Genomic DNA, 1,153,433 nt, shown 5'->3' with positions numbered 1-1,153,433 from the left:
TGCCCAGACTAGCTGAAATTGATCGTGGAGAGTTGATCTTCCCGAAGCAGGATCCAACGTTCTGGCCACCAACGCCGTACGGTAAAGACGCAGAAACAATCGCTGAGGAACGGCAAATGTCTAACGACGAGTTTGTAGAAGCGATGATACGACTAAAATCGAAGAAAGCCCCTGGTTCAAATGAAACTACGTTTTGGCATATCGTACAGGAGGGTGTTGCAGAAGTGCCTTGACGAAGGTAACTTTCCAGGAATTTAAAAGATCCAAAAACTTGTACTGCTTCCAAAACCAGAAAAGCCACTGGGAGACCAGCCTCGTTTAGGCCTTTTTTCCTGGTGGATACGTTCGGAATTCTCCTGGAATGAATCATCATTAACAGGCAGACGAAGTGTACGAAGATTGAGCACGGGTTGTCGAAAGTACAGTTTAGATTCCGCGATATCGCGACGGTAGACACAATCCGAGTAGTACTCGATTGTGCTGCAAAGGCGTCGAAGCAGAAACGAAGAGGAGATCGATACTGCGCCGATAGATGTAAAAAACGCATTCAACAGCGCCAGCTGGGAGGTGATGGCACCGCAGCACTGCACAGAATATAGGTTCCCGAATATCTGTGCAAGATCCTAAAGAGCTACTTCCAGATCAGAATACTGGCGTACGAAACTAATGAAGGGCAGAAATCAATGCAAGTGACAACGGGCGTCCCTCAAGGTTCCATCCTCGGTCCAAATCTTTGGAACGGGATGTACGACAGTGTCTTGATGAAAACAGCTGACGCAATCGAGGGCTGGATGAGCGGAGTCAAACTGCAGATAGCTCACCTCAAAGCAGAGGTACTGCTAGTCAGCATCTGCAAGGCGGTTCAGCAGATGGAGGTCAACGTCGGAAGGTATGTGATTGCACGGAAGCGCGTGTTGAAGCACCTGTAATGATCGACGATCGGCTGAATTTGAATAGCCACTTTGATTACGCATGTGAAAAATCCGAGAAGGCAATGGACGCAGTAGGGAGAATTATGCCAAACTTAGGCGGTCCAAGCAGCAGTATGAGGCGTCGGCAAGCTAACGTCTCGTCATCGATACTGAGGTATGGAGTTCTTGCTTGAAGCAAGGCACTAGCGGAACCGCGAAAGGCTGAATAAAGTATTTTGTCTACTGGCAGTGAGAGTCGCAAGTGCGTATAGAACAATATCGTCAGATGCTGTATGCGTTCTAGCCGGTATGATCCCCATTTGCATCACTTTGACGGAGGGTATCGAGTGCTACCAACGAAGAGACGTGAGGAACATACGGAAGATGCCCAGAGTTGGATCTATGGCGAGGTAGCAGCACGAGTAGGACAGACACATCTCAAACCTGTCAACGTGGATAAATAGGAAGCATGGAAAAATGAACTTCCACCTGATACAGTTCCTATCAGGTCATGGATGTTTCAGAAAGTATCTCTATAGATTCGGGCACGCAGAGTCGCCACACTGCCCAGACTGGGATTTAAACCCCGACAACATCGTGCAGAAAATGTGTCAACACGTACGCGGCGCGCGGTGAACAGAGCGATATCGCATGTCATGTCGTCGCTCCAAAAGAAATGGCGCAAAGACCAGAAGCGTTGGGCTGCTACCGGAGTAGGCTAGATCCTCCGTCAGGGACTAGGTCGAGTAGTTTGAGCGTCACGTAGTATCGGTGAAACCTTCCTCCACCGGAATCGCAGGACTGACCTTGGCATCTGCCCGGATAGCATCGGTTCGGGAGATCTTCCGCCATCGGAGAAATCGTAGTAAGATAGTTCCACCATCAGGGACTATTCTGAGTAGTCCGTAGCAAGTCACCGACTTGAGTCGTCGGAGCGCCGGTGAACCGGAAACCATCCTCCAACCAGAATCGCTGGGCCGACTTCGGAACTCTACCGGCCAACAGCAGAATAAGAATAACGCGTAACGTTACAGGTTTCGGGAGATATTCCTCCGTCGAGGTACTCTCCATCAGAGTAGGCTAACTTCACCGTCGGGAACTAAGCCGATTAGTATCGATCACGATGAACCACCGGCATTGGGTCGTTGGGGCGCTTGCGAACCGGAAGTCACCCCTCAACCGGAATCACAAGACCAACCTCGGCATCCAACCGGTCCGCCCGTAGAGCGTGACGAGCAGAAAAATGGAGTCAAGCGCACCAACAAAACCAAGTAGCATCCATCAAAACAGTCTCACATGACCCAGGCGTGTGGTCGGCCCGAAAATGTGAGCGACGTTGAAAATAGAGCAAGAGTTGACAAAAAAGGCATAGAGGCATCAACAAGATGCCGGGTTAGGTTAAAGTTTCTAGCTTTGCTAAAAGTGCGAAAATTCTATAAAAAAAGTGTTCCGTTCGCGGCTCAGGCATTCAGTGAATTTTTCGCCGTCGAAGCTCGCTGTTTTCTAAACTTGAACTTGGGTCGAGTTACATCGGACTGCCCTCCGCCTGCCAAACATAATAGTATAACAAATCGCTTGATGATCACTACAAATATAACCGTCTTCAACGCGCCAGTTAATTCCTCGATCATGTGGGAAAATTCTTCAATCGACCACCTTGGGGGCGTGTAATAGGGAGCCGAATCCTATTCTTGGTACTTTTGATTCACTTCGGCAGTGGGTTTTTTGAAAGCTTACTGAGCTTATATATGAGCACTATACTGCCCATAACTGCATATTTGTAACATTCGATAAAAGTAGGCATTGAGTAAATGGAATACCAAGTGTGCATTTTATGGCAGTATGGGAGGAAACTAAAATTTCAAAAAATTACCAGGAATTCAAAAGTGCTTATTTCAGGCTGATATTTTGTTCAACTAATATCGCATACTAGGTGAATTGTCAGAAAATAATTCTGATATAAATTTCATTGCTATCACATTACGAGGCCCATTTATAATCTCAATGTGACTGGTATGCGGTTATAATTACAAATGTGACAAAACAACTTGGTATTTTTTTCGAATTTTCTAGAACAATCTCACAGATTTCAGTAAGTTGATCGAAAGTATTTATCATTTGATGACTCTCTATGGTATTAACTCCATTTTGTCAAGAATGTCGAATGTGACTGTTTTGCAGTTATGGGCAGTATATGTGTCGTATTGAAGTGATTCTTTTTACAAATTTTCAGACAATTCGGACGATAAAAACCCCCCATGCCAAAGTGAATCATGGAAGTGCCCAAGTAGCTCTGCACCCTAGCTGCAATAGAACGCGCCGTTAATTTTTGCTATCGCAAAATCGTCATTTGAGATTGAGACTACTTCTACGATCGTCCTGTCATTCCTATAGCTGCTAGCTGTTGAGACCTATCTGCCACTCAGTTCCCGCCACAAGATGTCCACTTTTTAAAATGAACTGTACTTATCAGTGGTGTAGCTAGGGTTTCCGAGGTCCAGTGCGTAGTCAAGTTAGGGGGCCCCTCAAAATAGGAGTGGGCCCATTTACTTACAAATCAATGAATAATGTACTTTCAATCAACATTTATATTTCGGATTGAAAATTACAGATCTTATGTTCATCATTGTTGTAGTTGTTCTCAACTTGTTATTTAGTAATCAAAATACATATCAATTAATGAAGTGTGATATGCCGATTCGACTACGTCAGAGCTGATAGCGGCAAAATTTCTTCACTAGGGACTTCAAAGACCTCATGCCAGAAAAAGAGACTAAACAGGATTCACTTTTCAATAAGGATTCTACTAGTAATCCTACCAGACAATTATCAAAACGCCTTTCTTAAATTTGCTGTTGAATTCAATGGTTTTCTTCAGAAATTCCGTTCAGGTATTTGCTTCAAGTTTCAATTTTATTTTCAGGAGTACAATGAATGTTTCCTTCAAAGACTTCTCATAGAATTTCTTTAGGATTTTCATTTACCTTGAAAAATTCAACCAGAACTTTTTCCAATTATACCCTCAGAAATTTTTCCAGAGAAGTTCTCAAAGAATTGCTACAAGATTTCTCTAGGAATTTGTTTAAGAAGACGTAAAGGATTTTATTTTCAGAAATTATTAAGGGATCTCCTGGAAATATTTCAAAACGAAATCCTAAAGATATTATTGATGAAATACACAAATTCTCATCAGAGAGAAATCTTACAAAGGATCTTCTGGCAAATGAGCTTCAGAGAAACTAATAAAATAATAACCGATCCAAATTTGCCTTATGGAAACCCCCAGATAATCTCGAATGGACCTGTTGGAGTTACTACAGGATTAGGTGCTGTAGGATTTTGTGGCTTTACCCCTAATTATAATTTTTAAATTTGAACATCCTAGTAGAGTTTGCTCCAAAAATAATTCAATAATACTATGAGAGAACTCTCAATTTATCTGGAATTTATTGAGAAATGTTTAAAAGAATTTCTCATAGATTTTGGGTCAAACCCGGGAAGAATTTATGCAGCAGTTCCTGGCATAATCAGTAGGCTAGTCTTGAAAAAAAAAGATTCTGAAATCGACTGGAATTATATCTGGATAAATGCAATGCAAAGATGCAATAAGACCCTTGAAAGAAATTTTTGCATGATAAACACGAAACGCACCAAACCTTGAATAAACCTATATTATTTTTCTGGAAAACTTTCCGTAGTAGTATTTTCAAGGTATCTCAGTGGATAACTCGTGGCAAAAGTTTCTAAGGAAATCTTGTAACAATTTCGTTGTAATTCCGTTATTGGACTGTTGAAGGATTTTCTGGAACGAATCCCTCTTAGCATATCTTAAGAAAGATTTTAAGGAATTTCAAGACGAATTCCTGGTAGAATTTCTAGACGAATCTTTATTACAATTTTGTACTGTTACTTCAATAGGGCCTAACTGACATGAACAATTTCTCTTCATCGATCATCTTTTTCGCGAATAACTTCGCTAAATTAGATGAATCTGTAATATTTCATGTTCATGAAGCAAGATATAGTGATTCTTCATCATACAGCACAACATATGTTATGAAAAGAGAATCAGTTTTCTGCAATAACACAAAGAGAGCAACGATGAAGAGAAATCGATGAATGCAGATAAGCCCTTATGAAAAAACAACACAGAATTAGTTGAGGGATCGATGGAGAAGTCTTTGTTCAAATTCCTGAAGAAAGCTCTGAATAAATCTGTAGAAGAATTCCTGAAGATGACAATTTTATGAAAGACTGATCGCGTAGTAATTTCGGAAGCCTCAAGATTTCACAGCATTTCATTGCAGTTTGGAAAAAGGAATAAGGGACAGTATCTAAAGTCCCTGCATTTTGCGTAAAAAGAGACTCCAGATACATTTTTTCATCTATTTATTTATTTATTTTTATTTATTTCAAAGGCACTCTGTGCACGAGCCACTACTGTGCCGGAATCAGTTGATCTGTAGCTTCTTTACCGATACAGATCTATTTTCATTATCTATATTTACATCTAATTTCACTCTCTCCTACTCTTACTCTCACACCGAGCAGGTAGGAGAGAGCTCTGCTGTTAGTGAGGCTAGCTGCCTGCGAAGAGGGTCAGTTTGTCTCAGTCACCATCTGATACTGACGGAGGATGGATGTGCTCCCCAAAGCACGGTTCTCCGTGAGGCGTCTTCTGGTGGCTGGACGATTTTTTTGTGGAGGGGCTGGGAATTGAACCCATGACCTTCCGCTTATGGAGCGAAAGCGTAACCTCAAGGCTACAGACCCCCCTATTTTTTCATCTATGTTCGCGTTTATGTTTCGCGTATATAATTTTTTGTACAAATATTTATTCCGACTCGGTACATGATATGACACATAATAAAATGTTTCCAAACATGTTCCTGGTTAAAGTTAAAGAGGGTCGAGGTTCTATTGAAAAGTACTGTTCTATAGCGTTATAAAAAGCCACCGTTATCAATTTACTGGATGACTTGGGAACTCCTACCCATTTCCAATTCAGGTCCCCTCAGCCCTTTCCGGATCTGATTTTCCTTGTCTTCATACATTTAATGTTTTTAAAAACTCTCTATCTAATGCTATGTGAATTTTTCTCCATCATTTCGGGGCATCTAATAACCCGGGGCTCGGTGCGGACCGCACCCCCTAGTTACGCTACTGGTCCTTGTTGCTGTGTTTTCTTAGTTGCTCCAGTATTATACACTTGGCCTGCATATATTAAATTCTGCAAAATATTCATTTTCCCTTTTTGTATTTTGTTATTTTTTGAACAATTGGTCAGTGTTCAGACAGATTTCAAAGGGCAAATTGCGCACTGGCACTATGGGCGATCAGGTGGCCAATAATCGAAAAAATGACTTATTCTGATAGGTTTTTCTTATACATCATTCCATAGTAAACACTTCTATTAACATATTCCTGGAATATGAGGGCAAGATCTTTTATAGTTTAATTGATACAGTATGTCAAAGTAAGAGTTTTTAAGAAAAATCAAAAATTCATTGTAAACACAAGGTACACATTGAATACAATATACTGCATAATCGTAATATTTTATACAGATCTTCATAGACTGTCCGAAAGCTTATTAAAAAAACCATACTAGAAAAATAAAATGAAATAAAAATTCGTACCTCAGGTCGGAAAAATGAGGCGGGTGCACTGAAAAAAATATATTTGATTTTTTTATCGAAACTTTACACATCCCATACTTTTTTGTCCCAAGTTGTCCCAGGCTAAAATTTATTTCCAAGGATACTTTGAGATGCAAACTAAAGGATCGTGAAGAATTCAGCTGCACAAATTTTCACTTCTTTGGTTCAGGGCTTTTTGATTTTTTCCAATATTTTTACCATTTTCTATTGAAAGCAGCTTAAAAAAGTAATTCAGAGGATGACTGAATATCGCTTAATCATTCATATCATCATTTCTTTGTAAGTTATAATATTTTTAATGGTTTGCACAACGTTAATCGCATAAACGGCTTATATACATCATTATTAACAAAACATATTATTTCGCTATTAGCCCTATATAAGTTAGTCTCGAAAACTTGTTTTAGAAAATAAAACATCAAATTTGTACCGTCGATGGGGGTGACAATGGGTCTGGGGGGTGAGATTGGGTCAAAATGGAAAAATATGATTTATGAAATAGTTCAGCTAATAACGCTGATATTACTAAAATTTATAATACATATGTTAGGGAACATATTATTACACATAACTAATCACAATATACATTTTTAAAAGTAGTAGTTTTTGTTTAATAAATCAATAAACTTATATGTTGAAACTAGACAAAATTTACAACATTAAATTTCTCCTGTGCAAAGTATAACGCATGTACTTCAATCTCTATTGTTATATTAGCAGAAGGTTAAAAGTTTTTTCAATGCACTTCACACGTATTTTCCGGAATCTATTTGATTTTTCCACAAAAAAATAATTTTTTTCGGTACGTTGTCTAAAACATTAAGAATGGGGGTGAGATTGGGTCAAGGAAGAACGATGGTAAATGAAATAATAAGTCTACTTTATTGCCGTTCTACGGTGTCATGAGTACTCTTTCTTCATTAAGATGTGTTTATTCTTTCTAAATACAGCATCGCTGAAACATCAAACAAGTCTAGTTGAGGATTCCGTTCATCGATTAACAACAATGCAACGCAATTTGACTATTCTCAAACCAGCAACTGTTTTTCGTGCGCAACAACATCGTACTATTTTATCAAATATTTTTTGAATTTAATTATTTATTTTTTATTATTTATTTATTTTTATTATAGAAACATCTCACGGAAGTAGAAATGAGTTGGATTGCTGAAATACCGGGATTGTGATGTCAACATCTCCCTAAAATGTCTTGATCGTGGAATATGTCGCACCGAAATTTGACTATTTGTGAAGGTTTAAAATAATCACTGATTCTGTAAACCTTTGGGGAAACTGAATAGGTTTTATGGCAAAAGGGATGAGGCCTTGAAGACAATTTGAGGGGGAAAACAAGAACATTGTGTAAACTTGACGATAAATGCTGGGTTTACATATTTTTTCTCATAGCTCTTCAATTTTTTGCTATAATCGTTCCTTTAAGTGGGCTTATCATACTTGTGAAACATCTTAGATGGCTTTTCGTCTTGTTTGCAACGTATTTCATCAATATTTTTCAACTGTGAATGATTTTACAATCATATTCTCAAAAACAAGTTATTTCAATTACAGTGACCCAATGTCATCCCCTCTATGGGGTGAGATTGGGCCATTTTTCATTTACTTGTAGCGCCTCAGTGAATAAATATTTTTCTATAATATTTTGGACAGTCTGTACAATTCCATTAAAGTACATACACACCAAATTTGAAGTTTTATGGAATTAAATTGCGAAAGTTAATCAATAAATAAATCGTACATATCCTTTTTTGACCCATTGTCACCCCCAACGACGGTATCACAAAACTCATGAATACGACATGAGATGTAAAACATATTGTTGGCCGCCAGTCTGTATGGAAACTGCCCATAGTGACTGGAAGCAATAACGTGTCGTTTAAAAGAAATGTATATATTTGATGAAGCATCTCTATCAACAATCAATGGAAAAACAAAAAATCATGCAGTCCTTAACGTATCTTTAGAGCGCCAAAATATCATCTAGTCCTGTATGTCTGAACACCGACTAATTGTCCTTAAGGTTAGTATTTTAAGAGGTAACTTTGCCAATATGCCTCTTCACTGCTTACTGTCGATCGTCGGCATATCACGCAATGATCAGTAATCGAAAAAAGCGACTCGAAAAGGCGAAAGCCAACCCGAGCATCACCTGCCGCAAATTCTCACACTTTTTTAAAGACTCAACCGTGCAGTCATCCCGTTTCTGGCGAACCGCGCCTCAGTGTTGAGGGTCACGCAATGTTTCGATCATCTTCCGAAAGCGAACCGAAACGATGACGAGAACGACGCTGATGATGACGCTGCAAGTGTTGGCCATTGAGATTCTCAGTTCCATTAATGGAGGAGATTTTTAGAGCACATATAACAAGGATCAGGTGCGCTGTGTCTACCCCGCGGTGGTTTCGTTCGTTGGGCTTCGGCTACAGTTTCCAGTTTCATGTTGACTGAGCTCTCAGCCTGGTCGGTGGGTATTCTCATTTGAGATTATTGTCAGGATAAAAATTAAAAAAAAAAACGTGTCATTTCTTCTCTCAGCGTCGGTTGGAAATATTTTGATCATAGCATGGTTGATTGAAAAGTATTGAAATATTTAACTTGCTGTCTATATTTTCAATTTAGTTTAAAATTCAGTTTAGTTTAAAATGCCATTTAATGTTGCATCAACATTAAATTTTGAACATCGAAAGAATTTAAATACAGAAGACTTAAGTGAGTTGGTCACTCAGAGAAAATTTCGAAAAAAAAGAATTGCGAAAATAGTGTATGGTAATGCAAAATTGAACAATTTGCTCACAAAATTAAAATGAGGGCTTTACTAGTTTAAAAAAAATATGTTGTATTCTTCACCATGTATAATTAAGCTATCAAAATTTAATTTTGACACCCTTGAAACCTTTTGAGCTAACAGAGATCCAAATCTTTTCATAGGTTCATCCGAACTAAGTGAATTGATCTCTTCTTTTTTCTCTCTCATGGATTAAACAAAAAACCGATTTCATCCAGCTTGCGTCTATTCAGGGATTTTTTGGAAGCAAAAGCATTCGAGAGCTTTCCAAGTGTTGTATTTCAGGTTCAATTTAACGATCTGTTTTCTGCATCTGAGTCCATCAGAGATAATGTGCAGTTGTTGTTTACCTTTCGTTTCGTTCTGAAGCGACGATGATGACGAGATGTGGATGATGAGCACGATGTTCGGGGGCTCATTGGTTGAAACAGGAGACGACCAACGGCGCGACGAACCGGAGTACAAGCAAAACAAAGAAAATTGCATCAAATTGACTTGCAGTATCAACACGTTTTTGCTGTTGCTTCGGTAAGCGAGATGTACCAACAGCGGCGGGTAGGTTTACGGTTGCAATCAGTAAGCAAGCATTGCTGTGAAGGATTATTGCTACCACCACCACCACTGCACGATGGGCCAGAAATGAAAATTTCGCGATGAAATTCCAAGTACTCTCAAAATGGACAGTTAACAATCTAAATTATATACAAACTTTGATTTACATGAAAATGTAGTATTTGAAGTGATTAGGCATTTTGAAATGAATTGGGAATGGGGATTATTGAATTTATGAAAAATAGTTTATTGTTGTATTTTTTTATCGAATTGAACAGAATACATTCAAATTTCAATTCGATTATTTCAGTGATAAGAAATTCATAATTGTTTGGATTGTTCTGACAACATTTTTTTTAAAGTATTTATTGATATTTCACAGCATTTGCATACGAGCTACTAATATAATTTTAAAATGTTTTTCTTTTGCTGAAAAAAATCTTTGAAAAATTATATGGTCAAAATCATTTTTGATACAAATTCAACTTGCTTAAAGTAGGCTAAAACTCAATTGTTAACTCTTATATCAAATAAATCTACACAAAAAATTCAATGAAATGTAAATATCGATAAAAATCACAGGCTTACAATGTTCTACGCGTGTTCTCAATAATGTGAAATTCATCTCATATACCTCATTCACAATATTGTCGCGAAATCTTCATATCTGGTCCACAGTGGACTGGAGAGGATTTCGTTTTGCTCGGTGACCTGCTGAACGGCGATGGCGGTCGTCGTCGTCGGCGAAACTGGCTTTTTTATTTATGAAGGATTCGCGTGGCAACCACGCGAACCGACGACAACAAACAGAGACGACTACCAACCGGCCCACTATCGAAGAGGGTTGATCTGACCGAGCGTGGTTTTTATTATTATTTTCAGGATTGTAAAACACTAGGTCGTTAAAATCAACTCTCGGCGTCTTTTGAACAAGAACGGCTGGTTTGGCGAAGCCGTAAATTACGGCACACGCTTCGGTAGGATGGGACTTTGGAAAATGTGACGAATTTTACAATGGTTTCAAACAAAATAAAAATAAACTCTTATAAGGGGACTGTCAAAAGGATTAAATGTTTGCATGAGTCGAACTATGAATGATTCTTTTTTGTTGGAGGCGTTATGTCTTGATTGAAGTAAAGGTCTTAATGCGATTGTACGTTAATTTATTAGATAAAAAGTGAGGTTTCTGAATCTCTGGAGACTAAAGTTTTGAAGGACAACGTAATTGAAATCTGAGGGTCCAGTAACCGTGACGGTAAACACGCAAATTTCTAACAAGGTCATACTAAGATTGTCGGAGTCGAATCGTGCTCGCTCGAGGATCAATTTATTTGAATTTTTAGTTTCGCCACAAAACGTACAAGGAATAAAATGACGATTGGTAAAGATAACTCTTATTTAACAGTTGTGACACTGCTGCGCACATAACACTCAGCTGAAAATCAGGTTTTGTCTTAATTCGGACGTACACCCTAGAGAAAAATAATTATTTAAACCCACTATACCTGACATTGCAGAATTTGATCTCATTTAATTTCGAAGTACGGTCACAGCAAGCGAAGAAAAGTATCCAATATGTATCGATGCATAATCGGTAATGTTTTGCAAGTTGTAACAAGCTTGATGAATATCAGTAGCGAAGGGGAACCCCCCAAGAAGAGAGCGATGGTAAAACTCATTTTTTCACTCACTTATAATTGGGGGCAGGTGTTTTGGCATGATGAAAAATCCCCAAACATTTGTTGGCATTTCCATTTAGGGTTTATCATGCACTGTTATGCTGTATTAGTAGATGATAAACAATTACAGCAGAGCTGTTAGACATCATCCTCGATAGCGCCGCTATAGCCGTAGATGCCCTTTTACAGGCATATTCAACGTGGAAAGTGAAGTTTAGTTTGTTATCGATCATAACCCCAAGATGCCTAAGGGATCGCTTGGACTCTATGGTGCAATCACCTACCAAGATAAGCGCCCATTGACAGGTCAGTCCTAGTTTCCTAGACTTCATACATTACTTAACTATGGAATTAGAGTGCGCTGCTGTCCATAACAGCGGGCCCAGGATTGAACCTTGAGGTATTCCCGCGGTAATTCGAACGCTTTTCTGCCCCTCCTCTGTGTCATACAGTAAAATCCTACCATCAAAATAGCTTTCTAGAAGCTTGCACAACTGCACCGGTACCGTGAGGTGGTGAAGTGCGTGGGCTATCGCTTTCCAGTTTGCGCTGTTGAACGCATTCTTCACATCCAGAGTGACAACCGCGCAGTAACTGATGCCGCTCCTTTTATGCTCGATTGCCACCTCAGCTGTCTGAACGACCGACTGGTTAGCGTCCAAAGTAGATTTACCTTTCCTGAATCCAAACTGATTGTTGGACAGGCCGTCCACACCTTCCGTATACGGTACTAGCCTGATGAGGATCAACCTCTCCAACAACTTGCCCGTCTTATCTAGTAGACGGTGCTATCCTGTTAGGCCGAATGCCGTTAGACCGAAAGGATCGTTAGGCCGAAAGGTTATTAGGCTGAAAATGGCCGATAGTTCTATTAAACGCTGTGAAATATAACTAGAAAGAATAGACTTTGATTAAAAAATGAAAAAAGTTTGGATGTATATATAAATGAATATTACATTGTAATAGCCATTTGAAATACCGTGCACCCCCGCAAATTTGAACGGTACCTCATGCAAACCATAGAGCTTCATTTTTAATTTGAACTTCTAGTCACCCTACGATCAACAGAAAACAACTACCGCAAAAGCTAAACATTACATATAATTTGCAATTGGATTAGATGGACAAAATGATGAGAAGATTAGCGAAAAAGTTACACGTCTTCTCAGTGATAATCGAACTCACGACTCCCTGATATCTAGTTAGGGCGCGTTACCCCTACGCCATGAGAGGACTAATGAACGCAGAAGTTAACTTGAATTCGATTTCAGCTCAATAATCACGTGGTCCTTTTTCGCAAAGTGCACCTCTTTAGGAAGAATTAGATGCCCATCCAAACACAACGCTTTCTATTTATATCCAATGCCTAGTCCGAGAGCGTATTATTTTTTAGGTAATGAATAGCACACAACACTAGCCAGCAACTGTACTGGCTGAGGTTCCTATTGTGTGGGCTTCCAATGGGTCGCTTTGTTCTCAAACGACCTGTTACGGAACATGAGTCCGTTGCTCGATAAATACTTGTTTTTAATTATGAATCATGTGTGGGCTTCCAATGGGTCGCGACGTTCTCAAACGACCGGTTACGGAACATGAGTCCAAATTATATGTAATGTTTAGCTTTTCGGTAGTTGTTAAACTTCCACTCGGCTGGTTAGCCGTAAACCACGATTCATAATTAAAAACAAGTAGAAAATTATAGTTCTGGTTAGCCTTTTGGCTGTTTTGTTTTGATTCTGCGTTCCGTTCCATGAGCTAAATGACGTTTGAAACATTTTTAATCTGAACGATGTGCAAATTAGCGGGGTACAAATTAAAAAGTGTTCAAATTAAATGTGGTCAAACCAACGGGGGTACCCGGTAGTAGTAAATGATCAAGTTTTATTTCGGCCTAACGACCTGCACCCCTAGTATACAGATAGGTCTATACGCCGACGGTTCACCTGGTGGTTTCCCCGCCTTCGGTAGTAGCACCAAGCGCTTCCATACATCCGGGAAGATTCCTTGATCTATGCAGCGTTGCATCATGGTTCTTAACATGTCCGAATCCGCATTTACTGCCACTTTCATCTGCATCGCACTGCCGCAGCATTCGGAATACCCTCGGGACCCGGTGCCTTACTTGACGCTAATGATTTCACGACTTCTACCAGCTCTTCGTTCGTCACTCTAGCCACTTCTTCTTCTTCTTCATCTGCCGCATACGACGCTGGGGGCCATGGGCTATCCCCTAAGCCCAATTCCCCCTAAGTGTGGGAAGAGTACATCGAACATCGATCGCAGCAACCCGGGTGATTTCTCTTGAGGCGCTATGGCACCTTTGGTCTTAGCCGTTATCTGGGAGGGAGAAACCGATACGAAATTTATGTACGTCAAGGTGAGCCGAGATTCTGCTGTCACGAACTGTCACAGTGAGCCCAGATCTTAAACAATCGACAAACATGATAAAAGCGCGTAATTGATCAAAACATAGTTTTGCATTTTATCAACTGTGACAAAAAATCGATTGAAAAGCTATTCATGCTTATTCAAAAGTAATGTCACGATACCACCTTTTATTCTGATTGAATATAAAGTATTCAAATATTCATCATTTCACTTTTTCCAATAAAAAGGAAAATTAAATGCATAGAAAACTTCGGCCCTTTTTCCATGTTTGTCCAGAACGATCGAAGGTACACAACAAAAGAAAACTAGCGATTTTCATCAAGTCTGCCTTGATTGTCGTTGGCAAGCTGGAGTTTTCTTGAAATTTGAAATAACTTTGCGCCATATTTTGTGTGTAGTATTGGTGCCTACCTCCCCTCCCTCCCAGGCCATTACCACTCTGTAGGCGTCACACAATGGACTCGAATTGGCACTCTGGCATAGACTCTCAAAGCATGCCCGTTTTCGACTCTTGATTTCCTGTTTGAGAGCTAACTTTGCCTCTCTGAATGCTGCACCGTATTCTTGTCTTTGTGCTTCTATGCGTACGCGTTGCATTCCTCGTCTAGCCCAAAAGCAGATTTCTCGTAGATTTGCAATTGATTCGCACCACCAGTACACCGAAGACCTGTTCTCTACAGGAGGGGCTTTTTTCGGCATGGAAGCATCACACGCACGTGATATCACAGCTACTAGTTCTTCACCGTTTAGGTCCAGAGTGTTCCTTTAGCGCCTCAGTGATTCAGTGAATGCTTCGCCGTCAAAGCACACTGTTTTCCAACTCCACGGCCCATGTATTAAATTCACCAGCTATCACTACTGGCTGATGATTAGCTAATTCGGTTATCATCCTGTTGACCATATGGGAAAATTCCTCAATCGACCTTGAAAGCGCGTTACAACTGCAATAGAACACGCCGGGTATTTTTGCAATCGCAAAACTGTCATTCGCGATAGATACTACTTCTTGGATTGAGTATCGTCCTACCGTCCCACTATGGGCAGTTTCCATACAGACTGGCGGCCAAAAATATGTTTTCCATCTCATGTCGTATTCATGAGTTTTGTGATATAAATTTGATGTTTTATTTTCAAAAACAAGTTTTGGAGACTAATTTATATAGGGCTAATAGCGAAATAAAATGTTTTGTTAATAATGATGTATATAAGCCATTTATGCGATTAACGTTGTGCAAGCCATTAAAAATATTATAACTTACAAAGAAATGATGATATGAATGATTTAGCGATATTCAGTCATCCTCTGAATTACTTTTTTTACGCTGCTTTCAATAGAAAATGGTAAAATATATTGGAAAAAATCAAAAAGCCCTAAACCAAAGAAGTGCAAATTTGTGCAGCTAAATTCTTCACGATCCTTTAGTTTACATCTCAAAGTATCCTTGGAAATAAATTTTAGCCTGGGACAACTTGAGACAAAAAAGTATGGGATGTGTAAAGTTTCGTTAAAAAATCAAATATATTTTTTCCAGTGCACTCCCATTATTTTTCCGACCCAAGGTACGAATTATTATTTCATTTTACTTTGTGGAGTATCGACTGTATGTTTTAATCTTAATTTTCCGGCAACGCAGTCTTTATTAAAGTAAAACGAGGTGCTTATACAATACCCGTGTCGAAACTTCGGGCAAATAAGCACCTCGTTTTACTTTAATAAAGACTGCGTTGCCGGAAAATTAAGATTTCATTTTACTTTTCTAATATGGTTTTTTGAATAAGCTTTCGGACAGTCTATGAAGATCTGTATAAAATATTAAGATTATGCAGTATATTGTATTCAATGTGCACCTTGTGTTTACAATGAATTTTTGGTTATTCTTAAAAAAACTCTTACTTTGACACACTGTATGAATTAAACTATAAAAGATCTGGCCCTCATATTCCAGGAACATGTTAATTGAAGTGTTTACTATGGAATGATGTATAAGAAAAACCTATCAGAACAAGTCACTTTTTCGATTATTGGCCACCTGATCACCCATAGTGCGTCCCTCTAGCTGCTAGCTGTTGAGACCTATCCACCACCCAGTTCCCGTAGTTGGTTGGTATGCGGTATGGATCCGATAGTAACACCACGTCAGTCTTTGTTTCCGAGACTGACTGCCAGAGCAGCTGCTGGGCTGCATCACAGTGGTTCAAATTTAACTATGTTAACTTACTTCCGATTTGGCTGCTTTGATACTCCGCTTGTTCCCGATCATTTGGGTCCACCTGTTAAGTGTCCGTTGTCTGCTCTGTCGACACATATAAGGCACTAAGCGATTCGCTTATAAATGCTTGCCCTGGCCTTAAGTGCCGCATTTTCTACACATCTTGCTTCTGTCGGGACCATTGCAATTCCACAGCATTTGGCTCTACTCGAAACACTTGAAGCAAACTTCAGGAGGCTGTTGTATGCTCAGCCGGCAAACCGACCAGCCTACCTTGAGTGTGTCCAAGTTCTTCGCTGCCACCACCTGGGTACCCTGCAGGCTCTTTCTATGGTGGATGGATCGACGTATGTTACACTAGGGCGGTTCAAAATTTGAAATTGTTTGAGAATCCAATCTCCCATATTCACCTTACCATCCTTACCATAAAAATAGTGTTCTGTGAAGTTTTCAGCATTCTAGGTGGTGATTTGAAGGTGGCCCAAAGACAATGTTGGTTTATATGGAAATTACTATGGAGAAATTTTGAGATATGTTCCAAGCACGCTAGTACTGTAATGTAAGTACAAACTTTTTATCCCATAGTAAAAACTCATTCTTCAAGCCATAATAAAGAAATTTGCTGAAGAGAGAAATTCAATCCGACCGATAGCAGAAGAGGTATTCGTGAGTTGGTTTGCTATTATTTAGCTTATTATGGGATTATAGCCCTGCAAACATGTACAAAAATCCCAAACAAAATTAGCTCAAAATGGATTTGTTTCTTCAGCAACATTTTTCATTAAGGTTTGAAAAATGAGTTTTCAATATGCGATGATAAGTTTCAACTTACATTTCAGTACTAGAGTGTTTGGAACATTTCTCCAAATTTCTCCATAGTAATTTCCATATAAACCAACACTGCCTTTGGGCCACCTTTAAATCACCACCTAGAAAGCTGAAAATTTCACAGAACACTATTTTTATGGTAAGAATGGTAGGGAGCATATGGGAGATTGGATTCTCAAACATTTTTAAAATTTGAATTGCCCTAATGTTACACTGCTTTTTGAGGGCAGCCGAGACCTCTGCTGCATCGCTGACCTCATCCATATGTTTACACTGTATAGTCGCTTCTCCGTCAGAGATCTTACATAAACCTCGTCGCCAAGTACTCCTTGTGCCAGTTGCTTATAGACTGCACCCATTTTGCTTGGCGTCCTTCTTTAAGATTATTTTGAACCAATCCTAGTCCGCCTTATGCTCCGCACGGTGCTCCAATTACCGTTATTATCAAATAAAATATACCATTCAAACGGCAGTCAGCAGTTGATTCCTAACGTTGTTCTGCACCTCTGGGCCGATTTTGAAAAAAATCCTTAGTCAGACTTTTGAGTTACGCCCTTTTGAAGTTTATATGATAAAAATCACTTAAAATATGCCATTTTTACTTGTTTAAACAAAGAGATCATACAAAAAAAATGTAGTTTTGATTTTTATCTGGTTTTAGATATTGAAAAACATTTTCATAAAAAAGTCTAGACCGACATTTGAAAAGGGCCAATGCTATGTTTAGTTATTACTTATCAACCAATACACGAACAATTATATCTAACAATCTAACGCCTGATAGGGATTTTAGGAAATTTCCAAAGCATTCAAATATGAACGAATAATTATTGGACAGGATATGCAGATACGCCCTTTTGAAGTGTATGGAAAGAATATTGCATGGTGAATTCCGTTTCATCTATAATTAACGGTTAGGTGCATACATAATCATTACACCTCTGCGGTTGTTCTTATTTCATTCAATTTAGCAAGTTGCACAAAATTTATACGTACACATATTGTCTAGATTGACATTATAAAAGGGCCAAACTATAATTGAAATATATACACATCAATATAGCTGAACATCAAAGTTGATCGCAACATTCGAACATAACATATCTGTATCTACATAATTCTATATTCTATATTCTATTCAATTCTATTTAATTCTTTTCTGTTCTAATCTGTTCTATTCTATTCAATTCTACTCTACTTAAATGTATTCTATTCTGATCCACTCTACTTGTTCTTATACATATTTTTACAAATGCCACTGTTTTAATCAACAACTGCGCGCAAAAGAATTGAACGATACACTTTCGATGTTTGTTAGACTTTATAGCGCTGACAGGTCTGTGAAACAGCGCCATGTACAGACTCTGATGCCAGCCCATTATTTCAGCCTAGTCCTCGACCAGTTGCATTTCAGAAGTCTTTTACATTAAACATGGTGATATGATATTTCGAAGATTTTGTCAGACTCTGCTCGTCCCAGCTCTCGACAAACTTGTTCAAATTACCTTTAAAACGAGGATCCAGCTCAAATGAGAAGCATTTAATACAAAATGCTTAAGTTCCTTAAAATACATAAAAACTATCATATATAAGTTGAAACCCTTATTTGGACTTACTGGTAAATGATAATTCAAATCTTCATTTTTATGGATCATATGAGAAGCACGCATTAGGAGTCAGAATCTGTGCATAGCAATTTTTACAGAGCTGGGAGCGCTAAAAAGCCGTACAAATATCGAAAGAGTACCGTTCAAATCTTTTGCGAGCAGTTGTTAATTTTTACAGTGTCCATTTGTAAAAATATGTATAAGAACAAGTAGGGTTGATCAGAGTAGAATAAATTTAAGTAGAGTATTATTGAATAGAATAGAACAGATTAGAATAGGCATACTTCATAGACATAGACATGTATGAATATATAATATAGATAAAGATAAGTGATGTTCGAGTGTTTCGGTCAACTTTGATACAGTCATTGTTCAGCTATATTGAAATGTGTATATTTCAATTATACTTTGGTCCTTTTTCAATGTCAGTATAGACAACATGTGTACGTGTAAATTTGGAATCGTTCAAATATTACGTAACGAGTAGGGTCAGTAGTGTTACGGTTCATACATTTTCCATACAAAAGCTGTAACGTGGGGGAGGAAAGGGGGTCTCAAATTGGAAAATTCTGCGTTATATTTGAATACAATTTGAATCATTCCTTCTATGCAACTTGCTAAATTGAATGAAATAAGAACAACCGCAAAAGTGTAATGATTATGTATGTACCTAGCTAACCGTTGATTACAGATGGAGCAGAATCCACCATATCCCATATTCCATATTCTTTCCATACATTTCAAAAGGGCGTATCTGCATATCCTGTCCAAGAATTTTTCATACAAATTTGAATGATTTGGACAATTTCCTAAAATCACTAACAATCGTTAATTTGGTAGATATCATTTTTCGTGTATTGGCTTATTAGTAATAACTAAACATAGCATTGGCCCTTTTCAAATGTCGGTCGAGAAAAATTTTAGAAAAATGTACTTTTTAATATCTAAAACCATATAAAAATTAAAACTACAAAATTTTATTATAATCTCTTTGTTTAAACAAGTTAAAGTGGCATATTTCCTGTGATTTCTATCATATAAACTTCAAAAGGGCGTAACTCAAAATTCTGACTAAGGATTTTTTTCAAAATCGGCCTAGAGGTGCGGAACAACGTCAGGAATCAACTGCTGACTGCCGTTTGAATGGTATATTTTATTTGATAATAACGGTAATCGGAGCACCGTGCTCCGTACTTTCAAACCTCGGCGTATTTCGCTTCCACCGTTTTGACAACGAAGGCCTCGCCTAAATTCCTTCGTTTCGCTGTTATTGGTATAGGATTTGTCGCCGTTTCTGGTTTTCTTCTCACATTCTTCTTTCCAACTCGTATTTACGGGTTGCTATTGCTTTGCGCCCGTGGTTTCTGTGAATGCACTGCTTGGTTCGGGCTATCCCGTAGTTCTTTTTTCCTGTCTTTCTTGACCTTAGACTTGCTGTTGGCCTCTCCACTGTTGTCATGTCCTCTTGATCACGGGGTTGACTCGTGCCAGCTTTTCCATGCGCAACCATACGTCTTTTTCTCTTTTAACAAACTCGATGATGACGGCAGGTTGCTCAGTAGCCACTTACATTTTCGGGAGGTACTCATTATTGCGATCCATGGCTTCGGTTAGTCCCTGGCCATCGATCACCTCACTGGAGCGGCCAGTGTCTGCCGTCGTAACAGTGTCTAAGCTTTTTTCCATACTGTTCTCACTTAAGTTAATGTTAGTCGCCTCCTTTCTTGTCGGGAACCTTAGCCGGTTACTGATGGGTCCAGAAGCATCTCCATCACATTCCGCTAGTTGTTTGTTTTGATGAATCATCTCTTATGGGTTCCCATAACAGCCACTTTTCATCACCGCTGAAATAGTTGCCTTTGTGACTTCATAATTATCTATGCAAGCAGGGAGGCCATGCTAGGGTTGACATACATAGTCTTTCAAGGGGTACTATATTCAGAGCAGGATCGGCGCAAGTCAAGTAATGGCATCTGAGCCTACTTGCCGTTTCAGGCCTGTGACACCCGTCTCTTCCAAGGGAGTAGAATGTCACCACTGTCAGCCTTAATGCATATTAACCAGTACATATACCGTTGCCTATCCTTAGTCTTGCGAGGCTAGTATACATTTTGGGCTGTACTGACGTTGGTCCCAATAAGCTCAAAGCACTCCTATTAGTGGTTCCATGCCTTGTCCGTTTGTATCGTCCGGGACAGCAGGGACGAAAGTCCAGGGGCTTAACACTTCAGTCGTCGCGCTGTTGTATTTTGTACAACACTGTTGAAAAAAACTCGCTTTTCGTTCACAACAGCGGCGTGGTGGTTCTGACGGTGACAAACCGCGCGACGACTGAAAGGTTAATGGACCTCCTAGAACCTCTACAAGTTGTAGTGTTGCCCAGGATATGGTGGTGTTTACAGTGGGCTCTGATGAAACATCATAAAAACCACAAAATCCGAAAGCAACTCTGTCAAACTGACCAGTGCCGCTTAAAGTACCAAAGTACTCTAGCCCAAACTAACAGGAGTGTCAACCAGCCTATCAGGATTGATGTCAGTAAGGTATTTGTTATGTGTAGATATTTGTTCATGTTGACAATATGGTTATTAGTGTGGGACAAAATTTAGATTCTCGCTCCAATCCACTTTTTGGATTGCATGTTGATCCAATAACAACTGTGCAAAATTTCAGCTCGATTGGAGAAACTATATTTTAGCGCCAGCCGTTCAAAGTTTATATGGAATTTACTATGGAAAAACTTACTTTTGCAAAGAAAAATCGCCAGAGGTCGCCTTTTGTCCTCTATAAAAAATCTGAACACAGAACTCGATAGGTAATTTTACGATGAAGAATATTTCCGAAGACCGCGAAATAATCCGACACATGTGAAAAAAGTTATTCAATGAAAACCTATTGGCAAGGCGACGTTGATTAACACGTAAAGATATAACAATAATAACAAAATCGGGAAAAATTTCCGAATAGTTCATCCTTAATAACTTTTTTCACAAGCATCGGATTGATTTGCGGTCTTCGGAAATATTGTTCATCGTAGAAACACCTATGGAGAACTGGGTTCAGAATAGAGGACGACCTCTGGCGATTTTTCTTTGCAAAAGTGAGTTTTCCCATAGTAAATCCCATATAAACTTTGAACGGCTGGCGCTAAAATATAGTTTCACCGATCGAGTTGAAATTTTGCACAGTTGCTATGGGACCTAAATGCAACCCAAAAAGTGGACTGGAGCGAGAATCCAAATTTTTCATATAACCGTGTCCCAGGCTAATGGTCATCGTAGTGTCAAGATCGACAATCGTAGCTACTCGGAAAAAATGTTAAGCAGTTGTTTCTCTGGACTGCCTTCACAGGCTTCAAAATGTTGGTTTCCAAAAGCTTTCGATATGCTATTTGGATGTTGGATTACTGTCCCTCCAATTACTGTTCGTAAAACAATAGAACTTCTTTGTGTCGCCTTTCCACCGCGGTCTTTTCTTCAAACCCAATTGTAAGAGTCAGAGCAGGTAACAAGGTCTCCTATTAAACATTAGATGATAAGAAAGTTGTTAGGTAGCTTTGTCTATATATCTGTGATAATACGTTCAATTAAAATTCTCTATGGCGCATACGAAAGGCAATGAGTATGTATTTTTCCAAAAGTTTTTTTTTTTTTTGAATTTTGTATACTAAATTTTTACTTAAAGTTGTTACATTTTTCAAAAAATACATTGACAAACATGGCTAATTTCCTCAGCATTGAATCGACCAAAATTATCAATTAATGCATTATTAGAAACGCAATCATACCACCTTTGAAAAGCATCTGCAAAATGTTGGCGGAAAAATCTGAAAACTATTCAATGTTAACAAAATATGAATTCAATTCATCATGCAAAAGTTTGGGTTCACCCCTCAGTATGACTATTGTATGTTTTTTGGAGGGTGAACCTAAACTTTTGCACGGGAGTGTAGAGTCTAAAGCACTATGTTAACTTAATCATAAATTGATGTTTCATTCTTCTTTGCCTGTTCATCAGTCTAGCGTTCTTAATTTATGTTATTAATTATATGCTTTCATGCCCAGGAAAGTCAAGAAAATTACCATTACGAAAAGATCCTGAACTTATCGGGAATCGAACACAGAAACCTTCAGCATGGCTTTGCTTTGTGTCAGCGGACGTGAATGAAGGCCCAGTCCTTAATGCCAAATATATTTTTATCCGTATAAAAATAGTAGGTCTTGTTATTGATGCTGTTAAAAGCTATTTTGTCATGAACGGAGTCATAATGCGTCAACTTCATCCAATGTTTCAACAGCTTTTGGCATTGACCCACTGAACCTTTAAATCGGTCCAAATTTTCCAGTATATTTAAACTTCGTTCCAGCATTGCGTTCGGTTTCGATTTCCCATAAATTGTCAATCTAATTTTCAGGCGTATTGGATTAATTAAACCTTCATCAAAACAGCAATCAACGTGCAATCATTCATGCTTTCCGTTTCATCGAACTCCGGTAAGGTTGAACACAATGAACATTTGTGCGACGGTTCGTTTTCCATGACGGTAAGTGACATTTTTGCTTGTTTCGTCATATTTAGCTATGCTCACGCTGTGTTACCACGCAGTACCACCAAAAACCAACGGTTACTCTACCGAACCGAAGTGTGAAAAACATTTCAAAGTCACAGTTGAATCAAACATCTTGTAGATAATGGCTTCACTTCGATTTCGACTGGAAAACTTTCTATCCCGGTTCCATTCAAAGGTGATTGAGTTGTAACATTTCTAATAGATGACGCGAGCCCATCGTTTATAATGTTGGCAAACGTTTGAACTCCCAAGAACAGAATATCCGAAACCTGTTCCATCGGATAGGGCCAATCTACATGTGGATCTTGGATTGTCTTCATCTTCGCATGGTGGCCAACGAAATCGATTATTATCGATTCCTATCTAGAACAAATGAATGGGAATATTATGAGCGCTTCTCATCGTCGCTCTTCGGAAGCCGCCCGGAAGACATAGGAAAAGAAGTAATAAACTTGTTATCTGGAAACCCATGGCAGCACACAGCTTCCCGTTCATTGTGTATACTACGAGTGGCTACTTCACGGTGGGCTTATTTTGTATTAATATTGCTTTAAAAAAAGGAAATAAATAGATGAAGACAATTATTTTGAGGAGAACTCATGTGACAAGTGTAATGCAGATTTATATTAATTTAATTTTTGAATTGTTTAATTGCAGTGATAGATAACATTTCCACTTTCATGTAGGTTGTATATAAAACTATAAGTTAAGTTATGCAAATATTTATCCAATAAAAATCCAATTCATAAATCAACGAAACCTATGCTTTTGAAATGCTTTTCCTATTGCATCTAAGCCCATCATAAAACTAATTTGCGCAACCCACAATGGTCGGAAAAAAGTGAAGTTTGGCCAAAACTATTTTTATCGCCTTAATCGATGAAATATGTAATCTGAATATGTTATTTGGCGTTTTTTGTTGTTTCAGTAGGGGTTATTCACAAATTACGTAACTTTGAAAAAAAGATTTTTTTAAATTAAAATTGTTATCAAACTGGGCTGAAAGCACAAATTTTGTTTATATTTGATTGAGTTTGGTCAAAATGTGTATGAATAGTGGTAAAATATATTTTAAATAAACTTTGTATGAAAAATATCATCAAAGTATATGTAAAATATTGAATTATTCAAACAGCTCCAACTTGCAAATCAGCAAATTTCTGCAAAAATTTTAAAGGTTTTTTGTAAGATCTAAGGATGCTTTTTGATGCGCAAGATTGGAAATGGCGGCGACATGACGCGACAAGAGTTGTTTTTCATATTCAAAATCACCAAAATTACTAAAGTGTAAAATTGAATAGTATTAAAACTTAAACCAAATATTTTTTTCCATCCTTATCCTCGATAAAAGTGTTGAACCATAAGCTTTCAAATAGTGGGTAACTTTGGGGAAATATTGCATTCCTAAATTATAAATTTTGTGCTTGATTTTATTATTATATTTTTCAATTTTTTGACTTCAGCTGGTTTGCCGTCATAAAAATGATAGAAATTTTAATTTTAGTGCGATTTCAATTAAGGATCATTATAATATAACACATGAGCTATATTTTAAAACTAAAAAAATCATAAAAATCTCAAACAAGTTTTTGGTAGTTTTGGCCGCCCCTTAATATGGAGCCCGACCATTGTGCAACCGTTTCAGAACTCGTAATCGTAGTGCCATGAGTCAATTGAAAACTAACTATTTGCACAGTAAAGGTTTGGGTTTAGTAGACATAAGTTTTGTCATTCAAGGTTTCCATCCAAAATCGCAAAGAGAAGAGACTGTCGTATTTCTTCTCAAACATCTTGAAAAGAAGGAGCACAGTTTTTACTTATGAAATGAAATGGAATAAATAATTTACTTTGATGATTTACTTCGATTTTTTTTTCCAGTCCAAGTAGTCATTACGAAAAATAGAATTCATTCTGGCATTCTTCGGAGAGGGCTTTCTCAATAATATTATTTAGTTCGCTTTAACAAAAGTGATCACTATAACATTGAAGATAATATTAATAAAAAAAAGGCAAGACTTATGTTCGATGTCCGTGTGAAGAGGGATCAGTTTCAGAACCATGGAGGAAATTTCCATAACCCCAATCAGTGCCGTCGGTGCCAAAAGTGGGGTCATGTTACAAAACATTACCAATTGGATGATAAATGCACGATTTGCAGTCTCACGCTAAAGACGTCTGTTCGATGAAAGAACATACCAAAAAGTTTGAACGTACAAATTGCGGGGGCAACCATAAGTCAAACTTGTGGGATTGCATTTCACGAAAACGAATCGTCGAGGTTAGTACCAGGCAGATGAAGGGTAAAATTTTCATATTTCAGTTAACATCCGCTTGCTTAAGAATCATACCCACCAGGAAAATTATAATCATGCTCATTCACAAGCTAATTTCTGTCGGATATCATTTCAAATTCTTTGATTTTGAATGAATTTACCCAAGCAAACTCCTATGCTGATATTGTAGCAGGCAGATTCAGCTCCTCCTCAAATTGTCAAATTGTTGTTCAAATTCTCTTACTACGGATAACCATTCTAATTGTTTCAAATCATATAGAAAACCCCATGCTGCCGTAGGCAGCTCTTCATTAAGGGTTAATCCCAACAAATATAAGCATGCTGGCGAGCAATGGTGTGGAAAATCGGACCTACAATTCTTGTTGCTTGTTTTTTTTTCGAAATATTCTGTTGGTGGATATTACCCCACTATTATTTTTATCGGAGATTTCACTTTATTTTGGCCGATCTATAAATTATTTTTTTGTGGGCTGCCAAAATATCGTCAAGAGATTCTTCTACGGAAATTTTGAATAATCAGACTCGTCCTTGGCCATCACCAGCAGCATCAACCTCTTTTAGGGAGTGGAGAGTACGTCGCAAGGTTTCAATACAGTTTTATTACTGTATCGATATAACATTACATTTATTGGTATAACATTGATATTACAATAAAACCGCGTCAACAATTCCACTCCATACAACTCGATTCGCAGCTGCCTCCTTCCATCCTCGGCTGCGGCCCACACTCGCTGCGCCCCACGCTTTCTTGTTCCGATCGGATTCGTAGCGAACATTATTTTAACAGGGTTGTTATCCGGCATTCTTGCAACATGCCTTGCCCAGCGTATCATTCCAACTTTAGCTACGTTTACGATACTGGGTTCGCCGTAAAGTTGAGCGAGCTCGTGGTTCATCCTTCGCCGCCACACGTTATTCTCATGCACGTCGCCGAGAATCGTCCTAAGCACTCGGCGTTCGAAAATTCCAGGAGCTTGCAAGACCTTCTCGAGCATAGTCCACGCCTCATGCCCATAGAGAACTACCGGTCTTATGAGCGTTTTGTACATCGTGCATTTGGTGCGGGGTTGAATCTTTCTTGACCGCAGTTTCTTCCGGAGACCGTAGAAGGCACGACCTCCCCTGATGATTTCCCGACTAACATTAATGTCAGCCGTCAGAAAGGATCCGAGATAGACCAACTCGTCCACCACCTCGAGGGTATACCCGTCTATCGTGACATTGCTTCCAAGGCGGGCCTTGTCGCGCTTAGTTCCACCAACCAGAATGTACTTTGTTTACGACGCATTCACCATTAGTCTAACTCTTGTTGCTTCGAGTTTAAGGTGGGTGAACAAATCTGCCATCGTTTCAAATTTTCTCCCAATTATACCCATGTCATCCGCGAAGCAAACAAATTGTCCGGATCTCGTGAAAATCGTGCCTCGAATGTTGAGTCCGGCTTTCCGCATAACACATTCAAGCGCAATATTGAACAACAGGCACGAAAGTCCGTCGCCCTGTCGTAGTCCCCGCCGAGACTCGAAAAAACTGGAGTGTTCGCCCGTTCACGCAGTTTTGCACACCGTTCATCGTTGCTCTAATCAATCTTGTGAGCTTCCCGGGAAAGCTGTTCTCATCCATAATGTTCCATACCTCTACACGGTCAATACTGTCGTATGCCGCCTTGAAATCGATGAACAAATGGTGCGCAGGGACCTGGTACTCACGGCATTTCTGGAGAATTTGCCACACGGAAAAGATCTGGTCCGTTGTCGAGCAGCCGTCGATGAAACCTGCTTGATAACTTCCAATGAACACGTTTGCTATAGGTGATAGACGACGGAAGAGAATCTGGGATAGCACTTTGTAAGCGGCGTTTAGGATAGTGATTGCACGATATTTTTCAGTTTGTCGCCCTTTTTGTAGATATGGCATATAACTCCTTGCTTCCACTCATCCGGTAGCTGTTCGGTTTCCCAGATTCTGACTTTCAGCCGATGCAGACAAGCGACCAACCTGTCCGGGCCCATCTTGATGAGTTCGGCTCCGATACCATCCTTGCCAGCGGCCTTGTTGTTCTTGAGCTGTTGAATGGCATCCTTAACTTTCCACATCGTGAGAGCTGGTTGGTTTCCACTGTCCGCTGTGCTGACGTAGCCATCGCCTTCGCTGTCCTGACCTTCTGTGCCTGTGTTCTTTGCGTCATTCAGGTGTTCATCGTAGTGCTGCTTCCATCTTTCGATCGCCTCGCGTCCGTCCGTCAAGATGCTCCTATCTTCATCCCGGCACATCTCAGCTCGCGGCACAAAGCCTTTGCGGGATGCGTTGAGCTTCTGATAGAACTTCCACGTTTCTTGAGAACGGTACAGTAATTCCATCTCTTGGCATTCCACCTCTTCCAGGTGGCGCTTTTTGTCCCGGAATAGCCGGGTTTGCTGTTTTCACTTAACAGTCTGTATCGTTCCACGTTTTGCCGCGTACCATGCTGCAGCATTGCAGCCCACGCTGCATTCTTTTCCTCTAAAACCTCCTGGCACTTCTCGACGAACCAATCGTTTCTTGAGCTACGTTCCTCATGTCCGTCAATGCTTTCGGCAGCGTCTTTAGTGGCTGCTTTGTCCAGTCCTCAAGAGGGGCCCTATCGAGCTCGCCCTCACCCGGCAACGCTGCCTCAAGATGCTGCGCGTACGCATTGGCGACATTCGGTTGTTTCAGCCGCTCAAGATTGTACCGGGGCGGGCATCGGTACCGTACATCAATGATGACGGATAATTGTGGGCGCAGTTTCACCATCACCAGGTAGTGGTCGGAGTCAATGTTAGCGCCACGATAGCTTCTGACGTAGGTTATGTCGGAGAAGTGCTGTCCATCGATCAAAACGTGGTCGATTTGCGATTCGGTCTGCTGAGGTGATTTCCAGGTGTATCGATACGGGCTGTGCTGGAAATAGGTGCTACGAATGGCCATATTCTTGGAGGCGGCGAAATCTAACAGTCGTAGGCCGTTCTCGTTCGTCAGCCGGTGAGCGCTAAACTTTCCAATCGTCGGTCTGAACACCTCCTCCTGGCTAACCTGAGCGTTCAAATCTCCTATGATGATCTTGACGTCGTGGCTTGGGCAGCGGTCGTACTCGCGTTCGAGCTACGCGTAAAATGCGTCCTTGTCATCATCAGTGCTTCCAGAGTGTGGGCTGTGCACGTTGATTATGCTTAACTTGCACATTCGCCACCCGATCGCGCGCCTTTGCATATCACCCATCACTAAAGCTGTTCTCAACTCGCGTGTGTTGCCGTAGCTCTGGTAGATGATATGATTACCTCTAAACGTTCGCACCATTGCTCCTGTCCAGCATACCTCCTGCAGCGCTACGATGCCGAAACCGCGGATCTTCAGTACATCGGAGGGTATGCGAGTGCTTTCGATGAAGTTGAAAGATTTGAAGTTCCACGTACCGAGTTTCCAATCGCTAGTCTATTTCCGTCACTGTGGTCTTTGCCGGTTGTTCCGATCCGTATTCTCTCGTTGACGTTCCTGTGCTGATGTGTTTTTACGGTTGGCTTGCAGGGCCTGACACTAACCCCCTAGATTTCCGGAGGACCATTCCCCCTAAATGTTCGGAGGACCATAGTGCGCAGTTTAGCTTAGAGTCCTTTTCTGGCACTCGGACGATGATCAGCCGCCCCTGACATAGAGTACAGGCGCTCCAGGTTTGCGGAAGCAAAAGCAAAAGCAAACGATATCAAAAACCTTTAAAAATGTATCCTTTGATTATAATACCATCTATTGAAAATTTCAATGTGATTTTGACGAAATTATTATAATTACAGTCACCCCACAGTTATGGATCAACTAAGGGTCATTTTTCAGAATAAAATACGATTAAAAAACATGGTGAAGCTGTACAGAACAAAATTACCTCCCTGGCACTGCGGAATATAGTTGTTTTTGAGAGTACATCTCAAAATAATCGGTTATTTACGAAAAAGTGTCGATTTCGAAAGAAATTGCAAACGATGTCCACCCCACAGATGTGGATCAGTGGGAGAGAAGGATCCGTATTATGGATCAAATCGACTCATATTATGGATCAAAACACTATAACAGCAATTTATCTGCGAGATAAACGAATGGTGTGCTAGTGAAAGCATACGTTTTGGCGTTTGTTTCGGAATCGTCTTATCGTTGATTCATAACTGTGGTATGGGTTTCAATGCCCCACAGTTATGAATCAACGCATCTGGGAATACGCTTGACATTTTATTTCCTACGGACGGGAAAAATATGAATAAGCATATTACAATCGATTGTGATGCTGTACAGATTTATGGTTCACGTAGGTAAAATGTGTTCTGCGTAATTGCAACTCTATTTGATGAGATATTCCCGTTTTATTTCAAATCTGATTCATATCTGTGTGCTATCCATAACTGTGGGGTGACTGTAATTGATTATTAGTTCATGATGGCTATATTGACACACATAGAGTTGTTATATAATCCGAATCGCATGCCAATTAAATTTATTCACTTTAAACTCGAAACTTGTAACCTTCTGAGGTCAGGTCATCAAGTGACTCGAAAGCTTAGTTGTTAGGGCTTTATTTCCATTATACAAGGTCGTGGGTTCAAAAAATGTATCCATCTTTAGCTCACGTAATTAGTTAAATAATTTGCATAGTTTCTACATCATTTTTTTAAACCTCTAACAGATAGTATTATGACCAAATGGTGCATCCTTGAAGAAATTTCTTAATTCGTTCATGGTCATAAATCATAAAATCAACAAACAATTTTATTTCATAACTTACAGTAAAGTCAAATCGTTTCGACGCGGAACAATATTTTTATTGTTTTTTTTCTTTTCAAACATTACACATTGGCACATTGTTAAATTTATTTAGTAAAAAAAGCTTTTAATAAATTTGTCAACAACATAAAACATTTAATAAAGTTCTATTCTAGTTCTACCTGGTATAAAGTGTACATAATTACAGCATACAAGAAGGCCGTCATAAAAATGTGTTTGAAGATCAAAAGTTAAGTTGATCTTAGGTCTTCTAGCATTACATTTATCTGACCAATTATTGGAACCCAGAAAGATGTCCACTTGAGTATTTCAAATTAAATACTTTTGGGTCATATAGTAATAATATAAGTATTTTTTTTTAAGTATAAGGAGAAATCTTCCATTTTTTTTTTTTAGATGACTACAGATGACTTCGTCCTTTAGCGGAGAGGAATGTGTTATTCGCAAACAAAGATTTTTGACATCCCTGAGGTAACTCAGATAAGTCAGATTTGAAAATATCGTATAATATCGAACCAAGAATGCTAACTTGCAAAACATAAGAAGCCTTTCAGATAAGCAGTTCTGATAATTAACCTGAAGTGTACGATTTGACAGATAACTTTCAATTATTCTAATAATGTAGATATGTTAGAAAATTAAAGACTTCTGTTACTAAATTAAAAAAAGCGTTTTAAAATTTCTTATAGAAGATGCTTTTATATTTTCATAGCAGGATCTTCTGACATTTTCAAGACGGATCAAATGTTTAATATCATCTATAATAATTCCATATCAACAATCATTCAACAAACCCACCGTGCTCCTGAGCGGTCTAGACCCAAAAAGACGACGACGGCTGGGAACAAGAATGCATATTAGCATTACTTCTCACAATATAGCGGCTCTACTTCGAATGGGCGCTGCTCCTATTTTGTTGTTCTTTACTCCATCGCAACCGCTTGGGAATTCCAATTTAAAAATGTAAATCGGAAAAGTTGAACTTGTTTGGCTTTCGGTGATGGATCGGAATTAAATAAGATACGGTCGCGTTTTGGTTCCACACCCAAGACCAATCGATGTTTGCCTTTGGGATAGTATGGGAAAATCCGCAGCACCTTCATAGGCGCTATCCGTACCCTTCGTATGCCGCACAGGAAACGGAATCGAAAACCGGTAACAATTCCGTAATTAAATAACACAAACTAAATGCGTTTTCAATCGATGGAGATGATTCGACGCAGAACAAATGAACGTGATTTAGGTGTTTTAGTTGGTTCGTCATCCGAAATGGTCTGAGTGTTGGCCTACTGATTTCAATTTTTCTACAAAAACTTTAACTATCACAATTGAGATTTCCAAGAAATTTAAAAATATTTTTTTAGAAAATTATTCCTAGCAAACCATGTAAAATTTTCCAAGAGTTCCCGTTCATACATTCCTATGTCATGCTATTGTACCTGTAAATCTCGAAGCATTCTTATAATCTTTTTAGATTATGTCACACTTGTCTAGATAGGTTATGCAAAATTCACTACGAGTGTTGCAATGCACGGGGGCCTTCCTTAGCCGAGTGGTTAGAGTCCGCGGCTACAAAGCCATGCTGATGGTGCCTGGGCTCGATTCCCGGTCATTGACTTTCCTGGGCATAAAGTATCATCGTACCTGCCATACGATATACGATGCGAAAATGGCAACTTTGGCAAAGAAAGCTCTCAGTTAATAACTGTGGAAGTGGTTATAACAACACTAAACTAAGAAGCAGGCTCTGTGCCAGTGAGGACGTTAATGCCAAGAAAAAGAAGAAGAAGAACCCAAGTAACATTGGTAGCTGAATAACAGCTTATTCAGCTAAAATTCTGCTTATACAGCCTCTTTTCAGCGGAATAAGCTATTGTCCAGCTATCAATGTTACCTGGGAATGCAATGAACGAATCCGTGCTTTCTTTTGCACTTTATACCATGTTCAAAACAAGTTTATACGTTAATTTCGTATCGATCAGTAACTCAACCAAATAAATGGCAAAATTTCGGCATAAGCTTTTCAAGTCAAATTTCACGATTATGTACGAGTTTGTACTCGACCAGTACAAACAGCGATCCGTGCCAGGGACATCACTCCGAAGCACACTTCATCATAATGGGACAGTAGTGAAATTAATGGCCATATAGCCTCTTCACTCATATTATACAACTTCTCCCGTTTAATTCACCCCGTCCCGAAACCTTTCCACACGATTCCACTATTTTTGCAATTTAACCCTTGACGCTATCTGCGCGCCAAGTATGTCACACACGTGCACCGCATCCATTTTTAATGATAACCGCCAATCATAATTATTTTAAATACCACTTGAAAAAGGAAAAAATTCATTTCATACAAAACAACAGCCAGTTAACCATGCAAAAGTGCAGCGAAGAGAGCCGAGGAGTGAAAATGTTGAAAAGCAAGCGTGTATCCTGTTTTGTCGGTTGGTACAAGCCGAGTATGGTTACTACACTTCGTTTTTTACTAGTGTTTTTTCGCCGGGTCTAGGGTTGCCAGCCATGCTTTTTATAAAGAACATGTACTCTTTATTGTCTTTAAAACTTACAAGCAGAACTTTATTTCACTATTCAAGTTTCAAGTAGCTTTCAAAAATTTGACACCACGTCAAGTAATTGGCTATTTATCGATTTCAGTGAATGTACATGCAAGTTTATCGGTTTATACCGTTTTGATTCATATTACGGACACTAAAGGCCTCACTGAAGTAATCAAGAAGCATATCAAATTAATAATTCTGTATCATTTCTCCGCGTTATCGAGCCTCAAAACGCTTATCTTTCGAATGATGCGCCAAGATTTTGTTTCCGCAACATGAATAATTTTAAATAAATGAGAATGTGTGGACTTCTCATGATTCTTATTTTGGACACTTTGTCACTTTTTGCCCCATATTCTAGACGCTTTAATTCGAATCCCGGACAGCTCATGAACACACAAAAGGAAAAATAAAATCATCTATTGAAATCATCAAACAACTAAAGAGACGCCTAAGGCCGTTGGGAATTACAAAATTGAATACATAGCATAGCCCAGTAACTCCTAGCCCTACATCCTCGTGTTACTGGCCGGAGTACGAGTAACCTTGGGGAAGATCGGGTAACCAATCCCCGGTGGGAACTTTGGTCGTATGCTAACAGGGAAGGAGGGGTTTGCTTTTTCTTTTGCCTTTGCAAACCTGTGCGGCCTGTACTCCATGTTAGGAGTGGCTCACAACACACATCAGCACAGGAACGCCAACGAGAGAATACGGACCAGAACAATCGGCAAAGACCACAACGACGAAAAAGGACTAGCGTCTGGAAACTCGGTACGTGGAACTGCAAATCTCTCAACTTCATTGGAAGTACTCGCATACTCTCCGATGTACTGAAGACCCGCGGTTTCGACATCGTAGCGCTGCAGGAGATGTGCTGGACAGGAGCATTGGTGCGAACGTTTAGAGGTAATCATACTATCTACCAGAGCTGCGGCAACACACGCGAGCTGGTAACAGCTTTCATAGTGATGGGTGATATGCAAAGGCGCGTGATCGGGTGGTGGCCGATCAATGAACGAATGTGCAAGTTAAGAATCAAAGGCCGATTCTTTAACTTCAGCATAATCAACGTGCATAGCCCACACTCGGGAAGCACTGATGATGGCAAGGACGCATTTTACGCGCAGCTCCAACGCGAGTACGATCGCTGCTCAAGCCACGACGTCAAGATCATCATAGGAGATTTGAACGCTCAGGTTGGTCAGGAGGTGGAGTTCAGACCGACGATTGGAAAGTTCAGCGCCCACCGACTGGCGAACGAGAACGGCCTACGACTGATAGATTTTGCCGCCTCCAAGAATATGGCCATTCGTAGCACCTATTCCCAGCATAGCCTCCCGTATCACCTGGAGATCACTAGGGCGATTCAAATTTTAAAAATGTTTGAAAATCCAATCTCCCATATGCTCCTTACTATCCTTACCATAAAAATAATGTTCTGTGAAATTTTCAGCTTTCTAGGTGGTGATTTTAAGATGGCCTAAAGATAATGTAGGTTTATATGGAAATTACTATGGCGAAATTTTGAGAGATGTTCCAAAAACGGTAGTACTGTAATGTAAGTAGAAACTTATCATCCCTTTTAGAAAACTCATTCTTCAAACCTTGATGAAGGATGTTGCTGAAGAAACAAATCGCTTTTGAGCTAATTTTGTTTGGGATTTTTGTAGATATTTGCAGGGCAATAATCCCATATTAAGCTATATAATAGCAAACAAACTCATGAATATCTCTTCTGCTATCCGTCGGATTGAATTTCTCTTTTCAGCAAATTTCTTTATTATGGTTTGAAAATAGTAGTTTACGGAACAAGTTACAGAATGATGATTTTTACAGCACGAGTTGTAAGTTTATCCTACGAGGCTCGCCGAGTAGGGTAATTACGACGAGTGCTGTAAAAATCGAATTCTGCAACGAGTTACGTAAAACATTTTTTGCAATTTCGTGGAAAACCACTTGAGGGAATCAGAAATCATATAGGAATGCATTCACCATCATTCTACAATTTCTGAAAAATTGTTGTGTAATGATTCATTACGCAACTCGAAACAGTTGCGTAATGAGAAAGCGTTGCGTAATGAATCATTACAGCACTGGTTTCAGTAAGGTAATGACTATTACCACTCTGCATACTTCAGTGCAGGAAAGTAGGCCGTTTCATGAAAGATTGGCGTGATGAAAAACAGCCTATTACGATGAGAAATTGCAAAAATTAGTTTTTACTATGGGATAATCAAGTTTTACTTACATTACAGTACTAGCGTGTTTGGAACATTTCTCAAAATTTCTCCATAGTAATTTCCAAACAAACCAACATTGTCTTTGGGCCACCTTTAAATCACCACATAGAAAGCTGAAAATTTCACAGAGCGCTATTTTTATGGTAAGGATGGTAAGGAACATATGGGAGATTGGATTTTCAAACATTTTTAAATTTTGAACCGCCCTAGAGATCACCTCAGCAGACAGAATCGCAAATCGACCACGTTTTGATCGATGGACGGCACTTCTCGGACATAGCCGACGTCAGAACCTATCGTGGCGGTATCATTGACTCCGACCACTACCTGGTGATGGTGAAACTGCGCCCACAATTATCCGTCATCAATGATGTATGGTACTGACGCCCGCCTCGGTACAATCTCGAGCGGCTGAAACAACCGGATGTTGCCAATGCGTACGCGCAGCATCTTGAGGCAGCGTTGCCGGGTGAGAGCGAGATCGATGGGGCCCCTCTTGAGGACTGCTGGAGGACAGTCTAAGCAGCCATTAACGATGCTGCCGAAAGCATTGTCGGGTATGTGGAACGGAGCTCAAGAAACGATTGGTTCGACAAGGAGTACCAGAAGCTTTTAGAGGAGAAGAATGCAGCGCGGGCTGCAATGCTGCAGCATGGTACTCGGCAAGACGTGGAACGATACAGACTGAAGCGGAAACAGCATTTCCGGGACAAAAAGCGCCGCCTGGAAGAGGTGGAATGCCAAGAGATGAAGTTGCTGTACCGTATTCAAGAAACGCGGAAGTTCTATCAGAAGCTCAACGCATCCCGCAAAGGCTTTGGGCCGCGAACTGAGATGTGCCGGGATAAGGATGAGAGCATCTTGACGGACGCGAGGTGATCGAAAGGTGGAAGCAGCACTACGATGAACACCTGAATGGCGCATAGAATACAGGCACAGAAGGTCAGGACAACGAAGGCGATGGCTACGTCAGCACAGCGGACAGCGGAAACCAACCAGCTCCTACGATGGGGAAAGTTAAGGATGCCATTCAACAGCTCAAGAACAACAAGGCCGCTGGCAAGGATGGTATCGGAGCCAAACTCATCAAGATGGGCCCGAACAGGTTGGCCGCTTGTCTGCATCGGCTGAAAGTCAGAATCTGGGAAACGGAACAACTACCGGAGGAGTGGAAGCAAGGCGTTATATGCCCTATCTACAAAAAGGGCGACAAACTGGAGTGTGAAAATTATCATGCAATCACCATCCTAAACGCCACCTACAAAGTGCTATCCCTGATTCTCTTCCGTCGTCTATCACCTATAGCAAACGAGTTCGTGGGAAGTTATCAAGCAGGTTTCATCGACGGAGTTGTGTTTGATCCTTTGCTCGCGTCGCTTGCTCTCGCGGGGGCGGGTGATGTGAGCAGGATCAATCGTGTCGCGCGTCGCTCGCGTGGCATGATCTATTAGTGGCGCGGTTCGCGAAGCAGGTTAGTTGTGTTTGATCCTTTTCTCGCGTCACTTGCTCCTGCGGGGGCGAGTGATGTGAGCAGGATCAATCGTGTCGCGCGTCGCTCGCGTGGCATGATTTATTAGTGGCGCGGTTCGCGAAGCAGGTTAGTTGTGTTTGATCCTTTGCTCGCGTCGCTTGCTCCTGCGGGGGCGGGTGATGTGAGCAGGATCAATCGTGTCGCTCGCGTGGCATGATCTATTAGTGGCGCGGTTCGCGAAGCAGGTTAGTTGTGTTTGATCCTTTTCTCGCGTCACTTGCTCCTGCGGGGGCGAGTGATGTGAGCAGGATCAATCGTGTCGCGCGTCGCTCGCGTGGCATGATCTATTAGTGTCGCGGATCGCGAAGCAGGTTAGTTGTGTTTGATCCTTTGCTCGCGTCGCTTGCTCTCGCGGGGGCGGGTGATGTGAGCAGGATCAATCGTGTCGCGCGTCGCTCGCGTGGCATGATTTATTAGTGTCGCGGATCGCGAAGCAGGTTAGTTGTGTTTGATCCTTTGCTCGCGTCACTTGCTCCTGCGGGGGCGAGTGATGTGAGCAGGATCAATCGTGTCGCGCGTCGCTCGCGTGGCATGATTTATTAGTGGCGCGGTTCGCGAAGCAGGTTAGTTGTGTTTGATCCTTTGCTCGCGTCGCTTGCTCCTGCGGGGGCGGGTGATGTGAGCAGGATCAATCGTGTCGCTCGCGTGGCATGATCTATTAGTGGCGCGGTTCGCGAAGCAGGTTAGTTGTGTTTGATCCTTTTCTCGCGTCACTTGCTCCTGCGGGGGCGAGTGATGTGAGCAGGATCAATCGTGTCGCGCGTCGCTCGCGTGGCATGATTTATTAGTGGCGCGGTTCGCGAAGCAGGTTAGTTGTGTTTGATCCTTTGCTCGCGTCGCTTGCTCTCGCGGGGGCGGGTGATGTGAGCAGGATCAATCGTGTCGCGCGTCGCTCGCGTGGCATGATTTATTAGTGTCGCGGATCGCGAAGCAGGTTAGTTGTGTTTGATCCTTTGCTCGCGTCACTTGCTCCTGCGGGGGCGAGTGATGTGAGCAGGATCAATCGTGTCGCGCGTCGCTCGCGTGGCATGATTTATTAGTGGCGCGGTTCGCGAAGCAGGTTAGTTGTGTTTGATCCTTTGCTCGCGTCGCTTGCTCCTGCGGGGGCGGGTGATGTGAGCAGGATCAATCGTGTCGCTCGCGTGGCATGATCTATTAGTGGCGCGGTTCGCGAAGCAGGTTAGTTGTGTTTGATCCTTTTCTCGCGTCACTTGCTCCTGCGGGGGCGAGTGATGTGAGCAGGATCAATCGTGTCGCGCGTCGCTCGCGTGGCATGATTTATTAGTGGCGCGGTTCGCGAAGCAGGTTAGTTGTGTTTGATCCTTTGCTCGCGTCGCTTGCTCCTGCGGGGGCGGGTGATGTGAGCAGGATCAATCGTGTCGATCGCGTAGCATGATCTATTAGTGGCGCGGTTCGCGAAGCAGGTTAGTTGTGTTTGATCCTTTGCTCGCGTCGCTTGCTCCTGCGGGGGCGGGTGATGTGAGCAGGATCAATCGTGTCGCTCGCGTGGCATGATCTATTAGTGGCGCGGTTCGCGAAGCAGGTTAGTTGTGTTTGATCCTTTTCTCGCGTCACTTGCTCCTGCGGGGGCGAGTGATGTGAGCAGGATCAATCGTGTCGCGCGTCGCTCGCGTGGCATGATTTATTAGTGGCGCGGTTCGCGAAGCAGGTTAGTTGTGTTTGATCCTTTGCTCGCGTCGCTTGCTCTCGCGGGGGCGGGTGATGTGAGCAGGATCAATCGTGTCGCGCGTCGCTCGCGTGGCATGATTTATTAGTGTCGCGGATCGCGAAGCAGGTTAGTTGTGTTTGATCCTTTGCTCGCGTCACTTGCTCCTGCGGGGGCGAGTGATGTGAGCAGGATCAATCGTGTCGCGCGTCGCTCGCGTGGCATGATTTATTAGTGGCGCGGTTCGCGAAGCAGGTTAGTTGTGTTTGATCCTTTGCTCGCGTCGCTTGCTCCTGCGGGGGCGGGTGATGTGAGCAGGATCAATCGTGTCGCTCGCGTGGCATGATCTATTAGTGGCGCGGTTCGCGAAGCAGGTTAGTTGTGTTTGATCCTTTTCTCGCGTCACTTGCTCCTGCGGGGGCGAGTGATGTGAGCAGGATCAATCGTGTCGCGCGTCGCTCGCGTGGCATGATTTATTAGTGGCGCGGTTCGCGAAGCAGGTTAGTTGTGTTTGATCCTTTGCTCGCGTCGCTTGCTCCTGCGGGGGCGGGTGATGTGAGCAGGATCAATCGTGTCGCGCGTCGCTCGCGTGGCATGATTTATTAGTGGCGCGGTTCGCGAAGCAGGTTAGTTGTGTTTGATCCTTTGCTCGCGTCGCTTGCTCTCGCGGGGGCGGGTGATGTGAGCAGGATCAATCGTGTCGCGCGTCGCTCGCGTGGCATGATTTATTAGTGTCGCGGATCGCGAAGCAGGTTAGTTGTGTTTGATCCTTTGCTCGCGTCACTTGCTCCTGCGGGGGCGAGTGATGTGAGCAGGATCAATCGTGTCGCGCGTCGCTCGCGTGGCATGATTTATTAGTGGCGCGGTTCGCGAAGCAGGTTAGTTGTGTTTGATCCTTTGCTCGCGTCGCTTGCTCCTGCGGGGGCGGGTGATGTGAGCAGGATCAATCGTGTCGCTCGCGTGGCATGATCTATTAGTGGCGCGGTTCGCGAAGCAGGTTAGTTGTGTTTGATCCTTTTCTCGCGTCACTTGCTCCTGCGGGGGCGAGTGATGTGAGCAGGATCAATCGTGTCGCGCGTCGCTCGCGTGGCATGATTTATTAGTGGCGCGGTTCGCGAAGCAGGTTAGTTGTGTTTGATCCTTTGCTCGCGTCGCTTGCTCCTGCGGGGGCGGGTGATGTGAGCAGGATCAATCGTGTCGCGCGTCGCTCGCGTGGCATGATTTATTAGTGGCGCGGTTCGCGAAGCAGGTTAGTTGTGTTTGATCCTTTGCTCGCGTCGCTTGCTCTCGCGGGGGCGGGTGATGTGAGCAGGATCAATCGTGTCGCGCGTCGCTCGCGTGGCATGATTTATTAGTGTCGCGGATCGCGAAGCAGGTTAGTTGTGTTTGATCCTTTGCTCGCGTCGCAGGATCAATCGTTTCGCGCGTCGCTCGCGTGGTATGATCTATTAGTGGCGCGGTTCGCGAAGCAGGTTAGTTGTGTTTGATCCTTTGCTCGCGTCACTTGCTCCTGCGGGGGCGGGTGATGTGAGCAGGATCAATCGTGTCGCGCGTCGCTCGCGTGGCATGATCTATTAGTGTCGCGGATCGCGAAGCAGGTTGGAAGTGTTCGACCCTTAGCTCGCGTCAAATAATTTATCATGGTCTAATCGCTTATCAAAGTGAATCCTGTGACCCAACGATCCTCCCCATTAACAAACATCCCTCCCAGTAACCTTTGTGGAGATGCAGAGGTAAACACGGTCTCCATATAGCAAAGGTTACACACTAACATTTCTTCCTCCAATCCCACCTGACTGCAAGGACGTGGCCGGCGCCGTTATTGACCCTGTATAAATAGAGGCACTGAATTATGCACACTGAAGAAGATTATGGCCAATCCCAGCCGAATTTCTAGTTGATTCTTTGTGCATTTTCACTGACTTCGGTCAATCACGGAATAGCAACCATTGATATGTGTAGTCAGTCTAAGCTAAGCTAAGCTAAGCTAAGTTATCAAGCAGGTTTCATCGACGGCCGCTCGACAACGGATTAGATCTTTTCCGTGCGGCAAATCCTCCAGAAATGCCGTGAGTACCAGGTCCCTACGCACCATTTGTTCATCGATTTCAAGGCGGATAGTATCGACCGCGTAGAGCTATGGAAAATCATGGACGAGAACAGCTTTCCCGGGATGTGAGCTTCCCGAGATTGATCAGAGCAACGATGGACGGTGTGCAAAACTGCGTGAAGATCTCGGGCGAACACTCCAGTTCGTTCGCGTCTCGGCGGGGACTACGATAGGGCGATGGACTTTCATGCCTGTTGTTCAATATTGCGCTTGAAGGTGTTATGCGGAGAGCCGGACTTAACAGTCACGATTTGCACGAGATCCGCACAATATGTTTGCTTCGTGGACGACATGGATATTATTGGGAGAAAATTTGAAACGGTGGCAGATTTGTTCACCCGCCTATCCTTTCCTATTCATTCCTCTTCCTACTTTCCCTTATGTGTGTGCGGTTTTCTAATCTGATTCTATCGTCATTTTCTTCTTCGATTAGTTGTATGGAGCTTAACGCATGCGCATGGTTAGTTGTTTTGTTTTCTACTCATGGATCCTTTTAGAAGCTGCGATGAATGCCACCGACAAAGCAGAAGCGATGGTGATGAATGCGCTGGTAAAGTAGAAGTACCGGACGAAGAATGTGTCGGCAAAGAAGAACTCCGGATTTAGCACCTCGACGCGAGTGGTATTGCAACTACCACCACAAATACGGCAACGAACTGCGACTTTTTTTTATTTACTTTTTGTTGATGGGTCGCAAGCAGAAAATCACACGCGTCGGTGGCGGATGATGCAGTTGCCGACGGTGGGGATCGTTGATGGCTTGACCGGTGGCCTCTCTACATGATAATAGAAATGGTGGTGGCCGCTCTGTCGGAACGGTTTGTTCCCTTCCGGCTTTCCCCTCAAACCGGGACTTTTAAGCGCCGAAGCGTGGGGTCGAGAGCAGCGTTTAGCGAGTTGATGCGGTGTGCCGAGCTTGGGTCATAGATCGCTAGACTTCGATCCTAAATAAAAAGCCGTCGATCGGCTGTTCGACGCATTTAGCAATAAATTTCTCCACACAGCAAACTAAAAATCACAATTACCTTTCTTAATTCACAATCGCACACACAAACACACAAACTAACCGCACTTAATCTCTTGATTCTTGCCTTAGGTTCTTGTACTCTTCTACACTAACGAAAAGGAACAGAATGTAACATTAATTCTAATCTAAAAGACTTCTCACATTTTCAAAGTATTACCAAATTAAACACACCGCTACACTAAACGAATCAACACGCACTCTCGCTTCTTCCACGGTCCAGGTCAAAATGAACGAGTAGAAATTCTGAAAGTTCTTAGGTAAGGTGTGATTTTACATCTTCATGGACGGAAGTACGTGAAATTACCGAAGTAATTTTACGACCTTTTCAAACGACGATCCTCATCAACTACGAATGAGAACCGATTAGTGCACTATCTCTTTCGCTACCATTCCATCTGAATGATCTGTATCGTTCCGTCTATTCCGATCTATTTATAACGGTCGTAAACGTTCGGACTTGAACTTACACCTTACGCTTATTCGTGTATCGTGGTGTAGTGTGCAAGGCGACAGGGACTTTCAATTGATATAGTATTTGTAGAAGGCAACTTGTAAACAAGTCTTGTTTGCGGGTTTTGAAAAGGTGCATTTCATTTTGAACTGATCAAATTATGATTTAATGGAAAATAAATTAACACGAATAATAAACATTGAAGAACATGAAAAAAAAATAATATAATTATATTCCAATTTATATACATTTATATTTATATTGAATAAATCTTAAAATAATACACAAAAAAGGAAACATGCTCTACAGTCCTCAATATATGTCTATGCAATAAATGATAATTTAGAGGAATTCGTAGTGAAATCTTTGGAGACATTTCTTGCATAAAATCTCATAGAATATTTGTAAAAGTTTTTGCAATGAGATTTTAAAAATATATTAAGGTAAGTAAAGAACGTTTACAAAGAAAACCCATGAAACATTCTAGAAGAAAGCCATAGAATGTGAAGAATCTTTATAAAAAAATGTCTTATTGAAAAACGTTCCTACAAATTTCAAACTTAAAATTATTTGGTTATGTTTGGTAAATTATGATAAGCTGTACCATAATTTAACTGTATTATTTGTCTTGTATAAATAAAACTTGAATTCTTGCAGAAACTTATCACAAGATTATTTCGAAATCACTTTCAAATATTTCTTATAATATAAATCCAAAGATTTTAAAGTATTTTTTAACATTTTTTTTTTCTAGAATTCCTTTAGGTTTTTTGTATTACAGATATTTTTACAGAAACCCATTCGGAAATTCTCTTTTAGATTCCACCAGTATTTAACACGAAATAAAAACAAATTCTGGCAGGTTACTTGAAATTTCCCATGCTTCAGTAGAGTCAGTAGTAGTATGTTTAGTTTCTTTCTAATGTACCTCCATGATAAATTTTAGATCGCAACCACCTTTCTTAGATTTGTTATAATAGGGCTACAGGAATACCTTCAGTAATTTATCCAGAAATTCTGCCAAAAGTCAAGACGAACCTTTATATAGATTCTTCCCAAGGATTTTTCCAGGAACTAATCCAATGATTATTCTAGATATTTCTCCAGAAATTTATCTATGAGGGGCCCTATCGGAAGTGATACTAAAATACGTTTGCTATCGAAAGTATTTTTAGAAGAATCTCTAGAGAAATTGCTGAAGAAATTCCTGATGATAATCTTGGAGGAATCTCTAGAGAAATCCATGAACAAATCTCTAGAGGAATTTGTGGAGTTATCGCTTGAGCCATTACTGCAGAAAGCTCTTGGCTATTAAAAAAATCATTGGAGATAATCCTGAAGGAATCAATGAAAAAATCACAAAGAAATCATTGAAAGCATGTATGATATGTACATTTGACACATACATCATCGTGTTATCAAATCGAGAGAAATGTTATTTTTAGACATCGGCATAGTGACCAATCCCTACTTACCAATCGTTTATCGGTTTCTTTTCGCAGTTTCCATTTCAATTCGTACATTTGACATGTGTTTAATTGTGTACATGTAAACTTCAATATTTCAAAACCTTATAACAATATTTTTCCTACATAAAACGCTTTCAGATGACGTTAAAATAATACTGCTGGGTATATTATATTAATTGATTGATTAGTCGAGCACGAGTCGTACATTTATCCACCGTGGCTTGCTGAGATGGATAAATCCGGCGATATATATTACAATGCTGCTTCTGTCCTTTGAAATCCTTCTGGCACTGCACTCCTCCTAGATGCCAAACTCCTCCTAGCCTCGAGTTTTTCCTATACCATCCTCGTCTTGGTCAACTACATCTTAACCCCTAGGACAGGACGTGATAGCTCAACTAAGACTGCCCCGTTGTTTTTCAGTTGATAACCTTGACGATAAAAAAAACCAGTGCTATCAGTATACTTTATAAACAATTCTCGTGAACAAATGCATTTATCAAGGCTCATAATTTGGTGGTTATTTGCACACTTCATTCATTTAGTGCAATAGGGGATGCCAGCTAATTAAAAAAAAATAGGTGTACATTCAAAAACGGCGATATTTTTAGAGAAAACTGATACAGTTTCCATTGTATTGCTCTCAATTAAGTATTTTCATTTATTTGAACATTGTAGGAGCCTATGTGGTAAACTTGACATCGAATATAAGTAGATTTAAAACAATTAGATTTCTTGGAAAATTTCCAAACTGTTGGTAAAAATTCTAATTTGTGAACTAGCAACACGGCCGAGCTAGCAACAAACTGCCCTGTTGTAATCCAACTCATCGGTTTGAAAGTAGGCCTCCGATCCATCAGTACCCGATGCTAGTCTTGACCGCATCTTGGTCTCCGATTCTTGGTTCCGCTTCAGCCACCTCCCGTCCAGACTCCATTTCCCGTCCAGGCTCTAGCCGCTCGTTGAGGTTCTGTCTCCTCGTCCAAGTCCTATCTCCTCGTGCAGGTGTTTCCTCTTGGTCGCTGCATCAAAGTCGTCTCAGCGTCCTCCAGGCGTTCCTGGGCTCATAACCTGTTGAAAAAATGACCACTAAAAACAACAAGGCTATCCGTTCCAAACGCAGGCTACTGACTGATATCGCTACTAGCCAGCACATCTATTTTATTCTATGTTTGAGTATGTATTACAATTTTATTCGATTTAATCACTACTTCTACAATTATTACCTCAAACATCTCCACTGCCCAGATAGCCGTAGCGGTAAACGCGCAGCTATTCAGCAAGACCAAGCTGAGGGTCGTGGGTTCGAATCCCACCGGTCGAGGATCTTTACAGGTTGGAAATTTTCTCGACTTCCCAGGACATAGAGTATCTTTGTGCTTGCCACACGATATACGCATACAAAAATGGTCATTGGCATAGTAAGCTCTCAGTTAATAACTGTGGAAGTGCTCATAAGAACACTAAGCTGAGAAGCAGGCTCTGAACACTGAAAAGTACTACTTTTTTACAAAAAAAAATCAATATATCAAAAAAGTCGCAAAATAGTGATTTAAGCACTTCTATGAAAGTAAATAAAAAGCGGTCAGCACAAACATGGTAACCCTAGCCGGGTCCCTCCAGTTCGGCTGTGCGTTCGCGAATTTTACACTTTGTAATTTATCATTAATGTTAATATTGCTGCAAGGGTATAGGTACGGCTTCCTTCGCATCAGGATTTTTCGTGTGGCCCATTCGGGTGGCTTTTTGTTTATGCTACCAGTGAGTGTAATCGGTTTTTACTGTCCTGCTTTATTTTTTTTTTTAATTTGCTTACGTTCATGTATTCTTGCCCGGCCACATGCATGGAAAGGGTTTCGTTCGAAGAATTCTCAGTTTTTACCTTAGCTTTGCTTCGATAACCTTGTGCAAACCGTTGGGGAGAAATCTCGCTCGCCAGTGCCGGACAGGTGTTTCATTTTGCTGTCGAAGTAGTTCGGTAAATTATAATTTCAAGCTTGGTAGGAATATGAGGGAAGAGGAAAGTATGGATAATTTTGCTGTAGGATGACCTCGATTTCTTATGCTTCGCTGTTTTCATGGAGAATAAGAAGGAATATGTTGGGGTTGCTGCCCTTTTGGAAGCTCTAATAGCATGTTGTTCCATATTATATATGCGTTGAATTGCGATAGTTATTGAGCAGTATCGGACGCAAAAAATGAATTAATACAATTTTGTATCAGACCATGACATGAATAATTGTGTGCGATGCATATTAAAAAATATGTTTATAAAAACAATTGTACAAATTACTACATGACATATGGTATGGTTATGAGTGAAGATCTCTATCTCGATATTGATATGAAGTTTTTCTAGCAAAACTGACGTGTGCCATTTGTTTTTTTAGCGGTGCTAGAATGCCTCGATAAAATGTAATTATCAACAAAGAAAAAACCTCAAACGGCACCTTTCTTATGCTTTAAGGTCTTAAAGTTAAAAAAACAACACATATTCGATTGCAACGTAATAATAGGGAATTATAGAATTCAGAAAACTTTCACTTTTCAAATGAACACATTTTCTCCTACTCAATTGAATGAGTTGACTATATTTTTTTTTTTTTTTATTCAGGCGTTATTTTACCCAACTTTCTCCTCATAACAAATTCAAATTACGCATCAATAACTCCAAAAACTGGGCCTTTCTTAACCGAGTGGTTAGAGTCCGTGGCTACAAAGCAAAGTCATGCTGTAGGTGTCTTCGTTAGATTCCCTTTACAAAACGTAATATGTATTAAGTATTTTACCTATATCAGTCGATTTTTATTTTTATTGACAAGATTTCTAAGCTTAGGCTAGTTCATCTCGGGACCAACAGCTTTATTTCCCATAACTTTAACCTTAACGTTAGAAATAACTAATCATAAATATTAAATGGAAGGTATGGGAGAAGGAATTTTCAAGTTTGCTTGTAATTTAAACCATTCTAATAAAGTAACCTGAGGCCTTCCTTAGCCGAATGGTTAGAGTCCACAGCTACAAAGCAAAGCCATGCTGAAGGTGTCTGGGTTCAATTCCCGGTCGGTCCAGGATCTTTTCGTAATGGAAATTTCCTTCCCTGGGCATAGAGTATCATCGTACCTGCCACACAATACACGAATGCGAAAATGGCACTTCAGTCAAAGAAAGCTTTCAGTTATTAACTGTGGAAGTGCTCATAAGAACACTAAACTGACAAGCCGGCTCTGCCCCAGTGGGGACGTTAATGCCAAGAAGGAATAATGTAGTAACCTGCGTACAAACTTTTTTGCAATTTCATAGAAGACCAATTGAGGGTATAAGAAATCGTTTTGGGATTCATTAAACATTATTTTACAATTTCTGGAAATTGTTGTACAGTGATACCTCCATGAGTCGATGTTCCATGACTCGATATCGACTCATGGAACCATACTAAAAACAAAATTTCATGGTTACTATGATGGTCCCTAGAAGCAGCTTTCCAAAGGATTGCTGTTCCATGACTCAATATTTCCATGAGTCGAGGGTCCTTCAATATCGACTCATGGAGGCTTTACTGTATAATGATTCATTACGCAATGCAAAACAGTAGCGCAATGAAAAGGCGTTGCGTAACGGTTAATACGCACCGGATTTCAGTTGCGTTGTGACTTCTACGGCACTGCTTAATTCAGTGCAGGAAAGTAGGCCGTTTATTGACAGATTAGCATGATAAGAAACAGCCTATTACAATAAGAAATTAAAAAAAAAATAACTTGCTTCAAGTCTTGGTCCCCAAAACCGATAATCTGAAGAAAAACTGTTATCATTTGAACTGTACCTTAGCTTTCGACATCTATCCAACATTTAAACATAATGTAAGATCGAATGTTGGCAAAATGTACCCTTCCATGCGGATTAACCAGATATTCACCGTTTTCGTTCATCTTTGAAGTGACAACTCGGCATCCGTTTCCTGCTAAGTTACAATTAGCACAAAGGAAATTCCATTACGGGCACTTATTTAAATTACTCTCAGCGAATTGCTCTCTTTCCACACAGCTGATCGCTATGGGAACGGATTTGAATTCGTTTCAGTTATTTGAGCTGGAATTTTCCCACCTTTACATGTTTCGTCGCCTTTGCACCGTATCGGACGAGATGGAAACAGCGACGAAACATCGAACAAGGCACCCAATCGATTTAATTCGAATACTTGTGAAGACATTTAGCTCACAATGCATTGCTCATCGCTTTGTGAGACGACTTCTAGGAAATAAGGCGATCGAAAAGGCATTGATGTAACGAGTTTTTTTCTCTGTTGGATTTTGATTACTGAATGGAAGTGATACAAATTGCAAATAAATTGAGGTTCATTGTTAACTGACGACTCATTTTGGTTGAGTGTGCGGTACAATTGGTTTGTGAACGTAGAGCTCTAATGCGCTTAATTAGCTTGACACTTGAAGAAATATATCATTTGCTTTGAAGCCATTTGAATTATGTGGGATATCAAATAAATAGCTTTCACGAAATGCAAATGTCATACGATTTCATTTCATCCAACAACCGCCTCGTCATTTGACCCTTTCAGGACGACTTTTTTCAACACATATTTTTTTCTGTTCAGACGTGAGTAGTGTTTGATCCTTCGATCTTCATACTTGCTCCTGCGGGGGCGACCGATGAGGGCAGGATCAAGTTTCCACGATTTACTAGTAATATCGCGAATCCGGTTAAGCGCATTCATTTCTAGTTATATAATTATCGTTTACCAAAACGAATCCTTTATCACAGGACTCCTCGGCTGCCATAAAGCCAGTAACACGACAACATTTCCTTCCCATTCCCAAATTGACCTGCATTCGGAAGCAGCTGGCGCCTTTATTGTTTGTTATAATAATAAGAGCACCAATACTTACACATTAAGGATGCTACTGATCCTGAGTAGTGCCTGTTGGTTCCCTGTGTAAGTACAGCTGTTCTTGCAATAACGGAGTAGCAACTGCGGGCGGTTAAACATGCTCATCCTCACATATTTTCTCTGTTCAGATGTATAAAAAAGTTAAAGAAAACAAAAAATATTTTGAAATAAAGATAATTGGAGTAATATAATAACTATTATATTGATATATGGTCAGGGTTCTGCTAGACCGCACCAAGTGCCAAAAACTTTATTCCGAGATATTTTACTTAAAAGTCTTATCGTGTACTAGTTTATCGCGCACGATTAATATTATTTTTTTATCACTCACATGCGATAAACAGTATTCAATAAGTAAACCAAAACTTAATATACAAGTAAATCATCATAAATTATCGATGTAGTTGGATATTATTAGAAAATATGAAGCACTCAGTTCGCTCTGGCTGAACAAAAATTGAGAAATATGGTTCTTGGTTCGGTATGGTTGGATGTATTTCATAGTTTTCAACAACACAAGTAAAATTGGAGACAAATGATGTTTATCGTCACTATGCATGTTGGAATCCATGTCACAAGTGCTTATGTATTATGATTGGGAAGGATTCGTATGTATTGGATCAAAGTCCTCACGTGTTTATACATAGATTCTAATGATCGAAGAAAACCATGAATTTGCTCTGCCAAAGCGCACCAAATTGCTCCCATTTGGTGCACTTTTGCTGATCAATTACACAGTTCAATGCGTGCAGTGTTCACCAGGAATGAACATCATTTTAGCTGTACATCAACCTGCTGAAAAGTTGTTTTCCATTACCATCGGATAGAACAACACAAAAAAAGTTTCATCGGGATTCGAACTCATGCCTTCTGAGTGGTAATCTAGTATGCTACCACTAGGTCATCTTCATCTGAATGAATGGTGATAAACTTGAAACAAGTAATGCGCACTCTGTTTGACGGGGTTTGATGCCGATAATGCAATTTTCTGAACAACTAAAGCGCACCAAGTCCACCTCAGTTGTTCACACAGTATCAAATTAAACTTATTCGTTATTTCAATATGGCTCCTGTGTTGTTTGATTCTCATATTATATAACAAGCATATGTAACTATTTATTGCATGTCAATGTCTTCACTTCTTGTCAAAATGTGATTTTCAGATAAACAGTACTTAGTGCGGTGTGGCTGGATAAAATTTCAAAGAAAATTGATCAACGCCACCAAAATAATATTTAATTTTAATCAGTCAATTGCTGCACATTTTCACTGCCATCTGTTTCCATGAGTTGCTTGGAATGCATAAATTGTAAGGAAATTGAATTGAATTGAAAAAATTGGAAAAATCTAGCTTTATATCTGAAACATTAATCCCCTCTGATAACGTGCGTTGGTTTATAGTTCGTTCTGGCTGAACATAATTACAGTTTTACGTGTCCTTCCAAAGAAAATTTTTGATCTAAAATTACGAGGGACTGTTCAAATTACACGATATTTTTATGGTAGAAAGGTATTGATTATTTGAGTCCTCTGGTGTAAAAAACTCAATTTGGGAAAAATGGCACTTGGTGCGGTTTAGCAGAACCCCGACCATATATGTTAAACATTTTTTTCGAGTTGTTTTCAATTTTAATGCTAGAATGTATAATTGAAATAATAAGTTATTCATAAGTTATTCGCAGTGAATCAATTGTCACCCGACCCGCAACAACAAAGACATTGTCATCTCCTCTGCTTGTTGCAACAATTTTATTCTGCAACATCAGTTAATCATCACTTGAACAGAATATGACAATGATCGATCACCACGAGCGCAGCGATTTTCTGTGCTTTGAATTGCAATTTTCGAGAACTTTCTCCGTGTTGGTAAACATTAGCACATTATCGAACAACATCCATAAAACAAATTTGATTTTGTGTTTGAAATAACTGATTAATCGATCTCTATCCGCAAAAGTTAAGACACACGGTTGTGAACGAGCTTGCTTTGTTGTTAGTTTTTCGTCTGTTTCGATGACAATTTGATTCACTGGTTATTCGCGAATCTCTATCAAGAAAAATAACTAAACGCGCAACACACACAAATATTTGGCAAAATTCGCACGATCAACCAATCGTCTTCAGACTTTCAGGGAGTAAAACAAAACATGTTATGAATAGTTTCAAATGTTTCATATCCCAAATGCACGGACTTTTCTCTTCACATTACTCATAAGGTCCTGTACAACACTTGGACCAACTTTTTTTTTTGCGTGGAAGTTCATTTTTTCTTCATATCTTCGTCCAATTCCTCTTTTTCAGGATGCTTCCGAAGTGTCTGCTTCATGATGGCCCAGTACTTTTCAATTCGGTGGGTTGAGATGCTTCGGCACGAAATTGACCTCTTTAGCCGTGTACCGCTCGAAAAACTCTTTCGAGCAATGGCACGAGACCAAATCCGGCCAGGAAATCGTAGGACCAACATGCAACCACAGAAGAGAAAGTAGACGCTTTTGGAGGCATCCTCGGTTCTGCCCTACGCTCGCCAAATCACCGTTTTCCTGCACACCGCCTAAGATCGTCCTAAGCACCCGACGTTCGAAGACTCCAAATGTTTGCTAGTCCACCTCGAGTACGTCCACGTTTCATGCCCGTAGAGGACTACCTGCCTTATGAGCGTTTCGTACATGGTACATTTGGTAAAGGCCATAAAAGGACCGACATCCTGTGATGATGTGCCTCCGTATTTCACGGCTAACGTAATTGTCAGCCGTCAGCAAGGATTCAATGTAGACGAACTCGTCGACCACCTCGAACGTATCCCCGTCTATCGTAACACTGCTAACCTAGACGAGCCCTGTCGCACCACCAGCTAGCATGTACTTTGTCTTGGTCGCATTCACCATCAGTACAATTTTTGCTGCCTCGCGTTTCAGGCGAGTGGACAGGTCTGTCACCTTTTCAAATGTTCGACGGACAATGTCCATATACGCCGCGAAGCAAACAAATTGGCTGGATCTCGTAAAAATCGTACCCCGGCTCTCCGCATAACACTTTCTAGCGCAATATTGAACAACAGGCACGAGAGTCCATCACCTTGTCGTAGTCCCCGGCGGGATCCAAACGAACTGGAATGTTCGGCTGAAATCTTCTCACAATTTTGCACACCTTCAATCGTCGCTCTTATCATTCTCGTGAGCTTCCCGGGAAAACTGTTCTCGTCCATTATTCTCCATAGCTCTACGTGGTCGATACTATCGGATGTCACCTTGAAATCGATGAAAAGATGATGCGTTGGGACCTGGTTCCTGCCGGGTTCCTTGCTGCAGCAAGACCACCCACGCTGTATTCTTCTCCTCCAGAATCTGCCTACATTCCTCGTCGAACCAATCGTTCCCTCGACTCCGTCAGCTGCATCGTTGATGGCTGCTTTCACTGTTCTCCAGCAGTCCTTAAGAGGGGTTTCATCCAGCTCACCCTCTTCCGGTGATGCAGCTTTGAGGTGCTCAAGGCGCTCTAGGTCATACCGGGGTGGCAGTAGGTACCGTACATTGTTAACGACGGAGAGTTTTGGGTGCAGTTTAACCATCACCAGATAGTTGGTCAGTGTTGATGTTGGCGCCACGGTCCTGATGTCGATAATGTTTGAAAAGCTCCGTCCATCAATTTGAACGTGGTATATTTGTGATTCTGTCTGCTGTTGTGGTCTCCAGGTGTATTGGTATGGAAGGCTGTGCTGGAAGCAGGTGCTACGAATGGCCATATTATTGGAGTTCGTCAGCTGGTGGGCGCTGCCTTCCCGATTTTGGCAACATCCGCTTTTGTCTACCTCCAATTTTGGCAACACCCGTTTTTGGCAACATTTTCTTCCCGATTTTGGCAATACATTGAAACTTTTTTGAAATTGATTATTAAGTACATAAACCTAATATTGTGAGTTGAAACAAAGTGTAAATAAGTCAAACTGAAAATGTTGGTGGCCATTGCGAGCTAAGAAAGCTGATACTGAACGTACTTATGAGTAAAACGCGCATATTTCAAAGTTATTGTTTAACGTACATGAGAATTCTCATAAAGCAAGCAAGTTGTATAAATAATTGCTACATTGCTTAAACGGCATAACATAGGATGGTGGAATTGGATGGTAATCGACAGTAAAAACAAGTGTAATAAAGCATGAAATGTTAAGATGATAAGCTTTACTGTGTTAATCACTAATGTTTTGTTATTATTGTGCTTGTAATTTTTTCAACGTAACAATCGGATTATGTGTGGTGATCTGAAGATCCTGAAAATGTTTTCAAATTATCTCGTGATCATTAATTAGTTATTCCGTAAAAGATTTTATTAAATAATTGATGAGCAATTTCTTTTGGGTATTTCTGTAGATATTTCAGTAACAGTTGTTGAGGAAAACATCTAGAAAGTTTGTTCATATCACTAGAGGACAACTTGAGCAAATTGTTGGAAATGGGTTTTGAGGTAGTCATTGCAAAACCTTTATAGAAGAATTCTAATACCTAGTGAGTAAAAAAGAGCCCATTATCAACATTTTTTTGGATATTTTTTGGTTATTAACATTTATATGGTTCTTCTTCCTGTCGCATTCATCAAATGCAGACATTTGGAAATCATCTTTAGCAATCTAGACCTAATTGACGCTTCTTCAATAGTCAAAAGTTTTACTGAACACATCCTTGCGATAATTGAAGAGTGGTATAGAAGAATGTTTGGATGCATACTTTAGACACCTCCACAATTAAAAAGAAGAAAGAATTAAGGATAACAACAATTATTTCCATTGACTCGAAGCTACATTTTATAGGCTCTCTGTTTTCATTGTTACGGATGTTACAGAATCTTACAGAAATCAAATCGAAACATTATGGATACATGTAGCGATTGTATTTCTACCATCAATTGGGGAAATCCTTGAGTAAATTCATATGTGCCAAAGAGATTTTGCTAGCAGTTTTTTAACGAGTTCGTAAAAAAAAATCTAATGGTATTCTCTTGAAAAATTAAACGCAATGAAATGAATGAAATTTGAAATTTTGCCAGCAAGCTTTCAAAATTTTCAGTTCGAATATGACTGCTCGCGTTGCTTCAATTCGCCACACATTTCTTCTTTAACATGATTTTTTTTTTTCAAGAAACATCTTCCAATCCTTCTTCTTCTTCTTCTTGCCAATACGTCCTCACTGGGACAGAGCATGCTTCTCAGCTTAGTTTCAATCAGCACTTCCACAGTTATTAACTGAGAAGTTTCTATGCCAAAAGTTGCCATTTTCGCATGCGTATATCGTGTGGCAAGTACGATGATACTCTATTTCCCAGGGAACTCAAGAAAATTTCCATTACGAAAACATTCTCGACCGACCGGGAATCGAACCCACGCCTTCAGCATGGCTTTGCTTTGCAGCTGCAGACTCTATCCTCTCGGCTCAGGAAGGCCCCAATCCTCTAATCATCAATTTTGCAACTCTCAGCTTGATTTTTCCTGAATCTCAGCAAATGAGAATACTGCTTGAAAAGAACTCGTTATTAACTCTATTTCTGGGTACATAGCGGTGCGAGTCTCGACAAAAAAGCTGACATTATATTTCAACCGTGATAACATTGATAGTATTGCGGTTCTTTTGAAAATTTTCCGTTCTGCGGTAGCCACCGAGTTCTACCGCAGCTGTCAAAGTTCTACCGCAGGCTTGGAAATCATTGTATCATTGTATCGTAGAACGGAAAGTTATCTCTAAATTTGAAATAATAGTAAGAAGTAATTTAGAAGAACTTCCACTTTTTTCCACTTAGAACATTACCTTGTTCACTATTAAGACGTGTGGTCACCAAAATTGGGCTCTATGTTCAAGAAATCCCTAGAACAAACCCACGCTAAAGGGTCCTTAACCGATCCAGTATTCATAATCTGCTACTTTCAATATGGTCTGGCTTTAAAGTTGCACATTCGCGCAAATGGCCACTGAAAGTAATACCACGCTTGTACTGTGCTTTTCAGATGGTGGATATAATCAGTACATGATGTCCTTTTGAATCAAAAGCTGAACTGAAGAAGGCTCCCAGACATTTTGCACATCATTCGTAGTAATTGCCATGCACTTTCTGATACTTTTAGAGATAAGAATGATAAAAACATAAGCATTTCAAAATTCCCGAATTTGGCAACATCCCCATTTTGGCAACATAAAAATCGAGCATTGTTGCCAAAATCGGTAAGACACTGTATTTTTAAATAAAAAATGCAAAAAGTTCAAGTATATTTCAAAAATGACCTGGGGCAGACACGAACATTCTGAAAACGCCATTATTTTTGTTTATTTTTATACTTTCAAGCCCGGGGTGTCCGGTCTCTGTGCATTCAGATCGACTTTTTTTTGTCGAACAGTGTTTTTCCAACAATGTATGTTGTTTAATAAAAGTTTTTTAATTTAACGATCAAACCTTCATGTCAAATACTGTCGAATGCTTTTTCTATGTCTAGAAGAGCAAGACGAGTAGAATAGCCTTCAGATTTGTTGGAAATCAAATTTGTTACACGTTAAAGTTGATGAGTGGTCGAATGTCCATGGCGGAATCCAAACTGTTCATTAGCAAAAATTGAATTTACGTTGATGTGGGCCATTATACTGTCCAAAATGACTTTTTCAAAAAGTTTGTTGATGGAGGAAAGCAAACTGGTTGGACGATAGCTAGAAGCTTCTGCAGGATTTTTGTCTGGTTTTAAAATTGGTTTAACCTTGGATTTTTTCCATTTGGCAGGAAAACATTTGTTAAATATATCAACTAAGAATGATAGGCCTCAGCCTCAGCTCTACTTTCTGGAAGTTTCTTGATGAGGATGTAGAAAATTCCGTCATCGCCAGGAGCTTTCATATTTTTGAATTTTTTAAAAATAGTTTTCACTTCTTCCAAATCAGTCTCCCAGAAATTTTCGAAAACGTTCTCTTGATTGAGAATATTTTCGAACTCCTGAGTAACTTGATTTTCAATTGGACTAGTAAGTCCTAAATTAAAATTGTGCGCGCTTTCAAACTGCATACCAAGTTTTTGAGCTTTTTCGGAATTAGTTCTTTCAATGCCAGTATTGGCTTCAGAGTTTTTTTTTTCAAAATTTTAGATAATTTCCAGAGTCTAATTGAGAAGTATTATTTTAAAAATTTTTGTTTCTTAATTGTGAAAAACGTTTCTTAATTTCTTTCTGCAAATCCTGCTATATAATTTTCATTCGAATAAGTAGCGTTTCGAATCGATTCTACTCTGCAATCATCCTTGGCAATGAATGGGAGGCGTTATACCTGTTTGCTCTAGATAACCATTAAAGGCACAATTTTGCCAATCAAAATGTGCACCTATTTTTCGTTCCTGATTTCAAACTACCAAATATATGAACTGAGTCAATATGATCCATCCGTCATGAAAGGGTTAATCGAGTTAAGTTATTGAGGTATGTAATGGTATCAACGGGCCAAACAGCCGTAGCGGTAAACGCGCAAACAGTTAGCAAGATAAAGCTGAGAGCCGTGGGTTCGAATCCCAAAGAGATTCTTTCTCGATTTCCCAGGGCATATAAAGTATCTTCATACGTGCCACACGATATACACATGCAAAAATTGTCCATCGGCAGAGTAAGCTCTCAGTTGTAAACTGTGGAAGTGCTCAAAATAACACTTAGCTGGGAAGCAGACTATGTCCCAGTTGGGGCGTAACGGCACAAAACAAATGGTCTCAAGTTTCGTATTATCGTACTTCACTTAGTCGACAAATTTTGTGCACAAAGCGAGAAGAATAAAAAATATACAGCTTCATAGGACACTGTACTGCTGAAAAGTGAAACTGAAAGTCCATCGTGATGAAACATAACGAAAATATAAATTGACAGGGTGGCACAAAGCGCCAGGATTGCCAACGGTAAAGTCAACGATCTTCATTCACCAACAGGCGTCAGTATAGGAACTCTCCTTCGTCTTACACGAAATGAGAAGCAACGTCAAGAAAAGCTCGTCTAAATCAAATAATGATGCATAACATCGTTATCGCAATCAGCATTATATCATCAGTGTCGGTCTCGTCACCAGTGATGATGACAGCGGTGTGTCAGATCAGACGACGACTCTTCTACCCGAAGGACATTGTCACCAACCAACCTGCTGCCCTGTAAGAAGAGGGACAAACCTCGTCACATAAACGGGGGAAGTCTTTATGTTGCGCCGACGTTTGGCGCGTTGGTTGTCCTTTTACTATCATCCTGATACAGTCTTGTTTGCACATTCCATACTTTCTTCTTTCACTTCCCGCTTGTTACACGACGCACTATGGGACCGGAATTTACTTTGGTGGGCCAAAAGCTCCACCAGTCTGGGGATGCTTCCTAGCGGTTTGAAGTTCTGGCAAATAATCTTAGAATTAGAGCTTTATTGAGACGGTTTTGAATTGGACTTAAGCTGGGTCCTCAATGCTATATAGTGCTATGTATCTTTAACAGCGAAATTCACAAATATATTAGAACAATGGTGTTTTTGGAACATATGTTAGAAACATTTCAATGAATAACTTTCTAGAGGATTTTTTCCTAGAACGCCTCTATCAAAAGATTGCACTTATCTTGATAAGTTGTAAGCTATCTAGGATAAGTTCATTACCGTCAAAATGAAGCTCTAATTGCAGAAGACTTCAAACCTCTAAGACGCATCCCCAGAGCGCTAGAGGTTTTGGCCAACCAAACTACGTTTCTGCCTCATAGTGCGACAATGGCTTTGCCGACACGGACTGCGATGAACTAGAATGCACACGATAGACATCAGATGCTTTCAATTGCTCTTGTTACTCAGCGTATTATCATTACAATCAGCACCTAAACGCTAGCGCAGTTGGTGATGGCCTTTGTCTATGGTGCCCGAGTTGAGCTGTGATTTTTGTCGAAGACAAAATCTGGAGATTTTGAGTAGAAAAAAAAGGTTGAATTTATGTCATGACAGTTTTCTGACTTACCATTTTTTATGTGAAGCATTGGGAACCTTTCTGATATTATCTAACGGAGTGACGCAAGCGCCATTATAAATTTTGACTTTTTCAGCTATGGATACGGATTACGGTGAAATTCCACCGCAATCTCAATAACTAAAGGTTCGGTGAACAATCCCCGAACAATCTGTAAAATCATTGAACAAAATCATCAAGAAAAAAGTAGATGAAAAACCGAATTTTGTACTATATACTCGACATCGAGTTGAGTCTAGTACACGACACTAAAGACGGCCTTACATTGAAGTTCGAAATATGCGTATCTGTCAAATGATGCAAACTCTAGTGGAATTAAACGGTATAGTACTAAATTTGGGTTTTCATCTATGTATAGGTATTCCACTAAACAGCTCGAAGATGTATTATCCTTAAGCAAAACTCAAAAATGATCCGACCGGGAATCAAACTCCCGCCCTACCGATGAGGAAGCAAAATTTCTACCACTAGCCCAGCTTTAACTGCTGGTTAGCGATGTGCAAAAACTTAAACAATAGGAACTCATGGTTGCGAAAGAGGCTGTCACATGATTTCACAGCTGTTCGGTGAAATTATGCTGTTACCGAACAGTTCGTTTGTATTTCACAGGGTTACAATAAAAAAGTTTGTATCATGAATTTTTTTCCGGTGAATTTCACGGATTTATTCGGTAAAATAGTAGATTTCACAGGAAAATCTGAATTTTTGTTGTTCACAGTTAAAATTCGGTAGTTTATTTCACAAGATACTGCGATTTATTCTAAATGTATATATTTGCAGAATAAATGAAAGTATGACAATTCTATATGCATAGGGTTACAGGTAATGCTCGATAATCATTTTGTAGGATGAGCTCAATAGTTTATGTTTCAGTAACACAATGGGACTGGAAATTGCTATCACAACTTCGTGACTTTGCCGGATAACGGAAGTATATACTGTACTGAACAGAATCACGTAATTTTTGGTCGGTATTCGGTATCATGTAATATTTTCATTTTTGAACCATTTTTCATCAATTGTCATGTTTTATTCGCAGCCTATTAATAATTTGGAATTAATAAAGTGAAGATTTAACAATATGTCAACTCCTTCAGGACGGATGGGCCATATTGATACATACTTGATGTTCTGAAGTCTCCAAATGAACTTGCAGCTCAAAAAATCAATCTCCTGGATCAACCAGGAAGTTGTGGCGTCGAGACAAAAGTAATTGATTAATCAGAACCTCAAAGTGTGTATATTATTCTATAGATTTAGTAAGACTTTAGAATGAACGATGTACTAGATAAATAAAAACTATCATCTCCAGCAGAAATTAATAACAAACTGATAAAAAACTGTGTGGCTTTGCTATTACAGTAATCTCTCTCTTACTCAATATTCCGTATCTCGATATCGAGTTAGAGAACCTTTTACTATGGTTTTATTTCTAACTCGATGGTCCCTTGGATCGCTGTTGCACTTGATTTGTGTTCTGTAACTCGATACCTCCCTAACTCGATTGTCCCTTCAATATCGAGTTATGGAGAGTTGACTGTATCTTTTAATAAATGAGATCATCTTGGCTAGATTCAAAGCTTACAAAACGAATATTAAAAATCATATTAGTTTGAAAAACATAAAAATAATATTAAATTAAGTTATTTGTACTGTGTTTAAGTCCAAAATAAATCCACAAATTTCGGATGGCAAATAATAATTCTTTCAAAAGCGCAATCGACTCCGAACAGATCCAAACATGTTTACGAATCACTTTAGCTTCGTTTACTCGTGAACACGACAGATGCGAGTAAATCAGCACTCTGATACTCGCAAGCATTTTGTTTTGTTTTTGTACCGGTTCAGCAGACATGTTCGCCAATTTTCCATTTCTGTCTAGGGATGGTACACAAATTATGTCACGCTAAATTTCAACATGTTTGACCACCCTTTGTCACGTTTTTTGTATGAGTCCTTCGAAATTTTTGTAAGACTTGTCACGCTTGGCTTGACCCCCCCCCTCGGAGCGTGACGTAATTTGTGCATGACCCCCTACATGATGGGGAGAGCTTCTGTTGGAAAATTTGGGCGAATTCTTGGATTGGAATCTACGAGTAGATGACGGAAATTGGCATCCGACGCCATTTTGGAATCTAAGATCACGACTTCCGTGAAATTGATGGCGTCAGACATCGATCGCGCCCTTTACTTATCAGTTCCGCCCCAAAAACACCCATATTGCGCGGGTTGAAATGATTTTCACACACCGGAAGTCGCCATCTTGGATTCCAAAATTACGTCGGACATCGATTTCCGTCATCTACTCGAATATTTTATTCTGAAAATACCCACGTAATGAAGTAAAAAGAGCCAAACTGCATACATTTTGAGCATGTTTTGCCTGTTTCTTACTAAGCGCTGTCTTTCCGTTCGTGTTATTACAATCTTTGGATGGTATGAACAAGAAACGTTGAACTGTACTACATGTAGCAACTACTCAGAAACAAAATCTACAAAATTGACTACACTTTTGGTATGAATAAAAAGCCTTTCGAACATGCAGTACGTACAGCTTTCGAACATGAGCTTTTACTACATACGGGTAGCAGTGACTGATGCTGCACTTTATGAAACATCTATTCAGAGTGCAGAGTGATTTTGCACATAAAGAAAAATCCATTCAGAGTGACACTTGAAATTAATACAATCATACATATGAAGGAAATGCATGGAATCTAATTGAATGCGCGACAATCTGCACAAATTCATGAAGTTTCTGTAATTTTGCAAGATTTGAAGTGTAATTTTGGGATCAGTCTGCTATTCTCTTGATGTGTATGATTTAATGATGATAGTACATTTTTACATTTCGGTCTTCGCCAACGCCAATGCTCCGCGATTTTTTTAGTTTAGGTTACAATCTATGAAGATATCTTGAGATTACAGCTATCAAACTAGGAACCAAATATTTCCAAGCATAATAGTACTGAGATTCTGGTGAAATTGCGGTAGAATTTTGAGGCTATCCGTGTGTTTTCTTAACAGAATGTTGAATTCCGGGAATTCGGTGGGGTTCCTGATAGCACAGACGTCACCGATGTCCATCAGCCACCTTATTAACGACCGATTCAAATATATGGTAGGTGGCCAATCTATCACCCACAGCGCTCGCATCGTTTTTGTTCACGTTTGACGTTAACACACTACCGCCATCTGTTGGTTCATCGGCCAAATACACCGATTTTAGCATAAGGCGTACATGTACTCGTGACTATGATTTTGATCGCGATTTGTTCTAAGTGTTACGTCTGTTTGTATGAGCTGATAGTATCCTTAGAGTTTCTTGAATGTAGAATGCAGAGTTTTTTTTTATGGGAATCCCATTGAAATCCAGAATTTTTTTGCCGGCAATCAAAAGGTTTATATTAAAACTTTGTTTTGAAATTCCAACGGAACTGGAGATCAACGGAATCTTAAAGGTTCTTACAATAAATAAAAAGATTAATTTTCAGAATTCCAGATATTCATACAATAACTTGCAGGAATCCCTCTGAAATCTTAAGGATTCTAACAGAAATATCGTCTCAAAGATACCCACAGAATTCCAAGAAATTAATAATAAGAATCCCATATTTCCGCAATATTCCTAGAATGGCTTTCAAAATTTCAGAACTATCACTAAAAATCCGACATGCCTATTGGAATCCCAAAACTCCTACAGGAATTCCGGAATTTCAAAGGAAATCTGAGACGTCAGAATTCACACGTAAAATTCAGAATTACTTCATAAATACCTGAATTCCCACCGACATCACAAAATTCCTAAAAATAACATAATTATCGTAACGCCAGAATTCAAACGGATATTACAAATTGTTGCGGCCGGTAATCTTACCGGAATCTCTGAATTGGCGGAGAAAATATTTTCGTAAACCTCAGAAACCCAAAGCAAAACTCAAAATACCTTCGAAATATCAAAACTCATATCGTTTTCATAATCATTCAAAAGTAAATGATTCCATTCGATTCCGCAATCTCAAAGCATGTGAGGCAACCTACTCACCTTGATACCTTGATGGCAACAGCGTAGCGTCACACCATTGCCGGGCGTATTGTAAAGCTTCATCTTCGTCGGTCTTGGACGAAACTTCTCCTCGAACGTTAAAGGTCGCCAGGTCCTCTTCCACTGCGTACTGCCAGCGTATTCGTGGTCTTCCCCGAAGCCGCCAACCTCTACCTGGTTCCATGCTGAATATTATTTTCGCAATTCTTTCTTCCGACATTCGCACTAAGTGACCAGCCCACTGAAGTCTGCCGTATCTTACACGCTTGATAATATTCGCATCTTTGTACACTTGATACAACTCGGGATTCATGCGTCTGTGCCACACACCATTTTCGAGTTTCCCACCGAGTATTATCCGCAGCACTTTACGCTCAAAAACACCGAGAGCTTTTCGGTCTGACTTTTTCAACGTCCACACTTCTAACCCGTAGAGAGCCACCGGAACAATCAATGTTTTGGACAGGGCGAATTTTGTCTCCGTTTGCAAGCAGCGGGACCTAAGCTGGTTACGTTTTCGCAGCTGCAACACGTCTTTTCACTTCGCGGGAAACGTCGTTGTCACATGTCACAAGTGTTCCAAGGCAAACAAATTCTTCAACAACTTCAAACACATGACCATGCTTATCTCTACCTGCAACCATGTACTTCGTTTTGGTAGAATTAATGGTCAGGCCTATCCTCGCTGTCTCCCTATTCAGAGGCACGCAGGCCTGTTCCTCTGACCTGCGATCGATTCCAATTAGTTCCATATCGTCCGCAAAGCCAAGGAGCATGTGCGACCTTGTGATAATAGTGGCATTTCTCTGCACGCTAGATCTCCTAATAGCACCATCGAGTGCAATGTTGAACAGTAAATTCAGAAGTGCGTCTCCCTGCTTCAATCCGTCTAACGTCACGAACGAGGCTGACACCTCGTTTGCGATCCGATGCGATGATTTCGAAACATCCAGCGTAGCACGTATCAGCCTAATTAGTTACAGAGTGTCGTATTTCTCATGTATACCTAAATGAGCTAGTGTGCCATGCGATATCCCATATCGCAACTCACAGATTATGTGCGACACGAGATGCAGATACGTACAAAATATATCTTAGGGAGCGAGTCTCATGAGACATCTCGTGAGGCTCGTCGCATGCGCTTACTTGGAGTACTTTTTTGCAGTTATGTTTGCCTAGTACAACAGCTCCACGGAAGCATACGGCTTCTGTCTAAGCCTATGCTTCTTTGGTGGCCAGCACAAGTTTTTCAATTCAAATGCTAGAATCTTAACCGCGTTGAACCCCGTCAGTGCTTACAGGCAGTTTAATCCATGATTTGATCCCTTTCCCTTGCTCTTGGAACCTTTGCCAGCGAGTCTCAAATGCACTGTCACCACGGTAAAAAGAAGCAAGGTATTATACTCCGAGAAATGACATTTGGCAGTGACGTCATTCCTATCGCAAACTCGAACGAGTGCAAAAGAAAGCAAGGCCTGCTCTCCTTTACTATCCTTAAGGCCTCATGCTTGACGATAGGAATGACGACACATGTTTAGATGGAAAATCGTTGTTTACACGTGGGAATAGCCTACCTTGTTGTGTATACCGTGCACTGTCACATTGAGATTTTCTCATGAGACGGCACATTGAGCCAGTGCAGATGTGATCGTTTGAGCTAGTACATTGCTACATGAGATCTAAAAAAATGTGTCTCACCATAGCACGTGCTCAAGCGCGCGGTTATTTTTGTGCGCTCATGGCAAGCTGATCTCAAGCTCTTGATGTGAAGCGCGTATACATGATGTCTGATTAGTTCCGCTTGACAACCATTTTCAGACATTATCTGCCAAAGCTCATTTTCACTGAGTCGTACGCCGCCTTGAAATCAATAAACAGATGGTGAGTCTGCAAGTTAGAATTTGTCTAGGATCATTCGCCAGCTAAACATCTGGTCCGTTGTCGAACGGCCCTAACGAAAACCAGCTTGGTATTCGCCGACGAAGGACTTCTCGAATCTCAGTCTGTCAAACAGGATGAGCGACAGAATTGTGTACTCCGAATTCAGCAGGGTGATGCATCTGTAATAAGCCCTCTCCAGTCTGTGCCCTTGCTTGTAGATCGGGCGGATGAGGCCATCCAACCAGCCGGTGGGCAATTCTTCGTCCTCCCATACCTTCAGAAGTACTCGGTGGATCGACTGATAAAGCTGCTCACTTCCGTGCTTGAGAAGCTCGACCGAGATCTCGTCCTTCCCAGCAGCCTAACAGTTCTTCAGCTCGCTGATAGCCTTTTTCACCTCTCCTATGGTCGGTGAGTCCACAGCTTGATCGTCATCATCAATGTTTATCCTGTTCCTCGCTACATTTCCAATATCACCGTTCAACAATTGCTGGAATTGCTCCTTCCACCTGGCAGCCACCACCGTTTTATCGGTCAGCAAATTCCCTTCTCGGTCATTGCACATGGCGGGCACTAATACGGTTTTGTGCCGCGCACTATTGACCGTTGCATAGAAACTGCGCATATCATTCCGGTTCATGCTTTATTGAGCGTCAGCTACCACACTTTCTTCGTGCTGCCTTTTCTTTCTGCGGTGGATTCGCTTTTCTTCGGCTCTCGCTGCCCTGTACCACTCTTTGTTCTGTCGGGTACCGGCCACAAGCATACGGCTTCTGGTGACATTCTTCATGTCTGTCACTCTCTGGCACTCTTCATCGAGCCAGTCGTTTCGTCTTCGTCGTTGACCAGTGCCAATCACTTCTCGCGCCATTGTTGTCACAGCTTCGTGGATAGGGTCCCACAGGCTGTCGACGTCTCCAGCAACGTTGATTCTTCCCAACTGCTCGTATAGTTGCTGACGGTACTGTGCAGCTACCCCATCAGTCGACAAACATTGTATATTGAAGCGCAGCTTTCTGTTTGTTGACGAACTAGTGACGCTAGGTAACCGTGTCTGAATTTTACCTACAGCGAGATAATGACCCGAGTCGATATTGAGGCCTCGTGTGTTTGCGGATATTCTTTCGCGTGAAGTATGTACTGCTGATTGCCATCCCTCTAGCAGCAGCGAAGGTTACTAGCCACAGCCCATTATCATTGGTAACGGAATGAAGGCTTTCCGTTCCAATTACGGGTTGGAAGAAATCTTTTTCCCGTTCTGCGCATTTGCGTCACCGATGACTATCTTGACGTCTTGTTTTGGGCACTCTCCGTAGGCCTTATCCAGGCTCTCATAGAACTCATCCTTCATGTCATCGGGCTTATCGTTCGTTGGCGTATATATGCTGGTCAGGTTGTAGTTGAAGAACTTGCCCTTCATTCTCAACACACAGATTGAGACGCTTACCGGTTTCCCCCGAATAATTCGCTTCCTCTGCTTCCCAATCACTATGATGCCAAAAGGCAGCACGAAGAAAGTGTGGTAGCTGACGCTCAAGAAAGCATGAACCGGAATGATATGCGGAGATTTTATGCAACGGTCAATGGTGTGCGGCACAATACCGTACCAGTGCCCGCCATGTGCAATGACCGAAAAGGGAATTTGCTGACCGATAAAACGGCGGTGGCTGCCAGGTGGAAGGAGCACTTTCAGCAATTGTTGAACGGTGAGAATGGAAATATAGCGAGGAACAGGATGAACATTGATAATGACGATCAAGCTGTGGACCTACCGACCATAGGGGGGGTTAAAATGGCTATCAGCGAGCTGAAGAACTGTAAGGCTGCTGGGAAGGACGAGATCCCGGTCGAGCTTCTCAAGCACGGAAGCGAACAACTTTACTAGTCGATCCACCGAGTACTTCTGAAGGTATGGGAGGACGAAGAATTGCCCACCGGCTGGTTGGATGACCTCATCCCCAGAGAACCAGAAATCGCATGAAAGTTCACGTTACAACTCGTTTATTGATACTAATTACATCAAATCCGCAAAACATTGTGGATAAACTCGTCAGATTGATGAGTTTCCTCGCATAAAACACTTCTTTTCTGAGTTCATTTGTACATTTTGTTTCGTCTCGTACACTCGTACAAGGTAAGTCGAATCAATCCACAGCAGCTGTCAAATCAACATTTGTTATCAGACGTTAAGTCGCATAAGCTCACAGGTTAGTTCGGTAGAAAGTTTATTTACTCGCATTGTATGTTATTATTCATCACATAATATATGCACGCATATCGCCTCCACTTTTGTACGTAGAAGGCCTTTTCGCGACATCTTATAAGTGAAATTTTGCACATACAAAGCCTCCAGGTGATTTCGTTAAACGTACATTTTGGTTGTCTGGGTCGGCCCTATCTACAAGAAAGGGCACAGACTGGAGTGTGCCAATTACAGAGGAATTACCCTGTTGAATTCGGCGTACAAAATTCTGTCGCGCATCCTGTTTAACAGACTGAGACCGCTCGAGAAGTCCTTCGTCTGCGAATACCAAGCTGGTTTTCGTGAGGGCCGTTCGACAACGGACCAGATGTTTAGCTTGCGAATGATCTTAGACAAATTCCGGGAGTATAACTTGCAGACTCACCATCTGTTTATTGATTTCAAGGCGGCGTACGACTCAGTGAAAAGAAATGAGCTTTGGCAGATAATGTTTGAAAATGGTTTTCCGGCGGAACTAATTAGGCTGATACGTGCTACGCTGGATGTTTCGAAATCAAGTGTTCGGATCGCAAACGAGGTGTCAACCTCGTTCGTGACGTTAGACGGATTGAAGCAGGGAAGCGCACTTTCGAATTTACTGTTCAACATTGCACTCGTGGGTGCTATTAGTGGAAGCTATCAGTGGAAGAGGCCTTCGTGCCTCTGAAGAGGGAGACAGCGAGGATAGGCCTGACCATCAGATCTACCAAGACGAAGTACATGGTTGCAGGTAGAGATAGAGTCAGGCATGGTGGTGTAGGTGCTGAGGTAGTGTTCGATGGGGATGTGTTTGAAGTTGTTGAAGAATTTGTTTACCTTGGAACACTTGTGACATGTGGCAACGACGTTTCCCGCGAAGTGAAAAGACGTGTTGCGACTGCGAATAGGGTCTTTTACGGACTACGTAACCAGCTTAGGTCCCGCAGCTTGCAAATGGAAACAAAATTCGCCCTGTATAAAACATTGATTCTTCCGGTGGCTCTCTACGGGCACGAAGCGTGGACGTTGAAAAAGTCAGACCGGAAAGCTCTCGGTGTTTCCGAGCGTAAAGTGCTGCGGATAATACTCGGTGGGAAACTCGAAAATGGTGTGTGGCGCAGACGCATAAATCACGAGTTGTATCAAGTGTACAAAGATGCGAATATTATCAATCGTGTAAAATATAGCCGACTTCAGTGGGCTGGTCACTTAATGCGAATGCCGGAAGAAAGAATTGCGAAAATAATATTCAGCAGGGAACCAGGTAGAGGTCAGCGGCTTCGGGGAAGACCACGAATACGCTGGCAGTACGCAGTGGAAGAGGACCTGGCGACCCTAAACGTTCGGGGCTACTGTAGAAGTGTCGCCCAAGACCGACGAAGATGGAGCTCTACAATACACCCGGCAATGGCGTGATGCTACGCTGTAGCCATCAAGGTATCACAGTAGGTAACATTACTAAAAACATCTGGTTCAACATAATGGATGTCGACGTATATTTTTAAACTCCTACCAAAATCTTTTCATTTCGAGACAAAAATGTACAGCGTTACTCTTCTGTAATTTTCAAACAAACTATGTATGGTTCGTCACTATAAGTGTCGGCATCATCCTTGTTTCATATTATTCAAAGTATATACTAAACTGGCCCTTAAACAAAAAAAGTTGTGGAACTTAACGGGGCACCCTCTAGATATGTGCTTTAGGGTAGGAAAAAAATTCTCTCAAAGTTTTGACTCATTTGGTTGCTTCCCCAGCTGGCGCATTCAGTTCGAAGTTCGTATGGAATATACGTTTCAAATTGAAAATTGTCCCTATGTCACTGTTTCGTTCGGTATACCAGTTAATCGCGTTCAGTTTAGCCCGGAATGGCAAATTCACTGGTTGATGCCCAAATGAACATAGTTGCAGAAGGTTGTATATGGATTTAAGCTCATTTTCATTACCCTTTCAATTGTTGAAAGTTAGGCTTAGATCAGCACTCCTGTACAATCACATGCATGCACTTTGTACTGCAGCTTGCCCAGCGTCATAGGTGGCTATGATGCGCTTAGTGGCTACTACCCAGCTATGTTGAAGAAATACTAAGCAGTATTGAAAATCTACTTCAGATACCTAAAACACAAACTTTGTCAATTTTAATCATCATACAACCTTCTACAATATTGTTTGCTATAGTGTCGGGTAGTGTTTTTGACATTATGGGTTCAATCGAACGCGAACAACAATTTCCCTGACCCAATCAGGAGATGATGTATTGTTTCCCATATGTTTGAGCTGGAAATCGCTTATTAACTTCAATTCAATTGCGCCAGCTCATGGCACGACCAAATGAGCTGAAATTTTCAGGAAGTCTCCCTCTAGCCCTGAGGAATAATCCTGGGGGCTGCCCCGTGGAATTGTTTCCACTTTTGAGGCTTTTTCAATTAGCATTTTAATTATAAATCTGAGTTGATCATAAATACTCAACCATCTCAAACGTCTCTCTAACGATATGGTGATTTCAATTGAGGATTCGACTTTTATTATCATGATTTTCATGAACAATTCAAAATTCAAATTAAAACGTCCGAAATATAAGGAAAAATTGAAGAAGTGTTCGGGAATAAGAATCATGAGTCGTCCACACATTTCTGATTATTTAAATTTATACATGTAACGTAATGAAAATCTTCACTCATTATTTGAAAGTTAAGAGTTTTCAAATATTAATAACGCTGAGGAATCAGACAGAATGATGAACATTATATGCTTTTTGGTGAATTACACTTCACGAAGACCTCAAGTGTCCGTAATATGAATCAAATGCCAAGATTCTCACTGCTTTCTTTTCAACAGTACATATCACATCATGTCCAGCGAGCCTATGTGCAGCAAAAGTTACGTGTTAACATTCTTGCCTACTATTTGGATCACTGAAACATACACTCTGGAGATGAATATGGCCGCTCACAACCGATCTTCGAGTTAATCACTCTGCGAAACAATTTTTGTCTCATGCACCAAAATACCTCTCTTTACGTAATGTAAAGTTTTATTGTAATAACAATGAAATACCAAAAAATGAATGGATGATGAAAGCTTATGAATTCATTGGCGTTTCAAAAAATATCATAGCACATCAAGTTGAGATGTAGGTTATTGAAAATGCAGATCTTGACTATTTCAGCCAACTTGTATGCAAGGTTACCTGCTTATTATTGCTTTGATTAAGAATTAGTTTTTGATGATCTAGAAAAGCATTGTTTTTTGCCATATAAAAGAAATAATAAATTTTGTATGGAGGCTTCAACTTCATCTTTTTATTTTCATGCAATTTCAACTAAATTATATCTTAAATAATCCTCTTATGTACACTTGGTGGACGAGATCACTAAAACAGTGTAAATCTTTCTTTAGATACAATGTAAACATCAATAAGAACAGTGTTTTTTTAAACTTTAGCAATAATAATTAAGTAAAATCAAAATGATTACCTGGCGCAGATAGACTGGAAGAACACGGAACATATCAAAACTTTTCGTCCAAAATTATTTTCCCCTAAAAGCTAATTACTGTAACCAATGAGCTGTAACAGCTGCTGGTAATTGACTTCTACTCACATAAACGAAACCGGAAATCAGAATCATTTTCCGTAGGACTGGTCCTGGTGAGAATCATTCACTGCGAATAACAGTTAAAACCAATCGTCAGCCGTGGGTATCAATGAAGCCGTTCAACCAAGCGACCAATGCCTGCTGTAACCCCAGGATGGTTTAGTGGGAAAACTTTTAACCCTCTATTGCAGCCCATCCAAACAGCAAACCAATGGAAACAATAGGGCTCCTCATCTCAGTTGAGAGCGAAAAAGGGATCGCCTCGTTAATGCCCGAAATAACTGTTATTGCTTGTTGAATGGGAGATTATGGAATTTAAATTAGGATGAGATAAAGTTAAATTTACATCCACCAGTTGGCCGGAAGCGAGCGAGCCACCACTACTGGCTGCTGGAAGGAATTAGCATAGCTGTGAACATTTTTGGAGGTTTGATAAGCTGCTGGGGAGAATTTCAGCGAAAGGCAGAAGCGCGAACAATGTCATTCACTCCGGTTGACCCAGTCTGCTTAACCCATAACAGTCCGGCGTCCTAAAAGTAGGACAGTAACTTCGAATGCCCAACTTCCTGTAAAAAGGACATTATTAGTTGTTGAAGCACAACTATCTTGAAAATAAAAAGATTTGTGAGAAAGCAGTCTTTACTAAATGAGATCTAGGCTTAAAAGCTTATATATTCACATATATATATATTGAGCTTTTCGGTAATCTTATCCGCATGGTTACTAAAATAATTAACTCATTACGCGTGGTAAAGATGGATAAATTATGGGTGAAATTATGAAAAAAAACCCACATGCTCGGCTGGGATTCGAACCCAGGACTTTTGTATGCTAGACGAGAGCAAACAACCGAGCCACTGGGTGACTCAATAACTTAGGTGGTTACAAGTTTCGAATTCAAATCCCCACACACGCTATGTCTGAGCCAGACGATTATAAAAATCGAATGTACATCGGATTTTTTCTCGCTAGAGATCAGTATTTGATCCATATTTTCATAATCGGAAAGTTTCAAAATAATCTATCGGTGAAATTTTTTCCATACATTTTGTATGGGCTGAAATGCGCCGAAAATCGAGGTTTTCATGAGTTTTAGTATAAAAAATAGCTAAAAAGTGTAAAAAATCAAAATTTCACCGATAGAATATTTTAAAACCTTCCGATTATGAAAATATGGGTCAAATACTGATCTCTAGCGAGAAAAAATCCGATGTACATTCGATTTTTATAATCGTCTGGTTCAGACATAGCGTGCCACAGATCACGCATACCCCTTTCATAACCCACATCTATCCATCTCATGTATACTACACACGCGCGCAAAGCTTATTAGTTCGGAAAGCAATACCAAGATATCGCTTTCAGGAGAATATTTTTTTTTCTTATATCTCAGTCCAGCGATTATGTAGATACAAAATTGGGTTCTTCGACAGAGTTGACAACTGGGACATTCCTTAGCCGAGTGGTTAGATTCCGTGGCTACAAAGCAAAGCCATGCTGAAGGTGTCTGGGTTCGATTCCCGGTCGGTCCAGTATCTTTTCATAATGGAAATTTCCTTGATTTCCCTAGGCATAGAGTATCATCGTACCTGCCACACGATATACGAATGCGAAAAATGGCAACTTTGGCAAAGAAAGCTCTCAGTTAATAACTGTGGAAGTGCTCATAAGAACACTAAGCTGAGAAGCAGGCTCTGTCCCAGTGTGGACGTCAATGCCAAGAAAAAGAAGACAGAGTTGACTCATCCATAATCCACGTGGTCATTTATGGAGTAAGATGGAGAGAGGGTGCCTGACCAAAGACCATGGTCCAAACATATTTAAAAAAATGTATGGACACGGTAAATGGCTGGGCATGGTGTACCATTGGTTCCTATCCCTTCTTCCTCGCGGTACTGGTCAGGGTACGAGTAACCTTAGGAAGGATCGGGGGGTAACCGACCCCGCTGAAAACTTTGGTCGTATGCTGACAGAAAGGGGGGGGGGGGCTTGACTTTGCTTTTTCTTCTGTAAACCTGGAGCGTCTGTGCTACATGTTAGGAGCGGCTCACAACAGCGTCTGTTCCCATGTCAGGACGGCTGATCATCGTCCCTAAACTGCGCACTATGGTCGTCCGAACATTAAGGGGAATGGTCCTCCGAAAATCTAGGGGTTTGGTGTCAGGCCCTGTAAGCTCGCCGTAAAAAATCAAGCAACAAATAATCAACGAGAGAATACGAACCTGGACAATCGGCGAAGATCACAGTAACGTAAAGGGACTAGCGATTGGAAGCTCGGTACATGTAACTGTAAATCTCTCAACTTCATCGGGAGCACACGCACACTCGCCGACGTGCTGAAGGACCGCGGATTCGGCATCGTAGCGTTGCAGGAAGTGTGTTGGAAGGGATCGCACCATTGAACGTTTAGACCCAGCAAACCAGATATCATATAATATTGTACAAATGTGCAGTTTTCATTGGAAATGGATATGATGCAAAATTTAATTGATTGAAATCGTCAATAAAGCCACCAATTTCATCTGACTTGAATTTGCATTTTAAAGAATTACAATTTAATCTGACCAAATATGTTACTTTGTTACGTCATTCCATTACGATTTCTACTTCACTTATTGTGACTCCATTATAATCTTCAATGTGAGATTTCATATAAGTTCATCTGATGTAGATATAGAATCATATCAAGATAGACCGCACATAAACTGAACATGTCCAAAAAAGTGGTATTCATACCTGATATTGAACATCACTGTTCAATAGCAACACAATGACATCACTTTACATAAGTATTTCCGTATAATGAATCCAATAAGTTGCTTCACTTTGTTTTTACTACAAGTGCTAATTACATAAAACATGAATGAATTGCCAAATGGCGATCACGTTTGGTCACATCGAAACACAATGGTCTACAATATTGCATACATATACATTCGACTCTCCATAGCTCGATGTCTCTCTCTATGTCGATGATTGCTTCGGTCACTTCATTCTGCATACGATTTCTCTCTTCTAATCTCGATATCCTTCTTATCTCGATATCTCCATGTCTCGATATATTCCTGTTGATTTTTTGTTCCCCATTTTCTCTCCATATGTCTATATGAACATTATCAAAGACCAGATTTAATTTAGAGATCAGAACAATTTAGAAACTCGAAATGAAGTTTGCTTGTTTATTATTTCCCTAGTAACGGAGTGAGTTTCAATCTAGTGTTCATTAAATTAATGTTCTTTGTCTCGATCTCTCCCTATCTCGATGGTTCCTTCGATATCGAGATGTGGAGAGGTGACAGTATTTCATAAAAGACGAGCACCTGCAATAGCGATTGAATGGTTTAGTAGTAGCCTGGGAGGGAGAAACCGATACGGAATTTATGTACGTCAAGGTGAGCCGAGATTCTGCTGTCACGAACTGTCACTGTGAGCCCAGATCTCAAACAATGGACAAACATGATAAAAGCGCGTAATTCATCAAAACATATTTTTGCATTTTATCAAATGTGACAAATAATCGATTGAAAAGCTATTCAAACTGATTCAAAAGTAATGTCACGATAGCACCTTTTATTCTGATTGAATATAAAGTATTCAAATACTCATAATTGTACTTTTTCCAATTAAAACGAAAATTAAACGCATAGAAAACTTTGGCCCTTTTTCCATGTTTATCCAGAAAGATCGAAGGTACACAACAAAAGAAAACTAGCGATTTTCATCAAGTCTGCCTTGATTGTCGTTGGCAAGTTGGAGTTTTCTTGCAGTTTGAAATAACTTTGTGTCATATTTCGTGTGTAGTATCGGTGCCTCCCTCCCAGGTAGTAGCGTATCTGATTAGTGATCTAATGGTCAGAAGTTTGAGGCTAGTCTGATGTTTTTTTTTCATTGTTTGTAAAAATTAAGTCATATAAACTGCAACACATAGTCATACACGAAGTTATAGTGAACGCCAACTCAAATCTCCTGGAGTTGTATAAACCATGATGATTTTTTTTTAAATATACGTATATGGCCTGTTGTTCAATATTACGCTAGAAAGTGTTTTGCGGAGAGCCGGGATTAGCAGCTGGGGTGCGATTTTTACGAGATCCAATCAATTTGTTTGCTTCGCGGATGATATGGACATTATCGGCCGAACATTTGAAAAGGTGGCAGACCTGTATACTCGCCTGAGACGCGAGGCAGCAAAAGTTGGACTGGTGGTGATTGCGACCAAGACCAAGTACATGCTAGATGGTGGGCCGAGCGCGACAGGGCTCGCTTAGGTAGCAGTGATACAATAGACGGAAATACGTTCGAGGTGGTCGACGAGTTCGTCTACCTCGAATCCTTGCTGACAGCTGACAACAAACGTTAGCCGCGAAATACGGAGGAAGGGGGTCTGTAAATCGCATAAAAAAAATGACCACGTTTATGTCAGCCCTTACCTGAAATGAAACCCTCAACTTGAAATTATATTTGTATACATTTGTATACCTTCAACAAAATTGATCATGTATATGAGATCTATTCGTCTAAATACTTGTTTGCCTGGAAACCCAACCCAAGATGGCGCTAGTGGACAAAAATTTTATTCGCTTAGGCCTCAGTTTAATGATGAGATACAAAGCTGGTGTCTTCAACGAAGTGAGACCTTTTTACCTTGAAATTTATTAGTTTGGGAAACATCTTCTGTGACATATTCCATATTCACCACAAAACATACCGATTTGCATAAAACAAGTATTTCATACTTTTACAAAACAAGTTGTGTTACTTGGGAAGACTCCTCGGGCGCTAATGGGTTAAGGCTGCAACGAAGATGGACGGAGAAGTTTCGCGCTCCTTCGAACCGAAAGTTATTCTACACAATCAAACGGAAGTAGCTTATAGCCCCGAACGCTCCCACTGAATCGACGTAAGAAAAATAGTTCGCAGTACCTAATCTATTCTTAATTGCTCTTCCAATTGCTCATTTCCTGCGTGATGAATTACGAACTGCCAAACAAAGTCGTCTTTCTTGCGGCACATTGATTTGACAGAGTTAAGCATTTCTGGGGATGGATTGGTCCGAAAAGAAAATCACAAATAGAGGAGAGGAAATGATACAACGATAGAGTCTGACTTTTCGATTTCCTGTCGAAGGTAAATACATAAAACATTTCTCCCGGCGTTTGTCTTCTTATATGGTTATATGAGCCGGCGATTTCTTAATCTAATGAAGGAAACTTTGTCTGATTCTTTGCTTCATTATCTATACTCATTTGTCTCCTGAGCGACGCCTGCATATGCGTCCATGCAAAAAGTTTTTCGATTATGTCGAAACGCGAACATATGAATCAATTTTGTTGAATTCGATTGTGCATATATATATTGTAAGCGCGCCCGTCGACCAGCGAGCCCATTGTGTGTAGCCTTCCACCGTGCTACCTAAAAATGCTACCACTACTTGACACGACCAGTCAACGATCTACGATCGTAATCTGTCATGAAGAGATGATACAGCAAAAACATCCATGTAATGCCTAGTACCACAATAGACTGAATTAGATCTCTTAAAATTAGTGCTTAAACTATTGTGAACTGAAACTAAATTGTCACTTAATACCTAAATTATCAAAAGTGGTTGAATTTTAATGAACTTATAATCTATAACCGCTCATAAGGTGAGAAAAAATCAATATTTGTTTAGAAATTGTTAATAACTTGTGACCTTACGATTTCTTCATGCAATAGTAAATACGTTTAGGAAATAGTGGGAATAACGTCGAAATCCACGATTTGTAATTACCCTATTGTTTGCCTACGTAGCTGGTAAGAAATATACACTCAAAATTCTATTTACCATTCGCTAATTGCATTTTATTATGCAACAACATAACAGCTGCAAGTGTACGACCGATAGGGATGCTCAAGAAGAACTTGATGTAGAAGTGTAGCGAATTACTGAAAGTAAGTAAAATTATAAAAAGTATGCTTCGTGAACTAATTTATATTTATTATTCATCTAGGAATTTATAACTCTCTCTCACACATCATCAATAAAGTGTTGATAAATTCGTTTAATTCTGGCGACCTTCGCAGCTATTCTTCAACATATATGCTTGTCATGGATCTAGATATTGGATACAACAGATAAGTTAATGGTGATATTTTCGTTATAAAAGCAAAGCCATATTAAAGATGTGGACCAAGGCTTAAAAACTGTGTGAAACGTTGGTCCACCAACACAAATGAGTGGAAAACCCGTGGACAAGAGGTAATTTCTACGATGTCAGGTCGCTTGGCCGAAGTACTTCGGGCAGATGTACGTTAGGCTCATTAGGCCGAAACTATTAAAAATTAGCACGATAAAAATATTTCCTTATTTTATTATTGGTCATTCTTTCTTTTAATTTGAACCATTCGCCTTATCGCCCGTTCGGCGTATTGATCAATTTGACCTAACGAACTTCGACTTAACATACTTCGTCCTAACGTACTTCGGCTTGATGACTTACTTGAAATCCTGATTTGAAAATTATACGGCATGATCTGCAAAAATTATCTGTGACGTAATTGGTTAACGCGCATTGTCTAGCGTATTGGGAGTCGTGGGATCGCAGCCCACCAGAATGATTCCATTATTTTTCACAATTTTACATCTCAATTTGTCCAAATTGACATTTGTGTCTACGAACTTCAGGTTTTATTTTTTTTTCAAAACACCGTTGGCTGGTTTAAGCCGTAATAGACGTGATAACCCTAGTTGCATGAAAAAAGTTTTAACAATTTTGAAAACCATGGTTTGGATATCATCCAAAATTTTTAAAAAATTTACCAAAACTTAAAAATTTAGTGTATTGAAATATTTAACAAATGTTTCCAGTTGGCATATTTTCTTGACAAATGGGAAATGACAAGATTGTACCAGTTTTAAATCATCCTAACGTCCAAATAGCTGGCTTTCGTCTGTCGGGGAACATTTGAGCTTTTTGTGGAAGACTTAAGGGCACTTAAAGTTCAGCACGACTGAAAGCGATTGGCCCAGGACCAAGCCCAGTTGAGAAGGCTCATTTATTCTTCGTAGATTCATCGTAGCAAATTGTAGTCCATCAAGTATCAAGTAAGTATCTACAATCGATAGCCAAGATACCAATACGTGTTCAAAAGTTATTAAAAGAAAAACTTCCACAGTACCGCATAAAACAATAATAAGTTTAAAAAATATGAACGTTTAGTGGGTACTCCCACATTTGAAAACACTAATTCTAATGAATCATCCATTCCGCAACAATTATTGCGTTAACGGCATGGAAATGTGGGTGAAGTTTTTTCACGGCGCTCACTGCTTTATTTATTATGTATTTTTATAACCCCGTTGAGGGTAATCCCCACGTCTCACGACCAGAGCAACGTGGCAATAAGACACGCAGTGGCAGTGTGTTAAGTTGATGCAGCATGCTGCGGGTAAATTACGCAAATCGCCTTCGTGTTTGTTCGCTGTTTGCTTCTTTCTGTCCACCCCACCGGACCCGGTTTGCTGCTACTGCTTCTGAGTTCTGAACGCCAGTGGAGCGGTTGATGGCTTGGCACCAGACCAGATATCCAAGCATGAATAACCACCTATCCGGGGAATGGAGAGAATGCGTAGCAGCAGTGTATCTTGCATATCTCATTCAACACCTCTGCGTGATGTTTATTATCTATCCAAGACGGATCAACAGGGATGACATCCCGGTGCTTGAAGAATAGCACTACTACCATTCTATGGCGTTCGTTCGTTGGCATAGCGTTCTATGGTGTTATCTGGCAATATGATGTAAGCGCCAGAGAGTAAAATGTTCCGAACGACGCTTCTCTGGATATTATATGTTTGTTAAATAGCCACAATCCCGTGCAAAAGTTTGGGTTCACCCCTCAAAAACATACAAAAGTGTTTTTTCCATATCTCTATGATTACACGACTAATTAAAACTATCTGTGGCACATCCGGCAGCAAGGTAATAATTAAATCTTTCTTCATAAGTATTTTGACTTACTCAATTGATACTTGATGGGCTACAATCCGCTACGTTGAGTATTTTGACATGTTTTTTAATTTTGTTCAAATCTCACTAAAAATAGTGAATTTTATCAAAAATTACACTGAAAAACATGCGCGAGCAAATAATTTTTGTTATTATCTCTACAGATTTTAGACCAATTTCAATAGTTTATGGCATATTTAAAAGTAAATAATGGGGAGTACATATCTGGTATGAGATTTTACAGAGTTTTCGTGTTTTGAGTAAGTTCTAGTGAAGCCCAAACTTTTACACGATGGCTTGAATGACTATTTTATAATAATTTATTTAATTTCAGATTTTTACGCCAAGAATTTGACAAAAGCTGTTTGAAGAATATAGAATTATGGTACCAATTATGCATTAATTAAACATTTTAGTCGATCCAATGCTGAAACAATTTGCCATGTTTTGTAGTGTTTTGTTTTGGGAAAATGTCACAATTTCAAGTAAAAATTAAGTAAATAGAATTTAAACAAATGGGTTTGTTTAAACATTTACGAAATAAGAATAACTCAGTGTCGATTGCAATGCCTCATATAGAGTTTCAATTTCCGTAATTTCGGGTGAAATTGATCATTTTTCACGGTTTTTCTTGTCTGTTTTCTATAATGTTGGCAATGCCAAACAACTAAATGCAGAAAAAAAGTGCAAAGACGAGCCTTATCGGCTCTTGTAACGAAATTTTCTAACAAATGTCAAATCAGTGCTTAAAAATATCTCCAAAATAAAAAATCAGGGGATCTCATTTCGAGGTGAAATTGATCACTTGTCAATGCGATTATTGTTAGTTTTCAAAACAACTCTACATAATAAATTTGAGCATCCTGAATCCGAATATGCTAGTTAATTTCTTAACAATACAATATTTATATAAATAATGTCTCGTTAATAAAGACAATTCATTCATTCGTTCATATAAATAATGAATAGTTAAATTTCAAGAATAACGCGGAAAATGCCTAAATGTATGCTATTTTCTAAAGAATTCCCTGATATCTAACAGAAATTCAATTACATCAACCAAATTAGCAAATTGGTACTAATTTTAGTGATGAAATCTGGTTTAGGGATATATCTTAAGCATCTTCACAAACTTTCAGGTCCATATCACGTTCAAATCCTTGTTTAGAGTTAGAAGTTTATGGATGTTTGCCAATACTGCACCGTACATGATTTTGAAATTTTACATTATTTCCATAGTGATAATCATTTTTTAACGCAAAAAAACTTTACAACACACAATTCGACAATAGATACGACAAACAACGCTCATTTACTGCAGGTAACATTGATATTTGTGCTCCATTAGAAGGAAATAAAATCGTGTGATACAGTGATCAATTTCACCCAACTGATCAATTTAACCCGAATTTACGGTAGTCGTTTTATTACAGGGATATGGACATATTACTTTTGTATGTTTTTGAGTCGGCGAACCTAAAGTTTTGGGTTCAATATATCGTAAAAAACATCAAGACAAAACGTCGCATCCCAAAACGTTGAAAGAGACAAAACCGGCGAAAGAACAAAACGAAGAAGACATTATTTTGAGAGGTTTATGCCAACGTATACTTACAATCACAGAACGTGACTCAAGACCGGACATAACTCATATTGCTCTAACAATTACCGGACATTATCGTTAAGAAAGTAGTCAATCTTCGACAGCAATTTGGTATTGTTTCCCACATAGTGCAGGTTAAATGAACATTTGCATCGCTTTTTGATAGAGATGAAAATATGTGAAAACTTAGCTATTTTAGTCTGAATCCATGTCGCTGCTATAGATTACATCCCTATTTTTGATGTTGTGCTATAAAACTATACAAATTCCTCGTTTTTCTATCAGAAACAAGTTGATTTCCTTAAGGTGTTCATTTTACCATCCCTTCCCCTAATTGTTCGAGATGAATTAAATTTGTGCTGTGGCGATCGAATGCGAATCTGGTTGTAGGCAGATAAGCTCTTTAGGTGAGCTCTACACTGCCCATAACTGCATATCATTCACATTCGACATTTTTGACAATTTCGAGTTAATACCGTGGAGAGTCATCAAATGATGTATACTTTCGATCAACTTATTAAAATCTGTGATTTTGTTCTATAAAATTCGACAAAAATACCAAGTTGTTTTGTCACATTGGTAATTGTAACCGCAAAACAGTCACATTGAGATTATGCATGAGCCTCATAATGTAGTTGCAAAGAAATTTCCATCAGAATTATTTTCTGACTATTCACCCAATATATAACATGAGCTGTACACATTTTCAGCCTCAAATGAGCACTTTTGAGTTCCTGGTAATTTTTTGGAATTTTAGTTTCTTCCCATACTGCCATAAAATTCACACTTGGTATTCCATTTACTCAATGCCTACTTTTGTCGAATGTTACAAATATGCAGTTATGGGCAGTACAGTATATGTACAGTCGAGGTTGACAGTTTTTCCATACTACATCTGCCCTTTTTGTTATCACTGGATCGATTTGGAGTTTGGCGTTACTACATTACGCATACATGTGGGAGGCTATCGCTGGTATCAATATTGGACTTGATTGGCTTCGGGAGTGATATGCTTTCTCTCACAGGTGAGGTGAATAGTATATATTCAGCCGAAACAAGACAATTTCTTGAAACTACACCCCCGTATACTTTCACTTTTGGGAATTCAACCTCTGCGAGACTCCACGAATGCATCCAAGGATTTAAAACCTCTGAAGACGAGATTGAGAGGACTTTGCAACACGTTCAGCAATATTCGACAATTTGTAAGTGAGATCAAGTAAAATGTATCGGTTAGTCAGATCAATTTTTGAATTTCCCGTCTCGATGAGTTGTGACAGTCAATTAACGAGACTTGTTGGGAGGTTCAAGCGCAATAGGATTTCGAGGAGAGTGATACCGTTTTGACTCATATTCCGAACACTTAAGGCCAACCGTGACTTCAAATGCATCTGATAGGTATAAATTAGCTGATATTTGAGAATATTTTAATTTCTTCACAAAGTCTAACTGTTAGCTGTTGGGTTTTCTGATAAAATTGTTTATTTAAACTTGTTTAGTATTGTTTTTACGTAAAAGTGTGGAACAACATTTTGATTCAAATGCCGAACACCTGACTCATTCTGTCTCATATTCCGAACACCTTGATTCAAATTCCGAACAGCGCGAATAAATCATATTAAAATTAATATCGTTTTGTCTCAAATTCCGAACAGACTCATATTCCGAACACTCGGTTTTTGTATGGTGATTTGTTTGAAATGTTTCACTGAAATATGTCATCAAATAACCAGGAAATGGCATCAAATGCAATTCAATTTGAACGTCTCCCAATCTATTTTATTCCTCGGGAGTAGTGGTGATTCTCTAGTTCGAGACTAGTTGAACTAGCTTAGATACATTTATTCGCGAAATTATTCATTTGAATACGATTTATTCGTGCTGTTTGGAATTTGAATCAAGGTGTTCGGAATATGAGACGGAATGAACACAGTGTTCGGCATTTGAATCAAAATGTTGTTCTATACTTTTGCGTTGAAACAATAGTAAACAAGTTAAAATAAACATTTTTAACGGCACACCCAACAGTTAACAGTAAGGCTTTGCGAAGACATAAAAAATTTCACTAATATCGACTAATTTGTGCCCCTCAGATGCATTTGAAGTCACTGCTGGCCTTAAGTGTTCGGAATATGAGTCAAAACGGTAATTTCGGAAATAAATTTATCTGAGCTAGTTCTACTGGTCTCGAACTTGAGAATCATCACTACTCCCGAGGTATAAAATTGATTGGTAGACATTAAAATTTAAATGCAATTGACTGTCATTTCCGGGTTATTTGATGACATATTTCAGTGAAACATTTCAAACAAATCGCCATACAAAAACCGAGTGTTCGGAATATGAGTCTGTTCGAAATTTGAGACAAAACGGTAGTTTCCTAAAGTAGCAATCAGACTTCGAAGCCAATTTTTACGATGTGAAATCGTTCTTGTTGGACAAAGTGAACGAGTTAAGCGGTGTTGATTCTCAAACTCAAACCAATTGTGGAGATGAAAATTTTCTACAAGCAGCGGTGGACCATGTTCGTCTGCCGCAAATAAAACTAAAGTGTTTCGTTGGGAACATTGATGAATCGCTTAGCTTAAGGTACATTTACACTTCCCTGATTCGCCACTAGGCAGATTTACCACCCGTTGAGAAATTTCACTTCCTTAAGGGTTGTCTTGGAGGAGAGGCAAAGGCATTACTAAAGATCACAGCGGCTAATTACTAAATTCTTGGTATACATTGCTCAAACGGCATAATAATAGCAAGATTTTAAGGAAAAGACAAGTGCAGGCGATTATAAAACTTCCTTCTCTTGCCAAAAAATCTGTTGGCGAGCTACAACGTTTAGTGAAAGGATACGTTAGAGCTGTTCAAAACTTGGATCAAGTAGTAGAGGAAGTTGAATATATGGATTTATTGTTGGCGGAACTCTTTAGTTGTAGATTGGATCCTACAACTCGACGAGGTTGGGAGGAATATGCATCTGCTAAAGACAAAGACACTGTCAAGAATTTACTTGATTTCATTCAACGACGTATTCAAATTCTGGAATCATTACCGATGCAAACAGAAGTGAGAAGGGAGTCTACGTCACAGGATAAGCGAAAACCTTTCTTTCAAAAAGTTAGTCACAATTAGAGGGAACTAAAAATTACCGAAATATCCATGTGAACATTCATGGCATGCACAAATATTAAGGGGTTACAGTCTAAATTGATTTTGTAAGAGCTGCATTCTTCCCGTTTCTTTACTCAATAACAGTGATTTGAAGCTGCACAAGTTTTTGTAGAAATTTATGCATTCTTCGGCAGTCGATAACGGTTTTGACACCTGTTTGAGACAGTTGAGGAATAGGAAGATCGGCTTCTTTATAGACTTGAAGAGAACTTTGCAATATCTCATATATATTTCTCATTCTCTAACTGTAACTGCAAACGGAAACCATATGAGAATAAATTTCAAAATTTCACTAGATGTAAACAAAGGGACATTTTCTTGGCAGAATTGTCTGAAATTTTGGAATAAGAAGATCTTCAATACAACGCATATTGAAGCAAAATATGATTTCACAAGCTTAGAAGCTTCTGAAAAGCTTCTGAAAAAAATACCAGGAATATTATCCGACTCCCATATTAGAAAACCGAAAACTATTTGAAGAGAAGTAGAAATACAGGCCAAATTTAAACATGCAAATGGACAAAACCAGCATATTTCTTAAAGCCTAAACAAAAATTTGAGCTTATATATTCCTTAATACATCAACATTTTTAACTTCAGTCTAATTTCGACCGTTCCATACTACTTTTTGGATAATTTGGATTTATTCCGGGATTACAAAAATAAAAATCCCGGATCCCAGGATTTTTAAAGCCCGGGTAACAAGACCCTCTAGTCACAATGCTATATAGTCCAAAAGTTTAAAATGTCCGTCCTGTTCTGAAGTCCACCGATTGCAGATCTGCCCTACCTTTTTGAAGTGGCCGATGTCGAACAGGGAATATTTTCTGCGAAGCCATTCTCTTTGCCGAAATCGTTTGAGAGGATACCGGCATCATACCGTAATGTGCTTCAAATCCGAGGAACGCAGTTCATACCACAATTCATCTGACACTGAAATGTCGACTGAAGGAGCTACGCAAATCTTATCAGCTTCAATTTACATGTCGTCTTCTCAGATTTTAGTGATTATAGAATTCTAGTAATTTTATAATTACTAAAATTGTATTACTGGTTCACTATTTACACTTGGTCTTTCAAAATGTTTAAATTTATGCTCATTCAAAAGCTCCTGTCGATAAAGCTTAGCTTAGCTTGGACTGACTACACATATCAATGGTTGCTATTCCGTGATTGACCGAAGTCAGTGAAAATGCACAAAGAATCAACTAGAAGTTCGGCTGAGATTGGCCATAATCTTTTTCAGTGTGCATAATTCAGTGCCATTATTTATACAGGGTCAACAACGGCGCCGGCCAAGTCCTTGTAGTCAGGTGGGATTGGGGGAAAGAATGTTAGTGTGTTACCATTGCTATTTGAAGACCGTGTTTGCCTCTGCATCTCCACAAAGGTAACTGAGAGAGATGCTTGTTAATTGATTCACTTTGATAAGCGATTGAGATCACGATAAATAATTATTTGTGAGATATAGCCATTAGAGTGGTTCAAAAAATCGTTTCTGCTCCACACCGCTCATTCGATTCTACATCAAATTTTGAGTGTCATTTGGAAGAAAACTGAAACTGCCAAGCCCTTCCAAGTTTATATAGGAATTAGTATGAGAAAAGCAAGCAATTCATTCAATCGGTCATAGTGTTTGCCTATGTGCTCTTGGGGATTAGAGCTACGTAGATAGGGTAAAATTGCCGGTTTTGGCCAGCCTAAGAGAAAATGTCAATAACAAATTAAATGGGAAGCCGTATTTATACTACAAATATGTCAAATGCAAGCTTTCAATCCATATTATGTGTGTAATATATCAAAACTGAGCTAAAACCATTTTTCGCTTCGAAAATCCAGTTGGTCAATATAGGCCAACGGAACCAGCTTCGACCAGAGATTTAACTTCGATTCCTAAATTGACCAATCGCAGTGATTTCTCATGAAAGTGGCTAAATTAGGAGTGCCCTGGCTAAATTAGGTGTATGGGAAAATTAATTGTTTTTCTTATGTTTTGAATCAGTTTGGACGAGTAAATAAATGTAGCTCTATCATGTGAATGTGATCTACTGAACACAAAAGGTTTCATGCTGATTGGCTATGTAAAACGGTGGATAATACACTATGGCTACAACTGGCGTACAGAGTTGCTCGCTGTCATTATCAACGCCTAAAAATTGCCGATTTCGACAGGCCGACTGCAATACAATTCGGATCATTTTGTATCCCATCAGCATCATGCTGGTTATTCCATCACCAGTGCATTGATGGCGATAGACTATGAATATCACTGATGGGTTAAGTTTAGCCTTGTATTAAGCACATAAAATGGCAATTTATCAGTACGATATTTTTGACAGTGCTTCAGATAGATTGAAACTATATGTTGGTCACTGAAAAACAATAACAGTTTGGATAATTACCACGTGATCACTCATTCTGCAGTGATTATGATCTAGAGTGCGATGTCGCATCACTGCTGTTGGTTGTCAAATCAAAGTGATATTGATAGCTCGCAAATGATATTGATAGTTTTACAGCATCAGCCATTAGCTGATATGATTGATATTAAGCAACTCTGCTGGCGTATGGCCAAAACCGGTGCTTCTACCCTACTGTGAGATACATTCGTCAGCTACAACTTTGCCGAAGACCGTTTTCAAATCGGACGCCCCAGTAATTAGTTATTGATTTATAACCAGTCTCAAATTCTTCAGAAGTGCTCATTTAACTTATGAATAGGCAACATTGCTGCAACTAGTGCGAAAGATAGCACGCACAAATCATGGCTACTATGTTTTACTGCACTGCCCATAACTGCATATTTGTAACATTCGACAAAAGTAAGCTTTGAATAAATGGAACACCAAGTGTGCATTTTATGGAAGTATGGGAAGAAACTATAACTTCTAAAAATTACCAGAAACTCAATAGTGCTTATTTGAGGCTGAAATTTTGTACAACTCATATCGTATATTGGGCGAATAGTCAGAAAATAATTCTGATAGAAATTCCTTTGCTATTACCAGTGAATCAAATTATCATCAAAATAGACAAAAAAACAAACAACAAAACAAGCTCGCTCACAACCGTTTGTCGCAACTGTTGCGGATAAGGACACAATCAAAAGCAAAATTGTCATGATAATCGCAGAGCGCAACATTGTTGCAACCTTTTCAACTCGCAATTAATCAGTTATTTTAAACACAAAACCAAATTTGTTTTATGGATGGTGTTTGATAATGTGTCAATGTTTACCAATACGGAGAAAGTTCTCGAAAATTGCAATGCGAAGCACAGAAAATCGCTTCGCACATGGTGATCGATCTTTGTCATATTCTGTTCCAGTGATGATAAACTGATGTTGCGGAATAAAATTGTTGCAACAAGAATAGGAGGTGACAATGTCTTTGTTGTTGCGTGTTGGGTGACAATTGATTCACTGGCATGCATAATCTCAATGTGACTGTTTTGCGGTTACAATTACCAATGTGACAAATCAACTTGGTATTTTTTACGAATTTTCTAGAACAAAATCACAGATTTTAGTTAGTAGATCGAAAGTATTTGATGATTCTCCCCGGTATTAACCCGAAATTGTCAAAAATGTCGAATGTGACTGATATGTAGTTATGGGCAGTGCACATATTCAGTGATGCCTGCAGAACAGCCCACACGGTATCTTTGTGGAGCAAATTTATAACAAAAAATAGATAATTCTGACATTTCATATTAAAAATAATTAGATTTTTCTCTTGCATTTGCGACCAAAATCAAAACAATCGGTCGGGGGTCCAGAACATTTTTTTTTAAATTTTGTGTAAAGTGTTTATGGATATGTGTTGTTGTAAAGACGCACATTGCGTGGAACGTATGGAGTTACGGGACATGCCAAGGTATTCAAACCATTTGAATACCTTGGCATGGAAATTAAAGTTGTTCTTGGTCAAAAGAGCTGTAATAAGCATGAATGATATATGATATACGCATAATCGCAAAACTGTCTCAAGCATAATTTTAATTATTTTCCACGAAAACCCTTGAAAATCGTACCTAAATTGATCATGATGATGTAAGAAGTTATTAGGAAATATTTCTCGCATAACTTATGATCTCATCCTAAGGTGAAGATGCATCGAAGTCAAACCTCGAATTTTCAAGAGCACAAATCTAGAAAACCAGACAACCTTTTACGTCGAACATTTTATTGATTGGTCGCCACCAGCGAGTGACCAGTGAGTTACCGGTTGTCTGCTTCTCTAGACTTGTGCTTTTGAAAACTCGAGGTTTGGCTTTCATGTATACTTACTTACTTATTTGGCTTTACATCAATTATCTTGATAAAGCCTCGCCAACAATATTTCGCCAATTCCCTCGGTTCATGGCCGCTTCTCTCCATCCTCGACTGTGACCCACGCTCTCCAGGTCCTGGTGTACCTGGTCAATCCACCTAGCTCGCTGCGCCCCACGCCTTCTTGTTCCGACCGGATTCGTGGCGAACACCATCTTTACAGGGTTGTTGTCCGGCATTCTTGCAACATGCCCTGCCCAGCGTATCCTTCCAGCTTTAGCTACCTTCACGATACTGGGTTCACCGTAGAGTTGAGCGAGCTCATGGTTCATCCTTCGCCGCCACACGCCGATCTCCTGTACGCCGCCGAAGATCGTCCTTAGCACTCGGCGTTCGAAAACCCCAAGAGCTTGCAAGTCCTCCTCGAGCATAGTCCACGCCTCATGCCCGTAGAGGACTACCGGTCTTATGAGCGTTTTGTACATCGTGCATTTGGTGCGGGGGTGAATCTTTCTTGACCGCAGTTTCTTCTGGAGCCCATAGTAGGCACGACTTCCGCTAATGATGCGCCTTCGTATTTCCCGACTAACATTGTTGTCAGCCGTCAACAAGAATCCGAGGTAGACGAACTCGTCCACCACCTCGAAGGTATCCCCATCTATCGTAACACTGCTTCCTAGGCGGGCCCTGTCGCGCTCAGTTCCGCCAACCAGCATGTACTTTGTTTTCGACGCATTCACCATTAGCCCGACTCTTGTTGCTTCGCGTTTCAGGCGGGTGAACAAATCTGCCACCGTTTCAAATTTTCTCCCAATAATATCCATGTCGTCCGCGAAGCAAACAAATTGTCCGGATCTCGTGAAAATCGTGCCTCGACTGTTAAGTCCGGCTCTCCGCATGACACCTTCAAGCGCAATATTGAACAACAGGCACGAAAGTCTTTCATGTATCTTCACCCTTAAAACCATTGGTAACTGAGTGTGTAGCTCGTTGTTGTAAAGCAGATAAACGGAGCAAAATAAAAACTGTCACCGCTGGGAGACAGAGGAGGATCTTCTCTCCATCGTAGCATTGTGAAATAAAGTGTAAATCCATTCGTTTGCTCAGTAATAACAAGCTACATAATTGGTCACCTATGGCTTTTAGGACGAGATCTTACATTATGCGAATTTTCTCTTTTTACTCGTAGATACAAAAGTGAAATACCGGAATATTTTCAAATGTATTACATACTAGCACATAAATTACAAACCTTGATAATTTATTTTTTTTTTATTGGAAATAGTTGCTTTATTTGTTATTCTCTCGCATTTGAAAAAAGCGCTGAAATCTTTACTAATATCCATTTTCCAGTAATCTTAAATATTTACTTACAAATATACATACGTACATTCATTTATATATACATCCAAACATATGTACATTAGGACGATTCAATTTTGAAAATTGTTTGAATATCCAATCTCCCATATGCTCCTAGGCATCGTTACCATAAAAATAGTGTTCTGTGAAATTTTCAGCTAGACCACCTAGAGGGAGATTTAAAGGTGGCCCAAAGACAATGTAGGTGTATATGGAAATAACTATGGAGAATTTTTGAGAAATGTTCCAAACACGCTATTACTGTAATGTAAGAAAAAACTTATCATCCCATATTGAAAACTCATTCTTCAAATCTTAATGAAGGATGTTGCTGAAGAAACAAATCTCTTTGAGCTAATTTTGTTTGGGATTTTTGTACATGTTTGCAGGGCTCTTATCTTATATTAAGCTAAATAATAGCAAACAAACTCATGAATGTCTATTCTGCTATCCGTTGGATTGCATTTCTCTCTTGAGCGAATTTCTTTGTTATGGTAGAAGAATGAGTTTTTTTAATGGGATAATAAGTTTGTACTTATATTACATCACAAGCGTGTTTGGAATATATCTCAAAATTTCTTTATACATAGTAATTTCCATATAAACCTACATTGTCTTTGGGCCACCTTTAAAACACCACCTAGAAAGCTGAAAATTTCACAGAACACTATTTATATAGTAAGGATGACAAGGAACATATGGAAGATTAAATTCTCAAACATTTTTAAATTTTGAACCACCTCAATGTACATAAACACACGGATACGCAAATACAAACATATGTGCAAGTCTTTTGAAATCAAACAAAAAAAAATTACTCTAGATCCCCCGACCGATTATTTTGGTTTTTGCAGCAAATGAACGCGAGAGACCTAGATTTTATTGTGGTGAAAATTCAGACTTACCTATTTTTTTTTTTTGTAATAAAGTTGTTCTACAAAACACATTGTGGTTCCTAAAAATATTTCAAAAATCTAACATGAAGTCCATACATTTCTGAAGGTGTCAAAATTCTACAAATCAGACTTAGAATAGCCGAGATATAGTGGGTAGAATTTAGCGTTCCAGCTGATTTTGAGGCGTCGTTTTCGGTGTGTTGAGATGCAATTCAGTCTGCGGTGTGAATAATTATGTGACCTTATCTTAACATGCAATGTTCTGACATTGTAATTTCCTCAATATAAGAAATGCAGTAATTTGCTAAGTCTGATTGTTATGTGAATAAAATATATTGGCATTGAATATCAATCGTGCCTGCGGCCATGGTGGGCTCACTTTTCTCGTCATGTGTACTGCGAGTATGATCTTTACAAGTATTTCAAAATGAGTTCTGTATCGATACAAGGCGCGATCGGTCAGGATTTAGGTAATATTTAGCGTCCGACTACCACCAGGTGTATATGATATTACCACAGTTGCCAATGGTTATGGGTGAGATGTCTCCAACATATTCCATATATTGAGTATTGAGCTTCATTTAAGGCGAAGTAGGCCGTCATTGAAATTTGTACGTGTCGTTGATGATTGTTGCAACATCATGTCACAATTTCGATTCACAGAAAATCAGTTGGTATTGCACTGATGCATCTGAAAAAGTATCAGCATACTTTCTGCATGTCAGAGCATATAGTGATACATTTCTGGATCAATATGATCTTTAAGGATTGAGATTTATCACTTTGAAATTGAGAGCTGCTATGTCAACATGGCTACCAAAACGAATGACAGGCTACATAGCCTTAAAACTTCTACTTTCGAACTACATGTTAAACTGTAGAAATTGCTTACAGTGAGTTCGAATCTAAAATCTAACGAATTTGATATTCTGCCATCTTAAATGCCATCTCTTGTCACAGTATTTTCTATACAACATTGCTTAACAATAAAGGGATAGTTTTCTTTTTATTTTAAAAAGCGAGTAATGGCGCTTAAGCCAAGGCACTACCAGATCATTAGGCCCAAATACCTATGTCCCATCCCAGGAAAAGAAAAACGTACAACAATGGAGTGTGCACTAACGATCTTTGTAAAGCCATTCCCAACGATTCCCAACGAAAAAAAATAAGGTTTATGATAATTTCGATATTTTTCAAACGTTAGATGGATTAAGAGCTTCCTTTCATTTCAGTACATATTGGGCTTCACATGTATTTTTTGGAAATATTTTCTCTTATACTGACCAAAACCAATGCTTCTACGCTATTGTCCTTCCAAAAGCCAAAAAAAAATCGAAAATCGTTTGAAGCATTGCTGAGAATATTTTAAAAATTGTTGATTTACCCAAGTAGGTCAATTATCATCTTTTCCAACAAATGTTGGTGCTGTTACCGTTCTTATTCATATTCCATATAGCTTAATATTCCGTACACTCTATTTTGTTTGGGAAATATTTCAAACGAAATGTTTCGATATTTGTCACAAATTAGTAATTTTGGCACTTATGTCACTATGTCAGATAATGACAGTGACACCTATAAGTGTCCACAAATCATTTTAAATGATAAACTTTATAACTGATAGCCTCAGATATTTTTAATCAAATTTCTCATAAGTGAAGTTGTAGCGTTTCATGAAACCATATTCTCAATCTGCAAAATACAGAGTAAGAATTAAGCACAGTCCAGTGGCGCAGCGATTGTATATTTGTTTTTCATCATGGGCACTATGAAACGTGTGCCATTCTTGTCCCACTTCTAGCCAGTCACGAATGTTTATGGCTTATAAATCAATGTGACTAAATCCACTCTCGTTAGACCGCATCCCGTGGTTTTGTTCGCGATATTCTATGCTTATTCCAGAATATCACCTGCATCAACACAAGGAGGGAAGAACGCACAACTCTAATAACCAAACCAGCGAGCAGTAGAAGCCGCCGCTAACGAGGTCGAATTTTTCTCCCACGGGCTGGGCGATGTAGGGCGGCGTTTGTTTCAGATTTTCGAGGAAAATGTGTTTAGACAAATTGGTTTCGTTGAGAATGCCACGCATAAATCATGTCGTTAGAGCTTGGATAAACTGGGCATCCCGTAGAAAGAGATTTCTTGGGGAATTTAATTGACCAACGTTGGATATGAACGCGAATTCTTCGTGTTTAACAAATATCATCACGACATTTTGATTCTCATTCGGATCGGTGCACAAATGTGTCTCCTCGTCTATTTGCTTATGTCAAGAGTCCAATAGAAACGTTAATTAGTGTTGTGATCTTTAATTTTTCAGCTGCTTCTTTTACCAGCTCAACCTACCTTGCTTTGAAAGAGACCTGCATTATTTACCACTGTTATGTTGTCTTTGTCGTTTCATTTTAATTAGATATATGTGGAGCATTACTTGGAGCAGATAAACTGACTGACCGCTGAGTGGAGGTTTGTTTGTAGTAAACTTAATTTGTGGATTAATATTGTCCAAAATGCATGGCAATGTATAAACATCTTTGCAACAGATATAAATTAGATAATTTTAGCATGGATTTTTTTTTTCAACGTGCATATCGTACTCCCGTGCTGCGCGTTCACTATCTAGACATATAATTTGATACAACATAACGCAATAACAACATCAACAGTTCTTTTCAGTGGCACATTACAGTATGGCTCATAAAAAAATGCGAAAATCATTTGAACGTGAATATGACATCCATATGCGTTATTTTCATTGTTTTTTCTAGTGAATGTAATTTCTGATTATTGTAGTATATTCTGACATAACTTCGCTATTCAGGACATTTTTTGTCATATTTTTCTTACTGTCCTAAATAATGTAATAAAGCAAAGAAGCTCAAAGGATTTGTCCGCCCAAAGCAAAAAAACAGCGTCTGATTACCGTATACTCTGGTGATGAACTTTCCACCTTCAAAAATCACATTTTATTGTTGGAAATTTTAGTTTGTTTGGTATCAGAGGATGGAGGAGTTCTAAGAAAACGTGTTTTTCATGATCACAATGAAATATTTTGCCAGGGTCATAGTTTTGAGGGCATTTGCTTCTTATAGGTTTGATATTCCTTTATTTTTTTTTTTTTGTTAAAGTTAGAGACAATAGGTTTTGAGCAAAACGGATCCGCTTATCACACTTATATGAAGGTTCTATCAAAGCTCTCCAAAATGAGCCGCTTTTTCGAAAATATGTCGAAGTCTCCAATGACTTCAATGATGCTGGAGACAAGACCTGTGAAGAAGCTGATGTCATTGTTGATGTTTTAGAAGCTATCATCACACATATATTGAACTCGACGTCCGCATGATAAAATTTGAAGGTATGCTTCCAATTCCTCTCTGGTAAGGAGAAAGTAACAGATAAAAATTATGTCCAAAGCGAAAAGCTGAGTCAAAATAGATTATAAAATAGATGTAATGAATAATATTTATGTTTTATTTACATTTTCTATGTAAAAACTCTAATGAAACATGATATGGCGATTTTCACATGTTTTTATGGGTCATACTGTATATGCCTATGAATTCCTTTTCAATCCTTGTTAGGAATTGTGCTCTGGTTTCTTACTTAGACCCATTGGCAAATTGTGGTAACCCTTCTTCGGCATTGTTTTGGATAATCCCTCATTTAAGTTGACGTTCGAATATGCACTAAATATGCTTATGGGCCTTACTGAAGCTGAGGGTTCGAATCCCACCGGTAGAGGATCTTTCAGGGTTGTGTATGTCTTCGACTTCCTGGGAAATAGATATACACATGCAGAAATGGTCAATTAGCAAAGAAATTGCTCAATTAATAACAGTGGAAGTATTCATAAGAACACTGCCCCAGTGGGAACGTAACGCCAGAAAGAAGAAAAAGAAGATGATTGCTACCACGAACACAGGAAAGAGTGAATCTCTGAAAATAATTTGGGGGATTTATGCAGGTTTTCCCGGAAACTCTAAAAGATTCTTATTCTCAAACAGCTTGAAAACAATGAATTTCATTTTATTTATTTAGTTAATATCTAAACAGATAACACTAAACCAACAATTTCACGCCACAATACTCGGTTCGTGGCCGGTTCGTGGTTCTCTCTATCTTAGCTCGTTGCGCTCCACGCCTTCTCGCACCAACCGGATCCGAAGCGAACTGGATTCGCCGTAAAGTTGGGCGAGCTCGTGGTGCATCCTTCGCCGCCACATACTGTTTTCCTGCATACCGCTAAAAATCGTCCTAAGCACCCGGCGTTCGAAGACTTGCAAGTCCTCCTCGAGCATCGTCCACGTTTCATGCCTGTAGAGGACTACTGGCCTTATGAGCGTTTTGTACATGGTACATTTGGTGCGGGTGTGAATCTTCTTTGACTGCAGCTTCTTGTGGTGGCCATAGTAGGCCCGATTTCCACTGATGAAGTGCCTCCGTATTTCACGGCTAACGTTATTGTCATCCGTCAGCAAGGATCCAAGGTAGACGAACTCGTCGACCACCTCAAACGTATCCCCGTCTATCGCAACACTGCTACCTACGCGAGCCCTGTCACGCTCGGCCCTACCTTTTCAGATGTTCGGCCGACAATGTCCATATCATCCGCGAAGCAAACAAGTTGACTGGATCTCGTAAAAATCGTAACTCGGCTGTTAAGCCCAGCTCCCCGCATAACACACTCTAGCGCAATATTGAACAACAGGCACGTAACTCCATCACCTTGTCGTAGTCCCCGGCGGGATTCAAACGAACTGGAATGTTCTCCTGAGACCTTCACGAAATTTTACACGCCATCGTTGCTCTTATCAATCTCGTGAGCTTCCCGGGAGAGCTGTTCTCGTCCTTGACTTTACCATAGCTCTACGCGGTCGATACAATCGTATTCCGCCTTGAAGTCGATGAATAGGCTATGCGTTGGGACCTGGTATTCACAATATTTTTGGAGGATTTGTGGTACACTAAAGATCTGTTCCTTTGTCGATCGGCAGTCAACGAAGCCGGCTTGATAACTTTCCACGTCTTCGTTTACTACATGTAACAGGCGATCACCATTCTAAATACGGCCTACAAAGTATTATCCATGTGGAATATGATCTCTGGAATAATACTTTGTGGGCCGCATTTAGAATGGTGATCGCTCAAAAGTTGTCACAATATAACTTGTCGCCTTTCTTGTAGATGGGGCATATTACCACTTCCTTCCACTCCTCCGGTAGCTATTCTGTTTCCCAGATTATGCCTATCAGCTGGTGCAGACAAATGGCTAACCTTTCTGGGCCCATCTTTATGAGTTCAGCTCCGATACCATCCTTACCAGCAGCTTCATTGTTCTTGAGCTAGTGAATGGCATCCCGAGTAAAGCTTGAGATCATATTGAAAACTAATTTTGATGTTGTGCTGTCGCGGATTTTGATAACTCAGTTTGTTGTCATTTTGGTCGTTTTAACGGTTAAAATATCAAAACTGAGAGCAGAAAAATGTTCCCATGAAATCAAATTGAAAACTCTTTTTGCTGTCAGTGAAAGCAAATTGAAAACAGTTTCTGCTCTCATTGAAAGCAAATTGAGAAGTCGCTGAGATATACATATTTTCGATTGATATTGAAACATGGCTGCGACTAGATAAATGCTTTATTTTTAAATTCTCGTAGTATTTAAACATGTAGCACGAATAAATTTATAATTAAATAAAAAGAAAATATAAGTAAAAAATTAAAATGATAGCAGAAAGAAAACAAAATATGATATCGAATATTTCATTGATAAATTGATATCAAATTATGATGTATGTTTTCAACTTGCTTTCATTTTGATGTTGGACTTTGCTCGGGATCCTTAACATCCTTCAAAGTGGGGGCTAGTTGGTTTCCATCGTCCACAGTACTGATAAAGGCACTTCCTCTGTTGTCTCAACCTTCATTGCATTCTGATAGAACTTTCGTGTTTCTTGAGACTGGCACAACTGTTCCATCTCCATCTCTTCCGTCTCCTCCAGGCGGCGTTTTTTCTCCCGAAAAAGGCGGGTCTGCTGTTGCCGTTTTCGTCTATAACGTTCCACGTTCTGCCGTATCCCTTGCTGCAGCATGACCGCCCGCGCTGCATTCTTCTCCTCCAAATCCTGCCTACATTCCTTGTCGAACCAATCATTCCGTCGACTTCGTCCCACGTACCCAACGTCACTCTTAGCTACATTATTGATGGCTGCTTTCACTGTTCTCCAACAGTCCTCAGGAGGGGCTTCATCCAGCTCACCTTCTTCCAGTAATGCAGCCTCGAGGTGCTTCGCGTATGCAGCTGCGACATTCGGTTGCTTAAGCCGTGCTAGTTCATTTCGGGGTGGCCGTCGGTACCGTACGTTGTTAACGACGGAGAGTTTTGGGCGCAGTTTAACCATCACCAGATAGTGGTCAGAGTCGACAATGTCGGAGGAGTGCTGTCCATCAATCAGAACGTGGTCGATTTGTGATTCTGTCTGCTGAAATGATCTCCAGGTGTATCGGTATGGAAGGCTGTGCTGGAAGTAGGTGCTGCGAATGGCCATATTCTTGGAAGTGGCAAAATCAATTAGTTCGTCAACCGGTGGGTGCTAAACTTTCCAATAGTCTGTCTGAACTCCTCCTCCTGGCCAACCTGAGCGTTGAAATATCCAATGATGATTTTGACGTCGTTGCTTGGGTAGCTGTCATACTCGCGTTCGAGCTGCGCGTAAAAAGCGTCTTATCATCATCAGTGCTTCTGGACTGAGGGCTGTTCACGTTTATTATGCTGAAGTTGAAGAACCGGCCTTAGAGCCTCAACTTGCACATTCCCTCATTGATCGGCCATCACCCGATCACGTGCCTCTGCATATCACCCATCACTATAAAAGCTGTTCTCAGCTCGTGTGTGTTGCCGCAGCTCTGGTAGATGGTATGATAACCTCTAAACGTTCGCACCATTGATCCTTTCCAACACACTTCCTGCAACGCTACGATGCCGAATCCACGGTCCTTCAGCACGGCAGCGAGTATGCGTGTGCTCCCGATGAAGTTGATAGATTTACAGTTCCACGTACCGAGCTTCCACTCGCTAGTCTCTTTACGTAGCTGTGGTCTTCGTCGATTGTCCAGGTTCGTATTCTCTCCTTGATCATTCGTTGCTTGTTTTAGCCGAGCCGTAGCGCTTTGCAAGGCCTGACACCACCAACCCCCTAGATTTTCGGAAGACTGTAGTGCGCAGTTTAGCTTAGAGTCCTTCTCTGGCACTCGGACGATGATCAGCCACTGGTGAGCAGCCGCTGTTGTGAGCCGCTCCTAACATGGAGTATAGACGCTGCAGAAGCAATCATTTACCTCTAAAGAAAACAATTTAATCACTCATCTTCAGGATACTTCAGGAAGAACTCAATAAAGATAATAAGATAAAGTTGAAGAAACTGTTGGTGAACTCTCTAAATTATTCGTGAAATGAATCCTTGCCTGTTGACCTTGCCGACATTTTTGGTGAGACTCCTTAAATTTTTGTACTACGTATTTTTTTCAGAAATCCACAGTCCTGAAAATCCTAAACAAATGAACAACTGGAGGATAGTTTTAACTAAAAATTGGAATAAACATGTGATAAGTACGTAGAGGACCTGCCTGGAGAAATTATTGAAATAATTTCTAAAGTATTCACTAGCAGAGTATTCAAGAGATTTTTTAAACAATGAAATACACATTCTACGAGGAATTTTCTGGCAAAATCAGGATTGATTTTCCGTGGGAATCTCGAGATGAGCTCAGTGAAAACTGGTAGAGGAGTTCTTCGAGAAAACACTGAAAAATTAAAAGAATATCAGAATCACGAAATCTCGGATGAATTTTTTCAAAGCACATGGTTAAATACCTGACAAGTTCGTAGACGAATCATAAAAAGCATTCTTCGTGAATTTTTAGCTAGAATTCTTGAAGGATTTTTTACTGGAAAAAATGAATATTTTTCGTAATGAAAATTGAAATTTACAAATATCACTGATGTGCCGCAGAATGAGACAGAATAGCAAATAAATAAAATAAATACATATAATTTCAATCAAAGAAATGAGTGGAAATCGGGATTATTGCGACCGACGCACTGTGAATTATTTCGTCGATTTCATACGCTTTTTTAATATCGCGCAAACCGTTGATTTTAGCGATATAGTTTGTTTGGAGAAGTTTCTTGGTACCTTGGTATTTTGAAGCACATCTTATGACGAAAAAAGTTTTGTGATCAATCCACCAAGCAGTGAGATAGAAAAACTATTTTTTCTTCGGCAAAGTTGTAGAATTGGCAAATTGAAACAACGTTGTCGAAGACATGATTTTTCTATCTCTTATACTTTTTGAGATATATGCTGTTGTATGTGAAAGTACCATATGTTTCCTTTCGTCAGATGATAAAAACATTTTTCTACAAGCGTCTTTTCATGGATTCTTACTATTGAACAAATAAGCCTTATTAAAACGATTTCTACCGATAATTCCTTTACATTAAGAGATAGAGAGGTGCGATGTTCAGCATAAACACGCGTTTTAAGATATCTAACAATTAAGATAATCTAACAAAGTGTTTTAAATCTTAGTAAAAAGTTATGAACAATAATGATTCTGAACGATTTTTTTTCCTACGACTTTGTGTAAATTCTGTAAAAATATCGTAACTCTTTTACAAGATTTTTAACATTTTTCAAGTCTTCTACAAAGTTGCTAGATATCTTCAAACAAAGGGGGATATGGTACTTTCATGATTTGTAAGAATTTTCTGCGCCATTTTGCGCCAAAGGCAGTTAAAGGGGCCCAAACTACCCCTAGAAAAAAGAGTAATTCTATTTTTTTTACTTCAAAAGATATGACGAAACTTGACACATTACAATTCAGCTGCTACTGTGTGAGGAGCCGGAGAATTCAATTTGAGTGAATTATGGTTTATTATAATTTATCCATAAATTGCCTTTTCCTTCCCCTGGCATTAACTTTCCCATATCCCTCAGGTTTGAAATGATTGTACACCAGCAGAATTAATTATGATGTTCTCATTCAGTTAGCCCTATGAACGAATTATTCTCAGCCGGCTTAAGATTGACGATCAAAGGAAATTAGGCAAGTTTTCCAATAAACATAGGATTGATTGAAAGTCATAATCGCAAGCAGAAAACAATGTACCAATTTCCTCTCACTGGGTGATGAGTTGTCGATTTCATTTTCCACTTGAGGGTTGACCTTAAATGGTGTCCTCTCTGGGAAAGCGTTACAGTATAATAATGGTGCCACGATTCTCGCAGTCGGCATAAAAATTAAGATGTAAAACATCTGGAGCTGACCGTGAATTATACCGTCTCGGTTGGCGTTTTTCGCTCCTTTCTCCACTCGGGACGACCGCCGTTCCATTCAAATGTTTATTTCCTGTTTTACGACTCTGGATGCTATTTGTTTGCACCGCTCGTATTTTCGTCCGCTCGTTGTTCCTGTCGAGACCCAGCAATGTCGATCTGCTTCCGAGTACTGAACCGTTAAAAACGGAAAGGAAAAAATTCAATTAAAATGTGCCGCCCTGCCACATGGATACCCCTTCCAACGATTTGATCCACTGTTTCCTTCCCCGTTTCATCTCGTTGCGGAGTTCTATAACAACATACATAAAAACCATTTATCCGAAAAACAACTACCCGAATGCGACATTAACCCGAATGGTGAAGTACAGTGAATGGATTTCATAACAAATCCCCGAAAACTAGTCACCAGAATGCTACACTTACCTGAAGACCATTTACCAATATTAATTCTCATTCAAATTCGCACATTTTAAATATATTCAGGTTTTACGAGTTATGTTCTTCAACGATCGTAAATCGAAAGTTATGTATTTGATGTAGATGTATGATGATGTAGATGTACTTCTAAGCAACCCCTGCTTTATAAGAAACTTTCCCAGACAAAATTTGGTCTTCAGTCTTTTGACCCTATGTTGGCACTTCAGGAGAATTGAGATTCATCTAGCTTGTTTTTCCTGACAAATCTACACCTTATGTTTGGAATTTTATCCGATAGATGATTGTTTCTTGAACATCACAAAATGATTGATTTTTCGAATTCTACTGCTCTTGTTTAAAGAGAATACACATAAATTACGTCACGCAAAAAAACCTAACGACCCCTTGGGGGGGACCGACAGTTTGGGAAACGATATGTTTCATAATATCTGTCTAGTCTTATCAATATAGGGTAAGTGTACCAGTTATGGACATAGTAGTTCCCTATTTTGCCATACGTGATTACCATAATGTCTTCACATTTTGAAAGGTTGTGTGTGTTGTAGTAGTAAGATTTTACATATATCTTCATGTCAAAACATTCAAAAAGATTAAAAATGTGAAAGTAATCAAAATTTTATATATGTCCATATACATTTATAAGGTTTAATCACCGCATGACTTTATTATTATGAAAATTTATTGGCTTTTTTCGGTGAATACAATACCTATACTCAGAGTGAAAGGGAGTAATGAAAGTAATGAAATGACAAGATGGATAGAATCGCAAGCGAGCGACGAGAGAAATGAATGGAAGTTGAAAATTTGTTTTAACAGAGAGCCATATGTGTGAACAACACAATCGAAACGACAAATCATTGCCTAAGGTCCTGGTCAGGGCAGGCAATCGTCACCGTCAAATGGAAAAAGTCGTCAACGAAACTAAAAAAATAATCGTCATCGTCACTCAACCAGCGTTGGATGACGATTTGCTGCAGTTGTCCGCCACGAAGGCTCGGCGTCATGACGAACAAATAAGCCTCCTTCGTTATGGTCGATTTTCGTATCAATCTCCGAAAATATGCCAACGACCGATAGAACTGTTACATACGCCGAACAATATAGTCGAGGCGACAAATTTATTGCCTGTCTAGTGTTAGTAGTGACCAACACTACAACATCTAGCCGTTCAATACCAGGACGTTAGGCAACGATTTGTCGTTTCGATTGTGTTGTTCACACATATGGCCCTCTGTTAAAACAAATTTTCAACTTCTATTCATTTCTCTCGTCGCTCGCTTGCTATTCTATCCATCTTGTCATTTCATTACTTTCATTTCTCCCTTTCACTCTGAGTATAGGTATTGTATTCACCGAAAAAAGCCAATATATTTTCATAATAATACATCCAAATAGGGAACCACTATGGCCATAACTGGTACACTTTCCCTAGACAACATCTCAATGAGATGTGAACATCTAACCAAGTTGGCGCCTCTGAATAAAATTGAAGACACTAGTGTCACAACATGTCATGTTAGATGGAATACTCAAACCAGTCAGTGCAAAACAATTGCTGAGCAATTGCTCTGCTACGGTATTGAAACTTTCATAAAACCATGTTATTAAATATTCTCTGCGTTAGTTAAGAAGAGCTGTATCTTAATAGTTATTATCGAGGTCCAGAAAATCAAACTCCAGTTAAGATCTTTGATCATAGTGGAACCAAATTGATTTTTTTCCCAATTAGAATAATTGACATTCAGGTATTTGTCGTTCGGATAAATCACTTCGGATAAACGATTTTCGGGCATTTGTTATAGAATCCTCGTTGCGAACACACGCGTTGTTAGAAAAACACCCACTCAATGTGCAGAGCACCGGGCAGGATGGATGTTTTTAATTTTTATGACACTCATATTTCTGGTCGTTTCTCGCAACATGCTCATGATTTATACGTTTTAATCCGCGATGCGATAACCTCTTCTGGCCCATTCATTTATTCTGCTCGGCTATTGGCATCGAGTGGATATTGCATTGGCTGTGGAGTAGTTGCCTTATTGAAGAAAAATTTCCCAAATACATAGCAGTGCAAGGAACTTTCATTTTTTATGAATTAAACAAATTTAGGAACATACACTCCCGTTCAAAAGTTTGGGGTCACTCCTTGAAAAACATACAAAAGTTGTTCGGCCATATCTCTAGGATAACAGGTCTAATTAAAGTTCACTTTATTTATTTGAGAGGCGATGCGTTAAACTTACCTCGTACGTATTTATACAAAAATTAAACCATATTTTATCATTTTTTGTTTACTAAATCTTTAATTGAAGTTATGTCAATTTCCAAAGATTATACTGGTGAAACATGGCATACTTTTTGAGCATTGGATCGTCCAAAATTTTAAATCAGTAAGGTACAGTGGGGGAAGTGTATCAGTGAGGTAAGTGGATCATTTGTCAATATAAAGCATAAATACTTGAATATGTTGAATGTTTTCGCACCATTACTTCGTTTTAGGTTATGTTTTTACGCCCACACTGATACTATTGCAAAACTGGTACTACACGTACACTAACACAAGCAAACTTGTTAGCTGCAAAAAGTAATTAATTTGAAAATTGTTTTCCATCAATCAAAAATCCATTGTATCTCTGTCTAAAAACGAATTCTATTATTTTTTTCGACACATGGTGAGCATTTCAGTTCTAATTGAATGAATCACAATGAAAAATATGTCATTTTTATAAATAAATACAAATATATTGGACATGGTACACTTACCCCTACTTTTCAATGGGGTGGGGTAAGTGGATCAAAAATAATTATCATTTATTGGCAGACTGCTTACGAGAATTTTAATAAGCTTTAATGTCCGCAAATGTTGTATTCCTTTATTTTGTTCCATTCCAGCTTGAATTTGTCAAATTGACCATAGAAAATTTGAATTAATCCACCTAAAATATTTTTTTAACCTTTCTGGTATAAACAAATATAAAAAGAATAATAATTTCAAAATTCACACAAAACTTTTCGTGGTTTATCTAAGTTGAGTTGTAAGAGAGCAAAATATACTAATTTTTCAATCGAAAGCATAGTATCGTACCTTATTTGACCATATAAATTGTTCTATACAGATGATACACATATATTCATATATAAAATAGAACGATTTCAGTTTGTTATTCAAAAATAAATGTAACAAATATTTTTAAACCAAGAGTGTTTTTCGAAAATATCGTTAGGAATTATCTTACAATACTTCTGTATAACTTATGAGTATAAATGGATTAATTTTCTCCAAAGTTTTCTACTTACAATGTATTTTTTTGTACAAATTAGTATGAGTTAATAAAAAAATACTTTTTATTATACTTTTTAATTTTAAAGTATTAAAATGTAACATTACTAGCACTAATAACAAAAACGAGGGTTATATGATTCTTATTAAACATAATCACACTACATTTGTTTCGAGAACAGATTTTTTTAATGATGATACACTTACCCCACCATGGTGGGACAAGTGGATCATTTGGCGCAAATTTTTAAGTCTCTCATACTCAATACATAACAATCAGAAAAATCGGTATAAATGACGATTTGAAGCATAATAGTCCCTTAATTGTTGTTGGCGCGTTAACCCGTGGCCAACTCCGGTCGGGTCGGGGTGGACTGTATCACTATGTTGGCGCGTTAACCGTGGCCAACTCCGGTCGGGTCGGGGTGGACTGTATTTTTCGGAATGAAAGGAACAACACCACTGATTCTGCTAGTCCACAGTATACTTTATTGCACTACTTCACTACACTGTTCACTATTCACTACTGTTCACTATACTTTCACTCGATGTATACTCGCGGTGGGTTCAAACAAGACTAACTTTCGGATACACTCGAGTATACATCGAGTGAAAGTATAGTGAACAGTAGTGAATAGTGAACAGTGTAGTGAAGTAGTGCAATAAAGTATACTGTGGACTAGCAGAATCAGTGGTGTTGTTCCTTTCATTCCGAAAAATACAGTCCACCCCGACCCGACCGGAGTTGGCCACGGTTAACGCGCCATCATAGTGGTCCTTCGAGCCGGATCCAGTGCCGCCCCCCGCCCTTAGGAAAGGATTACGCACCACCGCTACCCGACACGTTTGCGTGGCACTCTAGCCAGAACGTGTACCGCCCGAGGAGAAGCTACTACTGCTACCGCCGCCGCCACCGTTTGTGGATTATCGAGCATCCGTTGCCCGAGGAGGACTCTGCACCGCCGTTTCGACCCGACACGCTGTCGTTACCCGCAACGCTGTGTGTTCCAACTGAAGATCGTCTACTATGACACCCCCGAAAACCAGATCGGCAGCTAAGGCAGCAGCTGAAGCCGTTTCCAACTGGGAAGTCACCGCCGATGCTGAGACACTGAAGGAGCTTTCGTCGCTGTCCCGCCAACGTGACCAAGTGAGCCTGAAACTAACGAGAGTGGAAAGGGCACTTGTCGCCGCTCGCAACCAGGTTAGTCCTTCCCAGCTGAGGACATTCTTGAAGAACATCGACGATGCCTACAACGAATTCAGCGCAGTCCACAGCAAACTCATCGCCATCATTCCCGACGAAGCCTTTCGCCAACAAGAGGAGGTTTATGTGTCGTTTGAAGAGCGATACAACTACGTCCGCACGACTATCGACGAGCTGATGCTGACAACCGAGATAAACTCCGTCAGAACTCTAGTGCCACAGCCACAAGTAATCGTGCAGCAGCAACCATTGAAGGTTCCGATCCCCACCTTCGATGGATCGTATGCCAACTGGCCCAAGTTTAAGGCCATATTCCAGGACTTGATGGCAAACTCTGGAGACTCCGATGCCATCAAACTGTATCACCTTGATAAGGCGCTTGTTGGCGAAGCGGCAGGGGTTCTCGATGCCAAAGTGATAAGCGAAGGGAACTACCAGCAAGCATGGGCCATCCTCACCGAACGATTCGAGAACAAGAGGATCATCGTAGAGACGCACATTCGTGGCCTATTCAACATCCAAAACATGGCTTCAGGATCCTGTAAGGAGCTTCGACGGCTTCACGACGAATGTGCCCGCCATGTCGAAAGCCTTAAATACCTCGAGCAGGAGTTCTTGGGTGTTTCCGACCTGTTCCTGGTCCACATTCTGACGTCCGCGATGGATCAACCAACGAGGATGGCATGGGAGGCCACACAGAAGAAAGGTGAGTTGCCGACGTATGCGCAGACCGTCTCATTTCTTCAGACCAGATTCCAAATGCTGGAGAACTGTGAGATGGTATTCAACCCAGACACAGAGCGCTCACCCAACCAATCAGCACCGAAGGCTTCCAAAACGATTGCATCCGGTTCGAAGGACCACTATGTTGGCGCGTTAACCGTGGCCAACTCCGGTCGGGTCGGGGTGGACTGTATTTTTCGGAATGAAAGGAACAACACCACTGATTCTGCTAGTCCACAGTATACTCTATTGCACTACTTCACTACACTGTTCACTATTCACTACTGTTCACTATACTTTCACTCGATGTATACTCGAGTGTATCCGAAAGTTAGTCTTGTTTGAACCCACCGCGAGTATACATCGAGTGAAAGTATAGTGAACAGTAGTGAATAGTGAACAGTGTAGTGAAGTAGTGCAATAAAGTATACTGTGGACTAGCAGAATCAGTGGTGTTGTTCCTTTCATTCCGAAAAATACAGTCCACCCCGACCCGACCGGAGTTGGCCACGGTTAACGCGCCAACAATTGTTATCCACAGAAAAAAGTTTGAGTTACATTATTCACGTTGGCTGTTCATAACAATGAAGCTAACTATTGATTTTTCTGTATCCACTTACCCCACGGTACCTTATAGCAAACATTTGCGCGGGAGGGTATGTTGAACTTTAGAATCCGGAATTCAACTTATATATGCTTGTTTCAATCTTATCTTAAGTTTCATACATTTCTTATTTCTTTTTTAATACTCTGACAAAGAAAATTTTGTCTTTACATACATCAGCTTCAATTTTCTCCGGCATGCCTCACTACAAATGAGAAGCGCAGAAGATCCATCAAGTAAAATGAAATGTTCCACTGCTAATGACGCGTGAATATGAAACCTTTCCAATTTGTCGACTTTACGTAGCCATAAAACATCTACCACATGTGCTTCCTATCAACTGTCGTCTGGATCGCACATCGGCTGGCAACAATGTTGCGTCAAACTCTTCTCAATTTCCACTATTTACCTACTGTTCAGAACAGCAACGATGAGGGGAACATTCCACCACACATTGTAGAAATAGATATTTTTATCTTTATTCGCGGAATACTGTTCGTCGTAAGTCACTTTTGAAAAAAAAATCTCTGTGATAAAATCTGTATTTATTATGCACTATATATTCAAACACTTAAATATTACATGCTGATCTGTATAAGATATAGCAAAATAATAAATTGCTTTTGTTATCACGTCATTTCAATTGTACAGAGGCTATACAAAAATGCGAAAATCGTCTTATCATGTTTAAAGCTGGATTTTGTAATGAAAACGTAAACGAAACAATATTGCTATCCGCTATTAGTTTACAAACACTCAATTTTATCATACAATCTTGCTTGTATTAAAAATTCTAAGAGTTTGTATTTTTCTTCTGCTTTGCCTACTTGAACATTGTTATGAATGTTTTGACAACGTTCTTGGCGATGCCATTTTCAGTAAGAATCACATTTTCCTTGCTAATATCGCTTGCACAACTTATGTGAGACATGAATCTTCGATAGTGTCATCCTTAACCAATGAAATCGTTGGTTCAAAAAGTTGTTAAATTTACACATGAAGTAAATGCAATTTGCGAAAGCATCTTAATTTTCATTAGCTCATGAATATAAAAAGGAGAAGCACAATTCATGCTTTGGAAATATTTCATCAATAAATGATGATACGAACGTTATACGGAGGGTACGGTTCTGGTGTAGTGGTTAGAACACAGGTCTCTCACGCCGAGGACCTGGGATCGAATCCCATCCCCGAGATAGCCACTAATGACATAAATGTTATAGTGACAACTTCCTTCGGAAGGGAAGTAAAGCCGTTGGTCCCGAGATGAACTAGCACAGGGTTAAAAATCTCGTTAATAAAGATAGAATGTTATCAGCGATCAATGTTACCCCGCTGATCAATGATACCAATGATTACGGTACAGTTCTTTCTTTGGATTCAATTCGAATCACGGGTAAAATTACAGCTCTATTAGTAAAGCTATAATTTAGCGCTATCCGTTCAAACTTTAAATGGGATTTATTATGAAAGGTTACTTTTGCAAAGAAAAATCGTCAGATGTCACCAATAACCTATATAAAAAAATCAAAACGCAAACCTCGATTGGTATTTTTAGGAAGAAAACATTGCCGAAGACCGCAAAGCAAACCAACACTTGTGAATAAAAAATGTTTGAAGGAATAGCAATAATAACAAAATTGGGAAAAATTTCCGAATAGGGCACTGCACAAAAAATCATGTCATCTCTTTCACTTCTCCATAAAACTATTATACAGCAAGGCCAAGGTTGCAGAAGCTGGGCGCTACTGCTCATCCAGGTTAATTGTGCAATAAAATTATTATTACCTATTCTGAGGTGACAAAATCCCATACAAAATCAAAACAATGCAGAGCCCCATAGAAAAGGTTTAACCCGTATATACAGTGAGTCACCGTGAAAATCGTCCACCCTCATATTTCTCTTTCAAAGTTCTGTTACTATTGTATATTGTATATTGTATATACCTTTCATTTATTTTTTGCCGGTGCACTCGTACACATGTCTAGCTTCTCAAAGAAGCCAAAGGATATCGGAAATATGCCTGTGGATCGGATATCGGAAATGGGTGCAGTGCTCTTGTGCCCCTCGAGGTAGGCAAATTCCAGGTAACAAATGTTTTCTGGAATCGGCTACAATGTGGCCACTATATCACAGAATTTTAAGCAACCGCATCAGTGTGAACCTATTGCGAATCGATTGAATGGGGTCCTAAAGCCCTGTCCCTATTTTAGTATTAAACGCTTAAGTTTAGGTCAAAACAACATACACTACCCACCATAAGTATGGAATCGCGTATTGCAACACTCATACTGAATATTGCAGCAGCTTGAAAAGTTTAGCATCACCTAAAATGAATATTATCTCGTGAATCTGAAGTGCTAGATCAATGTGTATTTGAAATCATCTAAAAAAAACGTCTTTGAGCATGTTTTACTTTTGTTGAAAAATTTTTTATCACTGGATTTAGGGTGATGCTTAACTTAAAAGTGCTGCAATACTTAGTATTGCAACGATTTCATACTAATGGTGGGTAGTGTATGTACTCAATTTTTAAACGTTTTTTCGTTAATTTCAACACAAAAACATGTTTTGCGATTTCAGTGATTTTGTCACACCCCTTGGTTTAAACCTAAGTTTTTGATGTATTTTGTTATCCGTGTCCCTTCCGTAATGTCAGATAGGAACAACCCGAGTGATAAAAAGTTGAACCCCTGTGGCGTTTTTGTCGCCTTAGTGAACGTCAAACATGATCAAAAGTGTCAAGGTTCAAATTTGGACCCATTTTTCAAATTGAAGTTTGAATATGATGCACTGAAACCTCAATTTACGAAGTCTTATTTTACGCTGCCTCAATTTTAGTCACTTTTTTTACGCAGTCAACTCAATTTACGTCACTTTTTTACGCAGTGCGTAAATTGAGTTTTGAAAATTCTGTGGGTAATTATTGAAAACCGTTGGAAACCCAAACAATATGGGTATTTTTGGAATGGGCACGACGAGGAGATGACGAAAATCGACGTCCGACGCCATTTTGGAATTGAATCAACAAGGCTACCGAAACGAATGACGGGCTAGCCTTAAAAGTTAAAACTTCATGCTATAAATAAGTATCATCAATGTACAACTACTTAAGTTTTGTCCTCGGAAGTACAAAAACATCGACACAACTCAATACAACATGGAGTCCTTGGAGCACCAAAAACATCCGTATAAATCAATAAAATATTCCGTTTACTTATATAAGTGGTTAAGAGCCTGTGCCATATTCAAAAACTGCCTTTAGACCATTGATCACGTTTGTAGATTCAAAGGTATATATTCAATGAAGTCCTTGGAGGACCTAGGATAATGGTACGAATTATAACATTTTACTGCTAGATAAGGGCCTGTGCCATATCAAAAAAGCATCTTTTGATAATTGGTTAAGCTTGTAGATCCTAAGACCTATATTCAATATAGATTTTGGAGAACCTAGGACATCCGCTCAAATTATTACAATACACCGTTTACTCACATGAATGGTTAGGGGCCTGTGGAGTCATTGAAAAGTAACCTTTAATCTCTTATTACGGTCGTAGATCCCAAGGCCTATATTCAATGGGGTCCTTGGAGGACCTAGGACACCCGCTCAAATTATTACAATACACCGTTTACTCACATGAATGGTTAGGGGCCTGTGAAGTAGTTGAAAAGTAACCTCTAATCTCTTATTACGATCGTAGATCTCAAAGCCTATAATCAATGAAGTCCTTGGAAGACCTAGGACATCCACACATATTCTTACAATACACCGTTTACTCACTTGAATGGTTGGGGGCCTGTGGAGTAATTGAAAAGTAACCTCTAATCTCTTATTACGGTCGTAGATCCAAAGGCCTACATTCAATGGGGTCCTTAGAGGACCTAGGACATCCACATATATTATTACAATGATGGTGAGCATCGCAACGAGAGAGAGAGAGAGAGTGCCTGAAAAAATCCTCGCATTTTTCTGCACTCTCACTCGTATCGCTTAAGGATCTGTGTTGAACATTTTGAGTTTATTTTTTTCTCCTCAGAAAAACGGCAAAATCGCCTCCTCTTTGCATCGCGGAGGAGTTTCTATCAAGCCTGATTACAATACACCGTTCACTCACATGAATGGTTAGGGGCCTGAGGAGTATTCGAAAAGTAACCTCTAATCTCTTATTACGCTCGTAGATCCAAAGGCCTATATTCAATGGGGTCCTTGGAGGACTTAGGACATCCGCACAAATTATTACAATACACCGTTTACTCACATGAATGGTTAGGGGCCTGTGAAGTAGTTGAAAAGTAACCTCTAATCTCTTATTACGATCGTAGATCCAAAGGCCTATATTCAATGGGGTCCTTGGAGGACTTAGGACATCCGCACAAATTATTACAATACACCGTTTACTCACATGAATGGTTAGGGGCCTGTGAAGTAGTTGAAAAGTAACCTCTAATCTCTTATTACGATCGTAGATCTCAAGGCCTATAATCAATGAAGTCCTTGGAGGACCTAGGACATCCACACATATTCTTACAATACACTGTTTACTCACTTGAATGGTTGGGGGCCTGTGGAGTAATTGAAAACTAACCTCTAATCCCTTATTACGGTCGTAGATCCCAAGGCCTATATTCAATGAAGTCCTTGGAGGACCTAGGACATCCACACATATTATTACAATACATCGTTTACTCACATGAATGGTTAGGGGCCTGTGGAGTAATTGAAAAGTAACCTCTAATCTCTTATTACGGTCGTAGATCCAAAGGCCTATATTCAATGGGGTCCTTAGAGGACCTAGGACATCCACACATATTATTACAATACACCGTTTACTCACATGAATGGTTAGGGGCCTGTGGAATATTTAAAAAGTAACCTCTAATCTCTTATTACGATCGTAGATCCAAAGGCCTATATTCAATGGGGTCCTTGGAGGACTTAGGACATCCGCACAAATTATTACAATACACCGTTTACTCACATGAATGGTTAGGGGCCTGTGAAGTAGTTGAAAAGTAACCTCTAATCTCTTATTACGATCGTAGATCCAAAGGCCTATATTCAATGGGGTCCTTGGAGGACTTAGGACATCCGCACAAATTATTACAATACACCGTTTACTCACATGAATGGTTAGGGGCCTGTGAAGTAGTTGAAAAGTAACCTCTAATCTCTTATTACGATCGTAGATCCAAAGGCCTATATTCAATGGGGTCCTTGGAGGACTTAGGACATCCGCACAAATTATTACAATACACCGTTTACTCACATGAATGGTTAGGGGCCTGTGAAGTAGTTGAAAAGTAACCTCTAATCTCTTATTACGATCGTAGATCTCAAGGCCTATAATCAATGAAGTCCTTGGAGGACCTAGGACATCCACACATATTCTTACAATACACTGTTTACTCACTTGAATGGTTGGGGGCCTGTGGAGTAATTGAAAACTAACCTCTAATCCCTTATTACGGTCGTAGATCCCAAGGCCTATATTCAATGAAGTCCTTGGAGGACCTAGGACATCCACACATATTATTACAATACATCGTTTACTCACATGAATGGTTAGGGGCCTGTGGAGTAATTGAAAAGTAACCTCTAATCTCTTATTACGGTCGTAGATCCAAAGGCCTATATTCAATGGGGTCCTTAGAGGACCTAGGACATCCACACATATTATTACAATACACCGTTTACTCACATGAATGGTTAGGGGCCTGTGGAATATTTAAAAAGTAACCTCTAATCTCTTATTACGCTCGTAGATCCAAAGGCCTATATTCAATGGGGTCCTTGGAGGACTTAGGACATCCGCACAAATTATTACAATACACCGTTTACTCACATGAATGGTTAGGGGCCTGTGAAGTAGTTGAAAAGTAACCTCTAATCTCTTATTACGATCGTAGATCCAAAGGCCTATATTCAATGGGGTCCTTGGAGGACTTAGGACATCCGCACAAATTATTACAATACACCGTTTACTCACATGAATGGTTAGGGGCCTGTGAAGTAGTTGAAAAGTAACCTCTAATCTCTTATTACGATCGTAGATCCAAAGGCCTATATTCAATGGGGTCCTTGGAGGACTTAGGACATCCGCACAAATTATTACAATACACCGTTTACTCACTTGAATGGTTCGGGGCCTGTGGAGTAATTGAAAACTAACCTCTAATCCCTTATTACGGTCGTAGATCCCAAGGCCTATATTCAATGGGGTCCTTGGAGGACCTAGGACATCCACACATATCATTACAATACATCGTTTACTCACATGAATGGTTAGGGGCCTGTGGAGTAATTGAAAAGTAACCTCTAATCTCTTATTACGGTCGTAGATCCAAAGGCCTATATTCAATGGGGTCCTTAGAGGACCTAGGACATCCACACATATTATTACAATACACCGTTTACTCACATGAATGGTTAGGGGCCTGTGGAATATTTAAAAAGTAACCTCTAATCTCTTATTACGCTCGTAGATCCAAAGGCCTATATTCAATGGGGTCCTTGGAGGACTTAGGACATCCGCACAAATTATTACAATACACCGTTTACTCACATGAATGGTTTGGGGCCTGTGAAGTAGTTGAAAAGTAACCTCTTATCTCTTATTACGGTCGTAGATCCAAAGGCCTATATGCAATGGAGTCCTTGGAGGACCTAGGACATCGGCACAAATTATAAAAATACTCCTTTCACTACTATGAATAGATAAGGGCCTGTGCCATATAAAAAAAAACATCAAAGGATCGCTAAATATGCGACTTTCGGTCTGGTATAATACTAAATTCGTATTCCAATAAATAGCTCGAAAATTTATTATCTTTCATATAGGTCAATGAGCGACCTCTGTTGATTTTTATTTGCAAAATTGAGTTTTCCCATAGGAAATCCCGTACGAAATTTGAACGGCTGGCGCTCAATAATAGTTTCACCGATCGAGCCGAAATTATGCTCAGTTGTTTCGGGACCCAAATAAAATCCAAAAAGTGGACTGGAGCGAGAATTTATATTTTTCATTCATTTTTATGTATTCATGACCATGCTGAGGGTCGTGGGTTCGAATCCCGCTGGTCGAGGATCTTTTCGTAATGGAAATTTTCTCGATTCCCAGGGCATAGAGTATCTTCGTACCTGCCACACGATATACACATGCAAAAATGGTCAATCGGCAAGGAAACCTCTCAGTTAATAACTGTGGAAGTGCTCATAAGAACAGTAATCTGAGAAGCAGGCTTTGTCCCAGTTGGGACGTAACGCCAGAAAGAAGAAGATAATTATCAAAACCAAGGTTTTTAAGTTCAGATACAAATTAAAAACAAATTATTGAGCATCTAAGAAAACAAAGTCTTTGAAGAGCTAATGCAGTCCAAAGTCTTTGAAGAGCTAATGCAGTCCCAGATTTATAAAAAAATAACTTCAAATGTTGTATCGCTAATAACCTAGCCAATACCCGGTTATTGCTGTGGAATAACACCAAGTTCTGAACAACCCAAATACACATCGAATGCTTCATTTTCCCATCATTTCATGCGATTTTCTGCCCGAATGTGCATCCGAAATTTCCTGAACAAGTTAGTCATGATGCATAATATTTCCGCATATTGTTCGGTGCATATTCAAAGTCAAAAGGAAGTCGAGGAAATGTTGCTCTAGTGCATGGGATTATCTTTAGGGATGTTCAGTTTTCATTCCTATTTAACATGTTCGATTTCTCATGAATGTTCACATAACCCGATTCGAAATTCGCCCCATATTGGTAAAATTTATTTTATTCCTAAGCTCATCGTGGGTGACCCTATGGCTATTTTTGTTTGCAAAAAACCATGAGCACAGTGTAAAAATCATTTCCTGTGCACTCACTTCCGCGCTGATGAAATTCCTCGCTAGCTACTGGAGAATGGTGGCAGCATTTCGCGTGCAGGTACACCTCCACACATGTTCGTGGTGAAGGATGCATTCTTCACGTTCTGTGGCCTACCCGGAGTTTTCGTTCCAGCTGGTTCCCCGTGCGTTTTCCATCGGCACCGTCGTCGTTTCTTTCGTTGAAAGCGCACTATGAGCAATCAGGTGGCAAAAAAAGAATTGTCTTGATGAGTTGTTTTGATCATCATTCCAAAGTAAATACTTCTATTCAAATTTCCCTTATAACAGCAGTAGTTTTGTTGTTACAGTTTGCCAAAATATTAACTTCGATGGAGCTTACCACCATAAGAGTTTTCGATACTTCTCGCATTAAGTATCATAAGGGCGTAACTACAATAAGCAATTTCTCTTCATATATTTTCTCCTTGGCTGACTACTTCGCCGTACATCTGTTTTAGACTATTATTTCCGATTCAGTAGAAAGTAATCATCGTCCTTTGCCATGCTGTATCGCAAAATGTTACGAATATCTATTGAATTGGGTGTAGTGACCCAAGAAAAAAATCGACGTAGAGAAATCGATCTCTACAGATACGCATGTATGATACTTGACGCGAGATTCGAATAATTCCATAAAATAATATTCAAAACAAAATTTCGCGGAATAATTTGAGTTACAAAACTCAAAAATATAGCAAAAATACAGCAAACATATTTTTGACCAACAGTTTGTAAGAAAACTGCCCATAGTGAATGGGCGGCTGGCAAACGTTTCGTGTTTTCGCGTACTGTCTCTCCGGTGAATTATGGAGCACAAGATGAGCACAGCACCACACGCAATAGGAAAACGGAATCGTATTTTTTTTCTCTGCCTTCATCGTTATATTTTTTCAACAACGATCCGCTAAGGAAACGTGTTTCATGTTTGCTCGGCTAAACAATTTTTCCTCCGGTGTCGTTTCCTTTACAGAAATGTGTGATTTTCTAAGAGCAATAAGGTAAAGAAAATGTGTTCTTTAACGAGATGATTCCAAACGCGATAAATATATTCTATGGTTGTATTATAATTAGCTCAAGAATGTTTTAAAAGAACGATTATCATATGTCTATTCAACTAATATGGATTCGATACATATTTCCTTCAAAAGAGCAATTCACGCTATTCTCCCCTCGTTCTTGATGGCTTTTCATGGGCCTGGTTTTGCGGCATAGGGACACATTCATCCAACGTTCCTGTCGTTGTTCTGGGAAAGTCGTAAAAAGAAAGCAACTCCTTGGCCTCATCAACTCACATACGTATGCTATTTTTTTTTTTCTGTTATTTGTAATTCTCAGTGGTACGCGGGATAAATTTGTATGCTTCGTACATATGGGAGGCACGAACGTCTGGTGGAAATAATGCGTAACATGATGAAACAGAACCAGAATAAGGATAAATTTTTAATTATGTTTGTGAGCGAATTATGCTCTTGATCTCATGATGGGGGATGCCAAACATGGACTAGGGTGGATATAACTCTTGTAGATGATCATCTCCAATCATACTAGTGGATTCAAATTACTCTTTTTCTATAAAGTGTCACATATCTTGAGAGAAAACCTGAAGATTACTATTTGAACACTTTTGATTTATCGGCTGATCATTTCAAGCTTAATAACAATTGTCAATTGTTCTCTCATGCTTACAAACCAATTGCGATTGCCCCTGTTTCTCAACTTAGTGTGTTCGTGTGAATTTTTTTTTATTTTTGGTTCTACATCAATCAGCTTGATAAAACCTCGCCAACAATATATCGAAAATTTACTCGTTTCTTGGACACCTCTCTCCCCGTCTTCTTGTTCCTCCCGGATTCGGAGTGAACACCATCCTTACAGGGCTATTATCCGGCATTCTTGCAACGTGTCCTGCCCTGCGTATTCGTCCAGCTTTGGCCACTTTCTGGATACTGGGTTCGTCGTAGAGCTAGGCGAGCATCTTTCGCCACCACACACCGTTCTCCTGCACGCCGCCGAAGATCGTCCACACGGCGTTCGAAAATTCTAAGAACTTGCAGGTCCTCCTCGAGCATAGTGCACGTTTAATGCCCGTACAGGACTACCGATCTTAAGAGCGTTTTGAGCATCGTGCATTTGATGCGGGGGTGACTCTTTCTTGACCGCAGTTTCTTATTGAGCTCATACTAGGCATGACTTCCACTGATGATGCGCCTTCATATTTCGTGACTAACGATGCTGTCAGTAAGGATCCGAGAGACACAAACTCGTCCACCACCTCGAATGTATCCCCGTTTATCGTGATACTGCTTCTCGAGTTGTTGAATAGCATTCTTAAGATCCCCATAGTGGGAGCTGGTTAGTTTCCACTGTCCGCTGTGCTGACGTAGCCATTGCCTTTGCTGTCCTGACCTTCTGTGTCTGTGTTCTCTACGCCGTGTAGACGTTTATCGTAGTGCTGCTTCCACCTTTCGATCACCTCGCATCCGTCCGTCAAGATACTCTCATCTTTAAACCGGCACACATCAGCTCACGGGATGCGTTGAGCTCCATCTCTTGGCATTTCACCTCTTTCAGGCGGCGCTTTTTTCCCGAAATAGGCGGGTTTGCTGTAAGAAGAGATACGCAATTTAATATGTAATTTTCCAAAGCTAACGCCAGTACATGTGTCATACAAACCCAATACTCTGTATGTGTTTGACAAATTTGTCAATCAACTAGACTACATAACAAGTTATGGGTCTGCGGAACACGACATAAACTGTATGCAAATAAATCCTTGATCTTCGAGTTCTTTAGTGCAATTCCTATATATAAATGAGAACCGAAGTGGATCCCCTGGATTCCACTAGATGCGACTTCTTCGGAGGGCTTGTACATCTGCACTTCTATTACGCTCTTGACGTTTTCCCGCTCTGTGCTCTTGCACTCTGCGCAGTCTGCTAGCGGTTTGCTCTTGCATGTTGAGCAGACTGCGTTTTCATCTTCCTCCGCTTCTCTGTCTCTTTCAGTCGTTCATCGTCTTCTTCTCTTCTCACCTCCTGACTCCCGGCGTCGTGGGTTGTCAGGCTGACTCAAGTGCCGAGATCGGTCAAACGATTCCGGTTGGGGGTTGACATCCGGTTGATTAGCGATCCGATGCCAGGCACAACTTTCTGCCTCTTGTTTCACTGCTCGTCTCACCAGTTCCTCTTCAAGATAGACGTTATCTCCATCACCATATTGCTCACTAGATTCCAAAGGTTAGAATCGTTTACCATTTTGCTTACCATTCTGTGTGCATTGAAGTCCTGTCCTAAAGCCGCCGCACAGTGCTTCGAAGTTCGAACGTATGGCACTTGGGGACAAAAGTCAAAACGGGATGTTTTATGCGGTTTTACCCTACGATGTTGAGGAGGATTTCGTTATACACAAAAAAAATCTCATTATTGGCATAAATGACACACATTACATCAGTAATTGCATGAGTGGCTTATATGTCAAATTTCAACACGTGGTGTTTTGGTTTGTTTTGAAAACTGCACAAACTTTCTAACATCTGTACTACACGCTCAAAACATATGTTAACACCATGGCCTACTTGAATCGGTCGAAAATGAAAGTTGATTTATTGACTTTTGTCCAAGGGACGAAGCACTGTGTGTCGTGCCCTCTCTTTCACGCCTTGCCATGATTCGTGCAATGCACTGAAGTACCTCAACAATGCATAGTGGCGGAAAGCCGGACAAAACCTTAAAAAAATTATATGAAAATTTCATATTCGAAATATTTGTCTTGTATTTCAAACAATCTAAATAAGAAGGATTTAAATTCTCAACTCAATTGAACAAAAATGATTTTTTTGTGCTTCCTTCAAAGGGCATAAATGCCCACTGGAAGCATTAACGTGTCAGTGTATTCTTCGAGATATTTCCAAATTAACGAGATGTAGTGTAAGTTCAATTTTTATCACCATTATATAGAGGGATACGTTAAATTGGTCATTGCAAAGCTTAGTAAGGATTTAAAAAAAAATATAAATATTGGATACCTATAGTCTGTACTTTAGAGCAAATTTACGCTCAAATTAGCAACTTTCACAGAACAAGCAAAAGTGCTCGTTTTCGTGATATTTTCATAGAAAACCACGTATTCGAAAGATCAAGTAAGGTGAAAAGGTGTTATACGCCCCCCTTAAGGAAAAACTGCTCTATCGCAATAGCAAATGCATCACTTCTACAGTTTTCTATGTCAATGTGTTGCTTATTTAGTTGGTCATACTATGCACGCACCTTTCTCTTTCCAGATTGCTTCAAAAAAGTGTACAAGATGTTTTTTGTGAACGGTCCCAATGTTTACGTTTCAAAACAATTCGGGCAATATGCCCCTCTCTTAGAAAAAAGGTCCACAGCGTTGTAGAAATGTTTCCAAGGAGAATTCCATCAACTGCTCATCTTAAAAGGGTTCATTAGCAGTCGTCTTCCGGTAAAAGTTTTTGTGTTAAGTACAATAGTAAAGAATGAGCTTCATTCACGTCGTACCTTCGGGGTCCGAAGCTTGTCAGCCGCTGCTTGCTCTGTAACCTTTTTCAGTATCTTTTCTGCAAGCTCTGCTCTCATCCTCAGCGCTTTCTGCTTTTTCATGGCAGCGTTGACAGAGAATGCTCGTCAGCCTGCTCTGGATCGCGGTATGTACAATGTGCCGGTTGTAACGAATTGGATGAGTTCATCGACCTTATTCTTCACCTTCGTCAACCTCGAGTTTCCAGATTGTAGCCATTATTGAGCAGTGTTGTTGCTCTATTTTGGTGTGTATACTAGTGTGTTGCTTCGAGCAACTGCTATACGTCGGTAGATTCTCCTTGGTATGTACTGGCGATCGTGGCACCTTACCGTTTTTCTGGAACGCGCTCGCGTCCTCGACTTCTGATGTGTTGAACTCCATCATATCGGCATTGTTTTTAATTTTTTTTTTTTTTTTTCATTTTAGTGGGTCCTCCTCTAAGCATCTATCCTTTCCTGTCGTAAATAGTTGCCTTCGTGATCCCATGGTGATGTTTGCAAGCAGTGTCAGCCGGGTTGACCCGGCCCTTTACGCGGTGCCAAGTTCAGAGGCAGATCAACGCAAGTCAGGAATGGTTCAACTAAGCCTCCTTCCACTAGCTAAGATGGTGGGTTTAGAACGTACTTGGAGGCCTGCCAAGGTTTTAACGGGACGGGGGCAACCGTACCATTAAACCATTAGCCGTAGCACGGCTGTCAGCTCTGTAGCGTGGTTACTATGAGTGGTCCGTAGTTGTGTCCATGTTCTTATGCTGCCAGTCTTCCATAATCACGATCTCGCTGGCCGTAATCCTAATGGTTTTTGTAGGATTTCAACAGAGCCCTTCTTAGGCAACCACCCCCTGAGCTGACTTGAAACCGGTAAACCAGATTCAGGCCCCAGTCAAGTCAGCTGATGGTTTTTATTGGCGCTAGGGAACAAGTTCCAGGCTCCAAACTATACCTATCAATGTCGTATGTATGTCGTCATCTGCGGGGGTCTATTTTTGATCTTATAAAATAATGAGAACGGATTTAATTTTTAATCTGATTAAAGTGTCTCACTCATGGCCTTTCGTGAATTATTTTAAACGTTAAAATACAACATGGACTTAGTAAGTAGATATACAATTTACTAATTTATTCGGCTATCTCAGTCTTAATGTTTTACAACGATATTTATTTAATTCTGCCCGACGTTTCGGCCACGGATTTTGGCCTTTTTCAAGGGTAAACTATTGTGTACGAAATACAGTTAATATATATAGCTTAGTTAATATAGTCTAGTTTGTCTTACATTGTCTATCGTTTTGTCCTGGTTGAAATCGTCATTTCTTCTGTCAGTTGTTTGTAGTCATTGCTTCTGTAGAATTTTGAAAATGTGAATGTAAATTTTCTGTCTTACTTTTGTACTATTTGTCTTAAAATTAAATTCATTTGGTTTTGGTCACAGTCTAAACTTGCACTTACTACTAACGGTTGTTTCAAAATTGTGAGTTTCTATTAAAGCTTTATGGTTGTTTGAGCTTATTTGTGCTTTTATACTATGGTGAGTGTGTTTGTGTTTGTACAATTTGTCGATTTTTTTTCTGCTTTGTTGGTTTTTGAGAGAGTGTAATACACCTGCGTAAGCTGTGTTTAGATTGTCTATATCTGTTCTGTGATTCACTGTGTTGGGGTTATTGGAGATGTGGCACATCTCTAAAATTGGGAGAGCTGATGCTCTTTTGGCTCTGTCAAGTATGGTTGTTTTGGTTAAGTCAAATATATGTTCTTCTTGTATGATATGGTTCATAAGTGCGGTTGTCTCTCGTAGTCTGTTTATCTCTTGTTCTGTTTCACTAGTGTCAATTTCTCGTATTTTTTTATATTTGTTAATATGGGTTTGATGTCCACTAAGCCTAGTCTTCAGTTGGTTTTTGGTCATGCCTATATATGTCTTGTTGCAATCGTTACATGGAATGCTATAAATTATTTGAGAGTGTTGTATTTTCGGAATTGGATCCTTTACTGGTTTGAGTAGATTTTTAGTTGTTTTGATCGTACGGTATGCTAACTTTACATGGGGGAAGTCGGTTTTCAAGATATGGGCTATGTTTGTTGATAGTTGTGGGATAAACGGTATGGATCTGTATGTTATCTGAGTCGGTGGAGAATTTGGGAGCACTGTTGAATGGGTGGTGTGTCTTTGTTGGTTTGAGTTGTTGTTTTCGCTGGGTTGTGTCGTCGGATTCTGGAATGGTTGTATCATGTTGTCCGGTGATGCTAATGGGAGTTGATGTTGTCCGTTCGTCATCGATCTGGTGCTGAGCTGAGGTGGTGTTTGATTGGATGGTTCTGCGTCTCTAATTGTTGTGTTTTGTGGGACTATCGGAAGTTTGCGGTTTATCATTCTATTGATGAGGGCTGGTGGAAAATTGTTGCGGCGGAGGTGTTGGAAAATTGTTTGTTTTTGACGTTGGATATCCTGGTTTGTTGAGAGTTTCGTTACCCGGTCGATGAAATTTGAAGCAACGTTCATTTTTAGAGCGGTCGGGTGGAAGGAATGATAGTTCATCAGTCGTCCTGACGCAATTGGTTTGCAGTACCAACTGGTGCTAAGTGACTGATCGATATGCCGGGTTATTATTGTGTCGAGAAATGGTAGTTTGTTGTTGTTTTCTGTCTCAAACGTAAACTGCAGATGGGGGTTATAGTTGTTGAAGATGTCCAGTGTTGTTTGTATCTGATCCATTGGTAATGCAAGTAGTAAGTCGTCGACAAACTTTTTAAGGATGGGTATTGGAAATGGAACTTGTTTGATGACGGTACACAGTAAGGTATCCATTAACAGATCGGCAAGTATTGGTGATAGCGGACTTCCCATCGCAGTTCCGAATGTTTGTACATAGAATTTATCTCGTAAGCGGAAATACGAACTATCAAGACAGAATTCTATGATTTCTAAGAAGAGGTCTAGTTTGATATCAGTGACCTTCTTGATGTTATGCCAGGTCATAATGATGTCCCTTATTACCAGTTCTTTGGGGATATTCGTGAATAAGGACACGACATCAAAAGAAACTAGAACGTATCCTGGTGGAATTTTGATGGTGGATATGTCTCTTACAAACTCAAAACTGTCATTGATGTTGAAATTGTTTGGTGCAGACTTTTGTAGGATGGATGCCATGTATTTGGAGAGTTTGTATGTGGGGGCTGAGACGTTTGGCACTACTGGACGTACGGGTAGTTCTGGTTTGTGTGCCTTCGGTTGACCATAAATCCTTGGACATACTGCCGTGGTTGATTTGAGGTTTCTTGCAGTGAATCACAGAACAGATATAGACAATCTAAACACAGCTTACGCAAGTGTATTACACTCTCTCAAAAACCAACAAAGCAGAAAAAAATCGACAAATTGTACAAACACAAACACATTCACTGTTTGGGAGCAAACCTTCGAGCTTAGGCAGTTGGAACGAATTTGGCTGGTATGGTGAGGGTCTGGTGGGTTGAACTTAACGACAGAGCGACGACGAAATGGAAGCAAGCTGGAACTGGCCAGCGGATAGGGATTTTGTGGTTTTTCTTCCGCAGACTGAGAGAACGAACCGGTCGGTATGAACTTCAATTTATCACTAACTTTATTTCTCCTTCATCTACAATCATATGTGTGGTGATAGTGTGATAATATATACATAAATAGTGATGTGTAATGGGGAAAATCAAGATAATCGAACAAAGTGAATCTATTTCAAGAGTGCATGAATATGGTGTTACAAATACAATACAAATTCAAATAAATTCAATATTATTTCTTAATTAGAGGTTCTAGTTCAGCTTTATTGTCAACATGCCAGCCGCCGTTGAACGTCCAGCTTCAACCATCTACGAAGTCTCGGTAGAAGGTTCGGTAGAATCATCTTGATTGGTTAGAGTTGATTCGGGTTCGTCAATTGGGAGCAAGCAAACCTCGGTGATTGCTCGCCTGTAGGTACCCTTGGCGGTACGGACTTCAACAACCCGTACGTGTCCATCTTCTCCTTGCGATACACCGATTACTCGACCTAAGTTGCATTCTAACGGTGGAACATTATCCTGTTTTAATAGGACTAGTGAACCTATTTTTACTTCCTTTCGTACCCTTTGCCATTTGAAGCGTTGATGTAACTCACTGATGTAGTCGCGAGACCAGCGTTTCCAAAAGTCTTGGACGCTGCGTTTCATTTCTTGGAAGCGAGTTAGCCGATTGATGGGATGCTCGGTGTAATCGGGCGCAGGGATCGAATACATTGGCTCTCCTACAAGGAAATGGCCTGGTGTGAGGCTGCTAAGGTCTTGCGGATGACTGGATATTGGCGATAATGGACGTGAATTCAGGATTCCCTCAATTTGAGCAACTGCGGTAGACAACTCTTCTAATGTGAACGACCTTTTTCCCAGCACTCGCTTAAGGTGGTGCTTAAAAGATTTCACCCCTGCCTCCCACAGGCCGCCATGGTGAGGGGATTGAGGAGGGATAAAACGAAAATTGATTCCATTTTCCAAACAGTATCCGTTCCACTGTTCCGTACAATATTGCTGAAGGAATTGCCGACGCAGATGTTTAAGCTGCCGATCTGCACCGACAAATGCCGTTGAGTTGTCGCAGTAGAGATTAACGACGCGACCGCGACGTGCGATGAAACGTTTTACCGCATTTATACACGCGACGGCCGACAAATCATTCACGATTTCGAGGTGTACCGCCTTCACCACCATACAAAAAATACCGAGAGGTATATCTTCACATTTGCTCCTCTCCCAACTAACGGACGAACACTAAACGGACCGCAGTAGTCCATCCCACTATTTAAGAACACTCGTGCTGGAGTGATTCTCACTGATGGCAGAGGTGCCATGAACTGCTCCGTTGGTTTGGGTGAACATCGAAAGCATGTGACGCACTGGCGTACTACTCTGCGTGCCAGATCTCGCCCACGAAGTGGCCAGAATCTCTGTCTCATGATCGAAAGTAGCAGCGTTGGTCCACCGTGAAGTGTTCTGAGGTGGAGAGAACGTGCGATCAACCATGACAACCGATGATTAGCGGGTAGCAGAATGGGTGAGCGAGTATCGAGAGATGCAGACAGTTTAGCCAAGCGACCACCTACGCGTAGTAATCCAAAATCATCCAAAAATGGGTTAAGAGATTTGAAAGAAGTTTTAAGTCTCCTGTCCTTGCTGGTTAGTCTTCGTGGTGGATTTGCAGCGAGATATTGCAGCTCTTCCGGAAATTCTGAAGCTTGGACGGAGCGAATGAGTGACTTCAAGGCGTAGTCTACTTCACAAGGCTGTAATGGACCGATGGTTCGACCCTCCCTTGAACTTGAGGCATTGGAACAGAATCGAAAACAATATCCGGCAACCCGAAGTAGTTTACCCAATTCAGAATATCGATCTATGACGGACTGGTCGTGTTGAACAGTTGCGAAAGTGACTGCACGACGTGCTTCAACATCTCGGGCTTCTTGATCTGTACGAGAGAGGTGGATTATGGATTCCGGCCAATCTTTCACAGATTGTAAGAGAAATTTCGGTCCATGCCACCACAACGAGTCTTCGATGATTTGCGACGGCAGTGCACCACGAGATATACGATCAGATGGATTCTCCTTCGATGGGACATATCTCCAAATGTCCTTGTTAGTTAGCTTTTGTACTTCTGCTATTCTGTTCGAGACAAAAACCTTCCAGATGGTTGGCGGAGATTGAAGCCAATGCAGTACTATACTGGAATCGGACCAGAACGTAACCATTTTCGAAAAGTTTGTATTTTTGCGGACTTGTTCCAACAACTGACTACCCAGAAGAGCGGCGCATAGCTCAAGTTTAGGGGTAGTTAAGCCACGCAATGGAGCAACTCGGGATTTCGCAATAAGTAATAGACTTGCATTCGATCCTGTGCCATTCGATGAGACTACGTAGACACAAGCGCCGTATCCACGGTCGGACGCATCACAGAAGCAATGGAGAGCATAATCGTTGTTCGTGTTTGCTAATACCCGTCGTGGAACCTTCAGTTTAGATAGCTCAGGGATCTCAGCACGGAAGCGAAGCCACCAGTCCTTAAGATTGTCGGGAAGCTCCTCGTCCCAAGGAATATGTATTGCCCAAAGCTTCTGTATGAACATCTTCGCACTCATAACCACGGATCCGACTAATCCTAGAGGATCAAATAGTTGAGCCATCTCAGAAGCCACAATCCGTTTAGTGACTCTTTCGATCAGTGATAATGTTGGAATCTTGAATCCAAACTCATCCGTGCCGTGCGACCACAGAAGACCCAATGTTTTGACAGTTCCAGCACTGTCGAGCTCAGTTTCAGGTGAAAACTCCTTCAAATCATCCGACACGTGCTCCAAAACCTTAGGATCGTTAGTACTCCATTTCCGCAAGTGGAAACCTGCCAGCTTTAGAAGTTCTGCCAGCTGTTCACTTGCTTCGATAGCGGTTTCCAAATCATCGTCGCCAGACAACGCATCGTCCATATAAAAACCTTTGAGGATTATCTTTGCACCGAGAGGGAAACGATGGCCTTCATCCTCCGCTAGTTGGTTTAGCACCCGTGTTGCAAGATACGGTGCGCAAGACGTGCCGTACGTAACTGTAGTAAGCTGATAACGCTGGAGAGGTTGGAATGCATCAGTCCGCCACAGGACTTGAAGAAAACGGCGGTCTAGCGGATGGACCATAATCTGGCGGAACATTTTTTCTATGTCTGCTTTGAAAACAAACCGAGGAATTCGCCAGTTGAGCACGATAGCAAGAAGAGGTGGTTGCACAATAGGACCGACAAGTAATAGATCATTCAACGACAGCTGAGAACTTCCCCTGCAGGTGGCGTCAAACACTACGCGAGTTTTCGTGTTAGCGCTGTCTGGGCGGAAGATGGCATGGTGCGGCAGAAAAAACTGGGGATTTTCGACGCGAGGACTCAACTCCATATGGCCTAATGCCGCGTACTCCTCCATAAACTTCACGTAATCGCTCTTGAACTCGCAATTTGCAGTAAACTTCCGCTCTATCGCCAAAAATCTACGCTGTGCCACAGCATACGAATCTCCCAACAAAGCAAGCATATCCTCTCGGATCGGAAGCCGAACCATGTAACGTCCTTCATCTGTCCTTGTTACCGTCCTGCGAAAGTGTTCTTCGCACGCTTCTTCCATGGGACTCATTGCTTTGTAGTCGTCAAAGTTTTCGACCTCCCAAAAACGTTGTAGTTTACTGTCGAGACTTGCAGTTGCACTAACGATACTTATTGATGACGTGTGCAGCTGTTCAGATAGTTTCCCTGCTACAACGTATCCGAAGACAGTTTTTTGCAGCATCGGATAACCAGACGATAGATACACCTTATGTGTTTTCATCAACGAGTAGAATAGTTCTCCACCAATTAAGATGTCAACCCCAGAGCTAATATTGAACCTTGGATCTGCAAGAGGAATGTTTGCGTGGAGGTTCCAACGAGAAATATCGATATGCTTGCAAGGAAGCGTAACTGTGATTTGTGGTATTACAAGGCATTCAAGGAGATATTCAAATCCTCCGAAGCGAGACGAGATCTTGATGATAACCTTCGAACGAATGTGAACGATACCTTGACCAATTCCGCTAACATCGACACTTGTCCGATCGCGTTTCAGTTCCAACTTCCGTGCCAGGGACTCCGCGATGAAGTTGGCTTGAGAACAACTGTCTAGAACTCCTCGTGTACAATGGTAACTTTCATTTACGTCCTTTACCTTCATCACCACCGTTGACAGAAAGATTTCGTCGCTGCGCGCCTTTACGGAATCCTTTTGAGGAGCAACGTAGGAAGCCACAGTACAGGAGTCCAAAACAAAATCACTTACGATCGGTCGCGACGGAGGCGGACTAACCGACGGCGGGGAGGGAGCAACGACAACCGAACACGAATACGAGTTTGACGAACCAGGTTCTACCGACGACGGACGCGATGGTGGTGGAGCACGCGCTTGCGTTTCGGTTTCGACCGGGTTCAATCGGGTTGGTTCTGAAGCGACCACCTCGGTTGGAACCGTAGAACAGGCTAACGCGGTTTGTACGGTCGATTTCACCGGTACGACTAGCGGTGGCAAATGCAGAAGTGTATGGTGCTTCTTCGAACAATTTTTGCAACTACCACTGCTACAGTTTTTCGCAAAATGTGTACCCTTCAGGCAATTAATGCACAATCCATGCTTCTTCACCAATTCAAAACGCTGCTTGCTTTCCATGCCGAGAAATTGATCGCATTTAAAGAGCGGGTGGGCTTGCTTGCAAAGGGAACATTTACTTCCTATCTCGGTTGCGAGATTTGCGGAAACTGATTTGGGTTTCGAATGCTTTGGTTCTAGGACTTGCTTTTGAGGCTGCAGCAGGTTGACAGACTGCAAGACTCGTGATGTTTTGCGAATAAAATCTACCAGTTGTTGGTAAGTAGGACGTTGATCGCCCTTACATGAATGTTCCCATTCTTTGAGTGTGACGACATCAAGCCGTTTGCTCAAAGTCTCAACTAGCACGGTATTCCATAGATTAGCGGGGTTGTCAAGCTTCTCTAAGATACCCACATGGTGAGCAAATTCGTCGACCAACTCATACAAACTCGACGATGTAGCCTTTTTCACACAAGGAATGGAGAATAAGGCCGCGAAATGATGTTTTCGCAAGAGGTTCGTATTGTCATACCGTTCGCAGTGCACACGATTTCCATGCGATCAGGTAGTTTTCTGCGTTTACCTCCAAATTGGCAACAATACGAGCAGCTTCTCCTTTGAGAGCCGCCTTCAAATAGTGCATTTTCTGCACTGAGGAAAGCTGAACGTTAGCATGTATCATAGACCGAAAGATATCTCGAAAGACAATCCAATTTGATGGATCACCGCAAAACTCGGTGATATTTATTTCCGGCAACCGCACAGTATGCGTTGGTTGAACCGGCGAAGGGCGATAGTTCGAAGTAGAGGATTGATGGATCTCTGGCATCTTGCTGACGAGCGATGCCTTGAGCTCAAAATACATGTTTTGAAACCGGATGCGATGTTCGGACAACGTTGGCTCAACATCATCGCCACTTTCATCTTCGTCACTTCTATCGTGTCCCTCAAGCTCTTCGATCTCGTCCTGTACACTAGCGAATTCCGCTCGTAAAAGATCCAGTGACTCAGTCCTCACCTTCACTTGGTGAATTTGACCCTCTTGATATTGATCATTGAACTGTTTGATCAAAGCAGCAGAGCCCAGAATGTTTGCTCTTTGTCGCAAGAGCGTTTTCAATTCTTTCTTTATTGAAGTCATTGTATGGGCAACAAACAATAGAAAATGGCACCCACCTGATGTCGTTGTATAGGGTCACCTCTACCGTACTTGCCAGCCAGGGTTGTGATAATCGAGATTCGTCACGAGTGTCCGGAATATCGTGATGCCGAGATGAATGCTAGGCGATCTTCGCTGGTCCGATCCGCCTGGAGTAAATTCACCACGATGATTCTGATATACCGCGTGGAACCACACACACGAGATACACGACACCGACGACAAATGGCTGCCTTCGAGAAATGTCTGCAACACGTGCTCCCGGGTTTCGGCACCAAATGTTTGGGAGCAAACCTTCGAGCTTAGGCAGTTGGAGCGAATTTGGCTGGTATGGTGAGGGTCTGGTGGGTTGAACTTAACGACAGAGCGACGACGAAATGGAAGCAAGCTGGAACTGGCCAGCGGATAGGGATTTTGTGGTTTTTCTTCCGCAGACTGAGAGAACGAACCGGTCGGTATGAACTTCAATTTATCACTAACTTTATTTCTCCTTCATCTACAATCATATGTGTGGTGATAGTGTGATAATATATACATAAATAGTGATGTGTAATGGGGAAAATCAAGATAATCGAACAAAGTGAATCTATTTCAAGAGTGCATGAATATGGTGTTACAAACACAATGCAAATTGAAATAAATTCAATATTATTTCTTAATTAGAGGTTATAGTTCAGCTTTATTGAACGTCGGGCAGAATTAAATAAATATCGTTGTAAAACATTAAGACTGAGATAGCCGAATAAATTAGCATCATCAAGTACCAGTCGACCCTTCCAACTACGATATACAATTTATTTTTCAAAAGCTAGTATTTATTATCTACATATTCTTCTTCTTTCTGGCACTACATCCCAACCGGAACAGAGCCTACTTTTCAGATCAAAGTTCTTATGAGTATTTTTTACAGTTCTCAACTGTAACTGACCTGTTTTGCATTGGTATGTCGTGTGTTAAGCACGAATATACTCTACGTCCTGTGAATTCGAGAAAATTTCCATCACCAAAATATCCGTGACCGACAGAACTAGAACCCATGATCCTCAGCCTGGTATTGCAGAATAGCCGTGCAGAAATTTTGGCTCCAGCACCTGTGATCTTAAACTAGTAATTACAAAATGGAATCAGCTCCATAATGCCACATAGCGCTTAAGCCTGTATAATTACAGTTAATTATGATAATTCTTCAAAATATTGAATGATTTTATGTATTTGGAAACATTCCAAAACAGCTTCCGGTATTGAAATGCTTCGTAGATGCATTAAAAATCAACAATTTTGACGGTTACGCTTTTAAAAGAACTTAACTTCAAATTTTCAACTAAGGATTTTTTGAAAACTGCTCGAGTAAATGAAGCATCGTGTATGTATCAATATTTCATTAACGTCTCAACTAAATTACAGAGCAACAGTTGGCAATATCAATACATAGGAAATTTATCATTCATATAAAAAATTCATAGAATCTTCTTAGCTCAATTTGTGAACTTCGTTGGAAAAGTTACGTTATACGAAATAAAAGAAAATTTCATTATTGTTTTATGATATGCCAGTACTGTTGTATGAATTGTTTGAACATTTTTGGAAGGAAATATTGTACAAACACCATGCATTAAGTTTTCAAGAAAAAATCGTTCAAAACCAAAATTCCTAAGAAATCAAGCCAATAAACAGTAGAGTAAGAAACTAATCGGATGGACTAATTTTAACCGAAGCGTAAACTTTGAAAACTTGCACCTTATCTTTCCGAAATAGTTTTCCCCCGTTGAACGAGATGAAGCTTGCAAAAACAAGTTTTCGTTCACAATTAGGAGCGGAGGAAATTAAATAAAATACCACACTGTGGCTGCAGCAGAACGAACGGTGCATCAGCCGCAAGCAACATAAACATGAACAGCGATGAAGAAAGAGGGGAAAAAAAAATCTCCGATCGAAAAGTTTTCCGGTAAAATCAACCCCGGCCAAATCAGTGCTGCTCTATCGCTTGGAAAGTTAATCACGACGGAAAACAGGTACATTCTATTCTGCTCCCCGTGCACCCTCGCACAGTGGCGGGTCTTCACGCAAATGACGGGCATAAACCTAAATAATTGCAATGAACCAGTGAAATTTGCATATGATGAAGGTGAAACAAATTAAATAACTGTCACTATATTACTAATTTTGAAAGAAAAACCGGCTGCCCCATTTTCGTTTAATTGAGTTGAACATTAGGATTTTTCCTAATTCCAGTAGGCATTTGAAACACAATAAACATATTTTGAATGTGGAGTTGTGATATCAATATTTTAAGTTTTGTCGGGCTTTTCGCCACTGTGCCTCACCTCGGTTCCGATATAGTTGATCTGATTGGATCAGGCAAGAAGCAGCATCGGTCTTTAACCAGGAGAGAGGATCTGGAGAGAGCAATTAGCAGTGTAAACAGGTTCTTTGCGCGAAACTAAAATTGCCGGAAGCCACCACCATCTCATCGTCATCAACCTGGTGGGTGGTTGTGCAAAAACTCTATTCAGAAAACTGTTGTAGGATGCCGGCAGATGAAGCCATCGTCGAGTTTGAAACGAAGGAGGGAGCACTGGGATGATCGGGAACCGCTTCGGGATGAGCAACGTACAAATGACAACAATGGTTTTTCAGGATAAAAAACGGAAGCCTGCAATTGTCTTCCGTCTGCTGTTCTTTTTCGTTAGTTTTGAAAAGCTCAAAGTAATTGAGAAGAAACAAATTAAACGTATGTCCTTTGGACAACGATGGATTGATAGAATGATCTCGTTAAAAAGCTTTGAAAAATGCCACGATTTGGATGAAAACCAACCATTGAACGTGTATTATTGTGGTTTATAGAACAAAAAAGATTGGAAATACAATTTCCCATATTTTCCTTACAAGCTTTATTGTAAAAAAAAATCATGTAAAATATTTGGTGACCCAAATACATTAAAGGTTGTTTATTAACGTTTTTACGGATTTTCAGAAACCCCTCCTACCCCCCCTCGTGGTACTTTACCCACACAAAAATTCAAAAATTTGTGTAGGCCGTGGTCATTGGTCAGCCACTACCGTAAATTCGGGTGAAATTGATCAGTAGGGTGAAATTGATCACTGTGTCACTCGATTTTATTTCTTCCTATTGGAGCACAAATATCAATGTAACCTGCAGTGAATGAACGTTGTTTGTCGTAAGTATGTCCAAATTGTGTGTTGTGAAGTTTTTTTGCGTTAGAAATGATCATTTCTATTAAAATAATGTAAAATTTCTAAATCTTGTACGGTGCAGTGTTGACAAACATCAATAAGCTTCTAGTTCTAGACAAGGATTTGGACATAGTATAATCCTGAAAGTTTGTGAGGATACTTAAGATATATCCCCAAACTAGATTTCATAACCAAACCTCGTACCAATTCGTTGATTTGGTTGAAATAATTGAGTTTCTGGTATATATCAGGAAATTCCTTAGGAAATTGCATACATTTAGGCGTTTTCTGCGTTATTCTTGAAATTTAAACATTCATTATTTCTATAAATATTGTATTGTTAAGAATTTGGCAAGCATATTCGGATTCAGGAAGCTTCAATTTATTAAGTAAAGTTGTTTTGAGAACTAACAATAATGGCATTGATAAGTGATCAATTTCACCCCGAAATGAGATCTCCCGATTTTTTATGTTAGACATATTTTTTAGCACTAAAATTACATTTGTTAGAAAATTTCGATACTTGAGTCAATGAGGCTCACATTCATACTTGTTTTCCTGCATTCAGTTGTTTGTCATTGTCAACATTATAGAAAGCAGACTAGAAAAACCGTGAAAAGTGATCAATTTCACCCGAAATGACGGTACTCCTCCTCTTCGTGATAGCGAAAGTCAATGGTGTTAGTGGTTTTTTAGTGGTTTAGTACATCTAACGTGAGCCCCACACTGTGCCAACACACAACAGGCCAGGCTTTTGATACTTTTTTGTACCCTACTATATATTAAGAACCCCCTCCTCTTCCAATAAATGACCACGTGGTTAATGGACGACCCCGTAAAGATTACCATGAGAACTTATACAAAAAATGAAACTTTGTGACATTGTGTAATTCGAAAACAGTGTAGAATATTTGTTCTAGTGCAACAACTGAATGTATTGAATCTGAGACAGATATCTAATTTGTTAAGAAAACATTCAAACTAATTTTGCTAAGCCACGCGTTTGATTCACTTAAGCAGTAAACTGAACGTGCAAATCATTATTAAAACCAATTTGCATAATTTATGCAAATTATGATTGGTCCGCAGTTGGACTATTTTTTTATGTAATCGCATTATGCCCCTGCACTCGCTTTTTTCCTCTCAAATATTGTCCCATTAGCACGTGTTAAATTTTAATTGGGATGGCACAAGACACAAACATTTCCCATGAAAACAAAGCACACTTTTAAAAAATCAAAGTTCACATAAGGAATACTTTGTTCAATTTTGCGGGGATCAAAAGTTATTTCCTTCCCCTCGTCGCGACCAAAATCCCCTGCTTATAGTCAATAATATGCGTTTTCATAGCGATCCGTGGAGTTAACTCTCTCCCCTTCGAATTCAGAAGTTGCTCCATTTTTTGATGCACCTCATTTCTTTCCGTGTTGTACTTAGTTTCTACTTACTGTGAAGCAAATAAAAAGCCTTAGAAAAAGCAATAATAAATTATAACTTTTTACAGCGAACCACCCCTCAGAAAGCTGGCTGCCTGCCTGCCTATACATCCTTGAGAATTTTTCTTGCCACAGTTGAAGTTCACCTCCGCTGCCACCAATCTGCCATCAAAGCACAAATTCCCTCACTTTGTGGAGATTTGCATGAAAGTCCAGGGACATCCAGTTGTGAATGCGAGAAACAGTGTCGGCCCTGTTCGGAGGCTTGAGATAATATTGCACCTCGGAGAAAACTTTGGTACGATTTTTGAAATAAATTTAAAATTTCTAGATTTATTCCCATGCTTTTCATGGCGCGACCATTAAAATAATCATGGATGGATGGGATGTCTGAATCAACACTCAATAAATCTGTCATCGAGAGCAGGTATTTTCATCGACTTGCATCTTACTAGGTCAAAGAAATATGATGCACAGTTCTAAGACTTTGTTGAAGGAATAGCAAGCGTGGTGTTTAAAAACCGAGTCCAATGAACACACGAATAGACTTATTTTGTCTCAAAAGTTGAGAGAAAAAAAAGTTTCGAAAATGTGTAGTTCATGTTTGCTATCAAAGAATCAGCCAGAGTCATGGTTTTAAGAGCACTTTTCTGTTGTAAAACGTCTACAAAACGTAGAAACTATTCTTCAAAGTTAGCTGAAGGTAAATACCAAGGTCTATTAAAAGTTTTTATGAACGTAATTTATTTCATGGGTGGGAAATATATCTGAAGATTTAGAAACATCTGGAGAAATCTGCCATTTTTCAAATCTACTGCAGATGACAAGCAGGCTTTGGCGGAGAGCCCTGTGTCATCCGCAAACAAAAATTTTTGACGTCCCTGAGGTAACTCAGGAAAATCAGATTTGAAAATATTTATGAACTGGTCCCAGCATGCTGTCTCTAGGAACACCAGCTACAGGAAATCTTTCAGACTTGGAGTTCTGACAATTAGCCTAAGAGTACAATTCGATGGATTGCTTTGGATTTTTCTAACAATGTATGTCGATTTTTTTTTAATTCACAATGCCAAACACTGCCGAATGCATGAATGAAAAAGATCATGGTACCGTAATCCGGGGGCAAATTGATCACTGGGGTGAATTTGATCAGGTCGGTACCAAATAGCATTTCCTTTCAAGGATGCTTAATACTTCGTTGGCATAACAAACATTCCATATTTTCTAGTTTATAGATGTCTAATGATAATTTTAAACTATTTCATTTTTATTAAGGTCAGTTTTGCATAGAAATATTCACTTATTTTTAAGGTGTCAGCAATACTGTTGAAAATGTCGGTACTAAACAATCCGCTAGTGCAAAGCCTGCATACGAACTTTGAGAGCTAAAAATGTTGTGTAAGCTTCAGTATGAACTGCTGAACTCATTTTTGAAATCGTACAGCATTACAAGAACAGTTGTTTGCTTACAAAAGCATTTATTGTTCAAAAACGTGCTTATGTCAAGGAAAATTGCATACATTTAGGCGTATTATGCAGATTTACAAAGTTTAATTTTGCAATAAAATGATGAGATACACAAGTTGTAAGAATTTTGACATCATTTTCAGATTCAGGAGGCTCAAATTTAGTAGATAGGGAAATTTTACTTTCTAAAATATGCTTAATTATATAGTGATCAATTTCGCCCCAATGTGTTATTTGCAATTATTGATATTAAAACTAATTTTATGAAATGTTAAATTTTATTTCATCAAAAAACAATTATATAATCTGATAGAGATCAATGAAGTACTGGTTTTACCGAAATAAATTTGACAAAATTTGAATTCCAAAGAAAAACATGACAAAAAGTAGCGAAAAAGTGATCAATTTGCCCCCGGAGTACAGTATCGATATAAATTTTAGTGGTGCAGCTGTGAGCATTCCACGATACTCCCTTCTTGGAACCTCTGGTATACAGCTGCCGCGAAACCATTTTCGCTGGGGTCGACAAATGTGTGCATTTGGACTATACATAAAAAGTTCGGTTACTTGTCACTTGAGGAAGCATCCGCAGCCAAGAATGCCACTTTTCGAAATGAGTGTCGTGAATTTGTTCATCTCAGTCGAAGGTTGATCTCCAGATTTCTTGCAAAAGTGTTCGCAAAAACATCAAGAAATGGCTGATTAACCCGAGTGGGTCAAACACCATAATCAGTAAGCGTAAAACCCCACGTTTCGTAGGCTTTTGGCAGCCCGACAACAGCGTAGCATCGTGGCGATCGGACATTTTGGACATGAAGCAATCCGACGAAGTATCCCACCTCATCCTAAGAACCTTTTCATTGGTGTTGGCCTCCCCAGTGCTCATACTTTTCTCGTGCGGATCTTTTTCACTTCATCCGATAATTGTATTTCCTTATTTTCCGTTACAGCACTGATCAGCATATCTTCAAAGTGTGCGTGGTGAATAATGGCTTGGACTGCTTTGGGGCACGGCATAAAAATTAACAAGGCAGGCTCTTTACTGATGTAAATATCAAGTTCCACTGTAAACATGTGACGTCACTCCTATCGTACCATATACCTTTCAGGCCACTAGATCATTTTTTTCGCAAATTTGTTCGAGGTGGATAGGAATGACATCGTCAAGTAGCTGTCAGTTTTCGGAGTATATCACCTTCTTAATTTTAGTACACCGTGCTTTGGGGTAGTTGTGTTCATATTTCATTGCATGCGTGTTTTTGACGTACTGAGCGACACTGGGCAAACAGCACGCCCGAAACATATTACCTGCCTAACGTAGGTACTCGGAGTCAGTCAGTCTCGTTCACTTTCCAAAGGAAACATTGACTTGATGATACATCTCGCAGATGTTTCCGGAGACTGACAACACCCCCATAATCACGAAGCCGATTCAAACAGATAGAAGAGAAGGTAACTGGTCGAGTCCTTTTGCATACGACGGTCTAGGTACTCCCAGCGTTTTTGGGCCATAGGTCTGCTGATTCCCAAGCATTCTAACGAGAAATACTACTTCATGGCGGCGTGCAGATCCTCGTCCGATTTGCAGTCACACTGACGAAGTTCTACGTTGTGATGATTAATCTGAGCAGATGCGTTTGTGTCTCTGGAGCAGCTTTCATATATCGTCCATCCAAGTCGCGTTATGATCGCTATGGGCTCGTTTAGCTTTCCTTCGCGACATTTCATCACTTTTCCGAAACTGGCATTGTCCAAACTTATGATGAGACGAGGACTTACTTCTTGATACGACTTGAAAGTGTTTTGTTTTTAATTGATAGTGTTAAGGTGATTTTGTATTTTGTTTGTACCATAAAACGACAGGAAACATTCGTAGTAGTAGTCTAGGTTTTTTTTCACAGAAGCACTAGGCATACAACTAGTACAAATGTATGTCAGCCAACCATAACCATGCAGGCTTCACCCACCCAGTTCCCAAAACCCACCACCACATGGCTGGTAGCATAGCGTCCGGGCGGCCATGAGGGGTGGCGAAAACGGGCCCAGATAGCCGTAACGGTAAACGCGCAGCAATTCAGCATGCCCATGCTGAGGGTCGTGGGTTCGAATCCCACTGATCGAGGATCTTTTCGTAAAGAAAATTTTCTCGATTCCCAGGGCATAGAGTATCTGCATATCTGCCACACGATATACACATGCAAAAATGGTCATTCGGCAAAGAAAGCTCTCAGTTAATAACTGTGGAAGTGCTCATTAGAACACTAATCTGAGAAGCAGGCTTTGTCCCAGTTGGGACGTAACGCCAAAAAGAAGAAGAGGTGTGGCGAAATGGGGGCCATCGTAGAAATCTCGAATGAAAAAGGGTAATGACCGACGACCTAGGTCAAGAACGTCTTGGGGAAAATGCAGATGACTGGTCGTTCACTTATCCGGATACAGCTGAAGAGACTAGTCGTAAAATTACAGTTGGATGTTAGAGAAAGTATTAATAGTTAGACAAAATAGTTGTATGAGGAAGTAGTGAGCGGAAATTGGACACCAGGTAACTGCCAAATCACAATTTCTTTTACCGTGGTTTGAAACTATTTTGCATTCCACCAGGTCCTCGCCGTTTTTTGGTATAGAAACCACAAGATTTCTATTACCGCCCTACGACGTCCGAGAGTCCTATTTCGGGTACTTTCCAGCATCGTTAAAAGCCGAAGACTGATCCGTCTGTAACGTAATAGCTCTCGCTCAACACAAACAGCAGCTTATGCGCCACTTCCTCAACCGAGGAAGACTGCTGATGCTGTTATGGTCCCGGCTTTGAGACCCTCTACTCGGGCGAGTTAGTTAAATGGCTCAAACACTACGACAAATCTTAAACCCATTCGCTGACCCAACTTACCTGATAATTCCCTCCCGGTAAACCAAGAAAACTCTTCAATCTACTTTCCCAATTCAATTAATTATTAAAATTATAAAAAGATCACTCCAATAAGTGTTTCAACCAATGCACAATGGTCGGGCTCCATATAAAGGGGCGGCCAAAACTACCAATTTTTTTTTTGAGATTTTCATGATTTTTTTAATTTTAAAATATACGTTATGTGTTATATTATTATGGTCCTTAACTGAAATTGAACTAATATTTAAATTTCTATGACTTTTATGACGGCAAACCGGCTGAAGTCAAAAAATTTAAAAATGTAACTATAAAATAAAGCACAAAATTTATAATTTAGGAATGCAATATTTCCCCAAAGTTACCCACTATCTGAAAGCTTATGATTCAACACTTTTATCGAGCATGAGGAGGGAAAAAAATATTTGGTTGAAGTTTTAATACTATTCAATATTCCACTTTAGTAATTTTGATGATTTTGAACATGAAAAACAACTCTTGTCGCGTCATGTCGCCGCCATTTCGAATATTGCACATCAAAAAGCATCCTTAGATCTCACAAAAAAAGCTTTAAATTTTTTGCAGAAATTTGCTGATTTGCAAGCTAGAGCTATTTGAATAATTCAATATTTTACATATATTTTGACGATATTTTTCATACAAAGTTTATTTAAAATATACAGTTGTGTTCAGAATAATAGTAGTGAAAGCCGATTTTCATACAAAATGCTCAACTTTGGCATGCTGTTTCTTTGTTTCCATATGAGCAATCGGCATGAAATTTTGTCAGTGAACTACAAATATGCTCAATTTCATTATCACAAAATTTGAAAATTTTCACACTACCGGCTAAAAATTTAAGCACCAGGTGAAATCGCTCAAAATAATAGTAGTTTTAATAATTTCAATATCTGCTGTATTTTGAGTTTTTGAATTTTTCTTTACTCATTGTTTCAACCATTTCCACCCAAGCTTCAAATGTATAAACAAAACAATTTTTTACAAAATTGTTGCTGAACAAAAATTTACAAAAGAAAAACTACTATTATTTTGAGCGATTTCACCTGGTGCTTAAATTTTTAGCCGGTAGTTTGAAAATTTTCAAATTTTGTGATAATGAAATTGAGCATATTTGTAGTTCACTGCCAAAATTTCATGCCGATTGCTCATATGGAAACAAAGTTACAGCATGCCAAAGTTGAGCATTTTGTATGAAAATCGGCTTTCACTACTATTATTCTGAACACAACTGTATTTAACCACTATTCTTACACATTTTGCTCAAACTCGATCAAATATAAACAAAATTTGTGCTTTCAATCCAGTTTGATAACAATTTTAATTTTAAAACAATCTTTTTTTCAAAGTTACGTAATTTGTGAAACAACAAAAACGCCAAAGAACATATTCAGATTACATATTTCATCGATTAAGGCGATAAAAATAGTTTTGGCCAAACTTCATTTTTTTCCGACCATTGTGCAATGCAAAAAAAACGTTAACGATGTGCCTTATTTTGGGACCTTTGCACGAGATAGTTTCAAATTCATTTATTGGTCCAATTATGTTCGTGCACATCGATCTACTAAACGCTACCCTAACTTCTCTTAATCTAGGTTCTTCTTTTTTAGTACTTGCCGGCACCGGTGGTCCAACGACGCGTTGATCGGGGCCCCGACAAGGTTCAACTATTGGTCAATCGCTTCGCATGCGGGATTCACTCCTACCTTGCAATGGTTCACCATGTGGGGAGGCGTCGGTTTGCAGTCGTCGAGTCGCAGCTCACTCGGCACCACTTCACCCGCAGATAATTTAGCCGCTTTGCCTCAGACGGGTTAGGCAATGAATCATTCGAAAACGTGATGGAATTCGACCAGTTGATGCGTTCGAGCAGTATTGCTGGATTAGTCGTATCGCAGATGAGAGGCGAGCGGAGAAGTGGTTCTCAGGAGAGCTTATTGGCGGTAATCCGACTGCAGGCCACACCGAGGATGCAATGCACGTGGTGGCTGAAGGTGCTTAATCCGAGCCTACACGAACACCCTACGATGTAGGGGTTTCCTGCAACGTATTTATTCAATTGGAGCCTACTTGTTTCAGTCACATTGGCTTACCTCGAAATTTACTAGGTAAATTACAACTAGCACTTGGTTGTTCACGTGTGTTGCCTAAGTAACATGTACTAACTACAAGTCAAGTTGGAAATTCAAAATTAAGTACAGACTTAATACAGTATCACAAAGTCTTACCAATCTGAATGTTATTTGGATTTTCTAGGCACAATTTTCAATTTAGATCACACTTAGAGAACAATTTTCTAAGTTGGCTTCCATGCCATACTGTACTTCTGATTACAGATTACTAATAGCTTAACGCATCCACACTGGTAGGAAATCGATACTCAAGTGAGCTATTGTTGGTTTGGCCAAGCGCCACTACTTATTGTTTTAACAGAAACTGCCTAATCCATGCAGAACAAAGAATCCCCTTTGGTTTAACATTTTTAAAGCCATTTGAGAATCCGTGCATTGCAGTATGCAAAGATTAAAGGCGCAATTTAAACACCAGGCAAAGCACTCATGCAGATTGAGATTAAGAGAACGAGAGAGTGGAGCCAATTTCAAAATCATTTTACCGAACGCACTCAGTAATTTTCCTTTCGCAAAGAAGGGAGAATAAAGGTTGTTGTCCGTGCTGAGCTTTTGTCATGCATTTCGCTTTGCGATGTAATGTTGGCGATTGAGCATACTGCCCATACTCGCATAACAGTCCCATATTATATGGGATTTCATATATAAATGGGACTGTTATGCGAGTATGGGCAGCATATTAGTCTAGTAGAACCGATTGGATTTAAGAACAAATTGGATCATTGTTTTTTTTAATGGCTTTACACGTCATCACATCGGTAGCGTAGAAGGTTGTAGCCGAAGTCCCCCAAGCCAACCCGAGGAGAGCGTGGCCAGACGTGGTCGAGGCATTTGAAAGCGGTAGGAGAACACCGAAGGCCGTTAGCAAGCCAGAAAGCAGCGAGGACTTTGGTGGTAGCTGCGAGAAGAAGGGGCCCCTAACAGGAACACAAAGGTCAAATTAGTCAGTAAGAAAGTGGGAGGAAAGTGTAGCAAAGAAATAGATAGTGAGGAGAAGGTTGTAGCCTAAATAAATCTGTGTAAAACTGGAGTGAAAAAAATAAAGAACAAGTTTGGATAAGTGAAGTGTTTGGGTTTTCCTGAATTTCTAGTGCGAAGATTTCCTGTCCGGGGTAGGCTTAGGTGAGCGTTCCGGCTCTGAGGCAGTTAAGCCGGGGAGTCTCCAAAACGCTCCCGATTGGCTGACCAATACTTACAGACTCTAGTGGTAAACTGTTCAGATGGCGATATTTTTTCTGCATTTCGGGATCCAAAAGCGTTTGCGGACGAAGCTGCTGGTTTCCGACAGTATGAAAACTCAAATTTCCTGGTGGGTTTGCAACCTGGAGGTTTATTACTTGAGAGAGACTTTCCTTTCGATTTGTACCTCCAGTCCATCGCAAGCATAGTGACTTTTTGAGCCCCTTGTACTCCAAGCTCGTAAGCCAATTCTTGCTCCATCAACGTAAGTTCAGACTCGTCGTCTAAGAAAGCGTCAGTTTTCAGCGTCTTCGATAGGCCATGAAGAAGAACCGGGACGATTCTAAATAAGATTTCAGACTGTACTTGATGTACGTTGCAGGTCGGACTTGTATTGGTTGTCGGATTACTCTGAGATTGAGTGGGCGTTTCTACTGACCGGACCGTAGATTGGGGTAGAACCTTGCCGTGGAATGAAATTCTATGAGTTCCCATAGGCTCCAGCTTCTCTATGGTTTGCGGCTTGAGAGTGGACTACTGACCGACCGGTGATTTGGTGACGTGGCATATGCTGATAGGTTTGTACCATTTCTTCACGTGGAGGATGTGAAAACGGAATTTCCGTACGACCGAAGGACGCTGCATTCCCTGATATTTTTTCAAACCGATTCTTCACGGGAGGGAGTGTGAGAACGAAACGGCCAGAATGATCGCCGCAGTTCGTTGTGTCAGCTATCCACTGTTCCACCTTCGACGCGTTGTCAAGGAATGAATTGATTCAACTGCAATTTCTTCTCTTCTTCAAGTTTTTGTAGTTGCAGATCGATTCTTCATTTAGTGCCACTGCGCCTACTGGATTTACCACCCGACCTGTTCGAAGCGACATCGCTGGGGGTGGATTTGAACGCTGGTTGTTTCGTGAAGCTTCTAGGGATCGTCCATTAATTACTTAAGGGTTTATGGGGGTTCTGGGGTTTGAGATTGTTTACGCACCATACAAATTATTTTTCATTTTCATACAAAAAATCTTACCATGGGGAGAGGGGAGGTCGAAAAACCGCTAAAATTGTCTTACGTAATTAATGTACAGCCCCCTTGTATCACTGGAGCACACTGTGATTTCCGTTTATTACTTGGGGTCTTTATTACCGTCACGTAACCACATCTGGGCACACACAACTGATTTGATTCATTTACAGCCATTGATCCATTTACGTCGACGCACTCGAAGTGGTACCATTCTGTCGTCGTCTGCCTCGGCGCAAAACCCGCAACAGCTCAAGATTTTTTCGCGGACGCGGCGCGGGGGTGTTCGTCTAAGAGGTACGTTGGCAGGAAGAGCATGAGGAACCTTAGCTGTATCTTTATTATTCGTAGCTAAGGGTTGTATTCCACGAGACTTATGAATAGCTCCCTTTTCGGTACTCACCAATTTGGTTGGGATAACCTGCTGGTGTTGGCAAGAAAAAGATTCAGCAATTACCTCCGACTGAGACTTACTTCGGTGTTGGATTACCGCATGTGGTATTGTGTGTCTTAGCGCTGCAGCCTGCCCATAACTGCATATTTGTAACATTCGACAAAAGTAGGCATTGAGTAAATGGAATACTAAGTGTGTATTTTATGGCAGTATGGAAGGAAACTAAAATTTCTAAAAATTACCAGGAACTAAAAAAATGCTTATTTGAGGCTGATATTTTGTACAACTCATATCGCACACTAGGTGAATTGTCAGAAAATAATTCTGAGACAAATTTCATTGCTATCACATTACGAGGCTCATTTATAATCTCTATGTGACTGTTATGCGGTTATAATTACCAATGTGACAAAACAACTAGGTATTTTTTCGAATTTTCTAGAATAATCTCACAGATTTTAGTAAGTTGATCGAAAGTATTTATCATTTGATGACTCTCCATGGTATTAACTCCATTTTGCCAAAAATGTCGAATGTGACCGTTTTGCAGTTATGGGCAGTGCAGGTGTACTTGGCTGTACAGTATTCTTCAACTGCAATTGTCCTATCGTCTTCGGCTGAATATGTATAGGAGTGACGTCACATGTTTACAATGAAACTTGATATTTACATCAGTAAAGAGCCTGCCTTGTTAATGTTTATGCCATGAGAGCTAAGTAGCCCGTCATTCGGTTTTAGCAGCCATGTTGAGATTTTAGCTTGTACTAAGTTAAGTTAATTTCACACTAGGCTATATTGTTCGTTATGACCTCCACTGTAATCGTCCTTAGACGGACGATCCGCCGTCGATCGACCGGAGTGGCTAGCGTTATCTCTTGGTGTAGTCAGAGGTGTATTAAGAATACAGGTAGACGTTGTGCGATCAACAAGCTTTATATCAAGAAATGTCCCTCAAACTCATTGGATCGTATAATTTCCTTATTTCAGTTCATATTGAAGTCAACAACATGAAGATCTTCTCAAATAATAAAAGTCTATTTAAGGAAAATATGAGAAAAAATCCTAGAACGGACATAAAGTCTTCGAAAAATTTAAATTAAAGCTGAAATCGAATTCAGGTTAACGTCTGCGTCCATGAGTCCTCTCGTGGCGTAGGGGTAACATACCCTAACTAGATATCAGGGAGTCGTGAGTTCTATTCTCACCGAGAAGACGTGTAGCTTCTTCGCAAAACTTCACATCAATTTGTCCATTTAATTCAATTGCAAAGTATATGTAATGTTTAGCTTTTCGGTAGTTAAAATTATAATCATTTTCTTGGCCGGTCCATTCAAAATAATTTACCCTAATTGATCATCATAAGTGGCATTCAATATTCAACTTCTGATGGAATATGCCCCCTCGATTTGACCCTGCTCATAGTGAGAACAGTCTTCCCTGCCTATTTTACGCGGCGAATAAGGATAAGGATGAGGGTAATAGAAGTGAACTGTAGCTAGTAGGAAACGGAAGCAGTCTTCCTGAAGGCAAAACGGAACCCAAGGAGGCAGAGCGGAATAATGCTTTTAAAAAGCAAAAATAATGCATGCGGATATCCCCCCTCCGGAGGAATGGACCGCAGTTGTGGCGATGGGGGAATTTGGGACTGCACACACAACCAAACTTGCACATACATAAAAAGCAGTCAAAGCACTCTTTTTGTGCGCTCGGCTTTCTTTCTTTTTTCAACACTCGCTGTTTATGTTCCCTATGTTGCTTCAGAAATGGAAAATTATTTAGTGTTATTGTTTCATTTGCGTGTTTTTATTGCTTTTTATCGTACGGCGGAAGCACTTCTTGAAGGGTGCTCGTTTGGTGTTAAAATTTTACACATTTGTGGTGAATTGGGCAGTGACTACATTTCCAGTGTTTGGATCGTTCCCTTTGTAATAAGGTAATATAGGGAAGTTGAATATGTGTATTTATAGGTGGTGCAGTTAAACTTTAAATTTGCTCCTAAGGTATACAAATAATACAATATGTATAAAGTTGATCTGATTTTGCAATTCAGCTGTAGCATGAATTTGCATGTGCATGATTATTGCATGAGGGTTGCCTCTTTCCTATCTGTTCATTACAGAAAGATATTCGGGACTATTTCCTAGCTCCAACTGAAAGAGACCTCGAACAGGCAAGAGCTGCAATCACCATATTCTTACATAGATATCACGGCAGCTTCTGTGTTGTTGTGTATGAAACCATTGAAAACGTTTGATAATGAACCCGTCGTGATTTTGTCTCTACTACCAATGAGGTGCTTGATGCTTGAACCCACAACAGTGAGTCAGTGTAAGTGACTGAAAAAACAGGACATTATCAAATCAATGCGTTCTACTTCCGGAAGTTTTAAGCCAATCTAAGGGACTGTAACAGATCTTCTCATTAAATGATTATTCTCTTAGTTCACAACTTCGCTCCAAAAAAGTGGGTTTTGAAACTGTCACTGGAAATGGAAACGTTTTTCTTGAATGCGCTTTCTTCCAAGAGCATAAGCAATCAGTTCAATACTTCAGACATAATTAAAATAAAGCAGTCTCTAGCCCAGGCTTTTCGATTCAAGTGAGGAAGCAAAGAGTGCCGGCAATCGCGATCAGTTGTTCCAAATTTGGAGGATTTAAGCAGAAGATCTTGTACTTCATTAGGGGAATCAAGGCTTCCTTCCAAATCGCAAAGAAAGGAGACTATCGCGTTTTGCCGGGATCTCTTAAAGATCGCGAACATCTTCTTACACTTCTTGAAGAGAATGAGCACATTGTTTTTACTTATAGCGACAAAATTGAACGTTTGTTCAAGGTCGTCTTGAAAGGTCTTTCAAGTGACTATAAGTTACATGAAGATATCAAAAATGAAATAAATGATTTACTTGGGTTTTCTCCAGTCCAAGTCATAATTAGGAAAAATAGAGCCCAATCTGGCATTCGTCGGAATGGACTTTCTTCAGAATATTATTTAGTTCACTTTAACTCTCCTAATGCACCATAAAAAAAAAAACATTATGCATTGAGGGTCAAAAATGACCCATGACTTTCAACTCTCAAAAAAAATTTTTTGAACCAGATTTTCGTGCTTTAAGCTTAATGCAAAAGATATGGAACCAGAGAATAGAACACTGGTCATTTTTTTTTTTTTTTTTTTGTAAGTATGGCCACTCTGGACTCAGGGGCACAGGTGCATCTAGAACCTGTTTCAGAAGGAACTTGAACATATCCTATTTAGAAGATAATACGCATGTATGGTACGACAGTTCAAACTTCATGATTTTTCATTCCGATTTACAAGAGCACCAAGGTTACCATCAATTGGATTTGCCTGGTTTGGTTGGGAAATTCCGAAACCGGTTCAGGGATTCCTTCAAGGATTTTTGCAGGGATTTCTGCAGGAAAATCACTACAGGGATTTTTCTAGAAATTGCGCAAAGTGTTTCTGCTGAAATGGTTGCAGTGAATGCTTCATAGTTTCCTCTGAGAAAATCTTTTCATGGATTCCTCCAGATATTTCTCCAGCGATGTTTTCCAGAAATTTCTTCATGCATTTCTCCAAGGATTATCCAGGAATTTCACGAAGGGTTGTTCCAGCAATCATTACATATATCTCTCCAGGAGTTCTTCAAGCGATTTACCCTGATATTCCTTCAGAGATTTTTTATTCATGGATTCATCCAGGAAAAACCCTATAGGAATTCTTGCAGAGATGTCTCTATGTATTTTTCGTAGAATTGCACTAGAAAAATCTCTTCAAGGATTACACCAGATATTTAATCAAAAATTTTTCCATGGAATCCTCCAAGGATACATAGAAGGATATCTCCAGGTAGTCCACTTTAGGGCTCCATGGATTCCTCTAGGGAACGCTCCAGGGATTCCTTCAGTAGATTATCTTGGGATTCCACCAGGAATTTCTCCAGGGACAATGAATTACTTCACGAATTTTCTGAAGAATTCCTCCAGGAATTCCATAGGAAATACATCCTGGAAAATCGTTAGGTGAATAACTTCAAGGATTTTTTCAAGTAATCTTACAGGCATTCCCTCAATACAAATTTCAGAGGTTCGTTCTGGCCTTCTTAAATTTCTTCTGGGGATTCCTTCAATTCCTCTAGAAATTACTCCAAAAATTATCCTCGAGGAATTTTATCAGGAAATATTATAAGATTTTCTCCAGAGATTACACAGGGATTTCTCAAGATATTTCTAGGAATTTCTCCATGGATTTCTCTAGAAATTTTTCTGCAAGGATTCTTCTCGCATAATCTCCACAGTGATTCTTCCAGCAATTACTCCAAAGACTATTATAGGAATTTCTCTAAGTATTCTTCTCGAGATGCGTCCAGGAATTACTTCTAAAGTTTGTCCAAATCTTTTGAAGACCCCTTCATCAATTAACCCGTGTTACCTTTTTTATTCATTCAACAATTTACCCAGAGATTACTACAAAAATCTACTACAATTACTACAAAGACTTCTCCAGGGATTCTTCCAATCTCTACACGAATTCCTCCAGAGATTTACCTAGCAATTTCTCCAGGATTTGTTACTAGAATTAGTCCAGAAATATTACTATAATCTTCTAAAAATTGTTCCAGAGATTTTTTCGGGAATTCCTCCAGAGATTTTCTCGGGTATTCATCGAAAGACCTCTGAAAGATTTTTTTCCAACCATTTTCCAAGGAATCTTCCAGGGATTAGGTAAAAATTCCTCAAGGGATTCTCCCAGATATTCTTCTAAAGATTACTCTAAGGATTCCTTCATGTAATACTACAGAGATTTCCCCTTATATAAGGGTTTATCTCTAGGGATTACTCTAAGGCAGTGATTCCCAAAGTGGGCGAATTCGCCCCCCTGGGGCGATTTTCAATCTGATGGAGGGGGGGGGGGGTGCGAAAAAGACAGAAAGGGGGCGAAAATGCTAGTATGTGAGAAATTGAAAAACCGATTCATACTATTTATAGAAGACACTCATTTTAATAGATGATTATACTCCACATTTCTTTTTGTTTATATACCAAGCATGCTATTTCAAAATCATATAAGGCAGAACTTGACAATTGTCAAAAACGAAATACACCCGATTCTGGTATTGCACGGATTTTTTTTACACGGCCGTGAAAAAAAAGTTTCCATACATTTTTTTTCGCCAAAACTTTATTTTTGCATGAAACGTCGAGAAGTGTTGTTACTATTTTTGCACGGTTTTTAAAAATTTAAACTGAAAACTTTTTTTTGCACGGTACGCATCTCCCGTTCAAAAACAGAATCGGGTGTATTCGTGTAATGCATTCAGTTTCTTGTAATTTCAAAACATGATTGCTGATTCAGAAAGTATCCTTGAAGATAACGTAGATCTGAATAATTTGTTGTCACAGATATTTTTTCGAAGTTAAAACTATATGCGAGACAAACATAAATATATAAAAATATTAATAAAAAGGTTTCTATGTTTATCTTGTAGGGATATTTTAGGATTAGGCAGCAGTTTTTCACGACAAATTTCCCATTAAAGAAGGAACAATCTGAGTTCTTCTGAGTTTTAGAAAAAAATATCACCTTTTTGAGTTTTGTTGCAGTGAAATAGAAACGGTGGATATTCATATATTTCTTTTAAGTTTTGAAATGAGTAAAAGGCGTCTTCAGGATCGTCAAATATTTATCCAAAATTTATTTAAATTTTATTTGAAATGATTGATTTGTATATATTTTATATGAAACATTACGAATCTAGGGAAAGTGTACCAGTTATGGCCATAGTGGTTCCCTATTTGGCCATACGGGATATTTGGATGACTTTCACATTTTAAATCTTTTTGAATGTTTAAACATCAAGATATATCTTAAATCTTACTACTACAACACACAAAATCTTTCAAAATAAGAAAACATTCAAGTAATCCCGTTTGGCGAAATAGGGAACCACTATGGCCATAACTGGTACACCTACCCTATATAAGATTTGAAAAGCAGGAAGTCGACCAAAAGAATATCGATGGGCGCAGTTGAATGAAAACTGATTCAGAAGCCAGTAATGAAAGAATGGGGACGATAAAATCGCTGATATTGAAAACTTGATAAATATGATAGTTATTCCATGACTCTTTTGAAAGTCAAAGATATGTTTTAACGTACCTAGACCGGATTAAGTGCTTTTTAGTGATTTCTGGAAAACGTCCTCTAAGCGTTCATAACAACAAGATACTTGCATTATTTTATGTTGTATCTGAAATTACCTATTTCGTAGAACACCTTTTAGAATTTGCAAGAAAAAGATCAGAACTAAACCAAATTTCTTCCGGTCTAGTCTGTCAGGACACCGACCATATATGCTTTAAAATCAAAAATGTTTAACATTTTCATCACAAATGAAATACTTCACCAGTATCTTTGAAAGTTCAATTAATTTTTGGTGCACTAATGATAAGATTTAGATCATAATCTCAACATAATAAAACGGTTATTTAAAACAAAATTAAAAATTACAAATCATTCTGATATATATTGACCTCAAGGAGGCGAAAGTCAAAATAGTTTGGGAAGCACTGCTTAAAAGGCATCGTTTCTCAAACTTGGTTTTCGTGACCCAAAACATCTTTTCATCTCGCTTTTTGTATAATAGACAGAGCGAGGCACTGACAGGCTGGGTGGTCACGAAAACCAAGTTAGGGAAACAATGTTCTAATGATTTTTTCATGATTTTTTTTCAAGAGGTTCCTCCAAGGATGGCTCAAAGAATTTCTTCAGGGATTTATGCTGGGTCTTTTCAAAAACTTCTTCAGTAAAGGAGTTCCTCGATCAATTCCTGAAAAAAATCTTGGAGGAATCCTTTTAGGGGCCATCTCTGTTTAAATCCTTGAATTCCTATTTAAGAATTAGCAGGAAAACCCTTTCTGAGATTTTAAGACCCCTGTAGGAATTCCTGGATAAAACCAAAAAATTGTGTAGAGATTTGCCTGGTGGAATCATCGGAGGAATCTATGGAAATATTTCTGAAGGATGCTTAATAGGAATAGAATATAGAAAGACAATGTTAAAAGAGTCCTTGAAGGAATTCCTGTAGCAATCCCGGAATAATTGCTTGAAAAGTTCCCGGAAAAATCCAAGGTGAAATTTCTGGAGTAATCTCATGATAAATTACACTGAAAAAAACTATGAAGCAATCACTGGAGAAACTCTTCGCAAAATCTGTAGAAGAATCTTTGTAGAGATCCTGCATAAATCCCTAAAATTATCTCTGTGGGAATTCCATGAGAAACACCTGATAGTATCACAGAAAGAAAAATCAATGTAAATTTCAGCGTAGTATCATGCACATGAAGGGAATACCAGATATATCGAAAATTTACACGACACATCGTGTAAAATTACAATAATATCATGTTAGTTTCCGCTAATGACTGTTCATTTTATAAAGTGGACATTTTGTGCACACTGTATCTCCTTAATTTATCAATGAAATTGCAATCGATTTTCTGTACATCGACTAATACTGAACAATGTTGTTATAAGAAAAAACTCCAAAATAAGTAAATTTCACACGAATATGGAACAAAGTTTAGAACGGTTGTTTTTTAATGTTATCAGGAACAATGATTGTTGGAAATTGGCTAGAAAATTCGACAATCAATGTTTTGTATTTTCAAAAAAGCTTAATCTTCGAAAGCATCATCAATTAGAAGCCTGCTGAAGAATATCAAGTTATTTTTGAAGTAACACTTTTACAAACATCATAAAATCATTTTAAACATATTTTAAATTTAAACATTTTAAACATATTTTAAATTTAATGGGAACTGATATTGATGTATTGTTTTGGTTGAAAGTACGCCTTGACGGAAGTGCTAATATAGTATTAATATGAAAAATAACTTGCGCCTTCATGGTGTTCGTTATTTAGTCCCCACGTTACATTTAAAGCACAATAGAAAAACAAATAATTTATTTTTAGAAGACCTCTCAAAGCACAATGCACAATTGTGATGATAATTGGCATTACTGCTGTAATAAAAACGATTTTACTTTCCACCTATTATTTTCATAATATGTTATTCTGAGATTACCGGTTGAAATATTTGGGTAAAAACGTTTATAATTTGCTGTAGATAAAAAAATATGCGTACATGAATTTAAAAGTATGAGACTTTTTAGTAAAACGACAATAAAAAGTAAAATTTATGCTTAAGACTGCGGTCAAAGCTTACAATTTAGCTCTAGTTTATACAAGTACAGTATGTTTAGTAATCTAAACTAGTTTTGAATACGCTTTTTACTTTTATTTTTTGCTGGGAGTGAAAAGAAGGTGTATCAGTAAATCTGCCCACAAATGGATAAATCACTGAAGTTACCCAATGTAAGAGAATGGTGGAATATAATTGATTTTTTGAATGATGCACGAAAAATCGATTACGATTTTATCAAAAAATAAAAAAGATATGGCATAAACAAAGTGTCCACTTTATAAAATGAACAGTCCTAATACATAGTGTTATCTAGCATGGACTCTAACCGATTACGCAACATTTCGCATAAATTTACATGATGTTGATATAATTTTACACGATGTGTCATGTAACTTTCCGATATATCTGTCATTCCTTTCATGTGCATTATTTTACGCTGAAATTCACATTGATTTTTCTTTCTGTGATTACTGGAATTATTTCTAAAGGTATTCCTGAAGCCCTATCTGAACCGGTCCAAAAAATCTAGTAACGATCAAAAGTTCTCCTTGGAGGAATTCAAAGAAGAATCACTGAAAAAAAGCCCTAAAGGAATTCTTCGAGGAAATTTCCGAAGATATTTGTGGAGAAATCTCTGGAAGAGTTTCCGGAGAAAGGGCTGATGGAAAAAAAATTCAGAAGGAACTCTCGATGGAATCTATGGAGCATTTGATGAAGGAATTCCTGCAGCTATATTTGAACTGGTGTCATTTGCGGGCTTATCTGTCTTATTTATCAGCGATAAAACGTCATTCTACGTACAGGTTTGAAACTTAAATAATGACTAGTCGAAATATACTAATTTGTTATATTATTTTTTTTTCTAATTTGACCCAACGGAAACGGTTATGGGTATTCGGATATAATAATGTTATCTTTGTGAGGCCGTAAAGGTAAACACGCAGCTTTTCGGCAAGACAAACTTGAAGGACATGGGTTTGAATACCATCAGGGAGGATCTTTTCGTGTTGGAAATCATATCGACTTCCCAGAGCATAAAGTATCTTCGTATCTCAGTAAATAACTGTAAAAGTTTTCATAGGAACACCACAAGCTGAGAAGTAGGCTCTATCTTGGTTGGGACGTAATGCCAGATAAAAGAAGAAGAATTTTATGTATGGTATTTGGCATGGTGTCTATTTTGATCTGGACGAAACATCATGAAATTTGAGCTGTCGCATGATGGAACTATATGATGGTATGTCCCCCTCAAAGGAACCGGTTCCGAAATTACATGAGTATGGTCTCCTGGATATGATATGGACCAGTTCCTTCTAAAACAGGTTCCAGGTGCCCCTGTGCCCTTGTGTCCTGAGTGGCCATACTTACAAAAATATATCCAGGGTTCCCTTCCCTGGTTTCATATATTTCATTTAAAGCTAAAAGAACGAAAATTTATTTTTGATAGCGTTTCAATGTCATGGTTCTTTTTTTAACCTTGATTCATAATGTGTAACATTTCTTGTAGCGTCAGTCCTAGAGGTCGCTTAAATTTTTTTCAAGCAAGAAGATGTTCGTTTCCAGAAGTTATGGAGCGTCTGAAAGTTTCAGATTTCTACATCTTTTCCCTACAAAGTTCCAACACCTTTAGAGTGTCGATTGGCCAAAAATTGGTCATGGAACCAAACATTGTAGTATGTATGCTTAATGCACGGTTTGCGGAGGTTCTCCTCACGCTAAGGACGTACATATGTCATGTGAAGTAAGATACCAAAAAGTTTGTATGCGCAAATTGCGAGGGCAACCATAAGTCTAACTTTTGGGATTTCCCTACTCGCAAACGAATTGTTGAGACTCGTACCTGGCAGATGAACTACAATGTTTTTCGGAGCCGGGATTCCCCAGGCAGAATCTCCAACAATTCTGATTTTTAATTTAACGTATGTTTGCTTAATAATCATGCATATCAGGTTGATTTTAGTCATGCTCAAACTATGACTCAAGCAGTCCACCTGGTACACGAGAACGAAGCTGTTTAATTTTCTAACAGCTAATAACATACAAATAGCAATTATATAGCAATATTTATTGAAATTACACTGCAATCCCCAGCCCACTCATCTGACAAGGAAACCCAATTACTGCTTTTTAATAATGATTTTCGGTACAAGCAACGTAAATTGTGTTCGCTTGTTAAATTTCCTGACAAAGTGGATAGTTCGCTAACTGGTGCAGTGTTGCTTCCATCAATTGATCTTATCTCACGGCTACTGGCTGCCAAAGTGAGCGACGTTGTCGGTGGGGGTCAAATAAAACCGACTAACTGAAGTGTGAGAAGAGATGCCACATCCCGGAAGGATCGCTAATGATGAACTCGAGCTGCAATTACTTACCCGCTGATATGCTGTCTTCTGCAGAGGCGGGCTCCCAGCTTGCCTGTCATTACCATTCTTGAGCGGTTCTTCACACAGATGTGCGGCGGTGCAATCCGGAACGGGTCTTTCACCTTTGTACCTTTCACTTGCCATGAGAAGGAATCACACGAGATGTGTGTCACGACTTGTGTCAATCAGACAAACACCATTTTAGGCCCACTTTCAGGTCGTGAATGCATAATATTTGACGACACTGGTGCAAATATTGTGTGAGTTGTTGTTTGAAGATAGGTACACTCTTTATTGCGTTACGTTTCTACTGAGACAGAGCCTGCTTACCAACTTAGTTTTTTATATAACTCCTTCATTAGTATCTATTTCAAATAGTGTTCTTTCGTTCAGTTTGATTCGGAAGATTGCTGATTTACTGGTAGGGTTTTGTTCTACTTCGTTGTAAGCACTATTATTCGTCATATCGAACTTAAAAAGTTTCACTACGTTGAATATTCCAAATTACCTGCAACATAGCTTCATTTTTCATGTGTAATTTTGTAAAAGCTATTATGGTTCGTACACTTGTACACCAAAAATGCAATAAATCTATCTGTTCTTGTCGATTTTAGACGTGTGTCTTCAGTGAAGTTATTCGTAATTGAGTTTTGCATCTTTTAAGAGAAAAGTTGAATAGGGTGGCCCTTATTTAATAATAAAAAAATGAAAATAAAAAGATAAAAATTACTATTCATATTACTATATGTTTTTTGTCATAATTACTCTAAATACTATTCTGAAAACTTCTTGGGAATTGCTTTGAATGATTCTTCTACAAAATTCGTAACAAGTTTTCCAAGATTCCTTCAAGATGTTCTTAAGTACAGCCCCAGAAATTACTACAGGGATTCCAACAAGGATTGTTTTACCTTTTTTCAATAAAAAATGGAATTTCTCTAGGATTGTAAAAGAGAACATTGTTTATAACAGTGTCTTAAGAATGTCTAACACCCACACCAAAAAAAGATAAATGCTCTCATGCGGAGTGGAAAACGACCAGCCACTAGCAGCACCAGCACAAGCAGACAACGACAGTAGCGGTTAATGAATGATATGGCTTACTGTTTCGCTTCCTGCCATCGCCGCTAATGGTGCTTCAAATCACTTGATTAGGTTCGATGGTTTGGTACCTTCGTTAGATGACATTCACGCTTGGTATCCACTGCAATCTAACCACCAATATGAGGGAAGTGTGAAAACGATGTTGGTGAGTGATTTTGAATAAAATAAGCACTTGACATTGACCTCAGCGTGTTAGTGACACTTGATGATACGGAAGACTTTTTAATTCAATTTAACAGTCGTAATTGTGTTATGTTCTGTCACAACGATGTAAAACTCTTTAGAACCAAGTGTAGATTTTGCGTGCAGTGGATTGAAGTTGAATAAATTATAAACGGTTTTATTGATCCCTAGTTAGCAAAGTTATATAGTATCAAATATTCAAAGTGTTTTTGAAGTTAATTGATTAATCTTTGTCCAGAATATCTGTGGAATCTCGAAACTTAGTAGCACCAAAATACATGCATCAGTGTTATTTCAAAGCAGTTACATTTCATTTTTGCAGTATTCTTGCAGAAACCAGATTAATGTAGTTCTCTCATTCATTCAAAGTTTCCCTTTCGCCATGATTTAAAACGGAGAAATTCCTATCTGCGCTTAGCCTTAGCTGCGTCCGGATTTTTCCCGTTGCTTCGTTTGTCTATTTTTTACGAGCACCATTTTAACCGTAGCAAATAAAACTTCACAAGCGTTGGGAGAAGAAAGTGCTCGAGAGAGTTTTAAACCACCATAAAATTAAGCGAAAAACAATCTTCACAGTGGAAGAAAAGTTTAGCTTTTTAATTAAAATTTATCTGATTAATTTATAAGCAAATTTATAAACATGAGCACGGCGCTGTTTTCTTCTCCTGGTTGCACTTTCCAGATGCTTTGGCTTCACCGTTATAATGCTTTTTTTCAGTTTTATCTCTCTAGCTGGAGTAAACCATCAAAGCTGTTCCATCGGGAACAATGAGCAAATTCACTCGATTGTAATAAAATATATTTTTTGAAAACTCTAAGAACTTGCTGCTCAAGCCTTTATATTTATACATATATAAAAAAGAACAAGCTGCTGAAATTCATGCTGAAAAACATTATCATATTTTTTCAACATTTAAACTCCGTATCTGTATTTGTTGACTTTTTTCATTGTGAAAAATCCAATGTTCAGTGTTATGAAAAGCAGCTCGAGTAGTACCCAAGCATCTCCAGTCACCTCGACAACTTTCAAAGAATTAAAATGATGAATATTATGCAATCAAGTGTTATTTGTGCTGCAAAATTGCAAATCAATAACCAGAAAAAAGCTTCCAACATAGCTACGATCCTCACAAATCCCTTTCTCTTACTACCACAACTTCATCAATGACAATGACCCCAGCTGAGGTTTACGTTTTCACCTAGGTTGTAATACAGCATGGAAATGATTATCTTTTTAACATCAATTGGAGTTAGGGGATGCGCCTGGAACGTCAGTCAATCCGTTTAGGCCTGAGTGAAAGAAAAATTACTAAAACTCTCACCGCTCAGCGAATACTTAACGGATTTCAATGATTTTTTGTCAGTATTACCAGGGTTGTTAACGTTAATCAACGATAAACGCCGTTAACGTTGATTGTGCTCTGGATCAACGTCAACGTCGTTGCGTTAATTTTCATGGTTGTTAGCGTCAACGTTAACGTGTTTGCGTTGAATCAACGTCAACGATCACCGCTAACCCAAGCGTTGATTTTATGTTTCGAAAAGGTTCTCCGAGAATGTTTCGAATCATCAATAAACAACACGTTTCTATGCTGATACCCCGTATCCATGGAAAATTGATTGAAAAAAAAACAGTTCACAGTGCAGACACCCAACAGTCTGCTTCTTTGAACGTCAGTTTGTGATTGCTTGGGGACGTCTTACAAATTGTAAAGATGTTCCTAGCAATATTGTATCCGTCCTATGACCTCGCTGTTCCAGCAACCTACAACAATGGGCTGAAACTGTTACCAGAGAGCGGCTTCCTTTGCCTCCAGCCAGCACACGACGTCCTTTTTTACCCATCCAACAACCAAATGTTTCTGAGTGATCTCCCCCAGGATGACCCAACTTCTCATTTCCATATACAAGTTGCCATAAAACCCTAACATACCATAGCAGGCAAAAGTATTCATTGCAATCGAAAGTGGCAATGGTCGTAGAGCAGATTTTCCCACTTCCGATATTGTGGAGCTCTCATATACCCAGCATTTCCAGCAAATTCGGCTAAGAAAAATTCAGTTAACATTCCATAAAACCTGCAATGAGATCAAGCTTTTTTTTCTTCTAAATAATCGTTTCTGAACATGGCATGTTTCAGTGTCTAAGTTGAAACCGTTGATACTGCCCTTACAATTAATTATCTGTTTTTTTTTTTGCCATGGCATTCGTGTCTGCCATCTGGTTCTGGTTCTAATGTTAGTAATAATATGATAACTCGTTATTTATTATTTTGTAAACTAAACCATTTTCTGGGTTTCTGCATTTACTGATTAATAAATCAAATATGACAAGCAGTAATATTTTTTTAGATATGAAATTCTTCAAATCGTTAACGTTAGAAATAACGAAGTCGTTGACGTTGAATCAACGTTGTACGTTAACGTTATCGCTAAATTGTTATTCAACGCAATCAAAGCAAGCTTCGTTAACCGTTACAGGTTAACGTCAACGGATCAACGAAACGGCGTTATTCGTTGAATAACGTTAACAACCCTGGTCAGTATATTCGTACACGCATCTAATTTCTAAAAGTGGTAGAAGGATCTCGGGAATAATCATGTGGCCGGAGTTATTGTGGTGGATCACTGGGTCAGGTCGGGTGACGAGAGTTTTGTGCTTCTGTGCCCCTGGAGGTAAAAAATTTCAAGTCACAGATAATTTACAGAATCGGCTATAATGTGGCCATTATACCAAGGAGTTTTAAGAAAAACACCTCAGCGTAAACCTTCTGATAATCGATTAAATTGAATAATTATGTCAACTGCATATGATTGATCAACCAAATGACCATTTTCGGATCCCCGGGATGCCTCAAGTTTATGATAAAGGGCACAATTTGTATCTTAACATCTGTGTCAAGCTTATGGGAACGCAATTTAGTGAACTTTTATGTTCGATCTATACTTTTAGAGATTTGAAACGGTTTAGTATCTAACAAATCTAGAGCTGGTTCTTCAAGGCATCGAGTCCGAGTGGCCGCATCTGGTACACTCTAAGCGGTGCAAAACTATTAATTTACAATGTTGAATATCAGATCTTCATGATTTATGCAAATTTAAATGATTGCCATTGGAAATAAATAATGATAACTTGGCATGTCCCAAAAAAATCGCCTCTTTTACCCGACTTGACCCAGTAACCCACCGCTATAACTCCGGCTACAGGAGTATTTCCGAGTTCCTCTGGCCACTTCTAGAAACTAGATATGTGGGCCAGTATACAGACAAAAAAAATATTTGTATCCGTTAAGTATTCGCTGAGTGGTAAGGGTTTTAGTATTTTTGCTTTCATTCAGGCCTATACGGGTTAAAAAATATGTGGCTCAAACAGCGTCTATTCTGCTATTCTGTATTGGCGGCTGAATACGACGTAATCTTCCAAGGAAGCCACAACCAAGATGCAGTGGACGTCTCTGTTGGTTTTAACCAAGGTATCTAGAATAAATATTGGTTTTAACCCTTCAGTAGTCGCGCTGTTGTATTTGGACCAACATTAGAAAAAAAACCTCGCTTATTGGCACGGTAAATGGCTGGACATAGCGTACCACTGGTACCTCGCATACCTGCAAGAATAAAATAGACCCCTTTGTGTGGTCCTTAGCCTCTTGCCCAGCAACTCCTATTCCTACTTCCTCGTTGTAATAGCCGGAGTACGACGATGGGAAAGATCGGGTGGGCACTTTGGTCGTATGCTGAGAGGGAAGGAAGGGTTTGCTTTGGTTTTGCTGTTTCAAACCTGGAGACTCTGTATTCCATGTTAGGAGCGGCCCACAACAGCCTCTGTTCCAATGTCAGGGCCGGCTGATCATCGTCCGAGTGCCAGAAAAGCACTCTAAGCTAAACAGCGCACTATGGTCATCCGAACATTTAGGGGGAATGGTCCTCCGGAAATCTAGGGGGTTGGTGTCAGGCCCTGCAAGCTCGCTGTAAACAATCAAGCAACGAAACATCAACAAGAGAATACGAATCGGGACAATCAGTGACGACCACAGCGACGTAAAGGGACTAGCGATTGGAAGCTCGGTACGTGGAACTGTAAATCTCTCAACTTCATCAGGACCACACGCATACTCGCCGACATGCTGAAGGACCGTGGATTCGGCATCGTAGCGTTGCAGGAAGTGTGTTGGAAGGGATCAATGGTGCGAACGTTTAGAGGTAACCATACCATCTACCAGAGCTGCGGCAACACACGAGTAGAGAACAGCTTTTATAGTTATGGATATGCAGAGGCGCGTGATCGGGTGGTGGACGATCAATGAGATAATGTGCAAGCAGCTTTATTGTTCTTGAGCTATTGAATGGCATTCTTAACCTCTGGTTGGTTTCCATCTCCCGTAGTACTGACGAATGCATTTACTCCGTTGTCCCGTTCTTCGTTGCCTCCTCAGTGCTACTTACACCTTTCGATCACCTCACACTCGTCCGTTAAAATGCTCCCATCCTTATCCCTGCACATCTCGGCTCGTGGCACGAAGCCGTTGCGGGATGAGTTGAGCTTCTGATAGAACTTACGTGTTTCTTGAACCGGCACAGCTGTTCCATCTCCTTGCACTCCGTTTCCTCCAGGTGGCGTTTTTTCTTTCGAAAGATGCGGGTATGCTGTTGCCGTTTCCGATTATAACGTTCCACGTTCTGGCGGGTCTCTTGCCGCAGCATGACCGCCCGTGCTGCGTTCTTCTCCTCCAGAATCTGCCTACATTCTTCGTCGAACCAATCGTTCAGTTGATTCCGTCCCACGTACCCGACGTTGCTCTCAGCTGCATTGCTTATGGGTGCTTTCCAGCAGTCCTCAAGAGGGGCTTCATCCAGCTCACCCTCTTCCGGTAATGCAGCCTCGAGGTGCCGCATGTACGCAGTTGTGACATCCAGTTGCTTAAGCCGCTCGAGGTCATACCGGGCTGGCCGTCGGTACTGTACTTTGTAAACGACGAAGAGCTTTGGGCGCAGTTTAACCATCAGCAGATAGTAGTCAAAGTCGATGATAGCGCCACGATAGGTCCTGACGTCGATAATGTCGGAGAAGGTTTGTCCTTCAATCAGAACGTGGTCGAATCGTGATTCTATCTGCTGTGGTGATCTCCAGGTGTATCGGTATATCGAGGCGGCAAAAACAATTAGTCGTTAGCCGTTTTCGTTCGTCAGTCGGTAGGCGCTGAACTTTCCAATAGTCGGTCTGAACTCCTCCTCCTGGCCAACCTGAGCGTTAAGATCTCCTATGATGATTTTGACGGCGTGACTTGGGCAGCTGTCGTACTCGCGTATGAGCTGCGCGTAAAAAGCGTCTTTATCATCATCAGTACTTCCGGAGTAAGGGCTGTGCACGTTTATTATGCTGAAGTTGAAGAACCGGCCTGCTGGTATGGATGGTATCGGAGCCAGTCTTCCCAAACGAACACAGAACACGTTGGTTCAGACGGTCTCTTACCTTCCTTGCACTCTGTTCTCGTGTGCAAACCCAAACGCTCGAACCTGAACCTAAACCCAAACATGTGTAAAGTGAACATTGGTTCAAACGCCGGTTCGAAAACCGGTCCATTTGTACCTCGTATGCAATCGTGGTTCAAATTTTGGTGCAAATCTTCGGTTGCATGCAAGGTTCAGAACGATATCCACGCTTAGCAATTTCTACTTATCGTATCTTGTTGTTTGATATAGTAAAATCCTTGGATTTTTCATAAAGTTACCGTCAAATGATATTCAAAGTATTGATATCCGTTGATCTGCTTAAATAAAACTTTTATTCAAGCCTCAACGGTCTTGCGATTTGATGCAACTTTTGTCTGTCTTCTTTGTGTCATTATTTGAACCTTCATTTGAACCGAAGTACACAGGTACCGGGTTCGGTTTGATACACTGGTGCAGAGACGAAGCGCGTTTTTGGTTCAACACAAGTTGCAAGGTTCAAACCAAAGTTGCCCATCGGTTCTGTTCATGGGAAGACTGATCGGAGCTGAACTTATAAAGATGGGCCCGGAGAGGCTGACCATTTGTCTGCATCGGCTGATAGGCACAATATAGGAAACAAAACAGCTACCAGAGGAGTGGAAGGAAGGGGTAATATGCCCAATCTACAAGAAAGGCGACAAGTAAGATTCTGAGAACTTTCGAGCGATCACCATTATAAATGCGGCCTACAAAGTATTATCCCAGATCATCTTCCGTCATCTGTCACCTGTAGTAAACGAGTTCGTGGGAAGTTTGTCTACCTTGGATCCTTGCTGAGGGCTGACAATAACGTTAGCCGTGAAATACGGAGGCGCATCATCAGTGGAAGTCTGGCCTACTATGGCCTCTACAAGAAGCTACGGTCAAAAAAGTTTCACGCCCGCACAAAATCTCAAAAGGCCGGTAGTCCTGTACGGGCATGAAACGTCCCAAGTAACAATTTTAGTTACGAATTATTTCCAGGCTGCTATAAATAAACACCCATAAAACCACGGTCAAGGCACTGTTGCCTTCATCGCATCCCCCAAAACCTCTTGTAGATTAGAACATGACCAGTTGGCCCACCCTGAAAGAGGCTATGAAGTGTATAGTTATGTCGAACGAATAAAGCAAACCAGCATAAGGTACCGTGGGGCAAGTGGGTAATTGAATTCGCATAGTTGAGATTCTTCCAATTCTAGAGACATTAAATTGAAACAAATGAGGTTGTGTATATTTTTTAGCTTGACTCCCACCATATATAAGCAGCATGCTGAAATTGATTTTTATGAAAAATTGAAGAAAAATATACAGAGAAAGTTTTTGAAAAATGACTCCTTAAAGTGGGGCAAGTGAAAAGTTTACCGTTTTGAACAATAAATTCAAAAACAAACAGTTATATTTACGATTTCTATTAGCTTTTACACTTGTTAAGGCTTCCCAATGAACAATAACATAAGTAACATGTAAACAAAGAAAATGTTATTCTTTTCACTTCAATTTTCTTCTGTTTAGTTATGTTAGTTGAAATGATTCGACAACATTATAACTGCAATATTTCCAATATTAGTTCTTACATTATAGGACAGCAATTGCATTTCTGCTCTGTAGAATTTCCACCACTCGTTATTTGTTTTTGAAAAAGTCGGATATGACGTCGCATAACTCTTCGGGAAAAATCAAACGGAATCCTTCAATAACGTATTTAGGGTCTTTTTTATGTGGATAGACCATACCCCATTTTTATGTTTTGAACTAGCTTTACATATACATTCCACGAGATTTCGGTGTGTTCTCTAATATTGCAACTTTTCAGTCAACGTCTTCCTTTTAATTGGCTGCCCGAAGTAAACATATTGATAATGTAATGTTTGGCAACATCTTTTAGAGAATTTCCATGATTTCTAATAGCTTTTAATGCTTGAGTATAGTGTTTTTTGAATTATCAGCACGTTATGTTTTTCTATGACAATTGCGAACCATGTTTACTTATGGCTACTTAAAGAGAAAACACAAATTCAATCTCTAATGATAAACTTTTCACTTGCCCCACCTGATAAGAGAATTGACGGTGTTTAAATTTAGTTATTTTTAGGTCTACGTCGAATTAATTCTAAAACTTTTTTTATTGCAGTTTGAAACTGTCACAGAGGACAACTAAGACGTGGTACAGGAAATTATTTTCCGCATTTTTTTCCACTGAAAATATTAAAATAAGATTGTACGCCGCCAACTTGTTACGGAGTAACAGTTGACAGGTTAACAATTTTTCACTCTATTATGCAATAATGGCTGAAAATCTCAGAAATCTCTTACCTATCGTAATGTTCTCAATGACCTCAAAGGTTTACGCATGAGTTTAAAACGTTAATTCACATATTCAGTAAAATATATCAATTGTTTTCACTTACCCCATTTACCCACTTGCCCCGCGGTACCTTATATGGTAGCTGTTCCAGATGAATGTTGAGCGGTTCCACAGAAAATGACGACTTTTTTCCCAAATTTCATTTTTATATTTTTTGATTTGGATGAAATTTTGCATATGCTTTCTTTATGCCCAAAAATGCCTTTTTGCATCATCGGCTCGCCATTTTGACTCTAGCCTTACTTTTGAGAAGGGCCTAAGAAAAAAATGCTTAATAATTTTCAAAAAATTATAACTTAGAAACGGTTTGTCCGATCAGTTTGGTGCCTTCCGCAAAGTTTTAGGTTATTGTTGGGACTATCTGGAAAAAAAATATACACTGTAAAAAAAATGTTGTAATTTTTTTTATCGAAAATAAAACTTAAAAATCAATTTTCTCAAAAATCGTATTTATGATTTTTTTTTTTTTATGTTAAAGTAGACAAAAAATGAAGTCTTTTGCACAGTGGGTCAAGATGGAGAAATCATGGACAAAAATGTTATGATTTTTTGAAAATAGGTGAATTTTTAAAAATAGTCATAATAAACTTTTTAAATATTTTTCAACTCGATTTTATGAAAGTACGCAAAATTTACAACAAAAAAGTATTCGGAAAAATCAGGCTAACTTTTACCGTTTTAAAGATACAGCGATTTTAATACAAAATTATGATATAATTTTCAATATTCGGTCATTATAATATAACTTAGAAACGGTTTGTCCGATCAGTTTGGAGTCTTCTGCAAAGTTTTAGGTTATTGTTGGGACTAGTAATCCTTTATAAGAGAGATTTGCGGAAGCTGACATTTCTGTCAAAGTGTGAGCCAATCGAGCAGCGAGAGCTGTCAAAGTGTGAGCCAAACGAACATGCGTTATGTTTGTTTTGAACTTTTCTTGAAGAGTAATGTAATCCGCTTGAAATTATTTCGGTAAAAGTAATTTTGCATAAAGCAAAACAATGAAATATTTTTCTTTTTAAAATATTTGTCAATGCGACTTTTAGTTGTTGATTTTTTCGGTTGTTTATTAGTTTGGATATGTAGCTCAAAGATCTATAACGAAACAAAATACACTTTTTAGCAATGAGGAAGTCATGTCCGTGTTACAATATTATTCTCGATGCCGAGCAAAATCAGCACTGCTGGTCTGTTGCCAAATCATTCCATTTTACTTCCGCTTATCTCTCTATAAAGGATCACTAGTTGGGACTATCTGGAAAAAAATATACACTATAAAAAAATGTTGTAATTTTTTATATATCGAAAATAAAGGTTAAAAATCAATTTTCTCAAAAATCGTATTTATGATTTTTTTTTATTTTTTTATATGTTAAAGTAGACAAAAAATGAAGTCTTTTGCACAGTGGGTTAGGATGGAGAAATCATGGACAAAAAAGTTATGATATTTTGAAAATAAGTGAATTTTTGAAAATGGTCATAATGAACTTTTTAAATATTTTTCAACTCGATTTTATGAAAGTACGCAAAATTTACAACAAAAAAGGTATTCGGAAAAATCAGGCTAACTTTTACCGTTTTAAAGATACAGAGATTTTAATAAAAAATTATGATACAATTTTCAATATTCGGTCATTATAATATAACTTAGAAACGGTTTGTCCGATCAGTTTGGAGTCTTCCGCAAAGTTTTAGGTTATTGTTGGGACTATCTGAAAAAAAAATACACTGTAAAAAAAAATGTTGTAATTTTTTATATATCGAAAATAAAGCTTAAAAATCCATTTTCTCAAAAATCGTATTTTTGATTTTTTTTATATGTTAAAGAAGACAAAAAATGAAGTCTTTTGCACAGTGGTTCAAGATGGAGAAATCATGGGCAAAAAAGTTATGATTTTTTAAAAAAGGTTGATTTTTCAATATGGTCTTAATGAACTTTTTGAATGCTTTTCGACCCGATTTTATGGAAGTACGCAAAATTTTCAACAAAAAAGGTATATGAGAAAATTTTGCTAATTGCTACCGAAACATTTGAAAAGTTTATTATGACCATTTTCAACAAATTCACCTTTTTTTTAAAAAATCATAACTTTTTTGTCCATGATTTCTCCATCTTGACCCACTGTGCAAAAGACTTCATTTTTTGTCTACTTTAACATATAAAAAAAAAATCAAAAATACGATTTTTGAGAAAATTGATTTTTAAGCTTTATTTTCGATATATAAAAAATCACAACATATTTTTCACAATGTATATTTTTTCCAGATAGTCCCAACAATAACCTAAAACTTTGCGGAAGACTCCAAACTGATCGGACAAATCGTTCCTAAGTTATATTATAATGACCGAAAATTGAAAATTATATAATAATTTTTGTAATAAAATCGCTGTATCCTTAAAACGGTAAAAGTTAGCCTGATTTTTCCGAATACCTTTTTTGTTTTAAATTTTGCGTACTTTCATAAAATCGAGTTGAAAAATATTTAAAAAGTTTATTATGACCATTTTTAAAAATTCACCTATTTTCAAAAAGTCATAACTTGTTTGTCCATGATTTCTCCATCTTGACCCACTGTGCAAAAGACTACATTTTTTGTCTACTTTAACATATAAAAAAATAAAAAAATCAAAAATACGATTTTTGAGAAAATTGATTTTTAAGCTTAATTTTTGATATATAAAAAATTACAACATATTTTTCAACAGTGTATATTTTTTTCCAGATAGTCCCAACAATAACCTAAAACTTTGCGGAACTGATCGGACAAACCGTTTCTAAGTTATAATTTTTTGAAAATTATTAAGGATTTTTTTTCTTAGGCCCTTCTCAAAAGTAAGGCTAGAGTCAAAATGGCGAGCCGATGACGCAAAAAGGCATTTTTGGGCATAAAGAAAGCATGTGCAAAATTTCATCCAAATCAAAAAATACAAAAGTAAACAAACGTTCGAATTCAAATGAAACCGCTCTGTTGCATCATCTCGAAAATGATTTTATCATAACGTTTTAGGATTTATGACAGTAAATCGATCTTGCCGGATTTATTCCAAAGTAAACAAAACAAAATAAGATTGTAAACATGTCTATAAACAATTGTTCCGTATTGCTTGTTATCTGAAGTGATTTGTATTGATATGGTGTTTAAATCATTAGTGCCGAGTGAGATTTACAGTGAAATGTAGTGAAAAGACGTGAAATTGTGTGTGCCCTTTCTGAAAATGATATATTTCTATTTATTTAGCACTAGTGGTCCCGGCAAACTTCGTCATGCTATTAAGTAGGCTGTTGAAAAACGCCATGCAAGTCCCGTGTAGAAAATGACAGATTAGTATTCTCCCGTTTTCCCCACTGTCCCGAAGATTTTCCTAAACTTTTTTTTCGCACAAACACGTCGGAGCTCTGGACGAATTCAACAGTGAAAGAATCATGTAAGTCCAATCACCCGTTCTCAAGCCATTTCGTGACATAGAAACACCATTCCATTTTTATTTATATAGATTTGCTAAAACAAACCGCCAGGAGATGAAAAAACATATTCAACAGTTCTTGGTTTGCTTGGACAGCAATTGTGCTTTATATTATATTTATTCAGATTAATCATCATACCATAGCTTCGTATGGACGAATTAATGGAGATAATATGATTTCAATATAGTGAAATTGTGGCAACCGGAGTGAAATTGATATGGCGGTACCATAATTAATAGACTGCCATCGACAAATGCTGTTTTATCATCATAAATACACAAATAAGGACAGATAGTTATGATTCGGCATTTGTGGATGTAAAATTGCCTTTATAAATGCTGATTGAAGATGATTCAGCTTTTTTACACTCTTTATGGTAACTAAGCAGCATTCAACAAAATTTGACAGTTTATGTGTACCGTTTTGAAGAATATAAACAAACACAGTGAAAATCAACATAAGTTTTGCATTTTCCCATTAGTAATTAATGTTCTTTCGTAATAACACAATGCTAGTGATGTTAAATTGGTGTGACGAGTAATGAATTTGCAATGCTAATGGTGTTTGCGCAACTTAGAAGCCCAAATACTGATTTGAGAGGCATAAATAAGGTAAGTTATCAGAAGGCAAGTGGAAGTGATGTAGTTTAAAAGCAGCTTTTATGACAACAAGATGTATTATTTGAGACTTTTTTCATAACCGTAATAAATATGAGTCATTCAGCGACGGCAAGCAGTTTCACTAAATTATTGTATGCTCCAATAAAGCTGGTTTTGTAGCCACATAATATTGACTTTATATTTTGTCTCTAAAAGGTTTTGAAAACAGCCAAGAGTCGAAAAACAAAATATAATCTTTTGGCAACGTTAAACGCGGTCTCTAATTATTCTAGCATTCACATAACTCTCATAAACATTGATAAATCCACACGAAAGCCAAGTTGCTGTTGAATTGTGACTTGGGGTGGACGATACTCGAGGAGGACTTACAAGCCTTGGAGTCTTCGAACGTTGGGTGCTTAGAACGACCTTTGACGGAGTGCAGGAAAACGGTGTGTGGTGGCGAAGGATGAACCACGAGCTCGCCCAACTCTACGGCGAACTCAGTATCCAGAAGGTGGTCAAAGCTGGAAGGATACAGTGGATTCTGTATCTCACAGATACGACATGAGGTGCGGAGGGAGCTTCCCATCCGTGATGTTTTCCAGCATATAGATGTTTTTCCCCAGAATCTATTTCACTTATTCTTTTGGACCCAGTTTCCTGTTTACGTGACCTGATTTGGAGGACTGAGTGAAGGTTCGTCTCCAGATCAAGTCGCCTATGATCAAGTGCATCTGTCGCGTGCGAAGATTGTATCTCTGCTTCGTTTTCCGTTTTTCTTCGTAATCCACTGCAGCACAAACTTTTGGATTCTCTTCACCGCTGACAACCGCATGTCCTGTGCCACTTTAGAATCTTCCGGTGTTTTCTGTTGCGCGTATAGGTTTCATCAGCGCTGTTGGGTTTTTCATGGATAGTAGATACGAAAGTGCCGCACGGTCACAACGACTCTCATTCCTTCTATGTACCCTCTGAACTTTTCTACATCGCTAATTACAGCCAGGCATTCCCGTTCGGTTACCGAGTATTTGCGCTCCGACGACGAAAGCTTTTACGAGAAATAGCTTACCGGATGTTCTTCTCCGTCTACCTCCTGCGCTAGGACCGCACCAATAGCGATGTCACTGGTGTCGATACTACCGAAAATGGTTTGCTGTGATCCGGCATGATCAACACACTTTATCTTCGTTTTCATTATCTCGGTCTATGCGGGGCAGCACTCCGTTATGAACCTTCTGTAGTAACTGGTACAGGCCCAGAAAACTCTGCACCTACTTTCTGGTTGTTGGTACCAGATACTTTACGAAACATGAGATCAGATGATGATGTCATCCAGATAATGGAAGCCTCTAGGTCTGCAAACAGATGCTTCATCAACCGTGCAGCTTGGCTCGCATTGCAGAGTGCGAACGGGACTACCTTAAACTGGAAGTGTCTTCGTGAGGGTACGGTGAACGCCGTCAATGGCCGGGACGCCGCTGCTAGTGGCAGTTGGCAAAAAGCGTATTTCAAGTCGATTGACGAAATGTACGCGCATCCCCCAAGGTTGTTGATGATGGCGGAGATTTATGGATCGGGTATCCTTCGTTGGTCATGATCGAGTGCAGATGCCGTGCATCGAGGTGTACCCTGTAATTCCCGTTATTTTTATTAACCGCCACGTGGAGAATATCGCTTTCTCTACCAGGTCTAGTGCCACCACCCGGTCGATCTTCTTGTTAACTTTGTCCATCACGTAGTTGGACATCGGGTAGTTCCGTTGCTTTTTGGGGTTTGCTTCACTGCTTCGCAGCGAATAACCTTTGTTCCCATAGCGGTAGCAAAACATGACCGCTTGAGGCTATGGACAGTCCATGAACCGATGTCCGTCTTCATCACAATTCCAGCAGATCAATCCTATTCTCCTTTGATCGCTTGGTTGAAGTTGATTGTTGTCTGGAAGTTCCCGTTCTTGGTGGTGCTGACCACAATGCGGCCTGTCTTCCCTGCTGTGTTGTCTTAGTTTCAATGCTCCATGATCCGTTGCTGCTAATCCTCCTTTTTCATTGCAGATTGAACCTCTTGATTCCGTTGATTTCGACGGTGCATTGTAGGTTTGCTCGAGGTAGATTGTTCGCACTCGCAGCCTCCTCCAAGTTGGCCGAGCTCATTCTTTGAGGTCAGTGTGTGTTTATTTTTCCGAATCTTGAGTTACCTCGATTCAGTTGTGGACGGTTGCAGACGTTTCCACTCGGTCCAGAAAAATATTTATCGATGTGATGTCCTTTTCAATCTTGAATTTAAACGGCCAGTTATGCACTGCTTTCAGGTCTCTTCCTGATTTCTGTGTTGCGAGCTGTTGCGTTGCGTTGCTGGTTTGCTTCCACCTCCGGCGATAGAAGAGGACGTGGTGCTGGTATTCTATGGATGCAGCTCCGTCTGCTGGCGGTGGCATCCCGACCAGAACCACATAACAAGATTATAACACATTTCTATCAGCCGCAGTTAAAAATAACAGAAGTTGATAAAACTTTGTTATCAAGATGGCTTTGTTTTCAATTTGTTATAATTTTAATGACGCATTTATAACAAGATTTGTTATATTTTTGACATCGCATTTATAAGTATGTGGCAAATAACATCCGATGTCATAAACAGTAACATAGTTTGCAATAATTTTGTTATTTTGTAACATCCTTGCAACAAATTCTGTAATATATTTGATATAAGTGTTACAGAATGTGTTATATTTTAGATTAATTTGGTCCAAATTTTGTTAGAACTTTTGTTATTTTATCTACTAACGGTACATGTTTTATAACAACTGGTGATATAAAAAAAATATATCAGGGGAACACATTCTGTTATAATCTTGTTTCTTCCGTCTGGTCGGAATATGTTCACCATAGGATCACCAAGTCTTTCACTGATGTCTTCTATCAGGAACTTCACTTGCATTGACACCGACGTGTGAATATCGATGAATGCGAGATCTGGATTTGGTAAGAAAATCTGTGTTACGTTTCTTCAGTGCTGTTTCGATCATTGGATTCAAAAGTCTAACTTGCTGTTCACAACGCTGGATGTTTACATCCGCCAGAAAAGCATGCTCGGACGATCGGCAAATTCTTTCTTAAAAATGTTCTAAGTTGTGATGCTTTTCTTCTGGGCGTTGCTGGTGAAATCGTCCACTGCGCACGCTAAATGCACAGGACGAAAGCACTTTTGGCAGCGCACTACTTTGTCCGTGGAATCGATCAATTGTCTACAGAAGCACGTGCCTGGGGATACCGCTGTCGCCATGATATCCACTTTTGGTTGTTGCGAATCTATTTTCCGATCACGGTTAAAATCTGGAAGTTTTGTTGGAACAGTCGAGGAGTTGATCGGACAATCCAATAACGAAACTCTCTATTTGTTTTGGAGTTTTATTCAAGCTGAAATTCATAGTTTTATGTGTTTTACTATTATATAGTGTACATAATTTGTAGTTCAGTGTGTAATTCAATTAAAAATATAATAATTGCATATTTGGTTTACTCACATTTTAGTCCTAATTCGTATTTTAAATTGTACAACCCAGACATTTTAGTTTTCAAGTAATTCGGGTTTTGTTCTATTTTCGCTATTTCTATAGGTACTGAATGTAGGTACCGTAATCCGGGGGCAAATTGATCACTTTTTCGCAACTTTTTGTCATATTTTTCTTTGGAATTCAAATATTGTCAAATTTATTTCGGTAAAACCAGTACTTCATTGATCTCTATCAGATTATGTAATCGTTTTTTGATGAAATAAATTTTGACATTTCATAAAATTAGTTTTAATATTAATAATTGAAAATGACATATTGGGGCGAAATTGATCACAATATAATTAAGCATATTTTAGAAAGTAAAATTCCCCTATCTACTAAATTTGAGTCTCCTGAATCTGAAAATGATGTCAAAATGCATACAACTTGTGTATCTAATCATTTTATTGCAAAATTTAACTTTGTAAATCTGCATAATACGCCTATATGTATGCAATTTCCTTTGAAATAAGCACGTTCTTGAACAATAAATGCTTTTATAAGCAAACAATTGTTCTTGTAATGCTGTACGATTTCAAAAATGAGTTCAGCAGTTCATACTGAGGCTTACACAATATTTTTAGCACTCAAAGTTCGTATGCAGGCTTAGCACTAGCGGATTGTTTTGTACTGACATTTTCAACAGTATTGCTGACACCTTAAAAAAATGTGAATATTTCTATGCAAAACTGACCTTAATAAAAATGAAATAGTTTAAAATTATCATTAGACATCTATAAACTAGAATATATGGAATGTTTGTTATGCCAACGAAGTATTAAGCATCCTTGAAAGGAAATGCTGTTTGGTACCGACCTGATCAAATTCCCCCCAGTGATCAATTTGCCCTCGGATTACGGTACTTTGTGTGATCATTTTCGTCATTCTCTGTTTGTCGCCGTAGAGTTGATAGATTGCGCCTCATTGTAAAAAAATATGGTGGGTCAATTGGCGTCGTCCTGAATACATTTTCAAAAATGAAATATGGTGTTTTACTGTGTTAAGTTATTTTAAGAAAGATATGCGATTTCATAAAAATTGATTTGTTTAATTGATTTATTTGATAATTTCATATACTACAGTGGAGACTTTCTAAGCATAATGGTAAAGACAGCCCCCAAAAGTCAAAGCCATGCTAAAGGTATCTGGGTTCGACATTTCCTTGGCTTCTTTGGGCATAACATATTCCTGTGTTTGCCACAAAATATATGAGTGAAAAATGGGAACCCTCCCAACATCAACTCACAATGATTCTTCATGTTTATCTATCCGTTCGGTAGCAATTTAGCATAAGTGGGCAAATAACATGTGCGTATGTAAGAGACCTTTCTGTCAAGCCTTTTACACGCACGAATGGCGTTAATTATTATGGATATAGAATGTTGGTTTCATTTGAAGTTCTCCGTTGACACGTCTCAGCCAGAGAATAGAAAGCGGCTTCCATCTCGTTTGTTAGGGAAAGCAACCTGCTTGATGGATAGAACTCATTAGTAATTAGTGGCTTCGAGAAACATTTTGCAACATTCTTTATTAGCAGGTGGTTAACTTTGTATGATTTTTTGGGAAAATTGTTCATTATACCATCATAAGTTTAATTAATCAATCATAAGCATAACTTTTTATCAATTTATCAGTGGATGACATTTGATGTAAATTGGTTTTTAAAATTTCGAACGGAATTCCTTTTCAATGCTCGCAGCTTTCAAATGAAATACATCCAAAATCAATTCCAATGTATTCCATGACACTGAATTGAATTGCTGTGAAACGGACATCAAAACTTTGTTATTTGAATTAACTGATCAATTAGTAGTGCTTGAAACGAACATCCCCTTCTCCCAGCGCACAGCCAAATTCGTCATAATCCGTCAATGGGAATAATCATTTTTCGCTTAATCGGCCATGGCCACTATACACCATCAATGGGAATCTGCAAATGAGAAATCGAACCGCAGCGATTGGCACGCACTTTGATCAAATGACAGAAATTCTAATCATTCTGCCAAACAACCGCCCCCATCCCAATGCTCGGACAGCTCTGTTTTGATTTGCATTGTGCGTGTGGAGGTGTGAGATGATAATTGGACAGCCCAGTTGTCCAAACAGTCATTTATTGGCGCAGAAGCACACTCCACGATTGCCAGAAGTGCCATATGTCACTGCAGCAGCTCGATTGCCTGAACCAAATGGGTAAGCACATATTTGAGATTGGATTGTTGAACATAGTTGTTTGTAGAAGTGACACAATAAGTGTTGATAAAATTGTATGCTTATCGTTGAAGGCTTTGGTACGTTAAACTCAATAGGTCAACTAAATATGTTATGATCCAAATAGATTAAATAAATGTAAATTGTATTTAAACCATAATTTAATGCATGTCATTTTGAAAAAATAATCTAATTTTGTACTTGTCAAGTAACCCATCAGGTATCAGAAGGCCGGATCCAAAGGCTCGTTCATGACAATTGGAGAATTGGCAGAACGATGTTCCATAATCGGAATCACAGCTTCTACTTGTTGGCAACAAAGTTATCACACACAAATGAGTCAACACGCTGAAGATTTGCCATGTGATAGTTGAGTTAGCTGCATCGACAGATTTGTTAAATATTACGCTACCCTTGGAGATGTGTGACGACACAACTCCAAACTATTCCAGTATACCCAGCACTTCAAAATAAGATTAGCTGGTTCAGGGCCAATGATGTCATGCGATGCTCCATTGCCTGTTTGGTTCATCAGCCAGCTTATTCCCAGCGATGGAAGAATGGCCAAGTACTCATACAAGGTATACAGCAATAACTAAATTCAGTTCCTCAATTTGAGTTCTACATGTGATAACAAGCCTTGACCTTGAGTTGACCAGCAAGAGCCTTTATGGACCGATGCACGAGTTAACTAATTTGACGTTTGAGCGGTGCCGAATTCACTCGTTGCCATGGTCATATAAATAAAACCGCCCCGCTCAAACGTCAAATAGTGAACTCGTGCATCGGTCCATAGCAGCCTGACAATGTAAAAAAAAGTATATGACTTTTTCTGTTACGCGCTGATTGCTCTTCACACTTAAGACTCTTGAAGAGCAAATGTTTCCACCTTGGAACGATGCAATGTCTACTAAGTGAATTAAACTGATTCAGCCTTAGCTCAGGAGAATATACACCAGCACCAGCTCTTCCTCCAAGAAAGGAGTCATCAGTGTAGCATTCTTTATTACTTCATATACTTTCTGCCAATTAGCCAGACGTCTACTTTTCCCGTGAAGGGAATTGTGTGCTGAATATCCTGTAAGGAAATTGACAAGCAATTGGGAGATCTCTTGGAGCAAGGACAATTTTGTCCCAATTCATCAAAAGTGGAAACAACGAAGTGTGTGTACATCTGCGATTCACTGGATTTTTCCAGTAGATCCAATACCAAAACGGTAAGAGCAAGAAAGTGCCTCTTGTTTAATGCAGCCCACAGTCGACTCAGACTGTTTGAACAACATTGAGGTTGATACTCATGTTGATCCTAAGTTTGACCGTGTGTGATACTGCTTGACGAAACAATTTGACAGTTTGTGAAACCTATACAACAATAAGAAATTCGATCGGTCAAAAGCAAACGAGTATTAATTTAGCTCAAATGGCGGAGTTAAATGTTTGACGAACTGATCGTTCTATCTGCAGGAATGTTGCAGGAACATCAACATCAGCATGTAGAGCTGAAGCTCCGGCGTCCCATGCACTGCCGATGCAGATTGGTTGTGAATCAAAATGCGTGAATCTACGACGCGTTGCCGCAGTGGTTGTCTAGCGCTCTTGAGCTGTTTCTATACATTCTACTAGCGATTTTTCACAATCTTTAACCTTTTTCTTTAGCAAAGCAACTAGCAATTCTACCTGTAATTTCATCAAAGATTCAATAAGAAATTCCTCCAGGAATTGTACCAAAAATTCCTACAAGGAATCTATCAGAAATTACACCTGTAATTCCTCGCAGTAAAGCTGCAGAAATTGCTTTTAGAATTCTACCAAAATTCCTTCATGGATTTCATCGGTAATTCTTTTACGATTTTACTAGATGTTTCTCCAGAAATTTGAAAAAGATTTTGTACAGTGATTTGACAAAAGTTCCTGTAAGTATACTTTTAGAAATTCCTATCTAGAATTCTTCATGAGATTCCACCAGGAGTTTACTCAGGGATTCCTTTCAAAGTTCTTCTAATGATTACATCAAAAGTTTCCATTACAAGTTAATGTGAGGATTCCACCAGGAACTCCATAAACAAATCCTCCAAGGATTCGATCAGAAGTTCCTACAGGGATCAGGAGTTATTCTAGGGAATTAAAAAAAAAAAGACAATTTACACCGTCTTCAGCACATAAGGCTGCACAGACTGAACGATCACTAACATTAGGCAACGGACAACACGAAACACCCAGTAGCCCAACGATGAATTTTTCGTTTGACGAAAAGTTTTCACCGACTGGAGCGGGAATCGAACCCACACCTCGTGGCACAATACGCCTAGACGACTGACGCCGCTAACCGCAAGACCACGAAGCCCACTTAATCACGAGTTCGTCCAAGAATTCCATCAGGCTAACTTCTAAAGATTCAAGCAAGAAGTCCACGAAGGATCCGTCAGGAGTTGTTTCAGAGATTCCACCTGGAATTCCTTCATGGATTCTTTCATGAGTTCCTGTAGGGATTCCATCAGGAGTTCGTCCAATGATTCCATCAGGAGATTATTCAAGAATATCATTACAAATTCCTCCAAGGATTCCATCAGGAGTTCTTATAGGGATTCAATCAGGAGTAGCTTTAGGGCTTTCATTAGAGTTCTTTTGGGTATTGTATCATGAGTTCCTACAGGAATTCCATTATGAGTTTTTCTGAGATTTCACCTGGAATTCCTCATGAGATTCTATCAGGAGTTCCTCTAGAGATTATATCAAGAGTTTTTCGAGAAATTCCATCTATATTTTTTCTAGGAATATCATAAAGAGTTTCTCTAGGGATTCTATCAGAAGTTTCATCAGGAATTACTCCAAGGATTTCATCAACAGTTCCTATAGGAATTCCATCAAAAAATCTTCAAGGGATTTCATATGGTATTCATCCAATGATTTCATCTGGAGTTCTTTCAAGAATATTGTTAGATATTCCTACAAGGATTCCATCAGGAGTTTCACCGGACTCTATCGAGAGTTACTCTAGGAATTCTATAGGGTGTACCTTTAGGGTTTCCGTCAGAGCTCTTCTGGGGATTCAAACAGAAGTTTTTTTAAGGATTCCATCCAGAGCTCCTTTAGAGGTTTTACCTGAAATTCCTACAGAGATTCTATCAGGAGTTCCTCCAGAGATTATATAAGAAATTCCTTGTGGAATTCCATCAGGATTCCTGCTAGGGATATAATAAGAAGTTCTTCTAGGAATTCCAACAGAAATTTGATCAGGAAATATTCCTGGGATTTCATCAGGAGTTCCTACACCGATTGCACCTGGAACTCCTCAAGGGACTCCACAAGGAGTACCTCTAGCATTTCCATCAAAAGTTTCTTCATGGATTCCATCAGCAGTTTCTTCAGATATTCAACCTGAATTTTTCAAGAGATTCTATCAGGAGTTCCTTCAGGGATTTCATCAGAAGTTATAGGGATTCTATTAAAAGTACCGTAATCAGTTTTTGCGATAAATCTTATTTTTTTTCTTTTGAAAATGCAAATGTCGCAAATTTTATATTTTTGAAACAAGTACTGGCACCCACCGCTCGTGACTGTATACTGTATTTTGGTTTTCAAAAGATTTAAGTAAATTTAAACAAATGTTTTAAGTGAATTTTTGATTTAGCTGATATGGGGTAACATTAATCACCCATGTAAACTACGTTCGGTAATAATGAAAATATTGTTACTTTCTTAAATCAAGGCCCCTGAAGCCGAATATGAAGATCAAACTCTTACAAGTTATTTACTTTTTGAGTTATTTCAAAAATAAAAACACTTTGAACCGCGGAATACGCCTAGAGATAGGAAATTTCCTAAGGGAAAATTGCATTCTTCAAAGTAGTTCGTTAATGTTGCTTAATTTAATAAACTTATGGAAGATTTGACAACGGAATCGTTTTCGGCGATGCCATTTTTAGTAACAATAGCATTTTCCTTGCTCATACCATTTTCAGAACTCTTGTGGGACAGGAATCTTCGATAGTGTCAGTGAAAATGATAAAAATCATTGATTCAAAAAGTTGACAAATTTACGCATGAACGAAACGCGATTTTTGCAAAAACCTTATTTTCTATTAGGTTATGAATGAAGAAAGAGAGGCACCATATATGCTTTAAAAATAATCCATCAATAAAATGATTCGAACTCTTTACGAGAAGGGTCATACCGATCAATGTTACCCCGCTGATCAATGTTACCCCGGATTACGGTACCTTCAGGGTACAGAGTTCTCCTGGGGATTTCATCAGGAGTTCCTCCAGATATTCCATCAAGAATTCCTTCAGAAATTTCACCTGGAATTCCTCCATAACTTCTATTAAGAAACCTCAAGGAATTTCATCAGGATTATGTCTTGGGCATCATAAGGAATTCCTCTACCTGGCCAACTAGTAAGTGACTTTCAATAGCGATCGATATCGTTTTGAATTGTTGCCAATCGCCATCGCTGGACAAAGCTCACTAAAGAAATTGAAACACTGGTTGTTCAGGTAGGGATTCTATCAGGAGTTCCATCAGGAATCTTATCAGGAATCTATCAAGGGATTCCATTAGGAGTTTTTCCAGGAAATCCATTAAAAGTTCTTTCAGAGATTTCATCTGGACTTCCTCCAGAGATTCAATCAGGATATCCTCCAGAGATTCTAGGCATATCATAAGGAATTCCTCTAGACATAATATCTGGATTCTTATCAAGAGGTCTCCAGGGGATTTCATCAGGAGGTCATCCAGTAATTCCTTCCGGAGTTCCTTCAATACTATCTTCAGAAATTCCTCCAGGGATTTCATACGGAGTTCCTCCTAGGATTCCATCAGGATTTCACATAGGGTAGTCTATCAAAAGTACCTTAAGAACTTCCTCCAAGGATTCCATAAAAAGTTCCTTCACTTCCTGCACTTTTTCCAGAGATTACATCAGGACTTCCTCGAGAAATTCTATCAGGATTCCTTCTAGGCATATCATAAAGAACTAGGGATTGTACCAAGAGTTCCATCAGGAATCCTATCAGGAATTCGCGTTTTTTCTACCGTAACGCGGGTAGATCACCTTTTCGTGGTGCGTTGCGGGGTAAGATCTACCAATTTGAACCCTAGTCTCATCTTGTTTGTCGGGCTAGGGTAATATGTACTGGTAATTCGAGGATTCGCGGTACAGTCCTTGTTACTCGCAACATTTTCTGAAATTACATCTATTTTACCTAGCAGATGGTTACAGACTGGGAGTTTGCCAGTCCCGAGACTACACTTGAAGCCAGGATAACAATCATGAGTATTAACTCAACAAGGACTGCTTAATACTTGTAATTCAAGGATTCACGTGAATGCTGATTACTAAACAAATTTTCTAGCTTGATTCGGTTTCGCTGCTAGCATAAAGCCCCTTTTTTCTAGTATTTTGCTGGGACTAAACTAAAAGCGAAACAAAGATGGGACTAGTGTTCCGTTGCATGGTCAAATACCAGTAGTACCGTTTTGGTTCCTCCGAAATTAAATCGATTATGTTTGCTAAGGGGCGCGCCTTCGCTGAATTGTAAGTCTCTATAAAGAGTGTAAATAGCGGGATCCTTTCATCTCATTCGATTTTTATCAATCTCTGAGGAATCAAAACAAGAACTGTATAGAAATCGATGCTTCATTACTTATCAATGGAAATGGAGTAATGCGATATGCACTATACATTAAGGATACGGGTAATGCCACAATAGATCTAAATAATGGTCGCAGTGGCGCATCCGAACAGAAAAAAAAGGAATACCTCCAAAGATTTACTCAGGAGTTTCTATAGGGATTCCATCAGGAGCTCTTCAAAAGATTTCATCAGGAGTTTCTCCAGAGATTATATCAGGAGCTCCTCGAGGAATTCTGTCAGGATTTCTTCTAAGCATATCTAGGAATTCCTCTTGGGATTCTATCAGGAGTTCCATCAGGGATTCTTCCAGGGATTTCATCAAGAGTTTCTATAGGGATTCCATCAGAAGCTCTTTAAGGGATTTAATCAGGAGTTTCTCCAATGATTCCATCTGAAGTTCCTTCAATAATATCTTTAGGAATTCCTCCAAGGTTTCAATCAGGAGTTCCACCAGGTGTTCATATTGGGATTTTATCAAGAGGGGCGTCCATAAGAGTTCTTCTGGGGATTTCATCAGGGTTTCCTCCAGGGATTTCATCAATAGTTCCTGGAACCAGGAATTCTGCCAGAGATTTTGTCAGGAGTTCCTCTAAAGATAATATCAGGAGTTCCTCTAAAGATAATATCAGGAGTTCCTTGAGAAATTCCATCTGGATTTTATCTACGAATATCATAAGGATTTTTTCTAGGGATTCTATCAGAAATTTTATCAGGAATTCCTCCAGGGATTTCATCAGGAGTTCCTGTTGAGATTCCATCGGGAGTTTCTCTAAAGATTCCATAAGAATTTCCTTCAGAGGAGTTCTTCAAGGAAAATGGATTTCTATCAGTATCTAGGAATCTAGTAGGAATCTTATCAGTAATTTCCTCAGAAATTTCAACAGGAGTTCCTATAGACATTCCATCAGGAGTTCCTCTAGAAATTACATCAGAAGTTTCTTCAGATATTACACCTGTATTTTCTTCAGGGATCTTATAGGGATTACATAAGGAAATCTTTAAGAGATTCCATCATGAGATTCTCCGAAGATTTACTTAGCAGTTCCTTTAAATATTCCGCTTAGATTTGCTCCCGGGATTCTATCAAAAGTTTTTCTAGGGATTCCATCAAGAATACCTCTTAGTCTTTCAACAGGAGTTTTTCAAGGAATGTCATCGGCATTTCTTCTAGAGACAGTATTAGGAGTTCCTCCAGGGGTTCCATAAGGAGTTCTTTCAGAGATTCCACCTGGAATTCCAACAGGGGTTCTAAAGAAATTTCCCTAGAAATTCCATCAAGAGTTCCTTCGGAAAATGCACCTGAAATTTCTCTAGAGATTTTATCAAAGGTTCCACAAGGAATTCCATCAGGATTTCTTCTTAAGATTTTATGAGGAGTTTAACCAGCCATATAATCAAGAATCCTCTCAGGGATTCCATCAGGATAATGTTATAATTATGTTTCAAATTGAAACAAATTTAAAACAACTTTTGCTATTGAAACTGATTTTGTTTTCCTCCATCAACTCAAAATTCTTCTGTCAAAAATGAAACAAAATTCATTATTTGTAACAAATCTTGATATAATTGTGCTACAAATTAATTGTAATCCACTGGTCGGGATTCTACCTGCAATTCTTGCAGGAATTCTTTCAAGAATTTCCCTGGGGATTCCATCAGGGAATACACCAGAATTTCTTCCGGGGATTCTATCAAAAGTTTCTCTATGGATTTCATCAGAAGTTTTTCTTCAGATTTAAAACCAGCCTGGCATACCATTAGAAGTTCTGTCGGAAACTCTACCAAGAATTCTTCTAAAGGTTTCTTCAGGAATTCCTCAAGTGTTATTCTGGGTTACATCAGGCTGATTACTACGGATTCCTTCCGAAATTTATTAAGGCATTCTACCAGAATTTTCTTCCAGGCAATTTTTCAAGAGATTCCACCAGGAATTCTTCAAGGGATTCCACTCCGAACTCCTTAAAAGATTCTTTCCGAAATTCCTCGATATATTTCTCTCAGAATTAATGAATGGATGCCTCAGAGGAATTTTTCAAGGAATGCCTCCCGGAATTCAACAAGCGATTCCTAGCTGAAATACTATCGCAATTTTTTGAGGAATTAATAACAAAAAATCTCAAAGGACTCCTCCCGGAATTTTTCAATGAATTTCTCGCGGAATATCTACAAGGTTTTCAGGAATTCCTTCAGAAATTTTGTCATAAAATTCATATTAGAATTTTATTCGTAATTTGGGAATTCACCAGTATTCATTCTATTCTATCTATCTAGGGATTCTTTTCAAGAATTCTTTCAGTAATTCCACCAGAATTTTTTTCAAAAATTCGGCTTGGATTTCATCTAAGGATACCAACTAAAAATCCTTCACATAAACCCTTAAGAGATTCCTCTTGGGATTCGACCAGAGGTTTTTCCATGGAATTCATCTGGAAACCTCCAAAGATTTCAGCTGAAATTGTCATTGGGATTTAACTAGAAATTCTTTTAAAAACTCCGCCAATATTTTTCCTATCAATTGAACCGGGAATTAAAAAGAAAACCCTCTAGAGCTTCTTCCAAAACATTCCGGAAAATAATCCTCCAAGGATTCCGCCAAGATGATTTACAAGCATCCCAAAGCATTCGATCACAATTTCCCATAAAAATTCCACCAGTAATTCCTTCAGAGACTTCAACCGTATTTTCTCTAATATTTCCGTGCGAGAATCTACCAATCCAATTCCACGAAGGATTAAACAAGAAATTCTTCATTTATTTTCTCTAGGTATTCCATCAGACAGCTTCTACACAATTTCAAATTCCACTGATATTAAGAGTAACAAACAAAGCATTTATCTGAATGTTTTCAGGTTGAATCCCTGATACATACAGAACCCGAAAGATTTTTCCCTAAAATTTCTGGAAAAAGTCCATGCAGGAATTGTTTAAGAAATCCTTGGAGGAATCACCAAAAACATCACTGGAGTAATTCCTTAATATATTCTTCTTCTTCTTGGCATTAACGTCCTCACTGGGACAGAGCCTGCATCTCAGCTTAGTGTTCTTATGAGCACTTCCACAGTTATTAACTGAGAGCTTTCTCTGCCAAAGATGGCAATTTTCGCATTCGTATATCGTGTGACAGGAACGATTATACTCTATGCCCAGGGAAGTCAAGGAAATTTCCTTTACGAAAAGATTCTGTACCGACCGGGGTTCGAACCCAGATACCTTCAGCATGGCTTTGCTTTGTAGCCGCGGACTCTAACCACTCGGCTCAGGAAGGTCCCAATATATCTCTGGAAGAACCTTCAAAGCAATCCCTGAAGGAGTTCCTAGAAGAATCTCTGAACATGAAAAAATCTGCAAGAACTATTGGAAGTAATCGATGAATATATTGCTCTCCGAATATTCGAAGAAATTCCAGGACGAATGCCTCGTAGAGTCCCTTCAGGTATACCAGGAAGAATCTTTGAAGAAAACACTGGAAAAATTTAAAAAAGAATTTATTGTATATTTCTCAAGAGAATCTCCGGAGGATAATCTGGAGGAATTAAAAAATAATGCTAGCAGAATCTCTAAAGAAATTCTTGGTGGGATCTCGTTTAGGTAGTTTAGGTGAATTTTTTTGCAGTATTTCTTGTGGAATCCCTGAGGGCTTCCTGGTGGTTCCTTGAAGAAATTCTATAAATTCTAATATATCTATATTCACTGTTAGAGTTTCTGGAGTAAATCTCTGCATGTCTTTCCGTAGGAATTTTTGAAGAAATTTCTTGGGAAAATATTGTTGGAATCCTTGAAGAATACTTGGATTAATCGCTGAATGACTTTCTGGAGGAATATGTGGAGAAGTTCCTAGTGAAATCACTGAAAGAATCACTAGAGGATTTTTGATGAGAGAATTTTCTAGCGGAAGTACCTGGTGGAATTTTCGATTGAATTCCTGTAGTAATTTATTGGAAGGGATTTCTTGAGCAATCTTTTTTAAGGAGTTTCTAGAGGAATTCCAGTTGGAATTGCAGGAAAAGAATCCTGACAGAATTTGTTTAGGAATTCCTGAAGATTCGCTGGAGGAGCTCTTTGGTGGAATTCTTGGTGGTGGAAGCATTGGATGACTCATCTTTTGACGAGCTTTTAGGTAAATCAACAGAGGGAGCTGTAGAAAAAAATCTAGTAAGAATCGCTTGTGAAAGAATTTGTGATGTGATTGGAACTAACTTCTAAAGGAAGGTGTTATAGCCATCTTTGGAGAAATTCTTGGAGGCAGCCTAGAGTTTTTCCAGAATACTTCGTGCAAATTATAACTGGAATTCATCGTCAATACTCATTTCTTCCGGTACTAGAATTTTGAAAGCTTTTCTCTTCCTTACTACTACTATTGCTTAAAAATCGTAGAAATATTCCCCCAAGTGCCACATAATTCGAAAAAAAATACCATTACATGTCCACTAGACTTGCCGAGATAATTCAACACATGCGAAGAAATATAGTGTTGCTGCAACGAACTTTGATAATCGGTCAAATGGTTGCATCAACATAACCGTCTGACTAACTTGGGGGCGGAGCCAATATCGGTCAAACCGTTTGAGCGTCTGTGGGCTGCATAAGATGTATGTGTAGTAGCGCAACCTCGAAGAAAGCCTAACGCTCTGCCGTGGAAGTCATAGAGAGCGCACCATGCACCGACCGAAGGCCATGCAAGCTTTTTTGACTCTGTAACCAATGTGAGGTGTCCAGGAAGGTTTGGAATCTAGAATGACTCCGACGTACCAAAACGCACCACAAATACATATTTTGTATCAGGTCAAGTTGATTCTTATAAGTACATTTCAAATCAGTCTCCATAGGAATTTGACAAATAATTTTATTAGAACTTTGTAGAACAATTACTAGAGGCTTCAGAAAACATTCCATCCACTTGAATGCCATTAGCTGCATTCCAACAATCAAACACGTATGATAATTAATTTATGCTAGATGGCACTCAATTGGACATCAATGAGTGTTGTGTTTAATTGATCAACATCACTGAACTTCTGTGCGTTGGTGCCGGTTTAATTGAAACTGTATAATGAATTTCGATGGGATGTTGAGCACGTAGTAATGAGTTCAATTGATAACAATGGTCCTGCTATATAACTCTGCTCTCTCAATCCACCCAGGCAACCCAAGGCAAGCACACATTTAACGGACAACCATCAAATTACATTTTATCAATTTGGCGTCATCAGGTGTGTTGGCAAAATGAACGTGACAGCATGCAATCATCATCAGAATCCGGATGGATAAAGGGGGTTTTGACTCATTTTACTTATGCTCCAAAAAATTCTTGAAATAGTTCATCGTATGACAAATAATAATTCGAATTCTTCTGGATTTGTTTATTTATTATTGTGGTTTATCATTTGAAAAAGCTTTGTAGCAACTTTTTTCAAGGTAGAGAGAGTACACTTCATCTTTTTTTTTTCAAGTCATCTGAGAGTTCTTCAAGAAAGAATAGTTTGTATCTTGTTTTTATTTTTTTTTATGTGTGTCATTTCAAACATTACATTTATTTCTTCTGAGAGTTCTGTGTTAGGCACTACACTATCATCATAATTTGGCAAAACTAAATTAAGAATTTATCAACATGTTGTTAACAACTTATTACATTTAATTTGTCGTAGCAGTTCAGAGTTTTTACAGATGAGTTGATTTTCATGCTTATAAGAGGAAAAACGATTTCAATTTACTTAACCTAATTTAACATAAATTACTGAACCAACTCAACATAAATTATCAATTATTTTATTTGACATTTGTTCCAATGTTTCAACAATGGATATTCTATGTAACTCATTTGTACTATACCAGAATCATTTTCAATATTTTATCTGTTGTTGTTTGTGCTCTCCACACGCGAGTAATACCACACCACGCCGGGGTCACACCGATCCCTATTAAGGTGGCATTGGTAAAGCTACGCTTTCGCAACAACCAATACGAAGATCTTCAAATCAGTTCGATAGTGATCCAGAAGCCCGTTGGTCACAGCACGACGATCGACGCCGTTGGCGGCCAGTAGACCTTTGGCTAGCCGGTAGACCAGGTAACTCACCGATACAAGCCTGTAATCTGATCGTCTTTTTGAGCATGAGCACCCCTACATGATCTCAATGTTGTATTAGTAGGGGATAAGCTAATGAACAGTAATTCACGTAACGTATTCAATGTTTTATTACTATTCAAAAGAGTGACGTCACTGCTCAGATAAGGTTGATAGATTTCAATTATTACAACAAACGGATCCGTACACAGATAGCGGGCCCAGATAGTCGTAGCGGTAAACGCGCAGATATTCAGCAAGACCAAGCTGAGGGTCGTGGGTTCGAATCCCACCGGTCGAGGATCTTTTCGGGTTGGAAATTTTTTCGACTTCCCAGGGCATAGAGTATCTTCGTACCTGCCACACGATATACACATGCAAAAATGGTCAATTGGCATAGAAAGCTCTTAGTTAATAACTGTGGAAGTACTCATAAGAACACTAAGCTGAGAAGCAGGCTTTTTCCCAGTTGGGACGTTACGCCAGAAAGAAGAGAAGAAGACACAGATAGCGTTGCAGAATCACATTTTTGGCCCATGGTAAAACGAATAACAAACATAATTCAACATGAATGTAACAATTAGCCAGTTATTACTATCGATCCGTACAGGCACATAAGACGTGAGTAATCCGTGACAAATCATTTGCTCCTCAACTCGAGACTGACGGGAAAAATTTCTCACTTAACCACGAGTCAGCACTTTGTCACGATTCCCGCCGGGTTTGGTAATTAATGTACAGGCCCTTGCTGAAAAGGGCGCGACTCTTGTTTCCTCGTGTCATTTTATTTTGCTACAGCTTTGCGCTGCTCTAAAGGACAGCAACCCTGTTTCGTCTAACATGACATATAGCCTCTAATTACGGTGAGATAAAAGCAAATCCGTTGAGTTGTGTGGGTTGAGCTGTGAGTGACAGGTGGTTCTTTCGTAATGCGTCAGCAAGAAAAACATGAAAATTTGGTGGAAAGAAGTATGACACGAACAATATGGGGTAGTCAATCACAAGGGGGTCTTATCGAGAAAAGGGTGATTAATTGTTGATGGAAAAGTGTCTCTGAGTTTCTTCAATAAAACTGTAGGAAGGTTGAAAAAACAATTTACTATCAGAAAAACGAAATCAGCAGTGCGATCAAATAATAATAATAATTTTTACGATGCGAAGCTTGTCTTATAGAAAAAAAATATAAATTATAACTTTCAAAATGAACTTTGAACTAGGGACAATTTAGATATGACGTCCATCATTTGTCATAATTCTTAGACAGTCACGTTTCAGTCACGTTATTTCCAATATCAAATACATGCACTGTCATACTTTCGTAGAAAACTTTAAGCATTTTATCGACCAAAAGTTTATTTTGAAGAAATTTCAACGATTTTTTTTATTTGTTTTTTAGTATCATTCCAAACATTACATTCATTTTTTATATCTAGGTGTTCTGTGTTATTAGAAAATACTATCATCCTAATTTGATGAAACAAACTTAAGATTTTATTAACATTTTGTTAACAACATATTACATTTCAATTGCCATAGCAGTTCAGATTTTTTACAGGTGAGTTGATTTCACCTGCTTATAAAAGAAAAAAAAAACGCTTTGAATATACTTAACCCAACTTAACCTAAACATATAACGCATTAATCGGGGCAATAGAAGATTGTTACAATTTTTGCCTGAAATTATTTATTATTTTATTTGACATTTGTTCCAATGTTTCAACATTGGATATTCTATGTAACTCATTGGTACTATACCAGGGAGGAAGTCTCAGAATCATTTTCAAAATTTTATTTTGAATTCTCTGCAGAGCTTTCTTCCTGGTATTACAACAGCTAGTCCATACAACATGGCTGGTCTGAAAATTTGTTTGAATATCAAAAGCTTGCTCTTAACACAAAGTTTTGATTTTCTATTAATTAGTGGATAGAGACGTTTTACATAGTTGTTACATTTGGCTTGAATTGGAATTCCTCTCATCGTGACAACATGTCTACTTGAAGGTTTCAAATAAAGAGCTTTTGGTTCATGTGGGAATATTATTAGTTGAGTTTTGGAAGCATTAAGAGAAATCTTCCATTTCTGCAAGTATGAAGAAAAAATATCCAAACTCTTTTGCAATCGACTACAGATGACACGCAGGCTTCGTCCTTTGGCGGAGAAGCCTGTGTTATCCGCAAACAAAGATTTTTGACGTAACTCAGGTAAGTCAGATGTGAAAATATTGTATAATATTGGTCCCAAAATGCTGCCTTGGGGAACATGAGCTCTTACAGGAAGTCTTTCAGATCTGGAGTTCTGATAATTAACCTGAAGTGTACGACTTGACAGATAACTTTGAATTATTCTAACAATGTATGTTGGAAAATTAAAGTTTTTTAATTTTACAATCAAACCTTCATGCCAAACACTGTCGAATACTTTTTCCATGTCTAGAAGAGCAAAACCAGTAGAATAGCCTTCAGATTTGTTGGAACGGATCAAATTTGTTACACGTAAAAGTAGATGAGTGGTCGAATGTCCATGGCTGAATCCGAACTGTTCATTGGCAAAAATTTAATTTTCGTTGATGTGCACACTCAATCAAGATTGGTTGTTCGGTAGTTTTTAATACTGGGTACGAATTGTTAATCATAAAAAATACCGAACTTTCAGCTTTTTGATTGAAAACTTCTGAGGTTCAGTAATAATTTTTACTTTTTACTGAACAATGGTAGCTGCCAGATCCAATTTTGCAACATTACCGAACAGACCGAAAAGTCAGTAATTACAATTACCGACTATTCAGAAGTTTATGTTATTTACTGACTTGTCGTCAAAATCAAATCAAAACAAACTGTTGCGCATGCGAGACTGTGTCAAATGAGAATCTCCTGCTGTAGAATCATCCGGCGCCAAGAAACACGTCTATTTCAACCAAACTGCACCTATTTTGCGCTTTCTCGTGGTAAGTAGTCGAAATTTAGTGACAAATTCAACCAATTTAAGCAGCCATAAATGCTCAGCGTGATTTTAACTGCTTACGTTGGTGAATTTGGTTAGTTTCCATACAAGAGGTAAATTCATCTGCATCATTAAGTTTGTCTCTTGTATGCAAACCAACCAAATAATAATGGTTTTGTCACACATTTTTCGATTACTTCCACTGAGATATGAGCATACCGTAGATGCTTATCCTCACGAAAAATGCTTAATAAGGGATATGTCCATGCCGTTTGGGTGTTTGGGTTTGGGAATCCGGAGGAGCAAAGCGTGAAGCACAAAAACATAGTTTGGTTTACTGTTTTTTTTTTCGGTAATCGTAGTTCCAAAACCCAGTAAAATTTTACTGGGGTCGGTAATCTGAATTGGCTGTGTGGGCCATCATTCTGTTCAAAATAACCTTTTCAAAAAGTTTACTGATGGAGGAAAGCAAACTGATTGGACGATAGCTAGAAGCTTCTGCAGGATTTTTGTCTGGTTTTAAAATTGGAACAACCTTAGCATTTTTCCATTTGTCAGGAAAATATGCTAATTGAAAACATTTGTTAAATATATCAACTAAAAATGATAAGCTACTTTCTGGAAGTTTCTTGATGAGGATGTAGAAAATTCCATCATCGCCAGGAGCTTTCATAATTTTGAATTTTTTAATAATAGTTCTCACTTCTTCCAAATCAGTCTCCCAGGCATTATCGAAAACGTTCTCTTGATTGAGAATATTTTCGAACTCCTGAGTAACTTGATTTTCAATTGGACTAGTAAGTCCTAAATTAAAATTGTGCGCACTTTCAAACTGCATAGCAAGTTTTTGAGCTTCTTCGCTATTAGTTGGTAATAATTTGTTTTCCTCTTTCAATGCCGGAATTTGCTTCTGAGGTTTTTTCAAGATTTTAGATAATTTCCAAAAGGGCTTAGAGACAGGGTCCAATTGAGAAATGTTATTTTCAAAACTTTTGTTTCTTAATTGTGCAAAACGTTTCTTGATTTCTTTCTGCAAATCCTGCCATATAATTTTCATAGCAGGATCGCGAGTACGTTGAAATTGCCTTCTCCTCACGTGTATAAGACGGATCAAGAGTTCAAGATCATCGTCTATAATCACGGATTCAAATTTTACTTCACATTTTTGAATTGCAATGTTCCGGGCTTCAACAATGAAATTTGTTAAAGTTTCAAGAGCATTGTCAATATCAAGTTTAGTTTGTAATGAAATGTTAACAACAAGATTAGAGTCTATAAACGTTTCATATATATTCCAGTTGGCTCGTAAATAATTGAAAGTGGAGCTGATAGGATTGAGAATCGCTTCAAGGGATATTTGAAATGTAACAGGGACATGATCAGAATCAAAATCAGCATGAGTAACTAATTGGCTACAAAGATGACTAGAGTCGGTTAAGACCAAGTCAATCGTAGATGAATTTCTAGAAGAGAAAAACATGTAGGGCTATCGGGGTATTGAATTGAGAAATATCCTGAAAAGCACTCATCAAATAAAATTCTGCCGTTGAAATTACTTTGAGAATTGTTCCATGACCGATGTGTGGCATTAAAGTCATCAATGACAAAAAAATTCGACTTATTGCGAGTCAATTTTCGCAAGTCAGTTTGGAGCAAATTAACTTGCTGTCCAGAGCATTGAAAAGGCAAATAGACAGCTATGAAAGTATATTTACCAAGTTGTGTTTCAACTGAAACACCTAATGTTTCAAAAACTTTCGTTTCCAATGACGAAAATAGTTGATGTTTTTTACGCCTATGAATGATGATTGTAGCTCCCCCACATGCCCCATCAAGTCGATCATTACGATAAACAAAAAAGTTAGGATCTCCTTTGAGTTTAGATCAAGGTTTTAAATACGTTTCAGTAATAACTGCTATATGCACGTTTTTGACTGTATGAAAATTAAACAACTCGTCCTCTTTACCATTCGAAGAACGAGCATTCCAATTTAAAATATTTTAATTATTATTTGGATCCATTAGAAAAACGTAATCCAATAACAATTTTATTCGTAAATTTTACACCAACTAGGACTGGCTTCAGTCATGGTGGTGGCTTTGAACATTGCATCAATACATATTACGTAATATCAGCTCTAATCTGAACGTAGCATTATTTTTTTCCAGATTTCAAGAAGCTTATCTAGGAAGAAGGCAGTTGGCCATACCAGGTCTGCGACAAAATCAATGAAAACAGAATCAATGGCACTACCGCAACTATAGGGACAGCCACAACCATTGGATCAGTTACCCTATGCTAGCTGCACTGTGCTCGTTGTAACAATATACGTAAGTTATTACATTATTTTTTTTTAGCTCACTGACAGTTATTATTCCATTTGCTCATCGTATATTCTCCCACAAATGCAATCATATTTTCTCAGCATGCAGGAAAACATTCTTTGCCATTCAAATTTGCCGGAATCTCAAAATATCGCCCAAATTGAAAATCAACGAACAAGACGAACCAAAAAGAAATCTATGGCCATTATACTGGTATCTCATTTTCCCAGAACTGCAGTTTGGGCAATGTTGACATTCCGGATCAAGAGCGATTTCATTAGGGCTGTAAAAACTCAAGCACTGGATGAGTAAATCGAGTGAAAAAATGTTACCAGAAATGCTAATACCTACCTTGGAGCAGGGAAGGAAAGCTATCCAATCGAAATTTAATCCACGAAGTATAAACACATCCTTCCAACTGGTTTCTTCCTCTCCAGTTCGCATCAGAATGTTATTCAGGGCACCATCGGAGAGAAACATCCGGAAGGAGTTTCTATGCGATTGCTTTTTTGGGCATGGCATCGAAACGGAATGGAAGGTGGATTTTTTTTTCTGTATTCCTCTCCGGGGCTAATAAATTCGTTTTCCATTCCTCTTTCGGAACTATACAAAGTGAAATCTTTTCGTTTTCTTTAAGCCCTGCGGCAAGAAATAGTGAAGATATTTTCGCAACCAATCAGTACACAGATGTAGCTTTTTTGAAACGGAAAGATTGATTCGTCAAATCCGGGTGTCTTGCTATCACTCATTTGTGCACAAATCTTCGAAATGAGTTGTGTAAGCGTAGGGGAATGCTCTCAGGGAAATATGAAAATATTTTATTCTGTTTGAAAATTCGAATCCGTTATGAAAAAGAATTTAGTTGTAGGGGTTATAATTCATCAATTCAATAACAATGGATATATTGATAATAATTTTCTTTCGCAATTCAATTGCAATTCTTCTAAGAACAAAGTTTTATTTTATTTTTAACATTTGGGTTAACATACTTGAGTTATTTTTTATCTACCATGGATCCTAAATATTCAACATATGACCAATTTATTGGAACCCCTCTCATTGTAACAACTTATCTAATTGAAAATTTCAAATTAAGAGCTTTTGGTTTATGTGGGAATGTTCAAAGTTGAGTTTTGGGAGCATTAGGCGAAATTATTCATTTTCGCTAGTATGAAGGAAAAACATCAAATCTTTATCTACCGTTTGATACAGAATGTTACCCTTCTTTAAATACTTGTTAATTTGTCTGCCAAGCAACATTCTCGACTTTACATTTGTGTTTGTACTTTTATAGATAATTTTTCTGAAAAGTAGCCAACTCTTGTTGGCACCGATCAACAAACTGAAAATGCAGGAAAAAAATATCGGTCCACATTTCATCGGGAATGCGTTCTATCGTAGAAATGTAACATTTCCGCAAGTTTAACAGCTATTCGACCACAGCTCTGACGTTTGTCTGATTTCGGAATCTCTTGACCGCAAGTTCATTGACCGTAATTGAAGTGCTGTTTTGTTGGCCAACCACCACTTTCAGCACGGAAACCTTTGTGCACGTGCTTTTCTTTTCCCTTCCAACTGTCACCATTGCCTCCCAGAAATCGGACCGTCGCCATTCCATCAACGAACGAAGCGAACGAAGCGTCGCACAGTGGTGGACCTCCGTACAAAAATCAGGCAAAACGAAAAAAATGTCCAAAATGGCTGAAAATTTCACGATCTTATTTTGGTACGTTGATTCTACTTTTGGTATTAACTTTCAAATATTTTGTGTTACTTTAGTTATAGGGAAACACATAAATTTTCGTTCAATTCTGTTGAAATTTTGTCTTTTTCTTAGTTCAAGTATATGAAATACAAGAAAAAATCATTTATATATGAAATTATGATATCAATTTTTGAGCATTTGACCGGATTTCCGCCACTGTGTGCGTTGTCGACGGCTAGTGGTCATTTGGGATAGCATCACAATTCCAGCTATCGTAAACCCAAAACCGCGAATAAAATGTATGCTGCATCATGAATATCACGATGCCATCAACGGAATGAATGACTGCGGCCAGCCAGATGGCTGCCTCGGTGACATGGAGAAGGCCCTGAATTCCTGCGAGAAAGCTTACGAGTGCAATGCATGTGGCAGCAGAATGTATCAATTGCTGGAGTCAATTTCACGGCTGATAATTCATTTGTTCGCATTTATGGTCGACTTGATTCACACTTGACCACAAAACCGGTGAAAAGTAAGTTAATACTGGGTCGATTGTTTTGATTATGGAAAGGTTGATCAAAATGATTTTTTTTTATTTATAACGCATTGAAGATTGTGGAACACAAATTGTGAATTCTATGATTTCATGAATATGGCAGAATAGTTTTATTTAGTACACAATTTTATTACATTGCAGTTGAATTTTTACTCTTGAGAAGGAAATGAATTTCGATTATGTTTGCTATTCATAAATTCTAAAAAATGCAAATGGAACTGTAATATTTTTCTGCAATATGTGTATTCTTCATAAACGAAATGTACATAGAACGATTAACATTCATTTTTTTTTTTCATTAATATTGATATTTGGAATTCGTAATGATGATATCGCACAAGCTGATTTCAAAGGGTCAAAAAGTAAAGACCGATACTTTTTTTATTTCTTCTTTGCCTTCAACTCAATGGTTGCACAGTATTTAGCATGAATATTAGATATTTTACGCTGACCCGACGTTTCGGCCGATGTGTTGTTGCCTTCTTTAAGCGTCGTATTTTCAATCGTCTATCGTTAGTGCTCAATTCTCCTAATTTATGTTTTGAAGGATAGGTGTTTTTATACCTTCCCATGGATTGGAGGGTCGACTACGCTACAACGACCCTCAGTGTAGAACGTCATTTTTTTTCGACTTGTTCCAACTTGTGCTGGCTAAGGAGTATATCAATAAATAGTCAAAAATCACGGAGAGTTGCAGCTATATCTTTCAGACCTCTTAGAGAACACTCTAAGAAACATGTCTGTGAGTGATTTAGGGTGGAACTCGTTGGAACTTTTTTTGAATCGATAATCAAAGTTACATGTTAGTATTTCATAAGTTTGATTTCATAGCCAACTCATCGTCCCGATTTCTCATATTCAAAGCTGAAATTGATGTGTTTATCACTTTCAAAGCCTGTTGAAGTAGTTTCAGTGCTTTGTATAGCTTATAAATAATTGTTTCAATAACGGATGATATCTATAAACACTTGTGGATACTTATTATCTTCGGATAAAATAATTTGAAATTTGATTTTTGTCTATAAAGCAACGCATTGTGTGGCGCACTTAATCCACCAAAAAATCGTTCAAATTCTTACTTTAAATAATATTGTTTGTAAGTAACGCAAAGATTTCCCGTAACGTGGGTAGATCACCTTTTCGAGGTGCTTTACGAGGTAAGATCTACCATATTGTACTCTTGTTGTATCTGTTCTTGTAAATACTGATAAGTTATGGTCGGAGGAGTATAAAAGAATTACAAGTCACTAAGACCCACCTATTTGTCCTAGCTGATGAGCTTAGTTTAGCTTAGCTTAGACTGACTACACATATCAATGGTTGCTATTCCGTGATTGACCGAAGTCAGTGAAAATGCACAAAGAATCAACTAGAAGATCGGCTGGTATTGGCCATAATCTTCTTCAGTGTGCATAATTCAGTACCTCTTTTTATACATGGTCAATAACGGGGCCGGCCAAGTCCTTGCAGTCAGGTGGGATTGGGGGAAGGAATGTTAGTGTGTAACCTTTTCTATTTGGAGACCGTGTTTGCCTCTGCATCTCCACAAAGGTAACTGGGATGGATGTTTGTTAATAGGGAGGATCGTTGGGTCACAGGATTCACTTTGATAAGCGATTAGACCATATAAACATTCTTATATGTAAATATAATATTTTCATTTGATATGAACAATATCTATGTAGAGAAAAAATATGCCAACACTTGACGTGACGAACCTTTCAAAGTTTGTTGAATAAAGTGAACCTTTCGCAAGTCAACGCTCATAGTGTAAAAGGTAAAGGAAAAAGGTGTTTTGAAAAAAAAAATTAGACGTAAATAATATATGAATCAGAGTTTATGTCGACACTCACAGTGACGAACCTTTCATAGTTTGTTGAAAAATCATATTTACGTCTCACCGTTGTAACGATTGAAGGTGCATTCATACATGAAACGAGCTCACCAATTGATCCGTCATCCTTGAGCAGCAACAATCCACTTTCAGCTTCACTCGTTTGCTCGGCTATATAAAAGCACTCAGAGAAAATAGGCGCGTGACCCGAGAGGGAAAATAACTGACGACTGCTCGGGTTTTCTTGACGCACTGCTCAGGAGCAAGCGTCAATGTCGAAAGATCAAAAAGAACTAATCGAACGCGGCACTTTTTCACTTTACTCGACCGATGCGTGACATGTTTGATCCTGCCCTCATCGCCGGCCCCCGCAGGAGCAAGCGTCAAGGTCGAAGGATCAAACACAACTAAAGGATCACACCACTTTTTCACTTTCACTCGACCGACGCGGACATGTTTGATCCTGCCCTCATCGCCGGCCCACGCAGGAGCAAGCGTCAAGGTCGAAGGATCAAACATTTGTGATCTATTTGTCCTAGATTATGAGGAGATCGAAGTGGAAAAATGATTCAATCAGCATCTGTGGCTGGTTTCAATTCATGAGACAAGTTCTTTCCGAGATCAAGTGCTTATTTTTGATATCTAGGAGTTGAACGATTCTAAATCAGTGGAGTAGCAGACCTCCTACCTTCTAAATAAGCTTCTTGTTACAAGGAATCGAAGCATCTAATGCGATGGAGCCTGTTCACAGTTACAAAAAACGACTTTGAACCATATAAGTAGAAGCAATAATTTGATTCACCAGAGAACCGATGCATGGTCAGAATCGGTATCATTCAACCAGCATAGTGGACGAACCTGATGAAGGGGCGCGCTTTTGAGAGTTTAATGGTGACAAACTGATTTCTCCAAAAGGTATAAATAGCGATATCTTTTTCTAAAGAGACTCTATGCAAAATGGTGAAAAATGATAATCGTATAAAAAACGACTACTTCAATATTTCTTAATAATAATGGAGTAGAACGACATGCACTAAACAAAGGACATGTGTATACCACAAAAGATCACAGAAAACTGGTCGCAGTGGTTCATCCCGAACAGAAACGGAAACTCAAAGATATGCGGAAATATTGAACCAAAGCTTTTAAGAGTTGAAAAAAAGCAAAGTGTTGGACTTTATGCCCATTTTTCTCAAAAAATGAAAAATGTCATTTGATCCACTCGGTTGGGTGACAAAACGTCGAAAGACAAAACGTCGAAAGGACAAAACGTTGAAGGGACAAAACGTCGAAAGACAAAATGTTGAAAGCCAAAATGTCGAATGCAAAAAAGTCGAAAAGATAAAACACCAGAGGGACTAAAATGCTGAAAGAAAAAAAATGCGAATGTTTGACAAAATCTCGATCTGTTAGACATTAATCGAAGGAATATGAAAATCGATAAAAATATAACGTGAAATTTAAATACTAAACAATGCTTTGAACACCTAAGCAAGTGAAAAATATATTTTCCAATGTTAACCATGATACCGTTATTTTTAGTTGGTCTCGGGAGGGTTGGTAAAAACTCAAATTGAAAATTTATTTTACTTGACTTTTTATCACTATTGTATAAATGATAAAACTATATAAATTCTCTACTCAAAACATAAAACAAAGCTCAAACTCAATTTAGTAGTACAGATGGTCGGTGTTCAGACAGATCGGACTAGCTGATATTTTGGCATCACTAAAAAAAACGTCAAGCTCTTCATCAGTTCTCATTTATACGAAGCTATTCTGATACAGGTAAGTTTCATTATTACAGTACATATTGCACATATTTTTATGTTTCGAAAGCCTGGGGTGTGTTTTTCTGCAATTATTAGACAACACTTGGTTCTGTCTGTCTGAACACCGAGATCCTGACATCTATATATGTGATTCTGAAAAAAATATCAATCATTTTTTTAATGAAAAAGAATGAGTAAGTTTTAAAAGAATAAAGAATTCACTAATTGACCAAAATTATGTATTAGTTGCTAGTAGTGAGTTACATTACATTGAATTAGTTTAACATGCATATGAAATAAGGATATTGAAATTATCATGTTAAGTAATATCATGCCAAATTTTAAAAACTGTTATACGTTAATTTATAAACTAAATAACATTCAAACTCCAAACACTGTAGTAACGAAAACGCAATAACACATTTACGGAACGATAGACAAAACCGATCAGTTTGTACAACAGCAAAAGATTAGTCAGAAACAATCCAATCTTTAGGCATGCAATAAAAAAGGCAAGATTCGCGGGCATTTTTTCACTAAAATAAAGTGGTTTAATTGGATGTGTCCGTTGAACTTTATTATAGGAAGGAGAAGACTTGGTTTGAAGGATGTTTTAGTGCCTGGATAAGAAGTGTTTGTTAAGGAAGAGTTGGAAAAGGATTGTCATTAGAAATAAAAAGGACCAGGATTTTTTACACTGCGGAATGCGTTGCTGAAGGTACAACTCAACCCACGATTGGTTCCCAACATCATGGTTGACTGGTTTGATCACTTCTGTATTTGAAAGACTTCAATTTCAATTTGCTACCCAAAGTGCTTTCCTTCCTTTCCTCGTCTGAAATGAATGAAAGAGTGACATTTTGCTGAAAATTTGTTCCATGCTTACTGTGACGAAAATTGTAAATTTAACTGTTTCCAAAGCCGTCCGCATCGCAACTATTTTTTCCTAAGCATCGATTGATAACAAACCTTCGCTAGAAATATGGCTGTTTACGACGTTTTGTCCCTTTCGACGTTTTGGCATTCGGCGTTTTGTCCCTAAACCGATCCACTCAACACCGATCAAATGAAACAACGTGAAGATGACTGGAAATGCTTAGATTCTATTTTCGTGTCGTATGCATCAAGAAAAAGTTCATACATGAACTTAAACCTTTCACTCCTTTTTTGCAAAATAAACAATAAAAAAGATTATAATGACTCGATAATCCTTGATTTGGATTACATTTTGCACATACTTTTACATACACCCCCCCTTCCGTCTGTTCGTCTGTTATGTGTGATGCTGTAGCAGTAAAAGAAGAAGCAAGAAAAAGAAGAAAACCATGAAGAAGAAAATCCGTAAGAACTCCAGCATCGAACGCCTACAAGGACATCTGAAACAGTATCGGTTATACGTCTGTTTCTTTCTATTCTAAATTGATGTATGGCCTGTATGAACTTCTGCTTAGAATTTAAGGTTCTGTAAAGAAAAATCTTGTTTTCCATTGTCCACTCATGTTTGTATTGTCCGCCTTTTCACCACTCAGTTCGGAAATTATCCCAGAACCCTCCTAAAACGACCCTGAGATCCAGGTTAAACAAAAAAAAGGCCTTGTGCGCCCACCCTGGAAGTTGCCGTCGGCTCTAGACCAGCAGCTTGGGGTTTTGGCAGATTCCCTTCTGGGACCTCGCAAAAAATACCAGGACCACAAAGAGACTCGTATCAGTTCTTGATGGTGACACCCCTCAAAGAATTTCTTCAACATTTCTTCATTGAGTTGGTTTATCTTATAAATTCAGATAATTTTATTAGGACCTTCGGGAAATAGGGATGACCGAAACCGGACAGTTGACATAGTAAGGGAAATTCTAAAATTAACAATGGTTATTTGTGAATGCTAATGGGCTGCGAACAACATATTTGAAATAATTAAGATTGTTGAAGAGTATGAGAAATTTCAAGACAATGTATCCACTTATTTTATATGGTTTGAGTTTCTTGTAAAATTTTTGATTAAAATAAACAGGAAAAGCATCACAGCTCATAAATACTTGAACGAAAACACTATTATCTGTTAAAACATTATTACTTCTAACATTTATTTGAGCGTATAAGAATAGAGCGATATTCAAAAATGAAGAGGCAACAGATGGCTATTTTTCAGTGGTAGTAAAAACGAAATCCTGTAGCAGAGAAAGCACTACGAAAAATGAACTAAACACAAAAAGCTATGTATTCACATTACACTTGATTTCTAATCACTACTTTTTCGATCCAGTTTCCTATTGCTAGTAATTTACGTTTTTCATTATTTTCCATACGTTTTGACAGTTCCCGACTACCATTCTTCCATGTGCTTGTGTTGGAAGTCAGCGTCACCGCTCGGCGGCTAGTTAGATAAACTGAATGTTCTAATGGTTGTTGTTTGTAATTTTTGCAGCTGGCGCAAACTGTTAGCGGTTATGAACGAAATAAACATTCTCTACCCTATTGGTTGAGCGTGTTTGGTTCACTATTATACAATGATTCAATCGTGCATCATTCTTTAAGCGTGTGTAAGTGACAGTTCGAAGGACAACAAGCACGAAAGTGACTTGACAGTTTATCACGTGAATGAGAGGCAACTTAGAAAAGGATTTTGTGACGAACGGATGTGTTGATTTGTACCCAACATATGTGTGTTCGGCTCATGATTGAATCAACCAAAATTTGAGTGTGGTTTTGGCTCCAGATACTACAGACCCCATTTTGTTCTTGACATTCTGACTGAGAAAGCCATCCGAAAACAGATATTTGGAATTTTAAACTGTCTTCCAGTGATTACTCACATCAAGAGACACATATAAACATTAATTTGTTACTATAACAGCACTAAAAATTTTTTAACGACAGTCAAACGAAAAATCGGGATTGTTCTCATATTTTTGCAATTATTTTTGTACATAACAGGCATTTTAAGCATTCAGTAAGTCATTAGTAATGGTTGACAATCTCTCGATATATTTTTAATGAGAAAATGGTCCCAAAGTATATATGACCACCCTTATAAATTTTTAATTTGAGTAATATACCATTTTTCTTATGTTAGTTCGTACAAAATATTTCATAATTCAGAAGAATAACTATCTTTTATTTTGAGATTTAAATTCGCATAGCATACTATATCAAATCCTGTTAAATCTATAAGAATAGTCTATGTATTAATTAAATGATGGACATAGTATGAGTGATATGATACTTTTAAGATTTAATATAAAATTTTCCTATCGCTTTTTTGGGATTTTGAAAGTAGCATGTTGAGCACCACTGACCTGAGGTCTTATGAAAGTTTAGCCTTAACCGAGCAGACATAAGAAACTAAACATAACATGTTATTCCAAATGGCCGTAAATTTCCATGATTAGAAAAAATACAGCCCTTGATATTATGCATATGAAAAACATATTTTGAACACATATTTTTGTAGTGAATCAGCTAAAAAGAATTGGGTTCTATTTTCGGCTCCCACGGGTCAATTTTTTTGTATATTGAGCAGTTCAAGCCTACCTAGTTGATCGTTGCGACAAATAAATAAAAGAGCACTAAGCTGAAAAGCAGACTCTCTCAATAGGAAAGAAACATCAGAAAGCAATATCAGCATCTTATCTATGTTATGACCATCAACACATGAACAACACCTAACGCTCGGTGACGCATATGAGAGTGTCAAGGGCCCATTCACAAATTTCATAGCGCTGAAGGGGGTTGGTCGGTATCCTTAAGATGTTACAGCCCATGCAAAATTCGAAAAATATCCATACAAAATACGTTACGAGGGGGTGGGTGGGTGTCAAAAACGACCATTTTTGGTGTTGTGAAATTTGTGAATAAACCCTAAAAGTCTGTAATAGACTGACATAGGACATTCTCAATGATAATGATTATGGATGGCCCATAATGATCAAATTTCAAAAAAAAAATCCTAAATATGTTAGTTTGTACCCCTTGATGCTACTGTGAATTTGAAGCTGTCAATATTTGAGCGAAATCCGTCAATTCAAAGAGCTGCTTCAGCAGTTTAAAAAAATTGATCTCAAAGAGTCAGAAAAGGCGCTTAATCGCCATATACTCTGGTGATAAACTTTCCACCTTCGAAAATTACACTTATTAGTTGAAAATATTAGTTTGTTCGGTATCAAAGAATGGATGAGGACTAAGAGAACGTGTTTTTCACGGTTACTATAAAATATTTTGCCAGGGTCATAATTTTGGGCGTGTTTTTCTTCTTATGGGTTTGATGCGCATTTTTCATTTTTTTTTTAGTTTAATAAAAAGAAAAATAAATACAGAGGTCCATAAAAGCTTTTTAGGGAAAAGTTTTGTTCCATTGAATAGAGAAAATATTGATCAAAATTGACCCATAAGTTTTTAGGATCCACTCTCCAGAATAAGCCGTTTATTTTAAAATATGTTCCCCAGCGCTCTTGGTATAAATCCATTTTGTAATTTAGCATGGGTGAATGTTCGAGACAAGGCTTGTAAACAATCTCACCCTATCGTTTATTTTTTTAAAGTTTTCATCGCAAAGATAATGCACACGATCACTGCATGATGGCATTTGAAAGTATTAATGTAACAGATAAAAATCATGTCCTAAGCAAAGACCAAAAAATACAAAAAAATACTAATAACATTTGTTTCGCTTCAATTTTCCATTTGAAAACAATATTGAACATGATATGACGATTTTCGCATTTTTTTAATCAATGTAGAAGAAATTGCAAATAACGTTTAGAAACAAAAAAAAAACAAACCGAAGGAAACAAAACTTCGGATTTCCCCAGAGTAAAACGGGCAGCTTTGCAGAAAAAGGTAATTTATCTAAAAATGCTACTATTTTGTGGGGCGAAGCAATGATCATAAATATTATACCCGTTTTTTTGACATAAACATGTCATTGTTTCGTTTGAAACGTCATAGACCACAGCGCCATCTATGATCGAAAATGTGATTGGAACCGATTTTCTCATTTATTTGGTCGATGTTTTCCATCAGAGTTGGGATAAGTTCTGAAATAAACGCTGCAGTTGCCAAGCAATGTAAGCAACAGTCAGTGGAGCCAGTGAAACTCAAGCCTATCGCTGCTGTACGCAAATTTTTTCGAAAGTAAAAAAACACCCGTCGCTAATGGCAAAGCAGAAAAATGTTTGATTTCCCGAGGCATATCCCGCATTTGCAGCCTGCAATGAAACTACTGGTTTAGGAAATTATTGCACCCAACAAAGGCTACTTGATGAGATCCACGCTTTAAAACTACTGTAGTCAGGAAAGCCACCGGAATTTCGCGAAATTCAAACCTACTACTATTACCTTTCCCAGCCCTGCTCTTCATACTTACCTTAAGTCCGTTTAGCCACCTCTTAGAATTGACGGATCTCGCTCAAATTGTCAAAGTATTTTTGGGGTCCAAATAAACAAATTTTGAGGGTGAAACTTAAGGTTTTTATGGTTTGATTTATCACATATAAAAATAGGCCACCTTACTGATGATGCTTATATGGAAATTTCAGGAACTCTCTGGATTTTAGATAAATAAGGTAAACTCTCCCTTGCTCAATATTGATGGTCCCGAGTTAGGAAGGTATCGACTTACAGAACACAAAACCAGTGCAACTGCGATTCAAGGGACCATCGAGTTAGCCATGAGAATCAACTTTTAGTATGGTTCTCTAACTCGATATCGAGCAACGGAATACCGAGCAAGGGAGAGTTAACTGTATTCCGGAATCCTGAATTTTAGTTGAGGGATTTCCCTGATAATAGACTCAAGTTAGGGATTTGTGTGTTTTGAAATTGTTAATTTTATTGAGTAGTTTTTTTGCATGTATGCATTTTAAGGCATAACAGAACAAAAATTCTTGAAATGGTGATCAATTTTGCTACGATTTAGGATACAATGCATATTTTTATTTCAATATTGATTTATTAACACTTGTTTGCGAAAACTTTATTTGAAATTTTTAATTTCAAAATTAAGTACTACGCAAAAAAAACAACATACCGCTTTTAAAAGAAAATATTGAAATGCTTCTAAAATTCTTCCTACCAGAAGTTTTTTCGGCTTAACATTTCTACTCCAATAAATGTTTCAGCCCGGTAACATGTTGCAATGTCAAGACAACTCACCAGGGAACTGTAACTTTATGGGCTTTTGTGGAAGCAAATAAGATAATTCCGGTAGAAGCTTCTATATATAAACAGCGAACGAAAAACTGTATCAAACGTCTTCTTTATTATTTTGTAGCCTTTGGTGTCGTGTCGCTGGTATGCCGTTCACGCGTGGTGTGGATATATTAAAGTGACTTATGAAAGATCATAACACTGCGCTGTTCTTTCTTTTCTCTTTCCGGTAGGTTGAGAAAAAAAATTTTCTCAGAAGGTACGAGTGGAGCCTTTGGTATTCCCGCAGCTACGCAAGCCCATTTTCCGGCGTGTTGAGTGAAAGACGTGTGATAGACAAGGGCTCGTAAACCGAAATTGGTCTCCGAATAGTATTAAAAACCAACAAACGTAAGACCTGGGGGGGAGGGTGGAATGAGAGAAGACATTCTTTCCTCACAAAAGTCGGCAAGCTTTTCCGGGGGAAAATGAGGCCAACGTGTAGATAAAAGCGCGTCGTTTCTCTGCTTGGCTAAATAATGTTATGGTGTCTTCGTGTGGAGTTGTAAATTTTTATGACACATTCCGGACGAACCCACCGTCAAAACAGTGACCAGGAAATGAAAGTTGATAAGACGTATTTGAAGTGGTCTTTTGATACCAAGTTAGTTAATAGAATTGCTTTGTGTGTCGCCGCAAAGAAGCAAATGGAATTAAAAAGTACGTTCAGATGGATGCGTATCGTTTGGATGTATAAATAGAACAAAAGAAGTTACGAGTTTCGGATATTTAATTCACATCTATTCAATACGATTGAGCTAGTTTTGTCTGAATGTTATTTCCCCGAATGACCTGTTGTCCCGAAAATTGATGCAGTTGAAAAAGGTGCGAGAATAGTTTTAAATGATGGCCTAAAAAATGATAGGCTATCAAAAGAACGATGTGTTCGGTCATCTTTGGCGATGATGAAATTTTCTACATCCTCATCTAGAAACTTCCAGAGAGTAGCTTATCATGATTGGTTGATATATTCAACATGTGTTTGCAGTTGGCATTTGTTTTCCTGGCAAATGGAAAAATGCCAAGGTTGTACCAATTTAAAAACCAGACAAAAATCCTACAGAAGCTTCCAGCTATCGTGCAATCAGTTTGCTTTCCTCCATCAGTAAACTTTTTGAAATAGTCATTTTGAATAGATGATGGTCCGCATAAATGAAAATTCAATTTTTGCCAATTAACAGTTCGTATTCCGCCATGGACATTCGACCACTCATCTACTTTTACGTGTAACAAATTTGATCCGTTCCAACAGATCTGAAGGTCTTGCTCTTCTAGACATTGAAAAAGCATTCAACAGTGTTTGGCATTCAGGCTTGTTTGTAAAAATAAAACAAAAACTTTATTTTTTCAACATACATTGTTGGAATAATCCAAACCGTACACTTCAGGTTAATTATCAAAACTCCAAGCCTATGAGAGCTGGTGTTCCTCAAGGCAGCATTTTGGGGTCAATATTATACAATATTTTTACATCTCACTTACCTGAGCTACCTCAGGGACGAAGCCTGCGTGGCATCTGTAGTTAATTGCAAAAAAAAAATGATGATTTTTTCTTCATACATGCAAAAATGGAAGATTTCTCCTGATGCTTCTTCTATAGCTCAACTTGTAATATTCCCTGTTTTATGTGCACTTTTTTTTAAACCAACATGTTTCAAATAAATGGGTTTCAATAAATTGGTCAGATAAAGTTAATTATCTAGGGCTCATGCTAGATAAAAAATTAACTTTCAAAATTCACATTGAAGGCATTCAAGTAAATGTAACAAAAATATGTAAAATGTCTTTATCCAACTTTCCTTTGCCCAAGCTTTTGGTCTTCAAACAAATTTTCAGGCTAGCCAAGACGCATGCTGTGCCAATATGGACTAGTAGTTGTACTACTTGGAAGACATCTCTGTAGAGGATTCAATATGAACTTTTGAAAATGATATAGTACAAATGAGTTACATCGAATATCCAATGTTGAAACATTGGGAAAAAAATTAAATTAAATTTTTTTTTTTACAAAAATCATTGCTCAAGAGAAAAATAACCATCATCATTTTACAAATTATCAAAACCCTTTTTTTCGCTCAAAATAAAAACAATTTTCAAGAAAATCTATTATTGATTTGCACTTGGTATTCATAATGCGATGATAGATTTGCATGCGAATATCTTCAAATTTGTATGAAAAAACTTGTTTTTATTTCTTGATGATTGCTGATGATTGAATGATTGATTCTTGAGCCTTAATGCGTTAAATATTAAAATTGAGTTAAGTTGAGTTAGTTTAAACATTGTTTTCTCTTATTAACAGGTGAAATCAACCCACTTGTAAAAAATCTGTGTAAATCATGCAATATGCTACTGATTATACGGTGAACGATTGAACGGATCAAATGAAGGGAGAAATTCCTACAATAGTATAAAATTTCAACGTATCATCTCATCCTTTCTGCAGCTCAGTAGGCAATCTCGAGAAAAGCATTAAACTGAAACCATTCACCTGTAACGAGGTGCCAGGAATAATTTTCTGAATCGTGCGTGATTTCCTGCAAATTACACCATCCTCTGTCGTGGAGCTTGAGCACGATAGTGTCATATCATCGTTTTTCAATTTTTGCCTCGTTGAGCTTTTCCAAGTTTTCCCGGTTCCCCTCTGCCCCCCCACCCGTAGCATTTGTACCAAGACACTAACGACTGTTACTCTTGCAACCACCAAGCAGTGTACCCTTCAGATACGACAATCAGGCTAACGGTGTTCATTACGTGAAAGAGCTCTGACTCCTGCCTGGTGACACCCAGTCTGTTCAACGAAGTAGGGATCATGCAGTCACAGCACTTTCTAGATTTCGTCTCATCTTGCACTGCTTCAGAAACGAACGGAACGTGAGCTCTTTCGAAGTCAGCTTAAGATGTCTCGTTTAAATGCATTATCATAGCTTTCCCGGTTGTAATTATTAATTTACTCAGGCACGCTCCATGGTTTTTCCGCTACCAACCTACCCAATACCTGATGCAGAAAGAAGGGAAAATTGTCTGAGACCAGACATAGAGGCCTTTATTCTCGCTGCTGTTGACTAGGCTCTCACAGTTGATTGCTCATCGGCATGCGCTAGGGGTTGGGCAATGTACTAGATAGCAACTAAAATATATATATCAGCCATTCCATGAAAAACCGATCTAGTGGGTCTCCAAATTCCGTCCAAATTTGCTATTTTGTTCCTTATCCAAAATAAGGATACACGTATTTTTGGATTTTTTGATTAGGGTGACCATTTCCGAAATAGGGTGACCAGAAAAATCGCGATTTCGCAAAATTTTTATTTTTTCAAAAATTATAACTTTTGAACCGTTTGACCGATTTTCAATGTTTTTTAACGAAATGAAGGCTAAAGATTCTGACTTTTCGGGAAAAATTGTTGTGGGCTTCGTGGCCTTGCGGTTAGCGGCGTCAGTCGTCTAGGCGTATTGTGCCACGGGGTGTGGGTTCGATTCCCGCTCCAGTCGGTGAAAACTTTTCGTCAAACGAAAAATTCATCGCTGGGCTACAGGGTGTTTCGTGTTGTCCGTTGTCTAATGTTAGTGATCGTTCAGTCTGTGCAGCCTATGTGCTGAAGACAGTGTAAATTGTCTTTACAAAAATATAAAATTTCACAAAAATTGTGTTTTTTACATGAAACAACTCAATAGTTTTCGTTTTTTCGTGGTTTGAAGGCCTCGGGACCAAAGGGGCTATTGCTGCTCTCATTTTTTCTTAAAAGTTCAGAAAATTTTACGTTAACTGTCAAATTTTCAGCGATGTATGTTTTCTAGTTTTTGAGATATATTTTTTTGAAAATAAAAAATCAGTCATTTTTCATCGGCACACACTGTAGATCTCAGCGCATTAGATTTGTAATGTTTAAAAAAAATCATAACTTTTGAACAGCTCAACCGATTTCCAAACTTTTTTTATGGTCTGGCTTAAGGTCTCAACTTTTCAGAAAAATAGAAAAAAAATAGAAAACTTTGAAAAAAAAAAGTTTTTCACATTAAAATATATGAAAATTTCTAAAAAAAAAAAACTAGAAAAAAAAACCGGAAATTTTTATATTTATTCACGTTTAAACATATTTTTATCAGATTTTTCAATTTTGTTTGAATAGTTGAAATTTGAAGCTTTCATTCCATACAAAAAGATTGGAAATCGGTTAAGCTGTTCAAAAGTTATAATTTTTTTTTAATCATTACAAATCTTATGCGCTGAGACCTACAGTGTGTGCCGATAAAAAATGACTGATTTTTTAATTTCAAAAAAATATATCTTAAAAACTAAAAAACATACATCGCTGAAAATTTGACAATAAACGTAAAATTTTCTGAACTTTCAAAAAAATGAGAATAGCGATAGCCCCTTTGGTCCACGAAAAAACGGAAACTATTGAGTTTTTTCATGTAAAAAACACAATTTTTGTGAAATTTTATATTTTTCCTGAAAAGTCAAAATCTTAAGCCTTCATTTCGTCCAAAAGGATTGAAAATCGGTCGAACGGTTCAAAAGTTATAATTTTTTTTTAAATAAAAATTTTGCAAAATCGCGATTTTTCTGGTCACCCTATTTCGGAAATGGTCACCCTAATCAAAAAATCCAAAAAAAAGGTGTATCCTTATTTTGGATAAGGAACAAAATAGCAAATTTTCACGGAATTCGGAGACCCACTAGATCGGTTTTTCATGGAATGGCTGTATATATATATATATATTATTTAATCCTTGCTTGCTTTATTAAAATAAAAGCTACATTTCCGCCCACAATGTCAACAATAGGGTTTATTAGTTCGAAAGTTTAACAAAGTCATAGTTACAATCTGAAGCAATGCAGAACAATTTTTAACAAACCTGAGTGCAATTTATACGATTCGTGACCATGACGGTATTTACCTCAGTTGACACGCAATGCTCCGATTTTTTACATAGCAAAGCACAGGAAGTCAAATTTATAATGCTTCTTAAAAACTCAAAACAGCCCTCTCATTAAATTCTAGAAAGTATACGGGGTTAGATTCTCGATAAGACGAATTCCATTCAGAATGAGTCGAAAAAAATTAAAAATCGTGCTCGATAGTCTTCGATTTGGATTAAATTTTGCACATGTTTTCGGTATGGTAGAATAAGTATTTTCCATAGAAAAAAATGATCATTTTGACTCAAGTGTAACTTTTGAAAATGGCCTATAAATTTTTGCATGCAACTTATTTGAAAAATTCTAGCTCCGAAACTGTTGATTTTAGAGAAAAATGTTCTGTGAAGAAGTTGTAGCGAACCGTTTGGACAATAAGAAAAAAATATACGCTGAAAAAAAATTTATTTATTTTCATTAAAAAATCAAAAATAAAACTTAAATTTTATACAGTGTCTTACCGATTTTGGCAACAAGGCGTGAGTTTTATGTTTCCAAATTGGGGATGTTGCCAAAATCGGGAATTTTGAAATGCTTATGTTTTTATCATTTTATTTTCTAAAAGTATAAATAAATGGATGTGAATAATGTGAAAAATCTTTGGCAGCCTTCTTCAGTTTAGCTTTTGACCAAAAAGCATAGTGTATCATGTACTGGTTAGATGTACCATCTGAAAAGCACACTTGTTGCACGTATTACTGGCGTGGTATTCCTTTCAGTGGCCATTTGCGACTGTTCTAGAGTGCAAATGTGGAACTTTAATGCAAGACCATATTGAAAGTTGCAGATTCAAAATACAGGATCCTTTCTAGCGGGTTTATTTTTAGGATTTTCTGAACATAGAGTGTAATTGTGTTTATCACACGTTTTATGTAGTGGACAAGGTGCTAAGTTGAAAAAAGTGGAAGTACATATAAATTACTATGCTAAAATCAATGTTATTACAGTCGAAATGTTATGTCAGGTATGAATATGAAAAGAGAAGATGAGAGATATCCATAAAATATTTACAGCAAGGCCCGAAAAAAAACTACACTTTTTCCATAGCAGCTTTTTTATCGAAACCACTATACACCATTAGAGTGGTTCAAAAAATCGTTTTTGCTCCACACCGCTCATTTGAATCTAGATCAAATTCTGAGTGTCCTCCCAAAATTTGAGCTCTTTAGGATGAAAACTGCGACTGCACAAGCCCTTTAAAGTTTATATGGGAATTACTATGAGAAAAGCAATCAAATCATTCAATCGATCATAGTATTTGCCCATGTGCTCTTGGAGATTAGAACTACGTTGATACTGTGAAATACATTCATCAGCTACAACTTTGCCGAAGACCGTTTTGAAATCGGACGCCCCAGTAATTAGTTATTGATTTATATCCAGTCACAAATTCTTCAGCAGTGCTCATTTAACATCTGAACAGGCAACATTGCTGCACCTGGCGCGAAAGATAGCACGCACAAATCATGGCTACTATGTTTTACTGCATATATCCAGTGATGCCTGCAGTGCAGCCCAATAATTATAGCCAAAGTTTTACAACTCATTCAAAAATCTATAACTAATTACTAGGACGTCCGATGTCAAAACGGTCTTCGGCAAAGTTGTAGCTGATTATTGTATCTCACAGTATCAACGTAGTTCTAATCTCCAAGAGTACATGAGCAAACACTATGACCGATTGAATGAGTTGGTTGCTTTTCCCATAGTAATTCCCATATAAACTTTAAAGGGCTTGTGCAGTCTCAGTTTTCATCCAAATGAGCTCAAATTTTGGGAGGACACTCAGAATTTGATCTAGATTCGAATGAGCGGTGTGGAGCAAAAACGATTTTTTGAACCACTCTAATACACCATAGAGGATCTCATCAAGCATTATGTTTGTTTTCTGAAATGCGTGAAATATTTTGCTGAGAGCAGCAAAATGGATTATAAGGAGTTTCCTGAAAAAAAAAATCATGTTAAAAAGGAATTTTTGCCGCAATTGCTGAAGCAACATGAGAAGTAATATTTGAATCAAATATTGGTGAACATTATGAAAGTTTTGCTGCTGAAATGCAAAATTTCATTAATTTTATTGAATTTCTTTTTTCCCAAGAATACCGTTAGATGTTTTCGAATTCTTGAAGAAACTGCTTGTGAAATCTCTTTGAATTTTCTCAAGGATTTTACCAATAGATGCTTTAGATGAAAATACCATCGATGCAACTGTTATTGACATGTCTAAAGAAATACATTTAATACAACGCTTCAATATTTTTAACGGATTAACTTATCAATGATCACGACATTATACGAATATATTTTCAGGTTCATCAGAGCGCCACACTTAATTCTATTGACAAGCACAATAACAACATCACATATGCGAACAACACAGTATTGCTGAGCATCTTAACATTTGATGCTTTTATTACATTTGATATAACTGTCGATTTCCATCGTATTCCACCAATTTATGATGCCTTTCATACAATGTAGAAATAATTTATACAGCTTGCCTGCTGTATAAGACTTCTCCTATACGTGAAACATTGACTTTGAATTATGCGAGTTCTACGTGGTACATCAAGTTTCTTAGCTCGCAATGGACACCAACATTTTCATTTTGACTTATTTTCACTTTGTTTAAACTCAAAATGTTAGGTTTCAGTAATTAATAATCAATTGAAAATATTTTTCAATGTGTTGCCAAAATCGGGAAGAAAATGTTGCCAAAAACGGGTGTTGCTAAAATCGGGAGTAGACAAAATCGGGTGTTGCCAAAATCGGGAAGGCACTGTATTACACAAAAAACCAATTTTAATTTTTTTTTTCAATTTTCACCGTAGAATCTTGATAGTAAACAGATGTTTGGGACGACAAAGTTTCATGATGGAGAAATGTTTATTAAAAAAGTTTTTCAAAGAACAACTTTTGGTCGATTTTCAGAATTTTGATTTTATGTCAAAATAAATACGTTCTGATGATACGGCAGGTATCTTGAAATGATTCTAAGTCATGATTATTATATGAATAATTTCTCTAGAAGTAGCCATTTTCGAATTATATCGAGTTTAATGCAACAAATATTATTTAAATATTAAAATAGGCCATTTTCATTAGTTATTCGCGATTCTCCATCAAGGAAATTAAGTAAGTGGAAGTGAATATGGTCTTTACTCTCGAAAACGTATTATTATTAATGGAGAAACGCGAATAACTTATGAAAATTTCCTATTTTAATATATAAACAATATTTTTTGCAATAAACTTGATTTAATTCAAAAATGGCTACTTCTAGATAAATTATTCATATAATCATTATGGCTTAGTATCATCAGAACGTGTTTTTTGACAAAATAGCAAAATATTGAAAATCAACCGAAAGTTGTTCTTAGAAAAACTGTTTTATTAAAAATTTCTCCATCATGAAACTTTGTCCCAAACATCTGTATACTATCAGGATTCTATGGTGAAAATTTAAAAGTATTAAAAATGGTGTTTTTGTGTAATTTAAAATTAAAATTTTATTTTTGATTTTTCAATGAAAATAAATAAAATATTTTTTCAGTGTATATTTTTTTCTTATAGTCCAAACGGTTCACTACCTTCATAGAACATTTTTCTCAAAAATCAACAGTTTCGGAGTAAGAAATTTTCAAATAAGTTGCATGCAAAAATTTATAGGCCATTTTCAAAAGTTATAGTTGAGTCAAAATTATCAATTTTTCTATGGTAAACACTGACGCTAGTAGCAAATCAATCTGCAGTTTCTCGATATGCAGAAAAAAAAAAGATCCTGTCTAACGCTGGAACCTAATTGAGTAACAATCCGATAGATTGCGCCACAATCATCTCTCCATAACTTTATGTTCATAATCTTTATATTAAGTTGTAGAACAATATTAAAAGTTGGTTTCCTTATAGTCACTTGATGCGTAGTCGCATTGATTTTTTGTTTTATTAGGAGTGTGGCAGACTAGGGCGGTTCACAATATCAAAAAAGTTTGAAAATACACCCTTCTATATCTTATTTACCATACTTACCATAAAAAAGTGTGCTGTGAAATGTTAAGCTTTTTAGGTGGTGATTTAAAGGTGGCTTAAAGACGATGAAGGTTTATATGGAAATTACTATGGAGTAATTTTGAACAATGTTTCAAATACATTAGTACTGAAATTTGAATACAAATTTATCATCCCAAAGTAAGAACTCATTCTTCGAATCATAATAAAGGAATCTGCTGAAAAGAGCAACTCAATCCAACTGATAGGAGAAGAGGTATTCATGAGTTACTTTGCTATTATTTAGCTAAATATGGAATAATAGCCCTGCAAACATCTTTAAAAATTCCAAGCCAAATTAGCTGAAAATGGATTTGTTTCTTCAGCAACATTCTTCACTAAGGCTTGAAGAATGAGTTTTCATTATGGGATGATAAGTTTGTACTTACAGTCCAGTACTGCCGAGCTTGAAACATTTTTTTAAATTTCTCCATAGTAATTTCCACATAAACTTACAATGTCTTTGGGCCACCTTTAAATCCCCACCGAAAAAGTTGAAATTTTTACAGAACACTATTTTTATAGTTAGGATGGTAAAGAAGATATGGGAGGATGGATTTTCAATCAATTTCAATTTTTGAACCGCCATAGTGGCACACTACCTAACAGTTTAGGTAATGCGTTGATAATAACTTATAGTCGGCCATGCATTGGCGCCAATTTTTTTCACCTCCAGATGCCCTCAATTTACTGAATATTTTTGTCGAAGACAACAACATTTTAGTTGATACAAGTGATGTTTGAGATACAGGAGATTGAATAAAATTTGTCGTTAGCGCCACCTTCGGGAACCTCAATCAGACTCTTCACCGCCAGTCAGCAACCTTTTTATTGACAAGGAAATTGAGATAAACACAATTGAAAAAAATTGTTACTAGCACCACCTAGCAGATATATTCTCAATAAGATTTTTAAGCTCCTGAAAGCCCTCAATCTGTTGCAAATTCTTACCGAAGACACAAAATCCCTAGCTAATTAGGATCTTTAGATAGAGAAGATTGAAAATTTCCTTATACTATCACCACCTATTGGATGAATTTCCAATTTATATAACCGCCAGGCAGCCCGCAATCTACTGAACAAGTTTGCCGAAGACACCAACTTTCTAGCTGATTATGATCTAGAGATACAGAAGATTGAAGAAAATTTGTCACTAGTGTCACCTAGCGAATGAGTTCTCAATCAGATTGTTCATCACCAGATAGCCCATGATCTGCTGAATAATTTTGCCGAAGACATCAACCTCCTAGCTCATTTGTATGGTGAGATATCCGTTTGTGGCCAATTTTTGTCCCCTCGTGTCCACGCTTTTCACATTACCTAGAAAAGGGGGAGGGGTCAGGGGGGATGTCACTCCCAAGGATTGTAAGATCAACTAACCACATTTATTTCAAATCAATTGAGCTACTGGTCTCCGAATTTTGGCCATTTAAAAATTCAAGGTTCGTCTCAGGCTTTTAAGGGTTAAACAAACTTTGAATGGTTCGTCACTTCAAGTGTTGATCAGGCATTGGAAAATTTAACGATCATTGATACATGAACCATAATTTCATCCCATTTATCTGCCTGCATTTATTCAACACGCATGGCATTTATCGTTCGAGAAGATAACGAGCCATTAACGAAAACAAGACAGACGCACACAACTCACTGTTTGGCACCGATCACTGTGTGTCAAAACTTGTAACATTCGCTGACCCACACTCATTCTAATCAAGAAAAAGAGCCCGAGTAGCACCCATGTTATAATTGAGGCGGAGTAACTCTTATATGACCAGATTTGGTTATATAAGATTATATGACCAGATTTGGTCATATAAGAGTTATTTTGCCTCAATTATAACATGTGTGCTACTAGGGAGGCGAATATTTCTTATTTTCTGTGCTATGTTTGCAACCAAAGGGGAGTTTAATGGTCCAATAGATTAAAATAAGGTAGTTAGAGGCTGCATTACCAGAAAATATGAAAGTTTTTATCCATTTTATGCAAAACATAAATCATCCGAATGGCTCGATACTGTTGCAGTCTGTGAGAGTTGCTGCTCTTAAACGCTCTCGTTCCACGTACCAAACGAGAGAGTGAATGTAAACAAGAGTAATGTAAACACATTCATAGCGCTCTCCGAATGCGATGTGCCACGAACTGTTATTGTTCGCGAACTGTTACACTCTCCGAATATGGTTCACTCGGCTTATTTGGATCAAAATCCAAACACTGTTGACATTATTTTCTTCTACTTTGAAATTTTTCATATCATTTGAAAACATTATATTTTGGGGCATGTTTATATCTCACAATTAATTATTTATCATGGTCTAATCGCTTATCAAAGTAAATCTAGTGACCCAACGATCCTTCCCATTAACAAACATCCCTCCCAGTAATCTTTGTGGAGAGGTAAACACGGACTCCAAATAGCAAAAGTTATACACTAACATTCCTTCCTCCAATTCCACCTGACTGCAATGGCGTGGCCAGCGCCGTTATTGACCCTGTTTAAATAGAGGCACTGAATTATGCACACTGAAGAAGATTATGGCCAATCCCAGCCTTACTTCTAGTTGATTCTTTGTGCAGTCAGTGAACTTCGGTCAATCACGGAATAGCAAACATTGTGCAAATATGTGTAGTCAGTCTAAGCTGAGCTGAGCTGACAATAGCGAAAAAAGGCAACTCATTGCTAAATATTTTTTTTATCTAGAATTAGATTTCAAAGTCTCCCCGAGTTCGTTCAAACACCTTACATTTAGGTTAATTCGGAAAAACTCAAACTTGACTTATCGCAAAGTTCTCGCATCCATCTCTTCTTTTTTGACTACATTGCTGTTTCTAAAAAAGGCAATACATCCCAACCGCGGGTAAAAACTATCAGCGGTTTACTCAAATTTTCGATTTTAGTTATTTTCTGGGTTTTTTATTTCTCCGTGTAGGAGTCTTCTGGATCATAAGATCATGGTTTGTAATATTCTAAAAAGAGTAAACAAGGAATGAAAATAAGTACCGCGATACATCAATACCCGGACACTTAAGGCGATACAAAACATTCAACTCTGGTGTGAATATGTTTTATTCACATTTAATCAAACTTCTGTCACGCAACACGTCATTTTATACAACATATTTACTGCAATGTTAAATATAATTGAAAAAAGTTATGTTTTAACTCTGAATTTGTTAAATTAACGAAGCACATCTTGTCTTTAAGTCCGGACACCTTGAGCAAATGTTGTCTTCAAATCCGGACACTCTTGGTTCAAAATCCGAGCAACTGTACTTCATGGTCAAAGATATGTTAAATTATATACGCATTGTATTAAAATTAATTCATATATCACATATAAATCTATTTGACGCATGTTTGTGCCATACAGTGTTCTAGAGAGTTACCTCGTTAACGATGTTACGCCAATTTACTCGGTCCATGGCTGTGTCTCTCAAACTTCGATTTTGGCCCACGTTCTCCAGATCTTGTTGCACCTGATCAAGCCATCTCGCTCGCTGTGCTCCTCGCACACGCCGTTTTCCTGTATTCCGCCAAAGATCGTCCTAAGCACCCTTCGTTCGAACACTCCAAGTGCTTGCAGGTCCTCTTCCAGCACGGTCCATGCTTCATGTCCATAGAGGACCACTGGTCTTAAAAGCGTTTTGTACATGGTACATTTGGTGCGAGGGTGAATCTTTCTCGACCACAGCTTCTTCTGGAGCCCATAGTAGGCGCGACTTCCACTGATGATGCGTCTCCGTATTTCACGACTAACGTTGTTATCAGCCGTTAACAAGGATCGGAGGTAGACGAACTCATCAACCACCTCAAAAGTATCCCCGTCTATCGTAACACTGCTTCCCAGGGGGGTCTGTCGCGCTCGGTTCCGCGTATCAGCATGTACTTTGTTTTTGCCGCATTCATCACCAGGCCGACTTTCGTCGCTTCACGTTTCAGGCGGGTGTACAGGTCTGCCAGTGTTCCAAATTTTCTGCCGACAATATCCATATCATCCGCGAAGCAAACAAATTGGCTTGATCTTATGAAAATCGTGCTTCGGTTATTGAACCCGGCTCTCCGCATGACACCTTCTAGCGCGATGTTGAACAGCAGGCACGAAGGTCCATCACCCTATCGAAGTCCCCGTCGGGTTTTGCACGAACTGGAATGTTCGCCCGAAATCTTTACGCTATTCTGCACACCGACCATCGTTGCTCTTATCAATCTTGTGAGCTTCACAAGAAAGCTGTACTCGTCCATGATTTTTCATAGCTCATCGCGGTCGATGCTATTATAAGCCGCTATGAAATAGATGAACAGGTGATGCGTTGCGACTTGGTATTCACGGCATTTCTGGAGGATTTGCCGTACAGTGAAGATTTGGTCCGACGTCTAGCGGCCGTTGATTAAACCAGCTTGATAACTTCCCACAAACTCATTTGCTATTGGTGATAGACGATGGAAGATAATCTGGGATAGCACTTTGTAGGCGGCATTCAGGATATTGATCGCACGATAGTTTTCTCATTCCAGTTTGTCGCTCTTCTTGTGGATGGGGCATATGACCCCTTGCTTCCACTCCTCCGGCAGCTGTTCCGTTTCCCAGATTCTGACAATCAGCCGGTGCAGACAGGCGGCCAGCCTCACCGGGCACATTTTTAAGAGTTCAACTCTAATACCATCCTTACCAGCGGCCTTTTTATTCTTGAGCTGGTTGATGGCATTCTAATCTTTCCTCAATGTGGGGGCAGGTTAGTTTTCTTCAACCGCCGTACAGACATAGTCACTTCCTCCACAGTCGTGACCCTCTGCGCCTGTGTTATCTGTGCCATTCAGTTATTTATCGTAGTGCTGCTTCCACCTTTCAATCACTCGACGTTCGTTCGCCAAGATGCTTCCGTCCTTATCCCTACACGTTTCGGCTCGCGGCATGAAACCTGATCGGGATGCGTAAAGCTTCTCGTAGAACTTTCGCGTTCCTTGTGAACGATGCAGCTGTTCCATTTCTTCACATTCCGCTTCTTCCAGGCGGCGCTTTTAGTCCCGGAACAAGCGGATTTGCTGCTTTCGTTTTCTTTTATATCGCTCCACGTTTTGTCGCGTTCCTTGCTACAGCATTGCAGCCCGCGCTGCATCCTTCTCCTCCAAAACCTGCCTGCATTCTTCGTCGAACCAATCGTTACATGTCCTCCTTTCCACATACCCGACGATGCTCTCGGCTGAGTTGTTGATGGCTACATTTATGTTGCTCCAGCAGTCCTCAAGAGGGGCTTCGTCAAGCTCACCCTCTTCCGGCAACGCTATCTCGAGATGCTGCGCGTATGTGGCGGCGACGTTCAGTTGGGCCAGTTATACCAAGGCGAGCGTCGATACCGTTCATTGTTGACGACGAACAGTTTTGGGCGCAGTTTCACCATCACAGGTTACTCGTACCCCGGCCAGTACCACGAGGAGGTAGGGATAGGAGTTGCTGAGTAAGAAGCTAAGGACCTTACAATGGGGTTCATTTTATTCCTGTAGGTACGCGAAGTAGCAATGGTACGCCATGTCTAGCCATTTTCCGTTAGGATTTCCTATAAACAAAATTAAGAGATACTATTCTACGAAATTTAGTTTTTTCTCTTACCGTTCGATTTCAATGCCAACTCAATCAGCTGACCAACCTATAGCTAAGGGCATTCTGCTTTATCATCCTTAGGTACCTTTTCAATCGATATTCGTGGTGGTTTGTGTAAACAAATCGTTTCATCCGCTTTTTCATCTCTATGGCAACATTCAATTGTATTGGTCAAGAGAACTGAAACACAGTAGGAGAACTGGGGGTAATTTGCCCATAGGAGGCAAAACGCGCCACCCTCGGTTTGGACAACTGATGTGTTTTAGAATGCTTTTTTTCACCCAAGATTGTAGTTAATGGATAGATATACTTCTCTTAATACATTTTTATGTGTTTTTCTAAAAAAATCGTTAAAAACGTAAAACGTTTTTTGCTATTTTCGTTGCAATTTTGTGCGATTTTCGAGACCATTTTTTAGGTCGGAAAACAACCAAATTTCTGGAACTATCGACGAGAGCCAACTTGTGCACTGTTATAGTTTGTATTACATGCAAAAAATATGTTAAACAGACGGGGTTGGTGGCCTAATGGCTACCGCTTATGCTCCATAAGCAGAAGGTCATGGGTTCAATCCCAGGACCGTCCCTTTCCTCGTATACACTCAAAAACTATTCGTTCATAGCAAACGCTAGAACCAGAGACAGACAAGAAACCATTTCCCTAATGCTTCCATTCTTCTACGCGTACACCTTTCCTTACGCCTGAGACATAGGCAGTCTGCTAATCACAAAAGCAAACCTCTCTGCCATTCCTTTCCCCCAATCCATACAATCCCGCATGAACTGGCGTAGATGCAGTCGGACTCCACGGTCTACAGTGGGCCAGTATAAATGCAACATCATTTCCTCCCCTTCCTCATTGGTCTGCATTCTGACGTAGCAGGCGCCATTGTTGCCTAAAAATAGAAGATCACCAGCATTTATACATTGAGGGTGTCTCAGTTAGTCCCAAGCAGTCATTCGATTTTTTTTATCAATAATGAAGGTGTTGTCTATTGTTTGGTAATCATAAACTGTTTTCATTTATTTTCATCTTTGGAATAATGGAAAAGTACTGAAAGTGTGTTCTGACGTGGCAAGCGCCATTGTTGCCTAAAAATAGAAGATCACCAGCATTTATACATTGAGGGTGTCTTAGTTAGTCCCAAGCAGTCATTTGGTTGGTACCTTGTGTGAGTGCAGCTGATTTGGCGATACTGGAATAGCATTCACGGGCGGCCAATCAGGCTCATTAGAAAAATATGTTAAATTTGTCCTTAAAAAGCTTATTGAATGACCTAAACTTAAATCAACTCGTGGGGCAAAACGCCCACCCCTATTTCATAACAACGCCTATTTTTCGCATCAGCATGTACTATCATTGAACAATAACATCTAAACAAACACCCGGATGTATGCAGCATATAAGCAAGCATACTTGTGTGTGTACATTTACAGCACGGCCAACGCCGAACTCAAGCGGGCGTTTTACCCGCTTTTTAATACATATGCAGTTAAGCAAGCATTTTTTTAAATAGATTTATTAACTCCAAAACAGCTTAAATTGATAGCTGTTTCTAATAATTGATAGAAAACATGTTTGTTTATCCGACTATAATCAAAAAGGAGCATAAAATAATGTTTTTCACATCTAAAATCGCTGCTTTCCTTAGCATGGGCATATTACACCCAGTGCCCCAACAGGTATTAAAATTAAGCACTAACTACGCTGTGAGCAAGCACTTAGGGTTTAGTATTAGCATTAGCATTAAGCATTTCGCACCGCACAAATTCGTAGGTGGTACAGTCCTAGACCATTGTATGAGGGTTGCCATACTCAATAGAGATGGTCGGGTCTCGGGTTTTCAAAGCCGAAACCCGACCCGAACCCGACGGGTTCGGGTTTGAAAATTTTTATTTTCGGGTTCGGGCTTGAAAAAAGTCGGGTTTAGCCGAGTTTGGGGATAATTGTTCACAAAGTAACAACCGGAAAGCTTCCCTATGCATCAGAAACGATGAGTTTATCATCTTTTCAAACTCGGATTATATTCGGGTTTTTCTTAGACAATTTTTCGGGTTCGGGTCGGGTCCGGGTTTGATGAATGTGAAACCCGACCATCTCTAATACTCGACTATGGGTATAACAAAGCAAAATTCGGTTCACTCAAACTCGAGTTCAAAGAACTTTTTTTATTCCTTTATTGTAAATTGATTTCTCCGTGTAAGCAATATTGATTAAAAGTTTTTGTTTATTTTAATGGACGGGCAATATAGAATGATAATTGAGAGAGTACAGGAGTGAGGAATTGTGGCATAGAAAAGAAGAAAAGAGTTAAAGAACATTCATTTCTACACTCTCGCTTCCCTTATATTCCATTATAAAGCCTAACATTTCAAAAAGTAATATTCATAAATGATGCCATTATTAGCGCCCCGGAAATAAAGCTCAGCATATTATAATGTTTTGTTTATAATTATCAGATATAGGTATATCTTTATTTAACAGATTAGCAGCCCGAGGTTGGCTCATCTCTCTTCATAATTAATCATAATGCTTATCACTTCGTTTCTATACTACACTGACCATTATGGCGTCGCCAAAAAACGTTTTGTTAATTTCTAAATTTTTCGTAATGAGAGTTGCTTTAACTGTTTGTGTGTTCCATTTGACATAAGCTTCTTGGTATTACGTCCCCACTGGGACAGAGCCTACTTCTAAGCATAATGTTATTATGAGCACTTCCACAGGTATTAACAGAGAGCTTTCTTTGCCAAAGTTGCCATTTTCGCATTCGTGTATCATGTAGCAGGTACTCTATGCCCAGGGAAGTCAAGGAAATTTCCATTACGAAAAGATTCTGGACCGACCGGGAATCGAACTCAGACGCCTTCAGCATGGCTTTGCTTTGTAGCCGCGGACTCTAACCACTCGGCTAAGGAAGGACTCTCTAACCAACCATCGAAAGGTTTTTGATTCAACGAAAGAAAAAAATATATTTATATACATCATTAGAGCAAAATAAAAACCAGCATTACCAATCGTTCACGTTCAAGATCGTAACATAAACTTTTGACGCGAGTTGACAAAGTGTCCCTCAAAGGCACTCCAAGATGTACACCCTTGACCAGAGACTTTCCACTGCAACCATTAAAAGCCTGCGACTACTCCTCATGGCAATATAACGAAGGAATAAACTTTCTCCCTATGTGCTATCATTATCATTATTACTATTTTTACTACTTTCGCAAAGTCGTTTTTCTTTTCGTCTTGCGTGCACTTCCGTAACAGCTAGCAGCAATTGTACCGTATAACCTTTATATCTATCTGAACTACTTCTTCCCGGAGATGGTTCCTTAGATGGTGTCTTGGCGTACTGCTGCCTGGGCGTACAAAGGCTCACGGTGTGTCTGTGACCGTTATTAACGTAGAAAAATGACCATCAAATCTGCGACTACAATTCGAAACATATTGTACCAATTTGAATATGTTTCATTGGAGAGAATGAAAGTTGCCTCTAGTGACTTGTAAATTGTGGATAATTTTCAAGGATATTTAGAAAAATTCCCGTACGCTGCATAATTTGACATTCCATATCCAATTATTAAAAACAAGGTCGTTTTGTAGATCGAAGGAATCTCAAATTACAGTATTTTTTATATATAAATCAAATCCAATTTATCAACATAAGGTTAGCTCCGATACCATCGTTACCAGAAGTTTTATTCTTTAATTGGCATTTCCGCCGTTGTCTTGACCCTCATTGCCTGCGCTCTCAGCACCATTCAGATGTTCATCGAAGTGCTGCTTCCACCTTTCGATCGCTTCACGTTCATTCGTCGATAAAGTCACACGGCAAGAAGTAATGGCAGAATGTGTTGAGCTTCTCATAGAACTTCCGCGTTTCTGAAGTCCGGCTCAGCTGTTCCGCGCTCCGACTCCTCTATGCAGCGTTTTTCTCTCAAAATTGGCGGGTGTGCTGTTACCGTCTCCGTCTATGACGTTCGTCGTTCCGACGGGTCTCTTCTACTACAATCTGCCTATATTTCTCATCGACACCGTCCCATGTACTCAACGTTGCTCACAGCTGCATCGTTGATGGTTGCTTTCACTATACTCTAGCAGTCCTTAAGGCTTAGTAGCCCGTCATTCGTTTTGGCAACAATGATGACTTTTCAGCTTGCATTTCAAAGTGATAAAACTCAATCTTGATAGTTTATATTGACTTGAAAAAGTATCACTGTACGCGCTAACATGCATAAAGTATGCTGATGCTTTTTCAGCTGAGTCAGTGCAAAACCAACTGATTTTCTTTGATTCAAAATCGTGAGATGAATTAGCAACAATCATCAACGACGCGTGCAAATTTCAATGATGGCCTATTTCGCCTTAAGAGGGGCTTCATCCATCATCATCCACAGCAGTGGCAACCAGGGTTGTTAACGTTAACCAACGGTTAACACCGTTAACGTTAATTTCGATGTGGATCAACGTCAACGCCGTTGCGTTGATTTTTGTTGCTGTTAGCGTCAACGTCAACGGGTTGCGTTGATTCAACGTCAACGCACATCGTTGATTTTACCGTTGATCACAAATTTCGTTTGCAGCTGCTGTCCATAAACACATCGTTTCTATGAAACCTTCGTCCTGTGATTATCCTTAGGAAAAAAATACGCTGCTTAAGTCAGGATCAAGTTGCTAGTAGTAATCACATCTTCTAGCGATCAAATGGATTCAAGCGACCTGGCATGATATTGCCCAGCCGCCTGGCTGGTCCATACCGATGGTCATTGCGTTGGAAGCGCTGGAAGTTAGCCGAATTTTCCACTCTTCAGCAGAATAACTACATAACGCCAGCAAAGAACTGCTTCACCCGAGTCGGCTGCAAGCAGATCGGCTAGCATTTCAAGCATGTTTTCAAAATAACAAACAAAGGGTGATTCATCATGCTCTATTAGATTATTTCGATAATCCAGAGGCAAAACTAAAACTGCAGATATGTTCTTCGTAAGATGACTATTTTGTTCTGTTCTTAATAAACCTTATTTCTTGTTATAAAACCTAGACTTGTATTACTCCCTGCTTTTTCAAATGTTGCTTTCGAAAATTCTCTCGAACAAGGCAATGTTGAAATCTACTAAAATTTGGTATAACAATGTTCAGGAAACTCGCGATTTTCACCACGATAAACAGCACCAAGCTCGTGCTTTGAGTAGACTACGGACTGGGAGTATCGTAGACCGGCCTTGAGTTAACGTAAGAAATAACGTTAAATTAATGCTACGCGTTTACGTTACCGTTAATCAACGGCTTAAACAAAATTAACGAAAAATTCGTTAATCGTTACAATTCACGTCAACGAATCAACGAAATGGCGTTAATCGTTGATTAACGTTGACAACCCTGGTGGCAACATCCGGTTGCTTAAACCGCTCTAGGCCATACCGAGAGAGCCGCCGGTACTGTACTTAGCTAACGATGGAGCGCTTTGAGCGCAGTTTAACCATCACCAAATAAAAGGAAATAGTGGTCAAAGTCTATGTTAGCGCCACGATATGTCCTGACGTCGATAATGTCGGAGAAGTACCGTCCATCAATCAGAACGTCGATTTTTGATTTGTGATACCCGAAAAGTATAACATTTTAGTGAAGAGTGCCATATATCGTTAACAACAAATTCAAATAACATCAATTCACGGACAGGATGGAAAAAGCATATCTTTATAATGGTGATTGAAGTAATAATGGTCATTTTGGTTTGTTAATAACGATTTCAGAAACACCGTGAGCTCAAACCGCACTTTACGGGTGCTATCTGCTCGGGAAGGAACAAAGGAAGAATTGGAACTGCTGTCTGAGAGAGTGGTTTCCCAAGCGGGCATGTGTCGTCGTCGTTGTGTGTCTCACTAGCGAGGCTACTAATAATGTCGTCGTTTTTCGAAAAGTTTTGCTACTCGCACTTCGAAGATGCACTGTATTATGTGGGCTTCCTATTGTTTGATCATGAGATGGTGTGTTAGAATAATTGAGCTCTTTCTAATGGCCGTAATTATGGCCTGGGAACTCTCTTTTAGTATGGTGATGCGCTGCCCGATTAATAGTGTTTAATTATTATTTGATAACGTTGGAAAATTTTGCTTGTCGCTCAATCACAAAACCTATCTAGGAGTCGTACCATTTGAAATTATGTTAAAGTCATGTTCAACAAATGGGTTTTACTTTTTGCATAGGATCTCTTCATCTAACTTTGGTCTACTCTTGTGTTTTAATGTTCAATTCTTGCGTAATTCATTACTCCATAGCAGCCATTGGTGATAAAGTGTGTTGCTCGTTGTTTCTGGGCAAATTTATGAACAAACATTCAAACAATGAATACTGGGACATGTTGACTCAAAACAGCTGTCCTGCCAAACTTTGAGCTCATTTGAAAAAAAAACTGAAGTTGCATACTTTTTCATGGTGAAACGGCAAGTGGGCTAATACTGCGGTTGCTCCTGTCCCGTTAAATTTTGCCAAGCCTCCAAGTACGTTCCCAATCCGCCACCTTAACCGGTGGAAGTAGGCACAGTTGAACGTTTCCTGTTTTGCGTCGATCTGGCTCTGAAAACGGCACCTCAACTCCAGCACTGTTCGTAAAGATCACCTTGGGATCACGAAGGTGACTACTTACGACGGAAGAAGATAGCGGCTTGGAGAGAGGACCTAACAAAATAGAGAAGATCTCAGACAATACCGTAATGGAAGTTGAAGCAGCAAAAGAAGAGAACGCAAACGCATTCGCGAGAAGTGGAAAGCTAAAACGTTTGCCAGTAGCACAGCAGGAGACACCCTGAAGTAGCAGCATGGCGTTACAAGGGGAGAATTCTAGACTCCAAGGAGGACTAGGATTCCAAAGCCCATCGTTAACATCGAAATCGAGCAGCAGCATTTGCCAGGGCCTAACGGGGAATTTGAAGTAGATGGAGGTTAAATCAAAGGTCAATGAACTCTACGAGTACATGTTGGACAGGACTAAAGCCGTCGAAAAAACGTGAAAGAGACTCGCCAGGAGAAGAAGCGGGCTCGAAAAAATAGAGAAACGAGCAGGGTATAACACTAAACCTGCTGAACGGAGCAGGAAACAACGAAGTATGGCAAACCGTCAAGAGCCAGAAGAACAGAGGGAAGAAAAACGGCGAAGGAAATGAGAAGAAAAAGAAGGATACGAAGAAAGTGCCCGTGGCGTAAGTGATCGAAGGGGGACGCCATATTTGTCGAGGCAAGCGATCAAACCCACGTACGTAGCGATTCTTCCTAGGTCAGAGATGATCCGAAGCTGAAGGACCTTGGAGAGAACGTGGTCAGAACGTGGCTTACTCAGAGAGGAGAAATGCTCTTTGAGCTGACGAACGATCTGGCCTACCAGGATTTGATTGCTGAGTCGTTAGTTAACGAGACAAGCGTAAAAACTTAAACTCAGGAGGCAGTTGTTGAGTGCAGATATTTGGACGAGATCACATCCAACGATCAGAGCCGTAGCGTGGCCTCATGACGCCCTTGGCGAACGGAAATTTGAGCGCCCCTTTAAAGCTCGAGTTATTTTTTTCCATTATGTCAAAGGTCACAATGAAGCTATTATTAAAATTTTCAAAAGGAACATTGAATTATTGGATAAAATTCTGTAAAAAGTCATAAACATTATTTCAAATTTTATTCTTAGGAGGACTGACTGATAGGACTGACCCGAAGGATAAAAATTTTTTCAACACATTTCCTGTTTATATGGCAGAGAATCTGCAGAAGTTAATTTTAATGAATTTTAATGAATACCTTAACAATTTCGTCAAAAAGCTTTTTTGAATAATGTTGCTTCGTTAAGAAACATCTAACAATTAGAGGAATATGTGCCAAAGCAGCTCTAATAAATTATGTTGAAAATTGAAAAAAAATTTGGCAGAAAATTGCATTATGATTCAATAAAAGCTTTCTTTGAATGTTATTGAGAGGTTTACGTTTATTTTCTACTTGAAAATTAAAATATGGGTTAGTGATATGAATTTATTGCATATTTGAAATTATTGCTCACTTTCTGTTTTCATTTCAATGTTAAATTAGTTAAATTCTGTCAAAAACTCGCCTGGTAAAACTATGTGAAAATTTTGACAAAAACTTTTTAGTAAAAATAAGCCCCGATTTGTGTGAAATTTTTACCTATAATTCTGCAAAATTCTGCTGCTTCAATGCGAATTATCTCAGTATCCAAATATGGCCAACATCTAGGTTACCGCTTTTAAAGATCTCTGGTGAATCGAGAAAAAATCCCCGGAAAGGTTCTCTAGTTGGACTAGTTAGACCCCACAATTATGTTTTTAGAGGCGCCCTTTTTAATATGTATTTTCCAAAATTTTACTAAGTTTGTCACGCGTTTTGGCGCCCCCTAAAGGCTGGCGCCCTTGGCGGTTGCCAACCTGGCCAACCGCACGTTACGACACTGCCAACGATGATCTGCAACAGGAGTTGCGATCACAATGCGATATTGGAAATATAGCTATGACAATCCGACTTTCAAAGACGTACGACTGCACGATTTGCCTATCAGTGGCAGCAGCCAACAATCTGGTGGAGAAGGAAAAGATGAAAATTGCATGTTCGGTTTGCCCGCTGAGATTCGTCTCCCGAGCCGAGAGGCCACCGATGTTTGCACGAAGCGACCAAAGTGTTTACTCTGTAAACCGGACACTACCAGGTAACGGGGGGCTTCAAGCGTTCTGCGCATAAAAAGACCATCGCCTCACGACAGTAGTGGAGGTAACGCAGATCAACTTGAATCATTGCGACACCGCACAGCAACTGTTGTGGCAGTTAACAACGGAAGCAAAGTACGTCGTTGCGTTTATAACTGAGCCGTATCGAGTACCGCTCGATAATGCCAATTTGGTGGCGGACAGCACAGGAATAGCGGTGATACAGGTGATATGTAGGTTCCGCATCCAAGAAGTGGTTTTTAGAACAATGATGTCTACGTAGGCAGCTGCTACGCTACTCCAAGGTATACGCTCGTCGAATTCAGGCGAATGTAAGAGGAATTGACCGATTAGCTTGTCAGTAGGAAGTCAGTACTAAATGGAGAAGACTTCAATGCATGAGCCGTGGAGTGGAATAACAGGGTAAGCAATGCCAGATGTTATAACCCGCTGGAGACCCTGACTATGCATTCCAGCTATGCAATGAAGGTACCGTTAGCACATTAAGGAAAATGGATGAAAATCAATCATCAAACTTACATGGTGTAGCCCATCGCTGGCGGGTAACATGAACTGAAGGGTAAGTGAGGAGTACACCCATAGCGATTACCAGGCAATCCGCTATACCATTGGCCGATGGGACTGCACGGCAACGCCGAGAAACACGACTATCGTGCAGCAGTAGAAGACGAAGGCCTTCGACAAGGACCTTTTCGTCGAAGCACTTCGTATAGACAGCGATATCCCTGAACTCAATGCGGTGGAGCGTGTGAGATAACCATGCCAAGGAAACGGAGGCCATCAAACAACCGGCGTCCCGTATACTGGTGGAACGAGGCACTCTGCACTCTACGCAATGCTTGTCTTAAAGCCAAGAGACGATATCAGTGAGCGAGACTTGAGGAAGTCCGAGAGAAGCGGAGAAATGTATTACAGCAAGCCAGAGCAACTCAAACGTGAGATTAAGCTGAGCAAGTCTAATGTCGAATTCGTTTTTGAACCTAGGTTGGAACTGGCGCAACCCGTTTTGAATCACAGTTTCAACCCCAACCCGATTCAGGTTCGACCGAACTACAATTTACTTGACATTGGTTTGTTTATGTGTTGATCACCGACCCAGTTCCTAAAAACGAAAACGACATAAGCTGTGCTGAGCAGCTGATGCTAATCCTTGAGGATGCCTACCGAGAGATAATGGGGAAAATCAAGGGCCTGTCGGCGCCGGTCAGAACGTGTGCAAAAAAACTGAGTACCGTAATTTCGGGTAAAATTGACCACTTTTCACGGTTTTCCATGTCTGTTTTCTATGATGTTGCCAATTCCAAACAACTTAATGCAGGAAAACAAGTACGACGGTGAGCCTCATTGGTTTATATACTCAAATTTTCATACAGTTGTGATTTTAGTGCTGAAAATCGTCTCTAAAATAAAAATCAAGGAATTCCATTTCGGAAATTGATCACCTGTCAAAACAATTACTGTTAGTTTTGAAAGCAACTTTACTTATTTAATTTGGGCCTCCTGAATCCAAATATGCTTGCCAAATTCTTAACAATGCAAAATTTATGGAAATAATAAACAATTAATTTTCAACTGTACCGCAGAAAACGCCTAAATGTAGGCAATTTCCGTAGGAATCTTCTTATATCTATTAAAAATTCAATTATTACAACAAAATGAACAAATTGGTATGAATTTTGATAATAAAATTCGTTTTGGGGTTATATTTCAAGCATCCTTACAAATTTTCAGGTTGACACCATGTCCAAATCCTTGTTTAAAACTATAAGTTTAATGATGTCTGTCAATACCACACAGAACACGATTATTAAATTTTCTATTATTTTCATAGAAATAAACATTCCTTAAAACAAAAAGCTTCACAACATGCAATTCGACAATAGTTAAGACAAATAACGTTCATTGAAGAACCTATTTCAATGATTTCTGTGCTTTATTAGAGGGAAATAAAATAGTGTGACACAGTGATCAATTTCTCGTACCTACTGATCAATTTCACCCGAATTTTCGGTACCATACAATGAGGCCGGCCACACCATAGGTAATGAAGAGGTAGGCTGAAGTCAGTCAGATCTTCAACGATGAACTTATAGCAGCGGTGAATGCGCTGAACCTGAATAAGGCCCCGGGCCTGAACGGGATCCCCAGCTGCAGCGTGGTACTTAAAGCAGCGGTCCTTGCGTACCTTGGGATCCAGGATCATATAGACCTAGGGGAAGAGCACCAATTTTCGACCCAGCACTAATTTTCGACCCATTCATACGATTTTAGCTAGCTTTAACAGGCTAATCCCGAATCTATCGGTCTGGGTAAACAGGGAGCACGGAGGAGTGTTCTTTCAGATCACGGCTGCTTCAAGCAATACCTGTATCGATTCGGTCATGCGTTTTCCCAGTTTGTCCTGAGTGTATGAAAATTAAAAAAAAACGCCGAAACATGTTGTCTTCGTCTGCCCGAGATTGCTTTTGGTCAGCGATTTCTGGAATATGATGAGCAACATAGTGGTTCAAATAATGTCTGACTTACAGCGCAACTGGTGAACAGAGCAGAGAAACGAGACGCAGAGAGCAGTGCGTAGGGTCGTCGGGGCGCCGATGAGCAGGAAGCCAACGTCCTACCGGAATAGTCTTTGACAATTCAGTATGATGAAGTTCAGAGACCATCGTGCGCGATCGGAGTAGGCTAGTCTTCTGTCTGGGACTAACCGAGTAAAACGAGCGAAACATAGTAACAAACCGGAAGACACCTTCCAACAGGAATTGAAGAACCGACCCTGACACTTGTCCGACCACCATCGAGTCGGAGCAGGCTAGATCCTCCACCGGGGACTAGCGCGAAACAGCACCGAAAAATAGTCGTCGGGGCGCCTGTGAACCGGAAGTTTCCCTCCACCGGAATCGCAGGACCGACCTCGGCATTTGCCCGGATAGCATCGGTTCGGAAGATCTTCCGCCGCCGGGGAAATCTTCGTCGGAGAAGAAGAGATCCACCGTCAGAGGCTATTATGTGTATTACGAGCGTCGGAGTGTGTACCGGCTTTAGTCGTCTGAGTGCCAGTGAACCATAAGCCAACCTCCAACCTGAATCGCTGGGCCGACATCGGCACTATACCGGCTAACAACGGAGTATAAACAACACGTAACGCTACCGGTTTTTGAAAGATATTCCTCCATCGGGGTGCTCTCCATCGGAGTAGGCTAGCTTCACCGTCGGGAACTACGCCGAGTAGTACCGATCACGACGAACCGCCTGATTTGGGTCGTCGGGGCGCTTGTGAACCGGAAGTCATCCCTCAACCAGAATCGCAAGACCGACCTCGGCACCCAACCGTTCTGCCTGTAGAGCATGACGAGCAGAGTAATGGAGTCAAGCGCACCAACAAACACAGTAGCAACTATCTAAGAAGTGAAATGTGAGTGATGTTGAAGAGACAAATTGCAGCTAGAGCAAATAGAGCAATAGATCACGAAAAGGCGTAGAAGCATCATCAAGCCCTCAGCCCCCTGAAGTAATATCATGAGGTAGTTCAGAGGGACATCGGGCTTGTAGCCCATGCCAAATAAAGGTGACATGATACTAGATAGCTCACACAAATTTGAATAATCATGAGCACTATGTTCCACAGCCAGTGATAACCGCAGTGCAGCTTAGTTGTAAATGATAAATGAATCTAAGAGTATTATATAGGGCCAACCATATACGGCACATGGGCAAGCACTTTAACTAAATGAACGAATTTTTTGTTTTTTTCCATAATAGTTCCCACAAAAATATGAAGAGCTGGGCTGATCAAGCGAAGTTTTCATCCATATGAGATCTAATTTTAGGAGAATACTCAGAATATGACCTAGAATTGAATTAGTGGTGTGCACCAAAAAAAAATGAACCGCTTCAATGTATATATGCATATTTCCCATCCTCTTCGTCATATTTGAACAGACTTATGTTAAAAAAAAGACAATTTACACCGTCTTTAGCCAAAGGCTGCACAGACTGAACAATCACTAACATTAGACAACGGACAACACGGAACACCCAGTAGCCCGGTGAAGAATTTTACGTTTCACGAAAAGTTTCTTCCGTCCGAAGCGGGAATCGAACCCACGCTTCGTGATACAATGCGTCTATAGGACAAAAGCCGCTAAACGCTCGGCCACGAAGCCCACAATGTTTTGCGATATATTTGAATTTTCTCACTATTGGACAAATGGAAAAAGAGAGATATAAATTATAACCTTCGCACACTATACTGCTTCGAAGAACGGAACCGTAGAAAAAATCAATTACATCCTACGGATTGTAATAACTAGCTGTGACAGTAACCATTCCCATTCCTTCTGCACCTCAGAGACTCAGTTGATTACGAGAAATGCTTCTGCAATAAACCATACGAAATTATAGACAGATGGATATTGATTTAATTCTGCACCCAGTTCCAATGTCTCCAGTAATAACTCAGACTGGGTGTTGCGATGCAGTAGTCCGGATGCGATGTGAAAGCAATCAAAGTGCATTCGCAGCTTCTCATTCTGCCCGTAATGTCGTTGGTCGGATGGATAATATCGAACGATGCACGGATGTCCAGTATTCTAGAAAGCTGTCAAAAAATAAATTTCTGAACATATTTTTAGTTGAAAAACAATGTCAAACATTCATCTACAATACCAGATAGGTACCTAGATAAGAAAGCATACATATAATTTAAAGAAAAAAATCTCAATGTTCAGGCTCTGCCGTTTCAGAAAAAAATGAATGTTTGCCTTAAATTCAACTATTGCATCTTCACCAAAACTCGTACAAAGTTTAGTTCTTATCATCAGTTTTATGTCGGTAATTCATTTTTACCTAGATTAAATTTTCTGCGACGCATATTTATTTTCAGCCGTCGTTATTCCCATTAAATTGACAATTATCATTGTAAAATGCCTCGCTACGAGAAGCCAAATATAGTTACTATACCCAAGATAGAGTCTGAAACCCTAAATCATGTTCCCCAACACTCGAAATGAACAAAACTTTTGAAATATTAAGAACTAGTGGTAGTTTCACGTTGCATTCCTTGTGGAGTGTTCCGTTCTCAAAACATTTTGTGGCAAACAAACACCACTTCATTTTTATTTATATAAGATGCGTAATTTTTGCCATGATATTTTATTTTTTTAATTTGAACCACTGTGTGACGGTGGAGATGAGTAAGAGGTAGTAGTAAAGAAAACGTCAAAGGCTTCCATTTGCACCGCGGTAATTTAAAGCGACAGTAACTAACGAGTTGTGCATATAAAATCAAATGGTTTGAATTGCTCTATTTCATTGGTTTCATAAATTCCGTTGAAATTTGTCAGCAATGGTGAAATTGATCCACTTGTCTCACCATTTATTTGCAATGCATATTTAGTACCGTAATCCGAGGGCAAATTGATCACTGGGGCGAATTTGATCAGGTCGGCACCAAAATACATTTCCTACCAAGAATGCTGAATGTTTCGTTGGCATCTCAGACATTTCTAGTTTATAAATGTCAATTAATGATTTTGAACTATTTCATTTTTATTAAGTCAGTTTTGTATAGAAATATTCACAGTTTTTGAAAATGTCGATGCTATACAATCCGCTAGTGCTAAGCCTACATGCTAACTTTGAGTGTTAAAAATGTTGTGCAGCCTTAAGTTTGAATTATTGAACTATTTTTTTAATCATGCAGCTTTACAAGCATAGTGTTTTGCTCATAAAACCATTTATTCTTTAAAAAACGTGCTTATTTCAAGGTTAATTGGGCGTATTGTGCAGTTTTCCAAAGATTTATTTTGCAATAAAGTGACCAAATACACGAGTTGTAAGAATTTTGATACCGTTTTTGGATTCAGGAGTCCTAAATCTAGTATATAGTTTGTTTGTTTTTATTCTTTAATCTGCTTTATTAACCAATTTACACCCGGATTATGGTACCGCAAAAGGTAACGCTTTACTTTATCCAAATTAGCGTAGCGTTAGCATAGTTACGGTGTATTTCATATATTATTTTAATAATCTCAACTAGATTGCTTTCAGGAGCAAGGCTAGGGTCTTGATCCAATCCAAAACAAGAATACCAAAACCATGAACATCGCTATTCCCGGACGCGCCCATCTTTACCGTAACTTAGGAAACGGAGAGGAAATGTTGATGTAGCACTTACGACTCAGCGATGCCCTCATAAGTGCTACGGAGTTGGGGGTTGGGAAAGGTATAAGGTCAGGGTTTGCCTGAAAAGCTGGCGATAGACCCAGAGCATTTGAAGTTCAATTGTTTAAAGTTTAAAAAATGCCGGTAAGCAATAGAGAAGAACAATTCTTTGTATACAGTATGAACAATATTGTTTTACGTGACAAAAGGAAGGAATGTTCGAGCGTTCGACGACAGTGACATTCTGCTTAGAAAAACAAAACAGAACCGATCCCTCCAAGGTCATCGGATTTATGCTGCCAAAAAAAAAGAAGAAACAAGTATAAATGAAATGCTGTCTAAATCACACGAAACAACGCATAAACCATAAACCAAGCAATAAAAAAACTGCCACTACGGATCATTGATTCCGTCTCCCGCCACCGTTAGAGCAAGCAACAGAATCAAATGACAAACACAATTGAATGACACTTCTCATCGCCGAATTTTTCCAACCGTCCGGCCAAAACGCGTAAACCGAATTAAAATGCATTTCGTACTCGAAAAATGCGGAAAAAACGATCCACGGAATTTTTGCTATGGTAAAATGGAACAAACTCACCAAATTGCCTGCAACATCCGCAGAATTCTTTTGGCGAATGCGAAATCCCGTCATCCGAATCCCATAGGCCGAAACTTATCTTTGGTTACAGCACGGAAGGCACAATCTCATACGTTTTTAATTTCACACCACTAATCACTATCACTGAAATGATTATAAAAGCTAAATTTATTTACTGGTTGAAAAACTAAGAAAAGAAAATTTTGACGGGAAAGAAAAATTTCGCGTCCGCTATGAAGCACGGTACACTACAATCTTTGTCACCCGGGGTCCATATTGCCCCAAAAGTGTAAAAAATTATCATACAGGTCGGACTCGGTTATCCGTAGTATCGATTTTTGTTTCATTCCGGAAAATCGAATCTTCCGAATAATCGAATCACTAAGAAAAAAATTTAAATGTTTGATAATAGAACTTAAATATTATCTTTTTTCGTTGTTTTATTTATATGATGCGGTGGCGTAGTCAGAAATTATTTCTAGAAACAGTAGGGGTCTTTACAAGAAAAATTTTTTTTTGATCAGCATACACAAAAAAAAAACTTTTTCAAACCACCCCTTTCTTAAAGGTGGTAGGTCATTTGGCATAAAGTCGTTTAGCATTAAGCCGTTTGGCATAAAGTCGTTTGGCATAATGGTCATTTGGCATAAAGTCGTTTGGCATAATGGTCGTTTGGCATATGTGTCGTTTGGCATAATAGTCGTTTGGCATAATGAGTCTGAAACCAAGAATTGCTCAATTTTTCGTACCTACGTTTTTATTGAATCTTTCTGATAACATCAGGCTTGTTTTAGTGTCAATTGATACAAAATGACACTTTATTCAACAATCATTCGCTCTTGAATAAATTTAAGCATATTAGGAAAGTTATTGCCACAAGTATTTTAGTTTTTATACAGAAATTATCCGTTTTTGAATAATAATACTTCTGTTGAGTTTCGCTATTGGAACAAATTTTTGCACTGAAGATTTTTATATATTTAGCACAAATTTACCCTTCTGTTAATTGTTTTTTTTTCTACATGTAGAATAAGGCGAGGTTCAAAATGGCGGTCTGAAAGTGCATAATGGCATTTTTGGTCATAGAGAATCTGTATGCAAATTTTCAGACGATTCAAAATATACAAAAATAATCGGGTTTGCGAAACGGCGAGGAACCGCTCACATATGTTGTTGTATCCATAATTATAGGTATGAAAACTGTTGATTTAAATTTCAATAAATTTCTCCTTCTTATGCATAGGCTGTTCTGCCCATAACTGCATAACAGTCACATACGACATTTTTGCAAATTTCGAGTTAATACCGGGGAAAGTCATCAAATGACAAATACTTTCGATGAACTCGATGAATGAAGTTGTTTTGTCACATTAGCTTTTGTAATCGCATAACAGTCACATTGGGATTATACATGAGCCTCATAATGCAGTACCGTAATCCGGTGTATCATTGATCAGCGGGGTAACATTGATCGGCATGACTCATCTCATCAAAAGTACGTATTACCATTTATTGATGAAACATTTCCAAATTTTGAATGGTGCTTCTCTTTCTTATATTCATGATCTAATGAAAGTTAATGTTTTTGAGAAAATTGAGTTCACCTTATACGTAAATTTATCAACTTTTTGAAATAATGATTTTAATTAAGCAACATTACCGAATTACTGTTAAGAATGTAGAATTCCCTTGGGAAATAGCCTTCTTTTAGGCGTATTCCGTGGTTCGAGGTGTTTTTAATTTTAAAATAACTCAAAAAGTAAATGACTTGTAAGCGTTTGGCCTTCATATTCGGCTTCAGGAGCCATGGTTTAAGTAAGTAACGACATTTTCAGTATAACCGAACTTTGTTTATATATGTGATCAATGTTACCCCATATCAGATAATTCAAAAAATCGCCTAAAACATTTTTTTAAACATGCTTAAATCTTTCAATTAGAAAAATACAGTATATAGTCTCGAGCTATGGGTGGCAGTACTTGTTTTAAAAATATAAAATTTGCAACATTAACATTTTCAAACGAAATATTAAAGAAACATTCAGAAAAATGATCAATGTTACCCCGGATTACAGTAGCAACAAAATTTCAATCATAAATATTTTCTGACTATTCACGAAACATTCGACAAAATTCTTCGACATCAGTTGTACAAAATTTCAGCCTCAAATAAGCACCTTTGAATTCTTAGTGATTTTTTTAAATTTCAGTTTCCTCCCATACTGCAATAGAATGCAAACTTGGTATCCCATTTACTAAATGCCTACTTTTGTCGAATGTTACAAATATGCAGTTATGGGCAGTGTTCTTTGGAGCTATATTTTTTAAGTATTTGTTTTTTGTTTCCAACTGACAAAAGGGCGGCAATCGATAACATTGATCTGCTCAAATTATCAGCGAAAAGATAAATAAAAAGATCTACTGCAGTTTCTTTTATGGGTTGGGCTACTTTTACCCGAATGTCGGTTCCCCGAATGTCGTTTCCCTGAACGCCAGTTCCCCGAATGCCAGTAGCCCGAATATACCGTTTTCCCGACTAGCCCACGTCCCCGAAAAGTTTTCAGCACTCATAATTGTCGTAACTTTATACATTTCAGGGTGGTGAACGAACTGACCATCTAATATGCACCCTTCTTCATATAATTGGCGGTCCTTTCGAGTTTTACCGTTCTCCGCATTTTTGCCAACATGAGTATAGCCGAGAATGACAGAATATTTCCTTCTTCGGACTGTTCATTGTTCTTTCTCGTCACCACTATTCAGGGAAACCAGGCATTCGGGGAAAACTAGCACAATCACTTCGATGATTCTGAACGCACTTATGTATGTCTTTTCGTTTTATTATGCCGCAATAATTTTTGGCGTTCATTCTTCTATTGGTTTAATTATAAATTTTGTTTTTTATTTAATGTTCTATATATTTATACTGTTTTGAATTTTATTATTTATTAAAGCCAAATGTTAACCATTTTTATATTTTGCTGTTTTATCAATTCTTGCCAGATGTGTTGTAAGAATGATAATTACTTTAGAACCTGCCAACATTCATCATGTACTTTTTTTGGGGCAAACGCGTGATTTCCTTCCGAGATATGCTTGAAAAAATATTACAAATTTTCCCTTCTCTCGATAATAGACGATATTTTTGATGTACACTTCCAAAATTAGAATTTATATTGAACCGTTGAAAAGTTTTGCCACAAATATTTGCTTTTAAAGATGTGTTGATCATTTGAGCTATGCCGTGAAAAGATATTTTTGCGTTAGAGCCTTAAACATTTTAAACGAAAAATAATCTGCTCTCGTATATAGGCTTTTTTTCGCATTGATGGGTCTTTGGATTAGAGCTATTGATATTTTGTAAAAAAATCCTTTCTTTTATCAAGTAATTTTCATTGAGTGTTACGTCCAGACTGGGGCAGAGCTAGATCTGCAACTAAATATTTTATGAGCGTTCCCTTGATGAATAACTGCGAACTTTTTTTGCCAATTTACTCTTTTCAAATATGTATATCGCAACAAGCTCAGAGACTCTCTATGTTCTGAGATGTAGAGACCCGTCACGAGTTTTATTTAGAAGTGCTCTCTAATGTCACAACAATTTTTGTAATTCTTAGCCAGTCTCGTGAGCTTCCCGGGAAAGCTGTTCTCGCCCATGATTTTTATAGCACTTCGCAGTCGATACTTTCGTATTCTGCCTTGAAATTGATGAAAAGGTGATGCGTTGGGACCTGGTTTTCACGACATTTTTGGAGGATTTGCCGTACAGCAAAGATCTGGTCCATTGTCGATCGGCCGTCAACGAATCCGGCTTGATAACTTTCCACGAACTCATTCAGTATAGGTGATAGACGACGGTAGATGATCTGCGATAATACTTTGTAGGCCACGTTCAGAATAGTGATCGCTCGAAAGTTTTCACTATCTAACTTGTCGCCTTTCTTGTAGATGGTTCTGCAATGTTTCACAGATTGTGCCTATCAGCCGATGCAGACAAGTGGCCAGCCCCTCCGGGCCCACTTTTATGAGTTCAGCTACGATACCATCCTTACCAGCAGCTTTGTTGTTCATGAGCTGGTGAATGGCATCCTAAACCTCCTTCAAAGTGGGGGCTGGTTGGTTTCCAACGTTCACAGTACTGGCGAAGGCATTTCTTCCGTTGTCTCCACCTTCATTGCCTGTACTCTCGGCGACATTCAGATGTTCATTGAAAAGCTGCACGGGTAAAAATGCGGCACTCTAAAACAGGAGAAAGAGTCATGATTTCGGGAGGAAAGCGTGTTTTCATGTTATAAAAATACACCATGACCAAAAGTCATGAAATCATGAAGCATTTTACCGTAACGCCGGCTGTACGTTACGTTTTCAATTTTTTGCGAAGAAAAATGGCAAATAAAATTCTCAAATCATGAAGCATGTATGCTGGAACCATGAATAAAATTCATGGAAACATAAACACTATTCATGGATTTAGTCATCTGTCATTTATGATTCCTATTTTTGATACGAAAAGTGACAATTTCGGTCATGAAATCATGAACCAGGATCTGATATCATGAACACAGGTCATGAAAACGTAAGCACTTTTCATGTATTCAGATGCCTGTCATCTATGATTCCAATTTTGGTTCTGAAAAGTGGCAAGTTGAGTCATGAAATTATGAAGCAGGATCCCTGAATCATGAACTCAGTTCATGAAAACGAAACATTATACGTCAATTTAGATCCCAGTTTATATTTTCCATTGGTAAACAAATAAAATATAGATAATAATTGTAACTGCTTTTGTGCTGATAGTTTCGTAATAAACCGTGAAAACATTCCACAATTGTTAACCTAACGAGTGTGACATCTTTAGCAGGAACGCGAACATTCGGTGGTTAGGTTTGTACGCAAAATGTTGTTTCGAGCATCAATTGAATTGGTAAATGGTCCCTGGGCTGGTGGATTGCATGAGTCATGGAACACTCCTTAACAACTCTGTGGATGTGGAAAGTGGAACTGGATCATCCAGCTGCCGAAGGCCTTTGATGAACTGCTCTGTTATAGGACGTGGGGTATGCATCACTTCCGAACAGTTAAAATCGCCGACGAGCTTGTCAAGCAAAATCTTCGCTCAAAGTCAAACATTGCCCGGTTCTGCAAAGTCAAAATTAAGTAAGTAAATTGATTGTGTCGTGAAACAATGTGGGAACTCACGAGAATTTCACCAAGAATGTCATCGATATGATGACAAGGTTCCGAAGAATTTAAACTTTTTCAAAACTTTTTTGAAATCGCCATGAGACACGTTGACTAAGGTGAAGAAAAAGACAGTTAGATTTGTGTAACACCCTGAGCATACGAATTCTTGCATAATAGTCACGATTTCATGACTTTTAGTCATGATATCATGAAACATAATATTTTATGAAATCATGATTTTTTGTTCATGAATCCGGCAACGGATTTTTTTCCGTGTGCTTCCGCGGCACGGAGCCGTTGCAGGATGCGTTAAGGTGATTATAAAACGAAACCATACTTTCAATTTTCAAGTGCACATGACTGCAGTATCTGACAACAATTCGCATTGAAAATCAATCAAATTACTAGTTTGCTGGTGGTGACCAATGGGATACATTTTTAAAGTGGAGCGCTGTTTGGTTCTCATTTCTTGTGCACTTGAAAATTTGAGGTGTTGTTTCGTTCTATAACCACCTTAAGCTTCTGATAGAATTTACGTGTTTCTTAAGACCAGCACAACTGTTCCATCTCTCCTTCAGACGGCGTTTTTTTTTTTCTCCCGATAGAAGAGGGTCTGTCGGGTCCCTTGGTTTAGCATGGACGCCTGCGCTGCATTCTTCTCCTCCATTATCTGCTTACATTTCTCGTCGAACCAATCGTTCCGCCGACAACGTTCTTTCATTGTCATCTTTCATTGTAGTCTGGCAGTTCTCAATAGGGGCTTCATCCAGCTCACCTTCTTCCGGTAATCCAGACTCGAGGTGCTGCGCGTATGCAGTTGCGACATCCGGTTGCTTTATCAGCTCTAGCTCATACATGGGAGGCCGTCGGCACCGTACGTTGTTAACGACAAATAGGCGCAGTTTAACCATCACCAGATAGTGGTCAGAGCGCCACGATAGGTCCTGACGTCGATAATGTAGGAGAAGTGCCGTTCATCAATCCAAACGTGGTCGATTTGCAATTCTGTTTGCTATGGTTATCTCCAGGTGTATCGAAATGGAAGGCTGTGCTGGAAGTAGGCCATATTCTTGGAGGCGGCTAAATCAATTGGTCGTAAGCCGTTTTCGTTCGTCAGCCGGTGGGTGCTAAACTTTCCAATAGTCGATCTGAACTCCTCCTCCTGGCCAACCTGAGCGTTTAGATCTCGTGTGATGGTTTTGACGTCGTTCTTTCCCTGAAGGCTTTGGTCTTACAAATTTACCCACCTCCAAATTATCTATATGATGAACGGCTCCTCAAAGCCAAGTACCGTAAAACGGGCTATCTTTGTTAATACGGTACCCAGCACATACTAAACTAAATATCATAATTTCTGTTAATCGGTTAAGCAAAACGAATGCAAAAGTAAAAAATGTTAGTATGAAACTTCATGTTAAAGCTATATTTCATTTGAATCGAGATCATTTGAGCCTTTGTATACGAATATTAAAAATTGATACAATTTTATCATTTTCGAAACGCTTATAAACAATCTGTTCTTCGATCACTATTTGATGTAGTTTTGAATAGTTGGTCACTTATCTTAGACAGCCTAGTTATCATAGACCTTAAATATGGTATATCTTTTGGCAATCTATCGACTGCAGTCGATAGCTAGGATGCCAGTATTTTTTTTTTAAATATAAATTATAATTCTTTGAAAACATGCTGTAACGTTGGGAGGTTTTTTTTTGAGCAAAATAGTTTAACTTTGAATTTTTTATTTTAGGATAATATTTTGAATTCAAGTTTAGTTGATGTTACAGAAAACGGTTTGACGTTTTTCTCTTTTTAAGAAAAGTTATAAATTGAAATTGTTGAATTAAATTTGTGACCTAAAATAACTATCTGTAAGTATCGACGAAAAGTATCATAGATTTAGTTTTGAATTCTCATTTTGATTTTGCCTCATGGAAACGTGAAATAGAAACTGTATGTAATTGGTTTGTGTCTAGGCTAAATGTATGCCATAAGAAGACGTAGTGAGTGCAGTAATGGCTCCTGAATATATGTAACTCATTTACACCATCTTGACGAACCTACAGAAGCGCTAAGATCGCCATTCGAAAGATTCGTTGGCGCGATTCTGTAGAAAAAAAGGGGATTGTTCAATGTAGGTTTCTTTAAGGAAAAATGACTTAAGCTCATTCTTAACAAGGCTGGAGTATAGAAGTTATCGCGGTTTTTAAGTTTCGAGTGATTAGATTTTTCTGTGCCCTTCGTTAACGTGCTGAAGGTAGTTTTGTATAAAGAGGTGAATTTTATGTGAAGTGTTTAAAACGGATTTTGTGTTTTTCCTGTAATTTTACTAAATTGTACGTGTTGTTTCCGGTCGCTTTGACCGTGGTCCCGAGAATCTTCTATTCGTGTTTGTGAATTCGTACAAAAAGGTAATTATTTGAGTTTGAAATTTGTGTTCTTGCCTATATGCTAATTTTGCCATTCGCGTTCGACTTCCTAGCGCTTAGGCGCTTTTTGTATTACGGGCTGGTTGAGAGTTTTGACAAGTTGAGTTTTGGGGTTTACCCATGGCGTCTCCGGCGCCATCATCGTCAAGCATTCGAGCTCGGGATCCACTAAGGCCCGCCATAAAGGTAGTTAAGCGGAGAAAGGTGAAGTTCGTCAACCCTTCGAACGGAGTTCTCCGACGGTCGACAAAAACCGTCGTAAGTTCACCTTACGCTACAACCCCGGTGAACGGAGTCCGAGAGCGCGATTCCCGTACGTAGCCAATTATCATACGCCGGATCGGACCAAATCTGACGGTGAGGGGTTTCATTCCATCGCGTGCGGTCAGAGCCCCTAAAGCAAAGCTGTGCGACGGTACGTTGGCTTCGACCCCGAAGAGTCGGTCAAACCCGAGAAGCACGACAAACCATCGTTGCGGCTCTCGTACACTCTTGAAAATAATGAAAATTACGGTGGACTTAATTCTCGTTATGACTAAATGACACATGATGTAAGTGATGGAACGACACAAAAACGTGTATTGCACAAAAATTGCAATTTTACATGTTTCAGGACATGAAAACGATGGAACAGTGATCGACATTTCCTGCATCAGACACTAACGTATTTGATATTCGATACAGATATACGTCATTCTTCTCGCTTCTTATATGTGCATCCAAAAGATGTAAAATCACATTATTTTTTGGGAGCGTGTAGAAGACCAAATCGGCCTTCCGTCCAGCCTCCACCTCCTCCGCAACGTTAACTCGGCCATACTCCCCGAGCTCAGACTCTTCGTCGCTGCCGCCATTACAGCAGCGTCAGCGGACAAGCTACGTTCCCGCCATTGCTCCGAGGAGCGATCAAACGACGAAAGTCCTTCGCCGGCAACTGCCGGATACGTCAAACGTCATCGAGTCACCGAAAATCCTGCGCAGGTACGTGGAAACCCTTTTCATGGCCAAGATAGTTTCCCTTATTACCCGTCAGTAAATAGGTCCAACCCGAATGAGTTTCCGTTAATAAAGAGTAGTTGAAGTTCTGAAAGACAATTGATTTTTCCGTTTTGCGCAAGTCAGAGAATTCACCCTTTTATATACGTTTTGATTTTCGTTTTCTGGTAGGTTGGCCTTTCAGACCTCCAAACTCCATTTAAGGTCAGATCGGGTTGAACGAGTTGGTCTTGGTTGGTTGAACTTTTGGCGTGAAGTTATAAGGTTCGTCAAAATGAGGGAGAAGTTAGTAAAGCCGTTCACGAGTCCCTTGAGGGAAAAGTCTCAAAGTACCGTAAATTCGGGTGTAATTGATCAGTAGGGTGAAATTGATCACCGTGTCACACGATTTTATTTCTTACTAATAATGCACCAAGCTCATCGCAACCTATAGTAAATGAACGTTATTTGTCTTAAATAATGTCTAATTGTGTATAGTGAAGTTTTTTGTGCCACAGAATGTTTATTTCTATGAAAATAATGTAAAATTCTAGAATCAATTTTAGTGTGAAATTGATCATCATCTATAAACTTCTAGTTCTAAACAAGGATTTGGACATGAAATTAACCTGAAAGTTTGTGAGGATGCTAACAATATATCTCCAAAACAAATTTTACTATCAAAACTCTTACCAATTTGCTCGTTTTGTTAAAAAATTCAATTTTCTGCAACAAAGTTGGCAAATCTTTTGGAGTTTGGCGGTATTCTTGAAAATTAATTATTGATAATTTCCATAAATATTGTCTCGTTAAGAATTTGGCAAGCATATTTGGATTTAGGAGGCCCAAATTAAGGATGTGAAGTTGATTTTGAAACTAACAATAATAACAATGATAAGTGATCAATTTCACCCCGAAATGGGATTCCCCGATTTTTAATTTTAGACCAGATTTTTGGCACTAACATCACATTTGTTAAAACAATGTCGGTGCAAGAGCCAATGAGGTTCACCGTCGTACTTGTTTTACTGCATTTAGTTGTATGATATTGATAACATTTTAGAAAGCATACCAAGAAAACAGTGAAAAATGATCAATTTCACCCGAAATTACGGTAGTCGGGCAAAGTTGAAAACGACCGGTGGTCTCTCGATTTCCGGGAGTGGCGCCTAAGCCACCGAGTATAAGCAAAACCTCGTGGATTTTGAACGGTTTCAATGCATGCATAAATATTTAAGTTTACTTCGAAAAAAAACTTTCAAAGTTTCCCGGTTTTACGGTACTCAGTTTGTGTCTGTTCAATTTTGGTATACCACGTCCCATTAGAAAACCAAACCAAACGATGTTCTTGAACGTATTGTTTCGAAAACATACATTCTAAAATTTTTCCCATGCTCAATAAATCGTTATCACAGAGCTTAAAATTCGACCAAAAATACAGAAACAATGAACATGTTTTTATTTTTTTTTCAATTACGAAGAAACGCAATGCAGAACGAAGCGCCCAAAACTTCAGCGTAATTGAATAAGGAAATTTGTTTTTCGAAAGCAGGAAACTCGACAGAGTGCCATATTTTGGACCAACATGTGCAATACATGATACGCAATGCCGTAGCGCAGATGAGAATGGATGGACACGATAAATTGTCGAATAAAATGCTAATTACTTTAGGCAGAGCCATCATTCGTGTCTTCCGGTGCCTACCTTTCGGTGCTTTCCTCCGTTATTGCTCAAGAGTCCGGCACAATTAGCTGCCACCCTCGTTTTGCAATCAGATACCATCTGGATGAGCACCGGTTAGCAGCCATTTCCGAAGGAGGAGCCCACGTTCGGCTCCAATTATAGCTGCCCGGCTGATTTTTGGCAATGAAATTATAAAACTGGGCAGTCCATGTGACTCTCTAGTGTCACACGCTCACGAGACTGGGCCAATACCGGTAATAAATAACAGCATGGACCAAAGCAAACCCTACGGCTCGGACAGGTCCTCTCGGACAACGTGTCGGACCACCTAGCGATGGTGCTATCAATTTAAGATAATCCAATTTGAGGTTTGATTAAAAAAATATTCTAATTAGCAGCAACGGTGCTGCAGATTCAATTCCAGCAGAATAATTTTGTTTGCTATCAGTCTTGTGGCGAATACTAACGGTAATTGCTTCCACAAATTTAATGAAAAGTTTGTGTGTAACAAGGCTAAGTGGCATTGCATTTATAACCAAATTAGGCAGAACATTGAATAACTTAAGTGACAAATCTTTCCTCAGCGTGAGAGCATAACTTTTCTATCCTGTCGTAATGCAAAGTTTGGAAGCATGTAGAATAGCTTGGGACACGGTTATATGAAAAAATTAGATTCTTGCTCCAGGCCACTTTTTGGATTGCATTTAGGTCCCATAACAACTGTGCAAAATTTCAGCTCGATTGGTGAAACTATATTTTAGCGCCAGCCGTTCAAAGTTTGTATGGGATTTACTATGAGAAAACTTACTTTTTTAAAGAAAAATAGCCAGAGGTTGCCGATTGTCATCTTCAAAACTTATGAACACAGATATTGATAGGTATATCAACAATGAACAACAATGTCGAAGACTACAAAGCAATCCGATGCTGCACAAAGCAATCCCAATTTTGTTATTATTGTTATTCCTTTACATGTTAATCGACATTGCCTTGCTAATAGGTTTTCATTGAATAACTTTTTTCACAAGTGTCGGATTGTTTTGCGGTCGTCGGCAATATTATTCATCGTAGAAATACCTATCGAGTTCTGAATTCAGAATTTTTATAGAGGTCAATGGGCGACCTCTGGCGATTTTTCTTCCATCCCATACGAACTTTAAACGGCTGGCGCCATTTTATAGTTTCACCAATCGAGCTGAATTGTGTACAGTTGTTATGGGACCTAAATGCAATCCAAAAAGTGGACTGGCGCGAGAATCTAAATCTTATCCCACACTAATGTATAAGTGAATATTCAACGGATTGGTAAAAGCTCAATCATTTCGCTCAATTCATCACAAAAATCAATACAAATTCTATAAAAAAAATATATTTCTCTCCAAGACCATGACCAAGCTTTCGAGTGCCGAAATAATCTTTCAACATTTATGCTTGTATATGCACTTGCCATGAGGAATATGAGCTACATGCAAACTCATCGCTGTATGGCACTTTTGTACTTATTTCTAACCAAGAATTCATAACAACATCACTACCCACTTGTCTATTTGAACTAAGAAGTGATATTGTAACTTATATCGAAAATTAAAGGAACAGGAAGAGTGTCAAATATATTTTCAAGTTACATTTTGTTTTCAACAAAAGACCATCTAATGGTTCGAAACAAAAACCAAGTCACATGAGTGACAAGATATTCCCACGCCATGTTATTAATGGCAGATTCTCTAGAAACTCTCCGGAAACTATAAACTGTTCAGTTAAGAACATTTTCTCACGACAAACGGTAATCTACTGGGTGCTGTTCTTTTGTCCGGAGCCGTTAATAGGTGAATGCGAGCAAGAGGCCATCCAAAACCTGGCGTACATCTGCATGGGGGACATAAAAAAGCCGACCATCCAAGAGTAGCTCCATCTGTATCTGCATTGCGGAAATGCCGCCAAATCTACGTTGGGGAAATGGAAAAAGCGCCGAGTTGGGGGAGTGTGGGTATGTATGTGTGTATAATTTGCCTCCTTGGTGCCTTTCTTTTTGGAAAAGTCATTTCTCACTCCCCAGGGATCTAGCCTAGAGGAAATATTCACAAAAAATAACAGCAGCAACGGGAGCAAGCGGTAACACGCCGGCCAGGTAAATAAAATGGTAGCACTTTTTCACTACGCTTCACAATCCGCTTCCCATACAATACGTTCCGGTATGCAGTATAGTTCTTTTTCAAGGAGCAAACCCCTGCTAGTGGTTCTTCCTGTTTCATCCAGGAGTCACGTTATGCCCGAAATTAAATTGAAAACGCTCATGCATACTTAAACTTAATGTGTTTGTTTTGCCAAGTGTGACTTTGGCACAGTGTTTTCTTTGGGTTTTTGATTGTAGAGTCCTATGAGAAAGGATGAGGACAATTGAAATGTTGCCACAATCTAAGAAGTTCGTTTTTTGTCGGGCTTTGATTTGCTAGGTAAATTAAAAGTGGTATGGCGAGTTGATTAATGCTCTGGAAGCACATATTAGAAAAACAGACATGAAAGTTCAATCTTGACGCAATTCTTTGGAAACTATTCTGGTCTGTAAACTTTACTAGCTTATGGCGATTAAAATGTACGGTAGGTACAACTGAAGGTATCACAAAAATACCTACAACTCAACACACAAATATGAACAAACAAGAAATTGAATATAAATGTCTTGATAAGAAAGAATTATTCAATTTCAATTAATTCACTTTTAGTGCAAGAAAAGAATGAAATCGTATTAATAAGTGAATGACGAAAACCGTTTTGATTCATATTACGGACAGCTTCAAATTCCGGACACTCTACTTTGTGTGGGAAACATTTCACGCGAAATGTTTCAGTTTTTGCTGTTCAAAAGTTCTCATTTTCAAGGCTCGTTTTAGTAAACTTTTTCCATAAATATCTTTGAAAATTTATAATGCCCAACTACCTTAGATATCTCTTTGGTGGTTTAAGGGGACACGGGAGACCGTGTTATTTTCCCTATCTTTTGTCTCACTCTAACAATTATCATCAAAACTTTGCCGAAGCAAATCTCGAGTTTTAGTGAACCGATGAAGCTGAAAATTTAATCGATTGTGCACCACATATATAGAATATAGTGATAAATTTTTCACATCCATATATGGAGTGGTACTTGAGATCTGCTTCTTCAAATGGATAGGATGATTATAATGACGTCCCGTGCGGCCTTAACGATTTCGATTGATGATTTGACTGTTCCATTAATGATTATCATGAGCTGTCCGGAATTCAATTCAAAGTGTCCGGAATATGAGGCAAAAGTGAGGCAGCGTCCGGAATAAGAATCATGAAAAGGCCACACATTTTGGTTTATATAAAATTATTGAAGTTGTGGAAGCGTATTCTTCACCCACCGTTCGAAAGTAAAGGGCTTCCGACGCTCGATAGCGCTAAGGAATCATTCATTTTCATTTATTTAGTTAACATCTACACAGATAACACTGAATCAACAATTTCACGCCACAATACTCGGTTCGTGGCCGCATCTCTCCATCCTCGGTTCAGCCCCACGCTCGCCAAATCGATACGCACTTGATCTGCCCACCTAGCTCGCTGCGCTCCACGCCTTCTTGTACCAACCGGATCCGAAGCGAATACCATCTTTGCAGGGTTGCTGTCCGGCATTCTTGCAACATGCCCTGCCCATCGTATCCTTCCAGCTTTGGCCGCCTTCTGGATACTGGGTTCGCCGTAGAGTTGGGCGAGCTCGTGGTTCATCCTTCGCCGCCACACACCGTTCTCCTGCACACCGCCGAAGATCGTCCTAAGCACCCGACGTTCGAAGACTCCAAGTGCTTGCAAGTCCTCCTCGAGCATCGTCCTTGTTGCATGCCCGTAGAGGACTAACGGCCTTATGAGCGTTTTGTACATGGTACATTTGGTGCGGGCGTGAATCTTTTTTGACCGCAGCTTCTTCTGGAGGCCATAGTAGGCCCGACTTCCACAGATGATGCGCCTCCGTATTTCACGGCTAACGTTATTGTCAGCCGTCAGCAAGGATCCAAGGTAGACGAACTCGTCGACCACCTCGAAAGTATCCCCGTCTATCGTAACACTGCTACCTAGGCGAGCCCTGTCGCGCTCGGCCCCACCAGCTAGCATGTACTTTGTCTTGGCCGCATTCACCACCAGTCCAACTTTTGCTGCCTCGCGTTTCAGGTGGGTGTACAGGTCTGCCACCTTTTCAAATGTTCGGCCGACGATGTCCATATCATCCGCGAAGCAAACAAATTGACTGGATCTCGTAAAAATCGTACCCCGGCTGTTAAGCCCGGCTCTCCGCATAACACCTTCTAGCGCAATATTGAACAACAGGCACGAAAGTCCATCACCTTGTCGTAGTCCCCGGTGGGATCCAAACGAACTGGAGTGTTCGCCTGAAACCTTCACACAATTTTGCACACCTTCCATCGTCGCTCTTATCAGTCTCGTGAGCTACCCGGGAAAGCTGTTCTCGTCCATGATTTTCCATAGCTCTACGCGGTCGATACTGTCGTATGCCGCCTTGAAATCGATGAAAAGGTGATGCGTTGGGACCTGGTATTCACGACATTTTTGGAGGATTTGCCGTACAGTAAAGATCTGGTCCGTTGTCGATCGGCCGTCAACGAAGCCGGCTTGATAACTTCCCACGAACTCGTTTACTACAGGTGACAGACGACGGAAGATGATCTGGGATAATACTTTGTAGGCCGCATTTAGAATGGTGATCGCTCGAAAGTTCTCACAATCTAACTTGTCGCCTTTCTTGTAGATAGGGCAGATTACCCCTTCCTTCCACTCCTCCGGTAGCTGTTCTGTTTCCCAGATTGTGCCTATCAGCCGGTGCAGACAAATGGCCAGCCTTTCCGGACCCATCTTTATGAGTTCAGCTCCGATACCATCCTTACCAGCAGTTTTATTGTTCTTGAGCTGGTGAATGGCATCCTTAACCTCCCTCAAACTGGGGGCTGGTTGGTTTCCATCTTCCGCAGTACTGACGAAGGCATTTCCTCCGTTGTCCCGTCCTTCATTGCCTGTGCTCTCAGCACCACTCAGGTGCTCGTCGAAGTGCTGCTTCCACCTTTCGATCACCTCACGCTCGTCCGTCAGAATGCTCCCATCCTTATCCCTGCACATCTCGGCTCGCGGCACGAAGCCGTTGCGGGATGCGTTGAGCTTCTGATAGAACCTACGCGTTTCCTGAGACCGGCACAGCTGTTCCATCTCCTCGCACTCCGTCTCCTCCAGGCGGCGTTTTTTCTCCCGAAAGAGGCGGGTCTGCTGTTGCCGTTTCCGTTTATAGCGGTCCACTTTCTGCCGGGTCACTTTCTTGAGTGAGGGCTGTGCACGTTTATTATGCTGAAGTTGAAGAACCGGCCTTTGATCCTCAACTTGCACATTCTCTCATTGATCGGGCACCACCCGATCACGCGCCTCTGCATATCACCCATCACTATAAAAGCTGTTCCCAGCTCATGTGTATTGCCGCAGCTCTGGTAGATGGTATGGTTACCTCTAAACGTTCGCACCATTGATCCCTTCCAACACACTTCCTGCAACGCTACGATGCCGAATCCACGGTCCTTCAGCACGTCGGCGAGTATGCGTGTGCTCCCGATGAAGTTGAGAGACTTACAGTTCCACGTACCGAGCTTCCAATCGCTAGTCCCTTTACGTCGCTGTGGTCTTCGCCGATTGTCCCGGTTCGTATTCTCTCGTTGATTATTCGTTGCTTGATTTTTTACGGCTGGCTTGCAGGGCCTGACACCAACCCCCTAGATTTTCGGAGGACCTAAGGAATCATACAGAATGATTTATTTTGTATGCTCTATGCTGGGTTATATTTCCCTGAGTCCTTAAGTGTCCGTAATATGAATCAAAACGGTATATAGCGTAGGTGAACAAGTTGCATAGAATAGTCCCAATTCCGCCATACGTGAAAATTTGTTCGTTCTCCTATTTTGAATCATTCAGTGTGACAGGAGTTTTTTTTATATTTCTTTATTAGTGTCATTCCAACATTACATTCATTTCTCATATCTAGGGGTTCTTTGTTAGGCAACACTATCATCCTAATTTGGTGAAACGAAATCACGCATTTATTACTATTTTGTTCACAGCATATCACATTTAATTTGCTTTAGCAGTTATTTTTACAGGTGAGTTTATTTCACCTGCTTGTAAGGAAAAAAAACGCTTTCAATTAACTTAACCTTACACAAACTAGATATTTAACGCATTTATCGTGAAAGTAGAAAGTTGCAATGATTTTTGTCCAAAATTATTCATAATTTGATTTGACATTTGTTCCAATGTTTCAAGATTGGATATTCTATGTAACTAATTAGTAATATACCAGGGAGGAACATTCAGAATAATTTTCAAAATTTTATTTTGAATCCCTTGCGGATGTTTATTCCTGATATTACAACAAATAATTCATTTATATACAGCAAATAACACGGCTTTGACTGAAAATTTGTTTGAAGACAAAATGCTTGTTCGTAAGACAAAGTTTTGAATTTCTGTTAGTAAGTGGATAACTACATTTTATGTATTTGTTACATTTGGCTTGAATTATTGTGACTTATTGTGACAACATGTCTACTAGACTGGCCCAGCTCAGTATGGGAGAAAAATAAAGTTGTATGATTCCACGGGGCACCCCCAGGATTATTTCTTGGGGTTACAGGAAGCGTTTCTGAAAAATTCAGCTCATTTGGTCGTTCCATGAGCTGGCGCATTTGAATTGAAGTTAATATGATTTTTTCAGTTCAAACATATGAGCAACAGCACATCATCTACTATTTGGTTCAATAAAATTGATGATCGAGTTCAATTGGACCCAGAATGTCAAAAACACTACTTGATGTAATAGCGAAGAATATTGTAGAAGATTGTACCATGATCAAAATTAATAGAGTTGGTGTTTTAACCATCTAAAGTATATCATGCAATAGTGTTTGTATTTCTTCAACATAGTTTGGAGGTAGCATCTAAGCGCTGAGCGAGCTGAGGCACTTGTCGCATGCATATAAGTGATTGTACGGGAGTGCTGATCGAAGCCTAACTTTCAACAACTGAAAGAGTAATGAAAATGAGATTAAATCTATATACAACCTTCTGCAATTATGTTCTTTAGGGTATCAACTAGTGTATTTGTCATTCGGGGCCTATTTGAACGCGAGTATTTAGTATACGGAACGAAACAGTGACATCTTCTTCTTCTACTTTCTGGCGTTACGTCCCTACTGGGACAGAGCCTGCTTCTCAGCTTAGTGTTCTTATGAGCACTTCCACAGTTATTAACTGAGAGCTTACTATGCCAATGACCATTTTTGCATGCGTATATCCTGTGGCAGGTACGAATATACTCTATGCCCTGGGAAGTCGAGAAAATTTCCAACCCGAAAAGATCCTCGACCGGTGGGATTCGAACCCACGACCCTCAGCTTGGTCTTGCTGAATAGCTGCGCGTTTACCGCTACGGCTATCTGGGCCCATAGGACAGTGACATAGGATCAGTTTTCAATATACAGTGAAACCTCCATGAGTCGATTTTGAAGGGACCATCGACTCATGGAAATATCGAGTCATGAAACAGCAATCCTTCGGAAAGCTGCTTCTAGGGACCATCGTAGTAACCATGAAATTTTGTTTTTAGTATGGTTCCATGAGTCGATATCGAGTCATGGAACATCGACTCGTGGAGGTATCACTGTATTTGAGACGAATATCCCATACAAACTTCAAATTGAATGCGCCAGCTGGTAGGGCAACCAATTGAGATGAAATTTTGAGAGAGCGTTTTTCTTACCCTAGGGGGTGCCCCGTTGAGTTTTACAACTTTTTTGTTCAAGGGCCAGTCTAATGTCTACTTGAAGGTTTCAAATAAAGAGCCTTTTGGTTTATGTGGGAATATTATTAGTTGAGCTTTCATTTTTCATGTTGTTCGTTTCATGTAAATATGAAAATAAAATTTCTAAAAAATTTAAACTTTTATGCAATTTAAATGAAACACAGGGTCACGAGAGACCTGTGTCATCCGCAAACAAGGATTTTTGACATCTCTGAGGAAATTCAGGTAAGTCAGATGTGACAATATTGAACAATATTGGTCTCAAAATGCTGCCTTGCGGGACATCAGCTCTTACAGGAAGTCTTTCAGATCTGGAGTTCTGATAATTAACCTGAAGTGTACAATTTGACAGATAACTTTGAATTATTCTAACAATGTATGTTGGAAAATTAAAGTTTTTTAATTTTACAATCAAACCTCGATGCCAAACTATCGGATGCTTTTTCTATGTCTAAAAAAGCACGACTAGTAGAATAGTCTTCAGATTTGTTGTAACGGATCAAATTAGTTACACGTAAAAGTTGATGAGTGGTCGATGTCCGTGTCGGAATCCGAACTGTTCATTGGCAAAAATTGAATTTTCGTTGATGTGGACCATCATTCTGTTCAAAATGACCATTTCAAAAAGTTTACTGATGGAGGAAAGCAAGCTGATTTGACAATAAATGGAAGTTTCTGCAGGAATTCGGCCGTTTTAAAATTGATACAACCTTGGCATTTTTCCATTTGTCAGTAAAATATGCTAATTGAAAACATTTGTTAAATACATCAACTAATAATGATAAGCTACTTTCTGAAAGTTTCTTGATGAGTCCGTAAAAAATTCTATCATCGCCAGGGGCTTTCATATTTATGATTTTTTTTAATAAAAGTTCTCACTTCTTACAAATCATCAGTCTCCCAGGAATTGTCGAAATCATTCTCTTGATTGAGAATGCTTTCGAAATCCTGAGTAACTCGATTTTTAATTGGGCTAGTGAGTCCTAAATTAAAATCGTGCACGCTTTCAAACTACGTTGAAAGTTTTGAGCTTTTTCGCAATTAATAATTTTTTTTCATCTTTCAAGATCGGAATTGGCTCTAGAGGTTTTTTTTTCAAAATTTTTGGTCATTTCCAAAAGGGCTTAAAGTTAGGATACAATTGAAAAATTTTATTTTCAAAATAATTGTTTCCTTTTTAAGAAATCTGTTTTTTTAAATTCATTTTGCAGATCCTGCCAAATAATTTTCATAGCAGGATTGCGAGTGCGTTGAAATTGTCTTCACCTCGCATTTTTATGATGGATCAAGAGTTTAAAATCATCGCCCATAATCACGGATTCAAATTTTACTTCACATTTTGGTATTGCAATGCCCCTTGCTTCAACAATGGAATTTATTGATGTTTCGAGAGCTTTGTACATATCAAGTTATGTTTGCAAATAAATGTTAACATCAAGATTACTATCGACACATATTTTATATGTATTCCAGTCGGCTCGAAAATAATTGAATTTGGATAACATGAATTGAGTACTGAATTGAGAAATCTCCTGAAAAGCGCTCATTCAATAAAATTCTGCCGTTGGGATTGCTTTGCGAATTATTCCGTGATCGATGTTTTGCATTAAAATAACGATTGATGTAGTTTTTTGACTAATTGCGATTGAATTCCCACAAGTCAGTTTGAAGCAGATTAACTAGCTGCACAGTGCATTTAAAAAGCAAATAGGCAGCTAAGAAAAATTATTTATCAAACTGTGTTTCAATAGAAACACCCAATGTTTCAAAAACTTTGGTTTGAAATTACGAAAAAAGATGATGTTTTATACGCCTATGAATGATGATAGCAACTCTCCCACATGCTCCATTCAGTCGATCATCACGATAAACAAAAAAATTGGATCTCTTTTGAGTTTGGATCCAGGTTTCAAATAAGTTTCAGTTAGAAAATTAAACAACTCGTCCTCGCGCATTCCAATTCAAAATTAGATGATCGTTAACCAATTACAATTTTATTAGTAATTTCTACACCAACATGGAATTCTTCAGCCATAGTGGTAGTTCGGATTCAATTGTTCAGTTAAAAAATCAAAATCAGCGGGAGATATGTTACTAGAAGTAGGTACGTTTTCTGTTGATTTTTTGGCGGCATAAACATTGGTATTGGGCTGTAAAATGGTGAGTCGACAATCAGGAAGGGACGACCAACACAGCTCTGGTCCTCACAAGTTCCTACCTCACGCTTCCACGGGTCAAATGATGACAAAGACCGTCAGCTAAGGGCTGCGTACTTAGCTGGTAGTGCAGCCTGGGCACTGTTGTCCTTCTGACATCAGCTAGCGTGAGGAGGTACGTTCTGAGCCTCTGTACACCAGGAGGTGCGGCTCAAACAGCGTCTGTTCTGGCATCCAGCGGCTGAGTATGAAATGCTGTATCACGTCAGCTACACCTAAGATGGCAGTCCCATCAACGTGATGTAGGTAGCGCAACTCCGGTAAGGTAGCATATCGAATTCATTATCCACCACGAAAAATGGAGAAAGAAGAAGAATCGAACTTTTTTTTCGGCAACCGACCTGGCAACGAAATAAGGACTATGATTGGAAACCCTGTACCTGGAACGTCAGGACCTTAAATGAACCTGGACGAGCCTTTTGGCTCGTGAATTACGAAAAGTTGGCGTGTGTGTAGCTGCTATTCAGGAAGTGCGTTGGTTATGATCTGGAGAACGTGAATTCAGAGCAGTAGACCCCGTCGCTAACACCGCATTCAAATACAACATTCAATTCAACATCTACCACAGCGGTGCCGATAAAGCTGAACACGGAGTCGGTTTCATAGTGATCAGGAAGCAGATGAAGCGCGTTATTAGGTGGAGGCCGATCAACGAGCGGATCTGCGTATTGAGGATTCGGGGCAAGTTCTTCAACTACAGCCTGATCAACGTCTATGCACCGTTTTTAGGGCGAATATCTTGTGCTTTCGCGTACGCCAGAGAGCTTTCGCGTATGCGGCCAAGCAGCTGCTACACGATGTAAATAAATGAATGAATGGAAATGGATACCTCGAATAGTATGCAAAAATGAAATAAAATGATTCAGAAATACTTCTCTGTATCAAACTTATTCATTTTGGTGGTTTTATCCTTTTGATCTTTGTTTTATGATGATGAAAATTCCTCATTGTGCGACACCCGTATTGTTGAGTTGTTGAAGTCCTGCTCCTTTGCTCCTTCGGCCACCTAAGATGAATATTAGACAGTTTCACAAAAATCAAAATGTCTGGGGTTCAAACAGTCACCCCCTAGTCCTAGTTGCAATACTAAAACAAACTACCAGACAAATTTTCATCCAATTTGGAGAAAATTAGGAGGTGCCTCAAGTCGAATTTGTGTTTTTTGGCTATTTTTTACATTCAAAAAATTCTAACGAGTATTTGGAAAAACGAAAATCAAAATAAATACCACTAGTTGAAAGCATTATTAGTACTTTACAACTTTTGAGAACACTGTATGCCGATTAGAGATGGTTTTGACCCCAATAAATTGATTTCTGTTCATTAAAGTACCTGTAAAACATACATTTCTCTACAGTTTTTGTTCTACGAGATTCTTAACCTCATGCCTAATCGTAAAAGTTCAATCGTAGTATCATTCCTTTGTCATTTATGAACATTATTGTAGTACATCATTATTGTAACCGAATTACAGATAAATTGTAAAAAATCATCGGAAATACGAAATTCCTCATTCCCCTGCATTTAGAGATGCTTCCAAATGGCGCAATTGCTGACATGTTACAAAATTGAACATAGTAGCTTTGCTTTTTCAATGATGGATGATGATTGAAGAAAACATCTAGCAAATGTCATCAACGCAGTCGTGTTGCAAACAACATTCGCATTTGATGCCAAGCAATTACACATGTGATATAGCCCCAAGGTCAAGCTTATCGACTACCGATCTTGCACATGTTTGTAATCTAAGTCAGAAATTTAAATATAACGATAAACGCCTTGAGGTGCCAGTACTTGTTATGAAAATATAAATTAAAAATCTTTGAAACAGCATGCATAAATATTTTTCTTCTATCAAAGTTACCCCGTTTTACGGTATCAAATTTGTATATTCTTGAAGGTGATGCTCCCGGAAGTATTTCCAAAACCACCGGCAACTATGATCACTGTATAGAAGGTTCCAAGTGCCCCCAGGGATGTGTTCATGTTATGAATTGGCAACTTCTCTAGGGGCGCCTACTATAGAGTAATTATTAAATCTTATGGTTCTGAAAATGCTCTACATCCTCCAAGGCACAAAAAAGTTTCTGGACATTACAGGGTTCATGTATACGGCAGTTCTAAAACTGTTTCCAGAAGCATGAATTTTAAAAATATTGAAGTTTGCTATCCATATTGATATTTATTTTTTTTTTTGTTTTTACAAGGGGGAAATCTGCAAACAGATCCCCTGAGAAGGTAACTCAGGGAATGCGGAGATGACGCACCAACGACGACCCGCTAAAACCAGCCTATGCACTGTTCTTGAGCAATTCAGGTACTGTCTATAGCAACCATGTCCTGACAGAAACTGCGTCAGGTGGAAGTTCACTTCCCCATGGTTTCATCTACCCTTAGTGGAGTTATTCCATTCCTGCTGCCAGCTCCTAAGCGTTTCCTCTTTACACGCGTCGTGGACTCCTCTGGTGCCCCTTTGGTTGAAGCATTGAACATCTTCCTTGATGATTAGCCCGATGGGCGTCATCCCGGCTATGATGCACACGGCTTCTTTAGATACTGTCCGGTATGCACTTGCTACTCTTAAGCACATAATCCTGTACGTGTTTTCCAACCGCTTTAGGTTTCTGCTCGTTCTAAGCGCTTTTGACCAGATTGGTCCTCCATACCTTAGTATGGAGAGCGCAACGCTTGCCAGTAGCTTGCGTTTGCTGGCAATTACAGCAGAGCTGTTAGACATCATCCTCGAAAGCGCCGCTATAGCCGTAGATGCCCTTTTACAGGCATATTCAACATGGCTAACTAAGCTGAGCTTGTCATCGATCATTAGCCCCAAGATGCCTCAGGGATCGCTTCGACTCTATGGTACAATCACCTACCGAGATAAGCGCCCTTTTGCTTTGACTTGCGGTTGTTGACCACCACCACCTAAGTCTTGTGACGGGCCAGTCCTAGTTTCCTAGACTTCATCAATTCCTCAACTATGGAAATAGAGGGCGCTGCTGTCAACTCTACTTCCTCCATCGATTCACTATAGATCACTAGGGTAATATCGTCGGCGAAGCCAACAATCTTAACACCCGTCGGAAGGGGCAGCCTCAGTACGTCATCGTACATCGCATTCCATAACAGCGGGCCCAGGATTGAACCTTGAGGTACTCCCGCGGTAATTCGAACGCTTTTCTGCCCCTGCTCTGTGTCATACAGTAGAATCCTACCATCAAAATAGCTTTCTAGAAGCTTACACAACTGCACCGGTACCTTGAGACGGTGAAGGGCGTGTGCTATTGCTTCCCAGCTTGCGCTGTTGAACGCATTCTTCACATCCAGAATGACAACCGCGCAGTAACGGATGCCTTTAATGCTCGATTGCCACCTCAGCTGTCTGAACGACCGACAGGATGGCGTTCAGAGTAGATTTACCTTTTCTAAAACCAAACTGGTTGTTGGACAGGCCGTCCGCACTCTCCGTATACGGTCACTCTTATAAAATATCATGTAAAATTAAATTCATTAAGATGCACATAAAAGAAGCGAAACAATTGACGCTTTTTTAGTCCGTTCTTAAAATTACATGACGCAGAGGAACCAAAAAAAAAAGATACACGCCATGCCATAAAAGTAAGACGAAAGACTTACTTTTACATCATGACGTGTAATCTCTCTAGCTAGAGGTTCTGTTGCCACATTTACGTGTAATATATGATGCGCAATGTGTAAAGCATAATTCATAAATAAAGAAACGAAAAACTTACCATCTAATCATTGTCGCTAAATGTCTCCCACTTGTAGATACACTAACCGTCATAATACGGACTCACTGAAATAAGTATTGCAACGCTCAGCTGAATAATGAATCACCCCCAAAAAGTTTAGCATCACCTCAAAACAGGTTAATTCACATTGCTATATCTCAAGATTCTTACGACTTGCAAAGAAACGATCTTCAGCAAAGTTGTTCAGGGGATCAAGGACATCCGGAAAGCGAACAGTTTAGTTCGCGATTTTGCCGCTAGGTGGCGCTAGTGAGCATGTAAGATTGAGCATTTTGAACTAGTTCTAGCTTGTGATCCATAAGAGATAGAAAGTTCGGGTCTTCGGCAAAGTTGCTCAGGGGTTCAAGGACATCCGGAAAGTGAACAGTTTAGTTCGCGATTTTAACGCTAGGTGGATGTCCTTGAACCACTTTCCGGATGTCCTTGAACCCCTGAAAATATTTCCAACTATTAAACACATCTTTGAAAACACTGTAGTGGGGCTGGGACCCTACGGAATTCTAGCCAATATTAACACTTTCAAATGCCCATTTTCTTACATTTACTAGCTTTGGGAATAACAACTTCACTTATTCCCTGTAAGAAAGTTCATTTTAATGTTGCTTCAAATATGTTCACTGTAGCATCTTGGAAAGCAGCCTTCGATGCCACACAAACCTAAATGCAGAGAAAAAAAAACTTCATTCCTATTTTAGTTATTCTCGGCCAATTTAACCCTTTGGGCCGGCGCGGTCATATATGACCGCAGTACAAAAAAGGCTGTAAAAAAGAACCAATGAACAAATGTATATACTGTCTTCGGCAAAGTTGTCCTAAATATACTCTTTTATCAGTTGGGCAAATGACCATAATGGTTAATACCCAGTAAAAAAAAACTCTTTTATCAGAGAAAAATATGAAGTATATGCCTTTATGACCTAATCGACAACCTAGAACATTCTGAACATCCTGAAGTTTGGAAAATTGAACAATAAGTACATACGAAGCGTGAAATGCTGTTTGTGAACATAAATGATGTTCAGGCTAGATAATACAGAATTACTCTTTTATCGAAAACACTATTTCACTTGCTTTGCTATGTCCTGGGATGTTCTAGGACGTCCAAACTGTCCTGAAGCACACTCTTTGAAATCTACAACCATAACAGTAACACTGCGGAACACGTTTTTGTCTCCAGCACCAAAATACCGCTATTCACTTAATTAAGGGTTGCTGAATCCATTGCCGTTTTCAGAAATATCATATCACGTCTAGTTTCTGAGATATCGACTGTTGAAAATACAAAAAATGACTATTTCAGCCAACTTGCATGCAAGTTTGCCAGCTTGTAAGGTAATATACTGCCCATAATCGCATAACAGTCCCATGTCGGGCTCAGAAGGGGGCACTACTTCTAGTACTACATACGGTCTCTCGGTACTACTAGTTATTCACTTATGTGTAACGAAGTAAAGGGAAATCAATTATACAGTGAAACCTCCATGAGTCGATGTTCTATATCTTAATATTGACTCATGAAACCATACTTAAACAAAATTTCACGGTAACTATGATGACTCGCTCAAACAGCATTCCAAAGCATTTCTGTTCCTTGACTCGATGTTTCCATGAGTCTATGGCCCCTTCAGATATCGACTCATGGAGGTTTGACTGTATTTAATACACACTTGCTTAAGGCATTGTAAATGTCATGTATTCACGAATGTCATGTATTTTTCCGAAAATATTTTTAAATTAGTGGATATCACACATAATTATGTATTTTCAATTACGATGCATTACAGATTTTCATTTCATATTAATCTTATTTTATGTCCGTACTTAACCATTTGGGTGGTACGCGGAGAATAAAAATAAATAAGGAACAATAAAAATAAAATTAAGTTCATTCTACATTTTTCATTTAAATTTTGTAATGCTTGTTTGCTGGATTAGCTAGATTCGTCCTGAATCAGGTTGTTCTGGAACATCTCGAATCATTTCCATCGGATTCCATTTCCGCATTATCCAAAAGATGATCATCTGGGTCTCTCATGACTGGGACTCATGACTGTAAGCGCATTCCACATCATGACGTGTGTTTTGAGAAAGTATTCAATCCTATGTTTTTGTTTATCTGGTGATTCATCCATGGACATACAGTAAACTATCCGTAACTCGTCATTCCGTATCTCGATATCGAGTAATAAAACGTGTAGTAAATGTGGGTTTTCATGGATACCTCGATGGTCTTTTTAACCAAAGTTACACTGATTTTGTGTTCTTTAACACGATATTTCCCTAACTCGATAGTCGCCTTAACATCGAGTTACGGAGTGTTGACTGTACTATAATAACTATTTTTTACGGCCAAAGAACATAAATAGCAAATGAAACATCCAGTGCATTAATAACAATGAGTGTTTAAGTAGCTGTCGAACGAGCCGATGAACATGATGGGACTGATATGCAAATACATTGGTATATTATATTGTATATAATCGCATAACAGTCTCGTTACGATTTTTCTGCATTTTAAGGCAAATTTTCAACTTGAATTCAAAAGAAGTTTATTAGGTTTGTTCGTGTACTCAACAAACAGTGATATGTAGAAATTTAACACATTTTAGGCCAAATAGAGACACAAAATGGAACGAAATTGTTTCCACATTTCAATCGTCTTTTTCTCAGTTTGTCGTTTTCCAACATGGGACTGTTGTGCAAAGAGGGGCAGTATATTGGCTTAATTTACCACAGAATTCAAACTTTATGTGTATAACAATACTTATCATTAAAGTTTGTAATAATTTCGATACGGAAAAGTTATTTTTTGATGGTTTAGAGAATTGATGTATTTTGCCACATAGAAGAAACGAAGAATTTTGTATGGAGACTGCAAGCATGTTGAAAAAATCGATTTAATCGAAATTTAATCGCGCAATTTCAATCAAATTATGTCTGAAATAAAAGTTCAAGTTCTATTTTGCATGTTTGGTGGATTAGATTACAAAAAAGTTCGATAAATTGTACTTTAAATTTCATGTTAACATTAATAAAACCAGTGTTTTATACAACTTTGTCGACCTGTAGCTAAAAATTGTGACGTGCTGGAACATTTCTGAAAATGGCACCAGATTCAGCAACCCCAAATCTACTAGAGACACATAATTTGATCCTTGAGACACGCAAAAATGTCATTTTTGTTACGCTGTGTAATTGTTTGGGTTAAAAACAATAACATTACAAATTCAAATAGAATCTACCAACCAAGAGCTATTTCAAGGAACATTTGGGATATTCCAGGCCCTCCAAAATACCCTGGAGTTCAGAACTTCAGGTCTACACTTGTTCCAGTAGTTATTCTCGCTAAACTGAGTGAAATTATATAATCTACAATGTTTACTGAACCTTGTCACGGATCAAAAGGCTACTTCAAGAAACGTTTGAGGTATTCCAGGCCCTCCAAATAACCCTGGAAATCTGAATTTCATGTCTACATTTATTCCAGTACTATTTCTTGCTAAACTGGGTGAAGTTATATAATCTACCATGTTCACTGAACTTTCGCACGTATCCATAGGATGTTTTAAAGAACGTTTGGAATATTCCAGGCCCTCCAAATTACCCTGGAGTTCAGAACTTCAGGGCTACACTTATTCCTGAAATTTATCTCGCTAAACTGAGTGAATTTATAAAATCTTTCCTGTTCACTAAACCTTCTCATGCATCAATAGGCTGTTTCAAGGAACGTTTGGAATATTATAGGTGCTCCAAATTACCCTGGAGTTCAGAACTTCAGGTCTACACTTATTCCAGTATTTTTTCTTGCTAAACTGAGTTAAGATATATAACTTACCAAGTTTACTGAACCTTGGTAAGGTTCAATAGGCTAATTCAAGGAACGTTTGGGGTATTCTAGGCCCTCCAAATTATCCTAGTGTTCGTAACTTCAGGTTTACATTTGTTTCAGTAATTTATCTCACTAAACTGAGTGAAGTTATATAATCTAACATGCTCACTAAACCATCTCATGGATCAATAAGCTCTTTCAAGGAACGTTTGGGATATTCCAGGCACTCCAAATTACCCTGGAGTTCAGAACTTCAGGTCTGCACTTGTTCAAGTAATTTATCTCGCTAAACTGAGTGAAGTTATAAAATCTAACATGTTCACTGAATTTTCTCACGGATCAATTAGCTGTTTCAAGGAACGTTTGGGGTATTCCGAGCCACCCAGATTACCCCGGAGTTCAGAAATTCAGATCTACAATTGTTTTAGTAATTTTTCTTACTAAACGATGAAGTTATTTAATGTTCACTGAGCTTTCTCACGAAACAAAAAGATATCTCAAGGAACGTTTGGAGTATTCCAGGCCCTCCAAATTACCCTGGAGTTCAGAACTACAGGTCTTCCCTTGTTCCAGTAATTTTTATTTCTAAACTGAGTGAAGTTATATAATCTACTATGTTGACTGAACCTTCTCATGGATCAATATGCTGTTTCAAGGAACGATTGAGGTATTGCAGATCTTTCAAAATTTCCCCAGGACTTCAGAACTTCAGGTCTACTATTTTTCCAGTAATATTTCCTTCTAAACTGAGTGAAGTTATATAATCTACCATGTTCACTGAACCTTCTCACAGACCAATTGGCTATTTCAAAGAACGTTGGTGATATTCCAGGCTCTCCAATTTACCCTGGAGTTCAGAACTTCAGGTCTACCCTTGTTCCAGTAACTTTTCTCGCTAAAATGATCAAAGTTTTCCCTTTGGGGCCGGCACGGTCATTTATGACCGCAGTCGGAAAATGGCTGTATAAAAAGAACCAATGAATAAAATTTACTGTCTTCGGAAAAGTCCTTGCAAATATACTTCCCTGTCAGGGAAAAATTTTAGGTGTATGCCTTAATGTTCTACTTGGCAACCTAGAACATCCTGAACATGCAGAAGTCTGACAAATAGAATAATTAGTATAAAAGTAGCTTCAAATGCCTTTTGTAAATACAATTGATGTTCGTACTTGGTAAAACATACCTATTATGTCAAGAAAAACGCTGCTTCACATGCCTTTTCATGTCCTGGGATATTCTAGGACGTTCAGACTATCCTGAAGCTCAATTCTCGAAATTTACAGCAGTAGTTGCTTGCGCTAGAAATAATCAGCGATGCCAGATTTCTTTGGAAATCATTCCGTAGACGAAAAGTGATAAGCGGGGGGAGAGATCCCCGGCATTGCAATTCCGTAGATTTCCGTTGGAAAAATCCGTAAATTACCGTAGAATAATGAGAATTTCCGTAGCTTTCTGTAGAAAAAATACATTTTCCGTAGAATTATCTTACGGATCCGTAAAAAGTGCTCAATTCCGTAGATCTACGGAAATTTCCGTAGATCTGGCAACGCTGCAAATAATAATATTTTCAACTCAAACGGAATCTATTGACCTCTGAGAATCTCAAAAGCTTTTCCAAACTATCCTGGAGCTCAGAACTTCAAATCTGCCCTTGTGGCAGTGTTTTTTTTTCGCTAAATTGAGTTCAGTTATATAATCTACCAGGTTATATAGGGCCCCCATAGCCGAAGCTGTAAAGACGCGGGTATTCATCATGACCATGCTGAGGGTTCTGGGTTCGATTCCCGGTCGGTCCAGGATCTTTTCGTAATGAAAATATTCTTGACTGCCTTGGGCATAGAGTAAAGGGTGTCCACGATGAAATTGCCACAAACAAAATTGATTCGCAAAATTCGAGTTTTCATCCGATTGCCATCAAAACTTCAGGGATTGAGATATAACTATTAAACTTCATTTTACCATTTTACTCGTATTTTATTTACAGTCCATCCGTAAATGCCCGCACCTTGGCCTCAACTCCGGCTATGAGATTCTGCACAACCTGTGAATCAACCGTTTTTTGCATGTAAACCCATACTTTCATGGACAACGAAACATATGTGAAGGCCGACTTCAAACAGATCCCCGGCAACCTGTTTTTCACGGCCAAGGATAAGTTCAGCGTTCCGGAGCATGTCCGCACTCAGAAGAGGTCCAAATTTGCGAAGAAATTCCTGGTTTGGCAAGCCATCTGCACGTGCGGGAAGCGGAGTGCACCTTTCCTGACCTAGGACACGATGAACGGACAAGTGTACATGAAAGAGTGCCTCCAGAAGCGGCTGCTCCCTCTCCTGAAGGCCCACAACGTCCCAACAATCTTCTGGCCGGATTTGGCCTCATGCCACTACTCCAAAGACGTGCTGAAGTGGTATGCGGATAATAAGGTCAATTTCGTGCAGAAAATGTTCAACCCTTCCAACACTCCGGAGCTCCGCTCCATCGAGAAGTACTGGGCGATTATGAAGCAGCACCTTCTTACACACCTAAATTATTTTGCCGACCTCAGCAAACTGATTGCCGAGAATCCAACAGCTGAGATTTCAGTAAAAAAAAAATTGCCGAATCTGGTTAAACTTTTTACCGAAATATCGTTAAAATTTTACCGAATCTCTTCAAACCAAATTTTTTACCGAGATTTCGACAAACGTTACCGAGATTCGGTAATGGTTTACCGAAATCTCGGTAAAAGTTTTGCCGAGATTCAGCAAATATTTTACCGAGATTCGGCTGTTAGATTCTCGGTAATCCGTTTTACCGAAGTCGATTTCGGAAATAAGTGTGTAAACGACCTAAGGTAGTGAAGACAATCGAGGAACTGAAGAAAGTATGGGTTCACATGCAAAAAACGGTTGATTCACAGGTTGTGCAGAATCTCATGGCCGGGGTTAAGGCCAAAGTGCGGGCATTTCCGTATGGACTGTTAATAAAATACGAGTCAAATGGAAAAATGAAGTTTAATAGTTATTTCTCTATCCCTGAAAATTTGATGGCAATCGGATGAAAACTCGAATTTTGCGAATCAATTTTGTGTGTGACAATTTCATCGTGGACACCCTTTATCTTCGTGCCTGCCACACTGTGGAAGTACTCAAAGAACACTAAGCTGAGGAGCAGGCTTTGTCCCAGTGGGGACGTTACGCAAGAAGAAGAAGAATCTACCAGGTTCACTGAACTTTCCGTGTGATCAAATGGTATTGCTAAATACTTTTGAGATACTCAGGGTCATCCGCAATGCCCTGCAGCAGTCCCTGAAATCTACAGTCGTAGCCTAGTCCGTAACAGCAGTTGTTTTCGCTTACATAACCAATCGAAATCTGTGAACCTGGGGGTCGGCTCTGGTCACATGGTTTGCTGCTAGGGTTTGATTAACATCAATAAAGAGGAGTAAATATCAATAGAATGATTCGTTTATAAGGATTCAAATTCATCGTTAAACGCACGTACCATGAGCTTCTCAAGAGTGTTACGTCTGTTTGTCTATGACAGTACAGTAGTGACGCCTCTACACGGATAGTCGTGTTGCACGATTGCAAAAAAGAAGTAGAGCTCGAGATTTGTATGACGATTACCTGATCTTTTCGTAAAGGAAAGAGTCTTGACTTTCTTGGGCACAGAGTATGGGCGCATGCCTGCCACACAATATATCCATGCAAAAAGGTCATTAGCTAAGAAAGATCTCAGGTAATAAATGTGAAAGTGCTAAACTAACACTAAGCTGAGAAGCCAGCATCCTCCCAGTGGGAACGATATGCCAAGAAAAAAGAAGAAGATTCGTCGACAAACACATATATTCAAAACGTGTTTCTACTCGTTTACGCATTTAGACTCTACTGACGTTTTCACAAATTGTTCTCAAACAAAAGGTGAAAAGCAGGGGGGTTGAAAATAGTATATTTTTACGTTACATAATTTATGGATGCTTCCCATTAGATGTCGCTAATTATGACTGGAAACTTTGTCGAATACACCATGTTTCGGAAGTGCTTCGTTTCGTGGTTATTAATTTATTACCACTAAATCCTGACTCTCATCGCGTTATAGATCTTATGTACTGAACATCCCGACAAATTAGATAATCTAGAACATTCGAAATGATCTGATAATATTTGCTGAACACTCGGAAGGTTCAGAATATACGATAGATTACAGTTCATCACCTTGTATGATGAACAAGGTTGTTATTACAAGCATAGACTTCAAGTTATGAACTCAAGAGCAGTTTGGAAGACCTAGCATCTCCCAAAAAATATTTGTCATCATTCCTTATTATGTTTAGCATTTTGAGCACCAAAACTATTGAAAGACGTTCAAAAAACTGTATAATAGTTCTTGGAAAAAATCAGGCCCCAAAGGGTTAATCGCCTGTTTCCTTCTCCAACCACTCGCGCACTGGTGGGGAAAAGACAGCTGAACAATGTTTTTCAGTAAAATGCACTCGAATAATGATATTTTTCGATAAATAACAACTGTTTGGAACATAAAACACACGCGAACGTCTTACCGCGGCCATGCTTGAAAACAAACTTGACGATTCGTATGACGCCATCAACAAAGTAGATAAGCACGTAAATTCACGTTTTGGTGCATTTAAATTTAAGTGCTACCACTTACTTTTATAATTTGAGATACCTGAATTTATAGTGCTGCATTTAATTTTTTATGATGTAAAAATCGGTTATAAGTTATTAAAATTTCCTAATACGTCAATTAAAACGTGAAATTCAGTCATTTTTAAAATTTAAGTCACATAATATTAAATAAAAACACATTTTACGTCTCCTGTAAATCTCATTATTTTTAAGAGTGTACTAGCCTGTTGAGAATTAACCTCTCCAATAACTTGCCCGTCGTATCTAGTAGACAGATAGGTATATACGCCGACGGGTCACCTGGTGGTTTCCTTGCCTTTGGTAGTAGCACCAATTTCTGTCGCTTCCATACATCCGGGAAGATTCCTTGATCAATGCAGCGTTGCATCGTGGTTCTGAACATGTCTGGATCCGTTCACTGCTGCTTTTAAGGCAACATTCGGGATACCATCGGGTCCCGGTGCCTTGTTTGACGCGAATGATTTCACGACTTCTGCTAGCTCTTCGTTCGTCACTCTCGCCACTTCTTCTCCTTCATCTGCCGCATACGGCGCTGGGGGCCATGGGCTTATGGGATGGTGCGGGAAGAGTACATCGATTATCGATCGTAGCAACTCAGGCGACTTCTCTTGGGGCGCTATGGCACCTTTGGTCTTAGCCATTACCACTCTGTAGGCGTCACCCCATGGACTAGAATTGGCACTCTCGCATAGACTATCAAAGCATGCCCGTTTTCGACTCTTGATTTCTTTTTTGAGAGCCAACTTTGCCTCTCTGAATGCTGCACCACGTTCTTCTTCGTCGCGTTGCATTCTTCGTCTAGCCCGAAGGCAGATTGCTTGAAGATTTGCAATTGATTCGCACCACCAGTACACCGGCGGCCTGTTTTCTCTAAGAGGGGCTTTTCTCGGCATGGAAGCATCACACGCTCGTGATATCACAGCAACTAGCTCTTCACCGTTTAGGTCCAGAGTGTTCCGTTCGCGCCTCAGGGCTTCAGTGAATACTTCACCGTCGAAGCGCGCTGTTTTCCATCCTCGGGCTTGGGTCGAGTTACATCGCGCTGCCGTCCGCCCGCCTGGTATTATAGCGAATCGATTGATGATCGCTTAGAGTAAAACCGTCATCAACGCGCCAGTTCATGGTACCTAAAAGGTTAGGACTACAAAACGTCACGTCGATAATCGATTCTGCATCATTGATACACAGTTAAAAATAATGAAGATTACACGTCATGTAAACTTCATGTATGCGATGTAAACATTACGTCATGTAAATTTAAGTCTGAAATCATGTAAATTTGTGTTATATGTCATGTAATCACAGAGGATCCTGCTGGATTACATGACATATAATTGAAGTTTACATGACATAACATGTAAATATCCATGATTTGCCACGCTCCAATTATGTGCATCATATGTCTCAGAAATTTACACGTTTCGTTCGAACTGTGTATGATTCCATTCATCTGCTAAATTGGCCACTTCCATAGGGGTACCTCAAACCTACTATACAGAGGTCATAGCAACCGGTGGTTATGGAAATGCTTTCGGAAGCATCACCTTCTGGAATTTTCATATTTCATACCCATAGGTATTGATGTGATTTCGGAAATGTTTTGAATTGGCCACACCCGCCGGGGCACCTCGAACCTACTATAGAGTGATCAGTGCGTCCAATGGTCCTGACTATGCTGACAGAAGCATCATATTGAAGTTTGATGCTCCATATAATATATAAACGATTGGATATGCAAACATGACTGACAATATTTTAAAGAAACAGTTTAACGGAAATTGTCATATTATTAAAAGATTTTTAACGAATCTTAATGCGTCAGCCGGCATTAAACTTTCTATAAGTTCAACAATTTCTAGGAAAATTGTTTACACCTGTACAACTTCGCACCGCACAAAAATACAACGACAGGAAAATTACTATTTTGACATGACCTCAGAAAACCCAAAACAACTCTAGTGTCCATTGACGAATATGCATAGCCAAGCATGCCGTCGATTGCTTCAAAATGCATCTAATTTAATCAATGTTTCATGAAGTTATAAGCATTTGAAATTAGGCAAAATTTTGTCTATCTTAATCATTTTGCCTATCCCCTGTCTTAAGAGAACTTAAATTGGTCGTTGTAGTACATTTCACAATATCCTCTTGAAATCAATGACTTGTTTTATAGCGTTGTGTTTCTTCTGAAATTCCAGCAAACCTGCAGGTGATACATTTTTTTTCTCGTAAAGCCTTTACAAATAGCGTGTGTTGTAAGCGTTTCTTTTTAAAAGCGAGAAATTCCTTAAAATTTATGACTGCAAAGGTTGCTTTTCGTCAGCACTACTGCCAAAATTACAGCAATGCGTAACGACCCCGTCCATGTGGGATTTTGCCGCAAGGGCTAGACTGTGGCAATAAAGACCGGCAAAGCATGCTCGTTATTGTTAACGAAATACCACAATTAAATTTTATGACATTTTCTTCTGGTTAAATGCGCGTGCAGAAAATTATGTCATAGGTAGAAATCGGCGCAGGAAGTGCGGTACAACTTGACTCACAAGACGAAATGGACTTGATCTTTGAATTGAGTTTTACGCGCATATTAAAGCAACGCAGAAGGTAGGGCAGGATTGCGAGAGTGAAATAAAAGTTCAAATGAAATTATCATTGAAAGTTACTGCAAATAAATACAGTCAGGTCTCCTATTAGACACATGGTTGTGGGGCGTAATAGGAATCTGCGTTATAGGAGACCCAGGGCTGATTCCGATACGGAATTACACCACCAGGCGGCGCTAGTGGGCATGGAATTTTTGTTTTGCGCATAGCTCAGTAGCCTGACCACTTACAAAGATGGTGTCTTCGGCAAAGTTGCTTAGTACCACAAAACCTAACATTATTTGAGCCGAAAGTTTCGAAATTTTGTCATTAAGCGGCGCTAGTGAGCATGGAATTTTTGTTTTGTGCATAGCTCAGTAACCTGACCACTTAGAAAGATGGCGTCTCCGGCAAAGTTGCTCAGTATCACAAGGGCTAACATTATTTGAGCCAAAAGTTTCGAAATTTTGCCACAAGGCGGCGCAAGTGAGCAAAGAATTTTTGTATCGCGGATAGCTCAGTAGCCTGACCAAAGTGGTTCAGTATGACAAGGGCTATCGATTTTCCTCGCATTGTCACGTTTAAGTAAAAGTGCCTAGAGAAAAAAAACATACATTTTTTTACGATCGGATAAAAGTGTGGCTAATATCCTAGTATTTTCGACGGATTGGGAGAATTTTTGATCAACTATTTGAGAAGGAGTGAGGATCCGTTTACTACTCAAATGTGTGATCGTTAGCTATTTATATGACCCAAAGAAAAAATATGTTCAGTCATACCTCGATATAACGTAACCTCGATATAACGTAACTTTTACCTCGATACACCCAGATACACCAGAAAAACTTCCAGTGATTCCACCAGATTTTTTTCAATGCGATTTCAGAGATTCCTCCAAGAGTTTCAAGAAACATTGACTTAACAGTTTCCCGTCCCAAGAATTCCTTGAGGGATTTCATCAGTAAATTGCAATTGAATTCCTCCAGGATTTTTTCTAAAATATGACCAAGAGCAATTTCCAAAGAATTCCAGTTTCTAAAAATTTTATATTTAAGGGTTTCCAACTCCTCATATAGTTTCTTTTCCAAATATAGCTATGAATACTTCTATGCCATTGATCAAGAATTTCACCAAGCAATTTCTCCAGGATATAAAGAGGACTCAACTATAAATTCTTCAAACCATTCCGCCTACGATGTCTCATTTTTTTCCAGAGTATAGAGATTCATGAATTATTCCATAAATTTTCATGCATTCTTCCAGTAATAATTGATCCAGTTATAATTCTTGGAATGCTCTAGCAATTTTTCTAAAAACTCGTACAGGTATTCAACCAAAAACCTGAGAAACAATCTTCTCGGAATATCTTCAGCAATTTCATTATGAATTTCTGCCATATATTCTCCAAATATGCATGCAAGAACCATTTTATGTAGCACTTAAGTTTCTTCAAGGATTGAATGTGGAACGAAATCTTTCATTGATGCCATCAGGAATTTCTTAAGAAAGTTCTTTGGAATTTTTTCGGTAGGTTCTCCAAGTAATCTTCAAAGTTTTCGTCTAGAGATTTTTCTACGAATATTCTGTATTACAAAAATATATTCGGGTATTCGTCCAAAAACTGATCAAGTTCCTCAGATCCCCCAGAGAATTCTCCTAGAACAATGCTGATAATCCCACAACGTATTCGTTCAGAAACATTTCCATGGAAATCAATTAAAGATAGTTCTTGTTTTAATGGAATTTTCAAGTGATTCTTTCATGAATTTTCTAATACATTTTTTAAAGAACTCTTGGAAAATTTATTCTAAAATTCTTTAAATAAATTACAAAAGGATTTATTTCAAGAGCTCATCATAACAACGTCTGTCTGCTAGAACTGTTCATGGACGGCTTAACATTAACTTTTTTAAAGGTTTCTGAAAAATCTCGTTTATGAATTTCTTTAAGAGTTATTTCCGGAATACATTTCTTTAAAGATGACAGCAATAGAGACGTAAATATAAAATAAAAAAATAAAAAATAGATTCGGAAAAATATGTAGGAGAGGCTGAAAATGCCTGCTAGGTCAATAACATCAATTTTAGATCCATTCTCTTATAAAACTGTACATGTTGAACGAAATTTAGATACAAACATATTTTGCTTCGATATAACGTAACGAAAATAAAAGTCGAGTTACGTTATATCGAGGTATTACTGTATGTTTATTTTTATTTCGTCATTGCATGAACTCCACATTTTCCAAGATGTGGATTGGATAGAAATGAAGTTAGGTTGGAATATCAGTAATTACTAATAAATTGGGAAATCCATTCGCTAACAATCTTGATCAGATAACTAGAACTGGCCTTATTTCTTTAGTTACACGCCACTCTTGTTTGAATATTTTTAAAATGTGAACCTTCTTTTTCATAACGATAATTCAATCCTTTGAAAAAAAAACTTTTTCTCCCGATTTCTACGTATGTATTAAATCTCGAAACTCTCGGCCCAAATAATGTTAGCCCTTGTGGTACTGAACATTTTTTTCGAAGACGTTTTTTTTTCTAAATGATCAAGCTACTGAGCTATCCGCAAAACAAAAATTCAATGCTCACTAGCACCGTCTAGTGGCAAAACTTCGAAACTTTCGGCTCAAATAATGTTAGCTCTTGTGATACTGAGCAACTTTGCCGAAGACGCCATCTTTCCAAGTGGTCAGGTTACTGAGCTATGCGCAAAACAAAAAATCCATGCCCACTAGCGCCGCCTGGTGGCATAATTCCGTATCAGAATGACCACCGCATGTCAGCTCTTGAGCTACTGAACAACTCTTCCGAAGACACAAACCTTCCAAAATATCAGGATCTCGAGATATCATTTGTTACAAAATTTTGCATTCTTATCCCTCATGGTTCATATAGTGCAAATCAGAAAAAGCGCCCCTACTGGCCAAGTTCTCAACTAAAAGGATGATCCTTAACTTCTAAAGGTAGATCGTTCTTAGCACTGAAACTTCGCCGTAGACAGAACTGTGCTATCTCTTTTGGCATACGAGATATTCAACGACACCCCCAAAGTGATGAAAACCCATAAGCTCTGGGTCTCCTATAACGTTCTGTTGTGTCTTATAGGAGTGAGCGTTATAGGAGTGCACGTTATAGGAATGCGTTTAATAGGAGACCCGACTGTATTAAGAATCCTTCTGCAACCTTCCTCCTGATGCAATGCATATTTCTTTTAGTATTTGGTGGTGACGCCGATCATGCAAACATGAGGACTGTTGATGATAATCATGAAACTTTAATAAAAAATAGCCGATTCTATACCATTACCCGGAATACCATTACCCGGAATGCAATTTACCGGAATACCACTTACCGGAATGTACCATTACCCGGAAAAACCGTTTACCGGAATGTACCATTTACCGGAATGCACCATTACCCGGAAAGCCAAATCTTCCATTTTCGACGACCATTTTCAGTACATTTGTATAATTTTTTTATTTTCTTTGAATGATGCTCAGCACAAATTATGTCACGCTAACCATGGACATTCTTGACTCCCTTGGTTTCTATAAACACTTTTTCAAAAGACAAATTCAAACAGCTATGGACCAAATATGTTTTTCTTCTTGCCGGCGTTACGAGTCAATAGGATCAAAGCTATTCTAGTAGCATTTCTACAGTTAATAGCTGACCACTTTTGCATTCTAACATAGTTTGACAAGTATATAAGTTCTATAGCTCTGAAACGTCATCAAATTTGCCAACTAGAAATAATTTTGAATCGGCGGTATTCAATTCTACCAACCTTAGCTTGATCATTCTGAATAGCTGCACTTTGCCGCAACGAATATTACGATACCAAAATTCAATTGCACATGTCATTTATTTGCGATTTTATAAGAAAGGAATCGCCTGATAGGGTGTATAGCTACTTGGGCACTTCCACAGGTTTTTCTCGGCCGAATTATCTGAAATTTTGCAAAACGAGGCACTGCAGTACCATGCACTACAGTACGACGCACATTGTGGCCAAATATAAACTAAGTAGCTTAAAAAAAACCACTGCCGAACTGAACCAAAAGTACCAAAGCTTCCTATAGATCTATGAAAACTATGTCTTCAAATTTAGGCTGTAGAACTAAACATTACAGGCAATCATAAAAAGAATGAAGAGAATTGTTTTTCTTATGTATATATGATGTCAAATATTAACCAGGTCAATATAAATCGAAAAAAATCACCTAACGATTAAGGTGGAGATGCATCGAAGCCAAACCTCAAATTCAAGCTGAAAACTTAATCGATTGGTTACATCCAGCGTGTGATCAATCGATTAAGTTTTCAACTCAAACCGCTGCCTGGTTTCCTAGATTTGTGCTCTTGAAAATTTGAGGATTGGCTTCGATGTATATTCACCTTAAGGTTGGGTGCATTATTGTAAATAGAACATCTCAGCATTTGAAAATGTTTGGATTTATGATGGTTTTCTTATTCCCTTCAAATAACAATTTAGAATCCATTTTAAATATTGTATCACAAAAAAAACTCTAATCTTGCGATCATCAAATCAACACGATTTTTTAAGCGACATCGACAAAAAATCGACGCGATTTGAAACCATCTAGATTGCAACGACGAAAATCGCTGCGAAATTGTGTCGCTGTGGCTTAGACACGCTCATCAAACTATGCATGCAGCGCATGTGCATGTCGCTGTCACCGCAAAAAATCGCCTTGATTTAAGGGAGCCTTTACACGCAAAAAAATTGTGCGGTAAAAACTACCATTTTAGGGGGTTAACTTAAGGCGAAACTGGAGGCTTTTCCGTTGGGATTAACATAGCCAGCTTTCAAATTCAAATTTTCTTGGTAGTAGTGAGCTCATCCAAGTACCGCTATGGGGAGTATTGTAATCGCGTGTAATACAAATAACGGAAAATATAAGAATGTCATAATCGGGTGGACATTAACAAAACAATTACTCAAGGAACTGAAATAACTTACTTTAGGCTGAACGACCTTGGTAGCCTGTCACAGTGGGGCAAAATATCATACTTTTCAGTCAATTTCTCTATAGTCATAGATATGAGTTTTTGAGAATTGTTATCTCCGACGAACTATATGACATAGATATGAACTATATTTTGTGGATCGAAAATTCAATTTACATGACTTTGAAAACATATAGGCTAGTTTTCCTTTTCAATAGTATCAAAAAAAATGTAAGAAGTATTGCAAAACGTTTAATATAAATTGAAAAAAAAAACAATAACAATTTGTGGGCAAACAAAATGTGAGCAACATTTTTTTTATATCTATTGCATAACATTTTAGTGATCATGGGTTCAATTTTCAGCACCTCCACACAAAACTTTGTTTTGCCATCGAAAGAAACCACATAGCGGGGAAGTCCATTCATTTTGCAGCAGTATCAGATTGTTGAAATATAAAATGAATTAATTGAAAACCAAAGACAACTCTCAGATTATTTTTGCATTGTTGGTGAATGCTTTGCTATTCTGGGAAATTGCCTGGATATATTGGAAATATGTGATATTTCTTAACCTCAATTTGTTCTGATTTTTCAAAGCAGACTTCGTTGAGTATTTCTGAAATATTGGCAAATGCTTAGGAAATCTGAGAGAATTTGTTGACATATTTGAATGTTGGAAGATAGTAAGAAAGGGAAGAAAAGCTCTGAACTTCACAAAGCACTATAAGATTATTTTGAAGCTTTTAAAATTTTGGTGGTTTTGAATAGATGTTCCCAAAATCCATTTTTTTATCGATGTTGGGAGCACAAAAAATCGATTGTATCGATTTTCTTCATTTGATTTTTTGTTTCGATTCAAGATGAAGAATTTAATAAGTATTTTTTAATGACTTGATAAATCATAAACCTAGTTTTGAATAAGCCTGTAACTGTTTCATATATAGGTTTTTTATTTCAATCGTTATTCAATGGAAAGAATTAAGAAATTGTGCGTAATTGCATTTGGTCGTATTTTAGGAGCAAACATCGGTCAATCGATTCGACATGTTGAATTTGAATCGATTCTGTAACATCGATTCTTCTTCTTTCTGGCATTACGTCCCCACTGGGACAGAGCCTGCTTCTCAGCTTAGTGTTCTTATGAGCACTTCCACAGTTATTAACTGAGAGCTTACTGTGCCAATGACCATTTTTGCATGCGTATATCGTGTGGCAGGTACGAAGATACTCTATGCCCTGGGAAGTCGAGAAAATTTCCAACCCGAAAAATCCTCGACCGGTGGGATTCGAACCCACGACCCTCAGCTTGGTCTTTGCTGAATAGCTGCGCGTTTACCGCTACGGCTATATGGGCCCCATGTAACATCGATGTTGAGATCATATTTGCCCTACGCTTCTCACAACCCATATTTATCAATTTCATTTACACACACGCGTGTAGAGCGAGCGGGATTTGGTTACCGAACACCTCAATATGTATGACAATATATTTGTAAGTTGTGTATCAATACTTATTTCTAATTCATTGGTAAATAGTTTGGAATTCTGAAAAAACGTCTGGACTAATTTGGAATGATGACGCATAACGAGGGACTCTTAGGTTATTTCTGAACTAATTGAGGATTACAGAGAACTTTTAGGTCATTTTTGAGTTTTTTAATGTTTCATATTTGTTGATGAATACTCTGGAATACTGAGAGAATCTCAGAATGAATTGGGGATGTTGAAGAATAACCAGAAATTGATAGACTAGTTCAAAACCTTTGTGGGCTTCGTAGCCGTGCGGATAAGGAGTGTATCGAAAAGTAGTCGCAAACATTCAAAACGATATATCTCAGAGCATAGTTCATCTTTTCAAAAGCTTTTTTCACGCAAATCTTCATCATGTCATCAAATATTGAAGCAGCTAAAAAATATTGAGTAATATGTAGTCTTAATATAAATACAACAAAATTTGTAAAGCATGGAAAATAAAATCTTGCACAAAATTACATTTTTGAAGTGTCTTCAGAAGATTCGATGATTTGTATTGAACAAAATGTATATCAAACAAAATAGGATGAAAAGCTTATTCTATCGGAAAATATGTTTACTTCACACAGCACGTGAAAAAAAATACAAAAAAAAAAAATTATTGGTCTAAAAAAGCTCAATTATTGGAACAAGGTCGGTTTTAGAAAGTCACTTTTGTTAAATCAACTTTTGAAGCTCTGTCATAAACAGCGGCAATTATATAGAATAGCATTTTTTGCTTAAATTATTTTTTTATTCATTGCAATCGTTCGATATTACCATTAACGCGTAGAAAGAAAAAAATCGAAGAACGAGGTTCTTAAAAATCGACTTTTTTCGATTTTTGTATTTGCTCTCAACTGCTTGTTAATGAATTTTTCAAAATATTTTTTACACTATGTCATGAGAGTTGTGGCACAGACTATATAAGCATAAACAAAAATCATTTTTTCTAAAAATTTTACACATTTATTAACATATCATTTTTTTCAGAGGTGTGCATCGACATCTGTTAGTAATTTGGAAAATTATCATGAAAAATGCCGCTTTATAGAAACAATATCACCACATCATCATTTTTAAATACATTGTAAAGCATTTATGATCAAAAAGTTGTTTGTAGGTTCCATCCATTAATTTTGAGACTGTTTTCAAAGTTTGCGACTACTTTTCGATACACTCCTTAGTGTCACCAGGCATTTAGCCGCATCGTGCTAGGGAGGGTTCGATTCCCGCCTCGGCCGGTGAACTTTTCGTGATGACTGTTTTCCGACTGTGCCACTGGGCGTTGCATGCTTGTCCGTTGTCTAGTGTGGTGCTTCCTTCAAAGGGCATAAACCAAATGAAGATCACATTAAACTCTTCGAATATTTCTGAATCGTTGATAAATACTTTTGAATTCTATGATAATTTCTGCACAAATTGGGAATGCGGATAATGACAAGAAATCCTGAGGATCGCCAAGAATTATAAAAATATGTTTGGATTGTTGTTGAATACCTGGTATTCTTAGAGAAAGTCTAAAAAAAAAATTTGGATGTAGCCAGGTAACGACAAATTCCTGGAATATATCTCAATCGATCATAGATCACGAAAATATTCTCTCTGAAAGTATTTCAAAATATAAAGACGAAAAAACAGTGGCTGAAAGCTTGTTTTTCCTAAAGATAATCAGTTAATTATTTTTTTTATTTCTGAATATATAGTGCTTATTCTTATAGAAATTCTTATAGATTGTCTGAGTAATTTGGAAGTGTTGATAGCAACGAGAAGTTTCTTGAAAATTTGTTAGCTAATTGAGAATTACAGAGAATTGGTAAATTATTTCAGAATTGTTGTTGAATATTTTGGTATTCTGAGAGAATGTCTGGACAACTTTGGAATGTTAACGATTAACGAGAGAATCCTACGTTGTTTCTCAACAAATTTAGGAGTACAGAATACTCTAAGATCAGTATTGAATTTGCAAGATTATTTTTGAGATCAACAATTTACTTTCGAAATCCTGGGAGAATGTTTCAACGAATTAGGAATTTTCAAAGATAAGCAGAAATACCTGGAATATTGCTCAACTTATTAAGCACCATAGACATCTATAGGAGAATTTCTGAATTGGTTGTAATTCTTTGAAATTCCCAAAGAATGCCCAGGCAAATTGGGATTGTTGATGATAACGAAAAATGACTTCTTGACGATCTCAGAGAACAATAAAATTATTTTTGCATTATCCACATTTATTTAATTGCTGTTGAACAATTCAAAGAATATTTCTGAACCATTTGAAGATCACCGAGATCCCTGAGAGTATTTCTGAATTGTTGGAAAATACATTGAAATTATGAGAGAATGTCTGAACGAATTGGAAATGTTGAAGTGTAACCTGAGGGTTAACACAGACCTCTAAGATCTTTTATGAAAAGTTGGTAAATACTCTGGTAAGAATAACGAGAACTTCTCAAAATATTTCTGAATATTTTTTTCTAAATTGTTGAAAAATAATTTGTAACTCTCGCTTTGAACTTATCTTAAATGTTGAAGAATAACAAGAATTACCTAGAATCTTTATGAACTAAATGAAATTCACAGAAAATGCAAAGATTATTTCTGAATTTTAAGTGAATATTTTGGAAATCATGAAGAATGCCTGTACAAATTTTGAATTATCGCGGATTCAAGAGATTCCTTGGATATTTCTTAGCTAGTTGAGGATTACAGGACACTTTAAAATTATGTATAAACATGCAATATTAATTTTGGATTGTTCGTAAATACTTCGGAGGATTGAGAGAACGTTTGAAAAAATGAGAATGTCAAAACATAACCAGAAATTCATAGAATATTTCTGAAATTATTAAGGATGCGTAACTCTGAAATGTTGGTAAATACCTTAAAATTATGGAAGAAAAAATCAGTATATGTTTATATGTAAGCTAATTGAGAACCACATAGATCTTTAACTATTTATGAATTGTTGGTTGATACTTTGAAATTCAGACAAATTCAAAAGATTCTTAGGTTATTTCAGAACAAAATATAAAAACAAAGAATTCCAGGGATATTTTTGAATATTTAAGATGATTGTTTAAATGTTGATAAATACTTTGGAATTCTGAGAGAATGTCTGAACTTATTTAGAAAGTTGTACATAACGAGATATTCTAAGAATGTTTCTTAACCAATCAAGGATTGCAGAAATGTTCAAGCATATTTCTGAATTGTGTTTACAAACTTTGGCAATCAGAGAGAATATCCGTACAAAATGGGAATGCTGAGAGGAAATTGTTTTGAACATTTTTGTTCCTATTGAGGATTTTAGTGAACCCTGAGTGTATATCTGAATTGTAGTTGAACACTTTGGTTTTATGTGAAAATGTCTAGACAAATTTATAATATTGATGATAACGAGAAATTCGTAGAATATATTCAAACTAATTACGTTACACAGTGATCTCTAAGAGTATATCTAAATTGTTAATGAATAATTATTATGAAATTCTGAAATTATGTCTGGGCACTTAGGGAATGTTGTTTGTTTGTTTGTTTTTTTATTAACGACACTTTACACGTAATCCGTGCATTCGTGTCGGATATTTATACAAATTCGTTAATTAATTATTCTAAGCACCTAATTCATGAATTCAAATCAAATTTAATTATTAATTTTCCTAAGCTTTCTCGATCTAGTAACTCTCCAGCCTAAATCAGGAGACTGTTTTCTGTCCAGTTCAGAATCTTCGACCGCACCGAGTGTTTGCATTCCTTCTTTCTCTTCGCTCGATGGTCTAGCCGACAGCCGCCGTTTCGTGGATGTTTCCAGTTCGCTGCCTCGTTCACTATCGTCGTTGTCGTCGTCGTCGTCGTCGTCGTCGTCATTCGGTGTTGGCGAGTGTTCGTCGTCGTTGTTCGTATGGTTCGTTCCATCTGCAACAGTAGAGCTGGACGTTTGTTCTTGATGTGTTGTTGTACTGTCCCCTTTCTCGTGACGGACTGGTTTCGATTTGTCGTCTTTCGAATAGGTGACGAGTGTATGCTGTTTGTCTATTGTTATTCGCGATGGCACCGGCTTCTCCATCCTCATGCGTACAACTCGCACACCGTTCGGAATTCCCGCGAAATACTTTCTCCACAACTCGTTGTGGATAGAGATGACTTTGCCATACTGCTGCATGTAGTCGGATATGGTGTTGTTAGACATCTGCGGTGGTAAATCGTGGATCCTAACAGTGGTAGTGGGACCATCCACGTACATCGGGATGTAGTAGAGTATTCCCTGATACTCAAGGTAGTGTCGCAAATGATGCTTTTTTGCCAGGCGTGGGGGTACGCCTGCGTCCCGCATTTCGATGTACAGGCAGTTGTCAAGGTTGTGCAGCTGGATGTTCCTTACATCGGTCATGTCGAGCTTAACGACATCCTTGAGGAACTCCTCCACCTGATCCGTTAAAATACGATGCGGCAGAACACTGAAATCAACAACAAGAGTGTTTTTTCGATGCGAAGACATCTTGTGTTTCGTAGCAGTGATCGTGGGGTACTAGAACAACGAGAGCTATAAAGAGCTCTGTGAAAACGTCTATCGCGCACGAAAAGCGGCTGTCAACTGATGATTAGGGAATGTTGAGAATAACGAAAACTTTGTAGTATATTTCTGAATGTATTTAGCATCACAAAAAACTCTTGGATTATTTCTGAATTGTTGCTCAATATTTTGGAATCCTGGAAGAAAAACAAATGCTGATGATAACAAGCAATTCCTAGAACTTATCTTAACTCACCGAGGATTTCAAAGAATTCCTGGATTATCATTAAATTTTTGTTGGATACTTTGAGTATCTGAGAGGACGTCTGGAAAAAAATGTTATACAGAAAGATAACGAGGGATTCTCATGTAGATTCTGAACTCATTGAAAATAACAAAGATTGTAAAGATTAGTTTTGAATTTGCAAGATGATTTTTCAATTGTTGATGAACACCTTGGAATTCTGAGAGGATATCTGAAAAAATTAGGAGTATTGAAGTATAACGAAAAAATCCTAAAATATTTTTTAATTAATTAAAACGCAGAAAAACCTCATAGAGTATTTCTGTGTTGTTTATTTATTTATTTATTTATTTATTTATTTATTTATTTATTTATTAGGTATTCTGTTTATCGGACTTCATAGTCTACATAAACTTAACTGGTTAAACTTACAAAATTAAATACAAACACAATTGGACATCATATCACAATACATCTCATCACAAAACATGTCAAATAATAAAATAAACTATTACAAAGAGTCAAAAGAGTCTCGAGCGGTTGATTTTTCCAGAAAATTTATCAATATTCTCATCGAAATCGAATAGATCTTCCACCATGCTAAACGTTCGAATACATGCTGACATCGGTTCATTGTAACCAAACAGGGTTCTGTGAAATCTTTGTTCGAGCAGGGTTGTATTCCGCAGCGATCTGCTCGGGACACGGAAGTTGAGCATTCCACGCAGCTCTGGGGAATCAATTTCTCCATTGATGAGTTTTGCAATTATCAACGCTTGTTGAATTTTCCGTCCCGGATATGGTTGCAGGTTAACTGGATCTCGCCACGGTGCTGTTGATGAATGCTTTGAGAATCCGAAGTGAATATCTGAATAAATTTGGGGACGTTAAGGGATTACCAGAAATACTATACTTAGAATATATCTGAACTAATTGAGGACCACAGAAACCTCTAAGCAAATTTTGGAATTGTTGTTGAATACATTAAAACTCTGAAAACATGTCTGGGAACATGGGAAATGCTGATGATGACGAAAATTTCTAGTATCTTACTGAACTTATTCAAGATCATAAAGAACTCTTGCACTGTTTCTGAATTGCTGGTCAATTCCTTAGGAACTCTGAATGAAATTTTGGACAATTTGAAAATGCTGATGATCCTAGACTATTTGTTAATTTATAGAGGATTTCAGATAATGCTTAATTATTTTTAAATTGTTGTTGAATACTTTGATTATCACAGAAATAAATTAAAGTATTTCTGAATTGTTGATGAATAACTTGGAATCCTGGGAGAATGTCTGAATAAATTTGGAATATATAAGCATTATCAGAAATACCTAGAATACTTCTAAGCTTATTTAGTATTACATAACTCTCTGAGAGAATTTCTGAATTGTTGGTATGTCTGCAAGAATGTCTGGCACGTATGGATCTTTAGTGGTAATCAAAAATTTTCGGTACATTTCTGAACCTATTGAGGATCACAAGGAACACTTTGATAATTATTGAACTGTTGTTTAATAACTTAGGCATTTTTTGGACAAACTGGGAATGCAGATGATAACGAGAATTTTTTAGAAAATTTCTAAACTGATCGAAGATTTTAGAGAATTTTAAAAACATTATTAAATTGTTGTTGGATACTTTGAGAATCAGAGAGAACATCTGAAAAAAAAAATTGGTATATTGAAGGATAACTGGAATTTCCCAAGAAATCTGAGCTGAATGAGCAGAAATCTATGAGAATATTTCTGAATCGTTGTTGATTACTTTAGAATTCTGGGAGAATGTCTGAATAATTTGAAGTGTTGAAGGATGATCAGAAATTTCCAGCATATTTCCAGACTATACAGAACTATAAGATTACTTCTGATGTATTAGAGAATATATTGGAATGCTTGGAGAATGTATGGACAAATTTGGAATATTTACTGATAACATGATTCCTAAGTTGTTTCTAAACACAAGAAAGATTACAGAGAACTTCAAGTTCTCTTGGAGTTCTGAATGTCTGAACTTATTTGAAATGTTGAACATAACGAGACATTCCAAGAATATTTCTGAACTAATTAAAGATTGCAGAAATGTTCAAGGATATTTCTGAATTGTTGGTAATTTGAAAATCTGAGAGAATATCTGGACAAAATGGGAATGTTGAAGAAAAATTACAGATCCTATAGAGAACCCTGAAGAAATTCTGAACTAAGTAGAGAATTACCTAAAATATTTCTAAGCTGAATTAGAACTGAAGAAATCTCCGAGTTATTTTCTAATTTGTTAGCAAATGATTTAAAATTATGCAAGAATGTTTGGACACTTATGGAATGTTGCTGAAAAATTTACAGTATATTTCTGAACTTATTGAGGATCTTAAAGAACTCTTTGATTATTTCTGAATTGTTGTTGGTTAGAAACTCTGGAAGGAATTTTGTACAAATTAGGAATGCAGATGACAACGAGAAATTCCTAGAGTTTTTAGATTATTATTAAATACTTTGAGAATCTGAGAAAACGTAGGGAAAAATTCAAAAAAAAAAAATCTGGGCTAATTGATCAAAGACTTTTGAGTATTTATGAATTATTGTTGAATACTTTGGAATTATGAGAGAATGTCTGAATAAATTTGGAGTGTTAAAGGATAACAAGAAATTTCTAGAATATTTCTAAACCATTCGAGGACTACAGAGAACAAAAATATTACTTTTGAATTATTGGTGAATATAAAAAAAACCTCAGAAAATGTCTTGACAAATTTAAAAAATAAACGAATAACGAGATTACTAATTTGTTTCTGAAATCATTGAGGATTACAGAGTTCTTCAAGATAACCTTTGAATTCGCAAGGATTATATCTGAATTGTTCGCGAATGTTTCCGAGTTCTGAGAGAATGTTTGAAAATGATATGAATGTCAAAGGATAACTAGATATTCCTAGGATATTTCTGAACAAATTAGGATCACACAGATCTCTGAGAATATTTCTTAGTTGTTGATGAATACTTTGAAATTTATAGAAAATATCTGAATAAATTTTTAGTGTGAAAGGATAACCAAACAAATTTAGAATGTGTCTGATTTATTTTAGGCTTACAGTGAGCAACAAAATTACTTCTGAATTGTTGATATATAATTTGGAACTTTGAAACAATGTCTAAATGATTTGAAAATGTTGATTTCTCCTGGAAATTCTTGAAATATATCTGAACCAAATGAGGATAGTTGAGATCTCTAAGGCTATAAATAATTTTTGTCAAATGTTTTGAGATTATGAGAGAATTTGTGGACAAATGTTAAACCTATTGTGCAACACAGAGATCTGTGAGAGTGTTTCTAAATTGTTTTTGGATACTTTGGAATTCTGAGCGAATGTCTGAACAAATTTGAAATTTTGAAGGATTATAATGAATTCCTAGAATATTGCTTAACTTATTGAGGATCACAGAGAGTTTTAAGACAAATTTGGAATTTTCAGATGGATAAATTCTGTATGAATATATATATTTATATGTAGAAATTCTGTCAGAGTCTCTTTGACCATCTAGTTATTTGCAACTTTCCAAAATTGTCCTCATTTCTATTGAAAACAATTCTAGAAATTTCTGGACATCCTTCCACATTCCCAATTTGTCCATACATTTTCTCATAATTTCAAAGTTTTTTTTTTTTAAATCATACATAACCTCGGAGATCACTGTGATCCTCATATGGGTAAAACATATTTTATAATGCCTTAATTTGTTTTGATATATCTTGGAAGTTTCTCGTTATCCTTCTTAATACTGATTTTGTTTACGCATTCTCTCAAAAAAAAAACAATCTTGAAAATACCAAAATATTCTTATAGTTCTCTGATCCTCAATTATCTAAGCAATATTCTAGGAATTCATGATATTCCTTCAATATTTGAAATCGTTCAGATATTCTTTCAGAATTTCAAAGTATTCAAAAATTATTTAGAAATACTCTCACAGATCTCATTGTTGCTCAATTAGTTTAACGTTTGTCCACAAATTTTCTCATAATTTCAAAATATTTTCCAAGAATTATTTAAAGCCTTAGAGATCTTTGTCATCCTCAATTGATTCTGAAATATTCCAAGAAATTCCAGGGGCATTCAACATTCTCAAATTATTCAGACATTGTTTCAAAATCCCAAACTATACATCAACAATTCAGAAGTAATTATGTTGCTTTCTGTAAGCCTCAAATTAATCAGATACATTCTAATTTTCAATTTTATCACTTTAAATTTTAGTCAGATATTATCTTTAAATTCCAAAGTATTCATCAGCAACTAAGAAATATTCCCAAAGATCTCTGTGATCCTAATCTGTTCAGATATATCGTAGGATTTTCTCGTTATCCTTCGACATTCAAATGATTTTCAAACTTTCTCTCAGAATTCGGAAATATTCACAAACAATTCAATAAGAAATTCCAGCAATTCAGAAATTCTTTCAGATGATACTAAATAAGCTGAGAAATATTCGAGGTATTTCTGATAATGTTTATATATTCCAAATTTGTTCAGACATTCTCCCACGATTTCAATTTATTCATCAACAATTCAGAAATACCTTAATTTATTTCTGTGATAAACAAAGTATTCAACAACAATTTAAAAATAATTCAGCATTATCTGAAATCCTCTATAAGTTTACAAATAATCTAGGATTATCAGCATTTCCAAATTGTCCAAAAATTTCATTCAGAGTTCCAAAGGAATTGACCAGCAATTCATAAACAGTCCAATAGTTCTTTGTGATCTTGAATAAGTTCAGAAAGATACTAGAAATTTTCGTTATCATTAACATTTTCCATGTTCCCAGACATGTTTTCAGTATTTTATGGTATTGAACAACAATTCCATAATTCGCTTAGAGATTTCAGTGGTCCTCAACTAGTTCAGATATATTCTAAGTATATCTGGTAATCCCTTTAACGTCCCCAAATTTATTCAGATCTTCTCTCAAGATTCTCAAAGCATTCATCAACAGCTCAGAAATACTCTATGAGATTTATCTGCGTTTTAATTAATTAAAAAATATTCTAGGATTTTTTCTTAATACTTCAAAACTCATATTTCTTTCAGTCATTCGATAAGAATTCCAAAGTGCTCGTCAGCAATTGAAAAATCATCTTGCAAATTCGATCGCTGTAATCTTCGTTTAGTTCAGAATTCACATGAGATTTCCTCGTTATTTCTCCAGATAACATTTTTTTCCAGATGTTCTCTCAGATTATCAAAGTATCCAACAACAATTTAATAATAATCCAGGAATTCTCTGAAATCCTAGATAAGTTTAGATATGTTCTAGGAATTGCTTGTTATCATCAGTATTCCTAATTTGTTTTTCTTTAAGGATTCCAAAATATTGAGTAACAATTCAGAAATAATCCAAGAGTTTTTTGTGATGCTAAATACATTCAGAAATATACTTCAAAATTTTCGTTAGTCTGAACATTCCCTAAGTACCCAGACATTATTTCAGAATTTCATAATAATTATTCATAAACAATTTAGATATACTCTTAGAGATCACTGCGTAACGTAAGTAGTTTGAATATATTCTAGGAATTTCTCGCTATCATCAATATTATAAATTTGCCTAGACATTTTCAAATAAAACCAAAGTATTCAACTACAATTCAAATATATTCTCAGGGTTCTCTATAATCCTCAATAGCGGCCTTCCTTAGCCGAGTGGTTAATGTCCGCGGCTACAAAGCAAAGCCATGCTGAAGGTGTCTGGGTTCGATTTCCGGTCGATTTAGGATCTTTTCGTGATGGAAATTTCCTTGACTTCCCTGGGCAATGAGTATCATCGTACCTGCCACATGATGTAAGAATGCGAAAATGGCAACATAGGCAAAGAAAGCTCTCAGTTAATAACTGTGGAAGTGCTCTTAGAACACTACGTTGAGTAGCCGGCTTTGTCCCAGTGGGGACGTTAATGTCAAGAAGAAGAATAAAAGATCTTAGAGGTCTATGTTAACACATTCTTTCAAAATTTCAATGTATTTTAAATCTCTTTTTTATTTTCGACTTTTGCAGTCAGCTATTTTTACTTTTAGGGGAAAGGTATTCAATATCGGCAGATAGAGATATGTTTGCCAAATTAAGTGTAATTGTGGTAACATTGTGCTAAAAGATTATGTAGCCGGCGGGACTTGAACCCACAATTTCCATTCTGTACACGGACGCATTACCAATTATACTACAGCTACGCTACGGTAAACTGAAGTATTTGGCTAATGACCTTTGTAGCACCCCCAAGCCCCACAATCTTACTAGTCCAATATACCACACTTATCCCTCACCATATCTCTATCTGCCGGCATTGAATACAGTCGGTGTGAGAAAACGCAACACTATTGTACCTACATCCCCATATGATCGCACGGGTTGTCGATTCGGCTGAGGAATAGGTGCGTGGCTAGGTGAGGGATAAGTGTGGTATATTGGACTAGTAAGATTGTGGGGCTTGGGGATGCTACAAAGGTCATTAGCCAAATACTTCAGTTTACCGTAGCGTAGCTGTAGTATAATTGGTAATGCGTCCGTGTACAGAATGGAAATTGTGGGTTCAAGTCCCGCCGGCTACATAATCTTTTAGCACAATGTTACCACAATTACACTTAATTTGGCAAACATATCTCTATCTGCCGATATTGAATACCTTTCCCCTAAAAGTAAAAATAGCTGACTGCAAAAGTCGAAAATAAAAAAGAGAAGAGTAAACCCCTTTGATACGGATGTATCATAGCCGTCGTTGGTCAGTGTGTACGGCAGCAGCCACGCACCTATTCCTCAGCCGAATCGACAACCCGTGCGATCATATGGGGATGTAGGTACAATAGTGTTGCGTTTTCTCACACCGACTGTATTCAATGCCGGCAGATAGAGATATGGTGAGGGATAAGTATGGTATATTGGACTAGTAAGATTGTGGGGCTTGGGGATGCTACAAAGGTCATTAGCCAAATACTTCAGTTTACCGTAGCGTAGCTGTAGTATAATTGGTAATGCGTCCGTGTACAGAATGGAAATTGTGGGTTCAAGTCCCGCCGGCTACATAATCTTTTAGCACAATGTTACCACAATTACACTTAATTTGGCAAACATATCTCTATCTGCCGATATTGAATACCTTTCCCCTAAATGTATTTTAAATTCAGAAATACTCTCAGGGATCTCGGTGATCCTCAAATGGTTCAGAAATATATAAAACATATATGCTTACTTACTTACTTATTTGGCTTTACATCAATTATCTTGATAAAGCCTCGCCAACAATATTTCGCCAATTCCCTCGGTTCATGGCCGCTTCTCTCCATCCTCGACTGTGACCCACGCTCTCCAGGTCCTGGTGTACCTGATCAATCCACCTAGCTCGCTGCGCCCCACGCCTTCTTGTTCCGACCGGATTCGTGGCGAACACCATCTTTACAGGGTTGTTGTCCGGCATTCTTGCAACATGCCCTGCCCAGCGTATCCTTCCAGCTTTAGCTACCTTCACGATACTGGGTTCGCCGTAGAGTTGAGCGAGCTCGTGGTTCATCCTTCGCCGCCACACGCCGTTCTCCTGCACGCCGCCGAAGATCGTCCTTAGCACTCGGCGTTCGAAAACCCCAAGAGCTTGCAAGTCCTCCTCGAGCATAGTCCACGCCTCATGCCCATAGAGGACTACCGGTCTTATGAGCGTTTTGTACATCGTGCATTTGGTGCGGGGGTGAATCTTTCTTGACCGCAGTTTCTTCTGGAGCCCATAGTAGGCACGACTTCCGCTGATGATGCGCCTTCGTATTTCCCGACTAACATTGTTGTCAGCCGTCAACAAGGATCCGAGGTAGACGAACTCGTCCACCACCTCGAAGGTATCCCCGTCTATCGTAACACTGCTTCCTAGGCGGGTCCTGTCGCGCTCAATTCCGCCAACCAGCATGTACTTTGTTTTCGACGCATTCACCATTAGCCCGACTCTTGTTGCTTCGCGTTTCAGGCGGGTGAACAAATCTGCCACCGTTTCAAATTTTCTCCCAATAATATCCATGTCGTCCGCGAAGCAAACAAATTGTCCGGATCTCGTGAAAATCGTGCCTCGACTGTTAAGTCCGGCTCTCCGCATGACACCTTCAAGCGCAATATTGAACAACAGGCACGAAAGTCCATCGCCCTGTCGTAGTCCCCGCCGAGACTCGAACGAACTGGAGTGTTCGCCCGAGATCTTCACGCAGTTTTGCACACCGTCCATCGTTGCTCTGATCAATCTTGTGAGCTTCCCGGGAAAGCTGTTCTCGTCCATGATTTTCCATAGCTCTATGCGGTCGATACTATCGTATGCCGCCTTGAAATCGATGAACAAATGGTGCGTAGGGACCTGGTACTCACGGCATTTCTGGAGGATTTGCCGCACGGAAAAGATCTGGTCCGTTGTCGAGCGGCCGTCGATGAAACCTGCTTGATAACTTCCCACGAACTCGTTTGCTATAGGTGATAGACGACGGAAGAGAATCTGGGATAGCACTTTATAGGCGGCGTTTAGGATGGTGATTGCACGATAATTTTCACACTCCAGTTTGTCGCCCTTTTTGTAGATAGGGCATATAACGCCTTGCTTCCACTCCTCCGGTAGCTGTTCCGTTTCCCAGATTCTGACTATCAGCCGATGCAGACAAGCGGCCAACCTGTCCGGGCCCATCTTGATGAGTTCGGCTCCGATACCATCCTTGCCAGCGGCTTTGTTGTTCTTGAGCTGTTGAATGGCATCCTTAACTTCCCCCATCGTGGGAGCTGGTTGATTTCCGCTATCCGCTGTGCTGACGTAGCCATCGCCTTCGCTGTCCTGACCTTCTGTGCCTGTGTTCTCTGCGCCATTCAGGTGTTCATCGTAGTGCTGCTTCCACCTTTCGATCACCTCGCGTCCGTCCGTCAAGATGCTCCCATCCTTATCCCGGCACATCTCAGCTCGCGGCTCGAAGCCTTTGCGGGATGTGTTGAGCTTCTGATAGAACTTCCGCGTTTCTTGAGAACGGTACAGCAACTCCATCTCTTGGCATTCCACCTCTTCCAGGCGGCGCTTTTTGTCCCGGAATAGGCGGGTTTGCTGTTTCCGCTTCAGTCTGTATCGTTCCACGTTTTGCCGCGTACCATGCTGCAGCATTGCAGCCCGCGCTGCATTCTTCTCCTCTAAACCTCTTGGCACTCCTCGTCGAACCAATCGTTTCTTGAGCTCCGTTCCACATATCCGACAACGCTTTCGGCAGCGTCGTTAATGGCTGCTTTGACTGTCCTCCAGCAGTCCTCAAGAGGGGCCCTATCGAGCTCGCCCTCATCCGGCAACGCTGCCTCAAGATGCTGCGCGTACGCATTGGCGACATCCGGTTGTTTCAGCCGCTCGAGATTGTACCGGGGCGGGCGTCGGTACCGTACATTGTTGATGACGGATAGTTTTAGGCGCAGTTTCACCATCACCAGGTAGTGGTCGGAGTCAATGTTGGCGCCACGATAGGTTCTGACTTCGGTTATGTCGGAGAAGTGCCGTCCATCGATCAAAACGTGGTCGATTTGCGATTCTGTCTGCTGAGGTGATCTCCAGGTGTACCGATACGGGAGGCTGTGCTGGAAATAGGTGCTACGAATGGCCATGTTCTTGGAGGCGGCAAAATCTATCAGTCGTAGGCCGTTCTCGTTCGTCAGCCGGTGGGCGCTGAACTTTCCAATCGTCGGTCTGAACTCCTCCTCCTGGCCAACCTGAGCATTCAAATCTCCTATGATGATCTTGACGTCGTGGCTTGGGCAGCGGTCGTACTCGCGTTCGAGCTGCGCGTAAAATGCGTCCTTGTCATCATCAGTGCTTCCGGAGTGTGGGCTATGCACGTTGATTATGCTGAAGTTAAAGAATCGGCCTTTGATTCTTAACTTGCACATTCGTTCATTGATCGGCCACCACCCGATCACGCGCCTTTGCATGTCACCCATCACTATAAAAGCTGTTCCCAGCTCGCGTGTGTTGCCGCAGCTCTGGTAGATGGTATGATTACCTCTAAACGTTCGCACCAATGCTCCTGTCCAGCACACCTCCTGCAGCGCTACGATGTCGAAACCGCGGGTCTTCAGTACATCGGAGAGTATGCGAGTACTTCCAATGAAGTTAAGAGATTTGCAGTTCCACGTACCGAGTTTCCAATCGCTAGTCCATTTTCGTCGCTGTGGTCTTCGCCGATTGTTCCGGTCCGTATTCTCTCGTTGACGTTCCTGTGCTGATGTGTTTTTACGGCTGGCTCGCAGGGCCTGACACCAACCCCCTAGATTTCCGGAGGACCATTCCCCCTAAATGTTCGGAGGGCCATAGTGCGCAGTTTAGCTTAGAGTCCTTCTCTGGCACTCGGACGATGATCAGCCGCCCCTGACATGGGGAACAGACGCTGTTGTGAGCCGCTCCTAACGTGGAGTACGGACGCTCCAGGTTTGCAACAGCAAACCCCCCCTTCCCTGTCAGCATACGACCAAAGTTCCCACCGGGGGTTGGTTATCCGATCTTCCCCAAGGTTACTCGTACCCCGGCCAGTACCACGAGGAGGTAGGGATAGGAGTTGCTGGGCAAGAGGCTAAGGACCGCACAAAGGGGTCTATTTTATTCCTGCAGGTACGCGAGGTACCAATGGTACGCCATGCCCAGCCATTTACCGCGCCATAAAACATATATGATAATGCCTTAATTTGTTTTGATATATCTTGAAAGTTTCTTGTTATCCTTCTTAATATTAATTTTGTTCACGCATTCTCTCGAAAAAAAAAACAATCTTGAAAACACCAAAATATTCTTATAGTTCTCTGATCCTCAATTATTTAAGCAATATTCTAGGAATTCATGATATTCCTTCAATATTTGAAATCGTTCAGATATTCTTTCAGAATTTCAAAGTATTCAAAAATAATTTAGAAACACTCTTAAAGATCTCTGTGTTGCTCAATTAGTTTAACGTTTGTCTACAAATTTTCCCATAATTTCAAAATATTTTCCAAAAATTAAGAGATCTTTGTAATCCTCAATTGATTCAGAAATATTCCAAGAAATTCCAGGGGAATTCAACATTCTCAAAATATTCATACATTGTTTCAAAATTCCAAACTATATATCAACAATTCAGAAGTAATTATGTTGCTTTCTGTAATCCTCAAATAAATCAGATACATTCTAATTTTTTTGGTTGTTTATTATCACTTTCAATTTTATTCAGATATTCTCTCTAAATTCCAAAGTATTTATCAGCAACTAAGAAATATTCCCAAAGATCTCTGTGATCCTAATTTGTTCAGATATATCGTAAGATATTCTCGTTATCCTTCGACATTCAAATAATTTTCATACATTCTCTCAGAATTCAAAAATATTCACAAACAATTCAAAAACCATTTGAGGATCACAGAGAACTAATTGTTGGAAAATGTATGGACAAATTTGTAAAATAAACGAATAACGAGATTCCTAATTCGTTTCTGATATCATTGATGAATACAGAGATCTTCAAGATAACCTTTCAGTTCGCAAGATTGTAATTGAATTGTTTGTGAATATTTTTGAATTCTGAGAGAATGTATGAAAATTATTTGAATGTCGAAGGATAACGAGAAAACCTTACGATATATCTGAACAAATTAGGATCACAGAGATCTTTGGGAATATTTCTTAGTTGCTGATAAATACTTTGAAATTTAGAGAGAATATCTGAATAAAATTTAAAGTGATAATAGACAACCAAAAAAATTAGAATGTATCTGATTTATTTGAGGATTACAGAAAGCAACATAATTACTTCTGAATTGTTGATATATAGTTTGGAATTTTGAAACAATGTATGAATAATTTGAGAATGTTGAATTCCCCTGGAATTTCTTGGAATATTTCTGAATCAATTGAGGATTACAAAGATCTCTTAATTTTTGGAAAATATTTTGAAATTATGAGAAAATTTGTAGACAAACGTTAAAATAATTGAGCAACACAGAGATCTTAAAGAGTGTTTCTAAATTATTTTTGAATACTTTGAAATTCTGAAAGAATATCTGAACGATTTCAAATATTGAAGGAATATCATGAATTCCTAGAATATTGCTTAAATAATTGAGGATCAGAGAACTATAAGAATATTTTGGTGTTTTCAAGATTGTTTTTTTTTTTTGAGAGAATGCGTAAACAAAATTAATATTAAGAAGGATAACAAGAAACTTCCAAGATATATCAAAACAAATTAAGGCATTATAAAATTTGTTTTACACAATTGAGGATCACAGTGATCTCTGAGGGTATGTATGATTTTAAGAAAAAAAAAACTTTGAAATTATGAGAAAATGTTTGGTCAAATTGAGAATGTGGAAGGATGTCCAGAAATTTCTAGAATTTTTCTCAAAAGAATTGAGGATCACATAGACCTCTGGGAGTATTTATGAATTGTTGGTAGTTTCTTTGTTTTTCTGATAGAATATCTGGACAATTTTGGAAAGTTGCAAAAAACTAGATGGTCAAAGAGACTCTGACAGAATTTCTAAATTGTTGGTTATAATGTTGGAGGAATATAGAGGAAATGTTTGAACAAATTAGGACTGTTGAAGGAATACTTTAAATATTTCTGAACTAATTGAGATTTATGGACTTCTTAAATTATTTCTGATTTATTGATGAATAACTTGAAATTCTGAATGAATGTCGGGACATATTTGCAATGATGGTGTTATTTTTAAAATTCTCGCATAACCTGAGATAACGCCCTAAAAGCCATTGGTAACCATGTGTGTAGCTCGTTGTTTCTGTTCAAATGAAATAATAAGCATCCAAACCAACACCACTGGCAGGTGGAGAATGATCCTTTCTTCACCATAGAGTTGTTAAACAACGTGTAAATCCATTCGAATGCTCAGAAACAACGAGCTACACACATGGTTACCAATGGCTTTTAGGGCGAAACCATAAGTTATGCGAGAATTATTGAGAATCAAAGAGAACTTATCTGAAAGTTCTAAAAATTGCATACATCCATCTGATAATTCCAAATTGTACTTATAGCTCTCTGTGATCCTCAATTAGTTAAGCAGTACTCTAGGAATTCATTATAATCCTTCAAGATTTTAAATTTGTTCAGACATTCCCTCAGAATTTCAAAGTTTTCAAAAATAATATAGAAACACTCTCACAGATATCTGTGTTGCACAATAAGTTTAACATTTGTCCACAAATTCTCTCATAATCTCAAAATGTTTGACAAAAATTATTTATAGCCTCAGAGATCTCAACTATCCTCAATTGGTTCAGAAATAATTCAAGAATTTCCAGGAGAAATCAACATTTTCAAATCATTTAGACATTGTTTCAAAATTCAATACTATATATCAACCATTCAGAACTAATTTTGTTGCTCTCTGTAAGCCTAAAATAAATCAGACACATTCTTATTTTTTTTGGTTATCCTTTCACACTTAAATTTTTTTCAGATATTTTCTATCAATTTCAAAGTATTCATCAACAACTAAGAAATATTCTCAGAGATCTGTGTGATCCTAATTTGTTCAGATATATCCTAGAAATATCTAGTTATCCTTCGACATTCAAATCATTTTCAAACATTCGCAAACAATTCAGATATAATCCTTGCGAATTTAAAGGTTATCTTGAAGAACTCTGTAATCCTCAATGATTTCAGAAACAAATTAGTAATCTCGTTATTCGTTTATTTTCTAAATTTGTCAAGACATTTTTAATAATGCATAAGTAATATTTTAGTTCTCTGTAGTCCTCAAAATATTCTAGAAATTTCTGGTTATCCTTCAACACTCCACTATTCAGACATTCTCTCAGAATTCCAAAGTATTCAACAATAATTCATGAATACTCAAAAGTCTCTGATCAATTAGCCCAGATTTTTTTTTTGAATTTTTCGTAATTCTCCAAATTTATCCCGACGTTTTCTCAGATTCTCAAAGTATTTAATAATAATCTAAAAACTCTAGGAATTTCTCGTTATCATCTGCATTCCCAATTTGTACAAAATTCTTTCCAGAGTTTCTTAGTTATTCAACAACAATTCAGAAGTAATCAAAGAGATCTTTAAGATCCTCATTAAGTTCAGATATATACTGTAAATTTTTCAGCAACATTCCATAAGTGTCCAAACATTCTTGCATAATTTTAAATTAATTTCTAACAAATAAGGAAATAACTCGTAAATTTCTGTAGTCTTTAATCAGCTTAGAAATATTTTAGGTAATTCTCTCCTAAGTTCAGAATTAACATACGAATCACTCGTTATCCGTACATACATTCTTCAAGAATTACAAAATATTCACCAATATCTCAGAAAAAAGCATATAGTACTCTGTAATCCTCAAATGGTTCAGAAATATTCTAGGAATTTGTGATTACTCTTCAACATTTCAAATTTGTCCCGTTGTACTCTTTGCAATTTGTTTGAATATATTCTAGGAATTTCTTGTAATCATCAACATTCTCAATTTATCTAGACATTTTCACATAATCCAAAAATAATCAACTACAATTCATATATTCCCTCAAGGTTCTCTATACTCCTCAATAGGATCTGAAATTTTCCTTCAACATTCCCATTTTGTCTGGATATTCTCTCAGATTTTCAAATTACCAACAATTCAGAAATATCCTTGAACATTTCTGCAACCTTTAGTTAGTTCAGAAATATTCTTGGAATGTCTCGTTATGTTCAACATTTCAAATAAGTTCAGACATTCAGAACTCCAAGAGAACTTGAAGTTCTCTGTAATCTTTCTTGTGTTTAGAAACAACTTAGGAATCATGTAATCCGTAATTATTCCAAATTTCCAAGCATTCCAATATATTCACTAATACATCAGAAGTAATCTTATAGTTCTGTATAGTCTTCCAATTATTTAGAAATATGCTGGAAATTTCTGGTCATCCTTCAAAACTTCAAATTATTCAGACATTCTCCCAGAATTCTAAAGTAATCAACAACGATTCAGAAATATTCTCATAGATTTCTGCTCATTCAGCTTAGATTTCTTGGGAAATTCCAGTTATCCTTCAATATACCAATTTTTTTTCAGACGTTCTCTCTGATTCTCAAAGTATCCAACAACAATTTAATAATAATTATAAAATTCTCTAAAATCTTCGATCAGTTTAAAAATTTTCTAAAAAATTCTCGTTATCATCTGCATTCCCAGTTTGTCCAAAAAATGCCTAAGTTATTAAACAACAATTCAATAATAATCAAAGTGTTCTTTGTGATCTTCAATAGGTTCAGAAATGTACCGAACATTTTTAATTACCATTGAAGATCCATACGTGCCCAGACATTCTTGCAGACATACCAACAATTCAGAAATTCTCTCAGAGAGTTATGTAATACTAAATAAGCTTAGAAGTATTCTAGGTATTTCTGATAGTGCTTATATATTCCAAATTTATTCAGACATTCTCACAGGATTCCAAGTTATTCATCAACAATTCAGAAATACTTTAATTTATTTCTGTGATAATCAAAGTATTCAACAACAATTTAAAAATAATTCAGCATTATCTGAAATCCTCTAAAAATTTACAAATAATCTAGGATCATTAGCATTTCCAAATTGTCCAAAATTTCATTCAGAGTTCCTAAGGAATTGACCAGCAATTCAGAAACAGTGCAAGAGTTCTTTATGATCTTGAATAAGTTCAGTTATGTACTAGACATTTTCGTCATCATCAGCATTTCCCATGTTCCCAGACATGTTTTCAGAGTTTTAATGTATTCAACAACAATTCCAAAATTCGCTTAGAGGTTTCTGTGGTCCTCAATTAGTTCAGATATATTCTAAGTATAGTATTTCTGGTAATCCCTTAACGTCCCCAAATTTATTCAGATATTCTCTTAGGATTCTCAAAGCATTCATCAACAACTCAGAAATACTCTATGAGGTTTTTCTGCGTATTAATTAATTTAAAAATATTTTAGGATTTTTTCGTTATACTTCAATACTCCTAATTTTTTCAGATATCCTCTCAGAATTCCAAGGTGTTCATCAACAATTGAAAAATCATCTTGCAAATTCAAAACTAATCTTTACAATCTTTGTTATTTTCAATGAGTTCAGAATCTACATGAGAATCCCTCGTTATCTTTCTGTATAACATTTTTTTCCAGACGTCCTCTCAGATACTCAAAGTATCCAACAAAAATTTAATGATAATCCAGGAATTCTTTGAAATCCTCGGTGAGTTTAGATAAGTTCTAGGAATTGCTTGTTATCATCAGCATTTGTTTTTCTTCCAGGATTCCAAAATATTGAGCAACAATTCAGAAATAATCCAAGAGTTTTTTGTGATGATAAATACATTCAGAAATATACTACAAAGTTTTCGTTATTCTCAACATTCCCTAAGTGCCCAGACATAATTTCAGAATTTCATAATAATTATTCATTAACAATTTAGATATACTCTTAGAGATCACTGTGTAACGTAATTAGTTTGAATATATTCTACGAATTTCTCGTTATCATCAATATTATAAATTTGTCTAGACATTTTCACATAAAACCAAAGTGTTCAACTACAATTCAGATATACACTCAGGGTTCACTAAAATCCTCAATAGGAACAAAAATGTTCAAAACAATTTCCTCTCAGCATTCCCATTTTGTACGGATATTCTCTCTGATTGCCAAAGTTTGTAAACACAATTCAGAAATATGCTTGAACATTTCTGCAATCCTTGATTGGTTAAGAAATATTCTTAGAATATCTCGTTATGTACAACTTTCCAAATAAGTTCAGACATTCTCTCAGAATTCCAAAGTATTTATCAACATTTAAACAATCATCTTAAATGTTCAAAAATATCCCTCGAATTCTTTGTTTTTATATTTTGTTCTAAAATAACCTAAGAATCTTTTGAATTTGTCTGAATTTCAAAGTATTAACCAACAATTCATAAATACTCAAAGATCTATGTGGTTCCCAATTAGTTTAAACATATTCTTATTTTTTCTCCCATTATTTTAAGGTATTTACCAACATTTCAGAATTACGCATCCTTAATAATTTCAGAAATATTCTATGAATTTCTTGTTATGTTTCGACATTCTCAATATTTCAGACGTTCTCTCAATCCTCCAAACTATTTACGAACAATCCAAAATCAATATTGCATGTTTATACATAATTTTAAAGTGTCCTGAAATCCTCAACTAGCTGAGAAATATCCTAGAAATCTCTTGAATCCGCGATAATTCAAAATTTGTACAGGCATTCTTCATGATTTCCAAAATATTCACTTAAAATTCAGAAATAATCTTTGCATTTTCTGTGAATTTCATTTAGTTCATAAAGATTCTAGGTAATTCTTGTTATTCTTCAACATTTAAGATAAGTTCAAAGCGAGAGTTACAAATTATTTTTCAACAATTTAGAAAAAAATATTCAGAAATATTTTGAGAAGTTCTCGTTATTCTTATCAGAGTATTTACCAAGTTTTCATGAAAGATCTTAGAGGTCTATGTTAACCTTGGTAACCTCTTCAACATTTCCAATTTGTCCAGACATTCTTTCATAATTTCAATGTATTTTCCAACAATTCAGAAATACTCTTAGGGATCTCGGTGATCTTCAAATGGTTCAGAAATATTCTTTGAATTGTTTAACAGCAATTGAACAAATGTGGATAATGCAAAAATAATTTTATTGTTCTCTGAGATCGTCAAGAAGCAATTTTTCGTTACCATCAACAATCCCGATTTGCCTGGGCATTCTTTGGGAATTTCAAAGTATTACAAACAATTCAGAAATTCTCCTATAGATGTCTATGGTGCTCAATAAATTGAGCAATATTCCAGGTATTTCTGGTTATCTTTGAAAATTTCTAATATATTGAAACATTCTCCCAGGATTTCGAAAGTAAATTGTTGATCTCAAAAATAATCTTGCAAATTCAATACTGATCTTAGAGTATTCTGTACTCCTAAATTTGTTGAGAAACAACGTAGGATTCTCTCGTTAATCGTTAACATTCCAAAGTTGTCCAGACATTCTCTCAGAATACCAAAATATTCAACAACAATTCTGAAATAATTTACCAATTCTCTGTAATTCTCAATCTAGCTAACAAACTTTCAAGAAACTTCTCGTTGCTATCAACACTTCCAAATTACTCAGACAATCTATAAGAATTATAAATTAAGCACTATATATTCAGAAATAAAAAAAAATAATAAACTGATTATCTTTAGGAAAAACAAGCTTTCAGCCACTGTTTTTTCGTCTTTATATTTTGAAATACTTTCAGATAGAATATTTTCGTGATCTATGATCGATTGAGATATATTCCAGGATTTTGTCGTTACCTGGCTACATCCAAATTTTTTGTTAGACTTTCTCTAAGAATACCAGGTATTCAACAACAATCCAAACATATTTTTATAATTCTTGGCGATCCTCAGGATTTCTTGTCGTTATCTGCATTCCCAATTTGTGCAGAAATTATCATAGAATTCAAAAGTATTTATCAACGATTCAGAAATATTCGAAGAGTTTAATGTGATCTTCATTTGGTTTTGAACTAATCTATCAATTTCTGGTTATTCTTAAACGTTCCCAATTCATTCTGAGATTCTCTCAGTATTCCAGAGTATTCATCAACAAATATGAAACATTAAAAAAATCAAAAATGACCTAAAAGTTCTCTGTAATCCTCAATTAGTTCAGAAATAACCTAAGAGTCCCTCGTTATGCGTCATCATTCCAAATTAGTCCAGACGGTTTTTCAGAATTCCAAACTATTTACCAATGAATTAGAAATAAGTATTGAAGAACATTATTCCTAGAATATATTTAAAATAACTGATTATCAGTTGGATCCTTAAGATTATATGTGAATTATTTGAAAATATTTTGGAATTCTTGAAATATGTCTGGACATATTTGAAATGCTGACGAGATTTTTTAATTTTATTTTCCTAATAAATTAAGGATTACAGAAAACATCTGAATAGTTCGTTAATAGTTTGGAATTCTGAAAAAATTTCGGGACAAATTGGGAATGAAGAAGTGTTATCATAATTTTTTTTTTTAATTTTATGTTTGAACTTATTGAAGGTTACAGAATATATTTGAATTGTTTCTAAATTATTGGTGAATTCTTTAGAATTCTGGTAAATTGTTTGGACAATCTGGGAATGTTGAAGGAGAATGAGATTTTTTATAAAATATTTGTGAATTTGTTGAAGCTTACAAGGATTGCTATTGATTTTTTTATGAATACTTGGGAATATTTGAGAAATGCATATCTGAACGCTGAACGTTAACAATTATTATTTCACTATTATTTCAAAACTTTTGAAGGACGATAGAAAATTGTTTTAAATTCAGAATAGTTGGTGAATGCTTAAATATTTCTGAGATAATGTTTGAATAAACTGGGAATGTGAATGAAGAATCAAAAATGCCTAGATTACTTCTGAACATTGCATTCTTAGCATTCGAACAACTCATTATTTATTATTGATTTGGTTATCATATAATAAAAGATTTCGAGTATTCTAGATATTCAGAGTAAGTTTAAGTTTATAGTATATTATTCCTTTGTTTATGAATTATTGGTTACTGCTTTGGATTTCTGGCAGAATTTCCGGACAAATTTGGAATGTTGATGAGAAATTCACAAAAAAACTTCTGAGCGAATTGAGGACCAAATACAACCTTAAGAATATTTTTCAATATTTGATGAGTCCTAATTCTAAAAGATTCTTTGGAAACATTTGGTCAAAGTTGAATGTTGAAAACAAATGTCTAGATTATTTTTAAAGGGTTTTAGACAAATCTAAGAAATAATATCAGAAATATCTTTCTAATTCGTTAAAATATTTTTCCAAAAGCATTGATCACTCACCAAATCTTTAGGTATATTGTCAGAATACACCGCTTTCTTTAAATAACTTGAAAAATATTTTCAAATGTTCTCATTCCTTTCAAATATTCTCCTAGATTTTTCGTCCTCTCTCCAATAAAAAAAAATCTAAATACCTGTATTCCTCAAAAAATTCAAGAATCGGATAGTCTCATGTAATTCTCAAGCGTTCCCATATCTTGTAAATATTATCCTAAGAATTGTTATCATTCACAAATCATCCGAAAATATCTAAAAATAGCACGTTATTCACAAACAACTTAAAAATTATCCAAAAATTTGTCATAAGACTTAAACATCCTTATATCCCCCAAATAACTAACCTATAGTTTTGATCATACATCAAAAAATAAAGACAATCCCGTATTCTTCGAATAACTCTGAAATAATCTCAACACTTCCATATTTATTTCTCTCTATATTACTCTCAGAAGATTTTATTAGGTACCAATAATTTGAAAATATTTTAATTTATTGTAACATTTAAAAATAATGTCAAAATTATCCTTCCTATTAACTTCAGAGTTTCTTAACCGGCGGTCCGTAGACCCCTAGGGGGCCGTTTAGATTTCTCAGGGGGTCTGCAAAGCTGTTTTAAATAAGTGTCATTTTTAAATTGATAAGTAAATAAGAGGAATTTTGAACATCGCTTGTTTTGCAAGTGAACGTTATTTTAAAGGACTCGATCCCATCATTTTACTACTTGGCATTACGTTCTCACTGGGACACAGCCTTGTGCTCAGCTTAGTGTTCTTATGAGCACTTTCACAGTTAATAACTGAGGGCTTTCTTTACCAAAGTTGTCATTTTCGCATTTGTATATCGTGTGGCAGGTACGATGATACTATATGCCCAGGGAAGTCAAGGAAATTTCCTTTATGAAAACAACCTGGACCGATCGGGAATCGTACCCATATACCTTCAGCATGGATTTGCTTTGTAGCCATGCACTCTAACCACTCGGCTAAGGAAGACCCCATCAATCGTTCAAATTAAAAATGGTTGAAGAGAAATGGAACGTTGTGAAACAGGACACAGAATCCAAAACAAACACATTTTTTCGTTGTGCTTAGGCTAACTACAAGTTCAAATTAAAAATAAGCCCCGATGGTTTGCATGGAGTATCGTTCAAATTTTTTAGTGCAAATTAGAAAACAGAATGAACATCATTTCTATAGCATTGCTATTAGAAAATTCCTGGCATATTTTTCTTGGCCTAATGATGAGATCCTCGAAAAGCTTCTGAGCAGTTCCTCAGCGGTATTGACGGGATTTTAAAAAAAAAAAAAACAAAATGAGATTCTTCACTATTTCCATCAGGATAGTTCTTGACGGATATCGGACAAGATTTTTGTAGAGTTAATGATGAAAAGTTTTACGAATTTTTCCAATGGCTGTTATCTGATTCCTTAAAAGCTCATAAGGAAAGTATTTTAGTATATTCGAAGCAGCTTGCAGAGATGGAATCATTAGATATTTTGATTTCGTGGATTTTTGTAGAAGCCTTGGGTATACCTGAAAAAATATTTCACATCTTGTAAAACAAATTTACAACGTTTCACAATCTTGATTGTGGGTACTCTTGTAAAAACTTTTGAAAAATTTCTGTCGGTAGTTTTTGTTGAAATCTTCTCAACCAACTGATTTTTGTTGGATTGTGGTATGATCATTTAGAAATTTCTTATCAAACCTTACTAAGATGTTTGAATGACTCTTGGTAAGATTTTTAGTGGACATCGAATGGTGTTGGAAGAATTCTTGCATCGCCTGTGGTGGATTATAGACAAAATATTTAGGTGAGTCTTTGAAAGGTATATGTTGATTCATAATGAATATTTCAAAAGCTTTCGGTGATGATGATCTCTCAATCACTTTTAGAGGTCCTTTCTAAAAACATAATCTAATCTGATCCACCATAAACAAACTTGTTGCAAATTATTGATATTCACATTGATAAATCCTTTACAGAGTAAATCGATTTGCTCAAAATAGAAGTTACGCTCCCGCTTCAACGCAATGCAAATAGCGAGTATAGCCACTATTTCTATAGACTTGCGAATGAGGATTTTATAGAGCCAAACAAATTGACAACGGTTGTACGGATGCAACAGGCAAACGAGGACAGAAGAAATGATGCCAACTCTCTCATTGCATCAATCCGCCAGTCTATGGCTAAAATGTGTTTGCTGCTGCGGGAATCTGTTCAAATATCCCACCCGTCCTTGATGATTTTCGTTCTCCGTTTTGTGCCGTCCGTAATCGACCGAGCAAACCGGTCATCTGCTGCTGGTTTCTTGTTTTACACATATACGCATGCGTATGATACTACTGGGTGATGAAAATTTCCGTGGAACGCTCCCTAGAAAAATGGTAATCTCGCGAAAAACGCATTTTCCACATATAGTGTCTTCGGCGATTATTTTCCTTGTAAAATTCCCCATCTTTCGACGAGTTCCAAATTTTGCGTTTCCATATCAACTTTGCGAGATATCGGTGTGCAAAGCCAAAAGTTGGCTCAGGGGGAATCAAAAAAATTTCACAGGAAAATGGTAATCTCGAAAACGGAAAACATTTTCCACTAGGAAAAAAAATCAGAAGATACCTTGAACCTTCCTCTATCTTTCGACGAAAACCGCTCGCACCGGCAATTTTCAGCAGACCAGAAATGCGCTTGATTTTACCATGTCTGTAGTCGGAATCAGATTGTTGTAAATTATTTCTGTCAAATGAAACAGTAATGCGGTGAGGTGTACCATAAACAAAGTAATTGGCCTGAATTTCCATGGTAATTTCAAGAATGGGCGTAGTCAGCTAAAATAGTTATTTTTAACACAGAATTTTGTTCCGTGTAGAGGAAATTTAAAAAATCAAAACAAAACTAAGAGTGCCTTGGTGATTGAGAGTAGAGACACTATTCGCCATTGTGACGTCCATCTTTGGATTCCGAAATATTGAACCTAATTAGATCTACTTTTCATTTCAATTTGCTTGATTATGCTATATACTACGAATGTCATAACTCTGAATGTCTGTACCCCAAATCCAATGCCAGGATAATATACTAGAAAGAACAGTAAGCAATCATATTGTCATAAATTTGGTCATTTCGACTTAACACATTTTACCAAAAATGCCGAGATCGGTGGAACTCGAAAGAACCGTTAACCAAATAAAGAAGGGTGAATATCAGATGGCCTGAAATGGGTCATTCTAGACAAAAGGAATATACGGAGGATTTGCATTCGGTTATTGACGTTTACAGAAACGACATTCGGTGGATTGACACTCGGCGAAAAGGAGCACAACTAATCGTATTCAAAATTCTAATCATTGCTTATTAATTAACAATTGGATACTTGGAGAACCGACGGTCGAATGTCAAAAGTAAAGTTACATAATTGTAACCAAATTTAGCCAGTTCAGCCAAGACATGCTGCAAAGATAAGTTGAAAGAACAGCTTATTTTTAAAAGAAGGGTGAATCATCTATGAAATGCAAATATATGAAGATGTTGCCTATTGACATGATCAGGTATGAAGATATCTTAGACTCTTCTTCGATGCTTAGGTATTTTGAAGGAAGAACATCCCCTGTCCATTATCGTTACAAAATACCGACCTGAATGACCGCAAAACGGTTGAAAGGACGTTATGAAAAAGGCAAGAAATAGAAAAATAATTTTCCGGTAAATGGTCCTTCCGGGTAATGGTTTTCCGGTAAATGGTTCATTCCGGTAAATGGTTTTCCGGGTAATGGTCTTCCGGTAAATTGCATTCCGGGTAATGGTTTTCCGGGTAATGTCGGAGAACCAAAATAGCCATTTTTCTTAACTCGAATTTGAAATTTTAAGTTAATTTTGCATGTACACAGATTTCCCGGATAGCTAAATGCGTACGTTTGTATCTATCGATAACTTTTTATGCATAAAAATCTTGAATATAGGCCAGGGAAAAAGTACAATGATTTGGTAAATCGTATTTTGTCAGGTTTCGAGTTAAACAGAATTCAGAAATGCAACATTAGGTGAATCGGTTTCATGAATCGATCCAAATAGAGACAAATCTGGATCAGATGCCATCGGTTGAGGAAAACATACGTTGTATACGCAAAGAATAACTGTGACTAACTTAGTAAGTTAGTTGAGAAGTAGACTTAGCCCTAGTTGGAGCGTAACGCCAGAAAGATGAATAAGATATCATTTGTTTAACGTTCGAAAACACTTCCGAACGCTTGAAGTGTGACCTTCAAATCATCTCTCTCCACGAATACACGAATACCGTAGTTTCCACTGCCAGCAGAATATTGCCTTCTGACTACGCACCAACTTATGTCAGCGTGGGGTTACAAGCATGACGTTAATTAAAAAGGAAAATAACAACGCCCTGTCAGCCCGTCGTCATCATATCAGTCACCGCCTGTCGTCGTCTCTTGAGGTGGTTGAAGCTAGGGCATGACTCATTAGCGCAGAGGGAAAAGGTGATTAGCAAGCGCGGTACAAGTTGAAGCAAACATCGGTTCTATTTTATTTTTCTAAACGGCGATTGCCATAGTCCTTCACTTTCCAAGTAATGTTTGCCAGCTTGGTTTTCCAAGGAAGGTATTTTCCCCCGCCAGTGTGCTGTCTTTAAAAGAAAATACACAATTTGGCTGGAACAGACATTTTCGAGTGGGTGAAACATATTTTAGCAATACCAGAAACGTGCCACGAAGCTAAAACCATGGCTACGCTTTGGGGATAGATTGCACTCCTGGCCACTGCACTCGAGGACTTTTGTCAAGTGTTTGTCCCAACATCTCTTCAGCCGGAGAGGTTCACTCCGGTGCTCGTTCCGGGCCCGGAAAAAAATCGATACCCAGAGCAAATATGTTATGTTACGTAAATAATTTAAGTGAAATGGTTAAAAAAGCTGTAAAAAGCAACACAATTGGCAGTAAAACCCGGACGTGCTGGATGGAAACCTGGAAAGGGAATGACCAAATCCCATTACACGGATAAATATAAATTTGAACGCCGTTGTACAAGGGGGCGTCGTTGTATGGGGTTGAATTGGTAATTCTCAGTAGAATTTTTGTTCATAAACTGGTACAAATTGCATAAAACAAAAATTTTCTATTTCATCGATATATATTTTTGAATACTCTGTTACTTTATCTAGGGACGTCCCATAAAATGACTGGAATTTGAGAGCTGGAGAAAGCAACACTATGGGAGCGAAACGTTACGAACCACAGGGAGCATTATCGAAGAGTGGAACGAAGACGTAATATTTTTATTTCCTACCAATCTACTTGGCTTTTCACAGCTGGGACATACATTCAAAATTCAATGATTCGCATACCCCACTCCACTCTACCCTACTCTACTCTACTCTACTCTGATCCAACCTACTCTACTCTACTCTACTCTACTCTACTCTACTCTACTCTACTCTACTCTACTCTACTCTACTCTACTCTACTCTACTCTACTCTACTCTACTCTACTCTACTCTACTCTACTCTACTCTACTCTACTCTACTCTACTCTACTCTACTCTACTCTACTCTACTCTACTCTACTCTACTCTACTCTACTCTACTCTATTCTACTCTACTCTACTCTACTCTACTCTACTCTACTCTACTCTACTCTACTCTACTCTACTCTACTCTACTCTACTCTACTCTACTCTACTCTACTCTACTCTACTCTACTCTACTCTACTCTACTCTACTCTACTCTACTCTACTCTACTCTACTCTACGTGTTCTTGTAAGCCTTTTTAGGATTACTTGCTCCAGCACTTTGCTAACTTTGTCCAGCAGACATATCGGTCTATATGCTGAAGGATCTCCTGGAGGCTAGCCTGATTTAGGCAGCAGCACCAGCGTTTGTCGCTTCCAAGTGTCGGGGAAGTTACCATCCTCGATACATATTTGCAGCACGATGCTGAACATATCCGGGTTTTCTTGGACTACTTGGATTGTTCTTCGTCGTCATCCTGAGCTCCGTAAGGTGTGGACGGCCAGCTCGTTTGTTCGCGCCGTGGAAATATCGCTTCAATGATGGTCTTTATCTTCTCCGGACACCTATCTTTTTTTTTCTATCTTTATTAACGAGATTTTTAACCCTGGGCTAGTTCATCTCGGGACCAACGGCTTTACTTCCCTTCCGAAGGAAGTCGTCACTGAAATTTTTAGTGACTATCTCGGGGATGGGATTTGATCCCAGGTCCTCGGCGTGAGAGGCGTGTGTTCTAACCACTACACCAGGTCCGTCCCCCTCGGACACCTATCGGGTGGTACAACTGGGCCCCTCAACTTCGCAATTGCAACTCTGTAGGCGTCACCCCACGGATCGGAATTGGCGTTGCGACAGAGCTTCTCCAGACAGGTTTTCTTGCTGAGCCTGATTTCCATGTTGAGAGCGGTTTTTGCCGCCTTGTGCGCTGGACTTCGATCTGCTCTTTCAGCATCGTTGTGGGCTCTCTGCATCCTTCTCCTACCCCGAAAGCAGCTTGCACGCAGATCGGCAATCGTCGAGTTCCACCAGTAGGCTGAGCGGCGACCATGTCGCGATTTACCTTCCCTCTGCATGGTTGCACCGCTGTCAACTCATTCGCAGTAAAGTGTTGAGCATTGCGCTCGTCAAACTGCGACGTTTTCCATCTCCACTCTTTTGATGGAAATGCACATTAGGGTGCCAATGGAATGTATGGGAAAAATTTTGTCATCGAATTTCAAAAAATGGTAGTGCTCAAAAGATTTGTCTCCTCGAAAAAAGTCCCCATGCAAAATTTGAGCTCAATCGGACTTCATTAAGTGGACCCCCAAAGCGGTCAAAGTTTGGCTTTTTTGACCCATGAAAAATCTCCAAAAGGGGGGGGGGGTCCATGAAATTTCCGAAATCGAATTTTTTTTTTGATGCCAGATGTCTTAGAAATACATGAAACGTCGAGATCTGGTGTGATTTGGAAAATTTTTTTTTTTTTTGAAAAAATCGACCTTTTGGGACTTCAATTGCTGAGAAATTTAAGGCAACAGTATTGAAACATATCCTATATCATTGTTGGCCACTGAAAGCATATTATATGTGATATTTCATTAGGGTGGTTCATTTACTTTCCATTAGGGTGGTCCTTTTTGTTAGAAAATAAAAAAAATAAGAAATAGAATTTTAATTGAATATTGAAGACAATAGTATTGGAACATCTCTCACATTATCGTAAGCCATTTTCTACATTTAACATGTGGTATTTTATTAGGGTGGTTCACTTATTGTCCATTAGGGTGGACCTTTCTGTCGAACAATCATAATTTGAATGGGATATTAAAAACAATAGTATTTTATCACCTCTTTCATCATCGTAGGGCATTTCCTTCATTAGATTCGTGATATTTTATTAGGGTGGTTCACTTATTTTCCATTGGTGTTTGCCGAAAATTAAAAAAAAATCAAGAAATTTTGAATTTGATCCTTTTTTAAGCACAATAGTATTTTAACACCTCTTCTATAATCGTAGGCCATTGTCTTCAATTTTGTTTAGAGAGGCTTTAAATTCTTCTGAATTCATGCACCTCTAGTTCCATTTGATATGCGACATCATCGTAGGACACTGTTAACATATTTCATTAGGGATTTCTTTTGGACCTCTGAAATTTAATTCGGAATATTCTTAGAAATTTCATTTACAATTTTCTTTGGAATTTCTACAGAGTTTTCTTGAGAATTTCCTTACAAATTTGCTTTGGATATTCCATAGAAAATTCTTTAGAAATTTTCTACGAAATTTCCTTTTAACTTCCTTTTTTCATTGGAATTTGCTTCGGGATTTGCTATGGAATTTTCTTTGGAATTTTCTTAGAAATTCCCTTTTGAATATGCTTTGGATATTTTTCAGAATTGTCGTCGGAATGTTCTTAGGAATGTGCTTCAGAATTTCTTTTAGAATTTTATTCAGTTTTTCTTTTATTTTTTTTTTTCGGGATTTCCCTTATATTTTGAAAGTTTCCATCGAAGTTTCTTTTTGAATTTCTTTTGGAGCTGTGATTTTTTCTTCGAAATTTCCATAGAAATGCCTTTTTGGATTTCATTCGGAATTTGCTTTGATTTTTTTTATGGAATTTTTTGGATTTTCCTTTGGAATTTTCATTGGAATTTTCTTCGGAATTTCCTTTGGATTTTTTTCGGAATTTTCTTTGGAATTTTCTACGCAATTCTCGTCAGAATTTCCTCTGAAATTTGCTTCGGAAATTCCGTTGGATTTTTATTTAGTTTCCTTCGGAATTAACTTTGGAGTGTCCGTCGAAATTTCCTTAGGAGTATCCTTTAAAATTCTTTGCAGTTTTCTTTGAGGCTAATTATCAAACTTTCTTCAGATTTTCCTTTGGAATTTCTTTATTACTTCCTTCAAAATTCTCTTTGAAATTTCTTTTGGAATTTCGTTTGAAGTTTACTTTCAAATTTGTTATAGAGTTTCCTCGGAATTTCCTTTGGAATAACCTTTGGGATTTCCTATGGAGATTTCGGAATTTTATTGAGGAGTTTTGATTGGAATTTTTTACGGAATTTTCCTTTGGACTGTTCTACGTAATTTTCATTGGAATTTCCGTTGAATTTTCTCGGAATTTACTTTGGAATTTCCTTCGAATTGTTTTTTCGGAATTTTCTTAGGAGTATCCTTTAAAATTCCTTTGAAGTCTTCGGAACTTCATATCTCATTTACTTCAGAATTTCTTTTGGAATTTCTTTCAGTAAGTTGCTACAGGAAGTTATTTTGGATTTCTTTGGAATTACTTTCGGAATTTCCTTCTTCAGTTCTTCAAAATTTTCTTCGGCGTTTCCTTTGGAATTTCGTTTGGAGTTCGCTTCGGAAGTTCCTTTGAAATTACTTATGGAATTTCCTTTGCAATTTCTTTTAGAGTTGGCTTCGGAATTTCATTTGGAATATTCTGCGGAATTTTTGTCCGAGTTTTCGTTGGAATTTGCTTCGGAATATCCTTCAAAAATCCATTCGGATTTTTTTTTTATGGAATTTCCTTTTGAATTTGCTTTGGAATTTCTTTCGGGATTTGCTTTGGAATTTATTTTGGAGCTACCTTCGGGATTTGATTTGGAATTTTCTACGTTATTTTCGTTGAAATTTACTTTGCAATTTGCTTCGGAATTTCTTCTGGAGTTTCCGTCAAAATTCCTTTTGAAGCTTCATGCTAAATTTGATTCGGAATTTCATTTGGAATTTCTTTTGAAGCTTTGAAATTATTTCGGAATTTTCTTTGGAATTTTCTTCGGCATATCTACAGCATTATCTTGAAAATTTCCCTTGAAATTTGTTTTGGATTTTACCTTCGGAATTTCTCTGGAATTTCTCACGGAATTTTTTTTAATCCTACTTGGACTTTCCTTCGGAGTTTCCTTTGGAACTGACTTTGGAATTTCATTCGGAAATTTCTATGGAATTTCTTTAGGAACTTCCTTCGGAATTTCTTTTGGAATTTTCATAGGAATTTATTTTGGAATTTCTTCCAAAATGTCCTTCCAAGTTTCCTTCGGATTATCCTTTGGAATTACTTTGGAGTTTGCTTTGGAATTTCTTTTGCATCCCCCTCGGAATTTCCCTAAGGATTAAATTCGGAATTTCATTTGGAATTTTCTTTGAAATTTTCAGAGGAATTTCCTTCTGAATTTCCTGTGGAATTTCCTTCCAATTTTGTATGGAATTTCTTTCTGAATTTTGTGCAAATTTTCTAAGATAATTTATAATTGCAGTTTTCTACGGAATTTTCTTCGGCGTTTCCTTTGGATTTTTTTTCGGAAATTCCTCTATAATTTTCGTTTCCTCTGGAATTTCCTTCTGAATTTTCTCTGGAATCGGAAATTCCTCTGAATTTGAAAATTATTTCGGAATTTCCTTTGGAATTTTCTTCGGAATATCTACAGAATTATCTTGAAAATTTCCTTCGAAATTTGTCTTGGAATTTCCTTCGGAATATCTTTGGAAGTCCTTACGGAATTTTTTTAATCCCACTTGGACTTTCCTTTGGAGTATCCTTGGGAATTGCCTTCGGAATTTCATTCGGAATTTTCTATGGAATTTCTTTTGCAGCTCCCTTCGGAATTTCCCTTAGGATTAAATTTGGAATTTCATATGGAATTTCTTTTGGAATTTTCTGAGGAATTTTCTTCTGAGTGTCCTATGGAATTTCCTTCTTAATTTCATATGGAATTTCCTTCGGAATTTTGTGCAGAGTTTCTATTATAATTTATCATTGCATTGCAGTTTTCTACGGAATTTTCTACGTTTCCTTTGGAATTTTCTTCGGAAGTTCCTCTATAATTTTCGTTTCCTCTGGAATTTCCTTCGGTATTTCCTTCGGAATTTTCTCTGGAATTTCCTTCGGAATTTTCTCTGGTATTTCCTTCAGAATATCCTCTGGTATTTCTTTCGGAACATCCTCAGGTATTTCCTTCGGAATATCCTCTGGAATTTCCTTCGGAATTTCCTTTGGAATTTCCTTCGGAATTTCCTCTGGAATTTCCTTCGGAATTTCCTCTGGAATTTCCTTCGGAATTTCCTCTGGAATTTCCTTCGGAATTTCCTCTGGAATTTCCTTCGGAATTTCCTCTGGAATTTCCTTCGGAATTTCCTCTGGAATTTCCTTCGGAATTTCCTCTGGAATTTCCTTCGGAATTTCCTCTGGAATTTCCTTCGGAATTTCCTCTGGAATTTCCTTCGGAATTTCCTCTGGAATTTCCTTCGGAATTTCCTCTGGAATTTCCTTCGGAATTTCCTCTGGAATTTCCTTCGGAATTTCCTCTGGAATTTCCTTCGGAATTTCCTCTGGAATTTCCTTCGGAATTTCCTCTGGAATTTCCTTCGGAATTTCCTCTGGAATTTCCTTCGGAATTTCCTCTGGAATTTCCTTCGGAATTTCCTCTGGAATTTCTTTCGGAATTTCCTCTGGAATTTCCTTCGGAATTTCCTCTAGAATTTCCTTCGGAATTTTCTTCTGGAATTTCCTTCGGAATTTTCTTCTGGAATTTCCTTCGGAATGTCCTCTGGAATTTCCTCTGGAATCTCCTTCGGAATTTCTTCAGGAATTTCCTTCGGAATTTCCTCTGGAATTTTCTTCGGAATTTCCTCTGGAATTTCCTTCGGAATTTCCTTTGGAATTTCCTTCCGTATTTTCCCTAAAATTTTCTTCTAAATTATCTCTGGAATTTCCTTTGGAATTTCCTTCAGAATTTTTTCTAGAATTTCCTTTGGAATTTCCTCTGGAATTTCCTTCGGAATTTCCTCTGGAATTTCCTTCGGAATTTCCTCTAGAATTTCCTGTGAAATTTCCTCTGGAATTTTCTGAGAAATTTCCTGTGAAATTTCCTCTGGAATTTCCTGAGAAATTTCGTCTGGAATTTCCTTCGGAATTTTCTCTGGAATTTCTTTCGGAATTTCCACTGGAATTTCCTTCAGAATTTCCGCTGGAATTTCCTTCGTAATTCCCTCTGGAATTTCCGTTGGAATTTTCTTTGGAATTTCCTTCGGTATTTCCTCTAGAATTTCCTTCAGAATTTTCTCTGGAATTTCCTTCGGAATTTGCAAAACTGAATTGGAAAGGTCACTGAAGCTCAATGCTTGATCTCTGAGATGAGTGCATCTGAAATTACGATGTAGCAAGCGGATTCTGTATGAGACGAGGACTCCGAACTGGTTCAGCTTAGTGAAGTGTTGCATTCCGAATGAAAATCACGCAAAACTTTTCAAAAGGACCTTTCTAACAATGAAAGGCTTTCTAGAAAACTCTTTTGTTGTTAACTAAGTTACCTTTACATTTTTCGTCGAACATTACGCAAATATTATGTAGTAGTCCACACCATAATCTTTCGGTCTGTAGATATTAAGGTTGAAATTTTTACAATGACACCATAATTAAAGTGGACGAGACTTTTGCGAGAAATCATGGTTTCAAACTATACGAAATGGAACTAGAGGCGCATGAATTCAGAGGAATTTAAAGCCTCTCTAAACAAAAATGAAGACAATGGCCTACGATTATAGAAGAGGTGTTAAAATAGTATGGTGCTAAAAAAAAGGATCAAATTCAAAATTTCTTGATTTTTTTTTTAATTTTCGGCAAACACCAATGGAAAATAAGTGAACCACCCTAATAAAATATCACGAATCTAATGAAGGAAATGCCCTACGCTGATGAAAGAGGTGATAAAATACTATTGTTTTTAATATCCCATTCAAATTATGATTTTTCGACAGAAAGGCCCACCCTAATGGACAATAAGTGAACCACCCTAATAAAATACCACATGTTAAATGTAGAAAATGGCTTACGATAATGTGAGAGATGTTCCAATACTATTGTCTTCAATATTCAATTAAAATTCTATTTCTTATTTTTTTTATTTTTTAACAAAAAGGACCACCCTCATGGAAAGTAAATGAACTACCCTAATGAAATATCACATATAATATGCTTTCAGTGGCCAACAATGATATAGGGTAAGTTTCAATACTATTGCCTTGAATTTATCAGCAATTGAATTCAAATCGTTCATTTCAAATTCAATTCACTCCCCCATCTCAAAAATTTACTAAGTCCCAAAAGGTCGATTTTTTCAAAAAAAAAAAATTTTTTCCAAATAACTCCAGATAGGGTTTTGTTCTTCTTCGTCGTAAGCGCTACTATTCGTCGTATCAAACTTTAAATGTTCCACTACGGCGGATATTCAAACTTACCTGCAACATAGATTCATTATCCAAGTGTAATTTTGTGAAAGCTGTTATGGTTTGTACACTTGTACACCAAAAATGCAATAAAACTACTGTATTTTGGTAAATAACTTCAGTTCAATCATCCACTTTGCACTTTTTCACCGAAATCGCATGGACGAACACGATTTGGGAGAAATGCTTAGCGATCGACTGAGCCACACCACTTTCCAACACAAGTTTCTTCCCGCCCCCGTGGGTGACTTATTTCACCGGGAACTTATTTTCACTATGGAAAACCTTCATACTTCTTCACTGATGGATTTCATTCCAATCACACGCTGTAAAACTTCAATAAATCACCAAATTTTACGAAATTTCCTCTACCGCCGCGTATAATTAAGAATGTAAACAAAGTTCAATCCGTCGTACTGAGAAAAAAAAGCTTGTGTGCATCAATGTGTGCGCGACGCTCGACGTAAAAATACGATTCCTTTGATTGTGTTGTTTTCGCTGTACTGCGAGTAAATGCCATAATTGTACGGTCAAAAGGAATTGTGTTCATATGTTCGGGCTGAATTTTGATGACGAACAATTAATTTTAAAGGAAATTAGTATATTCCATCATGCTGAAGGAATGGAGGGAGATGCCCGTAGATCTATATTCTATATTCGTAGATTCTATATATAACATTTTATTATAGCGTTGATATGTTGTGTTTTAACCATTCAATACACACAGTGAGCTGTAAGTTGTGAAACGAATCTGGAAACTGATTGCGACGGAGTTGAAAACGATACGACGGACTGAGAATATGGTAAGATGCATTTTCTTTGCATTATTACCAAAAAGAGATCAAGATTTATCAAAATGTTATTGTACAATGCTAAAGCCGTTTTGAGAAAGAATTGTTTGGCATCGGTTTGTATCAGCATCATTAACTGCAATACTGGGGAAATTGCAGTTCTCACTGATCAATGCTTAATACGATGGATACTAGCACATCACCCTACCGACGTTTCATGTATTTCTAAGACAACTGGCATCAAAAAAAAAATCGATTTCGGAAATTTCATGTACCCCCCCTTTGGAGATTTTTCATGGGTCAAAAAAGCCAAACTTTGACCGCTTTGGGGGTCCACTTAATGAAGTCCGATTGAGCTCAAATTTTGCATGGGGACTTTTTTCGAGGAGACAAAACTTTTGAGCACTACCAATTTTTGAATTTCGAAAAATCGATTTTCATTGGCACCCTAATGCACATGCTTCCAACTGCCATCCGCTACCAATATTGTACCGAAGCGCTTGGTGGTCACTGTGCGTATACTCCTCACTCACTCGCCAGTTCAAACTTCCTGACAGCCGAGGGCTACAGAAAGTTATGTCAATAATTGACTCTCGGCCATCCTGACGGTATATGCTGGTGGTACCATCGTTGGCAACATCTACGTTTAGCTTTGCTAAGGCCTCCAGTAGACTGCTCCCTCCTGAGTTGGTGAAGCGACTACCCCATTCCATGGCCCACGGGTTAAAATCGCCGGCTCGGGAAACCCTTGCATTTTCGTCCGTAGAGATTGCGTCCAAATTCTTGCATTCAAGGACCGCCTCCGGACACACGGCTCTCACTTCTACCGTATTTCCCATGGCTTTCTCGGCGAGCTCTTTGTAGGAAGAGCTGCTGGCCATCGGGTATCTTTTTAGCTCCAGGATCATATCTCCGGTGCGGGTGCGCCTGACTTTCCGCACATCTGCACCTAGCTGTTCGAGCTCCGGGTTTATCCACATTGCATGGAGAATCTTCTCGTACGAGTCATCGCTTGCCTTGACTGCGCCTCGCCTCTCTTCCGGCCCTTGACGAATTTTTGTTTTTCGGACCTGCTCTTTGTTTTCATCTTCTACTCTACTCTACTCTACTCTACTCTACTCTACTTTACTCTACTTTACTCTACTCCTGAGACGAGACTCGCGAAGACGGTCTTCTTTTTCTGTGATTGCTAAGTTTTTTTCTTATTCCACTTTGTGTTTATACCAATTATGCGCAAGTCGTTCAAATCCTTACATGAACCTCTCAGCAAAAAATGATTGAGTTTGCATCACATCGAATCATAAATAGCCGTTTGAGTGAAATTTCATGCCTGCAAACGTAGCAGACATTAGAAATAATTAATCTTCTGCTTAGATTTATCAGCAACTTTGGAAAAAACTGCTCCGCTGACTGAGGTTTTCAATAACAATTTACTTTGAACACAATACTTTTCACTTTTTCAGCCATAAAAACGGTAGGCTGCATTTGACGTTTCGTGAGAGGGGAATCTGGGCTGCATATGACGTTGATATTTTTCCTCTTCGCGAGTCTCTCTCAACTCTACTCTATTCTACTGAGAAATGCTATATGTGTAGTTTCGACCCCTCTTCAAACCCAAAAAAAAAAAAATGATCAATATCGACACAGATTCAAAAACAACTTTGAAAAGTTGTGAAAAACGATGCAAAAATCTCGAGAATCAAAAGAGTTATCAAGACTTGAATTTATTTTTTTGGCAAATAGTGAAGCTGCCGGTAGAGGGGTCAATCATGAAACAGCAAAACATTGTAGCAAACAAAGTTGAAATCAATACCGGAAATAGACAACTATTCCCTTTCCTTGTATGTTCACGAACAAAAAGCTTAAAACACTACTCTCATGCTGTCTGAAATTGATATCGATTGAAACCATTACCATAGAAATCAAAAATGAATGACCGGCAGATCAAAACGAAATAATTTATGTCTATTTTCGTTTTCTTTTTTCATTCATTCAAACGGTGTTGCGCCTGGTTGAGTAAATTGCTGGCACCCAAACACTATTGTTTTCGCTCCTGTCAGCAATCCCGGAAACAAAACCTCGATGTCACAACGGCTAAACGAGTGTGCGTATCCTCTCGGAACCGATGGTGCCCTCTCACACGGTAAAAAGCCTAATATTTATTCAACTCTTTTATGCTGCGTTTCAACTGCGCCCCAATCGTGGCTGGCCTGATCGTCGTCACAGGATGGTCAATTGTTGGTGCCAAATGAAGTGTGGAACAATAATTTATAGGCGCAGGTGAAAACTCATAATCCATAACACTAGATAATACTCGCGTAATCAATTTTAATTAGTATATTTACCCTATGTATACTGGGACAGAGCCTCCGATACAACGGATGAAGCTGCATCCATTTCGTTGCTTGTGTCGCAATTTGATTAGGTTTATATGTTTCAAATTATTTTGCAAATATAAATCACGTTACTTTAATTCCGAATTCAATTTATCTAATGTTTCGTGACAGTTTGAGTTTTTAATATAAAATTCCAATCCTCATCATCTTCATCTTCTTGGCATTAACGTCCCCACTGGGACAGAGCCTGCTTCTCAGCTTAGTGTTCTTATGAGCACTTCCACAGTTGAGAGCTTTCTTTGCCAAACTTACCATTTTCGCATTCGTATATCGTGTGGCAGGTACGATAATACTCTATGCCCAGGGAAGTCAAGGAAATTTCCATTACGAAGAGATCCTGGACCGACCGGGAATCGAACCCAGACACCTTGTAGCCTAACCAGAACTCAAAAACTCTAACCACTCGGCTAAGGGACGATTCAAATATGACGTCCATCGTTTTGTGGGATTTCTAGACCACCCCCACACTCTCTGTGTCGCTTTTTTCCAATACCTTATACACGTACTGTCACACTTTCGTAGATTTCCCCCTCCCACAAATGATTTACGTCATATTTGAATGATCCCTGAGGAATTCCAATCAATATTGCAATATTTTGAGCGAAAATATATAACACAATGCAAGGTTTAAGTATTCTTGTTTATCAAGTTTTTGGCACCAACATTTTGAAAGAGCCTAACTGCTTTAGTAAACAATAACATTGTTCGAACCCGAAGAGTGCATTTGCCACCTCTCAAGCAATCTAATTCCACGATTGGAAGGGGAGGATTTTTTCTTTATAACTGTACTGGATGAGTACTTTAGTGGGCTTGAATAGGCTGAACAACGACGTAAACATATCAGTGCGCATCGTGCCTCCATGCTGTGCGTACACGAATTATCTCAGCTCTTGAATATTTTTTTCAAAACTACCTAAAGCAAGACAATAGTGCTTTTCAGTGATAAAATTAAAAACGATACTTTTCAGTGCTACTAAAACAGTACTTTTCAGTACTATTTTTGCTACTATTGATCCCTTTACGATCCTTGTTTGGACCAGTGCCTTCGATTTTTCGTTGGACCCGTTGGCGAAAGCTACCGGTGGTAATCCTTCTTGGACATCGTCTTGGGAAAAAACCTCTTAGTAGGTCTCGTCTTCTTTCATTTATTCACTAAACATGGTTGCAACTACAAACAAAAGGAAGGGTGAATCTCTGAATTCACAACTTTCTTCCAAAAAAGTGGGATTTTAAACTGTCACTAAACGTGGCAAACATGGAAGAAAGGACGTTTCTCCGGGATGCGAACTTTCTTCCAAGGGTCAAATGGATAATGCTGATAATTGCTTCGAAATGAGCAATCAGTTCAATGCTCTAGACAAATTTTCCGAACACCAAATCGAAGCAGTCTCTAGCCCAGGCTTTTTGATTCAAATGAGGAAGCAAAGAGTGCCGCATATCGTGGTCAGTTGTTCCGAATTTGGGGGATTTAGGAGATCTTGAACTCCATTAGGGGAATCAAGGTTTCCATCCAAATCGCAAAGAAGTAAACTGTCACGTTTTGCCGGAAACTCTTAAAGATCGCGAACTTCTTCTCAAACATCTAGAAGAGAAGAGGCACAATTTTTTCACTTATGACGACAAAACTGTAAGTCTGTTCAAAGTTGTATTGAAAGGTCTCTCAGGTGACTGAAGAGATCAAAACGGGAATAAATGATTTTCTTGGATTTTCCTGAGTCCAAGTAATCATTATGAAAAAGAGAACCCAATCTGGCATTGTTCGGAAAGGGCTTTCTCAAGAATTTTATTTAGTTCATTTTAACAAAAAAGATCTAAATAATAATAAAGCTTTAGAAAAAGCTAGACTTATGTTCGATGTCCGTATGACATAAAAACATTTCCAGAAACCTGGAGGAAATCACCAGAATCCCCCTCAGGGTCGTCGGTGCTAAAAGTGGGGTCATGGTACAAAACATTGCCGCATGGATGCTAAATGCATGATTTGCGGAGGTTCTTCTCACGCTAAGGTCGTCTGTCTTGTGAAGAAAGATACCGATAAGTTGATATGCGCAAATTGCGGGGGCAATCATAAGTCAGATTTTTGGGCTTGCCCTTCGCGTAGGCGAGTCGTCGAAGCTCGTGCCAGTCAGATGAACGGTAATGTCCGTTACGATAACGGTCGTTTCCGGAATTTCCCTGGTAGAGTATCGAACAATTTGGGCCTTCCTTAACCGAGTGGTTAGAGTACGCGGCTACAAAGCAAAGCCATGCTGAAGGTATCTGGATTCGATTCCCGGTCAGTCCAGAATCTTTTCGTAATGGAAATTGTTTTTACTTCCCTGGGCATAGAGTATAATCGTACCTGCCACACGATATACGAATGCAAAAAATGGCAACTTTGGAAAAGAAAGCTCTCAGTTAATAACTGTGGACGTGCTCATAAGAACACTAAGATGAGAAGCAGGCTCGGTCCCAGTGAGGATTTTAATGCCAAGAAGAAGAAAAAAATCTTTAAAACACCTGGATGAATTGTCTGATAAATTTTACTTAGGAATACCAGGATGAAATCTCACGGGAAAATCTTCGTACAAATTTCTCATTTTGAGTATTTTCGATGAAGTGTTTGAAAGAATAGCTGAAAGTATTGGACTGGACTTTTATAGTAATGTGTTTTTCAGAATAGTTTTGAACGACTGTAGGAGAGAAACATTAAAATGTTTTTAGAAGAATATAAACACTTTATGAAGCACTTAAAGAGTTTTCTGTGAAAAAATGCAGAGAAATCTGGGGAAAAGTGAGGAGAAATCACTAAAACATTTCCCCAAATGAATCATGTGTTATTACTTATAAAAATCTTGTGAAATATTGGGAGTCTATGATTTTGGATACCTGTGACTCTTCTACTTCACTCTGGCTCATTGTTACCACGAAATAACCCTGGAATGGCCACCGGAGATACTCGTTTAGTGCGACATTTCAGTTTTTGTTCCAAAACTAGGCATACAACGGATCATTCATCATAATTTTGAACTTCGAATTTTGAACTCATCTAGTTCAATTATGTAGTATCAGACATATAAAATGCACTTAAGCCGTTTTCCCATACAAAATGCTTAATTTCATATAGCTATATCTCCACCGTTTCTCAACCGATTCTTTTCATTTTTTCGGTGGCGAACTACAAATTTCCTCAATTTTCAAGAACTATTGTAAAAGTTGTGTGAAAACTATTGATTTAAAAGTTACAGATAGGTTGAATTTTGACATAAAAAATGCACAAAGAGACAAAGCGATGTATCAGAAAAACTACGCTTCGTAGCATCTTGGTGTCTTCAGCGTATTTGTTCATTGAGTTATAAGGACCAAATGCGCTGAAGACACCGAAAGGATACGACGCATAGTTTGTCTGATATATCACTTTTCGTCTTGGTGCATTTTAATGCCAAAATTCAACCTATCTCTAACTTTTAAACCTTTTTTAAACTTTTCACACAACTTTTACAATAGTTTTTGAAAATTGAGGAAATTTGTGATTCGCCACAGAAAAAAATGAAAAGAATCAATGGTTAACGGCGGAGATTCAGCTATCTGAAGTTGACCATTTTGTATGGGAAAACGGCTTTGGTGCATTTTATATGTCAGATACTGTAGATGAATGACTACTTTGGTTCTTTTGTACCACCGAAACAGCCCAGGAATGACCACCGGAGATATCCGTATCGTGAGGTACATAAGATTTTGTACCATAACAAGACGTTTGACGGCTCAATCTCCCTGTTTTTTCGGGCATGTGACTTTTCTCACACAATAATTAGTAAATGACCACTCAGGTCCTCAGGTTTCATGTTGACCGACGACGCTGCAGAATCATTACACGTTCTGAGGCGCGACGGACAGCTTCAAATTCCGGACACTCTACTTTGTATGGGAAACATTTCACACGAAATATTTCAGTTTTTGCCATTCAAAAGTTCTCACTTTCGAGACTCGATTTAATAAGCTTCTTCCATTAATATCTATGCAAATTTATAATGCCCATCTACCTTAGACGTCTCTTAAGTGGATAGACGATTTCAATTTATGATTCGACTGTTCTATTAATGATTATAATGAGCTATCCGGAATTTGAATCAAAGTGTCCGGAATATGAGGCAAAAGTGAGGAAGCGTCCGGAATAAGAATCATGAAAAGGCCACACATTTTGATTTATTTAAAATTGTTCAAGTTGCGGAAGCGTATTCTTTACCCACCATTCGAAAGTTAAGGGTTTCCGACGCTCGATAAAGATAAGGAATAATACAGAATGATTGATTTTGTATGCTCTATGCTGGGTTATACTTCACTGAGGGCTTAAGTGTCCGTAATATGAATCAAAACGGTAGTTGATTAACGCCCAGAATTCAGTAGCCCAGAAGAACCAAAGAGGACATTTATCAATAATTGAGCTTGCAGAGTCACAGGGATTCAAAATCATGAAGAATGAGCCGTCGCATGCCTACTTTTGATACTAAAACTTTGAAATCCCATATTACGGGTTTCCCGGTGGCCATTACGGTGCTCCAAAAGGACCAGAATAACCATCCCTTCATCCTTTTGGTAAAATACATCCAAACATAAAACAATCGTAAAGAATTCAGCACAATAAATTTGAGTAATTTCATCGAATTGTCCAGATTGGCCACCTTCCGGGACTCCAGGAACCGGTTTCGCATGAACCATACTCAATACTGAACCGAATTTTTCAGGGATACAGGTATTATCCGTTTGTATCAACACGATCGGCAATTTTCAGTTGACAAAAACGGAACCGTGATAAAACAACAAACAAAATATTTTAAAAATTTCTGAAACAAAATATTTTAAAAATTTGAAAAAAAAAATGCGGTTTTTTCAGGATAGTACACATTTTAATCATATAAATGCACAGTATTGATGTTTTAAAGCTTCGAGGAGCATTTAGATTGTCCATTAGAGTGCGACTTATTTTTTTAAAGTTCTCAAAACCAAACATTCGTGTGCTTTTCTAAATTCAAATCACATAAAATGGGAAGCCTCAAAGGTGAGCCAATAATATTAAGATTTAGAGTTTGCGCAAGCGGTTTGAAGGTGAATTTTTAAGTTATGAAATATGACATTCAGAGAATTCTTCATAACTTTGTAATTTTCAAAAAAAAAAAAGAAACTCAGAGATCTTAGCATCATTATCTTCAAAATTATATGTATGAAAAGTTTGTAGAACATCAAATTTGACTTAAACAAAAACTAGTCTTAGTTAAAAGTAGTTCTCTCTAATTGTTTCCTCTTTCAACTAAAAAAATCATCTTTGTTCGACCATAACTTCATGAATAGTTAATCGATTCCAAATCTATTTACATGTTTTTGAAGAAATTTCAGTCGTTTTAATCAAATAAATTTAAAAATAGTGTTGAATAAGTTATCAAACAACTACTGACCAAAAGCATGAATTTCCAACGAAAAGTACTATATTATTCAAATTTTTGTCAGTTAAACGTCAATACTTAAGCTGAAATGGTTTCTCTCATTTGTAAAACCTTTTAAATCATCTCAAAAGCAATTTTTCATGAATTTTTTAATGAAAATATTTTTGATTTGTTTTTAATATATGCAGTATTCAACTCGTAGTTGAAACAAAATGCTCCATAAACTTCAGTTATATAGGTAAATATATAATTTCAGCGTGCACTGTTCTAAACATGTACATAGTATAAAATGTTGTTTTAGTTAGTATGACTATCAACGCGCACAGGAGAATATGTAACTATTGGCTTTTTATACCCATGTAGCGTACACTAGAGCAGCGAACTCGGTTTGCGCACGGGGGTCATCTACACCTGATACCTTCAAGACCGTTGGGGGACCACTTAGCGTCCACGTACGGACTTCAAATTTTTTGCATGATTTTTTTCTTACCAAAATGAGCACTTCACAATGACGAACTTATAACATTTCTCATTTTCCAAAAATAAGGGACGGCCTACTGTGCAAGTACTTAAAATAGAATAGGGAAGTCCAATCCGTGATGGCTGATAACATGTACTGTGATCAATCTGTGTGGATCGATCTATATGTGTGACCAAATAAGTCTTACAAATTATGTTCACTCGAAGATTTCTGGTGTCGCGATGTGGTATTTTGTAAAAACCTCGCTTGTCGTACACAGCATCAGCGCGATGATTCTGAAAGTAGACAACCCGAAGGTTATGTTCCACATAAATCACCCGGTATGATTTCGCATTGTATCAATTTATATCACCTACTGGTCCCACGCTAGGTATGACAAGGTTCTCACCTTAAAAAAAAGGTTAGAATGTATTTCAATCGTGGGATTTCCTCCCCCACAGTTTGTTCCGTGATCACCATTAACTTTTCCTGCCGCATAATCCCTGTCTTGCGACATTGTCAGAACGGAGGTTTACATGCAGGAATCCTCTTCCAACCTTTTTCTATTAGGTTGTTTCCTTTTTCTCTTCTGTCAGAAAAAAAAAGAAATCCCTCCACCAACCCAACATAATTCCACATCATCATGGCTAGTCGTGTTCTTCCACTAAATATTTCGTTCCTAATTTTTGATACACTCTCACGACACTGCCCTCAGAAGTACCTTCCATTGGAAAATCCAGGGGACTCCATTTATATGCCTCACCTTTTGACTCTTGACGTGTCCAAGGTTTTGCAGAGGCATGCCACAACATAACTGCTATGTAGAAGGACCAGGCAATGAATAATTTTCTTACTCGGCAAACTCCACCCCGCTGCGGCCAATTGTTCGGATCCTAAATTTCTCCGCTACTTTTTCCCTAGCTTTTTGGGTCTTAGAAAATCCCGGTTCTTGTTATTTGCTGTTTTCATGCTGTTCACATGCAAACAAGATAGATGTAAAGGTTTGAAACATGTGTAATGTCGGTTTATATTTTTTCTCGGAAAAAATTTCGATTGCAGCTTAAAATAAATAATTGGAACAGGGTTCAAGTGTACCAAGCACCATTAAAAGCCTATTTTATACAAAAACAACAAGTTGATTGTGAAATATGAAAATCAAGTTAACACAAGTGATAAAAACGCAAATGTTTTAACTGCAACTGCGAACGTCCGAGAAGTTTCAATCAATGTGGATATAAAGTATTTATCGGGTAACTACAGGTCAAGGACGAGAGTGATCCGAAAAAACCCATCCTTTTTTTCTCTTTTACGAGTTTATTTCACGAAAGTGAAGTGAGCACTCAATCATGCGAAAAAATTCATCAAATCCTATTGATTCTTTTGGATCTTGCAATTTGATTCATAAAAGCCGGGTAGACGGTTTGTCATAAATTTTGCCTTGGTTGCAATATGCGTATTTTATGGTTAATTTTGACTGCCGCTGGTTTGGATTAAAACGTTATGTAGATGAATAAATCTATATAGCTTTTCCAACTCAAAATGCAACCTGTCTAGTGTTTATGGAATTTTGCACATGTATTAACATCTGCGTCCCTGACCTGTTTTGGCTCTAAATTCTACAATTTTCAGCCAATTCCAATGATTTTTTGACGCAACACCACAATACTATTCTATTTTATGACCTGTACTGAGAACCCAAGTCCGTTCAGGATTTATACGGAGGTCCCATTGGTTTTGTCCGAAGGTCATTTGAAATCTTTGCAAAATAATTAAATTCTGTTCCAGGGTACCGGAAACGAATTCAGAACATCCCGGAAGAGCTCTTCTGAATGACTTTATATTGCAAAAAATCACTCAATATGTATTATATTATATTTCCGGTGAAAAAAAACATGAAGATAGATGTGTCACATGATATGGATTGCAATCATCGGATTGATGTGCTAGAGTCCCGGAATTGGCTCCAGGATATTCCGGAAGTACTTGTAGACCTTTTGTCCCTTCATTTTTGTTCTTCGACCTTTTGTTACTCAATATGCATTGTATTATACTCTTTTCATAAAATTTTTATGAATGGTATGTCGCATGATATGGTTTGTACTGATCAAATTTTAATGCCCAATGGATGTCACAGGAATTGGTTCTAGGGAACTCGAAACCGAACAGAATGGTTCCAAATGAGTTGAAAAAGTTGGGATATACTAATGGTATTATATACCTGTTTAGCCTAAAAGTTAAAGGTTATCCAATAGGACATTTCCCATCAAAATTTTGCTAAATTTCCTAGAATACATTTTCAAAAAAGCCTACCAAAGAAACCGATTTTTAATATTTCCAAATTTATAACGCAAACACGATACCGTAAAATGTGGTAACTTTTATAATGCGGGTATCTTTGATAGTGATTGATCCACGACATACTTAACAAAATAACAAATTATCTGTTAATCAGTTAAGCAAAACGAATGCAAAAGTAAAGAGTATTGGTATGACACTTCATGTCAAAGCTATTTTCGTTGGAATCAAGTACATTTGAGGATTTTTATGTGAATATGAAAAATTTATAAGATAATAGCATTTTTGAAACGCTTACAAACAATCGGTTCTACGATCACTAAGTGGTGGAGTCATAATAAGTTTGTCGCTTATCCTTGACAGCCTAGTTGTAGTAGAACATGAATTTGGTCTCAAATTTCTTAGCGAAAACCATTTTTCCAAACTGGGACCATTTTTGTAATCTAAGTCAGAAACTTTCATATAGCGTTAAACGCCTAGAGGTATGCAACGCCCTATAAATGTTCCGTAATTCATTCAATTTTGTTCGATTTATACTCCATTATCAAAGTTACCCCAAAACAGAAAACCGACTTTCGATTGTATGAAAAATTATATATCTATTCAGAATAAATCTTTTGGCAATTTATCAACTGCAATCGACAGTTTGAATACCAGTACTTGTTTTAAAAATATAAATTATAATTCTTTGAAACAGCATGCATAAATATTCAAGTTTTCTTCGAAAAACTATCAAAGTTACCCCGTTTTACGGTACATTCAATTAAAATTGTGTCCTTGAAGAAGTTTTAGTAAATAGCAAGGAGTTGTCCTAGCCGAATTTGTATAGCCGATTTTGTCAGCCTTTCGACGGATTTTAGGTTGACAACTGCTGGTTTTTTTATATTTTGACTTGTGAATTTTGGTTTCTACACCCATTTACAAACAACATGGACTTTCAAAAAGGGTAACGGATAGCGATCTTAGCAGGGATGAGATCAATACAAAATAGTGGGTTTACAAAAATATTTGCCGAAACAAACATATGCCAATATGTTTTCCAAGAATGGCGTACTTGTTTGTGTGAGGAACATCACAAGTAGCAGGACTTGTCTCTTTTTTAACGACTTGTTCACTATGTCAATGTAAATGTATGAAAAATCCCTTTTCCAAATGAAAGGTATTTAAATTTTCCTTTTTTAATCAAAATTCCCTGTTAAGGTTTTTTTTCTTCTTTTCCCTTTTTGCAGTGAATCCCGATTCAATTTTTTAGAAGCTTCAGAGATCCTTCAGAGACTAGTACGCGACTATTTCATAGTAATATTAATATTCTCCATAGAAGGAATTTCTCCTCGGATTCCTTGAGGAACAGTTTCAAAAATTCTTCCAACGATTTCTCCAAACATTTCTTTCGAAATACTTTCAGGTACTCCTCCAGGGATCCCCACAACACAATTTGTGTTGATTCTTTTAACAATCCTCCCTGAAATTTGTCCTGCGATTTTCAAGGGATACTTAGACGAATTAGTCCAGATTTTACATCAGGATATCTTTGAGCATATGCGAAGTTGTTGTTTACAAAATCAGTAGTATCCTTCTTAAATTTTGTAGTCAAATTAAAAGAATAAACATCCTATTTCTATTCAATGTTCTGAAAACAATATGTCTCCGTAATTAAACCTATAAAACTTCGAAATTATCAACAAGTTTAATGAGACAGATATGCTTTTTCCTCAACAATCTTAAAAAACGTTTCTCTCGGAAAGTAATATACTCTGAAGATCGTAAATAACCTAAATGTTGAGCCGATAAAAAGATGTTTAATACTTGAAATGCTGCATCAATCAGTTGTTGAACAATATATCTGAATGTTCGACAAACATCTCAAACAAAATTTTAAGTTCTTCTCTTCAGAACAGGGATGTAAAAAAAGAAAAGAATTTTCATAGGTAATTTGTTTTTTATTAAACTTTTCAGGGATCCCAGAATTTGAAAAAAAAAAAAAAAAGAAAACCTCTACTTGAGAGAATATAACAATAAAAACGAAATGAAACTCTTACTTACCTTACCAGTCAGTCTAAGGCCTGGGTGGCTTCTGCTGTACGTAGGAGACATCTACATTCGACTCGGACCATGTCGCCAGCCACGAAATCAGCGGGTCCGCAGATCGTCCTCAACCTGATCAACCCATCTTGCTCGCTGCGCACCACGTCGTCTTGTGCCGGTCGGATTGTTTTCAAGAACCATTTTCGCCAGGTTGTTATCCGACATTCTGGTGACATGCCCGGCCAACGCAACCTCCCAATTTTAGCGAGGTGGACGATGGTTGGCTCTCCCAGCAGGTGGTGCAACTCATGGTTCTTTCGCCTTCTCCACGTACCGTCTTCCATCTGCACTCCGCCGTAGATGGTCCGCAACACTTGCCCTTCGAAAACACCAAGGGCTGTTGATCCTTCTGCTCGTAGGGTCCATATTTCGTGCCCATAGAGGAGTACCGGTCTAATCAGCGTCTTGTAGATGGTCAACTTCTTGCGATGGCGAACTTCGCTCGATCGGAGTGTTCTGCGGAGTCCAAAGTAGGCACGATTTCCAGTAACGATACGTCTCTGGATTCCTCTGCTGGTGTCGTTGGCGGTCACCAGTGAGCCCTAGTACACAAATTCTTCGACAACCTCAATTTCATCACCGTTAATATGAACTCGAGGTAGGGGGCGTGTCGTGTCTTCTCTTGAACCCCTCGCTATCATGTAGTTCGTCTTCGACACATTGATGTTCAGTCCGATTCGCCTAGCTTCAGTACGTATCCGCCATCGTCTCAAAGTTGCGTGCAACAATGTCGTCGGCAAAACCAAGTAACTGAACTGATTTTCTGAAGATCGTGCCACTCGTGTCTATCCCCGCTCTTCTTATCACACCCTCTAACGCAATGTTGAACAGTAAACATGAAAGGCCATCACCTTGCCGTAACCCTCTGCGATATACGAAGGGACTAGAGAGTGTCCCTGATACTCGGACTACGCACATAACTCGCTCCATCATCGCCTTGATCAATCTTATCAGTTTGTCCGGGAAACCGTATTCGTGCATAATCTGCCATAGCTGTTCTCGATCGATTGTATCATAGGCCGATTTACAATCTATGAATAAATGATATGTGGGTACATTGTATTCGTGGCATTTCTGCAACAACTGGCGGACGGAGAATATTTGGTCCGTTGTTGCTCGTGCTCATAAATCCTGCCTGATATTGCCGAACGAATTTTCTAGCAATTGGTGATAGACGGTGGCATAGAATTTGGGAGAGTACCTTGTAGATGGCGCTCAAAATTGTGATCGCACGATAATTGGTGCAATCGAACTTGTCGCCCTTTTTATAGATGGGACACACGACACCTTCCATCCGCTCCTCCGGCAATACTTCCTTCTCCCAAATCTTGGAAATGAACCAGTGCAGTGCTCTTGCCAGTGCATCACCACCGTATTTTAGCAGCTCACTTGGTAGTTGGTCCGCGCCAAAGGCTTTGTTGGTTTTCAACCGTCTAATCTCCGTTTCTACCTCTTGGAGATATGGAGGCGGAAGTCTTTCGTCGTCCGCGCGTGTTTCCAAAGTTATTGCTGTGCCACCTTCGCTACTGGCCACATCACCATTAAGGTGCTCGTCGTAGTGCTGCCACCACCTCACGTTCGTTCGTGAGAAAATTTCCGTCACAGTCTCTGCACATATCGGCTTGAGGCACGAAGCCTTTGCGCGAACAGTTGAGCTTCTCGTAAAACTTTCGTGTATCTTTAGCGCGAAACAGCTCTTTCATCGCTTCGTGATCTCGTTCTTCTTGATGGTGTTTCTTTCTCCGTAAGATCGAGTTTTTTCTGTTTCGTGCCTGTTTATATCGTGCCTCGTTCGCTCTCGTGCGGTGTTGCAGCATTCTCGCCCAAGCTACATTCTTCTCATTCTTCAACTGCTCGCATTCGCCATCGTACCAGACGTTTCTCTGATTCGGGGCCTGCTGTTGCGGTGCTACCTATGGCGGATCTTATGTGACTCCAGCCATCTTCAAGAGTGGCGGCGCCAAGCTGCTCTTCCGTTGGTAGGGCCACTTCCAACTGCTGCGCGTATTCCTGAGCTACCTCTGCGTCCCGTAACCGTTCGATAAGCCGCGGCGTTCGGCTTCGATGCGAGTTTGTCACCGTCGTAAGTTTTGAGCCCATACATACAGCAACTAGGTAGTGATCCGAATCTATATTCACACTGCGGTATGTGCGAACATTGGTAATGCCAGAGAAAATTTTTCCCGTCGATTAAAACGTGGTCGATTTGGTTTTCGGTTAGAGTATAGGGTGATCTCCAAGTGGCCTTATGGATATATTTGCAGAGGAAGAAAGTGCTTTGGACTACCATACCACGAGAAGCTGTAAAGTTGGCGCGAAGTGATCGCATCGAAATGAGACTCACAGTGTTAATACGAACGAACCTAAGTAATTCGTCATTTATTGAGTTAACATCTAAACAGATAACACTGAATTAACAATTTACGCCACAATACTCGGTTCGTTGCCACATCCCTCCATCCTCGGTTCTGCCCCACGCCTTCTTGTACCAACCGAATTCGAAAGGGAACCATCCTTGCAGGGTTGCTGCACGACATTCTTGCAACATGCCCTGCCCATCATATCCTGTCGGCTTTGGCAACCTTCTGGATACGGGGTTGGTCGTAGAGTTGGACGAGCTCGTGATTCATCCTTCGCTGGTACATACCGTTTTTCAGCACATCGCCGAAGATCGTCCTAAGCAGTCGAAGACTCCAAGTGCTTGCAGATCCTCCTTGTGCATCGGTTTTATGAGCGTTTTGTACATGTTACATTTGGTGCGGGGGTGATTCTTTTTTGACCGCAGCTTCTTGTGGAAGCCATAGTAGGCTCGACTTCTGCTAATGATGTGCCTCCGTATTTCACAGCTAACGTTATGATCATCCGTCCTTGGTAGATGAGCTCATCGACCACCTCGAACGTAACAATCGTAACATTATTTCCTAAGCGAGTCCTAAGCGAGGGACGGGCCTGGGATTGAACCCATGACCTTCTGCTTGTGAAGCAGAAGCGGTAGCCATCAGACCATCAACACCATCTACGAAAAATATTCAATGTTTATGATTTACAATTCAAAAGTAAACCTTCCAAGGATTCTTCCAAGAACTTACTAGCAATATCGCTTGTTATTCTTCCACGAAGTATTCTGGATATTCAACCACGTGTTTTGAAGAGATTCCTCTGAGAATTCTCGCGGGGATTTTATCATGAATTATTTCCGTACTTTTTCAGTGTTTTCTCCAAGAACTCCTTTACTAGTTTTGACTGAGTTTATCTTGGGATTATTTCAGATAATCACTCATACTAAGCTCGAAGTTATTATTCAACAGATTTTGTTGGAGTTTTGTAAGGCTTTCTGATCTTAACAGAATATTTCTAAAAACAATCTCTTTCAGATTGTTAGGAGAATCCCATAAAGGATTCTGCCAGAAAATGTCTTTAAAAAGATTTTGCCAGAAAATGTTTTTTTTATATTTCTCCAGCAAGGTTCTCTACGCAGGTACTTATTACATACAAATTTCAATTGTTATCTTGAATTATCAACCAGTCCTTACTCAAATCATTTGTTTAAGTTTTTTAAAAATGTTCCAAGAAGTAGTACAGCATATTCAATGAGCCTCATCAGAACTGTCTCCATGATCGAAGAGTTCACAAAAAAAAAACAATGCTGCCTATGAGGTTCTTCAAAAAGTCTTCAGATTTCTTCAACCAGTATTTCAGAAAATCTAATAGTATTTCTTTAGAAATGCTTAAATTTTCAGCAAACACAATCCAGCATTTTCTGCAAAAAACCTTAAATGATCCTCCCCTGTAGGAATCAACGGACTCCTAATATTCCACAAGATTTAATATATAATTAAATATTAATGATTCAATATGGATGATGATCTAAGGAATTTCTTCCCAAATTAATCTGCATTTTTTCACGAAGAATTCTTCAAGTGCTTAGATTTCTCTAAAAATTATTATGGTGTTGCTCTCTCGTATCCCACCAAAAAAAAATCCATCTAAATATATTCTATAAAATTTCTAGCAAAATATGGGTAACTATTCTTTCAAATTCTTCCGCGAAAATACTCAAACATTCCTGGAAATTTGTTCAAATATATCTCTAAAACATAATATTATTGTTTCTCCTGGGATCCACAGAAGATTGATCGAAGTATTTTCAAGTTTATTTGTTTTAATAGTACAAGTGATTCTTTTAAGATTATTTATAGAAATTGTTCAACAGATTGATAATAATTTATAATACTAATCCAAAACCTTTTTCAGGAATCGTATAATCTTCAGGATCTAGAAATTACACTATATTTTTTCCAATTGTTTGTATAACAAGAATAACTTCTGGAAATCCACCCAGTCTCCATTTTTTGTTTCACAAGAATTCTCAAGTAACAACTTAAAAGATCCTTAAGATTCTTTTACAGATTATCACTGCCTATATTTGTCCAAGTATTTCAAATTCATGATAGATCTCTAGAGCAACACAAACAAAAAAAAATATAGAAAAACTTCTATGGAAGTTTGGTTTGGGTGAGAATTTCAGCTAACATTAAATAAAAAACTAAATTTCTGTCGAAAAACTAAATTTTTCGCCGTAGATTTCTGCAACTTCTTAGCGACATCCCTGCTGACATGTCTCACAGAAAAACTGAAGTTATTTTTCCCTTCGTCTTTCATAATGGATAATGATTAAAACGGTGGCTTACAAACGGGCAGAACTATTGATGGTATTTAAATCAAACGTCGTAATTTTCTGCAAGATATGATTGAATCAGAAACAGTGCAACAGTTAATGTGGTTTAACTATTTAGGATTTTTAGAAGTTGAAGTTCATAGAGCTATGGAAAATCATGGACGAGAACAGCTTTCCCGGGAAGCTCACAAGATTGATCAGAGCAATGATGGACGGTGTGCAAAACTGCGTGAAGATCTCGGGCGAACACTTCAGTTCGTTCGAGTCTCGACGGGGACTACGACAGGGCGACGGACTTTCGTGCCTGTTGTTCAATATTGCGCTTGGAGGTGTCATGCGGAGAGCCGGACTTATCAGTCGAGGCACGACTTTCACGAGATCCGGACAATTTGTTTGCTTCGCGGACGACATGGATATTATTGGGAGAAAATTTGAAACGGTGGCAGACGTGTTCACCCGCCTAAAACGCGAAGCAACAAGAGTCGGGTTAATGGTGAATGCGTCGAAAACAAAATACATGCTGGTTGGCGGAACTGAGCGCGACAGGACCCGCCTAGGAAGCAGTGTTACGATAGACGGAGATACCTTCGAGGTGGTGGACGAGTTCGTCTACCTCGGATCCTTGTTGACGGCTGACAACAATGTTAGTCGGGAAATACGCAGGCGCATCATCAGCGGAAGTCGTGCCTACTATGGGCTCAAGAAGAAACTGCGGTCAAGAAAGATTCACCCCCGCACCAAATGCACGATGTACAAAACGCTCATAAGACCGGTAGTCCTCTACGGGCATGAGGCGTGGACTATGCTCGAGGAGGACTTGCAAGCTCTTGGGGTTTTCGAACGCCGAGTGCTAAGGACGATCTTCGGCGGCGTGCAGGAGAACGGCGTGTGGCGGCGAAGGATGAACCACGAGCTCGCTCAACTCTACGGCCAACCCAGTATCGTGAAGGTAGCTAAAGCTGGAAGGATACGCTGGGCAGGGCATGTTGCAAGAATGCCGGACAACAACCCTGTAAAGATGGTGTTCGCCACGAATCCGGTCGGAACAAGAAGGCGTGGGGCACAGCGAGCTAGGTGGATTGACCAGGTACACCAGGACCTGGAGAGCGTGGGTCACAGTCGAGGATGGAGAGAAGCGGCCATGAACCGAGGGAATTGGCGAAATATTGTTGACGAGGCTTTATCAAGATAATTGATGTAAAGCCAAATAAGTATGTAAGTAAGAAGTTGAAGTTCTAGGAGTACCAGTAGAATTTTATGACGAATATATATTGGCAATATTTAAAACATTGCCAAAGTTGTATTCCATCAGAATGTTTTTAAGAAATTCTCGTAGAAATTCCGCCAAGAATTGCACAAGGATTGCCTAAAATCGGCTTAATATCCCTCCACAGATTTCTTCACCAATATGCTTGTTTTAAGCATTCTATTCCATGGGTTTTTCAACTATTTCCATTGATTTTCCAGATTTGAAGGAAAATATTCAGGAGGAGCGTCAAAACAATTTGTATAGAGATTTCTTGTTCAATTCGGGATTTATAGCATAATTTCCAGAGAAAACCATAGTCGAATTTTGGGCTCAATTTGTCATGTATTCTGGATGTTGGGGAAACTTTTGGGGATCTTAACGAGCACGAAACACCACGGTTTGGGATGTAATTCAGAGCTGTAAGCTATGTATTTAATTAGTGTAGTTCATTTTCATCTTATCATATAAACTTACATTGGTCACCCTAGTTATTTTTCGCTGTCCCCAACAATCCAAACAATCGTAGTTCAGCAAACTTGATGGGTAATCTATAAAGTTAAGGGCACAAACTCGCTGTAACCTACGTGTAGTATACAGAATAATAACTACTTACTAAATCAATTCTCGATTCGACACTTAACCCCTAGTTTTCGGCCTAACAGGTTCACTGTCGTTAATCCACCTGCCAAAGCAATTTGGGATTAATCAAATATTCTTCGCTTTTGCCTAATTACTTACAATAATTATCGGTTTAAGACGATTTAATTCTTATATTATAAAGCTCCCACAGATCATAACCATCTAACTTCTACACATCTGGATATATCAGTATTTCTGCTCATCATTCCAATTGACGTTATCGTCTACGTCTCCTACTATGACAGAATATAGCTGTCAGGCTCTCTGTCATTCGCAGTCTTCATTCGAGGGGTATTGAACGGTACTATTGGTCGCAAGGGGTTGGTGCGAATTACCGTAACACTGGAAGTATTTCTGAAGGAATTTTCATGATTGTTGCAAAAGAATTTCTAGTTCATTTGTTTGGACTTGTCCATATTAAATCCGCTTCTCATAACACATTATAGCGCAATATTGAACAACAGACACGAAAGTCCATCAACTTATTGAAGTCCCCGGTGAAATTTAAACGAACTGGAATGTTCTCCTGAAACCTTCACACAATTTTATTTAATTCCGACAATATTTCCCACAGTGCCTACCACAATAATTATTGTTGTTTATTGACCACCGTCTAAGATATTTCTATCGCTCAGACTGCGCATTATTCCTTATTCTATCCTTAAACATAGTTTTACTAACATTAAAATCAAACACATAATAAACATCATTGAATAACCTACAACATTCTACAAACGGATTAAAAAAAGTCCTATGACCGTAGTTCGGGATTCTTAAGAATTCAAATTCTCTCAATGATCTGGTTGGAGCATGAATTGGCACAGCTGCTAGAAGTGAGCTACAGTTTATATTGCCCTGAAGTAAATCAAAAATAAATAATCTACGCAGCATTTCAGATCTACCACCTAAAGATTCTAGTCTAATCAGCTGACATCTACTAAGATATGGCGGGAGTCGTATCGGGTCATTCCATGGAAGGGAGCGCAACGCATATCTTAGGAACCTTTTCTGAACGCTTTCAAGCAATCTAAGTTCACCAATTTGACGTGGTGCCCAAATTTGAATAGCGTACTCCAATATACTTCTTACAAGCGAACAATATAGTGTTTTAAGTACATATACATCATCAAAGTCTTTAGTGTTCCTAATAATAAATCCAAGCGTTGTAATGGCCTTTGAAATTGTTACAGAGAGATGTTCTTTGAATGTAAGACTTTTATCAACAATTATTCCCAGGTCGCGAATTGAAGTTACTCTATCAATTACAGTACTTTCGAGAGTGTATTGATGAATGGTGGTGCCTTCACTACGGTAAAAGGAGATGACTTTAGTTTTCTTCACATTGACCTGCATTCTGTTCACTTTGCACCATTCATTTAATGACTGTAAATCATTTTGGAGAGCAACACAATCTACACTATCCTTGATTTTTCTATAAATTTTGAGATCGTCAGCAAACAAAATTTTCTCTGATCTAATTATTACACAGATATCATTAATGGACAATGTAAATAACAATGGCCCTAAATGGCTGCCTTGAGGTACTCCTGACTTAATAGCAAAAGTGTCTGATGAAACAGTGCCACATTTGACAAACGCTTTACGATCAACAAGGTATGAACGAAGCCTTCTATCGTCGCTCTTATCTTGTGAGCTTCTCTGTAAAATTGTTCTCACTCATGATTTTTTATTGCTCTACGCGGCCGATACTATCGTATGTCGCTTTGAATTTTTCGAACAGATGATGTGTTGGAACCTGGTTTTCACAACATTTTCGAAGGATTTGCCGTACAGTAAAGATCTGGTCCGTTGTCGATCGGCCGTCAACGAAGCCGGCTTGATAACTTCCCACGTTTACTACAGGCGACAGATGACGGGAGATAATCTGGGATAACACTTTGAAGACCACAGAGGTCGAATCTAGAATGGTGATCGCTCGAAAGTTCGTCCATCATGATGCTCCCAGAGATAAGCACCTGAAAATCTCGGCTCGCGGCATAAAGCCGTTGCAGGATGCTTTGAGCTTCTGATAAAAATACCGTCAAGATGCCCCCACAGACCGTTATTATGAAAGGAAATTGTCCATCAAATCTGAATACAGGGCTCTATTCCTGAGGTCATTCTGCATCACTGAACCAGTTTTAAAGAAAATCCCTAGGAGGAATCTCGAGAAAACTTGATTTGATGATAGAATAGTAGTGCCCAGGGAAGGCATAGTAGTGCCCAGGGAAGTCAAGGAAATTTCCATTACGAAAAAATCCTGGACCGACCGAGAATCGAACCCAGACACCTTCAGCATGGCTTTGCTTTGTAGCCGCGGACTCTAACCACTCGGCTACGGAAGGCCCCGTTCGTCACATTACAAGGTTTAGAAAAAAATGATGTGTTTCCAAATTCACTGTTCAACATTGCCCATCCAGGCGATGACTTAATTAGAATCGATCGCAGCGCAGTGGAGCAGGCTTGCGCTATCTTGAAGACGGACAACTAAGATAATCGTGTTATGCCATTTACTTAGCGTTAGCGTTAGCGTAGTTACGGTATACTTCGTAGATTGGATACTAGCAACATTCATGTTTCTTTTTAATAATCTCATCCTGATTACTTTCAGGAACAAGGCAGGGGAGTATACCTTGTTCAAATCATAGACAAGAATACTAAAAGCATAAATATCACTATTCCCGGCCACGCCCATCTTTACCGTAACTTGGGATAGGGGAAGGAAATGTTGATGTAGCACTTACTTAATGAGAGGCCACCGACTCAGCGACACCCTCATAAGTGCTACGGAGTTGGAGGTTGGGGAAGGTATATTGTCAGGATTCGCCTAGAAAGCTGGCGATAGACCATAAACATTTGTTGTTTAAGTGTTTTCAATTTAATCTTTTGAATGCCGGCAATCAGAAGAGAAAACAATAGTTTATTTATAGCGAAATGCTTGTCGATTGTGCAGTAATAGTTTTACTCAATAGCCAGTAAAAAACAAAACCGATCCCTCCAGAGTCATCGGATTGTATAAAATAACGATATGCGTAAAAAAAAAATCTCCAGCGACAAAAACACGCGCGAAACCGTGAGAAAAATCTATCGGACGACGCAAAACCGAACTGTCCTGCATGGGCTTCACGAAGCACTCATAATCGTGTAATGCCATTTACTCTACCCAAACTTATATTGTTGCATGTAGAGAAAGATGCAGGGTTCAGTTGTGTTGGTACTGAGGCTGTACTTGATGGGGATGTAATTAAAGTAAAAACGACTGCGAATAACACCTTTTACGATTTGCGTAACCAGCTTAGGAACCAACATCTTACCAAGGGAAACGGCATTTTTACACTAAATGCTAACATCTTCGATCCTCTCAATCGTAAATAACTTTACCAAAATAAACCTTTGCAATGCTCACGATATCGCGATCCTTCATCGTACAACACCGAAAAATGTTTCAAAAAATAATGCGAAGAGAGAGCAACGACGAGTGCAAGTTTGCCCAAATGGAACACCATTGTCAATTTACTCTGAGTAAGATGCTGATCTTTGGCTCTCTAAACACATTTATTAAAGGACAAGAGCGAAGACAATTCAGTGAATACAATACGGCATACTTCAGGGAGCTGGTGATGTAATGCAAATGCCAGAAGAAAAATTGCAACAATCAGGGAGAGGTCTGCAGCCCCGTGGTAGACATCCTCGTATGTTCATTCTGATATTCACGTGTGCGTACCAGAGCAACATGATCATCCCAGATTTGAAACAAACGGTTGATACGTCATGTACTTGAACTCTGTAATAAACATACTTAAGCCACGCTGGTAAGTTACGTCAGATGTAAATACTTCAAATTTTAACAACGGTATTATTTATACATTAGTTGAGAACAGTTTGGCCAACTTTTTGAGAGATTTTGTAGTTTTTTTCGGTCCTTTTGCGTAATTTTAATATGAATTATATTGATATTTTTTAGTCAAAAAATCATATCAAGATTTCTTGAGATTCCACCTAAAGTTTTTTTTTTTTTAAATTGGCACAGAGGTGCAGAATGACCTTAGGAATCGAATCCTGCACATAGATTTGATGGACAATTTTCTTTTATAATAACGGTCTGAGGGGGCACCGTGACCGTGTTTTCCCATCTTTTCCAAATCTGTTCTCAGCTCATGTGTGTTGCCGCAGCTCTGGTTCGAACACACTTCCTGCAACGCTACGAAGCCGAATCCGCAGTCCATACATCGGCCATATACGGTTGCTCGTACCCCTGCCAGTGCCGCAAGGAAGTAGGGATAGAAGTAAGTGGACAGGGAGCTAAAGACCACACAAAGGGGTCTATTTTATTCCTTCAGGTACGCGAGGTACCAATGGTAGTCCATGCCCAGCATTTACTAACCATCATAGCTGTACGATGGGTAGTGTTGAATTTTAAAAATATACTTAGTAAGCTTTATTTTTTTTCCGGCTCTGGTGGGAATTTGGTCCTCAAGATCCCGACTCGATACACCTGTCATAATTTGAGTTCACGTATGAGCGATCGCCTCCCAATCATCAGGTATCAGAAGGCCGGCTCCAAAGGCACGTTCCCCACCAGTTGGGAGATTTGTGCCATCGCCATATATGAGCCTATTTCATCACCCGATGGGAGAGGAAAGGAGAGGGAAAGATGGGAGGAAATAGGAGTGGGGTCCCTTGAAGAGGGAAGAAAGCATAAGCGAAATGAGAGCATGTAGCTCCATACCACAATGGGTTCGAACAGCGCCCTAAAAAGGGCACTGCAAAACGCATGAGCGTAAAGAGAGCCTATAGCTCATTACCACAGCGGGTTAAGAATAACAGGATGTCCTGAAGATTCAGGCTTCTGTATTCAGTTTCACTTAATAAGTGTTTACCAAGTAATTGGAATCGCATTTGCGCAAAAACTGGACAGTTACATATCAGGTGATACGAAGTTCCATAATCGGAGTCACAACTATCACACACAAATGAGTCAGCACGCTGAATATTTGCCATGTGATAGTTGAGTCGGCAGTGGCCTGTCAACGCTCTGACCAAGAGACTGCAATTCTGCTTTGACAGATTTGTTAAATACTTCGCCACCTTTGGAGATGGCTCAGTAATATACAATTTTGTTTGACGACACGACTCCAAACTATTCCAATATTGCTTGTGCTAAGTTGCCGCCCAAGAGTTTATCTGAAGCTTCACCCAGCACTTCGAAATTGGAATAGCCGGCTCAGGGCCAATGAAGTCATGCGATGCTCCATCGCGAGCTAGCTCATCAGCCAATTCATTTCCAGCGATGGAAGAATGGCCAGGTACCCATACAAGGTTGACAGAGTTGACTGAATTCAGTTCCTCAATTTGAGTTCGACATGCGATAACAAGCTTCGACCTTGAGTTGGCCGAAGCGAGAGCTTTTATAGCAGCCTGACTATCTGAACAGAAGTATATGACTTTACCCATTACGCGCTGTTGAAGTGCTGATTGCACTCCACACATAAGAGCAAATATTTCCGCCTGAAAAACGGTGCAGTTTCTACCAAGTGAGTAAAACTGATTCAGCCTTAGCTCACGAGAATATACTCCTGCACCAGCTCTACCTTCAAGAAGGGAGCCATCAGTGTAACATACTATATTGTTTGATATACTTCTTTCCAAATAGCCAGACGTCCACTCTTCCCGTGAAGGGAATTGTGTGGTAAATGTCCTGTAAGGAAAGTTACAAGCAATTGTGAGATCACTTGGAGCAAGGACAATTTTGTCCCAATTCACCAAAAGTGGAAACAACGAAGTGTGTGTAGATCTACGATTCACTGGATTTTTCTCCAGTAGATCCAGTACCCATAAACGGTAAGAGCAAGAAAGTGCATCTTGTTTAAGATATATGTGTAGTGGCGCAACGTCGAAAAGGGCCTCGAGCGCTGCTGTGGGAGTTGTAGAGAACGCACCAGACATCGCCATCAAGCACATCCTTTGGAGATGGCCCAATTTTGATTGGATTGTTCTCACTTCGCCCTTTTGCCACCACACAAGACATCCATATGCCAATATTGGTCGAACAACTGTTGTGTAAATCCATTTGATATATTTGGGTTTGAGGCCCCAAGTTTTACCAAAGGTTCGCCGGCATTGACCGAAGGCCATACAAGCTTTTTTGACTCTGAAATCAATGTGAGCTGTCCATAAAAGTTTGGAATCTAGAATGACTCCGACATACTTTACTTGATCAGTCACATTAATCTCAGTGCCAAAAAGACGTAAAGGTCGAATTCCATCGCGGTTTCGTCTTTCCGTAAAAAGAACAATAGATGTTTTATTCGGGTTAACCGAAAGGCCATATTGGCGACACCAACTCTCGACTACCTGAAGAGCACTTTGCATCAGGTCGAATAGGGTGCTTATGCACATACCAACTATCAGAGCTAGATAGTCGTCGGCAAATCCATAAGTTGGAAAACCGCAATTATTGAGTTGCCTCAATAGCGTATCTGCTACGAGATTCCACAAAAGTGGTGACAAGACTCCCCCTTGGGGGCATCCGCAAACACTCAATTTTCGAATCGCTGCTTGACGCAATGTCGAGAAGAGATGTCGGTTTTTGAGCATTTGATGAATCCAATTGGTAATCATTGTAGGTAGCCCATGGTTTCGTGCTGCTTCCAATATGGCATCGAAAGACACGTTATCAAAGGCACCCTCAATATCCAAGAAAACACCCAAGCACGATTGCTTCTGAGCGAATGCTTTCTCGATATCGTATACAACTTTGTGTAAAAGAGTCACAGTGGACTTTCCAGATTGGTAAGCATGTTGATTCACATGAAGAGGCATGTTTGCCAAATAAACATCACGGATGTGATGATCGATAATGCGTTCCAGACATTTCAGAAGAAAAGAGGTCAGACTGATTGGTCTAAAACTCTTCGCTTCCTCATACGACGCACGTCCTCCTTTTGGGATAAACTTTACAGTAATATCACGCCAGGATTTGGGAATGTACCCGGTAGCAAAACTGCTTACAAGTAGCTTTTTCAAAACATGTTTGATAGACTCAAATCCCTTTTGGAGCAGAACAGGATAAATCCCATCCGCTCCTGGAGATTTGAAAGGAGCAAAACTATTAAGTGCCCATTGAATCGATTCAGTAGTTACGATACTGCGAGCCGAGGCCAGAGACTCGTAACTACATGAAAAGACATTTGGTTCATCCGTAGATGCTATGTCCACACATCCGGGGAAGTGTGTATTGAATAAACATTCTAAAACTTCTTCATCGGAAGAAGTAAAGTCACCATTAGGTAAGCGAATTTCGTTCACTTGGAAATCCTTAGATTTTGCAAGAATTTTGTTCAACCGACTGACTTCACTCAAACTGGAAACATTTGTACAAAGGTTTTTCCAGCCGGATCGTTCAGCAGAACGAAGAGCCTTCTTGTAAGCCTTGCGAGCTGACTTGAACGACTCTGATCCAGCTGAACGGCGTCTGTTCCAACTCCTTCTACATTGTTTCCTGAGTCTAGTCAGATCGGAATTCCACCATGGGGTCCCTCTTGTAGTCTTTACAGACCGCAGAGGACATGCTTCTTCAAAAGCTTCCATAATGTAGGATGTTGCAGTATCAACGGCATCATCCAGATCACTTGGATTTTCAATGGACGGAGAATATCCATGAAATTTGGTCGCAACCAATTCAATGTAGAATTCCCAGTGTGTTGACCGGGGATTCCTAAAACGCAAAGTCTGCGCAGTTACATTTGAATGTTCAAAGAAGATGTAGCGATGATCAGATAATGATTCCTCATCTGATACATGCCAATTCGTCAACTCGTGACTGATTCTATTCGAGCAGAGCGTTATGTCTAACACTTCTTCTCTATTAGAAACCATGAAGGTTGGGCTATTGCCTATGTTAAGTAATCCAAGGTCTGTACTACTTAAGTATTCCATCATACTGGAGCCTCTCAAATTGATATCCGAGCTGCCCCAGATGATGTGATGAGCATTGGCATCACTGCCCACAATCAGCGGAAGGCCTTTTGTTACGCAGTGTACGACAACTCGTTTGAAGTCATCCGTTGGGGATGGTTCATCATATGGTAAATATACCGAACAATAGACGTATTTCCTGTTGAGGTCACCAACAGAAACATCGATTGTGACAGCACATACATCTCTGGTAGTTAAACCAGAAATGAGTGTAGCAACGATTGCTTTATTAACGAGCACGCATGCGCGGGGCATGGAGCGCGAGTTTGCCATTTCAAGCTTGCTAAAAGTAGCAAAAACTGGGTCCACAAGGTTACCTAGATAGAAGTTCCCTCTACGAAAGTAGGGTTCTTGAACTAGCGCCACTTGGGCTGCACCATTTTGCATGAGTCTGCAAAGATTGATCGTTGCTGTTCTTTTATGCTGAAGATTGATCTGAGCTAACCTAACCGTAGCCACTACCCAAACTAGGCAGGATTAAGCTTTTTGCAATCTCAGCACGAAAAAGACCAGCAACGAAAAAAACAGATCGGTATCTATTTAAAGTCGCCAAAGGCGAAAGAGCACAGAATACACTGTGTAAAACGCATAATGCGGATCCATATAGGTGATAATTTAAATTTAATGTCAACATATTCATAATCCCACCCTTATTGAGCCTCAGGATAGAGACTGAAGAAGGGCAGCCGATTATCTCGGAGAAACACAAGGTCACCTGCACCATTGCTCCGGGTAGCACAGGAAGGACTCAATACTGTGGAGGGCGCCCTGGTACCCCACAGGCTCCGTTTGCGGTTAGGTTTTATTTAGACCCCCCTAACCATTCATTCCTAGGCACGGTACGCATCACACCATAAATTAGGGGTCACCTGTGAGGTGGACTTTTACCACCGGGACAGGCAGTCCGTAGTGTTAATTCTTAGCCAGTTGAAACAACCGCTACCGACACTACGCGGCTATCTAGGCTGCTCGGGAAAAGGAGGTTAATATTGATGATTAACTCCTGACGTGCCCAAGCAGCGCGAGGTACCAATGGTAGTCCATGCCCAGCATTTACTAACCATCATAGCTGTACGATGGGTAGTGTTGAATTTTAAAAATATACTTAGTAAGCTTTATTTTTTTTTCCGGCTCTGGTGGGAATTTGGTCCTCAAGATCCCGACTCGATACACCTGTCATAATTTGAGTTCACGTATGAGCGATCGCCTCCCAATCATAGTCAGAATAAATACACTCGTGCTGTGTCTTCCCAAAATGTTTTAAGTTGCTTGTATCTTTATTTGACCGGCTTCCCTACTAATATCAGATTTAATTCATTGAACACATCCTTGAATCAATAATAGAATTAACATCCTATATGTGCGACTGCTCTCTATCACATACCCATACGATTTTTAAATCTGCAACTATGCATTCATGATAAATGTACTCTTATGAATGTCATTCATTTATCAAAGGATTTGTGTAACGACGCCGAAACCAATGCCCTTAGCTTACGTAGCTGTCTGAAATGCTTGCACCATGTGCCTTTATGTTGATTGCTTCCATATTCCTTTCCATCATTACTCGGAATGCTTCCAAAACCTCAAGCCGGTTTCACAAATCAAACGGGTCTTCAGAAAACGATAAGTGCACTTTTCAAACGATTCAATTTCTGAAGCACATCCTTCCACCCACGTTGTATCACGTTGCAGAGCATAAACGGTACCTACATGCGCAAATACTTATTGCTGACTGGATTGAATTTTGTCGACCGGTTGCAGAATACTCCAAACAACTAGAGCAACAAGTGAGCCTTGCCTCCTTGCCGAATCCGTTTCATGTTGGGCCGATATAAATATCAAAAGGACCGTTACATGATAAAACAAATTTTCCTCAATTGCTTTTTTGTTCGTAACTTGCCTCAGTGCCAGTGATGTGATTGACTGTTTCTGTAGGAGAATTGCGTCGTTCGCAGCACGTGAAGAAATGGACGAAACGGAGTCAGTTGACCGTATTGTGACCGACCCGAAAGCCTCAAACTTGTGTAAATTGTCATATAATTTTCATGAATACTCCCTCTAACGACGAGCAAACTCTGAGGTCAAATTTGCTTGGTCAGAGGGAGCCTCTTTTATTGGGAAAACTCCCGGTGCTCGGTGGTAATTTTTCCCATGGGATCAAAAAAGGATCAACCCCACGCTTATGATTCTCTCTTTCTGCTGTATCCTGACGTACCTGTATATGCGAATAAAAAAAAGTTCAAAATAGTTAAATGCTTTCTACCATATCAAATGTGTACATATCTGCAATGCGGAAGTTTTGCCGCCTCTTACCATTTGCCTCTTGGCACTGGCAAGTCACCTTTTGGGAGCAACCAACTTCACCGCCCAGAAGGAGAGAGATATCAGCATCGTCGTCGCCTAGTTTCATATGAAGTCCAACTAAGCTCGGAGGTAATTGGCACTGTGTTGGAATAATGGCCATAAAGGATAAATTTATGTATGAAGAGAGCTATGTTTTATAGCTGCGAATCAAGAGAGTGGTTTTACATGTAACATGTAACTGCAGGGCGCAGGGACATTTGGTCGAAATTAAATTTTGGTCTTATGGCTTAAGAACATTTCGTTGGATGAAATTTGGTCGCACGGACATTTGATCGAAAGATATATTTTGAAAAGTCGTTTGGCCCAACAGATATTAAACTCAATTGATATTAGAAATGAATGTTAATTTTTAAAATAATGAAAGGAATTTGAAAAATGTAATGCTTGAATTGATTCCAATAAAACGTATTGAAAAAAAAAAGAAAGAGCGGTTTTTAACAAATCCCAAAACTCAATATTTTTTTACTGTTTTTAATACTTTGAGCATTCCAAAATTACCAACACATTTTACTGCAGTGCTGACAAATAAAACTATTGGGCACTCACTGCGGAGGAGGGAAGCTGTTCAGGTGTAGGTCGTTCGGCAGTGCGAAGGAGCAAGCACATGTACACAATACGATAAAGAAGTGAAAAACGTACATGCACCATTAGAGACCAAGGTCGCCCCAAATGCAGGCAAAGGACGTGTGGTAAGGACAGGAAGCACCCAGGTTGTGAACGAGTACCAAATTCAATTTGAGCTCCGGTTCAGGTAAATTTAATTCATTTTAATTTCTACGTCTTCCTGGCATGCCGGTTTCATTTGACTCTACTGCGATTTCCTCACACGAGAGCTGCTGGAGCTATTTGTGAATGGAGGAATGTGTGTTATTTTTATTCGAAGTTATGTTGGTAATTAAATTTATATATTTTCTACGTGTATCTTCATTGAGGCAAATTGAGTTTAAAACTAGAGAGCAATGTTTTACGATTCAATTGTACGATTGGATTTGTGCAATGAAGCTCTACATGAGCCAGCTGAATGATGATGAGTTTTACTTGGAAATTACTACCAATGGAGGGCACCTTTTTGAATATACTTTTTACCAATAGTACTCTTTACCTCGATCGAATTTGGAATGTACGTTTCAATGCCTTAATGAGGATCATTCCAAACATTACATTTATTTCTTACATCTAGAGGCTCTGTGTTGGGTAACATTATCTTCCAATGTTGTAATGTGGTTAGCCGTTCAATCAATGTTTGTCCAAACCCACTTGACTTAAAAACAAATCAATGATTTTGCCCTGAAGATGAGCAAATAAATGCTCGAAACGTCGGCTTTAATCAAAACGATTGTTTATTATTGTAACCTGTGGACCGAAATTACGCCAATAAATCCCAAAAGCTCTGTACATTGATAGATCTTGTGAGAGTGCGCCTCATTTTTCTTGATATTTGTCTCAATGAGGTATTATGGGCTCCGTCGCATGTGCTGCAGGGATGCTAAGTCAATTTTTCAAAAATCTGGAAGATTTTGAAAATTTGTCTGGAAAAGTCTGGATCGCTTTTGTCGTACATTGATAACCTTACAAATTATTTACAAAACCTTACACATTCATTACAAATTATATCTGGATCTTCCAGATTTTTGTAGAATGGGGCCTTAAAAAATCTGGGATATTCCAGACAAATCTGGAAGGTTGGCAACGCTGTGTGCTGCTTAAAAGTCAGCGCAATAATTGAGGTGATGACAAAAATTTTCAACGTGAATCGAAATTGTAACTCTCGAATTGCGAGTCTTCGACCGTCTCATGCATACCATCTAGATACCTGCATAATGAGGTGAAAATAGTTGTAGAGGCTTTTCGTTACTAAGCAGTTGTTCCACAACTTGGATACCGTTTTGATTCATATTACGGACACCTAAGGCCTCAGTGAAGTATAACTCGATAGAAAGTATATGAAATATATGATTTTGTATGGTTCTTCCGTTATCGGGCCCTCAAAATACATAACTTTCGAATGGTGAATAATGATTCTGATTCCGCAGCACGGATAATTTAAAATAAATAGAAATGTGTGGACTTTTCATGATTCTTATTTTGGACGCTTCCTTACTTTTGCCTCATATTTCGGACACTTTGATTCGAATTCCACAACTTCAATAAATTTAAATAAATAGAAATGTGTGCCCTCTTCATGATTTTTATTCCGGACACCACCTTACTTTTGCTGCTTATTCCGGACGCTTTGATTCAAATTCCGGACAGCTCGTGAAAAGCAAAGTTAGAAAAGTTAAATCGTGAAATAAACACTACCAGCCATTAGAAAAACGTCAAAACTAATTGAGCATTGTAAATTTGCATGCATTGCTTTGTAAAAATCATATTGAAACGAGTCTCCAATTACGGTATTTGTGATTCCGAAAGAATAAATGCAGCTCTATGCCGCATAATTACTGTTTGGGAGGGTTTTTGTAGTGCACGGATTTAGATTCATAATTTCAATTTGAATCAAAATCCGTACAAGGCAAAACATTATCATATTTCATCATGTTTTAGCCAAAACATATGATACATAAAACTCTAATATGCCTCAAATTCTTCTAATCTTCTTCTTCTTCTTCTTAGTGTTACGTCCCAACTGAGACATAGCCTGCTTCTCAGCTTACTGTTCTTATGGGCACTTCAACAGTTATTAACTGAGAGCTTTCTTTGTCAGTTGACCATTTTTGGTTTCGTGTATTGTGTGGCAGGTACGAAGATACTCTATGCCCTAAGAGTCGAGAAAATGTCCAATCCGAAAAGATCCTCTAGCAGTGGAATTTGAACCCACGACCCTCAGCTTGGTCTTACCGAATAACTACGAGTTTTCCGCTATGACTATCTGGCCCTAAATTATAAATCAGATATACAGAAAAAAAAGCCGTTTAACCAGTGCACAATGATCAATCAATCATTCAGAAAAGCTGTGCAAGCTTTTGGTATTCTAAAAAGCACCCATCATTGAGCTGCTATCGAATAAAAAAAAAAGCTTTTTAAGTTTTAACTAAATAATTGACAATGTTTTTCACCGCAATACATTTTCTATAAAAGCGTAACTTTCACGTTGAATTAGGAATTAAGAAAACAGCGCTCAAAGTTTACAGTGGGTCTGCTTATACTAATGCGTAGATTTGTTTTGATACACTGCTCACTTTATTATGGCTCACCTCGTCACGATCAGTAGTCACTCTGATCCACACGCATTTCAAATATAAATGATCCATAATAGTGGGTCACCCATGATTGTGCACTGTATATTACTGCATTTTATATTAATTTAGCACAGCTGCACTGATTATTTGTATATTTTGCTTATGTTCATATATTTTTTAATGTATGACTACACTAAATTCATATTTTTCCATAACATTTTCATACTTAGTGTGTGATTTTTTATATGCGTCGTAAAATGTATATCAAAACATGCATGTTGGAAAATAAGGTAGCAAACCTACAATGGTATTAACAATTTATATGTCCCAAATAGAAGACCATCATAATACTTTTTTGAACGGTTTGTCAATATATTTGTTACAATCCATAAAAAATACCATCTGCACCACATTAGATATACAAATTCATTTCTCCTAGCCTAGTTAACGTAGTTTTTAACGTATTCTTGGGGCTTGCGACAAAAAAATAATGTTATCATTTTGTTTTAGTTTTCTTAAAAATAATGATCCAATATCACCCTAATGACCCAAGGTCAGACGGTGTTAGACATAGTAGCAGTAACAGATTGTAAATTCGATAATAAACGAGAACTGATTAAATTCCCAATAATGAGTCCATAATGAAAATAATAATAATATACAGTATCGGACATATAAAACGCACCAAAGCCGTTTTTCCATACAAAATGGTCAGCTTCCGAAAGCTATATCTCCGCCGTTTCTCGATCGATTTTTCTGTGATAAACTACAAATTACCTCAATTTTTGATAACTATTGAAAAAGTTATGTGAAAACTATTGGTTTGAAAGTTACAGATAGGTTGAATTTTGACATGAAAAATGCACCAAGACGAATAGTAATGTATCAATTAAACTATGCGTCGTATCCATTCGGTATCTTCAGCGCAGTTGGTCCTTATTACGTAATGACCAAATGCGCTGAAGACGCCAAGATGCTACGACGCGTAGTTTTTCTGATACATCACTTTGTATCTTGGTGTATTTTTTATTTCAAAACTCAACCTATCTGTAACTTTTGAATCAATAGCTTTCACAAAATTTTTACAATAGTTTGCGAAAATTCAGGAAATATGTTAAATTTAATTTTGACAGAACTCAAAAATTTTCAACGCACTGGTTCAAAATTTAAGCACCAGGTGAAATCGCTCAAAATAATAGTAGTTTTGATAATATCAATATCTGCTGTGTTTTGAGCTACAAAATTTTTGTTCACTCTACTTTTCAACAAATTCCTCCCAAGCTATAAATGTATAAACAAGCAATTTTTTTTACAAAATTGTTGCTGAACAAAAAATTGAAATACAAAAACTACTATTATTTTGAACGATTTCACCTAATACTTAACTTTTTAGCCAGTTTTATTGAAAACTATTAACAGTATTCAAATTTCGTTTGATTCATCTCTTAAAAACGTTATTCTTTATGGTGGCAAACATTGATACACTCCCTAGTTCAGATTAAAAAAAAACTTTAGAATCTCCTGCTAAAGAGACAAACTCAACTTTACTTATTCAAACTGAACAAAGCATTTGTAGCATTTGGGGCCTTCCTTAGAAGAAATCTCCATCAAGTTTGACAAGTCACAAAAACGTTGAAGGTCGATATATCAGTCATCTGAAATGCTTGATTTGTTCTGCGAATTGTGAGCTGCATTATGTAATAGGGGATGTCTGTTGAAATAAAGTATTGTGGAGTCTAGATATCGAAAACGATTCAAAACATTTTTGTTCGAATTTTATAGCCAAAATACATTTATCTAAAAACTATGAAGCAATATTAATCAAAATATGTGAGTTACTTAGAACGTAAGTATATTTAATTGAGATCACAACACAGACAAAAACTTTTGAAAATTTTATCTAGATTTCGACTTTTAATATTTCTTATGTAAAAAGTCTCTTTTTGAAAATAAATGGGGTGTTAGGGGATTAACTTTTCTATTTTTTCCAAGTTACTAAACTCATTCGATTTATGCCGTAATATATTCCAATATACTTTTGGCTTGTTCCGTGAAGTAAAACTGCATTGTAAAAGTTAAGGGGTCTATTTTGTTTGTTACTGAATATCACCAAAAGGTCTAATCTCGAAAATCGTTAAAACTTGTAGGAAAATCTTGATAACAACGTATTAAAATAAATATGGGATTTTACTTGATACTATTTCCAAAACTTGTTCGATCACACAATGAAAAGTTTGGATGATTATTTTATTTGGAAATGGTTTTGAAGTCATTGATCCTTTTAGTGGTAATCCTATTAAGTTGTAATATTTTGTCATTTCTCTATAAGTCTATAAATGAGTCTATAAATAAAGAGTTGCGCGAAGAGTGAGACCAAATCTACCTATCGAACTGTTAAATCGTCTACCTATCGAGCAGACCAGCAAAACAAAGAGGGGCGATTTTTGAAGACGAAGAAGATCCATCATTCAAAGAAGCCTCTTCGTGCAACTCTCTGTGTATAGACTCTGTTATTTCTGAGCTCTTTTTAAGAAACTTTGCGTCCTCGTTGGGCACTAAACGCATTGTGTTATAGAGTGAGCGTTAGATTTCCGCTCCATACTTGAACATCTTTACTCTTCAGTATTTTTTCGACCATGCCACTGGGTGTTGCATGCAAATACTTTGTTCAGTGTAGTGTTTTAATTACAGGGCAAATTTGCCATTTCCGCTATTAAAATTAAAAGCTTGTTGAAATTATCCTTATGTTATAGATTATTTATACAGTTGCTCTGCATAGCTTAAAGGATTCGTGAACTGCAAATATATAGGTTATGATCCTGTTGCATTCAAGTATAAAAATCATTTCAAGACAATTTACGATGTATTGATAGTTTCCAAATAGAATTAATAACTATGAAAGATTTAGCAGTTAAAATGAAACGGTTTGCATTTGCAGGAGTTTCAAGTTCAATTATATTGATGTATTATCTGATTAAGGTTGAACATAACTTATGCAATTGAATGAAATCATCAAAATTATTATTAAAGATTTTGTTTTGTTGTTGGCAAAACAAGGTTTTATTTACGAAACTCAAATTCCTTAACACCCCATTTTGCATTTCCGTCAAAAATCACACATTTTCATGATTATCTCAGAAATCTATCACAGGATCCTAATAATTGTATTCGGCTTTTGATATACATGACGAGAGAATGGAAGGGCTATCCTTTGTTCAATTATAGACATACTAGAAGTTGCTTGAAATGTGAGTCGAATTTATTTTTCATCCCTTAACACCCCATTTTACAGTATATTTGTTTCGGCATTTGGTCCATTATATATTGTGCAATATAGCTCATTAGCTCTATACCAGAGAAGCAGCATTGCGTTTGGCGTGCAAATCCAGTCTATCGGAGCTTCAAATGTGATAACACAAAGTAATCAAAGGATGCTTAGCAACCATGATATATAACATCATCGCCAACCTAGCAAAAAAAAACCCAATCTTTGACTTCGCCTTCTTTGTTAAAAATCTTACCACGTTTGGTGTTCCCGCATTTGATATTTGCGTTTCAAACGCACACAGCAATACTTGGTATAACATCAGCTCTATTACCTTATGTGCCTTAACCTATTAACGCCCGAATTATTTCACATTTTTAGTAATCACCTAATTTTTTTTTCCGGAGTGTAACGTTTTACGTTTTTTTAGTTTAAAAACATAAATAATAAACAAAAAAATAAATAAAACAAAAAAGGATTTTAGTTTTTAATGCGTTGAATAAAAATATTTTGTTTGCGTTCGTAAAATGCAGCGATCCATGTAGCGTAAGCATAGAGTAAGGTGGGGCAAAAGTTCGACCTTAGTGGTATAATCAAAGTTTCCAGGAAAACAATAGCAGTTAAAACAAAACAAATACCATGCAGTGAACCTTCAACATATTGGCTATAATTTTGCTGAACAAACTCGTGTCGAAATATTTACCCATTTTCAGTTATAACAGTTTCAAAATTTATTGTCTTATTCGAACTTTTGCCCCACCGGTGGGGCAAGAGTTCGAATCTAGTGTGGGGCAAAAGTTCGCTGGCTTAAACACAAAATATCGATCCTTTTATGACAGGCATACTTTACACCAGCCGTAAACTTAAGTTTGCCGAAAAATACACACTAAAATTTCATAAAAAAATTGCCCAAAACCGGGTTAATTGTAATATACTCAAAAATAGCAGTTTTTCGCAAAACTAAGTGGAAATGTAAAATTTTGGTGACAGTTTTCATACGATCAGACAAATTTAACTAAATTTGAAGATAATATGTGGATTTTAGGCAATTTGAAATTTTTTCCATGATTTTATACATGGGTCGAACTTTTGCCCCGCTGATTCGAACTTTTGCCCCACTATGGGCCAAAAATTGTTTTCAAGCATTAATGCAAAATCTAATACACTTCAAAGCAACCTTATGATAGGCCTAGAAACGCCTCTACATAAAATATTGAAAAAGATTTTATCTTCAATTGGTTCCATGCAACGAAAGTTTGACCAAAAATTACAATATTCACGTCGAAAAACAACAAATAGCCATAACTTTTCCAAATCTCAATCGATTTTTATGATATTTGGAGTAAAAGTCTCTTGCTTGAATAGCATTCGAACCACAATGACATTTATAAGATTTGTTTTGAATTGAGCTAGAAATCTTAAAAAGAAACTCTTACCCCACTCGAACTTTTGCCCCACTTTACTCTATGTGGATTGCGTTTTTCATAACGAATTGGTGAAAGCTTCGCAAAGCGCCATGTACACGGAAAAAAATTCTGTGGTTAAAATTACTATTGTAGCTGACTATGCCCATTCTTGAAACTACCATGGAATTTCGGACCAATTTACTATGTTCACGGTACATCCCACCACATTACTGGTACATTTGACAGAAATAATTTACAACAATCTGATTTCGACTACAGACATGGTAAAATTAAGCGCATTTCTGGTCTGCTGAAAATTGCCGGTGCGAGCGCTTAAGTTAACCCCCTAAAATGGTAGTTTTTACCGCACAATTTTTTTTGCGTGTACACATTTTGGCAGACTACAGGCGTAATTCAGATTTTTCGCCATACCTACCACACGCCATGCAAAAACAGTTGGCGCGATTTTCTATAATAGTTGCTTTTTGTTTGAATAGTTGGACGGTTAGAATAGGCAGTTTCTTGGCGCAAGAATTTCTTCAACTCGTTCATTTCGCTACGAAGTTGGTTGGAAAGCAGGAGTGTGCGAGTCGAGTGAACAAGTTACGTTCAGTTCAGGCAAATTCAAATATTTTAAGTTAATTCTGGTGCAAGAAAAGTTGAATATTAAGGTAAAAGTTAGTGAGCGAGTTAAAGTAATAAATTGTGTTAAACGTTTTGTGTATTTCTTTCTTTAGAGGACCGAGGTCCGTGAATAATTCGCGGTTTTGGCCCAAAAGTGTTCATTTACTTTATTTCAATACCGAAAAAAGTAATTATGTTTAATAATAGGGGTAATCACTTAACGGCGTAAATCCCCGCGTATGTCGTGATAAACTGATTAACTTAATTCTTTCACAAAATCGCGTAAACTGTGAAGGAAATATTTCAAATGATTGAAAGTCGTCAGATTTTCAATCTAGGAAGGCGTTGTTTATCGTTGTTTCGTTGTCATCATGAGAATGACAATTAACAGTTTTGGAAACTAAATCTTGTCAATAATTTGGAGGGCCTTTGTAGGAGGTGGCCCCAGAGGAGCAGATAGTGATGCAACTGACGACGTTGTTTGCGCTTCAAAAACGAGTGGGGTGTTAAATGTTTTACTTTCCTAAAAAAAATGCTCGACCCAATGCATGCAATTCAACTTATCATACTCAAATCAAATTTTTTAAAAGAATTCGGTTCAATTTTTTCTTGCATTCTTAACTTGAATGTTTTGCAACACAACTTTGAAACTTAGCGACACTTGATCTTGCGGCCCTAATTTTTCAGCTTTTGTGTGCAGATATCACATGCATGATTTACAGCAATTATTGCTGTGTGCGTTTGAAACGCAAATATCAAATGCGGGAACACCAAACGCGGTAAGATTTTCTACAGGTAATCCGATGTCAAAGTAAGCTTTTCCATGCTAGGTTGGCGGTGGTATGTGTAATTGTTGCTAGGTGTCCTTTGATTGTTTTGTCTTACCGCATTTGAAGGACATTTAGTGATGATTTGCACCTCAAATGCACACAGCAATATTAAAACATCAGCCAAATCTGCACAAAGTAACAAAAACCTTCCGTTTTTACATTTGTTCCATTCCTTTTTTCAAACCCAAACAATAACAATCGTTGAAACGCCATACGTTTGCTGTGGGTAACTAGATTATTGATCACTCTTTTGACATCGCACTGAGTCAAAAAAGGAATATTTCATTTGAAATATTTCTTCGCTATAATTACGCAAAATCGCACGTTACGCAACTTTAAATGAATACCCCTAATAAGATTAAAAACTTAAAACTAATGTGAAACTCGCCTATTCTGGGACAAAAAGCACAGTCTAGAAGAGATGGATGCCAAAAGATGGAGTTGCTGTACCGTTCTCAGGAAACGCGGAAGATCTATCAGAAGCTCAACATAAAGGCTTAGTGCCGCGAGCTGAGATGTGCTGGGATAAGGATGGAAGCATCTTGACGAACGGACGCGAGGTGATCGAAAGGTAGAACACAGGCACAGAAGGTTAGGACAGCGAAGGCGATGGCTACGTCAGCACAGCGGACAGTGGAAACCAACCAGCTCCCACGATGGGGGAAGTTAAGGATGCCTTCAATAGCTCAAGACCAACAAAGCCGTCTGCATCGACTGCTAGTCAGAATCTGAGACGAGACTCGCGGAGACGGTCTTCTTTTTCTGCGATTGCTGAGTTTTTTCTTATTCCACTCAGTGTGTACATCAATTTTGCACAAACCGTTCAAGCTTTCACATGACCATCTCCGCAAAAAACTATTGCGTTTGCATCACACCGAAGCATAAACGGCATTTTGAGTGAAATTTTATGTCAGCAAACGTAACAGAAATTATAAATAACTAGTCTTGTGTTTAGATTTTTCAGCATCTTTTGAAAAACTGCTCCGCTGATTGAGGTTTTTAATAATAGTTTATTTTGAATACAATACTTTTCACTTTTTCAGCTATAAAAACGATGGGCTGCATTTGACGTTTCGCGACAGCCGAATCTGGGCTGCATATGACGTTGATATTTTTCCTCTTCGCGAGTCTCTCTCAGGTCAGAATCAGGGAAACGGAACAGCTGCCGAAGGAGTGGAAGCAAGGCGTTATATGCCCTATCTACAAAAAGGGCGACAAACTGGAGAGTGAACATTATCGTGCAATCACCATCCTAAACGCTGCCCACTAAGTGCTATCCCAGATTCTCTTACGTCGTTCGTTCATTGACGGCCGCTCGACAACGGACCAGATCTTTTCCGTGCGGCAAATCCTCCAGAAATGCCGTGAGTACCAGGTCCCTACGCACCATTTGTTCATCGATTTCAAGGCGGCATACGACATTACAGACCATGTAGAGCTATGGAAGATCATGGACGAGAACAGCTTTCCCGGGAAGCTTACAACGACGAGAACAGCTTTCCCGGGAAGCTTTACCCGGAAGCTTAGAGCAACGATGGGCGGTGTGCAAAACTGCGTGAAGATCTCGGGCGAACACTCCAGTTCGTTCGAGTCTCGGCGGGGACTACGACAGTGCGACGGACTTTCATGACTGTTGTTCAATATTGCGCTTGAAGATGTCATGCGGAGAGCCGGACTTAACAGTTGAGGCACGATTTCCACGAGATCCGGACAATTTGTTTGCTTCGCGGACGATATGGATATTATTTGGAGAAAATTTGAAACGGTGGCAGATTTGTTCACCCGCCTGAAACGCTAATCAACAAGAGTTGGGCTAGGAAGCAGTGTCACGATAGACGGAGATACCTTCGAGGTGGTGGACGAATTCGTCTACCTCGGATCCTTGTTGACGGCTGACAACAATGTTAGTCAGGAAATACGAAGGAGCATCATCAGCGGAAGTCGTGCCTGTTATGGGTTCCAGAAGAAACTGTGATCAAGAAAGATTCACCCCCGCATCAAATGCACGACACAACACGTTCATAAGACCGGTAGTCCTACGGGCATGAGACGTGGACTATGCTCGAGGTGAACTTGCTAGATCTTGGGGTTTTGGAACGGCAAGTGCTAAGGTCGATCTTCGGTGTGCAGGAGAACGATGTGTGACGACGAATAATGAACCACGAGCTTGCCCAACTCTACGGCGAACCCAGTATCCAAAAGGTGACTAAATCTAGAAGGATACACTGGACAGGGCATGTTGCAAGAATGCCGGACAAAAACCCTGTAAAGATGGTGTTCGCTACGAATCCAGTCGGAATAAGAAGGCGTGGGGCGCAGCGAGCTAGGTGGATTAACCAGGTGCACCAGGAACTGGAGAGCGTGGATCACAGTCGAGACGAGGCGAAATGTTGTTGGTGATGTTTTATCAAGTTAACTAAACCAAATAAAAAAATAAAAATTGATTTAATTATAAAACTGTTGTTTTGATTTCGGGAAATGACCGATTTTAAATGAAATCTTAAGAGATGTTCAAATGTTTAAGTTAATCTCAGTTTGTTCAGGTAGAGTTTCATACTCCAAGGAATTACTGGAGGACTTATTTTTCGAACATTTTGGATAACTAAGACCCAAAAAATCAATAATGTGATAAGCATACTTGTTTGGTCATTTCGTTCTTCAAATCAAATTCGTTCTTGTAATATTTACGATGAATTTCTTACGAACACGCTCCAAATGGCAAAACCTCGTTTTACAAACTTAACTCCCTCGTTTTACGAACTGATTCAATTTGTGAATTCCCGATCTGTTTAGTTCACAAATTGTTCCAGAGAAGCAGTCTTTTATTGGTATAACAACAGATAATTAATATTATTGATACAGAATATAGGGGAACTTACGTATGCTTGGCAATCTAAGCCATGTCACGCTTCCTTTGTAATTTTATTGGACATCAGTAGCCAAATTACATGTTTGTTTGTTTACATTCATGCGCTGCTCAATCCTTTATCGATTCACACCGACAGACTTGTTAAAATCTTTCTGCAAACGTTTTCACAACGCTGCGAACATCTCTTGTGTATGTAACTATTGTCGGCAGCCTCATTCTCTTTGGCAACTTTCCTATAAGCGCTGCAGGCGAATCTGTTCGGCAGCTCCAAATCAGTCGCATTTTGAGGCGTGTTCATTTGAATTGATGACATCTCTGGCAAAATTGGTTGTTCCGTCTCGAAAATCTCGTCAGCGGGAAGCTGACAGAGCAAAGAATCATCTGAATATTTTCATTGTTGTGTTTTGATAGAAAAATACTGTGTATTTGGTGTTTTAAATTTGGTTGCCGATAATAGTCGAATGGTGCCGAAGCCGTAAGTCTCCCTACAACATAAAACATGTCGAAAAAGTTGTGATTAACACTTCAGTAGTCGCGCTGTTGTATTTTGTAAAACAGTGGTAAAAAAAACCTCGCTTATCGTACATAGCATCAGCGTGGTGGTTCTGACGGTGGCAAACCGCGCGACGACTGAAGGGTTAAGATAAAGATGTATTCAAATTAATCTTGAATTTTCAAGAGCACAAATCTAGAGAACCAAATACCCGTTTTAGCTGGTTCTACCGTCGAAGGCGCCGAGTAGCACCAGTCGTAACAAAACACAAATCGTTGAGGCACCAGTAATTCTGAGACCATGCTCCAACTGAAATCGCTGAACCGACTTTGGCATCTACTTGATCAGCCAGAGTGTGAGAGGCTACGAAAAGCAACAACTTGCCGCAGAGCACCGCAAGTACAGATATGACACGTATACTCAGTCAAATAGACTATCGAAATACATAGATACCCCTTATGAAAATTCGCCACAAGAAATGGGGCTGAAATACTGAAATTGAGTTAAGAACTTTGCGTCCTAGAGGTGTACCGTGCGTACACAACGCGCCTATCGACGCCTTGATGTTTGGTCATCCTAAAGCATTCATATTACAATAAAAGTTCTATCTTCCGATAAGGCAAAGTGTATGAATTTCAATTCTCGAATTCACTGCGTGTAGAAGTTGTGCAAAGTTTCATTTTTTTTTTTAAATACTGATTTGCATACTATTTTGCGTGTCGTATCTCTACCTACATTGTCCTTGATGGCTACTATACTGTAGCATCACGTCAATGCCTTGCGTATTGCTTTGCCGAATAAGAGTTGAAAACCCACTCTCAAGCATACTTCAGCTCAATAAACTATTATTCAACATCTAATGTTACTTGGGTCGTGAGCGATGCTTCACCAGTTGCACTGAACGTTTAGGGTTGCCATGTCCTCTTCCACTGCGTGCAGCTAGCATATTCGTGGTCTTCCACGAAGTGGCCTACCTGGTTCCCTGCAGAATATATTTTTTTAAGTTCTTTTTTTGTCGACAAGGTTGACACCTCGTCTGCAATCCGAAAACTTAAATTCAAGCCATCTAGCATTTAACTTATCAGCCTTATTAGTTATTACCACAGCTCATTTATTTTTACAGAATCGTATGTTGCCTTGATGGGGCCCAGATAGCCGTAGCGGTAAACGCGCAGCTATTCAGCAAGACCATGCTGAGGGTCGTGGGTTCGAATCCCGCTGGTCGAGGATCTTTTCGTAAAGGAAATTTTCTCGATTCCCAGGGCATAGAGTATCTTCGTACCTGCCACACGATATACACATGCAAAAATGGTCAATCGGCAAAGAAAGCTCTCAGTTAATAACTGTGGAAGTGCTCATAAGAACACTAATCTGAGAAGCAGGCTCTGTCCCAGTGGGGACGTAACGCCATAAAGAAGAAGAATGTTGCCTTGAAATCAATAAAAAGATTATGATTCCGCGAGTTATACTACCGAAATTTATCTAAGATCATTCGCTAGGTAAACATCTGGTCCGCTGTCGAGCGGCCCAGCCTGGTATTCGCCGACGAAGGACTCTTAGAGCGGTCTCAGTCTGTTGAACATGATGCGTGACAGTATTTTGTACGCCGAATTCAGCAGGGTAATCCCTCTGTAATTGGCACACTCCAGTCTGTGCCGTTTCTTGCAGGGGCATCTATTGGGCATATGATTAGGGTGGGGCTTATTTCCAAAAATCTTCCGTAGTCAGGATTTACAAAGTGGAAAACAATCATCGGTTCCAAAATAACATACTGTGAAAAAATGAGAATTTTTGGTGAAGGTTTAGAGGTGGCGCAAAGGGCGTAAGTGCTGTTTTCCCATTTTAGTGAACTCTGAAAAATTTTGGTATGCTTTTAAGCTTGTTTTGGAGATTTTAGGACCCTTAAGGGCAAAAAACCACCTCAAAATTGCGATATCTCCACTCCTTTAGATGATATTTGACGAAATATATTTTATGCATGCGTTTTTTGGCCCTTGAGTAGGTTACGCTGATTGATTACTATGAACCCGAATAACCATATGAATAGCTGGGGATGATTCCTATGCTAGTAGAATGTAACAAAGAGCAAAGAAGAATGAGAGAAAGAACAAAAAACACAGAAGAATGTAAGGTGGGGTGGGTTATACTGATGATATTATATTAGAATGAACTACGGAACCATGAAAACATGTCGGTTGGATGTATGAGATGTGATTGATTATATGCGAGTTTAACAGTAATTTTGTATTTTAGAATGCCCGTTTGATATAACTACAGCAATTGCTTTTATAATCTGAAAGAATGAACAGTAGGGGGCCTAAATCCATACAGGCCGTACACTTCATACAAATAGAAGAAGTTTTATATGAAGTGGAAGAGTTTAGATTTATTTCTTAGGTGTTCGGATTTTAAACCCGCTCGATATATCCTTATTAGGTAAATCCATAAACGATTCCTGCTTTCTAGCAATAACACTTCCACTTTAAATTTCCACAGGAATTTCTGGATTATGATGTTATTTCAGTAATTAATTGCGTTTGGACTTCCAATACTTCACTTTCACCACAACACCTTCAACATAACTTCGGACAAGCGAAAATGCAATTGACATTAAATAGATCGTTCTACATGTGTATTTGAAATCGATGTATATAAAAAACAGCAGAAGGAAAAAATCCGGTAGTCAAAATTCAAATAAGTGCACAAGCTTCTATAGGGTACAAGAGAAAAAGCACTTCAATTTGAAAATCTCTCTAATAAAAGCAAAATTAAGTCTTCACAGTTCTGAATATGTTTAAAAATTACGACAGAGCTACATGAAGAAATTTAATAAATACTGCGTGAGGCTGAATTTCCAGGATGTATATTTTGCAAAGGTCTCTTTCGATAAATAGCTATCAAAATTCAGGAAAAAAAACAACCGAACGATTATTGAACTAAGCCAGTAAAGTGGACATGCATTTATCTATATCTACTAGGAGAATAATGATGAAACTTCGCATGGATTTGAGAACATTTTAGCCGTTACTGCATTTTTTCCAGAATAATCTAAAATCGTATGCATGGGTCGAAAACTAGAGATGGGTCAAAAAATGGTGCTCTTTTCCTACTTGAAGAAAAATGGCTCGAAATATTTCTGAAGTAGGTAATATTTAAATAAAGTCAATATAATCATCGTTTTCTACTGGAACTTTTCTCCATTGCGTGAAAACGAGATTTTTCAAGATTCCTCAGTTACACTCAAGACATCACTAGTTTTACCCTCCCACCTGTTTAACCCACCCCACCTTACATTCTTCTGTGTTCTTTCTCTCATTCTTAGTTGCTCTTTGTTCCATTCTAATAGCATAGGAATCCTCCCCAGCTATTCATATGCTTATTCAGGTTTATAGTAATCAGTCAGCGTAACCTATTCAAGAGCCAAATATCGCATGTATAAATATATTTCGTCAAATATCATCTAAAGGAGTCGAGATATTGCATTTTTGAGGTGATTTTTTGCTCTTAAGGGTCCTCAAATCACCAAAATTAGCTTAAAAGCATACCAAAATTTTTCAGAGTTCACTAAAATGGGAAAACTGCACTTACTCCCTTTGCGCCACCTCTAAACCTTCACCAAAAATTCTCATTTTTTCACAGGATGTTATTTTGGGACGGATGATCATTTTCCACTTTGTAAATCCTGACTACGGAAGATTTTTAGAAATAAGCCCCACCCTATCATATGATGCCACCGAATCAGCTGATACTAGATCCGAAAAAAACCAACCAGATTTTTCCACTAATGTACATATACGCCAATCATTCTGCCCGTCAGCGATTCCTACTAAATCTGCAGCATGTAAATTCCCATCAACCACCAACGACGTCGTCGTCGGCAGTCTAGACGAAAGCAGTTGAACAACATTGCCATCGGTCTATAAAATTAAAAACACTTTCCAGCTATCTTCCTGCGCTGTCGTTGGGAACACCAGAACGTGGTCGTCTATGGTGATGCAGTGGTGGCAGTTGTTTGCAGTAGGATAGTCTTTCGGACTGACGACGAGCGCAACAGCCTTTCCTTCTCTTGGCGGTTCGCTTGTATAATCTATTTTTAAATGAGAAATAAATCTTGCAAATTTATTTTTAAAGCAATCCGACGACGGCACGCAACATGCTTCTGGCGTATTTTTTGCCTTTTTTCGGCGATGACTTTCCCCTTTGCCGGCTCTCTGCTAGAAGTAGTCACATGGTAAGGTTGTGCACCCGAATGGTTTCCCTGTTCATTTTAGTATTAGTAATTTGCACCATTTCTGATATAAACAAAGAAATGAAAAAAGGGAAGTTGTGCTTCCTTCCGTTTATTCGTTATGAAATGAAACATGCAACGTCCGTCTTGTTAAGGTATAAGGTATCTCCATGCAATGTGATGAGTCATGTTCACCAAACTTATTCAAATTGAATGCTTGTAGCAACTCACGAATGTGGCATTTAAACGTATGACAATCATATTTTGTTTGTTTGTTCCATAGAGAAATACAGATCGACTCTACTTGAAAGCTATGTCATCGACTGCTAAATGCCACAAACTATTGTCATATCGAAAATATTCATATTACTGCTTGAAAAGTAATGTAGGATATATTTTCATTATAGTACCTAATGGAAACGATTTGTCAGCCATCAATCTCAGTCCCGATCAACTCTCGTTAATACCAATCCATTCGCAGGCTTTTCACTTATCATCGCTATCACATTTATTTGAAACCACCGAAACCCCAGATGGCTTTGCTGCACTATTTATGTGGCCCGGATCTACATTAACCTATCCAATTTCCATTGTCTCGATTGTCACATCCTTCGCATAAACTCCCTCCGGCACAAATTGTCTCACCGAACCGAGGGAGTGCACCACCATCGGAGGCAATATTTTCCACTCATACTCGCGCACATATCCTCCAATGGCTATGAATCAATGAATTGAACACGAAAAGGGATAGGAAATCGATTTCCATTTCCGTACAATAAAAATGTATAAAAAATTACCGTTCTGCATAAAAAAAATGAATGCCTTCTCGTTTAGGTAGGTGCTTTTGGGTCCACTTTGTGTATTTTTGCAAGGATTTTTTTTATTAACATAAACTATTTTGACTTCGGGTTTTTCAAGGTGAAAATGCAATGAAGCCACACCTTTTACTTTTAGGAGCACAAATCAAGAAAAACAGATAGACGTTGAAGCTGAAAACTTGATCGACTGGTCACTCGCTGGTGGCGACCAAAATTTTCAGAGTGAACAGCTGGTTCTCTATACAGTCATCCCACGCAGTTGAATCACCCACAATTTATGAATCAATGGGCTTTGAACTACAAATTATTACATAAAATTGTAACTGTATGCAAAAAAAATATTTTTTTCCATAGAGCATAACTATTCTTTCGGAGATCACATAACAATTATTTGCGGTGTACGCTTTTTTGTGTCCGTTGTAAACAAAATTAGTCAGTGCCTTTGTTCTGTTGTTGATGTTGCTGTTTTATTTGCTGCCCGCGTAAGACGCGATTTCGAGATCGCTAAGTTAAAAACACGTCAAAGCGATTGTTCTGAAGCTGTTACTAAGGAAAAAATAGTTGGAGTTCACTTTAACAGGTATGTTTACAGTTTATGGAAAAGGAACGCAGTTGGAAAACGTAAAAACTTGATTTTACAAGTAAAATGTATGTTCCATAAAATATGGGTAAAAAGTTCCTGCGTCACAATTTATGAATCAAGAATATCTATGATCAGAAAACAATAACTGATCGATGTTTTCATTGACAATATTTACAGGATGAAACCAAAAGGTGCTAGAAAGAAGCCTGTCCGAAAACAGTACGATCCGGAAGCTTTAGAGCGTGCTGTTGTTTTGGCAACCAAGACAAAAAATGTTCGGAGTGCAGCTAAAACTTACAATGAGCCAAATTCAACTCTACTGCGCCGGGTCAAACATAAAGATGTGAAAAGAACAGGACCGAATACTATCCTAAAACCAGAGGAAGAGGAAAGTATTGCTAACTGGATACTTCACATGGCTAAAGCCGGCTATCCCGTTAGTGCAACAGTTTTGGCGAACACGGTTGATGACTTCGCCAAAAAGAAAACTCGTCCAATTCCACAGTCATTCCCAAGTAATAAGGCAGCTGTCTTTACTTATTGCATTACCTTATTTTTTCTAAATTATTCATTACAGGTAAGAACTGGTGCAAACGATTCTTGGACAGGCATAAGAACATACAGTCAAAGTATGTTACCAAGCTATCGAGTGCTGGTGGCAAGGTAACGGAACACCAACTTCGAAATTGGTTCTCTGAAGTTGAAGCAACGCTAGCGGAAGAGAACATCGACCTAACTATTTTCAACGAAACCCAGAGAATCTTTAATCTCGATGAATCCGGCTTTCAATTAGTCCCGAACGATTATAAAGCACTTTGTGGACAAGATGCAAATAATGCGTATTCCATAATTAACAATTCGGGTAAAGAGTCCTTTACTGTGCTTTTCGGTAGTACTGCAGATGGTGACCTAACTCCGCCAATGATACTTTATCCGGGGAAAAGAGTGAGCAAGGAGATTGCTGATAATATACCACAAATACGTTTTATGAAAATCTTGTCAACGACTTGTACAAGTGGCTGGTTTACAGAGGAACCGAATTCCCGGTCATACACACTTAAAAATTATTCGCGAGCTCGGCATTTGAAAATGCTGAACTTACTCGGCTTCTACACATTTTGCTGAAAACTCAGCTGAAAAATAATTATAACCGAGTTTCAGCAACACCTGAAACTGAAATTTCGGTTAAATCTAATTTCAACCCGTATCTCGGCAACACTGTGTGCCGAGCACCAACGTTAAAAATGTTTTCACCGACGTCAGTTGTCATGAATGCTGACATATCGGTTTCCCACCCATTTGCCGAGATTCTCAGCATTTTGTTTGACCATTCGCCATCTTGATTCCGGTCGTGTTTACGTAAGGAAAAGTCGGTCGTGTTTACGTGAGCAGAAATTGAAAACCTGTAGTGAAAAAGTGAGAAAAAATGGACCAAATCCTGGAAACCGTAAAGCGGGAGGACGTAAGATTGTACGAGATCTTTAGTAAGTACGCCAATGTAATTTTTATTGTTGTTTTTTAGTGTTTAATGTCGGGCATTACGTGCTTTTTCTGTCACGAAGTGATTGTGGGGTACTTGACAGAATTTCAAAGGCACGTAAATAACCACATCCGGAACAGGCACTTTGACCCGGATGCTGTATTCTACGATTGCACCATATCAAAATGTCGGGCGAGGTATAATCATTTCAAGTCCTTAAAACGTCATATAATCCAAATGCATCCTTGTCCGCCATCTCCTGAAGTACCGGAGGCGAGTAATTTACTTGGGGAGATTGAAGAACCAGCTCAACAGAAACAACAATTTGTTAGAGATAACTCTGCTCCGGAATATGAAGTACAAACACCAGATTATTCTGAAGAGACTGTTTCCTTGGATCAAATTAAGAGATGTATTGCTCTTGGGATTTGTAGGTTGACAGCGGATGTTTCCCTGCCGCAGTCAAAAATAACGGACATGATAAGAATGTGCGAAACTTTGGTTCAAATGATCGGAGAGTATTTTGAAGAAAATACAAAACAATTTTTGAAAAATCATGGTACTGATTTTTATGCCGCTGACACAATTTCTTTCCTAAATCAGTTTCACTTACCGGATTTGTTTTCAGAAGTTTCGACACTCTCGAAACAGACTAAATTTTTGAGTAAATTAGCAACCAGTATCCCAGCCCCGGCAGAAAAAATGCTTCAAACGCGTGATGATATTAGACACGTTGACGGTATCCCTAGGAAGGTGAAAGTCAATGAAACCTTCATGTACATACCGATCATAGAAACGTTGAAACTAATTTTCAGAAATCCTCAAAATAGAGAACTCATGAAAGATGACTTACCGGAAAACTCAACAGTTAAAGAATACTCTAGCTTTCGGTCCGGAGAAACATACAAAAATAGTGAGTATTTCAGAAGATACCCCGACGTTGTGCGTCTGAATTTGTACCAAGACGATGTGGAACTGGGAAATGCCCTTAGTTCAAGAGCCGGAATAAATAAAGTATCCGTATTCGATTTCAAAATCGAAAATTTCCCAAGCAAATGGAACAGTTCCCCAAAAGCAATATTTCCGCTCATATATTGTACCTCAATAGATGCCAAGAAACATGGCTATAATAAAATCCTGAAACCTCTTATTCGGGACCTGAAAATGCTGGAGGATGGAGTAACAGTTTTCTATGGAACAGAAAAGTTTGTAATTCGAGCTGTAGTCACCATATTCTGCGGTGACACTTTGGCATTGCATGAAGTCTTTGGATTATTAGGACCCATGGCCAACTACTTTTGTCGGATTTGTACCATACCCCGACCTGCTTTTCATCAGGACCCATTTAAAAGGTTTCCCCTGCGAACGAAGGAATGGTATGAGCTCAACTTGAGCAAAGTTGAATCAGGTGAAATAACCCCATCGGAATGTGGATTGAAGCAGGGTGGTTGTGTGTTGAATGAACTAAGTAATTTTCATATTACTCAAAATTTTGCGCTCGATACTATGCACGACATTGCTGAAGGATTGGTTCCTACCACAATACAATTGGTGCTGAATCATTATTATAAAAACAAAGGCCTAGGCATGAACGCAAACTTTATAAATCAACGCATTCATTCATTTACGTTTGGATATAATGACAAAAAGAATAGACCTTCACCCAACTTTACAGATGAAATGCTATCTAAGCCCGCATCACACAGACTGAAGCAAACTGCATCACAAAATCTTTTGTTACTTAGGTCATTTCCTTTTTTGTTTGGCCACAAAGTTCCGTCTGATTGTGAATATATGCGTATGATTGGTCATTTGATCAATATTACCCGAATATTAATGTCAACTGTTGTATCAGACCACATGCTGGCCTCACTAGAAGAACACATAAGGCTGTATGAAGAACTTTTTTACGATAAATTCAAACGACGGATCAACAAAAACCATCACCTCGACCATTATGTGGAATGCATCAAGAAAAGTGGTAATATGAAACAGTACAACTGTTTGGTGTTTGAGCAGAAGAACAAACCTAATAAGAACCAGTCGGCAACATGCAGGAACTTCAAAAATATTTGCAAGAGCCTTGCCAAACGTCAATGTTTTAAAATGGTGGTGGATCTTCTCGATAACCCATTCTCAGATAAAATTACCTTTAATGGCGGTAAAATTGTTCAACGAGTGAATTGTCGCAGTGCATCGATGCTAGATGAGGCTGTTGCACATGTGTTTGTGCCTAGGAAGGTTACCATCAACGGAATCGAATTTCGTTCGAATTTACTGGTTTGCATAAAAAACAGCAATAATGAATATTATCCTTCATATGGCATCATTGACGAGATTATTGTGATTGAAAGCCATGTGCATTTTTCAATGAAGTTATGCGATACTGTTGCCTATGATACATATTTGGAAGCATATGAAGTCTCCGTAGGAGGAAACCACCAGCTATTGTCAATAAATCACATTCATTTACACACCACCTTCTCCTTCTGGTCACCCTATGGTAGCAACATAAAGTATGTGTCCAGAAGAAATTATTGCCAGGATTATTGATTTGAAGTAACAATAGCATACATTAACTTTTAGTCATATACTTTCTAATAACTTATTACAATTTCAGTCAAAGAAGAAATAACGGACGAAGAAACATTTTTGTTGCTCGATAATGACGATTTCAAAAGGCTTCAACTTACTACCAAAATGGTGAAAACCATTCAGAAATACCAAAAACTACTGACGAATGATCTGGAAGTCGAACCGATTGATGACGCGAAGGATGCCGAAGAACATAACGTTTCAACGTGCTCGAACCGTTCATCCGAACCAATCAAACTCGAGAAGGTATTGCATTGTAATTTGAAGCGTATAGTAGGCACTATTACTAACATTTATCTTTTTTTTTAGGAAATAAACGTTGCTCTACTTTTTTCACAAACTGAAGATGGACGAAAAATTCAGGAGTATTTGGCTGAGGGGATCAAGCCTACTGAGAAAATTATCAAGACTATCAATTGCATTCTATGTGATTTCCTGGCATCAAATTACGGCGTGTAAGTACCTTTTAAAAAAATCAAATGAATCTTGTTATTCATAATGTTTCGTTCCAGACGTGCATCTACATTCTACAAAGAAATGCTCGCTTGTTCTTTGGTGAATACTTACCCTATCCTAGGATCAACGGTGACTGATATTCCTCACGTAAGTTTTTTTTTTTCCTTAGCCTTCACACACTACCCGCCAATAGTATGGAATCGCTTGACCGAGTATTGCAACACTAGCTTTAAATATTGCAACTCCCCCTTAAAGTTTTGTTTATTAAATGAGAACTGTAACTGTAACTAACTTACAAGCTCCGGTGTTCCTTAACATTTTGGGGTGTTGCAATATCGAACATGGGTTTCGCAATGCTCGTTGAAGCGATTTCATACTTTTGACCGGTAGTGTATACCTGAGCGCTGTAGATAATCATCGAGTGGTCCAAATAACTGCAAGATAACAGCACTTAAAGTAAGATAACTGCACTACATTTTTCACAGAATCACAACTGTATTTTTTTTAAGATGTTGTTCAATTATTCACAATTTCACAACAATTTATCCATTTATTTGAGTAACTGCGAGATTTTATTTCTCTGCTTTCACTACAATGCTAATTTATTATGACAGATCTTCTGCAGTACGCACTAATGCAAAGTACCTTAATACGCAGGTAACACCGGATGCTCACAAATGGAAAACAGTAATGAAGTTTGCTTTAAATTGCATGGGAGTAACATTTTTTAAATTAATTTTCAATGAATTTGGACTTTAAACATGTAGTTTAACATAGTTATAGTATGATTACATTATTTTCTTCGACGTCAACCATAAAACTTGATAAGAATAATTACGAAATAAATTTAAAGTGAGCTGTTTTTTGCTTCAAACCAGTTGCATATGCAAATTTAATTATTGTTAATGTTGAACTGAGCAAATTTAGCTGAAATATAGGACAGAATGGAAATAAAAATACTTTATTACTAACGTGGATTTTTGGGAATCCAGTACCTGTGTATTCAAGTACTTTGCAACCAATACACGAGGGTAACGGGATGCACGGATAAATAAAAACATAAATTTTTGAGTTTACTATATTTGCATGCTTTACATTAGCTTATTTTATTCTGCTCATATATTAAGTTTCATGGTTCATTTCATAGGCCTTGTGGTTCCACAAAAATGGTCGTGGCGAAGGACGACATGCAGGCAAAATTCACTACCGGATGGAATTGCTTGCTAAGAAATCTGAGAGCCGTGTTATTCATAGACAACACGCCGACAATCCATCTACATCAACTTCTAATGTGTCAGAAATTGATCAGGGCGGAATGAATATTGACGATTTGGTAATATATTTTTATGTTTATAGCATATTTGTTATGATTGAAAAGTAAAACTCATTCTATATTCACAGGTTCACGAACTGCAGTTTGCTGTGCCTTCAGAACAAACTAAACCAAGAATTAAGGATCTGTGGAAACAAACTTTGAAATATCGTAACGAAAGGCGGTCTGAGGAAACTTTTTTGCAATTTATGATGGACTTCCCTGTAGCGTCAGCGTTTGGTGGCGAATTGGTGAGTACATAATTTCATGGATTTTTTTTCAAGTCGTAATCAGTATTTTTTAAATATTAGATTTCTCTGGATTTCGAATTGATGAAACCAGCTGCTGCTCCCTTCGAATACACGTGGAATAATCTTCAACCTAAAATACTGGGCATGTACCGTGATGTGCACCGATACATCAAGAACGATATTATCAAAGCTTTGTCTGTCGTTCGCGATAAGAATCCGACCAGAGGTGCAAAACGACCACGTGAAAAAGGACCGAAAGACGAAGAAGCTCGAAAGCTCAACCCGTTGCAAGGTGTAATCGAATGGATCGATGTAAGTTGTCTTTAAACTGTTTGAGTACAATTTGGAAGAAATTTTTTTAAACAAACGCTATTGATTACTGCTTTCAATCAAATCTATATATTATAAATTGCATTTTTCGCTTTTACTTTACAGCTTGAGGTGGAGCTTCCAGCGCCTGATGTCCCACTTATCATTATTGCCGAAAAACTGTTTGAGGTTGGTGACTGCTACGTTGTATGGAAAGACGTATCGATTCCCGTTGGAAAGGATTTGCTCGGCGCTTTTATCCTGCTCTGCCAAGCATTTGTTGTTTTTGATGTGAAATGTTGCCCTTCTGACAAGCTGTTTTATTCGTTTTTCTATGCATCCTGCTTCAAAATCGAAGCCCTAAGCACAACTGGAAATAAGTTTTTGAACCAGTTGGTTTGAATGAATTCGATGCCAAGACAAGTTTGATCAAATAAATGAGACTAAGAGCAAAATTGAATCTGAAACGTGTATTTATTATTATACTAAAGAATTGCGTTAATAGGGATCGTCCAAAAACCAGTTCTAGAGGGTAGAGGTGGGGTCACCTTTGGGCGGAGACCACAATCTACAAATTTGAGAATAGACAAAAGGGGTCATACACTAATTTTGTCATGTTCTAAGGGTCTTTCCAAGCGTGACAAGCCTCACACAAAAGTTGAAATTTAGCGTTGCATAATTTATGTACCAGCCTACAATGGAGAGGGGGATTCTAGATATTAATAGATGAGATCGCGTGACTTATGGACAACTGCATTGTTGCTAGTAATGAAAAATACCAACTGCGCCTAAAAGTGCCTCAATAATGATTGTTTTTCATTTTTGCTGAGATTTCAGTTTTTGTAATGCCGAGATTCTCAGTTTAACACAGTAGCTGAACGCTCTTATACAAACCGAGTAAATCAGTTAAAACGATTAAACCGAGATCACTGCCGAGCGCTCGGCTGTGCGGATCTCGGTTTCAAAAAGCCGAGTCTCGGCAGATTAATCTAAGTGTGTAGTATTCGTAGATGGTTACAAAAGCCATGTCAGCATCGAGTTAGCTGAGTTTTGCGTAAAGCATCGCATTATTCTCATCTCTTTGTATCCGAATTCAACACGGATTTTGCAACCCTTGGACAGGCTTTTTTTTTTTGATCCACTCAAAAAATTTGGTTCAAGGTCCTCAGAAATCATGTTCTAAGTAGCAGCAACGCAAGGGTCACAAAAGTGAATTTCGGGAAACTCATCATAACCACTAACGACAACTTCACTAATTCTAAGGATTGTCTCAAGAAATCCTTCAAAATTTGCGGCATTTCTCCTTGGAACGTTAACGAGATCAACTTTTTTTTTCAATCGTTTATTTGACAGGCCAATGCGCCCGAAGGCTTCACGAGGCCGAATCGCTATTTTTATGAGAATGAAGACAAAGTCAGAAGAAAAATAACATTTTAGCTTTTGCGCGCATTCTTTTTGGGACGTAAAATCTCTGTTGATCCCGTTGAGGCGAATTGAGCTCGTCGTTCGCTCGCGCCATCCTTAATCGCGTAGTTGGTCATGTAACGCCTATGTGCTCTTTCTAGCTCCTGTTTTTCTCTAAGTCATTCCGAATCTTCGTTTCCCTTACTCTGCTGCTCCATGCTATGCTCTTCCGTGACAACGTGTTCCTCTTCCAAAACGATTATGTCTTCTACTTCTTGGTCTTCCGAAATTTCCTCGATAAAAAAAAGCTTCTTCATTTATTACTGTCCCTCTGGTTTCCACCATGTCCGCGTAAGAAGCGATGACTTTTTTTCTTCTTCTCCTTGAGTTTCCGAGTGTTCTGTTGTGGGCAGGAGTCTCGTCGATGCCCTTCCTGATTGCACGAAAAACATCGGTTTTTCAGTCCCTCGTAAAAAATCCTGGCTCTCCAGTTACAGATTTCCAGTGACGGTGGAATCTCATGTGCGATATCCACATACACACCTCGAACACCATTGTGTAAGTGGTCAAGACCCATTCCAGCAGGAAATTTTTCTCAAACGATACTTCCCACTTTCCGTACGCACTAAAAATCCTAGACAGAGCATTGTCTGGAATCTCCGGAGGAAGATCGAAGACTCGCACGTAGGCATTATTCTTTCCTGCAGTGCACATGTGGACATCGACCGTTACTCCATTCGCATATCGGAATTTTAACAATTCGTGGTTCTGCTGTAAAGTTTGCTCCATGGCTTCCAACGACTTGAATTTGACACAGAGTGATTTTTTCTGTGGCATTTTATATGCAGCTTCCACCTGCATTAGATCCGAGTTCAATCGCTTCAAGAACTCTTCAATTTAAGCCCATGAAGGTGGAGGAGATCCAACAGGGAATTGAAATTGAATAGTGTTCACTATATCCATCGCAACAAGCAATTGTGAACAAAGCACTGCCGAACAAAAGGTGATAATCACACCATTGGAAAACCACACTCCGCAAGCGATCTGGTTTTACGTCCAGTGCGTGCTGGAGCAGAAAAGCAACTGAGATCAACTTCAGTGAACTAACAACTAATGATACTCAACCTGCGATCCAAATCCCCGAGTCTCCAATGACCTGCGTCCAAATGGAAAATGTCTATCTGAAGCAGTTAGAACACGTTGAACTTGGACTCATGGCAGATCAACTCATCAGGTTTTCGTCGAACATAGACAAGGATTTTTGGTACGGGCCATTAGAGGAACTGGCACTGTTTAACTTTTGGAAGAACATAAATGACAAATCGGAGGGCCTCATGCATACGGAGCCACATGATCCATTTCAAACTCTAACGATAGATCTTGTTTTAGATTAAAGTGGTGAATGTATTATTGAGTCGATCCAAATCATTGAAAATGTTTCGCGTAAGTATCATTAAGAATAACTGACTTATATAACTTATTGGGTGAATTCATCATTTGCAGTCGTCGCACCTGAAACACCCACACATGGTACTATGCAAGCTGACAGTGTGGGATTTTCCTAAGACTGATATGCTTGCAGTAAGTCCAGTAAGCGGTGGAATCGTCACTGAAGATGTTGGAAACGTATCAGCTAATATTGATGCACTGAAAAACAATCTGATGAATGCTAGAGACTTTGAAGGATGCTCTGGTTCAAGTGGGGAAGATGCCATCCCAGTGGTATCTTGTGTTGTAGATCCGTTCGAAGGCGTTTTGGTGTGGCCAAGAGTTGACGATAAAATCAACAGAAGCAAAAGACGCAAGCAAGAACATGTACCATCCGTCGCCACAAGTGGCAGATGGCTGCAATGGTATAACAAGAAAGATTCGGAAAAAAGACAAGAAGAACTTGAAAAGAAGGCACAAATTAAAAAACGAAAAATGGAAAAACAACAAAAAGAAAAGCAAAAGGAAGAACAAACACTGGACAATATCGAGAAAAAGAGGTAGAAGGCTGAACAGAATTAAATAAAGAAAGCGGTGAAAGAAAATGCTAAAACAGCAAAAACTAAGAAACAGCTTAAGCGTGGAAAACGTGGATGCGAGCTGGGACCAACCGATAAGAATAAAACTAAACCATTGCTGAAAATTAAAATCGGTTGACAGAATGAACTTGTTTCTGTGCCAATTCCGAAACTATAGTTACGGTAACAGCAAAGTTCAAAGGCTGAATTATTCTTTTCGGAGGTTGATCTGATATTTTTCATTTTTTCCTGATTGAACTATTATTGTGTGTTACATGATACATGAATTGCAGAATTTCAATAAAAACATTCATCGCATACATTAAAGTTTCAGTAATGTTTAAATTATATGATTCACAAGACACAATCCACAAGTTCAAATGCACGTTCTTGAAAAACAAATAGAAGTATAATCTGATAATAAAATTGATTGCTTTTTCATACCAACTCCAACCAATCTCCCCAAATAAGTACATAGAAATATATTTGTAATATTTCACAATTTACAGAACTTTTTTTGCCTTGATGATGTATTTAAGATATGAACACGAGACCCTCTGTGAAATCTATTTGTTTAATATTAGTATTCTATATGACCGCTCCTTTGAGGCACCCAATACCGAATCTGACACAGACCCTCCACTGTATATGGTATTGGGGGTCAGAATCGGTATCGGATGCAAGTAGTGAGATCTTATCATGGTTTTTAACGGGAAATGTTGTGGCTTGAAGCATATACCTAATATAACCTTATCATTTTGATTGCACTCAAATATACTGATTATATATTTTTCTTTGATTTTTCAATGTCGACGCGAGCCTTACATGATTCATAATAGTGGATACAGTGTATTTGTGCTCTTGAAAATTTGAGGTGTGACTTCGTTGAATCTTCGCCTAGAATATGAAATCATTAACTTATAATTTAATCGTCATCTGACCACCTCTAAATCAAGTTAAATTATACAATACAGACAGTGCACATTGTGGAAATCCGAACCCAAGCGTGGACGTGGAATATTGATAACTTTCACAATAGAAAGATTAAAAATAAGTTTTATACCTAATTGAATAGGAAATATTCTCAGGAATCGAGTGATGATTCAGGTGCGTGGGACAGCTCTGGAATAAGCTAGAGTGCCCGTTTTTCCCCGATTCCTTGGAAAGACTAGATATTCATGTTGTTTTGTGTTTTATTGTTGAGAATATTTCCCATGAATTTCATCATACTTTATTCATTCAACAATGTTTTACAAAGAACGTGTTAAAAAGTTGAAAATTTAGGGAATCTGGGGCCAAATGTACAATGGCATATATTTGAAGAAGATTTTTTGATTTTTTTTTTCAATTTTTTTATATTTGTCCCAATTCCCATAAAAACTATTTGTTTCATAATTTATTGAAAAGAAATTGTTTTTAGTATGAACTAAATTGTTCTTATTGTCGGTTGATGATACAATATTTAAATCATGAAACATAGACGATTATAGGGATCTTTTACGCATAAATTAAAAAAAATGAATCAATTAAAAACCCATCTACTTTTTTTCTTTTTGAAGATAATTACTCAGAGTCAAGTTAGTTACACAAATTACTATAGTAATTTTATGAGAGTTAAATTGCATTTTACACGGAATTATTCGAGATCCGCAAGTACCTCACATTTGACATCCGCCCTTCACCTTTGCTTAAAACAGTTCGGTTGTTTGTTGACACTTATGTTCTTCTTGGTGAATCAAACTATGATAATATTGTAAATATTTATTAAGGTTACATCTGATTGTCTGAATTTCAAGTATGTTCAAGAGCATTCTAAAATGCATAACATAAACATGTTTCAGTCAATTTATAATCATCAATATACAAGTTGAATTCATAAAATAGCCCGAACAAACTTGAATAACAAAAAGATAACACGCTCAGTCATCAGATAACAAGCCCACTTTATTTGTTAACTTTTATGTAGCATATAATGGCAATTGTAATATTGTAATAACAAATATCCGTAGAAAAACAAAATTGTTCACGAATACTTCCGTGTGAAATGCAATTTAACTCCAGTTCAAGGTTTATTATAATTTTGTTGATTTATTTGTAGAAGATTCCCATAATCTCCTATGTTTCATGATTTAAATATTGTATCATCTACCTCCCCGTGGTGCCGCCTGGGATACGAGTAACCGTAGGGAAGATCGGGTAACCAACCCTGGTGGAACCTTGGTCGTATGCTGACAGGGAAGGGGGGCCCCTCTCTTCTGAGGGTGTAGCTTATCAGAGCGTCTGTTCTCCATGTTAGGGGCGGCTCAAAACAGCGTCTGTTCTCCATGTTAGGAGCGGCTGATCATCGTCCTAGTGCCAGCGTGGGACTCTAAACAGTGCTGTGCACGATGATCCTCCGGCGAGACAGGGGGTTGGTGCAGGCCTTACAAGCCAGCCGTAAAAATCATCAGTACAGGAAGCATACAATGTAAATTCGGACCGGAACAATCGGCATAGACCCAGGCATCGAAAACGGACTAACGATTGGAAACTCGGATCATGGAACTGTAAGTCTCTCAATTTCTTGGGAAGTACCCGCATTCTTTCCGAATTATTGAGGGTCCGCAAGTTCGACATCGTAGCGCTGCAGGAGGTTTGCTGGAAAGGGTCGACGGTACATACGTATAGGGATGGTTATACCATCTACCAGAGCTGCGGCAATAGACATGAGCTGGGCACAGCTTTTATCGTGATGGGCGAAATGCAGAGGCGCGTGATTGGGTGGTGGCCAATCGACAACAGAATGTGCAAGTTGAGGATCAAAGGCCGTTTCTTCAATATCAGCATAATCAACGTGCACAGCCCTCACCTAGCAAGTGACGATGACGATAAGGACGCTTTCTACGCGCAGCTGGAACGTGAATACGACGGCTGCCCAAGCCATGATGTCAAAATCGTTATCGGAGATCTCAACGCTCAGGTTGGCCAGGAGGAGGAATTTAGACCGATTATAGGGAAGTTCAGCGCTCACCAGCTTACGAACGAAAACGGCCTTAGACTGATTGATTTCGCCGCCTCCAAAAACATGGCCATACGTAGTACCTACTTCCAGCACAGCCTCCCGTATCGGTACACCTGGAGATCACCCCAACAGACTGAATCGCAAATCGACCACGTTTTGATTGATGGAAGGCACTTCTCGGACATTATCGACGTCAGAACCTATCGCGGCGTAAACATCGATTCGGACCACTACCTTGTGACGGTTAAAGTGCGCCAACGACTTTCCGTTGTGAACAACATTCGGTACCGACGCCCGCCCCGGTACAATCTGGAGCGACTCAAGCAACCCGAAGTCGCAACTGAATACGCGCAAAGCCTTGAGGCAGCGTTGCCGGAAGAGGGAGAGCTCACCGAAGCCCCTCTTGAGGACTGCTGGAGTAGTCTCAAAGCAGCCATAAACAACGCAGCGGAAGGTGCCATTGGGTTCGTGGAAGCAAATCGACGGAACGGTTGGTTCGACGAGGAGTGTCAGACGGTTTTGGACGAGAAGAATGCAGCGCGGGCGATGATGCTGCAGCAAGGCACCCGTCAAAACGTGGAACGATACAAACAGAAGCGAAGACAGCAAACCCATCTATTCCGGGATAAAAAGCGCCGCCTGGAAGAGTTGGAGTGCGAAGAGATGGAGCAGTTGTATCGTTCTCAAGAAACACGTAAGTTCTACAAGAAACTAAATGCATCCCGCAAAGGCTTTGTGCCGCGAGCCGAAATGTGCCGGGATAAGGATGGTGGTATCTTGACGGACGAACGTGAGGTGATTGAAAGGTGGAAGCAGCACTACGATGAACACCTAAACGGCGCAGAGGAGGAAGATCAAGACAGCAGGAGGAATGGCTTCATCAGTACGGCGGATGAGGGAGACGTGCCAACTCCCACAATAGGTGAAGTTAAGGATGCTATCAAACAGCTCAAGAACAACAAAGCAGCTGGAAAGGATGGTATTGGAGCGGAACTTATTAAAATGGGCCCGGACAGGTTGGCCACTTGTCTGCACCGATTGATAGCCAGGATCTGGGATACAGAACAGCTACCGGAGGAGTGGAAGGAGGGAATAATATACCCAATATACAAAAAGGGTGACAAGTTAGAATGTGAGAACTATCGAGCGATCACCATTCTTAATGCAGCCTATAAAGTGCTTTCCCAGATCATCTTCCGCCGTCTATCGCCACTGGCAAGCAGATTTGTTGGAAGTTATCAAGCCGGATTTGTGGACGGGCGATCGACGACAGACCAAATCTTCATGTTGCGGCAGATCCTTCAAAAGTGTCGCGAATATCAAGTCCCTACGCATCACCTATTCATCGATTTCAAAGCGGCCTATGATACCATCGACCGCGAAGAGCTATGGAAGATTATGGACGAGAACGGTTTTCCCGGGAAACTGACTAGACTGATCAAAGCTACGATGGATAGTGTACAGTGCTGTGTGAAGATATCGGGTGCTTTATCGGACCCGTTTGAAACACGCAAAGGACTTCGACAAGGCGATGGTCTTTCCTGCCTCCTGTTCAATATTGCGCTAGAAGGTGTTATGAAACGGGCGGGCTTCAACATGCGGGGCACGATCTTCAATAAATCCAGCCAGTTCATTTGTTTCGCTGACGACGTGGACATTGTCGGAAGAACGTTCCAGGTGGTTGCTGAACAGTATACCAGGCTGAAACGTGAAGCAGATAGGGTTGGATTGAAGGTAAATACGTCGAAGACGAAATATCTGCTGGCTGGAGGAACCGAGCGCGATAGAGCTCGCATAGGCAGACGCGTGACGATCGACGGGGATGAGTTCGAGGTGGTGGACGAATTCGTCTATCTCGGATCATTGATAACGTCGGATAACAACTGCAGCAGAGAAATTCGAAGACGTATCATCGCCGGAAGTCGTGCTTACTATGGACTCCACAAGACCTTGCGGTCTGGTAAACTTCACTTCCGTACTAAGTGTACCATGTACAAGACGCTAATAAGACCGGTAGTCCTCTACGGGCATGAGACGTGGACAATGCTTGAAGAGGACCTGCAAGCGCTAGGAGTTTTTGAACGACGTGTGCTTAGGACGATCTTCGGCGGAGTATGTGAGAACGGCGTATGGAGGAGAAGAATGAACCACGAGCTTGCGCAACTCTACGGTGAACCCAGTATCACGAAAGTCGCCAAAGCTGGAAGGGTACGATGGGCGGGACACGTTGTGAGAATGCCGGACAACAATCCCGCAAAAATGGTGTTCAACTCAAATCCGGCCGGTACAAGACGAAGGGGAGCGCAACGAGCTAGGTGGTTTGACCAAGTGGAGCAGGATCTTGGAAGTGTGGGGCGATCGAGGAATTGGAGGTTAGCAGCCATGGACCGAGTTAGTTGGCGTAACATTGTGGCGCAGGTCATGTCTTGAAGGACGTAGCGCCAGCAAAAGTAAGTAAATCATCTACAGAAAAAAATAAAGTTCATAGTAATAAGAGATTTCTGTTCAATAAATTATGAAAAAACACGTGTTTAGGAGAATTGGGACAAATACAGCCAAAAAACCATATGCTTTCACTACCTCCTATCAATGAGGCTAACGACAATTTATCATTTAAATCAATATCGTGTACCCAAACTATCACATTTCGTTTGAAAATATTCGGAATTTGTGATATAAGAAGATTAATTATTCACAATATTTTGCATAAAATGTAATCAATAACCATTCATTTTGAGCAAATTTTACTACAACTTGTTTCAGCAAGCTATATTCATGATTATCTGACTATTTTAGAATTTATTTTTGTTACGGTGAATACGGCCGTCGCTCTGAGTACCCCTCGGGAAAGCGATAACGCATCGATTCAGCATATTTCAGCTGGCATGACATCTCTGGGTGACACTTCGAAGTGTAAGTAAAGATCTAATCGATCGAGTGAGGAGAATACAAAATACTAGCCAGATACAGATTAAGAGTCATTAGAGAAGAATTGAGGATTAAGCCTAAAAGATTATAAATTACCCGAATTAGTGAAATTTTCGCAAAAATCTTCATTGTAAGTAAACGATGAATTACATAAACATAACTCCGAAGATGAACTGAAGAAACGAATTGTTTAAATAGGTCGCATTCTTGCCGGTACTGCCAAGGGCTACATGATTCAGCATATTGGAATTTGAGGATTTGTTTAGAAGTAAGTGATACTTGTATACATAAGGATAAGAGAGGTTAACCTTGGAATAATTCTAGTAAAACGATCTTGAGCTGTAATTTCAAAACTGTTGGTGGATCTAAACAGGAGCGCGGACCTAATTTGTAAGTCTAGCAACTTTCAATGGTTTACATAATTTTCTAATAAATTTTGCATAGCTTTTAGCGCATTGAACCACCCCTATCACCGGTGTTTCAGCTTAGAAGACTCCGAATCCTCCTACGCCAATAATTTTAATAATAAAACACGTTGAAAAAATTAACAACAAAAATTTCTCTTCTTATATGCCCCATATTCCTTAAATTTCCATCTTATTATCACGTTCTCTGTAAAATATTGTTGATCGGATTAGGAATGATGAAATTCATGGGAAGCTTTATCCACAATAAAACAGTTTTACACAAAACATCATAAAAGTCTAGTATCTTCAAGAAATCGGGGCAAAACGGTTACTATAGCTTATCGCTTATTATATGAAAAATATTTGAACGCAAAGGACGACTGACAAAGACCAAACTGACAAAGCAAAACGAAACCTAATAGGAGTCAGGATATGAGATTTTTTTTTTCTTCATAGTATCAGTGCAGACATTTCTCTGAGATCTTAGACTTTTTTAGAGAAATCCTCGTGACAAGTACTACTGTATGTGTTTTTATTTGCTCCGTGAATAACATCAGAATTTTTTCAGGTATTTGCCAAAATGTTCAGATATCACTTGGTGATTCATTTAGCGATTTTTTCTCAAGTAATAACTCAACAAATTTTCCTAGAGAATTTTGTTTAGGATACCTCAAGAATTTAACCAAGATTTTCTTAAGGTGAAACACAGAAATGAATTTCTCCAAAGATTGTTTCAAAAATCATCTGAAAGCCTCCAAAAATTCTGTAAAAATTGTTCAAGAAGGTCTAATTTCTCAAAGATTTTATCCAGTGATTTATTCATCGATTTCTCTGGGACATCCTCCGAAATTCCTGGTCAAAGCATCTTCTAAAGATCAATCAATATCTTTTACAGACATTTTGAAGGATTTCCTTTAAAACTGTTTTTTTTTTAGGATTTATATAATATTTCAACCAGGGACTTCTCTAAATATAACTTCAGCAATTGCTCCAGAGACTCTTTCTAAGATTTCTACTGAAATTACTCCAGTAAATCTTTGAGATTTTGTCAAGTAAGTCATGAAAGTTTTTACAGGAATTCTTCCAGAATTGTCTCCAGGGAAACGTCAAGGAAAATTTTCTGAAATATTAATCTGGGATGTATTTCTAAAGAAAATCCTAAAGTAACCTTGACCGATAAAACTTGTGTAAGTTTTAAGTCACCCTCAATGAACAGGGATCTTTGAAATAACTGCTGTACTCTTGGGGAAGTTTAAGAAGATTTCTTAGATAATTTGCTAAGATAGTAGAAAAAATCAATCAAATATGGGGATAGTATTCCGCAGGGTTCTCTGATCTTTTGACAGAATCTCTATAGAAAGTTGTGTAGCAATGATCGGAGGAATTGCTGGAAAAATGTAGTATGAACTGATGTGAAAACTTAAATAAACTTTTGAAGATTGCAATGAAATTAGAAAATGAAAAAAAAAAAATTCTGGAAAATTTTCTAGAGATTTGTTTGAAAAACCCCTCAAGAAATTTTAGATTTCCGGGAGGAAACGTAGATAAATTGTTGAAGAAATACACATGAACATGCAGAGGAATTCTTGTTGTGTTTTTTTAACACTCTTAAGCTATTTTTCCAAACTCTTTGGAATTAATCTCTGTGGATTTTCTCGGCAGAAATTCTGTAGAAATCTTAGGATACAATTTCTAGAGTAATAACGAACTGCCAAATATCTGGTAGAAATTCTAGGATATTTTCATAAAAAAAACCTGAGGAAATTACAGGAAGTAGTAGCTTTTTAGTTTTCAAGGATTTCCTGGAAAACTTTGAGGAAATTCTTCTAAGCATGCTTTAAACAACATATGGAAGAATTGCTGGGAGAATTGGTACATGAATCTCTAGAAGCACTTCTGGAGAAATCTCTGTAAGATACTCTGAAAGTATTCTAAATAAAATAACTATGATACTTTACCTTAAGCTTTTCTTCGGGGAATCTGAGACGAAATTATTGAAGAGCCTGTTGAGCCCGTTTTAGTTTCTGAAGATATTTTTAGAGCCTGTACAATTTTGCATCAGGATTCAAGACAAGCACCATTTTGGATAAAATAGATACTAGAAAGCCACTGCAAATAATTGTTATATTAGTATAACTATAAGGAACGTCGAAGCACTTTACACCGATTTTAGTAAGGCATTTGACAGACTAGACATTCCTATGTTGATTTTCAAGCTCAATAAAATTGGAATTGCGATGAGACTCCTCAACTGGATTGAATCTTATTTAACAGATCGCCAACAAATAGTTAGATTTCAGGGAAAAATGTCTAAACCTGTTCACGTTACATCAGGAGTTCCCCAAGGTTCGCATTTAGGTCCATTGTTATTTATATTATTTGTTAACGATATTTCATATGTGCTTAAACATCTTAAAATTCTGATTTATGCCGACGATATGAAACTTTATATGGAAATCAATAGCAACAAAGATTGCGACATTTATCTGAATGAAATAAGTATATTTGATAAATGGTGTAGCAAAAGCTTACTTCAATTAAACGTCAAAAAATGTAATTTAATCACATATAGCAGAAAACGGAATTCACCACAGATTACTGTCTCTTTAGGAAATCAAATTGTTCAAAAGTGCGATAAGATTAGAGATTTAGGTGTCATATTAGATTCTAAACTTACCTTTACTGATCATTATAATACGATTATCCATAAAGCAATCAATATGTTGAGCTTTATTAAGCGTTTTAGCTACAATTTTCGGGATCCATATACGATTAAAACCTTGTACATTGCTTATGTAAGATCAGTTCTAGAATATTGTAGTATTGTGTGGTCTCCGCATATCAAAATACATGGTGATAGAATCGAATCAGTACAGAAGCAATTTCTTTCATACGCCTTACGCAAATTAGGCTGGACAACGTTTCCTCTGCCATCATACGAGGCTCGATGCATGCTCATCGATATTCAAACCTTAAATGAGCGTCGCGAAATAGCCATGATTTCATTTATCAATGATATTGTATCGCAGCGTATTGATTCCACCAATCTTTTATCATGTTTGAATTTCTACACGCCCGCTAGACAGTTAAGAAATCGGAATTTGTTTGCATCAAATAATCATCGAACTAACTATGCAAAATTCGGCCCAATGAATCGAATGATGTCTCTTTATAATCAGCATTGCACAGAAATTGATCTGACCATGTCGCGAACAAAGCTAAGACAATATTTTAATTCCTTAAGATATAATACAACATAGAATTAAGCAAATGTGTAGTCTACTATTGATTGACGAAATAAATAAATAAATAAATAAATTTAAAGAAGGTAAAATTCCCAATTAATATATGAACTAAATTCTTGCCAATAATAATGAAACCAGTACAAGTTGAAAGAATTGCCCTTGTTTAAATGAAGGAAAAATTTCTTATGAAATTATCAAAAACATTTCAAACCCTAGCACACCGTTGGTAGCCCAGAGACGAACCAACCATGAGCTCAGTGTCTTGACTTCACAACTTCGTTCTGAATGAACTAATAGTTTTTATTATTCTCTTGGACGTTCCGCCGTCATGACGTCCCGCTACAAAATAAAGATCGAAAAATTAACTAGCAGATGAATTATTGGGCCACACTTATGAATTCTACAAATCAGCGTTGAAAAAATTTGATTTTTTTTTATTTTTTTTCGTAATTCGGCCGAACGGCATTCGGCCAAATGGCCGGACACCATATGCATGAAACGAGTGTCAACAGGGTCGCTTCAGTTTTCGACTTTCACCTTTCCCGGCAAACGATCCGGAGAAAGTTTAAAAACGTGTTTCTTTCATTGATAAATAATTTTATTGTATTTTGTTGTAACGATCGTGGATTGTGTTTCGTTAGTAACTGCTTTATATTTGTTAAACTAGAATAAGTTATACATCATTGGGACCTGTTTTGTCTGTTGATGTCATCCAACAAATAAAGTTGTGGGACATTTAAAAAATATAAAGATGGAGGGTGACATATCGTGTGGGATTGAAATCCGTACATCTAAGAAAAAAATCTAAATCCGTCCACTTCTTTGTACGCCTACTATTTGTATGCCCTACTGTACATCTGAAAGAGTCTTGTAAAGAGGAAAAATATCAACGTCATATGCAGCCCAGATTCCACAGTCATGAAACGTCAAATGCAGTTAGTAGTGTGTTTATAGCTGAAAAAGTGAAAAGTATTGTATTCAAAATAAACTTTTAATAAAAATCTCAGTCAGCGGAGAAGTTTTTACAAAGTTGGTGATAAATCTAAACACAAGACTACACGGAGAAGAGTGTATTTATGTTGAGATGACTTTCCCATTTCGAAAAAAAAACTATTAAATCCAACACTAAGTTTACCGTCAAATTAAATTGACACACTTCATTGTTTCTACTTTCAGCTTGTACTTATTTCAATTATAATATTAATTATTATCAATATCCGAAAACGTTTACATCTTTTGACTTCAAGTCATGCACACAAATCTACTCACTTCTAACTTGAGAGAATTAGTGTTTGTGATATAATAACCGGTTCTCATGCAGCAGACTACGTGTCAAGTCTAGGTTTGCCAATGCGCACTTTGTTTTGATTTTTCCAATTATTATTTTTTATGTCGATAGAGCAGCTACGAATCTTTTTGGATATGTTAATTAAGCAGAGCAAACTGGTGTGTAAACATTGCCAAATATTGTATACTCAACTAAATCAACTTTGAGTCAACTCAAATATAGTTAAATTTTGACGTTTGACGTTCGTAACCGCCAAAATTGTCTTACGTAATAAATGGACGTCCCCTTACCTCAACACTACTTGTTTACTAAGGGCAAGTAATTAAATATATAAGCTACACAAAAAACTACGATTTTATTTTGCATGATTTTAGATGTATGACGAAGTTTGTATGTTCTATGGCTCGTTATTCTTTCTTGCTAACGTTGACTATGAGTTACTTTCATATGGTGTTGTGCAAACGGCCACTCGTTGATACTCATGCATGTCATTAATAACAATATTAAGATCGGGACATTTCGGCTATTTACGGCCGGAAAAAGCCAAGTGACAACAGAGACACTTTTTTTTTTCTCAAGTGAAAACAAAATATCAAAGAAAAATAAATTGTGCATCTGGATCCATTCATAATTTAGCTCGATAAAAGCCAGACATGTTATGGCAGCATTTCTTCTTTTTTGCTACCTCTGAGAGATTATTCAAGTAAGTGGGTTTTTGTTTGGAATATCGCTAAACGTATTGAAATAGAATCGCATTTCGGCAGAAATAAATTCCCCATTTCGTTTCGCATTCTAACCATTCCATGTGATGCTCTGGCGAACTCATCACGTCATCAATCACTTTGAGCAGAATTGAGTAGATTTTTGGCATTCCAAACGAAGTTCGATGCACTTCCAGTCCCGGCTAAATGCCAAGCAGACCACGCCACAGTACCACTTTGAATGCAATCGCCCGTCATTACTTTAAACTGTGGTTGTTTTTTTTCTTCTGCATTATACAATCTGAATGGAAAATCCATCAGATGTATGCAATTCCAGGCGCGCGCCGTAGTAAAAATAGCAAAGATTGCACCACTGTGAAACGATAAAAAGAAATCTAGCGTGCGGCTGGTTGGCTTGGAGCTTGATAGACTATACAGGAGTATCATCGGCAGACACGTTTCACTTTTGTAGTCCTTTTCAAATGTTTCCTCGACTTAGGGTTGTTGCTGGAGGCTTGAAAGAATGATGCATATTAAATATTTATTCCCAGATTTTTTGTATTTAAATACATAATTAAATAATCAATGGTCAAACTTTTATGGATGAAAGAGGAAACCAAATTGTTATTAACAATTTGTGAATAAGCTCAAGTTTTGAAATGTGGTTTGAAAGCACGCACAATTTCAATTTGGGGCTCACTAGTCCAATTTAAAATCAAGTTACTCAGGATTTCAAATGTATTCTCAATCAAGAGAACGTTTTCGGCAATTTTTGGGAGACTGATTTGGAAGATATGAGAATTATTATTAAAAATTTTAGAAATAAGAAAGCCCCTGGCGATTATGGAATTTTCTACATCCTCATCAAGAAACAATTGGCATATTTTTGTGACAAATGAAAAAACAGATAAAAACCCTGCAGAAGTTTCTAGCTATCGTCCAATCAGTTCGCTTTTTTCCATCAGGAAATTTTTTGAAAAAGGTCATTTTGAACAGAATGCTGGTCCACATCAACGAAAATACATTTTTTTCCAACGAACAGTTCGGATTCCGCCATTGACATTCGACAACTCATCAACTTTTATTCATCAAATTTGATCCGTTCCAACTGTAACCGTTCGTGAAACTTTACTAGAGATTATTAGCAAACTCGGTGGCTTAAGCGCCACTCTCAATGAGAGACCACCAGTCGTGTTCAGATTTGCCCGACGTTTAGAGACTTTTTCTCTCTGGGAGAGTTTTTAACGGTTCTTGGTAAACAACACTAGAAAATCAAACGCAAGAATGACTTTTACTCCTCCACAGCCTTAAAGTTTTAGGGACTTCAGAAGTGGATGCTTACTCAAAAGAGCTAATAAGCGGAACGAAACGTAATGAAAGTTAGCGAGTAGTTTTATTTAAGCATAGTTAAACGTAACAGAAAAAGTAACTAATCTTTCTTCAAAACTTTTATTTTAGGAATCGAATTCACCATTCATTCGGGTTGGACAAAGGAAAACCGTACGGAATGGAAAAAGAGCAAACATGGCCATGTAAAATAAGCTCTTCACGTAGCTGCGCAGGCTTTTACGTTGACTCGATGAAGGCTCGTTGACGGGGAACGGAACGTTGACTCCGCAGACTCGATGATGGCGACGATCGAACTCGGCGATGGCGGTAGCGAGATGGCGACCACCGGCGTGTCCGTGCTGCAAATTGGCGGGCAGCGAAGAATTGACCCGCGTGCAATATGGCCGGAATAACGTTGCGGAGGGAGTGGTGGCTGGAACGGAAGCTTCCGATTTCGGATCTCGAGAGTGAGACGGCGATTGCGCCGATTTATACCCGGGACGATCCGCTCCTTCCAATAGAGAAGCACGTACCCAGCGACCCGGCTTCGCGTACCTGTCCGCTAATCCGAGCGGGGAGTAATGCAGCCCTATCTTTGGGTTAGGATCGAGGTTCGCGGCGTGTAATTGACGTCACGCTTCGACGAACCGACCTCTCGACGAAATGGTCCACAAGGTGTAACGTGATGGGACCTTTACCTTCGGTAATTGGCGTCCGAAGGAGAAAATTCGCTACAGAGCACTTTAGCGACTTCACTCACGCCTCCGTTTAACTACCTTTCAAGGCGGGCCTTTTGCACTGCACACGGGTCTGGACGGTGAACGGATGACCAAATTCTCGATGAACGGACCAAATTCACGATTCGGCGGTGACGGATGCCGAATACCAACGGATAGAAATCCAGCCGTACGGAAAAAGCGCAGAGCGCTGCATGTCCAACGCGAAATCACATTAGTTTTAAGTCTTCATGCTATTAATTAAATATAATTACCTTATTCCGTGTAGAAACGTAATAAAATCTTTTGAACAGAAACGCGAGTAATTTACGGACCTCGGTCCTCTAAAAGATGAAAGAAATACCAAACGTTTAACACAACTTCTTGCACAAACTCACTCACTAACTTTTACCTTGAATTTAGAAAATCACTTCAAACTACAATTCAACTTAAACTTCACTTAACTGAGAGTAAAAGAATACTTGATTCGCGCACTTCTGTACTCCAGCCAACTTCGTAGCGAAATGAACGAGTTGAAGAAATTCTTGCGCCAAGAAACTGCCTCTTCTAACCGTCCAACTATTCACACAAAAAGCAACTATTATAGAAAATCGCGCCAACTGCTTTTGCATGGCGCTTGGTAGGTATGGCGACAAATCTGAATTACGCCTGTAGTCCGCCAAAATGTGTGGCGCTTTGCGAAGCTTTCATAATTCGTTATGGCAAACGCATTCCACATACGCTTACGCTACATGGATCGCTGCATTTTACGAACGCAAACAAAATATTTTTATTCAACGCTATAAAAACTAAAATCATTTTTTGTTTTATTTGTTTTTGTTTATTATTAATGTTTCTAAACTACAAAAAACGTAAAACGTTACATCACCCCATCCATTTTTATGAAAATTTGATCAATAACTTGATCAAATTTTCATAACTTACAAAAAACTTAACTGAACTGAAAAAAGTAACATACACTAAGGTCATTCATTCATCAACGTACAAATTCTATTCAATAATCTCTCTAGCTGAACTCAACTGAACCGAACGTAACGTAAACCATGATCAAACAACGGAAACTTTACCGTCAATAACTTGATCACTCAACGAACTGCAATTAAAAGCAACATCAAAACTCATTTTGACACAATCTGCATTTAAAATTGCTCAAACGTAATCCTTACAGGACCACAATACGAATTCTACCCATCAATTTGAAACTTGACGAAAAACATAGAATTCTAACCAAAACCGCAAATGAGAATATCGAACAGACCTATAACATCGCATGAACTACTTTGACAGCTTAGCGAACTGTCACTGTCATCCGCGCGGTCGCTCTGGATGTGAAAAAGACTATGCCATTCCGACAAACGTCAAACCGTCGGTCAGAATGGACGCAACAAAATGGAAAATATGCAGCAAAGTGAAAACAAAAGAAACATAATCCTTTAGTTAAACGGTGGAACGGCAATCAAATACCATCGGATAAACCGGGGGAGTAAACATATTTTAGTGTTTAATTGGGTAAGTTGATAGCGCCATTAATGTCTTTTCTATTTTTTTATTTACAGGCAACTCAACGGGAACGGAACGAACAGAACGAATAACTGCAAGATGGAGGTTTTTGCTGAATTGGATTTTACTGGACTTCAAGCTCTGGATTCTAATTGGACTGAACTATTGCATGTAAATTGGACTCGACTATTGGATGATGGATTCGTATTGGATTGGATTGACTTCACTGGATATTGGACTTCTCTTCTGAACTACTGGCTATGAAAATTACGGGATTTGATGAAGGAAAACAACCAATGAGAATATATACTAAGGTGTGGAAGAAGAAGCAATGGCTACGTATTAGTAAAGAGAAAAAAACGTAAACAAAAATAACTACGTCACTAATTTACACGGCCTCTTATGGGAGCTCGCTCGCTTGTAGTTGTGAAGCATTTTGCACCGTACACGGATGTCACGCACACTAAATGTCGTCTTCCTCACCTCGGTATATATTCTCATTGGAAAACAACTAGACGGAACATAATGAGATGTTATTTGAAGCAAGGATACGGAAAAGAACTTAAAAATAAAGAAAACGACGACTGAACAACTCAAATTAATTTTTAAGGTAAGTAAACAAATTGAACACTTGTTTTTGTAGCAAGTTAACATAAATATTCTAATTACAGGACCATAAACATCGAATTTGACGGCCCAGCTACAAATCTCAACGGCAGAAATGAAAAATTTGCACGAGCACTGTGGGATTCAACGGAAAAGGATATTTACAGTAATTTATGGTGAGATTGTAGTGTAATTAATAATTTTAAGTAATTAATCTAGATTTTAAGTAAATTTTAGGGCTAGGCTTGCGATTTGTTCGTATTTCCCTAACGCTAGCTAAGAAAATACCATATTTTTACCATCATTTGCGGTGGATTTTCCCGACGTATTTTTTGTTTTCCTTGTACATTTCGATTTCCTATCTCATGTCATAGCTTGAACTCCTTTTCTCTAAAATTTCTTTAAAAAATTAGCGTGAAATATTCCTAAATTGTTGTTATTCTCGTCTACCTGTTCGTAACTGTCTCCTCATGTTCTTATGACGTAAGCTTCGATGTATTTAGGTGCTAATTAAGCACAAAAATCCCTAGATTTGTCCGATTGAGTCGTATTCTTTTTCAAAACCCTCTCTCCTACCTGATATTGCGGTGCTTTCTTATTGGATCGCAAATTATAGTATTTAGCTTGTTTTTGGTAGGCTTCTGCTAAGTTTTTCCTTACATTTTTATACAATTCTTCTCTTTCTTCTTCACTTAAGGTAGTATTAGATGATGCACTTCGTACTCTTTTCCATTGGAATCGTACTCTTTTCCATTGGAATCGTACTCTTTTCCATTGGAAATCATATTACGACCAAACGTAAGAAAGTATGGTGTGAATTTCGTGGAATCGTGGACTGAATTGCGTATTGCACATGCAATTTCCTGTAAGTACTCAGTCCATTGTTTGTGGTTTCCCTTCAGTGTCGCTCTTATGGCTGTCGTTACTACTTTGTTTACTCTCTCAGTATTGTTTACCTGAGGGTGGTACGAAGGTGTTAATCAGTGTTTCACCCCATGCCGTTTGAGTAATGTGGCAAACTCCTTGGATGTAAACTGGGAACCATTATCAGTTAAAATTATTTCTGGCACCCCAAACAAAAGGAATATAGCCTGTTCCAAATATTGAATAAGCAACGATGCAGTGGCTTGTTTGAATGGTTGAACCATTGTAAATTTAGAGAACACATCTGTGACTACTAATAGGCAAGTACTCCTTCCTTTGCCCGAGGGAGGAAAAGGGCCAACGTAGTCAAGCGTGAGAAATTGCCAGGGATAGTCGCAACATTTCTTTTGTGAGCCCATAGGCGGAGTTGGATTCACATTGATCCCCTTTGAAGTTTTGCATGAAACACATTCTTTACAAAATTTCTTTACATCTGAAGCCATTTTTGGCCAGAAATACTTCTGCTTCAGTGCATTGAGAGTCTTTTCATAGCCAAGATGAGCAATATTGATAGACAGACTCAATTCTCTTTCTGCTGAAGTCGGATAATATCTCCACTCGAACCGCTTATCTGTGAATTTTGTAGTATCATCAACTAATTTATAAATTTTATCACCTATTACCTTAAAATTTTTGTAGTCTTGCGGTTGTTTCTTTATATTATTGATCAGTTTTTGATGTTCGTCGTCAATAACTTGAAGATTGTCTATACGTGATAGGCAGTCTGCTAGTACATTGTCTTTTCCCTTGCGATATTGCAAAGTAAAATCGTACGATTGTAACTTAAGTGCCCATCGAAGAAGCCTCGAATTGGCGTTTGCGGCTTTAATTGAAAAGAGCCATGTTATACTCTTACAATCTGTTACAACAGTAAAAGTGGTTCCTTCGATGTAGTGGCGGAAGTTTTCGATTGCCAAAAGTACTGCCAGGCACTCTTTTTCTGTCGCAGCATACTTTCTTTGAGTGCTGGATAATTTTTTACTGAAATAACCAATTATTCGTTTCCCATCGTTGAATTGCTGCAACAAAGCCGCTCCTACAGCTAATTGCGAGGCATCAGTCTCTATAATAAAAGGTTTTGTGTAGTCTGGGTTTGCCAATACTGGTGCCGACGTTAAAACTGACTTTAATTCATCTAGCGCAAGTTCAGCTTCGTCAGTCCACTTGAATTTCTTGGATTTTTTCAATAAATCCGTTATAGCCGCTGTCAAGTGACTATATCTGGGTATGAATTTCTGATAGAAACCCATGAGGCCCATCAGTCTCCTGATGTCCCTGATCGTTTTTGGCCTCGGATAATTTAAAATTGGCTCTAATTTTGCGCTGTCAATTGACAAACCGTTTTCCGTTAATAAATATCCTAAATATTTCACTTGCTTGCGGCAAAAACGACTCTTTTCGACTGAGATAGTCAATCCTGCCTTTTCAAGTCTGAGAGCTACCTCTTTCAACAAACGAAAGTTATCCTCAATCGTCTCCGTGGCAATAATAATATCGTCCAAGTAGACAAACCCAATTGCCATGTTCATCAACCTATTCATCGTGAACGGTGCGTTCTTTAGACCGAAAGGAACAACCTTAAAACGAAAGAGTCCTTTTGGAGTCCGAAAAGCTGTGAAATTCCGCGAAGATTCTTTTAAAGGAATTTGGAAATAAGCATCCTTGAGATCTACGATGCTGAAATATTTAGCTTTCTGTAGCCGATAAAATATATCACTCATGTTTCGCATCAGATAGGCGTCTTTTTTGGTAACGGAGTTTATTCGTCTCGAATCGAGACAAACTCGAATCTTTCCGTTCGCCTTTTTCACAGGAACGAGAGGACTTGCAAACTCTGAAGAACATTCTTCGATGACGTTTAAACTCTTCCATCGCTCCAGTTCCTCTTCGATCTTCTCCCAAATTTTTGGAGAATATCTATACATAGGAAGATCTCTCATCTTTCCTTCCGAAACTAACTCGATTTCATGTTCGAGAAGAGTTGTTCTGCCCAAATTTCCTGCGCCAGTCAATGGAAAATGTTTCAACATTTCTTGAAGTTGTAGTCTTTCTTCTTTATTGAGATTATGCTCAGTTTCTACCGTCTCAATCGATTTGAGCGGGTCTTCTGGCAAATCTAAAGTAGGGACGTCTAAAGATTCGTCCTCTTCTGGCTTTGATTTGAAGGAAATTTCAGGTTCTAGAGGCTAAACTAATTGAACTGAGAATTCTATTAATTTCTCGTCTTCAGCGGAAGATTCTGGTTCAAATCTTAGAAGATTTAACTCATTTTCAGTTGCCGATGACGTCCAAGTGAGTTCGAGATCCTGGATTTTGTCCTCTGACATAATCATCGGTCGGATCTTGAATGCACGCCAGAAATCCATTCCTAAGATTAACGGTTTCCGGATCTCCGGGACTATTAATGTCGGAATCACTTTGGTGTCATTCCCAAGGGTATACGGGATATTCACGTAACCCAAACATGAATGTTTTGTGTCGTCAGCGGTACAAACTTTGATTTTAGATTTCAGAATTTTCAATCCATGAGCTTCAATCATATTGACAGAACTCATGACGCTCATTGCAGCTCCCGAATCCAGAAGAGCTGTCATGCCTGTACCTAAAACGTTGACTCTAATGTGAGGATATGAAGTTGGGTCTACTCGAATTTCAAAAAGTGAGAAATTACCTAATTTTTGATCATTTTGTTGGTTGGGAATCGAAGTAAAAGGCGAAATGTTCGGATTCCCTGACAAGCATCTCGAAATTAGTTTTTTGGTCGCGTATTGTCTTTGATCAGATCTCTAGAAATTGGGTGATTATTCTCGCAATTCCTTGTGGTTCTTCCCAATTTCCCACAAGCGTAACAGAACAGAACTTTCTGTTCTCTACAGTTTCTCCAAGCGTGGCCAGCTTTCTGACAGTTCCAGCAGGTTAGTGGAGACCTCTGGTGTCCTTCTTTTCGCTCTGTGAAAGACTGAAGCTGTTCGCGATTATTTGCGATTGGTTTTTGAAAGTTTCGTTGTGCTTTTTGTACAGTTTGTACAGGATCCTCGTCTTCCGAATAGTCGCTTAAAGAATCTTCATTTGCCTCTATGTGAAGAACTTCACTACGATGACTATTCGGATATCTATGAAAGTTGGGATCACTTGCGTCTATCTTATGATTGATTTTGATCAGATGTTCTAGATCTTCAATGTCCATAATTGACAATTTGGATCTATAGTGAGGTCGCATGTTCCCATACCAATTCAAATAAAGTGCTCGAGGAAAAAGGTCGTTGAAGGCATTGATTTAATTTTTCAACTTCCGTGACGTATGCAATAAACGTCTCTCTTTTACGTTGCTTCAATTCGCGTATTTGAGCCTTGATACCTCTATCACGATTTGGATTTCCATAGCGGAAACGGATTTCGTCCTCAAACTTACTCCATTTATTAAATCTGTCCTCTCGGGTAAACCACCAATCGTATGCTTCTCCCTTTAAACGATGATGTATGTTTCGTAGAAGTTCCTTTTCGGAAACTCCTTCGTGTTTTGCAAGTTTCTTGATTTTGTAAAGAAAATCTTCAACTTGCATCGATCTATTATCTCCGGAAAATACTAAATTCCAATTCTCTACTCTGGACTTTCTGTAGCGAGCAGTAGCTCCAACTGAAGAGTTACTGGACACTGAGGAATAACGTCTGTGTCTCCTGCTTCTACTACTACTCCGCTTAATAAACCTTCCTCTATGATCCTTCTCAGAATCACTTTCCGACTCACTGTAGTATCGTCTACGCATAGACGAAATTCCTATTCCTCTATTATCTTCCCTATATTTCATTCCTCTTCTATTTGACCGTGTTTCTCTAAAATTTATCACCGGGCTTAGTGTCCTATCACGCTGTGATCTCTCAACTCTATTATTTGTGTACTGAGGATCTCTAAACCTGTAATTATTACGCTCCTTCTCATAATCGCTCTCATCTCCTATCTCGCTTTTCCTTCCTTTCTCTAAGTTCGCTTCTTGTTTTGTTGAGTGATTCCAAAAAACTTCTTTTCTAAAAACAAATCTTCCTTTCGTACTATCATTTTCTCCTGATTCAGCTTCTTTATTCTTATCTAAATCTTCATGATATCTCCTAGAATTCGTTGAAACTTTCTTCTGCGCTCCTTTTCCATCACACTCACCGCATTTACAATTAAATTCTGAACATTTCAACTCAAGTTTGTCAAAATGGAGGGACTCGAAAGAGCTTCGAATCGACCTCCGTGGTGTCTTCAAAAGAGCACTAGGATCGATTAAACGATATTTCGAATCCTTATCCTTTTCCTCACCTAACTGTTCTTTACTCTTGAAATCTTCATCTTCTCCTTTATTAGTCTTTACTGCAGAGTTTGGATCTGGATTTCTCCATGAATCACTACCAGAACCTTTCCTTCCTGTATCAGTATCTTCTTTATCGATTTCTTCTCGAACGTGCTGACCTAATTCTATGAGAATCTTCTCAATCTGCTCACATGCTTCTTTCCTTGCGATTGCTTCTTCCTCATTTTCCACATGCGAAATTGAAACCCGAATTAAAAAGTGCCTCAATCTCGATATTAAAGCTCTATCAAACTTCTTTCGTAATTGCCCTACTATCTCTTCTACCACTTTCGCGATCGTTTCAATCTCTTCCGAATACTTGATTAAGCTTTCATGAACGACATTATACTTCCTATCTTCTTTGAACAATCTTCTCAATAATCTCTTCTTGTCCTCTAAATTCTCTCTTCTATCAACCGTTTGTTTGCGGAGACGCAACTCAAAATCTACTTCCTCCTCCAACAGACGATCAACTGTTGGTCTAATGTATGGTCCTGCCATTTTCAATTTCAAAAACTCAGTTCAAAATTAGCGAAATCTTATTATGTTTAATGAAAATACTCAATTCGATGATTAAACAAAAAAGAAGGAAATTCAACAAAAAATTCGTAGGATACTAAGAAAAAATAGGATCAACTAATGTAGAAAAAAGAATCAAAAATAGGCTAGGCTAGAAAAATAATTCAGTTCAGTTTAAATTCAATTCAGATTAATTCAAGTATAGAAGAAAAAATTCAAATTAAAAACTTACGGACTATTAAAAAGTTCAATTCAATTCAAAAACTTAAAAACTAGAAAGTAATTCAAAACAAATTTCAATTCAGATCCTTAAAACTATAAACAAAATTCAATTCAAAGTAAAAATAAGGATGGCAATCAAAATTCAGTTTAAAATCAAATACAAGTTCAGTTCAGTTTAAAAATTACATTCAAGATCTTAGAAACTACAAACAAAATTCACTTCAAACTTATAGGTAGAAAAATCAATGTAAAACAATAAAATTCAATTTCAAAATTTCTTAGAGAATAAATTAAAATTAAACTTCAAAATTCACTTTTTTCAAATTAAAATAGCTTTTGAAAGAAATGCAACGTTTAAATCTTTTTAGTTGGGCGCCAATGTAACCGTTCGTAAAACTTTACTAGAGATTATTAGCAAACTCGGTGGCTTAAGCGCCACTCTCAATGAGAGACCACCAGTCGTGTTCAGATTTGCCCGACGTTTAGAGACTTTTTCTCTCTGGGAGAGTTTTGAACGGTTTTTGGTAAACAACACTAGAAAATCAAACGCAAGAATGACTTTTACTCCTCCACAGCCTTAAAGTTTTAGGGACTTCAGAAGTGGATGCTTACTCAAAAGAGCTAATAAACGGAACGAAACGTAATGTAAGTTAGTGAGTAGTTTTATTTAAGCATAGTTAAACGTAACGGAAAAAGTAACTAATCTTTCTTCAAAACTTTTATTTTAGGAATCGAATTCACCATTCATTCGGGTTGGACAAAGGAAAACCGTACGGAATGGAAAAAGAGCAAACATGGCCATGTAAAATAAGCTCTTCACGTAGCTGCGCAGGCTTTTACGTTGACTCGATGAAGGCTCGTTGACGAGGAACGGAACGTTGACTCCGCAGACTCGATGATGGCGACGATCGAACTCGGCGATGGCGGTAGCGAGATGGCGACCACCGGCGTGTCCGTGCTGCAAATTGGCGGGCAGCGAAGAATTGACCCGCGTGCAAAATGGCCGGAATAACGTTGCGGAGGGAGTGGTGGCTGGAACGGAAGCTTCCGATTTCGGATCTCGAGAGTGAGACAGCGATTGTGCCGATTTATACCCGGGACGATCCGCTCCTTCCAATAGAGAAGCACGTACCCAGCGACCCGGCTTCGCGTACCTGTCCGCTAATCCGAGCGGGGAGTAATGCAGCCCTATCTTTGGGTTAGGATCGAGGTTCGCGGCGTGTAATTGACGTCACGCTTCGACGAACCGACCTCTCGACGAAATGGTCCACAAGGTGTAACGTGATGGGACCTTTACCTTCGGTAATTGGCGTCCGAAGGAGAAAATTCGCTACAGAGCACTTTAGCGACTTCACTCACGCCTCCGTTTAACTACCTTTCAAGGCGGGCCTTTTGCACTGCACACGGGTCTGGACGGTGAACGGATGACCAAATTCTCGATGAACGGACCAAATTCACGATTCGGCGGTGACGGATGCCGAATACCAACGGATAGAAATCCAGCCGTACGGAAAAAGCGCAGAGCGCTGCATGTCCAACGCGAAATCACATTAGTTTTAAGTCTTCATGCTATTAATTAAATATAATTACCTTATTCCGTGTAGAAACGTAATAAAATCTTTTGAACAGAAACGCGAGTAATTTACGGACCTCGGTCCTCTAAAAGATGAAAGAAATACCAAACGTTTAACACAACTTCTTGCACAAACTCACTCACTAACTTTTACCTTGAATTTAGAAAATCACTTCAAACTACAATTCAACTTAAACTTCACTTAACTGAGAGTAAAAGAATACTTGATTCGCGCACTTCTGTACTCCAGCCAACTTCGTAGCGAAATGAACGAGTTGAAGAAATTCTTGCGCCAAGAAACTGCCTCTTCTAACCGTCCAACTATTCACACAAAAAGCAACTATTATAGAAAATCGCGCCAACTGCTTTTGCATGGCGCTTGGTAGGTATGGCGACAAATCTGAATTACGCCTGTAGTCCGCCAAAATGTGTGGCGCTTTGCGAAGCTTTCATAATTCGTTATGGCAAACGCATTCCACATACGCTTACGCTACATGGATCGCTGCATTTTACGAACGCAAACAAAATATTTTTATTCAACGCTATAAAAACTAAAATCATTTTTTGTTTTATTTGTTTTTGTTTATTATTAATGTTTCTAAACTACAAAAAACGTAAAACGTTACACAACAAATCTGAAGGCTATTCTACTGAGCTTGCGCTTCTAGACATAAAAAAAGCATACGGCAGTGTTTGGCATGAAGGCTTGATCGTAAAAGTAAAAAAACTTTAATTTTACAACATACATTGTTTAAATAATTCATAGTTAACTGTCAAATCGTACACTTCAGGTTAATTATCAGAACTCCAGGTCTGAAAGAGTTCCTGTAAAATCTGGTGTTCCTGAAGGCAGCATTTTGGGACATATATTTTACAATATTCTCACATCTGACTTACCTGAGTTACCTCAGGGATGTCAAAAATCCCTGTTTGCGGATGACACAGGCCTCTCCGCCAAAGGACGAAGTCTGCGTGTCATCTGTAGTCGATTGCAAAAAAGTTTGTATAGTTTTTCTTCATACTTGCAAAAATGTGAGATTTCTCCTAATGCTTCCAAAACTCAACTAATAATATTCCCACATAAACCAAAAGCTCTTTATTTGAAACCTTCAAGTAGACATGTTGTCACGATGAGAGGGATTCCAATAAATTGGTCAGATGAAGTTAAGTATCTAGGGCTCATGCTAGATAAGAATTGAACCTTCAAAAAACAAATTGAGGTTCAAATGCAACAAATATGTTAAATGTCTCTATCCCTTTATCAATAGAAAATCAAAACGTTGTCTTAAGAACAAGCTTTTGATATTCAAACAAATTTTCAGGTCAGCCATGTTGTATGTTGTACCAATTGTTATATCTACCTAACTCGAGCGGTATTCTTTATTCTACCTTATGATTTTGGTATCATTGACTTGTTAGTACCTAAATGATTTCTGGGTTATAAATACTGGCCGCCGTAAGCGCAGAGGAGAGAGACTTCTCGGACTGATTAACATATTATTTTATTTGCAGATATAAAACCAATATGGGCTAACTGTCGTAATACCAGGAAGAAAACTCTGCAGAGGATTCAAAATAAAGAAAATGATTCTGATGCTTCCTCCCTGGTATAGTACCGATCAGTGTTGCATTTGAACGCGTTCCAGTTCAAACTTTTGAACGAAGGATCAAGTAGGCTTGAACAATGAGCAGTTCAAAAATTTGAACCCGTGCGAGCTGAAAATTAAACGCGAAATGAAAACTGCCGTCATATTGGTTGATCATCGGATCAGAACATATTTCAATGCGGAAGTTTTGCAAAGATGTTAGGAAACATTTATGGCTCCATATATGTTTAATGGTATGAATTCAATATGTTCTGATGTAGTTATTTTGGTTTTCAACTTCATTGTGCATTTCGAAGTGAACGGGCCGTTCATGTGTAGGTGCAGAATCTTGCACTAGAGTTCAATGCGTGCAAAATAAGAACGCGTTCAGTTCAAAAAGCATCACTGGTACCGATGAGTTACATAGAATATCCAAAGTTGAAACATTGGAACAAATGTCAAATAAAATAATTAATAATTTTAGGCAAAAACCGTCGCAATCTTCTATTGTCACGATTAATGCATTATTTATTTAGGTTAAGTAAATTGAAAACTTTTTTTGTCTCTTCTAAGCAGGTGAAATCAACTCATCTGAAAAATGTCTGAACCAAATATTAATAAGAGCTTAACTTTGTAATACCAAATTAGGATGAAAATTAAAATAGAGGATCTCTTCGAAATGTAAATTTTCTACATGCCACGCGATATTCTTTTGTGAAAACGGTCAATTGGCATTGAAAACTCAGATAATATCTGTGGAAATGCTCATTGAAGCTGAGAAGCAGGCCCTGTTCCAGTAGGGATATTTCACCAGGAAAAAGAAGATATAGATTTTTTTTTCAATTCATAGAATAAACTTTACGATAATTGTTTTGATGGATTTCATTATCATAGAGTAAAGTGGGGCAAAAGTTCGAGTGGGTTAAGAGTTTCTTTTTAAGATGTCTAGCTCAATTCAAAACAAATCTTATAAATGTCATGGTGGTTCGAATGCTATTCAAGTAAGAGACTTTCACTCCAAATATCATAAAAATCGATTGAGATTTGGAAAAGTTATGGCTATTTGCTGTTTTTCGACGTGAATATTGTAATTTTTGGTCAAACTTTCTTTGAATGTAACCAATTGAAGATAAAATCTTTTTCAATATTTTATGTAAGGGCGTTTCTAGGCCTATCATAAGGTTGCTTTGTGGCGTATTAGTTTTTGCATAAATGCTTGAAAACAATTTTTGGCCCATAGTGGGGCAAAAGCTGGAATCAGCGGGGCAAAAGTTCGACCCATGTATAAAATCACGGAAAAATTTGCAATTTGCCTAAAATCCACAATTATCTTCAAATTTAGTTAAATTTGTCTGATCGTGTGGAAATTGTCACCAAAATTTTACATTTCCACTTAGTTCTGGGAAAACCTGCTATTTTTAAGTATATTACAATTAACTCGGTTTTGGGAAATTTTTTGATGAAAATTTAGTGTGTATTTTTCGTTAAACTTAAGTTTACGGCTGGTGTGAGGTATGCCTGTCATAAAAGGATCGATATTTTGTGTTTTAGCCAGCGAACTTTTGCCCCACACTAGATTCGAACTCTTGCTCCACCGGTGGGGAAGAATAAGACAATCAATTTTGAAACTGTTATAACTAAAAATAAGTAAATACAGTCAAATCTCCATAACTCGATATTGAAGGGACCATCGAGTTAGGGAGGTATCGAGTTATAGAGCACAAAACCAGTGCAATTGCGATCCAAAGGACCATCGAGTTAGTCTTGAAAACCAACTTTTACTATGGTTCTCTTACTCGATATCAAGATACGGAATATCGAGTAAGGGAGAGTTAACTGTATTTTGACACAAGTTTGTTCAGTAAAATTATAGCCAATATGTTGAAGGTTCACTGTATGGTATTTGTTTTGTTTTAACTGCTATTGTTTTCCTGGAAACTTTGATTATACCACTAAGGTCGAACTTTTAACCCACCTTACTCTAATATTTTTATTTATCATTGTATTTACATATATTTTTCAAGTTTTTAGCTCATTTTTCAACATGTGAAATTTTACAATTGCACTGAATGAACCCTAGCTGCAGTAATATAAAAAAAATGACAAAACAACAACCAACCACACACAAAAAATCCAGTAGCCTGCAAAAACGGGAAAAATGAAAACATTTTCACTTTATAAAGCCGAACCGTCAGACGGCGAGAGAAATTGTCGAGACAACAAGCATGCATATAGGGAAGAACCAACTACAACGACGACGAGACGATAGGGTAGAAGTACTGGTTTTGGCCAGCCTTAGTGAGAATGTTTTAAAAGATATATGTAAATCCCTATATGTACTGGAAATACATCAAATGAAATCTTTCAATCAATATTATGTACAGTATTAAACAATAGATTGGCAACAGCTTAGATTTTCTATACAAAATCATCCTCTTTGGTGGACTAGATCTGTTATTTATAGACCGATTTGAATACAATTTTCACAGCACGTCAGACATACCTTTTTTTTGTTTATTTCAACATAAATTTTTGAGTGATTTATGCGATTACGAGTTCAAAAATTTCTTCGATTTGACTAAACTGAAATGTTTGATGATTTCATATTTATGATTAATTTGTAAATATGAAATCCTGCACAAAAACGGTATGCAGCAAACTTGTTCATCTTGCCTAAATCTTACACTTTGCTGAAGATATCATGAAACTATTCCTCCAATTTTATGAGTTAAATTAACTATTAAAATGGACTGGCGATACAGCCAAAACTGGTGCATCTACCCTATGGCAAGAGTTGCAGATACAACACAGGAACTGTGTGAAATAAGAGTTTTGAGAGCATCGCCGTCGAATGGCAAAGGGGTTTTGTCTCGGGCCGTCTGGCAGCGATAAATCGTCTGGCAAAGTGTGGAGACTGTATGCATCTGCAGAATTCTTTTTTTTTTTGCATTCGTATTTAGAAGCCTTCATCAGCCACACTGGACTTTCCTGGCAGACTCTGCATTGCTAGTGCAACGAAACCATGAAGCGTGCATGAAGTTCAAACTGAAAACTCAATTGTTCGATAGACATTATAGAACAAAAATGATTATGTTATAATGAAGAAGTAAATTCGGTTTCAATGATTTTGATGATCGAATTTCCAATTTAAGGCTAGCCTTAGCCGAGTGGTTAGAGTCCGTGGCTGCAAAGCAAAGCAATTCTGAAGGTGTCTGGGTTCGATTCCCGGTCGGTACAGGATCTTTTCGTAATGGAAATTTCTTTGACTTCCCTGGGCATAGAGTATCATCATACCTGCCACACGATATACGAATGCGAAAATGGCAACTTTGGCAAAGAAAGCTCTCAGTTAATAACTGTGAAAGTGCTCATAAGAACACTACGCTGAGTAGCCGGCTCTGTCCCAATGGGGACGTTAATGGCAAGAAGAAGCCCAGTAAACAAAAATCCCAAACAAAATTAGCTCAAAAGGGATTTGTTTCTTCGGCAACATCCTTCATTAAGGTTTGAAGAATGAGTTTTGAATATGGGAAGATAAATTTCTACTTACATTACAGTACTAGCGTGTTTGAAACATTTCTCCATAGTAATTTCCATATAAACCTACATTGTCTTTCGGCCACCTTTAAATCACCACTTAGGAAGCTGACAATTTCACAGATCACAATTTATTTGGTAAGGATGATAGGTACCATATGGGAGATTAGATTTTCAAACATTTTTAAATTTGAATCGCCCTAATATATAAGAGACAAGAGACAAACAATCTGAATATTTCTGCATTCTGCTGTCAAGTCATTTTAACAATGTTTCCAAAACATTTTGTGGCCCCTATAATTCATTATCTAAGAAAATCGTCTTGTCATCAAATGACCTTTCGGGATCTCCTTTTGGTTACTTCGGATCCACTGACGTCGGCGTTGGTGCTACTCGATGATCATCGGATGAATTCTTGCAATCATTTCGGTGCAATCCTGGTTCGCAGCCGCAGTAAAACTCGGGTCAGCATTCCGCAGAGATCATTCGCTGATTATTGAAATCCATGGGGAACATTCCGAATGGAACATTCGAAGAAATTGGCGTTCATCCGTAGAACCATCTCAGTTAACGATGGGAGAACCGGCTCCGTTGCTGATTTCCATGTGCCCTTAGGCTTAGGGTTTTTTTTCGGTTAGGGTTTTCCGACGGAGGTCGGTAGTGGTACAATCCCACGATGACAAGACTGTAAACGAAAGAAAGATAATGAAAAACTAGATAATTCAGTACTACTAATTTGCCCCAGGTTTAGATAATTAAGTTGAAAATGTTAGATCCCACGACACAACTTGTCCGAACCTCACTTTATCGTACATTCTAACCGGAAACAGCGATTTCTTGTGCTTTTTGTTGTTGTTGACTTTCATACCGCTGTCAGTGCGATATTTTTGGATTTTTGGCATCCGTCATCTGCCAGATGACAGTGCGATGTTTTGCAGATGTCAGTCGTCAACCCATTAAAAAGTTCTAGTGCTGTACTTTTTTGAGTCAAACTAGTTTCTCTCAAAGTGGGTACTTATTTACACTTTAAAGGGTATCCTGATCTTATAGTGCCCAGCAACAACTTGCATGCATGGTGGTTGCGAATACATTTTAATAGGTAAACAATACCCTATCATATCTGTCATGAAATGGGGGAATTTCGGAATAATGAAATGGTTCAAAATACTAGTTCTTCTAACTCGTATACAGTGTAAAAATGGGTAAAATTTATTTCTTTCAGGGTTGACCAGGCCCTACGTTGTGATTTACTTTGGTCCCGGAGGGGCAGACGAATAACGACAACTTCTTCTATTACGATGATTTATTACCACCACCGAAAGGCAGTGCTCCTGCTTGGTGGGGAAACTGTACGGAACGATTACAACTTACAACTAACATTACAAACGAAACGGTGCCTCTTTTATACATGCGAGGTAGTACGGAGGTGCGAATTGTATTACAAAGATATGATGCGCCGATAGCTAGCATCACGCAGCCCAACGCAAGAGCATCAAAGCAATTGGGCTGCTTGCTGCTAGCTGGGGCAAAAGAAGAGACATTTAATATGCACTGCTGCTGTATCTTACTGCTCCTTGTAATGGGTGATGGTTGCGGTGAGACCGAACAATCTCATTAATGGGTGAAAAAAAAAGTGTGAGTCGAAAAATCAATCCTGTGTGACCAACTAGCCTGGTACACGGTTATATAAAAAATTTAGATTCTCGCTCCAGTCCACTATTTAGATTTCATTTGGGTCGCATAACAACTGTGTAAAATTTTAGCTCAATCGGTGAAACTAAATTCAAGCGCCAGACGTTTAAAATTTGTATGGGATTTACTATGAGAAAACATACTTTTGCAAAGAAAAATCGCCAGAGGTCGCCCATTGTCCTCTATAAAAATTCTGAACACAGATCTCGATAGGTATTTTTACGTTAAACAAAATTGTCGTAATCCGATGGTTATGAAAAAAGTTATTAAGCATTGACTATAGGTTATCGTTGAATAACTTTTTTCACAAGTGTTGTTTTACACTTGTGCACGTAAAATAGAACTTTCACAGTTTATTAATTCTCTAAAACTTATTCAAACAGACTCAAGTCAAAAAAGTATACAAACTTACTTTATCGAAACTCTACACGTTTCCCTTCGAACCAACTTTTCACTTTTTGAACGTTTAATTTTCGGATTTACAAAACGACGAAAGTAATATTTTCAACTTTCGCAACCTAACCACTACTTTTGCCGCTCCACTGTATGGAGAGACAAAGTGACTTAACCATGAATCAAAACAAAACACTACTTGAGTCGATTTTACACTGGTACAAAAACGTCGCAAGTGAATAAAATGGCTTATCATTTTGTCACCATATTGTAGGCAAAATTTTAGCAATGTACTTGGCGAAAACATGTTAAAAACGTGATTCTTTTAAAAACTGTTTTAGAAGAGAGTCATTTTGAAATAATTTTCTTGAATCCGTATGGAAGTTACTTACGTCGATTTGAAAAAGTAATCGAGAATTGCCAATTCCCGCCTAAAGAATCTTGCTGTTATAAGGTTTTGACGTTTACATGTACACGACGAAACACTGTACACAAAGGTACAAATTGAAATTGAAACTGTGAAAAGAAACCACGTGCTCCGGTGGGGATCGAAACCACAACTCCCTATTCGCTAGATGGGTGCTTCAACCTACAAGCTGCGGAGCCCTTGAGAGACCCCTTTTATGCTAGTGCACAAAACCAAAATAAGAAGTTCGCAGTTGATGAAAGCTTTCTTCGCGAGATTTGTGCCTTTGAAGTCTTAGTGCAATCTTAAAAGTTGATTCCAAACTGATCCTCCTTAAAAAGCAGCATCATATGGAAAGCTGATGGGTATTTTTTTTTATTATTATCTGTCAAACAAAAAAAAAAACTGAGTGCTTCGTGAAGCCCAAGCAGGATGGTTCGTTGTTGCGTCGTCGGAGAGGTTTTGTTTTCGGTTTCGCGCGTGTTTTCTTCGACGGAGATTTTTCCCTGTTTTCAAGCGTCTTGCTGGGTAGTGCTTCGTGAAGCCCAAGCAGGATGGTTAGTTGTTGCGTCGTCGGAGAGATTTTGTTCTCGGTTTCGCGCGTGTTTTCGTTACCGGAGAACTTCTTTTTTCCTTGTTTACGCACGTCTTGCTGGGGAGGTATTTGGGAAAGCCCAAGCAAGACTGTTTGTTTTCGGGACGCCGAGAAGTTTTTCTGTTCGCACTGTATGAGTGCGAAGATATATTTGTGTTCAGTCGAGGATGGATTACCAACTGTTGAGTTCGTTTCATGCTTATGATAACAATTTTTTTCTTGAAAGAGTAACTTTTATGTAATATTAAAACAAACTTTGTATGGTTCGTCACTATCAGTGTCGGCATTATGCTTGTTTTATACAATTTCAATATACACATATTTTTCTCTTTTTGACATTATTAAAAATATCTTTTGAATTGTTCGACATTGTGAATGTTGACGTATTTTTGAAAACTTCTACCATCTCGGGATAAAAATGCACAGTTACACTCATATTAAATTTTCAAACAAACTATGTATGGTTCGTCACTACAAGTGTCGGCATTATTCCTGTTTCATATGATTTAAAATATATACATGTAATTCTCAGTTTTCGCTATTAATAAAAACTTATTTTGAATTGTTCGATATTATAGATGTTGACGTATTTTTTTTATTCTTCTACTAAAAACTTCTCGAGACAAGAATACAAAACTAGCTTTAAATATAAGTCGTATATATCCCCCTTGTCCATGGATCGCATCACCGACCAAAGATGACTCCCAGATCTTTTCCTCCATCACTAATAAACACCCTTCCCGTGGTGATTGTGGAGATGCAGAGGTATTCTCGGTCTCTAAATGCAACAATAATTACACCCTAACATTCCTTCCCCATCCCAATTGACTGTAAGGACTTGGCCGGCGCCGTTATTGATCAATAATATTAGATCTGCTAAAATTGTACTTCGAGAGTAAGCGGAAACTCCCATCCCTTATACATTTGGATCGTAGTGCAATTCTTACCAGTTCCGATCAATCACGGAGTAGCAACCATTGACATGTACAGTCAGTCTATGCTATGCTATGCTATGCTTATCTGTCAAAAAAAAAAAAAACTGATTACATTATGAATCAATGCAGTGAAAGGTTTCTTTTGTCCAATTGATGGTTGTAGTTTCATCGAAGATTTTTATTGTTCTGGAAACAAGAGGAAACAATAAAATCGTTGGTATCGAATCATTACCAGTAGAGGAGCAAATGGGAGCACTTTTAGTTAGATGGATACCGATATGATTTACATAGCTGTCACATATGTTGAAGGGTGTTCCATGTGCTATTTGATCTTATACAAGGAATTCCGCGACATTTAATTGTCACCTTCATAAGACCAAGTTGTTTTGAATAGGTCGTAATTTGTTTTTCTTCTTCTATTTTCAGAAACACGATACTTCCCTTGCGGAACAACTAGCGAAACCATGTGAAGCCATTGCAACCCCACATTATTAGTAATGATGAAAACTGTTACAATTTTCATGCAGGGGAAGTTTTGGATTGTGGAAAATCGTAATTTTAGGCATTGGTTGTATAGTCCTGCAACTGTTAGAAATATTTGAGATTTTTTGGGATAGTTGCGTTCAAGATCAAAAGCAGCGGCAGTACAGTACACAAGGACTGCATCTCCTTGTGTCAAAAGTTTCAGAATCTTTATAGGCCGATATCAGCAACATCGAGTCTGAATTAAATGTATCTGAAATACTTCGTCCACAGACCTTGTGTATTTAAATGCTGTAACCAAACATGAATTTAAATAAAACCCGTACAAATTAATGTTTTATTTCTATATTTCTATTTTGCATGAAACATTTCATTGTCTGCATTATACCCTTTCACATTATATTGAAACGCCCAGCAAAATATTTATTGCCAAAAATAGGTATTTTTATCCATTTTGTAGTACCGTACTAGTAGTACGTTCGACTCCTCTGAAATGGCTAAAAAATACGCATTAATTGACAGAAAACGCTTTTACCTAAAAGTAAAGAAGTTCTTCGAGCGGAAATGGATAAATTTTCAGCCATTGACGGGTACCGTAAAACGGGGTAAATTTAAGTACCGTAAAACGGGGTAACTTTGATAATGCGGGTAACTTTGATAGTGCGTAACCCACCGCATACTAAACGAAATATCATAATTTCTGTAAATCAGTTAAGCAAAAACAAATGCAAAACTAAAGAATATTAGTATGACACTTCATGTAAGAGCTGTTTTCTTTTGAATCAAGAACATTTTAAGCTTTTTATACGAATTAAAAAAATTAACACAATTTTAACATTTTCGAAACGCTTACAAACAATCTGTTCTACGATCACTATTTGATGTAGTTTTGGATAGTTGGCCACTTATCTTTGATAGCCTAGTTATCATAGAACTTGAATACGGTCTCAAATCTCTTAGAGAAAAGCATTTTCACAAACTGGGACCATTTTTGTAATCTAAGTTAGAAATTTCCATATAGCGTTAAACGCCTAGAGGTATGCAATGCCCTACAAATGTTCGCTATTCATTGAATTTCGTTCGAATCATACTCCATTATCAATGTTACCCCAAAACAGAAAACCAACTTTCGATTATATGAAAAATTATATATACAATCAAAATAAATCTTTTGCCAATTTATCAACTGTAATCGATAGCTAGGATGCCAGTACTTGTTTTAAAAATATAAATTGTAAATCTTTGAAACAGCATGCAAAAATATTCAAGTTTTCTTCGAAAAAACTATCAAAGTTACCCCGTTTTACGGTAAATGAAGATACCGAATTTAGTACTATACCATTTAATTCCATTGGAGTTTGTATCCTTTGACAGATACGCGTATTTCGACCTCAACTGTAAGGCCGTCTTCAGTGTCGTACTAGACTCGACGGGTAAATTTGATAGTTTTTTCGAAGAAAACTTGAATATTTAGGCATGCTGATCCAAAGAATTATATTTTTGTAAACAAGTACTGGCATCTTAGCTATCGATTGCTATTGATAGATTAATTTTGAATGGATATGTAATTTATCATATGATCGAAAGTCGGTTTTCTGTTTTAGGGTTACCGTAATCCGGGGTAACATTGATCAGCGGAATAGAATTGATCGCAATGACCCTCTTCGTAAAAAGCTCAAATCACCATTTATTGATGAAATATTTTCAATGCATGAATGGTCATTCTCTTTCTTCTATTAATGAGCTAATAAACAATAATATTTTTGCGAAAGTTAAGTTGTGTTCATGTGTAAATTTGTCAACTTTTGGAAACAATGATTTTTATGATTATACATAACACCATCAAACAATCATGTCTCACATGAGTTCTGAAAACGATATGAGTAAGAGAAAAGCTGTCGCTACAAAAAATGACATCGCCGAAAACGATTCCGTTATCAGAACTTTCATAAATATGTTCTAAATAGCATAATTCACAAATTACTATAGAGCGTGCAAAATTTCCTTAGGAAATTGCCTACCTTTAGGCGTATTCCACAATCCAAGGTGTTTTGAATTTTAAAATAACTCAAAAAGTAAATGACTTGTAAGAGTTTGGCCTTCATATTCGGCTTCAGGAATTATGATTTTAGTAAGTAATGATCTTTTCAATATTACCGAACGATGTTTTCATGGGTGATCAATGTTACCCCATATCAGCTAAATAAAAAAATCACTTAAAACATTTTATTGAACATGCTTTAAATTTTCAGAAAACAAAATACAGTACATAGACACGAGCAATTGGTGCCAGTACTTGTTTTAAAAATAAAAAATTAACAACACATGCATTTTCAAATCAAATGTTTAAGAAACATTCAAAAAATGATCAATGTTACCCCGGATTACGGTACCGTAAAACGGGGTAACTTTGATAATGCGGGTAACTTTGGTAGTGCGTAACCCACCACATACTAAACGAAATATCATAATTTCTGTTAATCAGTTAAGCAAAAAGAATGCAAAACTAAATAATATTAGTATGACACTTCATGTAAGAGCGGTTTTCCTTTGAATCAAGAACATATTAGGGTTTTTATACGAATTTAGATAAAATACACAATTTTAGCATTTTTGAAACGCTTACAAACAATCTGTTCTACGATCACTATTTGATGTAGTTTTGAATAGTTGGCCACTTATCTTTGACAGCCTAGTTATCATAGAACTTGAAATCGGTCTCAAATCTCTTAGCGAAAAGCATTTTTACAAACTGGGACCATTTTTGTAATCTATGTCACAAATTTCCATATAACGTTAAACGCCTAGAGGTATGCAATGCCCTACAAATGTTCGTAGTTCATTCAATTTTGTTCGAATCATACTCCATTATCAAAGTTACCCCAAAACAGAAAACCAACTTTCGATTACATTAAAAATTATATATCCATTCATAATAAATCTTTTGACAATCTATCGACTGTAATCGATAGCTAGGATGCCAGTACTTGTTTTAAAAATATAAATTGTACATCTTTGAAACAGCATGCATAAACATTCAAGTTTTCTTCGAAAAAACTATCAAAGTTACCCCGTTTTACGGTACTTTGATAATGGAGTATAAATTGAAGAAAATTGAGTGAATTACGAACATTTATAGGGCATTGCATACCTCTAGGCGTTTAACGTTATGTGGAATTTTCTGACTTAGATTATGAAATTGGTCTCAGTTTGTAACAATGGTTTTAGTTAAGAGATTTTAAACCACATTCTAGTTCTATTATAACCAGACTATCTCCTATGTCGTACATGGAGAACCTTACAAATTCATTACAAATTTTATCTGGATCTTCCACATTTTTGTAAAATGGGGCCTCCAAAAATTTGGAATATTCCAGACAAATCTGGAAGGTTGGCAACGCTGGTCGCCATTTCCAATTCATTCTTACAGTCGGTTCTCCTATAGCGCGCATTCCTATTTCGCGTACTCCTATAAGACACATATAACTCTCTAGAGGAGACCCAGGGCTTATCGGATTTCATCAATTTGAGGGTGTTGTTGAATATCTCGTATGGGTTAGAGATAGCACAGTACTGTCTTAGCCGAAGTCTCAGTACTAAGTACGAGAATTTGGCCGGTAGGGGCGCTTTTTTTGACTTGCATTATATGAACCATGAGAGATAAGAATGAAAACTTTGTAACATATGATATCTCTAGATCCTGATGTTTTGGAAAGTTGGTGTCTTTGGCAGAGTTGTTCAGTAGCTCCAGGGCTGGCATGCTGCGGTGGTCATTCTGATACGGATTTACGCCTCAAGGCATTTTATTTTGTTTTGATAGATAGCTCAGCAGCCCACGTAGAAATTTGCGTCTTCGGCAAAGTTCTTCAGTAGCCCGAGGGCTGACATAGTTTGAGCCAACAGTTTCGAGATTTTGCCACCAAGCGGCGCTAGTGAGCATGAAACTTCTATTTAGCAGACAGCTCAGTAGCCTGACCGCTGACCATCTGGTGTCTATTTTTATGATTTTTTTTTTCGAAGAATTTAAAGGATTATATGGAGAACAGTTATGTACGCGCATCATCCATAACTTGTAACATGTAAACGATGTAAATCTGCTTGGTTCGCTGAATACAATATCGGCGTATCCATTTGAAAGGTTATTGTTTCAAATAAAACAACTTCTCCGACTGGGCTTGCTTAGAGTAAGTAGTAATTCTGTTTATCTAAATCGAAAAAAAATGGTTGAGAAGAAAACTAACCCTTCATTAAGTGATTTTATGCTGAAACTGAAACTGGAATGGATGCATTGAATGCGAAATTTAGTCAGGAGTATTTCTTAATGAAACATTCAGAAATTCTTTGTTTTTTAAGAGAAATTGTCAAAATAGTAGATGTTTTTATTGATTCTACTAAGAGTAGTCATACCTGGCTGAACTGTCAAACACCTAACTAATTGTTTTTGAATTTTCTTTTAAATCCTCACATTTGTACATATTCTTGGCAGGATTATTATTAATGAAGAGCAATAAATCATATAGTGTAAATGATATTCTTTACAAATTCGTAACAGTTCCTTTAAAAGGCAAAAATATTGTATTTGTACCACTGCTTCACATGCTCCGTCAATAAACATGTGGATTGATATTCAGTGGTTTGATATTGATAGATATATAAACATACAAGAAACTTTATGGAAAATCGTTTGCAGCAATTTACGTAAGAAGGAACGATAAGGTCATATAAATAAAATTAAAAATGAATAGCTGTAAATAAAGAAAATACACTACAAATACAAGTCACCCCACAGTTATGGATAGCACACAGATATGGATCAAAGTTGAATTAAAACGGGAATATCTCATCAAACAAAGTTGCAATTACGCAGTACACATTTTACCTACGTGAATAATAAAACTATACTGCATCGCAATCAATTATAATATGCTCGATCATATTTTTTTCGTCCGTAGGAAATAAAATGTCAACCGTTTTCCAAGAAGCGTTAATCCATGACTGTGGGCATTGAAAACTATACCACAGTTATGGATCAAAGAGACGATTTCGAAACAAACGCCAAAACGTTTGCTTTCACTAACACACCATTCGTTAAACCCTCTAATGCCCAACCCCGCCTTTAGACGGGGTACACTTTGGAATTTTGTGTATTTTTTCGTAGCTCGGAAATCAAAATGATTTTATTTTTGGCTTATACCTTGACTCATAACACGCATATAAGAAAAGTTTTTTTATGACTTTTGGAACTTTTTTGTATTTTTAGAAATTGTTTGAAAAAATGCATTCTTATATAACCTACAAATGCCTGTGCTTCATTTAACGTGTAATATAAAAAATTGTACTTTTTATATTTTTCTACGATTAACCTATCACAAACGAAGAGCCTGATGGTATTAAAATCATTTCAAACCTGTTTTTCCGCTAGTTACACGGAAAATAAAATACGCTCCGAAAAAAATTAAAAAATTAATATTTTTATTAATACCGTAACAATTTAAATTTTTATTATTGCCAAAAATCAACAACTAGAAAAGGCTTCAAGAAAAAATGAAAAAAGCTAAGGATGTTCAAAAAAAAAATATTATAAAAATCAAAACCCAAGATTTAAAAATTTGCGAATAAAAATATCTAAATGCCCAAACGATTTTAGATAACGAAAAATAATACTTAAATCGAAAATAAAAATTTGGGTATAAGAGGGTTAACAAGACAGACAAATTGCTGTTATAGTGATTTGATCCATAATATGAGTCGATTTGATCCATATTACGGATCCTCCTCTACCACTGATCCCCATCTGTCCATCCCCATCGTTTGAAATTTGGTTCGAAATCGATACTTTTTGGTAAATAGCCTCGATTTTTTTAGGTGTATTCTCAAAAAAAACTATATTCTGCAGTGCATGGGGAGGTAATTTTGTTTCGTACAGACTCACCATGTTTTTCAATCATGTCTTGTTTTGAAAAGTGGCTCTTAATTGATCCATAACTGTGGGGTGACTATACTTGATCAATTCAGCGAGAATTGCTCATGTGCAGTGCATGAGCTGGTTTTGAGCGGTTCCATTTGAATTCAAATGTCGGTTTACTTTTGTATTTTTTGATTTGGCTGAAATTTGGCATATGCTTTCTTTATACCCAAAAATGTCTATTTGCATCATCGGTTCGTCATATTTATCCTAGCGTTACTTTTATGAAAGTACGCAAAATTTACAACAAAAAAGGTATACGGAAAAATCAGGCTAACTTTTACCGTTTTAAAGATACAGCGATTATAATACAAAATTATGATATAATTTTCAATTTTCGATCATTATAATATAACTTAGAAACGGTTTGTCCGATCAGTTTGGTGTCTTCCGCAAAGTTTTAGGTTATTGTTGGGACTATCTGGAAAAAAATATACACTATAAAAAATATGTTGTAATTTTTTATATATCGAAAATACAGCTTAAAAATCAATTTTCTCAAAAATCGTATTTTTGATTTTTTTTTAATTTTTAACTGTTGAAGTAGACAAAAAATGAATTCTTTTGCACAGTCGGTCAAGATGGAGAAATTATGGACAAAAAAGTTATGATATTAAAAAAAAGGTGAATTTGTTGACATGGTCATAATAAACTTTTCAAATGTTTCGGTAGCAATTAGCAAAATTTTCTCATATACCTTTTTTGTTGAAAATTTTGCGTACTTTCATAAAATCGGGTCGAAAAGCATACAAAAAGTTTATTTAGACCATATTGAAAAATCAACCTTTCTTTAAAAAAATCATAACTTTTTTGTCCATGATTTCTCCATCTTGACCCACTGTGCAAAAGACTTCATTTTTTGTCTACTTTAACATATAAAGAAATATAAAAAAAAAACAATTATACCGTTTTTGAGAAAATTGATTTTCAAGCTTTATTTTCGATATATAAAAAAAATACTACATTTTTTTTACAGTGTATATTTTTTTCCAGATAGTCCCAACAATAACCTAAAACTTTGCGGAAGACTCCAAACTGATCGGACAAACCGTTTCTAAGTTATAATGACCGAAAATTGAAAATTAAATCATAATTTTGTATTAAAATCGCTGTATCTTTAAAACGGTAAAAGTTAGCCTGATTTTTCCGTATACCTTTTTTGTTGTAAATTTTGCGTACTTTCATAAAATCGAGTTTAAAAATATTTAAAAAGTTTATTATGACCATTTTCAAAAATTCACCTTTTTTCAAAAAATCATAACTTTTTTGTCCATGATTTCTCCATCTTGACTCACTGTGCAAAAGACTTCATTTTTTGTCTACTTTAACATATAAAGAAATAAAAAAAATCAAAAATACGATTTTTAAGAAAATTGATTTTTAAGCTTTATTTTCGATATATAAAAAAATTACAACATATTTTTTTCCAGTGTATATTTTTTTCCAGATAGTCCCAACAATAACCTAAAACATTGCGGAAGGCACCAAACTGATCGAACAACCCGTTTCTAAGTTATATTTTTTTGAAAATTATGAGGGATTTTTTTCTTAGGCCCTTCTCAAAAGTAAGGCTAGAGTCAAAATAGCGAGCCGATGATGCAAAAAGGCATTTTTGGGTATAAAGAAAGCATGTGCAAAATTTCATCCAAATCAAAACATATAAAAATGAAATTTGGGAAAAAAAGTCGTCATTTTCTGTGGAACCGCTCTTTTGGAGGAATGTTGTTGGTGCAGTGGGGATGCTGATTTGCCTTCTCAGGGGTCTGTTTGCAGATTTCCTTCTTGTAAAAAACAAACCTTATTCTCCAAAGAATTTTCAATTATTCATTTTACAATCTCACTACTACTATTACGACTACTCCACAAGCATTAAATCTATTAAAAATACTTTTTTCTAGCTCGAACTTTCACCCCACATTCCTGTAGACCTAAAAAATAAAAATCGCCAACTTATTATTCGTTAGTCAAATGAGTTATGAAACCAGCATTCGGAATTGTTTGTTGCGTTTTCATTCAACGAACGAACAAATGTTGCTGCTTACGTGACGCAGTCATCGTGTTATATCGCCAAGGTTTATTTTTCTTATTCCATTAGTGGCCCACTAGCCGATGTCCCTTCCATCCTGCGGTGGACTTTGAATACAAATTGGTCTAATTAGAACTCATGGACAAACGAAGCGCAGAAAGAGGATACTCGTCCGTCTTTTCATATTCTTTGCAGGTTGGTTTGGTCATTCTTTAGTGCTAGAAATGAGACCATTTAACTATGTAGGTACCGATGGTCTTTTGCCATCACAAGCTGGTTTACTGACGCTGATTAGAATAATTTTACGATTCGGATGATTCCTGGCTGGGGGTGGATCAATTTAAATTAATTCAGACCGATTAAGCGCTAGCCGTTCCAGTTTTCACTTTTTACCATCTTTGCTGCAAAATTACAATCTGGTTCAGCTTTCCTATTGGATTGGGATCGTAGCCAGGGTATTTAACTGATGAAATTCATCTTTTTTCTGCTAGCTTTTGGTGTTTCCAGTTCCCAAGCAAAGCAACAGCAAGCAGTGGCAAAGAGTAAAATAATATCAATTAGGTCATTTTGGACAATGAATCTTAATCCACATATGTCGGGTTGGGCAAACACGGACTGTGTGTGGGAGGAATTCAGCAGAAGAAAAGATAAATATAGAAAGGTGGTCTGCTTTCCACCCACCAAGCCATCACCATTTGCTGATAATTTTTAGCAGTTTGTCTCTAGCATTTTTGTTCATGTCGACAGTTCTGTGACATTTTAGGCAATATGTTGTGAGACTGCACTTCCCATGTATGTTATTAGCATGACTTGAAGTCATTTCATCATCAGTCTACAAAACGTTGTAAGTTTAATCGAACACCAGCCGACGTATTTAGGGATAAGAATGAGAGTAAAGTCGTCGAAGGGTGGACTCTGTAAACACCTTCATGGTGATGAAAACGCCGGAAAACTCTTCCATTTGAATTTTGAATAAAAACTATCCAATCTCTTTTGCAGTGTACTACTGATGTCACGCAGACTTCGTCCTTTGGTGGAGAGGCCTGCGTCATCCGCAAACAAAGATCCCTGTGGTAATTCCGGCAAGGAACACTAGATCTCACAGGAAGTATTTCAGACTTGGAGTTCTGGTAATTAACCTGAAGTTGACGATTTGACAGATAACTTTGTATTATTTTTACAATGTCTGTTGGAAAATTGAAGTTTTTTAATTACAATCAAACCAACTCCAAGACTCTGAGCTTCATATTCGGATTATGGGCTGCGAATTTAGTTTAAAACGTTAATACGCACTTCATCTCAAATTAGACTATCACACAAGTTGTAGATTGCAGAAAAAGTATGAAAACAGTGCACGTTTGCATATGTTATCCAAAAACTGCCAAAACATGCTCAAAAAATTCAAATTTGAACAGAAATTTATGTTTTGAAAGCTTTATTGCAACATTTCCATAAGGACGATTAAAAATTTTAAAATGTTTAAAAATCCAATCTCCCGTATCTGCCTTACCAGCCTTATGATAAAAATAGTGTTCAGTGAAATTTTGAAGCTTTCTAGCTGGTAATTTAAAGGTGGCCCAAAGACGATGAAGATTTGTATGGAAATTACTATGAAGAAATTTTGAAAAATGATCCAAACACATTAGTTGCATTCCAGTACTAACGTGTTTGGAACAATTTTCAAAATTTATTCATAGTAATTTCCATACAAATCTTCATCGTCTTTGGGCCACCTTCAAATTACCAGCTAGAAAGCTTCAAAATTTCACTGAACACTATTAGTGTAGTGGTGGTATCACATTTTGGCATGTTTTGCTTAAAGTCGCGTCATAATTCATATGGCATAGACGCAATAATATCTCGGATGTGATCCAACGGACATTCTGCGTCATTGATAGAATTGATGCCCATTTCAAATAATAAATCTATTCGAAGTGGACATTAATACTATTGGTAACGTTCAGTTTGCCTTTTGCTAACCAGAATGATCCGTAGCCACTCTTACTATTAGCTAGCTAGACACATCGTTATCATGTACGACTTAGGGAATATTACTCTGAGGAAAATGACTAGTAGATTCACTGAGTAGATATAAGTGGCAACAATCTTATTTCAATATGGTTTTTACATTGCCATAATAAGAAATACCTCTTTTGTAACAGCGGTATAAATAATCTAATTCCTGCTTCATTTTCGCAAAATTTACAAGTAGATAGTAGGCGTTGTGAAGCATTGCATTTGGCACCGAAAAGTGAATCTTGTAGGAGACTGTAAAAGAAGGTTAAGGTAACTTTACTCTTCAATATTCACTATAAAAATGACTATGGAAAGTAAGACGCTCAGAGCGATCATTAGGGTACACTTGCTATTTACGAGAAATTGTTCAACAGACAAGGAAAGCGACTTTTTCTTTAAGGATATACAGTTAACTCTCCCTTACTCGATATTCCGTATCTCGATATCGAGTTAGAGAACCATAGTGAAAGTTGGTTTTCATGGTTAACTCGATGGTCCCTTGGATCGCAGTTGCATTGGTTTTGTGTTCTGTAACTCTATACCTCCCTAACTCGATGGTCCCTTCAATATCGAGTTAGGGAGAGTTGACTGTATGAACGTAATGACCAATAAATACTTTTAACAACAAAAAATGAAATTAACTAGAACTACTACTAAACAGCCTAATTTTGTTAAGACTTGACGACACTTGACATTTGAGACTATAATCTTACTCACTTAGCACTTGAATGACAAATTATTCAAAACCATTTCGACTAGACAGTACTAGCAATGGCACTACTACACTACTATTTCAAACAAATTCTGATGGAGCTGCTGATTTTCACAATGCTTCCTTTTCTCAGAAGCAAGGGAATATGGGTATTTTTCAAAAACTACCACGTAACAATGGACCGATGCACGAGTTCACTATCTGACGTTTGAGCGGTGCCTTGTTATTTACGTGACCATGGCAACAAGTGAATTCGGCACCGCTCAAACGTCAAATTCGTGAACTCGTGCACAGGTCCATACTAATAAAAAAACAGTGTTCATGCCGGCACCATAGCCTACTCCGTCTGAGTATTGGTCCTGCTAGAGGGGAAACTTGGCAAAAGACAGACCGAGGGTTCAGCCTTGACAAGTTAAGCTGTCAGGCAGCTCCAACTGAATACCATACAAAAAAAAAGAATGGTAGATTGAATTTTCAAACTTTGATTTACATATTTGAATTCTTTTTTTAAGGATAATAAAAAAATATCAATCCGTAATAAACAAATGCTATTTCTCCATTAATTTTCCAATACTATTATATTTCTAAAAATCCTAAATAATCATACATAGTCTTATGGAATTGTATACATAAAGAATGTACTTGCATACACTCAAGATACATACGCTTTCATTCTCAATCTAAAACTGTTACAGTGACATTTCAACCAATAAACCCCCTTAGAGGTACGCTTCCAGCGATGTTTTCCATACGAAGATTCCATTATTAATATGACAAAACAAATAATGATCTGTGTTCCGGAAGCAGTTTGGTACGGAAATCTCAATCAGTATAATTTGATTTGCTTGCAAAAAAAGGAAGAACTTGAACCGGTATAGAAGGAATTCATGCAATTGCTTTCTGAGAAAAATATCATCACAAGGTGCCAATCCAGCAGAAGCTGCAATATAATCTCATTCCAATTAATTGAATTCCTCGATGATATTGCCAGCAGTTGCATGATGATGACGATATGGCTCATCATTATTCTGTTTTCTCAGTTTGCAAGAGTATACCTGGAAGCAGAAAACAAAGAAGCAATCAGGTAGCATGTGTGACCTGAGTGCATTAGCATTAACATTTTCGAGGGATATAATGAAATTTCTCCCCTTTCAGTTGTTTTTGTTTTGAAATTGAATTTGTTTCTGCTGCAAGGAATGGCTGTTCATATCCCGAATGGGTAAATCATGGTTATGTATCATAATTGAAGGGGGCACGGTGCCCCGACAGACCGTTATTATGCAAAAAAATTGTCCATCAAATCTGAGCACTGGGCTCGATTCCTGAGGTCATTCTTCACCTCTGGGCCAATTTTTAAAAAAATCCCTAGGAGGAATCTCGAGAAATGTCGATTTTAAGTTTTTGACTAAAAATTTCAATATAATCCATATTAAAATTTTGCAATAGCACTAAAAAAAACTACAAAAACGCTAAAAAAAGTTGGCCAAACTGTTCTCAACTTGTATAACATTGTTACCGTTGTTATAATTACAATTATTTACAACTGACTTAACTTACCAGAGTGTCTTAAGTATGCTTTTACATGGCGTAAACCAGTAAGCTTAGTTTAATAAAATAAAATCAATAAATAAATTTAATTATACTATTGATGTTACGTTCGATAAACGTGAAACATTCAATGCTGAATATAAATAATTAACAGCTTATTTTTCGACTTTCACACTAAATGACCAGCCCACCAAAGTCTGCCGTATATATTTTGATTAATAAAATTTTCTTCTTTGTTCATCTGGTACTACTCTTGATGTATACGTCTAGTTCTCCACCGAGTATTGCCCTCAGCACTTTACGTAAAAATATCCTGTTCAACATTCTCAGCCTCAACAGGATTCTAACTACACGGGAAACATGATTGTCATATGTCACAAGTGTTCGAAGATTAACAAAGTCTTTAACAACTTCAAACAAATCCCCATTAAGTACTACTCATTTTTATAGTTTGCACTAACGTAAGAACTACTCGACATTCACGAGAACTACACGACATACCTCCAACGATTTACTTCGTTTTATTTTTTTTCGAGATTCATCGTCAATCTGTTTATTAATTTCTAGGTCGCGTTCGGCTCAGTAACAAAAATCTAGCTGTTGCAAATACAATCAAGTTTAAGAATTGTAGACGAGGAGCCTTTTTTTGTAAATTACATGGAATGAAAAGAGATGAGTTTCCGAATTTACTGTTTAATATAACGTTTTGTCGCTTATACTCAGCGTAAACAATCGTCGCCGTCAAATAGAAAAAGTCGGCGACGAAACTAAAAGAAGCGTTGTCATCGTCACTCAACCAGCATTGGATGACGATTTGCCGCAGAGATCCAGTCACATTGGCTCGGCGCCATTACGAACAAATGCGATTTCTTCGTTCGGGAGCACCAAACCGACTAAAAACATGAATCGTGTCTTCGATAGAATATGAGTGTTTTTTGCAAAAATAGACCACAAACAAAACAACAAAACGCGTCTGGAATCGAACAAACGATCTCTCAATCGTCAACTCGTTGTTTACACTTTCACGCACATCAACTAGGAACAATTTCCATTAAAATACTTTTATATTCACTCACCGTTGCTCGTTTAGTACAATTTACTTGCAATCATCATATTCGTAGCAACTCGCACAAGGTGATTTCCTCGAAAAAATAAATAAAATTAGGCAGATTAGTGCCAAAACCATCACCTAGTCACAAAATTTGCCTTTTTGTATTTTTCTATTTTTCTGGTGCGCGGTGATTCTTTTTACGCTGTCAGTGCTGCCAGCGCTGTTTGTTTTCCTCTACGAAATATTTGAAGTCAAAGAATAACGCTATTTACAAAAACAATAGGTTGCGAGAGCAGCTATTTTATGCAAACTAGCTTTGACAAATGAGAATAATCATATACATATTAAGGCGTAGGTCATCGAAAAACCTTGAAATGCAACTGTTCGTTTGAAGGAGTGTGGTGTGCACTACAAATATTGGCCTTTTTATTAGAGTTTTTGTTCATTAATCATGTTTTCTAATGTTGTTCACGTGAGTAATGAACGATCTATTGTGCAAATATATAGTATTTTCTTTTTCAAGAAATTTTTACTAATATTCGTTAATACTTCCGTATGGAAAACATATTGGCAACCATGTTCCAATACTCTATACTTCTATAAGACCTGTATTATACTCGTATATATGTGTTGATACACTTTGTATGTATTGGCATTTGTGGACTTGAAGGAGTTTCACCTTAACAACTTCGCCAATACACCTCGCGATCCTTTATCGTGAACACTGAAAAGTGTTTCGAAAACTAAAGCAGTTTTTTTTTAATAATAATGCAAAGAGAGCAACGATGAATGCAATCTTGCCTAAATGAAACATCATTGTCGTCAATTTTCCTTGTATAAAACGCTTATTATTGGCTCTCTAAGCTCATATTTTTGAGAACAGGAGCGAAAACTATTGAGCGAATAAAATAGGCAAACTTCAGTGAGCTGCTCATTTAGTACGAATGCCGGAAAAGCTGTAAATATTTCTAATTATGATAACGGTAACAATGTTATACTAGTTGAGAACAGTTTGGCCAATTTTTTTAGCGTTTTTGTAGTTTTTTTCAGTGCTATTGCAAAATTTTAATATGGATTATATTGAAATTTTTAGTCAAAAACTTCAAATCGACATTTCTCGAGATTCCTCCTAGGGATTTTTTTTTAAATTTGCCCAGAGGTGCAGAATGACCTCAGGAATCGAGCTCAGTGCTCAGATTTGATGGACATTTTTTTTGCATAATAACGGTCTGTCGGGGCACCGTGGGGGGGGTGATGCAAAAGGGTGTAAGTGACAACCAAGATTGAAAAAAAATACTTATTTTTTTATAATTTTCATACCATACAAATTGTGGGCCCTTCCTTAGCCGAGTGGTTAGAGTCCGCGGCTACAAAGCAAAGCCGTGCTGAAGGTGTCTGGGTTCAATTCCCGGTCGGTCCAGGATCTTTTCGTAATGGAGATTTTCTTGACTTCCCTGGGCAAAAAGTATAATCGTACCTGCCACACGCTATACGAATGCTAAAATGGCAACATTGGCAAAGAAAGCTCTCAGTTAATAACTGTGGAAGTGCTCATAAGAACACTAAGCTGAGCAGCAGGCTCTGTCCCAGTGAAGACGTAATGCCAAGAAGAAGAAGAACCATACAAATTGTGTGTGGGTTAAAAAACTAGCCAACCTTTTACGAATTTTGTTTTTGTTTTTATTGAGCATGAGCATGAGCATAATTGGCCACCCGCAGTTGCAGTTGGTCGGATTATTGCAAGAACAGCTGTACTTAAACAGGGAACCAACAGATGCTACCTGGGATCAGTAGCATCTTCAATGTGTAAGGGAACTGGGGGTAATATGCCCATAGGGGACAAAACGCTCCACCATCGATTTGGACGAACGATGTGTTTTAGAATGCTTATTATCACCCTAGATCATAGTAAATGGATAAAAATGCTTTTCCTAATATATTTTTGAGTGTTTTTCTCAAGAAATTCGATAAAAACGTATAAAAACGTTTTTTCACTGTTTTCGCTGGAATTTTGTGCGATTTTCAATGTCATTTTTAGGTCGATAAGTATCCAAATTTCTGAAACTATCGCCGAGAGCCAACTTGTGCACTGTCATAGCTTGTATTACATGCAAAAATTATGTTCAATTAGTCCTCAAAAAGCTTACCGAAGGACGTAAACTTTAATCATCTCGTGGGGCAAAACGCCCACCCCTATTTCATTACACCAAAACAGCCGTTGTGATTCAAATTCTACAAAACGTACTGCCACGTTGAAGTTACGCACGAATTGGAACCTTACAAATACACATTTTTCGCATCAGCATGTATACTATTATTGAACAATAACATCTGAACAAACGGCTGGATGTATGCAACAGATAAACAAGCATGACACAATCATGCGTACATTTTCAGCACGGCTAACGCCAAACTCAAGCGGGGCGTTTTACCTCGCAAAACAAAACATATGCAGTTAAGCAAGTATTTTTTTAAAACTTATTTGTAAACCCCAGAAAAGCAAGAATGGATAGCTGTTTCTACTGTTTGATATCAAATATGTTTGTTTCTCCGACTAAAAAAGAGCATAAAATAATGTTTTTCACATCTAAAATCGCTGTTTCCCTTAACGAGGACAAATTACCTCCAGTCCCCCTAAGTAGGGTAACTGGTGGTAAAACGCGCCCTCTAAGGAAGGAAGCGTTTTTAGCTATGAAGAACATTATTATAAGCCTTTTTTTATTCATTATTTCATAGACAAACATGTTTTCTATCAAATAGTAGAAACACCCATCCATTTTATTTTTTCTGGAGTTAATAAATCAATTTTTATAAAATGCTTGCTTATCCGCATTTTATTTTTTGCGGGGTAAAACGCGCCACCTGATCTCGGCGTTAGTCGTTCGCGCACACGCATGCGCAATCATGCTTGCAAATACGTTGCATACATAAGGCGCAAGAGAAAATGGCACAAAAGACAGAACTGAAAAAGCAGTTTTCTCCTTTTTAAACAACAAATTGATGAAAATAAAAACACACAGCCTTTTTATTTGGAAAATAAAAGAGCTGTGTGTTTTTATTTTCATCGATTTGTCTATTTAAAATGAGAAAACTGCTTTTTCAGTTTTGACTTTTGCACCATTTTTACTTGGGCCATAAGGGCGTTTGATCAGATGTTATTGTTCGATTATAGTAAAGGGGCGGTCCATTAATTACGTAAGACAATTTTCGGGATTGTTCAACCTCCCCTCCCCCCATGGTAAGAATTTTTGTATGAAAATAAAAAACAAATTGTATGGCGCGTAAGAAATCACAAATCCCCCCTCCCCCATAAACCCTTACGTAATTATTGGATGGCCCCACATGCTGATTCGAAACATGTGCATTTGTAAGGTTCAAATTGGCACGTTACTACAGCTTGGCATTACGTTTGCTTGAATTTGAATTTTGGTCGGAAATGGTCACCAAAATCAAAAAATCCAAAAACACGTGTATCCTTATTTCGGATAAGGAACAAAATAGCAAATTTTCACGGAATTCGGTGACCCACTGGATCGGTTTTTCATGGAATGGCTGTATATATAGTGAAGCATTTTAATACATTTTCCATTATCTCGGGTGAAAAACATCGTCCCAAAGCACGTCGTTCGTTCATAACAAGGGTGGCGCGTTTTACCCCAACGGCGCATTTCACACCCAGTTCCCCTACTTTCATTATTATAACATACAATACCGGCGCTGGCTGCGTCCGAATGCAAGTCAATTTGGGGATGGAAGAGAAATGATGACGTGTTACTTGCATTATGGAAGCCGAGGAGTCCACTTCCACAAGAAAACACTGGGAGTTTAGTTATGGGAAAGGGGATTCGTTTTGGTAAACGATAAACATATAATTTGAAATGAATGCTCCTAATCAGATTCGCGATATTCCTTGATAAACGCATTGGACATCTTCCTTGATGAAGCATTGAACTGCTTCCTTGATGATGAGCCCGATAGGCGTCATTCCGACTATGATGCACACGGCTTCTTTGGAAACCGTTCGGTATGCGCTTGCTACTCTTAAGCACATGATCCTATACGTGCTTTCCAACCGCTTTAGGTTTCTGGCTATTCTTAGCGCTTTTGAACAGATTGTTCCTTCATGAATAGTATGAATAGATCCACTCCTGCCAGGAGTTTGCGTTTGCTAGCAATTACAGCAGCGCTGTAAGACATCATCCTCGATAGCTCCGCTATAGCCGTAGATGCCCTTTTACAGGCATATTCAACGTGACCAGTGAAGTTGAGCTTGTCATCGATCATTACCCAAGATGCCTAAGAGATTGCTTGGACTCTATGGTGCAATCACCTACCGAGATAAGCGCCCGTTGCTCGGACTTGCGGTTGTTGACCACCACCACTCCAGTCTTGTGACGGACCAGTTCTAGTTTCGTAGAGTTCATCCGTTTCTCAACTATTGAAATAAAGTGAACTGTGGTCAACTCTAAAATCCTCCATGGATTCGACATAGACCACTAGGGTGATATCGTCGATGAAGCCATCAATCTTAACACCCGTCGGAAGGGGCAGCCTTAGTACGTCATCGTACATCGCATTCAATAACATCGGGCCCAGGATTGAACCTTGAGGTAATCCCGCAGTAATTCGAACGCTTTTCTGCCCCTCCTCTGTGTCATAGAAGTATCATACCATCAAATTGCTTTCTAAAAGGTTACACAACTGATTCGGTACCTCTAGGCGATGAAATGCGTGGGCTATCGCTTCCCACCTTGCGATGTTGAACGCAACCGCGCAGTAACGGATGCCGCTCCTTTTATGCTGGATTACCACCTCAGCTGTCTGAACGATCGACTGGATAGCATTCAGAGTGGAGTTACCTTTCCTGAATCCAAACTAATTGTTGGACAGTACTAGCCTGTTGAGTATCAACCTCTTCAACAACTTGCCAATCGTATCTTGTAGACAGATAGGTCACCTTATGGCTTCCTCGCCTTTGGTTTTAGCGCGAATTTATGTTGTTTCCACACATCTGGGAAGATTTCGTGATCTATGCATTGTGGTTCTGAACATGTTTGGATTCGCATTCACTGACGCTTTTAAGGCAATATTTGGGATGCTATCGGGTCCCGGAACCTTGTTTGACGCGAATGATCTCACGACTTCTGCCAGCCCTTCGTTCGTCACTCTCGCCACTTCTTATCCTTCATCTGTCCCATACGGCGCTGGCGTCCATGGGCTTGTGGGAAGAGCACATCGATTTTCGATCGCAGCAACTTGAGCAACTTCTCTTGGTGCGCTATGGACCAGTGCACGAGTTCACTAGTTGACGTTTGAGCGGTGCCGTGTTATTTACGTGACCATGGCAACGAGTGATTTCGGCACCGCTCAAACGTCAAATTAGTGAACTCGTGCATTGGTCCATGGCACCTTTGGTCATAGCCATGGGGCTCTGCACTGTTTTGATTTTGCACGGGATTTTGTCGTTTACTGGTCTTGTTGTTTACTAATTTCATGGTAGAGTGAAAGAGAGGTTTTGATTTTTGTGCAGAGCCCCATTACTACTATGGTGCTCTCCTGACCATTATTATCAGAGAAAAATCTCCATCAGATCTGTTCTCACCAGTCGTTTTTATAGCTAAGCTCCATGTCTGGGCAAAATTAAAAAAAAAGTCGTAGGACCCGTTTTGAAGTTACGCCCTTTTGTTTGTACCGTAAAACGGGGTAACTTTGATAGTTTTTTCGAAGAAAACTTCAATATTTGTGCATGCTGTTTCAAAGATTTACCATTTATATTTTTAAAACAAGTACTGACATCCTAGCTATCGATTGCACTTGATAGATTGCCAAAAGATTTATTCTGAATGGATATTTAATTTTTCATGTAATCGAAAGTCGGTTTTCTGTTTTGGGGTAACTTTGATAATGGAGTATAAATCGAACAAAATTGAATGAATTACGAACATTTGTAGGGCATTGCATACCTATAGGCGTTTAACGTTATATGGAAATTTCTGACTTAGATTACAAAAATGGTCCCAGTTTGTAAAAAAGGTTTTCGCTAAGAGATTTGAGACCGAATTCATGTTCTACTATAACTAGGCTGTCATGGGTAAGTGACGAACTCATTATGACTTTATCAAATAGTGGTCGTAGAACAGATTGTTTGTAAGCGTTGCAAAAATGCTAAAATCTTGTAAATTTTTAATATTCGCATAAAAATCATCAAATGCACTTGATTTCAACGAAAATAGCTTTGACATGAAGTGTCATACTAAAACTCTTTACTTTTGCATTCATTTTCCTTAACTGATTGACAGAAACTTCGATATTTCGTTTACTATGTTGGGGGTCTCGCACTATCAAAGTTACCCGCATTATCAAAGTTACCCCGTTTTACGGTACTCAAAGAAAATCTGAGATATTTAAACGGATTTATATTTGCCAATATTTTCAGATTTGTGGGCTTCGTGGCCGTGCGGTTAGTGTTACCAAGCATTTAGCCACATCGAGTAAAGGGGTGTGGGTTCGATTCCTGCTTCAATCTGGAAAACTTTTCGTCAGGAAGGTTATTCGACTGTGCGTTGCCTGCTAGTCCGTTGTCTAGTGTGGTGCTTCCTTCAAAGGGCAAATCGCCCACTGGAAGCATCAACGTGTCGGTCTCTTTAAAAAAAAAAGCGTAACAATTTTGGTCAAAGTTGGTTTGTTTTGTTATTTGTAACCTCTGGGAGGAGTTTTGAATGAGAAGATCGTCGACATTTTAAATAATCCCTTTTTGAAGTATAGTTATCAAAATCACTAATTTTAAATGGATAAATTAGGCATTTCAATACCGATAGGCAAGTTTAAATGTTTCAATGACACATTGCCCTTACATGTCGTCAAAGTATTCCACAATTAACTGATTTTTCGTAGGCTCAAGCGACATAAGGCATCACGGAGCCAATTTTGTATTATGGTTATAATTATTCATAAAATATTGTTATAGCCCAACTAGCTGCCTCCGGCTGTTCCGGCTAGATGCGTTCTGCCCCAGAACTTCAACTTCAATTGATGAGTAATGAACCATTTGCCAAACTAGACCATTATTAGTTCATTGATAGCATACATCATTACATTTAGATTCTTCACAAATCTACAATTTTACCAGGGGGTTTCCCGGTCTTTTCGATCTCGCAAACCCGTAAATGTTCTGAATAAATACAAGAATAATAATACGTGAATAATAAGCCTTAATATTTGAAATACGTATGAGAAAAAAATAACAAAATCCGCTTGCAGAGCTTAATTTAAGATATCTTCCTTAGAAATCAATACTCAAATCAAGACTTTCTTGAGATGATTCTACCCCATAACCCCGAATTTCATTTCCCCGAATGTCAATAACCCGGATGTCATTACCCTGAACGCACCATTACGCTGAGTGCTATTGTCCCGAATAATAATAAAATTGCCTTGAATTACATTTACCCGTGAGAATGGAATTCTAAGTAATACCATACTAGAAACTGGAACTTGTGGTGATGGTCTTCAGGTTTATGGTATTCGGGGTAATGGGAAATAATTTTAAAAGGATATTTAAAATATGGTAAAACGTAAAATCAATGTTGCTCATGGATTCTACGTGACTTCCAGTTTTTGTTACCGTAAAATCCTAAATTGTTCTGTGGCCGTTTTGGTTACCTGCTAATATATCTACCATAAAAGGATTTGAATCCTAAACAAACTGAAGATTTCTCTGTAAACTTTCATTTTTTTATTTCTTTATTAAACTTTTATTTTTTCGATCGCAAACGGTGCCTGTAAAGTGAAGACTCACTAGCTGCTGCAGGCAAAATTTCAAGTTATTTGTAGTTCGCTATCTAAATTTCAGCCACTTCGGACTACCAGAAGCTGAGATACAGTACCCCAAACTTGGGCATTTTGTATGGAAAACAGCATTTGGTTACTAACTTATGTCACTGACTGTATATCTTGTGTTTATAATGGTTTCTTTGTTGGAACATGTTTATCCTATTTTGATTGCATGAAAAGAATAAATTAAAAAAAATATTTGTTTTGCAGACGTGATTGATTTTTTTTTGCAATCAAGAATTCAAAACGTCTAATATATCAGTGTTAACCATTTAATTATTTATAAGCCCTGTTTTCCATAGAGAAATCGATCATTTTGATTCACGAATAATTTCTGAAAATGGCCGCTGAGTTTTTGTATGCAATGTATTTGAAAAAAATCTAGTGTCGCCACCATTGATTTTAGAAGAAAACGTTCTACGGAGAACTAAAATATTCAAAAATAAATTTCACAAAAAGCCCATTTTGGACACATTTTTAAGTTTCTACCGTAGAATCACGATAGGGAATAAATATTTGGGATAGAGTTTCATCATGGAGACTTTTATCAATAAAAAAGTTTCCTAATAACAACTTTTAGTCGATTTTAAAAATTTTAATTCAAATAAGTATGTTTTGATGATCAAATGAGAACCTTGAAATTATTCCTATCCATAATGGTTATCATGAAAATAACCCAGCTGAACCCAGAGTTTTTCTAAACTAAGTGAATTTTATGACTTTCTGTGGCAAGTAGTGTCTTTTATGTAACCAAGCCGAAAAATGTCACTAAAACGGGACTCGCCATCCGCCTTGGAAAATTGCCAGTAGGTATACCACGGTATACCTAAACTGCAAAAGCCAAAACCCATTTCCAATATTGCAATTTCTTAAAGACATCAGCTGCACAACATTAGCTCCACTTTATGACTTGACACCTGCAAATCCATGACAACCATATGGAAATTTCCCCCTGTTCTCTATATAGTACCATTCTCAGTTCAGTATTAGCTAGTCAAAAATGAGGCAAGTTGTGCGGTACGAGCCGAAACTTTCCTGTTTATTGCAACATCGAATCATAAAGCTCGCCGAAAAACGTGCCAGATACTGCAAACTAAATTACACCAACCAAAAGCGTAAAACTTCTTCCATCTTGTTAGGTGAAATTGTTTTCCGTCTCCGTCCAAAATGCGTTGTTCGTTCCTTGGCAGCTCCGGAGTCTCGGCCCCCAAATTATCCTCATGAAGATGATGGTCGCTTGCACTCCGCAACAAAACAGTCAAGGCGATTCTTGTTCCGTCATGGGTGGATGAATTTTATTTCCGAAAATAGTTCCCATCTTTCCCATCACTTGTGGTACCATTATACAGAGTAGAATCGGAAATGTTTGTTCTGGGAATGAACTTAATTTCATTACAATCCGGAGCAGAAACTTTGAATCAAGTGCGGAATTGTTGTTGCCATTCACAGTACTTAGATGATTGCGATGATGTAATTTTAAACATATGGGATTGTAAGTTAAATAAACTTTTTATGAAAGGAAATTTCAGTTGTGGATGATAGAAAGCTACACTTCAAATTTTCGAAAGCGCACACTTGGTGAACCAAACATTCGTTTACGCTAAACGCTTGATCAATCTTCAATTGTGATAAGTCGTAATTATTATTAACTATTAAAACTATTAACTTTCAAATTGGTATAACTATAAATTGATAAATATTTTAAAACAAGTTTGATCGGGAATTGGAGCCAATAAATTGGATGCTCCACTGTGTTGTACTTATTTCCTTTGAAATTTTATAGCTCTACTGGTTACGATTATTATTTCACCTTTGTCCTACTTTACTAATGTGGCAGAATGTTCATTGAAAATTTTACCTTTTTGTTTGCATCCTTATTGTCAAAGCTAATGTTGCTATATGGAATAATGCGTAGTTATATTGGTGATTGTTGGCTGCATCAGTTCTAATTTATTTATCATATTTTAATTTGGAGACAACATTCTCAAAATGAATTATATAAATTTTACTAAATAAAGCAAAATTTAGATTGAAGCAGAAATATCTTGCAAATCAACTTACAAACTATTCCAATTCATGATTCATTCCGACATAGTTAAACTTATCAAGAAACACGATTTACGCTTCCGTCTTGACACCTTCCACAAAGAACTATCTCCATCGGCTGCAAGATGGGCTCCACATTCACTTTCTACCCCGTCGGTTACCCACCTGGGAATATCCTGTGGACAGCCTTCAAGTCACAAAAAGACATCATCCCAAACTATCGGCACCTTGCACACAGAAACCCAGTCTGAGTTTTGTCTGTTGGCACAACTATTGCACAATTCTCCGAGGGCTAGTCAGCAGAAAGTTTTCTAACCATCGCCAATACAGAAAGTTGCCACCATTTACTGGAAGCGTGAGATAAGGCAAAGTTTCACGGCAGCTTCAACTGTCTCCTGTGCGCTACACTGCGGCAAAATCAGCTTCTGCATAGCCTACCCTACAGTATCCGAGCTTGGGCTGAGCATTGATGGTGACCTTGGGAACAACTAGAAAGTTGAATAATTTATTCAGGTAATCAAGGTGAGATTTGTTGTCTCCTGTGCAGCCCAGAGTCGGCAGGAGAGGCCTTGAACGAAAGTTAAAGGGTAGAAATATTCGACTAGAAAATGTGTATGAAGTGAACTTTGGTCTGTTGGCGAAATTAACAAACCGCAGTGAGTTCATAAGCAGCGTAAGCAGTGAATTATGCTCGAGAAGAATTTTGTTTGTGAATTAAATAATCTAACTCAAATTAAGATATTTGTTTTAGCCAGTTGCCTCAAGCACAAAACTTGCACACAAAGTTGCGATTTTCCAGTACAGTGATTGTATTCTGAGTCTCAATAAGGGAACATAACAGATTTGAGCGGAAACTGCTGTAGGCTATGCATCACTTTAAAATATAATACTAAGAGAATCGTATTCCACGCCTTTTCCGGCTTAACTCGATAGACTGAGGTGTTGTATATTTGTTTGTGCTTTAGTATTTGTACTTTTTAGTCCAGATTTTCCTATAAGGCTATACGCGGGTTCCACTCCCATGACGTTCCGGTAAACAAGCCTCTGGAGGCTCTGCTTGAAGGCCTTATGAAGTTCCCTCCGCGGCATTAGCTCAAGGTAAATTAACTGAATCCTTGGAAAATGTCTTGGTGAAGAAGATTTCATATCTATAACAGACTTTCAGATAAATCGAGGACACCTTCAGGCTATAATGAAGTGAACTGGTGGACACTCAACCGACAATTTCATTTCAATAGACGACATCGCCGACTCCAAAAGTGTTTCATATGTAGTGCCATGCATAGGGACAATGGAAATTCGCGATTTCGCGGAAGCCGCGAAATCCGCGAAATTTGGACTTTGGTGCGAAATTCAGGAAATCCCGCGAAATGCCGTGAAATTTATTGAATCTGGACAAATCATATGAAAATCGCAGTAAAATTCAGTTTTTTTCCTATGAAAATGGTTAATATATTTTGAATTCAAGGGTTCCACCAACAATTTTTGTACCATTTAGTTTTAAATTGAACTTCTTCAGGTTTGCTTGTTTCGATTTTCATTTTTAAATAAGTAATAAACTTATCTTAAGGCTCAAGATTCCATCATTCAATCATCAGCCATCATTGAAATTCAAAAACCAGTTTTTTCGCTCAAATTTGAAACAATCCTCATGAAAATCTATCATTGCATTACCGATTACAAGTAGAATGCAATGATAGATTTGCATGAACATTGTTTCGATTTTTAGCGCAAAAACTGGTTTTGAAAATTCGTAAAACGATGATGATTATTTTCCTCTTGATCGGTAAAATAAAAATTACAATTACTAAAACATTGCTTAGTTTACACATTTAAAATATACCTGCACAGGAAATAGTCTTTTTAGAGTAAAATTTGACTGAAAGCATGAGACCGCGAAAAGCCGCGAAATTTTAGTTTTATCGCCTAAGTCACTCGCGAAATTTTTAGAATTTTGCCGCGAATTTCCATTGTTCCTAGCCATGCATGAAACCAACTACCGTTATTCGGGGTGTAGTTGATCAGCGGGGAGAAGTTGATCATTCGCGTACTCACATGTATAAACTGTCAAGAGAGCTACGATTCGATTTCAATTAGCACAATTTCTGTGACGTTGTATCACCTGATGGCTGCTCTTAATGTTCCTTAGTTCGGTTTGACATTAAAGATAATTATACCATAGAAAAACAGATTTTTTATGAAATGTTTGACGAACTGTTGAAGAGTTCTTTTTCAAACAATCGACTATTGACAAGACTATATGAAGACACCATTTAAATAAACTGTTTCATACATTCCAGATATGTGAATCTAGTTTTGAATTTGCTTGGTGGATAAACAATCATTTTCTGAGTAAAAAATGTACATTTTTGTGCGCGAGTTGCTAATTTCAAAGAAAATTGCATACCTTTAGGCGTTGAATGTGGAGTGTTCTATAATTTACAACATTGAAATTTAAAATTGAACGATAAATCATTAAGTTGTAGGATTTTTGAGACTTGATTGAGACTTTAGTGACCCCAAATTTAGTGAATAGCATATCTCTTTATTTTAGGAAACTTATCGCAATAATTGATCAACTTCACCCCGGAATCAAAAACTTCACTTTTTGATTTCTTTTTTAAATATTTTTGTTATTAAGTAAGCATTTTGTTGAAATTTCGTTTGTTTAATTCGATAGACAGTAGGCGGGGCAAATTACTGAAACCAGACCAAATTTGCCATCAAATGTCAATTCAATTCGATTTCATCCGTATGTTTTTAAATTGATAATTTGAATTTGAGCGAAATTTTGCCTATCAGGTATCAGTATATTGGCTCAGGTGGCACGTTCCCCTACAATTGGGAGATTTGTGCCTCGCCCCTTCATAGCCTTATCATCATTTACCTGACGAAAAGGATGGTGGAAAGGAATTGGGATAAGGAATGGGTATGGGGAAAAGGAAGAAGATGGGAAAAAATAGAATAGTAAAGAAGAATGATAAGTTTACCCGTCCCCCACTAAAGATGAGAATTCCTACGCAAGTTAGGAATTCAAACCTTCTGATAAACAGATTGAATCTGCAGAAAACCATATATAATGGCTAGGTAAAAAAATGCGTATTCCATAACACATGTTAGGAGTGCACAGTTTTTTGATTTGCAGATTTATTCTGCGGTAATGTTCTTGCGAACACTTTCTGAAACCCGTAATTTAAACGGAATGTGTGCTTCTTTAGAAGTTCAATAGAGTCATGATCAGCACTGCAGATTATCAAACGACTCTCTGCAGAGCCAGTCTTGACTGTAATAATCCAAAGATTTATCAGATAATTAGGGTTCTGAAAATGGAGACGATGGAGAACGTCAGAACCAGTTAAATTTTCCTTGTCATTCCAAGGAATATTTAAACAGATTTTATTCTGTTTCAGACAAAATGACTGAATGCAGAACTTGAATTCACTTGCCACCTTTTCATTTATTTCCATCAGTGTTTGCTTGAGCCAGATACAGCTTCTCTCGTTCTCTGGAGAGAACCAGATTTTTCCGTATCTGAGCCCATAGCCATCAAAGCTGGGAATAAATGAATTAGGTGGCAAGTTGTACAGATAGTCATACAAATTTCTGACCAGATCATTTTTCAATGCTTTGGTGAAGTACCCGTTTTCAAGCTTCACTTGAAAACGGAGTGGCTCAAATGGCGTCTTATTCAAAGACAATGGATCAACAGGTGAAGCCTTCGCGCCTTCATCTCTTGACTTTTGTTGCTTCCACTATCCGCGTTTGGTGCACTATCGGTACCAACAGCAGTATAATCCATGCCAGTGGTGCCTACCTCTTGTTTTTCAAGTACCAATCTATTGGAAACTGATTTGTTTCCAATACCTGATTCCTGGTTAGAAGCCATGACCAACAGCGAGTTGTTAAACCTGATTGGATTGCACGAGGTGTGAACAACGATCCGAACTCTACGGCAGCTGAGTTGAAAAAGAAAGACAATATAGTATTGTACAGAGAAGTACCTCCAAATACCTAAATGTCAGAGAAAGAGAAATATCTCCAGGAATAAAACACCACGATGGTGATCAATACACACAAAATCTTAAGATGATCAGTATGTCTGTTGAAGTTACTGAGAGTGATCACAGTTTCTCTCACAAACAAATTTCAACACGTCATAGCATGACACAAGTTAACCACGACAATCTCAAATCGTATAACAGTTATGCGTGCCGCTGTAACATGCAATACAAATGAGATGAGTCAATTTGCTAATAAGTTAAAAAGAGAAAAAATGATGGCATGCACTCTATGAGTACGGTGAATTCACAAACATTGAAAGCGGTGTTTTTCCGTATTGTTGGAATCAGTCGTATGTAATTCCAGTGTTTAAGAAAGGCTGTAAAAGGACCGTCTTGAACTACCGGGGTATAGCATCTTTGAGCGCTACCTCCAAGTTGCTGGAATTGATCGTTTTGAAGAACTTAGTGCAATGCTACTCGCATTACATATCTCAAGATCAGCACGGATTTATTCCTAAACGCTCGACGACCTCCAACCTAACGTGCTTTACTTCTTACTTGATACGCCAAATTGAATGTGGGTATCAGGTAGACGCAATCTACACCGACCTTTCCGCAGCCTTCGATAAAATGAATCATCAAATTGCTCTGGATAAGTTCGACAAATTAGGCATGAATGACAGGGTCCTATGCTGGCTTCGATCCTATCTAACTGGCCGTAGTATGTCTGTAAAAATCGGCGATTATGTTTCTTCTGCGTTCCAAGTTTGGTCCGGTGTACCCCAAGGCAGTCATCTTGGACCGTTCCTGTTCTTGCTATACATGAATGACGTAAACTTCATTCTTAAATGTATGAAACTTTCGTATGCCGATGACCTGAAGCTATACTTCACGATAAAGCAACCGCGTGATGCTATTTTTCTGCAACATCAGCTGGAATCTTTTGCCGAATGGTGTCGTGTAAATCGTATGTCACTAAATGTAACGAAGTGCTCTGTTATTTCATTCGGCCGCAAGCATTCACTCGTGCACTTTGATTATGCATTAGGAGACGAGCAGTTAAAGCGTGAATCAATGGTTAAGGATTTGGGAGTTCTGATCGACTCTAAATTGTCCTTCAAAGACCATATTGCTTACATCATTGCTAAAGCTTCATCTCAGTTAGGTTTCCTCTTTCGGTTTGCTAAGAAGTTCAAGGATGCCTACTGCTTGAAATCGTTGTATTGTTCGATCGTGCGTCCCATACTGGAATATTCTTCAGTTGTCTGGGTCCCTTTTTATCAAAATGAAGTACACCGCATTGAACGGATCCTGCGAAAATTTATTCGTTTTGCATTACGACACCTAAATTGGAGAAACCCGCTCAACCTACCAAGTTATGAGAGCCGCTGCCAGCTCATCGATTTGGAACCACTCGTAGTGAGGCGTAATGTGGCGAAAGCTTGTTTTATTGGAGACCTTCTGCAAGGCAATATAGACTGTTCTACATTACTCGGCATGCTTGATATAAACATACGCAGCAGAAACCTTCGGTCACACTCGTTATTCAGCATTCCTTCTGCGAGGACGAACTATGGTCAGCATGAACCAATACGCAGCATGTCCCGTCTATTCAATAAGTGTTATTTTGTGTTTGATTTTAATGTGTCACGGGAAGCTAATAAGCGTAGTTTTAAACGTGTATTCTGTTATTAAGATTTTTTCTATATTGTACGTTTAGCTTAAGTTTTGTCATTGGGGTGATTTCTTACCTGTTGACTAAATCAATAAATAAATAAATAAATACTTTGAACTGCTTCTCAAGAATGGAGAGCGCAACTATAATGCTTGCTTCACGAGAGAAGCAAACAATTACTAACACATTGCGTACATAGATGAATATGTCAACGGGTAAGCAAATTTATAGTAGAAGAGGAGAGTTCAAGACAAGCCTCGTATTACTGTTAATTGACTCAATTGAATTTAAGAAGAAATCCTTGATTTGATGGTGCCAGAAATATAGCATTGTTAAAATGGAACTAAATTGGCATAGTACTGTACCATTTCCTCATTAGTCCTATATCAACTCATCACTACTGCTAGATCATCACACATTAAGAACAGGTGTATGCACACAATGAACAAAAGTGTATGTACACTCGCTTCGACTATCACAACGTAAAAATAAGAGAATTTCACACGATTATTTGCCATCGTCACAAAAATGCTCCTAACACATGCAATCACATGCCGCTATATGGTATGCAATTCAAACAGCACACGTAATCGTTCTCGTTAGAGATGAAAAACTTTGCTCACTATCTTGCTCACTAAATATGTTCTCACACTGGTAGACCCACACAAACAAGAATACTTATCTGTTGGTAACAAAATGGTACGATGGCCATCAGATCAGCGAAAATTATTTTCTTTTAAAATAAGCATAATTGCTTTTGTACTAATAAACCATGGGTTCCAATTATATGTTCACTCTTGGCGGTAACACTTAGCGCGCATTTACGCTTTATCATGTTCGAATAACACTGCACAGCCCGAAAAACAGGCTAAACCTCGTAAGAGGACGTCCACTACCCTTCACTCCTCACGGTGTTTGAGAAGAAATTTGCCAAATTTGCCATCAAATGTCAATTCAATTCGATTTCATCCGTATATTTTTAAATTAATAATTTGAATTTGAGCGAAATTTTGCCTATACTCTGTATATTAGTGTGGGACAAAATTTAGATTTTCGCTCCAGTCCACTTTTTGGATTGCATTGAGGTCCCATAACAACTTTTTTCACAAGTGTCGGATTGTTTCGCGGTCTTGGGCAATATTCTGCATCGTAAAAATACCTATCGAAAAACGTGTTCAGAATTTTTATAGAGGACAATGGGCGACCTCTGGCGATTTTTCTTTGCAAAAGTAAGTTTTCCCATAGTAAATCCCATACAAACTTTGAACGGCTGGCGCTAAAATATAGTTTCACCTATTGAGCTAAAATTTTGCACAGTTATTATGAGACCTAAATGCAATCCAAAAAATGGACTGGAGCGAGAATTCAAGTTTTTCATATAACCGTGTCCCAGGCTACTGTATATATCGTGTGACAGGTACGAAGAAACTCTATACCCTGAAAATAATTACCAACCCTTAAAAATCCTGGACCAGTGGAAATCAAACCCATGACCCGCGGCTAGGTCTTTTCGAGTGGTTGTGCGTTTACCTCTGCTATCTGGACCCAGTGGGCACGTAACGTCAGAAATAGAAAAAGCCTCAGTGGTGGAGTGAAAGTAGCAAATGCCATTTTTTCAGTGAATTTCCCAAGGATCTTGGTGATCCATCTTCACCGGGAGGTCAACACGCTCGAACGACCCGTTTAAAGGCAATTATTACTTTATTAGCTTCATTATCGGCTCCATATTTCCTCCTTATGGTAGCCGACGCAATAACTGGGCTGAGTTGAGTTGGGTTGGGTGAGAAAGATAACACCCGTTCTCATGGGTCGGTGAATGTGAACTCAAGCGCCTGGTCATACTTTATAGAGTGCTGCGCTTAATTGTCACCTCAGAATAGGTAATAATAATTTTATTGCACAATTAACCTGGATAAGCAGTAGCGCCCAGCTTCTGCAACCTAATGGTGGGTAATAACGGTCAAAGGTTTCTGATAAAGCTGTCATAAATAGATAATTGCGGGAGAAATGATGGATATAACCTTTGAAACACAATTGATTGATTGGAAGGTGCTGGAAGAAGGGGTTCTAGATCAAGTGAAATTCTAAAATATCGAAGTAATTTAAATTCCCGGCAAATTACAGTTCATGTAATTATATTCATCATTCGAAACATTATAAATGAAATTGAATTCTCTTACGTTTTTTCGCGCAGATTTTGTCAGGAATTTGCCCAAAAATCTTGCAATAAATCCACAATAAATCTGTTACGGATATACATATCAAGATGTTTAACGAGGATGTTGTAGTTTTTTTTTTAATTTTATAACGGTAAATTTTAAGAGCACCAGAGCAAATAACAAACTGTCAACTCGATGGTCGGAGTATAATATTTGACTGCTAAAAAATATGTAAAGGTAATATCCCCTTATTTTAAACACAGGCTTGAAAAGATATCCTTCTGAGTAAGATTATTCCATAGCGAGCTATGTAAGCCGTCAATGACACGTTTACAGTGGTTGTTATTTAAAAAAAACTGCTCGGGCACGTCAATGTTATCTTCCTATTCACAAACATTCATTAAAGATTTCATTTCATTTATTTAGTTAACATCTAAATAGATAACACTGAATCAACAATTTCACGTCACAATACTCGGTTCGTGGCCGCATCTCTCCACCCCCTGGGTTCTGCCCCACGCTCGCCAAATCGATACGCACCTGATCCGCCCACCTAGCTCGCTGGGCTCCACGCCTTCTTGTACCGACTGGATCCGAAGCGAACACCATCTTTGCAGGGTTGTTGTCCGGCATTCTTGCAACATGCCCAGCCCATCATATCGTTCCAGCTTTGGCCACCTTCTGGATACTGGGTTCGCCGTAGAGCTGGGCGAGCTCGTGGTTCATCCTTCGCCGCCACACACCGTTTTCCTGCACACCTCCGAAGATCGTCCTAAGCACCCGACGCTCGAAGACTCCAAGTGCTTACAAGTCCTCCTCGAGCATCGTCCACGTTTCATGCCCGTAAAGGACTACCGGCCTTAGGGATCATCCAAAAATGACGTCCATCATTAGGGGGAGGGGGGGGGGTCTACGAAAGTGTGACAGTACGTGTAGAAGGTATTGGAAAAAGCGTGACAGAGGGGGGAGGGGGGGTCTAGAAATCTCAAAAAACGATGGACGTCATATTTGAATCGTCCCTTATGAGCGTTTTGTACATGATACATTTGGTGCGGGTGTGAATTAGCGTTGGGCGATTTTGAATCGATGTTACGAAAATCGATGTTTGCATTCCGATTAATCGATTTTTTGAATCGATGTTTGGAGCACCTAAAATCGGGTGAATCGATTCTTTTCATTCGATTTTTTGATTTGATGCATTTTGTTGAAATTGTTAAATACTTCTTTACAAGTTTGTGGAAAAGAGACCATATTTTGAATTAGTCTTGAAGTAGCAAATCGGTTCGATTGATTTTCAAAACTGGTTTGTTTGAAAGATGTTAAAATCGAATACAAATGAATTTGGTCCCATTACAAATTTCATAAATTTCCATTTGCATCCGATTCGAATCGATTCAAAAACATCGATGCAAAGTATTTGATTAAATCGGTGAATCGATTCGACAGTTCAAATGTGAATCGATTCAGTAACATCGATGTTCTGGACAAATTTGCCCAACGCTAGTGTGAATCTCTTTTGACCGCAGCTTCTTGTGGAGGTCATAGTAGGCCCGACGTCCACTGATGATGCGCCTCCGTATTTCACGGCTAACGTTATTGTCAGCCGTCAGCAAGGATCCAAGGTAGACGAACTCGTCGATCACCTCAAACGTATCCCCGTCTATCGTAACACTGCTACCTAGGCGACCTACCCTGTCGCGCTCGACCCCACCAGCTAGCTTGTACTTTGTCTTGGTTGAATTCACCACCAGTCCAACTTTTGCTGCCTCGCGTTTCCGGTGGGTGTACAGGTCTGCCACATTTTCAAATGTTTGGCCGACAATATCCATATCATTCGCGAAGCAAACAAATTGACTTTTTCTCGTGAAAATCGTACCCCGGCTGTTGAGCCCGGCTCTCCGCATAACACCTTCTAACACATTATTGAACAACAAGCACGAAAGTCAATCACGTTCTCGTAATCTCCGGCGGGATCCAAAAGAGCTTTTTTTTTTTAATTTCTTTATTAGTATTATTCCAAACATTACATTCATTATTTCTTATATCTAGGTGTTCTATCATCCTAATTTGGTAACACAAATCTAAGATTTTATTAACATTTTGTTAACAACATATTACATTTCATTTGCCGTAGCAGTTCAGATTTTTACAGGTTTTTAATATACTTAACCTAACTTAACTTAAATATATAACGCATTAATCGTGGCAATAGAAGATTTTAATGATTTTTGCCTGAAATTATTAATTATTTTTATTTGACATTTGTTCTAATGTTTCAATATTGGATATTCTATGTAACTCATTGGTACTATACCAGAAAGGACGCTTCAGAATCATTTTCAAAATTTTATTTTGAATTCTCTGCAGAGCTTTCTTCCTGGTATTACAACAGCTAGTCCATATTGGTACAGCCTGAAAATTTGTTTGAATATCAAAGGCTTGTTTTAAAGACAAAGTTTTGATTTTCTATTAATAAGGGGATAGAGACATTTTACAAATTTATTACATTTGGCTTGAATGCCCTCAATGTGATTTTTGAAGGTTAAATTCTTATCTAGCATGAGCCCTAGATACTTAACTTCATCTGATCAATTTATTGGAATCCCTCTCATCATGACAACATGTCTACTTGAAGGTTTCACATAAAGAGCTTATGGTTTATGTGGGAATATTATTAGTTGATTTTTGGAAGCATTAAAAGATATCTTCCATTTCTGCAAATATGAAGAAAAAATATCCAAACTTTTTTGCAAGCGACTACAGATGACACGCAGGCTTCGACCTTTGGCGGAGAGGCCTGTGTCATCCGCAAACAAAGATTTTTGACATCCCTGAGGTAACTTAGGTAAGTCAGATGTGAAAATATTGTATAATATTGGTCCCAAAATGCTGCCTTGAGGAACACCAGCTCTTACAGGAAGTTTTTCAGATCTGGAGTTCTGATAATTAACCTGAAGTGTACGATTTAACAGATAGCTTTGAATTATTCTAACAATGTATGTTAGAGTTTTTTAATTTTACAAGCAAACCTTCATGCCAAACACTGTCAAATGCTTTTTCTATGTCTAGAAGAGCAAGACCAGTAGAATAGCCTTCAGATTTGTTGGAACGGATCATATTTGTTACACGTAAAATTTGATGAGTTGCCGAATGTCCATGGCGGAATCCGAACTGTTCATTGGCAAAAATTGAATTTTCGTTGATGTGGACCTTCATTCTGTTCAAAATGACCTGTTCAAAAAGTTTACTGATGGAGGAAAGCAAGCTGATTGGACGATAGCTAGAAGCTTCTACAGGGTTTTTGTCTGGTTTTAAAATTGGAACAACCTTAGCATTTTTCCATTTGTCAGGAAAATATGCTTATTGAAAACATTTGGTAAATATTTCAACTAAAAATGATAAGCTACTTTCTGGATGTTTCTTGATGGGGAATAGAAAATTCCATCATCGCCAGGAGCTTTCATATTTTGAATTTTTTAATAATAGTTCTCACTTCTTCCAAATCAATCTCCCAGGCATTTTCGAGAACGTTCTCTTGATTGAGAATATTTTCGAACTCCTGAGTTACTTGATTTTCAATTGGACTAGTAAGTCCTACATTAAAATTGTGCGCACTTTCAAACTGCATAGCAAGTTTTTGAGCTTTTTCGCAATTAGTGAGTAATAACTTGCTTTTAATTGGCTGAATTGATCACCGTGAACTTCTATTTCAATATAAAATATCAAATATAATTTGTTTTCCTCTCTCAATGCCGGTATTGGCTTCTGAGGTTTTTTCAAGATTTTAGATAATTTCCAAAACGGCTTAGAGCAAGGGTCCAATTGAGAAATTTTATTTTCAAATTTTTTGTTTCTTAATTGAGCAAAACGTTCTTATTTTCTTTCTGCAAATCCTGCTATATAATTTCCATAGCAGGATCGCGAGTGCGTTGAAATTGCCTTTTCCTCACGTTTAAGACGGATCAAGAGTTTAAGATCATCGTCTATAATCACGGATTCAAATTTTTCAATTTTACTTCACATTTTGGAATTGCAATGCTCCTGGCTTCAACAATGGAATTTGTTAAAGTTTCAAGAGCATTGTCAATATCAAGTTTAGTTTGTAAAGATATGTTAACATCAAGATTAGATTCAACATTCGATTCATATATATTCCAGTCGGCTCGTAAATAATTGAAAGTGGAGCTGATAGGATTGAGAATCGCTTCATGGGATAATGGAAATGTAACAGGGACATGATCAGAATCAAAATCAGAATGAAAAACAAATTGGCTACAAAGATGACTAGAATCGGTTAAGACCAAGTCAATCGTAGATGGATTTCTAGAAGAGGATGTTACATATTGGTAGACAGCAGTGCGGAAAAAAGGCAAACCAGCGAGTAAATCCATCAAACGTAGATGTTTTACTGCCAAATGTTTCGAGCTATATCCGCAAAATCGGCAAGTTCTTCAATGAACTACCCTTTCGAAAGCACTCCCGCTTAAGCGCCAGTACGAGAGCTCGTACTGCTTAAGAGCGTGTTCAATCACCGTACCCGGCTAGTCCTCTCAAGGCAGGTCTGGTAAAGACTACTATATAAAGGCTAAAACCCAAACCATACGGAAATCGAACCGAATAAATCTGATAACAGCTGGAATTTTCTCTGTGTAATCCGACGATTGATTAGGGTCTAACTTTGAGTATGAAACTCGTAGGGTTTATCTATTCTCTTTATATCCCTATTTTGGCCCTAAACGTGCACGTTTTTACAGACTAGTCTAACCTGGAGTTACAGCTTGTGTGTCACCTCAATACGTATCATGGTTTGGTCGTTGTTGCAACAGTCGCTCAACTCAGATGGGGGGTTGCCCAATGCTACACGTGCACCTAGCTGCGACTTGGGGTCCCAAGGAGCTACTCAATGCGGACACGTGGCGTACACCGGTATGGGCGTGGTGGAATCGATCACCAATCCGACAAAACCTAGTATCACAAAAAAAAAACCTTCGCCTGAAGGTTCTTCAGGCGACAACATGATACTTTTAGGTGGATGCATTTAATACAGCTGAAGTAACAAAATTTACCTTCGGTAATAGCTCACAGGCTATAATCACAATCGAATATTGGGTGCGCTATGTTTCACTAGTGGCAAAGGCCTAAAACTAATGTTGGTAAGTTTCGTTTAATTCTCAATAACGGTTTAATCAGCTGGACTCACTTTTGCAATATAAAGCACAGCTTCATGCGATTTATAACTTTTATCTTCAGAAATACGGCTACTAAAACTAGAAGAATTATTTTTTAATAATTTCTAAACTAGATACACTTAATTGGCAAATTATTACCCACTATATTCCTATCTATAGGCACACTTGGTTGGCTTTTGTAGTATTGAATTCAACTTCTTGTGGCTTGGCACTTAATCAAGATCTTATCTCTCGCACGGATCTTACAGAAATAATCCAAGCCTATATCAGGTCGTCACTATGAGCTGGCAAAACCCGAAGTTGGTCCTTACGTGTTCTGCTCTGATTGGGTGGAGAATATCATCCAATGTTGCGCAACAACACTTTGTTTTGTGCTACCTCAATTATAGCGAAGACTTAAACCTTCAAAAAAAAAAATCCGTCTGAACCCAATCTACGGGAGTTCTCAATAGGGTTTTGTTCTACTTCGTCGTAAGCGTTACTATTCGTCGTATCAAATTTTAAATGTTCCACTACGGCGGATATTCAAACTTACCTGCAACATAGATTCATTATCCAAGTGTACTTTTGTGAAAGCTGTCATGGTTTGTAAACTTGTACACCAAAAATGCAATAAAACTACTGTATTTCGGTAAATAACTTCAGTTCAATTATCCACTTTGCACTTTTTCACCGAAATCGCATGGACGAACACGATTTGAGAGTAATGCTTAGCGATCGACTGAGCCACACCACTTTCCAACACAAGTTTCTTCCCGCCTCCGTGGGTGACTTACTTCGCCGGGCACTTATTTTCACTATGGAAAACCTTCGTACTTCTTCAATGAAGGATTTCATTCCAATCACAACGCCGCAAAACTTCAATAAATCACCAAATTTTACGAAATTTCCTCAACCGCCGCGTAAAATTGAGAATGTAAACAAAGTTCAATCCGTCGTACTGAGAAAAAAAAGCTTGTGCGCATCAATGTGTGCGCGATGCTCGACGTAAAAATACGGTTACTTTGATTGTGTTGTTTTCGCTGTACTGTGAGCAAATGCCATAATTGTACGGTCAAAAAGAATTGTGTTCATATGTTTGGGCTGAATTTTGATGACGAACAATGAATTTTGAAGGAAATTAGTATATTGCATCATGTTGAAGGAATGGAGGCAGATGCCCGTAGATCTATATATTCTAGTACCGTAAATTCGGGTGAAATTGATCAGTAGGGTGAAATTGATCACTGTGTCACTCGATTTTATTTCTTCCTAATGGAGCACAAATATCAATGTAACCTGCAGTGAATGAACGTTGTTTGTCGTAAGTATGTCCAAATTGTGTGTTGTGAAGTTTTTTGCGTTCAAAAATGTTTATTTATATGGAAATAATGTAAAATTTCAAAATGTTGTACGGTGCAGTGTTGACAAACATCAATAAACTTCTAGTTCTAGACAAGGGTTTGGACATGGTATAATCCTGAAAGTTTGTGAGGATACTAAAGATTTATCCCCGAACTAGATTCCATAACCAAAACTCGTACCAATTCGTTGACTTGGTTGAAATAATTGAATTTCTGTAATATATCAAGAAATTCCTTAGGAAATTGCATACATTTAGGCGTTTTCTGCGTTATTCTTGAAATTTAAACCACTAAACATTCATTATTTCTATAAATATTGTATTGTTAAAAATTTGGCAAGTATATTCGGATTCAGGGAGCTCAAATTTATTATGTAAAGTTGTTTTGAAAACTAACAATAATGGCATTGATAAGTGATCAATTTCACCCCGAAATGAGATCTCCCGATTTTTTATTTTAGACATATATTTTAGCACTAAAATTACATTTGTTATAAAACTTCGGTACTTGAGTCAATGAGGCTCACCTTCATACTTGTTTTCCTGCATTCAGTTGTTTGGCATTGTCAACATTATAGAAATCAGACAAGAAAACCTTGAAAAGTGATCAATTTCACCCGAAATTACGGTATAACATTTTATTATAGCGTTGATATGTTGTGTTTAACCACTCAATACACACAGTGAGCCGTAAGTTGTGAGACGTATCTGGAAACTAATTGCGACGGAGTTGAAAACGATACGACGGATTGAGAATACGGTAAGATGCATTTTCTTTGCATTATTTCCAAAAAGTGATCAAGATTTATCAAAATGTTATTGTACAATGCTAAAGCCGTTTTAAGAAAGAATTGTTTGGCATCGGTTTGTATCAGCATCATCCACTGCAATACTGGGAAAATTGCAGTTCTCACTGATCAATGCTTAATACGATGGATACTAGCACATCACCCTATCGAGTTTTTTTTTAATATTTGATTTCAAAACCCGCCGCTGCACTGGTGGTGGCGCTGCGGTTGCTTAGTTGTTACAATTTGAATATAGTTTGTGCCATAGCATCACGTTGTAACAGTGATTTTTCACGTCATAGCTGCAATTATTTCACCAGGCATTTGCCCTTCTTGTTTCAATAGGCTCTTCTTTCAAGCTTTTGTTGGAAAAGTTTCATATGGAACAGCTAATTTTTGACAGCAGGATTTCCTTAAGGCATTCATTAAAGTTAATCCTGCTATAATTTTAGTCAAAAATTTTCCCTTCTTTCATCTTCTTGTTTTAAAACAGTAAGGACTCTTATGGAACTGTGTACCACTCTCTGCCATCATCATATTTGCATTGTTTTGACAAGCATAACTAATTTTTGTGATTATCTTTTCGAAATTCAGCTGAATGGTCCCTCAAACCAACGAAAAAACAACACTTGCAGCAATAATATCAGGGTGATCTTCCATTTAATCGTTTTCGAAAAAAAAAACAACTTTTAGATGATATTAATGCTAGTCGAGCGACATATAAAAGAAAATGTGAATGAAGGAAGTGGGTAGCAGCGTCCAAAACGAGATTTTACTACATCCTAATAAAGTGCATATTATAGCTATCCTTTTCAGTATAAATTCACACTTATTTTCGATATAGGCTGCTTTTAGAGCATTGCAGTATGGCTGTGTGAATCTCATCAAACTAAGAGGACTTGTAAACTAAAAACTTGTAGCTTGTATGTAAAAAAATATTTGTTGAAAATCTAGCTCCTTTTTTATCTTTAACGTGAAGATGCATCGAAGCCAAACCTCGAATTTTCAAGAGCACAAATCTAGAGAACCAGACAACCGTTTGTGCTGAAAATGCTACTCACTGGTCATTAGCTGGTGGTGACCAATCGATTAAGTTTTCAGCTCAAACGGGTGTTTGGTTCTCCAGATTTGTGCTCTTGAAAATTCGAGGTTTGGCTTCGATGCATCTTCACCTTAAGCCAAATTTGTTTAATACTCATAAGGAATCTGTGCGGTATCAATACCCCTTGCATAGAGATGTTAGCCGTTCACTAGCTAACTCGACGGCACACGGCACGTAACACGAACAGTGACAGCCGTTCGGGTGCCCCTCGAGCAGTCACGATGTGGGAAAGCAAGTCACACGATTCATCCTCTTTCTTCTCCGACGGTCATCGTGTGCAGACGTATAAGCAGGTAGGGTAAGTGTTCCCTTAGTTGTGGGTGTTCCTATAGTTGCGGTAGTGCCGTTTTCACTTATATTATTACATTAGCCACAAAACCGACACTGCCAATCGACGTATTGGCTTGTTGATACACGGAAAAGTTGAAAAAAACCGTTCAAATTCCTTTAAAACTGATGAAATATCACTAAAATTGCTAAAACTTTTTTTGCTTGTACCGTGATGGCCCCATACTCTGCGCACTTAAGGCTTTTCAAATTTCAAACAGCTGTAATTAATTGAAAACAAAACACAATCCTCTGAAATTTTGGGAGAATATACTTATTGATTTCATGTATAAGGAAAAAATATAAAAGCTTCACTATGTAATGATTTTTATTGCAATTTTTTTATTTTTCTCAAGGGTGTCCGTGTTCCTAACTCTGCGCACTCATTTTTGCAATGCTCCTTATTCTGCGCATTCAGGTTCCTAACTCTGCGCACTCGATACATTATTTATAACAGTTGAAGTATTTTGCTAAAAGCATTACTAGCATTCAAACTCTGAATTAATCTTAATTTTCTTGCTTTATACGGCTTTACGTCCCAAGTGGAGCGTGGAATGTCTCTAACATAGAAGTTTATTAAGTGAAGTGAATTTTATCTCTAATTCAATCCATGATAATTACTGTTACTGAATGCCATTAAGTGCAACTCTCAAAATAATCGAAATCATCATATGATTTCCAAAACATGTAATTAACTTAGTTTTCTAAAATAGAAAGCAACATACAAAAAGGGTACAAACTACGTCTTTTTTGCATTCTCCCTTGGCGTGTAAAGGAAAATTAGCTTTGACTGTTTATGTATTTTCACTAGAAAATATAAAAACCAAATTTTCTTTGGTTCGGTTCGGGTCCGGGTTTGAAGAAAATTAATAAGAACCTGGTACTGGTTTGTTATATGTGAAACCCGAACATTCCTACTAAATATGAATAATAGTTTGAGCGAAAGGGTATATCCATTCTTAATGTATTGTTCATCACTCAATCGAGAAGTATCGCGGCCCTGTATATGCGTGACGTTATTAATAAACGATTCATATTTCAGATCAATAACAGTACTTTATTGGCGTTTTTATATATCAAATACGATTAAACCTCGATGTTCCATTACTCGATATTGACTCATGAAACTATACAAAAAATCAAAACTATGCTATTGCATGGTTAGGGAGCATTCAAAAATTACGTCCATCGTTCAGGGAAGGAGGAGTCTACGAAAATGTGACAATGCATCCATTAGGTACTGTTAAAATCGCGACAGGGGATTGAGGGGACGGAGTGTAGAAATCCTTAAAATATGTTGGACGTCATTTTTTAATCTTCCCTTACTATGATGGTCCCCTTGAACAATTTACCAAAGCATTTCCATTCCATATCTCGATGGTGTCGACAAGTCGACGGTTCCCTTCAATATCGACCTCTGGAGGGTTGATTGTATGTTGAAAATAACGTTTTATAACTGCTGCGCATAGTAAGGGACCTTGTTGAAAATGGTTCCTTACTATGCGCACTTAAGAAGAATAAGAAAATGAAGAGAAAATAAGTTGCACTTTACCAGTGATGATTGTTCGATAAATAAACTAGTGCCTACGTACTAAAAATCTGAAATATATTCTCTTTAACTTGATTCAAATGACTTAAGTGATGAGGTACTCCCTTAGCATTTTTGCTAACGGGCAGTCAATTTGGACGTTTTTCAATATTTTTAAAGCTATTTTATTTTTTATTAAAGTGATAAACGTAAATTTGTCAAGAAAATTCTTCGCGTACTTTTTTATTACTATTGTATCAATATATGGATAACAAATTTTAAACGAAAATTTAAATGATTTACCAGATTTTGGTAAAAGTGCGCAGAGTTAGGAGCTGCGCAGAGTTAGGGGCCCTCACGGTACCAATAGTTGCGGTAAAGTGTTCCTACAGTGGAGGATCCCATAAGAAAACCACGGATACCGCAACTATAGGAACACAAATTAAAAATATACCGCAACCTGAGACGAGACTCGCGAAGACGGTCTTCTTTTTCTGTGATTGCTGAGTTTTTGTCTTATTCCACTTTGTGTTTATACCAATTTTGCGCATGCTGTTCAAATCCTCACATGAACCTCTCAGCAAAAAATGATTGAGTTTGCATCACATCGAATCATAAATAGCTGTTTGAGTGAAATTTCATGCCAGCAAACGTAGCAGACATTAAAAATAATTAATCTTCTGCTTAGATTTATCAGCAACTTTGGAAAAAACTGCTCCGCCGACTGAGGTTTTTAATAACAGTTTACTTTGAACACAATACTTTTCACTTTTTCAGCCATAAAAACGGTGGGCTGCATTTGACGTTTCGTGAGAGGGGAATCTGGGCTGCATATGACGTTGATATTTTTCCTCTTCGCGAGTCTCTCTCAGACCGCAACTAAAGGAACAGTGTACCAATAGTGGAGGTATTATTTTTCACTGACATGCCGTGGATTACTGCGATGAAATATTTTTTCTCATTGAGCCAATGGTCGTTACTTCCCGAAACTACATTAACATGTACATTAATTGCGCTTCTTGAATTTAGGTAGTTAAATGAAGTTCAATAGTGCTTAGAACCTCTACTATTGGTACATCTACCCTAGCTCCAGCTTCATAGTTGCGGACGCTTGTGTTCGGCGCCCGCCAAATCTGTACATTGGCGATCCAGCCAGATTATTCTCCGAATTATCTGAAAGAAAATCAAGATTTTTTTTTCTATCCTTTCATAGTCGGAAATAAGCTGGAACTAGCAACTGACAAGTGGGACGGAAATTCCAAAAGGCGCGTCTCGAAGACCGGCGCACAAAACACAAAGCTTAATGGTTTAAGGAAAATTCACAGATGAAACGAAGACGTCTGTAGTGCACAAATAAAATGGCTTCCAAATTGATTTGTGGTGAGAATATCAAAAGGCGTGTCTCAAAGATCGTCGTTTCATGAAATGTGGTTAGGAATCCCCCAAGGTGCGTCTCGAAGAACACCGAAATCAGATGAAAATTGGTGCGCACAAATTCATTAATTCGGTTTGCGGTTACATCCCGCAAGGCGGGCTTCAAAAGCCGCTGGATAATGTTTTGTAGTTAGGAATCCCACAAGGTGCGTCTTGAAGGCCGCCGGAATTGGACTAAATGCGTTTGAGAAGGCGAACGTAAATCCCGCAGGGCGTGTTTTAAAAACCGCCGGAATATGATTTGTGGTCAGGAATTCCACAAGGTGCCCCTCAAAGACCACCGAAATTAGACGAAATTGCGAATCGCCTTACAGGTTCAAAACGCACCGTAAGACCGTAAGACTACGGTATGTGGTTTGGAAACTCCACAAGGTGTGTCTAGAAGACCATAGATGTAGAAAAAATATGAAGAGTTCAAAAAAATAAAAAAGTTTTAAATTATCGGAAAATTGCAAGGCGTGTCGCGAAGATCGCTGTATTATGGGCCTAGGTGTATAAATGAAACCATCAAATCTGTTGAAAACGGTTCGAATCGAGTTTGAATGACGACAATCTGATTGTGGTACAGATTCTGAGAATCATGTAACGAAATCTATGGTTGGGTAACACTGACAGAAAATACAAACATGAATACATCGATTGTATCGGACATATATACGCAAATCGCCTCCATAGATAGCGCCCCCCTTTTTTTCGATCTAATATCACGGAGAAAACAATATATATTGACGTAGGTCCATATATATTGTTTTCTCCGGATTATTCTGTATTTCGGGTTGATCGTTGCGCTACCAACAGTTCTCGCCGCCGTGGTGGTGGCGTTCTTATCGCCGTTAAAGAAAAGTTTGGAACGACAGTTGTTTCTACTCGAGCTAATATTGAACAACTGTGGGTTAAAATGTCGACTCAAATGACTGATATTTTTATTGGTGCTTTGTACATTCCTCCTGACAAAAATCAAAACGGAACTTTTATGCAACTTCATCTCGATGTTATTTCCGAGGTCTGCAGCTTACGCAGCGATGCAAGTCCGCTTGTAGTTTTTGGTGATTTCAACCAACCCCGTTTGGCATGGCTATTGAGCAACGGTTACGCTATCGTTGATGCACTAAACTCCCACATTTCATCGGCTAGTCAAATTCTTCTCGACAACATGGCATTCCAAGGCTTGCGACAACGTAATTCGATCCATAATTCCAGTGGCCGCGTGTTGGACCTTGTGTTTAGCGATGACTCCAATAAAAACAGTGTACTTGCAACTCCAGCGACAGAACATGTTGTCCCACTTTATCGATATCATCCTGCTCTTGATTTCTCCGTGCAAATACCATCATCAATGACGTTCTACGAGGACATCGACCTTTCGGAACGAGACTTCCGTCGTTGTAATTGTGATGGACTAAACAGTCTTCTTTCCCAAGTTGATTGGTCCGAAGTACACCAGTGCTCTGATGTAGACAGTGCAGTTACATGCTTTAATGCCATTATTCATAATTACATTGCTGAAACAGTTCCGCTGAACAGACCACCAAGGAAACCGGCTTGGTCTAACCGACATCTTGGTGTCCTCCGACGTCGACGTGATAAATTGCTTCAACAATACAATCGTCAAAAATGTGCACATTTCAAACGACAGTTGGACGAGGCTAGTCGTATATACCGTGGATACAATCGCTTTCTGTACAAAAATTATGTCTCCAGGAAGCAGAATGATCTTCGTCGGAATCCGAAGAGTTTTTGGAACTTTGTCAACTCAAAACGGAAAGAGCACGGCCTTCCAACAACAATGCACCGAGGAGATGTTTTCACAAGCAGTCAAGATGAAAAGTGTGCGCTTTTTGCACAGCAGTTTTCAAGCGTTTTCTTTGGCCGCATTCCTACTATTCAGGATACTGAAGCTGCCACTTGTATAGTGCCACGTGACGTTGTTGACCTTGATATCTTTCATGTCAATGAATCAATGGTTTATGCTGCATTACAGAAGCTTAAATTATCGAATTGCCATGGACCTGATGGTATTCCGTCCTGCATCTTTAGAAAATGCGGTGCTTCTTTGGTGGCCCCACTGGTAAGCATTTTTAACAAATCGCTGCAATCGCAACTGTTTCCAACTGCTTGGAGAACATGCTACATGCGGCCGGTATTCAAGAAGGGCGACAAGACCGATTTTGCCAACTACCGTGGAATAACATCCCTTTCAGCAGGTAAGAAATGCTTGGAAACCATTGTTAATAAAGTAATGTTCAGCTCGTTCTGTTGCTATATTAGTGAGGCTCAACACGGCTTCTTCCCTAGGCGGTCGGTAGATAGTAACTTGATTGATTTTACTTCGACCTGCATTAGGTCAATGGATAATGGAGTGCAAATAGACGCTGTTTACATGGATATCAAGGCTGCCTTTGACACTGTGAACCACGAGATTCTGTTGGCGAAATTACTCCGACTTGGTGTTTCGACACGAATGTGTAATTGGCTGCAATCGTACCTTAGAAACAGGAGTCTCTGTGTGAAGGTTGGATCCACTGTATCGCATCCTTTTCACCCTGCATCTGGCGTACCGCAGGGCAACAACCTGGGACCCTTACTGTTTTCGCTGTTCTTCAATGACGTGACTATCGTTCTTGCAAATGGCGGTTTGTTAATCTACGCAGACGATCTAAAAATTTTCCTCGTCGTGAGAACTGAAGCGGACTGCAGAGACCTCCAGGAGCTATTGAACCAGTTCGCACGCTGGTGTACCATGAATTTCCTGGCTGTTAGCGTTTCCAAATGCTGTGTGATTTCATACCGTCGCTGTAAATCACAAATTTTGTACGATTACAATATAAATGGTCAGGAACTCGAACGTGTGGACAAGGTCAAAGATCTGGGCGTTTTGTTGGATTACAGATTGACATTTAAACTGCATTATGCCACTATCATTGACAAGGCGAATCGTCAACTGGGCTTCATCTTAAAAATTACAAAAGAATTCAACGACCCGATGTGTCTGCGTTCCTTGTACTGTTCTCTGGTTAGATCCATTTTAGAATTTGCTTCGATAGTATGGTCACCTTATGAGGCAGTGTGGATAACCAGAATAGAAGCAGTTCAGCGTAAGTTTGTGAGACATGCTTTGAGGGATCTACCGTGGCGTGATCCGTTGAACTTGCCTCCTTACGATCATCGTTGCAGATTGCTGGGACTGGAACCGCTGCACGTCCGGCGCAAAAATAGCCGAGCTGTTTATGGATCGAAAATTGTTCGTACGGAGGTTGATTGTCCTGCTTTGCTTCAACATGTGCAATTTTATGCTCCAGAGCGCGTATTACGGACAAGGCAACCGATCCAGATAGCTTCCAGGAGTACTGGTTATGGAGCAAATGATCCGTTAAATTCCATTTGCAATGAATTCCGACAAGCTTATGGTGTATTTGATTTTAACCTGACGACAAATACTTTTAGACAACGCTTAAGCAGAACACGTTTTATAAATTGACTATTAGAGTGGTTCAAAAAATCGTTTTTGCTCCACACCGCTAATTCGATTCAAGATCAAATTCTGAGTATCCTCCCAAAATTTGAGCTCATTTGGATGAAAACTGAGACTGCACAAGCCCTTTGAAGTTTATATGGGAATTACTATGGGAAAAGCAACCAATTAATTCAATCGGTCATAGTGTTTGCCCATGTGCTCTTGGAGATTAGAACTACGTTGATACTGTGAGACACATCCAATAGCTACAACTTTGCCGAAGACCGTTTTTACATCGGACGTCCCAGTAATTAGTTATTGATTTTCGAATGGCTATAATTATTGGGCTGCTCTGCAGGCATCACTGGATGTATGCAGTAAAACATAGTAGCCATGATTTGTGCGTGCTATCTTTCGCGCCAGGTGCAGCAATGTTGCCTGTTCAGAAATTAAATGAGCACTGCTGAAGAATCTGTGACTGGATATAAATCAATAACTAATTACTGAGGCGTCCGATTTGAAAACGGTCTTCGGCAAAGTTGTAGCTGATGGATGTGTCTCACAGTATCAACGTAGTTCTAATCTCCAAGAGCACATGGGCAAACACTATGACCGATAGAATGAGTTGGTTGCTTTTCTCATAGTAATTCCCATATAAACTTTAAAGGGCTTGTGCAGTCTCAGTTTTCATCCAAATGAGCTCAAATTTTGGGAGGATACTCAGAATTTGATCTTGAATCGAATGAGCGTTGTGGAGCAAAAACGATTTTTTGAACCACTCTATTGACTATGTTTACATTTTTTGTGTTAGTATTAGTATTTCATTAAGACCATGATGTCCGATGGAAGTAATCAAATAAATAAATTAAGTTTCAATTATCCATTCAATAGATTAAACACCATGCCAAGAGGAGGAAAATATATACTGGCTCCGACCGTTGCGGACGATTCGGAGAGCAGTGGAACGGATGACTTGAACGACAGAGATTCAGTTTATTCGGACGAGCTAGAGGTGGCAGCTCACGGAACCGTAAACACATCACATCTGTCGCCGGCCAAAGTTGACGATGATAGATTACGTCGTCTGGAAGAGAAAATTGTTGAGTTTACCGGTAAACATTCACCGAAAGCCAGCTTGAGAACGGAAGATACCAGCGGAAACAGAGGATATGATTCTGACCGATCGTTGGTTACTAATCGGACCGACAGAGGGAGCAACATCCGTTGGGACCTCATCCCTAAGTTCCCAAAAGACATACCGTCCAACAAACTCTGGGAGAATTGGCAGAGCTTCATTGGCAATTTTGAAATCGCAGCGTCTTTGTGAACCTTCACCAATTCGTCAGACCGTGCCAAATTATTGTACTTGTCTATCGGAAAGAACCTACAGGACATAATCAGCGCGGCGAATCTGCAGCCTTACTATCAGGACCGCAGATGTTACTCAACTTTTGTCCAGGGTGTAAACAGATACTTTAAATCCATGACTGATACATCTGCAGAGCACGAGGCATTCCAGGCCATGCGTCAGGATAAAAGCGAGTCCATTGTGGCATTTCACGCTCGATTGACTCAGAAAGTATGTGTGTGTGAGTACAGTCCGGTTGATGAGACTCGTTTTGTTCTGGACCAGTTGCTTAAAGGAATGCAGAATCAGGAACTAGCTCTAGCTGCAAGAACCCACAATCACGATACCAACTATATCGTACAAGCGGGTACGAGACTTGAGGCGTACAGAGCTAACGGTGAAGTCACCGAACCACGTTTCTCTGATGTTCAAGCAATCAGTCGCAAGCGAGCATCAAGTCGCGAGGGAACCTTTCCGCGGAAATCCAGGAAGATCGAGGAATACAGAGGTTCTGGTGACAAATATCAAAAGCGGTTTCCATCGAGATATCATCAAGGACGACGTTTTCGTTGCTGGAGGTGTGGATTTACTTTCCACAAGGGAGACAAGTGCCCCGCTCTGGAGAAACAATGCAACGCTTGTGGACGAGAAGGACACTAGGTATGTCAAAATGTGCCGTAGGGACTCCAAGAGGAACCGCATCAACCATGTACAGGAAGAGGAACCACAGAAGGAGGAGCCCCATGGTTGGAAGAATGATTCAAGCGAAGATCAGGTATAATTGAGAAATATATTTGTACCACACATGACGATTGAATAAAAACTTTATTGAATTCAATAACAATAAGTTCACAACTACACACGTGAAATTGAAGAATTAATAAAATTCCGACAATATTTGTTCTCTTTGATTGATTTCCCATTTAAACAGGTAAACGCAGTTGCATCTTTGAGCGATGCTATCGTGAGCTGCCGTCTGGGTTCGTCTAGTGCATATGATTTCTTGGTTGACTCAGTTGCTGACGTTAACATTATAAGCGGAAAGGACTGGATACTATTGGAAAACGAGTTCCGTAGCAAAACGGCGAAGCTACAATACATCGACCACTCTGTGGTTAGGGAACTACGAGCGTACGCAGCATCGTCCCCGATGGCTGTACGTTGCGCATTCAAAGCGGAAGTAGAAGTCGTTAAAGCGCCTAAGCCTGTCATTTCAGCTGAATTTCTGGTTGTATAAAAAGGGCAGCGATCGATTCTAGGGCGGCACTCGGCAAGCGAGCTGCGACTTTTGGAAGTAGGTCTATCGGTTAATAATTGTGAGGAATCCGCCAAAGCAGGCGTTTTTCTGAAGGTGCCAGGAATTTGCATTAAATTCAGCATAGACGCATCAGTTCCTCCTGAAAAGAATGCGTATTATAACGTCCCAGCGGCTTACCGAGAAGCGGCCAGAATGCGACTGGAAGACATGGAAGTTAGGGGTATTATAGAGCGCGTCGTGAAAGCCCCGGAGTGGATTAGCGGTATGTCCGCGGTACCAAAGGGCAAACATGATTTTCGCTTGGTTGTGAACATGCGAGCTCCAAACAAGGCTATAAAGCGGGAATATTTTCGCATGCCTATGATCGATGAGATGAAGGTGAAGCTTAATGGTACCAAGTTCTTCACAAAATTGGACTTGAGCAATGCCTACTACCTGGAGCTATGCAAGGAGTCACGTAACCTCACGACTTTCTTGTCCGAAAACGGCATGTACCGTTTCACCCGACTTATGTTTGGCGTGAATAGTGCCCCCGAAATTTTTCAGCGAGAAATGTGCCGCTTGTTGGAGGGAATTAAAAATGTTATCATCTACATCGATGACATACTCATATTCGCCGACACTCTAGCCAAGCTCAGGGAAACCACATCCCAGGTCTTGCGAATACTCCGTGCTCATAATTTGACTCTTAATGAAGCAAAATGTGAGTTCGACAAAAACTTCACTACGTTTCTGGGCCACGGACTCGATGAAAGTGGATTCCACGTTGACGAGGCTAAAGTGAAGGCAATCAGAAGATTTAGATCTGGGACTGGCTTCTTTCATTAGCCCTTACATCAAGGATTTCACGAACATCACAAAACCCCTCTGGACCATATTTACTGGAGCTGGGGTTCAGAAGAGACTATTACTTTTGAAACTATCAAGGATCGCATTACTCGCTGCGCCACAACACTAGGATATTTCTCCCACAGCGATCGAACAATTTTGTATACCGATGCCTCCCCAAACGCCCTCGGTGCAGTGCTAAAGCAGGAGAGTCCTACAAGATCCCCTCGCATCATAAGTTTTGCATCGAAAAAAGATACGCGCAGAATCAACGTGAAGCACTGGCAACCGTATGGGCCGTGGATCACTTCTCCCTTTTCCTACTTGGACGACATTTCACTCTACGCACCGACGCGCAGGGTGTCGCCTTCATATTAAACCGCTCTCGTGAAAATTCAAAAAGGGCACTGACCAGAGCAGACGGATGGGCGCTCCGACTTAGCCCATATAGTTACGGCGTGGAATATATCCGGGGTCGCGAAAACATCGCTAACCCATCTTCCCGTTTGTATGTTGGCAAGGATGAACCCTTTGATGACGAGCATAGTCCGTGGGAAATAGCCACACTTGAGGTTAATTCGATTGGTTTCTTGACTGAAAAAGAACTTCGCGAAGAAACTGCTTTGGATACGACGACACAAAATGTTATTGATGCTCTAGAAACTCAAATCTGGCCAAAAGATCTGAAAAGATACCAAAGCATATCAAATGAACTGTCGGTCTGTGATGGAATCCTAATTAAGAATGGATGCGTGGTGGTCCCGACGAAGCTTCGGAAGAAGGCTCTAGCCTTAGGCCATGACGGGCACCCGATGGTTGCGAAGCTGAAAAGCATATTAGGAGAGCGCGTTTGGTGGCCTGGTTTAGCCGCTGATGCCGAGGAATGGGTTAAAACCTGCAAAATCTGTCTAACGAACGGTCGACCGGAGAAACCAACACCAATGAGGAGAATATTCGCTCCACAAGCTGTTTGGGAAACCATAGCATTGGATTTCAACGGTCCATACGCAAAGTTTGGAGGCGTATCAATCTTACTAATCGTCGAATACCGATCAAGGTAAATTATTTAAATTGAAAAATAAAACTCAAGACTAACTACTTTGTCCAACAGATATTTGATCGCACGGCCAGTGAAGTCAACCGGTTTTAACCACACCAGACAAGTACTGGAGGAAGTATTTGAACGCGAGGGATTTCCGAAATACATTCGTTCTGATAACGGACCACCATTTAGTGGCGAGGAATATAAGAACTACTGTTCTGACCGAGGGATCGAGACTCAATTTTCAACCCCATTATTTCCGCAGCAGAACGGCCTCGTCGAAAATTACATGAAGGTCGTAAATAAGACAATGGCCACCGCGGTCAGTAATGGAACGTGCTTCAAAAATGAACTGCAAGCGGCTGTACATGCTCACAACGCTGCCTCCCATTCGGTAACGGGAATACCACCAGAAGAGGTAATGCTTGGACGTAAAATTAAGCGCCGACTTCCATTGCTACGACACATGAAGGCAAACTTTGACGAGGATACTCTTAACCAGAGAGATAGAGTGGAAAAACTGAAGGCGAAGGAACGTGAAGATGCCCGAAGAGGAGCCCGTTCGTGTCGTGTAGATCCTGGTGACACGGTAATCGTCGAACGAATTACGCGTACCAAAGGAGAAAGCAGATTCGATCCACAACGATTCACCGTCATAAGAGAGGATAACGGTAGCCTTGTCCTACAGAACGATCAAGGACAACTCTTAAAACGTCACGTTACCCAAACGAAAAAGGTGGGCCAGTGGCGTGAATCCAACGAAGACGACGACGATGACCGAGAGATGAATCCGCCATCAACTGATCCGACGATGCGACCACACAGGACGAAAGCACAGCCCGCTTACTTGAAGGATTATGTACAAACGCTCGAGAATTGATCTCCACAACATACAACTTGAATTTACAATCGCCTGTTTTCGCATGTCCACGTCGATTCCACTCTATAAAGAATAAAATTCAATGATTAAATAAACAATATATCTATAGAATGCAATTACCTATAGAAAGCAAGTCACACGATTCAACCTCTTTCTTCTCCGACGGTCATCGTGTGCAGACGTATAAGCTCCAGCTTCATAGTTGCGGACGCTTGTGTTCGGCGCCCGCCAAATCTGTACAGAATCGTACAATGAACTCCTCATCTTCTATTTAGAGTAAGTCTCAAAATGTCATGTATTCAGGATAATGACATTCGGGGAAATTACCCATTCGGGGTAATGGCGCTCGGGGTAGTGGCGTTCAGGGTAACGGCGTTCGGGGTAGTGTCAAAGAGTCCTTGAGTTATACGACATGCGTTTCATTATAGATACTGTGATACTTCTTATTTAAGTGGAACAGAACTGAAATCAACCAACACACGGATTTTTGTGAGCTGTTCGAATTTTACACCATTGCATAAAAAAATTGTCTAAAAATTAAAAAAAAAATGGTTTACCACAATTAAAAGACAATTGATTTGAATTTCGAAGTTAGTCGAAAAATACTGAAAGTCTTTTATTTAGCAAATAAAAAAGTTGTGTGTTTGTTTTTTCTTCGATTTGTCTATTTAAAAAGAGAAAACTGCTTTTTCAGTTTTGACTTTTGTACCATTTTTACTTAAGCCTTAAATCTTTGTTACGTTCGTTTTACAATGTTTCTTTTTCTGCGATTCAAATTTATAAATCCACTTCTTCGTGTACATTAAAAATATGACCTGTCAATAAGCAACATTTAGTGACGTCTATCACGGCAAGGCACAAACTGTAAGTGATTTTTCCTCATTTACTCTTTATTTTCGGCGAGTTTTTGATCTTATTGGGATTAATCGTTTTCAATGAGAGTGCTCAATCTAGCAAAAGTGTTCTCCACTTCTTTCTTCTAGGTCACTTGATAAATCTCCATTGACGAAATATAAACTCAGCAAATAAATCCACTTCCCAATGCCAACAGAGATTCGTCTTCTCATATCAGTGCAAATCGGGAAAAAGCAAGATTTTTCATCATCGGAAAAGGGAACTCGCCTCCAAGAATATGAAGAACGCAACGGAAAAGGACCCGAATGATAGATTTTCAAAGAGCGAACACTGCTCCCCAGTAGAGAAAAGAAAATGTCAATGATCTCTTAAGCAGCTTTCAGCGAAATACTTTTTTTTTTCTTTCAATTTTTCAACGTCCCACTTTTGGATCGCCCTCGCGCTGCTTTTGCTCAGTTACGGATTTTCTTCCATCAGTCACTTTTTTGTCATCACCCTTAAAAAGCAGCAGATTTATCTCTCCTGGCAGTGTTGTAAAAATCAGCTTTCGCCGCACCAGGAAAACATCCATCCTCGTTTCCCCAACGGGCCCAACGGCGAACCTGAATGGAGCCATAGCAAGTCCTTCTAAGTAAACCGCACAATTCTATCGAAAATATTTTTCAATCTTTCCTTTTCCTCGCACTTTCTTCTCGTCCTCGATAAAGTCTCTGTAGGGTAGGTGTTTCAGTTGTGGATGCAATGAGACAACAGTGTGAATAAAAATCAGATTTTAGTCGCGTTTCTGAATCGTTAGCAAGACCTTATGACGCTTAAAACTAGTGCGAAGCTTTGCGAGGCAAACGAATTCATCAGTTTCAGTTTTAAATACATTTGATGCTTCCAAAAGTTGGTTTTCAAAATCGCTGACTTTGTACCAATTATGGCAATAGTGTTCCTGGCAACAAAAATGTACCGCAATGAGAATCCTGGATGGTTTGTGATAAGAATCGAAAAAGGCTTCTAATGAAATGATGGGTTACGATTATGAAGAAAACGATTCTCATCAGGATCTTGGAACGATTTTGAGTGGGTTCCTGCATGATTTTGATGAAAATTCGGCAAAGATGCAGATGAGAAGATTCTGAGAAGAACCATGAGAGAATTCCAATGAAAACCCTAAGAGGATTCTTATGTGAATCCTGAGCGATTGCTGTTTAAACACCTTAGAGATTTTTAAAGAAAATCCTCTCTGGATTCTCATCAGAATCCTCTCAGGAACTTCAATTTCTTTGTGGGTGCCCTTTAGCAAACTAGTAGGAAGGTGACACAGTGAGACAATATTTAAAAAAGTGTAGTTTTTGAACTTTATTATTCCTGTAAATATTAGCCGTTTTATTCCAATGAAACAATAAAGTAAATCAAAGTTTGTTCCCACTATTACCATAATGGGTACCTCTACCCTATATCCTACTATTCCGAGCGGTGCAAATTGTGGTTCTACAGCATTTCAACAAAATCACTGCTGATCACAGAGCGATTTAGTTGTAGGATTCAGCAAGTTCCAAAATGCTGCTGCAAAGGTCTCCGTGGTTGACGTATGTTTGTTCACAAGAGACGGTTGGCTTGGTCCTGGATTATGTTTTCCCCCATTCCTTCTCTGCTGTGGGGCTAAGCGACGACAGTGTCGCAAAGTAAAGAAAATACAGTGCCTAAACCCATCAATGAATCGAGTGGGGCAAAAAATCCTGTTTGTACCAACTCAGCCGTACAAGATGGAATCGTATTTGTGGCAGATCTGTTTTCGGCTGATGATTACTGGCGTTTCTTTTTACCTTTCAGATGCCATATGGTTGCTATGTAGAAGTTCAGGATTTGCATTTTAGCATTTTTTCAAAACAAATACTGTTCGACAGTAAAATATGCATATTCGAAATGAGTAAGTCTCGTGGTAAATATTGTTAAAATATTGTATAGCTCTTTATTAGAGACAATCCAATAATTATATTGGGGCTCAACATCTTAACTTAAATTTGCACACAGCCTATCCATAGCCACCGGAAGAATGAAATTCAATTTTTCTCGCAAGCCGACTAGGGCGTAGTACACACATTACGTAGCACTTCGACGACAAGTACAACCGATTCTCTTTTTGCTCTAGTGAGGTGTACCAGTAGAAGCATAAACCTAAGAATGCTAATGTCGCTGCTGTTCGTGTTACCAACATCTAGTTTGCCACGAACTGACAGCGTGAGTACCGGGCTTCAAAGTGTCAGATTAATTTTAAGAACCAAAACAACATCATGGTATAGAACAAACAATAAAAAACCATAATTTAAGGTAATAAAAATTGAAATCAGTTTTGTGACAACTACGCAATTAGCGTTCCACTTCTAATAATTCTATTGGTGTACCGTTCAAAAAACAGTATTCAGCTCAAAATTTCAAAAACCGTTCAACAAAAGTAGTAGAACTTGTCGATAAATCTGTCAAAAAACAAGGCTTTCGCGAAAAAACTGTGTGGGAACTTTTTTGACACGGCTGTGTCATGCCATAAGAGAATCAATCCTTTCCTCGTTCGTATAGCATTTTCCGGATTAAAGTTTTCAATAAGTAACGGAAGCTCCACCCGTTTGCCTTCAAGCGTCACGTCATTTGTGTACGATACCGTAAATTCGGGTGAAATTGATCACCGTGTCATACGATTCTATTTCTACCTAATGGAGCATAAATATTTATTCAACCTGCAGGGAATCAACGGTGTTTGTCGTAACTATTGTCGAATTATGTGGTATGAGATTTTTTTTTTGCGTAAAAGAATGTTTATTTCTATGAACATAATGTAAAATTTGAAGTTATGTGCGGTGTAGTATTGACAAACATCCATAAACTTCTAGTCCTAAACATGGATTTGATCATGGTATCAACCTGAAAGTTTGTAAGGATGCTTAAAATAAATCCCCGAGCCCGATTTCATCTTTTAAAATCGTACCAATTAGCTCATACGGTATAGTCGTTTCAAAAATAACAATAATCGCATTGACAAGTGATCAATTTCACCCCGAAATGGGATTTCCCGATTTTTTAAGGGATGATTTATGACACTATAAACACATCTGTTAGAAAATTTTGGCACACTAGCCAAAGATTCTGGCCGTCGTACTTGTTTTCCTGTATTCAGTTGTTTGTCATGTTCAACATTATTGAAAACAGACAAGAAACACCATGAAAAATGATCAATTTCACCAGAAATTACGGTACCTTACTAATTTGTAACAAGCGGGAAATCTGCAACCAAACCCCTGAGAAGATAACTCAGAGATGCTGTACCATCGACGACCTAGTTAAACCAGTCCATGCTCTACATTGTGGTTTGCAGAAAACACATGGGCATAGGCCCAAGACCCATTTTCCCCGGTATCAAAAGCATTGAAAATTATGTTCAAATATAAGGCGATACGTCGATTTTTTTTATATCGGATCGAAACATTTTTAATTCTTAGAAAATACATGCATTTTCAAAGATATGTTATTTCAGGCACATATTAGTCTCTGTAATAGCCTCCTTTTCTTTCAATAAAGCATCATGATTGAATCTTCAACTAGCCATACTTCATATTTAAGAGAGGGGTTCTTATAGTAGTTTACGGAACAAGTTGCAGAATGATGATTTTTACAGCACGAGTCGTAAATTTATCCTACGAGGCTTGCCGAGTAGGATAATTACGACGAGTGCTGTAAAAATCGAGTTCTGCAACGAGTTATGTACAACATTTTTTGCAATTTCGTAGAAGACCACTTGAGGGTATCAGAAATTATATCGGAATGCATTCATCATTATTTTACAATTGCTGAGAAATTGTTGTGTTATAATTCATAACGCAACTCAAAACAGTTGCGTAATGAGAAAGCGTTGCGTAATGAATCATTACAGCACTGGTTTCAGTTAGGTAATGACTATTCCCGCACTGCATAATTCAGTGCAGGAAAGTAGGCCGTTTCATGACAGATTGGCGTGAAAAAAAAACAGCCTATTACGACGAGAAATTGCAAAAATACTAGTTTACGGAACAAGTTGCAGAATGATGATTTTTACAGAACGAGTCGTAGTTTTATCCGTAATTTAGGATAATTACGACGAGTGCTGTCAAAATCGAGTTTTGCAACGAGTTACGAACAACATTTTTTGCAATTTCGTAGAAGACCACTTGAGGGTATCAAAAATAATATCAGAATGCATTCACCATCATTTTACAATTTCTGAAAAATGATTGTGTAATGATTCATTAAGCTACCCAAATCAGTTGTGCAATGAGAAACACTCTTAAAAATAATGAAAATTACTGCGGACGTAATTCACATTATGACTGAATGACACATGATGTAAGTAATTAAATGACGAAAAATTGTGTTCTGAAAGATGTATTGAACGAAAAAAGTAATTTTATATTATGAATTAGGGGAAGTGGTTGTAAAATAAACAGGGGTGGTAAAATGAACACCTTGTCTTTTATCTAGAAAAAACAAATTTCGATAAATTTTTATCACGCACGGACGATTTATAGCATGTTCGAGTTGATACGTAGGTCAAATGAAGTGAAAATATCAATGAAAACTAAGATTTAAGAAAATCACGTTTGAAAATTAGACCTGACGTAACTTTTAGCTTGGAAGACTTGAGGTTTTTCAGTGAGGTGAATATCGTTATGATATGAGGTCAAATCTGAAACCTTTAGAATTCTCTTTGAATGGGTTACAATCATTAATGGATATATTTTAGGTAAAGCAATAAAAATTTTCAGAAATATTTGTTTTGCCCACGTTTTTCGCATGATGTTCATTTTATAACCAACAGCTGTTCATTTTACCCACATAGTGCAGGTAAAATGGACATTTACATCGTTTTTTTTGCGACAAAAATATGTGAAAATTCAGCTATTTTAGTCTGATTTCATGTTGCTGCTATAGATAACATCCCTGTTTTTGATGTTGTGGGATAGATCTATACAAATTCCTCGTTTTCTATCAGAAACAAGATGATTTCCTTAAGGTGTTCATTTTACCACCCCTTCCCCTACATGAAAACGATGCCACTATGATTTACTTTTCCCGAATCAGACACCATCGTATTTAAAATGTGACACAAATCCATGTCATTTGGCTCGCTTCTTTTATGTGCATCCAAAAGACGTAAAATCACATGATTTTTTCGGAGTGTGAAGCGTTGTGTAATGAATCATTACAGCACTGGTTTCAGTTGCGTACCGTTTTGATTCATATTATGGACACTTAAGGCCACAGGGAAGTGTAACACCGTATAGATCATACAAATTAAATTATTCTGTATGATTCCTCAGCGTTATCGAGCTTCGGAAACCCTTAACTTTCGAATAGTGGGTAAAGAATACGTATCCGCAACTTGAATAATTTAAAATAGATCGAAATGTATGGCCTTTTAATGATTCTTATTCCGGACGCTTCCTCACTTTTGCCCCATATTCCGGACACTTTGATTCAAATTCCGGACAGCTCATGAAAATCATTATTAGAAAAATCAAATCATCAATTGAAATCATTCAACCACTACAGAGACGCCTTAGGCAGTTGCTCATTATAAATTTGCATAGATTTTTGTGAAAAAAGTTTATTGAAACGAGCCTCGAAAATGTGAGCTTTTGAACTACAAAAATTGAAACATTTCGTGTGAAATGTTTTCCATACAAAGTAGAGTGTCCGGAATTTGAAGCTGTCCGGAATATGAACCAAAACGGTAATGCTTCAGTGCAGGAAAATAGGCCGTTTCATGAGAGATTGACGTGATGAAAATCAGCCTATTACGATGAGCAGGGTTGGGAAAAAATCTGAAATTCACTCTACAGTAGCCAAGCAAAGCCAATCACAGTCAGCGAAGCCAGTGAAACTCACGCCCATCGCTGCTGTAGGCAAAATGCCTTGAAAATAGCAAAACACCCGTTGCTAAGGGCAACCCAAAACTACTGTAGAAAAACGTTCTATTTCCCGCTGCATTTCCCGCATTTAGAGCCTTCAATGACACTCATGATTTAGAAAATTCGAGCACCCAACATAGGCTACTTGATGAGATTCACGTTTTTGAACTACTGTACTGGGAAAGCCACGTGATTTTCGCGAAAATTCAAGCCTACTACTATTACCATTCCCAGCACTGACGATGAGAAATTGCAAAAAAGTGCGTCAGCCTCAGCAATCATGAAGGCACTCAACATCAGCGCGATGTACAAGCTGTGTCATATCGGAGTGATCCTCAACTGCAAGGAGGACTACCAAAAGGCCAAGACCTACCTGGTCGGAAGCAAAGCCGAGTTCTACAGCTTCGACATGCCGTCGTAAAAACCATTCAAGGCTGTCATCCGTGGTTTCCGTGACATGAAACCAGAGGCCATCAAGATGGTATTGGAAAAAACCGCTATAAACTCAAGCCATTAGCTGTATTTCCAATGATTCGCCACGACACACAGTGTGTTGTTCCATAGACAAAAATCAAATCTTATTTTATCCGACAATAATAAGTATCCACAAGTGTTTATAGATAGCATCCGTTATTGAAACAAGTATTGTACAGCTGTATTACAGCTGTAATTCCCTGCAACTCTTTAAGATTTTTGACTATTTTTAGGTATACTCCTTAACCAGCACAAATATGAAAATGAGTTGTTTCTGATAAAAAAAATCCGAAAATCTTGGAACGCTATGTGATTTCAGCTCAACCAGACATTACACCAGAGCAAGTTTATGCTAAAAATAATATATTTGAATTGTAGTTTTCAACATTTTATTCAAATTTTATATAAAAAACCTAAAAATAAAAAAAAATGAGATTTTTTTTGCATAAAGGCGTATTAGTCAAAAAAAAAACTACGCAAAACTACGGCATCCGCGAAATCGCGAATTTCCATTGTCCCTAGTCATGGGTCTTCTCGATGTAGACCGTTATAATTTCCCGAACTACCACATCAAAATAATCCAACATTATCTGAATGATCGACAGTGTAGTCGCTGGGTAGCCTACTCGGTCCAATACTCTATAATATTTACACATCGGATGTGCCGCAACTTCCCGATGGATGTTACTTGTTTCTTTTTGCTGACGATACTGTCATTATGGTTAAGGGACGTAGGGGGACTGGGGGTAGCTTGCCCACGTTAAGGAGAACAGCGATTTTAGATGTGAAAAACATTATTTTATGCACTTTTTTAACTATGGTCGGATAGATAAACATGTTTTCTACCAAATAGTAGAAACAGCTATCCATTTTAACTTTTCTGGGGTTTATAAATTAATTTTTAAAAAACGCCCCGCTTGAGTTCGGCGTTAGCCATGCTGTAAACGAACGCACACAATCATGCTTGTATATGTGCTGCATACATCCGGGCGTTTGTTCGGATGCTATTGTTCAATAATAGTATACATGCTTAGGGTTACCAGACGTACTCTATTTAGAGTACATGTACTCTTTTTTGCCCTAAAAAATTCTGTACTATTCTTTTTTGCTAAAACGGGTCAAGTGTACTCTTTTCCAGGTATTGATTGATAATTGCCGAGCAAATTACCTGTTGAAGAAACCAGATCAACCCTCTTTTGACAAATAATGGCTACATCGATGTAGTACGATTAGCTTAAAAATTAGTTGAAAGAATTTATATGTTAATTTATCTCACACAGTATAGAAATAAATCTCGCATAACTTCTGATCTCGCCCTAAAAGCCATTGGTAACCATATGTGTAGCTCGTTGTTTCTGAGCATTTGAATGGATTTTCATGTTATTTAACAACGCTATGGCAAAGAAAGGATCATTATCTACCTGCCCATTATGTTGGTTTGAATGCTTATTCTTTCTTGTGCTCAGAAACAATGAGCTACACACGTGGCTACCAATGGCTTTTAGGGCGTTATCTCAGAGTATGCGAGAAATGTCCCAATGATTTTACTTTTGATGAACTATAAAAAAACTATTGATTTTAAGTTAAAAAGTAACTATGATTATGAATCTGACAATAATTGTTTGCATTAGCCAGAGGAATGGTCTACAAAATGCTTGACGTCAAATAAATAAATAAATAAATAAATAAATGGATGGCATCATAGTTTTTCACTATGTTATTTGACAGGTCTTGTTGTGCCTTCTTATCGGGAGCATAAATTTATACTCCAGTTGAAATTCTCACGCACACTCATATATTTGTTGAATGTTTACCTTCCGTATGAGTGAAAATGGGACAAAATGCGCCAAACAAGACAAAAACTGCGCAAAGCTGGTATGTGCGAATGTGCAATGAAAGTCTTCGGTTTACTTATCAGTGGTTTAATCCGCGTTCGCAATGGCATTTAGCCATCTATCCCGCGCATCGATATTATTTGGAAACTTGTGATGCGAAATGTTATCATCGTGATAATTGTTTTTATGATTATGAGAATCGACACCGGAAGAAGGAAACAACACTTCATTGATAATGGATATGAAACTTACTTTTATTTAAACCGCGAGCTGCGATATGGAAATAATAACGAACAATATGCGTGTGCCTAGATTCGTTCTCCCACATTCACACCAGCTGCATTGCTTATAGCGTAATAGTATTGGTGAGCGCTGCTTGCGTTCGATAAGAGGCTACAAAATATGGCCATCATATCGGCCCCCTGGCATTAGCTAATCTAGAAAAGCTCGTCATCAATACAGTGCCCGTTCAATTTTAGTATCATGCAAATATTTTTATATTGCTGTGGTAATAGATGTTACAGATAGGATAAATAAAAATGACAGAAACATCGACGTTCTTATGCAAGAGCACCCAATGCTAGTCATCGGTGTATGAGTTAAATGTTGCATTCTCATCACCAACACATTGAACGAAAGGAACAACGACGTCGAAGATTTCTTACTTGCATATTGCTTAAAAACAACCGAGTTCGGGAATCAGTCAGTTGATTGATGGCTGGACTTCGGAGCAATAGCAACAGAGAAGCAGCAGCAGTGAGATTTTTAGAGTTCCCTCACTGCGGCCGGCAGAACAGTTCTGATGTCCAACGGATGAGTAAGCGAGTGGCATCGCCCTCTGTCCGTCGGCATAGACTTGCAATTACGGTAACGATAATTACCTAAATCGATCAGTGTCAAAATCTAAAGATTGTTTTTATTACAATTATTACTCCATAATAATGATTACGAATTAAATTCACCTATGTTGAACATGGTAAGTCGCAAAAAGATCAACAGAAACAAACAAAAATCGATCGGGCACTGTACTATATCTATTCCTTGTTTTGGAAATCTATCTTTTGAATGTCAACAAATTTAATGCGACCAACGACTTTATAATAAAAAAAAAATGGACAACACACGAAAATATGGACAATCACATTAGTAAAATTGCATTCTTCATATTTCACGATAGACAAAGTGTACTCTTTTAAAGAGTTGAAAAAATGTACTCTTTCCGGTGAGAGCAAATATGGTAACCCTATACATGCTGATGCGAAAAATGCACATTTGTAAGGCTCCAATTTTGGCGTAACTTCAACGAGGCATTACGTTTGGTAGAATTTGAATTCAAACGGCTGTTTTGGTGTTATGAAATAGGGGTGGGCGTTTTGCCCCCAGAGTTGATTAAAGTTTAGGTCCTTCAATAAGCTTTTTGAGGGCAAATTTAACATATGTTTTGGGCGTAATACAAACTACGACAATGCACAAGTTGGCTCTCAGCAATAGTTTCAGAAATTTGGTTATTTATCGTCCTTAAAAATGACATTGAAAATCGCACAAAATTGCAACAAAAACAGTGAAAAACGTTTTTATACGATTTTATCGATTTGGTTGCGAAAAACACATAAAAACATATTAGAAAAAGCATTTTTATCCATTTTCTATGATCTAGGATGAAAAAAAGCATTCTAAAATACATCGTTCGTCCAAATCGATGGTGGCGCGTTTTGCCCCCTATGGGCATATTACACCCAGTTCCCCTAATACCAGAGCCTCAGTCAAAAAAACTGCAAGAGCATGAGCATGAACATGATTGACCGCCCGCAGATGCTACTCCGTTGTTGCAAGAACAGCTGTACTTACACAGGGAACCAACAGACGCTACTCGGGATCAGTAGCATCCTCAATGTGTAAGTACTGGTGCTCTCATTATTATAATAAACAATAACGGCGCCGGCTGCGTCCGAATGCAGGTCAATTTGGGGATAGGAGGGAAATGTTGACGTGTTACTTGCTTTACGGAAGCCGAGGAGTCCTCTGCACTTCCACAAGAAAACACTGGGAGTTTGGATATGGGGGCTGGATTCGTTTTGGTAAACGATAAATATATAATTTGAAATGAATGCGCCTAACCGGATTCGCGATATTACTCGATAAACGAAATGAACGCCAAATAAGTATTCATCACTCGCCCTCCTAGGAGCAAGCGACAAGATCAAAGGATCAAACACAACTAACGCGTTCCGCGACCCGCGATACTATTCCACAGTGCCACGCGAGCGACGCGCTACACAATTAATTCTGCCCTCATCACCCGCTCCCGAAGAAGCAAGCGTCAAGGTGGAAGGATCAAACAAAACTAGCGGATCGATTCACTTTTTCACTTTTTGTTTCCGACCGACGCGCGACATGTTCGATCCTGACCTCATCACTCGCCCCCGAAGAAGCAAGCTTTAAGGTCGAAGGATCAAACAGAACTCCCACAGTCAAAAAAACTGCAAGAATGCTTTAACTCCTTTCAACAGTATGCATCCCTGTGGAAAATAAAGCTGAATGCAGCCAAAACCCAGGTGATAGTTTCTCGTACAATCCCTCCCCAAAGTTACTCCCTCCCGATGACTGCAAAATTGTTATGGATGGTGCTCTCATCGACTGGTCCCCCGATGTCTTGTATCTTGTATCTACATTTTTGCTATGAAAAAAGTTCGTTAATGTCTTGGAGTACAAAGTTGTTATCAAATGTACAGTTCTTATATCCTTTCTCTTTTGCATATGGGGTTCCGCAGCAAGCACACATCTGAATGTATTGAAAGTTCTTCAAAATCGAGCCATAAAATCTGTACAGATTGTAACATGGTTACAATATTATTACCAGTTTTAGTTTCTTTTTAAGGTGAAGATGAATCGAAGCCAAAGTTCAAATTTTCAAGAGCACGGATCTGGAGAACCAAACATCCGTTTAAGCTGAAAACTTAATCGATTGGTCATCAGCTGGTGGTGACCAATCGATTAGGTTTTCAGCTCAAACGGGTGTTTGGTTCTCCAGATCCGTGCTCTTGAAAATTTGAACTTTGGCTTCGATTCATCTTCACCTTAATAAATCGATTGATCATCTTTTCGCCATGAAAAGTCTGATCCAAATCGTATCCTATTCAAGAAGTTGCCATATCCAACCAATCACTTATATGACGGTAGCGCCTCCCGGTGGTCGGTATAGTAGCCACCATTCTTAGATCTCAATGCAATATCTGTACTCACTTACGTCTTAACTCAGTTCTTCTATCTGATGAGTATCATGTGACGGATTACGTATTGTGAGTAACAATCTATTATATAAGTCTAACAAAGAATCAAATATTCTGGTCATCAGCCTCGAGTCGAACAGTGATCAAAAGCGGACATAGTCCCAGTATAGTCAGTGGAAATTATAAGATCTTTTTAGTGGTTACAAGCTGTTCGAAATCGCCAAAAGAGTCAGAGGTCCACATGTATACTAGAGATGGTCGGGTCTCGGGTTTTCAAACCCGAAACCCGACCCGAACCCGAACCCGACGGGTTCGTGTCGGGTTCGGGTTTGAAAATTTAAAATTTTTCGGGTTCGGGTCGGGTTTGAAGGCTACAAAACTATCGGGTACGGGTCGGGTTCGGGCTTGAAAAAAGTCGGGTTTAGTCGGGTTTGGGTCGGGTTTGGTGAGAATGGTGAACAGAGTGACAACCTAAAAGCATCCCTATGCATCAGAAACGATGAATTTATCGTCTTTTAAACTCGGGTTCTATTCGGGTTTTTATAAGAAAACTTTTTCGGGTTTTGGGTCGGGTTCGGGTTTGAACAGCGAAAATTTTTCGGGTTCGGGTCGGGTCCGGGTTTGCTTTTCAATTACAGTCTCGGGTTCGGGTCGGGTCCGGGTTTTAAGAAATAAAATAAGTTGGGTACGGGTCGGGTTCGGGTTTGAAAAATGTTAAACCCGACCATCTCTAATGTATACCTTTGCAAATTAATACTACATTTTAGAAAATCGGAAAATTATAAGAAAAGTGTGGAAGTTTCAGTAGGCCCAAGAGCAAGAGAACAGGCATTCCCATGTGTGTGATGTAATTCGGCCATGATGATGGCATTGATTGTAATTCATTGTGAGTCCTTTTTGTAGATCTTAGCTTAAGATAGTCGCTGTCGCCAAATCAGCAAGACCAAGAATCTTATGCTCGAGGCTCAGGTAATTTTGTTGTAATTCGCTTTGTGTCCTGTGAAGAAGTTGTGTTGGCCATGTTCTCCTTAGATGCTAATCCTCCGAATCCTTCACGAGAAAAGGTCTTCCTGCCGGGTTCTAGAACCGGAAGTAGGTTGTAGGGGGATTCGACCATTACGAGTCCTCTGGGTGGATCCGGAAGCTTGGCGGCTTGTAGGCTATAGGCCTCGTCGTCCGGCCAGTGTCCCATCGTCGCACCTACGTGCCTGAGAGAATTCAACAACTCCCGAGAATTGCGCGCTGGAAGCCATTCATCAGTGGCATTCTCACATCGATAGCCTCGAGACAGTTGGCGGTTCGGAATCCAACCGAACTCGCATGCAAGAAGCGCATTAGCCAGGACACGCACCACTCGCAGCATCGTTGAAGCACCAAGCTCTTAGCCCTCGTCGTCGTCGTCGTTATCGTCGACGGCAAGCTACAGCAACCAACCGTAGCATATGCTGGCCCACCGTTGCATCCATCGTCGCCTGAGCTTGAGCCGTGCCAGAAAGATCAAGGTCAGATTAGATATGCTAGACGTACAGTGGCCCAATTTCATATTCGTACAGGATACTGTATTCACATCAAGTTAGTTAAAAACTATTAAATGATGTATTGGATTCAAAATACTTTATCCACATTGAAGGTAATAGGTGTCATCTATTATTTGTCAATCACAAAATGTTTAAATTTACATTCATCTTTGGATTAATGGAAAAGTATTGAATTCATGTCTAAAATTAACCCAGTTCCATATTCGTACACCTACCAGAATTCAAACGTACAACATTCAAAACTTAATTTAAATGCTCTATTTGATTGCTGAAGTGCTTTATTATGATATTCAGATGTAGTGAAATACATTTGGAAAATTTATTAGCGGACATATATGAAATTTGGGTAAAATTATGAGAAATGCCAGTTTTCCAATGATTTTTTCTATAAAATTCAATAAATCGAACAATAACGTTTATTTTTGTCATTGGATCAAATCTATTAATTATATTCGTGAGCTCTGATAAAAATTTAGTTAAAATGTATACAGTTTACAGAAATCATAAACAGTTTATATCCCTTTGGAGTTCAGAAAATTGTTATACCATAACTTCAAAACTCTTCTAAAATTATATTTTTAATCAATATAAACCAAATTCTCATTCTGAACAACAGGTAAAGGTTAATTTTGAACTTGTTTGTAAAAAGAATTCGAACTACAAACTTTGTTCTACAATGAAGTACCCTAAACTACACTGTTCATAACTCCACATTATTGATGTTATAGCAATACTCAATTACCAATAAATTAATATTCAAATTATATTCATAACAACACCATGTTATGTAATTCATTGATTTTATAAGAAAAATACAAAATAACTGGAATGAACAGAGAACATTAATATACTTTTTACTAGGAAATATCTTGTTGTCTTCATTATTTTAAAAAACGTTTGTGTTGCGGTTACGGCAATAATGTTTATTCTATAAATCTCTATAATCATGTTTGGTAGTAAAATGTAAATTAAAAATAATAATTACGCAATGTTTTGATAGGAACATTAACAATAGATTATGTATATCCATTCAGGAGCGGAACTGAGAGAAATTGACTAAAATTTTTAGTTTTGGGTTTGTTATAAATGTTATATTACCTAAGATCCAAAAGTATAAGTTGTCGATATCCACTCCTATCTACTCTAAAACTGATTATAATTTTTTGAAACTTGTGCAATTTTCGCAGAAATCATTCTTGAGGAAGTGATGTTGAAAAAAATGTAAGTTATTGTTTGACTTACCGAATATTTTAGCAAAAAACATGGGAAAAGTGGTATTTTTCTTATATTTACTTAAGTTTCAAATATGTCCTCTTATAAATTTTCCAAAAGTACTCTACTACATCTGAACAACACAACGAAGAACTTGAGCAATCATCTAGTCCATTGAAAATTAGTTTTGAATGTTGTAAATTTATTGTTTGTTAGGTGTACGGTGGGCCCAGATAGCCGTAGCGGTAAACGCGCAGCTATTCAGCATGACCATGCTGAGGGTCGTGGGTTCGAATCCCACTGGTCGAGGATCTTTTCGTAAAGGAAATTTTCTCGATTCCCTGGGCATAGAGTATCTTTGTACCTGCCACACGATATACACATGCAAAAATGGTCTATCGGCAAAGAAAGCTCTCAGTTAATAACTTATGAGCAGAACACTAATCTGAGAAACAGGCTTTGTCCCAGTTGGGACGTAACGCCAGAAAGAAGAAGAAGTGTACGAATATGGAATTGGGTCAATTATAGACACAAACTCAATGCTTTCCATTATTCCGAAGATTTAAGCAATTGTATTGACAATTGTATTGTCATTTCCAAACAATAGATGACACCTATGACCTTCGTTATCGATAAAATATATCGAAGTCCATGCACCATTTAATAGTTTTATAGCAACTTGATATGAAAACAGTGCTCCGTACGAAAATGAAATTGAGTCACTGTATACCTAAGCAGGATAGTCCGTATGTGTACCTTTGGACTAAAAGGGACTTAGTTTTTAGCACGGCCGTGTGGAATCCAGATAGGAGAAAAAGGCAAAACCGAAATACACAATTCTCGTATGAACGTTTGCTATTTTGCCCTTGATGAAGAAAGGTTGTTGATGAGAATTGATTCGATTTTGTTGTTTGTTGGGTTTGTTTAAAAATTTAGCCTGTAGGGTCAGAGTTGTGGTGAGATTGATCGGTTTCGAATGTTGATATTTTTCGGGTTTTGATGGACTTGCCCTGAGTCTCGCTGGGCATGGATATTGCTGCTTCACATGCATACGATTGAATCGTCTGCTTGACGCAAAAGTGAAGTGAGTTGATGAGAGAGAAACAAGATTCATTCCATTCAAAAATTGAACCGTTACAAGATTTAGTTTGATTCTCACTATTTATCAGATCAAAAATGGAATTATTAGAAGCAATATTGAAATTATACCAGCCACTAATAAACATTCACATGCTAGCTGGAATAGGGATATGTTTTATACCAATAGATCTCATTAGAAACGAAACAATTGATTGGTGTTTTGATTCGAATCCCGGTCAGCTTCAAATTCCGAACAGTCTAGTTTGTATGGGAAAGATTTCACTCGAAATGTTTCAAAATGCGCTGTCAAAAAGTTCCCAATTTTAAAGATTATTTTTATAAACATTTTACATAGCAATCCATGAAAATTTACAATGTTCAACTTGTTTTGACGTCTTTCTAACGGCTTAGTGAGCACGGTAAAAAGAAGCAAGGTATTATACAACGAAAAACTACATTTGGCAGTGATGTCATTCCTATCGTAAACTCGAACGAGTGCAAAAGAAAGCAAGGCTTGCTCTCTTTTACTATCCTGTAAGCCTCATGCTTGACGATAGGAATGACGACACATGTTTTGATTGAAAACCGTTGTTTACACGTGGGAATAGCCTACCTTGTTGTGTATACCATGTTAGTGAGTTTAATCAATGATTCGACTATTCTGATTGTGTTTTTCAAGAGCTGTCCGGAATTCGAATCAAAGTGTCCGGAATATGAAGCGAAAGTGTGGTTGTGTCCGAAATAAAAACCATGAAGAGACCGAACATTTTTATTGATCAAAGTGAATTAAAGATGTGGAATCTGAATCTTCACCCACCATTCGAAATTTAAGTGTTTGCAAGGCCTGATTAAGCTAAAGTTTCGAACAGAACGATTCAACTTGTATGTGTAGTGATTTTTTGTACTTCACTGGAGCCTTAAGTGTCCGTAATATGAATCAAAACGGTACTAAATTACCCACAGAACTGACACTGCCAATAAAAGTTTTGGCTTGTTGATACACGAGACAGTTGAAAACATCGTTCAAATTGCTTCAAAATTGATAAAATACCACCAAAAATGCTAAAACTTGTACCAATAGTGGCGGTAAAGTGTTCCTATAATGGAAGATACCATAAGAAAACAACGGTTACCGCAACTATAGGAACACCAATTAAAAATATACAGCAATTAAGAAAAACAGTGTACCAATTGTCGAGGTATTATTTTTGATTGACATCCCGTTGGTTACGGCGATGGAATTTTTTTTTTTAATTAAGTAAATGACTTTCCATTACAACAATAATATGTACATTTATAGCACTTTTTGAATTTTAGCGGGTAAATGAAGTTGAATCGTGCTTAGTACCTCCACTATTGGAACATATACCCTAAATGCAATTCAATTTGCAACAACAAAATAAGAAAACCTGCCAAACTTTCACCAGGTTCACGATGCTTTACGTTTCCTTAATTCATGTTAATGTGCCAACAATATGGAATAAAAATAAAAATTATCAAAGATTTTTCAAAAAAATGTCAACTCCCGATATCTGTCCAAAAACAACACACTTTCGGTGTACCGTAATCCGGGGTAACATTGATCGGAATAACTCATCTCATCTCGTAAAAAGTTGAAATCACCATTTTTCAAAGGGTGGTAAATGACTGGACTTGGACAATGTGTACCATTGGTACTTCGCGTACCTGCAGGTATAAAATAGACCCCATTTGTCAGTGCGCATCGTACCTTCGTGCTGTGCGTACACGAATTCTCTCTGCTCTTGGAAGTTTTCTTAAAAACTACCTAAAGCAATAAAACAGTACTTTTCAGTGCTACACAAACAGTACTTTTCAGTGCTAAAATTAAAAACGGTACTTTTCAGTGCTACTTAAACAGTACTTTTCAGTACTATTTTTTCTACTATTGATCCCTTTACGATCCTTGTTTGGACCCGTGCCTTCGATTTTTCGTTGGACCCGTTGGCGAAAGCTAGCGGTGGTAATCCTTCTTGGACACCGTCTAGGGAAAAAACCTCTCGAAGGTCACGTCTTTCTCGTTTATTAACTAAACATGGTATCAACAACTAACAAAAGGAAGGGTGAATCTCTGAATTCACTACTTCCTTCCAAAAAAGTGGGTTTTAAAACTGTCACTACACGTGGCAAGAATGGAAGAAAGGACGCTTCCCCGGAATGCGAAGTTTCTTCCAAGGGTGAAATGAATAATTGTATTGAAATGAGCAATCAGTTCGATGCTCTAGACAAATTTTCCGAACACCAAATCGAAGCAGCCTCTAGCCCAGGCTCTTTGATTCAAGTGAGGAAGCAAAGAGTGCCGCCTATCGTGGTCAGTTGTTCCGAATTTGGGGGATTTAGGCAGGAGATCTTGAACTCCATTAGGGGAATCAAGGTTTCCTTCCAAATCGCAAAGAAAGGAGACTGTCGCGTTTTGCCGGAAACTCTTAAAGATCGCGAACTTCTTCTCAGATATCTTGAAGAGAAGAAGCACAATTTTTTTACTTATGACGACAAAACTGAACGTTTGTTCAAAGTCGTCTTGAAAGGTCTCTCAAGTGACTATAAGTCACCTGAAGAGATCAAAAATGGAATAAATGATTTACTTGGATTTTCCCCAGTCCAAGTAATCATTATGAAAAAGAGAACCCAATCTGGCATTGTTCGGAAAGGGCTTTCTCAAGAATATTATTTAGTTCACTTTAACAAAAAAGAACTAAATAATATTAAAGCTTTAGAAAAAGCTAAACTTATGTTCGATGTCCGTGTGACGTGGGAACATTTCCAGAAACCTGGAGGAAATTACCAGAACCCCACTCAGTGCCGTCGGTGCCAAAAGTGGGGTCATGGTACAAAAAATTGTCGCATGGATGCTAAATGCATGATTTGCGGAGGTTCTTCTCACGCTAAGGACGACTGTCCTGTGAAAGAAGATACCAGAAAATTTCAATGCGCCAATTGCAAGGGCCCTCACAAAGCTAACTTTTGGGAATGCATTTCACGCAAAAGAGTCGTTGAGGCTCGTGCCAAGCAGATGAAGGATAATATCCGTTACGATAACGGTCGTTTCCGGAATTTGCCTGGTAGAGTATCGAACAATGCTCATTTTTCAGTTAACGATCGCTTGATTAGGAATCATACCCACCAGGAAGATCATAATCATGCTCATTCACAAACAAATTTTAATCCGTCGGGTAGCCGTTCGAATCTTTCAATTTCGAATGTATCTACCCACGGTAAATCCTTTGCCGATATCGTAGCAGGTAATTTGAACTCTTCCCCTGTTCGTTCCATGAGTACCCATTCTACTTGTTTCAAATCAAATGGAAAAAAACCCTACCGCCACAGGTAACTCCTACCCCGCTTCTTCGTCTACCGAAAATTCCAATGGGAAATCATCAGATGATATGTCTGCCTCTGATTTTAATTTTCTAACTGAACAATTGAATCTAATGATTGATGCAATGTTCAAAGCCACCACTATGACTGAAACAGTCCAAGTAGGTGTAAAATTTACAAATAAAATTGTTATTGGATTACGTTTTTCTAATGGATCCAAATAATAATTTAAATATTTTAAATTGGAATGCTCGTTCTCTGAATGGTAAAGAGGACGAGCTGTTTAATTTTCTTACAGCTAATAACGTGCATATAGCAGTTATCACCGAAACTTACTTAAAACCTGGATCCAAATTTAAAAAAGATCCTAACTTTTTTGTTTATCGTAATGATCGACTTGATGGGGCATGTGGGGGAGTTGCAATCATCATTCATAGGCGTATAAAACATCAACTGTTTTCGTCATTTGAAACTAAAGTTTTTGAAACTTTAGGTGTTTCTGTTGAAACACAGTTTGGTAAATATACTTTCATAGCTGCCTATTTGCCTTTTCAATGCTCTGGACAGCAAGTTAATTGGCTTCAAACTGACTTGCGAAAATTAACTCGCAATAAGTCAAAATTTTTTGTCATTGGTGACTTTAATGCCAAACATCGGTCATGGAATAATTCTCAAAGTAATTCCAACGGCAGAATTTTATTTGATGAGTGCTCTTCAGGATATTTCTCAATTCAATACCCTGATAGCCCTACATGTTTTTCCTCTTCTAGAAATCCATCTACGATTGACTTGGTCTTAACCGACTCTAGTCATCTTTGTAGCCAATTAGTTACTCATGCTGATTTTGATTCTGATCATGTCCCTGTTACATTTCAAATATCGCATGAAGCGATTCTCAATCCTATCAGCTCCACTTTCAATTATTTACGAGCCGACTGGAATATATATGAAACGTATGTTGACTCTAATCTTGATGTTAACATTTCTTTAGAAACTAAAATTGATATTGACAATGCTCTTGAAACTTCAACAAATTCCATTGTTGAAGCCAGAAACATTGCAATTCCAAAATGTGAAGTTAAATTTGAATCCGTGATTATAGACGATGATCTTAAACTCTTGATCCGTCTTAAAAACGTGAGGAGAAGGCAATTTCAACGCACTCGTGATCCTGCTATGAAAATTGTATGGCAGGATTTGCAGAAAAAAATCAAGAAACGTTTTGCAGATTTAAGAAACAAAAATTTTGAAAATAAAATTTCTCAATTGGACCCCGGCTCTAAGCCCTTTTGGAAATTATCTAAAATCTTGAAAAAACCTCAGAAGCCTATACCGGCATTGAAAGAGGAAAACAAATTATTACTAACTAATTGCGAAAAAGCTCAAAAACTTGCTATGCAGTTTGAAAGTGCGCACAATTTTAATTTAGGACTTACTAGTCCAATTGAAAATGAAGTTACTCAGGAGTTCGAAAATATTCTCAATCAAGAGAACGTTTTCGAAAATGCCTGGGAGACTGATTTGGAAGAAGTGAGAACTATTATTAAAAAATTCAAAAACATGAAAGCTCCTGGCGATGATGGAATTTTCTACATCCTCATCAAGAAACTTCCAGAAAGTAGCTTATCATTTTTAGTTGATATATTTAACAAATGTTTTCAATTAACATATTTTCCTGACAAATGGAAAAATGCTAAGGTTGTTCCAATTTTAAAACCAGACAAAAATCCTGCAGAAGCTTCTAGCTATCGTCCAATCAGTTTGCTTTCCTCCATCAGTAAACTTTTTGAAAAGGTTATTTTGAACAGAATGATGGCCCACATCAACGAGAATTCAATTTTTGCCAATGAACAGTTCGGATTCCGCCATGGACATTCGACCACTCATCAACTTTTACGTGTAACAAATTTGATCCGTTCCAACAAATCTGAAGGCTACTCTACTGGTCTTGCTCTTCTAGACATAGAAAAAGCATTCGACAGTGTTTGGCATGAAGGTTTGATCGTAAAATTAAAAAACTTTAATTTTCCAACATACATTGTTAGAATAATTCAAAGTTATCTGTCAAATCGTACACTTCAGGTTAATTATCAGAACTCCAGATCTGAAAGACTTCCTGTAAGAGCTGGTGTTCCCCAAGGCAGCATTTTGGGACCAATATTATACAATATTTTCACATCTGACTTACCTGAGTTACCTCAGGGATGTCAAAAATCTTTGTTTGCGGATGACACAGGCCTCTCCGCCAAAGGACGAAGCCTGCGTGTCATCTGTAGTCGATTGCAAAAAAGTTTGGATATTTTTTCTTCATACTTGCAAAAATGGAAGATTTCTCCTAATGCTTCCAAAACTCAACTAATAATATTCCCACATAAACCAAAAGCTCTTTATTTGAAACCTTCAAGTAGACATGTTGTCACGATGAGAGGGGTTCCAATAAATTGGTCAGATGAAGTTAAGTATCTAGGACTCATGCTAGATAAGAATTTAACTTTCAAAAATCACATTGAGGGCATTCAAGCCAAATGTAACAAATATGTAAAATGTCTCTATCCCCTTATTAATAGAAAATCAAAACTTTGTCTTAAGAACAAGCTTTTGATATTCAAACAAATTTTCAGGCCAGCCATGTTGTATGCTGTACCAATATGGACTAGCTGTTGTAATACCAGGAAGAAAGCTCTGCAGAGAATTCAAAATAAAATTTTGAAAATGATTCTGAGGCTTCCTCCCTGGTATAGTACCAATGAGTTACATAGGATATCCAATGTTGAAACATTGGAACAAATGTCAAATAAAATAATCAATAATTTCAGGCAAAAATCGTTACAATCTTCTATTGCCACGATTAATGCGTTATATGTTTAGGTTAAGTTAGGTTAAGTATATTAAGACCCCATTTGTGGTCCTTAGCCTCTTGTCCAGTAACTCCTATCCCTACCTCCCCGTGGTGCCGCCTGGGGTACGAGTAACCGTAGGGAAGATCGGGTAACCAACCCTGGTGGGGCCTTGGTCGTATGCTGACAGGGAAGGGGTGCTCCTCTCTTCTGAGGGTGTAGCTTATCAGAGCGTCTGTTCTCCATGTCAGGGGCGGCTCAAAACAGCGTCTGTTCTCCATGTTAGGAGCGGCTGATCATCGTCCTAGTGCCAGCGTGGGACTCAAACAGTGCTGTGCACGATGATCCTCCGGCGAGACAGGGGGTTGGTGCAGGCCTTACAAGCCAGTCGTAAAAACCATCAGTACAGGAAGCATACAATGTTAATTATTGGCGTAACATTGTGGCGCAGGTCATGTCTTGAAGAACGTAGAGCCAGCAAAAGAAGAAGAAGATAAAACATTTTCAAAGCATTAATTCATATTCGGTTCTAAGGGTAACTAAGTAAGTAAGTAACGAATTTTTCAATATTAACGAACTTTATTTACATTGGTGATCAATGTTACCGCATACCAGCAAAGTAAGAAAATCATGTAAAACATGCCTAAATCTTTCAAAAAACAAAATACATTACATAATCACGAACGGTGGGTGCCAGCGCATGTTTTAAAAAAATATAAAATCTGCAGCATTCGTATTTCGAAACGAAATATTTGAGAAATATCCAAAAACTATCTTCTTTTGCGTGTTTCGGGCTTTAGTTCTTGTGGTTTAGTATGATTTTTACCATATTTTTTATAGAAAATTCTAAATGCTTAGCAATTGCCAAAGGAACCTATTTCTCCACGCCTGCTAGGACTCCAAATTGTAGTAAGATTAATACTGTAAAGCTTGCTGTTAAATAAAATCTTTCTAAATTATCGGTTTCAAGTAAAATTACCGAAATTTTTTACCAATTGCTCTATTTTTTCTCTCCAAAACTGCGTGAGTGCTTAAAATTTTATTTCAATTTAACAAAATATTTTTTTCAATGCTCTTTTAAATCTGTTGTCATACATAAACAAAGCTAAAAAGAGCTTTATTATAACGCTTGACATATTTTTAAGACTGTTACTTATTTGCGGTGGTCAATTTAACTCCAGATTACGATTCTTACGTTGGTTAAGGTATCCATAGATGTGTAATATACTTCAATCCTCTAACACAAACCCCGCCGGAATACCTTTTGGAATATTGTGTATTTTTTCTCAAATCGGAAATCAAAATGGTTTTATTTTTGGCTTAAACCTTGGTCCACCCCTACACCCATATTTGGAAATATTTATACGACTTTTAAAACATTTTTTTACATTTAGTTACGCGAAAAATAAAAAAAAATCCATAAAAAATATATGTTACAAAAACTCAAATTTATATTATTGACAAAAATCGGTACCCAGAAGAGGCTTCATGAAAAAATGAAAAAGGATAGGAATGCTCAAAAATAAAAATTAGCAAAATGAAAAACCAATATTCATATATTTGCGAATAAAAATAAATGATTGTCCTAAACGTGTTTAGATCGATTTTACATATAAAAAAAAAATATATTTAGATCGAAAACAAAAATTTGCATATTAGAATGTTAAGGCGTAACAGCTTGGAAAAACAACTTTTAACATCAAAACTTCAAAGCCACGAACTTCTCGAATTATGCTTCAAATAATGATACACTTTTTCTTTTGGCATTAGTAGAACTGACTATCAGCAGCAGTTACAAATAACATAAGCTGATATAATTTTGTTACCAAGATGGCTTTGTCCCCAACTTGTCATATTTTTAGTAACACATTTATAACAACATTTGTTATACTTTTGACATCGCATTTATAAGTTTGTTGCAAATAACTTCCGGTGTTATAAACAGCAACATTGTTTGAAATAATTTTGTTATTTTGTAACATCCTTGCAACACATTCTGTAATAATTTTGTTATAATTATAATAGGGTTTGTTATATTTTAGTTTAATTTGGTGCAAATGTTGTGAGCATTTGTGATGTTTTAACTAATAACGGTACATGTTTTAAAACAACTGGTGATATAAAAAAATCATATCAGGGGAACACATTCTGCTATAATCTTGTTTCTTTCGTCTGGTCGGGAAAGCTTAAAATTAGGAGATCTGGAACGTTTTGTATTTTTTATTTCTGCAGTTTTGTATCTTTGTAAACGTGAGTATGGGAACAAGTTGGCCATCTTTGGATGAGATGTTTCACTTTCGCTGTGGTAGGCAATTCCGATATGACTTCTTCTGAATTTTAGAAAAGACGCATCAGTTTGTTTTTTTTAGAGTCTGTCTATAGTTTTACTAGAAATATTAAGTATCGCGGTACTTCACACTAATATTAATCGTTTTTTAATTTGTTTGAATTCATAACCTTCATCTCAAGCAAAATAATGAAACCCCAACCGGTTCGTTCGATTCACCCCTGGTGCAACACAAATTCCAATGAGGCCCCAAGACTTAATTTTGTACTTCTAACCGACGACGAGCAGTGTGTATCATGAACATTTTGCATTCTCGCTGTTCTTACCATTTTCCTCTATCGTCAGTATCATCACCATCATCATCATTTTCATTTCTGTCATCAGTGACCGAACAGCGCTCCGTAGCTGACTGCAGCATTTTATGTTTTGTCTCTCGTTTTCCACTCAGTTCGTCTCTAGCGTGGAAAACAGGCTGAGAATGAGTACAGTAAGGGTAGCTCTGTGTCGGTCGGTTTGAGATTGTGTTGGTAACAGTCGAGGGATCACGCAAGCTTTTCGTCGGCTCCCATTCGGATCCTGCCCGCTGGAAGCCAGTCTGATACGAGAGCCCGTTCCCAGAGATTATTCCGACTGAATGACTGACGGACGAACGACCGAGCCACCGAAGAAGGCTCCCCCAAAAAGCTCAGAGGGTTGACGCAGTACACATTCTAGAGCATAATTTAGTTAGCATACAACTGTCGATGCAATGAATTTTTGCTTCAATTCGGTTCCCGATTGCAACGAAATTTGCCTCAAAATATTATACAGACGAAGATATCGAGACCCTGAGCCTGAGGGACTGTAGACTGTAGAGTGTGGAGGATTCGGTGAGCTTCGGAGTGTCCTGGTCGTCGCGCGTGGTTGACCGCGTCAATCGATTGGCTGTCCCTTATGGCCTCCCCGAAAATATCAAGAGACTCAATGGAGCTCAGAAGAGTGCGAACCGTTTGTATGGGATGAGCGAAAAAAAAAAATGAATGAAACACCGCAAACAAAGAGGTCTAGAGCATGACGGTTATATCGCCTAGTAGTGGGAAAAGTTTTCCTCATAGTATATACAGGGGTTAGAAGTTGGGTCAAAACATTGTCTGGAAACGTCTACAAGTGGAGAGCGTCGGGAGGCTTGTGGTGTGACAGAGTGTGACTCACGTACCAAACAGAGAATATATTTAAAGTAGTGTGACAAAAAGTTACAGGGACGGTGCGTTATGTTTTGAGCCAATTACATCGTCAAGATTGATTCGGGTCTGCACCACATGTACGTATGCAACGGAAAGGAAATTTATGAAGGGTACATTCGTGAATCAATCCAGTATAGAAATAGTTGTAAATGTTTGTTTAATGTATGAATCTTAACGCAAAGGAGTGGAGGTGACAACATAAAAATGTTGCTGAAGTATCAATTTCGCCATTACAATTCATACGAAACTATCGTTTTGTCTAATAACAAATCAAAACAAAAATAACATTTTTGTGTGCCTCAAGGATCTCAGGAATGTTCAAGTACGTCACAAATTTGAGCTACAAGTCGCCAGTATAAAACACTGGCATCATTTATGTTTACATAAAATTCAAATTATGATTCATCAAACTTTTTTTTGTCTTATCCATGAAGCATGCAAAATAGGATGTCATTTCTATTATAGGTTTAAACATCGATTTTTTTCAATCAAAATCGACTTCATCAATATGCCTGAATTATGAATGATGGTTAGAGTATCCAACCTGGTACATCCGGGACAAAAAATCCCGGGATTTGAGATATTTCGGGATTTCTCGTTTCCCGGAATATAAGTTCTGGCGTCTCGGGAATCCCGGGATTCCCAAAATATACGTACATTTTGAAGGAAACCACAGTGACATTTTTCGTCTGTCGACTCAAGTTTTATTCAATAAAATAGAAAAGCACCAACTAATGTTCTACTTCAACTAAGTCGTTTCGATAAACCTAGGTTGATAAAGTTTATCTGAAAATATGCCTTAACATCTGTAAATAATACTCAGTAATGAACTTTGAACATACAATGCCCCACTGATCTTAAAACTTTTCCTTTGTTCTTCAAAGTTTCGATGACTTTTTAATTGCCTGAAGAAAATTGTTAAATGACTTAAATGTTCACCATATTTCCATTTATATTATGGAGAATAGAATGAAATCTCTCGTTAAGCCTTAATAATCAAAAGTTAGCTTTTATTTTTGCTTTTAACGACTTCATCGCAATAGAAAGTTCATGCATAAAATACAATATGTTGTAATTTTTCTCTTTTCTATCTCATTTTAGAAACATTTTACTAATGAAATTTTACTATTAATTTAACAAAAATACTGGATTTATTGAAATTTGAAAAATCCCGAGATCTTGGGATTTTCCAGGACAAGCATTAACTTTTGTCCCGAATCCCGGGGCAAGCAAAACGGCCGGGAAATAGACACTCTAATGAATGTATTTTTTTGTTTTTCTTATATGACAAAATGCTGTATTTTATAACATTGAAAGTATTATGTTCTTTATCAATAAGTATTATTAGTTGAAATCGTCAAAATCTGCAGTTTCAAAAGTCAATAGCAAAAACTGGACTGCTATGATATTTTTGAAAACAGCAATGGATTCAGCAACCATAAACTAAAAAAATAGCGTTATTTTGGTGCTTGACACAAAAAAAGTTTCGCAGTGTAATCTGAACACTTAAGGCTTCCAGTAAATTAAAATTTTACTTAGATACATACTTTGCTTAGCCACTATGGGCGGTTTCTATACAGACTGGCGGCCAAAAATATATTTTCCATCTCATGTCGCATTTATGAGTTTAATGATACAAATTTGATGTTTTATTTTCAAAAACAAGTTTTCGAGACTAACTTTTGAATAGGGCCTATAGCGAAATATTAAACTTTGTTACTTATAATGCATATAAGCCATTTATGCGATTAACGTTGTGCAAACCATTATAAATATTAGAACTTACATAGAAATGATGATTTGAATGATTTAGCGAAATTCAGTTATTTTCTAAATTAGTTTTTAGCTGTTTTCAATAGAAAATGGTTAAAAATATTAAAAAATTCAAAAAGCCTTAAAATAAAAAAGTGTAAATTTGTGCAGATAAATTCTTCACGATCCTTTAGTTTACATCCCAAAGTACCCTTGGAACTGAATTTAAGCCTGGGACAACTTGGGACAAAAAAGTACTCGATGTGTTAACTATAAGCTTATTCGATTTTTTTAACCGCTTTATAAAAATAACATCATAAAAGCCACTATTTTGAAGCTTTTTTTATTTGTTTAATTGTTTCGAGGAAGCCTTTTTTGTAAGCTTTCAAATGGTGTAAAAACATTTTACATAAGTATTATAGAAAAAAAGTTATATTAATTTGAGTAAACCATAGTTTTTGTTAATAAAAACAAGTTTTTCTCCATAGGCTAAACTTTGGCACCTCATAACTGAGTGTGCAATGCAAATCATGCCCTAATATTTTGGGGATTCCTTAGCAGACATGTTAACAATGAAATGGCGAACAAGAATTGAAATTTGGGGCACATCACTTTTTTGATTATTGGCCACCTGATAAGCCATAGTGTTAGCTTAGCTTAGCTTAGACTGACTGCAGATATTTAAGGATAGTTTTCTGTATTTTACTTAGTGCAACTAGAAGATCGACTGAGAGTGAGAGTGATCAATCGTCTTAAGTTTGAATAATTCAGTGCTTTGATTCATTCAAGGACAATGTAATCTCCGGCCATGTCCATCCATCTAGGTGTAAACAAGGAAAGGAATGTTATTGGGTTCTATAACATTTCCCGGAAAGACGTTTCCCGGGAATCATTTCCCGGATACCCCACTTTCCGGAAAGACATTACCCGGAATGGCCCATTTCCCAGAATAACCCGTTTCACGGAAGGTTTATGGACAAAAGGTCGAAAGACAAAAGGTCGAAAGACAAAAGGTCGAAAGGACAAAAGGTCAAAAGTGATTTGCATGGTGGGAAATTTTCCTTCTTTGAAAAAAGATGTTCGACCTTTTGTCCCTTCTTTTTTGTTCTTCGACCTTTTGTCCTTTCGACCTTTTGTCTTTCGACCTTCCGCCCTTTCGACCTTTTGTCATATATTCTCCCGGAGAGCTACTCAATGATAAGATAAATAAGTAATTTCCGGTTCTATACAATTTTTTAAAGGAAAAGTAGGGGAAAAGCACCAATTTTCGACCCAGTGCTAATTTTCGTCCCATTCATATGATTTTGGCTTACTTTGTAAGGAAATCCGAAAACAAGAATTCTTGTAGGTCGAAATTTAGTGCTCTTCCCCTAACATAAGAATCATGAGAACAATGTTGCAAGCTCCAAGAATTCTTTGTAAAGAGCCACTAGGTTGTCATAGATTAGTTTTTCGACATTCCTACCAGCCAATGCATCGAAGAGAGTTATTTAAGTCACCCCTATGCCCAATGTCATCCCGCATGGCTGTAATATTTCATTGATATTTCAATGCTTAGTTGCATCCTAATTTTTAATGTTGAAAGTTTTTAAAAGTTAGCAACAGGCAACGCAAGCTTTTGTGGGCTTCGTAGCCGTGCGGTTAGTGTCACCAGTCATTTAGCCGCATCGTGCCAGGGAGTGTGGGTTCGATTCCCGCCTCAAGCAAGAAAACTTTTCGTGAGGAACGTTTTCTGACTGTGCCACTGGGCGTTGCATGCTAGTCCGTTGTCTAGTGTGGTGCTTCCTTCAAAGGGCAAAATGCCCACTGGAAGCATTAACGTGTCCGTGTCTTTGTCCATTTTTTTTTCTTAATATTCTGATTTGAGAAGCAGTTTTACCAGCTTATGTAGTAGCATATTAATTAAACATAATTCTGCGAAACCCGTGAAAAAAAAATAATTGCAAAAGTAATTTTGCAATAATTTGAAATAATATATAATCATGATGCTATCCACCATATTTTTAGTTGTTTTTAAAGGATCGAAATTTTTAACAGTTGGGATTTTTTTTTTCAACAATCTGATTACAAGCTTGATAATTCTATTTATATATCATGTAGACCAATTTTATAGATTTCAATTCTCTTCGAAAGTTTTCCAGCTTTTGACTTTCTTTAAGACTAAATAATCTCAAGACCTTTTAAGCCTCTATACCATTTTTGTGCTACATGTGAGAAAGTTTTTGCCCTGTCCAGTTTCGTGTTATTCTGGAATAAATATTATTGTCCTCACTGTCTACATTTTCATTGGATAATGGCCCTTCTTCCATACATAGGATATTCTTTCGATTTATGCTATTTGAACAATAAATAATGTTCAAACTGATAAATAAATTCATCTGCATAAATTTCAATTATAGCTACTGCCATTTTCATACAATATCACCCTTCTTTTGAAAATTTACCGTTCTTCCGAATCATACCGACTGAAACATTTTTGGCGAGAAGGCTGCTAATATTAAACACATGAAATTTTCCCTTCTTTCAAGCTAAGGTTATTATTAAATTGGATTATATCAGGGCTGGGTATGTTAATAGTAGTAGGCTTGAATGTCATGAAACTCACGTAGCTCTTCTCACTACAGTAGTTTGAAAATGTGAATCTCATCAAGTAGCCTATTCTGGGCGCATGAATTTTCTAAATCATTAGTGTCATCGAAGGCTGTAAATTCGGGAAATGCTCCGGAAAATATAACATTTTTCTACTGTAGTTTGTCTTTAGCAACGGGTGTTTTTCTACATTGTAGGCATTTTGCCTAAAGCACCGATATTTCACTGGCTTCGCTGACTGCGGTTTGCTCAGCTTGGCTACTGTAGCGTGAATTGTATGACTTATTACAATCTTGGTTGAGGAATGAGACACTAGCTTGAACTTTATTGTGTGATAGTGTTTAATTGGTTTTTTTTTTATCTTATCATTTATTTAGCAGGCTCAAGCGCTCTTAGGCATTACGGTGCCGGATTCTATTGATTTATTTTACAAAATCATATTTGCTTCTTATTATCTAGGGGTGTTTAATTGGTATCATCTTCTTGTTTTTCTTTCTGGCATGACGTTTCAACTGCTTCTCGACTTTATGTTCATTGCCTTATCCGAAATAAGGGGGGTGACCATTTCCGAAATAAGGTGACCAGAAATATCGTGACTTTGCAAAATTTCGGGTTTTCATGGAATGGCTGTAATAGGATACCATTTTTGGCTAATGATGGGAAAAAAATTCAAATCAGCGGGGCAAATTTTCTAGCCATTGCAAAAAATGCACATTTTATCTTTCAATTCCGCGAAACATGCCTGCAGGGCTGGTATCAACTTGCACAATGCGCGCAAAGAGCAGAATTTAACCACTGCACAAAGAGGAGACAGTCGCGCGCAAAGTGTAACGATACGAACTTAACCCTTCAGTCGTCGCGCGGTTTGCCACCGCCAGAACCACCACACTGATGCTGTGCACTATAAGTGAGGTTTTTTCCCCACTGTTGTACAAAATACAACAGCGCGACGACTGAAGTGTTAATGAGGGCGCGCAGTAGGAAAGAGTGATGCTGACGGAGTGTGTTGGCAAAACATGCTCGAAGTGTACGCAATTTGTATTTTTTTTGCCTAATAACATGGCCCATGTTACGTTAGTATTTTCAAAACGGGATCGACGAGTAGATGACGGATATCGATGTCCGACGCCATTTTGGAACTAAAGATGGCGACTCGTAGTCTCCATTTCAAAAATACCCATATTGCATGGGTTTGAAGTAATTTTGACAATTTACCTCATCAAATTGACCCCTTTTGCGATAAAGAGATCGCCGCTCAATTTTACGAAACTAGAGTTGAGAAGCGATTCTCAATCCTATCAGCTCTACTTTCAAAAATTTTCGAGCCGACTGGAATATATACATTAAACATATATTGACTATAATCTTGATGTTAACATTTCTTTACAAACAAAACTTGATATTGACAATGCTCTTGAAACTTCAACAAATTCCATTGTTGAAGCCAGGAGCATTGCAATTCCAAAATATGAAGTAAAATTTGAATCCGTGATTATAGACGATGATCTTAAACTCTTGATCCGCCTCTAAACAATTTCAACGCACTCGTGATCCTGCTATGAAAATTACATGGATTTGCAGAAAGAAATTTAAAATCGATTTTCTCAATCAAGAAAAACATTTTGAAAATTACATTTCTCAGTTGGACCCTGGCTCTAAGCCCTTTTGGAAATTATTTAAAATTTTGAAAAAACCTCAGAAGCCAATACCGGCATTGAAAGAGGAAAACAAATTATTACTAACTAATTGCGAAAAAGCTCAAAAACTTGCTATGCAGTTTGAAAGTGCGCACAATTTTAATTTAGGACTTACTAGTCCATATGAAAATCAAGTAACTCAGGACTTCGAAAATATTCTCAATCAAGAGAACCTTTTCGAAAGTGCCTGGGAGACTGATTTTCCTGACAAATGGAAAAATGTTTAGGTTGTGCTAATTTTAAAACTAGACAAAAATCTTGCAGAAGCTTCTAGCCATCGTCGTTGCTTTACTCCATCAGTAAATATTTGGAGAAAGTCATTTTGAACAGAATGATGGTCCAGATCAACGAAAATTCAATTTTTGCCAATGAACAGTTCGGATTCCGCCATGGACATTTGACCACTCATCAACTTCTACGTGCAACAAATTTAATCCGTTCCAACAAATCTGAAGGCTATTCTACTCGTTTTGCTCTTCTAGATATAGAAAAAGCATTCGACAGTGTTTGGCATGAAGATTTGATTGTAAAATTAAAAAACTTTAATTTTCCAACATACATTGTTAGAATAATTCAAAGTTATCTGTCAAATCGTACACTTCAGGTTAATTATCAGAACTCCAGATCTGAAAAACTTCCTGTAAGAGCTGGTGTTCCTCAAGGCAGCATTTTGGGACCAATATTATACAATATTTTCACATCTGACTTACCTGACTTATCTGACCACATCTGAGTTACCTCAGGGATTTTTTTTTATTTCTTTATTAGTATCATTCTAAACATTACATTCATTGCTTATATCTAGGTGTTCTGTGTTATTAGACAACACTATCATCCTAATTTGGTAAAACAAATTTAAGATTTAATTAACATTTTGTTAACAACATATTACATTTCATTTGCCGTAGCAGTTCAGATTTTTTACAGGTGAATAGATTTCACCTATTTATAAGAGAAAAAAAAACGCTTTGAATATACTTAACCTAACTTATCCTAAGCATATAACGCATTAATCGTGGCAATAGAAGATTGTAACGATTTTTGCCTGAAATTATTTATTATTTTATTTGACATTTGTTCCAATGTTTCAACATTGGATATTCTATGTAACTCATTAGTACTATACCAGGGAGGAAGTCTCAAAATCATTTTCAAAATTTTATTTTGAATTCTCTGCAGAGCTTTCTTCCTGGTATTACAGCAGCTAGTCCATATTGGTACAACATACAACATGGCTGGCCTGAAAATTTGTTTGAATATCAAAAGCTTGTTCTTAAGACAAAGTTTTGATTTTCTATTAATAAGGGGATAGAGACATTTTACATTTTTATTACATTTGGCTTGAATGCCTTCAATGTGATTTTTGAAAGTTAAATTCTTATCTAGCATAAGCCCTAGATACTTAACTTCATCTGACCAATTTATTGGAACCCTCTCATCATGACAACATGTCTACTTGAAGGTTTCAAATAAAGAGCTTTTGGTATATGTGGGAATATTATTAGTTGAGTTTTGGAAGCATTAGGAGAAATCTTCCATTTTTGCAAATATGAAGAAAAAATATCCAAACTTTTTTGCAATCGACTACAGATGACACGCAGGCTTCGTCCTTTGGCGGAGAGGCCTGTGTCATCCGCAAACAAAGATTTTTGACATCCCTGAGGTAACTCAGGTAAGTCAGATGTGAAAATATTGTATAATATTGGTCCCAAAATGCTGCCGGGGAACACCAGCTCTTACAGGAAGTCTTTCAGATCTGGAGTTCTGATAATTAACCTGAAGTGTACGATTTGACAGATAACTTTGAAATATTCTAACAATGTATGTTGGAAAATTAAAGTTTTTCAATTTTACAATCAAACCTTCATGCCAAACACTGTCGAATGCTTTTTCTATGTCTAGAAGAGCAAGACCAGTAGAGTAGCCTTCAGATTTGTTGGAACGGATCAAATTTGTTACACGTAAAAGTTGATGAGTGGTCGAATGTCCATGGCGGAATCCGAACTGTTCATTGGCAAAAATTGAATTTTCGTTGATGTGGGCCATCATTCTGTTCAAAATAACCTTTTCACAAAGTTTACTGATGGAGGAAAGTAAACTGATTGGACGATAGCTAAAAGCTTCTGCAGGATTTTTGTCTGGTTTTAAAATTGGAACAACCTTAGCATTTTTCCATTTGTCAGGAAAATATGCTAATTGAAAACATTTGTTAAATATATCAACTAAAAAAGATGCCAAAAATCCTTGTTTGCGGATGACGCAGGCCTCTCGGCCAAAGGACGAAGTCTTCATGTCATCTGTAGTCGATTGCAAAAAAGTTTGGATAGTTTTTCTTCATACCTGCAAAAATGGAAGATTTCACTGTTAATGCTTCCAAAACTCAACTAATAATATTCCCACATAAACCAAAAGCTCTTTATTTGAAACCTTCAAGAAGACATGTTGTCACGATGAGAGGGGTTCCAATAAATTGGTCAAATGAAGTAAAGTATCTACACAGCTCGAACGAAACGTGTAAATTTCTTAGACTTATAATGCACACAATTGGAGCGTGCTATATCATGGATATTTACATGATATATCATGTAAACTTCAATTATATGTCATGTAACCCAGCAGGATCCTGTGTGATTACATGACATATAACACATTTTTACATTATTTCAGGCTGAAATTTACATGACATCATGTTTACATCGCATAAATGAGGTTTGCATGACGTGTAATGTTCATTATTTTTAACTCTGTAGGGCTCATGCTAGATAAGAATTTAACTTTCATGAACCACATTGAGGGCATTCAAGCCAAATGTAATAAATATGTAAAATGTCTCTAACCCTTTATTAATAGAAAATCAAAACTTTGTCTTAAGAACAAGCTTTTGATATTCAAACAAATTTTCAGGCCAGCCATGTTGTATGCTGTACCAATATGGACTAGCTGTTGTTATACCAGAAAGAAAGCTCTGCAGAGAATTGAAAATAAAATTTTGTGAATGATTCTGAAGCTTCCTCCCTTGTATAGTACCAATGAGTTGCATAGAATATCCAACAAATGTCAAATAAAATAATTAATAATTTCAGGCGAAAATCGTTAGAATCTTCTATTGGCACGATTATTGCGTTATATGTTGAGGTTAAATTAGGTTAAGTTAATTGAAAACGTGTTTTTTCTCTTATTTTTCACATTTTAAAAAAATCTGTACTACTACGGAAAATGAAATGTAATATGTCGTTTACAAAATGTTAATAAAATCTTAAATTTGTTTTACCAAATAAAAATGCTAGTGTTGCCTAATAACACAGAACACCTAGATATAAGAAATGAATGTAATGTTTGGAATGATACTAATAAAGAAATCTTAAGAAATGCTTTCGCGGTCCAGCTATGAAAAATATATGGCAGGATCTGCAGAAAGATTTTCACAGTGAGGATTTTTTTTTAAAGTACAACAGAAATAAAAATATATGTATTTAGTATAGACCTCATTCACGAATGAAAAAAATATTATACTAGGTATTGTGAGTAACCTCATAAAACACTACAACAAAATTCAAACAAACTCAATTAAACTTTGGATGTTTGCGGACATGTATTTTTTTTTCGATCCCACGAATGTACCCTTTTCAGAGTTAGGTCCCCACAGTGTATTCAGAATGCAGTGCAATTAATTATTAAATTCTCTTTGCAAGGCTTGGCAATCCAGTTTCCCTTAGGAAAACGGCTTTTAACCGGAGAAAGTACCAACAGCAGTTGGAGCAGCAGCAGCAGAATAAACTGTGATAGCGTCGGGGCACTACTAGTGTAGTAACAGAAACAACGAGACTAACGACCTACTGCTGCATTTAAACAGTAGCGCTCCTTTAAACGAAACCCAGTGTGTAACGACAGACCACATGTGCGTGTTTGTACGGAAAAGGACCATCAGTGGAGAGTGTGAGTGAATTCCCGATCAGAATCATGTATCAAGATTATAACACGATTGCGATTTAAAATAACAGCAACTGATACAATGTTGTTATTATTTGACATAGTTTTTCGCTAACATATTTTGCAATAATTTTGGCATTTTCGAACATCCTTGGAATACATTAAGCGGTATGAATAAAATGCATTCGAGATTTTGACGGGATTTTTGCCATTTGTTGTGAGTCTTCGCAATTTCGATGGCGATCTTGTTATTCTCGTTATTCGTATATTTTTTACTACCTCAAGGGGTCTTCAAGGTTTCGTTGGGAATCTTTGGAATATCCGAGAGAATATGTATAGTTTCAGTTGGAATCCTGGGGATTCACACAAACTCAAGGTCCCCATTGTAGTATCAGAATATTCATATAAATTTAGGAAATACAAGAAATATATCTGTATCTTAAAAATATTTCTGATTTCTTAAAGATTCCAATTGGAACCTTCAGGATTTATACAAGAATTCTAAGGAATCGTTCCAAAATCCAACTATAATTAAACACATATTTTTGAATTCACCTCGAACTCCATATCTATCATAGGAAATCAACATGCTGTTATCAAATTCAGTAGGAATCTTGGAAATTTCTTCCTTAATTTTCTGTAATAATTTTGTGATAATATTTTTACTATTAATAATATATATTTAGAACAACTGGTGATATAAAAAAACATCACTGAAACGCATTCTGTTATAATCTTGATTCCTCCGACTGGTCGGGAACGTATACGAGTCCAGTGTATGTAGGTTGTGTTTATCATACAGAAACCATCCCCAAGGCTAACGAAAGGGGCCGAGGAATGTTGTGCATTGTCGTCAGTCGGTAAGGAAAAGCTAATTGCTGTTTCCCCATCAAGGATTCTACCCCCCATATAGTAGTATCCATAGTGCGGTACGGTGACAGCGTTTTGAAGGAAATCGATTGTTTTCCTGGTTCATTATGCTGATTGTCTGACAAGATTGATCAGAGGAGAAAGATACGAATCATATTGTGGCGGTTGGCAAATAGCACGCCAGAGGTGTTCATACGCAGTTGGGTATATGGAGAATGAAAACATACGACGGGCGCTTAGTGTTATCGAGGGAGATTGGTGAAGGTCGGGTGTGGTTGATGTGATATAATTAAGGATAAGTTCTTCGGAAGATTAAATGCTCATTGGAGGAAACGAGATCCTGCTGGATTCAATTGTGAAATATATGAAGGTAAGTCTGTTCATATTTGTACTGATATAACTATCATACGAGACTTCCGTAAATTTCTTTAGGTAATTTTATTAATTATTAGTTTCATTCTGAATATTACATTCAATTCTCATACCTAAGTGTTCTGTGTTAGGATACACTTTTTTCTTCTTCATCTTCTTGGGATTACGTTCTCACTGAGACAGAGCCTGCTTCTCAGTTTAGTGTTCTTATGAGCACTTCCACAGTTATTAACTGAGAGCTTTATTTGTCAAAGTTGCCATTTTCGTATTCGTATATCGTGTGGCAGGTACGATGATACTCTATGCCCAGAGAAGTCAAGAAAATTTCCATCACGAAAAGATCCTGAACCGACCGGGAATCGAATAGACACCTCCAGCATGGCTTTGCTTTGTAGTCGCGGACTCTAACTACTCGGCTAAGGAAGGCCCTGTTGGGCAACATTATCATCCTTTTAAGTTGAGCAATTATTGGATTTTTTGTAAAAACACATAACATTTCAAATTCGACATTTTCTCAAAGTTTTCGACATATTGTATGTAATTGTTTAGTACTTTATCAGGGAGGGACTCGAATTATCTTAAAACGTTTTGAATCCTTTTAAGAGTAAAATTTTATTTTATTTTAATTTATATAGGAATATTATTAGTCGAGTTTAGGCAGCATAAGGCTTCCATTTCTAAAAGTTTGAAGAAAAATATTCAATATTTTAGCAACCTATAGCAGATTCCACACAGGCTTCGTCCTTTGGCGAAAAGCCCGTTGGCATCCGCGAACAAAGATGTACGATATCTCTGATGTAACTCTGGAAAATATATTACAATGTTTGATTTAAAATGCTGCCTTTAAAAGCAGTACCCTAACAAAAAGTATACTCCTGTGCAAAAGTTTGGTTGCATCCCCTTAATAGCATACAGAAGTGTTTTGTCCATAGCTCTGTGATTACACGTCCAACTGAAACTCTCTGTGACGCATTCGATAGGCAATGAGTTATTCTTATGTAATTTTTTTTTTCGGAAAAATCTAGAAACTCATTCAAGTCATTGTGCAAATCATTTTGACAATATCTTTGCCACAGATTCTAATAGTTTATGGCTTTTTCAAACGCAAATGCATTATTAGATGGCGATTTATCGAAATTTTCGTGTTTTAAGCAAGTTTAAATGAACCCAAACTTTTGCACGATGACTTGAATGAATGTTTTATTAATTTTGAACAGTTTTCAGACCAAGCTGAGAATCGTGGGTTAGACATTATTGAAAAAGTTTTAAAATAAAACCATTTTATAATGTTATTTATAAGGTTTCATATGAAATCACAGCACAATATTAGGGAAATTTTCCTCAAATACTAAAATGTGTTTCTAGCTAATCACATCAACCCAAATTGACTTGCTGTACTGCAATCCAATAGTATGCAACCGTTTGTTTGTTCGAATAGCTATTGTTATGTGGGAAAAGAAATTTTACGGAGTAATAGAATCCACCATCATCGATTGTTAGTCCTCAAACGGTTATTTGTTTACAAATATTGAGCTGTCAGTGGGAACCACTTCCCAGTAGGAACCAGAGATGTTTGCTCGTTATTTTTCAATTGGGTTGTATGGGCGGTATCAGGAGGCTGGCTATGAGGATTAATTGAGATGAACGGCATCGACAAATGTTGAAAAATACGGCGCACAAAAAAAGTAAACACATCAACGATCACAGCAGTGTTGACAGAAAATTCGAATGTTCACAGAAGATGTAGCGATTATCAGATAATGATTCCTCATCTGATACATGCCAATTCGTCAACTCGTGACTGATTCTGTTCGAACAGAGCGTTATGTCTAACACTTCTTCTCTAGTGATACTATGATGGTTGGGAGAATGCCTATATTAAGCAATCTAATATATGTCCTACTTAAGTATTCCATCAGATTGGAGCCTCTCAAATCAATACATGAGCTGCTCCAGATGATGTGATAAGCATTTGCATCACTGCCCACAATCAGCGGAAGGTCTTTTGTTACGCATTATGCGACAACTCGTTTGAAATCATCCGTTTGGGATGTTTCTTAATATGGTAAATATACAGAAAAATACACGTATTTCCTATTGAGATCATCAGCATAAACATCGATTGTGACAGCACATTTTTTTTCTGTTCGGGTGCGCCACTGCGACCAGTATTTAGATCTATTGTGGCATTACTCGTACCCTTAGTGTGTAGTGCATGTCGCATTACTCCATTTCCATTGGTAAGTAATGAAGCATCGATTTCTGTACAGTTCTTGTTTTGATTCCTCAGATATTAATAAAAATCGACTATGATGATAAGGTCCCGCTATTTACACACTTTATAGAAATTTACATCTCAGCGAAGGCGCGCCCCTTTGCAAACATATTCGATTAAATTTCTGGGGAACCAAATCGGTACTACTGATATTTGACCATGCAACGGAACTCTAGTCACATCTTTGTTTCGCTTTTAGTTTAGTCCCAGAAAAATACTAGAAAAAAGGGGCTTTATACTAGCAGCAAAACCAAATCAAGCAAGAAAATTTGTTTAGTAATCAGAATTCACGTGAGTCCTTGAATTACCAAACCTTAACAGTTCTTGTTGAGTTAATACTCATGATTGTTATCTTGGCTTCAAGTGTAGTCTCGGGACTGACCAACTCCGAGTCTTTAACCATCTGTTAGGTAAAATAAATTAATTTTCAGAAACTGTTGCCAGTAACAAGGACTTTGTACCGCGAATCCTTGAGTTACCAGAACATATTACCCTAGCCCGACAAACAAGATAGATGAGACTAGGGTTCAAATTGGTAGATCTTACCACGTAACGTACCACGAAAAGGTGATCTACCCGCGTTACGGAAGTGACAGCACATACATCTATGGTTGTTAACTCTGAAATGAGTGTAGCAACGATTGCTTTATTAACTAGCACACATACACGAGGCATGGCACTTTTTTGGAAGGAAGTTGTGAGTTCAGAGATTCACCCTTCCTTTTGTTTGTTGTTGATACCATGTTAAGTTAATAAACGGAAGAAGACGTGACCTTCGAGAGGTTTTTTCCCAAGACGATGTCCAAGAAGGATTACCACCGCTAGCTTTCGCCAACGGGTCCAACGAAAAATCGAAGGCACGGGTCCAAACAAGGATCGTGAAGGGATCAATAGTAGAAAAATAGTACTGAAAAGTACTGTTTATGTAGCACTGAAAAGTACCGTATGTAATTTTAGCAATGAAAAGTACTGTTTTTGTAGCACTGAAAAGTACTGTTTTATTGCTTTAGGTAGTTTTTAAAAAACTTCCAAGAGCAGAGAGAATTCGTGTACGCACAGCACGAAGGTACGATGCACACTGATCTATTCCTTAATGATTTATTCATAATCCCACTTACATTTAGCCTCAGGCTTTAGACTGAAAAACGGCATCCGATTATCTCGAAGAAACACAAGGTCGGCTGCACCATTGCTCCGGGTAGCTCTGGAAAGGCGCAACACTGTAGAGGGCGCCCTGGCACTCCACAGGCTCCGTTTTCGATTAGGTTTTGGTAAGATCCCCCTAACCATTCATTCCTGGGCACAGTAAACATGACGCTGCATCACACCTTGATTTAGGGGTCACCTGTGAGGAGGTCTTTTAGCACCGGAACAGGCAGTCCTTAGTGTTAAATAGCCAATTGAAACAATTGCTTCCGACACTACGCCGCTATCTATCTGATCGGGAAAAGGATGTTAACATTGATGGTTAACTCCCGACGTGCCCAAGCAGCCTATAAAAATGGATCCTATCCTTAAATAATCAAATTACCGTCAAACGGGGCTTCTTTTGACATTATTTTCACATTCTTCAACTTTGAAGATTTATAGCTCTAAGAATTACGGATGGAATTCGATAATTCTTGCATATATCTATGTTGTATATATACGTAACAAATGTGCAAAATATGAGACAAATCCATCAATCAATAATAGAAGTTGCTTGAATAGCGAAAAAAATGTGTCCTTCAAGGCAAAAAAGGGGCTACTTTGGACACTTTAAGAAATTTGTACGTTTTGATTATAAAACAAGTTTTTATCATACATTTTTAACTGATTCTATTGATTCTCGTCCACTGTGATGTTTTCGAATGTTTTTCAGTGATAAACAAAATATTGAAAATTGTCAAGCTTGCAAAAAACTTCACATACCTAAACAATACTTTTCAGAAACACATGCTATTCATAATTTTTAGTTTTCATGATGATATTTCAACTTTATTTCCTTTCAAATGGCAGCTAATAATTCTTGATTTTTCAAGTTGATGCAAGCAAATGGTGTAACTACCTAGTACTGCGATGAATAATAAGATTTGAATAAAAACATTCGTTCTGATTCTTAATGTCATATGAACGATATGTAGAAGAATCTTATTAATTCATGTCACTAAAAGTAATTTTTATTCTAAGTGCGCTATATGAAGTATAATAATAATTATTCACAAGATCATAAACAATTTAAAGTTTGCATTTGTTAGATACATTTTGGTTTTCAATCGTTTCGATGTGACGTAAGGATAGTTTTAATTAGCAGTTAAAATATGTCTTTGGGTTTATGGACAAAAGGTCGAAAGACAAAAGGTCGAAAGGACAAAAGGTCGAAAGACAAAAGGTCGAAAAGACAAAAGGTCGAACACGATTTGCAGGGTTGGAAATTTTTCCTTCTTTGAAAAAAGATTTTCGACCTTTTGTCCCTTCTTTTTTGTTCTTCGACCTTTTGTCCTGTCGACCTTTTGTCTTTTCGACCTTTTGTCTTTCGACCTTTTGTCATAGATTCATGTATTTGCATTGTATAGCAGATTCAGATAAAATATGACCGAAACATATTTTTTAAGGACTTTGTTGTGAGTTTACTGTTAGAATTATATATGTTTTATAATAATTCACTATCTTAAATTCCTTAAAAAATAATTATTGTGTTGTAAAATATAGAAACCAACACTTTATTATAAAATAAGAATCGTAAAATTAAGACATTTGATCGAATATTTTTATAAAACAACAACTTTTAACCTAAAACTATCTCAAATTTCTTTAAAACATGACGATTCGATAGTTTTGTGATGTTTTCAACAACTTTCCACGATATGTGGAAAGTTCAAACAATGTTTACGTACCAAATGTTTTGTAGCTTGTGAATATTTGTTTGGACTTTTTTTATATATTTTCTTGTTTATCCTGTTAATGTTGATGTTGTTCCAAAAAATATTCATGCCTGATTGTAGAGCATTAATTAGTTAATAAAAGTGCTGAAGACACAAAATCGTGAGTGTCCAAAGTAGCCCCCGGAATCAAAAGTAGCCCCGTCTGATGGTATGCAAAAAAAGTGCAATTTTCATTTCCTTCTGGGTTTGACGTCCTAATAGGGGCAAAACCTGCTCATCTTAGTGTTCTCTTGAGCACTTCAACTGTTTTAACTGAGAGCTTTACCAATTGACCATGTTTGCATGTGTATATGGTGTGCCCTAAGAAATCGAGAAATACCTGACTAAAACCAGGCGTCGGACCTGCCACCTTTCGCCCCGTCTTTCTTCGTGCTGACTGTGATAAAACTTGTCAAAAACATTTCACGCCCTACTTGAGACCACACGTGACAAGTTGAAAGTGACATCAGCTGACATTCCTTCCCGTCAATGCCGGTTAAGGTCATGTAACAAATGAGCTCGAATAAATTTTCAATGTTTTTACGCCCTGTCCTTGAAAACGATAGATAGACACTTATAAAGGTGTCCGTAAAGCGAGATAATGCGAGCAGCTTACGCTGCTCCCTTTTACCCGCAAGGTGATTGATGTTTTCTGCAAGTGGTGAAAAAATTGAGTGCCACGTTACGTGGCTTCGCGATCTAGGGTAGAAGCTCATCCCTATGTTTAAATTCATGGTCTACACAAAACAAATGACTGAAGCGCAATATTTCATGACAACAGTTTAACTCATTTAGTTAGACTTCTTGAAGTGGCCAAGTTTACAATCGATATCCAATTTGTCATAAATATTGATTGTTTTGGCATGACAACGTTTGTCATTCTTTCATTGACGAATAGGTATTTGAAATTTGAGACTACTTGAACATAAACTAATATGTAAGTTGATCAGGTGACAAATATAAAAAAGCACATTTAAATCAAAAGTTCTACTGGATTACTGGATTACTGGATACTCTTGATACTTGAAAAATTCGAATTTGAATAAATCCTTTGCATACACCTTTTACCGGTATTTAATGTTTGGATTGCCATTAACCATCAATTTTCTTTTCTGACATTGAACTGCATTGCAAACGAACTTGGATTTTTTCCAAGCGAAAATCTTCGTTCATTAAATACCACTCTACCACTCTTTGCCTAAGATTAGGTACGGCACAAATCTGCGGAAGATTTGCAAAGCTGTTCAACGAAACTCAAGCACCATCGAAGCGATTTCCGTATTTTTTGCATCGAGCTGCTCCGAAATCGAACGGATCAGACAAACGGGCGCCAATGCCAATCAATCAAATGGAAAGGAAAAAAACTGACTACCAGAAAAATCGATTCCCAGCTATGAATGGAGGGGTGCACCATTTACATGCAACACCTTTACCATGACAGGATGGATTTCCACTGTTGCGCCGTCCTCAGTCGCTCTAGCGGTAAATCATTTTCCGATGTTAAGTAGAAGGAGGGGAATAGGAAAAGGAGAAAAAAAACTAATGTCGAACGAAGAATAACCGGAGGAAAAACAAGTGGAAAAGTTTTTCCAGAGCAGCTCCTTCCTGCTAATCTTCTTCCCACTTCCTGCACGCAATCCACCAAGGACACAGAACGACTGTCGCTCACCTGGTAGTTGGAAGGGATAACAGATATAAGGGGACTCGTTTGGAGCACGAAAAGGATTCCATATTTTGGACAATGTAGACTAGACTAATTCGAATTTAATTCGGCCTTTTTAGTGTTATCTGGTCAGGCCAAGAGCCTACAGGCCGTATGCCGTTTGGCCAAACGAATTTTTGGGGCTCGTTAAACTGAAAGGATCTTTAGGTTAAACATGTCGTTAAATTGAAATGGTCGTTAGACGGAAGGGATCATTAAGCCAAAAAAGTAAATTGGGCGAAAGATCCAGACCACGAGGCCGTAATTTCCGTATGAATCCGCGAGTCCCAATAGCCTTAGTGGTATATTCGCAGATTCATTAGGGGATGTCTTTTAATAATGTTAGACAATTTGAAGATTTATTGTCCCGTATCCCCCATTTATAAGATTTTTTCTATAAAATTTTTAAATAATTTGTATGGTGCGTAAGAAATCTTAAACTCAAGAGAAAATTTGTTTCACTATTCTATATAAAATATTTTCTAACTTTGTTTAACGTAAATTCAATCCCAGCTCATATGTTGCTTGTTTATTTTTATTAGTTATTTTCATGTACTGCACAGAGTTAGCTGAGATAGTTTCGTCTACTACCAGGAAGCTACCGTTTTGTCTCAAATTCCGAACAGACTCATATTCCGAACACTCGGTTTTGTATGGCGATTTGGTTGAAATGTTTCACTGAAATATGCCATCAAATAACCAGGAAATAGCAGTCATTTGCAATTCAATTTAAAAAAAAAGACAATTTACACCGTCTTCAGCCATAGGCTGCACAGACTGAACATAACTTACATTAGACAACGGACACACGGAACGACCAGTGGACCATTGAAGAATTTTTCGTTTGACGAAAAGTTTTCTCCGGCTGGGGCGGGAATCGAACCCATTTTTAATTTAAACGTCTTTCAATATATTTTATCCATCGGGAATAGTGATGATTCTCTAGTTTGAAACCAGTATTACCAGCTCAGATAAATTGATTTGCGCAATTACTCATTTGGATACGATTTACCGTTTTGATTCGAATCCCGGACAGCTTCAAATTCCGGACACTCTACTTTGTATGGGAAAGATTTCACTCGAAATGTTTCAAAATGTGCCGTCAAAAAGTATCCAATTTGAAGGATGATTTTTACAAACATTTTACATAGCAACCCATGAAAATTTACAATGTTTAACTAGTTTTGACGTCTTTCTAATGGCTAAGTGCGTTTAATTAATGATTCGAATACCGTGCTGCATCAATACCCGGACACTTAAGTTGCCATGAATGTTCAAAATCCGGTTTGAATAGGTTTTCTTCAAAAGTGACCAAAGTGATTTTATGTTACGAATACTTTCATGTTTTGTCTATGCAAAAATGATAAATTTTTCGGTAAAATTGAAGAATTTACCATAAAAATAATTAAAACCGTGGAGCATGTCTTGTCCTTAAATCCGGACACCAGCACAAATCATGTCTGTAAATCCGGACAGCTATTTATTAACATACTATTAATAAATTACTAAATGTAAAACATTTCAAATCAACTAAATTTATCACGCTCTAGCAAACTGGAGCAATGCGTTTATTTTTTGATGGTTTAAAAGCTTTAAAATGTGAGCAAATGTGTGGTTTGATTACCTGGACTGAGACGAGTGTGGGTTGAGCTGCATCAATCACTTATTAGTTCAATTTTTTCGCATAATTTACAACTCTGACTATGTTCTATCATTAATCTCACTTGTATTGATTGTCTTGAAAGTTTTCTTTCGGTTCTACTTGTGAATTAGGTTCTTACACCTTATAAACACAATATTCGATTTCAATGTCCGGGTTTAAAACACTTGGTAAAGCAAAAGTTATAATCTAAATTGAACATGTTTACATATTAGTTTTCCCTAAAATTAACGAATATTATCATAGTGTCCGGATATTGGTACCGTCCGGATTTTGATTCACCACGGTATTCTAATTGTGTTTTGCAAGAGCTGCCCGGAATTCGAATCAAAGTGTCCGGAATATGAAGCAAAAGTGTGATTGTGTCCGGAATAAAAATCAAGCAGACGCCGAGCGTTTTTATTGATAAAAGTGACTTAAAGATGTGGAATCAGAATCTTCACCCACCATTCGAAATTTAAGTGTTTGCAAGACCTGATTACGTTAAAGTTTTGTACAGAACGATTTAATTTATATGTGTAGTGATTAGTTGTACTTCACGGAAGCCTTGAAAGCCTATGAATCAAAACGGTATTCGCGCTGTTTGGAATTTGAATCAAGGTGTTCGGAATATGAGACAGAATGAACACAGTGTTCGGCATTTGAATCAAAATGTTGTTCCATACTTTTACGTAAAAACAGTTTTAAACAAGATTAAACAAACAATTTTATCAGCACACCCAACAGCTAACGGTTAGACTTTGCGGAGAAATCAAAATTTTCACAAATATTAGCTTATTTATGCCTATCATATGCATTTTATCACTGTTGGTCTTAAGTGTTCGGAATATGAGGCAAACCGGTACACGTGAGCTTTTTGGTGTGGGGATAGTGGCGGGTGCCCAAAAAAGCTCCCCTCCTCTCATAAAACTTTAAGTCATTGATGGTTAGTCTTTTAGTCACACCAACTTTTTTCGTTGTATCCAGTTTTTTACGCCAGCTCACTATAAACTGTGAATCTCCCCTTTTCGACGTTTCTTGCATACACTATAATATTTTTTTGTTTCATCAAAGCAAACTTTGCGATGTACCGTTTTGTCTCAAATTCCGAATAGACTCATATTCCGAACACTCGGTTCTTGTATGGCGATTTGGTTGAAATGTTTCGCTGAAATGTGTCACCAAATAGGAAGGAAATGGCAGTCAATTGCAATTCAGTTGTAACGTCTCCAATATAATTTATACCGCCGGAATAGTGATGATTCTCTAGTTTGAGACCAGTAGAACAAGCTCAGATAAATTTATTTGCGAAATTATTCATTTGAATACGATTTACTCGTTCTGTTCGGAATTTGAATCAAGGTGTTCGGAATATGAGACAGAATGAACACAGTGTTGGGCATTTTAATCAAAATGTTGTTCCATACTTTTACGTAAAAACAATACTAAAATTAATTAAATCAACATTATTATCGGTACACCCAACAGCTAACAGTAAGACATTGCGAAGAAATTAAAATTTACACAAATATCAGCCAACTTATGCTAATCAGATGCATTTGAAGTCACTGTTGGTCTTAAGTGTTCGGAATCAAAACGGTAATTTTGTTTTATGTTGATATAAGAGAATCGTCAAAATGTCGGGAATGGGAATTTTAAAAATATATTCATATTTTTCTGTTCAATACTTATTTTTTTTCCATATTATGTTTATGATTAGCATGGATGGATTAGCGATGGATTGATTCCTGGTAATTCTTGATATGTAACTAAGTTACGTGCATGAGTGTTTTAAACAAAACGTCGGTGTCACATTGATTACACTAGTAGTTAAATACTAATGAAGTTATTTGAGCTTTCTCTGCAACACAGACTATCGAAGACTAGTGAACATATATGTACCTTCTCAGAATTCAGGGGATACTCTTGCTTAACAAAACTGCCCAAAGCATGGCTGAAACGATTCAAGACCCCTTTTGACTGCGGAGGATTTAAAACAATCTTTGTCATCTACCGCCCTTTCTCTAGTTTTTAACATTCAACATATCCAACTGTCCCTCACAATTGTTAATCATAGTACTGAAAAAAGCTCGGGCAGTCCGGCCATCGGGAGTGGTTCAATAGCAAAGTACTGTTCATGAACGACACAACAGACCTTGACGACGATCAATATTAGAGCAACTCAGACCACGTCTTGTAGACTATTGAAAATGTTCATGTTTTAATTTTTCCCTTTCTCTGCGACTTTTTACGGGAGTTATCAAAAATCTAATGGCCGAGCTCGCCAGGGTTCCGTTATGTTTGCTGGCTGTAATTATTTGAATATTCAAGCCAAGGATGGTGTACAAAATGCTCTTCTTTCGATCAGAAACGCTTTTGTGTAAAATTGTGATGTAAAATGAGATGGATACCTGACTAAGGGTACATAACAAAATTATATCAGCATATGTTATTATGTTTTAAGTTTTTTTCGAACATAGGTTGTTACAAACTTGATGCAGGATGTTGTTAAAATAACTAAAATTATAATAATAAGCGTATGAATAGTAACATAAACATAACAAAATGTGTATTAATTCTATCAAAAACATATCAAACCAAGTTATAATGTTTGATACATAGTATCAAAATTATAATACTGTTCGATATACGATAATATTGTAGATTATTGAAATGCATAACTATCTATTTATTGTGTTATAAAGTTGTTAAAAATGAACAAAAATATATCTTAAAGGGAAATAAAACACATTATGTTATATTTCTGTTTTATTATGTTCTATGGATAATGGAGCGTAACAAAATTATATCATAATATGATATGCATATCATATTCTGATTAAATTTTATTATATTTTTGTTACAAGCCTCTAATCGGGTAATGCAACACAAAAAAAAAACGCTGCTGCAAAAAAGAGCCAGTGAACATGTCAATACATTTTAATAAACAATCTCAAAATATTACCTACAATGATCAAACTATAAAATCGGTAGACAAGAAATGTCAAAGTTAAATCACCCCTCGTTGTTTTATAGCCAGCGGAAAAAGCTAGATACTGCACAAAATAGTTGAATATTACCTTGCCAAAATTTTCAGCCATAAAATTGCTGAATTATACAGCAAATTCTGCAAAGTATCAGCATATATTTTCGTAACAGAAATATCCTTTACTTCCCTGAGCAATAGAGTGTGGCTTATTTTTGAAAGTTCGAAAAAACAAAAATTCGCGTGCTATACTGATCTAAAAACTTAGCTTAGCTTAGACTGACTACACTTATCAATGGTTGCTGTACCGTGATTGACCGAAGTCAGTGAAGATCAACTAGAAGTTTGGCTGGAATTGGCCATAATCTTCTTCAGTGTGCATGATTCAGTGCCTCTATTTATACAAGGTCAATAATGGTGCCGGTTACGTCCTTGCAGTTGGGGGAAGGAATGTTAGTGTGTAACTTTTGTTGTTTGAAGACCGTGTTTACCTCTGCATCGAATATAATAATGTCGACACTTGAAGTGACGAATTCAATGTTTGATGAATAAAGCGAACCTTTCGCAAGTCTACACATATATTATTAAACCATTAAAAAACATTGTGTTTGTTTATTAAAATAAAGGTAAAAGGGTTTTTTTTAAGAAAAAAAAGTAAAACATAAATAACGAACCATTCTTAGTTTTATGAAAAATAATATTTACGTCCCACCGTTGTAACGATTAACGATTACATATTTTAAAGATTTGAAATAAAAGCATAAAACGAGCTCACCAATTGATCCTTCCTCCTTGACTGAGCATCCACAATCCACTTTAAGCTTCACTTAAAGCATAGAGACTGAACGGTCTATTACGTATCCACGTCACGAGTGTGGTGACAAAGATAAAAATGGGAAAACAAGTATGTTTCACGCTACCTTTATTTAACTTGGGCTACATGTCTGATGTCCCCCTGAACTACGGGAGGACTTCAGGGGAACGGGCTTGTTGATGCCTCTACTCCTTTTCGTGACCACTTTTTCTATTCGCTCTGGCTGAAATTTGTCTCTTCATTGTCACTCACATTTTGGGGCTGCCCACACGCCTGGGCCATGTGAGATAATAAATACATCTGTGTGTGTTGGGGCGCTTGAATGCACTGCTTTGCTTATCATGCTCTTTAGGCGGTCCGTTTGGATGCCGAGGTCGGTTTTGCGATTCCGGGAGCGGGGTGACTTCCGGTTCGCAAGCGCCCCAACGACCCAAAGCCACCTGATTGTCGTGATCGATACTACTCGGTGTAACTAGCCTACTTCGATGAAGAATTCCCCGACTGATGAATATCTCCTAAAACCGGTAACGTTACGCATTGTTTGATGAAATATCGGCAACGCAGTCTTTTTTGTTAAAAACGAGTTCTTACTCCGTTGTTTGCCGTTAGAGTGCCGTATTCGGCTCAGCGATTATGGTTGGAGGATGGTTTCGGGTTTACTGACGCTCCGACGACTCAAACCGGTGACACGCTCGTACTATTCGGAATAGCCCCCGACGGTGTATCTATCCTTTTCCGACAAAGATTTCCCCGGCAGTGGAAAATCTCCCGAACCGATGCTATGCGGGTAGTTGCCGAGCTCGGTCCTACGATTCTGGTGAAAGAAAGCTCCCGGTTATCAAGCAATGATATTTTGTCGACGTCGGTCCTGCGATTCCGATGGAGGTAAACTTCCGATTCACAGGCGCCCCGTCGATCATTTGTCGGTACTGTTTTGCAATCTACTCAGCTAGTCCTCGGAGGAGGATTCAATTCATTTATTTAGTTAACATCTAAACAGATAACACTGAATCAACAATTTCACGCCACAACACTCGGTTCGTGGCCGCATCTCTCCATCCTCGGTTCTGCCTCACGCTCGCCAAATCGATGCGCACTTGATCCGCCCACCTAGCTCGCTGCACTCCACGACTTCTTGTACCAACCGGAACCGAAGCGAACACCATCTTGACGGGATTTCTGCCCGGCATTCTTGCAACATGCCCTGCCCATCGTATTCCTTCCAGTTTTGGCCACCTTCTGGATATTGGGTTCACCGGTGAGTTGGGCGAACTCGTGGTTCATCCTTCGCCGCCACACACCGTTTTCATGCAAACCGTCAAAGATCGTCTTAAGCAGCCGACGTTCAAAGACGCCAAGTGCTTGCAAGTCCTCCTCGAGCATCGTACACGTTTCATGTCTATAGAGAACTACCGGCCTTATGAGCGTTTTGTACATGGTACATTTTGTGCAGGCGTGAATCTTTTTTGACCGCAGCTTCTTCTGGAGGCCATAGTAGGCGCGACATCCACTGATGATGCGCCTCCGTATTTGACGGCTAACGTTATTGTCAACCGTCAGCAAGGATCCAAGGTAGACGAACTCGTCGACCTCCTCGAACGTATCCCCGTCTATCGTAGCACTGCTACCTAGGCGAGCCCTGCTGCGCTCGGCTCTACCAGCTAGCATGTACTTTGTCTTCTACGCATTCACCACCAGTCCAACTTTTGCTACCTCGTGTTTCAGGCGGGTGTACAGGTCTGCCACTTTTTCAAATGTTTGGCCGACAATGTCCATATCATCCGCGAAGCAAACAAATTGACTGGATCTCGTAAAAAATGTACCCATGCTGTTGAGCCCGGCTCTCCACAAAACACCTTCTAGCGCAATATAGAACAACAGGCACGAAAGTCCATCTACTTGTCGTAGTCCTCGGAGAGATCCAAACAAACTGAAATGTTCAATTGAAACCTTCACACAATTTAGCACACCTTCCATCGACGCTCTTATCATTCTCGTGAGTTTCCCGGAAAAGCTGTTCTCGTCCATGATTTTCCATAGCTCTACGTGGTCAATAGTATCGTATGCCGCTCTGAAATCGATTAAAAGGTGATGCATTGGGACCTGGTATTCACGTCATTTTTGGAGGATTTGCCGTACAGTAAAGATCTGGTCCGTTGTCGATTGGCCGTCAACGAAGCCGGCTTGATAACTTCCCACGAACTCGCTTACTACAGGTGACATACGACGGAAGATGATCTGGGATAATATTTTGTAGGCCGCATTTAGATGGTGACCGCTCGAAAGTTATCACAATCTAACTTGTCGCCTTTTTTGAAGATGGGCATATTGCCCCCTTCCTTCCCCTCCTCCGGTAGCTGTTCTGTTTCCCAGATTGTGCCTATCAGCCGGTGCAGGCAAATGGCCAGCTTCTCCGGGGCCATCTTTATGAGTTCAGCTCCGATACCATCTTTACTAGCAGCTTTATTGTTCTTGAGCTAGTAAATGGCATCCTTAACCTCCCTCAAAGTGGGGGCTGGTTGATTTCCATCCTCCGCAGTACTGATGAAGGCATTTTCTCCGTTGTCCCGTCCTTCATTGCCTGTGCTCTCAGCGCCATTCAGGTGTTCGCCGAAGTGCTGCTTTCACCTTTCGATCAGCTTACGCTCGTCCGTCAGAATGCTCCCATCCTTATCCCTGCACAATTCGGCTCGCGGCACGAAGCCGTTGCGGGATGCATTGAGCTTCTTACAGAACTTATCTGTTTCTTGAGACCGGCACAGCTGATCCATCTCCTCACACTCCGTCTCCTCCAGGCGTTTTTTTTTTTCTCCCGAAAGGGGTGGGTCTGCTGTTGTCGTTTTCGTCTTTAACGCTCCACGTTCTGCCGGGTCCCTTGCTGCAGCACGACCGCCCGCGCTGCATTCTTCCCTCCAGAATCTGCCTACGTTCCTCGTCAAACCAATCGTTCCATCGAATCCGTCCCACGTACCTGCCATTGCTCTCAGCTGCATTGTTGATGGCTGCCTTCACAGTTCTCCAGCAGTCCTAAAGAGGGGCTTCATTCAGCTCAACCTCTTCCGGTAATGCAGCCTCGAGGTGCTGCGCGTATGCCGCTGCGACATCCGGTTGCTTGAGCCGCTCTAGGTCATACCGGGCGGCTGTCGATACTGTACGTTGTTAACGACGGAGAGTTTTGGGCGCAGTTAAACCATCACCAGATAGTGGTCAGAGTCGATGTTAGCGCCACGATAGGTCCTGACGTCGATAATGTCGGAGAAGTGCCGTCCATCAATCAGAACGTGTCGATTTGTGATTCTGTCTGCTGTGGTGATCTCCAGGTGTATCGGTATGGAAGCCTGTGCTGGTAGTAGGTGCTACGAATGGCCATATTCTTGGAGGCGGCGAAATCAATTAGTCGTAAGCCGTTTTCGTTCGTCAACCGGTGGGCGCTGAACTTTCCAATCGGCGGTCTGAACTCCTACTCCTGGCCAACCTGAGCGTTTAGATCTCCTTTGGTGATTTTGACGTCGTGGCTTGGGCAGCTGTCGTACTCGCGTTCGAGCTGCGCGTAAATAGCGTCTTTATCGTCATCAGTGCTTCCGGAGTGAGTGCTGTGCACGTTTATTATGCTGAAGTTGAAGAACCGACCTTTGAGCTTCAACTTGCATATTCTGCTGTTCCCACTCGTGTGTGTTGCCGTTCTGGTAGATGGTATGGTTACCTCTAAGCGATGATCCCTGCCAACACACTTCCTGCAACGCTAAGATGCCGAATCCGCGGTCATTCAGCACGTCAGCGAGTATGCGTGTGCTCCCGATGAAGTTAAGAGATTTACAGTTTCACGTACCGAGCTTTCAATCGCTAGTCCCTTTACGTCGCTGTGGTTTTCGCCGATTGTTCTGGTTCGCATTCTCTCGTTGATTATTCGTTGCTTAATTTTTTTACGACTGGCTCGCAGGGCCTGACACCAACCCCCTAGATTTCCGGAGGACCATTCCCCCTAAAAGTTTGCAGGGCCACAGTGCACAGTTTAGCTTAGAGTCCTTTTCTGGCACCCGGACTATGATCAGCCGCCCCTGACGTGGGGAACAGACGCTGTTGTGAGCCGCTTCTAACATGAATACAGACGCTCCAGGTTTGCAGAAACAAAAACAAAAGCAAACCCCCTCTCCCCTATCCTGTCAGCATGCGACCAGAGTTCCTACCGGGGCTGGTTACCCGATCTTCCCTTAGGTTACTTGTACCCCGGCCAGTACCGCGAGGAGGTAAGGATAGGAGTCAGAGGGGTCTATTTTATTTCTGCAGGTACCGTAATTTCGGGTGAAATTGATCATTTTTCACTGTTTTCTTGGTATGCTTTCTAAACTGTTATCAATACCATACAACTAAATGCAGGAAAACAAGTACGACGGTGAACCTCATTGGCTCATGTACCGAAATTTTTCAACAAATGTGATGTTAGTGCCAAAAATCTAGTCTAAAATTAAAAATCGGGGAATCCCATTTCGGGGTTAAATTGATCACTTGTCAATGTTATTATTGTTAGTTTCAAAATCAACTTTACATACTTAATTTAGGACTCCTGAATCCAAATCTGCTTGCCAAATTATTAACAAGACAATATTTATGGAAATTATCAATAAGTAAATTTCAAGACCACCGCGAAAAACGCCTAAATTTCCAAAGGATTTCCCTACTTTGTTGCAGAAAATTGAATTTTTCAACAAAACGAGCAAATTGGTAAAAATTTTGATAGTTAAATTTGTTTTGGAGATATATTGTTAGCATCCTTACAAACTTTCAGGTTTACACCTTGTCCAAATCCTTGTTTAGAACTAAAAGTTCATAGATGATGATCAATTTCACACTAAACTTGATTTTTGAATTTTACGTTATATTCATAGAAATAAACATTCTGTGGCACAAAAAACTTCACTATATACAATAAGACATTATTTAAGACAAACAACGTTCATTTACTAAAAGTTGCAATGAGCTTGGTGTACTATTAGTAAGAAATAAAATCGCGTGACACGGTGATCAATTTCACCCTACTGATCAATTACACCCGAATTTACGGTACGCGGGATACCAATGGTACGCCATGCCCAGCCGTTTGCTAACCCCGGCGGAGGATTTAGCCTACTCCGACACAATGGTGGTTGGTTTTGTTTCAAAATCAGTCCTACGATTCCGATGGAGGACCTCCTGTTCTCAGGTACCCTGACTACCCATCATCAATACTACCCCGACCAGTGGATTTTAACAGAGTTGTAACAGATGTTGTTACTTAGTAATCACGTTTTTTTTTTCTAACAAAATATTTAATTATTTTGACAGGTTAGTAGTGAATATAACAAAAATTATAACACAATTTTCTGTACACTAAACAAAATTGAAACAAGATATGTTATAATTCAAACAAAAATTTAACTCATTATGTTTCTAATTTAACAAAAATACATATATTTTTGTTATGTTCCATAACTTAATTATTACAACATTTGTTGTAATCGACTGCTCTCAAAGTTTTAATAATTTGTTATTAAAACTTTGAGATCAATTGATTATAACAAATTTTGTAATATTTAAGTTTTAATTGTCTTCTTGTGTTACATTATGTTCTAAATTGAAACACATTTGAAACAACCTTTGTTATTATAATTGATTTTGTTTTAATAATGTTATGATTCCCTCCATCAATTCAAAGTGCTTCTAACAAAAAAAAATAACAAATCCTGATATAATTGTGCTTTAATTTTTTTGTAATCCATTGGTCGGGACGTGACGCTAGAACTCCTATCGCAGCCTGACGACCTCTGATCTTCTCGCCATTGTTGTGGCAGCGACGACATGATATGCGTGAAAGCTCTGTGCACCGCGTGCTACGAATTTACATTTTGACACATTTTCTGCACGATCATGGGCAGTCAAAACTACATATTGCGGTGTCTCCTCGATGTTGGGCAGTCTGGGTAGTATGGCTTTGTGTACCCGAATCTATAGAGAACTTTCTGAAACATTAATGACCTGATAGGAACTGTGTCAGGTAGAACTTCACATGATCCACTGAGTCATCTTTATTTTTCCGCGCAGTCCTACTCGTGCTATCACCTCGCCATAGATCCTACTCTGGTCATCTTCTATAAGTTTTTGATATCTCTTTGTTGGTATATCCTTCGCCAAAGGGATGAAATGGGAATCATACCGGCTAGAACGCGTACAGCATTTGACGATATCGTCTTATACGCACCAGCTCAGCCATCAGCCGAAACGCTCTGTTCAGCTTTTCACGGTTCCGCTTTGTTTCTAGGGCATTGCCCCTAGCAGAAACACCATACTTCAGTATCGAAAACGAGACGTTAGCAATCAGACTGCTCGGCTGCTCGGACCGCCTAAGTTTGGCATGATTCTCTCTATTGCGTTCATTGCCTTCTCGGACTTTTCGCATGCGTAATCATCGTGGCTATTGAAATTCAGCCGATCGTCGATCATTATTCCCAGGTGCTTCAACACGCGCTTGCACGCGGTGCAATCATATACATACCTTCCGACGTTGACTTCAATCTGCTGAACTGCCTTGCAGTTGCTGACTATTAATATCTCTGTTTTGTGGTGAGCTACCTGTAGTTTGACTCCGCTCATCCAGCTTCCGATTGCATCAACTGTTTCCATCACCGACATCTCCACTTCATCCAGCGTGGGGTTGGGGCTCATCACCGTTAGTGACACATCATCCACAAAACCAACAATCTTCATTTTCGTGTGCATCCGCAGGGTCAAGACTCCGTCATACATCCTGTTCCAAGGAGTTAGATCGAGAACGAAACCTTGAGGGATGCCCGCTGCCACTTGCATTGACTTCTGCCCTTCATTTATGAATGCGTTTTTCACATCTATTGTCACCACGACGCAGTATCGATCTTCTCTTCGTTTATGCTTCGACGCGTTTCCAGCACACTAGAGTACTGCTCGAATTGCATCTTCCGTCGATACGCCTTTGCGGAGTTCAAACTGCATTTACGACAACCCCTACTCACTCTCCGTACACTCCGTCAGCCGAGTTTTCCGAGCGTATCCAGCAGAAATTAAGAGCATAATAAGGCTGGACCTCCCCCTGGCTTTGGGAAAAAGTTTCGGGGTCTTTCATATTCCAGGAAATTTACCTTCGTCAAGACACTTCTGCAACACTTTCTTGAACACGTCCGAATATGCCAGGGTGACAGCTTTCAGCGCCACGTTCAGTATTTGCTCTGAACCAGGTGCTTTCTTCGATTTTAGTGATTTAGCTGCTTCTACAAGCTCATCGTTAGACACTCTCCGTTCCTCAGCGATCGCTTTGCATTTGTCGTCATGTCTGTGTATCTAACTGTCTTTTACTCTATCTGTAATGCTTAGTTTGAAGGTATCCGATCTAGTATACAATACAAGTTACAAGACGGGTAATGTACGTATAGGCAAAAGTACGGTACGATATTGATGGCCACGTCGTTTACCGGGTCTCCCTGAACAGTTCCTTTATGATATCCTTCAGCATGCCTGGATACATTCAAATTGCTTTCGAAGATCTCTTAGTTTTTGCTATACCTTTTCGGAACACGTTTTCCCAGAGATAGACGTCTGCGGCACAGCTCATTATAGCAATTTGAATTACTAAGGTTGGTCTCTCGCTGAAATGCGGATCTAGCTCCTCAAAAAAACTGTCTTGAGTTTCTTATTATTCCTACCGTACCCAGAACTTTGTTCCATAAGCGAGCTGGACACCGTCTGTTCATAGGGTCCGGCCAAGAAACCTTAACGAATATTTCCCGGTTGAAGGCTTTCGTACTCCCTTTCCCCTCGCAAGTCATCCTTCCCAGTATTGTCACAGATCATCGTAGGGTCACCAGGCCTAAGTTCTCCAGTTCATGAAACGACTTCAGTGACGTTACGTGGCATCGGCGATTAAATTACTCTGTAGGATGCTTGCTCTTGCATTGGTCACTCCGCTGACCAGGCCGTAGCCTTCGTTCGATTAACTTGGCGATCCACCAGCTGGCTCAATTGCGTAGAAACTGCTTACAATAACACCGATCCTTTCAGTGATCCTGAAACCTCTATCACAATTATCCAATACTTCATGCAAAGAAATTTACCAATAATTTGTATCGCAGCTGTTCACGTTATATGCACAACCCTTACCCTTATTAGATAGAACTTTAATAATTCGGGACGATTCATCCTTGTTATACCCATTAATGTTGACCCGTTTTCAACCTCTAGTAGCTATGCAAGGCTTCTTAAGCAATATTTCCATTACTCCACATTTACAGCAGATCAGTCTGGGACTTTGCAAATGCCTACCCGGTGTCTAAACCTCAAATATATGAAACACTCGAACTCGTTTGTAACACGCAAAGGATATTAACAAAGCGATGACCTTCCTTCCATTCTGTTCGAAATTGCGCTAGAAGGTGTTATGAAACGACGGGCTTCAACATGTGGGCCAATCGCCCTGCTACCCCCTAGTAACGTTATTGGCGGCGGCCAACAGTTTCTCTCTGGGTAGCGCAGCTATTTGAATAAAAGCCATTATCATCTACCGCGAGCGTCTCCGGCGAAGAACTCAACAACGACGCCGTCGCCCCCACCAATTCGATGTTTGATGGCATTCCACCGTTCAACCGTTCGTCGTATTTCGCGTCGAGCTGCTGATGTTGTTTAGCTATTAATTTTCCCCTAATTATTAATAATTAATTTCCGACCCCTCCTCGTCAGCTCCGAACGAAGAAAATTGCGAAGTTCCTTCTGCTTGTCAAAGAAAACCCGGAGTAAACGTCTGCCCTCTTTGGACCTGCCCACATTTCCCGCCCAGGGAAAGCCTTTTTTTCAATATTGACTGGTTTGGTGTTTGCCTAGGTCGCGCTAGTTCTTATTAGAAACATTTCGCGGTAACAAATAACAACCAACACGGAACTAATGTTGCCTAACACCGAACCGCGAGAGGCTTTCTCGTGTCAGCCGACCTTCACTGGTGCGAATGCCAGCAGGTCTAGAATAAGTTCTGCTAGCTATACGGATCTAATGTGATGGCGGGCGGTAGCACCGTTCGTTAATGGCGGAATTACATTTCCTGTCTGGTTGCCTGACTTCCATCATCAACACCGAACATCATTCTGTGGGAGTGTTTGATGATGAAGAGAAAGTTTTACATGATAATGCTTCGTTAGTTACATCGCGCGGAAAACGGGAATCGATTTTCGAGTGGATGATGACGATACAGAGTTTTGACTTTTCGGCACAGTTTCCAGCCTTAATTTTGCTTCCGCTCTGTTCGAAAGTTCTGATCGAATGGAAGCTACTTTTCTGTTAGAATATCCCATCAGATGAAATTTTAATGGTCCGTATCCAGGATGTCCAAATTTAGCTGAAACGAAGGATGACAATTGATTGGAGAAGGTGCGTTGGTATTTCGTTGTCAACATAAATGAAATGAATGAGATGATTATCACATATGTATACGTCGTTGAATGAAGAGGTTTAAATCCATGATTAGGAGCCCCGTGCCTAAGGCCATGCACAAGAATAAGTTTTTGGGAGTTAATCCTCCTCAATTAACCAAGGGCGGGATAATAATAGGCGGCGAGGTTAGAGTGAGACCTCTGACTGCAGGAGCGATTCTTCTTCTTTTTGGCATTAACGTCCTCACTGGGACAGAGCCTGCTTCTCAGCTTAGTGTTCTTAAGAGCACTTCCACAGTTATTAACTGAGAGCTTTCTTTGCCAAAGTTGCCATTTTTCGCATTCATATATCGTGTGGCAGGTACGATGATACTCTATTCCCAGGGAAGTCAAGGAAATTTCCATTACGAAAAGATCCTTGACCGACCGGGAATCGAACCCAGATACCTTCAGCATGGCTTTGCTTTGTAGCCGTGGACTATAACCACTCGGCTAAGGAAGGCCCCTAAGGAAGGCAGGTGCGATTATTTAGTGTAAAAATCTGGATGAGATTACCGATGCAGCGGTGATTTCGGCTGCTCTCAAAGAGCCGTGTGACATTGACATAGCCGATAAGTCCATTAATCACAGAAAGAGCCTGCAGGGCACACGGATGGTGGCGATCAGGCTGCCGGTTGCAGAGGAGATCAAAGCGAAGAATTTGTGTCATACTTAAGGTGAAGATGACTCGAATGGCCAGACAGAAGTAAGCTGTGCATGAGATGTGGCAGCGAAGGCTATAGGGCAAGCGATTGTGAGCAAATCGCTAAGTGTCAAATATGTGTCGATAGAGCAGACAACGGACACTTAGTGGGTGGACCCAAATATCCGGGCACAGGTGGAGTATCAAGGCAGCTAAACGGAAGTACTTACTTGATACTTCATGGGCTACAATCCGCTACGTTGAATCTACGCCGAATGGATAATTCTTCTCCACTGGACTCGGTCCTGAGCCAATCGCATCCAGTCGCCCTGGACGTGAAGTGCCCTTGAGTCCTCTTCAACTGCAAAAAGCCAACGTGTGCGCGGCCTACCATGAATCTCACGGCCTCGTCTGGGTTCTCTACTGAATATTATTTTTGCTTGTCATTCTTCCGGCATTCGTACCGCGTGACCAGCCCAACGCAGCCTGCCTTGTTTTATGAGCTTGATAATATCCACTTCTTTATGTACTTGGTACAACTCATGATTCATGCGACGCCGCCAGATGCCATTTTATTGGTTACCGCCGAGTATTGTTCGCAACACTTTACGCTCAAAAACTCCAAACGGTTTCCTGTCGACCTCTTTTAACGTTCAGGATTCATGGCCGTATAGAGTAACCGGAAGGATTGATGTCCTATATAGCGCGAATTTTGTTTTCGTCTGCAGGCTACAGGACTTGTAACGTTTTACGTTTTTTTAGTTTAAAAACATAAATAATAAACAAGCAAAAATAAAACAAAAAAAAAGGATTTTAGTTTTTATAGCGTTGAATAAAAATATTTTGTTTGCGTTCGTAAAATGCAGCGATCCATGTAGCGTAAGCATATGTGGATTGCGTTTGCCATAACGAATTGTTGAAAGCTTCACAAAGCGCCATGTACAGATTTTGGCCGACTACAGGCGTAATTCAGATTTGTCGCCATACCTACCAAGCGCCATGCAAAAGCAGTTGGCGCGATTTTCTATAATAGTTGCTTTTTGTTTGAATAGTTGGACGGTTAGAAGAGGCAGTTTCTTGGCGCAAGAATTTCTTCAACTCGTTCATTTCGCTACGAAGTTGGCTGGAGAACAGAAGTGCGTGAATCAAGTATTCTAATACTCTCAGTTAAAGTGAATTTAAAGTTTAATTTGGATTTTAGTTCGAAGTGATTTTCTAAATTCAAGGTAAAAGTTAGTGAGTGAGTTTGTGCAAGAAGTTGTGTTAAATGTTCAGTATTTCTTTCATTTTTTAGAGGACCGAAGTCCATAAATTACTCGCGTTTCTGTTCAAAAGATTTTATTACGTTTATCTACACGGAAAAAGGTAATTATATTTAATTAATAGCATGAAGACTTAAAACTAATGTTATTTCCCGTTGGACATGCAGCGCTCTGCGCTTTTTCCGTACGGCTGGATTTTACGTCGGCATTCGGCATCCGTCACCGCCGAATCGTAAATTTTGGTAGTCCGTTCGTCGAGAATTCTGGAAGTCCGTTCATCGTTCAGACCCGTGTGCAGTGCAAAGGCCCGCTTTTTAATAGGTAGTTAAACGGAGACGTGAGTGAAGTCGCTAAAGTGCTCTGTAGCGAATTTCCTCCTTCGGACGCCAATTACCGAATATAAAGGTCCCATCACGTTACACTTTGTGGACCATTTCATCGAGAGTTCGGTTCGTCGAAGCATGACGTCAATTACACGCCGCGAACCTCGATCCTAACCCAAAGATAGGGCTGCATTACTCCCCGCTTGGATTAGCGGACAGGTACGCGAAGCCGGGTCGCTGGGTACGTGTATTCCTGTTGGCAGGAGCGGATCGTCCCGGATATTATTTGGCGAGATCGCCGTCCTACTCTCGTTTTCCGAAATCGGAAGCTTCCGTTCCAGCCGCCACTCCCTCCGCAACCTTATATCGGCCATTTTGCACGCGGGTTAATTCTTCGCTGCCCGCCAATTTGCAGCAAGGACACGCCGGTGGTCGCCATCTCGCTACCGCCATCGCCGAGTTCGATCGTCGCCATCATCGAGTCTGCGGAGTCGACGTTCCGTTCCCCGTCAACGAGCCTTCATCGAGTCAACGTAAAATCCTGCGCAGGTACGTGAAGAGCTTTATATACATGGCCATGTTTGCTCTTTTCCATTCCGTACGGTTTTTGCTAGTCCAACCCGAATGAATGGAGAATGGTTTCCTAAAATAAACAGTTTTTGATGAAAGATTACCGTAAAACGGGGTAACTTTGATAGTTTTTTCGAAGAAAACTTCAATATTCATGCATGCTGTTTCAAAGAATTACAATTTATATTTTTAAAACAAGTACTGACATCCTAGCTATCGATTGCACTTGATAGATTGCCAAAAGATTTATTCTGAATAGATACATTATTTTTCATATAATCGAAAGTCGGTTTTCTGTTTTGGGGTAACTTTGATAATAGAGTATAAATCGAACAAGATTGAATGAATTACGGAACATTTATAGGGCGTTGCATACCTCTAGGCGTTTAACGCTATATGGAAATTTCTGACTCTGATTACAAATATGGTCCCAGTTTGTAAAAATGGTTTTCGCTAAGAGATTTGAGACCGAATTCATGTTCTACTATAACTAGGCTATCATGGGTAAGTGACGAACTCATTATGACTTTATCAAATAGTGGTCGTAGAACAGATTGTTTGTAAGCGTTGCAAAAATACTAAAATCTTGTAAATTTTTAATATTTGCATAAAAATCCTCAAATGCACTTGATTCCAACGACATGAAGTGTCATATTAATACTCTTTACTTTTGAATTCGTTTTTCTTACCTAATTTACAGAAACTTCGTTATTTCGTTTGGCATGTTGGGGGTCTTGCATTATCAAAGTTACCCGCATTATCAAAGTTACCCCGTTTTACAGTAGTTACTTCTTCCGTTACGTTTAACTATGCTTTAAATAAAACTACTCGCTAACTTACATTACGTTTCGTTCCGTTTTATTAGCTCATTTGAGTAAGCAACCTCTTCTGAATTCCCTAAGACTTTAAGGCTGTGGAGGATTAAAAGTCATTCTTGCGTTTGATTTTCTAGAGTTGTTTACCAAGAACCGTTCAAAACTCTCCCAGAGGGAAAAGTCTCTAAACGTCGGGAAAATCTGAACACTACTGGTGGTCTCTCATTGAGAATGGCGCTTAGGCCACCGAGTTTGCTAATAATCTCTAGTGAAGTTTAACGAACGGTTACAGACTTAACCTTTACGGAGCCCGTTGAAAGCCCTATTTGCAGCTGCAAGACGCCTTTTCACCTCGCGCGTGATATCATTATCGTACATGAGTAATGTACCACTACTTCAAATTTTTCATCCCCCGGGTAACGATGGTACCGCTTCTTTGCACGCCCGGCTCCTAATAGCTCCTTCGAGAGCAATGTTAAACAAAAGGTTCGAAAGCGCATCTTCTTGCTTCAATCCATCTAAGCTTACGAAGGAGGTCGAAATCTCATCCGCCACCCGCACATTGATTTCGATTCATCCAACGTTGCACGAATTAGTCTAATCAGTTTCGCCGGAAAACCGTGTTTTACCACTATCTACCATAACTCATTTCTTTTTACTGAATCGTACGCTGCCTTGAAGTCAATGAACAGATAGTGAGTCTGCAAGTTGTAATCTCGGAACTTATCAAGGATTTATCGCAAGGTAAACATTTAATCCGTCATTGATTGGCCCTCACGAAAACCAGCTTGGTATTCGCCGACGAAGGACTCCTTCAGCGGTCTCAATCTGTTGAACAGAACACGCGACATTATCTTGTACGCCGAATTGAGGAGCGTTATTCCTCGGTAATTGGCGCATTCCAATCTGTGCCCTTTGTTACACAGAGGGCAGATGATGCCTTCCAGCCAGCTAGCAGGCAATTCTTCTTCCTCCCATAGCCTTAACAGAGTACGGTGCAGTATTTCATACAGCTGCTCACTACCGTGCTTGAAAAGTTCGGCCGGGAGCTCGTCTTTTCCAGCAGCCTTATAGTCCTTCAACTCATTGATCGCTCTTCTAACCTCATCTAGCGAGCCCCCCTCCACAGCTTGTCCATCGTAGCTGATGATTAATCTGTTCTCAGGCGCGCTCGTGTTCTCTCCGTTTAACAATTGCTCGAAGTGTTCTTTCCACCTGGCAGCCACCAAGATTTTGTCTGTCAGCAAGTTACCTTCACGGTCATTGCACATGACGGGAGACGGCGCTGTTTTTCTCTGTACGCCATTGTCAGTTTCGTAAAATCTCCGCATATCATTTGGTTCCATGCTGTTTTGCGCCTCAGTAATGATATCTTCTTCATACTGCTTTTTCTTTCTGCGGTGAATTTATTTCTCGGCTGCTCTAGCTTCCTTGTACCGCTCTCTATTCTGTCGGGTACTGGACACTAACATCCGGCCTCTGGCAACATTCTTCTCATCCGTCACATTCAGGCACTCTTCATCAAACTAACCATTTCTGGGTCGTCTCTGAGTAGTACCTATCACTTCTCGCGCTGCTGTGCTTATCGCACCAGGGATAGACTCCCACAGATTTTTGAGGTTGTCACCTACGTTGTATCCCCTTATCCACTCATCAAGCTTCCGGCGGTACTCGTCTGCTACAGCTTCTGTTGATAAGCGCTGGATATTGAAACGCAACAGTCACTGTGTTTTTGTGTTCGCCGTGGTAGACAACCGTGCATGAATTCTACTAACAACGAGATAGTGATCAGAGTCGATGTTTGGACCTCTGAAGGTTCTCACATCGATGACATTCGAGAAATGACGGCCGTCCACTAAAACGTGGTCCATTTGGTTGCAGAGCTCGCCATTTGGGTGCATCCAGGTGTGCTTTCGGATGTCTTTGCGTACAAAGTAGGTGCTGCTGATGGCCATCCCTCTAGCTGCACCGAAAGTTATTAGTCTTAGGCCGTTGTCATTGGTGGCGGAATGAAGGCTCCCCGTAACAATTATTGGGCGGAAAAAATCCTCTCTTCCGACCTGAGCGTTGGCATCCCCGATAACAACTTTTGCGACATGTTTAGGGCACTCTACGTATGTCTTGGCGAGACAATCATAAAACACATCCTTCGTGTCGTCGGGTTTATCGTTTGTCGGCGCATAGATGTTGATCAGACTGTAGTTGAAGAATTTTCTCCGTATCCTCAATACGCAGATTCGTTCATTGATCGGTTTCCCCCTCATAACTCGCTTCATCTGTTTCCCGATCACTATGAATCCGACTATGATACCTACTTCACGATGGTGGGGCTGCCACCTTAGATGTAGCTGACGTGATACAGCATTTCATACTCAGCCGCTGGATGCCAGAACAGACGCTGTTTGAGCCGCACCTCCTTGGTGGACAGACGCTCGAGACGCACCTCTTCACTATAGCTGGTGTGAGAAGGACTACAGTACCCAGGCTGCACTACCACCCAAGGAACACACATGTTATAATTGATGCAGATTAACTCTTATAAGACTATATTTAGTCATATATCAGTTGATATGCCTCAATTATAACATTTGTGTTACTTGGGCAGCTAAGTACGCAACCCTTAGCTAGCGGTCTTTGTCATCGTTTGACCCGTGGAAGCGTGAGGTGGGGACTTGTGAGGACCAGAGCTATGTTGGACGCTTCTTCCTAGTTGTCGGCTCACCATTTCACAGCCCAAACGGAAGTAACATAGTTGAATTTAAACCATGATGCAGTCCAGCAGCTGTTTTGGCAATCAGCTTCCCAAACGTGGCGTTGATGACGGTTGTACACTTAGCGATCATCAAACGATTTGCTGCTCCCTAACTCTGGCTGCTCCCTACACGGATAAAAATCTGATCCCCACACCATGATTTACAAATCATAAAATTCATAAATTGGTTAGGTCATGATATCAGGATCACAAATCATGGTTCCTGGAGTCATAATCATGATTCCTCATAAGCGTAACATCCAGTGTGAAAACACTTAGCGGCGCACTTTGCTTCATCACATTCGTATCGATCACTCACAATTCAAGATGACGAAGCGGTTGAGTGGTAGAGTACGTGACTCACAATCGGAAGGTTCTTGGATCGAATCTCAATGTATGCTATTTTTAGCTTTTTTTATTTTTCTCGATTATAAACGGATGCGCGACTCAGCATTTTTGGAATTTGGATCATGATTCCGAGCAATCAGCTACAAAAACCTAACGCGTGTGTTGCGTTACGGCAATCTGACTCATGATATCATGAGTCCAAATCATGGTGTATTTTCATAAGACGAAAACACGCTGGAATCATGATATCATGAGTCATAATCTTGTTTTTGGGTTCTGATTTCTACCCGTGTAATGACCTCTCGAACTGACTGCAATAAACGAAAAAAGAAAGCCCCAACGCCCGAGGCCGATTAGCTTGTGGTGGTGGGCCTAACTTTTGGGCTTTGGCTTACTTCCTATGGAAGGCTTTCTTTGTCCCGGGGATGTATGGCTATCGGTTGACCGTCGGGAATGGTGCAATCAGGGTTACAGTAGTCCGGCGTGGTGGAAACGATCAGGGTGTCTACTACCTGGAAAAACCTGGAAAACCTGGAATTCTCAGGGATTTTTATTCAACCTGGAAAAAACCTGGAATTCTCAGGGAATTTCGGCTACACTCAGGGAAATTATTTTGAAACAGTAATAAATGGTAGAATATGTCGTTTTTGTGACAAACATTTCCTCAATCAAAAAATTTTTCGGCTGCGCCGCTATCAAGACATTAGTTGATTTGATCAGTTTTGATCAGATTTTTAATTAATCAGCATAAAAAATGTTTAGACAAGTAATCAGAACATAAGATTGCCAAACTGGTAGAGGCAAGTACAGTTCAGTTGGGTGTCGTTCATGAGCAGTTGATAAGTTAAAAACACAAAAGAATACATTTCTCATGCAAAACTCCAGTTTGGTAATATTCTCTAAAGCCTATATTGTAATAAAAATTATCTCTTAAGTCACTTTTTTGATCTGCTTGCAGTGAATCCTAGTGCAAAATACTAGAGGTCACAGAGAAACCTATTAGGCGACTATTCCACAAGTTCCTAATGATATTTTTCGCAGATCTCGAGGAATACTTCAGGAATTCTAGTAATTTCTCCAGTAATCTCTCCTCGAATGTTTTTAGAAATTTCTCCAGGGAGGCTAACAGCGATTTTTCAATGAATGGTTACAGGAATTTCCTCAGAATTTGGTCCGAAAATTCTAGAGCACTCCAAAGCTTCCACAAAAGATTATTCCGAAGTTTTATGAATAAATCGTTTCGACATTTTCCACAAATTCCTTCATATATTCCAGGCCTGTACATAAGGATTTTTTCAAATATTCATCCACGATTACTCTTAGGACCTGTTGCACAAATTCGTCGGCCATAATTCAATGATATCTATTATGAAGAAGATCTTCATAAATTTAATTCTAGGATTCCTAATTAGGTTCCTACAGAAATTTCTCTTGGAATGTCTCCAGCATGTCTTCGAAATATTGTTGCTGTGGTTCAAACATTTATCTAATAATTATTCAAATTAAATTACCCAATCTCTTTTGATTATTCAAAACTGTATTCAAGTTCAGGAATTCTGTCCGAATTTCTCCAAGCAATTCCTTCAAAACGTTTTGTAGGAAATTATTAGAGATTCTATTTTTTTTAATATTTTAAGAAGAATTTCATCAAAAATTTAGGAGTTCTTTCTGGTAAAGATGCATCGAAGCACAGCCACGAATTTTCAAGAGTACAAGTCTAGAGAACCAGACAGCCGTTTGTGCTAAAAATTTGACTCACTGGTTACTCGCTGGAGGTGGCCAATCGATCAAATTTTCAGTCTGAATGGTTGTCGGGTTCTCTAGTTTTGTGCTCTTGAAAATTCAAGATTTGTCTTGGATGCATCTTCACCTTCAGAGATCCTGGTAGGAATTCAACAAGGCGTATTCAGAACTCACACAAGTTTCATCTTAGGTTACTCCGAAGTGGTGAACTCGCCAAGGGCGAAAAGCCACTCTAATAAAGATAAATAATAATAACTAGGTTACTCCAGGATTGTCTTTCGAAATTCAACGCCGCAGATTGTTTTTTTTTTAATTTCTCCAAAACAATCTAAAAAATGTCCTTGAAATTTTGCCGGTTGAATGACTTGAAAAAATATTTAATGATTTTATTGAGAAATTTTTACAAAAAATAAATTGGAGGAATTCCTGAAGGAATTATTATTATTATTGTCTTTATTAACGAGACTTTCAGCTCTTGGCTGGTTCGTCTCGACTTCCTGAAAGAATTTTGAATTCTTGGCGATGCTTTAAACGGGAATGCTGGAGGTAGTCCTAGAGAAATCAATGGAATAATTTTTGGATGGATGATTCCTGATGTGGTTATCTTTAGAAAAAATCCAGATTGAATTAATGAAGGAATATAAAACGAAATTCTTGAAAGAATCATTTAGAAAGTTCGTGCAAAATCTCAAAACAAACTTTTAAAGAAATCAGCGAAGTAATATGTTAAAAAAGCTAAAGCAAATCGAGGTGCTATACTTGTAGTAATGTCATAAGAAATAAACAAAAAAAGGCATTAGAATTATACTTCGAAAAATGTGTGTTCAACTTTGGATTCAAACTCTCATCTCGTGCTTCCTGATAGGTTTCGTTTAGTATTCAAAATTCATTAATTTTTTAAGCAAGAGGTCATTAAAGTATTTACAATACGACCATACTACCAACCCTGATTTCCCCAAAGCAAAAAACACAAAACGCTCTCCAGAAAAAAAAATATTGCAGGTCCGTCGCTGATGTCCATACATCTGAATCCAATTTTAAGGGAAAGGATTTTTTTCTTAAGATCGAAAACACCTTTTTTTCATATCTGAATTTAAACACTTTCAGGTCATTTGAGAAACACTTGATTTTCGTGTCAATTAAATAAAAACCACAAAATTATTTGTTTACTTTCAAATATGCCTTTCATTTAAAAAAAGTTTTTAATAATCTAAAATTAACTATTCACATATATCAGGATTTCTTTAACCTGAAATTATTTTTAAAAACCTGGAAATCTCAGGGAATTTTATTTCTGTAAATGAGTAGACACCGTGACGATGCATTGGTTGGGTTCCCACGCACCGGTTCCGACCGTCGGCTGTTTCTCGACTTCGAGGGCTGATCGTCTGGGTTTCTTGTTTTTTCTCCCACCGTGACTATCGAGCAACGTGGTTTCTGCAAACCAAAATGCAAAATGGTGGTCCGGTTGTTCCTCCGTGCAAGCGCTCTATTTCCTGCTCGAACGAATCGAGAGATCAGCGTTTGTGCAAAAAGGGAATCACGGTTGTCTTACCTTTGGCCGGGATCAAATGATGCCTGCCTGGCACTAATTTTACTCGCGGGTTTCTTCTAAAACTTGATGGCCAAGATGGACGGCTAAGATTTTCACTTTGCGGGGTTTAGAACTGCGCGCGTTTTCGTTTTGGCTGACTGACACGAACTGAGTGAGCTGGCTTCGAATTCGCAATCGTCTCCCCCGTCGTGGCGTGTGTGACGACTGTGTGCGTAAAACAGCGCAGAAAGCGATCTCTCTTTTCCAGCTTGACGGTGTGGTGGTGGCAGTCTTGTGAGGATGGTGTTTTCTGGTGCACGTTCTCGATGCTATGCAGAGGGTGGTCTTATGGTGTGCAGGTATACGAAATTGTGTGAGCGTCACCGATCGGTCGTTCTTCTCGGTTGACGGATGGAATGCAAACGTGTGCAGGGGTTCCCAATTTGCGGTTTGCGGAGCAGTGCATTTCATTCTGAATGTTATCGGCTTACAATATTTACATTATGGCTGACTTTAATTTGCATATCTTACACAACTCATACTTAAACGTAACACATATACAAAAATTCTAATAAAACGTCATATTCGGTGCAATTGACATACATTTTATATTTTGATATAAAACAAGGAATTTAAAATCACAACATGTCACTTTTTAATCACTTGCAATTAGTCAATAATTATATTAGGATCAGAACATTTTGTTACCGCTTGGCTGGTTTTACAAACCCAAGAGATTTCACTTTCATTCTTCTCAAATAAAAAATATATATTTCACTTGATTTAAAAACTCAAGCTGAATCAAATGTACAGATGTGTATTTAATATTATTATAAAATCGTTAAAAATAATCAAAAAGAAATATATTCAAAATAAATATAACACAATATGATATATTTTCGTTTCAATATTTTCTGTGGATAACGGTGTCTAACAAAATTATATCATAATAGATATGCATATCATATTTTGATAAAATTTTGTTATATTTTTGTTATGTAGCTCTAGTCGGGTACAGCGTAGCATTACGTTTGCTAGAATTTGAATTCAAACGGCCATTTTGTTGTTAAATAGGAGTGGCCGTTTTGCCCCACGAGTTGATTAAAGTTTATGTCCTTCAATACGCATTTTAAAGATAAATTCAACACTTTTTTTTGCATGGAATACAAACTATGGGAGTGCACAAGGCGATTCTCGGTGATAGATTCAAAAGTTTTGTTGTTTATCGACCTGAAAAACGGCCTAGAAAATAACACTAAATTGCAACGAAAACAGCAAAAACCGATTTTTTGAGTTGTTCACGAGTTTTGCCAGGAAAACACCTCAAAGTATAAATAAAGAAGCATTTTAATACATTTTCTATTATCTCGGGTGAAAAACAGTGTCCCAAAGCACGTCGTTTGTTCAAATCGTGGATGGCGCGATGTGTCCCAACGGCACATTTTACACCCAGTTCCTTTAATGTTTGGTGGAAGGCAGTGCGATGCAACTCGGCCCAAGCCTGAGGTTGTAAAAAGTGGCATGGGTGCTCCGACGGCGAGGTATTCACTGAAGTCTGTAAATATCACGAGCGTGTGATGCTTTCAAAACGAGAAACGTCTATCTCAGAGAGGACAGGGCGCTAGTGTATTGGTGGTGCGAATCAACTGCTAATCGTCTAGCGATCTGCCTTCACGCTAGACGTAGTTAACAACGCACAGAGGCACAAAGAGAAGAAAGCGGTGCAACATTCAGAGAGGCAAAGTTAGCTCTCTAAAAGAAAATGATTTCGAACTTCTCAAACAAGTGGCTTATGCGCCACCTCCTAGGAGGACTACCAATCGTGTTCTTTGTTGCCCGGTAAGATAATGACCAAATGCTCGACAATACGCGGGAACAAGTAGACAGACGCATTATCCAAATTTCACCCCGAAGGAATCTCCTATTTCGACAACTGAAGCCAGACAAATGTAACTAAATGATTCCGCCAAACAACCGAACTTCCAGAACCTATTCGTATTTATCACCACTGGTAGAGAAATCGCAATCTCTCCAGCCCATTCAATTTTAGACGACGGATTATTCAACAAACAACGGTAAGAAATACCAGGACAAACGAAACTTGAAACGGACTTTAAGTTTCTTAATTACCACTACGTATATTTGTACAATTTGGAAACCTAGGATCCCATATCTTTCAAGCCGACGGCATTTCTCGCGGAACATTACTAAAGGACCTATCTAACATTGAGAGGCTCTCTTTGTTTACTTTCTCTTTCATTAATAACTGAGTCACATTAACCTCTTCTGTTGCGTTTTTGTATGAAATGCTAGTCAAGGAAATTGACTTTCGATCTATAGTGAAAAACTTCCCAAAATCTTTAGTATTTCACTGTTATAATCGAAAGAGAACGAGAGAGGAGAGAATCTCTCATTTGTACATAGGTCCTTTAGTAATGTTCCGCGAGATTTCCTCTACTATTCCCTTCAAACTACCCTTCTGGCCCTAACATATCTGGTCTAGCTGCTTACAATGTTTCGTGGACCGAACAAACGGTTTGTAGCTTACTACGTGGACGATGGCGCTACCGATGACGTCGGCTGAATGCCGATGGTCGCTCGGGAGTTTCTGACGCTTCACCGACTTTCACGGTTGCTCACGAGGTTCACAAGTACTTCTCGAGCTCGTGATCCCACTTCCGAAGCTTGGTGGACGGAAGCGTGATTCGAGTGCGTTGGGGACTGCGAAGCAAGCTTCTCGATCTTCGTTTTATGCGATGCACGTGCGGTTTCTTTTTGTGGGCGAGAAAGCCGTAGCTCACGTTTTACATTGGCCACAGAATAAGCACATATAGGACACATATTAGTGGACTACGTGGCCATGTTGTTAGCGGCGTCAGTCACTTGAATAGGCGTATTGTGAAAGCCACGAAGCGTTAGTTCGATTCCCGCTCCAGTCGGTGGAAACTTTTCGTCAAACGAAAATTTCATATCTGGGCTACTGGGTGTTTTGTGTTATCCGTTACCTAATGTTCGTGATTGTTCAGTCTGTGCAGCCTTTGGCCATTGGTGTAAATTGTCTTTTTATAGTCGAAGTCATTTACTTTTGAACTCTTTGACTGAAGTTCACACCGCACAACAAGCTATCTTAAATAAAGCCTACACACGGATACGGTTAGACAATCAATACTGGTCAAAGTACACTTCACGCTTAACAACTTACAATTAAGGACCCATAGCACATACCAGCCAACAACGGGAACTGGCAGATAGGTCTCAACAGCCAGCAGCTATAGGGACGACAGGACGATAATCAATCCACGAAGTAGTCTCTATCTCAAATGACGGTTTTACTATAGCAAAAATCAACAGCATGTTCTATTGCAGTTATTACGCGCCATCAACGTGGTCGAAAGAAGAATTTTCCGACATGGTCGACAAGATGATAGCCGAACTAGCTAATCGGCAGCCAGTAGTGATAGCTGGTGACGTAAATGCATGGACAGTAGAGTGGAATAGACGCTGCACCAACAAAAGAGTTCAACTTTTGTTGGAATCCCTGGCCGCATTTAATGTAAAACTGGAAAATGTACGATGTACGATGTACGATGAGAACCTTCCGCAGTAATGGTGCAGAATCGTTTATCGACGTGACGTTTTGTAGTCCTAACCTTTTAGGTAGCATGAACTGGCGCGTTGATGACGGTTATACTCATAGCGATCATCGATCGATTTGCTATAGAATAATACCAGGCGGGCGGAGGGCAGTGCGATGCAACTCGACCCAAGCCCGAGGTTGGAAAACAGCGTGCTTCGACGGCGAAGTATTCACTGAAGCCCTGAGTCGCGAACGGAACACTCTGGACCTAAACTGTGAAGAGCTAGTTGCTGTGATATCACGAGCATATGATGTTTCCATGCTGAGAAAAACCCCTCCTAGAGAGAACAGGCCGCCGGTGTACTGGTGGTGCGAATCAATTGCAGATCTTCGAGCAATCTGCCTTCGGGCTAGACAAAGAATGCATCGCGCACGCACAGAAGCACAAAGAGAAGAATCCGGTGTAGCATTCAGAGAGGCAAAGTTGGCTCTCAAAAAGGAAATCAAGAGTCGAAAACGGGTATGCTTTGAAAGTCTATACCAGAGTGCTAATTCGAGTCCGTGGGGTGACGCCTACAGAGTGGTTATGGCTAAGACTAAAGGTGCCATAGCGCTCCAAGAGAAGTCGCCCGAGTTGCTGCGATTTGTAATCGATGTACTCTTCTCGCATCATCCCACAAGGTCATGGCCCCCAGCGCAGCATGCGGCATATGAAGGAGAAGAAGTGACGAGGATGACAAACGAAGAACTGGTAGAAGTCGTGGAATCATTCGCGTCAAACAAGGCACCGGGACCCAAATGCGGATCTGGACATGTTCAGAATTACGATGCAACGTTGTACATCGTAATTCTGAACATGTCCAGATCCGCATTTGGGTACCGGTGCCTTGTTTGACGCGAATGATTCCACGACTTCTACCAGTTCTTCGTTTGTCATCCTCGTCACTTCTTCTTCTTCATATGCCGATCAAGGAATCTTCCCGGATGTATGGAAGCGACAGAAATTGAAGCTACCGTAATCCGGGGTATCATTGATCAGCGGGGTAACATTGATCGGAATGACTCACCTCATCAAAAGTTCGTATTATCATTTATTGATGAAACATTTTCAAATCATGAATGGTGCTTCTCTTTCTTATATTCATAAGCTAATAAAAGTTAATATTCTTGTGAAAATTGTGTTTACCTTATGCGTGAATTTGTCAACTTTTTGAAATAATAATTTTAATTGTTAAGGATGACACTACCGAAGATTCATGTCTCACATAAGTTCTGCAAACGATATAAGCAAGCAAAATGTGGTTCTTACTAAAAATGACATCGCCGAAAACGATTCCGTTGTCAAAATTCTTATAAGTATGCTCAATTAGGCAACATTACTGAATTACTGTTAGGAATGTAAAATTCCCTTAGGAAATTGCCTACCTTTAGGCGTATTCCGTGGTTCGAGGTGTTTTTAATTTTAAAATAACTCAAAAAGTAAATGACTTGTAAGAGTTTGGCCTTCATATTCGGCTTCAGGGGCCATGATTTAAGTAAGTAACGACATTTTCATTATTACCGAATGTTGTTTATATAGGTGATCAATGTTACCCCATATCAACTAAATCAAAAAATCGCCTAAAACATTTTTTTCAACATGCTTAAATCTTTCAATAAACAAAATACAGTATATAGTCTCGAGCTATGGGTGGCAGTACTTGTTTTAAAAATATAAAACCTGCAACATTTGCATTTTCAAACGAAATATTGAAGAAACATTCAGAAAAATGATCAATGTTACCCCGGATTACGGTACTATCAAAGGCGGGGAAACCACCAGGTGACCTGTCGGCGTATAGACCTATCTGTCTACTAGATACGACGGGTAAGTTATTGAAGAGGTTGATCCTCAACAGGCTAGTAGCGTATACGGAAGGTGTGGACGGCCTGTCCATCAACCAGTTTGGAATCAGGAAAGGTAACTCTACTCTGGACGCTGTCCAGTCGGTCGTTCAGAGTGCATAAAAGGAGCGGCATCCGGTATTGCGCGGTTGTCACTCTGGATGTGAAGAATGTTTTCAACAGCGCAATCTGGGAAGCAATAGCCCACGCACTTCAATGCCTCAAAGTACCGGTGCTGTTGTGTGAGCTTCTAGAAAGCTATCTTGATGGTAGGATTCCACTGTATGACACAGAGGAGGGGCCTAAAAGCGTTCGAATTACCACGGGAGTACCTCGAGGTTCAATCCTGGGGCCGCTGTTATGGAATGCGATGTACGATGACGTACTGAGGCTGCCCCTTCCAAAAGGTGTTAAGATTGTTGGCTTCGCCGACGACATCACCCTAGTGGTCTATGGCGAATTTATGGAGAAAGTAGAGATGACAGCAGCGCACTATATTTCCATAGTTGAGGAATGGATGAAGTCTAGGAAACTAGGATTGGTCCGCCACAAGACTGAGGTGGTGGTGGTCAACAACCTCAAGTCCGGGTGCTTATCTCGGTAGGTGTTTGCACCATAGAGTCCAAGCAATTTCATAGGAATCTTGGGGTAATGATCGATGACAAAATTAGCTTCCTTAGCAACGTTGAATATGCCTGTAAAAGAGCATAGTATAGTAGCGCTATCAAGGTTGATGTCTAACAGTTCTGCTGTAATTGCCAGCAAACGCAAGCTCCTTGCAAGCGTGGTATGGTAAGGTATGGAGCACAAATCTGGTCAAAAGCGCTTTGAACGAGCAGAAACCTAAGGCGGTTGGAAAGCACGTACAAGATCACGTGCTTAAGAGTAGCAAGTGCATACCGAACAGTTTCTATAGAGGCCGTGTGCATCATAGCCGGGATGATGCCCCTTCGGGCTTATTATCACGGAAGATGTTCAATGCTTCAACCAAAGAGGTACCAGAGGAGTCCCCAACGCGTTTAAATCGGCAACGCTTAGAGGTTGGCAGCAGGAATGGGATAGCTCCACTAAAGGTTGATAGGCTCATCAACTAATGCCAAATTGTGTCAGTTTGGTATAAAAGAAACCGTGGAGAAGTGAACTTCCATCTAAAGCAGTTTCTGTCAGGGCATAGTTGTTATAAACAGTATCTGCACAGTTTTGGGCACGCCAAATCTCCTGCGCGTACCAATTGTGCTGGTGTGGAGGAAGTAGCAGATATTGTCGTATTCAATTGCTCACGTTTCACTATTGTGAGAGATCGCATGCTCCCTACATGCGGACACGTCCCCAAATATTTTAATCCAGAGGATATGTGCGGAAGCCGAGTGTTGGAATGCAGTAACTACGGCTGCCACTCACATTAAGCTGGATTTGCAGAACTCATGGCGCGTTTGATCCCTTGTAACATTGTTTAAGTCGGCTAGGATACCCAGTTTGCCTGGGCTTCTTCTGCTACATGTGTTTAAGTGCTATATACACTCTGAAGTAATACTACGTCAGCTGGTTGCATATAAATAACCTTGTACAAATCGTGATGTTTGAAGATGCATTTGCTTTGTTCATCATTTTCACCAATGTTTTCAGCATCAGCTAGTTATCATTGATGCCTCCTACTGGATCATGTCATCCACCTTCATGATTGAGAACCCTCTCTCTCCACTCTGAGCGAGATATATTTAATTAACGACCCTTTATTACATGATAATATATTAATTGTAAGAACATTGTGATGTAATTTCACCATATTCGTCATGATTTTCTTTTCCTTTACGTGTGTGATTCTGATGTAACAGGCTTAGGCCAGGGTTGGCCGATGTCAACGCAATCATTTGATTTATTTTTAGAAAATACATGTTAACGAATATTTTTCTAGAAAATACATGTTTAGAATCCGCGGCTACATATAAGACGGGGTTGGTGGTCTAATGGCTACCGCTTCTGCTTCATATGCAGAAGGTCATGGGTTCAATCCCAGGCCCGTCCCTTTCCTCGTACTTTGTAGTTGTATATCTCTCCTTTGCTTCTATCTTCCATTCTAAATATATCACACTCAAACTATTCAGTTCATAGCAAACGCTAGAACCAGAAACGGACAAGAAACCGTTTCACTCTAACATCATTATAGCATGCCTTTCCTTACGCCTGATACATAGGCAGTCTGCTAACCACAAAAGCAAACCTCTCTGCCATGCCTTTCCCCCAATCCATACACTCCCGCAAGAACTGGCGTAGATGCAGTGGAATATACGGTCTACGTGGGAGCCAGTTTAATGCATCATCAATTCCTCCACCTTCCCCTCATTGGTCTGCATTCTGACGTGGCAGGTGCCATTGTTGCCTAAAAAAAGCAGATCACCAGCACTTACACACTGAGGATGCCTGTTAGTCCCAAGCAGTCATTCGGTTGGTTCCTTGTGTAAGTGCAGCTGATCTGGCGATACTGGAGTAGCATCCACGGGCGGCCAATAAGCTCAAGCTCAAGCTCAAGCTCAATTGTCATTCTGCCCGGAATCAAAATGGATGAGCGTACCTTGGTTCAGGTTGAGAAGCGAAGGGCAGGACGATAAGGTTACGCAATTAGGTAATTTAAATGTTACCTTTATGGGGATTATAGAACAAAGCCACACTTCAAATTTTCAAAAGCACAAGACTTGAGAACCAAACAGCGCTCCGCGTTGAATTTTTTTTCCCATTGATCACCACCAGCAAGCAAGCAATTTGATTGGTTTTCAACGCGAACTGTTGTCAGAATCACTGCTGCAGAACACTTTTGGCTCGTTCCTATTATCTAAACATTGAAATGAGAACTGCATAAAAGTAACGTTTAAATTACCTAATTGCGTAACCTTATCGTCCTGCCCATCGCTTCTCAACCTGAACCAAGGTACGCTCATCCATTTTGATTCCGGGCAGAATGACAATTCGCTAATTTGTCCAGCTAACGATGGACAATTAATCTCTGCCACACAGTGACTCTTCTTTACGGCACTTAGTTGGCATTCCAACGACCGCACGATACTGCCATGGCAAGTCAAGACATTCTGGTGTCATCTCGGGATCGAGGTTAAGCATTTGTCTCCCATTAAGCTGTTTCATTGCGCTATAAACGACGATTCTGATCCTGATACGGACCCAACTTTCGCGCCAATGTAAAATTGAACGTTCACAAAACTTATCCAACGGGTAGCGCTGAAATTAAGCTTCGTGGAATTGAAGTTGAAACGTCAAAACATATCGGTTCAGTAAAGCCGAAGTGCCCTCCCTCGCAAAAGATGAGAAAATGTTATTTAATTTTCTTCACGCTTCAATGTCATAATCCCAGCCGGTGTTGAATCCGAAAGTGAATTTCATTCTCCGGAACAACGTCGAGGAAATGAAAATAAATAGAAAGTGTTCCATTTTCCGAGCGAATCGCACACAACCATTCTCCGCTTAGGCGAGCGGTGGCTATCCGGAGTGACTTACGACAGCCTATTTGATGCACCAATAAAAATAGGAAAATTATCCATAGAAGATTGAATACGGCTCCATAATAAAAGCAGTTATTCACAATAACAATTTGTGACATGTTCCATGAACGAATGAGTTTGCTCCATATGCAAACTAAGTGGTATCTACCTGTAAATCAAGGAATTTTGTGACTTGAAGTGGAAAATTGTACCAATAATACTTTTGAAATGCATCTTATATACAAAATTATGACCTATAGAGATCACAAATTGGGGCCTTCCTTAGCCGAGTGGATAGAGTTGCTACAAAGCAAAGTCATGATGAAGGTGTCCGGGTTCGATTCCCGGTTGGTTCAGGATCTTTTCGTAATGAAAATTTCCTTGACTTCCCTAGTCATAGAGTATCATCGTACCTGCCACACGATATACGAATGCGAAAATGGCAAATAAAGCTCTCAGTTAATAACTGTGGAAGTGCTTAGTGTTCAATGAGCTGAGAAGCAGGTTTTGTCCCAGTGAGGACGTAATTCCCAGAAGAAGAAGAACTATATGATACTTATATTTACATTTTTTTATGTAGCCTAGAAAAATGTATTTCATATTACAAATTCAAATTTCCTTACATTTCACAGTGGTCCTGCAATCAGATTTATGTGGAGAAATGCATATAGAGCTTTAGAAAAAATCATCAGACAAAAATTAATTAGACCCTTTTTTTGGTGTTATTTTAAAATTAGGGTGGACCACATTTTATTAAAGGTGATATAACCAATTTTCTTATTTGTAGAAAATATGGTAAAGCATGTATAGCTAAGTTGTAAATTCGAGCAACTATTCAAAAAAGTGCCTTTTTTTGTAGTCTTAATATGAGCGATTTTAATCTTGTTTTCCTATGTTGGCGCTCCAGCGTATCAAATGCTAATATCATGCTCATCAAAGTTGTCTATTGACCACTTTTGAAGCATTGTTTACCACGTTATTTAGTGAAAAAAAATAACTGTATATCTCTTTTCGCTAGGGGGTTATTGTTGTTTTTCTTACAAAACACGCTTATTTCGATTGTGAATATCTCTGATTGGGGCAAACAAAAAATATCTTTTGACGGCTTTCGAAAATTAAAATTGATTTGTATATTGTGTCAAAGAATTATAGATGTGTTAATTTTTTAATCTCTGATAAATGCTTTGAAAACCAATAATCTTGTTGCACAATAATTTGAACTGAGTTGTACAAATCGTCTTTAACTAATTTGATGAGAAATTAATATTGGAAGAACTATATTTCAAAATATATTTTTGATATTTTTAGTTCTTAAATAACTCAAAAAGTAAATGACTTGTGAGAAGTTAGGCTACATAATTGTCTTCATGGGCCGTGATTTCAATGGACAACGACATTTTCAATACAACCGATATTTGTTCACATGGGTGATCAATATAACCCCATATCAGCTTTATAACAAAGTCGCATAAAACTTTTTTAAAACATACCTCATGCTCTCAGGAAGCAACATTCAGAATATAGTAGGGAGTGGTTTACTTTTCAAAAGTTCTCATAACGAAAAAATCATGTGCTCTTCTGAATTCAAACCACTTAAAAAGATAAACCTTTAAGTTTGAGCTAAAAATATTAAGATTTAGAGGTGGCGCAAGCGTCTTGATAGTGAATTTTCAATGTATAAAAAATGACCTTCAGTGAACTGCCCATAACCGCATAAGAGCAGCATTTGACATTTTATGGATTTTTTTGTTTTTGATGAGGATCACCTAAATTTAGTAGGTGCTTTTAATACGCATAACCAAAATGATGAGCAATTCTCGCTGAAACCAGGCCGTCATCGGCACCCATCGTTAGAATTCCAATATTATGTCACTGATCGCTAGGGTGGTCCTTTCGGTTTTCTCAAATTGGTAGACTCCTCGTACGCAAGCCAGCTAAACAGTTTGCGAAAAACTTAATCTTTTTTTTATAAAACTTGGGTATTTCTTCACGAGATATGTCTCATATTTCCCTTCCCTCCCTTCTGCCATCTTGAATTTTGTTAGAAAAATCGTTTTTTCACCATTAGCGCACCGCTCGTTTTGAATTCTGAGATCATCATCAAAAAGCTGAGAAAAAAATGCGTAAGATAGGCTACAAAAACTAGGTGAGCAATGGTATTTACCCTATGAAATGAACGATTTTTTTTATGGGGACGGACCTGGTGTAGTGGTTAGAACACACGCCTCTCACGCCGAGGACCTGGGATCAAATCCCATCCCCGAGATAGTCACTTAAAAAAAAAATCAGTGACGACTTTCTTCGGAAGGGAAGTAAAGCCGTTGGTCCCGAGATGAACTAGCCCAGGGCTATAAATCTCGTTAATAAAGATAGAAAAAAAAATGATTTTCTCAATCATGTTCTACGATTTTGACGTATAGGGTAACCAATATATTTTGGACCTCTATATGTTTTGGACCCCCTGGGCCATTTTCCTGCAAATTTCCCAGTTTAAATCGAAAGACCAACTTAATTCGCATGCCCTTTGGAAAGATAGCACTATTCCGCACTTGCATCAACTGTTTGTACATAGAAAATGTGTTTATTTTATCTGTAATTAATTTAATTAATCGGTTCATACATGCAACCGTTACAACACGTTTCACACAGAAATTGAAGCTGTCAGAAATTTTTCAAATGTAAACAAAAACTTTTTTCAAATTTCAGAACTAAATGCGTAGAATATCTTCGGTTTTCCATTGTCAATCGATTGATTAGACTATGGGCAAGCAAATTATACAAACAATGTCGTGGACTTTGTCGCCAAACGATATAAAATGCCGGGGGTCCAAAATATATACTTTGAAGGTCCAAAATGTATTGGTGTGTCCAAAATAATGAAAAACAGTGCTTCACAATTCAATTATTTTCGACGTTTTTTGGATCCTGCATGACCGTTTGGGCATTTTTATCTCGTAGAGGAAGTTTTTTCCTTCATGTTGGCATGTTCTTTGACTTGGTAACGCTGTGCAATTAATTAATTGGGACAAAACACTAAAATCACTTCCTTAGGGGGTTCAAAATACGACCGTTACCCTATGGCGAGTGCAATCAATGCAAACATCATTTTTTGTACCACAAAGAAGCAAGTATTCAATCGTTGGTGTTTCATTCGAGGCGAGTGAAGAATAAGAGTATTATTTTGAGTGATAAAATCTGGCGGCCATCTTGGATTTTGACGCCATCTTGATTTTAAGTAGTAGAATTACTTGTTTTAATTATGAATCGTGGTTTACGGCCAACCAGCCGAGTGGAAGTTTAACAACTACCGAAAAGCTAAACATTACATATAATTTGCAATTGGATTAGATGGACAAATTGATGTGAAGATTTGCGAAAAAGTTACACGTCTTCTCAGTGAGAATCGAACTCACGACTCCCCGATCTCTAGTTGGGGCGCGTTAACCACTACGCCATGAGAGGACTCATGAACGCAGAAGTTAACCTGAATTCGATTTCAGCTCAATAATCACGTGGTCCTCTTTCGCAAAGTGCACCTCTTTCGGAAGAATTAGATGCCCATCCAAACACAACGCTTTCTATATATATCCAATGCCTAGCCCGAGAGCGCATTGTTTTTTTTAGATATAGGAATAGCACACTACACTAGCCAGCAACTGCGCTGGCTGAGGTTTCTATTGTGTGGGCTTCCAATGGGTCGCGACGTTCTCAAACGACCGGTTACGGAACATGAGTCCGTTGCTCGATAAATACTTGTTTTAATTATGAATCGTGGTTTACGGCCAACCAGCCGAGTGGAAGTTTAACAACTACCGAAAAGCTAAACATTACATATAATTTGCAATTGGATTAGATGGACAAATTGATGTAAAGATTTGCGAAAAAGTTACACGTCTTCTCAGTGAGAATCGAACTCACGACTCCCCGATCTCTAGTTGGGGCGCGTTAACCACTACGCCATGAGAGGACTCATGAACGCAGAAGTTAACCTGAATTCGATTTCAGCTCAATAATCACGTGGTCCTCTTTCGCAAAGTGCACCTCTTTCGGAAGAATTAGATGCCCATCCAAACACAACGCTTTCTATATATATCCAATGCCTAGCCCGAGAGCGCATTGTTTTTTTTAGATATAGGAATAGCACACTACACTAGCCAGCAACTGCGCTGGCTGAGGTTTCTATTGTGTGGGCTTCCAATGGGTCGCGACGTTCTCAAACGACCGGTTACGGAACATGAGTCCGTTGCTCGATAAATACTTGTTTTAATTATGAATCGTGGTTTACGGCCAACCAGCCGAGTGGAAGTTTAACAACTACCGAAAAGCTAAACATTGATATTACGATAGAATATTTTAAAACCTTCCGATTATGAAAATATGGATCAAATACTGATCTCTAGCGAGAAAAAATCCGATGTACATTCGATTTTTATAATCGTCTGGTTCAGACATAGCGTGCACCGTGCCGTGCCTGTTGATCGCCACACTTTCCGAAGCGGGCTTGCATATGGCAATTTCGTAAGCCATGCCCAAAATTCAAGCAGCTGGTACACTGCGTGAAATCGCGGTGAACCGGCTTGTAGCGCTCCCACTGCACGACGACGCAGAAGATGGTTCTGACGTTGTGGAGTACTTTATGGTCGTGGAGCCGCCTACCGAATGTACCAGGTACAATTGATCGCGACATTTTACGGCATCGTTTTGCCCGTCGACATCGTAGAGGCCGCTAATTCTTCGATTGAATATCGTGGGTAAAATGTTCCACCTCCCAAACTTGTAGCGTCTCCGCCACTGCGTCCGTTTCACGAATGACGCCAGAACGCATTTTGATTGCATTAAATTCATGTTTATTTCAAATTTTGTTCAATTTTTTACAAGTTTCTCTATCCAAAATGGTCGGCTAAGGGCCTTTAAATCTAGGTTTTGAAGTATTTGTTTTGATGATTGGCTAGTTCTATAGTTCGGCTCATTGGAACGCCGGTGATTTTAAAAAAAATTGATAACCTACTAAACTAATATGTACAAAAAACAGAAGGGACAAGTTTTGATAACCTATGGGGGGATGCAACTATAGCGCGGACGACCTGCTGGTCTGATGCACGGCAACGAGCCCTGTACCTCTCGATATGCTAAATAAAGCGATCCTGGAGAGTTTCTATCTCGGCCAGACGGTGGACCTCAGAATTTTGCATTCGCCAAGGGGCGTTCAAAGCCATTCTAAGAAACTTGTTCTGAACCCTCGGGAGCTTTAGATTGTGTGTTTTTGCGCAGCTCTTTCAGGCCAGCATGCCGTACTCAATCACGGGACGAATGATTGTTTGTAGACAGCAAGCTTGTTCTTTCGGGACAGTGTTGACCTTCGGTTTATGAGGGCATACAACATTCGCAGCATCGTGCTGCACCTCGTAGTCGTTTTGTCAACTTGTTGTCGAAAGATCTGCTTGCTGTCCAAAGTCAAACCTAGATAACCGGCCTCGTTGGACCATTCCACTCCTGTGCCGTTTAGGGTGATTTTGCAATCCTCAGCCGGATTTGGAGTGGGGAAGAGGATGACCTGGTCTTCGCCGCGTTAATACGGATCTTCCAGCTAGTGAGGTATGCTGTCAAGGCATCCAGGGTTCGTTGGGGTTTTGCCGTGAGCGCTCTGATCACTCTTCCGCTGTAGACGATGGAAGTGTCATCTGCGAACAGAGACAGCGCGCCGCCTCATGGGAGTGCGGGTATGTCAGAGGTGAACAGGTTGAATAGCAGGGGCCCGAGGAAACTGCCCTGGGGAACGCCTGTGATGATGTCGTGCTCATCGGAAATTGCTCCGTTTAGCGAGACCCGGAATGTCCTCCAGACAGATAGTTATGCACTATTTTCACCAGGTAGCTGGGAAGATTGTATTATTGAGGCTTGAATACCAGGCCATCATGCCAAACACTGTCGAATGCTTTTTCAACTTCGAGCAGAGCCATGGCAGAGGTTTTGGATAAGGACTTGTTCCGTCTGTGGATGTTGGTGTCTTGGGACAGTTGGTTCGACCACGTCGAAAACCAAACTGTTCCTCGAGTAAGATGTTGTTTTGATCGTGATATATTGGCTTTTCAGTCTTGACAAAATTAAAAACTGTTATTTTATTTTGTCCAACGTTTCGGTCCGTTTGGGACCTTTCCTCCTGTTTTGATCGGTTGCCGAAAGCAGTCTTCTATTGATCGCTTTTTCTAAAAGCTTTGATAACCCTGAAGGAAGGCTGATGAGTTGATAGCTTTTTGAGGAAGAAGGTACCTTCCTAGGTTTCCTGATGGGGATGACTTCAGTTGACTGCCACGACGAGGGGAAAATCAATGCCAAATGTTGATAGAACTGGAGACTCAATTACTTGAGCTCCAAGTTCAGGATGTTGTTGAAACCTGGGGCCTTCATGTTTTTAGATGTTTTGACATAGGCCAGCAATTCGTCAGCAGTGATCTCCAACTCCTCCGAGAAGTGTCTGGGAGATCGGTGTAGGTTAGCTGTAAGTTCAGAGACAGCAGCTTAGTGTGGGCTAGGAATGTTTAGCCCTAGATTGTGTGAGCTGACGAAATGCCAACCTATCTCAGCAGTCTTCTCCGCAGGGGCCGCAGGGGTTATCAGGTGATCCTTAGAGTCGGTGTTGTCTAGTGGGATCAACGGTGAAATTGGTCTGAGTTTGGTTTTTAAGAATTTTGGTCATCTTCCAAAATGGCCTAGCACAACCTGGGAGAGAGCGGATCTTTTTGGAAAAATCTTCGTTCTTAAGCTTCACCATTCTGGCCTTGATGATTTTGGATATGCGATTAACATCGCTTTTAAACATAGGCAGACCAGTGCGTTTGTACTGCCTACGTTTGGTGTTGCGCAAATGAATGAGATCTTTGGTAACTCAGTCGATAGAAAGGGTGTTGCTCACCTGACCAGATGTTGGTACATGCTGTTCTTGGGCCACGGAGATGGCCTCTTCGATGCTCTGTGCCGATCGACGTCTTCAATGGACGCCAGAGGGGCTTCGTATCCGATGTTGGCGTCGACACACCGCTGAAATCGGCCCCAGTCGATACGGTGGTAGTTGCTCCGGGTGGCTCGATGCCGGTTGACCAGGGAACCAACTTCAGCCAGCACCGGGTAGTGGTCCGAGCTGAGGTCCTGATGAACGACCGACTGGGAGATATTGGTCAGGAAGCCTTCGATGGTTAAGTGGGCCCCGGACCAGCTCAGGCGGGTGGGCAAATCCGGGCTCAGGATGGTGTAGTGGCCTTCCTCTAGGTCCTGTTGTAGGAGGCGCACAGCAATCGTAACGCCTCCTCCTTTGGAGCCGCATCGGTCGAGCCTTACGAGCCGGAAGTCGGAGATGAAGACGTTAACTTCTGGCTTGAGGTGCGTTTCCGTAATCACGGCTAAATCGGTGCCCGGGTTTTGCTCCTAAGGAAGCAAGCGTTCCAGTTAGCGATCCTAGTGATGACCTCACGAAATGGAGATTAAAAAAATACAAAAATCAATTTTCAGTGCAATTAATGGACAGTCCCTTAGCAAAATTTTCGATGATGCCAGTGCCATTGACATTATTTAAGGAGCGACTTCGTTTGATTTTGAAACTACTGTGAATTGTAATGGTAAATAGCTTTATTTATTTTTTCATAGTTGCAAAAAGCTTTTGCCGCGACTAACCCTGGAATAGGATGTTATTCCGAAGTGATGACAATACCCAAGCCGTCCAGAGTCAGTGATGCTATTTACTAGGAGAGAATGGCGAAATATTGTGTTGTGGGAATAAATGGAACGAAAAAAAAACTGGACACAACCGTAGCAGCCGCAGCAGCTTAGTGGGAAATGAAATGAAATTATCTAAATTAAAAATCTTAATTGAAAATTGAACGATTCCGGTTCGCTGGAGTGGGACATTCAATGACAATTCATAGCCCAAAATGGTGACATTTGGACGGGTCAAAATGGAAACTACTTTTAAACGTAATTGTAATGAAGGTGTGCTTTCCATTTCAGATGCTCACGATAAATCGTCTAATTATTTATCTTTGACAGATATGCGTATTTCAACTACCACTTGCAGTCTTCTTCAGTGTCAATAACTCGTATCCGATTGGGTTAAAATTACAAGAGGCCATCATCAAGGTTAATTCGTCCCCTTAATGCAACAACTAGATAGCCCGAAAATCAAAATTTTGAGATGTGTAACTTTGAAGATATGACCGTTTTACAAGGTGATGGTTAATTGCAGAGAATATGATTGGACAATGGACACTAAACTTCAACTTATGTATTTTGAATCACACGTTTATAAGCTGTGGATATTGAGAATAACGTTTTGACATATTGTAGTCAAAAACTTCATGTTTCGAGTTATCTAGTTGATGCATCAAGCTCATCGTTACTTCAAGGGTATGTTTTTTTGTATGAAAACATTTTATTATCAAATTAGGAACATGCTAAAAGGATACTTATGTGATTTTCACTATACCTAACCTAGAAATGTTCTGGGAAAATACTGTGCATAATGCTCCGAATATTTTATTTCAAAACATTTATGACATTACATACAATAGTGTGATGAATCTTAAAATTTCATGAAAATATAACTTTGGCCTATGGGTTAAGCAAAAGAAATTTAGAGTATAACGTTAAACCAAGAAAAAAACCACCAACATACGCCGTTGGATTTCTTACAAAATCCAACTAATAGCAAAAAATGTTCCCGTGCGTCGTGAATGCCCTCAGTGATTTCGATTCCCATTTAATTTAATGAAGTTCGTCAATCGTCTGGCTCGAATGAATAAAAAGAGGCGAAGGTAAAGGGTAGAGGTTAAATCATAAGAAAAAGCTCTTACTCGTCCCCGTATTCTACACACTTTGTGTGCCGGTAGCTAGAACTTCTGCATGTGCTTTACGGCTGAAGGAGGAAAATTCGTTCCTTATTTCCAAACGTCTGCCGGTGGATGGACGATGGCTGCTGCCTGGGGGTCAATAAAGGAGTGCACTAAAAGTCACGTCGCACATACTGCCAGCACGTGGGAAAGTGCTTGATCTCTCCGGTGGGAGCAACAAAGTCAGACACTGAAAGGTTGCTTTAAACATGGACAGTTTTAAGAGCTCACGGTATACTTTTTTTTTCGGAAAGAGTGCTCAGAGAAAATTTATTTGCAAAAACTATCAGGATAAAGTTTTGTGTTCATCTTTCATTGTAGATTATTTCTATTTATTAGTATCTACTAATAGTTTAATGGATGTTCTCAAGGCTATACAACTTCTGTTATGTAGTTTTGGTATCGTCAGGTATTTTCCATTTGTTATGTCACAAAAAATTTGGCTATTTTAAATCCCACTCCCTTTCCTATGCACACTTTTTGTATGAGGACTCATACAGAAATGTGACAGAGAAGTTTATTTATATTGGATTTCCAATTTAAATAAACTTCTCATTCCTCCTTTTAGTTTGACGAAATTTATAAGCGATCCTTTCCTGATCATATTGAACCTAATCAATTCATCTTGCTTGCTGACGTCCATACTTTTTTTTTTTTGTTGCAACTGGACGCAACGCTAACAAGGAATCCCAGTTTGTTTTTTGATAATCCTGCAAAACCCTCTACTCCTCGGAATTACCCTACGGTATTACTTCGGGGAGGAACCAGCGCACATAGGGTGCCGGTGCCATAAGTGGACTAGCTAAGCTATAAAAAATCACAACAAAATAACGAAAAGCCTTAACAGAGATCTTTTGGCGTCAACAGAAAGATTTCATCATGTGGAAAAAATATAAAAAGAGTGATGAAATATTTTTTTTAACATAAAATCGCTTAAGCCACTATTGGTACACGTGTTCCAGTTGTTGCGCTAGTGCTTCAGTAGTAGACGTTCGGGAATGATACAAGGAATTTTAAACAATATGGTAAATTTTTGCATAGATTTTCCCTTGGAACAGCAACTTATACCTTTCTAATGAAGCATACAGATCATCTCTGGGACTTTTCTTCATTTTTATACATCCATTTTAAAGACTTCTTCCATCCGTTGATCCACTACTGGAACACGACGGCAACTATTGGTGCAAGGGAGCAATTTTTTGCCTAAACTTAATTATTTATGTAACTTTTTGATAAAATAAAACGCTGAAATTAGGCAAATTGACTAAACTAGAGGCGATCTATCCACCTAAAATACCACGTGTCATTTTTATCAAAAAATGTACGTTTTTTTCATAGTCCAATCTACTGGTACATTACAACCATTGGTACTGGCACCCTAGTACTTTTACAGAAGTTGCAGAAGTAGCCTCGGCAAACTGCTTCTTCTAGCCGACTTTACAGTTGTAACAGAGGGGTCAGATAGCCGTTGCGGTAAAAGCGTGGATCGTGGGTTCGAATCGCGCCAGTCAAGAATCTTTTCGTAAAGGAAATTTTCTCGACTTCCCAGGGCATAGAGTATCATCGTACTTGCCAAACGATGTGGCCATACAATAATAATCGATCGGCAAATAAAGCTCTATCAATAACTGTGGAACCAAAAGAACTCTTAGCTGAGGAGCAGACTCTATCCTAGTTGGGACGTTATGCCATAAAGAAGAATAAGAAAAAGAAGGGGACAAGCCTTGTCAGGGCGAACACTGTGCACTAGTGTGGGACAAATTTTAGATTTTCGCTCCACTTGTTGGATCGCATTTAGGTCCCATAACAACTGTGCAAAATTTCAGCTCGATCGGAGAAATAATATTTTAGCGCTAGCCATTCAAAGTTTGTATGGGGTTTACTATGGAAAAACTTACTTTTGCAAAGAAAAATCACCAGAGGTCACCCACTGACCTCTATAAAAATTCTGAACACAGACCTCAATAGGTATTTTTACGATGAAGAATATTGCAGCAGACCGCGAAACAATCCGACACTTGTGAAAAAAGTTATTCAATGAAAACCGATTGGCAAGGCGACGTTGATTAACACGTAAAGGAATAACAATAATAACAAAATCGGGAAAAAATTCCGAATAGTTTATGCTTAATAACTTTTTTCACAAGCATCGGATTGCTTTGCGGTCTTCGGCAATGTTGTTCATCGTAGAAATATTTATCGAGATCTGTGTTCAGAATTGTTATAGAGGACAATGGGCGACCTCTGGAGATATTTTTTTCTTTGCAAAAATAAGTTTTCTTATAGTAAATCCCATATAAACTTTGAACGGCTGGCGCTAAAATATAGTTTCTCCGATCGAGCTGAAATTTTGCACAGTTATTATGGAACCTAAATGCAATCTTAAAAGTGTACTGGAGCGAGAATCTAAATTTTTCATATTACCGTGTCCCAGACTACCGTGCACCCGGCTCTTGGCCGGCGAACCATAGGCGCTGCAATTTCAGCATATTATGAGATACATCCGTAGTTACTGCATTTCACCTCTCGGTATCTCCATGCATCTTGTGGATTACCTAGTACAGACCTCTTCCTCCCCGCATGTAGCAATCATACAATCTTTCGCTACAATGGACACTCGAATACGACATGCTTAGATGTTTTTCCTCACTAACACATTTGGGGCTCGTAGGATATTCTGCGTGCCTGAACCTGTGGTTTAGGGACAAAAAACCGATAGACAAAACGTCGAATGCCAAAAAGTCGAATCACAAAACGTCGAATGAAACAAAACGTTTAAAGCAGTCATTTTTCTAGTAGAGGTTTTTGGATAACTAGCGTTGCTAAGGAAAAACAAGGGTTGCGATGCGAACGCCGTTGGAAACTGACGTAAGCATGAAGCAGATATTTATAAAATTGTCATTTCTGACGAGAAAAGAAGCAGCTACGAGCTTCGAGAAGCAAATCGAAATCGAAGCCTAAAATATGTAGACAGTGTGGATGAGTAATAATAAAGATATGTTCAAAGAGATACAACCTACATATGACTAATATATTCAATAACCCTCTAATACCCAACCCCGCCTTTAGACGGGGTACACTTTGGAATTTTGTGTATTTTTTCGTAGCTCGGAAATCAAAATGATTTTATTTTTGGCTTAAACCTTGACTCATAACACGCATATGAGAAAAGTTTTTTATGACTTTTGAAACATTTTTGTATTTTTGAAAATTGTTTGAAAAATTGTATTCTTATATAACCTACAAATGCCTGGGGTTTATTTAACGTGTAATATAAAAAATCGTACCTTTTATATTTTTCTACTATTAACCTATAACAGAAGAAGGGCTTAGTGGTATTAAAATCATTTCATACCTGTTTTTCCGTTAATAACACGGAAAATAAAAATATTTTCAGAAAAATATTTAAAATGTATTATTTTTAAAAGTACCGTGAAAACTTGAATTTTTATTGTTGCTAAAAATCAGTAACTAGAAGAGGCTTCAAGAAAAAATGAAAAAGGATAGGGATGTTCAAAAATAAAAATTATAAAAATCAAAAACCAAAATTCATAGATTTGCGAATAAAAATAAATCATTGCCCAAAACGTGTTTAGAACGATTTTAGGTAACTAAAAATGATATTTAGATCGAAAATAAAAATTTGGGTATTAGAGGGATAACAGAAATGGCGAGAATGCAATTACGAAAAGCAATTCAAGCCTGTTAACGCACAAAACTGAGAGAACAATGAAATTTCGACTAGCTTTCTTCGCCGCATTTCTTGATTAACATAACGGCAGATGAAGATAACTCAATAGCAGTGCACACATTTTTTAAATTTTTTCACTGCTCGTGGGTGAACTAAACTTCTTTTTCACCATAGTAATTTACACCAGATTCCAACAAACTTGTGTATTTGGAGCGCAAGCATTTCGCGAAATATTAATTTGTTATTATTTAAAACAAGATCTTTGTAGATAATTACCAGTTAAATAACTTCTCAAAAATCGATGCAGCAACCATTTTAAAGTGAATTGCATTTGCTACTAGTTGGGCTATCTGTTGATAAATAGCGTTTTATTTATTCTTCTAGAAAACACTCATTCTTACAATAAACTAGTGATTCTAATTTCGTCAAATATACAGCTGGATTTTTGCCAATAAGTGATTTTTTTGTTCTTTGAAAGTAAATTCATTATTTTGACGAATTACTAAAAAATAATCGATTTATTAATTTGTTTATCGAAAACAGTTAGTCCACATCAGGATATCCAGCAAATTGTTCTGGGGTTCGAAGTCTTAACTGAGATCTCGCATCGAACCGATCACACCAAATGTCTGTCCGGAGACAATTGGTGTACTAAAGGAACTTTGGTTCCTTCAAATTGAATTACTTCTGACTTGCAACTATTCCAATGACTAGCGGTGTCTGAAGATCAGAGCGCTATTGGAGGGTTTCGGTATGCCAGAAGGCATTGAAACAAATAGTTTGATAGTCCAAAGAAGACTGGCTGAGTTTATTGAAATCCTTCTTTTATACCATTTTACATTTGATTATTCTTATGGCCTAAAAGGTAAAAACACCTGGGGTTGGTGTTTATAAACAATATTTATGGCTTAAACTTCCGCGCGCCCATCCGATAGAATTTTGGTTAACTTGCGCTTTTTGGCTAGCGCTTTGCGGTGACTAATGGGTTGTTATTGTAAATACGCTGATGGGTACGCGTTAGCTTGCCTTTGAATGCTTCGACAAATAATTAAGGTAATGCGGGAGTATGTCTAGTACATTGTACTGTTGAAATGACTTTTATGCATTGTTTTTTTTTTATGTGGATAATTTATATAGTTTTGTCACTAACCATTAAATAGTGAGAAAAATACAAGCATCAATTGATAACTTAATGAAAACCGAATTTAATACGATACCATTTCATTTCAACTAGAGTTAATCGACAGTTTTATTTAAAAACTATTGGTCCCAGCAAACTTCATTTTGCCATCAAGTAGGCTATAGTAAAATGTCATGAAATCCCCCTTACAAAATAGCACATTAGTCTTTTCCTGATTTCCCAATTATACCGGTTACTTTCCTGAACTTTTTCCTCGCACGAATATGTCGCATCTCTAGTCCAGTGCATGTGAGAAAAATACGTCAATCCGTTGATTCGTTCTCAACCCATTTTGTGTCATACAAACACCACTAAATTTTTATTTACATAGATAAGCACTTGGATGAGAGTCTTGTCGTTTGTACTTTTGACATTTTGTCTCTTCGGCTTTTTGGCATACGACGTTTTGGCATTCGACATTTTGTCTTTCGATGTTTTGTCACCCAACCACATTCTGGTGTAAATTGCTATGGTGGAAAAGAAATTTAGTTCACCCACGAGTAGTGGAAAAAAGGAAATTTGTGCACTGCTATTGTGATTATCTTCATCTGCCGTTATGTGAGTCAAGAACTGTCAAGAACTGGTTTTATCAGGACGGAGGCATTTTCCTCATAGTCCTATTTGCCGTTTCAAGTTGGTGTCACTCTTCCCTACTCAGGGAACAGTAGAGTACGCTGCCAGCCCACGACTGTTAGTCAACATATCTAATCCGTAATCCTGTCCGTTGTTCTGCGCTGTGTCCAGTATACCATACTCAGGATTTTACTGGCATCCATCCTGATGTGCCGGTTGGCACTCCAGAGGGATAAGGTACTTTGGAAGCGATACCAGGTCGCTTGTTCAGGGCTACTTGCAGATATGTGTTTTTTTTTGTAGAGATTCAGCAGAGCCACATCCTAGGTAGACCATGCTTGAGCCCCTGGTCAAATGGACCAGACGCTCGGCCACCTCCCGAAGGAAGTGCTAAAGGTAGTATTCCATACTGCTGTATGTACGAGTTTCGTTTGGAAAGGGTAAGAATCCCAAGTAAGGTATCCTGGCACACCCTCGCTCTAGCTGATGTCAGAAGAACAACAGTGCCCAGGTTGCCCTACCAGCTAAGTTCGCAACCCTTAGCTTGCGGTCTTTTTCATCGTTAGACCCGTTAGACCCGAGCGTGAGGCAGCGGTTTGTGAGGACCAGAGCTATGTTGGACGCTCCTTTCTGGTTTTCGACTCACCATTTTGCAACCCTTTTTTCGTATATCGTGTGGCAGGTATTGACAGATTAGACAGATTGATACAGATTGGAGTACGCCTATTACCGAGGAATAACGCTCCTCAATTCGGTGTACAAAATAATGTCGCGTGTTCTGTTCAACAGATTGTAACCGCTGGAGCAGTCTTTCGTCGGCGAATACCAAGCTGGTTTTCGTGAGGGCCGATCAACGACGGATTCAATTTTTAACCTGCGGCAAATCCTTGATAAGTTCCGAGAATACAACTTGCAGACTCTGTTGATTGATTTCAAGGCGGCGTACGATTCAGTAAAGAGAAATGAGTTATAGCAGATAATGATAGAACACGGTTTTCCGGCGAAACTGATTAGACTGATTCGTGCAACGTGGGATGGATCGAAATCAAGTGTGCGGGTTGCGGATGAGATTTCAACCTCCTTCGTAACCTAAGATGGATTGAAGCAAGGAGATGCGCTTTCGAACCTTTTGTTCAACATTGCTCTCGAAAGAGCTATAAGGAGAGCGGGCCTGCAAAGAAGCGGTACCATCGTCACCCGGTCGCATATGCTCCTGGGTTTTGCGGACGATATCGGTATAATTGGAATTGATCGTCGAGCCGTAGAAGAGGCATTCGTGCCTTTTAAAAGGAAGACAGCGAGGATTGGACTTGCCGTCAACACCAGCAAAACAAAGTTTATGATCGCTGGTAGACAGCGTGGTTCCAATCGTGACGTTGGTAGTGAAGCGGTGCTGGGTGGTGAAAAATTTGAAGTAGTGGAAGAATTTGTGTATCTTGGTACTTAAGTAACGTTCGATAATGATGTCACCCGCGAGGTGAAAAGACGTCTTGCAGCTGCAAATAGGGCTTTTTACGGGCTCCGTAAAGCTTAAGTCCTGTAGCCTGCAGACGAAAACAAAATTCGCGCTATACAGGACACTTATCCTTCCGGTTACTCTATACGGCCATGAATCCTGGACGTTAACACTTCAGTAGTCGCGCTGTTGTATTTTGTACAACACTGGTTAAAAACCTCGCTCTTCGTTCACAACGGCAGCAAAGTGGTTCTGACGATGGTGAACCGCGTGACGACTGGAAGGTTAAAACTTTCAAAGGGGTCGACCGGAAAGCGTTTGGAGTTTTTGAGCGTGTGCTGCGAACAAAACTCGGCGGTAAATCCAAGAAAATGGTATCTGGCGGTGTCGCATGAATCATGATTTGTACTAAGTACCGTTTTGATTCATATTACGGACAGCTTCAAATTCCAGACAGTTTACTTTGTATGGGAACATTTCACACGAAATGTTTCAATTTTTGCCGTTCAAAAGTTCTCACTTCCGAGGCTCGTTTTAATAAGCTTTTTCCATAAAAATGTATGCAAATTTAGAATGCCCAACTGCCTTAGATGTCTCTTTAGTGGTTCGACGATTTCTATTGATGATTTGACTTTTTTATTAATGATTTTCATGAGCTGTCCGGATTTCGAATCAAAGTGTCCGAAATATGAGGCAAAAGTGAGGAAGCGTCCGGAATAAGAATCATGAAAATGTCACACATTTTGATTTATTACAAATTATTCAACTTGCGGAAGTGTATTCTTCATCCATCATTCGAACGTTTAGGGTTTCCGACGCTCGATAATGCTGAGGAATCATACATAATGATTTATTTTGTATGCTCTATGTTGAGTTATACTTCACTGAGGCCTTAAGTGTCCGTAATATGAATCAAAACGGTATATAAAGTGGATATTATCAACCTCAGAAAACACGGCAGGCTGCGTTAGGCTGGTCACGAGATAGAACGACAAGCAAAAATAATATTCAGTAGAGAACCCGAAAAAGGCCCTCGGTTCTGTGGGCGCACACTTTGGATTTTTGCAGTTGAAGAGGACTTAAGGGCACTTAACGTTCAGGGCGACTGGAAGCGATTGGCTTAGGACCGAGCCCAGTGAAGAATTATCCCTTCGGCGTAGATTCAACGTAGCGGATTGTAGCCCTTCAAGTATCAAGTAAGGGAAGTCAAGGAAATTGTCATCACAAAAAGATCCAGAACCGACCGGGAATCGAACCCAGGCACTTTCATGGCATGGCTTGGATTTGGTTTGGAGCCGCAGACTCTATCCACTCGGCTAAGGAAGGCTCCTATATATCAGAATATTTGTAATATTTCTTATGAGACGACATCATTAAAGGTTGGATGCTTTCGACTGTTATGAGTTACACCGGAGATTTTCTTAGCGGCTTTCAGTCTCAACGGCAAGCAGAACTAAAATATTTCTTCTACGCCCAACGTTTCGATTGAAAAAGATTGAAAATACAATCGAAACGTTGGACGTAGAAGAAATATTTTAGTTCTGATTGCCGTTGAGACTGAAAGCCGCTAAGAAAATCCCCGGTGACATCATTAAAAGGGACGACTAAGAAGCTCATATTTTACTACGACAGGGCTGCCTCTTATTGATTTTTTTTATATGAAGAATTGAAACAATTTCACCAGCAATTTCCAATACCAGAATACCCTCTTTTTACAAATTTGCGGATTTCGGAAGACCCCATCTTCCAGTTCACTCGCAGGACCGGGACGACTGCTGGTCGCTGGCAGGAGGGGCTCGACTGCGGTGAAAGGAATAGGAGCTTCCTCAAGGCTGGGGGCAAGTGTGCGTCCCGGGATGAAACAGGAATTATACTCGTTATCTTTTACTCCATTAAAACCACTTCTTCTTCTGATGCGAAGCTCAGTGGATCGTCGGTTGCAGCCACAGGTTCCGGACGCCAAAAATTTTCGTTTTTGTTGTTGTCGGTGAATTCCCTGTAGACAATTCCTTTTGGCCACGTTGAATTGGACAAAGCCTTAGGTTTCAAATCCAAGTTCACGCCAATTTTGAACGAGATAAAGGACATTGTATCTATGTTCCTTCCTCTAGCCACAAGCCGAACAACTTGCACGTCATCAGAACCGAGGCGTTTTTTTGCTAAAGCACGTATTTGGTCAACTGATACATCCTTTGCGATCCGAGATAGATATAACCAGAATTTCGGTTGAGGCGGCGGAACGGTAGCGATTTCAATTGACGGAGAGGGTGTGCTGCCAGTTCCAAGTAATAGAGGCGGCTGGTTATTCGGGATTGGATTGGCGGCCGTGCTAAACAGCCTCCTGCTCCTGGTGAACCTTGGGTCAATGCCAACACGTCTGGAGGACTTTGGGGTAAACGAATTCGAGTTAACCAGCTTAGCAAAATTATTTCGAATTTCGGCCTTCAATTCATCCATAATTTCGGTTTTTAGGTTCGCCATAATGTCGCTATGGGAGTTGAGCGCATGTCCTTGGCCCACCTCATAAGCGGCACGTGCAGTGTTACGGAGGCGCATATCTTTCATAAGTGCTGTACACGACGGGCAGAACCAAAACAATTGATTATTTCTCATAACCTGTTCGAAAACTTCGGCAGCCACTTCACAGCATCGAGGATGAAAAATCGCTTTGCAAAAGCCTTGGCACTCGACTTGAATTTCTCCGATATCACCGGCGCAGGAACAGCAAACAAGTGACATATTGCTTGCGAAGCACTTTTCAACTGTTACGCTTGAAATTGTTTGGTCAAGACCACCACGCATCGAAAAACTATGCCACTCCGCGAGTCTTTTTAGGGTCTGTCTCAATTGGGCTATTAAAAATAATTCGTACTTAAACTTGACAGTTCGATAATTATTCCACCCCTGATTTCGATCTGTCAAAAATAAGTCTGCTGCAGAGCAGACTTAAATTTGACAGATCGATAGTTATTTTCTTTTTCGCTCGCTCGGGCGATCGGTGTTAGATGTTTACTTTCAACATAATGTTGTTTCCCCTATCCGGTAATTCATCTGCGGTCGGATATTCCTGCTGCCTTCGCAAGATTCAAGACCAGTAAAAGTAAGTTTAACGAAATATTCTGGCCAGAATAGCTTTATTTACGATCACTTTTTCTCAGTGACGGAACAGGTTGCAAGGGTGGGATGAAATCCTCACAACCAGGATTCTTTCCTGAACAGCTGGCAAGGTACTCGCAAAGCATTTCGACGTACAAAACATCGGGAAAGCAGCGACCACAGGAGACCTGATGATTTCCAGTATATCTCAAGCTGGAATCAACCAAAACATTCTCATCAAGGTGCACAATGCAAGGACCTGCGGAAATTTGGACTATGTCGAGCTTCTAGTGTCCAAAATAGAAGTCAATAAAGTGCATGTTGGAACAAACGCCGACGAAGATTATGATTGAGAAAGCTGAGTTGCTATTGGTGAAAAATCCCAAACCCCGTCTATGTGCCCAAAACAAGTTCATCAGTTCTCTACATGTAGCCGTGGAACGGTGGAACTGGAGTCTGGTTGAACTACTCGTTGATTATCATGCGAACTTGAATGTTTCGGATTTCGCTGACGAGACGCCACCCCCACAGAATTGGAATAAGGAACCGTAAGAATAGGTACATTAATTCCTTACGTTTGTTTCAACAATATGATAACGATTGTCGTTCAATTACCAGCAGGAAAGCAAGGCGACTATTTTCAAAGTGTTTTCCATCAATGACGAATTTCTTCGGCATCTACGTTTCTATCTAAGCTATTTAGCTTTGAAGATGAAGGCAGGGGATTTATGGTCGGAATTGTGGACGGAGTTGTTCTAATAACCAACTACTCATTGTCACGCCCCATTTACGACAAATTATGATCATTCAGTTCGATGTATCGCATTAATGACAGATCACCATGCATTCTTACTGGAATTGTCGAACGTTGAGAATATAATGCAGCATCAAAGGACTACGACGACTTTGACTATAGATCTGATGAAGCTCGTCAAAGGCCTTGCATAAAACACGGCTCTACCCCATTTGGCATAATGCCATCTGGCATAATGCCGTTTGGCATAATGCCATTTGGCATAATGGCCATCTGGCATAATAGCCATTTGGCATAACGGCCATCTGGCATAATTGAAAAAAATATATTTTTCTCACACATTTCACATTTAACGTTCAACGCTCCGTCATTGTAATTCAGTTTTTCTGTTCAAAACTGAAAATTATTCGATGAAAATGTGTTCACTGTGTATCAGTTGGAGAATAGAATACAGTGAACACATTTTCCTGCAAATTTTCTTGATTTTGAACGAAAAAACTGCTTTTGAAAATTCCGAAATCAATGACTGATCCTGCCTCCTCAAAGTGCTTGAAATGTTTTTTCTAGGACAAGTCAAATTGACTGGAAAAGGGACTAATATATACAATGATTTTTAGTCCAAAAAAGTTAATGTGAAGTAAGTACGAGGAAATGCTTTAAGATAGACTCGTCCAAATAGTGCGTTTGAGGATGATGATAATAATATTACCAACATTACTACTTGTCACATCTGAGGTTGAGCATATCGCTGGAGAGGCATCCCATAACATATGGGGTAATTAATTTAGATCAGGGGTCGTCCATGAACCATGTGGTCATTTATTGACAGAAGGGGGGTTTGGCCGAAGACCACAATCCACACAAATTTTAAAATTTTTGTGTGGACAACTGACCACAGGAGAGGAAACAATTCGGTCAGAAATTCCGAAAAAATGACTATGGGTTAATGGGCAGCTCCTTATTAAAATTCACCTTCTTTCAAAATGAGCTGTTCTTTTGAGTTTGCAGTTTAGCGAGTCATAACAAACTGTAGACACTGCGAATGCCGGACAGTGAACTTTTCGAGATGTTTTTAGACTAAACTCCGAATTTTTCGTCTAAAGTCCATAATTACCACGTCCTTTACATTCTCCATGCATAAAGTAGAAGAAAAATGACTTTTGGGTGAATTAGGGGAAGTGTCTGGGATTGAGTAGTGTTTAGTCCATTGGATGTGTCGCTTGCTCCAGCAGGTTAGTCGTGATCATATCATGGATCTCACCACTGAGTCGTGCTCATTCAATTAAGATGAGTTTCCGGAATTTAAAGCATCCGGGAAATTTGAATCAACACGGTACCAAGGGCATCCGATGTAATTAAAAATCGATCATGGCGTGCCTATGATTCACTACGCTGCATACTAAAAGAACAGCTTATGTTTAAAAGAAGGTAAAATTTCTAGTTGGGTAGTTCACCAATTATTGAATGCATAAAATGTTCGCTAATTGTTGAACATTTCGTTGAGAACACACATATTTTTCAGTAATAGGCGAGATTTAAGGCCGTTCAGCAATAGGCGAAATATTCTGCTTAACTAATAACCGTGTATCAACTGATTGTTGTAGCATTTAGGGCAAAGCATCTCTCTTGAGATTTTCCTTCTTTGGAACATTGGATGTTCTTCATATTTAACTTCTGTGCCCTCAAAAAAAATCAATATAAAATCGTGGCACCCAAGCGACGACCAGAAATCGAGCTAATGCTTTAAAAATAATTAAAGACAGACGTTCAAAGACAAACAAGAATGATAAAAGCCGGCTCACTCTACGGTGCCAAATTTTTACTCCTCATAAAACTTCTTAATGAAGCTACGTGAATAAAATCTCACAGCTACAAGTGTGACTTGAAGGGCACTGGTCGAAAATCGAAAATGATTCTATTATGTTGTCTAGAATCGACATGTATTTCATTTAGGCTGATCATTATCAGGCCAAAAGTTGAGGACAATAATTTGAGGAAATGTATTCTTCAAATTATGCCAAATGGCCGTTATGCCAAATGGCCATTATGCCAAATGGCCATTATGCCAATTGGCATTATGCCAAACGGCATTATGCCAGATGGCATTATGCCAATTGGGGTAGAGCCATAAAACACCTATGTAGATAAACATTTAGCTCATAATAAAAAGAATTGTGCATTATATTAAGGATCCAGTGTCCAAACTGTGTTTTTATTTTTCTCAATTTGTTTAAAAACTGCATTTTGGAGGCTTAAAAATGTCTCAATTTCTATTAGGACCAACGTTCAACGATCCGTCATCGTCATAATTGGAACTTCAACACCAGTTTTTCTGATTAAAACTAAAATTTATACGACGAAAGTGTTATCACTGTGTTTTGGTTGAAGAATGGAATACAGTGAACACATTCTCAAAAAACTGCTTTTGAAAATTCTCAAATTGATGATGGATTGTGCCCCCTTAAACAAGGTCAAAGAAATTTCCATTAAGAATAACAGTGGATTCTCCAGAAATCGAACCCAGACTCCTTCAGTATGGCTTCACTTTACAGCAGTGGACGTTTTCGCACATCTAAAAGACGCTTAGGGTGTTTTATGTATTTTGGACAGAGCGTTACGTGTTTATAATTTGGCCACCTCCATTAGATTTTGCCGTAAATGGCCAAATTATATACGCGTAACGGTCTGTCCAAAATACTTTGATCACCCTATATCATACATAACTCGGTATTCGTCTAAATACGAGAAAACGCTTGATACGTTACCCCTGGAATATATAAGCAAGCTTAGCTTCACGATAACTGATGCAAACAACTATCGAAAATAAAGTTATTGGTTGAGAGAGATTTTATTTTTGCGGACATTCTGAAACCTAAATTTAACAATATACTTAAGAACACTGTTTCGGTTTCAAACTATTGTTCGTACCTTGGTCCGTACACTGAAATGAATTTTATTGTAGAATCTACTGAATCCATGGTAAAATTAAGAACTGCACCAACGATTTTCAACCGACTACATCTATCTAATCCAATTGCAAATTATATGTAATGTATAGCTTTTCGGTAGTTGTTAAACTTCCACTCGGCTGGTTGGCCGTAAACCACGATTCATAATTAAAACAAGTACATTAATCTGTTAACTCTACCAAAACATAGTCAACATCACTATACAAGAAAATTTCTTCTGTTGATTCAACCAGAGTTGTAGTATTTTTGACTAGAAACATTCTTGATTTGAGAAGTTTAGCATCATACTTTTGACCACACTGTGTTGTACGGTGGGTGTCACGGATTGAAATACAATGCTTTGTAGTGGATGCTACTATGGACATAGTCAAATTTACTGCACTGCTCAGTGATTTTCACCAGATTATAGTAAACTTAACAGATGTTTGTAGTCGGTTGAAAATCATTGGTACAGTTCTTAATTCTACCATGTATTTGGTAGATTATACAACAATACTATGTATGTATACAACAATAGTATACGGTAAGAATTTGTCCAGATTTTTCCTAAAGCTGATGAGATGAATAATTGTAAGTTCGATCAATCGTTCGAAAATGCAGTTTGCCGAAAATGGAGTTTTCTCAGAATCCATGCAAGATACCACTCTTTGGAAGTAGGGCGTATTAGAGCCGCATTCGGATGCGAATCGAATGCACCACTTCCAACCTCGCATAGATTTTAAAAAAATCCAACAACGGTGCGAAACCGTTTCTAACTTTAACCGCAAGCGCCGATAATAGTAATACAATTTTCCTCACCAAGGCTGACGATACATTGACGGCATATTTGCAGAGTCTTGTTCCCTAGAGATCAGAAATGTTGAACATTATTACAACATATCTCATATGTTTGATAAATAAAAAAAAACTATTTACTTGACTTGGCTAAAACAAATACACTTCCAATGATTCGAAGCAATTTTCAACAGACAAACAAAATAGATTGAAGTATTTTCTTTTCACGAATCATCATAAATTATGATAACGTTGGTTCGGCAACTTTCGCGAATTGGACCAGCAAAAATTAATATTTGACAGTTCATTAATCGTTTGTAGGGGAAATTATTTTTGAACTGTCAAATTTAAGTGTGAATTATTTTTAATAGCCCAATTGAGACAGACCCTTAGCAGTGTACGCTACGGTCACGAAGTACGGTTGCCTTGACGAAGTGCAATGAGAACACAAACAAAAACAAAGCAAATTGTATTGCACCGCGGGATTGTAGAAAATCAAAACTAAAAATTCTCAATCGTTTTTTGTGGTTACGTAAATCATTCACTACTAGGAGATGCACTGTACGAAACACTAAACCGCGATATATAACACAGCGGAAACAGGTAAATTTAACATGTATAAAATAAATTATTGCTCCAAGCGAAAAAGCTAGATGCGAACAATGTTTACGTCATAACGTCAACGTCAACGTATAGTTTGTATATGACTTGATTACATCCTTTACTTGAAATTTATTTATAATATGTCCTTATAGTTTGAGTTGTCTTCTTGCTTTGAATTCCATACAATTAAATTTAATAACTCATAAGAAGATTTTGGAACTTGAAAATATTTTGTATGAACTATATAGGGGGAGCAGGTCCAAATCGGACCCTGTTATAATTCGGACCATCAGACAGTTCTCAATACTGACGCTTCTGTAAAGATTGTGTGTACCATAATCCGGGATAACATTGATCGGTATGACCCTTCTCGTAATAAGTTAGAATCATCATTTATTGATGGAACATTTTCAAAACATGAATGGTGCCTCTCTTTCTTACATTCATGAGCTAAAAAGAATTGAAGTTTTTGCGAAAATTGCGTTTAGTTCATGCGTAAACTTGTCAACTTTTTGAATCGATGATTTTTATTATTATGGATGGCACTACCGAAGATTCATGTCTCACATAAGTTCTGAATATGGTATAACCAAGGAAAATGCGGTTGTTACTAAAATTGGCATCGCCGAAAACGATTCTGTTTTCAGAAGCCATGATATAAGTAAGTAACGACCTTTTCAATATTACCGAACGTTGTTTTTATGGGTGATCAATGTTACCCCATATTAGCAAAATCCAAAATTCATTTTGAACATTAATTCAAACATGCTCAAAGCTTTAAAAAACCAAAATACAATGTGAAGGCACGAGTGGTGGAGTTGGAAAAAATTAGGATATATCCAAAAAAAACTGATCAATGTTACCCCGGATTACGGTACCGTTTTTCTTTCCAGTCTGGCTAGGATCTAACGCAATACATTTGACGCCTTTTCGTTTGATTTTTATATTAGTTTGATGTATTGAAGTGCTCTAGTTTCACTCATTTCACTGATTTTATTGCATTAGCCACAGAACCGACACTGCCAATCGACGTTTTGGCTAGTTGATACACGAAATAGTTGAAAACAGCGTTCAAATGGCTTCGAAATTGATGAAATGTCATTAAATTGCTAAAACATGCATTACTTGTACCAATAGTTGCGGTAAAGTGTTCCTATAGCGGAGGATCGCATAACAAATCAACTAATACCGCAACACTGATGCAAATTTTGAAGTTTTTGCTTCCCTATGCTTAAACGATGTCAATTACCCTATGACTAAAATGATCCTCCCAAAATTTGAAGTGATTCCGAAGAAATTTGGTTGTGCACACGCTATTTGAAGTTTATATGGAACTATGGAAAAGACAAACCTTTTGTGTTCAGTCCTCTAACTGCTCGTCATAATAATCTATGGAAAAGTGAACACTCATCTCATGTGGAAACTTCCAAGCTACAAGCTTGCCCAAGACCACATTTTGATTGGACGTAAGAATAATTTGTTATTCTTGATTCCATAGCCTAAATCATGCTAAGATGATCAATCAATTACTTTCAGAGCAACACTGCTTTTTTGCTGTAGATCATAGTAGCCTGGATTACTTTGATCTATTCTTCCCGCCAGGGGCACCACTGTTGCCTGCCGAATAGGCCTCTGCACTACTTGATTTTGTATGGGATTTTGACTTTCATTGGCCTTGTTGTTTGCAAATTTCACGAAAGAGTGAAAGGGATGGGTACATTTTTGTGCAGAGCCCTATAGTTGGTGAAGCTTACTGAAGGCAAACCAACTTTATGATGGTGAATAGCATTTTTCCTGATGTCCAATCAAAATGTGGTTTTCAACTTTGTAGCTGGAAAAATTTAACATGAGAGGAGTTTGTTCAGTTTACCATAAAATATTATGACGAAGAGATAGAGGCCTGAACACAAAAGGTTGGCGTTTTCCTTAGAAATATCCATATAAACTTCAAATGGCGTGTGGACAGTCAAATTTCTACCTAATCAATTCAAACTTTGGGAGGCTGCTTTTACCACAATTAAGGTGAAGATGAAACGAAACGAAACCAACCAGCTAGTGTAGAATCGATTAAGTTTTCAGCTTAAACGGATGTTTGGTTCTCCAGATTCGTGCTCTTGAAAATTTTAGGTCTAAGCATAGGGGAGCCAAAATTTCAAAATTTGCATCACTTTAAGGAACATATACCGCAACTAAGGGAACTATTGGTATACAGTGGAGGTATTATTTTTCACTGACATGCCGTTGGTTACTGCGATGGAATCATTTTTCTCACTAAGTCAATGGTCGTTACTTTCCGTTACAACATTAATATGTACATTATTTGCGCTAAAATGTTTCAAAAAAATGCTACGTCTAGATGTAGAAATACCGATCCGAGATATTCGGCACAGTTGAAGCAAGGCCAGTCGGCCGAAGCACAAATGTTCATGCGTCTGGCAACACTGTTTAAGAAGAATTAATTAAAAATCAAAATCATAAAATTTGAGCAGAATAGAAAAAATAATGAATAATGAATAAAAATTGATTGTCTTAAACGAACTTTTGCCCCACCGGTGGGGCAAGAGTTCGAATCTAGTGTGGGCAAAAGTTCGCTGGCTAAAACACAAAATATTGAAACTTTTATGACAAACATACTTCATACCAGCCGAAAACTAAAGTTTGCCGAAAAATACATACCGTCGGACGGGGTTACTTTTGATTCCAGGGGCTACTTTGGACACTCACCTTTTGTATTTATTAGCTGCGTAAATATTAATCTGAGCAATTTTATGTCTTCAGCACTTTTATTAACCAATATATGCTCTACCACTAGGCATGAATTTTTCTTGGAACAACATCAACAATAACAGGATGAACAAGAAAACATTTCAGAAAAGCTCAAATAAATATTCACAAGGTATAAAACATTGGCTATACAAACATTGTTTAAATTTTATCCATGTCGTGGAAACTTATTGGGAGCATCACAAAACTATCAAATTGTCATGTTTCATCAAAATCTTGTGATTTGTTTTGCTTAAAATTGTTGTTTTATTAAAATAATTGATCATAGGTCTTATTTTTGCGACTTCTATTATATTATAATGTATTGGTTTGTGTATTTTACAACATGAAAAAAAAAAAAAATAAATGTTTGCTAAAGTGAACAGACATAAAACACACATATTTCAATACGTACCAATGCCAAATTCACAACATAATCCCTAAAAAACTATTTTTCGTCATGTTTTACATGAATTTGTAGTACAGAACAGTTGCATCTTTCTAATGCTTAAATTAAACTATTCTTAAGCCAGCTCTAAACTGCTAAGAAGCTAAAAGCATATTACAAAAGCAAACTTACTTCTTTACGATCTTGCAAAACTTTACTTCATAGATTGCGTTTTTATTGAAAATTACATACTGGTAGTAAATTAGTTACCGGTATTAATGTGATCCTTCTACATATCGTTCATATAACAGTAAGAATAGAAAAAAAAGTGTTTTTGTACATGACTCATTTATCATCGCAGTACCTAGTAGTTACGTCGTTCGTTTATGTCAACTTGAAAATCGAGTATTCGTAACTGATAGTTCCATTTAAGAGGAAGTTGAAAATTTAAGTTTCATACTTCAAACTGAGAATAGTGAATGGCATGTTTCGTTGAAATTTGTTATATATGTGTAATTGATTCTAGCTTTGCGATTTTCTACATTAAGTTTATCAATAAACAACGTTCAATAACATCACAGCGGACGACAATCTATTGAATCAGTTTGAAAGTTATAAGGAAAAATCATTTCATTAGCAAATTGTGAAAATGTCCAAAGTAGCCCCTTTTTTGTCTTTAGGGACACACTTTTTTTGCTATTCAAGTATTTTTGTTATTTCTAGATGGATTTGCCTCATATTTTGCAAATTTGGTACGTACATATACAACTTAAATATAGGCAAAAATTATCAATTTCTATCCATAATTTTAAGAGTTACAAATCCTCAAAGTTAAAGAATGTGGAAATAATGTCAAAAGAAGCTCCATTTGACGGTACTAAATTTTTATGAAAAAAATTGCTCAAACAGGGTTAATTGTAATGTACTCAAAAATAGCAGTTTTTCGCAAAATTAAGTGGAAATGTAAAATTTTGGTGACTTTTTTCGCACGATCAGGCAAGTTTCGCAAAATTTGAAGATAATATGTGGATTTTAGGTAATTTGCAAATTGTTCCGTGAGTTTATACATTAGTCGAACTTTTGCCCCACTGATTCGAACTCTTGCCCCACTTTAGACCAAAAATAGTTTCCAAGCATTTATGCAAAAAATAGTACCGTAATCCGGGGTAACATTGATCATTTTTTTTAGCTTTTCTTGAATTTTTCATTTCACAATACAAATGTTACAAGTTTCATATCTTTAAAACAAGTACTGGCACCCACCGCTCCTAACTATGTACTTTATTTTGTTTTTCGAAAGATTTAAACATGTTTAAATACATGTTTTAAGTGATTTTTTGATTCAGCTGGTATGGGGTAACATTGATCACCCAAGTAAACAACGTTCGCTAATATTGGAAATGTCGTTACTTACATAAATCAGGGCCCCTGAAGCCGAATATGAAGACCAAACTCTTGCAAGTCATTTACTTTTTGAGTTATTTCAAAATCAAAAACACCTTGAACCGCGGAATACGCCTCAGGAAATTCCGCATTCGTAATAGTAATTAGTTAATGTTGCCTAATTGAATAAACTTATGAAAGATTTGACAACGGAATCGTTTTCGGCGATGCCATTTTTAGTAACACCCGCATCTTCCTTGATCACATCGTCTGCAGAACTCATGTGAGACATGAATTTTCGGTAGTGTCAGAGAAAATGATAGAAATCATTGTTTCAAAAAGTTGACAAATTTGCGCATGAACTAAACGCAATTTTGGCAAAAACCTCAATTATCATTAGCTTATGAATATACGAAAAAGAGGCACCATTCATGGTTCGAAAATGTTTCATCAATAAATCTTTATTTGAACGTTTCACAAGATGAGTCATCCCGATCAATGTTACCCCGCTGATCAATGTTACCCCGGATTACGGTACCGTAAATTCGGGTGAAATTGATCAGTAGGGTGAATTTGAACACAATGTCACACGATTTTTATCTCAGTAAAAGAGCACAAATGTTAATGCAACACAGAGCAAATGAACGTTGTTTGCCTCAAATATTGTGTTGTGAAGTTTTTTTTGTCTAAAAGACCGTTTATTTCTATGAAAATAATATAAAATTCCATAATCGTGTTCGGTGTGGTATTGACATACATCTATAAACTTCTAGTTTTAAACAAGGATTTGGACATGGTGTCAACATTAAAGTTTCTGAGGATGCTTGACATATATCCTTGAAACAGATTTTATCATTAAAATACGTACCAATTTGCTTAATTCATTCAAATTATTGAATTTTTGAAAGACATTTGGAAATTCCTTAGGAAATTGCCTACATTTAGGCGTTTTCTGCGGTGGTTTCAATTTTTGATCGTTCGTTTTTTCCATAAATATTGCATTGTTAGAATTTAGCAAGCTTATTTGGATTCAGGGAGCCCAAATTGAGTATGTATAGTTATTTTCAAACCTAACAATAGTGGTTTTGACCAATGATCAATTTTACCCCGAAATGGGATCCCCTGATTTTTTATTTTAGAGATGATTTTTAGCACTAAAATCACATCAGTAAGGAAATTTCGGTACATGAGCCAATGAGGCTCACCCTCGTACTTGTTTTCCTGCATTCAGTTGTTAAGCATTGTCATTATTATGGGAAACAGACCAATAAAACCTTAAAAAATGATCAATTTCACCCGAAATTACGGTATACCTTAAAGAATTCTTATGATAGGCCTAGAAACGCCCTTACATAAAATATTTAAAAAAAATTATCTGTATTTAGTTCCATTCAACGAAAATTTGACCAAAAATTACAAATTTCTAGTCGAAAAACAACAAATAGCTATAGCTCTTCCAAATCTCAATAGATTTTCATAAAATTTGGAATGAAACCCTCTAGCATTTGAACCACTATAAAATGTATAAGTTTTGTTTTGAATTGAGTAACCTGGCTACTCATAAATGTTGACAGCTCTAGGCTAAGTTACGTACGAGGCAACATGCAACACAATAGCCAGTGCAATAGCTTAGTAACCAAAATTGGCAATCGTTAATAAGGCGGCATCCACAAATTATGAAACGCTCTAGGGGGAGGGGGAGTAGGCTCAGGCGTTACGGCCCATAGAAAAAAAAAATTTTTTTTTCTTACAAAAAGCGTTATGAAAGGGGGTCAATAATTTTCAACTTAAGCGTTACATAATAAATGGACGATGCCTAAGATATGCTGGGAAGTTCTCTAAAATACAACGACAAAGTATTTTTTTAAGATATTGCATTTGTTACCAGTGCTGCTTGGGAAGCTATTGTCAAATGAGTAATTTTTCGTAGATCTTTCGCGTTTATTGGTAACGATACAGTACCTTGGTGATCAATTAACTTTCCTCTTCTTTCAGCCGTCGTCGCTCCAGACATACTGGAAATATTAGTATTTCGACCAACGTTGCTGAACGCTACCGGTACCCCCACTATGCTGCGTCGCTTAGTCACCAACTGTTTGTAACGATATAACATGTTTAGAGTGTCTCGTTAAAAAAGGGCGGGTTTTGAATCTCGTCACTCTATCACTTGCTGAATTTGCTGTATTAATGATTATCAAGCATGCCTACATTAGAATTGAAAACAATTTGAACCATTTCTGATAAGTTGGTTGGTTGGTTTGACTTTATTAACGAGATTTTTAGCCCTGAGCTAGTTCATCTCGGGACCAACGGCTTTACTTCCCTTCCGAAGGAAGTCGTCATTATAACTTTTTACGTCATAAGTGACTATGTCGGGGATTCGATCGCCATTTCTGATAAGTTATCATTTCCTAGGTATTTCGTTCTACTGAGTTATATATTGTTCACAATCGCTCGCTTTTGCATGGCTGTTTAATTGCCCAGATGAGATATACGAAGATAGCTTGGGCGAGATAAACAGTCAAGCACCTTCATTGTCCTGAGCTTAACAGCTGATGGTGTTGTTACCATCGGTTTTTAAATTGCCGAAATCTATGAACGACTAGTAAAAGTTCGTGGTATATATCTACAAAGGTAGGTAGCTGAACCATACAAACGAACAAATAGCACAACTGCTTCCTTCCATTGCATTGATAGTTCTGAACAGCAAGATTCAACATCCTTCCCGCCGCCGACGACGACGCGTAGATCAGGTTAATAAGAGCAAAACGAAAACGGTAGAATCGGAATGCCGAGAAAATGTAAATTGCCTCGGGTTATTATACACCCTGCAACCGTTCGTAGCTCTGGCGTCGTTCCACGATAGGAAAGAATAACGGAACGGCGAATTTTCCGTTTTTTGATTTCATTTTTATTGCCCTCCAGCACTCCATCCGTTTGTTCGTCGTATGGTTCTTCTTCTCGTTTCCGTCTTATGGAGGGTAAACTTCAATCGGAAAACTCCCAAAGACCAAGACCCAGAACAGCACCCAAGATGAGACAGATGCATGCGCGGTGTTCCCCCCGACCGGTATTATCAGGAAAAAAAAAATTCCACAAATCTGAACTTATCAGTTGTTTTAATGAAATTTGAATAAAATCGATAAGTGTTAGTTCGAATTCACAAACTAAAAAATAACAGAGATATTTGAACAGTTTTAATAGTTATTTGTAACATCTGGGTGAAGTTTTGAATCACAATCTTTTGATTTTTTGTACTTATGCCATCAAAAGGTCGTAACATCAAAATCTACGCCCTACTTTTTTCCAATTTCGCCCAGACATGCAGCTTAGCCGTAGAAAATGGCTGATGAGCTCAGTCCTGGTGGAGATTTTTTTCTGATAACGGTCTGAGGAACGCCGTGACATGTATAGTGCAAAGAAGAGCAACCTCCTCCTGGTGCTCCTTCCTTCGTTTTTTTTTCTGATGGTTCAATTTTCCGAGCCATAAATGACAGTTATGTTCGAAGACAGTGGAGAACTCAAGAAAAGTCAACATTCCAGACTGATTCGGAGGGTCGTCCGGGGTGAAGGATAAGTAGAAACGGAACCGGCAGCACAGTGGCATCCTGTGACTTTCCATTCCCTTGTTAGCATTTTTATGTGATGATTTTACATCGTTTTGCTCTTCGCTTCCCACTCTCGCTCTCTCTGATGCAGTCAAATTTTTAGGAAGCGAACTCGTTCTGTTGTCGGCAACCCCTCCCGACGGCATCATATGGAAAGTCAGCTGGATGGAAACCATAAATTAATGTTAAGAAAATAGAGCTTTCCTGCTTGAGTTGAACAACATCGTGTGGTGTGCATTGTGGACTTTTGATGACTGTGAATGGCTTAATAAAAGTTGATCTTTTTCTTCTCGAGTTAGAGATGTAGCAAAGGTTGTTGATTCTGAGAACAGAAATAATATGTTTTTTTTTCTCGTTCATAAATTATGATCGTCTTTGCCGATGTCATTATGGTTCTGTACTAATAACGTAGAATTTCGAAATGGTATTTAATGTTGATGATTATAAGGGCAAATCCTTTTAGAAGTACTTGTTTTAATTAATTATGAATCGTGGTTTACGGCTAACCAGCCGAGTGGAAGTTTAACAACTACCGAAGAACTAAACAAAACATATACTTTGCAAATGCATTAAATGGACAAATTGATGTTAAGTTTGCGAAAAAGTTACGCGTCTTCTCGGTGAGAATTGAACTCACGACTCCCTTTTCTCTAGATAGGGCGCGTTACCCCTACGACACGAGAGGACTCATGAACACAGAAGTTAACCTGTATTCGATTTCAGCTCAATAATCACGTGGTCCTCTTTTGCAAAGTGCACCTCTTTTGGAAGAATTAGACGCCCATCCAAACACAACGATGCCTGGATCCGGAGAAGACGATTTTCAAGATACCTACCTGCAAATCATACGGCAGAATCAAACGAGGGCGGAGCAAAACGCCTGGCTGATGGAAATGATGGAACGTTTTGGCAATCAAGAAAACGTTCCCAATCGATCCACGGGCGCCCGGAGCTCATCATCGAATCTTTAGCATCCAACATCCGGGAATTTGTCTACGAAACAACGGGCTGGTTTTCGACCGGTGGTACTGGACGTACGAAGACCTTTTACTCAAAGACGGTGCGAAGTTGACCGATGCGGCAAAAGTGCGGTTGCTGTTGAGAAGCCTCAGCGTGACGGAGCACAACAAGTACGTCAACTTCCTGCACCCAAAGCACAATCGTGAGACGGTGAAGAAGCTGAAAGAGCTGTTCAGTTGTTCCAAATCTCCCTGTGTAGCAAGTGGTACCAGTTCTTCCAGCTCACGAAGAACGACGCGACAATTTTCTAACGTACGCTGGGACAGTCAACCAATGCTGTGAAGATTTCGAGCTCAACAATGTCACGGCAGATAAGTTCAAAAGCCAGATTTTCACTTGTGGGCTCCGATCGTCGAAGAACGCAGACATACGAACGAGACTGCTATCCAAGCTTGAGGCCAACGCGGCGGAATAATGCACTCTGAAATCACTCATCACGGAGTGCCAACGTTTGCAAAACCTCAAGCACGACACAGCCATGGTGGAACACAAGAGATCCATTAGTACAATCTGTGCAGTCAAGCAGAAGCTTCCGCCGATGACATCCGGTTCCAAAGGAAAGAAGAAGACGAAGTCAGATGGTCCAAGAACGCCCTGCTGGCAGTGTGGCGGAATGCATTACGTCCGCGACGGAACCTACACGAAGCACGTTTATCAGGTCTGTAAGCAAACCGGCCACACAGAAGGGTATTGTGGCAGCTACACTTCGAAGGTGGCTCTCAAGAAGAATATGAGCGACAATTTCTCCATCAACCAGGTCAGTTGCACTTCAAGAAGGAAGTTCCTAACGGTGGATCTCAACGGGGCCCAAGTCACTCTGCAGTTGGACACCGCGTCCGGCATCATCGTTTCCAAGAAGCAGTGGAAGAAGAATCTGGGCTCGCCAACGCTGACTCCCACAACACGGACTGCCCGAACTGCGTCGGGTGACACTCTTCATCTATTTGGTGAGCTCCGATACCCAATTAAGTTCGGAGGAGTCACCAAAATCGCAACTTTCTACATGACCAACAACGGCTCCGATCGTCGTAGTGAAGAAGCCAGGAGGAAAAGTACGAATCTCTGCTGATTAAAACCGGACTAAATGCTGCTCTGGAGCCAAACCACTACCCAATACCGGTTCCTGAAGACATCATTGTCAAGATGCCACCGTCCAAAAATGTAACAACTAACAAACAACAAGGTACTGCAGTCGGATTTGCTGCTGACGCACTACGATCCTACATTGGACATAATCGTTGCTGCCGACGCCTCGCAGTCCGGAATCGGTGCCTGCCTTCTACACAGGTTCCCCGATGGCTCGGTCAACGCCGTCGCACACGCTTCACGCTCACTCACCCCCCGCGGAGGCAAATTACGGACAGATCGAGAAGGAAGGTCTTGCGCTGGTGTTTGCCGTAACGAAATTTCATCGCAAGCTGCTTGGACGCAAGTTCATACTCCAGACGGATCATCAGCAGATATTTGGACAGAAGGGAATTCCGGTTCATATGGCCAACCAACTTCAACGTTGGCCCCTGACGCTTTTGTGCTACAACTTCGACATCGAGTACGTTTCCACTACCCAGTTTGGATACCCCGGCGTTCTGTACCGCCTCATCGACAGTTAGGTTCAACCGGAGGAGGATTGCATCATCGCCTCGATTCAACTGGAAGAGGACATCGAGATTCCATTCCAGGAAGCCATCAGTTCGCAGCCAGTAACATTCAAGTCGGTGCGCGACGCTACCCTCCAGTGTCCAATTCTCCAACAAGTTATCCAGTACAACCAGCGTGGATGGCCTTGCAAATTCAATGACATCGTTGACCCTGAAGTTCGCCCGTTCTTCGCTCATCGAGACGCACGGGAATGGAACGGATGAAAACTATTGCACGTAGCCACGTGTACTGGCCGACGATCGATGACAACATTTCTGATTTTGTCAAGATATATGAAAGCTGTGCCACACATTCCAAGACACCGTTTAAGGTTCCACTACAGTCGTGACCGCTCGCTTAATCAACATTTCCGAACATCACCTTACCACCCGCAGTCCAATGGCCAGGTGGAAAGGTTTGTGGACACCTTCGAGAGGTCGTTGCGCAAATTCAACGCAAATTCCCAGTTGTGTTCTGAACGGCAGGACGACTCCATCACAACTAATGCTAGGTCGCAACATGAAGACGGTTTTTAATCTCCTCCATCACGACCAACCCAAGCCAATGGTCCTCAACCAACGCCAGGACGAACAGTTCAACCGAAAGCATGGCCCAACTCCTCGTGACTTCCGAAAAGGCGACATGGTCTACGCCAAGGTCTACCGCAGCAACACCAAGTGCCAGTGGTCTACGGGCGTAATCATCGTGGTCATCGATAAAGTCAACCACAACGTGCTACTTGACGATTGAAATGGACGGAAGAAGCTCATCAGATCATACAGCAACCAGCTCAAGCATCGTTCCAGTGAAGCAACAACCGGACCATCGAATTCAACACCACTGGGTATCCTGGTGGATATGTTTGGACTCCAATCTCCAAGATCAACTGTACAGCACGCCGCTCAACAAGGTCAAGCCGAGCCGGAATCACTTCCTATTCCCATCCAACCATGAACCGAAGTGCAAGTGTGCCAGCAGTTCCCAACCGGGAAGTCCAAGCGGATTCCAGTAAACTCGAAGATGTTCCCGAACGCGGTCGCATCCAGACCAATCAACCAGAGCCGAGGCATGAGAAATAAGACCAACCATCAGCAGATCTCGTTCCAGACTCACCATCAATACTACCACAGAGAGTGATACGGATGCCATCCAGATTTGAGCCGTATATGTTCTGGAAATAATAAGGGAGAAATGTTAGCAACTAATAAAGCAGTCGATAGTTAACATCAGGCGCTAGGATCGCGTTACCAGTTGTGTACCTTAGCAACCTGCTTATTTATAAGTCATCAACAACTGTGAAAAAACTTAAGTTTATACCCAAACATCCTAGAATAAAGATTAATTAGAAGTACAACAGAATTTTGTTCTAAACGCTACATCCCAATGTTGAACTCCGTATCCGCATATGGGCGATGATGCGGTCGCCAGAAGACGTTTCGTAGAGTAAGGTGGGGCAAAAGTTTGACCTTAGTGGTATAATCAAAGTTTCCAGGAAAACAATAGCAGATTAAACAAAACAAATACCATACAGTGAACCTTCAACATATTGGCTATAAATTTGCTGAACAAACTTGTGTCAAAATATTTACTCATTTTTAGTTATAACAGTTTCAAAATTGATTGTCTTATTCGAACTTTTGCCCCACCGGTGGGGCAAGAGTTCGAATCTAGTGTGGGGCAAAAGTTCGCTGGCTAAAACACAAAATATTGATACTTTTATGACAGGCATACTTCATACCAGCCGTAAACTTAAGTTTAACGAAAAATACACACTAAATTTTCATCAAAAAATTGCCCAAAACCGAGTTAATTGTAATATACTCAAAAATAGCAGTTTTTCGCAAAACTAAGTGGAAATGTAAAATTTTGGTGACAATTTTCACACGATCAGACAAATTTAACTAAATATGAAGATAGTATGTGGGTTTTAGGCAATTTGCAAATTTATCCTTGATTTTATACATGGGTCGAACTTTTGCCCCGCTGATTCGAACTTTTGCCCCGCTATGGGCCAAAAATTGATTCCAACTAATTATGGAAAAACTAATACACGTCAAAGCATCCTTATGATAGACCTAGAAACGCCCTTACATAAAATATTGAAAAATATTTTAACTTCATTTTGTTCCATGCATCGAAAGTTTGACCAAATATTACAATATTTACGTCGAAAAACAGCAAATAGTCATAACTTTTCCAAATCTCAATCGATTTTTATGATATTTGGAGTGAAAGCTTCTTACTTGAATAGCATTCGAACCATCATGACATTTATAAGATTTGTTTTGAATTGAGCTAGAAATCTTTAAAAGAAACTCTTACCCCACTCGAACTTTTGCCCCACTTTACTCTACTGTTTTTTTTTGTGTTCCGAGGAATAATCCTAGCTACTGTGAAATATGCCTTCTCTGCTTTCTCACAGACGCAGTCGGGGTAGTTGTTACAGGTCAACTGATCGATGACCATCAAGCCTAGATGATAATGCGTAGCTTCCGTCGGTGTCCTCGAACCGCTGAACCACTACAAGGTTCCTGACTAGCACTACCTTTGTTTTATTATGAGCTTTCTATAGTTAGTCTCCAACCATCCCAGATTTGATGATGTCTATCGATTCTACTGTCAGCATCTGCATATCTTCTGCAGGCTCACCAATCATCGTAAGGACATCGTCATCTCCACTCGGCAGTTCCAGTGTTAACACTTAAACGTACATCATGTTCCACTGCGTTGGGACCGAATATAGATCTCTGTAGTACGCGCACCGTGACTCTGGTTGAGATTTGTCACAGATTAGTATCTTATACCAGTACTCGGTTCTGAGGGTAGTTTTGCAGAACTTAACACTGTTATTGGTAACCCACATTCTATATAAGCTTAGGGACGCTTTCTTGGTGCACGCGTTGCTATGAAGCAATTTCCCGGTTTAAGTTGGGCCTAGATAGCAAAAGCGGTAAGCGCGCAGCTGTTCAGCAAGATGAAGCTGAGGGTTGTGCGTTCAAATTCCACCGGTCAAGGATCTTTTCTTAGAGGAAATGTTCTCAACTTCCCTAGGCATAGAGTATCTTTGTACCTGCCACACGATATACACAGTTATTAGCTGAGCCGTACCATTCCACGATGACAACTGCGGGCGATAGCACGGTAATAGCGGCGATACAGATCATGGGTAAGTTCCCCATACAAGAAGTGGTTTCTGTAATCGCGAAAGTCAACTGCTACGCTCCTCCTCGGACGCTCAACGAATTCATACAGATGTAAGAGGATTTAACCTATGAGCTTGTTGGTCGAAAGTCAGCACTAATTATAGTAGACTACAATATATGGGCCGTGGAGTAAGGTAATACGGTAACCAATGCAAGAGGTTAGAAAATGTGCAATGAAGGTACCGTTATCATGTTTAGGAAAAGCGGACGAGAATCGATCATCGATTTTCCATCGCAGGCGGGCATCACGAGCTGAAAGGTTAGTTAGGAGTATGCCCATAGCGATTGCCGGCGAAACTTATTTTTTTTCTTTTTTTTTATTAGACTGGTACGTGCTTCGCTGGGTGGTTCGAAATCAAGTGTACGGATTGCAGACGAGGTGTCAACCTCGTTCGTGACGTTAGACGGGTTGAAGCAGGGAGACTCACTTTCGAATTTACTGTTCAACATTGCACTCGAGGGAGCTATTAGGAGATCGATCTGGCACTATTATCACAAGGTCGCACATGCTCCTTGACTTTGTGGACGATATAGACCTAATTGGAAGAGGCCTTCGTGCCTCTGAAGAGGGAGACAGCGAGGATAAGCCTGACCATTAATTCTACCAAAACGAAGTACATGGTTGCAGGTAGAGATAGAGTCAGGCTTGGTGGTGTAGGTGCTAATGTAGTGTTTGATGGGGATGTGTTTGAGGTTGTTGAAGAATTTGTTTACCTTGGGACACTTGTGACATGTGACAACGACGTTTCCTGCGAAGTGAAAAGACGTGTTGCGGCTGCGAATAGGGCCTTCTACGGACTACGTAACCAGCTTAGGTCCCGCAGCTTGAAAATGGAAACAAAATTCGCCCTGTATAAAACATTGATTCTTCCGGTGGTCTCTACGGGCACGAAGCGTGGACGTTGAAAGAGTCAGACCGGAAAGCTTGTAACCTGCTCCTATAGCTTGTGTTGAGCCACTGATGGTGCTCAAAGCCTCACCAACCAACACAGGAGTTTTGGTTAAAGATTTACCATGTCGAATCATCACACTCTCACAACACCAACAACAGAACAACTCATCAGATTGATCGTTGCCAATTGTCGATCAATCGCGCCGCATGCCTCGAATGTATGCTCCGCTGGGCGCAGGCTGCTTTACTATCAGATTAATTTTCATCCGACATCACCCAATTGATACACGGTGTCTTTTTCATGTAACTTTATAACAAAAAAATCGGCATGTCTCAAATTTGGACCAATGAAAGACAAGACCTTCCTCTTTCATTTGCTGCTAAAATGAAAATAATCCATCGGGGGGTCTAGTGCAATTATTTTTTTTTGAAATTTTGTTGTTTGTAATATCATTTCAAATACACCGTAAATCAATAAATGTTGGTGAGGTGAACTGTTGAAACGGATTTGGATGAAAATGTTGCAAAAATCTAGTGTCAATATCTTGTAGATTATATTCTAGACAGCTCTAGACCCAAAAATTTACAAGCCGAGGCCGAAATTAAAATTTTCAAGATGCCTCTTTTTTGCTTTCATCCATTGTTGAAATTTGCATTCCTTTTAAAACAACCTGTTTTCAATTTTTATTTGTAACTCAAGAGCAATATTCATATTTCTGACTTGGTTTAGGAACAAGCGATCGAAAGACAAAAGGTCGAAAGGACAATAAGTCGAAAGACAAAAGGAAGACAAGACAAATGGTCGAAAATGCAAAAGGTCAAAAGGACCAAAGGTTTAAAGTGATTTGCATTATGGGAAATTAAATCATTTTTGAAAGAAGATTTTTGACCTTTTATCCCCTCTTTATTCCTGTTCGATCTTTTGCCCTTTCGACCTTATGTCATAGATTTTAGCAAATTGACAAGTTCACATTTGTGCCAACAAACAGAATTGCTGACAAATATTCTCAGATTAGCCAGTCTAGGGCTGAAAATCTCTTAAATAAAGATAAGAATATATATATAACAATGCTGACGAATATACACTTGCTTGTTAAATTGATGGTAGAAAAAGTGCAAATGAATTCATATAAACATCGATAGGTTTCATTCATAACAAATTTACATGTGAAAGATTGATCGTGTGATCGTAATATTTTGCTTAGAGATCTCAATAAGTGCTGTAATGTTCAGTTTTAACACAATTTTATTAGAGTTGTACGGAATTCTATAGTAATTTATAAAACAAATACATTCAACCTGCTTTGAAAATGTTACTCAGTAACTTTACGATTTTGTTAGCTTAATAACGAAATCATACGAAGCATTAACAAAAATATCAGGTGAATCATATAAGTCTCCGATTACACCAAAAAAGGAGCCAAAAATGGTGATCCTTAGTGCATACAGACTTGTTTGCTATTTATATCCAGCAGATCTCAAGTACTATGTTTCGTATAGCTTTGTTCAAAACTTCTAAAAGCGCCAGCTCGAACGACTTTTGATGCTAATTTTCCATCAAAAGACGTTCGAGTTGGCGCTATTATTGAATTAAACTGGGTCACTGGGATTCAAAATCATGAAGTTTGAGCCGTCGAATGCCTAGTTTTGGTGCTGAAACTTAGTGGTCCCATATTACGGGTTTTTCGGTGGTCATTTCGGTACCCAAATGGACCAGAATAACCATCAATTCATTCTTTTGGCAAAATACATTCAAACATAATAAATCGTTATGAGTTGGACACAAGTCATTTGGTTTTTTGGCATCAATCCGAGTAATTTCATCGAATTGTCCAGATTGGGTACCTTCCGGGTCTTCAGGAACCGGTTCTGCATGGACCATACTGGATCGAGGTTTTCAAGGGATGTGCACCGGTAATTGGTTCCTTAGTAATTTTATGACAAAATATCCATCAACCAAATAGTACCGATGTCAATTACATACACAAAACTGCGATAGAAACTTACTTTTCGGATGTTCCGGGTTTCCGGAACCGGGTATATGATTTGAGAAAATGATTTGAGAATCAAAATGATTTGAGAATCTCTATTTACAGTCCACGTAAATACCTATTCAACAATATGAGGACGGTTCAGATTACTTGTTTAGTTACAAAACTACAGGTTGTCAAAGTAAGGGTATCTAAAGGGACTTTTTTTTTCAGATGTAGCAGGTTCCCGGTGGCCACAGTGACGCAATTCCGGATCTCCGGGAGGGTTTCTGAAACTAGACGTGTGTGCCCTTCATTAAAGCCCAACAGAACTAAATTCGGTTAACACACTGATTTTTTCGAGCTCGAAAACGACTCTAAACGACAATTTGTAACTTTTATTTTATGGAAGCTCCCTAAGGGGCCATTCAAAACATTTTTCTGCAAAAATAAATGTTCCCTCAAAAAAATACCTAATTGTCAGAAAACATCAAATTTTTAGGTTATTTTAATAAAAAAAAACAATGATTTGAATTTTGAAATGGCTCGAAAACGACCCAAGGTCCTTACTAAGGTTAAGTTATATCACAAACTCCTTAAAAAAAATGAAAAAAAAAAAAAATAATGTTCTAGACCCCCCGACCGATTATTTTCGTTTTGGTCGCAAATGAAAGAGGAAAACCATGGCTTTCTTGTGTCAAAATTTCAGACATGCCGAATTTTTTGTTTTGAAATTGCTCTACGAAACACACCGTGGATACCATCCAATAATCACCCCAATACACAGCTAAAAAAATGTTGTAAAATTAAGTTTATTTTGATGCACATATTTGGAGCATCAAAATAAACCTAAATTTCAACGACCAATCCATTATTTTTCAATCGAATACACTTTAAATTTACACGATCATGTAATATTCAACCAGTTTTGGTTGAAAATTGAATGAATATTTATTTAAGTTTACATGATGCTGTAAAAATACACGAATTTGATTTATTTTTACAGTAGACTTCAGTTTACATCACATTGAAAATTAAATATTTTTTTCTGTGTAGTTTTGATCCACATCATTATCATCACCACCATAAAAAAATCCACCGGTATCAGAAACCCTAACAGCAGACACTCATTCTCTGATAAGATCGATTATGATCTCCCGTTGACGATCAGGCCGATCGTGTTTGAGTACCTAAACTCACCCATCACTTCTTAGCGCATACAATCGATACCAATAAAACCATTGCACAGGTTGCTCAGAGCCATCAGTTATCGGTTGAACACCAAGCAGACCATTTGTGTGCCAGAAAAAGAAGTGTAGTCAGATTCCCAGTGTCTCCCAGTTAATTTATTGGTCTGACCGATTGTGAGTTGTGTGGTGCAAATTTGTATACCCCCTTTGAACAAGTGTTTCATTGTTTCCCCCAGAACGAAGCATGTGATTATCATGATGGCTAAAACTGCTATTTCGATGCATCGGCGGGAGTAGAAGTTTCAAATGAGATCGGTAAGAGACTGAATTTTTGAACACGATTCCGATATTGATTATTAGTGGAATATTAATGTTCACTTGAACGCCTCAATAGGCCTTTCTTTAATCCAACAAGCACGGTGGTGTTTCGTTTAAGTGGTGATGTCGTGGTGGTGCAACGCTAATGGCGTGCGAAGCAGCGGGGCTGGCCAGCATGGCGCTGGTAGTCTTTCCCCCCGACTGTCCGGACAGGATTCCCTTGAAGAGCCGCCGTGGGATACACTTCCACACACCCACCACACTCAACAGAACATTAGGCTAAGCGCAACTCTAGGATAAGTTCATCAATAAATGTAAGTACACCCTAATTGATCATTCCATTTTTTATATGTAAAGCTGTAATTTCTTTATTGGTTTGGGATGGCTTGCTTAAGTCAGCGTTGTGGTTCCGCTTTTGATCGAACCAGATTGCTGCTAAGGGTCAAGTGTTAGGGTCGGGGGACCAATGCTCGTTACCTTTCTATTTTACTATTTTTTGTCTCCAAGTCTCATGCGCCCTCTGCGGAGTGGTGACAAGCTCTCGGTGTTTTTGAGCGTAAAGTGCTGCGGACAGTACTCGGAGGGATACTCGATAATGGTGTGTTGCGCAGACGCATGAATCACGAGTTGTATCAATATGCGAATATTATCAAGCGTGTAAAATACGGCAGACTTCAGTGGGCTGGTCACTTAGTGCGAATGTCGGAAGAAAGAATTGCGAAAATTATATTCAGCAGGGAACCAGGTAGATGTCAGCGGCTTCGGGGAAGACCACGAGTACGCTGGCTGTACGCAGTAGAAGAGGACCTGGCGACCCTAAACGTTCGGGGCAACTGGAGAAGTTTCACTGTAGCCATCAAGGTATCAAGGTAAGTAAAATATGAATTTTGTACTTCATTTTATAGACATATTTTTGATTTTTTTGGCTTCAGACCACGACTGCTTCAAGTAGTATCTTTATCGATTGGGATATGCGTTTTCACCATGTTGGCCTGAGTGTAGGGAGATTGAAGAAACTCCTGAACATGATGTCTTCTACTGCCCGAGGTTGAACATAGTATGGAACGCGGTGACGATTCCTTTCCGTGAGTGCTTCAGCGTAGTAGGAGTGGTAACGGAATGATAAGCGTTCCCGGTCTTTGGAATGTGATGACCAACATGGTGGTACAAATAATGTCAGTGCTTGACGTCGGGTCGTAGAGGCGCCGATGAACAGGAAGCCAACCTCCAAATGGAATCGTCGGACCGACCTCGGCACTCGACAAGTCAGTTTGTTGAAGAGAAAACGTAAAGGAGTTCATCCGGCGCGATCGGAGTAGGCTAGACCGAGTAGAACAAACGCAACGTTGTATCGGCAATAGGTCTCCGAGGCGACTGAAAACCGGAAGTCACCCTCCAACCGGAATGGCATAACCGACCCTGGCAGAAGCCCGAAAAAAAAAACAAAAGTACGCACCTGGGAGGGAGAAACCAATACAAAATTTCTCTACGTCACAGTGAGCCGAGATTTTGCTGTCACGAACTGTCACTGTGAGCCCGGATCTTAAACAATGCACTTTGGTCCAGGAATCAGTTTTACGCGGAAAGATGCATTTTTAGCTTTAGAATGAAACATTAGACAAAAACGGTCTTCTACAAAGTTGCTTGTATTAGTTGAGCCCATTGTTTGGTTTTATTGAAAATTAGGGTGGACCACATTTTCATAGAAATTGTGTAACTAACTTTCTTATTTGTAGAAATTATATTATACATGCTTCAGCAAAATTGTAGACCATTCAATTTCAAGCAACTTTGCCAAAAAAAGTTTTTTTTATCTCTTAATTTGACCGATTTAGAGCTTTTTTCCTACGGTGACATAGGGTGGTCCGAACAAAACTGGTTTTCTGGCTCTAGAGTTTTCAATTCAAATTTCTCATCAAAGTAGTCTGTGAAACACTTTTAGAACTTTGAAAAATGCGTAATTTGGTGAGTGAAGAAACTCGCTATCTTCTTCCGTTTAGGAGTTATTGTTGTCTTTCTCTCAAAAACATGCCTACTTTGATTGTGAATATCTCTGATTGGCGCAAACTTAAAAAATATTATTTGACGGCGTTCAAAAGACAAAATAAAATTAAATATTATATAAAAAATCACAGATGTGTTATTTTTGTAACTTTTATAAAACGTCTTGAAATTCAAATATTTTTTATCACAAAAACTTCAATAACTTTTGAACTAAAATAGATATCAGCAATCTTTTTGCATGAAAATTTGCGTTTTGTTAAGTTCTAAAAGTCGTTCATAGACGACTTTGACGAGAAAATAATATTAAAAAACAAGAGTTTAAAAACTTATTTTTGTTGGACCACCCTGCGATGATTAGGAAAAAATGCTCTAGATTGGTCAAATTTTGAGCTACAAAAAAACTTTTTTTGGCAAAGTTCTATTCTATTCTATTCTAAGCGCTTGTACAGCCAATATTGATAAGCATCCTGGAAATACAGGAAATTATTCCAGTATGTTCTTGTCAATATTAATATTCGCAGCATATCGTCAATATGTTACAAATATTAAACTGGCTAGGCCCACTGTGCAGACTTGGGTTTGAAGATAATCAAAAAATTTACGGCGATCAGATTATTCACGTATGAATAACGTGATAGACGAAAGTTTTTCAATTTTATGAGAGAAGAAACGGGGACAACCGTACCAACCGTTTCATGTAAGGGGAGGTGAGTGAAAAGTTGATCAAAATTTCAAGTTCTCCCGCTTTGCCTAAGAGCATATACCAGTATTTTTACAAATAAAAAAGTTGATTATATGATATGTGTGATATTGTGGACCACCCTAGTTTCAAATGACACAGTATGTAAGCTTACATTTCGAGAAACAATTTTGTAGAAGATCATTTTTGTCTAAAATTTCATTTTCATGCTCAAAATGCAAAATAATAAAAAAATACAGTCGACTCTCCACAACTCGATATTCTATAACTCGATATACTCTATAACTCGATGGATTTTTCGGTCCCTTCAAATTCCCATACATCGTGCTCTCCATAAGTCGATATTTCTATAACTCGATATCTCCACTAGTCGATGTCACGTGAGAGGTAAATTTCTCTCCATAACTCGATATCTATTTTAAAATCTTTCTTATTTTGGGAAACTTGATCCAATTCATGCTTGGAGGTGAATAAATGCTTGCAAGTTGTAATAAAAGTTGAAAAACATGAAAAAATAAACCAAATTTTGTCAGTAAAAATAACGTGATTTTTCGAGCATTTCTTAAAAAGTTTTCAAATAATAGTTTGTAAAATATTATCAACAAAATAATATTGTTTTCTTACAGAAGTTATCATATATGTATTAGAAATACAAAAATTCGTTCCTTCGATTTTGTGATTTTTCGTGTCGATATATTCCATAACTCGATAATTCTATAAGTCGATGGTCCCTTGAATATCGAGTTATGGAGAGTCGACTGTACATAGTATGAAAATCTTCAAAATAGTTTTAAAGCCCTATCTTTCTTTTTTCAGATTTCTCGTCAAAGCGGTCTATGAACGACTTTTAGAACTTAACAAAACGCAAATTTTCATGCAAAAAGATTGCTGATATCTATTTTAGTTCAAAAGTTATTAAAGTTTTTCTGCTTAAAATCCTTTGTTTTTCAAGGAATTTTATTAGAGTTACAAAAATAGCACATCACAATCGGTTGAAATATAACAAAATTATGTTTATTTCACTGAAGGTCATTTTTTATAACTTGAAAATTCAGCTTCATGGCGCTTGCGCCACCTTTAAATGTTAATATTTTGGCTCAGATTTTGAGGTTTCTCTTTTTGTGTGATTTGAATTCAATAGAGCACACGAATTTTTGGTTTTGAGAACTTTTGAAAAATAAGCCGCACCCTAATGCACATTGAAAAGAAACGTCACGAGAGCACCATTAATTCTTATTTAATGTAACGTTTTGGAATGAGGCAGGTACGTACTATCCAGGTTGTTGAACTAGCTAAGCATTTTCATGCGGTTATTGTTATTAGAACTTGAAATATACTTTCAAAAACCAAACTAAGACGCATTTTTCAAATAGTCGGCCCTCGATCTCGCAATAATTATCGAACATGGAATTTAATTTCTGCATTCAAAATTGCGTTCTTTTCTTAACCAAGGTGCAATGTACAAGCAATCACACAAGCTCACGAATTAAAGCTTTCACGTGACGTTATCTGAAATTCAATCTCATTTATCTGTTGACAGCTTGCATTCTCCCAAGGAAATGTGCCAGATTTTATCTCGTCCAATCAAATTTGAAATTTAAAGTCCCACATATACAGATACATGTACCTTTGCCACTCCGACCACTTTGTTTAACCAAGAGTCACCCGCAATCATATCTGCATCAGAGCGCCATAACTGGTCTCTGGCCTGATTCTGTCCAGCAGCAGCAGTGGTTGGTTTTTTTATTTTCTTCCTCGCCAGAACCAGTGCTTTGGCACCGGCCACAATCTCCTGTCGCTCTATGGTTTGCTAAATTGAGTGTGAACTTTTGCACGGACTCGAGCACACACACTCACACAGCCCCAACCAAGGGCGTAACCAGGATTTGCATTAGGTGGACAGTGGGGACACAGACTAACAGACGTAACACTTAGAATAAATTTATTTAAAATCCTTCGCCCAGTTGAGCATGTGGCATGAAATACTGTTTCCTGCAGCAAAACCTACAGATGGCGGTAGTGTGAAATGTCAAACACGAAGAAAAATGATGCCCGCGCCTCTGGATTTAAGATTTGTAACATGATTAATTTGAAATAATCATTAACCCGTATAGGCTTGAGTGAAAAAAAACTAAAACTCTCACCGCTCAGCGATTTACTTAACGGATTTCAATTAGTGCGCATCGTACCTTTGTGCTGTTCGTACACAAATTCTCTCTGCTCTTGGAAGTTTTTTTGAAAACTACCTAAAGCAATAAGACAGTACTTCTCAGTGCTAAGATAACAGTATTTTTCAGTGCTACAAAAACAGTACTTTTCAGTACTATTTTCTACTATTGATCCCTTTACGATCCTTGTTAGGACCCGTGCCTTCGATTTTTCGTTGGACCTGTTAGCGAAAGCTAGCGGTGGTAGTCCCTCTTGTACACCGTCATGGGAAAAAACCTCTTGGTAGGTCCCTCGTGGCTACAGCCATGATCCCAACACGGAACGAACCGAACAACATACCGAGTTGTGCTGTACTGCAAAGTGGGATAAGAATGAAACAGGCATCCCTCCCTAGGTTTGCCGCATGGTCTACAATGGTGGTGGGCCAATGAGGCGTCGAGAAAGAAAGGGATGACTAAGGGTATGCGAAATACCGAATGATTCCGTCAAATACGCTTCGAAACGAAATTCCGCGGAATTCCACGGAACTCATACAGGCGAAATTTGTATTATGCTATTTCGTTTCGTTTCGCCAAATTGTTAAAATATTTCCACGGAAAATTGAAAACAAACGAAATAAAACGGAATTTCGCGAAATTCGAGTTTAGTTTCGAACAAAAAAAGGCAAAGCGCTTGCTTCTACTTCTAGCTACAGTCAAAAATGGGTCCGTATTATGGATCAATTCGACTGATATCATGGATCAGAACACTATAACAGCAAATTATCTGCGATGCAAACGAATGGTGGGCTATTGAAAGCATACGTTTTGGCGTTTCTTTAGGAATCGTCTTATCTTAGATTCATAACTGTGGTATGGGTTCCAATGCCCCACAGATATGAATCAACGCTTCTAGGCATATGCATGACATTTTATTTCCTACGAACGGAACAAATGTGTTTAAGCATGTTATTGTTGATTGTGATGCTGTATAGATTTATGGATCGCGTTGGTAAAATGGGTTCTGCGTAATTGCAACTCTATTTGATGAGATATTCTCCGTTTAATCCAACTTTGATCCATATCTGTGTACTATCCATAACTGTGGGGTGACTGTAGTATTGACTGGTCCGCATGATATGATAAACTGCACTGCTGTTGTAAAGTTTCCAAAAACGCCTATTTGCCCTTAACCTTCCATCAGTCGCTCAAAAAAAAGTTACACCAGCGGTCGCATCGTGTACTGAGTACACGCGGAGCAATTTTGATTGTCAATCTAAAGCTAGGCAAGATAGAGTATTGATGTCTTCGGCAAATTTCTTCAGTTCAACGGTACCAATCGGTCAGTGGACAAATTGAACATTGGAAACATCCTCATCCTTCAGTGGCCATCGGAATGTGTCCCGGGGGAACCGATGAAGTGGACATTTCGCAATGCAACATCTCGAACACAAATATCTCAGGATCTAGATTTTTTATTAAGATGGTGTCATCGGCAAAGTTGTTCAGTGGATCAAGGACTAACATGTGATAAGATGCTTGTTTCGGAATTCTGTCACCAGTTGGCGCTAGTGAGCATGTAATTTTTCAAACACGGATATCTCAGGATCCTGATTACCTAGAAAGATGCGGTCTTCGACAAAGTGACTATCATATTATAGGCCATCTAACTTGAAATTCTGCCATCAGATGGCGCTAGTGAGCATGCAATAATTCAATCACGAATATCTCATGATCCCGATTTTTTTAGAAATATGGTGTTTACGGCAAAGTTGTTCGATAGTTCAAGGACTAATATGTGATGATCTATTTAATTCGGAATTATTTCACCAGATGACGTTAGTGAGTATGACATTTTTTTAACACAGATATCTCTGGATCCTGATTATCTAGACAGTTGACGTCTTCAACAAAAGTGTTGAATAGGTGATATGCCATGTGATAGGCCACCCAACTTGACATTCTACTACCAGATGGCGCTTGTGAGCATGCTGTATTTTGATCGGGGCAAACTGTAAAGTAGATTGAGGACTAAACATGTGATGTATCGTTTGATTCGCAATTCTTCCACAACACGGTGTTAGTGATTATTGGAACGGTTCATAATTTGAAAAAGTTTGAAAATCCAATCACGCATATGTTCGTTACTATAATTACCATAAAAATAATGTTTTGTGAAATTTTCAGTTTTCTATGTGGTTATTAAAAGGTGGCCCAAAGACGATGTAGGTTTATATGCAAATTACTATGGAGAAATTTAAAAAAAATGTTCCAAACACGTTAGTACTAGATTGTAAGTACAAACTTATCACCACATAGTAAAAACTCATTCTTTAAACTATAATAAAGTAATTTGCCGAAGAGATAAATTCATTCCAACGGATAGGAGAAGAGATATTCATGAGTTTGTTTGCTTTTATTTAGACCTTCCATAAGAATGAAGAGAGCAAAACCATGGTTGTTCGTTTCCTCCGGGGAACATGGCGTGTCCGTTTTAGCAAATCCGTTAATATATCGCAAAATTGTTTGTACACAAATGTCGAAAAAAGCTGCGGAGCATGAGTACCTGATGTTCTGGATTTGCTCAGGTGGTGTCTTCAAAATCTCCTTTGCATTACGTTGCTTTGATCTATAAATCAGGGAGAAGGAAAATGCACACTCATCTTATCCCAATCCAGCATTACTTTGATTTGTTCCTATCATTTCGAGAAAATACTGCATCAATGATCTAGAAAAATATTAGCTCCTTCCGTTGGGCGAATATGGATAGTAGGCATAGCAACCGTACAATTATCGTTTCATTGCGTGGTTGAAAAAATTGAAAACTGTCAGACTGCAGTTGTCTGTAGGTGAAAATGTTCATTGTTGAAAACTGGTGGAGTATTTTATAATGCGAAATTTTAGTTTATTTGGTTTTATTGAATTTATTTGTTGATCTTTTTTTTCTTATAGAGAACACCCAATGGATGGTACGGGCATACAAAAGCCAACGATAAACGACTCAGTCATAAAAGTCCCATTACATTTGGTCGAGGCTTGTCCGATGAGAACCTAAACCCCCAAAAACAACCGAACCCAGTGACAATCTTCATACCCAGCAAGTGCTATTTGCACTCCAAGTGTTTTTTTTTTACTATGAACTATAAATTTAATCTTATTGCAAAAATTTCCCTCATGTCTTTTTTTCGGTTAGCGTTTTAATCTGACTGTCCTAAATCCGACTGTCTTCGCCATTGGCCATTGGTTTTATCAGGAGCAATATGGAGCATATTTTTTTACTACCACGCCTATACTGACAACATTGGGAATTTCGTGCATCGAGCTTTAAGGGGGCAGAATCCGTCATCAATTTGGGAACTTTTTTTGAACTTTTCTCATTCTACCTTCAACTGAATGCGACTAGACTCCGCAGCTCTTTCTGACGATTGAAAGCATCTATTCCACTACTTATCAGTTTTGTATACGTCGTTCCCGGCAACAGTTCACTTAGGGGTCTATTTTGTAAATCGAGCAGATTCATGTGACTCGTTTGTAATCACTGTCGATCAAAGTGAGCATGGATATTTCAGATGTCACCTGTCGACTCCCATAGTAATCAAGTCACATAGAGTGACAACTGTCGAAAAATTCGAGTGACAGAGCCGAGTCGAGCGAATTTTTTGGTCGACAACGACTCCAGTCGAGTCATTTTGATCGACTCGACTAATAAAATAAGGCCCTTAATTATTACATGCGAAATTTTCAACTAAAACTACCCTCTTATGACATGTATCGAATCTTAAACCAAAACTCCTCCACATCCCAGAAATCTTTACGGGGCTATGTTCGATTCAGATTACGCTACCAAAATGTCATGGGCACGATTTAGTGTAGTCCATTCCAGTTTATTGTAAGATTACATGGTGAACTCAACAAGGAGCGTCCTTATGAGCAACTACCCACTTGATTTAAATTATTCTTTCTTGAAGTTCTCCCTGCTAGACACTTTCCTAAAAAAGGTGTCTATTCCGTCGAAAAAAGTTATTCTTTCGTATGGGATTGTTCTTCGGATATCAGAAAGTTTCTGTAGCATTTATTTATTAAAGCGATCACTTTAAATCATGTGATGCTATATCCAAACGACAAAAAACGTTCTAATCCAGATCAGCTGAAATGATTTGCATCAATGATGAAATATTCTAGATCAAATGATCATAGGAGCATTGAAATGCGAGGATTCAAATTCATCATTAGGAAATGAAATTTTTCAAGGCATGCTTTTTAAATCTCTCTTGCGCAATGATGGTTTTGGAAGACTGGTGCAGATTATTGATGCGCGCATTAGTTCTCTCTCTTGCTTTCTCGCTGTGACGTCACTTTTAACTCTGCATAAGAACAGTGGGAGAATACAAGAGATAACTAATAGTACGCATCAATTATTCGCGCCACATGAGTAAAGGCTCTCCCAAATCAACGCGATTTTTCCCGCGACGGCGACGAAAAATTGCCGCGATTTCGTTGTTGTGTCATGTCATACATTCTACATGTAACAGCGAAATCGCAGCGAGTGTTTGTCGCTGTCGCCGTAAAAAATCGCGTTGATTTGGGTGATCCAAAGCCACACCTCAAATTTTCAAGAGCACAAACCTAAAGAACCAGACGTCCATTCAAGCTGAAAACTCTATCGATTGGTTATTCGTTGGCCAATCGATCAAATGTTCAGCTTGAACCGCTGTCGGGTTCGTTAGATTTGTGCTCTTGAAATTCTGAGGTACGCCTTCGATTTATATTCACCTTAAACAAGGAAGATGCGTACCGTAATTTCGGGTGAAATTGATCATTTTTCACTGTTTTCTTGGTATGCTTTCTAAAATGTTATCAATTTCATACAACTAAATGCAGGAAAACAAGTACGACGGTGAACCTCATAGGCTCATGTACCGAAATTTTTTAGCAAATGTGATGTTACTGCCAAAAATCTGGTCTAAAATTAAAAATCGGGGAATTCCATTTCGGGGTGAAATTGATCACTTGTCAATGTTATTATTGTTAGTTTCGAAATCAACTTTACATACTTAATTTGGGCCTCCTGAATCAGAATATGCTTGCCAAATTCTTAACGAGACAATATTTATGGAAATAATCAATAATTAAATTTCAAGAATACCGTGAAAAGCGTCTAAATGTAGGCAATTTCCAAAGGATTTCCCTACTTTGTTGCAGAAAATTGAATTTTTCAACAAAACGAGCAAATTGGTAAGAGTTTTGATAGTAAAATCTGTTTTGGAGATATATTGTTGGCATCCTCACAAACTCTCAGGTTTACAACATGTTCGAATCCTTGTTTAGAACTAGAAGTTTATAGATCATTATAAATTTCACACCAAACTTGATTTTAGAATTTAACAATATTTTCATATAAATAAACATTCTGTGGCACAAAAAACTTCACTATACCCAATTAGACATTATTTAAGACAAACAACGTTCATTTACTATAGGTTGCAATGAACTTGGTGCACTATTAGTAAGAAATAAAATCGAGTGACACGGTGATCAATTTCATCCTACTGATCAATTACACCCGAATTTACGGTACATTATTTTATATCGAAAAATGAATCTAGGTTTATTCACGCTGTACCACACCACCAACTCCTCTCCCCTCTTATAACGTGACATAATTTCCAAATGAACCCAAATGCGATTTTTTTCGAATTGTTTAATATTGATAATATATCATCACAAGTATTGGAAGCCAAATGCCCCAAGGCAAAGGTCTTAACCTTTTCAATACCGACATAAAAGTTTCAAAATTGTCTAGTTTCGCCATTTTTCAATCGATTTTGGAGACTTTTTTTTAGGAAAATCACAAATCAGTTATAAATTTAATGCATGCATTGCATGTATCATCAAAATTGGTTCCGGATTTAGATTCAAGTTTGGTGTGGTACCTAGGGTATTTCACAATGGAAAAGCGCAAAATTTTTTTTCGATTTTCGCACATCTAAATCTCGGGAAAAAAATAAGCCAAACATTAAATTTAGCTCATTGAAAGACGGATTGTCTGAACGAACATGAGTGTACTTGTCAATCTTACTCTCGAGGTTCAAAATTTAGTAAAAATGTGATTTTGTAGTCAGTTTTAAACAAAGAATCGGAAAATGAGATAATATCAACCATCCTTAAGTCTTCCAGAAATTCCTTCAGAGATTTTGGAATAGGATCATTTCTCCACTGTTTGCTCTACAAAATAATAGAAATACCTTTAGTATTTTCTACAAGGTTTACTCTAAAAGTTGGCATTCATCCTGATTTGATCCTCCAGAGTGATCCCTCCAAGAATTAATTCACAGTTTATGCAAGGCTTTTTCAGAAAATTTATTAGGAACTTCTAAATTAACCCCAACAGGCAATCCTGGTTAAGTTGCTGCCGCAACATCTCTTGGAATTTATTACTCTTGCAGTTCTTTTCAATTTATCTTGATTGATTTCTTAGGTATGTGTTGATGGATTCTTTAAAATGTAATTTAATTCAATACTCCAGTATATACCAAAGCAAATATTCCAGTGATTCCTCTGTTCTACTTATTTTTCTTCTTCTTGTTGGCGTTATGTTCTAACTGGGAGTCTGCTTCTCAGTTTAGTGTTTTCATGATCACTTATCGACTTGTGTCCCCAATCACATTCATTCAAGCCACGAAGCATACAGTACAGCAAAAAAAACATTATTTCATGTTTTATAGTATATATTGGCATAACATCACATCCACATGATTAAAAGAATTGTAAGGCATTTCTAAAAATTAAATTAATTTTGGACTCCACTCAATATTTTTGAGATTGTTTTAAATGTTTGTAACTGCTTTTCGATCCAGTTCTTAGTTGTAACATATTTAAAATCAACCTTACAGTCGATCTATCAGTTTAACATTTAAATTAAACCCACTCATTCCCTTGTGTGAACGTCAGATATGTTGAAATGAAACCTTATAAAGTTATTGAGAAGATTTCAAACCAACATGAGTCTTACCAAAACATGTTAGGATTCCGCTGAGCAACACTTAGGTTTCCATATAGTAGAGGATTTAAAAAGACGTTTTTTAAGCCTTTTGTCAAATTTCCAGCTTTTGACAAGAAAAAAAAACATAAACGTGTATTCCGCGAAACAAACTCAAAAATTTCGTTTCGTTTCGAAAAATTCCGTAAGATATTTGATTTCGTATCGAGTTACACGAAACATTTTTAAATTTCGTTTCGTTTCGTCATTATCAGCGCAAGATATTTCGCGTATCGTTTCGTTTCGTATCGACATGGAAAAAATCCATATCGCATACCCTTAGGGATGACCAATCCCAACGACGACGACGACGGTCGGGAGTTTTCTATGGTGCTCCTCTTTGTTATTCAAATGTAATTTTCAGCTGGTGTGAAAATCGGAGAATGGCATAATGATGCGGGGAAGCTGCTGTTACTGGGTGTCGGAATTCACAATCTCCATGCAAACCCACCTAGACATTCCACAGAAAAATGTAACAAAACATGACCCAATCAAAATGGGTAGTGGGATGAGTGAAGAAAGCTTGCATGATGGTTGATCGAAGGTGAATTTGTACGAGTTCTGTTTCACCTTAGAATTCCAAATTGTGGTTTAGGGCTGTGGCTATGATGTTTTTAAAAAAGTTGCGAGTGACATATCTTGGATCAATGAATCCAGTATGCATGCTTCGCAGTAACCACGAGGAATTTTATTTTAGCCTGTTTGTTAATTTAAATGACCTTAAAGTCGTTAGGTATGTGCAAATTTCACCCAACAGGACCATTTGATCACATTAAATATTCACCAAAAGCGTTTAGTATGATTATGTTATCAAGTCAAATGTGATACTATAAAGGACATTCCCCAAAGATCTTTCATATGTGCAAATGGTGAAATGAGAATATAATATCTTGAGATACTTACAATCAAAACGCCAAGGATTCTAACAGGTAATTCATTCATTCATTTATTAGTATTACATTCTAAAGGGTGTCCACGATGAAATTGCTACACACAAAATTGATTCGCAAAATTCGAGTTTTCATCCGATTGCCATCAAATTTTCAGGGATTTAAAAATAACTATTAAACTTCATTTTACCATTTTACTCGTATTTTATTTACTGTCCATACGCAAATGCCCGCACCTTGGCCTTAACCTCGGCCATAAGATTCTGCACAACCTGTGAACCAACCGTTTTTTGCATGTAAACCCATACTTTCTTCAGTTCCTCGACTTTCTTCACTACCTTAGGTCGTTTAAGAAGGTGCTGCTTCATAATCGCCTAGTACTTCTCGATGGGGCGGAGCTCCAGATTGTTGGGAGGGTTGAACATTTTCGGCACGAAATTCCCAACGTTTTAACGATGGAACGATGCGAGAGATCCTTGTTCTCATGATGAATGCGCAAGATTTTATCACGCACGAGCTGTTCTTTCGATTCCATTTCCGCGAGTTTTGATCACAGGACTTTGAAACTTGCAGGATGTAAACAATGCACTATGAACTAAATCCACCCAAATTTTCATTAAATTCTACCCAACGGTTAAAAAGTTAGAGCAATTTCATAGTGTGGCAATTTAATCGTGGAAACCCTTTAGTTACAATAAAATCGCGTCATCAATTCCACGCCATGCTACTCTGTTGGCATCTGTCTCTCTTCATCCTCGGCTGCGGCCGAAACTCGTCAAATCTTGCAACATCTGGTGAGCCCGTCATTTCCGCTGTGCTCCTAGCCTTTTTTGTCAGCAGGATCAGTAGCGAACATCATATTTGCAGGGTTGTTACAACAAGCCTCGTCAGGCATTCTTACAACAAGCCTCGTCCCCGTTGGTCGTATGCAAACAGAGAAGGGTGTCTGTACTCCATGTTAGGAGCGGCTCACAACAGCGTCTGTTCCCCGTGTCAGGGGCGGCTAATCATCGTCCGAGTGTCAGAGAAGAACTCTAAGCTAAACTGTGCACTATAGCCCTCCGAACATTTAGGAGGAGTGATCCTCCGGAAATCTAGGGTGTTGGTGTCAGGCACTGCAAGCCAGTCGTAAAAAAAATCAAACAACGAATAATCAACGAGAAAATACGAATCGGGACAATCAGCGAAGATCACAGCGACGTAAATGAACTAGCGATTGAAAGCTTGGTACGTGGAACTGTAAATCTCTCAACTTCATCGGGAGCACACGCATATTCGCCGACGTGCTGAAGGACCGTAGATTCGGCATCATAGCGTTGCAGGAAGTGTGTTGGAAGGGTGTTGGAAGGGATCAATGGTGCGAACGTTAAGAGGTAATCAATGGTTACTAACCATACCGTCTACCATTTTATAGTGATGGGTGATATGTAGAGGCGTATGATCGGGTGGTGGCCGATCAATGCGAGAATGTGCAAGTTGAGGCTCGAAAGCCAACTCTTCCACTTTAGCATAATAAACGTGCACATCCCTCACTGCGGAAGCACTAATGATGATAAAGACGCTGTTTACGGCAGCTCGAACGCGAGTAAATACGATAGCTGCCCAAGCCACGATGTCAAAATCATCATATGAGATCTAATCGCTCAGGTTGGTCAGGAGGAGGAGTTCAAACCGACTATTGGAAAGTTCAGCGCCCACCGGCTGACGAACGAAAACGGCCTACAACTAATTGACTTCGCCGCCTCCAAGAATATGGCCATTCGTAACACCTACTTCCAGCACAGCCTTCCATACCGATATACCTGGAGATCACCACAGCTGACAGAATCACGATTCGACTACGTTCTGAATGATGGACGGACCTTCTCTGACATTATCGACGTCAGGACCTATCGTGGCGCTAACATCGACGCTGACCACTATCTGGTGACGGTTTAACTGCGCCCAAAACTCTCCGTCGTTATCCACGTACGGTACCGGCGGCCGCCGCGGTATGACCTAGAACGGATCAAGCAACCGGATGTTGCAGTTGCATACGCACAGCACCTCGAGGCTGCATTACCGGAAGAGGGTGAGCTGGCCCTCTCTTGGACTGCTGGAGAATAGTGAAATCAGTCATCAACAATGGCCGCTGAGAGCAACGTCGGGTACGTCGGACGGTGTTGACAGAACGATTGGTTCGACGAGGAATGTAGGCAGATTCTGGAGGAGAAAAATGCAGCGCGGGCGGTTATGCTGCAGCAAGGGAACCGGCAGAATGTGTAACGTTACAGACGGAAACGGCAACAGTAGATCCGCCTCTTTTGGGAGCAAAAGCGCAGAGTGCGAGGAGATGAAACAGCTGTGCCGGTCTCAAGAAACACGCAAGTTCTATCAGAAGCCTAACGCACCCCACAACGACTTCGTGCCGCGAGCCGGCATGTACAGGGATAAGGATGAGAGGTGATCGAAAGGTGGAAGCAGCACTTCGACGAAAACCTGAATGGCACTGAGAGCAAAGGCGGAGGAAATGCCTCCTGTACTGCGTACTGCGGGCGATGGAAACCAACCAGCCCCCACTTGGAGGGAGGTTAAGGATGCCGCCATTCACCAGCTCAAGAGCAATAAAGCTGCTGGTAACGATGGTATCGGAGCTGAACTCATAAAGATGGGCCCAGAGAGGGTGGCCATTTGTCTGCACCGGCTGATAGGCACAATCTGGGAAACAGAACAGCTACGGGGGAATGGAGGGAAGGAGTAATATGACCCATCTACAAGGAAGGCAACAAGTTAGATTGTGAGAAATTTCGAGCGATCATCATTCTAAATGCAGCCTACAAGGTATTATCCCAGATCATCTTCTGTCCCCGACTAGAAGTACATAACTAAAATATAATAAAATTTTATCAACATATGATATGCATATGTTACTATGAAATAATTTTGTTAGACACCGTTATCCACAGAAAATATTTTTTTTTGTATGGTATTCAGTTGGAGCTGCCTGACAGCTTGTCAAGGCTGAACCCTCGGTCTGGCTTTTGCCAAGTTTCCCCTCTACCAGGACCAATACTCAGACGGACTAGGCAATGGCGCCCACATGAACACTGTTTTTTATTAGTATTGTGACGTGGTAGTTTTTGAAAAGTGCCCATATTCCCTTGCTTCTGAGAAAAGGAAGCATTGTGAAAATCAGCAGCTCCATCAGAATTTGTTTGAAATAGTTGTGTAGTAGTGTCATTACTAATACTGTCTAGTCGAAATGGTTTTGAATAATTTGTCATTCAAGTGCTATTCTGATTACTCCTGTCTTTTACGTAAGATTAGAGTCTTAAATGTCAATTGTCGTCAAGTTTTAACAAAATTAGGCTGTTTAGTAGTAGTTCTAGTTAATTTTATTTTTTGTTGTTAAAAGTGTATATTGGTCATTACGTTCATATATCCTTAAAGAAAAAAGTCGCTTTCCTTGTCTGTTCAACAATTTTTCGAAACTAGCAAGTGAACCCTAATGATCGATCTCAGCGTTTTACTTTCCATAGTCATTTTTATAGTGAATATTGAAGAGTAAAGTTACCTTAGGCTTCTATTACAGTCTCCTACATGATTCACTTTTCGGTGGCAAATGCAATGCTTCACAACGCCTACTTTCTACTTGTAAATTTTGCGAAAATGAAGCTGGAATTAGATTATTTATACCGCTGTTACAAAAGAGGTATTTCTTATTATGGCAATGTAAAAACTATATTAAAATAAGATTGTCGCCACTTATTTCTACTCAGTGAATCTACTAGTCATTTTTCCTAAGAGTTCCTATGTATTCCCTACGTCGTATATGATAAAGATGTATCTAACTAGCTAATAGTAAGAGTGGCTACGGATCATTCTGGTTAGCAAAAGGCAAACTGAACGTCACCAATAGAATTAATGTCCACTTCGAATAGATTAATTATTTGAAATGGGCATCAATTCTATCAATGACGCAGAATGTCCGTTGGATCACATCCGAGATATTATTGCGTCTATGCCATATGAATTATGACGCGGCTTTAAGCAAAAAGTGCCAAAATGTGATACCACCACTACAGGTTACGCCTTTGGTTTCCATCATATGGGCTAATGGATTATGCCCTCCCATCGCGGCAAGGTCGCATAACCAAGGGGAGGGCTTATCCACAGAAAATATTGAAACAAAAATATATATTATATTGTGTTATATTTATTTTGAATATATTTCTTGTTGTTTTTTATCTGTGCATTTTAATCAACTTGAGTTTTCAAGCGAAGTAAATATTTTTTATTTGAGAAGAATGGAAAAAAAATCCCTTGGGTTTGTAAAACCAGCCAAGCGGTAACAAAATATTATGATCTTAATTTAACTATTGATTAATTGCAAGTGATTAAAAAGTGACTTGTTGCGACTTTGAATTTCTTGTTTTATATCAAAACATAAAATGTATGTTTATTGCACCGTATATGAAGTTTATTAGAATTTTTATATATATTTAATTGATAAAAAACTAATTATTACCATATATGTTTCTGTCTATTGCACGGCATATCATGTTATGTTAAAATTTTCATATAATTGATCAAAAAGCTCGTAACTTAATGAGTTACCCCGTATTTTATACAGTATTATAATATTGATACTTTGTATCAAAAATTATAACTGGACTTGATATATTTTTGATAGGTTAAAAACACATTTTGTTATATTTATGTTACAATTCATAGAACTTTTTGTTATAAATTTAGTTATTTTAACAACATCCTACATCAAAATTGTAACAACCTATGCTCGATAAAATCTTCATATCATAATAACATAGGCTAATATAATTTTGTTATGTACCCATAGTCGGGTCGTCTGTCACCTGTAGTAAACGAGTTCGTGGGATGTTATCAAGCTGGCTTCGTTGACGGCCGATCGACAACGGACCAGATCTTTACTGTACTGCAATTCCTCCAAAATATCGTGAATACCAGGACCCAATGCATCACCTTTTCATCGACTTCAAGGCGGCATACGATAGTATCGACCCGGGAACGGTCGCGAGACTGATAAGAGCAACGATGGAAAGTGTGCAAAATGGTGTGAATGTTTCAGGAGAACATTCGAGTTCGTTTGGATTCCGCCGGGGACTACGACCATATGATGGACTTTCGTGCATGTTGTTCAATATTGCGCTAAAAGGTGTTATGCGGAGAGCCAAACTTAACTGTAGGGGTACGATTTTTATGAGATCTAGTCAATTTGTTTGCTTCGCGGATGATATGGCCATTGTCGGCCGAACATTTGAAAAGGTGGCAGACCTGTACACCCGCCTGAAACGCAAGGCAGCTAAAGTTGGACTGGTGGTGAATGCGGCCAAGACAAAGTACTGGCTAGCTGGTGGGGCCGAGCACAACAGGGCTCGCCTAGGTAGCAGTGTTACGATAGACGGGGATACGTTCGAGGTGGTTGACGAGTTCGTCTACCACAGATCCTTACTGACGGCTGACAATAACGTTAGCCGTGAAATACGGAGGCGCATCATCAGTGGAAGTCGGGCCTACTATGGCCTCCACAAGAAGCTGCGGTCAAAAAAGATTCACACCCGAACCAAATGTACCATGTACAAAACGTTCATAAGGCCGGTAGTCCTCTACGGGCATGAAACGTGGACGATGCTCGAGGAGGACTTGCAAGCGCTTGGAGTCTTCGAACGTCGAGTGTTCAGGACGATCTTTGGCGGTGTGCAGGAAAACGGTGTGTGGCGGCGAAGGATGAATCACGAGCTCGCCCAACTCTATGGCGAACCCAGTTTCCAGAAGGTGGCCAAAGCTGGCAGGATATGATAGGCAGGGCATGTTGCAAGAAAGCTGGACAGCAACCCTGCAAAGATGGTGTTCGCTTTGAATCCGGTTGGTACAAGAAGGCGTGGAGCGCAGCGAGCTAGGTGGGCGGATCAAGTGCGTATCGATTTGGCGAGCGTGGGGCAGAATCAAGGATGGAGAAATGCGGCCACGAATCGAGTATTGTGGCGTGAAATTGTTGATTCAGAGTAATTTGTTTAGATGTTGAATAGATAAATGAAATGAATTGGTTCGACGAGAACTATCAGACGGTTTTGGACGAGAAGAAATTTCAGTCAAAATATGGAACGATACAACAGAAGCGAACAAACCCATTTATTTCGGGATAAAAAGCACCACCTATGGAAGAGCTGGAGTGCGAAGAGATGAGGCAGCTCTACGTTCTCAAGAAACACGTAAGTGCTACAAGGAACTCAATGCGTCCTGCAAAGGCGTTGTGCCGCGAGCCGAAATGTGCCGAGATAAAGATGAAGGTATCTTGATGGACGAGCGTGAAAGTGGAAGAAGCACTACTATGAACACCTGAATAGCGCAGAGGTGGAAGACCAAGGCTGCAGGAGAAATAACTTCATCGATACGGTGAATTAGAGAGACACCCATCCACCGTATCGCAAGTCCTGTCAACCCTTCAGACGCTGTACGGGCGACACAAGCAGATTGTTCGAGGAACGCCTGCCCCCAAAGCGGAAAGGCTGGAAACGTTGATCCAGTTTGGACTGGCCGTCAAAAACTTACGTGGTTACTTGCAAGCGGTGGGAATGGACAATCACCTGTCATACCCTATCCTGCTACAGGAGCTTGTGGATAAGCTGCCGGCCAACATCAAGTTCATCACAGATCGTCAACTGAGGATCGGCGAGAGCAGACTAACAGCGCTAAAGTCAATGAACTAAAACCTGTCCAATGTGCGGCGCTTATGACCATACGGCTGCCAGCTGTGCAGATTTCAAGAAGCTATCGATTGACGGACGATGGAGTTTCGCCAAGGACAACAAGCTTTGTCGTCGATGTCTGGTTTCCCCAGCGTTGCCAACCTTCCAGATTTGACTGGAATATTCCATATTTTTGAGGCCCCATTTTGACAAAATCTGGAAGCTCCAGATAAATTTTGAAATGAATTTGTAAGGTTTTGTAAATTATTTGTAAGGTTCTCCATACACGACATAAGCAATCCAGACATTTCCAGACAAATTTCTTCCAGATTTTTGAAAAAATGACTTGGCATCCCTCCCACACACGTTGGTCTTGTGAAGGCAAAGTCTGTGGTAGGTATCAACAACTGTGAGAAGCGCCAGCGACATTGTACGGGAAGACTGATTCAGTGAATACGAATGCGTTCTTGGACCACGGTTCGTCGGTACCAATTGTTGAACAAGTGATTGCAGACAAATTGGGAGAGAAAAGACGAGCGCATTATCTGTGCATCCATTAGACCAGTGGCGAGCAGAAGCAAATGGCGACAACAGAGCTAGAAACGCTTAGCATATCGAAGCCAGGGTGTGACACGCGTTTCAATTTGTTCGAAGTGTACCAAAGGGCCGTTTCTAGACCTGCTGTTGACGACGAAGCTTCGAGAAGGTTAAAAGCGAGAACCAATCGTTGCAAAGAATCTCATCGGGTGGGTAGTATGTGGCCGCTCACGCGGAGGAGAAGCAAATTTCCAGAATTGGCAAATGCATATACCGTTTTGTCTCAAATTCCGAACAGACTCATATTCCGCACACTCCGTTTTTGTATGGCGATTTGGTTGAAATGTTTCGCTAAAAGATGTCATCGAGTAACTTGGAAGTGGCAGTCAAATGCAATTCAATTTCAACGTCTTCTAATCTACTTTATACTTCGGGGATAGCTATGATTCTCTAGTTCGAGGCCAGTAGAACTAGCGCAGATATATTTATTTGCGGAATTATTCATTTGAAGTCGGTTTATTCTTGCTGTTCGGAATTTGAATCTAGGTGTTCGAAATATAAATGAACACAGTGTTCGGCATTTGCAAGGCTTGTCGCGCTGCCTGACCCTCTCCCCCTCCTTGAAGCGTGACGTAATTTGTACATGACCCCTAATCAGGGTTTCTTTTAAAAGATATGAAGTTCTTCAAAAGCAATACTGGCAAGTTAGCAGTAGTTGTACAATCATAACTGATTAATCAGACATCTTACCCACATCATCTAAGAAGAAGTCGTATAACAAAAAGTCACTTGATAATGTTCTAAGAAAACAAATGTTATGCTTCGAAAGAAATTTCAAAAACTGTTGACACATATTTACTGCGAAGCAAGTTTTCTCACAAACTACAAAACCGATGTGATGGGCCATAAAAAGGATGTGATGCGAGTTCTCCAAGCCAGGGTGCTGGATGAATCGTTTTATCGAATAGTATTCGTTTTACTTCAGTTTGCTCAGAACAATCAAAGCTGTGATTGCCTTTTTTTCAGCTTCCTCATGCCTCTCTATGATAACGAGTCGGATTGAGCATGGCAAAATTATAACCATTCAGAATCATCATCGAACGGTATCCTGCTCTGGTATGCGCTCGAGCTTTCGGTCGATATGGATAGGTTAATAAGGTCGCGTCTAAAAAAGTCGCACTACACTGCAGCTTTGGCTAGTGCAGTACAGATAGGTACTACTGATGGAAGGCAGGAACTGTTGGCAGCTGATGCAGTTGTTGGTCGGTTTGGTCTGCCGGTACAGAAGGCAAAGAGCACGAGTACAGTCATTGTTCGACTTTTGAATAAATAAAGAGGAAACGTGAAAAATGCCAACATATTGCTGTCCTCCAACATTTCCCACCGCAAAAGTGTAAACTTAGACGGGGAAAGTGCGGTGGGAAATTCATGGGTTATATCGATTTTTTCCCCGGTTTGAAAGCAATTTACTGCTGTCGTTCCTGTTGATGGTGGTTCCGATGGAGAGTGAAAAATTTCGAAATTGGTACAAGACTACTGACAATCGGCGATAGATGATTTGTCAATTTTCGATAATGGTTCGCTTGGTTGTACGTTATACAAAATTCACGAGTTTTATCAGTTATTGCACGACTTAAGTGAATGTAAAAGACATTTGGATTTTGGTGTAATATATACACATGCTTTCATTTTTTTTCAAATAGTTGGACATGTTTGTTAACCATCCTTTGAGATTTGGGTCATTTATGACCAATCGATACAATACAGAAGCAACAACTTTGAAAGTGAAAAGATAGAGGTCTGAAATTTGTTTAACTTTCCTTACTTTTTAAAACGAACACATCTAAAAATTCCAGTATGATATAGAGCTGCTTAAGGCATGGAACCATCCGATGAAACTTGTTAAACACACAGTGCTATTTTTGTCACCCCTCTTTAAAGCTTTTGCTGGAGCGTTAATGACACCCGACGAACTATTGAAAGCAAAAACACATAATCTGCTTCCCGTTGAGCAAAACTCTAAACCCAAAAAGTTCTGATAGAATGCCTAATTGGCTCAGTAGAAAATAGGCTTAAAGTCGAACTTCCATTCAAATTCACCAAATCCAAATCCTATGCTCGCACGGTTTTGTCCCGACTAACAAAAATTGTTATTGTGCCGTAGCGCGACTGGTGCATCAATTCCTCCCCAACAATCAGTCGGTACGGCTCGATACACCTTTTGCTGGTCTTGCCTCCCCGACTGCACACTCCAGGCATTCAAATTTTATCCATTAAAAGATTAGCCCCGGTTGAAACTTATTCCAATCGGCTTATGTAAATTTTTTTACGCTTCCATTACGTATACGAAATAGCACGGCGAAGGTACGATTTGCAAGTCGCAGCAGGAAGGTACTCCATAGCCGCGACGACGACGACGACGACGACTTTTCAGATTTTGTTCCGAAGCGTATGCACTGGCTTCTTCGCTCCATCCCATATCGTAAAATGAGGCAGAAGTGGGGGACTGGTTGTTCTCTCCCTGAAAGTATATTAACCTCCTGGAGGCTGAAAATTAAGCTGAAAACGATACGTATTTGCGAAGCCCTAAAGATGGCGACGTCGGTGATATCAACGGCAATAAAAGGTAATGTGATTTTTGCACAAATGTGGTATGTAAAATGTTCCCGGAAACCAATATGAACTGTGCTTAACAAACATAATTACCTTTAAGGCCGAAGTGAGTGTAGTTTTGAAATAATGTGAAATATGTGTAGCAAAGAATCACATTTATTGTAATACTTGTCGGCATGTCATCCGAGATGTTATACAAGCCTGTTGAGAGAATTTCTCGAGCGACATCAACGTGATACAATCAAGCGCTGCCCTTTAGGTCTAGGTCAATGCTCTCAAAGACAAAACAGACAACATCTAACCCATCTTTGATGGAAACAACTCTTCGGACCCAGACAACAGCCCTCTTATGCTATATGGTGAATCGACGAAGGAAGTAGAGTTGACCGCAGCGCATCTCCAAAGTTGAGGAAGGATGAAGTTTAGAAAACTGGTACTGGTTCATCACAAGACTAAGGTAGTGGTAGTCAAAAAATGCAAGTCTTAGAAAAAAACGCTTATCTTGAAGGACGATTGCACCATAGTATCCAAGCGATCCTTTAGGAATCTGAAAAACATCTATAGTTAAAGCAGCGCTTCCGAGAATGATGACTAAAAGTTTTTGCCAGTTAACGTAAGCTTTTGACAGGCATCATGGTTCTATCCACGCTTAGGTAAGAAGGAACAAACTGGTAAAAATCACTTGGAACGAGCAGAATCAAAAAAGGTTGGAAAGCACTATACGTTGCATTGGCTTATGTGCTTGAGAGTAACAAGCGCATATCGAACAGTTTTTTAAAAGGGTCGTGTGTATCACAGCCGGGATGACGCCCGCTTAACCACTAAAAACCTTTCCCTACTGTTCCTATGTCTCGATCTCCCCCGGAACTACATCACGCAACTTCATCGGGCTAGGGTCATGTACTTAGTGAGTCTCAGCCTCTAGTTGTTCTGCTGGTTCGCAGCTCGAGGTTAAGGTCGTCAAAAACGATGCTCACTACGACATTTCTACGGTGTCTCCGCGGCTACTCGTTTTGCCCAATTGGGAGTTAAAATCTCGCCGGGGCTTTGCACAGCTTTCTGTGCGACGACGCATTCTCCTCTTAGGATGGCATCATGTCAGAACCCGGTTGAACTTCTATTGGATGCTCATGTGCACTTTGCTACTCTACGACGACTCGTTCTCCGCTGCTGCTTTTCGAGCTCTCTTGGTTGACCAGTTGGATGCCGAGCTCGGTCCAGCGACTTCGGTTGGAGGATGGCTTCCGGTTCAATAGCGTTCCGAAGACTCAAGCCGGTGATACGCTACATACTACTCAGAGTTGCCTCAGAGGTCTATATGAAACAGGATCTCCTGGCGGTTTTCCCGGTTTCGGCAGCCACAGCAGATTCTGTGCCTTCCATCTGTCTGGGAAGCAGCCCTCCGCTAGACACTTCTAAAACGCTGTCTTGAATGTATCTGAGAACGCCAAGTTTGCTGCCCTTAGCGCTACGTTAGTGATACCATCTGAATCTGGAGCTTTGCTCAGGATTGAATTTTGCAACCGGTACCAGCTTAGCGTTAGAAACTTGAATATTTACATTTTCTTCATTTACGTCAACGTATGGTGAGAGCGACTACGCTGTGCGAGCATGCGTAGGAAAGAGACCGTGCACTATTCATTTCAGTTTGTCAGGACACATTACAGATGGTGTTACTGAGCCCTTAACCTTCACCGTCATTACTGGATATGTATTGCCCCAGGGATTTGCGTCAGCTTCCTGGCACAACTCCTTGTCGCCATCTCCCGTTTAAACGCGGCTCTGGCCAGCCGGTAGGTAGTCTCTTTCATGCTGGCTTCCGATCTAGCTGTCTGCACGCTACCCACTAGCCATTATTGGGAGGAACCAGATGCGGTTCTGCAATGATTGCACTTTGTTTTCGTTGTCGACTGCCACAACAGTTGTTGTGCGTTACAATTATAGAGGTGCACCTGCGTTCCCAGTAAACACACCATCGTATATGATGGTATATAAGAGTACAAAGTTGGAGGCGATATACGTACATCTTACATGTAGCCTTATGACGCATGTACGCATATCGCCTCCACTTGTGTACTCTTATGCGCTATCGTATACGAGTTTGTGTTTACTGGGTTATCTTCATCATCTTTACTGGCCTCCCTTCGTCTTATGATATTTGGGGTATTTGAGGCCACTCGTCGTATAGACGTTACCATCCTCCGCTTTACACAGCATGCACCTAGGAATCTTAAGACAGTGCGAACATGATCTTTCTCACCACATTTCCTTCCTGCAGTGTTCGCACCTGTCCGGGCCTTTGCAGTTTATAACCCGGTGGCCAAAATCTATGTATCTGAAGCATCTCTCCACCGAATTTGCCTCCCGACAGATCAGTTTCAGCGGGCAGACCGACCATTCCACCTTGAACTTACCAGCCTTGACGAGTTTTTTGACTGCTGCGACTGGTAACCGGATCGTCGTTATTTGCATATCTCCGTACACTTTCCTCGGCCGGATGAACTGCGCTGTTTCTTCCAGGTTGCATTTGAGACAACAATGTACTCCCCCTTCGTCTACTGTTATGATCTCATCCAGTTCTCTACATTCGATCACTGCCTTCTAGGATAAGGTTCTCACGCTAACCTAACCTAACCCACGCTAAAAGTAGCCCGGCTACTTTGCGACGAGCTCCCAGCAGGCCGAACTCTTGATTGACGGATCTTTTTGAATTTAAAGAGGTCTTCTGCGTGTGCCTGGCTCTTACCGTTTTCACTCAACTCCTTATGCCTCTCTCACTCTCCTGAGAGTCACCGCGTAGGAAGTCTTGTTGATTGCCTCAACGACAAGAGCACTGCCCTTGAACCTCTCACGAGGTGGCCGACAGGCTTGATAATTCTCCTCAACATCATTAGAGTTCGGTTGAATACTCTAGAGCAGCGTGCTGCCTTTGCCTCTTTGCGAGGAAGCGAAAAAAAGGTGAGCAGAGAGGCAACAAAAATGAGCGAGGAAGATGCAGCACAAAACACAACAGAGTAAAATTCCATCAAAAAAGGGTGCTCTCACAACTCCCCGAAGACTGCTTTGTTCGGGTGGCAGACTCGAGTCCTTTTGAAGTATAAGTAAAGGTGAGCATCGCAACAAGGGAGAGGGAGTACCTGAAAAAAAAATTCTCGCATTTTTTTTTTGCACTCTCATTCGAAACGCTTGAGGATCTGTGTTGAAAATTTTGAGTTTGATTTTTTCATCTCAGAAAAACGGCGAAATCGCCTCTTCTTTGCATCGCAGAGGAGTTTCTATCAAGCCTGGTGACCGTAATCCAGATGATGTGCAGGGATGTCGAATGCTGGAATTCAGTAATTACGGCTGTCACTTACATCATGCTGAAATTGCATCATCCTTGGCAAGCCGGCCAAAAGTTGACTGTAGAGTGTTAGTCCTGCGACCAGCATTGCAAAGAAACAATTGTCGTCACCCTTCGCTATTATGTCGCCAAGCATCGATGCTTCGCCAAAAATCTGTATTATTGCTTAAAAAACCTCTATTTTAAATGGCCTTTCAATTGTTATATGAATACTTCCGTTGATATAAGAAACTGTATTTAACTTTAAACTAATTTGCAACTAGTGGTCGGATCGCGAACTACCGCGTGATGTTGGACAGCTTTTAATTCTTCTTGCGATCGGCTGACGCAGCCACTCGCTTTCTAATTGGTATAAAAAGTCTGGTCCTGGAAACCATGGACTTTGTGGGTCGAAACATGGACCGATTCCTCATTTGATACCCAGCAACGTTCAGATTTGTCGGGACGTAGTGCCATCCATCAACGCTAGTGTCCGACTGGATCTCCGCAATTCGAAAAGCTACAAACTGACGAAACTTTCGAGGATCTGCTCTCAACCATGCAAGAACAGCTGTTGAGTCAGTCCACATGCAGCGTTTCTGAACTGGTATTGAGTGGTTCTTCTGAATGTTCCTAAGAAGCCTCACTCTGCTTACTCTGGTACACAATTCGCTGCGTGGAATCGACTGAGGTTGTAGAGGTATAACTTTAGTCTTAGCCGCTACCAAGTGATCCTGAAGTACGCCGTAGCGCAGTATGCCATTAAGCTGGCATCAACGAAGACATGGTGCTTAAGAGTGTCGTAGCTGCCTAGACTGTAATTCGGGAAATTCTCGGAATTTTGAACCTTTCGCAGGTTCAGAATTAATCTCACTCATCACTGCCAATTCTAGAAGTGGTCTTGCAGATTAGCAGCTTCGATGAAGGTCACCAAGTTTCTGACTTCTCTACCAAAATTTGTCAGCGTTTCGAGCTTAACGACGTTTGAAGGAGGCACGTGTCCAATTTTCACCAGCAGGCAATGAACTTACTGCTCTGGTCGACCGCATTCGTTGCGGAGTGTTTCGATTGTTTCTGGGATCGCCGCTGGCAAATCCAATACACTTTGAACTTTCTCTCTGGCAGAACCTATCAAGCTCTTTTACAGCTTAGCTAAATTCTCGTCTGGTTGAATTCCACACATTGGCTACTTTAGGGAACCACCTGAAAAGATCCCGCGATATCACATGGCGCGCAGCCAATTGCTGTGTATTTAATAGCCGCGGTAGGAGCTCGAAGCTTGACCTGGCAGAGTATGAACCATGGAATACCCAGAATCAGGTTGCTGTAATGGAGAAGCCTGCGACACGGGACCTGTCAACCATTGCTTATAGTACGACGGTTGATAAAGACTGTCAACGTGGACTCCTTTGGACCTGACTGTATTGTCGGTGGAAGCTGACGTTTATTTTGACGTGATGGATGTGGTTTCTGCTGTTCTTGGTGAGCAACGTTACGAATTGGCGTCGTGGAAGATTGCGCAATTGGATAGCTTGAGGTAGCGATTATCACCAGCATCGAGGGACCGTTTTTGGCTACTGACACGATGGGCGCAACTAGTGATGGCAAATTACTTTTTGGTGGCAGTATCGAGGCCGTTTGAACGACGCTATGGTTTATGAGAGGCGAATGGTTTACGATTTCCTGATCATGAGACGGTGTGGGTAAGACCTTTCGTGTGTCTGGTACCGCGAGAACTACGTTCCCACTGGAGGCAATGGGAGTAGATGTCGACGCGCCTATCAGGTTCGTACCTCATTCCTGTAGGCCATCTTCTGTCACTGTTCCGGCTTCTAAAGCTACACGTACTGCCTCTGAAATGTCTCTAAGACTCACCTTCCAGTTGATGCTGCTCGTAGGGGCCTAGAAAGCCGTAGCGGTAAACGCGCAGCTATTCAGCAAGCTGAGAAGCAGGCTCTGTCCCAGTGGGGACGTAAAGCCAGAAAAAAGAAGAAGAAGAAGAAGTTGATGCTGCTCGTAGAGAAAAGCTCGTTCCCGTTCAGCTTGCTGTAGTAGAAGACGATCATCAAGCGCTTTTGACTCTTCTAAATGTCTCAAATGCAAACGAGAATTGGAGCTACCTGAGCTAACCGATATTGCTGAGCTACCATCGCCTCGGCTAGAGCAGAAGCCGCATTGCCATGGCTTATCGCAAGTGCAAGCCTGTCACTTCCGCACGTAGGTAGTGGGCGTAGTAGGCGTAGTGGAACCATATTCCACAAGTATCGCAAGCAAACATGTCTTGGGTTTGGTCCGGCCGATTGCATGCATGGTTGATGCTATCGGTGATGATCAAGCCATATATACACGAACAATCGTCGATATAGGTAGCAATCACTTAGAATTTAGATCAAAAGGGCTTATTGCCTGTATTCCGCAACAAAAATGATATGCTGCCTTTTGACTTTTCTCTAAATTATTGGTATGTGATTTTAGTAGAAATTTTGCTTATTTTCCCAAAATCACCTTAAGCTTACCCTGAGAAATGCAGTTTGTAACCAATGCTAGGTATGCCGTACCGCTCAAAAAAAGTAAAAATTTCTGTGGAAGAAATAGTCAAACAAATTTCTACAGTGAGCACCATTTGAATAGACATTTCTTTTCCAGAGCGTACTGTAATCACAGAAATATACTTTTCTTGAGCATTTCTTGCTAAAAAATTCCCACGCATTGAGATAGGCGATTATATTTCTTTTCAGCTGCATAGTCCCCATAAATGAAAAATTAACTCTATGTTTGGTTGTATCTGTTTGGGAGTAACTAAATTCTACGATAGAATATTTAACGAACGATTACAAGCTCAGAGTTTAGGAGTATCGAAACTAATTAAACTATTGTGAAACAAAAATCAGCCAGACTAAAAATGAAACAAAGTAATGCGTTCCGATTTAAGCTCACAGCAAATCGGCTTTGATTGTAACTGGAGCTGCTCTGCTGCTGCGAAACCAAGTAAATTACTAGTGTAATCATTTGCTGCTTGTCACCACGGAGGCAGTCCCCGGCGTTGCGAGTTGGGCTGAGTAGTTTTCCCGGGAAACCCACGAAGAACAACTTTCGACTATTGCATCGCATGTACCTGTAGCTTGTATAGAGCACATTACACCGTGCACACTGCGCCAGGAACAGAATTTAACCAGACAAAGCCTCTAACTAAAAAGAAGTTAAGGAGAAGTCCTGGATCCTGGACCGACCAAGAATCGGACCCAGACACCTTCAGCATGGCTTTGCTTTGTAGCCGCGGACTCTAACCACTCGGCTAAGCAAGGCCCATTTTGTAATTATGGCCATGAATTTGTTCTAGTTAATCCTTTGTGCGTCGTCCCGGTGGGTTCCAGTTGCAGTGCAAGTTGGATTGCGACGCCGGCAATGATAAAGGTAGTGAGTGAAAATGATACTTCCGCACGTGATTTCTGACTGCGCACGAGACTCCCCCACACACAATGCAGCGAGCGACGACGCGACTTCGCCGTCAGTCGGTCGGAAACTGTAGAGATGCATGCCATGTAGAGGTAGGTGCAGGCGGCTAAGAATGATGTCGTCGTTTGTACCAACCAGAACAGAAAGTATGCCTGAAGGGATATACGCTCTGCTAACTGCACAACCGGCAGCAGAGCGCTTCCGATTGGTGCCATAGCTGTAACGAAGAGAGAAAAACGTGCATGCATAAAAAGATAAAGAGTAGAACATGTGATGAATAGATTATGAGGAAATGGAAACGTCCTATTGGAAGTTGTGTTCGTTTGTCGCTTCATGATGTGCGCTAGTTGAGCGTGGGGCTAATTTCATGGGAGATAATGTGTGTTCTTTGTGTAGGCCATGGCCAGAATGAAGCGGTGGAAGATGGATTCACTGATTCGGGAGCAAATTGATGAGTGAGGTTGAAGTTATGCACTATGAAGTGTGCAGTAGCTATAGAATCAAAGTTTTTTTTTTTAAGTAACAGAAGGGAAAAGGCTTCCAATGGTTTAAAGCAGCACGCTATGAACTTAGATGATAGCTAGCAGAAGACAAAACAAAACAAATCTTAGACTTAGATTGTTTGGAGCCTTCCTCAGCCAAGTGGTTGGAGTCCGCGGCTACGAAGCAAAAGTATGCTGAAGATATCTGGGTTCGATTCCCAGTCGGTCCAGGATCATTTCATAATGGAAATTTCCTTGAATTCCCTGGACAAGGAGTATCATCGTACCTGCCACACGATATGCAAATCGTAAATGGCAACTTAGGGAAAAAAAAGCTCTCAGTTTATAACTATGGAAGTGCTCATAAAAACACTGAGCTGAGAAGCAGGCTTTGTCCCTGTTAGGACGTAATAATAAGAAGAAGACATTGTTTCTTTCATTACGTGGGTTGAAAATAACATTGTTAAGTAAAGAACCGAGCAACCCCATTGATTCAAACGATACGTTACATAAACCATTGTAATTCGTTTTGAATTTGAACTCTCAGTTACCCTACATCCTTCTTTCTGATTACCTCTTTTGCTGTTTTGTTTTGATTCTGTGCTTCATTTCATGGCGTTCCATTTTGATTTACTGCGTTGTGCTAGCTGACGTTTGTACCAATTTGAACGATGTACAGATAAGCGGGGTGCAAATAAAAAGTAATCGAACCAATGGAAGTACCCGGTAGTACACGGTGTCATGTAATAAAAGCATCAGTCAATATGCGTCTGTTGCAATTTGGCCACATCTGTTGACTTGACTCATCAACAATTTATATCGACTAGTTCGGAATAATGTAAATCTTTAGCTCTTCACACATGTTCATCAATGTTGGAGTTTTATTCATTACGCTTAAAACTCAATCATTTGAGCCACAAACTTAAAGTTTTCTTTCTCTTCTCTTTTCAGGTACGTTTAAACAATTCCAGATATAAGATGTGCCAATTCCATGATCAACTAATGCTGTAATTCAAGTAACAATTATAATTGTTTTCATGATTCGTGTTCAAATAACTCTTTGTAAAATCGACAAAATAACAATTGAAAGATTTGTGCCATTGCCATATTTCAGCCTAATGCATCATATATCCGATGGGAAAAGAAGGGGAAGGGAAAGATGGGAGGAAATTGGGATGAAGTCCCTTGAAGAGGGAAAATCGCATAAGCGAAATGAGAGCATGTACCGTTTTGATTCATATTACGGACACTTAAGGACTCAGGGAAATATAACCCAGCATAGAGCATACAAAATAAATCATTCTGTATGATTCCTTAACGCTATCGAGCGTCGAAAGCCCTTTACTTTCAAACGGTGGGTGAAGAATACGCTTCCGCAACTTCAATAATTTTAAATAAATCAAAATGTGTGGCCTTTTGATGATTCTTATTTCGGACGCTTCCTCACTTTTGCCTCATATTCCGGACACTTTGAATCGAATTCCGGACAGCTCATGATAATCATTGATGGAACAGTCAAATCATCAATCGAAATCGTTAAACCACCAAAGAGACATCTAAGGTAGTTGGGCAATATAAATTTTCAAAGATATTTATGGAAAAAGTTTACTAAAACGAGCCTTGAAATTGAACTTTTGAACAGCAAAAATTGAAACATTTCGCGCGAAATGTTTCCCATACAAAGTAGAGTGTACGGAATTTGAAGCTGTCCGTAATATGAATCAAAACGGTACGGAGGATAGGAAAATGATTGAGATAGGCAAAATTTTGCCCAAATTCAAATGCTTATAACTTTATGAAAAATGGATGAAATTGGATGCATCTGGAAGCAGTCGACGGAAAATTTGGTCCAGTTTTAGGAACTTCCTTGGCCATGCATATTGGCCACTGGACACCGGAGATGTTCCGGATTTTCTGAGGTCATGTCCAAATGTCATTTTTTCTGTCGCTTGTATTTTTGTGTGGTGTAAAGTTAGATAGATGTTTGCAATTTTCCTAGAAACTAGAACTAATAGGAAGTTGAATGCCACCGGACGCATTAAGATTGGTTGGAAATCTTCAGAAATATGACCATTTCCGTAAAACTGGTTCCGGAAAGCATGGTCAGTCATGTTTGTATTTCCAATCATGTAAATATTATCCGGAGCTATATCCAAGCGGACACCAACCTTAAAAATGATGTTTCCTGCAGCGTATTCAGAACCATTAGATGCACAGACCACTCTATAGAAGGTTCCAGGTGCCCTGGGGGAAGTGGTCAATTAGGAACATATCCGGAACCATATCAATATGGGCATCAAACTTCATTATTTTCAAAGGTTATGCTTTCCGAAGTATTTCCAGCATCACCGGCTGCCATAACCACTTTATAGTAGGTTCCAGGTGCCCCGGGGGATGTGGCCAATTCGGAACATTTCCGTTCATCTGTTTAGAATCACATTCTACCATAAACAGTAAGATCCATGTGACTTGGAAAATGGCGAGCATTTTCAGAACCACAAGATATAATAATCACTCTATAGTATATTCCAGGGGCTCCTAGAGATGTGGCCAACTCGAAACATGACCTCATCCCCCAGGGCCCATGGAACCTACTATACAGTGGTCGTATAAATAAGTTGCGCTGTAAATACTTCTATTAGCATCACCTTCAAAAATCTTGATGTTTTTACCCATATTGATGTGTTTTCGGGCATGTTTTGAATTGGCTACATCCCCGGGGCACCTGGAATCTACTATAAAGTGGTCATGGCAGTCGGTGGTGCTGGAAATGCTTCGGAAAGCATAACCTTTGAAAATCATGAAGTTTGATGCCCATATTGATATGGTTCCAGATATGTTCATAATTGACCACTTCCCCCAGGGCACCTGGAACCTTCTATAGAGTGGTCTGTGCATCTAATGGTTCTGAATACGCTGCAGGAAACATCATTTTTAAGGTTGATGTCCGCTTGGATATAGCTCCGGATAATATTTACATGATTGGAAATACAAACATGACTGACCATGCTTTCCGGAACCAGTTTTACGGAAATGGTCATATTTCTGAAGATTTCCAACCAATCTTAATGCGTCCGGTGGCATTCAACTTTCTATTAGTTCTAGTTTCTAGGAAAATTGCAAACATCTATCTAACTTTACACCGCACAAAAATACAAGCGACAGAAAAAATGACATTTGGACATGACCTCAGAAAATCCGGAACATCTCCGGTGTCCAGTGGCGAATATGCATGGCCAAGGAAGTTCCTAAAACTGGACCAAATTTGCCGTCGACTGCTTCCAGATGCATCCAATTTCATCCATTTTTCATAAAGTTATAAGCATTTGAATTTGGGCAAAATTTTGCCTATCTCAATCATTTTGCCTATCCCCTGTAGCTTCATACCATAATGGGTTAAAGAAGCGCCCTTAAAAGGAGACTGTGAAACGCATGAGCGTAAAGAGAGCCACAGCGAGTTAAGTTAAGAATAATAGAATGACCTGAAGATTCAGGCTAAAATGTGCATAACTTTTTTGCTTATAGATGCTTTCTGGATTGTTTGTGGTTCGCAAATCTTGGGAATATGATCCAAGGGATTCCGGAGTTATTCCGGATCGTCTTGGGATACCGAGTGAACTTGATTATTTTTGAACGATTTTTTCTAGAATATCTTGAGGGATGCATGTATCATCATCCAAATATTCTTGAAACCTGTACTGGTTGGATGGTTATCAAATTATGAAAACGAAATTTTAATTGAATGTTATCATAATAACAAAAATAAATTTTAGAAATCAAAAAGTGATGTTTTTGATTCCGGGGTGAAGAATCAATTGTCAGAAATCTCACAACTTGTTGATAAATCGGTCAGTTTTATGATAAAATTTTGCAAATTACAGAATAAACAATATTAAACGCCTAAAGGTAGACAATTTTCTTTAGAAGCGTCAACCTGTTCACAAAATGAACAGTTTTTTTACTCTGGAAATGCTTTCCAAGTCAATTTGTCCCACTACTTAATTTCTACGCATAACTGTCTCGCTACTGAATTTCTGTGCATAACTGACCTACTTTGTATTTCTTAGCATCAATGTCTAATAAAATGTTAAATTTATAGGTTTCATTGAACTGTGTAAAATCGTTTCCATATCATCTTCTAGCTTGGCTTTACATTTCATGTAAAACATTGCCTGTTTCACATCATAGTGTTCTAAGACTATAGGCATAATGATTGAAAAAGGCGAAATTTCGTCTAAATCAAAATGCTTGAAACATTTTGAAAACAAAAATGGATGAAATTGGATTTGCTAGCATTTAATGGCAAATTTAATAAAGTTTCACTAATTTGCTTGGTCATGTAGTTTGGCCACCAAAAACTTTAGATGTTCCGGAATTTCCGACTTCATGTCTAAATCACATTTCTCATGTCGCTTGTTTTTTGTGCGATGCGAAGTTGTATTCCTGTTAACGATTTTTATAAAACTTTTAAAAAAAGTCTCTTTCTAGGTCTCGCTTTCTGCCTAACTGTCACCTTTTCTTCGTCTATCATATGACCACATTCATTCACATACCCACTCTACTTTGCTACATGCCACATGAGCCTTCAATTGGATCCTCAACATAGACTTTACAATACACATCTTGCACTTTAGATATAGAATTAACGTCAAAGCTACCATCAAGACCAATGTGCTTTTCCAAAATCTTCCTGCTACAGTCAGTGGGACTCTTATGCGAAGAAATTCATCCAAAACACGATATTTCTAGGCATAACCGTTCCCTTTGAATTTCATAGCAAAATTCAAACTCTTTCGCTAAAATCAAATCTTGACTATAAAGATCACCCATTGCCTTATATTGTTATGAAGAAATTATTCAAATTTGTCATAACGTTTATCAATACGGAGCATAAATGAGCTAATACCTTTAATCGCGTTTTTCTCTGTTTTATGTTTTGGAACATGGGACAATTATGCGTATAACGGCAGCACTGTAACCTCAATTTACGAACCAGATCGGGGATTCGTAAATTGAATCAGTGTGTAAAACGAGGTTTTGCCTATTGGAGTCTACATACGTGTATGATTTTTTTCATTACTTAGTGAAATTATGCTCTTTTAGTATCATTAAGATATTTTCGATATATTTGGGTTCTTAACCAGGCTAGAATGTGTGCAAATTAAGGTCCTCCAAAAACTTTTTGGAGTTTCGGCATATGGTTCAACATGAGTAAATGGAGATCAATTTATCATTTCTTTGTAGAAGAATATCCCACAAAGATTGTTATATACAACATTGCAGTTGGCACTGAATTGAAGAATGTCGATGAAGAAAGTAGAATACAATTTATGCATTTTAGTACAAATTTGTAACCTTATGGCTTTCTCAGTCTTATAAATTAAAACGGCTAAATCTATAACTAAAATTGAATACATAATTTTAGAAACATAGACGAATTTTACATTATACAATAAACATACGCAGTCAACCGTCTCTCGTCGCCTAACGTTGAATTCTTCAGGAGAGATGGAGCTTCTTGTAATGCCCTGGTTTTTAAAAGAATACAAATATTTGAAAACATTAGATAAATTACAAATATTACAAATGTTTGTTACTAACAAACTCACATTTAACATTGGGTTGTTAAAAATCTAGGGGGACTGACTACACTACACACTACTAACGATAACAAAATTCAAAAACTGACTATTGTCAACATCTACAGTCAAAAATATTGACGATTATGATTTGGTCGATCATTCGGTATGCTCCATGGTATCGGATGTGTGTTGAGAGTTCTGGCGGGATAGTTTTCTACCACTAAGTGTGTTCTTCACTGTGTGTAAAATCCCGACGTAAGTGGTATGAAGTCTATCTACTAACGGTATGTGAAATACCGAATGATTCCGCCAAACACGCTTCGAAACCAAATTCTGAAAACGACTACACCTAGCCTCTTCTGAGCCTTTGTCCCACGCTTTCCCACGGTATCTCCAGAATTCATTGATTTTCTACGAAATTTTGACAAACCGAATCAGAAAAATACAATTAAATATATACTGGAATATGATTCCATACTTATCATATATATCCAAAAGTTGGTTAATTGTTTCAATAGTAAAACGATTTAGAAATAATCATGTTATTAATGAAAAACAACTGATTTTTGACGTTAACTACGTCTTACGGCAATATACTGGGTGTCAATTGAAAATCTAAAATAATGCGACCGTCACGAAATTATGTAAGATTTTGAATACTATTAACTCAGCCATTTATCGGTAGATTTTCAATATTTTCCAACCAATTGGTCGGAAATTTATACAACATTTACTCAAATGGAGAAAACTTTTCATTTTTGACGATAGACTGTCGAAAATTCGTAAAATATCGACCCCTTTCTTACGCAACCAAACCCACGATTCTTTTGGGTTGGCAAGTGCACCATAAAAGCAGACCGATTCCTGCTTCTTTGCGCCTTCTTCTTTTGACGTTAACTACGTATTACGGCAATATAATGGGTGTCAATTGAAAACCTAAAATGTTGCGACCGTCATGATATGATGTTAGATTTCGAACTATAGGAAGGCTGCAACTATGACAATCGACTAAAATTCAAATGCAGAAAATCAATTGGCGTAGTTAACGTCATGCGGTCGTGTCTTGTACACAACCCCCTCTGATTTTTTTTAAACTGGTTTCGAAAAATTTTGCCCATTTGCAACATTGCACATTGGTCCACGGAACGAAATAAAGTGGAATAAATTAATAACTTGAAAAATATAAGAGATAGGGCTTTAGTGTCTTCTGAACATTTGTTTGTCTGGTCAAGGCGCGTTATATGCAAAAATGTCCTAAGCGCCAAATTTCATAACTTTCGAAATTCGATCTCAAAATTTTTATTTCTAAAGATAGCGCAACAAAAAGTGTTCTACAATATTGAAGATTATAGAAAATATGAAAACATTGTAGAATTTCATTTTTTTTATATCTGATAGTTTTAGAGATATAGGTCACTTTAGATCTTTATGGTCAAAAATCGGTTTTTCCTCAATACTAACAAAAATATCAATTTTTCAGGCCTACTATGTTCTGAAGAGTTTTAGATATAAGCAAAATACACATTTTCTCTAAAGACTTCATACCTCTAAAATTATCATATGAAAAGATATAAGCGATTTTGTAGTTTTTTCACCCACTTCTCCAAGCGTAACATTTCAAAATGGCGCAAGTGAAATCAAAAACTTTTCCCGTTACTTGAATAAGCAAATCTCAAAGTGCATTTTAAGAAAATTTGGTGATAGTGATTTTTGATTTTCTCTAATAAATGTGTTCTGAATCATCCCTTAATTTTACTTAGAAAACAGATTTTTTCAACTTCTTGAGATTTTTATTCAATTTGTAATACATTCAAAAACACTGAATTATTCTCAGCATGAACAAGAAGTTTGAAGATGTTTATCATGCCTATTCTTATTCATATCGTTAATAAATACAGAGATTTTCGTTCTTTGTCATAAAATACCGTCAATGGAAGGAAAACTGGACGAATTTAAATGAAGTCCTGCCAATTTAAGCTGAAGCTTTCACTAGATTGGACAATGCCAATGCAGTTGCATTCCAATCTATTTTTTTCTAGAAAATTTTGTGCGGAAACTATTCTTGTATTAAAAAATGAAAAAGTCATGATAAATTTTCCAACAATATTACAAAACTTATCACAAAAACATCATAATTATAACTATATAATGAAAATAAATGAAAAAATAATTGAAAACCCTTCTTTTTTGGGGCCTAGATAGCCGTAGCGGTAAACGCGCAGCTATTCAGCATGACCAAGCTGGGGGTCGTGGGTTTGAATCCCATCGGTCGAAGATCTTTTCGAGTGGGAAAATTTCTCGACTTCCCAGGGCATAGAGTATCTTCGTACCTGCCAAACGATATACACATACAAAAATGGTCATTGGCATAAGTAAGCTCTCAGTTAATAACTGTGGAAGTGCTCATAAGAACACTAAGCTGAGAAGCAGGCTCTGTCCCAGTGAGGACGTAACGCCAGAAAGAAGAAGAAAGCCCTTCTTTTTTTAAGTGCTATCATATTTTTTCAACATTTTTGACGTCTTTTCAATGTAACCAGAACAAGCGGCATACTATTACCTATGTATAAAAAATATATCGGGATTAAAAACCTCAAATTTTTAAATTTGAAATTATGACCACGAATTCTGTGCGACGTACGATTTAGTGAAAAGAAAAGAACTGTCGCAGTTGGCAGGTAATGTCTGAACATGGTGTTCCGGTGAAACTAATTACACTGATACGTGCTACGCTGGATGTAGACCAGGTGTCAACCTCATTTGTGACGTTAGACGGATTGAAACAGGGAGACGCACTTACTGTCCAACATTGCACTTGAGGGTGCTATTAGGAGGTCTGTCCTGCAGAGAAACTGCATCACACGGTTGCACATGCTACTTAGCCTGACCATTAATTCTACCAAAACGATGTACATGGTTGCAGATAGAGATAGATGTAGGCATAGTGGCGTTGGTGCTGTGGTATTCTTTGATGGGACTTTGTTTAAATTTTGTTATATTATCAATACCTATTTTGATGTGTACCTTGTGATGAACTTACTTGCCAACCTTTCATTTTGTACCTTTATACGTTGTACCTTACACTCGCTCAACCTTGCCAATAAAATGTCGTTCTTTGTTGAATTATACACGAGTCAACTTGCTCATTTAATAAATTTGGTGAAGAATACCTTGGTACACTTGTGACATGTAACATGTGACAATGACGTTTCCCGTGTAGTGAAAAGGCAAATTGCGGCTGCGAATAGGGTGTTTTACGGACTACGTAACTAGTTTAATTCCCGTAACTTGCATACGGAAACCAAATAGGCCTGTATAAACCATTTCGGTAATTCTTCCGGTGGCTCTCTAGGCGCTCGAAGCGTGGACGCAAAGGCTGACTTGAAAGCCTTCGGTGTTTTCAAGCGTTGCGGACAAAACCCGGTGGGAAAAGTCCTCATAGAGGTCTCCTCAGAAGTATTCAAAGACCAACCAACGGGTTACAACATGAGTCTCCACAATGATGTTCACAATGATCTATATTTCATCAGAAGCTACCACAGTAGATTTCAGTGAATATTAGAAAATGTGTCCACATATTAGTACTTTTCAAATTTTATCTCACCAGCTTTAAAGCAGAAAATGTTTACTCTTTTTCACGATACTATCCTCCCCACCTATGGAATATTCATACTCAGGATGAAAATTCATTTTCCGTGGCGCAAAAATTTGCCAAACGAAGTTAAATTCCAGCACATGTGACACTGAGCCGGCTATGTTTGAACTCAGATTACAAATTTACGAGTTTACCTTCTTTGCTTCGGCTGCCATCATGCACGCCCGCCATATCTTCACCGTGCTGCTGCCAGTAGTACGTAACTGACTGGGGAGCGCAAACACTGTTGAGTGATCGTTATCAAATGTTTACCGACAAAATTGCGATGAATTTACGTGTGCTCAACAGGAAGCAATGCGTAAAGCGTGCTTCAAGGCGTAGTATTATTTAAAGCAAACGGAGTGCTTCAAGTGTCATGTAATCCAGATTGGAAACGGTGGTAATGTGATTGGTGAATTACATATTTTGATAATACCTATATTGAAAAAGCTCGATTATGTAAATGAGGAGTCGTTCATAGCACCAGGGCACATCTTCTTAGTCTTGGCATTATGTCCTCACTGGGACAAATTATGCTTCTCAACTTAGTGTCCAATGAGCACTAGCACAATTATTTACTGAGATCTTTCTTTGCCAAAGTTGCCAATTTCGCATTCGTACCTATATCGTGTGGCAGGTACCGCATTGATTCATATTACGGACACTTAAGGCCTCAGGGAAGTATAACACAGTATGGATCATACAAATTAAATTAATCTGTATGATTCCTCAGCGTTATCGTGCTTCGGAAACCCTTAACTTTCGAATAGTGGGTAAAGAATACGTATCCGCAACTTAATAATTTAAAAAAGATCGAAATGTATGGCCTTTTAATGATTCTTATTCCGAACGCTTCCTCACTTTTGCCCCTTATTCCGGACACTTTGATTCAAATTCCGGACAGCTCATGAAAATCATTAATAGAAAAATCAAATCATCAATTGAAATTATTCAATCACTACAGAGACGCCTTAGGCAGTTGCTCATTATAAATTTGCATAGATTTTTGTGGAAAAAGTTTAATGAAACGAGCCTCGAAAATGTGAACTTTTGAACTACAAAAATTGAAGCATTTTATGTGAAATGTATCCCATACAAAGTAGAGTGTCCGGAATTTGAAGCTGCCCGTAATATGAATCAAAACGGTACGATGCTCTATGCATAGGGAAGTCAGGGAAAATTCAATTACGAAAAGATCCTGGACCGACCGGGGATCGAAACAAGACACCTTCAGCATGGCTTTGCTTTGTAGCCGCATTTCAGATACACCCCACCACCTTACTGGTACGTTCGACAGTAATCATTTTCATCAATTTGAATTCGATTGCAGACATGGTAGAATCAAGCGAATTTGTCGAAAATTGTCGGTGCGAGCGCATAAATGAACTCTCCAAAATTGTAGTTTTACAACACATTTTTTTTTTTCGTGTAGTATAAAGTGTTTATTGAATCGATAATTTTTCAATAGAAGGAACTAGTAAGCATTGGAAATTTGGAATTCATATATCTCAGAAGGAAGGCCCCATTCAGAAGACATAAATTCATTTCTGTCTTGCTGTGATAAGATTTTGTGCTGTTTTATCTCGAAAGATGATTGATGAGCACTTAAAAATTGATGATCAAATAATATATTGAAGTTTTTGCTTGCATAATCATAATTTTCAACAACAAAAATGCTATCCATGAGCCTTACCAATTGCACAGCACGTGGGTGTCATCACAACCGGGCTATCATTTTATTGCTTGTATTTGTAATTAATATTGATTAATTATTGTCAGGTTTCAGTGCAACCCTCGCATCATAACTAACCGTTGCCGAGTGTGATATAAATTCTCGCAGTTCTGGATTCACTTTTTTTCATTTTTAAAAATGATTTTATCCGTAACAATAACGTTTTGAGTATATTTTGGTTTTCAGCACAGGTTATCGGAACTTTATGTTCAGGACATCAAAGAGTAGCATGAATGACGGAACTGTAGCCCCATTATAAATGCACTAGTATCGGAGTACGACAAAACCCACATTATATGACTATATCGAAAAAATCAAGGTGAGGTCAAAAGCTGGCAATGAATAATGATGCGCTATCACGAAAAATTGCCGATACGCATTTGTTTGGTGTGCCACATGAATAATAAAGGGAAGTGCCGGCACATTTCGCTCGCTCACTGCGATATAAATGAACGCTTCTAATGGACGGTTGCACGGAAGTCCAGTTTAAAAAAAATACTGGTAAAAACCCAATTTCCAAATTATATTAATTAACTCATTACGCGTGATGAAGATTGATAAACTATGAATGAAGTTATAAAAAAAAATCCACGTGCACAGGTCGGATTTGAAAAATATTCCTATCAAATATTAAGTAGGTAAGAAAAAAAATCAACATCATTTTTTTTTTATTTTTTTTTTTCATTTTTTTTTTTTCATTTTTTTTTTTTTTTTTTTTTTTTTTTTTTTCAAGTCACAGTTTGGTTTCCAATTAGATCGAGTGAGGACGTGTCGAGTTTTCTGGTCCGGTTTCGAAGTGTGCTTTCTGACATTCCGGTCGCGATTAGTGGAGTGAAAATGTGTGGATTTTATAATTTTCAGTTTGTGGAAGCTTTTGCTGTTTGTGAAAATATCACAGTGTGACAACAAATTGATTTTCGACGCAAGAAATTGACCGTGGCATTTTGATGAAAAAAAAAAAACTGCGCTTGTTGGGTTTTCAGAGTGTGCGAGTTGTGCCGTTGAGAGAGGGAGAGAGTGTGCGTGTTATGTTGTAGGTTGGTGTTTGGTTTTTATTTGCGTTGGATGATGTTAGAAAGACGTGTGGAGAAGTTGAATAGGTGTGTGTGAGGAAGAAAAAGATGATTCTAATGATTAACAGCAGTTTTCAGTCTTACATGTTGAAGAGGGGGAATAGGGGGTCAATACAAAAGTTTGCATGTAGGGAATCCCGGAGGAAGTGGTCGCTGCCGAGAGAGTGCGTGTCAAAATATTGCAGAATGCCACTTCGTTAGTGTCACTGAACGGTCCGAAGAGAGCATGTTGACATAGCAACCAGTAACATAGGGCACCAAGATAAGTATTATTTCAAAAGTTACATTTGTTTTCCAAAAAATATAATGTTTCACGCCTTGGCAGCATTATTTCTCCAATAAACGTAATCATACTTCAGTTATTACATGTTTATAACATACATTAAGTGCACTGAAATGCTTAGTAGTATTTAAAGGTTTTATGTTGGATCTCGGCCTGTACGATTGCTGTTTCACCATCATCATAAATCAATGTTCTGGATTTACTTGGGTGGCGTGGATCATAGTTGCGAGCCACTGGTTTTTTTCCACGCTGTGCTTGTGTATAGTAAATAGTACTGTCGCTGTTTGCTATGTATTGTCGAAGCTGTGGAGTAAAGGAGAGGACTGGTGGCACGCAGTAGTGATCTGCGTTGATCATAATTTATCATGGAAGTGAGGTGATATCAATGACACCAATGTGTGGAAGAAGAAGCAATGGCTGTGTATTGGTGAGGGGATAAGGCGTAAACGGGAATGACTGCGTCTCTGATTTGCGGGGCTTCTTATGGGAGCTCGCTCGCTTGTAGTGTCGCATACCTACTAAATGTCTTCTTCCTCACCTCGGTATATATTCTCATTGTAGTGAAATGCGTGGTTCACTCATTCACTTTGTAGGGATTTTCTTAAGGCCGCACGGGACGTCATCATAATCACCCAATCCATTTGAAGAAGGAAATCCCAAGAACCACTCCATATATCGATGCGAAAAATGTATCACTATGATTCTATATATGTAGTGCACAACCCAATACATTTTCAGCTTCATCGGTTCACTAAAACTCGAGATTTGCTTCCACAAAGACATGGTCTCCCGTGTCGCCTTAACAGCGCGATTTCACAGATGTGCTTCCCTGATCCATAAGGCAATCCATGAGACAGCTACGATCAGCTGGTTTTTTGTTTGCCAAGAGCTTTTGACGTTTCACGATCGGAGTGACCGTTCGATTACAAAGGAAAATGTAAAGCTCCGGCAACACTCGCATGCTTTGTTTACTCATTCGTTTCGGTTGCATTCACACTTTGAGCTGTCAGTCCTATCGCGGAAAGTCCTCATGGATAGCCTTATTTTATTTTTCGCCTTCATACTCGTGAAACATACATCATGGAAACGTTCAAAAGTTACGTCCATAATTTAAATTCATCATTAGAGGCGTAAGAATAATTGTATCACAGAGTTAATATTCACATTTTAGCACATTACAACTGTAAATTTTGTATAATTCAGCCGTTACCTTTACAGCATCGGAGCATACAAGAATTTGTTTTAGGTTTCAGATATTTATCTGGTATAGGTGCTTTGTTATGTTTGCGTGAGTAGCTTAACTGGACCAGAAATAAGATCAACAAATCGTTTCTCATTGAACTTTGTTTATACTAGCTCTCTCAACAATCTTTTACGGTCTTCGACATAAAAAATGGGCATTTATCTTTATTATTTGATCTATTTTTAAACTAGTGTAACAAAGTATGGCTGAATCCAAAGATGAAACAATCTTCCGTTAGCCTGTTGTCCATATTGTTCCACCTAAATCATTCCGTTTGCTATTATTTTCATATATTTACTGTTAAATCTACTATTCATTTGTAACATATAATAATGAAATAGCTTGATTGCATATATTGAAAGAACCGTCTGCAATTCCTACTTCCAGGAGCATAATGGTGTGTGCATATCGAGGATACTAACTCAATCACTGCTCTTCATGTTTCAGCATGCCGTTCCTCTCTACAAAATGTATGCAGCGCTTTTTTGGAATGTAACATACGTACGTTATGAGATTGGATCTATCATATATATTAGATTAAAGTATTATCAATATCCATATCAACCATATAATGACATAATTTTCACTTTTATATATTTTATTACAATTACTTCGTTTCATTAAATAATATGAAAATTTTATAGTTAGATTGCACACCAGAATTATATGTGAGAATGATAGTCATTGGCTATGTTGCTAATTTTAACCATTATTTCAAATATTTATTACAGATTTTCTGCACCATTTCCAATGACCATCGGAACTGCAAATGTTATTTTTAATCCATGTTTTTTTTGCAGGATATATCAGCAATACATTGCAGGGAGCAGTCGTAAACATTTAGTATAAACATTATCATCGTATTTGTTTCAGGCTTGTTATTATTTATTTAATATTAATCATCCATATTCAACGATTCTAGGTCAAATCATCGAGTTATTGCATGAGTTATTATATATTTTTATATTTTAAATTATTGTATTAAATTTTATCACATAATAATTATTTAATTGCATCATATAACATGGGTGATATTGGGAGGGTACATCAGGGCATCATTGAAGTTACAGCTGGACATTGGAGTGGAGTGCCAGCCGGAGTCAAGGGTTGAAGTAACCGTAACATCCTTGTAGATGGGTTCTTATATCCCAACAGTTGTAATGGATTTGACGATATAACAAACCATCCCGTGGAAAACTTGACAGGTATTGCAAGTTTCATTATAATTTCCGTTGGATCATATTATTGGAAGGAGATTCTCTATTTCCCGCGGGTTTCGCGTAAGTGTCTCTGCTTACGGGCCCGACACACCCCATTTTGGCCCTTCATACAGATTGATAATGAAAATTGACTGTACTGTTAAGTGGAACCGCATGCAGAGCAAGACTCAAGCTAGGATGGTAGCTACCTACATACATACATACACATACATGTCTAGCATTGATCATTTTCAGGATACTTGGATACAGTTGGCGTATTTTATAATATTGTATTATGTTTTATTATAATATATTATAACTTATATATCATATTACATTATATTGTATTGAGTTATTTCAAACTTTAAATCGATTAACTATATTACAATATAATGGAATGGTGCTCCAAAGCATAATTCAAGTTGCAACAGGACAATGAAGTGGAGGCACTGATCGTGACGCATACCTTTGTTTTACACTTTTGTTATATGGAATTATTACTATATGCCCTGTCCGGTGTCCACTTATAGCATTAATCATTTTCAGGATACTGGGTTGGCGGATTATAAATACTATATTACATTATATTATGTTTCATTATATTATATTATGCTTTGTTATATTATATTATGTTTTTCATATACCATATTATTTTTACATCACATTATTATACTATATAACATTGTCAATCTACTGGGAAGGGAGGGGGCATCAGGGCATCATTGAATTTACAACTGGACAATGAAGTGGAGTGCCAATCGGAGTCAGGAGGAAAAATGTTAGTCGTTCGCGTCTAGTACTTTTCTCTCCAACAGTTGTAAAAGATTTGACGCGCCCTTCTTTTAACAAACCTTTCCGTGGAAAGCTCGACAAGTATTGCAAATTCTAATACTCAATGTGTTGGATCATATGGCTGGAAGGAGACTCTCTATTTCCCGCGGGTTTCGCGTAAGTGTTTCTACTTACGGGTCCGCCACCCCCCTTTTGGCCCTTCATACAGCGATATGTTGAATGCAGATTGGTAATAAAATTTGACCGTACTGTTGAGTGGAGCCGCATGCAGAGCAAGACTCAAGCAAGGATTGGTGGCTACCTACATACATACATACAAGAAAAAAAATCAACATGTTGGGACGCTAAATAGCTGCATATATTCAACAGTCTTAACTTTTCGTTCAAAATTCGACGAGGTCATCTTCTTTTCCATGTAAATTTATAATAAAAAAACAGTTGTTTGACACCGTACAAATCGCTCCCTGCCACTCATCCAGCGTTGGGAAACTCGTGCTCGCGAGTAAAAAAATACTCACTCTCGTACTCGTTTGCGAGTAATACTCACACTGTGAGTTACTCATTCATTACTCTTACTCACGCGAGAGTATGACGTCATAACTCACTGCGAGTATTACTCACGTAAAGAGTAATACTCGCAGTGAGTATGACGTCATTATTCTCAGGAGAGTGAGCAAGTTACTCTTTGCGAGTATGGCGAGTAACCAAATCCCAAGGTAAAATAAAATTGTACATTAGTGGGTTTTCTACTAGACGTTGAATATAAATAGTTCATAATATTAACAGCTGCTGTCGTCTTCTGTATTGTGATATGCATGTTTTATTATGGATGTTTACACATTACTGAATTTGGAGTCAGTTTTTAAGCATGGATCGACAAATGATAATGGCGAAAGTTCGTTTGTGTTCAAATGTTTTCCTGACCAATTTCATTCGCTAGGAACATGCGATTATGTTATTGATATTCAATTTTCAATAGATATATAAGTAAAATTGTTATAGATAAATTTCGGTTGCGATTGACATCTTGTCCATTTCATATGTTGCTTTGGATTTAAGGCAAAGGTTCAAGGCTAGGTGCGACACCTGGCTTATTGTTAGGTTTCTTCGTCTCTTGTAAGTTCTATGTGTTGCCATAAAACTGTTGTACATCAATGAAAATACCTAGCACAACAATCCGAATTTTGTATGGAAAAAACTCAATTTTGCGTAAAATCAACCCAAATTTGAGTGTTTTCTTTTTAAATTGAGATATTTCATTTTAATGAAATTCTTTGAAACACATATTGTCAATTCAAGTGACGAATAGATTTTCTGCCTTTCATTCAGAGACGTCAAATATTTCCTCACAGGAAAAATCGATCGTAACAATCAATAACACCCTAGGCTGGATATATCGTTCCAAGACGAAATCAATTTCGAAATGTTATTTCAAACCCAAGAAAATAATGCAATTAAAAGTTTAGTCCACGAAAGCGTTTAGATTTGTAATGATCGTAAAATTCAACTTTTTTGTTGTGAAATTTGTTACTTTCTTTTTACTAAAAGGGTGCGCATTTTAAATTGAGGATTTTTTTCAAACATTATGCTTGAAATGAAGTTGTAGCCGTTTTGGTGGATGAAATCATATTGAAATTATGAAATATTAACAAACTGTATAAAGTTTTAAGCACCAGAATAGCAGGGTAAACTAGATTATCACGCATACCGTATGTCCAGAAGACGATTCCATCCAGTAAACAGCAGTGGTGGAAAGCATCATGCCGTTTACGCAGGACCAATAGATCATTATAAAACATGATCATAATGCAATTCATAATACAATTGGAAAGTTGTCTTTAACATTATTTTTGATGACCAGTGTAAATCGACCAGCACTCCATTTGAAAGATGTTTTTGTTTACTTCTGGATTTGATGCAAAGGCGACTGCATCGAATCTAAAGTTCGTTCTAGAATTAATTGAATACGTAAGATTTCTGTTTGAATTCCTATAGAATCTTTATAAAATTGAATATACCACAGGAAAGAACATGGACACGTTTCGCACATCGACACCGATGGATCCGACCTAGGAGAGGCAGGAGAGGGTTTCGCCGACTGCAAAGAAGAGGAGCTCCAGAACTATGAAGAATAGAGTTTGGAGCCCGCGGGAAACTGTTTACTGGATGGAATCGGCTTCTGTGCATACGGTATGCGTGATAATCTCGTTCACCCTGCGATTCTGGTGCTCAGAACTTTATACAGTTTGTTGATATTTCATAATTTCACTATGCTTTCATCCAGCAAAACGGCTACAACTTCATTTCAAGCATTACATTTTAAAAAATCCTCAATTAGTTGATAAATATGTAAATGCTCATAAGAACTTTAAGCTAAAAAGAAGGATCTGGGTCAGTAGAGGCGTAACGCCAGAAGAAAGTAGAAAAAAAGCGTTTACAATGCAACATACCGAGCGAAATGCCCATAATAAATTATAGCTTGTGTTAAGAATTCACATTAAAATAACGTTTTGCGTGCATCAAATAGTTTTCAGAATAAAATTATCATCTTACCATTTAAATGTGGTCGCCCCAAGAATAGCTTTACTTATATGTAACTTATTATTTATTTGAGCCATTTGCAAGCTTTTATATTGTTTAGAATACTTCAAGTGAGTTAAACTACTCACGAGTGAGTGTTAGTCAAAAACTCACATCTGAGTATACTCACGCGAGAGTTCAAGCTGTACAGCTCATACTCGCGAGTGAGTTTCAAGTTTTCAGTGAGTACTCACGAGTTTCCTAACACTGCACTCATCACGGATATAACTTGCTCAAATGCGCTTTCAAGACTAAGAAATCAATTGGAGCAGATTTTTCTTTCCTATGTTTACATAAACGTTTGAGTTTTGAAACAAGTTTAAACCTGAAAATGTACGAAGAACAGCGATTTTGCTAGATTTTGATTCTATGGGTACCAAAATATGTGACTATACCCAAATCATACTCTAAACACTGTTTGTTGCCATAAATAGTATAATATTAAGAATGTGAAATTTTTGTCATGATTTTTTTCAAATCTGAACCACTATGGACCGGCTGGAAAAGGCGGTTCCCGAGTAAAAGGGACACAGCAGGAATGCAAACAGGGTGTTCCTGGACGACTGACGAGACGAGAAAGCAAACGACTGTCCACCAGCTCGCTGATGACTACTGTGACAATGTGCGTTGAGCTGTGGGATGAAGGATACTAATTAATCATAAATATAGACCATGCTGAGTTTTAATGAACTTCTGGCGCTGAGAAGGAACTGCAAAAGTGTGCGGTCTCAAAATGTTGTGTTTTGTTTCTTTGTTGCGAAATGAATTGTAAGGCAGATCGCAGTTGATAAAAATTATGCCGAGCACTTGAGGCTCTAACGATAACGATAAAATAGAATTTAAAGTTATCGACACCCGTAACGCGGGTAGATCACCTTATCGTGGTGCGTAACGGGGTTAGATCTACGAATTTGAACCCTATTCTTATCTTGTTTGTCGGGCTAGGGTAATATGTTCTGGTAATTAAAGAATTCGCGGTACGAAGTCCTTGTTACTGGCAGCAATTTCTAAATTTTAATCTATTTTATTTAGCAGATGGTTAAAGCCTCAAAGTTGGTCAGTTCCGAGAGTACACTTGATGCCAGGATAACAATCATGAGTAGTAATGCTACAAGGACTGGGAAGTGCTGGTAATTCAAGGACTCACGTGAATGCTGATTACTAAACAAATTTTCTAGCTTGAAACGGTTTTGCTGCTAGCACAAATCCCCTTCTTTTCTAGTATTTTTCTGGGACTTAACTAAAAGCGAAACAAGGATGAGACTTGAGATCCGTTGCATGGTCAAATATCAGTAGTACCGATTTGATTCCTCAGAAATTAAATCGATTATGTTTGCTAAGAGGCGCGCCTTTGCTAATATGTAAGTTTACATGAAGGGTGTAAATAGCGGGACCTTTTCGTCACATTCGATTTTTATCAGTCTTTGAAGAATCAAAACAAGAACTGTACAAAAATCGATGCTTCATTCATTCATTCATTTTTCATTTATTTAGTTAACATCTAAACAGATAACACTGAATCATTAATTTCACACCACAATACTCGGTTCGTGGCCGCATCTCTCCATCCTCGGGTCTGCCCCACGCTCGCTTAATCGATACGCATTTGGTGCCATGGGTGTAAATCTTTTTTGACCGCAGCTTCTTGTGGAAGCCATAATTGGCCCGATTTCCACTGAAGATCCGTATTTCACGGCTAACGTTATTGTCAGCCGTCAGCAAGGATCCAAGGTAGACGAACTCGTCGACCACCTTGCACGTATCTCCCGTCTATCGTAACACTGCTACCTAGGAGAACCCTGTCACGCTTGGCCCCACCAGCTAGCATGTAGTTTGCCTTGGTCGCATTCAACACCAGTCCAATTTTTGCTGCCTCGCGTTTCAGTCGGGTGTACAGGTCTACCACCTTTTCAAATGTTCGGCCGACAATGTCCGTATCATCCGAGAAGCAAACAAATTGACTGGCCGCATTCAGAATGGTGATCGTTTGAAAGTTATCACAATCTAAATTGTCGCCTGACATAGGCATTTCCTCCGTTGTCCAGACCTTCATTGTCTATAAACTCAGCGCCATTCAGGTGTTCTTCGAAGTGCTGCTACCACCTTTCGATCACCTTTCGCTCGTCCGTCGATATGCTCCCACATTTCGGCTCGCGGCACGAAGCCGTTGCGGAATGCGTTGAGCTTCTGATAGAACTTACGTGTTTCTTGAGACCGACACAACTGTTTCATTTGTTCGCAATGCGTCTTCTCCAGGCGGCGTTTATTCTCCCGAAAGAGGGGGTTTGCTGTTGCCGTTTCCGTCTATAACGTTCCACGTTCTGTCGGGTCCCTTTCTGCAACATAACCACCCGCATAACCTCTCCTCTAGAATCTGCCCACATTCCTCGTCGAACCAATCGTTCCGTCGACTCCGTCCCACGTGCCCAAGCGCTCAGCTGCATAGTTGATGGCTGCTTTCACTGTTCTCCAGCAATCCTCAAGAGAGGCTTCATCTAGCTCGCCCTCTTCCGGTAATGCAGAATCGAGGTGTTGCGCGTATCCATCCGGATGTTTAAGCAACTCTAGGTCATACCAAGGTGACCGTCGGTACCGTGCGTTGTTCACGACGGAGAGTTTTGAACGCAGTTTAACCATCACCAGATAGTGGTTAGAGTAGGTGTTAGCGTCACGATACGTCCTGACGTCAATATCGAAAAAAAGTCGTCCATCAATCAGAACTGTCAGGTGTATTGGTAAGGAAGGCTGCTGTGGAAGTGGGTGATACGAATGGCCATATTCTTGGAGGCGGTGAAATCAATCAGTAGTGAGCCGTTTTCTTTTGATAGCTGGTGAGCTCTGAACTTTCCAATAGACGGTCTGAACTTTCCAATAGACGGTCTGAACTCCTCCTCCTGTCCAACCTGAGCGTTTAGATCTCATGTGATGATTTTGACGTCGTGGCTTGGGCAGCAGTCGTACTCGCGTTCGAGCTGCGCGTAAGAAGCGTCTTTAGTATCATCAGTGCTTCCGGAGTGAGGGCTGTGCACGTTGATTATGCTGAAGTTGAACAACCGGCCTTTGATCCTCAACCTGCATTCTCTCATTGATCGGCCACCACCCGAACACGCACCTCTGCATATCACCCATCATTATAAAAGCTGTTCCCAGCTCATGTGTATTGCTCTAGTAGATGGTATGATTACCTCTAAACGTTCGCACCATTAATCCCTCCCAACACACTTCCTGCAACGCTACGATGCCGAATCCACGGTCCTTCAGCACGTCGGCGAGTATGCGTGTGCTCCCGATGAAGTTGAGAGATTTACAGTTCCACGTACCGAGCATCCAATCGCTAGTCCCTTTACGTCGCTGTGGTCTTCGCCGATTGTTCCGGTTCGTATTCTCTCGTTGATTATTCGTTGTTTGATTTTTTTACGGCTGGCTTGCAGGGCCTGACACCAACACTCTAGATTTGCGGAGGCCCATTCCCCCTAAATGTTCGGAGTGCATAGTTTAGCTTAGAGTCCTTCTATGGTACTCGGACGATGATCAGCCGCCCCTGACATGGGGAACAGACGCTGTTGTGAGCTGCTCCTAGCATGGAGTATAGAAGTTCAAGGTTTGCAGAAGCAAAGCAAAAGCAAACCCCCCCTTCCCTGTCAGAATACGACCAAAGTTCCCACCGGGGGTAGGTTACCCGATCTTTCCTAAGGTAGCTCGTATCCCGGCGAGTACCGCGAGGAGGTAGGGATAGTAGTTGCAGGGCAAGAGGCTAAGGACCGCACAGAGGGGTCTATTTTATTCCTTCAAGTACGTGAGGAACCAATGGTACGCCATGCCTAGCCATTTACCAACTTCTTATATGTATTCTTGAACTTTTCCAAGATTTTCACTAACTTTGGATAATCATTAATATATTTAGTGACTTCCTTTTGATTTCATAGCGGAACAAAATAACCTTTTTCTTTGTTTAAAGATTAAATTATGTGTCTCTAATTAATTTTGGGTTGCTCAATCTAATACCGTTTTCATAAAAGTTCTAGCACGTCACAATTTTGTGCAACTGGTCGTCAAAGTTATATAAAATACTAATATTATTGTTGTTTGAGTGAATTTTAAGCTATGACTAATCTGCTCATAAAGGCATAACTGTCCCATATGGAATTAGTAGGCATTGAGAAAATAGCGCTCAAAGTTTGAAGTTTGCATTCTCATACAAATGTTTAAAATTTTCTAGTAAATTTTTTAAAGCCATATTCATTTAGCTCAACCCCATAGAATACTCATTTTGCTAATATTAATTGCTAAAAAATATTAAGTCTAACATAATTCCAGTTTTGCAGTTGCTATTGGGGTTCAAAGTTCATATAGAGACTGTTATGCCTTTACTTTTTAATATGGGACTGCACTAACTTCATATTGTTCCACAACATTTTCAAACAAAGTGTAAACATTTTCACATGCGTAATGAAGTGTGTGTTAAAACATTAATGTTGCGATGAAAAAAGGTGTTGGTTCGTAAATCAATATGGGACAGTTATGCTTTTATGGGCAGTAATATAGTTTTTACATTTCAATCCATCGATCATGCAAAACTAGACTTGAAATTTTGTATGAGACAAAGTTGGATTGAAATTGTCCGATTTAATATCGATTTTATCCATTTTTTGGAAATGCTTTCAATCTCAATACACAATGTGTTGTTTTTTTTTTTCTATATAAAAAATGCAATACTTTTCAAAATCGTCGAGTCTAGTAAACGACACTGAAGACAGCCTTACATTTGAGGTCGAAATACGCGTATCTGTCAAAGGATACAAACTCTAGTGGAATTAAATGGTATAGTACTAAATTCGGCTTTTCATCTACTTATAGGTATTCCACTAAACAGCTCGAAAATTTATTATAAACCTAAAAAGGATTTATATAGTAAATTAATCACATAAATCAGCATACAAGCTGGAAAATTGCTATATAAATTGGCTGAAATGCATTAACAATGCAGTTTCAACATCTCAAAAATTTGGACGCAATGAGACAAATGAGACAGTTGTAAAATTAATAAGAACATCCTATATATGAAGAATGGAGCATTCTTATTTGCCCCAAACCATATCAAGTAGCAATATGCAATGACTCTATTTCTTAATATTTTTTCATATACTGAAATTTAAGTGACCATTATCACTAAAAACCTTTTGGTCTGTTTTAACCCGAATATTGAATTGTTGTTGAAGGATAAAGAAAACAAGAAAATATGCTTAATTCGGAGAAGCTTTAAAGAACCGCTGATCAAAAAAGAAGGGTGCATACCATATGAACCGTTCATCACCCTGAAATATACAATAAGTTATGATAATTATGAGTACCAAAACATTTTTGAGGAAATAGGTCCCTTGAGAAAACGGGGTATTCAGGGAACTGGCATTTGTGGAACTGGTTTTCAGGGAAACGACATTCGAGTTATGGATATTTGGAAGAAAATAGCACAACCCCAATAAACTGCCCAATGAAAAGCAAAAATTATCTGGTAGTTGTACGAGAAACTCTCTACAATACAATATACTGATGAAGAGCTCGTGTTAAAAAGAGATGCAATTTTCTCGAAGTTAATACTTGGTAAAACAGCTAAGAATATTGTATCAAAACCTCATGGGCAAAAATCTCGCAAGAGATGTAGAATATGTCTCCGCTCTGTGCACTAGTAGAGAGCTTAAAATGAGAAAAACGAGATTTTGTTCAATTCAGTGCTCTTGAAGATGTGAAAAGTGGCACAAGTCAAATATTGAGACGGGCCATCTTTGGATTCCGAGATATTTTACTATGCATTGATTGATCAAAATCGACAAGACAAATAATTCTGGGGAGTGGTACTTTCTAGCGAATGGTACATTCTGTCGAATGGTTTTCTGGCGGATGATTTTCTGGCAAATTTCGCACAATCCTAAAAATCCCTTCTGCGATTCTTGAAGGAATGAGCAAAATTAAAACATGTTTTTAAGGATTCCTGAAGATAAAAAATGATGATTTTAATAAAAGAAGAAAAAAGTTTTAATAAATATGGTAATATGTTTTTAAAAGTTAGTTTTAAAGTAATCTTCCAGAAATTCCTGGGTCATTTCTTGTAAATATCGTCAGAAATCTTTCGAAATTTCTTGCAATACATTTTAAAATGTCTTTTCAATAATTTATCGAGGGATTCCATAATATTGTTACCTGGATTACTTCTTGAACTTCAAAACTTGCAGGAATTTATACAAGTATTCCTGCAGGAATTACTTCAAAGATTCTTCCTGGTATTTGTGAAGAATACTGAAGGTAAACAATAAATTTAACTTCTTTGCTACAATGAAGATTTATTTTTTATATATTTTAATATATCCAGGCATAATTTTTTTTTTCGTCATGGACTCATTCCATGCTAAAAGCTATTCGTTCAATAATTTCTTAGCGTTTACAGCAGATATTCTTCTTGACTACATTTCAGAATTCTGCATAGAATAACATTTGCAATCTTACATATTTAGGTTACATACTCAAGATTTCAGATTTTGAAATGATATCCAATATATTGTTGTAAGGCGTACATACTGTAATATATAGACGTATTAAAAACATCTAGAACAACAAATGTTTCAAACGATCTCTTTAAATCCTTTTGACAGTTCAAACTACATGTCAGTTTTTAATCCCAGTAACATTTTCGTTCGAGCAAGTCGAAACGAAAAGCTGCATGCGGCACCTCTCGAATGCCAACAGTGTAGTCCCAGCTGAATTGCGGATCAAAAGTTGTATCGTGTTCGTTGAAATACCTTTGGCATGAATCGCTTTTGCCATGCCGGCCGGGACCGAGCAACCGAGCATCTATAAGTTCTCCTATGTATCCCAAGGGGGTATATTAGAGGAAGAAAGCCAGCCAAACGTCAGATCCCAGGCTTGGTAGCATTTTGCTTGGCCCGAGCCTGGACTTGAGCTCCGCAAAAGCTCTCTTCGGAAATTTTTAGCTTGAAGTTGTGAATTATTAATTTTCACTTCCCGCTCTCTCGCTGTAGGCATCAAGCAGGAAACAAACTTTCGGCCGGCTTTTTGTTAAATAATCCACCTTTACCGAAAACAAGCTTATTTCATTTTCGGTCGAGCATTTAGCAGAATTTTGCTCAACAGGAAATCATAGCTGTGTACATATTTTTTTTTCTTGGTGACATAAACTTCTCGTGGAGGAATCCGGGAAGTTTATCCCACTTCATTCCGTGCTCCGTAGGTTGCAGGAGAAACCAAAATGCAAATGAACATGAAATACGTTTTGTGAAGGATGAGGGTGTCGGTTTGCTTAAAAAAGAATTTTCGTTGAGTAAAAACTTGAGCAATGTGGAGTGCACTTGGACGATTTGTCTGTTATGAGAAAGCTTTTTGTTTCAAAATCCAAAAGTTTACCATTCGGTCTGTCGTCTATCAGAATTAATATCTAATTCCATTATGGATGAAAGTAAATAATTTTTCCACTGGAATTAAGAGGTACAAGTAACAGAAAAGTAAAGTATAGTAGGAATTTATCCACACTTTAACATTCGATTTCTGCTCTTTTGCCTGATAAGCCCAGTGGTAATGATTAAAGCTAAAGAGCAAAACCATGCTGAAAGTGTCTGGAAACGATTCCTGGTTAATGCAGGATCTTTGCGTAATGGAAATTTCCTTGACTTTCTTGGGCATAGGGAACCTGCATTAGAGCTTTCCACTTTATATACAAATGCGAAAGTAGCAACTTTGGCAAAGTAAGCTGTCAGTTAATAACTGTAGAAATTCACATAGAACACTATTTGAGAATTATGCTCTGTAGTAGTGGGACATAGTGCTAAGAAGAAGATGAATACACGTTGGGCATTTTTTTGGATTATTGCTTATTAAACGGAACAATTCTGAAGTGTATAGATGCATTTAAATTTTAATTCATGAAAAAACGTCCGTCCTTGAATTACAAATTTGCGTGAACTTTGAAATCATGAAAAACCATTGAAGTAATTAAAGTTTTTTAGTTTTTGAACACAGGAGTATTAAAAGCGTGATTTTTCTTCAAGGTGTTCAAAGCACAAGAAAATTTCAGTTTTTGCACCCGTGAATCTCCGAACGCAGTCTAAAATACTGCAATCACGATTTATTGTGACCCCACGAACAAGCAAGCAGCAAGCCGGTCGCTATTTACTCCTACCACCCACAGGTTCAGAAGAGGACCACCTCAGAGAGCCACTTCAATCACTGTCATTGCAGCTGCGGGCGTTCAATCAATGCAGGTGAGTAGATGGATGAAGCTTAAGGAAAGCCAAAAAGACGAAGAAATATGAAAAATGGCAGCAGATGGCGCGGCTGCAAGACGTTTTCTTGAGGTAGTCCGTGCTTGAATATTGCTTCGGCTGCTGCTGTTGTTGCAGACAAATGAGCTCTGCAAAAAGAGTATCAATCTCGAAATAAATGAACTAGCAGTGTATCCGCTTTAGAGTTACCTTGTCAGGTTTTCTCAAACTGTAGCTACACAGATTTTACTTCTAAAATCAACAGAATGTAGGAGAAGTGGTGGTATAATGGACACCCTGATCAGGGTGTGATTCAAATATATATTTTTCAGCAATGCTATCAATATTCTTGAAAATCTTTATTTTAGTCACGTATTTGGTTGATCGGCAACAACATTCTAAAAAGACGTAACTGATCATGTAAACAAAATTTTCTCACGTCGTTGTGAAGCACACTTATGCATTCCTACGCAACTATTATGAAAAAAAAATCGCCTAAGTAGTTGATCGTGGTCCTCAGAATTTATGAAAAGTGTTGTTTGCGAAAGCCGTTACGTCATTTAGAAATTTAGAATGAAATTGGCTTAATGCAGGTAAAGTGAACGTCATCAAAAGTTTTTTTTTTTTGTTGACGATAACAATTTGTTTAAAATTTAGCTATGCTTTGTTAGTTTCGATTCGTATCACCGCTTATTTCAATACAGTGCGATAAAACCATACAAATTCATCGGCCCTTTAATTTTAGACGTTAAGATAATAAATGATAATATATTACTTCAATTATTAAATCGATCACAATCCGTTGAAGCATACTGAAATTCGATCACGTTGTTCATGATCGACCGCATGGATGTTTCAATTACTCGATTTAATTCACTTTGTTTACTTTTCTACCATTGATTGTTCTTCTCGGAGGAGTTCATACGTTGAATCCTGCAATTACTCTTTCATTTTTTTTGCGATATCGAAGCCCTTTGCCATACAAGCATTCACTTCTAACAAGTGGAATGGTGTGGGAAGCAAAATTCTCTTTCGATCAGGATGTGAAAACCAATCCTTGGGCAAATAAACATATAGATACCTTTCATGAACGGCAGACATCGGGTTGGCTGATGATGAACGAACGTGCTTCCGATAAAAAGGATTTGCGTTGGAATTCTTCCGATGGGGGAAAATACAAAAAAGATTATCAAGCATACAAAGCAAACCATATTTGAATTCTAGTTTTCAAGCAAATGTTGTTTTTTATAGTTAGAATCGCTGTGAGCATTTCGAATGTTTGCTAAAGGTTTCGAATATAATCTGTACTTTTGACTGTTTGAGCCATTGATTATGAATGCTGAAACTGTTAACAAAAGCATAAATCCAGTCCAACAGGCCTAAATGAAAGCTGGATGTTGTGAGATTCGCTTGCTGGATATTTGCTAGTCAATCTATTTTTAGTCAATTGAAATAGACACGAAAGGAACAGAGGGGACTACCGTCCTCTTAGTAGGCATTTTCACTACCAAGTGATTGATGTACTTAGCTTTATTGTTCGATTTTCTCTAACCTCAACTTTAAATTTACTTGTTTTATGGAATGCCTTTTCCTTCAAACATGTCAAGGTCGTGTTTAACGTGATGTGGAAATGTTATTGAGGGGTCAACTGTAAACCACGTTTTTCAAGTTGGATCACTATAATTTTTCTATTATTGATTGTCACCTAGTATAGGAAAATACATTTGTAAGTTTTTTGGATTTCCATACGAAATAGTCAACACTTTTATTGGATTTAATTTATTTGCGGACTGATTTGAATAAAATTTAAATAGCACTTCAAACATAACTTGGATTTCAACATACATTATACACTTTTTTTTTTGATTAACCGATTGCTGACCTCGGAATTCTGAAACTTCGCAAACGTTCGATCAATTTTCAGGAAAAATCACATGTGAGTTATTTTTTTACTTATTTACGCATTCAAAATTTCGAATTAAGTGGTGATTATAAACTTAGGACCAAATTTGTTGAAGTACCTAGGGTATTTCGAAATGGAAATGATGTGGAAATTCAAGAAACCTTATCAAAAACTCATAAAACTAGAGTAAAATTGATCTTCTTGGCAGAATATATTAACCGTTTAGAGTTGCTACCTATGTGATAGGTCACAATTTGTTTTGCTTTTTTCGTTTTGTTGTATTTTTTTCCCTTTTTTGTAAATAATTATGCTTAATATTAGTTTAAATGTAAATATGCTAATATGAAAATATAATCCTTTTCCCCCTATCCTTCGATACCAGTTACTCTTAATATAAGAAAAATGAAATGAATAAAAATATGTGATGAATTTATAAATATAAATAATTTAAATTTGAACTTGAAATCCTCCCAAATAAACCTCTGGTATCCCACCATCAAAATCCTTCCCAACCATATATGCACTGCACTGCACATGGCGAACAATACCAACTGTGCGAATACAAATCCCTCCCGGGAAATGTTCCACTGATGGGCTGCATCATCCTAAGGGATATAAAAAGGATACGCAGGCCAAGGAAAAGATCTTTTGGTAACAGAAATTGACAAGTTAAGGTGTTCCGCGGTTTCAAACTGCTTTGTATCCATAGGAAGAATCATTGTTTGATACAGAGCGAATTTTGTTGCCGCTTGCAAGTTGTGGATCCTATGCTGGTTACGTAGTCCGTAAAAGGTCCTATTTACAGCCGCAAAACGTCTTTTCACTTCGTGGGAAACGTCGTTATCAAATGTCAAAAGTGTTCCAAGGTGAACGAATTTATCAACAAGTTGAAACACATCGTCATTAAGCACTATCTTAGCACCAAGCCCAACTATATATCTACTTGCAACCATGTACTTCGTTATGGTACAATTAATGGTCAAACCTATACTCGCTGTTTTCCTCTTCAGAGGCATGAAGGTCTCCTCCACTGACCTGCGATCGATTCCAATAAGGTCGATATCTTCCGTAAAGCCAAGGAACATGTACGACCGTGCGATGATAGTACCATTTCTCTGCACGTCAGATAATAGCACCCTCGAGTGCAATGTTGAATAATAAATTCGAGGGTGCGTTTACCCGCTTCAATCCGTCTAACGTCACAAACGAGGTTGACACCTAGTCTGCAATACGAACACTTGATCTCCAACCATCCAGCGTTGCACGTTTCAGCCTAGATAGTGTCGCCGGAAAACCATGTTCAGACATTATCTGCCCCACCTCTTTTCTTCTCACTGAATCGCACGCGGCCTTGAATAAATAAACAGATGGTGAGTCTGAAAATTTTATTCCCGGAATTTATCTAGATTCATTTGCAAGGTAATCATCTGGTCTATTTTCGAGTGAAAACCAGCTTTTCATTCGCCGACGAATGGCACTTCGAGCAGTATCATTCTGTTAAACAGAATGCGCGACAGAATTATGTACGCCAAATTTTGCACGGTGATTCGTCTGTGGCACACTCCAGTCTTTTTTTTTTTGTGGATCGGGCGTATGAGGCCATCCAACCAACTAGTGGGCATTTCTTCTTCCTCCACTACCTTCAAAAGTATTCGGTGGACCGACTGGTAAGGTTGCTCATTTCCGTGCTTGAGAAGCTGGACTGAGATCTCGTCCTTAACAGCAGGTTTTCAGTTCGCTGATTGACTCTTAAATGGTCAGTGGTCTACAGCTTGGTCGTCATTTTCAATGTTCATCCTGTTTCTCGCTACCCCAGACAACCAGAAATCGAATGAAAGTTCATGTTACAACTCGTTCATTCATACTAATTACATCAAACTCGCAAAACACCGTTGATAAACTCGTCAGATTGATAAGCTTCCTCGCATAAAACACTTCTTTTCTGAGTTCATTTGTACATTTTGCTTCGTCCCGTACACTCGTACAAAGTAAGTCGAATCAATCCGTAGCAGCTGTCAAATCGACATTTGTTAACATAAGTTAAGTCGCATAAGATCACAGGTTAGTTCGGTGGAATATTTATACACTCGCATTGTATGTTCTTATGCATCACATAATATATGCACTCATATTGCCTCCACTTTTGTACGTAGAAGGCCTTTTCGCAACATCTTATAAGTGAAATGTTGCACATACATAGCCTCCAGGTGATTTCGTTATACGTACATTTTTATTGTCTGGACATTTCTATTTTTTTCCATTCAAAAATTCTTGAGCTTTATCTATCACGCTCTCTGCGGTTTTTTTGCGGTGGATTCGCTTTTTTTCTGCTCTCGCTGTCCTGTACCACTCTATGTTGTGTCCAGTACCGGTCAAAAGCATACTGGGGCTTCTGACGACATTCTTCATGTCTGTCACTTTTTATCGAACCAATCGTTTCATCTTCTTCGTTGACGAGTGCGAATCACTTGCGGCGCCGTTGTTGTCACAGCTTTGTGGACAGGATCACACAGGCTGTTGACATCTCCAGAAACGTTGATTCTTTCCAACTGGCCGTCTAACTGCCAGGGCTACTGTGCAGCTACCATATCAGTCACACTCAAACATTAGATATTGAAGCGCAGTATTTTGTTAGTTCTGGAACTAGCGACGCTGGATAACCACACCCGAATAACAAGATAATGATCCGAGTCGACATTAGGGCCTCGAAAAGTCTGCCTTCTATGACATCTGAGAAATGTCACTCATCATCCAGCACGTGGTTCATTAGGGAGCAGATATTGCCAGGTGTGTCTGTGGATATTCCTGCATGCGAAGTAGGTACTGCTGATTGCCATCCTTTTAGCAGCAGTGAAAGCCATTATCATTGATAACTTCCCAGACAACCAGAATGTACGTATAACCAAATCACCTTTTGCGTTATGCGATGCTTATATGTGCAAAGTTTCACGTATAAGATGTCGAGAAAAGGCCTTATACGTACAAAAGTTGAGGCACGGTGTGTTTCGTAGAACAAGTTTATTACAAAAAAATAGGTTAGTCTGAAACTTCTCCACAATAAAGTCTAGGTTTCTCGCGTTCATTTGCTGCAAAAACCAAAATAATCGATCGGGGGGTCCAGAGCATTTTTTGTTTGTTTGATTTCGAGATACTTGCACATATGTTTGAATTTGCCTATCTATGTGTTTATGTACATTAGAGCGGTTCAAAATTAAAAAATGTTTGAGAATTCAATCTCACATATGTTCCTTACTATCCTTTCTATAAAAATAGTGTTCTGTGAAATTCGCAGCTTTCTAGGTGGTGATTTAAGGTGGCCCAAAGACAATGTAGGTTTATATGGATTTTTTTTTAAAGGCACTCCGTGCTCGTGGCCACTACTGTGCCGGAATCAGTTTTATCTGTATCTTCCTTACCGATACAGTTCTATTTTTAGCTAATCTATATTTACATCTGCTTTCACTCTCTTCTGCTCTTTTTGCTCTCACACCGAGCAGGTAGGAGATTGTTCTGCTGTTGGTGCAATCGATTTCCATAAGCCATAGTCAATTGCTCTTGCGGTGGTTCGTTTTGCCGTGTTCCTGAGTCGTTTGAGGCTAGCTGCCTGCGAAGTGGGTCAGTTTGTCTCAGTCACCATCTGATACTGACAGATACTGAGGATGGATGTGCTCCCCTAAGCACGGTCCTCCGTGCGGCGTCTTCTGGTGGCTGGACGGGTTATTTTTTTGGAGGGGCTGGGAATTGAATCCATGACCTTCCGCTTATGATATATATGGAAATTATTCTGAAGAAATTTTGAGGTATTTTCCAAACACGCTTGTACTGTAATGTAAGTACAAACTTATTATCCCATTGTAAAAGCTCATTCTTCAAACCACAATAAAGAAATTTGCTGAAGAGAGAAATTCAATTCGACAGATAGCAGAAGAGATATTCATGAGTTTGTTTGCTATTATTTAGCTTAACCCCTCTACCGTCAGCTTCATTTTTTCAGCTCAAAAATATATTTGAATCGCGATAACTTTTTTGTTTCTCTATATTTTTCCACCATTTTTTCTTCTCAAAAAACTCTTCTACTTTTGGAATCTATGTCGGTATTGACCATTGGTCAACTGGTTTTGAAAATATTTCGATGTTCCCATATAAAATTTCAATATGATGTTTTAAGAAGTTTTCAAGATCTCGTTACGGCTAGAGTGGTACCAAAAACATAAAAGCTCATTGCTCAAAAACAGTTACACCGATTTGTTTAATTTCTTCACAATAGACTCTCACCAAAGTTTAGTTTTGAAAAGCGAATAACCGAATATGAGAAAAAATGTGTAGCCAGAGATAATTACGAGAGTTATGGCTATGCGTCGGTCCCCCAAGGAATTTTGGAATATCTCCGAATATAGATGACCAATGCTCAAAACCGATACAGATTCTGAAAATAAGAGAGTTTTTTGAGAAGTTGTGGAAATTTTTTTCAAAAATATTGAGAAACAAAAAAGTTATCGCGATTTGAATATTTTGAAAAAATGAAGCTGTCGGTAGAGGGGTTAATATGGGGTTATAGTACTGCAAACAAGTACAAAAATCTGAAACCCATTTTAACCTCAGGATATTAGTTTCTGATCTTTTCATAAGCACTGTGCCATTAAGAAAATAACATAAAAAATAAAAGATTTGAAACTTCTCAAATACCATCCAAATTAGCGTATTTTTCAGCACCATAGGGCAAGTATATAACATGCCTTATAACAAGGTTTATCACATGCGAAGCCCTCTACTAGTTAATTCGAATTACTGAAATTGTGTTGTTTGAAAGGCGGATAAGTCACTTTTGTATCTTACGAGTAAAAAGAGAAATCTCGCATAATTTAATCTCGTCCTAAAAGCCATAGCTTGTCATTACTGAGCAAACGAATGGATTTACACTTTATTTCACAATGCTACGACGAAGAGAAGATCCTCCTCTGTCTCCCAGCGGTGACAGTTTTTATTTTGGTCCGTTTATCTGCTTAATAACAACGAGCTACACACTCGGTTATCAATGGTTTTAAAGGTGAATATACATAGAAGCCAAACCTCGAATTTTCAAAAGCACATGTCTAGAGAAGCAGACAATCGGTAACTCACTGGTCACTCGCTGGTGGCGACTAATCAATAAAATGTTCAACGCAAAAGATTGTCAGGTTCTCAAGGTACAAACATACAAACAAGCTCTTGAAAATTCGAGGTTTGATATCGATGCGTCTTCACCTATTAAAAATATTTCCTAATAACTTCTTACATCATTATGACCAATTTAAGTACGATTTTCAAGGTTTTTCGTGGACAATAACTAAAATGATGTTTGAGACAGTTTTGCAATTATGCGTATATCATATGTCATATATGCTTATTACAGCTCTTTTGAGCAAAAATAACTTTACCTTCCAAGCCAAGGTGTTCAAATGGTTTGATCTTGCAGTTTGTCTCGTATCTATGTTCAACGCAATGTGTTTCGGTACAAAAAAAAACATATCCATGAATACTTCACACAAAATAAAAAAATGTTCTGGACCCCCCGACCGATTATTTTGATTTTGGTCGCAAATGAAAGAGCAAAGTCTAATTGTTTTTAGTTCGAAATTTCAGACTTACCTATTTTTTTGTAATAAAGTTACTCCACGAAGACACCGTGGGAGGCGATATATGTACATATTTTATATGATTAAACATAACATGCAGTGCGAGTGCGTAGATTTTCTTGCGAATTAGTCTGTACTCTTATGCGACTTAATTTATGATAACAAAGTTTATTTGACAGCTGCTACGGATTGATCCGATTTACTCTGTAAAACTATACGGGACGAAACGGAATGTACGTATTAGCTCATAAAACAACATTTTATGCGAGGAAACTCATGAATCAAACGATTTGATACACCATGTAGTGCGGAACTGATGCAGTTTGTACAAATAAACGACTTTGTTCGCATACTGCTATGCGACTTCTGGTTGTCTGGGTTAAAGGAGGCTTTCAGCTCTATTGATGGGTCGGAAGAAGTCTTCTTTCCAGATCTGCGAATTTGCGTTGCCGATTACTATCTTGACATCTTGTTCTGTGCACTCTCCGTAGGTCTTATCTACCCTCTCATAGAACTCATCATCCATGTCATCGGGCTTATCGTTTATAGGCGTATATATGCTGATTAGCTGTTGAGGACCTTTCCCTTTATTCTAAACACACAGATTCGGTCGCTTACCGGCTTTCACCAAATAACTCGCTTAATCTGCTTCCCAATCACTATGAAGCCAACTCCCCGTCCTGTTCTGTGGCCCCCGCTGTAGTAGATGTGGTATACATGAATGAAGTGTTAGCGATGGTATCCACCGCTCGAAATTCACGTTCTCCGGTTGTGGGCCAGCGTATTTCCCGGATAGCAGTCAAGTTCACGCCGACATTCCACAGTTCACAGGAGCTCAACACGCTTCGGTTCATTCAAAGTTTTCAATCTCTCGTTACAAGATTCGACTTTTCGATCGTTGCCGTAAAATCAATCCGTTTGATCTACTTCCGCTTTTCTTGGTTGGTGAAGAGTCTTTGATAGGCCACCTAACCAGGATTGCGCTACCTACATCGTGCCAGAGGGATTGCCTGCTCGGTGCTGACACGATACAGCATTGTCCGTTTGTACATTACATGATGACCACGGTCATAGCCAACACAATCATCCACCTTTTTCAGGGCGTTGGAGCTGTAGCTCTGGTTCTCAATAGTTTCAAGTTCTTTCGGACATGCTACTATTATTACATGCCCTGTGATTTGATACCAAGATAGCGCTGGTTGGCAAATGAGACCTATTAGCAAAAAAAAAATACCATCACCATGCTTATTTGCCTTTTCAATGCACTGTCACGCAAAAAGTTAGGCTCATAGTTGCCCCGCAAACTTTTTGGTAATCATTTCACAGAACAGGCCTCCTTAACGTGAGAAGAATCTCTACAAATCATACATTTAGCATCCATGCGGCAATATTTTGTACCATGATCCCACTCTTGGTACCGATAGCACTAAGTCGGTTCTTAGAAATTTGCTGAAGTTGAGCTCCCGGTAGTTTTGAAAGTTTAGAAAAAAAAGAAGCTGTTGTTTTTCGATCTCTTCTTTTCATGTTCTTTCAATGCTGAGATGTGGATAAACTGTGGCAACACTAAATTTGTCAGGTTATGACTTACTCTTATATGTTATTGCATCTATACTCAAATTACGTTACTATTATTCAACATGCCATTGTAGAAAATTCTTCAAAATCTTCATTAATTTGGGTTCTGTAGTTCAAAATATTTTAACAAGTTTATCCACTACATTGTGCTGCCCGTTGACATCATCGATCAAACTTTGCAAAGGCATCAAATATCATAACCAGTAATTCTTGTTCAAACTGTGGTCGAGGACCGCACGCGCTTCGCATAATTAATTTCAGACACAAACTCTCTCGGTAGCCCTTGCATTGCATCGACTGTGACTGCGAAGGCAGTTCTAAATTTTGGGCCCGTTGGCTTTGTTTGCTCTACAACCCCGAGGTCAGAGAGAGGCACACCGCCAATCAAATCAACCGTCGCACATGTCATCCGTAAAACACATTGAATTCAGCTTTCGGAGAAGCCCACCAGGGAAAACTCTCTAATTAAATTTGATTACACGGTATAATTTAGTGTTGGACTGTGCTTCGCTTGGACAAACCTAATTTATGTCGGCGCAAAATATTTCGCAATCGTGGCCGCAGTTCATCGTAAATTTTAAACATCAAAGTCTAGAAATAGAGGATATTTAGTTTTTCACTAAATTTATTAGATAAGACAAATTACTTAAATCAGAAAACCCGCTACATTGTGGCTTTTAGAAGTGCATTTGATGATTTCTGGGTTCTTGGAACCGTTTTATGTTTACTTTAAGAGTTATCATTATGACTGTCTGTCATTCTATCTGTAATGCCTTGCAAGCAATATGACATAACTCGCATACAAGTTGCAGGTGGGTGGTATACCTGCAGGCGATAGACAATAGCTAAATATGAAAGGAAAAAAGAGACACAGAAGAAAAGGAATTTACAGAAACGTTTTCTTTGAAAGCCACAGTGAATACATACCAACTCGTACACAAATAATTCTCTTAAATCTGCTCAATTTTGAAATTTCTACTCACACTTAAAGTACGGAAACAACTTTAAATAAAATTATGATCTCAAACTCAGCTTCAACAATGTTCCATCTGTTTTATTGTTTCGTATGCAAAACAAGAAGGAAGTGGAAGCCTTGTTTTTCTTGCATACTCATTTTGCTCTAGGATCTTTGCTTACTCAGCGTAAAAGTTTCCCAATCTACGTCGTAAAAGTAATTTTTTGTGAGCCGTTTGCGAGGTGCTTCAATTTATCCAGCTTTTTGATTTTCGTTTCTTTAAATCGTACCCAAATTGGATAACCATGTACATCGTTGCAGTAAGGTCGAATTGTAGAAACTGATATTTTATGTTTTGTATCTTATTAAGAAGGAAGTAGAAGTGGCAGACACCAGAGAAGAAAGTAAAACAATTTTATAAAATATTCTTGAAGAAACATAATTTCATCTAGTGTAGACGTTGAGCTTCCGTTCTATGAAAATCTTTAGCAAATTGCTTTAACCTTACTTGCTTTCACGATTCAGAGTGCGAAACGAGAGAAAAAGAACGTCAGAAGCCTTTTGTGGCTTTCAAAGCAAACCGTACTAAAAAGCCTCGGCGTAAGGTTCAAGGCATTTTTTCTTCATTCATTTTAAGTGTAAATGTGTTGATCCATCGTCATCTTGGGGCCGCCAGGTGGACTAGGTTGGTGTTTGAATTTACGGATTATGAAAAAGGTTAAAACCCTTGGATAATGATATTGTTATTGTACTAAACACAAGGTGAACATTTTTGGCTTAAAGCCTGATAACTTATACTTAAATACTAATTAACAGTAGATTTTACATCACGAGAGCTTTCAATACGATTTCGATTCGATTTCGATTCGATTCGATTTCGATTCGATTTCGATTCGATTTCGATTCGATTTCGATTCGATTTCGATTCGATTTCGATTCGATTTCGATTCGATTTCGATTCGATTTCGATTCGATTTCGATTCGATTTCGATTCGATTTCGATTCGATTTCGATTCGATTTCGATTCGATTTCGATTCGATTCGATTTCGATTCGATTTCGATTCGATTTCGATTCGATTTCGATTCGATTTCGATTCGATTTCGATTCGATTTCGATTCGATTTCGATTCGATTTCGATTCGATTTCGATTCGATTTCGATTCGATTTCGATTCGATTTCGATTCGATTTCGATTCGATTTCGATTCGATTTCGATTCGATTTCGATTCGATTTCGATTCGATTTCGATTCGATTTCGATTCGATTTCGATTCGATTCGATTCGATTTCGATTCGATTCGATTCGATTTCGATTCGATTCGATTCGATTTCGATTCGATTTCGATTCGATTTCGATTCGATTCGATTTCGATTCGATTTCGATTCGATTTCGATTCGATTTCGATTCGATTTCGATTCGATTTCGATTCGATTTCGATTCGATTTCGATTCGATTTCGATTCGATTTCGATTCGATTTCGATTCGATTTCGATTCGATTTCGATTCGATTTCGATTCGATTTCGATTCGATTTCGATTCGATTTCGATTCGATTTCGATTCGATTTCGATTCGATTTCGATTCGATTTCGATTCGATTTCGATTCGATTTCGATTCGATTTCGATTCGATTTCGATTCGATTTCGATTCGATTTCGATTCGATTTCGATTCGATTTCGATTCGATTTCGATTCGATTTCGATTCGATTTCGATTCGATTTCGATTCGATTTCGATTCGATTTCGATTCGATTTCGATTCGATTTCGATTCGATTTCGATTCGATTTCGATTCGATTTCGATTCGATTTCGATTCGATTTCGATTCATTCGATTTTCGATTCGATTTCGATTCGATTTCGATTCGATTTCGATTCGATTTCGATTCGATTTCGATTCGATTTCGATTCGATTTCGATTCGATTTCGATTCGATTTCGATTCGATTTCGATTCGATTTCGATTCGATTTCGATTCGATTCGATTCGATTTCGATTCGATTTCGATTCGATTTCGATTCGATTTCGATTCGATTTCGATTCGATTTCGATTCGATTTCGATTCGATTTCGATTCGATTTCGATTCGATTTCGATTCGATTTCGATTCGATTTCGATTCGATTTCGATTCGATTTCGATTCGATTTCGATTCGATTTCGATTCGATTTCGATTCGATTTCGATTCGATTTCGATTCGATTTCGATTCGATTTCGATTCGATTTCGATTCGATTTCGATTCGATTTCGATTCGATTTCGATTCGATTTCGATTCGATTTCGATTCGATGATTCGATTTCGATTCGATTTCGATTCGATTTCGATTCGATTTCGATTCGATTTCGATTCGATTTCGATTCGATTTCGATTCGATTTCGATTCGATTTCGATTCGATTTCGATTCGATTTCGATTCGATTTCGATTCGATTTCGATTCGATTTCGATTCGATTTCGATTCGATTTCGATTCGATTTCGATTCGATTTCGATTCGATTTCGATTCGATTTCGATTCGATTTCGATTCGATTTCGATTCGATTTCGATTCGATTTCGATTCGATTTCGATTCGATTTCGATTCGATTTCGATTCGATTTCGATTCGATTTCGATTCGATTCGATTCGATTCGATTTCGATTCGATTTCGATTCGATTTCGATTCGATTTCGATTCGATTCGATTCGATTTCGATTCGATTTCGATTCGATTTCGATTCGATTTCGATTCGATTTCGATTCGATTTCGATTCGATTTCGATTCGATTTCGATTCGATTTCGATTCGATTTCGATTCGATTTCGATTCGATTTCGATTCGATTTCGATTCGATTTCGATTCGATTTCGATTCGATTTCGATTCGATTTCGATTCGATTTCGATTCGATTTCGATTCGATTTCGATTCGATTTCGATTCGATTTCGATTCGATTTCGATTCGATTTCGATTCGATTTCGATTCGATTTCGATTCGATTTCGATTCGATTTCTAATCGGAAGTTAAACCACTCGACAAATGGCAAATCAAGCAGTAGTGGCCATTCCCACTCTGAACAGTAAAAGTAAAATCCAATATAAGAAAGGCGGAAAACCACATCATGGGTGAGGCAGTAAATAGGAAACCATCATAAAGCCGTATAACAATGCCTATAAATACTGATTATTATCGTTTCACAAAGTGAGAGAAAGTGGGCTAAGAGAGTAGAAGGCTTCCTATTGTTACCGGAGGATAATTATGCCGATACGACATGATGTCTAAATGACAACTTCAGGACTAAGGCATCCGGAAGCCGATATGTACGATGTTTATTGTGCGGCTTAGCCAAAAATATCGGTAGTTGGAATTAGAACTGGGAAAGTGGGATGCTTAACGATTATTGCATCAATAATATCTATTCAGCGATCTCCTCGTTCGGTCAGCAGAAGATGCTGCATTGGCCTTACCGTTTCTGAATGTAGATGAAATGATACTAATGACTAATTTGGGAGTAAAAGTTGGCTAATGCATTCCAATATCGTTTTGGGAGTGATGAGAAATAATGGATTGGGGAAAGTAATATCTTCAACAAAGCTTCTAGATGTAAGCTGTCGCTACATTGTAGCTGTAAGCTACATTGTAGCTTTCAGATATATATTAGCATGTCTAGTATATTTTTGTTAGTTTTATGTTTAAGATTCATATTGAACTTTTCATAAGCATTTGTTCTCCTGGATTTCACCACGTTTAACTTTAGGTAATGTTTTAGGGAGGTTTCCTATTTATTTGTTCAAGACTTCGTGCTACTAATGTCTTAAAACTTTATCGAAAAATGTTCGGGATTTTCTCTCTAATGGTGTCTGCCCAGACAACCAGAAGTCGCATAACAGTTTACGAACAAAGTCGTTTATTAGTACAAATTGCATCACACCTGTACTACATGGTGTGCGAAATCGTTTGACCGACGAGTTTCGTCGCATAAAATGCTTTTTTATGGGTTCATATGTACATTTTGTTTCGTCTCGCATACACATACAGAGTAAGTCGGATCAATCCGTAGCAGCTGTCAAATCAATTTTGTTGTTACAAATTTAGCCGTATAAGAGTACAGATTAGTTCGCAATAAAATATGCCCACTCGCATTGCATACTGCTTTTCATCATATAAAATATGCACGTATATCGCCTCCACTTTTGTACGTATAAGGCCTCTTTGCAACAGCTTATACGTGAAACTTTGCGCATATAAGCAGCGTATAACGCAAAAGGTGATTTCGTTATATGTACATTCTGGTTGTGTGGGTGGGATATGCACTTCCCATAAAGACATAACTGTTTTATATGGAAAAAGTAGCATTGAGAAAATGACGCTCAAAGTTTGAAATTTGCCTTTTCATACAAAAGTTCATAATTTTCTAGTGCATTCCCTCGTGCCATATTCATTAGGCATAGCTGTACAGATTATCCATTATCTCGTTTGCAGCTGCTGTTGGGGTTCAAAGTTCAAATGGAGACTGTTATGCCTTTATTTTTCAATATGAGCTACACTGACTTCATATTTTTCCACAACATTTTCAAACAAAGTGGGTAAATTTATATTTACATGCTAAATGTCATACTAAAACATGAATGTTGCAATGAAAAAAGTGTTGGTTCGAAAATCAATATGGGACAGTTATGCTTTTATGGGCAGTGCATGGCTTGATGGATGTTAAGGTCCCTTCAATTTTCCAAACATCCATGTAGGGTAAACAGGTATAATACGCATTGGCAAATGCATGACTTCTGTGGTTTTTGGTGTCAAAGTATTATTTACTTAGTTGGTCATGCTCTGCATGCAACTTTCTCATGCCAGGTAGCTTCTTAAAAGAGTACAAGACGTTATCTGTAAATGGTCAAAATTTTGACGTTTTAAAACAAACCGGGCAATATGCCCCTCCCGTAGAAAAAGTTCCGCAGCGTTGTAGAAATGTTTCCAAGGCGAATTCCACTATTTGCTAAACTTAAAGGGGTCCATTAGCAGTCGTCTTCCGGTAAAAGTTTTTGTAATAAGTACAATAGTAGAGGATGGGCTTCATTTACATCGAGGCTTGCCTATCGGACCCAAAATTGTACGTCAAAAAGCTGACTTTCGATATTTTTGGTTTTTCCATTAATTGTTTATGCCGGGTACCCTCGTTGGTTTGACCACATTTAATCTGAACATTGTTTAATCTGTACCCCGCTAATTTGCACATCGTTCAGATAAAAAATGGTTCAAACGTCATTCAGCTCATGGAACGGAGTGAAAAGAGATGGAACACTGTGGAACGAAACGCAGAATCAAAACAAAACAGTGAAAGAGGTGACCAGAAACACGTTTCTAGGGTGACTAGATGTTCAAATTAAAAATGAGCCCCGATGGTTTGCATGAGGTACCGTTCAAATTAACGGGGGTGTACGGTACTTCCCAAAGATCTTATATGCGCAACATCATTTTTTTCGCAGATATTTAAGATATGTTATCATATTTACGTTTTAAAGAAGCCTCAATCCCTTGAAAATGAATTGGGGCGTATTGCCCGGTTGGGGCGCATTATACCAATTTACCCTACTTCATAAGTCTATATCCACATAACTCGGTGTCTTTTTTTCGTAAAAATCCTTCGTCACTCAGCTGATATATTTAACTCCGTTTTCACATTGTTAGTTATTTTTTGACGTTCTTAATGGTGTCCATTCTATATTCAAAACAAAATGATCCATAATCATCGACCTTGTTGTAACATGATCTATTTGTTCTTTGCATCCATTCTCTACGTGTCAAAGCTGTTATCTAATTGACATAGTGCAATAGTCCCGACTACATAGGCGTTTAAATGTAATAAATAATTCAAGGCACACCTTGCAACATCCAGCGTGGATCAACAACAACACTGTTGAACAGATGTCACCGTTTGAAGCGTCGAGTTCACGCAAAGTCACGCCTCACTGTGTGTGCGCCTTCAACTTACCACACGGGGCCGATGAATGGCTACAGTGAGTGGCATTTTGATGAGTTTGGCTGATAATTACCTCTAATTAATCGAATAATTAGCCTATTAGTGTCGCTGATTTGCACCGGTGATAATGAGAATAAATGGAACGAATGGGACATGCGCCGCAATAGAAACACTTTACGTTTTCCCGGTCTGATGACGTGGCGACAATGGAGGAACTGATGCTCCTTGATGCGTATTTGATGTGAATGGGAAATAAAGGTCCTTGCACTGGGAGCTGAGTTTTAATTATTTTAAATATGGAGAAAACTTAAAGCCCAACGTTGTCTAGAATATTACGATGGAAATCCGTCAATCCACGCAAATGTGTGAGATAATATAAGTAACAGTAAGCATTAATGAATCATTGCTGTAGTAAAAGTAAAGGGCGTAAAGCCGTTTGGCATGAGCTCGAAAAGCGTGTAGGATATATGGCATAATGGTAAATTGGCATAATAGTGTTATACCACCGAAGGTTAACCGATTTGCCTCTTTCAACGTCCACGACCCGTAGAGAGCCACCGGAAGAAGCAATGTTTTATACAAGGCGAATTTCGTTTCAATTTACAAGTGCCGTGACCTAAGCTGGTTACGTAGCCAGTAAAAGGTCCTATTCGCATCCGCAACATGTATTTTCACTTCGTTTGAAACTTTTTTGTCACATGTCACAAGTGTTCCAAGGTAGACAAATTCTTCAACAACTTCAAACACATCCCCAACAAACACTACCTCAGCACCCACACCACCAAGCCAACCGCTATCTTAACCTGTAACCATGTACTTTTTTGTAGAACTTACAGTTAGGCCTATCTTCGCTGTCTCCCTCTTCAGAGGCACAAAAGTTTAATAAGGTCGATATCATCCGGAAAGCCAAGGAGTATGTGTGACGATAGTGTGATGATAGTGCCGTATCTTTGCACGCCAGATCTCCCAATAGCACCCTTTAGTGCAATGTTGGATCGTTAATTTCGAAAGCACGTCTCTCTGCTTCACTCCATCTAACGACAAAAACGAGGTTGACACCTCATCTGCACTCCGAACACTTCATTTTGAACCAGCCAGCGTTGCACATATCAGCCTAACTAGTTTCGCCGAAAAACCATGTTCTGCCATAGCCATAGTTGTTTTCACAGAATCGTACGCCGCCTTGAAATCAATGAGCACGTCATGGGTCTGCAAGTTATACTGCCGAAACTTATCTAGGAACATTCGCAAAGTAAACATCTGGTATCCTATCATGTCAGTGCCTATCGAAGCTCCTCGCTCTTAGTCGAGAGCCCAAAGAAGTTTGGCTATGGTAATATCAACGTTGAAATGGAAGGCAGTAAGGCGTCGCCGATCTTTCGCCATAGTACGTCACCAGTTCTTTCGATACTACTTCCGGGTTGTTCGTGAAATCGGTAGAAACACTCAGTTATACTCAAAAAGGATAACTGAGCGTTTCTGCCGATTTGTACGCAGTTGGTTAACTGTGAGCCACAGTTCTGTCGTCGTGCTCTGCTGTAAACGTCGAAGCGATCGAAGGCACTTTCATCGCCGACGGAATGCCGCCTTTGCTCTGGGCTCCTCCATGGTACCGTACCGCTTTCGGCCCGATTCGGCCACTTGTCCGCGGGATGGACTTATTCGCTGGTGCAATCATTTTTTCGGTGAAGCGTCCTACATCCCCTTCGATCTTTGGGCGGATAGTATTAGCTGTAATCCGTGCATATAACGGCCAGTCAGCTTGGTCGTAGAGCCATTTTCGTCGCGTTGTTTGCTGATCTGACCACCCGGATATGGACACCGCAATCGGGAAGTAATCGCTGCTGTGCATGTCTGATAAGGTCCGCCATGTGAACCTCCGAACCAGACTCACCGAGCAGCTGGTCACATCGATCGCCGAAGTGTTGCCCGAAGCAGGGTCGATGCGAGTTGCTGAGTCATCAATCAGGATGACCACTTGCTGTGTCAACGTTGTTTCTGCTATGAATCGCCCAAGCGCGTTTTATTTGTTGCGATCCTCATGCGATGTGATGAGCGTTTGAATCTCCTTGGAGCAGAATCGGGGCTTCTAGCTGATAGAATATGGGTGAACCCAGTGCGGTCTGGCACGGAGTTGAGCCCGGCGGAATATACGCAGACATCACAGTTGCTACCAACGATGCCTGATAGAACAACAATCTGGTTCAACTTGGTCTTCTTCAAGGCTACGACCCATGGTTCGAGGTCGGAGATGAGCAGCTTTAGCTCGCTGATGTTGGCCCTAAGACAACGGATATTCCATTGCAGGGTGAAGCAGCTGTCTGAGCGACTATCCGTAGCTAATCGTATGGTGGATGACGAAGTTGATGTTCTTCTGGTCGGCGGGTCTGTTATGAGAGAAAAAGGGTATGCGGTAGCCACTGTCGGCGAAAAAATCAATCTGTCAATTGCCTGTGGGACGCTTTGTCTCCCAGTACCAGCTGCTGTCGAAATCTTTAAGGTGATTATAGAACAAAGCCACACTTCAAATTTTCAAAAGCACAAGACTTGAGAACCAAACAGCGCTCCGCGTTGAATTTTTTTCCCATTGATCACCATCAGCAAGCAAGCAATTTGATTGGTTTTCAACGCGAACTGTTGTCAGAATCTCCAGTCTTGTGCACTTGAAAATTCACATTTTGGCTTCGTTTTATAATCACCTTAAACTTGTTCTGCCAATACTGACAACAGCCGGCATTGGGGAAGTGCTTTGTGCAATGTTTCTACGATGAACTCTCGAAGGGCCTTCTCCGGGAGATGGAGATGAAGCGGTGTACCGTAAAATCGGGTGTAATTGATCAGAAGGGTGAAATTGATCATCGTATCACACGATTTTATTCATTCGTAATGGAGCACAAATATCAATGTAAGTTGCAGTAAATGAACGTTGCTTGTCGTAACTATTGTCGAATTGTGTGTTGTGAAGTTTTTTGAGTTAAAGAATGTTTATTAATATGAAAATAACGTAAAATTTCAAATCATGCACGGTGCAGTATTGACAAACACCTATGAACTTCTATTTATAAGCAAGGATTTGAACATGGTTAAGAATTTTACAAGCATATTCGGATTCAGGGAGCTCAAATTTATCATATAGAGTTGTTTTGAAAACTAACAATAATGGCATTGACCAGTGATCAATTTCACCCCGAAATGAGATCCTCTGATTTTTTATTTTAGAGGTATTTGTTAACACTAAAATGATATTTGTTAGAAAATTTCGATACATAAGTCGATGAGGCTCACCTTCGTACTTGTTATCCTACATTTAGTTGTTTGGCATTGTGAACATTATAGAAAAGAGACTAGAAGAACCGTGAAAAATGATCAATTTCACCTGAAATTACGGTACCCTTAAAGATTATCAGGCACAGCAGAAACCGTTTGTGTTGGGGAATTAGAAAGACTGACCTATGGATCGTTTTGCCCCACAGGGCCAGCCATTGCCGAAACTACTACACGACTGCTTCCAGAAACACCGGCAACAGCCGGTACTGGAGAAAGACTTTGTGTAGTAAATATCATCGGCGAGGTGGTTGTTGGATGCGATGCTGATGTTTGATGTTGATGCTAGTTGAATTTGTGATGTCGTGGTATAATCGATGGCTCGTGAACTCGTCATCAACGGGTTGAGGTAAGACGTCCCGGATGACTCCTTCAGCCTGTCGTACTACACTTTCCCTACTTCCGAACTGAAAAGAAAAGTGTAGCTACCTGCTTTCTGTTCCACGCGTTTCCTAGCCTTGGGGATTCTCAACGTTTCGCTCACTTTTAGTTTTATCATTTCTACTTCCCTTTTATAAACCGGACACTGGCGATTTGATGGCCGATGGTCACCCTTGCAGTTACGGCACAAAAAAGCCTCACCGCAGTCTTCCTCGTGGAAGTTCTGCGAGCAATTGGCGCTGCGTTGAGGTCCAGGGCAACAAGCACGAGTGTGCCAATAGCTGAAGCAGCCGTAGCAAAGCACGGAGCAAGCCGACGGTGATTTTTTTTTTGCCGTTCACAGCACGTGGTCTACCGTGCTGCATCGAATTGCCGGACGCTTCGAAAGCCGGACACTGGCCTTTTTCATGGGTTTTTTTTAAACCAAATTCCGATTTTTTTGCCTAAAATCTATATTTAAGATGTCTTACATTCTACATGCATAAGAGCTGTTGAAAAAATATGTTTTGGGTGATTTAAGGCCGGTGTCCGGGATTCAAAGTATTCGGATACTACGAATCTAGACGGTACTCACTTTTCCAATGTTTTCGATTTTCACCACCACCGCAAGCACTAATTCGCGTACGTTTCGATCGCAAAAACCGCGAAAAATAAGGTTTGTATCGAGAATCCACACAATGACAACAGGTCAACACAGGCATACAGCTTCTGGCAACATTCTTCACGTATGTCACTTTTCGGCACTCTTCATCAAACCAGTCGTTTTGTCTTCGTCGTTGACGAGTGCGCCGTTGTTGTCACAGCTTCGTGGATAGGTTCCCAAAGGCCGTTTCCGTTGACATCTCCAGAAACTTTGATACTTCCCAACTGCTCGCCTAGATGCTGGCTGTACTGTGCAGCTACCCAATCAAGCGTTGACAAACGTTGAATATTGAAGCGCAGCGTTCTATTCGTTCTTGAACTCTTGACGCTGCATAACCGTGCCCGACAACACTGTACCGAGATTATGATCCGAGTCGATATTAAGACCTCGAAAGTTCTTGACATCCATGACATCTGAGAGATCGCCTATCAACCAGCACATGGTCTATTGGGAGCAGGCATCATCACTCGGGTGTCGCCAAATATGTTTGCGAATATCTATACGTGCGAAATAGGTACTGTTGACTGCCATTCCTCTCGTAGCAGCGAAGGTTACAAGCCGCAGGCCATTCTTATTGGTAACGTAATGGAGGCTTTCCGTTCCAATGACGAGTCGGAAGAAGTCTTCTTTTCCCATTAGCGCATTTGGGTCACCGATGACTATATTGACATCTTGTTTTGGTCACTCTCCGTACACTGAAACGATCGTTGAAGTAATGAGAACCATAAACGAGTTTTTAAATTTAATATTCCAACCACGATTGTCCTATCATGAACGGTTTTAATTTGCGTTTTGTTCCTTCTCAATTCAACCGTGTTGATAGCCGTGCGGTTTTTGGTTCGCGCTTGACAATCGCCAGATCCTCGGTTCGATTCTGCTGCAAGTTTTAACCATGTTATAGTAATTTTTACTATCCAAATGGTTCCACGGTAAAATTTAATCAACAAAATATTCGAAATAAATGCGAATTTAGTCTGCACAAATTAAGTGGCGTTGTGTATTTAATTTATTCCTCTGACACAGTATTTCCAACCGCTACAATGTTCTCAGTGTAGCCCTCATCTAAGCTCTCATAGAACTCTCCTACGTGTCATCGAGTCATCATCGGCATATATGCTGATCCGGCTGTGCTGTAGTTGAAAAACTTGCACTTCATTATCAACACACAAATTCGGTCGCAAACCGATTGCCACCGAATAACTCACTTTATCTGCTTCTCAATCACTATGCAGCCAATTCTACGTTCTGCTCTATCGCCATCAATGTAGTAGATGTGGTACTTGAATGAAATGTTGGCGATGGGACTCGGAATGCACGTTCTTCGGTTTGAGCCAACGTATTTCCTGAATAGCTGCGTTCACGAGCCAGGAGCGGGTTCATTCAAAATTCTCATGTTCCAAGGTCCGACTTTCCAATCGTTGTCTTTTATTCGTTGCTTGATGCCATAAGAACAATCCGCTTGCTCTACTTTTGTCTTTCTTAGCCGAATGGTTAGAGTCCGCGGTTACAAAGCAAAGCAATGCTGAAGGTGTCTATGTTCGATTCCCGGTCGGTCCGGGAAATTTCCTTACCTTCCCTGAGTATAGAGTATCATTGTACTTGCGACACGATATACGAATGCGAAAATGGCAACTTTGACAAAGAAAGCTCTCAGGTTACAACTGTGGAAATGCTCATTGAACACTAAGCTGAGAAGCAGGCTCTAGTGACGATGTTATGCCAAGAACAAGAAAAAAATAAAGAGAAGAAAAAAAAATGTTCAATATGTATTACAATTGAATAAGTAAGTTTTTGGAATGTGAAGCACACTGAAATTTGCATTTAAGGACTGACCTCATTAGGGACTGTTATCATTTGCCTATACAAAATTTTAAAATTTGTATTGATCGTGGTCATTGGCCAGATATCCCCTTATGAGATCTGACATAGTACTCTATGCCTAACGGGGTACAATATTCCAGAGCCACACCAATTTTCTTACGTGCTCTGTGTGAATACGTATGCCAAGCTGAACAGCATCAAGGGAAGTTTGTGATTATCTACACATAGGGTTGCTGTACCAATAGTTGCAGATTTTTTTGGTATTACTGAAAAATAAATAAATGTTACGTAATTAACAGACTCATATTCAAAGCTTGTAAAAACATACCTGTCTCAAACCCGCTAATATACCTATTGGTGTTATAGTCCACCATATGATCGTCCATACTAGGCTTGAGGAAATCAGTCACTATCAGAAAGAGGCTTACAAGCGTTCCTCCGAATGACAACATTTCCGACGCATCCGCTTCATTCTTTTGCACTCAATCCTCGAACCCACAGCCAGACACCCTGCACGCACAGTTGAAAAGCACGCCTCTCCTACCGTACAAGAACGGTGTGTGGTGGTGGCATTCGATCCCGGTCTGTTTGTTTGTCACTGTTTGTCTTCTAATATCAACAGTTTTTCTCGCCTCGTTTCTTTCTTTGTCACATGGCGACGAAGTGTGTTCCTATAGGCAGCATGGCACCAATACCAACGGTAACCGTTCACTCCTTTCGGAATTCGAAAACTTCGTCGCGGTGATGGGACCGTTGTTCCTCTTTCGAAGGAATACCGAATCGTTTCCCTTTTTCGCTGGTTGGTTGCTGAGGGATGGTTAGCTGGTTAGATCAACGCATTGTCAGCAACGCCAGCCACAGGCTTTTCTTCACTTACTTCTCGAACGCTAGGTAGGGCAAGGTGATTCAAAATGCATTAATGGGATAAAATGGTCATGACCCGCTCTCTCCTATGTAAGCAATAAGGATCGTTTCACCGTACTACCTCCAACAATGCAATGCATAGCTTAAGTTGGCATTTTGCACTGTCTTCCCCTACTGGCTCCTTTCTGTTTGTTTCCGTTCTCGCTAACAAGCGTTTCGGTCGATGTACGTTCGAGGAAACGCGTTCTTTGATCAGCAGCTTTGCGGTTACTGATTTTCTGATTCCGTAAACATGTTATGGTTTGGCTATGTGCTGATAATATTTTCATTTATTCTTCCGCTTCAGAAACTGTGATCCAACGCTGCTGAAAACAATCAAGCTAACAAGGTAACCTGTTAAAAAATTTTAACAAAATATTCGAATTCAGGGGATCATATTGTGTTTTGGAGTAATGTTAGATATTCTACAAGGAATCGTTCTTAATCTTCTGAGAAATTATAGTTTCAACACATGTTATGCTATAGTAATTGCCTAACAAGTATGAATTTTATAATAAATCCTTAGTAGTATTCTTTGATTTATTTCAGTAATTCTATCACATTTCCCCAAAAACTTATCGCACAAATTTCGAACACCCGGTTTTCAAATGTTCGAATAGACCATTATCCCAGGAAGAAAACTTCCCCGAATTTCTTTGGAACACAGAAATATATGGCTATGCGCATTTCTCATGCAAATAAAACAACTGATTTCTCTTATTTTTTCAGGTTTTCCAGAATCGATATCTGCAAGTGGAGATAAAGAAAAATTAAGGTAAATATTGATTTTGTGTGAATATAACAACATGTTCTCAGTATTTCAACCTACATTTCTAAATTATATAACAGATGCAACGCAAGTGTGATGTATATTGAGCAATTCCACCGAACATGACGATTTTTTTTAATTTAATTTTTGTATATTTTGAATCGCCTGAAAATTTGCATACAGATTCTTTATGATCAAAAATGCCATTTTGCACCTTCAGACCGCCATTTTGAACCTCGCCTTATTTTTGAGAAGGGTGTATCGGAAAATGCATAGCAAATCTTTAAAAAAACTGTAACCCGAAACGGTTTGCCCGATCGATTTGAGGTCTTTTACAAAGTTGTAGGTATTGCTTATGGAGAAAAATATGCACGGTAAAAAAAGTTACAGATTATTTGTTATTTCAAAAACAAAATTTTAAAATCGATTTTCTCCAGAAACGCAGTTTCGATTTTTTTTTATTTTTGGATATGATTTAGGTGACAACTTATTTGATTTGTTTCAAAATAGAAGAATTATGGCCAAAATTTTATGATTTAAAAAAAAACTACAGATTTTGAAAAAAAAATCGAAATAGAGGAAAACAATAATTTTTTATGTGATTATTTGAATGTACAGAAAAATTGCAATCGAAAAGTACTTAAGTAATTTTTTGCTGTGTTGGTAGCAAAGCTCAAAGCTTTGAGCCAACCCTTTTCCAGTAGCACGGTGCCCCGACAGACCGTTATTATGTAAAAAAAATGTCCATCAAATCTGAGCACAGGGCTCGATTCCTGAAGTCATTCTGCACCTCTGGGCCAATTTTTAAAAAAATCCTTAGGAGGAATCTCGAGAAATCTTAATTTGAAGTTTTTTACTTAAAAATTCATTATAATCCATATTAAAATTTTGCAATAGCACTGAAAAAATTTACAAAAATGCTCAAAAAGTTGGCAAAACTGTTCGCAACTAGTATACAATTGCTACCGTAGTTAAAATTAGAAATATTTACAACTGGCTCAACTTAATCCACTCCTTAATGTGAAGATGAATGATAAAATAAGTTAAATCGAAGCCAAACCTCAAATTTCCAAAAGCACAAATCTTGAGGACCGAACATCTGTTTGGGCTGAAGATTTAATCGATCGGTCACCACCAGCTTATGACTAGTTGATTAGGTTTTCACCTTAAACGGATGTTTGGTTTTCCGGATTCGTGCTCTTGAAAATTTGGTGTTTGGCTTCGATTTAACTTTTTTTCATAGTTTACTGGTTTAAATTTCATTGATTGTTGTTTTCCATATTAAACCAATTGAAAAGTAAACCAAATGAATCAATAATTAACAATGTTGTTATTCAAAAAAGGATCTGAGAATAAATGTAGCACAATAATAGTTAGCAGATAAGTCATTTGAATACTTTTATAGTCAATGAGAGCTAGTATTACCGGTTGTTTCAAATTTTGAATGATTTGGTTACTCTGGTAAGCTCAAGTCAATAACAGAATGATCATACGCCGATGTCTTCCCAGGGGTCGCTGAGCTTCACCTGATTGATGCAACTTTTTTCCGGCATTCGCACTAAACGACCAGCTCATTGAAGTTTGCCTATTTTATTCGCTCAATAGTTTTCACTCCTGTTCTCAAATAAATGTGCTAAGGGAGCCAAGAATAAGCGTTTTATACATGGCAAATTAACAGTGATGTTTCTATTAGGCATGCTTGCATTCATCGTTGCTTTCTTTGCATTATTATTGAAAACTGATTTGGTTTTCGAAACACTTTTCAGTGTTGTACAATAAAGGATCGCGAGGTGTTTTGGCGAAGTTGTTAATGAAATAATGGATCTATGAAATCCGATAAGCCTTTATAAAGCAAGAGTGTAGAAATGTCGTTTCCCTTTGCTCTCGGTTCCCTAAGCTGGTTACGTTATTCTTAAAAGGAGATATTCGCAGCCAGAACACGTGTTTTTGCTACAAGGGAAACAATATTATCATACGTATTGAGTGTTATATGGCTCTTCAACAAATTGATCCACATCTCAATCTAGCACTGCTTCAGCACCAACACGTCTGAACCTGCTTCTTTATCTACATGTAACCATATACGTTTGGGTGGAGTAAATGGCATTACAAGCTTATCCTAGTTGTTCATTTTTGAAATAGTGAAACCCTTCTTTACTGAACTGCGATCGATTACAGTAAAGTCATGGGTCTGCAAAATCAAGGAGTATATGTGACAAAACGCAATATTGATCAGTAAACTCAGAAACTCATCTCTTCTTATTCCTAGTAATTTCACAAAACAAAAATAAGCTCCTGGTCTATAATTCTTACACCTGATTGTATTTGTCAGCTTAATCAGCTTTAAGTCTTATTTTTAAGTCTTTGATGTTACCTGCAACAGCTTTTTTTTTTGTTACTGAGTCGAACGCGACTTAGAAGTAAATATACAGATTGATGATGAATCCCGAAAAAAAAAAGAACGAAGTTAAGGGTTGCAGATAGTGAAAGTCCTAGTGAATTTGATTCTTAAATAGTACTTATTCGGAATTTGTTTGAAGTTGTTAATCGTCGAACACTAGCTACATATGGTTGGTGTTCAGACAGATCTGACTAATGGTTTCTATGGTTCCATCGACGCGAACTTGATTCTCCATTGGTTCATCGATTGGTTTTCGGCGAGAACCAATCGATGAACCAATGGAGAAACAGATCTGACTAGATGACATTTTGGCCTTGCAAATACATATAAGTCAAGGACTCCATCAATTATAATATTTCCAATTCTATTTTGAAACAGATGTTTTTTTTTTCAAATAGATAAGCTAATAATGCACATATTGTATTATACTTATACCAAATGCACGGGGTAAGTTTTCCTGAAACCATTAAAAACACTTGGTTAAGTCTATCTGAACACCGACCATATGACAATCATCCCAGGTAACAATTTGAAGCTGCTCAAACGCTTTTATAGCTAATTCAATTCAGCCTTTGTTTGAACAAAAGCTGTTCATAGCCTGCATTCACTGTTGTTCAGCTGTTAAACATCTAATTCTGGCGATTTTATTCAGCCTTAAGCTTAATTGAAGCTATATAGAAGGCTGAATAAAGGTCTAGCATGCGCTTATTCAGGCCTCTTTCAATAACCATAATTCTATTTTTAGAACAGATGGCAACCTTCGAAAGCTTAACGATCGCTTATTCATCCATTATTCAACAATTAACCAAAAAATAAATAAAAAGTATTTACAGGTTTATAGTTTTGGGTTTTATCAACGCAACTAACAATTTCAAACACATAGTGTAGAAAAGTGCTGGAATTTAAAGATGAAGATTTGTAAATATGTGCCATTGAGATTTGAACTGGGATTCGCTGATTTATAACCACTTACCTTGACATCTGCTCCACATGAGACTGTGTGAACATCATCAACAGCAAGGGACTAACATATTGTTTTGTCTGAATAAGGGCTATTTTAAAGGCTGCATTGAGGCTGAAGAAGTGATAACAGCGCTATGCAAAAACACTTGAGTTAGCTGTCAAAGTGTGTTGTGATTTTTGTTTCAAAATAGAATCCTCGGTAATTTTCAATTTCTGCTATTCAATTGTTGTCAACGCAAGTTGGTAATGATTTAGATTTCGTAAAGTTAATTAAAAATGTTACAGAGAAATCTGCGTCATCGAGTGTAGTGTTCTATCTTGTTGTTACACAAAGACATCGATGCCGGATTCAGGATTTTTTTTTCGACAAATGTCGGGATGTGAAAATTTAGTTTTTCGATGAAACAGTTTTATAATAATTAATTTAGTGTTCGACCCAATGTAGGCATATATTTCGGTATGTATATTTTTATCAACATACAGGTGAACAATTTTTCGACAATGGATGTTGATTTGATTAAAGCTTTAAATAACCTTTAATCAATATCATTCAGGTTGGCTGAACAAAAGTTAAAACTGTAGATGAAAAATAGTTTGTTCAACTCAATATTCAGCTTTGAGTATATTGCTGAATAAGAGTGTTTAATAAGCTTTTCTTCAAATTATTGTTCAGCTGTCACGGTGTTCAGCCTTGTACACCATTGATCAGCCATTATTCAGCAAATACTCTTGCTATTCAGCTTTCATTGCTACTTGGGATGTTTCTTGTGTAGTTATAATCCTGTTGTGGCTGAGAATGTTGAAAAAAACATTTTTTATATTAAGTGTTGAGGGCAGTACTCGGTGGAAAACTTGACGTAAACATCAAGAGAATACCAGATGTAAAAGAGCAATTTTTATTAAACAAAATAAATACGGCAGACTTTGGTGGGCTGGTCACTCACTATGAAAGTCGTAAAATAAGCTGTCAATTAATAATATTCTGCATTGAATGTTTCACGTTTATCGAACGTTACATCAATTGGATATTGACATTTATTTCTTAGATTTCATTTTATTTAACAAAGCTTACTGGTTTAATACATGTAAATATATACTTAAGCCGATCTGGTAAGTTAAGCCAGATGTAAATATTTGTAATTGTAACAACGGTAACAATTGTATACTAGTTGAGAACAGTTTTGTCAACTTTTTGAGCGTTTTTGTAGATTTTTTTAGTGTTATTGCAAAATTTTAATATGGTTTATATTGAATTTTTAAGTAAAAAACTTCAAATCAAGATTTCTTGAGATTCCTCCTAAGAATTTTTTTAAAAATTGGCCCAGAGGTGCGGAATGAACTCAAGAATCGAGCCCTGTGCTCAGATTTGATGGACATTTTTTTTACATAATAACGGTCTGTCGGGGCACCGTGAGTAGAGAAGCTAGGCAAAATACAGGACGCTTCGATGCTTACTGGCTTTAAAAATGGCTTTCTCAATTTTCACCACCTAATTAAAAAAATGTCAATCTTGTCGCTCCCTTGCGATGCCTATGCACCTATTCGTTTCCATCATTTGCTTCTATAGACTCCCTTTACCTTTGAGTCGCATGACCGCTACAGCCATAAAACAAAAATACTACAAAACAATCACGGTCGAAACCTTCTCCAACTAAATATGGACGATACACTTTCAAGATTTTTTTTGGATCCCCACCATAGACTTGACATATTTTGGTGAAATAAGGTTTAATTTATGGGAATTCGACTATGAATAACAAAAACGGAGTTGAATTCCAAATGTGAGATACCTTGGGCGTTAACGGGTTAAGATAACACTAATAGTGTTCGGAATAACATGCATGTTTACAATCTGAGATAAAACGGGATATGAACATATAAAACTAGATCTCTCCTGCTCAATATTCAAATGGGATCAATGAAAAAATTGATGAGAACAAAAAAGTATTACAGGTCTCAATTATAATATAGTGTCAACTCTTACACTATAGTGTCAACTCAGATGACGAGAATTTTTTAAATCTAAGTATCTCCCATTTATCTGTTAACCGCTCAAAATGATTCAATAGATCTCCAAGCATCAGCTGCAAATAATGTGTTCCCATAAACATTGCATGCACCCGTTCTGGTCGATGATATGGTCATACTACTTATGTCATACAACCCCGAAGAACGATAATCCCCGTTTGATCTCTCACAACCGACGAAAGGCCAAAATATCCCAAAGGAATCCATTTCATCCAGCCATTGCGACAACAATGATGGGAACGACTTTGGCCCCAGCATTACTTTCGCATTCTAGCAATGGCGGTTAATTCAGCAGTACGAAGCGCAGTTTCATTTCCTACTCCATTTCCTGCCTTTTTCGAGTTCGTAGCGAATCACCATCACAAGTGTCATTTCTGCCGAACGACGGATCCGTAGAAGCGAGAAGTCCTTTACTTCCCGAGCAAAAGAACAAGGCAAACGAATACCATATCATAGTATTGAAATTGAATTCTAGCTTATCATAGTGATGCTCTTCAAAAGGTGAGAAGAAGAGGCAACATACCAGAAATGAATACCTACCATAAATTTATATGAATAACGTCTACTAAATAGCAGACTACAGTTTTTCAATACTGAATGTATGAAAACATTGTTACCAGAATTAAATAAGTTTTTGAGCAGGTTTTGAATAACAAGTGAATAGTAAACCACGTTACTGAATTGGCAATTAATAACAAGTCAAAAATAGCCGAAATGTTATTGCTCTTTCTGGTTAGTGATTGTTATAGGCTTGCGTCTTTCTTTTACTCGGGTTGATTTCTTCTTCCAACCGAGTATCACAAGTCGAGTCAGTTGGCCAGTGGTGTAGGTACGCTGTTCCCATTGATGATGTATCGAACATCAATCAGAAACGTCTGTCTAAATGGTGGATTTATTAGATCGCAAAGTGACGAACGTGCCACGTGCGTAACAAAGGGAGTCACGGGAAATTTATTGGCCTTTGCCGCCGAGAAGAAGGAAGTTAATTCTTGCAATTTCTCCTAACGTGTTGTCCATTCCGTACAGAAGGCTCGACAAAAGTTGATTACGAAGCGAAATTTCTTTGGGTCAACTGGGTTTTGTTCGAGCTGTTGAGTGGTCAAGTCGAGATCAGTGCATGCCATTTATTATATGTGTAACAACACGAAGCTGCGCCACAGTTTGTCTGAATCCGTAATTAACGAAAACAAAAAGTCAACCGATTCGGCACCCACAAATCGAAAGATATACTCAGCAAAAAAAAAATAACGGCCTATTAATAAATTTTGGTTATGTATTAAGAATGGGACGTAATTGAATTCGATTACATTTATTTTACAACAATATTCCGCTCAAAACGTAAACGGATTTGATTGACGAAAATGCCAAGAAAACCATTTCAAATAGCAACACTAAACTTGTATCAAGTTCAGCTCACTTACTTCAGCTTGGATAGAAAACCGAGAGGTATTGGTCACAGCTCTCACTCGGCAGACTACAGTTCAAACCCCGATTGGACTTTTACATATTTTTATTCAACTTCCCAAACCGGTTCTATCGATTGCTAGACTTCGTTTTTCATCAGTACCTGACTGGTTTTATACGCATAAATGATGTAGTTGTTGTACATTATATTTGCCACGGGACTGATGTGTAGCTAAAATGACGTGATATTATAATTTTATTTTGTTGTGCTCTGAATTACAGAACAGTTCAGACATCATGGTGAATACTTTTAGAAGCTGTTTAGTGTGAGATGGGACAAAAGTTTGACCTTAGTCTAATAATCATTTTTTAAAGAAAAAACTATAACAGATCAAAATAAGTAATAAATACCACACAGTGGATTTTCAATTTATTGGCTACAAATTTGCTGAACAGGTGTCATCGATGTGGTCCAAACAACGACTCTGATCACTTTCTCGTTGTCAGTAAGAATCGTGCAGCAGTCGAATATCACCGAAAACTTGTTGAGCGGATAAGGGAAACCAACGTAGACGACAACCTAAACAATCTGTGGAAATATATCCACAGAGCGGTGAGCACCGCTGCTCGTGATGTGATAGGTAGTACTCAAAGACGACCATTGGTTTGATGAAGAGTGCCAAAAGGTGACTGATGAGAAGAATGTTGCCAGAAGCCGGATGTTATGGCGGTAAGCTCTAACGAAACAAAACGTACAAATGAACTCTAAAAGCAGCATTTAATGCGAGGAAACTCATCAATCAGGCGATTTTATGACACCGTGAAAAGGGAGTGTGATGTGATTTGTATGAATAAACGAGTCATTTTGTAAACTGTGATGCGACTTCTTGTTGTCTGCGCCTTCTTTCGAACACAGGCAGTCCTTCAAATTGCTCTGTTAAATAGATGAAACATCTCGGTACCATCTGTGAAACGGTACACCTTGAAATGGCACACAGCAAAATGGGTTACCGTAAAATGTTATACAATTATTTGAAGGGACTATTAAAAATATGCTGCTAGAATTAATAATTTCAGGCAAAACTCATAAAACTTATTTTTAAATATTGTATTGTACATCATTAGCTTCCTATATTATTAGAGGCATAGTAGTCGGACTCATATTGGGTACCCAAGGTACCCAAGTTTGACAGATCATAATACACTGTATATACACGGCATTCTGTATTTTGCTCTATTACCTAACGTGCCATAGTATTTTGGGCAACTGCAAGGAACATGGAGGTCCACGGTGCTCCCCTGACCGTTATTATCAGAAAAAAATCTCCATCAAATCTGTGCTCACTAGTCGTTCTTATAGTTAAGGTGCATGTCTGCAAAATTTAAAAAAAAAATCGTAGGGTTTGTTTTGGAGTTACAAGTCATTCGCATTAAAATGAGGTTTTTTTTCTGTTTTTTTATTGATTGCATCATGCCTTCCTTAGGTGCTTCATAATGCTTCTATTGCCCATATTGCTCAAAAACAAAAACTCTGGATCAATTCTTGGTGAAAACACTAGAGAATACATGTAAAGACTACTATGACGATTTATTTTCAGAAATAAACTACTGATTCAGAAGCAACTCATGATATTAAAATTTCATGAAAAATCTCGGGATTAATAACTGAACCCCTGTAGACATTTTAGAAAGAATCTCATGGAAATGTTTTATTAAGATAAACCCTGGAATTAGAATATTTTCTTGATGAATTCCTGAAGTCAGTTTTGAAGAAGGTTCTGGTATAAACCTTGGATAATTCGTTGAACCACTGCACTGTGGGCCAGGGACGCAATCTGGCGGGACAAAATTAATAACTCGGTAACGGAGCGTTTCCGGCATTTGGTGTCTTCGGAAAAGTTTTTTGTAACAATGAGGACCATCTACGTCCGCATAGGTGACGCCACAATCTAACTTTTTACTGTGACGTTCTAGAGACTTGACATGTTCGGCAAAGTTGTTAATTTTGATAAAATAAACAACTTTCTCGAATCTGTCAAAATTGCACAGCCCACTGTTTTCAAGTTATTGGCAAAATAAGACCAAGTTAGAGGAAAAACGATTTGTTTGCGATTTTTTGCGCTTTTGGAGATATTTAGGTTTAAAATTGCTCTACTATCAAAGTTTTTTCATTATTTCTTAATTTTTAAGCGTCGTATTATTAAAAAATTTCTTCCAGAGTTTGTAATTGTCATATTTTTACCACCAAAAAAAATCATATGACATAGCTCTGGAGAAAATTATTAAATTCGATGAAAAACCAGTTTTTTCACAGGAAGTCCTTTAAATAGGAGAAATTCTATTCTTAGTCAAATCGATGATAATACTAGACTATCGTATTAACCCCGGTGGAGCTTATCACCATTAGTGTCTAGTACCTCTGGCAGAATAGAGCGTTACAAGGAAGCGAGAGCAGATGAGGAAAGAATTCACCGCAGAAAGACAAAGCAGTATGAAGAAGATACCATTACTCTAAGTATATTGACGGTTATAGAAGGTATGCTATTCACGACTGTGCATTAGTATTAGTAGATAGTTATGAACTTTTTCCGGATTTGTATGGCATTTGTTTTATTTTAATGCAATTTAAATTGATTTAGGTATTTTGGATAACAAAATATCGATATTTCAGCAGAATAATTTGTTACGTATCCGACTGGGAGGTCATTTAATGCATTTGTCCTATTTATGAGGAGTACCGTAATTTCGGGTGAAATTGATCATTTTTCACGGTTTTTCTTGTCCGTTTTCTATAATGTTGACAATGCCAAACAATTGAATGCAGGAAAACGAGTACGAAGGTGAGTCTTATTGACTCATGCACTGAAATTTTCTAACAAATGTCATTTTAGTGCTAAGAAATATTTCTAAAATAAAAAATCGGGAAATCTCATTTCGGGGTGAAATTGATCACTTGTCAATGCGATTATTGTTAGTTTTCAAACCAACTCGATATAATAAATTTTAGGTCCCTGAATCCGAACATGCTTGCTAAATTCTTAACAATACAATAATTATAGAAATAATGAATAGTTAAATTTCAAGAATTACGCGAAAAACGCCTAAATGTATGCAATTTCCTAAGGAATATCTTGATATCTAACAAAAATTCAATTATTTCCACCGAATGACCAAATTGGTACGAGTTTTGGTTATGAAATCTTGTTTTGTGGATATATCTTAAGCATCCTCACAAACTTTCAGGTTTATACCGTGTTCAAATCCTTGTTTAGAACTAGAAGTTTATGGATGTTTGTCAATATTGCACCGCACATAATATTGGAATTTTACATTATTTTCATAGAAATAAACATTCTTTAACGCAAAATACTTAACAACACACAATTCAACAATAGTTAAGACAAACAACGTTCATTCACTGCAGGTTACATTGATATTTGTGCACCATTAGGAAAAAATAAAATCGAGTGACACGGTGATCAATTTCACCCTACTGATATACTGGTATTTCTCATGTTTCTCATCACACCGCATTACATCCCTCAGAAATAACTAGCCGAGCAAGTTGTTTTCATTTTATATACAAGAATATATATACTATATGTACATAGAAAGGCCATATTGTACGGAATGTAGGAATTGAATCTGATATAATTTGGGATATTTGACCGAATGTCTAGATCACATGAGGGGCCCAAATTATCAAGGAGTGAGTGTAACATTTAGGTCGGTTTTGAGTAAAGTATACTGAAAAGCTTCAAGCTTTACAACAGTGTTTTCGGAAGATTTTCGATCGACCCTTTCGATATTTTAGATAGGTATAATATAATAAATAACACAAGGTGCATTTGCTTGTTGTTTATTGTTCAGTGTAATTTAACCTTCGATAATTGTTCAAAACTTACATTCATCAGGATTTTCTTTATTTTATTCCGCTATGCTTTTGCTCCTGATTTTCGGCTTGGAACAAACGAAAAGATTCGTGGTATTTGTTTTCAAGTTTTAGCCCAAAAATGTTGTGCAAACTGACACTGAAAAAGTTTTCGTTGTTTAACCGAAAGAGTACAGTTTTTCTAAGTATTATTTAATTTGATAGCGCTTCAATATCTTAATTTTGCTAATAATATTAAATTGTTATAAATGATTAATGAAGATTTAAATCTGTGGACTCAATGACATTTCAGTTTACATAATGACAGCTCGTCCCGTACTAACATTTGTTTTAACGTAGAATCATGATATGTACATAACTTGATACCCCTAAATAAGCCAATTGAATAAATTGAATTTATATTCCGATTTCAGTACAAATCTGACGGATTTTCATAACTATTTCATCTGTGTGAGTATTTTCGCGTGAGATAAACAAAGATGCAGCGTACCTTTAGTAGCTGTCGAAATACGTTGACCATTACTGAGGCAACAGCATGAGAGATCGAATAACACATAACAGCAACAGCGTTCGAATCAATTGAGAGGCAAAAGTTCGCTGACTGAAACAGAGTTCGAATCAATTATGGGGCAAAAGTTCGCTGACTGAAACACAAAGTATCGATACTTTTGTTAACTACCGAAACACTAAACGTAATGTTGGATATACTTTGAAATTGGATTAAATTGACAAATTGATGTGAAGTTTTGCGAAAAAGTTACACGTCTTCTCGGTGAGAATCGAACTCACGACTCTCTGATCTCTAGTTAGGGCGCGTTACCCCTACGTCATGAGAGGATTCATGGACGCAGAAGTAAATCTGAATTCGATTTCAGCTCAATAATCACGTGGTCCTTTTTCGTAAAGTGCACCTATTTCGGTAGTTGTCAAACATCCACTCGGCTGGTTAGCCGTAAACCACGAATCATAATTAAATAAAAACAAGATACTTTTGTGCCAATAATACCTTTTACACATTAAGTTGCAGTAATAAATTTGCCCAAAACATAGTAATTGTATTTTACTCAAATAAAGCAGTTTTTTTGAAAACAAAGGAAATATGTGAAATTTTACTGACTTATTTCACGATTAAGAATATTCAGCTAGAGGTATGCAATGTCCGTATTTGCTCTAAGTAATTCATTAAGTATTGTTCGAAATAGAATTGTTTATATTCGAAAAACGTTCGATTTATGTTGAATTCAATGTATAAACGTGAATGTCAATCGACATCTTTTAACAAATATTATTGTATACCAATTTATACAGACTTATAATGGTGTTTGTAATGCATGTTTGAACTACAAACACATTTGTAGGCGATTTTTTCTATAAATTCTGTTATTTTATGAACAAAATCTAATCCATGTTCTCTATCCGCATTTTTTCAATCAAGTTTCAACTGCAATGATTCTAAACAGTAGTTTGGTTGACGATTTTCATGTGTTTGCATAACCATTATCAAAGTTACCTCAAATCCGAACGTAGACTTTCGAATTTATGAAAAAAGTCCATTCAAAATTAATCGTTGAGCAATCTTTCAACTGCAAATCGATAACTGAGATACCAGCACTTGTTTAAAAAATATGTAATAAAAATCTTCAAAATATAATGCGAGATAATATAGGGCTCGAACTTTTGCCCGTTCCACCGTAAGTTTACTCCACTTTCTCAATCAGTTTCTTAACCATTTTGCAAAAAATACATCTCAAAGCATTCTCACGTTTGGCCTAGCATAAAACTTAAACAAAAAATCTTAACATATATTATTTTAATTCTATTCCATGAAATGGAAGTTCGACCAATTTCTTATTTTTTAAATTAATGTCTTAAGTTAAAGTTTTGATTTATAGGTAAACAGGCTTGAAAAAATTGATCTTTAAGTACAATATATTGAGTTTAAATTACTTTATACTAATGGGCATAAATGCATGAATGGACATCTCATGGATTGCTTTGAATGTTGATTTTCAAGCAAACGGGTTCAATTTGAGGACACAGCGTGTGTTTTTTTAAATAAAATTTGACCTCGTTTCATACAACATTTAATTTTTTGGTATGAAAATAACACCACGAGGTCTAAAAATCCTATAAAGAACCACGTGGTTTAAGGACAGTCCCAAATAAGTATTTCCACAGATTCTTGCATGTGTTCAAAATTTATTATTAATGTCCAAATATATTTAATGAAAAAAACTACAAATTGAACTTCAACACTTCACTTTTGCAAAAAAATAAAATACTTAAATCACTAGTAAGGCGAGCAAATACCTATAAACTCTAATATGTGTTGCTCATCTTGACAGATAGGCCTATTTCGTCGGCGACTTACAGACTTCTTCAGTGTCGAGTGCTCGTAGGTACTATGTCGAAAATTCCAAACATCTAGTATGCGTATCCATAGCACTAGAAGTTTAAGCTTTCGTACTCCGCGATCTACACGAACATGCCTCGTTGAGGATTCTTGAAATATGTTATTGCTTTACTTACATTATTTGCCTAGAGCAATTCTCGCTGAAACCATGCTGCCGTCGGCACACATCGTTACAATTATAATTTCATTTGACTGATCTCTAGTACATGCTTAAAATAAAAGGGTGGTCGTTTCAATTTTCTCAAATTGATGGACCACGCCGTTATTGACTTTTAAACTTTGAACGCTCAATTTGTTCACATTGAGAATGGTCAGCTAATCCCAAGCCCCATTCATTAAATCTCTCATTCATTAAAACTACTTACAAAGCGGTCATCCATGTTCATGCTCATGCTCAATCTGTAAGCACATGAAAAAACACAATGTTTTAACGACAATTCACGAAAACTGAGTGAAAATCGGTATCAATGAAGAAAATGCGTTAAAAACTAAGAAAAAAGATGATGACAGGAAAGCAATATTTTTAAATTGCAACAGATCAGAGAAAGTAAGTAGGAAATCTATTCACAAAGCTTCAAAACTGTAGGGTGTGACCCATTTCGTATGACGTTTCTCATAAGTATGTTTGGCATAATGGACGTTTCGCATAAAGCAGTTTTCTACAATAACATGTAGCATTAGAGTGATGCAAATTTCGATATTTTTGCTCCCCTATGCTTAAACGATTAAAATTATGGTAAAAAGCATCCTCCCAAAATTTGAAGTGATTTGGAAGAAATTTGACTGTGCACACGTCATTTGAAGTTTATATGGAGATTACTATGGAAAACGCCAACCTTTTGTGTTCAGATCTCTCTCTCTTCATCATAATATTTTATGGAAAAGTGAACACACTCTTCTCATGTGAAATTCTTCCAGCTACAACTTTGCCGAAGACCACATTTTGATTGGACGTCAGAAAAAAATGTTATTCATCATCATAAAGTGGGTTTGCCTTCAGAAAGCTTCACCAACTATTCGGCAGGCAACAGTGGTGCTCCTGGCAGGAAGAACAGATCAAAGTAATCCAGGCTACTATGTTCTACAGCAAAAAAGCAGTGTTGCTCTGAAAGTAATTGAATGATCATCTCAGCATGGTTCAGACTTTGGAATCAAGAATAACAAATTATCCTTACGTCCCAACAAAATGTGGTCTTCGGCAAAGTTGTAGCCGTGAAGATTTTACATTAGTAGAGTGTGTTCGCTTTTTCATATATTATTATGACGAGCAGATGGAGGACTGAACATAAAAGGTTTGGCTTTTCCATAGTAATTTCCATATAAACTTCAACTGGCGTGTGCACAACCAAATTTTTTCCAAATCACTTCAAATTTTGGGAGAATTATTTTCATCGTAATTGACACCGTTTGTGCATAGGGGAGCAAAAACTTCATAATTTGCATCAGTCTAATGTAGCATTACAAAGAAGCCGTATAATTCTCATTATCCCAAATGTCCATTATTCCAAATGTTCCTATGTCGAAAGTCGAAAAAAACAATTCTTATTTGGCGGTTAGTGGTCTTAGATAGAATGCGAAGGACCAACAAGGAATCGGTGAGACAATTATAGGATTTTCGTACAAAGGATTACTGTGTGAGGACTGTTCATTTTTTAAAGTGGACAATATAAATGAAAATGAACATTTTTTAGGCCAATACCTTATGAACAGGTCGAAAATTGGTGCTCTTCTCCTAGTCAAGTAAATATCTAATACAAAACAGATCCTGGACCAATCGGGAATCGAACCGACGAACTTTCAGTATCACTTTGATTTGTTGTCGCGAACGTTACGACAATGCTAGACTAGGAAAGCATCGTAATAAACGCAACGAGTTAACGAAATGATTTAGTTCCTGAAAGACAAAAATATAACGTTTTGAATGGGAAGTTTGATTCGAGCTCGATTCGATACTTGTTATATAAATATGTTACTACTGGAGAGATTTTCCAACTGCTTTGGACTGCTCAGTCGGTAACTATACAAAACAGGAAGGCAAAAAGTTTTTAAACAAACCACCGAATTGGCTGGAAATTCTCCAATTCGGTGAACAACATGCATTCACGCAAAATAAAATGTCACCCGTCAGCAGTTTGCCTACAAGACCGACATGCGATTTTTGCGGTTTGCCATTTTGGAATTCACGTTTGGCATTCGCGTTGACAACAATGGTCGACGGCTTGCCGGCATTCATTGAAATACACACAATTTTTTCCCTGGCATTTCCCGTTCAACTAAGCGAATCGGTAGCATCAATGTCCAATTTGGGGCAACATGGCGGTGGGAATGAGGCCAAAAATTTAACTACTACTGCAGCAAACTAAATGTTCAAAATAAAAAATGATAAAAGCTTTGAGCTCTGTTTGGTTGTGCAACTACACAGTTCGCTCACGTGGAACCAATCGGAAACAGATCAGAAGCGATTTCTCACGTATTTGATTTAATTAAAAAAATATCAAATGACACTCGGAATAGCTCTCGGGCCAAATGGAGATAAACTTTTGGAGGGAAAATGGTCGGCGTTAAGTCAGAGTGGACCAAGTGACATTTTTGTAATTTTGAGAAAAATGGGTTTAAAGTCTAACGCTCTGTAATTTTTGAACTCGTTTAAATTGTAGTTCAATATTTCTACACGTCTTTATGTTACTTTCAAACAATATAATGCGAAGTGATAATCATGAAAAATCATAATCCAAAGCTCTAGTAGAACGATTTTTTGATGGACTATGTGTACTTGGTCCACTCTGACTGAACTAAAGACCACTGTTCAGTGAGTTGATTCACTCTGACTGAACAATTTCTTGGAAAATAACAATCATGGTCAAATTGGGTTCATATCTTTAAGATAAACAGATGGTCAAGACCCGTCGACACCAGTATCGTAAATTCTTAAATAATCCATATAGTAAATACCAAAATCAGTGGCATTACGATGTCTTGAACATTAAGGTTTCGCAGGGGCAGAAAGGGCAGGTGAAGACCAGAAATATTCAAATATGCGTTCAGTCAGAGTGGACCAAGTGAAAATCTTGAGTACCGACCAAAATATGCTGGTCCAATAAGCGAGTCCTAGAACATGCCATACATACACCATAGAACTACCGTAAACTTCTATCGGACTCTGAAATTGACTCAAAAAATACAGTAATCAATCATTCTATTGCTTTTCAACACTTGGTCCGCTCTGTCTGCACAGAATTTGTTGCAAATTCCGACCACCCATCCGAATATGGTAAATGGTCAGAAATCAAAATCAAATGCATCGAATTAAGTTATATTTATAAATTTCTATTAATGGATAAGTAGAAGAATGAGTCGATGTCGAAAAATCTGACAAATCTCCTGAAATGTTTTTCATTTCCTCGCATTCCTCAGCGGCTGAACATTTTCGCTGTTATGATAATGAGCACTTGGTCCATTCTGACTGCACACTTTTATCGATTTTTGTTGATCATCCAGAGTAAATTTATTACATATTTCTCGCAATTTACAGCATTCTTCAAATCTGATCAAAGTGTAACGGAGGCAAGGTAAATTTGCATCTAATGAGAGAATAATCCAATTTTCCCAAATTTTGTACTTGGTCCCCTCTGACTTAACGGCGACCAAATATAAATGCTTGTCCTTTATAAGTTGGTGAGATATATTTAGAACAACAGTGGAGAACATATACACCAGGTTTGCATTTCATAAGAATTTGAGGATTATAAACCTAAATATGATTACGATTCAAGCCTGCCCTAACGACATCGAGTGTAAAACTAAAGTAGAAAGAGTTGACAACTGAAGTTGAAGAGTTGTTAAGAGATTTTCGAGTTAATCTTTTTCAACTTTGTATGCACAGGTCCATCTAATGTTGCATTCCAAGAATTATTAATCCACCGAACTGCCCCAAAAGCATAATCGTCCCATTTGAAATAGTAGATATTGAAAAACTAACGCTCTATGTTTGTAGATAGTTTGGCTTCTCATAAAAATGTACATAATTTTCTGATACATTTCCGTAAGTTATATTAATTTGCCACCACCATAAAGATTACTTATCCTGCTATTAAGTATTGGTCAGCAAAAACTATAAACTAAAGCCTTCTTCTTTTTTTGGCGTTACGTCCTCCTTGGGACAGAGCCTGCTTCTCAGCTTAGTGTTCTTATGAGCACTTCCACATTTACTAACTTAGAACTTTCTTTGCCTAAGTTGTCATTTTCGTATTCGTATATCGTGTGGCAGATAGGATGATTCTCTATCTTGGACCGACCGGGAATCGATACCTTCAACATGGCTTTGCTTTGTACCGGCGGACTCTAACCACACGGCTACGGAAGGCCCAAAAAAAGACTAAAGTCTATCGCAGCCGAATAGTTTTGCGATCCGAAGTTGTCCCCTGAAATTAAAACCATCACTCATCACGTTGAGTCATTTTCCTATTAGATATGCTATTCGCTCCCAATACGACGATTCGTCCGGTGGGGTGTGCTGCTGTCGTCATGATGATGGTTGACGAGAGCAATGTCAAACTCATTCATGGTTTCAAAACATTCCGAACAAAATATTTATTTTCACCGCTTACTTCACTTATGTATGAAATTGAATGAGATCCAATGGTAGAGAATTTATTTATCTACCCAATGGTATTTTAAGGGGCAGCGGAGAATGTCCCGAAGCGTGCTTTATTCAAGCGCAAAAATCGCTCAGGCGAAAGTTCCAATGAAGCTAACCTCACATATCCTGGTTTTCCAACCTCAAACTAGTGCTCCTACCAGCCGGATCTCAATTTTTATGAAAGTAGTGCAATAATATAAAAAACAAACGTATGTAGAACATAGAGAATGGATATTCCTACCTTTTCCGCCTAACTGTTTCACTGTGAACCGTCTTATATCAGGAAAATAAAACATTTTTCCCCACAGCGGCATGTGATGGATGCGTGAAAAATCAAATCTCTCATCATCTGACTAGTTGCGCTACCAAAGTATAGATGGCTAACAGTATGTTGCGTTTTGCGATTGGGAGCGTATGGCATTGAAGATGATAAATTGTGATTTCGATTCAGCTTCAATTGGTTAGATCTTTCTATAATGCAAATCAACATAACCATAACCGTAATGTTCCACAAGTTTCCCATCCGTAATAGCATACGAAACGTTAATTTGACTGAAGTAATTCAAATCAATTCATCTTTAATTAATGGTAGATGTGGCACATCAATGGCTTGTAGCTTTTTTTTCTCCTGAGCCGTAGTAGAATTCAAATCTTCTAACAGAAACAGAGGTGGGAAACTGATTGTATTACTCCAGTCTGCCATTATGTGGCTTTGAGCCTGAGAAACCTTTCACGCTTTGGTATGACAGGCCCGATCAATAATGATGCCAGGATGACCATCCGGTGGTGGCATTAAATGCGAGCACACAATAAGGAAGATGCGATTTCGGACAGCGTAAAAAGTTCAAATTAATGACCATCGGGCGCGCAGTGGCTGCACTTCTTATAAATGATTACCAAAAGTACAAATCTTACCAAAAATCTGAAACATTGGGCAGTTGCTATCTAATACTAAAGAGAACCTGAAAAATACCGTTGAAAAATATTACAAACTTCTTTTTCGTGTCTTTTGACCAGCATTGGGCCACTGTGGGGCGTTAAATGGCGTGGCTTTTTATTGCTTTCCAATACTGCGCACACCTTGGACAAGCGCTGATGTGACGACTGCTGGTCGACGTGAATGAATGGTATAATGGTGCAGCAGTTGTGGCCAACGCTAAAGTTATATCGAGAATTAATAAGCTTTAATTACGTTTTATTCAGGTAACCGGATCTCATCAAGGTTATTTTCAATCAAGAAACGAACATAAATGGACCAATATATGGATACAGTTTTATGGTATGAAATCCATTCCATCACTTTATAAAATTCAATGATTTAAACTTACTAGGTTGAAAATATACTACAAATGGGATATTTTATTACTTTCATTTTTGCAATCGAACTTAAACTGTGTGAATAGAAGTCTTATTTCCATTGTACGATTGCAGTTTTTTGCCTCGAGGTTTTCAAAAACACTATTTTTTTCAAGCCTACGTAGTAACATATTGTTTTGATCATAATAAAAAAAATCACATCATCATATAATTAGGAACAACATACTTACAATTCCTGAATGATGAATCACAGGTTTTTTTTGTCATCTACTTCTGATCACACTTTTTCATGTTTTCCTGCTATGATTAAAAAGATAATTTACTCCGTCTCAAGCCAAAAACTGCACAGACTGAACGATAACTAATAGTAGACGACGAACAACATGAAATACCCAAAAGCCAGTTACAATTGTTTGCTTTGAAGAAAAGTTTCCTCCGACTTTGAGCGGGAATTGAACCCACACCACGTGTCACAGTACGCCTTAACGACTGACGCCGCTAACCGCACGGCCTCGAAGCCCATAGATTCGGAACACACCTTCTTAGATGTAATCTAAAGAGAGATGATCTTCAAAGAGGTTTTTGTTTTCCAAGACTGTGCCCATGGAAGGTCACCATCGCTAAAAAACTTTAATCTGGCCAACGGATGCAATGAAAAATTGATGGCATGGGTGTTGACACACTTGCCAATTTGAGAGGCATAGCAATCGATCAACAGGTATAAGAAGTACCATTTAAAAGGAGCTGTCCATAAATCACGTGATTTTTTTTGCTGTATTTTCTAACTTTAAACTTTGAAATTAAAAAAAAAGATAAATAAATGTACCGCAAAATGGAGTGTTAAGGACGCGTGGAGTTTTTAAGTATTGAACTTCTCTTTCAAGTTTGACAAGCGTTAGCGTTGGCGTAGTTCCGGTATACTTCGTAAATTGGATATTAGCGTTATTCATGTTTTTCTTTTGATAATCTCATCTAGGTTGCCTTCAGGAACAACCCAAGTAGCACGCGAAACATCTTCCAAAGAGATACTTTTCAAAAATGGTTTCAATCGCATATCAATAAAAGCATGAGTCAGGCTTGGTGGTGTAGGTGCTGAGGTAGTGTTTGAAGTTGTTGAAGAATTTTTTTTACCTTGGAACACTTGTGACATGTGACAACGACATTTTCCGCGAAGTGAAAAGAAGTGTTGCGGCTGCGAATAGGGCCTTCACGGACTACGTAACCAGCTTAGGTCCCGCAGCTTGCAATCGGAAATAAAATTCGCCCTGTATAAAACATTGATTCTTCCGGACGTTGAAAGAGTCAGACCGGAAAGCTCTCGGTGTTTTCGAGCGTAAAGTGCTGCGGACAATACTCGGTGGGAAACTCGAAAATGGTGTGTGGCGCAGACGCATGAATCACGAGTTGTATCAAGTGTGCAAAGATGCGAATATTATAAAGTATGTAAAACACGGCAGACTTCAGTGGGCTGGTCACTTAGTGCGAATGTCGGAAGAAAGAATTGCGAAAATAATATTCAACAGGGAACCAGGTAGAGGTCGGCGGCTTCGGGAAAGACCACGAATACGCTGGCTGTACGCAGTGGTAGAGGACCTGGCGACCCTAAACGTTCGGGGCAACTGGAGAAGTTTCGCCCAAGACCGACAAAGATGGAGCTCTTCAATACGCCCGGCAATGGCGTGACGCTACGCTGTAGCCATCAATGGTGTCCTTACGGTAGCATATCATTTCTTCTTTTCAACATATGCTGTTCTTTCTAGACTCATTTTCTTCGTAATTATATAGACACCAACCTTCTAGCTCATCAGGATCTTGAGATGTAAATGATTGAAAAATAATTGTTACTAGCGGCACCTAGCGGATAAATACCCAATTAAGATCGTTACTGCCGGATAGCTCTTGGAATTCTCAATCAGATTTTTCACCGCCAGATATATAGTGCATGTTCGATTTTGGCAACATGCCAAAAAACCTTTATGGTGCCCAAATCGAACCGTGCAAAATAGAACGGTTGTTTTAATTGAAACTTCTATCAACGTGATAACAACCACGCATTAAATTGAAGAGATTAGCACGATTGTTGACTGACCCATGATCCATTATTTTGTATATGTATTTCTGTGTTGCCAAAATCAAACCATGCCAAATTCAAAAAACTTTGCCGAGCAATAATACATAGAAAATTGAGGAGATACTGCAACTGGCGTCACCTAGCAAATGAATTCCCATTCATATTTTTTTACCGCTAGCCTTCTAGCTCTTCACGATCTCAATATATAGAAAATTGAAACATTATTGTTAACAACATCTAGTGGATGAATTCTCAACCGGATGTTGCACTGCCAAATAGCCCTTGATTTATTGAAAAAATTTACGGAAGATACCTTCCTTCTAGCTTATCAGAATCTCGAGACATAGAATGTTCGAGAAAATTTGACATTAGCCCCACCTAGGGGATGAATTTTTAATAAGATTTGCAAGTGCCCAAAAATCCTAGATCTGCTGAACAACGTTGTCGAAGACACCAACCCTTTAGTTTATCAATATCTCATAATATAGGAGATTGAAGAAAATTTGTTACTATCGCAAGCTACCGATAATTTCCAAATCACTACCAGATAGCTCTTGGTCTACTTAACAACTTTGCCGAAGACACCAACCTTCTAGCTCATCTGGGTTTTGAGATATTCGTTGAATGGACGATGTTGCCAATTTTGGTACCGTAATTTCGGGTGAAATTGATCATTTTTCAGGGTTTTTCTTGTCTGATTTCTATAATGTTGGCAATGCCAAACAACTGAATGCAGAAAAACAAGTACGAAGGTGAGCCTCATTGGCTCAAGTACCGAAATTTTCTAGCAAAAGTAATTTTAGTGTTAAAAATATCTCTAAAATAAAAAATCGGGTGATGTAATTTCGGGGTGATATTGATCACTTATCAATGCGATTATTGTTAGTTTTCAAAACAACTACATAATAAATTTAAGCTCCCTGAATCCGAATATGCTTGCCAAATTCTTAACAATACAATATTTATAGAAATAATGAATAATTAAATTTCAAGAATTACACAGATAACGCCTAAATGTATGCAATTTCCTAAGTAATTTCCTCATATCTAACAGAAATTCAATTATTTCAACCAAATGAGCGAATTGGTACGAGTTTTGGTTATGAAATCTGGTTTGGGGATATATCTTAATTATCCTCACAAACTTTCAGGATTATACCGTGTTCAAATCCTTGTCTAGAACTAGAAGTTTAGAGATGTTATTCAATACTGCACCATACATGATTTTGGAATTTTTCATTATTTTCATAGAAATACACATTCTTTAACGCAAAAAAACTTTACAACACACAATTTGACAATACTTACGACAAACAACGTTCATTCACTGCAGGTTACATTAATATTTGTGCTCCATTAGGAAGAAATAAAATCGAGTGACACGGTGATCAATTTCAGCCTACTGATCAATTTCACCCGAATTTACGGTACCCCAAGACAATCCGGAATAACTCCGGAATAACTCCGGAACCACGTGGATCATATTCCCAAGTTTCCTGGACCATAAACTAGAAGAGTTTTTCGGAAAGTTCTGAAAATTTCAACAAAATCCATCGAGAAACAAAAAAAGTTATGCACATTTTAGTGTGTTTTTTTGCATGTAAAAAGTATGTTGGCTGGATGAAGGTTAACTAACTAAAAAAACTTTGCAGAAGATGCCATCCTTCTTAATGGTCAGGAACCTGAAATATCTGTAGACCAAAAGTAAAAGTTCCACGCTCACTAGTGTCATCTAGCGGTCAAATTCCGAATTTAATGTGGTACCATCAGATACGCTGCGTTCATTATTGTGCGACTTCAATGCATATTTGTTGATTTACCGCATTATAAAGAGGCATACTGTAAACAAAATCTGTTGAATATTGTTCTTCTCTTGAGGACAACATTCAGGTTTGGTGTAGATCTTTGTTAAAAAATCATAGCATATAAATCACAACTTTTGTACAAAGTACAACAGCCCGAAGGCTAAGAAAAATATGTGTATAACATAAAAGATAAGTATATTTAATTGAAATCATTATACAGACACAAACTTGAGAATATTTTATTTAGGTTTCGATTTATAATAATATTTATGAGAAAAGTCTCTTTTTGCAAAAAAGTAAGAGGTTGTTTCCCAGATACAACCGCCAAGTTGACGTTGGAAAACGTTAGCTTCTTCTATTTCCTGGCTTGAGACCGTCACGAACTTATGAAAAATTTCTACTAATTTAAATCCGATCAATTTTCATACTATTTGTAGCATGTCAATTCTGACCTATTATGGACATTGTGTGTTATTATTTGGTTGGTTCGGTTAACACTTCAACACGGATAGAATCGGTCGATGGAAGAAGCGGTAACTAGTACTCCCCAAACAAATATTCCGGTCGAACATTAGATCCACGCATGATCCACTAATATTGGTTGCTTTAATGGGTTCCGAAGCCAGTTTGAGGTTGAGGTACTGCTCCATGAAGCCCGTGAGCTCCATGGTTCCCTCTTTGCTCAAATCGATGTTAAACTTGCCAGTCACGATGATTGGCATGATCTCCTTTTGATACTCGAAGAAGTTCCGCACCATGAAGAACTTCTTCGGCTTCGTCGTGGTATCCGGGGAAATGTAGAGGCAAATCAGCGATTCCAGAGATCGGCCGTGATGATCCTGCAGGAAGCGAGTGGCCTAACTGATCGGTTTGTTTGAGGATACCAACCTGTGCGCGATCCACGCCAAGCGTGTCAGCATCATGCCGAAGGAAATCCAGCTGACTCTTCGTATCTGTGGAGAACGCGCTTAAATTGAAGTTCAGCACAATTTCGAACAAAACGGCCCTCTTTAGGGCCACAAGAATGCATTCGACGTAAAAGAGTTACAACCAGAGACATTTAATCTATTACTATTAATTGATAAATTAATTTATTTATTTATCAATTATAATTTTGGTTGATTAGTTATCAATGGAAAGAAATGGCAAACAAAGTTCTACAGGTTCTAGGTTCCCCTTACTCGGGTCGGGCGGCGGTAGCATTTTTGCTGTCTTCTCTGTGTGCGTATTTCGATTCGATCGACAATTTCTTACCAAATCAAAACATCAACAAGGCTGTTGCTGAATAGTTTTGGCTCTTTGTTTGACAAGTTGATACTCTGATCGCTCTAGCATGTATTTCCATGTAGATAGCGATGACAACAACGGCATTATTCAAAGTAAGTAAAGTTTGTAAGGATGCTTAAAATATATCCCCGAGCCCAATTTCATCTTCTTAACTCGTACCAATTAGTTCATACGGTTGAAATAATTAAATTTATATTAGATATCAGGGATTTCCCTAGGAAATTGCCTACATTTAGGCGTTTTCAAAAATGAAATCAACTATTCATTATTTCTTTAAAAATTGCATTATTAAGAATTTAACAAGCATATTCGGATTCAGGGAGTTCATATTTATTATGTAGAGTCGTTTTAAAAAATAACAATAATCGCATTGACAAGTGACATTATTTAAGGGATGATTTTTAGCACTAAAAACACATTTGTTAGAAAATGTTGGTACATGAGCCAGGAGGCTAACCGTCGTGCCGTAAAACGGGGTAACTTTGATAGTTTTTTCGAAGAAAATTTGAATATTTATGCATGCTGTTTCAAATGTTTATAATTTATATTTTTAAAACAAGTACTGGCATCCAAACTATCGATTACAGTTGAAAGATTGCCAAAAGATTCATTCTGAATGGATATATAATTTTGAATACAATCGAAAGTCGGTTTTCTGCTTTGGGGTAACTTTGATAATGGAGTACAAATCGAACAAAATAGAATGAATTATGGAACATTTATAGGGCGTTGCATACCTCAAGGCGTTTAACGCTATATGGAAATTTCTGACTTAGATTACAAAAATGGTCCCAGTTTAGACAAATTGTTGTCGCTAAGATATTTGAGACCGAATTTATGATCTACTATAACTAGGCTGTCAAGGATAAGTGACGAAGTTATTAAGACTTCATCAAATAGTGATCGTAGAACTGATTGTTTGTGAGCGATTCAAAAATGCTAAAATCTTACAAATTTTTAATATTAGCAAATAAATACTCAAATGTACTTAATTCCAACAAAAATAGCTTTGACATGAAGTGTCATACTAATACTCTTTACTTTTGCATTAGTTTTGCTTGACTGATTAACAGAAACTTTGTTATTTCGTTTAGTATGTTCTGGGTCTCGCACTATCAAAGTTACCCGCATTATCAAAGTTACCCCGTTTTACGGTACTTATTTTCCTGCATTCAGTTGTTTGGCATTTCCAACATTTTTATATGAAAAATGATCAATTTCGAATTATGGTACATGTAATCTTCAAAACGTCAAAACCTTATAAAAGCAAGAATAATGGGCTTTTCTATTGAAAATAAGACATACCTCAATATTTACCAATTTTTCAATAGTTTAGTCATGGAAATCAATAGTTTTCATTATTCGAGTAGATTCGTAGAAAGATTTCCAATCGATTGTTGCAAGAATCTTGAAAATCTATGCTTTAGTAAGTTATTAAGAGTTTAAATCTAACCACTTTTCGTGACGCGAGCGATTTTTAATAATAGTTCTCACTTCTTTCAAATCTTTCAAATTCCAATTCAATTCAGGAATTTTCGAATCGCTATCTTGATTGAGAATGCTTTCGAAGTTCTGAGTAACTTGATTTGCAATAGGACTAGTGAGTCCTAAATTAAAGTTATGCGCGCTTTCAAACTGCATAGCAAGCTTAACTTTTTCGCAATTAGTTAGTGTAATAATTTGTTTTCATCTTTCAATGCCGGTATTGGCTTCTGAGGTTTTTTCAAAATTGTAGATTATTCAAAAAGAGTTTAGAGTCAGGGTCCAATTGAGAAATTTTATTTTCAAATTTGTATTTGTTAGTTGTGAAAATCGTGACTAGAGTCGGTTACGACCAAATCAATCGGAAAAAATCTAGAAGAGGAAAAACAAGTAGAGCTATCAGGGTATTGAATTTAGAATTATTCTGAAGAGCACTCACCAAATAAAATTCCACCATTGGAATTACTTTGAGAATTATTCCATGAGCGATCAAGTCGATCATTACGAGTTTAGATCCAGGTTTCAAATTACTGAAACTTGTAACTGGTACAAAAATGATAATATATCAGGATCAAATAAAACCAACAGTTTTTGAACCATGCTTTTAGTGGGTTAAGTGTACGATACTGGTGAATCACCCCACGATCGGAATTTTTTTTATAAATTTTAATACGTTATGAAAACATGATTTTCAAGATTTAACAACATTAACCTGGAACAGTATAGGTTTGTATAACATATCTATACACTTCATAGCCTACTTTAGAGTGGGAGCACGTTCTACTAATAGAAATATAAGTAGTAAAAGGCTAGTGGCGCTGTTATCCCTAAACAGAAATATTTTATTAATGCTTACTTTTGAAGTTGTCGATTGTTTGTTTGGTGCCAGGTTTTGTGTTTTGGTTATAAAAATTGGTTTGACACTTATAGACCCGGTACTCAAGCCGTCAGAGAGTGGCAAACAAGTTGTTGGTCACGCGAACAATCGCGACATTAGCATTCTAAGGCTAATGCTTCTACTGTTCTACTCTACAAAAGGGTTTTTGAGGAATGTGATGAAGGCAAAAGTACCTTGACCGTGGTTTATGGGCTTTTATTTATTGGAAGTATTGCGTAAAACTTAAGTTGTAATTTGGGATTAAAAACCTCATGAAGAGTACAAATTATTCTGGAGTGTTATCACTTAGCAAGAGCAATTCGATTATAAAACTGAAACAATCTTCCACCCCGAAAAGGATAACTAACCTCTATATTAACTTTGTTTTGATTGATTAAAATGGCGCATATACCCGGAAAATGACATTGAAGAAAAAGTTTCCTCCGGAAGCTCAAACATTCAACAAACAAGGAAAATGTGTTAAATATGGCATGGATAAGTGGATGACAGTACGGCATTGATGAAAAAATAATCCCACAAACACCACTCCAATACCCGCAGACTACACCACGCGCCATGTAATTGCCACTGTTTCATTCAGTTTACGAACCACTCTTCCTTCCTGTTTTACTCTTGCATCCTGCTTCCGCTCAAGTTTATTTTGCTTCAACTCACTGGCACAGACTCATATATTCAGTTTTTTTATGATTTTTAATTGCCTTACACAAACCATCTCGGAACATCCTACACATTATTCGTTTAAAAGTTCCTTCAGCTCGCTTCGCAGAACATGTTGTGGAGCATGCAACTGTGTGCACAGCGTATCCTTTCCAGTTAAGCGAGCTGCTCCTGCGAGGGTTGAGTGTTTTTTCGCATGTGAGGAAAAGTTAATTCTTTCTGCCTCCGATTCCACACAACGAAGCCGGTAGGTACTCAGTCGACCCGATAGGAGTTCACGACGGACGCTGACAAGATGATCTACGATGGCGTGTATTTGTATGTAGATGGAAATACGGTACATGAAGCAGGATTTGAGTGCTCTGGCTGATTGTAAATGTTGCTTGCAACCGGAAGCACTTCTCCACTACTTGTGGGATATTGCGTTCAGTGTTATGGTTTATTTTTCTCGTTGCTGTCTGTTCTGTTGGGTGCGTTTTTTCTGAGACAAGCAGCATGGAAATTTAGTAACAAATTTGGTATCCCAGTGGAATTAAATGTGAAATTTTGGAAAGTTTCAGCAGTGTGTTACTTAGCTTACACATGCACTGAAATTAACAATTCGTGCACTTAAAACGCTCAGTTGGTATTCACACTAAAATTCAACTGTCGAAAAATAGAAAGGTTTAGCCAGACAAGTGCTTGATCAAATTATAGTCAATATATGAACACCAATTTTCATCATAGTTTGATAAGTTTAATAAGTAAATGTCAAAGAATACAAACTCTAGTCGAAATCAATGATGTAGTGATAAATTTGGTTTTCACTTATTAAGAAATCTTCCGATTGGCGGTAAACGTGCCTCTGTAACTGGGGTTCTGATTTATGATAATGATGATCAATTTTGACTTTCTTTATAAAGAAAACTAAAATTAGCACAACATTCTTGTGAAAGCTTTTCAAAATTTAGTCCTTTTCTCTGTCACAAAAGAAATAAATCCAAAGTCATCCCAATTGAATCGTTGAATGCTTCGCACAAATGGCCACTCTGCTTCGCTCCAACAGTAATTGAAAGCACCTTTGAAGACTAATCTCGATAGCAAGTGATATGACGTATTGCCATTGTGCCCATTTCATACGAAATGATGATGGGCAATTACACCATTACGAAAGATATCCGCTAATGGCATAATCAAAGCATGCACACACCGTCTCTCACTTTAGGTCGCTAAAGCAGTTGTGTGACCAGCATGTCACGACGCAGACAGCGCTCGATTTCAGCGACCGTAATTTACAATTCATAAAACGCCATCTTCGTGGAAGGCATTTACTGGCACACGAATACTTAGCTCCAGCCATAGATCTACCCCGCCATCAGTTTGGCCTGCTCCATAGAACGCAAGTTTTCTTTTGAAGGAAAAGGTCATATAAACATTTACAGTAGTCGCAATTTTCCTCCGCAGTCATGGGCGTCGCTAGGGGATGGTCTCCCTGACCAAATTTTATACAAAAAAATCCAATTAGTTTGCTTGAATTTTCAGATTGTTTTCAACATACATCTTCTTCTTATTCTTGACATCAATATCCTCACTGGGACAGAGCCTGCTTCTCAGCTTAGTGTTCTCATGAGCACTTCCACAGTTAGTAACTGAGAGCTTTCGTTGCCAAAGTTGCAATTCACGCATTCGTATACCGTGTGGCAGGTACGTTAATACTCTATGCCCAAAGAAGTGCAGGAAATTTCCTTTACGAAAAGACCCTGCAGGCAACAGGGAATCGAACCCAGCCACCTTCAGCATGGCTTTGCTTTGTAGCCGCTGACTCTAACCACTCGGGTAAGGAAGGCCCATACATGCATGTTTAAATAAAATTGTGTCACGACTTCCTGAATACTTCATGAAGTCCTACTTAAAAGTGAGTTTTTCTGCCGAAGATCTTTCCAAAAACCACTGTGAGAGTGTGACATTGTTTCAAACCTCCCCCCATCACCCCCAATGGTCGATGTAAAAAGTTTCGTTACGGAAATTAATCAAGGATCTCCCATGTTTTTTTATAATTACTTTTAGAATTTTATTCTAGAAATCGTTCCGCGGTGTGTCTTGAAAGATTGTAGGGACTCACCAAAGTGTTTGTCTAAGATGGCATATTCGGGAAATCTTCTGTTTTTTTTTTCATGCATTCTCTCTTAAATTCGGTCAGGAGTGGTATTCGGAACGCCGCAGTAGGCATCACTTAATTCACTTGGAATTCATCAATTACTCCTAAAACTACTTCATGCATCCCTCCCAAATTAATTTTGATTAAATGCAACTGCTCAGGGAAATCTTTGGGAACTCTCCCGATTTTTTAGGCATTTTTTTAAAAAATTACACGTATTTCAATATTGAATGATCACTCTGAATAATCATATTTAAAACTAACTGCTAAGATTGTCGATGGATTTTTACTGGAATTATCCCAAGATTTTGATTAGTAATTTTACTTTGAACGTCTACAAGCATTGCCTTTGATAGGGTTCTCAAACAGTTCCTCCTGGCATTCCATCAGAGATTTTTCCAAGAATGTGGTTTAGGAATTCCTGGAAATCTAATGACAACTTCTTAAAAAGTTTCTTGGAAATTCTTAACGAAATTTCGTAAATTTTTAAGAGTTCTTTTCGAAAATAAAAGTCAACAATTTTACCAATAGTACCTTAAGAGATATAATTTGATTTCCTACAGGGAATGCATTTAATACGTATTACATTGATTTGCCTAGGAATTTATCCTCTGATGTCCCTTGGAAGAAGTCGTATTATCTTTTCTCAGGATTCCTTCACATATTCAAACAGGAGCAGGGATGGAAAAAATCAGCTCTAACGACAAACAACACGGTATATGAATGGTCCAAGAGGGCCGTCGCTCTTGCGGCAACAAGATTTCAACAGCTCACCACGCGCGCTAATCATAGATATATCAAGTATCCGATAAACTGTTTGTCGTAGGACAAAGGGTTTGTCGGATATTGTAACATGTTGCTATTAATGCGAATCAATTTAAAATTCACGGATAAACTTTCTCACATACCATGCATGATAGACTTTCAGATTAAAAAGGACGTGTTAGAAGATAAATCGTGGAGTGCAATCAGTAAAATCCTCCAAAATTATGACTTTGATTCGCGAACAATTGATCGTCAGCTCACAGGCCGAGCGATTCATTTTTCGCGGAGCGGAGTTTGTTGTGATGGCTTGACGACTAAGGGTTTATCGTTGTTGCTATGATCACATGATAAAGAACAACCACGATGCATCATTTGTTTTGTCATGATCACTAGATTTCCATCCTTGAACAGGAGTTCTAAAGAATTCCTCCCAAACATGCTGAAGAATTATTTCAGAAACATTTTCAGGAATTCATTTAATGCTTCGTCAGGTTTTACTTCCATTTATCTATAAGTATCTTAAAAAACATCAAAAATTCATATGCGGAAGTGCAATGAAATTTCTTAACATATATTATGCGTGGCGCGAAAAATTCTCGCGCAGACATGTTTTGGACAATCAGGAATAATTGCGCAGAAGATACCCAAAAGATTTGAAGTACCTGCGGCGATCTACACGCATTTTTGAATGTTTTCAAGATCGCTGTTGCGATAAATAATCGCGCAATGCACAGTAACTTATATTCACAAATAAATCATGGACAGATTCTTGAATGATTTTGAAGAAATTCCACAATTTTCCGCATCGAATATTCTTTGAAGAAAATCTTGGACAATATCTAAGAGGAGCTGCTTCTTTAGTATTTTCAGAAAGCATCCCATGTTTCCCATATTCTTATATATCCTAGATAAACTTTCAAAGCATTCGCAGGAAATTTGTGTGATTGGAACTCTGGATTAGCATGAACATGAGGATGAGCATTGATAACCGTTAAATTCGCAGTGTTTACTCTGTGATTGACCAGAATGATCGAAATTGTACAGGGAACCAAACCAAAGACGTACCATCTTCAATGTATATTTTCGAGGACTCTGAAATAAGTAATGTCAATTACGGCGCCCGCCACGTCCTTACGATCATCGGGGAAGGGAAGGAATGTTAGAGTGACATCCATTGTAACTAAAGATCAACTATATCTCTGCATCTTTATGGTTGTCACGGGAAGGAGTTTTGTTAGTGGGAGGTCTTAAAAGGTACATGATTAGGATTCACCTTGAAAAGTGATGCGATTCATGTAACCTCCGTTTAAAAAGCTATCTATCAATGCGTCGACATCTAAAACATCGAACTATTCAAATGTTTGAACGTTGAATTTTTTTTAAAACAAAAATAGGCGCTTATGTCAACACTTTGAGTGTCGAACCATCCATAGTTTGTTCAACAAAAATAATAAAAAAATATGTCATGGTACAAATGTGATACTACAAGCATGAGACGAGCTCACCAGTTGGCCCTCGACTGAATAGTCATAATCTCAGTGTCAACACGCTGATCTCTGATTTAGACGGCCCTAATTAATTACCTAAGGGGTTAAGGGGGAGGGGGGGGGGGTCTGTGGTTTCTTACGTGCCATACAATTTCACAACAAATGAAGTATACAAAATCACTTCAAACAAAAAAAAATCACTCCAAGCACGCGAAAACTGAATCGCACAGCTGGGGCCTTCACAAAGCACTGCCCAAGCAAACGAAGCCAACCAAAAAAAAAACGAAAAAACACTCCGAGCGCGCGTAACCTGAATCCCTGTGAATGACACTCTGAAGGAATTCGAAAAAGAAGTCCTGAGTAATATTTTGTTGCAATTTTGGAGGTTTTTGTAGAAATATCCGTGAAAATATTTTATATGAGTCTCCGTGTAATATTTCAAATTAAAAGGAATTTATTTTACTCTTCGTATAAATTGGAGGACAAACCAAAATAATGAATTTTTTAGTTTTTCTTAGTTATATGTCTCGTAATGAACCCTAGTATTAGAAAACATGCGTGTTGCATTGCTGAACGAACCATCCGCTGAATTGTTTTCACAGCAATTGATTGATATTGATAATGTACGAATTCCTGTTGATATAACCACTGGCCTGATATCTTTTCCCCATGATTTTTGTCAATTCACCACTTCGAAAACGGAACTCATCAGTTAGGTGTTTCCAGACGTTGTGCAGAACTATAAAAATCATCATTGGTTAAGCCAGCGAGCAATATTGGCAATAAAAAATAAAGATGTCGGCGAACTGAACATAATAATTCAAAATGAAATAGATGGTAAGCTACGATCTTACAAATCTGTTGATACCGTGACAAGTCAAGACGATGTCGTCAACTATCCAACAGAGTTTTTAAATTCGTTGGAACTGCTGGGATTACCACTCCATAAACTACAGTTGAAAGTCGGATCGGTAATATTTTTTATTTTAGTCATTACCAGTATTAATTGAGGAAACATCCATTACATATGTTTTGCAAAATTGATTTTTTACTACAAATTTATTATTTCCTTGCAAAATTTCTTATTTTCACTTTTGAAATCCTCAATAGCTTAAATTTTTCATGGACGAATCCTATAGGGAGCCGGATCCTATTCTTGGCACTTTTGATTCATTTCGGCAGTGGGGTTTTTCGAAAGCGACTGAGCTAATATTTGGTCACAATATGCATCGTATTGAAGTGCTTCTGATTGCAAAGTTTCAGACAATTCGGCTGAGGAAAATACCCCATGCCAAAGTGAATCATGGAAATACCCAAGTTGCTCTGCACCCCAATACTTTAACCAAAAACTTATCGATATCAAAAATAACCCGTATCATTTTTACAGGTAATTATAATGTTACGGAACATCAATTAACCACGACTTTGCAATGGCACTAGATTAGCGGTGAAAATACTTTTGAACAATATCGTTCAAGTGGCTATTATTAAAATATGAAGGCGAGGACGTGTTTATTCCAAGAATCCCAATGATACCAACCGATTTACCGTTTACAGATTCCTGTGCGCCTTGCATTTGCGATGACAATAAATAAATCACAAGGACAATCTTTGGACGTTTGTGGCCTCAGTATTGAATTTCCATGCTTCTAACATGGACAGTTAAACGTCGCATGCTCACGTGTTGGCAAACGATCAGCATTATATGTTTATGCTCCTGACGGAAAAACTAAAAACGTAGTGTATCAGAAAGCATTGGAATGAGTTTAAAAAGTTTAACTAGTTTAATATAAAGGCAGAACAACGTTTGCCGGGACAGCTAGTCAGTAATAAATTTTCGAGGCGCCTGAAAACCAGAAGTCATCCTCCAACCGGAATTGCAAAATCAACCCTGACGCTTGGCCGATCTTCATCGAGTCGGAGTAGGCTAGATCCTCCGCCGGGAGCTAGCTAAGAAAAAGGCGAAACAGCACCGGAAAATGGTCGACAGTTTGCCTATTAATCGGAAGTTTCCCTCTACCGGAATCGCAGGACCGACCTCGGCATTTGCCCGGGTAGCTTCGGTCTGGGAGACCTTCTGCCACCGTGGAAATCTTTGTCGGAATAGGATAGAACCACCATCGGGGGCTATTCTGAGTAGTACGAGCGAGTCACCGGCTTGAGTCGTCGGAGCACCAGTGAACCGGAAGCCATTCTCAAACCAGAACCGCTGGGCCGACTTCGGCACTCTACCGGCCAACTACGGAGTAAGAACAATGCATAACGTAACCGGTTTCGGGAGATATTCCTCAGTCGGGTCAATCTCCATCAGAGCGGGCTTGCTTCTCCGTTGGGAAGTTTGCCGAGTAGTATCGATCCGATTGTTTCTGAAGCTATTTTTTCATGAGACAGTGCTTATGAAAAGATGAAAAACTTACATTAAATTGGTTGGTTTGATATGCTTCAGGTACAGTTAGAGAACAATTTGCTTAAGGTGGCGCATTTGACCCAAATTGGGCTATCATGATTGACAGCCTATGTCATGATGTGAAAACATTCAATGAGGCATGAATTTAATAACTTCGATACATTTAGTGTTAGTGTGGGGAGGATGATGTAAAGATGTATAAGTAAATCAAATACTTGAATACATCATCAGAATGGGGGAGGGACGTTTCGGATAAGGATGTTTCGCATAATTTTCTGGGTGGATGTTTCGCATAATGGACGTTTGGCATAAAGAGAGTTACATGCCTTCTTTAAAATGCTACCTGTTCTTATATAAAACTGCTTTATGCTAAACGTCCGTATGCGAAACGTCTTTATGCGAAATGGGTCATCCCCATCAGAATTCAATGTCAAAATTTTTATTGATATTTCCATATATTTTATTGTTTGAAACAATTGGGAAAATTTTGTCGGATTCTTTGGGGAAATACAGGCAGCATAGCTGGCTGGGGTTTCTCTGGAAGATGTGAAGACATGCTAGTGGAATCTATCCTAAGAAATGTCTGGTATGACATCTTTATATTCCGTTTCAATAACTGGCTAGGTTAAAATGATCGGTCAATGAGACTTCTACCTATTTAATTTTCATACTTTTTCCAATCTAAAATTTTCGAAGGCGTAACATTGATCCATTATCCTGGCAACGCCCATGTCCACCGTCATTCAGAACGGATACGTTCCGTGGAAGCATGCTTCAGCGGAATTCAGAATCGAGGAATGAGGCGCAAATGTGCAGCCAGTTTTATGACCATTTTCGAGCTTACCTCGCTGGAGCACGGTCCTCGGGAGTGGATCGTTAGCAATGCTCCGGCGAAGGCCCCTGGAGCGCGCTTTCCGAATGATGATGAAAATAATGCATTTTTCATGATTTACATATTTCAGCAGCCGTGCGGAATAATGTATGGAGCACTCATATGGTCGCCATATTCCCTTTCTCGAAGCATTCAACGACCCGGCAGTAGTCTCCGGATGTGGTGTGACCATTCATGATAGGAATAGCTTTTTTGTTCCACTAAAAGTTATTCGCAAGGATCGCCGTTAGGTATTCCTTTTGTGTTCACCTTTCCTAGGTTTTAATTAAATTTTTCACTTTCTGTGTGATTTTCCCATTAAAATTGAAGCACGAGTCCTGAATGCTCGGCTTAGCTTAGTCAAGGAAACGCAGAGCACCTTCTCCAGGTGAAAACTATACACGTAATTGCAGGTAAGCGAGGAAATTTATCTCTATTAGCAGGAATAATTTCCTCGCTTCCTTAAGAGCGACTTCTCCGTGTGAACTTCATTCAGCTGCTGGTGGTCGTGCAAGATGACATTTTCCGAAAGAAACGAGCTCTCCTTCTTGGTACAATTTAAACTTTTTTCCTCGTTCCCCATTGGTGGGACAAATAGATTATGTATCATCTTTCTTCCGTATGCAAAGACGATATAGCTTCCGCAGCTGGTGTCCTCTTGAAGCTACAAAAGGTGGTAGCAAGAAAAAAGAGACTCTGCTCTCGTGCGGTTTTTGCACGTAGAGAATGGGTCTTCATGCTTGCATGTGTTGCATCCGGTTGGTGTGGGTCATCATGTGTTTTTTATGCTCTGTGGGAAATAAATGTCTTCACTCCCTATGGTTTACTTGGGGAAAAGTTCTTGAAGAAGATGATACTCCTCCCTCTCTCAGGACATACATGTCTTGACTCATATTAAATTAAATTAAAATCACACATTTAGTTATTTTCAAAATGATCTTGAATTCTTTTGTCGATATTACAATGCAGAGCTTTTTTTGTGGTATATTTTAAGTTTTTATATCTTGATATACAATTTTAGTCTGCCTATAACGGCTTTAGGACATTTGGTCGAATGGCTTGAAAATCTTATTCTTCTCGGCATTAGGTCCGAACTGGAACTGAGCCTACTTCTAAGCTTATTGTTCTTATGATTACTTTCATAGTTGTTATCTGAGAGCTTTCTTTGCCAAAGTTGCCATTTTAGCATTCGTATATCGTGTGGCAGGTACGATGATAATCTATGCCCAGGGAAGTCAAGGAAACTTTATTTACGAAAAGATCCTGGACCAATTTTGCCGCCTCCAAGAGTATGGCCATTTGTGGTACTCATTTCAAGAACAGCCTCCCGTATCGGTACACATGGAGATCACCTTAACAGAAACAAATCGACCGCATTTCGATCGATGGATCGATAGACGGCACTTCTCCGACATAACCGAAGTCAGAACCTATCGTGGCGCTAACATTGACTCCGACCACTACCTCACCTGATGGTGAAACTGCGCCCAAAACTATCCATCATCAACGATGTGCGGTACCGACGCCCACTTCGGTACAATCTAGCGCGACTGAAACAATCGGATGTTGCCAATGCGTATGTGCAGCGTTGCCGGATGAGGGCGTGCTCGGTAGGGTCCCTCTTGAGGGCAGCTGGGGGACAGTCAAAGCAGCAATTAAAGGCGCTGCCGATAGCATTGTCGGATATGTGGAACGAAGCTCAAGAAACGATTGGTTCGACGAGGAGTGCCATGAGGTTTAAGAGGAGAAGAATGTAGCGCGGGCTGCAATGCTGCAGCACGGTACGCGACAAAACGTGAAACAATACAGACTAAAGCGGGAACAGCAAACCCGCCTATTCCGGGACATAAAGCGCCGCCTGGAAGAGAAGGAGTTGCTGTACGCGGGAGTTCTATCAGAAGCTCAACACAACCCGCAAAGGCTTCGTGCCACGAACTGAAATGTGCCGGGAGAAGGATGAGAGCATCTTGACGGACGGACGCGAGGTGATCGAAAGGTGGAAGCAGCACTACGATGAACACCTGAATGTCCCAGAGAACACAGGCACAGAAGGTCTGGACAGCGAAGGCGATGGCTACGTCAGCACAGCGGACAGTGGACACCAACCAGCTCCCACGGTGAGGGAAGGTCAGGATGCCATTCAACAGCTCAAAAACAACAAGGCCGCTGGCAAGGATGGTATCGGAGCCAAACTCATCAATATGGGCCCGGACAGGTTGGCCGCTTGTCTCCATCGGCTGATAGTCAGAATCTAGGAAACGGAACAGCTACCGGAGGAGTGGAAGCAAGGCGTTATATACCCTATCAAAAGAAAGGGCGACAAACTGTAGTGTGAAAATTATCGTGCAATAACTATCCTAAACACCGCCTTTATAGTTCTATCCCAAATTCTTTTCCGTCGTCTATCACCTATAGCAAATGAGTTCGTGGAAAGTTATCAAGCAGGTTTCATCAACGGCCGCTCGACAACGGACCAGATCTTTTCCGAGCGGAAGATCCCCCAGAAATGCCGTGATTACCGTATTGACCGTGTAGAGCTATGGAAGGTCATGGACGAGAACAGCTTTCCCGGGAAGCTCACAAGATTGATTAGAGCAACAATGAACGGTGAGCGAAACTGTGTGAAGATCTCGGGCGAACACTCCTGTTCGTTCGAGTCTCGGCAGGGACTACGACAGGGCGACGGACATTCGTGCCTGTTGTTCAATATTGCGCTTGAAGGTGTCATGCGGTGAGCCGGACTTAACAGTCAAGGCACGATTTTCACGAGATCCGGACAATTTGTTTGCTTTGCAGACGACATGGATATTATTGGGAGAAAATTTGAAATGGTGGCAGATTTGTTCACCCACCTGAAACGCGAAGCAACAAGAGTCGGACTAACGGTGAATGCGTCAAAAAACATAGTGCATGCTGGTAGGCAGAACTTAGCGCGACAGGTCCCGCCAAGGAGACAATGTCACGATAGACGGGGATACATTCGAGGCGGTGCACAGTGGTGGGCCTTCATACAATGGTCGGACAAAACCTCAAATACGTCCCAAATCGCTTGATAATGGTAATCTATTAACTATCTTGGATACCTGATACCATCCTGTTGGAATTAATTGCGAAATTGAAAATTAGATTTTATAGTGAAACTTGTCCATATTAAGTTTTGTCATCCAGTCGAATAAAAAGGCTATTATTACAAAAAATTAATTGTGATGCAGAAATGTGTGTATAAACCTAAACCTAGCGATACATATCTATGTTCCTTGTAGAAATTTCAGTAAAGTATTAACGAGTTATGACACATTATATAGATTTGAATGATGAAATAGATAAATTATAATGAAAAATTAAAATTGAATTTTCACCTCTAGGGGCAAGGAGGGGCAAGAAAAGTTATTTCATTTCAGAAAGTTTAAATGATTTGCTGCTTCATAGTGAGTGACTCATTATCTCGAAATACTTCACATAAAATTTATCATAATTTTTGAGAAGGATTGCAAAAAACGTTCTGTACTACAACTAACAACTTAATGTGTTAAAATTTATGTTTTTATAGCCAAATCAAAGACTTAAGACTACGCTTTTAAATAAAGCCTATTGAGCTTAAATCGGTTATGATTTCGTTGAGATACAGCTGTTTGAAGTTTGCTAGGTGAACCATAGTTGATGAATTTTAAGCAGTCCAATGTCGCTGACTTTCACGCACTTACGATGCTGCCAAAAAACGTAAACAAAACAGATCAATCTCAAATTTTGATCGTCACTTGAAAGTATAGAAGTCGATAGAAAATACTAACAAGCGATTTTGAGAACATGAATTTTTGAGGTTTTGTCGGCCATACGCCCTACATCAATAGCGAAAAATGCTCTAAAACGGTCAATTTTTGAGCTAGGAAAAAACTTTTTTTATCAAATCAGCTTGAAATTTTTCGATCTTCAACTTCGTTGAACAAACTATATCAATATTCCGTAAATTAAAAAAGTTTTGATGGTTATCTTTTTTAACATAGGGCCACCCTAATTTTCGTTCCGACCAAAAAAATTGTTTTTATATTAGAAACAACTTTGTAGAACATCATTTTTACGTAAAATCACATTTGAAGGCGTGAGTTCTATCTTTCCTCCTAAAACCTCAATCCGTCCCACTGTGCAATGTTACTATGGGCTCCAGAAGAAACTAAGGTTAAGAAAGATTCACCCCCGCACCAAATGCACGATGTACAAAACGTTCATAAGACCGGTAGTCCTCTACGGGCATGAAACGTGGACAATACTTGAGGAGAACTTGCAAGCTCTTGTCCTGAGGACGGTCTTCGGCGGCGTGCAGGAGAACGCTGCGTGGCAGCGAAGAATGAACCACGACCTCGACTTGGCTTAAGCTGGAGGGATGCACTGGGCAGGGCATGTTGTAAGAATGTCAAACAACAGCCCAATAAAAATGGCGTTCGCCACGAATCCGGTCGGAACAAGAAGACGTGTCGTGCAGCGAGCTGGGTGGATGGATCAGGGGCACCAGGACCTGGAGTGCTTGGGTCGCAGTCGAGGATGGAGAGTAGCGGCCATGAACCGAGTGAATCAGCGAAATATTGTTGGCGAGGTTCTATCAAGCTAATTGGTAGAAAACCAAATAAATAAAATAAAATTAAAAATTAAAAATAATTCTTTATTAAAAATGTACAGTACCGACGCCCGCCTCGAGACAATCTAGCGCGACTAAAACAACCTAACTCCTCTGCATACGTGCAACATCTCGAGGTAGATCGGTTCTTGAAAAAAGCGCCACTTTGTAAATGAATAATGTGAAGAAATAAAGTAGCTCAATTGTTTACAAGGAACTCGATTTTTTTCCTAGAAAGCGTCTACCTGTGAGAAGAATAAATTGAAATACATGCGACATTTCTTGTTAATTCAAATTGGTTGTCAATATTGAATTTCAAACATCGGAATAGATAGATCCTGTCCATGATATCACTTTTTCTCAATTTCCCACCCAGCTGATAATCCAACGTTCCACAAATGTGTCAGGATTTGCTGCACCTTTCCGAAAATCCTTAGCTTCATCTTTGTTGACACAGGCAATGAATAAAAATGTGGAAATGATTCAATTTAGTCATCTGTCGACGATAATACCTTCACATTTTTCGTCCGGGCTTACGGTAACCCCTGCCTGCCCCGACTCACCCAAAGAATTGTGTTACAATCGAAGTGTAGTAGCTACGTAACCACGAATCGGATGGGTTTGTGTCTTTCGTTGGGAGGTACTGCACTTGCCATACTTATATCGGAATTCCTTCCACCTCAGTGAAACGAACGATTGCAAGGCATGTCTGGCACGACCACACCACACTATGGGTCAGAAATCGAAAATCCGTGGCAAAAAGTCCTAAAATATTTTCCCATAAAATGATTTTTCTGATATGAATTTCACAGCATGCAAAACATACCGACGATTTTATTTGATTGATTACAGAAATTAATATTTTTTTTTTGAATTAAATTTTGACCCAACGAAAAATAAATAATTTTCAGCAGAAATATACAAGAAAATATCATATTATAAGAGATGAATATGGTAAGCATGACTATTCGTATGGTAAGCATGACTATTTTCGTAGATCGTTTTTGGAAAGTGAACTTGAATTATATCACATGTACGATATAAAAGGAAAAAAATAGATTTAACCATTGATTTCACAATGCACTCATGATGTTTACTGTTCTCTACTAGTTAGCTTTGAACGTTGAAATATTCTGCCGTATTTGGCATGTAACTAGTGTGAAGTGGAAGCCTGAGTTCCCCTTCGTCGTACGCTATCGATTTTTTTTGCATATATTTGCGGATGATCAAGATAAATCCATTCAAATATATGCGATAAGTTAAACACTATTTTATCTTATGTTTTTCAACATCGCTACTTTTTTTCTCAGCAATTATTTATTGATTTCATAACAATGAAAACAGCTACAAACAACTACTTTTTCACAAAGGTTCGTTCATGAGCAAAAAAAGTGTAGACATGATCGATTTAAAAATTACATGTTGTTCCAAATTCATTCTTGCCTAATGCCTAAATCAGAAATTAATGTTGAATACTTTTTGAGAAACTTTTTACATTTTCAAAATACTTAGAAAAGCATGGAAAATGTCGTTGAAAAATTGACTTTCGTAATATGAAATATAAGCGAATTTCGATAACAAAAACCACAATTACCATTTCTTCCCATAAAGTATTTCCAATTTAATACAAAATACATATGAATTACTCCAAACAAGAGTCGCCACATTTTTTTTTTTTTTCAATTCTAGCTCATAGTGGCACCACTTGGCTTCTTTTCACCATCTGCTCCAACAGCAAGTACAGATAGATGGGTACCAACACCGAAAACCGGTAACCGAAAAGGCAAAACCAATGTGTGAGAGCTTTCAGAGAATGCAAAAATTATTCTCAATTGGAAAATTCTTTCCCTTTTATTTCCGCCTTGACAAAGCCAACACGCCAGCATTCGGTTTTGGCATGGTGTGACTTGGTGATTCGAAATTCAAGTTGGTTGGTATTATTTTTTTGGCTTTGTCGTTTCGTTGTCACACATTGTTGTTTGCCAAAATATATGCTGGGGAGACACATTGCTCCACTGCTGGCGTAAGATCTTTTTCAACCCTTTTCTCACGTTGCCTTTACCCAATAAAACGGCATTATGGGTTACTAGGGAGTGTGAAAAATCAATAAATTTGGCACCATCTTTGCAGCATCAGAATCATACCATAAAACGAAAATGGTCAAGCATTGGCAGCAGAGGAAAATTTTACGAGGCAATAATTCGGTAATCGTAATTTTATGATGTTTGAAATTCTTTTGTTTGTTACGGTTTTATTAAAAAGGTGGTGTCCATCTTTTCCAGTTCATGGGAATAAACTTCAAAATGTTGAAAATGTAGACAGATGCAACACTTTTGCAATTTGACGTGACACGATATTACGACTTTATTACCGCGAGGCAGAGTAATGAATTTAAAAGATTGTATTTGCTTTTCACTTATAAATAGGTTACTTGAAGATAGTAATCAATCGACCTAGATTTAGCATGAAGTCACTTGGATGTTTAGAATTATGCTCTTGAATATTTCACGTGTCACCTCGTTTCAAAAGTTCCTTTTGAAATAATACATATTACTTCTCAATTGCGTAGCACCAAAATATTAGAAAGTTTTGAAATAGTTATTTATGCAACAAGTTGCAAAATGAAGATTTTTTCAGCATGAGTCGTACATTTATCTAACGAGGCTTTCCAAATTGGGTGAATACGACGAGTGCAGAAACATCGAGTTTTGAAACGAGTTACCGTAATCCAGCGTAACATTGATCAGCGGGATAACATTGATAGGTATGAGCCTTCTCGTAATAAGTTCGAATCATCATTTATTGATGGAACATTTTCAAAGCATAAATGGTGCCTCTCTTTCTTACATTCATGAGCTAAAACATTGAAGTATTTGCGAAAATTGCGTTTAGTTCATGCGTAAATTTGTCAACTTTTTGAATCAATGTTTTTTATCATTATGGATGACACTACCGACGATTTATGTCTCACATGAGTTCTGTATATGGTATGAGCAAGGAGAATGTGGTTGTTACTGAAATTGGCATGGCCGAAAACGATTCCGTTGTCCAATTTTTTATAAGTTCGTTCAATTAAGCAATAATAACGAACTACTATTAAGAATGTAGAATTTCCTTAGGAAATTACCTACCTTTAAGCTTATTACGCGATTCCAAGTGTTTTTATGTTTTTGATAACTCAAAAAGTAAGTGACTTGTAAGTAGAGGGTCTGGAAATCCCGGAATCTGAAACATCCCGAATCTTGGGATATTTACGAAAATCCCGGGATTTCCCGAAATTTCATGGTCAACTAGAAAATGCTATTGTATTTTTTTCAAATAATGGTTAGTTATTGCATTCAGCTTACTCTCTAAAAAGCGGTTTCTTCACCACCGCTTAGGCCTTAAACCAGGTTTAATCGTATAGGTAAACGTGGTTTACGGCTTAAGTGATGGTGAAGAAATCGGCCCTAAGAGTTTTTTTTAAGATTTAAGGCCACTTATGCTTTAATTTGTGTTTCCCTGGTATGTTAGTTACGTAATATTCAATAAGCTATAACAGGTTTCTCTACTGTTTGTTCCATTTGTCAACAAGTGATTTAATGGCTCATTTTTTTTATTTTCCCGTAAGCGTTTCAATTTGTCCGGTGTACCTTACATTTTTCCTGGTCTAACGTAGCTCTAACGTCTGACATGGCTGCTATGCCAATCATTTTAAAGTATGAAGATTTCATAAAACGCAACAATCTAAATAAGTTGCGTAATCATGAGAGGCTAAAAACTTACTTTCCCTCCATGTATTTTTTCTATATGGCAAGAAATATTTTTTCAAACCCGGCCAATCTCCCCGCTCTCCCCTCCCCTAAATTCTTACGTAATTAATTATCGAACTCTAAAATGCAATTACTACATCTACATACGACGACTAATTAGCTCCAATTGTGGAAACAATACTTCAGTATGACTGAACATTTATGAAATCCATTACACACATTATTACTCATTATTGGAAAATTACGTTATTTTTATGGAAAGTTTTACTTAAATATTGGAATTTTCTACATACATTTTCATGTATTGATTGTCATTTTGAATTGCTCAGTTGGGTTTGTTTATTGCAACTTTGCATTTACTGCTATTGCTGTTTTTGATTTTTTGAATGGAAATTTTTGATTTATTGTGGGCGAATTATTATTTATTTATTGCAAATTTTGGCTTTTTTTTGTGGAAAATTTATAATTATTTCTTGCTTTTTGTGAAGTAAATAGGGACATTTTGAGGTTTTCAAATGTAAAATTCGATATTTTTAGTGAGATTATTGTCGATTCTACTGCACTTTTAAATCTATTTATTGCTCAAAATTTTTTTATATATGTAAAATTTTGTTTTTTCTTTGCACTTCTTTAAATTTTTTATGTAATTTTTTTACTTTTCTGTTGATTTTACCCTTGTTTCTTTACTGGCAAATTTTGCATTTTTTATGGAAATTTTATATTTTTTTCATGGAACGATTAATTGTCTGCCAATCATGAGAGTAGATTTTAAAAGATATCTTGATAAAATTTGAGAGTGATTGGAATAACCTACACCTATACATTACACAGTTCGACAAAAAAGTCGAATGCACAGAGACCGGACACCCGGGCTTGAAAGTATAAAAATAAACAAAAATAATGGCGTTTTCAGAATGTTCGTGTCTGCCCCAGGTCATTTTTAAAGTATATTTGAACTTTTTGCATTTTTTATTTAAAAATCTAATCTTATCAATAAACCGACCCAGTGTTTTATATTCAGGACAGCGGAATTCATGTGCCATATAATGTTTTCAACTTTAAATACAATATGAAGAGTTGTAATAAGATTTGCAGGGAGCTCTCCGCCCTTTTTTTGTACCCTCCCCATTTTTAAGGTATCGCAAATGATGGAATATTTGATATACAGGGGGTTGTCAAAATAACAAACACACAGGCAAACACACAGGGACAGGCAAAAATTGGGCCAACTTTAGAATGCTGTAACTTTGACAAAGATTGACTGATTTCAATTCTTTAAGAAGTAATGGACGGGTCAACTAATCTAGTTTTGAGGTGCATCCATGGAGAGGAACTATGACCACCGGATACCGGTGATAATCCGGATTTCCGGAAGCAAGTCTTATGCAGTAAAATTATGACGTGTTTTTAGCAAAAGTCTCGGCTAAAAAATCAAAATTTTACTACACATGAAGATAGAAGATCAAATTCTGAAGCGATTGGTGCGCCAAATATTAAGATCGGTCCAGAAACAACCAAGATATGGCCATTTACCCGGAATCGGTGCCGGTAGTGGATCCGAATTGGGATCAAACAATTTATTCACTCAAAATATGTCGCGCAATATTGTTTTCTCCCTAGCTTATCATAAAATACCCTATTATAAATTGAAAATGAGTCTTGTACAGATTTTGCCACTCATGGCGCCGCCAAGTACCCCGGGGGAACCTTGCATAGGGGACATTTCGGTTTTGACACCAAAGCATATCATGAGACGGCTCATTCTTCATATCTTGTCGTAAATAGGGCAACTGTAGACTCAAAATGGATAGTTGACTACAGTGACTACTTCCGGAACCACCGGATGTCCCCGATGGAACCTGTAATTAGGGACAAATGAAATTGAACTGCAATACATATCGTGCGACGGTTCATTTTTCATGTCTCGTGCTAAATAGGGGCCCAGATAGCCGTAGCGGTAAACGCGCAACTATTAAGAGCCAGTTCGCGAGAGCCGCAACCCCTTCTTGTATTGATGTTCTCCGATCAGGCTGAAATTTTCAGGGATTATTCTACTATATAAAAGATGATGTTTTGCAAAATTTTAGATTTTTATATTAGGGGGAAGTGGGACAAAATGACCCCCAATGATTTCATGTCACTAAACATGCAAAATCACAAAAACTGATATAACTATAGTAAAAGTGCACGGATTATGTTGAAATTTGGCATGAATACTCTACGTTATATGAACTTTGAGATTGGCATGGTATATGGATTTTGAAAGTACTTCAAATCGAGAAAAATGAGTTTTTCATAAAAAATTTAGTGATTTTCAAATCGATTTTTTTCTTACCAACCGAACTAGGTCAAAAAACTAAATGTGACGTTTTGTAGGGTAACTCATGGCCTTTCATTTGAGGTGCATTCCAGATATGCCGTTTCAAAAATTTTCGAAAAAAAAAATTTTCGGGGTAGTGTTTGAACTTGAGCCATTTTGCGAGTACCGCAACCGCCTTGTCTAGAGAGGTTGTATTGATGTTCTCTGATCGAGCTGAAATTTTCAGGAGTTGTTTTCCTATATAAAAGAATATATTCCGCAAAATTTCAGATTTTTATATTAGGGAGAAGTGGTACAAAATAACCACTAATGATTTAATATATAAAAACATTCAAAATCAATTAAAGTGCTATAATAGCGATAGTAAAAATAAACGAATTTGCATGAAATTTGGCATTTTAATTAACGTTATATGAACTTCAAAATGAACATGGTATTTGGATTAGAAAAATGTTTCAAATTGATAAAAAAATCTGTTTTATTTTTTTTTTAATTAGTTTTTTTTTTCAAATCGACTTATATTTTTGTCAACCGAATTAGTTTAAACAAATAAATATGAAGTTTTGTAGGGAAACTCAGGAGCTTTCATTCGCGGTGTACCGTAGTGAATCAAAATTCGGACGGTACCAATATCCGGACACTCTGATAATATTTACCAATAAAATGCTAAATTGACAACATTTATACAACTATATTGAATGAAAAAATGGCTGTTTTTGTAGTTATTACGACGTATTGGCCTTTCGGAGGTCTGTTCAACAAACTCATCAATGTCCCCGATGAGATCAGCTCAAAGGTATAAATTTATTGGTTAGAGATAATCGTATAGCATATTTTTATTACTTACATTTGGTCTCTTACTAGGCAAACAAATTCAAATTTTTAAATTCAATATAGGGTAATTCAGGTCGCTATCTGTAATTATTCAGTTTTAATAAGCATATAGTAATAATATATAAATTATAATTCACTTAATAAACGATTTTGCATTCACATCGATCAATCAACAATGAGTAGGTATTTTTTCAATTCTCATTCCCCCACTTGACATTTCCCCCATGCGTTCGAGGGGCGCTTAGATGGAGGCAATCGTCGCAGTAGTAGTGATTGTAACATAATAATACACAAAGTTATAGTTTAAAAGTTTAGTGACATCACATTGAAAAAATATGCTGTAAATATGGTTTAAAAAAGTAAAAAGAGGCTGTCCGGAATTGGAGCCCACTGTTTTTGAATCCGGACATTGTATTGGAATTGTATGTTTCGATGCCGTAAGTACACATTTTTCAAATAAAACTGGAATAATACTTTGAACATCATCAAAACATGAAAAATATGTAATAAGAACACTACTGTGCGTCGTTCATTGAACCAATCAGTGATGATTTCAGTTTAAACCACCAACATGTCTGTCCAAACAACTAAATCACAAACATTGCTTACACAATATGTGTTCATTACTATTCAAAAAGAAACCCATTGGGCTGAACTACACTTTTTATAAGAGAAAAGTGGGTCAAAATTACCCCCAATATTTTTGTGTCGGAAAATACACAAAATCACAAGAACTACTGTACCGTTTAAACGGATTGTACTGAAAAATATGTTTTTTTGTAAAAAACACGCAATTTTCCGTGGAAATATGCAATTTTTAACAATCTTCGTCTCTCTTTTACTCTTTCGAGAAATTTGCAAACATCAAGGCTAGTAAAAGTCAAAATTCCATTCAAGATATAAACAGTACAGTGTCTCATAGCAGCCATATGTGCAGTCAGTCTAAACTAAGTTAAACTCAATTATTTACAAATTGATCTCTAGCAAACATACCATTATACACACATACATATGACCCTCCTAATCAAACCCATCAAACATTATCCAAATTAAAAAAATGCAGTAGTTGATTCCCATCCAAACAGCGTGAGAATAAACAACGCTTACTACTGAACCGCCGAAGCTGCTAACGAAAACATTGGTGCAATGACTTATTGTTATCCACATCATCACTTTTACAAGAAAGTGACATTTCTTTCAGATAAGGCAGCGGCAACACGGTATAATATAATCGGTATTACAACTACCGACAAGAGGCCTCCATACGCTGCTCATACCGCCCGGATTTTGATTTACCACGGTACACCGCGAATGAAAGCCCTTGAGTTGTCCTACAAAACTTCAACCTAGTTCCAAAATGTGAAGTAAAATTTGAATCCGTGATTATAGACGATGATCTTAAACTCTTGATCCGTCTTAAAAACGTGAGGAGAAGGCAATTTCAACGCACTCGCGATCCTGCTATGAAAATTATATGGCAGGATTTGCAGAAAGAAATCAAGAAACGTTTTGCTCAATTAAGAAACAAAAATTTTGAAAATAAAATTTCTCAATTGGACACTGGCTCTAAGCCCTTTTGGAAATTATCTGAAATCTTGAAAAAACCTCAGAAGCCAATACCGGCATTGAAAGACGAAAACAAATTATTACTAACTAATTGCGAAAAAGCTCAAAAACTTGCTATGCAGTTTGAAAGTGCGCACAATTTTAATTTAGGACTTCATAGTCCAATTGAAAATGAAGTTACTCAGGAGTTCGAAAATATTCTCAATCAAGAGAACGTTTTCGAAAATGCCGGGGAGACTGATTTGGAAGAAGTGAGAACTATTATTAAAAAATTCAAAAACATGAAAGCTCCTGGCGATGATGGAATTTTCTACATCCTCATCAAGAAACTTCCAGAAAGTAGCTTATCATTTTTAGTTGATATATTTAACAAATGTTTTCAATTAGCATATTTTCCTGACAAATGGAAAAATGCTAAGGTTGTTCCAATTTTAAAACCAAACAAAAATCCTGCAGAAGCTTCTAGCTATCGTCCAATCAGTTTGCTTTCCTCCATCAGTAAACTTTTTGAAAAGGTTATTTTGAACAGAATGATGGCCCACATCAACGAAAATTCAATTTTTGCCAATGAACAGTTCGGATTCCGCCATGGACATTCGACCACTCATCAACTTTTACGTGTAACAAATTTGATCCGTTCCAACAAATCTGAAGGCTATTCTACCGGTCTTGCTCTTCTAGACATAGAAAAAGCATTCGACAGTGTTTGGCATGAAGGTTTGATTGTAAAATTAAAAAACTTTAATTTTCCAACATACATTGTTAGAATAATTCAAAGTTATCTGTCAAATCGTACACTTCAGGTTAATTATCAGAACTCTAAATCTGAAAGACTTCCTGTAAGAGCTGGTGTTCCTCAAGGCAGCATTTTGGGACCAATATTATACAATATTTTCACATCTGACTTACCTGAGCTACCTCAGGGATGTCAAAAATCTTTGTTTGCGGATGACACAGGCCTCTCCGCCAAAGGACGAAGCCTGCGTGTCATCTGTAGTCGATTGCAAAAAAGTTTGGATATTTTTTCTTCATACTTGCAAAAATGGAAGATTTCTCCTAATGCTTCCAAAACTCAACTAATAATATTCCCACATAAACCAAAAGCTCTTTATTTGAAACCTTCAAGTAAACATGTTGTCACGATGAGAGGGGTTCCAATAAATTGGTCAGATGAAGTTAAGTATCTAGGGCTCATGCTAGATAAGAATTTAACTTTCAAAAATCACATTGAGGGCATTCAAGCCAAATGTAATAAATATGTAAAATGTCTTTATCCCCTTATTAATAGAAAATCAAAACTTTGTCTTAAGAACAAGCTGTTGATATTCAAACAAATTTTCAGGCCAGCCATGTTGTATGCTGTACCAATATGGACTAGCTGTTGTAATACCAGGAAGAAAGCTCTGCAGAGAATTCAAAATAAAATTTTGAAAATGATTCTGAGGCTTCCTCCCTGGTATAGTACCAATGAGTTACATAGAATATCCAATGTTGAAACATTGGAACAAATGTCAAATACAATCATTAATAATTTCAGGCAAAAATCGTAACAATCTTCTATTGCCACGATTAATGCGTTATATGTTTAGGTTAAGTTAGGTTAAGTATATTAAAAACGTTTTTTTTTTCTCTTATAAGCAGGTGAAATCAACTCACCTGTAAAAAAACTGAACTGCTACGGCAAATGAAATGTAACATGTTGTTAACAAAATGTTCATTAAATCTTAAATTTGTTTTACCAAATTAGGATGATAGTGTTGTCAAATAACACAGAACACCTAGATATAAGAAATGAATGTAATATTTGGAATGATACTAATAAAGAAAAAAAAAAAAAAAAAAAACTTCAATCTAGTTCGGTTGACCAAAAATAAGTCGATTTGAAAAAAAAAACTAATTTTACAAACAGGTTTTTCTCGATTTGAAACATTTTTTAATCCAAAATGATCATTCATATAACGTAAAGTAAACATGCCAAATTTCATACAAATTCGTGCATTTTTACTATCGCTATTCTTCTTCTTCTTTCTGGCGTTACGTCCCGACTGGGACAAAACCTGCTTCTCAGCTTAGTGTTCTTATGAGCACTTCCACAGTTATTAACTGAGAGCTTTCTATGCCGATTGACCATTTTTACATATGTATATCGTGTGGCAGGTACGAAGATACTCTATGCCCTGGGATGTCGAGAGAATTTCCAACCCGAAAAGATCCTCGACCGGTGGGATTCGAACCCACGAACCTCAGCTTGGTCTTGCTGAATAGCTGCGCGTTTACCGCTACGGCTATCTGGGCCCCTACTATCGCTATTATAGCAGTTTAATTAATTTTGTATTTTTTTATATATTAAATCATTAGTGGTTATTTTGTACCACTTCTCCCTAATATAAAAATCTGTAATTTTGCGAAATATCTTCTTTTATATAGGAAAACATTTCCTGTAAATTTCAGCTCGATCGGAGAACATTAATACAACCTCTCTAGACAAGGCGGTTGCGGTACTCGCAAAATGGCTCAAGTTCAAACACTACATAGAAAAAAAAAATTCGAAAATTTTTAAAATAGCATATCTAGATTACACCTCAAATGAAAGCTCATGAGTTACCCTACAAAACGTCATATTTAGTTTTTTGACCTAGTTCGGTTGGTAAGAAAAAAATCGATTTGAAAATCACTAAATTTTTTATGAAAAACTCATTTTTCTCGATTTGAAGTACTTTCAAAACCCATATACCATGCCAATCTCAAAGTTCATATAACGTAGAGTATTCATGCAAAATTTCAACATAATCCGTGCACTTTTACTATAGTTATATTAGCTTTTGTGATTTTGCATGTTTAGTGACATGAAATCATTGGGGGTCATTTTGTCCCACTTCCCCCTAATATAAAAATCTAATATTTTGCAAAACATCATCTTTTATATAGAAGAACAATCCCTAAAAATTTCAGCCTGATCGAAGAACATCAATACAACTTCCCTTGGAAAGGGGGTTGCGGTTCTCGCGAACTGGCTCTTAATTTTAAACTAATACGCCTAAATGTAGGCAATTTTTCTTGAAATAAGCACATTATTTGAGAATAAACGGTTTTATGAGCTAAAAACTATACTTGCTATGCTGTATGACATTAAAAATGAGTTCAGTAGTTCATACTTAAGCTTACACAACATTTTAAACATTCAAAGCTGACATGCAGGCATAGCACTAGTGGATTGTTTATCACCGACATTTCCAACTGTATTGCTTACACCTTCAAAAATTGAAAATATTTCTATGCCAAACTGACCCCAATAAAAATGGAATAGTTCAAAATCATCATAAGACATCTATAAACTAGAAATCATGGAATGTTTGTGGTGCCAACAAAATCTTCAGCATCCTCTGGAGGAAACGTTTTTTGGTACCGACCTGGGTTTAAAAATCAACCAAAATTTTGGTTGTTTCAAACTATGCTCATTTTTCTCCGTGTACGTTAGTTTTTGTCCAATACAGGACACGTTTTTGTGTCGTTCCGTCCGTTACATCCGTCATTCAGTCATGGCGAAAATTACGTCCTCAGTAATTTTCCTTATTTTAAAGAGTATAGGTAGTAATCCGAATCTTAATTTGCACTGCGGTATACGTGATCATTGGAGGAGATATTGGAGGAGAATTTTCCGATTTGAACGACGTCCACGATTAAACTATAGCAACCTTGGACCGAAGTAAGTACTGCCAAGCCAATCTACATAACCAAGAAAGCCGTTATTTATTGTTGCTTGTTACCACCTAATTAAGTTGTAATACGAATTGTTACACTAAAGGTCAAATGTTATACTAACATTAGACTAAAACACAATAATCTATTTTACAGAAAAAAGATTTTGTTAGTTTCAATCAGACGATTGACCCTCAGCATAAAACAGTCACGTATATTACACTGGGTTCTAATAAATTATCTACAAAACTCATCTCAAAAATATCTCTTAGAGATAATTGCGCACAGAAATTTGAAAAAACCGTTTTGATCAGGAATAGAAATTGCAAAAGTGTTAGGTTTTTCAATAAATACTGTGAGGATCGTACTGAATAAGTACGAAGTAACTATTTTGACAGATCGCGCGCAAGCCACAAAGGAAGCTTCGGGCAGTTACAGAGCACCGTCAGCTGTGGATTAAAATCAGGACCATTGATGCAAATCCAAACATTTTAGACCACGATTTGGTCAAAAACTTCGGTGCTGCCGTGCAGTATCGTAGAATGGATTCGACTTCGAATATTGAAGCCTCCGATCATATCATGTCTGCAGGCTACCAAATAGGAAACAAAATTAAAGTAATGTGACCAAATTCAGAACCATGAAGTTGTTTGATTAAGTTTTGACGGAATTTAAGGATTTTCGCATGATAGGTGAAACCCATCAATTGACCCCAACTCAGCCCAATTAAGAGATTCTGGGCTATTATGAAGCGGAAGCTAAAAGCGAATGAAAGTATAGCCAAACACTGACGAACTGTAAAATAAATGGGATGAACTTGTCAAAACTATGGATGAAAATAGTGTGCACAAATTAATAAACAGTATTCCTGGAAAAGTCCGATAATTTACTGTAAAAGGGGATGATTTTTTTTCATTATTTTTCCTTTAAAGCTTACATGCCTTGCAACGTTTGAGTTAAAACAGAATTATTTTCGTTGAATTATATCCAAATTATTCCAATTTGTGTATGTTCCAATTCAAAATGGGCCACACGTTATACGGAAAACCCACCAAAATAAGGCTTTGCAGTTTTAAAATAGGAAGCCTTCCTTAGTCGAGTGGTTAAAGTCTGCGGTCACAAAGCAAAGTCATGCTGAAGGTGTCTGAGTTCGATTCCCAGTCGGTCCAGGATCTTTTCGTAATGGAAATTTCCTTGATTCCCTTGGCATAGAGTATTATCGTACTTACCACACGATATACAACTACAAAAATGGCAGCTTTGGCAAAGAAAGCTCTCAGTTGATAACTATGGAAATGCTCATTGAACACTAAGCTGAAAAGCAGGCTCTGTCCCAATCAGGACGTAATTACAAGAAAAAGAATAAGATTTGAAATAGCCGTGTCCATATGAGCTATGAAGGTCTGATGCTTCAGTGTCCAACTGTAATTAGGCCTTCTTGTTCTTATTAAATTAAGCATTAGAAATGATCGCACCCAAAGAAGTGTTGAAAATTTGAAGGTATGAACATATTACAGCAATGACGAAATTAGCCTCTATTTTCCCATTTTTCCCGCTCACTGGCTTTGACAAGGGGCTAGATGGCCGAAAGACGAAAAACGGTAATAAAATTATGTGTTTATATCCTCTATTATTTCCCCAAATGCTTATTGCCATATGCGGGTGTCAATGTGTACGGTTATGGTATCGAGTGGGTGGCTTTACGTTAGGTATCCGTTCGACGGGGTCGTGTCTTGTCGACATCGGGACGAAATAAGCACGCACAGTCTACAGGGTGTCCGTGAATTATCCGTACAAAATTTGAAGACATGCCTTTATGTAACCAAGCTGAGTAAATTGGTCATTTCTAAATGGTTAAATTTCTTAACCTTTTATATTTGAATGCAGTGAGTTTAACACATTTCTGTTTTGAAATGTGTGCAAAACTAAGCCAAATGTGTTTAGCAGTCTTAGTAAATTCTGTTTTTGAGCTCTTGCAGAAGAGAAATGTGTATCTCTGGTATGTTTAGTAGTTTTAGGGAATAACTCCTCTGAAAATTTTAAATTTGCCTATTTTAGTACGAAGCAATCATTCTGAAACTATTTAACAATTTAATTTAATGTGGACATATAAATACCTAAAACGGCACATGAGAATTGTTTTTTTCATTGTTTTCACAAGAGATTATCTTTCCCATATTTCCTCATTCGGATATTATAAAGACACCCTGTAGTGTGTGAAATTCGAGTTAGAATCTCTTCCGTCTGTATTGGGACATTAGCAAGACCTTTCGAACGAGCTATGGCATAAGGCCGTGTAAATGACTTTAGAGAATAGGCATATGTTGGAGATGGAGCTATGTAGCAGCTACTAGACACAAACTCCTGTCCCGTGTCCTTGTTTAGAACGGTTCCCAAAATTTTCTTTTCTCCGTTGAAGACGGTGCAATGGAAGACGATGACTCCAGAAATAGGTGATTATGGTCCTGATACAAAACGAAAGGAATTGGGTGAAAAAATTGGAAGCGCACAAAGTGGGTCGGAATTTAGTGTGATTGGATTGGGAATGTCGGTACATTGCAGGCAGTATTACAAAGGGTATTAGGCAATGTAATTTCGGGTGCACATATAATTTTCTAGAAACGGTGATAGCGAAAGAAGTATTAAGATGAACGGAACGTTATACCTAACATATCCCTTGTCAGAATAAGCAATACTGGGATAAGAACAGATTATCAGATAGTTTATTTTAAGAAGAACTCTCATGTTTAGTATCATATGCACGTAACTGCAGTGATCGATTTCTCTTCATCGCTTTTGTCTGTAGCTAGTTACTGGTGACTGTTTTCGGCTGCTATTTTTGATACAGTGTAGCAACAATTTTACTACTTCGCTCAAACATGGAAGAGCATTAGATTTTACTGGAAAATAACCAAACTTTAACTCGATGACGGACTACAAAATTTTATTTCAATACTTCATCGATTACCCGGAACCTTTGTCAGTGTCATTATAAGATCACATTCAATACCCCCCTACATGCATAATTAATCTGTAAAATGTTATATTTGTTGTACCATTTTCCTCTCTCTTCTTCAATTTGGTTGTGCCTACGTCGTAACAAAGGGTGGCTCTTGAATAGTGCTCTGCAGTACAATTTTTAATGCTTTCCATCCATTAGACTAAATGGTCATGTCCGAACGGTTTGGTTCAGAGAGGTAGCCCAGACTGGACAGTGTTAGGTCACTCAGCTATTGCTTCATCTGCATAGTCTTTCGGGTGGTCGGTACAAGTGAAGCCTTGGATACAAACACAGTAAAAAAGGGTCAATATCGACCAACGTAATTTTTGGCTATGTATCGAAAATTAGACGAAAGTGAATTTGTTCACATCCATTCTACAACAAAATTCTACTCAAAACGTAATCCGATTCAATCGACGAAAATGTAAAAAAATCCGGGTAGCAACACAAAAGTTATAGCAATATTCACCTCAGCTTGATTAGATGATCGAGAGGTATCGGACATTGCTGCAAATGTAACATTTATCAATCGCTAGTCCAGGGTTCAAATCATACTCTAACTTTTGTATACATTTTTTTTTTTATTAATTTCCCAAACCAGTTCAAGATCCCGATATTCAACAGTTGTTGGCTGGTTTGGAATGTTTGAGAGATGTAATTGTACACCGAACTGGGGTTCGGGAAAATGACATTCTGGGAACCGACATTTGGAGAAAAGTATGCGACTGGACTGATATGCAGCTAAACTGACGTGATATTACAATTCATTTTTTCACTGTGCATGGAACAAACGCACCATACACCCGGACCAAACCGTTGTGATCGGATAGACTTTGTCGATGGGAAAATTATAGCATCGGGAAACCATTAGTTGTACAAACGAGAACTGGCCGGTAAGAGAAAGACTAAAAATGGTCAACTTTGGTTCTGGTCAAACCAAACGACATCACGACGGGAACCGGGCATGAATAAATAATTTGGACCTGGACAGGAAATAGCAATGGTTGAGTTTTACGTCCGCCTGTGTACGGGGAACTGAGTGTTAAATGCGCCGTTGTGATTAAACGCACCACAGCAATAGCTTCACTTTTAAAGGAATTTAAAATTTGAATATGTTCCAATTTTTATTTAAAAAAACAAAAAATTTAAAACACGACAGCCTTGGAAGTAAATGATGTAGGACAAAATGCGTCATACTCAATAGGTTCACAGAAAACATCTGTAAAATTCAAATTATTGCAGTAAAACTCAATTTCAAATGTTACACAAGATAGCATGATATCTTCTGCAAACATAAGAATATGAAAAAAACTGAATTTTGCAACAATAAATCCGTTTGGAACTGGGGTGGACTGTTTAGTTTACAATTTAGAAAATCATTTGCCTTCAAATGTTATATCTTTGATATGATTGCCTCAATCCAATGACTGTTTTCACTTATTGCGAGCCCATTTATGCGACTTCCTTGTGAACAAAATAAGAATAAAATTTTCAACATTTACAGTTAAATTTGAGTTTTTTCTTCTTCTTTTTTCTGACATAATGTCCCTACTATTACAGAGCCTGCTTTCCTGCTAAGTGTTCTTATGAACATTTCCACAGTTATTAACTGAGAGATTTCTTGGACAATTCACCGTTTTTGCACCTATTTATCGTGTGGCAGGTACGATAATACTCTATGTCCTGGGAAGTCGAGAAAATTTCAAACTCGAAACGTTCCTCGACCAGTGAGTTTGCAACCTACGACCCTCAGCTTGGGCTTGCTATATAGCTGCGCGTTTTCCACTACGGCTATCTGGGCCCCTGGTTTCTCCTTAGGGGGCGCATATTACCCCGTCTACCCTTGCGAACGGGACGACACAAAACGGATTCCTCCCCCAAACGATGAAACGAGGAAAGCAGTTTGAGAGTATGCATGTACTTAAATGAGTAAATGGGCAATTGAATTATGCTGGGGTGTGCGTAACCTTTGGCCACTGGGAGATGCGCCAGATATGGGCGTTTTATTGTCTGTCTGATCGAGTCATTGATAATACAGAAGAACATTTGGGGATTGAAAAATGAAACTGAATTTATTATAGGTTCTGTTATATTTTGCATTTGTACAGAAGATGTCATACCCGTTTTAAACATCCCCTTATGGGTAACTTACGGCTTTATCAGATAAGGTTTTATTGAATTATATTTTGATCAAAGGTTTGGAAGCTCGTTATTCAAATGAGTTACTTGTACATTTTGACAAATATTTAAAAAGTTTTGAAAACCTTATCCAGGAAAAATAATGCTTTTTTTCCTATTGTTAACATATGACTTTTACTAACACTTTTCTTTTCTTCTTTCTATTTATTATGTTTTTTGAATTCTCCATAAGCTTCCGCACTCTTATATTATTCCAATTTCAGTTTACTGCGTTAATTTTTTGAAAGTCATTACCCTAGCATTTTTATTGTTTTTATTATTGTTTTTGGTGAGACACCAATAAATGGGGAAAGATAAGTATACGATTATCAAACCAAAAGAAAGAACACATTCTTGCTTATTATGAACCACCAAAACTTGAACACATCATTGTTGAAGCTACTTTAGTGTACTTAATGTTTCCTTTTGTAATAAGACCCGTGTTATTGATTTCAAAAAAACATAACCTTCAAATCAGCTTAGGAAGCAAAGTGTTTCGCAAAAGTTGGTCAGTGCTCTCGAACCTACTGCACTGCATAAGATGGTCATATTCAGCTTCTTCTTCTTCTTATTATTATTATTATTATTATAATTATTATTATAGAGTTTTGGCACTTCTCAGCAAAAGATGCTGGAAACTTTCACCTACCCCGGGCAATCTGTATGCCAAAGGGGATTAGGCTCTGTGGATCTCATTTATTGGTTTACTTATCCTAATGAGTCTGCTGGATGAGCTTCTCAGTTATGGTGGTTCAGGAACCGTCTGACTATGCTGCAGGTTCCAAGAATCACCGCTTTTTGGATGCTGTATAGGTCCTTCTTCAATTCCAGCTCGTCTAGGGACCTTAGGAGAGATTTCGGGATAATTCCGGTCGCTGAGAGGACTACCGGAACTATACGGACGTCCTCTAGGTGCCACATCTGCTTCAACTCCTCCGCCAAGTCGTGGTACTTCGCTATCTTGTTGGAGAACGTTGATTGGACATTGTGGTCCAGCGGTACAGCGATGTCGCGAACTCGTTTCATCCTTTTGTCGTAGACTACAATGTCGGGGCGGTTGGCACGGATGAGGACGTCCGTTATGATCTCGCGATCCCAGTACAGCTTTATGCAACTATTTTCCAGAACCGGGTCAGGCAGGTACTTGTAGTAGGGCACAAATCAATCCACCAAGTTGCGCTTAAGGGCAAGCTGTTGATGCACAATCTTGGCAACTTCGTTGTGACGATCGAGGTAGGCTGATCCAGCTAGTACTGAACAGCCGGCAACGACATGCTCGATAGTCTCCCCTACTGAATTGCACTTATTATTATTATTATTATTATTATTATTAAAATTATTATTATTATTATTATTTTTATTATTCTTGGCATTAAGTTCTCCTTGGTAAGAAATTTCCATTATGAAAAGATCCGATCCAGACACTTTCAGCATGGCTTTTCTAGGTAGTCGCTGACCTTACCACTATGGAAGGCTCGTTGAAAAGAAGATCTTTAACTTCTTTTGAAAAAAAAAACTGGTTTTAAATTTGGAAACAAAGAAACTGTCGCGTTTTTCCATAACCTCATACTCAATATGTCTTAAACAGAACAGAAACAATTTCTTTCATTGTGGCGACAAAACAAAACGTTTGTTCAAGGTAAACTTTAAAGGCTTCTGAAGTGACTATGAATTCGATTTGGATGAGGATGATCGTCATGTCCTCGAACGATAGTCTTCGCTGGCTCAACACTCGGATAAGCAACGTTTTGTTGGACTTTACTGCTGCCTCCCATAAGCCGCCAAAGTTGGGAGCTCTAGGAGGAATGAATTTCCACACAATTCCTCACTGGGACGTTTCGTTGAAAATTTGTGAGTTCACAGCTGGGTCGTGTAACAGATCGTACAGTTCCCGGAGATGGTTGCTGACGTCCTTAAAATTCAGACCATTATACGAATGGATTTCGGAAGGTAAACCTTGCTGGGATACAAAGCGTCGTAACGCTCCGAGGAATGCTGAAGTAGTTGAGTCTCCCACCAGATACAGATGAACCGCTTTTGTGCTGAAACACACGTATACAGCGATGTAAGCCTTCCGCGCTGCTGCTCGGCGATGTACGGGGCTTAGGTAGACCAGACCACAGTAGTCTACCTCAACGCTGACGGTAAGCTGTAATCCGAAGAAGTTTCCAGTAGTTTGAGTAGCGGTACAGCAATGGATGTGTGAACTGGGAATTAGTTGAAACTAATACGTTCTTTATTTTCTGCAACATTCCAATGTTGATCGAGCAGCGACAACCAATGCGGCCCGTGAAACCAATGTTACTGATGGATGAGATCCTTTAGCATAACGCCTCGGGACACCAAATCGGCTGGGTTATCAATCCCCTTAACATGATTCCAGCGATGTCCCTGTATGAGCTCTTGAATGACATACGGCGGTAACTTTAGCCATGACAGCACCACTGTTGAATCTGACCAAAACCTGGCTGGACGGGATTTGGTCGCTAACAGTTCCACCTTTATCTGCCCAAGCTGGTCGATCGAATGAGTATAGATGCACGCTCCATACGCTGCTTCCAACACATCCGAGTAAACGTGAAACTGGATGAGCATAGGATGATTGGTAAAAGCATGACGATCTACCTTGATCTCTGATAGGGCTTGCAACTGTTAGTAAATCCTTGCACCGCTATCCATAAGAGCTGCATCGGTGGTAGGTCATTTGCCATAAAGTCGTTTGGCATAAAGCCGTTTGGCATAAAGTCGTTTGGCATAATGGTCATTTGGCATAAAGTCGTTTGGCATAATGATCGTTTGGCATAATAGTCGTTTGGCATAATGAGCCTGAAACCAAGAATTTCTTCTTTAGATGATTCATTCGTTTTTACGTTTCTATTGAACCTTTTTGATGATAACAGGTTTGTTGTGGAGTCAATTGATACAATATATCACATTATTCAACAATCATATGCTTTTGAATAAACTAAAGCATGTAAGGAAAGTTATTGCCAATAGTATTTTATCATTTATCCAGAAATTACCCATCTTTCAAATATGCATTCTTCTTTTGAGTTCAGCTATTGGAATAAATTTTGGAACTAAGGATTATGATATTATCTACTACTACTATCTAATCTAGGATTATCTAGCACAAATTTACCCTTCTTTCAAACATTCTCTTTTTTTTCTAAATGTGATGTAGCCATAATTATAGGTATAAAAGTGTTGAAAATAAATGAAATAAAATTGTTCAAAATAAATGAATTGCAAATTCTTTTAACCATAGGCTGTTCTTTGGAGCTTTATTTTTAGGCTATTTTTTTGTTTCCAACTGACAAATGGGTGGCAATCGATAACATTGAGCTACTCAAGTTATTAGCGAAAAAATAAAACGATTACTGCAGTTACTTCAATGGGTTGTGCTACTTTTCCCCCAATGTCGGTTCCACGAATGTCGTCACACCGAACGCCAGTTCCCCGAATGTCAGTTCCCCGAATATCTCGCTTCCCCGAAAAGTTTTTGGCATTTATTATTGTCGTAACTTTTTACATTTCAGGGTGGTGAACGAACTGGCCATCTGATATGCACCCTTCTTTATTTAATTGGCGTTTTTTCCGAGTTTTACCGGCCTCAACATTTTTACCAACATGTGTACAGCCGAGTATGACAGAAAACCTTCTTCTTTTGATTGTTTATCGTTCTTTCTCGTTCACCATCCAGCCACTGAATACTATTATAGCACCTATTTAAACTTCATCACTTTTCGGGGAAACGGGGGAACTGGTATTCGGGGAACCGACATTTGGGGAAAGTAGGACAATCACTTCGATGATTCTGAACGAAATTTTTTATGTCTTTTCGTTTTATTATTCCGCAATAATTTTTGGCGTCTAAACTTTTTTTTGGTTTAATAATAAATTTTACCTTCTTTTAAAAATAGGCTGTTCTTTATGTTTATAATGTTTAAAATTTTATTATTTAGTTAAGCTAAATGTTAAATATTTTTATATTTTGCTGTTGTATCAAAATCTCGTATATAGGTTATTTGTTGCATTATGCTGCAATAATAGATCTTTGGATAAGAATTTTCAATTTTTAGCAAATAAATTTTCCCAAACTGGGACAAAGCTTGATCTGCAGGGAAATATTCAATGGGCGTTCCCTTTATTAATAACTGCGAATTTTCTTTGCCAATTTTCTATTTTCTAATAAGTATATCGCAACAAGCTCAAAGATACTGTATGTTCTGGGATGTGGAAAAAAAATATTCCTAAAAGATCTTCCACCAGACCTGTCACGAGTTTTATTAAGTTATGCTCTCTAATGTCACTACAATTTTTGACATTCACAGCTTGGAATATTTCTGAACAACCACCACGCTTATTGAGAACTTACGGAAATGTTTTGCTATGGGTTCGGTGGTGATGATCTCGATAAAAGCTTCGAAAATGCCAATATTGATTCTAAGTCAATCATTATGCCAAACGACCATTATGCCAAATGATCATTATGCCAAACGACTTTATACCAAACGGTTTTATGCCAAATGGCCTTATGCCAAATGACTTTATGGCAAACGAGGTACAATCGCTGCATCCGTATCTTGGCTCAAGAAATAAATGAAGCCGTAATTCCGCTTGGATCCCATAAATGCGCGATGGTGGAGTAGACTTTACGCCTTGTCCACTGTCCGTCAAAGACAATACGTCAATTCCCAAACAGTCTGGTCCTTGTTGCCAGTGAACTCCTAAGGTTTTCACTTGTTCTTGGTCGAAGTTCAAAGTGGCACCGGATTGAGGGTGCCCAAATCCGCTTTCCCGGCCGCTGTCCATCCAAAGACTGTGTTAACAAAGAGAGGGAGTTTTTCACTCAATCACTGTATCTGAACACGGCCACTGTTGAGTAGCAAGAACTCGTAGAAGTACTTCAAGCCCAGTAGAAGGTCGATCGAAGCCCGCTTGTTGAAACCCGGATCCGCAAGAACCATATCTGTCGGGAGATCTCAGGCCTCAATCGGAATCGTCGTCGAGGTTGATCCTCCGTTACCTTCTTCAAAACTAAGGAATCCATCGGAATGGTGTAGCTCGTGACAGAAATAGAGACACTGGTTTCCCTCCTAGGCAACTTCAGCAGTTGACAAAACCTTTCCGAAATTAGATTCGCCTATGATTCGCTATCTAGCAGAGCTCTGGCAGTGTGCAACTGTTCGAAATTATCTTTCACCTATACAAGAACCGTTTATAAGAACACGTGAACCTCACGAGACTCTGTTGCAATATTGACTGCATAGATTATGGCTACCGAACTCTGAAGTGCTTGCTGAGGCACTCCCTTGGATGAAACTGCAGTCATTGATACTTCAGAAACGCCCGTTTGCGTGGAGACCTGAGTATCAGTCGCTGAATCAGATCCGGATGCTGACAACCCAGGGTGAAGTAGACTGTGATGCTTTTTGTAACACATCCGGCATCGGAATGTAGAATTGCAGTCTCTACAGTAATGATCACGGCGAAGGCAGTTACTACACAGCTTCTACGAATTCACGATCTGGAACCGCTTATCCAGAGCTAGCTTCACGAAACCGCGTGGGCAACTGGTAATATAATGAGGACCACCGCAGGATACGCACTTTGCCGAGAAATTATCCGATGCTGCATTAACTGTCAGCTTATCCCGGAACCGGTCGACATAAAAAGGTAATGTTTTATTATCCTTTTTGTTTGTAAGAACAATAAGTGTTGTGTTCCGTCTCGTGTCGCGTTTTATGTGATCGTAGCATTAACATGGCGTTTCTTCTGCAGATACACGTTCGAATACCGTATGGTTATTGCAGACCAAGCAGCTGCGTAGTTTGCTACACACAAAGGGAAGTCATCTACAACCTTGAGCACTTCACCCTTTAGGGAGAGGGATAGTGGAATCGTGGATGGCAACTTTGATTTAAACCCTGCCCTTACCTGAAGGTACAACTCCTCGAACTCGGTCATTGTCTTCTTGTGGTCATCGGCTTGCTCTTCGTGTTCTTTCATTTCCTTTCGGGACCTCTTCAAACTCGTCCCATTTTCGGTCTAGCTTGTCTATGCATGCTTGGACCTGAAGCAAATAAACGGACGGATTGTAGTTCTTCAGGAAGCGTGAGGTGCGTTTTAAGAAATCCACGATGTTGTCTCGCACCTTTAGCTTAGGCTTCAGCTTTTTCGTAATCGCGTAGCAGTTGACGTCGGCAGGAAAAACTGTAAAAAGTTGCGAGGCACAGCACCACACAGAAGACGATAAAGAATTCGAAAGAGGCTCACCTGAGAACCCTTATCAATTAGGCATTGCTTTACGGCATTGCGATTTACTTGTGTGCAGTGCACCTGATAGTGTACCCCTGTGTGGGTCAGAGAGCATAGTTTCTCCTGAGCATTTTATGCTATTATTTATTCAGGGTCGCTCAAGAGGGACAAAATTATGAGACTACTCCTTACACGTATTTTACACAAATCTGTTTATACAGGACTAGCAACAACCCTAAGGATTTTTTGAAATAAACTTTCAAACAGATTTATTGAAGCATTTTGCAGTTCATTCTTGAAATTATCAAAAAAAAATCGTCCGAATTTCCATCAGATATTCTTTTAGGTTCTCGAAATAAGTCCGTATTTTTCTCCGAATGTTAAGGATTCGTCCAGAAATAACATCTTGAAATCTATCCCCCCTTCATTTTTGGTTAAGAAAACTACTCCAGGAATACCTAAATAATTTTTGAGTGATATATTTTCACAAATTACTCTTTAAACCACTCCATTTCCTTGTTCAAATACAATTTATGTAAGAGTCTTGAGTAACATATCCTTTTTTTTAACTAGTACGGAAATTTATAGTATGATTTCAGTTTAAATTGAGTTAAATTGAAAAGTCTACTAAATTCCTGTCGAAAAAAAAAAAGAATCCACCGGAATTATCACTAACTAATCTAAGAACATGTTCTTCATAAACTACGGAGTTGCATGATACTATGGCGAACACATTTATGTAGAAACCAATTTTCTCTTACTTGTAAATTTTTCAAATATCTTTTAAGAAGGAATTATTTTTTATTATTACGGAAGAGTTGCACTGGCCATATTCGCATAACAGTCACATGTACTATGGGATATCGTAGAAGAAATTCTCGCATTACTTTGAAAGTTGTTGCGAAATTCCTGATGGAATTTCAGAATTCAGTAATTCAGAATTGCGGGAACAACCATAAGTCTAACTTTTGGGATTGCCCTTCGCGTAGGCGAGTCGTCAAGGCTCGTACCAGGCAGATGAATGGTAACGTTTTTCGTTTTTGAAATAAGTACCAAAGGAAATCCTGTGCCAATTTTGTCGAAAGTAATGTCAGCCCCTCCCGTTGAAATTTTCTTCTTACGGATAACCGTTCAAATGGTTTCAACTCCAATGTATACACCCATAATTATGCTACCGCAGGCAATTTCTATTCCGTCTCTTTACCTACGAAAAATCCTAACAGAAAATATGCATGTTTCTAGTAATATGTCTCCCTCTGATTTTGATTGTTTTAACAAAACTAATGAATGAAATTAATGATGCAATATTCAAAACCACCGCTGAAGCAGGCCAAGTTTGTGGAAAATTTACCTAAAATATTGTGATTGGATTACGTTTTATTAATAAATACAATTTATTTTTATTTTCAAGTGGAATGCTCGTTTTTTAAATTCATCATTTAGGACTAGCTGTTTCATTTTCAAAAAGTTAATAACATGCATATAGCAGTTATTACTGAAACATATTGGAAATCTAGATCTAAAGTTTTTTGTTTATTGTAATGATCGACCGGATGGAGCATGTGGTGGAGTTGCTATCATCATTCATATGCGTATGAAACATCTATTTTTTGTGTAATTTGAAATCAAAGTTTTTGAAACTTTGGGTGTTTCTGTTTAAAACACAGCTTGGTAAATAAACTTTCATAGCTGTTGATTTGCCATTTCAATGCAATTGGCAGCAAGTAAGTTTGCTTTGAACGGATTTGCGGAAATTGTTTCGAAATATGTGATTTTTTTTGCCATTGCTGACTTTAACGCTAAATGTTGCTAAATTCACAAAGTAATTCCAAAGGCAGCATTTTGTTCGACGAGTGTTCTTCTGAATATATCTTAATCCAATATCCTGATAGTTCAACTTGTTTTATCTTTTCTAGAAACCTTTCTACGATTTATTTGGTCTTAACCAACTCTGGTCATTTCTGTAGCCAACTAGTTTCTCTGTTACATTTCCAATATATCATGAAACGATTTGCAATCCTATAATGGAATAATATGAAACAAACATCGATAGTAATCTTGATGTTAATATATATGTGTAAGCAAAACTTCGTATGGTCAATACTCTTGAAACTCAATCCATTTCCATTGTTGATGCAAAGAGTGTTACAATATAAAAATGTGAAGAGAACTTCTATTCCGTAATTATAGACCAGTGATTCCCAAAGTGGGCGAATTCGCCCCCTGGGGGCGATTTTCAAGCTCAAGGGGGCGAAAATTTGTGAAACAGAATTTGGGGGGCGAAAAATCCAGAAAGGGGGCGAAAAGGCTAACACTGGATCATTTGAAAATAATTATACATAACCTTTGGAAGGACCACATCTCAAGGTTAATCAATTCCAAACTTAACTAATTCCAGGAATATTTTATCTTAGATCGATATATCTCTAATAATGATAATTTTAAAATGATGTCAGACAACACTTGATAATTGTCAAACATGTTTGTGTTATGCATCTATGTTTTTTAATATCATGTGAATTTTCAGAATAGTCGGTATTTGAGATTTTCACAAGGTCGGATGATAAGTCACATATTTTAAAACACAGCAAATTTTGGATGTACAAAACATGTATCTGAGAATTTTTAGAACTTTTTGCAAATGCTCAATATTTTATACAAAGATTTTTCTTGTGTGAGAAATTTGGGGTTAGGAAGCTAATATTTCTTTTATTGGCATCCAGCTTTTTACGAAAAAAATCTACGGAACCCATGTTGAAGTTTCGGCTGCACTAATTCTTATCATTTTTTATGATACAAATCATTTTAGAGACACATTTTGAAAAATTTAGCAGACGAGAATCGGGTTCCAAAGACAAAACCGTTGAAGAAATGTCAAAAATTTGAAGAAATGTCATAGATGTGTTGGATTTTAACCTTCAGTATGTCCAAAAAAAATCTGAGTTTTTTTGGTGTTAAAAATACCATCATTGTATTATTGAAAAATAAGCTGAAAAACATTCTGGATTTCCATATACTTTTTCAGTATTTTTTGATTACATAAAAAAGCGTCCCCAGAAATATCAAACATTATTGCAGTAATTTTAGAAATAGCGGATAAATCAGTATTAAATCACAGTTAACGAATCATCCCTCAACTACGCCACAAGTTGGCGCATTTGCATAAAATACATTAAAATTGATTAAACTGAACCGTACTTGTATCGAAAACTGATTCAGTAGCCTGAAATGCACGCAAAATATTGTGAAAATTGCTTTTATAAATTTCAGTCCAGTAAATTGAAATTAAATTAAAATATTGAATTCACGTATCAGGGGGGCGATTTCAGATAACTATTGGTCTCAAGGGGGCGAAAGTTGAAAAAGTTTGAGAAGCACTGTTATAGACGATGATCTTAAACTCTTGATCCGTGTTAAGCAACAAAAAAAACATTGTACCAATTTTAAATTCGGACAAAAATCCTGCTGAAGCTAGTTATCGTTCAATCAGCTTGCTCTATTCTATCAGTGATCTTTCTGAGGAAGTGATTTTGAACAGAATGAAGTTCGACATCAACGTGAATGTGAATGGACATGGAGATGGAAATTCGATCATCCTTCAACTTCCACGTGTTACGAATATGATTCGTTCCAACAAATCCGAAAGCTGTTCAACTGATCTTGCGTTTCTGAAATTTCAGTACCATCTGATGTTCCTCAAGGCGAGCATTCAGGGACCAATATTGTACAACATTTTCACATTTAACTGACCTGGGTTACCTCATAGATGTCAAATATCTTTGTTTGCAGATGACACAGGCCTCTCCTCTAAAGGACAGCCTGCTTGTCATATTTAGTAAATAGCTAGTTATACTTGGATATTTTTCTTTATACTTGCGAAAAAAAAAGGGTTCTCAAAACTAAACTTTAAATTTTCGATGTTGAAAGTACGAATTCAGATCCGATTATTGGTACCTTATTTTGGTTTTTAACCTGTTAATAGAATTAACAGATAATCTTTCACCACTCTGTCATCCAGCAAATTTGAAAACTCATTGACAGTTTCACCGATATCAAAACACATAAACTGTTCTCCGGAATGAAAAGTTATTGCTTTGAATAAAAAAATAGCTTATTAATTTCTGCAAATCCTATAATCTTCTTACACGGATGCTGCCACTGCGCCAGCAAATTGGATTAAATTGGAAGTTTATTTCGCGCTTCTCTTGCTTATTCAAATAGGTGGTACGCACCGCACATATGCCTGTCTGCGAGCCACGCTTGAATGGGTCGTGTGGAGCCATATCGCAGCTGGTGAACCCATTTAAGGCTTTCCCAGATCCTAACCCAAGCAGCAAATGAGAACAAATTGAAAACTGATTCTGATATTGTGATATCATCGTATATTGTAACTCAATATGATGATATTCTGAGCAAAATCAAAATTTTGTATGAAAATAAACGGAATAATAGCAAATTCTGATAGAACTAGGTATATCAAATCTAAAAATCGAATGAGATCAATAAATTTGGTTTGCAAACTTCCCATTTGAATTTAAGAATATCAAAATGATTTCGAATTTTGATGTGTTTTTAGGTCTAAAATATTATTATCAAATATTGTTATCAGTATGTTATGAAAAAAAAAAAAAAACAATATTTGAATTCCATTTTGATGAGATATTGAAATCAGGTTCTGCTCGGGCACACCACCCGGAGAGTTTGGCCATAGACATGATCTGGCTACCTGGTGCTGTTTTTCTCGATTGCTGCACGATGCACCAACGTTTATCATAAATAAGCCATCTTTCATTCAAAGTTTGATTTATTATCGGATTGATTAGCTTTATTTAAATCGTACGTTCAATACGATCCGATGCCGGCGATACTATTGCTGCATTGCCTATTTTCCTTTTGGGTGGGATTCCGTAGGGAGCTGCAATCCCCAATCGGTGAATTCATCTTGCCGGATGGCAACAGTTTCTATCGACGACGCTTTCCGCAGATAGAAGCTTGTTTATATTTATAACTCAATTTGGGATGAATTTCGAGTGTGCATATTTTATCACCATTAAGTTATGTTCCAGCATTTGCGATTGGGAAATCAGTCATGCATACATAACATATCATATGAGTGCATCATTTCTATTTGCAAAAATAAGCTCATTTATGTCTTAGAAAAATTTATCTTTCTCATAGACATCAATTCTGATGTTTTAGAATATGGAGCTCATAGAACGTATTGAAATTTTCATGAATGCGCACTTTTCTGCAAACTTATGACATTAATGAGTCATAATATTGTGCACGTCTCAAGGCGTACATGAAACTCTCGAGATAATTGTTCGTTTACGGTAACATAAAGCAGTCAAAACGGAATTAAACCTTATCCTTTTCAAAGTCGCGTTTTGTTGCCTTGCGTTTCCTTGAGCACAGGAGATGAAAAATGAGCTTACAATTTTCTCCTCATCATCATCTCATTAACGGCAGCGGGCGGAATGAAGCGATGAAGGTGAAACCCATTCGCGATAATTGCTGACACGCTTAATTTTACTTAAGGGAATGGTATTACGCAGGTCGTAACATGTAAATGAAAGTATTGAAGGTGAGTTAAAGTTTGCTCTCGACGCTTGGTACACTTCAACGATTTTAATTAGAAAAATGTCAACTATCACATTTCGAATAATAACTCGCTATGATGCGAGGCTATATTGTATCACTACAAACCATACCACACCGAGGATAATACATAGCACTATTTACGAGAAGCCTAGACCAAACTGCCCAACCAAGTTTCCGCCAAGCACTTAACGCTCCAAATAGGCGATATAGTGCCTGTACTCATTAAACAGTTTTGTATTAGCATTATATGCATGATTTGGCGATGTATAGGACTACGCTTGCATGTTGGTAACTTGGGTGGTTGAGAGACAAAACGTCGAAGGGACAAAAGGTTGAAAATGGTTTGCTTAATGGGAAACTTTTCTTTCTTTGAAACAGATTTTTTACCTTTTGTCCCTACTTTTTCGTTCTTCGATTTTTTGTCTTTCTTAACATTTGTCTTTCGACGTTTTGTCCTTTCGATGTTTTGTCTTTCGACCTTTTGTCATAGATTAAATTTTGGTAGTATTGCTACAATAAACCCCGCTGAGTTTTCGTGAAGAAAAACATTTGCAAAAAAACCTGCAGTTCACCAACTTCCTGCGAATCTTCGTGGAGAGATTGGAAAAGGCTGTTTCGTCTATTTCGTTTTAGTTTATTCAATAGTATAATTTTAAACATTCGATTCATTTCTTTTATCTAGGTGTTCTGCTACCGAACACATCACAAACTTAGATAAGCTATTATCAGTGCGCATCAAAAACTACCTAAAGCAATAAAACAGTACTTTTCAGTGCTAAAATTAAAAACGGTACTTCTTAGTACCGTAAAACGGGGTATCTTTGATAATGCGGGTAACTTTGATAGTGCGTAACCCACCACATACTAGACGAAATATCATAATTTCTGTTAATCAGTTAAGCAAAACGAATGTAAAACTAAAGAATATTAGTATGACACTTCATGTAAGAGCGGTTTTCACTTCAATCAAGAACATTTGAGGCTTTTTAAACGAATATCAAAAATTGACACAATTTTAGCATTTTCGAAACGCTTACAAACAATCTGTTCTACGATCACTATTTGATGTAGTTTTGAATAGTTGGCCACTTATCTTTGACAGCCTAGTTATCATAGAACTTGAAAACGGTATCAAATCTCTTAGCGAAAAGCATTTTCACAAACTGTGAACATTTTTGTAATCTAAGTCAGAAATTTCCATATAACGTTAAACGCCTAGAGGTATGCAATGCCCTACAAATGTTACGTAATTCATTCAATTTTGTTCGATTTATACTCCATTATCAAAGTTACCCCAAAACAGAAAGCCGACTTTCGATTGTATAATAAATTATATATCCTTTTAAAATAAATCTTTTGGCAATTTATCAACTGCAATCGATAGCTAGTATGCCAGTACTTGTTTTAAAAATGTAAATTATAATTCTTTGAAACAGAATGCATCAATATTCAAGTTTTCTTCGAAAAAACTATCAAAGTTACCCCGTTTTACGGTACTATTTTTACTACTATTGATTCTTTTACGATCCTTATTTGGACCCGTGCCTTTGATTTTTCGTTGGACCCGTTGGCGAAAGCTAGCGATGGTAATTCTTCTTGGACACCGTCTTGGAAAAAAAAAACCTCTTAGGAGGTCTCGTCTTCTTTCGATTATTCTTTAAACATGGTTGCAACTACAAACAAAAGGAAGGGTGAATCTCTGAATTCACAACTTCCTTCCGAAAAAGTGGGATTTAAAACTGTCACTAAACGTGGCAAGAATGGAAGAAAGGACGTTTCTCCGGAATGCGAATTTTCTTCCAAGGGTGAAATGGATAATGTTGATAATTGCATCGAAATAAGTAATCAGTTCGATGCTCTAGGCAAATTTTCCGAACACCAAATCGAAGCAGGCTCTTTTATTCAAGTGAGGAAGCAAAGAGTGCCTATCGTGGTCAGTTGTTCCGAATTTGTGGGATTTAGGCAGGAGATCCTGTACTCCATCAGGGGAATCAGGGTCTTCTTCCAAATCGCAAAGAAAAGAGACTGTCGCGTTTTGCCGGAAACTCTTAAAGATAGGAATTTCTTCTCAAACATCTTGAAGAGAAGAAGCACAAGTTTTTACTTATGCCGACAAATCTGAACGTTTGTTCAAAAGGTCTCAAGTGACTAGTCACCTGAAGAGATCAAAAATGGAATAAATGATTTACTTGGATTTTTCACCGTTCCAAGTAATCATTATGAAAAAGAGAACCCAATCTGGCATTGGTCGGAAAGGGCTTTTTTAAGAATATTATTTAGTTCAGTTTAATAAAAAAGAACTAAATAATATTAGAGCTTAAGAAAAAGCAAAACTTTTGTTTGATGTCCGTGTGACGTGGGAACATTTCCAGTAACCTGGAGGAAATTACCAGAACCCCACTCAGTGCCGTCGGTGCCAAAAGTGGGGTCATGGCACAAAAAATTGTCGCATGGATGCTAAATGCATGATTTGCGGAGGTTCTTCTCATGCTAAAGATGTCTGTCCAGTGAATAAATATACCAATAAGTTCATATGTGCCAATTGCGGGGCAATCAGAAGTCAAATTTTTGGGCTTGCCCTTCACGTAGGCGAGTCGTCGAGGCTCATGCCATGCATATGAACAGTAATGTCCGTTACGATAACGGTCGTTTCCGGAATTTTTCTGGTAGAGTATCGAAAAATGCTTATTTTTCAATTAACAATCGCTTGATTAAAAATTATACCCATCAGGAAGATTATGATCATACTCATTCACAAACTAATTTTAATCCGTCGGGTAGCCGTTCGAATCTTTCAATTTCGAATGTATCTACCCACGGTAAATCCTTTGCCGATATCGTAGCAGGTAATTTGAACTCCTGCCCTATTCGTACTATGAGTACCAATTCTAATTGTTTCAAATCAAATGAAAAAAACATGCCATCACAGGAAACTTATACTCCGCCTCTTTGTCTACCGAAAATTCTAACGGAAAATCATCAGAAAATGTACCCACTCTAAGTGATATGTCTGCTTCTGATTTTAATTTTCTAATTGAACAATTGGATCTAATGATTGATGCAATGTTCAAAGCCACCACTATGACTGAAGCAGTCCAAGTTGGCGAAAAATTTACAAATCAAATTTTTGTTGGATTACGTTTTATAATGGATGCAAATAACAATTTAAATATTTTAAATTGGAATGCTCGTTCTCTGAATGGTAAAGAGGACGAGTTGTTTAATTTTCTTACAGCTAATATTGTGCATATAGAAAACTTAAAAGAGATCATAACTGTTTTGTTTATTGTAATGATCGACTTGATGAGGCATGTGGGGGAGTTGCAATCATCATTCATAGGCTTGTAAAACATCAACTGTTTTCGTCATTTGAAACTAAAGTTTTTGAAACTTTAGGTGTTTCTGTTGAAACACAGCTTGGTAAATATACTTTTATAACTGCTTATTTGCCTTTTCAATGCTCTGGACAGCAAGTTAATTTGCTCCAAACTGTCTTGCGAAAATTGACTCGCAATAAGTCAAAAATTTTTGTCATTGGTGACTTTAATGCCAAACATCGGTCATGGAATAATTCTCAAAGTAATTCCAACAGCAGAACTTTATTTGATGAGTGCTCTTCAGGATATTTCTCAATTCAGTACTCTGATAGCCATACATGTTTTTCCTCTTCTAGAAATCCTTCTACGATTGATTTGGTCTTATACGACTCTAGTCACCTTTGTAGCCAACTGGTTGCTCATGCTGATTTTGATTTTGATCATGTCCCTGTTACATTTCAAATATTCCATGAAGTGATTCTCAATCTTAGCAGCTCCACTATCAGTTATTTTCAAACCGACTGGAATACATATGAGTCATCTTGATGTTAACATTTCTTTGCAAACAAAGCTTGATATTGACAATGCTCTCGAAACTTTAACAAATTCCATTGTGGAAGCAAGAGGCATTGCAATACCAAAATAAAGTAGAAGTAAAAATCGAATCCGTGATTGTAGACGATGAACTTAAACTCTTGATCCGTCTTAATAACGTGAGGAGAAAGCAATTTCAACACACTCGCGATTCAGCTATGTTAAATATATGGTGGGATCTGCAGAAAGAAACAATTTCCACAAAGAAACAAAAATTTTGACTCAATTGGACCTGGCTATAAGCGCGCATAATTTTAATTTAGGATCCACAAATCCAATTGAAAATCAAGTTATGCATGACTTGTATGTAATAATCATATAAAATAAAAAATATAAACTATAATTCAATTTGATGTATAATTTATGTTTTATTTCTGTTCCTTTTCATGCTTGCCGATTCCTGTTAATGATTTCATGACTAAAATTGTTTATTTTCATCACCTAAATCACACCGGTCTGATCGATCTAGGCAAATAATATTAAAACAGGGAGGAAAGTAAAAGTCACAACCATGTCGAGGGTGGTGGGATTCGAACTCACGGTCCTCAGCATAGTTTTGCTGAATAGCTGCGTGCTTACCGCTATGACAATTTGGGTACCCTAACTAGTCCAATAAAAAGCAAACAATACAACTCCATGCGTACAAATACAAGCACGCAAGCAACGATCCTAGCTTTTCCGCGACTTTTTCGCCCAAACCACGGAAGTAATTTGCATCTAAGAACCAGCCAGTTCCGCTGTCAATAAAAGCCCAAATGCCTACCAGACAACATTTCCTGCCGATGGATCCTACTAGGGATGTCAAACACGGGAATTGTGCACATTTTGCAGCGCCAGACGTCAACACACGGCACCTTCGTTATAAATCTGTCAGTTATTATTTTATATTATTACTGTTATGACGCATAAAATAAGGTTTATGCTTTCAATATTGTCACCAGCGTCGCAAGGCTTCGCAATACACAGTGGGCAAAGTCGGACCCTTGATCGAATTTATTCAGAGATCGCTGGATGAGAATCTTGAAAATAGTTTAGTTTTAAATGGAATTTTAAGTTCAACGAACCTATATCTGTTTTACAATTCTCGATCTGATATAAATAATTACAATTCTCGAATCTAATAATCTTATTTTCATCTTATATATGACGTGCCTATGGTTTATTCGTTGTATGCTAATCGAAAATGCATCATTCCAAGATTCCGATTCAGCGGCTTCTAAATACGCCTTATTATGGGTTCGATTTAGCCCACTGCGCAACGGCTTAACATTACTATAGGACACTCTCTGGAAGGAAGAGGTGGTTTCCGGATCCGCATCGGTCGACCGTCACTCGTTGCGTTTCATGATAATGACGGAAGCGTGTTTCCATATAGGAACAGCGGCAACGTGTTTGAGCGATGGTGACGTGGTTCCACCGAGGGGATAAATTCCTAAAATCATGACCCCACCCGTTGCTTTTCGCAACTGAATTGAGGCCCACTAAACAGCACTCTGACTGAGCTTAGGTGACTTACATACATTTGGTGTGGTTGGTGTACTGAAACGTCAAGTCAAGTCGGTTTATGCTAAAAGCGGACATAAAACGTTGTAATTGGAAATGAAAACCTTCACTGTGTTTATCCAGAGCTGTAATGATTATGGAGGAGAGTTCTGTGTTCTAAGCTCTTAGCATGGACGAATCTATTAAGCATCAACGTCACACAATGTTCGAACCAGTTCCAATATCATGTTCATTTTGGTTCCAAGAACGAGCTTTGAGACTGGACTTTAATGGAAAGTCAAAGCACAGCAGGAATACCTATTTCAGAAATCACAATCTGACATCCAACAAATTGGACTGAAAGTGACCCCATGGAATCTTTGATCGACTTGATATTTAAAATTAATGCTTTTGATCCAGTTTTTCATTTATTTTTTTTTTGAGTTCATAAGCAATGTGTTCTCTAACCACTTCCTCAGATATTAAGATATAGTGATGACCGTCTTTTCACATTTCAATTTCGAATTTTCAGAATTCTTTTTTACGAGATTTGATGGAATCCTCCCATTATTCATGTACCGTGATTAACATTGATTTTTTTATGTTTAGGATTTGGAAATTTCATTAAAAAATGCAAATGTTACAAGTTTTATGTTTTTAAAACAAGTACTGGCACCATTCGCTCGTGTTTATGCATTGTATTTTCTTTCTGGAAATTATAAGCATAGTCCAAAAATGAGTTTGTATGCTTTTTTTTTAGTTTTCGAAGGTGGTAAATTGCATATACGAACTAATCTATCAATCACGTTCGATATGCAGGCTAGTCATATCGAATTCGTCCATCGTGCGCCAGAGTGTCGGACACGGAACTTCCACTACCGACTAAATACACCTTTGCCCACGAGCCATTCCCCCAGGAACTGCCTCTAGGCATTACTTCATGGGGGAGGCTATTATGCTAACCAGCACTGCTTCTTGCTTCGCTTCCTGCGTGTGACTCACGTGCATCTTGTGCTCTTGTGCTTCCATTTCTCTCTTTATACTGCATTTGGGGCTGACATTTTGCCAGAGCCTTGCGCAACATTCGCACCCGCTCTACTCGGTCTAGTCTCCAGCGGAGGATCTACCCTACTCCGGTCACGCCCGTTGAACTTCTTCATATGCTCACTTCAACAGACTGACTTGTCAAGTGCCGAGGTCGGTCCGACGATTCCAGCTGCCCCAACGACTCAGAGCCTTGTGCTGTCCGCTACGTTAAGTGGCGATGCTCCTCTCGCCATCTTCGTCGTTGCCGACGACGGATCTCATCTCGGCTCGCTAATGCTCGAAGCGCGAATATTCGAAGACCACGTATCCTCAACATCGCCGCACCCGGTACTTAACTTTGCGTGTTCAAACCTATTCAGGTATTTCTTGAAGCAGCCACAATCAGACAAAAACTGCGTCAAGTGGAAATTCACTACTCCGTCTGTTCTGCAATCACATAGACTGCTTCCGATGAAATCATACGATACGCACTCGACACACGCATGGCCATCAGTCTGAACATACTGTTTAGCCGGGAGCGGTTCCTCTTCGTCTGCAGTGCTGTCACCCACACGGGGTCAGCGTATCTTAGTAACGATGTAGACATGCTCGCCACTAGCCGGTTACTGCCGCTGATAGCTGACTTGTTGGGCATGATCCGGGATAAAGCTGATATCGCCTTCACAACCCTCTAACATGCATAATTGGCATGGCTGTTGAAGCTCAGCCTATCGTCGATCATCACTCTCAGGTGTCTAAGTTCCCGCTTTGATTCGATGGTACACTCTCCTACCGACATTCTTGCATGCTGCACTGCCTTCTGGTGGCTTATCATCACAACTTCGGTTTTGTGATGGGCTAACACAAGCTTCTTCCCTCGCATCCATTCTCCCAGGGCGCTTGCTACTGCCTCAGTAGCAAGTATCTCTACATCCTCTAGTGATTCGCCGAAGACTACGAGCACCACGTCATCCGCGAAGCCGACAATCTTCAAACCCCGGAGGAAGCTCAGCTTCAACACGCCGGCATGCATAGCGTTCCAGAGAGTAAGTCCTAGAATAGAACCCTGTAGAACGTGATTGTTATGCACGTTTTCCCAGCGTCTGTTTCATAGACTAGTGTACGACTTTGATAGTAGCTCTTCAAAATCTTACAAATATACTTGGGGACATCCATTCTGTGCAGCGATTCGGCGATCGCAGCCCAACTGGCACTGTTGAAAGTATTTTTTACGTTCATTGTGACCACTCTGCAGTACCGATTACCTCTAAGCTTCCGCGTAGTTTCCATAGCTTCCACGACCGTTTGGCATCAACGCTGGATCTACCTTTCCGAAAGCCGAACTGCATGTCGCGCAAGCCGTTTTCTCCCTCCGTGAATTTTGTAAGCCTGTTTAAGATTACTCGCTTCAGCACTTTGCCAACTGTGTCCATCAGGCTCGGTCTATATGCTGAAGGATTCCCTGGAGGCTTGTCTGGTTTCGGCAGCAGAACCAGCTTTTGTCGCTTCCCTCCTCGATACATTTTTGAAGCCAAATTCTGAACATATTCGGGTTTTCTTGCATTGCTGCTTTCAGAGCTACGTTGGTGATACCATCTATTCCTGGAGCCTTTCTGGTTTTTAAGGCTTTCGCCACCGCGGTCAGCTCATCGTTCGTTACCTGGGCTTCTTCTTCATCGTCATCCTGAGCTCCGTATGATATGGACAGCCAGCTCATTGCGTAGTGTCGCGGGAATAGCGCTTCAATGATGGTTTTCATCTTCTCTGGACACCTATCGGGTGGTATAGCTGGGCCGTTTAACTTCACCATTGCAACTCTGTAGGCGTCACCCCACGGGATTGAATTGGCGTTGCGACAGAGCTCAACAAAACAGGCTTTCCTACTGAGTTTGATTTCCCTGTTGAGAGCGGTTTTTGCCTTGTGCCTACGATGTGCTCTTTCAGCATCGTTGCGGGCCCTCTGCATCCTTCTCATAGCTGGAAAGCAGCTTGTACGCAGATCGGCAATCGCCGCGATCCACCAGTAGGCTGGGCGGCGACCATGTCCCCCGACATGGTTGCATCGCACGCTCGTGCTAATACCGCAGTCAACTCACTCGCAATAAAATGCTGAGTATTGTGCTCTAACCTCAACGCCTGAATGAGCACCTCCTCATCAAACTGCGACGTTTTTCACCTCCGCTCCTTTGAATACGAGTCATCACTTGCTTTGACTATAAGTGCCTTACCTTTCTTCCGGTGCTTGAAGAGTTTTTGTGTTTCGACCTGCTCTTTATTTTCGATTTCCGATTTTTCGTTGTCTTCCTTGGTGGTTGCAGCATTTGCAGGGCCTGTCTCGATGACGCATTTGTCTCTTTTTGCGTTGGTTTCCCTCGCAAAAGTGATTGGCATCGCCGTTTGTTGAGTCGGTGCTTGCCTTGTTTCTAAGATAGTCTTTGCCAGGTGCGTCCCACTCGGGTTTAGATTGGGTACCACTTCTAGTACTGCATTTGGTCCCTTGGTACTGCAAAAGGTACCCAAGTTTGACAGATCGCAGTACACTTTTCACGGCATTCTACATTTTGCTCTATTACCTTGTGTGCCATAAAAATTTTGGACAACTGCATGGGACATGGAGGTCTTAATTTCGTCTTTGTTCTTGGCCGATGGTTGTGATATTACAAAGCGACCTTTAGAGAAAGAGTTCGCCGTGCCTTCTTCGATTTCAATTATACTCTCTTCCATTCTTCAGGGTCCCCTCTGAGCCGCTATCATTTCTTGCCATACGTAGTGGCGGTTGTTATCTATGCAAGCAGGAAGGCCATGTAAGGGTTGACACGATCCCTTATGAGAATCGTGTTCAGAACCGGATCGGCGTAGAACAGGGTTTAGTCATCCAAGCCTAGTACTCATCACTTAAAATGGACGGATTCCGAACGTATCCAGAGGCCTGCCAAGGTTTTACCGGGACGGCAGCAATCGCACTATTAGCCTACTCGCCCTTTCACCCATACTTACTCGGGGAGTAGAATAACACGACAGCCAGCTTGGTGTCGCAATGTAGTTTATAATCTGTAATCCGTGTCCTGTCCGTTGTTCAACGCTGTACCAGTATACCATAATCAGGATTTTACTGGCAACCATCCTGATGTGCCGGTTGGTATTCCAGAGGGCTAAGATACTTTGAAAGCGGTACCAGGTCGCTTGTTCAGGGCTACTTACAGATCTGTGATTTTTTGTAAGGATTCAACAGAGCCCACTGCTGAACCCTCGCCACATCCCGGACGATGTGTTAAAGGTGGTATTCCTTCCTATACGACTGTATGGATCAGTTTCGCTTGGAAATGGCCAGAATCCCAAGCTTCCACCTGGTACCCCCGCACTCAAGCTGATGTCAGAGAACAAAAGTGCCTAGGTTGCACTACTAACTAAGTACGTAACCCTTAGCTGGTGGTCTTTGTCATCGTTTGATCAGTGGAAGCGTAAAGTAGAGGCTAGTGAGGACCAGAACTATGTTGAACGCTCTTTCCTGATTGTCGACTCACTATTTTGCAACCCATTTCTTCTATATGTTTTTTTAATAGAATTTTTGCACTTCTAGCAAAGCTAGAAACTTTCACCTAACCCGGCTATCTGTGGAGCACATGGGATTTAGGCTCTGTGGTTCTCACTATGGTCTATTATGGTCTATTATTCAACGGTCTACTGCGGATGCACATCTCGAGTGCGGTAACAGAGAAAAAAGGGGAAAACAACTCTGTACCACGCCACTTTTCATTGGCATGGGCTTCAAGTCCGATGTCCGCCTGGAACTACCTCATGGTATTGCTTCAGGGGGCGGAGGGCTTGTTGATGCCTCTACGCCTTTTCGTCACCTCTTGTTCTATTCGATCCGGCTGCAATTTGTCTTTTCAACGTCACTCACATTTTGGGGCCGACTGCACGCCTGGGCCATGTGAGACTTTTTTTGATAGATGCTACTGTGTTTTGTTGGTGCGCTTGACTCCATTTTTCTGCTCATCATGCTCTACGGGGTAACCGGTTGCATGCCGAGATCGGTTTTGCGATTCCGGTTGAGGGGTATTTTCCGATTTGCAAGCGCTCCAACTACCCAAAGCCGACGGTTCGTCGTGATCAATACTACTCGGCGTAGTTCCAGATGGTGAAGCTAGCCTACTCCGATGGAGAGTACCTCGACGGAGGAATATCACACGAACCGGTAACGTTACGCGTTGTTCATACTCTGTTGTTGGCCGATAGAGTGTCGAGGTCGGGCCAGAGATTTCGGTTGGAAGATGGCTTCCGGTTCACTGGCGCTCCGACGACTCAAGCCAATGATTCGCTCGTACTACTCAGAATAGCCCCCGACAATGGATCTATCCTACTATGCCTAGGTCGATCCTGCGATTCCGGTGGAAGGAAACTTCCGGTTCACAGGCGCCCCGTCGATCATTTGCCGTTGCTGTTTCGCGATCTAGTAAGCTAGTCCCCGACGGTGGAGCCTACTCCAAAGCTGGCCGGGAAGATGCCGAGGTCGATCCTGCGATTCCAGTGGAAGGAAACTTCCTGTTCACAGGCGCCCCGATGATCATTTGCCGGTGCTGTTCCGCGATCTAGTAAGCTAGTTCCCGACGGAGGATCTAGCCTACTCCGACTCGATGGTGGTCGGCCAAGAGTCAGGGTCGGTTCTGTAATTCCGGTTGGAGGATGACTTCCGGTTCACAGGCGCCTCGACGACTTATTACCGATACTACGTTACGCTCGTTCTACTCGGTCTAGTCCCCGACGGAGAATCTAGCCTACTCCGATCGTGCCCGATGGTCTCCTCTCACCAACATCTGACTTGTCGAGTACCGAGGTCGGTCCGACAATTTCGGTGGGAGGTTGGCTTCCGGTTCATCAGCGCCCCAACGACCCGACATCAAGCGCTGCTCTCTGCGTCTCGTTTCTCTGCTTTGCTCGCCACTTGGACTGTTTATCCAGACATTATTTGTACCACCATGTTGTTCATGATATTCCAAAGATCGGGATCACTTATCATTTCGTGGACCACACCTTCTACGCTGAAGTGCTCACCAAAAGCAGCCGCCACCGTGTTTCGTTCTATATTGAACCTCGGGCAGTCGAAAACAACATGTTCTGGCGTTTTTTCAATCTCCATACACTCAGGACAGAATGATAAAGACGCATGGCCGAATCGATGCAGATACTGCTTGAAGCAGCCGTGACCTGACAAGAACTGTGTCAGGTGGAAGTTCACTTCTCCATGCTCCCTGTTCACTTAGCCAGCAAACAAATTCTTGCCAACTTCATTGCCTGCCTGGTTTCTCTTCGCTGATAGCAGTCGATGTCTTCGGACAGGGTGATGCAAATCGGGATCATCCCGGCGATTACGCTTGCCGCCTCCGACGATATAGTCCTGTACGCGACAACCACGCGCATGGTGATGAGTCGGAACGAGTTAATACGACAGCCAGAAGACGCCTCTTACTGTTTCTAGGACCACCTATGTTGGGCATAAGTATTGTGAGCGCATTGCTCGCTTTCACTGCCTTCTCGCATGCATAATCGACGTGACTGTTGAAGTTCTACCGATCGTCTAGCATTACGCCCAGGTCCCAGCTGGCGCTGTTGAACGCGTTCTTCACATCAATCGTGACCACGGTACAGTAACGATCTCCTCTACGCTTTTGTTTTAATGCTTTCTCGGCCCTCTCCAGCACTGTCCGAATTGCGTCCACCGTCGACCTTCTTTTCCGGAATTTAAACTGCCTTTCTGATAGCCCGTTCTCGCTCTCTGTGCATTTCATCACCCTGCTGAGGATAACCTGTTCCAAGAGTTTACCAAGAGTATCCAGTGAACATATAGGATGCTGGATCCCCGGGTGGTTTTCATGGTTTCGGCAACAGTACCAGTTTCTGAATTTTCCATATTTCTGGAAATCAACCTTCGTCCAGGCATCCAGGCCTCTTTGGGGGTTCCGTCCAGACCCGGGGCCTTGTTCAACTTCAGCGCTTTCACAGCTGCTATAAGCTCCACTTCTTCTATATGTATTAAGTGCTCTCGTACTGGCCCCTCCCCGAAGGAGTACCGTAAGGTGGTCCTGGGGTGATAATGGTCTGAGGCCAAGGGTAATGTAGGTGCATTCTGTACATCGCTTGAGCAATTCAACAAGAATTACTCATGTACAATGCATGGGCTGGTTTTAATGGGTCGTCCCACACTCTCTGTGTTATCTTCTCAGGCGTTTGTTTGCAACTTGGGGGATCTTGAGGGTAAAATCCCTCTTTGTATATTACCAGAACCCTGAGCCAAAACAATCATTGTTGTAAATGACTATTTGTTCAGCAAGACCATTCTGAGAGTCGTGGGTTTGTCCCAGGTAACAGAGTATCTTCATGCTTACCATGCGATACACAAATGCTTAAAGAATGGCAAAGAAAGTTTAGTTAATAATTGAAATAATGTTCAGCTAAGACGCCAACTCAGTCCCACTTTAGTTGTAAAGCCAAGAAGAAAAAAATTACAAGAGAACACTGTTCTACAAGTGTATTACACAGCCCTATGCATCAGATTCCTACACCTTTATAATATAAACCATGTAAACCAGAGTTGAAAAATGTTTTCTCATCAGTGCCAAAACTTCCAATTACTAATGAAAGTACAAGACACGAAACAAGATCCTATGAATGAAATCCTACGAAATTCTTGTTTTACTTGAACATGTGAGCTTTTTGGTCCACCGCCGAACTTGGTGTCCATTTCCGGTGAAGAGTCAAAAGTCAAGCTTCTTTTATTGTCACTATTATGTACTGAACCACAACCACAGGAAACCGAACTTCTTCCTTCAGCTCTTCCGCCCTTGCTAGGATAGATAGGAAACTTTTCTCAGCCAACATTACATGAATACACACACCCACACATACACACGTGCACATTCATACAAACAAACCATCTCATTCCCATTCGTTCCTATTCCGGTAAGCCCTGGGACTATGACGGTAGGTAGAAATCCGTTCGGAAAGTTTGTCCTGACCATCACTTAGCTGAACAGATTACGAGGTGTGGTGTAACTAAAGACAAATAAAAGTGATGCCAAATGGGGAAAACTTTCAGCCACTCTGAAGCACAAATTTATAGCATTTCTAAAGAGTGGATCCGATAAAGGGAGGTAGAGTATAAGAGAGTACGGGGTAATATGAGCCCCCTAAAGAAAAACTCAGTTCTAAATTTGGATTTCGTCGAAAAATGTATTCTAATTAGCTTTACAAATAAGTTTGCATTTTCTGAAAACAGGAATTCATATCATATATGAGAAATCAAATTTTAAAAATAATGAAACCAGAGTCAACATTTTTCAGAACAGCGATCTACGGGGTATAACGCGCCACCCAGTTCAAAACGGATTTTGTGTATCAAAATCCATCTACATTCCAAATTCTCATGTATGCAGACGATACAATGTTGTTATATTTCTCGATTGAGTTCGGGATTTGCGGTATAATTTGAATTTTACTGATGGTTCCTAAGCAAGCAAGTATGACTCATTTGCCCTACGTTATTTATTACCAAGGTTACCAAAATCGATTTTTATTATTAGGAAATAGGGAAATGTGTTTCCGTGAAGAGCTTTAACATTGATAAACTTATCGTTTGTTGAATTTGATTATTATAATATTTATTTTGGAATTATTTAGGTGGCGCATCTTACACCTAATTCCTCTTTACTTACACCTTCGGAGCAATGGGGTTTCAATCGTCGGCAGTCAAAATGAATGGGGATAAAGTGCGGGAGAGCAACAGAGCCAAACATGGCTCATAATTTTCTTTTGATTATCTTTCGTTTGAGTTGTACAACTAGTAAGGTGACACTTTCTTCCCGGTAGTGGTAAATAATAGGAAAGTGGTAAGAAGTTTGCCTTCCGAGTTTTGTGGCAATAGATACTGGATACCATAATGCTACAGACAGTTGGTTTTATATCTGTTTTTTCTCTCTTTTTAGAAGAAGATTGATTCTGAAACAAAGATGAACTTGCAATGTAGTGCTTTAGAACTCATGTTACAAGATTCAACTTTAATTGGCAAAGTTTCCCCGATTGTCATCGTTCGGAAGCTTGCTATAGAACCACTAGAGTAATTATTACAATTATCACAGTCTGAACAAAAGCAGATTGAATGGCAAAGTTCAACATGAATTCAATTTTCTTATGTAGACAGGGTAATAAATTGTTAACCTATATTGATATTTCATTCAGATACAGTAGTGCTATCCCGACCAAAATATCTACCAAATTCCAATGGAATAATACATTTTGAATAACATCCTGATTTTGTCATATTCCAGTTTTATTTTTTCAAAGAGCCAGGTTTTTAAATGAATCAGTTTTATGGCAGTAAGTGAAAGGATGTGGAAGCTATCGTTTTTTCACTTCTGCAAAGTAACAAGGTAATTTGAATTCTAATTGCTATAACTTATATACATATAATAGTATTTCACCCAAGGAAATATTCAGCGCATTTCCTTTACGACTTAACTAACGCAGAAGTTTTTACAAGTGGGAAAACTTTAATAAAAGTGCTCATCAAATCGGGTAGGCGTCTTCAGGGGACTTATTCCTCGCTAAACAGAAAATAAGTGCTCTGAAGACACCAACATGATTCGATGTAGTGAAAGAAATACTCAATACTGTATGTAATACTGACTAATGAGGGCTACAATGATGGTGAAATTGGTGACATAGAAAGAGTTCAGCATCGTTCGTCCAATCATCATTTTTCGAAAGTTTTTTTTTTCGTGTTAACTTGAGACAAAACAGTATCTACCTAATTCATGAATTTTCTTTTAATATAATCTTTTTTTTTCCAGTGTTGTCATCATCGTCACCAAAAGGTAAGAATTTCTTTCAATGATTTTATTCAAAAACTTCCATAAAGATCTGATTCAAATATTTTGAGAAATGAGTAAACTTCAGTAAATACTTTTTTTGTATTGAAATTTCAACTAAGCTTTAAAATTAAGTTTTTGGTAATGTTAAATCTACTGCTAGACTTTATGATAAAGGTCAAATGGCAAAATTTTGGAAGAACAAAAATCAAAGGGAAAAACTTGAACTGACAAATAGTTATAATTCTTTTAGTCGTCGCGCGATATGTCATTGTCAGAAGCACCCCGCTGATGCTGTGTTCGACAAGCGAGGTTTTCCATCAGTGTTCTGTAGTGTTGTACTAAGTACAAAGTGTTCGGAAGCCAAACATAATCATCTTTTTGTGCTTTTGATTTTTGGTCCCTACACCTTACTGCTCTGATTCTAGGCAAGTTTCAATGAAGTACTGAACACAAAAGTCTTTAAAGAATTACTCAGTGGATCACTGATAAGTACAATTACTATCAAAATATGATTATTGCTACCGATGCTGGTCATATAAACGATGTCAGAATATGCAGCCCAACACCTCCTGGCAGTAACAAATCCTTGCTATGCCAATGTCAGTTGTAACACATACTAAAGACAAAAGTTCGAGTTTGAAGGCAGTAAAAGTTCCTCTGATGAGTCCCCATCTTCAAGCATGACTTGAGCAGCATTCATTCGTGACGTATAGGTACTTAACCGTGTGTGGCGGGTACAGAGTCAGGTTATGTGCCTTCACTACTGTTCGTGAAAATTGGCAGTAAAAAATCACTTGTCGGAAAATCATGAGCACTAATTTTACAAGCTACTAGCACATCAAGCGGCACACATCTGCTGCTCCGCCTTCTTAGGCATTGCTTGCATTAGACCTGAAACCAGTCAGTGTCTAACATGCATTCGAATGTCATGGGGTGTATCTAATAATAGTGCTGATGCGTTCCAAATTCCAATATTGATAAATTTTCCAAAATACCAAACATATGAAACTAAATCAATTAACTTATTACGCGTTATATAGATCGATAAATTATGAAAAAATCACGTGCTCAGGAGGGACTCGAACCAACGACTTTTGTATGCTAGACGAGTGCTTTACCAATTTAGCTACCGAGCCCTTTGGTGACCCTATAACTCAGAAGGTTACAAGTTTCGAATTCAAATCCCAACAGATCACGCAGACCCTTCTCATAGCCCATATCTATCCATCTTTCCTCCATCAGTAAACTTTTCAAAAATGCTATTTTGAACAGAATAATGGTCCACATTAACAAAAATTCAAAATTTTTGCCAATGAACAGTTCGGATTCCACCATGGACATTCAACCACTCATGAACTTTTACGTGTAACAAATTTGATCCGTTCCAACAAATCTGAAGGCTATTGAACTGGTCTTGCTCTTCTAGACATAGAAAAAGCATTCGACAGTGGCATGAAGGTTTGATTGTAAAATTGAAGAACTTTAATTTTCCAACATACATTGTTAGAATAATTCAAAGTTTACTGTCAAATCGTACACTTCAGGTTAATTATCAGAACTCCAGATCTGAAAGACTTCCTGTAAGAGCTGGTGTTCCTCAAGACAGCATTTTGGGACCAATATTTTACAATATTTTCACATCTGACTTACCTGAGTTACCTCAGGGATGTCAAAAATCTTTGTTTGCGGATGACACAGGCCTTTCCGCCAAAGGACGAAGCCTGCGTATCATCTGTAGTCGATTGCAAAAAAATTTGGATATTTTTTCTTCATACTTGCATAAATGGAAGATTTCTCCTAATGCTTCTAAAACTCAACTAATAATATTCCCACATAAACCAAAACTCTATATTTAAAACCTTCAAGTAGACATGTTGTCACGATGAGAGGGATTCCAATAAATTGGTCAGATGAAGTTAAGTATTTAGGGCTCAAGCTAGATAAGAATTGAACATTCAAGAATCACATTGAGGGCATTCAAGCCAAATGTAACAAATATATAAATTATTCTCTATCCCCTTATAATAGAAAAACTTTGTCTTAAGAACAAGCTTTTGATATTCAAACAAATTTTCAGGCCAGCCATGTTGTTTGCTGTACCAATATGGACTAGTTGTTTATTTATTTATTTATTTATTTATTTCACAGTCGATTTCACAGTGGTCATCACAGTAGTCAGCACATCTTGATCACTACAGTGAACCAATGAAATACTGCGTAAAGGAGGCGGCGAACAAAAACAAATCTTGTAAAAAGAATTATTTATATCTTGTGAACTATCGATGCTAAAATTTCGTTATTCCATTAAAATTTCTTAAATTAGTAGTTTAGAATTCGATATACCTTAAAACCTAATTAGAGCTTAAGATCTAGTGTTAGTACATGAAGAATTGGTTTACAAACTATAGGGGGACATCCCCCAGTACCGGACACTTAAGCCACTAAATTCACAATTTAAAAAATATTGGTTTTATGTGATCCTGTTACCCATTTATGAAAAATACTACCATTTTTGTATCGTACAAAAATAAATTTGATAGTAAAAATATGAATTTAAACATTACATTTCGGTGATATATTCTAGTACCAAATTGACCAATCTTAAAAGGTGGCTCCCAATACCGGACACAATCTGAAAATGGCTCGATTTTTGTATATTTGTACATCATCGAATGTTTTACTCCATGAATAGTATTTCATAGCTAATTTAATGCATTTTCAACATTTGCAAGAATAATTTGAGTTATACTTGGTCTGTAAGAGGTCCATCAAAAGCCTCTTTCACACACGTTGAAAAATAACACATTTTACGATGATGTTCTGAATGTTCATTCTTCTTATTTTTATTGCGTGTTTGATACCATGGTCGACGGAATCTATGAAAAATGAATCTATTTTGAGACACCGATGCAAAAATTACAAAGATATCATATAAAAAATCAAGCTGTCCGAAACTGGGGGAAAGGAGGTATTTGACAAAAAATGTTGTTTGTCCACATTTAGTTTAAACATGGTACAAAATACAGTCATACTTCTATATTATGATTATGTTTGATCATGCTTCAGTGATACATACTATTTTGCCTTACTCAAAATAAATACTAATAAGACTCAAACTTAAGGCGATACGTCAACTTTTTAACAATTTTCAAACATCACTACTTTTTCAAATAGGCATGCATAATTCAAGGATGCGTCATTCTACGCAAATATTACTCTCCATAAAAGCTTTCTTTTCTTCTAATACACCGTCTTGATTGGACCATGATTTCTCAATGTTTCGACTTTGTCCGGTATTGGGTGCTGTCCGGCACTGGGGGATCTCCCCCTAGTAGGGAGTAGGTAAAATTGAATCTTAAAATAACAAAGAATGTATAACCTAACTTATCACTTTCTAGGAATTCGTGAATGGTATATACGATATTGCATTGAATTTCGTAAGTTGGAATATTAAGTAGCTTGTAAGTATATTGTACTCTTTAATGGATCCAGTTATATTCAGTGACCCTAAAATCTACAGTGCAGCATCAGATAGAATATCGATAGATCCGATAGAGCTTGATAAGACCCCTACATCTTATAGGACACCAAAAATTATAAGCTCCGTGATCCTAAGAAAAGATCTAAATCTAATAAAAACATTCAGCTAGCTTACCATCACTCAAAACAATGGTTTGCTAAAAAATTTTGGAAATTCACCCGTCCCACAACACATCTCATGAGGTGATTCTTCTCCAGTCGCTATGAACGTTTAAGGTGAAGATGAATCGAAGCCAAACTTCAAATTTTCAAGAGCACGGATCTGGAGAATCAAACATCCATTAAAGCTGAAAAATTTGGTCACCTGCTGGTGGTGACCAATCGATTAGGTTTTCAGCTCAAACTGGTGTTTGGTTATCCAGATCCGTGCTCTTGAAATTTTGAAGTTTGGCTTTGATTCATCTTCACCTTAAAGTTCCCAAGCCCAATTCCATTGCGTGCAACCAGCATGCATGGTCATCCACGAAGTTAATGACCTCTACCTGGCTCCCTGTTGGAATATTAATTCCACGATTGTTTCTTTTGACAGTCGCATTAAGTGACCAGCCCACTGAAATCTAGCCAAATTTTATACGCTCAAAAATATTTGTTTCTTTGTGAATCGATGTTACAGTCAACTCTCCACAACTCGATATTAAAGAGATCATCGAGTTAGGGACGTATCGAGTTACAGAACACAAAGCCAGTGCAAAAGAGATTCAAGGGTCTATCGAGGTAGCCATGAAAACCTACTCTTACTCTAAGGTTCTCTAACTCGATATTGAGATACGGAATATCGAGTAAGGGAGAGTTGACTGTACTTGTGATTCATGTGTCTATGCCAAACATCGTTTGTTTTTTCCATTAAGTATTGTCCGCAGCATCTATCATTTAAATACACCGAAGGCTTCACGGTCTGCCTCTACGAACGTCCACACTTTGTAATCGTAGAGAGCCACCGGCATTAGTTTTTTAAAGGGCAAATCTCTACGTGCAACCAAGTACTTCGTTTTTGTATACCTAACTATCAGGACTATTCTCATTCTATCCATCTAGAAATATACGAAGGACTCTTTTACTGCCTAACGAAATTGCACCCTATACTGCAATAATGATCAGTAAATCCGAAAATGCATTCCCTTGCTTTCATCTGCCCAACGTCACAAATGAGGTTAGCACCACGTCAATTATCCGATAACTTGATTTCAAACCATCCATTATTGCACGTTTTAACCTTGTCAGTTTCGCCAGAAAACTATTCTGCTCAACTAGGGCCCAGTGGGACTCCAGCCGTTGTTCTTAACTCCTTCGGACCGGCGTCGGTTTAATACTTCAGTACTCGGTTTTGGAAGTAGCAATTCAAAATCTGGCACAAGTAGTTGGGAATTCGCATTCTGTGTAGCGCTGTGGTAATCGCCAGCTGGCGCTGTTGAACATCTATCGTGATCACGACACAGTAACGATTCCCTCTACGCTTTTGTTTCAATGCTTTCTCGGCCCTCTCCAGCACTGTCCAAATTGCGTCCAACGTCGACCTTCTTTTCCGGAATCCAAACTGCCTTTCTGATAGCCCGTTCACGCTCTCTGTGCATTTCATCATCCTGTTGATTATAACCCATTCCAATAGTTTACCGAGTGTATCCAATAAACATATAGGCCTATACGATCCTGGATCACCGGGCGGTTTTCCTGGCTTCAGCAACAGTACCAGTTTATGAATTTTCCATATATCTGGAAATTCCCAAGCTTCTACTAATCACTCCCTGTAACAATCATGGTCTGCTGAACATCATGAGAGTCTGTTTATCGTCTACTGCTACAGCTCTGATTAAATCGGAAAGATAACTGTCCATGATAAAACCTTCCTAAACAAGCTCCAATCCTATCAGATGTTCGGGGATTGTTTATCATGTAAGTTAAGTAAAACACCTACCCTCAATGGTAAATAAGCGAGGAAAATGGGTTTTATCATTGTTTTCTCTTTGGGGCTCTCCTTCGCTGCTTCTGTTTGTCAAGCTTATTACAACTTGCGAAACATTGCCGATCATGGACCGATAACGATGCGATGCTTTTGATCGCTTGCTTTGATCGTGCTTCAAAATCAGATGAGAACGAATTCTGCAATGCCTGCTCTTGGTCTATTTGACAGGCATTGCCACTTCGATGTTGTCACCGAGGGTAGGTGTTTTACTTAACTGACATGGAAACCGGATACTAAACAGTGCTTTCAACATCGGGCTCTTTCAGTTTAGACAGCTGGTTAATGAAAAAATAATTTAAAATTTCAGCTAACGATTAATTCAAGGAAGTTATAGAACCTCACAAGCTAAGATTAAGCATAGGAACCCTACTGCAATTTCCTTCTTATTTTCCTTTGTACCCCCACCTTCATATTGACGAAAGAAAAATTCATACCATTCTACCTGCTGCCGTCGGTCGGTTGCATGTGGGAGCTTGCGTGTGTAGCTCCGTTTCCAGCGATTCAAAACAAAATCGATCCACATTTCAATGTCATAACATGCTCGCTATACTACACATACGTCATGCCCGGACAATGAATGAAAAGCTCAGAGTGTATGTATGTGTCTGTATTAGGATGGTCCATAATGATAAAATTACTTAAGGTGAAACTCCTTTGAATCCACTAATAACTATATAAAAGTAGTGGTACACAAAAAATATTCTCCCATTTGTTGGTAATAGTGAAATTATAATTGATAAGACGTTGTTGCCAGTAATCGCTACTTCAATTTGAGTCTTTTCCCCTTCGACTAAATCAGATTGCTTGATGTCGTACGTAACCATCAACGTATCTGACAGCCCTGCAAGCGAGCATCCGGCGTAAAATTAGAAAAATAAAAAAAACGAAATGCTGTGATCAAGTGATTGTTTTTAGCACGGTTTGGTGAAATTTTAAGTTGTTTTCATCAGAAATCAACCAGTAATCGTTCTTTTATTAACAAGTAGTGAAAGTAAACTGTGTTGGAGGTTCTACGTTTTGCGAAAGTGGTAAAGTTTGGCGAAAAGTGTTCTTCGTTCGCAGGCGGATAAGTGTAAACAATGTAGCGAAGCTAAACGTCCGTGTTGAAAATTAGCACGGTTTTTGAAATTTCCACCAGCTACTGATGTTAAAACTTCGGATATCGTAAGGTAATACTCTTCTGATGTCTCGTTAGCAATTTGGGAGTGAACTTAGTGTAGATAAGTGAAATATTTTGAGAAATAATTTGGACCTCCAGAAATGTGTTTGTATATGTGAGGAAGCCATTTTCACTGCCATGACAGGGATTCCTTCCTATATGTCCTTAAATTTAAAGTTACACAACCCCCTACTCTGCAAAGTTTGTTCATTTGGACCTTCAGAAGCTACTGTGAAAATATTGAGCGGAATCCGTTAACTCTGAGGTGAAGATAAACGAGCTTGAAATTTGTATGAGGAAAACCGACCAAGAACTGTTCAAATGTACGATCAGAACCACCAGTAGTCAATGATTTTTTTTTTAAATTTTCGATTTAACGACTTCCAATCGAAAAAGAAGAGACCGTAGCGATAAAAGCGCAGCTATACAGCAAGGTCAAGCTGAGGGTCGTGGGTCGAATCCTACTGGTCGAAGAGCTTTTCGTACAGCAAGTATTCTTGAATTCACATAGCATAGAATATCTTCGTACCGTTTTGATTCATATTACGGACACTTAAGGACTCAGGAAAATATAACCCAGCATAGAGCATACAAAACAAATCATTCTCTATGATTCCTTAGCTCTATCTTGCGTCGGAAGCCCTTTACTTTCGAACGGTGGGTGAAGAATACGCTTCCGCAACTTCAATAATTTTAAATAAATCAAAATTCTGGCCTTTTCATAATTCTTATTCCGGACGCTTCCAAACTTTTGCCTCATATTCCGGATACTTTGAATCGAATTCCAGACAGATCATGATAATCATTAATGGAACAGTCAAATCATCAATCAAAATCGTTAAATCACCAAAGAGACATCTAAGGTAGTTGGGCATTATAAATTTTTAAAGATATTTATGGAAAAAGTTTACTTAAACGAGCCTTGAAATTGAGAACTTTTGAACAGCTAAAAATGGAAAAATTTCGCGATACAAAGAAGAGTGTCCGGAATTTGAAGCTGTCCGAACTATAAATGTAAAAATGGTCAAATGGCGAAGAATGCTCTCAGTAAACAACTGTGGAAGTGCTCATAACAACACTTAACTAAGCCCTGTTCCAGTAGGAACGTCGCGTCAGAAAAAGTAACTTATTTTTTTACAATTCGATTTTTTCCTTATCAATCCTTATGGACCACCTCAGTCTATATGTATGAATCTGAACCTGGGTTGCTGAAAGGGTGGAATGTGCCTCACTCTGAAGCAGGTGTTTATGTTCCATGCCATGTCAATCACCCACTGGGAGCGTGCATGGAACGAAGCAGCACAGGAGAGCATGGAGGTTAAAACCATAAACCTCAGGTATGTTGCCGTGGACGGATTGTTGTTGAAAGCACTGGAGCAATGACATTATGTTTATATGGAAACGTAAGTTGCAGACGTTAGTGCTGAAAAAGGAGCACACATCAATGCGGCGGTGGAACGGTGTGCAATTTAGAATCGCATGAACGTGAGGCGTTAGGGATTACACACGCGAAATTAGACGCGTTAAAAAGAGAACGAAAGACAGCAGTTTAGCCGAACGCTGTTGGCTGTTTGCAGCTTGGTAGAGCTTTTTGTACGTATACCTAAGCTCGATGGCTCAGAAGTTTATTGCATGTCATTGCCCTATTTGTGAAATTAGTTGAACTGCATAGAATAATTGACATGATAAAGAAAATGCAATGAAACATTAGAATGATGCTTTGGCTTATGCAGATGAGTCTCGTGTTAAATTTCTCATACAAAATGGCCAGGTTTGCATCCTTTTCATACCTGCATCTACTGACAGGGGCACAAATAGCCGCAAAGTTTTTCAGCAAGACCAAGCTTAATGTCGTGGGTTCAAATCCCACTGGTCGAGGATTTGTGAAAATCTTGTCCACCATAGGCTTCAGAAGAAATTTGGAATAGGGGAAGAGGATGACTTGGGTCTTCGCCGCGTTGATACAGATCTTCCAGCTGAGTCCAGCACGTCCGAGGTGAACATTTTGTATAGTAATGGACCTTAAATACGTCCCTGTGGAACACCTGCGGGGATGTTGAGTGGGTCTGAGTTGACTCCATTAAAGAACACCCTGAACGTCCTGTCAAACAGACAGTTTTTGATGATTTTCACCAAATAGGTGGGAAGATTGAATCGGTGCAGCTTATACACCAGACCGTCATGCCAGACGTTGTCGAATGCTTTTCCAACATCGTGCAACGCCATGGCAGAGGATTTAGCGAGGGACTTGTTCCGCCTGAGAATGTTGGTTACTCGAGTCAGTTGGTGCACGGTTGAACGACCGCGTCGAAAGCCAAACTGTTCCTCGAGTAAGATGTCATTTTGATCGTCTGCCAAAAGCAGCCGTCTGTTAATTGCTTTTTCAAAAAGCTTTGATAACCCTGAGAGAAGGCTGATGGGTCGATGGCTTTTGGTGGAGGAAGGATCCTTCCCAGGTTTCCTGATGGGGATGACTTTTGCTGACTTCCAAGACGAAGAAAAGTAGCTAAGTCGGATTGAAAATCAGTGCCACATGTTGATAGAACTGGAGACTCAATTGCTTGACCTCCATGTTCAGGATGTTGTCGAAACCTGGGGCCTTCATGTTTTTGGATGTTTTGACATAGGCCAGCAATTCGTCAGCAGTGATCTCCAACTCCTCCGGGAAGTCGTTGGGAGATCGTTGTAGGTTAGCTGAATGTTCGGAGACAGCAGCTTTGTGTGGACTAGGAATGTTTAGCCCTAGATTGTGTGAGCTGACGAAATGCCAACGCTCTGCAGCTGCCGGTCGATATCTTCAACGGACGCCAGAGGAGTCTCGTATCGGATGTTGGCGTCGACACACCGCTGGAATCGACCCCAGTCGACACGGTGGTAGTTGCGCCGGGTGATCCGATGCCAGTTGACCAGAGAACCAACTTCTGCCACCACCGGATAGTGGTCCGAGCTGAGGTCCTGATGAACGAGCGGTTGGGAGATGTTGCCGTCCATGTTGGTCAGAAAGACATCGATGATTGAGTGGGCCTCGGACCGGCTCAGGCGGGTGGGTGAATCTGGGCTCAGGATGGTGTAGTGGCCTTCCTCCAGGTCATGTTATAGGATGAGGCCATTCCTGTTTCGCCTGGTGTTTCCCCATGTCTCGTGCCTTGCGTTCAGGTCGCCAGCCAAGATGAACTGCCCCTGACGCCGTGTCAGCTTGGTGAGGTCTTGCTTTAAGACCGCCGATGTTCAGTGGTTGATGGCAGCTTGCTTCGGGCAGTACGTCGCGTTGATTTTAATTGGGCCGATGCAGGTTTCCACCAGAACACCAACGGCCTCGATGACTTGCAGCTGGAAGCTCGGCAGCAGGGTGCAGTTTGTGTTGCTCCGCAGAGCAATGCAACGCCTTCTCCTTCAGTGCCGCACCGGCCAAGCCTTACAAGCCGGAAGTCGGGGATGAAGACGTTAACTTCCGGCTTGAGGTGCATCTTTGTGATCACGACATTATCGATGTCTTCCTGGTCTAGGAAGACGTACAGTTCCCGGGTTTTGCTCCTTAGGGAGCAAGCGTTCTATTTGACGATCTTGGTGATGGCCTTTGCTCGTTTTGGGCAATTACGGCTGCTGCCCTCGCGGTTGGAACCGCAGTTGGCGCACTTCGGTTTGATACCCGCCATCGGCTGGCATATCGTCGTTATGTGCGCGCCGGCACATTTGCCACAGCGGGGCTTCATGTGGCAGTTCCTCGTCCCGTGACCGAACGCGAGGCAGTTGCCACACTGCGTCCCGTCTCTCTTCTTCAGGTGGTAGCGCTCCCATTCAACCACGATGTTGAAGAGCGCTCTCACCTTTATCAGGCCCACCATGATGATGGAACCCTTCTCCAGATGGGCTAGGTACAGGTTGTCCCGATGCCTTCCTCCTTGCGCTCGCCGGATGGGGAACACGTCCGTTGGCTTCAGTCCGGCCGCCTTCATCTCGTCGACGATTGCCTCCGGAATGTATTCCGGCAGCCCTCGGGTGAATATTTTCAACGGCTTGCTACCGGGAGCATCGAGGGTGTAAAATTCCACCCCCTTTGCCTTCAGTAGCTTGCCGGTCTTCTGGTAATCTGTGCCAGAAGCACACATGATTGTTGTGGCGGTGTGGCACAGCTTGAATAGCGGCTTGAAATTGTGGGCCGCTAGTTCGGACCGCAGCGCCGAGATGTCCTTAGACGCCGTGAACAGGGGGCAACCTTCGCGCTCTGGGGGGCTTGCTCCACATGCAGGGAGACAAACTGATTGTTTGCCAGCAAGAATATTGCAATATTCTCTTCCAAATAGGGTCCGTGGGGATTTGAATTCGAAACTTGTAACCTTCTAAACAATTGGATCACCAAAAGGCTCGGTAGCTTAGTTGGTTAAGCGCTCGTCTAGCATACAAGAATCATGGGTTCATATCCCAGCCGAGCACATGGATTTTTTTTTTCTTAATATCACCTACAGTTTATCCATCTTTACCACGCGTAATGAGTTAATTAATTTAAAAACCATAAGCGTCAATGGTACGATTTGATAAGTTTCGTGGTAGCCATTCTCGTTTTTGCTATGGAGAGTATAAATATGTGTCAAAAATGATCTCAGAGTATCGACGCTGACGACGAATGTTTCATCGTCTGTAAAGGAAACTGTTCAGGCACATTCCATTGCCGCTGTGTTGGTCTACGAGGCATGCAGTGGAAGACCATAAACGATCTCTCACGAAATGTTCTCTGGATGTGCGAGTGCTGAATGGATGACTACATGTGCACGAAGAACGGTAACTCATCTGAAATTACAACTGCGAAGACGAAGTCGATAGAAGATGACGTAAATAAATTGAAGATCGCAGTAGCTGGTATCATGGACACAATTGCTACGATCAAAGAAACTATACCTACGAGTACACCAACCAACCGTGAGTTGAAATACCCTACCACATCAGTGTCAACGCTACTCAATGGTACCGCATACGAGGACGAGGATAATACCTTATACAGACATCTGATACATATACCATGGTACAAGTTGTCAAGAAAATTATTCCAAGGCTATCTTGAATGAAGACAATTATCAGTATGGAACCCATTTCAAGATAATTGTACCATGGTACGTATACCACAAGTGTGTCATAAGTATAATACGAATGACGTTGAAAGTCAGCACACAGACGACGGAGGCAATTTCTCTCTGTTGCAAACGAATATCGATAGCAGTACTACTAAGCGCGATATACAATGTTTGGTTTCCCGTGCGATTAGGCTTTCAGATCCCTAAAATATCGATGTAACAAAATTGGTGTTAGAACGGAAATTGTAGCCGACACTGGCCGATCTGGATATAAATCATGCGATTTTAGCGCCACTCGAGTTGAGACTCGTTCAGGGCGAGTCCATTCGAAATCTTCAAAGAAAATTGACATTGAGCCAGTTCGCCTACTAACTAGACCAAAACTAGGTACTTTACCCTACACAACCAACATAACTTCTCAATTACAAAACTACGTCTCCAAAGAGCGGTGAGAGATCACCCGTACCTAAAGGCGATGCAACATTAAGATGTGACGTTGCACGCTATGCTCTCATCATTGGCAGCTTCAACTACTTCCCGCCAGAGGCGTAACCAAAGTGGAAGAGACAAATTCAAACAAAGTCAAATTCCAACACGCGGAAGACATTCAACGAAAAGGACACGCACCGAAACAACGTGGAACTAGGATCGTTCTCTTCAAATTATTAGTTGTGGAACAGTTTTGTCTTGCGCTTCACATCTTTTATTCAAAAACAACAAATTTAACGTATAATGAAAAAAAAAACGAATCATTTAATTACGGATGATTATCACATGCATGTATGTATTCCGATTAACTATCGTTCTAGTCTTCTTTGTGCGTTTTTTCTACTACCTAACTAATCATGTTCTCTTGTGCTCGTGCTAGTGTGTATTCATCTCATTCATTCTCATTTCATGGTTTCCCTCGACGTACCGAAGGCTACAAAATCTTATTCTAATTTGGACTTTATTTTCTTTTAAATTAGTTTTGCCTTTAGATTATAAAATTTGCGCCTTAAATCCTGTGACATGGCCCAGAAATGTGCGGTTAGAGAATTTATTCGGAAGAACAATACGTGGTAACCTAGCAAATGATGCATTCCCAATTATCTGTGTTTATTGCTTCAATGAAATACTTGAATAGTTATCTTTGTTTATCCCTTGACCACCAATTTGTTGATTTATTTCGTGAAATGAAACGTTTTGTGGATTTGAATGTAATATGATTAACCCTTAGATTAAGATATTCAATAAGACTTAGATAAAGTCAGTTGGATTTAAACGAATAAAGAATTAAGAATAAAGAATTCTCTTCCATGCATTTCATGGTAAGCACTATTGTGTAGACAGATCTATGGTGATGCTCTTATGTCTATCTCTTTGCAGATATATTAGTTATGGGCCGAAAGAATTAGAAACAATCGTTCCTCGCTAAGTGTAAGTGGTAAACAATCACAAACCTGCATAAATGCTGACAAATGATGGCTTTCTTTTGACTCTATCTTCAAAACATTTTACATTTTGTTTTGCATTATGGGTTTCGCAACCGTATTATTAGTATCGTCAAGCTGCAATCTGCTAAGAAATGTAGTGATAGATCAATTCTGAATACTTCACGTGAGGTCGACCATGATTTTGATTCTATCTTGTACACTTTTATGGAATCAAGGATGTACAGTAATACAGTAAAAACCTTCAACCATATTTTCTGCATCGTATCAGCAAAGGCCCAAAAATTCATAAATCTCATCACGTGCGTAATGTCCATGTACAGCGCTTACCTCTTTGGGATATTAAATTTATCCATGCAGAAAAATTCTAATATTCTCGCGGTGACTGCGGATTTCGCGCTTATTAATGTTCAGTCTCCAGGAAGTCATGCCATAAGACAACTCCACCGATCGTAAAAACTGATACCAACCACACCGAATCTCATATCAGTGGCAGAATAGGAATTTTCTGCGCTCCCGCTGGTTTTGGCTTCCAATATGCGCGTCTCAATATGATTTAACGTACTGTTGAACGGGGTACCTTTGATAGGGCAGGACCCACAACATACTAAGCGAAATATCACAAATTTTGTTCATAAGTTAAGCAAAAGGAATGCAAAAGTATTAGTATTTCATGTTAGAACTATTTTCGTCTAAATCGAGAACTTATGATTTATAATAAAATATTAATAACAAAATACTGGAAATTTATGGAATGTAAACTGCAAATATGATTACAGTACTTGTTCTAAAAAAACCAGAATGCAGAAAATTTCAGATTTTCTTCTAAACAACTATCGAAGCTACCCTGTTTGACGGTACCACACAGTAACAAAACCCAACATCCATCCGTTCGCCACTCGCCGGTATATGGCATGCTCCAGCTCAACGCAGCATCTGATATCGTATGAGACGATGATGGAGCTTATGGCGAGCTCTTCTAGCTACAACGCGCATTGCACGGATCGGCTTCGCTTCTCATCATAGAAAGCAGCAGCAGCAAAAACAGCATTTCGCTCACTGGAGCATGAGTTATAGTTTTCAATATTAGATTTTACTGCTCGGTATAACAACGCTGTCGTGCAGCAAAATCCCCCGAGAGCAATGATGGACGCTTCCCGAAAGCAAAAGCCTATAGTGTTACACCGTTACTTTAGGCATTCCTACGCATTTTCCTGAGATTTTTTTTAAAGGAGTAGAACCGATCAGTATATATTATTGACACTCCTCTAGAGGAGAGATAAATAACGATAAAATATGAGGTGAAATATATAAAAAAAATTTGTCGAACATTTCAATGAAATACTTGTAAGTGTTTCTCTTCTTTCTGGTGTTATATCCCAACTGGCACAGAGCCTGCCTCTCAGCTTAGTGTTCTTATGAGTATATCCACAGTAACTAACAGTGTGACCACTTAGAATTGGAACAAAAATCTTTGATTTTTACAATGACTCTAGTGGACCAATTTAGAAGCTGCACCGTTCATATGTGCTCAATAACATAAATAACATCACATGATTTTTATCGCAGCTTAATTTGAACGCACTACTGAGAAATTCAACATGGAAGAAGAGAGAAGGGAAATAATTGCGAACAAAAATTTTGAAAAACCTTCTTGATCAGGAATAGAAATTGCAAAAGTGTTAGGTTTTTCAATAAATACTGTGTGGCTCGTACTGAATAAGTGCGAAGTAACTATTTTGATAGATTGCAAGACGCAAAGGAAGCGTCGGGCAGTTACTGTGCATCGCCAGCTGTGGATTAAAGTGTGGACCATTGATTCAAATCCAAACATTTCAGACCACGATTCGCCAAGTGTCGTGCAATGGATTCGACTTCAGATATTGAAGCCTTAGATCATACCATCTCGTCAGACAACTAAATAGGGAACAAAATTGAAGAAATGTGACAATATTCCGTACAATGAAGTTGTTTGATCAAATGGTCGGCGTAAAATCAGAGTGGACCAAGTCACATTTTTCATATTTTTTAAAAAATGGGTTTAAAGTCTAATATCTTGTAATTTTTGAACTCGTTTAAATTTTGGACAAATATTTCTACACATCTTTGTGTTACTTCCAAACAATATTATGTGAAGTGATAATCATGAAAAATCATAATCCAAACCTCTGATAGAACGATTTTTTGATGGACTATGTGTACTTGGTCCACTCTGACTGAACTAAAGACCACCGTTCAGTGAGATGGTTCACTCTGACTGAACAATTTCTAGGAAAATAACAATCATTTAATGCTTGCATGGTCAAACAGGGTGCATATCTCTAAGATAAGCAGATTATCAAGACCATTCGACACCAGTATCGTAAATTCTTCCATTCTATTCATTCGTCAATACCGAGATCAGTGGCATTACGATAGCTTGAAAATTAAGATTTTGTAGGGTCAGGGCATTGAAGACCAGAAATATTCAAATATGTGTTCAGTCAGAGTGGACCAAGTGAAAATTTTGAGTACCGACCAAAATATATTAGTCCAATAAGCGGGTTCTAGCAAATTCTATACATACACCACAGAACTACCAAAAGCTTCTATCGAACTCTGAAATTGACTCAAAAAATGCAATAATCAATCCGTATATTGATTTTCAGCACTTGGTCCGCTCTGTCTGCACAGAAATTGTGCAATTTGTGACCACTCGCCCAAATATGGTAAATGGTCAAAAATCAAAATCAAATGCATCGAATTAAGTAATATTTAATAAATTCTATTTCTGGATAAGTAGAAGAATCATTCGATGTCGAAAAATCTGACAAATCTCTTGAAATGTTTTTCATTTCCTCGCATTCCCAGCGCGCTGATCATTTTCGCTATTCTGGTAATAAACACTTGGTCCACTCTGACTGCACACTTTCATCGACTTTTATTGTTCATCCAAAGTAAATTTGTTACATATCTCTCGCAGTTTACAGCATTCATCAAATCTGGTCAAACTGAAACGGAGGTCAGGTAGTTTCGCATCTAATGAGAGAATAATCCAATTTTTCCAAGTTTTGTACTTGGTCCCCTCTGACTTAACGCCGACCAAATGTTGACGGAATTTAAGGATTTTTTCGATTGTACTACATTTCCCAGAAAGCCATTCCCCAGAATGACATTCCCCAGAATGACATTCGCCAGAACGCCATTCCCCAGAATGGGACATTCCCCAGAAATCCATTCCCCAGAATAGGACAATCCCCAGAAAACCATTCCCGATACAAAAAAAATAATAAGCGATTTTTGGGTTGTCTAAATCCAGGTAAATGGTAAATAGTAAATAGTGAACACATTTAACTGGAGAATTTGGGGTAAATACAAATTTAAGGTTTTCATAGGAAAAACATTTTTTTTAACGACAAGACTTCCTGCTTGTTGCAGTCTTTTAATTGTTAAATGGAGGATCTCTAAATCGAGAAATTCATCAAATACTGCGACACCTATGATCGGATATGTAATTGAATCCGTTTGGACGATTTTTATTTATTTGAACGACTTTCTCCATACAAACTTCAAGCTCGTTTGATTCTTTTTAGAGTTGATGGATGCTGTTCAAGTTTTCACAGCAGTAGTTTGCTGTAAAAGGAAATTATCAAAGACAAGGGAAATTTTCTAGTGTATTTATGCTTCATTATTTCTACACGGATAAAAATCTGGTTGTAGGACATTTCCCAGAATGACGTTCCCCCCCAGAAAATCCAATTCCCCAGAATGGGACATTCCCCAGAATCGAAAAGCGATGCAGCTTAAAAATGTACAAGAAAAGACTTTAGGGACTGGGTGCTGAACTAGCAAAAATGATAAGCAATCAAAAGAAGGCAATTTTATAGATTATAAAGTCATTCTAGACTAAACACATCTTGCCAAAAATGCCGAGGACGATGAAACTCGGAAGAATCGCCAATCAAGTAAAGAAAGGTGCATATCAGATGAACGGTTTGTTCTCCACCTTGAAACACAAAAAGTTATAACAATTGTGAGAGCTAAAAACTTTTCGGGGGACTGGGCAATTGGGCAAAACGGGGTATTCGGGGAACTGGCGTTCGGGGAAAAGTAGCAAAACTGTTTAAGATCAGCTGCTTTTACATATTTTATACTATGTTTAATGATCAAACTTGATCCAAACTATTCAAAAAAATATTTGTTTTGTATTCATAGTTATTATTCCTTCTTTTAAAATTGGCTGTTTTTTCTAATTGTATTTTCCAAAGGTGCAAATCAGTGTAATATTCTTTATATTCACAAAACAAATTGAAAGAATTTGTTTTTTTTTTGCTTTTATAACATATTCTTCCTTCTTCGGATTATTGGCTGTTCTTCCTAGCTAATGTCTTCGAAATTATTACACGGGTAGAAATCAGAATCCAAAAACAAGATTATGACTCATGATATCATGATTCTAGTGTGTTTTCATCTTATGAAAATACACCATGATTTGGACTCATGAAATCATGAGTCAGATTTTCGTAACGCAACACACGCGTTAGGTTTTTGTTGCTGATTGCTGATTCAAGGGCCAAAAATGCTGAATCGCGTATCCAAAATAAAAAAGTTTAAAATAGCTTACATTGAGATTCGAGCCAAGAACCTTCCGATTGAAAGCCACATACTCTACCACTCAACCGCTTCGCCATCTTGAATTAGGAGTGATCAATACGAATGAGATGAAGCAAAGTGCGCCGCTTAGTGTTTTCACACTGAATCTTACGCTTATGAGGAATCATGATTATGACTCCAGGAACCATGATTTGTGATCCTGATATTATGACCTAACCAATTTATGAATTTCATGATTTGTAAATCATGGTGTGGGGATCAGATTTTTAGATTGTACGACATTCCCCAGAACGCCATTCCCCAGAATGAGACATTCCCCAGAAATCCATTCCCCACAATGGGACATTACCCAGAAAACCATTCCCCGAATGGGACATTCCCCAGAAAAAAAAAAAATAACAAGAGATTTTTAAGGTGTCCAGTTAAATGGTTAATAATAAATGGTGCACGCATTTAACTGCAAAATTTGAGAAAAACCAAATAATAATTTTCATAGGTAAAACACTTACGTATTTTTTTAACGACGGGTTTGTTACAGTCTTTCATTTTTTGACTGGAGAATCTTCAAATCCAAAATTCTAGAAATTCACCAAATACAGCGCCACCTATGGTCAGAAATGTAATTCGAACCGTTTGGACAATCTTTATATATTTTTGACGATTTACTCCAAACTTCAAGCACGTTTAGTCCCTCCGTAGAGTTGATGGACTCTGTTCAAATGTTTACAGTATTTTATTGTAGTATGATTAATATAGGCCACCCTTGTGCACAAAGACTACAATCTTTTGTAGCTTTAGTTTTGCTATGAAAGGAAATTACCAAAGTTAAGAGGAATTTTCTAGTGTAATTGTATTTCATTAATCTACATATTTACGAAGACAATAAACCTAGGAAGAACAGCATATGTTCAAAAAAGGGAGAATATTCTATGAAAGCAGAAAAACAAATTCCATTAATTTATTTTGTATACAAATCACCCTTTAAAAATACAATTAGAAAGAACAGCCAATGTTAAAATAAGGAAGAATAACTATGAAAACAAAACAATCCAATAGCTTGGGTCAAGTTTGATTATAAACATAGTATGACATATGTAAGAGCAGCTTATCTTAAACGGTTGTGCTACTTTTCCTCGAATGTCAGTTCCCCATATGTCGTTTTCCCGAACGCCAGTTCCCAGAATACCAGTGCCCCGAACAACTCTTACAATTGTCATAAATTTTTGTGTTTCAAAGTAATGAACGAACCGGTCATCTGATATGCACCCTTCTTCACTTCATTGGCTTTTCTTTCGAGTTTCACCATCATCGGCATTTTTGGCACGATGTATTTAGTCGAGGATGACGTTATAATCTATGTTGTCTTCTTCTTTTACTTGCTTATCATTCATTCTAGTTCAGCACCCTGTCTTTCAAGACTATTCTTGCACCTGTTTGAACTGCATCACTATTCGGGGAAACGGGTCATTCGGCGAGGTGGCATTCAGGGAAATGATATTCAGGGAAATAACAGTAGTACAATCATGTTAAGTAGATGTAAAATTGTTAAACAGCATTCCCAAACTCGCTTTTCGCGGCGCACCAGCTTGTTGCGAGCTCGCTTGAAGATGAACGGAAAAGCGATCCGACGAACGGCTGGTGCGCCGCGAAAACAGAGTTTGGAAAGCTATGCCTTAAGATTTTGGTTAGGTCTGCCGATGTACCACGTAGTCATTTATTTTGTATTTTCAGAACCACCTCCTGCCCCCTTCGTGATCTTTTGTCCGTACAAACGTTTTAAAATTTATAAGGGCCGTGCCTTTGGCCAAACCATGCCCCCCATAGATGACTAAGTGGTTTGTGAACGGCCCCTTAGATGGTTTGCCTGAGACAAGGGAAGCACGATTTTGACAAAATAATGTTTTGGCTGATTTGACGTCTGTGTTCGGAATTCGAAGCTTCTGGGAATTCGAATCAATTCGGTAGGTACATTTTTTAACGACAAAAAAAAGCTGAATTAGCAATTTTTTCCATTCTTTAAAAACGTATAAAAACGATTCTTGGAAATGTCCCATTCTGGGACATGGGTTTCTGGGGAACGTCATTCTGGGGAATGTCATTCTGGGGTTTGACTTTCTGGAAAATGTCCTACAACCATTATTATAATACACCGTTTACTCACATGGATGGTTAGGGGCCTGTGGAGTATTTGAATACTATGCTCTAATCTCTTGTTACGATCATAGATCCCAAGGCTTATATTCAATGGAGTCCTTGGATGACCTAGGACATCCGCACAAATTAAAAACATACTCATTTTACTACTATGAATAGATAAGGGTCTGTGCCATAACAATAAAAAACATCAAAGGATCGCAAAATATGCCAGTACATTATAGGTATATATTCCAGGAAGTTTTTGGATGAACTAGGACACTTGTTGTTACCAAAACTTGGATCGGACAACACAAACGCTTCTTAAAAATATAACAATCTTCTAGGGTCCAGTATTGTGAGACATTCTTATACATAGAAATGATAAATTGATCTCCGCTAACTCATGTAGAATCATATGCCCAAACTCCAAAGAGTTCTTGGAAGACCTTAACTTGCACACATTCTAGCCCGATTAAGAACCCAATGTATTGATAATATGTTAATGATACTAAAAGAGCATATTTTTTTCTAAATAATATAAATTAATTTCATACAATTAGACTCCAAACTGCAAAACCTCGTTTTACGAACTGAGCTCCCTCGTTTTACGCACTGATTCAATTTACGCACCAACTCAATTTACGCACCCCGATCTAGTTCGTAAATTGAGGTTACAGTGTACAAGTGTTCATTGGGGGATGTTACGAAGCAGATGCGATGCGATGGCCGTCTTACAGTTACATCGTTATGATACTCAAAGAGAGAATTTGAATTATAGTACAGTAGTTTCTCGATTATATCACGGATCCAAACATTTTAGGCGTGTTATACCCAAGCGTAATATAATGAAAATGTTATTTTTACCATATAATTTTCATACAAAATTGAACCTTATGGTGCAGAAATAAAGCGAATGAAAAGAAAAGCACATGAGAGATGGGGTGAATAGATACATGTTGGTTGTTTAGGGTTATTTTTCAATGTAAAATGAATGAAATTCATACAATTATTGTCGAACAGAAAACCGTGCTAAAATCGAGAGTGAAATAATGGAGCGATATCAAAGCGAACTGTGATAAAATCGAGAAACTACTGTATAACTTGTACGTAAGTATAAACCTAAGTATGTAAGAAGAAAATACATTAATTTTAAAGAGCACACCTTAATAGCATCGATATTGTCTCGGTAATATTCAAACTTAACCTACTACTGCTGGATACTGGAGATGGCAGCGTTCGAATTCAGTCTCCTGTAATGACATAAAGAAGATCCTCATCCTCAGTATATTCTTCTGACCTCTTTTTGTCTAAGCCGAACAAATAGTTTTTAAATATACCAGCGCCTGTGAAAGATCAAATTTTTAGCTTTGGGAGAGAGATCAAGTAACTCTGACTCATTCAGATAACCAAAGCTCAAAGCCTATCTGTTCACATTCCTTACATGGAATTATCCTCACAGCACAAATGAACAAGGCTGATCTCAAGAAAATAAAGCCACCAAAATCTACCAGACCTCGGCCAAGCATCTTTACCAGCAAGTATGACATTATTGTCGTATTAAAGTTAATGGCACAATTTAAGCTATCTTTATTCCATCGGCCAACCCATCATGCACTTGACTGGAGGCATTCAGAAGGAAAGCACTGATAGTGCCCGGATGGTAATTATTCTGCCCTCGACCATTCGTCTCCCACTCTCTCTGCGGCACCCATGTCTCATTACTCAATTTGTCGCAAATTTCTTCCTATTCTATATTGCACACAATCCCGATTTTGTTCCAGGGCCATATTGAAAGACACGGTTGTCGGAAGAAGGGTGGAAGCACAGGCAAACAGACGTAACACAGATTTCACACAAAGCCTGTAGAAGGCGCTAGTGCAAAACGTCAACGATTCGCGCGCCTCTAGTTGTGAAATATGAAACATAAGAAGTTCAAAATGATCGTTTGAAGCGTGGTCGATGGAAATTACGTTAGTGTTACGTCTGTTCGTCTGTGCTGTAAGCATTACCTCCATTCGGTCTCGACGATGATACCGGAGCGATTTTGTCTGAAAGATAAAGCACCCCTCCATGCTTCGCAATAGCACAGAGGCATTTCGGGGAGACTATATAGCCGTGCATAAAATTTAATCTGATGAAACGTGTATTATTTTAATTGATTTCTGTAATGGAAATGGAGCATCGATGCTATTAGTTGACTTCGTGTATCGGTTCGGCATGACTTTATAGTGTTGCAAAAGTCCACCGCCGGCGTTGGTGCTGCTGGGCGAAATAGTAGTTCATGGTAATGTGACCGTAAAGCAGTGGCTACCAGAGTGTTTCAAAGCGGGTGGACGCAAAAGCCCACATTTCACCATCGTTAGTGGAGACGACTTTGGTGGTACGCATCGAGTAGCCAAACCTTATTAAAAGCTACAACACAAACAAACAGATGCAACAATTTACATTTGGATGGATTGGATTGGATTTGGATTTGGATTGGATTTGGATTGGATTTGGATTGGATTTGGATTGGATTTGGATTGGATTTGGATTGGATTTGGATTGGATTTGGATGGATTTGGATTGGATTTGGATTGGATTGGATTGGATTGGGATTTGGATTGGATTTGGATTGGATTTGGATTGGATTTGGATTGGATTTGGATTGGATTTGGATTGGATTTGGATTGGATTGGATTTGGATTGGATTTGGATTGGATTTGGATTGGATTTGGATTGGATTTGGATTGGATTTGGATTGGATTTGGATTGGATTTGGATTGGATTTGGATTGGATTTGGATTGGATTTGGATTGGATTTGGATTGGATTTGGATTGGATTTGGATTGGATTTGGATTGGATTTGGATTGGATTTGGATTGGATTTGGATTGGATTTGGATTGGATTTGGATTGGATTTGGATTGGATTTGGATTGGATTTGGATTGGATTTGGATTGGATTTGGATTGGATTTGGATTGGATTTGGATTGGATTTGGATTGGATTTGGATTGGATTTGGATTGGATTTGGATTGGATTTGGATTGGATTTGGATTGGATTTGGATTGGATTTGGATTGGATTTGGATTGGATTGGATTTGGATTTGGATTGGATTTGGATTGGATTTGGATTGGATTTGGATTGGATTTGGATTGGATTTGGATTGGATTTGGATTGGATTTGGATTGGATTGGATTGGATTTGGATTGGATTTGGATTGGATTTGGATTGGATTTGGATTGGATTTGGATTGGATTTGGATTGGATTTGGATTGGATTTGGATTGGATTTGGATTGGATTTGGATTGGATTTGGATTGGATTTGGATTGGATTTGGATTGGATTTGGATTGGATTTGGATTGGATTTGGATTGGATTTGGATTGGATTTGGATTGGATTTGGATTGGATCTGGATTGGATTTGGATTGGATTTGGATTGGATTTGGATTGGATTTGGATTGGATTTGGATTGGATTTGGATTGGATTGGATTGGATTTGGATTGGATTTGGATTGGATTTGGATTGGATTTGGATTGGATTTGGATTGGATTTGGATTGGATTAGGATTTTGGAAGATCCATGGTTATGCTTGTAGTTCTGAAGACCTGTACACAACTGTAGACACGAATCGATATTCTTAAAAAGTGGTGAAATGTAAAAGTTGGTAGAACTTAAATGTATAAAACTGTATGGGTATCATACTTGTTCGAAAAGCTTGGAACGGTCACTTATTACCCTTGTAGATCTGAGACTTGTACTTCAAGTAGTTCTTGGATAACATTTAACAGTCTGCACTCAAACATTGGCAAAGTATAACAAAAATAGCCCATATGATTGTCAACTTTATTCATAATCCTCGGAAAAATAAGTGGAGATCTGAAGGCTTATTCTCGAAGGAAAAACCCTTCAATTGTTGACTTCAAAGCTTGACAGAACATATTTTAATGATCATATTTGAGAGATTACTGATTACCATTACTGTTTCTCACGGAGTGCATGGCTGATCTAGAAACCCAAGGAAATGCAGCTGACATAGCTTTATCACGCATGTCTTATATTTAGTTTTTTAATATTATCCTACCAAATTTCCATTTACGTTACAGAAATTTCATATACGTTATGATTTCATTAACTTAACCCATTACGTTACTGGAGATTTCACCATATTCTTAATGTTGCATATTTGCTTATTAGTTTTAATCCTTCATTGGCCCATCAAATCACTTAGTTATTTGCCCGTGAAATTCAAGACATTATAGCTTATTACCGAATGTATTATATACCTACTTCAAAACGAACATGTTCCCATATGAAGCCAATGTACAACCCCGGATGACCCTGCTGAAGTGGAATACAGCCCGGACGGAATCAAGTACGGTAAACCTCAAAACGAGCATCCAAGAGGCCTCATCATCTATTTAGGGCATCATTTCGAACAATATCGTTATCGTGTCACCGAAGGCGACAAGAGGAACAGCTGAAGCGTCTCTCTGTTGGCCACAAATGGAACCAACTAGGCAGCCACTTGAGCAACCCTTCTGCTGCCACAACAGTTGTATGCGAAACCCATTGTCGCGCCCGGTTGCCGGCTGCTGCTGGTGAACGACGTTTTGTTCCTCTGTTCGGCCTGGAAGCTGATGGTCACAATCCCACACTTCATCGTGTATTCCTGCTAACCAATCCGACGCAACACTATTCAGTAGTTACTAAACACACTCACACTTCTCGGCAACGAACCATTCTTGTTGTTCAGATTCGTAACAAACCAAATCCAATCGAGATGGGAGGTGCGTGAGATTCGAATAGAAGGGGAAGTAAGGAGAAACAAGTTGTACGGATGCAGAATTGGCCTATTGCCTAAGAGCCTTTTCAAATATAGTAACCATGGAGGCACAGAATCTCGAATCTTGATGTTCCGTGTAGTGCAACTCTTTGACTCTCAACTTAACCCACATAACAGGGCGGCTGCTAGGGATAAGCTACCAATCGGAAGTCATGCCACGGCTGGATGCAGACGATTATATGCCTCCCTTTGTCATTTGTTTGAGTTATTTTCCATGACATTGGTGCAGGTTCTTCTGAAATGATCACAACAAAGAACACTAATGGCAGACAGTTTGCTTTATGAATTCTGAATTGAAAGCTTAGATTGTTACACCAAAAACGTTTGAAAATCCAATTTGTAACGAAATATGAACAACGCATTTCAGAGAGTCGTTTGATACTAGGAATAATATAAATAGTGGAAAAAGCATTTTTATACAAGAGCAGATATTATATCGAAAGAAACTTTCAAATAAATAATAAATAGGGTAGGTGTACCGATTATGGATGCAAATCATCAACAGGAAACATATGGATAAAAACCAGACTTAAAACGCATATCTAAATTTGCATTTATACCTTTTATGGCAATAGTGTGCCTAGTTTTCCATAAATGTGTACTAATTACAGACTCCCGATTATTTGTACGAAATGAGCTCAAATGCCATTCTGAGCGATTAATAACGCAACATTAATAAGTAATAAAGTGTTTTCTTTTCCAGAGATGTTGCTTTGAATTGATATTAAAGCATTTTTTTCGCAACGGGCTCATGAGAGTAAATACATTTTCGAGAAGGAGTCAAAATATTTTAAAACTCAGAATATGAAACATAACATCAATTCACATTGCCTTTCTGGTTAATAATTTTGGGGAAAAACAGCATAAAAATTCTAAAATTTTACAAGACCAAGCTGAGGGTCGTGGGTTTGAATCCCTCCAGTCAAGGATCTGTTCGGGTTGGCAAATTTCTCGACTTCCCAGAAATACGTTCAAGCGTTTGTACAAATATTATAGCTATGGCCACATTCTGGATATTGCGTTCGCCGTAGAGTTGGGCGAGCTCGTGGTTTATCTTTCGCCGCCACACACCGTTTTCCTGCACACTGCCAAAGATCGTCCTAAGCACACGACGTTCGAAGACTCCAAGTGCAAGTCCTTCTCGAGCAGCGTCCATGTTTCATGCCTGTAGAGAACTACCGGCCTTATTGGCGTTTTGTACATGGTACATTTGGTGCGGGTGTGAATCTTTTTTGACCGCAGTGATGCGTTGAGACCTGGTATTCACCATATTTCCGTTTTCGATCGGCCGTCAATGAAGCCGGATTGATAGTTTCCCACAAACTTGTTTACTACAGGTGACAGACGGGGGAATATGATCTAGAATAATATTTTGAAAGCCACATTTAAAATGGTGATCGCTAGAAACTTTTCACAATCGAACTTGTCGCCCTTCTTGCAGATGGGTAATATGCACCCTTTCTTCAACTTCTCCTGTAGCTGTTCTGTTTCCCAGATTGTGCCCAGCAGCCGGTGCAGACAAATGGCTAGCCTCTCCGGGCCCATCTTTATGAATTCAGTTCCGATGCCTCCTTACCAGCAGCTTTATTGTTTCTTAAGCTGGTGAATGGCATCCCTAACTTCCCTCAAAGTGGGGGCTCGTTGGTTATATCGTTCGCAGTACTTACGAAGGCATTTCCTCCATTGCCTTGAACATCATTGCCTGTGCTCCCAGCGTCATGTAGGTAATCATCGAAGTGCTGCTTCCACCTTTCGATCACCTGAAGCGTCAAGGTGCTCCCTCCTTATCCCTGTAGACCTCGGCTCGCGGCACGAAGCCGTTGCGGGATGCGTTGAGCTTCTGATTGAACTTACGTATTTCTTGAGACCGGCACAGGTGTTCCATCTACTCGCACTCCGTCTCCTCCAGGCAGCAATTTTTCTCCCAAAAGAAGCGGGTCTGCTATTGCCGTTTACGTCTATAAAATTTCACGTTCTACCGGGGTTCTGCTGCAGCATGACCACCCTCTGTGCATTCTTCTCCTTCAGAATCTGCCTTCATTCCTCGTCGAACCAATCGTTCCGTCGACTCCGCCCCACGTACCTGACGTTGCTCTCAGCTGCATTGTTGATGGCTGCTTTCACTGTTCTCCAGCAATCCTCAAGAGGTGCCTTCACCTTCATCCGGTAACGCAGCCTCGAGGTGCTGCGCAGTATGCAGTTGTGACATCCAGTTGCTTAAACCGCTCGAGGTCATACCGGGGTGGCCGTCGGTACCGTACGTTGTTAACGACGGAGAGTTTTGGGCGCAGTTTAACCATCACCAGATAGTGATCAGAGTCGATGTTAGCGCCATGATAGGTCCTGACGTCGATAATGTCGGAGAAGTGCCGTCCATCAATCAGAACGTGGTCAATTTGTCATTCTGTCTGCTGTTGTGATCTCAGGGTGTATCGGTATGGATGGTTGTGCTGGAAGTTAGTGCTACGAATGGCCATATTTTTGGAGGCGGCGAAATCAATTAGTCGTAAGCCGTTTTCATTCGTCAGCCGGTGGGCGCTTAACTGACAACAACGTTAGCGGTTATGTCTGTGGAAGTCATGCCCACAATGGCCTCCAGAAGAAACTGCGGCCAAGAAAGATTCACCCCCGCTCCAAATGTACCATGTACAAAACGCTCATTAGACAGGTATGCCTATACGGGCAAGAAACTTAGACTATGCTCGAGGAGGACCTGCAAGCTCTTGGTACTTTAGAACGCTCGTGTGATTAGAACGATCTTTAGCGGTGTGCAGGAGAATGGTGCGTGGCGGCGGAGGAAATACCACGAGCTCCCCCAGCTATATGGCGAACATAGTATCGTGAAGGTGGCTAAAGCTGGGAAGATACGCTTGGCAGGTCATGTTGAAAGAATGCTGGACAATAGCCCTGCAAAGATGGTGTTTGCTTCGAATCCGGTCGGAACTAGAAGGCGGGGGGTGTAGCGAGTAAGGTAAGATTGACCAGGTGCATCGGGATCTGGAGAGCGTGGGTCACGGTCGAAGATGAAGAAAGGTGGCCATGAACCGAATCAATTGTCGAAATATTGATGAAGAGATTTTATCAAACTAAGCTTTGCACACAAAAACAATCAAATCTGTATTAGACTATTCTCTCAATACTTCTAGGAAAGGTCATGTTTCAGGTAAGTACAACACTGAGCCACAAGTAAAAATAAAAAAAAGAAATGGCCAAGTCAACCCCTGCGTCAAACCCCTGATGAATTTGTTTCCGAAATTTCTGTTAAAATATTGAATGTTCATTAGTTTGAAACATAATGCGCCCTCGACCGAACCTCCGATTCACCTGTTCCGAATTTTAATGAAGATTGTTTCATGCTCGGTTTGGCAAAATGTATGAAAGGCGATGGAGATACACATACCTACCTCTGTACATACCTGCTGGAAAGCAACCACCATTTTAACAGCTGCGGTTGCTCTGCCCTCGCCGTTCTGCCCAAGGCATCTGCTCCTCATATTCATTAGCGTGTGTCCGCTCGTTGATTTATGGGCGGAAGCGTAATGATTCCGTGTGGGGCTGACTTTTTTCCTTTCATTTTTCCACATTCACCTTTGTTTTTCCCATTATGACGGGAATTCGACCGAGGAGGTCAGGACGTGGAAAGTGTGAGAGGGCCCAATGCGGCTAAGTGGAACGAATGATCCGCCAGGAGATGATTGATGGGAAACTGTGAGCTGCAGCCTTTTCACCTTTTCTGTGGCCGTCCGAACGAGCCCCGGCTGCTGTTGAGCCTGGGCTGTAGAATTTCCGGTCACCAAACCTTTATCACATTTAACATGGCGGAAGCCTTGGCAGAGCCCTGAAGAGTTAATAAGGCACTCTGCTGGGAAATGGGTGGAATACGCCGTCACAGTTGTGTAGTTAGGATGTGCGGTGCATTTTTGTCTAAAATTATTAATAATTTTATTTGACATTTGTTCCAATGTTTCAACAGTGGACATTCTATGTAATTCATTAGTACTTTACCAGGGAGGGAATTTCAGAATCATTTTCAAAATTTCATAAAAACAGCTATGGGTCATTCTCATTGCGCCAAGTCGGGCACGGGCCGGGTCCGGGCAGTTTGTACTTCGCGACGGTGCTTTTTCGTCCAGTTCACACTTCGGCCGGGCGTGCATCGAGTTCTCATGATACGAGATTGAACGCACACTATGACGAAACTGTCAAATGGTTCTGTTATTATGGTAACCCTGCAGATTGAGATTGATAATAAATGTCTGGAATGAATGTTACAGTTGGAATTTAGGTATAAAATAATTACTGAAAGATATAATATATTTAGTGCGTTTTTTCATCTGGAACACTATTTTATTTATTAGATTCATAGAAATGTTCTGCAATGTGGCACAAAATACCTAGTTATTCGATCAGACAAACAAGGGGGTGATTGTAGAGTTTAACTGCCCTCGCAAGTGAATAAAACATTTCTTACGGAAACACAACTAAACTCCTGAAAGTAACTTCTGGATTAGGCGCCGTCCAAAACTTATGTAACGCTCTACGGGAAGTCGCAGCTGAAACAAAATTTGATATTTTTCATACAAGAAAACGTTACAAACGGGCGAGCCATTTTTAGCGTCGTATATTAAATGGACGCTGCCTTATGTAAGGATGGAACACAACACAACTTCAGAGATTCCCAAACTAATTTCGATTCAAGAATTTCTTCAATTTCTATCAAAGTTTTCTTCAGGAGTCCATCAAGGAATTTCTATAGGAATCTTTTTGTTAAAAATTATGTGGTGAATTCCTACGGGAATTTCAAAGGATCAGAATTTCAAAGATCACTACGGAAGATTACTACGGAAATTCCTTGTTTCCTACAAGAATTGCTTTAAGGATTCCTCCGAAAAATTTTATACGGAGACTCCTCCGGAAGTTCATCTAGCAATTAATACAGAATATTCCTGCGGGGATTCCTCCTTGAATTTCTCTGGAAAATCCTTTGAGAAATTTAACTACGATTGTTCAGATAATACCTCCTTTAATTTCTCTTCATGGGTTCCTTCCAGATTCCTTTTAAAATTTCAGGGTTTCCTGAACGTATTCCTCCCGGAATTACTATCACAATTGTTCTACGATACCTTCAGAGATTTTCTCCTCCATAGCATTTCCCCCATGGATTATCCAGTGATTCATCCAGAATTTCCAGAAGCGACTTTTTCGGTATTTTTACAGGATTTCTTCCAGGGACACCTCCTTGAAGTTCTCCAGACATTATTCAAGGGAATTTTGTAGGAAACGGATTCATACAGAAATTCTTCAAGTTCTTCAATTCTCTAGACGTTTACCTAGTAGTATATCCAGGAATATTTTTCCGTATCCCTTCCAAGGATTTCTTCATAAATTCTTCCAAGGATTTCTTCAGAAGTTCCTACACCAATTTTTCTTGTTTTTTTTTGTAAATCGTTTAAAGTTTATTCCACTCATTACTTACTTCAGGGATCATTATAGAAATTTCTCCAGGAAGTTTTCCAGATTTTCCTCCGGGAATGCAAGATATCTTCTAAGGGAGTCCTTTTGAGATTTCTTTCAAGTATTGCATTAGAAATTCTCCAGGATATGCTAGAGAAATTCATTAAGAAAAACCAGGAGGATATCTCGGAGACTTATTTGGAAGAATTTCTAGAGGACACCCCTGAGAAATAACTTGCGAGGATGCCTCCAGGATTTTCCGGAAAAACTCTTGAAAGGATTCGTTAAGAGGTTCCCGATGGAATATCTAATGGAGCTCTTGAGGCATGTTCTCCAGAGATTTCTCTCTTCTCTCTCTCTCTTCCTCCAGGATATTTCAGGATTGCTCAAAGGATTCATTAAAGCATCCGTACACGGATTCCTGAATAAATTCTTTCAGTGATTATTCTAGAATTTTTTTCAGGATTTTATTGTTCAGAATCCCTTCTGAGGATTCCCGCATGAATTCTTCCAAGGATTATTTCATGATATTCTCCAAGCATTCCCCTTAGGGGTTTTCTGAAATTTGTCAAGGGGTTTTCCACTTATTCCTTTAAAAATTCCTCCATTAATTACCCCAGGGATTCTCCCGGATTTTTTTAGGGATTCCTTCAGGATTTCTCAACACTTATCATCAGAAAATCCTCCAAGATGCCACACAAGAATTCTTGAAAGAATTTCTGGAGGATTTTGTAGCCGGCTCGAGAAGGCGAGCAAACCAATCTGCTAGGGCGTTCGGGTTGGGAGAGAACAAGTAGCTTATGCGCCACCTTCTAAGAGGACCACTTGTCAATTTAATTGCCCGACAAACTCAAACCTCAGGGCGAGTTCAGTTTTCTAATCTACAACCGAACGATCTAGCAAATGCTCCACGTAATCAAAGTACTTAAAACGCTACCCTCTGACCGGCTCAAAACATAACCGACAACTCGACTTCCTACCGATAACGAATGCACGACGGGTATCATCACCGGCCAAGTTCGTCCCGACTACAAATCTCTTTCTCGCTTCAGGACAAAAATGGAGGACTGAGATTCCCAAGCAGTCCGACTTGGAGTACAACAAACAACTAAGCTACAACAACGAAACAACGAAACGTCGGAAATATCCTAAGACCAGTGCATTCAATTACAGGGACTACGGACTACAGCTCAGCAATAACTACAACATCTAGTGAAACGCAAAAATACACGGAGAAATATTTTTACCTAATTTTTGAGTTTACTTTACCCAAAATTAAGTATATCGATTATAGTTTCAACCCAAAATCTCTCGGTTTTCTCTTTCTCCCACACGAATGTTGTCAAAAATAGAGAAAGCTGCATCTACCCAATGGGGGTACTTTGGCCCAATAAGCCAAATTTGGGTAAATGCAACTTTTCTTATGTCTGGGTCGGAAGAACTCAATTTTACGTTAAATCAACCCAAAATTGAGTATATTTTTCTAATGGAATTAAAGCCAAACTACCTAGTGGGGACCTTGGAAATTTAGCCAAAATTGAGTTATTGGGCTCAACTACGGAATTGCGTTGAAACAACCCAAAATTGAGTTGAATTCCGTCTCCGTGTACTAATAACTTTTATTCTAAGCATTCATTTTTACTCGGGTACCCACTTTCTTCATGACTTTCTCTTTCCTCTCCCTTCTACTCACTCCTAATTGTGCGGATTTTCTTCTGTCCAACCTTTAAACATCTAACTTTCAACAAACGCTTCGAAGCTTTCCAAACGCTACACCAACATTACCACGCATGGACAAAAATAGCGGTTCTACTTACAGTAGGCTTCTTCTTTACCGGCTGCTTGTTTGGTCGGGCTTCTACTTTGCCGGCACGTATTTCTCTTCCTTCACGTCGCCTACCGAAGCGGGTGAACAAATTCGTCCAAATGAATTGGGTGATGACGCTCTGTGCCAATATCGTCGTCGACACGGTGAATTTTCCTTGGGGGGGAGGGAGGTGTAGCGCTCTTCCAGAGTGCGATGGTGACGTCGGCAACTCCCTTCTAATTCCGGCTGGCAGTTAGGAAGACCTTCGTAGCTGGCACGTGTGTCAGAAGTGTGGAATCGTGGCGAATATGGGCGCGTTGTGCCGAGCGGGAGGTGGGTTGGTGCGGGAGACAAAACTAGCAAATAAAAAGCCGTCGAACGGCTATTCGACGGGAGTAAGCTTTAGTTCGAAAAGCGTTGAATTTAATGTTTACCTTTTTTTCTCACAATCACGCACAGTACCGCACAAACTAGCTAGCTGGCTTATAAGCTTTACACTACCTATCGGGAGGGAAATCTAATAATTATTACACAGAGCATTAAGACACTTTCCACGTTTTAATACCTTTAAAAACACACCGCGAAACTACTTAGGGGTCATGCACAAATTACGTCACGCTCCGAGGGGGGGGGGGGTGGTCAAGCCAAGCGTGACAAGCCTTACAAAAATTTCGGAGGACTCATGCAAAAAACGTGACAAAGGGTGGGAGGGGAGGGTGTCAAAAAAAACTAAAATTTAGCGTGACATAATTTGTGTACCATCCCTTAAAGAAATCTTCACACTCTTGCCTCTTCCACGGGTCAGATCAAAGTGGACAAGACAGAACTTGAGATGCCTCAGAAAGGTCGAAGTTTCGTGTTTTGGCATTCGTACCGGAAATCATGGAACGATTTTATCAAAATTCGGTTCCCGATTATCCCTTGAGCCGATCAGTGAATATTGTCTTTTCCCTCTCAAACATTTCGCATCTAGCTAGTTCGGTTCAGTTCTTTTCCACAACGTTTTATTCTTTTAATCTACACGCTAAGCCTGCTCCACGCAGCGCATGTATTCAAACTACACAGAATGAGGCAATCAATGCAGAACTGGCTGAATGAGTGAAAATTCTGTATAGATCACACTCATTCTATGAGAAGCCGACGTGTTGGCCTTCGGCTGTGCGGGGATCGATGGAAACGGAACTGTCAATCATCTCCCGGCCGGCAGCAAACAGTTAGCCGTTGATGGGGAGTTTTCGGGGATTTTTTTAGCGAAAAGCCGGAAAATGGTCGCAAATGCGGAAGTTTTTTCCCCATTTGCTTCCGCTTCGGCTATTCGAATGAAAAAAATCTCTGAAAAACTTTAAAATCGGAATGTTTTTTTAATGTTTTCAGAAGCAAAACAAACATGGAAGCGAGTTCCACATTCCAAGCGTTCCTCCTCTGTGCACATTTCACTCATTCGGTTTGTTTACCACCGTTTGCACAAAGCTGTGTACAGCCCCATTTGCACAGAATCTGTGCTGCATGAAGAGAGGCCGATTTTGTGTACTCGGCACTCATTTTTGAGCGTGGCAAGTTTAGCGTGCGTGAGATGAGTTAAGTTCGCGCCAAGTGAGTGAACGATAACTTGTACGAGTGAAGCTCGAGGAAGAGTTTATTTGCGAGTGATTGGGGTTCACCATTGCATGCAAGTTCAGTTCAAGTGAACTATACTGCTGTTCGTTTGAAACGTAAATGAATTTATATTGCTGTTCGTTTGCTTTTTATTATACTTCTACCGCAACAAAATATCCTTAATTAATTACTCTAGCAATTATCGCTACAATTTTCCGGACAGCTACTTGGAGGAATTCCCTACTTGGAGAAGTTCCCTAAGGAGTATCTTGCGGACTATCTGGATGAATCCCTGTTTAATTCGTTGCATGAATTTCTTCAAGAATTCCTACGAGAGTTTCTTAAACGATTTTCCGGAAGATTTCTGGAAGGATTTCGTTAAGAGGATGCCGAAGAAATTCATAGTGGAACTTTTGATGGAAACTTTGGAGGAATCCCTGAGAAATCTCATAAGAGGTAATTCCTGAAGGAGCTCCTGGAGGAATATCTGAAGAAACTTCTGGTAGAATTCCTGAAGAAATTATAGGAGGAACGCATGGAAGACTTCCTGAAAGAAATCCTGGAGGAATCCTTGAAGAAACACATGGACGGATTTCTGAAGGAACTCCTGGAGAAATTTCTGAAAGAACTCCTGGAGGAAACCTTGAAGGAACTCCTGGAGGCATTCCTGAAGGTACTTCTGAACAGATTCATGAAGGAACTCCTGTAGGCATTCCTGAAGGTACTCCTGGAGGAATTTCTAAAGGAACCCCTGAAGGATTCATAAAGGAACTACTGGAAGAATTCCAAAAAGAACTCCTGTAGAAATTCCTGAAGGAATTCCTGAAGTAACTCCTGGAAAAATTCTTGAAGAAACTCCCAGAGAAATCCCTGAAGAAATTCCTGGAGATATTCCTGAAGGAACTCCTGGAGAAATTCTTGAAGGAACTCCTGGAGAAATCTCTGAAGGAACTCCTGGAGATATTCTTGAAGGAACTTCTGGTAGAATACCTGATGGATCTTCTGAAGGAATTCATAAAGGAACTCCTGGAGGAATCCTTCAAAAAACTCCCAGATGAATTCTTGAATGAACTCCTAGAATAAATCTTGAAAAAAATCCTGGAGTAATTCCTGGAAGAATTCCTGAAAGAAAACTGGGAGAAATTCTTAAAAGAACTCCTGGAGGAATACCTGACGTAACACCTGGACAAATTCCTGAAGGAATTCCTGAAGAAACTTCTGGAGGACATCCTGGAGGAATTTCTCGAGAAATTTCTGATGGAACTCCAAGAGAAATTCTTGAGGGATCTCCTGGAGGAATTCCTGATGAAACTCCTGAAAAAAAATACTGAAGTAACTCTTAAAGAAATTTCTGAAGGAACTCCTGGAGGACTACCTGGAAAAAAAATCCTAGAGGAATTCCTAAAGAAACTCCTGGAGTTATTTCTGACGGAACTCCTGGAGAAATTTCTGGTGGAATTTTTGAAGGAGCTTCTGTAGGAATTCTTTAAGAAACTCCTGGAGGAATCCCTGAAGAAACTCCTGGTGGAATCATTAAAGGAACTCCTGGAGAAACTCCAGAAGGAACTCCAGAAGGAATTTCTTGAGGAATTCCTGGAAGAATTCCTGAAGGAACTCCTGGAGCAATTTCTGAAGGAACTCCTGAAGGGAATTCCGTGAAGAAATCCTGAAGGAATTCCTGGAGCTGTTCCTTGGAGGAATTCCTGGAAGAAACCCTGAAGAAACTTTTCTTAAATCTCTGATAGAATCCCAAGGGAAATTCTTGAAGGGTCTCCTAGAGGAATTCCTGGAGAAACTCTTGGAAGTATTCCTGAAGGAACTCCTAAAGAAATTCTCGAAGAAACTCCTATAGGAATTCATGAAGGAACTCCTGAAAGAACTCATGGATAAACTCCTAGAGGAATTCCTGGAAGAAATCCTGGAGAAATTCCTGAGGTAACTGCTGAAAAATTCCTGACGGAACTCCCTGAAGAATTCATGAAGGAACTCCTGGAGAATCCCTAAAGGATGTTCTGGAATAATTTTTGAAGAAATTTCTGAAGGAATTCCTGGAAAAACTCCTGAAGGAATTTCTGGAGAAATTTCTAGAAGGAAACTCTGAAGGAATTCCTAGGAAGCTTAGGAATTCCTGAAGGAACTCCTGGAGAAATTCATGAAGGAACTCCTGGAGGAATTCTTGAAGCTACTCCTGTAGGAATTGCTTCAAGAACGGAATTTGTTAAAGTTTCGAGAGCATTGTCTACGATATATTGATTGCACAGAAATGTTAACATCAATATTATTATCGATATATGTTTCATATGTATTCCAGTCCAAAATAATATCATCAGAATCGAAATCAGCGTGAGTAATCAGTTGGCTACAAAGGTGACTAGAGTCGGTTAAGACTAAATCAAACTTAGAAGGATTTCTAGAAGAGGAAAAACAAGTAGGGCTATCATGGTATTGAATTGAGGAATGAACTGAAGAGCAATAATCAAACAGAATTCTGCCGTTGAAATTACTTTGAAAATTATTCCATATCCGATGTTTGGCATTAAAGTCACCAATGACAAAAAATTGACTTATTGCGAGTCAATTTTCGCAAGTCAGTTTGGAGCAAATTGACTTGCTGCCCAGTGATTTGAAAAGGCAATTAGGCAGCTGTGAAAGTATATTTACTAAGCCGTGTTTCAACAAAAAAAAACATAGTTTGAAAAATGTTGGTTTTATGTGACGAAAAAAGTTTCTGTTTTATACGCCTATGAATGACGTAAGCAACTCCAGCACAAGCTTCATCCATTCGATCAGTACGATAAACAAAAAAGTTTGGATCTCTTTTGAGTTTGGATCTATGCTTCAAATAAGTTTCATTAATAACTGCTATATTTATGTTATTTGCTGTTAGAAAGTAAAACAACTCGTCCTCTTCACTTTTCAAAGAACAAGCATTCGTATTCGAAATATTTTAAACAAAAATATTTGTATCCATTAAAGAAATGTAATTCAATAACAAGTTAATTAGTAAATTTCACATCAACTTGGGCTGCTTCAGCCATAGTGGTGGGCCCCGAAACCCCTAGCTACGGCATTGCTCCTTCATGCTGTACATGGAGAACGGAACGCACGCAGGTTTTTTTTTTTTGTTCTCCTCGCTTCTGCTGGTTCACCTCTGACAGCTACAGAAAGGATCACGGAGGTGGCACGGATGGCCCCCAGCTGCCACTTCATCATTTTGCTAACAAAGTGTGAAATGGTTCAGCGCGTGTACACAGGGATTATCGTACCGAAACAGATTTTTCGCATGACGCTTGGCTAGTGTTAATTATAACAAATGGTAGATCATATTACTTCCTTAGCCGAGTGGTTAGCGTCTGCGGCTACAAAGCAAAGCCATGCTGAAGGTGTCTGGGTTCGATTCCCGGTCGGTCCAGGATCTTTTCGTAATGCAAATGTCCTTGACTTCCCTGGGCATAGAGTATAATCGTACCTGCCACACGATATACGAATGCGAAAATGGCAACTTTGGCAAAGAAAGCTCTCAGTTAACAACTGTGGAAGTGCTTATAAGAACACTAAGCTGAGAAGCAGGCTCTGTCCCAGTGAGGACGTTAATGCCAAGAAGAAGAAGAAGATCATATTACTTCTCCCAGAACGGGGTTCGATCGCTCCAATGCTTCTCCAATTGTGGGAAGCATATCCTGGATATAAGGGATGCATGTAAAATGTAGGATTTTGGATTTCAAAAAGCTAATTAAAAGAGGTGAAAATATATCGGTCTTGTATTTTTAACCAGATCAACGAGTTCAAGATCCATAAGGGGAATCAATGTTTTCTTCCAAATCGCAAAGAAAAGAGGCTGTCGCGTTTGGCCGGAAACTTTTAAAGATCGCGAACTTTTTCGCAAACATATTGAAGAGAAAAAGCAAATATTTTTTACTTATGACTACAAAACTGAACGTTTGATCAAAGTCGTCTTGAAAGGTATGTCAGCTGACTTTAAGTCACCTGAAGAGAACAAAAATGGAATAAATGATTTACTTGGATTTTCCTCAGTCCAAGTGATCATTATGAAAAAGAGAACCCAATCTGGCATTGTTCGGCAAGGGCTCTTGAGAAAGCCCATATGATTAAGTACACTATAACAAAAGTGTTCCATATAATATTAAAGCTTTAGAAACAGCAAGACTTATGTTCGTTGTCTGTGTAACATGGGAACATTTCCAGAAACCTGGAGGAAATTTCCAGAACCTCACTCAGTGCCATCGGTGCCAAAAGTGGGGTCATTGAACAAAACATTGCTGCATTGATGTTAAATGCATGATTTGCGGAGGTTTTTCTAATTTATTTTTATCTGTTTGTCCAGTGAAGGTAGATACCAAAAAGTTTGTATGCGCAAATTGCGGGGGCAACCATAAATCTAACTTTTGGGATTGCCCTTAAAGTGTCCATTTATTACGTAACGCTAAAATTTGGAAATTTTTGACCAAGTCCCCCGCCCCTCCGTAACGCTTTTTGTATGAAAAATTTCAAATTTTTGTATGAACCGTAACATTTGAGCCTACGCCTCCCTCCCTCCAGAGCGTTACGTAATTTGTGGATGCAGCTTTTTTTTAATGGCAAAGAGGACGAGCTGTTTAATATTTAACTGATTAACTGCTAACATACATATTGCAGTTATAACTGAAACTTATTTGAAACCTGGATCCAAACTCAAGCAGATCTTAACTTTTTTGTTTATTGTAATGATCGACTGGGTGGAGCATTTGGGGGAAATTATAATTCACAGGTATATATAACATCAACTTCTAAGATTTTTCAGATGCTTAATTCTTTTGATAATCTGAATGATTTAATTTTACTGAGAAAAACTAGCTATCAACAACAACTACATGCCGAAGGCACACGTTCCCTTATTTCCAGATCATCCCGTAAATCATGTTGTTCTGCTCAAAACATCATTTAATCTACGATGCCGGTTATTGATTTTCAATTCTCCATCATAGCATTTTCCCCAACTTAAACGCCTCCTTCTATATTCCGATACCTTCGAGTTTGCCTACAAACCACAAAGTATGTTTTAATTTTCTTCTCTTCGGCAGACGTCCGACAGCTGTTGTTCGAGAGATGATACGGAGGCTTCCTTCGACGGAACCAAACCAGACAGAAAGGTAAATATTTGCGCTAGCTCTTGGTTTGCTCTCTAGGCTTGAAGTGTGCCAAAGTTCTCATTTTTTCATATGCCCCTGAATGGACCACTATTTTTCAAAAGCCTCAACTGGAGGAAGACGCCGAACTCGTCCTCAAATTGCTTGTTAATGGTTATTTTCCAGCCTTTTTCGAAGGTTTTCCGAAACAGACGATAAAAAGCGAACCTTGCTCTTTGATGGCAGTGTGAGTCGGCAGATAGGGAAAACAAATGTGTCTTCTGGATTTCAGTCTAACCGAAAGATGAACCATTTCCGTGTTTTGCTCCGCACGTGTGTGCCTTTGAACTGGTGAAGTTCGATGTCTACAAATGGGGGTGGAGGGGAGTGGTTTTTCTTTTGGTGATGTTGTGCTGTTTCGTTCTTTAGCCAATGTATGAATATAAAGCTTTCCAATGATAGCGAAGGGTTCAGTTGATAGTGAGCTTTAAGAATCAATAATTTCTAGCCAGAATGCTTTTGTCTATAGAAGACGCACGAATCTGGGCATACTCACAGGAACGCACAACTGATGCTTTGAAATCCATCCAATGCTTGATACAGTTTGAGAAATAGAGGCTAATTTAAATGGAACTAAGCGCAGTAAATATGATTGAAGATGATGAGTTTAGACCACAGACAACCAAGAGTATAGTTCTGTGCAAGGGCACCCATCAGAGTGAACTCCATTGTCTCTTGTAATAACCCTTCCCTTTCTTGTGCGAGATAGACAGTATTGGAAAATACATCTGTAGCTTATTCGATTTCCTATCAAAAATGATCAATTTTGATAGGCTAAAGCTCAGCTATTTAATAACCGTTTCACTGAATTATTCACAGCACGTTTGACATAGCTTGATTTCAACGTATATTTTAAAGTATTTTATAATCGATTTATCTGAAGATCTTTAAACAAAAAATGTCTCAAGTAAACTTGTATTGGTTGGTAAATGCTGGGCATGGCGTACTTTCGCATACCCCAAGGAATAAAATAGACCCCTCTGTGTCGCACTTAGCTTCCTGCCCAGCAACTATCCCTACTTCCTCGCGGAACCGCCGGAGTACGAGCAACCTTAGGGAAGACTGGGTAACCAACTCCGGTGGGAACTTTGGTCCTATGCTGACAGGGAAGGGGAGTTTACCTTTTGTAAACCTGGAGCGTCTGTATTACATGTTAGGAGCGGCACACAATAGCGTCTGTTCCCTCATGTCAGGGGTGGCTGATCATCGTCCAAGTGCCAGAGAATATTTAGGGGGAATGGTCCTCCGGAATTCTAGGGGGTTGGTGTCAGGACCTGCAAGCCAACCGTAGAACACATCAGCACAGGAACATCAACGCGCGATTCGAATCTAAGTACGTGAAACTGAAAATCTTTCAAATTCATCGGAAGTACACGCATGCTCTAAGGTCCACGGATTCGGAATCGTAGCGCTGTAGGAGGTGTGGACAGGAGTAATGGTGCTAACATTCAAAAGCAGCAACACACACGAGCTGGGAACAGCTTTTATAGTGATGGGCGATATGCAGAGGTGCGTGATTGGGAGGTGGCCGATCAACGAAAGAATGTGCAAGTTGAGAATTAAAGACCGATTCTTCAACTCTAAGAATGATTAACGTGCATAGCCCACACTCCGGAAGCACTGATGACGAAAAGGACGCATTATACGTGCAGCTCAAACGCGAGTACGACTGCTGCGCAAGCCTCGGCGTCAAGATCATCATAGGAGATTTAAACGTCCAGGCTAGCAGTAGGAGTTCAGACCGACGATTGGAAAGTTCAGCACCCTCCGGCTGACGTACAAGAACGGCCTACAACTGATATATTTTGACGCCTCTAAGAATATGGCCATTCGCAGCACCAACTTCCAGCACAGCCTTCCGTATCGGTACATCTGGAGATCACCTCAGCAGACAGAATCGCAAATCGATCACGTTTTGATTGATGGACGGCACTTCTCTGACATAACCGACGTCGGAACTTATAGTGGCGCTAACATTGACTCCGACCACTATCCGACGTGTTGAAGCTGCGCCCAAAACTATCCGTCATCTAGGATATACGGTACAGACGCCCGCCTTGGTACAATCTAGCGCGACTGAAACAACCAGATGTCACCAATGCGTACGCGCAGCATCTTGAGACAGCGCTATCGGATGATGGAAAGCTCGCTGGGGGCCCTCTTGAGGACTGCTAGATGATAATCAAAGCAGCCATTAACAATTGTGCCGAAAGCAATGTCGGATATGTTGAACGGAGTTCAAGAAACGATTGATTTGACGAGGAGTGTCCATGGGCGTAAATAGGCATCAGACTTGAGGGGGGCCACGGCTCCTTCTCATGAGAGAAAAGAATCGTAAAGGATTTAGATAACTTAACAATGCTTGTTTCGATAATATGTATGAACCGACTATAGTGGCGCACTTTCATACAGAGGTAGATCAAACCCTAAAAATCGTCCAAAACCGAGTGTTCAATATTCGTAGATACTAGTAGTATTTAAAAATCTATTTATTCTTTTTATATCGCCAAGATGACGTATTCAACCCAATCTTATAGATCTCGAAAAATATACACGGATTTAAAAGCAGACTATAATCAGGATTAACCTTTTCAACTCGATTTGAATTAGACTTTTGTAAAGTCATAAAACAATATAAAGATTTAAATGCATCAGTTCAATTGGGTCCTAAAGCCCTGTCCCAATTTTAGAATCAAACGCTTGAGTTTAGGGCAAAAACACATGTTTACTCAATATTTAAATGATTTTCATTTGTTTAAGTCCAAAAAAACATTTTTTTATGATATTTGAGATTTTGTCCCACCCTTTGGTTTAAACTCAAATTTAGGGTATATTTTTCCGTGTCCCTGTTGAAATGTCAGATAGGAACAACCCCAGTGTTAAAACTATATGCCCTGTGGCATTTTTGTCGAAACTGTGAATGTCAAACATCATCACAAGTGTCAAGGTTCATATTTGGAATCATTTTTAAAATTGAAGTTTAAAAATGTTATAGCCGTTATTTGAGTTAGAAAAAAAATGCTAAAGTAGTTGCAAAAACAAGAATTCATTAAACATTTTAGGACTCAATTGAGGTTCAAGATCAATGTGAAATTCAAACCTCTTAAAGCCGGCAAGTCAAAAAAAAACCTAGCCTTTGAAAAAAAAAAAAAACGATTGCTAGTTAGATTATATGGATTATTATTGCTCAGCATTTCTATAGCCAACGATTCATTTCTCTAAACCTCTCGAAACCAAAATTTTGAACATAGGATTGAATAAAACAATTTTTGTTAGAGTTAAAAACTTTAAACCATGAAGCTGGTCGGCTACCATCATATTGAAGGATTGAAGTTTTTCTTGTATTCAAATAAAGCTGTCGTCAGCAAATTCGTAATAAATCCATGAGCAAAATACCTTCCATCCTGCTTTCTTCAAACAACTGTTATCGTAGTTGTTTGAAGAAAGCAGGATGGAAGGTATTTTGCTCATGGATTTATTATAGTCCAATCAGACTAAGGTAGGGCAACAGTTCGATTTTAGTGGTATAATCAAATACCATACAGTGAACCTTCAACATATTTGCTATAATTTCGGTGATTGTCTTAAACGAACTTTTGCCCCACAGGTGGGGTGGAAATTTGCTGGCCGAAACACAAAATATCGACACTTTTACGACAGACATACTTTATACCTGCCATAAACTTATATTTACAAATAAATACACACTAATTTTTCATCAAAAAATAGCTCAAAGCCTAAAAAAGCAGTTTTTTGCAAAATTAAGTGGAAATATGAAATGTTGGTGACTTTTTTTGCACGATCAGACAAATTTCGATAAACTTGAAGATAATATGTAAACATGGGGTAATTTGTAAAATTCTCTGCGATCTTATATGGGTCGAACTTTTGCCCCGCAGATTCTAACCTTTGCCACACTATGGGCCAAAAATTGATTCCAAGCAATTATGTAACTAATACATCTCATCTTATCCTTGTGATGACTAAAAATGCCCTTATATAAAAAAATCACAGAAGATTGTATCCTTATATATTTCCATGCAATGAAAGTTTGACCAAAAATTATAATTTTTACGTCAAAAAACAACAAATAGCCATCACTTTTTCCAAAAAATTTTCCAGTTTGCGAAATATTTATACAAACTAAAGTTCGCTTGCTGCACCATTGTTTATTTCTATTTTTTTTTTTTTTTGTAAAACTTTACTATAACTCTCTTACACAAACATTTCTCAGTAACAACGATTTGTTCTAGATAATTGATCACAAAATATCGCAGCTTGTTATGAAGAGACGTTGGTTACCACTAAAAATGGATCAAGCCAGTTCTGCTTATTCTAAAACATACTTCAATAAATTTCAATATCGGGAAAGGGCAAAAAGGAAACAGTATGGCAGTATATGACGTTTAAAAATTACATATTGCTATTGCCTGTCAAACAATGATCATCCAGAAATCTATATTCAAAATGCATTTAACGCGTTTAGTATAATAAGTGCATGTTCGATACTAAAAACTAGTTTTAACTATATTGTCATTTCTTCTCCATGTTTTTTCGGGGGGTCCAAGAGTATGATTCGGGAGGGCCAGGCCCCCCCTGGCCCCTCCCTATTTACGCCAATGGGAGTGTCAGGAGGTTTTGGAGGAGAAGAATGCAACGCGGGCTGCAATACTGCAGCATAGTACGCATAACTCATCCCGCTAGCTAAAATGTGCAGGGATAAAGATGGGAGCATCTTGACGGACGGACGTGAGGTGATCGAAAGGTGGAAGCAGTACTACAATTAACACTTGAATAGCACAGAGACCACAGGCATAGAATGTCAGGACAGCAAAGGTGATGGCTAGGTCAGCACAGCGGACAGTGGAATCTAACCAGCTCTTACGCTGGCAAGGATTGTATCGGAGCTGAACTCATCAAGATGGAATCGGACCGGTTGGCCGCTTGTCTCGGCTCGGCTGATAGTCATAATCTGGGAGACGGAACAGGTACCGGAGGAGTGGAAGCAAGGTGTTATATGCCCTTTCTACAAAAATGGCGACAAACTGGAATGTGAAAACTATCGTGCAATCACTACCCTAAACGCTGCCTTTAAAGTGCTATCCAAGAATATCTTCCGTCGTCTATCACCTGTAGCAAACGAGTTCATGGGAAGCTTTCAAGCAGGTTTCATTGACGGCCGCTCTATAACGTATCAGATCTTTTCCATGTGGCATATATTTCAGAAATGCCGCCGTGAGTACCAGGTCCCTACGCACCATTTGTTCATCGACTTCAAGGCGGCATACGACAGTATTGACCGTGTAGAACTATGCAAGATCATGGACAAGAACAGCATTCCCGGGAAGCTCACAAGATTGATTAGAACAACGATGGACGGTGTACGAAACTGCGTGAAAATCTCGGGCGAACACTCCAATTCGTTCGAGTCTCGGCGGGGACTACGACAGGGCGACGGACTTTCGTGCCTGTTGTTCAATATTGCGCTTGAAGGTGTCATGCGGAGAGCTGAATTAACAGTCGAGGCACAATTTTCACGGGATCCGGACAATTTGTTTGCTTTGCGGATGTCATCGATATTATTGGGAGAAAATTAGAAATTATTGCAAATTGTTCGCTTGCCTGAAACGCGAAGCAACACGAATCGGACTGGCCCTGTCGCGCTCAGTTCCGCCTAGCAGCATGTACTTTGTTTTCAATGAATTTACAGGGCAGTCGTCTACCTCGGATCCTTGATGACGGCTGAAGTCATGCCTACTATGGGCTCCGGAAAGAACTGCGGTTCAGATTCATTCCGCAATAAATGCACTAAGTACAAAACGCTCATAAGACCGGTAGTCTTCTACAGGCTTGAGTCGTAGAATATGCTCAAGGAGGACTTGCAAGCTCTTGGGGTTTTTGAACCCCGAGTGCTAAGGACTATCTTCGGCGGCGTACAGGAGAACTGTGTGTGGCGGCAAAGAATGAATAATGAGCTTGTTCAACTCTACGGTGAACCCAGTATCCTGAAGGTGGCTAAATGAAGCCGGAAGCATACGCTGAGCAGGGTATGTTGTAAGCATGCCGGAAAACAGCCCTGTGAAGATTGTGTTCGTTTCAAATCCGGGCGGAACAAGAAAGCGTGGAGCGCAGCGAGCCATGTGAATTGGTAAGGTTTACCAGGACCTGGAGATTGTGAGTCGCTGTTGGCAAGGTTTTATCAAAATAATTGGTATAAAACCAAATAAATAATAATCAGCCCCTACAATACCTTCATGGGGGCCTTCCTTAGCATAGTGGTTAAAGTCCGCGGCTACTTAAGCTACTTAGTTTATGACTTAAATTTTTAATATGTATAACCTCTTTTAATAAATATTTTAGAGAATATGGAAAAAAAAATCCATAGCAAACTCGCAATGAGTCTCGATTTAGCTTGACTTTGTTGATACATCATATATAAAATGTGATATATGTTGGCCAAATCCGGTATCGTGCTGCATCAATACCCGGACACTTAAGACGACATGAATGTTCAAACTGCGATTCTAATATGTTTATTAAGATTTTCCAAAAGTTTTATTATTTGACGCATTATTGTACTTCAGATCTTCATTATAGTGATAGAACTTCCGTGATTTTGAATGATTTTTGCATATGAATTAATAAAATATTGAAGTCTATCTTGTTTTTCAATCCGGACACCTTATACAAAGAATGTTTTTAAATCCGGACGCTATTTGATCGAAATCCGGACACCTGTAATAAAATACGAAATATTTGTATACCTTTGCAAGAAAATCACATATACTCATTTAAATATCGTTCTTGTATCCATTTGATGTATGTATTCTTCATGTAATGCCAGAAAAATAAAAACGTTACTATCATTAGTGATTTAACTACCTGATCTGACATTCCTTGCTGTGCGCTTGAACAAGCCAGTTCAGTTTTTGGCAGTCGGTAGTTTTTTGGTTTTTTCTTCCACCGCCCGTGTGGTTTTTACCAGTGCAGTATTGTACCGTAGTGCTTTAAACCGCGCATCGTGAAGGAAGCGAACCAGATTGGCAAGGGTCAACTGGTATCGTGCCACGAGAAGATATTGTCACCATCATCCCCCGGTGATTGGATCCCCCGTTTGCATCAGCAGCGAAAACGACGACACGTTTTTTCTGCCTACCTACGGTGTAGAAGACCAGCTGCGGTCATCGAACGGGAACGGATAAGTATCAATTGTATACCTACTCCACATCCTTTTGAATTGCTTTCGCATCTCCGAACAAACAAGGTTGAGTTCAAGGTTGTTTTTCGGTTCACTTCTGTCTCTCTCCCGGTGCCAGTTTTGCCCGAATAGGGGAGGCTTGTACAAAACAGCCCTAATCGGTTAAGTTTTTTTTTTCTCGATATTTTTTTTTTTTTTTGTTATTATTTTTTTTTGCCCGTATAGGGGAGGTGCGTACAAAATAGTCCACTGATAAGTTATCTTTAAGCATTTTTTTTGTTTTTTTTTTTTTGTACTTTATTATTATTATAATTTTTTTTTTTTACTTTTTTGTTTTTTTTTTATAATTATTTGGTTGCGGTTGATTCTTATCCCGCATGGACGAATCGGATGGAGGCGATACGCCTCCTAAAGATCTCGTTGCTCGAACGCGGTTTTATCAACCGTCTTCGGCTGGGCCTTGGGTTGTCTATTTCCGGCGCAAAAATAAGATTTTGAATGTGCTCTCGATCTCTAGAGAGCTGACGCGTAAATATCCTGGGACCGTTATTCACCAAGTGAAGCAATCCAAGCTGCGTGTAACTGCACCTAGTTACAAAGCAGCGAATGAGATTGCTCAGCATGAGGCTTTTACTGTGGAGTATTTTATCTACATACCTGCCAGAGAGGTCGAGGTGGAAGGGAAAATTATCGACGCGAGTCTGACATGCGAAGACATTAAGACTGGCAAAGGTGTTTTTGAGAACCGGTCCATTCCTGATGTGGCTATACTGGATTGTAAACAATTACAATCAGTTTCCATGGAAGGAAATAAAAAAGTGTTTTCGCCGTCAGCCTCGTTTCGTGTAACTTTTCCTGGTTCCGTCCTCCCGAAATTTGTTTGCATTGATAGTGTTTTTTACCCAGTGCGCCTTTACGTGCCGAAGGTATTCAATTGTACCAACTGCAAACAGCTTGGTCATAGTGCTAGCTTTTGCGACAACAAGCCCCGTTGTGGCAAATGCAACCAAGCTCACTTGGAAGATGATTGCACACAGGAAGCTGAAAAATGCAGCTACTGTCGTGAGGATCTTCATGATTTGCAGAAGTGCCCGGCATACAAAAGGCGCATTCGAAATGAGAGTCGCTCCATTGTGAAGCGCTCCAAGAAGACGTATGCGGAAATGGTGAAAGCTTTAAATCCGCCTGCAAAAGAGTCTTCATCAGCCATCCCAGTTGGTAACTCTTTTCAAGAGTTGTCTTCCGACGAAGCGAACGACGACGAAACCGATGGGGGAGATTCTTCGGAGGTACACGCACCCGGAAAACGAAAGTCTCCATCTTCTCCGGGACTGCGCCGTAAGGTAATGAAATCTTCCCTCAAAAGTTTGCCGAATTCTAAAGGAGGTGGGGCAAATTTGAAATTGCCGAAGAAACAGGTCTTTGCTGCTTCCGTTCCGTGTTGCAGCAAAGATCTGCCGCCCCCGCCTCCGCCGATTAAATATACTTCGAAAAGAAGCTCTAGACAAGATAGCAAGAAAAAAGCTACTGAAGTTCCTCGCTCTTCCTCGAAAACCCCCCGGGCCAAGCGAGGACTGATAACTTTTACGGCCCTTGTGGATCGCATATGTGATGCCCTCGGAGTTTCAGACTCATTCAGAGGCATACTCGACCTTTTTCTCCCCGCAATAGAAGAGTATCTCAGGGAATTGACTATCTCGTGGCCCCTCCTTGCTTCGATCATATCTTTCGATGGATAATTCATCGAGTGAGGTACAAGATATGATCACTGTGTTACAGTGGAACTGTCATAGTCTAAAACCTAAATTAGACACATTTAAGTTTTTGCTTCACAATTCAGATTGTGATATATTTGCACTTTGTGAAACATGGCTTTCTTCTGAAGATGATCTTAACTTCTACGATTTTAACATTATACGCCAGGATCGAGATGATAATTACGGGGGTGTGCTTTTAGGGATCAAAAAGTGCCATTCATTCTACAGAATCCCCATCCCGACTCATCCAGGCATAGAAATCGTTGCTTGCCAAATAAGCGTAAAGGGTAAAGACCTTTGCGTAGCTTCTGTTTATATTCCTCCAAGAGTTTCAATAAACCGCCGTCATCTCTGGAATGCAGTCTCCATGCTCTCATCTCCAGTTTTAATACTGGGTGATATGAACTCACATGGTACTGGATGGGGCGAATCTTATGACGATTATAGAGCGGCTATTTTCTATGACTTATGCGACGATTTCAACTTGAACATTTTGAACACAGGTGAACCGACACGTATTTCATCCGACGGCAAAGGAAGCCGTCTTGACCTGTCTTTAGGATCAAGCTCACTATCATTCGATTGCATGTGGAAGGTTATCGATGATCCCCATGGTAGTGATCACTTGCCCATAATAACCTCTATCAGAACTAATTGTGAAAGGTCAGAACAGTCAATTCAGGTTCCTTTTGACCTCACTAGGAATATCGATTGGCAAAAATTTGCATCAGCGGTAACTTTTGGTATCGAATCATTCAACACTCTCCCACCGTTGGATGAGTATCGATTCCTAACAGAATTGATTTATAAAAGTGCATTAGAATCCCAAAAGCAACGAGTTCCAAGTGCATCCTTCAAAAGACGACCAGCCACACCTGGTTGGGATGATGAATGCACTCAGTTGTATCGAGAAAAATCTAATGCCTTTAAAGCTTTTCGTAGATATGGTACCTCAGAACTTTATTTAGAGTACTCGAAGCTCGAAAAAAGACTGAAGAATCTTATTAAAGCGAAGAAGCGTAGCTATTGGCGACGTTTCATCGATGGCCTCTCACGAGAAACTTCAATGACGACGCTTTGGAGAGTGGCTCGCAACATGCGAAACCGCTCATCCTCAAATGAGAGTGACGAATACTCCAATCGTTGGATATTCAACTTCGCAAAAAAGGTCTGTCCAGACTCAGTTCCAGCTCATCCGCCTTTTTGGGAAACTCCAAGAGACGATGCTTTGGATAGACCATTCACTATGCTGGAATTTTCTATGGCTCTTCTTTCATCAAACAACTCCTCTCCGGGAAGCGATATGATTAAGTTCAATCTTCTTAAAAATCTCCCTGATATCGCTAAAAGACGGTTGCTTGACCTGTTCAACTCATTCATGGAACACAACATTGTTCCACCTGAATGGAGACAGGTCAAAGTAATAGCTATTCAAAAGCCTGGGAAACCAGCGTCTGATCATAATTCGTACCGCCCGATCGCTATGTTATCATGTTTAAGGAAATTGTTAGAAAAAATGATCCTATCCCGACTCGATCATTGGGTCGAATCAAACAACATGCTTTCCAGTACACAATTTGGCTTTCGCAAGGGCAAAGGAACAAACGATTGTCTAGCGTTGCTTTCATCAGATATTCAACTAGCCTTTGCGGACAAGGAGCAATTGGCTTCGGTTTTCTTGGACATTAAGGGCGCTTTTGATTCAGTTTCCATAGAAATATTGTCAGGAAGCCTGCACAATAGTGGACTACCTGGAATGTTGAATAATTTCTTGTACAATTTGTTGTCAGAAAAACACATGAGCTTCACTCTCGGTCAACTGACAACTTCCAGAATTAGCTATATGGGTCTTCCCCAAGGCTCATGTCTAAGTCCCTTGCTTTATAATTTTTATGTTAAAGATATTGACAACTGTTTGGAAGAACCATGCACGCTTAGACAACTTGCAGATGATGCTGTGGTCTCTATGAAGGGTCCACGAGCGGAAATCCTGCAAAGACCATTGCAAAATTCCCTTGATAATCTATCCACTTGGGCTAGAAACTTAGGGATCGAGTTTGCTCCGCAAAAAACTCAACTGGTTGTATTTTCTAGGAAGCGGAATCCTGCCCAACTGAAGCTTAAGCTTTTGGGAACAGACATCGACCAGTCTTTGACTTCAAAATACCTTGGGGTCTGGTTTGATTCAAAAGGCACTTGGCGAACCCATATTAGGTATTTAACGGAAAAATGCCAACAAAGGATCAATTTTCTACGAACAATTACCGGAACATGGTGGGGTGCTCACCCGGAAGACCTCATAAAACTCTATAAAACAACCATTCTCTCTGTTCTAGAGTATGGCTCTTTCTGTTTTCTCTCAGCAGCAAACTGCCACTTGATTAAATTGGAACGAATTCAATATCGTTGTTTGCGTATCGCCTTAGGGTGTATGCACTCAACACATAATGCGAGCCTAGAGGTTCTGGCAGGGGTTTTACCGCTACAGAACCGATTCTGGGAGCTCTCGCTAAGAATACTGATCAAGTGTGGAGTGAGCAACACACTCGTTATCGAAAATTTCGAAGAATTGCTCAAACTGAATGCTCAGTCAAAATTCATGAGAGTTTATCTCTACTACATGTCATCTGACATTAGCCTTCCATGTTACAACCCCCCACGTGTACGCTTCACCAATGACAGTTCCTCTGTTGAATATGATCTGTCCATGAAACAAGCTATTCATGGAATTCCAGATCAACTTCGATGTATTACTATCCCACGTATTTTTAACGCAAAGTACCAGAATGTCGATTCCTACAGGAGATATTTCACTGACGGGTCCCGTATAAATGGATCCACTGGCTTCGGTGTCTTCAATGAAAACTCTTCCGCCTTCCGAAAACTTCAGGAACCTTGCACGGTTTATGTTGCTGAGCTGGCAGCAATCAACTTCGCTTTGGGGATGATCTCAAACATGCCCGCAGACCACTTCTTCATCTTCTCGGATAGTCTCAGTTCTATTGAGGCTCTCCGATCGATGAAACCTGTAAAGCATGCATCTTACTTTCTTACAAAAATAAGAGAGCAGATGTGTGCACTGGTCGAAAGATCATATAAGATTACCTTTGTATGGGTCCCCTCACATTGCTTAATTTATGGCAATGAGAAGGCGGACTCTCTCGCAAAGGTGGGCGCTGAGGAAGGTGAGATTTATGATAGACGAATTTCACACGATGAATTTTTTCATTTAGTACGTCAAAATTCTCTTCACGGTTGGCAAAGCGATTGGCTAAATGACCAACTGGGACGGTGGTTACATTCCATAATTCCTAGAGTTTCCTTGCGAGCCTGGTGGAAAGGTTTGGACATAAGTCGAGATTTCATTCGCGTGATGTCAAGACTTATGGCCAACCATTACTCGCTAGATGCACATCTACACAGGATTAACCTCGCGCTGAGCAATATTTGTAGTAGGTGTGGTTCCGGTTATGATGACATCGATCACGTAGTTTGGCAGTGCCCGGATATGGACGCCTCCAGAGCGCAACTTTTGGATACCCTTGCGGCCCGAGGTAGACAACCCTATGTTCCAGTTAGAGATGTGTTGGGCACCCGCGATTTCACTTATATGGTCGCAATTTACAATTTCCTTCGCTTGTCTTGTATAAAAGTTTAATTCTCTTGTGTTCTCTTCTCCAGTTTTTTTTTTCTCTGTGTTGTCCCTTTTGTGTTGGATTGAGGATCCTGGCCATCCGGCAGACGAATACCGGCAAGAAATTGGTACCAACGCCATGACACGATAATAGAGCTACCACGCTTTACCTCCCGGATGAGCTGCAGAGAACCCTAAACCCAATCCTTACCATGTCCTTCCCTTTCAAAATTGTGACCATTAACCTCGAGTTGCCACGAGTACCCTGGCTCCATCCCATACTAACTTTGGTAATGAAAATGTAAATAAATTGTAAATAGTACAAAAACGAACTTCGGCTCCGTAAAGCGTTACACGCATTTGAGCCCCAAATAAACGAACTAGGAAAAAAAAAAACTACCTGATCTGAAGCGCGTGTGGTTTGAGCTCTTTTTCGTGCGGCTCGATTCTGATAACGAAAGATGTACATAATTAATTTTACATTGACCCATCTTCTGATAACTCAGAACACTGTTGTTCAAAGTAGTTTTTCCATATAATTTCCGGATTTGGCTCATAATTCCGGACAGTCTCTTTTAGCACCGTTTGAATACACATTTGCATTATTTTTCACATCAGTACTGTTATCGAACATCAAAAGTATCTTTCTGGAATTGTCCAAACAATCAACAAAAATATGTCAAACTTGAATCAAAACGGACCGCGATGGAATGACGTCCTACATAAACAACTAACTTATTTTTATTTCTAGTACAGTGGCGAATTAAAATCCGGACGGTATCAACATCCGGACACTCTGATGAAATTTATCAATTAAGAGAAAAAATGGAATGTTAATATGTATGGTTTTACACATCACTTATACAGGTATGTTCCGTTTTTATCACGTTCCGTTTTTGTCACGTTCCGATTTCGTCAACAAATTATTCCGTTTTTATCAACAATATTGAATATTTATTAAGAAGCAATTTATATTTTTTCCAATAGCCTCAGTGTTGAATTTTTGACATTATGTTAATGTTGAGCACCATATTCACATACGGAATATTTTATCTCGTCCGGTTTTCGAGCCACTCGTCTCCAATTCCGGACAGGCTATTTGAACACTTAAATAATAGCATTTAACCCAAATTTATCAATATTCGTGTCACTGCGTTATTAATTAATAGTCTTGTTCGCACTTATGTTGAAAACACCTTTGAAATAATTGGAATCAATCACAAAATCATCAACCCGAACTTGGTGGAACTTCCATCGACGCTCAACCGAGAAAAACTGCACTGTGTAGAAATAATGTCTGACTGGAACAACTATTCTGTTTTTATTTTTATCAATTAATTAGCAATGGTTACTAGATTACGAATTTCAGTAAAATGAAAAACAATGTTAAAGGTAAATGTGATGCATAAATTTCAACATATTAGCATTTAATTTTTCCTTTACTAAATCAATATTATCAGAGTTTCCGAATATTGGTACCGTCCGGATTATGATTCATCACGGTAACTACTTTACAAACAGGAACAGAATGACAATTCTGATTATTGTTCCGAATCCCGGGACAAGCAAAATGGCCGGGCAATCCGTAAACATGCTCACTTCGTTGTCCCTGCACATTTAGGCTCGCGGCACGAAGCCATTGCGGGATGTCATGGTAGACTTTCCGTGTTTCTTGAGACTAACACAGCTGTTCCTGCACCTTACACTCACTCTGTTGTTTTCGTCTATGTAGACTCACGTTTTTCCGAGTCCCTTACTGCAGCATGGCCGTCTGTGCTGTATTTTTCTTCTGTAAAGTCTGCTCACTACTTCTTATCGAATAAATCGTTTCATCGACTTCATCCCTACAGCTACATATATATTCAATGGTTGCTCTCTAGCATTCCTCTTGCTCCTTCAAACTCACCTTCTTAACACTTCATTCGTCGCGCTGTTGTATTTTGTACAACACTGTTGAAAAAACCTCGCTTTTCGTTAACAACAGCAGCGTGGTGGTTCTGACGGTGACAAACCGCGCGACGACTGGAAGGTTAAACACGCTTCAAAATCCATCCACCATATGACTTAAACACAATTAGGGTGCCGGTACCAATGGTTGTAATGTACCAGTAGATTGGACTATGGAATAAAACGTACATTTTTCGATAAAAACGACATGCGCAAATTTTTGGTAGATAGATCGCCTCTAGTTAAGTCGATTTGTCAAATTTCAGGTTTTTATTCTATCAAAAAGTTATACAGTAAAGACCCGATTTTGTCAGCCTCTCGATGAATTTTAGGCTGACAAAATGGGGAACCTGACAAAATCGGGTCATTTTATTTTGTTCCTGTTTTTCAAATATTGACGTGTTACATGGTTACATGAACTTTTAAGAGGGCGATGGACATGGGCGTAGCCAGTTTTTGTTATCAGGGGCTCCCCCTCCCTTATATTGGTAATATCGATTCTTAACACCAAATAAAAGGCATTGCCATTGCACCCTCTGGCTACGCCCATGCGTGCATGACATCAAACATCATCATCAATTTCAATGTGAACGTGATAAAACATGACGATAACAATTTTTTGACAAATTTAAAATAGGCTGACAAAATCGGGTTAAAAGCTGACAAAATCGGGGGTAGACAAAATCGGGGGCAGACAAAATCGGGGGCTGACAAAATCGGGTCAGTACTGTATAAATAATTGAGTTAACGCAAAAAAATTGCCCCCTTGCACCAGTAGTAGCCATCGTGTTCCAGTAGTGGATCAACAGATTGAAGCAGTTTTGAAAATGGATGCATAAAAATGAAGAAAATCCCCAGAGGTGATCTTTATGCTTCATTCAAATGATATTAGTTTATGTTCGGAGGGAAAAATGTTAAACCTATATAAAAATCTACCATTTTGTTTAAAATACCTTGCATCATTCCCTAATGTCTACACTTGGAGCAACTGCTGGAACACGTGTACCAAAAGTGGCTCAAGTGATTTTATGTTAAAAAAATAGTTTTATCACTCTTTTTATATTTTTCCCATATAGTAGAGGTTGAAATCTTTTTGTTGACGCCAAAAGATCTCTGTTAAGGCTTTTTGTTATGTTTCTATGATTTTTTATAGCTTAGGTAGTCTACTATTGGCACCGGCAATCTAATTTGTCTGCTGATGTCCGAGAAAATTGCAAAAGAAGCGCGACATTAGCTTAGAATTCCTAGAATACGTGAATTCTCCCTTGTTTTTTTACTTAAAACATTTGTCCATTTTACAACAGTGCACTAGAAAAAATCCATATCAACAATTTCCACGTGAACATAACAATTCTTTTTACTCAAAAAAGACATCATTCCAAAAATTACCGCTTCTGAACCGGCTGTTTTGCCGTTTTCATGGCTCCGCACTAATGCATAACATTTCACTACATCACGGTTTTTCCGCACGATTTGCCGAATATCGGTTCCCATTGCCATGCTAAATCTATGCGCATACGAAATACATATTGATGGTGGTTCGATCTTGACGAGAAGTGATGACTGTGCTTCGACCGGATAGCTGACCATTTCAACTGACCAACCAACCTGTACATATCTGCCTTGTCTGCATGAAACTGTAATAATTTAAACCCCTGGCTCAGCGGGATCTGGATGAGCTCGCGAAAAAAAAATACAGCTTTCCACTTGGTAGCCACCGGTGCTGTGACCTCGCACATATGCTTTTTCGGTTACAGTTAAAAAGGGTCCTCGTCCAGTAAACCAAAGTACCGTGATCCGGAGCGAATTTGATAAGGTCGGTATCTAATAGTAATTTATTTATAGCTTTTAAATTATTTCAAACTTTTTACAATTTCTCATCGTAATAGGCTGTTTTTCATCACTTGTTGTATAAAATAGTTTTTTGGCCAACATGCTCACAACAACAAAGTTTCTCAAATCTAATAACAACATGGAGTCGTGAGTTCGATTCTCTCTGAGAAGACGTGTAACTTATTTGCAAACTTCACTCCAATTTTTCCATTTAATTCAATTTCAAAGTTTATGTTATGTTTAGTTTTACGGTAGTTGTTCAAATGTTAATTCGTTATAAATCAATTACCTTCACTGATAGAGATCAACGTAGTACTGATTTTTCCGAAATTTGTTTGTCAATATCTTAATTTCAAAGGACAAAACGTCAAAACGATACAATATAGTGATCAATTTGCCAACGTGTTACAGTACTCAGTGCTCGCTCGGTGATGGTGCAAATGCCACTAACGCACTGACCACGATTACCGCCCACATCGTACATGTTTTGCTGAATCCTAGCGTGTGTGGTCAAAGTAGGCCCATTCCCATATGAAAGTAAATATTTGTTCAAGCTTTTTGGAAAATATAATTGAATTTTATATACGGCCAACGTGGTTGATCTACTGGCGATAGGTGGGTAGAAAAAAAAACTTACCGATAGGGTGCATGCACCAGTTTTTGCCATAGTACCTGGATTAGTCACAGTGAATCAGACACCGTATTGGTATATTTTCAAAAGTTTATCTACCGTTGATGAATACTGGTAAGCTCACCCTATATTCGACATTTTTTTGCGTTTTTGGAGCATCAAATGTGGATGCTTCATCATACCGGGAAGATTTAGATTAATTGCTGACTTCATGAATTTTATAAAACATCGATGACTTTCTCGCAGATGAGCACATCTGATACTCTGAGTTTTTTTTTATTGAGTGATTTGATTTTACATCACAACTTTGAATTGATATCTCACCCGCCCCCTTTCACCACCAATCGAAAACATACATACATTTCCCTTACATGATCATTACAGCTGGTAAATCCAACTTATATGCAGCACACAACCTGCTTGTAGCAAATGAAATTGTTCCAGAGATTTTATTTTTTTTTTTTGGCCCACATATCGCATTTTGGACGTTAAGCACATAGAGTGAGATGACTAATTCCATGTCAGTTACCGGAGAAAATTTCCATTACGAGAAGATCCTTGATTCGAACCCACTACTCTTATCTTGGTCTTGCTGAATAACTGTGCGTTTACTGTTTCGGCTATCTCAATTTTAAAAACATTGTTTTGTTTTTTTTTAACAATTACACTGCGGAACATGGTTTTGTCACAAGCACCAAAATACCGCTATTTACTTAACTAAGAGTTGCTGAATCCACTGCCATTTTCAGAAACTTAAGAAAATTTATTTGCTTAATTTGCCTCAGAACTCAAATTTCATGTAATACTTACCAACAATACTTCCGATGCTCAACAGTTATTTTTTATTGTTTTAGAAAAGTATTGTATTTTGCCATATAAGAGAAACGAATAATTTCGTATGGAGACTGCAAGCATGTTGAAAAACTCGATATAATCTAAATTTAATCAAGTAATTTCAACCAAATTATATCTAAAATGAAAGTTAAAGTCCTATTTTGCATACTTGGTGGATTAATTTCCAAAAACTTTTGATAAATCATTGTTTAAATTTGATGTAAACATTAATGAATCCAGTGTTTCTAGCAACTTTGGCGACCTGTAGCTAAAAATTGTGACGTGCTGGAACATTACTGAAAACGGAATCAGATTCAGTAGCCCCAAATCTATCAGAGACACATAATTTGATTCTTAAGACACACAAAAATGTCATTTTTGTTACGCTGTGAAATTAATACCGTTCAAATTTAAATTCCGAACAGTTTCAAATCCTGAACAATCTACTTCTTATGAGCAAGGATTACCCATGAAATGTTTCGAAATTCTCCATTCAAAAGTACCCAAGGCTTGTTTTGATAGATATTTTTCACAATTATGCTTTTCATGAGTTGTCCGGGATTCGGAAAGAAATGTGTGTAGTATATAGCAATAGTGAGATTGTGAGCAGAACATGAAATTATGAATAGATCATGCATAGACCTTTTTTTTGTAATTTAAGTCGAGGAGACCAAATTTTTACCCACCCATCATTAAAAAGTGTTTTATTTATTTATTTATTTATTTATTTATTGATAATCCAACTGACCTGTTCGGTCTTATTGAATGACTTAAACTAGTGTACATAATTCACATTTAAACAACAAATTAACAGAACCTCTCTTTACACATTATCAACATTTATCCTATCCACAAAATCTCTCTTAAATATTTCCGAAACAAAACACAACGAATAAACAGAAGACATTTCACATGCATACAAATCTAATAGAATTAGACAGGTTTCCACGTTTCGCTTTGCCTTGAAACGAGTTGACCCCGGGAGAAGATGCTCAGTCCCAGAAGGGGACTGGCCTAAGCCCCAAGCAGCTGGTCTTGAGCCAACGGCCGCTTCCGGGGTGGGCACCAAAGGCCGTCTTCTGTCTCCCGGGTCCCAGGGCGTGTTTAGTAGGGGAGAGTTTCGGATGTGGGAGTCCTACAGTAATGGAATGGAATTCAACTTACATCAATTTATTGGTCACTTTCGGTGCTGGACGGTGGCGAGGTTCCCACTTTTGCTCGACGCAGAGTATGGCGGACTCTATGTGGCGGACGGCACGAAGGGATGCTGACGCGATGGGGTATCGTCGACACGATTGGCAAACGCCAAAGGGTGGCTGCATGCGGTCACTCACTGGGATCGTCTCCGCTGGCGGACAGGTTAGCGTGTTCGTTGAAGGCGGGCGAAGCAGTCTTCGGCGACCGATCTACAGGCGAGTTTCGATAGTAGCCGGAATCGAGGGGCCGGCCGGCGGGCCTGACGACGGCTGAGGATTGCTTGAGGATCGCAGAGGGTTTATCGTTCAACGTGGTGACTCCGAGGCAGTGCGGGATTGATGGGCCTCAAGAACAGGACTTGGCACTCCGCTGCTGGGGTTGGAGCACCGTGCTCCCAGGATGTCACTAGGCGATATGCTTGGTTATGGTGTGTGGGGTACCAACCCCGATTTTGGTTCGGCTTACTGGTTGCCGACCCAGATATAATGCGGTCGACCAAAGTTTCACCCACTGACTTGGCGACCACGAGCTGCTATCACTTGCCACGAGTTAAAGCTGTAAAAAATTCTCCAAATCGGACGTCTTTCCCGGGTGGTAGCCTTCTCTCAACTGCCGCCTCTCAGCTCTGTCGCATCTTAGCGGCCTCAACACATACATTTTCCCCGTATTGTTGCTGCGTTTTCCCCCATCCGGTCTTTTGGTGCAGCCACTGTTACGCAACCACCCATTAGTTAAACTGCGTTTGGAGCGTTAGCTAGCCAGCCGCCCGCACCGTTCAATTTGCACGTTAACTTGCTTTACATCGTCTATCACCCTACAGACCCACATCTATTTTAATCAAAAGGTTACCGTACGGTAACAGCCTAAATTCTCGAAATTATACATTTTTCGGCCAAACACACGGATTCATTGCACGAGGTTTCCATCGCTTATTTAGTACAACTTTGAACGAAATATAATCTACTTTTCTTCGATGATTCCATTTTTATGTGAGTTTTACAATATCGGGTTCGTTCTCGGGTTCGTGAGTACCAAGCGCTTGCAAAACCATTTTCTGTGCATCCCGTTCAGTAGCACACTCATCTATATTGGACAGAAATAAGGAGAAGTCACCATCGTTCGTAGTGCGCAGTCTCTCATCACTCTCCCTGTTTGGGCCAATTGCTTCGGTTTGATTGAGTAGTTGCCACGAAGATATTGGAGTGGAATGAAGTAAAGGGGCCTTACTTGAGGAGGCAGCTGGTACAATTTTGGATAGCGTTTCCACAATTTCTGCCACTGTAGCTTTCAGCTGTTTCACTTCATCATCTATTGATTTCACGTTGCTCTCTTCTCTTGTAGGTTCTGCCGAAATATTGTCTCTCATTCTCCGAAACTTATGCATACAGGTATTACACATCCAGATTATATTCGATGAGAGTACGCTCAAGTCTTCGACACTGAGTCCAACACATTTAGCGTGGAAAAATCCCGCGCAATCCCGCTCACAAAGAGTTTAAGCATCGATATTAAAATCAAAACACTGAGAGCATTTTTTACAGGCTTTGTCTCTTTCCATCTCAAAGTAGTAATGGCAGTCGCTGAACCACTGATTAGATGCGAAACTAAATTTGGTGGGTTTACGTGCTACAGAAATTATCCGTAATCCACGACGCTTTATAAACGTAGGAACAACTAAGCACGATTATTTGAAGATACAAAACAGCAAAAATAACGTATACAACTATCAACAACAGCTTCCGATTACGGAACAACGCCAGCGATGTGATAAGCTCTACGATCGTTCAACACTCACGAAAACGAATGCTTGATAACGCTGAAGTATCATACACAATGTATTGATTCATATGTTCTTCGCAGTAGCCTAGCTAGGTGCGGTCCGCACCGTGCCCCGAGTTCATAGGGGCCTCCAAATTGTGGTAAGCATTTCATTTAATATTTTGATATTGATTTCAAGAAATCTAACGCGTAAACAAGCAGAAAAATCTCAGTTTGAAGTTAATATGCGAGGCCCATAATTGTATCTGTAAATGATTTGGAGGTATGTTACAGACCATATTCTTAAACTATTTCAAGTATAGATGAGAAAATAAATCAGTCACCATCTTCGGGATATGGTTTGTGTAATATATTATACATTCAAACATTTATCACCTCGTATCCTTGAATATAAGAGTACCTTATTATACACTACCTCCACAAAAAAAAAAACACCCGTCCAGCCATCAGAAGACGCCGCACGGAAGACCGTGCTTTGGGGAGTACATCCATCCTCCGTCAGTATCAGATGGTGACTGAGACAAACTGACCCTCTTCGCAGGCAGCTAGCCTCAAACGACTCAGGAACGCGGCAAAACGAAATGGACTATGGCTTATTGCCCATTGCACGGTGACGTCATCAGAAAATCGCTCTCTTTCTCTCCTTCAGGAAATCTGAAAACAACGGCCAGCACCTGTCAAAGTTGACAGTGACCCCCCCCCCCCCTTGGAGCGTGACGTAATTTGTGCATGACCCCTCAGATGACACTCTAAGACAGTGTTCCCCAAACTTTTTTGACTTTCGCCCCCTTGAGGTCAACATATTTCAGAATCGCCCCCCTATATGAATAAAAGTATAAAACGGAATTATTAGTTGATTTTCCGAAGTTTGTCGAGAGTTTGTCAAATTATCAGGTTTACTATTATAGTAGTTTTGGCCGTGAATCGTAAGTCAGTCCGATGCATTTTCATCAAAATTGAGTTGATGTCATTTTTCAACGTATTGTCCATTGATATATCAGCTGCACTAACAAGACCACACAATTTTTTCAGTAAAACTAGTTTTCAGTAAACCACACAATTTTTTCAGTAAATAAGCCCTCAAACTGAATTGTCCCGTAACGCATATCAATCATATTACAGATTTCTGCAACGTATTAAAAATAAATAAGGAACAAAAAAAATAAAAAAGGTAATTCAACAAGCTTTTGTTTTCGATTCTTTGGAAGAAAGTGACGACAAAATAGCAATTTTCTTGCACCATTTTCAATCTTTGTTTTACCAGGTTTGGTGACTTAAAATGTTTTAATGTCTTATGGGAGTCAAAAATACAATAAAATTTTTCTCTTCCCTTCGAAACTTTCGACTCTTTGTGATATAAAATAAAATAAATATTTGTATCAGCCCTGTTTAAAATTATCCGTCTTTGGCAATTATTTATTTTATCAATAGCATCCGACTTTTGCCAGTCGAATTGACAATTTTTAACTTAAAATAGTTGGTATCATGATGACTGATAGGACCCGTGTAACCAAAATTTCAAATGTATAGTGCTGGTTTCGCGAAAACCCGGAATGAATAAATAAAAACATTAGCTGGCTAATTTTAAGCTCCCCTACAAGAAAGCTACCAAAATATTTTGTTCAGATTTTAAAATAAGTGTCAGAAATTCCAAGAACTTTCAAAAATTTCTTTCTTCAAAAATACTTTCAATGATATCTTAAAACAATTGAGATCTACGTTTTCTTAGCTTAGCTTAGCTTAGCTTAGCTTAGCTTAGCTTAGACTGACTACACATATCAATGGTTGCTATTCCGTGATTGACCGAAGTCAGTGAAAATGCACAAAGAATCAACTAGAAGTTCGGCTGGGATTGGCCATAATCTTCTTCAGTGTGCATAATTCAGTGCCTCTATTTATACATGGTCAATAACGGCGCCGGCCACGTCCTTGCAGTCAGGTGGGATTGGGGGAAGGAATGTTAGTGTGTAACCTTTGCTATTTGGAGACCGTGTTTGCCTCTGCATCTCCACAAAGGTTACTGGGAAGGATGTTTGTTAATGGGGAGGATCGTTGGGTCAAAGGATTCACTTTGATAAGTGATTAGACTATGATAAATAGTTTTTTGTCAAATATAAATATGCTTTTATGAAAATATTATATTTCCATTTGATATGAACAATTTCTATGTAAAGGAAAATTATGCCGACACTTGAGGTGACGAACCATTCAAAGTTTGTTGAACAAATATCTAAATGTAACATTCATACAGCTGTCAGGACGAAAGCATGTGTTATTATATTTTACTTATTTGAAAAGAAACAAAAACTCGATTGGCTGGAACATCATAGAACACTCTTATTCTTATGCCGACACTTACAGTGGCGAACCATCCAAAGTTTGTTGAATAAAGTGAACCTTTCGCAAGTCTACACTTGTAGTGTCGAACCATTCAAAGTTTTTTTTATAATTACAAAAATAAAGATAAAAAGAAAGGGGTGTTTTGAAAACAAAAAAATGTGAAACATAAATAATTCATGAATTAGAGTTTATGTCGACACTCACAGTGACGAACCATTCATAGTTTGTTGAAAAATAATATTTACGTCCTACCGTTGTATCGATTAAATGTGCAGTCATACATATTTTATAGATTAGAAATAGTAGCATGAAACGAGCTCACCAATTGATCCGTCATCCTTGACTGAGCAGCAACAATCCACATTCAGCTTAACTCGTTTGCTCGGCTATATAAAAGCACTCAGAGAAAATAGGCGCACGACCCGAGAGGGAAAACAACTGACGACTGCTCGGGCTTTCTTGACACACTGCCAAGGAGCAATCGTCAAGGTCGAAGATCAAACAGAACTAACCGATCGCGGAAATTTTTCACTTCACTCGACCGACGCGCGACATGTTTGATCCTGCCCTCGTCACTCGCTCCCGCAGGAGCAAGCGTCAAGGTCGGAAGATCAAACAGCACTAACCGATCGCGGCACTTTTTCACTTTACTCGACCGACGCGCGACATGTTTGATCCTGCCCTCGTCACCCGCTCCCGCAGAAGCAAGCGTCAAGGTCGGAAGATCAAACAGAACTAACCGATCGCGGAACTTTTTCACTTCACTCGACCGACGCGCGATATGTTTGATCCTGCCCTCGTGATCCACTCCCGCAGAAGCGAGCGTCAAGGTCGAAAGATCAAACAGAACTAACCGATCGCGGAAATTTTTCACTTCACTCGACCGACGCGCGACATGTTTGATCCTGCCCTCGTCACTCGCTCCCGCAGGAGCAAGCGTCAAGGTCGAAAGATCAAACAGAACTCAACAATTGAGATCTACGTTTTCTTTTGATAAAATGTCAGTATATGATTCATACTGACAAATTCAAACATTCTGTTCTGGACAATCGTCAAAGGGTTGAGGCATGAATAAAGTACAAACAAATAAAAAAAAAGGTAAAATAAATAGGTCTCCTATAATTTTCATTATTCTTTAATTTCATTACTGGTACTTTCGCCCCCTTTTTATGCGTTTTCGCCCCCCAAATTCAGTTTCACAAATTTTCGCCCCCCTGAACTTGAAAATCGCCCACTTTGGGAATCCCTGCTCTAAGATTTCCTTCTGAAATATCTTTCAGATTTTTGAAAAATTTCATCAATAATTTCCAAAAAGAAACCCTTGATCTCTTTCTGGAGATTTCTCTAGCTGAAATTTGAACGATAAGTTTGAAGGAAGTTCTAGAAAACCCCTGGAGAAAATGTTGTAAACGATAATCTTGATGGAAGTTTTAAGAAAATGATGGTTAAATCATTGGATACATTCCTTGAGCACTAATGATTTTCTTGAAAAATTTTTGAAAGAGAGTCTGAAGGAATTCATGATGGAACCTCTAAGGTGACTTCTATGGTTACCCTTAGAAAAACTCTACGATGATTTTTTCAAGATGTAAAACTAAATCATTAGGAGGACCTTTTGTGGCAATTTGGAATCCGGAGACTCGTCGATTATGTTCCACTACAGCTTCCACGTTTGCTCGCTGAATGAGCGGTTCGATGATGATATCCATCAAGCGATGAAAGACTACTTCACAATCGACTGCCTAGGAGTCAATAGCTCATCGAAGCCACTTCTGTCAGCCGAAGATGAACGAGCCGAGACGCTGCTGAAATCTCTTACACGCTTCGTAGGCGATCGCCTCGAGACTGGCCTTCTCTGGTGCTATGACAACGTCCGTCTGCTTGATAGAAAAACGCATAGCAAACGATCCTCAACTTGCAGAAGACTTGCAGCAGAAGATAGTCGACTACATTGTTAAAGGGAACATTCGTAAACTTTCACTGCATGAAGTTCAGCAGCAATCAACCAACGCATGGCTCACAAACCCAAACAGCCCGGGAAAGTTCGAATAGTATGGGACGCGACCGATAAAGTGTATCGTTGAATTCGGTTCTCCTGAACAGGGTTGTTAACGTTAATCAACGATTAACGCCGTTTCGTTGATTCGTTGACGTTGATTGTAACGATTAACGAAACCTTTGTTGATTTTGCCCGAGTCGTTGATCAACGATAACGTCAACGTATGGCGTTGATTTAACGTTAACGATAACGTTGTTTCTTACGTTAATGATCCCGAATTTGTGATTTCTAGTTTTAGATGATATAAAATTTTTTTGACTCTGGATTTAGAACTATATAAATCGGAAAAGACAAAAATGCAACAGTTCATGCAGCATCTAAAATACATATTTATTAAATCCCATTATGAATAAAATAACAACTAATGTAGGTTTTGGACGTTCATATATCCATATGTATTTATTTCTAGGTTTTTCGTGGATCGTTTTCCAAAATCGCATGCATTAGGAAACAGTCTCTATCATCCATTATCAATCATGTGGCAAGGAATAACAATGAAAGGACAAGACAAGTCTGGCTGTAGCATTGTAAGATTGACCAGTATCGATCTGAGCTAGATAAAACCTGGTAACAAAGCCACGAGAAATGCTCCTATGTCATCGGGGTAGTTCATGTTGATTCTATGCTTTAAGTTTTCACCCAGATCTCGAATAGTTCTTAATGTTTCGGCAGACACTGAAGTAGCCCTCGTACTCGCTTCGGACACACTTAGATTCAGCCCTGTTGTTCATGAAGAAGTAGTATTTAATTGAGATGACACAATTGTAATTGTACGGGTATACCTACAATTTGATAGAATGTCAAGAAAATCTGCATCGAGGCAAGTTTATTTTGATCTCACAATGATAAAGATTTGTGTAATCCCTTCTTGCTTGGTTAGTTGGTTTATCAATGCAACTAAGTTTGTCGTGTCAGAATTCTTGAATTGGAATGCATCGGTCGATGACATCATGCTGAGGTTGCTCGGAGTTGTTTGACTACATCGCGAAATCTCGGGTGAAACACATTTTGCACAACTTTACTAGATTTAAGGATCTTCAGAAAAAAAGTGTATGGGCACGTAAGCTCTGCACAGATTGGCAATCGAGAGCAGAATGATGAAAAATTTTAGGTACCTCATGAAGTTTCTTCATTCTTGGATACCTTGGATACGATATCTGTATAGCAACCATTTGTTTATAGATATAAATTGAAAATTCGCAGCTACACGAACCGCACAGACAATCAACGATTAGGTTAACGCTATACGTTATCGTTGATTTAACGCAACCCGTTGACGTTGACGCTAACAACCATGAAAATCAACGCAACGGCGTTGACGTTAATCAGGATCTACATTAACGTTAACGACGTTGATCGTTGATTAACGTTAACAACCCTGCTCCTGAAGGACCCGGATCTGTTGTGCTATCTTCTCGGAATTCTACTGCGCTTCCAGCTGCATCCTGTTGCGTAGACTGGGGTCATCCGAGAGATGTTCCATCAGGTGAACTGGTGATTTATGCCATGACGATGATGAATTTGGATGTTCTCCTAGCAGCGCGCAATACATCAGAAACGTTAACTCTGACCGTTTTTTTTTTTCGGAAGTTATCCGGAGGCGTTTGAAGCAATCATCAAATCCAACTTCGTCGATAACATGCTTATTAGCGTAGCAACAGAGGAAGAAGCGATGCAAGTATCCAAGGATGTTTGGCAAATCCACGCCCAGAGTGGCTTCGAGATACGGAATTGGATCAGCAACTCCAAAAAAGTAATGCATGACTACTGGAGCAGAGCTTAGACATGTCTACTAAACTGGCCACTGAGAAGGTTCTAATTAGGCATACAACAGCTGATCACCTGGAATCATTATTGTAGCTAGAATCAATACGATGCCGATTTGTTGCAGGGAGGCCGACGTCCTACAAAACGAGAAGTGTTGCGAGTGCTGATGACCATATTCGACCCGGTAGGACTCATTGCCACTTTCTCGCCTTTTTGAAGGTCTTACTTCAAAACTGCCAACCGATCGCCTAGAAGCGTTAACCTGTCCATTCACCTACGTAGGCACCAATTATTTTGGCCCAATCAAAGTTGTTTTCGGCAGAAGGCGCGAAAAGCGCTGAGGAATGCTAGCAACCTGCTTGACCACTCAATCAGTACACATTAAGTACAATTTGCTGATCAAGATCGAGAACACAGTTAACTCGTTACCTCTTACACACATTCCACTTGATGAAGGTTCCGCCCAGCCCTCACTCTCAACCATTTTCTGCTTGGTTCATCAAACGACTCGAAACCACAATCCAACTTGGATGATAGTAGCCATACTCTCAAGCAGAATATGTGCACTTCGCAGATCTTGGCGAATATATATTGGAAACGTTGGGTAACCAACTATCTACCGGAGATCACCCGCTGGTCAAAGTGGTTCCAACCTGTGAAACCCCCAGCTACCGAAGATGTCGTCGTCATCGTCGACCCGAAGTCACCACGGAACTGTTGGCCAAAAGGCAGGGTCGTCGCTACGACTTCTAGCCAAGACAGACATACTCGATCAGTGATAGTACAGACAGACACCAGAGTCTTTGAGCGCCCCGTGACAAAGTTGGTGATTCTAGACGTTCAACGAGTAGAGCAGTTAGCCAACCAGAAGCTTGCGCACCCCGGGGGACTGTTGGCCTACCCCGTGAGGCCAGCGCGTAAGTCTATCACCGTAGTCTCTATATTGTTCGCAAACTCGCGTGCAAGTCTACGAATACTCACCTTGTGACCAGGTGAGTCGACCGATTTATAACAGATAAAACACTAGCTCAAATAATTTAAAATTGAACTTAAAACTTAAATGACCACGATTCATCCAAATATTAAAATTTGTGTATGGACAAAAGACCACGAGGGAAAGGAGGGTCTGAAAAGAAGAACAGTAACAATTGATCATCTTGAATTATATTCTAAATTAACAGAAGTATGAAAAGGATTAATATATTTAAAAAATAACAAATAAATACATAAAAACTGTTTGCGATATGAAATGAATTTAATAAAATAAAAAGTTATATTGTTCTTGTCAAATGATCGTGGTTGATTCAGACCACAATTCTCAATTAAAATAATAGAAACAATTGATGTTATATTCATATTTAACGGTCAAAAGCCAAATGGTCAAAAGGACAAATGATCGAGAGGACAACAGGTCGAAAATTATTAGCGTGACACGAAAGAGTTTCAATGTTTTTTCTCTTCTTCATCATATTCGACCATAGCGACAAAGACACATGGCTTCGAAGGGACATAGCGTCGAAAGGATAAAACGTGATAGGAGAGAATTTGAAATAAACGAACATTTCTTGAGAAAATGTTTTTTTTTCGGCAGAATAAATTGTTCACTTTGTACCAAACAATATCAATTGCATATGTAATCGGACGTGATGTGGCTTCCTACGTTTTAATATTCGGCGTTTTATTTTACAGCGTTTCATCTTTCGATTGTTTGTGCCTAAACCAGTACTTTGCCAGGCAAGGATTCATGTTCGTTAAAAAATATAGGCATATGCTTCCTAGGAGTTATCAACTATGTAAATTTGTTTAGATAATCATGATTTTTTCATATACAGCAAGAGTAGGCAAGTGCTCCTCAATCAGTATGTGTACCAAGGTGATTCAAAATTATCGGTTAGCCGTTCTGTGTGCCTACTTACCAGTCCTGGAGGCGATTCCAAACAGCACACAATCGGAATGTGCTCAGTTGTATTTGTATCTGGGGTTGGAATAACGAGACGTGTGTACAATGGACCCATTTAGGATGCATCGTCAAATTCATCGTCATCAACGATGGCGTGGTTGCACTAGGGCTTTCTGGTGTGCATCGCCGGTCTAGTCTGGTAAACCACTATCATTCCCAACCAGAAGGATCCGGTTTGCGGTTTTCCGTACTGAAACCTATGCGTTCGATGCGACATTCCAGGTCGAATGGCATTTATGTGAATAGCAATCGTGTCTCCAATAAATCTCCAGTTTTCCCTTCTCCTGTTGCTTCCCTCTCGAGGAGAAGGTAGCAAATGGGAAAATTTAGCACAGTATCAATAGCCTGGTATATAGGCTTGTAAGAAATTAATGTTTATTATTTCGTGAAATTATGCTCTTTTAGTATTCTTGACATATTATTTTTTAACAACAATCAACACCATCTTTTTGTACACCTCATATGGAATAATCCATGTTGAGTCGGAAAGTTTTAATTTTTTAAATTTATCCTTTTCTTCTTGGCATAACGTCCTTACTGGGACAGAGCCAGCTTCTTAGTTCAGTATTCATTGAGCACTTCCACAGTTATCAACTGATAGCTTTCTTTGCCAAAGTTGCCATTTTCGCATTCGTATAGCGTATGGTAGGTACGATGATACTCTATGCCCAGAGAAGTCAAAGAAATTTCCATTACGAAAAGATCCTCGACCGACCGGGAATCGAAGCCAGACACCTCCAGCATAGCTTTGCTTTGTAGTCGCGGACTCTAACCATTCGATTAAGGAAGGCACCATTTTAATATTATGAGCGATTTTAAATTCCCTCATAACTATGGGGTGACTGTAGGCACATTCTTAAAGTATTCAATTTAAATTTGGAATGGTTATTCAACCTGTATAAATTTAAACGAAGATAACAAAATCACATCAAGGTACATGTAGAAAAATCAGCCTGAAGTGAGCTCAAAAACACAAGTTCCATCACGTTGCGCCGTAGCGGTGTGGTTTTCAATTCACCCTCCAATTATTACTTTTTAACAAGCTTTTGCTCACACTTTTAGAAGTGGATTTTTTGTTATGCGTTTTTCTTGCTCGTTTTTCGGAAAAGTTGCTCCCCAGAAAACGTGTCGGATTGAGGAAATTACATCATGATTTCCGATGTGCTTCACCTATACTTCAAACATAACTACGTGCGAAAACTTTATCCAGCCGGTTGTTTCTGGGAAGGTACTCCTAATTTAGTTATCAAAGTAAATTGTATTTTGTCTGCAACGATTCTGTATGTTTTTTAAATGTTCCAACAATCTGCTCCGTTGACTCGAATCCCATCAGGGACTACGACAAGGTTTTGAATGAAATTGCGCTTGAAGATGTCATGTGCGAAATTCGAGTTGACAAGACAAGGTTCGATTTTCACGAGATATGGGCTGAGCAAAATTCCATCATCGCCAAGGACTTTTATATTTTTGATTTCTTTGATAATTGTTCTCACTTTTTCCAAATTAGTCTCCCAGGAATTTTCAGAAACGTTCCCTTGATTGAGAATGCTTTTGAAGACCTGAGTAACTTGATTTTCAATTGGACTAGTGAGCCCTAACTCAAAATTATGTGCGCTTTCAACTGCTTTGCAAGTTTTTAAGATTTGTTGCAATTAGTCAGTTATAATTTATTTTCCTCTTTCAAGGCCGGGATTGGCCTCTGAGCTTTTTCAATTTTTTTGATAATTTGCAGAAGGGCTTAGAATCAGGGTCCGATTGAGAAATTTTATTTTCAAAATTTTTGTTTCCTAATTGAAAAAACCGTTTTTCCTTTTTTTCAGATCCTGCCATATAATTTTCATAGCAGGATCGCGAGTGCATTGAAATTGCCTTCTCCTGACGTTTTAAAGACGGATCAAGAGTTAAAGATCATCGTCTAATATCACGAATTCGAATTATACTTCACCTTTTGGAATTGCAATGCCCCTTGCTTCAACGATGGAAGTTGTTGAATTTTCGAGAGCATTGCCAATATCTAGTATGGTTCAAAGAAATGTACACATCAAGATTACTATCGATGTATGTTTCATATATTTTCCAGTCAGCTCGAAAACAATTTAATATTGAGCTGATAGGTTTGAGAATCACTTCATGGTATGTTTGAAATGTAACAGGGACATGATTAGAATCAAAATCAGCGTAAGTATTTAGTTAGCTACAAAGGTGACGAGAGTCGGTAAAGATCAAATCATTCGTAGAAGAGTTTCTAGAGGGGAGAAGAAGAAGGGCTATCAGGGTATTTAAATGAAAAATATCCTGAAGAGCCCTCCCTCATCAAAAAAAAATCGGACGTTGGAATTGCTTCCCAATTTACTCCATGTTTGGCATCAAAGCCACCGATGACAAAAAAATGACTTATTTGGGGTCAATTTCCGCAAGTCAGTTTAAAACAAATTTACTTTCACCCAGTGTATTGGTAAAGCAAATAGGCAGCTATGAAAGTATATTTCCCAAGCTGTGTTTCAACAGAAACACTGTTAGCTTGTTTAGTAAGCGAACTTTCACGGTAAAATGAGAATTGTGTTGAGAATCTGCCTGTGAATTTCCGGCTACGAAAAACGATGCCACTCATCTGCCTGGTACGGGCCTTAACGATTCGTTTGCACGAAGGACAATCCCAAAAGATGACTTATGGTTACTCCCGCAATTGCGTATACAATTTTTGTTATCTCCTTTCACGGTCCACTTTCTTAGCGATTTGGAAGAAAACCTTGATTCCCCTAATGGAGTACAAGATCTCCTGCCTAAAGCCTCCAAATTTGGAGCAACTAACCACGATTGGCAGCACTCTTTGCTTCCTCACTTCAATCAAAGAGCCTGAGCTAGAGGCTGCTTTGATTCGATATAAGAAGACCTGAAATTGGACACATTTTGGGTAGTTATAATCTAGTAAATATATAATTCATTCATATATAAAAACATAGTTTCTAGATAAGTATATAAGTTAGTTTTTTTACCAACAGACTTCAAAAGGCGAAAAATTGTTGTACGAACTGATCCTATCTATGAACTCTAGACGTAGTTCGTGTACTGGTGATGTTCTTTAATCAGGCAAAATCCAGAGATCTGAAGCGTTTCATAACTGTCAAGGGAGTCGTACTAGAGAATAATAAAAAATATATCAAAAGAAACCCGTTATTTAAATTTATTATTTTGATAATAAAATTAATGTGATAATCGGTCTCACTGCTTCTGTGTTTCACAAAACTTCTTAAGCCTTTGCTTACTGTTGTAAAACTGACCTTCCAGGTAAAAACAAGTTTCTTACAAACAGCTCATCTAAATAACAACAATGACAATGAACCTGGTATGACCGGAAAATTGCTTGCCTGCCGAAAATAAAATCGAGGTTATAATCCATCATCGCTCCCATTGTCACCGTCTGGTCTTGGTTGTCGTTGGCGCTGTAAGGCACAGCTAGCTCCCAAACCATCTACTGTTTTGGAAGTGGGGAAAATATGGCAATTTTTGAGCCCGTTATCACTTCGGCGAAGAGGGTATATCTCTCCGCACTTTGCGCCGGTGAACAATCAATCATTTTTATGCTTTTCTTTTGCTGGGAATTCGATTTTAATGGCGGGGCAGAGGAATGTAAATGGAGACACAATCTCTGGATACTGAAAAGCAGAAAAAGGGGAGCTCTGCGATAAACTGGTTTTTATGAGTTAAATGTACAAGTTTTTCTGAGCAATAATCTTCAATATTCATACAATTCGGGAGTTATGATAACCTCATCAAGATGAATTCTAATGATTCTTGTCTTTCATAATGATGCCATTGAGAAAGACGATTAACATAAAATTCAGGAACAATATGTTTTATATTGGAAAATCTTGAGATACAAGCACAACTTTGATATCCAATTGTATATTTTGTAATGCTACTATAGAAAGATAGTTGCAAATATGTAAATTATGGTTAATTAGTCAATAACAGCTATTAAACATTTATCATGTGTTCAAAATGTTTATCTCTAACTTTGCGTTCATCATTTCCTCGAACATCAGCTAAGGAAAGCACCACCACCGTACTGAGTACCTATTGCCAAAAGAATTTTTAATAATGTTACAGTATAAATAACGATAAGGCATGCGAAAATTCCTGTCAGCTTATGAAACATCGGTGACGTGAGGAAACTAGACATCATTTTTGCCGTTCGTCGACTAGCAGTAGCATAACGATGATGGTCGTTTAAACAGAGATAGAGTGTTGTAAGATACTTGTTGAGCATCTTATTTTTGATGAGTGAGGAATGATTTTGTTCGTTACTTTGGAGTCAGTGTAGCCAACTTGAAGTTTTTGATTTTATCTTATTTTTTTGTTTACAAGCTTTCTGAAGCTTAGAAAGCTGCTAGTGTTAGGTATTTTGACGTCAACTACGTCTTACGACAATATACTGGGTATCAATTTAAAATCTAAAATGTTGCGACCGTCACGATATTATGTTAGAGTTTGAACTAAAGGAAGGCTGCAACTATGACAATCGACTAGAATTCAAATGCAGAAAATCACTAGGCGTAGTTAACGTCATGCGGTCGTGTCTTGTACACAACCCCCTCTGATTGTTGAAGATGCACAGTTAATTAATGATCATGTAGGCAATTCCCGCCTAAGAAAACTTGCTATCATAAGTTTTCTAAGTGCGGGATCAAAATTGTTTGACAACCTGGTAAATTATCGTATTTTCCGAGCAGTTAAGTCGTATATTTCGCAAGATCATCATGGATTTTTTGCCGGACGTTCAACCACTATGAATTTGCAACAGTTCTCGTTGTTCTGCAATAACACAATAGAAAAAAGTTCCCAAATCGACACTATATACACTGATTTAAAATCGGCTTTTGATAAAGTGAACCATGATATCTTGTTGGCTAAATTGAAGCGACTAGGAATGGCTCGCAGGCTCGGGGATTGGCTAAGATCTTACTTAGCCAATAGACAGTTACGCGTTAAGGTGAAGATAAATCGAAGCCAAACCTCAAATTTACAAAGGCGCGGATCTGGAGAACCAAACATCCATTTGAGCTGAAAACCTAATCGATTGGTCACCACCAGCTAGTGACCAATCGATTAAGTTTTCAGCTTGAACGGATGTTTGGTTCTCCAGATCCGTGCTCTTGAAAATTTGAAGTTTGGCTTCGATTCATCTTCACCTTAAGCTGGGCTCCACAGAATCTGATGCCTTTCACAGTAGCACTGGGGTCCCTCAAGGCAGCAATCTGGGCCCAGTATCATTCATCATATTTTTCAACGATGTCTGCTTAACGCTACCCTCCGGATGCAAATTAGTTTGCGCCGATGATCTCAAATTATACTGGACAATTGAATCATACCGAGATTGTCAGAAATTACAAAAGTTGCTCGATATTTTCGTCGACTGGTGCAGACGGAATCATCTGACCGTGAGTATAGGAAAATGCTCTGTAATATCGTTTACGAGGAAGAAAAATCCCATTAACTGGACCTACTACATTGACAACCACCCACTGGACAGAACTAATGCGGTAAAGGATCTTGGAGTATTGCACGATACAGCGCTTAATTTTAAGCGCTGATTTGATTTAGTTATAAAAGAACTTGAATATAGTCTCAAATCTCTCAGCGAAAACCATTTTTACAAACTGGAACCATTTTTGTAATTTAAGTCAGAAATATTCATATAACGTTAATTGCCTTACAACGCCCTATAAATGTTACGAAACTCACTCAATTTTGTTCCATTTATATTCCATTATCAAAGTTAACCCAAAATAGAAAGCCGACATTCGATTGTATGAAAAATTATACATCCATTCAAAATAACTCTTTTGGCAATCTATCAACTGCAATCGATAGCTAGGATGCCAGTACTTGTTTTAAAAATACAAACTATAATTTTTTGAAACAGTATGCATAAATACTAAAGTTTTCTTCGAATAGTTACCGTAAAACGGGGTAACTTTGATAATGCGAGACTCTCAACATACTAAACGAAATAACAAAGTTCCTGTTAATCTGTTAAGCAAAACGAATGCAAAAGTAAAGAGTATTAGTATGACACTTTATGTTAAAGCTATTTTCGTTGGAATCAAGTACATTTGAGGATTTATATGCAAATATGGAAAATTTCTAAGATTTTAGCAATTTTGAAATGCTCTCAAACAATCTATTCTACGATCACTATTTGATGAAGTCATAATAAATTTGTCACTTATACTGGATAGTCTAGTTATAGTAGAACTCAAATTCGGTCTCAAAACTCTTAGCGAATACTATTTTTACAAACTGGGACCATTTTTGTAATCTAAGTCAGAAATTTCCATATAGCGTTAAACGCCTAAATTTATGCAACGTCCTACAAATGTTCTGTAATTCATTCAATTTTGTTCGAGTGATGCTCCATTATCAAAGTTACCCCAAAACAGAAAACCGACTTTCGATTATATGAAAAATTATACATCCATTGAAAATAAATCTTTTGGAAATCTATCAACTGGAATCGATAGTTAGGATACCAGTACTTGTTTTAAAAATATGAATTAAAATTCTTTGAAACAGCATGCATAAATATTCAAGTTTTCTTCGAAAAAACTATCAAAGTTACCCCGTTTTACGGTACCTCGTTTTACGGTTCACGTAAACTTCAAAACGTTGAAACCTTATATTTTTTTTTAAATGCTTACTAATAAATATGTTTCCACAGAAAATATAGATTGGAGTATCTTGTACCACCTTGTATACAACGTATACCTTGTACTTCAATTTACTTTTTAGTTTCTCTATTGAGAAGATCAGAATTCTAGAATTAAAAATAAACAAAAACATGTTTTCTCTCAATTTTGTTTACTAGTGGTCCAACGATTCACAAATCCATGTGTAAAACCTTGGGCCATATGCATGGAAAAACTGTGGTCGAGGAATAAAAATTAAGTAGTGCGGAAGTTCAATATTATCGTACCTGCCACACGATATACGAATGAGAAAATGGCAACTTTGGCAAAGAAAGCTCTCAGTTAATAACTCTTAAGAACACTAAGCTGAGAAGCAGGCTTTGTCCCAGTGGGGACGTTAATGCCAAGAAGAGTGCAAAAGAGAGAAAATAAAAGAAAAATATTTGTTTCTATAATTTTTTGAACAAACTTTAAGGCTTCAAATAATGTTTGCGATCATCTCAAAGCAAACAAAACGGGACACTTTCCCTATGCATGGATGTATGTCCATGTGGGTTCTCTTGAAATGTTTGTTTGTGCTTTTAGATTTCATCCAGATGAAAAGAAATTTTTAGAAATAGCAAAAACTGTTGTATGCCACAAGTTAACAATTAATCGTTTGCCGGATCAGAAGATACTAATTCCTCGATACGACGTTTCCTAACGCTTTAAATACCATCCCCGAAGACATCTAGAATATTCCATTCTTCTTCAGATTGGCAAACTCTAGACAAATCGGGAATCTGGGTACACTGCCGCCCACGCTGTCGTAATCCATAGTCCATTTTACGAGACGTTTTTGAACAGCTGATCGCTCATTTTATGAATAAAATTTTGACAGTAGGCGGTGTCGTAACCAGGGATGCCAAGTCATTTTTTCAAAAATCTGGAAGATTTTGAAAATTTGTCTGGAAAAGTCTGGAACGCTTATGTCGTATTTGGAGAACCTTACAAATTATTTACAAAACCTTACAAGTTCATTTCAAATTTTATCTGAATCTTCCAGATTTTTGTAAAATGGGGCCTAAAAAATCTGGAATATTCCAGACAAATCTGGAAGGTTGGCAACGCTGGTCGTAATGTGTGAAAGTAACAGCAATAATTTCAGTGTTGCCGTTTCGAAAAATAATCTATTGCGCGCGATGACGGTGACAATGATGATGACGTTGAGCACCATTTGACAGCGTTTGCGTGTGCACGCTGAGTGGTTGTTGACATCAGTGAATGACCGCGCACTGCAGCTGGCTTCGGGTGGATTGGATTAAGGTGAAGATGAATCGAAGCCAAACCTCAAATTTTCAAAGGCACAAATCTAGAGAACCAAATAGCGGTTCAAGCTGAAAACTTAATCGATTGGTCACTCGCTGGAGGTAACCAATCGATTAGGTTTTAGCTTGATTCGTTGTTTGGTTCTCTAGATTTGTGCTTTTGAGAATTGGCTTCGATTCATCTTCACCCTAAACAGTCTAAAATACAAAGAGACGAAATCTGATCATATTGAAAATCAATCAGCTGGCAACTATGCCAAATCTATTACGCAGCACTGCCAATCTTCAATTTCACATTTTAAGTGTGTCACAAGTTTCATGTGTTGAATTTACACAGATTTGAGTGAGCCGTTTTCAGCGTGTGTGGAAAAGTGTTAGACAAGTCTCCTGCTGGATAGTCCATTTCACGAGACGTTTTTGAACAGCTGATCGCTTATTTTATGAATGAAATTTTGACAGCAGGGGGTGTCGTAACGTGTGAAAGTAACAGCAATATCATCAGTGTTGTCGTTTTGTAAAATGGACTATTGGAATGACATTGATAATAAATTTGGAATTTCAATTGGTGATCTAACGCAAAGATATATTTTTTTTTTTTCTTTTTTAAAAGACTTTGCCCTGACGGGGCATTCGTCTCTGTCAAAGATATAATACGAAGATGGCGCTGTTCTAGAATAGTGATTATCGCATCCTAGTCGAAGTGACTTATGAAAACAAATCACCACAATCATTTAACTGATAAAATTTTGGCTACTTAAAGCACAGGGAAGCGAAATATTCATTTGAAATTGGAAAACATTCGCACCATAACCTTACATTTGATCGCCAATTGCAACATTTCGTTTCGTTAGATTGGATGCTGCTGGTGATGATGTTGCTCCCGTATTTCACGTTTCTCTTCATGCTTCTTACTGTACCGGTCGATTCGGGCGCGAACACATTCATCCCGGGCAAGCAAGAACTCGTATCGAACCACTGGCATATTGATGACAGTTGTCTTCTCGGGGTTCCGGGTGATGCTTGAAGCAGAGTCTTTCTTCCTTCGTTGTTTAAAAAAAAGAAAGCGGTACAGGACCAATAAAGTCAACCACTCGGGGATATCCAGACTTTCTTCCTCAATGATTTGCTGAGCGGTTGTAAACTGCTCCCCGCCGCGCGGCGTTTATTATTCAATGAATCTGACAATCAATATTTGGTTGCGTTAAGTAGTTTTTCTTCTGTTCTTCGTAAGTGCAACTCTAGTTATACGTTTGGATTCTACTTGTTTTGCAATGTATCATATTGTTTCATTTGAATCCTATGTTTGTAAATACCGGAGTATTCCTGAGACGTTATTCCAGGAAAACCTTTAAACGAATTCCACCAGAAGTTTTCGGAATACGCCTTGAGATTTCCTCAAATTTTCATCAAGGTATCCCGCAAAGATTATTTCATGAGTTTCATCAGGAACTAATTAGGATATTCTTACAATAACTCTACGAGTAATATTCTAGTAATTCCTCGAATTCTTTCTCAAGTTATCTCGAGAAATCAATGAATTTCTAGTTTTTTACAGCCAACGACTACTGTAGCATTTTCTTTATGTTTTTTTTTTATCTTCAGATGATTCTATCAGGACAGAATAATTCGAATAAATTTCAGTGATTCCTTAGGGGCTGCCTATCAACCACGTGGTCATTTTTCATATATCCAGACCCTTTCCCCCTCTTCCTTCCATCCATATGAAAAATCTGGGAAATACTCGGGAAATTGTAGAACACACCGGGAGAAATACTATGAGTGAAACTACGAAGCTGCCTGACAACTCGTAGTTTGCCTCATGACTATTTTTTTGGTGAATTGCTAGAGAAATAGTTCAGTTCCAAGTATATTTTACCAGCGTCAATGATTTTCTAATAAGATCTTTGGCAAATTTTTCTCAGACACTTTGTGATTTTTTTACTCGAATACTTCGCACGTTAATGTTTCCAAAAGACGATTATGTGCTTTGAAGGAAGCACGACACTAGACAAGAATGCAACGCCCAGTGGCACAGTCGGGAAACATTCCTGACGAAAAGTTTCCGGGGCTAAAGCGGGAATCGAACCCAAATTCCATTAATCGATGCGGGTAAACGCTTGGTAACACTAACCGCATGGCTATGAAGCCCACGTACATAATGCATAAACGGAAAGGTCGTTAAATATTCTTAAACTGATTTTTTTAGTTTTTGCTTGGATTTGTGTTAATTTTTTTAGCAAGCATGCCATTCACAAATTTCATAACGCTGAAGGGGATGGGTGTCCTTGAAATGTTACAGGGCATACAAAATTTGTTGAATAATCATAGAAAAAAGCGTTACAAGAGGGTGGATGGGTGTCAACAAAAATGTCTTCCGCAAAACATGTTTAAAATGTGAGTGAGTGAAATTAGGAGCGCGCGCGAATAATGGGTACCGTAAAACGGGGTAACTTTGATAGTTTTTTCGAAGAAAACTTCAATATTTATGCATGCTGTTTCAAAGAATTACAATTTATATTTTTAAAACAAGTACTGACATCCTAGCTATCGATTGCACTTGATAGATTGCCAAAAGATTTATTGTGAATGGATATATAATTTTTCATATAATCGAAAGTCGGTTTTCTGTTTTGGGGTAACTTTGATAATGGAGTATGAATCGAACAAGATTGAACGAATTATGGAACATTTATAGGGCGTTGCATACCTCTAGGCGTTTAACGCTATATGGAAATTTCTGACTTAGATTACAAATATGGTCCCAGTTTGTAAAAATGGTTTTCGCTAAGAGATTTGAGACCGAATTCATGTTCTACTATAACTAGGCTATCATGGGTAAGTGACGAACTCATTATTACTTTATCAAATAGTGGTCGTAGAACAGATTGTTTGTAAGCTTTGCAAAAATGCTAAAATCTTGTAAATTATTAATGTTTGCATAAAAATCCTCAAATGCACTTGATTCCAACGAAAATAGCTTTGACATGAAGTGTCATATTAATACTCTTTACTTTTGCATTCGTTTTTCTTAACTAATTGACAGAAACTTCGTTATTTCGTTTAGTATGTTGGGGGCCTCGCACTATCAAAGTTACCCGCATTATCAAAGTTACCCCGTTTTACGGTACACGCAAACAAATTTTGTTGTATAATCTACCGAATCCATAGTAGAATTAAGAACAGCACCAACGATTTTCAACCGACTACAAAATTCTGTTAAGTTTACTATAATCTGGTAAAAATCACTGAGTAGTGTAGTAAATGTGACTATGCCCATAGTAGCCTCGACTACAAAGCATTGTATTTCAATCCGTGACACCCACCGTACAACGCAGTATGGTGAAAAGTACAATGCCAAACTTGTCAAATCTAGAATATTTCTAGTCATAAATACTACAACTCTGGTTAAATAAACTGAATATATTTTCTTGTTGACTATGTTATGGTAGAGTTAACAGATTAATGTAGTCGGTTGAAAATCGTTGGTGCATTTCTTAATTTTACCATGGATTCAGTAGTTTCTACAATAAAATTCATTTCAGTGTAAGGTACAGTGGGGGAAGTGTATCAGTGGGGTAAGTGGATCATTCGTCACCCCATTAAACATTTGACAGTTCAACAGCCGACTAAATTGGTTGAAAAATCGGTCTATTATTGCACCGACGCTTATGGAAGGTTAACACAGGGATCAACCGAATATCACCCGAGTTAATAGGGTGGGCCGACGCAATCCTACTAAATAGGTGGATAAATCGGTATTTTAAGTAAAATCCAAGCAAGTTGACTTACTAAACATCAGATTTCCTCGGTCACCCGATTTAATCTAGCGATTAGTCAGTTGATCGCTGTGTTGAACTTCCATAAGCGTCGGTGCAACAATCGACCGATTTTTCAACCAATTTAGTCGGCTGTTGAACTGTCAAATGTTCAATGGGGCAATATTAAGCATAAATACTTGAATATGTTGAATGTTTTTGCACCATTTCACGGGTATTATTATGGTGCACCTTCTACTTTGGCACCGTCAAACCCTGTATTCTTGGCCAGGGTATGCCATGGGTTTTCCAACATTTTTTAATTAAACGTATCTAGAGATTCCTCTAAGATTACGTAGAAAAAACGAGAAACATTTCCAAGAATTCACTTTGCAATTCTTTCAGGTATTTTTGCAGAAATTCTCACTGGATTTTTTCAGAACCAGCATTAGCAACAAATCCAGGGAATATTTTCCAGCGCTTTCACGCAAAAACTCTACAGAGTATTCTAAGCAATGACACCAGGAATTTTTATTGCATTAAAAAATGCTTTCGACGTAAAATCAGTATAATATTGCTAGTAATAATCTATCTTGCTCTCCCAATTCATATAGGGACATTTGAGGAAATTGCCCCAGATTCCGAAAATTTCTACCCGGATTTTGCCAAGGATTCTTCAAGAATTACTACAGGAATCGTTTCATAGGAATTTATCAAGGTTTCAACTAGGAATTTGACTGAGGGGACCTCTGAACATTTTCCTCTGAAAACCACTGAAGGTATTTCTTTGCGTACCCTTAGTCAATCAATCCTGTGGTTTTCCCAAGTATTCATTTTCCAATAACTTCAAGGATTCTTCAATGAATTATTTTACCTTAAGGTTTATCTGTGGTTTTTTTTTGTATATTGGAAGTTTAATTGGAAAACCTTTCAGATTCGTCCTTCATTTTATTTTTCCAGGGAGCCTTTCTTGGATTCGTCTATTACTACTATAAGATTTCCATGTGATAGTAATAACAAAGATTTTGCAAGAAACTCCTTAGCGATTCTACTAGTTTTTTTTTTTCTAAATTTCTTTTATATATTATTGCAAGAGTTATCTAAGACTTCTTCTATAAGGAGTTTATAGAAAAATCCAAGAATTTAAGGAATTTTGACAGAAAGAATGCGGTGTACTCCAAAATTGAAAGTAATATATTTATCTAGTAATGAATTAAGGTAAAGATAGATAGATATCTTCATTAAAAGCAGGGGGTTTCAGCCTTTTTGGCTAGCGGAGCACTTTTTGAAATGAAAATGTTGCGCGGAGCACCTGTTATTCATCACCACTCCGTTTGAAATCTGGACTTTTTACACGCTTAAATAGACCTTATAATCCATTCGAAAATCGTGCAGCAAGATTTGTGTTGGTTTCATTACAGTGAAGATGAATCGAAGCCAAGCCTGAAATTTTCAAGCACACACATGCAGAACCATACATTTGTTTAAGCTGAAAACTTGATCGATTGGTCACTTGCTGTTGTTTCAACTCTAACGGATGATCGGTTCTCCAGATTTGTGCTTGAAAAAAATTAGGTTTGGCTTAGATCTATCGTCGACATAATTATGATATTATATTAAACTTTTTATTCTAATTCAAAGATTTATTTTGTTTGAATGAGCAAGCTTTTTTTGTTCTAAACTTGAACTGTGACAGTTGAGCATTAAAATGAAACTTTATTTGGTTTTCATTTTTTAGAAATTCGTGGCTTTGTTTTGGTAAAATTGAACCCGCATTTTAAAACAAAAAGTTGAGATATTTCAAGGCATTGGTGAAAGTTTTCAAAACTGTCGCGGACAGGGTGTCTACTCATACACAGAAATAAAATTCCCTAATATTTCCAGGTTTTTCAAGTTTTAAGAAATAATTCCTGATTAAAAATATCAGATCGAAGTGTGCTGTGGTAAACGAAGGACGTAAAAAATTCAGTGCGTCAAATTCAAGAATTCACAGTTATTTTATAATTAGTAATTGCTGCATGTATTACGTTAATAAGTGTGTGTATCAAGCAGTAGTATTCTTGCTGAAAAGATTTTCCAAGCGATTTTGCTGCAATTTAAAAAAAGTTGAACTTTCAATAATGTTCCTGAGTTCAGTCGGAGGAAGTGACTTTGGCTTGCGGTGGACCATCAAGAAGTATAATTTAGAGTCGGTCTTGGCGTCCGGACATATACATAGATGACGGAACAATGCACCAAAAACCCAAGGCGACCAGAAACGAAAAATGCTGCATTTGCTGACCACCAAAAAGCTACCGTTGATTGTCAAAGCGCAACTAGCAACCATTGGCGATTACAGCGGGATGCACGATCCAGGAGTAAGAACAACTAACTTCGGCACATGAAATCTGGTGAGATCGTTTTGAATACTCAATATTATAATTTTGGGTCATATTACACACATGAATTCATGGGAAACAACTCGTGTATAGCGGTTTTCTATAAGGGGTAAGGGGCAAAATAAATTTTCACCTCGTTTCAGAGAGCGAGCAAAGGCGCTCAAACCAAGGCTCTAGAGCCAGGACATGAGGAAGAAATGCCTATGTCCCATCCGAGGATTTCAACAATGGAGTGTGCATTAACTTTCTTAGCAACGCCACTTCCAACGATTTTACCTATAACCCTGAATCGAAACGGTTGGTACGGTTGTCCCCGTTTCTTCTTTTCATGAATTGAAATTGTTTTGCCTATCAGTTTATTCATTCGTGAATAACCTAATAGTCATGATGTTTTTCAATTGCCTTCAACCCCAAAGTCTGCACAGTGGGCCTGGCCTTTTTAATATTTGTATCATATTGCCGATATTCTGCAAATATTAATACTGACAAGAAAATATCTTAATTAATCAAGATATTTCCAGGATGCTTTTCAATATTGGCTGTGCAAGCGCTTAGATTAGATTAGATTAGATTAGATAATTCCTGATTAAAAATATCACAAAATATACGAATGTTTAATTTTAGAATACTAAAACTTTTTTTAAAAATTATAGGTATCCTTGGAAAAAAAATTATCTTACAATAAATTTCAAAGTATTTTTTACTGCAATAAAAAACAATTATCTGTTTTGTTCTTAATGTGTACACATAGGAGAAAAAAAGCAACACAATTGGCGATTTATATTGAATCGCCACGAAAAAAAAATGTTTATCAAAACTCAACTTTCAAAATTTGATTTGACTTAATGGTTTGAAAGTGCCTTTAATCATCAAAGTCAGATATGAAAAAAATAATCTAGATCAAAATCTTACGAGGAAAATAGCCTTTCCCTTCAAATGAAATTTAGATTTATTGACATCAGCGACACACCCACAATATTTTTCTGAAGAACGTTTTGTATTTTTTTTTCTATTTAGATAATATGTATAGGAAATCAAGGCTGGTAGCAAATGATCGAATTAGAAATAAAAAGTGTAGATACCTCTAGCTTAAAACAAAAGAATTATGAATACTAAAAGAAACCTAACAGGAATCACGAGATGAGAGTTAAATTCATAAGTAGAACAGACCTAAGTATATTTTTAAGGCCTTATTTTGGATTTTTTCGTAACATCTCAAGAGTTTGTTTTGAGATTCCCCACTAATGTTCTAAATAATTCTTCCAAAATTTCGCTTTAGATACCGCCATCAATTCGGTCTAGAATTTTTTCTATGGATAACCGCATCAGGAATCATCGATCCAAAAATTATTTCATGGATTTCCCTAGGACATCCTACAGCATTCCCATTCAGAACATCTTCAAGAATTCAATATTCCTTCAGGAATTACCCCATTTTTTTTTAACTTTTCAACGAAGTCTTCAAATATTTTTTGCAGCCGTTCAAGGAAATCTTTTAGATTGTTTTGATGATTTTTTTTTAATCTGGAATTTGGAAATAAAACCCTACAGTATCCTCAGATGAAACTTATGTGAATTCTAGGTACGCCTTGATGAATTCTTACGAGGATCTCTGAAAGACCTCCCAAATTTTTGATTATACTTCCTAGAACATTCTTGATAAATTGCTAAGATAATTGAAAAAAAAAAACATTAGGGTCTCTAAATAATGTCCTACAATACGCTGAATTTTTAATAAAGATTTGAAGAATCCATGGAGATCAGGCAATTTTATTTTAAAATTTATTAGAGAAATGTTCGAACCGCAACAATAATATTTTGATGGAATGCTGTAGAAAATCCAAGAGAAATTTCTGGAGGATCTTAATGAGGAATTGGTGGGATACACAATCCTAGGTCAAATTTATCGAGGAATTCTTAGAAAAGTTTATAACAGATATCATCGAAAGAGGATATTTGGAGCATCAACTGAGAGGATGAATATTTGAGAAAAATCTAAGAAAAATACCTGTAATAGATGAAAAATCGGTTTAGGAATTTTTTTTTTGTATGGTATTCAGTTGGAGCTGCCTGACAGCTTAACTTGTCAAGGCTGAACCCTCGGTTTGGCTTTTGCCAAGTTTCCCCTCTACCAGGACCAATACTCAGACGGACTAGGCTATGGTGCCCACATGAACACTGTTTTTTATTCGTATTGTGACGTGGTAGTTTTTGAAAAATACGCATATTCCCTTGCTTCTGAGAAAAAAAAAGCATTGAGAAAATCATCAGCTCCATCAGAATTTGTTTGAAATAGTAGTGTAGTAGTGTCATTACTTATACTGTCAAGTCGAAATGATTTTGAATAATTTGTCATTTAAGTGCTATTCTGATTACTCCTGTCTTTTACGTAAGATTAGGGCCTTAAATCTCAAGTGTCGTCAAGTCCTAACAAAATTAGGCCATTTAGTAGTAGTTCAAGTTAATTTCATTTTTTGTTGTTAAAAGTATTTATTGGTCATATATCCTTACAGAAAAAAGTCACTTTCCTTGTCTGTTGAATTTCACGAAACTAGCAAGTGTACCCCAATGATCGATCTCAGAGTCTTACTTTCAATAGTCATTATTATAGTGAATATTTAAGAATAAAGTTACCTTAGGCTTCTATTACAGTCTTCTACAAGATTCACTTTTCGGTGGCAAATGCAATGCTTCACAACGCCTACTTTCTACTTGTAAATTTTGCGAAAATGAAGCTGGAATTAGATTATTCATACCGTTGTTACATAAGAGGTATTTCTTATTATGGCAATGTAAAAACCATATTAAAATAAGATTGTCTCCACTTTTTTCTACTCGGTGAATCTACTAGTCATTTTCCTCAGAGTAATATTCCCTACGTCGTATATGATAACGATGTGTCTAGCTAGCTAATAGTAAGAGTGGCTACGGATCATTCAGGTCAGCAAAAGGCAAACTGATCGTCACCAATAGTTTTAATGTCCACTTCGAATAGATTAGTTATTTGAAATGGGCATCAATTCTATCAATGTCCGTTGGATCACATCCGAGATATTATTGCGTCTATGCCATATGAGTTATGACGCGGCTTTCAGCAAAAAATGCCAAAATGTGATACCACCACTACAGGTTACGCCTTTGGTTTCCATCATATGGGCTAATGGATTATGCCCTCCCATCGCGGCAAGGTCGCATAACCAAGGGGAGGGAAAAAATCGGTTTAGGAATAATTGTAGGGTTTCGTGGAAAAATGACGAACGATTTTTCCGAAAACTCTGGAATAAACTTTTGTGGAAGCGTTGGAGTACTCTAGAATTTTTTGGACAAAAATATAATAGTTTCTGTAGGTTTTTCTACCTCTAGAACCAGGATTCAATGGAAGTAAATTTAAAAATATGACTTCAAAGATAGATTTTATTTAAATGAATACTTTAGAGACCTTTACCAAATATTAAGACTTGCATTAAAATAGTGATCAAGACTCTAAACAATGTGCCTACATGAGAAATGTTCCATTTTTCGTGCCTGTTGTATTTGCTGCTCTTTTCCTACAAAGTTTAATATTTTTGTATAGGAAAAGTGTACCAGTTATGGCTATAGTGGTTCCCTATTTGGCCATATGCGAATTCTCGAAAACTTTCTCTTTTTGAATATTTTGAATGCTTAAACATCAAGATATATTTGATATCATACTACTAAAACACACAAATAGATTAAAAAATTGAAAAAAAAATAAATTAACGCGTATGGCGAATTAGGGAACCATTATCTCCATAACTGGTACACCCATTTTTTTAATTTGAATGTTTTCAACGTATCATCTGTTTTGTGCTGATTGACTAAGGACTGTACATGTCAACTGGCGTTTTGATAGCGGCGCAGCCGAAATATTTTTTGATTGAGAAGATTTTGTGTCCCAAAATCGACATAGTCTACCATGTATTACTGTTTCAAATTAATTTCCCTGATTGTAGCCAGGCTTTGTAGTCCGAGGCTGGCTCATCTCTTAAATAGGATGAAGATAAATCGAAGCCACAGTTAGAATTTTCAAGAGTACCAATCTAATAAACCAGACAACTGTTTGTCCTGAAAATTTCTTGCATAATTTCTGATCTCGCCTTAAAAGCCATTGGTAACCATGTGTGTAGCTCGTTGTTTTTAAGCATTTGAATGCATTTACACGTAATTTAACAACACTATGGAGAAGAAAGGATCATTCTCTACCTGCCAGTGGTGTTGGTTTGGATGCTTATTCATTCATTTGTTCAGAAACAACGAGCTACTCACGTGGTTACCAATGGTTTTTAGGGCGTTATCTCAGATTATGCGAGATTTGATCAATTGATCATACCCAGCGAGTAATAAATCGATCGAATTTCAGCGCAAACAGTTGCCTGGTTATCTATATCCTTTGTCAATAGCTTCTTCTAGAGAGCTTTGTTTTAATTCGATGGTTTTATTAGAATGCGGATCCTACAGATAGACGCAGAATCGCTTCGAGCTACATACTGAACAAATGTATGACTCTTAAATAGAGATAGAAAACTATAGATGACGATTTTCGCGTTGACATTTATAGCCCCGCCTATCTCCACCAGCAAAAGAAGAGACAGCGACGCCAGCGACATTCTTCTTCTATGGTTTACCTATTATTTCTATTGACTCTTACAATCCACGAACCTGAAGCAAACTCCAACGCGAGCGACTCGCAACACGATTGATTCTGAACGCATTTTTCGCCCCCGCAGGACCAAGAGACACGACCAAAGGATCAAATACTACTCTATAATTTGCATAAGGATGGACTGCGAAAAAAGTGACTTAAGAGACCATTTTGGTGGAAAAAGAGAAATCTTTTATTAAAAATAGACTTTTTAGAGACTTGCATTAAAATAGTGACCTAGTCTCTAAACAGCCCTGAAGATTACATATAGAGCGGAACACCACCTACCACTAACCCTGTCCTGATGGGTCTTATATCATTGAGAAGGAACGCAGATTTTTCTGTAGACTATCTTTTCACTTAGAACACAATAAAAATAATGAATCCATGGATATTTCTCTGGGGGCTTCCCTTAGCCGAATGGTTAGAGTCCGCGGCTACAAAGCAAAGCCATGTAGAAGGTGTCTGGGTTCGATTCCCGGTCGGTCCAGGATCGTAATGGAAATTTTCTTGACTTCCCTGGACATAGTGTACCATTGTACCTGCCACACGATATACGAATACCGGTGGGAGCTTGGGATTTTTTCCTATTCCAAGCGACACACATTCATACATCCGTATGAAATACCACCTTTGGCACTTCCTCCGGGAGGTGGCCGAGCTTCTGGTCCATCAGAACAGAAGCTCAAGCAGAGTCTGCCTAGGGTGTGGTGGGGGTTCAACAGTGGGCTCTGTTGAATCTCTACAAAAAACCACATATCTGCAAGTAGTTCTGAACAAGCGACCTGGTACCGCTTTCAAAGTGCCTTAGCCCCATGGAGTGCCAACCGGCACATCAGGATGGATGCCAGTAAAATCCTGATTTTGGTATACTGGTCACGGCGTTCAAATAGGACAAGGCAAGGATTTTGGATTGGACAGCGATATTGGGCTGACAGTCGTGTCATTCTACTCCCCGAGTAAGGAAGGGTGACACCAACTTGAAACGGCGAGTAGGCTCATGGCGCGACTGCCTCCGTCCCGTTAAAACCTTGGCAGGCCTCTGGATACGTTCAGAACCCGTCCATCTTAAGTGATGAGTACTAGGCTCGGATGACCATTCCCGACCTACGCCGATCCGGCTCTGAACACGATCCTCATAAGGGATCGTGTCAACCCTAGCATGGCCTCCCTGCTCGCATAGATAACCATGGGATCATGAAAGGCGACTATGTACGGCGGTTGATGATAGCGGTCTGGAGGGGGGACCCTGAAGAATGGAGAATATAAATAACATCGGAGAAAGCGCGGCAAATCCGTTTGCCAGAAGCGGGTTGGTAAGATCACCAACGCTTCAAACACAACAAGCGCATTAGCAGCACGAGTGCGAGCAGGAGCAAATTAACGTGCAGCAACAGCAGCAGTTTAGTATGTGGTCGAAAGTACCAAAACTACCGAAGGTAGTTACAGCGAAGAAATTTGTGGAGGAGCTGCACGAGTATGTCGACAAAAGAAGCAATGTGCACAAAGACATCAAACTGTTGGTGACGAAGATCCAAGGAGCCCTTGGAGCGGCCGTCAAAGAATGGAAAACCCTGGAGGCGAGGGCTGATACAGCCGAAAAAGAGCTGGCGGTGACCAAGTCCGCGTTAGAAGCAATGCGAGCCTCTGCATCGCGAAAAGTGGAAACGAGTACTGTAACGGGGGAAGCCCCAGTGACGAACAAAAATGTCAGTAGCGTGCAAACAACGCCCTTCTTCACGCCGAAGAGGGCAAGAGCGTCACCAGAAGATGTTAGACCAGGTGGCCCAAAAAAGCACAAGGACACCCCCGGTACTGGGGTATATCCAACAACCGAGGAAGCTACTGAGGAAAACAGCCAAACTCCGTGGCAAGTGGTCGGAAATAAGAAAGAGAAGACGAGTAAAAAGAACCCATCCGAAAATCGTGTGTCCATTAAGGGGCGGAACAAGGGCGAAGCGCTCATTCTTAAAGCAAGTGACGATTCGTACATCGAGGTTTTGCGTGCTATGCGGTCGAATCCAGATCTCAAAGAGCTAGGAGAAGACGTTCAAAAAGTCAGGCGTACCCTGAATGGTGAGATGATCCTCGAGTTAAGAAAGGAGTCAAAGGCAAGCAGCTCCTTCTATAAAGAGCTAGCCGAAAAAGCCATGGGGGATAAGGTGGAAGTAAGAGCTGTGTGTCCGGAAGCGACTCTCGAATGTAAAAATATGGACGAGATTTCAACGGAGGAAGATCTGAGGTTAGCCATGCAGCAGCAGTGCGCATTGGGTAACGTTCCAATGTCAATTCGCATTAGAAAAGGCCCCAGAGGGATGCAAGTAGCCTCGGTCAGGCTGCCTGTTGACGCAGCGAAAAAGGCCCTCAAAACCGGCAAGATCAAAGTCGGCTGGTCGGTTTGTCCGATTAGTGTGTCTGAGCGTTATCAGCTGGTAGCGTGCTTTAAGTGTCTCGGGTTTGGTCATATTGCACGGTTCTGCAATGGGCCAGACAGAAGCAAACTGTGTAGAAGGTGTGGAGAAGAAGGCCATAAGGCGCAAGACTGCCAGAAATCACCGAAATGTCTGATCTGTGCTAACAACGGAGACAACAAACACGTCACAGGAGGCCCAAGATGTCCGGCCTTTAAACAAGCGTCTGCAAACATGTCACAGTGGAGATAGCGCAAATAAACTTGAACCACTGTGAGGTTGCTCAGCATTTGCTGGGGCAGTCCGTAGCGGAAATGAAGTGTGACGTTGCTATCATTTCTGAGCCATATAGAATCCCACCTACAGATGGGAATTGGGTAGCAGATACAAGTAAAACAGCGGCAATTTGGACGGTTGGAAGATACCCCTTTCAGGAAGTGGTGGAATGCGCAGAAGAAGGCTTCGTAATCGCCAAAGTTGATGGTGTGTACATCTGTAGTTGCTACGCACCTCCGCGATGGCCGTTAGAAGAATTCAACCGTATGCTAGACAGATTAACGGAAGAGCTTACCGATCGTAGACCATTCGTCATAGCCGGCGACTTCAATGCTTGGGCGATCGAGTGGGGAAGCCGCCTCACTAACGCAAGAGGATGCAGTCTTTTAGAAGCATTAGCAAAGCTAGATGTTCATCTAGCCAACGAAGGTACCATCAGCACATTTCGTCGGGAGGGCAGAGAGTCCATCATCGATCTCACTTTCTGCAGCCCGGGGCTAGCAAGACACATGAACTGGAGAGTGTGCGAAGAGTATACCGGTAGCGACCATCAGATTATCCGGTACCGCATCGGGGGCAGGTTCCAGCCAGTATATTGCGAAAGTCAGACAGACGTACGAAGGTGGAAAATGGCGGACTTCAAGAAGGACGTGTTCGTCGAAGCGCTTAGACTTGAACACATCACTTTGAACCTCAGTGCAGACGAGTTAACGGCAGCACTAACTCGTGCGTGCGATGTAACCATGCCGAGAGTTGGGAAACCAGCTAACGGTCGCCGTCCAGCCTACTGGTGGAATTCGACCATTGCCGATCTACGTGGGAGCTGCCTACGAGCCAGAAGAAGGATGCAGCGGGCTTGCAACAACGCTGAAAGAGAGGAACGGAGGTTAATCTACAGAGCAGCAAGATCCGCACTTAAAAGCGAAATCAGGCTTAGCAAAAAAGCTTGACTCTGCGACAAAGCAAACGCGAATCCGTGGGGCGACGCGTACAGAGTAGCCATGGCGAGGTTAAAAGGACCAACCATGCCACCGGAAAAGGTCCCGGAGAGAATGAAAGTTATTATTGACGGACTGTTCCCGCAGCACGATGCCACAACCTGGCCGCCCACTCCTTACGGAGTGCAGGATGGAGACTACGAAGAATCTCGAGTAACAAATGAGGAGTTGATCGGTGTGGCGAAAGCATTGGACACAAAGAAGGCCCCAGGACCAGACGGAATCCCAAATCTGGCTCTGAAAACAGCGATCCTCGAGAACCCCGATATGTTCAGGACCACACTACAGAACTGCATTGACGATGGCAGCTTTCCAGACTCCTGGAAGCGACAAAAGTTGGTGTTGCTGCCAAAGCCGGGTAAACCACTTGGCGAATCTTCAGCGTATAGGCCGATATGCTTGCTGGATACGTCCAGCAAACTGCTCGAGAGAATAATCCTGAACAGGCTTACGAAGCATGCGGAGAACGAGAACGGGCTGTCGAATATGCAGTTCGGCTTCCGGAAGGGAAGGTCTACTGTGGACGCCATCCAAACTGTTGTGGAAACGATGGAGGCAGCTCAGAAGCAGAAAAGGAGAGGAAACCGTTATTGTGCGGTGATCACACTAGATGTGAAGAACGCTTTCAACTGCGCTAGCTGGAAAGTAATCGCCGATTCGTTGCATAGCATGAGAATACCTGAGTACATATGCCGGATTCTAAAGAGCTATTTTCAGAACCGGTTACTGATATACGAGACAGACCAAGGAGTAAAAAGTATTCAAATTACGGCGGGCGTTCCTCAGGGCTCTATTCTCGGCCCGACTCTGTGGAATATCATGTACGATGGTGTCTTGAAATTGAATCTTCCCAGGGGCGTGAAGATTGTTGGCTTCGCGGACGACGTGGTGCTATTGGTAGTCGGTGAATCAAGAGAGGAGGTGGAGGTACTCGCCACCGAGACGATCGAGACTGTAGAAGATTGGATGCGGGACAAAAAGCTGGCGATAGCTCACCACAAAACTGAAGTGGTTATGATAAGCAATCGTAAGGTTGTGCAGCAGGCAAAAATCACGGTTGGTGATTGCATCATCGACTCGAAGCGAGAAGTTAAGCATCTGGGGGTGATGATTGATGATCGACTTAACTTCAACAAACATATCGACTATGTATGTGAAAAAGCAGCAAAGGCGATAGGGGCGTTATCCCGGATCATGGCAAATGACTCTGCGATTAAAAGCAGCAAGAAGCGGCTGCTAGCGAGCGTCACAACATCGATCATCAGATATGCAGGTCCAGCATGGGTGACTGCACTGAAGACCGAAAGGAATCGATCGCGTCTGAGCAGTACGTATAGGTTGATGGCTATGCGGGTTTCAAGTTCGTACCGCACCATTTCATCGGAGGCAGTCTGTGTGATAGCAGGGATGATACCTATCAGCCTTCTTCTCGAGGAAGATCGCATGTGCTACACGGACCGCCACACAAGAGGAGTCCGAGAAAGAGAACGTGCTGACACCATCAGAAAATGGCAACATCAGTGGGATCAAGCTACGACTGGCAGATGGACACATCGTCTTATCCCAAGTCTGTCGATGTGGATAAGAAGACCATATGGTGAAGTAAATTTTCACCTGACGCAGTTTTTGTCTGGACATGGTTGTTTCAGACAATATCTGCACAGATTCGGTCACACAAGTTCGGCATCCTGTCCCGAATGCAGCAACACGGAGGAAACTGCGGAACATATATTTTTTGCATGCCCGCGGTTCGGCCTGGAACGAGAAGAGATGAAAGCCATTCTTGGTGAAGATGTAAACGTTGACAATGTCATCCAACGGATGTGCAACGACGCGGATAAATGGAATGCGGTGAACAGGATAGTAACGCAGATAATGTCGACACTACAGCGGAAGTGGAGAGTAGAGCAGCGACATGAAGCGTAAAGATCAGTGCTTGGCTTCGGGTCGTCGGAGCGCCAACGAACCGGAAGCCATTCTCCAACCGGAATCGTCGGACCGACTTCGGCACTTGAATGTCAGCCTGACGAAGAAAGAAGAAAAAGAAGAAGAAGAAGAAATTAGTGCGGTATGGCCTTGGGTCGTCGGGGCGCCGATGAACCGAAAGTTATCCCCCAACCGGAATCGTCGGACCGACCTCGGCACCTGACAAGCCAGCCGACGAAAAATGAAGAGGAGCTTCGGGTATGTAGGGCACCCACAGTGCGGACGTCATCTCCAAACCGGAACTGTCGGACCACCTCTGCAACCCGGAGATGAAGACTGCGCGTGAAATTTCCCCTGCGATATCCGCCGGTAGACGGGGCCCCACAGTGCGGCAGTTTTCCCCCACCGGAACTAGTGGACAACCTTCGTCGCCGGGGGGAGACAGGAGGGCCAAAGAGAGCGAGAGGGAGTCAGCCTAAGAAAGCAAGAAACAGAAGCGGAGAGCTTAAAGTATGGCGGCGTTAAAAATTTGAAGCCCCCGTCTCCCGAAGTAATACCATGAGGTAGTTCCGGGGGACACATACGCTTCTTTCCAAAAGCCGATTATATGTGGTGTGATTGAGTTTTTTTCCCCTTTTTTTCCTCTTTCACAACAACTCAAGCGAGCCGGAATAGTTATAGAAGACATACGAATGAGAACCACAGAACCAAATCCCAATCGGCGCCAAGACAGCCGTGGATGGTGAATGTTTCTAGCTTTTGCTAGAAGTGCGAGAAATCTATAAAAAAAAAAAAAAAAAAAAAAAAACACGATATACGAATGCGAAAATGGGAACTTTGGAAAAGAAAGCTCTTAGTTAATAACTGTAGAAGTGCTTATTGAACACAGCTGAGAAGCAGGATTTGTCTAAGTGAGGACGTAATGCCAAGAAGAAGAAGAAGCATTTTTCTCTATGTCTAATGCCATGCCATACTCTATGTTATAAACAGATTTTATTCGAAACCCCTTAAATCTGAAACATTCCCCTAAACGATTCTCCTAAGCTGGGCCCCGATCTAATCCAGCGAACCCTTGTCGATTTCCTTCAAACGTGATCACAATTTCATCGTTCTTGTTGATAAAATTCATCAAATACCTAATTGCCGCTTCCGTCTCGTCCGAAGCCGCTCCGAATGTGTGCTTGATGGAGTAGATTCGATTCGAGCCGAGTTCCGCACTCGTAACCTACTGCGAGAATCCAACGGAAAAAACGCGACTTGGCCCGATTTATGATGCAGATTTCTGCTTTCGAAGTGAACGAGGAGAAAAATTTGCGCGAGATGCTTGTAGTTTGACTACACTAGAAACATAAACACCATAACATGCGATTAGGGCGAATTAGGTTTCATCTTCCCCCACAATAAAACAACAATTCGGTTTTATTTGAGACTGTTTCCTAAAATATGCTGTAATAAGATTTGATTCGACTGGTATTAAATCATACAGCGATTGATCTTAGTAAAACATGAATGGTTTACAAGGAATAAGGTTTGAAAGTTTAATATTTACAAATTAGGTTACGCCTTAATCGCAAGTGATGGTAGCTTAGCTTGATTGACGTTTCTGATAATGAACACACTTCTGTTTGCGGTTCAGTTTGTCACTCGAATAGAAATGAACTTCTCACCTCATTCGAGACGACTCTCGGAATCGCAACAAAAGGTTCATTCGAGAGCGAAGTGACTATTCTCGACTCCTCTCACCCCAGTCGTGGAATAAGCACAAATGGCTTTACATACGATATGCTAGAGTGCTGCTCCGTAATGGGCTCCACTTGCTTGGCCACAGTGTCATCTTTCAGATTACCACTAGATGGCAGGAAGCACTCTCCATGATCGAAATCCGGTTGTATAGCAGATGTCTCTTCGGAAAGAAGCTGGGTCACACAGAATTTTTCAGAAAGTTTCTTCCGAACAGACTCGGATACCTCCTTAGCAGCCGGAGACTCGTTAGTAACCATATCAAGATATATTGGCATCATTTCGTACTGCTTGGGTCTGCTGCACTCTCTCGGGGTGAAGTCCACTTTATCGACGGAAGTTGCTGTGTGAAAGGGATGTAGCACACTGGACGAGCCAGAAAGCTCAACCAAAGTGGACTCTGGATTTACCGTAGTTGCAGCTATCACAGTCCCTGCTGCTGAATGGTGTGACTGCTCTTCTTTGAAATGTGCGGACTGCTTCTTTGTAGCGGGTCCTACTTGATCGGCACATGTCACTCCACCGATCGATGAATCCATATTTGGCTCCTGACGGTGTTGAAAGCAATCACTTCGCAGGTGTTCCTTGAATGCAGACATGTTGGACGTCACAGTACGTTTCGGTGACTCTGCTTTACTCAGCACATCTGCGCAAGACGTATTGGAGCACTCTCTCTGAGCAGAGTCCGCCTGGTAACAATCCCGGATCCTATCTGAAAATAGATCTTCGCTTGCTGTAGGCTCGATGAACGTGCCAACGCTTTACGGCTTAACGAGTTGCTGCGGATAATACTCTGACAGGATCCCGGGTTTCGTAGCAATGTACGGCGTCTTTACTCTTGGTGTGTCAGAGAGCTTTCACTGAGCGGACTCTGACAGCAGTCTAACTCGCGATTCGGCTGATGAACGGTTCGGGTTTCCAGTGCGGTACGGTTGCTTCCTGCTGGGCGAATGAGAGTGCTTGGACTCCATTTGATTTTCAGTTGTAGTAACGTGATGTGTGTATCACGCTGGATAGGTTAAAGTGCTTCTCACATCCGTACTCTGACCGCTGCCTATTTTGGAAGCTATCGAAAACTAGGCGTTTACTCTCACCCATTACTAACTTACTAGCCAGGCTCGCGGATAGCTGCTCAATCATCAGCAGTGCTTCGGTGAAGATGGTAGAAATGTATTTGCAGCTCATCATGATCCAGAATTTCCTGATAAAGATTAATGTGCTCTCGATAGTGCATATCTAGCTTCTTCTCTGACCTATATACACTACCCGCCATAAGTATGGAATCGCGTATTGCAACACTCATACTGAATTTTGCAGCACCTTGGAAAGTTTAGCATCACCTAAAATGAATATTATCTCGTGATTCTGAAGTGCTAGATCAATGTATTCTTGAGGTCATCTTAAAAAAATACGTCTTTAAGCCACTGCGATTTTTCATTTTTGTTGAAAAAACTTTTATCACTGGATTTTGGGTGATGCTAAACTTAAAAGTGCTGCAATACTCAGTATTGCAACGATTCCATACTTATGGTGGGTAGTGTATAGTATTCTGTAATGGGTCCTTCATAAGCGAGTTGGTAAAATTTTTGAGTTTTGTTTCTCCCTATCCCCTTGTGATCAATTCTTTACATATTTTTGGTCGGACTACCCCTACAAAATAGTTACACAATTCATAAACGGAAACAGTATATTTAAGGGATTGTTCATACACCACGATATTTCTGAAAGGAAAGCTGGTGGATTGAGCTATCATGAAACTTACTTATTTCAACCTTTTTTTTATCAAATATGTCATCATTTTTTATTTTTCGATAAGAGGGATGTGAACAACAAGGGGGTAGGAAGTCCATAATTTGAGAACAACTCTTCACATTGATATTCAATATTAAAACATAATATGGCACATGAATTACCTTTTCCGAAAATAAAGTAATGCGTGAGGGTTTTTGATTAAATTACTTAAACAATTTCAATCAAATGCTAGATGTGGATGAATAAGAGGCCCACAGAGCCGTAGCGGGAATTATTATTATTATTGTTAATTATTATTTTGCTTCGAAAACACCACTTAAAGTGCATTGTTGTAACCTCAAACAAATTACAAAAATGAACAGCGTTAATCTACAGTTCTAAAAACGATTCATAATCCATTTATACTAAATTATGTTTTGTCGTATGCCACAAAACGCCGCACCAAATATTTAACCTTCCATCGAACGGCGAAGGCAAACATTTGATTAGGTTCAGCAACACTTTTTGCCAGAAATTCCAAGAGGACAATAAAACACCTTCCGGGGGATGACACTTGTTTACCTTCATTTCTATAGCCAGTGCAGAGGCGTACGACGATGAGTGAAAGAGCGCCACTTGAACCATCATCCACTGACAGTACGGAGAAAATCTTGCCGGAGCTTCGGAGTGGGTGTGGGATCTGTGCAAAAATGTTCCGTCGTTTGAAGATTTATTTTTATTAGCTTTTTGGAATAATCCGCTGTGACTCTCTTTCGTCATGACACGGCTGACGATATCCTCTTGGCTCGTTCGGCTAGGAGCAGGGCTTTCCAACCTTTTTGAACCGCGGGTTAAATCACAGAAACATTTTTTTTTTTGACGGGGGATTTTTGTTTTGAATGCAAAATTATTTCGAAGTAATTGAAAAACCATTACTTGCAACTAAACATTCTGCCGGAGATTGTAATACTCTCTTTCAAAAACATGTGATAAACTAGTCTATGATATTTTAAATAATCTATCTCAGATTTAATGAACCAAATCTCGCCAAGCATTATTCGAAATTCTGCATAGGATTTTGTAAGAATTATGACCCGGGCTGAGTGAAAATCTTGAGTGATCTTGATTAAAATTGAATATGAGGGCAGGATAAGGAAATCCTTATATTTTTTGCAGATAAATTCGACTGGGATGTTTGAGATTTAAACTAAGTTTATTAGGCTTTCTCAGTCATGGGAAAAAATCAAAACGGTATGTTTTGCTTTGCCCAAATTTAAATTTAATTTAAATTTCAAATTAAATCCATTATACTATCCTATATGACTAATGAAACAGTTTGAACAACACTGTTTACCTTTGATGGGAATCCAATAGCTGATGGTGTTTTTTAGATAATCGTGCTCAACGAAATTCATCACTTCCTGGAAATGTCAACTTTTATTTACTTCTGTAAAATTCGCTGGTTTCATATGTTGGTCTAGACATATGAGAAAAATCTTCAAACGCTCCATGGGCCGCACAACATAAACTCGTGGGCCATACGTTGAGCAACCCTGCGCTGGAGGTAGGTACGTGTTCTTCGAGTCAAGTTTGCTGAGCTCTCGCGAATGGCTGCGAGCGTGTCCAATAAGGAACGTTCAGCAATGGCGTTGTTATGAATGTTATGATAATTTAATGCCAGCCTTGTTACCCACCCCCCTCCCCCCCTTTCTGGAAGCGGAGGTTCGGTGGGCAGTCTCCCGACGTTTAGCTATCGCTCTTCCAATAAAGCACATTCCATTGCGCTTGCTTTCGCGCTTCTAAGGAGAAATTTCAATTAGTCTGGGACATTCCTTGGCGTTTGGAATTCTTACTCCGTATCCGGGCAAGCTTGCAACTATTCCTACTATCCCCACTAAAATTATTTTTTATCAGACGAAAACTTTTCCTCCCTATCCCTACTATTCCCTGTGTTTACTGACCTTTCCGAAAGCTATCTGATAACGGCATAAAACCTGACCTTTGAGGCTGGAGGCTTTCACACAACCGCGCGTTGGCTTTCAAAGAAGGTGAGAGACTTCTCCCTTTCAACCTGCGCTTTTTCGGCGAGCTCTCGAAATTTATGCCCAAATGTCGTGAACGAAGTAAATTTACAGAAGCATGACGGTGATTTGAACAGGAAACAATAAAAGCTACTTCCGCTTTCTATTGCCGCAGCCCCCACCGCATGAACGTTGCCAAGGGCTTCAAGGCGGATTTGTGTTTTAGTGGTATTTTTGGTTCAAAACTACGCTGCTCGAGTCATAATTCACGTCAACAGTCGTCTTGCTTCGTCGTTCTCGATTTCAGACGACTTCGGAGGCCGAGCTGCCTAATGTGATTGAGGAAACAAATGGCAGTAGATGTGAGCATGAGGATTTTTGTTAGCAGGATTACTGAAAGCCGCTGGTCTGATTTATGTCGAAATGAACAAAAGTGACGAAATTTACTACCCGGATAATGATGCCGGAGTATGAAAGCTGCATATTTTACAGGAAATGGTAAGCGCGAAATGAGTTATTGGATATTGAATAGATTGTAGATATCTTATCACTCGACGCCATTAGCACTAACGCAAGCTTTTCGATACAAATGCGAAACTTTTGAATAAATCCAGAATAATGTCAATCGTTAAAATGGTTGATGATCTACACAATACAGGGATGAATCACTAATTGTGAAAACAATAAGCGGATAAAAATGTTTTTTGAAACGCACGTACTACATGTTCAACGGTGTTTTGAAGCCTTGCGAGTCAGATAAGATGAATAGATTGAATAATTAATTGCTATGATGATTCTGAAAACTGGTTTGAGAAATCGTTGACATGGGGTATTTACCTGAAATCTTCACACGTTTTAAGTAAGTTCAGCTGATCCCAAACTTTTGTACGATACATACAGTTGTGTTCAGAATAATAGTAGTGAAATCCGATTTTCATACAAAATGCTCAACTTTAGCATGCTGTAACTTTGTTTCCATATGAGGCATGAAATTTCGGCAGTGAACTACAAATATACTCAATTTTATTAGCACAAGATTTGAAAATTTTCATACTACCGGCTAAAAAGTTAAGCACCAGGTGAAATCGCTCAAAATCATAGTAGTTTTTCTTTTGTAAATTTTTGTTCAGCAACATTTTTTCAAAAAATTGGCTTGTTTATACTTTTATAGCTTGGGTGAAAATGGTTGAAACGATGAATAAAGAAAAATTCATTATTCTTGTGCTAATAAAATTGAATGTATTTGTAGTTCAGTACCGAAAGTACCGATTGCTCATATGGAAACAAAGTTCCAGCATGCCAAAGTTGAGCATTTTGTATGAAAATCGGCTTTCACTACTATTATTCTGAACACATCTGTACATCATATACTAAGAGGTGAACCGAAACATTTGCACGATGACTTAAATGACTGTTTCATGGATTTTGAATAGTTTTCAGATTATTCTGCTAAAAGTTCGTGAGCTCGCGTTTCAGGCGGGTGTACAGGTCTGCCACCTTTTCAAATGTTCGGCCGGCAATGTCAGACGCGAAGCAAACAAATTGACTGGATCTCGTAAAAATCGTACCCCGGCTGTTAGGCCCGGCTCTCAGAATAACACCTTCTAGCGGAATATTGAACAACAGGCACGAAAGTCCATCACCTTGTCGTGGTCCCCGGCGGGATCCAAACGAACTGGAATGTTCGCCTGAAACATTCACACAAATTTGGCAAACCTTCCATCGTCGCACTTATCAGTCTCGTGAGCTTCCCGGGAAAGCTGTTCTCGTCCATGATTTTCCATAGCTCTACGCGGTTGATACTGTCGTATGCTGCCTTGAAATCGAAATCGATGAAAAGGTGATGCGTTGGGACCTGGTATTCACGACATTTTTGGAGTACTTGCCGTACAGTAAAGATATGGTCCGTTGTCGATCGGCCGTCCACGAAGCCGACTTGATAACTTCCCACGAACTCGTTTACTACAGGTGACAGACGACGGAAGATGATCTGGGATAATACTTTGTAGACCGCATTTAGAATGGTGATCGCTCGAAAGTTCTCACAATCTAACTTGTCACCTTTCTTGTAGATGAGGCATATCACCCCTTTATTTCACTTCCAGATAATTCCTGTCAACCGGTGCAAATGTCCAGCCTCTCTGAGCCCATCTTAGTGAGTTCAGCTCCGATACCATCCTTACCAGCAGCTTTATTGTTCTTGAGTTGGTGAATGGCATCCTTAACCTCCCTCAAAGTGGGGGCTGGTTGGTTTCCATCGTCTGACGAAGGTATTTCCTCCGTTGTCTCGTCCTTCATTGCCTGTGCTCTCAGCGCCATTCAGGTGTTCGTCGAAGTGCTGCTTCCACCTTTCGATCAGCTCACGAACGTCCGTCAGAATCGATTATCGACATGACGTTTTGTAGTCCTAACCTTTTAGGTACAACCTTTTAGGTTGTACTTTTTTTCCTAACCTTTTAGGTTTTTTTTTTCGCGCTTCGAGAGCGAAGTATTCACTGAAGCCCTGAGGCACGAAGGGAATACTCTGGACCTGAGACGAGACTCGCGAAGACGGTCTTCTTTTTCTGTGATTGCTGAGTTATTTTCTTATTCCACTTTGTGTTTATACCAATTATGCGCATGCTGTTCAAATCCTCACATGAACCTCTCAGCAAAAAATGATTGAGTTTGCATCACATCGAATCATAAATAGCCGTTTGAGTGAAATTTCATGCCAGTAAACGTAGCAAACATTATAAATAATTAATCTTCTGCTTAGATTTATCTGCAACTTTGGAAAAAACTGCTCCGCCGACTGAGGTTTTTAATAACAGTTTACTTTGAACACAATACTTTTCACTTTTTCAGCCATAAAAACGGTGGGCTGCATTTGACGTTTCGTGAGAGGGGAATCTGGGCTGCATATGACGTTGATATTTTTCCTCTTCGCGAGTCTCTCTCAGCTCTGGACCTAAACGATGGAAAGATAGTTGCTGTGATCAGGGTTGGGAAAAATCAGTAGCAAAGCAAAACCAATCACAGTCAGCGAAGCCAGTGAAACTCACGCCCATCGCTGCTGTAGGCAAAAAGCCTTTAAAATAGCAAAACACCCGTTGCTTAGGGCAACCCAGAATTACTGTAGAAAAATGTTCTATTTCCAGCTGCATTTCCCGCATTTAGAGCCTTCAATGACACTCATGATTTAGAAAATTTATGCACCCAACATAGGCTACTTGATGAGATTCACGTTTTTGAACTACTGTACTGAAGAGCCACGTGATTTTCGCGAAAATTCAAGCCTACTACTATTACCATTCCCAGCACTGGCTGTGATATCACGAGCTTGTGATGCGTTCATACCGAGAAAGGCCCCTCCTAGAGAGAACAGGCCATCGGTGTACTGCGAATCAATTGTAAATCTTCGAGCAATCTGCCATCGGGTTAGACGAAGAATGCACACACACACACAGAAGCACAAAGAGAAGAACGCGGTGCAGCATTCAGAGAGGCAAAGTTGGCTCTCAAAAAGGAAATCAAGAGTCGAAAACGGGCATGCTTTGATAGTCTATGCGAGAGTGCCAATTCTAGTTCATGGGGTGACGCCTACAGAGTTCTAATGGCTAAGACCAAAGGTGCCATAGCGCCCCAAGAGAAGTCCCGAGTTGCTGCGATCGATAATCGATGTACTCTTCCCGCACCATCCCATAAGCCCATAGCCCCCAGTGCCGTATGCGGCAGATGAAGGAGAAGTGGCGAGAGTGACGAATGAAGAACTGGCAGAAGTCGTGAAATCATTCGCGTCAAACAAGGCACCGGGACCCGATGGTATCCCGAATGTTGCCTTAAAAGCGGCAGTGAACGTGGATCCAGACATGTTCAGAACCACGATGCAACGTTGCATTGATCAAGGAATGTAGTATGGAAGCGACAGAAATTGGTGCTACTACCAATGGTGGGGAAACCACTAGGTGACCCGTCGGCGTATAGACCTAGTGCGAACGGCCTGTCCAACTACCAGTTTGGATTCAGAAAAGGTAAATCTACTCTGGACGCCTTTCAGTCGGTCGTTTAGACAGCCGAAGGGACAATCGAGCATAAAAGAAGAATGCGTTCAACAGCGCAAGCTGGGAAGCAATAGCACACGCGCTGCACATCCTCAAGGTATCAGTGCAGTTGTGTAAGCTTCTAGATAGCTATTTTGATGGTAGGGTTCTACTGTATGACACAGAGGAGGGGCAGAAAAGCGTTCGAATTACTACGGGAGTACCTCAAGGTTTAATCCTGGGCCCGCTGTTATGGAATGCGATGTACGATGACGTACTGAGACTGCCCCTTCCGATCGGTGTTGAGATTGTTAACGTCGCTGACGATATCATCCTAGTGGTCTATGGTGAATCGATGGACGAAGTAGAGTTGACAGCAGCGCACTCTTTCTCTATAGTTGAGGAATTAAACTAGGACCGGCTCGTCACAATACTGAGATGGTGGTGGTCAACAATCACAAGTCCGAACAACGGACGCTTATCTCGGTAGGTGATTGCACCATAGAGTCCAAACGATCCCTTAGGCATCGTGGGGTAATGATCGATAACAAGCTCAGTTTCCCTAGCCACGTTGAATATGCCTGTAAAAGGGTATTTACGGCTACAGCATCGCTTTCGAGGATGATGTCCAACATCTCTGCTGTAATTTCCAGCAAACACAAGCTACTGGCAAGCATGGTGCTATCCATAATAAGATATGGAGAACCAATTTGGTCGAAAGCGCTCAGAACGAGCAGAAACTTAAAGCGTTTGGAAAGCACGTACAGGATGGGCCCAGATAGCCGAAAGCGGTAAACGCGCAGCTATTCAGCATGACCATGCTGAGGGCCGTGGGTTCGAATCCCGCTGGTCGAGGATCTTTTCGTAAAGAAAATTTTCTCGATTCCTAGGGCATAGAGTATCTTCGTACCTGCCACACGATGTACACATGCAAAAATGGTCAATCGGCAAAGAAAGCTCTCAGTTAATAACTGTGGAAGTACTCATAAGAACACTAATCTGAAAAGCAGGCTTTGTCCCAGTTGAGACGTAACGCCAGAAAGAAGAAGAAGGATAATGTACTTAAGAGTAGCAAGTGCATATCGGACGATATCTAAAGAGCCGTGTGCACCATAGCCGGGGTGACGCCCATCAGGCTTATCATCAGAAAGATGTTCAATGCTTTAACCAAAAAGGAGTCCGCATCGCGTTTGAAGAGGCAACGCTCAGAAGTTGGCAGCAGGAATGGGATAACTCCACTAAGGGTAGATGGACCCATCGGCTAATACCAAATTGTGTCAGATAGGAATGGAAGAAACCATGGGGAAGTGAACTGCCACCTGACGCAATTTCTATCAGGACATGGTTGCTATAGACAGTACCTGCATAGGTTCGGGCACACAGAATCTCCTGCGTGTCCCAATTGTGCTGGTGTGGAGGAAACAGCAGAGCATGTCGTATTCGATTGCCCCCGTTTTATTGTTTTGCGAGGTCGCATGCTCGCTACATGCGGAGGAGACACGTCCCCCGACAATGTTATAGAGAGATTGTGTGCAGATGCCGAGTGCTGGAATGCAGTAACTACGGCTGTCGCTCACATTATGTTGGTATTGCAGCACATATGGCGCGCCGACCAAGAGTTGGCTGCAGAGGATTAGCCCTGCCGAGGTTGGTCCCTTGTAACATTGTTGAAGTCGGCTGGGAGAAGCAGTTTGCCTAGGCTACTTCTGCTACATGTGTTGTGCTGTATGCCCTGGCCCCTCCCCGAAGAAATATCGTAAGGTGGTTCCGGGGAGATAAGGGTCTGAGGCGAAGGGTCATGTTGATACACTGTTCACTAGGGTGCCAATGGAATGTATGGGAAAAATTTTGCCATCGAATTTCAAAAAAAGGTAGGGCTCAAAAGTTTTGTCTCCTCGAAAAAAGTCCCCATGCAAAATTTGAGCTCAATCGGACTTCATTAAGTGGACCCCCAAAGCGGTCAAAGTTTGGCTTTTTTGACCCATGAAAAATCTCCAAAGGGGGGGGTACATGAAATTTCCGAAATCGAAATTTTTTTTTTGATGCCAGATGTCTTAGAAATGCATGAAACGTCGAGATCTGGTGTTATTTGGAAAAAATTTTTTTTTGAAAAAATCGACCTTTTGGGACTTAGTAAATTTTTGAGTTGGGGGAGAGAATTGAATTTGAAATGAACGATTTGAATTCAATTGCTGAGAAATTCAAGGCAATAGTATTGAAACATATCCTATATGATTGTTGGCCACTGAAAGCATATGATATGTGATATTTCATTAGGGTGGTTCATTTACTTTCCATTAGGGTGGTCCTTTTTGTTAAAAAATAAAAAAAAATAAAAAATAGAATTTTAATTGAATATTGAAGACAATAGTATTGGAACATCTCTCACATTATCGTCAGCCATTTTCTACATTTAATATGTGGTATTTTATTAGGGTGGTTCACTTATTTTTCATTACGGTGGGCCTTTCTGTCGAAAAATCATAATTTGAATGGGATATTGAAACAATAGTATTTTATCACCTCTTTCATCATCGCAGGCCATTTCCTTCATTAGATTCGTGATATTTCATTGGGAAGGCTCACTTATATTCAATTACGGTGATTCTTTAAAAAAAAAATGAGTATTTGAATGGAATAGTCAATACAAGAGTAATTAAACATCTCCTATGTCATCGTAGGCCACTGTTAATGTATAATATGTGATATTTCATTGGGGCTATTGTCCTCAGTTTTGCATAAGGGTGATCATTTAATTTGTAAAATATTCTCAACAGATCTAACAAATCAACTTTGTTTTTATAGTTTTGAATCATGATTCTTTATTGGCATGCAACTCTTCGTTAAGCTATTTTCATTAAGGGTTTCTTTTGAATAGTTAAAATAAAACGTTCCAATCATCAGTGAATTCAGTGAAGCACAACTCTAACTGCCATAATCAAAATACAGATAAAAAAGGAATGAAATAATTTTTGACGTATACAAATTACGACAATTGCTTGATGGGCGACGATGAAGGGCAACAAAAGTGTTTAGTTTATATTTTCAAAAGAGATTTTCAGCCCTGGGCTCCTTCATTCCCAAAACAAAAGTACGTTGCCTTCTGCTTGCTATAGTACACGCGATTCGGTTGTGACAACGTAGGTAATTCAAGTTTTGACAATCAGTTCTCGTTTATTCTTCAAAGATGTAACAAAGTTCCTTCAAGAAATTTCGTCGGAATTTCATATGGATTTTTTCGTTGGAGTTTTCAACGGAATTTTCTTTGGAGTTTCCTTTTGAATTTTAATCGGAATTTCCTTCGAAATTCCTTTTAAAAATTTTTATTTGACTTTTCTACGAAATTTCCTTTTTTTTCTACGGAATTTTTATCAAAATCGGAAATTTATCCTGAATTTGCTTCGGAATATCCTGTGGAATTTTCTTCGGTACCTTTAGAAGTGCCCTTTTGAATTTTCTGTGGTATTTCCTTCGAAATTTCCTATGAAGTGTCCTCCGGAATTTCATTCTGAACTTTTCATTGGAATTTTCTTCGAAATTTACTTCGGAGTTTCTTTTTGAGTTTCCTTTGAAATTTGCTTTGGAGTTTTCTTCCGAATTTCTTCTAGAGTTTGTTTCGGAATTTCCTGTGTTATTATCTTTGGAGCTTCCTTCAGAATTGTATTCGAAATATTATTTGGAATTTCTTTCAAAGCATTGGAATTTACTTTTGAAATTCCTTCGAAATTTTCTTTGGAGCTTTCTTCGGAATTTCATTTGGGATTTCTTTTTGACCTTTGAAATTTACTGCGGAATATTCTTAGAAATTTCCTTTACAATTTTCTTTGGAATTTCCACAGAGTTTTCTTGAGAATTTCCTTACAAATTTGCTTTGGATATTCCATAGAAAATTCCTTAGAAATTTTCTATGAAATTTCCTTTTAACTTCCTTTTTTCATTGCAATTTGCTTCGGGATTTGCTTTGGAATTTTCTTTGGAATTTCCTTAGAAATTCCCTTTTGAATATGCTTTGGATATTTTTCAGAATTGTCGTCGGAATGTCCTTTGGAATGTGCTTCAGAATTTATTTTGCAATTTTATTCATTTTTTTTTTAAATATTTTTTTTGGGATTTCCCTTGTATTTTCGAAAGTTTCCATCGAAGTTTCCTTTGGAATTTCTTTTGGAGCTGTGATCTTTTCTTCGAAATTTCCTTAGAAATTCCTTTTTGAATTTCATTCGGAATTTGCTTTGAATTTTTTTATGGAATTTCCTATGGAGTTTTCGGAAATTCCTTTGGAATTTTCCACGGATTTTTCGTCGGAATTCCCTTGGGTTTTTTTTTCGGTATTTCCTTTGGAATTTTCTACGCATTTTTCGTCAGAATTTCTTCTGAAATTTGCTTCGGAAATTCCAATTTTTTAGTTTCCTTCGGAATTAACTTTGGAATTTCCTTCGGAATTCCCTTAGGAGTATCCTTTAAAATTCCTTTGCAGTTTTCTTTGGGGCTACTTATCAAATTTTCTTCAGAATTTTCTTAGGAATTCCTTTATTACTATAAATTCTCTTTGAAATTTTTTTCGGAATTTCGTTTGAAGTTTACTTCCAAATTTGTTATAGAGTTTCCTCGGAATTTCCTTTGGAATAACCTTTGGAATTTCCTATGGAGATTTCGAAATTTTATTTAAAAGTATTGATTGGAATTTTTTCCTTTGGACTGTTTTACGTAATTTTCATCGGAATTTCCGTTGAATTTTCGCGGAATTTACTTTGGAATTTCCTTTGTATTGTTTTTTCGGAATTTTCTTAGGAGTATCCTTTAAAATTTCTTTGTATTCTTCGGAACTTCATATCTCATTTACTTCAGAATTTCCTTTGGAATTTCTTCATGAATTTCTTTCAGTAAGTTGCTTCAGGAAGTTATTTTGGATTTCTTTGGAATTACTTTCGGAATTTCCTTCTTCAGTTCTTCAAAATTTTCTTCGGCGTTTCATTTGGAATTTCTTCTGGAATTGCTTTCGGAATTTCCTTTGGAATTCGCTTCGGAAGTTCCTTTGAAATTTCTTATGGAATTTCCTTTGCAATTTCTTTTAGAGCTGGCTTCGGAATTTCATTTGGAATTTTCTGCGCAATTTTCGTCCGAGTTTTCTTTGGAATTTGCTTCGGAACATCCTTCAAAAATCCATTCGGATTTATTTTTCTGGAATTTCCATTTGAATTTGCTTTGGAATTTCTTTCGGGATTTGCTTTGGAATTTCGTTTGGAGCTACCTTCGGGATTTGATTTGGAATTTTCTACGTTATTTTCGTCGAAATTTACTTTGCAATTTGCTTCGGAATATCTTCTGGAGTTTTCTTCGGAATTCCTTTTGGAGCTTCATGCTAAATTTGATTCGGAATTTGATTTGGAATTTCTTTTGAAGCTTTGAAATTATTTCGGAATTTTCTTCGGAAGTACCTCTATAATTTTCGTTTCCTCTGGAATTTTCTTCGGTATTTCCTTCGGAATTTTCTCTGGAATTTCCTTCGGTATTTCCTTCGGAATTTTCTCTGCAATTTCCTTCGGAATATCCTCTGGAATATCCTCTGGAATTACCTTCGGAATTTCCTTTGGAATTTCCTTCGGAATTTCCTCTGGAATTTCATTCGGAAATTACTTTGGAATTTCTTTCCGTATTTCCCCTAGAATATTCTTCGAAATTATCTCTGGAATTTCTTTCGGGATTTTCTCTGGAATTTCCTTCAGAATTTTCTCTAGAATTTCTTTCAGAATTTCCTCTGGAATTTCCTTCGGAATTTCCTCTAGAATTTCCTGCGAAATTTCGTCTGGAATTTCCTGAGAAATTTCGTCTGGAATTTCCTTCGGAACTTTCTCTGGAATTTCTTTCGGAATTTCCACTGGAATTTTCTTCGGAATTTCCACTGGAATTTCCTTCGTAATTCCCTCTGGAATTTCCGTTGGAATTTCCTTTGAAATTTCCTTCGGTATTTCCTCTAGAATTTCCTTCAGAATTTTCTGTAGAATTTCCTTCGGAATTCGCAAAACTAAATTGGAAAGGTCACGAGGCTCAATGCTTGATCTCTGAGATGAGTGCATCTGAAATCACGAAGTAGCAAGCGGATTTTGTATGAGACGGGGACTCCGAACTGGTTCAGCTTAGTGAAGTGTTGCATTCCGAATGAAAATCACGCAAAACTTTTCAAAAAGACCTTTCTAACAATGAGAGGCTTTCTAGAAAACTCTTTTGTTGTTAACTAAGTTACCTTTACATTTTTCGTGGAACATTACGCATATATTATGTAGTAGTCCACACCATAATCTTTCGGTCTGTAGATATTAAGGTTGAAATTTTTACAATGATACCATAATTAAGGAAAGTGGACGAGACTTTTTCGAGAAATCATGGTTTCAAACTATACGAAAAATGATGCACCCTAATGGAAAATAAGAGAAACTCCCTAATGAAATATGTTAACAGTATCCTACGATGATGTCGCATATCAAACGGAACTAGAGGCGCATGAATTCAGAGGAATTTAAAGCCTCTCTAAACAAAAATATCACGAATCTAATTAAGGAAATGCCCTACGATGATGAAAGAGGTGATAAAATACTATTGTTTTTAATATCCCATTCAAATTATGATTTTTCGACAGAAAAGCCCACCCGAATGGAAAATAAGTGAACCACCCTAATAAAATACCACATATTAAATGTAGAAAATGGCTTACGATAATGTGAGAGATGTTCCAATACTATTGTCTTCAATATTCAATTAAAATTCTATTTTTTATTTTTTTTTATTTTTTAACAAAAAGGACCACTCTAATGCAAAGTAAATGAACCACCCTAATGAAATATCACATATCATATGCTTTCAGTGGCCAACAATCATATAGGATATGTTTCAATACTATTGCCTTGAATTTCTCAGCAATTGAATTCAAATCGTTCATTTCAAATTCAATTCTCTCCCCCAACTCAAAAATTTACTAAGTCCCAAAAGGTCGATTTTTTCAAAAAAAAATTTTTTCCAAATAACACCAGATCTCGACGTTTCATGCATTTCTAAGACATCTGGCATCAAAAAAAAAATTTCGATTTTGGAAATTTCATGTACCCCCCCCTTTGGAGATTTTTCATGGGTCAAAAAAGCCAAACTTTGACCGCTTTGGGGGTCCACTTAATGAAGTCCGATTGAGCTCAAATTTTGCATGGGGACTTTTTTCGAGGAGACAAAACTTTTGAGCCCTACCTTTTTTTGAAATTCGAAAAATCGATTTTCATTGGCACCCTACTGTTCACTACTTGAGCAATTAAAAAAAAATGCTCAAGTACAGTGCATGGGCTGGTTTTTGCAGGTCGTAGTTGATGCTTCATCTCCGTATTCCCTAAGTTATCTTCTCAGGAGATCTGTTAGCAGATTTTCCCCTTGTAAAAAAACAAAGAAAAAGCGACCTGGTACCGCTTTCAAAGTACCTTAGCCCTCTGGAGTTCCATCCGGCACATCAGGATGGATGCCAGTAAAATCCTGATTATGGTATACTGGCTGGTCTGTCCTAGACTATTGAAGAGAATGGCGGAACCTTCGGTTGAAGGTGGCCTCAATGGGGACAGCTCTACCTCGGAAGATATTATTTCCAAAGATCTCTTTGGTCTTGAAAATGTCCGTTTGGTTCGGCTGGAGAACGAAAGTTACGAGTAAGCTATGTAAACTTCGATTTCATTTGCGATTTGTACTCTTCGGAATGTGGACTGTAACTAACTAAAAGTTGTACAACACGTCTATATTTATAGCAGAATTCAAAGTTCTAGATTTTTTTATCTCTCCTGTGGTGGCAGTAGGGTACACTGCTTGCTTAGGGGACACGGGAGACCGTGTTATTTTCCCTATCTTTCGTCTCACTCTAAAAATAATCATCAAAACTTTGTGGAAGCAAATCTCGAGTTTTAGTGAACCGATGAAGCTGAAAATTTATCGGGTTGTGCACTACATATATAGAATCATAGTGATACATTTTCGCATCGATATATGGAGTGGTTCTTGAGATTTGCTTCATGAAATGGATAGGGTGATTATGATGACGTCCCGTGCGGCCTTATCGCGTCAACCGTCAGCTCACTGCTGCAGCGACGATGATGATGATGACGATGATCGCTCCGACTAGACGAGGATATTCTGGAAGCCTTGCTGTCGCAACACGCATCGCCGGTCGGTTGACTGGTAAGGATGGTCGATGCACACACACACCTTCATACTTGGACATTGCACATGGTTTAGACATTACGAATACATACATAAGACGGGTTGGATATGAGCGTCGGGATACAGGGTTGAACACACAGACCCGGTTCATTTTTGCAGCTATAGTTGCGAACACTGGCCGCAACCAACATGTACACGATTACGGAATACGTATAGATACCGATGATGCAGAGCTGACAGTCGTGCTATTTCTCTTCCATAGTAAGGATGGATCACACCTCCCCGCAAAGGCAAGGCGAGTGGGCTAATAGTGCGGTTGTCCCCGTCCCGTTAAAACTTTGGTAAACTTTCTGAGTATGTTCCAAATCCGCCACCTTAACCGGTGGAAGTAGGCACAGTTGAACGTTTCCTGTCTTACGCCGATCTGGCTCTGAACACGGTACCCCATGAAGGACCGTATCAACCCTAGCATGGCTCTCACTGTTTGTAAAGTTCACCATGGGCTCACGAAGGCGACTACTTACGACGAAGGAAGATTGCGGCTTGGAGGGGGGACCCAACAAAAATGGAGAACATCTCAGACATCTAGGAGAAGAAGCGAGCTTGAAAAAACAGAAAACATAATGGAGCAGAAAACGATGAAGAATGGTAAACCGTCAAGAGCCAGAAGAACAGAATGAAGAAACATGGCTAAGGAAGAGAAAAGAAAAAGGAGGTGTAGTGAATAAGCTGTATAAGTTGTTGAAATTCATTGAGCGTGTACAGTTTGGTAGCCGAAAGGAGTGTCAGAAAAGCTCTTCGAAAGGAATGATATGAAGGAGACGACGATGAGGGACTATGGACTATCGTTCTGCATACGAATGAAGCCCGCGAACGGCATGAGGGAATGGTAGATGGAATGAAAGAGAATCCAAATGATAGGTGCGAGAAAGAGAAAAGAGTTTATCGGGTTGGCTTGCGGTCGAGAATTGGACTAGACATTCAGTCATAAAAGTAATTTTGTGAGTCGTGGTCGTTCAGTCCTTTTGCGCGGGATGAGCGTAGGGTTAATTGAAGTTCGGTTACTACAGGAGGGTACCGGTAAACGGAGTATCTTTGATATTGCGGGTAAGATCCAAGTTGCGCAGGAAATACGGTGAGAAAGGACACTTCGGGAAAGATTACATGAAGCGACCAAAGTGGTTGCTCTGTAAACCGGAGGAAGGAAACGCCCATGTAACAGGCGGTTTGAAGTGTCCTGCGTATTAGAAAGCAATCACATCACGACAGTAGTGGAAGTAACGCAGATCAACTTGAATCATTGCGACACAGCACAGCAACTGTTGTGGCAGTCAACAACGGAAGCAAATTGCGACGTTGCGATTATAGCTGAGCCGTATCTAGTACCGCTCGGTAAAGCCAACTGGGTGGTGGACAACACGGGAATAGTGGCGATACCAGTAATGGGTAGGTTCCCCATCCAAGAAGTGGTTTCTAGCACCAAAGAAGGATTCGTGAGCGCGAAAGTCAATGGTGTCTACGTAGGCAGCTGCTACGCTCCTCCAAGGTGGACGCTCGACGAATTCAGGCGGATGGTAGAGGAATTAACCGATGAGCTTGTCGGTCGGAAGCCTGCTGGAGGCCCTGATAAAGCTCAGATCTCCAACTGTGCAATGAAGGTACCGTTTGCACATTTAGGAATAACGGACAAGCATCAATCATCGATCTTACGTGGTGTAGCCCATCGCTGGCGGGAAACATGAACTGAAGGGTAATTGAGGAGTATAGCGATCACCAGGCAATCCGTTATACCATTGGCCGACGGCACTGCGCGGCAACTACAAGAACCACGACTATCGTGCAGCAGCGGAAGACGAAGGCCTTCGACAAGGATCTTATCGTCGATGATCTTCATATAGACAACGATATCTCGGATCTCGATGCGGTGGAGCTGACTAGGGCGACGGTCAGGGCGTGTGACATAACAATGCCAAGAAAACGGAAGCCATCAAACGACCGTCGTCCTATGTATACTGGTGGAACGAGGCACTCTGCACTCTTCGTTCCGCTTGTCTTAAAGCCAGGAGAAGATATCAGAGAGCGAGACACGAGGAAGTCCGAGAAGAACAGAGAATTGTGTTCCAGCAAGCCAGAGCGGCTTTCAAACGCGAGATTATGCTGAGCAAGTCTAACTGCTTCAAAGAGCTGTGCCGAGCAGCTGATGCTAATCCTTGAGAGATGCCTACCGAGTAATAATGGCGAAAATCAAGGGCCCGTCGATGCCGGTCGGAACATGTGCGGACAAACTGAGAGTCATCGTCGATGGTCTATTCCCAAAGTATGATCCTACAATCTGGCCGGCCACACCATATGACAATGAAGAGGTAGGAAATTACGAAGCTCGTCAGATATCCAATGATGAGCAATGATAGCAGCGAAGAAAGAGCAGGAGCTAAACAAGGCTCCGGGTCCGGACGGAATCCCCAACGTGGCACTTCAAGCAGCGGTCCTTGTGTGTCCAGATATGGTATGGAAGGTTATGCAGAAATGCCTGAAGAAAGGTCAATTTCCAAAAATATGGAAAATTCAGAAACTGGTGCTGTTGCCGATGCCAGAAAAACCGCCCGGGGATCTAAGATCATATATGTTTACTGGCTACACTCGGTAAACTCTTGGAAATGGTTATCCTCAGCAGGGTGATGAAATGCACAGAGAGGGAGAACAGGCTATCAGTAAGGCAGTTTGGATTCCGGAGAGTATGTAAATTCAAATTCAATTACCCAAGCACAAAAAGTAAGAGGTTGCTTCCGAGATACGACCGCCAAAGTGACGTTGGATATTGCGCGGAAATTTAAAAATTTGGATAGGCTCGCGGAAATAATGCGCACCGGGCTATCGCCGCACAGAACAAAATTAACAAAGTGTGCTTTGCGTGATGATTGATAGAAGCATCACCAATAATTCACCACCAGCTGGGGGCCTTTCCTATCACATCGTAGATATACCGTTTTGACTCATATTCCGAACACTTAAGGCCAACAGTGACTTCAAAAGCATCTGATTGGCATAAATTGGCTGATATTTCTGTAAATTTTCATTTCTTCGCAAAGTCTAACTGTTAGTTGTTGGGTGTGCCGATAAAATTATTTATTTAAACTTGTTTAGTATTGTTTTTACGTAAAAGTCTGGAACAACATTTTGATTCAAATGCCGAACACTGTGTTCATTCTGTCTCATATTCCGAACACCTTGATTCAAATTCCGAACAGCACGAATAAACCGTAGTCAAATGAATAATTTCGCAAATAAAATTATATGAGCTGATTCTACTGGTCTCAAACTAGAGAATCATTACTACTCCCGCGGTAAAAATTATATTGGAGACGTTAAAATTGAATTGCAATTGACTGCCATTTCTTTGTTATTTGGTGACATATTTCAGCGAAACATTTCAACCAAATCGCCATACAAAAACCGAGTGTTCGGAATATCAGTCTGTTCGGAATTTGAGACAAAACGGTACAATGTTGCTGAAGAAAACTTGCATCGTAATCTTTTAAAGATTTGCAATGGTGCAATGAAACAAGAACAACGGAGTCGCATCGTGTTTCTCAATTCAACTACGAGCGTTCATCGGTTTTGACCCAAGCCATGCCATGAGTTTTTATTTACACAGTTAGCAGATCTGCATGTCTGAATGGTACCTATTCCAAACCTGTCCACACCTGCTGATGCTGTATTTGGGATAACATGGCATATCTTATGTGAGATATAGTAATGTTTTAGTGTTCATAGCATACAATACAGTCATAACGATCATCATCTAGATTTGTTTCCCAATGTCATCAATCAAAACAAACAACCAACATCCTAGTAACGAGCATAGCTGTCTTTGATGTTTTGCCTGGAAAATTTGCTACTCGATATAGGTGGTTTTTCCAGGAATCCAAATTTTTCTTGCAACGCGTAATAACTTTAGCTTCTTCTATTCCCTGGCTTGAGACCGTCACGAACTTATGAAAGATTTCTAAGAGAACAGCACCAATTTTCGACCCAACACTAATTTTTGACCGATTTTCGATACGGTTTTGGCCTACTTTTTATGAAAATCCGAAAATTGGCACAGAATTCTTGTGGGTCGAAAATAAGTGCTCTTCTTATCAATTTTCACACCATTTGTTGCATGTCAATTCTGACCTATTATGAACATTTTGTGTTATTATTTGGTTGGTTCGATTAACACTTCAACCGGTCGATGGAAGAAGAAGCTTGAGCGGTAACTTTTGCTCAACAAACAAATATTCCGCTTGAAGGTCTACGCATGATCCACTAAGATTGGTTGCTTAAGTGAGTTCCGAAGCCTTTCAATACTCGTCGTATCAGTGGCGAACGCGCTTAAATTGCATTGAAGCACAATTTCAAACAACTGCCCTTTTGCAGGGCCACAATTGATTAAATAATTTATTTAGTTATTTATTATAGTTTCGGATGATTATTTTTCAACGGAGATAAATGGCAAACAAAGTTTAACATAGGTTCCCGTCGTTCTGGTCGGGCGGCGGTAGCATTTTCGCAGTCTTTTCTTCTTCTTTCTTCTTTCTGGCGTTACGTCCCCACTGGGACAGAGCCTGCTTCTCAGATTAGTGTTCGAGAAAATTTCCTTTACGAAAAGATCCTCGACCAGCGGGATTCGAACCCACGACCCTCAGCATGTTTGCAGTCTTTTCTGTGTGCGTATTTCCATTCGATCGACAATGTCTTACCAAATCGAAACATCAACAAAGCTGTTGCTGATTAGTTTTAGCTCTGTGTTTGACGAGTTGATACTGATCGCTTTAGTATCATGTAGGTAGCGACGGTGACAACGGCATTATGCGATCATCTCTAAATGCGAAACAAACCGGGAGGGATTCTTCATTCAAGTGCCGTTCGCAATTTATCCGACTCATGCACACACTGTCGACGATTGCCCCGCGCGCGCACTATGAGAAATTTATTTCCCATTTATGGTTGCGTGCAAATGACGGATCAAAATCTGAAACAATCACATCCAATCATCAGTAATGTCGCTCTTCAAGGTGGAAAATTCTCACAACTCTTTTAAAATGAAATTGTCGTCCTGAAAAGGACGGTTGGTGGTAGTCATCGTCGATCAAACTGGGTTTTAATTCCATTGTTAGACAGAAACACACCAAAAGATCACCGAAGACGATTAAATTAAAATGCGGTCGGTAATTTTGTGCTTTCTTGTCCATCCTTGTATTCGACTCCTCCGACGGTAAATATCAAGGTTTCTGGACGCATTCTCCACGAATTCGATGGGCTAGCTGGATGCCAAGGGCCATAATGAGCGATTACACGGAACCCGCAGCTTTTAGCTGGGAATAAATAGGAGCAGCAGCAGCAGCGACGAACGTGTAAAATTTATTCCGATATGAGTCCTTCTCCGGTTGCTGGTCAATGATTGACTGATGCGCGCGTGAAGTCGAGTTTGGTTGGCTTCGACTGAACACGAGATAGAAAATAAAGAGAAGTAAGAAGAAGACCGAAAGGGGCGTTTCCCTTTGAATGACGAAAGTGGCTAAGATATCGCGCAGTGATGTCTGTGTCAGGAATACACAAGAAATATGTGCTTTTCTATGAAAAATAAGACATGCTTCGATATTTCCCAATTTTTCAATAGTTTAGTCATGAGAATCAATAGTTTTCATTGTTAGAGTAGTTTCGTAGAAAGATTTCCAATCGATTGGTGCAAGAATCTTGAAAATCTATCCGGGCGTTAGTAAGTTATTAACAGTCAAAATCTAACCACTTTTCGTGACGCGAGCGATTTTTCGTTTTTCGAAATTGTACCCCAGTATGTTGCCGTAAGACGTTATCCAACGTCAAAAGCAATTAAAGTTGACTCCGCTCAATTTAAGTTTGGCATTCCACATGAATTATTCGATTGAATTAACCTTTACAACTTCTTCACTTCTGCTGTCACACACCCATGACCAGCAAGAACCCGATTTACACTTAAGATGTATGGAACGTCCAAACAAAGTTTTCTCGAGGTGAAGTCAAATCGGACAACAGGAAAAGCATAAAGCACTACGTATTTTCATCTAATAGGATAAGCCTCACGTTACATAATGGTGGTGTTAACGAATGAATAAAAGGTCTTTCAAGTGTTTCTTCACTTTGCACAATTGCCTGAGGTGCAAAGGAAGCCAATCTGAGTGTAAAAGTTGATTCTTTACTTTTATGTAATTGACGGTGTTCCTTCAACTTTCTTTTTGGGGCAAAAGGCACGAGAAGCTTTTGTCACGTTTTGGGATTCGAACTTGTTACGCTGGGGAATCAAAGCTTTTATGGTTTATAAGCTCGAATAATGAAACTCTACATGAAGGGCAATAATAAGCTTTACTAGCATTAAAGTGCTGTTGTTTTCTGTTGTGTAGTAATAATCATTATAATTGTTGCAATATTTTCTAATTTTATGTCATTGTTCTTCAGCGTGAGAGAAGTCTCATGTCTAAACAATTAATAAGTGCTTTGTTACGACTTGCAGAGTAAGTCTGATTGTAGCGACCAAGTGGACCAAATATCATGGGTTTCCAAGAGTTATAAGGCAGCAAGTATATAAATAATTATTCAATCTAGCACCTTGCACTCAGCGATAATTTCGTGGTAATGGTGCCCCTGTTGTGATTATGGACTATTTACCATCAACAGTTGACCAAACTTTTCCTATCTTATCACTTATCATTAAAATATTCCGCATTTCGGTTGGATGCTTCGCGCGTTTTTGGTGCTGAGCAGCGAAGAAAATTTGAAAGTGGGAGAAGCAGCTCAAGTGTCGGTTGCATTGCTCCGTGCTTGCTTTGAAGGCCCCGTCCAATATCATAATACCTCATCGTAAAGTGTCTACTTTCGAAATCGTAAATAAGTCCTAACGAGCCGATTGGGACCCATAAAGGCGCAGCCCTTCTGAATTATTATTATTTTTATTATCGTCATCATCGTCGACTTGAGCGCGCGCGCCGGTCTTGTTGACGTTCATTTCGAGCGGAGGGATTTGCTTATGCATGAAGAATGACGCCTTCGGAGATTATTGTTTGCCCAAAAGAAAGCTTGCTTTCTTGCTGATCTGGAATGGGACTTTTGGCGTTTCATACATCAAAACCATTTTTTTCTATCAACATACTTATTTTTTTAAAAGGTTCCACAGTAGTGCATTGTTTCACGAGAACTGCAAGCGGTTTAGGATTTTATGATATAATTTTAAAAGCAACCACTTATCGGTTTTTTTCCAACCTAGAAATTTGGTTGTTCTTAATTATGAATTTGTTGTTACAAAGTCATAGTTTTGTTTAAAACAACCTTACTAGTTACGATGTTTCAAACTGGAATTTTCATTTTGGTTCGACATTGACTAAGGTTGTATCAAATCAAAATATTAGTTAATTTCAACCAAAACCTAGTTTAATATTGCCATAAACTGGGTTGTTCTTATGTAGAGAGATTTCAAAATCTCAAACAGAAATAGAAGTTTGATTCAAACTACATGTTTGTTTGTAGGAGTAAACAAATATTTTTACGATTTGAACCAAACCAAATATTTAGTTTGATTTGTTGTAGGTTTTGCAGTGGTCTACTGCCAGAGACATCTTAAATGTAAGCAGTGAAAGCAAATTAATTGTGAAATCTGCTAGTACCAGGTATTATATCTTCATATAAACGCATGTTGGTAAGCATAACTTATTTATCAAAGCATTGCTCAACCTTTTATTTGAAAATCGCTACTCAATTAAATTTAAGATTCCTTTTGTTCGAATTCCCCAGGAAGAAGCTCGATTCATTTGTGTTTCCTGAAGGAGAACTCACAGGTAAAATTTGAAATTAACACATTGTTATACAACAACGGTTCATATTTGTATATTTTTCAGATAATGTTTCCAGGAAATTTCATGCTCCCTCACGGAATCACACGAATTCATAAAGGAATGGGTCAATAGATTGAACAAGCGGACCACATCGAGAGCTGCATATGAAATTAATTATTAATTTGTTATTAAATGATTCAAGTTAAAAATAAATCTGTGTCTTTCAATTACTTTTTGTTTATTGAAATATCTACAATGAAGGAGCAAAGCAGGATTTCCTACAAAGATTTTGTTAAAAACAAACAATAGAGTTGTTTGTTTCAAAATATACCTTTGTTATTCCAAACAGCTTTTCTAAGTTTGGAAAAACCTAAAATATTTGTTGTTTTTACTGCTGCCAAATTGAACAACAAATTTCTAGAGCTCTTGTATATTTTTCAGATAATGTTTCCAGGAAATTTCATGCTCCTGGGCAGTGCGTCAAGAAAGCCCGAGCAGTCGTCAGTTGTTTTCCCTCTCGGGACGCGCGCCTATTTTCTCTGAGTGATTTTATATAGCCGAGCAAACGAGTGAAGCTGAAAGTGGATTGTTGCTGCTCAAGGATGACGGATCAATTGGTGAGCTCGTTTCATGCTACTATTTCTAATCTATAAAATATGTATGACTGCACCTTTAATCGTTACAACGGTGAGACGTAAATATGATGTTTCAATAAACTTTGAAAGGTTCGTCACTGTGAGTATAAACTCTGATTCATAAAATATTTATGTCTATTTTTTTTTCTCAAAACTCCTTTTTCTTTTTACCTTTATTTTTATAATTAAAAAAACTTTGAATGGTTCGACACTACAAGTGTAGACTTGCGAAAGGTTCACTTTATTCAACACACTTTGAAAGGTTCGTCACCTCAAGTGTCGGCATAATTTTTCACTACATAGATGTTGTTCATATCAAATGAGAATGTTATATTTACATACAGGTATCAGGTATCAGAAGGCCGGCTCCAGAGGCACGTTCCCCGCCATTTGGGAGATTTGTGCCATCGCCATATTTGAGCCTATTTCATCATCTACCCGATGGGAGAGGAAAGGGAAGGCAAAGATGGGAGGAAATAGGAGTGGGGTCCCTTGAAGAGGGAAAATCGCATAAGCGAATTGAAAGCATGTAGCTCCATACCACAATGGGTTCGAACAGCGCCCTAAAAAGGACACTGCAAAACGCATGAGCGTAAAGAGAGCCTATAGCTCATTACCATAGCGGGTTAAGAATAACAGAATGTCCTGAAGATTCAGGTTTTTGAAATCAGTTTCACTTAATAAGTGTTAACCAAGTAATTGGAATCGCAATTACGCGAAGATTGGATAGTTACATATCAGGTGAGAAGAAGTTCCATAATCGGAATCACAACTATCACACACAAATGTATCAACACACTGAATATTTGCCATGTGATAGTTGAATCGGCAGTCACCTGTCAAGGTTGTTACCAAGAGACTGCAATTCTGCTTTGACAGATTTGTTAAATACTTAGCCACCTTTGGGATGGCTCAGTAATGTGCAATTTTTTTGACGACATGACTCAAAATTATTCCAATATTGCTGGTGCTGAGTTGCCGCCCAAGAATTTCTGAAGCTTCACCCAGCACTTCGAAATTGGAATAGCTGCCTGAGGGCCAATGAAGTCATGCGATGCTCCATTGCGAGCTAATTCATAAGCCAATTCATTCCCAGCAATGGAAGAATAGCAAGGACCCATATAAGTTTTACAGAGTTCACTGAATTCAGTTGCTCAAATTGAGTTCGACGTGCGATAACAAGCTTAGACCTTGAGTTGGCCTAAGCAAGAGCTTTTAAAAGCAGCCTGACTATCTGACATATTCCTTTACAAATAGCCAGACGACAACTCGTCCCGCGAAGGGAGTTGTGAGGAACAAAGTGACAAGCAATTGTGGAATTCACTCGAAGCAAGGACAATTGTGTCCCAATTCACCGGAAGTGGAAACATTCAAATCACTAGGATTTCCAATGGACGGAGATAATTCATAGAATTAGGTCACAACCAATTCCCAGTTTGTGAAGTATATGTTCATATAGAGATGTAGCGATGATCAGATAATGATTCATCATCTGATACATGCCAATTTGTCAACTCGTGACTGATTCTGTTCAAGCAGAGCATTATGTCTAACACTTCTTCTCTAGCAGACACCATGAAGGTTGGGCGATTCCCTATAATAAGTAATCCAAGATTTGAACTACTTAAGCATTCCATCAGACTGGAGCTTCTCAAATTGATATCTGAGCTGATCCAGATGATGTGATTGGTATCAGCATCACAACCCACAAATCAGCAGAAGGCCTTTTCATAGGCAGTGAACGACAACTCGTTTGAAATCATCCATTGGGGATGGTTCATCATGTGGTAAATACACCACACAACGAAAGACGTGTTTCCTATTGAGGTCACAAACAGAAATATCAATTGTGACAGCGCATATATATCTCTGGTTGTTAACTCAGAATTGAGTGTAGCAACGATAGCGCTATTTACGAGGACGCATGCACGAGGTATAGCACGCGAGTTAGCCATTTCATGTTTATGAAAGTAACAAAAACTGGGTCCACAAGGTTACCTAGATAAAAGTACACACAAGTATGGGTTTTGCGCCATTTGAACTGTACCATTTGCATGAGTCTACATAGATTGATCGTTGCTGATATTTTATGCTGCAGATTGGTCTAACTAAGCTATCCTAACCGTAGCCACTACCCAAACTAAGCAGGATTAAGCTTTTTGCAATCTCAGAATGAAAAAGACCAGCAGCGAAAAACCAGATCGGAATCTCTTAAAAGTCGCCAAAGGCGAAAAGCACAGACTACACTGTGTAATACGCATAATGCGAAACCATCGAGGTGAAAATTTAAACTAAATTACAACGTATTAATAATCCCACCCTTATTTAGCCTCAGGCTTGAGACTGAAGAAGGGCAGCAGATTATCTCGGAGAAACACAAGGTCACCTACACCATTGCTCCGGGTAGCACAGGAAGGGCATAATACTGTAGAGGGCGCCCAGGTACTCCACAGGCTCCGTTTGCGGTTAGGTTTTATTTAGACCCCCCTAACCATTCATTCTTAGGCACGGTAAGCTTAAAGCCGCATGAATTAGGGGTCACCTGTTAGGTGGATTTTTACCACCGGAACAGGCAGTCCGTAGTGTTAATTCTTAGCCAATTGAAACAACCGCTACCGACACTACACGGCTATCTAGGCTGATCGGGAAAAGGAAGCTAACATTGATGATTAACTCCTGACGTGCCCAAACAGCCCATAAACTCCTTTTTCTTTTTACCTTTATTTTTATAATTAAAACAAACTTTGAATGGTTCGACACTACAAGTGTAGACTTGCGAAAGGTTCACTTTATTCAACACACTTTGAAAGATTCGTCACCTCAAGTGTCGACATTATTTTCTTCTACGTGGAAATTTTTCACATCAATTGAAAATATAATACAAACATGTTTATAGCTCACAAATAATTAATTATCATGGTCTAATCGCTTATCAAAGTGAATCCTGTGACCCAACGATCCTCCCCATTAACAAACATCCCTCCCAGTAACCTTTGTGGAGATGCAGGGCAAACACGGTCTCCAAATAGCAAAGGTTACACACTAACATTCCTTCCTCCAATCCCGTCCTTGCAGTCACGTGGCCGGCGCCGTTATTGACCATGTATAAATAGAGGCACTGAATTATGCACACTGAAGAAGATTATGGCCAATCCCAGCCGAACTTCTAGTTGATTCTTTGTGCATTTTCACTGACTTCGGTCAATCACGGAATAGCAACCATTGATTTGTGTAGTCAGTCTAAGCTAAGCTAAGCTAAGCTAATTTTAAAATCAACCACTTATCAATTTCTTATTACTAACTAAATTTTAATGCAATAATGTCATAAGTCTATATGGTTTAAAAACTCCTGTCATATTCAATCATAAGTGCCGAGAAAATGATCCCTATAGCAATTAAATCGTATCATAATTTAGATATTGAAGAACCATTCGTACGTACCTCATTTTACTACAGTTTACTTTTCCGGGAAACTCAATAATAGTAGTCGTTGTAATAAACATTCATCTGATCCACTTCCAAGGCATTCGTTTCAATTCAATATTTTTAATTAATTTACTTGCCTACTCAACTTCACTCTATTTCTTGAAAATTGTAACGTTTACGTTTTCCTCCCAACATTACCTACACAAACGGAAAAACAAGGATATGATTCCCAGCAGCTAACATTTGGCCACCCCCGCGCCATCCAGCTATAGCTAATGCCATGATTGTGGATTTACGTCTAACCACGTTCAAATCCGACAACTGGACCGAAATTAATTTCAAATGTTTATCCGCAGCAAACGACCCGGCCCACTTCTATTTAATTAGAAAATTTTTCTCGGAAAATAGCATTTCCATTTGCGTGGAGCGAACCCTCGTCGGAGGAGCAGGCGTCTTGTTTCGGCTTTGTTTGGAAGGCCTTTGCATTTTTAGGTGTACGAAACTGGACACACTCTTAAACGGAATCTATGTAGACCAAGACAACCGACGAGTTTCCACTGAAAGAAAAAGCACCACGAATAGGACGGAGAGACGGGATCCCGTCGTAAGGGTATGTGATATCACGAATCATTCCGGAAAATAGCGCGTAAACGATATTCCGCGAATTCCACGGAATCCAATAATCTTTTGTATTTCGTTTCTTTTCATTAATTTGAAAACAATTGGCTCAATTTTTAGACAACAATCGAAATAAAAAGCAATTTTGCTGAATATCAGATTCGTTGATATCACAGATCATACAGTGGCAATGTAACCGTATTTTCAAATTTTGTGCGAAACATCGCCAGTTATAACATATAATAGCCGAAATTGTATTCGAGGAATTCTGCATCAATTCAGATGTATCAAGTGACACGAAACTTTCCAATATTTCATTTCGTTATTATCAGTGTTGTGTTTTGATTAGTTTCGTTTCAACATGAACAAAATGCAAATCGCATACCCTTATCCCATCGTTGCTTGGAAGAGATGTTTTTAATTGAAGGATCCCGCTCTGTTTACTTAATCCTTTCGCATGAACGCGTGCCGCTACCACCTCCCGCCAAATGACGGCTTTCTTGTAGAATTTAATAAATTCTACGCGGTAATATGCTTCGGTTGCATCGCTTTTCCCAGCAAGAGAGAGAGAGAGCAACAAAAATGGTTTAATCTTGTTTTTGATGCTAAGTTAAGCAGTAAGAAGCTCTTGGTCGTTGATTGTATGGATTAGGATATTTCTAAGCGTATTTTAGTGAAGTAACAAGAAGGTGAATGAAGTGAAATTTGCAATTTAAAGCGTTTATTATGAATGCTAGCATGATACGATGTTTGCTATGAAAAATTTCAATAACAAATCTATGCTAAGCTTCGGCAAGCCGAAAATATTTTCAACTCGAAGAGATTCTCGGCTAGACTAGGGATCTAGGGCAAAGTGGTTCAAATGTAGTTCTATCTTCAGTTTTCAATAGCCTTTCTCAAGACAACCAAGACACAAACTTAACCAGATACATAGCACAATAAACAAAAACTATTCAACATTTGACTCTTCAGCAGAAAAAACGTCCAAGAGCAAACATTACATAAAGCATTGTTAACCCGTATAGGCCTGAGAGAAAGAAAAAAAAACTCTCATCAGTCAACGATTCCACTTTTTCTTCAGTTTACGCGTACACATATCTAAAAGTAGTACAAAATCTAAAAGCAGCCAAAGGATTTCGGGAATGTTCATGTAGCCATAGTTATTCCGGTAGGTCACTGGGTCAGGTCAGATGAAAAGAATTGTGTACTTTTCTGCCCCTGGAAATAGGCAAATTTCAAGTCAATGATAATTTCCAGAATCGACTATAATGATGTTACTATGTATATCATCACACAAATGACCATTTTCTGGTCCCTGAGACGCCTCAAATTTACGATAAAGTGGCCATATGTATATAACATTTGTGTTAAGCTCATGGGAACGCATTTTAGTGAACTATTATGTTTGATCTCTACTTTTAGAAAGTTTTGTTTTAGTAGAAAGTAGTCATCGTTCTTCGTTATGCACCATCGTGAAATGTTCCGAAAATCGAATAAGCTTCGTTGATGCTCAACGCGAGAAATAGTTTCGCTCCGTGCACCATCTTGCTTTGATGGGATTCTTGATTGGTTTCAGAGTTTTTTTTATAGTAATTAACGCCTCTACCGACAGCTTCATTTTTTACCGCTAACAAAATATTCAAATCACGATAAGTTTTTTGTTTCTCGATATGTTTGCACCATTTTTTTTCGCAAGATCTCAGAAAACTCCTTTAGTTCAAGAATCCGTGAACTAGTTTTGAAGATATTCCGGTATTCCTTGGGGGACCTCCATATGAAATGTCTTTGGCGGTCATTTTGTTTTTGGTAAATTCATCAAAAAATAAAATGTGTACATGTGTACTATGCAATTCCAGGTATTAAGGAGCTAACCTGAAAAAAATCATACAAATCGGTTCAGTTTTCTTGGAGAAATCTGAAAACTACGATATAAGGGGTTTTTAGAGTTTTCAAGATCTTTATTTGTCAAGCGTGGTACCAGAAACATAAATGCTCATTACTCAGTGGATATCCGAATACGATTAAATTCTGTAGCATAAGATATTTACGTAAGTTTTGCGACGCCAACTTGCGACACCCAAATTGCGACGAAACTTCACTGTCACCGCCCGCTCCTTCAATGCCATCGTCAGGACTTTCCGGAACATACCTTTCAGACAACCAGTCCCAGCGGATAGATACCCCGTCTGGGATCTCCGGGCACTCCAACCCGGGTGGTAAGTCCCTCTCCGTTCCGTTCCAGCACGGCATCCTCCATCACATCCTTCGGTTTGATCACCAGGCTTTGCGGAATTCCCAGCTTGAACACCAATCTAGCCTTACCTCAACATTCAATCCGGGGTAACCCTGATTTAAGCACAGCGATTACAACTTTGGCTAGCACCTCAACTTAGGTGACAAATATTTTCTACGGCAAACGGAAACTCATTGATTTCCAGGACATCTTTTCCCACGCCAACTCTACCAAAACCAAAAACCTTTCTGCTTCAATGGAATATGACAGGTGTCTACAATAACCTCGCAAACCTCGAGCTTCTAGTCCATGATATTCCACCGTGGTGCCTAGCTCTGCAGGAAGTGAACACGGTATCGGTCACGCAACTCAACTGATGATATATTGGCTTTTCATCCTTGACAAAATTAAAAACTGTTATCATCAACAAGGAACTACAGTCGAACTACCAACGAGCAACTCGACCGCTCGCTTCGAGGCCAATATCGTTGGACTATGTACCGTGGTAACAACCCACTCAGTCGCTCTGGGTGTATTGACGTCCATCCCTTTTGAGGTCAGACTCGACTCGGACGTACCCGCTTTCGAAATAAGCCTCAACGGGCCTATCAGGATTTCCGTTTTGAACATCTCATCGCAAGGGAGATTTTTTGCGGAACCCTTCCTAACCTCCGTGAGCGGATTGATCGAATCCTCGATGCGACACCCTGACCCACTCTTCTTGTTGGCGACATGAACGCTCATCACCCTGTTTGGGGCGGGCAGCGTTCCGATACCAGAGGTATTTCCTTACTAAATATTTTCGAAGAACATGACCTCATTGTTCTTACAACGGTGCACATACCTTTTTCAACGGGCATACCTCCTCAGCCATCGACATGGCCACAGTAAGTCACTCCTTCGTCAACCGTTTACAATGGGGTATTGTCTCCAATATGTACGGCAGTGATCACTATCCCATTCGTATAGGCACCAGCGTCTCTCCGCCGGCCTTAGCCCATCGTCCTAGATGGATTTACGAGAAGGCTAACTGGAACGAGTACCGTAAAACGGGGTAACTTTGATAGTTTTTTTCGAAGAAAACTTATATATATGCATTCTGTTTCAAAGAATTACAATTTCCTAGCGATCGATTGCAGTTGAAAGATTGCAAAAAGATTTATTCTGAATGGATATAATATTGTTCATATAATCGAAAGTCGGTTTTCTGTTCTTGGGTAACTTTGATAGTGGAGTATAAATCGAACAAAATTGAATGAATTACGGGACATTTATAGGGCGTTGCATACCTCTAGGCGTTGCATACCTCTAGGCGTTTAGCGCTATATGGAAATTTCGGACATAGATTACAATAATGGTCCCAGTTTGTAAAAATGGTTTTCGCTAAGAGATTTCAGACCGAATCCATGTTCTACTATAACTAGACTGTCATAAATAAGTGACGAACTTATTATGATTTTATCAAATAGTGATCGTAGAACATATTGTTGGTAAGAGTTGCAAAAATGCTAAAATCTTGTAAAATTTTAATATTTGTGTATAAATCCTCAAATGTACTTGATTCCAACGAAAATAGCTTTGACATGATCTTTACTTTTGCATTCGTTTTCTTAACTTATTAACAGAAATTTCGTTATGTTGTGGGTCTCGCACTATCAAAGTTACCCGCATTATCAAAATTACCGTAAAACGGGGTAACTTTGATAGCTTTTTCGAAGAAAACTTCAATATTTATGCATGCTGTTTCAAAGAATTACAATTTATATTTTTAAAACAAGTACTGGCATCCTAGCTATCGATTGCACTTGACAGATTGTCAAAAGATTTATTCTGAATAGATATATTATTTTTCATATAATCATTCATATCTCTTTTGGGGTAACTTTGATACCCCAAACTACGGAACATTTATAGGGCGTTGCATACCTCTAGGCCAGTGCTTCCCAAACTTTTTCTACTTTCGCCCCCTTGAGGCCAACATTTATCAGAAATCGCCCCCCCAGATATGTGCTTTCAATATTTTATTTTATTAAGTGCTGTACGTCAATAAATGTCATTGGCATATCCACAGAATCAAAATACAATAACTATTATGTACGCTTAAAAAAAGTTTCTGAAATATCGATACCCCAAAATTATTAGGAATGATTTATTATAAGGAATGATGATCAATTTGTTATAGCAATTTTAACAATATTTTGCGTGCATTACAGGCTACTGAATCAGTTTTTGATACAAGTTCAGCCCAGTTTAATCTGTTTGAATATAATATATGCATAGGCACCATCTTGTGACGTAGTTGGGGTATGATTCGTTAATGGTGATTTCATACTGATTTATTTTTTATTTCTAAAATTACCGCAATAGTTTTCAGAAATTGTGAATAATAAATGTTTGACGTTTCTGGGAACGATTTTTTTCATTAAATCCAAAACACTGAACAAATATATGAATATCCAGAATGGTTTTGAACTCATATTTCAATACAATATATAAAAAGGGTATTTTTTTCTAATACCAAGAAATGATAAGAAAAAATGCAATCGAATCTTTTTTTTTCTGTAAAAAATCTGAATGCCAATGAAAGAAATATTGAATTCCTAACCTCAAAGTTCCCACATAAAAAAAATCCTTATGTAAAATATTTGACATTTGCAAAAAGTTCAAAAAAATTTCAGATACATGTTTTGTACATCCAAAATATGTTGTGTTTTAAATTTTATCTGTGACTAATCATCCGACCTTGTAAAATCTCAAATACCGACCATTCTTAAAACTCACATGTTATTAAAAACCTGAATGCATAACATGTGTTTGACAATTATCAAGTGTAGTCTATCATAATTTTAAAATGACCCTGATTGGATATATACCGATCCAAGGTAAAACATTCATAGAATTAGTTAAGTTTAGAATTGATTAACCTTCAGATGTGTGCCCTAAAAAGATTATTTATTTATTTTTATGAGTAATTATTTTCAAATTCTACCGTGCATTTTTCGCCCCCTTTCTGGATTTTTCGCCCCCCAAATTCTATTTTACACATTTTCGCCCCCTTGAGCCTGAAAATCGCCCCTAGGGGGGCGAATTCACCCACTTTGGGGATCACTGCTCTAGGCGTTTAACGTTGTATGGAAATTTCTGACTTAGATTACAAAAATGGTCCCAGTTTGTAAAAATGGTTTTCATTAAGAGATTTAAGACCGAGTTCATGTTCTACTATAACTAGGTTGTCAAGGATAAGTGACGAATTCATTATGACTTCATCAAATAGTGACCGTAGAACAGATTGTTTGTAAAGGTTGCAAAAATGCTAAAATCTTGTAAATTTTTATTGTTTGCATATAAATCCTCAAATGCACTTGATTCCAACCAAAGTAGCTTTAACATGAAGTATCATACTATTACTCTTTACTTTTGCATTCGTTTTTCTTAACTGATTGACAGAAACTTCGTTATTTCGTTTAATATGTTGTGGGTCTCGCACTATCAAAGTTACCCGCATTGTCAAAGTTACCCCGTTTTACGGTACGTGGAACTGTAAATTTCTCAACTTCGTCGGGACAACACGCATATTCGCCGACGTGCTGAAGGACCATGGATTCGGCATCATAGCGTTGCAGGAAGTGTGTTGGAAGGGATCAATGGTGCGAACGTTAAGAGGTACCGTAAAACGGGGTAACTTTGATAGTTTTTTCGAAGAAAACTTGAATATTTATGCATGCTGTTTCGAAGAATTATAGTTTATATTTTTAAAACAAGTACTGGCATCCTAACTATCGATTGCAGTTGACAGATTGCCAAAAGATTTATTCTGAATGGATATATAATTTTTCATATAATCGGAAGTCGGTTTTCTGCTTTGGGGTTACTTTGATAATGGAGTACAAATCGAACATAATTGAATGAATTACGGAACATTAATAGGGCGTTGCATACCTCTAGGCGTTTAACACTATATGGAAATTTCCGACTTCGATTACAAAAATGGTCCCAGTTTGTAAAAATGGTTTTCGCTAAGAGATTTGAGACCGAATTCATGTTCCACTAGAACTAGGCTGTCATGGATAAGTGACGAACTCATTATAACTTCATCAAATAGTGGTCGTAGAACAGATTGTTTGAGAGCGTTTCAAAAATGCTAAAATCTTACAAATATTTAATATTTGCATATAAATCATCAAATGTACTTGATTCCAACGAAAATAGCTTTGACATGAAGTGTCATACTAATACTCTTTACTTTTGTATTCGTTTTGCTTAACTGATTAACAGAAACTTTGTTATTTCGTTTAGTATGTTGTGGGTCTCGCGCTATCAAAGTTACCCGCATTATCAAAGTTACCCCGTTTTACGGTACCCCGTTTTACGGTACACTCAAAGTTTTTGCGATCTTTCCTGAAATCATACACCCCCCTATTTGACCGATCTGGCCAAAGTGATCCACAATGCCGCGGAATCATCCATACCTCGTACAAGCAATCGACCGGGTAGGAAGGCTCTACACTGGTGGACGGATGACACCAGGAAAGCAGTTAAATCTCGGAGGAAAGCCCTACGCGCGGTTAAGCGTATTCCCATTGGCCACCCCAACAAGGAGAATGCACTGACCCTATATCGGTGGCGACATCTGGAATGTAAAAGGATAATTGCAGATGTCAAGCGTGCCAGCTGGGAAAATTTCTTGGACAGCATGAATCCAACACAAACTTCCTTTGACCTCTGGAGCAAGATAAATGCTCTCAATGGCAAGCGTAAAGCAACACCACTAACACTTCAAATTCAAGGCTCTGATGTCTCGGATCCCCCAGCAGTAGCCATGGCTCTAGGTGAATATTTCGCAAAGCTAGCAGCCATCGATAGCTACAGCGATTTCTTTAAGCGCTTAAGGTTTAGGGGGAATTTATAAGTGTCGTAAAGGGCGAAGTAGATGATACTTTCTGTATATGTATTCAAATCCTTCAGATTTAATAATGTAACTGCACACTTAATTTAAAATGCTGAATCACGGCTCAAGTTAACAGAGATCTGTACAGCTGAGTAGTCAGTAAAAAAACATAAAATCTCTCAAGATAGACAAGCCGAGTATTAGTAAATAAATTAGTGCTTCGTAGCTTAACAGTCTGATGAGTTTTAGGCTGAATCTTGGTTAAAATTATAAAGCCGAGTCCCACACAGCAGAGTTTGTAAAAAAACTAAGCGTTCAATCTTGATGGCGTTACACTGCAACTTCCGGTAAGAAAAAAAACTTTACTGCAGGGGTTGGGTGCCAAAACGTCGAATTCCAAAACGTTGAAGAGACAATACGTCGAAGGGACAAAAGGTCGAATGATGATAATTTAGAGAAAACAACATTTTCTTAGAAGAATGATTCTCTTCCGAAGGAATAAAAAGTTCACTATAAGTCAAACGGCATTCAAAGTATATTTAATCGAACACGAGGTACAAAAAGAGATCTGGGAAACAATACCAAATCGTTATTTGCTCTCAACGTTTTGTCTTTCGACATTTTGTCCCTAAAACTACTGTGGACCATGTCTACAAAAAAACTCAATTATGATCTCTCATACACGCTGTGAACCAGACTATAGAAATGCATACATTTTGCCTTATGAAATGTGGAACGGTTATTGCAATACGAACGCTTTATGTATCGTTTCAGCACCAACTTGCATCATCATGAATATAAAGACCTTCAGTTATATTATGAACTACTTTTACAACCCCTAATGAGGCACAGGAGGCTTTTTAAAGCGGTTTTACAGGGATTTTCAGGGCCTTAAAAGAAATTTTCCAGGTGGGGTCATACAGGATTCCAGTAGGGGCTTAAATAGCTTGTGCGTTGAGTTTTTCACGTTTTAGGAAACATCGAAAGAACAAAAGTCTTCAACTGCTTGTTGTAGAACTTGTTCGTGTTAAAAAAAATAAAAACGATTTTTCGTCCATTATTTCGACCTTTTTTTCCTTTCGACTACTTGTCTTTCAACTTTCTGTCCTTTCATCATAATCACGATCTTAATTTTCTTCCAAACATGTAGTAAAAACGTCTTGAAAATATGTTGCAAAATGATTGCAATTTTCTTCAGGGTCCACACCAATTTTATCGCCAAGGAGCGTTTCAGATGGATAGTTGTGTGATAACAATTTAGGTTTAACGTAAAGATCGTAAAGAAATTTTTAGGACATGATTTTAATTTCTGCTTAGTGCTTCTATTATACTCTTCAGATGCGGTATCAATGATAAGATTTAATTGATCGCAGATATACAAATAACAAGTCCAACTATCATCGTTTTTATATTTTTTGTATACTTTATGAGATGCATTTTGAACGCTCATGTTCTGTGAGCGTTCGCAAATGTTCCTTCGATTGCCCTCGTGTTCATGTTCAGCACTAAGACAAGATGTGTCAGGTCAAAGTGCATAAACGAAACAATTGCCTATCAAAAAAGACCACTTCATTGGCCATTTTGGCAAAGGCCTACTTTCACATCGTTGAATTGGATTGCAACAGGGCACTTTGTTACAAGCCGGGCCATGTTGATAGTTCATAAATTAGAATTTCCATCAAAAGCTTGTACATTTTTCTTAAATCTTTTTTGTGTCAAGTTTATTTATATTCGGTGTTAAGTTTATCACAAGTGTTCCTACAATGCTAGAAAAAATGAAAGAATAATAAGGAATACCCAAATTTTGAGCCTTGATATTTGAATATGTTTACAGGATTAGCTTAAAAGGATACTGGTAGCACTGGCTTTTGGATCGTCAATGTTATCGACTGAAAAACAACGGGGCAGTCTAGGTTAAACTGTCACGTCCTGTATGTTCAAAATGCTGAACCTAATTTTGAACAAACATACGACCACTAGATTGATCACAGAATCGTGATCTACAAACTTTTTGGCATGCACTAATTTACATGTACTTGGACTTGGACAAATCAAGAGAAACAATGAATGACGGTGGGTTGCCACGAGATGAACGGAGTACTGTGATCAAACAACGCACATTGTTTGTGCTTGAACACAGCTCTCGTGAGCACAAGCTATGAACAGAACATGAACAGAACGCGATCAAATGCATCTCTGCCTTATGCTATTTTTGTTTATGATTCGTTTAATTTCCAATTTCTATATTAGACCATTTCGGATACTTTATGATTCCTCCTTCATTTCGATAAGCATATGTTTTCGTGAGCGGCACTTTCATGTGAAATATTCATCATTATCTAGTGCAGTACTTTTCATTTTGTGCTCCGCGGAGCACTTGGTGCTCCGCGAAGCCTTAACAAGTGCTCCGCGATAGTTTTGAAAAATTGTACCCATGCCTTGAGCTATTTCAACTTTTTAATTTGAAATTACTTTCAACTTTTCACCTGTTTTCTGGGGTCAACATGACCCCAGAGAACTTTGAAATGCTCTAATTTTTTTATTATGGATTTGTGAACTTTTTTTCACACGAGTTGTTTGTTTCGCACATGATTTTTTTGTATATCTTGGTCTGCTAAGATTATAGAATTCGGAGGATCAGAAAATAAGATTTTCCTAGAAAAAAATCCACTATGCGGTGGAATTCCCAACTTATTAACGTAGCCCTTTATTGTAAAACTGGTTTGAGATACAAGTGACCACATATTCCATATTTCACTTTTTTTTTAATTTATTTCACAACAACCTCTGTTGGCCAAGAACCACCCCTTATGAATTATCTTGTATTTATTTCAAAGTGTTTTCTTAAATTTAACCTGGTAAACAAATCTTAGACTTGAAGAAATCTAATTTTCCCAGACAAAAAAAAATGAAATTTTCAGGGTGTTAGAGCATTATTGGGATAATTGAAAAAATAAAATAGAAGTTCTTGAAACTTTGATAAAAATGGAAATTTTGACACAGTGGTACAAAATTAAAAATGTTTCACAAGGTTTATCGAAATTATTAACACTTTCGATAGAGCTGAATATGTGGTTTACCCGTTCAGACATATTAATAAAGGGTTAAGTTGTTTGAACTAACATCAAAAAATCGGTCAATTTCAATTTTCAAAATTTGTTTCATATAGATACTTATTGTCACAGTTTAACATTGAAATAAAAAAAAGTTCAATAAAATAATACAAATCTTATAGATTAGATTCAAAACTCGAAATTGATGAAAGATATACCAACATAAATCTTATTTCACGATTTCCGTAGAAATTAAAGTCGATTTAAGCGTATCCAAAAAAAATCGAGTTTCGAACGGAGTGATGATAAAGAACAGGTGCTCCGCGCAACAATTTCATCGCAAAAAGTGATCCATGAGCCTAAAAGGCTGAAAACCCCTGATCTGGTGCATTACCTATTTATTGCATACTTCAAGGCATTTAGTGCACATTTTCGGGAATTTTCACGAAGCAATGAATAATTAATCACTATTGAATATTTAATTATGAAAACAATTATTAAATTGATTTTGAGAAGTCTTTAACGCCTTGAAGTATGCAACGTATTTGTCATACACTAGAAAATTTTCCTATAATTAACAAAAATATCCGAATCGAAAAGCTTTTTGCATGAATTTTCAAAAAAATAAGAAATCAAGTCTTTCACCAGTGTTGTAAATATTGTTCCAATTTTATTTTAAACTAGTTTACCGATTATTTTTATGAAATGGCAATTTGTTAGATTTATAAAATTTGACAAATGAACAAGTAAGTGCGTTTGTCTACCAGCTCGAATTTTACTTACAATTGTTGCTTAATAGTTATAGATGGCAGTAACTTGTAATGTTGGCACCGTCGATGGGGGTTACAATGGTTTCTAGGGAGTGAGATTGGGTCAAAACGGAAAAAAATATTTATGAAATATTTCAGCTAATAACACTAATAATACTAAAAGTAATGATTCATATGTTAGGGAACATAACACATAACACATAATTCATCACAATATACATTCTAGAAATAGTAGTTTTTGTTTACTTTATCAATGTGGGCTTCGTGGCCGTGCGGTTAGCGGCGTCAGTCGTCTAGGCGTATTGTGCCACGAGGTGTGGGTTCGATTCCCGCTCTAATCGGTGAAAACTTTTCGTCAAACGAAGAATTCATCACTGGGCTACTTGGTGCTCCGTGTTGTCCGTTGCCTAATGTTCGTGATTGTTCAGTCTGTGCAGCCTTTGGCTGAAGACGGTGTAAATTGTCTTTTTAATAAGAATAAACTTGTATGTTGAAACTAGATAAAATTTTCAACATTAAATTTCTCCTGTGCAAAGTATCACGCATATACTTCAACCGCTATCGTTAAATTAGTAGAAGGTTGAAATTCTTTTCATTACACTTCACACTATTTTCCGGAATCTATTTGGATTTTCCACAAAAATTTCATTTTTTTCGGTACGGTGTCTAAACATTAAAAATGGGGGTAAGATTGGGTCAAGCAAGAACGATAGTAAATGAAATTGCAAGTCCACTTTTTGACATTTTATAGTGCCGGGTGTTCTCTTTTTTCATTAAAATGTGTTTATTCTTTCTAAATACAGCATCGCTGAAACATCAAACAAGTCTACTTGAGAATTCCGTGCATTGAATAACAATGTAACGCATTTTGACAACTTCTCAAACCAGCAACTGTGTTTCGTGCGCAGCAACATCGTAAATTTTATCAAATGGACTTTTTTTTTTTAATTTAATTATTTATCAGTGTTTTCATATTATAGAAACATCTCACGGAAGTACAAATTGAGTTGGATCGCTGAAATACTGGGGTTAAGACGACAACGTCTGCCTGAAATGTATTGATCGTGAAATGGCACACCGAAATTTAACTACATATCACGCGAAAAAACATCACGGATTTTTCAAAAAATGGGCCTTTTCGCAAACTGTTTAGCTTACTGGCGTACGAGGAGTCCACCAATTTGAGAAAACCGAAACGACCACCGGGCATTTTTTTAAATTATCGGACAGGTTTGGGCCGGAGGTTCTCCGATTTGCATGAAATTTTCACCAGAGGTTGAGCTCGTGGATACATGACCAAAAGTGAAATTCAAAAAAAATTATAGTGACCTATTTTCCCCGGAAAACTCTAGATGAATTTTCACGATTTCTCTATATACCTCAAACTTTGAAAATTCATATCTCCTGAACTATGCATCGTAGAACAAAAGTTTTTTAGTAAAATCGAAAGGAAATTTTCTCAGCAATCTATTAAAAATATAAAAAAAAAACATTTCTCGGAAAATTTTTCACCATGGAGAAAATTGTTGGAAAAATAGCGAAAAAAACTATCGTCTGTATCATGAAAAATTTTCAAAAAAATATTTTTTGTTTCATAAATCCATACTTTAACTTTCGTCCATAGACGCCAAAGTGGTATCTTTTACCGTTTAGGCGACAGAACTGAAAAACCGATGACCACCCGCACGCTTCCCATAGGAAAATGTGTTCTATTGTGAACGTCATAACCGTGCGCTAACGGCGGCAGTAATTTACACGCATTGTAAGTGTAACATAGTAAACCATCCTTTCCTTTTCAGTCAGAAGAAGCTTTTCGTCAATTGGAGCACTCTCCTTTGATCAGTTGGGTGTTTTGTGTCCCCTTCATCAGCAACGTTATTTAGTATTAAAGCTAACAGCCTCTATGAAAGCCGCACCGGAAGTTGAATGGTAACGTTTGAAGGATCAAATCTCAAGATCCACTTTCTTTGAAAAATTATGAATATATTGTTAATATGTTGTTTCGGCCAGGACGTCTTTCCTACGTTGTGTCTTTTACGATACAACGGACGGCAAATCAAGCGAACGGCTTCACTTTAACAGATTTATTACCACTGAGAGGCAGCATGCCTACTCGATGGAGAAACGAAAGAAACTACATTCTTACAAATTCAATGGGTGCGCCTTATATAGGCGCACGATACGGCCAGACAAAACATACAATAATTATTCATTACGCGCGTATGCTTCTCAATACAGTTTGGCGCGCAGTTGGGTTGGAGCCAACTGTAGAGGCTGCACGCTGATTCGCAGTGGAATATTCCACAGCAGCCATCAATGGAACAATAGATAGCGTCCCTGAGTGCTGTACAGTTGATTGATATTATATACATGCAAATACTATACTATATTCTTTCAAGGAACAATCAGAATTTATATAAAATATATCACTTTGTATAGAAAACAAAACTCAAAATTTATTCGCGCGCTCTTAGTTAATTATCTAATCATTTGATAAATTGAACAAAATTTGAAAAAAAAGCAAGAAAATTACAAGTAGCACTTTATGTATGCATAAATATCCTTTTTGCGATTCCGTTTCAAATCAATCAACTTTTCATTGAGAAGTTGATCAACATAACGGCCTACTTTTCCTACTGAAAAAAAAACAGTGCTGAAAAGTGCTACTTTTCAGCACTCTTTTTGGTGCTGAAAAGTAGCACTTTTCAGTACTGTTTTGGTAGGCATCAGCCGAACAACCCAGTCTCTTCATACCATTTGTGCTTATTTGCGCGGCGTGTGAGTCGAGACGAGTCATTCTAACCTCGGGTGATGTGAGGCGACTAATGTTAATCCAATGGGAACGAGTCGACAATTGTCCCTCATTCGACTCGTCTCGCCTCACATGCCGCGCAAAATAAGCATAATTGCATCTGATTCTAGATCAGTTGTGCGATCTGATTCCGACAGGGGATGTCCATTAACCACGTGATCAGTTTTTTTGGGATTCCATGCCACCCCCCTCCCCCCTCGTGGTCATTTGTCCATTCACAAATTTTTAAAATTTGTATGAACCGTGATCACTGGCCAAACCCTCCCTCTCCCCATGAATAACCATGTGATTTATGGACGACCCACACAGGCTGGCGGTTTTGATTTAAAATCGAATAGTCCAACATTTGTGCTGTGCTGTCTTACCTGATATCGATGAGAGCGTGAAAACTCGTGACATTCATGGGTAGGCACTACTGTATCACAGCCTACGTGATTGAAAAATACTCAATTGATACAATGCATGGATGTGTGCCCACGTGGGTTCTCTTGAAATGTTTGTTTGTGCTTTTAGAGTTCATCCAGCTGAAATAGCATTATTCGAAATAGCAAAAAATGTTGTAGGCAACTCGTTGCAAAACTCGATTTTTTCAGCACTCGTTGTATTTATCCAACTCGGCGAGCCTCGTTGGATAAATGTACAACTCGTACTGAAAAAATCATCATTTTGCAACTTGTTGCCTAAATAACTATTTTGCTTGGCAACTATATGAAACTGAGGGTCAAGCATGGGAAACACTCACTCAGTTATTGTGTTTCCCTCACTCGCTTCCACGCACAGTTGGGAGCGAAAAAGCCGTTTTTTTTTAACCAAGCCGAACGTTTCAATTTCCAGTGCCCATTCTGCTTCTTCGGCGAGCACTAAGCGGAACAAAAAACGGCATCTGATCAGTCGAATGCAATATAAAAATTCGTACAAAGGACAAACATTCAAAAAGGCCCCAAGAGGTCTTGAGCCTTTTTTCAGAAACGTTGCTGTTGAGCCCGTTTTAGCCCGCCCATGCAAACTAACCCCACTATCAGAAAGATTGGTGTTAGTTCTTCCTGATAGTGGTATTGGTGTGCGTGATCGAGTTGAATTGGGTTCAACAGCGGCTTGCAAAGCCAATGTTTACCGATGTCGATGTGCTCTTTTGAAATGTTTGTCCAGGAATGATTGTTTACATTTTGATTCCGTTCGAATGGCATTCGGTTTTGAGTGCTAATGAGCGTTCACTGACTGGCAGTCCACACCACGAAATGATTCAGTGACTAGGAATCCTCTCAGTCAGTTCAATGCATTCGGCGAATGGATGCTAAGTGCATTAACTCGTGCCTCGCAGATACAAGTGTATTGGTATTCACTTCTCTTCGCGTTCCTTCCGATTGTCGCTTTTACACAATCGGTTTCGACGCATGTAACATCTCCGCCAAGGACGGTTCAGCTATCACTGAATGTTCGATATCAGCAGATTTTTTGCTATTTTTCATCGGTGGCGTTCGGGTGAGTGAGTGAATTTTCCCATGCTTGCTGAGGGTCAGCTCCTATTACCTATATTATTAAATGTTAGAATCGTTTTCAATTAAAGACTGTTGGTCTCAATAGTAAAGGTTACGAATAAAGAACATACAAAACACCCAACACACCAAAGGAGAGTGCTCCGATTGACGAAAAGCTTCTTCTGACTGGAAAGGAAAGGATGGTTTACTGCGTTACACTTACAATGCGTGTAAATTACTGCCGCCGTTAGCGCACGGTTATGAGGCCCACAATAGAACACATTTTTCTATGGGAAGCGTGCGGGTGGTCATCGGTTTTTCAGTTCTGTTGCCTAAACGGTAAAAGATACCACTTTGTCGTCTATGGACGAAAGTTAGAGTATGGATTGATGAAACAAAAACTATTTTTTTGAAAATTTTTCATGATACAGACGATAGTTTTTTCGCTTTTTTTCCGACAATTTTCTCCATAGTGAAAAATTTTCCGAGAAATGTTTTTTTTTATATTTTTAATAGATTGCTGAGAGAATTTCCTTTTGATTTCACTAAAAAACTTTTGTCCTACGATGCATAGTTCAGGAGATACGAATTTTCAAAGTTTGAGGTATATAGAGAAATCGTGAAAATTCATCTAGAGTTTTCCGGAAAAATAGGCCACTATAATTTTTTTGAATTTCACTTTTGGTCATGTATCCACGAGCTCTACTGCCCATACTCGCAATACAGTCCCATCAGGAAAATCATCATGTCGAGAAAAACGCAATTGAACATTATTGCAAAGGTTTTCGTAACGCCGCTGCAGGCAGCAGAAAATTCTAGTGACATTACTCAACACATTATCATTAGAGTACAAGAAAATGAACAACTAATAAAATATTGTGAATGCGGTTGTTTTTTATATACAAATCCAAGATACTTGCCAATGGGACTCGTTATCCGAGTACTTTCCTCTTCAAATTCAAATATACCCGCATACCAGTCCCATTACTTGGGACTCGCTTACTTAGTTATCGCGCATCTTGACACATTTATTGCCAAGTTTATCATGGATTCCAAGGGACTTTTCCTTTTGCTACTATAGTGCTTTCATATTTTAATTGTGATACTTATTATACAATATAAAATAATATGGTGGTGATAGTGACAGTCCTCAAGACATTCCTGGGTTTGATGAATGCGTTGCGGCCGGCCATATAGGAAAAGTAGTTAGGATTCACCTGCAGCATGTTGTAGTATCTGACACACAAGTACTAAGGCGGGTAAGTTTTGATTAGCCTGATTTCGAAAAAGCTGTTGGACATTTCTTAGATATCCATAATGCTGGCTTTTCATTGGATTTTTTTAATTATCACCATTAGTGTCGCTAAACGTACTGCTTGACCAGTCGACGATACCAGTGGTGGTATGCTAATTCCCATGTTATCCCAAAAAGCCTCCCCGCCATGTCGTTAGAAAGATGAAACTACCGGAGATTTAGGTAATTGGTCAGAAGACAAAAGTTATGACAGCAATAGGTTTGACTTAGAGGGAAGCTATTTATCTTATTTTTAATTTAGACTCTCATAAGGACTAGATATGTTTCAATCACTCATCGCACCAGAAGCATTCTAGAAGAAAATTAAAAACAACATTTGTTATGGAGTGCAGATAGTTTAAAACACTGTAATTTGTAGCATTTCTTTTTCTTATTGGATGAAAACTACGATGCAAGATTACAGAAATCATAATAGGAATAAGGGTACATGAATTTCGTCGTAATCTACTAGTGGGACTGTTATGCGGGTACTTTCAATATGGGACGCACATGATTTGGTATTTTTTTCGCATTTTGTCCATACAAAAATACAATTTTAAGTATGATACCATGAAGTACACTAACAATAAACATGATTCATGAAGAAAACTCAAAAGTGATGAAAATTGAAATGGGACTGTTTTGCGAGTATGGGCAGTGTTGGGTACTCAAACTCTCAATACACTCAGGAGGGAAATCGTCACACTTACCTCGTGATCGAGCCACCAACAGCCGTGCACATCACAGCCACAAGCAGTCCGACGCAGACGAGATTGCCGACAACCGTGCACGTCACGATCACCAGCGCAGGAAACACACCACCAGCAGCCGTGCACGCCACAGCCACCAACGGAATGCCGACAACCGCACACGTTGCGGTCACCAGCACAGGAACACTCCGACGAAGGACCACGGCAAGGATGCCGAAAACACGTTCACACTTCCAGCTTTGTGCCTCACACTTTCCAATTTCGGGTCGTGATCGCTTGCTCGCTAACGATAAATCACCAGGAGTGTAGCCTAATCGTGAAAACGACTCTATAATATTATCTTAGCAACTCCCGGCACACTCCTGTGATTTATCGTTAGCGAGCAAGCGATCACGACCCGAAATTGGAAGGTGTGAGGCACAAAGCTGGAAGTGTGAACGTATTTTCGGCATCCTGGCCGTGGTCCTTCGTCGGAGTGTTCCTGTGCTGGTGACCGCAACGTGTGCGGTTGTCGGCATTCCGTTGGTGGCTGTGGCGTGCACGGCTGCTGGTGGTGTGTTTCCTGCGCTGGTGACCGTGACGTGCACGGTTGTCGGCAATCTCGTCTGCGTCGGACTGCTTGTGGCTGTGATGTGCACGGCTATTGGTGGCTCGATCACGAGGTAAGTGTGACGATTTCCCTCCTGAGTGTATTGAGAGTTTGAGTACCCAACATTTGGTCCGAATCGAACCGGATAATAATCAGTGATACGTCCATTCGAGACTAAGAAAGTGTTTCCCTCCATTACGAGACTGTGTTCCTCCTACCGTGATAAATTCGTGACCCTTTCGAACTGAATTAAGAGAGTTGTGTCCTTCGCGAACATTCGTGAGCCCTCCCATTGAGACCTTTGTCAAGCGCGCTCTTGTCAATAGTGAATCGTAGTACAGTGGTACCCAAGTGTAGTGAAAAGTAAGAGCCCTCTGTGAATGAACTAAAGTGAAGTGATAGAAGCGAAATAGCCCTGTGAAAGTGTGAAACAGTGATAGTGTGACCATGGAAAACCTGAAGCAGTTGATCCACCAGCGTGGACAAGTGAAAGCGCGTGTGACGACGATCGTTCAGAAGCTGAACGAAGCTATCGAGCATCCCGAAACGACGAGTGCCTCCCAGTTGAAAGCTTTTGAGAAGAAGTTGGAGTTGCATTATTCGGAGTATTCGGCGAAGCATGATTCGATCATGGCTCAGTGTCCGAATGTGAGCGTAGCAGAACAAGATGAGAAGCTAGAGGAGTTTGATGAGCTGCATACTGACGCGCTAGTGAAGCTTAATCAGCTAGTGGATTACTTCCGTGCCGAACCCGCCAACAATCGAGTTCCCCAAGTGATTGTGACGCAGCAACCTCTCAGAACCCCAATCCCAACTTTTGATGGGAAGTACGAAGGTTGGCCGAAATTCAAAGCCCTTTTCAACGATTTGGTTGGAAAATGTGGTGACTCCGACGCAACCAAGCTGCAGTACCTGGATAAAGCGTTGATTGGTGAAGCTTCCGGCATTCTTGATGCGAAGATCATCAACAACAACAATTACGAGCAAGCATGGCAGTTGCTGGAAGATCGTTTCGAGAACCCACGAGTGATTATCGACACCCATATTTCCGGGCTGTTGTCGATGAAACCGATTGCCAAGCAGAGCTACAAGGAGCTGAGAGACCTCGTCGATACCTGCAATCGTCATGTGGAAGGATTGCGGTTTTTGGAACAAGAAGTCAGCGGAACAGCTGGCTTGATAGTGGTGAAGATTTTGTCCATGTGTCTTGATGGTGAAACGCGGAAGCAGTGGGAGCTAACCATGGATCATGGAGAACTGCCTGACCTTGACGAGACCATGAAGTTCCTCAGAAGTTACTGCCAAGTCCTTGAGAGGTGTGAAATCGACAAGATGCCTTCTTCCAAAGTTATCGCCAAACCACCTGTGATGGCGAAGACCAGCTTTTCGCCTAGATCGTCCCATCCTGCAACTTCGACTCCAGTGGAGAACATGTGTGAGATATGCCAAGGCCAGCACTGCAACTATAAGTGTCCGTCCTTCTTGAGTATGAGTGTTGATCAGCGTGTTACCAAAGTGAAGCAATCCGGGCTGTGTTTCAACTGTCTCCGGAAAGGCCATCAAATCAAGGCTTGTCCTTCGGATAAGTCATGCTCGAAGTGTTCCAAAAGGCATCATTCCATGCTGCATTTCGAGCAAGTGCCCCAACCTGTACCGATTCCGCAGAATTTGAATGTATCGTCTCAGCAACCAGAAGTGAAGACGGCAGTAGCGTCTGCTGTTCCCGAGGAACCTGTGTCTACAGCGTGTTCCAGTGTTCAGCGTCGAGCAAAGCATGTGTTCCTGATGACGGCGTTGGTGAACGTAGCTTCAAAGAGTGGAAAGGTGTTCAAGCTGCGTGCCCTTCTCGATTCTGGGTCCCAGGTCAACCTAGTATCCGAGGCTGCTGTTAAACTGCTAGGGCTGCCTAAGTACCCCGCCAATGTACCAGTTGTAGGAGTAGGTGGTGCCAAATCTCAAATCCGCCATCGTGTGATTCTGAAGCTATTTTCCGACTACGCCAACTTTGAAGGAGACTTGGACTGTTTAGTGACAACGAAGGTGACTGGACGGATCCCATCCGTTCCGGTAAACGTTTCTGAGTGGAAATTTCCGACTGGCATTGTGTTGGCCGATCCCAATTTCAACGAACCTAGAGATGTGGATTTGTTGATTGGTGCCGAGCTATTTTTCCGTATCCTGAAGCAAGCACAACTGAAACTTTCGGAAGAACTACCTTCACTTTATGAGACCCAGTTTGGATGGGTTATCGCCGGTGCGTTTGAGGAGTCCGGCGATGAGGCTGTTAACGTGTTGTGTGCCACAAGTGAGGACCCGTTACTGAAAAGTATCCAGAGATTTTTTGAGCAAGAAGAACTTCCAGAAGTGAAAGTGCCAACGAGTGAAGAGCAGGAGATTGAAGATCATTTCCGTAAAACGTATCGACGAGATGTGGATGGCCGATTCGTGGTTCAGCTACCGTTCCGCGAGTCTGTCAATCAGCTAGGAAACTCTCGACCATTAACAATGAAGAGATTTCTAGCAAGCGAGAAGCGTCTAGCCAACCAACCAGAGACGAAGCAGATGTACCAAGCTTTCATGAAGGAATACGAAGGTCTTGGTCATTGCCATGAGATTCGTGAGGAAGATGATCACCCTTCTCAACAGAATTATTATTTTCCACATCATGCTGTACTCAAACCTTCGAGTTCCAGCACAAAGTTACGTGTTGTGTTCGATGGCAAGGCGAAGTCTAACGGGCTATCCCTTAACGATGTGTTGATGATTGGCCCCAAAATCCAGAGTGATCTATTTTCCATCGTACTGCGATTCCGAAAGCATCTCTATGCATTTTCAGCAGACGTTGAGAAAATGTATAGGCAAGTGAAGATCGATCCAAGCCAGACGCACTACCAGCGCATCTTCTGGCGTGACAATCCTACGGAACCGATACGAGTAATGGAGTTATCGACAGTGACCTACGGGACGGCACCAGCATCCTTCCTTGCAGTGAGGTCCATGATTCAACTAGCGAGAGACGAAATGACCAATTTTCCTGAAGCTGCAGAGGTCATACTAGAAGATTGTTATATGGATGACATTCTGAGTGGCTCTTCAACATTGGAATCCACAAGGCAGCTGCGATGCGATATTGCGGATCTTCTGATGAAAGGCAAATTCCCCGTCCGAAAGTGGTGTTCAAACGATGATGAGGTGCTTGAAGGAATTCCGGATGAGGATCGAGAGAAGCTAGTTCGTATTGAGGAGTCTGGTGCCAACGAAACTATTCGAGCCCTTGGTGTTTTGTGGAATCCCAAAAGTGATAAGTTTTTGTTCTGGAGAAGTCCGGAATCGATACAACCCGACGAGCAGGTAACGAAAAGGAATGTCCTCTCTCAAATAGCAAGGCTTTTCGACCCTCTCGGCCTGATATCGCCGGTAATTGTGTTGGCCAAGTCTATCATGCAGCAGCTATGGGCAGATGGTTTGGACTGGGACGAGAAACTTGAGAACGAGTTGTTAAATAGGTGGATGACCTTTTATCAGTCACTTGTGCAGCTCAACGAGATTCAAGTGCCGAGATGTGTTGTGATTCCTGGAGCGCATCGTATTGAGATCCACGGTTTTTGTGATGCCTCAGGTACTGCCTACGGTGCATGTCTTTATCTGCGCTGTGTCCAAGAGAATGGAGAAGTCTCTGTTAGATTGTTGTGCAGTAAATCTAGGATTGCTCCATTGCGTCGTCTCACCATGCCCAGACTGGAGTTGTGTGCCGCTGTCGTTCTGGCCAGACTAATCAGCGTAGTGTTGCCTATATTGAAACTCGAAGTCGACGATATCCGATTGTGGTCTGATAGCCAGATTGTTCTGGCATGGATAAAGAAGAGTCCCGAACAACTTCAAATCTACGTCAGAAACCGAGTAACAGAGATCAACAAACTGACCAGTGACTATGAGTGGAAATATGTCAGGTCGGAGAGTAATCCGGCAGACCTGGTGTCCAGAGGATGTTACCCAAGAGTGTTGAGTTGTTCCGAAATTTGGTGGAACGGCCCACTATTTCTGCAAGCTGACGATTACGAGATCCAGGAGACTCCAGCGATCAAGGATGAAGAATTACCGGAAATGAAGGAAGTGCAAGTGTGTAATCCAGCAAACGAGGTAGAAGAAGAGCCAGTGTTCGACCGATGTGGCACGTTTTTCAAACTGCAACGTGTACTGGCACAAGTGGTGCGATTTACTCGACTGGTACGTGTGAAAAAGGAGGACCGCATCAATTTCCGTTACGTTTCCGTGCACGATATGCGAAAGGCAATGCAGTATATAGTGAGAGTTTTGCAGAAAAGTGAGTTAAGGCAAGAGATCCAGTGTGTTCAGCGCAAGGAATTGCCGAAACAGCTTGCGAATCTGCAACCATTTTTGGATGAAGAAGGTTTCTTGCGCGTTGGCGGGCGTCTACAGAACTCCAAGTTACCATTTGACGCCAAGCACCAGTTGTTACTTCCAAAAGATCATCGAGTGACCGAGATGCTGATTCGTCAGTACCACGAGGACAGACTTCATGAAGGACCATCCGGTCTACTGGCAGCAATAAGGCAGAAGTATTGGCTGGTCAACGCTCGGTCCGCCATTCGAAAGGTGACACGCAGTTGCGTAAAATGCTTCCGGACTAAGCCACGAGATGTTCAACCTTTAATGGGAAATCTACCGGAAGAACGTGTGAATTCAGCAGCAGCGTTCGAATTCACCGGTGTAGATTACGCCGGTCCGGTAACAGTGAAAGAAGGCAGATACAAGCCGAAGCAAATCAAGGCATACATCGCTCTTTTTGTGTGCCTTGCGACGAAATCTATCCACCTCGAGTTAGTTTCGGATTTGACAACCGAAGCTTTCCTTTCAGCCTTAGATCGTTTTGTCAACCGACGTGGACTGGTGCGCAAAATGATGTCAGATAACGCGACCAATTTTGTCGGCGCATCCAAGGAGCTCCACCAGCTGTTCTTGATGTTCCGTGATGAAACCGAGAAGGCAAAGATCGACGATTTCCTGCTCAAACGTGACATAGAGTGGGAATTCATTCCGCCAAGATCCCCAAACTTTGGGGGTTTATGGGAAGCAGGTGTCAAGGTTATCAAGTCCCACCTACATCGAACTTTGGGAAACGCGATTTTGACGTTTGAGGAGTTTGGAACGGTTCTAACTCACATTGAAGCCGTTGTGAACTCGAGGCCGTTGTATTCAATGTCTGACGACCCAAACGATCCACTTCCAATAACTCCTGCTCATTTGATGATTGGAAGACCATTGGAGCCGATTGTGAAGCCATCGTATACCGGAATACCAGTGAACCGTTTATCCCGTCATCAGTATATGAACCATTTGCGTGAACAGTTTTGGGCTAAGTGGTCAAGAGACTATTTGTCATCGCTTCAATCAAGGGCAAAATGGACGAAAAGTGAAGTTAATGTGAAAATGGGTACCATTGTACTACTGATGGAGGACAATTTACCGGTTCAATCTTGGAGGCTGGGAAAAATCGTTGCACTTTACCCGGGGAAAGACAAAGTGATCCGAGTCGCCGACGTGAAGACTGCCGTGGGTGTGTTTCGACGTTCCGTCCGAAAGTTAGCGCCCTTACCCATCATCGATAACGACGAGCAGAGGATTTCCGCTTTTGGAATTGCATTCCAACCGGCGGGAGTATGTACGCGCCCTACGCGTGCAGAATAAGCTATGCAAGCAATCCATCCAAACCAGCCCATCTTATACCAGCGAATAACGCAACGAGACGGTTTCCACCAACTTGTGCATCGAATGGGTGGAGCTTGGGCTTCAACTTGGTTGGCTGTTACAGCTGTAGAGAAAAATATATAAGCACATTCATTGTTTCAATATGCATTCATTCCGAATCGAACTGCCGTTGTGAACGGTTGCGTGTCTTTTTGAGTTGCGAGACAAGTTCGAATTCTCTTCCGTGCGTGTGCGAAGTGCACTCTTTTTTCGCGATTTCCCGCTCCCGCGACTGCTCTCCGGCGCTAACCTACCTCCTAGGGGTGGCTAGCCAGAAAGCATCTCTGCTAGTCGAAGCAGAGCAACCGCGGCCCATAGCGATGGGTCGCAATAGAAAGCAAAAGGCGGACTCCGCCTCGATCCCCGCCCCGCTGGCCGACAGCGGGCAGACCAGCGCGCCAAAACGAGCCAGGAATGAAGATGCCAACCCGGCGGCATACAGCAGGTTGCTGGCAAATAACAAGTTTGCCTCCCTGCCTGTGGACCAAGCCCCCCCGGGCGCGAAGGTTCCCCCCCTCTTCACGGCGTCGAAGGACCTCTCGGCGCTGCGATCCGAGCTAGCGGCCAACAACATCCGGCCGCTGTTCAAGCTGTGCCATACCGGCACTAAGATCATGTGCGCCTCCGGCGCCGATTACGACAAGGCCGGCAAGCTGCTGAAGGCAAAAGGGGTGGAATTCTACACCCACGATGCCCCCGGTAGCAAGCCGTTCAAAGTACTCGTCCGAGGGCTGCCGGAGTTCACCCCGGAGGCCATCATCGATGAAATGAAGGCGGCTGGACTCAAGCCGACGAGTGTGTTCCCCATCCGGCGAGCACAAGGAGGACGACACCGGGACCAGCTCTACCTGGCCCATTTGGAGAAGGGGTCTACCACCATGGCGGGCCTGACAAGAGTGAGAGCGCTCTTCCACATCGTGGTGGAATGGGAGCGCTACCGCCCGAAAAAACGAGACGTGACGCAGTGTGGCAACTGCCTCGCGTTCGGCCACGGGACCAGGAATTGCCATATGAAGCCCCGCTGTGGCAAATGTGCCGGTGCGCACGCCACTTCGACCTGCCAGCCGATGGAGGACACCGAATCGAAATGCGCCAACTGCGGTGCAAACCACGAGGGCAGCAGCCGCAACTGCCCCAAACGTGCGGAGTTTCTGGCAATCCGCCAGCAAGCGTCCGCCAAGAAGCTGGGACGGCAACGCCAGCGCCAACCACCCCCACCGCTGACTGAGGAGCACTTCCCGACGCCCCGCTACCAAGTGCCCAATCTGCCACCGCTTCCACCAACCCACCGGCAGGCATCCCGCCAACCAGCCCCTTCCGTTCAGCATCGCCTCGCGGCCGCCGCCGCCGCCCCACCGGTGCAGAATGCGCCCCCTCCTGGATGGGGGAATCCTGGACGCAGTGCCCCCGGCACTCCTCCCTCCGACGACGGCTCCCTGTATACTCCGGAGCAAATGTTGGAGTACACCAGGGACTTGTTCCAACGGCTGCGCGCCTGCCGTTCCAAGTCGGAGCAGATCAACGCCGCCAACTCGGTGGTATTCGCCTTCCTCGCCAAATATGGCCCGTGAGGCCACCACCAAAATCCTCAATTGGAACGCTTGCTCCCTCCGGAGCAAAAACCGAGAGTTGTCCGCCTTCCTGGACCAGGAAGGCATCGACATAGCCGTGATCACGGAGACGCACCTCAAGCCGGAAGTTAACATCTTCATCCCCGACTTCCGGCTCGTGCGGCTTGACCGGTGCGGATCCGAAGGTGGAGGCGTTGCGGTTGCTCTGCGGAGGAACGTAAACTGCACCCTGCTGCCGAGCTTCCAACTACAAGTCATCGAGGCCGTAGGTGTTCGGGTGGAAACCTCCATCGGCCCAATTATGATCATCGCGGCGTACTGCCCGAAGCAAACCAACATCAACGACGGAACATCGGCGGCCCTAAAGCAAGACATCGTCAAACTGACACGGCGGCAGGGGCAGTTCATCCTGGCTGGCGACCTGAACGCAAGGCACGAGACCTGGGGAAACCTCCGGCGAAATAGGAACGGCCTCATCCTACAACAAGACCTGGAGGAAGGCCACTACACCATCCTGAGCCCGGATTCACCCACCCGCCTGAGCCGGTCCGGGGCCCATGCGACCATTGATATCTTCCTGACCAACATGGCCGACAACATCTCCCAACCGGTCGTTCACCAGGACCTGAGCTCGGACCACTACCCGGTGGTGGCAGAAGTTGGTTCCCTGGTCAACCGGCATCGGGTCACCCGGCGCAACTACCACCGTGTCGACTGGGGCCAATTCCAGCGGTGTGTCGACGCTAACATCCAGTACGAGGCTCCCCTGGCGTCCGCTGAAGACATCGACCGGCATCTGCAGAGCGTCGAAGAGGCCATCTCCGTGGCCCGAGAACAGCATGTACCAGCATCTGGTCAGGTGAGCAACACCCTTTTTATCGATCGTGTTACCAAAGATCTCATTCGTTTAAGGAACACCAAACGCAGGCAGTACCAACGCTCTGGTCTGCCTGCGTTGAAAAGCGAAGTCAATCGCATATCCAAAATAATCAAGGCCAGAATGGTGGACCTCAGGAACGATGATTTTTCCAACAAGATCCGCTCTCTCCCAGATTGTGCTAGACCATTCTGGAAGATGACCAAACTTTTAAAATCCAAACCCAGACCTATTCCACCGTTGATCCCATTAGACAACACCGACTCTAAGGATCGCTTGATAACCCCTGCGGAGAAGGCTGCTGAGATAGGTCGGCATTTCGTCAGCTCCCACAATCTAGGGCTAGACATTCCTAGCCCACACGAAGCTGCTGTTTCCGAACACGCAGCTAACCTACACCAATCTCCCAACGACTTCTCGGAGGAGTTGGAGATCACTGCTGACGAGTTGCTGGCCTATCTCAAAACATCCAAAAACATGAAGGCCCCAGGATTCGACAACATCCTGAACTTGGAGCTCAAGCAATTGAGTCTCCAGTTCTACCAACATCTGGCACTGATTTTCAATCAGTGCCTTCGACTTAGCTACTTCCCCTCGTCGTGGAAGTCAGCAAAAGTCATCCCCATTAAGAAACCTGGGAAGGATCCTTCCTCCCCCAAAAGCTATCGACCCATCAGCCTTCTCTCAGGGTTATCAAAGCTTTTTGAAAAAGCGATCAACAGACGGCTGCTTTCGGCAGCCGATCAAAACAACATCTTGCTCGAGGAACAGTTTGGCTTTCGACGCGGTCGTTCAACCGTGCACCAACTGACTCGAGTAACCAACATCCTCAGGCGGAACAAGTCCCTTGCCAAATCCTCCGCCATGGCGTTGCTCGATGTTGAAAAAGCATTCGACAACGTCTGGCACGACGGCCTGGTGTACAAGCTGCACCGATACAATCTTCCCACCTATTTGGTGAAAATCATCAAAAACTATCTGTTTAACAGGACGTTCAGGGTTTCCCTTAATGGAGTCAACTCAGACCCTCACAACATCCCCGCAGGTGTTCCACAGGGCAGTATTTTAGGTCCCCTACTATACAACCTGTTCACCTCGGACATGCCTCAGCTCCCTGAAGGCGGCTCTCTGTCACTGTTCGCTGACGACACATCAGTCGTCTACAGCGGCAGATTCACGAGAGCACTAACATCTCGACTCCAGAGAGGCCTGAACGTCTTGTCAGATTATTTGAACAGCTGGAAGATCTGTATCAACGCAGCGAAGACCCAGGTCATCCTCTTCCCCTATTCCAAATCCCCCAGACTTGTTCCGGCTGAGGATTGTAAAATCACCCTCGGTGGATCAACGGTGGAATGGTCTGATGCAGCCGACTACCTTGGGCTAACGTTAGACAGCAAGCTCCTCTTCAGACAGCAGGTTGACAAAACGGTCATCAAAAGCAACATCTTGCTAAAAGCACTTTATCCACTCATCAACCGGAAGTCAACTCTGTCTTTGAGGAACAAGCTTGCTGTTTACAAACAGGTCATTCTTCCAGTAATTGAATATGGCGTACCAATCTGGGAGAGTTGCGCTAAAACCCACCATCTGAGGCTCCAGAGGACCCAAAATAAGTTCCTCCGGATGATCCTCAACAGTCCTCCGAGAACGAGGACAACCGAGGTCCACCGTCTGGCCGAGATCAAAACTTTAGAGGAGCGCTTTGGTGACTCGATTGAAAAATTCAGGGCTCGTTGCCACCAATCTGGCCAGCAGGTCATCCGGGACCTCGTTCCCCCTTAGGTTATCAAATTTTTTGTAGTGTAAATAGTTAGTTAGGTTATCAAATTTTCTTTTTATAAAAAAAAAAAAAAAACTACCAGAGCCCATAAGGCCAAGAAAAACCAGGGTAACACCACAAAATCAAACCAGCCAAACAAAAACCATTACAAACAAAGTTGAAGGACCCCTTCGGGGTCAAACCCTTAACATGTAAAATAATTTTGTACAAAAATCCAAAATGAAAATAAAATGAATTTAATGAAAAATCAATATGCATTCAGTCTTAATAAAACCATTCCCGCGACAACATCAAAAAGTAAAAGTCTTTTCTGAACGAGAGCCGAAGAGTGTGGTGACAGTGAGCCAGACCGGTCAACGAGGCGATCGGTTGGCATTTTTTTCCCTTTCCTTTTTCTCTGCTTCCACGAGATCGTGAGCCGAGACGGGGACGAGTGTGCCTGTGTCTCTCTCCCTTTCGGGTCAGCGTTGGCGAGTCATCGCGAAGAGTGTGTGTGCGCCGCTCATCCGAGCCGGCGTTGTCGAGCAAGACAGTGAACGTGTTGCGTCTTGTTCGGCGTTCCTCTTTCCTTCGTTCGTCAAACGATTGGTGTGCGGCGGTGCTGTTCCAGTGAAGCGAAGCTGCTGTGGTGGTGCTGTTCGGTCGAAATTGCTAATGCGACGATTCACAGGAGTGTGCCGGGAGTTGCTAAGATAATATTATAGAGTCGTTTTCACGATTAGGCTACACTCCTGGTGATTTATCGTTAGCGAGCAAGCGATCACGACCCGAAATTGGAAGGTGTGAGGCACAAAGCTGGAAGTGTGAACGTATTTTCGGCATCCTGGCCGTGGTCCTTCGTCGGAGTGTTCCTGTGCTGGTGACCGCAACGTGTGCGGTTGTCGGCATTCCGTTGGTGGCTGTGGCGTGCACGGCTGCTGGTGGTGTGTTTCCTGCGCTGGTGACCGTGACGTGCACGGTTGTCGGCAATCTCGTCTGCGTCGGACTGCTTGTGGCTGTGATGTGCACGGCTATTGGTGGCTCGATCACGAGGTAAGTGTGACGATTTCCCTCCTGAGTGTATTGAGAGTTTGAGTACCCAACAGGCAGTCTACCTCTGGTGAAAATTTCATGCAAATCGGAGAACCTTCGGCCCAAATTGTCCGATAATAAAAAAAAAATCCTCCACCCTCTAATTTGATAAAAGAAACTAGCAATCTGTGACATAAAGTTGGAATTCTAACAATGGGTGCTGATGGCAGCGTTGTTCCAGCAAGAATTGCTCGTACAGTATTGGACAAAACATTTGCAACTTTTTAGATTTTTCATATAAAATGATCAATTTTGGAAGCTCATGGCTCAGTTATTTGTGGACCGATATGGATGAAATTTTCACAGCACGTCAGATATAACTTTAATTTTAACCCTCTAATACCCAACCCCGCCTTTAGACGGGGTACACTTTGGAATTTTGTGTATTTTTTCGTAACTCGGAAATCAAAATTATTTTATTTTTGGCTTAAACCTTGACTCATAACACGCATATAAGAAAAGTTTTTTATGACTTTTGAAACTTTTTTGTATTTTTGAAAATTGTTTGAAAAATTGTATTCTTATATAACCTATAAATGCCCGGGGTTAATTTAACGTGTAATATAAAAAATCATACCTTTTATATTTTTCTACGATCGACCTATCACAAAAGAAGAGCCTGGTGGTATCAAAATAATTTCAAATCTGTTTTTCCGTTAGTTACACGGAAAATAAAATACGCTCCGAAAAAAAAATTAAAATTTAATATTTTTAAAAGTACCGCAAAAATTTAAATTTTTATTATTGCCAAAAATCAACAACCAGAAAAGGCTTCAAGAAAAAATGAAAAAAGCTAGGGATGTTCAAAAATAAAAATTATAAAAATCAAAAACCAAAATTCAAAAATTCACGAATAAAAATAAATAATTGCCCAGAACGTGTTTAGAACGATTTTAGATAACCAAAAATAATATTTAAATCGAAAATAAAAATTTGGGTATTAGAGGGTTAACATATATTTATGAGAGATTTTTCCAATCACGAGTTCAAAAGTTATAACGGCTTGACTAAAGTGAGTTTACCCAACTTTAAGTTGTTTTAACCCACTACGGAGACTTCGAAAGCTAACGCTGGGTAGATTTTTTTGCACTGAATTTTTTTTTCGCTGTTGTCAAACAAAAACTACCTAATGATAGCTATATGCCAGTTAACCCAAATTTGGGTTATCCAACGGAAGAGCCGAATTGCGTCAAAAGAAGTCAAAGTTGGGTTGATTTGTTGATCCGTGTATTAAGAGGAGTTCCACGCAACAATTTTATTCTAAGAGATGCTTCCCGTGCCAAAATGGCTGAAAACTTCTGTTGTAGACTACTTAAATAAGTTTCAAGTTTGTTCTAAAACTTTGTTACATCTTCGTAAAATGCGATTCAACTCAAATTTGAAGTTTGAACCAGCTTCCCCTAAGGGCAGTTGATGAAAGCACAATCAGAGCTGTTCATTGTTCAACATTTGAGCTGAAAAATCTGGACCACAATCTGGACCTTCCTTCTTACGAATCAATTTACTGAATTTTAAGAAACCAAAAAGTGTTTGGCTTTTGTTCGTAACAAATTTTATAAACTACTTTTTATTTCTATTTCTTTCAGAAAATGGACATCGTATTCGAAACAATCCAATAGAAAAAGCAAGCCACAACAAAATCTACCAAAACCAACACAAGCTATGCACAATCCCACAACGAGTATGGTCGTCTTGCTGCATTCGTCGATTCCATTAACAGCATAATCCAGCGGGCTGAAACGGTAACAAATGGTCCATTACCAAATCAAATACAACCCCCATTCAGTGTGCGTAACGTGAGCCAAATGAAAGAGCTAAACTTAATCAGTTCCAAAAACTGTCGTTCGGAGAAAAAGTCTTCCTGCTGCCAAAGGTGGAGCAAACGAAGGCGACGACGGCGGAAGTGCTTCACATTGGCAATTTATTCGACCGTTCCGTTTCGTTTCTTCTATCTGTTTCTGTTGCTACGAATGGGAGTGGACGGTGCCAAAAGTTTCAATCGAACCATGGAAAAACTGCCGCAGTCTTTTGCCATGGAGCCTCAGGATCAAACGGCCGTCGTTGGGTCGCGCGTTACCCTACCTTGCCGGGTGGTAAACAAATCAGGACAGCTACAGGTGAGGAAAACTGAAGGCAATCCTGCTTTTTTTATAATCGATTCTTACACAGTGTTGCCACTTTTTTTTTAATCTCATCTGTGTTTTAGGTTGAACAAATCTTTTTTATCTTAAGTCGACCTCCAAAAATCTTGGTAAAAATCTGTGATGCGCAAAAATTCATTTTTTACATTTCAGATCAAAAAGAACCTTTGCAAACGTATTGTGGCTGTTTTTGGCGTGTCAATCAATTTTAATTTGAACTAATTTTACTTAAAGTAGGAAAAAAACATAATTGTTTATAAAAGAATATAAAATACTTAATAGTTTGAAAAAAAATATACTAAGTAATGACATTGCTTCATCATTCGTGTTCTTAACGCAAGTAATATCCTAAAATCTTAAAAAAAAATTATCTCAAAATCTGTGATCTGTGATCACAGATATCTGTAGGCTAGAACAAGAAAAAATCTGTGTAATTACAGATAATTCTGTGAAGGTGGCATCACTGTTCTTACATATGTGCGCATATTTATCCCAGGGCATAGAGTATCATCCTTCGAAATATTAATATGGATTTTCTAAGCACATTCCTAAATATATTCAATATCTTAAGAACTTGTATTTATCGACGGTTTGATTTGGTTTAAACCTAATGAGTCTCAACACAAAGCCAAAGATTTTTTCTTTTGGCGAACGATAACATTACATTCGTCACTAATGTCGTTTTCGTTTTTGAACCTGGGTTAGTGCTAACCTGACTCTAGAATAAAAAAACGTTTTCAGGTTCATTTGTCAAACGGTGTGTTGGTGTGCGTGCCATCATGTGCAGTTTGGTTACAAGCTGTCAAAGTTTGTTTTTTGTTCAACCTGTTTCATTTTTGCCGCTAAAGTGTAGTCCGCAGCTGACAAGAAAACATAAAATTCGCGAGTGTTATATATTGTTCGAATTTCTCACATATCCGTGTCGAAAAGTAATAATTTCTAGATGGAGGAGCAAACTATTAATCTGGAGAACTTTGAGGTCGTAATGGATGTGAATGGAAATGCCGTACAGCAAGTACCCGGCTTTGTGCTGCTTCGAAATAAAACAAGTAGGTTCTTTCTTCAGAATTCATAGCTTTTTCTCTATCTTGGTACTTACATCTGAACTACAAAATGAACGGATAATGTATCGCTATTTCTCCGCTGCCATGTTCAATAGTGGGGTACTGCCCCAAAACTTTACGCGGCCTTGCCCTGAAGGAACGACGCGATTCAATTTTGCTTCCTGGTTATTTGATTCTTAAGCTAAGTATGCTGTTTCGCTCAAGAAAAGTAAAGAAATTCCTTGACTGAAAGGGTCAAGAAATTTCCTACAGAGAGCCCCCTTTGAAGTGACATTTCTTCTCAACTGCGTACTGCGATCAGAAAAAAGCCATTTTCTTGACCATTTCTTGGGAGAAATTTTCCACGCATAGGCGATTCCTTTTCTTGTCAGTAGCAAACCGGCCTTTATGCAGGAATATAGGCACGGAATAAAAATTAGGAATATTATACACCGTAATCATAGAGCGGCGCGACATTCCTTCAAAGGCGTGGTAAAAAAAATAGAAACGGTTTCTTACCGGCGTTAGATTTTTCTCAAAATATGCAAGATACACAACTTTGAAAAAGGTGCATTAATTCGCGCCCTACTACCGATGTAGGGTATCTGGCATAGAATCTGATGTAGGGTATCTGGCATAGATTCCGAGAAAATCAACTTCGGCGAACATTTTCTAATGATTGGCCGAATTAACAATAGGTAGGGTAAAGTTCTACTTGGACATCTCCATGGTTCACTTTTGCATGAAGGGTTTTTCTCGACTTTATTTTCTGAACTTCACAATAATAACGCATAATGTGATCAAAGATCTAAATTGATTTTATTTTTGTATGGGATGCTACATAAAATATGTTACGCTGTATTGGGACTTTTTCGATCCCCTTCACCCCTGTCTCGCTTTTTGTATAAGACATATTTTGTGAAATTTTGTAAGAATAGACATAATTTATGGATGACTCCTATGATGAGAAACGTCTGGTACATGCACGTAAGTTATTGTTTTTTTTTTACCTATGTTATACAAATACAAAATACGACAACGCGACAAACGAAAATTTGACGTATTTTTCGTAGTTTACATAATGTGTAGTAATGTGATTGTCATTTGTAATATAAAAAAAATCCAAATAGTAGTTATTTTGGTTAATGTGATTAACAATAGTTTAAATAAAGCTATGCAAAAATTTCTATAAAAATAACAAATATGAGAATTTAAATGACTTGCAGAGAATCCACGAAGATCAATGCCTACACTAATATAAATCCATAAAGCTATTCTATTAGAAAAATCTAATAAGGTCAATTATTCGCTCGACATATTCGTTTCAAATTTCATCCAATGCTTTTCATATGTAAAACAGTTAGGATGCAACTATCGCCTTGAAATCGTTACAAACCTACGTTCTGGTTGACGTTATATGCACGTCTGATATGCAGTACATGTGGAGTTATGAGCATAGCATATAACTTACACTGGCTTCTTAAAATTGTACATCCTATATGGATGATTGTCATGTAGGTAGATTTGTGTTTGCATTTTAGGCAATGTTGTGAAATAGAACAGTCACATCAACGCTCAAGTCATGTTTTAAATTTGATTTCTTGGTTAGGAAACCACTTTAACTAAGATTATAATAATCTGAAATGATTAAATCTTATTCCATAGATTAGATCCATCAATCTGGAGTCAACAAACTACCGAAAGGAACGCAGTGAAGCATAAATCCGCGAATATATCTTATTTCTCTATTTCATGTTTTTTACTCTTGGTAACTAACCCTTAATTATTAAAAAATCTTTCCTTTTATAGAACATCCATTCGACAACAAACATAACAGACAGTACACCAAAAGCCATTGGAAAAATTTCCATCATGCAAAAAGTACATTGTGAATCAAGCTTTCATAATAAGTTTAAGATTTAATTAAATCAAAAAGAGGACCTATACTAATCTTGATTATATATTATATAATGGAATAAGTAAATATAAGTTTGGTACACTTTCAACTCTTAAATCTGTTTTGATTATATTATTATTACATTCCAGGTAAGCCCCCCCAAACATAAATCATATTAGGAATAAAATAAAAAGAATAAGGATTCCACTTACGACAAAATAATTTTGCTCTTTGATTTCCATTGTAAAAGCATATACATATCTCGCGTTGAGTATCATACAGGCGTATCTGCAGTGATCGATTTCTCTTCATCGATTTTCTCTTTACATTATTACACGAAATTCATTCGATTTTTTAAACATTTTACGGTTCAGTACGATGAAGGACGGTGAATACTTTCTACTGAGTCAAAAATAGCAGTTGAAAACAATCACCCGGCCAAGCAATTAGCTAAAGAGAAAATCGATGAAGAGAAATCGATCACTGCAGTTACGCCCTTATGATACTGAACGCGAGATATAAGTTCCTCAACCGCTCTACGCTGATAGGTATCGTAGTCATCTCATATAATGATTACATGCCAGCTAAAAGAGCACACTATATGCATTGCATATAACATATAATCGATGATTTCGGTCTTCGATAAATCTTATATGAATTTCTAATAGGGTAAAAGCACCGGTTTTGGCCAGCCTAAGAGAAAATGTCAATTAAAACTGAATGGGAAGCCGTATTTATCAACAAACATGTGAAATGCAAGCTTTCAATCCATATTATATGTGTAAAATATCAAAACTGAGCCAAAACCATGTTTTTGCTTTGAAAATCCCGTTGGTCAATATAGGCCAACGGAACCAGTTTCGGCCAGAGATTTAACTTCGGTTCCTAAATTGGCCAATTGCATTGATTTCTCATGAGAGTGGCCAAATTAGGAGTGCACTGGCCAAATTCGGTGTATGGGAGTTAAAATTATAAGGAAAAGTAATTGTTTTTCTTATGTTTTGAATCAATTTGGACAAGTAAATGAATGTAGCTCTATCATATGAATGTGATCTACTGCACACAAAAGGTTTCATGCTGATTGGCTATGTAAAACGGTGTATAATCCACTATGACTACAACTGGCGTATGGCCAAAACCGGTGCTTCTACCCTAGTGCAAAATTATATGCCTACCATATAACATCGACATGAGAAGTAGGCTCAGTGTAGTATGTACGAAAATTTCGGAATAATCTGCTACGGTGGCTTGTCCAATGGTAGTGTGTGTTCAATTATAGTGCGGCTTGTGATGTGATATAGGAAGTTTTAGTTTTTTTTTTTTCTAACATTCTAACTTGGCCCTTGTTAAAATAATACCAAAGGGGTATTTGAGTTTTTCATCTTAAAATTTAATATTTTGTATGCCTTGTTTCTCAATTATGAGCACCTGCAGAAAATAAATCTTCCCACCTAATGATTTTTCAGTCGAGTACCTCTGATCAAAATTAGGAGAAGATGACATTTTTCCATCTTGTTTAACCTTCCAGTCGTCGCGCGGTTTGCCACCGTCAGAACCACCGCGCTGCTGTTGTGAACGAAAAGCGAGTTTTTTCAGCAGTGTTATGCAAAATACAACAGTGCGACGACTGAAGTGTTAAAATCATTTTTACTAATAGACGATATGAGATAAATCCATATTTATTGAATATTCACACATGCTCAATTCACAAAAGTCATGGCTACCTGAGCACATCAAATCAAAGGTAAAACGTGTATTTATATATAAAGAAAAACTACATCGTTTTTCAGTTGTTTTCGATCAACTTGGAAGCTTCTGAAAGAAATTCATCATATTACCGGTATTTCGTATATTCGTAAGCGAGATCATCGGGTTGGAAGTCAACAAAAGTCGTATAAAATACAACTACAAACTATACAGTCCGATTGAATTCAGTGGTATAATTTAACCGGAATCTTCTGATGGATTCATACCGCATTTATTGTGCTTCTTCGGCGGCTTGCCGAAGAAAAGTATAAATAAATTATTATAAAACAGATTCAGCTGTTACTAAAATAAAACGGTAATAAAATGCTAAATTCTTTAATTTGAGTATGTACAGAAAATATATTGAAATTATGCCAAACGACCCTCATCTTTCACTTAGTTGAAAATTATGCCAAATGTCCTTTATGCCAAATGGCGTTATGCCAAATGACCTTATGCCAAATGGCCCGCTCCCCTACCCAAGCTACAATAGGGTCCTAAAGCCCTGTCCCAATTTTAGTGCCAAATGATTCAGTTCAGGTTAAAAAACACATGTTTACTTAATTTTCTAATTTTTTCCGTTGGGTTAAATCCAAAAAAAAAAACATTTTTTTTAGGGTTTTTGTCACACCCCTTGACTTAAACTCAAAATTTGGGCATATTTTGTTTTCCGTGTCCCTTTCGAAGTGTCAGATAGGAACAACCCCAGTGTTAAAACTAAAACCCCTGTGTCGACTAATCAAACGTCAAATATGATCAAAAGTGTCAAGGTTCATTTATGGACCCAATTTTTAATTAAAATTTATACATGATACAGCCGTTACTTGAGCGGGAAAAATTGCTCAAGTAGTTGCAGTAACATGCTTTTTTGTGTTTAAAAAAAAATAGATTTCATTAAAAATTTTATGACCCAATTTATGCTTATGAACTACAAAAGGGCTCCACAAATATCGTGCTAATGTTAAAATTAAAGAAAACTTCTAGTTCATAACTGTAGAAATGCTCATAATAGCACTGAGCGGACAACCAGGCTCTATCCCAGTTTGGACGTAACGCCAGACAATGAAGAAGAAGACGTATCCTTGACTAAAAAAACAAGCTGTTTTCCTTAAATATCAATAGAATGTATTATTAAATGTATTATTGTTCCAAATTATCACCGACTATCCGATTGCAGTAGATATTTGTGCAAAATTCTAGGGGCTCCGGATAAACCTTAAGAAGCTTTTACGTGAGTATTTTACAGGCTACATATTCCGGAATTTCTCAAAGTACTATCTCGAACTATCAATTCTCAAAAACCTTGTTCAGAAATTCTTCTAGTATTTTTTTCAAGGTTCCTTAGATGAATTTCTCCAGAATTTGCGCCAGGAAATAAATAAGCACGCCAACACTTTTAACAATCTCCAATAAATTCCACAGGGTTTACTCCCTGAAATCATATATTTCTCAATTGAACCAATTTCTTCAGTTATCACTTTAGCACAGTGGTGCTCATCCTACGGCCTGCGGGCTGTATGTGGCCCTAGAAGTCTCAGAATGTGGCCCGCAGAGCACTTTTGAATTCATAGAAATTTATAATCAATTCCTGGTAATAAATTCATCATTAGGGCGGTACAACATTTTAAAATGTTTGAAAATCCATTTTCCCATATCTTCCTTATTATTTTTACCATAAAAATAGCGTTCTGTGAAATTTTCAGCATATTTGGTGATGATTTAAAGATGGCCCATAGAAATATAGGTTTATATGGGAATTATTATGGCAAAATTTTGAAAAATGATCCAAACACGTTAGTACTGTAATGTGAGTACACATTTTTCATCTTATAGTGAAAACTCATTCTTCAAACTTAAGGGTTAAATTTATAGTAAGGATGGCAATAAAGATATGGGCGAATAGATTTTATAACTTTTTTTTAAATTTCGAACAGCCCTAATGCATCATACCATAAATACTGAAAACATTTTTTCAAATCATACATTATATATTTTGAAAATTGTAAAATAATTCTAAAAACTATTTGTTTTCTCATGATTCTTGTTTAAATGTTTTAGGGTCGTTTTTTTATTGCTCATTGAAATTCTACAAAGCGACTAAAGTCGATAGTTCTAAATATTTTCATTTAAATATTTGAAAGAAAATAACGTGAATTTGAATCTGACAAAAATATTTTGAAATCACTTATTTAATTGGTTTTTAAAAACGAATAATTTGTAATTTTTTAATCACTGACAAACCAACCAAAAAATTCAGAATATCTCAATAAAACTCAATACAGGCTAAAATTTTGGAGGCTTTTTTAAAAAAATCCACACGAAATTTGCAAACCATCACTAAATGAGCTCCTATAGAAATCTTTGGAGTATTACCTAGAAGAAAATTTGAGCAATAGGGTCCTAAAATTTTTAATGAAATCTTGTTTTAATTTAATAAAACGAAAGAGCATGTTCTTGGAACCATTTTGGGATTTTTTTCTGTTTAAATAAGGCTGATACAAATATTAAATTTCTTTTATGTCCGAGACCAATTGGAAGGTACGAGGGGGGGGGATAAAAATAAATAAGGAACAAAAAAATATAAATGAATAAAAAAGTTATTTTTTCGAAATTATTATTTTTAATGATAGTTGTTAAACTTTTTCAATCGTCCTCTGGATCATTATTTTACTTGTTTTTTACTTTAAAAATTGAAAAAAACCTAAATGATGTCAAAAAATGATGATTTTTTTTTCTCCCCTTCAAAATTTTCGGATTTTTGAAGGGGGGGGGGGGTGACATAAAAGAAAATTAATATTTGTATCAGCCTAACGGTTATATCACATTTGAAATTTAATTTTTAAAATTGGTTCAAATTTGAACCTTGACACTTTAGATCATGTTTGACATTCACTGAGCCGGCAAAAACGCCACATGGGCTCATCTTTTTAACACTGGGGTTGTTCCTATTTGACATTTCGGAAGGGACACGGAAAACAAAATGCACCCAAAATTTGAGTTTAAACCAAGGGGTGTGACAAAATTTCAAAATTCAGAAAAACATATTTTTTGTCCGTGAACGAAACCAAAAGCATTCAAAAATTGAGTAAACATGTGTTTATGGCCTAACCTTAACCGTTTGGTACTATAATTAGGACAGGGCTTTAGGACCCTATTAACTGTATTTGTTTCGAACAAAAAACTTTAGAAAAACACAAAGAAATACAAACGGTAATCTGAGTATCATATCCCCTGAGCATAAGTATCCCTTACTCTCATATACTCTCACATACTCACTGTTCTAAAATTATCAGTATCAATACCTATCTCATTTGTTCTTACTATAAGTGCATTATTATCAATCATTCTTCCTTATCACTAGCACTCTGCTAGCGAGAGAAAAGCGATTCCGATCTTCGGATAGGCCTTTTATCAGTTTTCCTTTTGGACTCAATTTATCATATATTGCGATATGAAAACCAGTGCCAGTTAGTCAAATACAAACTACCGAACAGTGCGCATCTACTTTACAACCTTTTATCATTTCCCGTCGAGAATAAATCTCTGTCCGTAGTTAGTCCGTATAGTAAACGTGACGTGTGTGCTTCGCGAAGTGAAAGAACAACTCCCGCTTAAAAAGGGTCTCCCAAAGTCCGCCGCGGTTACAACGAGGAATTCCCAGAACAACTCACAGAAACATCATTGGAGAAATATGTTGCTGGATTCTCTAATGAATCCTAATAGAAGGCTTAAAACTACAAGTTTCGGTTTAATGTCTTAGTTTTTGTTTGGTCTTTTTGTTATTGTTTCCTCACTTTTCGAACAGTTCAGCAACTCAGATTGAAAATGATAGTGGTTAGATATACAGACGTTTCATTTTCATTAACTAATTCCTTTTTCTGCTCGTGACTTCTCAAATCGATATTGCAATGTTAGCCTGAACTTTTATTTCTTTCCAGCTTTTTACGAGCGCTAATGGCTGCCGCGAATAGGCACTTTCTGGTAGGGATCAAAGGATTTGACATTTGGCTTAGGTCGTTTTATATAGTCCATTTTACGAGACGTTTTTGAACAGCTGATCGCTTATTTGATGAATGAAATTTTGACAATAGGCGGTATTGTAACGTGTGAAAGTAACAGCAATATCATCAGTGTCGCCGTTTCGTGAAATGGACTATTGAGCTGACCCAAGCCAAACGTCAAATCGACTCATTCTTACCAGAAAGTGAGCCCGTTTGCGGCAGCCAGAATAATGATCATCATAGATGTTAAGAAACACCAACATAATTAACACCTACGAACAATACATAACTTTGTGTTTTGGAATCCTAACGATATTTTACTCTTCCGATATATCGAAACAAAATATATCGGAAGCAAGTCATATGAAAAACCAAAGGTAAAAAAATGTTTGCCAACATCTTTTATCATTATGATAAACCTTGTGTATTGAATTATTGGTAGAAAATGATACACGAAGCAAAAAAAATCAAATTGAACTTTTACGAACAGCAAAAAGGAGTCGGTTGTTCGATATATCGGAACGTCGTAAAAACATTAGTTCAATTTTCATTCAAATACTGAGAAGCATTCTCTGTCCCAATTGTAATATAATGCCAGAAAGAAGAAAAATATTTCTCCGGAGATTTAATTAGCAAGTTTTCAAGGAAACTTACAGAATTTTTTTATAGAAATTCCTGCAAAGAATGCATCGGAGATTGCTTTTAGAATTGATTCATGTTTTTAAAGGATTAGTTTGCTCTCAAAGTTTAATAAGTGATTATTTAAAGAATTTCTCCAAATAATTCGTAGAGTAATTACTCTTGATTTTTTTACAAATTGATTCCCAGGAATTATTGCAAGATATGTTAAGCAAATCACAAAGAATTTTCGATGTGTGTGTTCAAAGATTCTTTCGAGAATTCGGTTTTAAATTCTTCTACAGTTTATAATTTTTTTCAGTGGTTCCATAAATTCTTTTTGTAACTTCATCCTTTCGAGAAATTTCTCTAAGACTTAGTCGAAAAATTCCTTCAGGAAAAAAATGTGAAATTCAAACAGAAATTTGAGCAGAGAATTTTGAATATTTTGATAATCTAATTACATGTTGTTCGTATGTTTCCAATATTTTTATTTTTAAATAACAACGTGGGCAGGCGCATATCAGTCAAGTTGCCGATTTCTACGGTTTGGTTTCAGACTCGTTACCGGCCGAAGAGGCGGCAGAAGTCTGCAGCCCAGGACCATCGACCTCAACAAAAAACCGTAACAACGTGGAATGAGGAACAAACACGTTTTCTCTTGAACCAATACATCCTACATATTGATAAAGTTGGCCCTCTGAAGAAATTCAAAAATAAAAAGGAGATGTGGGAAAACATTTCCCAAGAGATATTTGAGAATCTTGGTGTCCGTTTTTCCGCCTTGCAAGTGGAAAACAGATTTAAAAAACGTGTCGAAGAAAAATAAAAACATAGTGAAAAATAATCGCACGTCTGGATCGACAATTTTAACCTCGCCATATGACAATGAAATGCGACAAATCGCAGCAATTGACGACTCCATTGAACCGGAAGTAATTATGACACCAACCTTTATAAGACGAAAAAGGCCAGCAATTTCGGAACCTGCTATGTCGGCTAGCGAGGATATTGCATCGGATTCTGAAACAGCAACACCTACACCAGCGAAGAAAAAAGCGAATAAGCATACTGATGTAACTATCCAAATAATGGAGGAGTATAGAGCTGAATGTGACAGAAAAGAAGACAGAAGAGCTGAAAGAGCAAGGCAGCACAAGGAAAAAATGGAGAAACTGGATCGTTTAAATAATATACTGGAGGAACTAGTAAAGAAAATTCCATCACAAACAGAAAGACTCACTCGCAATAAAAATACATAATCTCATTATCAGTTCTTGCTATGATTTTTCTCTCCGAACAAACTTATAAGGGCCCATACACAGATTTCATTACACTAAAGAGGGTTGTTGGGTTTCCTGAAAATGTTACAGCTCATGAAATATATTCATACAAAATGCGTTTCGAGGGGGTGGGAGGGTGTTGAAAAAGGTCATGCTTGCCGTTATGAAATTTAAGAATGAACCCTAAGGATACCCTTCTCTTTCATTCTCAAAAGCAATAATTGGGTTTTCTGCAAGTGAATTGAGGTAAAATATCTCGGTTTCGTATAGCGAAATGACGAAACTCGACTTGAATAAGGACGCTATACAAAATCGAGATCGCTTACCTCACGCCACTTGTAGAATGAAAAATATTGATTCATTTTTTAGACTTCTGTGTTCGATTTATGAATAAATGTAGAAAATAGCTAATCGGCATTTATAAAGGTTTGCAAGTCCTTGTTAAGCCTAATTCAACTCACTCACGCACGTTCGTAGCCTCAAAGTTGCAACTCAACTCAAAACCAAGCATTTACGCGCATTGATCCAAGGAGTGTAGTTTCGATTCACTATTTTCCTTCTGCTTTCAGTGAGTTCTGATTGAGAAATATTTACCTAGGGAATACCCTAAAAAAATCCAAAATTCTCTTCCTGGATTTCCTTTAAACATTTTTCTATCAATTCAAGTTTTCCGTTGATTTTCCACTAGTCACTGTAGCAGATCCTCCAGAGACTCATACAGGAAAATCTCCAACTCCAAAGTTTTTAATTGCATTTGTTAAAGAGTTTTCCATGAAACATTACAATAATTTTTTCAAGAAGTTCCTACACCAATTTTTCAATTATATCTCTATCCATTTCCATATAAATTCATCAACAGTTTACCAAAAAAAGGCTCCAGAATTCTTACAAGAAATCAATTTAGAACTTTCTTTTATAGAGGAACTTAATAAATTTGACCAATCATTTTGTTCATCCAGAAATTTATCTAGAAATTTCTACAACTTTTCATCCACTAATTAGTCCTTTAGATCTTCCGATAATGTTCTTGGGGAAATTTTCAAGTAAAATTCTTTATTTGAGGTTTCACACTAGCAAATACTACAGCAATTTTTACGATATTTTTTACACAAAATCCTTGAGGGACATTTTTTTCTTTGCTTTCTTTGAGAACACGGACCTAGTTGATCCATCTGTCATCCTTCAAAGAATCCGTTCAATGTTTTCAAAGAATGCCAACTGAAAATATAGCAGAATTTTATCCAGGGATTCCATTGATTATTTTTTTCATTCATTGTCTTACAAATTAATCTACAAAAATCTCCAAGACTTCCTCTGAAATTAGGAAGTTTTTCAGAGATTTTCGCATTGATCATGATCTTTATCATGAATTTCTACAGCACTTTCATCAGATATTATTACAGGACTCATTATAGCGATACTTTCAGGAGTTTTAAAGGATTTCTTCAATAATGTCTTAATAATGTCCTTGATAATTTCCTGGCAAATATTCTAGGTAGCTTCTTAGGGAAACTTTCTTGGAAAAGTTTTTAGGAAGAATTTCTGAGTCAGGAGAAATCTTTGGAGTAACTTTAAATGCATCCTTAGATAAATTCTTGGTTTGAATCATTGAAAAACTGAACGACAATTCTGTATGAAATCCTAAGGAATAAGTGGATACATCTTTAAAGAAATCATTGCTTGAGTTTTGGTAAAAACGTACTGAACGAAAATTATGGACAAGCGAAATCGATAATAAAACCAGAATAAACACGTACCATTCAGTGAAAGGGATTTGCCGAGTGGATTCTGTGAACATTGCGTCATCGTTGGCAGCCAGCCTACTGGTCCTTCGGAAGTTTTCATTGTTGGCGTTGTGGCCAACAAAAACCTTGATTTGATTGATATTTATTTTTGTTTTCGCAACAGACATGAGATATTTTTTGAGTAGGTTAAGTAGTAGGTGAAACGAAATTATATTAAAAGCGGGTATGTTCGGATCTCTGATCTTCTTAGTTCAAATATGTTGGACAATGGATTACTATCGTTTGATGAAAAGAATATATTGATCTTCTATTGTAATAAACCTTCTGCTATTTCATTTCTTTTAATTTCCCCCAATCGACGCAAAGCAGCATTTCGTGTGTTTTGGGTCCCGGTTGTACCAACCAAAGACGCTTGGACATCATTAACCATTCTGGTATCATCATCTTCTTCATCGTCATATATGTCATTGTGTTCAATGCAAATATTGTGAAGTGTACAGCATGCTATAACAAACTTGCACATTCTCTCAACATGGAAAAAGTCTAACCTTGTTAGCTGACGAAATCTTCCTTTTAAAAACTGAGAAACTGTTTTCTATTTTCACACGTGTTTGGCTATGTTTTAGATTATAGTTTCTTTCCTTGTGCGATAGGTTACCATAATCTTTGAATGGTGTAAGTAAATATTCGCGCAACGGATAAGCAGCATCACCAAGAAGATGATATTTACCATGACAAATCCCAGATATCTCCTCGCTGATTGGTGACAGAGAAAAAACCCTTGAATCATGTATTCTGCTGGGAGAGCCAACACAGACATCTAAAAATCTTCTGTTCACGTCACATATTCCCTGAAGCGTCATTGAGAGCAAATCGTGGCGATTAACATACGTCGAACGTATTTTATTAGCGGGCTTTCTAATATAGATGTAACTGCCGTCAATACATCCGATTACGTTAGGAAACCCAGCAATCTGCAGAATTTTATAAAACAATATTAGCCAGTTACATAAAGTTTATCTTATATCATACTTACACCTCGGAAATCAGATGCGATTTTTTCTTTTTCATGTTCTGATTCCGGGAATCGTATTACAGATTTTGACAAATCGTAAAAGAAATCCAGAACATAATTGAGGGATTTATAAAAAGACGATTCTGACAAATTGAACAGGTTACTGATTTCTCGATACGAATTTTTGTTTGCACTAAACCTGAAATAATACATATATGTGTATCAATTGTGAATAAAGATAAGATGGTCAGGATTATTCTGCAAGTCGGATGAGTCAAGGCAAGTCACTCACATCTCGAGTGACGTGAGACGACTAATTGGGCTTAATCTACGAGTGGCATGAGGTGAAATTCAGGTCTCATACAGCGAGGTGACAATACTCGACTCGAATGAAGTGAGACCTGATTTGATTTATATGACGAGTCACTACATTCGAGTCGTGTCATGTAACCACACTATACGAGACCGACATCTCTCACTTTACGCCTCTCGTAGTATAAGTCCAAATGTTAATTCAAATTTCACCTCATTCGACTCGCCTTACCTCATCTGAGTTGGAGAATAAACCCACGTGTGTCAAGCTGTCATGGCAAGATCAAGAACAAAATTCAATATTATATACGCCCTTATTCTAGAACACTCTTGATATAATTATATATCTATAAGCTGCTCTTTTCGCTCTTTTGATCTTGATAATCAAATACTTTTCGGTTGACATGCTCACCATATGAAAGCATACATCTGCTCCTTTGCAGGAACATTCCTACGTCCTCTACCAGTGTTTGAATGGTAAAATCCAGATTGCGCAAATCTCTCCAGAATCATTTCAGCTGTTGCTTTTTTCAGCCGGAAGTTTCGTCTAAACTAGAATGAAAATGATATTTGTACTTAAATTATATGAATAAATAAATGCATATACTACCTCTTCATCCGTGTACTTCTCCACCACGTCGTTCACAAAATTACCCACACGTTTCCGTTTAATCCTCGTTTTTTCCGAAATAACTGATAAGAACAAATTTTCAAAATCCGAGTCAGAATCTGATTCAGATTCTGATTCTAATAATTCGACTGCAGAAGCAGCTAGCGTAACCGCAAGTGCAATATTTTGCATTATGGATTGTATTTTGGTTTGCACCGAAAACTGATGTTGTTGTTCCAATCTTGACAGTTCGAATGCAGTTGTATTGGTGAACTAGGTCCAACCTGAGCGAATAAAAAAACGTTTTGACAGCAGTTAGGTTGGAACTAGTGCGAACCTAGGTTGGAACTGAACAAAAACATTATTTGATTGATGATTCCCAAGTCATGTAAAATAGATATTTATTTTAATTCCGAAGGGTAGAAAAACTGATTGAAGGTATCCCACATAACTGTCAAGCAAATCTTCGTCTCCGTACTCAAGCATGGTGAAATAGAAATCTGTCGATTTATCATAATCAAGCCGCATCCGACATCCGGCAAATCAGACAGAAAATTCTCACCCCAAGCAAACCGGAACCTGGCAGCACACCATTTACGAGTTCAATTAGTCGCTTGGATGTCTTATGGGCCGGGTCACAATCGTACAGTTAGTGGGAAGACGTCAGTTAGTGGACTACTTGTCACATCGGCCCTACCGGCGAGCACTGAGCCAGTGTATATTCTTGGAACGAATTCCATCTGAAATTATAACCCTATGTCTCAGCCTCAAACATCATATATTCATGATCTATATGCTTATGAATAATTGATGAGCTGTGTGTCTTCTTGTCCACACCATGACCCCACATAGTTCCCAGTTGACCAGCAGTACAGTACGCAGAAGAAACGTCTCCAAGTCCACCCGGGTTTTCGATAAAGGATTGAACTTTGCAGTAGCAGGTGTTCCCAAACAGCACAAGCTTTGTGTATATTTTTTCATTTGAAACAATAAAATTCGTTTCAACAGTTCGCAAAGTAATTATTGACAATTCAATGTTAATGTAATATCTTCAACTTGTTTGGAATTAAAAAAAAAATATTAATACCGACGAGCTGTTTAATTATCTAACTTGACCATTACCTTGAACTTGATCGGCCACCCTTGCTGATGTTTCTTCTATTTTTAGGCAACAATGGCGCCTGCCACGTCAGATACCTACCCACCTTACCTAGACTTGATGGCTACAACGTAGCGTCACGCCATTGCCGGGTATATTGTAGAGCTCCATCTTCGTCGGTCTTGGGCAAAACTTCTCCAGTTGCCCCGAACGTTTAGGGTCGCCAGGTCCTCTTCCACTGCGTACAGCCAGTGTATTCGTGGTCTTCCCCGAGGCCGCCAACCTTTACATGGTTCCCTGCTGAATATTATTTTCGCAATTCTTTCTTCCGACATTCGCACTAAGTGACCAGCGCACTGAAGTCCGCCGTATTTTACACGCTTGATAATATTCGAATCTTTGTACATTTGATATAACTCGTGATTCATGCGTCTGCGCCATACACCCAAGCATGGGAAAATTCACTCACTCACCCGAACGCTACCGATAAAATATCTGCAAAGTATCTGCTGCCACCGAATGTTCAATGACTGCCGAGCGCTACCAGGGTGAGCGCAATCCCGACGAATCGTTAACGATTGAGATAAACCGAAAATGAGAAGATAAGGACTGTTCATTTTATAAAGTGGACACTTTGTTTATGCTATATCTTTTTTATTTATTGATAAAATCGTAATCGGTTTTCTGGGTATCGTTGACCTATTATTCTAAAATGCTATAAAAATATAAAATCTTTGAAAATGCTTTTGGTTTAAGAGCTAAATAGTTTTTCCAAAAACTCTTAAAAAAAACTGTCCGTCAAAGTTTAACATTATTTTTTCGCAAAACAAAAATCCTTATTTTTATGAACAAATTGTATGTTTGTATCCTTTACTATACTACTAAAGGTAAAGCTTTAAAAATATCAATTATATTCCACCATTCAATGACATTAGGTAACTTTAGTGATTTACCCATTTATGGCCAAATTTGCTGATACACCATCCTTTCACTCCCAGCAAAAGAGAACAGTAAAAAGCGTGTTCAAAACTAGTTTGGATTACTGAAGAAACTATATTAGTATAAACGAAAGCTAAATCGTGAGATTAAACCGCAGTCTCAACTATGAATTTTACTGTTTATGGTAGTTTTACTAAAAAGTCTCATACTTTTAAAATCATGTACGCATATTTATCGATCTACAGCAAATTGTAAACATTTTTTCCGAATTTTTCAATTGGTAATCTCAGAATAACATATTATGAAAATAATATGTGGAAAATAAAATCGATTTTATTACAGCAGTGTTGCCAATTTTGATGATTGTCAATGTACTTTGATAGGTCTTCTAAGAATAAAGCAATTGTGTTTCTGTTGTGCTTTGAATGTGACGTGGGGAATTACTAAGTAACTCTATGAAGGCGTAAGTTATTTTTCATATTAATACTATACTAGGACTTCCGTCAGGACGTACTTTTACACAAAAAATTCTACTCATATCAATTCCCATCAAATTTAAAAAAAAAATCTTTAAAAAAATATACGGGAAAATTGATTTTATTATATCTGTAAAATTGTTGCTCCAAAAATAACTTGATTTTTTCCATCAGGCTTCTGATTGATGATGCTTTCGAAGAACAAAATAGAAAATATAAATTATCGAATTTTCCAGCCAATTTCTTACAATCATTGATTTTGATAACCTCAAAAAATCGACCGATCTAATCGTTGTTCCATATTCGTGTGAAATTTAATTATTTCGGAAAATTATTATTATCACAACATTGTACAATACTAGTCGAACGATGTGCAAAAAACCGATTGAAATTTCATTGATTAATAAGAAAGATACAGCATTCACAAGGTGTCCACTTTATAAAATGAACAGTCCTTATACGGAGCGGAGAGAGCACCTTCTTCTTCTTCTTCTTTCTGGCGTTACGTCCCAACTGGGACAAAGCCTGCTTCTCAGCTTAGTGTTCTTATGAGCACTTCCACAGTTATTAACTGAGAGTTATTAAAGAGCACCTATCCTCTCTTAAATTGGAGACACGAAAGAACGCGTTCGCCATTCGATCACTGAAAGCTTCCTGCGAAATGTACAGATTTTGCGTTCACTGAAACATTTCGCCTTGTGTATTACCAGTCAGTGAACGCTCTTCAGCTCTCAAATACGAATGCCACTCGTGCGGAATCGGAATGTAAAGAATCGTTCGCTACAGCAATCGGATGCCTTCGACACAAGGAGTCAGTAGTGAATCATTCTGTTTCCGTTTTTGTCTAACTTGTCGCTCGGCGAACAAGAAGAAAGCGCATTGGAAATTGAAACACTCAGCTTGGTCGGAGAAACGGCAATCTCGCTCTTGACCGCTTGTGGATGTGAGCGAGAGAAATGCAATATTCGAGTGAATGTTTCCCATGCTTGCATACACCATTTTCGAGTTTCCCACCGAGTATTGTCCGCAGCACTTAACGTTCGAAAACACCGAGAGCTTTCCGGTCTGCCTCTTTCAACCTCCACGCTTCGTGCCCGTAGAGAGCCACCGGAAGAATCAATGTTTTATACAGGGCGAATTTTGTTTCCGTTTGCAAGCTGCGGGACCTAAGTAAATAAATAAATAAATAAAATATGTTGGTTACGTAGTCCGTAAAAAACCCTATTCGCAGCCTCAACACGTCTTTTCACTTTTTTCCAAGGTAAACAAATTCTTCAACAACTTCAAACACATCCCCATCAAACACTACCTCAGCACCTACACCACCAAATCTGACTCTATCTTTACCTGCAACCATGTACTTCGTTTTGGTAGAATTAATGGTCAGGCCTATTCTCGCTGTCTTTTTCTTCAGAGTTACGAATGCCTCTTTCAGGTTTATATTATCCGCAAAGCCAAGGAGCATGTGTGACCTTGTGATAATAGTGCCATTTCTCTCCACGCCAGCACCCTCGAGTGCAATGTTGAACAGTAAATTCGAAAGTGCGTCTCCCTGCTTCAGCCCGTCTAACGTAACGAACGAGGTTGACACCTTGTCTGCCATCCGAACACTTGATTTCGAACCATCCAGCGTAGCACGTATCAGCCTAATTAGTTTCGCCGAAAAACCATGTTAAGATATTATCTGCCACAGCTCATTTTTCACTGAGTCGTTCGCCGCCTTGAAATCAATAAACAGATGGTGAGTCTGCAAGTTATACTCCCGGAATTTATCTAGGATCATTCGCAATATAAAAATCTGGTCCGTTGTCGAACGGCCCTCAAGAAAACCAACTTGGTATTCGCCAACGAAGGACTCCTCGAGCGGTCTCAGTCTGTTAAACAGGATACGCGACAGAGATTTGTACACCGAATTCAGCAGGGTAATTCCTGTGTAATTAGCATACTCCAGTCTTTGCCCTTTCTTGTAGATTGGGCGTATGAGGCCATCCAACCAGCTGTCCTCCCATACCTTCAGAAGTTCTCGGTGGATCGACTGATAAAGCTGCTCACTTCCGTGCTTGAGAAGCTCTTCCGGGATCTCGTGCTTCCCAGCAGCCTTTCAGTTCTTCAGCTCGCTGATAGCCTTTTTAACCTCTCCTATGGTCGGTGGGTCCACAGCTTGATCGTCATCATCAATGTTCATCCTGTTCCTCCCTACATTTCCATTTTCATCGTTCAACAATTGCTGAAAGTGCTCCTTCTTGGCAGCCACCGCCGTTTTATCGGTCAGCAAATTCCCTTCTCAATCATTGCACATGGCGGGCACTGGTACGTTATTGTGCCACGCACCATTGACCGTTGCATAAAATCTCCGCATATCGTTCCGGTTCATGCTTTCTTGAACTTCAGCTACCTACCACGTTTTCTTCGTGCTGCCTTTTCTTTCTGCGGTAGATTCGCTTTTCTTCGGCTCTCGCTGCTCTATACCGCTCTCTGTTCTGTCGGGTACCGGCCACAAGCATACGGCAAGAATTCATGTCTGTCACTCTCTGGCACTCTTCATCGAACCAGTCGTTTCGTCTTCGTCATTGACCAGTGCCAATCACTTCCCGCGCCGCTGTGGTCACAGCTTCGTGGATAGGGTCCCACAGGCTGTCAACGTCTCCAACTGCTCGTCTAGCGTTGTCTATTGAAGCGCAGCGTTCTGTCTGTTCTGGAACTCGTGACGCTGGATAACCGCGCCCGAATTTTAGCTGTAACGAGATAATGGTCCGAGTTGATAATTAAAGCCTCGGAAGGACCTGACATCCATGATATCTGAGAAATGTCACCCATCAACTAGCACGTGGTCTATTTGGGAGCAGGCGTTGCCACTCGAGTGTCGTCAGGTGTGTTTGCGGATATTCTTTCGAGCGAAGTAGGTACTGCCATCCCTCTAGCAGCAGCAAAGGTTACTAGCCGCAGACCATTATCATTGGTAACGGAATGGAGGCATTCCATTCCAATGACGGGTCGGAAGAAATCTTCTTTCCCGATCTGCGCATTTGCATCACCGATGACTATCTAGACATCTTGTTTTGGGCACTCTGCGTAGGTCTTATCCGAGCTCTCATAGAACTCATCCTTCATGTCTTCTTCTTCTTTCTGGCGTTACGTCCCCACTGGGACAGAGCCTGCTTCTCAGCTTAGTGTTCTTATGAGCACTTCCACAGTTATTAACTGAGAGCTTACTATGCCAATGACCATTTTTGCATGCGTATATCGTGTGGCAGGTACGAAGATACTCTATGCCCTGGGAAGTCGAGAAAATTTCCAACCCGAAAAGATCCTCGACCGGTGGATTCGAACCCACGACCCTCAGCTTGATCTTGCTGAATAACTGCGCGTTTACCGCTACGGCTATCTGGGCCCCTTCATGTCATCGGGCTAATTGTTCGTTAGCGCATATATGCTCATCAGGCTGTAGCTGAAGATTCGCTTCATCTGCTTCCCAATGAATATGAAGCCAACTCCATGTTCTGCTCTGTCGCCACCGCTGTAGTAGATGTGGTACTTGAATGAAGTGTTGGCGATGGGGTTCCTTGGTCGGAATCCACGTTCTCCGGTTTTCGGCCAGCGTATTTCCTGAATAGCTGCCACGTTCACGCCGATATTCACGGGCCAGGAGCGCAACTTGCGCGGGTTCATTGAAAGTTCTCACGTTCCAAGATCCATCTTTCCAATCGTTGTCCTTTATTCGTTGCCGGGTCTGTTGCCGTAAAATCAATCCGTTTGCTCTATTTTTTGCCTTTCTTGGTTGGTGAAGAATCTTTGATAGGTCACCTAACCAGGGTTGCGCTACCTACATCGTGTCTGTCCGTTTGTTCTTTATATGATGACCACGGTCATAGCCATCACAACCATCCACTTTTATCAGGGCTTTGGACCTGTAGTTCTGGTTCTCAATAGTTTCAAGTTCTTTCGGAAATGCTACTACGTGTGAGCCGTCATACGCTAGCGGTGTTCCACGTCAGCCACGTCAGAATGCAGGCCAATTAGGGGAAGGGGAGAAATTGAAAAACTGGCTCCCACTGTAGACCGGATATACCCCTACATCTACACCAGTTCATGCGGGAAGGTGTAGGGCTGGTATAATTGTATGGCAGCTGGTATAACATAATATACCAGTGGTATATGTAAAAACTGGTGTTCCTCAAGGCAGCATTTTTGGACCATACAATATTTTCACATAGTTACCTGAGTTACCTAAGGGAAGTCAAAAATCTTTGTTTGCGGATGATACTGGCCTCTCCGCCAAAGGACGAAGCCTGCGTGTCATATGTAGTAGATTGCAAAAAGTTTGGACTTTTTGTCTTCATACTTGCAAAAATTTAAGATTTCTAATAATGCTTCCAAAATTCAACTAATAATAGTCACCGACCAAAATCACTTTATTTAAAACGTTCAAGTAGACATGTTGTGACGATAAGAGGTTTTCTAGGGCTCATGCTAGAATTTTTTTTTTTTTTTTTAATTACTTTGAGGGCATTTAAGCCAAATGTAACAAATATATGGTATGTCGGTATCTACTAACTAACAGAAAATCGAAACTTTGTCTGAGTAACAAGCTCGTGATCTTCAAACTATATTTTAGGCTAGCCAATTTGGATGCTAAATGCATTAAAACAAATCCTGTCTTTCAATATGTCTGACGATTTGTGAATGACGTACGTTTGAACACATCTGTCCAAAGGACATTTTCCTACATGGGATTGTATACATGAATGGATTATTAATCGCATCTGTTGGCTTCTCAACAGACACCAACCTATCGTCTGGAAAGACAGCGGCCGTTGTCAGCTAACAGCAACGGGCTCTATTCTATCCTCGACGATGATGACGGTAATGAAGATGTAAACGTGTAATAAAGAGAGACGATCAATCAAATTCCTGGAGTTTTCTCCTGTGCCGCATCTCTCACTTCTCACTTAGATATGTGCCTATTTGTGTGTTAAGCTAAAAGATGGCATGTTAAAGGTTATCGTTACGGCTACAGCAACGACAACACCGAAGACGGTGCGTAATGATTTATCTCTGCTTTGTTTCAGTGGACGAAGGATGACTTTGGATTGGGAACTCACCGGAATCTGAGTGGATTCGAGCGTTACTCGATGGTGGGCAGCGACGAGGAAGGAGATTTTTCCTTGGACATTTTTCCGGTTATGCTTGACGACGACGCCAAGTACCAATGTCAGGTTGGACCGGGGAAATTTGGTAAGTCGGACTAGTACTGAGCACTGATTGGAGGAAATTAAACCTCTTTGTTCATCTGGATAGGAACTCCTGGGATTAGATCGCGCTTTGCAACTCTGATGGTGCTGGTTCCACCTGAGCCACCGAAAATAGTACAAGGCGATTTTATGGTTACGACTGAGGATCGAGAGATTGAGCTAGAATGCGTTTCGATTGGAGGAAGGCCAGCAGCAGAGGTAATGATAGCACTGATATTTCAATCAAACTATATTTACAATGTAGCTATAAAGGCTACATCATCATTTTAGTCTTCAGCATAAATTTTTCTGGCTGGCAACTCATATTTACCTAGATTTAACATTCCCAGTGCTAATTTATTTTAATGGCTTAGGGTCTTTTAAAAATGGATATTCTCCGTCTTCCTTAGCCGAGTGGTTAGAGTCCGCGGCTACAAAGCAAAGCCATGCTGAAAGTGTGTGGGTCCGATTCCCAGTCGGTCCAGGATCTTTTCGTAATGGAAATTTCCTTGACTTCCCTGGGCATAGAGTATCATCGTACCTGCCACACAATATACGAATGCAAAAATGGCTACTAAGGCAAAGAAAGCTCTCAGTTAATAACTGTAGAAGTGCTCATAAGAACACTAAGCTGAGTAGCCGAAGAAGAATTCTCCGTCCTTAGGCACATTATCTTTTTTTAGTTTCATATAAAACTATTAGTATAATAAATCTAAATATCCACAAACATTTTAAACTCACCTACTACAGATCACGTGGATCGATGGCCTGGGGAACGTGCTGGTGAAAGGAATCGAGTACATGAAGGAGGCGTTACCGGACGCACGTCGTTTTACGGCCAAATCAATTTTGAAACTGACGCCCAAAAAGGAACACCATAACACCATCTTCACCTGTCAGGCACAAAATACCGCTGACCGTACGTATCGTTCAGCTAGGCTAAAGCTAGAAGTTAAATATGCACCGAAAGTGAGCGTCAAGATAATTAGCGGCGACAGGATTGTGGAAGGCACAGACGTTCGGTTTCGCTGTCATGCAGATGCCAACCCACCGGAGGTATCCTACAAGTGGTACATAGGACACGAGATGGTGAACGGAAACTTCTCCACGGAATTGGTAAGAGTAATACTGATGTGATCTAAGGGTGTGCGATATATCAAATGATTCCGCAAAATACCGTTTCAAGCGATTTTTAACCTATCAGCTCCACTTTCAATTCTTTACAGGGCGATTGGAATATATATGAAACATTTATTTGCAATTTGCAAACAAAACTTTATATTTATAATTTCCTCGAAACATAAACTAATTCCATTGTTATAGCAAGAGGCGTTGCAATACCAAAATGTGAAGTAAAATTCGAATCCGCGATTATAAACATAGCTAGCTTAGCTTAGCTTAGACTGACTACACATATCAATGGTTGCTATTCCGTGATTGACCGAAGTCAGTGAAAATGCACAAAGAATCAACTAGAAGTTTGACTGGGATTGGCCATAATCTTCTTCAGTGTGCATAATTCAGTGCCTCTATTTATACAGGGTCAATAACGGCGCCGGCCACGTCCTTGCAGTCAGGTGGGATTGAGGGAAGGAATGTTAGTGTGTAACCTTTGCTATTTGGAGACCGTGTTTGCCTCTGCATCTCCACAAAGGTTACTGGGAGGGATGTTTGTTAATGGGGAGGATCGTTGGGTCACAGGATTCACTTTGATAAGCAATTAGACCATGATAAATAATTATTTGTGAGATATAAACATGATTATGCCGACACTTGGGGTGACGAACCATTCAAAGTTTGTTGAACAAATACCTAAATGAAACATTCCTAACACTCCTATTCTTATGCCGACACTTACAGTGACGAACCATCCAAAGTTTGTTGAATAAAGTGAACCTTTCGGAAGTCTACACTTGTAGTGTCCAACCATTCAAAGTTTTTTTATTACAAAAATAAAGGTAAAAAGAAAGGGGTGTTTTGCATAGCATAGCATAGCATAGCATAAACTGACTGTACATGTCAATGGTTGCTACTCCGTGATTGATCGGAACTGGTAAGAATTGCACTACGATCCAAATGAATAAGGGATGGGAGTTTCCGCTTACTCTCGAAGTGCAATTTTAGCAGATCTAATATTATTGATCAATAACGGCGCCGGCCAAGTCCTTACAGTCAGTTGGGATGGGGAAGGAATGTTAGGGTGTAATGATTGTTGCTTCTAGAGACCGAGAATACCTCTGCATCTCCACAATCACCACGGGAAGGGTGTTTATTAGTGAGGAAGGAAAAGATCTGGGAGTCACCTCTGGTCGGGTGATGCGATCCATGGACAAGGGGGAAATATACGACTTGTATTTAAAGCTAGTTTTGTATTTTTGTCTCGAGAAGTTTTTGGAAAAATTACGTCAACATCTATAATGTCGAACAATTCAAAAGACGTTTTTATTAATGACGAAAACTGAAAATTACATGTATATATTTTAACTTATATGAAACAGGAATAATGCCGACACTTGTAGTGACGAACCATACATAGTTTGTTTGAAAATTACATATGAGTATTACTGTGCATTTTGTCTCGATATGGTAGAAGTTTTAGAAAATACGTCAACATTCACAATGTCGAACAATTCAAAGGATAATTTTTAATAATGTCAAAAAGAGAAAAATATATGTATATTCAAATTGTATAAGAAAAAAGCATAATGCCGACACCTATAGTGACAAACCATACAAAGTTTGTTTTAATATTACATAAAAGTTACGCTTTCAAGAAAATATGTGTTATCATAAGCATGAAACGAACTCACCAGTTGGCCATCCATTCTCGACTGAACACAAAACTGACACTGACAGCAAAACTTCTTGGCGTCCCGAAATAAACCGTCTTGCTTGGGCCTTCCCAAATACGTACCCAGCAAGACGCTCCAAAACAAAGGGAAAAAAAAAAAAAAAAATCTCCGGCGACGAAAACACGCGCGAAACCGTCAACAAACTCTATCGGACGACGCAAAACCGAACCGTCCTGCTTGGGCTTCTCGAAAGCACTACCCAGCAAGACGCTCCAAAACAGGGGGAAAAAATTCTCCGGCAACGAAAACGCGCGAATCCGTCAGCTAAATCAATCGGACGACGCAAAACCGAACTGTCCTGCTTGGGCTTCACAAAGCACTACCCAGCAAGACGCTCCAAAACAGGGGGAAAAAAATTCTCCGGCAACGAAAACGCGCGAATCCGTCAGCTAAATCAAATCGGACGACGCAAAACCGAACTGTCCTGCTTGGGCTTCACAAAGCACTACCCAGCAAGACGCTCCAAAACAGGGGGAAAAAAATTCTCCGGCAACGAAAACGCGCGAATCCGTCAGCTAAATCAATCGGACGACGCAAAAACCGAACTGTCCTGCTTGGGCTTCACAAAGCACTACCCAGCAAGACGCTCCCAAAACAGGGGGAAAAAAATTCTCCGGCAACGAAAACGCGCGAATCCGTCAGCTAAATCAATCGGACGACCGCAAAACCGAACTGTCCTGCTTGGGCTTCACAAAGCACTACCCAGCAAGACGCTCCAAAACAGGGGGAAAAAAATTCTCCGGCAACGAAAACGCGCGAATCCGTCAGCTAAATCAATCGGACGACGCAAAACCGAACTGTCCTGCTTGGGCTTCACAAAGCACTACCCAGCAAGACGCTCCAAAACAGGGGGAAAAAAAATTCTCCGGCAACGAAAACGCGCGAATCCGTCAGCTAAATCAATCGGACGACGCAAAACCGAACTGTCCTGCTTGGGCTTCTCGAAGCACTACCCAGGCAAGACGCTCCAAAACAGGAGGGAAAAAATTCTCCGGCAACGAAAACGCGCGAATCCGTCAGCTAAATCAATCGGACGACGCAAAACCGAACTGTCCTGCTTGGGCTTCACAAAGCACTACCCAGCAAGACGCTCCAAAACAGGGGGAAAAAAAATTCTCCGGCAACGAAAACGCGCGAATCCGTCAGCTAAATCAATCGGACGACGCCAAAACCGAACTGTCCTGCTTGGGCTTCACAAAGCACTACCTCGAATCCGCGATTATAAACATAGATCTTAAAACTCTTGATCCGTCTTAAAAAACGCGAGGTGAATGCATTTTCAACGCACTCGTGATCCTGCTATGAAAATTATATGGCAGGATCAGCCAAAGAAAGAAAGTATTAAAAACGTTTTACTTACTTTTATCGTTTCATTTCGTATCGCAATATCGTATACTCTTGGTGCAAGTATCCTAACCCAAACAATTCATTGCAATTTTCCAAATATCTCCCTCGCAGGTTATATCGAACATTTCCAAAAAAGTTTCACAATGCTATTGTCGAGTGTGAGGCACGGAATGTTGGGGAAAAGTGAAGAAAGCGAAACACTCAATGTGCACTACAGGCCTACCTTTCGCACCTTGCCGAAATCCGTCGAGGCTGACCTAAATATGGTGGTGACTTTGTCCTGCGATATTGATAGTAATCCCGTGGCGGATATTGTTTGGATTCACGATGAAACCGGTCGTGCTGTATCCTCGCTAGCCAACCTTACCATTACGGTGACCCATGAAAACGGCCGGTCGGTATCTGTGCAAAGCTTCTGTTCTTGGTTTCCCAGAGATAGAAACGGAAGCGACCGTCTATCTCAAGGGACCACCCAGTATCATCTCACCTCGGCAGCAGTTTGGAACGATTACCGACACCGGTCAACTGGAGTGTGAAGCGTTTTCCATTCCACAGGCGAAACATATCATCTGGCTTGCACAATGGTCACGAAAATTAACACTAGCCACGAAACAGGCTACAGCATCGTAGAGAGTGTGCTGCCGGAAGGTGTCAAGTCAACGTTAATCATCTACAACAGCCAGCAGGAGCACTTTGGTGGCTACAATTGCACCGTCATAAATGATTACGGGATCGACTTTGTGGAAATTGATTTCGTTTCGAAAGGTAGGTAATTGCTCTGTGGTTCGAAACTTTCGATGTGCATGTGTTTGATTGAATGTGAGAATGAAGAATGGTAGCTGAACGTGTGCAATCAATAGTTGTTGTAACTTTTGTGAAATCATTAATTAAACCCAAGATGAAAAAGAATATCAGGTTTTGGATAATTCGTTGAAGTGTATTGCATTAAGATTATTTTTATGGCCTAATCTAATACGCATTCCTCAAATATAGTTCCTATTTCGAGCTTAAATTGAAGTATGTTTTATTTAATATCTCTCAAATAAGGCTTGAATTTTCAAATAAGGATAACAGAACGATTCTCGCTGAAATCAGGTCTCAATCGGTACATATCGTTATTATTCAAGTGTGTTGTCAATGTTCGCTCATATTGGTGAACCCATTATAAGCATGTAACCTAAACAATTTACAAAAAGAATCTATTTTTGTAAATTTCACTCTCTGAAATCAAATTACATTAGACCTGTTTCTGCTGTATCAACACACAATATTTTGTAATTTTTCAAGAATGTCTTCGGACTAATCAGGAAAACGAGAGAAGACTAATGTGTCATTTTGTATAGTAGATTACATGACGTTTTACAACAGGCTATTTGGTGGCAAGACAAAGTTTGCCGGGAACACTAGTTTGTGGGCTTTTTGCAAATCATTTAGCTTGCTAACTTACGAAAGATTCACGAATTTATTTTGTTTTAGTTTATATAATTTTATGTTACGATGGATAAATTTGCAACCAGACCAATGAAAAGATATTTAAGGATGTGTGGGTGCGTGCGTGCCACACCACCAACGGCCAACTAAAACCAGTCCATGCTTTTTAAGTGGTGAACAGAATGTACATACCCACAGTTATGGATAGCACACAGATATGGATCAGAGATGGATTAAAACGGGAATATCTCATCAGATAGAGTTTCAATAATGCAGAACACATTTTACCTAAGTGAACCATACATCTGTACAGCATCGCAATCAATTATAATATGCTAAAGCGTTTTTTTTTTCTTTATTATAGTGTTTTTCAACTTACAGCTAGTTCAACACTCGTCAGAAGAGGTCAGATAGTACCTCTACAAAAAAGAAGAGGATCCTAAGAGGGTGCCCCTTTCGAGCCCAACCAAGGGGTCTCGCACAAACATAGAGTAAAGCTATTTTAGTTGACTCGCTGGAAGTCGTCCCGTCGTTTCTATACATGCAACAACTATTAAATTGAAATATCCTGATTGAAAATTCGCACCGCATAACTCCCTTTTTGAGAAAATTTGATAACCTAATGGAGTGTAGTCTCCGAGATTGGCGGTGGACATCTGCTAATTTATATTCCCATTCGGAAGCTCGATAAAGCTGCAAAAGCAATATGAAGTTGCTCTTGGCTATTGGCATGGAGTGTTGGATCAGATTTGTTCGTACAGCTTGATAGCTTTTAAAAATCCTATTACAGTTGACACAGTGGCCGCATCGTTTCCGAGGACGCTACGGATACTTCCCGAAATTCCGAACGATCTCCGGGCTTATTTACCGTTTTGTCTCAAATTTTGAACAGACTCATATTCCGAACACTCGCTTTTTGTATGGAGATTTGGTTGAAATGTTTCGCTGAAATATGTCACCAAATAACAAGGAAATGGCAATCAATTGCAATTCAATTTTATCGTCTCCAATATAATTTATATCACGGGAGAAGTGATGATTCTCTAGTTTGAGACCAGTAGAATCAGCTCAGATAAATTTATTTGCGAAATTATTCATTTGAATACGATTTATTCGTGCTGTTCGGAATTTGAATCAAGGTGTTCGGAATATGAGACAGAATCAACACAGTGTTCGGCATTTGAATCAAAATGTTGTTCCATACTTTCCCGTAAAAACAATACTAAAACTAATTAAATCAACATTATTATCAGTACACCCACCAACTAACAGTTAGGCTTTGTGAAGAGATTAAAATTTACACAAATATCAACTAATTTATGCCAATCAGATGCATTTGAAGTCACTGCTGGCCTTAAGTGTTCGGAATATGAGTCAAAACGGAATATTGTGGACATGCACATAAAAAGTGTTCGACCGCGTTCTGAACGCCACAAATAGAGCACATCCGTCTGAAGGGGCCACGTCCATCCATGTTATGTGAAACCCGAGTATGCCCAGTTCTCAAACGGGAGATGACTCGTTGATCGTGGAGAAGAGGGCAGTCAGCCCATTTTTCGGTTGAAATCTTGATTTTCCGTAGATGCAGTGAGTAAGACTGAGCCCATTCAGCACCCCATGCGTTCTTGAAGGTTTTCGAGAAACAGTCGAAGCTTGTTATAACGACATCGCAAGGGACCGTCGTATTAAAGAAATGTCACTATAGAGATCAATTCTACCATTAAAATATTTTTCAAGGGACCTAAAAATGTCGCTACAGAGAGCTTTTGTCGCTATAAAAGTTGTCGTTATAACGAGCTTCGACTGTAAATCTTTTGACGTCGTCGAAAGGAACCGTTTCTTCAAAACGAGGGACCAGAACCGGCAAAGTTATCGGCAGCTACATTTCGGGTATCCCACAATGTCCGGGAATCCATGCGTAGGTTGTATTCGGCAAAGCATTTTCCATCCATTGCATATTTTTACCATCCGTAGAAAACAAGATGTCAAACGTAACTCCCAGAAGCGTTGATTCATAACTGTGGGCATTGAAAACCATACCACAGTTATGAATCAAAGATAAGACGATTCCGAAACAAACGCCAAAACGTATGCCTTCACTAGCACACCATTCGTTTATTTCGCAGATAAATTGCTGTTATAGTGTTTTGATCCATAATATGAGTCGGTTTGATCCATAATATGGATTCTCCTCTCCCTCTGATCCACATCTGTGGGGTGGACATCGTTTGAAATTTCTATTGAAATCGACACTTTTTCGTAAATAATCAGGAATTTAGAGGTGTATTCTCAAAAACAACTATATTCTGCAATGCCAGGAAGGTAATTTGGTTTTGTACAGCGTCACTATGTTTTTTAATCATATTTTGTTCTGAAAAATAATCCGTATTTACTGTGGGGTGACTGTACATAACCCTTGGCCTCAGACCAATCGGATGGGTTCATAACTGGCTAGCTGTCGCCATCCACGCAATCTTTGAAGGGTCTGCAGAACGTCCTCAACTGGATCGACCCATCTTGCTCGCTGCGCACCACATTGTCGGTCGGACTGTTTTTGAGAACCATTTTCACCGGGTTGTTATCCGACATTCTGGTAACATGCCCGGCCCACCGCAGCCTCCAATTTTTGGGAGATGACTCCCTGCAGCTGGTGCAATTCATGGTTAATCCGCCTTTACCACGTTCCGCATTCTATCTGCACTCCGCCGAAGATGGTCCGCAACACCCTCCGTTCGAAAACATCAATGGCGCGTTGATTCTCTACACGTAGCGTCCATGTTTTGCCCATAGAGAAGCACTGGTCTAATCAACGTCTTGTAAATAATGGTTAACATCGTGCGATGGCGAACTTTGCTCGATCAAAGAATTCTGCGGAGTCTAAAGTAGGCATGATTTCCAGCAACAATGCGTTTCTGGATTTCTCTGCTGGTGTCGTTGTCGGCGGTCACCAGTGAGCCCATGTACACGAAATATTCGACCACCTCGATTTTATTCACCGTCAATATGAACTCTAAGTGGGCGTGCCGTTTCCTCTCTTGAGCCCCTCGCTGCCATGTACTTCGTCTTCGACACAATGATCTTCTTCTTTTTCTTCTTTTTCTTCTTCTTTTTGGCATTACCGTCCCCACTGAGCCAGAGCCGGCTTCTCTGCTTAGTGTTCTTATAGCACTTCCACCGTTATTAACTGAAAGCTTTCTTTGCCAAACTTGCCATTTTCGCATTCGTATATTGTGTGACAGATACGATAAAACTCTATGCCCAGAGAAGACAAGGGAAGTTTCATTACTAAAAGATACTGGATCGATCGGGAATCGAAACCCAGGCACCTTCAGTATGGCTTTGCTTTGTAGCCGCGGACTCTAACCACTCGGCTAAGGAAAGCATCTTCGACACATTGATGTTCAGTCCGATTCGCCTAGCTTCAGCCCTTAGTCGGATGTACGTATCCGCCATCGTCTCAAAGTTGCGTGCTACAATATCAGTGTCGTCGGCGAAACCAAGTAGCTGAACGGACTTTCTGAAGATCGTGCCACTCGTGTCTATCCCTGTTTTTCTTATCACACTCTCTAACGCATTGTTGAACCATCACCTTGCCGTAACCCTCTGCGAGATTCGAAGAGACTCGAGAATGTCCCTGGTACTCGGACAACGCACATCACTTGCTCCATCTTCGCCTTTATCAATCTTATCAGTTTGTCTAGGAAACCGTATTCGTGCATAGTCTGCCATAGCTGTTCTCGATCGATTGTATCATAGGGCGATTTAAATTTGATAAAAAAATGATGTGTGGGTACATTGTATTCGCGGCATTTCTGTAACACCTGGTGGATGGAGAATATCTGGTCTGTTGTTGCTCGTTCGCCCATAAATCCTGCCTGATATTGCCCTACGAATTCTCTATCTTGTAGGCGGCGCTCAAAATAGTGATCACACAATAATTACCGCAACCCAACTTGCTTGTCGCCCTTTTTACAGATGGGGCACATGACACATTCCATTCACTCCTCCGGTAATACTTCCTTCTCGTATATATTGGAAATACCCCAGTGTAGCGCTCTTGTCAGTGCATCTCCACCGTATTTAAGCATCTAGCTCGGTAGTTGGTCCACCCCAGCGGCTTAATTGTTTTTCTACCGTCCATTCTCCGGTTCTACGTCTTGGAGATCTGGAGGCGTCTTTCGTCCTCCGCGCGTGGTCCCAATATTACTTCCTTCGCTACTTCACCATTAATGTGCTCATCGTAGTGTTACCGCCCCCTTTCGACCCCTCATGTTTGTTCGTGAAAAGATTTCCGTCACAGTCTCTACACATGTCGGCTTGTGGCACAAAGCCTTTGCGCGAACGATTCAGCTTCTCGTAGAACTTCCGTGTGTCTTTAGCGTGGAAGAGGTTTTCTATCGCTTCGTGATCTCGTTCTTCTTACTGGCGCTTCTTTCTCCGGCAGATCGAGTTTTGTCTGTTCACGCTAAGCCTGCTCAACGCAGCCCATGTGTTAAAACTATACAGAATGAGGCAATCAATGCAGAACTCTCTGGCTGAGTGAAAATTCTGTGTAAATCGCACTCATGCTATGTGTAACCGATGTGTTGGCCATTGGCTGTGCACGGATCGATGGCAATGGAACTGTCAGTCATCTCCCGCGCGGAAGCAAACAGTTGGCCGTTGGTAAGATCGGGAGTTTTCAGGGATTTTTTCCAGCGAAAAGCCGGAAGATGGTCGTAAATGAGAAAGTTTTTTCCCCATTTGCTTCCGCTTCGGCTATTCAAATGAAAAAATCTCTGAAAACTTTAAAATTTGAATGTATTTTTAATGTTTTCAGAAGCAAAAACAAAAATGGAAGCGTATTCCCGCATTCCAAACGTTCCTCCTCTGTGCGCTTTTCACTCATTCGGTTTGTTTACCACCGTTTGCACCGTGTACAGCCCCCTTTGCACAGAATCTGTGTTGCATGAAGAGTGGCCGATTTTGTGTACTCTGCACTCATTTTTGAGCGTATGAAGTTTAGCGTGTTCCGTGCCTCGTTTGCTGTTGTGCGGTCTAATCAACGTCCATGCTGCATTCATCAACTGCTCGCTGTCGTACCAGTCGTTTACCTGATTCGGGCCGTTGAACCTAGAGCTGCTGTTGCGGTGCTACCTATGGTGGATCGTATGTGACTCCAGTCATCTTCAAGAGGGCAGCCCCAAACTGCTCTTTCGTTGGTAGGGCCACTTCAAACTGATGCTCGTACTCTTGAGCTACTGCTGAAATCGGTGAACAAAGTCTGCTCATGCGTTACAGAAAAATGTCAACGCAAAGTTGATTCACACCTTCTTCCAGTGCAACATAGTTCGTGCAGTGCTACGATATCGAAGTTACGGGGAAAGAGTTCGTCATAGATTAACCTACTGCAACCTGCGAAACCAAGTGAATTGCAGTTCTATGTTCCAAGTTTCCAATAGCAATGCTTATTTCGTTGCATGGGTCTTCGCCGGTTGTTCCGGGTCCTCATTTTCTCCTATGTTATTCGCAATAAGGATTTTTACTGAGTGCTTATTGGGCCTACGCCAACACTCCTGTCTCGTTGGAACGCTGGTTGGTACCCGGTGGTTTCCCCGCATTTGGTCATTTAATTTATTTAGTTAACATCTAAACAGATAACACTGAATTTTATACGCCACAATACTCAGTTCGTGGCTGCATCTCTCCATCCTCGGTTCTGCCCCCAGGCTCATCAAATCGATACGCACTTGATCCACCCACCTAGCTCACTGCGCTCCACGCCTTCGTGTACCAGCCGGATCCGAAGCAAACACCATCTTTGCAGGGTTGCTGTCCGGCATTCTTGAAACATGCTCTGCCCATCCTCCCAGCATTGGCCATCTTCTGGATACTGGGTTCGCCGTAGAGTTGGGTGAGCTCGAGGTTCATCCTTCGCCGCCACACGCCGTATTCCTGCACACCCCAAAAATCGTCCTAACCACCCGATGTTCGAAGGCTCTACGTGCTTGCCAGTCCTACTCGAACATTGCCCATGTTTCATGCCTGTATAGGACTACCGGCTTTACGAGCGTTTTATACATGGTACATTAGGTGCGGGTGTGAATCTTTTATGACCGCAGCTTTTGTGGAGACCATAGAAGGCCCGACATCCACTAATGATGCGCCTCCGTATTTCACGGCTAAAGTTATTGCAAGCCGTCAGCAAGGATCCAAGGTAGACGAACTCGTCGACCACATCGAAACGTACCCCCGTCAAACGTGACACTGCTACCTAGGCGAGCCCTATCGCGCTCGGTCCCATTAACTAGCATGTACTTTGGCTTGGTCGCATTCACCACCAGTCCAACTTTCGCTGCCTCGTGTTCAGGCGGGTATCAGGTCTGCCACCTTTTCAAATGTTCGGCAGACAATGTCCATATCATCCGCGAAGCAAAAAGGTTTGCGGATCTTGTTAAAAGCCCGACACTCCGCATAACAACTTATAGCGCAATATTGAACAACGGGCACAAGAGTCCATCACCTTGTCGTAGACTCCGGCGGGATCCAAAACGAACTGGAATGTTCACCTGAAATCTTCACAAAATTTTGCACACCTTCCATTGTTGCTCTTATCAGTCTTGTGAGCTTCCCGGGAAAGCTGTTCTCGTCCATGATTTTCCATAGCTCTACGCGGTCGATATTATCGCATGCCACCTTGAAATCGATGAAAAGGTGATACGTTGGGACCTGGTATTCACAACAGTAAAGATCTGGTCCGTTCTCGATCGGCCTTCAACGAAGCCGGCTTGATAACTTTCCACGAATTCGTTTACTACCGCCAACAGACGACGGAAGATTATCGGGGATAATACTTTGTAGGCCGCATTTGATAATGTCTCGAAAGATCTCACAATCTAGGGACGAATGACCTTCGGGTTAAAGTCCCTCTCAAACAACAACAACAATCTCACAATCTAACTTGTCGCCTTTCTTGTAGATAGGGCATCGCCTAATCTTCATAAAGGGACTATCGAGATTACTAGCTGCTAATCACAACAAACCATGAGTGGATAGTGACGAGTTTTCTTTGTATTTGTCGAACATTAACAGGAATGCTACTGAAAAAGATATTAGTGAGATGATATCATACTCTCTTAATATTCCTATACCGAGTATAGATGTAGTGAAGCTAGTACCGAATTGAAAAAACACTAATACGATTGATTACATTTAATTCAAGATTATGTTGAACTATAAGCTGAAACCGTTAGCACTGAAAAAATCTACTTGACCAAAAGGAATTAAGTTTCGAGTGTTTGTAGACCGTTCAAATGACACTTGGAAATCACGCTAATTGGATTTAAATGTTAAAAAATCAATAATTTGAGCTGGGGACGGACCTGGTGTAGTGGTTAGAATACTCGCCTCTCACGTCGAGGACCTGGGATCGAATCCCATCCCCGACATAGCCACTTATGACGTAAAAAGTTGTAGTAACGACTTCCTTCGGAAGGGAAGTAAAGCCGTTACCTCGTTAATCGTCTTCTTCTTCTTCTTCTTCTTTCTGGCGTTACGTCCCAACTGGGACAAAGCCTGCTTCTCAGATTAGTGTTGTTATGAGCACTTCCACAGTTATTAACTGAGAGCTTTCTTTGCCGATTGACCATTTTTGCATGTGTAAATCGTGTGGCAGGAACGATGATACTCTATGCCCTGGGAATAGAGAAAATCTTCTTTACGAAAAGATCCTCGACCGGGATTCGAACCCACGACCCTCAGCATGGTCATGCTGAATAGCTGGCGCGTTTACCGCTACGGGCTATATGGGCCCCATATGGTCGGCGTTAAGTCAGAGAGGACCAAGTACAAAATTTGGGAAAATTGGATTATTCGCTCATTAGATGCGATATTACCTTACCTCCGTATCACTTTGATCAGATTTTAAGAATGCTGTAAACTGCGAGAGATATGTAACAAATTTACTTTGGATGATCAAAAAAATCGATAAAAGTGTGCAGTCAGAGTGGACTAAGTGCTTATTACCGGGGGAGGGACGTTTCGCATAAAGACGTTTCGCATAAGGACGTTTCGCATAATTTTATGGGTGGACGTTTCGCATAATGGACGTTTGGCATAAAGAGAATTATATGCCTTCTTTAAAATGCTACCTGTTCTTATATGAAACTGCTTTATGCGAAACGTCCATTATGCCAAACGTCCGTATGCGAAACGTCCTTATGCGAAACGTCCTTTATGCGAAATGGGTCACCCCCCTTATTACCATATCAGCGAAAATGATCAGCGCGCTGTGGAATGCGAGGAAATGAAAAACATTTCAAGAGATTTGTCAGATTTCTCGACATCGAATAATTGTTTTACTTATCCATCAACAGAAAATTATTAATATTACTTAATTCGATGCATTTGATTTTGTTTTTTGACCATTTACCATATTTGGATGTGTGGTTAGAAATTGCAACAATTTCTGTGCAGACAGAGTGGACCAAATGTTAAAAAGCAATAAACTGATTGATTATTGCATTTTTTGAGTCAATTCCGGAGTCCGATAGAAGTTTATGGTAGTTCTATGGTGTATGTATGAATGTGGCTAGAATCCGCTTATTGGACCAAGTACATTTTGGTCGGTACTCAAGATTTTCACTTGGTCCGCTCTGACTGAACACATATTTGAATATTTTCCGGCCTTCAATACCTGACGCTGCAAAACTTCAATTTTCAAGCTATCGTAATGCCACTGATTTCGTTATTGACGATATGGATTATTTAAAAATTTACGATACTGGGTGTCGAAGGGTCTTGATAATTTGTTCTTCTTAGAGATATGCACCCAGTTTGACCATGCAAGCATTGAATGATTGTTATCTTCCTAGAAATTGTTCAGTCAGAGTGAACCAACTCACTGAACGGTGGTCTTTAGTTCAGACAGAGTGGACCAAGTACACATAGTCCATCAGAAAATCGTTCTATGAGAGGTTTGGATTCTGATTTTTCATGATTATCGCTTCACATTATATTGTTTGAAAGTAACACGAAGATGTGTAGAAATATTGAACCAAATTTTAAACGAGTGCAAAAATTACAGAGCGTTAGACTTTAAACCCATTTTAAAATGTGAAAAATGTCACTTGGTCCACTCTGACTTAACGCCGACCATATCTCGTTAATAAAGATAGAAAAAAATCAATTTGAGCTCGTCTTTGAGACATCTTTTCTTACGCTATTCATTGGTTTTAGTTTTTATTCTGAAAAAATGTAGATGATCAATATTGTAATTAATATATACGATGAATGTATTATGATATGACTATATGTTGTTTAATGATTGGTTAATTTCAATACGCTCGTTATCTAAGTAATTGTATTTAAGCTTTAGGGAATTCAATGAGACCAAAATACAAACAAAAACAAAGGGGCATGATGCACAATAGACTGATGCAAATTTTGAAGTATTCTGCTTAAACGGTGTCAATTATGATGAAAATCATTCTCCAAAAATTTGAAGTGATTTGGAAGAAATTTGGCTGTGCACAGGCCATTTGAAGTTTCTATGGAAATTACTATGCAAGAGGCAAACCTTTTGTGTTCAGTCATCTAACTGCTCGTTATAATAATTTATGGAAAAGTGAACATACTCTGCGCATGTGAACTCGTCCCAGCTACAACTTTGCCGAAGACCACATTTTGGTGGGACTTAAGTATAATTTGTTATAATTGATAACAAAGTGTAAATCATGCTGAGATGATCATTCAATTACATTCAGAGCAACACTGCTGTTTTCCTGTAGAACATAGTAGCCTGGATTACTTTGATCTATTCTACCCGCTAGGAGCACCACTGTTGCCTGCCTAGCAGTTAGTTAAGCATGCAAAATGCAAAACCTAGTTTATGATTAAAAATAGCAATTTATGCTTAAGTCCTACACCCAAAATAATTCGGATGGCGGATTTCCCTCCTAACGTATTAGGTGCTAAATCCACCTATTGATGGTAAGATTCGCCTCCTAAGCGTAGACGGGCAAACCCGTCAATTGAAATCGAGCACATTGGACTTGAAAATTCGAGCAATCTAAATGTTTACGCCCGACCCACACAATTGCACAACCAATCAGAAGCCGAATGATGGCATCGGAAACGCACACTTAGGCAAATGGTCACGCGGCAAATGGATGGTGGACATGTCAGAAGAATGGAATGAATATTGCAATATAAAACGCTTTATATATTGCTTTTGTCACTTCTCCCATCAAGCCGTCGAAAGGTTCGTGGAGTTAGTACTGGTTTATGAATCGGGAGGTCCTTGGTTCGATTCTGAATAAGCGCGAGTATATATTTTGTTTTTATTTTTTGGTTCTTCAGGCAAATTTATGAAATTCAACCCGATTTCTTGTGGCGAATTATCATAATAGATTCCGGTCCCTGTATTTAGATAATCATTTTGCTTGAGTGACTATCGAAATAAGGTACCGTGTGACAAATGGGTAAAGGAAATCGTATAGAGAGGGTTCCTCAAAAAATAAAATGAATAAGATCTACAATATTTTTCAGATTGTTTCCTACTAAATCTATGCTATATTTAAATTTAATGTTTTTGCCAAAGTTCAAGGTAAATATTGAAAATTTTGGAAACTAGTGGGACAAGTGAAAATATTGTCGTTTTAAATGACTGAACTAAACTAAAAAAATAACAGTCAGATCTGTTGATTTCAAATGGCCTCATTTGTTAGTGTATGAATACACAAAAAATCACACATTTTGTTCTTTTTGAAACAATTTTCTGGAGTAAAGTTATTTATTTAGCAACAATGTTACTCTTATTGAAAGTAATAACATCATCGAAAATCAAACACCATTCTATTTTACCGATTTTCTACTACTCATTTTATATAAAGTTAAGTTATCTCTTTTCTAAGTAATGTATTTATTGCCTTTATCGAGCGGATTTAACCCGGTCAAAAGTGTTAACATTCTTGTACCTACTGAATAAGTCATTATTTGAACCTAGTATCCAAATTCATGCGTCGTCCGTTGAAGCCATTCAGAACATTACGATGTACATGTTTTTTTTTAATTTCTTTATTAGTATCATTCCAAACATTACATTTCATTTCTTATATCTAGGTGATCTGTGTTAGACAACACTATCATCCTAATTTAGTAAAACAAATTTAAGATTTTATTAACATTTGTTAACAACATACTACATCTCCCTGGCTCTTCACCCGAAAGGCTTTGGGGTTTCACATACCGTAATCCGGGGTATCATTGATCAGCGGGGTAACATTGATCGGAATGACTCATCTCGTAAAAAGTTCGTATCATCATTTATTGATGGAACATTTCCAAATCATGGAATGGTGCTCCTCTTTCTCATATTCATGAGCTAATGAAAGTGAAGATTTTGCGAAAATTGCGTTTACCTTATGCGTAAATTTATCAACTTTCGAAAAAATGATTTCAATGGGTAAGAACGACACTACCGAAGATTCATGTCTCACATAAGTTCTGCAAACGATATGAGCAAGGAAAATGTAATACTTACTAAAAATGGCTTAGCTGAAAACGATTTCGTTGTCAAAACTTTCATAAGTATGCTCAATTAGGCAACATTAACGAATTACTGTTAAGAATGTAGAATTCCCTTAGGAAATTGCCTACCTTCAGGCGTATTCCGTGCTTCGAGGTGTTTTTTATTTTTAAAATAACTCAAAAAGTAAATGACTTGTAAGCGTTTGGCCTTCATTTTCGGCTTCGGGGTCATGATTTAAGTAAGTAACGACATTTTCAATATAAACGAACGTTGTTTACATAGGTGATCAATGTTACCCCATATCAGCTAAATCAAAAAACCACTTAAAACATTTTTTTTAAACATGCTTTAATCTTTCAAAAAAGAAAATGCAGTATATAGTCACGAGCTATGGGTGGCAGTACTTGTTTTAAAAATATAAATTTTACAACATTTGCATTTTCAAGCGAAATATTTAAGAAATATTCAAAAAAATGATCAATGTTACCCCGGATTACGGTATTTCGAAATGTTGAATCCAACAAAAATAGTCCGGTTGAAAACCCCGTGTAACACATCGTGACCTTCCCTTGTTAGCTACCCCATATACCCAATTGCCCCAAGGCTCCGCCACAAGAAATTTGCCTTAGACACCAAAATATGAAAAACAAAAAAATTATAACTGCAACTGGATTTGAAACCGCAACCTTCGGATCCTTAAACATAAACCCACACCACTCGCCTATCACTAATTCTCATATGTGGAGTTTTCTACATCACACAACATGGAACCATCTTGTCACGGAGGACAACCTGCAAGAGGAGCAAAATACAACACCCGTTGGACAGCCAAGTGCGAGAAGGGGTGAGATGATATGTTCTATAAATATATTTAAAGTACCAACGCGGTGCTGCGGGAATTTCTTACTTATACCAGAGTCAAAATCTATATGTTTGTATATCTTTATTATCGGCAATGACTTATACATTTGCAGTGGAAATAGAATTTCATGCCGTGCGTGTTGGATTGGGTAATATATTAGGGAGAAACAAATAAACACACTTGTCTATAACAGTCGGGCGCTTTATAAGCAGAATTTTATCGTTGACGTTTGCTGATTGATTTACTTTTCATTTATTCACATTTTGGTCTCCTATTAGTCGCATGGTTGGGGACGGAATGAGACTCCTCGAAGTAGGAGACCCAGGGTTTGTGGGATTCGATTCATTTGACGATGTAATATTGTAATCAAACATCTAAGTGTGCATAAAGCAAACTGGATTACCGTAATTCTTTTAACAATTACTTATCAAAATAGAGGCCGTTGATAAACTATGTTATCATTTAGCGGGGAGGGGGTATCTAGCCAAAGACCACGGTCCACCCATTTGTGTTTCAAAGAAAATTCCTCCATCAACTAAACCTGAAAGGTTTCATTAGCAGTCGGATGGTTCAAATTAAAAAAAAACAGTTTTAAAATTCAATATTTCATATCTTCTTTACCAACAACGATTAGAAGACGATTAAGATTTCTATGGAAATTACTATGACAAAATTTGAAAAAAAAAAATGTTCCCCACATGTTAGTACTGTAATGTTAATACAAAATTATCTCTAAGTGAAAACTAATTCCTCAAACAATAATAAGGAACACTGCAGTAGAAACAAATCTTTTTGAGCTAATTTTGTTAGGGATTTTTGCAGAAGTTTGTCACACTATAATCTCACATTTCGCTTAGTAATAGCAAACCAATTCATAAATATCTCTTCTCCCATTTTTCAAATTTTTGTTTCATTCATGAACAAATGAAACACATGATCATTGGGCGAGCGGGGGGTTATTCGTCAAAACCACACAATAGCACGAGAGGGAGGAGGTGACTGAAAAGTCAGGAAAAATGTTCACGTGGTTTATGGACGACCCCTAAGAAAGATATGGGGATTGGAATTTCAAACTTTTTTTAAATTTAAAACCGCTCTTATTAGCAGTCATTTACATTTACCGTTATATTTTTTTTTGTAAAGAAGATGCAATAGTACCTATCTGGAATTTACAGAAATTACAATAAGGTTTAATTATCGCACTCAACATTTTACACCAAAGCCAGATTTTCCATATTTTTGGAATTGATATACATAAATAATAATTCTCAAAAAAAACTTATGTGCACAACATAATCGCAAAACAATGGTAAACGCGTCACGAAATGATTTCTTCAACCCTTAAGTGGATTTTTTGGTGTTGGTGTTCGTTCAGAGGTTTGCCAAGCCGCATAACTATATAAAACTCGTGAAGATCTTTTCCGAACAATATTTTTTCTACATCCCAGAAAATTTACTTATAATAATAATGCTCAACATATTGTCGATTTAAAGTCATGCTTTAGAGCATTCATGATGTCAAAACTATGTATCATTGCTTGACAGTTATCGAATGAGTGCAATAAAACTTATTTTAATCTGCATTTTATTATGCATATAAAAATAAACACACATTGTTTGAAAATGTATTGGAAAATATGAAGTTGGTGCAGTCCCATATTGAAAAATAAAGGCATACCAGTCTCCATATGAACTTTTAATTTAAATTTCAGCTTCAAACGTGAATTGTGTTCAAGTTTATTATTTTTTGCTGATCATTAGAAGCAAAATTAGTAAGCTATGCGGTTGTGTTAAATATGTCAGGAAGAAATGTAAGGGGTCATCCATAAATGACGTAGCTATTTAGGGGGGAGGGGGATCTTTACGGGGCCCATATAGCCGTAGTGGTAAACGCGGAGCTATTCAGCATGATCAAGCTGAGGGTCGTGGGTTCGAATCCCACCGGTCGAGGATCTTTTCGGGTTGGAAATTTTCTCGACTTCCCAGAGCATAGAGTATCTTCGTTCCTGCCACACGATATACGCAAGCAAAAAATGGTCATTGGTACAGTAAGCTTTCAGTTAATAACTGTGGAAGTGCTCATAAGAACACTGAGATGCAGGCTCTGTCCTCTGTTTTGTTTGACTTATAAACTTGGTTTATAAAATGATGATTCAGCTTCAAAACATTCATCAAGATTGAAAAGAAATCTGAGAAATTTTAGATTTTCTTGATAAATGCAATCAAACAGATTTTTCAAAGCTTTAAATGGTTATGTAAATATTATATATTCGTGTCTTAATTGATAAATTTATAAATAAACAAAATTGAAGTTTAAATAAATTAAAAATCAATGCTTTAACTACTTGGAGTACATTGTTTTCTCATTTGTTAACAAGTCATAAAGTCAGCCGTTTTCAAGACAATAAAATATGCTCTTTTCGGCAAATATTACATGAAACAAGATATTTATACCGTGTATTATGCATACAATGTTGCAGGAGATCTCACTCAATCAACTCATCGATTTGTTTTGATGTATCAATGCTCTTGATGGAATAGCCTGAATATTAATGAGGACAACAGATTCGAGTGATATCGAAATTGTCCTATCATTCAATTTTATTGATAACTTGGTAATTTGATATTTTTTTATTATTTAACTGTTTCATTATAGGTTGTGTAGGTTTATTTTATTATGAAGAAAGATAATGAAGTTCAGCTGAAATATTAATAGAGATAAATAATTTGTATAATAATCGCTAAAATTTTCTAAACATTCCAAATATATCAAGTGTAATCTTTTCTATATCTGGCCACTGATTGCCAAATGGATTTGAATTTGGATAATAATTCATTTCGAATTAATATATTGTATTGTTCATTTTCATTGAAATCTATTTCCTAACAAAGAATAATTAAAAAAAAACAATCCTTTAATAACGAAATTTTTGTTCTAACTAAAAATAACCTAAAAATATATTGTACCCTAACTCAACAATAACGAGCTTCATCAATCCAATCAATTTTTTTTTCACATTTTCTATAGTAAACTTGTTTGGCTTGGTGACAACAGCAAAAGTAATACAATTTAGCCTATATGAAACTAGATACCAAAATTATGTAACAGGAACTGTGTTTATTTGAAACTGTTTTCCAAATTACTTTCGAGGGGGCCTTCCTTAGCCGAGTGGTTAGAGTCCGCGGCTACAAACAAAGCCATGCTGAAGGTGTCTGGGTTCGATTCCCGGTCGGTCCAGGATCTTTTCGGGTTGGAAATTTTCTCGACTTCCCTGGGCATAGAGTATCATCGATTCTACCCCATTACCCCGATTCCCATTACCCCGAATGACATCAACCCGAACGCCATTACCCCGAATTCCAAAACCCCGAACGACCCATCACCCCGAATGACATTACCCCGAATTCCTATATCGTGGGGAAATGTCATCAAAATCATCATGTGAAGATAATTGTAAATTCGGGGAAATAGCATTCGGGGTGATGGAATTCGGGGCAATGGTACATTCGGGGTAATGGAATTCGGGGTGATGGCATTCGGGTGAATGGCATTCGGGGTAATGGGGTAGAATCGTATCATCGTACCTGCCACACGATATACGAATGCGAAAATGGCAACTTTGGCATAGAAAGCTCTCAGTTAATAACTGTGGGAGTGCTCATAAGAACACTAAGCTGAGAAGCAGGCTCTGTCCCAGTGAAGACGTCAATGCCAAGAAGAAGAAGAAGAAGAAGAAGGGGGGGGGGGGTGCTTGATATGCTACGTATTTCCAAGGGGAATTATCAGTATTTGTGACGAAACGGTACGAGAGGGAAGGGGGGTGTAAAAAATCAGTGAAAATGCTACGTTATTTATGGACGGCCCCTAATAGAAAATTATAAACATTTGTATGAAAGAAAAACTTCAAAGTTTGAGCGCTATTTTCTCAGTGCCTACTTTTTTCAATATGGGCCTTTATGGACAGCATAAGTTGTTCTTAGAAAAACTTTCTTATCGAAAATGTCTCTGAAATTTTGTCCTGAACAACTAATTCTTATCACAATTCATAGAAAGTCAAAATTAAAAATGATAAAAAAAAAGATTATTGCGTTATATAAAAATGAAATTTTGTTTTCATATTTTTCATGATAAAAAAATCAGTATATATGTTCTCTTGACTTCTCCAAACGGTTTACTACAATCTCCCCACTGAACGTTCTGTTCTAAAATCAACATATCGGTGCAATAATTCTTAAAATAAATTGCTTGCAAAAACTAATAGCCAATTTGCAGAAGTTGTTTTTGAGTCAAAATGATCGATTCATCTATAGAAAACTCTTTTACTATTATACTAAAACCATGGTTAAAATTTAATCCCATATATGGGGCACGGTTTCTTATAATCGGCTCATTCTGGGTAGCATTCATCAGCATTGGATCGATATTTTTTTATCAATGTGAAAGTAGAACCGTGATCTTGTTTTCTTTGAATAGCACCAGCAAAAGATTCCACAGAGTTTTCATGTTTTAAAGACTATTCATTTTATAAAGAGGATACCTTGTTTATGCTATATCTTTTTTATCATGTATATAAAATCCCAGAGTTTTCTGTCTGTCAGTAACGCTTTGAAAGGTTTCATTGAGCAGCATACAACAGCAATTTAAGAGCACAACAACAGTCAAATTAAGAGCACTGCAAATGTCCATTTGAATGTAACAACATTACTATAGGGTCCTAAAGCCCTGTCCCAATTTTAGTGCCAAACGCTTACGTTCAGGCCAAAAACACATGTTTACTCAATTTTTTAATGTTTTTCATTTGTTTAAGTACAAAAAACATTTTTTTATGTTTTTATAGATTTTGTCACACTCCTTGATTTGAACTCAAATTTCGGGTGTATTTTGTTTTCCGTGTCCCTTCCGAAATGTCAGATAGCAACAACCCCAGTGTTAAAACTAAAACCCCTGTGATCAATGTTGCCACAAGTACAGATTTATCTGGAAAGGTACAGATTTTTTGATAGTTTTTGGTACAGATTCTGTACGGTACAGATTACAGATTTTTACGAAAAAGTACAGATTGGTACAGATTTTTGGAATTGGTAATTTTGAGACACAAAATCCAAAAGATACATGAAATTTGTAACTAATTTACACAAAACCTTAATTGAAAGATACAATTTCCATAGAATTGAATAATAATTATATAACTAGTGAAATTATTTCAATAAAAACTATGTTAAATTTCCAAGTTCATTAGGATTTTTCAATAATTTTTATTGGATGTGGTACAGATTTTGGGTACAGATGTTTAGAATCTTTGGTACAGATAAAAAAGATTTTTGAGCCTTCGGTACAGATAGAAATGTGGCAACACTGCCTGTGATATTTTTGTCGACTAAGCGAACGTCAAACATGATCTCAAGTGTCAAGGTTCATTTATGGATCCAATTTTGAAATTAAAGTTTACATATGATATATCCGTTATTTGAGCGAGAAAAATAGCTAAAGTAGTTGCAGTAATATGATCTTTCGTGTTATTAAATGAAAACAAGATTTAATTAACCATTTTAGGACCCTATTGCAAATTGTGGAGCACTATAACAGCTATTGCACAGGGTGTTCTAGAGTTTTCCGGAGCTTTGTCCTTCCTAATTCGTATAAAAGTCACGATCTTTTTATCATTGTAGTTTTCCGGTTTTATGAACTTGGACGGTAATCAAAATGTAAACAAACCAACTTTATGCTGTTAGACCGCACTTAAATTCCGATGCAAGTTGAAAATGTGATTCATTACGGGTTTCGTCATTTCAATATAAGGTTCAAAAACAAATAAGATATATGCAAAGGAAAGATAAACATGATTGTGGACCGAATATTCTAGTTTTTTTTTATTTACACAACCTTCTTGAGTCGATGTTCCATGGCTCGATATCGACTTATGAAGGCAAAATAAAAATATTTTTTATGATAACTATAATGGTCCCCTAAAAGAGCTTTCCAAAGCATTCCTGTTCGATGACTCGATATATTCATTAGTCGATAGTCCCCTAATTACAATTCGATTCGTTGTATATCGTTGACGATCGCCATCGCAGCACAAAGATCTATACAGAAAGTGTAGCACTGGTTAATCGGGATTCAATAGAAAATTCTAGAATTTTCAGTCAGATTCTTCTATCTAATTTATAGAAGCTTCTGGAACTTTTGAAATATTTCACAACAGCATTTAAGGCAGTAATTATTTCAGATCAGAATTACGGCACTATAACAATGGAGTATGGTTAGAGCATAAATTTGGGCGATTTTGCGTTCATAAATATCATGCGTGTCTCAGCTTATTATTCATACACCAATGGCATATTAATCAACAGAGAAATTTCTCTGTCCATGTTATCATTTTGCAATTGAACATAAACATTATTAATCTTTAAAAGAGGTTTTTGCTTGAAAATTCTTATGGAACGTGACTAGCCACGCTGGGTTAGCTAGTTTATCAATGAAATCATAATCGGTTTTCTGTGCATCGTAATACTATTATTTTCCTCTTATATGGAAATATAAGATCTTACAAAGAAGAACAAAGAAGTTTCGACAAAAACTTCCTAGAAAAGATGTTCTTCAAACTTAAACAATATTTTTCACATACCAAAAATCCGAGTTTTTATGAATGAATTGTGTTTTGGTATACTCAACTATTATACTTGGCTCCAGACCTACCAATCTTTGACCATTCTAAACATTGTTCTTTATTCGTGTGAATTATAATTATTTTGATGGCTTTTTTTGTTATAACATCATCGTGCAATAATATAACAGTCTAACGATACTGTATACAGAAAACCGATTACGATTCTATTGATATATTATAAAGATATAGCATGCACAAGGTGTCCACTTTATAAAATGAACAGTCCTTAAGTAAGTTCTACAATAGAGAATGTGGCTACTCTGGTAGGTGATAAATTATTATGAATATACATTAAACTTGTTCAACATACGATGATTAACGCTTTAAAGGAGACTTGACTGTATATCTTTATTTTGCTGGGGATAACACATGTTCACATGTTTATCAACAGCAGTCTTGGGAACTGTGACCACAATTCACCACAGTTCATCGATTCTGCCATTCAACCAAAACACAAAGCAGCAGCAGCATCAATACCATCAGGCGTTGCGCTGCCAACGGTTCACACACTGCTTGACTGTTTTTGTCTCTCCACTTTGACCGTTTTCGGGCAGCCATTCCAAGGTGAATGATTGAAAAAAGTGTTAAATCATTCAATCGCTAATATTTCGCTAGTATTTTCAACTAATTAAAATCTATTAGCTCTAACAGAAAGAGCACAATCATTCCGTTGCGATACATATAAACAAGTTCAATTTCATGCTACCTTTATCGAGCAAAAATGCAAAACCCCGAAAACCGCAAAAATCGTGTCACCACTGTGCTCGAGTCATTTCGCATTCGGGGTTGAAAAACGTTAGAAAGAAGAAGATTACAGTTTTGAAGAGCCGTAACATTTTTGGTTTTGAACGGTCATGGTTTGCTTTGGATTTTGATGGTCGGGTAGAAAGATGTAAATGTAGAGGCGGTAAATGTTTGCTCCAGTACTTTTCTCATCACTGATCAACAGCATGAGCAATCATGCATATGAAACGTAAAACCACATCGACTTTGGTTACTCTTCACTTCAGTAGTAAGTTTGGAGCAGTAGATACACAGTGTGCTAGTCGATCCGATGATTATGGTTCGAATCTGGTTAGCGCCCTCTCGGTTTTTTGCGTATCTCCATACTTCCAATACATGCACTTAAAAGAGGCATATGAGTGGAAGTTTTATTTTTTAATACATGTGTTGGTGATGCACGCACATGAAAAAAAAATACACATGCGACATCAACCAGGATCGATCCATGGTCATGAGCGTGAGAACCAAATACAGCACTAAACCCGCTTGTTGGTATGCGTGGTGCAAAAAGCATATCAAGTTGTACTTCCCCATTTGTACCGTAAAAACTGCTCGACTCAATGACCGGATTATCTGCCTATCAATAGACGCTCAAAAACGTCATGTCGCTCAGAAGAACACTTTTCCGCCATCAATAGACGCAGAAAACGCCTATAATGACGGTTTCAACTTTTGGGTGTATCAAAATGTGGTCTTCAGCAAAGTTGTAGCTAAAAGGATTTTACATGAGTAGAGGTTGTTCACTTTTCCATAAAATATTATGTCGAAGAGATAGAGGCGTGAACACAAAAAGTTGGCGTTTTCCATAGTAATCTCCATGTAAACTTCAAATGGCTTGTGCACAGTCAAATTTCTTCCGAATCATTTCAAACTTTGGGAGGATGCTATTTAGCTACCATAATATAAATCGTTTAAGCATAGGGAAGCCAACATTTCAAAATTTGCATCACTCTAATGCACAACAACAATGAGTCAAAATGCACCATTGTGTTTTAAACGTAATTTCATTTGTCGTAAAAACACGAGTTTTTGGATGATTTTCGTCTACAAGATGATACAATTGTGCATAAATACGTTGGTAAAGACTTCAAATGACTTAACTTTTATGTTTGTTTTTATTTTGGAATGCCTCGGCCAATGGAGTGCATATTGCTTACATCTGGCGCAAAATAGAAAATGTTGTGGGAAATAGATTTCTTTGTGTTATTTCGCCAAATTATCTAATCAATAACTTACCCAGTATCTAATCACCTGTTTTATGGTTAAGAGTTGTAAAAATTTTCAATTCATCGCTTCCAAAACAACAAGTGAAATGATCGGGAAAGTTACATCAGAATCATACTTTTCAAATTTAGTGTTATATCTCCTTGTTAAGTTTTACAAAATGTATCATATTCTCAGGGTGTCAACAACTTGCAACGTTTCATCAACCTGCATAGTGTTTTTCACTCAAAATAAGTATATTTCAGAGAAATGGACAAGGTGCGTTTTGCTCTGGCAGTGCATATTACCCCAGGAGCCCCTATTCCTTAATAGTTCAAGGAACAAATGATGCAAACGTGCACTTTTATCACACTCTTCAACTTGTGTGATTTTTTTTCTGTTTCTGTTCAGGATGAACCACTGCGACCAGTTTTCTTTGATCTTTTGTGGTATACCCGTGTCCTTTGTTTTGTGCATGTCGTTCTACTCCATTACTACCGCCGCTCGGGGTAACATTGGGCCTAGGGGGTGACTTTGACCGCCCTTTTCGATGCGTCTCATGGCTAGTACAGAAGCCAAACAACTAATCCATGACCAGCCAGTGGCTATTTATAACGTGTTCTTGAAGCTTGCCACATTGTTTTCATTGTTCTGGTTTTCGTTTGCTGTAAAAATCTTGGCCCAAAGTCACCCTTATGGCCCAATGTCACCCCGCACGACGGTATTGAGAAATAATGAGGTAGTCGTTTTTTTATACAAATATCATTCTTTACCATTTTGCATAGAGCCTCTTTAGAAAAGATACCGCTATTTATACCTTTAGGAGAAAACAGTTTGTCACCATTAAGGCCCAAGTAAAAATGGAGGAATTGTCAAAATTGAAAAAGCAGTTTTCGGCGTTAAAATTGACAAATCGAAAAAAATAAAAACACACAGCTGTTTTATTTGCAAAATAAAAAGGCTGTGTGTTTTTGTTTTTTCCGATTTGTTGATTTCAAGGGCGAAAACTGCTTTTTCATTTTTGACATTTGCCTCATTTTTTCTTGCACCTTAAACTCTCAAAAGCGCGCCCCTTAATCAGGTTCGGCCACTAAGCTGTTTGAATGATACCATAAAACGGGGTTACTTTGATAGTTTTTTCGAAGAAAACTTGAATATTTTTGTATGCTGTTTCAAAGATTTGCAATTTATATTTTTGAAACAAGTACTGGCATCCTAGCTATTACACTTAGCTTAGCTTAGCTTAGCTTAGACTGACTACACATATCAATGGTTGCTATTCCGTGATTGACCGAGGTCAGTGAAAATGCACAAAGAATCAACTAGAAGATAGGCTGGGATTGGCCAAAATCTTCTTCAGTGTGCATAATTCAGTGCCTCTATTTATACATGGTCAATAACGGTGCCGGCCACGTCCTTGCAGTCAGGTGGGATTGGGGGAAGGAATGTTAGTGTGTAACCTTTGCTATTTGGAGACCGTGTTTGCCTCTGCATCTCCACAAAGGTTACTGGGAGGGATGTTTGTTAATGGGGAGGATTGTTGGGTCACAGGATTCACTTTGATAAGCGATTAGACCATGATAAATAATTATTTGTGAGCTACAAATATGCTTATATGTAAATATAAAATTTTCTATTTGGTGTGAACAATATCTATGTAGAGAAAAATTATGCCGACACTTGAGGTGACGAACCTATCAAAGTTTGTTGAATAAAGTGAACCTTTCGCAAGTCTACACTCGTAGTGTCGAACCATTCAAAGTTTTTTTTTAATTACAAAAATAAAAGTTAAAGGAAAAAGGTGTTTTGAGTAAAAAAAAAATTGACCTAAAAAAATAATTAATGAATCAGAGTTTATGTCGACACTCACAGTGACGAACATTTCATAATTTGTTGAAAAATTATTAAAGGTGCAATCATACATATTTTATAGATTAGATATAGTAGCATGAAACGAGCTCACCAATTGATCCGTCATCCTTGAGCAGCAACAATCCACTTTCAGCTTCACTCGTTTGCTCGGCTATATAAAAACACACAGAGAAAATAGGCGCGCGACCCGAGAGGGAAAACAACTGACGACTGCTCGGGCTTTCTTGACGCACTGCCAAGGAGCAAGCGTCAACGTCGCGGCACTTTTCACTTTACTCGACCGATGCGCGACATGTTTGATCCTGCCCTCATCGCCGTCCCCCGCAGGAGCAAGCGTCAAGGTCGAAGGACTCACAACTAAGCGATCACGCCACTTTTTCACTTTCACTCGACCGACGCGCGACATGTTTGGTCCTGCCCTCATCGCCGGCCCCCGCAGGAGCAAACGTCAAGGTCGAAGGATCAAACACAACTAAGCGATCACACCACTTTTTCACTTTCACTCGACCGATGCGCGACATGTTTGATCCTGCCCTCATCGCCGGCCCCGCAAGAGCAAGCGTCAAGGTCGAAGGATCAAACACAACTAAATGATCACACCACTTTTTCACTTTCATTCGACCGATGCGCGACATGTTTGATCCTGCCCTCATCGCCGGCCCCGCAAGAGCAAGCGTCAAGGTCGAAGGATCAAACACAACTAAATGATCACACCACTTTTTCACTTTCATTCGACCGATGCGCGACATGTTTGGTCCTGCCCTCATCGCCGGCCCCCGCAGGAGCAAGCGTCAAGGTCGAAGGATCAAACACAACTAAGCGATCACGCCACTTTTTCACTTTCACTCGACCGATGCGCGACATGTTTGATCCTGCCCTCATCGCCGGCCCCGCAAGAGCAAGCGTCAAGGTCGAAGGATCAAACACAACTCACAAGTACTGGCATCCTAGCTATTACAGTCGATAAATTGGCAAAAGATTTATTTTGATTGGATGTATAATTTTCATATAATCGAAAGTTGGTTTTCTGTTTTGGGGTAACTTTGATAATGGAGTATGATTCGAACAAAATTGAATGAATAGCGAACATTTATAGGGCATTGCATACCTCTAGGCGTTTAACGCAATATGGAAATTTCTGACTTAGATTACAAAAATGGTCCCAGTTTGTGAAAATGCTTTTCGCTAAGAGATTTGAGACCGTATTCAAGTTCTATGATAACTAGGCTATCAAAGATAAGTGGCCAACTATTCAAAACTACATCAAATAGTGATCGTAGAACAAATTGTTTGTAAACGTTTCGAAAATGTTAAAATTGTGTAAATTTTTTAAATTCGTATAAAAAGCCTAAAATGTTCTTGATTCAAATGAAAACCGCTCTTACATGAAGTGTCATACTAATATTCTTTAGTTTTGCATTCGTTTTGCTTAACTGATTAACAGAAGTTATGATATTTCGTTTAGTATGTGGTGGGTTACGCACTATCAAAGTTACCCGCATTATCAAAGTTACCCCGTTTTACGGTACTGATTTTGACCATGCATCGGTACTCTAGCGTATCAAATCATTGCTTCTACTTATAAGGTTCAAAGTCGTTTTTTGAAACTGTGAACAGGTTTCATCCCATGAAACATTTAGATTCCTTGAAACAAAAAGCTTATTTTATAAGTTAAGAGGTCTGCTACTCCACTGATTCGGAATCGTTTCCCTCCTAGATATCGAAAGATAAACTCTTGAACTCGGAAAGAAATTGTCTCATGAGTTGAAACCAACCTCAGATGCTGATTGAGCCATTTTTTCACTTCGACCTCATTATCTAGGACAAATAGGTGGGTCTTATTACTCTCTTATACTCTTCCGACCCTAACTTATAAGTACCGTAAAACGGGGTAACTTTGATAGTTTTTTCGAAGAAAACTTGAATATTTTTGCATGCTGTTTCAAAGATTTGCAATTTATATTTTTAAAACAAGTACTGGCATCCTAGCTATCGATTTCAGTTGATAAATTGGCAAAATATTTAATTTGAATGGATATATAATTTTTCATATAATCGAAAGTTGATTTTCTGTTTTGGGGTAACTTTGATATGGAGTATGATTCGAACAAAATTGAATGAATAACGAACATTTGTAGGGCATTGCATACCTCTAGGCGTTTAACGTTATATGGAAATTTCTGACTTAGATTACAAAAATGGTCCCAGTTTGTGAATATGCTTTTCGCTAAGATATTTGAGACCGTATTCAAGTTCTATGATAACTAGGCTATCAAAGATAAGTGGCCAACTATTCAAAACTACATCAAATAGTGATCGTAGAACATATTGTTTGTAAGTGTTTTGAAAATGCTAAAATTGTGTAAATTTTTTAAATTCGTATAAAAAGCCTAAAATAATCTTCATTAAGATGAAAACTGCTCTTACATGAAGTGTCATACTAATATTCTTTAGTTTTGCATAAGTTTTGCTTAACTGATTAACAGAAATTATGATATTTCATTTAGTATGCGGTGGGTTACGCACTATCAAAGTTACCCGCATTATCAAAGTTACCCCGTTTTACGGTATTCACAAAAACAGATACAGCAAGAGTACAATTTGGTAGATCTTACCCCGTAACACACCTCGAAAAGGTGATCTACCCGCGTTACGGGTTAACTTGTGTGATAGTCTAATTTGGATTGAAGTGCAGAGTATTATACTGTAGCCACAGACAAACAGACATAATACTCCAATTAAGACACCGAATTCCAATGTTTGAAAGTTGGCCGACGGGCCACTCGTGGCTCTCGCATCGCTTTTGTTCAAGTTTGACGTTTGACGCGGATGGCCAAAAGAAGTATTTTTAGCATTGAGCGTAAATTTTACATGATTATGTAAAATTGACTGAGCTTTTACTGTAAAAAGAACCTCTAAAAGATCGTTATGAGTATAAGCTCTCCCCCAAATTAATCCGATTTGTGTTGTTGCACATCGCTTTGCCGGTGATAGAGGTAGTAGTTATGTTTAGAACAACTCATCAATGAGATTAAAAGTTTGCAACAAAGCTGTTCCCTGTGTTTGTCATTACAATTTTTGTAGAGATTGTATCCCAATCTGCAAAAGTTGGGACAAACGATTGTGAGCACTCTTGCTGCGTTGTTTGTTAATCGTCTTTCTTGATGACAATTTGATTCACTGGATTGAAGAATAAAAATGTTCAAAATGTAACGTTTTTCATGTAATGTTTGTATTCTGTTTCACGTAAACACTAATCTTGAAATGATAAAATCTTTAAATCTTTTAGAAAAGTACCTCCTCCAATATTAGAGATTCCATTGATTTTTCACGTCATAGAAACGTGCCTAAAAGACGCAAACAAGTTAAGGTTTTTAATTACATTAATTTTCTATTTATTTACTGAGTACGTAAATTTTTAATCATTCACATTTTTTCGACAAGGGAAATTTTAACAAAATACAAACAAAACTGAAAATAGCCTAATACACGCTTAAATCCGTGCTCCCGCTATCAATGAACATTCACTACCACTGAATCAGCTACCCTATAGGTGTCAATGGTGACATGGTTTCAGCGAGAATAGAATAGATTTCCAAGTATGTCAAATTAAGAACACATTAAAGTGCATGTCACATTCTAGCAAAAACACCATTCTTGATTTTTTCCTCACAATTGGCATCGTATAAACCCCATCGGTTGTTTGTCCAGAAAATTACCCAATACCAATCAACACCAGCTTTTGATTGCTTCAGATGATTGTAATTTGCATACATATAGGTGAATCCAATTTTCAATTCATGTTCTCCATCTTCATCCCACTTGAAACCGCTTCTTCCGGTCGCTTCTTCCCAACACGGCCGGTGCAACACACGTGCAGAAAATATTTTATTACCAGTCATCATTTTCGGCTCCCTCGGTGGACTGACACTTTTAATCATCATCATCATAGCGGCTATGTGCTTCTGGGGTAGAAAGAACAAAAAAGAGCTTCCACCGGCGGATGTGATACCGAAGGTAAGTCTTTCTTCCGTGGATAGTTGTGCCACAGACAAACATACGTAACACATTTTTTCCAAACATCGTTCATTTCGCACAATCATCGTCTGGTGGCCATATTGCAACAAGGCCCGAAGAAAAGTGCATCAAGGCCTAGTGTGAAATGTAATATGCAAAAGAAAACGATACGAGTACCTCTGATTATGAGGTACGCAACAAAGGAATTTGTGAATGATGGTTAAATGCGTCCCGAATAAAAAACATACATACCGTAATCCGGTCAGTGGGGTAACATTGATCGGGATGACTCATCTTGTTAAACGTTCAAATAAAGGTTTATTGATGAAGCATTTTCGAACCATGAATGGTGCCTCTCTTTCGTATATTCATAAGCTAATGATAATGAAGGTTTTTGCCAAAATTGCGTTTAGTTCATGCGCAAATTTGTCAACTTTTTGAAACAATGATTTCTATCATTTTCACTGACACTACCGAAAATTCATGTCTCACATGAGTACTGCAGACGATGTGATCAAGGAAAATGCGGTTTTTACTAAAAATGGCATCGCCGAAAACGATTCCGTTGTCAAATCTTTCATAAGTTTATTCATTTAGGCAACATTAACTAAATACTATTACGAAAGTAGAATTTCCTGGGGAAATTGCCTACTTTTAGGCGTATTACGCAGTTCAAGGTGTTTTTAATTTTGAAATAACTCAAAAAGTAAATGACTTGTAAGAGTTTGGTCTTCATATTCGGCTTCAGGAGCCCTGATTTTAGTAAGTAACGACATTTCCAATATTAGCGAACGTTGTTTACTTGGGTGATCAATGTTACCCCATATCAGCAGATATAAACATGTTTAAATCTTTCGAAAAACAAAATAAAGTACATAGCTAGGAGCGGTGGGTGCCAGTACTTGTTTTTAAAATATGAAACTTGTAACATTTGTATTGTGAAATGAAAAATTTAAGAAAAACCAAAAAAAAAATGATCAATGTTACCCCGGATTACGGTAATTGTTTTGTCCATATCTCTATGATTTCCTGTCCAATCGAAACTCTCTATGTCGCAAATCACCCAAAATGCCGTTTGAAAGCTTGGAAACATTAAAAAAATAGTATACTTAATTGAACACTGGCAAAAATGTCACTTTCACGCCTTTGCGTTTGGGCTGCTCTATTTATAAAATAGTACAAAACAAAAGAAAATGTTGTAATTTATTTGGAAAAATATATTTCGTTATATGGTAAATCTGTTGGGAAATACAGTATTGTTACAATAGAATGTTTTGTATTTTACTGACATTTTTATCACGGGTGGTCGATGGGAATTTTGTCAGTGTTACGTCTGTTTGTCTATGATTGTAGGTTCACAAGCAGGAAAATTTTATTTTATCCTCTCCAGAGTGGAATTTAATTTCCATCTTGTTCCTCTCACCTTCCTTTATGATCTATCGTTTTTATATTTTGCCGACGTTGACAAAAATGCTGCAGCAGCACATCTCGGACAAGGACGGTAAGGAGTTGGACCGGCGAACGTCGAACGTTAGTGACCTGAAAATAGATCGTGATAATGAATTTATGGAAACCAGCCTCGGACCAGACGGAATGACCACTCAGGTGAATCTGGTACTCGGGACGAGCTCGGCAATTGCCAATCACACCAAAAGTCGAACGACAACCGGGTAAGTTACTGCACATCCCGACCAGCGGATTACAACAGAATTATAACGGAATTTGTTGCTCAGTCAGATATTTTTTCTTACAAAATATGTTATAGCTTTGGAGGGTTATTAATTAATATAACAAAATCTATAATAAATTTCCTTCATTAAAGTAAACAATAGTTTAACTCATTTTGTAACTTTCCATAACTGCAGTATAATGATTTTTTTTACTTATCATGATATGAAACTGCTTATGTATGAACAATTATTTTTAAATTGTTTTATCAATAATGAATTGTGTTAATTATTAATAGCATTATTCTATTTGAATTGTGTTGTAATTTCATCTACCAACTCAAAGTAATTATCACAAAAAAAGGAACCAAATTTTTGTTCAACTAGTTTTGACACAGTTGTGCAACAATTTTGTTGCAATCCACTGATCGGGAAGCTACGGAAGTAACGAATGACTGCCGGTAAAATGCAAAAATACGTAATTTGCTTTCAATTACTTATTTTGTACTCCGTTATCGTTCAACCCAGACATACTGAGGGTTTCTCCGACAGCTTGTGCCAACTTCCTGGTGCAGAAGCTGGGAAGCCCAGCAATGGATACGTACCTTACGTGGATTACACCCGTGACTACAGCCCACCGGCAACACATCTGATACAATTTCGAACGAGCACGAGTAGCACTAATATCAGTAATAGCCTAAGTAATCAAATCCATGCCACTGGTAACAGCAGTGGCCCGATGACGTTGGGTCGACAACGAAAACCCGAACTGAGACAGGAAGCGGGATTGCCCAGCATCCAGGGTAGTCTCACCTCGTTGCCAAATGGAATAATCAGTGAGTATCGAAAAGTAGAATTATTCAGATGTATATTTACAATCGTGGGATAAATGAAAACTATCAATTTCACTCCAATACCCAACCAAGATCTGTAAGGTCATAATGCAGTCCAGCATTGTACATATACAAAAATTGAGAACTGTACATAAAGACTCTCGTGCAGAAGTGTGTGTTCACCCCCTAAAAACATACAAAAGATCTTTTCTTATCTTTTTAATTACAATTGAAACTGAGTACAAGAATTGTAAAAGTCTGTATAATAAAAAACACTATGTAATAATATAATTACTCTTGTATCCCTGGCGAGTAAAAGCTGGTTGAGAAATAATTTGCTGCGTGATTGTTCGCATGGCAAAGTTTTATTCGGGGAATCAAAAAATCAAAAAAGTAGATTTGAATATCTTGTACCTTTTAAATGCGTCCTAATTGCTTATATTTGACAGATATGCGTATTTCGACTACCATTGTAACCTTCTTCAGTGTCTACTACTGGATATCTGGGCGGACAAAAGCTATCGGCTTGAAATATCCCCCTCCTGATGCTGAGAGTCCTGGACCGTAACACAGCTGTACCGTCGGTAATGTGTAGGGATGTGCTCCACATCCCTATCGCGTGTTGCATCAGCCTTATGACGTTCCCGTCTACCTTATACAACTGCAGTACCGTAAATTCGGGTGAAATTGATCAGTAGGGTGAAATTGATCACTGTGTCACTCGATTTTATATCTTCCTAATGGAGCACAAATATCAATGTAACCTGCAATGAATGAACGTTGTTTTGTCGTAAGTATGTCCAAATTGTGTGTTGTGAAGTTTTTTTGCGTTCAAAAATGTTTATTTATCATATATATAAAATCCCAGCGTTGTCTGTCTGTCAGTAACGCTTTGAAATGTTTCATCGAAAAGTTTCGTTGAACACTACAACAGTAATTTATAAGCACTACAACGGTCAATTTTAATATCGAAACATTACAATTGCAAATTGTAGAGCCCTACAACAGCTTTTTGACAGAATATTCTGGAGTTCTCTGGAACTTTGTTCATTCCAATTCATGGAATATTCTCGAACACTTCATCATTGTCGTCTGTATAGGAATTTGGTTGGTGTGTATAACGTAAACAAATCAACTTCAAGCAAATTGTAATTTGGTCGAACTTGAATCGGATTGGAGTTGAAAATGTGAAACGGGTTTCTCCAGTTCCAACTCAGATTCAAAAACGAGTTTGACAAATTTAAAAGCAAGATAAAGATGAATGAGATGAATGTTCGCCAAATATACGATTTTATTAATTTACAGCGAAATCTCCATGATGTTTAATGGCTCGATATCGACTCTTAGATGCATACTTAAGGCTAAGTAGCCCGTCATTCATTTTGGCAACAATGATGACTTTTCAGCTTGCATTTCAAAGTGATAAAACTCAGTCTTGATAGTTCATATTGACTTGAAAATGCATCACTGTACGCGCTAACATGCATAAAGTATGCTGATACTTTTTCAGCTGTGTCAGTGCTAAACCAACTGATTTTCTTTGATTCGAAATCGTAATATGAATTAGCAACAATCATCAACGACGCGTACAAATTTCAATGACGACCTACTTCGCCTTAAAACAAATTGTAGATTTCCAAAACATTCCTGTTCCTTGACTCGATATTTTCCTGAGTCGATGGTCTTTTCACCACAACTGTGATTTTGAAAAATATCAATGAATCATACTACTTTGTAGCAGCTATTCGGAAGAATATGCCTAGAAGATTCTGTAACTTTTGAAATATTTCACAGCAGAAGAAACACTACAACAGCATATAAGGATATAATTATTTCAGATTAGAACACTACAACAGTATTGAACCCATGTTCTCGATGGAGTATGGCCAGAACATAAATTTAGGCGATTTTGCGGTCATCAGTATCATGCGATTTGAAAGATCATACTTAGCATTTTGCTCTAAAATTTCATTGGAACGTGGCTAGCCACGTCGAGTAAGCTAGTATGAAAATAATGTTAAAATTTCAAAATCTTGTACGGTGCAGTGTTGACAAACATCAATAAACTTCTAGTTCTAGACAAGGATTTGGACATGGTATAATCCTAAAAGTTTGTGAGGATACTAAAGATATATCCCAAACTAGATTTCATAACCAAAACTCGTACCAATTCGTTGATTTGGTTGAAATAATTGAATTTCTGTAATATATCAAGAAATTCCTTTGGAAATTGCATACATTTAGGCGTTTTCTGCGTAATTCTTGAAATTTAAACATTCATTATTTCTATAAATATTGTATTGTTAAGAATTTGGCAAGCATATTCGGATTCAGGGAGCTCAAATTTATTATGTAAAGTTGTTTTGAAAACTAACAATAATGACATTGATAAGTGATCAATTTCACCCCGAAATGAGATCTCCCGATTTTTTATTTTAGACATATTTTTTAGCACTAAAATTACATTTGTTAGAAAATTTCGGTACTTGAGTCAATGAGGCTCACCTTCATACTTGTTTTCCTGCATTCAGTTGTTTTGCATTGTCAACATTATAGAAATCAGACAAGAAAAACCTTGAAAAGTGATCAATTTCACCCGAAATTACGGTACCGTAAAACGGGGTAACTTTGATAATGCGGGTAACTTTGATAGTTCGAGATCCACAACATACTGAACGAAATAACAAAGTTTCAGTTAATCAGTTAAGCAAAACGAATGCAAAAGTTAAGACTATTAGTATGACACTTCATGTCAAAGCTATTTTCGTTGGAATCAAGTACATTTAGGGATTTATATGCAAATATTGAAAATTTATGAGATTTTAGCATGTTTGGAACGCTCACAAACAATCGGTTCTACGATCACTATTTGATGTAGTTTTGAATAGTTGGTCATTTATCGTTGACAGCCTAGTTATCAAAGAACTTGAGTACGGTCTCAAATCTCTTAGCGAAAAGCATTTTCACAAACTGGGACCATTTTTGTAATCTAAGTCAAAAATTTCCATACAGCGTTATACGCCTAGAGGTATGCAACGCCCTATAAATGTTCCGTAATGCATTCAGTTTTGTTCGATTTATACTCTATTATCAAAGTTACCCCAAAACAGAAAACCGACTTTCGATTATTTGAAAAATGATATATCCATTAAGAATAAATCTTTTGGCAATCTATCAACTGTAAACGATAGTTAGGATACCAGTACTTGTTTTAAAAATATGAAATATAATTCTTTGAAACAGCATGCATAAATATTCAAGTTTTCTTCGAAAAAACCCCCGTTTAAGGTACCGTAAAACGGGGTATCTATAATGCGGGTAACTTTGATAGTGCGTAACCCACCAAATACTAAACGAAATATCATAATTTCTGTTAATCAGTTAAGCAAAACGAATGCAAAACTAAAGAATATTGGTATGACACTTCACGTAAGAGCAGTTTTCATTTGAATCAAGAACATTTGAGGCTTTTATACGAATATTAAAAATTGACACAATTTTCGCATTTTCGAAACGCTTACAAACAATCTGTTCTACGATCACTATTTGATGTAGTTTTGAATAGTTGGCCACTTATTTTTGATAGCCTAGTTATCATAGAGCTTGAATACGGTCTCAAATCTTTTAGCGAAAAGCATTTTCACAAACTGGGACCATTTTTGTAATCTAAGTCAGAAATTTCCATATAATGTTAAACGCCTAGAGGTATGCAATGCCCTACAAATGCACATTATTCATTCAATTTTGTTCGATTCATACTCCATTATCAAAGTTACCCCAGAACAGAAAACCTACTTTCGATCATATGAAAAATTATACATCCATTCAGAATAAATCTTTTGGCAATCTATCGACTGCAATCGATAGCTAGGATGCCAGTACTTGTTTTAAAAATATAAATTATAATTCTTTGAAACAGCATGCATAAATATTCAAGTTTTCTTCGAAAAAACTATCAAAGTTACCCCGTTTTACGGTACCTTGAGAAGGTACGATTGCGATACTGAGTCGTATGCCTTTGTGTAGTCGATGTACGTCATACTCAGGTTCCTTTGCTTTTGGGTAGCTTGCCCTACAATGACTGCATCTATGATGACCTGATCTTTGCAGCCTTGCGTGTTTCTGCGATACCCTTTCTGTTCCTCGGTCATCACCAACATCGCAATCAGCTTGCACCCTCCTCGCTATTATCGACGATAGCACTTTATACAGACTAGAAAGGCACGTTATTGGTCTGTACTTCGCAGAGTCAACTGTGTTTTGGTCCTTCGACAGAAGAAATGTGACACCCCTGGTAATGAATTCCGGTAGCAGCGTGGAGCCTCCTAGTACTGTATAGAAGTATTCCGCCATCCGCCCATGGATTGTTGTAAGTTTTTTATACCAAAAATTGTGCACAAAATCAAGTCCTGGTGCTGCCCAATTCCTGGTATACCGGGTAGCCTCACGTATATCCTGAGCAGTTTTCACGAACGCGGGCATATCTCAAATTCCATTACACTGTCTCTCTTCTTCTGCTAACCACATCCCATCGCCGTTGTTTTTGGTATCCGGTTTTGTTCCTCCCGCTTCGAACATTCTCCTTAACATCGCAATCGTTTCGCAAGAGCACTGAACCGCTGTACAAGGGTGTCGAGGATCTCAGTAATGGCGATCCGACCTCGTGCCGGCACATGGGGCCTGTCCCACGAAACTGCGTAACTGCTGTGCCCATAGGAAGCGCTAATTCGTACAGTTGAACCACGACTCTTACTCGCGATCGATGCATCCTGCCCAGCAGAACTCCTTCTCTTCGTAACGCTCGATCTTGTCCTCTCCTCTCCTATTTCATTCTGCACTTCCAGCTTCATGTGCTCCACTTCTGCAGCGGTGAGGTGAGCATGTGATGGCTGTCAATTCGAAGGAGGGGCGTCGGTGGTTCGAATAGTTTAACGTCGCCAGGTTCATTGAGAAATGCCCAGGCTTCCGAATTCTCACTCACTCTCACGATAATAGATTTATCCCTCAAAGCAATTTTCAGCGATCAGCTGCCTTGCGATTTTATCCGTCCACAAAACAAAGCGAAAATAAATAATTGCACATTTCCGCAGCTGTGAGAAGTTTGTTTTCTCTTTCTCCAATCCATAGAGAATTTTTCCTGTATCCATCGCCACGAGCAGCAGTTGCTTTTATGCACCAAATTAACCACTCCTTTCGTCAAGTTGGTGTGGTAGCATGGTTAGCGTGCACGCATCGCGGTTATTTTTAGCAATGTTCTAGGTTCGAATCCCGTCACCGGCACTAGTTTTTGGTGGATAACGTCTTACGGCAACAATATGGGTAACAATTTCGAAAACGAAAAAATCGCTCGCGTACGAAAAGTGGTTAGATTTTGACTGTTAATACTTACTAAAACGCTGGAGATTTCAAGATTCTTGCACATGATCTGAAATCTTTCTACGAATTGACTCCAATAATGAAAACTAATTGATTTTTATGACTGAATATTGAAAATTGGTAAATATAGACGCATGTCAGCAGTTGATTCCTGACGTTGTTCTGCACCTCTGGAGCGCATTTTGAAAACATCCTTAGTCAGAATTTTGAGTTACGCCCTTTTGAAGTTTTATATGATAGAACTCACATAAAATATGTCCATTTTTACTTGTTTAAACAAAAAGATTATACAAAAAAAAATGTTTTTACAAAAAAAATCTAGACCGACATTTTGAAAGGGCCAATGCTTTGTTTAGTTATTAACTTATCAACCAATACACGAACAATTATATTTAACAATCTAACGCCCGATAGTGATTTTAGATATTGTCCAAAGCATTCAAATATGAATGAATAATTCTTGGACAGGATATGCAGATACGCCGTTTTGAAGTGTATGAAAAGAATTTTTGTTTGGTGAATTCCGTTTCATCTATAATCAATGGTTAGTTGCATACGGTGCTATGCACAGACTCCGACGCCAGCTCATTATGTCAGCCTAGTCCTCGACCAGTCGCATTGCAGAAGTCTTTTACATGAAACTTGGTGATATGATATTTCGAAGATTTTGTCAGACTCTGCTCTTCCCAGCTCTCGACAAACTTGTTCAAATTACCTTTAAAATGACTCGGAGGACATGCAATACGATCTGGCTCTTTTGATTCTTGGCGGGTTCAGAATTCACATGGCCTCGAATCAAACATATATCGACCGTCTTCAGACTGCCCTGAAATCCCAATTAATCAACCCGGATTTTTCGGATGGAGTCGAGGTGGCAATCACTAATTTCACCCAGTTGTACTCGGATCCCGAATTTGTCAAACTCGCATGCGGCATCGATATGTTTTTGGCCGTCTTCCCCCAGCATAATAGAGCAAAGTTGCGCTTCGGAACTCTTATCATGGCACATAAGGATTGCACGGGCTTATCTGCGATCACGGCTGGTTGTGAGCTAATGCATCACACAACCAGAGTATTTTCCCGATGGCTCATGACGCCAGTGCTTCGATCGGACATGAACAGGATGACAATTCCAGGACAGGAGATTTGTCTACCCTACTCTTACAGTCCGTATCTCTCGGGGCTCGGAATCGTAGATAAGAGTCCGTACTCAGCCGCCCTTAATTGCGGGCTTCATATGTTCACACATATGATAGGCTGTGCGGTCCCGATGGCCCGATCAGTGAATGCTATATATTTCCAGCCTTCTGGACTACAGGCAATTATAGATAATGCCATCCTGTTTATCTACGCCCACTCCTGCACTGGATCCCTCCAGATGCAGTTCTACCGGGCATCGGAGGTGGGCACGGTGAAGAAGGTAGAAGAAGAGTCGCGCCATTACATGGAGGAGATGCGTAGGCGGCTCCAGGCATTCAAAGATGAGGAGGAAAATCAGCCCGGGTCTGGAGGTGAGGATGAAGACGGATCTCGACCCGGCACCCCAGAGTCTTCGGATAGCGAGGGAGGTGGAGGAGATCTAGAGAATCTAGATAGCGTTTCGGAACTAGGAGGAGCAGTAGATGGAGAACCAACGAGCCGTGATGCCTTGGACTGGTACATGTACATATCCAGGTTCTATCATGGTTCCATCCCAAAGAGAATGAGAGATGTTGCCTTCGACAGATGGTCGAAACTGACGGATGTACGACCCAATACGGTTGGAGAATTCGTCAAGAGGATGAGCAAGAATTGAATTTCTGTAATATATCAAGAAATTCCTTTGGAAATTGCATACATTTAGGCGTTTTCTGCGTAATTCTTGAAATTTAAACATTCATTATTTCTATAAATATTGTATTGTTAAGAATTTGGCAAGCATATTCGGATTCAGGGAGCTCAAATTTATTATGTAAAGTTGTTTTGAAAACTAACAATAATGACATTGATAAGTGATCAATTTCACCCCGAAATGAGATCTCCCGATTTTTTATTTTAGACATATTTTTTAGCACTAAAATTACATTTGTTAGAAAATTTCGGTACTTGAGTCAATGAGGCTCACCTTCATACTTGTTTTCCTGCATTCAGTTGTTTTGCATTGTCAACATTATAGAAATCAGACAAGAAAAACCTTGAAAAGTGATCAATTTCACCCGAAATTACGGTACCGTAAAACGGGGTAACTTTGATAATGCGGGTAACTTTGATAGTTCGAGATCCACAACATACTGAACGAAATAACAAAGTTTCAGTTAATCAGTTAAGCAAAACGAATGCAAAAGTTAAGACTATTAGTATGACACTTCATGTCAAAGCTATTTTCGTTGGAATCAAGTACATTTAGGGATTTATATGCAAATATTGAAAATTTATGAGATTTTAGCATGTTTGGAACGCTCACAAACAATCGGTTCTACGATCACTATTTGATGTAGTTTTGAATAGTTGGTCATTTATCGTTGACAGCCTAGTTATCAAAGAACTTGAGTACGGTCTCAAATCTCTTAGCGAAAAGCATTTTCACAAACTGGGACCATTTTTGTAATCTAAGTCAAAAATTTCCATACAGCGTTATACGCCTAGAGGTATGCAACGCCCTATAAATGTTCCGTAATGCATTCAGTTTTGTTCGATTTATACTCTATTATCAAAGTTACCCCAAAACAGAAAACCGACTTTCGATTATTTGAAAAATGATATATCCATTAAGAATAAATCTTTTGGCAATCTATCATCTGTAAACGATAGTTAGGATACCAGTACTTGTTTTAAAAATATGAAATATAATTCTTTGAAACAGCATGCATAAATATTCAAGTTCGAAAAAAACCCCCGTTTTAAGGTACCGTAAAACGGGGTATCTATAATGCGGGTAACTTTGATAGTGCGTAACCCACCAAATACTAAACGAAATATCATAATTTCTGTTAATCAGTTAAGCAAAACGAATGCAAAACTAAAGAATATTGGTATGACACTTCACGTAAGAGCAGTTTTAATTTGAATCAAGAACATTTGAGGCTTTTTATACGAATATTAAAAATTGACACAATTTTCGCATTTTCGAAACGCTTACAAACAATCTGTTCTACGATCACTATTTGATGTAGTTTTGAATAGTTGGCCACTTATTTTGATAGCCTAGTTATCATAGAGCTTGAATACGGTCTCAAATCTTTTAGCGAAAAGCATTTTCACAAACTGGGACCATTTTTGTAATCTAAGTCAGAAATTTCCATATAATGTTAAACGCCTAGAGGTATGCAATGCCCTACAAATGCACATTATTCATTCAATTTTGTTCGATTCATACTCCATTATCAAAGTTACCCCAGAACAGAAAACCTACTTTCGATCATATGAAAAATTATACATCCATTCAGAATAAATCTTTTGGCAATCTATCGACTGCAATCGATAGCTAGGATGCCAGTACTTGTTTTAAAAATATAAATTATAATTCTTTGAAACAGCATGCATAAATATTCAAGTTTTCTTCGAAAAAACTATCAAAGTTACCCCGTTTTACGGTACCTTGAGAAGGTACGATTGCGATACTGAGTCGTATGCCTTTGTGTAGTCGATGTACGTCATACTCAGGTTCCTTTGCTTTTGGGTAGCTTGCCCTACAATGACTGCATCTATGATGACCTGATCTTTGCAGCCTTGCGTGTTTCTGCGATACCCTTTCTGTTCCTCGGTCATCACCAACATCGCAATCAGCTTGCACCCTCCTCGCTATTATCGACGATAGCACTTTATACAGACTAGAAAGGCACGTTATTGGTCTGTACTTCGCAGAGTCAACTGTGTTTTGGTCCTTCGACAGAAGAAATGTGACACCCCTGGTAATGAATTCCGGTAGCAGCGTGGAGCCTCCTAGTACTGTATACAGGGTGTCCGCAAATTATCCGTACAAACTTTGAAGACATAGCTCTATACAATCAAGTATAATAAATTCAATATTCTTGCATGGTTTTAAATATTGGCTTATTATATTCTTAAGAAGTAAGTTTGAAACATTTCCGATTACGAATATTTGCAAAACCAAGCCAAATTCATTGAGGTGTCTTAAAAGGAGATGTTTTTCGAGCTTTATGACGGAAGAGAAATGTCTATACAATCCATTGGATTTGAGCCGTATATTTTTTTATTTCCAGTTTAACTTGAAGTCATTAAATTGTTGGATACTTCAAATAATAAAAGGACATTTGGATTCATCTCCTTTAGATTTTAGGGATAACGCATCTCCAAGATGACTAGCGGCCCTCAGGAAAAACGACTCCAAAAATTTTAAATTTGCCCGTCTCAGTAACAAGCAGTCATTTCGAAATTTTCCAAAGTTGTATTTTCTGTTAACATATAGATGTATTCTAAAAGGCACATGGACATTGATTTCTCATTGTTTTCAATGCGAGATCATCTTTCCCATATTTTGCTGTTCGGATAATTTGCGGACACCCTGTAGAAGTATTCCGCCATCCGCCCATGGATTGTTGTAAGTTTTTTATACCAAAAATTGTGCACAAAATCAAGTCCTGGTGCTGCCCAATTCCTGGTATACCGGGTAGCCTCACGTATATCCTGAGCAGTTTTCACGAACGCGGGCATATCTCAAATTCCATTACACTGTCTCTCTTCTTCTGCTAACCACATCCCATCGCCGTTGTTTTTGGTATCCGGTTTTGTTCCTCCCGCTTCGAACATTCTCCTTAACATCGCAATCGTTTCGCAAGAGCACTGAACCGCTGTACAAGGGTGTCGAGGATCTCAGTAATGGCGATCCGACCTCGTGCCGGCACATGGGGCCTGTCCCACGAAACTGCGTAACTGCTGTGCCCATAGGAAGCGCTAATTCGTACAGTTGAACCACGACTCTTACTCGCGATCGATGCATCCTGCCCAGCAGAACTCCTTCTCTTCGTAACGCTCGATCTTGTCCTCTCCTCTCCTATTTCATTCTGCACTTCCAGCTTCATGTGCTCCACTTCTGCAGCGGTGAGGTGAGCATGTGATGGCTGTCAATTCGAAGGAGGGGCGTCGGTGGTTCGAATAGTTTAACGTCGCCAGGTTCATTGACAAATGCCCAGGCTTCCGAATTCTCACTCACTCTCACGATAATAGATTTATCCCTCAAAGCAATTTTCAGCGATCAGCTGCCTTGCGATTTTATCCGTCCACAAAACAAAGCGAAAATAGATAATTGCACATTTCCGCAGCTGTGAGAAGTTTGTTTTCTCTTTCTCCAATCCATAGAGAATTTTTCCTGTATCCATCGCCACGAGCAGCAGTTGCTTTTATGCACCAAATTAACCACTCCTTTCGTCAAGTTGGTGTGGTAGCATGGTTAGCGTGCACGCATCGCGGTTATTTTTAGCAATGTTCTAGGTTCGAATCCCGTCACCGGCACTAGTTTTTGTTTATCCACATAGTGATAATTCTCGAGAGCAGTTGGTGAGCGAAAATATGATGAAGTGAAAAATAAACTATCTACAGAGTGGAGTGATTTTCGGTTATCCTTCATCGTAGCTCCAGGGAAAATTAGTGTGAGCGATAAAAGATGTTCACGCGAGGAAGCGAAAAAAGCATTCTCACGGTTCTACAATTACTGTTATTATTAAATAAAATATACCATTCAAACGGCAGTCAGCAGTTGATTCCTGACGTTGTTCTGCACCTCTGGAGCGATTTTGAAAACATCCTTAGTCAGAATTTTGAGTTACGCCCTTTTGAAGTTTATATGATAGAACTCACATAAAATATGTCATTTTTACTTGTTTAAACAAAAAGATTATACAAAAAAAAATGTTTTACAAAAAAAATCTAGACCGACATTTGAAAAGGGCCAATGCTTTGTTTAGTTATTACTTATCAACCAATACACGAACAATTATATTTAACAATCTAACGCCCGATAGTGATTTTAGGATATTGTCCAAAGCATTCAAATATGAATGAATAATTCTTGGACAGGATATGCAGATACGCCGTTTTGAAGTGTATGAAAAGAATTTTGTTTGGTGAATTCCGTTTCATCTATAATCAATGGTTAGTTGCATACATAATCATTACACCTTTGCGGTTGTTCTTATTTCATTAAATTTAGTAAGTTGCATAAAATTTACACGTACACATATTGTCTAGTTTGGCGTTATAAAAGGGCCAAAGTATAATTGAAATATATACACATCAATATAGCTGAACATCAAAGTTGATCGCAATATTCGAACATAACATATCTGTATCTACATAATTCTATATTCTATTTAATTATTTTCTATTCTAATCTGTTCTATTCTATTCAATTCTACTTAAAATACTTTTGATCCACCCTACTTGTTCTTATACATATTTTTACAAATGCCAATGTTGTAATCAACAACTGTACGCAAAATAATTGAACGGTACACTTTCGATGTTTGTTCGACTTTATAGCGCTGACAGGTCTGTGAAACAGTGCTATGCACAGACTCCGACGCCAGCTCATTATGTCAGCCTAGTCCTCGACCAGTCGCATTGCAGAAGTCTTTTACATGAAACTTGGTGATATGATATTTCGAAGATTTTGTCAGACTCTGCTCTTCCCAGCTCTCGACAAACTTGTTCAAATTACCTTTAAAATGTCTCGGAGGACATGCAATACGATCTGGCTCTTTTGATTCTTGGCGGGTTCAGAATTCACATGGCCTCGAATCAAGCATATATCGACCGTCTTCAGACTGCCCTGAAATCCCAATTAATCAACCCGGATTTTGACGTAGGACTACGTCTTTGTTTTCTATATTGGGGTGCACTTTAAAAGTACGGAAAATGAGACATGTAACGAAATTAGGGGAGATTTTGAACGTTAATAACTCAGTTGTTTATGAACCAATTATTACGATTTTAGTATCATTCGATCAGAAATGTATCTACGCATCGTTAGTAATATATCCGATAAGTAAATTTTGTTGTTAAACTATTGAAAATTTGATAAATGTTGACCCCTTTCTTATCCAACCAATCACGTTCGAGCACTTTTCGACGGTGTCGCTTCCCACTATAAAAGCAAACGGGTCCCTGCTTCTTCCATCAGTCTTCTTTTTGCGGTCGGACTGTGAACACGGTCGGGCGAGTCATTCTCGCTTTGCTTTTGCACCCGCGTCACAGTCCAATTTGTGTCGTCGGAAGAGGAAGACGCAAGATTGATTTGCGGCGGCGATGACGATGGCTTGGGCGCTTCTCCGAGCGGCAAACTACTGCTGCTCGGAGAAGCGTCCAAGCCATCGTCGTCGCCGCCGCAAATTTATCCGTGCTCCCAGATTTCGACCCGTGATAAATTCAGCATCGGTGGTCAAGAAGCAAGCCCGATAGGAACCAGATACCAGAGTTGCTGATCCGAGGAGCTGCTGCTAATCGAGCGTCGGAATCGCTCGAGTTTCCAGATTTCGACACGTGGCCGTGGATCCACTACCCGTTGCTGTTGCTGTTTGCGTTTAGGATTTCCCGTTTGACCATGGCATAATAACTTCCCGCAGTGCTATTTATCTGCCATCGGACCTTATCAGGACCATCAAATTTGTGGAAAAGAGTTGAAGGAATAATATTTCCGACCTTATTACATCTTATATTTCTCAATCAATCTCGCAGCTTCATACAAAATTTTATTTGTTAAGAATAATTGACTATTCGTGGACGCTGCTGCAGTGCCGTCGGGGTGAGTGCTCAACATTTCACAACGATTGTAAACTAGAGTGGAATTTACGACAGTGTCTTTGATTTGTCATATTTTATGAGAACACTTCGATTACGAAAATGATCACATGTAACCAAATTGCGACATCTTTAGAATGCTTTCGAAAAGAAATTAAAGAGTTGTTTGTGTAATATTCCCTAATGTGTTTACCACATACTTGCTGTAATCTCTTAATTCATCTCATAGCATCATACAATAATTGATTTATTACGAATAATTGACAATACGGCAATTTGAGGATATTTCCGAGGCCGCTGCTGCAGTGCCGTCGGGATGCAATAACAGCATAATGCTAATCTTGTACATCCCTTACCCAGACATCAGTTTCATATAGCCTATTTCCCAGATAAGAAAACGAAGAATTTGAAAGGAGGAGCATCACCTGCTATTCTAAGGGTATAAAGCATCCCTCCTTCGTTGAATTCGGTTTCATTCTGTTTTCGCTTTCGAGCTGGTAAGAGCTCCTCCAAACCTGCTAAGCTCCTCGCTACCAGAGGCAAGCTTTTTGTACGAGATGGCTGAAGAAAATCGACCAAAGCCGCTTGTTGAAGCGCACCGCTTGTCAGCACCGCAAATCTCATCGGGCGAGGAGGATTGCAACCAGTGCGCCGTCAAAATGTGTCCGTGTTACGCAAATTCAACAATTCAATCGGCCCTTTTCAGAGCCAACAAATGTGTTTTAAAAAGTTGATTGTGTAATATTCCTTAATTTGTTCGAGATGGCTGAAGAAAATCGACCAAAGCCGCTTGTTGAAGCGCACATCGTCATCAGCACCGCAAATCTCATCGGGCGAGAAGAACGCAACCAGTGCGCCGTCAAAATCAAACTCATCATCTGTGGTGCAGTCAAGAATCAAGCCTGTTAGGTACCATTACCACTATTATTAGGCAAATCAAGCGTCTGGCTAGTGAAATTGCTCAAGATTTCAAACTTAAGCTACGATTTCAGATTTCGACTTCAGCCGTGTGGTCCAATATCTGTTTCTGATGTGTGCCATCCACACGACGAAACATTGAGCTGGTTCGTCGTATAAGCAGAGAACTTGTTCATTGCATTGCATTGAGGATTTTTCGTTTAACCATGGCAATCAACTGATAATATCCTGTAGTGCCATTTATCTATAACAGCATTCGTGCTAACAAAGCCTTTGGCTCTTTTTAGGGCCACCACATGTGCGTAAAAGAGTTATCGGAGTAATATTTCCGACTTAATTTATTACATTGCCAAGCAATGAATAATATTTCTCTCAAACCATAAGAACTACAAAGCGATGACTGGATCTACTACTGAATCACTACTGTTCTTTCCAATGCTACTGTATATTTCAGAGGAGGTTATTAATATAATTTCAAAATGATCATACATCCTGAAGTGAAATTTCACATTTTCATAGATAAATATGACGAATGATTGACCAAATTGCAAATCGTTATATGCATTAATATTGCGCATTTCTTTCACCACTGGACTATCGCATAAGTTTTTACAAGTGCGGAAACGCTAATAAAAGTGCGCAATTGCATTAAATCGGGTAGGTGTCTTCGGGGGACTTATTCTTTGTAAATCAAAGAATAAGTGCTCTGAAGACACCAACAGGATTGAAAGCAATCCCGCACATTTATTCTCACTTTCGCACTTATGAGACCGCACTTCGCAGTCCAGTAGTGAAAGAAATACACAATATTTACGAAAGTTTCGAACACTGAAAACAGTATGAAGTCAAAACGAGCAACAACAATGACATCAAATTCAGTTACATAAACCATCGTGGTCCTACGTCACCAGTTCGTACAACCCCATAGGGATGTACCCTTATAGTTTTTCGGATGGAGTCGAGGTGGCAATCACTAATTTCACCCAGTTGTACTCGGATCCCGAATTTGTCAAACTCGCATGCGGCATCGATATGTTTTTGGCCGTCTTCCCCCAGCATAATAGAGCGAAGTTGCGCTTCGGAACTCTTATCATGGCACATAAGGATTGCACGGGCTTATCTGCGATCACGGCTGGTTGTGAGCTAATGCATCACACAACCAGAGTATTTTCCCGATGGCTCATGACGCCAGTGCTTCGATCGGACATGAACAGGATGACAATTCCAGGACAGGAGATTTGTCTACCCTACTCTTACAGTCCGTATCTCTCGGGGCTCGGAATCGTAGATAAGAGTCCGTACTCAGCCGCCCTTAATTGCGGGCTTCATATGTTCACACATATGATAGGCTGTGCGGTCCCGATGGCCCGATCAGTGAATGCTATATATTTCCAGCCTTCTGGACTACAGGCAATTATAGATAATGCCATCCTGTTTATCTACGCCCACTCCTGCACTGGATCCCTCCAGATGCAGTTCTACCGGGCATCGGAGGTGGGCACGGTGAAGAAGGTAGAAGAAGAGTCGCGCCATTACATGGAGGAGATGCGTAGGCGGCTCCAGGCATTCAAAGATGAGGAGGAAAATCAGCCCGGGTCTGGAGGTGAGGATGAAGACGGATCTCGACCCGGCACCCCAGAGTCTTCGGATAGCGAGGGAGGTGGAGGAGATCTAGAGAATCTAGATAGCGTTTCTATATAAATAAAAATGGAATGGTGTTTGTATGTCACGAAATGGCTAACGAACGGGTCAGCGGATTTGGATGATTCTTTCTCCATTTTGTTCGTCAAGGGTTCCGACGTGTTTGTGTGTATAAAAGCTCCAGGATATTCACCGGGAAAGTCGGAAAAACGAGAGTGAACGGAACTGTCATTTTGTATGAGACGATTCGTAGCGGTTTTCAACAGCCTACTTGATGGCAAGACGAAGTTTGCCGGGACCACTAGTAAGTTATAATTTTAAAACTACTGGCATCCTAGCTATCGATTGCAGTTGATAGATAGCCAGAAGATTTATTTTGAATGGATATATAATTTTTCATATGATCGAAAGTCGGTTTTCTGTTTTGGGGTTACAGTCACCCCACAGTTATGGATCAGAATTGGGTTAAAACGGGAATATCTCGTCAAATAGAGTTGCAATTACGCTGAACACATTTTACCTACGTGAACCACAAATCTGAACAGTATCGCAATCAATCATAATATGCTTAAACCGTTCGTAGGAAATAAAATGACAACCGTATTCTCAAAAGCGTTGATTCATAACTGTGGGGCATTGAAAACCATACCACAATTATGAATCAAGCATAAAACGATTCCGAAACAAACGCCAATACATATGCATTCACTAGCACACCATTAGTTTACCTCGCAGGTAAATTACTGTTATACTGTTTTGATCCATAATATGAGTCGATTCGATCCATAATAGGGATCATCTCTCCCACTGATCCATATCTGTGGGGTGGGCATCGTTTGAAATTTCTATCAAAATCGACACTTTTTCGTAAATAACCGGGAATTTTGAGGTGTATTCTCATAAACAACTATATTCTGCAGTGTCAGGAAGGTACCGTAAATTCGGGTGAAATTGATCAGTAGGGTGAAATTGATCACTGTGTCACACGATTTTATTTGCCTCTAATAGAGCACAGAAACCAATGCAACCTTTGTAAATGAACGTTGTTTGTCTTAACTATTGTCAAATTGCATGTTGTGAAGCTTTTAGTGTTATGGAATGTTTATTTCTTTTAAAATGATAGGAAATTCCATAATCGTGTTCTGTGTGGTATTGGCAGACATCAATAAACTTATAGTTTTAAACAAGGATTTGGACATGGTGTCAACCTGAAAATTTGTAAGGATGCTTGAAATATATCCCCAAAACGAATTTTATCATCAAAATTCGTACCAATTTGTTCATTTTGTTGTAATAATTGAATTTTTGTATAGATATCATTAAATTCCTTCGGGAATTGCCTACATTTAGGCGTTTTCTGCGGTACTGCTGAAAATTAATTGTTAATTATTTCCATAAATTTTGCATTGTTAAGAATTTGGCAAGCATATTTGGATTCAGGAGGCTCAAATTAAATAAGTAAAGTTGTTTTCAAAACTAACAATAATTGTTTTAACAGGTGATCAATTTCACCCCGAAATGGAATTCCTTGATTTTTTATTTTAGAGACGATTTACAGCACTAAAATCACAACTGTATTAAAATTTGAGTATATAAACCAATGAAGCTCACCGTCGTACTTGTTTTCCTGCATTAAGTTGTTTGGAATTGGCAACATCATAGAAAACAGACATGGAAAACAGTGAAAAGTGATCAATTTCACCCGAAATTACGGTAATTTTAATTTGTACAGCGTCACCATTTTTTGTCATCGTATTTTGTTATGAAAAATGACCCATAGTTGATCCATAACTGTGGGCTGACTGTACTTTGGTAATGGAGTATAAATCGAACAAAATTGAATGAATTACGTAACATCAATAGGGCTTTGCATATATCAAGGCGTTTAACGTTGTATGGAAATTTCTGACTTTGATTACAAAACCGGTACCAGCTTGTGAAAATGCTTTTCGCTAAGAGATTTGAAACTTTTGACAACGGAATCATTTTCAGCGATGCCATTCCATCGATAAATGTTGATTCGAGTTTCTTACCAGGAGGGGCATTCCGATCGTTGTTATCCCGCTGATCAATGTTATCCCGGAATACGGTAGGTATAATTTAGAGGACGTCTTTAAAACATTTTTATTGGAGGTCAAAGCAAACGATCTTGAAATATCATATTTTACTAACAATTTCTGATCCGAATTACTGGTAACATTGGCCGCACAAATGTCAAATAATCAGAATGTAAATCAACTAACTATTTTCTTCGTAGCAGCTCTTGATTAGGAATGGTTTTAAAATAGCCAATCTGCGTTTTCAGTTAAAGTATTAATGAGTGTTGATTTAATTGAATCTTAATTCTGGTTAGTTTTATATATTCCATGCATTTTATAAAATGCCACAATTTTCCTAATAATACTTTGCTAATTTCCAGTAGCTGTTCACCACGACTGCATTGTGAAAGCGTACGAAGCAGGGCGTCCTGTTTTGACAACGGTTCCGAGTGGATGGATCATTAGCAAATACTTGCACTGGCCCCCGAAAAAAGCGAAATCCTTGAGAAGAGCCGTCAGATCTCAACCGGGAGCTACGTGGTCGAAAATGACATTTGAAAACCTCAATGCGGCAGTATAGGAATTAGCAGAAATGTCCGGCGTAACCACAGATTCTGATGTCGGAACTTCGTCCGGAGTGGAATTCAATTTCTATTTCGTATCGAAAGGTCAGTTTTATATAACATTTTATATATCATTTATGGGTTGGAATTTGCAAGCGTAATACAATGCATGCTACGAATTATTTATCTGCCAATATCGCAAACGCAATGTGAATTAGCACTCTTGGAGTCTGTAGTAGATACTGTCTGCCACTCCTCTACTGTCATCATGTTGAAAAATTTGCACTTTATCTTGCCCCACCCATTTCAACTTGTCCCGATGTACCTTACACCTTCTCTCATAATGATAATTTTATGATTGTAGTGTTGAATAGATCGTAACATTAGCCCTCTTAATCTCCTTTCCAAGGAAATTGAGGCTACAAAGCATGAAATTGTCAATCGTGTGATTTTACTTTTGTCAAGTTATAGGCAATTTCCGTCTAAGGAAGTTTGCTGTTATAAGGTTTGACGTTTTGAAGTTTACATGTACACGACGAAACACGTGTCAAATTTCAATTTGTACAATTACCCCACAGTTATGGATCAACTAAGGGTAATTTTTCAGAACAAACTATGATTAAAAAACATGGTGACGCTGTACAAAACAAAATTACTTCCCTGGCACTACTAAATATAGTTGTTTTTGAGAATACACCTCAAAACACTCGATTATTTACGAAAAAGTGTCGATTTCGATGGAAATTGCAAACGATGTCCACCCCACAGATGTGGATCAGTGGGAAAGAAGGCTTCGTATTATGGATCAAACCGACTCATATTATGGATCAAAACACTATAACAGCAATTTATCTGCGAGGAAAACGAATGGTGTGCCAATGAAAGCATACGTTTTGGCGTTTGTTTCGGAATCGTCTTATTGTTGATTCATAACTGTGGTATGGGTTTCAGTGCCCCACAGTTATGAATCAACGCTTCTGGGAATACGGATGACATTTTATTTCCTACGAACGGAAAAAATATGCTTAAGCATATTATAATTGATTGCGATGCTGTACCGATTTATGTTTCACGTTAGTAAAATGTGTTCTGCGTAATTGCAACTATATTTGATGAGATATTCCCGTTTTATTCCAACTCTGATCCATATATGTGTGCTATCCATAACTGTGGGGTGACTGTACATTTGACACGTGTTTCGTCGTGTACATGTAAACTTCAAAATGTCAGAACCTTAATTGTGTGCTACTATTCACCGAGGAAATGATGTTAAAAACAATGATAGCAATGAGAAGTGACATCGACACAAAATTCGAACGATTCCAGGACTGTAATCCATCTATGAATGAAACAAGATAGATACACAGCTCACGTTCCATCCCGTTTCATCAATAGAAGAGCTTCAACAGCTCGAAACAGATCCTGAAGATTAGGAGTTGCAACCTGACGTTGTGGTTCTCACGGAAACATGGTTGCACGCAAACATCTCCAATTCGGAGCTCGCAACTACCTATTGTATCTTTCGATGTGATCGGAGCTTAGCCAGCAGTAACCTTCAACGGGTGGTGGAGTACTGATCGCCGTGAATGCCGCCCTCAACTGCAGTTCAGTGGTCATGCAAAACTGTGAGCATCTCGAGCAAGCTGTCGTGTGCATAAAACTACAATGTACATCGGTGTGCGTATTTATCTCCGACCCAACTCGCAGCCAGCGTTATATGCGACGCACACCTCAGCCATTCAGCAGCTATCCGAACGAATATCAGATTCGATCGTCGTCGTGGGCGATTACAATCTTCTAACCCTCTAACCTAACGCATCAGCCGAACAAGAAATCGTCTTAGTTGAAACAATGGTTGCTTCGGGCCTGTACCAAATCAACACTCGACGTAACACTATCGGCCACTTATTGGATTTGGCATTTGCAAGGTTCTGAATTTTCGTATCAATGATGCGAAATCTACGATTTTTCGCACGTAAGGAGAATCACGGTGCTCCAATTACCGTTATTATCAAATAAAATATACCATTCAAACGGCAGTCAGCAGTTGATTCCTGACGTTGTTCTGCACCTCTGGGCCGATTTTGAAAAAAATCCTTAGTCAGAATTTTGAGTAACGCCCTTTTGAAGTTTATCCGATATAAATATGCCACTTTGACTTGTTTAAATAAAGAGATTATAATAAAATTTTGTAGTTTTGATTTTTATATGGTTTCAGATATTAAAAAATATTTTTTTCTGAAATTTTTCTCGACCGACATTTGAAAAGGGCCAATGCTATGTTTAGTTATTACTAATAAGCCAATACATGAAAAATGATATCTACCAAATTGAAAACTCCGCTGACACAAGAGATGGATAGATAAAGGATAGCAATATAGGAAGTCAGAATATAAGATAGATTGTAAAAAACACTTTTGATACCTGATGGACAATCCCCCTCATCTTGGGCGCTCTGGAGCACTTAAAAGTCCCTGCCCTCAACCCATTCCCCATCGGATATGGCCTTTACAATACGGCTCCAATTCATGTTTACGTATGGAGACTGATCTTGGAGAAGGCCTTTAACAATTTCAAGGAAAGATTTGGCATCCGTACCTACAAATTCGGGCTTGAGCTTTATTGATGCCAATTTCTCAAATTCAGGGTTTATCTTCACGCCCTGAAGTTGTGCAAGGGAAGTCTGGCCAGATTGCATAGTGTTCAGGCGCTTCCATGAAAGTGCCGCACACCCGAGTGTTCGGAAATTGCTTTGGGCGGTCAGGGTTCCACGGGGATCAATTAATTTATAAAATCGCCATGAAGTACCGTAGAGTGACACAAGCTGGTGCATGGTCTTTTGCCATTTCGGCAACTCGACCAGAACCAGAGGTGAAACATGTAGCCGTGTAATGTCAGTTGTTAGCCAGAATTCGGCTATAAGGGAGAAAATCGTCATCGACGTTTCCTGAAAAATGAGGTTCATGTGCTGAAGCTCTGGCGTATGCATGTCAATCACCGGAACAAACAGCGTCTTCTTTAGCCTCGGGAAGAATCCAAGCTCCTCATTCTGCTTGCGTAGTTCATCTTCATCCAAAAGTGGTTTTATCTTATTCTCCCAATCGATGGACTTGGCAGATAAGCCAAGTGTGTGGCACAGAGCCTTAATCCTCCGATCGATAAAGATATCAAGCTGATTGACAGCGTTAGCATTAATGGTTTTAATTACCATTAATAGGACAGCATACGCTGCACACGTCATTGTGGCGGAAGTGTGGATTGCGTACTCCCTGGTAGGACGCTTACCATCGAAGTCATTATGCGCGGCAACCATGGTGTCGAAGACAAGGTTGCTATCAACCATAGCTACCCCATCATCTCTCGCAGTAACATATGCTAGGTGGATCCCCTCCATTCCCGGGATCCAACGTAGGAGGGCCAATAGCATTGAGATATTAACTCCTCCTTCTTGATCAAAAAGTTTAATTTTCGGTAGAGCCGCAAGTACCTGTGTTAGCTCTCTAACACACTGGGGTTTTAAGATGCTCACTGAAACAGCAGGCTTACCTTTTGGGACTGCCTTGTCCCCCTTGAACAAACAGACCTTGCCTAGTGCCTCACATAAAGACTGGTGGTCATAACTTGTGACCGCTTTTTTGTCCGTGTCCTTATGAGTTCCGATGTTTAAAAGGAAGGATGTGGCACCCTTACAATAGATAACCTCGTTGAATTCGTAATCAGTAAAATTGTCCTCCCTGATTGGTTCAGTCAAGCTGACCTCTTGGAGAAACTGTTCGTCTACTACTCTTGCCATCGTGATACAATTGAAAAATGTTTGAAATCTGCGAAGTTTCGTATGATTTCTAACTGACTAAAAAAAACAAATTAACGCCTGGTAGTGATTTTAGGAAATTGTACAAAGCATTTAAATTTGTATGAAAAATTCTTGGACAGGATATGCAGATACGCCCTTTTGAAGTGTATTGAAAGAATATGGAATATGGTGGATTCTGCTCCTTCTATAATCACCGGTTAGCTAGGTGCATACATAATCATTACACTTTTGCGGTTGTTCTCATTTCATTCAATTTAGCAAGTTGCATAGAAGGAATGATTCAAATATAATGTAACGCAATTTCCAATTTGAGATCCCCTTTCCTCCCCCACGTTACAGCTATGGAAAATGTATGAACCGTAACACCGAACCCCCTCGTTACGTAACATTTGAACGATTCACACGTACACATTTTGTCTATACTGACATTGAAAAAGGACCAAAGTATAATTGAAATATACACATTTCAATATAGCTGAACAAATGACTGTATCAATGTTGACCGAAACACTCGAACATCACTTATCTGTACCTATATACATCTGTATTCTATTCCAGTATATTTAATTCTTTTCTATTCTAATCTGTTCTATTCTATTCAATTTTACTCTACTTAAATTTATTCTACTCTGATCCACCCTACTTGTTCTTATGCATATTTTTACAAATGGACACTGTATTAATCAACAACTGCGCGCAAAAGATTTGAACGGTACACTTTCGATATTTGTACGGCTTTTTAGCGCTCCCAGCTCTGTAAAAAATTCTGACTCCTAAAGCGTGCTTCTCATGAACATTTGAATTATTATTTCACAGTAAGTCCAAATAAGGGTTTCAACTTATGTATGATAGTTTTTATGTATTTTAAGGAACTGACGCATTTTGTATTAAATGCTTTTAATTTGAGCTGGATCCTTGTTTTTTTTTTTTTTTTTTTTTTTCATGTTACGATAATATTTGAATAAGTAATCAAAGTCGAAATAATAAAAATAAATATAAAACAAACTCCCCTTCTAGCTCACATCATCAAGGCTGAACATTCTTGCTCATCCTCTTGACGAATTCTCCAACCGTATTGGGTCGTACATCCGTCAGTTTCGACCATCTGTCGAAGGCAACATCTCTCATTCTCTTTGGGATGGAACCATGATAGAACCTGGATATGTACATGTACCAGTCCAAGGCATCACGGCTCGTTGGTTCTCCATCTACTGCTCCTCCTAGTTCCGAAACGCTATCTAGATTCTCTAGATCTCCTCCACCTCCCTCGCTATCCGAAGACTCTGGGGTGCCGGGTCGAGATCCGTCTTCATCCTCACCTCCAGACCCGGGCTGATTTTCCTCCTCATCTTTGAATGCCTGGAGCCGCCTACGCATCTCCTCCATGTAATGGCGCGACTCTTCTTCTACCTTCTTCACCGTGCCCACCTCCGATGCCCGGTAGAACTGCATCTGGAGGGATCCAGTGCAGGAGTGGGCGTAGATAAACAGGATGGCATTATCTATAATTGCCTGTAGTCCAGAAGGCTGGAAATATATAGCATTCACTGATCGGGCCATCGGGACCGCACAGCCTATCATATGTGTGAACATATGAAGCCCGCAATTAAGGGCGGCTGAGTACGGACTCTTATCTACGATTCCGAGCCCCGAGAGATACGGACTGTAAGAGTAGGGTAGACAAATCTCCTGTCCTGGAATTGTCATCCTGTTCATGTCCGATCGAAGCACTGGCGTCATGAGCCATCGGGAAAATACTCTGGTTGTGTGATGCATTAGCTCACAACCAGCCGTGATCGCAGATAAGCCCGTGCAATCCTTATGTGCCATGATAAGAGTTCCGAAGCGCAACTTTGCTCTATTATGCTGGGGGAAGACGGCCAAAAACATATCGATGCCGCATGCGAGTTTGACAAATTCGGGATCCGAGTACAACTGGGTGAAATTAGTGATTGCCACCTCGACTCCATCCGAAAAATCCGGGTTGATTAATTGGGATTTCAGGGCAGTCTGAAGACGGTCGATATATGTTTGATTCGAGGCCATGTGAATTCTGAACCCGCCAAGAATCAAAAGAGCCAGATCGTATTGCATGTCCTCCGAGACATTTTAAAGGTAATTTGAACAAGTTTGTCGAGAGCTGGGAAGAGCAGAGTCTGACAAAATCTTCGAAATATCATATCACCAAGTTTCATGTAAAAGACTTCTGCAATGCGACTGGTCGAGGACTAGGCTGACATAATGAGCTGGCGTCGGAGTCTGTGCATAGCACTGTTTCACAGACCTGTCAGCGCTATAAAGTCGAACAAACATCGAAAGTGTACCGTTCAATTATTTTGCGTACAGTTGTTGATTACAACATTGGCATTTGTAAAAATATGTATAAGAACAAGTAGGGTGGATCAAAAGTATTTGAAGTAGAATTGAATAGAATAGAACAGATTAGAATAGAAAATAATTAAATAGAATATAGAATTATGTAGATACAGATATGTTATGTTCGAATATTGCGATCAACTTTGATGTTCAGCTATATTGATGTGTATATATTTCAATTATACTTTGGCCCTTTTATAACGCCAAACTAGACAATATGTGTACGTGTAAATTTTATGCAACTTACTAAATTTAATGAAATAAGAACAACCGCAAAGGTGTAATGATTATGTATGCAACTAACCATTGATTATAGATGAAACGGAATTCACCAAACAAAATTCTTTTCATACACTTCAAAACGGCGTATCTGCATATCCTGTCCAAGAATTATTCATTCATATTTGAATGCTTTGGACAATATCCTAAAATCACTATCGGGCGTTAGATTGTTAAATATAATTGTTCGTGTATTGGTTGATAAGTAATAACTAAACAAAGCATTGGCCCTTTTCAAATGTCGGTCTAGATTTTTTTTGTAAAACATTTTTTTTGTATAATCTTTTTGTTTAAACAAGTAAAAATGACATATTTTATGTGAGTTCTATCATATAAACTTCAAAAGGGCGTAACTCAAAATTCTGACTAAGGATGTTTTCAAAATCGCTCCAGAGGTGCAGAACAACGTCAGGAATCAACTGCTGACTGCCGTTTGAATGGTATATTTTATTTAATAATAACAGTAATTGTAGAACCGTGAGAATGCTTTTTTCGCTTCCTCGCGTGAACATCTTTTATCGCTCACACTAATTTTCCCTGGAGCTACGATGAAGGATAACCGAAAATCACTCCACTCTGTAGATAGTTTATTTTTCACTTCATCATATTTTCGCTCACCAACTGCTCTCGAGAATTATCACTATGTGGATAAACAAAAACTAGTGCCGGTGACGGGATTCGAACCTAGAACATTGCTAAAAATAACCGCGATGCGTGCACGCTAACCATGCTACCACACCAACTTGACGAAAGGAGTGGTTAATTTGGTGCATAAAAGCAACTGCTGCTCGTGGCGATGGATACAGGAAAAATTCTCTATGGATTGGAGAAAGAGAAAACAAACTTCTCACGGCTGCGGAAATGTGCAATTATCTATTTTCGCTTTGTTTTGTGGACGGATAAAATCGCAAGGCAGCTGATCGCTGAAAATTGCTTTGAGGGATAAATCTATTATCGTGAGAGTGAGTGAGAATTCGGAAGCCTGGGCATTTGTCAATGAACCTGGCGACGTTAAACTATTCGAACCACCGACGCCCCTCCTTCGAATTGACAGCCATCACATGCTCACCTCACCGCTGCAGAAGTGGAGCACATGAAGCTGGAAGTGCAGAATGAAATAGGAGAGGAGAGGACAAGATCGAGCGTTACGAAGAGAAGGAGTTCTGCTGGGCAGGATGCATCGATCGCGAGTAAGAGTCGTGGTTCAACTGTACGAATTAGCGCTTCCTATGGGCACAGCAGTTACGCAGTTTCGTGGGACAGGCCCCATGTGCCGGCACGAGGTCGGATCGCCATTACTGAGATCCTCGACACCCTTGTACAGCGGTTCAGTGCTCTTGCGAAACGATTGCGATGTTAAGGAGAATGTTCGAAGCGGGAGGAACAAAACCGGATACCAAAAACAACGGCGATGGGATGTGGTTAGCAGAAGAAGAGAGACAGTGTAATGGAATTTGAGATATGCCCGCGTTCGTGAAAACTGCTCAGGATATACGTGAGGCTACCCGGTATACCAGGAATTGGGCAGCACCAGGACTTGATTTTGTGCACAATTTTTGGTATAAAAAACTTACAACAATCCATGGGCGGATGGCGGAATACTTCTATACAGTACTAGGAGGCTCCACGCTGCTACCGGAATTCATTACCAGGGGTGTCACATTTCTTCTGTCGAAGGACCAAAACACAGTTGACTCTGCGAAGTACAGACCAATAACGTGCCTTTCTAGTCTGTATAAAGTGCTATCGTCGATAATAGCGAGGAGGGTGCAAGCTGATTGCGATGTTGGTGATGACCGAGGAACAGAAAGGGTATCGCAGAAACACGCAAGGCTGCAAAGATCAGGTCATCATAGATGCAGTCATTGTAGGGCAAGCTACCCAAAAGCAAAGGAACCTGAGTATGACGTACATCGACTACACAAAGGCATACGACTCAGTATCGCAATCGTACCTTCTCAAGGTACCGTAAAACGGGGTAACTTTGATAGTTTTTTCGAAGAAAACTTGAATATTTATGCATGCTGTTTCAAAGAATTATAATTTATATTTTTAAAACAAGTACTGGCATCCTAGCTATCGATTGCAGTCGATAGATTGCCAAAAGATTTATTCTGAATGGATGTATAATTTTTCATATGATCGAAAGTAGGTTTTCTGTTCTGGGGTAACTTTGATAATGGAGTATGAATCGAACAAAATTGAATGAATAATGTGCATTTGTAGGGCATTGCATACCTCTAGGCGTTTAACATTATATGGAAATTTCTGACTTAGATTACAAAAATGGTCCCAGTTTGTGAAAATGCTTTTCGCTAAAAGATTTGAGACCGTATTCAAGCTCTATGATAACTAGGCTATCAAAAATAAGTGGCCAACTATTCAAAACTACATCAAATAGTGATCGTAGAACAGATTGTTTGTAAGCGTTTCGAAAATGCGAAAATTGTGTCAATTTTTAATATTCGTATAAAAAGCCTCAAATGTTCTTGATTCAAATGAAAACTGCTCTTACGTGAAGTGTCATACCAATATTCTTTAGTTTTGCATTCGTTTTGCTTAACTGATTAACAGAAATTATGATATTTCGTTTAGTATTTGGTGGGTTACGCACTATCAAAGTTACCCGCATTATAGATACCCCGTTTTACGGTACCTTAAAACGGGGGTTTTTTCGAAGAAAACTTGAATATTTATGCATGCTGTTTCAAAGAATTATATTTCATATTTTTAAAACAAGTACTGGTATCCTAACTATCGTTTACAGTTGATAGATTGCCAAAAGATTTATTCTTAATGGATATATCATTTTTCAAATAATCGAAAGTCGGTTTTCTGTTTTGGGGTAACTTTGATAATAGAGTATAAATCGAACAAAACTGAATGCATTACGGAACATTTATAGGGCGTTGCATACCTCTAGGCGTATAACGCTGTATGGAAATTTTTGACTTAGATTACAAAAATGGTCCCAGTTTGTGAAAATGCTTTTCGCTAAGAGATTTGAGACCGTACTCAAGTTCTTTGATAACTAGGCTGTCAACGATAAATGACCAACTATTCAAAACTACATCAAATAGTGATCGTAGAACCGATTGTTTGTGAGCGTTCCAAACATGCTAAAATCTCATAAATTTTCAATATTTGCATATAAATCCCTAAATGTACTTGATTCCAACGAAAATAGCTTTGACATGAAGTGTCATACTAATAGTCTTAACTTTTGCATTCGTTTTGCTTAACTGATTAACTGAAACTTTGTTATTTCGTTCAGTATGTTGTGGATCTCGAACTATCAAAGTTACGCGCATTATCAAAGTTACCCCGTTTTACGGTACCGTAATTTCGGGTGAAATTGATCACTTTTCAAGGTTTTTCTTGTCTGATTTCTATAATGTTGACAATGCAAAACAACTGAATGCAGGAAAACAAGTATGAAGGTGAGCCTCATTGACTCAAGTACCGAAATTTTCTAACAAATGTAATTTTAGTGCTAAAAAATATGTCTAAAATAAAAAATCGGGAGATCTCATTTCGGGGTGAAATTGATCACTTATCAATGTCATTATTGTTAGTTTTCAAAACAACTTTACATAATAAATTTGAGCTCCCTGAATCCGAATATGCTTGCCAAATTCTTAACAATACAATATTTATAGAAATAATGAATGTTTAAATTTCAAGAATTACGCAGAAAACGCCTAAATGTATGCAATTTCCAAAGGAATTTCTTGATATATTACAGAAATTCAATTCTTGCTCATCCTCTTGACGAATTCTCCAACCGTATTGGGTCGTACATCCGTCAGTTTCGACCATCTGTCGAAGGCAACATCTCTCATTCTCTTTGGGATGGAACCATGATAGAACCTGGATATGTACATGTACCAGTCCAAGGCATCACGGCTCGTTGGTTCTCCATCTACTGCTCCTCCTAGTTCCGAAACGCTATCTAGATTCTCTAGATCTCCTCCACCTCCCTCGCTATCCGAAGACTCTGGGGTGCCGGGTCGAGATCCGTCTTCATCCTCACCTCCAGACCCGGGCTGATTTTCCTCCTCATCTTTGAATGCCTGGAGCCGCCTACGCATCTCCTCCATGTAATGGCGCGACTCTTCTTCTACCTTCTTCACCGTGCCCACCTCCGATGCCCGGTAGAACTGCATCTGGAGGGATCCAGTGCAGGAGTGGGCGTAGATAAACAGCATAATAGAGCAAAGTTGCGCTTCGGAACTCTTATCATGGCACATAAGGATTGCACGGGCTTATCTGCGATCACGGCTGGTTGTGAGCTAATGCATCACACAACCAGAGTATTTTCCCGATGGCTCATGACGCCAGTGCTTCGATCGGACATGAACAGGATGACAATTCCAGGACAGGAGATTTGTCTACCCTACTCTTACAGTCCGTATCTCTCGGGGCTCGGAATCGTAGATAAGAGTCCGTACTCAGCCGCCCTTAATTGCGGGCTTCATATGTTCACACATATGATAGGCTGTGCGGTCCCGATGGCCCGATCAGTGAATGCTATATATTTCCAGCCTTCTGGACTACAGGCAATTATAGATAATGCCATCCTGTTTATCTACGCCCACTCCTGCACTGGATCCCTCCAGATGCAGTTCTACCGGGCATCGGAGGTGGGCACGGTGAAGAAGGTAGAAGAAGAGTCGCGCCATTACATGGAGGAGATGCGTAGGCGGCTCCAGGCATTCAAAGATGAGGAGGAAAATCAGCCCGGGTCTGGAGGTGAGGATGAAGACGGATCTCGACCCGGCACCCCAGAGTCTTCGGATAGCGAGGGAGGTGGAGGAGATCTAGAGAATCTAGATAGCGTTTCGGAACTAGGAGGAGCAGTAGATGGAGAACCAACGAGCCGTGATGCCTTGGACTGGTACATGTACATATCCAGGTTCTATCATGGTTCCATCCCAAAGAGAATGAGAGATGTTGCCTTCGACAGATGGTCGAAACTGACGGATGTACGACCCAATACGGTTGGAGAATTCGTCAAGAGGATGAGCAAGAATGTTCAGCCTTGATGATGTGAGCTAGAAGGGGAGTTTGTTTTATATTTATTTTTATTATTTCGACTTTGATTACTTATTCAAATATTATCGTAACATGAAAAAAAAAAAAAAAAAAACAAGGATCCAGCTCAAATTAAAAGCATTTAATACAAAATGCTTCAGTTCCTTAAAATACATAAAAACTATCATACATAAGTTGAAACCCTTATTTGGACTTACTGTGAAATAATAATTCAAATGTTCATGAGAAGCACGCTTTAGGAGTCAGAATTTTTTACAGAGCTGGGAGCGCTAAAAAGCCGTACAAATATCGAAAGTGTACCGTTCAAATCTTTTGCGCGCAGTTGTTGATTAATACAGTGTCCATTTGTAAAAATATGCATAAGAACAAGTAGGGTGGATCAGAGTAGAATAAATTTAAGTAGAGTAAAATTGAATAGAATAGAACAGATTAGAATAGAAAAGAATTAAATATACTGGAATAGAATACAGATGTATATAGGTACAGATAAGTGATGTTCGAGTGTTTCGGTCAACATTGATACAGTCATTTGTTCAGCTATATTGAAATGTGTATATTTCAATTATACTTTGGTCCTTTTTCAATGTCAGTATAGACAAAATGTGTACGTGTGAATCGTTCAAATGTTACGTAACGAGGGGGTTCGGTGTTACGGTTCATACATTTTCCATAGCTGTAACGTGGGGGAGGAAAGGGGATCTCAAATTGGAAATTGCGTTACATTATATTTGAATCATTCCTTCTATGCAACTTGCTAAATTGAATGAAATGAGAACAACCGCAAAAGTGTAATGATTATGTATGCACCTAGCTAACCGGTGATTATAGAAGGAGCAGAATCCACCATATTCCATATTCTTTCAATACACTTCAAAAGGGCGTATCTGCATATCCTGTCCAAGAATTTTTCATACAAATTTAAATGCTTTGTACAATTTCCTAAAATCACTACCAGGCGTTAATTTGTTTTTTTTAGTCAGTTAGAAATCATACGAAACTTCGCAGATTTCAAACATTTTTCAATTGTATCACGATGGCAAGAGTAGTAGACGAACAGTTTCTCCAAGAGGTCAGCTTGACTGAACCAATCAGGGAGGACAATTTTACTGATTACGAATTCAACGAGGTTATCTATTGTAAGGGTGCCACATCCTTCCTTTTAAACATCGGAACTCATAAGGACACGGACAAAAAAGCGGTCACAAGTTATGACCACCAGTCTTTATGTGAGGCACTAGGCAAGGTCTGTTTGTTCAAGGGGGACAAGGCAGTCCCAAAAGGTAAGCCTGCTGTTTCAGTGAGCATCTTAAAACCCCAGTGTGTTAGAGAGCTAACACAGGTACTTGCGGCTCTACCGAAAATTAAACTTTTTGATCAAGAAGGAGGAGTTAATATCTCAATGCTATTGGCCCTCCTACGTTGGATCCCGGGAATGGAGGGGATCCACCTAGCATATGTTACTGCGAGAGATGATGGGGTAGCTATGGTTGATAGCAACCTTGTCTTCGACACCATGGTTGCCGCGCATAATGACTTCGATGGTAAGCGTCCTACCAGGGAGTACGCAATCCACACTTCCGCCACAATGACGTGTGCAGCGTATGCTGTCCTATTAATGGTAATTAAAACCATTAATGCTAACGCTGTCAATCAGCTTGATATCTTTATCGATCGGAGGATTAAGGCTCTGTGCCACACACTTGGCTTATCTGCCAAGTCCATCGATTGGGAGAATAAGATAAAACCACTTTTGGATGAAGATGAACTACGCAAGCAGAATGAGGAGCTTGGATTCTTCCCGAGGCTAAAGAAGACGCTGTTTGTTCCGGTGATTGACATGCATACGCCAGAGCTTCAGCACATGAACCTCATTTTTCAGGAAACGTCGATGACGATTTTCTCCCTTATAGCCGAATTCTGGCTAACAACTGACATTACACGGCTACATGTTTCACCTCTGGTTCTGGTCGAGTTGCCGAAATGGCAAAAGACCATGCACCAGCTTGTGTCACTCTACGGTACTTCATGGCGATTTTATAAATTAATTGATCCCCGTGGAACCCTGACCGCCCAAAGCAATTTCCGAACACTCGGGTGTGCGGCACTTTCATGGAAGCGCCTGAACACTATGCAATCTGGCCAGACTTCCCTTGCACAACTTCAGGGCGTGAAGATAAACCCTGAATTTGAGAAATTGGCATCAATAAAGCTCAAGCCCGAATTTGTAGGTACGGATGCCAAATCTTTCCTTGAAATTGTTAAAGGCCTTCTCCAAGATCAGTCTCCATACGTAAACATGAATTGGAGCCGTATTGTAAAGGCCATATCCGATGGGGAATGGGTTGAGGGCAGGGACTTTTAAGTGCTCCAGAGCGCCCAAGATGAGGGGGATTGTCCATCAGGTATCAAAAGTGTTTTTTACAATCTATCTTATATTCTGACTTCCTATATTGCTATCCTTTATCTATCCATCTCTTGTGTCAGCGGAGTTTTCAATTTGGTAGATATCATTTTTCATGTATTGGCTTATTAGTAATAACTAAACATAGCATTGGCCCTTTTCAAATGTCGGTCGAGAAAAATTTCAGAAAAAAATATTTTTTAATATCTGAAACCATATAAAAATCAAAACTACAAAATTTTATTATAATCTCTTTATTTAAACAAGTCAAAGTGGCATATTTATATCGGATAAACTTCAAAAGGGCGTTACTCAAAATTCTGACTAAGGATTTTTTTCAAAATCGGCCCAGAGGTGCAGAACAACGTCAGGAATCAACTGCTGACTGCCGTTTGAATGGTATATTTTATTTGATAATAACGGTAATTGGAGCACCGTGATTCTCCTTACGTGCGAAAAATCGTAGATTTCGCATCATTGATACGAAAATTCAGAACCTTGCAAATGCCAAATCCAATAAGTGGCCGATAGTGTTACGTCGAGTGTTGATTTGGTACAGGCCCGAAGCAACCATTGTTTCAACTAAGACGATTTCTTGTTCGGCTGATGCGTTAGGTTAGAGGGTTAGAAGATTGTAATCGCCCACGACGACGATCGAATCTGATATTCGTTCGGATAGCTGCTGAATGGCTGAGGTGTGCGTCGCATATAACGCTGGCTGCGAGTTGGGTCGGAGATAAATACGCACACCGATGTACATTGTAGTTTTATGCACACGACAGCTTGCTCGAGATGCTCACAGTTTTGCATGACCACTGAACTGCAGTTGAGGGCGGCATTCACGGCGATCAGTACTCCACCACCCGTTGAAGGTTACTGCTGGCTAAGCTCCGATCACATCGAAAGATACAATAGGTAGTTGCGAGCTCCGAATTGGAGATGTTTGCGTGCAACCATGTTTCCGTGAGAACCACAACGTCAGGTTGCAACTCCTAATCTTCAGGATCTGTTTCGAGCTGTTGAAGCTCTTCTATTGATGAAACGGGATGGAACGTGAGCTGTGTATCTATCTTGTTTCATTCATAGATGGATTACAGTCCTGGAATCGTTCGAATTTTGTGTCGATGTCACTTCTCATTGCTATCATTGTTTTTAACATCATTTCCTCGGTGAATAGTAGCACACAATTAAGGTTCTGACATTTTGAAGTTTACATGTACACGACGAAACACGTGTCAAATGTACAGTCACCCCACAGTTATGGATAGCACACATATATGGATCAGAGTTGGAATAAAACGGGAATATCTCATCAAATATAGTTGCAATTACGCAGAACACATTTTACTAACGTGAAACATAAATCGGTACAGCATCGCAATCAATTATAATATGCTTAAGCATATTTTTTCCGTTCGTAGGAAATAAAATGTCATCCGTATTCCCAGAAGCGTTGATTCATAACTGTGGGGCACTGAAACCCATACCACAGTTATGAATCAACAATAAGACGATTCCGAAACAAACGCCAAAACGTATGCTTTCATTGGCACACCATTCGTTTTCCTCGCAGATAAATTGCTGTTATAGTGTTTTGATCCATAATATGAGTCGGTTTGATCCATAATACGAAGCCTTCTTTCCCACTGATCCACATCTGTGGGGTGGACATCGTTTGCAATTTCCATCGAAATCGACACTTTTTCGTAAATAATCGAGTGTTTTGAGGTGTATTCTCAAAAACAACTATATTTAGTAGTGCCAGGGAAGTAATTTTGTTTTGTACAGCGTCACCATGTTTTTTAATCATAGTTTGTTCTGAAAAATTACCCTTAGTTGATCCATAACTGTGGGGTAATTGTACAAATTGAAATTTGACACGTGTTTCGTCGTGTACATGTAAACTTCAAAACGTCAAAACCTTATAACAGCAAACTTCCTTAGACGGAAATTGCCTATAACTTGACAAAAGTAAAATCACACGATTGACAATTTCATGCTTTGTAGCCTCAATTTCCTTGGAAAGGAGATTAAGAGGGCTAATGTTACGATCTATTCAACACTACAATCATAAAATTATCATTATGAGAGAAGGTGTAAGGTACATCGGGACAAGTTGAAATGGGTGGGGCAAGATAAAGATAAATAATTCGTAGCATGCATTGTATTACGCTTGCAAATTCCAACCCATAAATGATATATAAAATGTTATATAAAACTGACCTTTCGATACGAAATAGAAATTGAATTCCACTCCGGACGAAGTTCCGACATCAGAATCTGTGGTTACGCCGGACATTTCTGCTAATTCCTATACTGCCGCATTGAGGTTTTCAAATGTCATTTTCGACCACGTAGCTCCCGGTTGAGATCTGACGGCTCTTCTCAAGGATTTCGCTTTTTTCGGGGGCCAGTGCAAGTATTTGCTAATGATCCATCCACTCGGAACCGTTGTCAAAACAGGACGCCCTGCTTCGTACGCTTTCACAATGCAGTCGTGGTGAACAGCTACTGGAAATTAGCAAAGTATTATTAGGAAAATTGTGGCATTTTATAAAATGCATGGAATATATAAAACTAACAAGAATTAAGATTCAATTAAATCAACACTCATTAATACTTTAACTGAAAACGCAGATTGGCTATTTTAAAACCATTCCTAATCAAGAGCTGCTACGAAGAAAATAGTTAGTTGATTTACATTCTGATTATTTGACATTTGTGCGGCCAATGTTACCAGTAATTCGGATCAGAAATTGTTAGTAAAATATGATATTTCAAGATCGTTTGCTTTGACCTCCAATAAAAATGTTTTAAAGACGTCCTCTAAATTATACCTACCGTATTCCGGGATAACATTGATCAGCGGGATAACAACGATCGGAATGCCCCTCCTGGTAAGAAACTCGAATCAACATTTATCGATGGAATGGCATCGCTGAAAATGATTCCGTTGTCAAAAGTTTCAAATCTCTTAGCGAAAAGCATTTTCACAAGCTGGTACCGGTTTTGTAATCAAAGTCAGAAATTTCCATACAACGTTAAACGCCTTGATATATGCAAAGCCCTATTGATGTTACGTAATTCATTCAATTTTGTTCGATTTATACTCCATTACCAAAGTACAGTCAGCCCACAGTTATGGATCAACTATGGGTCATTTTTCATAACAAAATACGATGACAAAAAATGGTGACGCTGTACAAATTAAAATTACCGTAATTTCGGGTGAAATTGATCACTTTTCACTGTTTTCCATGTCTGTTTTCTATGATGTTGCCAATTCCAAACAACTTAATGCAGGAAAACAAGTACGACGGTGAGCTTCATTGGTTTATATACTCAAATTTTAATACAGTTGTGATTTTAGTGCTGTAAATCGTCTCTAAAATAAAAAATCAAGGAATTCCATTTCGGGGTGAAATTGATCACCTGTTAAAACAATTATTGTTAGTTTTGAAAACAACTTTACTTATTTAATTTGAGCCTCCTGAATCCAAATATGCTTGCCAAATTCTTAACAATGCAAAATTTATGGAAATAATTAACAATTAATTTTCAGCAGTACCGCAGAAAACGCCTAAATGTAGGCAATTCCCGAAGGAATTTAATGATATCTATACAAAAATTCAATTATTACAACAAAATGAACAAATTGGTACGAATTTTGATGATAAAATTCGTTTTGGGGATATATTTCAAGCATCCTTACAAATTTTCAGGTTGACACCATGTCCAAATCCTTGTTTAAAACTATAAGTTTATTGATGTCTGCCAATACCACACAGAACACGATTATGGAATTTCCTATCATTTTAAAAGAAATAAACATTCCATAACACTAAAAGCTTCACAACATGCAATTTGACAATAGTTAAGACAAACAACGTTCATTTACAAAGGTTGCAGGTTGGTTTCTGTGCTCTATTAGAGGCAAATAAAATCGTGTGACACAGTGATCAATTTCACCCTACTGATCAATTTCACCCGAATTTACGGTACCTTCCTGACACTGCAGAATATAGTTGTTTATGAGAATACACCTCAAAATTCCCGGTTATTTACGAAAAAGTGTCGATTTTGATAGAAATTTCAAACGATGCCCACCCCACAGATATGGATCAGTGGGAGAGATGATCCCTATTATGGATCGAATCGACTCATATTATGGATCAAAACAGTATAACAGTAATTTACCTGCGAGGTAAACTAATGGTGTGCTAGTGAATGCATATGTATTGGCGTTTGTTTCGGAATCGTTTTATGCTTGATTCATAATTGTGGTATGGTTTTCAATGCCCCACAGTTATGAATCAACGCTTTTGAGAATACGGTTGTCATTTTATTTCCTACGAACGGTTTAAGCATATTATGATTGATTGCGATACTGTTCAGATTTGTGGTTCACGTAGGTAAAATGTGTTCAGCGTAATTGCAACTCTATTTGACGAGATATTCCCGTTTTAACCCAATTCTGATCCATAACTGTGGGGTGACTGTAACCCCAAAACAGAAAACCGACTTTCGATCATATGAAAAATTATATATCCATTCAAAATAAATCTTCTGGCTATCTATCAACTGCAATCGATAGCTAGGATGCCAGTAGTTTTAAAATTATAACTTACTAGTGGTCCCGGCAAACTTCGTCTTGCCATCAAGTAGGCTGTTGAAAACCGCTACGAATCGTCTCATACAAAATGACAGTTCCGTTCACTCTCGTTTTTCCGACTTTCCCGGTGAATATCCTGGAGCTTTTATACACACAAACACGTCGGAACCCTTGACGAACAAAATGGAGAAAGAATCATCCAAATCCGCTGACCCGTTCGTTAGCCATTTCGTGACATACAAACACCATTCCATTTTTATTTATATAGATATAGATATTTTTTTTTTGAAACAGCATGCATAAATATTGAAGTATTTTTCGAAAAAACTATCAAAGTTACCCCGTTTAACGGTAATTAGAATTTAAACAAACCTGTTTTTTCTATGATAATGTACTTTACTAATTGACATTCACAGCAACTCTAACGTTCACTAAATGAAAACTCATAAGCTATCGGTTACTAATTTGTTGGTTTATAAGATTCGGAACTGGTATTTTGTGAATCACGGATCCCAATTCATTACAATCTGAAATTCGGCAATGCCAATAATTACAGCACCGGTTGAAATCAGTCCATGCCTGCTGCTAGATGCGAATTTACTCCACTAAAACAAAAACTATTATTTTTAAACTGAGAATTTTACAATTTCCCGGTTTCCGCTCGTTCAAGTTTCTTACCAGGATTTCCCTCGAGAGGAATGTCTGCACGGAAGAGAACGAAAGAGAAACATTCGAACTTTTCACGCCAGGACAGTTTTAATAGATTTCTGTTTACTTAAACTTTATCACATTGCACTGCACAAGTCGGGGCATAGTTTTACCTCACCCTCGCACCTCACCATGTACGGGCTGAAGGTTTCAACCGAGAAGAAATAACCTACACCGGTGGTAGCAGGAAGTTAAACTATATCGAGCTGCAGCTTCTGCGAGTGATAGCATTGGAACCGAGCGGATAAAAGTTTTCCGGCATTTGAACGAACGTCGACCTAATACATCAGAGCGAGTCCGTTTGCCAATGGGAAACTTCAAGTGAAATGCTCAGTACAGTGATGAAAGTTTACTTTTTTTCAAATTAAGTTATTGCATCTCTGTTTATGTGTTACAGAACCAGTTGCGGTTTGAAAATAAGAGAAAAGGCGAAGTATAAGCCAATACCTTATGTCAAACGTGAACCAAATGCAAGCTCAGTGACAACCAAAACACAATGTGTTAAAATCATATAAAATAACACGCAATAGGAAGACATACTATATTCATGGGACTTTTGATTCACTTCAGCAGGGGTTTTTGATGCTGTCAAAGTCAAGTAAAAAGAAGAATAGTTCAAAAGGTTTTGGATGTCCTGGCCACATACTGGGTTATTCCGCATAATTGGCTCTTCGGTGCAAGTGGCAAATATGTTGATCGTTCTAAAACTTAATTTGCAATGTATCAAATATCATGATTTTGCAAACAAATTCCAACAAAATATCAAATATTTACTCCGCAGAATAACCTTGAATTCGCAGATGAGTTTCTGTCAAGCCTGCAGCTGGAAGAGTCGATATAGGAATTAATTACATCTTATAAACTCTCTAACTTACTCATCCACTCTTTCTTTCACTAACTCATAAATGTTTTCATTATCATACAGAAAACTTTGCTTTCCATCCCAAACTATAAAATCGTATTTCTTCACTTCCCGCACGTGGCTCCGTTTGGCAAATGTCACTTGAGCCTTCATTAGGTGCCTTAACATTAGAGTGGTTCAAAAAATCGTTTTTGCTCCACATGGTCATGGATGTCCAGAACATTTATTTTCGTTCTTGTTTCCGCAAATCATGAATTTTGATATGTCGCACGAACGGTTTATACAGCATTGTAGAAATGGCCACTTCCGCCTTCCGTGTTCGGAACATGTGACCAGGTCAATCCCGAATGGTCGTTGAACTTTCTAGTGACCATTTCCACTCATTATTTGATAAATCATGAAGATTGAGGTGTCGCACGAATGATTCTGATAACATTGTGGGAATGGCCCCCTTCCCCAGGACTTCCGGAACATATCTGGCACAAGTAAAAGGATTGTCGTGTTCAAAGAGGTCATTAACACTTAATTGTTTATGGTTGTATATGTTGATAGTGTTTTATGTTTAAAAATATCGAATAGCACGAATAAAGAAGTTAAATTGTTCAAAAATTCGTATTTCGAAAGATTCTGACCCCAACGGAATCCGGAATAACTCCGGAACCATTAGGTGAACCGGTTCCGTTTTGCGGTCCTTGCAAATTTAGACAAATCTGGATTGCATGCCATTGGTTTCAAGAAAATCGGTTGGAAAATGACTTTTTAACAGCTGATTGAAGATTTGAAAATCCTCAACAACAGACGTTGGGTGCGCATTAGAGTGATGCAAATTTCGGAATTTTTGCTCCCCTATGCTTAAACGATTTAAATTATGGTAAAAAGCATCCTCCCAAAATTTGAAATGATTTGGAAGAAATTTGACTGTGCACACGCCATTTGAAGATTATATGGAGATTACTATGGAAAACGCCAAACTTTTGTGTTCAACCCTCTATCTCTTTGTCACTAAGTTTTATGGAAAAGTGAACACACTCTTCTCATGTGAAATTTTTCCAGCTACAACTTTGCCGAAGACCATATTTTGATTTGACGTCTGGATAAATTGTTATTCATCATCATAAAGTGGGTTGGAATTTCACATGCTTCAACAACTATTCGGCAGGCAACAGTGGTGCTCTTGGCGGGAAGAATAGATCAAAGTAATCCAGGCTACTATGTTCTACAGCAAAAAAGCAGTGTTGCTCTGAAAGTAATTGAATGATCATCTCAGCATGGTTTGGACTTTGGAATCAAGAATAACAAATTATCCTTACGTCCCAACAAAATGTGGTCTTCGGCAAAGTTGTAGTTGGGAAAATTTTACATCGGAAGAGTGTGTTCGCTTTTTCATATATTATTATGGCGAGCAGATAGAGGACTGAACACAAAAGGTTTGGCTTTTCCATAGTAATTTCCATATAAACTTCAAATGGCGTGTGCAAAACCAAATTTCTTGCAAATCACTTCAAGTTTTGGGAGAATGATTTTCATCATAATTGACACCGTTTAAGCATAGGGGAGCAAAAACTTCAAAATTTGCATCAGTCTAGTGCGCATAGGTCAATTACTATGAAAAGTAAGACGCTCAGATTGATCATAGCTAACGGTACACATGCTAGTTTCGAGAAATTGTTGAACAGACAAGGAAAGTTACTCATTTTTTTGAAGGACATTTGAACGAATGGCCAATAAATACTTTCAACAACAATAGTAACGAAATCTCGCGTTCAGTATCATTGGGGCGTAACTGTAGTGATCGATTTCTCTTAATCGATTTTCTCTTTAGCTAGTCATTCGGCCGGGTGACTGTTTTAAACTGCTTGTTCGATTCAGTAGAAAACATTCATTGCCATTCTTCATGCTGCAAAATGTGACAAAAATCAAAATTTATTTTTAATTACATGAAATTTACATTAATATGTAATTTTAATGTAAATTTCATGCAATAACCTAAAGAGAAAATCGACGAAGAGAAATCGAACAATGCAGATACGCCTGTATGATACTAAACGCGAGAAATAAACTAGAACAACGACCAGAACAACTAAATATAACATAACAATCACAATCAGTAATGACAATAGCATGACTGAAAAGGACACGTAAATTAAAGACTGTTTAACCCGTATAGGCCTGAGTGAAAGCAAAAATACTAAAACCCTTACCGCTCAGCGAATACTTAATGGATTCAAATAATTTTTTGTCAGTATACTGGCCCTCATGTCTATTTTATATAAGCGGCCGGAGGAACTCGAGAATTCTCCTGTAGCCGGAGTTATTGCAGTGGGTCACTGGGTCAAGTCGGGTAGAAAAATGTGGTCATTTCAATTGGCATAAATTATTAAGATCTGATATTCAAAATTAGAAATGAATAATTTTGCAACGTTTAGGATGTACCAGATGCGGCTACTCTGACTCAATGCCCTGAAGAATCGGCTCTAGATTTGTTAGAAACTAAACCGTTTCAATTCTCTGAAAGTAAAGATCTGACTAATAGTTCACTAAAATGCGTTCCCATAAGTAAGCTTGATACAGATATTAAGATACAAAATTGTCCACTTTATCATCAATTTGAGGCGTCTCGGGGACCTGAAAATGGTCATTTGTAGGATCAATCAAATGTAGTTGACATGGTTACTCGATTTAATCGTTTATCAGAAAGTTTACGCCGTTGCGTTTTTCTTAAAACTCCTTGATATAGTGGCCACATCATAGCCGATTCTGAAAATTATATGTGACTTGAAATTTGTCTACCTCCAGGGGCACAGAAGCATAGTACCCTTGTCACCGATCTGACCCAGTGATCCACCGCAATAACTAAGTTAAGTATTCGCTGCGCGGTGAGAGTTTAAGTATTTTTAATTTCACTCAGGCCTATACCGGTTAAAAGCAAAACAAATTCTGATGGGTAGCTGATTTTCACAATGCTTTCTTTTATCAGAAGCAAGCGAATAAGGTGAAAGCACCGGTTTTGGTCAGCCTAAGAGAAAATGTCAATAAAAATTAAATGGGAAGTCGTATTTATACTACAGGGTGATTAATATTTCCTGTCAGTAAAAAAAGTAATCATAGAAAAAAGATGGTTGTATGAATTTTAGTTACCAGTGCAGATCCAGTTTTGTACATCTATAACATTTGTTTTCACTGTACATAGATAACATATTTATTTTTTTACCTCAATTTCCAGCCACATGCGTTGTTTCAGAAATATTACAGTTAACACGCACGTTATTCAGAAGCATGTATTTTAATAAAAAAAGATTTATTTTTTTCGCTAAAATTTTCCATAATCAGTCTTTTGCTATTCTCTAGTAAGTTTGAAAGATTGTGGTAACATACTGTTTTAATCAGGCAAATTTTTCAGCGAAGTTTAATCAAAAATACATATCTGTGGAAAACGTGCGTGCCAGGTGTAATGCCTTATAAACAACACATATGACTAAAAACTAAGGTAAATGAAAAAAGATTTAATCTTTACTTTGTCAAAACAAACTTTATAGATGTACAAAACAGGATGTACACTGGAAATTAAAATTCATACATACATCTCTTATCTGCGATCAGTTACTTTACTGACAGGAATTAGTAATCACCCTGTACAAATACAGTCGAAGCTTGTTATAACGACATCGCAAGGGACCGTCGTAACAGAGAAATGTCACTATAGAGAATAGTTATAACATTGAAATATGTTTTAAGGGACCGAAAAATGTCGCTATAGAGAGCTTTTGTCGCTATAAAAGTTGTCGTTATAACGCGCTTCGACTGTATGTCAAATGCAAGCTCTCAATCCATATTATGTGCTTAAAATATCAAAACTGAGCTATAACTATTTTATAGCTTTGAAAATCCTGTTGGTCAATTTGGGCCAACGGAACCAGTTTGGGCTAGAGATTTAATTTCGGTTCCTAAATTGGCCAATCGCATTGATTTCTCATGAGAGTGGCCAAATTAGGTGTATGGGAGTTAAAATTATAAGGAAAATTAATTGCTTTTCTTATGTTTTGATACAATTTGGACGAGTAAATGAATGTAGCTCTATCATGTGAATGTAATCTACTGAGCACAAAATGATTCATGCTGATTGGCTTTGTAAAACGGTGTATAATCCCCTGTGGCTACAAATGGCGTATGGCTAAAAGTGGTGCTTATACCCTATAAGTATTTTTCAAAAACTACCTAGTCACAATACTAATAAAAAACAGTGTTCATATGGGCACCACAGCCTAGATCTCAGTATTGGTCCTGGTAGAGGAGGAACTTGGCAAAAGCCAGACAGGGGTTCAGCATTTATAAATAAAGCTGTCAGGCAGCCCCAACTTAATACCAACAGCGTAGCATCACGCCATTGCCAGGCGTATTGTAGAGCTCCATTTTCGTCGGTCTTGGGTGAAACTTCTCCAGTTACCCCGAACGTTTAGGGCCGCCAGGTCCTCTTCCACTGCGTACAGCCAGCGTATTCGTGGTCTTCCCCGAAGCCGCCGATCTCTACCTGGATCCCTGCTGAATATTATTTTCGCAATTCTTTCTTCCGACATTCGCACTAAGTGACCAGCCTACTGAAGTCTGCCGTATTTTACACGCTTGATAATATTTGCATCTTTGTACACATGATACAACCCTCGATTCATGCGTCTGCGCCATACAACATTTTCGAGTTTCCCACCGAGTATTGTCCGCTGCACTTTAAGCTCGAAATAACAGAGAGCTTTCCGGTCTGACGCTTTGTGCTCGTAGAGAGCCACCGGAAGAATCAATGTTTTATACAGGGTGAATTTGGTTTCCGTTTGCAAGCTGCGGGACCTAAGCTGGTTACGTAGTTCGTAAAAGGCCCTAGCCGCAACACGTCTTTTCACTTCGTGGGAAACGTCGTTGTCACATGTCACTAGTGTTCTAAGGTAAACAAATTCTTCAACAATTTAAAACACATCCCCATCAAACACTACCTCAGCACCTATTCCACCATGTCTGACTCTATCTCTACCTGCAACCATGTACTTCATTTTGGTAGAATTAATGGTCAGGCCAATCCTCGCTGTCTCCCTCTTCAGAGGCAGGAATGCTTCTTCCACTGATCTGTGATCGATTCCAATTAGGTCTACATCGTCTGCAAAGCCAAGGAGCATGTGCAACCTTGTGATAATAGTGCCATTTCTCTGCACGCCAGATCTCCTAATAGCACCCTCGAGTGCAATGTTGAACAGTAAATTCGAAAGTGCGTCTCCCTGCTTCAATCCGTCTAACATTTACACTTGATTTCGAACCATCTAGCGTAGCATTAATCAGCCTAATTAGTTTCGCCGGAAAACCATTTTTAGACATTATCTGCCAAAGCTCATTTCTTTTCACTGAGTCGTACGCCGCCTTGAAATCAATAAACAGATGGTGAGTCTGCAAGTTATACTCCCGGAATTTGTCTAGGATCATTCGCAAGCTAAACATCTGGTCCATTGTCGAACGGCCCGCAAGAAAAACAGCTTGGTATTCGCTAACGAAGGACTCCTCGAGCGGCCTCAGTCTGTTAAACAGGATGCGCAGAATTTTGTACGCCGAATTCAGCAGGGTAATTCCTCTGTAATTGGCACACTTCAGTCTGTGCCCTTTCTTGTAGATTGGGCGTATGAGGCCATCCAACCAGCCGGTGGGCAATTCTTCGTCCTCCCATATCTTTAGAAGTACTCGATGGATCGACTGATAAAGCTGCTTACTTCCGTACTTGAGTAGCTCGACCGGGATCTCGTCCTTCCCAGGAGACTTACAGTTGATCAGCTTGCTGATAGCCTTTTTAATCTCTCCTATGGTCGGTGGGTCCACAGCTTGATCGTCATCATCAATGTTCATCCTGTTCCTCGCTACATTTATATTTTCACCGTTCAAAAATTGCTGAAAGTTCCACCTGGAAGCCACCGCCGTTTTATCGGTCAGCAAATTCCCTTCTCGATCATTGCACATGGCGGGCACTGGTACGGTATTGTGCCGTGCATCATTGACCGTTGCATACAATCTCCACATATTATTCCAGTTCATGCTTTCTTGTGCTTCGGTTACCACACTTTCTTCATGCTGCCTTTTATTTCTGCGATGGATTCGGAGTATTGTTTGATCCTTCGACCTGGTTGCTTGCTCTTGCGGGGGCGAGCGACGAGGGCAGGATCAAACATGTCGCGCGTCGTTAGTGTACCACGGTGGAATAGTATCGCGGATCGCGTTAGTAGTGTTTGATCCTTTGATCTTGTCGCTTGCTCCTGTGGGGGCGGACGACGAACAATTGTTCGGCGTTCAATGCGTTTATCGAGTAATATCGCGAATCCGGTTGGGCGCAATAATTTCAAATTATAACTCATCGTTTACCAAAACGAATCCCTTACCCAACCCTTACCCATATCCAAACTCCCTGTGTCTACTTGTGAAAGTGCAGAGGACTCCTCGGCTTCTATAAAGCAAGTAACACGTCAACATTTCCCTCCCATTCCCAAATTGAATTGCATTCGGACGCAGCCGGCGCCGTTATTGTTTGTTATAATAATGAGAGCACCAGTACTTACACATTGAGGATGCTACTGATCCCAAGTAGTGTCTGTTGGTTCCCAGTGTAAGTACAGCTGTTCTTGCAATAACGGTGTAGCATCTGCGATTTGCTTTTCTTCGGCTCTCGCTGTTCTGTACCGCTCTCTGTTCTGTCGGGTACCGGCCACAAGCATACGGCTTCTGGCGACATTCTTCATGTCTGTCACTCTCTGGCGCTTTTCATCGAACCAGTCGTTTCGTCTTCGTCGTTTGCCAGTGCCAACCACTTCCCGCGTCGTTGTGGTCACAGCTTCGTGGATAGGGTCCCACAGGCTATCGAGCTCTCCAGCAACGTTTATACTTCCCAACTGCTCGTCTAGCTGCTGGCGGTACTATGCAGCTACCCCATAAGTCGACAAGCGTTTTATATTGAAGCTCAGCGTTCTGTGTGTTGTGGAACTCGTGCCGCTGGATAACCGCGCCCGAATTTCAGCTACAACGAGATAATGATCCGAGTCGATGTTAGGGCCTCGTAAGATCCTGACATCAGTGACATCTGAGAAATGTCGTATATCAACCAGCACGTGGTCTATTTGGGAGCAGGCATCGCCACTCGGGTGTCGACAGGTGTGTTTGAGATATTCTTTCGTGCGAAGTAGGTACTGCTGGTTTCCATCCCTCCAGCAGCAGCGAAGGTTACTAGCCGCAGACCATTATCATTGGTAACGGAATGGAGGCTTTCCATTCCAATGACGATTGGAAAAATCTCTTTTCCCGATCTGCGCATTTGAGTCGCCGATGACTATCTAAACATCTTGTTTTGGGCACTCTCCGTAGGCCTTATCCAGGCTCCCATATGTCATCGGGCTTATCGTTCGTTGGCACATATATGCTGATCAGGCAGTAGCTGAAGAACTTCCTCTTCATTCTCAACACACAGATTCGGTCGCTTACCGGTTACCACCGAATAATTCGCATCATCTACTTCCCAATCACTATGAAGCCAACTCCACGATCTGCTCTGTCGCCACCGTAATAGGCTGCTTGGGCACCTCAGGAGTTAATCATCAATATTAACCTCCTTTTCCCGAGCAGCCTAGATAGCCGCGTAGTGTCGGTAGCGGTTGTTTCAACTGGCTAAGAATTAACACTACGGACTACCTGTTCCGGTGGTAAAAATCCACTTCACAGGTGACCCCTTATTTATGGTGTGATGCGTACCGTGCCTAGGAATGAATGGTTAGGGGGGTCTAAATAAAACCTAACCGCTAACGGAGCCTGTGGGGTACGAGGGCGCCCTCCACAGTATTGATTCCTTCCTGTGCTACCCGGAGCAGGTGACCTTGTGTTTCTCCGAGATAATCTGCTGCCTTTCTTCAGTCTCTATCCTGAGGCTTAATAAGGGTAATAAAACATCTATTGTTCTTTTTACGGAAAGACGAATCCGCGATGGAATTACGTCTTTACGTCTTTTTGGCACTGATATTAATGTGACTGATCAAGTAAAGTATGTCGGAGTCACTCTAGATTCCAAACTTTCATGGACACCTCACATTGATTTCAGAGTAAAAAAAGCTTGCATGGCCTTCGGTCAATGCCGGCGAATCTTTGGTAAAACTTGGGGCCTCAAACCCAAATATATCAAATGGATTTACACAACAGTTGTTTGACCCATATTGGTATATGGATATCTTGTGTGGTGGCGACGTTGCGCCACTACACATATATCTTGAACAAGAATCACTTTCTTGCTCTTACCGTTTATGGGTACCCAGACAACCAAAATGTACGTATAACGAAATCACCTGGAGGCTTTGTATGTGCAACAATTCACTCATAAGATGTCGCGAAAAGGCCTTCTACGTACAAAAGTGGAGGCGATATGCGTGCATATATTATGTAATGAATAATAACATACAATGCGAGTGTATAAATGTTCCACCGAACTAACTTGTGATCTTATGCGACATAGCTTATGATAACAAATGTCGATTTGACAGCTGCTACGGATTGATTCGACTTACTTTGTACGAGTGTACGGGATGAAACAAAATGTACAAATGAACTCAGAAAAAAAGTGTTTTATGCGAGGAAGCTCATCAATCTGACGAGTTTATCAACGGTGTTTTGCGAGTTTGATGTAATTAGTATGAATAAACGAGTTGTAACTTTCATGCGATTTCTGGTTGTCTGGGTACTGGAGAAAAATCCAGTGAATCGTAGATCTACACACACTTCGTTGTATCCTCTTTTGGTGAATTGGGTCAAAATTGTCCTTGCTCCAAGTGATCTCACAATTGCTTGTCACTTTCCTTACAGGAGATTAACCACACAATTCCCTTCACGGGAAGAGTGGACGTCTGGCTATTTGGAAAGAAGTATATCAAACAATATAGTATGTTACACTGATGGCTCCCTTCTTGAAGGTAGAGCTGGTGTAGGAGTATATTCTCGTGAGCTAAGGCTGAATCAGTTTTACTGCACATAACAACTTTTGTATGAAAAATTTAATTTTCTTGTACGGACTGTAACACTACGGAAGACCCCCTCTCTCCCCATGTTACGTTACGTAATATTTAAATGATCCCTTTGTAGTTATGAATTTTATATCAGCGTGCAGTGTTATGACGATATCCATAGTGTAAAATATTATATTACTTTAAATTTTATGCGGATTAGCAATGTGTTACTAGTGGTTTTTCGTACTCATTTTACGTACACTAGAGCAGCGAGCTCGATTTGGCGCACGGGGTCATCTACGCCTAATACCTTTAGGGTCGTTGGGGGACTACTGAGCGTCCGCGTACGGACTTCAAATTTTTACCTGATTTTTTTCTTACCAAAACGAGCACTTTACAATGACGAACTTCTACCATTTCGCATTTTCGAAAAATAAGGGACGGCCTAATAGGCATCTTATTATTCCGAAAGAGGTACGCTTTGCGAAAGAGGACGACTTGATCAATGAGCTGAAATCGAATTCAGGTTAACTTTTGCGTACATGAGCCCTCTTATAGTGTAGGGGTACCCTATCTAGTAAGTTGGATGCTCACCGAGAAGACGTGTGATTTTTTTACTAATTTTGCATTAGTTTCCCGAGCCAAGTTGAATAGCAAAATGATAATAAATCTTGTTACCTGGTTATATTCATTTGATAACTGATTTTATAATCATCTTGGCTGAATTAAAAGCCAACATAACAAAAATGAGAACTCAAATTTGTTTGTCGAATAACAGAGTAATAATAAATTAGGTTATCACTGAGTTCAAGTTGATAACTAAATTTACGACATCATATTTTTTAAATTATATGGTCATAAATCACGGAAAAATTTTGAGAAATGAGAGCTTTGGATTAAGGTGAAGATGAATCGAAGCCAAACCTGAAATTTTCAAGAGCACAAATCTGGAGAACCGAACACCCGTTTGAGCTGAAAATTTAATCGATTGGTCACCACCAGCTAGTGATCAATCGATTAAGTTTTCAGCTTAACCCTCTAATACCCAACCCCGCCTTTAGACGGGGTACACTTTGGAATTTGGTGTATTTTTTCGTAGCTCGGAAATCAAAGTGATTTTATTTTTGGCTTATACCTTGACTCATAACACGCATATAAGAAAAGTTTTTTATGACTTTTGAAACTTTTTTGCATTTTTAGAAATTGTTTGAAAAATTGCATTCTTATATAACCTACAAATGCCTGGGCTTCATTTAACGTTTAATATAAAAAATCGTACCTTTTATATTTTTCTACGATTAACCTATCACAAAAATAGAGCCTAGTGGTATTAAAATCATTTAAAACCGGTTTTTCCGTTAGTTACACGGAAAATAAAATACGCTTCGAAAAAAAATTAAAAATTTAATATTTTCAAATATACCGTAACAATTTAAATTTTTATTATTGCGAAAAATCAACAACTAGAAAAGGCTTCAAGAAAAAATGAAAAAAGCTAGGGATGTTCAAAAATAAAAATTATAAAAATCAAAAACCAAAATTTAAAAATTTGCGAATAAAAATAAATAAATGCCCAAAACGTGTTTAGAACGATTTTAGATAACGAAAAATAATACTTAAATCGAAAATAAAAATTTGGGTATTAGAGGATTAAACGGATGTTCGGTTATCCAGATTTGTGCTGTTGAAAATTTGTTATCTATTCGGTTATCATTGATAACAGTGATAATGAAAGTTGTTATCATTTTGATATCATCTAGTTATCCGCCTTTGCTCGGGTTGTCTATTTAATCCAATGGCTTATACAATGTTAAAATTTACGGCAGTTGTTAAAAAAATTAGCTTCCGATATACCCTACAGAAACCCGTTACTACTCCGGGGGCCAACTGCCGCTGTATCTAATCATTGTAGACAGAATTGCTCGCTGGATGCTACACGACGCATCAAACTTCGTGAATTTTCATGGAAGTTATAAATATTTGAATTTGTTTTACCTATCTCAACCTTTTTGTTTTACTCCTGTAGATACTTCTCTTGCATTACAATTATAAAGAAGAGTCAAGTCAAAGCATGTAAGGACTCCGCTGAGATTTCTAATCAAAGCCATCATAAATTTTAGAGGTACTAAATGTTTCATGAAATAGATAAATATTGCAGCCATAAATACGTTTAATTTGCTATCCCAAACTCGTGGAGTAGGTTTTATTAAAATCATTAAAAACCACATGATTCGGTCGGACTTACACTGACCATATGAAAGTGAAAAACATATATTTGCTGCTGCTTGCTCACACAAATACTTAATCTAGCATTAAAATCATATTCATTTTGCCTTCTATTCCTCAGAACAACCAATTCTACAAGGACATCTTACGATGGATCACCGAGCGAGTGGATCTTATGGGAATCCGTTTACACGCGGAACGACATACAGTTCATCGAACATTCCACCAGCAACTGCCAACCCTGCGGCCACTCCTGCGCCCCCTCCTTACAATTTAGCCGCACGTTCGACCTTCGGTTTCAGTAGTTCCGGAGCAGGGACAGTGACCGCGTATGGTCCAGTATCCAGTCCTGGGACAGCCGGAGCAAGCTCTACCAGTCCAAGTTCGGTACAATCATGTTCATTATCCCTATCTCACAGTTCGCAACAATCTCAACAGCAGCAACCGCTACCCAACAGCAGTAGTATTGGCAGTAACCAGCAGCAACCTGGCAGCCCATCAGCCGGTCAATTTATTCTGCCCAGCACTGGAACCATCAAACAACAAGGTGCCACCGCAACGCATGTGTAAATGCTTCTATGTGGTAAACAAGTGGGAAACATGCAATGTTGCAATTCTCGCCCACAGTAAATTATTAATGTTAACTGGCCCGTCAATCCATTCACCCTACTAAAACAATCAATTCTTCACATTATTAAAACTGTGGTTCAGGGGATTCAGCATGAGGGTGTCCCAATATTGCACTTTGTCGAAAAACATGGGGGCTTCCAAATTGTAGATGAAGAAATTGCAACCAAACTTTTATATGGAGATAACTCTAAGAGATTCCGTTAAGAGGATGCCCTGTTGAGATTTACGAAAACAAGTTTGAATTTCGTCATAGCCTTGACAAAAAATCTAGTATCGCATAGATTTGTCGTATGTAAGATTGTTTAACAGATTTTTTTGTGAAAATCATACTTCAAATGGTTTTTACAGATAGTTTGGAGTTAAAATAAAAATAATGAGAATCACGTCCAAAAACATTTTTTTATTTATAACAATTCAGACCTTTTTCACAAATATCAACGGGACAATCTCTATATATCATATCTCATAATTCCTTTCATACAAAAGTTCATTCGTGACAGTCCTATCTACTATTTGGATGCTAAACCCTATTTTTTTCTTAGTACAATTTTGGGACGCCCTGTCCAGCGTATTAAGTGTTACAAAATTTGAAGCGCTAGAACCTACCATTTGCTGAGTCCCTGTACCTCGTCACACTTCATGTAGCTATCAAATAGAATATAATTCTCAATTGTTGAGTAACAAATTCCAAGCTCACATCACGAATGGCATATCACGAAATCTCTTCAACGAAGATTCGTAAAATTGCGTGGCCTTATTAAATGGTAGAACATTTTCCACAGCAAACCAAAACCAAACACGACAAAAAATTCCATTGCAATCAACGGCACCAATCGGAGAAAGAATATCAATTTGCCCCCGTTTTAAACCGAACACGAAGTGTGGGCGAACTTTTGCAAAATTAAGTTAACCAAATTGAAATTAAATCTTGAAAACAATTTAATTAGAGCGCACTCATGCCGTCGTGTACTACATCGAAGAGCCGGAAAAAAGCCACTGTTCAGGGATCACTTGAATGCGAAAGATCGACAAACATGCCAAAATGCAATTAATTTCCATCGAGATGAATTTTTCCCGGCCACATTTCCACCGCGGAGAGCGCGAGAAGAAAAACTACATTCGATTTATAATTTCACTTCGTGAGGGGAGGACGGGATAGGGAAGGACCCCAAAGAGTGCGGCTGTGGATGAATGGTGTGAAATGGTGCCACCGCGTTATTTTGCGGGCAATGGTTGTAAAAAGCAATTGGCGCCGAAATAATCAGCCATTGTAGTGGAGAGCAATCAGTGCGGAGGAGGCAAAGGTGGGAGGTGTGAAAATTTTGACAATGGACAAGAGCCAAATTTCATTTGGAAGCAATTTTTAAAAGTTGGAAAAAGTTGAATGTACTTTGGAAATTGTGTATTGCTCATGCACTTCGTCAATCTCAGCCTCTAGCTGTTTTTCCAGTTCGCTGTTAGAGCTTTATGTCGTCAAAAACGCTGCTCACTACTACATTTCTACGGTGTCTCTGCGACTACTCGTTTTGCCCAATTGGCGGTTTAAGATCTCGGACTTTGGACAGCTTTCTGAGCGACGATGCATACTTCCCCTTGGCTGGCGTCACGTCAGAGCCCTGTTGAACTTTTATTGGACGCTCTTGTGCTATTCGTTGCTCTACGACGACTTGTTCTCCGCTGCTGCTGTTTGAGCTCTCCTGGTTGTCCAGTTGGATGCCGAGGTCGATCCAGCGATTCCGGTTGGATGATGACTTCCGGTTCACTGGCGCTCCAACGACCCAAAACTGGTTTGTGACGATCGATGCTACTCGGGCAACTCCCCGAAGGTGGGCTAGCCTACTCCGGCTATGGGCTTCTTCATGCTTCGATACTGGAGTGCTGAAGTCGGTCCAGCGATTCCAGTTGAAGAATAGCTTTCGGTTCATTGGCGCTCCGACGACTCAAGCCGTACTACTACGCTACGTATTACTCAGAGCAGTCCCCGGCGGTGGATCTATCCTACTCCAGTGAAGATTTCCCCGGCGGCGGATGAACTCTCGAACCGATGCTATCCGACGATATAGTGCGGTAGGCACTCGCCACCCGTAGAGCCATGAGCCGAAACGTACCTGCCAGCTTGTCTCGGTTACGTTTGGTTCTCAACGCTGCAACCCAATTCAGGACGGTCGCCAGAAGACGGCTCGTACTGCTTCTTGGTCCTTTAATGTTGGGCATGATCCTAGCTACAGTGTTAGGTGCTTTCGCTGCTTAGCCGTAGCTTTCGTAGCCTGTCGTTGACCATTACTTCAAGGTGGTTTAGAGAGCGCTTCGATGAGATTGCGTGTCCTCCGACGTTGATCTCGAACTGTTGAACCGCCTTGCAGTTGATGACCAGCACCACCTCCGTTTTGTGATGATCTAACTACAGGTTGACTCCAGTCATACACGATTCGATGGTCTAGCGATTCCGCCGTCAACATCTCCACCTTCTCCACAGTCTCACCAGTTATCGCAAGAACAACGTCATCTGCGAACCCGACGATCTCGACTCCATTCGGCAGTGTCAAGGCTAGCACTTCATCGTACAACATATTCCACAGAGATGGGTCATATATGGATCCCTGTGGAACTCCCGCCGTTACTTCAATTGACATCTGTTCCTGGTTTGTGTTGTAGACCTGGTTCTGAAAGTAACTTTGCAGAAATTTACACAGATAATCGGGAATCCGCATTCTGTGTAAGGCTGCGGCGATAGCCTCCCAACTGGCACTGTTGAACGCGTTCTTAACGTCTATTTTTACCACTGCGCAATATCGATAGCCTTTTCTGCTTGGACGCTTTCTCCGTGCACGCGATGACTGCCCAAATAGCACCATCGATGTCTTACGGAATACGAACTGCCTTTTCCACAATCCGGTTTAGCCTTCCGTGTTGATCGTCAGCCTGCCGAGGATAACCTTCTTCAGAAGTTTATCAAGAGTATCCAGCAAGTATATTAGTATATTTAAAGCAGGATCTCCTGGCGGTTTTCCTGGTTTTGGCAGCAACACCAGCTTCTGCACCTTCCATCTGTCTGGGATGCAGCCTTCCGCTAGACACTTCTGCAAAGCTGTCCTAAATATGTCTGGGAACGCCAAGATTGCTACCCTTATAAGCGGTTTCTTCACCACCGCTTAGCCCTTAAACCTGGTTTAATCGTATGGGTAAACGTGGTTTACGGCTTAAGCGAAGGTGAAGAAATCGGCCCTTAGAGCAACGTTAGAGACACCATCTAGACCGGGAGCTTTGTTCAGCTTTAATCCTTTCGCAACCGCTATTAACTCGGCTTTAGACGCTTGGATACTGGCATTTTCTTCGTGAGGGCAGCCAAGCGGTGGGAGCACGCGTAGGAAAGAGACCGTCCACTATCAACTTCAGTTTTTCGGGGCACATTTCAGCTGGTGTTACTGGGTCCTTAATATTAGCCATCAGTACTCGATAAGCGTTGCACCAGGGATTTGCGTCAGCTTCTCAGCACAACTCCTTGTATCAGTTTGATTTACTCGTCGCTATCTCCCGTTTGAACGCGGCTCTGGCCAGCCGGTAGGTCACCACACGCTCTTCCATGCTGGCTTCCGATCTAGCTCTCTGCACGCGTCTTCTGACTCTTAAGCAGGCTGCACGGTGAGTGCTGAGTCTGTCGTTCCACCAGTATGCAGGACGCCGCTGATCCCTTGACTCCAATTTTTCGGCATAGATGCGTCACAAGCTCTCGTCAACGCTTCTGTCAGCTCTCCTGCATCCATGTTTAGAGCGCTTACTGCTCGGAATGCTTCGACGAAAAGATCCTTTTCGAAATCCTTCGTCTTGTATTCTTCGCTAACTCTCCAGTTCATATTGGTGATCAGCGACGTGCTGCAAAAGGTCACGTCGATGATGAATTCCCTACCTTTTTTGCGAAATGTGCTAGTGAAACCGTCGTTGCACAGCCTTACGTCGAGCTTCGCAAAAACTTCCAGCAAACTGTATCCTCTCTGCTACCCCACTCCACGGCCCAAGCATTGAAGTCTCCTCCGATGATTACCGGCGTTCGACCGATCAGCTTGTCGGTTAGTACATTCGATATCTGGGTGTACTGCTCCAGTGTCCACCTCGGGGGGCGTAATAGCTACACACGAAGATTCCGTTAATTTTGACGATCACAAATACCTCGTATGTGCGTTCGACTACTTCATGGACAGAAAATCGACACATCACTTGGATTGCCATCGTCTCTGCTCTGTCTGCTACCCAATTGCCGTTATCGGGAGGAACCCAATACGGTTCCAATGTCGCACTTTGTTTCCGTTATCGACTGCCAAAACAGTTGTGCCACAACAACGATTGAGGTCCACCTGCGTTATCTTTATCATCTTTACTGCCCTGCCTTCACCTTCTGATATTTGGGACATTTGAAGCCACCCGTCGTATGGGCGTTACCATCCACCTCCTTACACGACATGCACCTAGATGTCTTCAGGCAGTCCCTGCCAACGTGACCTTTTCCACTACATTTCCTGCAGTGTTCGAACCTGTCCGGGCCTTTGGAGTGTAATGCCCAGTGGCCGAAATCCATGCATCTGAAGCATCTCTCCACCAAATTTGTCTCCCGAAGGATCAATTTCTGCGGGCGGGCCGACCATCCCACCTTGATCTTATCAGTTTCGACGAGTTTTTGGCTACTGCGACTGGTGTTCAGATCGTTGCTCTTTGCATACCTCCGTACGCTCTCCTCAGCCAGATGGACTCCTTCCAGGTTGCATTGAGACAACAGTGCACCGCTCACGTCGTTTCCTGTTGTGATCTTGTCTAGTTCTCTACATTCGATCACTGCCTCCTGGATAAGGCTCTCACATTTTCCGCGTTGCCCAGTGACATCGAAGAGCGTATCATCCTTCTGGGTGCGCGTGGTTCTCACCACGTTTTCCCCCAGCTCGTTCAGCTCTGGATCCTCCCTCACTCTCCTGAGAATCGCCGCGTAGGTTGACTTGTCACTTGCCTCAATGACAAGAGCATCGCCCTTGAACCTCTCACGAGGTGACCGTCGCTTTTCTTTCTTCTTCGGTTCCTTTCTCTTTCTATTCTGCTCCTTGCGTGCTGCATTCTACTCCTTCTGGCTTTTCACGGTGCGCCATTCACTGCCGTTATTCTGCTCGCTGATGCACTCATTGTCCCTTCGCTCTCTTTTGGGATCTTCCTGTTATCTTCTTCTGGTGTATCCCTCGTTCTTTTCTCCGAGCGGGTGGTTGGATTACTCCTAGGCGTCTCATGTGAAACGGCTGTTTCATTCACCGCAATCAATGCCTTTTCGGGTTTTTCCGATCCAATCCGCACTTCCTTCTGTTCGCGTTTTGCGACTGTAACTGTGGACTTGATGATCGTGGCCAGCTGCTTGATCCTGAAGTGGACGTTGTTTTGGTCTTGACGAACTCATAGAGTTCGTTGACTTTCCTCTTTACTTCCGACAACTCCGACTTCTCACGCTGCCGGCCGTCTTGGACAGTGCTACATCCCGAGTTTGGTGTGAACATTTGACTCAGGAAGCCTGCATCCCGCTGGTTTCCCGGTGGCTCACTCGGTATGCTTCATTTGCTAGTGCTGGCTGCTACCATATGTGTTATCACTGGCGATATCTGTATCTTTCCGCTCCTTGCGAATACTATCGCGTCTTTGTTTACTCCATTAGATTCTCGATTAGATCCAAATCTATTATTTGCTCCATTCGATTGGATCCCCCGTTCAGGCCGCTATCTCTACATGTGTAAAGTGGTCGGGTTCGGGTTCGAGTCGGGTTTCGGGTTTGAAAATTCGAGATCCGACCATCTTTAGTACATGACACATGATTTTTTGACTTCCGCAACTTCTTCATTAAACCGTATTAGGCCTGACTATTTCGCGGCTTAGTTTATTATCCGCCATCTTATCAGATTTAAGATAGATGAACTCATCGATCACTTCGAACATTTCTTCGTCCATCGTTTCACTACTTCTTAGGCAAACCCTGTGACAGTCGTCTCTGCAACTAGCATGTACCTCTGTCCGGCATCAATAAGACCCCCTTCTACACTACCTCTTACTTACCTTACCAGTCAGGCTAAGGCCTGGGTGGCCTCTGCTGTACGTAGGAGACGTCTCCATTCGACTCGGTCCATGGCTGCCCGTCGCCAGCCATGCATTCTGCGAAGGGTCCGCAGATCGTCCTCAACTTGATCGACCCATCTTGCTCGCTGCGCACCACGTCGTCTTGTGCCGGTCGGATTGTTTTCGAGAACCATTTTCACCGGGTTGGTATCCGACATTCTGGTGACATGCCCGGCCCACCGCAGCCTCCCAATTTTTGCGAGGTGGACAATGGTTGGTTCTCCCAGCAGCTGGTGCAATTCATGGTTCATCCGTCTTCCATCTGCACTCCGCCGTAGATGGTCCGCAACACCTTCCGTTCGAAAACACCAAGGGCGCGTTGATCCTCTGCACGTAGGGTCCATGTTTCGTGCCCATAGAGGAGTACCGGTCTAATCAGCGTCTTGTAGATGGTCAACTTCGTGCGATGGCGAACTTTGCTCGATCGGAGCGTTCTACGGAGTCCAAAGTAGGCACGATTTCCAGCAACGATGCGTCTCTGGATTTCTCTGCTGGTGTCGTTGTCGGCGGTCACCAGTGAGCCCAAGTACACGAATTCTTCGACAACCTCGATTTCATCACCGTCAATATGAACTCGAGGGGGGGGGGGCGTGCCGTGTCTTCTCTTGAGCCCCTCGCTATCATGTACTTCGTCTTTGACACATTGATGTTCAGTCCGATTCGCCTAGCTTCAGCCCTTAGTCGGATGTACGTGTCCGCCATCGTCTCAAAGTTGCGTGCAACAATATCAATGTCGTCGGCGAAACCAAGTAACTGAACGGACTTTCTGAAACTACACTGCCTCAGGGTTGGTATATGCGCTTGAATTCTTCGCGACCAATAAAACGCTTGAACACCAGATTTGCAACACTTTAACCCACGTTATTCAATTTTTGGACACAGGCATCTATATTGCAGTCCACCCTCTTCCTTACAGCCTATCTTCTACCTTCCACTTCCTCTTCATCTCTTTTTCTGGTGGTGGGGCTACTTCTCCATTCCTTCGTGCTTCTTTCGTCAACGCCGGTTCGCTCCTCTTCTCGAATGGACTGCGACCGCGACTCCTCTTACCACTGGCTTCCTCCTGTCTTTCTTTCGCTTTCCTAGGACTTGGCTTGAAGATGCAGCGTCGCTACTTACTAAAAGGCGTGCACAGACGTGACAAGGCACTTCCTCGTCAGTTTAGCAATACCGAACGAACGAGCACTGCAGCGCACTTCCAGGCAGCAGGACCACTCAAGGTCTTCGATCTACTACGTGCACTCAACGGTCCACGCTCTTCCTTGGGGGGTTAAATGGCTATTGCAAAGGCCACTCCAAGGTTGATACCACGGGTAACGCCAAGGGTTCTGGATGTTCTAGAGTATGTCTCTTCTACTACTGTCTACCAATGAAATCAAATTCTCTGGTTTGGCTTCGTAAACTCAATTTAACGTCTATCTTGTTCAACTTTTGCCTTGATAATCATCCAGAATTTCAGGAACCTCGACCTAGAGATTCTCACAGTAGCATGGTCGTTCATTCTGCTCGCCAAGTGGTGGCCAAATTTCCGGCCGACAATGTACATATCATCTGAGAAGCAAACAAATTGACTGGATCTGCGAATACCTTCAATGACACTGAATTGAGACAAATTCGTGAAAAGCATTTTGGAAAATGTTGCAGATGCTGCTTGGGCTATTAGGAACGTCACGCTTATCTAGAAAATATTTGCGCTATTGAATCTCCACTCATCCGGCAGTCTCATTATGTGCTTAAGGTTTTGCCATCCGAAGGCATAACAATATCTCGAGGAAAAAATAAGTTTAGAGCTTTGCGGTGCCGTTTACTCGCCAAGCCAAGACGATAGCGAACGAATAAGTGAGAATAACGAATAACGAACTATCAACTGAAAGAAACTTCCTTCTCATTTCACGGTGCATTCTTTCGGAATACAAATGATAAAAGCATGAACAACTCTCAAAAACAAAGCAAAAAAACTGGAAAACAATGCATAATCAAGCAACCCTACCTTTGACTGATAAATAAATTAAAATAGAAGTAAGTTTAAAACTTGTAAAGCTTTGAGCAAAACCATTACGCAGAAAATGGATGCAGCTTGTAACAGTTGCATTCACATTTCCAAGTCTCTTTGCAGTGTGACAGAAATCCAGCTTCTAACTTTCCTTTAGATGCCGTCTCTGCCCATTAAGGGCGTCCGCAATGCAAGTACCGTGAACGCAGTAATTGTAGCGAGTAGATCTATGCTTGATGGAATATTTGTTAAATAGTAGAAATATTTAATCATTATTTGCTTTTGCGCTGTGAGACAAGCACCGAGTGCGTGTTGACGATTGTTTTTAGCTGCAAGGTTAGAGCTAGATAGACAATATTTTTTCATAGTTTAGAGAATTTGTTAGGTAATCAAATTTGTACAAAATGTAAAAATAAATTGCTAAGATGGCGGGAAATAAATAATTTGGAAAACTTCTGAAATCGTTTTTCTTTTGAAATGATGACAACCCACAAGATTCTGTCTGCGTCAAAAAAAGGACAATCTTGGTTGATATATTTAATGCAATGTTTTAGTTGGCTTATTTTCCTGACAAATGGAAAAATATGAAGGTAGCACCAATTCCCAAAATCGAAAAAATCATCAGATCATAATCAGATTAGAATTGGCTGGAAAATTCGATAATTTATATTTTCTATTTTCAAAAAAGGCTTGTTCTTCTAAAGCATCATCAATCAGAATCCTGATGGAAAAAATCAAGTTATTTTTGAAGCAACAATTTTACAGATATAATAAAATCAATTTTCCCGTATATTTTTAAAGAAATTTATTTTAAATTTGATGGGAATTGATATGAGTAGAATTTTTTGTGTAAAAGTACGTCCTGACGGAAGTCCTAATATAGTATTAATATGAAAAATAACTTACGCCTTTATAGAGTTACTTAGTAAGTCCCCACGTCACATTCAAAGCACAACAGAAATACAATTGTTTTATTCTTAGAAGACCTATCAAAGTACATTGACAATCATCAAAATTGGCAACACTGCTGTAATAAAATCGATTTTATTTTCCACATATTATTTTCATAACATGTTATTCTGAGATTACCAATTGAAAAATTCGGAGAAAACTGTTTACAATTTGCTGTAGATCGATAAATATGCGTACATGATTTTAAAAGTATGAGACTTTTTAGTAAAACTACCATAAACAGTAAAATTTATACTTAAGACTGTAGTTTAATCTCACGATTTAGCTTTCGTTTATACTAATATAGTTTCTTTAGTAATCCAAACTAGTTTTGAACACGCTTTTTACTTTTCTCTTTTGCTGGGAGTGAAAGGATGGTGTATCAGCAAATTTGGCCATAAATGGGTAAATCACTAAAGTTACCTAATGTCATAGAATGGTGGAATATAATTGATATTTTTAAAGCTTTACCTTTAGTAGAATAGTAAAGGATACAAACATATAATTTGTTCATAAAAATAAGGATTTTTGTTTTGCGAAAAATAATGTTAAACTTTGACGGACAGCTTTTTTTAAGAGTTTTTGGAATAACTATTTAACTCTTCAACCAAAAGCATTTTCAAAGATTTTATATTTTCATAGCATTTTAGAATAATAGGTCAACGATACACAGAACACCGATTACGATTTTATCAAAAAAAAAGTCCACTAATGAATTGTTTGCTTTCCTCCATCAGTGAACTTTTTGAAAAGGTAATTTTGAACAGAATGATTTTCCACATCAGCGTAAATTCAAGTTTTGCCTATCTTGCGGATTCCGCCATGGACATTCGACCACTCATCAACTTTAACGTGTAACAAATTTGATTCATTTCAACAGATCTAAAGGCTTCGTGTATGAACTCATGCTGTATGCTTCTCAAGACAGCCTTTTTGGACCAATATTATACAATCTTTTCACATCTGACTTACCTGAGTTACCTCAGGAATGTCAAAAATCTTTGTTTGTGGATGACACAGACCTCTCCTCGAAAGGATGAAGCCTACGTGTCATCTGTAGTAGATTGCAAAAAGATTGGATATTTTTCTTCATAAGGTGCAGAGATACTTAGGCACTTCCATGATAAACTTTGGCATGGGGTGTTTTTATCGTTCGAATTATCTCAAAGTTTCAAGAAGCACATCAATACGACGCATATTGTGGACAAATATGAGCTCAGTAGCTTTAAAAAAAACCCACTGCCAAAATGAATCAAAAGTGCCAAGAATAGGAGCCAGTTTCCTACTTGCAAAAATGGAAGATTTCTCTCAATGCTTCTAAAACTCAACTTATGATATTCCCACATATACCAGCAACTCTTTATTTGAAACCTTCAAGTAGAAATGTTACGATGAGAGGGATTCCAATAAAATGTTCAGATGATGCTGTATCAATAGAGACTTGCTGTTGTAATACCAGGATAAAAGCTCTGCATAGAATTCAAAATAATTTTTTGCAAATGATTCTGAAGCTTTCTCCCTGGTTACATGAAATATCCAATGTTGAAACACTGGAACGAATGTTGAAATAATGGTTTTTAAAAATGTGGACAAAAATCGTTGTAATCTTTCAGTTCCGCTTTATATTTTGGTTATGTTAGGTTTAGTAAATTGAAAGAGTTTTTTTTTCTTTTATAAGCAGGTGAAAGTAACTAATTTAAAAAAAAAAAACTGAAGTTCTACGGCAAGTTTAATGTAATATGTGGTTAACAAAATGTTAACAAAGCTTAATTTAGTTTTACCAAATTAGGATAATAGTGTTTCCTAACACAGAACACAAAAATATGAGAAATAAATGTAATGTTTCAAATAATACTAATATAGGAATTAAAAAAAAATGTTTGCTCCTCCAAACTTGCACAATTGTTTTCGAACAACTAACTATTTGTCACAAAATTTGGACCACCCCACAAGACTACATTACTTATTCGGCTGCTTTGAAAGTAAGTAAAAGAAAAATCAAAATACATCCCACCTCATAAAAGATATTGATTCAAGGTAAACCCATTTTGCATGCTCATTCACCCGCTCTGTGAACCGAAGCCAACCAGTGAGACCACGTCAACAAGCGTGCAACAAATCTCTGAAGAAGAAAATCACAGGATGCGATATTACGATATTCTGCCTAATTTAATTTTTCCTTTTTTCCACGAGTTTACCTTCCACTTAATGGTTTCACTTGTGTTGTTGGGTTTATGGGACGTGATCGAAGTATAAACCACAAAAGGTAGGTACCGGCAAGAAATCAAACCTTCCTCAATACCTACGTCTTGCTGAGGGAGGACAACCAAAGATGACAAATATACGACACCAAGCATGAGTTAGCTGAGCACCGAAGGAATCTGGTACCGTTCAGGGAATTTCTGTCATACGTTTAGCAGGATTTGATGATTTGATGTGACAGCGGACGGATTAAACACTCTCACGTGTTTTGCACAGATTTTCCGTTTGGATACTGCGGAAAAAAATGCTGGAAGCATTGCATTGTTTCGTTACTGCGAATGGTTACATGGGATATAACGATCCGGCAATCCGTTTAACTTTAGGATACACTTGACCTTGAAAAAATGTAGGGAACGATGGGGAATTGCTGACCATCTCAATTAATCCTAAGATGTGAATGGATACAAATCATCCGTGAACTGCCAAACGCCTATTTTGACGTACTATTACATTCCTTAACTTATTTATTACATCAATATAGGTTCTTAGTTTAAAGGTTCAAATTGCATTTGCATTGTTTAACAATTAATTCTTGCAATGGTTATACATAACTGTATTTCTTTACTAAGCAAAAAAAAACTTTAAATAAAATTAATGCACTAAAATTCTCACATAATCGGCATTCCACAAAAAAATGTTGCTCACATTGGCATTGAAGAAGTGTCAATTTATGAAATTTTCAAAATAGGAAGACCTGGTGTAGTGGTTAGAACACATACGCCGAGGACCTGGGATCGAATCCCATCCCCGACTTATAATAGTCACAGACAAAAAGATATAGTGACGACTTCCTTCGGAAGGGAAGTAAAGCCGTTGGTGCCGAGATGAACTAGCCCAGGGCTAAAAATCTTGTTAATAAAGATAAAAAAAAATAGGAAGTTGTTGGCCACTATACAGGAAAGTGCCAAATGACACGTTCTAGCTACACGGTGAAACGAAGCTACACAAAAATTAATACGATTCGCACAAAATCGAGCTCTTTTGGTTTATAAAATGCTGAACTCAACCTGCTTATAGGGTAGTTTTTTTCTTTTATTTAGCAAAGTACATGACATATAGAGAAGCTCCACAATACTACGCATCTTTGTGCGTCGTGAAGTTTGAGAGATTTTATCAGAAAGCGACACAAAATCTATTTTTCAGAATGTGTGAAAAGAACGCATACGGTTTGTTGGTCCAGAAGAGCCTGATTCGGTGTAACTTTATTTATGAGAGAACGTTTTTCCTTTCGTTCGAATACAAATGAATCGTAATTCGTTACTTACTGAATTCCACATACCTCCAAATAGTTTAATAACTTTTTCAAAAGAAAACGTTGATTTCAAGCAAACTTATATAAAGAGACGATTGAAAAGTTCAGCGCCCACCAGCTGACGAACGAAAACGGAATAGGACTAATTGATTTCGCTGTTCCAAGAATATGGCCATTTGTAGCACCTACTTCCAGCACAGCCTTCCATACCGATACACCTGGAGATCACCTCAGCAGACATCGTTCATCGACCACGTTCTGATTGATGGACGGCATCTCTTCGACATTATCGACGTCAGGACTCATCGTGGCGCTAACATTACATCTGACCACTATCTGGTGATGGTTGAACTGCGCCCAAAACTTTCCATCGGTAACAACGTACGGTACCGACGGCCGCCCCAGTAGGAACTAGAGCGGATTAAGGTGAAGATAAATGAAGCCAAACCTCAAATTTTCAAGAGCACAAATCTGGAGAACTAAACATCCGTTTAAGCTGAAACCAAAAGCTTTTTATTTGAAACCTTCAAGTAGACATGTTGTCACGATGAGAGGGGTACCCATAAATTCGTCAGATGAAGATTTGTATATAGAGAAAACCTAATCCACTGGTCACTAGCAGGTGGTGACCAATCGATTAAGTTTTAAGCTCAAACTGGTGTTCGTTTCTCCAGATTTGTGCTCTTGAAAATTTCAAGTTTGGCTTCGATTCATCTTTACCCTTAGCAACCGGATGTCGCTCCTCAAGGCTGCATTACCGGAAGAGGATGAGCTGAATGAAGCCCCTCTTGAGGACTGCTGGAGGACAGTGAAAGCAGTCCTCAACAATGCAGCTGAGAGCAACGTCGGGTACGTGGGACGGAGTCGATGGAACGATTGGTTCGACGAGGAACGTAGACATATTCTGGAAGAGAAGAATGCAGTGCGGGTGTTCATGCTAGAGCAAGGGACCCGACAGAACGTGGAACGTTATAGACGGAAACGGCAACAGCAGACCCGCCTCTTTCGGGAGAAAAAACGCCGCCTGTAGGAGACGGAGTGTTAGGAGATGGAACAGCTGTGCCGGTCTCAAGAAACACGAAAGTTCTATCCGAAGCTCAACGCATCCCGCAACGGCTTCGTGCCGCGAGCGGAGATGTGCAGGGATAAGGATGGGAGCATTTTGACGGACGAGCATGAGGTGATCGAAAGGTGGAAGCAGCACTTTGACGAACATATGAATAACGCTGAGAGCACAGGCAATGAAGGTCGGGACAACGGAGGAAATGCCTTCGTCCGCAGAACCGGAGGATGGAAACCAACCAGCCCCCACTTTGAGAGAGGTTAAGGATGCCACTCACCAGCTCAAGAACAATAAAGCTGCTGATAAGGATGGGCCCGGAGAGGCTGGCCATTTGTCTGCACCGGCTGATAGGCATAATCTGGGAAACAGAACAGCTACCGGAGGAGTGGAAGGAAGGGGTAATATGCCCCATCTACAAGAAAGGCGACAAGTTAGATTGTGAGAACTACAAAGTATTATCCCACATCATCTTCCGTCGTCTATCACCTATAGTAAGCGAGTTCGTGGGAAGTTATCATTCGTTGACGGCTGATCTACAACGGACCATATCTTTACTGTACGGTAAATCCTCCAAAAATGTTGTGAATACCAGGTCCCAACGCATCATGCAATCATTTTCATCGATTGCAAGGCGGCATACGATAGTATCGACCGCGTAGAGCTATTGGAAATCATGGACGAGAACAGCTTTTCCGGGAAGCTCACGAAACTAATATTGTAAGTTCGGTCAATCGTTAGAAAATGCATTTCGCCGAAGTAGGATTTTTCTCGGAATCCATGCTAGATACCCTACTTCGGAAGTAAGCGCATTCTAGCGCATCCAGATGCGAATCGAATGCACCACTTCCGAAGTTAGGTATCTCCCATAGGTTCTGAGAAAAATCCAACTTCGGCGAGGAACCATTTCTAACTTTTTACCGCGCCGACAATAAGAGCGACGATGGACGGTGTGCAAAATTGTGTGAAGATTTCAGGCGAACATTCCAATCCCGCCGGGGACTACGACAAGGTGATGGACTTTTGTGCCTGTTGTTCAATATTGCGCTAGAAGGTGTTATGCGGAGAGCCAGGTTCAACAACCGGGGTACGATTTTAACGAGATCCAGTCAATTTGTTTGCTTCGCGGATGATATGGACATTGTCGGCCGAACATTTGAAAAGGTGGCAGACCTGTACACCCACCAGAAACGCGAGGCAGTAAAGGTTGGACTGGTGGTGAATGCGGCCAAAAGTTCATGTTAGCTTGTGGGGCCGAGCGCGACAGGGCTCTCCTAGGTAGCAGTGTTACGATAGACGGGGATACGTTCGAGGTGGTTGACGAGTTCATCTACCTTGGATCCTAGCTGACGGCTGACAATAACGTTAGCCGTGAAATGCGGAGGCGCATCATCAGTGGAAGTCGGGCCTACTCTGGCCTCCACAAGAAGCTGTGGTCAAAAAAGATTCACACCCGCACCAAATGTATCATGTACAAAACGCTCATAAGGCCGGTAGTCCTCTACGGGCACGAAACGTGAACGACGCTTTAGGAGGACTTGCAAGCGTCGGGTGCTTAGGACGATCTTTGGCGGTGTGGAGTAAAACGGTGTGTGGCGGCGAAGCATGAACCACGAGCTCGAACTCATCGGCGAACCCAGTATACAGAAGGCGGCCAAAGCTGGAAGGATACGATGGGTAGGGCATGATGCAAGAATGCCGGACAGCAACCCTGCAAAGATGGTGTTCGCTTCGATCTGGTTGATAAAAGACAATTTACACCGTCTTCAGCCAAAGGCTGCACAGACTGAACATTACTAACATTAGACAACGGACACATGGAACGACCAGTGGACAGTGAAGAATTTTTCGTTTGACGAAAAGTTTTCTCCGACTGGGGCGGGAATCGAACCCACACTCCGTAGCGCAATACGCCTAAACGACTGACGCCGCTAACCGCACGGCTACGAAGCCCACAAGGCGTGGAGCGCAGCGAACTAGGTTGGCGGATCAAGTGCGTATCGGTTTGGCGAGCGTGGGGCAGAACCGAGGATGGAGAGATGCGGCCACGAAACCGAACGAAATTGTTGATTCAGTGTATCTGTTAAGATGTTAACTAAATAAATGAAATGAGAAGCTTATTACAACTGAAACAAGAAACAGTTGAACAGAGAACAGAAAATCTGTTGCACATTTGGTCGGCGTTAAGTAGACATGTTGTCACGATGAGAGGGGTACCCATAAATTCGTCAGATGAAGATTTGTATATAGAGAAAACCTAATCCACTGGTCACTAGCAGGTGGTGACCAATCGATTAAGTTTTAAGCTCAAACTGGTGTTCGTTTCTCCAGATTTGTGCTCTTGAAAATTTCAAGTTTGGCTTCGATTCATCTTTACCCTTAGCAACCGGATGTCGCTCCTCTAAACTGCATTACCGGAAGAGGGTGAGCTGGAACGGACCAAGTGACAGTTTTGATATTTCGAGAAAAATGGGTTTAAAGTCAAACGCTCTGTAGTTTTTGATCTCGTTTAAATTTTGGTTCAATATTTCTACACGCCTTTATGTTACTTTCAAACAATATAATGTGAAGTGATAATCATGAAAACTCATAATTCAAACCTCTAATAGAACGATTTTTTGATGGACTATATGTACTTGGTCCACTCTGACTGAACATTTTCTTGGAAAATATCAATCATGTAATGCTTGCATGGTCAAATTGGGTGCATATCTCTAAGATAAACAGATTATCGAGGCCCTTCGACACCAGTATCGTAAATTCTTAAATAATCCATATAGTAAATACCAATATCATTGGCATAACGATAGCTTGAAAATTAAGGATTCGCAGGGTCAGGGCATTGAAGACCAGAAATATTCAAATATGCGTTCAGTCAGAGTAGACCAAGTGAAAATCTTGAGTACCTACCAAAATATGCTGCTCCTACACCCAAAATAATTCGGATGGCGGATTTCCCTCCTAGCGTATTAGGTGCTAAATCCACCTATTGATGGTAAGATTCGCCTCCTAAGCGTAGACGGGCAAACCCGTCAATTGAAATCGAGCACATTGGACTTGAAAATTCGAGCAATCTAAATGTTTACGCCTGACCCACACAATTGCACAACCAATCCGAAGCCAAATGATGGCATCGGAAACGCACACTTAGGCAAATGGTTACGCGGCAAATGGATGGTGGACATGTCAGAGGAATGGAATGAATATTGCAATATAAAACGCTTTATATATTGCTTTTGTCACTTCGCTCATCAAGTCGTCGATAGGTTCGTGGAGATAGTACTGGTTTAAGAATCGGGAGGTCCTTGGTTCGATTCTGAATAAGCGTGAATATATATTTTGTTTTTATTTTTTGGTTCTTCAGGCAAATTTATGAAATTCAACCCGATTTCTTGTGGCGAATTATCATAATATATTCCGGTCCCTGTATTAAGATAATCATTTTGCTTGAGTGACTATCGAAATAAGGTACCGTGTGACAAATGGGTAAATGAAATCGTATAGAGAGGGTTCTTAAAAAAAATAAAATGAATAAGATCTACTATATTTTTCAGATTGTTTCCTACTAAATCTATGCTATATTTAAATTTAATGTTTGTGCCAAAGTTCAAGGTAAATATTGAAAATTTTGGAAACTAGTGGGACAAGTGAAAATATTGTCGTTTTAAATGACTGAACTGAAACTAAAAAAATAACAGTCAGATCTGTGATTTCAAATGGCCTCATTTGTTAGTGTATGAATACACAAAAAATCACACATAAATAATAATCATTTTGTTCTTTTTAAAACAATTTTCTTGAGTAAAGTTATTTATTTAGCAACAATGTTACTTTTATTGAAAGTAATAACATCATCGAAAATCAAACACCATTCTATTTTACCGATTTTCTTCTACTCATTTTATATAAAGTTAAGTTATCTCTTTTCTAAGTAATGTATTTATTGCCTTTATCGAGCGGATTTAACCCGGTCAAAAGTGTTAACATTCTTGTACCTACTGAATAAGTCATTATTTGAACCTAGTATCCAAATTCATGCGTCATCCGTTGAAGGCATTCAGAACATTACGATGTACATGTTTTTTTTTAATTTCTTTATTAGTATCATTCCAAACATTACATTCATTTCTTATATCTAGGTGATCTGTGTTAGACAACACTATCATCCTAATTTGGTAAAACAAATTTAAGATTTTATTAACATTTTGTTAACAACATACTACATCTCCCTGGCTCTTCACCCGAAAGGCTTTGGGGTTTCACATATTTCGACATGTTGAATCCAACAAAAATAGTCCGGTTGAAAACCCCGTGTAACACATCGTGACCTTCCCTTGTTAGCTACCCCATATACCCGATTGCTCCAAGGCTCCGCCACAAGAAATTTGCCTTAGACACCAAAATATGAAAAACAAAAAAATAATAACAGTACCTGGATTCGAACCCGCATCCTTCGGATCCTTAAACATAAACCCACATCACTCGCCTACCACAATTTCTCATGTGTGGAGTTCTCTACATCACACAACATGGAACCATCTTGTCACGGAGGACAACCTGCAAGAGGAGCAAAATACAACACCCGTTGGACAGCCAAGTGCGAGAAGGGGTGAGATGATATGTTCTATAAATATATTTAAAGTACCAACGCGGTGCTGCGGGAATTTCTTACTTATACCAGAGTCAAAATCTATATGTTTGTATATCTTTATTATCGGCAATGACTTATACATTTGCAGTGGAAATAGAATTTCATGCCGTGCGTGTTGGATTGGGTAATATATTAGGGAGAAACAAATAAACACACTTGACTATAACAGTCGGGCGCTTTATAAGCAGAATTTTATCGTTGACGTTTGCGAGTTGTGTTTGATCCTTCGACCTTGATGCTTGCTCCTGCGGGGGCCGGCGATGAGGGCAGGATCAAACATGTCGCGCATCGGTCGAGTAAAGTGAAAAAGTGCCGCGTTCGATAAGTTCTTTTTGATCTTTCGACGTTGACGCTTGCTCCTTGGCAGTGCGTCAAGAAAGCCCGAGCAGTCGTCAGTTGTTTTCCCTCTCGGGTCGCGCGCCTATTTTCTCTGTGTGTTTTTATATAGCCGAGCAAACGAGTGAAGCTGAAAGTGGATTGTTGCTGCTCAAGGATGACGGATCAATTGGTGAGCTCGTTTCTTTTATTTATTTTTATTTTATTTATTTCTTCTTCATCAACAGGCTATTGAGCCCCAATGATGGTTATTAATAATTGGTTCTAATACACAGACTACAAACAAAAAATATTTAAAAGTCACAACACTTAAAAACTATCTGAAAACAGTAAAAAATCTACCACGAAGCACGTCACGTGACACGTTAAAATCGAATTCTGCATCTACTCTGTTGAACGTCCTTTGTAGACCGGTTATGGCGCAGTTAACTCCGTAATTGGTGCGTTGAGTTCGCGGCCGAAGCATTGAGGTGATACGCAAAGCTCTTGGTCGTACGTATAAATTAACCTGCTGTAGGATTTCCGAGCAATCGACTCGGCCCTGCAAAACGTCAGCAACCAGAAGGGCCTTGGCAACATCTCTGCGTGTTCTGAGAGTGTCTAAGCCAATTAGGCGACATCGGCTTTCATAGCTCGGGAGGTGAAATGGGTCGCGCCACGGCAACCGGCGAAGAGCGAATCGAACGAAACGTCTTTGGACAGACTCTATCCTTTCAGCTCCATTTTGATAGTATGGACTCCATATAGTTGAGCAATACTCCAAAATTGAACGAACCAACGCACAGTAGAGCGCCTTCAAACAGTGAATGTCAGTGAACGTCTTGGTCACTCGAAAAATAAATCCAAGGGATGCTGAAGCTTTGTGCAACATGTACGACAAGTGATGTCTAAAAGTCAGCTGACAGTCAAGTATCACTCCAAGATCCTTAATTCGATCAACTCTTTCCAGAATGACGCCAGAGAAGATGTAGTTGTACAATTTCGGGTTTTTCAAACGGGAAAAAGTGATAATCGAGCATTTCTCTGGGTTTACGGTCATACGATTACTGTGACACCATTGAGCGAAAGCGTCTAACTGCTGTTGCAAAAACCAGGCATCGGCGTCAGAATTGATTTTAAAATACAGCTTGAAGTCATCAGCGAAAGAGAGTTTTGGTCCATCAAGAACGGTGTTGACGTCATTGAAATACAACAGGAATATCAACGGTCCAAGATGACTGCCTTGTGGAATACCGGATGGAATCGGAAAATATGCTGATTTAGACTCACCAATGAAGACTTGTGAACGACGCCCATTAAGATAAGACTTAAACCAGCTTAAAAGTGCACCGTGAACACCAAACCTTTCGAGCTTCGCTACCGCGATTTCATGATTGATTTTGTCGAATGCTGCAGTTAGGTCCAAATATAGAACATCTGTTTGTGATCTTAGGCGCATGCTTTCAGCCACGTATGTGGTGAGACATAATAGATTAGAGGCGGTTGATCGTCCGGAAAAAAATCCATGCTGATTAGGGCTAATGAATTGCTTGCAGTGAAAGAATAGTCGGTCTACTATGACCAGCTCGAAGAGTTTGGAAACAGCACACAGTGATGATATTCCACGATAATTTTCAATATTCTTCCTGTCTCCCTTTTTGTGAACTGGAAACATATACGCATTTTTCCAGCACGCAGGAAACACTCCAGATGATAGAGATTTGTTGAAAATTGTTCGCAGGGGAACGAGTAAGCAGTCAATGCAGTTCTTCAAAAACAGGGAGGGAATTCCATCAGATCCTAGACTCGTTGAAGCTTTAAGCTTACTTGATGCTTCTACAATGGATTCGTTACTGACAGTCACATCGGGCATTACTAAACCGGTCAACTGAGTATTAGCTGATGCTGATGTTATTTGCTGGTCCGATAGAGCTTCGTTAGAGAAAGTGCTGGAGAATTTAGAAGCGAACATATCGCAGATGGCTTGTGGATCAGAGGTTATTGTATCGTTCCATTTCATCGAAGAAGGCAATCCGTACTCGTTTCGCTGTTTTTTAACATAATTCCAAAAATATTTTGGATTATTTTTAAGTCGTCGTTGTATGTCGGTCTGATACCGACGAAAACAGTCTCTACTTGCACTTTTATATAGACTATTGAGTCTGACGTAATGGTCTCTTTGCTCCTGACTTTTATGTTTAGAATACCGTCTCAAAGCAGCTTTCTTCTGTCTTTTTAGATCTCGTAGCTCAGCTGTCTGCCATGCTGCATTGGACACTGATACAGTTTTCTTGGGTACATGTCGATCAATCACATATGAAAGAATATGGGAGAATGTAAGTGCCGCACTATTGACATCATGCTCATCAAGGATGTTTGCCCAATCAATCGTCTGAAGAACGCGAATGATGCTGTCATAATCTGCATTTTTGAAGTTGTAAAAGACTGAAGAAGGGATCTCTTTGCAATCTTCGATAATTTTACTATTTATACTAACAAGCAGCGGAGGGTGGTGTGGAACAAATTTCACCAGCGGTGCTGGGGCTAAAGCTATTGATGGAGCCACATCGCGAGAGCTAACAAAGCACAAATCGAGACTTCTGCCGTTTTCGTTCACGATATGGTTAATCTGCCGTAGCGTAGCAGAACTGTAACCGTCAAGAAATCTATTCGAAGCAACATTAAGAGTCGAATGACCAACGTCCGGGTACAGGAATCCATTACTTGAAGATTTCCAGCATATTCCAGGCAAGTTAAAATCACCAATAATCAAGATATCGTCCTTGGGCGAAGCCATGTCTACAATAGATTGTACTGAACTCATGTGTGCGTCGAGCAATGAATCATCACGTGTTCTATCAGGGGGAACATAGATGACACACGTATAGAGGTTTCGGTCAGCTAGTTCTATCGCTAACCACAGCTGCTCCACGCCATTCCACGCGTCATCTTCGATTAAATGAGCTTTGATACCCCGTCGTACAGCTAAGAGCACACCGCCACCGCGCGCTTTGCTGCTGTTATGTGGACCACGATCACAACGGAATACTTCGTACTGCTGGTCCAGTACTTGACTTGAAATCGTATTTGCCAAGTTTCAGTTAATACAAGAATTTCATAACAGCAGTCTGAACTGGCCATCAAATAATCCTCCAGAGACGAATTTAAACCGCCAATATTCTGATAGTAAATGTTTACCATACCATCGGCTGAACATGTCGAGGTTGTGATATTAGCAAAAGGGGCTATAACTGATTCTGACGGACGAGTATCGGCAGGCGTGGGAGGCACGACAATATCCATGGTGCGGTTCTCAGGAACAGGTGCATCTGCTTCAGGGAACAAGGAATCTGCTCTATCGATACACATAGCTGCATTCTCCAAACGATTGTCATCCGAAATCGGTCGAGTTGGACCGGATATAGCTGGAGCAGCACTGAAAATTGGAATGCTTTCAGGCAGTGACGTGGTCGGAGATTTAATATACTTGCCTTCATTGGTGGTTTGGAAGACCCCTGCGTCCAACCCAAACACAGGTCCGGAACGACTGTTGTGCGCTGGCAGGATTGGCACGACTGTGCTGGGTGGCTTTGGGGCTTCCATGGTACTTGTTGAAGGCTTGCGTTCCGGTGATGAATGATTAGCTGGTCCCGAAGAAACTCCGTGATTACAACAGGGTAGAGTAGATGAGCTGTCAAGGTATGATTTGTCACGCAGAGTATGTATGTCATTCGATTCCAAATAATACTTGCCTTCGCAAGCTATCTGGAAGACCTCGTCACACACCTCAACTGCAGGATCGAGACGACTGTGATGATCGATGTCAGCAAATGGCAGGACTGAGTTGAGGGGATCAGAGGCTTCCAAATGGCTTTCTACGATGCGTCTCGATTGATGATCCGTTCCATACGCTTGGAAATTGCTGCCGTACTGAACCAAGGTAGCTCCGAGATGAGCTGCTTCTGATGTTGATGGTGATGGGTAGATTATTGCATTGCAGTTATCTGAGTGACTGGAGTGGACAAAGTAGCGGAAGGTGTCCGGATGTCCAATCGAGGAATTTTTGGAGGTCCCCAAAAATCCCGTTCTGTTTGCTGGTTTTCAAACTCCCTGAAGAAGATCCCTTTGGGCCAGACAGAAGGGTCGAGGGCAGTTACCTTCAGCTCCTTCTCAATCCCAATTTTAAATGAGATGAATGCGAACTGGTTCAAATCTGCGTCCTTGCGAACAAGCTTTCGCACTTCGATAGGTTGTTGAGTTTGTAGACAATTTCTGACTAGTTCGGTAACGTCATCCTCCGTTACGTGACGAGCGATTCTGGATAAATATAACCAGAATTTTTCTGGTGGTTTGTCAACGGTCTCCACAGTCAAGCTCCCCTTTTCAATGGATTTGGTGCCACCAACAAGTCTGGAATCAGGGCGAGCTTTAGGAGTAGCTGTGTCGCGGGATCTTTTAATACTCGGCCATGAAGTACGAGCTCGAACCTGACCAGAAAAATCGTTAGAAAGCTTCTTATCGGTCAGAGATTGGGCGAGCTCTTTGGTTTCCAGAATTTCGTCTTTCAATACATTCAGAGATTCGCGAAATACATCTGAAACTGCTTCTACGACATCCTGCTTCGTTTTCAGTGGATTTTGCTTCAAATATTCAAGATTATCGATGCAACGGTCGCAGAACCATAAGATATTTTTATGCTCTCGTACGAGGTCCATATTAGCTCTTTTCAGGCCGATACATTTCAAGTGCGCTGATTGATGACAAAAACCACTGCACTGTATGAACTCAATGGTTTTGATCGGCTCAGAGCACTGCTTACAATTTGAATTCATTTCGATACCGGCCAACAGATGGAAAGTTGCACAAGAAGAGCTTTGCCGTGAATTAGTATTGGTGCAGATTGAAGTTGGTTTCCACCAGATGTCGCTTCGGAAGAGAATACGAATACAGCCAGAGAGGTACGTCCAGATCGTAACGGCAGCGCACAACAAAAACACTCGTAATGGACCGAAAATTAGATATGTTTTTTCTCACTACGACACGTCGAACGAAGAAAGCCGGTCTTGAAATCAAATAGCAACGAGAAAGCAGTTCACAACAATAATAACGACATGAATTAACGAATCAAATAAACACATAAATAGCGAAAATAAAACGACGACGAAATATCAACAAAGTTGCGTACACGTCAGTGGTGCCAGGTTGTACCATGTTTCATGCTACTATATCTAATCTATAAAATATGTATGATTGCACCTTTAATAATTTTTCAACAAACTATGAAATGTTCGTCACTGTGAGTGTCGACATAAACTCTGATTCATAAATTATTTACGTCAATTTTTTTTTACTCAAAACACCTTTTTCCTTTTACTTTTATTTTTGTAATTAAAAAACTTTGAATGGTTCGACACTACGAGTGTAGACTTGCGAAAGGTTCACTTTATTCAACAAACTTTGATAGGTTCGTCACCTCAAGTGTCGGCATAATTTTTCTCTACATATTGTTCACACCAAATGAAAATTTTATATTTACATATAAGCATATTTATAGCTCACAAATAATTATTTATCATGGTCTAATCGCTTATCAAAGTGAATCCTGTGACACAACGATCCTCCCCATTAACAAACATCCCTCCCAGTAACCTTTGTGGAGATGCAGAGGCAAACACGGTCTCCAAATAGCAAAGGTTACACACTAACATTCCTTCCCCCAATCCCACCTGACTGCAAGGACGTGGCCGGCGCCGTTATTGACCATGTATAAATAGAGGCACTGAATTATGCACACTGAAGAAAATTTTGGCCAATCCCAGCCGATCTTCTAGTTGATTCTTTGTGCATTTTCACTGACCTCGGTCAATCACGGAATAGCAACCATTGATATGTGTAGTCAGTCTAAGCTAAGCTAAGCTAAGCTAAGAATTTTATCGTTGACGTTTGCTGATTGATTTACTTTTCATTTATTTACATTTTGGTCTCCTATTAGTCGCATGGTTGGGGACGGTATGAGACTCCTCGAAGTAGGAGGAGACCCAGGGTTTGTGGGATTCGATTCATATGACGATGTAATATTGTAATCAAACATCTAAGTGTGCATACAGCAAACTGGATTACCGTAATTCTTTTAACAATTACTTATCAAAATAGAGGCCGTTGATAAACTATGTTATCATTTAGCGGGAAGGGGGTATCTAGCCAAAGACCACGGTCCACCCATTTGTGTTTCAAAGAAAATTCCACCATCAACTAAACCTAAAAGGTTTCATTAGCAGTCGGATGGTTCAAATTAAAAAAAAAGTTTTAAAATTCAATATTTCATATCTTTTTTACCAACAACTTCTAATCGTTGTTGGTAAAAAAGATATGAAATATTGAATTTTAAAACTTTTTTTTTTTAATTTGTACCATCCGACTGCTAATGGCGCGGTAAATGGCTGGGCATGGCGTACCATTGGTACCTCGCGTACCTGCAGGAATAAAATAGACCCCTTTGTGCGGTCCTTAGCCTCTTGCCCAGCAACTCCTATCCCTACCTCCTCGTGGTACTGGCCGGGGTACGAGTAACCTTGGGGAAGATCGGGTAACCAACCCCCGGTGGGAACTTTGGTCGTATGCGGACAGGGAAGGGGGGGTTTGCTTTTGCAAACCTGGAGCGTCTGTACTCCACGTTAGGAGCGGCTCACAACAGCGTCTGTTCCCCATGTCAGGGGCGGCTGATCATCGTCCGAGTGCCAGAGAAGGACTCTAAGCTAAACTGCGCACTATGGCCCTCCGAACATTTAGGGGGAATGGTCCTCCGGAAATCTAGGGGGTTGGTGTCAGGCCCTGCGAGCCAGCCGTAAAAACACATCAGCACAGGAACGTCAACGAGATAATACGGACCGGAACAATCGGCAAAGACCACAGCGACGAAAATGGACTAGCGATTGGAAACTCGGTACGTGGAACTGCAAATCTCTCAACTTCATTGGAAGTACTCGCATACTCTCCGATGTACTGAAGACCCGCGGTTTCGACATCGTAGCGCTGCAGGAGGTGTGCTGGACAGGAGCATTGGTGCGAACGTTTAGAGGTAATCATACCATCTACCAGAGCTGCGGCAACACACGCGAGCTGGGAACAGCTTTTATAGTGATGGGTGATATGCAAAGGCGCGTGATCGGGTGGTGGCCGATCAATGAACGAATGTGCAAGTTAAGAATCAAAGGCCGATTCTTTAACTTTAGCATAATCAACGTGCATAGCCCACACTCCGGAAGCACTAATGATGACAAGGACGCATTTTACGCGCAGCTCGAACGCGAGTACGACCGCTGCCCAAGCCACGACGTCAAGATCATCATAGGAGATTTGAACGCTCAGGTTGGCCAGGAGGAGGAGTTCAGACCGACGATTGGAAAGTTCAGCGCCCACCGGCTGACGAACGAGAACGGCCTACGACTGATAGATTTTGCCGCCTCCAAGAACATGGCCATTCGTAGCACCTATTTCCAGCACAGCCTTCCGTATCGGTACACCTGGAGATCACCTCAGCAGACAGAATCGCAAATCGACCACGTTTTGATCGATGGACGGCACTTCTCCGACATAACCGACGTCAGAACCTATCGTGGCGCCAACATTGACTCCGACCACTACCTGGTGATGGTGAAACTGCGCCCAAAACTATCCGTCATCAACAATGTACGGTACCGACGCCCGCTCCGGTACAATCTCGAGCGGCTGAAACAACCGGATGTCGCCAATGCGTACGCGCAGCATCTTGAGGCAGCGTTGCCGGATGAGGGCGAGCTCGATAGGGCCCCTCTTGAGGACTGCTGGAGGACAGTCAAAGCAGCCATTAACGACGCTGCCGAAAGCGTTGTCGGATATGTGGAACGGAGCTCAAGAAACGATTGGTTCGACGAGGAGTGCCAAGAGGTTTTAGAGGAGAAGAATGCAGCGCGGGCTGCAATGCTGCAGCATGGTACGCGGCAAAACGTGGAACGATACAGACTGAAGCGGAAACAGCAAACCCGCCTATTCCGGGACAAAAAGCGCCGCCTGGAAGAGGTGGAATGCCAAGAGATGGAGTTGCTGTACCGTTCTCAAGAAACGCGGAAGTTCTATCAGAAGCTCAACACATCCCGCAAAGGCTTCGTGCCGCGAACTGAGATGTGCCGGGATAAGGATGGGAGCATCTTGACGGACGGACGCGAGGTGATCGAAAGGTGGAAGCAGCACTACGATGAACACCTGAATGGCGCAGAGAACACAGGCACAGAAGGTCAGGACAGCGAAGGCGATGGCTACGTCAGCACAGCGGACAGCGGAAATCAACCAGCTCCCACGATGGGGGAAGTTAAGGATGCCATTCAACAGCTCAAGAACAACAAAGCCGCTGGCAAGGATGGTATCGGAGCCGAACTCATCAAGATGGGCCCGGACAGGTTGGCCGCTTGTCTGCATCGGCTGATAGTCAGAATCTGGGAAACGGAACAGCTACCGGAGGAGTGGAAGCAAGGCGTTATATGCCCTATCTACAAAAAGGGCGACAAACTGGAGTGTGAAAATTATCGTGCAATCACCATCCTAAACGCCGCCTATAAAGTGCTATCCCAGATTCTCTTCCGTCGTCTATCACCTATAGCAAACGAGTTCGTGGGAAGTTATCAAGCAGGTTTCATCGACGGCCGCTCGACAACGGACCAGATCTTTTCCGTGCGGCAAATCCTCCAGAAATGCCGTGAGTACCAGGTCCCTACGCACCATTTGTTCATCGATTTCAAGGCGGCATACGATAGTATCGACCGCATAGAGCTATGTAAAATCATGGACGAGAACAGCTTTCCCGGGAAGCTCACAAGATTGATCAGAGCAACGATGGACGGTGTGCAAAACTGCGTGAAGATCTCGGGCGAACACTCCAGTTCGTTCGAGTCTCGGCGGGGACTACGACAGGGCGATGGACTTTCGTGCCTGTTGTTCAATATTGCGCTTGAAGGTGTCATGCGGAGAGCCGGACTTAACAGTCGAGGCACGATTTTCACGAGATCCGGACAATTTGTTTGCTTCGCGGACGACATGGATATTATTGGGAGAAAATTTGAAACGGTGGCAGATTTGTTCACCCGCCTAAAACGCGAAGCAACAAGAGTCGGGCTAATGGTGAATGCGTCGAAAACAAAGTACATGCTGGTTGGCGGAACTGAGCGCGACAGGACCCGCCTAGGAAGCAGTGTTACGATAGACGGGGATACCTTCGAGGTGGTGGACGAGTTCGTCTACCTCGGATCCTTGTTGACGGCTGACAACAATGTTAGTCGGGAAATACGGAGGCGCATCATCAGCGGAAGTCGTGCCTACTATGGGCTCCAGAAGAAACTGCGGTCAAGAAAGATTCACCCCCGCACCAAATGCACGATGTACAAAACGCTCATAAGACCGGTAGTCCTCTATGGGCATGAGGCGTGGACTATGCTCGAGGAGGACTTGCAAGCTCTGGGGGTTTTCGAACGTCGAGTGCTAAGGACGATCTTCGGCGGCGTGCAGGACAACGGCGTGTGGCGGCGAAGGATGAACCACGAGCTCGCTCAACTCTACGGCGAACCCAGTATCGTGAAGGTAGCTAAAGCTGGAAGGATACGCTGGGCAGGGCATGTTGCAAGAATGCCGGACAACAACCCTGTAAAGATGGTGTTCGCCACGAATCCGGTCGGAACAAGAAGGCGTGGGGCGCAGCGAGCTAGGTGGATTGACCAGGTACACCAGGACCTGGAGAGCGTGGGTCACAGTCGAGGATGGAGAGAAGCGGCCATGAACCGAGGGAATTGGCGAAATATTGTTGGCGAGGCTTTATCAAGATAATTGATGTAAAGCCAAATAAGTAAGTAAGTAGACTGCTAATGAAACGATTAAGATTTCTATGGAAATTACTATGACAAAATTTGAAAAAAAAAATGTTCCCCACATGTTAGTACTGTAATGTTAATACAAAATTATCTCTAAGTGAAAACTAATTCCTCAAACAATAATAAGGAACACTGCAGTAGAAACAAATCTTTTTTGAGCTAATTTTGTTAGGGATTTGTGCAGAAGTTTGTCACACTATAATCTCACATTTCGCTTAATAATAGCAAACCAATTCATAAATATCTCTTCTTCCATTTTTCAAATTTCTGTTTCATTCATGAACAAATGAAACACATGATCATTGGGCGAGCGGGGGGTTATTCGTCAAAACCACACAAAAGCACGAGGGGGGAGGTGACTGAAAAGTCAGGAAAAATGTTCACGTGGTTTATGGACGACCCCTAAGAAAGATATGGGGATTGGAATTTCAAACTTTTTTTAAATTTAAAACCGCTCTTATTAGCAGTCATTTACATTTACCGTTATATTTTTTTTTTGTAAAGAAGATGCAATAGTACCTAACTGGAATTTACAGAAATTACAATAAGGTTGAATTATCGCACTCAACATTTTACACCAAAGCCAGATTTTCCATATTTTTGGAATTGTTCGATTACTCAAGGAGATCAGTGGAACAAATTCAGCATCGTAATAAACTAAATCTTCTTTCTTCGTTCGATCAATCTAGCACTTATCACGTAGGGAATTTTAGCTTGTATTTATTAAAGTCCACTTAACTATTCAAACAAACACTTGAACAATACACGATTTATTCTTAAACTAGATTTAATCTTAAGGTAAATTGTTTCACAAACTTATTGTAGACGAAATAAAAACAGAAATAAAATGATCGTGCTCGGTAGTACGTCTTGTCCGAAATGTAGCCTTGTATGCACTGACTCGTTAAAATAAAGAATACAAAACAGCGCACAACTTGGTAACAATTGAGTCGTGTACATGTATAGAGGATAGTTGGAAATTGCTGGATGGTCTTCATAATCGAGTAGCTGTAGAAGTAATCTAGATGCTCTAGAGATTCGAGTATTGTAATCCAACAGGAATTGATATACATAAATAATAATTCTCAAAAAACTTATGTGCACAACATAATCGCAAAATAATGGTGAACGCGTCACGAAATGATTTCTTCAACCCTTAAGTGGATTTTTTGGTGTTGGTGTTCGTTCAGAGGTTTGCCAAGCCGCATAACTATATAAAACTCTTGAAGATCTTTTCCGAACAATATTTTTTCTACATCCCAGAAAATTTACTTATAATAATAATGCTCAACATATTGTCGATTTAAAGTCATGCTTTAGAGCATTCATGATGTCAAAACTATGTATCATTGCTTGACAGTTATCGAATGAGTGCAATAAAACTTATTTTAATCTGCATTTTAGTATGCATATAAAAATAAACACACATTGTTTGAAAATGTATTGGAAAATATGAAGTTGGTGCAGTCCCATATTGAAAAATAAAGGCATACCAGTCTCCATATGAACTTTAAATTTAAATTTCAGCTGCAAACGTGAATTGTGTTCAAGTTTATTATTTTTTGCTGATCATTAGAAGCAAAATTAGTAAGCTATGCGGTTGTGTTAAATATGTCAGGAAGAAATGTAAGGGGTCATCCATAAATGACGTAGCTATTTAGGGGGGAGGGGGATCTTTACGGGGCCCATATAGCCGTAGTGGTAAACGCGGAGCATGATCAAGCTGAGGGTCGTGGGTTCGAATCCCACCGGTCGAGGATCTTTTCGGGTTGGAAATTTTCTCGACTTCCCAGAGCATAGAGTATCTTCGTTCCTGCCACACGATATACGCAAGCAAAAATGGTCATTGGCACAGTAAGCTTTCAGTAAATAACTGTGGAAGTGCTCATAAGAACACTGAGATGCAGGCTCCGTCCTCTGTTTTGTTTGACTTATAAACTTGGTTTATAAAATGATGATTCAGCTTCAAAACATTCATCAAGATTGAAAAGAAATCTGAGAAATTTTAGATTTTCTTGATAAATGCAATCAAACAGATTTTTCAAAGCTTTAAATGGTTATGTAAATATTATATTATATTCGTGTCTTAATTGATAAATTTATAAATAAACAAAATCAAAGTTTAATAAATAAATTAAAAATCAATGCTTTAACTACTTGGAGTACATTGTTTTCTCATTTGTTAACAAGTCATAAAGTCAGCCGTTTTCAAGACAATAAAATATGCTCTTTTCGGCAAATATTACATGAAACAAGATATTTATACCGTGTATTATGCATTCAATGTTGCAGGAGATCTCACTCAATCAACTCATCGATTTGTTTTGATGTATCAATGCTCTTGATAGAATAGCCTGAATATTAATGAGGACAACAGATTCGAGTGATATCGAAATTGCCCTATCATTCAATTTTATTGATAACTTGGTAATTTGATAATTTTTTATTATTTAACTGTTTCATTATAGGTTGTGTAGGTTTATTTTATTATGAAGAAAGATAATGAAGTTCAGCTGAAATATTAATAGAGATAAATAATTTGTATAATAATCGCTAAAATTTTCTAAACATTCCAAATATATCAAGTGTAATCTTTTCTATATCTGGCCACTGATTGCCAAATGGATTTGAATTTGGATAATAATTCATTTCGAATTAATATATTGTATTGTTCATTTTCAGTGAAATCTATTTCCTAACAAAGAATAATTAAAAAAAAAACAATCCTTTAATAACGAAATTTTTGTTCTAACTAAAAATAAACTAAAAATATATTGTACCCTAACTCAACAATAACGAGCTTCATCAATCCAATCAATTTTTTTTTCACATTTTCTATAGTAAACTTGTTTGGCTTGGTGACAACAGCAAAAGTAATACAATTTAGCCTATATGAAACTAGATACCAAAATTATGTAACAGGAACTGTGTTTATTTGAAACTGTTTTCCAAATTACTTTCGAGCGCTACTGCATATCATACTGTTAGATTAGATTATCCTTACATTTTAGTCAGTAATTAATATCAAATTTTGTATTGAACTTCTGAATTCTGATTTTTTGTTTCAACCCAATCACTGAGGAAAATTAATAAAAAATGCAAAGGGGGGGCCTTCCTTAACCGAGTGGTTAGAGTCCGCGGCTACAAAGCAAAGCCATGCTGAAGGTGTCTGGGTTCGATTCCCGGTCGGTCCAGGATCTTTTCGGGTTGGAAATTTTCTCGACTTCCCTGGGCATAGAGTATAATCGTACCTGCCACACGATATACGAATGCGAAAATGGCAACTTTGGCATAGAAAGCTCTCAGTTAATAACTGTGGAAGTGCTCATAAGAACACTAAGCTGAGAAGCAGGCTCTGTCCCAGTGAGGACGTCATTGCCAAGAAGAAGAAGAAGAAGAAGAAGAAGAAGAAGAAGGGGGGGTGCTTGATATGCTACGTATTTTCCAAGGGGAAGTATCAGCATTTGTGACGAAACGGTACGAGAGGGAAGGGGGGTGTAAAAAATCAGTGAAAAATGCTACGTTATTTATGGACGGCCCCTAATAGAAAATTATAAACATTTGTATGAAAGAAAAACTTCAAAGTTTGAGCGCTATTTTCTCAGTGCCTACTTTTTTCAATATGGGCCTTTATGGACAGCATAAGTTGTTCTTAGAAAAACTTTCTTATCGAAAATGTCTCTGAAATTTTGTCCTGAACAAATAATTCTTATCACAATTCATAGATAGTCAAAATTAAAAATGATAAAAAAAGATTATTGCGTTATATAAAAATGAAATTTTGTTTTCATATTTTTCATGATAAAAAAAATCAGTATACAGGGTGTCCGCAAGTTACCCGAACAGCAAAATATTGAAAAGATGATGTCGCATTGAAAACAATGAAAAATCAATGTCCATGCACCTTTTATAATACATCTATATGCTAACGCAAAATACAACTTTAAATAATTTCGAATTAATTGCTTGTTACTAAGAAAGCCAAATTTAATTTTTTTGGGGGCGATTTTCTTGAGGGCCGCTAGTCATACTGGAGATGTGTTATCCCTTAAATCTAAAAGAGATGAATCCAAATGTCCTATTATTATTTGAAGTAACCTACAGTTTAGTGGTTTCAAGTTAGACTGGAAATAAAAAATTATACGGTTCAAATTCAATGAGTTCTATGGACATTTCTCTTCCGTCATAAAGCTCGAAAAACAGCTCTATTTAAGACACCCCAACACATTTGACTTGGTTTTACAAATATTTGAATTCTGAAATGTGTCAAACTTACTTTTTAAGAATATAATAAGCTAATGGTTAAAACCACGCAAGAATATTGAATTGATCATGCTTGATTGTATAGAGACATGTCTTCAAAGTTTGTACGGATAATTTGCGGACACCCTGTATATGTTCTCTTGATTTCTCCAAACGGTTTACTACAATCTCCCCACTGAACGTTCTGTTCTAAAATCAACATATCGGTGCCATAATTCTTAAAATAAATTGCTTGCAAAAACTAATAGCCAATTTGCAGAAGTTGTTCTTGAGTCAAAATGATCGATTCATCTATAGAAAACTCTTTTACTATTATACTAAAACCATGGTTAAAATTTAATCACGGTTTCTTATAATCGGTTCATTCTGGGTAGCATTCATCAGCATTGGATCGATATTTTTTTATCAATGTGAAAGTAGAACCGTGATCTTGTTTTCTTTCAATAGCACCAGCAAAAGATTCCACTGAGTTTTCATGTTTTAAAGACTACTCATTTTATAAAGAGGACACCTTGTTTATGCTATATCTTTTTTATCATGTATATAAAATCCCAGAGTTTTCTGTCTGTCAGTAACGCTTTGAAAGGTTTCATTGAGCAGCATACAACAGCAATTTAAGAGCACAACAACAGTCAAATTAAGAGCACTGCAAAAGTCCATTTGAATGTAACAACATTACAATAAGGTCCTAAAGCCCTGTCCCAATTTTAGTGCCAAACGCTTACGTTCAGGCCAAAAACGCATGTTTACTCAATTTTTTAATGTTTTTCATTTGTTTAAGTACAAAAAACATGTTTTTATGTTCTTATAGATTTTGTCACACTCCTTGATTTGAACTCAAATTTCGGGTGTATTTTGTTTTCCGTGTCCCTTCCAAAATGTCAGATAGCAACAACCCCAGTGTTAAAACTAAAACCCCTGTGATATTTTTGTCGACTAAGTGAACGTCAAACATGATCTCAAGTGTCAAGGTTCATTTATGGATCCAATTTTGAAATTAAAGTTTAAATATGATATATCCGTTATTTGAGCGAGAAAAATTGCTAAAGTAGTTGCAGTAATATGATCTTTCGTGTTATTAAATGAAAACATGATTTAATTAACCATTTTAGGACCCTATTGCAAATTGTGGAGCACTATAACAGCTATTGCACAGGGTGCTCTAGAGTTTTCCGGAGCTTTGTCCTTCCTAGTTCGTATAAAAGTCACGATCTTTTTATCATTGTAGTTTTCCGGTTTTATGAACTTGGACGGTAATCAAAATGTAAACAAACCAACTTTATGCTGTTCGACCGCACTTAAATTCCGATGCAAGTTGAAAATGTGATTCATTACGGGTTTCATCATTTCAATATAATGTTCAAAAACAAATAAGATATTTGCAAAGGAAAGATAAACATGATTGTGGGCCGAATATTCTAGTTTTTTTTTTATTTACACAACCTTCTTGAGTCGATGTTCCATGGTTCGATATCGACTTATGAAGGCAAAATAAAAATATTTTTTTATGGTAACTATAATGGTCCCCTAAAAGATCTTTCCAAAGCATTCCTGTTCGATGACTCGATATATTCATTAGTCGATAGTCCCCTAATTACAATTCGATTCGTTGTATATCGTTGACGATCGCCATCGCAGCACAAAGATCTATACAGAAATTGTAGCACTGGTTAATCGGGATTCAATAGAATATTCTAGAATTTTCAGTCAGATTCTTCTCTCTAATTTATAGAAGCTTCTGGAACTTTTGAAATATTTCACAACAGCATTTAAGGCTGTAATTATTTCAGATCAGAATAACGGCACTATAACAATGGAGTATGGTTAGAGCATAAATTTGGGCGATTTTGCGTTCATAAATATCATGCGTGTCTCAGCTTATTATTCATACACCAATGGCATATTTATCAACAGAGAAATTTCTCTGTCCATGTTATCATTTTGCAATTGAACATAAACATTATTAATCTTTGAAAGAGGTTTTTGCTAGAAAATTCTTATGGAACGTGACTAGCCACGCTGGGTTAGCTAGTTTATCAATGAATTCATAATCGGTTTTCTGTGCATCGTAATACTATTATTTTCCTCTTATATGGAAATATAAGATCTTACAAAGAAGAACAAAGAAGTTTCGACAAAAACTTCCTAGAAAAGATGTTCTTCAAACTTAAACAATATTTTTCACATACCAAAAATCCGAATTTTTATGAATGAATTGTGTTTTGGTATACTCAACTATTATACTTGGCTCCAGACCTACCAATCTTTGACCATTCTAAACATTGTTCCTTATTTTGATGGCTTTTTTGTTAAAACACCATCGTGCAATAATATAATAGTCTAACGATACTGTATACAGAAAACCGATTACGATTCTATTGATATATTATAAAGATATAGCATGCACAAGGTGTCCACTTTATAAAATGAACAGTCCTTATGTAAGTTCTACAATAGAGAATGTGGCTACTCTGGTAGGTGATAAATTATTATGAATATACATTAAACTTGTTCAACATACGATGATTAACGCTTTAAAGGAGACTTGACTGTATATCTTTATTTTGCTGGGGATAACACATGTTCACATGTTTATCAACAGCATGAGCAATCATCCATATAAAACGTAAAACCACATCGACTTTGGTTACTCATCATTTCAGTAGTAAGTTTAGAGCAGTAGATAAATAGTGTACTAGTCGATCCGATGATTACACGCAGCGGACTGGACTATCGAATTTCATACATGTTGCCTTATGAAAGGTGGAACGATTATTGCAATACGAACGCTTTATGTATCGTTTTAGCTTCACTCCACATCAAGGCCTCGATAGGCGCGTGGTGTACGCTCGGGCCTATCGATCGCAAGGTTCTTGGTTCGATTCCAGGTTGCCGCGAAAACATTTTTCGTTTTCAAATTCTGGTTTCATAAGGCAAAATTTATGAATTTCAATCCGATTTCTTGTGGCGAATTTTCATAAGGGGTTCCTATGTTTATCGATAGTCTATTTGCCTGAGTGTAGAGTATTCGGTTCTCACGCTCATGACCATGGATCGATCCTGGTTGATGTCGCATGTGTATTTTTTTTCATGTGCGTGCATCACCAACACATTTTCCGGGCTGCTTGGGCACGTCAGGAGTTAATCATCAATATTAACCTCCTTTTCCCGAGCAGCCTAGATAGCCGCGTAGTGTCGGTAGCGGTTGTTTCAACTGGCTAAGAATTAACACTACGGACTGCCTGTTCCGGTGGTAAAAGTCCACCTCACAGGTGACCCCTAATTTATGGTGTGATGCGTACCGTGCCTAAGAATGAATGGTTAGGGGGGTCTAAATAAAACCTAACCGCAAACGGAGCCTGTGGGGTACCAGGGCGCCCTCCACAGTATTGAGTCCTTCCTGTGCTACCCGGAGCAATGGTGCAGGTGACCTTGTGTTTCTCCGAGATAATCGGCTGCCCTTCTTCAGTCTCTATCTTGAGGCTTAATAAGGGTGGGATTATGAATATGTTGACATTTAATTTAAATTATCACCTATATGGATTCGCATTATGCGTTTTACACAGTGTATTCTGTGCTCTTTCGCCTTTGGCGACTTTAAATAGATACCGATCTGGTTTTTTCGTTGCTGGTCTTTTTCGTGCTGAGATTGCAAAAAGCTTAATCCTGCCTAGTTTGGGTAGTGGCTACGGTTAGGTTAGCTCAGATCAATCTTCAGCATAAAAGAACAGCAACGATCAATCTTTGCAGACTCATGCAAAATGGTGCAGCCCAAGTGGCGCTAGTTCAAGAACCCTACTTTCGTAGAGGGAACTTCTATCTAGGTAACCTTGTGGACCCAGTTTTTGCTACTTTTAGCAAGCTTGAAATGGCAAACTCGGGCTCCATGCCCCGCGCATGCGTGCTCGTTAATAAAGCAATCGTTGCTACACTCATTTCTGAGTTAACTACCAGAGATGTATGTGCTGTCACAATCGATGTTTCTGTTGGTGACCTCAACAGGAAATACGTCTATTGTTCGGTATATTTACCACATGATGAACCATCCCCAACGGATGACTTCAAACGAGTTGTCGTACACTGCGTAACAAAAGGCCTTCCGCTGATTGTGGGCAGTGATGCCAATGCTCATCACATCATCTGGGGCAGCTCGGATATCAATTTGAGAGGCTCCAGTCTGATGGAATACTTAAGTAGTACAGACCTTGGATTACTTAACATAGGCAATCGCCCAACCTTCATGGTTTCTAATAGAGAAGAAGTGTTAGACATAACGCTCTGCTCGAATAGAATCAGTCACGAGTTGACGAATTGGCATGTATCAGATGAGGAATCATTATCTGATCATCGCTACATCTTCTTTGAACATTCAAATGTAACTGCGCAGACTTTGCGTTTTAGGAATCCCCGGTCAACAAACTGGGAACTCTACATTGAATTGGTTGCGACCAAATTTCATGGATATTCTCCGTCCATTGAAAATCCAAGTGATCTGGATGATGCCGTTGATACTACAACATCCTACATTATGGAAGCTTTTGAAGAAGCATGTCCTCTGCGGTCTGTAAAGACTACAAGAGGGACCCCATGGTGGAATTCCGATCTGACTAGACTCAGGAAACAATGTAGAAGGGGTTGGAACAGACGCCGTTCAGCTGGATCAGAGTCGTTCAAGTCAGCTCGCAAGGCTTACAAGAAGGCTCTTCGTTCTGCTGAACGATCCGGCTGGAAAAACCTTTGTACAAATGTTTCCAGTTTGAGTGAAGTCAGTCGGTTGAACAAAATTCTTGCAAAATCTAAGGATTTCCAAGTGAACGAAATTCGCTTACCTAATGGTGACTTTACTCTTTCCGATGAAGAAGTTTTAGAATGTTTATTCAATACACACTTCCCCGGATGTGTGGACATAGCATCTACGGATGAACCAAATGTCTTTTCATGTAGTTACGAGTCTCTGGCCTCGGCTCGCAGTATCGTAACTACTGAATCGATTCAATGGGCACTTAATAGTTTTGCTCCTTTCAAATCTCCAGGAGCGGATGGGATTTATCCTGTTCTGCTCCAAAAGGGATTTGAGTCTATCAAACATGTTTTGAAAAAGCTACTTGTAAGCAGTTTTGCTACCGGGTACATTCCCAAATCCTGGCGTGATATTACTGTAAAGTTTATCCCAAAAGGAGGACGTGCGTCGTATGAGGAAGCGAAGAGTTTTAGACCAATCAGTCTGACCTCTTTTCTTCTGAAATGTCTGGAACGCATTATCGATCATCACATCCGTGATGTTTATTTGGCAAACATGCCTCTTCATGTGAATCAACATGCTTACCAATCTGGAAAGTCCACTGTGACTCTTTTACACAAAGTTGTATACGATATCGAGAAAGCATTCGCTCAGAAGCAATCGTGCTTGGGTGTTTTCTTGGATATTGAGGGTGCCTTTGATAACGTGTCTTTCGATGCCATATTGGAAGCCGCACGAAACCATGGGCTACCTACAATGATTACCAATTGGATTCATCAAATGCTCAAAAACCGACATCTCTTCTCGACATTGCGTCAAGCAGCGATTCGAAAATTGAGTGTTTGCGGATGCCCCCAAGGGGGAGTCTTGTCACCACTTTTGTGGAATCTCGTAGCAGATACGCTATTGAGGCAACTCAATAATTGCGGTTTTCCAACTTATGGATTTGCCGACGACTATCTAGCTCTGATAGTTGGTATGTGCATAAGCACCCTATTCGACCTGATGCAAAGTGCTCTTCAGGTAGTCGAGAGTTGGTGTCGCCAATATGGCCTTTCGGTTAACCCGAATAAAACATCTATTGTTCTTTTTACGGAAAGACGAAACCGCGATGGAATTCGACCTTTACGTCTTTTTGGCACTGAGATTAATGTTACTGATCAAGTAAAGTATGTCGGAGTCATTCTAGATTCCAAACTTTTATGGACAGCTCACATTGATTTCAGAGTCAAAAAAGCTTGTATGGCCTTCGGTCAATGCCGGCGAACCTTTGGTAAAACTTGGGGCCTCAAACCCAAATATATCAAATGGATTTACACAACAGTTGTTCGACCAATATTGGCATATGGATGTCTTGTGTGGTGGCAAAAGGGCGAAGTGAGAACAATCCAATCAAAATTGGGCCATCTCCAAAGGATGTGCTTGATGGCGATGTCTGGTGCGTTCTCTACAACTCCCACAGCAGCGCTCGAGGCCCTTTTCGACGTTGCGCCACTACACATATATCTTAAACAAGAAGCACTTTCTTGCTCTTACCGTTTATGGGTACTGGATCTACTGGAGAAAAATCCAGTGAATCGTAGATCTACACACACTTCGTTGTTTCCACTTTTGGTGAATTGGGACAAAATTGTCCTTGCTCCAAGTGATCTCACAATTGCTTGTAACTTTCCTTATAGGACATTTACCACACAATTCCCTTCACGGGAAGAGTGGACGTCTGGCTATTTGGAAAGAATTATGTCAAACAATATAGTATGTTACACTGATGGCTCCCTTCTTGAAGGTAGAGCTGGTGCAGGAGTATATTCTCGTGAGCTAAGGCTGAATCAGTTTTACTCACTTGGTAGAAACTGCACCGTTTTTCAGGCGGAAATATTTGCTCTTATGTGTGGAGTGCAATCAGCACTTCAACAGCGCGTAATGGGTAAAGTCATATACTTCTGTTCAGATAGTCAGGCTGCTATAAAAGCTCTCGCTTCGGCCAACTCAAGGTCGAAGCTTGTTATCGCATGTCGAACTCAAATTGAGGAACTGAATTCAGTCAACTCTGTAAACCTTGTATGGGTACCTGGCCATTCTTCCATCGCTGGAAATGAATTGGCTGATGAGCTAGCTCGCGATGGAGCATCGCATGACTTCATTGGCCCTGAGCCGGCTATTCCAATTTCGAAGTGCTGGGTGAAGCTTAAGATAAACTCTTGGGCGGCAACTCAGCACAAGCAATATTGGAATAGTTTGGAGTCGTGTCGTCAAACAAAATTGTATATTACTGAGCCATCTCCAAAGGTGGCGAAGTATTTAACAAATCTGTCAAAGCAGAATTGCAGTCTCTTGGTCAGAGCGTTGACAGGCCACTGCCGACTCAACTATCACATGGCAAATATTCAGCGTGCTGACTCATTTGTGTGTGATAGTTGTGACTCCGATTATGGAACTTCGTATCACCTGATATGTAACTGTCCCGTTTTTGCGCAAATGCGATTCCAATTACTTGGTAAACACTTATTAAGTGAAACTGAATACAGAAGCCTGAATCTTCAGGACATCCTGTTATTCTTAACCCGCTGTGGTAATGAGCTATAGGCTCTCTTTACGCTCATGCGTTTTGCAGTGCCCTTTTTAGGGCGCTGTTCGAACCCATTGTGGTATGGAGCTACATGCTCTCATTTCGCTTATGCGATCTTCCCTCTTCAAGGGACCCCACTCCTATTTCCTCCCATCTTTCCCTTCCCTTTCCTCTCCCATCGGGTAGATGATGAAATAGGCTCAAATATGGCGATGGCACAAATCTCCCAACTGGTGGGGAACGTGCCTTTGGAGCCGGCCTTCTGATACCTGATACCTGAGCGTACACCACGCGCCTATCGAGGCCTTGATGTGGAGTGATGCTAAAACGATACATAAAGCGTTCGTATTGCAATAATCGTTCCACCTTTCATAAGGCAACATGTATGAAATTCGATAGTCCAGTCCGCTGCGTGTACTACAGCACTAAACCCGCTTGTTGGTATGAGTGGTGCAAAAAGCATATCAAGTTGTACTTCCCCATTTGTACCGTAAAAACTGCTCGACTCAATGACCGGATTATCTACCTATCAATAGACGCTCAAAAACGTCATGTCGCTCAGAAGAACACTTTTCCGCCATCAATAGACGCAGAAAACGCCTATAATGCCGGTTTCAACTTTTGGGTGTAGGACATGCCATACATACACCACAGAACTATCGTAAACTTCTATCGGACTCTGAAATTGACACAAAAAATGCAGTAATCAATCATTTTATTGCTTTTCAACACTTGGTCCGCTCTGTCTGCACAGAATTGGTTGCAATTTCTGACCACCCATCCGAATATGGTAAATGATCAAAAATCAAATTCAAATGCATGGAATTAAGTAATATTCATAAATTTCTATGGATGGATAAGTAGAAGAATGATTCGATGTCGGAAAATCTGACAAATCTCCTGAAATGTTTTTCATTTCTTCACATTTCTCAGCGCGCTGATCATTTTCGCTGTTATGGTAATAAGCACTTGGTCCATTCTGACTGCACACTTTTATCGATTTTTGTTGATTATTCAAAGTAAATTGATTACATATCTCTCGCAGTTTACAACATTCTTCAAATTTGAACAAAGTGTAACGGAGGTAAAGGAATTTCGCATCTAATGAGAGAATAATCCAATTTTCCCAAGTTTTGTACTTGGTTCACTCTGACTTAACGGCGACCATTTAATACATTTCCCAATTTCCATACTCGTGAATTTAGGAAGTGTTCCCCCTTCACTATTTGCTCTGGATAAGAACAACGGGAGAGTAAAAGAGAGAACTAGTGGCACGCATTGATGATCTGCGCCACCTGAGTAAAATCCATAAAATTGCATTAGATAGGCCCTTTCATGAGACAGTTCCGTGTTTGCATTAGTTTCCATCGGTGGAGGACCGGTGCATACATTTCTATAGAGGAACTGTAAATAACCTTCCATATCACCCAATTTGAAATTTGAGATTGTATCCTTTGACAGATACGTGTACCGTTTTGAATCATATTACGGACAATTAAGATCTTTCTGAAGTATAACCGATCGAATAGCATATAAATCGAAATATTTTGTACGATACATGTGCGTTATCAAGCTTTAAAACCTCTGAACTTTCGAACGGTGAATGAAGATTTGTATTCCCTTGAATTCTCTAAAATAAGTAGAAATTAGTTGTATCAAAACGGTATTTTGATATCAACTGTAAGGCCGTCTTCAGTGTCGTGTGCTAGACTCTCAACTCGGAAATTGTTAGTAACATGATTTCTTCTTCTTATTTTTAAAATATGAAACTGTTTGGAATTGTGTGAAGAACTTATTTGATCACTTATAACGATTTAAGACACATAAAATTTTGTTGTTATCGTGTCAGAGCTGATTAGCATGATTTTTGCACTCTTCTTCAATGTAGATCTATTGAGAAACGATGTCAAAGGTGCGTTTAGGAATTTTATAGTTTTATAAACATGGTTTATATCGGTGCAGCTGATAAAGTAAAAAAAAAACATTTCCTAACCAAACACATTTCTGCCCAGATTTCTCAAGGTTTTTGTAATTGAATCCAGGAAGCAGTGTGAATTATGGGTAGGGGAACTGGGAGTAAAATAAACACCCTAAGCAATTTTCATGTTTTCTTGCTCAGATTCTTTTTCAATAGCTCAGAATTGAAGAAGGATGTTTATGGAATGTAACAAGTTGAAATATTGTGAGAGAAATAGAATTTTTTCATCATTATTATAATTTTGAAAATTTCTTTCCACAGCGTCAATGTTCCAATCATGTGGGTAAAATGAACATGTAACGGGGGTAATACGAATATATACTTGGGGGTAAAATGATCATACAATGGGGATAATATGAACATATACTGGGGGTAAAATGAACATGCAGTGGGGGTAAAATGAATACTATTTGAATTGAACGAGTTGCAGCACGATTCTTGGCATCTGGCATCACATGATCAATGTATATCTCAAGACATTCCGGAATCGATGGAACGTTTAGCTGCGACCATTTGGATGGCTGTCGAGGTCCGTCTTTGTATTTTCTCGAAAAACTCTCGGCATCTGAAATAAAATCCGGTAGTATTCGCCCTGCCATGGTGTTCATATTACCCCCATATCGAGTGGTTTATTTTACCCCCAAAGAATAAACATACCGTCGATGGGGGTGACAATGACTCTAGGGGGTGAGATTGGGTCAAAACGGAAAATTATGATAAATGTAATATATCAGCTAATAACGCTGATAGCGCTAGAAATAATTATTCATATGTTGGAGAACATATTATTACATATAATTCATCACTTTATACCAGTGATGCGTATAATACATTTTTTATGCTATTGTCGCATCGCTGTTGCATTCACATGCAGGAGGTTTCTAAACATTCATTTGTGACATTCGGGTTGCTACTGATACATTCTTACTGCAGCCATGAATGTATTACCTGACATGTATAAGAGTAGCGTGCCATTCTTTCCAGCCTCCCATGAACGTTATGCCATCGTGCATGACGGGAGTGCCAAATGAATGTAAAAACCAATCATGACGCAGCTGCGATCGTAACGACAACTCTTCACTCGTTTGATTCTGAGCCAAATCACAACTTCATCACAGCTCTGAACTGTCAAACGTCGCCTTTATGACGTTATCTTGCAGTATTTTATACATCATGCGTTTTCACTGCTGCGCTATGGACCAATGCACGAGTTCATTATTTGACGTTTTAGCGGTGCCGTGTTATTTATGTGACCATGGAAACGAGTGAATTCGGCACCGCTCAAATGTCAAATTAGTGAACTCGTGCATTGGCCCATGGACCAGTGCACGAGTTCACTATTTGAGTTTCAATGGTCACATAAATAACACGGCACCGCTTAAACGTCAAAAAATGAACTCGTACACAGGTCAATTGGAAGAGTGGGCGTTCATTGGACGCAACAAAAAAGCGGCAAAAACGGAGCACCATTTTAGGTTTGCTTCTACTCTCTTTATTCGTATCGGTTTCGGCTTCGTGCCGTTCTCGCACAAGGTGCTGTCCATAAACCACGTTGTCATCCATGGGGGGGCGTGAGATGGGGATAGTTTGTTTGACCAAAGATCACGATCGACATATTTTTTTATACATGAAAGATCATGAAAATAAAAAAAAATGACCAGTGGGTTATGGACAGCCCTCAAGCTAGTGCGGCTGGTTGATACAAGAATAAAAAGAAAAGCATATTTCAATCGGTGCATCATGATAATACAGGTTGACGTCTACTACAGTAATTCATTATAACCATGATACATTTGTAGCTGACCAAAAAAAAAGTCACAGTCGCGCGTGACTTTTATTTTCAGTATCGCATGAAAGTTTTTGATGCATGAAAGTCATGGTAGTCAATGCGTGATTGTCACGCTCACTACAGTTTTTGACGGTACATTTTGGTTCACTGCTTTATACATTTTTAGAATTAGTAATTTTTGTTTACTATATCAATAAACTTGTATGTTGAAACTAGATAATATTTACAGCATTAAATTTCTCCTGTGCAAAGTATAACGCATGTACTTTAACCTCTATCGTTGTATTAGTAGAAGGTTGAAAGACTTTTCACTACATTTCACAAGTATTTTCCGGAATTTAACTGATTTTTTCACAAAAATTTTATTTTTTTCGGTACGGTGTCTAAAACATTGTAAATGGGGGTGAGATTGGGTCAAGCAAGAACGATAGTAAATTAAATTGCAAGAACACTTTTTTGACATTTTACGGTGCCGGGTGTTCTCATTTCTCATTAAGATGTGTTTATTCTTTCTAAATAAAGCATCTCTGAAACATCAAACAAGTCTACTTGAGGATTCCGTGCATCGAATATCAATGCAACGATTTTTGACAACTTCTCAAATCAGCAACTGTGTTTCGTGCGCAGCAACATCGTAAAATTTTATCAATTGTTTTTTTTTTTAAATAAATTTAATTACCGTAAAACGGGGTAACTTTGATAATACGGATAACTTTGATAGTGCGGGACCCCCAACATATTAAACGAAATAACGAAGTTTCTGTCAATCAGTTAAGAAAAACGAATGCAAAACTAAAGAACATTAGTATGACACTTCATGTCAAAGCTATTTTCATTGGAATCAAGTGCATTTGACGATTTTTATGCAAATATTAAAAATTTACAAGATTTTAGCATATTTGCAACGCTTACAAACAATCTGTTCTACGACCACTATTTGATAAAATTATAATGAGTTCGTCACTTACCCATGACAGCCTAGTTATAGTAGAACATGAATTCGGTCTCAAATCTCTTAGCGAAAACCATTTTTACAAACTGGGACCATTTTTGTAATCTAAGTCAGAAATTTCCATATAGCGTTAAACGCCTAAAGGTATGCAACGCCCTATAAATGTTCTGTAATTCATACAATCATGTTCGATTTATACTCCATTATCAAAGTTACCCCAAAACAGAAAACCGACTTTCGATTATATGAAAAATTATAAATCCATTCAGAATAAATCTTTTTTCAATCTATCAAGTGCAATCGATAGCTAGGATGTCAGTACTTGTTTAAAAAATATAAATTGTAATTCTTTGAAAAAGCATGTAGAAATATTCAAGTTTTCTTCGAAAAAACTATCAAAGTTACCCCGTTTTACGGTATTTATTAGTGTTTTCATATTACAAAAACATCTCACGAAAGTACGAATGAGTTGGATCGCTGAAATACCGGTACTATGAAGTCAAAATCTGCCTGAAATTTATTGATCGAGGAATGTCGCACCGAAATATAACTATTTGCGAGGGTTTAAAATAATCACTGTTTCAGTACCGTAAAACGGGGTAACTTTGATAGATTTTCCGAAGAAAACTTGAATATTTATGCATGCTGTTTCAAAGAATTATAATTTATATTTTTAAAACAAGTACTGGCATCGTAGCTATCGATTGCAGTCGATAGATTGCCAAAATATTTATTTTGAATGGATATATAATTTTTCAAATAATCGAAAGTTGGTTTTTTGTTCTGGGGTAACATTGATAATGGAGTATGAATCGAACAAAATTGAATGAATAACGAACATTTGTAGAGCTTGCATACCTCTAGGCGTTTAACGTTATATGGAAATTTCTGGCTTAGATTACAAAAATGGTCCCAATTTGTGAAAATGCTTTTCGCCAAGAGATTCGAGACCGTATTCAAGTCCTATGATAACTAGGCTGTCAAAGATAAGTGGCCAATTATTCAAAACTACATCAAATAGTTATTCTAGAACCGATTGTTTGTAAGCGTTTCGAAAATGCTAAAATTGTGTCAATTTTTAAAGTTCGTATAAAAAGCCTCAAATGTTCTTGATTCAAATGAAAACCGCTCTTACATGAAGTGTCATACTAATAGTCTTTAGTTTTGCATTCGTTTTGCTTAACTGATAAACAGAAATTATGATATTTCGTTTAGTATGTGGTGAGTTACGCACTATCAAAGTTACCCGCATTATCAAAGATACCCCGTTTTACGGTACACCTCTGGGAAAACTGAATAGGCTTTATGGCAATGGGGATGAGACTTTGAAGATAAATTGAGGGAAACAAACAAGAAAATTTATGTAAACTTGACGATAAATGTTGGGTCTCATATATTTTCTCATAGCTCTTCAAATTTTTGGTATAATCGTTCTTTTAAGTGGGTTTATCATACTTGTGAAATATCTTAGATATCTCTTCGTCTTGTTTGCATCGTATTTTATCAATATTTTTCAGCTGTGAATGGGTTTGCAATCATATTCACAAAAATAAGTTATTTCAATAATAGTGACCCAATGTCACCTCCTCTATGGGGTGAGATTGGGTCATTTTTCATTCACTTGTAGTGCCGCTGTGAATAAAAATTTTTCAATAATATTTTGAACAGTTGTTAATGTACCATCAAAGTACATACACACCAAATTTGAAGTTTATTGGAGCCAAATTGCGAAAGTTATTCAATAAACAAATCTTACATATGCCTTTTTGACCCATTGTCACCCCCAACGACGGTAATCAAATCATTTGTTCTAAGAATTAAAAAGATAAAAATACTTTCAATTTCCATCTTCTTATCATCAATACCTTAAAGATATGATTTACATCTTATGAGAAAACGGAAAGGCGTACCTTGTTTTTGTTTACTTTTCCAGCTTTTGACGGTTCTAGATCGCGCTAGAGTTGTCGAAATAGTTTCTTAGTCTAAGGATTAAGGATGGTGCTATGTTTTGCATAGATTTATAGCATAATTACCGTAAAACACAAACCTGTTCATTTTAACCCCCCCCTGTTCATTTTACCCACAGTTCCCCTATTTGCTGCAAGAAAACCCCAACACAGTTTGTAAAGAAAAAAGAGAGGCAAATACAGGCAAACCTACATGAGTCGATGTTGCATGGCTCGACTCATGAAACCATGCCTAAAACAAAAAAAAATAGCATGGTTCCTATGATACTACCTTCGGGTGCACGACGTTAGGCATAAATACGTTAGGCATAAAGACGTTAGGCATAAATACGATAGGCATAATGGACGTTTGGCATAATGGATGTTTGGCATAATGGACATTAGGCATAATGGACGATAGGCATAATTCCCAAAATTAAAAAAAATGAAATTGTGTAAAAAGTGAGCTGACTATTTTTGGTAATTGTGGAGGGCAACGAATCAACGATCAAAAGTGTGTCCTTTGAAATACGATTGTCTTGCAGTCGTGGGTCTTGTGAATCCATTTAGTTTAATTACTAGGACAAAACTTGATTGAATGATGAGCATGAAAATGCTGTCAATTGCCTTTATTAGCTTTGTGCTATATTCTGTGACCATAGAGTAAAGCCATACTGAAGGTATTTTAGTTAGGTTTCAAGTCGATCCAGGATCCTTGGTCACGAAGTATAAACGTGCTCATGTATCGTGCACAAATGAGAAAAAATGGCAACTTTGGCAAAGAAAACATTTGGGTAATAGCTGTGGAAGTGCTTCTAGAACACTAAGCCTAGAGCTTGGGTTGGGGTGTAATGCCAAGAATATGAACTACGCTGTAACTGCTGTTTATCTTTTAAGTTTGGTTGTACACATATTATTGGCAAATTTTTCATCAGAGATTATCCCTTCTTAATATTTAAGGCTGTTCTTTATACTTATACTGTCGACAAAATTATTGGAGTTACACACTTAGATTAAATTACTGGGGTCGGTAAAATTTTACTGGGTTTTGGAACTACCGAAAAAGTCAGTAAAATGAAAATTGTCGCCACGCGTAATTGAAAAGCAAATTTCACCATGTTTTATTTTTTATCGATGCATGATATAAAAAGAAAGCTCTCTGCAAAATGTCAGTAAAAAATCTCTGTTTTTCGATTTCTGACATTTTTTTTTAGTTTACTGACTTTTTCGGTAGTTCCAAAACAGGGGACTGACACGACTGTCATCCTGCATACATTTCGGCTCTTCCTTACATCGTTTTGGTACCCACTTTCTGGTCGGTTTGCCCAAATTTTGCTCCTGATCTTTGAGTATACGGCTCATACGCTGCTAGTGCTAGATTCTGGCAATCAAACATATCGCATTGAATCGTCGTATTTGATGCGCTTTTCATTTGTTCATCATTTTGTTTAATGTTTTACGCATCAGCGAGATATTATTGATGTCTCCTACCCATAAAAACATATGTTTTGTCCCTCCCAAAACAATCAAAACAAGAACACTGGACGCCATGTTGAATTGATGATGGGTTGGTAAATATTGGATCATGCCACCCCCCTGTTCCAAAACCCAGTTATTTTTACCGAACAGATTGAGTGTGTAGTGCTGCTTATGTGCTCCTCCGTCAGTATCAGATGGTGACTGAGACAAACTGACCCTCTTCGCAGCCAGCTAGCCTCAAACGAATCAGGAACACGGCAAAACGAACCACTGCAAGAGCAATGTACTATGGCGTACATGGAATTTGATTGGACTAACAGCAAAGCACTCTCTTACCTGCTCGGCGCGAGAGCAAAAGAGTAGATGAGAGTGAAAGTAGATGTAAATATCAAGCGTGTGATAGAATAAGGGCGTAAGTCGCATGATCGAATTCTCTTCATCGATCCTCTCTTCTGTGAAGAGAGGTGACAAGATGCGAGTTTGTCAGCATTTTTTCATCTCACGACGCAAGACTGCATCGCTGCCAAGCGGTCTGAAGTGAAAAAATGCTGACAAACTCGCATCTTGTCACCTTTATTCATAGAAGAGAGGATCAATGAAGAGAAATCGATCATGCGATTTACGCCCTTATTCTAGCACACGCTTGATAGATAAGTTGATAGATCTGTATCGGTAAAAAAGATACAGATCAACTATGATTCCGGCACAGTGGTGGCCACGAGCACAGAGTGCCTTTCAAATAAACATAAGGAAAAAAAGTTAATCATTTGCATTATATGTACTAAAAATTACATGACAGCTTTCCCTTCTTAATTATTAACGCAATTATGTAAGAAAAATATAACAAAAATGTCATATACTCCCCAAACTATACATGTTTAGAAATAAATAACACTTGCATATCGCAAATATAAATGAATTGAACTGGACTTAAGAATGATAACAATGACCATGATAACAACCTTCTCCCATATCTTGCGATAATGAATTCATTGTCAAATTTCATAACACCGAAAATAGTAATTTATAACCAACCAATGAACCCACCCCCTCGTAACGCTTTTTGTATGAATTTTTTACTATTTTTTTATGAGCTGTTACATCTTAAAGACACCCACCCATCCCCATCAACGTAAAGGAATTTGTAAATGGATTCTAACAATTTTCGATATGAGAAGAGTTTTGAATGACACACACGCAGATTATTTTATGCCTAACGTCCATTATGCCTAACGTATTTTATGCCTAACATCCATTATGCCTAATGTCTTTATGCCTAACGTCCATTATGCCTAACATACTTATGCCTAACGTCCTCATGTCTGACGTCTTTATGCCTTATGGGGTATACTCCTACCTTCAATCAACTTTCCAAAGAATATGCGTTCCATGACTAAATATTTCCATGAGTCGATGATCCATCAAATATCGAGTGGAAGTTTAACTGGAGTCAAGATTCTGAAATATTTTCGTGGTCAATAGCGCCACCTAGTGGAATAATTTCAAATCAAACGATTCATCACAAACCTTAGGCAGAATAAACAACTTTATTGAAGAAGTTATTTTCACGATCCTAGATTTTTGGATTGGAAATTTAGCATACTCAACAGTACACATCTAGTGAAAGAATTCCGAACCAAGTGTTGCGCATTACAAGTTTGTAGATGACTTACTGAACCATTTAACCAAAGGCTTCATCTTTCTATGTAATATGGATCCTCACATATTAGCAATAAAAAATGCTCCCTAGCTTAGAGTTAGGTGGGGCAAAAGTTCAACCTTAGTGGTATAATCAAAACAAACAGGTGTCAAAATATTTTCCCATATATAGTTATAACAGTTTCAAAATTGTTTGTCTTAAATGAACTTTTGCCCTACCGGTGGGGCAAGAGTTCGAATCCAGTGTAGGGCAAAAAATCGCTGCCTAAAACACAAAATATTGAAACTTTTAAGACTGGCATACTTCAAACTAGCCAAAATCTTATGTTTGTAGAAAAATACTCACTGAATTATCATCAAAAAATTGCCAAAACAGGGTAAATTGTAATATACCCAAAAATAGCAGCTTTTCGCAAAACACAGTGAAAATGAAAAATTTTGGTTACTTTTTTCGCACAATCAGGCAAATTTCACTGAATTCGAAGATAACATGTGAATTTTAGGGAATTTGCAATTTTTTTCATGAGTTTATGCATGGATCAAACTTCTGCCCCGCTGATTCGAACTTTTGCCCCACTATGGGCCAAAAATTGTTTCCAAGCATTCAAACAGAAACTAATATTTGAGGTGTATCCTTATGATAGGCTTAGAAACGCCCTTACACAAAATATTGAAAAAGATTTTACATTTATTTTATTCCATGCAACGAAAGTTTGGCCAAAAATTATAATATTCACGTCGAAATACAACAAATAGTTATAACTTTTCCAAATCTCAATCGATTTCTATGATATTTGGAGTGAAAGTCTCCTACCTGAATAGCCATCGAACTACCATGACATTTGTAAGTTTTGTTTTGAATTGAGCTAGAAATCCTAAAAAGAAACTCTTGCCCCACTCGAACTTTTGCCCCACTTTAGTCTACCCTGTGTAAGAATTTTAAAATTGGAGGTCCCTCGCATTTGAGCCTTGATCTAATGAACAACATTGCCGAAGATGACATATTTCTTTGTACCTCAGGATCATTTTTCTATGCGCTCGAAAAATTGCATGATCAATAGTGCCGTTATTAGCTTAGCTTAGCTTAGACTGACTACACATATCAATGGTTGCTATTCCGTGATTGACCAAAGTCAGTGAAGATGCACAAAGAATCAACTAGAAGTTCGGCTGGGATTGGCCATAATCTTCTTCAGTGTGCATAATTCAGTGCCTCTATTCATTCATGGTCAATAACGGCGCCGGCCACGTCCTTGCAGTCAGGTGGGGTTGAGGGAAGGAATGTTAGTGTGTAACCTTTGCTATTTGGAGACCGTGTTTACCTCTGCATCTCCACAAAGGTTACTGGGAGGGATGGTTGTTAATGGGGAGGATCGTTGGGTCACAGGATTCACTTTGATAAGCGATTAGACCATGATAAACGATTATTTGTTTACATGCTTAGGAATATAATATATTCAATTGACATGGAAAATTTTAAAATAGGAGTAAATAATGTCGTTACATGAAGTGACGAACCATTCAAAGTTTGTTGAACAAATAGGTAAAAGCAACATTCCTACAGCTGTTATGACGAAAGCATGTGTAACAATATTTTACTCAAATTAAAAAATATAAATCGATTGGCTGGATCATCACATAATATTCTTATGCCGACACTTACAGTGGCGAACCATTCAAAGTGTTTTGAATAAAATTAACGTTTTGCAAGTCTATACTTCTAGCACAGACAAACAGACCAAACCATTCAAAGCCTTTTTTAATAAAAATAAAGGTAAAAGGAAGGATTTTATGCATAAAAATATGAATTAGAGTTTATGCCGACACTTACAGTGACGAACCATTCATAGTTTGTTGAATAATCATATTTATGTCCCACCGTTGTAACGATTGAATGTGCGGTCATACATATTTTATAGATTAAAAAAGCATGAAACGAGCTCACCAATTGATCCTTCATCCTTGATTAAGCAGCCACAATTTTCAGCTTTATTTGAAGCATACATACTAACTGAGAAACGCGAATATTTTTTTCGCACTCGCGCCACGCGGACCGAAAACGATTGGTCTTGATTCCGTCGCTCGCCCTGCAGGAGCTTGCCATGGAATCGGAAGACCACACACTACTAACGCGGATCTCTTTTCGCACTCGCGCCACGCGGACCGAAAACGATTGGTCTTGATTCCATCGCTCACCCTGCAAGAGCATGCCATGGAATCGGAAGACCACACACTACTAACGCGAATATTTTTTCGCACTCGCGCCACGCGGACCGAAAACAATTGGTCTTGATTCCGTCGCTCGCCCTGCAGGAGCTTGCCATGGAATCGGAAGACCACACACTACTAACCTGCATGATCAATAGTGCCGTTATGTGGAAGAATTCAGAATCAAACGGCAAATCACATAATAGTCCTTGATCTACTGAGCAGCTTTGCCAAACACCACCTTGTAAAAAACGTTCTTGAGATATTCGCGATCAAAATAATGCATGCTGACTAGCGCCATCTGGTGGTAGAATTTCATGGGTGACCTTGACCTTGACCTACTAAACAACTTAGTCGAATACATCATCTTTCTAGGTAATCAGGATCCTGAGATATTCGTATTTGAAAAATTACATGCTCTCTAGCGCTGACTGGTGGCAGAATTCGGAAACAAGCGGTCTATCTCATGTTAGTCCTTGTCGTACTGAATAACTTTGCCCAAGATATCATCTTGCTAAAACATTTAGATCCTGAGATATTTTTGTTCAAGATCTTGCATCGCGAAATGTCCACTTCATCGGTTCCCCCGGGGGCACAATCCGATGGCCACTGTAGCGTGAGGATGTCTTTAAAGTTTTATTTGTCCGCTGACCGATTGGTACCGTTGAACTGAAGAATTTTGCGGAAGACATCAGTATTCTATCTTGCCTTGCTTCAGATTTACAATCAAAATTGCTCCGCGTGTACTCAGTACACGATGCGATCGCTCGTGTGATGGGCCCGATAAAAAAAAGTTACACGAGCGGTCGAACTGGTGCACTGAGTACACGCCTAAAAACTTACATCAAAAATACGATGTTTTCGATTAATTTTCGTTGATTTTTTCGAAAAATCTCTTCTCTACAAGCAAGAAGAAGAGTAGATCTTGGAATAGGACCAACACCCGGATCAATTTGAATGGAATTTCAAGGTGTTTTTCGACTTTTCATAAAGTGAGTGTACTCAGTACACTAGGGCGACCGACGGTGGACCAACAATTAACTACATGACATAGAAATCTACTGATGCGCAAAGATTGGATGAAACGTTATATGATTGCAGACCGTTAGTCCAGCGTAATAAGTTAATTAACCTTCCCTTAGTGCCTAAGAATCGAGAAGCTTACAATGTCGTATAGCGTTTTATTCAACTTGAATTAATTCTCACAAGTAATAAAAATTAAATTGAAAATGCGCTGTACCTTCAGATACATAATTTAATTATATCTATAAGTGCTCCACGTAACAACAGACATCTTCGGTCAAGTCGCATCTTCGGTATACAGATGCAAAACAAGGTCAATTTGCAATTTTCTTATCCAACACTAATGTGGAAAACAGAATCTATTCCATATGAACGCAGGGAGGAAGAAGTTCAACTAATGGAAGTGCACTTGAGTTTTCTATGGAATTACACAATTTTTTTATTCACTACATTGATCGTAATGGTTTCCAGTCATTTCGATACTGAACATACTTTCTTACAGTTGAAGCAAAGACGACTCTGGTTGAGGGCTGCGACAAACTAAACTTGAAAAATTCAAACGATAATAACTTCAAAACCAATGCATTAGGGTGATCAAAGTATTTTGGACAGACCGTTACGCGTATATAATTTGGCCATTTACGGCAAAATCAAATGGAAGTGGCGAAATTATTTCATTTATTTGGTACAATTCATCTCAGTGGTCTACATGAAAAAATGGACCATCAGTGATGGCTGCATATTTACCGCAATCGTTAGTTTTGTAAGTTTTTGTACCGTAAAACGGGGTAAGTTTGATAGTTTTTTCGAAGAAAACTTAAATATTTATGCATGCTGTTTCAAAGAATTATGGTTTATATTTTTAAAACAAGTACTGGCATCCTTACTATTGATTGCAGTTGATAGATTGCCAATAGATTTATTTTGAATGGATATATAATTTTTCAAATAATCGAACGTCGGCTTTCTGTTTTGGGGTAACTTTGATAATGGAGTATAAATCGAACAAAATTGAACGAATTACGTAACATTTATAGGGCATTGCATACCTCTAGGCGTTTAACGTTATATGGAAATTTCTGACTTAGATTACAAAAATTGCCACAGTTTGTGAAAATGCATTCGCTAAGAGATTTGAGACCATATTCAAGTTTAATGATAACTAGGCTGTCGAATATAAGTGAGCAACGATTCAAAACTACATCAAATTGTGATCGTAGAACAGATTGTTTGTAAGCGTTTCGAAAATGCTAATATCGTATAATTTTTAATATTCTTATATAAAGCCTCAAATGTTCTCGATTCAAATGAAAACAGCTCTTACATGAAGTTTCATACTTATAATCTTTAGTTTTGCATTCGTTTTGTTTAACCGTTTGACAGGAATTATGATATTTGGTTTAGTATGTGGTGGGTAACGCACTATCAAAGTTACCCGCATTATCAAAGATACCCCGTTTTACGGTAATTATTATATAAATTTTTACCTAAATCTGATTTAAGGTGAAACTCCTTTGAATCCACTAATAACTGTATAAAAGTAGTGGTACACAAAAAATATTCTCCTATTTGTTGGTGATAGTGAAATTATAATTGATAAGATGTTGTTGGCAGTAATCGCTACCTCAATTTGAGTCTTTTCCCTTTCGACTAAATAAGATTGCTTGATGTCGTACGTAACCATCAACGTATCTGACAGCCCTGCAAGCGAGCAGCCGGCGTAAAATTAGAAAAATAAAAAAAGCGAAATGCTGTGATCAAGTGATTGTTTTTAGCACGGTTTGGTGAAATTTTAAGTTGTTTTCATCAGAAATCCACCAGTAATTGTTCTCCAATTAACAAGTAGTGAAAGTAAACTGTGTTGGAGGCTCTACGTTTAGTGAAAGTGGTAAAATTCGGCGAAAAGTGTTCTTCGTTCGCAGGCGGATAAGTGTAAACAATTGTAGCAAAGTTAAACGTCCGCGTTGGACATTAGCACGGTTCATTAAATTTCCACCAGCTACTAGTGTTAAAATTACGGAAATCGTGAGGCAATAGTGTTCTGATGTCTCGTTAGCAATTTGGGAGTAAGCTTAGTGTAGGTAAGTGAAATATTTTGAGAAATAATGTGGACTTCCAGAAATGTGTTTGTATATGTGAGGAAGCCATTTTCACTGCCATGACAGGGATTCCTTCCTATATGTCCTTAAAACTGTCCAACGGTTGAACAATGCTAAATTATGCCTTCATAATGTCACACCGAATCCAACCACCGAAACGAAATTAATATTCACTTGCTCAATTGACATTATGTCAACACGATGGGCGTTCCTTTTGGCACAGCCTCTCAAAATTGAATCACGGAGTATAGCGCGCTGTAAACATGCCCGACAACCCTTTTTATCATTCACCTACGACGTTCCAGAGGACCGAGTATCCTGCTGAGCCATTCGAAATTTCTAAAGTGCCTCGGCGTAACCCGAGAACCCCATAGCTTAGGACGCTCTGCAGATGACATAGCAGTGGGATGGGTGAGCAGAGGGGATGACGGGGTGATTTTGGGAGGAAACTTTACCAACCCACTTTCGATTAGCCGACAACAAGTCAGCTCGTTTTTGTGCGTACGAGGAGTGAGTTATTTATTACCTTTCTGGTCAGAGCTGCCGAAAAGCGATTGTCTTCCATGGATGGTCCTTCAGCCAGTGCACAGTGGGAAAAAATTAACCCAAAACAAAATCTAACTAATATGGCTGTTTGCGATTCTTCGAAAACCTCCATATTTCACAAAAAAACTTAAAGGAATCGAATGGTGACAGTTTCTCTCCTATGAATCACCTGTTTTGCCTCATATTTCCCATTTTTATTTTTTTATTTTCATGAATAAAAGTTGCAATTGATTGCGACTGATGGGACCTAGATATCCGTAGTGCTAAACGCGCAGCTATTCAGCAAAACTAAACTGAGGGTCTTGGATTTCAATGTCAACGGTCGAGGATCTTTTCGGGTTGGAAATTTTCTCAACATAGGACATAGATTATCTTCGTCCCTAACACACGATATACACATGGAAAATGGTCAATTGGCAATGAAAGCTCTCAGTTGGTAACTGTGGAAGTACTCGTAAGAACATTAAGCTGAGAGGTAGGATCTGTCCTAGTGGGGACAAAACGCCAGAAAGATAAATAACTTATTGAGGGTAACAAAACATATTTTTCCCGATGTAGTATAATCTTGCGTAATATAATAGAGCATTTAATGTCAATGACTATAAAAGTCGTTTTGTGATATTTTGTAACAAAAATCACAACTTTTGATATTTATCAGTATATTATTTAACAACTTATTGCTACAGTTAAATATTTTCTGACGTAGAATCCTATTAATGATGTATTAGTTTTTGCGCATATGTTTGGAAACCAATTTTGGCTCATAGTGAGGCAAAATTTGGAAACGGCGAGACAAAAGTTCGAGCCCTATATTAATGCACTAAAAATTGTAAATAGGGTCCTAAAGTCCTGTTACAATACAAGTTTAGGCCAGAATCAATATTTACTCAACTTTCAAATGATTTTTGTTGGTTTTAGTCGAATTTTTGTTTTCAGGTTTTGAGAATTTGTCACATCCTTTGGTTTAAACTCATATTTTGGGTGTATTTTGTTTTCCGTGTCCCTCGTGGAGCGTCAGATATGAACAAACCTAGTGTTAGCACTTTATAAAAAGTAAAACAATTTAATTTATTTATTTAACGAAAATAGTATTTTTGGGGAAAATGGGGGCAAATTGATCGCTTTCACACGATTCCGGTGAGTGAAACTGCCACCAATCGATTCATCGATATTTTTTTCATTTTGGGTCGATTTTTTCCCTCTGTGCAGGGTTGGAAATGGTTTTACGAGGGCTATTGGGGGCTGAAGTGATACACATGTATCAGCAATTATTGCCTGCAATATCCAATAAATGTAGTAGATGGAATTTAATTTATGACACCATTGAATCGCGTGAAGCTGTTTGGGTCCGTTCAATTCCGGAGGCTGACTTATGGTTTCGAGCCGGACTGCTGTGATATAGAAGGAAACTCGATTTCACCACGAATCCCACCATCAAACTCCCGATGCTCGGTCATGTTCTGAACATCAAATGTATATGACAAAGTTTAATAAGCATTACCTCTGCAGGTCACATTTGCACATGAAACCATATAGTATTAATCATACGCAGTCATTTCAGATCAACAGAGGCGTTCGACGGGCACCGAAAATTCTAGTAAAATGCAGCTATGTAAACGTGAAACTTTTAATACCTTCTACAAAGCACAGTTGTAGCACTGTAAGTCAATAGTGAGACCGCTGCCAATGGAGCACAGAAGCGCTCGGGCTTTCAGCCAGAGCCAGAGACAATCGTTTGTAGAAGTGAATCCAAGCATCGAGAGCAACGAAAAACGACTACAGCACAGCAGAATAGCAGCGGTAGAAAAAACTCATAAATTATTGAACTCAGAGAATGGAAGTGGCTTCGAAAGCGACAACTAGAGATAAAATATGTATGGCTCGTCTCATCCAGGCGAACAGGCTTACTGCTGTGTGCTGATGGTCTCCCGCACCCACTTGCTGTTTTGTGTACTTTTTGGATTTGTCAGATATAAATTCGGCAAATTTCAGATTTCCTATGTCTATATAGATAGCATGGTGCCCGTTCGTATCTACTTCGGAAAATCTCAGCGCAGCACATTATTGTTACAAAATATGGAATGTAGCAAATTGTTAACTTTGATTTCTTGGTTTTTCTTTATGGCTTGAGGTTCCCTCTGGAATATGATCAACCTCATCAAAGCAGTTCTTATTTTCGCAGCAATTTATCAAAGGTTTTTGTTTGTTATTGGATAATATCCAGTTTGGTAAATGAAATTTTGATCAACTGCATGCTATACCGAACAGATATCCGACTAAATTAAATGTTATAAGATCTTTTGCAGTTATCTTGCATCTTCTACAAGTTAAGAACAATGCGTTTTTTAGTAAACTTAACCTCGCATAACTTAATCATTCAAAGCATTTGTCGTGAAAACAATAGATAACAGGTTCTTTTTTATCAAATTTTGATAACATCATTGGTCATTTACTTCAATGTTCCAACATTACGTTACATGGAATATTCATTATCAGGAGAGCAATACTTTAGAATAATCCTCAAAATTTTATGTTCAATTTTATGCAATTTTTTACTTTGTATTACAACCACTAGTCTATATTTTTGCATCATATGGAATGGTTGACCTGTATATATGTTTGTAGATCAAAAGCTTGTTCCTAATACAAAGTTTAAATCTTCTGGTGATGTGTGAATACGGACATTTTATACAGTGTTTTACAATTGTATAAAGTGTGTTGTTCATATCTCTGTAAATACACGTCTTATTTAAATTCTTTATGACCCGTTTGATAGGAAATAAGTTATTCTTACTTGGCAGAAAATTTAACAAAAGCATTATTTGTATTCTGTTTACTAGGGTTTTACTTCATGTAGTGACGTATTTTTAAATTTAGCACTGAAAAAAACATGGCTAATTTTTCAAAATTTCAAATCAATGCGGCATTACAAGAGTTCTTCCGGACATTCATCTAGAAGTTTTCTCCTGCAATTATACTAGCGTTTCCTATGAAGATTCCTCGTGAATTTTCACCTTCAATTCGTCCAGCAATTATTTTGGGAACTTTCACAGAAATTCCTCTTAAGTTCCATTGAGGATTCTTCTAGAAATTTCTATGGAAGTTCCTCTCTAGATTTCTCTGTGAATTCCACCGTCAATTCTTCCAGAAATTTCTCGTGGAATTGCTATAGAGATTATCTACAGGAATTTTACGCGACATTTCTCTAGGGACATTTAAAAACATTAGGAATACCTCGAATGATTCCTTTATGATTTGAAGAAATTCTCAGGACAAAATCTCTGAGAATTCTGGGACGAATTTACAGTAAATTCCTGGTGAAATTCACCAACAAGTTTACTATTAAAAACTCTGTAGGAGTTCTCTAAGGAACTCCTGGAGGAATTCCACAAGGCAACATGGAAGAATTTCTGGAAGATGCCTTTTAGTCGTTCTAGGAATGGTTACCTGAAGAACTCTTGAAGCAATTCTTTTTACCAATTTCTTAAATTATGCCCTGAGGATTTTCTGCTGTAATTCTCTGAAGTCAATGATGCTAGCAAATTTTTTCTAAAGAACTTTTTTCTCTATTTTAATGTCAGTCTCTAAAAGGTTTATATTTTTTAATACAAGGCGTATTGTAGAGCTCCATCTTCGTCGGTCTTGGGCGAAACTTTTCCAGTGTCCCCGAACGTAGGATCTCCAGGATCTCTTCCACTGCGTACAGCCAGCGTATTGGTGGTCTTCCCCGAAGCCGGTGACCTCTACCTGGTTCTCTGCTGAATATTATTTTCGCAATTCTGACCAGCCCACTGAAGTCTGCCGTATTTTATTGACCAGCCCACTGAAGTCTGCCGTATTTTATTGATAATATTCGCCTTTTTGTACACTTGATACAACTCGTGATTCATGCATCTGCGCCACACACCATTTTCGAGTTTCCCACCGAGTATTCTGCCCGTAACTGCATATTTCTCACATTCGACATTTTTAACGATTCCAATTTAATACCGTGGAACGACATCAAACCATGAATATTTTCGACAAACTTAATCAAATCTTTGAGTTTGTTCTAGAAATTTCGAAAAAAAATACCAAGCTGTTTTGTCACATTGCTGAATAAAACCGCATAACAGTCACATTAGGATTACACTTAGGACTCATAATGTAGTAGTAGTAATTTTCTGTCTGTTCATCCAGTATTAGATATGAGCTGTACACAATTTAAGCCTCAAATAACCACTTATCGGCTTTTGGTATTTTTTTGAAATTTTAGTTTCTTCCCATGCTGGCAAAAAATGCATACCGTTTTGAATCAAATTCCGAACAGACTCATATTCCAAACACTCGGTTTTTGTATGGCGATCTGGTTGAAATGTTTCGCTGAAATATGTCATCAAATTACAAGGAAACAGCAGTCAATTGCAATTCAATTTTAACGTCTTCCAATCTATTTTATATCTTGGGATCTTGGGAGTTATTACTAACTCTCTAGTTCTGTAAAACTAGCTCAGATAATTTTATTTGCGAAATTATTTATTTGAATGTGGTTTATTCGTGCTGTTCGGAATTTGAATCAAGGTGTCCGGAATATGAGACAGAATGAACACAGTGTTCGGCATTTGAATCAAAATTTTGTTTCATACTTTAACGTAAAAACAATACTAAAATTGTTTAAATTAATATTTTTATCAGCACACCCAACAGCTAACACTTCAACTTTGCGTAAAAAATATAATTTTCACATATATCGGCTAATATATGCCTGTGAGATGCATTTGAAGTCACTGTTAGCCTGCGATCGATTCCAATGGATTACCTGCTTCACTCATGTCCACAGTTGATCAGGAGAGGTTTTCTCATTTCAATTTGTATGGGGAAAAGCATCTTACTTAAATTTTCTCGTGTATGAGACCTTTAATCGAAAAAACAATTGGGTACAGTGAACAAAAATGTACCGTCAAAAACTGTAGTGAGAGTGACATTCACATATTGACTACCACTACTTTCATGCAACAAAAACTTTCATGCGATACTTAAAATAGAAATCACGCGCGACTGTGACTTTTTTTTTGCTCAGCTATTAATGTATTACGATTGTACTGAATTACTGTAGTAGACGTCAACCTGTATTTTCATAATGTTCACTCACGTGCACCGAAGGCACCGATTGATTTTTTTATTTATCTTTGTGCCATCTTTGGCCGCAATAGCTTGAGGGCTGTCCATAACTCACGGGCTATTTTTCAACTATTAGAGCCGTCTCCATCGTGGTCTTTCGTCTATACAAAAATCAACACGAAGCAGAACTTACGAATAAAGAGAGTAGAAGCAAACCTAAAAAACAACCATACACTCAGGCAAATGGACTATCGATAGACACAGGAACCCCTTATGAAAATTCGTCATAAGAAATCGGATTGAAATTTATAAATTTGCCTTATGAAACCAGAATTTGGAAACAAAAAACGTTTTCGCGGCAAACTGGAATCGAACCAAGAACCTTGCGATCGATAGGCCCGAGTATACACCAGGGAAATTTCAAATGAAACGTGATTTTTATACATTTGAATGGTAGAAGGATTTGAAATCTATCGACTAATACAGTCACCCCACAGTTATGGATAGCACACAGATATGGATCAGAGTTGGATTAAAACTGGAATATCTCGTCAAATAGAGTTGCAATTACACAGAACACATTTTACCTACGTGAACTATAAATCTGTACATCATCGCAATCAATTATAACATGCTCTGGCATTTTTTTTCCGTCCGTAGGAAATAAAATGTCAACCGTATTCCCAGAAGCGTTGATTCATAACTGTGGGGCATTGAAACCCATACCACAGTTGTGAATCAAAGATAAGACGATTCCGAAACAAACGCCAAAACGTATGCTTTCACTAGCACACCATTCGTTTACCCCGCAGGTAATTTGCTGTTATAGTGCTTTGATCCATAATATGAGTCGATTTGATCCATAATAGGGATCCTCCTCTCCCACTGATCCACATCTGTGGGGTGGACATCGTTTGGAATTTCTATCGAATTCGACACTTTTTCGTAAATAATCGGGAATTTTGAGATGTATTCTTAAAAACAACTATATTCTGCAGTGTCAGGAAGGTAATTTTGTTTTGTACATTGTCACCATGTTTTTTAATCACATTTTGTTCTGAAATATGACCCTTAGCTGATCCATAACTGTGGGGTGACTGTACGTTAAAATCATATGTTTCATGATTGTATCCTCATGTTTTAGCAGATTTCCCTTAGGTGCACCACTAATTTGCCCTAGTGCTCTACTTGTGCCTCATTTTTGTCGCTTTCAATGAACGTTCTCTACAATTCCAATAGCGCGGCAATAAAATGCTGTTTAGAAGACTGCAAGATAACGTCATAAGGGATGATTCAAATATTACGTAACGCACAATTTGCCAATTCTTAACGCTCTTTCTTCCCCACGAACAGCTCTTGTATGGAAAATTTATTTTTTTATATGGGTCGTAACACTACGGAAGACTCCCATTGACCCCTGATGCGTCACGTGATATATGAACGATCTCTAAAAGCGGCGTACATATGTAAGTTCAGAGCTGTGATCAAGTGGCAACTTGGATCAGAAACAAACGCGAGAAGAGTGCTTGCTACGATTAAAGCTGCGTCGTGATTCTTTTTTACATTCATTTTGCACTCCCGTCATGCACAACAGCATAACGTTCATAATAGGCTGAAAAGAATGGCATGCAACTCTTATCCATGTCAGGTGATACATTCATGGCTGCAGTAAGAATGTATCAGTAGCAACCCGAATGTCACAAATGAATGTTTCGAAACCTCCTGCATGTGAATGTAACAGCGATGCGACAGTAGCATAAAAATGTACTATACGCTTCACTGAACACGCCTACCCAAATTGGGTAGGCGTGATAGTCATCCTCCTTGCGCACAACCGGTACCAAGTATTTTTTTTCAAATATAGTTCCCAAATTTGAAAAATAAATCGTAAGATGCTTTTCGCCATACAAATATTTTTCGCGTTACCTTTTAGCAATTTTTTGTGCATAGACACTAGCGCATGTGCGTTACTATGTGGCGAGAAGCAAAACAGGGCATGCATGTAAACCATTAGGTCTATATCGTCCGCAAAGCCAAGGAGCATGTGCGGCCTTGTTATAATAGTGCAATTTCTCTGCACGCCAGATCTCCTAATAGCACCCTCGTGTACAATGTTGAACAGTAAATTCGAAAGTGCGTCTCCCTGCTTCAACCCGTCTAACGTCACGAACGAGGTTGATACCTCGTCTGCGATCCGAGCACTTGATTTCGAACCATCCAGCGTAGCACGTATCAGCCTAATTAGTTTCGCCGGAAAACCATGTTCAGACATTTTCTGCCACAGCTCATTTCTTTTAACGGAGTCGCCGCTTGAAATCAATGAGACGCCGCCTTGAAATCAATAAATAGATGGTGAGTCTGCAAGTTATACTCCCGGAATTTATCTAGGATCACCCTCACGAAAACCAGCTTGGTATTCGTCGATGAAGGACTCCTCGAACGGTCTCAGTCTGTTAAACCGGATGTGCGACAGAATTGTGTACGCCGAAATCCTCTGTAATGGATTACCTGCTTTGCTCTTGCCCACAGTTGATTACCAGAAGTTTCCTCGTTTCATTTTGTATGGAGAAAGGCATCTAACTTCAAATTTCTCGTAAATGAAAGCATTAATCGAAAAAATATTTGGTAGGCATGACAGTCATTATCATTACGTACAACCGGTACCAAATATTTTTTCGAAAATAGTTCCTAATTTTGAGAAATAATTCGTTAGATGCATTTCGCCATACAAATATTTTTCGCGTTACCTTTTAGTGATTTTTCGTGCATAGACACTGGCGCAAGTGTGTTACTATGTGGCGAGTAGCGAATCAGAGCATACATTCAACCCTTTGTACACTCCAGTCTGTGCCCTTTCTTGTAGATTGAGCGTATGAGACCATTCAACCAGCCGGTGGGCAATTCTTCGTCCTCCCATATCTTCAGAAGTACTCGGTGGATCGACTGATAGAGCTGCTCACCTAGCCTTTTTAACCTCTCCAATGGTCGGTAGGTTCACAACTTGATCAGATTATGAAATACACGACTGATTTTTTGGAGGAATACCTCAAATCATTCGTGTAATTAATAAATGTAGCGTTTAGTAAATGTATTTTTCAAAAATATCACGTGTTTGTCAATTGTGCTGGGATCCCTAAACTAGACCTGTGCGCCGCCGCGCCACGCCGCCGCCGCCGACCCATTTCACGTCACGCCGACGCCGATTGATGCATCGGCGGCGCGCCATACGCCGATCAACGTCTCGCCGCCGATTTTGCGTTTTCACGCCGATAAATACATTAACTCAAATAATTTATAATAATAAAAAAATAACCCAGGTTATTTAGGTATCGTCTAAGGATAAAAAAAAATCGTACATCAATGTTTCAAGGGATTTTTTTTTCAAAAAGTTGTCCCGAAAATCGCCCAGTGGATCCTTCAGAATTTTTTCTACGGATCCCATGGAGAATCTTTTCAAAGTTTCTTTTAAGAATACCTTCTGGAAGTGAATAATTCTTGAGATTCCACCAGGATTTTATTTTTTAAGATTAAGTCTTTCGTGAAATTTTATTTAAGAAGGAGTTTCCTTCAAAAAATTGTTCTCCAAAAATTCCTTACTTTCCAAGAGCTAATGTATACATCGATAGATTTCCACCTCAATTTTTATCATGAATTCACCCTTATTCATGTAAAATCGTTCAAGGATTGTCCAGAATTTTTGAATGGATTTCTCTATTATTTTTTTCGAAAAGAGTCGCTGAGACACCTAGTTCTTGAAAATCTCCTAGTAATTTCTTTAGGATTTTTTTTAAAGAAATTTCTTCTGGAGTTTTTCTAAGAATTGCAAAACTAATTATTGTAGGAGTTGTTTCTAGCACTTCTTCAAAACTGTTCTAACGATGCGGGATAAATTTATTCAAAAATCTCAATCACCTTACCAGTGTATGAGAAAAATATCGCCTTAAAAAAACTACAATGAACTAGGAGAATAAATAAACTTACGGCACATTTATTCTGTCAAAAAGTCCTGTGAGATTTCCTCTAGAAATTCCTTTAAAAGTTGTTCAACTATTCCTCCAAGTTGTTTTTTAAGGAATCCTACCATTGATTATTTTTGGAGTTTTTCCAATAAATCGTACAATAGTCACTTCAAAAATTCCAACAGTAATTCCGCATTGCATTTTCTCAGGAATTATTCAATATGTTTCTTTATTATTCCTGGAGTTTCTTCTGGGATTTCTCCGATGAATAGGGTCCTTAAATGTTTAATGAAATCTTGTTTTTATTCAATAACACGGAATAGCATGTTACTGCAACTTCTTTAGCGATTTTTCGAGCTCAAATAACGGCTATATCATATTTAAATTTTAATAATAAAATTAGGTCCATAAATGAACCTTGACATTTTTGATCATGTTTGACGTTCGCTTAGTCGATAAAAACACCACAGGGGCTGTAGTTTTAACACTGGGGTTGTTCCTATCTGACATTTCGGAATGGACACGGAAAACAAAATACACCTAAAATTTGAGTTTGAGCCAAGAGGTGTGACAAAATCTAAAAAAACATAACAAATGTTTTTTGGACTTAAACAAACGAAAAACATTTAAAAATTGAGCAAACATTTGTTTTTAGCCTAAACTTAAGCGTTTGGCACTAAAATTGGGATAGGGCTTTAGGATCATATTCTCCAGAAGTTCTTACACGGTAATCTTAAGATGTTTTCTCCATATGTTTCGTGCAAGAATTTTTCTAGATTATGCTTGAATTACTTCAGTGGTTCAGTCAGAATTTTGTTGAATATTCTTACAAGAATTCCAGCAGAGCTTCATGCACTTATTTTCCAAAATTTCATTCTGAAAATTCTTTTAATATATCCTTACAATTTTTTTCACTAAATGTTCGTGAAGCTTGAAAAGATTTTTCTATATAATCCTTGAATTATTTCTCCAGAGTCTTTTAAGGAACTATTTTTTGAGCATGTTCAGAGGTTTATAAAGAAAGTTTGCAAGAATTCCTCTAATAAAATTTGTAGATATTCCACCAGGGAATCTCGTAAGAAATTCAGTGTTTCTTTGATCTTTGAAAAATATTTCCATAAGTCAGTGAGTTGCTCTTCTCTCTTTAAAAAGGTGTCATGCCATCAATATTCATGAAAACTCCTCTAAAAAAATATGTTACTATTAATTCTCAAAAATATTTTTCAGGGTTTGCTATAGTAACGTTAAGTCACCAGTCACCGTGCGGCCTCCATTCGCCGTGCACATATGCAAATTCCTACAGAATATTTATACAACATTCGCAAATTATTCTTTTGACAGCAAAATAAGATAAAACTGATGAAATGAGGTAGTTCTTGTCACAAAACATTTTGAAAAACCTAGTGTATGCAGTCAAAATCATGTGAATTCCGTTTAATAATGCGATTTTTCAATACTCTTAGTAGAAACGCCAAAAATTAACATTTTTCATTTCAACGTTAGAGTATCACATTTTTTATTATTTCAACAAGTTTTCGCTGCAGATACTTCTAGTAAGATGTATTTCATCGTATGTGGTGAGCCATGAGGTTTTATGTAAATCAGAGTTTTTTTTCTTGCGATTCAGTCGAAACACAAATGCACGGTCAATGGACCCTTTTCAATATTTATGGTTCCTTTTACCGTGCCTTGGTATAAAAGGCTTGAAATTATTGGGTAACATTGAATTTATTGTTATATCGCGATTAAACTACTTTATATTTAGTTTTTGAACAAATATGAAATGGTTTGAACAAAACAGTCAAACCTCCTATAACGATTTTGATGAAAAAATAGTGATTTAGTTATTTTTTCAACTTTCTATGATTTTTTTTCAATATAAGATTTGAATACCCTTAAAAGTGAGTGCGCATACTACTAGCAACATATTTTTCCACCAACAACGTTTCTTCAAGGTGCAAAATTAAATCATGTCGAAAACTTTACGCACGGTGAATGGTGATATAGAATGGTGCGAGGCGACCTTAACATGATATTTGTAAACATAATTTTTGAGTATTTTTTTGTTATGCATAACTGATTTTTTATTTTTCCCTGAATTGCACGCTTTGTAGTGGTATTCTAGTTCGCTTATAATGATTTGTAAAAAATATAATTTATTGAAATGCATATATTTTTTTTAATGCACGGTGAATTGTAGCTTGACGGTAATTTATTCTGTCATTCTCATTAGAAACCTTGAAAAAATGGATGGACATTAGGCCGTCCCTTATTTTTCGAAAATGCAAAATGTTAAAAGTTCGTCATTGTAAAGTGCTCGTTTTGGTAAGACAAAAATCAGGTAAAAATTTGAAGTCCGTACGTGGACGCTAATTGGTCCCCCAACGACCCTAAAGGTATTAGGTAGAGATGAACCATGTGCGACAAATCAAGCTCGTTGCTCTAGTGTACGCAACATGAGTACGAAAAGCCACTAGTAACAAATTGATAATCAGCATGGACTTTTAAGTAAAATAATATTTTATATTGTGGATATCTTCATAACACCCCGAGCAGAAGAAAATAACTACTGAATACCAAATTGAGGTATTCCATACCAGCTTATTTCCAATACTTACAACCTCAATGAGGTATGAATGAGCCCTGCATAAGAGGTAAAATACCTCAAATAATATCTCAAGCATATTCTACGAACACCAAACTGATAACTAGATCAGGTATTGTAATACCTCAATAATACTTGATGGGTTTTCATATAAAAGTGAAATTTTCCAATAGTAGTTCAATACCTCCAGCAGTCCTCAATAGCTATCGAATACCAAAATGAAGTATTTTTAATTGTGTTAAACATTTTTTTCAAATACCATCATAATACCAAAACGAGGTATTGATAACTGAGCAATACCTAATTATGGTATGATACCAAAATATGGTATGCATAAGTTATTGACGAGTTATTCTTTCCTTCTCGGGACTGCACGCTGACAAAAAATTCAAAATTACAAAGGGATCGTTCAAATATTACGTAACGCAACAGGGGAAGGGGGGTCTTCCGTAGTGTTACGGTCCTTTAAATTTTTTTCTCATACAAAAGTTGTTATGTGGTAGAGGGAGGGGGTCTAAAATTGACAAATTTTGCGTTACGTAATATTTAAATCATCCCAAAGAAAACAAACTTCTATGCTGATTATCAACGCGCGCAGAACAATTTGTTACTGGTGGTATTTCGTACTCATGCTGCGTGCACTAGAGCAGCGAGCACGATTACTCTCAAGGGGTCATCTACACCTAATGAATTTAGGGCCGTTGGGGGACCACTTGGCGTCCACGTACGGACTTCAAATTTTTACCAGATTTTTTTCTTACCAAAACGAGCACTTTACAATGACGAACTTATAACATTTCACATTTGCGAAAAATAAGGGACGGCCTAATGGACATGGATTTTTCTTCGAATAAGTGTCTTTGGTATCTTCCGTTAGTATGACAGGAACAAATACGGGATAACAATTTCAGACGCTTGAATACGGTCGTCCCGCCGCTTTGGATGAAGTACAGAATTATTCATCATATAATTTTGGAATACAGTACTAACCCGATTTTGTTAGTCCCTTTTTCAAAAATCTTGTTGTTCTCACTGTTTGATTAATGAATTTCAACCAAGTATTTTTTTAGTCATGTTAAAGCTACTATTAATATTGATAACAAGGCAAATATAGAATCTTGATCCATTGTTTACATTTTGAAGGAGAGCTTCACAAAGTTTTGAAAAAGAGGCTGACAAAATCTGGGCATCTAATATAAACAACATTTTAACTACGTGAAATGATACCAGAATAAACATTAGTTATATTGGAAACTAATGTTGATACTGTGATGCCGCAGATTTTGATTACTCAGCTTCTTATCATTTTGATCATTTTAACAGTTAAAATATCAAAACTGAAAGCAGAAACCTGTTCCTAAGAAATCAAATTAAAAACGATTTTTGCCATAAGTGACAGTGATGTTAATTGTCATGAACATCACGTTACTCTGACAATTGAATAATGCGAATATCTTCCATCCCCGTGGATAAAGTCATTGGAAAATGTTTTTCTCTGGTGATCATATCTGAACTACTTGCAGTTGGCCATATATTGGCTTAAAAAAACGCTATAAGCCCTTCAATGTTTCCGAAATTTCGACATTTAACAGCTCTCAGTGAAAGCAATTTAAAAATTTGAAAACTTTTTCCGCATTAAGGACATTGAGAACTCATTGAGGTTACACATATTTTTGACTGGCATTGAAATGAAGTCATCAAAATAAAGACTTTATTTTTTTTATTAGCATGTAGCACTTTTGAGTTGTAGTTATGTAAAATTGTTACAATAATAAAAAAAAATGGTAGAAGAACAAAATATGATATCGAACTTAAGATAATAATAAATTGATACCAAACAAAGATATCATCTTACTGCTGGAAACAAGATATGTTTTCAACATGCTTTCTTCATGATGTTGAACTTTGCTTGAGTAATCTAAACAGCACACAAGAAACTATGATAGAAATTTGTACATTTTTTTCTGTTCCGAGAAAATAAAATACCGACAATATCCAGAGCTGTGATTATCTATTGTGGAATATTATGAAAGATTCTATAGATATGGATATCAGATAAGTTAATTAAAGAGTAACGCGAAAAGTCCTGTAAACTTCTACAAAAAATACAAACAAAATTTTGCACAAAATAAATTACTTTTCTTCAATTTTCTTAAATAAAAAGTTCGAATAATTAGGACAGATAATATATCTTGGTAGCAACAACGGGAATATAATATATTATATGATAGTTTTACTAGTGTTACTAGGATATTTTATATAAACTTCCAAACTTTGAATTCTTACCAAAATGACTGAAAGTATTCCTGCACTCTATTTCAATCATAAGATTGTAAGACAGATATGGGAAATGGAATTTCAAGTTTCGATTGCATTTGTACGCATACGGTTTCATATGTTATATGTTCGATTTTTTTAATGTTCAATTTTTGTCCACGCCGATGTACGCCGCCGCCGCCGCCGCCGCCGCCGCCGAAAATAGTCAACGGCGTGACGCCGATGACGCCGCCGCCGCCGGTACAAAAATGCTCTGACGCCGCCGCCGACCAAAAATATTTCGGCGCACAGGTCTACCCTAAACAACCTGGAATACTGCAGTTGAAAACTTTTTAATGGAGTCCTCTTTTTTAAAACCTCCTATCCATCGATTATTGGGGAGCCTTTAAGAATATGGCGAGGAGCTAAATAAATCAGTTCCCCAACAAAGAATTTTTCGAGCTATATATTGAGACACTATATACTAGCTATATATTCGAGTTCATGTTAGTTAAATCTAATGCACGACACTGAAGGCGGTCTTACAGATATTTTAAGAAACTACAGTTATTCCATCTGCCACACAATATTAACTTTACTCAACGTGCGGTTCATCTCATGGCACTGCTTGCAGCACAAAATTAGGAAAAATGGCAAAAGGTAACAGTCGCCTTTAACGATTGCATCGTAAGATGCAATCGCGTAATAATGCAAAACAAAATTAAATTTCCTGAGGTAGCATAAATAACCACTTTTTTCCATGCTAGATCCTTAACGTGTGCCAACGCTTGAACACTAAAAATCTGTTTTGACTTAACAACCTGGTCTCGTTTGGGGGGTAGGATGCTTGCTTCATAGAGTATTTCCAGCTCAAATCGCAAACTGAAATATGGCATTTTAAAACCGACTGTTTTCAGTCTTTATCAAACTTTGTGCATGTATTAACCAATTAACACAAACACGTATACTGGGGTTTCCTATATGAATGGGACTGTTATGCGAGTATGGGCTTAGACAAAATGCAAAATGTAAGTATAACGCCTCTACATTTGTACTCATGTTGCACATTATATACGATCGTGAGTTTACTGGGTAGCTGCTTTTCTCGTTAAAATTTTGTTAAATATTCTAGACCACGTTCTGAAAAGGGCCTGTATCAGGTTATTTGTGAATATTGATGGGAAATATCATATTGTATAGCTACTAATGCATGCACAAACTTTTATCCAATTCGGAAAAGGTAGCGTCTACGCGATCTGAGACTTAAGCTGGAAATACTCCATAGAGAAACCATGGTTTGACAACGTGGAACGGTGTAGAGCAATGCTATGGTTGGGAGTGACGACGATGAACCTTGTAAAACATTGTCATCTTGTATCCCGGAGAGGCAGAGGTTTTCCTACTGAACTCAACGAATCACTGAAGCTCAATCTTTTTTGTCGCATGCTTATCTCATTGAAGTTTTTAATCTTAACCCCCTAAGTGCAGCATCATTTTTTTACAACACAAATTATTGAAATTGTGATAACTCTTTTGTTTTTGCATATTTTCCGCTACAAATAATAAAAAAAAACTCTTCTACTTTCATAATTTGTGTCGATTTTGGTCCATGATATATTCCGAAATATTCTGGGGGACCGACACTTAGCCACGTTAAAATTTTAGGCTACAGATTTTCAATTATGAAATAGAAAACCTTTTTGAAACCTGCGTACAGTAAATTAAACTAACTATTTTGACAAAACTTAAAACGTTCCGTCACTTAAAATGTGTAAAAACCTGCATAACTACGCGATTGCCAGTTGCTCGTTCACAGATTGACCCTTTGGCACTTTTCTCGCCATGTCGGTGCACATAGGCCAAAGGTAGGTTGGTTGCTGTGTGTGCCAGTGAGTCAAAAAATGCACTCTTCGCGTGTGAAAAACTGTTATTTCAAACGACGCCATGTGTTCTCATTGTAGCAACAGCAACTAAAAGGTGTGATGCTTCTGCTTCTGGTTGTTCTGCTGTTGCTGCGGAAACAGGTACAAGGAAAGAAAATTTGATTAAATCGTGCACTAGAGCATATTTCGCTACCTGTTTCGAAAAAGGACGCCCGGGGTCAAAGCTTGCGAAAAAATGGCATCACTCTCTTGGCAACAAACGACTGACTACGACGAAACTGCGCCTCCATTTCATTGGGTTGTGTTTCGGAATTTTAAGCAGAATAATGCAAAGTAGAAATGATATAAAGCGGATTTGGAAAAGCTTTGGGCCGATCGTCAACCACGTGAACTGCTTGAATATGGGAGATAGCCAAAATCCACGCTTCTTTGAGCGGGAGTTTTCGAAGTCAAGCAGCAAGGAACTTCGATGAGAGAAGTCACCTTAGGAGAATACACTAGAACCTCAATTTATAAATTATTTTTCACGTACAATAATTTAATATACGTGACTTTTTTTACAGGGTTCCTGAATTGAGTTATAATTTATTTATTTGGTTTTACATCTTGATAAAACCTCGCCAACAAAAGTTCGCCCATTCACTCGGTTTATGGCCGCTTCTCTTCATCCTCGACTGCAACCCACGCTCTCCAGGTCATGGTGTACCTGGTCAATCCACCTAGCGCGCTGCGCACCACGCCTTCTTGTTCCGACCGGATTCGTAGCAAACACCATCTTTACAGGGTTGTTGTCTGGCATTCTTGCAACATGCCTTACCCAGCGTATCCTTCCAGCTTTTACTACTTTCACGATTCTGGGTTCGCCGCAGAGTTGGGCGAGCTCGTGGTTCATCTTTCGCCGCCACACGCCGTTCTCCTGCACGCCGCCGAAGATCGTCCTTAGCACTTGGCGTTCGAAACCCCCAAGAACATGCAAGTCCTCCTGGAGCATAGTTCACGTTTTATGCCCGTAGAGGACTACCGGTCTTATGAGCGTTTTGTACATCGTGCTTTTGGTACGGGGGTGAATTTTTCTTGGCCGCAGTTTCTTCTGAAGCCCATATTAGGCATGACTTCCACTGATGATGCGCATTCGTATTTCCCGACTAACATTGTTGTCAGCCGTCAACAAGGAACTGAGATAGACGAACCCATCCACCACCTCGAAGGTATCCCCGTTTATTGTGACACTGCTTCCTAGGCGGACCCTGTCACTCTCAGTTCCGCCAACCAGCACGTACTTTGTTTTCGACGCATTCACCATTAGCCCGACTCTTGTTGCTTCGCGTTTAAGGCGGGTGAACAAATCTGCCATCGTTACAAATTTTCTCCCAATAATATCCATGTCGTCCGCGAAGCAAACAAATTGTCCGGATCTCTCGAAAATCGTGCCTCGACTGTTAAGTCCGGCTCTCCGCATGACATCTTCAAGTGCAATATTGAGCAACAGGCACAAAAGTCCGTCGCCCTGTCGTAGCCCCCGCTGAGACTCGAACGAACTGGAGTGTTCGCCCGAAATATTCACGCAGTTTTGCACACCGTCCATCTAATCAATCTTGTGTGTTTCCCGGGAAAACTGTTCTCGTTCATGATTTCTCAGAGCTCTACACGGTCAATACTGTCGTATGCCGCCTTGAAAACGATGAATAAATGATGCATAAGGACCTGGTTCTCATGGCATTTCTGGAGGATTTACCGCACAGAAAAGATGTGGTCCGTTGTCGAGCGGCCGTCGATGATACCTGCCTGATAACTTCCCACGAACTCGTTTGCTATAGGTAATATACTACGGAAGAGAATCTGGGATAGCACTTTGTAGGTGGCGTTTAGAATAGTGAGTGATTGCACGATAATTTTCACACTCCAGTTTGTCGTCCTTTTTGAAGATAGGGCATGTAACGCCTTGCTTTAACTCCTCCAATAGCTGTTCCGTTTCCCGGATTCTGACTATCAGCCGATGCAGACAAATGGCCAACCTGTCCGGGCCCATCTAGATGAGTTCGGCTCCGATACCATCCTTGCCAGCGGCCAGTTCTTGAGCTGTTGAATGACATCCTTAACTTACCCCATCGTGGAGCTGGATCGTTTCCACTGTCCGCTGTGCTGACGTAGCCATCGTCTTCACTGTCCTGACCTTCAATGCCTGTGTTCTCTGTGCCATTCAGGTGTTCATCATTGTGCTGCTTCCACCTTTCGATCACCTCGCGTCCGTCCGTCAAGATGCTTTCATCCTTATCCCAGCACATTTCAGCTCGCGGCACGAAGCCTTTGCGGGATGTTTTGAGCTTCTGATAGAACCTCCGCGTTTCTTGAGAACGGTACAGCAACTCCATCTCTTGGCATTGCAGCCCGCGCTGTATTCTTCTCCCCTAAAGCCTCATGGCACTCTTTGTCGAACCAATCATTTCTTGAGCTCCGTTTCACATATCGGACAATGCTTTCGGCAGCGTCGTTAATGGCTGCTTTGACTGTCCTCCAGCAGTCCTCAAGAGGGGCCCTATCGAGCTCGCCATCATCTGGCAACGCTGCCTCAAGATGCTGCGCGTACGCATTGGCGATATCCGGTTGTTTCAGTCGCGCTAGATTGTACCGAAGCGGGCGTCGGTACCGTACATCGATGATGACGGATAGTTTTGGGCGCAGTTTCACCATCACCAGGTAATGGTAGGAGTCAATGTTAGCACCACGATAGATTCTGACTTTGGTTATGTCCGAGAATTGCCATCCATTAATCAAAACGTGGTCAATTTGCGATTTTGTCTGCTGAGGTGATCTTCAGGTGTACCAATACGGGAGGCTGTGCTGGAAGTAGGTGCTACGAATGGCCCATATTCGTGGAGGCCGCAAAATCTATCAGTCGTAGGCCTTTCTCGTTCGTCAGCCGGTGGGCGCTGAATCTCAAATCGTCGGTCTGGACTCCTCCTCCTGGCCAACCTGACCGTTCCAATCTCCTATGATGATCTTTGAGTCTCAACTTGCACATTCTTTGTGCGCCTTTGCATCGCACCCACCACTATAAAAGCTGTTCCCAGCTCACGTGTGTTGCCGCAGCTCTGGTAGATGGTATGATTACCTCTAAACGTTCGCACCATCGAACCTGTCCTGCACACCTCCTGCAGCGCTACGATGCTGAAACCGCGGATCTTCAGTACATCGGAGATTATGCGTGTACCTTCGATGAATTTGAGAGATTTGCAGTTCCACGTACCGAGTTTCCAATCGCTAGTTCCGATTGTTCCGGTCCGTATTCTCTCGTTGACGTTACTGTGCTGATATGTTTTTACGGTTGGCTTGCAGGGGCTGACACCAACCCCCTAGATTACCGGAGGACCATTCCTCCTGAATGTTCGGAGAGCAATCGTGCGCAGTTTAGCTTAGAATCCTTCTCTGACACTCGGACGATGATCAGCCGCCCCTGACATGGGGAACATACGCTGTTGGGAGCCGCTCCTTACATAGATTACAAACGCTTCAGGTTTGCAGAAGCAAACCCCCCCTTCCCTGTCAGCATACGACCAAAGCTCCCACCGGGGTTGGTTACCCGATCTTCCCTAAGGTTGCTCGTACCCCGGCCAGTACCACGAGGAGGTAGGGATAGGAGTTACTGGGCAAGAGGCTAAGGACCACACAATTGTGTTTATTTTATTCCTGTGGGTACGCAAGGTACCGATGGTACGCCATGCTCAGCCATTTACTGTGCCTGCAAAAAATCATATATATATAAAATCCCAGCGTTGTCTGTCTGTCAGTAACGCTTTGAAATGTTTCATCGAAAAGTTTCGTTGAACACTACAACAGTAATTTAAGAGCACTACAACAGCTTTTTGACAGAATATTCTGGAGTTCTCTGAAGCTTTGTTCATTCCAATTCGTGGAATATTCTCGAACACTTCATCATTGTCGTCTGTATAGGAATTTGGTTGGTGCCTATAACGTGAAAAAATCAACTTCAAGCAAATTGTAATTTGGTCGAACTTGAATCGGATTGGAGTTGAAAATGTGAAACGGGTTTCTCCAGTTCCAACTCAGATTCAAAAACGAGTTTGACAAATTTAAAAGCAAGATAAAGATGAATGAGATGGATGTTCGCCAAATATACGATTTTATTAATTTACAGCGAAATCTCCATGATGTTTAATGACTCGATATCGACTCTTAGATGCATACTTAAGGCTAAGTAGCCCGTCATTCATTTTGGTAACAATGATGACTTTTCAGCTTGCATTTCAAAGTGATAAAACTCAGTCTTGATAGTTCATATTGACTTGAAAATATATCACTGTACGCGCTAATATGCATAAAATATGCTGATACTTTTTCAGCTGCTAAACCAACTGATTTTCTTTGATTCGAAATCGTGATATGAATTAGCAACAATCATCAACGACGCGTACAAATTTCAATGACGACCTACTTCGCCTTAAAACAAATTGTAGATTTCCAAAACATTCCTGTTCCTTGACTCGATATTTTCTTGAGTCGATGGTCTTTTCACCACAACTGTGGTTTTGAAAAATATCAATTAACTAGCTTACCCGACGTGGCTAGCCACGTTCCAACGAAATTTTAGAGCAAAATGCTACTGATACTGATACTGATGACCGCAAAATCGCCTAAATTTATGTTCTGGCCAATACTGAGTTCAATACTGTTGTAGTGTTCTAATCTGAAATAATTATATCCTTATGTGCTGTTGTAGTGTTTCTCCTGCTGTGAAATATTTCAAAAGTTACAGAATCTTCTAGCATATTCTCCTGAATAGCTGCTACAAAGTAGTATGATTCATTGATATTTTTCAAAATCACAGTTGTGGTGAAAAGACCATCGACTCAGGAAAATATCGAGTCAAGGAACAGGAATGTTTTGGAAATCTACAATTTGTTTTAAGGCGAAGTAGGTCGTCATTGAAATTTGTACGCGTCGTTGATGATTGTTGCTAATTCATATCATCATATATCAAATCAAAGAAAATCAGTTGGTTTAGCACTGACACAGCTGAAAAAGTATCAGCATACTTTATGCATGTTAGCGCGTACAGTGATACATTTTCAAGTCAATATGAACTATCAAGACTGAGTTTTATCACGTTGAAATGCAAGCTGAAAAGTCATCATTGTTGCCAAAATAAATGACGGGCTACTAAGCCTTAAGTATGCATCTAAGAGTCGGTATCGAGTCATTAAACATCATGGAGATTTCGCTGTAAATTAATAAAATCGTATATTTGGCGAACATTCATCTCATTCATCTTTATCTTGCTTTTAAATTTGTCAAACTCGTTTTTGAATCTGAGTTGGAACTGGAGAAACCCGTTTCACATTTTCAACTCCAATCCGATTCAAGTTCGACCAAATTACAATTTGCTTGTAGTTGATTTGTTCACGTTATAGGCACCAACCAAATTCCTATACAGACGACAATGATGAAGTGTTCGAGAATATTCCATGAATTGTAATTACCGTAATTCGGGGTGTAGTTGATCAGCGGGGAGAAGTTGATCATTCCCGTACCCACATGTATAGACTGTTATAAGAGCTATGACACGATTTCAATTATCACAATTTCTGAGTTGTGGCATTATCTGATAACTACTCTTGATTTTCATAAATTCGGTTTGGCGTTCAAGGTAATTATTTCATGGAAAAACTTTTTTTTTTGGATTTTTTTCATAAACTGTTGAAGGGTTCTTCTTCAAACAATCGACTTTTTCCAGGGCTATACAAAGCTACAGTTTTAATAAACTGTTTCATGCATTCCAGAAATGTTTTGTGTACCCAGTTTCGAATTTGTATTGAGGATACAAATACTTTTTTTTTAGAGAAAAAATGATCTTTTTGCAAGAGGGTTGCTAATTTCAAAGAAGATTGTCTACCTTTAGGCGTTTAATGTGGTGTAACCTGTAATTCACAAATTTCAATTAAAAAATAACCCGATTTATCAATAGGTTGTAAGATTTTTAAGTCTTGATTCATATTCCGAGACCCCAAATTTAGTGAATAGCATACTTCTTTTTTTTAAGGAATGCTATCGCAGTAATTGATCAACTTCACCCCGGAATCAAAAACACCACTTTTTGATCTCCAAAAATTGTTTTTGTTATAACGATAATAATTCGTCAAAATTTCATTTATATAATTCGTTAAATATTCAACCAGTACAGGTTTTAAAAATATATGGATGATAATACATGCATCCCACTAGGAATTATAGCACAAAATCGCTCAAAAGTGATCAACTTCCCCCCAGTTTACGGTAACAAAGTTCCAGAGAACTCCAGAATATTCTGTCAAAAAGCTGTTGTAGTGCTCTACAAGTTGCAATTGTAATGTTTCGATATTAAAATTGACGGTTGTAGTGCTCTTAAATTACTGTTGTAGTGTTCAACGATACTTTTCGATGAAACATTTCAAAGCGTTACTGACAGACAGACAACGCTGGGATTTTATATATATGACTAGCTTACCCGACGTGGCTAGCCACGTTCCAACGAAATTTTAGAGCAAAATGCTACGTATAATCTTTCAAATCGCATGATACTGATGACCGCAAAATCGCCTAAATTTTTGTTCTGGCCATACTCCATCGAGAACGTGGGTTCAATACTGTTGTAGTGTTCTAATCTGAAATAATGATATCTTTATATGCTGTTGTAGTGTTTCTTCTGCTGTGAAATATTTCAAAAGTTACAGAATCTTCTATCATATTTTCCCGAATAGCTGCTACAAAGTAGTATGATTCATTGATATTTTTCAAAATCACAGTTGTGGTGAAAAGACCATCGACTCAGGAAAATATCGAGTCAAGGAACAGGAATGTTTTGGAAATCTACAATTTGTTTTAAGGCGAAGTAGGTCGTCATTGAAATTTGTACGCGTCGTTGATGATTGTTGCTAATTCATACCACGATTTCGAATCAAAGAAAATCAGTTGGTTTAGCACTGACACAGCTGAAAAAGTATCAGCATACTTTATGCATGTAAGCGCGTACAGTGATACATTTTCAAGTCAATATGAACTATCAAGACTGAGTTTTATCACTTTGAAATGTAAGCTGAAAAGTCATCATTGTTGCCAAAATGAATGACGGGCTACTTAGCCTTAAGTATGCATCTAAGAGTCGATATCGAGTCATTAAACATCATGGAGATTTCGCTGTAAATTAATAAAATCGTATATTTGGCGAACATTCATCTCATTCATCTTTATCTTGCTCTTAAATTTGTCAAACTCGTTTTTGAATCTGAGTTGGAACTGGAGAAACCCGTTTCACATTTTCAACTCCAATCCGATTCAAGTTCGACCAAATTACAATTTGCTTCAAGTTGATTTGTTCACGTTATAGGCACCAACCAAATTCCTATACAGACGACAATGATGAAGTGTCGGAGAATATTCCATGAATTGGAATGAACAAAGTTCCAGAGAACTCCAGAAATTCTGTCAAAAAGCTGTTGTAGTGCTCTTAAATTACTGTTGTAGTGTTCAACGAAACTTTTCGATGAAACATTTTAAAGCGTTACTGACAGACAGACAACGCTGGGATTTTATATATATGATGATTATACTACTTTGTAGCAGCTATTCGGAAGAATATGCTAGAAGATTCTGTAACTTTTGAAATATTTCACAGCAGAAGAAACACTACAACAGCATATAAGGATATAATTATTTCAGATTAGAACACTACAACAGTATTGAACCCACGTTCTCGATGGAGTATGGCCAGAACATAAATTTAGGCGATTTTGCGGTCATCAGTATCATGCGATTTGAAATTTCGTTGGAACGTGGCTAGCCACGTCGGGTAAGCTAGTATATATATATTTCAACTTGAATGTTACGATGAAAACTCTTTAGGCTAAAAACACTGTATATGACAGTTATTGGCAGTTCAGTTGAGACGTGTTTAATCTATGAATTATTACATCCCAAGCAACCAAAAGTACGGATAAAAGGGTATGTTTTGGCTTAATCAGCTCACTTTTTAAGTAGTTAATCGAACTTTACAGTTTACATAGAGTTCGTTTAAGTTACTTATTTACCTTCAAGTAGGAAAGAAGTTCAAATAAAACTTGCTCCGAACTTACTAGTTCACGATGGGTTCATTAGTTACTCTTCTGAGAATGAAGTTCTGTTAATATCCGTAGTATACTCTTAATCAGCGAAAAAGTTTCACTGAAACCAGATTTATACCAAAAGTGAACTGTGGAGTTCACTGCTTAAGTACAATCCGAACTATTGGTTGCTTGGGATATCATTGGTCATACCTGAACTAAACTTCCTAATACTCTGGAATATACTTTTCAGCTCTACAAGCGTGAAGCTTTGGTAGTCTTTGCATATGCAAAGAAGTTCAGAGCAACATATCTTTTGTATTACAGTGTCGTCGTTTTTAAGAGATGGCCAAAGTCATCCAATAATATCATCTTCAAAAAAAAATCATGCTTTCGAGCGACGCCTAGTAGTAAAATCTCTGAGATATCCGCAAATAAAAAGTTTTTTGCTCACTAGCGCCGCTTAGTGATAAAATTCCGCATCTGAAAGACCAGTTCATTTCAGTAGTTGAGCTTCCAAACAACTTTGTCGAAAAAAAAAACAACCTTCCAAATGTTACCAAGTTTGCATTCTTATCATTCAATGAACCTTCCTAGTGCAAGTTATAAAAAGTGTCCCTACCGGCTGTCAACTCATCGAATGATGCTCAATTTCTAAAGGTAGATCGTACTGAGTGCTGAAACTTTACTATCTTTTTAAGCAATATACACCAATACTCCCAAATTAATGAAATCCCATAAGCCCTGGGTCTCCTGTAACGCCGATTCCTATAAAGCCCCTCAACCATGGGTCTAATTGGAGATAGTAGATTAGTAGCTTTGAAGGAAATTAAAAAAATGTTGCACATTGATTCTGTAAATAATGTACAAAATTATCATCTAAATGAAAGAATAAAGAATGTTTGTTTGTCAAAATTAACTCAAGAGGATTTTTTTCCTCAGCAACTTGTACAGGGAATAGCCAAATGGTTGAGATAGGCATGTGCTGTCGGAAGCATCGTCTTGATGTTTTTGGATTTAATTGTTTTTGGATATAACTTTTGATAATATTTACATGACTGACCATATTTCCCGGAACCAGTTTTACGGAAATGGTAACATTTTTGAATATTTTCAACGAATCTTATTGCATCCGACGACATTCAACTTTCTATTAGTTCTAGTTTTAGTTTGCAATATGAATCACCCTGGTGTTCATTCTATATCAAGGAAATACCATTCTAACCCTTCAAAAAAATGACTAAATACAATTTCAAGGTGAGAGAATAGTTTTTCACCCTACCGTAGTGTTCAAAAGAGCTCCAATTCATAAGTGGCTCATTCGCATGCGATTTCTCCCCACACTGATATAGATCCGCGACCCATTGTTCGTTCGGTTTGTTACTTCTAGGGCATTTCCATCATGGCACAACACGAATGCTAAGTGACTGCTTAGCACTCCGGTCGCATCAATATCCTTCTTTTGTCAATGTATCGGACAAACTCCATGCTAAAACCATTTTATAGTCGTGTTTATGGTTGGCTATACAACGGTACAGTCGTGTCTCGATAGTTTGATATTCATGTAAATAAAATGATTCTTGAGATACCAACTAAAATAAGGAAGAAAACCATTACTTCTCATTAGCTTTCTGAAAATGGGTGTAAGATCATTACAAAATGTTGAACTCAATGGAATGTTGAGAATGTTGAATGTTGAATGTTGAAAAAAAAAATCAAGGTTATCGTGGTGTTAAATAACCCTATTAATCTTATCCACTGTTTTTATTCCCGTGTTTAAAAATATTAATGTCTAAGCAAATACATCATCATATCGAGCTATGCCTGTTGTTGCTTTTTATTAGTCCTCTCTTGTGCTTCCCATCATCGAACAAATGGCAAAGAAGACCGCTATCCTTGTGGAATTCAAAAAGATTTCTTTTTTCGCACATTCCTTCGCATGGTGCACAGCCAATTACTAATCTAAACCATAGGACTGGTGCTTATTTGCCTGCCCCACTGTGTTTGGTGGTAGCTCTGTATTCTGAGTGTGTTGGATGCAGCTCCCGCTGTGATCATTTGCCGGTTTATCGTTATTGTTACGATTATGTTAGTCTGTTTGGTCCTTTATTCTTTGGTATGTTTTTTCTTATTAACATATTTATTTCCAAATTATCCCTGATATAGAAATGGGATTGACACGAGCAGAGTTCAATGTGCATTCCCCTGTTGGAAGTAGATCATAACGCTGGATTCTACGATGTTAATCTCTACTTTTATCCTTTTTCTGCTATTATCTACTCGTAAAAAACGAGCACACGAAACTCAATAAGGACTTTTGACAGCAACATTCCCAGTCAACCTAAAGTATTACGGTAACACTTGAAGTTTTGAAAAATGTAATACAAATCGAAGAAGGTCGAGTAATTTGACTGACCGATTTGATATGCAATTTGTCATTGCGTCCCAACTGGGACAGAGCCTGCTTCTCAGCTTAGTGTTCTTATAAGCACTTCAACAGTTATTCACAGAGAGTTTTCTTTGCCAAAGTTTTCATGTTCGCATTCGTATATCGTGTGGCAGGTACGATGATACTCTTTGCTCAGGGAAGTAAAGAACATTTCCATTACGAAAAGATCCTGGACCGACCGGGGATCGAACCCAGACACCTTCAGCATGGCTTTTCTTTGTAGCCGCGGACTCTAACCACTCGGCTAAGGATGCAATCCAAAAAGTGGACTGGAGCGAAAATCTGAATTTATCCCACAATAATATACACTGCTCACACTACTATGTGTCACTTAGTAACGGTTTCTAGTTACTATTTTCTTTATGTACCGTAATTTCGGGTGAAATCGATCATTTTTCACGGTTGTTCTAGTCTGTTTTCTATAATGTTAACAATGCCAAACAATTAAATGCAGGAAAATAAGTTCGAAGGTGAACCTCATCGACTCATATACTGAAATTTTCTAACAAATGTCTTTTTAGTGTTAACAAATATCTTTAAAATAAAAAATCAGGGGATCTCATTTCGGGGTAAAATTGATCACTTGTCAATGCCATTATTGCTAGTTTTCAAAAAAAAAAATTTACATGGTAAATTTGAGCTCCCTGAATCCGAATGTGCTTGCCAAATTCTTAACAAAGCAATATTTATATAAATAACGAATAGTCAAATTTCAAGAATTACGCCGAAAACGCCTAAATGTATGTAATTTCCTAAGGAATTCAATGATATCTAACAGAAATTCAATTATTTCAACCATATGAGCTAATTGGTACGAGTTTTGGTGATGAAATCTGGTTTGGGGATATATCTAAAGCATTCTCACAAACTTTCATGTTTATACCATGTTCAAATCCTTGCTTAGAAATAGAAGTTCATAGGTGTTTGTTAATACTGCAACGTGCATGATTTTGAAATTTTACATTATTTTCATAGTAATAAACATTCTTTAACGCAAAAAACTTCACAACACACAATGCGACAATAGTTACGACAAACAACGTTGATTTACTGCAGCTTACATTGATATTTGTGCTCCATTACGCATAAATAAAATCGTGTGATACGATGATCAATTTCACCCTTCTGATCAATTACACCCGATTTTACGGTACCGTAATCCGGGGTATCATTGATCAGCGGGGTAACATTGATCGGAATGACTCATCTCGTAATAAGTACGTATCATCATTTATTGATGAAATATTTCCAAAGCATGAATTGTGCTTCTCCTTTTTATATTCATGAGCCAATAAAAATTGAGATGTTTGTGAAAATTGCATTCAATTCATGCGTAAATTTAACAACTTTTTGAAACAACGATCTCAATGGTAAAGGATGACACTACCGAAGATTCATGTCTCACATAAGTTGTGCAAGCGATATGAGCAAGGAAAATGTGATTCTTATTAAAAATGACACCTCCAATAACGATTCCGTTGTCAAAACTTTCATAAGATTGTTCCATAATGCAACATTAACGTATTACTGTTGAGAATGTAGAATTTCCTTAGGAAATTGCCTACCTTTAGGCGGATTCCGCTCATCGAGGTGTTTTTAATTTTAAATTAACTCAATACGTAAATGACTTGTAAGCGTTTGGCCATCATATTCGGCTTCAGAAGCCATGATTTAAGTAAGTAACGACATTTTAAATATTACCGAACGTTGTTTACATAAGTGATCAATGTTACCCCATATCAGCTAAATCAAAAAATCACCTAACACATTTTTATAAACATGCTTAGATCTTTCAAGAAACAAAACACAGTATATGGTCACGAGCTATTGATGGCACTACTTGTTTTAAAAATATAAAACTTGCAACATTTGCATTTTCCAATGTAATATTTAAGAAATATCCTAAAATCTGATCAATGTTACCCCGGATTACGGTAATTCAAATGCAAGTAACCCATAATAGTATAAAACAGTGGTTACACAGTGGTAAAGATCAGATTTTGAGAAAATAATCATCAGCCCTTTCGTGCCTGATTTCAAATGAAATCATATTGATAAGTTTCCTCGCATACCTACCTTAATACCTTGATGAGCACAGCGTAGCATCAGGTTATTGTCGGCCGTGTTGTAGAGCTCCATCTTAGTTGGTCTTGGGTGATATTCCTCCAGTTGCCACGAACGTTTAGGGTCACCTCTACTTGCCTCCCTGCTGAATATTATTTTCGCAATCTTTCTTGTGACATACGCACTAAGTGACCCACTGGAGTCTACCGTATTTCACACGCTTATTAACAAACACTCCATTGTACACTTGATACAACTCGTGATTCATGCGTCTGCGCCATGCACCATTTTTGAGTTTCGCACCGAGTGCTGTCCGCTCGAAAACACCGAAGGCTTTCCGGTCTGCCTCTTTCAACTTCCCCGCTTCGTGGAGAGCCACCGGATGAATCAATGTTTTATACAGGGCGAGTTTTGTTTCCGTTTGCAAGTTTCGGGACCTAAGCTGGTTGCGTAGTCCGTGAAAGGAAGTCGCAACACTAGGGTTGCGCTACCTATATCGTGCTGGTACTATTGCCAAAAGCGGGAAAACCACCCGCTGACCCGTCGGCATGTAGACCAATATGCTTGATCGACATGGCGGGGAAAGTGCTCGAGAAGATCATTCTCAACATACTGTTGAGATACACCGAGGGTCTCTCAAGCAACCAGTTCGGCTTCCGGAAAAGGAGGTCGACCGTAGATGCTATTTTGACGGTTAAAAAACCGCTGAAATAGTACTCCAGCGTAAGAGGACGGGGATTCGCTACTGTACAGTAGTGACTCTGGATGTAAGGAACACATTCGATAGTGCTTGCTGATGCGCTCCTGCGTCTGGGGATACCCGAGTACCTGTACAAGAACCCTCAAGGTTCCATCCTGGGTCCGGTCATGTACGTCATGTACGACGATGTGTTGAGATCAAGATTCCCAGCGGGTGTGGTCATTGTTGGCTTTGCTGACGATATTACGCTGGAGGTCTACGGTGAATCGATCGAAGTGGAGTTGACTGCAGCCCACTTGATCGCAATTGTGGAGGAGTGGATGAGCTCCAGGAAACTGGAATTGGCTCACCACAAAATTGAGGTGGTTGTTGTTAACAACCGAAAATCGGTGCAGCAAGCGGTGATCAGTGTAGGCGACTGCACAATCACTTCGAAGCGCTCCGTCACACATGTGGGGGTGATGATCGACGATAAGCTTACCTTCGGTAGTCACGTTGATTATGCCTGCAAGAGAGCCTCCACAGTTATTGTGGCACTGTCCCGGATGATGTCCAATAGCTCTGCGGTGTACGCCAGTAAGCGTAAGCTTCTGGCTAGTGTCGCCTCGTCCATACTGAGGTATGGTGGCCCGGCTTAGGGCACGGCTTTAAGTACTAACAGCTACCGTAGTAAGCTAGAGAGTACTTATAGGCTAATATGTTTGAGGTTTGCGAGTGCGTACCGTACCGTGTCACACGATGCACTCTGCGTCATCACTGGTATGGTGCCTATTGGTATCCTCATCATGGAGGACATAGAGTGCTTCGAAATGCACGGCACAAGAGGCATACGCAGGACTGCCAAACTGGTCTCTATGGTCAAATGGCAGCGTGCGTGGGACAGTTCCACCAAAGGAAAGTGGAGCCACAGGTTGATTTCGAGGTTAGATATCTTGGTCAAAAGGCGCCATGGGGAACTAACATTCCACCTGACATAGGTCCTTTCGGGCCATGGTTGCTTTAGACAGTATTTACACCGTTTCGGTCATGCGGGTTCTCCCGAATGTCCAGTTTGTGCAGGTTTAGAGGAAACGGCGGAACACGTTTTGTTCGTGTGCCCGCGTTTCCGCACAATGCGTGACCACATGCTTGCCACATGCGGTAGGGACACGACTCCAGACAATCTGTTTCAGAGGATGTGTGAAGACGAGCTTGGCTGGAATGCCGTTTCATCGGCTATCACCCACATCGTCTTGGAACTACAAAGGAGGTGGTAAGTGGACTCGAGCTGTGTTGTTAAGACTCATTTCCCCGAAAATAACATTTTCCGAACTACGCAGCCACGAACTACTACAACCATGTTCTATCCTCCTAAGATAGAAAAGCAGATGGTTAAGCTTGAGTACTGCACACAAAATCGATCAATTTTGATCCGAGAGAGCCACAATTCAAGTTTCGGTGAAATGAAATGAGTGAGTGAGTGAGTGCGAATCATTTCACCGAAACTTGAATTGCGGCCCACCGAGATCGAAACTGTCGGATCCCATGTGCAACACTCAAGCCCAACCACCTCCACCTCCATCTCAGGAATACAACGCACAGTTATAACAGCTCATGGCTTCACAATTCGAATTTCGGGGAAATGAGTCTGGTCAACACTGGACTCGAGGAGTGGTTAGTGCAGACGCTAAGCAACAGGTGGTCCAAGGGTTCGCAGTCGGCTACGTAGGTCATACCGGTGCCCTACGGTCGAAATCGACCCTTACAGCGATGAAGTGGCCGCGGAGAGAACATCCTGGTAGCGTTGCTGTCCCAAACTCGTTGCTGTGCCAAACTCGTCTTCACACATCCTTTGAACCAAATTGTCTGGAGTCGTGTCCTTACCGCATGTGGCAAACATGCGGTCACGCATTGTGCGGAAACGCGGGCACACGAAAAAAAAAACGTGTTCCGCCGTTTCCTCTAAACCTGCACAAACTGGACATTCGGGAGAACCCGCATGACCGAAACGGTGTAGATACTGTCTAAAGCAACCATGGTCCGAAAGGACCTGTGTCATGTGGAATGTTAGTTCAGGTGCGCCGGTCTACTGGGTTGGATCCGAGCCTTTGGTTGTTCGTAAGGGTCGGGGTAGGTGGAGGCTCCCTTTGTCAGCAATCCCAACTGATACTAGCTTATATGGCCCTAGCCTGCAGCAGGTCAAATAGCGGAGCACGCAGGCTATTCTTCGTCCTCCCATACCTTCAGAAGTACTCGGTGGATCGACTGGTAAAGCTGCTCACTCCCGTGCTTGAGAACGACCGGGTTCTCGTTCTTCCCAGCAGTAACAACATTTTACACTGAGATAGTGCATTCATGTCGATGAAACATTCTTCTTCTTCTTTTGGCGTTACGTCCCAACTGGGATAAAGCCTGCTTCTCCGATTAGTGTTCTTATGAGCACTTCCACAGTTATTAACTGAGAGCTTTCTTTGCCGATTGACCATTTTTGCATGTGTATATCGTGTGGCAGGTACGAAGATACTCTTATGCCCTGGGAATCGAGAAAATTTCCTTTACGAAAAGATCCTCGACCAGTGGGATTCGAACCCACGACCCTCAGCATGGTCATGCTGAATAGCTGCGCGTTTACCGCTACGGCTATCTGGGTCGATGAAACATATTATAAGGTAAAATATGATTTCGTTGCATGTGCATTCTGGTTTTCTGGGTAGGTACCAAACTACACATAGCGATAAATCCAGTACCATCATAATTTCCAAGCCGATGGCTTTGGTTCTAAAAACTATAAGATTTTTTTCAATGATGAATACTGAAAATTTGACAGAATTTCGTTTTAAGGCACTTGAGAAACGTGATAATGAAATTGAAAATTGTTGGTTTATTTTGACTTCAGGCACGTATGTGTTAACTTTTGCACCTCTATTTGCAATTGGAAAAGCGATTAATTCGACATGGATTTTTCATAGGGGCTCATCTGCATTCGTCGATTTCCCTTCATCGTAGATCTCTTTGCTTTATTAAAAAAAACTCCTTTTTACTTTATACATCAAGAAACATTAAGGATTTCTTTAATTTGGTTAAGTTTTGCGAAATGGAGGATCGATGAAAGTTATGAAGGAACAGTTTCGAATTATCATACACTTTCCTCAATTAAGTAGTAGGCACAAAAATGCACATTCAATCTTTCGTTAGCTTATTCAATTCATGAAACAAAATTCTTCAATAGATCCTTCATCTTTAAAAAAAAATCAAAAATTTTCCATAGGCAAAACGACTGATTTGATGAAGAGTGACAGGGAAAGACATACGTGAAGGATGCCGCCAGAAGCCATATGCTCGCCTTCGAACCAGCGGTATGATTGACGGGGATACCTTCGAGGTGGTAGATGAATTCATTTACCTCGGATCCTTGCTGATGGCGGACAACAATGTTAGCCGTGAAATACGGAGACGCATCATCTGTGGATGTCGTGCCTACAATGGGCCCCAGAAGAACCTGCGGTCAAAAAAGATTCGTCTCCGCACCAAATGTACCATATACAAAACGCTGATTAAACCGATGCTCCTTTACGGGCATGAAACGTGGACGATGCTCGAGGAGAACCTGCAAGCACTCGGAGTCTTCGAACGTCGGGTGCTTAGGACGATCTTTGGCGGTGTGCAGGAGAACGGTGTATGACGGCGAAGAATGAATCACGAGCTCGCTGCACTCTTCGGCGAACCTAGCATCCTGACAGTAGCAAAAGCTGGAAGAATGCGTTGGGCGGGGCATATTGTAAGAATGCTGGACAACAATCTTGTAAAAATGATGCTCGCTTCCGATCCGGCAGCTACAAGAAGGCGAGGAACGCAGCGGGTTCGGTGGGCTGACCAGGTGCTGCAAGGTCTGGCGAGTGTGTGCCGCAGCCGAGGATAGAGGGAGTCAGCTGCGAACCAAGTTGTATGGCGTGGAATTATTGTTTTATTGTAACGCGGTTTTATTGTAATATCAATGTAATACCAATAAATGAATGAATGAATGAATGAATGCGTGTAGAGAAACGGTATTATTATCACACGGTCGCATGTGCTTCTCGGCTTTGCGGACCATATCGACCTTATTGGAATATGTCGCAGGTCAGTGCAGAAGGCCTTCGTGCCTCTGAAGAGGGAAACAGCGAGACTAGGCCTGAGCATTAATTATATCAAAACGAAGTACATGGTTGAGGGTAGAGATTTTAATAGGCCAATTGGTGTTGGTGCTGAAATAGTATTTGTAGGGAATGTATTTGCAGCTGTTGAAGAGTTTGTTCACCTTGGAACACTTGTGACATATAACAATTGGGACACTTATGACATTTGCCGCCTTTTGCAAACTGAAACGAAGTTCGCACTATTTGAAACATCGATACTTTTTGTGGCTCTCTACGGGCACAAAGCGTAAACGTTGAAAGATTCCGGGAAGCTATCAGAATTTTTCAGTGTAAATTGCTTCGGATAATATTCGGGGGAAACAAGAAAATGGTGTGTGGCGTAGATGCACGATTCACGGGGCATATCATGTGTATAATGAAGTGAACATTATCAACGCGTAAAATACGACATACTATACAGGGCTGATCATTTAGCACGAATGCCAGGAGAAAGCATTTAAAAAAATCAGCAGGGAATCAAGTAGAGTTTGGCGACTACATGGAAGGCCACAAATGCGCTGGCTGTACGCAGTGGAGGGGTCCTGAGACGTTAGTGGCAACTGAAGAGTATTGCCCAAGACCGACTAAGATGGAGCTCTACAATCCGCCGGGAAATGGCGCGGTGCTATACAGTAGCTTACAAATTATGAAGGTAGGTTTAGTCAATGTGGTTGACCAGCAATTTAATATATTTATAAAAACATTAAACCCATTTTCCTTTGAACCAAACACACATTTGATAGACTGTTTTTATTTTAATTGAATTTAAAATATTTTTACATATTTTTTGTTTTTTTTTTTATTTAGACAGTAAGCCTATTTGGTACCTTAGATTGACGTGCAATATTTAACTCGTTTTTCGATTTTTGTTTTGTTGTCCAACCTCTTCAATTCTTTAAAATTTCAAATCCAATACGTATTTTAAAATATAATTACATTGCAAATTATTTTAGCCATGCGAGTACTATATAGCCTTTCATGAAATCTCCCTTAGGATGAACAATAATGAGTAAACCTTAATGAAAATAAAATATATATTTAATAATGAACACTTGTGTGTAATAAGTCCTGATTACTAACGTCATAATAATTCTTACAATTAGTAAAACCATGTTTCTCCAAGTTCTCTACTCTAAATGTGTTCATCACAACGACAATGATTCGCACCAACCACAAAGGAAGGATCAAGCTGCAAATCGTATGAATACAGTATTAACGGAATAATAAAATGCATCTTCTCGTGTAGGGCTGAGCTTAGATCCTCGCAAAGGAAAGCTCACTGGAGTTCAAATGCAAAAGGACTTCTACATTGTACAAATATGTGTTCCCGTGTCAGCATGAAGGAAGGAGGAAAATTGAGTCACCATTATTGCCACCACACACACAGCACCAGCAGCAAACAACAGTCAGACCGGAACGGGCCGGAGAATTGGACTGGTAAGCATGAGCATATTGTATTCAATGCTGACCTAACACCCAGCCTGGTTGCTCTCTCCACAGACAAGCAGACTGAACAGTGACGAAATTTTCATTCATCACTTATTTAACGATTACATATATAAATATGTCTATGTTACAAACCTCAAAAGCAGAGCCGCGCGAATCGTTTTTCTTCAACGTTTCACACTTGCGCCTTCTGGAAGTCTATGTTTCGTGCAACATTCTCTTAAGATGATGGTAAAGTGAAGTGTTGCGTCCGTTTGTCTGGGCTCTCTCTATGTGACGGTGGTAGGTACTGCACACTTTAGATGGCCACCAAAAATTTGGCTCCACAGCGAACGAAGAGTCAGCGACACTTCTTTTTGGATGAAACAAACAAACAATTCATGATAATAAATTGGATGTGCATGTTGAAACAGGGAATATTTATGGATGAATGTAGAATTTATTTAGCATAAATTACTAAGAGGGTTGGGATTTATGGAGCAATGGTGTGGTCAAATAACGATACGGTATGCAACAAGAACACTCGAATCTAAGGGTACGTTACAGTCTCGGAGTAAAGCCATTTCAGTTGATCCCTGCATATACGCCCAACGAATTGTCATCTTCGTGGATGCAGCATACAAAAGAGGAAGATTTTCATGGGATGAAATATATGTATTGACTTAGGCGATGTGCATATCATTGGATGTAATTTTGCAGTCAGAATTTGATCCTTGATTCACACATTTTGAAGAAAGCTTAACATAACTGAAACCCATTCCAAATACAAGACTGATCATCTTATGTGGAAGAGAAAAATATAAATTGTAAGTATTGTAAACTCAAAGTACGGGTAGATCCCACAGTGCCGGACATCAAAGCCTATAAATTCACAATTACAGACTCATTTATTTTATTAGATCTTGTTATTTTCTTATTAACAAGATTATTTGTGAAGCGTTACAAAATCAATTTGATAAAATTCACACAATTTTTGTAATTCTTCTTCTTCTTTTTGGCATAACGTCCCTACTGCGGGCAGAGCCTGCTTCTCAGCTTAGTGTTCTTATGAGCGTTTCCCCAGCTATTACCTGAGAGCTTTATTTGCCAAAGTTGCCATTTTCGCATTCGTATCTCGTGTGGCAGGTACTATGATACTCTATGCCCAAGGAAATCAAAATTCCATTACGAAAAGATACTGGACCGACCGGGAATCGAACTAAGACACCTTCAGCATGGCTTTGCTTTGTAGCCGCGGACTCTAACCACTCGGCTAAGGAAGGACATTCTGAAGATGTATTTTAGCACCTTATTAGCCAATCTTAGAATGTGGACATAACCGGACTAAACCCTATACCATCCTGAGTATCGTACCCTTGTGTTGTACGTACATGAATTCTTTCTGCTTTCAGATATTTTTAAAACTACCTACATCAATATATACTTACAATACTTCTCAGTGATGGCTGCTTGGGCACGTCAGGAGTTAATCATCAATATTAACCTCCTTTTCCCGAGCAGCCTAGATAGCCGCGTAGTGTCGGTAGCGGTTGTTTCAACTGGCTAAGAATTAACACTACGGACTGCCTGTTCCGGTGGTAAAAGTCCACCTCACAGGTGACCCCTAATTTATGGTGTGATGCGTACCGTGCCTAGGAATGAATGGTTAGGGGGGTCTAAATAAAACCTAACCGCTAACGGAGCCTGTGGGGTATCAGGGCGCCCTCCACAGTATTGAGTCCTTCCTGTGCTACCCGGAGCAATGGTGCAGGTGACCTTGTGTTTCTCCGAGATAATCGGCTGCCCTTCTTCAGTCTCTGTCCTGAGGCTTAATAAGGGTGGGATTATGAATATGTTGACATTTAATTTAAATTATCACCTATATGGATTCGCATTATGCGTTTTACACAGTGTATTCTGTGCTCTTTCGCCTTTGGCGACTTTAAATAGATACCGATCTGGTTTTTTCGTTGCTGGTCTTTTTCGTGCTGAGATTGCAAAAAGCTTAATCCTGCCTAGTTTGGGTAGTGGCTACGGTTAGGTTAGCTCAGATCAATCTTCAGCATAAAAGAACAGCAACGATCAATCTTTGCAGACTCATGCAAAATGGTGCAGCCCAAGTGGCGCTAGTTCAAGAACCCTACTTTCGTAGAGGAAACTTCTATCTAGGTAACCTTGTGGACCCAGTTTTTGCTACTTTCAGCAAACTTGAAATGGCAAACTCGCGCTCCATGCCCCGCGCATGCGTGCTCGTAAATAAAGCAATCGTTGCTACACTCATTTCTGAGTTGACGACCAGAGATGTATGTGCTGTCACAATCGATGTTTCTGTTGGTGACCTCAACAGGAAATACGTCTATTGTTCGGTATATTTACCACATGATGAACCATCTCCAACGGATGACTTCAAACGAGTTGTCGTACACTGCGTAACAAAAGGCCTTCCGCTGATTGTAGGCAGTGATGCCAATGCTCATCACATCATCTGGGGCAGCTCGGATATCAATTTGAGAGTCTCCAGTCTTTTTTTTTTTTTTTTCCTTCTAAGCAATGGGGGGATAATCTGCTCGACAGACTCCGGACCGAGGTCCGGGAGTGTGGGGTTGGGGACCATTTACTACGTACAAGCAGTAAACAGGACTACACCCCCGACCCACTAAACCATTTCCATTGCCGCCAAACCCTTCGTCTCTCCGGGACCACCAAGAAGGCATTGCTTCGGAGAGGGGCTATTGCACATCGCATCCTCCAGGTTAGCTGCGTAGCCATGCAGCAACGAACATCGATGACACGCTTATGGGGGTCCACCAAGGTAGCATGCTGGCGCTTTGCCAGCTTCCCGGGTGGTCCTCACCTCCCGTTGTCCGCTGAAGGCGGGCAGGGTCGACCACTAAGCCCGCGCCCAGCTGCACCGCAGGTATCAAGAACTGATACTGCGGGCTTCGCAATTTGACCTACTGAAGGCTCAGGCCCTATCAGCTAGCACCAGCTGGGATTGCTGACGAAGGGGCCTCCACCTGCCCCGAACAACCAGAGGCTCGTATCCACCCAGTAGGCCGGCGCCACGACAGCAGCGCTACCAGGATGTTCTCCCCGCGGCCACTTAATCGCTGTAAGGGTCGATTTCGACCGTAGGGCACCGGTATGACCTACGTAGCCGACTGCGAACCCTTGGACCACCTGTTGATTAGCGTCTGCACTAGTCACTCCTCGAGTCCACACGCCACCTCCTTTGGAGTTCCGAGACGATGTGGGTGATAGCCGATGAAACGGCATTCCAGCCAAACTCGTCTGCACACATCCTCTGGACCAAATTGTCCGGAGTCGTGTCCCGACCGCATGTGGCAAACATGCGGTCACGCATTGTGCGGAAACGCGGGCACACGAACAAAACGTGTTCCGCCGTTTCCTCTAAACCTGCACAAACTGGACATTCGGGAGAACCCGCATGACCGAAACGGTGTAGATATTGTCTAAAGCATCCATGACCCGAAAGGACCTGTGTTAGGTGGAATGTTAGTTCCCCATGGCGCCTATTGACCCAGATATCTAACCTCGGAATCAACCTGTGAGTCCACACTCCCTTGGTGGAACTGTCCCACGCACGCTGCCATTTGACCATGGAGGCCAGTCTGGCAGTCCTGCGTATGCCTCTTGTGCCGCGCATTTCGAAGCACTCTATGTCTTCCATGATAAGGATACCAATAGGCATCATACCGGTGATGACACAAAGTGCATCGTGTGACACGGTACGGTACGCGCTCGCAACCCTCAGGCACATTAGCCTATAAGTACTCTCTAGCTTGCTACGGTAGCTATCGGTACTCAAAGCCGTGCCCCAAGCCGGGCCACCATACCTCAGTATGGACGAGGCGACACTGGCCAGAAGCTTACGCTTGCTGGCGTACACCGCAGAGCTATTGGACATCATCCGGGACAGTGCCACAATAGCTGTGGAGGCTCTCTTGCAGGCATAATCGACATGGCTACCGAAGGTAAGCTTGTCGTCGATCATCACCCCCAAGTGTTTGACGGAGCGCTTCGAAGTGATTGTGCAGTCGCCTACACTGATCACCGCTTGCTGCATCGACTTTCGGTTGTTGACAACAACTGCCTCCGTTTTGTGGTGAGCCAATTCCAGTTTCCTGGAGCTCATCCACTCCTCCACAATTGCGATCGAGTGGGCTGCAGTCAATTCCACTTCTTCGATCGATTCACCGTAGACCTCCAGCGTAATATCGTCGGCAAAGCCAACGATGACCACACCCGCCGGGAATTTTAATCTCAACACCTCGTCGTACATGACATTCCATAACACCGGACCCAGGATGGAACCTTGCGGGACTCCTGAGGTTATGTGAAAGCACTTCCGACCCACCTCTGTGTCATAGACTAATACCCGATTCTGGAAGTAACTTCCGAGAATCTTATACAGGTACTCGGGTATCCCCAGACGCAGGAGCGCATCAGCAATAGCCGCCCAACTGGCACTATTAAATGCATTCCTTACATCTAGAGTCACTACTGCGCAGTAGCGAATACCCCTCCTCTTACGCTGGAGTGCTATCTCAGCGGTTTTCTTAACCGTCAGAATAGCGTCTACAGTGGACCTCCCTTTCCGGAAGCCGAACTGGTTGCCTGAGAGACCATTTACACCCTCGGTGTACCTCGACAGTCTGTTGAGGATGATCTTCTCGAGCACCTTCCCCACCGTGTCGATCAAGCTAATTTGGTCTATACGCCGACGGGTCACCGGGTGGTTTCCCCGCCTTTGGCAATAGTACCAGGCTCTGCCTCTTCCACGCATCTGGAAATACTCCCTCGTCCAGGCATATCTGCATAGCAGATCTGAACATACCGGGAGCCTCCAAGATTGCGACTTTGAGGGCCAGGTTTGGAACTCCGTCCGGACCTGGTGCCTTCCCCATGCTTAGGGATTTTGCAATCCCTACAAGTTCCTCATCAGTTACTCTATCCTCATCACCAGCCCCAATCCCCGGCTGTCCTACAAAAGGAGGCCATGGGCTAGGGTTGTGGCGCGGGAAGAGCCCCTCGATGATCCCCTCCAGCATCTGTGGAGACTGCTCCGTAGGAGCAATTGCACCTCTTGTCTTCGCCATTACGATCCTGTAGGCATCACCCCACGGGTTCGCGTTGGCACTCTGACAGAGTCCCTCGAAGCAGGCCTTTTTGCTTGCCCTTATCTCAGACTTCAGCGCGACTTTGGCAGCGGTGAACACCGCCCGTCGTTCTTCACGCTCCTGCTCGGTACGTGCTCGCTGCATCCGTCTCCTGGCCCGTAGGCAGGCACGGCGCAGGTTCGCAATAGCTTGAGTCCACCAGTATGTCGGTGGTCTCCCATTCCTAGGGTGGACTTTTCTAGGCATGGTCGCATCGCATGCACGCGTAAGCACCGCTACCAGTTCGTCCCCGCTTAGGCCGAGTAGGTTACGCTCACGGCGGAGCGCCTCCCTAAGTACTTCATCATTGAAGTACGATGTCTTCCACCTACGAGGGCTTGGCCTTGACCTAGCCGCTTCCTCAACCCGCTGCCTGCTGTTGTTGTAGTCGATACTGTAGCGAACCGCCAGGTGGTCGCTGTGAGTGTAGGCATCGTCTACCCTCCAGTTCGAACTACTCGTTAGGCCAGGACTACAAAAGGTAACGTCGATAATCGACTCCGCTCCGTTACGGCTGAAGGTACTTTTGGCACCAACATTAGCCAGATCGACATCTAGCACGGCCAGTGCCTCTAGCAGGATTTGACCTCGCTGGTTCGTGTTACGGCTTCCCCATTCCACGGCCCAGGCATTGAAGTCACCCGCTATTACAACTGGCCTTCGCCCTGTCAGCGCGGTCGTCATGCAGTCCAGCATCTGCGTGAACCGCTCGGTCGACCAACTCGGAGGCGCATAGCAGCTACAGAAGAGGACCCCGTTTACTTTGGCGATCACGAAGCCCTCGTAGGTAGTAGACACCAACTGCTGGACAGGGTATTTACCCGTTGTCCATATCGCCGCCATTTTTCCGGATCCATCCACGACCCAGTTGCCGTTGCCGGCGGGTACTCGGTATGGGTCCGATATGATGGCGATGTCCGTCCCCCACTCAGCAACTGACTGGTACAGCAGTTGCTGAGCTGCGTCACAGTGGTTCAGGTTCAGCTGCGTTACCTGCACTGTGATTTTTCGTTGATGGCTCGTTTGAAGGTCGGGCACCTTGAGCCTCCCGTTGAGTGATTGTTGTTCACGGACTTGCCGGAACAAATCAAGCACTTGGGAGGGTTCTTGCAGCCTAGTGCCTTATGACCTTCCTCACCACAACGCCTGCACAACTTAGTCCTATCAGGGCCTTTACAGCCCCAGGACTTGTGTCCAGGTTCCCTGCACCTAAAGCAGATCACTGGTTGCTCATGTATGTTCAGTGAACATACTGACCAACCAACCTTGATCTTACCTTCCTTAGCGGACTTATTTGCGTCTGCCACAGGTAGGTGTACTAAGGCCACCTGAGTACCTGCCGGACCTTTCCGTAGCTGAACGGCGGTGGTGGGCACCTGCACTTCGCACTGTTGCCGCAGTGCCGTGACGAGCTCTTCTGCGTTAGTGATCTCGTCAAGGTTCATCACCTTCAGAGTCACTGACTGCGTCAGAGCCCTCACTTCAACACCAGCGCCAAGGACCTCTTCCGCCAAACTTTTGTAGGCGGCGCCCTTGCGCTCCTTGTCGCGCTTAAGCTCGAGGATCATTTCACCTGTACGAGTGCGTCTGACACTGCGTACGTCGGCTCCTAGATCCGCAAGCTTCGCGTCACTGCGCATCGCCTTCAGGACTTCCGAGTACTTGGACTCTTCGTCTTGATGATGATCGCATCACCCTTTTCGCGCTTGGCACCTACCCTCCTACCTTTCTTAGGTCTGGTATCCCTGCGCTCCTGATTCTCCTGTTTCTTCTTCTTCTTCTTCCTCACTACGGTTGTCCAGGGGGCGTCCCCCCCCTGCTCCGCCCTGACCTGTGGTGATGGAGGACCTCTCAAAGGTCGCAACCCCCTGTTCCCATCACTCCGTGAGGGGCCAGCCTTTTCGGGCCCACCCTTCTCGGCTTTCCGGGGCGCCTGGCCGGGGTCCGATTTTCCGGCACTTCTGCCGGTTTTCGGGGTCAGTATCCGCCTGGCCTTACGAGCGCCGCCGGGTAGCTCCTCCCCTGACGGCTGCCTCGCGCGCTTCTGCGATTGCTTGCTGTAAGCATTCGCTTCCACGCTTTTGGGGCTGCCCGCGAAAACGAAGGGTTCCGTCTGGGTAGACTTCGGCACCTTCAGTTCCACGGGTTCTGCCGCAGCTACAGTCACCATGGGTTCAGCATGGTTCTGCTTGGCCGCCAACATTGACTTACGAAGTCTAAGCAAGGCCTGCTTGAGGTCCATGCTGATGTTAGACTTCGAGGACGCAAAGTCAATTATGGAGTCGAGCTGCTGTGCAGCCACTTCCATCGCAGAGAGCCCATCTCTACTTTTATTGATGGCCCTCATCAACCACGCTCCATCCATAACTTCACCCGATGCGTTAGCCGGGGATGAAATATGGGTTCCAGCACTGGCACTACGTGCACTGCTGCCTCCTCCTGCTTCTACTCTCCTCAACGGAGATCTAGCTAGCCCACTTCTTGCGAAGGGGTTCGCTTCCCTACTACTGCTACTACCTGCACTACTACTATTGTTTTGATTAGATATTGTACTCATTTTTGAATCCCACGAGTAGCACGGGAAAAGAGGTCCACCACGCCAGAGCCCTGCATTAACGCGGTAAGGGACAAAATACTGTGAGGGGTGCCCAGGTGCCCCACAGGCTCCGTTAATGGCCGAACATCTTTTTCACCCCTTCGACCATTCATTCCTCAGCACGGTTTTTCGCATCACACCTTGAATTGGGGTTACCCCGTTTGGTGGACTCTTACCACCGGAACGGGTTGTCCGTAGTTCTATTCTGGACGCCGGAACTACACGGCCAAGAGAGGCTCCAGTCTGATGGAATACTTAAGTAGTACAGACCTTGGATTACTTAACATAGGCAATCGCCCAACCTTCATGGTTTCTAATAGAGAAGAAGTGTTAGACATAACGCTCTGCTCGAATAGAATCAGTCACGAATTGACGAATTGGCATGTATCAGATGAGGAATCATTATCTGATCATCGCTACATCTTCTTTGAACATTCAAATGTAACTGCGCAGACTTTGCGTTTTAGGAATCCCCGATCAACAAACTGGGAACTCTATATTGAATTAGTTGCGACCAAATTTCATGGATATTCTCCGTCCATTGAAAATCCAAGTGATCTGGATGATGCCGTTGATACTACAACATCCTACATTATGGAAGCTTTTGAAGAAGCATGTCCTCTGCGGTCTGTAAAGACTACAAGAGGGACCCCATGGTGGAATTCCGATCTGACTAGACTCAGGAAACAATGTAGAAGGAGTTGGAACAGACGCCGTTCAGCTGGATCAGAGTCGTTCAAGTCGGCTCGCAAGGCTTACAAGAAGGCTCTTCGTTCTGCTGAACGATCCGGCTGGAAAAACCTTTGTACAAATGTTTCCAGTTTGAGTGAAGTCAGTCGGCTGAACAAAATCCTTGCAAAATCTAAGGATTTCCAAGTGAACGAAATTCGCTTACCTAATGGTGACTTTACTTCTTCCGATGAAGAAGTTTTAGAATGTCTATTCAATACACACTTCCCCGGATGTGTGGACATAGCATCTACGGATGAACCAAATGTCTTTTCATGTAGTTACGAGTCTCTGGCCTCGGCTCGCAGCATCGTAACTACTGAATCGATTCAATGGGCACTGTTCAGGACGGCGCCGTAGCCTCCTAAATATTTCCCTAGGGGTGCGTGGTACCAACAGCAGGGAGAAAAATATTAAAGTGTACAACACATCTACAATACACACAATACTACACGATCGCTTAGGAACACATAGTCAGTACTGAAATAGACACCACAGAAGACGCACACGGATTAGAAGAACAGAAAACTAAATTGTCAGTGAATTTATTGTACAGCAAAGTTAGTTGGACAGGATTCGAACATAAAACGGACTAAAAATGTAAGTTGCTGTTTAAAACTTTGCTTAATATCTAATATTTTGTAAACCTATGAGCTACTCATGCCTTAAAACTACCTATGAACTATTTTTGAACTTATAATTAATGAACCTAATACAAATTGCAGCTAAAAGCAAACTCCACATCATAAAAAAAACGAGTTTCGCTCTTTGGATCTCCGAAATCATCACCTGTCGCAACAAAACTTTTAGATTTTTATCCCACCATCGCCAAATTCGAAGCCAACAAAGTACAATGGCGGCCAGACACAATTGTACATGTGATCAACCGATCGTCGATGGTGATAAGATAGACCATTGTAGCGAATGTTTTCGCTCTATTCATTCCGCGTGTGCTGTGTTCGGTCGTTGTATCGGTGGTGAGCGTGTGTTGTGTGTTCTTTGCCAGCGTCGGGCTCCACTACCGCCTCAATCGCATTCGAGAAGATCGACGAGCTCTTCAGTTCGAGCCAGAATTCAACTGGATCTACAACGACTCGAAGAAGAAAATCGATTGCAGGAGAGAGCTGCAGAGGAAAGGCTCCGGCGTGAGAGGGAATATTTAGCCAAAAAATATGACCTTATGCACGCCGAGTTGCTCGAGGAAGGTGAAGCTAGCAGCCGTCGTTCAATGTCAAGCATCGAAAAAGTTCAGCAGTGGCTGCAGGATAAGCCTACCACGACTACCGGGTCCGGCATCGGGTGTAATGAAATCCCCGCCGGTGTAACGTCACGGACAGGAACAATCCGCAAGCCCAACCCATCAGTGCCAACAACCATTGCTGCAGCTTCAACACCGAAGTCAGGGCAGCCCGCCGAGCTTACTTTTGGGCTCAATCCGAGCCAACCAATTTGCCCAGTTGCAACGAGGATGCAGCATTTGAGTTCGATTGAGGAGCGCAACGAAGGTAACGTACCACAGGAAGTTCAAAATCCGTTGGATTGGAGCCTTACTTGGGATCTTCCCGAGACATCGCAACCTCTACCAAAAGGACAGCTTGCGGTGGATCTACAGGAGATTCAGCGGAGGTTTACTGATGTACAACTACATCGAAAGCCAAATCATCCCCCGGGCTGTTCGTTTACAACGATTGAAGCAATGCGAAAAAATAACGAACAAAACACCGAGATTCCCGCAACAATGTCAGCCCATGGCCGAAGCTTCACCCAGGCTGCACTGGAGCCCACCATTGACCAGCCGGTTCAGTTGTCCGGCCTCGAAGCATCACATCCCAGACAGCAGATGTCAGCAGCTAGTTTTTCGGTGAGTCAATCGTGTTCGAATCATGCTTCTACACAAATAAGACCGTTACAAAGCAATGTGACATTCAGTCTACCAAATCGTACGTCATTCATTCAACACACTCATTACCCTGTGACCGAACCATGCAATCCCCCCCATTCTTTTCAAAATGTGGCTGTCTTCAATCCGCTGCATAAAAGCACTCCTCATGTCCGCCCCGCAACAACCCCCTCCGTGCGTTTTGCTGACTATCCGCTTGCTTCATCGTCCAATTTGCCATCGGTGCCCCAAGTACACACGGTTCAAAGTACTCCATTGCCAATAGCGTCAGCAGTTGCTGCACCCAGTGGTATGCCAACCGCGATTCCCCCCTTTGACTCAACCCTTGCACCAGCATCAGTACCTCAACCATGGATTAGTGCTCCGACAGCTCAACAACTCGCCGCCAGGCACATCGTTCCCAAAGAGCTTCCCAACTTTTCGGGCGATCCTGTCGAGTGGCCGCTGTTCATAAGCTGCTTCCAGAACACAACCCAACTATGTGGATTCTCACACGGCGAGAACTTGATGCGTCTGCAACGAAGTCTCAAAGGAAACGCCCTTGAAGCAGTGAGAAGCTTTCTGCTGGAACCATCGTCGGTTCCGATGATTATCTCGACTCTCCAAACACTCTATGGACGTCCTGACTTGATCATCAACTCTCTTCTGCAAAAAGTGCGTATCACTCCAGCCCCAAAACCGGAAAAGCTGGAATCATTGATATCTTTCGGTCTCGCATGCCAGAATCTTTGTGGACACCTACGGGCAGTCGGTCAGCAGGCCCACTTCTCCAACCCAGCGCTGCTGCAGGAGTTGGTTAATAAGTTGCCAGCGAATATTAAGTTGGATTGGGCTCTTTTTAAGCAAAAATGTCCAGTCGTCGACCTTGGGACATTTGGAGACTACATGGCTCAGTTAGTTGTCGCCGCAAGTGACGTGGCGCCTTTCCAACCATCTGATGCTCCTAACGCTAGTTCGGAGAAAAGAAAGGGAAAAGAGAAGCTGTATGTGAATACACATTCCACCGGTAACCCAGAGGACAGCGCAGGAAAAAGTTACCAATCCAACAGCTCCGGAACAAAACAGTTCTTGGGAAAACCGTGCCCAGTTTGTGGAAAACTAGGGCACAAAGTTCGAGATTGCGACGATTTCCAGAACTCCAATTTGGAAGACCGTTGGAAGCGTGTGCAGGAACACCACCTATGCAGACGGTGCTTGATAGCACATGGGAAGTTTCCTTGCAAAGCGACGTCGTGTGGGTTGGAAGGATGTGAAGAGCGACACCATAAGCTGTTGCATCCAGGCAAACCGCAATCGGCTGCTCCAGCTAGGAATCCGCCAGCGATCGAAACAATCAACGTGCATAGCACACGCAAAGTAGCCACGCTCTTCCGTATCATTCCTGTAACGCTGTTTGGCAATCGAAAATTCGTTCATACTTTTGCGCTATTGGACGAAGGGTCTTCATCTACCCTTGTCGACGCAGGTGTTGCTCGTGAGCTGGGAGTGCAGGGTGAAGCATATCCGCTTTGCCTTCAGTGGACCGGCGAAATCGAAAGGGCAGAGGACAACTCACAGCTGATTCATATTGAAATCTCAGGACGTGGCTCGCAGAAACGACATGTGCTGAAAGCAGCTCATACTGTGGAAAAATTGTGCCTTCCTAAACAAAGTCTGCCATTTGAACGATTGTCTGAAGAATTCCCGTATCTCCGTGGTTTACCGGTCGATGGGTATAGCAACGCAGTTCCAACCATTCTGATTGGTCTAGACAATACGCATTTGAAAATTCCCCTCAAAATTCGGGAAGGTAGAATTGGCCAGCCGGCTGCAGCGAAAACCAGATTAGGTTGGACAGTCTACGGTCCGATATCCAATGCAGATTCCCCGTTGGAACATTGCCACTTTCATCTGAGCGAAGAAGCTCGGAGTTCTGATGAAGTTTTGCACGATCTGGTGAAGGATTTTTTCTCAATAGAGAGTGTCGGCGTGGCTGTTGCTCCATTGCTCGAAGGCTCCGATGAAATGCGTTCTAGGAAAATTTTGGAAGATACTACAATCCGTCTGCCATCCGGACGGTTCCAAACAGGGCTACTGTGGAAGCACGATCACATAAATTTTCCGGATAGCAGGCCCATGGCGGAGAACCGTATGAAATCCTTGGAGCGTCGTTTATTACGGAACCCTGAGCTTTTCGACAACTTAAAACATCAGATTGTGGAATACGTGAAAAAGGGATATGCGCATAAAATTACCACCGAAGAAATGCTCAACACAGACCCAAGGAGAGTCTGGTATCTCCCTTTGGGGGTAGTCGTGAACCCTAAGAAGCCTGGGAAAGTTCGCATCGTATGGGATGCAGCGGCGAAAGTTAAAGGACAGTCACTTAACTCCGCTCTGCTTGCTGGACCAGATCTTCTAACGTCTCTTCCATCGGTTTTATCCCGTTATCGCCAACGTCAAGTTGCAATAAGTGGCGATATACGGGAGATGTTCCACCAGTTCCAAATCAGACCGGAGGACAGACAGGCTCAACGATTCTTGTTTAGAAGCGACTTATCCAAGGCGCCAGACACCTACGTCATGAATGTTGCTACCTTCGGCGTGACCTGCTCACCCTCTGCGGCACAGTTCATAAAGAACCGAAATGCGAAGGACTTCGAGACTGAATACCCTGCTGCAGCTACCGCAATCGTCCACAAACATTATGTGGACGATTATTTGGATAGTCTGGATACCGTCGAGGAAGCCGTGGATATGGCACTCCAGGTGAAAGAGGTTCACGCCAAGGCTGGGTTCCACATACGGAACTGGATGTCCAGTTCTAAAGAAGTTCTGTCACGGGTCGGGGACTCGGCAGAAGAGCAAGTGAAAAGCTTCTCAGCACATGCCACTTCGTCATCAGAACGCGTTCTTGGAATGAGCTGGTTTCCGGAAACAGACGAGTTCGCATTCAGCGGTTTGTTTCGAGATGAGTTGATGCCATTACTCCAAGGAGACGTCATACCGACGAAAAGACAACTTCTGCAGGTGGTAATGAGTATTTTTGATCCGCTTGGCCTAATATCGCTTGTCGTGGTGCATGGAAAAATTCTCATTCAAAACGTTTGGCGAGCAAACATTGCGTGGGACGAAAAAATCAACAGTGAACAGCTCAGTGAATGGCGTCGTTGGATCAAGCTATTGGGCCAACTTGATTCCGTTCGAATACCACGATGCTATTTTCCAGAATATCTTCCAGAAAGCTTCGGAACTCTGCAACTACACGTACTTGTGGATGCCAGCGAGGAAGCGTACGTGGCAGCAGCCTATTTTCGGATAGTGGACCGGACTCAAGTTCGTTGTGTCTTAGTTTCCTCGAAAACCAAGGTAGCTCCACTGAAACCATTGTCAGTTCCCCGTCTCGAACTACAAGCTGCATTGCTTGGAGCAAGATTGGCGAAGTCGGTCACAGAAAACCACACATTGTGCATCAAGCAACAGTTTTTCTGGAGTGATTCAACCACTGTCCTTTCCTGGTTGCAATCCGATCAGCGAAAATATCGGCAGTTTGTAGCGTGCCGTGTATCGGAAATCCTAGATTCCACAAAGGTTGATGAATGGCAATACGTTCCCACACGAATGAATGTGGCCGATGACGCCACAAAGTGGAAAGAAGGGCTCCAAATCGACACTGGTCATCGCTGGTTCAGTGGACCGAGATTCTTGTATGATCCCCCAAGTATGTGGCCGCAACAGAAGAAACTTTCTTGCCCTACTGTGGAGGAGCTTCGACCAATACACATCCATAAGGAAGTCATCAACGAGGCGTTGGTACAATTTAACCGATTCTCAAAATGGGAACGATGTCTACGTACTGTGGCTTATGTCCATCGGTTTATCGATCAACTGAAGCGGAAGAAGCATGGAGATGTATCGGAGGTGCAGCTTCTGCTCACCCGTGAGGAATTACAGCGAGCAGAACATACGATAATCAGGTTGGCACAGATGGAAGTCTTCGCGGACGAGATCGCAACGATGCAAGGAAATCAATCTTTGCCACCAGATCGACGTCATCGGCTGGAAAAAACTAGTAGGCTCTACAAGCTATCGCCTTTTTTGGATAATCAAGGAATCGTTCGCATGGAAGGTCGAATCGATGGGTTCTGTGAAGCTGCATACGAGTTCAAATATCCTGCCGTGCTGCCGAAGAACCATTATGCGACTACGCTGATCGTAGATTCATACCATCGTCGATTCAACCACTGCAACGGAGAGACGGCCGTGAATGAAATGCGGCAAAGATTTCACTTGTCGGAAATGCGGGCAGCTTTCCGGAAGGTTCGCAAGCTATGTATGTGGTGCAGGGTGTTCAGGGCAACGCCAGCAGTTCCACGAATGGCACCACTACCGGACGCTCGGGTCACTCCACGCGTTAAACCGTTCAGCTTCGTCGGAATAGATTACTTCGGCCCGCTTTTAGTTGTACAAGGCCGTCATGAGGTGAAGAAATGGGTCGCACTCTTTACATGTTTAACCATTAGAGCTATCCATCTCGAGATTGTATCCAGCCTGTCAACTGAATGCTGCAAGATGGCTATACGGCGGTTTATATCGCGGAGGGGGGCACCTTCGGAGATCTACAGTGATCGGGGGACGAATTTCGTCGGAGTCAGCGGAGAACTGCGAGAGCAGCTGAGATCCATCAATACGGAACTAGCTACGACTTTCACCAACACTGTTACACAATGGCGCTTCAATCCACCAGCTGCACCGCATATGGGGGGGTCTTGGGAACGTATGGTTCGGTCCGTTAAGTGTGCACTTGCTTCGCTATCAGTTGAGCGCAAACCTAGCGAGGAAGTATTGGTCACGTTGCTCGTAGAGGCGGAATCGGTGGTGAATTCGAGGCCGTTGACCTACATGCCTATCGAGTCTGCGGAACACGAAGCTCTAACTCCGAATTGCTTCATCATGCTGAGTACGAGTGGGGTGAATCAACCTCCGACGCAACTCGTAGACGATAAATTGGTCTTGCGTTCGAGTTGGTTCTTATATCAACGTCTTTTGGATCAGTTCTGGACACGCTGGGTGAAGGAATACCTTCCCACCATTACGAAACGAACCAAATGGTTCGTTGACACAAAGCCGGTCTCTGCCGGCGATCTAGTGATCATCGTTGAAGATCGACTACGAAACGGCTGGATTCGAGGGATCGTACTACGTGTATTCCCGGGACGAGATGGCAGGTGCCGCAGTGCAAACGTGAAGACATCAACCGGAGTTCTACGTCGCCCGGTGTCAAAATTGGCCGTCCTGGAAGTGACTGATACAGCTCGTGATGACACGGAGCAATACGGGTCGGGGAATGTTCAGGACGGCGCCGTAGCCTCCTAAATATTTCCCTAGGGGTGCGTGGTACCAACAGCAGGGAGAAAAATATTAAAGTGTACAACACATCTACAATACACACAATACTACACGATCGCTTAGGAACACATAGTCAGTACTGAAATAGACACCACAGAAGACGCACACGGATTAGAAGAACAGAAAACTAAATTGTCAGTGAATTTATTGTACAGCAAAGTTAGTTGGACAGGATTCGAACATAAAACGGACTAAAAATGTAAGTTGCTGTTTAAAACTTTGCTTAATATCTAATATTTTGTAAACCTATGAGCTACTCATGCCTTAAAACTACCTATGAACTATTTTTGAACTTATAATTAATGAACCTAATACAAATTGCAGCTAAAAGCAAACTCCACATCATAAAAAAAACGAGTTTCGCTCTTTGGATCTCCGAAATCATCACCTGTCGCAACAGGCACTTAATAGTTTTGCTCCTTTCAAATCTCCAGGAGCGGATGGGATTTATCCTGTTCTGCTCCAAAAGGGGTTTGAGTTTATCAAACATGTTTTGAAAAAGCTACTTGTAAGCAGTTTTGCTACCGGGTATATTCCCAGATCCTGGCGTGATATTACTGTAAAGTTTATCCCGAAAGGAGGCCATGCGTCGTATGAAGAAGCGAAGAGTTTTAGACCAATCAGTCTGACCTTTTTTCTTCTGAAATGTCTGGAACGCATTATCGATCATCACATCCGTGATGTTTATTTGGCAAACATGCCTCTTCATGTGAATCAACATGCTTACCAATCTGGAAAGTCCACGGTGACTCTTTTACACAAAGTTGTATACGATATCGAGAAAGCATTCGCTCAGAAGCAATCCTGCTTGGGTGTTTGCTTGGATATTGAGGGTGCCTTTGATAACGTGTCTTTCGATGCCATATTGGAAGCAGCACGAAACCATGGGCTACCTACAATGATTACCAATTGGATTCATCAAATGCTCAAAAACCGACATCTCTTCTCGACATTGCGTCAAGCAGCGATTCGAAAATTGAGTGTTTGCGGATGCCCCCAAGGGGGAGTCTTATCACCACTTCTGTGGAATCTTGTAGCAGATACGCTATCGAGGCAACCCAATAATAGCGGTTTTCCAACATATGGATTTGCCGACGACTATCTAGCTCTGATAGTTGGTATGTGCATAAGCACCCTATTCGACCTGATGCAAAGTGCTCTTCAGGTAGTCGAGAGTTGGTGTCGCCAATATGGCCTTTCGGTTAATCCGAATAAAACATCTATTGTTCTTTTTACGGAAAGACGAAACCGCGATGGAATTCGACCTTTACGTCTTTTTGGCACTGAGATTAATGTGACTGATCAAGTAAAGTATGTCGGAGTTATTTTAGATTCCAAACTTTCATGGACACCTCACATTGATTTCAGAGTCAAAAAAGCTTGCATGGCCTTCGGTCAATGCCGGCGAACCTTTGGTAAAACTTGGGGCCTCAAACCCAAATATATCAACTGGATTTACACAACAGTTGTTCGACCAATATTGGCATATGGATGTCTTGTGTGGTGGCAAAAGGGCGAAGTGAGAACAATCCAATCAAAATTGAGCCATCTCCAAAGGATGTGCTTGATGGCGATGTCTGGTGCGTTCTCTACAACTCCCACAGCAGCGCTCGAGGCCCTTTTCGACGTTGCGCCACTACACATTTATCTTAAACAAGAAGCACTTTCTTGCTCTTACCGTTTATGGGTACTGGATCTACTGGAGAAAAATCCAGTGAATCGTAGATCTACACACACTTCGTTGTTTCCACTTTTGGTGAATTGGGACAAAATTGTCCTTGCTCCAAGTGATCTCACAATTGCTTGTAACTTTCCTTACAGGACATTTACCACACAATTCCCTTCACGGGAAGAGTGGACGTTTGGCTATTTGGAAAGAAGTATATCAAACAATATAGTATGTTACACTGATGGCTCCCTTCTTGAAGGTAGAGCTGGTGCAGGAGTATATTCTCGTGAGCTAAGGCTGAATCAGTTTTACTCACTTGGTAGAAACTGCACCGTTTTTCAGGCGGAAATATTTGCCCTTATGTGTGGAGTGCAATCAGCACTTCAACAGCGCGTAATGGGTAAAGTCATATACTTCTGTTCAGATAGTCAAGCTGCTATAAAAGCTCTCGCTTCGGCCAACTCAAGGTCGAAGCTTGTTATCGCATGTCGAACTCAAATTGAGGAACTGAATTCAGTCAACTCTGTAACTCTTGTATGGGTACCTGGCCATTCTTCCATCGTTGGAAATGAATTGGCTGATGAGCTAGCTCGCGATGGAGCATCACATAACTTCATTGGCCCTGAGCCGGCTATTCCAATTTCGAAGTGCTGGGTGAAGCTTCAGATAAATTCTTGGGCGGCAACTCAGCACAAGCAATATTGGAATAGTTTGGAGTCATGTCGTCAAACAAAATTGTACATTACTGAGCCATCTCCAAGGGTGGCGAAGTATTTAACAAATCTATCAAAGCAGAATTGCAGTCTCTTGGTCAGAGCGTTGACAGGACACTGCCGACTCAACTATCACATGGCAAATATTCAGCGTGCTGGCTCATTTGTGTGTGATAGTTGTGACTCCGATTATGGAACTTCGTATCACCTGATATGTAACTGTCCAGTTTTTGCGCAAATGCGATTCCAATTACTTGGTAAACACTTATTAAGTGAAACTGAATTCAGAAGCCTGAATCTTCAGGACATTCTGTTATTCTTAACCCGCTGTGGTAATGAGCTATAGGCTCTCTTTACGCTCTTGCGTTTTGCAGTGTCCTTTTTAGGGCGCTGTTCGAACCCATTGTGGTATGGAGCTACATGCTCTCAATTCGCTTATGCGATTTTCCCTCTTCAAGGGACCCCATTCCTATTTCCTCCCATCTTTCCCTTCCCTTTCCTCTCCCATCGGGTAGATGATGAAATAGGCTCAAATATGGCGATGGCACAAATCTCCCAACTGGTGGGGAACGTGCCTTTGGAGCCGGCCTTCTGATACCTGATACCATTCTTCCATGCGCTTGTGTTGGAAGTTTGAGAAATTTGAGAATCCAGCGTAGCGCGATCAGTGGGTGACATACAAACAACAGTGTCGTCGCTCGGCGGCCGGTAAGAGAAACTGAATGTTCGAAAGGTTGTTGTCTGTAATTTTTGCTGCTGGCGCCAACTGTTAGCGTTTAAGAACAAAATAAACAGTCATTACCCTATTGTACATGTACATGTACATGTATGGAAATGTATGTATGTCTGTATCTTACTTACGTGGTAGAGCAGAAAATTGAATTGAAGTAACTTAATGATTTAGTTCTGGCATGCATCTTTCGCCTCTGAATTTGTTATTCTTTATGTTGCAATTTCTTTATGAGGGTACGTCCATAAATTACGTCACGCAGTTTTGCAATATTTATCCTCCTCAATTTTCCTTTATATCACACTTTTTGTATGGATTTTAATTTTTATATGGGTAGTCACGTTTTCTTGTAACCCCTTCCTTCCTCCTCTGTACGGGACGGAATTTATGAATTACCCCTCATCTGCAGTTTTTTTCAACTTGTTTACATTGTAATGGGTCGAAGAGCATGTACATATGTTTGAATAATCTCGAAAATAAACTTATAGAACAACTAGATATGGACGACACACTTTCAAGAATTTTTTTGGATCCTCACCATAGACTTGACATTTTTTGGTGAAATTAGGTTTAATATATGGGAATACGACTATGAATAACAAAAACGGAGCTGAATTCCAATTGTGAGATACCTTGGGCGTTAACGGGTTGCAATACTTATTATACAATATAAAATAACATGGTGGTGAAAGTGACAGTCCTCAAGACATTCCTGGGTTTGATGAATGCGTTGCGGCCGGCCATATAGGAAAAGTAGTTAGGATTCACCTGCAGCATGTTGTAGTATCTGACACACAGGTACTAAGACGGGTAAGTTTTGATTGGCCTGATTTCGAAAAAGCTGTTGGACATTTCTTAGATATTCATATTACTGGCTTTTCATTGGACCTTCTTAATTATCACCATTAGTGTCGCTAAACGTACTGCTTGACCAGTCGACGATACCAGTGGTGGTATGCTAATTCCCATGTTAGCCCAAAAAGCCTCCCCTCCATATCGTTAGATTTAGGTAATTGATCAGAAGACAAAAGTTATGACAGCTATAGGTTTGACTTAGAGGGAAGCTATTTATCTTATTTTTAATTTAGACTCTCATAAGGACTAGATATGTTTCAATCACTCATCGCACCAGAAGCATTCTAGACAAAAATGAAAAACAACATTTGTTATGGAGTGCAGATAGTTTAAAACACTGTAATTTGTAGCATTTTTTTTTTCTTATGGGATGAAAACTACGATGCAAGATTACAGAAATCATAATAGGAATAAGGGTACATGAATTTCGTCGTTCTACTAGTGGGACTGTTATGCGGGTACTTTCAATATGGGATGCACATGATTTGGTATTTTTTTCGCATTTTGTCCATACAAAAATACAATTTTAAGTATGATACCATGAAGTACACTAACAATAAACATGATTCATGAAGAAAACTCAAAAGTGATGAAAATTGAAATGGGACTGTTTTGCGAGTATGGGCAGTGTTGGAAAAAGTAAAAAAAAAGTTAATTAAGTTAGTTCGGGTTAATTATCAGAACTCCAAGTCTTAAAGCCTTCCTGTAAGTGCTGGTGTTTCTCAAGGTAGCATTTTGAAACCAATATTATACAAACACCGCTAGCGCATGACGGCTCACCATAGTAGCATGTCCGAAAAAACTCGAAACTATTTAGAACTAGAGCTTGTAACCGTTCAAATACCACGAGGTTTCGCTTAAACTCGGTGGCTTAGGCGCCACTCACGGAAACCGAGAGACCACCGGTCGTTTTCAACTTTGCCCGACTACTTTGAGACTTTTCCCTCAGGGGACTCGTGAACGGCTTTACTAATTTCTTCTTCACCTTGACGAACCTTCTAACTTCACGCCAAACATTTCTTTTGACCCACGAAACCCTTTACCACAAAACCTTAAACTCGTTCAACCCGATCGTAACCTAAATGGAGTTTGGAAGTCTGAAAGGCCAACCTACCAGAAAAACGAAAAGCAAAACGTATATAAAAGGGTGAATTCTCTGAATTGCCTAAAACGGAAAAATCAATTGTCTTTCAGAACTTCTATTACTCATTATTAACGAAAACACATTCGGGTTGGACCTATTTACTGACGGATATTAAGGGAAACTATCATGGCCATGAAAAAGGTTTCCACGTACCTGCGCAGGATTTTCGGTGACTCGATGACGTTTGACGTATCCGGCGGTTGCCGGCGAAGGACGGTCGTCGTTTGATCGCTCCTCGGAGCAATGGCGGGAACGTTGCTTGTCCGCTGACGCTGCTGTAATGGCGGCAGCGACGAAGGGTATGAGCTCGGGGAGTATGGCCGAATTAACGTTGCGGAGGAGGTGGAGGCTGGACGGAAGGCTTCCGGTTTGGTCTGCTACGAGAGCCGCAACGACAGATTGTCGTGCTTCCTGGGTTTGACCGCCTCTTCAGGGTCGAGGCCAACGTACCTTCGCACGGCTTTGCCTTGGGGGCTCTGACCGCACGCGATGAAATGAACCCGTCACCTTCAGATATGGTCCGATCCGGCGTACGATAATTGGCTACGTACGGGGATCGCGCTCTCGGACTCCGTTCACCGGGGTTGTAGCGTAAGGTGAACTTACGACGGTTTTTGGCGACCGTCGGAGTATTTCGTTCGAAGGGTTGACGAACTTCACCTCCCTCCGTTTAGCTACCTTTACGGCGGGCCTTAGTGGATCCCGAGCTCGAATGCTTCACGATGATGGCGCCGGAGACGCCTCGGGTGAACCCCAAACTGACTCCACTTGTCGAAACTCTCAAACCAGCCCGTAATACAAAAAGCGCCTAAGCGCTGGAAAGTCCAACGCGAATGGCTCAAATTAATATATTGTCAAGAAACTAATTTCAAAATCTAAAAATTACCTTTTTGTACGAATAATCTGAAGCACGAATAGAAGATTCGCGGGACCATGGTCAAAACGACCGGAAACACGTACAATTTACTACAAAAACAAAATACAGTCGAAGCGCGTTATAACGACATCGCAAGGGACCGTCGCAATAGAGAAAAGTCGTTATGGAGAATAAATATAACTTTAAAATATTTTTCATGGGACCGAAAAATGTCGCTATATAGAGCTTTTGTCGTTATAAAAGTTGTCGTTATAATGAGCTTCGACTGTAGACACAAAAACCGTTTTAAACACTTCACTTTAAATTCTCCTCTTTACACAAAACTACCTTCGGTACGTTAACGAAGGGCACAGAAAAATCTAACAACTCGAAACTTAAAAACCGCGGTAACTTCTATACTCCAGCCTTGTTAAGAACGAAATGATCGAGCTTAAGTCTTTTTTGCTTAAAGAAATCTCTTTCGATGGCGATCATAGCGCTTCTTTAGGTTCGTCAAGATGGTGTTAATGAGTTACATATATTCAGGAGCCATTACTGCACTCACTACGTCTTTTGATGGCATACATTTAGCCTAGACACAAACCAATTACATACAGTTTCTATTTCACGTTCCCATGAGGCAAAGTCAAAATGAGAATTTAAAACTAAATCCAAGATACTTTTCGTCGATTGCAAATAGTTAGTTACAAATAGTTATTTTATTTTTACAAATTTATTTAATAATTCAAACTATAATTTTATTTAAAAAGAGCAAAACGTCAAACCGTTACTTCACTTAAACTAAAATTCAAAATATTATCTTAAAATCAACGAATTCAAGGCAAAATTATTTTGCTTAAAAAGAAAAAAAACGTCCCAACGTTACAAGCTACAGATCCAAAGTCCTGATAAAGGTGGATGGTTGTGATGGCTATGACCGTGGCCATCATGTAAAGAACAAACGGACAATGTTGTATCGTGTCAGCACCGAGGAGGCAGCCCCTGTAGAACGATGTAGGTAGCGCAACCCTGGTTAGGTGGCCTATCGAAGACTCTTCACCAACCAAGAAAGGCAAAGTAGAGCGAACGGATTGATTTTACGGCAACAGACCCGGCAACGAATAAAGGACAACGATTGGAAAGTTGGATCTTGGAACGTAAGAACTTTTAATGAACCCGTTCAAGTTGCGCTCTTGGTCCGTGAACTGCGGAATATCGGCGTGAACGTGGCAGCTATTCAGGAAATACGCTGGCCGAGAACCGGAGAACGTGAATTCTGACCAAAGAATCCCATCGCCAACACTTCATTCAAGTACCACATCTACTACAGCAGTGGCGACAGAGCAGAACGTGGAGTTGGCTCCATAGTGGCTTCAGTGGAAACCGGTAAGCGACTGAATCTATGTGTTAAGAATGAAGGGCAAGGTCTTTAACTACAGCCTGATCAGCATATATGCGCCAACGAACGATAAGTTCTATGACATGGGGTGAGTTCTATGAGACCCTAGATAAGGCCTACGGAGAGTGCCCAAAACAGTCAAGATAGTCATCGGCGACGCAAATGCGCAGATCGGGATAGAAGATTTCTTCCGACCCGTCATTGGAAAGGAATTCATTCCGATAAAACGGCGGTGGCTGCCAGATGCAAGGAGCACTTTCAGCAATTGTTGAACGGTGAAAATGGAAATGTAGTAAGGAACAGTATGAATATTGGTGATAACGATCAAGTTGTGGACCCACCGACCATAGGAGAGGTTCAAAAGGCTATCAGCGAGCTGATCAACTGTAAGGCTGCTGGGAAGGACGAGACTCCGGTCGAGCTTCTCAAGCACGGAAGTGAGCAGCTTTATCAGTCGATCCACCGAGTACTTCTGAAGGTATGGGAGGACGAAGAATTGCCCACCGGCTGGTTCGATGGGCTCATATGCCCAATCTACAAGAAAGAGCACAGACTGGAGTGTGCCAATTACAGAGAAATTACCCTGCTGAATTCGGCGTACAAAATTCTGTCGCGCATCCTGTTTAACAGACTGAGACCGCTCGAAGAGTCCTTCGTCGGCTGGTTTTCGCGAAAGCCGTTCGACAACGGACCAGATGTTTAGCTTGTGAATGATTCTAGATAAATTCCGGAAGAATAACTTGCAGACTCACCATCTGTCTATTGATTTCAAGGTGGCGTACGGCTTAGTGAAAAGAAATGAGCTTTGGCAGATAATGTCTGAAAATGGTTTTCCGGCGAAACTAATTTGGCTGATACGTGCTACGTTGGATGGTTTGAAATCAAGTGTTCGGATCACAGACGAGGTGTCAACCTCGTTCGTGACGTTGGACGGATTGAAGCACTTTCGAATTTACTGTTCAACATTGCACTCGAGGGTGCTATTAGGAGATCTGGCATGCAGAGAAATGGCACTATTATCACAAGGTCGCACATGCTCCTTGGCTTTGCGGACAATATAGACCTCGATCGCAGGTCAGTGGAAGAGGCCTGCGTGCCTCTGAGGAGGGAGACAACGAGGATAGGCCTGACCATTAATTCTACCAAAATGAAGTACATAGTTGCAGGTAGAAATAGAATCAGGCATGGCGGTGTACATGCTGAGGTAGTGTGTTGTAAGGAGACAAAGATGGAGCTCTACAATACGCCCGAAAATGGCGTGATGCTACGCTGCAGCCGTCAAGGTATCAAGGTAGGTATTATACAATATTTTCACATCTGACTTACCTGAGTTACCTCAGGGATGTCAAAAATCTTTGTTTGAGGATAACACAGGCCTCTCCGCCAAAAGACGAAGCTTGCGTGTCATCTGTAGTAGATTGTTAAAAAAATTATCTCTTCTACAAACTTGCAAAAATTGGAAGATTTCTCCCAATGCTTCCAAAACTTAACTTATAACATTCCCACATTAACCAAAAGCCTTCAAGTAGACATGTTGTTACGATGAGAGGGTTTCCAATAAATTGGTCAGATGAAGTTTAGTATCTAGGACTCATGCTAGATAAAAGTTTGATTTGAAAAATCATATTGAGGGGAATCAAGACAATTGTTACGAATACATAAAATGTCTGTATCCTCTTTCTAATAGAAAATCGAAACTTTGTCTTAAGAACAAGCTTTTGTTCTTCAAGCAAATTTTCAGTCCGGCCATGTCGTATGCTGTACCAATATGGACTAGCTATTATTTTAAGATAATTGACGATGCCCAGTATTGGGTGCTGTCCAATGCTGGGGAATATGTCCTACTTTTGTACAGAAGGTATAAGTGTCCTAACCTAATACACTGTTGAGAATAATTGGATTGGTTTATTGGCCATTCATTCCTTAAAAAGATTTGAACAGTCAAAAAAAAATGTTTTCCTTCAAATCCCTCAGCTAGTAAAGAATGTGTTACCATTATCATCGAAAAAACGAGTCCAGAAAAAGAAACACACCTTGTTAGAAACCTTTGAGCTCAATAACCAACCATATTGCTGCTTACAACAAAGTCATAAGTACTTGAACCAAATACTGAAGCCCTTTTCTGCTATGCACGGGGATGGCATCCCACTTCACTTGCGAGCAAGTTCATCACAGCGAACAACAGTAGAACTTGAAACAAAGGTGCAACCGAAGAAACCCAAGACAGTAGCTACCTTTATGTCCCCATGGAAGTGCTATTGGCTGTGCATTTTATGTTGCAATTCTCCCGCTAGTGTAGGAGGAAGTATTCACACATGCACACGGGGATTGAAGTGCATCTAGCTGGAGGATCGTTGTACAAACTTACAATTGTATTTCCTGGTAGGATGTTCCACTTATGACTTAGATAACGGAAGAAGAATGGTTGGGGACAAAGCAAAACTTTAGTTTCTTTCAAGTGACAGTAGCATACATGGCCAGTGAAAAAAAAACATATGGATTTTGTAGAATGGAATTGTGCAATCATGAAGCTGAGTGAATTCTTAAGTTTGGTCTAACTGAGAATCTTACGTAACAATAATTCTAAATTTAGATCATACTGAAAACATATATGACTTATTTTAGGACTGTGAAAATATAGACATCTAAATTACCGATATAGACTCAACACAATTTGCATTCCCAAAACGGTTTAAATCATATTTAAGACATCTACCGACATGACTTTAAAGCTGCAATAAGATTCCACCAAATCGCAGCAACAGATCTTAAGGACTGATAATTTTATAAAGTGAACACCTTGCTTATGATATATCTTTTGGTTAACTAAACTAAATCGTGTTTCCATAAGCCCCTAAGAAAAGCTGTTGTACAAAGTTGACCATTCTTTTTCACAAAACAATTAACTTCATGTCTTACGAAGAAAACATTTGTTGGTATTATTTACTACTCTCCTAGACACCAACAAGTTAATGCTTCCAGTGGACGATTTCCCCTTTCAAGGAAGCACCACACTAGACAACAGACTAGCATACGACGCCCAATGGCACAGTCGTAATACATTTCTGACGAAAAGTTTTCCGGCCTGAAGCGAGCATTGAACCCACACTTCTTGACACGATGCGGCTAAATCCTTGGTTACACTAACCGCACGGCCACAAAGGCCACTAAAGGTAGGACTTTTCCCAGAAGACCAAAGACAATCATCAAAATTGGGACTTTTAAAGTATGGGATTTTTTCAAAAAATAACTATAAAGAGTAAAATTATACCTAAGATTCCGGTTAAAACTCACGATTAAGCTCTCTTTCATACAAATGAATCAATTTCAAACACGTAAGAGATACCAACATACAGTTTATTCAAAAAAATGAGGATTTTTGTTATGCGAAAAACAATGCTTAACTTAGAGGAACAGTTCATCTTTAGAGTTTTGGAAAAGAAAACTATTTAGTTCTTCAACCAAAAGCGTTTTGTAAGATCTTATGTTTTCATGAAATTGTAGAATAGTAGTTGAATAATGCAAGGAAACCGATAACGATTCCATCGATAAAAAAATATAGCACAAACAATGTGTCCACTTTATAAAATGAACAGTCCTTAGATTGAGCGTCCTAGTAAGTAGCGGTATTTACGAGATAAAAACATGTTCCACTGTCTAAATCGCCAATCTTTGACGATATGTCATTCTAGCCATTTATACGTTTATGCCAAAATTTGTTGAAATACCATTGAATATTTCAATATCTTTAGTTCTGTGGGAAAAATACTGAATTATTATTTTTTCGTTGACCATTTCTGAATTAATGAAAAATGGCCAAATTTGCTGATGCTTTATTCCACAAAGGGAAGTGCCATAAGCATTTATTTGTTTCCAAAATTTTATCAAAATAACATGTAATGGAAATAAAATATGAAAAAAATGCGTTATCTTTGTCGCAGTACAAATAACCGATAATCGGTAATTGGTCCGGTATCGATAATGTTGATTCTGATATCGCTGCAGCTGATACTGATAAGTTCTTGTTGTGCAAAGCATTTTATTGTTTATTTTTTATACGAGCAATAAAACACATTTATATAACCTAATTGAATGAAAATTGCCGAGCTTGAACAAAATATTAGACAACGATGTGCTAGCAAAATAACCCCAGATAATATTATCGCAAAAATGAAAGCAATTAAACAAAGAGGATCAGTTGAAGATTTTTGCGAAGAGGTAGATTCGCTCACTGCCAAATTGAAGGCAGTCTACCTCGAAAAGAAAATGCCTAATGAATTAGCAAATAGTATGGCAACAAAGACAGGAGTTGAGACTCTCATTAACGGTTAAGGAACCCAATCGGCTTCAATCGGTGCCGCGGAAATTATAATTACAATTATAACAATAGCTACAACAGTGAAAGACGTGATTATCAGAATAACAATTTCAGACACCAACAACTCCAAGAAAGGAATAATTTTGTCAGAAATTACCACAGAGGTCATGCACCTTCTCATTACAACAAACAATCTAATAATCAATTCAGGCAGGCAAACAGAGGTAGAGGACCTCAGAATAATCCCCGCCGCATATACACTACAGCGCGGAAGAAATGAATCAACGTGATACACCCACTCAGATGCAACAACCACAACAAATTGCAAACGGAAATACTTTTTTAGGGACAATGGCTCCCCGAGCCAATCAGGGACAGTATATGCAGTAAATCTGAACGCATCAAATTTTATTAACGTGTACGTCGGCATGGCAAATTCAACATGTTCATTCATAGTTGATACTGGAGCTGATGTATCGTTATTTAAAATTTGCAAAGTTCAACCAAATTACATAGTGGATAGAAATAAACATTATCGCATCACCGGTATAAGTGACGATACAACAGAGACATTAGCTGAAGTTGTTACGTCCTTACATTTCTTTAATGGATTAACAGTCAACCATAACTTTCAGTTAGTGGAACCAAACTTTCAAATCCCAACAGACGGAATACTTGGACGTGACTTCTTGACTACGTTCAAGTGTAATATCGATTATGAACATTGGTTATTGAATTTTAAACTACAAAACTCGACATAGCAGTCCCAATCGAAAATAATCATAACGGCAATATTTATATTCCAGCAAGATGCGAAGTAATACGCAAATTAACAAATCAAAACATTAAAGAAGACACTGTAGTGCATTCACAGGAAATACTTCCAGGTGTATTCTGTGGAAACACTATAGTTTCAGAACAATCACCTTATGCCAAGTTCATCAATACCACTGAGGAACCAATTCTTTTAGAAAATTTCAAACCCCGTACAGAACCGCTTAATCATTATACCACTGTTACAAATAAACACCATTCAGAAACAAACAAAGCAACTCGTGCTAACATCATTATTTCTCAAATTAATTTTAACAATGTTCCACAATTCGCAAAACAAAACCTTAAAAACCTCATTACTGAATACGCAGACATTTTTAATTTACCTGATGAAAAGTTACCCACAAACAATTTCTACAATCAAAGTATTCACGTTAATGATAACATTCCCGTGTACATTCCAAATTACAAGAATATACACTCACAAAATGGCGAAATGGAAGCTCAAATTCAGAAAATGTTGGAAGATGAAATAATAGAACCGTCTATTTCATCCTACAACTCTCCTATTTTATTAGTTCCGAAGAAATCGGACAGTGATACAAAAAAGTGGAGACTTGTTGTTGATTTCCGACAACTTAACAAAAAGGTTTTAGCGGATAAATTCCCACTCCCGCGTATTGATACAATACTTGACCAACTAGGAAGAGCCAAGTATTTTACAACACTTGATTTGATGGCAGGTTTTCATCAAATAACACTAGATGAAGACTCGCGAAAATATACAGCTTTTTCATCAGCATCCGGACATTTTCAGTTTACAAGGTTACCATTTGGTCTTAATATTAGCCCAAATAGTTTCCAACGGATGATGAACATAGCCATGGCTGGTCTTACACCAGAATGTGCTTTTGTATATATTGACGATATCGTTGTAACAGGATGTTCGGTAAATCACCATTTTGACAACCTAAGAAAAATATTTGAACGCTTGAGGCACTATAACCTCAAGTTGAATCCTAATAAATGTAATTTTTTTCGAACTGAAGTAACCTACCTAGGTCACAAAATAACTAGTAATGGCATTCTCCCTGACGATTCCAAATTTAAAGCTGTGAAACAATTCCCAACGCCTAAAAATGCAGACGAAGTTCGTCGATTTGTAGCATTTTGTAACTATTATCGCAAATTCGTACCGATAGATTCGAATGGACCCCTGTACATAACGAGGCATTCAACAATCTCAAAAAGTTCCTTTTATCACCCCAAATCTTGAAATACCCGGATTTCACAAAACCATTCATAGTGACAACCGACGCTTCGGATGTGGCTTGTGGAGCGATTCTTTCACAACAATATGCTGAAGGAGATTTACCTGTAGGCTATGCCAGTAAAGAATTTACAAAAGGCGAAAGAAATAAACCAATCATAGAAAAAGAATTAATCGCCATACATTGGGCGATTGAGTATTTCAAACTCTATCTATATGGACGCAGATTCAAAGTCCGAACAGATCATCGCCCTCTGGTCTACTTATTTGGTATGAAAAACCCTACCTCTAGGTTGACTAGAATACGCTTGGATCTGGATGAATTTGAATTTGATATAGAATTCGTCCAAGGAAAGGCTAACGTGGCTGCTGACGCACTTTCACGAATTATTCTGAAATCAGAAGACCTTAAGGATTCATCAATCCTGATTGTAAATACTAGATCTATGACAAGGAAGGAAAAGCTAGACCAAACAGAATTAAGACCCCAAAGAGAATCAGAGACACGCAAGCAGACTGATCACCTGGTTGTGTGGCAAACTGAAAACCCTTCGGAGGTACTAAAACTTTTAAAACTTGATTGTGAGGTGCACCACAATCAATTAAGAATAACATTATTCAATCATAATTATAGAAACATTTTAAAACAATTCACAACCAAATTTACGCGCGAAAATGTAAGTCAAGCTTTAGAGCTTGCTCTTCTAGAAATAATGAAATATATGAAATGTTACAAGCGAGACAAGCTAGCTCTGTCTATAGAAAATAAAATATTCAATTTTATCTCGCTACATACGCTGAAGGAAATCGCAAACAATGCCATTTCCACGTACGAGATAATTCTCTATAAACCCCAGACGTTTTTAGAGAATGAGGAAGAAATTAATGAAATACTAGCACAATATCACATGACACCTACGGGAGGTCACGTAGGCCAAAATCGGCTATATTTAAAATTGAGAGAGAAATACAAGTTTAAAAATATGAAAAAATTGATATCCAATTTCGTCAGATATTGTGAAAAATGTAAAATTAATAAAGTGATAAGACATACTAAAGAATCAGAAGTAGTCACTACGACTCCTTCTAGACCATTTGAAGTACTTTCAGTAGACACTGCAGGTCCACTGACAAGAACTAACAATGGGAATAGGTATATTTTAACGGTACAATGTAATCTAACTAAGTATGTTGTACTTGTACCAAACGAAAGAAGCGGCAGTTTTAGCAAGAGCACTACTATATAATTTTATCTTAATCTTTGGATCATTCTTGGAAATTAGAACCGACCAAGGATCAGAATACAACAATGAGGTTCTAGAACGTATTTGTAAATTACTGGAAATTAAACAAAACTTCTCATCCGCATATCACCCACAATCAATTGGAGCATTGGAGAGAAATCACAGATGTTTAAACGAATATCTGAGATGTTTTACCAACGCTCACCAAACAGATTGGGATGATTGGGTAAAATTTTACGAATTCACATTTAATACCACACCACACACGGAACATGGATTCACTCCTTATGAATTAGTTTTTGGCAGGAAGGCAAGATTGTCTCAGGATTCTCAAAATTTAAATCTAGATATTGAACCATTGTATAATTTTGAACAATACGACGCAGAATTAAAATTTAGACTCCAGAAATCAAATAAAATAGCAAGAGAAAATTTAATAAAAAATAAACAGAGCAGACAAACAATAGCAAATACAAACATTAACCCAATTGTACTACACCCTGGAGATAAAGTATACATCACGAACGAAAACAGAAAAAAGTTAGATCCGTTTTATATAGGTCCATACGAAATTGTCAAATTAGAAGAACCAAATTGCTATATTAAACATACAGTAACGAATAAGGAAACTAAGGTCCATAAGAATAGATTGATAAGAGCATAAACATTCGTTTTTCTCCTTAATACATTAAGACTAATTATTTTTTTCGAATGGTTACACTATTCTCCTAAAGGGGGGAGGTGTAGCATACTAGCATACTTTAGAAAAACCCATCATCATCATAATTAGCAATACCAATAAACAGTAAACGTAAATTCCCAAATCTCTAACAAACAACCAATCATCACTTCTTTTGTCTATAAAAACCCTTCTTATTGTCACCAACGGTTTTACCAAAACATCATACAATAAACATCAACACGCCTCAACACGCCTTAACCTTTACCATTTACCCACAATAAAACTGAGCCTGAGATGCGTGGCCGCATCCAATGCCAGGCATCATACCGTTATGTTATTATTTACCTAGCGAAATGTACTCGCGTGTTTGGGTCACGTTTAGCCAGGTACAAGACAAATGTAAACTAGTATTTAAGAGAAAACTGAATAAAGAACAGATGTCATTCATACTCAAGTCAATCTAGACGGACATGCTGTCCGTAGTGTTTTAACATTTTTCGATGACTTCACTTCCAACTAACGCGAATGTAAATGTGTTAACAAAACCCGATCTGCAAACACAGTTAATTAGTAAAAATATTATATAACACTTATTATTACCAGATTTACAACATAACTAAATCATCCTAATTACAAATAGTAAAAGAAACATAACGAAACATTTCGAAATAATCAAATGAACAAAAAAAAGATCACGAAATAAAATATAAATTATATTGACTAAATTAAAAATATTATTGATATTTAAAAGTAAAGAAAAATATCAAAACTGATAAAATAAACATAAATAAAATAATAACAAAATTGACAACATCAACAAATAAGCTATATTCACAACATTGAGGAAATAAACAATATAATCAAGATTAACAACATTTACAAGATTGATAAAAAATTTAAAATTAACAAAATTAACACAAAAAACGAAATTTATTTATTATTAGGGTCGATGTACCAATAGCCGCATAGCTAAGAACAAAAATTCGTATAAAATCGAAAAATAACGCTATCGTCATTATTTTTACATCATCTGAAAGCTTTTTATCTTGCTTTTGTGGGAAAAATATGAAAACTACAAAAACTCAAATGTTTGTATTTATTATCGCTTGTGCCACTATAGGAATACATGTGCCTATAGTAGCACTATTTCTAATTTCTGTTCCTATAGTAGCACTAGCATCACGGCGTTGGCAAAATACTTATCAAAACCAAATTTTTACAAAACTTTTATATTTTTCCTACAAAGTGTGGATCAAAAGCTTTCGTTTGATGTAAAAAAGTTCTTAATTCATCAATTATTTCGTAAAATAAAAAATAGTTTCTCTCAGCAGTGCTACAATAGGAACAATAGGTTTACTATAGGCGCAAGGGAGCTCAAATTGTATGCAAAACTAATTATTTCGATCATTTTTTGAACAAAATTAAGCTGTGTATCAATGGTACTTAGATAAATAGCTCGTGACCTTCATGTCAAAAATTGTTTTGAAAAGATTTAAAGCAAAATGGCCGTAAAAAGCCACTAGTGCGACTATAGGGGACTGTCCACTAAGGGAACACCGACCCTAACAAAATGAAAAATATAAAATTAAAAAAAAAAAAAAATTAAAAAATTAATAATATGAGCAATATTACAAAATTAACAATATATATTATCAAAATAAAAAAAAATCATCAATTCTAATAGAATTACAAACATTAGCATATATAACAAAATAACTATTATTAACAAAGTTAACAAAACTTTAAATTCACAGTTACAAAATTTGTTGAATTATTTGAGTTGATTATATTTTCAAAAGTACGCTCACATATGGCTAGTACACTATCTCTTTGATACAAGCTGCAATACACATACTTTAACATATGTTGACTTGCCTAGTGGTCAACTCATGAAATCATTATGCTTTATGCTTCCAAGCTTTCAAACCCAAGCCATCTGTACGCGAGAAATGAAACTAAAAGATGCAAGCTTTCCGCCCATACTGCTTGTCCGCGTGAATTTAACGGAGTGGATGACGAGCGGGACGAACTCTGCTTTACATCTCAAAAGCCCAGCATAACTGTTCGATTGATGGGCACTCTAAAACATATCAACACTGTCCGTGAGTTAGTTTTATATAGCGAGCAAACATCTTTGTGAATAAACACAATTTTCAATTTATTTCAAATGTATAATTCACCTTTGCTTGCACGGATGCAAAATATGCGAGTCTATTCGAAAAGGATCATTCTATAGCTCAACCGTGTGAGCGTAAGAATTTTTTGTACTAATCGCAATAAAAGCTATATTCTGTCATACTCCTCACGATGGATATCAACGCTTTAGGATGATAGAAACATAATTAGATATGATGAAAGCTCCTTTTTAGACCATGTTCATTAACATAAAAAGCTCTAATATGGTGAAAGTTTCTTTGATAAATATGCATGTCTGTGTCATATATAATCTTATTCGACTGTTTTGCTTCTCTTAAAAAATAACAAATACTCAAGGAGAGCTTGAAAAATGATTTTCAAGACTGCTCGTCTCAGAAAAATCTATAACCAATTTGATGAGCCGCCAATTTTCAAAACAAAAAAGATCAAAGATTTAAAAATAATATAACGTATTCCTGGACGGAATAAGTGTTACGAGTGTTTGCTTGACTATTTGGCTTAGAAGAGACGTTAAACAAAACGATAATAACGAGCAACACTTTGTCTTTGATTTCTTTTCTGCAATGCTTCATCATGAGTATTTCATTAGTAGGAAACATAAATGAAGAAACATGTGGACATATTGTAGAATTACGGAAGAATATTTTTAAGATAAAGATGCATCGAAGCCAATCCTCGAAATTACAAGAGCACAAATCTAAGGAACCAGACAATCATCGTTCTCACAGTTTTGCAGCAAAAGTTGCCTATTGTATGGCCTTTCGAATGCCACTTGAAGAAAAAATTGATCGAAACAACTCTATGAGTTATAGGCATCTAAAGTTTTCATAGTTTTTCACTTAAATTTGCTTATAACTTTAAAATCACAAAAATTCCAAACTTGCTATGTTGTGCAAAATGTGTATCATCACTTTCTCTGCAACTCATTTGAAGATCACATTTACGTTAAACTAAAATCAAAAATTTAGACCAAAATAACTGATTCCTCGGGTCTACTCTAAGTTTAAACTTTCAAAATAAATTTACTTAGCTTAAATGAAGAGTGAGATCAAAAGTGTCTTCGACAAAGTTGTTCAAAATAAAATTTTCTAAAGCGCAGCCACAAATGTCATCAAACAAAAAAGTTTGAGTAAAAATTTTAACTTAAATAAGGGCCACCCTATTCATTTTTTTTTCTCAGGTTATAATTCTGATAGTTTCACCTAGTCGAGTTTAGGCTGGTTTTGTTCTACATGGAAATTGCGTAGAAGAATTGCTTCCTTCATGGAGAGATAGCTGGGGCCCAGATAGCCGTAGCGGTAAACAAAACTATTCAGCAAGGCCAAGCTGAGGGTCCTGGGTTTATATCTTTTCGGTCGATGATTTTTTCGTAAAGGAAATTTTCTCGACTTTCCTCGTGCTTGCCACACAATATACACTTCCAAAAATGCCTCATTATCAAAGAAAGCTCTTATTTAATAACTGTGGAAGTGCTCATAAGAACACTTAGCTGAGAAGCATGCTTTGTCCCAATTTGGACGTAGTTTCAGAAAAAAAAGAAGCAGATATAGGGATAACTGTGGCTGAACCGGTGATCTGAGTGATTTTCTAAACGGCATAAGTACAAAAGGATAGCTAGGAAAAATGGTACTGGAGCAGTTTCGCTGCACAACGATTATTGGCAAGTTTGCCATATTCCTCTCAATTCGAGGGTCTCAAATCTTGAACGTAGTTCTCACAATGTACCAATGCACGAGTTCAGACAGATGTAGCTCACGCTATTTGACGTTCTAGCGGTGCCGTGTTATTTATGTGATTTATGTGCGCTGCGATGCAAACTTTTTTGTTTTGCGTCCTAGAGCTTTCGCGTCTTCGGCAATGTTTTAGAACGTGTAAAAATACGACAAGTTGTCGAAGACACCAAAGTTCTAGGACTTCAAATAACAAAGTTATGGTAAAAAATGTGTAAATCACTTAAATTTTACATTTTTCCCACTTTTTACGTCAAAATCGTAAAATGTTTCATTTTAATAATTGTGCGTCGTTTAATTTCGATGACATGCATGTGCTGTATGAAAAAAAAATCTTATTATCATATAAATATTTGAATTTTTGCACAAATTCTTGTAAAAACATCATAATTTTTAACATAACTTTACTCAAAAAGTTGCAAGTTTTTGCAAAAACTTTTCAATGTTCCGAAATACGCTATATTTCATCTACCGAATGTCAAAGTTTGACAGATGTATATTTTGCTATATTTGAGATATTTTAATTCAAAATAACCATCTCTTCATATAAATAGAATGTACTTATTATTAATTTTATCATTATTCTACAAGATTTTTGACACATTGCGTCAGTTGAGATTTGTTAATCAAATACTTTTATTTTGATACTAGTGATTTGTAAATTGTTATTTATGTCAGAGAGAACTGTCTCGACGCGGTCATAACAGGATGTAAAAAATGAATAATAGCAGGCCATAGCGAAGTTCTAATTAGACAGTTGCTGGAGATGACATAAGAGCCACACAACAATATGAAAATATCTAGATACTGTAACGCCTGACTAATTAAAAATATTTGATTAATAAAACTTGACTGACGCAATGTGTCAACAATCTTGTATTACAATGATAAAATTAATAATAAGTCTATTCTATTTATATGAAAAAGGTGGTTATTTTGAATTCAGATATCTCAAATATATCAAAATATACATCCGGCAAACTTTGACATTTGGTAGATGAAATATAGCGTATTTGGGATCATTGATAAGTTTTTGCAAAAATTTGCAACTTTTTGAGTAAAGTTATGTTAAAAATTATGATGTTTTTACAAGAATTTGTTCAAAAATTCAAATATTTATATAATAATAAGATTTTTTTTTCATACAGCACATGCATGTCATCGAAATTAAACGACGCACGGTTGTTAAAATGAAACATTTTACGATTTTGACGTAAAAAGTAGAAAAAACGTAAAATTTAAGTGATTTACACATTTTTTACCATAACTTTGTTATTTGAAGTCCTAGAACTTTGGTGTCTTCGACAACTTGTCGCATTTTTACACGTTCTAAAACATTGCCGAAGACGCGAAAGCTCTAGGATGCAAAACAAAAAAGTTTGCATCGCAGCGCCACCTATGCGGCGAAATTTCCAACTAACTTTTATCATCAAATTGAAGAACTAACAAATTCAAGATAAGTCTCCTTTGACACCAACTCGAAAAAATGCACTCCTAAAGCGCTAGAGGTTTTGTCTGGCTAAATTCTGCTCCTGGCCCAGTGTGCACTGATCACGCTACGCTGGATTCTCAAATTTCTCAAACTTTTAACACAAGCGCATGGAAGAATGGTAGTCGGAGAACTGCCAAAACGTATGGAAAATAATGAAAAACGTAAATTACTTGCAATTTGGAAACTGGATCAAAAAAGTAGTGATTAGAAATCAAGTGTAAAGTGAATACATAACTTTTTGTGTTTAGTTCATATTCCGTAGAGCGTTCTTTGCTTCAGGATTTCGTTTTTACTACCACTGAAAAAGAGCCATCTATTGCCTTTTCAGTTTTGAATATCGCCCTATTGTCAAATTAGTGAACTCGTGCATTGGTCCATTTTTCGTAGAAGTTCTTCTCACGCTAAGGATGGCTCTCCTGTGAAAAGCTGCACAATCCAAATGGCGGGAGCAACCACAAGTCCAACTTTTGGAAATGCCCTTCAATACCCTTTCTTCTTTCTGGCGTTACGTCCCCACTGGGACAGAGCTTGCTTCTCAGCTTAGTGTTCTTATAAGCACTTCCACAGTTGTTAACTGAGAGCTTACTATGCCAATGACCATTTTTGCATGCGTATATAGTGTGGCAGGTACGATAATACTTTATGTCCAGGGAAGTCGAGAAAATTTCCAACCCGAAAAGATCCTCGACCGGTGGGAATCGAACCCACGACCCTCAGCTTGGTCTTGCTGAATAGCTGCGCGTTTACCGTTACGGCTATCTGGCCCTTCAATACCCATAGAATATAATAATCAGAGTTGGGAAAAGTTCTGAGATTCACACTACAGTAGGCATGCGTAGCGAATCACAGTCACCGGAGCCAGTGAAACTCACGCGTATCGCTGCTGTAGGCAAAATGCCTCGAAAATAGCAAAACACCCGTTGCTAAGAGCAACCCAAAACTACTGTAGAAAAATGTTCTATTTCCCGTTGCATTTCCCGCATTTGCAGCCTTCAATGACACTCCTGATTTAGAAAATTCATGTACCCAACATAGGCTACTTGATGAGATTCACAATTTTGAACTACTGTATTAGGAGAGCCACGTGATTTTCACAAAAACTTAAGCCTACTACTATTACCATTCCCAGCACTGATAATAATACCCCACACACTGAATCGCAGAATTTCATTTCGGTAAACTTAAACGACGAATTCAATCGGTAAAACATATTTTTACTGAAATCTTGTTCAAGTTTGACACATGAGCGATATTGACAGATGCAGATTGACGAAAATCGGTAGTTTACATAAACAACTGAGACTCGGTGATCTATTTTGCCACAACAATCAGCAAACATTTTTTTTACTGAATTTCGGCTAAGTGCATCTGTCAAATCAAGCTACGAAAACCAACATGAGCTTGAAATTTTTCAAAATGTTTTTTGGGAGGAAAAGCTTGAGGGGAGCGTCTACATGTAAGTATTCTGACAATTGATTGTATTATGGCAAAACGTTTTTGCACATAAATGAATCATTCAGTTGAGTCGGCAATAGTTACAGCTTTTTTATTACTTTTTTAGGTATATTCCCTGGATTTTCTACTCCGCGCAATGAAGTGCAGCAAAAATGGTCGACCTGCTTTACTATTTGCTTCAAACGTGAATGCACAACATTCTTTCAAATTCAGTGAAAAATTGAATATTTTCAGTAGTGGTAGCTCATCTATTTTAAAATGCAATAGGGTCGGTGTTCCTTTAGTGGACAGTCCCCTATAGTCGCACTAGTGGCTTTTTACGGCCGTTTTGCTATAAATCTTTTCAAAATATTTTTTGACATGAAGGTCAGGAGCTATTAATCTAAGTACCATTTGTACACAGCTTGATTTTTTTTTTCAAAAAATGATCGAAATAATTAGTTTTGCTTAAAATTTGAACTCCCTTGCGCCTATTGTTAACCTATTGTTCCTATAGTAGCACTACTGAGAGAAACTATTTTTTATTATACAAAATAATTGATGAAATAAGAACTTTTTTTACATCAATCGAAAGCTTTTGATCCACACTGTGTAGGAAAAATATAAAAGTTTTGTAAAAATACGATTTTGATAAGTATTTTTCCAACGCCGTGATGCTAGTGCTACTATAGGAACAGGAATTAGAAATAGTGCTACTATAGGCACATGTATTCCTATAGTGGCACAAGCGATAATAAGTACAAACATTTGAAACGTAGTTTTCATATTTTTCCCACAAAACCAAGATAAAAAGCTTTCAGATGATGTAAAAATAATGACGCTAGCGTTATTTTTCGATTTTCTATGATTTTTTGTTCTAAGCTATGCGGCTATTGGTACATCGACCCTAGTGTATTTAGGTAAATAAATTTGTTTTTGCTATTGAAATTTATGTGTAGTTTTTTTTCTTCTAATTCTTCTTCGAACCATGAAAAAAATGATTTACCGAATTTCGGTAATGGTGTGTCGAGATTTTCGGCAATGGATTACCGACCTCTTCGTCAGATTTTGACAGCTGGGTTGATTTAACATTTTACAGCACAATCGGCACTTTGAACTTTTACCGAGATTTTTGACGAAAAATCTCAGCTGTTAGATTCTCGGCGATTATTTTTGCCGGCTTCGGCAAAATAAAATAAGTTCTATTTCGTCGTAAGCGCTATTATTCTTCGTTTCAAACTTAAAATGTTCCACTACGGCGGATAATTTTGATAATTTTTGACGAGTGTAATTTTGGGAAAGCTGTTATGGTTCGTCGACTTGTACACAAAAAATGCAATAAAACTACTGTATTTCGATAAATCACTTCAGTTCAATATTTCATATTCCGGCTAATTCATTTTGAAAAAGTTTCACCGATATCGCATGGACAAACACGTTCCGAGCAAAATGCTTAGCGATTGACTGAGCCACACTACTTTACGATAAAAATTTCTTCCCGTCCTCCTGTGTGACTTACTTAACCGGGCACTTATTTGTACTATGGAAAACCATCGTACTTCTTCACGAAGGATTTTATTCCAATCACACGCCGTAAAACTTCTATAATTCACGAAATTTTATGAAATTCCCTCAACAACCGCATAAAATTGTGAACGTAAACAAAGTTCAATCCGCCGTTCTGAGAAAAAGAAACTGGAGTACCGTAATCCGGGGTATCATTGATCATCGGGGTAACATTGATCGGAATGACTCACCTCATCAAAAGTTCGTATTATCATTTATTGATGAAACATTCCCAAACCATGAATGGTGCTTCTCTTTTTTATATTCATGAGCTAATAAAAGTTAATATGTTTGTGAAAATTGCGTTTACCTTATGCGTAAATTTTTCAACTTTTCGAAATAATGATTTTAATTGTTAAGGGTGACACTACCGAAGATTCATGTCTCAATAGATCAAAACTTTTTGTGTATCAAAATGATCTCGGCGTGGTAGGGTAGCTTTTATCATTCATACGTGTGTTTTTTTAAATATTGGTTACTATTTGCCTTTTCAATGCACTGGACAGCAAATAAAAACAGGCTTGCAGAAATTGACTAGCAATCATGCGACAAGTTTGATTTTTGGTAAGCATCTTTCGTGGAACAAACCTGAAAGCCACTTCAGTGGCAGGATATTTTATGACGTTTGTTCATCAGTTCTTCTTTATCAATTCAATAGGCTGATAGACTTACTGCAAAGCTGGTAGTCTACAAGGCAACATTCTGGATGCAATATTTCCACATCTCACTTACCTGAGTATTTTAAAGATGTCTATAAAATATTTTTTTGCATATAACAAAGGACTCTCTACCAAGGAACGAAGAATGCGTAACGTCTGTAGTGGATTGCAGAAAGTAAGATTTGCTACAAACTTGTTAAAATGGATGATTTCTCCTACTAATATTATCACATAATTTAAAAACATTTAATTTGGAACCTTCAAGTAAACATGTTGTCACGATGTGAAAAACAAATATATAAAATGATTGCCTTTACTTAGTAATAAAACAATCAAAACTTTGGCTTCTAATCTTCAAACAAATTTTGTATGCTGTACCACTGTAAATATAATTCAAAATAAAATGTTGGAGGTGACTCTGAAGCCGTAGTCCTGGTATCATAATCTTATTCAAATGTGAAATGAAATTATCATTAATGTTAGACAAAAATCTTTCTATTTGGAAATGCGAATGTAATGATGATTTCCGAAGTGAAAATGTAAAATAGTCCATCGTCAATTCTGGAATGGTTACTACTCTTCAGGCAATGGTATTCAGTTTACTTATATTCGGCCGCGGGAGCACCAATAGATGTGGGGCATGTTTTCTGCTGACAAAGGCAAACATTACATTTTCATAACACAAAGCGCCAAATATTTGTTTGCTCTGGGGCAGAAATTCCAGAATGAGAAATTACTTATACCTCGCTCAAAGCCAAGCAGCAGTTACAGCAGCCAGTATCACTTTGTAAATTTTACATTAGTCTAGTGCCAGACTTTCTCGATGAGCTTCTCTGAGCTCCCTTGCGGGTTCCACCGTAACTGAACCGAACCCAATATACAACCGGCAGGGTATACACAATTCGACATGCTAGACATTTTCCACTCGACATTGTAGCGCTACAAGGGAAATTTATCAAACATTCATGTCCTTTACTCTTATCTCCCATCCCACACGGTTGGTATAGGTGGTATCCGAATAGCGATCTTCGCTCCCTTTATCGATTTCTACGCCCGCAAACATCTAGCGCAGTGTTTCTCACCATGCAGGGCCACTATCAAGGTTGTGACATTAAAATCTGTACTATGTCCTTGAATTATCTGTTTATCTGTATACTGAAGCAAAACATTTGTATTTATCCCTAAAAACTGAGATGGAAATGAGAACAACATAAAAATCTTAAGGAAATACCAATATTCTACGTAGAAATGTCTCATATAAGTTCGAATTTCCTTCCTTAGCCTAATAGTTAGAATTCGCGGCTACAAAGTAAAGCCATGCTGAAGGTGTATGGGTTCGATTACCGGTCGGTCCAGGATCTTTTCGTAATGGAAATTTCCTTGATTTCCCTGGGCATAAAGTATCATCGTGCCTCCTACACGATATACGAATGCGAAAATAGCAACTTTGGCAAAGGAAGCTCTCAGTTAATAAGTAAAATACAGACAAATATACGGTAACCCTGGCCACTACAGCTTCATTTGATCCAGAGAGATGTGCAAACTTAAAGCGAATATTATACACTTACAAACAAATTACTCTATGGCATTCAAACGTAAGATTCCATAAGCATGATAAATCAGACTTAGGGTTGGGACATGGCCCTCGCGAAGCTTATTGGTTCGATGAACATTTTTGAAGACCCTTAGTAGACAGTCCCCTATAGTTGCACTAATGGCTTTTCATAATCGTTGTGCCGTAAATGATTGCAATTTTGTTGTCATGAAAGTCTAGAGCATAGATTAGCTCGTAAAATAAAAAAAACATTGAATCACAGCGTGTTTTAGTTTTTTCCAAAAAATGATTGAAATAAATAATATTGATTGCACCTATCCCAGTAAACACACCATCGTATATGATGAGATATGAGAGTACAAATGTGGAGGAGATATACGTACATCATGCATTCAGCCTTATGGCGCATGTACGTATATCGCCTCCTCATTCATACCCTTATGCGCTATCGTATAAGAGTTTGTGTTTACTGGGATAGTAGTACTATTAGAAGAAACTATTTTATACCAAACAAAAAACAGGGAGAATTCATAACTTTTTCATCAATCGAAAGCTTTTGATCCATTCTTCGAAGGAAACATATAAAAGTTTTTTTTAATACACGAGTTTACGTTTTACCTATGTACGTTGTGAAGCTAGTGCAACTATAGAAACAGAAATAAAAAAATGTTCTATAATATTCATATATTTTACACAAAACCAGATGAACAGCTTTTAGTTATATAGTTAACAATATTCGCGCAGACTTTAACAACAAAACAGCATCAAGAACATCATTGTTAAGATTGTAGACATTATCTATCAATAAATAGTTTTTGAGTTTTCATCTTCGAATTCAGGTAACTTTTACTTAAAAAAAGTAAAAGAAGAAGGTTAAACGAACATTTTTCCAAATATGTAGCATTCGAAAAATTAGTATTCTGTTCATGTTAACAACAATAAAGCAAAAACTGATGAACCATAAGCACAATCCTAATTTTCGATATTTAATCATTTGATCATTTATTATCAAAGAAAATTCATATTTCCGTCAGCATAAATTAAATCAGCAAATAAATGAAAAGAGTCTAAGAACAACTTTATCAAATTTGACGGAAATTACTAGACAAAATTCCGAACAAAAATGAATGTTAAATTATTCATAAACGGTAAGACAAACATCTAGTATTTTTAGCAGGGCAGACAGCAATTGAATGACCAGTAATAGGCCCAATAGGAACAAAAAGTAACCAAAAAGCAATCAAACAAAAATCAAAACGAGAAATTACAGAAACCAAGAAAACAAAAATAATCCAGACAGGAATCGGCAGATGAGATATTTCATAATTATTTTTCAGACGATATGGCTAGACATTTCTCTAAAAACATTTTTTTATAATAACAAGTAATACTAGAGTATTTCTCTATGAGTTTCATTCAAAATATCTTCTAGGATTTAACCTGGATTAACGGAAAATTTAAATACTTCATTATGAATTTCCAAACATTCTTTCACATAATTCTGCCTAGGATATCTTCTGAAATGAAAATAGTAGTTTCTTAGATACTTCTACTGATTTCCAAGGATTTCCTTCAAAATTGTCGTTCAGGATTTCTTGAAAATTTTATCCAGGAATATTTTTTCAGGAACAGTTCCAAAGACGTCCTCCAACTACTGCAGATTTTTTTTTTTTCAAAGAATTCTTCGAGAATACCCTAAAAAAAAATTATGAACGGTTTTCCAGAGATGTCTTCATTGAACTATTTGTGTAATTTTTCAGATATAACAGTTATTTCTAGAAACAATCACATAGGCACTTCTAGAAGATACTTTTGGAAAATCGCCTCTAAAGATACTAAATAAATTCCTGATTATCTCCTGCAAGGTTCTCTAAAAAATCGCTTGGAATCTTCAAGCGGTCATGAAGGATTTTATAGAAAAAATTTTTCAATCGAGTCCGTTGATAATGATTGAGGAAATCATTGGAATACTTACTGACTGTGGTGAAAAACCTTCAATAAAATTTTGGACAGTCAAAGAGAATTACCTTAAGAAATTACTCGAGAAATATTCTAATGGAGGAGAAATCCCTCAATGAAAAGATGGAAGAATTTCTTAATATTTTTTTGTAGAAACTTCATTAGAAATACCCAGTCAAATTTCTAGAAGTGTTCCCAATGGATTTTTCAGAATAATCTGTAGCGAAATTTTTGTAGCAATTTCTGGGAGAAAATGTGGATAAATACTTGAAGAAATCCATAAAAATGAGTAGAGAATATTTGGAAAAATAAGCGAAGAATAATCTGGAGGAGTTTTTGTAAGGTTTTCTAGAGAACATCCTGAAGGAATTTCTATGAAAACTGATGGCTTTTGAGAATTTTCTTAGAATAACTCCTGCAGGAAGTTTTGATCCCCTAGATTAATAACTTCAGGCGTTCATTAGCCTATTGCTTGGAGTCCGCGGGTACAAAGCAAAGCCATGCTGAAGGTGTCCGGGTTCGATTCCCGGTCGGTCCAGGATCTTTCCGTAATAGACATTCCCTTGACTTCCCTGGGCATAAAGTATCATCGTACCTGTCACACGATATACGAATGCGAAAATGACAACTTTGACGAAGAAAGTTCTTAGTTATTAACTGTGGAAATGCTCATAAGAACACTAAGCTGAGAAGCCGGCTATGTCCCACATCGTCAAGTTGTAACAAGCTTGATAAATAGTAGCAGCAAAAAAAAATAGAGCTTCAAAGTGTGAGCGGTGATAAAATCCATTTTTCTCGCTTATTTATCAGTAGGTGTTTTATTTTACTGGCATGATAAACAATTCTCGAACATCTGATAATAATAGTGCCTTCCTAGTTCGGAACTTGTTTAATCAGAGCTGCTGTAGTAGATGATAAACCGATTCTCATGATGTGCTCCGGATCATGATTGTTACAGAAAGCGATAAGTGAGAGATTCTCTCATTTTTTTCAGAATCAACTCCTGAAAAACCAACACAAAACAACTGACTGACTCGTGAACAGGCCTGGCGTGCTACTAAGGACCCTACTAGACCCCGCAATAATTTGTGCATATATTAAAAGGGTAAAGGTTGAAAAACAGCATTATGCTAATATTAGCTGCTACTACTTGCAACTTTACAAGATATACACACTTTAATTTGATGTGAAAAAATCAGAAAATCGTTCGAAAATCTTCAAAATGAAGAGCTAGCGCTGCAGTGTCTTCGGCAAAAATGTGTATTTTTACAGCACCTTAAACATTGTAGAAGATTGTAAAAACATAGAAATTCAAATTTAGAAGTTATGGACAAAATATGAGGTTTCATTTTAACACCCAAACTCCGCCAGTGTAAGAGGTAGAGCTTTTCCTTCTTCGCCAAACTTTCATGAAATGATTTCGCCTACAATACTTCCTTAGACAGTTTTCAATTTTGACAGAAAATAAAAAAGTTTTTTTTCTCGATGTATATCACCTTAAGTGAAATTTTTTTCAGTGTCTAAATGAAATACTCAACAAATGACGAAACTTTGTAGAACATGTCGAAACGCTAAACCCAATAGTTTCAGCACAAACAAACATGTCCTACTTTTTTATGATTTTGTCCCACTGTGTGGCATGAGTAAGTTCGCACCCGCCTGCGATACTTAAAAAAAGGTGTGAATTATTATGATTTTGGCAGACAAATCAATTGTTTATTCATCAAATCGTCAGTAAACTACCAGTTTGTAGTAAAAAATCCTTGAAATCTCAGAGGGAAAATACACAGAAAGAAAAATCCATGTAAATCTCAGCGTAAAATCATGCACATGAAGGGAATGCCAGATTTGTCGCAAATTTACACGTCACATCGTGTTAAACTACAATACAAGAAGCAAATCTCAAGAACCACCCGATATATCGATGAAAAAAATGTATCACTATGATTCTATATACACTCTCGTGCATAAGTTTGGGTTCACCCCTAAAAAACATGCAAAAGTGTTCTGTCCATATTTCTGTGATTACACGTCCAATTGAAACTCTCTAAGCCGCATTCGAAAGGCAGAGTTATTCTTACTTCTTATGTATTTTTCCAAAAATATTCTTTGAACTTTGTATACTAAATTATTACTTAAAGTTGAGACATTTTTCAAAAAACACACTGAAAAAACATAGGTAATTTCCTCAGTATTGGATCGACCAAAATTTTAAAACAAGGTGTCATTAGAATCGTAATCTTATATTCTTTGAAGAGCACTCACGAAATTTAAGCAGAAAAATCAGGAAACTATTCAAAAACAAAGAAACAGTCATTGAAGTCATCGTGCAAAAGTTTGGGTTCACCCCTCAGTATGGTGCATCGTGCAAAAGTTTGGGTTCACCTGAATTTACTTAGAACACAAAAAAAATCTGTGAAATTATATACGCTTCATTATTTGCGTTCGAAAAAGCTTTAAACTATTAAAAACATGTAACATCATGGCTGATAGTTTGACCGCTGAGGATTAGTTCTGCGGAGCGGAGTGTGTCTGCTAATGATTCAGAATACCAATGTGTAGAAAGTATCGACCGCTTCGTTGATGTTTGCTCCGTTGAAGATTTCATCCCAGTTCAACAGATGTAGATCATCAATAACGGCTTCATAGTTACATCATCTTAAATCAAAATCTTGGCCTACTGCAACGTCTGGATTCTCGCTGGCACTGCGCGTGGCTAGACGTAGCACAAACGGTTTATGATGACGGTCAGTTGGTAAAATAGCTGATGGCGTTTCAAGTAGTTCAACCTCACTACTGTTTACAAAAGCCAAGTCGAGCAATCTGCCGTTGGAACTACGCGCGATACAAATCTGCTGTAATCCAGTAGCGATCATGTTTTCAGCAAAAGAAAGCTCCTGCTCAGTCGAGACATTCGTCGGAATGTAGGAGTTCACGTCGTCATCGTATGACCATAGTAAATGTGGCAGATTGTAGTCACCAACAATCACTACAGAATCGCCGAAACTTGTTTTGTTGATAATTTGCTCAACACAGTCGGAATGTGCGGCATATTTGCCGGGATCGCTGTTGAGTCTGAAATAGATTCCACAAACATAGACGGATTTGTTCGACGAGGATACTTTTTCAGCAACCTGTTCCAACGAGTCAGATCTGTCCAGCCATGCTAGCGATGAGTGTTCCCTCTCCTCTTTGGAAACGACTAGTCATACTGCTTCGGTCGCATCGATAGATGTTATAGTCGGACGACAGTTCAGTGTTCCTCACATCGCTGTGAAGCTACGTTACCGTCAGCACGATAACGTCATATTCACAAGAAGCGGTCAGTAAGTGAAAATCGTTAGTTTTCGTACGCATTCCGCCGACGTTTTGGTAGTAAATAGTAAGTGGAACGATGTGATGCACGGACGTAGCAGTTGTTGTTAACTCTTCGGAAACTAACGAGGAAGGATGTACGATGCTGTCGGTGTCTCGGTCTGGATGATTGGGTTGGGTGTCACAGCTTCCGGCCTCCAAAAAAAACTGTTTCTTATTCCCAGTACTTTCAAATTCTCGGAAGCGTATTCCACGCGGCCAAGTTTCCGGTGCCAGAGCGATGGTTTTCAGTTCAAGTGGTATTCCAATTTTGTACGAAACAAAAGTCAGCGTTCTGGCGTCTTTCCCTCGAGGTACGAGTTTAACCAACTGCAGATTTGTTGTCTTTAATCTGGACTCCGCTAGCTCGACGACCTTGCTCTCTGGTATCTCCGGCAATATGCCAGACAAGTACAGCCAGAATTTTGCGAGATTTTCTTCTACGGCTTCAGAAACAACCAGATCCGCGACTGTAGCACTAGTTTCATCGCAACACATGGATTTTGCCGGCCGATGGGTAGCCGCATCGTCGTCACAATCGTCATCACGCAGATGCTTGGATCTAACCGAAGGTGGATGTGGTGTGCGTTAAATTGAAGCTGGGGTACGGAGTACGGAATCGTTCAAAGTTTTGAAATTTGAACGAATTTCATACTTGATCTCTGCCAGCACGCTATCTCGAATTTTTACTTTAATTGATTCAATCACGGATTCATTCGTCTTGTTGACTGACACCAATGAGTTCGAAAATCGCGCATTCGATAGAAGATTTTTGCACATCCATACTAGATGCATATTTGCTTTGATCGAGGCGTATGCATCATCAGCAATCCCGAAGCACCGCATACAAACCATCGACGAGCAAAAACCACCACAATTTATCGAATCGCCGGTAATGTGATTGGCGCATTTTTCACAAATATCCGACATTGCGAACAAACTAGCAACACTGTACAAATGATACTAGTGGCGGATAGATGGCCTATCTCAAACCAATCGACGAGATGTCCGTTCACTAACGATACCTATAAGATTCAAACCTATAAGATGCGCATGCTCCCAAAACAATGGCCCTGGCAAAACTTTATATTGTGACCATGAAAAATACGTTCTCTAAGATCTCCTCCATCCTCTGATACCAAACAAACTAATATTTTCAACAATTTAGTGTGATTTTTGAAGGTGGGAAGTTTATCACCAGAGTGAATGACGAGCAAACGCTTTTTCTAACATTTCTGGAATTTCAGGATGGATCCTGGGTTTTCGGTGTGGATTTTAAGAATCCAGTGTTGATTCTGGGAGATCAGGATGGATCCAGGTATTCTAATGTAAATTTGTGGATATTGAGATTCCAGTGTGGACACTAGGATTGCAATGAAAATCCTTAAACTCCAGTGTAGTATTTAAGGCCGCACAGGACGTCATCGTAATCACCCTATCCATTACAAGCAGCTAATCTCAAGAACCACCCGATATATCGATGAAAAAATGTATCACTATGATTCTATATATGTAGTGCACAACCCAATAAATTTTCAGCTTCATCGGTTCACTAAAACTCGAGATTTGCTTCCACAAAGTTTTGATGATAATTGTTAGAGTGAGACAAAAGATAGGGAAAATAACACGGTCTCCCGTGTCACCTTAAGTGTGGATCTTGGAATTCCAGTGTCAATCCTTGTGTTTCAGTATAGATCATCTGACTTTTACTGTGGGTTTTAGGATCTTAGTGTGGATTGTAGTATTTCAGTCTGTATCCTGAGACTGTATTGTTGATCGAAGGTGTCAGGGTGAATATTGGGATTCCAGTGTTGACCCTGATGTTACTATGTAGATACTGGGATACAAGTGTGGATCCTGAGATTCCAGTATGAATCTTGGGATTTCCGTGTGGATACTTACTGGAATTGCTTTTTTACATTCTTGTTAAAATTACATGGAAATAATTCGGATAGAAATAGTGTGGAAATACATTGGAAATCTAATGGGAACCCTGAAGCATCTTGACTGGGACAATTATGGGAATCCTGTGATGTTTAAGTGAGAAACGTTGAGAACTCTTGATCAAATCTTGTGAAAATATTTTGGGAATTCTATAAGAATCATTTGAGAAACCTTCAAGCATTCTGTAAGATTGATGAGGAAATTGTGACGAATTACTGCGTGAATCATGTGAGAATTTTTTTCTGAAATCTCGCGAGATTCTCGAAAAATCCGTGTGATCTATAACAGCATCCTGTGAAATTTCAATAGGGAATCTGTGGGAATTCAATGGATATTATTTGAGATTAACAAATAAAAAAAGGCTTTGTATGTGCGCAGGTATATATGCAAATGGGTATGTGTTGAGCATGTACATACGTGTATCCGGTTGTACGTGTATTACGAAACGTACGCATGTCACATCTCAGCATCATTCTGTGGTTTAGTTTTCATAATATTTTAACAAACCCCGCTTTATCAGTCATGTATATGTTAACGTGATATTTTTGTTACTTTATGTTTATCACTTTTTAATGTGCCATATCACCTTCAAAAATTTTCAAGTATAGTCAAATCATTTTATTTTTTTGAATATTTTCCGTGCAAATGGCCCAATGGTACTATACAAAATGTTACCGTAGATTTCCATTTAAATGAGGGTGTTTGCATTCTTTTATCATATTACGATATTACATAAAAAACAGGTGATTTTTATGAATGTGAAAATCATAGTAAATCTACTAAGGTTAGGGAAGTGAATCTTTCGATGCAGATTTGCAAGGAAGGTTTTTAGAAGACCTATTAATAATCAAAGCATGCATGAATTGAATCAAATTGTTACCAATCTTAAACATTCGAAGAACAAAATTAAACAAATTGAAAGATTTTGGTTTTGCATTTCATAGAAAAGAGGTGAACAAACTTAATCATTTCAACGGAAAATCTTATTCTCAGCTCTATAAATTATAAACTTATTGATGTATTATCAAATCAACGCTGGCATACAAGCTTCTGACGACATGCTTTCCTCGTTTTGTTGGCATCACATCCCCACTGGGACAGAGACTACTTGGCAGCATAGTGTTCTAAAACTACTTTCACAGTTATTACTGAGAGCTTTCTTTGACTTAATTACCATTTTGGCATTCGTATATCTGTGACAAGTACGGTGATAATCTATGCTTAGGCAAGTCAAGGACATTTCCATTACGAAAAGATCTTGAACTGACCGGGACTTGAATGCAGACATTTTCAGCATGGCTTTGTTGACCACTAGGCTAAGGAAGGCCCCATGTTAAAGTGGTAAACCGTGCAATATTGATATGTACTGTTGATATTGTTAGTTTACCAATGATTATGATCAAAAATGTGAATTCAATATAGAGTTGATCAGCCTGTCTGGTAATCATTTTAAAAGGGGGGAAGGGCAACATGGAAACATCACTTGATTACCCTTTATTCACGCCAATGTAGGTTTCTGTAAACAATTTCTTCCAAGACAGCCATGTAATTTAGTTTCCTAAATGATTATTTGATTGCCTTAAGTAAAGGTATTTTCTGTGACTAAAAATGTCAAAATAGAACGCAATAAAATTTAGGAACGTTAGGTAACCACTGATCCATCTGCAAACGGAAATGGCAAAACCTGACTACCGAACCCTTGGGGGCGACTTTGTGAAAAGCGAACACACAGTTTCCACGTTACTGCATCAATCATCTCAACCGTCCCTGTGGCTCCAGCGGACACAAGCCTCCTTAACGATCCACATCCAGGAAACACGAATCCTTTTCTCGGAGTTTTCGTCAGCAATCCTCTAGCCAGAAAGATGCGCGGGCGCGAGAAATACGCCAGCCACGGAGTTCCAACCGTCTCGCTCTGTTGCATTCGGGTGCACCCAGCGTTCGGCGAAAGCGTTCTCTGTCTTTGATCCCACCCTGGAAAGGTGGAGTCAACCAATCGATGCTGCTATCTCAATCGCCATATTGAAACGAAGCTGTCGAATCCGAAGTCAGTCTGGACCGGTTTTCCGGAGAGAATCATTCAGCGCGCGGTTGCGTGTGGGAGTGAGAAAGAGACGTGTCTTGTTCGTTTCTTGTGTTGACTCTATTGCCCAGCACGAAGCAAAAATTCAAGCGCCAACCCGGGAAGACAGACAAGGGAAACGGGAAAAATCAACGAGAGAGCAAGCAAACACTTTTCAAAGGAAAATAAAAGCGTCTGTTGTATACGGGAGACCGAGTTGGGCCAGAAACGAGTCGCCTCCGCCAGGCACGGGCGAAGTAAAACAATTTGGTAATAAATTTGAATATTTATGATTGTTTCTGCCTGGTTTCTTTATGTTTATTTATGAACGCTTCTGGCTGCCGTTTGACGATGTTGTGTATGCGTCCAACAAACGATGTTGTGTGTTTGTGTGTCTATCTACAGAAAACTTCCAAGGTGCTTTCTCGCTCAACAGCCCACGGGGAGGTAGAACGAAATAAAATAAAAACCAGCAAGCTCAAGAAAAATGGTAAGAAGTTTTGAAAAATGAGTATTTTATGCCATGGTTTCAGTTTTTGTTTGAGAATGTCGTGCATTAGAATTTAAATCGAACAATTGAATTTGATCTAATTTACGTCTTCTTTGTCAATGTTATGTGAATCAGTCTTGTCTTGTAAATATTCAGGAAATAGGATATATGTTGAATTCATACTTGTTTCATTATTCAATTCGCTTCACTCGATTTGAGCATTTCTTTCTCTTACTCTTGTGCATGGCCATCCAAACTGTAATAGAGCCTATTTTTTGTTTGGTTTTTCTCTTAACACTTCCATTGAGAACATTCTTCGACAATGAAGATTTTGGAATTTGTATATCATGTAGCAAGCAGAAATAAACTTTTTGTCCTGCGGGAATCTCCAACCCGAATTGATGCTCAAATTAGAACTAACAGTACCTGAGATCCTGATTCTGGCACAACATGTGATGAGGCAGACAGTGGTGACATTCTACTACTCCTTAAGTAGAGTCGTGTGACGCTGGCCGGTAGGCTTATTCATAATATCATATTATATTATATTCGGCTAACGTTATTATAAACTATTAGTCGTCAATGATGTTGGTTTGATAATTTTCTTCGAACTCGTTTGGTGGCAGATGACAGAAGACAGTAAGGCAGCATGAATCTAAGGGGCGGTCCATTTATTACGTAAGGCAATTTTTGGGACTTTTTTTTAAATGAACACCTTAAGGGTATCATCTTTTTTCTGACAGAAAAACGAGGAATTTGTGAAGTTCTATCGCACAACATCAAAAATAGGGATTTTATCTAAAGCAGCGACACGAATTCAGATTGAAATAGCTAAATTTTCACATATTTTTATCGCTAGCAAAAACCGATGCAAGTAAAACGAGTGAAACAAATATTTTTGAATATTTTCATTGCATTGCCGAAAATATATCCATTAATGATTGTAACCCATTCAAAAAGAACTCTTAAGGTATCAGATTTGACATCATAGCATAACGATATTCATCTCACTGAAAAACCTCAAGACTCCCGAGCTAAAAGTTAAGTCAGTTCCGATTTTCAAACGTGGTTTTCTAAAATCTTAGTTTTCGTTGATGTTTCACTTCAATGGGGTAATGACTTTATTTTGTACTCAAACGCTAACAGTTGACACCAGCGGCAAAATTACAGACAAAAGCCTTTCGAACATTCAGTTTCTTTTACCGGCCGCCGAGCGGCGACACTGATGTTTGTATTCCTCTCACTGATTCTACTGACGCTACGCTGGATTCTTAAATTTCTCAAACTTTCAACACAAGCGCATGGAAGAATGGTAGTCGGAGAACTGTCAAAACGTATGGAAAATAATGAAAAACGTAAATTGCTTGCAATAGGGTAACGACTGTTTATTTTGATCTTAATCGCTAACAGTTGGCGCCAGTGGCAAAAAGTACAGACAACAACCCTTCGAACATTCAGATTATCTGTGCTGGCCGCCTAGCGGCGACACTGATGTGTGTATTCCTTTCACTGATCGCGCTACGCTGGATTCTCAAATTTCTCAAATTTCAAACACAAGCGCATGGAAGAATGGTAGTCGGTGAACTGTCAAAACGTATGGAAAATAATGAAAAACGTGATTAGAAATCAAGCGTAATATGAATACATTACTTTTTGTGTTTAGTTCATCTTCCATTGTGCTTTCTATGCTTCAGGATTTCGTTTTTACTTCCACTGAAAAAGAGCCATCTATTGCCTTTTCAGTTTTTAATATCGCCCTATTGTTCTCCGTATCAACCCTAACACTCTGATTTATGCTTCAAATCGTCCGTACGTGATTAAAATTCATTCAATTTTGTTTTTCGCCGATAAAAGGCACTGTGAGCATTTTACCACCCCTGTTCATTTTGCCACCACTTCCCCTACGGTTACTTCAGCACCTTCTATGCATAGTTTTACTCTTTCTCTCTCTCTCTCCTTTGCAATTTTCATTGATGTGCACCAGTTTTCTGGCAACACAAAGATCATACAAGATGAGAAGAAGACTAACAAGAAGCCGGGTATATAGTGGATACGAGTAACTGACACTGAAGAAGACTTCAAGTGGTAGTCGAAATACGCGTATCTGTCAAAGATACGCATTTAGGGCGGAACTGAAAGGTACAAGGTACTGCAATCTAGTTTTAAGTTTATCTATTGAGATTCTGGTCAAAGGATTCAACTACATTAAAAAGCTAACCCAGCATTAAATTTCATTAACATAAGATCACGAAAATACTGACTTTAGTGACAATTTTTCTGAAAAAAGTGACTTAGTGACTTTTTGTTGGAAATAGCGACTTTTCAGTGACCATGTTACTAAAAACTGACTTGCTGCCCTGTAATGTGTTAACATTTTACTGTTTTTTATGTTAAAATTACTAGCTTAAACGTTATCAAATTAAATAAAAATTTGTGTTATGGTTTTCTATACCTCCGTATATATCGAGTTAGGGAGAGTAGGTGATTATTCGGATTTCAGTGGGACCAAGATGATAATTCTCACGGTAAGTATCATACAGGCGAGTCTGCATTATTCGATTTCTCTTTAGGATAGTACAAATAATAAAACGATTTTCGTCACATGCTGATATGCAGCACGAAGAAGGACGATGAGTACTTTCCATTGAATCGAAAAAAAATCAGTTGAAACAGTCACCTGGCCAAGTAAATGGCGAAAGAGAATATCAATGAAGAGAAATCGATCACAGCAATTACGCCCCTATGATGCTGAACGCGAAAATTCGGCAATGAATTAAAAAAGCTTGTTATATCTTATAGATACAGATATACAGCCATTCCATGAAAAACCGATCTAGTGGGTTACCGAATTCCATGAAAATTTGCTATTTTGTTCCTTATCCGAAAAGGATACAAGTGATTTTGGATTTTTTTTTTTATTAGGGTGACCATTTCCAGCATAGAGTTTTAGAATAGTTTTTTAGGAAATTTTTATACATTTCATGCAAAATCTTTTTTTCAGGGTTTTATATTTTTTTCTGAAAATTTGAAATCTTAAGCTTTTATTCCATAAAAGATTGGAATTCGGTTGAGTGTTCAAAAATTATGATTTTTTTATAAATATTCCGCTGAGACCTACACTGCACATAAAAGCATAACTGTCCCATATTGATTTTCAAGCCAACACCTTTTTTCATCGCAACATCCATGTTTTAATATATATTTTACTGAGCATATTAAAATTAAACCAATGAATGAATGAACTTTCAACCCAAATAACAACTGCAAAACGTGAATTTTGTTCAATTTTATATTTTTTGCTGATCAATAGAAGCAATATGAGTTATCTGCACGGTTGTGTTGATTTAATATGGTTCGTAAAAATTTATTAGAAAATTATGAATATTTGTATAAGAAGACAAACTTTAATCTTTGGGTGCTGTTTTCTCAATGCCTACTTTTTCCATATGGGACAGTTATGCCTTTATGGACAGTACAGTGTGTTCCGATAAAAAATGACTGATATTTTATTTGCAAAAAATATATCTCAAAAAATTAAAAAAAAAACATATATTGCTGAAAATTTCAAAGTAAACGTAAAATTTTCTGAACTTTCAAGAAAAAATGAGAACAGCAACATTCCCTTTGATCCCAAGGCCTTCAAAACACGAAAAACTGGAAATTATTATTTTTTTTATGTCAAAAACAATTTTTGTGAAATTTTATATTTTTCTTGAAGTCAAAATCTTTAGCTTTCATTTCGTCCAAGAAAATTGAAAATCGGTCAAGCGGTTCAAAAGTTATGATTTTTAAAAAATAAAAATTTAGCAAAATTGCGTTATTTCTGGTCACTCTATATATATATATATATATATATATATATATATATATATATATATATATATATATATATATATATATATATATATATATATATATATATATATATATATATATATATATATATATATATAATCCTGGGTTTGCTGGCGGTTCGGGCTTTTTAAAAAACACTTAACTGATTTTCCTCACTAAATCACTTTATTACTTAAGCCGAAACGCAATGAAACACGGATAAAAATAAACTGAACACCGGTCACGGTCAGTCCGGTGGTTTTGTAGAATTGAACTGCTGACCTAGCAATTCCGGCTGTTGGGCATAAAGGTGCTGACGTTGCATAGCACGTGGCAGTGGTCCGATCCAAAGGTGATGACGGTGCATGTGACGTTGCACCTGTGGTGGCTGGTTCATGTCGTGACTCCTCCGGGGGGTGAAGAAGTGTCGTCCTCGATACTCAGCTCCTGGTTACCATGTCCTGGTGATTTGGTTTCTGGCTTCCTTTGGTGGGTTTTCCTCGATGTCCTTTTGTGGGTAAACCTTAAATGAATGAAGATAAGGTAAAGGGTGAAGAATAGTAGAGTCGACATCAGAGCGGTTCCTCCTAATAGACTCCATTTCCAAATCTTGTCGGTTTCGTGTTGAAGAGATACTTTTTCCAGTTTGCGTCTGTTCAGAAGGGTGGCTTTTTCTATTTTTGCAACGTCATGATTTTGCAAAATCTCGCTGTTTATCTGCAGATTGTGTAATGCTCCTTGAATAGACTCGCTTTCACTTATTTTTTCGGTAGATGTGAAATTTTGGTCCATAAATTCGATTGTACAATTTGAGAACGATACTATAAAATTTCCAGATAAGTATCTGTCGCTAGGACCGCAATTTGAGCGTAATTCTCGGTTTTTTGCATTTGAGATAAGAATTTTGTTATTGGTTATTAGTTTGGTTGTAGTTTTTGCGTTGATTTCCATGAGACATTGTGGTTCTGTTCCCATGATGAGTGGATAAATACACAGATCCTTGAATTCTTTGATAAAACTGTGTCTTTGGACGTAGTCGTCTGGTTTTGCAGTGGTGAAGAGTTGTTTGGCTTGTTTGATAAGGAATTGAGGGTAAGTCTTAATAATCGAATCATTTTGACTCAATGGGTGGATTCGCATGATTGTCGATTCTTCTGTCTCCAATTCTGGAACATGTAATATGTAGAGTAAAGTATTTTCGCTAGTTGCCATTTTTGGTGTAACGAAATTGAGTGCATCTTCCGGAATGTCTAGCTGGACTCCTTGATTTCTGAGTATATCCTTGATCAGATGAATTTCTTTGCCAGATAACATTCTGCTGTTTGTGACGTGCATTTTAGAAAAGAGTATCGCTTCTTGAACGCTTGTTAGAATTTTGTTGAGTGTATCTATGTTCAGTATGGTGGTGATGACGTCAAGTTCATCGAGAATGATTTGATTGATTTGTTGTTTTTCGATTAGTTCGTTGATGGTGGTTGTAAGTTCCGAAATTCTTTTGCCGATTTGGTGATTAATTTTTACTTGATGATTATTTTCGTTGACAAGTTCATTGAGGCTTCTGTCGATTATCCGTAGGTCTTGAGCATCTGGGCTGCCCGCTATCCACTTCCACGCTGTGCCGATGATGTCCCATCTTTTGGACCGTTTGTGCGATATTGGTTTGATTTGCATAAAATTAGAGTACAATTCTCGTATCTTGTATTTACTAATTTCAAATAAAGCGTTATTATTTTGTTTACGATACACCAAATTTGTGAGTTGATTGATAGTAATTTCTATGTCTGTTAGGTTGATCGGGTGTACAACCCGGATATTTCCTGTCTGAATTCTACATAGGCTGTTTTTTTGCATCATTATCAAATCATTATGAAGATTCCTGATAGTTAGGTCTTGACATGAGATGTTTGTGAGAATGAGGGTGAATGTGATAAAGTAGTGAAGCATCTGGAAGCAAAAAGTTATAAAAGTAAATGGTGTTACATTTTTTTCGGTCTTTTGATTTTGTTTTTATGTCTTTTAATGTGACGGTTGTTTTTGAATGTTCTGTCTGTGACTTCATTTGCATTTGTTTTATTGGCTCTGGGTTGAGTCTTTGTGCGAATATTTGGAATAACATAAACTTCTTGCCCATCATTTATAATTGGAGGGTCTTCCTTATTAGAATTTTGAGAAATCATTTGTTTTTGTGCTTTACCCATGTTCAATTTTGCTTTAAGGAATAGCTCTTGGGCGTCTCTTATAATTTCTTCCGGGTTAACTATATTATTCTGGTTGAACAATATTTCATTTGGAGTATATTTAGTTGAAGAGTGTACAGAGTTGTTATATAATGCAACGGATAATTTTACAATTGATTTTGTACCCATTCCTCTGAATTTGTGCTTGTTGGTATTAAAAATTTCTATTATAGTAGAATGTGTACGCTCTATTTGTCCATTCGATTCTGACGAAGCGGCGTAATGAATTTGTGCCCCTAGCTGGCTAAGGAAATTTCTTAGTTGAATTGATTGAAAAGTAGTTTCATGGTCGGTGACAATTTCTCTGGGTACTCCAAAGGAGCTGAAATATTTTCCTAGTGCTTTCTGCACATGTACAAGATTTTTCGATTTCAAAACTATTAACTGTAAATGTTTAGAGAATGAATCTATTAGAGATAAGAAGCTGCATTTATCCATGATGAATATGTCCATGTGGACTCTATCTAATGGTTTTTCTGTTATTGGCCTGGGTGAAATTTTTATGTTAAATGGTCTACGTTCATATTTGTGAGTATTGCATATTTCACATGAGTTTATAAAGGTTCTGATTTTTGAGTAAATATTTGGGAAAAAATATGATCTTTTAATTTTGGCTTCGACTTCAGTTATACCTCGGTGAGCTCTATTGTGTTCATTTATTATTATTTGATTCTGTCTTTCTTCATTTTGCACGTCTTCGACCATATTGTTAGTAAAAACGAAATGACCTTTTTGATTGAAGTTTTCTTTAAAGGACTCCTGTACCGTCTGGATAAGATTTTCTGGTGCCATAAGGGCTGTTTGTCTACCATTGTGGAAGGTTTTCAAAAGATGTGTGATATTTTCTTTTGTGTAGGTTTTCTGAGATACTATTGTTCTATGGTAGTTCTGGAAAAGGGTTTCTTGGATAATAGTATCTATACGGGAAATACGGAATATTATCTGATTTTTGAAATAATTTAAAGGGCGTTCCGTGAAATGAATATAGTTATTAGCTGAATCATCAGCTGAGTGAACAGTTTGGGAATCAAGGGAATCATGGGATTCAGGGGAGTTATTGGCAATGGAATCTGCATCATCTTCAAGATCTTCGGAACCTGAAAAATAAGGAATTTCATCATTATTGGTTTCATTAATATTTACTTCAACAGGCCTTCTGCTTAGTGCATCTGCTACTACATTTGATTTGCCTTCTCTGTACTTTACTTCGTAGTCATAATCTTCCAGATCTAGGCGCCATCGCAAAATTTTTTGATTTTTCTCTGAACTTTTAATAAAAGTCAGAGGTTTATGGTCAGTTACTAAAGTAAATTTAGTCCCGTAAAGATATGGTCTGAATTTATTCACGGCCCATATGATTGCCAGCGCTTCCTTTTCGTTGGTAGCGTATCTGGTTTCTGCATCGTTTAGTGTTCTGGATGCAAAGGCGATTGGGCGTTCTATATTGTCTTGTATCTGAGATAGAACTGCACCTAATGCATATCCTGAAGCATCTGTTGTTACGATGAAAGGCTTATCGAACTGGGGATAGACTAAAACTTGATCTGTGGCAATTATCCCTTTGAGCGTATCAAATGCTGTGTGATACGATGAATCATTTATATTGATTGATGAATCTTTCTTGAGATATTTGGTCATAGGTCTAGTTATTTTTGAAAAATCCTTAATAAATCTTCTGTAATAACCTACTAAACCCAGAAACTGTTTAATTTCTTTCTGCGTTTTTGGTAGAGGCCACTTCAGAATTTTATCTATTTTTTCGGGGTTAGGTTTGACACCTTCATTTGAAATTATATGCCCTAGAAATTCGGTCTCTCGCTTGAGAAATTCACACTTATCGAGTTGGATTTTTAAGTTGAAATCCGATAAGCGTTTCAGGATAAGGCTAAGATTTTCTAAATGGTCTTTTAGATTATATCCGATAATAATTATGTCATCAAGATAGACATAACATTTGGTGCCGATATAATCTCCTAGGATATTGTTCATTGCTCTCTGGAATGTAGCAGGAGCATTCTTTAGGCCAAAGGGCATTCTCGTGAATTCAAAATGTCCTTTGTCCGTTGAAAAAGCTGTTTTTTCTATGTGGGCAGGATCCATCGGGATTTGATGGAAACCAGACTTTAAGTCGATCGTTGTGAAGTACGATGACTTTCCGAGGCTATCCAGAATATCCTCTATTTGAGGCATAGGGTATCTGTCGTCAATAGTGAGCTCGTTCAGCTTCCTATAATCTATTACGACGCGTACCTTTCTTTTGCCTGACGCGTCAAGTTTTTTCGGTACTACCCATATCGGTGAAGAGTATGGGCTTTTCGAAGGCCTAATGATGCCGTTGTCTAGCATTTCTTCAATTTGCTGTTGGATATCGCCTTTAAAGTGGTGTGGGTAGCGATAGTTTTTTGTATAAATGGGAGAATCGTTTGTTGTTATAATTTTATGTTTTGTAGCTGACGTACATGAAAGTTTTTCTCCTTTCTTTTGGATCACTTCTTGGTGTTTGAAGAGAGTGCAAATCAGTTCTTGTTTCTCTAGTTTCGAAAGATGATTTGTTCTAATTATAGACTCTATATCATTTTTGGAAATATGTTGAGAGTCAATCTTTTCTGGGAGAATTGTTTCAAAATTGTTTACTGTCAGTTGAAGTTTTGGAAGATTTTCTATGTTTTTGGTTGCAGAAATAACATGGATGGTCGATTTATTATTATGTGCTTTATATAGTCCTGGTTGAATGAAAACTTTTTTATGAAGTTTTTGGTATGTGGGTACCAACCAATCTCCGTTGTTCATGGTATCAATAGTTATGAAATGATTGTAAAGTTTTTTTGCAGGGTAGAATTTTGAATATGAAAATTGTTTATCCCTTAACGTAATGGTTTCATTCTCATAGTTGATTTGTGCTTTAAGTTTTGCAAGGGATTCTGACCCCAGAATTCCATCAAAGAAATAATGAAATTTCATTACGTAAAATTGCAAAGGTTTAAACGTATTTCCGAAAAGATCGAGTTCTCCTTTCGAAGTGACGTTGTTGACTCCGCAAACATTACTGATTTGTGTATTCGGTACGGTTTTAACGGATTCTATTATGTTTGGTGAAATAATATTTTTGTTTGCCCCAGTATCGATTAATATTTTTAACTGCTTTTTTGTTTTAGGATGATTCAGTTTTAAATATGGGAGGTAATTTAGGTTGTTTTTTGTGTGGGGTTGACCAAGTGAAAATTTAGATCTAGATCTACTTCTTCATCAGATTCAGTTTCTGAATTTAAATGTGATTGAGTTTCCTCTTCTTCCGTTACATGATTATTTATGGTTAACCGACTCCGAGTAGTTTTTGTGTCCATTGGTTCAGTTGTATCTTTATGTTCGGTTTTTATAAAAGGTTTCTTATTTTGATTGAAATTTGATGATCCTTGGGATTTATTTTCAAATATTTTGTTTTTGTTGAATTTTTGGTCTTGATTCAGGTTTCGAGCTACAACTTGTTTAGATTTGAATTTGCATAAGAATGCGTATGCATCCTCAATATCCTTTGGTCGTGCAGCTTGTGCATAACCAAAGTACGGTTCTGAGAGTCCAGATATAAAGGCTGCTAGCGCATCCTCTTCAATGAACTCGTTAATGGCGTCCCAATGATTTTTGTATGTATCTTTTTGTTTTGCTAGAGTCTTAATATTTTGAATTATTTCTTTGGATTTTTTGTAGTAAATATGGATAGACATATCTTCGGTCATTTTACAATGCCATAATTGGCTCTTGTATGTTGACAATTCGTGTCTATCTCCCAACGCGTTCGTCAATATTTCTTTTAAATCTTCAAATTTGTCCGGATTTCCGGCTAAGCAAAGAATGTCTTTTGCTTTGCCTTGGACTTTATTAGATACCGCAGTAAAGTACATTCTAAACTGCTGAGCTGATACATGTGGTTTTAATACATTAAGGGTTTCTTCTGCTGTTTCCAGCCATGAACTTAATTGTTTCCTATTGCCGTCAAATATGGGGATCATTTTGATCGGGTCTGGAATTTTGAATAGCTGGTCGATGTTACTTATAGGTTGATGTGCGATAACGTTTTCTTGAGTTTGATTTGTTTGCGTTTGAATTTGACTGAAATACGTGGCATGTTCTGTTTGTTGTTTTGCCAGTGCCTCCATCATCTGCATCATCGTTTGCAGTTTGGCATTGACTTCTTCCATATTGTTGTTGTCGTTTAGAGAAAGGATTTCTAGTGAAGGGATGTTCTTTATTGGAATATGTGCTAAGTCTCCCGAATCGGTAGACTCAGAGCTGTCTGAATCTGAAGACACGCACGCGCTGTTTCTAATTTTAGATAACAAGTGGTGAGTTTGCTTCAGACTGTTTCTTACTTTATGCTCCTTTGGCATGACATGCACTTAGAAGATAAAAGCAAGCTATATTTTTGTTTGTTTTGAGCCGTACGATCTCTCGGAACTCGTATGACTCCCGAAATGTAATTCTCTTAGAACTTCACAATTTCGGTTGGAGGGGAAGCTCTCTTAGAACTCTTCTCACTCCAGGGGTTTAGCAAATTTTAATTTCGTAATGAGTTCGAGCCTTTCTCTTAGAACGGGCTTCAAACTCACGGAAAAATAAAACGCCAACCTAGGCGATGTTTTCACTTTCACTCGTATTTCGGTGTGGAATAGAGGATAAAGAAAAAAACACTCACCTTGCAATCGTTGTGCGTGGGTTCTCTCGACGTCCAACTTCACGCGGTGGAACCTCAACTCCGCTGCACCCTCGATGTTAGCGAATGCTTTCGCGGGTTCACTTCGATTCTGGCTGGTAGACCAGAGTCACTACACTGTTTTTCGCGAAATTGTTTTTCGAGCACTGCACGGCTGCGCCAATCCTGGGTTTGCTGGCGGTTCGGGCTTTTTAAAAAACACTTAACTGATTTTCCTCACTAAATCACTTTATTACTTAAGCCGAAACGCAATGAAACACGGATAAAAATAAACTGAACACCGGTCACGGTCAGTCCGGTGGTTTTGTAGAATTGAACTGCTGACCTAGCAATTCCGGCTGTTGGGCATAAAGGTGTTGACGTTGCATAGCACGTGGCAGTGGTCCGATCCAAAGGTGATGACGGTGCATGTGACGTTGCACCTGTGGTGGCTGGTTCATGTCGTGACTATATATATATATATATATATATATATATATATATATATATATATATATAAGAAATGAATATAATGTTTGGAATGATGCTAATAAAAAATTAAAGAAAAAAAAAAGAAAAAACATCTGTTTTAGCTGGGATTTTAATATCAAGAAGAAGATACCAGAACAAGTTGTTTAAGTAGTCTTTCCGTGAATAGGTGCCAGCCGTAAACTAATTCTAAACTCTTTTTCGTGTGATTTTTTTAGATTCGTCAAAATGAAAAAAATAAAATGACGTCAAACCAGCTGCACGTCTCCAGTGGAAGACGTTTGTATCAAAAGCCATCCACAATCTCTCCACAGCTCTGAACTGGGTCATAATTTGTCACATCGAACAACCATCCGAAAAATCGTGGAGTGCAACCCGGGTTAAATTGAAATGCTGTCCTCACGTTCGTCAGAAAGTTTCGCGTCGGTGAAGGCACGATACGGCAGGCTTAGGAAGTGTCCCGCTGAATTTTGTCACAAACGAACAGCTGTGGGATAGTAGGGTATACCTTTTGTAACAAAAAGCAGGAGTGCTTGCTTGCTGCTTGATCCGACAGTCACCTTTTTCTCATTTCGAGTTTCTTCTTTTAGATTATTGTATACAATTTTTGCGACGCGCGTTCCTTCATCAGAATTCAATTTGGATTTAGATGACACATATAATAACAAACATATTTGTGGGGACTTGGTTTCTACTGTTTTGTATTTTAGTTGTAGCAATGGAATCAAAACAGTGCAAACAGAACAAAAGAAAATAAGTAGTGAGCACTATCAAAACATGTTATACTGGAACTTTGACTCACAAACTACTAATTTCATGCAGTCGAGATGACTTTCTTTTCCACAGAACAACAAATATGTTCAATTGTAATTACAAAACATATTTTTTTAAAGACACGTTTTACAAGGTTAGTTTTTTAACATAAGTTGTAGGAAATGGTGTTAAGAAATGCAACTTTGTCGAAGAAAGCAATATCATAGCTTCAATACTATTCAAGATATAATATGCTTTAAAACATACCATTGGTTTTTCGACATATCTTTTTGATTTTACAATTTCAGTAAGATCTAGGAGCTCTTATATAGCTTGCCAGAACCAGATGATTTTTTTACGAAGATGATAATCAAATTAATTGAAAAGACGGTTGAATGATTGTCTTCTTCTCCTTTCTATCGTTATGTGCCAACTGGGATAGAGCCTACTACTCAGCTTAGTGTTCTTATGGGCCACAAATATTAATTGAGAACTTTGCCGATTAACCATTTTTGCATGTGTATATCGTGTGACAAATACGATAATCTGTTCCCTGGGAAGTCAAGAAAATTTCCTTAAAGATCCTCAACCGGCAGGATTCGATACCACGACCCTCGGATTGGTTTTGCTGAATAGCTGCGCTTTTACCACTACGGCTATATGGGCCCCTAGATGATTTTGTAAAAGCATGATTAAATTTTCGTGAACCCATTTCTACAGAACCTATTAATTATCGTTCGTCAACGGTTCGACTGACAAAAGAGCTGTCACACTTTTCCGAAAGAAAAGAGATCACAACAAAAGGAAGCCAATCGTGTCCCATTGCAGACGTCATGCATACAGTCAGTCTATCGAGACTGATAGACAGCCACAAAGCGGACGGACGTCGATTGCTATCGAATTTCAAATTAGTCGAAATTGAATTGCCGCCTATCGTCCTGGGCTGCGAAGAGTCTCCTCCTCCTCTGTACTCCTATAGCGAAAACAGTGACAAAAAGCGCAAAGGAAAATGATGAGGCCACGTGCACAACCTGCCGAGTTGCGTTTTGTAGCGAGCAATGTCGTACTTCGGACAAAGGTTTCTTTGGAAAGTGATCCCGAAGTACCTTATGAGAAATAATTGTGCTATGGTGATATAAGAGATGGAGAACCACATTTAAATGCAATTTTTACTGTAATTGAAGAGAGATATAGTTAAGAGCTCAATAGTGTTAATGATAGGTGTACCAACGATTTTTTCACCATGCTTGTTGTCTACATAAAAAAATGTTCGTTTCTCTTATACGGCAATATACAATACATCAAAATAAATACAATAGCGGTTTTTGGTACTTGAGACAAGAACGTATTCCACTGTATAATCAAACACAATACTGCCCACATTCGCAGGTTGTTAAACCTTTTTCTGGCCCTACCGTATATTCGGAATTAAGTGAACTAATCATAATCGTATTTCTTATCTAAATATTTTCGCTCGTTGCGTGCACGCAAACTTTCGGCTGTGAAGGAATAAAAACCTTCCTTTCACTATCATCCCGAACACGCGGCCGAACGTCGTTCACTTAGGGTCTTCACATTGTCGTCGTCAGTTCTTTGCATTGCAATCATAACTGGATGGGACCATACAAGTACCATAAAAACATAAACCCTCTAATGATTTGGTACACCAGCAGCAGCGCCCATTGAATGCGACATAAGAGAAGGTAGGTACATGATGAAAGAAGGAGGAGGTTGCTACCGTGCGCTTGGCGGAACGCTTTACGTACACAGATCATAAAGCTTAATCAACACTTTGTACGACGGGTGGCGGTTGTCTATTAGGGTGGTACTCAAGTGATGTCTAGCTTAAGCCAACCTGCGATCGCAGAGGGCAAGAGCTATTAAGTTGTATTTCATAAACGTCTTAATTAAACGGGCAATTAGCGAGCGAAGAGTTGGCGTGCTCTCTAGCGTTGAAAAAACTCCAGCATGCTGTAATGCAACGTTGCTCGCTCGGCTTATCTCCATCATGACACTCGCAGATGCTTTCGGGTGTGAATTTATGCTTCTGAAGTACAAGTTACCGAGAGAGAGAGAGAGATGTAATTTTCCTTATCGAAAAAAAAGCAAACAGAGTTATGCAAGCCTCTTGAGAGAATAAGTTGTCAATAAATTACTATTTTTTCATATTACAATAGTTTTAACATAATTTACAATAAGACCTTAATGCATGAATTGAAATTCTCTTATAACAAATGTGTTTTGTATAAAATGTATCTTATACATGTTTGTTCTTGTAGAGATGTACAATGTATCTTATACAAAACACATTTGTTATAAGATACCATAGCATACACGCAACGCAGGTAAGATCTACCAAACGGAACCCAATCATCATATTTTCATCCTAGGTTTATCGTTCTGGTAATTTAAAGGTTGCAGTTTTTGGCTCCTTTCTGACCGTACCAATCTTTGGAGCCAATATCAACAAACTAACAACATATTGTAGATATGTAAAAAAAAAAAATTGGAGCCCAGTCAATAATAAAATAACAAGATATCAACATGAATAGATGCATGAATTGATTATTGCTTATAACTTTTGATGCTGCCATTATTACAATTCAGTAAGTATTGTAGATTAGTCGAGTGATTTCTTGCGATTTTCATGACCTGCAGGCGTATTTCAACGAAGATAAGTAAATTTTCATGCAAGTCAGTAATCAAAGAAAATATGTTCTCTTTGAAGAGATTGTGTGCCGAAATTCGCTTACTGATGACTGCAAACGAAAAATGAACACAATAAACACATGTGACATGTTTGCGTTACCTATTCAAGTGACCACTTCGATTTGGCTAGACTTAGTGTTTTTTTGGAAAGATTTAAGTTCGTTAAAACACGATTAATTTTTAAATGATCCTAATAAAATAATTAAAAAATAAGTGATTTTTTTTCTTCTCCCTTACAAAGTTGATTCTTAAGTGTCAAGTGCGTATTACCTTATCCAGTTTTCTGTAATTGCTAGATAATTTACCCACGTTTATAAGACACAATGATAAACGATTATAGATTTTTTTTTCATGCAACATTTGTCGCTTCCACGCGGAGTTTGATGAGGGCATAGCCTACATTTGTTTACTTACGCGCTACACAGAAGGTAGCTGGCTTCAAGAACTAGCGCTTTCTTCAGGGGGTTTTAGCAAACTCGAGTTTGACAGCGAGTTACTCTGCAGTCATCTACATTGTTGGAATGCATTACTACTCTGAATTAGTCCTAGGCCAAACATGGAGCGTCGTTAGGAGCAGCTCACAACAGCGTCTATTCCCCATGTCAGAGGCGGCTGATCGGTTTAGGGACAAAATGTCATAAGACAAAACGTCGAATCTCAAAACGACGAATGTCAAAACGTCGAATCCCAAAACGTTAAAAGGAACAAAACGTCGAAGGGACAAAACGTCGAAAGCAGTCAGTTTTCTAGCAAAGGTACCGTGCTGCATCAATACCCGGACGCTTAAGTCGACAGAAATGTTCAAACTTACATTTAGGTGTGTTTGGTTAAAATATTCTTGAAGTGTTAATATTCAACATATTATTACACTTCAGATCTTCATGAAAGTGACCAAATTTTCGATATTATTCATGATTTTTACAAGTAAATCAACGAAATATAGGAGCGTGTCTTGTCTTTAAATCCGGACACCTGATCAAAGGATGTTTTTAAATCCGGACATTTTTGGATCAAAATCCGGACACCTGTGTTTTATATGGCATTTTTGCATATCTTCTCAAGAAAATCATACAAACTCGTCGAACTAATATATTTTTATCAATTCGACGTACGTTTTTCCCTAAACTGTCACAAAGAACAATACATAACTAGTATTAGTGATTTAAATACCTGAACTGAATCACGCGTGTGGTTTGAACTCGCTAACGTGTGGCTGGAATCTCAGATATACGCAATTATTCTTACATTACACCATTTTCTTATAACTCACAACACTTTATATGTATATATTTCAAGTCTTCTCTTATTTTATATATCAAAAACATCATTTTACACAAGTAAAAAGTGGGTCTTCCACACGAAGTCCGGGTTTAAGAACACTGACCCGTAATCCCGGACAGTCTCTTTAAACTCCTTTTAATACACATTTGCTTCATAATTCACAATAGTTATGTTATTTAACATTGAAAGTATATCTCTGTATTTAATTG

The 1,153,433-nt window shown here is 39.0% G+C and overlaps 2 protein-coding genes across 2 annotated transcripts; one reads left to right on the top strand and one right to left on the bottom strand.

Annotated features, from left to right (window-relative positions):
* The first annotated feature begins 475,229 nt into the window (after positions 1-475,229).
* On the top strand, positions 475,230-995,960 carry LOC5575881 (irregular chiasm C-roughest protein). Its single transcript, XM_021847997.1, is given in 16 exon segments — positions 475,230-475,910; positions 485,564-487,041; positions 650,192-650,237; positions 772,923-772,991; positions 887,075-887,605; positions 909,483-909,648; positions 909,712-909,863; positions 910,395-910,777; positions 913,955-914,014; positions 914,016-914,229; positions 914,231-914,431; positions 914,434-914,608; positions 942,055-942,191; positions 943,671-943,861; positions 944,387-944,694; positions 994,419-995,960. Coding segments are annotated over 12 exon segments (2,748 nt in total). The 5' UTR covers positions 475,230-475,910; positions 485,564-487,041; positions 650,192-650,237; positions 772,923-772,991; positions 887,075-887,293; the 3' UTR covers positions 994,868-995,960.
* LOC110677160 (putative nuclease HARBI1) lies at positions 900,272-902,585 on the bottom strand. The gene is made up of 4 exons (XM_021847989.1): positions 901,900-902,585; positions 901,702-901,841; positions 900,999-901,176; positions 900,272-900,936 (listed from the first exon to the last, which is right to left on the bottom strand). The coding sequence occupies exons 1-4, from the start codon at positions 902,089-902,091 to the stop codon at positions 900,490-900,492; spliced, it is 957 nt and encodes a 318-aa protein (XP_021703681.1). The 5' UTR covers positions 902,092-902,585; the 3' UTR covers positions 900,272-900,489.
* Positions 995,961-1,153,433: the final 157,473 nt, after the last annotated feature.

Source organism: Aedes aegypti, chromosome 1, assembly GCF_002204515.2.
Source record: "Aedes aegypti strain LVP_AGWG chromosome 1, AaegL5.0 Primary Assembly, whole genome shotgun sequence".
In the NCBI taxonomy this organism is placed as follows: Eukaryota; Metazoa; Arthropoda; class Insecta; order Diptera; family Culicidae; genus Aedes; species Aedes aegypti.
The sequence above is the reverse complement of the archived record's forward strand: the minus strand, read 5'-3'. Positions and strand labels throughout refer to the sequence as shown.

Coding starts and splice junctions, on each gene's coding strand:
- LOC110677160 (XM_021847989.1), bottom strand. CDS start 902,091: ATGCAAAATATTGCACTTGCGGTTACGCTAGCTGCTTCTGCAGTCGAA. Junction 901,177..901,701: donor CAGATGTATGCTTTCATATG/GTGAGCATGTCA, acceptor GTATTATTTCAG/GTTTAGTGCAAACAAAAATT. Junction 900,937..900,998: donor TCGCATCTGATTTCCGAGGT/GTAAGTATGATA, acceptor AAAATTCTGCAG/ATTGCTGGGTTTCCTAACGT.